General features: G+C 45.7%; 1 protein-coding gene across 1 annotated transcript; it reads right to left on the bottom strand.

Annotated features, from left to right (window-relative positions):
• Positions 1-990228: 990228 nt before the first annotated feature.
• LOC138275532 (protein LDOC1-like) lies at positions 990229-990735 on the bottom strand. The gene has a single exon (XM_069219122.1). It carries the CDS (start codon positions 990733-990735, stop codon positions 990229-990231), a length of 507 nt encoding a protein of 168 aa, XP_069075223.1.
• Between the last annotated feature and the right edge of the window lie 162698 nt (positions 990736-1153433).

Below are 1153433 nucleotides of genomic sequence, written 5' to 3'. Positions count from 1 at the left end.
GAGGGTGTGTTCCCAGGTTAATGAGTCCTGTCCTAAAATTGTGGTCAAAGGTTACACTACAAGTTACATCTCTAAGACTATCAGACAGCTTGAGTATGTGCAATGGTCACACACCATCAGACAAGGCATCCATCCTCACCTTCAAGATAGCACTCTCTAGAATTAGAATGGATTATGATTTGCTTGATTTACATTTATGGCCAAATTTACAGGATATAAAGATTATCAATAGAGATGATAGTGACCATGATGCCCTATCATTGGAAATAAGAAATGCCCCCCTCTTAACCTGCCAAGAGGTGAGCTTACTGGCCGAAGCTTCAATTTCTTACTCCAACTACAAAAGGCAGATTAATTGGCCAATTATACAGTCTAATGTGGACACATTGGCACGTATATATACATTAGTCATTGACGCTTTATGCTTGCTCAATGAGAAAGCTCAGGAAGATGTCTCTGTTATGTATACCTTTAAGGAATTACTTAAATCAATTAGGAAGCATTTCCATAAAAGTCTGAAGGTAAAATAACACAAACCAAAAGACTCCCTTTGGAATGATAAATAACGTGGGCAAGCTAAACGGAAATTTATGGTCGCTCTGAAAAAAAGTGGTAATAACTATGTTATAATTGATGGGAGAAAGCAATAGAAATTATGCAGCTAATAGCCAAGAAGGACTGGGAGAAAGAGAATTGGCGAGAATTGACTAGATCTGAAACCATGACAGTTGGTAGACCAGTTTGGCACATACTTGCACATGGAATATCTTAGGCTGAAAGGGATGAAGAGTTCTAAATTCAGCCACAACTCTAGGCACAACAATTTGCTGACTTGTACTCTGACCAGATCAGGAATGAGGGTGTTGATGCTGGAGGGAACTACCCAATTAGAGGGTAGGACTGTGAAAGTGTTTCTCCATTTTTTTCCATGCAACAGACGTTATCAGCTATAGACAGCATGAAAACGGGGTTAGACAAACACCTGGAGAACTCTATTGTTCTGAGTTGGTTGTATGGGGTTTAGTTTTGAATGTAATATCTAATGCCATAGCCAAGGGGGCAGAGATACCAGGAACATGGAAAGGTGATGAAATAATCCCAATTCTTAAAAAAATAGATACAGATAATCCAGCCAGTTACAGAGCTATCAGCTTCATAGATAATTCACATAAAGTATTTAGCAGGCAATTTCTGGTAAAGATTCAAACTTGGAGGAAGAAAACCAAGTGTTGACTCACCTCCAGGCAGGCATCAGGTCACACACATGTGCTGTAGATAAGGTGTTTTGTTTTATCCTCCAGAAAACATTAAACAGAGGATTTCTGTATAGTATTTGCTGACCTGTGAGGAGCCTTTGATCTGATTCCCTGGGCGGAATTATGGCTGCACTCAATGATTTGGGGACACGAACTAACCTGCTTAAATAATAATATGCTTGTACAATACTAACAATGCTCAAGTGATATGGGGAAGAGAGGGTGAACTGGCGGGCCGTGTAAGCATCAACATCAAAAGAGGAGTTTGTGAGGAATGTGACTCTGAAATTGGCAGACCAAAGAATCCCTGTCTAGCTATTCTTGGACGACACGCTATTAATCTTAAAAACACCTATGGGCTTACAGAACCTACTTGATGGGTTATACTTCTTGTTAATAGTAAGACTTCGAAATTAATGTCACTAAAACCAAATGTATGGCCTTCCACTCACACAGGTCTTCTAGAGGGAAGGTGAAGTTGGGATCTATTAGTTTGGAGCAAGTTAAGGATTTTGATTATTTGAATGTGAGCATTGCAAACACATTGTCATGGGCTTCTCCAGTATTGAAGAGTTAGATTACTCTACAGTATGCTGAGTCAGTGGTCATGAAGAAATTAAACAGATTTACATTTTAAGCTATAGGGTCATGGGCCAAGCCAAGAACTTGGCGATAACACAGCATAGATTTATGTAAATTGATACTAATGCTGGCCCAAAGTGATCCACCTAAATCAATGCACTTAGGTTTAAGGAACATAGAAAATGTTGCAAACCTCAAGCCACTGACTTGCTGTATATCTCTGGAGTAGTAAATCTCCAATCCCTCTTAAACAGCCTTTGCAGACTTAAAAGCCATAGATATGTTTGGCTCAATAACTTGGTTCAAACACATCAAGACCAGGATGTATAAATTGGGTCTCCACCTAGCATGGGATAATCTAGAGTGGATTACCAAGGAGCTGGTAATCCTTTTAAAGTAAAGATACTGGAAGAATGGTGGTTGCTCGAGCCAATATCCAGTGCCCTGGCAGTGAGAGTTCTTGAGTTTAAGTGCGACCTGGAATATGAAACATATCTGGATTGCTTACAACCAACCCAATCGAGATAATGTTTTTAACATTTTAGATATTGTATTTTATCCGTAAACACATTCAGTAGCAGAGGGATAGAGTGTGCCAACTTACACACTTGCCCTGCAACTAAGGCAAATCCTGAGTCTGAAGAGCATTTTTTTTTGTTTTTTTGGCCCTTTTATTATAACCTGGGGTAGAGCTGGAAAATTCCTATTTTTCGTCTGTTGTGCATGATACATCTCACAGATGTCACTTGCATCCTAAAAACTGAAAATACTGAGTGGGTTGTATTTTCTTTGTCAAGATGTTAATTGTATGCCTGGTAAATTAAAGGATGATCAATATTTTTACTATAATACATAAAATACGCATATGCATTGGTATCACCATGATTTTATTTGACATTGAAAGGATAGGTAGAATGATGTATTTTATTCTAAAATCATGTTTTATTGTATTTATGATTTTATTAATGTTTTATGGGGGTTTCCCACGAAACAAAAACACACATGTTTAAATAAATAAATAAAAAACTAAATAAATAAATAATCCGTGTTTTCCATTTACAAATAAGTAGTGAATCGATGTTAGAATCAATGTTAGAAAAGAATCTTTCTCTTTCTAGACTAATGGCTTCTTTGAGATGTTAATGAAATGTTGTAAAGCAGAAAGTTCAGTCCTTTTCATCCCACACGCATTACACTCGTTTTTTTTGTTAAAACGCACAGACCAACCCACTTATAACAAGGTATTTGTTAAATTCCCAGCTTAGAAACTCTTGCTTAGCGCTGAACTTGTTTCGATTGCTGGGATCTATCTTTTCCCAAAGCAAACATTGAATAAACAGGAAACTCGAGAAAACAGTTTCTATATTGTTTTTGCCGTTTTCCATCGCCCACCTATTTAGTGAAGCCTAACTAAACGCACCTAGCAAATTTCTTACAGAATTTACGTGCAGAGAGACAGCATGAATGGAAAGATGGACAAATACACGTTTTGTTCAAAGTAAAACAAAAAGTATAAACATAAAAATATTGGGATTGGAAAGTTATTTACAAAGTCTGCATTTTATGAGAAAACCAATCCATTTAGGATTGGCAAAAGATAAGTCTAGCTCTCTAATACCGCAGACAATTTACATTGTTTACATATGGGCAAGAAATTAATTTGTAAACCTTTTCTGTTCTGTTGTATCTTTATGATCTTTGATTGGTGTGTCATTCACGTCGTATAAAGCTAGAATACGAATATTTGTATGTTGCATGTTTTCTTATCAATGATGAATGACGTTAAAGTAGTCTGTGATCTCACAGTAGCCATGCTGGTGGCAAGCTAGTGTAAGGGCAGCTATAATTTATTTATGTGGAAAGCAAAGCCATGTTTGATTTAATGATTGCCATCGTTGTGACCCTCGCACAGGGAGGTGAATATCACCCTACCCCGCTTCCCCTGCAATGGTACTAATACAATTTCAGTACCTGAGCAGAACAATGGATGTGATAACATTGCACTCCATGAGGATGTTCCTCCTTCTTAGCAGCGGCATTTGGAGCCTCATAATAGCTATGGCGGCACTGCTGCAAGGACACCCTGAGAGTCGGCACCTTCACCAACATCCTACCCAGCACTGCTATATAAGCAACCTCCGGCGCAGTGAAGACTGTGCGCCATCACATGGAACAGATAACCAAAGTCTTCATATGGTGATCCCTGTGATCTCTGACTGAGCTGGGGTTGTGCAGTTGCATCTTCTCAGTACCACACTCACTCACATCTAAGTAACACACATTTTAACAATCCTTTCCACCGCATGGCAGATTCCATCATTTTGTATAGACCTCCCAAGCTTCATGGTGGACAGTGAAGAGATGAAACGTGCAGAAAGAGAACCAGATGGGAGCAGAGAGACATTTAGGACATCCTGTGCAGTGGGCACAGATTATAATTAGGACACATAAAAGAGCACAAAGTGATGGCGAAGAAAAGGAGATGATAGGAAGAGAGAAGCTAATGGTGATGGATAAAGGTTTGACAGAAAGGGGAAACATCTGGAACAATGACTCTGGATCAACGTTTACGTGAGCAATGCAAACGTAACCATGCTTGCCGGAAAACGAGTGCCTTTGTCTCTGCCTTAACCATGCATATGCTGAACAACGCATATGCGTGGTTAAGGCAGGGAAAAAGGCAGAGTGGATCAGGACAGGACTCGGTCAGATAAGTAGGGTCGGGCAGGTTTGGGGGTAGTTTTTAGGGGTGGAGGTGGATTAAGGGCTTGGGGCGGGTTGGAAGCCAGGGGTGGTTCTGGTTTTTAGGTGTGGGAGATCGGGGTAGTTCTGGTTTTAGGGGCAGGGTGGGGGTCGGGGTAGTTTTGTTTTGGGGGTGGGGAGTCGTGGTTTTGTTTTTGGGGGTGAGTGAACTGAGTAGTTAGATTTTTGGGGGTGGGGTATCAGGGTAGTTAGGTTTTTGGGGCGGGGGATCGTGGTAGTTAGATTTTTGGGGGTGGGGAATTGGGGTAGTTATCTTTCAGGGTGGGGAGTTGGATTACTTTTGTTTTTGGGGTGGGGGTCAGGGTAGTTTTGTTTTTGCGGTAGGGTGGAGAAGCTTGTTTTTTGGGGTTGGGGTTAGGGTGGGGGATGAGTGTAGTTTGGGTTCTGGGGTGGGGGTATCAGAGTAGTTAGGTGTATTGGGGCAGGGGTGGGGGGATTATGTAGTTAGCTTTTTTGGGGGGGTGGGGGTATCGGAGTAGTTAGGTTTTTAGGGGTGGAGGATCGGGGTAGTTAGGTTTTTGGGGGTGGATGTGGGGGTGGGGGGATCGGGGTAGTTTGGTTTTTGAGGGGTGGGGGAATCAGGGTAGTTAGGTTTTTAGGGGCAGGGTTGGGGATCAGGTTAGTTTTTTTTATAGGAATGGGGTGGGGGAGGTCGGTGAAGGGTTTAGGGTTCAGGGTGGGTGGGAGGTATCCGGGGTAGTTTTGTTTTAGGGGTGGGGGTCAGGGTAATTTTAGTATTAGGGGTGAGGTCCTTCTGGACCTTTGGGCAGGTGGGGCGTGGTATGCTAGAACCACGCATGCCATTCTCACTCATGCCTTTACTAGGCATGCTTTTACAACAAAAAATCATTTTAATGGCTGCGTGGTAAAGACATTCATGGTAACAATGTGGTTGTTGTTCCGACCGTGTTGTTCAGTTATACTTCATTCCAGCATTCTTTGTTCCATCATACATTCGGCAGCAGGAGTTCCTGATTTCTGAGAAAGATGCATCCAGCAGTAGATTGTGCACAGAGACTTGGGGACAGAGGGAGAGAAAGACAGAGAAGAAGAAGGAGACAGAGAGTGTGTGCAAGCCAAAGGATGCTAGAGATCATCAAAAGCAATGGGGGCGTGACAAGAGACTGGACAAATGATGAATGCCCGGGATTCCCTGAAACTGGATAACGCATATATATGAGCCATAGTAACTTCTTCACCAAATATATCTAACACACAGTCATACGGATCTCTGCTCAGATCACATCTTCATGTTCAACATAAAGGCTTTGTTTTACACAAACTAGCAAGTGTAGCATCAACCAAGCATTGATTTGAACATCAAGAACTGGATTGACTTACCAAGAAGAGCTGCACCAAATTGTGTCAATTTATGGCTCAACATTAACTTGGCCCTGGCCAGGGAACATGAATTAAACACACCACGCATTCCAGGGCCAGTGCTAGGCCCTGGCAGTGTGGGGAGCCACCCAGGGTCCGATGCCTGCTCGAAGCCTTGGGGCCTCACATCTTTGAAGACACCAGAGTTTCAAGGCCCAGGGTCCCCCTCAGGGTTTATAATTTCCCCTGCTGGCCCCTCTCTCTGGGCCTAATAGATGCATCTGCATGATGATGGCAGCATTTATACAGGTACATAGGGTGCCCTTAGTGTAAAGTGCATCCTGACCTTCATAAATGAAGAGCAGGATCTCCTGCAGGGCACACAACAAAAGACAGAATTATATTGCATCACAATGGAAACTGTTCACCTAGGATGAAGGGAAAGAATGCAGAGAGGTGAAAAAAGCGGCAAGACAAAAGGTATAAAGTGAGAGGGGGTAGAGCAGATAGGGGTGAGTCCAGCAGTGAGACAAAGGCCTGAATTTATACTTTTTGGTGCAAAACTCCGGGAACGCAGCTTCACAGCAAAAAGTATAGCACGGCTTGCGTCCTTTTACAATGCCAGGTGCTGTATCAATAGAATGAAGCAAGCAGGTGCTAAACTTGGGCTAGTTTCTTAAAAAAAGATGCTAGCCAGGTGGGGTTGTGGTAGGGAAGGAGGGGGCCTCTAAAAAAATGCCTCTAACCAGACTAGCACCATTTAAAAAAAAATATTAAAAAAATACTTACCTGGAATTACGTGGGATGGGGACCCCATCCTCTGGTGTCCCTCTGGTGGGAGTGTTCCTGGGTATTGCGGAGAACACCTGTGGATCTAGTACATGGTGTTTAACCATGGAAATGGGTCCACAGGTCCACTAACGCCTGGTCTAACCCAGGCATTAAATAATGGTGCTAAGCAAGCCTAGCTCAATTATTTAGCCCATCCTCCCACCCATGCGTCATTTTAGCATGGGGATGAACATGAGGCTATGGGGATAGCACCATTTTCTGGAAGGGAATGCCTACCTTGCATCTCATTGAAGCAAGCTAGGCCCGCTCATCCAAAAAATGGTGGAAAGTCCTATATTTTGACATTAGACATGTCAAATGCCAAAATATAAAAGTGGAGTTAAGTTTGCACCGAATTTGCATAAAACATTATGCAAATTCGGTGAAAAAGGAGTATAAGTATGGGCCAAGAGGTGCACGCAGAGGAGCAGAATCAGCATATGAAAGTGTCTGGAGCAGGGTTTTAAGTGGCCTTATTTTTATGTACTTAACTTTACCAGCAAAAACACTGATCCAGTGGCTAAACAATGAATTTATAACACATTACCAGATTCTAACTGGCCTATAGGGCAATCAAGTAGTGTCCAACAGGCTAATCTGGCAGGTCAGTGAGTGTGTGATTTTTTGACCTGAGTTATGGTCAGGTGAGGCGGTTTTTCATGTTGGTTTTCATGATATTAAAATAAATATTGTGTACGGCAAACTCAAATCTATGCAGTCTTCCAAACCGTACAAAAAATGTATACAGCATGTCTTCACATGTTAAAAACTGCCCACTTTGTAAACATGGGGTACTTTTCTAGCTACCTAATTCACTTATGGGAACCAGTTTTATTTTGGTGTGGGAGCCTACTTTCTGTCCTAGTCAGCGATTTAGTTCCTGTTTATATTTCATATGCTTGTAGTACTGATTCGCCTCTAGGTGTTTATAACAGGCTACACTTGAGCGCTTTGGAGTTGAAACTGAAGCCAGTACAATTTTCTCGCTGTGCCTGTCTGTGGGGCAAAAAGGTGTTCAGAGTAAATGATCATTCAATACTGGGCGTCTCTACAGAGCAGTGGTCCGACATTCCAGTTGCAGTTGTGGTTCTATATGTGTGAAGGAGGTACTCATTGGCAAAATATTGACAAGGTTAAAGTAAAAGGAATTATTTTTGCTACTCATTTGTATGAAACAGCTGACAACCATTGCCAAACCAGTACTTGTGGCTGTTTTTAGGTGTATGTCAGATGTGTTATATTTCTGGTTTCAATCACAGAAAGCAGAGAGAGGAACCAAAGTACCAGTAAGATGGAGCACTATGGGAAGCACAGAAATGTAGATAATCTTTTAAGCTACTGGCTTAATCACATAGATCACACTCATTTTAGAGGCCCACCAATTTGTTTGAGTCCACTTAAAGCCCTGGGCTGGCAGAAAGGGAGACAGGGGAAGAGGAGAGATGGATGTAATGGGCAGACTCAAGAAGAACAGGCAGGCAGAGATTTGAGGTGAAGGGCATTGCATGCAAAAGACAGTGATGAAAGAGGGTTACAATCCATGCAAAAAGGTAAGAGGCAGTGTTACTGGTGAACTTTGAAATACAGGAGTTCCTAATGAAACATACAAACATTTGTGGTGTGCCCTTCCCAGTGTTTTTTGGGGGGTTTCACCTCCCCCAACCACCGAAGAATACTTTGTAAAATGGAATAAGACAGTATTTTTGGGCCAGTTTCCATAACAATTGCCATGGAAGGCACGTTTGATTCATTCTAACCAGTCTGCACCACGTTCCTGTGCCTCACTCTTGTGTAACAACTGAACTCTTGAGTTTTCTCTTCTCCCTCCAGTAATCACCACTTTCCCATGTGCTCCTTTTTAAACTTTTAAATACCACACGTTCCTGTCAGCAACACTCTACCTCAGTAATCACCTCTCTCAAGTGTGTATTGTTCTCTAGTTCTTTGGTAGACCATTATAACATCATGTGTACCCTACCTGTTTTGCCTCCTCTTCACGTAGCTGGCAAAACAGGAGCAAGTGCCATTTGCTTGTGGGTCGTAATGTACACATTACTGCTAAATCAGGTGAAAATTCTTTTTATAACGATTTCTGCCGTACCTATGTCTGATTTACCCTGACCAAAAGGAATGATAAGAGTTACCTCTGTCTGGACACAAAGCACATTGTCTATAAGACAGAGGAATTATCCAGGAATTTGACATTTCAACTTAAATCAGATTGCGGGTTTGAGTAGGGAATACAACATATTTAAATTTAAGTTGCAATGGTCAGCAGATCGACAATGGCTAGAGTGTCTGGGGAAAGGGCCCCTGCCTTCACTGCGGAGGATTTGGAGAAACTGGTGGATGGGGTCCTCCCCCAGTACACGTTACTCTACAGTCCTCCAGACAACCAGGTGAGTACACTGTGAGCATGATATGTGGGCAATGCCTGTTTGGAGTGGTGTGGATGTAAGGCACATGTTGGGGGGTTCTAATGTGTCCTGCCCTGAATGCTGCATGAGAGGTGGTCAGTGTATGTGCGTCAGAGCATGGGTGGGAACTGGTGGGCAATGAATATGACGGTCCAGACGGGTGAGTAATTGAAATTTCCGCTGTCTTTTCCCTCTAGGTCAGCGCCCACTAGAAAAAGGGTATTTGGCGTGCCATCGCGGAGTAACCACTGCCACAAGAGATGGGAGGACCTGCGCCGCTGCACCAAGAAGACGGCGGAGGCCCAGCTGGGGCTGGCCTCCCAACGTGGAAGGGGTGCCCGTCGCACCATGCCCCCTGATGTTCTGCATCCTGGTGGTGGCCTAGCCGGAGTTGGATAAGCGCTTGAGTGCATCACAGCAGCCATAAGGGGGTGAGTACTGATTCTGATTCCTGACATTGCGCGCTTTAGGAACTAGCTGGGTGGGGGATGTGGGCTGTGGGTACCCCTAGGCCAGGGCGATCATGGCTGGATAGGTCCCTTGTTTGCAGGCTCTAAAGCAACCCTACCCCAATGGTACAAGTGGTCAACTACTACTGGGCAGGGTCCTGTGGGTGTAATGTGTGAAGATGCTTGCCTTAGGCATTTTACCCCATGTGCTGGTGACTACCTTAGTGAGTGGTTGGGCATGGCCTAGTGCATAGGGCAGCTCAGTGTGTGTTGTGTATGCCAACAGTAGCGTTGTTGCTGGCATTGACCACGTGTATCCTCTGTCTATCCCCCCCTACTTGTTTTGTCACCCTGTCCTTATGTGCATTAGAATAATCTGGTGGAGGAGCAGAGGCACAGGCGACGGAGTGAGCTGCATCCCACATGACCCAAGAGGGTGAATCCACTGAGGTAGAAGGCACCAGTGGGACCGAGGTGGATGGGAGCTCCACAACGGGGACAGGACGGGATACCAGTGACAGCAACTCCTCCTCCGATGGAAGCTCCCTGGTGGTGGCAGAAACCTCTGTGCCCACCCCAACATCAGGTACAGCCACCACCCCCCCACCAGCACCGCCCTCTCAGCAGCCCCTCAGAGTGTTTCCTGTGCCCGCTCACCAGGAGGGTGGGCAACTCCTTCGCCCCAGGCACCTCAGGCCCTGCCCCAGTCAGCCCTGCTGCCCTCAGTGAGGATGCTATTGACCTCCTGCGATCCCTCACTGTTGGGAAGTCAACCATTCTGAATGCCATCCAGGGTGTCGAGAGGCATTTGCAACAAACAAATGCATACCTGGAGGGCATTCCTTCTGGTGTGGCGGCCCAACAGAGAGCATTTCAGGCCCTGGCCTCAGCACTGTTGGCAGCCATTGTCCCTGTGTCCAACCTCCCCCCTCCAACTTCCACTACCCAGCCCCAATCCCCTCTGCCTCACCCTTTCCCAAGCACACCTTCAGATGAGCATGCACACACATCAACACACAAAAGTGGCTAAGGAAAACATAAGCACCACACATCATCACACAGGCACTCACACAAGCACCATACCCATGCACACATACCAACACCCACTTCCTCCACTGTGTCCCCCCCTTCTCTTTGTCCACCTCCCTCCCAGTAGTGTCTCCACTCACACCTGCATGCACTACATCATCAGACAAAGCCTCCATCACCAGCATGCCCATCACAACACACCCCTCACAAGCAATCACCACCTCCAAAACCATTCACACGTCCCCTTTGTCCTCTCCCAGCGTGTCTGTGAGCCCTCCACCCAAAGTACACAAACGCAGGAACACACCCACTCAACAGCCATCAACCACACATCTTCCAGTCCCAGTGTGTCTAAAAAACATTTTCTGGCTAACACTGACCTCTTCCCTACGCCTCCCTCTCGTCCTTCCCCTAGGGCCAAGATGTCTAGATCCCAGGCCAGCATCTCAGCCACCAACTCAGCATCCGCTGTGGTCCCTGCAAGTCCGAAAGGATCAAAGGGGGCACCCGTCAGGGCTGGCAGTGTGCCAACTACAGATGCTAAAGACCACCCGATTCCACCACCTGCCAAGGTTAAGAAGGGGACGACATGCAGCAAGGGCAAGGAGCATGACCCACCCAGAGAGGACAGTGCCAAGTTCCCAGCAGCATCCACCAAGGTGGGGAAGGGACACAAAGGCAAGAGCAAGTCACTTCAGGGCTCGGAGCCTCCAGGTGAGGGACTGGTGACCACCATTTGTCCGGACAGGCCAGCAACCTGTACCATGGTGAGCACTGCTGCAATGACTGCCACCTGCGCCGCCATCTGCATCGTCCCCTGCACCGCCGCGGCCACAACAGCAGTCACCAGCATCATTACTAGTGGGCAGCTGTCCGAGGCTGCTGAGAGACAGCCTGGTGTTTCCCTCAACTACTGCAAGCACCTGCACCACGGGCTGCATCAGCAGCATCTCCGCCGCAGACACCGCTGCAGGCACCACTACCTGCACCGCCATATGCACTGCCACATGCCCAGCCGGTGCCACTACATCAGACATCAGCAGCATTCCCAGTGGGCAGCCATCCGAGGCTGCAGGAGACATCCTGGACTCTGCACCCACAACTTGAGGCACCACCACCAGCACTGGCACTACCAGCAGTTTTCAGCGTAAGTCGGCGCAGGATGGAGTGTGGCTCTGCCTCCATGGAGTATCATGCTACCTGTGCCCTGCACATCTCGTGCCTCAGACACCCAGGTGAGGGAATGTGAACTGCCACACCCCAGGTGCAGCATCACTGAGCACAAGGCCCCCTCCAGAAGCAGTGGAGAGATGCATCCACTCACCCAATCCTTGGTAGGATGAGGCACACTGGGCACAAGGCCCACTCCAGAACCAGTGGAGAGATGCATCAACTATCACTTTCCTTGGCAGGATGAAGCACACTGGGCACAAGGCCCCCTCTAGAACCAGTGAAGAAATGCGTCCACTCACCCGTGGCTTTGCAATCGTCAGGACCAAGCAGTGTGCAAACTACCCACTTGAGAGACTGTGGCTTTGCACTCCCCAGGACCAAGCAGTGGGCAAACCACCCACTTGAGAGACTTGAGAGAGTGTGGCCTTGCACTCCCTAGGAGCAAGCAGTGGGCAAACCACCCACTTGAGAGACTTGAGAGACTGTAGCTTTGCACTCTCCAGGAGCAAGCAGTGGGCAAACCACCCACTTGAGAGACCTAAGAGACTATGGCTTTACACTCCCCAGGAGCAAGCAGTGGGCAAACCACCCACTTGAGAGACTTGAGAGACTGTGGCTTTGCACTCCCCAAGAGCAAGCAGTGGGCAAACCACCCACTTGAGCGAGTTGAGAGACTGTAACCTTAAACTCCCCAGGACCAAGCAGTGGGCAAACCACCCACTTGGGAGACTGTGGCTTTGCACTCCCCAGGACCTGAGGTGCCTGAGTTTTTTCCATCTGATGCCCCTGCAGTGTCCTCTCCGTTTTGAGGCAGGAGTCAAGTGCGGGCTTCGCCCATGATTTTTTGGGCCACTGGTCAACGGACATTCGCAATGCACAGTGTACGGCCCTCTGTCATATTGTACATATTTGTAGAAACTGTTGTTTTCAATCGTTCACTTTATATGCGTTTTCAAAATATCACAGCTTTGACTCAATTCCTTTTGTCCTTGCGTTCTTCTAGGGGGTTACGGGGTGTATCAGTAATGTTGTTGGATGTGTTAGTGTGTATGGTGTTGTGGGTGAGGGTGGATGGTGGGGGTGTTGGGTGTTGCGTGTTGCATGTGTGTGTCACTCTCTCCCCCCCCCCCTTGTGTGCTAGGTGCAGTACTCACTGTCGTTGTCGTCGCCACCGCCTTGTTTATAATTCCTGGTGTATCAGCAAATACACCAGCATGGGGAGGACCTGCAATTTAGGCTCCATGGCATTCTGGTTCTTCGTTGAGTGTCAAAAGGTGAGTGGTTCCCCTTCAGTGTACTGTTTCTGCTGTGCTTTTGATGTCGTTGGTACCACCCTGGAAAAGCTAGCAAATTGGCCTATCATAATACAGTGGGCGGTACAGTGTCTTCCGCCTGTCTGTTGGCGGTGACCCCCGCAGTGTTTGTTGCTACTGCCCTGGTGGTCAGAGTGTTAAAGTGGCTGTCTATGATGGAGGTTTCTGCCATGGTCGGGATCCCATTTTTCTGTCCGCCAGCCTGTTTGCGGTATTACCGACAATTTATCACCAACCGCCTGGATTGTAATGAGGGCCTAAGTGCCATATACAAATATTATAGTTCCATTTTACTTTTCTTTGCAATTGAGTGATTCCTACCCCTTGAAATGTGTTCCTACTAAAGGGTAGACATTGATTGTCTGAAGTAGTTCAATCAAATTAATATATGTCTGATTTACACCGAGGGCTCACTCTGTTTTGTGCAAAATATACTTTTATGTTTAAACACAGAAACGGGAAATACTTCAGCACATTAGGTACATGGGAGGACAGTGCCAGCACACCACACTGATCTATTGCCCTACCTTTAAAATAAACTCAATGTACAATCATTGTTACTACCTAGGGAATAAATATTTACACATGCAATAAGGCTATGTTATTGGACACTTAAAAAGCCAACCTGTTGTTACAGACTTCTCTGGCATGTGACACCGTATGATCCTAGGTTATTTGTGACTCAAAGAGTTTTCATACAGTGTAATGGTAGGTTAAGAAAGCTGACACACTGGGTGACCACTAGCACAGCATGCCAAAGCCTTAGCTGTGAAAAAAACAAACCTGGCCAATAGTGAGCAAAATGGACAGGAGAAACAAAGAGCAGAGGACACAGTCCAAATTACCAATTTGTACTGAGACAAGTTTCTACATACCAGCTCTTCTCTTCTGGTGCACTGAGTACTCATGTCTGTGTCTCTGCACATGAGCTGGCTGGCAGACCTTTTAGAAGACAGGATAGGAACAGGGAGTGACCCTTCTAAGCCACACTCTCTCATAACTACTCAAAAGGCTTCGGGCGACACTGCTACAAATGTATCACCGCCCAAGCATGCTCATATTTTTCACAGGCAGGTGTTTTAGGGGGCATGCACAGCTTCTTGATGGCTAGTGAATGTGTGATGGGAGTGGGAAGGAACATAGCACTGACTAAAGAAAGCATTCAAACTCACTGTTAGATGGTTGTTCAGATTTTGTGACTTTCAAAGCTGTTCATGGCAGCTTCTTTTTGTGCCTGCTGATACAGGGCAACAGTGCTCTAGCACCATCAGGCATCAGCCATCACTGGTAAAATGACTGGGGAGAGTGGGACAGTGGAAGGGTGCAGGTGGATGTAAAGGAGTAGAGCAAGCAAAACACGATAAGAGACTAGGAAGAAGAGTGGTGAAAATCAGCACATTGAGAGGAGAGGTAAATGCTATTGGGTCAGAACAGGCAAAATGAGAGTAAGGATGTGGGAAAGATGAAATAGGAAGAGTAGAGCATGGAGGGAAGAGGTGCAGAGGATGCAGAACCATCAAAAACACAGAAGCTGAGGGGGGAAATAAAAGGTGCATGTAAGAGGGCTGGATCACGAAGAGAAGGTAAGAAGCTGGGTGGGAGGCAGGTTAGAAGTAGCTGTTACAGGGACAGATGGGGAGAAATGAGACATGATGTGCAGCAGGGAGAAAAGAAGAGGATGATAGAGGAGCAGAATCAGAGAGAAAAATAAGAGACAGTGGGGGGATGTGGTAACGTGTAGGACTTGAAAGAGGGAGATGGATGTAAATGATTCAGAAGTAGTGAGACAAGATAAGAGGCTGGAGGTGAAAGGGGAGAGTTAGATTCAAAGGGACAGGCCAACAACAAAGTACAAGGGTGGAGAGAGAGATGAGAGGTGAAAGGAAGCACATGGATGGGAGATGGCAAAAAGCCAGATCCAACAGAAAACATAAGTAGGGGGGGAGGGAGAGGGACTCCTGAGAGCTGTATGTAAGAGGGGAAAAATCAATGGGTTCTCTAAGAGCCAGGCAGAGAGTTGAGGTGAAGTGTAAAGCATTGAGGAGAGAGGTGGATACAAGAGACAGAACCATTAAGAAATGGTAGAAACCTAAGGGCACGCGAGAGGTGGATGTAAGAGTTACAGAATACACAAGGTAAGGTAAGAGACCTTGAAGTGGGAGGTAGATTTAAGAGGTTCAGAATCAGCAAAAAAGATAAGATGCTTCAGGAGGATGACATATGAGAGGTGGGTGTAACTGAAGTAGAACAAGGAAAGAAGTTATGAGACTGGAGGAGAGATGGAAGTTGAAGGGAGGGCTATAGATATGAGAGGCAAAGAACCAGCAAGGGAACATAAGCAGAGTGTAGAGAGGAGTAACAGTGAGAGATGGATGGAAGAAAGCAGATCCACTAAAAGATAGTAAGAGGTTGGGTGGAGAGAGACAGGCGTGGAGAGGTGGAAGTTAGATGGGCAGAACCAGCTAGAGAAAGTTGAAGCAAAAAAGTAAGAGTCTTGGGGGGGACATAAAAATGCTCAAAAAATCTTCAGCAGGCTCAAAACTCACCATCATTTCCAGACATCTCTTTGTTGCCCCTTTCTCTAAATGTCTAGAAAAAGGAGGTCAAATTCCAAATCTCTTTCACGAAAAAGTAATTTACTCATTTCACAAAATGCCGGCTGGCTTCTGACAACTGTAGGAGTTTGAAGTAGCATTTCTTGCTGTGTCAGATGATTTGTGACTGACTCATGATGAAGGAGTTAGAACAGCCTGAATATTACTAAACTTAAGCCCCACATTTGACACTGTTTACTAGCCGGTACTGATAAAGCAACTAGTACAACCTGTAATTTAAGGAATTCTCATTGTGTGGATTACCTATTTCATATTAAGGACATCTGAAACAATACACTCACCCACTATTTCTGTCATGTACTAAACCACTGACTTGTGGAATGTATTGGGTCTCTACTGTTTGATTATATAATTACAGATTAGCCTTACTCATACAGTCCTTTAGTATCTTGCTGATATCATGCACATATTGATACCTAAATCATCATTTCCTCTGTTCTCCTTCCAAGAATATGTTTGGACTTGCATGCTGGCGGTTGATTTCTGAATGAAGTCAAATTCATTAAAACCTTATAGTGACAAATCAAGGACCCTCATTTTTAAAAGATGTCAAACAATATGGTGTTCTCTGTGGTGACTGGTGAAGCTCGTCAATGGCCTACATTGGCGGACTCAGCAAAAAAATCTTGGATTACTTTTCCAGCATCTTCTCTTTTTTCAGAACAGATTGACCATGTTTTACCACTTTTTCTTTTTCTACATCCATAAGCAACACAAAAACATCATTTTACAACCCTCTCACTTCCTTGAGAAGATTATCAATTATCTTCTCACTAGATTATGCAAATCATCTCCATCACTTACTGCCTTTATATATTTGATACCCTTCAAAGCATTCAGAACAGTGCTCTGCTCCTCATCTGAAATTGCTGTTTCACTATGCCATTTGTTCTCAGCTTTCTGTTTCTAGGCTTTTGGTTCAAACCCCTCTATCTGCAAGGCAATATCCATTTGTCAATGTGCACTGCATTAGAAAGGTTCACTATTTCTACAGCACTCCTTACATTCATTCCAGAATCCTAAATCAATAACAACCAAATTCCTGTGCCATCCTAAAATTTAGATGGCCCTGATTGGAGGAAGATCCTTCTCCTTCCTAGTTGTAAAGTACTCAAAGTGTCTCCCTTTTGAGCTATGATGTAGCTCCAATCTTATGGGAAAAACACTTTCCTTTTTTCACATAAGTAAAGCCTGCACCTCTCCTTTGAAAATCCCTTAGTGCCAGAATGCCTGGTTAGAATATTATTTTCCTTCATCCCATTCCTAGAACAATAACTACGTTTCATTCATTTAATGTATTTCCATTTAAAATATGAAACTATTTAATTAGGATTATTATTAGTTATACATTTAACCCTTTTACTGATTTCCAGGCTAGGTAAGTATCTTCTTGAAAAATGGTTTCAACAATGCCAGATAAATAATGGTAAATTTATATTACTTCCTGTGAGGTAACTTCCTGTAAAGTTAAATATTAAGTAAATTATAGGGATCTTGCATATTTCTATTGTGCCCCACAAATCCTAGAATCGGCCCTGATGCATTCAATACACTGAAGAGTGCTTTTCTGTTTTTGGGGTTGTAACCAGATTACAGGCCAGTGACTTGCATTTCATGTTATCGAAGTCCGACTAATAAAAACTTAAGAGCAGTGGGTGGTGTGCCTTCTATTCTGTTGATATCCATAGACGTATTTTGCATATATCTATGTCTATATCTACATATATATAAAACCTACTGACGAAAGCCAGGACATAATTATAGTTATGTTTTCCATAGTTCCATAGATGGAGCATTTTTTGCTTTGCAAATAACATTGGCACTGCTTGGTGAATCTTCACAAAATGTTCGAAAGTTCAAAAGTGTTGGGGTGCTCCATCAAGCAGGGGTTGAGGGAAAGGAGAGTGTCCCAAACACTTTTTCCCCATTCAGTGTCTATGGGGATTTTGCGTTCTTTAGACACAACTACAGCCCGTACTGCTGAATCGAATTACACCAAATTCGTCAGGAAGCTAGATCTTGGTCCACAGGTTGTGTTTTTTGTGATTTTGTGTAAATTCGCTCAGTTTATTTGGCATTATTAATGGTTAAGTTATATAGATATGTAAGGAATGGCATCCTCTGCAGGTCCACTTGCGGAGGATCCGTGGATTCGGGGGAAAAGCAAGGCCCTGATCGGCTGTCCGCAACCTGACAGAAAAATTGCAGCTGACATTTTGTTTGTAGGATCAGCTGGGGGGTGGGAAAAACAGTGAAACACTCATGGTAAGAAACAAATCTCCAGTTTTAGTTTTCATCTGATCCGCAGACGCTGCACAGCTTGGATTTGGGTGCATGTGAGAGGGTTGCGCAGGCTGACACCTGCGGCGCATGAACAAAGGCTATGTGCAATGCTGGTTATATAAAAGTGTGTTAAAAATAAACATAGACATTCACTGAAAAACCCAAAGGTTAAATGGATGTTGAAGATAAGTTAACATTTTACCCATACAAATCCCACACAAAACCATAGAAATTCAGCAGTTATAGTTATACTTATAGTTATACTTATCTGAATAAACTGTAACTCATGCCGGAACGTAACTTTAGTCAATGAGTGATAGTTTCTTAACATAAGTATAACTATAAGTATAACTATAACTGCTGAATCTCTATGGTTTTATATGGGTAAAACGTCAACTTAACTATAGTGTCCCTGTAACAGTAACCTTTGTTTTTTTTCACTTACTATATATATATATATATAAATATATATATATAAAGGCTAAAATATATCTTGTTCGTCTGTACTAGCACTATACTAATATACTATTTACACTGATTACAGCAGATGGTTCTTACTTAATTTTATTTTAATAAGTGACATGAATAGTGTTTTCTAAACTGTGACCTATGAAAGAGGTGATCAGACTTTAACAGTTTCTCAGGCATTAATATCTTCTATTTGACAATAATTAATTGCTGTCCAGTCCACCATAGTGTCTACTGTTTGGTGGAGAGAGACAATTGGAGCAGTAGACACTTTTTATTCCTAGTGAATTATTCCTAGTGAATTTTGGGGCATTTTACATTCTAGTGGTCAGGAATGCACACAAGGCACAACATATAAGGCAGCATGGATGGGCAGTGGGCTGCACGCAGAGGCGTGCCTTTGGTATGCTGAAGGCTCACCAGAGGCAAGTCTGTTTCCACCCAACTGTCACCAGGTGTCATAATTACTGTTCATTTTTGCCTTGACCTGGTGGAGAAGATGAGATACTCTGGAGATGAATTACCCCAATTGCTGGGGAAGGCCACCTTTACTTGGGACTTTGGGGCAGACATGTGTAATCAGGCATACCTAAAGCTGGCGCCGTGCACATGATTTCCCTCAGTTCCATGAATGCCTTCATCTCTTTCTCGGACATGGTTATGGCACCCGGGCCATCCTGAATTTCCTTGACAGTCAATCTCACCAAAGGTTTAGAGATAATCGAGAAGCTGGGAATCCTCTGACGTCTCTTTTAGTTGTCAGGGGATTCATCTGTAATATGGCTGTCACCCTTTCCTTGGATATTTTTCTCAACCCTTTCTCAACCAGGTGACCTAAGTCCTTCACCTCTTTGTGAAAATATTGCAGCTTCTTTGGGGACACTTTATGTCCATTCTTTCCCAAATGTTTCAGTAAGGCAATTGTGTCATACCTGCAGTCATCTTTTGTTCTGGATGCAATTAACAAATCATCAATATACTGTACTAAAGTCGAACTGAAAGGCAGTTCTAATGATTCCAAATCCTTCTTCAGTATCTGATTGAAGATAGAAGGTGATTCAGAAAACCCTTGAGGAATTCGACACCAACTGTAAACCTTGTCCAGGAATTTGAAACTAAAAAGAAATTGGCTGTCCACATGAAGAGGCACCGAAAGGAATGCTTGAGACAGGTCCACAACTGTGAACCACTCTACATCACAAGGAAACTGAAACATGATCACGGCTGGATATGGCACTATGGGGCAACATTTTACCACAATCTCATTTATTTTCCTCAAGTCTTGAACAATTTGAACTTTCCCACAAGGCTTTTTCAGACTCATTATTGGTGAATTACACGGGCTGCTCATCACTTCCTTTAGAACACCTTGCTTTATAAAGTCTGCAATTATCTGTGTCACCTGTATAAGGACATCTTGTGCCATGTGGTACTGCGGTACCTGGGGAAACACTGCATTTGGCTTTACCTCTACTTTGACCGGTTCTACTCCTTTTATTAGTCCCACTTCTTTTCCTGTCAAGTCCCACACCTTTTCTGTCACTGTTCCCTGTAATTCGACTGGTAAGTCATTTACTGTGAACATCGGGAATAGGGTTATCAAAGGGTATTCTTCATTTGCGGTCTCCGTCTCTAACTCTGAGAACTGACCATCGTCCCCTTCATCATCATGTTTGTCTGCACCTCAATTCCTTCATTGGAACAGGTAATCGAACACCGTGTTTTACACAGTAAGGCCCTCATTCTGACCTTGGCGGGCGGCGGAGGCCGCCCGCCAAAGTCCCGCCGTCAGGTTACCGTTCCGCGGTCGAAAGACCGCGGCAGTAATTCTGACTTTCCCGCTGGGCTGGCGGGCGGTCGCCTTCAGACCGCCAGCCAGCCCAGCGGGAAAGAGGCTTCCACGATGAAGCCGGCTCGGAATCGAGCCGGCGGAGTGGAAGCTGTGCGACGGGTGCAGTTGCACCCGTCGCGTATTTCACTGTCTGCACAGCAGACAGTGAAATACATGTAGGGGCCCTCTTACGGGGGCCCCTGCAATGCCCATGCCAGTGGCATGGGCACTGCAGGGGCCCCCAGGGGCCCCCAGGGGCCCCGCGACCCCCCCTACCGCAATCCGGATCTCGGCGGTCCGACCGCCGGGATCTGGATAGCGGTAGGGGGGGTCGTAATCCCCGCGGCGGTGCAGCAAGCTGCGCCGCCGCGGAGGATTCAATGGGGCCGCGGTACACTGGCGGGACCCCGCCAGTGGTGCCGGTCCGACCGCGGCTTTACCGCCGCGGTCGGAATCCCCATTGGAGCACCGCCGGCCTGTCGGCGGTGCTCCCGCGGTCCTCCGCCCTGGCGGTCAAAGACCGCCAGGGTCAGAATGACCACCTAAGTCTCTTCCCAATAGGGATACAGGACTCGAGTCACAGACTACTTATCTATGGAATCCCTGAAAAGTACCAATCTCGACTTGGTGTGGATCTGTAATCGGATTTGTCAGGAACTGATTTGCTACTCCTACCACCCTTGTGGTACGCCCCGAAAGTGGCAATTTCGGAACCTCTGCACTTCTGACTGTAGAGCGTGTAGCTCCTGTATCAACTAGGAATGAAACCTTATGACCCATCACCTTTCCTTCTACATAAGGTCCCCTCTGATCTACTTCTAGAGACGCTGCAAGCCTGAACTCCTCACTATCTGAACAATCATCCGACCATTCATCGTTTATTTCATCCTCACCACGCAATGAGAACTGCTGTACTGTGTTATTTTGACTAATTGCTTGAACTGTGACCTGTGGAGGAAGCATTACCTGTTGTTGTCCCATTGGAGCTAATGGTATCTGCATTTGCTGTCTAGGTACCATGGGAATCTGCTGTTGTGCCTGCTGCATTTGTGCTGGTAGTACACGTGACATTTGCATTTGTTGCATGGGTGGGAGACCCTGCATCTGCATCATGTTCTTCTGAAAATTCGGATTTTGGCCCCTCACTTTTGGACCCCTCACATTTTGGAATGTACCAATAGCATTGCTTTGTTGAACAACACCATCCTGCACCACCATTGGGCATTCCCGCTTCCAGTGCCCCACGCCCCCGCACGCGTGACATTGTGACACCTTTTTCATCCCCTGGACATCATTTTGAACCACAACAGTATAAATATCTGGACTACGGTTCACAAAACCTCCTCGACCTCGACCTCTCGGTTGTGCCTGAAACACTCCAGTTTCCTGCGGTTGCTGCTGTACCTTCTGCTGTATCCCATTTCCCTGCATCCCTGCTTGCACTGCCTTAATTTGCATCACCATCACCTTCTCCTTCAACTTTCTCTGCTTCAATTCAATCTTGTCACTACAGTATTTTGCATACTGCAACACCTCATCAATTGGCTTCGACTGCCAACAGATCAAATGATTCTTAATCATCTGGCTAATCTCTGGTCTTAGCCCTTCAACAAACCTGAACACAAGGTGATTCATATATTTCGGTTCTATGACCTCAGTGCCACAACCTCTCATAGTAAGCATGTATCGACTCTTTGCCCTCCTGTGATATTTGATCAATTTTCTGCCAATCAGTCACCATTGGCGACACTTTCTGCTTCAAAAACTCAATCACTTTGTGATAATAGCTCATCACTTCAGAAGACGGTGCTCCAGTAAGCTTGTCCCTTGCCGGTTCCTCTGTCAGCCAATCCACACCCCTCTTGCAATCAAGCCATAAGTCAGCGGGAACTATAATCTCAAACAGGGTATTCAAGTCTTCCCAGAGACATTTCGCAAACCTGTCCATCTGCTGGTACCATTCTATTGGCTTCTCCCTCAACCTAGGATAATCATTTGTAAATGACAGGATGTCACCCCTGGACCACGGTACATGGACTAGAACCCCTCCAGCTGTCTCTCTCATTGGTAACATCTTTATTGTCCCCGTGTCTGGTGCAGCTTTCGCCTGCTTTGGTTCTGGGCCATCACCTTTCTCTTTATCTCTCTTCTTTGCCAATCTGCCTTCCCATTTCTCTAATGCTCCCCAAATTTGAGGTGTGCCTTCTTTCCGGTAGATCTCATATGATCAAAATCTTTAGGTTCAAAGTCTAACCTATAGCTCCTCTTCAAATGCTTAGTATTCTCTATATCTATGACGTATTTGTCTGCTAGGTTTGCCAACCTCTGATGCACCCTGCTCACTTCATTGGTTATTCTGGGTCACAGATACCTCAACTCTGCTTCTGTGTATGATTCTAATCTGTTCACCCCCATTGTTCCTTCCACTAGTTCTGTGGCTTCTACACCCAGTCTCACAAAATTCAGGTATTCTTCCCTTTCTGATCTCTCTGCAGTCACTGTAGTGGTCTGTGGAGTGTTGAGCTTATCTAACCCCTCGTTCAATTGTTGCGCTGTTAAGCCTTGCAACAAGACAACAACCAAGTGGACAATTTTTTAGCACAAAGCGCCACACTCACATGAAGTTTGCCGACTTCCCTACTCTCATACCGCGGAGTACGCCCACTCCTACTAAAACAACATTACCTGGCCTAAATCCACACAAATTTCACAAATCACCTGCAATATGCATAAGCTGAGCAAGTGCAAATCCTACACCACACATACTAAAACACCGAAAACATACCCAACTCACTTAGGCAAGCTCAGAGATTCCAGGGAAAGTCATGAGGAATTTAGAGACATATCATACCTCCAATTTGCATTATTTCGAAAAATACTTTTAAACAATGGTCCCTCGTCCTAGGGCCCCAAAGGGCCTAAACCATCCTCTGCTACCAGAACTGATAACGCGCTCCAATCTGATTAATTTATTCACTGTGGGACTCGTTTTAAGCCAATGAATCTTTTGATCCTGATTGAAGACACCTTAGGATGAGATAACTGATCAACATGTCAATCAACAAGTCTATAACGTCATCAATTAGACTCAGAAACCACCATGACCTTTCAGTCATGAATAACCACACCAGTTTAGTACGATTTTGTGATGTTTATTCCCTATTGATTACAATTCTACTAGCAAGTTTATTCGTCATGAAGCACATCAGCATTGTCATAATATGGCAACTCAAATCCGATTTCATCAAGGCAAGGATCACAAACATTAGAACGTAGCACGACGTCAACATAAGTTATCCTTAGCAGAGTATCATTAGAGCATTATTCAACAAAGTATTGAACCAGTCATTTGTCTATTTGCGTCCATTTCAGTGAACCCCTTGACTAACCTCGAATTAGCATTGGCATGTTGGGCTTCATGCAAAACAATTTGGTAACACAAATTTGATAAAACATAATAGCTATGGTCTCGGTCAAAAGAAGCAGGTGGCACCTAGAAAGGAAAGGCAATCAGTCAATTACAATTTCATCATTATATAGTTACCCTCCGTAATGGGTCAGTGTAGGAGGCTGGACTGGCTTGTAGTGAGTACCAAGGGGTACTTGCACCTTGCACCAGGCCCAGTTATCCCTTATTAGTGTATAGGGTGTCTAGCAGCTTAGGCTGATAGATAATGGTAGCTTAGCAGAGCAGCTTAGGCTGAACTAGGAGACGTGTGAAGCTACTACAGTACCACTTAGTGTCATATGCACAATATCATAAGAAAACACAATACACAGTTATACTAAAAATAAAGGTACTTTATTTTTATGACAATATGCCAAAGTATCTTAGAGTGTACCCTCAGTGAGAGGATAGGAAATATACACAAGATATATATACACAATAGCAAAAATATGCAGTATAGTCTTAGAAAACAGTGCAAACAATGTATAGTTACAATAGGATGCAATGGGGAAACATAGGGATAGGGGCAACACAAACCATATACTCCAAAAGTGGAATGCGAACCACGAATGGACCCCAAACCTATGTGACCTTGTAGAGGGTCGCTGGGACTATTAGAAAATAGTGAGAGTTAGCCAAATAACCCTCCCCAAGACCCTGAAAAGTGAGTGCAAAGTGCACTAAAGTTCCCCTAAGGACAAAAGAGTTGTGTTAGAGGAATAATGCAGGAAAGACACAAACCAGCAATGCAACAACTGTGGATTTCCAATCTAGGGTACCTGTGGAACAAGGGGACCAAGTCCAAAAGTCACAAGCAAGTCGGAGATGGGCAGATGCCCAGGAAATGCCAGCTGCGGGTGCAAAGAAGCTTTGACTGGACAGAAGAAGCTGAGGTTTCTGCAGGAACGAAAAGGTCTAGAGACTTCCCTTTTGGTGGACGGATCCCTCTTGCCTTGGAGAGTCGTGCAGAAGTGTTTTCCCACCGGAAGGATGCCAACAAGCCTTGCTACACGCAAATCGTGCGTTTGGCGTTTTTGGACGCTGCTGGGGCCCAGGAGGGACCAGGAGGCCGCAAATTGGACCTGCAGAGAGAAGGGACGTCGAGCAAGACAAAGAGCCCTCACTGAAGCAGGTAGCACCCGGAGAAGTACCAGAAACAGGCACTACAAGGATGTGTGAAACGGTGCTCGCCGAAGTTGCACAAAGGAGTCCCACGTCGCCGGAGACCAACTTAGAAAGTCGTGCAATGCAGGTTAGAGTGCCGTGGACCCAGGCTTGGCTGTGCACAAAGGATTTCCGCCGGAAGTGCCCAGGGGCCGGAGTAGCTGCAAAGTCGCGGTTCCCAGCAATGCAGCCCAGCGAGGTGAGGCAAGGACTTACCTCCACCAAACTTGGGCTGAAGAGTCACTGGACTGTGGGGGTCACTTGGACAGCGTCGCTGGATTCGAGGGACCTCGCTCGTCGTGCTGAGAGGAGACCCAAGGGACCAGTAATGCAGCTTTTTGGTGCCTGCGGTTGCAGGGGGAAGATTCCGTCGACCCACGGGAGATTTCTTCGGAGCTTCTGGTGCAGAGAGGAGGCAGACTACCCCCACAGCATGCACAAGCAGGAAAACAGTCGAGAAGGCGGCAGGATCAGCGTTACAGAGTTGCAGTAGTCGTCTTTGCTACTATGTTGCAGGTTTGCAGGCTTCCAGCGCGGTCAGCGGTCGTTTCCTTATCAGAAGGTGAAGAGAGAGATGCAGAGGAACTCGGCTGAGCTCATGCATTCGTTATCTAAAGTTTCCCTAGAGACAGAGACCCTAAATAGCCAGAAAAGAGGGTTTGGCTACCTAGGAGAGAGGAAAGGCTACTAACACCTGAAGGAGCCTATCAGCAGGAGTCTCTGACGTCACCTGGTGGCACTGGCCACTCAGAGCAGTCCAGTGTGCCAGCAGCACCTCTGTTTCCAAGATGGCAGAGGTCTGGAGCACACTGGAGGAGCTCTGGGCACCTCCCAGGGGAGGTGCAGGTCAGGGGAGTGGTCACTCCCCTTTCCTTTGTCCAGTTTCGCGCCAGAGCAGGGGCTAAGGTGTCCCTGAACCGGTGTAGACTGGCTTATGCATAATTGGGCACATCTGTGCCCAACAAAGCATTTCCAGACGCTGGGGGAGGCTACTCCTCCCCTGCCTTCACACCATTTTCCAAAGGGAGAGGGTGTCACACCCTCTCTCAGAGGAAGTTCTTTGTTCTGCCATCCTGGGCCAGGCCTGGCTGGACCCCAGGAGGGCAGCTGCCTGTCTGAGGGGTTGGCAGCAGCAGCAGCTGCAGTGAAACCCCAGGAAGGGCAGTCTGGCAGTACCAGGGTCTGTGCTACAGACCACTGGGATCATGGAATTGTACCAACAATGCCAGGATGGCATAGAGGGGGCAATTCCATGATCATAGACATGTTACATGGCCATATTCGGAGTTACCATGGTTAAGCTACATATAGGTAGTGACCTATATGTAGTGCACGCGTGTAATGGTGTCCCCGCACTCACAAAGTTCAGGGAATTGGCTCTGAACAATGTGGGGGCACCTTGGCTAGTGCCAGGGTGCCCTCACACTAAGTAAGTTTGCACCTAACCTTTACCAGGTAAAGGTTAGACATATAGGTGACTTATAAGTTACTTAAGTGCAGTGTAAAATGGCTGTGAAATAACGTGGACGTTATTTCACTCAGGCTGCAGTGGCAGGCCTGTGTAAGAATTGTCAGAGCTCCCTATGGGTGGCAAAAGAAATGCTGCAGCCCATAGGGATCTCTTGGAACCCCAATACCCTGGGTACCTTAGTACCATATACTAGGGAATTATAAGGGTGTTCCAGTAAGCCAATGTAAATTGGTAAAAATGGTCACTAGCCTGTCAGTGACAATTTGGAAAGAAATGAGAGAGCATAACCACTGAGGTTCTGATTAGCAGAGCCTCAGTGAGACAGTTAGTCACTACACAGGTAACACATTCAGGCACACTTATGAGCACTGGGGTCCTGGGTTACCAGGGTCCCAGTGACACATACAACTAAAACAACATATATACAGTGAAAAATGGGGGTAACATGCCAGGCAAGATGGTACTTTCCTACAGTCAGCATACAGATTCAGTCTTCGTCCTCAGTCGCCATCAGCCAGGGAATCCAGCAAGATGGGTAAGAAGGGGGCATAAGGAGGAAAAGTATATAACGGGCAAGGTAAGGCAAGGATGGTTTGAAGAACCAAACAGCAAAGTCTCTATGCAGAGTGACAAAGTGTCTAGGTCATAACAAAAAGTTCGCAATGGCATCTCCCTAACGGCTCCTCGTGTCAAAGGTTTTTATCCCTTTTCTGTTGTACAGTCCCCTAATTCTTGATTGGTTAGGGTTGGCACTCCACTATCTGCATCCAATGGGTTTACAGTGTCAGTATCAAATTTTGTCACCCCATAACAGTTCTCATGTAGTTTACTGGTTCTTATGATTGAAGTCTTCTGCGGGCAGAATGTCCAGTATGATTTCATACTCTCGTGGTCCTCTCACATCTTCAGTCAATAGGTCTATTGTCTGTACCGGTTCAGGCGACCTTGTACCTGTAACTAGTCTACAGTGTTTCATTCAGCGAAAATGTTTCTTCTAGTAAGTCGAATTTCATGAGAACGGATCTACTACGGTTACATTCATCCTTTAGCTTTGGAAAAATACGAGTACATGTCCTTCAGCAAGTCAGCACACTGCACGTTAGAAAAACACATTTAATATGAAAACCGGGCAGCTAGGCCTCGACTCATGCTAACTAAGGCCTATTGATTTATTAGCAAAACCTTAACATATAACTCGTAATATCAGTGTAAAATCATACTTTAACATCTCATTTTTATTATTATTAGTCAGTTTCATTATTCCTTGTATACATTGGTGGCCCCTCCCCGTGGGCACATTTCAAGCACGTGTTTAGCAATAACACATTAATACATTTTCTATGCGGCATTATTATGCATTAGTTCATAAACATTTCATGTTAATTTTGAGTATAAGTGCAACGCTTCCTCAGCCTCATGGAGCATTGCTGACATACCGATCAGGACACAGAAATTTCCTAAGCAATTGTGATGCGTATTATAAAACAGTCACATTCACACACACTGTAAATGACATATATCCTGAACATTTCACCTTTGAAGGGCAATAGCAGAAGACCACACCTATTTCACACATACATGTTGGCAACATGGTTCATCGCAGCATATGGCACACAACTAAGACACCACCAGTCAATAAGGAAAAAAAAAAGCCTCATACATTAGGCAGTGGATGTGCTATTGCATTGGTAACAGGAATTATGACCAGACCCTTGACCCAGCAGTAAGTCGTACAACAACCTATCTTTGCAAGGACTATCTGTGACTAGAGTTCCATATAAGCATAACATAGACAGCACAAGTGCCACACCTATGACAAGCATTGCGCACATGACATTCCATGTACATGTCAGCCCATGTCCTAACTCCTGACACACCTATGCTCCTGGTCTCACCCCACCTGTCTTAAAAGGTCCATGGAATGGTAATATGGGTACCCAGATATTCCCTCCTCCACACACACACAGACTAACAATAGTAATCCATTGTGCTTCACACTTTCATATGGTATGCCATAGTCATAGTACATCTGTCTGCATGGACGTCAGGTTAAATAATGCACTGGCTTGTAGTCTCTAAGCCCTGTTATCACCTGTAGATTGCTTCCCATGTGAAAGATACTGTTGGCCATTTGAACTCAAATCTCACCTACAGGACTTGTGAGAAACGGATGTAGCCCACACCTTTGAGCACCTCCATGCAGACCACCCATTTGAACATGCACTGCTCTTGCAGATGCTTGGAACAGCATGGAAGCTACCATTTTGTCGATTACACTGTTATGCATTGCTAGAAAAATAAGCCGTGTAACAGAGCCCCTGAGTTTATGTGTCTCCTTCCAAAACACAGGACAAACACAGTTTTCCATGTCAACTGTCTTGTTCTTCCTCTGAACAGTCTTAGTCAGACCACTGAGTATGTACCTTGTGGAATTGCTGGATCCTGATTGACCCTGCATCCTGTCAGCCTGACTGGCACTTGTCTGTGCGTTACCCTAAAGTTTCCTTGTGGCTACATATGTAGCATACTTGCTTTTCCAACCCTCACATTCCTCCGGGGGTATTTTGTCAGTTGCTTCCTCAATGCATACTCAAATACATTGTATAGCATAATCTTTTTTATTGTACCATAATTGGGAACTTGTCTCCAAATACCCAAATCATGGTAAAAAATGTAACACAACATTAAAATTGTAAAATGACCCAAACCCAGTTAAGGACCTGAAATTTTGATGCATATGCGTTAAAAAATGACGCACAAGTGTAACAAAAATTACACTTATGCCCGCAAAGCGACGCATAATGCCCTGAAAACACCATTGACTCTTCCGCACTGTACCTCAGAAAATTGGTTAAGTGTTAAACTATTTCCAAACATATGGATGTGGGCTCATTTCTACTCCTGTGCGTCGAACAAAATGACGTCCAGACTGTATGCGTCAAAAAAGTTTGACGCATAACAATAAAAACGGCTGCCATTTTAGGAAGGAAGTGATGTGATAGGATATCCTGTTTACAGATTATGTACAGTGGGTGTACTTTCACTTTCATTTTGCAGTCTGTGATAATTCCTGACTTTGTGGCTGTGTTGAGAGTTTTGTCTGGTCAAATTGTGCTTTTGTCTCCTGTGTGAACCATTTCTTGTCATTTTGTGAATACAAAATTGTTTTTGTATCCTGTCTGAGTGTTTGTTGTGTACAATTGTGTTTTATAGTATTGTCTTTGTTTTGTTGGAGTCTATTGTGGGTAGTGTTAGTTTGGGTCTAGTTGGGCTGTTTTAGTTGTTCAGTTTAAGTTTTTCCTATTCTACTTTCCCCCTATTCTCCTTTGTTCCCCTGTTTCCCCTATTTATCTTTTGCTGCTAAGATGTAGGCCTCGTCTTGGCAAGATGGGTGAGGAGGAGCTGGGTGGTTTTATATGACTGGTGTGCCATTTCCTCCCCCTTAAGATTGAGGCAGGTGGTTGGGTGATACAGGGGCATCACACTGAGGCACAGAGGCTCCGGTGGGCATCACCTGCAATGCATTTATCAGACACCAAGGAATGACCACCAGCTGAAGCACCGCTGGGCTGACCTCAGTTCCAGGGAGCAAGATCTTCTGGACCACCTGGGGATTGTGATTGGTGGCCCTGTTGGTGAGTACAAATCATGTAAATGTGCACAATTAAATGCTCTGTAGTGACATCAGATGATTTGTGCAATATCTGCTGGCAATGTTGTTGAGTGTGTGGAATGCTTTGGAAACATACAAGGTCATTTATGTACTATGTTAAGGACCACAATTGCTAGCTGTTAGGAAGCAAGAGCTCTGCAAACTTACTGAAAACTTTTGCTTTATGTAAGTTGGTGCCGCCTTTGTGTCAAACAGCAACACAAATCAGGAGCCAATTATGTATAGCTATAGGTCACATTTGCCTGTGATGTATAGAAATTTCCAATTCATTACCAACATGTGTTGACGCAACAGCTAGACTGACTTTTGAAACACTACATGAGGCTGAAAATGAGTGCAGGCTTCACGTCAATTGATGATAGCAATGTGGCCCAAACATATGTCTCATGTGTGTCTGGTGAGTGTGTAAGGAAAGCGATCACGGAAATTCCAAAAATCTTAGGGATTATTGTGGCCCTTCTTCATTTCAGATACATGTCAGATCTGGATTTGGAGAAATAGGGAACAAGTTCTAGCTGCCCTCAGCTAACATCTTAGAATGGTATTTGGTGTTTGTTGTTACACCTTTCGTTAAGGGATGGCTGGCCAAAGGTATCCACATGTGTTCATATCTCTACGGTTGGTGCAACTCATCATAGCTGGGCCACATCAAATGAAGAAACTGTAAGAACATGAGGGCTAACAACTGTCCCTGTCCCTCTGTACATTGTACCTGTGTCATAAATTTGTCATGGGCACAATGGCTGGTTGACTGGTAATGCACTCCTCAAGGAAAGTGGCTTTGGATGTCTCTCTTGGATACACATGATGAAACGAATACACTACATTATAATGTCTGCTCACTAATGAAGGAGCATGTTTGCCACCACATGATAGTTAGGGCCACTGTATGGGTGCAGATATGTGTGTAACACTCACTGGAGACCCATGGTATGTACATGTTAGCCGTGCTATATCGGATGCAGTATCATCATGTCTTAGTGGCTTTACTTACCTATGTAATCGCCCACATAGTATTTGTCTTTGGAATTGTTGGACAGTGCACAGAAATTGAGCACATTTCTCCCTTGCATGACTTACAGGTGGACCGGCACCCTACACTGTTGGGGAGGTGGCTAGATTCGAGGACCCAGGCAACTCCAGTAAGTGTTGAAATGTCTGTTATGTGTTGTTTGCTGGTAATGTGTGATGGACTCTTGTGTGTTAAACACATAACAAGGTGTGATGCGCTGGCCAATCATTTGTTTTGTTCCATGAGTTGAATTTTATTTTATCTCCATCTTTGAGTTGGTCAATCCTTATCCTATTGTCTTATTTAGGGATTCTAGGTCAGTCCTGTAGGCCTGCAATGTGAATGGGGATGAGTCATGTGGATAACACTTGTATCAGAAAGAGTCGCACTGGACCTACTTTGTGATTTAGTCAGCCTGTCAGACCCACATTCTCCCAGAATGGGGCTGCTAAATGCTTACCCAAAGGCTTCTGCTTCCCAATTCACTAATGTACTTATTAAACTGTAGGTTGAACCTCCTAGCAGCATGTAGCTCCACATGTAGTGATACAAGTATGTGGTACTTGAGTGCAATGGCCTAGGTGTGCATGCAACTCATGGCCAGGGGTGTTCTTGCATCTCTGTGTTTGTTGTAAGTCATGGCTTACTGGAAGTATATGATGTGGACAAAGGTCTGCATTTCCAGACATGTGTGGTGCTGGGATTGGTCAAGGGTTTGCTCTCTCCTATTTGTAGATACTCCTTACCTGTGGTGGGTATGTTGAGCCAAACACATGTCCAGTTTTCCTAAGCATCCTGGGTGTCCTTGTTGTTTGAGATTGTTAGTTGTTAGTCCACCCCCCTCCCTCAAACACAGGCATGGGTTTGTGAATAGTGTACCTAGGACTGAAGATACAAGTTTGGTACACAGACATGTAAATCAGTGAATCTTTTGTCTGAACCTAGTTTACACACTCATTTTTCCCACATGAGTACTAAACTAGCAAGTCCATTTACCAATTGCAGATCATGTGGCCCTAGATTTCCATCCCGTACAATGACATTTGTAGCCCTGGCATTGGCTGAGGATGTGCTGCATGATTGTTAGCTGACAACTGGAAGAACTATGATGCCAAAATCATGCCATTTGTTACCCATCTTGTAGGGTTTGAATGTGCTATGTGTGATAGAACCTTTGTAGGCTGGCTTGCCATGTACTTCCTCAGGGACAATCAATGATCTGTATGATGATATGAGCTGTTAAAAGTACAATAGATGTATTGTCTGATTTACTTCTTGTGCCATTTTACACAATGCATTTCCTAATTTTAGTTTTTCTATGTGTCTTCACAGCTGCAAATAAGACACCCATCCGGGTCAGGGAGATTCAACGGCAGGTAATGAGGTATCATCACACACTTCAGATAGAGTCTGGGTACCGAAGAATGGCCCGCAGATACCGACACGAATGGGCCTCCGGAGCCTGGAGGGCATTCCCACAAGGCGGCCCTTCTTTGCTCACCACAGCCACCACCAGCACCACCACCACTACCACCCAGGTGGCACCACCAGCAGCTGGGACCGTTGCGGCAACCACCTCAGCAAGTGCTCCTGACCCTAGCACAGCACCACCTGCAGGGCAGCCCCAACCATGGACACTACACGGTCCCACACTTCCTCAGCTGGCACCCAGACCACCCCAGCAGCAGCTATTGACACTGCTGCTTTTGTACAGATGCAGCGTAAATTGGACCGTGTCCTGCGTAAAATGAGTTGACTGCGGCAGGAGGTGTGACATGTAAACCGGCGGGTGCAGTCAATCAAGAGGACCCTCCGGAGGGCCAACCTGTAGCAGAGTTGACGGACATGATTCCCTCCCCTCCCTCCTCTTTCCTGATTCTTATACTTTGTGAGTTTAGGGGGCTTAGTGTTAGGTTAGTATAGGATGTTAGTTTAGTTAGTGTTAGTGGGTGGGAGGTGGGAGGTGGGGGGTCTTGAATATTTCTACTGTTTCTTTTTTAGTGTGTTGGCAATGTTGGGGTTCTTGTGTGTAAAAAAAAAAATATATATATATATATATATATATATATATATATATATATATATATATATATTTGTTTAGTATAGGATAGTATGTGTTTAGGTTAGTATCTGTTGTCCTCCATGTGTCCCGTCTCATAAGGAGGGTGGGGGGCTGATGTTTAGAACGTTTCATTAAATGTGATAAGTAAGTTTAGCTTCGGTTAGTTAGGGACAGTTGTGGGTAATGAGTAGTTAGTTTATGGTTTAGATATCTCTTGAGGAAACATTATTCTGTCTAACACAGCATTATGGTGTATAGTTTCTCTTTTCCTCAGATATTACCCTCAGGAAGGGCAGCGTATGGTAGAATCCAGGCCACTGTGCATAGTTATCAGACTACATTATTTCAGGACAGTTGTATTGACAAGCTATGTAATTGGACAGGAAGCAAAATTCAGTAGTCTACTGCACGGTTGTTGTGTCACATTACATAGAGACAAAGTGGTTGTGTAAGTGCTATTTATTGAAAAGTGCTGTAGTGCTATATGTACATTGTCCATGATTGTGAGTCCATTATAGTGACATCTTCCATTGTGATCCTACACAAGTGCTAAAGGACAATTAATTGGACATGCTGGGGTGATATGTCAGACAGTGCAGAGGGACAGGATTTGCCAATGAGTTAGTGAGAGACAATCACAAGGCAGGCTGACAAGATAGACAGTGGTTTACAGAACAGTGTTTGAGTACAGTTGTTGCAAGATAGGCATGTTACGAAGCGCAGGACCTTGGTAATAGGTAGCCATGTGGTAGGGACTAGTGCTTCCGGGTACTTTTACGGGTGAAGGTGATCTGCTCCATGTCTTCATCTTCTGATGTGTGTGTTGCCTCCTCTGTCCTTGGTGATGGTGGTTGTGAAGGGGCAACACACACCTCAGTGTTAGAAGATGTGGAGTCAGACATCCCGGTAGCTGCTACCTGTGGGGTTCTTAAGGGTCTTAACTGCTGCAAGGAGGATTTGCTTGTTCTTAAGAATAGCAGCCACATCACAATGGTAGGCAGCCAGGTCGGCCCTGAGGGGGTCATGATTGCATTCGTGCATGCAGTGGAAGGTTTGGGGTGCGAGGTGTTGTGGCAACTCCCTTACTGCAGTGATGAATTCCTTTACAGTTTGTTGTAGTCCTTGCAGGATGGATGTTAGCGCATGACATATTTTGCATCCCCACCCGCACCTCCTTTGCCAGCTCCCGCTGTACTCCGACTACAGTTCTCTCAAAGCTGGTGCCTGTGTCGATTGAGTCCTCAGCTGTATTGGTGCTGGCATTGAAATGTAGCGTATACTATGTATAGCATTGTTATGGCACGATATGGATGTCAGCATTGGTAATGTGTACAGCTGATGTAGGGGAATGTGTGGTACATTTGATTGCCCTGATAGTCGTAGCAGTGTCCTATTTCCTCCTCTGACTGTGCAGGTGTATTTCAGTGACCAGTTACATGTGTTACATGTGTCCTCCCCCTCAATGCTGTTGTTTGAGCAGTAATTGCAGCATGGGTGTGACCTTAGTGCTGTGTAGCTCCTAATGTTGATGACATTGGCTGATGTTTGCGGCAACTATGGGCATTCACATTTGACAGGAGTGGAACATTTGTCTTGTTTCAGGGGATTGTTGTCATCCTAAACCCTCTAATTTAGGTGTGTATGATCCACGGGGACGTTACTGCCATTGGCAACTTGAGCTGCACACACAGCGGAGGTGGATAGTGGCAACTGTTGTCAATGTTACATTTCAGTTGGTATGGCTACAGGTTGTTATTTGGGCCCTAGTTAATGTCGGGGGTATAGTGGCTGACGTGTGACGGGATGTCAGTTTGACGTTGTGCCCTTCCCTCCTGGCGTGGCTTTACCTTTGCTACACCATTGGTATGGTAGCATACCCCTATGGAACTGTTGTTGGTGTTGTGTCATGGTGTGCCCCAGCTTTTCTCTGTACAGGCCATTCCCCCGTGATGTACCCCTTTACCCATGCCACTCCATGTACATGATGACTTACATGCATTGTGTAGTCTGTATCCCCCCCCCCGGTTGCAGTTAACATTAGTGCATTTTAGTTTCCCATGCGGCTTACCCTGCATGTGCGTTGTCTACTGGTAGTCTGCGCTGTCCTGTCCTTGAATCCCTGTGACAATCTCCTCAGGGACCATCTCCTCCATGTGGTCCAGGGGCTGCTGGTGTGCTGGACTCCTACCTCCAGTCTGCAGTGCTGCCTTCCTGTTCCTTGCCATCTTTTCCTTGGTCCTGCGCTTGCAGTCATGCCAGCGTTTCTTACATTCGATGACTGTTCTGTGTACTTCTGCCACACTGTTAATCTTGTCAACAATTTGTTGCCATATTGCCCTGCTCCTACTGATTGGCAACTTTGAGGTGACAAACAGTTGGTGCTGGTGTTCCGTCACCTCATTAACCAGAATTTCCTGCTCCTCTGCTCTGAAGCGACACTTTCTTTTCTTCTTCTCCCTGTCCTGGTTCTTGTGTGGGTCCTCCTGGCTGGTTCCTGGTCTGTTGTCATCTTCCTGGGGTCTGTACAGGCATCTGGAATCCATTTTGGCTCACCTATGCTGAAATGGCTGTGTTTGTGGGAAATGTTGACGCTATTGCGTCAAAAAACTCCGCATATCCGGTTTGCGGTGTCATAAATCGTCTCACAGTCATTTCCGCTGCACTAACGTCGTTTTCCTTTATGACGTGACGCTGCGGTGTGCGTGAAAAAAAATGACTTACACTTGTGGTTTGCGCCGCCGTGCATCAAAGTATAAATTTGGCGCCCGCACGGCGCACAGTAAGCCGGCAGTAATATTTTTGATGCAAAACTGCGTTGGCGCAGTTTTGCATCAAAAAGTATAAATATGGGCCTAAGTGTCCTGCATCTGCCCTATGGATTCCAGAATGTTGCATACTTCCCCCAGCTGTTTCCCAACCTAGCTTGTGCCACATTGGCAGGGCATTTGTCTGTGCCTCTGCCTCATGACACCAGCAATATCAGCCAGGGACCATCGGAGTCCACAGAGTTGAGTGTAGGTGCCTCGTATAGTGTATGAAGTGTCCTTATTCAGACTGAGGCACCTATGGACTGCCTCTAGGATGCCAGCCATGGTCTCCATCCCCACCTGCATCCCATCTAGCATCTTCAATTGGACTCCTACAAGACGATCTCAGAATTCTATTTGAGAGTCCTTGGAGTCCCGTGCTGAGGGTGGTGTTTGTTGTGTGTTGGGTGGATCCCCTGGGGACTACACAATGCTTTGGCCCTTCCTGCACCCGGAGATGGTGTTTTGAAGGAGGTCAGGATTTCCAGGAGGGTGTCTTGATCAAGGGTTTGCAGAATGTCATCCACAGCAAGATTGTCATCCTGGACAGGCAGCAGCCTCAGGTGGTGTAGGTACATTTTCTGCAATGAGCGAGAGCAATGTTAATGGTATCCTAGGGTAAATGTTGACATGCGTAATCTGATTGTCATTCAAACTTGCTAATGTTTGACTTTCAATACAACATTGATGCATAGGATGCCTGTTACTTGAGGTACAGAGTCCAATTTGCACTGTATTTGTCTTTGAGATGGTAGTATCTCTACATTTGTAATAGAACCACTGACAAGGCAGACGTTTTGTGTCATGACACCTATTGCAACACAGTTGCAACTGTGTTGTACATATTGCAACACAGTTACACAGGTCACTAGGCCTACCATTCCTGCACAGATGAGGAAAGATCAGGTCCACACCTGTCAAGGTGATTTGCATTATTTTTCATGATGCCTATGGTGATTGTGTTGTAACACATTAACACCACTACTGTTCAGATTGCACATAATCTGCACAGTATCTGCATTGCTTGTGGTCATTATTTAACACACTGTTACTGTGCAGGTGATGTGGCTTTGGCTCTACATTTGTAATGATCCTGTCATCTGGGTTTCACACTGTACACTATGGCACTCTGCCTTGTGCTGTCTTACATGCACATTGTTTATTCATGTGGGCAAGGGTTGATTTCGTAACATTTATCCTGCACAACTCTACACACCCAAAAAACATTGATAGACCACAAGAATGTGTGAGGGCATGTACTTCTAATGTATTTCCTATATCTGTCTCCTCATTGGAAATGATTGGATACACTTTTGGCTATATCATTGTGGACGGTGGGCACTGTGTACCAAATCTGAGGCTATGGTCAATGTCACACTAGGTAATGTGATACCACTGACACTCACCCCCGTTGATAATTGCCACATTTGTGTGTCTGCATAGTATGAGACATCCTTTGCCACTTGTACCTGTACATGCTTCCTCTGCAACTCCTCATTTAGTGCCTGGGACTCAACTTACTGCCACACAGTGTTGTTACCCATATCATACATTGACTATCATGTGCATCCAACACCAAGAATATGTGTTACCATGTCCAAAGTACTTATATGTCTTGCTATTATTGAGGGCTATGTATCAAGATGTACCCCACATGGTAGTAGTGATTGAATTGGTGAAATGTATCTACCCAGGTTTGCTACATGACTGGACACATCTACCTTAGTCTCCAACCATTTTTGACTGCTGTCCTTTGTGGTGGTAGACTAGTTTTTCATGTCCCTTGGCAGATCCCTATTTCACATCCTTTAACTGAGACATATGTGGCATGGTGAGACATTTTCCCTTCATATTCTCTCCTGCCACAAGTTACATCTTCACCCAGGACCACATTACATGTAGGATATTGTACCCCAATGGGCTTTTCTCTGTCATCCCTTCCCAGCTGCAACACATGTGTGAAACTGTCAGATACAGCAGTATATTTGTACTGGCCTGGCTAGCTTGCACAATACATATCCATTCTGACCTTCTTGCTATGCAGTGTCTCCCCATTCAGACATATTGACAGTTTGGCCTACTCAGTCAGACCTTACAATGCACTGTATACCCAATGGGCCCACCAGGGCAACACATCAGCTTTAATTTCAACATGCCTGCCCTCTGATGTGCATCACTAGCATTAACCATGATCCAATCAAATTTAGTATATGGCTTGAGTTCTGGTGGTCCCTACCATGGCAAATTACACCTGTGTGATCTCATAATGCACGCCAGGGCAGCTGTGTGCTATGTATTGTCATGCCAGTTAATAGACATGTGGCTCCTGGCATGTTTCTGTGGGTTGATACTTCACATACAACACAGCAGACTCCCCCTCTCAGGTGAGCTGTTTCTCCTTTGACAGGCACATCCCCTCGGTTTCCGTTACAGTGCATATTTATGTTTATGGGCCCATGTAAGACACAGTGGGCTCATGGTGCAAAGTTGACTGCATTTTTCCTGTCATATTAAATAGGGTTCCAGTGTCCACGTATGATGTGTTGTTTCAGTCATGGGACATATGTTCATGCCTCTTCTACAGCCAGTACATCACTTTTTGTGACACACTTGCGAAGCAAGGTGCAGACCATTTCTACATTTCCACAAAAGTCAACTTTGTATGGCATTTTCTGACATTGTAGATATGGAGTGAGACAAGGCTGGGCAAGTAACTGCATTGCCTTACTCTGCATCAGGGGGGTCATATCATAACCATTATATTGGGTTTCAAAGGCCAAACCCATGGGTTTTGTTGCATTCCCTGATTTCCAAGGTTCTGTGAACTGGAGAATGCAACAGATGCAACAAATTCTTACTCCCCAGGGCGCCTGAATGAGCAGCGTTTTCCTTATTTCTCCTTGTTTCTTTCCTTTTTCTATGTGTGCTGCATTCTGCGTCACACATAGAAAGAGAACAAAGACAGACATGATTGTTTTTGTGCATTAAGGTGTCACTTCCTGCACAATGACAATCCTGTCTGCAACGTAGGCATCCTTGCAACATGGTGCAAGGGTGCTGGCATTTTGGCACTGTCCTGCAGAGTATGTGTCAGAGGAGGAGGAATGCACGTCATCTAGTTGGTACAGGTCATTCCTTCCCTTTCCATGTGGAACATGGCAGCTCAGCAAGGTGACTTGCATTGGTGCCCTGCATCACTTAGGCCCTCATTATGACATTGGCGGTAAGTCCTGCTTACCACCATGCCGTCACCCATTGCACCACAAAGACACCCCAGGTTCTCAGAGGAGAAGCTAAGGGTCAAGTTGGGGGAAATCATCCAGGTAGAGCCACAGCTGTTCGGATCACAGGTGCAGCAGACATCCATTGCTAGGAAGATAGAGCTATGGCGGAGGATCGTCGACATGGTCAACGCTGTGGAACATTACCCCAGAACAAGGGATGACATCAGAAAGAGGTGGAATGACATATGGGGGAAGGTATGTTCCGTGGTTTCAAGACACCAGATAGCTGTACAGAGGACTGGAGGTGGACCCTCACCTCCTCCCCCACAACTAACAACATGGGAGGAGCAAGTCTTGGCAATACTGCATCCTGAGGGCCTGGCAGGAGTAACAGGAGGACTGGACTCTGGTAAGTCAACTCTTCACTACTATCCCACCCCCCCTACCTGCATGCCATCACCCCCACCACTCCACCACCTCACACACACCCCACCATCACAACCCACCCATCCCAATACCAAACTCTGCATGCAACACCAATGCATTGACCCCCATCAAAGACCTACATAGACACCCATAACTAAAGCATGAACATTAGAGAGAATCACCTAGCCCACATAATCACTACTCACACAAAAAGGGTAAAAGGCGCATTAGACCCTCCAGAATTACATCACACAGTGCAAGGAACCCCAAGAAGGAGTGTATCAGGGTCTAGCACTTGTGGGCATAGCTATCCACAACCATCGCTTCTAAGTGGATTACAACTTTAAGTGATTTGTGTACCACTACCTCCAATGGAGGAAATTTAGTTGGGACAATATCTAGACAATGTATTTTTGTTATGTTTTGTGATTGATTTGTATTTAAGCATATGTTTCGAAATTGTGGATATCGTGTTAATACTTCTTTGGGGCTATGTTCCAGCTGTGTTGGGACATTCCGTCTCCTCGAGTTTTCCTCTCTCTACGTCCTGTTTGAATTAATGTGAATACATTTTGTAAAGAAATTACTTCCCGGAGAGAGTATTTATCACTTCTCTGTGCAGAAAATAGAGTGATTAATCCAGGCCTTTTGACCAATTTTGTGTTATAAATTGATTCCTGATGATATAGGCATCATGCACAAACCTACGATACTTTGCATAGACATGGGCGATGTACTGGTCCGCCAGGCACACTATCTGCACATTCATCGAGTGAAGGTTCTTGTGATTTTTTAACACCTGTTAATTTCTCCGGGGGGGGGAACAAATGCAATATGAGTTCCATCAATTGCCCGAATAATCTTAAGGATATGTCCCATTGCTTAGAAGTCAGCTTTCACCGTGGCCAAATCCTCCACATGGGAGAAAACTATGTAACTGTGCATTTGTTTCATCAGGGCAGACAACACTATGGTTAGCACTATTGGGAACATTGGCTGTAACATTCCTGCTGCCAAGCCCACTGTCACTCGGAAGAGCCAGTTGCCAAGAAATGGAGCACAGATAAGCCTTGCACAAAAGGGGGGATCCCGGTGGGGTGACGGATAGCAAATATCAGGTCAGGACCCAATTGGGCACACAGCTCTGTGATTGTGGCTATGTCAAGTCGATAGGTGAGGATAATGTGCTTGTCCTCCATCGTTGACAAGTTCACCAGTGGTCTGTACACAGGGGGATGTCTCCATCTCCTATTCATCCGCAGCAGTTGTAGTCTTGGGGGCAAAACAGTGAACAGCTGGTCAGTATTCCACTTTTCCAAACACTACACTGCAGTGCATGTTGTGACAGTAAGAGTATGTTGTTGGATAGGCCCAAATGGTGTCTATGTGTTCTGTGACGCAGTTAGGTGCCATGGCCTGCCCCATCGTGAAATGGCGTCCACCTGTCCTGTTTGGAGGGACAGGTGAAAATGAGATAATTCTGCTGACTTGCGCCGTTGCGAGAGGCGGTCGAGTACCACCTTGCAACTCCTCATTGGTTATCATTGGGCCCTATGGGTTACAGTGGGCAATGGTAATGTACGCCGGCAATGACGGTACACACCGCCGCGGACGTGACCGCCATTTTCTGTCTGTTCACTCAATTGCTACCTCACCTTCAACATGAGAGGACCTACACTGCAAGTGCCTCTGTGAACTGTGTCTGGAATTGAACATGGCTCGTGTCACTTGGGAAAGAGCCCCTGCCTTCACCATTATGGAGTTGGAGAAACTGGTGGATGGGGTCCTACCCCAGTACCGAATGCTGTATGGGCCTCCAGACAAACAGGTGAGTACACTGTGAGCAAGATGCAAGGGTGCATGGAGTTCTGTGTGTGAGGCCCTTGTGTGGGGGGGTTGGTGGAAGGTTTCTGGGCAGTATGCTGCATGTGTGGTGGGCACTGTCTGTGCGTAAGGGGATGGGAGGGTTATGGTGGGCCATGAGTCTAACAGGCCGGACAGTATGACTAATACCTTTTTCTATGTATCTTTTTCTGCAGGTCAGCACCAATCAGAAAAAAAGTATATGGCATGCCATCGCTAAGGACGTGCGGACCCTGGGGGTCTATGGCAGGCGGAGCACCCACTGTCGCAAATGGTGGGAGGACCTGAGACGCTGGGCAAGGAAGACGGCGGAAGCTCAGCTGTGGATGGCCTACCAACGAGGAGGGGTGCCCTTCGAACCCTGACCGCCCTGATGGCCTGCATACTGGAGGAGGCCTATCCGGACCTAGATGGGCACGTGAGGGCATCACAGCAGCCACAAGGGAGGGAGTAGAGTTTCACAATATACTAGTTGTGCGTGGTGGGGTGGTCTCTGGGTGGGGCATGTGGGCATGTGGGTGCCTCTAGGCCAGGCCAAAGATTGCAGGGTAGGTTCCATGTTTGGCAGGGGTTGATGAACACCACCTCCTAAAAGCTAGTAGGCATCCACTATTGGGCAGGGGTCTGTGAGTGTCAGGTATGCTGCTATTGGCTAAGGTATTCCTGTCCATGGGTTGGTGGCTAGCATTCTGACTGGTAGTACATTGCCTAGAGCTTAGGGCTGTTCCCTGTGTGTGTGTCATGTACCCCAACAGTGGTGTTGTTGCTGCCATTGACCAAGTGTATCTTTGTCTCTCCCCCCCACTTTTTGTTTTGTCATCCTGTCCTTATGTCATTTGCATCATCTGGTGGAGGATCAGAGACACTGGCGACGGAGGGAGCTGCATCCTACAAGGCCATGGAGGCCGAATCCACTGACTGTGAGGGCACCAGTGGGAAGAGGGCGAGGGGAGCACCATGGCGGAGACAGGAGGGGACAGTTCTGACAGTGATACCTCCTCTGATGGAAGCTCCCTGGTGGTGGTGGGCACCTCTGTAGCCACCCCATCTATAGGTACAGTCGCCACCCAGTACCAGCACCGCCCTCCCAGCAGCCCCTGAGCGTGTTTCCCATGCCCACTCACCCAGGAAGGTGGGCATCTCCTTTGTCCCAGGCACCTCAGGCCCTGCCCCAGTTAGCCCTGCTGCCCTGAGTGAGGAGGCTATTGACCTCTGTTGGGCAGTCAACCATAGTGAATGCCACCCAGGGCCTGGCAGCCCATTTGCAACAAACAAATGCATTCCTGGAGGGCATTCACTCTGGCATGATGGCCCAACAGAGATCAATCCAGGCTCTAGCCTCCTTCCTGATGGCAGCCATTGTCCCTGCCTCTAGCCTCCCCCTCCAACTTCCTCTACCCAGTCCCATTCCCCTCAACCCCAACCTATCCGAGGCACACAGTCAGACAAGCATGCACCCAAGACAACACACAGGAGTGGCTCTGGCAAACACAAGCACCACACATCATCCCACAGGCACTCACACAAACACCATACAGATATTGCCATAAAAACATCCACTGCCTCAACTGTGTACCCCCCCTCCTCCTCATCCACCACCACCCTTCCACCAGAACCTCCACTCACACCTGCATGCACTACATCCTCATCCTCTACCCCCATCACCATCACACTTATCACTACACACCCCTCACTGGCAGTCACCACCCCCTCTTCCAAGCACACATCCCCTGTGTCATCTCCCACTGTGTCTGTTGCCCCTCCTCCTAAAGTACACAAATGCAAGCACTTCACCTCACACAGCATTTAGCACATGCACCTGCACCCAAACACAGCAGGCAGACACCTCCAACAACCACTCCCTCGTCCTCCACTCCCAAATCTTCACTCTATTCCTGTCCCAGTGCCCCTAAGAAGGTTTTCCTCTCCGCTGTTGACCTCTTCCCTATCCCCCAATCCTTCATGTCAGGCCAGGGTGGTCAGAACCCAGGCTAGCACCTCACCCACCGAGTCCACTGCCACAGTAGTGTCAGCAGCTACTACAGGTGAGAGAGGCTTCAGGGAACCAACCATCAGCATTAACAGTGTGCCTGCACCAGCTGCCAAGGGGAAGGACAAGGAGGCACCACCAGCTGCCAAGGGGGAGGGCAAGGAGGCACCACCAGCTGCCAAGGGGAAGGGCAAGGAGGCACCACCAGCTGCCAAGGGGAAGGACAAGGAGGCACCACCAGCTGCCAAGGGGAAGGGCAAGGAGGCACCACCAGCTGCCAAGGGGAAGGACATGGAGGCACCACCAGCTGCCAAGGGGAAGGACAAGGAGGCACCACCAGCTCCCAAGGGGAAGGGCAAGGAGGCACCACCAGCTGCCAAGGGGAAGGGGAAGGGGTCTGCACCTACAGGCAGGAAGGACAGTAGACCTGGTGCTGGGACTGATTCTGAGCCCCAACCACCAACCATAGTGGTTCAGCCGTCCAAGGCTGCTGGGGAAGGACTGGAGCCTCCCCCCACCACTGGCATCCCCGACACCAGCACTGCCACCAGCACCGCCACCAGCGCTGCCTCCAGCACCACTGCCAGCAGCAGCAGCCCAAGTGGGCAGCCGTCCAAGGCTGCAGGGGAAGGGCTGCAGCCTCACCCTACCACTGGCATCCCCAACACCAGCACCGCCACCAGCACCACTGCCAGCAGTAGCAGCTCCAGCGGGCAGCCGTCTGAGGTTGCAGGGGAAGGGCTTTAGCCTCCCCCACCACTGCTAGCACCGCCACCAGCACCGCCACTAGCACAACTGCCAGCAGCAGCAGTCCCAGTGGGCAGCCGTCCGAGGCTGCCGGGGAAGGGCTGGAGCCTCCCCCGACCGTCACGAGCACCGCCACTAGCACAACTGCCAGCAGCAGCAGCCCCAGTGGCAGCCGTCCGTGTGTAGTCGTGCCTCCATGGGCCGTAGTGTGTCCTGGAGCCTGCTAATCCTATAGGTGTGACACTCAGTTGAGTGACTGTGACCTTGCACTCCCCTAGTGATACATCATAGGGCACAACGCCCCACCAGAACCAGTGGAAGAAGCCATCCACTCACCCCCTCCTTGCCAGAATGAATCACACATCCACTCACCCCCTCCTTGCCAGGATGAAGCACACTGGGCACAAGGCCCCCTCCAGAACCAGTGGAAGAAGCCATCCACTTACTCCCTCCTTGCCAGGATGAAGCACACTTGGCACAAGGCCACCTCCTGAACCAGTGGAAGAAGCCATCCATTCACTCCCTCCTTGCCAGGATGAAGCACACAGGGCACAGGAACCCGTGCAGAAGCCACCCACTAGAGAGACTGTGGCCTTGCACTCCCCAGGACCAAGCAGTGGGCAAACCACCCACTTGAGAGACTGTGGCTTTGCACCCCCCAGGACTAAGCAGTGGGCAAACCACCCACTTGAGAGACTGTGACTTTGCGCTCCCCAGGGCCAAGCAGTGGGCAAACCACCCACTTGTGAGACTGTGGCCTTGCACTCCCCAGGACCAGGCAGTGGGCAAACCACCCACTTGAGAAACTGCTGCTTTGCACTTCCCAGGGCCAAGCAGTTAGCAAACCACCAACTTGAGAGACTGTGGCCTTGCAATCCCAATGACATTGCACAGGGCATGTAGCCCCCTCCAGGACCAGTGGTATTGTACCATCTTCTGGCTGAGGTGCCCCCGTTCCCCGTCCCCGTGAGGTGCCTGTGTATTTTCGGCCTGATGCCTCTGCAGTGTTCTCTCTGTGTTCATGCAGGAGTCAAGTGGCCCTTGGCTTATGTGATGTGGCCCTGTGACACACGGACATTGAGGACTGGACAATGTCCCTCCATTTGCATATATGTATATACTGTTTTGATTTGGAATCACGATTTGCTTGTATTTTATCTTATTACACTCACTTTTATCACTTCCATTTTGTCCTTGCATTATTCGTGAAGGGTACGGGGTGTATATGTAATGTTACTGCATCTGTTTGTGTGTATTGTGTTGGGGGTGGGGGTTGGGGTGTTGCGTGTGTGTGTCACTCTCTTTTTCCTCCCCCTCCCTTGTGTGCTAGGCGGCAGTACTCACCATGGTCGTCTTCACCGGCGTTGCTGTTTGTAGTGAATGAGGAGGTGTACAATTATGGGGAAGATGTGCAACCCGGACTCCATGACGTCATGGTTCTTCCTTGAGTCTCTAGAGGTGAGTCCTTTGACTTCTGTGTTCTGTTTCTACTGTGCTTTTGATATGTTTGGTACTGCCCAGGAAAAGGTGGCGGATAGGCCTGTTGTAATACGGTGGGTGGTACATTGTCTTCCGCCTGGCTGTTGGTGGTTACCGCTGCTGTGCTTTTTGCCTCCACCGTGGCAGTCGGTGTGTTAAAGTGCCTGCCTGTGTGAGCGGTTTCCGCCGTGGTCATAATTCCATTTTTGTTACCGCCGGCATGTTGGCGTTATTACTGCCGCTTTATCACCGACCGACAGGGTTGTAATGAGGGCCTTAGTTTGGTATTGGGCCCCCATGTTTTTGACTTTGTGTTTTGTGACTTATAATTCTCGTGACTCATGTTGCACAGTGCACTACACGTGCCAGTATACACAGTTTGACCTTTACTGGTGCTACACTTCACACATGTAATGGATACATTTGATGGACCCTAACTGAGCTGTGCAACATATTACTGGGTAGTATGAATGACATTTCAGTGGAACCTATTGGGATATGACCCATATTCCTGCCCATTGTACTAAAGAAAGTACATTAGAGTACTAGGACATAGCTAGCTGCACTGCACAATATTACTTTTTTGCCCCCATTGCCCCATGGTTCTTCCTCATGTGCTGCACTGTTATGTCCCTGGACTCCAGCCACCAACTCATCTGGAAAGAAAGCTTCAACCAGCTCCTCCAAGGCATCCAACTCCTCCTGGGGCATAGGGCTCCCTCCACTGCCTTCAGGTTGTTGTCTAGTTTCTCCATTGCCAGGTGTTTATAATGGTGCAACTGCTTCTCGCAGTCGGTGATGGTCCTCTTTGCTTGTCCCACTCTGTTGATCTTCTTCATGACAGACTGCCAAATGGCCTCTGTCCTCCCTAGTGCCAATTTTGAGGTGACAAAGAGCTGGTGTTGTTGCTCTATCACCTCAGTGATCAAGATGATGAAGATGTCATTCTCCTCCTCACTGAAGTTGCACTTCCTCATTCCTTGGAAGTCTGTCTAGACATCCTGGCTGGTGCTGGGGTTGTTGTCCTTGCACCTGCTGACTGTTGCCTGCTCCATGGCTTCCTTCTTTGAAGTGTGCCATTTTTTCCCACTGATGCATCATTTTTGTATTTTTTTTTATAAACTCCGCAGACCCAAGTGAGGCGGGCCGATTTGCATCACTTTACATACTGCAAGTCAGCCCTGCGTCACTTTTGCAGCAGTAACATCATATTTCCCTGTGACAAGGGGCACACGGATGTGTCATTTTTTTATGCATGCAGGATCCTTAAGACATGGTGCGCTGTACTGTAAATACGGTGCTTCCATGGCATAGGATTCTGTTGTACCAAAGCGCAAGTACTTTTGACATTGCATCAGTTCTTGTCAATGAAGCCCTGAGTCTTTCTTTTTACATTTTTCAGCCTCCAACATGCAGTCATAAAAACAACCAGAAGAGGGACCTGTTGGAGAGCATATAGCTCCAGCTTGGAGTGCTTTAGATAAATATGGTTAGTTCCTGCGGTAACAGAATTAATGAGCCAGGAGATGCATCCTTGCAGCCCACCACAAAATAAAAAAAATGTTAGAGGTTGACACTGCCTCCTCTAGAGCACCACAGGCATGAACATATCATATTTTAAAATGCCCAATTGCATTACGGGGCCTTCCTTTCTAAGAGCAGTGAATAATAAATTAGCTATTGTTCATTTTTTCAAATTTGTTTTAGTTGGAGGCCACGGAGGGAGCCCCAGGGCTGTCCTATAACCTTCTGGCTCCCCTGCAAGCGCCCTTTACGGCAGGAGGCAGGGGAGCCAATAATTCTATTTTTTATTAAATAGTGGCGATGTGGCCCTGGGCCCCCTTCTCTGAGCCTTAAAGATCCAAGGGACCCATCCGCTGGGGCTGTTTCTTTATGGGGAGGGATATGCCCCCTTCCCCAAGCAGTTATGGTTCCCGGGACCCTATCCACCGTTTTTTTTCCTAATTACAGGGAGTGGGTGTGTAGCCCCAATCCTGAACCTTTAGGGCTCTGGGACCCCATCCCTGGGGCCTTTTTTATTATTAAGGGGATGGAGGGATGCAAGAGGGAGCTATATCTTGGGAATGTCCTCTCCAGGTCACTAGAAGAGAGCTGGCCCGGGGGGACTGGGTGTCCAGGGCCTTAAAAGGCTCAGGGAGGGGAGCACACCTATTTCCTTTATTGAAAAAAATATTGACCTCGGGGATAGGGTCCACAGGGCCCATAAATGGTCAGGAAGGGTGACCTTTCAAACCCTTTTCCCTTTAAAATTAATATGGCCCTGGAGTATTGTGTTCCCAGGGTTTGCTTAGGGAGGGGAGCTGCATGTCCCCATCCCATTTAAAATGTCTATGGCACCAAGGAATGGGGTCACCGGGGCCTGGAAAAGTTCAACAGGGGCTGCGTGCTCCCCTATTATTATATTTTGGCCCCTGGAGATGGAGTTCCTGGGGTTGAAATTGGCTCAGGCAGGGGGCCCAGTGCATGCATCCCTTACCAAATAATGATTTGAATTGACCCTAGGACCTGGCCCACCCTGGGAGCCATTTAAAAGTAAAATAAGAAAAATGTCAGCCACCGTTTTTGTGCCATGATCCCGTGGAGTCCTTCTAGGACCCCCTGCAAGGGATAGTGGACAGGGTAGCCAGGACAGGGGACTAAGGGCCATATGTATGAGCACATTTTCACATCGACACAGAATGGGAAAAACCCTTTGGTACATCTGGCCCTAAGTTCCCGGTTTCCTGTCATGGCTGCTGCAACACATTTTTATATTGTGGCAAGCAAATCAGGGCCCTCACTTCTGCGGGAACAAGGTGGGTCCAGTGAAAAAAAGCCAACTAGGCCAATCAGAATGCTCTATTTTTCAGGCTGAGCTTGCAGGACTCTCTCAAAAGTCATTCAAACTTAACCATACATATATACAAATATATTTGCACCTCAATTACTGAAACATTTCTGACCATATTTACACCAGATCATTAAGAGCATGATTTGTGAAATATGATCCAGCTTTTTGCTAAATTTGGTGTAATTCCATTCAGCAGTTTTTGCAGTAGCACTGTTAAAAAAAAGCCCAGGGAAAATGTATACGGATTTTGCGTTTTTGGACCCCCTTCTTTTCCTTGCCTTTCGCTTGATGGATCTCCCAAAAATATTCCATGAGAAACGAGACAAAAAAAGGGGACTTTTTCAGAAAGTATCATGAAGATTTCTCAAATGCACCAATGTAATTAGCAAACCAAAAAAGGCGTTTCCTGTGGAAACGCAGACTGCCACTAGGTTATATATATACATATAAATACAAAGAGGAATGCCTCCGGTTTTTCACTTTGCTCCTTTTTGATGACTCTCCACAAAACTTCCCAGACCTATAACTTTTCTACATTGGCAGAGTGTGGAAAGTTTTGTATTGATTGGTTAAGGGGGTGTAAAGATAAAAGGGGGGTCCTAAAGTTCATTTTTCAACAAATGTATTTTCCATAGACTTTTGTATCTTGAGTAGTGCGAAAACAGCTAGGCAGATTTCCATCACAATTGGCAGGATTATACGTTATGGTGCACACAGGGGAAATAGGGTAAGTATTTTTTAAGTTAGAAGGTATTTTAACATAGTGATACGTACTTTTAGTGCATAGCGATGGCAGGGCAATAAGTGATTGGCTAATGACTGCTTTTAAAATAGTTAAAGGCAGCAATGTTGTTTTTAGATACTCTTTGGCTGTGTTCTGTGTTACACCTTTAGATATAGGTAAGCATTAGGCTTGATATCGTCCCCTATTACCACTTTATTAATGTGATAATTGGTAGAGAAAAAACAGGGGGCGTACTAGCATCAACCTTATTTTCTCTTTATGTCAAAGTGGTTGTTGACCATCATCAGGAAAACTTCACATCCCAAAACTGAGCAGAACCAAGATCCCTGCTCTCCTTTTCATGGATAATACTTTCCTCATTTATAGGAACCTGTCTGACCTGAAAAATCTCCTTTCTAAATTTGAGGTTTCCTGCCTATCTAGGGCACCTGAAATCAACTCACAAAAAACTAAATTAGTAGCTTTCATATCCCATAAGAATCTCAAGTATAAAATCACTTTAGGCATTACTGCACTTCAGATGATAGAAACTTTCAACTATCTTGAGGTTAGCACTAACTTGCTTTTGTGGTCCCCCAGATCCTCAAAAGTAGTTTGATCATTTCTAATACCTCTGCTGGCCTCTTATAAATGCACACATCCTCTCAATGGTAAGCAATTTATCCTGCCTTGACACTTTATAGGGCCAAAGTTCAATCAGCAGCTTTATACAGAGCTGATTTATGGGGAACTTCCCACCTTAACTTGCTATAAAAAAAAAAAGAAGATGAAGGGGCATATTTACGAGCCACTTGCACTGCCTTAGCGCCATCTTAGAGTCATTTTTTTATGCAGGATGGCGCTAAGGTGGCCTTTCCCCCTGCCCTATTTACAAAGTGGCACAATGCATGCATTGCGCCACTTTGTAAACCCTTGTGCCATATTATGCCTGAGCCAGGCATAATGTATGCAAGGAGGGCATTCCCCCATTAGGGGTGCCTAATGGGTACCCCATTATGGTGCAGTGAAGTTTAACAGATTTCACTGCATAATTTTTGGCATCATTAAAATGTCATCATTAAAATGACGCACTCACAGAAACATATGGGCCTCCTTGCACCTTGATACACTAGCATCAACATTTTTGATGCTAGTGTAGCAAAGTGCCACAATAGTGTCATAATTGTTGACACTATTTAGCTAATGACCACCATGGTGCGCTGTATTATAAATACGGTGCAACCATGCTGTCATTAGGTGCCAGTAAGAGGGTGCAGAAAAAGTGGTGCATCAGCTCTGATGTGTCACTTTTTCATAAATATGGGCCAAAGTTTACTAAATCGCTACTCAACCTATCCCATTCTGCACTGTCCATACCCGGAATTATTGGTACTGCCCACAAAAGTATTGAACATCTTGCTGCCCTAAAACCATTGGGTTAGGCTTCAGTCTCACTGCAAATTGGATGTATATAGAAGGATCTCCTAGAAGTTATGAATCTTGACACAGACAATAAGATCAAGTGGTTCTTGCAACTTAATGAATGGTTTGCAAATTTAGGCCTCCATTCAATCTACACCGCCTGAATCTATTATCTATAATTCCAAGGTACATTTAGGTAAAACGTTCTGGGATTTTATAATGGCAAAGTTGCATTACTCTACCAATCTGGAATCTCTCCCCACTCAATTTCTGACCCATAAACCATTTCTAAAATTTGAGACTTTGCTGGATGAGATTGCCACCCCTCTTGCTAAAAGCCTTTATATTAAATTACGTTTGGGCATCCTACCCCTAAAAGCCTTTACCAACAAATGGTCCCTAGGTTCTCCTTCCTCCACTGAGTGTAACCTATGCGAGTGAAATAGTGAGGATATTGACCATTTCCTCTTTTTCCATCCCTACTATGACAGCCCTAGACACAAATGGATTTGTCCTTTGTGTCTCAATTTGGACCTAGACAGATTCCAGATTGCCACAGGATCTTTACCTCTGATTCCTCTAGGATTAGAGTGTTTACTATTAGTAGATACTTGTTTGCAGTTTGTCCGTACATTACAAACTTTCTTCAACTCAGACCTACAGCTCTTTGTAGGCATTGTAATGCAGCACAATCGCTTTTACAGCACACTTTATTAAACTGTTATTTTATTTTTACTCATTTATTGCACATTATATATACATTCTAAGTGTATTCCGGTTGATTTAGTCAGGATAGTCTTTATTTTATTTCTGTAACTTTTATGCCATTTATTACAGAAGTCTAACTTGAGGAATTAATTTACTTGAGAACCTTAATCTAATACTAGTCCCCACAAATCTTGTACATTAAGCCAGAGGACTATAGCTCTTGATCGATTTAGATGCTTTATCACTAGGCACTTTATTTGATTGTTCGCTGCCTCTGCTTATTTATTGCAATTTATATGCTCAACTGTCTTATATTTTGTTGCTGCTGCATTTTGTTACTTTTTTGTGTGCATTTTACCTGCGGTAAAAGATGTGTATTTTGCTATTTATTTGTAGTTTTATGGCCTCTGGCCTCAGGCTGAAATAAAGTTTTCTATTGCTACTACCATTTACACTTCATAATATATTTATCCCTCCTACATTATATCTACTTCCGTTCACACACCTTCACACTATGATGGTCATTACAACATTGGCGATGAAAGCCGCTTACCGCCGTGCAGAAGACTGCCAAAACACCGCCACGGAATTCCACCACAGTCATTATGACCCACAGCTCGGAATCCGCCAAAATCCAGACATCCACACAAGTCCGCCACACCAAAGGTCAGTGATAAACTGACGATAACAAAACCTCCACTGTCACGCCAACAGGAATATGCCCACACTATCACGATCCACAAATCCACGCGGCGGTCTTTCAACCGCAGTATTCCATTGGCGGTATGCACCGCCGTGCTCAAAATACACACACATTTACAAAACACTACCACATTGGACATTTCGAAATACACACACCTGATACACATACACACACCACTCCCACACACCCAATACAATATAAAACACACGCCCACATCACCCACAAACCCTTACGTCAACAATTGCGACTGAGGGCCAGGGAGAGACACCACAATCTACAAACTAGCATCCACAGGCACTCCACACCATCACTCACACAACATCCATGCGCCTCACACAACACACCTCTAAATATCACCCCACACATCACAACACACACCACCCCACACATCACCCACACCACCCAATGGGACCACCAAGACACCCCAGGTTCTCCAAGGAGGAGCTGAGGGCCATGGTGGAGGAAATCCTCTGAGTAGAACCACAGCTATTCGGATCACAGGTGCAGCACACCACCATAGCTAGGAAGATGGAGCTATGGAAAAGAATCGTGGACAGGGTCAACGCAGTAGGACAGCACCCAAGATCTAGGGATGACATCAGGAAGAGGTTCAACGACCTACGGGGGAAGGTGCGTTCCGTGGTCTCAAGACACCACATCGCGGTTCAGAGGACTTGCGGCGGACCCACACAACTAACAACATGGGAGGAGCAAATTTTGGCTATACTGCATCCTGACGGCCTCACAGGAGTAGCTGGAGGAATGGACTCTGGTAAGTCAAATCTTAACTATTACATCCCCCACCCACCTGCATGCTATCACATACCCCCACACCCGCCCTCACCCCCATCACTCCAACTCCTCACGTATGTCCCAATATCACAAACCACACATCCCAAACTCAAGCCCTGCATGTAACACCAAAGCATGGACACCCATCACCAACACATGGCCACTACACATGCCCATACACACCCCTAAACCATTATCACACAAGGTCCTACACAGGAATGCAAGCACTGGGGTACACGGTCACCCATCCATTGCACACCATGGCACACACAGATGCAATAATCATGCCTTCACACCCCTGCAGGACCCCTACCCAATGTCACCAGACAGGAGGGTCCAGATATGTCCACTCCACCCACAGAAGAGGCCAGCTGTGATGACAGCAGCTCTGTCCAGCTGGATCTAGATGACCAGCCCGGCCCATCTGGGACCTTGGGACAGTCGGTTCCCCTCACACTGGCACAGGCCACTACAGAGCTTGCCCCCTCTGGAAGCACCAGCGCAGCACCCACCCAGCGGGCCCATACCTCTGTCCCCAGGACACGTCAATCAGCAGTGTGTCCACCACTACAGGGAACCCAGGCTAACCCACCACCCCAACAACAGCAGGGACCTGGGGGCAGTGGTAGTGGGCACACGGTTCAGGGGACAGAGGCCCAGGAACACAGGGGAACTGGGAGGGCTGCTGTGCGATAGGGGGAGGACAGGCCCTGGGAACCCACTCTCCACAAGGCCCTCTCCAACATCATGGGAGCCTACCACCATTCCCAGGAGACAATGGCAATGGTACTGGCCAAGTTTCAGGAGACCCAGCGGCTGCAGGAGGAACAGTATTTGGGCTTCAGGGAGGAACTCAAATCCATCAATTCCACCCTGGGCACCATTGTAGGGGTGCTGAAGGAACTCGTGAACACCAGGAGGGACACTGTGGAACAACAAGCGGCCCCTGACACTAGCCTGGACGATGAACTGCCCACCACCTCCACCGGTGCTAGTGGACAGGAGGCACTGCCACAGGACCACCACACCAGCACCCCACCCCCTGCAGATGGAGAACCACCCCGCAAACGGTCCCTGAGATCCAGGAGAAAGACAGAGAACAATGCCAAGACCCCCACCAAGAAATGAGACCACCCTGATTGTCATCCTTCTGTCCCACTTTGTCACCCTGTCCATACTTAAACTGCCCCAGCTCCACTTCCTATGCCCCTTTGGACAATGCACCTGCGAGACTAATAGACCGGACCTGCCATGGACATTCCTCCACCTTCACCCCTGACCATTTTACAACCCCCTCCACTATTGAGCACTTAAATAAAAACCCTTAAATCAAAAAACGATCTGGAGTTAGTCTGTGCTTTCGAAATTGTGTATTTGCAATAACAGTGGCAAAATGCTATATCAAATGTAATGTCAACATACCTATGTCACACAGCTCTAGTCCATGCGGAAACAAAGCAGGTGTCACAAAGTGGGACCCACATCTGTGAAATCGTAAGGGAAAGTGACAACTCAGTGACCATACACTGGGTGAAAATGACAGGGGGGATGAGAGGTAGTAGAATTAAATCAGACGTAGCAGCCAGTGTTGTCTTCTTGCCTGTGTCTCACTGGAAGTATTGCAGGATCACCGTGTTCCTGTTGTCTATGTCCTCTTCTTCTGCTTCCTCGTCTTTACTGTCCACAGGCTCCACAGCTGCCACAACACCTCCATCTGGACCACTCTCTTGCAGAAAAGGCACCTGTCGTCGCAAAGCCAAATTGTGAAGCATACAGCAGGCCACGATGATCTGGCACACCTTTGGTTAGTAGAATAGGGAACCACCTGTCATATGGAGGCACCGGAATCTGGCCTTCAGGAGGCCGAAGGTCCTCTCTATAACCCTCCTAGTTCGCCCATGGGCCTCATTGTAGCGTTCCTCTACCCTTGTCCCGGGATTCCTCACTGGGTTCAGTAGCCATGACAGGTTGGGGTAACCAGAGTCACCTGCAAATGGCGAGGGACAACTGTTAGACACACACTAACTCATAGGGACATCCCCAGACCCAGACAACTATTCACACTGTATTGGGTCCATGTCCTCACCTAATAGCCACACACGGTGCCTCTGGAGTTGCCCCATCATATAAGGGATGCTGCTATTCCGCAGGATATAAGCTCCATGCACTGAGCCAGGGAATTTGGCATTCACATGGGAGATGTACTGGTCTGCCAAACACACCATCTGCACATTCATTGAATGGTAACTCTTCCAGTTTCTGTACACTTGTTCACTCCTGCGGGGGGGACCAAGGCCCCATGTGTGCCATCAATGGCACCTATGATGTTGTGGATATGCCCCAGGGCATAGAAATCACCTTTCACTGTAGGCAAATCCTCCACCTGAGGGAAAACGATGTAGCTCCGCATGTGTTTCAGCAGGGCAAACAACACTTTGGACAACACGTTGGAAAACATAGGCTGGGACATCCCTGATTCAAAGGCCACTGTAGTTTGAAATGACCTACTTGCTAGGAAATGGAGTACTGACAGCACCTGCACTTGAGGGGGGATTCCTGTGGGATGGCGGATAGCTGACATCAGGTCTGGCTCCAACTGGGCACACAGTTCCTGGATTGTGGCACGATCACGTTTGTAGGTGATGATCACATGTCACTCCTCCATTGCCGACAGGTCCACCAGCGCTCCGTACACCGTAGGATGCCGCCATCTCCTCACATGCCCCAGCGGACGGTGCCTATGGAGGAGAACAGTGAGCAGAGAGACAACCAACTCTGAGGTACGTAAACACAGCTTACTCTGAAATATTAGCAAATCGACATATGCCTGTATGAGTGTTTATGCAAGGCCTAGATATGTGTGACACAGTACAAAATAATGGCATGTGGGCCCATGAAATGGAGGCTGCCTTACCTGTAAAGTGGGACAATGGGATATGAGGCAACTGCGCTGGCATTGTACACCGTCGGGGTAGGCGGTCGAAGACCACGGCGCAATCCTGCATTGGTTAACATTGGACCCTATGGGTCCCAGGAGCCAAAGACGATGTACACCGGCGGTGACGGTATGCACCGCTGCGGACGTGACCGCCATTTTCTCTCTGTTCAATCACTTGATACCTGATCTTTGACAGGAGAGGACCTACACTACAAGTGCTGCTGTGACCGCAGTCTGGAAGAGACAATGGCTCATGTGTCTGGGGAAAGGGCCCCTGCCTTCAGCACGGAGGAGTTGGAGAAACTTGTGGATGGGGTCCTCCCCCAGTACACGCTACTCTACGGTCCTCCAGACAAATAGGTACATACACTGTGAGCATGGTGGATGGGCAATGCCTGTGTGGAGTGGTGTGGATGAAAGATAGGGGGGGTGAGAATGAGGCGTGCATGAAACGACTCTGAGTGCATGTGCGTCATGGCAAGGGTAGGGATGCGGGCCAAAACCTGTGACGGTACTGATGGTAATAACTACTCTTTTTCCCTTGTACTATTCCTGTAGGTCAGCACTCACCACAAGAAGGACATTTGGCGTGCCATCGCCAAGGAAGTACGGACCCTGAGGGTCTACCACAGATGGAGCACCCACTGCCGGAAAAGATGGGAGGACATTCGCCGCTGGAGCAAGAAGACAGCGGAGGCCCAGCTGGGGATGGCCTCCCAATGTGGGAAGGGTACCCGTCGCACCATGACCCCCCTGATGTTCAGGCTCCTGGCGGTAGCGGTTGGATGGCCGCTTGAGGGCATCACAGCAGCCACAAGGGGGTGAGTACACTCTCATTCTGCTGATTCAGCGCACATTGTAGGTGTCTGGGTGGGGGAGGTGGGCTGTGGGTTCCCCTAGGCCAGGGAGAGTTTAGTAGGCAACGACCCTTCTTAAGGCAGGCCCTGTGGCACCCCCACCCCACCTGTGTACAGTGCCAACTACACCTAGTCAGGCTCCTGTGACATCCATGTGTGCAGCAATCGGGCATATCCTTGTAACCCATGTCCCTGGGATTAAATAGGGAACTCCAAGTGTGCGGAGTAGTGCAGGGGGCTTCTGTGTCTGTAGTGTCCGCCAACGTTAGCGGTATTGCATGCACTCTGTCTTTCTTCTGTCTTCCCCACCTTTTTGTGGTCTCCATGTTCTTTTGTGCATTAGCATCATCAGGCGGAGGAGCAGTGGCACCGGAGCAGGAGGTAGCTGCATCCCACATGGCCCTGGAGGGCGACACTATGGAGTCTGAATTTACCAGTGGGATGGAGGGGAGCTCCGCGGCGGGGACAGGAGCTGACACCAGCGATAAGGACTCCTCCTCTGATGGGAGCTCCCTTGCAGTGGCGGGCCCATCTGTGCCCCCTGCATCTACAGGTACTGCTGCCACCCCCCCTACCAGCACCACCCTCCCAGCAGCCCCTCAGTGTGTGTCCCGTGCCCACTCACCCAGGAGGGTGGGCATCTCCTTCACCCTAGGCACCTCAGGCCCTACCCCTGTCACCCTTGCTGCCCTCAGTGAGGAGGCCATTGACCTCCTCAGGTCCCTTACTGTTGGGAAGTCTACCATTTTGAATGCCATCCAGGGTGTAGAGAGGCAGTTGCAACAAACCAATGCATACCTGGAGGGCATTCACTCTGGTCAGGCAGCCCATCAGCGAGCTTTTCAGACTCTGGCCTCAGCACTGATGGCACCCATTGTCCCTGTCTCTAGCCTCCCCCTTCCAACTTCCTCCACCCAGACCCAAACCTCTGTACCTAAGCCTATCCCAAGCACACCATCAGACCAGCATGCACACACCTCAACACACAAGGGAAGCTCTGGCAAACATAAGCACCACACATCCCACAGGCACTCACGCAAGCATCACACACAGGCAGCCACACCAACATCCACTGCCTCCACTGTGTCCCCCTCCCTGTCTCGTCTCCACTCACACCTGCATGCACTACATCCTCAGCCACTACGTCCATTACCAGCACACCCACCACCACACCCCGCTCACGTGCAGTCACCACCACCACTACCATTCACACGTCCCCTGTGTCCTCTCCCAGTGTGTCTGTGAGGCCACCTCCCAAGGTACAAAACGCAGCCACACACCCACCCAACAGCCTTCCATCTCACGACAGCCTCCAGCCCATGCACCTTCACCCAAAGTCACCAAACGTAGACCTCCTACAACCACTATCTCTTCCTCCGATCCCAAACCCCCTCCATCTACCCATCCCAGTGTTCCTAAGAAACTTTTCCTGTCCAACCTTGACTTCTTTCCCTCACCTCCCCCACCCCTTCAGTCTCCTAGGGCCTGACTCTCCAGGTCCCATCCCAGCACCTCAGCCACAACATCTGCGGGACCAGTGGTGCTAGTAGTAACCGGCTTCTGGAGTGCACCAGGCAGCAAGGCAGTCAGTGTGGCAAGGAGCCAGAGCACGGACAGTCCCCGACCTGTAAAGCATAAAAAGTTGGCCAGGGCCCGGCAGGAGAGGGGAAAGAAATCAGCCACCAAAGCCGCTCCCAGGGGTACAGTTGTGGGTGTGGAGACATCTGCGCCACCATCCAAGGTGGGGAACGGGCTCAGTAAAACCGGCAAGTCTGAGAAGACCTGCACGGCGGACAAGACCGCCACCAGACCTGCTGCCCAGGACACCACCGCCAGCAGCACCGCTGCCCAGGACACCGCTGCCAGCAGCACCGCTGCCCAGGACACCGCCACCAGCAGAACCGCTGCCCAGGACACCGCCTCCAGCAGCACCGCTGCCCAGGACACTGCCGCCACCAGCCCCGCTTCCCAGGACACCGCCGCGAGCAGCACCGCAGGCAAGTGAGCCCCAATGATTCCGACGCTACTGAGGCCACCACGGGCAAGATGAAGCACTCTAGGCACAAAGCCCCCTCCAGAACCAGTGGAGTATCACATTTACTACCCCAGTCCTTGGGAGGATGAAGCACTCTGGGCACAAAGCCCCCTCCAGAACCAGTGGAGTATCACATCCACTACTCCAGTCCTTGGCAGGATGAAGCACTCTGGGCACAAAGGCCCCTCCAGAAACCAGTGGAGAATGTTATCCACTTGAGAGACTGTGGCTTTGCACTCCCCGGATTGAACAGTGGGCAAACCACCCACTGTAGAGACTTGAGAGACTGTGGCTTTGCACTCCCCAGGATATAGCAGTGGGCAAACCACCCACTGTAGAGACTTGAGAGACTGTGGCTTTGCACTCCCCAGGATTGAACAGTGGGCAAACCACGCACTGTAGAGACTTGAGAGACTGTGGCTTTGCACTCCCCAGGATCTAGCAGTGGGCAAACCACCCACTGTAGAGACTTCAGAGACTGTGGCTTTGCACTCCCCAGGATTGAACAGTGGGAAAACCACCCACTGTAGAGACTTGAGAGACTGTGGCTTTGCACTCCCCAGGATTGAACGGTGGGCATGGAGCCCCCTCGTGGATCTAGCGTCGTACACTCATCTGGCTGAGGTGCCCCCGCTTCCCTTCCCCCTGAGGTGCCTGTTTTATTTCTATCTGATGCCTCAGCAGTGTTCTCTCTGTCTTGTTCGGGTATTGATTTTGGGCCTCGCCCATGCCTTTTGGGCCCAGTGGTCCACGGACTGTGATAGTGGAATACCTTGGACTTGGATTCTTGGTTTATATATTTGTTTATAGTGTGAATATCTTAATATATGTATATATTTTTTATTACTGTCTTCGTATATATTAATCATTTGACTCATTTCCTATTGTCCTTGCATTCTTCTGGGGGGGTTAGGGGGTGTAACTGTGATGTATCATGATGTATTAGTGTGTGTGTTGTTGTGGGTGAGGGTGGGGGTGGGAGTGTTGCGTGTGTGTGTCACAGTTTTTTTCCTCCCCCCTCCCCTGTGTCGTAGGTGCAGTACTCACTGTGGTCTTCGCCGCCGGCGTTCGTGCTCCTGGTAGAGGAGCAGGAAGATAAAGGCTGGAAGAATCTGAAGTTCCGGTTCTATGGCGTCCTGGTTCCTCATGGGATGTGTAGAGGTGAGCGTTTTCCCTTCCAAGTCCTGTTTCCGCCGTGTTTTTGTTCGCGGTGTATCCACCCCGGAAAAGGTGGCAGATTGGTGGCTTGTAATAATGTGGGCGGTACATTGTCTTCCGCCTGTCTGTTGGCGGTTACCGCCGCAGTGTTTGTTTGTACCGCCTTGGCGGTCGGAGTGTTAAAGTGGCTGTTTATGTTGGCGGTTTCCACCACGGTCGTAATTCAATTTTTTTTCCCGCCGGCCTGTTGGCGGTTTTACCGCAGCTTTAACACCGACCGCCAGGGTTGTAATGACCACCTATATCTGTTTGAATTGTCACACTTCACTTTTACGCCACTCCATTCTAAGGCACTCCACTCTTTGTCAATTCACTATGCTCCATTCCAATCTATGCTGATCCACTGTACGCCACTACACTCTGTTCCACTACACTTTACAAACTCCACTCTACACCACTCCACTGTATGCTATGACATTCCAGTCTACGCCACTCCATTGTTTGCCCCTCCACTATATGCTACTCCACTGTCTGCTATTCAACTGTATGCAACTCCACGCCATGACAGTCTATGGTACACCACAACACTGTACACTCTCCGTTCTCCATCACCTCACTGTACACCAGTACACATGTTATTCCACTCTACACCACTCCACTGTATGCTACTCCACTGTATGCTGTTTCAGTCTATTCTACTACAGTTTCCGCTATTCCATTGTACACCACTCCACTCTCCAACTCTTCACTATATGCCACTCTACAGTATGCTGTTACACTGTATCTCACTACAGTCTACCCCACTATGTTCTACTCCATTGCATTCTACAAAATCCCATGCTACAGTATCCCATTCAACAACACTCCACACTAAATCACTCCACACACTTCTGCCCCAGTGCACACTGTTCCACTGTTTGCTACTACACTGTGCCTCACTCCACTGTACAACCCTTCACTGTGCTCTATTCCAATGTACACAACGCCATTGTATGCCACTTCACTCTATGCCACTCAACTATATGCTATTTCACTGTACGTCAGTCCAATCTAACACACTCCACTCTGCGCCACTGCACTGTACACCACTCAGCTGCACGCCATTCAACTGTATGATGCTCCACTCTATGTCACACCATGCTACGTCCCTCCACTCTATGCTACCACACTGTACTTCAATCCACACTACACTATTCCACTATATGCAGCTTCACTGTATGACACTTCACTTTATGCTACTTTACTTTATGCCATGCCACTCTACACCACTCCAATGTGCACCACTGTGCTGTAATCTACTACTTTGTACACCACTCCATTCGACTGATTGCCACTTCATTCTATGCCACTCCAATCTATGCTACTTCAGTGTAAACCAATTTCACTCCACTCTGAACAAATCCAGACTACCCTACTACACTTTATGCTATTCCAGTGTATGTAAGTCCACTCTCACCACTTCACTCTATGCTATTCCACTCTGTGCCACTCCACTATGTGCCACTCCACTCTAAGCCACTCCACTACATGCTTTTCCAATCTACGAAACGACACTCTACGCCGCTCCACTTTAAACTATTCCACTCTATCTACTCTTCTCACCACTCTACTCTATGCTATTCTACTGTATGCCACTACACTATACCCCACTCACTATACAACACTCCAATCTACACCATTGCACTCTATGGTACTCCACTTTCTGCTGTTGCACTCTACCACACCCCTCTCTACTCCATCCACTCTTTGCTATGCCACTCTACACTAATCTACTCTATGCCACTCCACTTTACCCCACTACCTTGGACCAACTCCATTCTATGCCATTCCATTATATAGTATTGCACTGTGTTCAACTACACAGTACAACACTCAATTCTTCAAAATTCAACTGTATGCCACTCCACTCTACCCCACTGTACTATGCACCATTGCACTGTACCCTACTGAAATCTATGTCACTCCACTGTATGTTGTTCCAATCCACACCAGTCTAGTCTTTACCATTTCACTGTATGTCATTCCACTATACTCTATTCCACTGTACACACGTACAATCTACGCAAATCAACTTAATGGTATTGGACTCTCTGCCACTCCACTCAGTGCCACTGCAATGTACACCACTAAACTGTATGCTATTTCACTGTGTGCTACCCTACTGTACCCACTCAACTCCACATCACCCCGCTGTATGCCACTGCACTCTATGCCACTCCTATGCTATACCAATATACTCTACTCCAGTCTGCACCACTTCCAAGGTATGCCACCTTACTGTATGCCACTCTACTCTATGCTACTCCACTGTACACTGTTTTAGTGTATGCTAGCCTGTTGTATGCTATTACACTCTATGCCACTACACTGCAGGCCACTCCACTGTATGTCTTTCCATTGTATGCTATTCCACTGCACACCACTCCACTATGCCCCACTCCACTCTATGCCACTAAACTCTACACCACTCCCCTGCATGCCGCTCCATTTTATGCTATTCCACTGTACACCACTCCACTCTATCCCACTCCAATCTACAGCACTCCACTATACATTAATCCAGTGTATGCCACTCCGCTCTATACAATTGCAGTCAGTACCACTCTAATGTACGCCACTTGTAGGAGGCTGGCCTGGCTTATAGTGGGTACCTGTTGGTAATTACACCGTGTGCCAGGTCCAGTTATCCCTTATTAGTAGATTAGTTTTGTTCTAGCAGCTTAGGCTGATAGAGGTAGCTATAGCAGAGCAGCTTAGGCTGAACTAGGAGACATGCAAAGCTCCTACTATACCACTTATATCATATAGCACTATGTCACTACTAAAAATAAAGGTACTATATTTTAGTGACAATGTGCCAAAAATATCTCAGAGGATATACTCCCTTAGGAGGTAAGTAAAATACACAAAATATACACACAAACCAAAATCAGGTAAGTAAACAGTTAGAAAAGTAGCACAAACACTGTAGAATACAATAAGATGCAATAGGCCTAGGGGCAACACAAACCATATACTAAGAAAACGGAATGCGAACCACCTAGGGGCCCCTGGCCTAGTGTAGTGTGTAGAGGGTCGCTGGGGGTGTCGGAAAACACTAAGGGTGTCCAAGATACCCCACCCCAAGACGCAGAAAAGCAGGAGTAAAGTCACCCTACTTCCCCAGAAAACACACTAAAGTTGTGATAGGAGATTCTGCAAAGACCACAACTGACTGCAAAGCACTGAAGACAGATTCCTGGACCTGAGGACCTGCAAAGGAAGGGGACCAAGTCCAAGAGTTACGAAAGTGTCCAGGGGGGCCAGGAGCCCACTAAACCCTGGATGAAGGTGCAAAATATCTGCCTCTGGGTGGAAGAAGCTGAAGATTCTGCAACAACAGAAGATTCCTAGAACTTCTCCTTTGTACAGAAGATGTCTCACAGCGTGCTGGGGGATGCAGAGTTGTTTCTTTGGACAAAGCCTTGCTAGCTGCAAAGGTCACGGTTGAAGAAAATGCGTGCTGCCTGAGCCCAGAAAGGGCCAGGAGGTCTCCACTTCGAAGAGGAGAAAGAGGGGGCCCTCATCAAAGCAAAGGAGGTCATTATAACCCTGGTGGTCTTTGACCGCCAGGGCTGTTTTCGAGAAAGCACCACCAACAGGCTGGCGGTGCTTCCAGGGGCAATACGACTGCGGCGGAAGCGCCGCGGTCGCACCGCCGGGACCAGTGGTTTTCCACCACATTGGTCCCGGCGGTTTCCCGCCACATTGGTCCCGGCGGTTTAAATCACCCAGGGCACCGCTGGTTGCAGCGCTGCCCAGGGGATTACGAGTCCCCCTCCTGCCAGCCTTTTCATGGCAGTAAGAACCACCATGAAAAGGCTGGCGGAAAGGGGAGTCATGGGGCCCATGGGGGCCCCTGCACTGCCCATGCCACCGGCATGGGCAGTGCAGGGGCTCCCTGCCACGGCCCCATGGAGCTTTTCCGCCCGCTGGCGCAGCGGGGATCTCATAATAGACCCTGCTGGAGTGCGGCCGCATTGGCGGCCGCCGGCGGTTCAACTTTGGCAGGCGTCAACATAGAGCCCATGAAGAAGAAGGCAGCACCCGCAGAAGTACTTGAACACGGATTCAAGAAAACTGAGCATTGCGGTCGTCTCAACACTACAAAGGAGGGTCCCACGAAGCCGGTGGTCAACTCAGGGAATTGAACAATGCAGGACAGAGTGCTGGTGACCTGGGCTATGATGTGCACAAAGGATTCCTTGCAAAAGTGCACAGAAGCCCTAGCAGCTGCAGTTCACGCAGTACACAGGATTACTGTCTGGCGAGAGAGGCAAGGACTTACCTCCGCCAAATTTGGACAGATGTACCACTGGACTGTCGGGGTCACTTGCATTCAGCACCTGTGTTCCAGGGACCACGCTCGTCACGATGAGAGGGGACCCAGAGGACCAGTGAAGCAGAAGTTTGGTGCCTGCGTTAGCAGGGGGAAGATTCAGTCGACCCACAGGAGATTTCTTCTTGGCTTCTAGTGCAGGGTGAAGGCAGACATCCTCCAGAGCATGCACCACCAGGAAACAGTCGAGAAAGCCGTCAGGATTAGGCGCTACAATGTCGCTGGTAGTCTTCTTGCTACTTTGTTGCAGTTTTGAGGGCGTCCTGGAGCGGTCAGCGGTGGGTCCTTGGCAGAAGTCAAAGATGGAGATGCAGAGGAACTCTGGTGAATTCTTGCATGTCATTATCTGAGGAAAATCCCACTGGAGAGACCCTACATAGCCCTCAGAGAAGGACTGGCCACCTAGTCAGGTAAGCACCTATCAGGAGGGATCTCTGACATCATCTGCTGGCACCGGCCACTCAGAGGCCTCCATTGTGCCCTCACACCTATGGATACAAGATGGCAGAGGTCTGGGACACACTGGAGGAGCTCTGGGCACCACCCCTGGGGTAGTGATGGACAGGGAAGTGGTCACTCCCCTTTCCTTTGTCCAGTTTCATTCCAGAGCAGGGGCTGTGGGTTCCCTGAACCAGTGTAGACTGGTTTATGCAAGGAGGGCACCATCTGTGCCCTTCAAAGAATTTCCAGAGGCCAGCAGAGGCTACTCCTCTCAGGCCCTTAACACCAATTTCCAAAAGGGAGAGGGTATAACACCCTCTCTCAGAAGAAATCCTTTGTTCTGCTTTCCTGGAACTGGGCTGCCCAGACCCCAGGAGAGCAGAAACCTGCCTGTGGGTTGGAAGCAGCGGTAGCTGCAGTAAAAACCCCAGAGAGCTTGTTTGGCAGTACCTGGGGTCCATGCTGGAGCCCCGGGGATACATGGGATTGACACCCCAATACCAGATTTGGAATGGGGGGACAATTCCATGTTCTTAGACATGTTACATGGCAATATTCGGAGTTACCATTGCGAAGCTACATTTAGGTATTGACCTATATGTAGTGCACGCGTGTAATGGTGTCCCCGCACTCACAATGTCTGGGGAAATTGCCCTGAACTATGTGGGGGCACCTTGGCTAGTGTCAGGGTGCCATCACACTTAGTAACTTTGCACCTAACCTTCCCCAAGTGAGGGTTAGACATATAGGTGACTTATAAGTTACTTTAGTGCAGTGTAAAATGGCTGTGAAATAACGTGGACGTTATTTCACTCAGGCTGCATTGGCAGTCCTGTGTAAGAATTGTCTGAGCTCCCTATGGTTGGCAAAAGAAATGCTGCAGCCTATAGGGATCCCCAGAACCCCAATACCCTGGGTACCTAGGTACCATATGCTAGGGAATTATAAGGGTGTTCCAGTGTGCCAATTAGAACTGGTGAAAATGGTCATTAGCCTATAGTGACAATTTTAAAGGCAGAGAGAGCATAAGCACTGAAGTTCTGGTTAGCGGAGCCTCAGTGACACAGTTAGGCACTGCACAGGGATACACATACAGGGCACAAACTATGAGCACTGGGGTCCTGGCTAGCAGGGTCCCAGTGAGACATATAAAACACACTGACAACTAGGGTTTTCACTATGAGCACTAGGGTCCTGGCTAGTAGCATCCCAGTGAGACAGGTAAAAACACCCTGACATATACTCACAAACAGGCCCAAAGTGCGGGTAGCAATGCTAGAAATAGGCTACCTTCCTACACCACTCCACTCTACACTGTACTCAATGCTATTCCACTGTATGTTCATTGTATCCAACTCCATTGTATGCTATTGCATTGTACGCTACTCCATTCTATACCACTCCACCATACACTACTACATTTTATGCCACTTCATTCTATAGAACTATACTCAATGTCACTCCACTTTGCTCAACAACACTATGCTCCACTCAACAACAGCATATGCCTCTCCACTGTACCACACTTTGCTCCACTGTGCAGTACTATACCATGCAACTATATACTACTGCCAATACCAATGTACAGCACTCTACCGTATAACACTTTATGACATTGTACTACACTCTATGGAGCTCAGTGCAACTCCCACTATGCCGCTCCACCCCAGTTATTAAACTCTACTCTATCAGACACTACTCCACTGTACCTCATAGTACTCTGCACTCCATGTCACTCCACTATACTCTACTCTTTGCCACTCAAATATTCAACAGTCTATCCCATTCCACTCTATCTACTCCATGCAACTTCAATGTACAACACTTTAATTCATTCTGTGGCACTCTACTCTAATCCACTGTGCAACACTTTCCAACACTCTACAACACAACACTCCACTCCACTTACCAATGCAACACTCCACTCTACATCAGTTTAATCCACTGTATAGATCGCAATTCACCTCACTACTGCACTCTAAAAGATGCTACTCCTCTCTATGCTCTGCCATTCCACTGGACTACACTCAACTGTACTCCACTGCACAACACTTTAGCCCACTTTATGGCACACTCTACTCTACTGTATGCTGTTTCAGTGTATGCTAGTCTTCTGTATGTTATTCCACTGAAGGCCACTACACTGTACAATGTTCCACTGCACACCTCTCCACTATACCCCACTCCACTCTTGACTTCTCCATTGTATGCCACTCCTCTGTATTCTACTCCTCTTTATTCTATTCCACCCTATACCACTATACTCTACTAGTCTACTCTATCCCACTCTACTATACACCACTCTCCTGTACACACCACTCTCCACAACTGCAGTCAATGCCACTCCACTGTATACTACTCCACTCTATGAAACTGTACTCCATGTTCTTCCACTGTATGTAATTCCACTCTACCCTACTCCACTTGATGCTACTCTACTCTATGACACTTCACTATATGCCAGTCCACTGTACGCCACTCCACTGCACATTATTGCACTGTACGCCACGCCATTCTATACCACACTATTGTATGCTACTCCAATCTATGGCACTCCATTACAAAACTATACTAAATGCCATTCCACTTTGCTCCGCTCAATAACACTATACTCCACTCAACAACAGTGGATACCTCTCCCTTTTACCAAACTTTGCTCCACTGTTTGTCACTGCACCGTACAACTATATACTCCAGTCAATACCACTGTACAGCACTTTATTTTAGAGAACTTTATGACACTGTATGACACCCTACGGCACTCTATGCAACTATCTCTATACCTCTCCACCACAGTTAATATACCCTACTTTATGAGACACTATTGCACTCCATTATATGCTACTCTATGCCATTCAACTGTATAACAGTTTATCCCACTCCACTCTATAATTTTGTACCACACTCTGCCCTACTTCATGCCCTTCCCATGTACAACACTTTAATTCATTCTGTGACACTCTACTCTAATCCACTGTGTGACACTTTCCAAAACTCTACAACACAACACTAAACTCCATTGTACCACACACCACTCCACTCTACAAAACTTTACTCCACTGTATACTACACAATTCACCTTACCATTGCACCCTAGAAGACGCTACTCCAATCTATGCTATGCCACTGCACTTGAGTCCACTTCACTGTACTTCACTGCACAACACTTTACCCTACTCTATGGCACACTCTACTCTATTTCACACCCCGCTATTGCACCACAATGAACTCCACTCTATGCAACTTTAGTCTACAAGACTACTACACTGTTGGCCACTAGACAAAGGTATACTCCACTTTATGCCCCTACAATACACTGTACAAGCCTTGACTCCATGGTATGTCCCTGCTCTCCAGTGTACAACATTTAACTCCACTTAACAACACTTTCCAACACTCTCTGACATACCACTCTACAGTACTGTACAAGACGCCACTCCATTTTATAACGCTTAACTTGACTCTTCACTACACATGTACACTACTGCACTTCATTCCACTGTACTATAGAACACATCACTGCACTATATAATAATTTACCACACTGTATGCTACACCACCCCAGTCTATTGATTACTCTACTCTACTCTATGACACTCCAATCTACTCCGCTCCACTCTAGACCTCTCAGTTCTACCCCACTATACTGTACCCTACTCCAACTACAATTCTGTACTGCACGCTACTCCACTCTACAGCACTCCAGTGTATGCTACTCCATTGTACACCACTTCACTGTACCACACTCCTCTCTACTCCAATCCACAACAGTATAATCTGTGACAGTAAACTATACAACACTCTCTCCTCCCTCTACTGTACCACACTCTACTTAATGGCATTCCAGTTGATGACTGTAAACTCAACAATTTGGAACACATTTTTATTAAAAAGAGAAAATCATTGAAATTTAAAGTTAAAACAAAGTTTAAACCGTTGTTTGTTAGGGAAACTTTATTTAAGGCCTGATTTAGATATTGGTGGGAGGGGTTACTCCATCACAATGGTGACGGATATCCCATTCGTCTAAATCTAAATCCCATAGGACATAAGGAGATTTAGATTTGGGCGGATGGGATATCCGTCACCATTGTGACAGAGTAGCTCCTCCGCCAATATATAAAACGGGCCTTAGTCTTTCTGGAAATGATTCATTTTGACTTTATTTAGATCATCAAAGACTATAAAAGTACAATACAACTTAGTAAACCCAATGATTATCAAACATAAAAAAGAGCCATGCCAGATAAAGACAGCAGGGCTAAAACTTTAAACAATTGGGTCAGAATCTCAATGTGCCACACATCACTCCAGTTTCATTATTTTACTGAGCAAATAGGCCTATTTAATTCTATAAAGCTACACAAGTAGAGCATTTTTTTTTGGTAACAGGCAAAGCCTCTAGTACAAATTTAACAATAATGTGCAGTTTATTCTGATAGACCACAATGCTTTTATGGCCGAACAGCATGTGCAAAATAGCAATAGACCACAGGATAGAGAAATAATCCATTTGACGCCTCGACAAATGTTTGGTATACCAGATGCGAAATGGGATGTTGTTTGAAATTAAAACATGATTATCCAAATACTTAAAAATCGGAGTTAAAGTACAATCACAGAGTCACGAAAAAATAAAGGAGGGATACATAAAAAACACTATACAATATAAGAACAACCACTGCCTAGCTCTCCCACTGTGTGAGTACAATGTTAATTATGACTCCTGTTCACTCGCTTAGATTCAATTCAATCACCATATTCATGCAGATCAAAGGTGTTTCATTACAGAAAAGACCAGCAGCCTGAAGAAGTCAGTTCTTAAAATCCTAGCAGTCACCAAGTGCCTCCGAATACCAAGCTTTCCGCACAGCAGAAACTACAATTTCCTCTTCTGGTCTTTCTATAGAATCCACTCCCTAAAATTCACAAACAGTGCACATTCTAATGGTGTAGTTATACCTTAAGTTTATACATTGCGATCCACCTTTAAATAATATAACTTTATTTATTCTTTAACTACAAACCAAACTCAAGTTACACAAAAATTACAAATTGTTAACTTACACCTTTCATTTATAATTAATGCAACACCTTCAAATTATTATAACCCATGCAACTCAACACACAGAATATTCAACTCTGTAGCCACACTACATTAATTATAACTCACACATTATCCATGCACTGCTTGTACCGTTATAGAACTCACCACTTTACCATGTACTTTATTCTCCCAAAAGATGTGATTTGCGATGTCATAACTATTAAAATAAATATAATTATTTTACATGTTATAAGTGATATAAAACGGTATTCACAGTGCATGGAGAATCATTTGTATAACTGAATAAGATTTAGGTATATATATATATATATATATATATATATATATATATATATATATACATATGCTATTATTATTATTAGCTTGCGATTAGCTGTGTATTACAAAATATATGTATGCAAAAAAGGCATGCAATGTGTGTTGTGGGCTTCTGTAATGTCATTCCAGGTTCCTACTGATATTTACAATCCTGTTATTTGGCTGATAATAAAATATTATAATTTTATTATATTGAGGAACATTTTTAATCTCGATGAAGAATGACTGAAAACAAGCTCCTTCTCCTTGGCTTCTCTTTGGAGGACCCTGATACAATACGATCTGAAATGCATCAGTAAAACAGAGCAGAAAAAAATCACATTAATCAAACGGCAAAAAAGAACTAAAAATTATGTTTAATACAATGTTTCATAAAATATGCATTGTCCTAATAATGATCATATCGGAACTGCAAAATACAGACAGAAATATTAGATGCAAAGCAACGAGTCAAAAATTATGCTGTCTGCTTCTTATAGAACATTTGGCCTAAGTTAGAAACTATGGCGGTCATTCTGACCGCGGCGGTCGGCGGTCGCCGCCCGCCAAGCGGTTCCCGCCGAAAGACCGCTCCGCAGTCAAAAGACTGCGGCGGCCATTCCGGCTTTCCCGCTGGGCCGGCGGGCGACCGACAGAAGACCGCCGGCCGGCCCAGAGGGACAGCCCCTTCAACAATGAAGCCGGCTCGGAATGGAGCCGGCGGAGTTGAAGGGGTCCCCGTCGCGATTTTCACTGTCTGCACAGCAGACAGTGAAAATCTTTGTGGGGCCCTGTTAGGGGGCCCCTGCACTGCCCATGCCAGTGGCGTGGGCAGTGCAGGGGCCGCCAGGGGCCCCACGGCACCCGTTCCCGCCATCCTGGTTCTGGCGGTGGACACCGCCAGAAACAGGCTGGCGGGAAGGGGGTCGGAATCCCCATGGCGGTGCTGCAAGCAGCGCCGCCATGGCGGGTTCCCTGGGCCAGCGGGAAACCGGCGGGAAACCGCCGGCTCCCCTTTTCCGACCGCGGTTTTACCGCCACGGTCAGAATCGCCCAGGAAGCACCACCAGCCTGTTGGCGGTGCTTCCGCCGCACTCCGCCATGGCGGTCATGGACCGCCAAGGTCAGAATGACCCCCTATGTAACTGTTGTAAAATGTGCATTACATTTTCAAATGTTTGTAGCTTAGAAGACATTTAACTGGAATCCCAGTCTTTTGCATGCTCCTCATATCACACAAGAATTACTAGACAGTTTATGTGATTTGCAAGAGCATTTTCAATTGCGCATGCTGAATTAATTTACACAGTTTCATTATAATTGTTCGTTCTGCGTGGTGTACATTTTAACCGTTATTACTTGTTTTCTAATACTGATGAAGTGTTGTATGTTTATCTGTCTTTAAGGGCGCTTTACAGTCAGGGCAGGGGTTGTAGATCTTCCTAACAGTAAAATGTAATAAGGTTTCGGAGGTATCCTGAATGCATATGTCGGAGGGAAATTAGGTATTTAAAATGTTTAGAATTTTACGTTATTTTGAAAACCCAACTGCAATTCATTAATCATTGGAACCATTGTCCTCCCCTATGTATGTGTAATTGTCATTGTGTTATTGTACAATGCAAATTTTTACACACCGCACTATCAACATTTCGGAATGGATATGAAAATAGTCTGATGTATGAGGATGGTGGTTGATGAAGATGCAGCAGAGGCTTTTAGCTCTTGCAATTATCATTACAAGTACCGCAACAACGGGACAATCTACACAAGACAAGTAGAAATTTGGGGCCCGATTTACAAAGGTAAACTCAGACTTCAGGTCCAAACGTATACTTCGAAGCTAAAAATAGACTTCAGGTCTAAACTTTGACTCTCAGGTCTGAGTTTAACTTTGTAAATTGGGCCCTTTATGTTCAGCTTTGTGTTGAATCTTAGCTTTTGTTCCAGACAAGTACCATACCTCCTTTTTGCCTTGTATGGAAACCCAGTTAACAACCCATCTGTACATGAGTTTTCCCACAGTGTCAGGGCAGTTAGGAGTTACAGGGACTCAGTTGCGAAAATGTAGGTGGTTGGGACCACAATGCTGTTGAACACCATTGAACGAGCAAATGCTTCTTTTTAGCAATCATGTTCAGGTTTAAAAACTGAGAAAATGGTCAAACAAGTAGTAACAGTAATACGATTGCCACTTCAGTGCTTTATGAAAAGAGGGTAATGTATTATGCATAAGAAAACAACAATACACATTAAATTGGCAGGCAGAGAAAACCAGAATACTCTAGTACATTTCTAGCCAACGTATTGAGCCAAAACACTCCCCCTAGAGCAGAGGTCTTCAAACTGGGGGCGGGCCATCCTAGGGGGGCCTCCAGTGATCCCAGGGAGTGCGCCAGACTCTGGCCAGAAGAAGCATGATGCTAATAACAGGGCTTCGTTTTCAGCTGAGAAAATGAGCAGAAAACCACTCTATAAAGGGCCATCACCAACATGTTTTGTCATTTATTACCAAGCTGCAAGTATGTGTCTAAAGGGAAGGGACTTCAAATACTCTTCAAACCCCCACCCCAACTTCTAATAATCACACTGTGAATACTTCCTGATAGCATGTTTAGCATCATGTATTTGATTGCATTTTTAAAACAGTAACATAACTGCAATGTTTAAATAAGTGTAGACATATTTTAACATTGGCAATTAAATAAAATAATTGTGAAAAATTCAGAGGGGGGCCACGATGATGATTTTTTTTTTTAGTGGGAGGGCGTGGAATTAAAAAGTTCGAAGACCACTGCCGTAGTGCCACGGCAGTACTACAAATGTATAGAGCAACTACCTCTATATTTCTGTCACTGGTTCTAGATCTGCAGCACTGTACAGTGCAAACATTGATGATTAATGCTAAAGCTTTGATTTTGTAAGGAAAACATCTTCGCTAGATCCTTTTTTAATCCTACATAAAGTACACCTGTTTTGCCTCTGTATTTTGATACCAACATTAAAAGAATCAATCGCTGGCAGCACTTAGGCCTCTCATGTTTTGAGTAAGATTGTGGTCAACACCAGATTTAGCTGCATACAAACATGGCCTCATGGAACTAATGAATCTGGACAAATCTCTAACTTTACCTTGACTATGGCACGGTAATCTGGGGTTTGTGTCTTGGGGGTTGAAAACCTGTGGCTGGATTCCTCTTCAGTCAACTGGGTGTCTAGGGGTCTTTTGAAATCTGCCTGTTCGAACTTTATATTAGATAAGTCGCACCAGAATATTAAAAGAGGTAGCATTACTGACCAATTTTTGGACATTTAACTTGTCTCTTCTTTCGAACATTGCACTGACTAAATTCTAGCGCATCAAGGCAAATCCTTGTACATTACATTTAGGTCGGGAATCTATTCTTTAATTGTTTCACATGTAAATGGAAATACAGCACTGTTGAAGATGACTTGTAAGTTTTGCAAAACATCATCACCCACCATCTTTCCATATGAGAAGGAAATGGGTTCGACCAATGTGGTGTAATTTGGGCATTAGGCACCAATCCACAGCATTGAGAGTCTTAAAATATGATATAAGCACTTACATCGTTTTTGCCTTGTGTAAATCTTCATATACAATGTGGGTTTGAAGGAAGCATTTGGGGTTAGCATTATAATGTAGGCAGCCCTTATGTGTTAATCACTAATTGTTTGAGTGCTATTCATGCAAATTCATCCATATATATATATATATATATATAACCAACTGAGGGCCAACAGTAGGTAGTTATTGACTTGACTTGCCTGTATCTTTGGCACTGTTTGACAAATCTTCACAACATTTTCCAAAAATAAGTGTTGAAGTGATTCTTGTTGGGTATGGCAAGTTTTGAGATGATCCCTCAACTGAGGGCCGACAAAAAGGGGGGTCAAAAAGCATTTTGTTTCCCATGTTCAGTTCCATAGGATTCTTTAGACACGACTACAGGCCGAACCACTGGACGGAATTACACCAAATTTGGCAGGCAGCTAACTGTTGGCAAGCAGACCACACATTTGCTTATTTGGGATAAATCCTTTCAGTAGTTTTTGAGAAATGTAGGGAAATTAAAATTTGCATATCTCTGGCCATGAAGTATTCAAAAATAAAGATGAGCTCGTGCAGGGAAATGCACAGCTCTGAATTGCTGCCAACACTTCAAACCAGGAAGTGGTGGCAGCCATCTTGGAACTTGGCTTGAGCCGAGCCCCAGAAAAAAAGTAAAAATATAAAGGGCCAGTGTGGAGACACCCTGACCTGTATATACTGGACACTTTTTGTAAATATTTTTTATGCCACAAGGTTGCAATATTTGCAGCAAAAAGAATAAAAAAAACAAGTGCAGGCTCCCACACTTGTTTATCTATACGCCTGTGGTAGGCTGCTATACAAGCGGATCAAGTAGAGTCAGAAAAGGGGTATATGCGTTTTAGGCTTGAAGTTTTATTCTCTGTTTTATTCACAAGATATTCACTTATTCAATGTTTATAGATATTTGGTAAGCCTCGGGTTTTCTGCTCTTCTCAATTTCTTTCTTTCTCTCTTTCTTAGGATTCCTCTCCCTCTGGTCTATCCCGGTTGTGAAGGATGTGGGCGTCTCTCTCGGATTCCGGGCATGAAGAGAAAAGAAAGGAACAGGTAAGTCCTTCTGCGGGAACGGGCTGTTTATTGTGCTCGTGAGGGAAAGGGTAGCAAGCAGGGTAGGTACGTGAGGGGGTGGTCAGAGGTGGGGTTTAGGGCTCCTGGTGTTCGTATAGTGCCTGGATCCCTTCCTTCCCCTTCCCTTGTGACTTATTCACCCTCCCCGTCCTTCCTCCCGCCTCCCTGAGGCCTTTTCCCAGTGCCCGTGATTCCCCGTAACCCTCCTGTCCCTAGGAGGGACCGTACCTTATTAAGCCACGACCCTCCGGGGTCGTGGCGGCATTCTCGCGTCTCCGGCGTCTCTCCTTTCGCCGTTTCCCGCGTTTCTTCACTTCTTCTGCGGTCTGACTCCTGCTTCCTCGATGGGGTTGCTGGTGACTCTGTTCTCTCGGTCGGCGTTCTCTCGGTCTCGTTCTGCTTCTCCGTCGCGTTCTGCCTCTTCCCAGGATCGTTGTCCCTTTTCTTTTCCTCTGCCGGAACCCGGAAGTCGTTGTAGCTGTTACGGCGTGGCGTCCCCTTGTTGCCAGGGGAACGCAACGTCATCTCCGGGGAGCCTGCCGAGTAATGGCGGATTCGGGGTAAGTAAGACACGGTCTCCGCGACCCGTCTACAACGCCACTGAGACGGCCTAGTCCAGAGGGCTTTACAAATTTTGTGTGAGGGCCTCCCAGCCCCCTACAGCTCTGGCAACCACCACCTCCCTGGAGCTTTCATTTTTTCTATATGTAGAAGGGACCACAGCCCCTCGTTGCCCTGGGGACTGCCAACTCCCTAAGGCAGTGGTTCCCAAACATTTTCGACCCACGGCTCCCTTGATCTATTGGCCACTGGCTGCGGCTCCCCATTATGTTACTTTTTGTTGGCGGGTGGGGGATGTAAGCCTGGCCTAGGGAGTACATCCATTTTTCTCCCTGAAAAGAATTGGGATGACGCCAATGAAGGTATTGTAATTCTATATATAACTGTAAAAAATAAAAATGTAACAGTTGTTTAATTACAGCATGCATAGGGTTTTTTAGTAAGGGGAAAATATTGGTTGACGGTAACCCTAGTAAAATGGGCAGGTCTCATTTTTATGTAGGTATAACGTAACTGTTTAAATAGTGTGAAATGTAGAATCACTTTAGTTGTGTTTAACCACCTGAGGGCGCTCAAGGACAAAATTAAAAAAGAGCTGCTACAACTGAGTAGTTTTATTTTGTACGAACTGGCCCAAGGGCTATAAATAGCTCAGTGGTTCCCAAACTGTGTGCGGCGCCCCTGGCTAGTTTTGATGGCGCACCAGCGAGCCGCGGCGCACAGATTGGGAACCACTGCCCTAGGGCTTTAATTTTTATGTATAGGGGTACCGAGGACCACCATTCCTGGGGCTTCTATTGTATACTATGCAGTGGGCCCACGCCCCCTGCTGCCCTGGGGACTGCCACCACCCCAGGGCTGCTTTATTTCTAATATGTGGGGGGCCATTGACCACCCATGCCCCGTGGACCACCATCCCCCCAGGGCATTTCTGGAAGTATATGTAGGGGGGCCCAAGATCCCCCCATAGACTCATGCACCCACTAACAGACCAACTCAGACCCTCACGGACCCACGAGCAGACCCACTGCCACCCTCATGCAACCACTCACAGACCCAGACACACCCACTAAAACACTAATTTACGCACTCTTACACCCAGACAATCTATCAGCCATTATCACCCTCAGATACACCATCTCACACCTATTCTCACACCAAGAAAAGCTGCGCCTAACTCCCGCCACGCACGGCGAAAGGGCTGTGTATAGCGTGGGTTTGGGTGGTTAGGGGATGTTACCTGCATGGTCTGGATGCAAGCCAGGTCTTGCGGGCAACCTACCCTGCACAAGGGTGAAGGACGTGCATGGTTGGGTGCTTATAGAGGATTGAACTCCACCCGGGAAATAAACATTATTGAATAAGCCAAAATACTAAAGTAGAAATTAAGCACTTAGGGCCAGATGTAGGTAACAGTTTGCACGTTGCAAACAGCGATTTTTGCTGTTTGCGACGTGCAAACTGCACTATGCAATGCACAACACCCGTTTTGGGATTTGGTAACCTGGTTACCGAATTGCAAATGGGTTTGCTAGTCGCAATTAGGAAGGGGAGTCCCCTTCCTAATTGCGAGTCGCAGTGCAATGCCAGATTGCTTTGTGACCGTGAACGCGGTTGCAAACCAATCGTAGTTTGCACCCATTTGAAATGGGTGGTAACCGATTCGTTAAAGGGAAGGGGTTTCCATGGGACCCCTTCCCCTTTGTGAATGGAACTGCAAACATTTTTTCAAAGCAGGCAGTTGTCCTATGGACCACAGCCTGCTCTGAAAAAATTAAATAAAAATATTTTGTTTTTCGTTTTTGTGATGCATCTCGTTTTCCTTTAAGGAAAACGGGCTGCATTACAAAAAAAAAAACTGCTTTATTTAAAAGCAGTCACAGACGTGGTGGTCTGCTGTCTCCAGCAGGCCACCATCCTTGTGAGTGCCGCGATTCTCAAGGGGGTGGCAAATTTCGACCCACCTCATGAATATTCATGAGGTGGGCATTTGCGACCTCCTTGTGAGTTGCAAACAGTGTCAGGGACACTGTTGTGCATAATGTTTTGTGACTCGCAAATTGCGTGTTGCTCTGACTCGCAATTTGAAAGTCGCAAAACCCAACATACCTACATCTGGCCCTAGGTGCTTAAAGAGTTAACAAACAGACATATGGTTAATGTTATTCAATGGAACAAGTTTGATAAGACCTCTCATGAAGCTATAGTGCAACGGAATGTAAGACTAATGAACCTTGTGAAAGCCTTACATTGCCATACAGTAATACCAAATCACAGTAGTGTGAAAGCAAACTTCAAAAGGTAATTGTATGTGGTGCTACCTTTTAGTAAAACATATAGATACAATGTATGACTTGCAGTGATTAAAACAATATTCCAATTCTTGGTTGCAAGGAAGTAGAATCAAAGACCACCCAAGAAGGACTGTTTGAAGTAAGCAGGAATTAACACATTATCTGGAGATGAGCACAGAGTTTATTCCAGAGGATATGACAGGAACTGATGTTCAAGGTAGAGAAGCTCTAAAGAATGAAGAGCTTGGTGGCAAAGACAAAGGGGCTGATTTAGAGTTTGGCGATTGGTTACCCCATCACAAACATGACTACTATTACTAGTGCATTATATGCAAAGGCAATTAAAAAATGATCGATTGCACCATCATTTTTATAAAAAACATAGGAAGAGGTGGGATGATCTTGTGTAGCATTCTGAAAAGAGAAGTGTTACTGGTGTTGTGCCACAAAGCACATTTGGACCCAGTGAACCACCCTGTGGGCCCTCACCAATAGAATGAATGGTTCATCTGGTCCTGGCAAAGAATAACAATCATTTCCAGGGACCCAGGCAAGGCACCTGGTGTCTGATAATTAGTTTTAGGACAGAGTCTACTTACATTCTACTAGTCCAAATGCCTCTATACTAGCTATTGGGAGTAATAGCTGGTGTTTGTGCCAGAAAACCGAGTTGACTACTTAGATGGCTAAAAATGTTGATCGGCCTGCACCTCACATCTAGGGGTGAGTGGAAGTCACTGAATTTCACTCTGTGGAATTCCTTGGAATAACATGCAAACTCTGCGAGATTCTGTGAACTGGCAGAAATCATCACATTGGCTGCTTGCGCTGATTTGTAGTGCTAGGAGCTCATTCAGTTCTGACAAATCAGGGCAAACAGTACCACGCAGTGCACCAGAGGGTACTGCTACTCAAATTTCTCACTGCTCTTCTCACTGTGAATGGTTGAGACCACCTGTGACAGGCCATGTTGGGAAAAGCTTGCAGGGTGCCCTCCTAGTGACTGAAAACCTCACTAGGGTGATGCCAATTCTCGCTCACTTTTGTGGAATCCCATTTTACAGTTCTTAGGGATGCTATGCCTAGTGGCCCCTGTGATACACAATGACAATCTTTGTACAGGCCTATCATTAAGTAAAGAGGCCTACAAATGTAATTCGCTACTGCTAGGAACACATTATGTTGCAAGGCTTGCCCTCTGAACAGCCATCAGGAAATATCATCGTCATTGCATGATAGCTGAAGCAATCTCCCTTCTGGAAAGTACCAGTCTGAGTACGTGATGTTCTCAAGTTCTGTCACAAGATGGACCATGTGATATTAGGCACGTAGGCCACCTTGTGTAAAAACCTTTTCTAAGCTTTTTGTTACTATATATGGTATGATAGGAAAAACGACCTCAGCCATAATGGAGAAGTAGTCATACGTCAAAGCCAAAGAACCAATAATACGTTGAATTATGTTTGTGGTTTAATACTATAAAAGATCGTGTATTACTTCCTTGTATTAGGCTGCTCGAGTGTACACTAGTACAGAGCATCCTCCATGTACATATCTTTCTATTCTATCCCTAATAAATTCATTATGTTTATCTAGAAGAGCTGGCTAACGGTCGTTTGTATCCTGAATGGGTGCTGAATAATTAGGCTTCTACATTTGGTGGAAGAATTGCGGTCTCGTTCAGCGAATAGCTTCCTTCAGCCCGGCTCCTGTTTCGGTTGGGGCGACAGCTGACCCATTGGACAGGGCCCCTCCTGCGACGGAGTCTGGAGCTGTCGTGAGTATCTATTGCTGCTTCGTGGTCCTGCTCTCGCTGTTTGCTCTACTGTGTTTTCGGTGTAAATATTGCGAAACAGGGAGGTAACTGGGGTTTTTTGTTAATATGTTTCCTGCATAGAGTGGTTATGCATTTATGGTTAATATTTCTATTTGCCGTACCCCTTAGCCAGCTTTTTGTAATGACATCTTTTTTTTTCTTCTCTGTCTCCGGTGGCATGCCAAGGGCATTTCTTCCTCTGTTGTCTTCTGTTGCGGGCTCCGATAATGCACCTCGTGAAAACATTCAGATAGTTAACTATAACCGTCCGCAGGCTGCTAGCATTCTGTGTTAATTTGGTCCTTCCATTGTATTACACCATTTCCTTCTTCCCTGCGCTGCAGCTGTATACTTAGAATAGCTTCCTGTATTTCATGTAGCTTGTTACTGTTAAAAAAAGAAGTCTGAGGAATAGAGGCAACTAGTGGTGTTGCTTCAGAACACAGCGCGAGTCGCTGTTTGCAGTCCCCAGCCGGAGGGGCTGGGGTGGATAACTCTGGCCAGAGAGGGTGTGGTAAAAGGGCGTTGCCCAGATATGAAATGGAATGGTAGTGGTCCGTTCCAGGGTCTATGTGTATAGGAGTGATAGTGGTTCATTCCAGTAACTGGATGATAGTGGTTCATTCCAGTGGAGCAGGCAGGCTATGTTTGTCGTGTTAAAAAATTGTTATGTTATCTGTTTCCTGTGATATTGCAGCTCTTTGAACAATGCTTATGGCATTATGAACTATCGGCTACTCATGTGAAATGGTGTAAACTATAGATGATGGTTTGATTACGTGTGTGTGTAAAAGTGGTTTTTGAGGTATAAATCCGTGTGTGTGCGAAAGTGGTTTTTGAGGTATAAATCCGTGTGTGTGCGAAAGTGGTTTTTGAGGTATAAATCCGTGTGTGTGCGAAAGTGGTTTTTGAGGTATAAATCCGTGTGTGTGCGAAAGTGGTTTTTGAGCTATAAATACGTGTGTGTGTCTGAAAGTGGTTTTTGAGATATAAATACGTGTGTGTGCGAAAGTGGTTTTTGATTGATGAAGGAAGGGTTGACAACAAGGTGGTGTACTGTGATTTATTTTGACTACATGCATTTGCGATTTAGGATAAGAATTTTTAGAAAATTTAAGACTAGGTGGGTGGACTCCTGGGAGACATAATACAGATTTTTATGACAATTGACTGATTTAATCTGCAAACATCACACAGTACAAACCCCCACCTGCACTCACTACATATTGATACAAGGGGTGGGAGTAGGATCACCCCACAGGGCTAGTTGTACTGTGACCCTTGTCTATGGTTCTGCCGTCACATGTGGTTGCTTGACTTGTTCACCGCTATTGCATTATCTGTGTGTCACTGGCCAAGGATCTGGTCCAGCTTCCAATATCATACAGCCGCACCCTGTCCCTCCTGACTATTCTGTCATCTCTTGATTTACCCCAAAGGACGCCAGTGTGGACGCCGTCACTAGCACCTTGGGTACTGTCTGATTTCAAACTTTGTGTGAGCTAAGGTGGACATGGCTGGCTGAAATTGTGGCATGGATGCAGACCGGCTTGCTTCCTGCTTTTACTAATCGATAATTGCGGCTGGCAAAGAGAGGCTGCGTGTGTGAATATACCCATTGTTACCCCTTCTGTGTCATGGGGTATGAGCGGTGTAAAAAGAAAAAAAATACACCGACATCCTACTGTTTTCTGGAACGATTGTAATTGTCTTCGTGTTATGTAACAAAAGGCTAGGGTAAGACAGTCACGAGGAACCCTCTTAGTAAAGGCAAAGTAGAGACACATCAACATAGCCCAAGGACAGTCCAGCGTACCAAATAGAGGTGAAAGAAGGCCTATAGGCACCACTGTACTTAGACTTTGACTTTGCAAGGAAAATTACAGTAGTGTTTCTGTAGCTTTGCGGACATGTGTGGTGCTTTACAATGCTGCATACATGCTAGTAGCATATGGGATGTCCATTGAATGTGGGGCTGTCCTGTATGAGGAGGATAAAAAAATAAAAATAAAAAATAAAATAAACTGAACTGAAGAATGGTTTCCTCCACATGCTGGGGGGGCTGACAAGGGCAGGGAAGATTGGAGGACGAAGAAAAAAAAAAAAAAAGGAGAGATAATAGGGGCTTGTCAAGCTCTCTTCCTGTGACAAGTGCACAGTCACAGGAACAAAACATCGATTTTGTTTGAAGACATTTGGGAAATACACTACAGCGTGAGGGCACCACAACAGGGACCAAACACTCTGAGCTGCCTCTACAACAGCAGGCAGAGACGGAACGTGAAAGCCGCACCCTGGCATGGCGTTTGATGGATGAGGAAGTGAAAAATAAAAGCAAAACGTAAGAGACCTTGTGAAAGAATTAGACAGTTATTCCATAGCCAGGGTAAAGAGGAAGTGGCTAACGCAATTAGAAAACATGAACAGAAGTACGAACAGATATCAAATGAAATGGAAAAATGTATTGGCAAGGGGCGAGAGGGATCACACAATTTACTATGGGATATGTCCATGTATGCACATCACACAATCCATAGCATCAAGATGTGGAAGGAGGTGCTCAGCAATACAAACACACAGCTGGAGATCACAAAACACAGTCTCTCGACGTACATAAAAATGTACAGAGTTAAACAGAATAACAGCCGTGGGAAGGGCTGCTTTGGAAGGATCTGGATAGATTGTTTAGCATTATTGTACCATGAGATTTGTGGGAGGATTGTAAGAAGGCGATACACTGGCATGAAATATGTGACCACTACTCCAATTACTACACTATCATTTGGCACTAGACTGAGTATGGGAAAGGTTTGCAAGTAGACAAGGGATGGCTGTAACATGCTTACACACTGTAGAAAATTTAAGTTTAATTGTTAAGTTATCACACGTAATAAGACACAAAATTCAGACTTTATTACTTGTTAATGGCTTTAAAAGCACTGCAAAGAGCATTGTACAGCGAAAATAAAAGCATCAAGATAACTCCAGTGATTAATGTACCTGCTGGGGAGGAATGAGAGTTTTGGACAGTGGCATTTCTGACTGAAAGATAGTGCAGATGGTTAATATGCAGGCTGCAAAGGATGTGTATCATGAAAAAAAAACAGTATTTTATGTGGATGGCACAGTGGGTTACTGCTTTTGTCACAGAGATTCTTTAGTTACTGTACAGTTCATAATAGTAATCTAGCACAGTGAGCTATGAACTGCAATTAAGGAGCCGCATGCCAACTGCATAGCACAAATTAGAAAGCTGTTTTTTCCCAGTCTTTCATTTTAAAGTACTGTAAAGTGCTCCAACACCTACACTGGTATGAGAGATGCTATAATAAAAATTAATTACATGTGACAAAAAGGATAGGGAGAGAAGAGAGGCACTTATGGTTAAAAATTGAAAAGTTGGTCGCCAAGATGCAGCACCAACATTTCCAATAAAATGTTTACATTTTTGCATATTTTTTCAATATAAAAAGAATGATTTCATGTTTGAAATTTAAATTGTGCAAATTGCTTGGGGGTACCTGGCTTCCAGTAACGTTTCACTGGTGGTCCCCAGGAGTAAAAAGGTTAGGAACCACAGGTGTACAACAAATTAGAACTTTCTTATGTAGGGATTACTTTTAAAAATATTTGACCATTGCAAAGGTTGCCATAATTCTTACAGTGAACAAATTTAGTCTGGAGGGAACAGAGGATTCATTTGCAGCAGTTAACAATATGTTGTCAGGAGTGTGGAATTTTATAAAATGTTTAAATTGTCCATGAGACAGTTTGTGTCATCAGTCTACTTGTCCTGTAAAAAGACATGCATATTTTCCTCCTGCTAAAATGGTGTTTACAAATATTGTCTAGGAGTTCGATTTCCTGGTCTGCCTCATTAAATGCTAGCTCATGTATAAAAGCTGTAAATCTGCACTAATGCAGGAACAGATACCATGGGTGCACTTTGTGATTTTCTTTAAGAATTCTGCCATAAACTGGTTATCACAGATCTTTTGTTATTTGAATTCTGTCTCTCTGTTTATTGACTGGCTTCAGTGGTAGTGACACCATTCTGCTCTTCCATACGAAGAATATTGGCACAAAGTAGTTTTGGCACAAAGTAGTTTTGTTCATGCCAGGAACTACTATGGCAATGTGTAACTTTGATGAAAAGGTTACATTGATTTTTCCTGTTATGAATATAAATGTTGGAAATACCACCATGCATCCGCACATTTTACTAAATGATGCTTCAAAGAAATGACACCTAAAATATCATGGTAGTTTATCAGAATGTTTCTTTCCTAGTTACATTGTTTGTGAAGGTATTTTGAAAGCAAGGAAAAACAAAATTTGGCTTTCGAGCTTCTGCAGATATTTGCATCTGATGAGAGAGCATTCTGGAAGAATTGTGCTGGGCATTTGTTTACGGTAGTTCCATACCCCTGGTTGTGTATTTCTTCATAGCTCTATAGAGTACATACTAATAATTTAGTCATGTTCAATGAAAGAAGAGATATAGAAATTAAAAGAAGTGTTAAATGTGATGAATTGTAAATAATATAAGGAAATAACAGATATATAAAAATGTGGGTTGTTGTTGGGGTGTAGAGTGAGTTAATGATGTAATAGCAAATTTCTACTAAGGTGTATTGATATTTAAAATAAACACATTAGTGCAGTAATAATGATTATACATGACGTGTTAGTGAATGATCGATTTCACTTAATGAGAGGCTAAAAGAAAATAACACAAGTGGATGTTTAAACATCTGCAGTACATGTAGTATGTTGAAGTCATGTGAGTGCAACCAGGGTGTCAAAAGGGCAATGAATGGAAAAAAATAAAAATGCAGCACATTTGTCACAAATGTGTTTTATTTTTATGGTATTTTATTTTATGCATTTATCTGCAAGGTCCCGTCCCTATATTAAATTGTAGCAGTTAAGATTACCTTCCCCATTTCTGAAAACCACAGACTCTGGGCATGACTCCAAGGGCAAAGCCACAGATTGTTGCGATATGTTACCATGCCGTTCCAAGTAGAAATGTAAAATAAATGTACAGCTGAATGTTACAATTAATTTTAATATAATATATATGTGCATATAATTGGCGGCAGGAGGAGTATTTTTCTATCCATGTTTTTTTCCTAGGTTTCAGAACATGGACGAGAAGATGTGGTTTCTGTATCCGTCTGTCTATGTTACGTTTTATGTTTTCATAATTAATGGGAGTCTTCCGTGGTACATCTTAATGAGCGCAGTCACATGGATTGCCTTCATGTGTTGGTAGATTGCAACTAAATATTCTCCAAACTGGTTTTTGGTATTGAAAATACCTATATTAGGATAGAGTTATTACTACCTTAGGATGTGCTATGTAGTACTGCAATACAGCTATGAGTAATATACCTCTGATGATGAGGGTGCCAAATATAAATAAATAAAATAAATATAATATCTTAAAGGAACATCAGCATTTCAGAACATCACACTTGTACGAGAAAGGGGAAGTGACTTCTGATGGCGGTGATGCCTGCAAAGTCCTAACCCTTCCAGCATTGATGCAGATATTCTGGATGTTGAAATAGAATAATAGGATAAAATGCTATGTTAACATTTTTTTACTGGCTGTATACCAGTGTAACATGTGTTTTCGCCTGACCTTTGGATCACCATTTGTTTGGTGAAATAGTTTGTGTGAATATTCCACTGTTACTGAGTGTAATTGTTATTTATTTTTTTAGTGTTTATTTGAGTTTAAGAGTGTGCTAGTTACCCCATAAACAAGTCAGATATGTCCCTTTATAAGATTTTGTGCATCTGCTGAGCGGTTCTAGATTGATGCACTACCGCTTGCTTCATTGGTCACGAAAGGCACCCTTGACAAAGTTGTCAAAGTGAGCACCGACTGAGATACTGTTTGACTGGCCTATGAACATGTCTGGTGCTGAGAAGTTATTGTCTGATAAGACATTTTGACAGCAGTTTGCCTTACCTTCAGCATTAGGTGCTGCAGGTCCTTCCTGGCTGGACAACACTACCTGTACATGATCTCCAACAGGGAGATTGGGCGTGGGTCTCCTGAAAAGTAGGAGGGACCGACCTCCTGGATCCACTGCTATTACACCAAGAAGGTACACCACCGGAACACAATTGCATCCTGGAGACTGGGTGTGGGTAAAGGCCACACCAGACGTCACTGCCTTCAACCACGGTGGAGGGGACCATACCAAGTCCTGTTGACAACAGCCACAGCAGTCAAGTGTGAGGGCATCACATCCTGGGTCCATACCTCACACACCAAAAGGCCGCTGGACCAAAGGACGACCAGCCGCCAACAAAGTTGCCGATGAGAGTAATGCCACCTTCACCACAGCGGTACAACCTTCGTTCAACAAGCGCCACCAGCCAACACTGACGGAACTGCTCGTGCTACACTCCCTCAGGAGTCGGAGAGTGTACGCGGGTTCCCCAGTACACCAGAACATTGTTCTTGGACTGCTCGTGCTGCAACCCCACAGGAGTCGGAGGGTGCAAGCGGGTCCTCAAGACACCAGGATATTCTTTCAGAACTGCTCGTGCTACTCTCCACAGGAGTCGGAGAGTCAAGCAAGGCCACTTAAGTATTAAAGACATCAGGATATAAATGAACAGAATACTAAAAGTCCGCTAGAAAATTTTGCGCCAAGAGGTACAGATCCCAGTCCTACGGAAGCGGCTGGTCACCAGGATCAGTGCGGTTTGTAGCCCCATTGGGAGGTGCCTCTACCAAGTAGGAATATAGCAAAAATCCTCGGGTCAGGGGACTATCGCACCCAACTCCCTTAGAACTGGACACTGGGATTCATCCCTTTATACTCTGCATAACTACAAGTGTCAAATAGCATTCAACGTCGCCCCGAAAATATACAGAAGGAATAGACTACACAAGTGCTAGCCACATCCGACCACACCCTATAAAGCGACATGGATTTCAGATTACAACGTAAGAAAAAGGAGCAGAAGAAGTGACCCGTGGTGGTCACAGCATTACTCACCCCAGTAGCAGCTATAGTACTAACAACTATTATGATAGTATATAAAGACGACATACATATTCCATGGCTCGACCAGGAACACTACATCCCCAAAAATGGCCAAGGTGAAAGAACAACAGGTGGTGAGAACAACAATATCTCAAAATAACATGAGAGGGTGGAGGATAAAACAAAATGGGTGAAATATACAAAATGGAAAGGAGATTGAGAAGATTATAAGGACAATACATTTGTGCAAATGGTATCAATGTACAAAGAACTAGCAAATGTGTCTGATTGTTATATATGTACCCACCTACCGACCACTAGCCAGGAGAAAAGAAATTACACTTAAATGCCCCTCACAGAATTCGTGGCATGTAACATATTAGATAATATGTTAGGGGGAAATTTAAAAGGAATGAGTACAGGGAAAAGAAAAAAAAGTAGAGAATAAGAGAAAATATAAACAAAGGAGAAATGAGGAGAAAAAGGGATGAGTATGGTTTGGAAGATGAACCTTATGTAGGTGATATGCAAGGAAAATTGGTAGAAAGAGTGTCAAATAAATTGAAGGAAGAAGATAGAAGGAGAAGAAAGAAGTGTAGGAGATTAGAATCCAAAGAAAGAAGAAGATAATTTATTGAATGCATTTACAACAGAAAGAGGTAAGGGTTACACTGAAAGGGATCATGGCTCAGAACAATGAATACCATGCCTGGCCATTGATACAGAAATAAAGGCACAATGGTGTTTCAAATGCTCTAGAGGTAACGCAGACACTAGCAAACACAGAATTGATATGGGACATAGTATTTGCAATACAACATTGAGCCTGGACTACAAAAGAAATGACACAACAGGCTTGTCCATAGGCCTGACACCTCCCAAATGAATATTTATTATACGTGGGACATCTGCATTTTTTTTTTAATTGCCAGCAGGTTGGCAAGCTACCTGCTACCTAGCATTCGTGCTACCAAAAATGGCACATAGAACAGAATAACAGAAGGAGGAAAAGAGAACACTTGGCGGGGTGCGCAGGAAGAGGACACCAACGTGGGGAATATAAGAAAGGAAATAGAGGATTTAAAAAAGGTAGAAGAAGGAGCTGGGAAAGTGGGAGATGGGAGAGAAGTCGGAGGAATGCTGGATCGAGTAGCAGCATGGTTCAGGGGTTGGGGTACCTGGTTGGTAGAGGTACTAGCGATAGGGATCGTGGCACTGATAACGATATGTGTGCTCATACCAGTTTGTCCATCCTTCCTGGCCCTACTCTTGAAGAAAAAAAAAACTGTCACCAGAAACACACACATTATCAAAGAAAAAGATATAAGGATGACAACATGGACGAGCAAGAGGTATAAATGAGAGCAATACACCATGACCCTTAGATTTGTCATTGAGTATCAGAGGGCGGAATGTGGAATCCCATTTTACAGTTCTTAGGGATGCTATGCCTAGTGGCCCCTGTGATACACAGTGACAATCTTTGTACAGGCCTATCATTAAGTAAAGAGGCCTACAAATGTAATTCGCTACTGCTAGGAAACCATTATGTTGCAAGGCTTGCCCTCTGAACAGCCATCAGGACATATCATCGTCATTGCATGATAGCTGAAGCAATCTCCCTTCTGGAAAGTACCAGTCTGAGTACGTGATGTTCTCAAGTTCTGTCACAAGATGGACCATGTGATATTAGGCCACCTTGTGTAAAAACCTTTTCTATGCTTTTTGTTACTATATATGGTATGATAGGAAAAACGACCTCAGCCATAATGGAGAAGTAGTCATACGTCAAAGCCAAAGAACCAATAAGACGTTGAATTATGTTTGTGGTTTAATACTATAAAAGATCGTGTATTACTTCCTTGTATTAGGCTGCTCGAGTGTACACTAGTACAGAGCATCCTCCATGTACATGTCTTTCTATTATATCCCTAATAAATTCATTATGTTTATCTAGAAGAGCTAGCTAACGGTCGTTTGTATCCTGAATGGGTGCTGAATAATTAGGCTTCTACACTTTCACCAACAAGAAACAATTCCACCAAACGGCAGTTGGCAGAATTTGCCAAACTCTGCATTCGAATCATAAGTCGGAGTGGCCAAAACTCCACCAACTCCACTTTGGAGCAGAATTTATTGTCCACTTCTACATGCTATCAAATTGCTTTATCAAATGTCAATGGCAAACCTGACATATTGATAATTAATTTTTATAATAATAAATATGACTCTTCACATGTGCGCATGGTTGAAGCACTGGAGAAAGACTTAGGGCCACATTTATACTTTTTGACGCAAAACTGCACCAGCAAAGTTTTGCGTAAAAAATAATACCGCCGACTAACGCAATTTTGGTGCGCCGTGCGGGCGTCAAATTTATACTTTCACGCACGGCGGCGCAAACCACAAGTGTGAGTCATTTTTTTTGATGCACACCCCAGGGTCAATTCGTAAAGCAAAATGACGTTAGCGCAGCGGAAATGACTGTGGGTCGAATTACGACCCCGCAAACCGGATGTGCAGCGTTTTTTGACGCAATAGCGTAAAAAAAATCGCAAACACTGCCATTTCAGCAGAGGAGAGCCAAAATGGATCCCAGATGCCTCTACAGACCCCAGGAAGATAACAACAGACCAGGAACCAGCCCGGAGGACCCACACAAGAACCAGGACACTTTTAAGAAGAAAATAAAGTGTCACTTCAGTGCAGAGGAGCAGGAAATTCTGGTTAAAGAGGTGACCGAATACCAGCACCAACTGTTTGTCACCTCAAAATTGCCAATTAGTAGGAGAGAGGCTATATGGCAACAAATTGTTGACAAGATCAACAGTGTGGCAGATGTAAGCAGAACAGTCATCAAGTGCAAGAAACGCTGGCATGACTGCAAGCGTAGGACCAAGGAAAAGATGGCCAGTAACATGAAGGCAGCACTGCAGACTGGAGGTGGGAGTCCAGCACACCAGGAGGCCCTGGACCACATGGAGGAGATGGTCGCAGCCGTCATCCCAGAGGAGATCATCACAGGGATTCAAGGACAAGACAGCGCAGACTACCAGGAGACAACTCACATGCAGGGTAAGTCGCATGGGGAATTAAAATGCACTAATGTCAACTACAACGGGCGGGATACTGACCACAAAATGCATGGAAGTCATCATATACATGGAGTGGCATGGGGAAAGAGGGATGGCATGGGGGCATGGCCTGCACAGAAAGAAGCTGGGGCATACCATTACACTACACCAACAACAGTCCCATGGGGCCATGCTGCCATGCCAACGATGGAGCAAAGGGAAAGCCACGCCAGGAGGGAAGGGCACAACGTCAACCTGACATCCCGGCACCCATCAGCCACCATACCCCCTACATTAACTAGGGCCCTATTAACAACCTCTAGCCATACCGACAACTGGAATGTAACTGCGACAACAGTTGCCACTACCACCTCCGCTCTGTGTGCAGCTCAAGTAGTCAATGGCAGTAACCTCCCCATGGTGATACACACCTAAATTAGAGGGTTGAGGATGACAGCTCCAGTAATCTCCTGAAAAAAGACAAAGGCCCCAGTACTATCAAATGTCAATGCCCATAGTTTTCACAAACATCTGCCAATGTCAACAACAATAGGAGCTTCACAGCACTAAGGACATACCCATGCTGAATATGTCAAGGTCCATCCTGTGCCTGTGTCACAATGTAACATCCCAAATGGCATACTGCTCAGACAACAGCATTGAGGGGGAGGACACATGTAACTGGTCACTGAAATATACCTACACAGTCAGAGGAGGAAATAGGACACTGATGTGATTATCAGGGCAATCCAATGTACCACACATTCCCAACATCAGCTGTACACATTACCAATGCCAACATCCATATCGTGCTATAACATTGCTATGCATAGGATATGCTACATTGTTAAGTGTGCTGCAAGTGCCATCAAAACACCCACAGCCAGTGAAAGGCCTCACCATGAGAATGGAAATAGGGGGTGGGTTGAATAGGACAAAAAGGTGGGAATTCACTATTTGGCCTATAACAAGACTAGAGGAGATGATGCTGAGAAGTCCAATTACTTAATACTATACATGTGACATGCAGGTGGGCCATAGGCCTGGGAGAATGCCCATCTGAAAGACTGGAGCAATAAACACGAAACAAGATCACAATGTGGATTCATCACAAGGCAGGCATGTCACATCGCTAATGCCACAACACAGACACACTAATTGTACCCCATTTTATTGCAGAGGAAGATGGATCTCCTGCGGATATGCCTGTCCCAGAATAACCTGATGATATGGATGACGAGCTGACAAACATTCCCCAGGAGACCATCCAAGAGGTCCTTGGAACCCTCCAGACCCACCTTCAGTCACAAGGAGGAGCACAGAACAAGCAGCCATCACAGAGGACCCACCCACCACCCCAAATGTAAGACTTGCCAGCTCCAATACAGCTGAGGACTCAGACGACACAGGCACCAGCTTTGAGCGAACTGTAGTCGGAGTACAGCGGGAGCTGGCCAATGAGGTGTGGGTAGGGATGCAAACTATGGCAGTCAGCCTTGAGGGGGTGCGCTCGTGCATGATGTCATCTGCAGATCAGGCAGCAACTATGCAAGCGCTAACATCTATCTTGCAGGAACAGCAAAAAAGCTTGAAGGAAATCAGCACAGCTGTAATACAGTTGACCCAACACCTACAACAGCAATCCTGTCAATGTGTGCACAAATGCAACATTGAAACCCTCAAGGCCGACCTGGCTGCCTACCATCGTGATGTGGCTGCTATTCTTAAGAATCAGCAGATCCTCCTTGCAGCAGTACTTCCCTTAAGACCTTCACAGGTATCAGTGACCGGGATGTCTGACTCCACGTCTTCTAACACTGAGGTGTGTGTTACCCCTTCACAACCGCCACCAAAAAGGACAGAGGAGGCAACACACGCATCAGAAGAAGAAGACATGGAACAGATCACATTCACATGGAAAAGTAACCGGAAGCACTAGTCTCTGCCACATGGCCAACTATTACCAAGGTCCTGTGCTTTGTAACATGCCAGTCTTTCAACAACTCTACTTAATGACTGTTCTGCTTACCACTGTATATCTTGTCAGCCTGACCAGTGATTGTCTCTCTCTTACTCATTGGCAAATCCTTTCCCTCTGCACTGTCTGAAACATCACCCCAGCATGTCAAAATCATTTCCTTAACCCCTTGTGTAGGATCACAATGAAAGATGTCACTATAATGGACTCACAATCATGGACAATGTACATATAGCACTACAGCACTTTTCAATAAATAGCACTTACACAACAAATCTGTCTCTGGGTAATGTGACATATTAACTGTGCAGTAGATAACTGAAATATGCCTACTGTCAAATTAGGTAGCTTATCAATACAACTGTCCTGATATTCTGTAGTCAGATAAATCTGCACATTGGCCATGACTGTATCATACTCTGCCCTTCCTGAGGGTAATATCTGATGAAGTTTGAAACCATACACCATCATGCTATGTTGGACAGAATAATGCTTCCTCAAGGGATATCTAAGTCACCAAATAGTGGCAGCAAAATGTTGTCACCATGCAATACTAACACATATAACAGTGCACACAAATCTAAGCAAACACTACAAAAACTGCATGAATTAAGCTGTCTGAGTTTACATCCAAATAGGTAATCATGCTGAACTGTGTCACAAATAATCAATGTGAGTCATGAAGACAAGAATACAAGAGTGCTCCCGAGAACTCATCTTATAAGGGTGTCCTTGAACATCACACTGCAGTCAGACCTAAAACTGTTCCCCCAATACCAAGTCTGGAAGCACTGTTTGTGACTTAAAAACATACTTATCGACAGAAACACGTTGAAATCCATATTAACTGTGATTGGTGGTTGCAACAAATGGTGGAAACTTTGCAAGGAAGCTCTGGGGTAGCTGCCAATCTTACTCCTCAGTTGTGATTTGTTTGTAGCATAGGACACAAATGTAATAGAACAACATTCATGTACACTAATTCCAAGGCCATGATCAAGTAGCATTTAACACATATTGTAAAGGGTTAACTATATATTTATTAAATGCTAATCACAGAAGAGGAAACTGAGGGAAAAGTCTTACCTACTCTAATCTACCCTGACTACTCATTACCCACAACTGTCCCTAACTAACCTAAGCTAAACTTACTTATCACATGTAACAAAATGTTCTAAACATCAGCCCCCCACCCCCCTTATGAGACGGGACACATGGAGGACATACTAACCTAAACACATACTATACTATCCTAAACAAATATATTTTTTTGTATTTTTTTCTTTTATTATTTTTTTCATTTTTTTTATTAAACACACAAGAACCCCAACATAGCCAAAAACACTTAATAAGTAAAAATAGAAAGAATCAGGACCCCCCACCCACTAACACTAACTAAACTAACAGACTATACTAACCTAACACTAAGCCCCCTAAGCCCACCAAGTATGAGAACAAGGAAAGAGGAGGGAGGGGAGGGAATCATGTCCGTTGTCACAACCATCTAGAGGTTGGCCCTCCGGAGGGTCCTCTTTATGGACTTCACACGCCTGTCAATGTGGCGAACATCCCGGTTCAGATTGTTTATCTTCCTCAAGACACGGTCCATCTTCTGTTCCATTTCGTGGAATGCTGCAGGGTCAACTGATGGAGCTGGGGCAGTCTGGGTACCGGCGGAGGAGGTCTGTGCGTGTGTGGAGCCAAGGCCAGTGGGCTGTCCTACAGCTGTTGCAATGCTGGGGCCTGGAAGTACAGCAGATGTAGGGACAACAGTCCCAGCTGTGGGTGGGGCCACCTGGGTTGAAGTGGTGGTTGTGCTGGTGGTGGCTGTGGTGGGCAAAATAGGGCCACCCTGTGGGAAGGCCCTCCATGCCCTGGAGGCCCGTTTATGGCGGTATCGACGGGCCATCCTCCTGAACCCCGACTCTACCAGCAGGATATGCTGGTATCTCATGGCCCGCCACTGGAACTCATGGACCTGGTCGGGAGTCATGTTTGCAGCTGTGAAGACAAATGCAAATAATTTACATTAGGAACTGCATTGTGTGAAATGGCACAAGAAGTCAATTAGACAATACATCTACTGTACTAGTAACAGCTCATATCACCATACAGATCATTGAATGTCCCTGAGGAAGTACATGGCAGGCCAGCCTACAAAGGTCACATCACACATAGCACATCCAAAACCTACAAGATAGGTAACAACTGGCATTGACTTGCCATCTGAGTTTTGCCAGTTATCTGCTAACAATCATGATGCATAACCTCTGCCAATACCTGGGCTACAAATGTCAGTGTACGGAATGCAAAGCCAAAGCCACATGGTCTGCAAGTTGTAACAGGACTTCCCAGTATTGTACCCATGTACCACACCTGAGTGTGTATACTAGGTTCCGACCAAACAGTCACCTATTCACATGTATGTGTAACATACTGGTAGCATCAGTGCTAGGTACCCTATTCACAAACCCATGCCTGTGTTTGAGGAGTGGGGTGGAGAAACAACGAACAATTCAAACAACATCGACACCGAGGAGTGTATAGAAAACTCCACACGTGTTTGGCTCTACACACACACCACAGGTAAGGTCTATCCACAATTAGAAGTCTGCAAACCCTTGACCAATCATAGCGCCACACATGTCAGGAAATGCACAGCTTGGTACAGAACATATACTTCCAGTAAGGCATGACTTACACCAGACACAGAGTTGCAAGAACACCCATGATCATGATTATCATGCACACCTAGGCCATTGCACTCAAGTTCCACATACATTTAGCACAACATGTGGAAGCACATGCTGCTAGGAAGTTCTACCTACAGTTTAATAAGTACCTTGGTAAATAGGGAAGCAGAAGTCTGTTGGAAAGCAATTTGCTGTACCAATCTGGAAGAATGTGGGTCTGACAGGCTGACTAAATCTGAGCTAACTTCCAGTGCAACTCTTGTTGATACAAGTGTCATCCACATGACTCACCCCAGTACTCATTGAGGTGCCTACAGGAATGACCTACAATCCCTAGATAATACAATCGGGCAAGCATTGGCCAACTCAAAAATGGTGAGAAACTGAAATCCCACTGATAGAACAAGACAAATGATTGGCCAACGCATCACACCTTGCTATGCGTTCAACACACAGGAGTCCATCACACATAACCAGCAAACACAACACATAACAGACATATCAACACTTACTGGAGTGGTCGGGGTCCTCAAATGTAGCCACCTCTCCCACAGTATAGGGTGCCTGTCCACCTGTAAGGCACAAAAAGGAGAAATGTGCTCAGAATATGTGCACTGACCAACAATTTCAAAGACATATACAATGTGTAAGCTGAATAAGGAAATGACAGCCATTCTGACATGATGATACTGCATCTGATATATCACGGCCAACATGTACATAGCATGGGTCTCCTGTGACAGTTACACACATATCTGCACACATGCAGTGGCCCTAACTATCATGTGGTGGCAAACATGTCCTGTCATTAGTGTTCAGAATAAATTATGGAGTGTAATCGTCTCATCATGTGCATCCAAGAGAGACATCCAAAGCCTGGTTACTTGAGGACTGCATTACCAGTCAAAAAGCCTATGTGGCCATGACACAGTTCATACACATAGGTACAATGTACAGAGGGGCAGGGACTTTTGTAAGCCCTCCTGTTGTTACAGTTTATTTATTTGATGTGGCCTTACAATGGTGATTTGCACCACCCATGGAGATGTGAAGCCATGTGCATACCTTTGGACTGCCATCCCTATTTGGAATGTGGCACAACTCACTCCAAATACCAGTCCAAGATGTTAGCTGAGGGCTTCTTACACCTTTTCACAATGTTTTCAAATCCAGATCTGACATGTATCCAAAAAGATGAAGGACCACAATAATCCCCAACATTCATAGAACTTCTGTGAATGCTTTCCTTCCACATTCACCAGACTCACATGAGACATATGTCTGGGCCACTTTGCTATCATCAATTGACGTGAAGCCAGCAATCATTTTCTGCATCATGTAGTGATTTTAAAGTCAGTCTAGCTATTGCGTCAACAAAGTTAGCCAATATTTTAGTACATCTTTACTTCTCTGGCAAATGTGGCCTATATAGACATGATTGGCTCCTATTTTGTTTGGTTGTCTGACACAAAGGCAGCACCAATTTACTTAATGGAAAAGTATCCTGTAAGTTTGCAGAGCATGTGCTACCTGACAGCTAGCAATTGTGATCCTTCCCATAGTGCATCAATTACCCTGTATATTTCCCCAGCATTACACACAGTCAGCAAGTTAGCTGGCAGATATTGTACAAATCATCTGATGTCACTACAGAGCATTTAATTGTGCAGATTTACATGATTAGTACTCACCAGCAGTGCCACCAATCACGATTCCCAAGTGGTCCAAAAGATCCTGCTTCCTGGTGATGAGGTCAGCCCACTGGTGCTTCAGCTGGTGGTCACTCCTCTGGCTGGCATACACACGCTGCAGGTGATGCAGCACCTTTTCCCACCGGATTCTGAGCGCCTCAGTGTGATACCCCTGTATCACCCTGTCCCCTGCCTCGATCAACAGTGACAAGAAATGGCACACAAGCCATATAAAGCCCCCCAACTCCTCTTCACCCATCCTGCCAAGATGTGGCCTACCAGACATTGTACAAATGAGAAGGGGAATAGGGGGTTAAAGAAATAGAAAGGGAAAAAGGGGGAAAGTAGGGGTACAAAAACAGAAGAAAAGTAAACTTAACCACTAAAAGAGCTCAACTATCCCCAAGCTAGCAGTACCCACAACAGTCTCCCACAAACAACAAAAACACTAGAAAACTGGACGAATGTAAACAAAACACAGTAGGACACTATACACCAACTGTATTTATTTCACAAATTGACAATTGAGACAGCACACAGGAAACAAAAGCACAAAATCACTGGACACCACTCTCCACACAGCCACACAGTCTAGAAGATTCACAGACTGCAAAGTGAAAGTGAAAGTACACCCACTGTACATGATCTGTAAACAGGATATCCTATTTCATCACTTCCTGAAGAAAATGTCCGCAGTTTTTCACGTTATGCCTCATATTTTTTCACACATGTGTGACAAACTGTGTGTCATAATTTTCGACGCACAGGAATGAAAATAAGCTCGCATCCAAATAATAGTAAATAGTCTGTGCAATTATTTGGATGCAGCCTCATTTTTACTCCTTTGTGTCAAAAAATATGATGCGCAAACAGTATTTGTTGGGGAAAAATGACGCATAACGCTGTCAACGTCAAAATTTCAGTGCATGAACTGGTTTTGGGCATTTTTTCTGTTTTTATTTTATGTTACATTTGGGATACATCAGAGATAGACTGATGGCACCCACTATGGTGTTGATGGTGTATGTTCACATGTGAGACATCATACTGCAGCGGATCATGACCAGCTACTTCCTTCACAGTATTTTGACGGTTGGCTGACGCACTAGATGGCCATATATGTGGCCTACATATATGTATTGCACAAATTGGGCATGTTTGGCATCATTAGAGGATAGCAATGTGACGCACATATGTACAATACCTCAATGCCTATGGCTCAATGTGTGTGCTGTGGCAACTAATGTATTTGTTGACCAAGTGTGTGTGAATCACGTGATGCATTATTGCACATATGCTTGTATGAATGTGAAGTCAATGTGTCCAAACCTTAGATCAAGTCATTGTGGAACTGAGAGAGGACATGTGTTAGTCATACATGTAGCAACATCCGTTATGTGCACTTTCAAGATTTAGGGTAATGTAGACACCACATATGACAGAGCATGCACCAGATAGATGGCAGACGCTTGTTCATGTCAATGGTCCACCTTTTCACCATCCTATGTCCTAGATTTTTGGTAACAACTTCCTAGGCACTTGTTGGTGAATCCCACAGTGAGTCAGACACATGCATTGGTGAAGTGGGTACCATGTAGTTGGCCCAGACAGCCAAAGGTGAACCACAAATGTATGCTGACGCCACAGTTGAGTTCATATAACTGAGCCACAACTCTCCAGTGGCTGTGGTGGACCAGAAGACGAGGCAGCATGTGTCCACATATTTCCAGTGATCAATTGCACAGAGGTGTCTTGTTCAAGTGTGTGGTCCAATGCTGAGCCTGTATATTTTTTGGGGTGTAATTTGTCACAGTTAGGTCCAGGTCTTATCATGAGTCAGTGGCAGCTATTCCTGTATCTACTGAGTATCCTTTGTTGATCAATGTGAGTAAAGTGGATGTGGACATAAGAACCTGCATGGGGATGGTCCCACCCTGAAGACGTGTAATGAGACAGTATACAGGGCAACTTTGGTGTGCTGAGTGAGGTGTCATTACAACATTTGTACACAGGTTAGCCTCTGCAATTCCCACTGCATCTGGGAACATCATAGCCTATGTGCTGATTATTCTTGCAGCTATTCACCACACAGGGCCCATCAAAATGTTGTGAGCAATGTAATTCTGTGTGTGAACTGTCAGGGTCCTGACATGTGTGGATTTTTCATGGACATTATCAGAGGTTGCTGGTTCTGCTTAAGGCCCTGTACCCAATCCCTGCATACGGCCCTGGGAAACTTTCACACTTTGTCATTCATGCATAAATGAGACCCAGACAAGGGATGGTGCATGAATTTTGGTTTTCACAGAGGATTTAACTCATATGGTACAGTTAAAAGGCAGATGATGCTATACAATGTATTTGGGTATGCATTGATGAAGCACATGCCCAAATACCCTCTGAGGAATGAGAGGTTTGCTAACGCAAGTGTGGTACACATGTAGCCACAGGGAAAGTTTAGTGGGACGCACAGACAGATGCCAGTCAGGCTGACAGGATGCAGGGTGGATCAGGATCCAGCAATTTAACAAGTTACATAATAAGTGGTCTGAGAAAGACTGTTTGGAGGACATACTAGACAGTTGACATGTAAAACTGTGTATGTCCTGTGTTTTTGAAGGTGACAAATGAACCCAAGGGCTGTGTTACACGGCTTAATTAGTATCAATGCTTAACGGTGTATTTGACAAAATGGCAACTCCTATTCTTTTCCAGGCATCAGCGGGGGCAGTGCTTGTTGAAATGGGTCGTGTGCATGGAGGTGATCACAGGTGTGGGCTGCATCATTTTTTCACAAGTCCTGTAGGTGAGATTTGCATTCTAATGGCCAACAGACATTTTCATAGGTGAAGCAATCTACAGGTGCTAACAGGGCTTGGAAACTAGAAGCGAGTGTATTAATTGACCTGACATCCATGCAGTCAGATGTTCTATGACAATAGTGTACCATAGGAAAGGGTGTAGCACACTGGATTGCTATTGAGAAGCTGTGTGTGTAGATGAGGGAATATCAGGATACACATCTTACTATTCCAAGGACCTCTTCAGACAGGTGGGTTGTGACCAGGTGCATGGGTGTGTCAGGAGTTAGGAAATGGGCTGACATGTACATGGAATGTCATGTGTGCAATGTTGCTTATATGTGTGGCACTTGTGCTGTCTATGTTCTGCTTCTATGGAACTCTGGTCACAGATAGTCCTTGCAAAGATTGGATGCAGTTGGACTTACTGCTGTCAAGGGTCTGGTCAGACATTCCTGTTACTGATGCAAAAGCACATCCGCTGCCTCATGTATGAGGCTTGTTTTCCCCTTATTGAGTGATGGTGTCTTAGTTGTGAGCCATATGCTGCGATGAACCATGTTTTCAACATGTATGTGTGAATAGGTGTGGTCCTCTGCTATTGCCCTTCAACGGTGAAATTTACAGGATATATGTCATTTACTGTGTGTGTGTATGTGACCATTGTATGGTACGCATCACATTTTCTCTGGGATTTTCAGTGTCCTAATAGGTATATCAGCAATGCTCTATGAGGCAACACTCTTAATCTGATAGTTAGAGATGAAGATGTGCAAAAATGAATAGCCAAAGGATGATATGGTGATTATTATAGGTGTTTATTTAAATTAGTTCATTAAGTGGTGATGGTGATTATATTTAAAAGAAATTGTCCAAGATATGTTGCCGCCTACGTAAACCAGCGGCCGTGTTTTGTTGTTCCCACTCATGTTGCAGGCCACCATCATCCTCTTCCTCCTCTTCAGGTATGTGTGGCTCGGGTTCCAGGAGGGGAATGTTCCTTTTTATGCAAATGTTGTGCAGAATAGCACATGTTAGGATGATCTTACAGACCATTTCCGGGGAATATAGGAGGCTACCAGCAGTGATGTCGAGGCACCGGAACCTTGACTTGAGGATGCCGAAGGTCCTCTCGACTGTGGTGCGTGTCATCCTATGTGCGTCATTGTAGGCACGCTCTGCTGCAGTACTTGGGTTGTCAATAGGTGTCATTATCCATGGCTGGATGCCATACCCCTGATCAGCTGCAAGAGAAAATGAATGGGATCATGTAGATGTAGCTTGCCCCATTGAAATCACCTTTCATGGCAGTAGTTGTCTTGTGTTGTCTTGTGTTGTCTGTGAATCTTTTGTGTTATTATGTCGCATCCTAGGCTAGTAGGATGTACCATATACATGGTGTTGTTTCCTTGGCTGAACGAGTGTTTGGCTGCTAACCAGTTGTCAGCAGTATGTTTTGGGATTTGCAGTACAGTGTGCCCTCCCTAGCATTGTGACTTGTGATACAGGTGTCCCTGTGTCTTCACTGGGGGTGAGATGATAGTTCCATACACAGGTTAAAATTGACAGTGTTGTTAACACGTTCCTATCAATGTACCCTGGACATCACATACCTTTAGACTTATGCAATAAATTAATGTAAACATAATTGAGACGCTTACAATTTGCCAGGTGACATTTAGGCAACCCACTCCAAACGTTGTGATCATTGACGTCTTAACATTAGGCTGTACAGTAATTTCAGATGTGTGACAGGTTCAATGGTGACCTAAGAAACATGGCTAGCGATGTCACAACCTCAGTGTGTTCCTGTCAACATGTTGCTGTTGTGGTGTATGTGTTGTGTGTCCTAGAGGGTTGCTGTGCAGTGTGTATATAAGTAGGTTTTCGTACAAGTAGTCCATTGCCATACCGTCCATCCTGGAAGTGTTCATTGATGGTGCTGTGACACACCCAGGATATTTAGCCACAATGTTGGTGATCAATCCTTGATGATCAACAATGGCCTGCACATTGATGGAATGTGTGTACTTCCTGTTGCGGTAGAGGTGTTCAGTTGCAGCAGGTGGCACAAGGCGTATATGTGTGCAGTCGATTGCACCAAGGACGTGTGGGAAGCCACTAATGAGGTAGAACCCCTGTTTTGTTTCCTGCAGCTTCTGCAGTGTGTTTGGGAAGCAGATATGGCGGGGTGTGAGTCCAATGATGGCATCCAGTACTTTGGGCAAAAAGGCAGAGAATGATGGCTGTGATATTCCGGCAACCAGGGCACCAGTTGTTTGAAAAGAGCCACTTGCCAGCATGGGAAGTACGGCAAGCTGCTTCGTTTCAGTTGGGGTGGTGCGGGGTGTCAGCAAAGTGGGTGCCAACTGCGGCTCAATGTTGGGCAGCAGCTGCTGAATGGCCTGCCAGTTCAACCTGTACCTTTGGATGATGTCATGTTCCCTGAGGCCCTGAAGGGTTGTTCTGGGTCAGAATATTCTCTCCTGCCTTCTGCACTGCCTTTGGGGTCCCTGCTGGTGTTGTGGTAGCTGCTGTTGTTGCTGCTGCGCTCTGCGTCTGCGTGCACGCTGGATGAGAATCACCTCCATGTCTCCCTTTTGCTGCTCTGCTGCTCTGCTGTTGCTTCTGTGTGTTCTGATTAAATACAGGTGTGTTTGTTTCATTTTAAAGCCTGCCCTGATCCAGACGTTAAAGTTTGACGCAAATCAGGCTGTGCATCATTTTCCGGCTCCGCCTCCCGGCCATGCGTCATTTCTGCCCGAATGCATAAATACGACGCACGGCCTTTTAAGTCATTTTTGGGATTGGGATGCCTACCTTGCATATAATTAACGCAAGGCAGTTTCCCGCATCAAAAAAATGACGCACACGGTGGAATTTTGCCATCCGCAGGCTTGGGCGTCAAAGTTTAAATACGGGGCAAGGTTTGCGCTGAATGTGCGTCAAACTTTTTGACGCACATTCGGCACAGACGGAGTATAAATATGCCCCATAGATGTATTTTGCCAGCAAAGACCAAATTATAGTTTCTAATCTGGTCTGGGGACTTCAACATCACTAGATGCCCAATTCTTTCTAAAGAAATTGTGGCCTGACACGGAAGGCGAGGGCTTGGAGTATTTTGATCACCATCCTTATAGTGAAGCACTGAGTAATCCGATGATCTGGTAGTGCTTACTATAGCAATGAATTTACAACAATTTAAAGAGCTACACAGGATATCAAATATTGTACAGTAAGACAGAAAAGGTTCAAATCAAGGTGGATGATTTTACCTCTCTTTTTATTTCACCAAGCATTTTCAAATCAGAATTCAATGTAAATTTGGCCTCCCAGCTAGATCCGATTGTTTTTAATGTAGAGGAGGTAAATAGAAATTTGGGTAAAAGCCAAAGGAGTAAAGCTCTGGCTCCCAGTGATGTTCCACCAGGCACATATAATATTTATCATACGTTTGGCAGGTGCTGGACATGTACCCTTCTCCTGGTCATAAAGAATTATTGTTTCAATCTTTAAGATGGGATATACAAGTAATCAGAAATGTTTTCTATCCATATCTCTCCTAGACTCATCAGCAAAACTGTCATTTTAGAGAGACTGAAACAGTGGGCAGATGCCAACTCAGTTCCTACTAAAGTTCAGTATGAAGTTAGAAGAAGGTTGGGCATGATGGAAGAGTGCCTCAATTTGAATCTTTTGGTGTTGAAGTACACAAAGACAAAGCAGAGGAATGCTCACATATGTGATTTATGCATTTAAACAGTGCATTTGACCTGGTAAATCATAGTAAACTATGGCACTGCTTATATTCTGGGGTGCTTTTTGGCCACCTGGGGAATTAACACAGGCTTTTAAAGGAGTAAGACAGGGCTGTGTGCTTGTTCCTTTCCTTTTTCTGCCTATATTTAAATGGTATAGATTACAAGCTTAAATCCCGTAGTACTGTTCCTTGTCCACTGGTCACTGAGGGGGCTCCTTGCCCACCGGTCACTGAGGGGGCTCCCTGCCCACTGGTTCTGGAGGAGGCTCCTTGCCCACTGGTTCTGGAGGGGGCTGCTTTCCCACTGGTCACTGAGGGGGCTCCTTGCTTACCAGTCACTGAGGGGCTCCTTGCCCACTGTTTCTGGAGGAGCATCCTTGCCCACTGGTTCTGGAAGGTGCTCCTTGGCCTCTGGTTCAGAATGGGGCTCCTTGGCCTCTGGTTCGGATAGGGTTACTTGGGCACAGTTGTGGGAGGGGCTTCCTTGTCCTTGGTTTTGGGTGGGTCCTCCTTGGGCTCAGTTTTGGGTGGGGCCTCCTTGTGCTCGGATTTGGGTGGTGCCTCCTTGGCTTTGGATCTGGGTGGGGCCTCCTTGGCCCTAGGTTTTGGAGATGGCGCCATGGCCTTGGTAGTCTGTTTGGGAGGGGACGGCACTTTAGCCCTCCGTTCTGGGGGAAGGAGTGTCAGACTGGGTGCTTGAGGTACTGGGCTGCGGGGGTGGGACGTTCCTCTTACAGGCAGGAAGGGGGAGGAGGAGGGAAGAGGTCAAGGAGTGCAAGGAAAAGCTTCTTAGGGCCAATGGGGTGAGATGTGGGAGTAGGGATGGGAGTGGAGGTAGAGGGAGTGGCTATAGGAGAAGGTGTGCTGGACTTGGGTGCAGGTGAATGGACAGTGTGCATGTGTGACGTGGATGGCTGTTGGGGATCTGACTGCGAGCATTTGCATGTCTGTGGAGGGGGTTCAGAGAGGGTGGGGGAAGACAAACATGATGTGCGGATGGATGTTTTGGTGGTGTCTGCAAGTGAGGTGAGTGTGCTGTATGAGGTGGTGATGATGGTGGTGGTGACTGTGCATGTGTTGTGTGGGGTGCATATCTGCGGGTCTGTTTTTGTGTGGGCAAGGCTGTGCAGGTGGCAGGTTCGGGACTGTTGATGCAGTGCATGCAGGTGTGAGGGAGGATGTGACTGTGAGGGAGGAGAAGGAGGGGGACACAGTGGAGTCTGTGGATAATGTTGTGTGTGCATCTGAGTGTTGGCTGTGTGAGTGCTTGTGGACTGAAGTGTGCTGCCTGTGTTTGTCCGCGTGTTGTGTGTTGTTTTGGGTGAATGCTTGTCATAATGTGTGCGTGGTATCAGTTGGGTGTGAGGAGACTGGGCGGAGGAAGTTGTAGTTGAAGGGGGGAGTGGTGAAACATGGACACTGGCTGCCTGTTAGTGAAGAGGCCAGCACCTGAAACGATCTCTGTAGGGGGGGCAATTCAGTGTGAATGCCCTCCAGGAAGGCATTGCATTGCTGCATCTGAGATGCCAGCACCTGGGTGGCATTCACTATGGTTGACTGCCCTACAGAGATGGATCTCAGGAGGTCAATAGCCTCCTCAGTGAGGGCAGCAGGGGTGACTGGGGCAGGGCTTGAGGTGCCTGGGGAGAAGGAGATGCTCACCTTCCTAGTTGAGCGAGCATGGGCAACTTGGTGGGGGGGCTACTGGGAGGGCAGTGCTGGTACCGGGGAGGCAGTATAGCCTGTAGCTGGGGTGGTCCCAGAGGGGTCCGCCACGACCGAGGAGCTCCCATTGGAGGAGGAATCAGAGTCAGTGGTATCACCTCCTACCCCTGCCATGGTGCTCCCCTCACCCTCCATTCCACTGGTCTCCTCGGTGTCAGTGGACTCTGCCTCCTGGGTCCCGTGGGCTGCAGCTCCCTTACTCGCGGGTGCCCTTGCTCTTTCGCCAGATGATGTTGATGCACACCTGGACAGGATGACAAAAGGAGAGGGGGAGAAAGAAAGGGAGCACAGGGTCAATCACAGCATGTGGAGCACAAATGGCATACACATTACTGTCACACACTTAGACTGAGAATGTGCAGTATGGACCACACTGGCATACCATTGGCTACGTACCACAGCAGGTAGGAGCCAAACACTGCCAGCTACACACCAAGTGGGACCAGCTAAGCCCTGTCTGACATGGGAAGCCAGCTACCAAGCGGTCAAAAACATGCAAATCACCCTATAAACCTAAGCTGGACTGTGCAGCAATGTCTAAAATGGCAGATTGGGGCATCCACTAACTAGTCCCTGCACCCAAATCCCATGACAGGCAACAGAGACAGTTGTGAAACCCACTGTACTTACCCCCTTGTGGCTGCTGTGATGCCCTCAAGCGCCCATCCAGCTCTGGGTAGGCCACTGCCAGTATGCAGGCCATTGGGGGAGGTCAGGTTCTGATAGGCACCCCTCCTTCATTGGGAGGCCATCACCAGCTGTGCCTCCGCGGTCTTCCTGGCCCAGCATCTCAGGTCCTTCCACTGTTTCCTGCAGTGGGTGCTCCGCCTGCTATAGGCCCCAGGATCCGCAAATCCTTGGCAATGACACGCCACAACCCCTTCTTCTGATGGACACTGACCTGCAAAGGAAACACAAATAGTGGGACAACATTAACCAGACAATCCAGCCTGTTACACACATGGCCTACAAAATGTATTATCCCCTCATCAGGCACACACATGACCCGTATCCCTTCATTAGTGATGCCACCAGTCAAACCCCCCATATGACACACTGCCAGCACACCCAGACATCTCCATTCAGCCATCTTGCATGCAACCTACCCATGGTATACTCACCCTTTGGTTTGGAGGCCCATACACCTGCCCATAAAGGGGTAGGACCCCATCCATGAGCCTCTCCAACTCCTCCGACGTGAAAGCTGGGGCCCTTTCCCCTGTTGCATGAGCCATGGCAGGTTCCAGACACAGGTCACAGCAGCACATGCAGTGGGGATGTCTTCCTGTGAAAAGTCAGGAATCAAGTGTAGTGATAGAAATAAAATGATGGTTATATCCGCGGTGGTGAACACCATCACCGCTGGCGTTGATCATCATTGGTTCCCATACTTCATAGAGGCCGATGTTAGCCAATGAGGAACTGCACGGTGGTGCAGACCGCTTCATGCCATAACGCGAAAGCCAGCAGAGTAAGGTCACTTCCACCTCTCCCTGCATACAGGTCAGGTGGTTGCCATTTTCTAATGCTGGTACACATATACAGACTGATAATTGCATCATTGTAGTCAAATCTACTCACCTATACCTTTCCAGTGTCCAACATACAAGCATGCTCTGTGTATACTGCTGTAGTGTGCTCATGGTTCCTATTGTCACTCCCTTCTTACTTTTGGGTCCCTTAGGTACCAACCACTGTGGAGGAATAGGAAGGGAGACAAGCACCTGTGTACAGACCACTTGTGGACTTGGCTACACTGCAGGATAGGCACATCATATTCACCTATCACCTGGACAGTGCCACAATCACAGAGCTGTGCCCACAATTGGAGCTTGATTTGCTATCCGTGGAACCACAGTAATACCCCCTCTTGTTCAGGTACTCTCAGTTCTCCACTTCCTGGCAACTGGCTCTTTCCAGGTGATAGAGGGCTTGGCTGAAGGAATTTCACAGCCAATGTTCTCCGTTGTGCTTGCAAGGGTTTTGGCAGCCTTGCTCAAACACATGTGCAGCTACTTCGCATTCCCACAGGTAAATTATGTACCCACTGTGAAGGCTGAATTCTGTGCAATGAGACATATGCCACATGTAATTGGGGCCATTGATGGGACCCATATTACCTTAGTCCCCCCCCGGGGCAATGAATAAGTGTACAGAAATCGGAAGAGTTTCCACTCACTCAATGTTCAGATGGTGTGCCTTGCTGACCAGTACATCTCCCACGTCACTGCCAAGTATCCAGGGTCTGTGCATGATGTCTTTGTCCTGAGGAACAGCAGTGTCCCACAGCTGATGGCACAACTACAGAGGCACAGAGTGTGGCTTATAGGTGAGCCTGAGTCCCACCCAATGTATATCAGTGTATGCCTTCCGGGGTCATAGCCCATCCCATTGTGCAGGGCTAATGTGTGTCCCTTACTTCTTGCAGGTGTCTCCGGTTACCCAAACCTGTCCTGGCTCCTGACCTCTGTTAGAAATCCGGGAACAACGGCTGAAAACAGGTACAATGATGCTTATGGGGGTACCAGGAAGTTTGTTGAAAGGACCTTCGGGCTTCTGAAGGCTATGTTCAGGTGCCTCCATCTGATAGGTGGATCCTTATGCTACTCCCCTGAGAAGGTCTGCAGAACTGTTGTTGTGTGCTGCATGTTGCACAATCTGGTCCTCAGACAGCATGTGCCCTATCTGCAGGAGGAGAGGGGTGACAATGCAGCTGTGGCAGCAATGGACACTGAGGACAGTGAGGAAGAGGAGGAGAATGTGGACAACAAGTCACATTTGATACTGCAGTACATCTAATGACACTCAGGTAAGACTGTTGAAATAAACATTTCCACATTTTAGTGTTTTGTTGTGTGACTGTAGCATAATGCAAGTCATTACCTTTACATGTCACCTGACTGTCACCTTTTCCTTCCCTTATTGCCAATGTTGACGTTGTTCCAACAGTGTACTGCTGTGATGTGTACAGACTGCTGAGACATTTGCAGGATGGGTCAACATGCTACTGGACATTTACACAGGATCATGCAGTTCATTACAGTTCATCACAATGTACATTACCTGTATATAAAGCACTATTAATCAAGTTGTGTCCAAGGGTGTTTATTGAAAACTGGTATACAAAGGGAAGTGCAATAGAGTGGGGTGATGGTTGGGAATAGTCCAGTGTAGTGGGCCAGTCTGTTTGTAGCACAGGTTCAGTGTCCAAGGGGCCACAGGAAGGGGAGCAATGGCAGTTCAAAGTGGACAAGGTGACACAGTGGAACACAAGTGGGACATTCAGGAGGGCCTCATTTCCTGGCGGTGGTCTTTGTGTTAGCCAGGGAGTCCATCCAGATCCAGAACTCCAGAGTTGCTGTCATCACTGGGTGCATCTTCTGATGGGGGGCTGGGTAGCTGGGGCACCGCCTTGTCCTCTGGATAGTGAGCTGGTGCTTTGCTGCAATGGAACAAACCTTCCCCCGTAGGTCGTTCCACCTCTTTCTTATGTCATGGATGTAGTACCAACAGTGGTAGAAAATGATTAATAAAACAAACCCTGAATATAATATCCATAAAACATATCTAATAGTGGGTAGACTCAACTTAACCTGTCACTATAAACTAGAGTCAAACTGTTCAAGAACATTGATTTTTAGTAGACAACTAATAGGATCAGCTTATGTATGGTTAGGACAGGAAACTGACTGCTTGAGAGCTGCTGGAGAATAAGACAAACAATGCAGGAATATGTTATAAAAAAACAACAGGACACTGTACTGAATTAGAAGAAGTAGGTGACTGGTAGAATTCAACATATCACAGAACGCAACCTTTTTGAACATTAGTAGTTGCCAGAGCCAACCATAAAGCTCTAAGTATTCACACTTAGATGAGACCATTGGTTGCCTAGGTGCCTTAGGTGCACTTTGGTAAAAGATACAAACATGGTACCCTCAGACGGTCATTTTTGAGGAATTGCTACTCATCAAAATCCATTAATTCCTCCTGAAACCATTTGGAGAGTAAGTTATGATGTGTTTGTATAGCTTGTTTATAGCCTTTCCATGTGGTAGGCATGTAACATTTCCGCCAAGTTCCCTACCTCCCACCGCCAGGCCAGAATGGACTGCCGGGCCGACTGTATGCACATTCGACCCGGTGGTGGATGCCAGACTGGCAGTGGGATTATGATCCCACTTATACCAGGGATTTCTGTCGGGATACCCCAACAGGTAATCCCTGGCGGAAAGCATATGGGTGACAGGAATTCTCATTCCTATCACCTGTATGTGACACGCCAGGCCCCCATTGCCACTACTCCCACCCAACCCCCCAAGCCTCTAGAACCGCTCCCACCCCCATCCCTCGAAAACTGACCCCCCAACCCTCCTACCCCAAATCTCCATGTAGGCCTCCCAGCTCCCCCTCACTATCCCCCAACCACCCCCCCTACATACAGGTCCCCCTAAACCTCAACCACCCACATCTCTATGCACCCATACACCTACATGCACACACGCATGCATACACTCAGCCACACATCCCCCTTCACTAGCACTCACGCACACCTCCATGCACTTACATACACCCCTCTTGCCCCCCTTCCCTCTCGGGCAGCACTTACCTGTTCTGTTGTGCTACTCCGGGAGGGAACGAGCTCCTTGGATGCTGCTCCGCCAGCATCGATGCATCTCCATACACTGCCATGCCTATTACTGCATCATTGTAGGCGTGGCGGGGTATGGACTGACGTGGTGGTGAGGGTGGAGCAGCATCCACCCCTGCCACCGACCACTAGCATGGATCATGGCGGGCCTCGGCGGTGAGGCTCCAAGCATCAGAATATGGTGGGATGCCTCTCGCCGCCACTGGTAGTCTTCTTTCGACCGTCAGCATGGTCGGCAGCAGGCAATCCCGCCATGTACAAAATGATCACCATAGATTGGAGATAATAGCACAATATTATGTTTGCGACATTTAGTATTTGGTCTATGATTGTGATAATAAGAGGTGTGTGAACTAGAAAGATGTCAGGACGTTTCATGAAAAAGACTCTATTACGATTATTGTCCAGAGGATGCAGAATATTAATGCTTTTTGTCTCTTCATTTTATATTTATTTTTATGCCTAACTTTTCATCATTTCCGAAATTGAGGAATGCTCTCTGGGGTCCTCAATGTACACCAACTTGTGTATATAGTTATAAATGTATATACGTGACTATTTACATTTCACCGATGTCGGATGGACTCGGAGGGACTTGCATGTACACCCGAGGTATGTGATCTCCCTCGCCGATTCTTATTTTATGAAAACAAATATACGGTGTTTTTTCCCCTTTTTTTTCCTTTTTTATTTTCTTCTTTCATTGCATCGTTGGAACACTGTTGCTGAACTATATAACTTTGACTGATACAGTTGAAACCGACTTTGATACAGTTATAGCAGCATCATTATTTTCTGGCTAAATTAGGCAAGGGGAACTAGGAATTTTTCCTAGGGGATTCATGTTATTTGTGACTTTCAGTTTTGATCATATTTGTTGCAGTAATTCTGTACAATGAATGACAACATAAAGAATGAGAGGCGGTTGGCAGCACAAACATTATTTTCCAAAGACACAATTATGAAGAGTTCTTATATGTATTGTCAGGAGAGTACTAATGATTTCAATACTATGTTACATAAATTGGAAAAATTGAGTGAAGCCGAAATATCTAAATGGTGGGAAGCCACATTTCTGCAAAATTATGTTGATCAACAAATGGTTCCAAGGGTCCTACGCATTTTTATTACACCATCATATGAGACACCTAATCCAGAGATGTTAAAGGAATGGGCAGACAATTCAGCTTTGAGTTCTAGGCATATGCTTCAGATACTTATTAGGGGATATTAAGAAAATGAAGGATGATTTGAAATTACGATCTGAAAAGGAAGTGATATTAAAATTTATGGAGACAATGAATATAAGATTGAAGAAATATGAGGAAGAAATTAAAATTAAAAAACAACAGAAATTACACAGAGATATAGGTGATTATGAAAGTGGAAGAATTCTGAATTTCAGTAGGAAATCTGATCATTTATACAAATCTTCTGTTTCTCACCCTATGGAGGAGAGACAATCTTCTTTCAAAACTGATGTGGAAAGTGCAAGGGAATCTGATGTGCCTAGTTCTACAGAGAGTGAAAAATCTATTGAGGAAGTTACTAATAAACCAGTGAATTTTTTAGACGAGTATCGCCTGCTGCGACGTGGCAGGCAAGTTTCCAAGAATCAACAAGGACAAACTTCCAATTACAAAGGCAAGACATCAGGCCGAAGAGGAAGACGGGGCGGAATCAGAAGAAGCGAGAAAGACTCAGAAATCGCAATAAGAACAAATTTCGACATGGGGCAAGTGGGAAAACCAACAAGAAGCTCCAACCCACAGATATAATGGATATAAATATGATTTAATGGGTCAGATGGAAAATAATGCTACTTCCACTTGCCATCGCTTTCTCTATAATACACGTTATCGGGTGTTTTCAGTGCAGATTTACAGATAAGAAAATGAATTCTTTTATACATATTGATATAGTTAGTCTGTCCCATTAACATTAATCGTAACAGAAATTTACAAATCTAGGGGAATGAATATTGAAGTTATTGAGGTTAGGAATGTAGATTTATCATGTAAGAGAAATTCTTTATATTATGTGTTTTTAGTTCCATTTGGCGTTGATATTGCGAATATTTTATTATTATAATACAGTCCGGTGGATTATTTACATTATTAGTTTACAATCTTCCTTCCTCTGTCTTTACTGTGATAATATACCCCAATATCTATATAACTTCTATATTATGATAATATTTATAATGGTACAAATTTAACTAGTTACTACCTATATTATTGATGTATATTTAATAGGGTTTTGATTTGATGGTCTTCATTTTAGTTATCTGTTATCTGTTCCTTTTTGTCTCATTTCTATGTTTATGAATGAATAGTATTTAGTAGTGGTGGATTGTTAGTAAATATCACGTGACCAAGGCTGCTGTGTCAGCTGAAACGCGTTGTGTTTTGAATAAAAATTACTTTCGCTTTCCTTGAATCCCGAGTGTGCGAGTAGAATTTATTTTGCTCTTTTGGATTACTAATTACCGTCTTGCTCGTGCCGGTTCTCGCACCACCCCTCTTGAGCCACATGAGTTTATTTCGAGCATTTCGGAGTCTATATGTATATACTTATATTTCTGAACTAATTGACTTGGATTGATTTCTGATAAGAGGACATGTGTTCACCCTTATCGTTTCTTCCATTATTCACACAGGTTTAGATGTGACCCATAGGATTCCCTTTGAACATTTACAATGTTCTAACTGGATCCCTTTTAAAGAATCTGTTTGAAAAATGGGCTTATTTTCAGATAACACTTATATTTGTATTTTTGCACGGATGGACGCCCCACATACATACATACAGGACACAATGATCATAATTATACATTTTTGATGAAGTAACAATTGGTGAAGGACCATCAGTATGGGGTAGACTGTAACATGTTGTAATATTAATATTTCAACAGTGTGTGGGGTAGGTACCGTTTACTTGACAAAGGCTTTCGAGCCAAAAAGCAACATGTTTTGATTCGATAAAGGACCGGAGTTTATGAATTTGGTGTGCTGCTATTCTTTGTTGACCTCCTAGGACTGTACGAGGATATATATATATATATCTGTATGTGTATATGTATATGTATATACGTATGTGTATATTTATGTATATATATGGGTAATGCATCACAAATGTATAATCAGGATCATTATGTCCTCCAATATTTATATGTGACAATCAATACAATTTTTAAATAAAGTACTAAAGAATATTGCTTAAGTTCATAGCCCTAGAAAGACATAAAAAACATACTATACAATTTTCATATGCCAATACTTTAAATAATTACTAAAATGTATCAGTTGTACATCATTAGACTGCATTCCTATAAGTGACCTGATTATCATTGGTAGCAAAAAAGCACATAACCTGCATCAATGCCACAATGTTGTGGGGTGACCATTCATGCAAAAATACAAATATAAGTGCTATTTGAAAATAAGACCATTTTTCAAACAGACACACCCAGTGAAGTGAGTGATTCTTTAAAAGGCGGTTGCCACTAGGTAATTATAATTGGGACCTACTTTCTGTAGAAAAAGCTGTTTTTTGCTTGCCTACATCTTTGGCCCTGCTTGACGAATCTTCACAAAATATTCCCCAAAAAATGTAACAGTGGCATGTACTGCTGTCTGGAACGTTTCTAGGTGATCCATCAATCGCGGGCTGAGATAAAGGGGGGGGGGGAATTTAGAGCATTTTCAATGTTAGTTTTCATAGGAAAAATTAAACAGCAACAGTGCAAAAACCACTGGGGGGAATTACACCAAATTTGGAGGAAAGGTAGCTCTTGGTCTGGAAAGAGCTGTGCTGATATTTGGTGTAAATCTGTTTAGTAGTTTTTGAGAAATGTAAGTAAATCCACATTTATATATCTAGAGATGGGAAGGATTTGTGACCCCCCCCGATCTTGTGGTGGGATCTGATTAGCTTCAACAAGGAAGTGTTGGCACCCATCTTGGAACTCAACTGAAGGCGAGTAAAAGGAAAACAAATAAAAAATACAAAAGGGGCCAGGGTATGAACGCCATGACACCTTACATCTGGTGGTGTGGTCCAAAGGGACCCCCAAGGATAATTTTTTTTAATATATATTTTTACTGTAAGTGGGATTGTGAATCCATGGTAAAAACTTTTTTTTAAAAACTAGTGCGGGTTCCTGCGCTTGCTTTTATATAAGCCCCTGGACGGGCCCGGTCCCGGGGACACTTGTTTCCTTTTAATGGGGGGTCTCCTGGCTCCCCATTTCCTGGGGACCACCACCACCCCGAGGCAAAAATGTTTTTCTAACGTAGGAATGGTCTGATGCCCTACCCAAAGCCTCGGGGACCACCACCTACCCGGGGTTATAATGAAATATGAGTGGGGGGCTGCGTGGCCTACCCGTGCCCTGGGGATAAACACCCCACCAGGGCATTTAAGAATTTGGGTGTGGAGGGTCTGCTCAGGACCCCCCAAAGCCCAAGGGACACCACCCGGGGACATTTAAGAAATTCAGTGTGGTGGTTTGCTTTGGCCCAACAACAGCCCCGGGGATCACCACCTCCCTCTGGCTTCTTTAACAATGGATAGGGGCTTTGAGGCACCACTTGTCAAGCCACTGATAGCCATGGAGACCACCATCCCCCAGGGCCAGTTTCTGCTATGTCTGAGGGTGCCAACCCCCTAGGACATAACTGTTTGTTTTAGCTTGGTTGCAACTTTGAAGCTGCAGCCCAGTCATAGCAAATACTCCAGTTTCTGACAGCAGGACCTGTTAAGTCAGAAAATGGAGCTTTCATCTCTGTTCCCTGCATGCAGATATGCGTGCAGGGAACACGGATGAAAGGTTTGCTTAAGCAACCACAGAGCTGCTTCTTAAAGCAGCATCTTGGTTGCTGAAGCAATGGAACCATGGAAGAAGCTTTGAGGCTCCTCCGCGGTCCTAGATAGCCCGTAAAGGGCTTGTTTTAAAGCATTTTTTTTAAATAAATAGGATCCCTCAAGGTCCCAGATGGCCATAAAGGGTGAAAGATAAAATGGATTAAAAACATTTACTGAATAGCTCAATGTGAAGGCCACAGACCTCTTTTTTTTTTTAAGCAAAAATGTTTAACGATCATATTAAAGTTAATCCTTTTTTTAAAAATGACTAATGCGTTTTTAATTTTAAATTTTGAAGAAATATCTCATTCTAACTAAATCATACAGCAAAGCATAAAAAGTCTCTATCTCTCCCCGTCACTCTCTTTCTCTTTCAAGCTCTTTCTCTCATTCACACACCCACTCAGACACTTACATCCCTGCTCACTCACACACCCACTCCCAGACCCACTGAGACCCTTGCACACCCACTCAGCCCAGTCAGACCTTCATGCACCCACTCAAAGACCCACTTAGACAGTTACGTATCAACTCACAGACCGACTCTGACACACACCCACTCACAGACCCACTGACACCATCATGCACCCACTCACAGACCAATGCACACACTGACTCACCCTCCAAAATACTGATGTATGCACTCTCACACCCAGACAGACACTCTAACCCCCAGATACACACTCTCACACCTATTCTGACACCCAGAGAGGTTGCTGCTAAAGGTTGATGCACATCATGGAGTTGGATGGTTAAGGGGGTTGGCCAGAGGGACTGTCTGCAGAGCAGCCCTTGCAGGCAAGCCCAGCTGCGCACGGGTGAAGGCTGTGCATGGTGCAAGGTTGAGTGCTTATAGGGGGTTGGCCTCAGGGCCTGGCCAAAAGCTAGGCCCTTTGGTGGAGGGCGGCAGTGGTTGGATTAACATATAGGTATGGAAGTTACCATACGTTAAAAAAAACATAGAAATTTACTGGAAAAAAAACAAAGGTTACTAGGACGTTATAGTTAGGAAATAGAATTTTAAAAAACTGAAATTCACTTAAAAAAACAAAGGTTACAGGGATGTTATAGTTAGGCTCACATTTTAAATGTACAAAACCATACAAATTCACCAGTTGTAGTTATAGTTATCTCAAGTAACTAAAACGTATGCCCTAAGGTAACTATACCTCATGCCCTCACCATGCACTGCTAATTACCCACAAATTACGGCACTCATGACATCTTTGATAACATAATTGATAATATCTATGTAATATTTGCAATAAATATCTTGATAAAAAAACTGTGTATTGCAGGCTTGCGGGTTATAGTTTCCTTAGGGCTCGAGTTATAGTTACTTGAGATAACTATAACTGGTGAATTTATATGTTTTATGCATTTAAAATATGAGCCTGACTATAACGTCCCTATAACCTTTGTTTTTTAAGTCAATATACATATCTCAAAAATCCTGTTACCCAAACAATGTTTAGTAACATAATCTTTTGATAATGAATTTAAATTCTAAAGGGTAACCCCTAAATGCCATAATATTGATCTGTATTCACAGAGTTTTTCTACAACCCACTAAAGGGTGACTGCCAACTTAGCAATAGCCGCCACATTAGATTACTCAAAGAGAAGAAACCCACCTCCTGTATAGTTTCCAATACTGGAATCCTTTCAATAATCCTATCAACGCTGAGCAAAACACTGTATACATAAAAGGAAAATAATGGACATGAACATAAATGATTTTATTTATTCACAAATTTATTATTGATCGGTAGCCACTTACAATTTATTTCATAAATGAACGGACCCAACCTGAAAAACTCTCTATCAACCATCATTCATACCCACATATTCCAATCATGCTCTCCAATTAAAAAGAATTTAAATAAGCAATTGACCTAATTGATATTATTCTCAAGATATTCCACTAGTACGGAGGAACACTGTTGTCCATAACTGAATACATTTTGCAGGAATAGTTCTTCAAGTTCAACTGTCTGTAGTTTAATTTCCCAGATTCAAATCTTGATGTTGTGTATTCATTCAAAGTCTGTTATGACATATTGTTTCATTCTTAGATATATCTTCCTCCAATGTATGTACTAAATACAATATGTACTTCAAGATCCACAAAAAGGAACATCAAGGCATAAATTCGGCCAACGATCATGCCAACGTGCATTTTGGTGTAAAGTGACCAGCACGTCACACACCTTCTTCAGGGCACATACTTACACACTGTCGCTGGTTAAAAGATGCATCCAGAGAGGTCTGGTTCATTTTAAACCAATCTATAAATGAATCAGTCAAAAAAATCCAAATGTCACTAAATGCTCAATCGGTATCCTGACTTGATAACTGTATCCCCCACCTTGTGAGTTATTAAAATATGCCCATTCTTCTTTTGTTTTTTTGTACTGTATTACACTATTTGTGTGTACATGCACTCTGAATGCATGCACATACATCTCACTTGTGAAAAAAGATTGTCACCAATGAATTTACTGTAGCAAAAAATATAATCCATCAACCAAAGTGAGGTCAAGTGACAGAAAACTACTCATGGGTGGTTAACTCAACCCATTAGATGTGATTCTTGTACTTCTCATAGATATTAGCACCAAAATCAAAGATAGGAAAGGAAACCAAGAAAGGGAAGGAATAAAGGAAAATGAGAATGGACTTGAGAAACTATGCAGAAACAGAGGAGAAAAGAAAAAAAGAGTACAGAGAAGCTGAGATGAAGCTCACCTGCTGCTCCCTTACAGTAATAATCTCGTTTTGAGAAATGGATCCTAGTTCCTGCCCCATATCAAAAGTTAGGGTAGGGCTGAATTGAAAACTCTATGAAAAAAAAAACTGAGATCTCACCACTAGTTTTATGGTCCTCACTTTCCTCAAAGGGTCACATTTAATTAAACAAGCATAAAGATATGTTCCATGGAGATAACCCACTTGCTGATGCTGATTCCCCTGTATGACAATAAGTAAATAGCGTATAGTACTGGACAAAACCAGTAAGAGCACGCATCTGAACATGTATACATCCTAATACTCTCAGGAGATGAGCAAATGATCTAGGACTGAATAAATGGAGTGAAAATGTCCCACTCTCTGTTAACGTGTGCCTCTAAACCAATAATTCAGTATTAGGTGGCCCTTATTGCATCGAAATCCCTAACTTTTTAAAATAACGTGAAGAAAACTGTTATGGCATTAAGTAATGATGAAACAGAGTAGGTATGCTCTCTGGACACAAAACGCAAAAAGAAAAATGAATAACCATAAAATCCGGAAAGTGTATCTCAGCCTTCTCTTCCAATAGTCCAAACCTAATCATGGCTAACTACGTACAGAACCAAGCATTCCCAATAGTATGTAGTTACTTATGAAAAAGCTCACATGAATTTTAAAGCAGGAAACTTCTCCTGTTCGTGGCGTCCAGCTTATGAGCTTGCAAATCAAGTGGCACCTTGAGTGTCCATCTCACCACTGTAAAGTGTTCCAAACCCTCATAATGCCAAAAACCTGCGTTTACATCCGGGAACCGGAATTGGAAATAAAAAAGGGGTTACTAATTATTCTAAGGGGTCTACTGAAGGAGTAAAAACAAGGAGATCATTTTTAAAAATGCAACAAAAGGATGCCTTGTATTGAAGTTCCTGTATATATACATGAGGAACTGATATCGTCAAGAGATTGCCTATATCGTCATTGATCTCTCCATTACACAACTATGAAAGAGATTTTACTATACACTGACAGCTTAGCATAGATTTTCACCAGGGTTGAATAAGAATACACTTAAATGTGGGGAATTCACAATCTCTCCCAATTGGTTCCCTAAATTGATGGAATCTGAACAACCATATTTGAAGATACGACAAAAAAAGGAGCTTGCATCCAAAGGATATATTCATCCTGCAAAGAAATAAAGCTATCAAGAGAAAAAACTATATTTGATCAGTATTCTAATCGCTCTACCTCCACTCTATGTATGGAAAAAGTACCAAAAAAGTCAGAAAACCCATACAGAGAACAAACTGTTCTGAAGTACCACAAATAGGGAAAACACAACCTAGTATCGAAGATGTATATGAAGAGTAAAAATTGCAGCGGAACAAAGATGCCTATCATGGTAGAACTAGAAAAGAAAACTAGGAGTATACTAAGGAACGTATACGAAAACATATATGTTCTAGATGGACTACAATCCTTTTACCATTAACTGTTGTCTAAAACGTATTCTCCTAAGGATTTCTGTCATTATGGCCTTTCTCTACTGTATTCAAAAAGAAGATCCAAAAAACGTCCCGCTTTCTTCTGTAGGTGTCTGAATTGGTCAAGACTGTTGGGCTATTTTATTTCCAAGATAATCCACTTTAAGTCTCTTTCTCCGTGTTTGTATTCACTGCAATGAGGAACTAACAAAGCTTGGAATCTTAAGTTCCTAATAGCAGATTTATGCTCACTGAATCTTGTTCTAAAGTGTCTTCCTGCTTCTCCCACATAGCCTTAATTGCAGGGACAAATAATACAGTATATAACATTACTGCATTGGAAATTGGTCATTGCTTTGAGTCAGATATCTTTATTATTATAGAAAAGATGGTCCGATACTATCACTTGTGGACAGGCATGGCAATTTCCACAGTGATGATTCCCTAGGATGGGGTTGGTCCCAATTATGCTTTTTCGAATGTATATATTCTCAAGTAGTAATCTGGCTTCAACCAGTTTATCTTTTATATTTGAGTTTCTCTTGTATGCAAACAATGGTATGGGGAGTGAGTCATCTCCCCTATTGCTATTTAATATACTCCATTGTGTTTTAATACATTCTCTGATTTTATTATTATTATTGAAGTGCTTAGTGACACACACTAATCTTTGCTGTTCAGTTTTGTTTTAGTCCTTCAAACATGGTCTCTCGATTACAATATTTAGCTCTTTTGTATGCATCTTTAATTAGCCTTTTACGATATCCTCTTTGAAGAAATGTCTCCTTTAAATCATTGGCATTTTTATTGTGCTCTGCCATATCACTGAAGTTCCTTCTGGTTCTTAACAATTGACTGAATGGAATACTCTGGTGTTGACTTCTCAGGTGGAAACTTTCAAAATGTAGCAAAGTATTACGAGCTGTAGGTTTGGTATAAAGAGAAACTTGCAGTTGTCCTTGGTCTGCATAGTTGAGGATTTCCAAGAATTCTGCTTGCTGATTGCTGATGTTAGGCGTGAATCTGAGATTGTCATCACAAAGATTCAGCCATTCAACAAATTCCTGTAAATAGTCTCTTTCTCCATCCCATACAAAAAAGTCATCTTTCGAAGAAAGGTGCTACCTCATTATAGATGAATCTCCTTTGAAAGAGGCCTATGTAGATGTTACCCACACTCAGAGTACAGGCTGCTCCCAAACTCACTCCTTTCACCTGTTTATATGTGTTTCTGTCAAACTCAAAGCAGTTTTCCCATAGTACTATCTTTAGACAACTCAGAATAAAGTTGATAGGCATATATGGGTGGAGCTTCATCCCTTAATACCCTCTCTGCAGCTTCATAAGCTCCGTCTTGAGGGATAATAGTATACAATGCTTCAATATCCATAGTAACTAGCAGATGTCGATTGGGATCAAATTGAAGGGCCTCCACAATGGATATCACATGAGACCCGTCTTTAATGTAAAATATGAATCCACAAATTAAAGGTTTTAAAAAAGTGTCAATATATTTAGATGTGGGATTTGTTGCAGAACCTGTAGTAGACACAATAGGTCTCAAGGATGGATCTTCCATGCTAGATTGCCCAGGCTCTGCAGATGGTTTTAGCCCGCTTTCTATGTTGAATGAGCCATACAGGATGTGGACACTTAGGGGGTCATTCCGACCCTGGCGGTCATAGACCGCCAGGGCCGGGGACCGCGGATGCACCGCCAACAGGCTTGCGGTGCATCCAGGCCAATTCTGACTGCGGCGGTAAAGCCGCGGTCAGAAAAGGGAAACCGGCGGTTTCCCGCCGGTTTTCCCCTGGCCTGAGGAATCCTCCATGGCGGCGCTGCAGGCAGCGCCGCCATGGGGATTCCGACCCCCTTCCCGCCAGCCTGGTTCTGGCGGTTTTGACCGCCAGAACCTTGCTGGCGGGAACGGGTGTCGTGGGGCCCCTGGGGGCCCCTGCAGTGCCCATGCCAATGGCCACTGCAGGGGCCCCCTAACAGGGCCCCACTGAGATTTTCAGTGTCTGCATAGCAGACACTGAATATCGCGACGGGTGCAACTGCACCCGTCGCACCCTTTCCACTCCGCCGGCTCCATTCGGAGCCGGCATCCTCGTGGAAGGGGGTTTCCCGCTGGGCGGGCGGACGGCCTTCTGGCGGTCGCCCGCCATCCCAGCGGGAAACTCAGAATGACCGCCGCAGTCATTTGACCGCGGTGCGGTCATTCGGAGGCTCCCGCCAAGCGTGCGGTTACCGCCGCCGGCGGGAGTCAGAATGACCCCCTTAAAGTGGAGCTATGCTTTCTTGGCATTCAGGGCATTGAGAAAGGTGGCAAGCAAAACACGTTTGCCCAGCTGTAATGGAATAAAGGAAAATAAGATTGGAAACACTCCGTGAGTGCGTGTCACCTTCTGTGCTTAGGAAACGAAAGTATACGTGAGACTGTCCTCACACAACACAGCACCCACTGTGCTTGGTGAGAAGCAGCCTTGGCAGAACTCTTGGGAAACAAAATATATATATATATATATATATATATATATATATATATATATATATATATACATATATATATATATATATATATATATATATATATATATATTTATATATATATATTTATATATATATAGATATATATATATATATATATATATACACACTACACACACACAAACACACACATATATATATGTGTGTGTGTGTGTGTGTGTATACCTAAAATATAACTTAATAGGTATTCCATAATTTACATATTCTAAATCAATTAAATAATTGATTATCAGTGACAAATTAATTCATTATTACTAAGCTTCCCTGCTTATACCCCTACAAACCTAGTAGCCTGCAACTAAAATATATTAAGAATAATCAAATATTTCATAATGTAAATATTTAAATGTCATGTAAATAATAAATTTACAATAATAATACAGCAATCATTAACCCCTTCGCTGCCAGGCCTTTTCCCGTCAGGTGGCAGGCCTTTTTTTGGCTATTTGTGGCAGTTCGCGCTTAGGCCCTCATAACTTTTTGTCCACATAACCTACCCATGCCAAATTTGCATCCTTTTTTTGCAACAGCCTAGGGATTCTAGAGACTTCGTGGATTCCCCTGAAGGAGATCAAGAAATTACCCAAAATACAGCAAAACATTTGTTTTTGTCCAAAAAATGGGAAAAATTGTTGCAGAAGAAGGCTTGTGGTTTGTTTCCCTGAAAAAGGCATCAACAAAGGGTCTGCGGTGCTAAAATGACCATCTACCCAGCATTTAGGAAGAGGCAGACTTGAATCAGAAAACACAATTTTTTAACACAATTTTGGCATTTGACTGTGACATACCCCATTTTTATTATTTTTTGTGCTTTCAACCTCCTTCCAGTTAGTGACAGAAATTGGTGTAAAGCCAATGCTGGATCCCAGACAAGTAGACAAAATTATGAATTCAGAAAGGGGTAATTTGTGTAGATCCTACAAGGGTTTCCTACAGAAAATAACAGCTGAAATAAAAAAATATTGAAATTGAGGTGAAAAAAACAGTCATTTTTCTCCACGTTTTACTCTGTAACTTTTTCCTGAAATGTCAGATTTTAGAAAGCAATATACTGTTATGTCTGCTCTGCTCTTCTGGTTGTGGGGATATATAGGGCTTGTAGTTTCATCAAGAACCCTAGGTACCCAGAGTCAATAAATGAGCTGTACCTTGAAGTGGGTTTTTATTCTATATAGGGTATACAGCAATTCATTTGCTGAAATATAAAGAGTGAAAAATAGGTATCAAGAAAACCTTTGTGTTTCCAAAATGAGCATAAGATAAGGTGCTGAGAAACAGTAGTTATTTGCACCTCTGAATTCTGGGGTGCCCGTACTAGCATGTGAATTACAGGGCATTTCTCAAATAGACGTTTTTTTACACACTGTCTAACATTTGGAAAGAAAAAATGTAGAGAAAGACAAGGGGCAATAACACTTGTTTTGCTATTCTGTGTTCCCTGAAGCTTCCTGATAAAAATGGTACCTCACTTGCATGGGTAGGCCTAATGCTTGTGACCGGAAACACAACATGGACACATCAAATTTTTACATTGAAATCTGACATATTTTTAGCAAAGTGCCCAGCTGTAGATTTTGGCCTCTAGCTCAGCCGGCACCAAGGGAAATCTAGCAAACCTGCGCATTTCTAAAAAATAGGCACCTAGGGGAATCTAAGATGGGGTGACTGGTGGGGCTCTCACCAGGTTCTGTTACCCAGAATCCTTTGCAAACCTCAAAATTTGGCCAAGAAAATACTTTTTCCTCTCATTTCGGTGACAGAATGTTCTGGCATCTGAGAGGAGCCACAAATGTCCTTCTACCCAGCGTTCCCCTTAGTCTCCCGATAAAAATGGTACCTCATATGTGTGGGTAAGCCTAGTGCCCGCAACAGGAAATGCCGCAAAATACTATGTGGACAAAATTATCAAATAGAAAACTACCTGTTTTTGCGGGGGGCACCTGCATTTTTGGTCCTGGGCTCAGCAGCCATCTAAGGAAACCTACCAAACCCAGACATTTCTGCTAACTAGACACCGAGGGAGTCAGGGGAGGTTTGACTTGCATGGGTCCCCCAATGTTTTCTTACCCAGAATCCTCAGCAAACCTCAAATTTAGCTAAAAAATTTAATTTTCCCCACATTTCTGTGTGGTATCACCGCTCTAGGACAAATTTCCTACCACCGAACGTTCTCCTCAGCCTCCCGGTAAAAATTATACATCACTTGGGTAGGTGGGCCAAGTGCCTGTGACAGCCAAAAACATGTTGAAATTGAGGGTGAACCAAAGCAGGTCCAAAAGGGCAGTTTGGAAAAAAAAAATGTAGGTTGACAAGTGCAGCAGAATTTTTATCGATATAGATGAGACAATGTTGGGTGGTAGGAATTCTGTGTATTCCTGAAGATTCGGGAAGGTTCCTTCACAAAAATGGGGGTAAAATGTGTGATTTCCAGCAAAGTTGGAGGTTTGCAGGGCATTGTGGGTAAGAAAATGGTGCGACGTGCATGTGAAGCACACCACTCTGGAATCAACCAGATATGTAATTTTCAGATGTGTCTAGGTCTTGTGGATTTTTCTACATGGCAGCGTCACAAAGTAAAAAAAGTGCAACCCTCACCATTCCAAGTGGGACGATTTTGAGAGTTACCAAGCTCTCATGACCCAAATGTAAACCCAAAACCCAAAATAATCAAATGTCTTGGGATAAGATGTTTTAGTGTGCGGGGGAGAGCTGAAAGACTGTCACCCCCTTCAGTTGGGGTGGGAGTATAACCAGGCCCATACTGGTTGGTAGCCACCACCCCACTATATATTATTATTTTTTTTAGTTCCCTGGCATCTAGTAGACTTTCTGCCCCCGAGGGTGTGGATCAGGGGTAATTGCCCAATCAGCCCACTGTTGGGCAGAACAACTTTGGCCCTTGCCCAAGGAGACGCTCCCCTTATGCGTAAGCATAAAAAAAATCCCTGGTGTCCAGTGGTTTTTGCCCCCCCTAGAGGCAGATTGGCCTTATTATATTAGGACGATCTGCCCCCAGGGGGTGCAGAAATGGCCTAAAAATAATTTGGCCCCCGAGGAGCGACCCTTGCCTAATATAAATAGGCCGATCTGACCCCGGGGTGGCAGAAAACCCCTAGACAACAGGGATCATTTTTTTTTTGTTTATTTGTATTTTTTATGTGTGGGGAGCAATCCCTTAGGCAAGAGTCACTACCGGGGGACAAATTATTTTAGGCCATGTCTGCCCCTCCCCCCAGGGGCAGATCGGCAATCTGCCACTAGACACCAGGGATTTATTTTTATCACACTCACACATAAGGGGAGCAGCCCCTTGGGGCATGGGCCGCTCCCCAGGGGGCCAAGTTATTTTTAGGCCTTTTCTGCCCACTCCTGGGGGCAGATCAGCCTAATATAATTAGGCTGATCAGCCCGCAGGGAGCAAAGAGACCCTAGACACCAGGGATAATTTTTTTTTGTTTATTTTTATTTTTTTATGTGTGGGGAGCGAGCCCTAAGGCAAGGGTCGCTCCCGGGTGGCCAAATTATTTTTGGGCCATTTTTGCCCCCCCCGGGGCAGATCAGCTTAATATAATTAAGCCGATCTGCTCCCGGGGGGGGGGGCAGAATACCCTAGACACCAGGGATATTATTTTTTTTATTTTTTTTATATGTGGGGAGCGACCCCTTAGGCAAGGGTTGCTCCAGGGGGGCCAAATTATTTTTAGGCCATTTCTGCCCCACGGCCTATTATAATTAGGCCAATCTGCACCCAGGGGGGCAGAAACCACTTGATACCAGGGAAGTTTTTTTTTTTTTATACTTACGCATAAGGGAAGCGGCCCTATGGGCAAGAGCCGCTCCCCGGGGGCAAAATATTTTAAGGCCATTTCTGCCCCCTCTGGGGCCAGATCGGCCTAATATAAAAAGGTTGATGTGCCCCGGGGGGGGGCAAAAAACCCCTAGACACCAGGGATACATTTTCTTTTTTTTTATATGTGGGGAGCAACCCCTTAGGCAAGGGTCACTCCCCAGGGGGGGGCAGAAATGGCCTAAAAATTATTTGGCCCCCTGGGGAGCGGTTCTTCCCCAAGGGGCCACTCCCCTTATTGATATATACAAAAAAAAATACCTGGTTTCCAGTGGGCATTTCTGCTGCCGGATCGCATCTTTCCTTTCCTTTCATGTCTCTCCCGCTCCACCTCCCGGTCGGAAGAGTAGTGCTTTTTGCGTGCTGATGTCATCAGACGTCACTGGGAGGGTGGGGGGTGGAAGGGGAAGCGATTCCCCTTCCATCCCCAACTGGGGGGGTGGGAGGGAGGCCCAAGGGGCAGCGCTAGCGCTTCCCCACTGGACCCGGTGCAGGATGAGCTGGTCTCATCTTGTGTGCATGGACGAGACCAGCTCGCCCAGGGAACCAAGGTGGTTAATTAAATAACTCCCTTAAACCTCTACAAACCTAGCAACCTGCAACTAAAATCTAAGTAAAATAAAGAAATACTCCATAAATTACATAATTAAAATCAATGTAATAATGATCAATTGTTAACTAATTATTACTTAATTTACTTCCTACCCTATGCCCCTACAAACCTAACTGTCCGCAAATAACATATAGCAAAACTAAATCAATATTACATATTTTCTGTTATAAATATCAATCATATGATTAAATAAAATATGTTAAATAATTCATAAATACTAACTAATTAACTCCCCACTCCATCACCCTTTAAACTTAACAACCTGATATAGCAATATATGTAACTCTAAAAAAAGAAATTCTACATCATTTAAAGCTACAAACTATTTTGTATAAACAACAAACTTTATATAAACAATAGTAACAACTATAATCAATGAACTAAAACAAGTTCAAAACTTTAAAAAACAGAATGGATACCACTATATTATTGAAAATGATAATAAAAACATTGATATTAATAAAAATGATATTACTTACCTCAAAAAAATATTCTTATCAACAATATTTGTGTGCATGATAATTGTGTGTCACAATATTTATTTTCTGATTGTTCTGCCTCTCCATATTTTTAAACAGATAATGTGTACAAACACCAGAATCTGCTGCAAAAACAAGAGCATGCCTTTTTGAGGTGGCTTCTAGATGTCCCACAATGAACTGCTTAGTCTACTGTTCACAAGGAGGTAAGACTCCCTCATATTGAGAACCCTACACATGCAAAAGCCATTCTGCTATGGTATTCAATCTGGACTAAAATCGAGACCTTGTTCACCAAAGCCATCCTCAAAGACTTTTAGCCCAGGATCAGCCCTTCAAAATGCCATGGATTATTCATATTAGAGACACTCTAAGGGGTTTGAGTAACTTGAATGACAACCTTCTGGAGACCCTTGAGGACATTGCTTTTCTCTTTAAAAAAAGAAGCAAAAGAGCTACCTAGTGGTATGAGCAAACATAAAAGAAATCAAAACGATTCAAGTAAAGTTATATTTAAGTGTTACTTGCTTTTCGACGACGAAAGGGGTACAATCATACCTGTCTGTGAGCTCTAAAACATCATCTTTTCACATTCCCGAAAATGGCTCTCTGGGATTTAGATACATCGGTCTGCCCTTGTGATGGAAGGTCATCTCAGCCCCCATTGCACTTTCCACTTTTTTGTAAATTGTATACTAAACAAAAGAAGCAACTTTAAAATCACTATTTATATGGAAGGAATTGTACAATTACAAGGAGGCTTTTATGTATCTGTCTAGATTAAAGGATGCTCTAGTGTAAAATGTTTTCACCTTGTATATTGTTCATGTTATAAGTGAAAGGAAACATTTATGACATTTAGGGGCAGATTTATGGTAGGAGGCCCGAGTGCAGCACGACTTTCCCTGCGCCCCTGAACAACCCGTATCGCCACCTTGTTTAAAAAAACGGCGCACCATGGCGCATGGAAGCGGGCAATAGTGCCATTTCTCATGACGCTATTGATATACTCTGCAGGAGTAGCGTCAAAATATTGGTGCTACTTCCGTAGCGTATATAGGGCCCCATTCTAAAGAATGGAAGCCCCCTTTTAACGTCTTCTCTTGAGCAGGCATTAAAATTACCATAAAAAATGGCACAAGGAAATCTCATAGATTTCCTTACCGCATTTTTCCAGGTATAATGTAGCGCAAAGGGATACAGAGTGGCACAATTCATGCATTGCACCACTCTGTAAATATGGCAAGTGGATTTCAGCTTAGTCGGGCCACATTAATGTAAAAAATAATTACATTAATGTGGCGCTAGGGCATTATATATATGCCCCCTAGACCTATGATGAAACTTGGTTTGACATTTTTTCTGGACTGGGATTTATTGAAAATCGTTAATTCATTTTAATTGGGTAATTTTTATCTTTGGTATTTATTATGTTGTTCTTTTATGGTGTATTATGCACAAAAAACGAAAAAAGATATGATGCTGGACTCCTAAGCAAAGAGCCATAGTAGCATTGGTATGGGAAAGAGTGTCATTATTCTTTCCTCCTATCAAGGTATGATCTTAGTTCTTTCCTGAACAAATGTCTATATAATTTAGGAGGGAAAACACCACATCTACTCTACAGCAAGAAAAGCCACATGACAAAGCATGCCCTCTTTTAGAAGCCAATGAAGCTGTAATTTTTCCCTCAAAGGTTGGGTCTTCTAGCAGCAGGACACAAGTGGTGAAAATAAGTTTTCACAACAGGTCTCCTGACAAAAATTACCAGCCACAGAATGAAAAGAGGCTCCTGTGGAGCTAAAAGCCACAACATCACTTCCACATCCAAACAGTCCACCCCAGGACAAGGCACATTTGCCGAGAAACCTCTGCAGGAGGTGATGCATGCGGGCGAAAACGATAAAAAAATATAAAAACTCTGCTCTGTAAATTCTTTGCTTGGAAAGAAACATTCACTGTAGTCTGTGACTAGAGGTTGATTCTATGGCCTCGGGACAGCAATCATGCATCTATTTCCTGTTTGACCTGGCTATAAAGGCAGTTCACGAGGTCCCAGACATGATTACAATAGCCTCGGGTATGGTGTGTGATAATTATCGCACACCATATAATCCAACACAGAGATGTTCACTTTGTCGCACTCCCTATAATGCAACACAGAGATATTCAGAGTTTGTCGCACTCCATATAATCCAATACGAAGATGTTCCGAATGTGTCCGGTACAGTCTGATGGCGATACTTATCGCGTCCCGTAAACACCGGTCACGCTGAACATTGCATTAAATGTGCATTGCAATTAAATGGGCCCTTAAAGTCGGGCTAATTATTTTACGAACATTGCTCTGGCGCTTTAAACTGGTGTTAATCTACTGGTCCTCTAGAAATAAAAAGAAATGAATAGAAAATTAAACTTTAGGATTTATTTCTGTAGTTCATATTTCTTTACACATTGATAATATTCAGACCTCTTCACTAACCGGGTCAATCTTTACAGGAGCTGCATTTGCGTCATTTCGTTTTTGTGTCAAAAAGCGGCGCAAATGCGGCGCTAAGAAAGTATAAATATGGGCCTTAGTGCACGTTTTATTTTCCCGTTGTTCATGGGAATATGGTCACAACACATGTTTTCTACTCACTTAAATTACCATTTATCAATCAGGTAAAATTACTACAGTTACCATCCCCAGGAAAGGATGTTTTGAGTTTATTAGCTGTGGTTTTACCTTTTGTAAATGAGTCTGGCTGTGAAAGTACCCTGTATTTTGCCTTTTAAACATTATACCAAAGGAAGACAGTTAAGTTAATTGTAGCATGTAAAACACATGCTGATTGCTGTGTTCCCATGACGCACACAGATAGAGGGAGATGATGGTACTCTCCCCCGTATGTGGACCAAGGAATGTCTTTCTCGTGGCTAATGACAGAGTATCCATCTCCGTGTGCTAATTTACTAACTAAAACTGCTGGGGGGCGGTATTCTGTTGCGCCGTGAGTACACAATGCAACAAATTGGCGATGAGCGGGGGAATCTTTCCTGGTGTCACCCGCTCCAACCACTCGCTCCATTCTCGCCTGTACCTGTGTCTAGGGTGCTCATGGTCGGCGCTGTGTCCAGAAGGAGGCTGCCTGTGCCGCGTTCAAGACGTGGTGCCACTCAAAGCCGAGGCATGCCTGCTGCGGCCCTGCTCGCATGCAAGGTGCTGTGGGCGGTGCCTGCAGTGCTGTGATGTGCCCTCATCTCGACACTCCAATGGTCTCCGGTATTGCCGGGACAACGATGCTGCCTGGCCCCTTTTAAAACACAGGAGAAATTATCACATCGGCACGGGTAAGCGGCGGATGTGGATGTGAGGAGGCCAAAACAAAACAAAAATTGAAACGCTGGAACAATACCCACAACAAACATTTTGCTGCACAGTTCATATCAAGATAAAAGAAACCCCCCTCAAAAACTACATAAATAAATATGGTGTAGTGAGACCTCCCATACATGCACAACTACACAGGATTCTCTGTTTTTGATCTGGGTGGTCCCTAACGTTTGGAACAAGGAAGATACCATCTGGCATTTCAAAACCACACACAACAAAGGTGTTTCGTAAACACCAAGTCATTGGCCAATGTTTTTGCAGCACAGCAGAGCCACGTCATCAGTTCCTGCTCTAGATCCGTTCATAGTGGAGGGCCCTCCTTCTCCCCAAGCTGCTCGCTAGAAGGAATGGGTGGATAGGTTGGAAACCTATATTGCGGTAACAGGATTGGATAATGTGAGATGCCGCCCCATGCTCCCACACCTAGGGGGTGCAACTAGTCATAAATTGGGCAAGTCTGTGGTAGAAGAAGGCCCACTCTTCACTTACCAGTCATTAAAAAAGGCTCTGACGGCTCATTTCGAACCTTTAGCGAATCTAGACTATGAGCAGCACTTATTAAGGCAAGCTAGACAACTCCCAGATGAATTGGTTGACACGTTCTATGCCAGGTTAAAAGAACTAACACGCACCTGTACATTGCCGGAGGCAGACGATGAAATTCATGTGCAATTCATACAGAGCTGTGCATCTGTCAAGCTGCGAGAGAACATTCTACAGGTACCTGGTATGTCTATGGCGAATATTCTCACAATGGGCTGCTTCAAAGAACTGTCGAAAGTATGTGCAGCCCATATGGAAGCCACGTGGCAGATTCAGGTTAAGGTAGAACCTGTAAATGCCGTCACCACGGCAGTCACGGACAAAAGGAAAAATCGACAAAAGGTTGCCACCATCTCACAAACTTGTTTCCTATGTGGCGGCCAATTCCCTCATCAAGGTTCCTGTCCTGCTCAAGGCAAGAAATGCTTGAATTGCAATAAAATGAATAATTTTGCCAAGGTTTGCCAGTCATCAGTACGTCCAAAGTCGTAGAAACCCAAAACTGTCAATTTAGTGCAGCCACCTGTAGTCATCGGGGAAGACGACGATCTGGACAATGATGAGGAAGAAGAAGGGACTGTTCATGTGGTGCATGCTCTGCAGCCTGCAGGGTACCCTCGGAAACGAATACCACGATGCCCCATCTTTCTTGCAGGTCAAAGGATTCATGCTTTAATTGATACTAGTGCACCCATTAACATCTTGGCGCAGCCACTATTAAAAACTCTTCCTATCTAACCGCAACTGCGGCCAACATTGACTGAGGTATATGCGTTTGGGTCATCACAACCGCTGCCACTGGTGGGAGTCTTCACCACTGACTTATCTCACGAGGATAGTTCAGTGCGCACCAGGATATTTGTGACCAACACTGGGTCTGATATGCTACTAAGCTGCAGAACGGCTGAGCAACTCAACCTTATCTCATTTGCTTTCAGAGTACACCTGGGACTGTTGAGAGTCCTTTAGCTGAGTTTGGGCATCTTTTTGAAGGGATTGGTTGCCTGAAAGACCGCATGATACGTTTGCATATTGACAAATCTATCTAGCCTGTGCCATTTAAGCATCGCCGGGTTGCATTCCATCTGCGACCAAAGGTGGAAGAAGAGCTCAGGAAGCTTGAGCATGCTGACATAATCAAGAAGGTCCCACACCATGGGCATCACCAATCGTGATTGCATGGAAACCCAAACAGCCTGGTGAGGTAAGGATCTATGTCAATATGCGTTTGCCAAACGTCGCCATTAAGTGAAAACGTCATTTGACACCTACTGTAGATGACATTGTTGCGGAGGTTGCAGGATCACAGTGGTCCTCCAAAATGGATCTGCGTGCTCGATACCACCAGCTCATTTTAGATCCTGACTCCCGAGTCATAACACATTTTTTCCACTCATATTGGTCTCAGAAGGTATAAAAATGTGAGTTTTGGGATTTCCAGTGCCACTGAGGCCTTTCAAGACACTATTCTTGGGGTGCTTGCTGGAGTCATCAATGCCAGTGCTGACATCCTAGTGCTCGCTCCCACCATAGAGTCACATCTTCATCGTCTTAGACTTCTAGAAAGTGGTCTTATACTTCACTGAGAAAAGTGCACCTTTTTGCAGACCGTAGTAGCTTTTTTTTGGCTACGTTTCTCTGGAGAAGGAGTCCTAAGGTAAAAGACATCCAGTCAGCGTCAGCCCCTACCAATGTATCTGGCATTCGCAGCTATTTGGGCATGATAAATTACTGTGGGCATTTTATCAAAAAACTTAACAGCCATAACGGCCCCCCTCAGAGACCTAATAAAGGCCAATGCGGTATGGGAGACGGGACCTGAACAAGATGCTTCATTCCAAGCCACCAAGTCAGCGTTATCAGAGCACACCACGCTGGTGTATTTTGAACCCCATAAAGAGTCGAAGTTATCCATTGATGCCAGCCCCACTGGTTTGGGGGCAGTGTTGGCGCAGAAACAACTGGATGGGGAGTGGGCTTCTGTGGCGTATGCCAGCCGTGCGTTGACAGAGACTGAGCAACACTATTCTCAAATTGAAAAGGAGGCCATTGCGGTGCATTGGGGCTGCAGGCATTTCCACCTTTATTTGTATGGACAGCCATTCGTGGTACACACGGATCACAAACCCCTCATACCTCTGTTTAACGGATCCTCCTCCACCACGGATCGAAAAGTGGATTCTACAGTTGCAAGATTATCATTTTCAAGTTGTCTAAAGGCCTGGTTTTCAGAATCCTGCAGATTACCTGTCTCTACATGCCCGGCCTCCTACTCCTCAGGAGATTCCTGACGCGGATGAAGTAGAGGAGTATGTGAGGTTGGTGGTAGAAAGATCACAACCATTGCCTATTTCAATTGACTAAATCAAAATAGCTACGGACGGTGATGAGTGTCTGCAGCTGGTGCTGTCGGCAGTTGGTTCTGGAAAGTGGCATAGCATTCTTCAACATGTGACTCGAAGTACTGCGGAGGCCCGGATGATGTTATCCTCATTGCATAAGGTCAGACATGAGTTGGCTGTGTCTCCTGAAGGATGTTTGTTCAGAGGCCCAAGGCTTGTGATTCCTGCTTCCTTGCAGAACAAGATAGGGGAGCTGGCACACTCCTCACACCAAGGGATGGTAAAGACGAAGTCAAGGTTGAGGAGTAAGTTGTGGTTCCCAGTGGGAGAGCGTAGCTTATATAATCAATATTAACATTAAATGTTTATGAACTAATGAATAATAATGTCGCATAGAAAACGTATTGATGTATTTTGCTAAAACGCATGCTTGAAATGTGCCCACAGGGAGTGGCCGCCAAAATATACGGGGACTAATGAAACTGACTAATAATGATAAAATGTTATGCTAAGAGATGATTTTGCACTAATATTAAAGGGTTATATGTTAACGTTTTGCTAATAAATCATTAGGCCTTAGTTAGCATGAGTCGAGGCCTAGCTGCTCGGTTTCATATTAAATGTGTTTTTCTAACGTGCAGTGTGCTGACTTGCTGAAGGACATGAACTCTTGTTTTTCCAAACTAGAAGATGAATGTAACTGTGGTAGATCTGTTCTTGTGAAATTCAACTGGCTTAGTGAAACATTCTTACTGAAAGCAACAGTGTAGACTACTTGCAGGTACAAGGTCGCCTGAACCGGTACAGACAATGAAACCACTGACTAAAGATGCAAAGAAGACCACGAGAGTATGAAATCATACCGGACATTCTAACCGCTGAAGACGTCATTCATAAGGACCAATAAACTACGTGAGAACAGTTATGGGGTGACAAATTTAATGAAGTCATTGAAACTCTATTGGAGGAAGATAGTGGGGTACTGACCCCAACCAATTAACTTTTAGGGGATTGTACAACAGAAAAGGGATAAAAACCCTTGACACAAGGAAGTAAATCAGAATAGGAGACTAGGAGATAGATGAGAGGGAGATGCTGATGCGATTTGCTATGACCCAGACACTTTGTCACTCTGCATAGAGACTTTTCTGTTTGGTTCTTAAAACCATCCTTGCCTTATAATTGCCCGTTTTACACTTTACCTCCTTATGAGCAAAGTGCCCCCCCTTTTCCAGATTGCTGAATTCCTGATGGCGAACCAACTGATGTCCTGAGGACGAAGACTAAACCTGAGTGCTGACCCAATACAGAGGGTAACTATATGACAATGAAATTGTAATTGTCTGTTTGCTTTTCCTTTCTAGGTACCAACTGTTTCTTTTGACAGAGACCCTAGTTAGATGTTTTTCCAAATTGGTGTTACTAAACTGTTTTGCATGAAGCCCGACATGCCAATGCTGATTCGGGGTTAGATGAGGGGTTCACTAAACTGACGCAAATAGACAAATGACTGAATTTATGCTTTGTTGAATAATGTGATGATGATACTCTGTTAAGGATAACCTATGTTGATGTCGTGCTATGTTCTAATATTCATGATTCTTGCTTTGATGAAATCTTAGCAGAGTTGCCATATTGTGACTATGCTAATGTGTTTCTTGGTTTTGAGACTAAGAAACTTGCTAGTAGAATTGTAATCAATAGGGAATAAACTTTAAATAATAGTACTAAACTGGTGTGGTTATTCATGACTGCGAGGTCATGGTGGTTTCTGAGTTTTATTAATGTATTTGATTAATTTGAATTGTCGTATTACTGTGAACTTTGATGACGTTATTGACATATTGATTGACATGCTGATTAGTTATTTCGTCCTAAGGTGTCTTCAATCAGGGTCAAAAGATTCATTGGCCTGAAACGAGTCTCAAAGTGAGTAAATTAGTCATAAAGGGACGCGTTAACACCAGGACCAGATGACCAAGTAGGAAGAGTAGGGCATCAAAATTTGATGTGTCAAGCGGTTGGTCTAGCTTTATCTCCCCCACTGGTTTCACCGAGATAACTCATCCTGACCCGTGGTTCAGGGCCAGTGCAAATTTTGGGAGTTTGCCAGATGGTCGCCACATGTTTGTAGTGATCAACAAGTTCTCTAAATACCCAGAAGCTGAAATTGTGGAGTCCATCACTGCTTCTCAGAACATCCCTCGTTTACAAAAGATCATGGCCACGCATGGGCTAGTGCAGGAGATTAGAACGGACAATAGACTGCCATTCTCCAGCCAAGAATTTGCTAATTATCTGCAGTCTCGAGGAATCATTCACAAAAAAATCACTCCTCGCTGACCTCAGGTTAATGGAGAAGTGGAACATTTCATGAGAACCCTCAACAAGGTGCTACGAATTGCAGTAGCGGGTGGTCACAATGTGGACTGTGCTGTATATGCTTTCTTGCATGAGTACCGCCTCACTCCTCATGCCACCAATGGAGAAACACTTAGGGGGTCATTCCAACCCTGGCGGTCGGTGTTAAAGCGGCGGCTAACCCGCCAACAGGCTGGCGGTGTAAAAAATGGAATTCTGACCCTGGCGGAAACCGCCAACAGAGACCGCCACTTTAACACTCCGACCGACACGGCGGGACAAACAAACAGCGCGGCGGTCACCGCCAACAGACAGGCGGGAGACAATGTACCGCCCACCCTATCACAACCCACCAATTCGCCACCTTTTCCGGGGCGGTAGCCCCTCCGATAAAAACACGACGGAAACAGACATTTCAAACGGAAAACGCTCACCTCCATACACCCCACGTGGAATCTGGACAGCATGGAACCCAAACTACACATCCTACCAGCCATTGTCTTCCTGCTCCTCTACCAGGAGCACGAACGCCGGCGCAGAAGACTACGGTGAGTACTGCACTTACGACACAGGGGAGGGGGGAGGAGAAAATATTACGGGCACACATACGCTGCACACCCACCACCACCCTCACCCACTACAACACACACATCAATGCATAGCAATACATCACTGTTACATCCCCCAAACCCCCCGGAAGAATGCAAAGACAAAATTAAATGATCATAAACAGTCGAATATATTGTATTATTGGCATATAAAAATATCACACATTTAAAACTAATATATACATAAATATTAAAAGTCCGATAATTTTAGCTGTCATTGTCCGTGGACCACTGGGCCCAAATCAAATGGGCAAGGCCCACACAGGATACCTGACACCAACGGAGAGAACACTGCAGGGGCATCAGATAGAAAAACTACAGGCACCTCAGGGGGAAGGGAAGGGGGGGCACCTCAGCCACATGAGTACACAACGCCAGATCCACGAGGGGCCTCCATGGCCACTGTCCCATCCTGGGGAGTGCAAAGCCACAGTCTCTCAAGTCCATACAGTGGGTGGCTTGCCCACTGTACTATCCTGGGGAGTGCAAAGCAACAGTCTCTCAAGTCTCTACAGTGGGTGGTTTGCCCACTGTACCATCCTGGAGACGGCGGTGCCCAGCGGAGCGGTGCTTGAGACAGCGGTGCCCAGCGTAGCGGTGCTTGAGATGAAGGGCCCAGTGGAGCGGTGCTTGAGATGAAGGGCCCAGTGCAGCGGTGCTTGAGATGAAGGGCCCAGTGCAGCGGTGCTTGAGATGAAGGGCCCAGCGCAGCGGTGCTTGAGAGGAAGGGCCCAGCGCAGCGGTGCTTGAGATGAAGGGCCCAGCGCAGCGGTGCTTGAGATGAAGGGCCCAGCGGAGCGGTGCTTGAGATGAAGGGCCCAGCGCAGCGGTGCTTGAGATGAAGGGCCCAGCGGAGCGGTGCTTGAGATGAAGGGCCCAGCGCAGCGGTGCTTGAGATGAAGGGCCCAGCGCAGCGGTGCTTGAGATGAAGGGCCCAGCGCAGCGGTGCTTGAGATGAAGGGCCCAGCGCAGCGGTGCTTGAGATGAAGGGCCCAGTGCAGCGGTGCTTGAGACGGCGGTGCCCAGCGGAGCGGTGCTTGAGATGAAGGGCCCAGCGGAGTGGTGCTTGAGACGGCGGTGCCCAGCGGAGCGGTGCTTGAGATGAAGGGCCCAGTGGAGCGGTGCTTGAGATGAAGGGCCCAGCGCAGCGGTGCTTGAGATGAAGGGCCCAGTGCAGCGGTGCTTGAGACGGCGGTGCCCAGCGGAGCGGTGCTTGAGATGAAGGGCCCAGCAGAGCGATGCTTGAGATGAAGGGCCCAGCGCAGCGGTGCTTGAGATGAAGGGCCCAGTGCAGCGGTGCTTGGGACGGCGGTGCTCAGCGGAGCGGTGCTTGAGACGGCGTTGCCCAGCGGAGCAGTGCTTGAGATGAAGGGCCCAGTGGAGCGGTGCTTGAGATGAAGGGCCCAGCGCAGCGGTGCTTGAGATGAAGGGCCCAGTGCAGCGGTGCTTGAGACGGCGGTGCCCAGCGGAGCGGTGCTTGAGATGAAGGGCCCAGCGGAGCGATGCTTGAGATGAAGGGCCCAGCGCATCGGTGCTTGAGATGAAGGGCCCAGTGTAGCGGTGCTTGAGACGGCGGTGCTCAGCGGAGCGGTGCTTGAGATGGCGGTGCCCAGCGGAGCGGTGCTTGAGACGGCGGTGTCCAGCAGAGCGGTGCTTGAGATGAAGGGCCCAGCGGAGCGGTGCTTGAGACGGCGGTGCCCAGCGTAGCGGTGCTTGAGATGAAGGGCCCAGCGGAGCGGTGCTTGAGATGAAGGGCCCAGCGCAGCGGTGCTTGAGATGAAGGGCCCTGTTCAGCGGTGCTTGCCTTGGCGGTGCTCGCCCAGTTCAGCGGTGCTTGCCTTGGCGGTCCTGGCCCTGTTCAGCGGTGCTTGCCTTGGCGGTGCTTGCCCAGTTCAGCGGTGCTTGAGTTGGCGGTCGTTGCCCTGTTCAGCGGTGCTTGCCCAGTTCAGCGGTGCTTGCCTTGGCGGTCCTTGCCCTGTTCAGCGGTCCTTGCCCTGTTCAGCGGTACTTGAGTTGGCACTCCTTCATTGCCCAGCTGGGCTGTGGCTGGCGCTCCTTCATTGCCCAGCTGGGCTGTGGCTGGCGGGGCCCTCCTGGGCAGCTGGGCTGTGGCTGGCGGGGCCCTCCTGGGCAGCTGGGATGGGGCTGGTGGGGCCCTCCTGGGCAGCTGGGCTGCTGCCGGACTTGTCGGGCGTGCTGCCCTTCCCACCCTTCCCTGGTCGTCTGTGGCCCTTTCCCACCTTTGGCGGTGTGCCAGGTGGCACCCCATTTCCAGGCGGAGCCAGGGTAGGGATTTTGGTCCATGGTGTCCTTGGCCTCTCGCGCCGGGCACTGGTGATCTTTGGGTGTTTTTCCGGGGGTGGGCTGGCCGTGCCTTGGCTCCTACCAGAACTAGTTGCCCTTGAGGGTGGGGGACTCCACAGTCCTTGGACAACTGTCCTGATAGGTCCTGGTTTGGTGGTGGCTGAGGTGCTGATTGCAGTCTTATTCGATGGACGGGGTGGGGGAGTTGTTGGAAAGAGGTCAAGTTTGGAAAGGAAAATCAATTTGGAAAGAGAGGGACGGCTAGGTGTAGTGGGTATGGGAGTGGAGGAAGAGGATGTGGTTGTAGGAGTGAGTCTGGTGTCTTTGGGTGCAGGTGCTTGGGCTGGAGGCTGTCGTGAGGTGGATGGCTGTTGGGTGGGTGGCTGCCTGCGTTTGTGTGGTTTGGAAGAGGGGGTGACAGACACACTGGGAGAGGACACAGGGGACGTGTAAATGGTAGTGGGGGTGGTGACTGCACGTGTGCGGAGTGTTCTGGTGGGTTTGCTGGTGATGGACGTAGTGGCTGAAGATGGTGTGCATGCAAGTGTGAGTGGAGACGTGACAGGGAGGGAGGAGGGAGACGAGGAGGAGGGGGACACAGTGGAGGCAGTGGGTGTTGGTATGTCTGTATGTGGATGTTGCTTGTGTGAATGCTTGTGTGAAGTGTGGTGCTTATGTCTGGATGAGCTTCCCTTGGGTGTTGAGGTGTGTGCAGGCTAGTCTGTAGGTGTGTCTGGGATAGGCAGAGGTACAGGGGATTGGGTCTGGGTGGAGGAAGTTGGAGGGGGGAGGCTAGACACAGGGACAAATGCTGCTGTCAGTGCTGAGGCCAGAGCGTTGAACGATCGCTGATGGGCAGCCTGACCCGAATGAATGCCCTCCAGGTATGCATTACTCCGGTGCACCTCCCTTTCTTCACCCTGGATGGTATTCAAAAGGGTAGACTGCCCAACAATGATGGTCCTCAGGAGGTCAATGACCTCCTCACTGAGGGCAGCAGGGGTGACAGGGGCAGGGCCTGAGGTGCCTGGGACGAAGGAGATGCCCACCTTCCTGGGTGAGCGGGCACGGGGCAAACGCTGAGGGGCTGCTGGGAGGGCGGTGCTGGTGCACTGGGTGGCGGCTGTACCTGTTGTTGCGGGGGGCACGGATGTTGCCGCCACCACAAGGGAGCTCCCTTCAGAGGACGAGTCGCTGCCACTGACATCAGCACGAGTCCCCGCTGTGGAGCTCCCCTCGCCCTCCGTCTCACTGGTGAAATCTGAGTCAGTTGCATGGCCCGCCATGGCCATGTGAGATGCAGCTACCTCGTGCTCCGATGCCACTTCTCCTCTGCCTGATGATGCTAATGCACACATGAACAGGAAGACCACAAAAAAGGGGGGGGGAAAAAAGACATGTTGAGTGCATAGATTACCGCTACCGTTGGCGGAGAGGACAGACACAGAAGCCCCCTGCACTACGCTGCGCACTTGGGGTCCACTACGCAATCCGTGGGACATGGCCTACAAGCCTATGGACGACGACTGCACACATAGATGACACAGGGCCATGAATAGCTGTACTTGGCACCCTACAGAGGTGGGGCGCGGGGGCACAGGGCCATGCCTTACGGAGGGGCCTAGCCTACAGAAATCGCCCTGGCCTAGAGATACCCACAGCCCACCTCCCCCACCCAGACACCTCCACTGCGCGCAAAGTCAACAGAATGAGAGTGTACTCACCCCCTTGTGTCTGCTGTGATGTCCTCACGCGCCCATCCAAATCGGGGTAGGCCACCGCCAGGATCCGGGACATCAGGGGGGTCAATTGACGACTGGCACCCCGCCTACGTTGGGAGGCCATCCCCAGCAGAGCCTCCGCCGTCTTCCTGCTCCCGCGTCGGATGTCCTCCCACCTCTTCCGGCAGTGGGTGCCCCGTCTGTTGTGGACCCCCAGGGTCCGGACGTCCTTGGCGATGGCACGCCAAATAGCGATTTTCTGGTGGGCGCTGACCTATGTGACATGTACAGGGGGAGAAAAAAAATCATCACCTTATGCATGCTTGATGTGAGTGGCCCCCCATCCCCACCCTTGCCATGTGGCACATGCTCTCATCTGTCGTCTGATGCATGCCTCAATCGCTCCCCTCCCCACCATCTTTCATTCACCCGACTCAACCCAGGCATTGCCCACAAAGCATGCTCCCAGTGTACTTACCTGTTGGTCTGGAGGACCGTAGAGTAGCGCATACTGGGGGAGGACCCCATCCACGAGTTTCTCCAATTCTTCAGAAGTGAAGGCAGGGGCCCTTTCCCCAGTCGCAGCAGCCATTGTCTCTTCCAGACCGAGGTCACAGCAGCACTTGCAGTGTAGGTCCTCTCCTGTGGAAGATCAGGTATTGAGTGATTAAGTAGATAGAAAATGGCGGTCACGCCCGCGGCGGTGCGTACCGCGGCGGTGCGTACCGCGACTGACGGCGCACATCGTCATTGGCTCGTGTAACCCATAGGATTCTATGTTAACCAATGCGGCTTTGCGCTGCGGTCTTCAATCGTCTACCGCCACGGTGTGCCACGCCAGCGCATTGACCTCACATCCCATTGTCACACTTCACAGGTCAGGCAGCCGCAATTTCAAGGGCCCACATGGCTTAATTTCTACTGCGTCACACATACCTAGGCCTTTCCTCAACACTGATACAAACTATTCAATGCATAGTGAATCGTGTTGTGTGCAGGCTGTGGGAACGTACCTGTGGGTTGATTGACTCTGTGCTCGCTGTTGTCCTTCCTAGGCACCGTCCGCTGGGCGAGGAGATGGAGGAATCTTCCCGTGTACAGACCGCTGGTGGACCTGTCGACAATGGAGGAAAGACATGTCATACTGACATACAGGCTTGACTGAGCCACTATACAGGAACTGTGTGCCCAGCTGGAGGCAGACCTGATGTCACCCATCCGCCAACCCACAGGGATCCCCCCTCTAGTGCAGGTGCTGTCAGTGCTCCATTTCTTAGCAAGTAGGTCATTTCAAACAACAGTGGCCATATCATCAGGGATGTCTCAACCTATGTTTTCCAAGGTGTTGTCCAGAGTTTTGTCTGCCCTGCTAAAACACATGAGGAGCTACATCATTTTCCCTGAGGTGGGGGATTTGCCTACAGTAAAGGGTGATTTCTATGCCCTTGGACATATCCCCAACATCATAGGTGCCATTGATGGGACACATGTGGCTTTGGTACCCCCCAGCAGGAGTGAACAGGTGTACAGGAACAGGAAAAGTTATCATTCGATGAATGTACAGATGGTGTGTTTGGCTGACCAGTACATCTCCCATGTTAATGCCAAGTTCCCTGGGTCAGTGCATGACGCCTACATCCTGCGGAATAGCAGCATCCCGTTTGTGATGGGTCAACTCCAGAGGCACCGGGTGTGGCTATTAGGGGACTCTGGTTACCCCAACCTGTCCTGGCTACTGACCCCAGTGAGGAATCCCAGGACCAGGGCAGAGGAACGCTACAATGAGGCCCATGGGCGGACTAGGAGGGTGATCGAGCGAACCTTTGGCCTCCTGAAGGCCAGGTTCAGGTGTCTCCATATGACAGGTGGATCCCTAATGTACTCACCAAAGAAGGTGTGCCAGATCATCATGGCCTGCTGTATGCTTCACAACCTGGCTTTGCGCCGCCAGGTGCCTTTTCTGCAGGAGGATGGTCCAGATGGTGGTGTTGTAGCAGCTGTGGAGCCTGTGGAGAGTGAAGAAGAGGAAGCCGGAGAGGACGACATAGACAACAGAAACACAGTAATAGAGCAATATTTTCAGTGACACACAGGTAAGAGTACACACTGGCATATTACATTTACTTAAAGACTCCTACCTCTCTACTGTCTGACTTTTCCCCCCAGTGTATGGTAACTGTGTTGTGACGTTCCCTTCCGTTTTCAGAGCTGTGGGCCCCACTGCGTGACATCTGCTTTGTTACCCCATGGACTACAGCTGTGTGACAGCAGTTTGTTGGCATCACAATGTGAATAACAATTTTGGCACTGTCATGCCTAATATATTTGTTAAAATCACAGACAGACTCCAGATTGTTTATGTGCAATAGTGTGTTTATTCAAGTCCTCTAATTTGGATGGGTGGTTGCAAATCGGTGAGGGGTGATGGTGGAGGATTGTCCATGGCAGAGTCCAGACTATCAGGTTCACAGGTGCATTGTCCAAATGCCTGTGGGAAGTGGAGCAGGGGCAGTTTAAGGTTGGACAGGGTGACAATGTGGGACAGTGGGATGACAATCAGGGCGATATCCTTTGCTGGCGGGGGTCTTGACATGTTACTCTGTCTTCTTCCTGGATCTCAGGGCCCGCTTGCGGGGTGGTTCTCCTTCTGCAGGGGGTGGGGTTCTGGTGGCCTGTTGGTCTTCTGTCGGGGCCTCCTGTCCACTAGCGCCGGCGGAGGTGGTAGCCTGTTCTTGGTCCATGCTAGTGTCAGGGGCCCTTTGAGGTGCCACAGTGGTCCGCAATGTGGAGATTAACACATTCAGGGCCACTACGATGGTACCCATGGCGGTACTGATGTTTCTCAGTTCCTCCCTGAACCCCATATACTGTTGTTCCTGCAGAAGCTGGATTTCCTGAAACCTGTCCAGGACCGTCGCCATCGTCTCCTGGGAGCGATGGTATGCTCCCATGATGGAGGAGAGGGCCTCGTGGAGAGTGGGTTCCCTTGGCCTGTCCCCCTCCTGTCGCACAGCTGCCCTCCCAGTTCCCCTGTTTCCTTGGGCCTCCGTCCCCTGGACCGTGTGCCCACTACCACTGCCCCCAGGTCCCTGTTGTTGTTGGGGTGGTGGGTTACCCTGGGTTCCCTGTAGTGGTGGACACACCGCTGATTGACGTGTCCTGGGGACAGAGGTATGGGCCCGCTGGGTGGGTGCTGTGCTGGTGTTCCTAGAGGGGGGAAGGTCTGCTGTGGCCTGTGCCTGTCTGAGGGGAACCGACTGTCCCGAGGTCCCCGATGGACCGGGCTGGTCATCTAGATCCAGGGAGACAGAGCTGCTGTCATCACTGTGGGCCTCTTCTGGGGTGGAGGGGACATTTGTGGACCCTCCTGCGCGGTGACCTGGCGTTCGGGTCCTGCAGGGGTATAAAAGTATGGTTATTGCTTCTGTGTGTGCCAATGGCGTGCAATGGGTGGGTGCCCGTGTACCCCAGTGCTGGCATTCCTTTGTGGGGGCTGTTGTGACAGTATTTTGGGGGGGGGTGATGGGTATGTGCATTGGGCATGCCTTGGTGATGGGTGTCCATGCTTTGGGGCTGCATGCAGGGCTAAGTGTTGGGATGGGTGGGGTGTGATGGTGAGACATTTGCAAGGGGTAGTTGTGATGGGGGTAAGGGTGAGGGTGGGGGTATGAGTTGGCATGCAGGTGGGGTGGGGGGGATGAAGTAGTGAAGATGAGACTTACCAGAGTCCATACCTCCACCGACTCCTGCCAGGCCCTCAGGATGCAGGATGTTCAAGACTTGCTCCTCCCATGTTGTTGTAAACTCTGGGGGAGGAGGTGGGGGTCCGCCGCCAGTCCGCTGTACCGCGATGTTGTGCCTTGATACCATGGAACGCACCTTCCCCCGTAGGTCGTTCCACCGCTTCCTGATGTCGTCCCTATTTCTCAGGTGCTGTCCCACAGCGTTGACCCTGTCCACTATTCTGCTCCATAGCTCCATCTTCCTGGCAATGGTGGTGTGCTGCACCTGTGTCCCGAACAGATGGGGCTCTACTCGTAGGATTTCCTCCACCATGACCCTGAGTTCAGCATCTGAGAACCTGGGGTGTCTTTGAGGTGCCATGGGGTGGTGTGGATGATGTGTGGGGTGGAGTGTGTAGTGATAGGTTGGGTGCTATTTAGTGGTGTGTTGTGTGAGGTGCGTGGAAGTTCTGTGGGTATTGGTATTGTGTGCCTGTGGATGCTTGGTAGTTGACTGTGGTGTCTCTCTCTTGCCTTCTCTCTGAATTTCTGGTCGTAGGGGTTTGTGGGTGATGTGGGTGTGTGTTTTATATTGTATTGGGTGTGTGGGAGTGGTGTGTGTATGTGTATCAGGTGTGTGTATTTCGAAAAGTCCAATGTGGTTGTGTTTTGTACGATTATGTGTATTTCGACCGCGGCGGTGTGTACCGCCAATAGAATACCGCGGTTGAAAGACCGCCGCGTGGATTCGTGGGTCGTAATGGCATGGGCGTATTTCTGTTGGCGTGACGGTGGAGGTTTGGTCATCGCCAGTTTATCGCTGACCTTTGGTGTGGCGGACTTTTGTGGATGTCGGAATTTTGGCGGTTTGCCTGTTGTGGGTCAGAATGACCGTGGCGGTTTACCGCGACCGTGGCGGTGTTATGGCGGTCTTCTGACTGGCGGTAAGCGGCTTTTACCGCCGAGGTTGGAATGACCGCCTTAGTTCGTTGTGTATGAATAGGAGAGTAAGAGACACCATCCCTCATGTGCATGAATGCTCTGAAATCCATGATAGAGTAAGTGAGGTGCTATCAAAAAGAAAGGACAGAAATGATAAGATGATAAGACGTCGAGAAAATGGAGAGTGAAGAAGAGAGACGTCATTGTAGGGGATCATGTTCTTGTACGAAACAGACGGGGCAGAAGTAAGTTTATGCTGCCTTTTGAGAAAGATCCTTGGGTGGTTAGTGCCATTAAGGGCACCATGATAACTGCTAAAAGGAACCAAGAGACCATCACGAGGAACATCTCATTCTTCAAAGTAGTTCGTATGTCAGACTGTGAGGTGGTGATGGAACCGAGATCCCCATTGGCCAGTTCATTTGAAGATGGTGATGGAGGAAGGGTGGTTCATCATGACAGTGGGTCTATGTCTTAGAGTCCTGTGGTGACTGATAATTACCCTCCGTCATCTGCTCAAGGGGGTGCAGATGTGCCTCCTCAAGTTTCAGATCTGGAGGTGCGTGACTCAATGCCAGTCTACTCACTGCCTCCAAGACAAGGGCTGGATCAGTACAATTTACGCCCTCGACCACTACGTTCAATGTGGCTGCAAGGATTTGTAGTGGATTGACTACATGTGGCATAGTATAGTATTTTCGTTTTATGTATTTTTGTATTTGTTTGGGTTAAGGAGGAATGTTGTGTTTGTCATGGGCCTGCCCATGACGCACACAGATAGAGGAAGATGATGTCAATCTCCCCGTATGTGGACCAGAAGTGGTACAGCCGGTGACGTGTAACCGGCATTAATAAAAAGGCCAGGGAATGTCTTCCTCGTGGCTAATGACAGAGTATCCATCTCTGTGTGCTGATTTACTAAAACTGTTGGGGCCGGTATTCTGTTGTGCAGTGAGTACACAATGCAACACTGATTCTTTTGAGTGTGGCTTTCTTTCCCTATGATCCAGACAACAGTTAACACAAGAGCATGGTTCTCCAGTGGCATATTTTAGGTTGTGCTGAAATTCCTATGGCATAAAAGGCCAACAATATACCACTACTAATAAAAAAGATATCTGAAATGACATTTGAATTCGCAACAAATAAATAATTTGTGTTTTAGTTAGAGATTCATAAATATGATTTTGCAAATTCCAGAGCTCTAGTGCAATGCCTCCAAAGTGAAAGGATAATAAAGCTAATTTTGTGGCGGTTGTCAGTCAGTCCCACACACTTTCCTACTCAAATTCACCTTCAAACACGTGTATATCCTTTCTCATACACACTGTTTACTTTCACAGCCTAACTCATTTACACGCGCTGATGTGCTCTGTTACACACTTTGAGCTGATTAGCATCTCTTTAAAATAGTTTTTATGGCCGCTACCAAGGGTGATAACACAATACAAAGGAACTTGGCTAATGTCACACTTCCCAAGTTGAGCCGAAGTTTGAACATAAAATAGTCTCAGAAATCATACACATCCGTTTTGCATTCACAAAATTATTATGCCTCTTTCAAGTTTGCAACCAGGGCCACATAGCTGAATGCGACAGCGCAGTTAGTTTATTGATAATTATTGCTAGAAGGTGGTTTATTAGTAGGTGCAGGTAGATACCTGCAATGAGAAAGAAGAGCACAATCACAAATAAGGTCCACTCAAATTCTTGATATATTAAAGGGGTGTAGAGTGCATGCTTAACCAGTGGCGGCTGCCACATATGTCAAGGAGGGGGTGGGGATGGGATGACGAACGGCAGGGGAAAACTTTTTTAAAAAAAAGAAAAGAAACCACTTACCTTGCGCTGCACACTGCCCGCCACCCATCTCCCGTCACCATCTCAATCCTCTTCTGGTGTTCCAGCATTTGCTAGGACACCAGCACAGGCTCCCCAGCAATCCTGGCACTGCTTACATGCTAAACATAGCATGTAAGTAGTGTCAGGATTAGTCTGAGCGGCAGTGACTGCTGCTCAGACACAAGCCTGGGGTCTGTGCTATTTCTCCAGCTCTGCTGTGTATGCAGCCAGGCTGGAGAAACCTAAGTGGGCATGTGTGTTTGGCCAGCCTGAAATGGCCAGCCAACCACTCTTGGCAATTAGTGCACTCTCCCATCTCCCACCTCCCCGTGACCCAGCCTTGCCCCTCCTTGCACTGCTGGCTGAGCCTGCAAATGAAAAATGAAAAATAAAACAATAGCAAGCTATAATTTTATTTGTACCCACTGGCTCATACAGGGGGGCGGTGCCCCTCTGACACTGCGGAGGAGCCTGTGCTCAACCCTTGGTAGGTTGTCTGATGAGCAGTAAGGCTAAACATAGGAGACAGGTGTATAAAGCATTAAAAACAGTAAATAAGCCACAACACACAATAAAAATCAAACACCAACTTATAAAAATAGAGAATACGTTTATCTTTACAAAGACACCACAATGGCAAAAATCTGATGTAGGGACCCGGAAATATGAATTTTTAAAATTAAGGCCCATATTTATACTTTTTGACGCAAAACTGCACCAACGCAGTTTTGCGCCAAAAAAATTTGCACCGGCTAACGCCATTCTGAAGCGCCATGCGGGCGCCGTATTTATTGAATGACGTTAGCCACCGGCGCTGTCTGGTGTGCGTTAAAAAAAACGACGTACACCAGGCAGCACCGGCGTAGGGGGAAAATGGCGTATGGGCGTCCAGAAATGGTGCAAGTCAGGCTGAGGCAAAAAAATCGCCACAACCCGATTTGCGCCATTTTTTTACAATGCCCATCCCCCATTGAAATGACTCCTGTCTTAGCAAAGACAGGAGTCATGCCCCCTTGCCCAATGGCCATGCCCAGGGGACTTGTGTCCCTTGGGCATGGTCATTGGGCATAGTGGCATGTAGGGGGGCACAAATCAGGCCCCCCTATGCCACAAAAAAAATAAAAAAAAATACCTACCTGGACTTACCTTAATGTCCCTGGGGTGGGTCCCTCCATCCTTGGGTGTCCTCCTGGGGTGGGCAAGGGTGGCAGGGGGTGTCCCTGGGGGCAGGGGAGGGCACCTCTGGGCTCATTCTGAGCCCACAGGTCCCTTAACGCCTGCCCTGACCCAGGCGCTAAAATCCGGCGCAAATGCGGGTTTTTTAGACCCGCCCACTCCCGGGCGTCATTTTTGCCCGGGAGTATAAATCCGACGCAATAGCATCGGAGTCATTTTTTAAGACGGGAACGCTTACCTTGCATATCATTAACGCAAGGAAGGTGTTCACGCAAAAAAATGACGCTAACTCCATGAACTTTGGCGCTAGACGCGTCTAACGCCAAAGTATAAATATGGAGTTAGTTTTGCGTCGAATTTGCGTCGAAAAAAACGACGCAAATTCAGCGCAAACAGAGTATAAATATGCCCTAAATGTGAAAAATTTGCTTTCTAATGCCTAAAAGTGAAAAGTTCTAACAGCGGCTATTTGGTCATGCTAAACCAGGACCAAGTCAAAGTTTTAGGCTGACTGAGATGGAGCACAGTGGATAGGGTGACCACCCGTCCATAATTTTCATGGGCTGCCCGTAATTTATCCCTATTGTCCGTTGCCTGTGATGAAAGACTTTGGGGGTCATTCCGACCCCGGCGGGCGGCGGGCACCGCCCGCCGTGCGGAAGCTGCCAAAAGACCGCACTGCGGTCAAATGACCCAGCGGGAAAGCCCCTGCAAAGAGGAAGCCGGCTCTGAAAGGAGCCGGCGGATTTGCAGGGGTGCGACGGGTGCAGTGGCACCCGTCGCGATTTTCAGTGTCTGCAGCGCAGACACTGAAAATCTTTGTGGGGCCCTGTTAGGGGGCCCCTGCACTGCCCATGTCAGTGGCATGGGCAGAGCAGGGGCCCCCAGGGGTCCCACGACACCCGTTCCTTCCAGCCTGGTTCTTGCAGTGTAAACCGCCAGAAACAGGCTGGCGGGAAGGGGGTCGGAATCCCCTTGGCGGCGCTGCAAGCAGCGCCGCCATGGAGGATTCCCTGGGCCAGGGGTAAACCGGCGGGAAACCGCCGGTTCCCCTTTTCTGACCGCGGCTTTACCGCCGCGGTCAGAATGGCCCAGGAAGCACCGCCAGCCTGTTGGCGGTGCTTCCTCTGCCCTCTGCCCTGGCGGTTTCAAACCGCCAGGGTCAGAATGAGGGCCTTTGTCTGTAATGTTAGCTTTTCAGTCAAATAACGAATGCAATTAGGACAATTCACTTTCCCCCGCTGGATTGAAAAGCAGGGTATCTCCTGTGCTCTAATCCCAAGGGAGGGGCAAACAGATAATAAACAGGGGCGCTTATTACAACCCTGTTGGTCGGTGCTGAAGCAGCGGTAATACCGCCAACAGGTCGGCGGTAACAAAAATCGAATCACAACCACGGTGGAAACCGGCAACTCATACAGCCACTTTAACACTCTGACCGCCACAGTGTTAGTAACAAACACCGTGGTGGTAACCGCCAACAGACAGGCAGAAGCCAATGCTCCGCCCACCCCATTACAACCCGTCCATCCACCAGCATTTCCGGGCCGGTACCAACACCATCAAAAGCAGGGCGTAAACAGTACTTGGAAGGGAAACCACTCACCTCTCAACACCCAAGGAAGAACCAGGACACCATGGAGCCAGAACTACAGGTGTTACCCATGCTTGTGTATCTTCTCATCTACCAGGACTACCAAGGACAGCGGCGACGACCACGGTGAGTACTGCACATAGCATATAGGGGAGGGAGGGAGGAAAAATAGAGTGGCACACACACGCAACACGCAACACCCCCACCCCTGCCCCTACCCTCACCGCCAACACCATACACACAAACACAAGCACTTCAGTCCACAGGTGTAAAGCGATCTTGGCACGGCAATTCAAGCACTTCAGTTCACAGATGTAAAGAGCTCTTGGCACGGCAATTCACACTCTTCATTCCACAGGTGTAAAGCGCTCTTGGCACGACAATTCAAGCGCTTCAGTCCACAGATGTAAAGCGCTTTTGGCACGGCAATTCAAGCGCTTCAATCCACATGTGTAAAGCGTTCTTGGCACTGCAATTCAAGCGCTTCAGTCCACAGGTGTAAAGCGCTCTAGGCACAGAAATCAAAGCGCTTCAATCCACAGGAGTAAAAGGCTCTTGGCACATCAATCAAAGTGATTCAGGCCACATGAGTAAAGCGCCCCCTTAGCAAAACGAGCGTAGCGCTTTTTGCAAGACAAGTAAAAAACGCTTCCTGGTATTATAATTAAAGCGCTTCAAGTTCGATGAATAAAAAACTTTTTGGCCTTTATAGTTGTGAATGTGAAAGTATTTTTGGAGATAAGCAAATCATAGTTTTCATTGTTTTTTTTGGAAAGCATAATATGTGAAAGGCATATTTAATTCTTTGAGATGTTCTAGGTCACGATCAAATGTTTATGTTATGAATGCATAGATGTTACAAGATTGATATTCTGAGTATGACCATAGTCCAAAGCTCTTGCCATCTCTTGGTTCTGAGGTCGTAGTTTATTCTTGTTCCATGATTCAAAGAAGGGCCTTTGTCCTCATTTCAGAAGGGGTCTCCATCTGACATCTCAGAGACACATTTTGTCAAGAGTCTGTTGATGAGTTATATTCCTTTGAATGAGTAAATGCATATTTGTTCTAACCTTTTTCTTTTCAGATCTCTCTCCCTGCTGTTCCCTACCCTAATTCCCTTCCCCCTGACTGGCTTCATCATAACTCTGTGCTATAATAGCTTTCTGAGTTGATGACGCCAGAAGGTGGGCCTTTTGATCAGCAATGTGCAGATCCTGAGGAACGGACACTGTGACACACACAGGCACCTCAGGGGGACAGGGAATGGGAGGGCACCTCAGCCGGAAAATGGAAGAACGCCACTGCTCCTGGAGGGGGCTCCATGCCCACAGCGATGTCCTGGGGAGTGCAAGGCCACCGTATCTCAAGTCTCTCAAGTGGGAGGTTTGCCTACTGCTTGGTCCTGGGGAGTGCAAAGCCACAGTCTCTCTAGTGGGTGGTTTGCCCACTGCTTGCTCCTGGGGAGTGCAAAGCCACAGTCTCTCAAGTGGATGCCTTTCTCCACTGATTCTGGAGGGGGCTTTGTGCCCAGTGTGCTTCATCCTGACAAGGATAGGGTGAGTGGATGGATTTCTCCACTGGTTCTGGATGGGGCTTTGTGCCCAGTGTGCTTCATCCTGCCAAGGATAGGGTGAGTGGATACCTTCTTCCACTGGTTCTGGATGGGGCTCTGTGCCTAGTGATGCAACACTTGGAGGGTGGCAGTTCACAGTCCCTCACCTGGGTATCAGAGCCACAAGATTTGCAGTGACCAGGATGCATGATGGTCCGTGGAGGCAGGACTAGAGTCCATCTGGCACCGGCTATGCCTGCTCAGTGGTGGTAGTGCCGGTGCTGGTGCTGCCAGTGGTGGAGGGAGGCTGCTGCTGTTGGCAGTGGTGCTACTGTCTGCAGTGCAGGTGGCAGTGCTTGTGGCGGGGCTTGCGGCGGTGCTTGTGGCAGTGCAGTTGGCGGTGCTGGCCGCGGTGCAGGTGCCGGTGCTGCCAGTGGTGGGGGAGGCTCCAACTCCCTTCTCCTGCAGCCTCGGTCGGCTGCTCACTGGGGCTGCTGCTGCTGACAATAGTGGTGCTTGCGGCAGTACATGTGGCGATGCAGGAGGAATTGCTTGGTGCAGTGCTAGTGGCGGGGCTGCTGGCGGTGCTGGCGGTGAGTTTGGGTGCAGGTGCATGGGCTGGATGCTGTTGTGAGGTGGGTGGCTGTTGGATGGGTGTGCGCTTGCGTTTGTGTTCTTTGGGAGGAGGGGTCACAGATAAAGTGGGAGAGGACACAGGGGATGTGTGCATGGCTGTGGGGGTGGTGACTGCCAGTGAGGGTCGTGTGGTGATAGGCATGCTGGTGATGGAGGTAGTGGATGAGAATGTAGTGCATGGAGGTGTGAGTGGAGACGCTACTGGGAAGGAGGTGGGCGAGGAGTAGGAGGGGCATACAGTGGAGGCAGTGGATGTTGGCGTGTCTGCATGGGGATGGTGCTTGTGTGAGTGCCTGTGAGATTAAGTGTGGTGCTTGTGTTTGCCAGAGCCATTTCTGTGTGTTGATTTGGGTGAAGGCTGATCTGAAGGTGTGCTTGGGATAAGCTGGGGTTGAGGGGATTGGGACTGGGTAGAGGAAGTTGGAGGGGGGAGGTTAGAGACAGGGACAATGGCTGCAATCAGTGCTGAGGCTAGAGCCTTAAATGCTCTCTTGTGGACCGCCACGCTACAGTGAATGCCCTCCAGGTATGCATTTGTTTGTTGCAAATGCCTCTCGAAACCCTGGAATGCATTCAGAATGGTTGACTCCCCAACAGTGAGGGATCTCAGGAGGTCAATAGCCTCCTCACTGAGGGCAGCAGGGCTGACTGGGGCAGGGCCTGAGGTGCCAGAGGCGAAGGATATGCCCACCCTCCTGGGTAAGTGGGCATGGGAAACAAGCTGAGGGGCTGCTGGGAGGGTGGTACTGGTAGGTGGGGTGGCAGCTGTACCTGTTGTTGGGGTGGGCACAGAGATGTCCGCCACCACCAGGGAGCTTCCATCGGAGGGGGAGTCGCTGTCTGTAGTATCCCCTCCTATCTCCGTCGTGGTGCTCCCATTGCCCTCCGTCCCACTGGTGACCTCACCCTCAGTGGATTCGGCCTCCAGGCCCATGTGGGATGCAACTCCCTCCGTCACCAGTGGCTCTTCTCCTCCGCCAGATGATGCTAATGCACACAAGTACAGGGTGACAAAACAAAAAGGAGGGGGAGACAGAGGATACACTTGGTCAATGACAGTAACAACACTACTGTTGGGGTACACAACTCACAGGGAACAGCCCTATGCACTATTCCATGCACAACCAGTTGCAATGCTAGTCACCATCCCTTGGGGTACAATGCCTAACGCCATCAGCTGCACTCCTGAAACAGGGCCCTGACCAGTAGTAGATGCCCACTAACACTATTCGGGTAGGAGTGCTTCAGAGCCTGCCCAACAAGTGACCTACCCTCGCATGTTCGCCCTGGCCTAGGGGCACCCACAGTCCACATCCCCACACAGGTAATACCTTAATGCATGCTAAGTCATGAATCTGAATTTGTGCTCACCCCATTGTGGCTGCTGTGATGCCTTCAAGGCCCTATCCAACTCCGGATAGGCCACCGCCAGGATGCAGAACATCAGGGGGGTCATGGTGGACGGGCACCCCTTCCTCAATGGGAGGCCAGCCCCAGCTGGGCCTCCGTCTTCTTTGCCCAGCAGGGCAGGTCCTCCCACCTTTTGCAGCAGTGGGTGCTCTGCCTGTCAAAGACCCCCAGGGTCTGCACCTCTTTGGCGATCGCACGCCAAATACCCTTTTTTTGATGGGTGCTGACCTGCAGGAAAAATACAGCAGAAAAGGGAATTAGTTAACCTTCTGCACCGTCACACTAATGGCCCACCATATCCCTCCCATCCCCTGATGCATATACATTGACCACCATACATGCAGCACTCTGGCCAGGATATGTGGCTTACATACACAGCACTCCAAACATTCATGCCCCACGCATCATGCTCACAGTGTACACACCTGTTTGTCTGGAGGAGCGTAGAGTAAAGTGTACTGGGGTAGGACCCCATTCACCAGTCTCTCCAACTCCTCTGCAGTGAAGGCAGGGGCCTTTTCCCCAGACACGTGAGCCATTGTCGCTTCCAGACACAGGTGACAGCAGCACTTGCAGTGTAGGTCCTCTCCTGTTGAAGGTCAGATAGCAAGTGAGTGAATAGATAGAAAATGGCGGTCACGTCCATGGCGGTGAGTACCGTCACCGCTGGCGTACATCGCCATTGTCTCCTGGAACCCATAGGCCCAATGATAACCAATGCGAAGTTGCGCAGCGGTCTACGTCCGCCTACAGCAACGGCGCACAACACCAACGGAATTACTTCATTTCCACTTGTCCCTCCTCACAGGTCAGGCAGCTGCCATTTCAGGGGGGCACAGGTCATGGCACCTAACTGCATCACAGCAGAATTGGCACAGCAACTGACTCTCAGATTCACATACTGGTTCTCTATATGAAGAAATGCATCATTATTGCAATAGATGTGTGATTATGACCCTCTGCTCACCGTTTTCCTCAATAGGCTTCAACTGCTGAGGATGAATATGAGATGGAGACATCCTCCGGTGTACAGACCCCTGGTAGACCTTGCGACAAAGGAGGACAGACACATTATGCTAACATACAGACTTGATCGGGCCACAATCCAAGAACTGAGTGCCCAATTGGAGCCAGACCTGATGTCAGCAATCCTCCAGCCAAAAGGTATCCCCCCTCTAGTGCAGGTCCTGTCAGTGCTCCATTTCCTGGCAAGTGGTTCCTTCCAAACAACAATGGCCATGGCATCAGGGATGTCTCAGCCAATGTTCTCCAACGTGTTGACCAGAGCGTTGTCAGCCCTGCTGAAATACGTGTAGCTACATTGTATTCCCCCAGGTGGAGGATTTGGCCACAGTGAAAGCTGCCTCTTATGCCCTGTGACATATCTCCAACATCATTGGTGCCATTGATGGTACACATGTAGCATTTGTCCACACCCCCCCGGAGAAATGAACAAGTGTTCAGGAATAAAAAAAAGCTATCACTCACTGAATGTGCAGATGGTGTGTTTGGCGGACCAGTGAATCTCCTATGTGAATGCCAAGTATCCTGGCTCTGTGCATGACGCCATTATCTTGAGGAATAGCAGCATCCCATATGTGATGGGCCAACTCCAGAGGCACCGGGTGAGGCTAATAGGTGAGCCCAAGGTCCCCACTCAATATATGTTGATATCTGGGTAGAGAGTTGTCCCTAATGGTTGGTGTGTGTCTAACAGGTATCCCTCGATATTTGAAGGTGACTCTGGTTACCCCAACCTCTCATGGCTACTGACCCCAGTGAGGAATGCCAGGGCAGAGAAGCATTACAATGAGACACATGGGCGTACAAGGAAGATAATTGAGAGAACCTTCGGCCTCCTGAAGGCCAGGTTCCGGTGCCTCCATCTGACAGGTGGATCCCTGTACTACTCACTCAAGAAGGTGTGCCAGATCATCGCTGCATGAAGCACAACCTGGCCTTGAGACCCCAGGTGCCTTTTCTGCAGGAGGATGAGCCTGGAGATGGTCTTGTGGCAGCGGTGGAGCCTGTGGACAGTGAGGAAGAGGAGGCAGAGGATGAAGATGTGAACAACAGAAGTGCTATAATACAGCAGTACTTCCAGTGACACACACATACGACACTGTAACTTCACTTATCATTTCAGTTTTCTGTTGGACTTTGGACATGGCAGCATGATTTCTTTATGTTTATGGCTACTTACTATACCCATTTGCTTCCCTATTTTCTGATCTCTGTGCCCCACTCCTAGTGTGTTTACTGCTGCCCACTACAGGTCATACCAATGTATATATAACTGTACAGATGAATTGAAATGTTTTCAGATTGTTGTATTAATACATATTCAAATCAATTGACAGACTCCAGATTTGTATTTGTTCCAAGGGGGTTTATTTAAGTGCTAATAAGCAGAGGGGGATGTGCAATGGGCTGGGGTGATAGTGGAGAAATGTCCAGTTAGAGTCCAGTCGTTGGTATCACAGGTGCATTGTCCAATGGGGCATAGGAAGGGGAGCAATGGCAGTTCAAGGTGGACAGTGTGATAGAGTGGGACACAAGGGTGGCAATCAGGACAGTATTATTTCCTGGCGGGGGTCTTGGCTATGTTCTCTGGCTTCTGCTTGGATCGTAGGGACAGTTTGCGGGGTGGTTCTGCTTCTGCAGGTGGTGGGGTGATGGTGGCTTGTTGTTCCAGTGGCAGGGCCTCCTGTCCACTAGTGGTGGCGGAGGTGGAGGGTTGTTCATTGCTGTGGCTAGTGTGAGGGACCCATTGTTGTTCCACTGCTTCCCTCATGGTGCTGGCCATGTCAGCCAACACCTCCGCAATGGTGACCAGGATGGTGTGGATGTGTTTAAGGTCCTCCCTGATCCCCAGGTACTGTTCCTCCTGCAGCCACTGGGACTCCTGCAACTTGGCCAGTATCTCGGCAAAGTTCACCTGGGAATGTTGGTATGATCCCAGGATCCCTGCAAGTACCTAGTGGAGAGTGGGTTCTGTGGGCCTGTCCTCTCTCTGTCTCACAGCAGTCTTCCCAGCTTCCCTGTTGTCCTGTGCCTCTGTCCCCTGAACCGTGTGCCCACTGCCACTGACCCCAGGTCCTTGATTGTCTTGAGTTTGTGGGGTTGCCTCGGGTCCCTGTAGTGGTGGACACACTGCTGATTGACGTGTCCTGGAGACAGTGGTATGGGCCTGCTGGGTGGGTGCTGTGCTGGTGTTTCCTGAGGGGGGAGGCTCTGTTGTAGGTTGGGACTGTGCCTGAGTACCCGACTATCCAGAGGTCCCTGATGGCCCAGGTTGGTCATCGTGATCCAGGCATTCAGAGCTGCTGTCATCACTGTGAGCCTCTTCTGTGGGGGGACTGGATGTTGGTGGCACCTCCTCTCCGGAGATGTTGGGTGGGGGTCCTGTGGTGATGTAAATGCAGTGTTATTGTATCTGCATGTGCCATCTTATGCATGAGAGTGTTTCCCTGTATGGTTGCGATAGCCCTGTCAGTTATGCCTTGTGTGTGTGGTGATTCTCTCTAATGGGCATGCTTTGGTGATAGGTGTCCATGGAGGTCTGTAATGGTTGTCCATGCATGGGTGTTGCATACAGGGCTTGGTATTGGGGTGGGTGGGTTGCGATATTGGGGTATTTGTGAGTTGGTGGAGTGATGGGGTGGGGGTAGGGGTAGGAGTTTGTGATGGCATGCAGGTAGGGTGGGGGGGATACAGTAGTAAAGATTTGACTTACCAGAGTCCAGTCTTCCTGCTACTCCTGTGAGGCCCTCAGGATGCGTTATTGCCAAGACTTGCTGCTCCCATGTTGTTAGTTGTGGGGGAGGAGGTGAGGGTCCACCGCTAGTCCTCTGTACGGCTACCTGGTGTCTTGGAACCACGGAACGCACCTTCCCCCGTAGGTTGTTCCACCTCTTCCTGATGTCATCCCTTCTTCTGGGGTGCTGTCCCACGGCATTGACTCTGTATTGCTTGCAATGGATGTCTGCTGCACCTGTGATCCGAATAGCTGTGGCTCTACCCGGATAATTTCCTCCACCATGACCCTTAGCTCCTCCTCAAAACCTGGGGTGTCTTTGGGGTGCCATGGATGTGGTGTGAGTGGTATGTGTGAGGATGTGTGGGGTGATGTGTTGGGGTGTGTGCTGAGGTGCATGGATGGTGTATAGGTGATGGGGTTTTGTGGCTCTGATTGAGTGGGTGCTCCTGGCTTGTCTCTCTCTGTTTGCTATCTATTTTTTTCATAGAAAGGGTTGTGGGTAATGTGGGTGGGTGTTTTATATCGGATTGGGTGTGTGGGTGTGGTGTGTGTATGTGTGTCAGGTGTGTGTGGTTTGAATTGTCCATTGTGGTGGAGTTTTGTTAGTGTGTATGTATTATGAGCACGGCGGTGTGTACCACCAATAGTTTACTGCAGTTGAAAGACCGCCATGGTGATTTGTTGGTCCTGATATTGTGGGCGTATTCCTGTTGGTGTAATGGTGTGGGTTTTGGTACCACCAGTTAATCACTGACCTTTGGTCTGGTGGACTTGTGTGGGTGTCTGTATAGTGGCGGATTGCTCTGTGTGGGTCATAATACCCGTAGCAGTATACCGCCGCGGTCACGTTATGTTGGCAGCCTTCAGCACGGCAGTAGGTGGCATTTCCCACCCAGTTTGTAATGAGGGCCAGTATTTCTTTCCAGTGAGTTTCCTTCCTAAAAGAAATGCAAATGTGCTCAACTGGTAAATCTGCAAATGTAAAGAGGTTTGGAAACCTCTATTGGCTTTAATCAAATGAGTCGCTTGAAGCTTTCTGATGGCAAAGATATTTACTTGTAGAGATGTAGTTTAAGGGTGTTCCAAACTGAGCTCCGGAGTGTGTGGTTTTAATGGGGAGTTATAAAAAATGTTTGTACTAAGTATAATCTGTATATTATTGAAATGTGTATTTTAGAAGGGCTTTTTAAATTTATCTTAAAAGTATGTCCACATTGTATGGCAGCCTATAGTATGCTGTGTGTAATGAATGTTTAAAATAAGAACTTACAGATTCACAGTGCTTTTTGGGACCTCAGTAATTCATAGTACTAACAAACATTGGCAAAGCCAATGGTTCTTGTCTACGCAAGAGTTATTAGTTTTGTCCATGTGTTTTAGCCATGTTATACACCAGATTGGCTGCTGTTCAGCATGGATAAAAGTTAGTGGCGTAGAGGAGAGTGGTGTGGAGTGGAGTGTCACAGAGGGGAATTGCGAAGAGTGGCCTAGAGTGTTGTAACGTGGAGTGGCAGAGTGTCTTGTTTAGGAGTGGCATACTGGGGAGTTTCGTAGAGTGGCATATAGTGGGTGGTATGCAGTAGAGTTGACTGATGTAGAGTGCATTGGTGTAGAGTGTTTCAAAATATAGTGATGTAGAGTGAAGTGGTATTGAATGCAGTGGCACAGAATTCAGCAGCATACAATGCAGTGTCTTAGAATGCAGAGGCATAGATTAGACTGGTGCAGAGTAGAGTGGCATAGAGTGCAGTTGCATAGAGGGTTGTACAATAGAATGGCAGAGTGTGCTGCAGAGTGTTGTATATTGCAGTGGTGTAGAGTGCAGAGAAGTCTTGAGTGGCATTGACTGCAGTGGTGCAGAGTAGAGTAGCATAGAGTGGTGCAATGCAGAGTAGAGTATATTGCTGTAACATACTGTAGTAGAGTAGTGGCGTAGATTGCAGTGCAGCAGAGTAGAGTGCAGTGGCAGACAGTGCAGTTGTTTAGAGTGCATTGGCGTAGAGTGCAGTGGCACGGAACAGTGTGGGGGCAGAGTAGAGGGCGTAGAGTGCAGTGGAGTACAGTGGCATACAATAGAGTGGCAGAGAGAGCAGTGGAGTACAGTGGTGCATAGTGCAGTGACATAGAGTTCAGAGTAGATCCGAGTAGCATAGAGTGCAGTGGTATAGAGTGGTGCAGAGTAGGGTAATGTAGAGTGGTGCAGTGCAGAGTAGAGAATAGTGCTGTAGAGTGCAGTGGCATAGAGTGGAGTTATGCAGAGTAGAGTGGCATGGAGCGCAGTGGTGTAGAGTGTATTGGAGCAGAATGCAGTAGTACAGAGTAGAGTGGTGTAGTAAACAGAGGTGGAGAGTGCAGAGTTTCAAAGTGGAGTGTCAGAGTGCAACGGTGTAGAGTGGAGTAGAGTGGCATACAGAGCAGTGGTGTATAGTACAATGGTGCAGAGTAGAGCACAGTGGCATATAGTGTAGTTGGGTAGAATGCACTGGCATAGAGTGCACTGAAGTACAGTGAAGTAGGGCAGAATGATGTAGAGTGCAGTGGAATAGAGTGGAGAGGTGCAGGGTACAGTGCAGTGGCATAGAGTGTAATGGAATAGAGTAAAGGGGTATAGAGTGCTGTGGCATAGAGTGTAGTGGAACAGGGTAGATTAGAGTGAAATACAGTGTACTGGTGTAGAGTACAAGGGCATAGAGTTGAGTGTTCCATAGCAAAGTGCATTAGCTTAGAGTGTATTGACATAGAATGCAGTGGTGCCCTGTGCAGTGTTGCAGAGTGGTATAGAGTGGAGTTGTGTAAATTAGATTGGTGTGGCCTAGAGTGGAGTGGCGTAGTGTGCAGAAGTGCAGAGCATAATGGTGTAGAGAGGAGTAAAGAGGGTTGTCATAGAGTAGAGTGGTGCAGAGTATAGAGGTGTAGTGTGAAGTGGCATAGAGTGTAGTGGCATAGAGTGCAACGGCATGGAGTGGTGGAAAGTGGAGTAGTGCAGTGATGCGGACTGGCGCAGAGTAGAGAGGAGTGGAGTATGCATGGTGTGGCAGGACACTGCTATTACAGACAACACATTTGTGATTGAAATGACCACTACATATGCACGGACATACAGTGCACAGATGAGGTGTGGAAATTGCATCACCTAGTGTCATGATTTGTTTTAATCAGTTTAAGGTATTTGTTTCTAGCCAAGTTCAGAATTAACAAAAATGTGATTAATTTGTGTCAGTAATTCAAATATATTCTGAAAACCTTGCCCAGGATCCAGCAAGATTGTCACATAAATCCTCTCACTTTGAAGTCAGAGAAAGAAAAGTAAACACTAAACTCCCAAATAAACAGAGCCGGAGCCAGACATTCCCCTTGTTCTTTGAATGCACACCAAATGTAATTAGATCAGCCAAAGATTTACAGGCCTGTTTACAGAAAGAGAGCACTCAGAAGGATACTGTAAATAAGGTTTGGGCAAGGAAAGGGACAAACTCAAGCTGGACATCCTAAACAAATAAAGAAAGCAAATTGAAAGAATCAAAATGTGAATTACAAACCTCAAAGTCAATGGCAACCAAAGGGCAGAATGCATTCACAGGGAAGCTCTACGAATGTACTTTAAGTAGCAGTTGTGGTATACTTTGTGGTGAAAGTTCAATATTTTAGCACAGTCTGTATCTTACAGAGGTTTGGCCACATCAATCTCCCAGGTATTTTGATGAGAAGCCCTGAAGAGGTCTGCGAGTTGCAGGAAAATTCTGTAAACCCATCTGTAGGAGGCTGGACTGGTTTGTAGTGAGTACCAAGGGGTACTTGCACCTTGCACCAGGCCCAGTTATCCCTTATTAGTGTATAGGGTGTCTAGCAGCTTAGGCTGATAGATAATGGTAGCTTAGCAGAGCAGCTTAGGCTGAACTAGGAGACGTGTGAAGCTACTACAGTACCACTTAGTGTCATATGCACAATATCATAAGAAAACACAATACACAGTTATACTAAAAATAAAGGTACTTTATTTTTATGACAATATGCCAAAGTATCTTAGAGTGTACCCTCAGTGAGAGGATAGGAAATATACACAAGATATATATACACAATAGCAAAAATATGCAGTATAGTCTTGGAAAACAGTGCAAACAATGTATAGTTACAATAGGATGCAATGGGGAAACATAGGGATAGGGGCAACACAAACCATATACTCCAAAAGTGGAATGCGAACCACGAATGGACCCCAAACCTAGGTGACCTTGTAGAGGGTCGCTGGGACTATTAGAAAATAGTGAGAGTTAGAAAAATAACCCTCCCCAAGACCCTGAAAAGTGAGTGCAAAGTGCACTAAAGTTCCCCTAAGAACAAAGCAGTCATGTTAGAGGAATAATGCAGGAAAGACACAAACCAACAATGCAACAACTGTGGATTTCCAATCTAGGGTACCTGTGGAACAAGGGGACCAAGTCCAAAAGTCACAAGCAAGTCGGAGATGGGCAAATGCCCAGGAAATGCCAGCTGCGGGTGGAAAGAAGCTTCTACTGGACAGAAGAAGCTGAGGTTTCTGCAGGAACGAAAAGGGCTAGAGACTTCCCCTTTGGTGGACGGATCTCCCTCGCCGTGGAGAGTCGTGCAGAAGTGTTTTCCCGCCAAAAGAACGCCAACAAGCCTTGCTAGCTGCAAATTGTGCGGTTAGCGTTTTTGGACGGTGCTGAGGCTCAGGAGGGACCAGGAGGTCGCAAATTGGACCAGCAGAGAGAAGGGACGTCGAGCAAGACAAGGAGCCCTCTCTAAAGCCCGTAGCACCCAGAGAAGTGCCAGAAACAGGCACTACAAGGATGCGTGAAATGGTGCTCGCCGAAGTTGCACAAAGGAGTCCCACGTCGCCGGAGACCAACTTAGAAAGTCGTGCAATGCAGGTTAGAGTGCCGTGGACCCAGGCTTGGCTGTGCACAAAGGATTTCTGCCGGAAGTGCACAGGGGCCGGAGTAGCTGCAAAAGTCGCAGTTCCCAGCAATGCAGCCCAGCGAGGTGAGGCAAGGACTTACCTCCACCAACCTTGGACTGAAGAGTCACTGGACTGTGGGGGTCACTGGGACAGAGTCGCTGGATTCGAGGGACCTCGCTCGTCGTGCTGAGAGGAGACCCAAGGGACCGGTAATGCAGCTTTTTGGTGCCTGCGGTTGCAGGGGGAAGATTCCGTCGATCCACGGGAGATTTCTTCGGAGCTTCTGGTGCAGAGAGGAGGCAGGCTACCCCCACAGCATGCACAAGCAGGAAAACAGTTGAGAAGGCGGCAGGATCAGCGTTACAGAGTTGCAGTAGTCGTTTTTGCTACTATGTTGCAGGTTTGCAGGCTTCCAGCGCGGTCAGCAGTCGATTCCTTGGCAGAAGGTGAAGAGAGAGATGCAGAGGAACTCGGATGAGCTCTTGCATTCGTTATCTAAAGTTTCCCCAGAGACAGAGACCCTAAATAGCCAGAAAAGAGGGTTTGGCTACCTAGGAGAGAGGATAGGCTAGCAACACCTGAAGGAGTCTATCACAAGGAGTCTCTGACGTCACCTGGTGGCACTGGCCACTCAGAGCAGTCCAGTGTGCCAGCACCACCTCTGTTTCCAAGATGGCAGAGGTCTGGAGCACACTGGAGGAGCTCTGGACAACTCCCAGGGGAGGTGCAGGTCAGGGGAGTGGTCACTCCCCTTTCCTCTGTCCAGTTTCGCGCCAGAGCAGGGCTAAGGGGTCCCCTGAACCGGTGTAGACTGGCTTATGCAGAATTGGGCACCTCTGTGCCCAACAAAGCATTTTCAGAGGCTGGGGGAGGCTACTCCTCCCCTGCCTTCACACCATTTTCCAAAGGGAGAGGGTGTCACACCCTCTCTCAGAGGAAGTTCTTTGTTCTGCCATCCTGGGCCAGGCCTGGCTGGACCCCAGGAGGGCAGATGCCTGTCTGAGGGGTTGGCAGCAGCAGCAGCTGCAGTGAAACCCCAGGAAGGGCAGTTTGGCAGTACCAGGGTCTGTGCTACAGACCACTGGGATCATGGGATTGTGCCAACTATGCCAGGATGGCATAGAGGGGGCAATTCCATGATCATAGACATGTTACATGGCCATATTCGGAGTTACCATTGTGAAGCTACATATAGGTAGTGACCTATATGTAGTGCACGCGTGTAATGGTGTCCCCGCACTCACAAAGTTCAGGGAATTGGCTCTGAACCATGTGGGGGCACCTTGGCTAGTGCCAGGGTGCCCACACACTAAGTAACTTTGCACCTAACCTTTACCAGGTAAAGGTTAGACATATAGGTGACTTATAAGTTACTTAAGTGCAGTGTAAAATGGCTGTGAAATAATGTGGACGTTATTTCACTCAGGCTGCAGTGGCAGGCCTGTGTAAGAATTGTCAGAGCTCCCTATGGGTGGCAAAAGAAATGCTGCAGCCCATAGGGATCTCCTGGAACCCCAATACCCTGGGTACCTCAGTACCATATACTAGGGAATTATAAGGGTGTTCCAGTAAGCCAATGTAAATTGGTAAAAATGGTCACTAGCCTGTTAGTGTCAATTTTGAAAGAAATGAGAGAGCATAACCACTGAGGTTCTGATTAGCAGAGCCTCAGTGAGACAGTTAGGCACTACACAGGGAACACACACATATAGGCCACAAACTTATGAGCACTGGGGTCCTGACTAGCAGGGTCCCAGTGACACATAACAAACATACTGAAAACAAAGGGTTTTCACTGTGAGCACTGGGCCCTGGCTAGCAGGATCCCAGTGGGACAGCGAAAACACCCTGGCATACACTCACAAACAGGCCAAAAGTGGGGGTAACAAGGCTAGAAAGAGGCTACTTTCTCACACAACCCCCCCCCAAACGAAGGACAATAAGGCTAACCTTGGCCAGTTGAGACTTTATTGTCTAAGTGGTGATAAGTAGAGAGTAGCTCTGCAATAGACTGGTTACTCCCTTTATCATCCACTATATGGTTACTTCCCTGTGGGGATGTAAACCACCCTGTTTGAAGTTTTTTAGCTAAGCAACAATGTGAAGATGTATTTTCAGAGTTTCTATCAGTAAGTTTTAGTTTAGAGCAGTGGGAATTGTCCACTGAACCTATTTGTAGTGATGGAAATGCCAGACAGGGATGCTGTCTCAGAAAAGCCATAGCTGGGCAAAAACTTTGTCCATATGGCTGGAAGAGAGAACAGGGATGCTGTTTCTCTTGGGTTGGAGCAGGGCAGGGATGCTGTCCTATGAGCTCCACACTAGGGCAGGGATGCTGTCCTAAGTGTTGTGAGGCAGTGCAGAGTTTCTGCACTAAAGTTTCTCTGGGAGGATTGGAGGGATGCTCCATATTAACTAAAATGGTGCTCTTTTTCTCACCAATGTTAGTTATCCCACAGAGAGGTACTTCTACCTCAGGGAGTACAGCTTTGCCAGCTGATGTTTCCCTTGGAACAGGTGCCACCCCAGGAGAGGTTTCTCCCACCACAGGAATGCTATCCTGAATGGTAGGGTGGTTAGGGGATACTGTGATACCCTTTTTACCTGTTGATGGAGAGTGATCCTGAGTTTTCAGGCCTTCTCTCCTTTGCTTTTTCATTTCAGTAGAAATGAGAGGGAACAATTCCTCAGGGATGCCCAGCATAGCTACATGGGCATACAACTCTACATCAGCCCAACCTGAGGCCTCTAGGTCATTACCTAAGAGACAGTCTACAGGTAAGCTAGGTGATACCACCACCTGCTTAGGGCCAGTAACTCTACCCCAACTAAACTGAATTATAGCTAAGGGAAGAAACTTAGTGGAGTTATGGACATCAATAATCTTATACTGTTGTCCAATGATGTGTTGATCAGGGTGCACTAGGTTTTCAGTCACCAAAGTGATACTGGCACCTGTGTCCCTGTAGGCCAAGGCCTCAACACCATTTATTGAAACTGTCTGCCTGTACTTATCCATTGTAAGGGGACAAGCAGCCAGTGTGGCAAGGCCAATGCCACTAGGTGTGACAGAAACTGTCTTGGGACTGACTACCCCAGTTTCTATGATGGACCCAACTACACCCTTTGCTTGACTGTTGCCAGCAGTCCCACCACTAGTACCACTACTGCTAGGGGCACTAGAGCTTGATGTATTAGTGGTGGTAGGCTCAGGGGGTTTACCTGGACAGGACTTATCCCCTGGCCTATGGCCTCTATTTTTACACACAAAGCACCAAGGCTTTTTAAATTGTGTAGGTTGAGAAGAAGAGGAAGAATTTGTTTTATCCCCACCCTCTGAAGAGTGTTTAAGATTTGAAGTGGGATCTTTGGTTTTACCCTTATCCCCATGCTTATCTTGAGATTTTTCACCATCTTTCTTCTTATTGCCATCTTTGTCACCCCCTGTATGAACTTTTCTGTTCACCCTTGTTCTGACCCATTTGTCTGCCTTCTTTCCCAATTCTTGGGGAGAGGTCAGATCAGAGTCTACCAGGTACTGGTGCAACAAATCAGACACACAATTATTAAGAATATGCTCTCTCAGGATCAAGTTATACAGGCTGTCATAATCAGTAACTTTACTGCCATGTAACCACCCCTCCAAGGCCTTCACTGAATGGTCAATGAAATCAACCCAGTCTTGTGAAGACTCCTTTTTGGTCTCTCTGAACTTTATCCTGTATTGTTCAGTGGTTAAGCCATAACCATCCAGGAGTGCATTCTTAAGAACTTGGAAATTATTAGCATAATTTTCTTTCACAGTAAGGAGCCTATCCCTACCTTTTCCACTAAATGATAGCCATAGGATAGCAGCCCACTGCCTTTGAGGTACATCCTGTACAACACAGGCCCTCTCAAGTGCAGCAAACCACTTGTTAATGTCATCCCCCTCCTTATAAGGGGGAACAATCTTATGCAGATTCCTGGAATCATGCTCTTTTGCAGGATGACTATGGGGAATACTGCTGCTGCCACCATGGGTATCTAAACCCAACTTCTGTCTTTCCTTCTCTAACTCTAAAGACTGTCTATCCAAATCCAGCTGTTGCTTCTTGAGCTTCAGTCTGGTTTGTTCCACTCTCAATCTATTGAGCTCCCTTTCTAACAATCTGTCATCAGGGTGGGTGGGAGGGACATGCCTTGAAACAGAAGTAGGGTGAGAATGGACAGAAGGAGACCTGTCCCTTACAGAAGCCACCCTAACAGCTTGGCTAACAGAAACATCACTACCAGTATGGTGAGAATAAATGCTTTTGCTATGATGTGAGACAACACTATTTATATGGTGTGGCTCATCATCATTACCAACTATGCTAGACTGTCTAGTAATGGGCAGGCTAGGAAGTTTCTTTCCTGAATCTTTTCCTGGGGGAGTCCCTGGATCAGATTGAGAACCATTAGCTACTTTTTCAACAGATGGGGCACTTATGGCCTTATCCTGTACTCTAAGCATGTTAATTAACAGTTCTAAGGAAGGATTCTTCCCTACACTCAAACCTCTCTCTATGCAGAGACTCCTTGCTCCTTTCCAGCTAAGGTGATCATATGCAAGTTTGGACAGATCAACATTTTGGCCTGTGCCAGACATTTTTGGAGAGAGTTAAAGTGATAGTAAAAGATAAAAAGTTTGTCAGAGCTTTTAGAAAGACAGAGAAAAAAAAACTTTTACAACTTTTTAGAACTTTTTAGAAAGTTAGAAGTACTTTTCAGCACTTAGAAAAGAGTGAAAAGAGGAAATGCAAAACTTTTTGGCTATGTGTATATACACTGACCTTGTTTTGTATATTTTTCTCTTATGAAAAGTACAATGACAAGGTCAGCGGACTTTATCCTAACTGGGCCCAAAATGTCCAAAGATATGTCAGCCGAAGGACCAGAAGCTTCCTCTCTTGTGACCATGGGTTGTGTCCTATGTTACAGCCCTTTATCAGAACGCGCTCACACATTGTAATTCCTCACCTCCCTCTCCACCATCATATCTATGGCAGGCCACCAGTAGGCATTTCTTAACCTTTCCTTCGTCTTAGAGTTTCCCATATGACTTATGTGGGCTTGATCAACAAATTTTTTTCTCAAGCTACTAGGTGGTACTACTTTGCTACCCCTCATCAACACTCCATCCACCACTGACAATTCATTCCTGACTTGCCAATAAGCCAAGAATTTCTGATTTTGTTCCTGCCTTGCACCCCAACCATTTATAACTTTGCATAGTATTTCTTGCAAAATGACGTCCTTTGCCAACTCTTCCATCCACACCAACTCTAGTATCATTCCTTCAGTTGTTGAAGTAATCCTCAGCAAGGCCTGCTAGTGCAAGGGGTTCACCCTTCTCTGCAAAAAGTCCTCAGACCATATAGGAAGAAGTTGGCACAGAAACTGAAATAAAAGACAAAGTTTATTAAACCTCATGAGGTGGCACTACAGTTCAAACAGCACCCTTAGGTAATGTTTGAAGTAGCACACTGAACTAAGAGAGCATGGTCCTTTTATACCCATGCAGGGGCTAAAAGAAGGTGGTACAATTATATAAGCAAGACTTACATACATATAAGGTCATATGGAAATGCACAGTCGGCAGGTAGGAGGGGCTAACAGTTTCAAGGACTAGTTGACACATTACTGTCTGTTACTGATTACTAACAGCTGCAGATCTTACTGGGCATGTGCGAAAGTGGGAGATGCTAAATATAACTTGTCACTAGACAGATTTTCAAGAGTAGTTAACAGAAAGGTAGGACAGAGCACATGGGGAGCACATGGCAGAGAAAATGGCTGCCATGAATACAAAATTGATTCAGCGAAATGTTCACAATAGTTGCTAAATGCAAGATGTCTTCTGCTAATGCTTAATCTAATCGCTATTAAATTACAACACAGTAACCATGCAAACTTTTATTTCTTCATCAGAGACAATATCTGCAAAACAACCTCCTTCAATTGTCTCTTCTTCCTCTCCTGTTTCTACACATAGGGGGTCATTCTAACCCTGGCGGTCGACGACCACCAGGGCTAAAATGACGGGAGCACCGCCAACAGGCTGGCGGTGCTCCCATGGGCATTCTGACCGCGGCGGTACAGCCGTGGTCAGAAACGGGAAACCGGCGGTGTTCCGCCGGTTTCCCGCTGCCCTAGGGAATCCTCCACGGCGGCGCTGCTTGCAGCGCCGCCATGGGGATTCCGACCCCCTTACCGCCATCCTGTAACAGGATGGCGGTAACGGGTGTCGTGGGGCCCTGGGGGCCCCTGCAGTGCCAATGCCAATGGCATGGGCACTGGAGGGGCCCCCTAACAGGGCCCCACTAAGATTTTCAGTGTCTGCATAGCAGACACTGAAAATCACGACGGGTGCAACTGCACCCGTCGCACCCTTCCCACTCCGCCGGCTCCATTCGGAGCCGGCATCCTCGTGGGAAGGGGTTTCCCGCTGGGCGGGCGGGCGGCCTTCTGGCGGTCGCCCGCCCGCCCAGCGGGAAACTCAGAATTACCGCGGCGGTCTTTTGACCGCGCAGCGGTATTCTGGCGGTTCCCGCTTGGCGGGCGCCGGGGAATCACCCCCATAGTCTTGAAAGGCAAATAGCCGGAACATTCAATGCTCCAGGCATGTAGGAGATTACGTACACAAATTCTTGCAAGGCTACTACCCACTTCCTGATTCTATGCGAGACCATATCAATCCCCTTTTTTGCAAACACTTCTACAAGAGACTTATGGTCTGTTATTATCTGAAATTTGTTTCCCCACAAAAACTTCAGTCTTCATTTTGTCCCTAACCAACAACAGGACATTCCTCACCTTCGCTGCTTTGGGCAGCGCTCCAGGTTTGAGTCTAATCTGATGTACATAGTTGTTAAGACTGCCTAAATTCCTGGTGAGCACATCCGGAAACTCTTTCACCCACACACACACGTCCTCTGAGACAGCTCGAACCACAGGGGCGTCTTTAAGTCTTATAGATGGATTTTCATTTGGATCTAATAAAATTCACAGTTCGCGTTGATGAAACCAACTGATTAAGGAGTCCCCCTTCAACGAGACATACAATTTTGCTGGTATGAGGTGCCTCTTAAATTCTATACTCCCCCAAAAGTAACCCAGCAACTTGATTGGCTCACCTCCATAACCTTTAGGTCTCACATCAGGTTTCAATGAGTCAACTGTCCCTTTTAGATGCTGGTCATAGAACGTTTTCGGTACTAATGTGATCTTTGCTCCAGAATCAAAGAGAATTTTGACTTATTTACCATTGACTAAGATTGACTCTACAGTACCATCAGAAGATCCAACTTTTATTTGCAAAATCAGTTCCACATTCACTGCCTCTGCGTCGCTTGTGTCACAATCACACCATACTTCTCTTATTTTTTTTGTATTGTTCTTTGCCCTGCAACACTTTGCGAGATGACCAGTCTTACCACAACATTTACAGACCATCCTCCAAGCAGGATATTCTTTGATATTGGCCATGTGGCCAACACCCCCAGACCTAAAACATTTCCCAGTAAATGCTTTCTTTAACTTCACAGATTCACTACTAGATCTATTGTCATTGTGGAACGTATAGCTGCACTGCACTGTTTTTACAGTAGCGCCTCCTTCCTTTGCTGTGTCAGCTATAACGGTGTCTTTACGAAGTACTTCAACACATTTCCTCTAGTGTTGGCAGGTTTTGGCTATGACTAAAACTTCTTCCAGGGAAGGAGTGTCTTTTTGCCACATGCTCTCCTTTGCCTTCTCTAGAGCACAGCCTAACATGAATTGGTCCCTTAAATGTTCCTCATAGGAGTTTCCAAACACACAAGTAGACGCAAGTCTCCAGAGCTCCGTTATATATTGTTCTGTTGTCTCACCTTGACGTTGCATCCTCCTCCCAAAGTGATAACGTTCAAGAACAGTACTCATTTTGGGTAAGTAATGTAAGTCAAGTTTCTTTACACGTATCTCAAATTCATTGAGACCCATAGAGTCTCCATCCGATAAATCTGGAAAATTCTCAAAGACTTCTTGGCCCTCGGTGCCCAAGCAGTGCATCAACAAAGATGTTTTCCTTTCAGCGCTGTGTGAAGTCCCACACACCCCAGCATAATTGTTAAAAACTTTTTTCCACTTTTGCCATGGAATGGGCGGATCACCAGGAAATGACAAAAAGAACGGTGCAGCCGGTACGTTTTGCATGCTGACAGGGCTGAGAGAAATGGGTTATATGCACATAAAACTTGATCCTGAGGGTGGATGCACGCAATAGTAAGATGTGCGTATCATCACAAGACATATGAAGTACATGGTAATGACTAAGGTGCACTTTGTAAACGTTCTGCCTGAGTTGAAGGTGTCTGATCTGCATACCACATATACCAATATAAAGCCACGCGAGTCAGTAAACGAAAAGAAGGCACACGTGTTAAGAATCCTGGTATATGCGTCATTGGTTACTGTTGCCACTGACGCGCTAAAAGACTTGGTAAACTCGTCCTGTTGTGCCTCTGTTGCCAAGGAGACCAAGTGCGGAGAACGCGTTCTGTCAAAATGCGTCATATACACTTCATTGGTTACTGTTGCCACAGAGACCAAGCGTGCGCGTTTCAGGGCTTGTCCTCGCGCACCAAAGTTCGAGCCTCGGGTACTCAAGTCGTTATGCGGGCACAGGGAGAAATTGTCTCTCGAAGCGTGCTCACTGGCACAGAGGTCATTTAAAGATAAAGGGGGTCATTCCGACCTCGGCGGTCTTTTCAATAGACCGCCGAGGGACCGCCGTACGGAAGTCCGCCAGTGCTGGCGGTCTTCCGCATGGGCCATTCTGACTGTTGGCAGCGCTCCGCCCGTTTCCGGACGAAGAGCCGCCAACAGCCATACTGGCGGCAGGCGGGGAAGTGGAGGTAGCTCCACCTCCACCGCCACGCCAACAGAACACAGCCCAGCGAATCACGACCTGTGATTCGCTGTGGCGGTGTTCTGTTGGCGTGTCGGTGTCGGCGGAGCTGCCCGTTCCCTCCCGGAGGATCACCAGGAACAGGTAAGGTGATCGTCCGCTAGGGAAGGGGGGTGGGGGGATGTTGTGAGTTGTGTGCGTGCATGGGGGTGTGCGTGTGTGTATATTGAGGGGGCGTGTGAATGCGTGCATGAATGCGGGGGGGTGTGTGTATGTGCATGGATGCGTGCATGAATGCGGGGGGGTGTGTGTATATGCATAAATGCGTGCATGAATGCGGGGGGTGTGTATGTGCATAGATGCGTGCATGAATGCGGGGGGGGTGTATGTGCATGGATGCGTGCATGAATGCGGGGCTGTGTGTGTATGTGCATGGATGCGTGCATGAATGCGAGGGGGTGTGTGTATGTGCATGGATGCGTGCATGAATGTGGGGGTTGTGTGTATGTGCATGAATGCGTGCCTGTATGTGTGTATGTGTGTGTATATGTTGGGGATCGGGGTGGGGGACGGGGGTCCTGCAACCTTTTGGGGGTGGCAGGGGTGGTGGGGGGGTAGGGGAGGGAGTCGGGTGGGGGTTGGGGGTGGGTGACACCCCTATCAGTGCCAGGGAAGGGATTCCCTGGCACTGATAGTGCTTACCGCCATGGATTGCATGGCGGTCCCCAACCGCATGAAATCCATGGCGGTAAGCCGGGGTCAGGCGGGTTGGAATACCGCCGGCGTTATGTGACGACCGCCGGCCTGGAGACCCAGGTCTCCAGCCCGGCGGTCGTTACCGCTGTGGCGGTCGGAACGGTGAAGCGGCGGCTGACCATGGCGGTAACCGCCATGGTCAGAATACATGAAAAAAGACCGCCAGCCTGTTGGCGGTCTTACCGCCGCTTCACCGCCGACCGCCAGGGTCAGAATGACCCCCAAAGTACCTTCAATTTAAGGAGGGCTATTGCCAGTGATTCTTTGTTGTGTTGTTAGGGCTCAGCTTGTCTCAGCTCGTCTCCGTCTCTGCCGCCTGCACGTCTGTCGTCGCCAATGGATAGGAGTGATTAGTATAGCAGTGCAAGTAGGACTTGAAATCACACGAGTAGGCGTAGTGATGATAGCAGGGTTTTATTGTAGGAGACCAAGATGAAGATACAGCCCTAGGCCATCCAACATCTTCCTTTTCGCTCCTCAACCGTCGTTCTCATTTCTCTCCTCCACAGCGTTCCACCCGCATCATTCCACCCCGAACCTAGAACACTCTACAAATCACTAGGATATCACAATAAGCCAGATCACTGGTTTGGCTTTTGCTCAATTGCAAAACCATTTTAAGACATAGACAGAGTGAGCAATTGTCTTGCACAACCTTGTAAGCAGTCTGGCCCCTGTTAACCCTTCACAAGCATGAACAGAGGACCATTGCACCAGAACAGTTTGTCAGGGTGGGTTGGTGCTGCTTGTTCAACTACTTGACGGTGCCTCGTCTGTTTCTCTCTTGTCTGCAGAGAGAACTCCTCAGGTACACAATACCTTCTGATACTCTTGGTGGACCCATCTTGTCTGATTTTAGGAATTGTCCTACCTTGTTCTACTCTTCCTTATTTATTCAGTTCTCAGCAACAACCCTTTGAATAGGCTGCTGTGGATGTCCCATCTGATCTTGATTTCATCCTCCTCTTTTATTATCTTAGATTTTTTCGTCTGGGCTCCCAGCTCCGAGATAATTGTAGAGTCCCAGATGCACACTCTAGTGCTGTGAGACTACAGGCAAGTTGTGAGTACCTTACACCCTGACAGGTGAGAGACTGTTGCCCACACCATCTGCTCTGCCTCGTTCATTTGTTTTGGATTGAAAGTTCATTGGAGGTTGAGGTGAGCCAGATGTTTTTATTCAACTTGTTGAAACTAGCATAAGGTTACTTACCTTAATGTTTCCCAAATTGTTTGCCATAGGTTTTAAAATGTTTAGAAAAATAATCAAAATGTTGCTGTTGCTTTCTCCCCAAGAAAGATTAGGTAGATTAGGGTAGGGGCGACGGCCTTGACACAGTGCTGAAGGGCATTAACTTACTACTGGACAAGGAAGTAATGTGACACCTGAATGTGGCATACCAGGAGGCAATCACAAAAAGACCACAGTGAATAAACAGTGCTCTGTAAAAAAAAAAAGGGTAAATAAATACACTGATAACGTTATGGTCTATGGACTCTCTAGGATGTGTAGGTAAAACTGACATTTGTTGTTGAATTTCTGTCCTGACTTTTTGTCTTGAATTTCAACCATTTGTCCTGAATTTTTTAACAGTCCTGTCTAGAATTTGCCTCAAAACTGGGTGGTCACCCTACAGGAGGATACAATGAGAAGTTGAGACCAGTCAAGTTTTTTCCTTCACAATTATTCACTATTTTGGTTCTTTTCCCCTCAGCGTCAAGCAAGCCTCCTCAGCAGGCTAGGATGCAGTTCAACAATGGCGGCTTGCTTCAGTGTGAGGATCAGTGATTCCTGGAGGTCTTGGTTCTTGTCATTGACTGCAAAGAGTTCCGGAGGTTGCAGGGCAAACCTGAATTTCAGGCCGAGTTGTGGGTCAACATCCCAGGCTTGATTCTCATCAAAGGGGTAGGTCAGCTTATGGAGCTGTTTGACAAAAGTTGTCCAACTGTTTCCAAACTTCTGGATCTTCTTCCAGAAGGTCTTCTTTGGGTGTTTGATGGTCTCCATCATTAGTCAAGAAGCAGAAGCTCTGATTTGTCTCTTCGGGGTTTGGGGCTACAATTCCCACAATGCACCTGATCAAATCCTTTAAAGTCCAAGTGAAGCTGGTCAGCTGGGCTCGTCTTGGTGGATTTGATGCAGATGACTTCTTGAAGCTAATTTGTTCCTGTTGCTTTCAGAAGGTCAACTCCTTAATCCTTTTGAAGCCAGGAAACTCCCTCTAAAGCCTAAAGTGTGCAACAGGTGTAGTCCTTCTACGTGCAATCCTCTTGGGTTCAGACCATGGGTTCAGCAGGGCACTGATTCTTCTCTTGATACTTACAACAGGAATCTGAGGTGCTGTGCAGCTCTCCCAAATGTATTCTCATTCTGGGCAGGCAAGGAGGGAACACCTCCAACCAATGGGGTTTGAATTGCCACCTTCTGTGATGACCTCTTCATGGGAAGTATGGCATATTTCTGTCTCAGAATTCACATCTCAACAAAAATCACAATGGAGAAAATCTCTCCTGGATTTTCATGTCTGGCTAACCCAACCTACAGCTGTGGCCAACTTTTCCCAACACTCCTCTTCCAGCCCCTCTCCTAATGTAATTAGAGATGCTCCCATCTGGCTGGTAGTTCAGGAACTGGGAGTGGGCCTGGGTCATCCACCATCTGTCTTTCTCCCTTTGAAGACCAGACTAATTTCTGTTGTGGCATGTGCAGCAGCAGATCGCCTCCAATCAAATGGTCTTGCTTTCAGCCCAGACCGCTTCACACCTCAACAGAGCAGCCTAGCTTGGCTTGGCTTGGCTGTGCCAGAAGAGGCTGCTACAGAACACATGCACCCTAAAACTCCTTTCCTGTAATAGTTATAATAAACCCAACCTTAGCTAGTTGTTGGCTTTATTGTAACTATTATTTTGAGGCTTTGATTGACTGTTCTAGCTCCTTCCTGTCAAAGGCCCAGATTTATGAGTGCCTAGCTCCATTCCAAAGCCACATTAGCAAAATTTGTTATGTTAATATTGCATTGGAAGTCAAAAAATGGCACACCATAATTACAAAGTGGCACAAAGCTTGAATTGTATCACTTTATATATGTGGCAGGCGGCGGTGCTTGCGGCGGTGACAGTCGCAGGGGTGCTTGCGGCGGGCTCTGTGGCAGCAGCGCTGGCGGCGGGCTCTGTGGTGGCTGTGCTGGTTGCGGGCTCTGTGGCGGCAGTGCTGGTTACGGGCTCTGTGGCAGCGGTGCTGGTTGCGGGCTCTGTGGTGGCAGTGCTAGTTGCGGGCTCTGTGGCAGCGGTGCTGGCGGCGGGCTCTGTGGCAGCGGTGCTGGCAGCGGGCTCTGTGGCAGCAGTGCTGGCGGCGGTGCAGGTGGCGGTCTTCTCCGCCGTACAGATTGGCGTCGATGTGGAAAGAAGGTGTGACACTGGTCCCTCAGTCGGTGCCAGCATGCCCTCTCCTGGCCTGCCCTTCAGTTTCTGGCCCTTCCCCACCTTTGATGATGGCGCAGCTGTCCTGCTGCTATCCCCTTTTGTTTTCCCTGACCCCTTGGTGGCAGGTGTTTTCTGCTTCTCCCTCTGGGATGTGGAAAACTTTTTTATCTTGACAGGTGGTGGAATGTCCTTGCCCTCGCTCCTTGGCACACTGGCAGCGCTGATGGTTGGCGCACTCCAATAGCCCTCAGTTGCTGGCACCACTGAGCATGGGGATGTGGTGGCTGAGGTGCTGGGTTGGGACCTGGAAAGCCTGGTCCTAGGGTACAGACGGAGGGGAGGTGTAGTGAAGAGGTCAATATTAGCCAGGAAAAGTTTTTTAGACACACTGGGACGGGTAGATGGAGGGGGTTGGGAGTGAAGGAAGAGGTAGTGGTTGTAGGAGGTGTACGTCTGCTGAATTTGGGTGAAGGTGCATGGGCTGGAGGCTGTTGTGAGGTGGATGGCTGTTGGGTGGGTGTGTGCCTGCGTTTGTGTACTATGGGTGGAGGGCTCACTGACACACTGGGAGAGGACACAGGGGTGTGTGAATGGTAGTGGGGGTGGTGAGTGCACATGAGCGGTGTGTGGTGATGGGCGTGCTGATGATGGAGATAGTGGCTGAAGATGTAGTGCAAGCCGGTGTGAGTGGAGACAAGACTGGGAGGGAGGAGGGTGACATGGAGGAGGGGGACACAGTTGAGGCAGTGGATGTTGGTATGTGTGGATGGGTATGATGCTTGTGTGAGTGCCTGTGGGATATGTGGTGTTTATGTTTGTCTGAACCACTTTTGTGTGTTGAGGTGTGTGTATGCTGGTCTGATGGTGTGCTTGGGGTAGGATGAGGTACAGGGGATTGGGTCTGGGTGGAGGAAGTTGGAGGAGGGAGGCTGGACACAGGGACTATGGCTGCCATCAGTGCTGAGGCCAGAGCCTGAAATGCTCTCTGATGGGCTGCCTGACCAGAATGAATGCCCTCCAGGTATGCATTTGTTTGTTGCAAATGCCTCTCAACACCCTGGATGGCATTCAGAATGGTAGACTGTCCAACAGTGAGGGATCTCAGGAGGTCAATAGCCTCCTCACTGATGAGAGCAGGGCTGACTGGGGCAGGGCCTTAGGTGCCTGGGGCGAAGGAGATACCCACCCTCCTGGGTGAGTGGGCACGGGACGCACGCTGAGGGGCTGCTGGGAGCGTGGTGCTGGTAGGGGGGTGGCGGCTGTACCTGTTGATGCGGTGAGCACTGACGTGCCCGCCACCGCAAGGGAGCTCCCATCAGAGGAGGAGTCGCTGTCACTGGTGTATGCTCCTGTCCCCGTCATGGAGCTCCCCTCACCCTCCATCCCACTGGTGGCTTCAGACTCTGATGCTTCACCCTCCAGGGCCAAGTGGGTTGCAGCTCCCTCCTGCTTCGGTGCCACTGCTCCTCCGCCTGATGATGCTATTGCACACAAGATCAGGGAGACCACAGAAGGGGGGGTGGAGACAGAAGAAAGACATGTTCAGTGCATGTAACACCACTACCGTTGGCAGACACTACAGACACAGCAGCCCTCTGCACTACGCCATGCACTTATTGTTCCTAGATTATTCACATGCCCATGGGGTACAAGACCCAAGCCCGATTGCTGCACACATGGAAGTCACAGGAGCCTGACTAGGTGTAGATGGCACTAACCACTAGTGGGGTTGGGGTTCCACTGAACCTGCCTCTCAAGGGACCTTGCCTACCAAGCTCGCCCTGGCCTAGGGGAACCCACTGCCCACCTCCCCCACCCAGACACCTCGTAATGCACGCAGAGTCAGATGAATATGACTATACTCACCCCCTTGTGGCTGCTGTGATGCCCTCAAGCGCCCATCCAACTCCGGATACGCCACCGCCAGGATCTGGAACATCAGGGGGGTCATGGTGCGACGGGCACCCCTCCCACGTTGGGAGGCCATCCCCAGCTGGGACTCTGCCGTCTTCTTGCTCCAGCAGCGAATGTCTTCCCATCTTTTACGGCAGTGGGTGCTCTGTCTGTGGTGGACCCCCAGGGTCCGGACGTCCTTGGCGATGGCACGCCAAATATCCTTCTTCTGGTGGGCGCTGACCTAGAGGAATAGTACAGGGGAAAAGGAAGATCTTTACCCGTCCGGACCATCATACTCATTGGCCCACGTTCCCACCCTTGCCCTGACGCACATACACTCACCGTCCGCTCATGCAGGCCTCAGTCCCCCCCATGTATCTTCCATACACACCACTCCAAACAGGCATTGCCCATGCAGCATGCTCACAGTGTACTCACCTGTGTGTCTGGAGGATTGATCCAGTTGTGCAGAGATGCTGTCATCACTGTGAGCCTCTTCTGTGGGGGGACTGGATATATCTGGAACCTCCTGTCCGGTGAATTTGGGTAGGGGTCCTGCAGGGGTGTAAAGGCATGATTATTGCATCTGTGTGTGCCATTGTGTGCAATGGGTGAGTGACCCTGTACTCCAGTGCTTGCATTCTTGTCTAGTTCCTTGTGTGATATTTGGTTTGGGGTCTGTGTGGGTATCTGTAGTGGACATGTTTTGGTGATGGGAGTCCCTGCTTTGGTGTTGCATGCAGGGCTTCTTGTTGGGATGGGTGGGTTGTGATAGTGGGACATATGTGAGGTGTTGGAGTGATGGGGGTGAGGGTGGGGGTATGTGATGGCATGCAGGTCTGGTAGGGGACATAATCGTTAAGAGTTGACTTATCAGAGTCCATTCCTCCTGGTACTCCTGCGAGGCCCTCAGGATGCAGTATTGCCAAGACCTGCTCCTCCCATGTTGTTAGTTGTGGGGGAGGAGGTGGGGGTCTACCGCCAGTCCTCTGTACTGCAATCTGGTGTCTTGAGACCACAGAACACACCTTCCCCCGTAGGTCGTGCCACCTCTTCCTGATGTCATCCTGTGTTCTGGGATGCTGTCCCACTACGTTGACCCTGTCGATCATTCTGTGCCATAGCTCCATCTTCCTAGCAATGGAGGTGTGCTGCACTTGTGATTCGAATAGCTGTGGCTCTACCCGGACGATTTCCTCCACCATGACCCTGAGCTCCTCCTTAGAGAACCTGGGGTGTCGTTGTGGCGCCATGATGTGGTGTGGGTGATCTGTGAGGTTGTGTGTGTTGTGATGTGTGAGGGGATGTTTTGTTGTGTGTTGTTTGAGGTGCGTGGATGTTGTGTGAGTGAGAATTTTGTGTGTCTATGGATGCTAGTGTTCTTTCTGGTGGTGTCTCTCTCTGGCCTTCTTTCGGAATTTTTGGTAGTAAGAGTTTGTGGGTGATGTGGGTGGGTGTTTTATATTGGATTGGGTGTGTGGGAGTGGTGTGTGTATGTCTATCAGGTGTGTGTATTTCGATTTGTCCAATGTGGTTGTGTTGTGTAAATGTGTGTGTATTTTGAGCGCAGCAGTGTGTACCACCAATGGAATACTGCGGTTGAAAGACCGCAGCGCGGATTCATGGGTCGTGATAGTGTGGGCGTATTTCTGTTGGCGTGACGATGGAGATTTAGTTTTTGCCAGTTTATCACTGACCTTTGGTGTGGCGGACTTGTGTGGGTGTTTGTATTATGGCGGATTCCGAGCTGTGTATCGTAATAGCTGTAGCGGAATTCCGCCGCCGCAGCGGTGTGTTGGCGGTCTGCTGCACGGCGGTAAGCGGCATTTACCGCCAATGTTGTAATGAGGTCCAATATGTTTTAGGTCGTATTTTAGCCATTGCATGTCTCTACCTTGGTATGAAACTTCAGACTGAGACTTGGAATGAGATTAAATGAGGCTTTAGACTGAACATCCAACCCAAAGTTCAGGACTCCATGTTCACTGTATGAGTTTTGGTATTTGTTGTCAGATGAGTGAAGAGAGTATTTTTGTTCGCCATGGCGATGGGATATGCAATGCAATTCAGGGTGGGACTGAGCCTTGGAAATAGCTGTAATGTCAGCAGACTTTCCTCCATGATGCTGGACCTCAGGCCTCTTGCAGATTACAAGCAACACATAAAAAAATCAGATTTATTGATGAATGCATCTCCGGCGCGCATACTGTGAAAACATATTTTCATTAATGATACCCACCCTTCCGCATAAAACTTGATTTTACCAATTGAATTCTTGCGGGGAAGGATGCTATGAAACACTTGGGAAATTAAGGCTGTGGTTTGAGGTATGTCTTTTAAGAGTGCTGCATTTACCAATGGTGTGCGAGTAATATGTTGTAGTTCCTCGCTAAGTTGCATCTGACATACTATTGTGATTTAGTTTCAGGTTATGAATTAATCTATTCAAAACCACTTATATACCTGTTGCCAGAACTTGCCTTGTGGGTTATATTTAGAACTGAGATGTTAGAAGCGGAAGTGTGACCTATGACTACAGCAGCCAATTTGAAACATGTGGAGGGAGATTCATGCCAATAGGAAACCTGCAAAACAATTCCAGTGACATGCCTCTACATTATGGCAAAAATCATCTTTCTCAATTCCCCTGATAACACCTCATTGAATCCCTGGAAATAACATCTCAAAGCGTAAGATTAGAATGGGGCAGATGGGCCACCGTAAATATCTCTTCACAGAGAAAATCATTATTATTAAAATCAACATTCTAACTAAATATCTGTACCATTGTTTGTGAATTTAACAGGTGTAAACTTTCTGTGAAAAGCTGGAAAGAAGGCTAAATAGCAATGGGTCAGGTTGAAGAGAGATAAAAAGAAATGTGGGACATGGTTTCCAAGAATTCAATAGACGTAGAAAAGCCCTACTCAGGGCAGGTTGTGTGGTCTAGTACCCCATTTTGCTTGCACACAGCAAGCAACACCTAATAAATCATTGACCAGTCAGTGCTTTTTGCACTAAAAAGGAAAAATACATTATAACATCCACACATTGCTGAAAGATATGCATTCATTTATAAATATGTATAACTAGGGAGATGGAAATATGTATGATGGCACCTTTCTAACCTTTCACACCACTAGTGAGCCCTGAACTCTAAGACCAAAATATCCCCCCCATTCTAGGGTGCAGCTATTTAAAGTTAGGTCTATTGTCTTTGTTAGGGTGTCATTACACATTTAGAAGGAGAAGTATATCATACCAAACTAATGCCCCACTTTTAAAATCACAATATGTGGTACCATCTTACAATGACATTCATTTAGCCGTGAATAAGCAATGAGCAGATCTGATGCTCTAGGAAACGTGTTTTTTTTAATATGCTACAGCATGCCACCACTCTTAATTGTTTTTAAAATGTCAGGTGCCCCTGCCACTTTGATTGGGTACCAACTGGTTGTGCCTGGTTAGGGGCTGCACTCGAAGTTCAGTCCCACATGGCTTTGTCCTGCTTATCACCTGGGTTACACTGGTCGGTGCTGGCACAGGAGCTGACATCTTGTCATCTCCTTCCTGCTTCTGAGCGGGTGGGGTGGTGCTGGTGGTGTGGCTCCTGCTCCTCTAAACATGGGCAAGGGGAGCAGTGGAGGTAAACCATGTTACTTCATGGGTCCTCAGGGGATGCAGTACCCATGAATGGAAATCTTTGAGGAGGGTCCAAATCTGCACCCATGCCATGTTTTCACAATTGTGATTGACCTCCATGTCCTAGAACCTACCTAGGGGTGTCTTAAATAATACAGTGGAGCACTTCGCACTTCATTTCCAGTCTTCTTCTTTGGGGGACCAGGCATCTTACTTTGTTTTCTTCAGCTGCTTCACACCATATATCATGAGGATGGTGCCATTTTTCTCCTCTTGCTCCAGTAACTTGGAGTATTTTCATCACTCCTTCTATACTTTAAAATGTGTTTTTCATCATGGATCTTGTTTCACTGTTCTTCCTCTGATGAGAGACAACCCAGGATCTCCCCTCCTGCCCTTTAGTTCCTGTTGCTGAACCTATCTTCTGACTGAGGGCTTTTTAAACCTGCCTGTGCCCAGGGCTTCTGAAGCAACCCCTCGGCAACCTGCCAGCAGAGTATCCCAGGCCCCACTGGACTCAGGGATCTTCTCTTTCCAGCTGGCCATTCCTTTGGTTTCCTATCTCTCAGATCCAAAAAGTTCTCAAGAGTTTTTCCCTTGTGCAGGGGCTTTTAAGTGGGGTTGTTAAGTTCTGGAAGGTGGGCACTTCTGCCCAATCTTAAAGTGACACATCATCACTTAACCGCTGCACAGCATTCAGGTACATTCCAGCATGGAAACTGGAAGTGGACTGCTAAAGGAGCGCTCCTGAGAGTCTCTACCCTGCCCCAAACTGCCACAGCTTCCTTCCAAAATGTGAATAGGGAGCCCCTCTTTTGACTGGCTCCAGAGGTCTGGCTGTTCTTCTTTGATCTGTGAGAGTGAAACTTTTCAGGCCAGGTGCACTGTCAAAATTTGTTGGCACATGTAGATTCCGTCCCCAACCCTTAGTTTCCCAGGCTCATGCCCAAGAACTGTCAAATGGCTCTATTGTATAGGGATGCCTTTGATCCTCCTGCTATCCAGAAAGATATTCAAATTGGCTCAGAGAGAGGAGGGGGGCCAAAGGTCCTGAATCAAATTATGAGATGAGCCAGAGAATTATGACAGATTCTCAAGTGCCATAAAGAGTACAAATATCATAAAGTGACCTTGGATGTGCACTTCAGGTGTATTTGTAGCTTAGGATTGATACCTGACTTTTGTCTCTAGGCCTACGTAGGAGTGAAATTGTACTTTAATGCAGATTATGCCCAAAATAAGTAATTCAGTTAAGTACACAGACTTTTCTGTAATCACTACATATGTACACTATGAATGCCAGCTCACATCATAAGGCCTACAACAGGTCAGCAACAATCCCAGATAGGTCCCTTCTGAGGCTAGGCATTGATAGACGGTAGTCTCACATGCTAAACCTGCACTCATGTGCACAAATGTGTGCTCATGTGTTCATGTACAACCAGCCCAGACCCTCTTACTTAGCTGCACAGCAGCAGACAGTCAACTTTCTAGTCTCCAAGTAATCAAGCTGAAGACCAACTACAGACCCTAAGGATCGCTCTGAGAAATTTGACAGTCACCCTGTACGTACACACTGTCACACCATCTCTCTCACCTCAAGAGTTCCCCCACAAGCTGAGACAATACTGGTAAGCCAGGACTTCCAATGGGTCCTCAGGGTCTGCTGCCCAAGTGTGATATGCCCAAAGAGGAACAAGCAGGAGTCTGCTCAGGCAGATATCTCTTCAGCCTGTCCTTCTGATAGCTCAGAGCAACAATCCCTAAAGATGTTTCTATTAAAAACACAAAATAATGCTCAGGGTCCCTTCCATCTGGAGCAGGCACCACTCAAGTACCTGGATGTGCCACTGCAGGCTCCACCTTCCTCCTACACGTCCTGCTTCTAAAAGGTCTCTGCCTCTTGCCCATGGAATCTGCTCCCACTGGGCCTACCTGAGTGGACACCAGTATCGCCACAGCTGCCACCTCAGGATCTTGAAAACAGTCTCTGTGGTGACATCCTTCACCGTACTCAGGCATTCATCTATCCTACCATGACATCAATGTCCACCACTTATCCATCCCAGGAATGCAGGGAGTCCACCATTCCATTTCAGATCTATGGAGGGTAAGTCACTAGCGGATCTGGAGGAACTATGGAATTCACTACTCATTTTTCTGTCTCACCAAGAGCTACAACTAAACCTAGCATCTCAGAAACCACAACCTATCCATGCCTCCCTTTAGCATAAGCTACTCTTTGACAGCTCCTTTCCCCAGTAGATAAGCTATTGGATCCTGGGGAAACACAACCCTTTTTCACGCCCTCCACTGTTTGATAATTTCTTATGGATATGCCCGCTCTGCTAGCAGGATCCTGAAGGTACAACTAACTTCATTGTACTCTCATTCCCTACTGTGCTAGTAGTTTTAGGCCTGTGCCAATGGTAGGGAAATGTCAGCATAACAGTTAACTCAATGTAGGCTCCAAGTACAAGAATTCTCAGGAGTCCCTCAATCATCCCTACAACCCAAGAAGCAAGGTACAAGCCCCCTTCCCAATCTGTGCTGTAGGTACTTCTCACAGTTCCTAATCCTACAGAAAAGTGCCCTACTCATACATGTGTGATATGTGTGGTGCTGTCATTCAAAGCATTTTCCCTCTAATGGAAACAATTCTATGAGAACCCGTCCCACCTTGACATCATTTTCAGAATGAAAACTGGTCACCTTTAACACAGTTAATACATCGACCAGCAATGTCTTCACATTGGTATGTGCACAGATTTTTCTTTCCCGTATCTTGAGTTCATGCAACCAAATCTTTGAGCCACTCTGTGCTCTGATAGTTATGCATTTATGCTTTGGTAGTGTGTGTCAAAACTTATACTCATCTGATGTTATTATGCATCTTGGAACGGGGTACTTTTGATCCCTGAGCTGATAATCAATAAAAAGAAGTGAGTTATTAGTTGTTAAGGATGTGAATCCTTCACAAGTAATAAGTATGCAGCATGGTATTTACTTGGAATTACCTACGCTGTTGCCGCATTTCATTCTTTCAGAGTCGCAAAGCAGAGCAGTGCAAGACCTACTCAGGGGAGTTGGTGTGGGTTAGTACCCCACTTTTCTGTACGCAGCAAATAGCATCCAATGACATTGTCCTGTCAGTGTTTTTTCTTGTCAAAAAGGAAAGTACTTTATTGCACATACACTTCTGAATACTATGCATGAATTCACAAATATGAACCAGTAGGCAGATGAAGTACCTGCTGCTATACTCCGTGCAGCCCCTTCCCCCCTGAAAAGTCTTCATGAAAGTCACCCAGAGGGTTCTGTGAATGCATCCAGGAGAGATTTCCTTTGCCTTCACACACTCATGGAGCCTGGCCTTTTGCTCGGCTGCCCTGGAGCCCAAGTGCCCCTCCTGGTTGCTCCTAAAGCTACTGTGACAGCATGTTAAGAGATGAAAAAAGACTATCATGCACTTCAAAGTACATTGACAATGTTTTATTGACAATGATAACACTAACAATAAAATGGTATGTGGTCTAATCAAGGTCATGAAAATGCTAAGTTAACTGTCAATCATTACTTATATGGTGAAGGTCATCGAAAAGTTTTAAATGTTTTATTAGCATTACAAGGTTAATAAGGAGTTGTGACAGGCCTTAATGAATGACATTTTGAGATGGTACCGAACCTAGTGATTTTAATAGTAAGGCAATAATTTTGTATGATATATGTCTTCATTTAATGATGTGCTGACAGCCTGACAAAGCCACTAGGCCTGTCAATACTTAACTACAACTCATTGTATTGCATCTAGTAGGTGGGGCGGGGGTGAACACTGGGGTGTGAAAGGTTAGGATGGTGCCACCATAGTTATTTCCATCTGCCCACAGGTATGTATTTGGGAATTATTGTATAGTATTCAGTAATGTGTGTAATAAAGTAAAAATCACTGACTGGACAATGATTTGTTGGTTCCCTTTTTGGTAGCTGGGTACTAGACCACACCACCACCTCTGAGTAGGCCTAGGATTGCTCTGCTTGGCTACCCAGTGAGAGTACAACGATGTACTTGCTTTCAAGCAAGCAGAATGCTTCTGGTGTATTACTTGTGAAGTACTGACAACCTTCACAAATAATAACCCTCTTTCTTTCAGACCTTTCAAACAACTCAACCTCAACATTACCTTCTTTTTCTGGAGAATGGAAAACTATCTTGTCATCTGCCTATCTGTACATATTCAGTGCAGGCTCTTGATTAAAAATTTACATCATATAAACTGAACGGTCAAAGTAATTGCAAGGGGTTCTCAGTGAAGGATTCTGATGCAAAATGTAAACATTTAAATTCTTCCCCAGATTGTTGTTTTGAGTTTCACTTATAATAAGAAACTATTTTTATAGGGCAGTTAGTTGGCCCTTTCTAATACAGAAAAATTGTTGTCCAAAATATCGGCATTATAAGTAACATTATAATGCTAAGTATATCTATTATATTGTAATTAACAATACTATCATTAAAAAATAAAGGAATGTTACTATTTAAAATCACATATATATACGTACAGAAAAAAAACCATAATACATTATTTTATTTTTTTGAAGAAAAAAAATGCACAGAACCTAAATGTTTATAATACATTAACCTGTTCTGTGCCTTGGATGAGATGATCTCGTCCAAGGCTACAGTTCCCCTGGCTAGCGCGCCCCCGTGCACCCCCTCCCTCCCAAGCCGGGGATGGAAGGGGAAGATGGAAGGCGCGCGCTGATTAGTCACAGGGGCCTCCCCCATCGCGCTGGAAGCTCTGCTAAGCATTTCTCTTTCAATCACGTGGGGGAGGCCCAGAGGGGCTTCAAAAGGAAGGAAATGTATTTCCTTCCCTTTGAAGTCACTCCGAGGGTTTCAAAAGCCAGATTGCTTGCAATCCGGCTTTTGAAACCCCACTAGACACCAGTGATTTTTTTTTTTTTACTGATACTGACAAAAGGGAGCGACCCCTTGGGCAAGGGTCGCTCCCAGGGGGGGCCTGTTTTCGGGAAGGCCTTTTCTGCCCCCCCTGGGGGCAGATCGGCCTGTTATTAGGCCGATCTGCCCCCAGGGGGGGCAGAAACCTCTAGGCACCAGGGATAATTATTTTATTTTTTTAACGTTTTTCTTTTTTTTTTTAGGTGGGGAGCGACCCCTTAGGCAAGGGTCGCTCCCCTTGGGGGAAAATTATATTTAGGCCATTTCTGCCCCCCTTGGGGGCAGATTGGCCTATTTTGATGAGGCCAATCTGCCCCCAAAGGGGGTAGAAACCACTAGACACCAGGAAGTTTTTTCTTTGCGTGAATTTCACGCAAGGGGAGCGACCCCTTAGGCAAGGGTCGCTCCCTGGGGGGGGGGGGGCAATTTATTTTAGGCCATTTCTGCCCCCCCTGGCAGAAACCCCTAGGCGCCAGGGCAAATTTTTTTGGGGTGTTTTTTTTTAGTTTTTTTTTTTTTTAGAGATGGGTTGCGACCCATCAGGCAAGGGTCGCTGCCCTGGGGGCAAATTGTATTTAGGCCATTTCTGCCCGCTTTGGGGGCAGATTGGCCGATTTTAGGTCAATCTGCCCCCAAGGGGGCAGAAACCACTAGGCACCTGGGATTTGTTTTTTGGCGCCAATGTCACGCAGGGGGAGCGACCCTGTAGGCAAGGGTGGCTCTGGTGGGAGGGAGGTGGGTGTTGGGGGGGCAAATTTATTTTAGGCCATTTCTGCCCCCCTGCCTATTATTAGGCCGAACTGCCCCCGGGGGGGGCAGAACTCTCTAGGCGCCAGGGCAAATTTTTTTTGTGTGTTTTTTTTTTTTTTACATTTTTCTTTTTTTTTTTAGGTAGGGAGCAACCCCTTAGGCAAGGGTCGCTGCCCTGGGGGGCAAATTGTATTTCGCCACAAGGGGGCAGAAACCACTAGGCACCTGGGATTTGTTTTTTGGCGCCAATGTCACGCAGGGGGAGTGACCCCGGGGGGGTGGGGGTTGGGGGGGCAAATTTATTTTAGGCCATTTCTGCCCATCTTGGATTCCCCTAGGTCTCTAGTTTTCAGAAATGCACAGGTTTGGTAGGTTTCCCTAGGTGCCGGCTGAGCTAGAGGCCAAAATCTACAGGTAGGCACTTCGCAAAAAACACCTCTGTTTTCTTTCAAAAATTTGGATGTGTCCACGTTGCGCTTTGGGGTGTTTCCTGTCGCGGGCGCTAGGCCTACCCACACAAGTGAGGTATCATTTTTATGGGGAGACTTGGGGGAATGCTGGGTGGAAGGAAATTTGTGGCTCCTCTCAGATTCCAGAACTTTCTGCCACAGAAATGTGAGGAACGTGTGTTTTTTTAGCCAAAGTTTGAGGTTTGCAAAGGATTCTGGGTAACAGAACCTGGTCCGAGCCCCACAAGTCACCCCTCCTTTGATTCCCCTAGGTCTCTAGTTTTCAGAAATGCACAGGTTTGGTAGGTTTCCTTAGGTGCTGGCTTAGCTAGACGCCAAAATCTACAGGTAGGCACTTCGCAAAAAACACCTCTGTTTTCTTTAAAAAAATTGGATGTGTCCACGTTGCGCTTTGGGGCGTTTCCTGTCGCGGGTGCTAGGCCTGCTGTGAGAAAGAAGCCTCTTTCTAGCCTTGTTACCCCCACTTTTGGCCTGTTTGTGAGTGTATGTCAGGGTGTTTTCACTGTCTCACTGGGATCCTGCTAGCCAGGGCCCAGTGCTCATAGTGAAAACCCTATGTTTTCAGTATGTTTGTTATGTGTCACTGGGACCCTGCTAGTCAGGACCCCAGTGCTCATAAGTTTGTGGCCTATATGTATGTGTTCCCTGTGTAGTGCCTAACTGTCTCACTGAGGCTCTGCTAACCAGAACCTCAGTGGTTATGCTCTCTCATTTCTTTCAAAATTGTCACTAACAGGCTAGTGACCAATTTTACCAATTTACATTGGCTTACTGGAACACCCTTATAATTCCCTAGTATATGGTACTGAGGTACCCAGGGTATTGGGGTTCCAGGAGATCCCTATGGGCTGCAGCATTTCTTTTGCCACCCATAGGGAGCTCTGACAATTCTTACACAGGCCTGCCACTGCAGCCTGAGTGAAATAACGTCCACGTTATTTCACAGCCATTTTACACTGCACTTAAGTAACTTATAAGTCACCTATATGTCTAACCTTTACCTGGTAAAGGTTAGGTGCAAAGTTACTTAGTGTGAGGGCACCCTGGCACTAGCCAAGGTGCCCCCACATTGTTCAGAGCCAATTCCCTGAACTTTGTGAGTGCGGGGACACCATTACACGCGTGCACTACATATAGGTCACTACCTATATGTAGCTTCACAATGGTAACTCAGAATATGGCCATGTAACATGTCTATGATCATGGAATTGCCCCCTCTATGCCATCCTGGCATAGTTGGCACAATCCCATGATCCCAGTGGTCTGTAGCACAGACCCTGGTACTGCCAAACTGCCCTTCCTGGGGTTTCACTGCAGCTGCTGCTGCTGCCAACCCCTCAGACAGGCATCTGCCCTCCTGGGGTCCAGCCAGGCCTGGCCCAGGATGGCAGAACAAAGAACTTCCTCTGAGAGAGGGTGTGACACCCTCTCCCTTTGGAAAATGGTGTGAAGGCAGGGGAGGAGTAGCCTCCCCCAGCCTCTGGAAATGCTTTGTTGGGCACAGAGGTGCCCAATTCTGCATAAGCCAGTCTACACCGGTTCAGGGACCCCTTAGCCCCTGCTCTGGCGCGAAACTGGACAAAGGAAAGGGGAGTGACCACTCCCCTGACCTGCACCTCCCCTGGGAGGTGTCCAGAGCTCCTCCAGTGTGCTCCAGACCTCTGCCATCTTGGAAACAGAGGTGCTGCTGGCACACTGGACTGCTCTGAGTGGCCAGTGCCACCAGGTGATGTCAGAGACTCCTGCTGATAGGCTCCTTCAGGTGTTAGTAGCCTATCCTCTCTCCTAGGTAGCCAAACCCTCTTTTCTGGCTATTTAGGGTCTCTGTCTCTGGGGAAACTTCAGATAACGAATGCAAGAGCTCATCCGAGTTCCTCTGCCTCTCTCTCTTCACCTTCTGATAAGGAATCGACTGCTGACCGCGCTGGAAGCCTGCAAACCTGCAACATAGTAGCAAAGACGACTACTGCAACTCTGTAACGCTGATCCTGCCGCCTTCTCGACTGTTTTCCTGCTTGTGCATGCTGTGGGGGTAGCCTGCCTCCTCTCTGCACCAGAAGCTCCGAAGAAATCTCCCGTGGGTCGACGGAATCTTCCCCCTGCAACCGCAGGCACCAAAAAGCTGCATTACCGGTCCCTTGGGTCTCCTCTCAGCACAACCAGCGAGGTCCCTCGAATCCAGCGACTCTGTCCAAGTGACCCCCACAGTCCAGTGACTCTTCAGTCCAAGTTTGGTGGAGGTAAGTCCTTGCCTTACCTCGCTGGGCTGCATTGCGGGGAACCGCGACTTTGCAGCTGGTCCGGCCCCTGTGCACTTCCGGCGGAAATCCTTTGTGCACAGCCAAGCCTGGATCCACGGCACTCTAACCTGCATTGCACGACTTTCTAAGTTGGTCTCCGGCGACGTGGGACTCCTTTGTGCAACTTCGGTGAGCACCATTTCACGCATCCTCGTATTGCCTGTTTCTGGCACTTCTCCTGGTGCTACCTGCTTTAGTGAGGGCTCTTTGTCTTGCTCGACATCCCCTCTCTTTTCAGTTCTAATTTGCGACCTCCTGGTCCCTCCTGGGCCCCAGCAGCGTCCAAAAACGCCAAATGCACGATTTGCAACTAGCAAGGCTTGTTGGCGTCCTTCCGGCGGGAAAACACTTCTGCACGACTCTCCAAGGTGAGAGGGATACGTCCACCAAAGGGGAAGTCTCTAGCCCTTTTCGTTCCTGCTGAAACCTCAGCTTCTTCTGTCCAGTAGAAGCTTCTTTGCACCCGCAGCTGGCATTTCCTGGGCATCTGCCCATCTCCGACTTGCTTGTGACTTTTGGACTTGGCCCCCTTGTTCCACAGGTACCCTAGATTGGAAATACACAGTTGTTGCATTGCTGGTTTGTGTCTTTCCTGCATTATTCCTCTAACACGACTTCTTTGTCCTTAGGGGAACTTTAGTGCACTTTGCACTCACTTTTCAGGGTCTTGGGGAGGGTTATTTTTCTAACTCTCACTATTTTCTAATAGTCCCAGCGACCCTCTACAAGGTCACATAGGTTTGGGGTCCATTCGTGGTTCGCATTCCACTTTTGGAGTATATGGTTTGTGTTGCCCCTATCCCTATGTTTCCCCATTGCATCCTATTGTAACTATACATTGTTTGCACTGTTTTCTAAGACTATACTGCATATTTTTGCTATTGTGTATATATATCTTGTGTATATTTCCTATCCTCTCACTGAAGGTACACTCTAAGATACTTTGGCATATTGTCATAAAAATAAAGTACCTTTATTTTTAGTATAACTGTGTATTGTGTTTTCTTATGATATTGTGCATATGACACTAAGTGGTACTGTAGTAGCTTCACCCGTCTCCTAGTTCAGCCTAAGCTGCTCTGCTAAGCTACCATTATCTATCAGCCTAAGCTGCTAGACACCCTATACACTAATAAGGGATAACTGGGCCTGGTGCAAGGTGCAAGTACCCCTTGGTACTCACTACAAGCCAGTCCAGCCTCCTACATTGGTTGTGCAGTGGTGGGATAAGTGCTTTGAGACTACTTACCACTCTTGTCATTGTACTTTTCATAAGAGAAAAATATACAAAACAAGGTCAGTGTATATACACATAGCCAAAAAGTTTTGCATTTCCTCTTTTCACTCTTTTCTAAGTGCTGAAAAGTACTTCTAAACTTTCAAAAAAGTTCTTAAAAGTTTAAAAAGTTTTTTTCTGTCTTTCAAAAAAGTTCTGAAAACTTTTTTCTCTTTTTCTATCACTTTAACTCTCTCTAAAAAATATCTGGCACAGGCCAAAATGTTGATCTGTCCAAACTTGCATATGACAACCTTAGCTGGAAAAGAGCAAGGAGTCTCTGTATAGAGAGAGGTTTGAGTGTAGGGAAGAATCCTTCCTTGGAACTGTTACTTAACATGCTTAGAGAACAGGATAAGGCCATAGGTGCCTCATCTGTTGAAAAAGTACCTAATAGTTCTCAATCTGATTCAGGGACTCCCCCAGGAAAAGATTCAGGAAAGAAACTTCCTAGCCTGCCCATTACTAGACAGTCTAGCATAGTTGGTAATGATGATGAGCCACACCATACAAATAGTGTTGTCTCACATCATAGCAAAAGCATTTATTCTCACCATACTGGTAGTAATGTTTCTGTTAACCAAGCTGTTAGGGTGGCTTCTGTAAGGGACAGGTCTCCTTCTGTTCATTCCCATCATACCTCTGTATCTAGGAATGTCCCTCCCACCAACCCTGATGACAGAATGTTAGAGAGGGAACTCAATAAGTTGAGGGTGGAACAAACCAGACTAAAGCTTAAAAAGCAACAGCTGGATTTGGATAGACAGTCTTTTGAACTAGAGAAAGAAAGACAGAAGTTGGGTTTAGAAACCCATGGTGGCAGCAGCAGTATTCCCCATAGTCATCCTGCAAAAGAGCATGATTCCAGGAATCTGCACAAGATAGTTCCCCCTTATAAGGAGGGGGATGACATTAACAAGTGGTTTGCTGCACTTGAGAGGGCCTGTGTTGTACAGGATGTCCCTCAAAGGCAGTGGGCTGCTATCCTATGGCTATCATTTAGTGGAAAGGGTAGGGATAGACTCCTTACTGTGAAAGAAAGTGATGCCAATAATTTTACAGTTCTTAAGAATGCACTCCTGGATGGTTATGGCTTAACCACTGAACAGTACAGGATAAAGTTCAGAGAGATCAAAAAGGAGTCTTCACAAGACTGGGTTGATTTCATTGACCATTCAGTGAAGGCCTTGGAGGGGTGGTTACATGGCAGTAAAGTTACTGATTATGAAAGCCTGTATAACACAATCCTGAGAGAGCATATACTTAATAATTGTGTGTCTGATTTGTTGCACCAGTACCTGGTAGACTCTGATCTGACCTCTCCCCAAGAATTGGGAAAGAAGGCAGACAAATGGGTCAGAACAAGGGTGAACAGAAAAGTTCATACAGGGGGTGACAAAGATGGCAATAAGAAGAAAGATGGTGAAAAATCTCAAGATAAGCATGGGGATAAGGGTAAAACCAAAGATCCCACTTCAAATCTTAAACACTCTTTAGAGGGTGGGGATAAAACAAATTCTTCCTCTTCTTCCCAACCTGCACACATTAAAAAGCCTTGGTGCTTTGTGTGTAAAAACAGAGGCCATAGGCCAGGGGATAAGTCCTGTCCAGGTAAACCCCCTGAGCCTACCACCACTAATACATTAAGCTCTAGTGCCCCTAGCAGTAGTGGTACTAGTGGTGGGACTGTTGGCAACAGTCAAGTTAAGGGTGTAGTTGGGTTCACTTTTGGGTCCATAGTAGAAACTGGGGTAGTCAGTCCCAAGACAGTTTCTGTCACACCTAGTGGCATTGGCCTTGCCACACTGGCTGCTTGTCCCCTTACAATGGATAAGTACAGCCAGACAGTTTCAATAAATGGTGTTGAGGCCTTGGCCTACAGGGACACAGGTGCCAGTATCACTTTGGTGACTGAAAACCTAGTGCACCCTGATCAACACATCATTGGACAACAGTATAAGATTATTGATGTCCATAACTCCACTAAGTTTCTTCCCTTAACTATAATTCAGTTTAGTTGGGGTGGAGTTACTGGTCCTAAGCAGGTGGTGGTATCACCTAGCTTACCTGTAGACTGTCTCTTAGGTAATGACCTAGAGGCCTCAGGTTGGGCTGATGTAGAGTTTTATGCCCATGCAGCCATGCTGGGCATCCCTGAGGAATTGTTCCCTCTCATTTCTACTGAAATGAAAAAGCAAAGGAGAGAAGGCCTGAAAACTCAGGATCCCTCTCCATCAACAGGTAAAAAGGGTATCACAGTATCCCCTAACCACCCTACCATTCAGGATACCATTCCTGTGGTGGGAGAAACCTCTCCTGGGGTGGCACCTGTTCCAAGGGAATCATCAGCTGGCAAAGCTGGACTCCCTGAGGTAGAAGTACCTCTCTGTGGGATAACTAACATGGGTGACAAAAAGAGCACCATTTTAGTTAACATGGAGCATCCCTCCAACCCTCCCAGAGAAACTTTAGTGCAGAAACCCTGCACTGCCTCACAACACTTAGGACAGCATCCCTGCCCTAGTGTGGAGCTCATAGGACAGCATCCCTGCCCTGCTCCAACTAAAGAGAAACAGCATCCCTGTTCTCTCTTCCAGCCATATGGACAAAGTTTTTGCCCAGCTGTGGCTTTAGTGAGACAGCATCCCTGTCTGGCATTTCCATCATTACAAATAGGTTCAGTGGACAATTCCCACTGCTCTAAACTAAAACTTACTGATAGAAACTCTGAAAATACATCTTCACATTGTGGCTTAGCTAAAAAACTTCAAACAGGGTGGTTTACATCCCCACAGGGAAGTAACCATATAGTGGATGATAAAGGGAGTAACCAGTCTATTGCAGAGCTACTCTCTACTTATCACCACTTAGACAATAAAGTCTCAACTGGCCAAGGTTAGCCTTATTGTCCTTCGTTTGGGGGGGGTTGTGTGAGAAAGTAGCCTCTTTCTAGCCTTGTTACCCCCACTTTTGGCCTGTTTGTGAGTGTATGTCAGGGTGTTTTCACTGTCTCACTGGGATCCTGCTAGCCAGGGCCCAGTGCTCATAGTGAAAACCCTATGTTTTCAGTATGTTTGTTATGTGTCACTGGGACCCTGCTAGTCAGGACCCCAGTGCTCATAAGTTTGTGGCCTATATGTATGTGTTCCCTGTGTAGTGCCTAACTGTCTCACTGAGGCTCTGCTAACCAGAACCTCAGTGGTTATGCTCTCTCATTTCTTTCAAAATTGTCACTAACAGGCTAGTGACCAATTTTACCAATTTACATTGGCTTACTGGAACACCCTTATAATTCCCTAGTATATGGTACTGAGGTACCCAGGGTATTGGGGTTCCAGGAGATCCCTATGGGCTGCAGCATTTCTTTTGCCACCCATAGGGAGCTCTGACAATTCTTACACAGGCCTGCCACTGCAGCCTGAGTGAAATAACGTCCACGTTATTTCACAGCCATTTTACACTGCACTTAAGTAACTTATAAGTCACCTATATGTCTAACCTTTACCTGGTAAAGGTAAGGTGCAAAGTTACTTAGTGTGAGGGCACCCTGGCACTAGCCAAGGTGCCCCCACATTGTTCAGAGCCAATTCCCTGAACTTTGTGAGTGCGGGGACACCATTACACGCGTGCACTACATATAGGTCACTACCTATATGTAGCTTCACAATGGTAACTCCGAATATGGCCATGTAACATGTCTATGATCATGGAATTGCCCCCTCTATGCCATCCTGGCATAGTTGGCACAATCCCATGATCCCAGTGGTCTGTAGCACAGACCCTGTTACTGCCAAACTGCCCTTCCTGGGGTTTCACTGCAGCTGCTGCTGCTGCCAACCCCTCAGACAGGCATCTGCCCTCCTGGGGTCCAGCCAGGCCTGGCCCAGGATGGCAGAACAAAGAACTTCCTCTGAGAGAGGGTGTGACACCCTCTCCCTTTGGAAAATGGTGTGAAGGAAGGGGAGGAGTAGCCTCCCCCAGCCTCTGGAAATGCTTTGTTGGGCACAGAGGTGCCCAATTCTGCATAAGCCAGTCTACACTGGTTCAGGGACCCCTTAGCCCCTGCTCTGGCGCAAAACTGGACAAAGGAAAGGGGAGTGACCACTCCCCTGACCTGCACCTCCCCTGGGAGGTGTCCAGAGCTCCTCCAGTGTGCTCCAGACCTCTGCCATCTTGGAAACAGAGGTGCTGCTGGCACACTGGACTGCTCTGAGTGGCCAGTGCCACCAGGTGACGTCAGAGACTCCTGCTGATAGGCTCCTTCAGGTGTTAGTAGCCTATCCTCTCTCCTAGGTAGCCAAACCCTCTTTTCTGGCTATTTAGGGTCTCTGTCTATGGGGAAACTTCAGATAACGAATGCAAGAGCTCATCCGAGTTCCTCTGCATCTCTCTCTTCACCTTCTGATAAGGAATCGACTGCTGACCGCGCTGGAAGCCTGCAAACCTGCAACATAGTAGCAAAGACGACTACTGCAACTCTGTAACGCTGATCCTGCCGCCTTCTCGACTGTTTTCCTGCTTGTGCATGCTGTGGGGGTAGCCTGCCTCCTCTCTGCACCAGAAGCTCCAAAGAAATCTCCTGTGGGTCGACGGAATCTTCCCCCTGCAACCGCAGGCACCAAAAAGCTGCATTACCGGTCCCTTGGGTCTCCTCTCAGCACGACGAGCGAGGTCCCTCGAATCCAGCAACTCTGTCCAAGTGACCCTCACAGTCCAGTGACTCTTCAGTCCAAGTTTGGTGGAGGTAAGTCCTTGCCTCACCTCGCTGGGCTGCATTGTGGGGAACCGCGACTTTGCAGCTGCTCCGGCCCCTGTGCACTTCCGGCAGAAATCCTTTGTGCACAGCCAAGCCTGGGTCCACGGCACTCTAACCTGCATTGCACGACTTTCTAAGTTGGTCTCCGGCGACGTGGGACTCCTTTGTGCAACTTCGGCGAGCACCGTTTCACGCATCCTTGTAGTGCCTGTTTCTGGCACTTCTATGGGTGCTACCTGCTTTAGTGAGGGCTCTTTGTCTTGCTCGACGTTCCCTCTCTCTTCAGGTCCAATTTGCAACCTCCTGGTCCCTCCTGGGCCCCAGCAGCATCCAAAAACGCTAAACGCACGATTTGCGACTAGCAAGGCTTGTTGGCGTCCTTCCGGCGGGAAAACACTTCTGCACAACTCTCCAAGGCGAGCGGAATCCGTCCACCAAAGGGGAAGTCTCTAGCCCTTTTCGTTCCTGCAGAAACCTCAGCTTCTTCTGTCCAGTAGAAGCTTCTTTGCACCCGCAGCTGGCATTTCCTGGGCATCTGCCCATCTCCGACTTGCTTGTGACTTTTGGACTTGGTCCCCTTGTTCCACAGGTACCCTAGATTGGAAATACACAGTTGTTGCATTGCTGGTTTGTGTCTTTCCTGCATTATTCCTCTAACACGACTTCTTTGTCCTTAGGGGAACTTTAGTGCACTTTGCACTCACTTTTCAGGGTCTTGGGGAGGGTTATTTTTCTAACTCTCACTATTTTCTAATAGTCCCAGCGACCCTCTACAAGGTCACATAGGTTTGGGGTCCATTCGTGGTTCGCATTCCACTTTTGGAGTATATGGTTTGTGTTGCCCCTATCCCTATGTTTCCCCATTGCATCCTATTGTAACTATACATTGTTTGCACTGTTTTCTAAGACTATACTGCATATTTTTGCTATTGTGTATATATATCTTGTGTATATTTCCTATCCTCTCACTGAGGGTACACTCTAAGATACTTTGGCATATTATCATAAAAATAAAGTACCTTTATTTTTAGTATAACTGTGTATTGTGTTTTCTTATGATATTGTGCATATGACACTAAGTGGTACTGTAGTAGCTTCACCCGTCTCCTAGTTCAGCCTAAGCTGCTCTGCTAAGCTACCATTATCTATCAGCCTAAGCTGCTAGACACCCTATACACTAATAAGGGATAACTGGGCCTGGTGCAAGGTGCAAGTACCCCTTGGTACTCACTACAAGCCAGTCCAGCCTCCTACACCTACCCACACAAGTGATGTATCATTTTTATCGGTAGACTTGGGGGAACATAGATTAGCAAAACAAGTGTTATTGCCCCTTGTCTTTCTCTACATTTTTTCCTTCCAAATATAGGAGAGTGTGAAAAAAAGACATCTATTTGAGAAATGCCCTGTAATTCACATGCTAGTATGGTCACCCCGGAATTCAGAGATGTGCAAATAACCACTGCTCCTCAACACCTTATCTTGTGCCCTTTTTGGAAATACAAAGGTTTTCTTGATAGCAATTTTTTACTCTTTATATTTCAGCAAATGAATTGCTGTATACCCGTTATAGAATGAAAACGCACTGCAGGGTGCAGCTCATTTATTGGCTCAGGGTTCCTTGGGTTCTTGATGAACCTACAAGCCCTATATATCCCCGCAGCCAGAGGAGTCCAGCAGACGTAACGGTATATTGCTTTCGATAATCTGACATTGCAGGGAAAAGTTACAGAGTAAAACGTAGAGAAACATTTATGTTTTTTTCACCTCAATTTCAATATTTTTCTTTTTCAGTTGTTATTTTCTGAAGGAAACCCTTGTAGGATCTACAGAAATGACCCCTTGATGAATTCAGAATTTTGTCTATTGTTCAGAAATGTTTAGGTTTCTGGGATCCAGCATTGGTTTCATGCCCATTTCTGTCACTGACTGAAAGGAGGCTAAAAGCACAAAAAATTGCAAAAATGGGGTATGTCCCAGTAAAATGCCAGAATTGTGTTGAAAAATTGGGTTTTATGATTCAAGTCTGCCTGTTCCTGAAAGCTGGGAAGCTGCTGAGTTTAGCACCGCAAACCCTTTGTTGATGCCATTTTCAGGGGAGAAACCACAAGCCTTCTTCTGCAGCCACTTTTTCAATTTTTTTTAAAAAAAATGAAATTTTCCCTCTGTTTTGGCCAATTTCTTGGCCTCCTTCAGGGGAACCCACAAAGTCTGGGTACCTCTAGAATCCCTAGGATGTTGGAAAAAAAGGACGCAAATTTGGCTTGGTTAGCTTATGTGGACAAAAAGTTATGAGGGCCTAAGCGCGAACTGCCCCAAATAGGCAAAAAAAGGCCTGGCACAGGAGGGGGAAAAGGCCTGGCAGCGAAGGGGTTAAAACATATACAATTATGAATTACAATATATTTATTATACACACAAAATTAATTCTGCACAAAACATATTGTAATTTACATTAAAGAAAAAAACAACAAATAAGCATATGACTACTTATATTTTTACAAAAATATCAAAACCATTTTTAAATGTGTTCAGCTATTCTAAATAATATTTAAAATATAACAACCATGAACATTTCTAAAATACTAACAAACTGTAAACCATTTAAAAAATCAAAACATAAAGGGAAAATAAATAATAGAAAAAAAAGAAAACATGTTTTAAAATATAGCATTTTAAATTAATCATGCTCAAAATATAATTAAATCAACCATAAAAATACATTATAAAATGTTGTAACCTAACTCCAATCCAAATTATTACAAAGGAACACAAAGCAATACAACTAAAGTATTGGATAAAATGTACAGTTCTTAATTCACATTTAATGTAAAGTGTATACATTGGGATGGGGCAGGGGAATTAGAAGTACTATTGTAACTGCAATCTAACAAACATTGAAGAAAGTGCATACATTGGGAAGGTCAGAATTGCCATTCTAATTTCAGTGTAATAAACATTGGAAAAGGTGCATACATCTGTGAGTGTCAGATTTACTATTCTCACTAAAGTCTAACAAGCATTGGAGAAAGTGCATAGATTGGGAGGTTTGATTTTCTATTCTAATTCCACTCTAACAAACATTGAGAAAAGTCCATTGGAGAAAGTTTGAACATTGGTGTGGGTGAGGCTGAAGGGGCCAGATTCCCTATTCTAACATTAGTCTAACAAATATTGGAGAAAGTGCACACTGGGTGGGGGGTAGAGTCACTATGTTAAGTTGATCTAACAAACGATGGGAAAAGTGCTTAAATGGAGGGTGGAAGGGTGTCAAATTTATTATTCTATCTCCAGAGTAACAAACGTTAGTCAAAGTGCATACTTTGGAGGTGCAGTAGTCAGATTCATTATTTGTTATTTAAGACAGTTTACAAACTACAGTCTAACAAACAATTACATTGTTATTAAACATCTAAAGAAATAACAAAAACATCAATTAAAATGAAATAATATTGTTGTGTTTAGTAAGTTAATGTTGGGATCGAGGGATTTACATGGAATGTGGGGCTCGTGGGTAGAATGCTGGGAATGGAATGTGAACCTCGTGGGGGAGTATTGTAGAATGTACGGGAGCAGCGAAGGCGGTTGGAGAGGCTGTAACACTCTTGGGAGGTGGCTCTTTTTTCTTCTGGACTTGTTGAGAAATAAACCCTTTTCCAACGCTTACCTTGAGTCACAGTCTTCATTGGACTACAACATAATTTTAGCGACGAGCGGTGAGCCACCTTGGAACCTGCGCACTGGTTTATCCAGTATTGGATCAGTAGCGGGAAGAGGACGCGACTCCATGCATCAAGTTTATCCTCGTCTGTATGGTGAGACCTGTTTTGATGCCTAAAGGAAAATATTGTTCCGATCTCCACTGAAGTTTCACTCGCACGCGCTGCTTCCACTCTTCCTGGTTTCTGCACGAGCTGTGCAGTGCGTCTTTCCCAAAGCGAGGACAACGCGCATGCGCACCCGGTACGTTAGCAACCAAAGGCTACCGTAACAACTGAGTGTATCAAGTCTCTCGCTAATGCGCGTGCAAGCCCCGCATGCGCTATCAACCAACGCGTATCATAACAACCGGTTTCTTTAACAAAATTAGGTTGTTGTAACGCTGGTTGCTGTGCCAACGTGTGGGTGCATCTTTTCAAACAACGCCATCACTTGGTTATTTCTGGTGTGGATGATACATAGTGTTTCACAAATTCTCTGATTTCCTACGATCCTACGAACTTCTTCTACTGGCTTAGGTTATTAAACACATTATTAACATTTAAAATTATGCAATCTGTGTCTGCTCCTCCTCCTTTTCTGGAAACACCCGGTGAACCTCCCGTGTCATGGTCTCAGTGGTTTGATGCTTTTGAAACTTATTTAAGAGCCATTGGTGCATCACGTTTTAGACCTGAAAGAAAAAAGCTTTTATTGCTTCATTCACTGGGATTTGAGGGGCGAGAAACTTTAAAGCATCTTCCTGATATTGAAGCGTTAGATGCAGAAGATTTGGATGAGTATCAGGAGACTGTAAAAAAACTCATCTTGAGATTCGACAAACAACCTAGCCTGGTTGTGCTACGGCACAAATTCTTTAAGAGAATCCAACTTCAAAGTGAATCCATTGATGAATTTGTCAGTACGCTTCGTGAACTGTGTGCACAATGTCAATTTGGAGCTTTTCGTGATCAACTCATCAGGGATCAACTCATAGGCAATTGTTTTGACAAACACATCCAACAAAGACTACTGACAATGGGAGATCCCTCGCTCGAGGATGTAATAAAACAAGCTAAGAGTATTGAACTTGCTCAAGCTTCTCTTAAGGAACTTTCCTATCAATGCAAGGAAGAGGAGAGAGTTGGTGTCAATGTCGTCTCTTCGCGTAAAGAACTCAAACCTTCTAATAATCTATTTTTCAAACGCAGTAATATTTGTTTCAGATGTGGCAATTCACCACATTCAAAAGACTCTAAGGGCTGTCCTGCTAAGAATGTAATATGTCACAAATGCGGCCGTACAGGTCACTTTGCTAGAGTATGTCAGAGTACAAAGAGTGATAAGAATGTAAAAATTAGCGCTGTGGTTGACACTAGTGATGTGTCTAGTCAGTGTTTGGAGAATGATTTCCGTGACATGATTGTAGTTGTCACTGATGAACAAACTATTTCCAATGATGTTGAATAATGTGTGGATCCGTATGTAGATATTCGTGTGGGGGGTAAAATGCTCCATTTGCTAGTGGATTCTGGGGCACGTATTACCATGATTACGTTAGACCTGTTTAAGAAGACGTGGGGTCCTAGGAAACTGTTCCCACCTGACAGAGCTCCGGTTTCCTATGAAGGAAGGAGGATTGAGCTGGAAGGCTTTATTGAAGAGGTAATGGAGTTCAAGGGGCGCAAGATCCGTGGGAAGGTCTATGTTGCTCTCAAGGGCCTTAATATCTTAGGCTGGTTCCACCAAGGCCTCTTTGGTATGGTTTTGAGACCAGGAACTACTGAGCAAGTAATGGTGGTTAGGGACCATTGTGACATGGATCTGTCTACTCTCCATGTCATGTTTCCAAATGTCTTTAAAAAAAAATTAGGATGTATAAAGGGTTTTAAGCATTCTATTAAAATCAAAGACAATGCTGTTCCCATAAAACACAAGTTGAGAGCGATCCCATTTAGTTTAAGGGAGGATCTTAAATCAGAGTTGGAGAGATTACAGGTGTCTGGTGTGATTGAGCCGGTTGAATCTAGTCTATGGTTATCTCCCATTGTGGTCGCTCGCAAACGCAATGGGGAAATCCGCTTATGTGTTGATTTAAGAAGTCTCAACAAAGAGATTTGGGTAGACTCCTTCCCATTACCTAGGATTAATGATTTGCTTGAGAAACTCAGTGGCGAGGTCTGGTTTTCCAAAATTGACTTGGCTTCGGCTTACCACCAGGTTGTCCTGGAAGATGAGTCCAAACATCTAACGGCTTTCAACACTACTTTTGGTACTTTCCAATTTCGTCGTATGCCCTTCGGGTTGGCTTCGGCTGCTTCGGTTTTCCAACGTATTATGTCGCAGTTGCTCAAAGATATAGAAGGTGTACTTGTGTTTCACAATGACGTACTGATTTTTGCCAAACAGTTACTTGATCATAACACTGTGCTTAAGATGGTTTTACAAATTTTTGAGGAAAATGGGGTGGTTGTTAAGAGGACAAGTGTGAATTTTGGAAAAAAGAGATAGAATTCCTGGGGCATGTTGTTTCATCGGAAGGAATCAAACCAAGACCTGGTTTGGTGGATGCCGTTCGCCATTGTCCTCCTCCTAAGAATAAGGATGAGTTACGTTCCTTCGTTGGACTGTGTGAGTTTTATTCTAGATTCATCCCTAATTATGCATCAAAGATGAAATGTTTGTCCAACATGTTGAAGAAGTGTGTTGAATTCAGTTGGGACAAGTCTTGTCAGGATACATTTGAATTGATAAAATCTGAGAGGATGGATGCTAAGGCTCTACGTCCTTACAATCCTGCGTTAATGTGTAAGATTATGGTTGATGCTAGTAAGTATGGTTTGGGTGCGATTCTAGTGCAAGACAGAGAGCAAGGTGAAGCCACAATCAGTTATACTTCTAGGGTTTTGAGGGAAGCTGAAGTTAACTATTCTGTAATAGAGAAGGAATTGTTGGCCTGTGTTTGGGCAAGTGAGAAGTTTTGGAGTTATATATGGGGCAGGAGGTTTGTCATTGTGACGGATCATAAACCTTTACTTTACATTCTTAGTGGGGATAAAACCAATTACACTACCCCACGTATTGCCCGTCTCACCACTAAGTTATTGCAATATAACATGGATGTCAAGTTTTTGCCGGGGAAGCTCAATGTGAGAGCGGATTTTCTTTCTAGGTTACCCATGGATGGACAAGATGATTTTGATTCTGAGGAGGATAGGGAGGATTGTTTTGTGGCATCTGTTGACCTCCCACAGTCCAAAGCTTATAGCAAATCGGACTGGGAGGAAGCCTTTACGAAAGATCCCATTTTGGCCCAGGTTAGTGAGTTTGTGATTAATGGGTGGCCGAGAGAGAAGAATGTTCCCTTACCATTGCAACCTTTTTGTAAGGTAGCGAATGAAATCTCTTTAGAAGATGGTGTACTGTTGAGAGGTGAAAGGTGTGTCCCTCCCCATGATTTACGTTCAGGTCTTATAAATTTAGCACATGATGGACATTTTGGTGCGACAATGACAAAAAGAAGGCTGAGGGAGAGTTATTGGTGGCCATCTATGGACAAAGAAGTTGATCTTGTGGTCAAGAGGTGCCCGGTATGTAATTCTGCAGAAAAGGGATTGAAGACATGTACTACTCCTTTATGTCCCATTGAGATTCCTGTAAGAGCATGGTCTAAGGTGGGGATAGATATGATTGGACCATTTAATTTTCTCCCTTACAATCTAAGATATGCGTTCGTTCTTATGGACTATCACAGTCGATGGCCAGAAGTTCGTTTTTATGATGTTCCATCAGCATCTAATGCTATTAACTTTCTTAAAGAGATATTTATGAGAGAAGGTTTTCCAGAAACGATTATTTCTGATAATGGAGTACAATTTATTAATTCTGAAATGGAGTATTTCTTAAAACCATCTGGTGTCAAGCATTTGAAAAGCTCACTGTTTCATCCCCAAACTAATGGTTTAGTGGTAAGAATGAATAGGGTGGTCAGTGATTGCATCAAATGGGCTAGACGTAACAATTATGACATCAGGGAAGCTGTGAGCACCATGTTGTGGGTTTATCGTTCCACTCCTCATTCTTTAACCAATGTGTCTCCTTTTGAAGCTCTAAGGGGTCGCAAGGCTACAACCGTTCTTTTCCCTTCATGGTTGGCGAATTCTTTGAAATCTAAGGGATTATGTGAAGAGAAAAGAGTAGTTGAGTGGGGAAAGGTAAGGTCTGGTCAAGAACGCATGAAAAAAAGATATGATGCTATAAAAGCAACCAAGTTGTATGTTGTGGGTCCTGGAGATTTAGTGCGAATTAAGAGTAAGGTGTCTGTAAGAAAAGGTGATGATAGTTTCAGTAAACCTGTCAGAGTGAAGAAAGTATGTGGGAGTGCTATTATGGTCGAAGATGGTCGGTGGTGGAATTTGTCCAAAGTGGTAAAACTTTCTGAGGATTCTGAGTCGAGTGGGGGTAACGACCGTGATGGTTACAAGAGTGAGAGTTCCATGACACGTCTTCAGAATTCGCATGGATTGAATACTCAATGGTCTGTTTCAAACCGTGTGGAGAATTTTCCACGCAAATCGTCGCGGGATTTTTTTTTACCATGGAAACTAAGATTTGATCAGTAATGTCTTTTAGTCCTGGATTTTCCTTGTTTTTGTTATGTTTGTTTTCATAGGGTGAATATCTTTTTTTTTTTTTTTTAATAAAAAAAAAGGGGGGGAGATCGTATGTTGTGTTTAGTAAGTTAATGTTGGGATCGAGGGATTTACATGGAATGTTGGGCTCGTGGGTAGAATGCTGGGAATGGAATGTGAACCTCGTGGGGGAGTATTGTAGAATGTACGGGAGCAGCGAAGGCGATTGGAGAGGCTGTAACAGTCTTGGGAGGTGGCTCTTTATTCTTCTGGACTTGTTGAGAAATAAACCCTTTTCCAACGCTTACCTTGAGTCACAGTCTTCATTGGACTACAACAAATATGTATTAAAAATCACTAACTACTCAATACCCAAATAGACCCAAAAATATATATCAAAACATTATTTTAAATAATTACATATAAATATCACAATTATATAAATAATTATATAAAAGCATAACAAATTATAATAAAACAACACAATCAAAGCTATATTATAGTAAGCTATGGACCTAATTTTGAGCTTTGCACACAGTGGTTACTCCACCAAGATGACGGAAGGCATTATCGTCACCATCCCAAGGGACCTCCTTCTGCCAAATTTAAAGTTGTCTTTTAACCACAATATTTTTGTGGTCACTATACTTTGAACACAATATTATGGGAACATGATAGTTTTTAGTCACTATTTAGATCAACTTCTATCTCTTTATTTCTTCTTAATATAATTCCTTTTCTAAATATGCATTTATGTAATTGGATATGGTTGCAAACACTTGTTAAATATCATATATTCATTTCGGTATCATGTACTCTTTAAAATCCATCACAAAAGACAAAGAGTACTCTGCAGTGCAAAGGCTAAACATCTTGGAAATAGTGTGGCTAAATCTAATATCAACTTGCAAAAACAGTAGCCCATGTATAACTAAGGCGCATCTCCTCCTATTGCCTTGGAACCTCAAAACTGCAGCCTCTGTTTCACATATCTGACAAACAAGTGTCTGTCACTCACATGCCATAGGAAGATTCTGACTAATCCATTCCCTGGAAATGTACAAGGGAGCTCCAATGACTTATTACAGAAAAACAGGAGCCAACATCAGGTTTGAATCCAAGCATCGTGTTCTTTATTGAATATCATGTTATAGATGCTGGACTACTAACAAGGCAATGTTAGACCAGTAGCTATTTCAATGATGGATAGCTAGCAATTATATGAACAATATCTGTGTCTTTTAGCCCACACCTTGGACATCAATACTTATTTTTAGTGCAATTGATAGCCAAAGTATTAATCTTCTTTGGTATGTAGTATAGCTTAGAGAGGATTTATAATTGCTGGAGCTTCAAAGTTACTGAGACAATCGAGGAGCTCATTATATTGAAAGCATCCTAAACATCTCCTGATTGAACTGTCAGTACAGAATCATCACCCACTTCTTTCCTGGCTACACATCCAGCACGGTTATATCATCCTCACGAGCCTGTACCTGTGACAGGCTTATTCTTGGGATGTTAGCTATTTGTAAATATTCATCTATTTTATTCTGCTGAAACAATGGGGAATTTCCATATATCTCCTGGTAAAAAGCCCCTGAATTGATTGAGAATAGCTTGCGAGTCAAAATGCAGTTTGATCTTAAGGAATGAGCAAAAGGTATGTTATAAGTAGAATAAATATCACACCAGATTTTATGGCTAACTGTAATAATCTTGCAAATTACCCACTTAAAATAGATTGGATCAGAAAGTCTGCATTGCAGATACTTCTATTCTGCCCCACAGGATATCTGAATGCTGGCCAGAAATAGATCTTAAAGTCTAGTAATGAGCATCTGCCCCAACCTGGTGGGGGTGGGGCTTTATGAGCTGAATGGCAAGTCTAGATTTCTTGTATGCCCAGATAAAACTGCTAATTGTGCCATCTAGTTATTTGAACAGAGAATCAGGAGCGCACAGTGGGATTGCTTTGAAATGATAAAGGAATTTGGGCAGAATATTCATTTTGACTATGATGCAATGCCCTAATATTCTAATTGGGAGCCAGTTCCAAACCTTCATCTTTGCTATGCATAAATGTAGTAGTTGCTCAATATTTAGTTATACTCTCTGCTCTACCCTACTAGTGATCCTGACCCCTAGTTAGGTGGTTAATGGAACCACTCCAGCTAATGTTTTATCCGTTGCTAAATTAAGCAGAGTTTGTGTTTTTTTAGTAGCTTAAGTCTATAGCAGGCAATGGCTCCAAAACTCTCAGTCTCCATGGAACATTGTTTCATAGCTTGGATTTGGTCAGCTGAATACATTGCGACATCATCTGCATTATTGCTGATTTTAATTTCCACACAATTCAATACTACTGGTAGAATCTGAGGAGTCATACTAAGTTCTCTTAAATAGGGCTCTATATGCAGATTAAAAAAGAGTGCATAGCAGGTACGTCTGCCCTGTACTACAGCAGAGTCTAAACAAGGTAGAGCTGAGTCTGTCCAAAACGAACCTAGCTATTGAATTCCGAAAGAGGCTTTGACGCAATTGATATATTTATCACAAATACCCACGCTGTGCATGATTGACCGGAGGTATTCCCCAGAGACCAGGTGAAATGCCTTTTTAGTGTCTCAGAGGTTCATACCAATCGGTCTCCCTATGCTACATGTGGTGTCAAATAAAACAATAACAGTATTTATATGATTAGAGGTGTCTTTGCCTGGTATAAACCCATGCCTGGTATAAACCCATGTTGTTGTGGGCACACAAGGTGTTATATATCTGCAGGAAGCCACATAGCCAATATCTTGGCATATATTTTAGAATCTGAGTTAAATTAAGAGATGGGTTGGTATGACCCCCTATCTCCTCAGGCAGATTTTCCTTTTTTAGAAAAACAGTGATCTTGGTGTAGGTAGAAGGATCTGAGTATCACCGGCTTGATCAATACTAACAACACGGACAGCCCTACTGTGATATTTCATCAATTCTAGCCATATTCTTTGCCAATCCTAATCTGTGTCTAAAATAGCCTGCGCATATCTCTGTTCTCATTTCCATAAATATATGTTAATGATGTATCCTACATTTCTGGATCTTATTTTGTTCCAAAATGAACTGCATAGTTACCCCCAAATATAGGCTTTCAGAGCATCCCAGTCCACTTTAGGAGCTGAGGAGCCTACATTGACCACTATGAAATTTCTTAGTTTTATCAAGTCCCCTAATCAGAGTACCAGCTTAAAATGTTACTTTTCATACATTCTAGGGTGAGTAGTACTTGTGCAATACAGCGTGCATATAATGTAGATTCTCCCAGGAGCCTCCGGATTGGTTACTCCGATAACTCCAAATTTCAAACTTAAGCCTCAATGGGGGAGCCAGGGCAGTTTACTGACTATGGTGCGGATAATCCAGATCCTTCAATTGTGACTATTGTCCAGCTCATCTAAATTCAGCTCTCTGAGACACTGAAACACCATGCAGAGGTTAGGGTCAATGTTTTTTGGCTACAGCAACACTCCAAACAACTCCTGCACAGACTCCAAACCATCCAGAATGCATCCGCAAGACCCATACTCAGCCTCCAATGCCACATCCACATTACACCACACCTCAGGATGCTTCACTAGCTCCCAATTCACAAGCACAGCCAATTCTAATTTCTCATGCACACGTACAAAGCCATAAAGGACACATGACGAGAATGCCTAAATAGCCGTATACACTTTCAACAACCCACAAGACACCTGCACTCTCCCTCACTCTCACTAGCACGCACTCCTTACATCCGCAGAAGCAAAACTGGACGTTGCTCATACTCCTATATTACACCCAAGACATGGATTTACCTCCCTCAACACATCAGAGAATCCTCACTTCTTAAGTGCTGCAAGAATCTAAATACCTGGCTCTTCATATATCCACCTTGAGATCACACACATACAAATCTTGTTCGATCACCTGGATACCCTCTCAGAAGATTACTACAAATCACCATAACATAACATAATATAACATAACATAACATGACATAACATGACATAATATAACATGACATAAAATGACATAACATAACATCAGATATGGCAGTAAAGTTACTTCACTGACTACCCAGATCCTTGATCTTCAAAAGTGGGTGGTGGATACTGAAGAAGCTATTATACTCACATCAAAGGCAGGTAGAGAGCATGAAGGTCAACTCTCAAAGGTTCAGTCCAAGTTGGAGGGCTTGGAAAACCACCAATGGCATAACATTTCTAAATGTGTTAGGGATCCCAGAGGGGAAGAACTGGAAAATCCTCCAGAGCAAATCATACAGTTGTTCCAATGTGCCTTCCCTGATCTATTAGATTGAGACCAAGACTGTCAGATTCAGTGAGCAAATTGGCTCCTGATCTCCATCGTAGTTGCTAACGCAAACGCTAACAGAACCAGGCCAGCCCAATTGTGATATACCTTGCTTAAATGTAGCCTGTGTTTGTGGTAAATATCTAATTAAAAATCCAGCCATTTACACCAGGACTGTGTCCTTTTATATGCACTCAGATTCCTTCAAATCCTCGCTGGATCACAGGTGGAAAGCTGCAACTAATGACTAACTTTGTTAAAGTGGTCAAGAATTAGGTATTTCTCCAGGAGTATGTATGCTGAAAACCCCATCTGAATGGTAAATCACCAGTGCAGAGAGACACTGCCAGTATTCTTCAGCAGTGGCAAATACAGCAATATGAGTTGCCCATCAGAGCTGAGTGGAGTAGTGGCACTTTTAATATCATTTCATACCATTATTGTCCTCTCATTTTCCCTTCCTTAGTATTGAGTAGGAACCTGAATCGCTAGACTTGTATACCTAGTTCATTATTATATTTCAAGATCTATATCATAGTGTGCTATACATGTACCAGTTGATACTTTTGTGCATGTTTAAACTCTTGCAGCACTTTACGTTGTGGAAACAAAACATTGAAACATATACTTTAAAATATCTGCACTACACCTACTTCTCGAAAGAAGACAGCAACATATGAATAAATAGTGCTGAAAGAGATATCTGATGGGACTGACCAGAGCTACAAATGAGACAGCAAGGGATGTTGTCAATTTTTTAGCAACAGACACAACAGCCATATCACAAATAAAAAAGTATTCAAAGGCATTAATATTCTGCTCTGCATTCATCAAACTACTCTGTCTGACCTCTCTATCAATTATTAAGTGGCACTGACAAAGGGACTCTTATTGAGAAGGCGGAATTACTGCAATGTAACCTTCACAGGGAATAGGAATAAAACACAGAGAGATAACAACAAAGGCAAAAGTTAAGCAGTGGATGCTGAGAAGGTCTATTAGACACCACCCTGCACTCATCAGTATGTGTGGAAGGTGTTGAGAGGTTGAGTGTCTCCTTGAGGGAGTTCCAGGTAATTGGAAAAACAACAAAGATATATTGGCAATCTTGTAGCTCTTGATGGAAGATGAAGTAATAGCAAGGCACCAAACTTCCCCTCACACGAGGAAACAATAAGGGCCAAGGAAGGACATCCAGAATTAAGTCCAGAAGAAGCACTAAAAGAGAGAAGCAAAAATTAGGAACAAAATAGTGCGTAATGGGCATTGCAAATGATGACAAATAAGAGAACAAATGTATTGCGACATGTTCATCACCTGTAATCCCCTCCTTTTATATGATTTAAAAAGTAACTCTTTTGATTGAGAACATTAGATAGAATTCCGTAGCCAGACCACCATCTTGGATAGGGCAGTTAGTAAGGCTTGCCCATGCTACTTTTCTGAAACACATTTCTGTTTTGCATGTGAAAAAGAAGCTCAAGTTTGACTTCCTTTGTCCAGTAGTGAACTCTGTCAACACTTATGTGGTAGGAGGAACACCCCTCTGTGTAACCATGAGTATAACAATACCACAGGGGACTCAGCAGCTAGGACACTACAAGCTCAAATGGTGCCTACAAACATGCTGTCTGACAGTGCAGGGAGGGCACTGTCTTCTCCAGAAAACTTGCAATCTCTGGTAAACTGTCAGCAAAACAAATTCATCAGCTTAAGACCCTGGTTGCAATATGCACAAGCATTGCAACTTCTTTGCTTTATTTTGAAAGATTTTGGCATGTCAATCTTGACAAAAGGTGCTGAGGAAAATGGACCAGAAAAAACACATGTGGAATATATTGAGTTAGATACCAGTTCTGCATATTATTATGTTTACACGAGAAAAAGTGGCACAGGATATGTTTACCATACTCAGTTAATACCTCACATTTACCAGGTGTGGTAAATATCTAATATTTTATCTAATCTACTTGGAATTGGATAATATTTGCCAATGTATGCACACTAAATAGGGAGGCCTGGACATCACGTAGTCAAAAGCAATCAATTTCCACTCTGCATTCTTCTCACTACAATGTCCTCTCAAATACCATCGAGAGATGCAGGTGAGAGTGAAGTAGCTGCGTTTAGATCACTATAGCAAGACCTACAGAGGCAATCCGAATAAATCAGAGATTACAAGGAATGAAAAACAGCTTGATCAGACTAAGGCCCTGACTGCAAACAGGGAGCTAAACTTCAATCTGTATGCAAATAAGGATCAGGTTCACCTCATTCTTTCCTCCTGTTTTCTCCTCACAGATTTACAAGTGGGAAATGTTGAATAAGAGGTGTAGACCACACCTGGACAATACCAGAGGAATGGTATTTACCTGGTGTAGAATCAGAGCTTTAGAGGGTAATAAAGAGTTTAGCAAATGCACGATTTCTTCCGCAAATTGACAGATCTATCAGTAATGCTACTTTAGAGTGTATAAAGCATAGAATTTACATAGAATTTGTACACTAGAAACACGTCGAAAGACTTACTCCAACTTTTGGCAGTCCCTCATCTGAGCTCTAAGTAACTCTCTCCTCTTAAAAGCCCATGGTAAGAGGCCTGCTTGCAGTTCTACTGGGATTAAAACATTGGAGGTTCTCTGGACATATGTGTCAGGCCTAACAGAATAAAGGCTTGACCAGTCCACTGCAACGGAAATGATTAATACAGTCATTAATCGCACACTTAACAAATGAACAAGGGATGACTGTGGATTTATCTTCAAGCTGGTGTGTACTAAAACTATTCTCTATCTGTTACATGTCATTCTTTAATCCTCATCTACACTGTCACCCTATACTTACTTGTAGCCAGAGGCTATTGAGCTAATGAACCATATATCATAATCTTATCTGCATATTTATTAGTAGAATGTTAATCACTTCTTAAATGTATGTAGTTCTGGAGCACCCTTATATTTACTCCTGTTTAACAGAACAACTATACAGGTCTCAACTATTTGGCATGATTATACAAAAATGAACTAAAAAAATGCAATTCAAAGTACTGGTGTGCAAATTATCTAGTGTAAACCACTATCTAAATTACATGTAAATTCTGACAATAGATGTGAATATTATTGTTGATATGTGGCAACTCACACCCATCACAATTGTGGGTAAAACATACGAAAGTGTTAGAGCTGGCATCCTTGGAGTGCTTTCCCCTAACTTTTTTGTCCTCTAACCTCCTGGTTTGCAGACCTTGTTTTTGCTGGCTTCAGGACTCTGAGCACTTTAACACTACTAACCAGTGCTAAAGTGCATTTGCTGTCTGCTTAAAACATGGTAAAACTGGCTTCTCCACAATTGACATTTTGAATTTACTTATAAGGCACTAGTAAAGTGTACTACCTGTGCCCAGCGCCTGTAAACGAAATGCAATTGGTGGGCCTGCACCTCGGATTGTGCCACCCACTTCAGTAGCCCTTTACACATGACTCTGGACGCCATTGCAGGGCCTGTGTGTACAGTTTTTAACTGCCATGCTGACCTGCCAAGTTAACCCGCTGGTCAGGCCCAAAACTTCATTTTTATTACAGATAAGTCACGCCTAAGGTATGACATGGACAGACCTAAGGGCAGGGTGCTATGTATTTAAAAAGTTAGACATGTCCTTCTCAGTTTTATATGTCCAGGTAGTAAAATATTTCTAAATTAGTTTTTCACTAGTGCATGGCCTGTCTCTCCCTTAGGTTAACATTGAAATTGCCTTATTCCATATTATAAGTGTAATTTCCATTTGGGAAGAGATGGAACACCCATGTTTGGTGTCTCAGGAATCACAAGTTAAAATCACAACTAATGGTGAAGTCTGATTTTAGATTGTAATTTTGAAAATGTTACTTTTAGAAAGTTGGAATTTTCTTACTTAAAATAATCTAATGCCTTCTTCTTGTTTCTAAGTACATGCCTGGGTGGGTGCCAGCTGGGTTCTTGTACATACCTCCAGACACCCACACAAAAAGGGAGCTTAGGTATGACTAAGTGGCCAGCTGGGCAGGAATGGGAGGGAGGAGCTGACACTGAATGAGCTGTGTCCTGATCCCAACAAAGGTCTGTATAACCCTCTGTAGTGAGACAGGAGCAGGAAGGGCAGGGACTCTGTTCACTTTAAAGGCCTCTATTTGAAGTCACCCCAACTTCAAAGGCACCACTGGGTATAAGAACTTAACTTCTGAACCTACTGCCTCAGTACACTTATGGACCTTTAAATATTCTGCCAGTAAGAAGGACTGCTGTTCTGGTGAAAGCACTGTCACTCAGCTAGCCTCCGCTGGACTGCTGCTCTCCTGTACTAACCTGATGCCCTCCTTGCCTAAAAGTGAGAAGGACTGGAGCAGAATCTCTCCAACCCTGAGCCAGAGTGACTCCAAGGGCTTGCTAGCTAACGATGCTGTCCTTGATCTCATAGAACTTCTTCACCACAAACAGGACTCTTGACTCAACTTTGAGAAGGTAAAACTTGTCTGGGACTGTATCAGACCCTCACTCCATCATGGTCGATCTGAACTTTTTGATTTACTCCAGTCTAGTGAGACCAGATAACCTCTTGTTTCTTTATGTTTCAAAGCACTATAACTAAGTTTAATCGTTAAAATTTAATATCTCAACTTCTACTTATTGAATTTTTGTTGTTTCAGTCTTGTTTCACTCATAATACTAACTTCTATTTCTCTAACCAGACGTGGTGAATGTTAGTGTGACGTTTTTACTGTTTTACTGGTTTAACTGTTGCACAAATACTTTATGCATTTCCTCTTAAGTGAAGCCTGCCTCCCCTGTGCTAAGCTACAAGTGGGTGAGCACAGGTTAATTTATGGTGGATATCTGACTTACCCTGACTCGGATTGTGGTTCCTACTTGGAAATAAATGAAATAAACATCTGCTTATCACTCTGGTAGATTGACATAAAAGCAGCGGAGCTTAACTAAGAGGAAATGTGTATAGTATTTGTTAGGCCGCGCAGCTCTTGGCCTGGTTTCGTGTACGTTTGCTTCTGAGTTCTTTTTTTTGGATCCTGTGCTGTAATTTATTTGTGCTGGTTTTGGTACTCTGGGCACTTTACTAATGTAAACCAGTGCTAAAGTGCAAGTACTCTCTGTCAAAATTGTATGGGCAATTGGCTTTTCCATGATTTGGTATATTTGATTCACTAGTAAGTCCCTAGTAATGTGCACTAGAGGTGCCCAGGGCCTGTAAATCAAATGCTACAAGTGGGTCTGCAGCACTGATTGTTCCAGCCACATGAGTAGCCCTGTAAACAGGTTTCAGATCTCCCACTGCAGTGTCTGTGTGTGTGTAGTTTTTAACTGCCATTTTTGACCAGGTAAGTGAAAACACTTACCAGGCACAAACCGTCCCTTTACTACATGTAAGGTTGGCCAAAGGTAGCCCCATGTGCAGGATGCAGTGTATTTAAAAGGCAGGGTATGTACTGGTGTGTTTTATATGTCCTAATAGTGACAAATGTGTTTTTCGCTATTGCAAGGCCTATCTCTCCCAAAGGTTGACATGGGGATTGCCTAGAAACACCTTCTAAGGTGAGTTCCCCATTGAGAAGAACAGATTGAGATCTGGAGTTTGGGGTCTCTGAACTTACAATTTAAAAATACATATTTTGGTAAAGTTGTTTTTTAGAAAGTGGACATTTTCTTGCCTAACCATTCTGTTCCTCTGCTTGGCTGTTGAATCTATGTCAGGGTCAGACTGACAGTTGAGCTGCTTGTGAATTCATTCTAGACAGGAACATAAAGGAAGAAGAGGTGTGTCCTGCATATCCTTATGAGTCTTCCTAGGCTACAGTGGGAGGGAGGAGCTAACACCTGCACTTGAAAAGGCTGTGTCTGTCCCCTCACAATACAGCCTCCAGCCCCTAGAGTGTGGCTAGGGCAGGGCAAGCAAGAGGCGGGGTCTTGTGCACTACAAATACTTTCCTTTGAAGTTTGCCTATTTCAAAGGGTGTTCACCGACAGCCAACTAGCGACCCCATTTCTAACAGTATTTATGCAGCACTCAAACAGGATAAAGGTTAGAATATAACACAAGAAAAATCACAAACCAATTAAGAAGAATTGAGTAATATATATTAAGTAAAATGACACCACAATGACAACAATCCAATCATAGAACCAGAGTTGTGAATTTGTAAACATCTAAGTGAAAAAAGCACCATAAAGCACAAAGGACCACTTGCAGGTATATGGCTGTGCTGGTCCGATTCAAAGTCAAAGGTTCAGGTCAACCCAGATGAAGTGTAGGACTCAGGGACCAGGTTTTCCCTGGTAAAAAGTTTACTTTCCTGCAGCTCACATCCATGCTGGGAGCTTCAGCTGGAGTTTCGCATTGGCAGGGTCTGGAAGGAGTCCATTGTTGGTGTGAGAAGCAGGTGGCCGCTGAAGCTTCTGGAAGCTTGTTTTGTCCTTGAAGCTAAAATAGGAGGTCAGCCAATTGAACCTTGGAGTCACTTCTGGGGATAATGGTTTCAAAGAAAGCAAGTCAAGTCTTTCTTCTTCAGACAGCATCACTGTCCTTCTTCTGAATCTTCCAGAGGTCCAGACGTGGTCTAATGAGAGGTTCCGAAGGTGCTATTCCTACACCCATTGGCAGACTATAGGTGGGGCCCCCCTTTGTATAACCTTCCCCTTTCTCCTGGATCTGCCTCCAATCTTTCTAGGGGGACAAATGCAGGCAGGCATAGGTGTATGCTTCATTTGTCAGTGGCAGGACCGGCAGTCCTTAGAAGTAAGAAAGGGGTGGGCATAGCTACCCTTTGAAACTCAGGAAGGGCTGAGCACAACCCCCAAGACATCCTGCTCAGGAGAGGATCACCCTGCCCCACACCCAAGGCCCTCTCACCCCCACATCAGGAAGGAAATCACAATTTACCAAAGGGGAGACATTCACAGTCATGTGACGCTTGACATTGGCAAAAGGGCACACTTAGGGCCAGATTTCAGAAAAGTGGTGCTACTTTACATGTAGCGCCACTTTTCTTGTGGCCCCTTGCGCCCCCCCTAGCGCCACCATGTGTGCACCATATTTTAGATACGACGCCCATGGCAATGCATGGATTCCACCACTTTGTAAATTTGATGAAGTGATTTTGGCCATAAGAAAAAGGTTGCTAATGTGGCGCAAGGAGACGCTAGGGACTCCTAAATCTGTCCCTTAATTTAAGCAGAAAAATGCCCCCTTTCTAAAAGTAAACAAAATAAAAGGGTTGGAAGGGGATCATTCAAACTCTTAATCATGAAATATAAATAGATTTCATCAACAATATAAACATAGAGATATCTCTTAGCATTAAGAATGAAAGTGATGAAGAAAATAATTTAATTAAACACTTAGGTGCATACATGAAAACAAATGTTTTTTCTTAAATGGTCAAACAAATGGCACAAACAGAAAAGAGGGGTTACACAAGTTCCAGCATCCAACTCATCAATGACCCAAAATTGTCCCATCAAGTCCATACACAGGGCCTAAAGTACTGTTAGTCCACTCTTACAAGAAGATAGTTTGAACGGGGTTGGATCCATTGATAAAGTTATTTGTGTGTAGAGAAAAGCCAAACTGGTTTAAAAGAAGCAAGTAGTGAACTGACGTCAATGATTCCTGTCTTTTGCATGATTAATATGCAAGACATTCTTAGGATAATGCCTAGAAGCAAAATACCCCATATATTTCACAATTTTGTATCATCCGTCTTTGAAACGTTCAGAAACATGCACATAGTAAATAGAATTGGATTAAAATTAAACTTGTGCTCACCATAATCCTTGGTATTGCAGTATGAAAATTAACGATTTAACTCTAAAGAGTATTCTGATCAATTAGAACACATTTATATAAGTACTTGGGAACGGAGCCACTAGACTACATTTTGTGTTCTAATTGATCAGAACCCTCTTCTAAGTTAAATGCACAAAGGTACGTACATAATCATGTTCTTGGATTCAGCATGTCCACAGTGATACATTGAGTGTAGTTCATTTTGTAATTTTGGAAAGCATTTTCAATACAAATGCCAGTTTAGTGTGCTGTGTTTTGGCTCCATATCTCACTCGTGGACTGTATAGAAACATAACACAACTGAATATTACTAAAAATCACAAACTGTCTTTTGCTAGGATATAGAAACCACTCTCCCTGACTAAATACTCAGTAGCTTACACCCTGTGGGATCTTTGTCAGAGTTTTGAATTTTTTTTCCATTCTAAAACGTTGTAATTGCCCCCAGTCTTCCCCATACAGCAACATAGTCCTGCCAGGGTCTGGCCCCAAAGTTTGTACTCAGACATATACACATTTCCTGGTTATTAAGGGTGTTCATAGGCAATAAACTGGGTGGAGTGCATTGTGGAAATTTGGAGGCAGAATCCTCTTCAAGCAAACTGCTGGTTTAGTATACCTGTCTTTTGCTCACACGTATCACTTCCGAGCTTTATGTGAACATGCCACTAGCATATATTTTTAGTATTTAAATATACTAAGATTTCAACTGTGTGGTGTCAGATGAACTTTTCAGAATTTTTGCGTTTCTCCCTAAACACTGTGATTACCTTCAGTCCCATTCACGCTGGAAAATATCTCTACCAAAGCTTGAGGTTGATCTTTGTTTCTTTCCTAAGGATGAGACTATGAGACATTTATGGGTGTTCAGTGGTTTGAGGGTGCCCAAAACAATAACATGGGTACAGTGCATTCCAGAAATGGAATATATCTTAAAGTGAAATGCCCAATATGTGCGTCTGCTAATTGGACTTTGATATCACCCTTGGGCTACATGAAAAAATGCCACAAAAATATGATTTTTAAATTTTAAGCTCCAAACATCCTAGCCTTTCAATCTCTCTGTTGCAGACCTTTTTCACCTTGATTGGCCCACTAAGAGATCATGCTGAGCAAGACATTTTTAGGTAATTCCCTCAAGACTTCCTGACTGGACATATCTCTGCAAAGACTTGTCCCTAAACTTTATTCCTCACACTTTCCTGACTGTGTTGCTATTAGAATGTATGGGTTTTCCCTGAACTAATGGTGTCCCCAGTGATAGGTTTGGTGCAGTGAACTGTGAAGATTTTGAAAGCAACTGCAAACAAAATGCCAGCATAAGCTACATGTCATTTGGGCACTCTTGATATATACCACAACAATATACTTTGAAGATTCAAACAACATAAGGTTTATATTACTTTGTGCCAGACTTCCTTCATCCTGATTGGATGGGTGGAAGATCACCCTGAATGTGACCTTTTTTAGATTTTTAACATTTTTTTTCTAAAACATAATAATTCCCTATAGTCTCCCACAACAGACCCCTGGAAAGATTTAACCCCAGCTTTAGTGCAGATAATCTCTGAGTGACAGGATACTAGATAAACTGGGTGCGGTGTATTTGGGAGAGAGAGAAGAAATCTGAAAGTGAAATGCCAGTTCAGGCTACATGGCTTTTAGTTACACATATCACTCTTGAGCTGTTTGGAAATAGACCACAACAACATCTACACATCCTAAGGTTTCCTAAGAAGTGACAATTCTCCCTCAATCTGATGGCTAACTAGGAGATTGCACTGAATATGACTTGCTCGATCTCCAGCATTTGTTTTACAAAACATAGGGCCTCATTTAGCAGGAAATGGAGCAACGTGGTGCCGCAAGCAATACTGCTGCACTGAGCTGCATTTCCAAAATGCAGGGATGCACTGTATTTACAAGAATATGATGCATCCCTGTGTTTTCCCCTACACCAGTGCTAAATCAGCTGCCTGGCGCCAGTGCAGGCACCCTTGTACCAAATAAACAATCATTAATGGCTATTTGCTCTTTCTAAGTGTGCTGCAGAATGCAGCACACATTGAAAGAGCAAACAACGAGGAGAAATGATAGTGTTTCTCCTTGGTGCACCACTCTAACGCCACCCCTGTGGTGGCATTAGTTTTTGGCGCTGCCTCAGTTGCACGATTTCTTATAAATCTTACACAGCCTCAAAAAGCAATAGGTGTTGTGTTGGTAAGCCCAAAGCAATACCCATTACATACCCCTTTGCTACAGAAAGCTGTGTTGGGAGGCCTATATTGACCTGCCCGCGTTAAGCCACATAAAGTGGCTTAACACCACCTTTTAGCTATGGAGCATGGCACAGCGCCACTGGAGAGTCACTAAAAGTGATGCTTTGGCCGGGCAAGGGCCTCGTAAATGAGGTCCATAGTAGTTTCATTCAGTCACACAGGACCATGGGCCAGATGTATGAAAAAAACACTTAGCAAATCGCAAATAGCGATTTTTAAGAAATCGCTATTTCTGAGTCGCAAAATGCAATGTAACAAAATTGCCATTCGGAAATAGATATTTCTTAAAAATCGCTAATGCAAATTGCGAGGCCCAAATAATATTTGCGATTCGGTATTTGAAAATCGCAAATTGCAAGCAGGAAGTGAGTCAGCCCAGGCTGTTTCCAAGAGCCACACCCAAAGGAGCAGTGAGAGAGCACTCCAGGACTTTACATCAACATGGCCAATCCTGCTAATGGGAAGGAGAAGGTAGAGAGGAAGAGAAAGCTGAAGTTCAGTGAGCAAGAATTGGAGATGTTCAATGAGGAGGTGGTGAGGAGCCATGACCAGCTATTTGGGAAGAGCTCACTCCAGGTCCCAGAGAGTGAGAAATGAAAACTCTGGGCTGACATCCAGACCAAAATCTGCACAGTGGGGGTTGTGCAGCACTCAGCTGAGGAGATAAGAAAGAGGTGGTACAACCTGCGTTCCCGTGCCAAGGGGAGGGTGGCCATCAGACTACAGGAGGCAAGGAGCACAGGAGGCAGACCATCCACCCAGAAGCCCTCCACCCCCATGGAAGACCTGGTGGAGTCGACACTGCTCCCAGAAGCTGTTAGTGGAGTCACTGACATAGAGACGTCCGGCACACCCAGCACCACTAAAGGTAAGTCCAATAATGAAATGTAACCCCATATGTGTATGTACAAATGCCCCTTAGGAAATAGTAAGTAGTGCAAACCATTGTGATAAGTACTCATTTCCACATCTTACATCTGGCACAACAATGCCTTATGGGAGTGTAGGTCCACAACCCAGAGCTGAAATTAGCACATAGAATGCAATTAAGTAGAGCGACACCCAGAAGAACACAGCACACACTACATAGTGATACAATGTAAGTGTACATGGTGCAACATTTGGTGATACATACATAAATGACATGCTGCACATTGTCGTTGCAGATGGCCCAGGCCCAGCAGCAGCAGATTGTGCCATTAGGGGGGATGCAGAAACTCAGCCTCCATCCGACTCCAACACCAGTGAGTCTGAGTATTGAGCCAATCAGACGCAGGGCAAGGGTGTTACCTCTCCCCGATTTGAGCCTGGACTCGGATGACATGCGGGATGAAGGCCACACTCCATTCCCAGAATCCAGATCCACCGTAAGGCAGCAGTCCCTGCCCCAGTGTCACTCAACTCCCCGCAAGAGGCTTCACGATGCAGGTACACAGCACATAGAAGTAGGTGAGGGCCCATCATTCTTCGGCGGTCTGGAATCATCAATGCTCAAAGTGCAGCGCCTGCAAAACAAAAACATGAGGGCAATGCACAGGCAGCTGCAGGCACAGAATGCCAACATGGGGAGCTGCAGAAGCAGTTGGAGTGTCTGAATACAAGCATTTGCAAGCTGCATGAGGGACAGCTAACAGCTGCGGAGAACACCAGGGAACTGACCAATGCAGTAAAGGAACTCTGTACTGAGATCAGGCATGAGCGAGTCAGCCACCGCAGGCATGAAAGGCGATTCATGGGGATGTTCAGTGGCTTTTGTAGATCAATCAATCACCTAGCTACATCTACTGCCCTCATATCATGGCATGCTGTGGCCGCACAGGTGGAGGCAGCACATAGCAGCCGGGATGTTGCCAAGGGACTGGTCCAAATTACCAACGGTCTGGATACTATGCTGGCAAATCGCAGTGCTACACCCAGTGAACTTGAAGTTGGGGATACTGAGGAGTCATCTAGCCTCAGCAACTTTGCAGTGCCCATGATGGATCCTAGGCATCGCAGTGCCAGGCACAGCACTGCCACTTAGGCTGATACAAGAGGTGCCAGTGAGGCCACTGCGCACTCGAGTGGAATGCATGACTGTAAAAAGTGACTTTGATGGCCACAGGGGACTAACTGCACATGTTAAATTACAGTAAACTATGAAGACAATAGTGCAACACTGTAAATGGCTCATTTATGACACATGTGTATTGCTTTCTCCTAGTGACACGTATGTTACCTGAAGTCAAGGTATTAAAGGTGCTAACTACCACAACACATGTCAGTGAGGTTGTGTTGTCATGACTTACATCTGAAATGGTTGTGCGTGATGTCAGCACGCCTTTGCCTGCCCTCTGCCGTACTGGTCCTGTCTGCTGGCTGTAGGGGTGGTATGGGATCATCATCATCATCTGAGTCTGTCTCTGATATTTCCAGAGGTATGCCCCTGGTGGTAGCTATATTGTACAAGATCGCAAATGTGGCCACTATTCTACAGGTCGTGTCCGGGCTGTACTGTAGTGCCACTCCACTTTTGTAGATGCACTGGAAGCGACTCTTCAGCAGGCCAAAGGTGCGCTTCACCACATTTCGGGTTGCCCTGTGTGCTGAATTGTATCTCCACTCTGCTGGTGTTGCAGGATTTAGGTAGGACGTCATCATGTAGGTGCGCACTGCGTTGGCACTGTCTCCTGGAAGGAACAGAGGGTATAATGAGTAGCTGAGCCATCTGACGTCACACTGCCATCAATGCACCATTGTAAAGAGGGAAAATACCTAGTAGATATCCTTCACCAAATTCCCCAGCTAGCAGTCTTGTGTGAATCCTGCTGTGGTGAAAGATGTACGAATCATGTGTGCTCCCTGGGTACCTGGCCACGAGATCAGTTAAAATATGGGAGGCACTGCATATCACCTGTATATTCATGGAATGTTGGTGTTTACGGTTGCGGTACACATACTCTGTGTCTGATGGTGGACTTATTGCAACATGTGTCCCATCTATGGCACCTAGGACGTGAGGGAACTGTCCTATCTGGTAGAAATCTATTTTTGTCTGCTTTATTTACTGTGGGGTGTGGGGGAATCTGATGTACTGGTGTATCCTACTCATCATAGCATTTAGAAATGCATTGAAAAATCTAGAGCGGGCACTCTGTGATACCCCTCCAGCTGCTGCTATGACCCCTTGATAGCTCCCTAAGGCAAGTGGGTGCAGGGAGCATAATACCTGCACATGGGTGGGTATGCTATTGGTCCTGTGTGTTGTGCGCTGCAGTATGGGTTGTAGCTCAGCATCAAGTATCATAGCTGGGTTCAACCTGTACTTCTCAAATATTTCCTCCTCAGTCTGGTCAAAAAGGGTAATGCGCACTCTGAAAATGCGCTCCTGTCTCCTCCTCCCTCTCCTCAAACCTGCCAAGATCCTCATTCTCCTCACCATGACGTAGAGTGCAGCCATTGTGGAAGAGAGTCTGAGGCATTCTGGGCCTCTGTATATAGGTTGCACCTGGTTACCACCTGGCTTCAATCCGTGGTAAATTGCATGTGCAAAAGGCCATTCTGCGAAAATTCACAATTTGCAAATTTTTGATGCATCTAATTGTGACATGGTTTTGCCTGTCGCATTTTGCGTCTCGCAATTTCCGACGTGAAATACCGATTCTGTATTTGCGAGTCACTATTCCGACTCGCAATTTGAGAAATGCTAATAGCGATTCGGTATTTCATGTCGCAAATTGCGAGACGCAAAATGCGACACGCAAAACCATGTCGCTTCGCAAAAAATCGCAAATATTGTGATTCCTTGTTTTTGGCCTGCGAATGCCTTTCATGCATCGCAGACCATGTTTTTGCATTCGCAAATGGCCGATTTCTGAGATTCGCACCATTTGCGAATGCAAAATCGTTTGATACATCTTGCCCCATATTTCCGCCAAGGATTGCTCCACATCTGTGTTCCTCTATCTTGTCAGGGTGAGCTTATCAGGCATGTATGTGTTTCCTGTGGGTTTGAGCATGGCCTCACACACTAGACACCAGGAAATGTTTTTGATGTGGGAGATGCCATTAGGGAAGGCTGCAGTTTTTGATTATTTGATACCAGTGTTGGCCGAAACCCCAGGGAAACTTTTAACCCCAGATATTTTGGAAAAATAGATACACATTGCAGTGCTTCATTCCAAAATTAAACTTAATTCAATGTTTATTTCTTTAGTTGTCCATGGTCAGGTTCTTCGGCCTTTTTAGTTGTGACCAGTAGATTTTTGGAGTATTGTTTTATCACAGGGAATGTGAATGCAGGATGATACAACACTTACTTTAAACTATTGGATTTCCTATTGTTAGTATCTCACAGAGATAAATTTGGCAAAAACGTTTCCATCATCACTTGGCAATAGAGGAAAACTGGGACTGAGGCTGGTAATCACATGTTCTCTAGTCCTAAATTCAGATGATGGGGTACTTTTAAGCATATTGCTTTAATGCAATTTCTAGTCATATGTTTTGTTTTCAAGTGAATTATTTTTGGTATGCAATAACATAACATTGTAATACAAGGCACAAGAGCTGAAACGACCCATGTCTGCTAAAGAGAGTCTGTCGGAATTAACTATATTTAATTTTTGAGGATCTACCGTCTGTGAAAAAAAATCACAGGTGCAAATCTTGGCCCCTGCTTTTTTAACTCGCGGTTCTATTCCCGCCAAGGAGCCAGTCACAGTTTGGATTTCTTCCTCCATTCTCCATACCTATGCAGGACCGCTGCTCCTCCATCCTGCCGCACATTCTGCTTCACATTCGAGCTGCGTTCCACAGGTACCATAATTCACAACCCTAGAACAGGTAATTTTTTGTTCCCACTCTGTTTCTGCATTTATGATTAGTCCCAGATCACACCCGATGGCACCCTTATGTATATTCTCTGATCAAACTCAGAGACACGACTCAGTCTTGCCTCGAACGCTTGTAATTGCTCAGCTCTTGATGTTTATTATTTGATTTAATTCCCGTGCCGAAAATCCACCTCCCAGATTCGGCTGTTCTATCCCATTCTTCACTTTCATCAGGCGTTTTTTGATTGTTTGCCCTCAAGATGACCCTATGTATCTTTATGGGCCGAAATGTTTCATGGACCACTGATTGATATATTCTTACTCTGTGACTAACTATTTTGGTGTAAAAACACAAAAGGCTCAGTGGATATTTAGGGCCAGATGTAGAACGCGTTTTGCATGGAGCAAACTGCAAAAATCGCAGTTTGTGCCATGCAAAACGTGCATCGCGGTGCACACTCCCATTTTGCAAGTCGGTACCGACTAGCAAAATGGAAATGGGACTCGCAAATAGGAAGGGGTGTTCCCTTCCTCCTTGCGACTCGCACCGCAATGCAGAATTGCTTTGTGACCGCAAACGCGGTCGCAAAGCAATTCGCAGTTACCACCAGTGTCACACTGGTGGTAACTCATTCGCTAAAGGGAAGGGGTCCCCATGGGACCCCTTCCCCTTTGTGAATGTCGCTATTAATGGAGCAGGCAGTGGTCCAATGGACCACTGCCTACTCTGAAAAAACGAAACCAAATGGTTTCCTTTTTTTTTTGTATTGCAACTCGTTTTCCTTCAAGGAAAACGGGCTGCAGTACAAAAAAACAAACTGCTTTATTTGAAAAGCAGTCACAGACATGGAGGTCTGCTGTCTCCAGCAGGCCACCATCCCTGTGAGTGCAGGGAATCTCAATGGAGTCGCAAAATGCGACCCACCTCATTCATATTAATGAGGTGGGTCTTTGCGACCCCATTGAGATTCGCAGAAGGTGTCTGAGACATCTTTCTGCATCCGATTTTGCGAATCGTAAATTGCGAGTCGCACCGACTCGCAATTTCCGATTCGCAAAATCTTTTTTTACTACATTTGGCCCTTAATTCGGTATTGCACTTTTTTTTCACTATCACTGTAAGTGAAAAATTATGAGCACCAAACACTTTACTGCAGTTTTCTAAACCCTGTAGATCAGGAGCCTCTAAACTATGGCTCTTGTTTTTGCCACTGACTCTACTCATTTGTGTTATTTTCATTCGCCACTCGTTCTTGCTGATTTCTGCCGATTTCTCTTTTTCTACCCCCATTCATTTCTTCTAATTTCTGCCTGCTTTCCTCTTTCACTGTCTTCTCATTTTCTTGCTTTCCACTCTCACTCATGTCTGCCCGTTTCTGTTGTTTTCCTCTTTTTAACCACTTTTACTTTTTCTGCTGTTTGCTTCACTTTTGAATCCTTTTCTCACCTCTTTGCTCTCCACCTTCGTAGGCCGCCTTTCTCTATTTTCCTCCAACTGACTCCACATGTGCTCTTTATCTCTTTTTCTGCCCCGTGCTCTCCCATTCTCCTTTTCCTGGTGTCCCTCCCAGTGCCACCTACCATCCCCCTTGTCTGCTCCTCCCACTTAGGACTTACTTAATCGTGGCAACAGTGCAGAAGTGCAGTGGGCAAGCTGCTGGCATGCCAATGGCATGCTAAAGGCATGCCCATCTGCACCTGTCCACCTATTCATGCCCAGAATCTGGGACCCTGGTCCATGCCGAGCCCACTGCCACCCCGCTGCAACCGCCTGGGTTCACAACCCAGCCACCACTTGCCATGCTGTAGCTGCACTGCACCACAGACTGCTGAAGGGACATTCTCCAGCACTACCTGTAAGTTCTTGCGCACACTTCAACACCCACTGCCCACAACTCACACACTAGACCTGCTGCTCCAAACGGAGAGCTAGCGAAACCTTGCACTGGCCCTAACATCATCATCATGGCCGTTTCTTTCTGGCTACAATAACGTCAGGGAGGACAAATAGCACAAGACTGGAAGCAGAATCACCATTGTGTGCACCATTTCCACTGATATTTCTCATAGCCACACAGAACACTTGCCCTTTAATGTCCATATCACAGCCAACTTCACCTACAGTGGCACACTAATCTACTGATCACAATAACCACACATCTTTTTCGGTGACACCATTAAAGATTTTGCCACACCCCTCGTCCTCAACTTCAGTGCCTTCATACTCCTCAAAGCTCTAAATTTCCACCTGAAAGGCTGTGCCAACCCAAACTTTATTATGCTACTTGAAAATCTCAGATTTATTCAATGTGTGAAAGGACCCACACACTCCACCGGACACATCCTTGACCCAAAATTCACCACCACCTACATACTGCAGCAGACTGAAACGTAGTTGGAGAATGAGCAAAGACAATGTGGACAGGACACATTTAAATCCACTCCAAGACAATACCACCAGCAGATCTGGACCACCAAATGCACTACACTCACAGACCTCATTGACAGCCACTATAACAGCAATAAAGAGATCATTGCCATTGTGAAATATTTTGCCTCTAGTGGACACCTCCAACCGCATCAACCCCCAACAGGACCACTGCAACAAGCCCTTACTATACATATGCAATAATAAAACATCCATGTACAGCAGCTTCATCCCTCAACCCAAGTTAACAGGTCTGACAACTCCACTCCCCATCTCATCCCAAAATGCAACTCATGCAACAAGGCCCATATTCACTACAGATGAAGCTGCTGCCAACATGCAGACCATCCACTCCAGTGCCCAAATGGACTTTTCACCAGAGGCATTCAAGGCATTGACATAGAAATCAAGCTGATCCTGAACTCATCATTCTTGTCTGCCACATTCGGAGACACTTGAAAGCATGGCACAGTTCTCCCGCTGCTCAAAATGTCCTCCACAGACCCCTCCATGCTCTCCAGCCGCAGACCTACTACCATACTCTGTTCTTTAACATCACTCTGTTTTGCTGCAGACTGAACTGCAGCAGGGAAACAGCACTCATCACCATCAGCACCACATACTCTATCTTTATGATCATGGACAGAGGAGAAACAGCTCTCCTTATCCTCTTGGCCCTCACTGTTGCTTTTGACACAGTTTCCCACCCAATCCTCACCCAATGCTTGCACAGGGTTGAAATCCATGAACCCACTCTCTGATGGATTTTCTCTTTCCTGGCTAGGAGAAACCCTATCAGTTAACTTGGTCCCCTACTCTTCGGACACTCGCCACTTCATCTTTGGAGTACTGCATGGATCATCACTCAGCCTGCCCTTCATCAATGCATACATGACCCCACTTACCGGCATCATTCATACTAACCTTGATGTTCTCTCCTATGTAGAAAATACTCTGCTCATATTCTCCCCCTTGGACCAAACCTCCAATGGTCAGAACAAGTTTATCACCTTCATGACCGAAGTCACCTACTGGATGAAGATCAAAAGTCTTAAACTTATCACCAACAAGACAGAAGTCATAATCTTCAAGAAGAATCCATTTCCTTGGAACTCCATGGGGTGACTGGCTGAACTGGGACCCACACCCACTCATCCCACCCATGCCAGGAACCTCAGGATACTTAAGGACAGCAAAGCCTACTTGACCACCCGTCAACACCATCATGGCCTCATGCTTACTCACCCTGAAAATGCTGAGTAAAATCTTTCAGTGGCTGTCAACCAGTACCCACAAAAACATCATACATTCCCTTGACACAAGGCGATTGGACGAGGTGAACACTCTATACTCCGGAATTGGCATGCAACATTCCATACAACTGTAAATCTTTCATAGATTGGCAGCTAGACTCACACTCAACCCTCCACACCCACACACATCACATCTCAAGGCAATTGTTAGACCTGGCAGCTTTTTGGGGTGTCTCCCATGTCTTTTTGCCTTCAGGTTATATGGTATACCAGAATCTTTTTTTGCTGATTTATTGTCTAGGCACACTTTATCACTACTCTTCATTGCTAAAGTGTAAGTGCTCCCTATGTAAATTGTATTGGTGATTGTTTTATTCATGATTGGCATATTTGATTTACTAACAGGTCCCTAGTAAAGTGCCCTATGTGTGCCCAGGGCCTTTAAATCAAATGTTACTAGTGGACCTGCGGCACTGGTTGTGCCTTTCACATGAGTAGCCCTGTAAACATGTCTCAGACCTGCCACTGCAGTGTCTGTGTATGCAGCCTTGCACTGCCAATTTGATCTGGCAAGTGTGCCCACTTGCCAGGCCCAAACCGTTCCTTTTACTACATGTAAGGCACCCCCTCGGGTAGGCCCTAGGTAGCCCCAAGGGCAGGGTACAGTGTATGTTAAAGGTGGGACATGTACTGGTGTGTTTTACATGTCCTAACAGTGAAATACTACCAAATTTGATTTTCACTGTTGCAACACCTACCTCTCTCATAGGTTAACATAAGGGCTGCCCTGAAATATTCTTAAAGTGCAGCTTCCCTTTGAGAGAAGCTAGAAATTTGGAGTTTAGGGTCTTTGAACTCACAATTTAAAAATACATCTTTAAGTTGTTTTTTAGAATGTTAGTTTGAAAATGCCACATTTTCTTCTTTAAACCATTCTGTGAGTCGGCCTGTTTGTGGGTTCCCCATCTGGGTCAGTTTGACAGTTGGGATGTTGTGAATTCCCTCTAAACAGGGACACAAAGGGAGCTGGGGTGTAGCCTGCATATCCTGATGAGCCTTCTGAACTATAGTGGAGGGAGGAGTGGTCACTCACACCTGAAAGGGCTCTGCCTGCCCTTGCACAATGCAGTCTCCAACCCCCTGGTGTGTGTCTGTGGCCTGACCTGGGCTAGGAAGGATCTTGCAAACAACTGAGACTTTTCTTTGAAGTTTGCCAACTTCAAAGGCAGAAAGGGATATAAGTATTGGACCCAAAACCACAGACTTTTAGAATCTTTCTGGAATCAAGAGTAACCTCTGCCAAAGAGAAGTGCTGAACAGCTGATACTGCCCATTTGCTGTGTTGCTTTGCTGGGTTGGCCTGCAGTTGTTGGTTCTGCCTTAAACGAGAGCAAAGGTGAACTTTTCTGGGTATCCTGCTTGTGAAAGTTCACCAATGGCTTGGATTAGAGCTTGCCTCCTGTTGGAAGTTTTAGGGATATAAAAGATTTCAGTTTCATCTGCCTACAGCACTGAGAACTGTGTGTTTTAAGCTGTTCAAGAAGAAAAACCACTGTCACGCCACCAACAACACCCCTGGCCTGCATCGTGACCTGCCGACGCTGCGCAGAGTCGCACTGCCCCGCTTCGCACCAAAATCCTGGTCTCACTGATGCCACCATCTGAAGCAGCCACCGAGCTGCTGCTTTCACCGTGAAATGTTAACCCCGCACTCCGGCATCGCCTTACTCAAACCACCATTCAGCATTCCTGATGACGACGCTCCTACTGATACGAGCGCCGCTGACTGCACCGTGGCCTGTGGACATTGCTTGTGAGGTACACGAAACACCTTGCTGTCCCACACCGCAACCCCAGCCCACCGACACCAGCACCATCGACTGCAGTGCCTTCAACAGACATCCCTGTCTGCACCGTGACTCGTGGATGTTGCACAGAGCCCGTCCCACACCGCACCGCCATCTTGGGCCTTGTGACAACAGCGCTTCAGCAACGATGATACCTCTGCCTACACCATGACCTGTTGACACTGCATGTCCCACCGCCCCACTTCACACTGCACTGAAATCATGTAACAGGACTGTATAAAAGACCAGTGCACATGGGGAGCTGTCCAAAGACACACTGATATGAACTTTGTGTTAAAGAAAAAAACTCTAAACAAGGGTTGAGCTGAAGTGCAGGGGTGCAGGGTAAAGTGGTGGTAAACCTTCACCAGCACAGACAGCAAACCACATGTAATTAAGATGCAGGTGATCACAGAGATGCAAGTACATAGTTTGGGCCATGTTAGCGTAGAAGGATTTTTTTTTTGTTGCATAAAGTCAGTGTTGCCTAATCGAATTTCTTTCGTCACATAGTGTGAATGTGTGAGCTATGTTGCTATATGAGCTTTGTATGGCATCTGTGTCATCATTCCTTTTTGTGCAGTAAGTGAGAGTATATGTGTGGGGGCAGGACTATTTGTGGCTCAGTGCAACTACACCTCACCCTTTCCAAAGAAAGTAAACCCTCAAGAAAAAGAAGAATAGAGGTCTAGTCTTCCTTTTTCAAAGCCCCAGCAAAGTGACAAGCAGCACGGTCTCCTGTGGAATGCCAGAAAAAAGAGACAGGACATAATCTGGAGGGGTGGTAAACAGGGAAAGAAGATATTAAATATATGACTAGAAGGTAAGAAGTGTGCACCTCTGTCTCTGACCAAGAGGTGGAAAGAAATACCCATATGTTTGGAGCACAAAGACAAAGGTCTGTTTATTCTCCCTCCCACTTCGTCAAACTCTGGTACAAGCTGCAAATGACACATACGATCTAAGATAGGGCCACACATCTGCCTACCAAAAGCAGTATGTCAACCTGTATATCTTAGTTTAGAAGCTGATGTAAAATTTGTATGATATGTGCTTTAGTAGGAAGCTAAGGATACCTATACAGGTATACCAAGCGAATTCTGCAGTTACGTGGAATATTGCTTACATTTGCTCTAGAAAATTAGAGAGTGCACCCGCTACAAAAACTTTGCCAAAGTCAGTTTGAATTATATAGAGGATATGTGGCTATCTTCAACAGTTCTTTACAAAAAAGATACTTTGCCCTTTTTGGTGAATGCAGAATTGGCACATTTGCAAATTTGTTAACGTGGAGATGATCCAAATTGAAGAGATGGTGAAGACGTCAACGCCCAGATTAACCAAACTAACATAAATCAGCACAAGTTGATGTCTTGCATGATTAAGTTCTGGGAAGGCATTCCATGGGTGGAGAGTGGGTATTAAGACACATCCACACATGTTTTTTTGGCACATTCCCAGATTGAATAATACTCGTAAACTTGGGAATGAGTAAAAATGCTACGCCTTCCAAAGTGAGGCGTAACGCAGAGAAATATTTTTATTTCTTCTTGTTTTTACTCTTTCTACGTGTGCCTCATTGTACAGCACACACAGAATGATGAAAATGCCTCAGAGGATTCCTGCCGCTTTCTGCACAAAAACAATTGTGCCTGTCAACACAGGCACTGTTGCTCCTTGCTGCAAAGGGTGTCTGGGTTGGTGCTTGGCAGCCACAAGTGCATAAGCGCATAGAGAGAGCAGGAATGAGCAAGGTGTAAGTAATAATTTGTGCCCTCTCCATTTCATGCAGTACAGATCAGCAGGTTTTCCTGTTGCACTGTGGTGCACCAAATATTAGTAAATCTGGCCCAAGTTACTGTTGTGACAATTGGGGTGTAGCATCTTTAACTCTCAATTTTGAGGTTAAATTGGGTCTATTTTTTTATTGAATTTGTGAGAGAGCATAACATATTACAAATTCTGCAGGTTTAGTGTCCACAGTTTTCTTTCATCCAGTTATGCAATGCTTTCAATCTACACTGTTGTGTAATGGTATCTGGGATTGATGGCAGGTTTTGAATTACTCATGGGTAATCCATGTATTAGTACAGTTCAGTGACTGAATATTTAAGGAACAGAATTGGAGGTTCAAAGTAAAGATGGAAGTAAAGATGGAACTGAGGACAAAGTGAAACCTTGCAGGATTCCACATATCACCACTACTATCCAAGATGTATGATTTCCCAACATACCCAAGTTGCGTGTGGAAGTACAGCACAGATTTGTAACATTTTATTACTATATTCATGAATCTCATTATGTCCTTTTTGTGTTGATTAATGTGTAATGGTGTGATCTTTGTTAAGTTTAACAACATCAATGGCCTCACTTTCAAGTATACAATAGGTTCCTTCAAGGATTTTTTGTATTTATGCCTCTGTTCTGTAAAGAGTTTTGAATAATAATTGATTTGCTGTAAGCAGTAAGTTCGCTGTTAGATGGCCGATAAACTGATTGTGTACATGTAGGAAAATGTCTCTTTTTGCATTCTCACCCCCAATTGTTTGGACTGATGCTGATGTTTTTTGACTCTATATGATACAAAGTGCACACAGGGCCTGTAGGTTAAATTTCACTACTGGACTACAGCACCCATTGTGCCATCCACTATGTCAACAGTGCAAACATGACTGCAGACCTACTCTTAAAGCCTATCCTTGATGTTTTAAAACTGCAAATTTGACAAGGAAAAATATCCGCTTTGTGACAACCCTATATCCTCCTTTTAAATATTAATGTCACCCTTGTAGGCCTTATTGCTCATAAGGTAGGGTGCATGCTATCTAAATGTAAGACATGTAAATGTTTAATGTTAACCATTTGCTTACAGTGAAAAAGACTCCAGAAACTACTTTTACTGAGGCAGGGTTAGTTCTTCCATTGGAAATATTGAATTTAAAACTATTATTTCTGCTTAGGAAACAACATGAAAGTTCATTTATGGGTTTTCTAAAATATTTATTACAAGTCCTATTGGCTGGTATATTCAGATTTGTAATAAATATTTTGGAAAAGTACTTTTAGAAAGTTACATTTTGACTGTCTGAAGCCTCTTAATGTTCACCTGTATGAGCTCTCAACTGTCACCCGGCAGCTGAACAGCCTCCTTTATGAGAAGCAAACTTGTTCCAAGAGCTGAGACAGCAGCCGTTGGTGTAGGTTGTGTCCTGTTCCTCTGGCTTGTTGACTGGACCATGTCTGTGAACTTGATTAACGTCATAGTGGCCTACTTTTCAAAGGCAAATGGTAGCTGACATCTGGGCAGGGTCCTCTTTAGTCAGGCAATCAAAAGAGCTGCCCTAAAACAGGTTGAAGTGACCACAGAGGGGGGTGTCTTATTTCCCTGAGTGTACCTCTAGGGTGGGCCCATGATCTCTGCATATGAAAGAAATGTTCTTCTATCTTGGTTTTATGTGAGAAGGCACTGTGGGGTAGTTTACGAAGGACACACATAAACTGCTGCGAAGGTAGGCAGGGTTATGCCTGGGAGCAACTTCCCTATTATTAAGGAAGAGGCTGGAGTAACCTTCACCCACAGGCTAGTGGCATTACAGTATAAATGTTGACATCTCCTTCAGACCACTGCTTGACCTATGTAATCAAGAAGAAGGACTACACCTGTTGTTGAGACCTGTGGGAAGATCTGAAAGGCTGAACCTGCTCCCACTTATACCCAAGCCAAAGACTGTACTCAGTTTAGTAGGCTGACATGCCATTAAGCTACAAGGACACAAGCTGGTAAAAGTCCTTTAAATGTACAGCTCAGCTGACCAGTTACAACTGGACCCACCCCTGGACCCTGTTGGGGGCTTCTGCTGGAGTCTGCCTTTTTTCCAGCTAGAGGGATCCCAGCTCCAAACAAGCATTGACAAAGTCAATGGATCTCACGTATACAAGAGCTACTAGCTTTGGCAATGTATTTTTCCATTGTTGTACACCAGCGTAGCTGATGTTCTCCATGGCTAAAAGTTAGCTGTGTGGATTGTTGTAGAGTGGAGTAGGGGAGTAGAGTGTTGTAGAGTGGATTTGTTGGAGTAGAGTGAAGTAAGGGGAGTAGAGTGTCGTAGAGTTGAGTAGAGTGAAATAAGGGGAATATAGTATCATAGAGTTGAGTAGATGGGAGAAGAGTTTAATGATTCAGTAGAGTGTAGTGTCATAGAGTGTAGTGGTGTAGAGTGGAACGGCATGGAGTGGCGTTGAGTGGGGTGGAACAGGGTAGAGTGGGTTAAGGTGGATTGAGGTAGTGGGGTGGATTAGATTTGAGTAGAGTAGCATGGATTGGATTGGAGTAGAGTGGCGTGGATTGAGTGGAGTGGCTTGATTGGAGTAGGGATTGGTTGGAGTGGATTGGAATGGGGTGGATTGGAGTGGGGTGCAATGGATGAGGGTGAATTGGAGTGGAGTGAGGTGGACTGGATTCTATTGGAGTGGGGTGGACTGGAGTGGGGTGGATTGGATTGCAGTGAGGTGGACTGGATTGTAGTGAGGTGGATTGGATTGAGTGGGGTGGAGTGGGGTGGATTGGATTGGAGTGGGGTGGGGTGGGGTGGATTGGATTGGAGTGAGTTGGATTGTATTAGGGTGGATTGGATTAGAGTGGGGTGGATTGGGATGGGACTAATTGGATTGGGTGAATTACATTGGAATGGTGTGGACTGCATTGAGTAGGATTACATTGGGTTGGATTGAATTAGACTGGAGTGGGTTGCTATTTTTGGAGTGGGGTGGATTGGATTGATGTGGGTTGGATTAGATTGGAGTGGGGTAGATTGGAGTAGTGTGGATAAAGGTGGTATGTACTGGGATTAATTAGATTTGAGTAGGGTGAATTAAGGTGGATTGGATTAGAGTGGGATGGCGTGAAGTGGATTGGCATGGATTGGAGTGGGACAGATTGGTTTGGAGTTGTGTGGATTTGGGTGTACTGTATGATTAAGTGTTAAAGTATAATTTTGAAAATTACACAGAAGAAGGAAACAATGTTGCTTTGCAATATTTAGAACAAGGTAATCCCCATCTTTTGAGAACAGCTCCCATGAGCAAAAACAAAACAAAACATGAGTTCAAATTGAGAAAAGAAGGCTTGTCAAAATACAGGAAAGATAACAGTAGAAAATAAAACTGCTATTATATTTGTCCTGCTGGGCACTTTATTGCTAGTCACTTTCTTTATGTTTGCAGGGCAGTAGATTTTAAAAAGAATGAAATAGTACCTCAATCATGTCAGGAGATGGGCTCTGATTAAGTTGAATCAATCAGTGCTTGGTTCCTGCTCCACAAAAAGGAGCAAAATGATGCTAGGCCTGCAGTGACCACTGATGAGGCTTAAAGAAGAGTGCCACACAAGCCAAAAAACGGTAGACAGGCTCCAAGACCTTTTGGTTAACAACACTGTCTCACAAGCGAGACACAAGTACTATGACATGCCATTGCAGGCTCAACCCTAAAAGGTGACTAAAGGCCTGATTGTGATCTTGGCAGATGGAATACTCCATCACAAGCACAACAGGTATTCCATCCATCTTATTACGATTTCCACAATACTCAGTTGGTGGTTTCTTTTCATAAAGATCCTGCTATCACCAAACAGTGCTTAGTATCTAGCATTAATTATATCGCTACCTGGATGTCTCTCACCTGCCTCCAATTGAATGCAGAAAAAAATGAGATCATGCTTTTCGGTAAAGATCAACAGCTTTGGGCAGATGACTGGTGGCCATCTGAACTGGCCTTATACCTACCCCTAAACAGATGGTGAAAAATCTTGGTGTCCAATTGGATCACAAACTTACTGTGAAAGAGCAGGTCTCTACTACAACTGGCACTTGTTCTCAAATTTACAGATGTTAATGAAAGCCCTTCTATTTTTACCATCATCATCTAGAAAAACCTTAGTACAAGGGTGTATAAGCAGTTGATTGGACAACTGTAACTTCTTGCTAGCTTCTGCTAATGATAGTCTTCTTGCTAAATTTCAAGTAGTCCAAAACACAGCCGCCAGGCTTATCTGTAACAAACATCAGACCCGGCCTTTTCTCCTCTCTATAAATCGTTACTTTGGTTACTGTTTAGGAAAAGAACCATTTTAAAGTTTGCTGTCTTACCCATACAGCCCTCGTAGGATTAGGCCCCTCCTACCTTGAACAGAAACGTATACCCTATCGCCCGGCAAGGCTCTTAAGGGCCAACGACAAAGCCTAACTCATAATTCCTCAAGTAAAGAAAACCAAAGCAGGAGGTAGAGCCTTCTCTCACCTGGCCCACGTTAACTGGAGTAAACTACCACACTAAATCCTTATTTGTTCTGACCATCTCTCCTTCAGAAAGGATGGCATGGGCACTGCAGGGGCCCCCAGGGGCCCCAGGACACCCCTCACCGCCATCCTGTTCCTGGCGGTCACAACCGCCAGGAACAGGATGGCGGTGAGGGGGTCGGAATCCCCAAGCTGCGCCGCCATGGAGGATTCCTCAGGGCAGCGGAAAACCGGCGGGAGACCGCCGGTTTTCCGTTTCTGACCGCGGCTGTACCACCGCGGTCAGAATGCCCTTGGGAGCACCGCCAGCCTGTTGGCGGTGCTCCCGCGGTCCCCGGCCCAGGCGGTCAATGACCGCCAGGGTCAGAATGACCCCCTTTGTCACTATCTAGCTCGGCGCAGATAGCACTGTGCTGATTTTATGCTTAAAAACTTTGCTAGATAAGCAGACATTTGAGGTGAGCACATCTAGAGTGTCGCTGGTGTTGCAGGGTGTTCCTTACTAGAGCTGCTCTCCACCTAAATTTGGGAACTTTCCAGAGTTCTCTCTTGTTTTTTGCATAATTTATGCATCACTCTAACCCTGAAAGGGTCTTGTTTTGACTTATACTGGGTGCTCCCTTGTGTCTGGACAAAGCTAAACCCCTCTGAAGAGCTCTGATGAGAGCGAAACACATGTCAGGGGTTGCTTTACTCATTCCAGGTTGGCTTGGACGGTATTTGACCAAAGCCAAAGCTGTAATACTGTGCCTGGAGTAGTAAATGGCTTTTGTTATTTTACAGCTCGGCGAGGATGACACTGGGTCAATCCTATGATTAAAGATTTTGCTGTATAAATGGAAAAAGACTTTGTCACTATCTAGCTCGGCGAGGATAGCACTGTGCTGATCCTATGCTTAAAAACTTTGCTAGATAAGCAGACATTTGAGGTGAGCACATCTAGAGTGTCCTTGGTGTTGCAGGGTGCTCCTTACTAGAGCTGCTCTCCACCTAAATTTGGGAACTTCCCAGAGTTCTCTCTTGTTTTTTGTATAATTTATGTGTCACTCTAACCCTGAAAGGGTCTTGTTTTGACTTATACTGGGTGCTCCCTTGTGTCTGGACAAAGCTAAACCCCTCTGAAGAGCTCTAATGAGAGCGAAACACGTGTCAGAGGTTGCTTTACTCATTCCAGGTTGGCTTGGACGGTATTTGACCAGTCCAAAGCTGTAATACTGTGCCTGGAGTAGTAAATGGCTTTTGTCATTTTACAGCTCGGCGAGGATGACACTGGGTCAATTCTATGCTTAAAGATTTTGCTGTATAAATGGCAAAAGGCTTCGTCACTATCTAGCTCGGCGAGGATAGCACTGTGCTGATCCTATGCTTAAAAACTTTGCTAGATAAGCAGACATTCGAGGTGAGCACATCTAGCGTGTCGCTGGTGTTGCAAGGTGCTCCTTACTAGAGCTGCTCTCCACCTAAATTTGGGAACTTCCCAGAGTTCTCTCTTGTTTTTTGCATAATTTATGTGTCACTCTAACCCTGAAATGGTCTTCTTTTGATACACATACACATACACATATATACATATATATATACATTCCTTTCAACTCACACAATCACGTAAACCAGCGCCCTTACACAGAAAGCAGAGACGGGGTTGCGAACCCCATAAATATTCATCATTCGGTTTCCTGCTATCGGAAAAACACCTCTGCCATGCAATGTCTTCTTGCAAATCACTTTAATTTGGCACAAAAACAAAATCACTATTCCCACACCACTTCAAATAACATAAAAACCATTATTCAAAATACGGCGGTCATCTTTAAACATGTTTCTCACATCAATATACTAAACATATTTTTTGCTACATACATTTCTAATTTTCCAAAACATCAATTCTCACATGAAATCTCCTACCCTTTACTGTCATAGATAATTATAATAATTGTTATCATTTGATATACATAATAATAGTTCTTCCACACTAGGTTAATACATTTATACACTATTTTCAAAAAGTATTTTTTGATGCTCCTTGTGATGCCAACGGTATATTGTGACTTTTTGAATATTTACCTTCCATCCTTTTCTATTCATTTCTACAATTCCGTCTCATTTTATCCAACATTATTAATATTGGTAAACCTAACCCAAACAGGCAATTACATTTCAAGCATCCTCATAGAAAATCATTTCTAAATTACTAAAGCAAAAAAAATCTCATGATCACAAATTGCTTCTATCTGGCACATATTTTAGGGTAGTCAGACTAATTGTCATTATTCAGTTTTACATCACCAGATATTTTCTTATGTGATATAGTAGCTCTTCCACATTTCCAACGACCATTCATATTTTTCTTCCTTTCTATAAAAGTAAAAAATAAACACCATTAATTAAAACCAATAGTGAAAAAACAACCTTCATAGTACTTATCCAATTTCATTTTTATCACTACTTTGTGCATATTTATTTTTGACAGCTTTTATTAATTTATCTTTTAATTCATCAGATGTACGGCTAATTCCTCATCCTTATCCAGTCCTTCAGGTTCCATAGTATTACATTCAATAATTAAACGGGATTCCAATTTTCTTAACTCTAATGTTCTGTTTTCACCTCGTATATTCAACATTATTTTGTCCAGTACCACATATTTTAATTCATTTACATTGTTACCATGATGTTCTTTAAAATGTCTGGCTTCCAGATACGACTTATCATCATTTTGTATGGCTCTCATATGTTCCAGTACTCTTTTCTTAGCCATATGTAAAATTTATTACAGGGGCATTTCAAGGCGTAAACACAGTAATCAATGACATGAAACATGTTTCCTAATCTTAAATGGTTTTGTATTTCCTATAAATTTAGGGGCATATTTACACTCCGTCTGCGCCGATTGTGCGTCAAAAATTTTGACGCACAATCAGCGCAAACGTTGCCCCGTATTTAAACTTTTACGCCCACGGACGACAAAATTCCGCTGTGTGCGTAATTTTTTGGAGGCGGCAACCTGCCTTGCGTTAATTATATGCAAGGTAGGTGTTCCCATCCAAAAAATGGCTTAAACGTCTGAGCGTCGTATTTATGCTTTCGAGCTAAAATGACGCACAGCCGGGAGGCGGAGCCAGAAAATGACGCCTGGGTCAGGGCAGGAGTTAAAAAGGGGCAAACACACCTGTATTTAATCAGAACACACAGAACAAACAGCAGAGCAGCAGAGCAGCAACAGGGAGCCATGGAGGTGATTCTAATCCAGCATGCACGCAGACGCAGAGCCCAGCAACAACAACAGCAGCTACAACAACACCAGCAGGGACCCCAAATGTAGCGCAGAAGGCAAGAGAGGATATTCCGCCCAAGAACAACCCTTCAGGGCCTCAGGGAACACGACGTCATGCAGAGGTACCGGTTGAACTGGCAGGCTATTCAGCAGCTGCTGCGAAACATTGAACAGCAGTTGGCCCCCACTTTGGTGACACCCCGCACCATCCCAACAGAAACAAAGCTGCTTGCCTTACTTCATATGATGGCAAGTGGCTCTTTTCAAACAACTGGTGCCCTGGTTGGCGGAATATCACAACCATCATTCTCCGCCTTTTTGCCCAAAGTACTGGACGCCATCATTCGACTGACACCCGCCACATCTGCTTCCCTAACACACTGCAGAAGCAGCAGGAAACAAAACAGGGGTTCTACGCAATCAGTGGCTTCTCACACTTCCTTGGTGCAATCGACTGCACACATGTATGCCTTGTGCCACCTGCTGCAACTGAACACCCTTACCGCAACAGGAAGCACACACATTCCATCAACGTGCAGGCCATTGTCGATCACCAAGGATTGATCTCCAACATCGTGGCTAAATATCCTGGGAGTGTACATGACTCCTTCATCTTCCGTCACTGCACCATCAATGAACACTTCCAGGATGGACGGTATGGCAATGGACTAGTTGTTGGTAAGTACAAAAACCTACATATATATACACCGCACAGCAACCCTCTAGGACAAAAAACACATACACCACACCAGCAACATGTCGACAGGAACACACTGAGGTCGAGACATCACTAGCCATGTTTCTTAAGTCACTATTGAACCTGTAACACATCGGAATTTACTGTACAGACTAATGTGAAGACGTCAATGAGTGTGGTTGCCTGTCACCTTGCAAATTGTAAGTGTCACAATGACCTTTACATTAATAAATTGCATAAGTCTAAAGGTATGGGATGTCCAGGGTACTTTCATATGAACGTGTTAACAACACTTTCAATTTTAACTATGCATGAAACTATCATCTCACCCCTAGTGAAGACACACGGACACCTGTATCACAAGTCACAATGCTAGGGAGGGCACACTGTACTGAAAATCCCAAAACATACTGCTGACAAACGGTTAGCAGACAAACACTTGTTCAGCCAAGGAAACAACACAATGCAGATGGTATAGCCTACAACCACAGGATGTCACATTAGTACACAAAAGAGTCACAGACAACACAAGACAACTACTGCCATTAAAGGATCTTTTCAATAGTGCCATCTACATCAACATGATCCCATTCATTTTCTCTTGCAGCTGATCAGGGGTATGGCATCCAGCCATGGATTATGACACCATTTGGCAACCCGAGTACAGCTGCAGAGCGTGCATACAATGAGGCCCATAGGAGGACACGCAGCATTGTCGAGTGGACCTTCGGCATCCTCAAGACAAGGTTCTGCTGCCTCAACATCACTGGCGGTAGCCTCCTATATTCCCCCGAGATGGTATGTTGGATCATCCTCACATGTGCAATATTGCACAACATTTGTGTCAGAAGAAACATTCCCCTCCTGGAACCAGAGCCACACATGCCTGAAGAGGAGGAAGAGGAGGATGCTGGCCTGCAACAGGAGGGGGAACTACAGAACACAGCTGCTGGTGTACGCAGGCGGCAACAGATTGTAAATAATTTCTTCTGAATATGATCACGTTCACCACTTTAGTTAACTAATGTAAATAAACACCTATTTAAATCACCATATCATGGTCTGGCTATTCCTTTTTACACACCTTCATCTCTACTTATCAGAATAAGAGTGTCGCCTCATGGAGCATTGCTGAGATACTGACTAGGATACGGAACATCCCAGAGCTTATGTGATGCCTAATATACAATGGTCACATACACACACACTCTTAATGACACATATCATGTACATATCTCCTTTGAAGGCCTATAGCAGAGGACCACAACTATTTCACACATACATGTTGAAAGCAAGATCCAACACAGCATATAGCACACAACTATGACACCATCACTCAATAAGGGGAATACAAGCCTCACACATGAGGCAGTCAATGTGCTTTAGCATCACTAACAGGAATGTCTGACAAGACCCTTGACAGCAGTTAGTCCAACTGCATCCAATATTTGCAAGGAATATCTGTTACTAGAGTTCCATAGAAGCAGAACATAGACAGCACAAGTGCCACGCATTGCGCACATGACATTCCATGTACATGTCAGCCCATTTCCGAACTCATCACAAACCCATGCACCTGGTCACAACCCACCTGTCGGAAGAGGTCCCTGGAATACTAAGATGTGTACCCTGATAATACCTCCTCTACAAACACAGACCAACATTAGCAAACCAGTGTGCTACACCCTTTCCTAAGTTATGCCATTGTCAAAGAACATCTGACTGCATGAACGTCAGGTAAATTTATACACTGTCTTCTAGTTTCAAAGCCTGGTTAGCACATGTAGATTGCTTCCCCTTGTGAAAATGTCTGTTGGCCCTTAGAATGCAAGTCTCACCTACAGGACTGGTGAGAAACAGATGCAGCCCACACCTGTGATCACCTCCATGCACACCACCCATTACAAAAAGCACTGCCCCTGATGATGCCTGGAACAGCATAGTAGTAGCCATTATGTCAAATACATCGTCAACCATTGATAGTAATTAAGCCGTGTAACACAGCCCTTGGGTTCATTTGTCACCTTTAAAAACACAGGACATACACAGATTGACATGTCAACTGTCTAGTTTGTCCTCCAAACAGTCTCAGTCAGACCACTGATTATGTAACTTGACCAGTAGCTGGCTCCTGAATCATCTTGCATTCTGTCAGCCTGGCTGGCAACTGTCTGTGCGCCACACTAAAGTATCCCTGTGTCTACATATGTACCACACTTGTGTTGGTAAACCTGCCATTCATCAGGGAGCATTGGGCATGGGCTTCTACCATGCATACACAAATACATTGTATAGCATCATCTGCCTTTTAACTGTACCATTTGAGTTAAATCCTCTTGGAAATGCAAAATTCATGTCCCATCCCTTTTCTGGTTGCATTTATGCATGAATGACAAAGTGTGACAGTGTCCCAGGGTCATAGGCAGGGCTTGGGTACGGGGCTTTCAGCACAACCAGCGACCTCTGATAATGTACATGACTAATACACAAATGTCAGAACCATGACAGTTCACACACAGCATCACAGTGTGCACAACATAGTGATGGGCCGGGTGTGCTGAATAGCTGCTAGAATAAACAGCACAGAGGCTATGATGTTCCCAGATGCAGTGGGAAGTGCAGATGCCAACCTGTGTACAAATGTTGTAATGACACCTGCCGGAACATGACACCTGAGACATTATCTCACTCAGCACACCAAGGTTGCCCTGTTGACTGTCTCATTACACGTCTTTAGTGACAGGGTGGGACCATCCACATGTTGGTTCACATGTCCACATCTACTTTACCCACATTGATCAACAAAGGATACTCAGTAGTTACAGGAATAGCTGCCACTGACTCATGATGAGTCCTGGTCAGAACTGTGACAAATTACATCCCAAAAAATCTACAGGATCATCATTGGACCACACACATGAACAAGTCACCTATGTGCAATTGATCACTGGAAATATGTGGACACGTGCTGTCTTGTATGCTGGTCCACCATAGCCACTTGACAGTTGGGGCTTACTTCTATGGCCTCAACTGTGGTGTCATCATACATATGAGATTGACCCTTGTCTGTCTGTGCAAACAACATGGTACCCACTTCATCAATGCATGTGTATGACTCACTGTGGGATTCATCAACTAGGGCCTAGGAAGCTCTTACCAATACTCTAGGACATAGGATGTAGAAATTGTGGACCTTTGACATGAACATGTGTCTGCCATCCATCTGGTGCCTGCTATGTCACATGTGGGCCCATATTTATACTTTTTTAGCGCCGCATTTGCCGCAACTTTTTGATGCAAAAGCGGCGCCAACTTACAAAATACAATTGTATTTCGTAATTTTGTGCCGTTTTGGCATCAAAAAGCAGCGCTAAAACGGCGCTAAAAAAGTATAAATATGGGCTGTGGTGTCTACGTGACCCAAAAACTTGGGAGTATACTTTGCGGGTGTTGTTACCTGTATGACTAACACATGCCCTTGCTCATTCCAATTTTTACTTGCATCTTAGGGTTGGACATATGGACGTCACATTCATACAACCAAATGTAAAATAATGCTTCATGTGATGTACACACAAACCTGGTCAACCAACAAATTAGTTGTCAAAGCACACACTTTGAGCCAAAGGCAATTAGGTATTGTACATATGTGCGTCACATTGCTATCCTCTCCTTATGGCAAACATGCACAATTTGTGCCATACATATATGTGGGCCACACATATGACCATCTATGACGTCAGCCAACTGTAAACATACTGTGAAGGGTGTAGTGGATGATGTTCTGCTGCAGTATGATGTCACACATAAAACATACACCATCAACACCATACTGTCTTCAATTAGCCAATCTCTGATGTGTTCCAAATGTAAAATAACCAAAAAACATGTAAAAATGCCCCAAACCAGTTAATGCACTGTAATTTTGACGTCCCTAGCGGTGTGCGTAATTTTTTGTTGCACAAAACTGTATTTGCGTTGTTTATTTTGACGCACAGGAGTGAAATATAGCCCGCATCCAGATATTTGTACAGTCCATGTATCATTATGTGGATGCGGGTTAATATTCACGTCTGTGCATCAAAAGAAATGACGCAAATACAGATTTGTGCAACAAAAAATGACGCATAACGCGAAAAAGGCGGGACTTTTCATTCAGGAAGTGATGTAATAGGATATCCTGTTTACAGATCATGTACAGGGGGTGTACTTTCACTTTCACTTTGCAGTCTATGATCCTTCTAGACTGTGTGGCTGTGTAGAGAGTGTTGTCCAGAGATTTTGTGCTGTATTTGTCCTGTGTGCTATCTGTAAAGTCCTTTTGTGAAATAAATTTTGTTTGTGTATACTGTAGTACTGTGTTTTGTCTACAGTTGTCCATTTATCTTGTGTATTTCTTGTTTGTGGGAGTCTGTTGTGGGTAGTGATAGTTTAGGGATAGTTGGGCTCTTTTAGAGTTTAGGTTTACTTTTTTTCTGTCTTTTTACCCCTACTTTCACCCATTTCCCCTTTCTATTTCTTTTACCCCTATTCCTTTAGAAGTATGTCTGGTAGGCCACGTCTTGGCAGGATGGGGGAAGAGGAGTTGGGGGGCTTCATCTGGCTGGTGACACATTTCTTGCCGCTCGTGATCCAGACAGGGGGCAGGGTCATACAGGGCTACCCGACAGAGGCGCGCAGAATCCGGTGGAGAAAGGTGCTGCATCACCTGCAGCGTGTGTATGCCAGCCAGAGAAGTGACCACCAGCTGAAGCACCGGTGGGCTGACCTCATCACCAGGGAGCAGGATCTCTTGGACCACCTGGGAATTGGTGGCACTGTTGGTGAGTACGACTATTGTTATTGTGCACAAATGAATGCTCTGTTGTGACATCAGTGGATTAGTGCAATGTCTGCCACCTAACTTGATGACTGTGTGTAATTTTGGGGACATATAAGGGGATCATTGATGCACTATGGCAAGGATCACAATTGCTAGGTGTCAGGTAGCACGTGCTCAGCAAACTTACAGATAACTTTACCATGAAGGAAATTGGTGCGGCCTTTCTGTCAGCACAGCTAACAAAATAGGAGCCAATCATGTCTATATAGGGTATTATTGACAGAGAAGTACAGATGTACCAACATTTAGGCCAACTATGTTGACGCAATTGCTAGACTAACCTTAGAATCACTACATGATGCTGAAAATGAGTGCTGCCTTCACAACAATTTATAATAGCAAAGTGGCTCAAACATTGGTCTCATGTGAGTCTGGTGAGTGTGGAAGGAAAGCGTTCACAGAAGTACTATGAATGTGTGGGATTATTGTGTTTCTTAATCTTTTAGGATAAATGTCAGTTCATGATTTGAATACATCGGGTAAAGGTGTAAGGTGCCCTCAGCTAACATCGTAAGATGTTTGTTGGAATCGGTTGAGCCACAATCCAAATATGGATGGCAGTCCAAGTGTATGCACATGGCTTTACATCTCCATGGTTGGTGAAAATCACCATAGCTGGGCCACATCAATTGACTATACTGTAACAACAGGATGGCTTACAGGAGTCCATGCCCCTCCCTCTGTACATTGGGCCTATGTGCACTAAAGGTGTCATGGCCACAAGGCATGTTTGACGGGTAATGCAGTCCTCAAGTAACCAGGCGTTGGATGTTTCTCTTGGATGCACATGATGAGACGATTACACTCCATATTTTTTCGTGCTCACCAATTATGGCGCAAGTTTGCAACCACATGATAGTTAGGGCCAATGTATGTGTGCAGATAGGTGTGTAACTGTCACAGAAGACCCATGCTATGTACAAGTTGGCCGTGAAATATCAGATGCAGTACCATCATGTCTGAATGGCTGCCATTTACTTATTCAGCCTACTCATTGTAAATGATACTGAAAATGTTGCACTGTGCACAGATTTTGAGCACATTTCTTCCTTCCATACCTTACAGGTGGACCGGCGCCCTACACTGTGGGAGAGGTCGTGACATTTGAGGACTCCGACCACTACATTAAGTGTTGATATGTCTGTTATGTGTTGTGTTTGCTGGTTATGGACTCGTGTGAGTTGGACGCATACCAAGGTTTGATGCTGGGGTCGAGTTTTTCACTTGTTCCATGAGTGGGAATGCAGTTTTCACATGTTTGGAGTTAGCCAATGCGTATCCAATGGTATCATGTAGGGATTGTAGGACATCCCTGTAGGCCCCACTGTGAGTACAGGGGATAGTCATGTGTCTGACACTTGTATCACCAAGAGTCGCAATGGAAGTCAGCCCCTATTTAGTCAGCTTGTCAGACCCACAATCTCTAAGATTGGTGGAGCTAATAGCTTCCTAATAGACATCTGCTTCACTATTTACCTACGTAATTTTGAAACAGTAGGTAGAACCTCCTAGCATCATGTACTTCCACATGTAGTGCATCAAGTCTGTGGAACCTGAGTGTAATGGCCTAGGTGTGCATGCAATTCATGCTCATATGTGTTCTAGCAACTCTGTGTCTGATGTAAGTCAGGCTTCACTGGAAGTATATGTTGTGTACTAAGTTCTGATTTTCCTGACATGTCTGACCCTATGAGTGCTCTAGGGTTTGCTGACTCCAAAATGTAGATAGACCTTACCTGTGGTGTGTCTGTAGAGACAAACATGTGTGGATTAGCCTATAAACTCCTCGGTGTACATGTTGTTGGCAAATTATAGTTGTATATCCACCGCCCCCCATCAAACACGGCCATGGGTTTGTGAATGGGGGACCTAGTATTGATGATACCAGTATGTTACACATACCTGTGAAGAAGTGACGTTTTGGTTGCATACTAGTATACACACTCAGGTTTGGCACCTGGTACCATACTGGAAATTCCAGTTACAACTTGCAGACCATGTGGCTTTAGTTTTGCTTTCCGTACACTGACATTTGTAGACCAGCTCCTGGTGGAGGATATGCAGCATGATTCTTAGCTGATAACTGTCAGAACTCAGATTGCAAGTCAAGGCCAGTTGTTACCCATCTTGTGGGTTATGGATGTGCTTTGTGTGATGTGACCTTTGTTGTCTGGCCTGCCATGTACTTCCTCAGGGACATTCGATGCTCTGTATCGTGATATGAGCTGTTAGAAGTACAGTAGATGTATTGTCTGATTAACTTGCTGTGCTGTTTCACACAATGCAGTTACTAATGTGGCATATTTGCATTTTTCTTCACAGCAGCTAACATGACTCCAGACCAGGTCTGTGAATTTCAGCGCCGGGCCATGCGATACCAGCACATCCTGCTGGTGGAGTCGGGGTTCCGGAGGATGGCCTGGCGATATCGCCATGAACGCGCCTCCGGGGCATGGAGAGCCTTCCCACAGGGTGGGACTACTGTGCCCACCACAGCCAACACAGAAACAACCACCAATGAGAGCCAGGTGGCCCCACCCACAGCTTCCTCTGTTGCATCTACATCTGCTGGACTTCCTGGGCCCAGCATTGCCACCGGTGCAGGACAGCCCACACAGACCTCCTCCACTGGTACCCAGACTGCCACTGCTCCAGCTGTTGACCCTGTCGCCTTCAATAGACTTGAAAACAAGATGAACAAAGTGCTGCGCAAGGTGAGCCACCTGAGCCGGGACGTGCAGCACATTAAACGGCGGGTGAAGGATATCAAGAGGACCCTCCGGACGGCCAACCTCTAGACAGTTGATTAGATTGACATGATACCCTCCCCTCCCTCTTCTTTCTATGTTCTTATACTTAGTGGGCTTAGTGTTAGGTTAGCATAGGCTGTTAGTTTAGTTAGTGTTGGTGGGTGGGGGGTAGGGGGTCTTGTTTGTTTCTTTTTTGACTTATTACATGTGTGGGTGGGTGTTGGGTTTCTTGTGTGAAAAAAATAAAATAAAATAAAAAAGAACATTAAAAAAAAATTGCCCAAAAAATATATATTTGGATAGGATAGTATAGTATGTGTTTAGGTTAGTATGTGTTGTCCTCAATGTGTCCCGTCTCATAAGGGGGTTGGGGGGTAGATGTTTAGAACGTTTTGTTACATGTGATAAGTAAGTGTAGCTTAGGTTAGTTAGGGACAGTTGCGGGTAATGAGTAGTCAGGGTAGATTAGGGTAGGTGAGATTTTTCCCCCAGTTTCCTCATCTATCGTTAGCTTTTAATAAATATTTGGTTACCCCTTAATAGTATGTGTTGAATGGTACTTGATCGTGGGTTTGGATTCCGTGTACATCTCTTTTGTACTATAACATCTGTGTCCTATGCTACAAACAAATCCCAACTGAGCTGTACGATTGGCAGCTAACCCAGAGCTACCTTGCAAAGTGTCTACCCTTTGTTGCAACCACCAATCACAGTTAATATGGATGACAATGTGTTTCTGTTGATAAGTGTGTTTTCAAAGTCACTAACAGTGCTTCCAGACTTGATATTGGGGAAACAGTTTTAGGTCTGACTGCAGTGTGATGATCATGCACACCCTTATAAGATGAGTTCTCATTGGCAATCTTGTAATCTTGTCTTCATGACCTTCATACATCATTTGTGACACAGTTCAGCATGATTACCTATTTGTATGTTAACTCAGACACCTTCATTTGTGCAGTTTTTTTAGTGTTTACTTAGATTAGTGTGCCATGTTTATTGTGTTATTTTTGCACTTTGACAACATTTGCGGGCAGTATTTGATGACTTAGTTATCCCCTGAGGAAGCATTCTTCTGTCCAACACAGCATGGTGGTCTATGGTTTCTCACTTCATCAGATTATTCCCTCAGGATGGGCAGAGTATGATGCAATCATGGCCACTGTGCAGATTTCTCTAACTACATAATATCTAGATAGTTGTATTGAGAAGCTACGTTATTTGACAGTAGGGACATTCCAATTATCTACTGCGCAGTTGATATGTCGCATTACCCAGAGACAGATTTGCGGTGTAAGTGCTATTTATTGAAAAGTGCTGTAATGCTATATGTACATTGTCCATGACTGTGAGTCCATTATAGTGACATTTTAAAGTGGGATCCAACAGAAGGGTTTACCAAAATGCTTTTGTCATGCTGGGGTTGCTGTTTCAGACAGTGCATTGGGACAGGATTTGGCAATGAGTAGGAGAGAGACAATCACTGGGCTGGGTGACAAGATATACAGTGGTTTGCAGAACAGTGCTTGAGTACAGTTGTTGCAAGACTGGCAAGTTACAAAGCGCAGGACCTTGGTAATAGTTGGCCATGTGGCAGGGACTAGTGCTTCCGGGTACTTTTCCTTGTGAATGTGATCTGTTCCATGTCTTCTTCTTCTGATGTGTGTGTTGCCTGCTTTGTCCTTGTTGTTGGTTGTGAAGGGGCAACACAGACCTCAGTGTTAGAAGACGTGGAGTCAGACATCCCAGTCGCTGCTCCCTGTGAAGGTCTTAAGGGCAGTACTGCAGTAAGGAGGATCTGCTGGTTCTTGAGAATAGCAGCCACATCACGATGGTAGGCAGCCAGGTCGGCCCTGAGGGGTTCAATGTTGCATTCGTGCACGCGTTGACAGGATTGCTGTTGTAGGTGTTGGGTCAACTGTATTACAGCTGTGATGATTTCCTTCTGGGTTTTCTGCATTTCCTGCAAGATAGATGTTAGGGCTTGCATAGCTGCTGCCTGATCTGCAGATGACATCATGCACGAACGCACCCCCTCAAGGCTGGCTACCATATTTTGCATCCCCATCCGCACCTCCTTGGCCAGCTCCCGCTGTACTCCAACTACAGTTCTCTCAAAGCTGGTGCCAGTGTCGTCTGAGTCCTCAGCTGTATTGGAGCTTGCAGGTCTTGCAATTGGGTTGGTGGGTGGTTCCTCTACAATGGCTGCTTGTTCTGTGCTCCTCCTTGTGATTGAAGGTGGGGTCTGGAGGGTTTCAAGGACCTTTTGGATGGTCTCCTGGGGAATGTTTATCGGCTCGTCATCCATGTCATCAAGGAAATCTGGGACAGGCATATCGGCAGGAGATCCATCTTCCTCTGCAATGAAACAGGGTACAATTAGTGTGTCTGTGTTGTGACAATTTTGACGTGACATGCCTGCCTTTTGATGAATTCACTTTGTGATCTTGTTTTGTATTAATATCTGCAGTCCTTCAGATGTGCATTGTTTCAGGCCTATGGCCCACCTGTGTGTTACATGTATGTTATTGAGTTATCAGATTTGTCAGCCTCATTGCCTCTAGGTGTTGCTTTATGCCAAATAGAGAATTGCCACCTTTTTGTCCTACTCAACCCTCCGTGTATATCCATTCTCATGGTGAGACCTTTCACTGGCTGTGGGTGTTCTGATGGCCCTGGCAGCACACTTAACTATCAGGACCTGCCCCAATCCCTGATCGTTCACATCGACCTAATTGTAATTGACATGTTGCATATCCTATGCATGGCAATGTTATGATGTGATATGGATGTTGACATTGTTAATGTGTCCTGCTGATGTTGGGTAATGTGTGTTACATTGGATTGCCCTGATAGTCGTATCAGTGTCCTATTTCGTCCTCTGACTGTGCAGGTGTATTTCAGTGACCAGTTACATGTGTCCCCTCCTCAATGCTGTTGCCTGAGCAGTATGACATTTAGGTGTTGCATTGTTACCCAGGCACAGGATGGACCCTGACATATGCAGCATGGGTGTGTCCTTAGTGCTGTGTCGCTCCTATTGTTGTTGACATTGGCAGATGTTTGTGACAACTATGGGCATTGACATTTGACAGTACTGGGGCCTTTGTCTATTTTCAGGGGATTACTGGAGCTGTCATCCTCAACCCTCTAATTTAAGTGTGTATGATCCATGGGGAGGTTACTGCCATTGACTACTTGAGCTGCATACAGAGCGGAGGTGGTAGTGGCAACTGTTGTCGCAGTTACATTCCAGTTGTCGGTATGGCTAGAGGGCCCTAGTTACTGTAGGGGGTATGGCGGCTGATGTGTGCTGGGATGTCAGTTTGACATTGTGCCCTTCCCTCCTGGCGTGGCTTTCCCTTTGCTCCATCATTGGCATGGCAGCATGCCCCCATGGGACTGTTGTTGGTGTAGTGTAATGGTATGCCCCAGCTCTGTCTGTGTAGGCCATGCCCCCATGCCATCCCTCTTTCCCCATGCCACTCCATGTATATGATGACTTCCATGCATTTTGTGGTCAGTATCCCCCACGTTGTAGTTGACATTAGTGCATTTTAATTCCCCATACGACTTACCCTGCATGTGCGTTGTCTCCTGGTAGTCTGCGCTGTCCTGTCCTTGAATCCCTGTGATGATCTCCTCAGGGATGACGGCTGCGACCATATCCTCCATGTGGTCCAGGGCCTCCTGGTGTGCTGGACTCCCACCTCCAGTCTGCAGTGCTGCCTTCCTGTTCCTGGCCATCTTTTCCTTGGTCCTGCGCTTACAGTCATGCCAGCGTTTCTTGCACTCGATGACTGTTCTGCGTACTTCAGCCACACTGTTAATCTTGTCGACAATTTGTTGCCATATAGCCTCTCTCCTACTGATTGGCAACTTTGATGTGACAAACAGTTGGTGCTGGTGTTCCGTCACCTCTTTAACCAGGATTTCCTGCTCCTATCCACTGAAGCAACACTTTCTTTTCTTCTTAAAAGTGTCTTGGTTCTTGTGTGGGTCCTCCTGGCTGATTCCTGGTCTGCTGTCATCTTCCTGGGGTCTGTAGTGGCATCTGGGATCCATTTTGGCTCTCCTCTGGTGAAATGGCAGTGTTTGCGGTTTTTTTTGACGCTATTGCGTCAAAAAACGGCGCATATCCGGTTTGCGGTGTCGTAAATAGACCCACAGTCATTCTGCAGCGTTAACGTCGTTTTCCTTTACGCCATGCGTCAAGGTATAAATATGACGCCCGCACGGCGCACCAAAATGGCTTTAGCCGGCGGTAATATGTTTGACGCAAAACTGCGCCGGCACAGTTTTGCGTCAAAAAGTATAAATATGGCCCCTAATTTCTTTATAGTTTTCACTATGTTTACATGCTTTACTTTTGCCACAAATGAAAAAACCCTGAATCAGATTTTTCTTCTCCATTGCTGGTATCAAACATTGACTTAATGTATCCTTTAGGGATATACATCTCCTAAAAGTAAATGTGGGATAATCTTTGATTATCTTTGCTAAATTGTCATCTGTTTTTAATGCTGGCCAATACTTATTCAACATCTTTCTTATCTCCCATGTTTTATTATGATATTTTGTAATGAAACTTATTTGATTTTAATCTTGCTTGTCAGTCTTAAATTTAGTTACCAACAGATCTTCCCTTTTGATTTGTTTAACTTTCTTCAATGCCTTTTCTATACTACTTTCAGAATATCCTCTTTCCCTGAATCTTATAATCATAGTACATGCTTCTTTGTCAAAAGCAGTATCTAAACTACAATTTGTTCTAGCCTTAAGTAACTCTCCATAGGGTATACTTTTAATTAAGTTCTTAGGGTGATTGCTAGAAGCATGAAGTAGGCTGTTTCCAGCAGTGTCTTTTCTAAATAACTCACACTCTAGCTTATTGTTAATCACACTGTGGTAGGCTTTTGGGCGGTACAAAGGGTCTGAGTCTTGTATAGGGTGAAAGAAGTTTTTATTTTCTTTATATTGTTGAGTTAATCTAGTACATTTGTTTTATTTATATGTCTTCTGGAGCTCTCTGGTCTCTGTTAATCGTCTTGTCTTTTGGTTCTTCCTCTAGGTTCGGAGGACGTCTGGTCTTTGGGCCTCCCAAGAGTACCGGAAAACAAACAGAGGAGAAACTAGGGTAAGTGCATTGTGGGGTGTTTTTCGTGGGCTTCCTTTATTAGAGGTGCATGCAGGGAGGGATCCCTCAGGGTGCCTGGTGTTGAAGGGTATTCCACTGTGAGGGTGAGGGTTTTGTTTATTGAAGGTACGTTCTGTCTCTTACTTCAGTAGACAGCGCTGTGCCCCAAAGTGCTTCCCCAGTGGCTCAGTGGTGCTCCCCCTATCCCACCTCCCAGTTCCCTTCCCCTGTGCCCCTGTTATTTTTTTGTGTCCCTTTTCCCCAGGATGGACCGTACCTTGAGGAGCCACGACCCTCCTTGGCCGTGGCGGGTTTCTTGGGTCTTCACCTCTTGTTCCTCGAGGGAAACAACTTTGTTTTCCTCTCGTCCCCGTGTGGGTCCGGAGTCCTCTTTTGCTTCGGCGTCTGTGTCTCTCTCTCCTTCTGACTCTTCCTGCTCCGCGTCTCTCTCTCCTCCCGACTCTTCCTGCTCTGCGTCTCTCTCTCCTCCCGCGTAGTCCGTCGTCTCTTGTAGTTTCCCCGTCTGGACCTCCGCTCCCGTGATGTCCGACAGCGTTCCCATGTTACCATGGGAACGCGGAAGTGAATTGAGCGAGCCGATCGAGTGGTGCCAGCTCTGGGAGGTAGGAGACGCGGTCGCGGAGACCCATCTACACTTCCCATCCCATGATCCCATGATCGGGACTGGTAGAGGACCGAAGAGGAGGGGAACCGGGACAGGTAATCGGCGGGGCCCTGCTGAGAACCCTGGACGTGGCGGACCTGGAAAGTAAAAGGTTGGAGCTCAAGGAACCACTGTATCACTCTAGAATTGGAATCTTTATGGGAGGCCAGCCATGTGAGAGGGGCATGGTCGGTATAAAGCACGAACGGTCTGCCCAAAAGGTAATATTGTACGTTTTTTCACAGCCCATTTTATGGCCAGACACTCTTTTTCAATAGTGGGGTAGTGACATTCTCTGGGAAGGAGCTTCCTACTGATAAAGACAACGGGGTGATCAAGACCCTCCTTGTCGGGTTGGGTGAGGACCGCACCGAGGCCGACGTTAGAAGCGTCAGTATACAGGTGAAATGGCTTGGAAAAGTCAGGGCACTTCATGACGGGGTCGGTTGTAAGGGAATTTTTTAACTGTTCAAAGCTAGTAATTTGAGACTCTGTTAACGGGGCCAACGTGGAGGGGCGTTGTTTTGTCAGGAGATCAGTAAGAGGGGCGGCAATTGTGGAGTACTGAGGTATAAACCTGCGGTAATAGCCCACTAACCCTAAAAAGGAACATAGGTCTTTCTTGGTCTTTGGTTTGGCACTTGCCTTATGGCCTCAATTTTATTTTTCTGGGGTTGGAGAGTCCCGTTGCCTATCATATAACCTAGATAGGATATTTCAGTGTTCCCTAGTGTAAATTTTTTTGGATTGGCCTTCAGTCCGGCTTCCGCCAAGGCAGTGAACACCTCATTAAGATGGTCTAAGTGATTGAGCCAAGTGTCACTATAAATTACAATGTCATCTAAATATGCTGCTGTAAATTCATGAAATGGTTTTAAAAGCCGGTCCATCAAGCGTTGAAAGGTAGCTTGGGCACTGTGGAGACCGAAGGGTAATACTGTAAACTGATATAGGCCTGATTGTGTCGAAAACGCTGTTTTTATTTTGTCTTCAGGTGCACGGGGAATTTGCCAGTACCCCTTCGTAGGATCAAGTGTGGACAGGTATTTTGCTTTCCCTAACTTCTCTAAGACGTCATCGACTCGAGGATACGTGTCAAAGAGTGATATGTCATTGAGTTTGCAAAAGTCGATGCAAAACCGAACGGACCCGTCGGTTTTGGGACGAGAACCACCGGGGAACACCACGGGCTAACAGAGGGTTCAATTACCCTCAGGGCTAGCATTTTCTCTATTTCTTCCTCAATGATATGTTTCCGGGCTTCGGGTATACGATAGGGTCGGAGACGGATAGTCTGTCTTTCAGGAGTTTTTATTTTGTGGTGGATTAAGGAGGTTCTCCCCGGCGTCTCAGAGAAGAAGTGTGAGTGCTGTTGTAAGAGGGCGGACAGTTGTAACTTCTCAGTTTCAGTAAGAGAACCGTTTATGCAGGGCTTTTCCTCCGGTTTCTGTTTCCCTAGGGGATAGAGCTCTGACCCTAGCTCTGTGGATGGTGAGATAAAAAATCTGTTAGCTAATCGGTTATTGATCTCTTCTGGTTGTTCCCATTTCTTTAGTAAGTTTATATGGTAGATCTTTTTGGATGTGAACTCAATTCTATGAGGTAGGTGACGGGAGACACTGCTCTGATGACTCTATAGGGTACTTGCCATTTAGCTAATAATTTATGCTCAGATGTTGGTCGCATTATAAGAACTTGGTCGTTCGGGAGGAAAGATCGTAATTTACTTCCCCGGTCGTAATAGGTCTTTTGATTAGTTTGTGCTTTTTCGAGATGCCTACGGACATCCTCCCATACGGTTTGTAAGTGTGTTTTCAGGTTGTGAACATATTCTAGTAAGGGTTTCTCTTCCTCTCCTTCCTCTTCCCATGTTTCTGCGGCCATGTCTAGAAGACTACGTGGTTGTCTTCCAAAGACTAATTCAAAAGGACTATGGGGGTCATTCTGACCCTGGCGGCCGGTGACCGCCAGGGTCACCGACCACGGGAGCACCGCCAACAGGCTGGCGGTGCTCCCAAGGGCATTCTGACCGCGGCGGTTCAGCCGCGGTCAGAAAGGGTAAACCGGCGGTCTCCTGCCGGTTTACCGCTGCCCCATTGAATCCTCCACGCTCCGCCGCCATGGGGATTCAGACACCCCCTACCGCCATGGGGATTCAGACACCCCCTACCGCCATCCTGTTCATGGCGGGAGAGCCAAAATGGATCCCAGATGCCACTACAGACCCCAGGAAGATGACAGCAGACCAGGAATCAGCCAGGAGGACCCGCAGGTTTATATCTCAGTACTCCACAATTGCCGCCCCTCTTACTGATCTCCTGTGAGAAGTGGCACGATATACTGTCCCCACCGTTCCTCCGGCCATTGAGCGGAAGAGGCCACACGTTCGAAGTTTGTGAAGAAGGAGTCCGGGTCTTCTCCATCCTGGAATTTTTGTAAGACAGAGCTCGGGACATTGGGGTGTACCTTGCTGGCTGCTATGGTGTCCGTTAGTTTCTGCAACGCAGTCTCATGTACGAGCTGGTTGTTAGCCATGATCGTAGCTTGGCTTTTTAGGGCTGATTGTAGGGCCTCTCTGTCTTCCTTTGCCTCCCGTTGGTGTGCCTCCCAGACTAGTTGTAGGTGGCGCTGGCCCTCCGCTAGCTGTTTAATCATGTCTTCTAGGGTTGGTTTTTCACCCATTTTGTATACCGTCCAGTAGCCTTCGGATAAATATCCCACTTCTGACACCACTGTGGTAGGCTTTTGGGCGGTACAAAGGGTCTGAGTCTTGTATAGGGTGAAAGAAGTTTTTATTTTCTTTATATTGTTGTGTAAATCTAGTACATTTGTTTTATTTATATGTCTTCTGGAGCTCTCTGGTCTCTGTTAATTGTCTTGTCTTTTGGATCTTCCTCTAGGTTCGGCGGACGTCTGGTCTTTGGGCCTTCCAAGAGTACCGGAAAACAAACAGAGGAGAAACTAGGGTAAGTGCATTGTGGGGTGTTTTTCGTGGGCTTCCTTTATTAGAGGTGCATGCAGGGAGGGATCCCTCAGGGTGCCTGGTGTTGAAGGGTATTCCACTGTGAGGGTGAGGGTTTTGTTTATTGAAGGCACGTTCTGTCTCTTACTTCAGTAGACAGCGCTGTGCCCCAAAGTGCTTCCCCAGTGGCTTAGTGGTGCTCCCCCTATCCCACCTCCCGGTTCCCTTCCCCTGTGCCCCTGTTATTCTTTTGTGTCCCTTTTCCCCAGGAGGGACCGTACCTTGACGAGCCACGACCCTCCTGGGCCGTGGCGGGTTTCTTGGGTCTTCGCCTCTTGTTCCTCGAGGGAAACGACTTCGTTTTCCACTTGTCCCCGTGTGGGTCCGGAGTCCTCTTTTGCTTCGGCGTCTGTGTCTCTCTCTCCTTCTAACTCTTCCTGCTCTGCGTCTCTCTCTCCTCCCGACTCTTCCTGCTCCGCGTCTCTCTCTCCTCCTGACTCTTCCTGCTCCGCGTCTCTCTCTCCTCCCGTGTAGTCCGTCGTCTCTTGTAGTTTCCCCGTCTGGACCTCCGCTCCCGTGACGTCCGACAGCGTTCCCATGTTACCATGGGAACGCGGAAGTGAATTGAGCGAGCCGATCGAGTGGTGCCAGCTCTGGGAGGTAGGAGACGCGGTCGCGGAGACCCATCTACACTCCCCATCCCATGATCGGGACTGGTAGAGGACCGAAGAGGAGGGGAACCGGGACAGGTAATCGGCGGGGCCCTGCTGAGAACCCGGGACGTGGCGGACCTGGAAAGTAAAAGGTTGGAGCTCAAGGAACCACCGTAACACTCTAGAATTGGAATCTTTATGGGAGGCCAGCCATGTGAGAGGGGCATGGTCGGTATAAAGCACGAACGGTCTGCCCGAAAGGTAATATTGTAAGTTTTCCATAGCCCATTTTATGGCCAGACACTCTTTTTCAATAGTGGGGTAGTGACATTCTCTGGGAAGGAGCTTCCTACTGATAAAGACAACGGGGTGATCAAGACCCTCCTTGTCGGATTGGGTGAGGACCACACCGAGGCCGACGTTAGAAGCGTCAGTATACAGGTGAAATGGCTTGGAAAAGTCAGGGCACTTCATGACGGGTCGGTTGTAAGGGATTTTTTTAACTGTTCAAAGCTAGTAATTTGAGACTCTGTTAATGGGGCCAACGTGGAGGGGCGTTGTTTTGTCAGGAGATCAGTAAGAGGGGCGGCAATTGTGGAGTACTGAGAAATAAACCTGCGGTAATAGCCCACTAACCCTAAAAAGGAACGTAGGTCTTTCTTGGTCTTTGGCTTTGACACTTGCATTATGGCCTCAATTTTATTTTTCTGGGGTTGGAGAGTCCCGTTGCCTATCATACAACCTAGATAGGATATTTCAGTGTTCCCTAGTGTAAATATTTTTGGATTGGCCGTCAGTCCGGCTTCCGCCAAGGTAGTGAACACCTCATTAAGATGGTGTAAGTGATTGAGCCAAGTGTCGCTATAAATTACAATGTCATCTAAATATGCTGCTGTAAATTCATGAAATGGTTTTAAAAGCCGGTCCATCAAGCGTTGAAAGGTAGCTGGGGCACCGTGGAGACCGAAGGGTAATTCTGTAAACTGATATAGGCCTGATTGTGTCGAAAACGCTGTTTTTTCTTTGTCTTCAGGTGCGAGGGGAATTTGCCAGTACCCCTTCGTTAGATCAACTGTGGACAGGTATTTCGCTTTCCCTAACTTCTCTAAGACGAAACAACTTAGTTTTCCTCTCGTCCCTGTGTGGGTCCGGAGTCCTCTTTTGCTTCGGCGTCTGTGTCTCTCTCTCCTCCCGACTCTTCCTGCTCCGCGTCTCTCTCTCTCCTCCCGACTCTTCCTGCGCCGCGTCTCTCTCTCCTCCCGACTCTTCCTGCTCCGTGTCTCTCTCTCCTCCCAACTCTTCCTGCTCCACGTCTCTCTCTCCTCCTGCGTAGTCCGTCGTCTCTTGTAGTTTCCCCTTCTGGACCTCCGCTCCTGTGACGTCCGACAGCGTTCCTATGTTACCATGGGAGCGCGGAAGCGAATTGAGCGAGCCGATCGAGTGGTGCCAGCTCTGGGAGGTAGGAGACACGGTCGCGGAGACCCGTCTACACACACTTACTTTTACATCCAAGAATATCAGCTCAGAGTGATGTATTTCGCTGCTAAACTTCAGATTTAAAGAATTATCATTCAATGTTGTCACAAATTTTATAGCAGATTCTTTACTCCTCTTCCAGATACAAAAGATATCATCTATATATCTCACCCAAAGAACTGTCCGATCTTCGAAACCAGTAATGTCCCTGACCACCCGTTCCTTCCACCAACCCAGGTACAAACCTGTGTAGCTGGGAGCAAAGCAAGTGCCCATCGCAGTCCCCTGGCATTGTCGATACACTGTATTCTCAAAAATGAAGAAATTGTTAGTTAAACACATGTAAACCATTTCCAACAACATCTCAGTGTGTAAGAGATACGACAAGGACCTTGCTCTCAGAAAATATCTTAAGGCCTTTATTCCTTCATCATTTGGTATACATGTATATAACGCAAGGGGCAGTTTTTCAAAGTAGGCTTCCCAAATCAGTTCATGTATATATTTTTTAGCATACTTTTTACCCAAAAGGACTGTTCCTTTAATTGTTTTAGTGTGAAAAACACTCTTTTTCTTTTCTTTTTTTAACAGGAAGTGCCATAGAGGCTGGGAGACTACTGTCCATACAGTAACACTTTCCTCTTAATGTACTGAAGGTTCTGCCCTTTGATCAGTCCTTGATAATTTTGGATACGGATTTGGATTTTGGAAAGAAAGCAGCACTCTTATTTGTGAAATCTCTGCTGCATCCACACATTTGTAATATCTAGGTTTTGCGAAAAAACAAGTAAGTTCAGTGCAATATTTTGCAAATGTTTGAGGTTTAAGGGGAGGCAGATACCACTATTTGTTTTTGTTTGTTGTTGGATGGTCAGAAGCTTGGGGTACAATGTATGATAAAGTGCTTTTAAGGGATGACATTTGAAAATTTTTGTGAAAGTAGAGACCTTGGATTACATTCATTTTCTCAATTTCCTTGTGATTTGTGAGAACTTTGTAAGGTTCGTCATTTTACAGTGTTATTTTACTGTTAGAGGCCTAGTCTGCTCTGCTATAGGACTTAGGCATATTTTAGGTTTATTTTATATTGTACTTTTCACATTTTCACTGTTGCTATGCATTCTGTAGTTTCTATTATCTTAGGGGTATGTGGATGGTTTTGTATTCATGCAAAATGTAGGTTACTTTTTGTCTGCATGTGCCTGCTGGTGGCTAGGGTGGATCCTTGAGTACATGTAAGTAGTTCCGCCTTACCTCTTTTACAGGCAAAGCGTGAACTGTGCCTTCAGCAGCTGCCACATGGAAAGCTTCTCTCATGGCATCCTCATTTCATGGTCTCTTTTTCCCCCAGAGTGTCTCAGCCAAAGCCTGTGCTATGCATTCTGGGTCAAATTGGAAAATTGGAAACCCTCTCATGCTCTGTCTCTGAAATATTGCATGAAAGGGCAATTCTGGCATTGACCTATGGCATATGTGGAATGTTGTGGAACAGCTTTACCTTCTGTATTTCTTTAAAAAAAAATAAACATAGCTATGACATTTCTTTTTTGCCCAACAACACTGTGCAAGATATAATATGTAAACAAAAATGACATAATGACTCAATCCAGCCCTACTAGGTGCATGAACTGCATTTCCCAGAGGCCAGTAGGCTGTATAGACATTATTCCCTGTGCCCAGAGGCACTTATAAGGAGAGACTCTGTCCCACTGCGTGGGAGACTCGGTCTAGTCCTAGTGGGGCCACACATAAACTGCATTTCAAAGAGGCCAGTGTGCTGTCCAAACATCATTCCCTGCACCTGGAGGCGCTTAGAAGAAGAGTTGAGGTCCTTGCTGCACGGAGACTCAATCCAGCCCCAGGGAGGTCACACATGAACTGCATTTCCCAGAGGCCAGTGGGCTGTCCAGATACCACTCCCTGTGCCCGGAGGCACTTATAAGGAGAAACCAGTCCTGCTGCACGGTATGCGCACAGGCTTGTACCGGGGTGAAAACTGGGCCAACACCAGGCCCGTCTTCATCCATCATCACCCGGAGGAGGCTGGGCCATCACCATTTGAGTACGTTTCAGCATTTTTGGCTGTGAATTGCTATTGTGTTTTACCCCTCTCTGGGCGTACCCGCTTCCACTTTCCAAACTATTTTGGCTTAGATGTATTAGTGGCAATGGCCAAGCCTAAAGCTGTAGATGTTCCTTCTCATACTAGTGGCACTAAAACGTCTAGGAGACCTCCTACCAAATCTCGTTCTCTGGGGTATAGTGGGAGTAATACCCTACAAGACATTAATATTGTGATTGAAGAAGTAGAGGCCATTTTTTAGGTAACAATGTGACTGCAACTACTCTTAGCAGCGGCCCACGATTAAATAAAATAACTGTAATGTTTTTTTAAAACTTTTAGCTAGGAACAAGGGCAAGCCCAGCAGTAAGCAAGCGGCCTAATCTCTCAGCAAAATTGCACTTCCTGTGATGGCGACGAGTCCATGCCAAGGGCCTGTTACACAGCGCTGTAACATGGAAGCCACTGCTTCTAACAAGGAGACAGTCCATTATCCCACTAGACCTGAGGTCATAGTGGTACCAAATGTTTTGTGCTTTAACAGATTTGGGCCATTGGTGGAGAATGAGGGAACCTATGTAACTGCTGTCTATAAACCAGAGAGGCTGTCTGTTGTAGGTGAGAGCTTGGCAACAGAGACCCTGTAAGAAGGAGGCTTGACGAGGGTCTCATCCAGTCCACTTTGGGAAGTGGTTGGGAGAGGGGAGGCCTCTTAACCTGTTCTGTGCCTTGGACGAGGTGACCGCGTCCAAGGCTATAGTTCCCCTGTGCCTTGGACGAGGCCACCTCGTCCAAGGCACAGGGGAACTTGGGGGAGCTCTAGTGCACCCCCCGTGCACCCCACTCCCCCCCAAGGTGGGGATGGAAGGGTACCCCCGACCCCCCCGGCAATCCGATGACGTCAGCGTGCGCACAGCGCGCCGACGTCATCAGGTGTTGCCGGACGCGCTGGAAGCCATTTGCTTCCAGCGCGCGAGGAGGAAAGGACCCAAAAGGTGAGTCCTTTCCATTTTGAGGGTTTTGGTGGGGAGGGAAACAGACACGGGGGAAAGGAAAGGCTTTTTCCTTTCCCCCTGTGCCTGTTTTCACAAGATTCCTGCTCCACTAGACACCAGGGATTTTCTTCGCTTTGTTTATTTTGGGGGCGACCCCTTGGGCAAGGGTCGCCACCCCCTGGGGTCAATTTTTTTTAGTATTTCACCCCCCCCCCCCCCTGGGGGCAGATCCACTGATTTTTCGGCGGATCTGCCCCCGGGGGGGGCGAAATCCACTAGACACCAGGGATTTTGTTTTGTTTTTCTATTTTGGGGGCGACCCCTTGGGCAAGGGTCGCCCCCCCCTGGGGTCAATTTTTTTAGTGTTTTGCCCCCCCCCCCCCCCTGGGGGCAGATCACCTTTTTTTCGGCGGATCTGCCCCCGGGGGGTCAAAATCCACTAGACACCAGGGATTTATTTTTAGTGTAAAGTTTATTTTGGGGGCGACCCCTTGGGCAAGGGTTGCCCCACTGGGGGGCTATTTTTTTTAGTATTTCGCCCCCCCCTCCCCACGGGGGCAGATCGCCGAATTTTCGGCGGATCTGCACCCAGGGGGGGGGGGGGCGAAATCCACTAGACACCAGGGATTTTGTTTTTATTGTGTTTTTTGGGGGCAACCCCTTGGGCAAGGGTCGCTCCCCTGGGGGGCTATATATTTTTTTTTGTTTCACCCCCCCCCCCACCCCCGATGGCGGACCAGACATTTTTTTGGACGATCTGGCCCCCGGGGGGTGGAAGCGCACTAGGCTCCAGGGATTGTATTCGCTATAGGGGTCGTATTGGCCATCTCTGCCCCCTTTGGGGGCAGATGGGCCTATTTTTGTGTTGTCATATGTCTAATTTGCTTTTTTCTTTTTAGTGGGATATCATTGGTGATTGCTGTGTCTGTGCAGAGTAGTTGCTTGGTGAGTAGCTTTTTCAGGCAAGTGAGTGGTATAGTTTTTTGTAGTGCATAACTCTTTGTTATAAAGCTACACTTTGTTTATTACTTATTTTAGTGCTAGTTGTTGTTGGCAATCCATTTGTTGTTAGTGAGGATCATGGCTAGCCGCAAAGTGACTGCTCAGCAGGTTGTTCGCATGCTCTTTGAGTCGTCTTCAAAACATGATTACGACACTGACTCTGCATCTGAGGCAGAGGAGGAAGCAGGAGATTCTGGAAGTGAGTTTTCTGACCGAGAGTATTCTTCTGATGAGGAAGCTACTCTCAGTGCAGATGAAGGGCCTGTGTTAGAGGAGGACACTTGATGTGCCAAGAGTGCAGCAGCCTGGGGCTGAAGTGTTTCCCATTAGAAGACCTGACACCTGGATTGCCCCAAATATGGAGCAGCCACAGTTACCTGCATTTACTGGTCTCCCAGGGTGTAGAGTTAATACGGAAAACTTTTTGCCTGTCCATTTCTTTCACTTGTTTATGGACGAAGTATTTTTGGAAGAGATTGTGGAGCAGACAAATGTGTATGCAGAGCAATATTTGCGGGACAATGCTGCCAGACTTAAGCCTCAGTCTAGATCTACTCAGTGTGTTCCCACATATCTGGAAGAGATGAAAAGCTTTTTAGGTTTGTCTTTTTTGATGGGGTCGATCAGGAAGCCGTCACTGGCTTCTTATTGGTCTACTAGTCCCTTGATGGCAACTGCTATATTTCCTGCAACTATGACACGTAATCGGTATTTGCTTCTTCTTCGTATGCTGCATTTTGTAGACAATGCTTTAGCCTTGCCACGAGATCACCCTGATTCTGACCGTCTTTTTAAGATTAGGCCTGTCCTTGATCATTTTGTGGATCGGTTTTCAGAGGTCTATGTTCCAGGCAAAGAGATAAGTGTGGACGAGTCTTTGGTCCTTTTCAAGGGGCGTTTAGTTTTTAATCAGTACATTCCTAGTAAGAGGGCACGGTATGGGATTAAATTGTATCTGCTGTCAGAAAGCAGTACAGGATATGTGTATAATTTCCGGGTCTACACTGGTGGGGATTCCAGTATTGACCCTCCTGGTTGTCCGGCCACTTTTGGAGTTAGCGAAAAAATTGTGTGGGAACTTGCTAGACGGCTGTTTAACAAAGGTCACCATTTGTACGTAGATAATTTCTACGCTGGAGTGCAGTTGTTCAAGGAGTTGTTTAGAGTGGACACTGTTGCTTGTGGCACAATCCGTTCTAACCGGAAAGGCTATCCAAGGGAGCTTGTCTGTAAAAAACTTGAGAGGGGACAGTGCAGTGCCTTGCGGAATAATGAGCTGCTAGCTCTGAAATTTTCAGACAGGAGGGATGTGTACATGCTATCAACCATCCATGATGAGAGTACTTCACCTGTGGCTGTTTGGGGTCAGGTTGCGGAAGTGCGCAAACCTGCGTGCATTTTGGATTACAATAGGCACATGGGTGGTGTTGATAGAGTAGATCAGAGGTTGGAACCTTACACTGCTCTTCGTAAGTCTTATGTGTGGTATAAAAAGTTGGCCCTACATTTATTTCATTTGGCAGCTTTTAATGCCTTTATTGTATACAAGGATTGTTCACCTGAGTCAAGGATGACATTTGTTAAATTTCAGGAGTCGGTGATAGAAAGCCTTATTGTGGTGGAACCGGCAAGAGTTCCTAGAGTAGAAGTGGTGGAGGATGTGGCTAGATTGAAAGATCAGCACTTTCCAGTTCACATTCCTCCCACTCCCAAAAAAGACTTGCCCACAAAGAAGTGTAGAGTATGTGCCCGGAGATTAATCCGGAGGGAGAGCCGGATGTACTGCCCAAATGCCCTTCAAAGCCTGGGCTGTGCGTGCCCAGCTTTTATAGAAGTTACCATACCACAAAAAAAATCTGGGAAATACCGTGAGCGTAAGCTGTCTGTTTTATATTTTCACGGTTGGCATCTCTGTCATGTATTTAGTTAAAGCTTTTATGTTTGTAGTTTTGTGCTTATTTTATAATTAGTGGTTTCTTTGTTGTTTATAAACAAAAAAAGTGATGGCGTGTGCGTGGGGTGGCGCTTGGCTGGCGGTGTGCGTGGGGTGGCGCTTGGAAGGCGGTGTGCGTGGGGTGGGGCTTGGCTGGTGGTATGCATGGGGTGGCGCTTGGCTGGCGGTGTGCTTGGGGTGGCGCTTGGCTGGCGGTGCCAGCCAAATGGCAGTCCACTCTCCCATCAGCTGGTGTGATTCTTGTATCAGGCATGTGGGCGTAAGTAAGTAATGGGCCCTTGAGTGGCGCGGTCTGTCGATGGGAGTGTTGTATATGAAAGGTGTGTGAATGGACTGTAAAGCGGTTGGTGCCTTGTCGCGGCTTTACAGCTCACGAGCTGTGAGTCATTGGTTCAGTTTTTTGCCTTTCAGTTATTAGCAGTGCATTTCATTTTTGTGAAATCTCTTGTTAATAAAATTTGATCCACTGAACCATCACTCACCCTCGTGCCAAATCCAACCAGTATGTGTGGTAAAAATGACAAAACCTGCTCCGCTGTAATCAGGCGTCGCAGTACACCTGTGACACGCTAGGTGCCTCGGGTGGGACCCAGATGATGAAGCACGCCACCAACTTGGTTGGTGGGTGAGGGGTCTTCTTCACATAACCTAAGTGTGTTTCTTTTCACAATTTTAGTGTTTGGCACATCACGGACGTATGTGCACACATCAAAATGATATATTACAAAAATACCTGTTTTTGGGGGGGGAGGGCCCACCTATGTTTTTGGTCCTGGGTGCGGCCTTCATCTAGGGAAACCTACAAAACCCAGACATTTTTTAAAACTAGACACCCCAAGGAGTCCAGGGAGGTGTGGCTTGCGTGGCTCCCCCAACATTTTCTTACCCAGACTCCTCTGTAAACCTCAAAATTTGCATAAAAAAGCATATTTTCCTGACTTTTTTCTCAGTAGGATCACCGCTCCAGCACAAAATTCCTACTCCCCAGTTTTCCCCTCAGTCTCCCAAGTAAAATGACACCTCACTTATGTAGGTCCCCAAAGCAGAGTCCGTCTAAAGATGTATAAAAGAATATGCCCTTATAAACTCGCTGTGCTATCCCCTCTATCTCTTCAAGTTTTGGTCCTTATTCTGTTGCAAGCACCTGGCCCACCCACACAAGTGAGGTATCATTTTTATCGGGAGACTTGGGGGAATGCTGGGTGGAAGGAAATTTGTGGCTCCTCTCAGATTCCAGAACTTTCTGCCACAAAAATATGAGGAACATCTGTTTTTTTAGCCAAATTTTGAGGTTTGCAAAGGATTCTGGGTAACAGAACCTGGTCCGAGCCCCCCAAGTCACCCCATCTTGGATTCCCCTAGGTCTCTAGTTTTCGTAAATGCACAGGTTTGGTAGCTTTCCCTAGGTGCCGGCTGAGCTAGAGGCCAAAATCTACAGGTAGGCACTTTGCAAAAAACACCTCTGTTTTCTTTTAAAAAAATGGGATGTGTCCACGTTGCGTTTTGGGGCGTTTCCTGTCACGGGCGCTAGGCCTACCCACACAAGTGAGGTATCATTTTTATCGGGAGACTTGGGGGAACATAGATTAGCAAAACAAGTGTTATTGCCCCTTGTCTTTCTCTACATTTTTTCCTTCCAAATATAGGAGAGTGTGTAAAAAAGACATCTATTTGAGAAATGCCCTTTAATTCACATGCTAGTATGGTCACCCCGGAATTCAGAGATGTCCAAATAACCACTGCTCCTCAACACCTTATCTTGTACCTTTTTTGGAAATACAAAGGTTTTCTTGATAGCAATTTTTTACTCTTTATCTTTCAGCAAATGAATTGCTGTATACCCGGTATTGAATGAAAACGAACTGCAGGGTGTAGCTCATTTATTGGCTCTGGGTTCCTCGGGTTCTTGATGAACCTACAAGCCCTATATATCCCCGCAACCAGAGGAGTCCAGCAGACGTAACGGTATATTGCTTTCGATAATCTGACATTGCAGGGAAAAGTTACAGAGTAAAACGTAGAGAAAAATTGATGTTTTTTTCACCTCAATTTCAATATTTTTCTTTTTCAGTTGTTATTTTCTGTAGGAAACCCTTGTAGGATCTACACAAATGAACGCTTGCTGAATTCAGAATTTTGTCTACTTTTCAGAAATGTTTAGGTTTCTGGGATCCAGCATTGGTTTCATGCCCATTTCTGTCACTGACTGGAAGGAGGCTGAAAGCACAAAAAATTGAAAAAATGGGGTATGTCCCGTAAATTGCCAAAATTGTGTTGTAAAATTGGGTTTTCTGATTCAAGTGTGCCTGTTCCTGAAAGCTGGGAAGCTGCTGAGTTTAGCACCACAAACCCTTTGTTGATGCCATATTCAGGGGAAAAACCACAAGCCTTCTTCTGCAGCCACTTTTTCGAATTGTTTTGAAAAAAAACAAATGTTCACTGTATTTTGGCTAATATCTTGGCCTCCTTCAGGGGAACCCACAAAGTCTGGGTACCTCTAGAATCCCTAGAATGTTGGAAAAAAAGGACATAAATATGGCTTGGTTAGCTTATGTGGACAAAAAGTTATGAGGGCCTAAGCACGAACTGCCCCAAATAGGCAAAAAAAGGCCTGGCACAGGAGGGGGAAAAGGCCTGGCAGCGAAGGGGTTAATATTGTTAAGTAAAAAGCTGCAATGCACATGATTTTAAATATAAAGTAGCCAGATTTATTAGGTGTACAACCTAATTTCTCGAGGGGCTTCAAGCTTGCAATAATCAATGTGTATGTTAGATCAGTGGAGGTAGAGCTGAGTCCCAGACCTTGACACAGCTGAATGAATTTGTAGAATCACTGTCAATGTTTTAAAACAGTGGTATCAGGTGATGTTAACTGTTCATTTGAACCCTCCACATTTAGTAGTGGTTTAACCGATCCTCATGTGCAGGGGAGATGACAGCATGCACGCTCTTGTGCTGCTCTCCTGCTGACAGCACTGTGCCTTAGGCATGGGCTTGTAATGGCCTTGAGGGTTTGGATTTGTGTAATGCTCCAACTTTCAAATGCGGCCAGTACATCATTGTCATCAAATACATATTATTAGTTGTTAGACTATGGCCAATGCTAGAAGATATGTGGGTTTATAATCGCCAAGATAGCGACCACAGTTCCTTAATTCTCACTCTCTTGGGTGATAGATTGCTAAAATCAGAAAACAAATGTCACACTGTGGTGAGGAGACACCTCAAAACCTGGCTGATCGATTAGTAGCAGCCCCCCCCTTCAGCACCTTGAGACCCTCATGGGTGAGAAGCGCGCTTTACAAATGCTTTGATTGATTGATTGGTACAGAGCCAGTTTTGACTAATAATTGCAAATGAGTTACGTGGCAGAACGTGATGAGAAACTCATACTTGTACAGTATACGGAGATTTAAAATTTGTTTGTTTAAGCTTTATCTAAATGTGAAAAGTATGAGGTAGTAAATATTCAGATTCTTACTATCCATAAGTCCATTGTTTCCTAATTACAGGATAATTTTTTATGTGAAGTTGACTCCCAGGTCGATTGATAATTCAAATACCAAAAAGTGGTACAATACTGAATGCTCAAAGGCTAAATCAGCCCTAAAGTCAGCTGTTATGAGTTGTTTGAAGAGGGGATTAAGTAGGCTAGAATTAGATACAAAAAGACTCTTGCTCAGGCTAAGAGATCCTAGGAGGACACTATCTGGCAGAATCTGCTGGAGGCCTCTAGGTTAAATGACAACAGGACTTTCTGGAAGATACTATCCAATGGCTTTGTGATAGCCGGAGATCCTTGCAGGGCCACATTCAGCTGGAAAACTCAGTCACCCATTTTACCAACTTGTATGCTCCATCTATTGATACTCTTAGGTGTGATTTCCATCCAGCGAGGTTGTCCGAACTTAACTCTCTGACAAGGGAGTTTGTGGTTGGTAGTAACGATTTAGAAGACCCAATTGTTTTCTCTTTAGGAGAAACTAGTGAAACCCTCTAAGGCCCCTGGCCCTGACAAAATACCAGGAAATCTATACAAATCGGAGCCAAAAATCTGGGTCAGTTTTATTAACATGATAGCCATTGCAATTGCGGTGGGTGGCCCCATTCCTGATACCTGGAAGGGGGTTGAAATAATACCAGTTTTCAAGAAACGTGATGTGAGTATCCCCTCAAATTATAGGCCAATCACCCTTGTCGATAACCTCAAAAAAATCTTTGCAAGACAGGTTCTCGATAGGCTGCAGGAGTGGGTTGATACTACCAGTGTGTTGTCCTCCTTTCAATCTGGTTTTCGGCCCAAAATCAGCACTTCAGATCAAGTTTTTCATCTGGCTCTTTTAAATATGTTTCTTGCCAAGCAGAAATTGTATGTGACCTTTGTGGATCTTAGGTATGCGTTTGATCTGGTTCCTAGAGAGAAACTGTGGGAGGCCTTAGGCAATATGGGTATACCCAGGAACTTCATTAATCTCTTAGCACTGTTACATGAAGACACTTACGCTAAGGTCAGATGGGGTAACCAGGGTGAACTGACTGACCATATCCCCATAAAATGTCGTACCCACCAAGGTTGTGTTCTGTTACCTACATTGTTCAGATTACACATAAATAAGGTTGTTCAAGTTCTATCTTGTTGCCAGAATGATGCTCTCATTTTAAGTGCCCAAAAAGTTACCATATTACTTTTTGATGATGACTTAATCTTAATTTCCAAGACCCCAGTAGGGCTTTAGACCCTTATTGACAGGTTTCTAGCTTTTTGTAAAGCTGGAGATTTGAAATTGAATGTTAATAAAAACAAAGTTGATGGTATTTACTCCTGGTTTGGCTAAGAGTTGTACAACTCTAGCAGTTGGTATCCCATTGGAAAGGGTAGACTTTATAGACTATCTTTGTGTAAGAGTGTCCGACCGCCTAAGTTGGATAAGATCATAATTCTCTTCTCACTCAGCATAGGTCAAGTGCCATCCTGCGGTCCTATAGGAGTACTAGCTCGAGAGTGGTAGCCCCAGCTCTCAAAGTATATCAGGCAAAAGCACAGAATACAGCTATTTACGCAGCAGAGGTATGCGGGTATTGGAAAGCCCATAAATTGACTGTGAGAGACAATATTTTTGTCAGATCACTACTTGTGTGCCCAGTTAGTACCACGTTGACTCCCATCTATTTTGATCTAAGTCTAAATAGAATCTCTGACCTGAGAGCACTAAGGGCCAGATGTAGTAAACTCCGATTCACAAAATTGAATGCAGAACGGTGTCTCAGACACCGTCTGGGAATCTCAATGGGGTCGCAAAGACCCACCTCATTAATATTAATGAGGTGGGTTGCATTTTGCGACCCCATTGAGATTCCCTGCACTCACAGGGATGGTGGCCTGCTGGAAACAGCAGACCTCCATGTCTGTGACTGCTTTTTAAATAAAGCAGTTTTTTTTTTTTTTTGTAAAGGAAAACGAGTTGCAATACAAAAAAATAACGAAACCATTTGGTTTTTCAGAGTAGGCAGTGATCCATTGGACCTCTGCCTGGTCTGAAAAAACATTAATGGAGACATTCACAAAGGGGAAGGGGTCCCATGGGGACCCCTTTTCTTTTGCGGATGGTCTGAAAAAACATTAATGGAGACATTCACAAAGGGGAAGGGGTCCCATGGGGACCCCTTTTCTTTTGCAGATGGGTTACCACCAGTGTGACACTGGTGGTAACTGCGAATCGCTTTGCGACCGCGTTTGTGGTCACAAAGCAATTCTGCATCGCGGTGCGAGTCGCAAATAGGAAGGGAACACCCCTTCCTATTTGCGAGTCACATTCCCATTTTGTGAGTCGGTATCGACTCGCAAAATGGTAATGTGCATCGCGATGCGTGTTTTGCTTGGCGCAAACTGCGATTTTCGCAGTTTGCGCCATGCAAAACGCTTCCTTCATTTGGCCCTAAATCCTTTGATAAACTGAGTCGATCTCTGGACTACTCTAAAACTTCATACACAAAGGCATTTGCTTTCTGATCTTTTGGGAAGGCCTAATGCGTCTTCATTCCATGAATAAAGCATGTGTTCACTTGGCTTTGTAAGTTAGGTCATCAGAGCTATTGGGAAAATCCAGTGGCATAAGCATAGATGCATTCCTTAAAGTTGTTTTACTTGGCATATGTTAGGAACAGTTATCTTCTCGACATCACCCATGGACGTCTGACTAATCAATTTTTTTAAATTAAGTAGTATCCTCATTTTCAGTTCTTTTTGGATATCATTTCTGAACCCCTAGCCAAGAGTCTTTATAACCACTTCTAATATGGATGTTTGCCACTGAAGTCTTTTACAAGTAGCTAGAAGAAAACATCAGTCTCCAACTTGTGCCCGGCTTGTGGCTTAACCTCTGAGTCCGTTAGACACATAGGCCCTCATTACAACCCTGGCAGACGGCGGTAAAATGGAGAAAAGTACTGTCAACAGGCTGGCGGTAATTTTCCCCATAATATGACCCAACCGGCCAATGTACCACACCATCTACCACGCCAGTAACAATAGTCTGCAGTCTCCATCCCAGCGGCCATCACAAGAATGCCCGCTGGATTATGACCCCACTTACCGCCATGGTTTTTGTGGCTTCCTTACTGCCACGAAAACCATGGCAGAAGGCACTATCAGTGACAGGGAATTCCTTCCCGGTCACTGATAGGGGTCTTCCCCGCCCTTCCCCTGGTTTCCCCCACCCCTTCACGATATACATGCACCTTCACGCACTACCTAACACACGTATGTACACACTCATACCCACATTCATCCACACATGCATACATCCATTCACACACACATCCACACATAGGGTCTCATTCTGACCTTGGCGGGCGGCGGAGGCTGCCCGCCAAAGTACCGCCGTCAGAATACCGCTGCGCGGTCAAAAGACCGCCGCAGTAATTCTGAGTTTCCCGCTGGGCTGGCGGGCGACCGCCAGAAGGCCGCCCGCCAGCCAAGCTGGAAACCCCCTTCCACGAGGATGCCGGCTCCGAATGGAGCCGGCGGAGTGGGAAGGGTGCGACGGGTGCTATGCAGACACTGAAAATCTTGGTGGGGCCCTGTTAGGGGGCCCCTGCAGTGCCCATGCCATTGGCATGGGCACTGCAGGGGCCCCCAGGGGCCCCACGACACCCGTTACCGCCAACCAGGTTCCGGCGGTTCAGGTTCCCGCGGTCAAAACCGCCAGAACCAGGCTGGCGGTAAGGGGGTCGGAATCCCCATGGCGGCGTTGCCTGCAGCGCCGCCATAGAGGATTCCTCAGGCCAGGGGAAAACCGGCGGGAAACCGCCAGTTTCCCTTTTCTGACCGCAGCTTTACCGCCGCGGTCAGAATAGGCCTGGATGCACCGCCAGCCTGTTGGCGGTGCATCCGCGGTCCCCGGCCCTGGCGGTCCATGACCGCCAGGGTCGTAATGACCCCCATACTGACTTACATACATGTACACATGCATGCACCCAACACAACATACACGCACTCACACATCCATACACACGGACAACACACATCTAACACCGCATACACACATGCAGAGACATACACACACACACCCACATACACACAACACCCCTCACCTCTCTCCCCTGTCGGAGCACCCGACTTACCTGTTTGCAGGGGGTCCTCCGGCAGGAGACCAAACGTGGCTGCCATCAGCAGCGTCCGCCAGCAGAACACCACAAGGCAGTATCATGTGTCATGATACAGTCTGCATCGGTCTACTGGCATGGCGCTGCTCCTGCCAGCTGCGCCACCTTACCGCCATCCGCCATCATGGCCCCAGCCGGATTTCCGCCATCCTTCTGGCAGAATTCTGTCTACGGTCATAATTTGGCAGATGGCTGGTAGCCGCGGTGAAATTTTTTTGCCTCCCTTCACTGCGGCGGTAGGCAGTATATACTACCAGTGTTGTAATCAGGGCCATACTGTTTTTCTTTTCACCCATACCGCTTCTCAGTGAAAGTGGATTTGCCCTATCTGCCTTCATCTGGGCAGTAAACAGTATGCAGTTGCCTTTAGAATTATAAAATGTGATGCTTCCAATATAAAAGTCCAGGCAGTCAGCAAGTTCTTAGTTGCTGTATGGCATTTGCAAAACCATTTTTTAAGGAAGATTGATGTAATTATTCCCAGAAGGCAGCATTCATTAGGCTATTTATGGATGAACAGGGTTTGAATAAATATTAATGATTTTAAGGATGGGATCTTGTCGGACAGTTTTTATTGTTTTTCTTATTGCAGTATTTATATGACATCAACTGAAAGGTTTTAAGGTAACTTGATATAATTAAGGGCGTGAGATTGTTTTTAGTTTGACATATTTATTGCAATGGGTTTAGCCTTGTATGTTTGAACACTCTTGTTTATGCTTATTGTGTATGGTTTGATAGTTAATATTGACCAAATAATGCTTTGTGTGCTTGATTTGATTGATTGACCTAATGAGTGTTTTAATAGGGGTTATCCCAAACCAAAATGGAGGATTTTTTCTTACTGTTCTCCTCCATTTCATATCCTGTTCCAGAATTATGTAAGAGCATCTAGTTTGGGTCTAGTTATTTCACAAGTATGCTTTGCCTGCTTGCTTGTTTGTTGGACTCATCTAATTTTCCAGAGTTCTTTGTGGGTTTTTTGAGTTTATGTGTAGCACAACTGAATATTATTATTTTTTTGTACCCCATAAAGATATTTTGGGGGTACTTGGTGTTGCCTTGGGCTCTTTGTGATTGTGATATTTTTTAAACTTTATTTTCTGACATTGCTGATATACTTGTGGTGGTAAAACAGCAGTCCCATTGATGGGCCCAAACACATTTTGAGTTTATATGATTATCTAATCCTCTTCCTGAACTTCTACACAGTTTTGTAGGAAGAGGTAGGGACTTCAGGCAGGAAAGGGCAGCCCTGTATTTTATTCTCCATGTCTCCTTCCTTGTTGGCCATGTGGATGACCACCATTCTGTAGTTCATGTCAGTGAGAAAGAGAGAGCAAGCGAGAGAGAGTGTGTGTGTGTTTGTGTGTGGGTGTGTGTGTGTGTGTGTGTATCACATGCAGTCGCTTTGTCTTTGTTCTCTGTGCCACCTTCTGTGCTGGCTATGCAACAACAGCAATTTGTTCTTTGCTCCCTTTGCCTTCTTTCTTTGCTGGCTCATTATGTGTAGCAAGTGAAGTATTGTGTTGAGCCAGTGAATGTTTTGACTTATTCATCATTTTATTCTATTCTATGAGTATTGATGAAATGAGAGGCAGGAGGACCACATAGAGCACTTGTCATGCTCTGTGGTTGAGGCTGCTTATGGCATCTATACTGGCGTCTAAGATTACGGGCACAGCATTCAACCGCTACACATGAACAGCTTGATCATGCACTACCCATGTCTCCTGGCATCTTAGATTCGCTTGCCCACAGTGAGAGCCAGGTGAGAAGCTTTTCGGGGAGGAACACACCTTCCGAGACACATGCAGTGATCAGCTCTGCTCTCCTCCATACACTGTGCTTCAGAGCAACAGGCGGTTATTTTAGCAAATAGGGAATTGAGGAGGAAAATGAACCACGGTAGTGAGTTTCAGGAGCTGAATCCTTCACAGTTAGTCTTTGTGTTTGGCTCCTGGCACAATTTAAATCCTCTAAACCTCAGTAGATTGTGAAATTGGGGATCACTCAGGATGTTTCACCTGTTAAAGTAAAAACGAACTGTTCCAACTGTTCCATCTAAAAAGTCTAACATTTTTCAAGGTGTGGGCCGTGTGTTTGCAGAGACCCCCATTGGAGAGAGGCTTCTCTGGAGGTAGAAATAGCCTCACAACCTTTGAGAAAAAGAAGCTACATCTTGCAAACAAATTAAACGCCCGCAGACCACTCTAAACGTGTACAGTATGCAATGGGAGTGCCAGAGGTGTTCCAGATTTTGTTATTGTTACATCTAGAGGAATATATAAGTAAGACCAACACTGCCAAAGTACATAACTGCCTAAAAAACATAACTGATATAAGCCACAACATTACTGGACAGGTACTAGCACAGTTCTGTGCAGCTCTGCTTGCCTAAAGTTCGGGTCTAAGATTGGCTGATGGGTGTTCTGTTGCAACCTAAAAGTGAGCAGTAGGCACTTCGCTAAGTTGAGTAACTCCTATCGACTGTGGCAGAAGTGGCTAAGGTATCTGTGAGTGTGGTTATGACTGTGTGGGGAGGGAGACCCTCGAGGAGCCCCAGTAGCTCTCTAGTGCTGATCCCTGCACAGGGTAATCAATGAAGGGCTCTCAAGAGATATGATATAGAAGAACCGGGTTATGCGCAATCCTTCATGCATTTCCAATCTTTGCAATCACACTTCCCTCACTAGAGGTTCGAGACCAAGATCTTCGGGGGTGAGCCCATGGCCACTTTACTTGATCTGCTGGCAGAAAATCTAAGCCTTCAGGAGTGTAAAACACTAGCCTTGGCACTTCCCCGAGAAGTAGTCATCCCGGGAAGAGTGTCCAAGACTCTCATGGCTGCAGAAGAGAATGATCTCTCCAGCACTAAGGCTCTACAACTTAGTCCTATCATAACAAGCTGTGAGAGGAATCTGGATAAATCATAGAAGCTTTTGGACCTCCCTAATCCTGGGACAAGCGAGCAGAGTCTACCACCAAGCAGTGCTTCTTGTCCCAGAAAACAGGCGTACTCGTTATTCACAACTACCTGTCCCAAATAGCCACGTAAAGATGGAAGAACCTTGCCAACAGTGACAGCACATGTAGCCCAGAGACAGAGGCAGTGCAAGAAGAGCGATATGTCGCTTCTGGAACATAGCACTGTGGTTCAGCCACAAGTAGGTACCACCTTGTCCCAGCCATCCACTGGCTTAGGGTTTCACACGGTAGATGAGAACTAGCAGGAGAGCAATGATTCCCATTTACGAACAGCAACCCTAATTTCTGAAGCTTGATCAGCACATTTCAAGCAGAGTCCAAAGGTAGTGAGACAGACAGATTGAAGTACCCTTCAACCAATGCAGTTCATCTTAACATTTTGGACAAGTTAAGGGTAATGTAAATCTCCCAGGAAGAGGCACATAAAAGAAAGAAGCAGCAGCTGTGCCAGATCCATGCTACTATGTAACATCTCACACCTAGAATGTCACAGGTTGAACAACGGATCTCAGACTTGGAAGATGCTAGACCTCGGCAGAACTCCTCAACCAGTAAACTTCAGGTGGAACTGACATCATTTCAGAGTAACATTGATGATGCAGTAAATCATCCCGCCACCCCAAATTGAGATTCATGACGATTCCGGAAGGACGCAAAGACAGCCAGATGGTTGGTATTGTTATCGCAGGTGTTATTTGCAAGCAAGTATACCCTGAAGCTGTCAGTTAGAACCTGTCTCTAACTATGACACAAGCATATTGTGTCTCTGCCATTCTATCCCCTAATTCAAAATACCAACGGACAATCCTCGTCAACTTTGGAGACTTTCTGATCAAAGAATGTATTTTGGCCAAAGCCATTAGAGACAAAGCTTACCAGATAATTTTACTTTAAGCAGCTTCCAGAATCTTGGTGCCCCTGTGACAATTGTCCAACAGGCTAGACTAAAAGTGCTTTATAAGAGGTGGTAGCACATATTCTAGTCCGTGGAGCGAGCAAGAGACTTTTTGCATTCTCTACAGCCGTCATGAGGGGAGGGCTGGGAGGCTGGGATACAGCTCATAGTTTTATAGGCTCAATATTGTTCTGATGTATATTGGCACCTTGTGGCTTTTTTCCTATTGACTCTTTTATTTTCTGGGTCAAACTAGGTATCTTTGTATGACGCCCTCAGATGCCTTAAGCTGCCTCCAGGTGTCATGTCAAGGTACCACCATTTTGATGGGCGGGGTAGGATGAGAGGACGGGGTAGAAGGGGAAGGAAGAGAAGGGGGTGCACAGGACAGGTGTGGGGAGGGAGATCCTCGAGGAGCTCAAGATTGGATGGGCTCCAAGGATGGAGGGAGTTAATTTGGTAAGTAGTCAGGAGGCAATGGGGGCCGTTGGGGAGGTAAGGGGCCAACTAAAAATGACAATCAGGTTGATAAATCATATATAACTATATCCATGATTTTCATGGAATTCCAAGATGGGAGTATTAATTCTGGGTCCGTTGAATGGGGCCAGTGCCAGGTCACCAGGGGCATAGATATTGGTATTTTTTGTGGTTTAGGGCAGAAGCTAAGATAAGCACTGCATGCAAGGTTTCTTCAGTAACTAAAAGTGAACTATTTAGGTTGGCATCCTGCTCCACCAATGGGATCGATAATCGCACCAAACATAGATCTATTTTGTCATGGTTGAAAGTGGTTGGAGTCCAAGTCATTCTGCTCCAGGAGATTCACCTGAAAGCTTCCGCTAAGCTTCCAGTGTTATCTAGATTTGCGTCTCACACATTCTTTGCGTCAGCGAATGTGGCATTCAGAGGGGGGGGCTATGTTGCTGGTGCAAAACTTCCCCACTCAAGTGATTTGAGTTGAGCGAGACCATAAGGCCAGGTGGATTCTCATCACTCTATCGGACCATAAGCAGACCATTCATTTGTTAAGTTTTAAAGAGCTCATAGAGTACAAGGTGGCTACATTAGAAGAGGTCTATAATGCTCCTATTCCCCTTACCGGATTAATTATAATCAGAAGTGATTTTAATGTAATTCTGGATGTAACAAGGGATTACTACTGCCAGAATAAACCGGAGGCAGCTCAAGGAATAGTAAAGTGAAAGACGACTTATCTTTGATAGATCCTTGGTGGCTCAATGATCATCCCAAAGGATGAGAATATACATGTTATGCCAAGCAGTTTAACTGTATCAATTTTTTTAACATTATATAAATGGTATAGAGATCAAACAATTATACTTTTAAATCCTTTCTCTGATCACTAAGCTGAGCCATCGACTGAAAGAGTGGCCAGGATGGTCATTGGATAAGTCTCTATTAATACAAGATAGTTAGGTGACTGCCATGCAGGTGGCAATTGAGGAATTTTTTCAATGGAACAAAGGTACAGCATCCAACCTTACTGTTTGTGGAGCCTGCAAGGCTTTTATCTGTGGAGAGCAGATCTCATACACAGCTCAAGTTAAAAAAACACAAGAAGAAGACATCTCTTCACTGCAATCTGATTTACAAGAAGTTCGTAGAATAGATTCCATTCATCACACCACAGAGCCCAAGCGAATTTAGAGGCTGCAGCCTAAAAGCTCATGCATTTCTTTGTTTCCAAAGAAATCTTAAATCAGAATTAATGCTATCAGCAATTGTATGAGAAGGGTGAGCAGACTGGAAGTTTTTTAGTTGGTCAGATAAAAAGAAACAGTATTAAATGGCCATCAAATCAATGTTTGACACAAACCAGAAAAACATAGGCCCTCATTACAACCCTGGCGGTAAATGCCGCCTACCGCCGTGCTGACGGCTGCCGACATGCCGTGACCGAGGCAGTATTCTGCTATGGGTATTATGACCCACACTAAGAAATCCACCACTATACAGACACCCACACAAGTCCGCCACACCAAAGGTCAGTGATAAACTGGCGATAGCAAAACACACACCGTTATGCCAACAGGAATACGCCCACAGTATCACGACCCATGAATCACCGCTGTGGTCTTTCAATCGCGGTAAACCATTGGCGGTACATACCGCCGCCCTCAAAATAAACACACACTTACAAGACACCACCACATTGGACAATTCAAACTATACACACCTGACACACATACACACACCACACCCACACCACTATAAAACACACGCCCACAATACCCACAACCCCATACAGTGAAAGAAAAGATAGCAAGAAGAAAGGGACATGCCAGGAGCACCCACTCAATCAGAGGCACAATACATCATCACCCATACACCATCCACGCACCTCACACCTCACCACACATATCCTCGCACTTACCACTCACACCACATCCATGGCACCCCACAGACACCCCAGGTTTTCAGAGGAGGAGCTAAGGGTCGTGGTGGAGGAAATCATCCGAGTAGAGCCACAGCTATTCCGATCACAGGTGCAGCAGGCGTCCATTGCTAGGAGGATGGAGCTATGGGGGAGAGTCATGGACAGGGTTAACGCCATGGGACAGCACCCCAGAACAAGGGATGACATCAGGAAGAGGTGGAATGTCCTACGGGGGAAGGTGAGGTCCGTGGTTGCAAGACACCAGGTAGCCGTACAGAGGACTGGCGGTGGACCCTCACCTCCTCCCCCACAACTAACAACATGGGAGGAGCAAGTTTTGGCAATGAGGCATCCTGAGGGCCTTCCAGGAATAGCAGGAGGACTGGACTCTGGTAAGTCAAATCTTTACTACTATATCCCCCACCCTACCTGCATGCCATCACAAACTCCTACCCCTACCCTCACCCCCATCACTCCACCACCTCACATATACCCCACTATCACCATCCACCCATCCCAAAGCCAAGCCCTGCATGTAACACCAATCCATGGACACCCATCACATCCCTGCATGGACACCCATCACCACAGGATGCCCATTAGAGGGAATCACCTAGCCCACAAAATCACCATGCACACAAGGCAAAGCTGACAGGGCAATCACAACCATACAGGGAAACACACCCATGCACAAGATAGCACATGCAGATACAATAACACTGCATTTTCATCCCCACAGGACCCCTACTCAACGTCCCCTCAGAGCAGGCCCACAGTGATGACAGCAACTCTTCACGCCTGGATCACGATGACCAACCTCGCCCATCAGGGACCTCTGCCATACTCCCACACCACACAGAGCCTCTCCCCTCCGGAAACACCAGCACTGCACCCACCCAGCGGGCTCATGCCACTGTCCCCAGGACACATCAATCAGCTGTGTGTCCACCACTACAGGGACCCCAGGCAACCCCACAAACAGAGGACGATCAGGGACCTGGGGTCACTGGCAGTGGGCACACGGTTCAGGGGACAGAGGCACAGGACAACAGGGAAACTGGGAGGACTGCTGTGCGACAGGGGGAGGACAGGCCCAGGGAACCGACTCTCCAGGATGCCCTCACCAACTTCCTGGGAGCATACCACCATTCACAGGAGACCATGGGCCAGATACTGTACAAGTTGCAGGAGACCCAGCGGCTGCAGGAGAGACAGTACCTGGGGATCAGGAAGGACCTCAAAAACATCTACACCATCCTGGTCACCATTGCAGGGATGCTGGCTGACATGGCCAACACCATGAGGGAAACAGTGGCACACCAACAGACCCCTGACACTAGCCACACCGAAGAACAGCCCTCCACCTCTGCTGGCGCTAGTGGACAGGAGGCTCCGCCACAGGACCAACAGGCCACCAGCACCCCACCCCCTGCAAAAGGAGAACCACCCAGCAAACGGTCCTTGTGATCCAGGCAGAAGCCAGAGAGCATTGCCAAGACCCCCAACAGGAAATAGGACTCGCCTGATTGTCACCCTTCTGTCCCACTCTGTCACCCTGTCCACCTTGAACTGCCATTACTCTCCTTCCTATGCCCTATTGGACAATGCACATGTGATACCAAGAGAGTGGACTCTACCCTGCACTTTCCTCCACCATCACCCCAGCCCATTGCACATCCCCCTATAATTATGAGCACTTAACTAAACACCCTTGGGACAAATACAAATCTGGAGTCTGTCTAATGATTCCAATATGTATTAGTTAAAAATAATCAAGGCTTTGCAAGTCATATGTAGAGTTAAATATACTTAGGAATGACATTTGGTGTGCAGCAGTACACATAGCAGGAAGCAGAGTCAGGCACAGATATCTGAAAATAGAGATGCCAAAGGCTACAGTAAGTGGCCATAGACATAGGGAAATCAGGCTGCCATGTACAATGTCCAACATAAAACTGGAAATTTAAGTGAAGTTACAGTGTCTTACCTGTGTGTCACTGGAAGTACTGCTGAATTATATTACTTCTGTTGTCAACATCTTATTCCTCTGCCTCCTCTTCCTCACTGCCCGCAGGCTCCACCGCTGCCACAAGCCATCTCCAGGCTCATCTTCCAGCAGAAAAGGCACCTGGGGGCATATTTATACTCCGTTTGCGCCAAATTTGCATCGTTTTTTTCGACACAAATTCGGCGCAGAACTAACGCCATATTTATACTTTGGCGTTAGACGCGTCTAGCGCCAAAGTATGAGGAAAGAGCGTCATTTTTTTGCGTGAACGCCTTCCTTGCGTTAATGAGATGCAAGGTAGGCGTTCCCGTCTAAAAAAATGACTGCGACGCAAATGCGTCGTATTTATACTCCCGGGCAAAAATCACGCCCGGGAGTGGGCGGGGCAAAAAACCCCGCATTTGCGCCTCTTTTTAACGCCTGGGTCAGGGCAGGCGTTAAGGGACCTGTGGGCTCAAAATGAGCCCACAGCTGCCCTCCCATGCCCCCAGGGACGCCCCCTGCCACCCTTGCCCACCCCAGGAGGATACCCAAGGATGGAGGGACCCATCCCAGGGACATTCAGGTAAGTTCAGGTAAGTATAAAAAAAAAAAAATTATATATTTTTTTTTGGCATAGGGGGGCCTGATTTGTGCCCCCCTACATGCCACAATGCCCAATGACCATGCCCAGGGGACAGAAGTCCCCTGGGCATGGCCATTGGGCAAGGGGGCATGACTCCTGTCTTTACTAAGACAGGAGTCATGTAAATGGCATCTGGGCGTCGTTAAAAATGGCGCAAATCGGGTGGAGGCGATTTTTTTGCGTCAACCTGACTTGCACCATTTTTAAGACGCCCTAACGCCATTTTTCCCTACGCCGGCGCTGACTGGTGTACGTGGTTTTTTTCCACGCACACCAGGCAGCGCCGGTCTGCTAGCGCCGGCTAACGCCATTCAATAAATACGGCGCCCGCATGGCGCTTCAGAATGGCGTTAGCCGGCGCTAAACTTTTTGACGCTAAACTGCGTTAGCGCAGTTTAGCGTCAAAAAGTATAAATACGGGCCCTGGTGTCTCAAGGCAAGGTTGTGCAACATGCAACATGCAACGATGATCTGGCACACCTTCTTGGGTGAGTAGTACAGGGATCAACCTGTCAGATGGAGGCACCGGAACCTGGCCTTCAGGAGGCTGCAGGTCCTTTCAATAATCCTCCTTGTATGCCCATGTGCCTCATTGTAACGTTCCTCTGCCCTTTTCTTGGCATTCCTCACTGGTGTCAGTAGCCATGAGAGTTTGGAGTAACCACAGTCACCTGCAAATATCGAGGGACAACTGTTAGACACACACTAACCCTTAGGGACAAATCCATACCCAGACACCTCCTTATACTGGGTGGGGACCTTGGGCTCACCTATTAGCCACACACACCCGGTGCCTCTGGAGTTGACCCATCACATATGGAAAGCTGCTATTCCTAAAGATAAAGGCGTCATGCACAGATCCAAGATATTTGGCATTCACATGGGAGATGTACTGGTCCGCCAAACACACCATCATCACATTCAAAGAGTGATAACTTTTTCTATTCCTGAAAACTTGTTCATTTCTCCGGGGGGGGGGAGGACAAATGCCACATGTGTACCATCAATGGCACCACTGATGTTGGGGATATGTCCCGGGGCATAAAAGTCAGCTTTCATTGTAGCCAAATCCTCCACCTGGGGGAATACGATGTAGCTGAGCATGTGTTTCAGCAGGGCAGACAACACTCTGGTCAACACGTAGCAGAAAATTGGCTGAGAAATCCTTGATGCCATGGCCACTGTTGTTTGGAAGGAACCACTTGCCAGGAAATGGAGCACTGAAAGGACCTGCACAAGATGGGGATACCTGTGGGCTGGCGGATAGCTGACATCAGGTCTGGCTCCAATTGGGTACACAGTTCTTGGATTGTGGCCTGATCAAGTCTGTATGTTATGATAATGTGTCTATCCTCCATTGTCGCAAGGTCCACCAGGTGTCTGTACACCGGAGGATGTCACCATCTCACTCTCAGAATCAGCGGTTGAAGCCTATGGAAGAAAACGGTTAGCAGAGGGTCATATTCACACTTCTATTGCACTAATGATGATTTTGTTCCTTTACAGAACCAGTATGTGAATCCGACAGTCAGTTGTTGTGTCAGTGTCTGCTGTGACGCAGTTAGGTGCCATGTCTTGTGCACCCCTGAAATGGCGGCTGCCTGACCTGTGAGGCGGGACAAGTGGAAATGAGGTAATTCCGCTGGCGTTGTGCTCCATCGCGGTAGGCGGTTGAAGACCGTTGCGCAACTTCGCATTGGTTATCATTGGGCCCTATGGGTTCCAGGAGCCAATGGTGATGTACACCGGCAGTGACGGTATGCACCGCCGCGGACGTGACCACCATTTTCTATCTGTTCACTCACTTGCTACCTGACCTTCAACAGGAGAGGACCTACACTGCATGTGCTGCTGTGACCTGTGACTGGAAGTGACAATGGCTCATGTGTCTAGGGAAAGGGCCCCTGCCATCACTGTGGAGGAGTTGGAGAAACTGGTGGATGGGGTCCTACCCCAGTACACGTTAATCTACGGTCCTCCAGACAAACAGGTGAGTACTCTGTGAGCATGATGCGTGGGCCATGAATGTATGGAGTGCTGTGTTTGTAAGCCCCATGTTGGGGTGCAGAGGGGTCCTGGGCAAAGTGCTGCATGTATGGTGGTCAATGTATGTGCGTAAGGGGATGGGATGGATATGCAGGGCCATGAGTATGACAGTCTGTATGGTATGACTAATCTTTTTTCTGCTATCTTTTCCCTGCAGGTCAGCGTCCACCAGAAAAAGGGTATTTGGTGTGCCATCGCCAAGGAGGTGCGGACCCTGGGGGTCTTTAACAGGTGGAGCACCCACTGCCGCAAAAGGTGGGAGGACCTGCCCTGCTGGGCAGAGAAGATGGTGGAGGCCCAGCTGGGGCTGGCCTCCCAACGAGGAAGGGGTGCCCATCGCACCATGATGTTCTGCATCCTGGCAGTGGCCTATCCAGAGTTGGATGGGCGCTTGAAGGTATCACTGCAGCCACAAGGGGGTGAGTACAGATTCTGAATCCTGACTTTGCGCACGTTAAGAGTTACCTTGGTGGGGGATGTGGGCTATGGGTGTCCCTAGGCCAGGGCGAAGATGTCAGGGTAGGTCCCTTGTTGGGCAGGCTCTGAAGCACTCCAACCCCCATAGTGTTAGTGGGCATCTACTACTGGGCAGGGTCCTGTGGGGTTCAGTTGTGCAGCTCATGGTGGTAGGCATTGTACCCCATGGGCTGGTGACTATCTTAGTAACTGGTAGTGCATGGCCTAGTGCATAGGGCTGCTCCCTGTCTGTTGTGTACGCCAACAGGTAGTGTTGTTGCTGGCATTGACCAAGTGTATCCTCTGTCTCTCCCCCCCTTTTTGTTTTGTCACCTTGTCCTTGTGTGCATTAGCATCATCTATCTGGCAGAGGAGCAGAGGCACCGGAGACGGAGGGAGCTGCATCCCACATGGGCTTGGAGTCCGAATCCACAAAGGGTGAAGGCACCAGTGGGACGGAGGACGAGGGGAGCACCACGACGGGGATAGGAGGGAAGCCCACAGACAGTGACTCTTCCTCTGATGGAAGCTCCCTGGTGGTGGCAGACACCTCTGTGCCCAAACCAACAACAGGTACAGCCGCCACCTACCTACCAGCACCACCCTCCCAGCAGCCCCTCAGCGTGTTTCCCGTGCCCGCTCAGCTGAGGAGGGTGGGCATCTCCTTCAGTCCAGGCGCCTCAGGCCCTTCCCCCGTCAGCCTGCTGCCCTCAGTGAGGAGGCTATTGACCTCCTGAGATCTCTGACTGTTGGGCAGTCAACCATACTGAATGCCATTCAGGGTGCCGAGAGGCATTTGCAACAAACAAATGCATACCTGGAGGGCATTCACTCTGGCATGGCGGGCCAATAGAGAGCATTTCAGGCTTTGGCCAACTCACTGATGGCAGCCCTTGTACCTGTATCTAGCCTCCGCCCTCCAACTTCCTCTACCCAGACCCAATCCCCTCAACCCCAGCCTATCCCAAGCACACCTTCAGACCAGCATTCACCCAGATCACTACAAAAAAGTGGCTCAGGCAAACATAAGCACCACACTTCATCTCACAGGCACTCACACAAGCACCATCCCCATGCAGACACACCAACATCCACTGCCTCCACCTCGTCCACCTCCCTCCCAGTAGCATCTCCACTCACACCTGCAGGCACTACATCATTATCCACTACCTTCATCACCAGCATGCCCATCACAACACACCCCTCACGTGCAGTCACCACCCCCACATCCATGCACATGTCCCCTGTGTCCTCTCCCAGTGTGTCTGTGACCCCTCCTCCCAAAGTACACAAACGCAAGCACCCACCCACCCAACAGCCATCCACCTCAAAACAGAATCCAGCCCATGCACCAGCACCCAAACACAGCTGACCGACACCTCCTACAACCACTCCCTCTTCTTACACTCCCAAACCCTCTCCCTCTTCCCGCCCTAGTGTGTCTAAGAAGCTTTTCCTGGGAAACATTGACCTCTTCCCTACCTCTCCCCCGTCCTTTCCCTCGGTCCAGGGTGTCCAGAACCCAGGCCAGCACCTCAGCCACCAAGTCGATGTCCGCTGTGGTACCTGCAACTCACAGAGGCTCAAAAGGGGCACCCGGCAGCCCAGCAAGTGTGCCACCAACCCCTGCAAAGGACAAAACCATTCCACCACCTGCCAAGGTGAAGAGGGGGACTGCATGCAGCCCCGCCGCTAGCACCGCCACCTGCACCGCTGCTAGCACCACTACTGTCAGCAGCAGCAGCCCCAGTGGGCAGCTGTCCAATGCTGCAGGAGAAGGGCTGGAGCCTCCCTCCACCACTAGCAGCACCGCCGCTAACACCGCCCCGCCGCATGCCCCGCCGCAAGCACCACCACCTGCACAGATGACAGTAGGACCACTACCAGGAGCAGGAGCCCCAGTGGGCAGCCGTCGGAGGCTGCAGGAGAAGGGCTGGAGCCTCCCACCACCACTGGCAGCACCCCCACCAGCACCGGCACTACCAACAGTTTGCAGCCTTAGCCACCGCAGGATGGAGTCTAGCCCTGCCTCCATGGACTATCATGCAACCTGTTCCCTGCAAATCTCATGCCTCAGACACCCAGGTGAGGGACTGTGAACTGCCACACCCCAAGTGTTGCATCACTGGGCACAACGCCCCCTCCAGAACCAGTGGAGATATGCATCCACTCACCCTATCATTGGCAGGATGAAGCACACTGGGCACAAACCCCCTCCAGAACCAGTGGAAAAAGGCATCCGCTCATCTTATCCTTGGCAGGATGAAGCACACTGGGCAGACCCCCTCAGGAACCAGTGGAGAAAAGCATCCACTCACCATATCCTTGGCAGGATGAAAGACACTGGGGACAAATCCCCCTCCAGGACCAGTGGAAGTAGGCATCCACTTGAAAAACTGTGGCTTTGCACTCCCCAGGAGCAAGCAGTGGGCAAACCACTCACTTGAATGACAGAACCCAGGTACTGCCAAACTGCCTTTCCGGGGTCTCCACTGCAGCTACTGCTGCTGCCAACCCCTCAGACAGGTTTCTGCACCCCTAGGGCCTGGGCAGCCTGGTCCCAGGAAGGAGGAACAAAGGATTTCCTCTGAGAGCGGGTGTTACACCCTCTCCATTTGGAAATAGGTGTGAAGGGCTGGGGGAGAGTAGCCTCCCCCAGCCTCTGGAAATGCTTTGATGGGCACAGATGGTGCCCTCTACATAAGCCAGTCTACACCAGTTCAGGGATCCCCCAGCCCTGCTCTGGCGCGAAACTGGACAAAGGAAGGGGGATTGATCACTCCCCTGACCAGCACCTCCCAGGGGAGGTGCCCTGAGCTTCTCCAGTGTGTCCCAGACCTCTGCCATCTTGGATACAGAGATTTTGGGGCACAATTGACAGCTCTGAGTGGCCAGTGCCAGCAGGTGACGTCAGAGATCCCCTCTGATAGGTGCTTACCTTTCTCAGTAGCCATTCCTCCTTTTTGGGCTATTTAGGGTCTCTCCTCTGGTCAATTCCTCAGATAATGAATGCAAGAGCTCACCAGAGTTTCTCTGAACTTCCCTCTTTGTCTTCTGCCAAGGATCGACCGCTGACTGCTCCAGGACACCTGCAAAACTGCAACAAAGAAGCAAGATGACTACCAGCAACATTGTAGTGCCTCATCCTGCCGGCTTTCTCGACTGTTTCCTGGTGGTGCATGCTCTGAGGGATGTCTGCCTTCACCCTGCACTGGAATCCAAGAAGAAATCTCCCGGGGGTCAACGGAATCTTCCCCCGCCAATGGAGGCACCAAACTTCTGCATCACCGGTCCTCTGGGTCCCCTCTCATCCTGACGAGAGTGGTCCCTGGAACACAGGAGCTGGATCCAAGTGTCTCCCACAGTCCAGTGGCCCTTCTGTCCAAATTTGGTGGATGTAAGTCCTTGCCTTCCCATGCCAGACAGAAATCATGTGTACTGCGTGATCTGCAGCTGCTCCGACTTCTGTGCACTTTCCCAAGGATTCCTTTGTGCACAGCCTAGCCTGGGTCCCCAGCACTCCGTCCTGCATTGCCCAACTCGCTGAGTTGGACTCCGATGTTGTGGGACCCTCCTTTGTGACTCTGAGTCGACCGCTGTCCTCAGATCATCTAAGTGCCAGAGGCAGCCCTTTTGCACCTTCATCTGGGGTTTAGTGGGCTCCTGACCCCCCCCCGAACACTTGTGTGACTCTTGGACTTGGTTCCCTTCCTTTACAGATCCTCAGGTCCAGGAATCCATCTTCAGTGTTTTGGTGGCAGTTGTTGTTCTGGCAGAATCACCTATCTTGACTATACTATCTTTCCGAGGTAGTAGGGTAACTTTACTCCTACTTTTCAGGGTCTTGGGTATCTTGGACACCCTTAGTGTTTTCTAACAGTCCCAGCGACCCCCTACAACCCACCATAGTCCTGGGGCCCATTCGAGACTCGCATTCTACTTTTGGAGTATATGGTTTGTGTTGCCCCTAGGCCTATTTCTACTGATTGCATCCTATTGTGATTCTTCATTGTTTTCACTAATTTTCTTACTGTTACATACCTGTTTATGGTTCGTGTACATATAATTTGTGTATATTACTTACCTCCTAAGTGAGGGAATCCTCTGAGATACTTTTGGCATAATGTCACTAAAATAAAGTACCTTTATTTTTAGTAACTCTGAGTTATGTGTTTTCTTGTGATATAGTGCTATATGATATAAGTGGTATAGTAGGAGCGTTGCATGTTTCCTAGTTCAGCCTAAGCTGCTCAGCAATAGCTACCTCTAACAGTCTAAGCTGCTAGAAACACTTCTATTCTACTATTAAGGGATAACTGGACTTGGCACAAGGTGTAAATACCACAAGGTACCCACTATAAGCCAGGCCAGCCTCCTACAGCAAACCACACACTTGAGAGACTTGAGAGACTGTGGCTTTGCACTCCCCAGGACCAAGCAGTGGGCATAGAGCCCCCTCGAGGAGCAGTGGCATTATTCCATCTTCCAGCTGAGGTGCCCCCTTCCCCATCCCCCTGAGGTGCCTGTGTGTTTTCGACCTGATGCCCATGCAGTGTTCTCTCCGTATTGAGGCTGGAGTCAAGTGTGGGCTTGGCCCATGATATTTTGGCCCAGTGGCCCACCGACATTTTGAATGGACAATGTACCATCTTATGTACATGTTGTATATTTTTGTATATACTGAATTTCTATTTATTACGTATATCTGCCTATTTCTAAAATATCACTGTTTAACTCAATTCCTTTTGTCCGTGCGTTCCTACAGGGGGTTACGGAGTGTTAATGTAATGTTGCTGCATGTGTTTGTGTGTATGGTGTTGTGGTTGAGGGTGGGGGTGTTGCGTGTTGCGTGTGTGTGTCACTCTCTTTTCTCCTGCCCCCTTCCCCTGTGTACTAGGTGCAGTACTGACTGTGGTCGTCGTCGCCGCCGCCTTTCGTATTCCTGGTAGATGAGGAGGTAGACCAGCATGGGCAAGGCCTGCAGCTCGGGCTCCATGGCGTCCTGGTTCTTCATTGAGTGTCGAGAGGTGAGTGGTTTCCCTTCCAAGTCCTGTTTCCGCTGTGCTTTTGATGGCATTGGTACCGCCCCGAAAAAGCTGGCACATGGGCGGGTTGTGATGGGGTGGGCACTACATTGTCTTCCGCCTGTCTGTTGGCAGTTTCTGCCATGGTGTTTGTTGCTACTGCCATGGCGGTCAGAGTGTTAAAGTGGCTGGCTGTGTTGGAGGTTTCCGCCATGATCCCATTTTTTTTACTGACGACCTGTTGGCGGTATTACTGCCGCTTTAACATCGACCACCAGGGTTGTAATGAGGTCCTTAGTGACAGAGTTGGACAGGTAAGGTCTTTTTAGACCATTAAGTGAAGCTCTATGCTTCTATTACCCCTCACCTGGAGCAATCAAAGACTTTCTATGTCAATATGGCTACCTCATTGGATAGGTAACTGTAAGAAATGATGGGGGTCACGATCACGATCGAGGAATTCAAAGCCACTATCAATCTTTTGCCTAATGGTAATGCATGAGGCAATGATGGTCCTCCTGCCAAATTTTATTAACTTTTCTTTGTGCAGCTGGTAGCATTTCTAACAAAGCTGTCTGTTTAGTGAAATTTTGTATGTAATTTAAGTTTTCTCAAAAAGGATAAGCTCCCCACAGACCCTGGCTCATATTGCTCCATAAGTTTATTGAATTCTCATTAAAAACTGTTCACAAAATATCGGGCTTTAAGAATTGCCCTGCCACTCTTGCAGTAGTACACGGCAATCAAAATGGCTTTCTCCAGGAAAGATTTATAGCAATAAGCACAAACTATCAAATACAGGCCATTGATTCATAATTGCACATTAAGGTTGAAGCCGCAATAATCATGCTTGATGATGAGAAGGCCTTTGATCGTGTCCAGTGAGAGGGCCTGTTTGCCATTTTACTTCGCTTTGGATTCCCCCCAAAATGAGGCTGGTTGTTGAGTAACCTTTATGCTAAAGCTGAAGCTCGAATCATGATTAATGTCCAGGCCGTCCGTCAGATCCACATAAGAAGAGATACAAAGCAAGACTGTCCCATGTCGCCAGTACTCTTTGCTCTGCTTCTTGAACTCTTGGTAATGGCTCTAAGACAAGATCCTCAGGTCTGGTCTCCACTTCCAGGAGCTCTGAAATTAAAGCTTTTTACGGATGATGTACTTCTTTATTTATTGGGAAATGCTCAAAATATTCAAAAAACTTTTCAGAAAATTCAATCTTTCTCGGATATAGGGACTACAAAATCAATCAGAATAGGTCTGAGATCCTTCTATGCCACTATCCATTTACAATGTTACACATAGACATGCAGCAGAACCTTTTGGCTGCTCGGCCCATCAATATTTGTGTATTTTTGTTTCTCATCAGGTTAATGACCTGTTTAAACTTAATTATGTCTCCATACTGAACAAGGCGCTCTCATTATTTACCATTTGACATAATCTACTATACCCTGCACTGCTAACAGCAAATGTACCCGTCCTCATCAGCTGCATGCTTTAGTTTTGGGCATTCCCCAGGGGACTGGCTCCATATTGGCTTTTCCTGTCTTGAATTAGACGCCTTTTGGACTAACATTTTCAACACAATTGGAAAGAAATCACGAGCTTGTATTGTATCAAATTTGCAGGTGGCTTTACTGGGGATACCAACCTCAAATGTGTATCTAACATTAATATTTTTTCATTGGGTCCTTGGGGGCAAATCTTTAATTCTGTAAAAGTGGAAATGCCCTGTTGCTCCTACTTTTGAGGCATGGGTTATAAAAAGGCATCAATTTAAGCAGCTTGTGGAGCTGTATGAACAAAGGGTAGGGCTGGGAAAAGGTTTAGGGGAATCTGGGGCGGTACAGAGGCAGTGGTTGATTCTTCTTTTTACCTTCTTATAGGATAAGTTTCTAGGGAATTCTCTTTGAAGTGCCTGAAGTCTCATGACTCCCCTGTTCTGGCTCCAATCTGGCTACATGAGCACAGCGTATTTATTCAAAAGTGGGGCTGTGCCCATTTCCGCCCCCATCATGCCAGTTGATGGACTATCCAGGCACACCTCATTTCTCCATTGTGTAGATATCTGGGAGATATGGACAAAGTTCATCTGTAAACTGCACCCAGTCATGTAACCCAACAGGCTGTAGACACCAAGGGGCATATTTATACTCCTACTGCCCCGATTGTGCGTCAAAATCTTTGACGCACAGTCAGCGCAAACGTTGCCCCGTATTTAAACTTTGACGCCCGAGCCTGCGGACGACTAAATTCCGCCGTGTGGGTCATTTTTTTTATGCGGCAACCCGCCTTGCGTTAATCATATGCAAGGTAGGCGTTCCCATCCAAAAAATGGCTTAAAGGGCCGTGCGTCGTATTTATGCTTTTGGGCAAAAATGACGCACGGCCGGGAGGCGGAGCCAGAAAATAACGCACAGCCCGACTTGCATAAAAAATTAACACCTGGGTCAGGGCAGGCGTTAAAATGTGGCAAACACACCTGTATTTAATCAGAACACACAGAACAAACAGCAGAGCAGCAGAGCAGCAACAGGGAGCCATGAAGGTGATTCTAATCCAGCAGAGCCCAGCAGCAACAACAGCAGCTACAACAACACCAGTAGGTACCCCAAAGGCAGCGCAGAGGGCAGGAGAGGATATTCCGCCCAAGAACAACCCTTCAGGGCCTCAGGGAACACAACATCATACAGAGGTACCGGTTGAACTGGCAGGCCATTCAGCAGCTGCTGCGAAACATTGAACAGCAGTTGGCCCCCACTTTGGTGACACCCTGCACCATCCCAACAGAAACACAGCTGCTTGCCGTACTTCACATGCTGGCAAGTGGCTCTTTTCAAACAACTGGTGCCCTGGTTGGCGGAATATCACAACCATCATTCTCCGCCTTTTTGCCCAAAGTACTGGATGCCATCATTCGACTGACACCCCGCCACATCTGCTTCCCTAACACACTGCAGAAGCAGCAGGAAACTAAACAGGGGTTCGACGCAATCAGTGGCTTCCCACATGCCCTTGGTGCAATTGACTGCACAAATGTACGCCTTGTGCCACCTGCTGCAACTGAACACCTTTACCGCAACAGGAAGCACACACATTCCAACAACGTGCAGGCCATAGTCGATCACCAAGGATTGATCACCAACATCGTGGCTAAATATTCTGGGAGTGTACGTGACTCATACATCTTCCGTCACTGCACCATCAATGAACACTTCCAGGATGGACGGTATGGCAATGGACGACTTGTTGGTAAGTACAAAAACCTACTTATATACACACTGCACAGCAACCCTCTAGGACACACAACACATTCCCCACAACAGCAACATGTCAACAGGAACACACTGAGGTCCTGACATCGCTAGCCATGTTTCTTAAGTCACCATTGAACCTGTCACACATCGGAATTTACTGTACAGCCTAATGTGAAGACGTCAATGAGTGTGGTTGCCTAAATGTCACCTTGCAAATTGTAAGTGTCCCAATGACCTTTACATTAATACATTGCATAAGTGTCAAGGTATGGGATGTCCAGGGTACTTTCATATGAATGTGTTAACAACACTTTCAATTTTAACTGTGCATGGAATTATCATCTCACCCCCAGTGAAGACACACGCACACCTGTATCACAAGTCACAATGCTAAGGAGGGCACACTGTACTGAAAATCCCAAAACATACTGCTGACAAACGGTTAGCAGACAAACACTTGTTCAGCCAAGGAAACAACACAATGCAGATGGTATAGCCTACAAGCATAGGATGTCACATCAGTACACAAAAGAGTCACAGACAACACAAGACAACTACTGCCATTAAAGGTCTTTTCAATAGTGCCATCTACATCAACATGATCCCATTCATTTTCTCTTGCAGCTGATCAGGGGTATGGCATCCAGCCATGGATTATGACACCATTTGGCAACCCGAGTACAGCTGCAGAGCGTGCATACAACGAGGCCCATAGGAGGACACGCAGCATTGTCGAGCGGACCTTCGGCATCCTCAAGTCAAGGTTTTGCTGCCTCGACATCACTGGTGGTAGCCTCCTATATTCCCCCGAGATGGTCTGTAGGATCATCCTCACATGTGCAATATTGCACAACATTTGTATCAGAAGAAATATTCCCCTCCTGGAACCAGAGCCACACATGCCTGAAGAGGAGGAAGAGGAGGATGCTGGCCTGCAACAGGAGTGGGAACTACAGAACGCAGCTGCTGGTATACGCAGGCGGCAACAGATTGTAAATAATTTCTTCTGAATATGATCACCTTCACCACTTTAGTTAATAAATTTAAATAAACACCTATTATAATCACCATATCATGGTCTGGCTATTCTGTTTTACACACCTTCATCTCTACTTATCAGAATAAGAGTGTTGCCTCATGGAGCATTGCTGAGATACTGAGTAGGACACGGAACATCCCAGAGCTTATGTGATGACTAACATACAATGGTCACATACACACACACTCTTAATGACATATATCATGTACATATCTCCTTTGAAGGCCTATAGCAGAGGACCACAACTATTTCACACATACTTGTTGAAAGCAAGGTCCAACGCAGCATATGGCACACAACTATGACACCATCACTCAATAAGGGGAAAACAAGCCTCATACATGAGGCAGTCAATGTGCTTTGGCATCACTGACAGGAATGTCTGACAAGACCCTTGACAGCAGTTAGTCAAACTGTATCCAATATTTGCAAGGAATAACTGTGACTAGAGTTCCATAGAAGCAGAACATTGACAGCACAAGTGCCACACAGATGACATGCATTGCGCACATGACATTCCATGTACATGTCAGGCCATTTCCTAACTCCTGACACACCCATGCACCTGGTCACAACCCACCTGTCGGAAGAGGTCCCTGGAATACTAAGATGTGTACCCTGATAATACCTCGTATACAAACACAGACCACCATTAGCAAACCAGTGTGCTACACCCTTTCCTATGGTATGCCATTGTCAAAGAACATCTGACTGCATGGACGTCAGGTCAATTTATACACTGTCTTCTAGTTTCAAAGCCCTGTTAGCACATGTAGATTGCTTCCCCTTGTGAAAATGTCTGTTGGCCCTTAGAATGCAAGTCTCACCTAGAGGACTGGTGAGAAACAGATGCAGCCCACACCTGTGATCACCTCCGTGCACACCACTTATTACAAAAAGCACTGCCCCTGATGATGCCTGGAACAGCATAGGAGTTGCCATTATGTCAAATACATCGTCAACCATTGATAGTAATTAAGACGTGTAACACAGCCCTTGGGTTCATTTGTCACCTTCAAAAACACAGCACATACACAGATTGACATGTCAACTGTCTAGTTTGTCCTCCAAACAGTCTCAGTCAGACCACTGATTATGTAACTTGTCTAGTAGCTTGCTCCTGAATCATCTTACATTCTGTCAGCCTGACTGGCAACTGTCTGTGCGTCACACTAAAGTATCCCTGTGTCTACATATGTACCATACTTGCGTTAGCAAACCTGCCATTCATCAGGGGCATTGGGCATTGGCTTCTACCATACATACACAAATACATTGTATAGCATCATCTGCCTTTTAACTGTACCATTTGAGTTAAATCCTCTTGGAAATGCAAAAATCATGGCCCATCCCTTTTCTGGGTTGCATTTATGCATGAATGACAAAGTGTGACAGTGTCCCAGGGTCATAGGCAGGGATTGGGTACAGGGCTTTCAGCACAACCAGCAACCTCTGATAATGTACATGACTAATACACAAATGTCAGAACCATGACAGTTCACACACAGCATCACAGTGCGCACAACATAGTGATGGGCTGTGTGGTGAATAGCTGAGAGAATAAACAGCACAGAGGCTATGATGTTCCCAGATGCAGTGGGAAGTGCAGAGGCCAACCTGTGTACAAATGTTGTAATGACACCTGCTGGAACATGACAATTGAGACATTATCTCACTCAGCACACCATGGTTGCCCTGTTGACTGTCTCATTACACGTCTTTAGTGACAGGGTGGGACCATCCACATGTTGGTTCACATGTCCACATCTACTTTACTCACATTGATCAACAAAGGATACTCAGTAGTTACAGGAATAGCTGCCAATGACTCATGATGAGTCCTGGTCCGAACTGTGACAAATTACATCCCAAAAAATCTAAAGGATCATCATTGGACCACACACATGAACAAGACACCTATGTGCAATTGATCACTGGAAATATGTGGACACGTGCTGTCTTGTATGCTGGTCCACCACAGCCACTTGATAGTTGGGGCTCACTTCTATGGCCTCAACTGTGGTGTCATCACACATTTGAGACTGACCCTTGTCTGTCTGTGCAAACAACATGGTACCCACTTCCTCAATGCATGTGTATGACTCACTGTGGGATTCAACAACTAGTGCCTAGGAAGCTCTTACCAATACTCTAGGACATAGGATGTAGAAATTGTGGACCTTTGACATGAACATGTGTCTGCCATCCATCTGGTGCATGCTATGTCACATGTGGTGTCTACGTGACCCTAAAACTTGGAAGTATACTTTGCGGGTTTTGTTACATGTATGACTAACACATGCCCTTGCTCATTCCAATGTTTACTTGCAACTTGGGTTGGACAGATGGACGTCACATTCATAAAACCAAATGTACAATAATGCTTCATGGATGTACACACACAACTGGTCAACCAACAAATTAGTTGTCAAAGCACACACTTTGAGCCAAAGACAAATAGGTATTGTACATATGTGCGTCACATTGCTATCCTCTCCTTATGGCAAAAATGCACAATTTGTGCCACACATATATGTAGGCCACACTTATGACCATCTATGACGTCAGCCAACTGTAAACATACTGTGAAGGGGATAGTGGATGATGTTCCGCTGCAGTATGATGTCACACATGTGAACATACACCATCAACACCATACTGTCTTCAATTAGCCAATCTCTGATGTGTTCCAAATGTAAAATAACCAAAAAACAAGTAAAAATGCCCCAAACCAGTTAATGCACTGTAATTTTGACGTCCCTAGTGGTGTGCGTCATTTTTTGTTTACCAAAACTGTATTTGCGTCATTTTTTTTTACGCACAGGAGTGAAATATAGCCCACATCCAGATATTTGTACAGTCCATGGATCATTATGTGGATGCAGGTTAATATTCACGTCTGTGCGTCCCAAAAAATGACGCAATTACAGTTTTGTGCAACCAAAAATGACGCTTAACGCGAAAAAGGCGGGACTTCTCACACAGGAAGTGATGTAATGGGATATCCTGTTTACAGATCATGTACAGTGGGTGTACTTTCACTTTCACTTTGCAGTCTATGATCCTTCTAGACTGTGTGGCTGTGAAGAGAGTGTTGTCCAGAGATTTTGTGCTGTTTTTGTCCTGTGTGCTATCTGTAAAGTCCTTTTGTGAAATAAATTTTGTTTGTGTATACTGTAGTACTGTGTTTTGTCTACATTTGTCCATTTATCTTGTGTATTTCTTGTTTGTTCGAGTCTGTTGTGGGTAGTGTTAGTTTTGGGATAGTTGGGCTCTTTTATTGTTTAGGTTTACTTTTTTTCTGTCTTTTTACCCCTACTTTCACCCATTTCCAATTTCTATTTCTTTTAACCCTATTCCTTCTCTTCAATTATAAGTATGTCTGGTAGGCCACGTCTTGGCAGGATGGGGGAAGAGGAGTTGCCACTCATGATCCAGGCAGGGTAATACAGGGCTACCCGACAGAGGCGTGCAGAATCCGGTGGGGAAAGGTGCTGCATCACCTGCAGCGTGTGTATGCCAGCCAGAGGAGTGACCACCAGCTGAAGCACCGGTGGGCTGACCTCATCACCAGGGAGCAGGATCTCTTGGACCACCTGGGAATCATGATTGGTGGCACTGTTGGTGAGTACGACTATTGTTATTGTGCACAAATGAAAGCTCCGTAGTGACATCAGTGGATTAGTGCAATGTCTGCCACCTAACTTGATGACTGTGTGTAATTTTGGGGACATATAAGGGGATCATTGATGCACTATGGCAAGGATCACAATTGCTAGCTGTCAGGTAGCACGTGCTAGGCAAACTTACAGGTATCTTTACCATGAAGGAAATTGGTGCGGCCTTTCTGTCAGCACAGCTAACAAAATAGGAGCCAATCATGTCTATATAGGGTATTATTGACAGAGAAGTACAGATGTACCAACATTTAGGCCAACTATGTTGACGCAATTGCTAGACTGACTTAAGAATCACTACATGATGCTGAAAATGAGTGCTGCCTTCACGACAATTTATAATAGCAAAGTGGCTCAAACATTGGTCTCATGTGAGTCTGGTGAGTGTGGAAGGAAAGCGTTCACAGAAGTACTATGAATGTGTGGGATTATTGTGTTTCTTAATCTTTTAGGATAAATGTCAGTTCATGAATTGAATACATCATGTAAAGGTGTAAGGTGCCCTCAGCTAACATCGCAAGATGTTTGTTGGAATCGTTTGAGCCACAATCCAAATATGGATGGCAGTCCAAGTGTATGCACATGGCTTTACATTTCCATGGTTGGTGCAAATCACCATAGCTGGGCCACATCAATTGACTATACTGTAACAACAGGATGGCTTACAGGGGTCCATGCCCCTCCCTCTGTACATTGGGCCTGTATGCACTAAATGTGTCATGGCCACAATGCATGTTTGACTGGTAATGCAGTACTCAAGTAACCAGGCGTTGGATGTTTCTCCTGGATGCACATGATAAGACGATTACACTCCATATTTTTTAGTGCTCACCAATTATGGGGCAAGTTTGCAACCACATGATAGTTAGGGCCAATGTATGTGTGCAGATATGTGTGTAACTGTCACAGGAGACCCATGCTATGTACAAGCTGGCTGTGATATATCAGATGCAGTACCATCATGTCTGAATGGCTGCCATTTCCTTATTTAGCCTACACATTGTAAATGATACTGAAAATGTTGCACTGTGCACAGATTTTGAGCACATTTCTTCCTTCCATACCTTACAGGTGGACCGGCGCCCTACACTGTGGGAGAGGTGGCGACATTTGAGGACCCCGACCACTACAATAAGTGTTGATATGTCTGTTATGTGTTGTGTTTGCTGGTTATGGACTCGTGTGAGTTGGACGCATATCAAGGTGTGATGCTGTGGGCAAGTTTTTCACTTGTTCCATGAGTGGGAATGCAGTTTTCACATGTTTTGAGATAGCCAATGCGTATCCAATGGTATCATGTAGGGATTGTAGGACATCCCTGTAGGCCCCACTGTGAGTACAGGGGATAGTCATGTCTCTAACACTTGTATCACCAAGAGTCGCAATGGAAGTCAGCCCCTATTAAGTCAGCCTGTCAGACCCACATTCTCTAAGATTGGTGGAGCTAATAGCTTCCCAATAGACATCTGCTTCACTATTTACCTACGTAATTTTGAAACAGTAGGTAGAACCACCTAGCATCATGTATTTCCACATGTAGTGCATCAAGTCTGTGGAACCTGAGAGTAATGGCCTAGGTGTGCATGCAATTCATGATCATGGGTGTTCTAGCAACTCTGTGTCTGATGTAAGTCAGGTCTCACTGGAAGTATATGTTGTGTACTAAGTTCTGATTTTCCTGACATGTCTGACCCTATGAGTGCTCTCTGGTTTGCTGACTCCAAAATGTAGATAGGCCTTACCTGTGGTGTGTCTGTAGAGACAAACATGTGTGGATTAGCCTATACACTCCTCGGTGAACATGTTGTTGGCAAATTATAGTTGTGTATCCACCGCCCCCCCTCAAACACGGCCATGGGTTTGTGAATGGGGTACCTAGTATTGATGCTACCAGTATGTTACACATACCTGTGAATAAGTGACGGTTTGGTTGCTTAGTAGTATACACACTCAGGTTTGGCACTTGGTACCATACTGGAAAGTCCAGTTACAACTTGCAGACCATGTGGCTTTAGTTTTGCTTTCCGTACACTGACATTTGTAGACCAGCTCCTGGTGGAGGATATGCAGCATTCTTAGCTGATAACTGTCAGAACTCAGATTGCAAGTCAAGGCCAGTTGTTACCCATCTTGTGGGTTATGGATGTGCTTTGTGTGATGTGACCTTTGTTGTCTGGCCTGCCATGTACTTCCTCAGGGACATTCAATGCTCTGTATCGTGATATGAGCTGTTAGAAGTACAGTAGATGTCCAGCTCTTGGTGGAGGATATGCAGCATGATTCTTAGATGTTAAGGGCCATATTTATACTTTTTGAAGCAAAACTGCGCTTACGCAGTTTTGCGTCAAAAAAATTAGCGCCGGCTAACGCCATTCTGAAGCGCCATGCGAGCGCCGTATTTAATCAATGACGTTAGCCGGCGTTAGCCGCCAGCGCTGCCTGGTGTGCGTGGAAAAAAACGACATACACCAGGCAGCGCCGGCGTAGGGGGATATGGAGCTTGGGTGTCAAAAAATGGGGCAAGTCAGGCTGATGCAAATTTTTCGCCTCAACCCGATTTGCGCCAATTTTTTTGACTCCCAAACCCCATAGAAATGACTCCTGTCTTAGCAAAGACAGGAGTCATGCCCCCTTACCCAATGGCCATGCCCAGGGGACTTCTGTCCCCTGGGCATGGTCATTGGGCATAGTGGCATGTAGGGGGGCACAAATCAGGCCCCCCATGCCACAAAAAAAAAAAATACCTACCTGAACTTACCTTAATGTACCTAAAAAACGGCGCAAAAGCGGGCGTACGTCATTTTTTTGGACCCGCCCACTCCCGGGCGTGAATTTTGCCCGGGAGTGTAAATACGGCGCACATGCCTCAGAGTCAATTTTTAGACGGGAACGCCTACCTTGCATATCATTAACGCAAAGTAGGTGTCCACGCTAAAAAATGACGCAAACTCCATTGACTTTGGCGCTAGACGTGTCTAACGCCAAAGTATAAATATGGAGTTAGTTTTGCATTGAAATTGCGTCAAAAAAAACGACGCAATTCCGGCGGAAACAGAGTATAAATATGCCCCTAAGTGTCAGAACTCAGATTGCAAGTCAAGGCCAGTTAATACCCTTCTTGTGGGTTATGAATGTGCTTTGTGTGATGTGACCTTTGTTGTCTGGCCTGCCATGTACTTCCACAGGGACATTCGATGCTCTGTATCATGATATAAGCTGTTAGAAGTACAGTAGATGCATTGTCTGATTAACTTGCAGTGCTGTTTCACACAATGCAGTTACTAATGTGGCATATCTGCATTTGTCTTCACAGCAGCTAACATGACTCCAGACCAGGTCAGTGAATTTCATCGTCAGGCCATGCGATACCAGCACATCCTGCTGGTCGAGTCGGGGTTCCGGAGGATGGCCCGGCAATATCGCCATGAACGTGCCTCTGGGGCATGGCGAGCCTTCCCACAGGGTGGGCCTACTGTGCCCACCACAGCCACCACAGAAACAACCACCAATCTGAGCCAGGTTGCCCCACCTACAGCTGCCTCTGTTCAATGTACATCTACTGGACTTCCTGGCCCCAGCATTGTCACCGGTGCAGGACAGCCCACACAGACCTCCTCCACCGGTACCCAGACTGGCACTGCTCCAGCTGTTGACCCTGCAGCCTTCAATAGACTTGAAAACAAGATGGACAAAGTGCTGCGCAAGGTGAGCCACCTGAGCCGGGACGTGCAGCACATTAAACGGTGGGTCAAGGATATCAAGAGGACCCTCCGGAGGGCCAACCTCTAGACAGTTGAATAGATGGACATGATACCCTCCCCTCCCTCCTCTTTCCTTGTTCTTATACTTAGTGGGCTTAGGGGACTAAGTGTTAGGTTAGTATAGGCTGTTAGTTAAGTCAGTGTTAGTGGGTGGGGGTAGGGGGTCCTGCTTCTTTCTTTTTTGACTTATTACATGTGTGGGTGGGTGGGTGGGGGCTATGTTGGGGTTCTTGTGTGTTCAAAAAAAAATACACAAAAAACATTAAAAAAAAAACATTTACCAAAAATATATATATTTGTATAGGATAGTATAGTATGTGTTTAGGTTAGTATGTGTTGTCCTCCATGTGTCCCGTCTCATAAGGGGGGTGGGGGGTAGATGTTTAGAACGTTTCGTTACATGTGATAAGTAAGTGTAGCTTAGGTTAGTTAGGGACAGTTGTGGGTAATGAGTAGTCAGGGTAGATTAGGGTAGGTAAGATTTTTCCCTCGGTTTCCTCATCTATGGTTAGCTTTTAATAAATATTTGGTTACCACTTAATAGTATGTGTTGAATGGTACTTAATCGTGGGTTTGGATTCCGTGTACATCTCTTTTGTACTATAACATCTTTGTCCAATGCTACAAACAAATCCCAACTGAGCTGTACGATTGACAGCTAACCCAGAGCTACCTTGCAAAGTGTCTACCCTTTTTTGCAACAACCAATCACAGTTAATATGGATGACAATCTGTTTCTGTTGATAAGTGTGTTTTCAAAGTCACTAACAGTGCTTCCAGACTTGATATTGGGGAAACAGTTTTAGGTCTGACTTCAGTGTGATGATCATGCACACCCTTATAAGATGAGTTCTCATTGGTAATCTTGTATTCTTGCCTTCATGACCCTCATACATCATTTGTGACACAGTTCGGCATGATTACCTATTTGTATGTTAACTCAGACACCTTCATTTATGCAGTTTTTTTAGTGTTTACTTAGATTAGTGTGGCATGTTTATTGTGTTATTTTTGCATGTTGACAACATTTAGCAGGCACTATTTGATGACTTAGTTATCCCCTGGGGAAGCATTCTTCTGTCCAACACAGCATGGTGGTGTATGGTTTCTCACTTCATCAGTTTATTCCCTCAGGATGGGCAGAGTATGATGCAATCATGGTCACTGTGCAGATTTCTCTAACTACATAATATCTGGACAGTTGTATTGACAAGCTACGTTATTTGACAGTAGGGACATTTCAATTATCTACTGCGCAGTTGATATGTCACATTACTCAGAGACAGATTTGTTGTGTAAGTGCTATTTATTGAAAAGTGCTGTAGTGCTATATGTACATTATCCATGATTGTGAGTCCATTATAGTGATATCTTCCATTGTGATCCAACACAAGGGTTTACCAAAATGCTTTTGTCATGCTGGGGTTGTAACAAGCCAATTCAATGTTATCATATGGGACAGCTAGGCCTCACAGTACTGAAAAAGGAATTTACAATGTTTTCACTACCAGGACATGTAAAACATAAAGGCACATGTCCAACCTTTTAATTACAATTCACTGTGTCCTATTGGCTATTAGCAAAAACAACAGATGATGGACGGAATGCAGAGCAAATCAAACATGCACCCCAGTCACAGATCTGGGTTTAATCCATCCGCTTTTTTGCTTGCCATGCCATTTCAGTTTGGACCCAGCCATATGCAAATCAGTCTTGATCCTGTTCCCCCATGGGAACAGTCCAGGCCAAACTGCCAGGTCAGGTCTTCTCTGAAACCAGAAACAAGCATCCTGGGACCGGTTTCAGGGTATCACCCTTCATCAGCCAGGCTAGCTTGAATCTGTTGGCATAGCAAGCACGGGACCCACATCTTGGCATACCCTTCCCACTTGGGGTGACAATTGCAAAAACAACAGATAATGGATGGATGGAATGCAGAGCAAATCAAACATTCACCCCTAGTCACAGATCTGGGTTTAATCCATTAGTTATTTTGCTTGCCATGCCATTTCAGTTTGGACCCAGCCATATGCAAATCAGTCTTGACCCTGTTCCCCCATGGGAACAGTCCAGCCCGAACTGCCAGGTCAGGTCTTCCCTGAACCAGAAACAAGCATCCTGGGACTGGCTTCAGGGTATCACCCTTCATCAAACTGGCTACTTAGGACCTAACTTAGGGGTCAGCTACATGCAATAAAAGGGGGGTTTATGGATTATGTATCCCCTTCTTTAAATTTGTACCGTTTATCAAAATCTCATACTATGATCTTTAAATTAACATTTATATAATTATGGGAACACAGTCGTCCAATAATACTATCAGTGGACATTACACAATACATGCCTCAGTATGTTTTCAAAGATACAATGATGGATTGAAGTCTCATAGTCTATCATCTGAATACTTTGGTTTGGGAAACCATCATCAATGAAATAGGAAGGGCTCAGGAGCTTTTATGAAGCTAGGGAAATAGGACTTCAGCTACTACAATGTACTGCAATTACCCCTATTGCACATGAGACTGAAACTGGACTCCTGATGTCGTTAATAATTATGTGCATACTATACTTTGTACATGCTAGAACCAATTTTCAGTCAGTTCATATGCTTTATCCTACACAGGGCATGGCTACAATGTAGAGGAAGAGTCAGGACTCCAGAAATAATAATTGAGCGAAATCTACATCCCAGAGTGATGTCAAAACATCTGATAGAATTAACAACTTGTTAACAGCTTGGTCTCCCAAACATATTTCATGGTAGGTCAGACTAGGAACTCTAAAGATGTTGGTGACCCCCCCTTAGTCAATTTCCTGTCAAGTATGCCCACTGTCCACTTATGGAAATTCTATTTTCATAACATTAGATACATGGGAATCAAATGTCCTTTGGGGTAAAAAAGAAACCTAGAATGAGTCTTAAAAACGTTAGATCTCCAGTCTGAGAAGGAGGCTCTAATGTGCCAAACTGATTCAACTATTAGAAACCATTCTTGGTTGCACAGGATTCCCGGTGGATGGACACAAACTACACCGATACAGCAGGGTGGCATGAGAATGAATGCCGTATTAGCAACCCATTACCTCTAATAACAAACTATGTCTCACCATAATTGTCATCACTCCAATACCATTTGTAAATACACAAATCTCTAACCTCCAACATTAGTAAACCCTACACCATCGCTCTATAGAATAATAATAAGCTTTATTTGCCTATCTCCACAACATTCAGGCCAAATTGGGCCTCTAAAGGTATCAGTGTGATACTAATAGAAGATTTCCAGATATAAGTTTACCTATTATTTTTCTCTTACAGATCACGTGTTTATTGTGTTATGTTGATAGAAATATAGTATCATGCACTGGGCATTACTTTGATCTGCCATATTTGTGACTGCATCTTTTGCCTATGTGTCTATGAAATGTAATACCGTTTTTGGAACATAAATAATATTGGGGGTCATTACAACATTGGCGGTAAAAGCCGCTTACCACCGTGCAGAAGACCGCCAATACACTGCCGCTGCTGCGGAATTCCGCCACAACTATTATGACCCACAGCTCGGAATCCACCGAAATTCAGCCACCCACACAAGTCCGCCACACCAAAGGTCAGTGTAAAACTGGCGAAAACATTTCCTCCACCGTCACGCCAACAGAAACACGCCCATGCTATCACGACCCACGAATCCACACGGCGGGCTTTCAACCGCGGTATTCCATTGGCGGTACACACCGCCGCGCTCAAAATACACACACATCTCCGAAACACCGCCACATTGGACAATTCCAAACACACACTCCTGATACACATGCAAACACCACTCCCACACACCCAACACAATATAAAACACACACCCACATCACCCACAAACCCCTACGACCACAAGCCACGAACGAAGGCCAGAGAGACAGAGAGCATAGCAACAGAGAACCCCACCACACAGAGGCACACAACACCATCACCCATACAACATTACACGCACAATACACCACACACCACTACACATTACCACACACATCAACATTGACATCACCCCACACATCACCCAAACCACCCCATGTCATGCCAAAGACATCCCTGGTTTTCCGAGGAGGAGCTCCGGGTCATGGTGGAGGAAATCCTATCTGTAGAGCCACAGCTATTTGGCTCACAGGTGCAGCACACATCCATAGCCAGGAAGATGGAGCTATGGCGCAGAATAGTCGTCAGGGTCAACGCAGTGGGACAGCATCCAAGAAATCGGGAGGACATCAGGAAGAGGTGGAACGACCTAAGGGGGAAGGTGCGTTCAGTGGTCTCAAGGCACAACATCGCGGTTCAGCGGACTGGCGGCGGACCCCCACCTCCTCCCCCACAACTAACAACATGGGAGGAGCAAGTCTTGACCATCATGCATCCAGAGGGCCTCGGAGGAATCAGTGGAGGTATTGGCACTGGTAAGTCAAATCTCAACTATCATATCCCCCACCCTACCTGCATGCTATCACACTCCCCCACCCTCACCCTCTCCCCTATCACTCAACTCCTCACTAATGTACTAATAACATAAATCACACATCCCAACACCAAGCCCTGCATGACACAACTAAGCATGGTCAGCCCTCACCAAAGCATGCTCACTGCACATACCCATAACAACACCCTAACCATCATCACACAAACCCACACACAGGAATGCTTGCACTGGGGTATACAAACACCCACCCATTGCACACCATTACACACACACATGCAATAATCATGCTCTTATATCCATGCAGGACCACTAAGGAACGTCACCACACAGGAGGGTCCAGACATCTCCACTCCACCCACAGAAGAGGCCCACAGTGATGACAGCAGCTATGCCCTACTGGATCCTGATGACCAGCCCGGACCATTGTGGGCCTCGGGACAGTCGGTTCCCCTTGTACAGGCACAGCCCAACAACGACCTTCCCCCCTCTGGTAACACCAGCACAGCACCCACCCAGCGGGCCCATACCTCCGTACCCAGGACACGTCAATCAGCGGTGTGTCCACTACTACAGGGAACCCAGGATAACCCACCACCCCAACAACAACAGGGACCTGGGGGCAGTGGTAGTGGGCACACGGTCCAGGGGACGGAGGCACAGGAACACAGGGGAACCGGGAGGGCTGCTGTGCGACAGGGGGCTGACAGGCCAAGGGAACTCACTCTCCACGAGGCCCTCTCCTCCATCATGGGAGCATACCACCCCTCCCAGGAGACAATGGCGACGGTCCTGGCCAAGTTTCAGGAGACCCAGCGCCTGCAGGAGGAGCAGTATTTGGGGTTCAGGGAGGAGCTCAGGACCATCAGCTCCGCCCTGGGCACCATCGTAGGGGTGCTGAAGGACATACAAAAAACCATGATGGACACCGTGGCACTCCAAGGGGCCCCTGACACTAGCATGGACGATGAACTGCCCACCACCTCCGCCGGCGCTATTGGACAGGACGCCCCGCCACAGGACCACCACACCGGCACCCCACCCCCTGCAGACGGACAACCACCACGCAAGCGGTCCCAGAGATCCAGGAACAGGACAGAGCAAGATGGCAAGACCCCCGCCAGGAAATGAGACCACCCTGATTGTCCTCCCACTGTCCCACTTTGTTACCCTGTCCATACTTAAACTGCCTGCCCCAGCTCCACTTCCTATGCCCATATGGGCAGTGCACCTGTGTGACCAATAGACTGGACTCTGCCATGGACATTCCTCCACAGTCCCCCATCACCATTTTACAACCCCCCTCCATTTTTGAGCACTTAAATAAACACCCTTGAACCACAAAACAATCTGGAGTCAGTCTGTGATTTGGTAAATTTGTATTATCAATGACAGTGTCAAAATGCGTTCTCAATTGTAAAGCCAACATACCTATGTCACACATAACAAGTCCTTGAAGGATGCAAGCAGATGACACACGTTGGTAACCACACCTGTGAAACTGTAATAGAAAGGAACAACTCAGTGACCAAATACTGCTATTAAATAACAGACAGGATAGAGGTAGAAGTGTGAAAGTGAATGTAATGTGAAATAGGTTTTCTCACCTGTGTGTCACTGGAAATATTGCTGTATGACTGACTCCCTGTTGTCTATGTCTTCTTCCTCAGCTTCCTCCTCATCACTGTCCACAGGCTCCACAGGCTCCACAGCTGCCACAACACCGCCATCTGGACCATCCTCCTGCAGAAAAGGCACCTGGCGTCGCAAAGCAAGATTGTGAAGCATCGAGCAGGCGATGATGATCTGGCACACCTTCTTGGGTGAGTAGATTAGGGAACCACCTGTCATATGGAGGCACCTGAACCTGGCCTTCAGGAGGCCGAAGGTGCGTTCGATCACCCTCCTAGTCCGCCCATGGGCCTCATTGTACCGTTCCTCTGCCCTGGTCCTGGGATTCCTCACTGGGGTCAATAGCCAGGAAAGGTTGGGGTAACCAGAGTCCCCTAATAGCCACATACGGTGCCTCTGGAGTTGACCCATCATATAAGGGATGCTGCTATTCCGCAGGATGTAGTAAAAGAAGCCATGTGGGCCCCTGAAATGGCGGCTGCCTGACCTCTAAACTGGGACAATGGGAATGTGAGGTAACTGTGCTGGCGTTGTTCCCCATCACGGCAGGCGGTCGTAGACCGCGGCGCAATGCTGCATTGGTTAACATTGGACCCTATGGGTCCCAGGAGCCAATGACGAAGTGCGCCGGCGGTGATGATACGCACCGCCGCGGACGTCACCGCCACGGACGTGACCGCCATTTTCTATGTGTTCAATCACTCGATACCTGATCTTCGACAGGAGAGGACCTACACTGCAAGTGCTGCTGTGACCTCGGTCTGGAAGAGACAATGGCTGCTGCGTCTGGGGAAAGGGCCCCTGCCTTCACTGCTCAGGAGTTGGAGAAGCTAGTAGACGGGGTCCTCCTCCAGTACACGCTACTCTACGGTCCTCCAGACCAACAGGTAAGTACACAGGGAGCACGTTGTATGGGCTATGCCTGGGTGGAGAGGGCTGGTTGTAAGAGGGAAGGGGGGAGAGTTCAGGGAACATGAAGGACTGTGCATGCATGTGCCACATGACAAGGGTAGGGATGGGGGCCACTCACATCGACGGTGCAGTTGGTAATGACTTCTCTTCTTCCCTTGTGCATGTCATGTAGGTCAGCGCCCACCAGAAGAAGGACATTTGGCGTGCCAACGCGAAGCAAGTCCGGACCCTGGGGGTCCACCAGAGATGGGGCACCCACTGCCGGAAAAGATGGGAGGACATTCGACGCTGGAGCAAGAAGACGGCGGAGGCTCAGCTGGGGATGGCCTCCCAATGTGGGAGGGGTGCCCGTCGCACCATAACCCCCCTGATGATCCGGATCCTGGCGGCGGCCTACCCGGAGTTGGATGGGCGCTTGAGGGCATCACAGCAGACACAAGGGAGTGAGTACACTCTCATTCTGGGGACTTGGCGCGCAGTTGAGGGGTCTGGGTGTGGGAGGAGGGCTGTGGGTGTACCTAGGCCAGGCAGAAATACATAAGGTAGGCCCCTCCATAATGCAGGGCATGTGGCACTCCACCCCACCTCAGTAGTGGGCCAAGTACAGGTATAGATGCCCCTGTGGCATCCATGTGTGCAGATGTCCACCATTGCCATGTAGGCCATATCCCAGGAATTGCATCTGTAGAGGCCAAGAGCACGGCGTAGTGCAGGGGGCTGCTGTGTCTGTATTGTCCGCCAACGGTAGGGGTAAGCCATGCACTCAACCTTTTGTGCATCAGCATCATCAGGCGGAGGTACAGTGTCACTGGGGCACGAGGGAGCTGCATCCCACATAGCCATGGAGGGCCACACCACGGACTCAGAATGCACCAGTGGGACGGAGGACGAGGGGAGCTACACGTGGTTCACCGGATCACCAACCAGCGACACGGACTCGCCCGCCGATGGGAGCTCCCTTCTGGTGGCGGCACCATATGTGCCCCCCACTTCTACAGGTAAAGCCGTCACCTCCCCTACCAGCACCGCCCTCCCAGCAGCCCCTCAGCATTCGCCCCGTGCCCGCTCACCCAGGAGGGTGGGCATCACCTTTGCCCCAGGCACCTCAGGCCCTGCCCCAGTCACCCCTGCTGCCCTCTGTGAGGAGGCCATTGACCTCCTCAGGTCACTCACTGTTGGGCAGTCTACCATTGTGAATGCCATCCAGGGTGTAGAAAGGGAGTTGCAACACACTAATGCATTCCTGGAGGGCATTCATTCTGATCAGGCTGCTCATCATCGAACCCTGCAATCTCTGGCCTCAGCACTGATGGCAGCCATTGTCCCTGTCTCTAGCCTCCCCCTTCCAACTTCTTCCACCCAGACCCAATCCCCTGTACCCCAGCCTGGCTCAAGCACACCATCAGACAAGTATGCATACACCTCAACACCCAAAAGTAGCTCAGGCAAACATAGGCACCACACAACCCACAGGCACTCACACAAGCATCACCCACATGCAGACACAGCAACATCCACTGCCTCCACTGTGTCCCCTTCCTCGTCGTCTCCCTCCTCCCTCCCAGTATCGTCTACACTCTCACCTGCATGCACTACATCTACAGGCACTAGGACTCGCACCAGAACACCCAGCACCACGCTCACCTGCACTCACCACCCCCACTCCCATTTACACGTCCCCTGTGTCCTCTCCCAGTGTGTCTGTGACGCCCCCTCCCAAAGTACACAAACGCGGGCACCCACACACCCAACATCCATCCACCTCACGACAGCCTCCACTACCTGCACCTGCACCCAAAACACCTAAAGTGACACCTCCTACAACCACCTCCTCTTCCTCCACTCCAAGACCCCCTCCAGCTACCCATCCCAGTGTTCATCAGAAACTGTCCCTCCACAACATTGACCTCTTTGCCCCCACCCCCACCCCTCCAATTCATCAGTCCCGTAGTAGCGCATCAGCCAAAAAGACTCCAGTACCAGTGGTGCGTGTTACAGGTGTGTGGAGTGCACCGGCCACCAGGGCAGGCAGCGGGACACGGAGCCAAGGCACTGCCAGTCCACCCCCTGTAAAGCATCTCAAGTTGGCAAGTGGCCGACGGGACCGGGTGAAGACTCCTGGAGGCAAAACTACTCACAAGGGTCCCAGGGGGATTGCAGAGTCAGCTGTGACTCCTCCAAAGGCGGTGAAGTACCAGAAGAAGTCTGCACAGCCTCGTGAGAGGAGCACGGCGGAGAAGGGCGGCATCCTCCCCGGCGGCCAGGACGCCACTGCCAGCACCATCGTCACTGGTCAGGAGACCATCGCCAGAGTCAGTGCCCAGGAGGGCAGAAGTATTGTCACTGGTCAGGAGACCACCGCCGGAGTCAGTGCCCAGGAGGGCCCAAGTATCGTTACTGGTCAGGAAACCACCGCCGGAGTCAGTGCCCAGGACGGCACAAGTATTGTCACTGGTCAGGAGACCACCGCTGGAGTCAGTGCCCAGGAGGGGCCCGGCTGCCACAGCCCCGCTGGGCAATGAGGGACCATCTTGCCACACACCAATACACAGGTCAGAGACCGCCATGGCAAAGCACCACTGAACAGGGCAAAGCACCGCTGAACAGGCCAGACACCGCCATGGCAAAGCACCGCTGAACAACCCAGAGACCGCCATGGCAAAGCACCGCTGAACAGCCCAGAGACCGCCATGGCAAAGCACCGCTGAACAGGGCAAGCACTGCTGAACAGGGCATGCACTGCTGAACAGGCCAGAGTCCGCCAATGCAAAGCACCGCTAAACAGGCTAGAGACCGCCATGGCAAAGCACCGCTGAACAGGGAAAGCACCGCTGAACAGCCCAGAGACCGCCATGGCAAAGCACCACTGAATAGGGCAAGCACCGCTGAACAGGCCAGAGACCGCCATGGCAAAGCACCGCTGAACAGGGCAAAGCACCGCTGAACAGGGTAGAGCACCGCTGCAGAAGGAAAAGACCGCCACATCAAGCATCGTTATCCCATGTACAGCACGGACAGTGACGGGACAGGAACTGTCACGGGGAGCCTAATCCAGTCTAGGCACCATTCCCCTTCCAGAACCAGTGGAGAGATCCATCCACTACCTCAGTCCTTAAGAGGATGAAGCACTCTGGGCACCAGTCCCCCTCCAGAACCAGTGGAGAACAGCATCCACTACCTCAGTCCTTGGCAGGATGAAGCACTCTGGGCACCAGTCCCCCTCCAGAACCAGTGGAGAACAGCATCCACTACCTCAGTCCTTAACAGGATGAAGCACTCTGGGCACCAGTCCCCCTCCAGAACCAGTGGAGAACAGCATCCAGTACCTCAGTCCTTAACAGGATGAGGCAAACCACCCACTGTATAGACTTGAGAGACTGTGGCTTTGCACTCCCCAGGATATGGCAGTGGGCAACCCACCCACTGTAGAGACTTGAGAGACTGTGGCTTTGCACTCCCCAGGATATGGCAGTGGGCAACCCACCCACTGTAGCGACTTGAGAGACTGTGGCTTTGCACTCCCCAGGATATGACAGTGGGAAACCCACCCACTGTAGAGACTTGAGAGACTGTGGCTTTGCACTCCCCAGGATATGGCAGTGGGCAACCCACCAACTGTAGATTCTTGAGAGACTGTGGCTTTGCACTCCCCAGGATAGGCAGTGGGCAACCCACCCACTGTAGAGCCTTGAGAGACTGTGGCTTTGCACTCCCCAGGATACATCAATGGGCATGGAGCCCCGTCGTGGATCTGGCGTGGTGCTGTAATCCGGCTGAGGTGCCCCCCTTTCCCTTCCCCCTGAGGTGCCTGTTGTATTTCTCTCTGATGTCCCGGCAGTGTTCTCTCCGTTTGTGGACAGGTATCTTGTGTGGGCCACGCCCATGCATTTTTGGCCCAGTGGTGCACAGACATTGAGATGTGCATATCTGCACTACTTCACGTAATGTATACACTTTTGAATGAGTTTATATATATCTGTATATATTTGAAACATGTATATTGATACATTACAATTTTTGAACTGATTTCGTTTTGTCTTTGCGTTCTTCCGGGGGGGTTGTGGGTTGTTACAGTGATGTATGGAAATGTATTGGTGTGTGCGTTGTAATGTGCGAGGGTGGGGGTGGGGGTGTTGCGTGTGTGTCCCCCTGACTTTTGCCTCCCCTATGTCGTAGGTGCAGTACTCACCGTTGTCTTCGCCGCCGCCGGCTCTGGTGTTCGTATATGAGTAGGAAGACAAGGGCAGAGAGGATTTGTAATTCCGGCTCCATGGTGGCCTCCTTCCTCGTGGTATGTGTTAAGTAAGGTGAGCGTTTTCCCATTGCAAAAGCTGTCTCCGCTGTGTTTTTATCCACAGTGAATATGCCCCGGAAAAGGTGGCGGATTGGCGGGTTGTGATACTTTGGGCGGTACATTGTCTGCCGCCTGTCTGTTGGCGGTGACCGCCGCTGCTTTTCTGTACCGCCGTGGCGGGCGGAGTGTTAAAGTGGCTGTCTTTGTTGGCGGTTTCCGCCATGGTCATAATTCCCTTTTTTTGTCCGCCGGCCTGTTTGCGGTATTAATGCACCTTTAACACCGTCCGCCAGGGTTGTAATGACCCTCATTATGTATTATCCTAACTTGCCCCACCATCTCAGCAATTTTAATTTTATTATACTCATACTGCAATACCTGGTTTATGTACCTTGCATCCTGAATACACTTCCATCAATGTTTTCACCAATGTTAAATATTATTTCTTCATAAGTTTCACCAATTACCTTGAGAGGTTTCATCACTCCAAACTGACATTTACATGATGATAGTCTCCACTGTCTCACAAAGTTTACCTTATTTTCTACCTTTTATTGGCTGTCACATATACACACTTCATTTCAGTGACTACTGTGAGACATGGATATTTTTTTACGCCTAAACACACTCTTAACTGGTATGTCACTATGGACTTGCTTCTGAGTATGAGCATCTCTTACACACAGTACCATCTTCAAATCGGAGGCGTCTAACCCAAAGACAAGCGGCTCTCGTAGGGAGGCATGCACGCCTAACTCTAAGCAGTATCCTGAACATAGCAGTTCATAGTACTGACTTTGTATCACTCGACCTCCATGCTAAAGATAAGCACTCCATTAGGGAGGCATGCACTGGGGTAATTCAAGTACTGGCAGATCACAGCTATTACTAAGTGACATAGGCTCCAGAAAGGTTACGCTCATTTCTTCTCACTTCAGAAAGATAGCCGCTGATGTGAGAAATGATTTTGAACTGACAGGAGTTGGTGGTGAAGAAGAAGAGGATGTCTGCATCATAAGAAGCACCTCTATGACTGTCACTCGCACTGTACAGTGATCACCCACAGCAACCTCAGAAAAGAACAAGGGACAGAGTGATACAGTCACACAACCCAAACAGCCTACCTGTGTCCTGTAGTTCACTAGTAGAGATATCACAAAGAAAGCTGCCACAACAATCAACTATCAAGGCTCTGATCAGCAAGCAATTGCTGTACCACTGAACACATGAGATTATCCACCTATATAATTGGAAGCTGGCAAAAATGTTACCACTTCACCTCCTCTCCTTTCCATTCATGTAAGGAGAAGCATTTCTGAAATATGTGGAGAACCTCCATCCAAAATAAAAGGTTCAAAGTTGGACCTATTTTTCCACTGTAGTGATGCCAGCACTACACCATCAAGTGCTGGAATCAGTTGGCAAAGTGTGCTGATCAGTCCATTAACCCCAGGACAGGCAAGTGAGAATGTTATTAACTGGTTCTGTGCCGCGGACGTAATGGTTACGTCCTGCGGCACAGTGCTCGTGTGCCCAGGACGTAACCATTACGTCCTGGGCACAGAGCCCAGAGGGAGTGGTAGCTGCTAGCGCTCCCTCTGTGTTCTTCCCCCTCACCCCGAAAGGCAGGGATGGAAGTGGAAGTCATTCCCCTTCCACCCCCGACAGCCCCCCCCGACCTCCCCACCCCCGTGATGTCAGCACGCAATCGCGCTCGGACCATCACAGAGGCCTCCTCCCATCGTGCTGGAAGCTCAGCTTCCAGCGCGATCGGAAGAGAAATGCTCAGCATTTCTCTTCCGATCACGTGGAGGAGGCCTGAGAGGCTTGAATTTCCTTCCCTTTGAAGTCTCTCTGAGCATTTTAGCAGCCAGATTGCGAAGCGATCCGGCTGTTAAAATGCCCACTAGACACCAGGGATTTATTTTATATAAGAAATTGGCATAAGCGGAGAGATCCCTTGGGCAAGGGTCCCTCCCCAGGGGGGGGGGGGGGTTTAAAGGACTTTTCTGGCACCAGGGATCATTTATTTTTCCTTTTTTTTTTTAGAGGTGGGGAGCGACCCCTTAGGCACGGGTCGCTCCCCTAGGCGGCAAACTATATTTAGGACATTTCTGCCCCCTTGGGGGCAGATTGGCCTATTTTTATGAGGCCAATCTGTCCCCAAGGGGAACAGAGACCACTAGACACCAAGGATCCTTGTATTTCACGCAAGGGGAGCGACCCCTTAGGCAAGGGTCGTTTCCCTGGGGAGCAAATTTATTTTAGGCCATTTCTGCCCCCCTGGGGGGCAGATCAGTCTATTTTAATTAGGTCAATCTGCCGCCAAGGGGGACAGAAACCACTAGGCACTGGGGATCTTTTTTTTGCGCCGATGTCACGCAAGGGGAGCGACCCCGTAGGCAAAGGTTGCTCCAGGGGGGGTGGGAGGGCAGGGGGGCAAATTTATTTTAGGCCATTTCTGCTCCCCCTGGGGGCAGATCGGCCTATTGTTATTAGGCTTATCTGCCCCCAAGGAGGGCCAGAAACCTCTAGGTGCCAGGGATAAAACATTTTTTGTTTTTTCTTTTGTTTTTTAGAGGTGGGGAGCAACCCCTTAGTCAAGGGTCGCTCCCCTGGGGGGCAAATTGTATTTAGAACATTTCTGGGCCGATTTTTGTTAGGCCAATCTGCCCCTATGGCGGCAGAAACAACTTATGCACCAGGGATTGGTGTATGTGTAGGCATGTGTTTTCTTTAGGGGGAGGCAGCCCCTTGGGTAAGGGTCGCTCCCCATGGGGGAACATTACTGTTGGCCATATCTGCCCCACATTGGGGGCAGATGGGACTATTTTTGGAAGGCCCATCTGCCCCCAAGGGGGGGCAGAAAGCGCACCAGAGGCCAGGGAAGGTTTTTTTTCAAAAATAAGAGGGTGGGGGTATGCCCATAACCCCACCCAAAATAAATGGGGCCAAAGTTGTTCTGCCCACCAGTGGGCAGAAGGTGCAATTACCCCTGATCCACACCCCGGGGGGGGGCAGAAAGTCTACTAGATGCCAGGGAATTAAAAAAAAAAAATTGGGGTGGTGGCTGCCAACAAGTATGGGCCTGGTTACGCCCCCACCTCAACTGAAGGGGTAACAGTCTTTCAGCTCTCCCCCGCACTCTAAAACATCTTATCCCACAGCAAGCAAGAAGACATTTGATTATTTTGGGTTTTAGTTTTACATTTGGGACATGAGAGCTTGGCTTACTCTCAAAATCGCCCTACTTGGAATGGTGAGGGCTGCACTTTATGGACTTTGGGACGCTGCCATGTAGAAAAATCCACAAGACCTAGGCACATCTGAAAACTAAACATCTGGGTGATTCTAGAGTGGTGTGTTTCACATGCACCCTGCACCATTTTTGTACCCAAAATCCCCTGCAAACCTCCAACTTTGCTGGAAATCACACATTTTTCCCACGTTTTTGTGATGGAACCTTCAGGAATCTGCAGGAATCCACAAAATTCCTACCACCCAGCATTGTCTCATCTATACCGATAAAAATTCTGCTGCACTTGTCAGCCTAAAGATGTTTTTTTGCAAAGTGCCCTTTTGGACGCCCATTGGTTCCCCATCAATATCAACATGTTTTTGGCTCTTTCCTTTCACAAGAACTTGGCCCACCTACACAAATGAGGTATCATTTTTACCGGGAGACTGAGACGAACATTGGGTGGTATGAAATGTGTCCCAGTGCAGTGATCCCACACAGAAATGTGGGAAAAATTAGATTTTTTTGCTAAATTTGAGGTTTGCTGAGGATTCTGGGTAAGAAAACATTGGGGGATCCACTCAAGTCACACCTCACTGGACTCCCTCGGGTGTCTAGTTTTCAGAAATGTCTGGGTTTTGTAGGTTTCCCCTAGAAGGCTGCTGAGCCCAGGACCAAAAACGCATGTGCCCCCCCCCCTCAAAAACAGGTAGTTTTGTATATGATCATTTTGATTTGTCCAGATAGTGTTTTGGGGCATTTCCTTTCGTAGGCAGTAGGCCCACCCACAAAAGTGAGGTACCATTTTTATTGGGAGACTTGGGGGAATGCTGGGTGGAAGGAAATTTGTGGCTCCTCTCTGATTCCAGAACTTTCTGTCACGGAAATGAGAGAAAAAGTGTTTTTTTGGCCAAATTTTGAGGTTTGCAAAGGATTCTGGGTAACCGAACCTGGTCAGAGCCCCACAAGTCACCCTATCTTGGATTCCCCTAGGTGTCTAGTTTTCAAAAATGGGCTTGTTTGCTAGGTTTCCCCAGGTGCCAGCTGAGCTAGAGGCCACAATCCACAAGTAGGCACTTTGTAAAAAACACCTCTGTTTTCTGTGAAAAAATGTGATGTGTCCACGTTGTGTTTTGGGCCATTACTTTCGTGGGCGCTAGGCCTACCCACACAAGTGAGGTACCATTTTTATCGGCAGACTTGGGGGAACGCTGGGTGGAAGGACATTTGTGGCTCCTCTCAGATTCCAGAACTTTCTGTCACAGAAATGAGAGGAAAAAGTGTTTTTTTGGCCAAATTTTGAGGTTTGCAAAGGATTCTGGGTAACAGAACCTGGTCAAAGCCCCACAAGTCACCCCATCTTGGATTCCCCTAGGTGTCTAGTTTTAAAAAATGCACTTGTTTGCTAGGTTTCCCCAGGTGCTGGCTGAACTAGAAGCCATAATCCACAGGTAGGCACTTTGTAAAAAACACTTCTGTTTTCTGTGGAAAAATGTGATGTGTCCACGTTGTGATTTGGGCCATTTCCTTTTTGGGGCGCTAGGCCTACCCACACAAGTGAGGTACCATTTTTATCGGGAGGCTTGGGGGAACGCTGGGTGGAAGGACATTTGTGGCTCCTCTCAGATTCCAGAACTTTTTGTCACCGGAATGAGAGAAAAAAGTGTTTTTTGGCCAAATTTTGAGGTTTGCAAAGGATTCTGGGTAACAGAACCTGGTCAGAGCCCCACAAGTCACCCCATCTTAGATTCCCATAGGTGTCTAGTTTTTAAAACTGTGCTGGTTTGCTAGGTTTTCTTAGGTGCCGGCTGAGCTAGACGCCAAAATCCACAGCCAGGCACTTTGCAAAAAACAGCTCTGTTTTCTTTGTGAAAATGTGATGTGTCCACGTTGTGTTTTGGAGCATTTCCCGTCACGGGTGCTAGGCCTATCCATGCAAGTGAGGTACAATTTGTATCGGGAGACATGGGGGAACACAGAATAGCAAAACAAGTGTTATTGCCCCTTGTCTTTCTCTACATTTTCTCCTTCCAAATGTTAGACAGTGTGTAAAAAAGACGTCTATTTGAGACATGCCCTGTTTTTTTCACCTCAATTTCAATATTTGTTTTTATTTCAGCTATTATTTTCTGTAGGAAACACTTGTAGGATCTACACAAATGACCCCTTGCTGAATTCAGACTTTTGTCTACTTTTCAGAAATGTTTAGCTTTCTGGGATCCATTTGGTTTCTCACCCATTTCGGTCACTAACTGGAAGGAGGCTGAAAGCACAAAAAATAGTAAAAATGGGATATGTCCCAGTAAAATGTCAAAATTGTATTGAAAAATGGGGTTTTCTAATTCAAGCCTGCCTGTTCCTGAAAGCTGGGAAGATGGTGATCTTTCCATCGCAAACCCTTTGTTGATGCCATTTTCAGGGCAAAAAAACACGAGCCGCCTTCTGCAGCCATTTATTGCCTTTAAAAAAAAAAAAAAAAAATGTTCACTGTTTTTTTGTTAATTTCTTGGTCTCCTTCAGGGCAACCCACAAAGTCTGGGTACCCCTAGAATTCCTAGGATGCTGGAAAAAAAGGATGCAAATTTGGTGTGGGTAGCTTATGTGAACAAAAAGTTATGAGGGCCTAAGTGCGAACTGCCCCAAATAGCCAAAAAAAGGCTCGGCACAGGAGGGGTAAAGGCCTGGCAGCGAAGGGGTTAAACAACAGATTATGTTTGCATCACTGCAAACTGGCTGCCTCTCAAGGTAGTGAAGCATAAGCTAGTTATCACTGCTGATTATGTTTTTCAAGGCATTCAGTGGCATGCAGCAATTGAGGTGTTCTCCATGGAGAAATCACATACAGCTTTCAACATCTTGAAATATTTAATACCAAAGTCTACATATTCCTTCAACCCAGAGGTCTGAGGATTGGATTTGTTGCCAGTGACAGTAGCAGAAGTATTATGAAAGCCATGACTTTTGGTCAATATTTAAGAATACTTTTTTTACCACACTGCATCAAACTCATAGTGCAAGACTTACTATAACAAAAGTAATCAACAACATACTAATGACTTGTTGCAATGTTTGCACACATTTGAAATCATTTGTCCAAAGCCCTGTAGCAGTTGAGGATCATTTAAAATACTAATAGAGTTCCTGTAAAAGCCCTAAGCAATTGCACATTCCATTTGTATACAATTACATTTTTATTTTATTATAAGCATTATTTGACCTATTTGGGTCATCTCAAATTTGCATTGTTCCATCCTTGGTAACCATTAGCTAAAGTGGGAGACTTGAAATGTGGTAACTGAACGCTCATCTTCCTTCCACATCAATAGTGGTGTGTTCATGGACATGGTAAATTTTGTGTTTCCCTATCTCTCCCTTTTCCTCAATTCCCCCTACCCATCCTGTCATGAAGTTGTAAAATCTGTTGTACAGTTAATTTCGATCAACATATCTCGCAGCTGTTACAGAAGAAGGTAACCAAAAGTTGCAAAATTGCCCATTAGAGCCCTTCTCGCCCCGGGATGAAAGAGGTAGCATAGTACAGAGAATCAATTGCAACAATAGGATAGCTAGTGTGCATTTTTTTCCACAATCTATATCCCACGGATTCTAACAGAGTAAACCTTTGGCCTTATGTACAAGTGTTTTATTGGTTGTAAACCCTCGGATTCAATAATTCTGAGAGATTGTGCCAGCTAAAATACTTTTCTAAATTTACTAAACACACTTAGCGATTTATAAAATGTTTTCCATATTGTTAAAATGAGTTTTCAAAACATTAAGGAATTACTATTTGGAAGGGATGTTTTAAGGGTGTTCCTTCCAGATTCCTTAAGTTATGTATCAATGTTTTACAACTGAAATATGGTCACAATACATCAATATTTTGCCATCAGATTAAAGGAGGGGGTGACCGATTCACAAACCATAAGAAAAGGGTTCCTCAGGGTTCTCCTTTTGCTTTGTGAATGGTGAAAAATATTTCCTAAGAGCCATCCGTGGACCCCCGAAATCATCCTGTTTTCATTTTAGAAAAAACTGGCTGCATTTAAACTGGCTGCTATATTAAAAAGCAATCACAGATATGATAGTCTGCTGACCCCTGGAGACCACCATTCCTATGACTGTAGCCAATAATAGTGGGTCACAATTTGTGACCTACCTTTTGTGAGGGAGGATGAATTGCGACCCACTGGGATTCTGTGTTTTGTGAGCTAACCTAATAGTAAATAGGTCAGTATGAAAAATAAAAATGTATTTGGTAAAGATTAGTGCGCAAATATTGACCCATTTTACCTATTACATTATTTGTACACAAGGCCCCTTCCTTTGAGTCCTGGCACCTAACGTTTCATTATACTTACTTTGGTAAATAACTCTACCCTATGTTGTTTTATTAAGGCCTATGATTTGAAGTTATCACCCGCTTTCTATTTTAATTTTCGTTTAGTTGCCTATGATGTGCAATGAGAACCCCCTGGCTGGTTCACCAACTTCATTCAGAATAAGAAGAAACTTGATTTACTGTAATGGTATGTTTGTTCCCTGTTAGTGGCGACACACCATCAGCATTAAGGCACTTTAGAAAAACAACTGCATTAAGTTATTGGGTTGATTGTGAGTGGCAGCAGCCATCACTTTTTCTGCTTAGGTAAGAAAAGAAGTTCTATGAATGAGAAGGAAGAATTGCTTTGCCACTAGGTTGAGGTATACAATTACTACTCATGGGAGAAGGGGTGCTACTCAGGTGAAATAAGGTTAAGCCATTATGGCTAGGGAGTTGGGAACGCTCATGTTCCATTTTCCAACATTGAATGTAGAGGGGTGGACTGGAGGAGGAAAGGTAACTAACCTTACCAGGATAAGGAGCTCAGGAAAAGAGAAACTAAAGAGAGGATGTTTGGGATGGAAACAATGACTACTGGTTTGAGATGAACCAGGTGTGAGACTTGCATCTGTTATTACCTCAGTGGCAAGGCTTCCTGTTAATTAATGTGGATGCTACACTAACCAGTCGTATCTAATAGCAATTTTAAAAAACACATATTGAAGAAAAAGGAAAACCATTAACTAATATAAATATCTAAACACCCTTCCTCTCCCTGCACATTCAAAATTCATCTAAACTAATCTATACTAACCACCCCATCCCCAAATGTTCTTTCCACCCCCACCTCCCTCAATAGGCTGACCCGATCCCTAGAATAAATGTCTCTCAATGGTCTCTGGTCTCCTCAAAATGTAATTCTGGGTGCTGACAATGCCCAACTGGACCTTCTTCATCTACTCCAGATTCTGCATTATTTACTGGAGTGACTGCTTGTCATGTCAACTGCCTCTGGGGGCAGCCACAGCATGGCCAGGATATCAACAACTGGTGACCTGCGGAAGCCTCGAAAGCGGCAGTGGTGGTTCCTCCTTCTCCTCAAGGATCACCAGCCAGCGACAGTACATCACAATGACCTCCATTTTCTGGAGACCCAACCAATTGGCTATCGCCTGCCAGGACTCTGGTGTCTGGCCTTTAACAGGAGCAGCTGGATGATGAAAGGAGAGAAGAAAAGAACATGAAATTTAGTACTCACTGCAAGCATTTACTCATAGAGTGAGACAGTCTCATAATTTTGGTGATTCCCTAGGGTCACATGACTTTTTATGTGATTCTTTGTTACAGGGCCTTTTTCACACATATAATTCATATAATGCAAAAAACTGAATTAATCCAGGACCACTGCCATAATAAAAAAAATAGTTTTTTTTTCTAAAATGGCTGGAAATCTTGAATTTGGTAATGGGGTAACACTTTTATCACATGCCACACACTTAGGGCCAGATGCACTAAACACTGGTCACAAAATACTGTTTGAAACTTACAACCCATATTTTTGCGAACAGTGTGGAGTTTTGTGAACCAACCAATGAACTAATAGGTCCGTTGGCAAAATACGGATTCATAGTGGGTTGCCATATAACCGATCTTATGAATATGAGTATTTGAAAGGAGCATGTATAGGGCATCCTTTCCAAATAGTGATTCAGAATGGGAGGTGCTTAATTATGGAGAAGTGGGTGTTTATTAAGATGTATAACATCAGGGTTTGTGTTAGGTTTAGGTTTGGCTATGGGCAGGTCGGATCATATGTAGTAGGCTTAGGCATGTGATGAATGGAAGGTAATAAGCGGTACAGTATAAGGAAGCCATGAGAAGATGCATATTCAAAAATTGTTGGAGAAATGTGCCACATGTCAATTCCGAGATGGGATTGTGGCCTGACTGGGACATGAGGCGGTGCTAGGTATGAGTGGTCACTGAGCAACACACCCTTTCTTCTCCTGGTTACTTTCAATGGTAGAAAGATTGAGACAGAAACATAGGAAGGTGGGTAATTTAAAAATAATTGGTGTCCAGGCTTGGCAGCAAGGAAGGAAAACCACCTTAAAAATGCAGCTGCTGCCATTGAAGAGACTGTCTGTGCAGTTTACACTGCCATGTCGACTATCCCTTTAAAACATTTTGCCAAGCCTTAAGCTTTCCTTCTATTGCATACAAGTCACCCCTGAGGTAGGCCCTAGGTAGCCCATAGGGAAGGGTGCTATGTAATTAAAAGGCAGGACATACACTTTTAAGATGAATATGTCCTCGTAGTGAAAATCTCCAAAATTTGTTTTTCACTATTGTAAGTCCTACCACTCTCTTAGGCTAACATTGGGGGTTTCATATTACATTTCATAAGGTGTAATTCCTAATTGAGAAGGAGTAGATATGTCATGTTTAGAATTTATGGAATTGTAATGATAAATCCTCTTTAGTGGCAAAGTTGGATTTATTGTTACAATTTTGAAAATGTTACTTTTAGAAAATTTGCATTTTCTTGCTCTTAGTCCTGTGTTCCTGCAGGCTGGCTCCAATACACACCTGGGCTGGATGACAGCTGGACTTTGTGCATTCCCTTTAGACAGCTACACACAAAGGGAGCTTAGGTGTGACTGATGATCCATCAACATCCTGATGGTCCATTATGGCTAGGATTGGAGGGAGAAGCTGACACATCTGAAGTGGCGGTGTCCTGCCCCACACAAAGGGCTGCATACCCCCCTGTAGTGAGTCTGGAGCCAGGGCAGGGAGAAAGGACTTCTGTGCACTGTAATTGGGTATAGATACTGGACCTCTGGCCCTACCAGCTCAGTACATTACTAGACCTGTGAAGACTGCTGCCAAGAGGAATGACTGCTGTGCTGCTACAAGGACTGTCATTCTGGATTGCTGCTCTAAAAGTACTGTTTTTTTGCTGTGCTGCCCTGGTGCCTGATGCCCTTTGCCCTGCTGACCCATCTCACTTAAACCCAAAGTGACTCTAAGGGGATGTAGGTTTGCGCCCTGTTCTAAGTCTCAGGCACACCAAAGACTTCTCATCATCCTGCAACAGCACCTGGACTTTGCTTGCCTCAAGTCTTGCCCTGCCACGTGGGGCCAATCCAGTCCTGGGCCCCTGAAAGTGGGTATAAAGTGCTTCAACTGCCAGAATCTGCACATCAACGCCGTTGACAGGTCAGAGCTGGGACATCTCTATTGAGGCCAACTCATTACAGCTGCTGAGAGGATCGAGGATACTGCATCGCCATCAACGCTGGTGCATTGTCACTTCTGCAAGGATAGGGAACATTGTCTACTGTGAGACGCATCATCTCTATTCTCGACCACGTCTGACTTTGTATGGCTCAGAGCCAAAGCATTACCTACATCTTCAGGATTGACACCAACGCATAGCCTCCTTGTGGAGGCCATATGTATGAAAACATGAGCTTGCAAATCGCAAATAGCGATTTTTAAGAAATCGCTATTTCCGAGTCGCAATTGGCCATGTAACAAAATTGCGATTCGGAATTAGCGATTTCTTAAAAATCGCTATTTGTGGTTTGTGAGGCCCATTTACCGAATCGCAATTTGCATTCTCGCAAATTGCGATTTTTTTGCGATTCGATAAAAAATCGCAAATTGTGAGAAAGTTCGAGAATGCACACCTGGAGAAGCCTGATGACATCACCAGCAGGAAATGAGTCATCCCAGGCAGTTTCAGGTGCCACACCCAAACCAGCATCCTGAGAGAGAGCAGCCCAGCCACACAGAGCAGCACTCAGCAGGAGCAGAAACACCTGAGCCAGGATGGAGACCCCAGGCCCAGCACAGGAGAATGCTGAAAGGAAGCGCAAGCTTAAATTCAGTGAACAGGAGCTTGAGGTCCTGACTGAGGAGGTGATGAAAAGCCATGACCGCCTGTTCGGAAAAAGCTCACTCCAGGTTCCTGAGAGTGAAAAGAGAAGATTATGGCTGGACATCCAATCCAAAATCTGCGCCATTGGAGTGGCACAGCGCTCCATCAAGGAAATAAAAAAAAGGTGGTACGACCTGCGCTCCCGTGCAAAGGAGAGGGTGGCAAGGAGATTTACGGAGGCCAGGGGTACAGGTGGCGGACCACCAACAGAAGCACCATCCACACCATTGGAGGACCTGGTGGAATCCACACTCCTCCCTGAAGCTGTGACTGGGGTCACAGACATCGACACCTCCGGCACACCGAGTACCAGCCAAGGTAAGTGCAATGATGTTTAGGAACCCTATATGTGTATGCACAAAAGCCCCTTAGGAATTAGCATGTAATGTGAAGCAGTGTGTGAAGTAGTCCAGTCCACATCTTAGAAGCATTACAACAATGCATTATGGGAGTGGCAGTCCACAAACTAGTACAGACAGTAGCGCAACAATGTAATGAAGTATAGCGACACCCAAGGTTACACAACACACACAACACCGTGTAGAGCAGCACCTGTACCTTTATTGCCATTTTTTGACAGATAATGTAACATACAGAACTGACATGCTGCATATTGTTGTTGCAGGTGGGCCAGGCCCAGCAGCCACACCATCTCCATGTGTAGGGGAGACGGACACCCATCAGCCCTCGGACACAAACACCAGTGGGTCCCTCCACATGTCCATTGTCCGCCGCAGGCCCAGGGCACTGCCACTGCCAGAGTTCTGCGGCGACTCTGATGAGCACTTGGAAGGGCCAAGCACACTGTCAGCACCAGACAGGCGCAGACAGATTCTGGAGGGCAGGGGTCATCCAACACCAGCACCACGCAGGATTGCGACAGAATTCCAGGCACCACATCATGAGGCAGGTGAGGGTCTGTAATTATTCGGGGGCCTTGAGGCTGCTATGTTGCAGCAGCAGCGTCTGCAAAATAAGCGGCTCCTCAGTTTAGACCGAAACCTGCGAGTACACAACCGCAACATGATGGGCCTGCATCGCCAACTGGACGCACTAAATGGCAATATTTTACAATTGCGTGAGGGACAGGTGCAGGCTTCAGAGGGCACCAGGGGCCTAACAAGTGCTGTCCGTGACCTCTGCCAGGAGATGCGCCATGAGAGGGTTAGCTGGCGCAGACAGGAGCACAGATTCCGGACAATGTTTGGCAGCTACTGCAGGTCCTCCAACAGGATGGCTAATTCCACTGCATTAATCGCCCATCGCACAGTGGCGGCACAAGTGGAGTGTGCACATAGCAGCAGGGACGTTGTCCAGGGACTAGTTCAAATCACAAATGTGATTGAACACATAAAGGGACAAAGATCTACCACTCCCAGTGAGGTAGCCTTGGGGGACACTGAGGACAGTTCAAGCCTCAGTAGTGTTGCCGTACCAGCATCAGACACCAGACGGCGTAGTGACAGGCACAGCACTGCCACTGAAGGTGACAATCGAGGTGCCAGTGACTTAACTGGGCACCCGAGTGGTGTGAGAAAAAAGTGACTCTTGCCACCATTACACTGCTGTTGCCACTATGAGGGAATAGTGCATGACTCTGTTCATTAGTTTCATTTAGTTTATTTGCGTTTGTGACATCACCTGTTTCATTTATTTCTCAATCATACATTACCTGACGTAAGGTAATAACATTTTTATCACTACAGGTACAGTTGTGTCATTCATACTCACGTCTGAAATGGTTGTGTGTGATGTCGGCACGCCTTTGCCTTCCCTCTGCTGCACTGGTCCTGTCTGCTGGCTGTAGAGATGGTATGGGATCATCATCCTCATCTGATTCAGTGTCACTGATTTCTATAGGTATGCCCCTGGTTGTAGCTATATTGTGCAAGATTGCACAAGTAGCCACTATTCTACATGTGGTCTCTGGACTGTACTGTAGTGCCCCTCCACTTTTGTGGAGGCACCGGAAGCGACTCTTCAGCAGTCCAAATGGGCGCTCCACCACGTTGCGGGTTGCCCTGTGTGCTGCATTGTATCTCAGTTCTGCTTGTGCTGTGGGATTAAGGTAGGGCGTCATCATGTAGGTGCGCACTGCGTAGGCACTGTCTCCTGGAAGGGACAGAGGGTGTGATGAGTAACTGAGCCATCTGACATGGGTTCGCCATCTATGCACCAGTGTACAGAGTGACATTACCTAGTAGATATCCTGCACCAAACTCCCCAGCTAGCAGTCTTGTGTGAATCCCGCTGTGGCGAAAGATGTACGAATCATGTGTGCTCCCTGGGTACCTGGCCACGAGATCAGTTATGATGTAGGAGGCATTGCATATCACCTGAATATTCATGGAATGTTGGTATTTACGGTTTCCGTACACATACTCTGTGGCTGATGGTGGACAGATTGCCACATGTGTGCCTTCTATGGCACCTAGGACGTGGGGGGACTTTGCTATCTGGTAAAACTCTATTTTTGTCTGCTGTATTTCCTGTGGGGTGTGGGGGAATCTGATGTACTGTTGGAGTTTGCTTAGCATGGCGTTGATAAATGCATTGAAAAATCTGGAGAGGGTACTCTGTGAAACCCCTCCAGCTGCTGCTATGACCCCTTGATAGCTCCCTGAGGCAAGTAGGTGTAGGGAGCATAATACCTGCACATGGGTGGGTATGCTGTGACTTCTTAGTGTTCTGCGCTGCAGTATGGGTTGTAGCTCAGCTATCAGATCAAGTATCATGGCTGAGTTCAACCTATACCTCTCATATACTTCCTCCTCTGTCAGGTCAAAAAGTGTAATGTGCACTCTTAAAATGCGCTCCTGTCTCCTCCTCCCCTCCTCAAACCTGCCAAGATCCTCATCCTCCTCGCCATGACGTAGAGTGCAGCCATAGTGGAAAAGAGTCTGAGGCATTCTGGACCTCTTTATATAGGTTGCATCTGGTTACCACCTGGTTTCACTTAGTGGTATTTTGCATGTGCAAAATGCCATTCTGCATTGCGAAAAATCGCAATTTGCGATTTTTTGATGCATCTATTTGCGACTTGGTTTTTGTGAATCGCATTTTGTGCCTCGCAATTTCCTACTGGAAATACTGAATTGCAAAATGCGACTCGCAAAACCAGGTTGCAACGCAAAAAATTGCAATTTTTGCGATTTCTTATTTTTGGTCTGCGAATGCCTTTCATGCATCGCAGACCACGTTTTTGCACTCGCAAACGGCCGATTTTTGCGATTCGCACAGTTTGCGAATGCAAAAACTTTTGATACATCTGGCCCCTGGTGTGGACTATTTTTGTAGTGTTTTCAGTGTGTTACTGTTTAAAGTGTTGCAAAATACTTTACACATTGCCTCTTACATTAAGCATGTCTGCTCTATGCCCAGCTACAAGAGGGTGAGCACAGGTTAACATTTGGTGTGTAACTGACATACCCTGACTAGGATTGTGGTTCCTGCTTGAACAGGGTGCATACCTCTGCCAACTAGAACCCAATGTCTAATATTGCATAATAGGCATAAATTGTCAAAAGGAAAAAATAATAAACATGACAAACCAGTAGGAACAGCTGGTGTGGAGACTGTGGCATACCCCTGGTCCTACTACCCGTCAGGGGGTCAGGGGTCAGGTCAGACTTTGGGCTGGCAGGGAACTGAGTTTCATGTTCTTGTTGTGTCACAGGAAGGAGTTGGATGGAGACTTGCTGCACTTTTACCTGCAGGCCCTGCCTGAGCCACAATTGATTTTACTAGAGAATTTTCAAACCGGTAAAAACAGACCTGGAGTTACTGTACCAAGCAAATCTGGGTGCAGGCGCACCCAACCGCATACGATCAGCCTGAGTAGTATTCCCCTCAGATCAACAGGTCAACTTGCAATTGCACCTCAGGATTTGCATCACATCCCAACCCCTGTTCTAGCACAGCTGGTACAGGGATGGCACACTCATCATGGCCAGGTGTCCGGTTTCCAAGTAACCACATAAAGGATCCTCAATGCAACGCTCAGTATACATTAGGAAATTGTAGGTGTCCTGGGAAGTACAGTGTTTTGGCAAAACCCCAAATCATATCTGGAGATAGTTCTTTGGCCTTCACATAAAGTAAGGGAACCCCGTCCTGGGGAACTCCTGACCCACATGTACTGCTCAATTATGCTATGCAAACATATCTCATATTCTGGGGAAGTAAGGTCTTCTGTGAGTGGTGGATTAAATGGATTTACCAGAAATGGCTGATTGGGAGTTGGTATTAGGAAAAATTGATTGATAACCACGATTATTAATAACCTTTCCAGCCTTTAGCTGTTTTGAACCATGGTGACAGATGTCAGTTAGACATTTTACAAGGAATTCCATGATGGGGATCATCCCATGTCCCGAAGACATGAGTACTTAGCCAGTGATCTATTAACTTAAAATCCACGTACACCACAGACTCAAGAAGTGGATCTACTCTGCAAAAATCCTAATACACGTTTTTAAAATTCATGATATCAGGAGCTTCAAATCACATTGGTACAGCACCAGAGGCTCTCATCTATAAAATACGCTTTATTTCAAGTGGAAACCTGTGTGGGTAGCATAAAGTACGGCTCTAGGGTCCAATTGCCTTATGCAGAGATGGGAGGGATAATAATAAAACAATTAACAAATGCCTATATTTGAATAATGGCTTACAAACTGGAAGAATGAGAAGATAATGTGATGTACCATTTCATCATATTTACGAAAGTTAATTCATGCAGCAAAATGTGCAAAAGCATTACAACCAGTTTGCATCCTTTTAATTATGCAGACCAACAATCTTGAGGGTTCATGCTCTGAAATTCACCATTATGGGTGACATGGTCATTTCATCATAGAGCAGTATGGTATTATTTGTGAAGGTTTTTCCTGCGTTTTGGTGCTTACAGTGAGCGCTTGGATAGGTTGGGCATAAGCGTTTCTGTGGACCCAGATAGAGAGTTTCATAGTTTAATTGCATGATCATGAAGCAATGGACGACCCATTCTTGAAACATATATATTCAGATGGATACGGTTTACTTTGTTTTAAGTCACGTGAAAGCCCCACAAAGTGGTGAAAATCTGCAAAAGATATTTAGGATTGCGGCCTTTCGTCTTGAAGAGGCAGTTTTATCAGTGTTTCTTTACTCAATGAGGAACCATTTATGGGAGGAGAGAACCATTGTGATATTCTCATATTTATGGGAATTAAAGAATACAACACCTCCAGCATGGAGGGCAGCGTTTATACGTGCAGGGCTTTTTGGGGAAACTCCGTGGAAAAGGCCTTCATAAAGTCAAACCAGCAGAGGGCAAGCGATTGCGTTCATTTCCCATCCAGTTTTCTAGTAACCCGTGGCTAGCTCGGCGTATATGGACCCGTATTTATACTTTTTTTAGCGCCGCATTTGCGCTGCTTTTTGACGCAAAACGGTGCAAACCTACAAAATACAATGGCATTTTGCAAGTTTGCGCCGTTTTTGCGTCAAAAAACGACGCAAATGCGGCGCAAAAAGAATGGTTTTACTCTCACAGTGTCTCCCCTCCCGGACACTAACTCCAAGAATGGATGTGGTCACAGCAAATATTCAGATGGGCATTAGGGATCTGAGGTTACAGGGAGGGCATGTCAAGGACAACTGCTGCCTTTAGGTTTAGTCATAGAGATGTGGGGGGGGTGATCTGGGTCGGTAGAGTGGTATAAGATCTTGGTGCCCTCTGCTGTCTTCCTGCCTATAAATTGCAAGGCAACATTGTTCTCGCCAAGAGGAAGAGGAACTTTGGGCCAGATGTATCAAAGCTTTTTGCGTTAAAAATCGCTATTTCCGATTCGCAAAATGCATTCTTGATACATCTGGCCCTTTTTTTGTATTACTGTCTTTAATAGTTCCTGCTAAAGTTTAAAATGTGTTCCTATGAAATTGTATTACTACATTTTATGTTTGAAGGAGACTTTTCACACAGCTTTACTTTTTGCAAACTTACCTCTTAAATAAAATAAGTTTCTCCAGATCCCAATATTTCTTTTTTTATTTGTCTGATGATGGCTGCGGTTCTTTGTTCGGCATACTGCCATGGTGAGAGGGACTCTTTGGTTTGACATATCTATTAACTGTTTTTTATGCATTTTATAGTATCTATAAAAGAAACTATAATGGAGTACAGAACTGTTAGAAGGTTTCTGTTTCGAATACCTTCGGGGGCATTGTCACATCAGTCAAGCTATCACTGAGACCTTTCAAATCCACATAAATAGTCCTCTTTTTGTCAAACTCTGTATCTCCTTTGTCGCTGCCTTCTCCCAGGGCATTAACTTTAATAGCACGCCGTAAACAAGCCCTCCCTTTTTTGTGCCGCGAGACTCTCTATTGCGCACTTCGCTTTCTTATTCGTTACATGTCTCCGGTTGTTGATGCTATTCACAAGCATGGTTTGTATGCTCACTGTGATCCCAGCATTACACACTTTTACTATCCACTCCAATTCACACACATCACTAACCCTTTCTACTGCGCAGACATTTTACTGCCATCCTGTCTTGGAGAATTTGCAGCTCGTGCTGCTTAAACCTCAGAAGCTAAATCTTTATTTGGCATTAAACACAGCTCTGTCTGCTCTCTTGCTTTTGCTTAGCCATTTCTCCAGCCAATGCAAGTTAATTCTTAGTGTTTCTTTAATATAATAGCTCTCATTTCTAGCCTTCAAAAAGAGCGCAAAAATCCCTGGCACAAAACATGTTTCAACATGTTATTTTGTCTGTTTCTTGCACCCATATTGAAGCATCGCAAAAATAGAAAACAAGCACTGGCAACGCAATTACGACTTGGCTCTAGAAGTCAGAGCTGACGGCTTTGCCAATGCACTATTTCATTGGCATCAACAAATGCAAAAAAGGGCTGCCAGTGTATTACCATGGATGGGAACACGTGTCATGATGCCTGAGCACTAGTACGGATGCATGGCCAGTTAGCCTGAAATGGCTTTTCTTTTCAAGAATGACCCCTCCAAGGTAGCTGCCATTTCGTACGTTTGTTTCATGACACAGAAACTCATTCTGAGATAGCCGTCAGTGCATTGTGATAGATACATGTGCATGCATTGTGACTCACTGTGGACATTTTGTTATTTTTAATTTACAACTCGCACATCGGCCACTTTAGAATAGTAAACTAAAAGTAAACAAACATTTCCAATGCAATGGGTCTGGCATATTTCGGGCATGTTAATTTTCATCTTTTGTCAACAGCGCACACGAGTAAATACAAAAGAAAACATGAGAAGAAACTGAGAAAAGACGACTTGCCAAAATAAAATAAAGTTAGCTTTAAAAAATAAAGTCTTGCAATTTTGTGCCTGCTGGGGACATTTTTGCCAGTCACCAGCCTTCTGTTAGTGGGGCACACAGCATTAAAAAGAACAAATAGTACCTCAATCACGTTGGGAGCAGCGGAGGGGCACTAAATAAGTTGCATCATTTAGTGCTTGATCCCTGGTCCACTCAGAGAAACGGAAGTGATGACAGGCATACCTTGACGAATTACAAGGCTGTAAAGAAGAGTGCCATGTAAACCAACAAATAGTGAGTGACAGGCGGGCTTCATGGCCTGTACTAAACACAGCAGTCACGCAAGCGAGTCATGTGTTAGAGCATGCACTCACAGGCTAGACCCTAAAAAATAAAGTGCACAATAGTCCTATTGTGAGGCAGGTACTATTCTAAGGCTGCACACTCTTTTGGAAGAATAAATAAAACAATAAAAAATGAATAGCATGGGGGCAATGTCACTGGATTGTTAGAAGAAACAGTATGGGGAGAGGTCTAAGAAAGGCATACACTCTCATTGAGTGCTTATTAAAACAAGTATTGCCATGAAAATAGGTCTGGCTTATGAATGGAAGTACTTTTGTGTTATTGATGGTTTTAGGCACTCAATAAGTCATCATGAGTGTACTCTGTCACTCGTCTTTTTGTACTCATGCATCCCTTCAACAATCCACTGACTCATTTGTGCATTCACTCTTTCATACAACCACTATAAAAGGAATACTAAATCAACAACATATACATGCAAAATAAATTAAAAGAATAGAAGTAGAAAAACAAAATATGGTGGACGTATGCTTGCAACAACTAATCTAAACAAAGGTTGGTGTTCAGTTTGAAAAGGTTTTGTTACTAGTTTATCATTCTTTTATAGGTCAATTATGGCCAACGCATTTATAATCAACATATAAGTCATCTTGAAATAGTAAAACAATATCACACTACAGGCAGCCGCTTTCCAGAATTGTCACCTGGTTGGGGGGTAGTGCTATATATATATATATATATATATATATATATATATATATATATGCGTAAAAGCGTTTTTGCTTTGCCAGTAACTTTTGGAATATTTGATGAATCTTCACACCATTTTCACAACAACTTTGCCTCTCTGCCACTCACTCTAGCTGCTATCTTGAAAGTTTGGGAGTGATCCGTCAAGTGGGGGCTGAGAAAACGGAATTTGAACATGACTACAGCCCATGCCGCTGAACGGAATTCCACCAGATTTGTCAGAAAGCTAGCTCTTGGTCCAGAAGGAGCCCTTTTTGTGATTTTGTGTAAATCCGTTCAGCAGTTTTCATTATATTAAATTACAAGAAGACCTAATTTGTATATCAAGAGGTGGGTTAGCGCATCTGACCTTATTTGGCTTTTCTTAATTAATTTATAAGGGGACGCATTGGAGGCTCGATGGACCTTTTGACTGCGCTTGGAGTAATTCCCACCATCGGACCCAATTCAAATATTAATCAATAAAATATCAATCAATATAATCAATAATCTTTGGAGTCAGAAATTTCCACTCACCATGACCCCTTTGGCCATGAATAACCACACTTTTGTGTAAAAGTAAAAATGTTTATTTCCCTATATCAACAATGCTAATATCACGTAACTTAATCTCAAAATCAAATGATACCGGTTGACCGAATGTCCTAAAAAATCTCGATTTAATTAAAGCATGTATGGTTATGCACTCTAGAATCACAGTACAAATCAATAGCAAGAATAACTGAGCAATAGAAATATCATACATTTAGATTCAGCAAAGAACCGACATCAACTATTGTTAATAATTAGCAAACATCTTTTGTGTGTCTCCTGGTTAACCTTCTGATTAGATGTTAGGGCTTCATGCAAAACAATTTAGTCAACACAAATTTGTAAATAAATCTAGCTATGTCTCTATCAAAATTAGCTTTTGGTACCTATGAACAAAAGACAAATGACATCAAGAACAATAACACTCTGATATACCTGTCCTCGGTATGGACCAGCAAGCTGCGACAGTCTTAATCAACTGGGCATCTGTTCGGTCAACATCAGCATCAGGACTTTGCCATAAATATCAAGATGGGAAATGTCTCAGGAATAGGAATAATCAGAATGGTGCTTCTCAGTGAAAGGACTAAGGAAAAGTGAGCTTTCTCCTCGCGGTGGAGTCGGGCTAAGTTAATGTTCCCTAGGACTTCTTCCCATGTTGCTATTAGTCAAAGAATTGTACGTTTACATTTAGTCCAATGAAAATAGAACCTCAAATCGAAGATATAACTAAACAGGCTTTCACATGTCAATGACTGGCTCCCCGTCTCCTGTTCCCATTGTTGGACTCGTCAGGTAATAATTTTGTATCTCTCTGTACTCCAGTCAGTGCATCCATTGTTAGCGCCAGGGAACATCACTTTCACAGACACTTAGGGCCAGATGTATAAAAAATGTATGCATTCGCAAACATTGCGAATCGCAAAATTTGGCCGTTTGCGAATGCAAAAACATGGTCTGCGATGCATGAAAGGCATTCGCAGACCAAAAATAAGAAATCGCTAAAATTGCGATTTTTTGCGTTGCGACCTGGTTTTGTGAGTCGCATTTTGCGATTCAGTATTTCAAGTAGGAAATTGCGAGGCGCAAATTGCGACTCGCAAAACCCAAGTCGCAATTCGATGCATCAAAAAATCGCAAATTGCAAGTTTTCGCAGAATGGCATTTTTCACATGCAAAATACCACTAAGTGAAACCAGGTGGTAACCAGGTGCAACCTATATAAAGAGGCCCAGAATGCCTCAGACTCTTTTCCACGATGGCTGCACTCTCCGTCATGGCGAGGAGGATGAGGATCTTGGCACGTTTGAGGAGAGGGAGGAGGAAACAGGAGCGCATTTTCAGAGTGCGCATCACACTTTTTGACCAGACTGAGGAGGAAATATTTGAGAGGTATGCCATGATACTTGATCTGATAGCTGAGCTGCAACCCATACTGCAGCGCAGAACACATAGGACTCATAGCATCCCCACCCATGTGCAGGCATTATGCTCCCTCCACCTACGCGCCTCAGGGAGCTATCAAGGGGTCATAGCAGTAGCTGGAGGTGTATCACAGAGTACCCTCTCTAGATTTTTCAATGCATTTATTAATGCCATGCTGAGCAGAATACACCAGTACATCAGATTCCCCCACACTCCACAGGAAATACAGCAGACAAAAATAGTTTTTTACCAGATAGCACAGTTCCCCCACGTCCTAGGTGCCATAGATGGGACACATGTTGCAATCTGTCCACCGTCAGCCACAGAGTATGTGTACCGCAACCGTAAATACCAACATTCAATGAATATACAGGTGATATGCAATGCCTCCTACATCACAACTGATCTCGTGGCCAGGTACCCAGGGAGCACACAGGATTCATACATCTTTCGTCACAGCGGGATTCACACATGACTGCTAGCTGGGGAGTTTGTGAACGATATCTACTAGGTAATGTCCCTCTGTACACTGATGCATTAACGGCGTGCTGATGTCAGATGGCTCAGTTACTCAATATAACCTCTGTCCCTTCCAGGAGAAAGTGCCTAGGCAGTGCGCACCTACATGATGACGCCCTACCTAAATCCTGCAACACCAGCAGAACGGAGATACAATGCAGCACACAGGGCGACCCGCAACGTGGTGGAGCGCACCTTTGGCCTGCTGAAGAGTCGCTTCCGGTGCCTCCACAAGAGTGGAGGGGCACTACAGTACAGCCCAGAGACAACATGTAGAATAGTGGCTACTTGTGCAATCTTGCACAATATAGGTAACACCAGGGGCATACCTGTGGAAATATCGGACCCGGACTCAGATGAGGATGATGATCCCATTCCACCCTTACAGTCAACAGACAGGACCAGTGCAGCAGAGGGAAGGCAAAGGCGTGCTGACATCACACTCAACCATTTCAGATGTAAGTATGAAATCACAAATCCACTGACAAATGTACCTGTAGTGAGTAAATTTATTACCTTAATGTCAGGTAATGTTAGTTCAACGAATACCAACAAAAGTAATTGTGAAAAAAAACAATAGCAGTTCACAGTAATGCACTATTCCTTCATAGTGCCCTCGTTCCAGGCATACTTACAATCCCCTGTGGCCACTACAGTCACTTCTTTCGGCCACGCGTGCTACTACAGTGTGCAGTTGCCTCACTGGCACCTCGATTGTCTGCCTCTGTGGCAGTGCTGTGCCTGGCACTACGCTGTCTGGTGTCCATTGCGGGCACAGCTAGGCTGCTGAGGCTGGATGTGTCCTCTGTGTCCCCCAGTCTCAGCTCACTAGGTGTGTCTGACCGGTTTCCCATTATATTGTCAATCACATTAGTGATTTGTATTAGTCCTTGAGCCACATCCCTGCTGCTGTGTGCTGCCTCAACCTGTGCAGCCACTGCACGACGTGAAATTAGGGAGGTGGAATTAGCCAGCCGAGTCACAGAACGACAAAATCCTCCAAACATGCTCATGAAGCGTTGCTCCTGCCTGCGGTGGCTTACCCTGTCATGGCGCAGCTCCTGACATAGTTCCCTCACAGCAGTAGTGATCTCCCTTGTGTCCTGCGATGCCTGGACCTGTCCCTCATGCAGCTGTTCAATGTTGGCATTCAGGCACTCCAGCTGGCGATGCAGGCCCCCCATGTTTGCATTATGTTGCTGCATCTGCCTTTGTAATGCTGTGATCTTTTTATTTTGCAGGCGCTGCTGCTGCAACATAGCCGATTCCAGGCCACCAAATAAGGAGGTTCCCTCACCTGCCTCATAAGCCTGTGCATCTGCATATGTAGGCATCCTGCGGGGTGCTGTGTTCTGCTGCAAACGGGACTCCTGCATATGGGTGCATCTGCCAGTTGGGGATGGTGTTTGTGGGCCTTCCTGCTGCTCATCAGAGTCCTGACTCAGTTCTGGCAGTGGCAGTGACCCAGGCCTGCGTCGGAGTGGCGCAATGTTCTGAGACCCACTCGTATTGGAGTCTGAAGCAGGATGGGTGTCTGTCTCCCCTACACTGGCACATGCTGTGGCTGCTGGGCCTGGCCCACCTACAACAACGACATGCAGCATGTCAGTTATGTTTGTTACAATGAAGGTCACACAATGGTAATAAAGGTACAGGTACTTCTCTTTACTGAGTTGTGGGTGTTGTGTTCTTCTGTGTGTCGCTCTGCCTCTTAAATTGTATGTGCTACTTTCAGCTCTGGGTTGTGGACTACCACTCCCATAAGGCATTGTTGTGCTGCTTCTAAGATGTGGAATGGACTACTTCTCACAATGTTTTACATTACTTGCTAATTCCTAAGGGGCTTTTGTGCATACACATATGGGGTTACAATTCAATATTGAACTTACCTTTGCTGGTACTTGGTGTGCAGGAGGTGTCAATCTCTGTGACCCCACTGACTGCTTCCGGGAGGAGTGTGGACTCCACTAGGTCCTCTGTCGGGGTGGAGGGTGTCTCTGTGGGTGGTCCGCCTCCTGTGCTCCTGGCCCCTGCAGTCCTCTTGCCACCCTCTCTTTGGAACTGGACCGCAGGTCGTACCACCTCTTCTTGATTTCTTCTACCGAGCGCTTTGACACTCCTACAGCACAGATCTTTGTCTGGATTTCTGCCCAGAGTCTGCGTTTTTCACTCTCAGGCACCTGGAGTGAGCTTTTGCCAAACAACCGGTCATGGCTCCTGACCACCTCTTCTGTCAGCACCTCCAGCTCTTGCTCGCTAAATTTCAGCTTGCGCTTTCTTTCTTTCTTCTCCTTTCTCTGGGCAGAGGTGTCCATGTTTGTTCAGCTGTGCTGCCTTCTCCAGAGACTTGCTCAGTGTGGCTCAGCTGACTCTCTCTCAGTGCTGGTTTGGGTGTGGCACCTGCAAATTGTCTGTGATGACTTACTTCCTGCTTGTGATGTCATCAGGCCCCTCCAGGTGTGCATTCTCGCAATTTCTCGCAATTTGCGATTTTCAATTACTGAATCGCAATTTGTGAAAATGCAAATTGCGATCGGTAATTGGGCCTCGCAAACCACAAATAGCGATTTTTAAGAAATCGCTATTTCCGAATCGCAATTATGATACATGGCCTATTGCGATTCGAAAATAGCGATTTCTTAAAAATCGCTATTTGCGATTTGCAAAGCCATTTCATGATACATCTGGCCCTAAATAACACTAACCATAACTGCTGAATTTCTCTGGTTTTGTGCGAGTAAATTCAGAATCTAACTACAATGTCCATGTACACTTTGTTTATTTAAGTGACTTTCTAACTGGCTGTTTGACAGTTCCCACTTGAAGGTTTTTTTATCTCTATTTCCTAACTATAGTGTCAATGTAACCTTTGGTATTTTTTAGTGAATTTCTGTGTTTTTTTAATGTAAAGTAATTTTAATTTCTATAAGTTAACCCAACCACCGCCATGCATGGGCTTTGACCATGCACAGTGGAGGTTGAGTGCAGAGACTGGCCTGTGGTCAGGCTCTACGACCAAGTCCCTATAATGACCCAACCCTGTGCCACACATGGCCAAATGCCATGGTTGGCAGGGGTTGGCCACAGGACCTGGCCTGCAGCCGGGCCTTGTGACCAACACCTATAACCACCCAACCTTGTGCTGCGCACAACCTTTGGCAGTGCACAGCAGGGGTAGGCCACAGGGTCTGGCCTATGGCCAGGCCCTTTCTGCCAGATCCTGCGACCAAGCCAGCATAACCATCTAAACCTGTGCCATGCATGGCTTGAGGAAAGAGTGAGAGGGAGAGAGAGATGGAGTTTTTCAGGGTTTGAAGAATGACATACTTAGAATGAGATAATTCCTGGCAAATTGAAAAGAAAAATGTATTTGTCAATTAAAAAGAGTGAGATCACCTTTCAGTATGCACCTTAAATATTTCAAGTTGAAAAGAAACTAGGGCAAGGAAATGACAACGGACTCACCTAGACCGTAACCCTTAATCTTCACTGTGCGGCTCTGAGATCTTAACCACTAGGCTACCAGGAACTGTGTGTTGTGCTTTGGCCAAACTTATCTATGATATTCAACCCACAGATTTTGATGGGAAATTGACTTCAATGTTCCATTGCTAGAAACATTATTAGTCAAAACAATCGGAAATAAGCATACACTCTGCCATGAGATACAAGCATTTGAACTTTCACCCTGCTGAGTTCCAGTCCAACAGCTTTATTATTAGGCCAGAAGCGCCCCTGGCCTTTCGTTCATCAAAATGTAACTATATAGCGTTTGAGCCAAACATGATGCCACTGTGACAATTTGAAGTTATTGTACGGAGAGACCATTGCAATAACAATTTTTCTCTCTCTCTTCCATCCCTTTGTGATATGGGAGAGAGAGAGAGAGTGAAAAGACCATGGGGGGAGCCTCAAGACCCCTGCGGTCCTCGCCTACTCCCCGTGTACTATGGGAGTCGGCATCGCTCCTGCAAGCAGGGAGGTGCTTGAAATAGCAGCTCCCTGCTTGCAGGAAAAATATTTTCATCTGTTTCCCTACACGCATATTTGCGTGTAGCAGGCCTAAAAAAAATCATAAAAATGTTACTACACCTGCAGGTCAAGTAGCATGAACAATCTACTCAACCTAACTGTTATGTACTTGACACAGAAACAGGTCTCAAATTGTGTGATTCTATGCAAATATTGTATTTCACAGTCACCTTTTTCTTCATTCTCATTTATAAGTACACCTTCAAATATGCAAGTTTGGCATTTCTGCTGTAAAAAACATCGTCTTTTGTTTGATTAAATACTCTAAACATTTACTCCATGTTTAAGAAATTTAGCCCACATATAGAGTACACATGATCCATGCATGACTTACCCCTTAGTTTACTAATAGTTTTGCCATCAGGGCAGGAGTATTTGTCAGTTTATGTTTAAACAGTCACTTTTTTACTAAGTATATTACTAAAGCATGGTGTGGTAACACACTGTCATTTACAGAGAACACATTTCCAAGAAATGTCTGAAAATCTTCCCACTAACTTTCAACTGTATTGATAAAACTATAAGATGTATTAAAATAAAAATCTGTGAAAATTAGATTTCAGAAAAAATATTTATAATTTCCACATCACCAAGTAATGTGTTCTGACTTTTTTTCATCCTATTAAAATATTTTTTACATCAACAAGTAAAAAAAAAAGGTCTTTCACAGTTACTGAAATAAGACTTAATACCCACAGCCTTTCATTTCACACAGGTCAGACAGTTTACCTTACAAAATCTTGGAACTCTGAAGTCAAACGAAAAGTATTTACATTGCAAAAAGACAAACTGACTTTTGACCTCGGTCTCTGAAGAGCAAATTTGACTAGAATAAGATGTAAAAGTATCTTAATTACTAATTCAGTTTCTATCTGAACAGAACAGCTGTTCTTTGCCCACACAGGGCTGGGTAGGTTCTAAAAATAGCTCGACCGCATAAAACATGACTAGTCATAGCGTGGTAGAGAACATTTTTGGAGCCCTATGCAGGGAAACAGATGAAAACTCTACTTTTTGCAAGCAGGAGCTGTTTGACAGTTCCCACTTGAAGAAAGCAGAGTTGTATTTGCTTTTACTTGGCGGGAGCTGCCAGCTCTCACCAAGCAAAAGCAAACAGCTATTTTCTGGGAGTAGGCACCCCAAGACATAGCTGGAGCCGGCCCTGGGGGTTGGCGGTCCCCTTGGTCATGTAAGGCTCCATGTGGAGGGCCACATGGGCCCCTTCCAATGTTGTATTTGTCCCAGGTAGGTGGTGGTCTCTGGGGCCAGGGGTCCACAATGGACCCCCCTCATTCTTTTATTTTATCCCTGGGGAGGTGGTCGCCCAGTGGTGTGGGGCAGCTGAGTGCCCCCCCACATCCAATTCTTTCTTTACTTCAGGGAGGTGGTGGTCCCTGGAGCTCGGGGTGATGTGGCCCTCAGCATGCAATTCAGTCTTTGCCCCAGGGAAATGGTGGTCTCAGGGGTTGTGGTGAGGGCCACGCAGTCCCCCCACACACAGATTTCATTTAGCCCTGAGGATTGTCCCTCATAGAATTCTGTCTTTGCCACAGGGAGGTGGCAATCCTCACACTGCAGGGGGCTGCACAGCCCCCACATACAATTCTGTTTTTGCCCCAGGGAGGTGGTGGTCCTGGGGCTGTGGGGGGCCACGCAGTCCCCCCACATACAGATTTCATTTAGCTCTGGGTGTGGCAGTCCCCAGGATTCTGGGCGAGGCTCCACATTTAAACACTGCTTTGCCCTGGTGCGGTGGTGGTCCCTAGGGGCTGCTAGGTGTTGGCGTGGAGCCCCGCATTATTCTTTCTGCTTGACCCGGGGAGGTGGCGGTCCCCAGGACTAATAGAAGCCCTAGGAGGGAGGCTCCATGCACCCTTCTCCTTATTCAACAACCCGGGATCTGGCCCACTCCTGGGCTTCATTAAAACATGTGCAGGATTCTGCTCTCGTTTTTTTGTTCATTTTTTGCCACAGCCACTGTCTGGCGGGAACATTTTAAAAAAATGCTTTTTCGCTTGGAGGTCCCTCTGGAACCCTGCCCCTTTTCTTACCTTTTTACCATTTTGTTCTGGGTCTCGGCTGAAGATGGATGCCGACACTTCCTTTTTGAAGTGCTGGTAGCCAATCAGATCTGAGCACGAGACCAGGAGGGCTCGCAGAGCTTTGGCATCCCTCAAAAACTACTGAATGAATTTACACCAAATAACAAAAAGATCACTTTCTGGACCACAAGCTAGCTTTCTGCCAGCTTTGATGTAAATCTGTACTGTGGTTCTGAAAAATGCACAAGGAAACGTTTTAGGACTTCCCATTTCCTCTGCCCCTGCTTGAAGGAACATCCCAAAACTTTCCAGACATCAGCTCAAGTGAGCTTCTTATTTCTTTGGAAATTTGTTTGAAGATTTATCAAATGGTGCCAGAGTTACTAGCAAAACAATAAATGATTTTCTATAAAAACTAGGTCCTAACTATAACCACCCAGCAGCAATCGCCACTATATTTCAGGTATATATACCCCAATAATACAGCCTAATAAGGACTGCATACAGCAAATAGTCTATCCCCATGGAATATTCATATGGGTCACCAACCAGAATCCATTAAAGTACATACCCGCCTACATGCTTTAAAACAGTGTAATAACCATCCAACTTTAACAGATCACACCTAACTAATCTGACGGAACTTTTCCTAGTAAACCAATTAGGCCTCTTGCACTTATCAGTGGCTTGAAACTATATACAATCTAAGCCTACTGAAGTGCACAAAAGCTGGCAACCATCAGGCATACATTTATAAAATTACAAACATGTACAATATTTCAGTTAGAGAAACAATATGCAACCCCTCTCAATCGTCACAGTAAAATTCTACTCCCAGGGTTGGTCATGGTGGGTGTCACCAAAACCCTTGCCTGCTAAGCTTGTCTGTATGATTATATGTAAACAAATACTTTTCTATGGCCAGTAACATAATGCAATAACAATTCACTTTTAAATGCATTTTGGCTTTGCCATATATGTTTCACAATAAATAAGACAGGCCTATTGCTTTGTAAAAACTTTTCATTATAAATAGGCCAGACATATGGCATCGGGCATAACATTTCCCTGCATATCAATCAAGTCTATAACTGTTGTTATTGGCTTGCCACCAAAACCAACTCAGGTCGATAGTCTGGCACGTAAGGCAACCATCAGGCATACCATACAGCCAAAAAATGGCAAATGTATACAAACTTACAGTTGGCAAAGCAAAATACTATGGTGGTCATTAGAACCCTGGTGGTCAGTGTTAAAGCGGTGGTAAGACTGCCAAAAGGCCGGCGGTAACATTTTTGCAATTACGACCGTGGCGGAAACCGCCAACAAAGACAGCCACATTAACACTCCAACCGCCACGGCGGTACAAACAAACAGCGTGGCGGTCACCGCCAACAGACAGGCGGAGGACAAAGTACCGCCCACAGTATCACAACCTACCAATCCGCTACCTTTTCTGGGGCAAATTCACTGCGGATAAAAACACGGCGGAAAGAGGATTCCAAAGGGAAAACGCTCACCTCTACATACCCCACAAGGAACAAGGACACCGTGGATCCAGAACTCTAAATTCTCCCTGCGATAGTCTTCCTGCTCCTCTACCAGGAGCTCGAAAGCCGGCGGCGAAAACCACGGTGAGTACTGCACCTACGACACAGGGGAGGGGGAGGGAAACACAGGGACACACGCAACACGCAACACCCCCACCCCCACCCTCACCCACGACAACACACACACTAATACATATTGATACATCACAGTTACACCCCCCGCAACCCCCTGGAAGAATGCAAAGACAAAAGAAAATGAGTGTAACCATTGTAATATATTAAAATCAAGTAGGCAAAAAAAAAAATATATATATATACCATTAACAAAATATACACCAAGCATAGTAGTCCAGGTAGTGCTCCAATTAAGTCCGTGGAACACTGGGCGCACACGGTATGGGCGAGGCCAACACAAGATCCCCGACCATGACGGAGAGAACACTCCAGGGACATCAGAGAGCAGCAAAACAGGCACCTCAGGGGGAGGGAAAGGGGGGGCACCTCAGCCGGTTGAGTGCACGACACCAAATCCACGAGAGGGACACATGCCCACTGTTCAATCCTGGGGAGTGCAAAGCCACAGTCTCTCAAGTCTCTACAGTGGGTGGGTTGCCCACTGTTCCATCGTGGGGAGTGCAAAGCCACAGTCTCTCAAGTCTCTACAGTGGGTGGGTTACCCACTGTTCCACCCTGGGGAGTGCAAAGCCACAGTCACTCAAGTCTCTACAGTGGGTGAGTTGCCCACTGTTCAATCCTGGGGAGTGCAAAGCCACAGTCTCTCAAGTCTCTACAGTGGGTGGGTTGCCCACTGTTCCATCCTGGGGAGGTCAAAGCCACAGTCTCTCAAGTCTCTACAGTGGGTGGGTTGCCCACTGTCCCATCCTGGGGAGTGCAAAGCCACAGTCTCTCAAGTGGATAACAGTCTCCACTGGTTCTGGAGGGGGCATTGTGCCCAGAGTGCTCAATCCTGCTAAGGACAGAGGTAGTGGATGTATATCTCCACAGGTTCTGGAGGGGGCATGGTGCCCAGAGTGCTTCATCCTTCTAAGGACAGAGGTAGAGGATGGATCCCTCCACTGGTTATAGAGGGGGCATGGTGCCCAGAGTGCTTCATCCTGCTAAGGACAGGGGTAGTGGATGGATCTCTCCACTGGTTCTGGAAGGGGCATAGTGCCCAGAGTGCTTCATCCTGCTAAGGACAGAGGTAGTGGACGGATCTCTCCACTGGTTCTGGAGGGGGCCTGGTGCCCAGAGTGCTTCATTCTGCCCATGACGGACTCAGTAAAGTCAGTGACCTTGGCGCTCATGGGCCAGCGTTGTTTGAGACGGCGGTGCCCTGTTCAGCGGTGCTTGAGACAGCAGTGCCCTGTTCAGCGGTGCTTGAGACGGCGGTGCCCTGTTCAGCGGTGCTTGGAGCAGCGGGCACCTATGCAGTGACTCAGCTGCTGGCGGTCCTTCATGGCCCAGCGGGGCTTGTGCTGGCGGTCCTCTCTGTCCCAGCGTGGCTTGTGCTGGCGGTCCTCTCTAGCCCAGCGGGGCTTGTGCTGGCGGTCCTCTCTGTCCCAGCGGGGCTTGTGCTGGCGGTCCTCTCTAGCCCAGCGGAGCTTGTGCTGGTGGTCCTCTCTGTCCCAGCGGGTCTTGTGCTGGCGGTCCTCTCTAGCCCAGCGGGGCTTGTGCTGGCGGTCCTCTCTGTCCCAGCAGGGCTTCTGCTGGTGGTCCTCTCTAGCCCAGCAGGGCTTGTGCTGGCGGTCCTCTCTGTCCCAACGGGGATGACGGCTGTGGCCTCCTGGGCAGCGGGGATGATGGCGGTCGCCTCCTAGGCAGCTGGGCTGGTGCTGGCGGTGGCCTCCTGGGCAGCAGGGCTGGTGGCAGTGGCCTCCTGAGCAGCAGGGCTGGTAGAGGTGGCCTCCTGGGCAGCAGGGCTGGTGGCCTCCTGGGCAGCAGTGCTGGTGGCGGTGGCCTCCTGGGCAGCTGGGCTGGTGCTGGTGGTGGCCTCCTGGGATGATGGCAGTCTTCTCCGCCGTGCTGCTCTTCCCAGACTTGCTGAGTTTCTTGTGCCTCTTCCCCACCTTGGAAGGTGTCGCAGCTGACTCCACACTCCCACCTGTACCCCTGGGAGCGGCTTTGGTGGCTGGAGTCTTCCCCCTCTCCCGCCGGGCACTGGCCAACTTCTGATGCTTGACAGGTGGGGGACTGTCTGTGCTGTGGCTCCATGCCACACTGGCTGCCCTCGTGGCCGGTGCATCCCAGATGCCCTTGACTACAGGCACCACTGTTCCCTCAGATGTTGTGGCTGAGGTGTTAGTTCGGGACCTAGGAGACAGAGGTGTGGGAAAGAGGTCAAAGTTGGACAGAAAAAGTTTTTGGGAGACACTGGGACGGGTAGCTGGAGGGGGTTTGGGAGTAGAGGAAGAGGTTGTGGTTGTAGGAGGTGTTTGTTTGCTGACTTTGGGTGAAGGTGCATGCGCTGGAGGCTGTTGTGAGGTGGATGGCTGTTGGGTGGGTGTGTGCCTGCATTTGTGTATCTTGGGATGGGGGATCACAGACACACTGGGAGAGGACACAGGGGACGTGTGAATGGTAGTGGGGGTGGTGACTGCACGTGAGCGGGGTGTGGTGGTGGGTGTGCTGGTGAAGGTAGTAGTGGCTGTAGAGGTAGTGCATGCAGGTGTGAGTGTAGACGAGACTGGGAGGGAGGAGGGAGACGAGGAGGAGGGGGACACAGTGGAGGCAGTGGATGTTGGTGTGTCTGCATGTGTGTGATGCTTGCGTGAGTGCCTGGTGGATGTGTGGTGCTTCTGTTTGCCTGAGCTTACCTTGTGTGTTGACGTGTGTGCATGCTGATCTAGAAGTGTGCTTGGGATAGGCTGGGGTACAGGGGATTGGGTCTGGGTGGAGGAAGTTGGAGGGGGGAGGCTAGACACAGGGACAATGGCTGCCATCAGTGCTGAGGCCAGAGTCTGAAAAGCTCGCTGAAGGGCTGCCTGACCAGAATGAATGCCCTCCAGGAATGCATTTGTTTGTTGCAACTGCCTTTCTACACCCTGGATGTCATTCAAAATGGTAGACTTCTCAACAGTGAGGGACCTGAGCAGGTCACTGGCCTCCTCATTGAGGGCAGCAGGGGTGACTGGGGCACGGCCTGAGGTGCCTGGGGTGAAGGTGATGCCCACCCTCCTGGGTGAATGGGCATGGGGCAAAGGCTGAGGGGCTGCTGGGAGGGCGGTGCTGGAAGGGGGGGTGGCGGCCATACCTGCAGATGGGGGGGCACAGATGTTGCCGCCACCACAAGGGAGCTCCCATCAGAGGACAAGTCTGTGTCACTGGTCTCAGATCCTGTCCCCGCCATGGAGCTCCCCTCACCCTCCGTCCCACTGGTGAAGTCCGATTCCATAGTGTGGCCCTCAATGGCTATGTGGGTTGCAGCCCCCTTGTGCTCCGGTGCCACTGCTCCTCTGCCTGATAATGCTAATGCACACAAGAACAGGGAGACCACAAAAAGAGGGACGATGACAGAAGAAAGACATGTTGAGTGCATGCATTACCGCTACCGTTGGCGGACACGACAGACACACAAGCCCCCTGCAATACGCCGCGCTCTTGGGCTCCACTGTACAATTCCTGGTGAATGGCCTACTAGGCTATGGACGACATCTGCACACATGGATGACACAGGGGCATGACTAGGTGTACTTGGCACTCCACAGAGGTGCGGTGGGGTGCCACATGGCCTGCCTTACGGAGGGACCTTACCTACGGAACTTGCCCTGCCTAGGGAAACCAACAGCCCACCTCCCCCACCCAGACCCCTCCACTGCACACAAAATCAGCAGAATGAGAGTGTACTCACCCCCTTGTGGCTGCTGTGATGCCCTCAAGCGCCCATCCAACTCCGGGTATGCCACCGCCAGGATCCTGAACATCAGGGGGGTCATGGTGTGATGGGCACCCGTTCCACGTTGGGAGGCCATCCCCAGCTGAGCCTCCGCCGTCTTCTTGTTCCAGCGGCGAATGTCCTCCCATCTTTTCCGGCAGTGGGTGCTCCATCTGTGGTAGACCCCCAAGGTCCGGACGTCCTTGGCGACGGCACGCCAAATATATTTTTTCTGGTGGGCGCTGACCTACATGATTTGTACAGGGGGAAGAGAAATTTATTACCAACTGCACCGTCACAGTCATTGGCTCCCATACCTACCCTTGCCATGTGGCACATGCACTCACCGTCGTTTCATACACGCCACACTTTCCCCCCTTCCTTCTTACATCCACACCTCTCCACACAGGCATAGCCCATACAGCACGCTCCCAGTGTACTTACCTGTTTGTCTGGAGGACCGTAGAGTAGCATGTACTGGGGGATGACCCCATCCACAAGTTTCTCCAACTCCTCCGATGTGAAGGCAGGGGCCCTTTCCCCAGACACTCGAGCCATTGTCTCTTCCAGACCGAGGTCACAGAAGCACTTGCAGTGTAGGTCCTCTCCTGTCGAAGATCAGGTATCGAGTGATTGAAGTGATAGAAAATGGCAGTCATGTCCACGGCAGTGCATACCGTCACCGCCGGCGTACATCGTCATTGGTTCCTGGGACCCATAGGGTCCAATGTTAACCAATGCAGCATTGAGCCGCGGTCTTCGACCACCTACTGCGACGGTGTACAATGCCAGCGCAGTTACCTCACATCCCATTGTCCCACTTTCAGGGGCCCACATGGCTTCATTTTGAACTGCGTCACACATACCTAGGCCTAGACTCAACACACATACAGGCCACTTTTTAGATTGTGATTGTTGTTCTGTGTAATCTGTGGGTACTTACCTCTGAGTTGTTTGTCTCTGTGCTCGCTGTTTTCCTTCATAGGCACCGTCCGCTGGGACATGTGAGGAGATGGCGGCATCCTCCGGTGTACGGACCGTTGGTGGACTTTTCGACAATGGAGGAAAGACATGTGATCAGCACCCACAGGCTTGACCGTGCCAGAATCCAGGAACTGTGTTCCTAGTTGGAGCCAGACCTGATGTCAGCTATCAGCCATCCCACAGGAATCCCCCCTCAAGTGCAGGTGCTGTCAGTGCTCCATTTCCTTGAAAGTGGGTCATTTTTAAACAACAGTGGCCATAGCATCAGGGATGTCCCAGCCTATGTTTTCCAACGTGTTGTCCAGAGTGTTGTCTGCCCTGCTGAAACACATGCGGAGCTACATCGTTTTCCCTCAGGTGGAGGATTTGTCTACAGTGAAAGGTGATTTCTATGCCCTGGGACATATCCCCAACATCATAGGTGCCATTGATGGGACACATGTGGCTTTGGTACCCCCCCAAAGGAGTGAACAGGTGTACAGAAACCGGAAGAGTTATCATTCGATGAATGTACAGATTGTATGTTTGGCAGACCAGTACAGCTCCCATGTGAATGCCAAGTTCCCTGGCTCAGTGCATGACTCCTACATCCTGCGGAATAGCATCATCCTTAATGTGTTGGGTCAACTCCAGAGGCACCGTGTGTGGCTATTAGGTGAGCACCTGGAAGCTAGTCAGTGGGAATGGTTGTCTGGGTCTGGGGATATCCCTCAAGGTTAGTGTGTGTCTAACAGTTGTCCCTCGCCATTTGCAGGTGACTCTTGTTACCCCAACCTGTCATGGCTACTGACCCCAGTGAGGAATCCCAGGACAAGGGCAGAGGAACGCTACAATGAGGAACTAGAAAGGTGATCGAGCGGACCTTCGGCCTCCTGAAGGCCAGGTCAGGTGCCTCCATATGACAGGTGGATCCCTATTCTACTCACCAAAAAAGGTGTGCCAGATCATCGTGGCCTGCTGTATGCTTCACAACTTGGCTTTGCGACGACAGGTGCCTTTTCTGCAGGAGGATGGTCCAGATGGCGGTGTTGTTGCAGCTGTGGAGCATGTGGACAGTGAAGACGAGGAAGCAGAAGAAGAAGACATGGACAACAGGGACTCAGTGATCCAGCAATATTTCCAGTGAAACACAGGTAAGAATACAGACCTGCCTACTACATGTACTTAAACACTACTACCTCTCTACTGTCTGTTGTTTTCACCCAGTGTATGGTCACTGAGTTGTCACTTTCCCTCACGATTTCACAAATGTGGGTCCCAATGTGTGACATCTGCTTCGATTCCTCATGGACTACAGCTGTGTGACATAGGTATGTTGACATTACAAATGAAAGAGCTTTTTGCCACAGTAATTGCTAATACAGTATTCCGAAATCACAGACTGACTCCAGATTGTTTTGTGCTTTAAGGGTGTTTATTTTAGTGCTCAGTGTTGAAGGGGGTAGCAAAATGATGAGGGGTGATGGCAGAGGAATGTCCATGGCAGAATCCAGTCTATTAGTCTCACAGGTGCATTGCCCAAATGGGCACAGGAAGTGGAGCTGGGGCAGTTTAAGGATGGACAGGGTGACAAAGTGGGACAGTAGGATGACAATCAGGGTGGTCTCATTTCTTGGCTGAGGTCTTGGCATCGTTCTCAGTCTTTGTCCTGGATCTCAGGGACCATTTGTGAGTTGGTACACCATCTGCAGGGGGTGGGGTGCTGGTGTGGTGGTCCTGTGACGGTGCCTCCTGTCAACTAGCGCCAGCGGATGTGGTGGGCAGTTCATCGTCCAGGCTAGTGTCAGGGGCCACTTGCAGTGCCACAGTGTCCCTCCTGGTGTTGAGTACTTCCTTCAGCACCCCTACAATGGTGCCCAGGGTGGAATTGATGGTTTTGAGTTCCTCCCTGAAGCCCAAATACTGTTCCTCATGCAGGCGCTGGGTCTCTTGAAACTTGGCCAGTACCGTTGCCATCGTCTCCTGGGAGTGGTGGTAGGCTCCCATGATGTTGGAGAGGGCCTTGTGGAGAGTGGGTTCCCTGGGCCTGTCCACCCCCTGTCACACAGCAGCCCTCCCAGTTCCCCTGTGTTCCTGGGCCTCCGTCCCCTGGACCGTGTGCCCACTACCACTGCCCCCAGGTCCCTGTTGTTGTTGGGGTGGTGGGTTAGCCTGGGTTCCCTGTAGTGGTGGACACACTGCTGATTGACGTGTCCTGGGGACGGAGGTATGGGCCCGCTGGGTGGGTGCTGTGCTGGTGTTTCCAGAGGGAGGAAGCTCTGTAGTGGCTTGTGACTGTGTGAGGGGAACCGACTGTCCTGAGGTCCCCGATGGGCCGGGCTGGTCATCTAGATCCAGTTGGACAGAGGTGCTGTCATCACTGTGGGCCTCTTCTGATGGTGGTGTGGACATGTGTGGACCCTTCTGTCCGGTGACGTAAGGTACGGGTCCTGCAGGGGTATAAAAGGATGTTTATTACATCTGTGTGTGCCATGGTGTGCAATGGGTGGGTGACCATGTACCCCAGTGATTGCATTCCTGTGTGGGACCTTGTATGATGATGGTTTAGGGGGGTGTATGGGTATGTGCAGTGGAAATGCTTTAGTGATGGGTGTCCATGCTTTGTTGTTGCATTCAGGGCTTGGGGTTAGGATGTGTGGTTTGTGATCTTGGGACATTTGTGAGGAGTTGGAGTGCTGGGGGTGAGGGTGGGGGTATGTGATAGCATGAAAGTAGGGTGGGGGATGTAATAGTTAAGATTTGTCTTACCAGAGTCCATTCCTCCATCTACTCCTGCGAGGCCCTCAGGATGCAGAATAGCCTCCCATGTTGTTAGTTGTGGGGGAGGAGGTGGGGGTCCGCCGCCAGTCCGCTGAACCGCACGGTGGTGTCTTAAGACCACGGAACGCACCTTCCCCCATAGGTCCTTCCACCTCTTCCTGATGTCCTCCCGATTTCTTGGGTGCTGTCCCACTGCGTTGACCCTGTCCACCATTCTTCACAATAGCTCCATCTTCCTTGCAATTGAGGTGTGCTGCACCTGTTATCCGAATAGCTGTGGCTCTACCCAGACGATTTCCTCCACCATGACCCTGAGCTCCTCCTCCGAGAACCTGGGGTGTCTTTGCCGTGCCATGGGGTGGTGTAGGTGATGTGTGGGGTGGTATGTGGGGTGATAAGTGTGCTGATATGTAGTGGTGTGTAGTGTGAGGTGCGTAGAAGTTCTGTGGGTGATGGTGATTTGTGCCTGTGGATGCTAGTATTGTTGATGGTGGTGTCTCTCTCTGGCCTTCTCTCAGTAATTGTGGTCGTAGGGGTTTGTGGGTGCTGTGGGTGTGTGTTTTGTATTGTATTGGGTGTGTGGGAGTGGTGTGTGTATGTGTATCAGGTGTGTGTATTTTGAATTGTTCAATCTGGCTGTGTTTTGTATGTGTGTGTGTATAATGAGCGCGGCGGTGTGTACCGCCAATGGAATACTGCGGTTGAAAGACCGCCGCTTGGATTCGTGGGTCGTGATTGTGTGGGCGTATTTCTGTTGGCATGACGGTGGAGAATTTGTTTTCGCCAGTTTATCACTGACCTTTGGTGTGGTGGACTTGTGTGGGTGTCTGATTTTTGGCGGATTCCGTGCTGTGGGTCATAATAGCTGTGGCGGATTTCCGCGGCCACGGCGGTGTGTTGGCGGTCTTCTGCACAGCGGTAAGCGGCTTTTACCGCCAATGTTGTAATGACCGCCTATGTCTCTTAGCAGGGCTTAAGGATTCTCACAGTATAAATCTGCTCTACTCATGGTATGTTAGAGTGTAACCAAAAGCACACCCCTTGCCTACTAAGGTAATTTATGAGTTTCCATGTAGCAAAAAAACTATCCGTAGGCTTTAATTCAGAGTAGTAACAATCCACCCATTATTGTCTGTTAACTTTAACGTATGCTTTTCACAATAAAAAGGTAAGGCCTACTGCCTTTATCATACGCTTCCATAATAAAGAATCAGGCATACAGCTTTTACCATTGGCATGTCGCCATAAGCAATTCAAAACTCTTGCACTGAACACAAGCTTTCCACATGGCACCCATCCGGCATACATTCATAAAAGTGCAAATGTATACAAAGTTACAGTTAGCAAGGTAAAATTCTAGCTATCCTAAGAGTGCTTAACAAGGGTTATTTGAGTATATATCTTCTCTCCTCATGATTTCTTTGGGAGTATCACCAACACCAAAACACTTGCCTACTTGGGTAACAGTCCATCCTTAAAACCCTATTGTCTGTAACATTAGCTTTTCACAAGTAGGTCAGGCCTACCAGCTTTATCAAAATCTTTCAGAATAAACAGATGCAACCTACAACTACGCTGATGCAGTTTTGCGGCAAAATCCTTAGCACCGGCTAGCACCATTCCACAGCCGCAGCCGTACGCCATATCTATGGAATTGTGCACACCGGCACTAAAAATACGCTAGCGGGGGGGTGGCGGTAGGGTAGAAGGCACTAGTGGGCAAGAAATGACGCTGGATAGCTGCAATAAATAGGCTGCTAACCAGCCTAACATCTTTTTCTGACGCACTAGCAAGTAAAAATGACTCCTGTCTTAGTAAAGACAGGAGTCATGCCCACCACCCCAATGGGCAGCACAGGGGCCTCCAATGGCACATTAAAAAAATATTTACCCTGGATAGGATACCCCATCCTATGGTGTCCCTCTGGTGTGGGTGTGGGTGTTCCTGGGGCTTGGGGTGGGCATCTGTGGGCCTATTCCATGGTGTTTGGCCATGGAAATGGGTCCACAGGTACCCTAACGCCTGGTCTGACCCAAGCGTTAAATAATGGCGTTAAGCAGGCTTAGCACCATTATTTGGGTTTGCCTACTCCTTGTGTGTCATTTCTACATCAGAGTATAAATAAGGAGGTAGGGGGGTATTGTCATGTTGTGGACAGGAATGTCTACCTTGCAACTTATTAGCGCAAAGTAGTTTGCCGCATCCACAACATGACGCCAACTCCAATATTTTGATGCTAGATGGGTCTAGTGTCAAAATATAAATATGGAGTTAGCTCAGCGTTGTGTTGTGTCAAAATTATTGATGCTAAAATGGCGCAAACAAAGTTTAAATAAGCACCTTACTCTTTAACTTTGGTTTTAGACTTTACCCAAGCACCGACCTATTTAAGTGCACATACTGGCAACCATCATGAATGCAGCTATACAATTGCAAGTTCATAGAATAATACAGCCTGCAAAACAATATACAGCCCCTTTCAACAGGACCTAGCAAGAATCATCACATTGTAAACCCGAAGGCCCATAGCAGCTTCGTGTCAAAAAGTATAGCACCGGCTTGCATCATTCCAGAGCCCCTGCCGGGTGCCAAATTTGTGGAATCCTGCAAGCAGGCACAAAAGGTGGGCTAGCGTCTGGGAAAATGATGTTAGCTGGGTGGGGGTGGCGGTATGGGAGAAGGGGGTTTTGCCTCAAAAAATTATGCTAGGCTGGATGGAGGCAAAAAAAATGCCGTTAACCGACCCAGCATCATTCCTGACGCAAAACCATCCATACAACATGACTCCTATCTTATAAAAGAATGGAGTCACGCCCACCACCCCAATAGCCAGCACAGGGGACAAGGGTCCCCTGGGCATGGCCATTGGACCCAGTGCCATGTAGGGTGGCCCATTTCAGAGCTGCAAATGGCACTTTAAACATTGTTTTAAATACTTACCTCTACTTACCCTACTTACCTGGGTTGGGGTCCCCCCCATCCTCTGGTGTCCCTCTGGTGTCCCTCTGGTGTGGGTGGTGGTGTCCCTGGGGCTTGGAGTGGGCACCTATGGGCTCTTTCCATGGTGTTTAACCATTGAAATGGGTCCACAGGTCCCCTAACGCCTGCCCTAATCCAGGCGTTAAATAACGGCGCTAATAAGGCTTAACCCCATTATTTAGGCAGCCCCCCCCATGCACCATTTTTGCACAGGAGGATAAATAAGGCGCTAGGGGATTTGAGTCATTTTTTGAAGGGGAACACCTTGCTTTCATCTCATTGATGCATGGAGGTTTCACGCATCCCAAAAATGACGTTAACTCCAATATTTTGGCACTAGATAGGTCTAGTGTCAAAATATAAATATGGAGTTAAGTTTGCGCTGAAAGTGCTTAAAAACAAAATGACCCAAAGTCGGCACAAACATAGTATAAATATGTCCCTAAGCGTTTTGCAGAGGGCATGGCCAAAGCCAAACTCATTGCCTACTATGGTAAGCTGCCAGAATACATGTCATGTAATACCTGCCTATAGCTTATAAAACAATGTGATAACAACTTTTATAGGCTTACTGGCTTTAACATATGCTTTACACAAATAATGAACAAGAGCAGCTCCCTTTGTCATAATATGCCATAATAAGCAAATCAGAGATACCATTTCCGGTGCACCAAACAGGCATATAGCATGTAACATTATAGTTTGAGTGTAAGCTTTTCCATAAGGCAACAGTCAGACACACAGTCAAAAAATTAGAACATTTTTTCATAACATTTTATTAAAAATCACTCTTTTTAGTACAAGCACACAAATTCAGCCCAATCAAATTCTGTACTCTGGGAAACCAACATGTAGTTGGTGCCTAACACCCTCTCTCAGTAGGACTCTGAAAACTGTTTTTCGTTGAACATATAAGATCAGGTGAGAATTACGTTGTCAAGCCAAACCCAAAAATCCATGTGGATTAGTGTGCCCATGTCTCTCAAACATAAAACTGCAAACTGAAGTCTAAAGTTACTAACTTACCCTCCTACCATTTGTGCTGAAGCCAGAAAAAAAATTCCCATAAATTATCTAATGCATTTTAATATTATAACAATGTCATGTGTGTCCCTGTAAGTACAAGCTTTGGCAGCTGGATAAATAAACAAAAAAATGATCACATCTGCAGGGAGGCCAATCATTTTTTAGGTGAAAGCACACAACGTCTGTGAAACTAAAACATGTACTCTTGGCTACCAACATGTGGGCAAAAATAAAGGACAACTTTTGTTAGTGGTTCTTAACCCCTTAACTGCAGGGCTTCCCGGTTTTTGGTGGAAAAATGGGAAAAAAGTGTTGCAGAAGAAAGCATCTGTTTTTTCCCCTGCAAAAGGTATCAACAAAGTGTTTATGGTACTATAATCACCATCTTCTCAGCTTTCAGGAACAGGCAGACCAGAATCAGAAAACCACATTTTTCAACACAGTTTTGGCATTTTACAGGGACACACCCCATATTTCCTCCTATATATAGGGCTTCTAGGTTCACGAAGAACCCACAATATCCAGAGCCAATAAATTAGCTGCACCTTGCATTGGCTTTACTTGTTTCCGGAGTCTACGGCTATTCATTTGGTAAAATATAAAGAGTGAAAAAAATATATCAAGGAAACCTATATATTTTTGAAAGGCCACAAGATAAGGAGTTTTAATGCAGTGGTTATTTACAAATCTCTGAATTTGGAGGGGCCCATACTAGCATTTAAATCACAAGGCATTTCTCAAAAAGACTTTTTTTTTAAATGCTGTCTTATATTTCAAGGTGCAAATGCAGAGAAAGACAATTTGTAATAACACTTGATATGCTAATCTGTGTTCCCTCAAGTCTCTCAATAAAAAATGGTACCCCACTTGTGGGGGTAGGCCAAGTGCCCACAACAGGACAGGGCCCAAAACGCAACCTGGAAACATCACATTTTTCCATTGAAAACAGATGCGTTTTTTTCAAAGTGCCTAGCTGTGGATTTTGGGCTCTAGTTCAGCCGGCACCTAGGGAAACCTAATAAACCTGTACCCTTTTTGAAACTGGACACCTGGGGAATTCAGGATGGGGTGACTTGTAGGGCTCTCAAAGTTTCCGCCACGCAGATTCGTTAGCAAACCTCATATTTTGTCTGAAAACATGTTTTCCTCACAATTCGGTGATGCAAAGTACTGGAATCTGAGGGAAGCCCCAAACTTTCATCTGCCCAGCATTCCCCTAAGTCATCCAATAAAAATGGAACCTCCCTTGTGTGGGTAGGTCTAGTGCCTGCAACAGGAAACGCCCCAAACCGCAATGTGAACGCATCATATTTTTCCACTGAAAATGGATGTGTTTTTTGCAAAGTGGATAACTGTGGATTTTGGGCTCTTGCTCAGCAGGCACCTAGGGAAGCCTAGAAAACCTGTACATTTTTTAAAACTTAGGGGAGTCCAGGATGAGATGACTTGTGAGGCTCTCACCAGGTTCTGTTGTTGTGTAGCATTTTAGTATTAGCTTCATACATGTTACTTTAGCAAACTAGGCCTGTCGCTGTGCACTTTAACTTAGATATATTTCGTTCAGCTTTTTTTATTATTTTAACAATAGCTACATTTGTGGTCTTGTTTTATTCTCTCTTTATTTAGCTGTTCTTTGCCTAGGTCAGCACTACTTTCTTAAACACGACATTTCTTTCATTCTTTGCTTTCCTCAAGGCTGCAATAAGATAGGTTGGCGGTAAACGTGGTAACGCTTTGTCTCTAGGGTTCCTAGAAACATACACATCCTTATGTAAGGAAATTTTCTCAGAGCATCAGCTGTTTTGTTATAGAAAGACTTCTCTGTCCCATACACGTTAGAGGGAGATTCCAGACAGATGACCACAACTGTATGCTGATTGCTGAGTGCTTCGCTACAGCTGCTTCTGTAGACTACAGACCTCTTGCTCAGGTATGAGGGATGATGTCTTCCCAGGGGAACCTGAAGGGCAGAACTAGAGCTTAACATGCTGTGCTCTAACATAGCCTAGGTAGGAATTATTTTAATTACTCTCCTTGCCACAATTTTAATCCTGTCATGCTTCATTGTGCTAGTTATTGCAGTGCATGCGTTATTATCTAGGATGCAGTTGCTTCCTTAAAACCTTGTTAAAACATATACTGCCTCTGATTGACCTTGTGTATGTGAGACTAATGTGACTGAGAGAAACGGATGCGATATGAGTGACCACGATTTCCCTGATGAATCAATTGTGTCATTCGCTCAGCTGCCCAATCATCCCTACTCTTGGATGGAGATGAGGCACTGCTAGTTAGCCGGAGCAAAACCCAGATTAGGCCAGCAGGTGTCATCTGTAGTGGGTTCAGATTCAGTCTCCCATGGTGCAAGTAATTCTGCAGCCCAAATCCAGTATTCTCATTAGAATAATGAGAGCCTACGTGACTCTCTCTCCCACAATCCTATATAAACCTCAACCTCTGACTAAAAAAACTAATTTTCCTCACATTTCTGTGAAGGGAAAGTTCTGGAGTCTACGGGGAGCCATACACTTCCTTCCACCGACCTTACCCCAGGTCTCCTGAAAAAATGTACCTCACTTGTATGGGTAGGCCAAGTGCCCATGACAATGAAGGACACGAAACATATTGTGGATATAATGATAACTTAGGTGAGTGTACTAATTAGTCCTAGGATCTGGAACCATTTAGGGAAACTTATCAAACACAGACATTTCTAAAAGGTAGACATCAAGGGAAATCCAGGGAGATATCACTTCTGCGGATGCCCCAAAGTTTATTTACCCAAAATACCCTGCAAAAGTGAAACATTGAATAAAAAAATTATTTTTCCTTGTACTTCTGTGACATAAACTACAGGAATATGCAAAGATCCACTTACTTCTTACCACCTATCATTTCCCAACTTATCGCAGTAAAAACACTACCCTACTGGTGTGCCTGGGCCTAATGTCCGTGACAGGAATGGATCACACAAGGGTCAATAGTAGTCGTTGCGTGAGGGCTACTTTTGACCCTGGGGTGATCCTTTCCCAACATGGGTTTTAGGCACAGGCATTCAAGTGGGGTCGGGTTTTTATCAGGAAAAGTGGAGAAACAATGAGTGGTCAGAATTTTGTGGATCCCTGCACATTCGTGTAGTTTATGTGATAGAAATTCAAGGAAAAATTGTGTTTTTTTTCAATGTTACACCTTTGCAGGGTATTCTGGGTAAAACCTTAAGTAATCCATACAAGTCTCACCTCCGTGGACTCCCACAGGTTTCTAGTTTTCATAAATATCTGGGTTTGGTAGGTTTCCCCATATGGTTGCCAAGCCCGGGACCAAAAACGCAGGTGAAAGAAACTGGTGAGAGCCACGCAAGTGATGCACCCATAGACTTCCCTGGTACCAGCATGTTAAAGTTAATCCACCACTCATACTGGTTGGTTTTAGTACCTCCAGGAATTCTGATTTCAAAACATAAATAGTTAGCAAAGTATATGAATATTGAAACCAAGCCTTCTGAAGGTGAGCCATAAAGCCTCTTCACAGCACAAACCACTTTATGGTCTATTCACAAGCCATTCATACACAACATGCAATGATTTCATAGTGCCGTCTATGGGCTCAATACAACCAATCATTGCACTCAAATCAACTTACTGCCTCCAGACTAGGGACCATCATATTCATATGTGACAGGACGGAATACGTTTGAGTACATTTTACCACCTGTCAAGTAACCACCCCCTCGTTTCTGAACATAACCGAACGCATGCGCAAGGAACATTTACTGATAGCTCCCATGACAGCCACATGAGGCTCAGGAAGGAATGTTTTTCATGCACCTTTTGCGCACGCACTGTGCTGAATCCACCTCCTTCCAGTTTGTGGATGCAAGCTGAGGGTGTCTGAAGATGCCATGCAAGTCCTATTCCCCGAACTGAGTGAACATATCTACCTTTGAAACTAAGGCAGACATGCTGGGGAATTTTGGAAACGCTCCCTAAAGAGAACGTCATAAACTATGAAAAAAGATAGTGTTTGGCACACAGGGTAGTCAGTGAGAACATTGTTTATGTCCCAGTCACTGTTATCTGCAGTGCTGTGACTGTAATGCACATCTCATGCAGCAAATTGACCATCTACTTAGTTCAGACGGAGGATGAACATGGCAGGCAGATCAAACACTGACTCATATGTGTCATAGGAATTCAGTGCGAGAGCAGCACCAGTGGGTTTGAATCCATAGGTGTAGATGATGTGTAATCATACTACCCTTACTATCTGCCTTCTATCTATGCAATATCCCTGGGAAAGCACACCTAACATAAGCTTTTCTTACCCATTCTTGTCTCTGTCCTCATCAGAGTCCTGGCTCATCCTGTATAATTGCCAAATTAACCTATACTTATGAATTATTTCCCTAGCTACTTGAAGCTCAAAAAAACATATATTTCATGCACCATCGGCCAATTCACTGTGCAAAATCCAACTCCTTCCAGGTTGTGGATGCAAGTTGGGGGTGTCCAAGTGTGCCTTGCAAGGCCTAATCCTCGAACTGAGGGAGCATATCTACTGTTGAAACTAAGGGAGACATGATGGTGAATACTACCTAAGGTCTCTTAAGTAAAAAGTCGAACAAATATCCTATGGAACTCATTCACCAACACTTCTACTTTTGCTTCAAAAGTGAAGCTAGAAATTGAGATTACACACTTTCAAACAAGTAGAAATGTTAGTGACTATATTCCATAGGACGTTTGATTGACTTACTACACTTAGGCGGTCATTCTGACCGCGGCGGGCGGCGGTAGCCGCCCGCCATGCGGTCACCGCCATTTGGCTGCTCCGCGGTCAAAAGACCGCGGAGGCCATTCTGGCTTTCCCGCTGGGCCGGCGGGCGCCCGCCAAAGGAGCGCCCGCCGGCCCAGCGGGAAAGGCCCTGCAACACAGAGGCCGGCTCCGAATGGAGAAGGCGGTGTTGCAGGGGTGCGACGGGTGCAGTTGCACCCGTCGCGATTTTCACTGTCTGCTATGCAGACAGTGAAAATCATGCTGGGGCCCTGTTAGGGGGCCCCTGCACTGCCCATGCCAGTGGCATGGGCAGTGCAGCGGCCCCTAGGGGCCCCACGACACCCGTTCCCGCCATCCTGTTCCTGGCGGTCAAAACCGCCAGAAACAGGCTGGCGGGAAGGGGGTCGGAATCCCCATGGCGGCGCTGCTTGCAGCGCCGCCATGGAGGTTCAGCCCTGCCATGGGTATTCCGGCGGGAAACCGCCGGATCCCCTTTTCTGACCGCAGCTTTACCGCTGCGGTCAGAATGGGCAATGAAGCACCGCCAGCCTGTTGGCGGTGCTTCCGTTGCCCGCGGCCCTGGGGGTTTAGGACCGCCAGGGTCAGAATGAGGGCCTTACTCTGGTTCTGGCAGGCAATCATTTGGTCCTTACGTAGCATATATAAGTTCCCTAACAAGCACTTCAAAATTCAGTCATGCCTTTAACATTTTGACACACAGGGTACTCCGTGACAATATGGCATATGTTCTGTCAACTAGTATGTGGAGTGTGGGGACTATAATGCATGCTAATCTTCAAACAGAACACCTACCACTTTCTGACAGCAGATAAAGATGTTGAGCAGGCCAAAAGTAAGTCTATGACTTCCTGAAGTAGATGAACTAAAATTCTGTGACTGCTTTCCTAACAAAGCAGTGCCCATGGACAATAGGAATTCATGCACAGCCATTGAACTGTTTACTCATTGGCAGTTCCACCTCAGTCAATTTCCTAGAAGTTTGCTTAAGTATGATACACCGTAAAGATAGTACCAAACAGAGGCCTGGCTGAGATGGGTACTAGGGACAGCAATAACGACTATCCAGCTTTACATGCTTCAACCACACTTTACAGCAACAACATGGATGATGATTTTCAGGTGTTTTAGGAAGGCGATCAGCAAAGTGTTGCTCCTGCAGTCTTGCCACAACCTCCAGAACATATAAAGGGGAGACTGCTACTTCTGTAGCAGCAGTGAGGCTTTCAATCACAGACAACTAGAAGTCAAGGAAAGACATGAGTCTTCCTGTGGCTGTCTCATGATGAACAGCATATGCATTGTATGTTGCCATCTGGATCATGTGATAACCAGTTTCTTGTGCCAAGTGCAAGTGTTATGACTCACATTGTATGGTTGAAGAACCTGGTCATTCTTGTCCACTCCGCCCATGTACTTATTGTAATCAAGTATACAGTTGGGCTTGTGGACTTTGGACATCAGACCCCAAACCGTGATGAGAAAGTGCTCTCACCATGAATTGTAATGAGCACGTACACATCCGGCCGTTCCGAGATCATGACTGCGAGCAGTTGGTTGGAACACAATGCAGTACTCTGGGGTTCCTGGAGCTTCTTGTAAATAAGCTCCTGCAGCAATCAAGGAACTGTACAGCAGGCAACAGTGCCAGCTTTGTAGAGCTCACTTAACAGCTCTATTCCTTTATAGAAATTGTACACATAAAGGTATAGCCTATGGACAAGCTCCCATACAATCTTTCCTGTAACCCCTAATGTGGAAGGGCAACCAACAGGGTTTAGCATGGATTATTTCCCTGTATACACTCTCAGGCTGTACGCATAGCCAGTAGAGCTCTCACACAGAATGTACAGCTCCATGTCATATTGAGCTCTTTTGCTCACAATGTACTGCCTGTACGGCAGCCACCCTTTGTACAGGATCAAGGACTCATTGACGCTATTTAATTTTTCCAGGAGTATAGATCTCTAGAAAAGGCAGACAAATGTTCAACAACAGGCCAAATGTTGAACAACCTGTCATGGTCTGGATGGTCCCGGGGCAATGCAGCAGAATTGTCATTGAAATGCAGCATGTGTTGTAATAGCAAAAAACGGTCTCTCCTCATGTACGGTGCGAAGATAGGGGTTTCTCAAACCGTGCGCGTCGACCAAGGGGACTGCAAGGTGGGTTTCTGCACTAACCCATTTTGAGCGTAAGGCTCAAAAATATCTTCATCTCCCCCAATGTAGTGGGAGTCCACTGACGTGCCCTGGAACAGGCCCTTAGAGTGCCTCTATGCTGCCTCAGAAATTGTTTGCCATACAAATGTGTTTGCTGCACAATTTGCTGAAGGAAGTCAACATCCAAAAAGAGATCGACATAGTCAATTTGAAAAAAGTTGGCCTTATTGTCTTTTGATCCAGCGTCACTAGTAAAAGTTGGAATTTGGTCTGAACTCAATTAGGGGGCTCCCAGAGAGCACTCTGCCTGTGCTTGCCGCCGCAGACACCTGCTCTCTGAGTTGGACTCTGCCGACTGAAAAATCACTCCCAGATTCTGCTCAATTGTCCTCTCCCTGAGATGCTGTCTCATCATCTGCTGTCTCAGTCTCTGCTCATGCCTCAGAGCTGTCCTCCATCACCTGAGTTAGGGCTTGAGCAGCAGTCATCAAACGAGACACATTCTCTGCTACTCGCTAAACTGTCTCCCTAAAGCACTAGCTTACGTAGAAGGCAGATGTGCCCATGAAAATGCTGGTGTGTGTGTGATGTGTACAACAATAAATGTCGGTCACCTCACCTTTGCTTCTTCCCTCAATTAGCAGGTTCTCTAACGACAATGAAAAACAAACAAAAAAGACACACTATTACTTCACCTTGACACATACCCATCATCACAGCCTTTAGAGCTGGTGGCACCCAGTGTGACAATCATTTTTGGCACTCCCGCCTCACGACCTCTTTCTTGTATTCGTTCACTACCACCCAATAAAAGGGCCTCTCATCTCTCCATCACCACTCTCTTACATAACGTTGATTTATTTTTTTAAAGCACTGGTAATGACTGTCTTTACTAATCAACTCAGCAATCCACATAAAATACAGATCTTTTCTTTGCAGCAGGCATGTAAACCCTCTGTGCAAAATGCTGAACTCTCTTTCTAGCAGGAAATCACAAGAGTTATTTGGACGTTTTCATTGCTGCACAAAAGTTGTGTCTATATATATATATATATATATATAGGAAAGTGCTATTGTTGGCATGTTTACCCCCCCACTTTTTGCCTAGTGTTAATGCCAACTTTGATTGAAAGTAGGCTGGGATCCTGCTAACCAGGCCCCAGCGCCAGTGTTCTTTCCCTAAAACTGTGCTTTTGTTTTCACAATTGGCACAACCCTGGCACACAGTTAAGTCCCTTGTAAAAGGTACCCATGGTACCAAGGGCCCTGTGGCCATGGAGGGTCTCTAAGGGCTTTAGAATGTATTACAGCTTGTGTGTGCTGCTGAGGAGAAAAAGACAAAGTCACATGGCACCCCTCTCAGGGTGCCATTCCCAAAAATCACTGCCTGTGGCATAGGTAAGTCACCACTCTGGCATGCCTGGCAGCCCTAACCACTATACCACAGGTGAGGGCATAACTGCATGACCAATAGGCCCCTACAGTGTCTAAGTCCATTATTAGACCTTGTAAGTGCAGTGTAGCCATATTGAGTACATGGTCTGGGAGCTTGTCATTACAAACTCCACAGCACCATAATGGCTGCACTGAATACTGGGAAATTTGGTATCAAACTTCTCAGCACAATAAACCGGCACTGATGCAAGTGTGTGATTTATTAAAAAATGCACACAGAGGGTATCTTAGAGATGCCCCCTGTACATTAGCCAAACTGCTAGTCTTAGACTGACCGGTCTGTGCCAGACAGCCACTTTCACACAAGTTTCTGACCACATGGGGTGAGTCCCTTTGTGCACTCTGTGGTCAGAAACAAAGCCTGTCCTGGGTGGAGGTGCTCCTCACCTCCCCCCTACAGGAACTGTAACACCTGGCGGTGAGCCTCAAAGGCTCAAGCCTTGGGTTGCAGTGCCCCAGGGCACTCCAGCTTGTGGAGATGCCCACCCCCCAGACAAAGCCTCACTTTTGGCAGCAAGTCCGGTGGGAAAATTAGGGAAAAGCTGGGAGGAGTGACCACCCCTAAGGTGTGCAGCGCTGAGGTGACCCCCTCCCTGCAGAATCCTCCATCTTGGTTTTGAGGACAGGGTCCAAAAGAGATAGGAATGTGCCCCCTCCCTTAAGGGAATGGGAACAAGGAGGGTGTAGCCACCCTCAGGGACAGTAGCCATTGGCTGATGCCCTCAGACCCCTACAACGCCCCTGTATCAAGGATTTAAGGGCCTCCCTGAACCCACCTCACCAGATTACTGGTGACCTACAAGAAGAAGAAGGACTGCTAAGTTGAAACCCCCAGCAGGGAAGAAGGAAGACAACAACTGCTTTGGCCCCAGCCCTACCAGCCTGTCTCCTGCTTCAAAGAACGTGCAAAAGACCAGGGATGCATCCAGCAGGACCAACAACCTCTGCCCAACTCCAGAGGACTGTCTTGCACCCAAAAGGACCAATAACTCCCAAGGACACTGGCTCTGTCTGAAGAAACCTACATCCAAGGACTCCCACCTCACTCCTGATGTGTGTCCTGACCCCTGTGCACCCGACGCCCACGGCCCATGTCCAGGTGGTCTACCCAGCAAGAGAGGGTCCCCAGGCGATTGCAAGCTAGTGCCCATCTGAGTTGACATCTTCACCACTCCACGGCGACGCCTGCAGAGGGAATCCCGAAGACACCCCTGACCGCGAAGCTCCGGACGAAGAAATCCGACTCCTTAAGACACACTGCACTCGCAGCCCCTGGGCCTTGGCGAAACCGACTCCTGGTTCCTCAACGTTCAGCAGGTGACCCTCCTCCCTGTCCGTCTGGTGGTGTGCCCGAGACTCCCTCCTGGACTTCGCCTGCAGCCTCTGAGTGACCCACGGGGCTTCCCTATAGACTAGCATTGGAAACCCGACTTCCTGTTTGCAGCCTGCCCCCGGCCACCCCAGTAATGCTGAGGGTGTGTGTTTGGTGCCTACTTGTGGCCACTCCAGTGTTCTTCTAATCCCCCCTAGTCTGCCATCCGAGTCTCAGGTACATACCTGTTGGCCGACCTGATTCCGATTATCCCCTGTCTCCATAGGAGCCCATGTTAAAATTGCTCAACTTTGACCTCTGCACCCAGCCCCATGTTGCTGGTGGTGGGTGGTTGGGGTTAACTTGAACCCCCACCGGTGTACTTTCTAAAACTGAACTGAAATTGTTGTACTTACCTGTAAAATGACCTAACATTTCTTCCTCCCAGGAACTGTTTCTGAAAATGGCACTGATTTTTAAAACAGATTATTGCCAATATTTCAAAAACTGTATTACTTACCTATTTCAAACAAAGTACTGTTGATACCTGTTTGAACAAAAAAACTTTTAAGTTTAAGGTACTTACCTGCAACTTGAATCTTGTGGTTCTAAAAATAAATTAAGTATTTTTGTAATATAAAAACCATTGGTCTGGAGTTAAGTCATTGAGTGTGTGCTTCTTCTATTGTCTGTGCGTGTACAACAAATGCTTTGCACTACCCTTTGATAAGCTTAACTGCTCGAATACACTACCACAAAAAAGAGCATTAGTATTATCTACTTTAGCCTCTGTTAAGCCTCTGGGAAACCCCTGGACTCTGTGCACAGTAATATATATTTACATACACATAAATAGAGAACTATCTCTTTCAAACTATCTCTAGAGAGAGTCTCTCTCTCTTTAAATATATATATATATAGGGTTTCCATTGGGGGCCACACTACCCCAGGAAAACTACACATATATAAAAAAGGATACATACCCACATATATATATATATGTATATATATATAGAACAAAAAGTAGCTAAGGCACCAGTTTGGGATCCATCCAAACACTTTATTCCAGAGTGAACAACAACTCTCCTTTTCCTGACGCGTTTCGGCTCCAACTGCCTTGATCACAGGTGAGACAATGCAAATGATCACGAAGCCAGTGCTTTTTAAATTGCTGATCATGTGACCTGATAATCACGAACTCAATGTCCCAAGGTGCACCATTCCATATTTTTAAACTCTGGTGCTGAATCGTTGTACTGCATAAAATAGCGTTTTAGGCACCAAAGTTACAATGTATACTGGAAAGGTGTCCTTGTTAAAAGTTGTTGCCCATATTACTCTCGTTATAAGGAGGTCCCAAACAGCTAGAAGGGAGGTAAAATACCTCTCTCCCATCCCTTGCTCACCTCAGTTTGACCTTCTGTCTCGGATAAATGCCGTGGTTCTCACCGAGGAAAGCGGGTCGGGCCCCTTCAATATAAATCTTAGTTCAACACGCTCCATTAAGGGGCCACAGACCCTGACAGGGCAGCCTCCGCATGAGGGCGAAGCATCCCATCTTGACATAGAACAAAAAGTAGCTAAGGCACCAGTTTGGGATCCATCCAAACACTTTATTCCAGAGTGAACAACAACTCTCCTTTTCCTGACGCGTTTCGGCTCCAACTGCCTTGATCACAGGTGAGACAATGCAAATGATCACGAAGCCAGTGCTTTTTAAATTGCTGATCATGTGACCTGATAATCACGAACTCAATGTCCCAAGGTGCACCATTCCATATTTTTAAACTCTGGTGCTGAATCGTTGTACTGCATAAAATAGCGTTTTAGGCACCAAAGTTACAATGTATACTGGAAAGGTGTCCTTGTTAAAAGTTGTTGCCCATATTACTCTCGTTATAAGGAGGTCCCAAACAGCTAGAAGGGAGGTAAAATACCTCTCTCCCATCCCTTGCTCACCTCAGTTTGACCTTCTGTCTCGGATAAATGCTGTGGTTCTCACCGAGGAAAGCGGGTCGGGCCCCTTCAATATAAATCTTAGTTCAACACGCTCCATTAAGGGGCCACAGACCCTGACAGGGCAGCCTCCGCATGAGGGCGAAGCATCCCATCTTGACATAGAACAAAAAGTAGCTAAGGCACCAGTTTGGGATCCATCCAAACACTTTATTCCAGAGTGAACAACAACTCTCCTTTTCCTGACGCGTTTCGGCTCCAGCTGCCTTGATCACAGGTGAGACAATGCAAATGATCACGAAGCCAGTGCTTTTTAAATTGCTGATCATGTGACCTGATAATCACGAACTCAATGTCCCAAGGTGCACCATTCCATATTTTTAAACTCTGGTGCTGAATCGTTGTACTGCATAAAATAGCGTTTTAGGCACCAAAGTTACAATGTATACTGGAAAGGTGTCCTTGTTAAAAGTTGTTGCCCATATTACTCTCGTTATAAGGAGGTCCCAAACAGCTAGAAGGGAGGTAAAATACCTCTCTCCCATCCCTTGCTCACCTCAGTTTGACCTTCTGTCTCGGATAAATGCCGTGGTTCTCACCGAGGAAAGCGGGTCGGGCCCCTTCAATATAAATCTTAGTTCAACACGCTCCATTAAGGGGCCACAGACCCTGACAGGGCAGCCTCCGCATGAGGGCGAAGCATCCCATCTTGACATAGAACAAAAAGTAGCTAAGGCACCAGTTTGGGATCCATCCAAACACTTTATTCCAGAGTGAACAACAACTCTCCTTTTCCTGACGCGTTTCGGCTCCAACTGCCTTGATCACAGGTGAGACAATGCAAATGATCACGAAGCCAGTGCTTTTTAAATTGCTGATCATGTGACCTGATAATCACGAACTCAATGTCCCAAGGTGCACCATTCCATATTTTTAAACTCTGGTGCTGAATCGTTGTACTGCATAAAATAGCGTTTTAGGCACCAAAGTTACAATGTATACTGGAAAGGTGTCCTTGTTAAAAGTTGTTGCCCATATTACTCTCGTTATAAGGAGGTCCCAAACAGCTAGAAGGGAGGTAAAATACCTCTCTCCCATCCCTTGCTCACCTCAGTTTGACCTTCTGTCTCGGATAAATGCCGTGGTTCTCACCGAGGGATGCTTCGCCCTCATGCGGAGGCTGCCCTGTCATGGTCTGTGGCCCCTTAATGGAGCGTGTTGAACTAAGATTTATATTGAAGGGGCCCGACCCGCTTTCCTCGGTGAGAACCACGGCATTTATCCGAGACAGAAGGTCAAACTGAGGTGAGCAAGGGATGGGAGAGAGGTATTTTACCTCCCTTCTAGCTGTTTGGGACCTCCTTATAACGAGAGTAATATGGGCAACAACTTTTAACAAGGACACCTTTCCAGTATACATTGTAACTTTGGTGCCTAAAACGCTATTTTATGCAGTACAACGATTCAGCACCAGAGTTTAAAAATATGGAATGGTGCACCTTGGGACATTGAGTTCGTGATTATCAGGTCACATGATCAGCAATTTAAAAAGCACTGGCTTCGTGATCATTTGCATTGTCTCACCTGTGATCAAGGCAGTTGGAGCCGAAACGCGTCAGGAAAAGGAGAGTTGTTGTTCACTCTGGAATAAAGTGTTTGGATGGATCCCAAACTGGTGCCTTAGCTACTTTTTGTTCTATGTCAAGATGGGATGCTTCGCCCTCATGCGGAGGCTGCCCTGTCAGGGTCTGTGGCCCCTTAATGGAGCGTGTTGAACTAAGATTTATATTGAAGGGGCCCGACCCGCTTTCCTCGGTGAGAACCACGGCATTTATCCGAGACAGAAGGTCAAACTGAGTCGAGCAAGGGATGGGAGAGAGGTATTTTACCTCCCTTCTAGCTGTTTGGGACCTCCTTATAACGAGAGTAATATGGGCAACAACTTTTAACAAGGACACCTTTCCAGTATACATTGTAACTTTGGTGCCTAAAACGCTATTTTATGCAGTACAACGATTCAGCACCAGAGTTTAAAAATATGGAATGGTGCACCTTGGGACATTGAGTTCGTGATTATCAGGTCACATGATCAGCAATTTAAAAAGAACTGGCTTCGTGATCATTTGCATTGTCTCACCTGTGATCAAGGCAGTTGGAGCCGAAACGCGTCAGGAAAAGGAGAGTTGTTGTTCACTCTGGAATAAAGTGTTTGGATGGATCCCAAACTGGTGCCTTAGCTACTTTTTGTTCTATGTCAAGATGGGATGCTTCGCCCTCATGTGGAGGCTGCCCTGTCAGGGTCTGTGGCCCCTTAATGGAGCGTGTTGAACTAAGATTTATATTGAAGGGGCCCGACCCGCTTTCCTCGGTGAGAACCACGGCATTTATCCGAGACAGAAGGTCAAACTGAGGTGAGCAAGGGATGGGAGAGAGGTATTTTACCTCCCTTCTAGCTGTTTGGGACCTCCTTATAACGAGAGTAATATGGGCAACAACTTTTAACAAGGACACCTTTCCAGTATACATTGTAACTTTGGTGCCTAAAACGCTATTTTATGCAGTACAACGATTCAGCACCAGAGTTTAAAAATATGGAATGGTGCACCTTGGGACATTGAGTTCGTTATTATCAGGTCACATGATCAGCAATTTAAAAAGCACTGGCTTCGTGATCATTTGCATTGTCTCACCTGTGATCAAGGCAGTTGGAGCCGAAACGCGTCAGGAAAAGGAGAGTTGTTGTTCACTCTGGAATAAAGTGTTTGGATGGATCCCAAACTGGTGCCTTAGCTACTTTTTGTTCTATGTCAAGATGGGATGCTTCGCCCTCATGCGGAGGCTGCCCTGTCAGGGTCTGTGGCCCCTTAATGGAGCGTGTTGAACTAAGATTTATATTGAAGGGGCCCGACCCGCTTTCCTCGGTGAGAACCACGGCATTTATCCGAGACAGAAGGTCAAACTGAGGTGAGCAAGGGATGGGAGAGAGGTATTTTACCTCCCTTCTAGCTGTTTGGGACCTCCTTATAACGAGAGTAATATGGGCAACAACTTTTAACAAGGACACCTTTCCAGTATACATTGTAACTTTGGTGCCTAAAACGCTATTTTATGCAGTACAACGATTCAGCACCAGAGTTTAAAAATATGGAATGGTGCACCTTGGGACATTGAGTTCGTGATTATCAGGTCACATGATCAGCAATTTAAAAAGCACTGGCTTCGTGATCATTTGCATTGTCTCACCTGTGATCAAGGCAGTTGGAGCCGAAACGCGTCAGGAAAAGGAGAGTTGTTGTTCACTCTGGAATAAAGTGTTTGGATGGATCCCAAACTGGTGCCTTAGCTACTTTTTGTTCTATGTCAAGATGGGATGCTTCGCCCTCATGCGGAGGCTGCCCTGTCAGGGTCTGTGGCCCCTTAATGGAGCGTGTTGAACTAAGATTTATATTGAAGGGGCCCGACCCGCTTTCCTCGGTGAGAACCACGGCATTTATCCGAGACAGAAGGTCAAACTGAGGTGAGCAAGGGATGGGAGAGAGGTATTTTACCTCCCTTCTAGCTGTTTGGGACCTCCTTATAACGAGAGTAATATGGGCAACAACTTTTAACAAGGACACCTTTCCAGTATACATTGTAACTTTGGTGCCTAAAACGCTATTTTATGCAGTACAACGATTCAGCACCAGAGTTTAAAAATATGGAATGGTGCACCTTGGGACATTGAGTTCGTGATTATCAGGTCACATGATCAGCAATTTAAAAAGCACTGGCTTCGTGATCATTTGCATTGTCTCACCTGTGATCAAGGCAGTTGGAGCCGAAACGCGTCAGGAAAAGGAGAGTTGTTGTTCACTCTGGAATAAAGTGTTTGGATGGATCCCAAACTGGTGCCTTAGCTACTTTTTGTTCTATGTCAAGATGGGATGCTTCGCCCTCATGCGGAGGCTGCCCTGTCAGGGTCTGTGGCCCCTTAATGGAGCGTGTTGAACTAAGATGTATATATATATATATATATATATATATATATATATATATATAAAGAGAGAGAGAGAGATATAGGCAGTCATTACAACATTGGCGGTAAAAGCCGCATACCGCCGTGCAGAAGACCGCCAACACACTGCTGTGGCTGTGGAATTCTGCCACAGCTATTATGACCCACATTTCGGAATCTGCCAAAATACAGACACCCACACAAGTCCGCCACAACAAAGGTCAAACCCCTACAACCACAATTACGGAGAGAAGGCCAGAGAGAGAACACCAGCAAGAACAACAGTATCCACAGGCACACAACACCATCACCCAAAGAACTTCCACGCACCTCACACAACACACCACTACATATCAGCACACATATCACCACACACTCCACCCCACACATCACCTACACCACCCCATGGCACGGCAAAGACATACCAGGTTCTCGGTGGAGGAGCTCAGGGTCATGGTGGAGGAAATCGTCCGGGTAGAGCCACAGCTATTCGGAGCACAGGTGCAGCTCACCTCTATTGCAAGGAAGATGGAGCTATGGCGAGGAATAGTGGACAGGTTCAACGCAGCGAGACAGCACCCAAGAAATCGGGAGGACATCAGGAAGAGGTGGAACTACCTACGGGGGAAGGTGCGTTCCGTGGTCTCAAGACACCACCTAGCGGTTCAGCGGACTGGCGGCGGACCCCCACCTCCTCCCCCACAACTAACAACATGGGAGGAGCAGGTCTTGGAGATTCTGCATCCTGAGGGCCTTGCAGAAGTAGGTGGATGAATGGACTCTGGTAAGTCAAATCTTAACTACTACAACCCCACCCTACATGCATGCTATCACATACCCCCACCCTCACCCTCACCCCCAGCACCCCAACTCCTCACATATGTCCCAATATCACAAACCACCCATCCCAACACCAAGCCCTGCATGCAACAACAAAGCATGAACACCCATCACTAAAGCATGCACACTACACATACCCATACAGCCCCCTAAACCATCCTCACACGGTCACCCACCCATTGCACACCATGACACACACAGATGTAATAACCATCCTTTTATACCCCTGCAGGACCCCTACCCAACGTCACCAGAAAGGAGGGTCCACACATGTCCACACCACCAACAGAAGAGGCCCACAGTGATGAAAGCACCTCTGTCCAACTGGATCTAGATGACCAGCCTGGCCCATCGGGGACCTCGGGACAGTCGGTTCCCCTCACACAGTCACAGGCCACTATGGACCTTACACCCTCTGGAAATACCAGCACAGCACCCACACAGCGGGCCCATACCTCCGTCCCCTGGACACGTCAATCAGCTGTGTGTCCACCACTACAGGGAACCCAGGATAACCCACCACCCCAACAACAACAGGGACCTGGGGGCAGTGGTAGTGGGCACACGGTCCAGGGGACGGAGGCCCAGGAACACAGGGGAACTGGGAGGGCTGCTGTGCGACAGGGGGCGGACAGGCCAAGGGAACCCACTCTCCACGAGTCCCTTTTCTCCATCATGGGAGCCTACCACCACTCCCAGGAGACAATGGCAACAGTACTGGCCAAGTTTCAGGAGACCCAGCGCCTGCAGGAGGAACAGTATATGGGCTTCAGGGAGGAACTCAGAACCATCAGCTCCAACCTGGGCACCATCGTAGGGGTGCTGAAGGAACTTGTGAACACCAGGAGGGACACTGTGGCACTACAAGGGGCCCCTGACACTAGCATGGACGATGAAGTGCCCACCACCACACCAGCACCCCACTCCCTGCAGAGGGAGAACCACCCCGCAAACGGTCCCTTAGATCCAGGAACAAGACAGAGAACGATGCCAAGACCCCCGCCAAGAAAAGAGACCACCCTGATTGTCGTCCTACTGTCCCACTTTGTCACCCTGTCCATTCTTAAACTGCCCCAGCTCCACTTCTTATACCCATTTGGGCAATGCACCTGTGAGACTAATAGACTGGACTCTGCCATGGACTTTCCTCCGTCACACCTCACCATTTTGCTACCCCCTCCAATTTTGAGCACTAAAATAAACACCCTTAAAGCACAAAACAATCTGGAGTCTGTCTGTGATTTCGAAATACTGTATTAGCAATTACAGTGACAAAATGCTCTTTCAAGTTGAATGTCAACATACCCATGTCACACAGCTCTAGTCCATGAGGAATCTAAGCAGATGTCACACAGTGGGATCCACATCTGTGAAATCGTAAGGGAAAGTGACAACTCAGTGACCATACACTGGGTGAAAATGACACACAGTAGAGAGGTAGTAGTGTTAAAGTACATGTAGTAGGCAGCTCTGTATTCTTACCTGTGTCTCACTGGAAATATTGCTGGATCACTGAGTCCCTGTTGTGCATGTCTTCTTCCCCTGCTTCCTCGTCTTCACTGTCCACATGCTCCACAGCTGCAACAACACCGCCATCTGGACCATCCTCCTGCAGAAAAGGCACCTGTCATCGCAAAGCCAAGTTATGAAGCATACAGCAGGTCACGATGATTTGGCACACTTTCTTTGGTGAGTAGAATAGGGATCCACCTGTCATATGGAGGCACCTGAACCTGGCCTTCAGGAGGCCGAAGGTCTGCTCGATCACCCTCCTAGTTCACCCATGGGCCTCATTGTAGCGTTCCTCTGCCCTTGTCCTTGGATTCCTCACTGGGGTCAGTAGCCATGACAGGTTGTGGTAACCAGAGTCACCTGCAAATGGTGAGGGACAACTGTTAGACACGCACTAACCTGGAGGGATATCCCCAGACCCAGACAACCATTCCCACTAACTTGCTTCCAGGCGCTCACCTAATAGCCACACACAGTGCCTCTGGAGTTGCCCCATCACATAAGGGATGCTGCTATTCCGCAGGATGTAGGCGTCATGCACTGAGCCAGGGAACTTGGCATTCACATGGGAGATGCACTGGTCTGCCAAACATACCATCTGAACATTCATCGAATGATAACTCTTCCGGTTTCTGTACACCTGTTCACTCCTGTGGGGGGGGGGGGGCAAAGCCACATGTGTCCCATCAATGGCACCTATGATGTTGGGGATGTGTCCCAGGGCATAAAAATCACCTTTCACTGTAGGCGAATCCTCCACCTGAGGGAAAACAATGAAGCTCTGCATGTGTTTCAGCAGGGCAGACAACACTCTGGACAATACCACCTCTTCCTCCACTCCCAAACCCCCTCCAGCTACCCATCCCAGTGCCTCCAAAAAACTTTTCCTGTCCACCCTTGACCTATTTCCCACACCTCCCCGAACCCGTCCATCTCATAGGTCCCGAACTAGCACCTCAGCCACAACATCTCCGGGACCAGTGGTGCTGTAGTCACTGGAATTTGGAGTGCACCGGCCACCAGGGCAGCCAGTGTGGCACGGAGCCACAGCACAGACAGTCCTCCACCTGTGAAGCATCAGAAGTTGGCCAGTGCCCGGCGGGAGAGGGGGAAGACTCTAGCCACCAAAGCCACTCCCAGGGGTCCCGTTGGGAGTGTGGAGTCAGCTGTGACACCTTCCAAGGTGGGGAAGGGCCACAAGAAACCCAGCAAGTCTGGGAAGAGCTGCACAGTGGAGAAGACCGCGATCATCCCAGAAGCCCAGGAGGCCACCGCCAGCACCAGCCCAGCAGGCCACCGCCAGCACCAGCCCAGCTGCCCAGGAGGCCACCGCCAGCACCAGCCCAGCTGCCCAGGAGGCCACCGCCAGCAAAAGCCCAGCTGGCCAGGAGGCCACCGCCAGCACAAGCCCAGCTGGGCAATGAAGGACCCCCAGCAAAAGGCCCGTTGGGCCATGAAGGACTGCCAGCCCCGATGGGCCATGAAGGACCGCCAGCAGCTGAGATCCTGCAATAGAGACCGCCATCTGAAGCACCGCTAAACATGGCACCGCCATCTCAAGCACCGCTGAACAGGGCACCGCCATCTCAAGCACTGCTAGCCCATGAGCGGCAGGGACACTGACGCAACTGAGTCCGTCACAGGGTGAATTATGCACTCTGGGCACCATGCCCCCTCCAGAACCAGTGGAGACTGACATCCACTGCCTCTGTCCTTAACAGGATGAAGCACTCTGGGCACCATGCCCCCTCCAGAACCAGTGGAGACTGTCATCCACTTGTGAGACTGTGGCTTTACACTCCCCAGGATTGAACAGTGGGCAACCCACCCACTGTAGAGACTTGAGAGACTGTGGCTTTGCACTCCCCAGGTTTGAAGAGTAGGCAACCCACCCACTGTAGAGACTTGAGAGACTGTGGCTTTGCACTCCCCAGGATGGAACAGTGGGCAACACACCCACTGTAGAGACCTGTGAGACTGTGGCTTTGCACTCCCCAGGATATGGCAGTGGGCAACCCACCCATTGTAGAGACTTGAGAGACTGTGGCTTTGCACTCCCCAGGATATGCAGTGGGCAACCCACCCACTGTAGATACTTGTGAGACTGTGGCTTTGCACTTCCCAGGATTGAACAGTGGCAGACCACCCACTGTAGAGACTTGAGAGACTGTGGCTTTGCACTCCCCAGGATGGAACAGTGGGCATGTGGCCCCCTTGTGGATTTGGCGTTGTGCACTCAACCGGCTGAGGTGCCCCCCCTTTCTGTCCCCCTGAGGTGCCTGTTTTCTTGCTCTCTGATGCCCCTGCAGTGTTCTCTCCGTCATGGTCGGGGATCTTGTGTGGGCCTCGCACATACTGTGTGGTCCCAGTGTTCCACGGACTATCTTAGTGCACTACCTGGACTACTATGCTTGGTATCTATTTTGTACATGGTGTATATATATATTTCTGCCTACTTGTTTTTAATATATTACAATGGTTACACTAATTTTCTATTGTCTTTGTATTCTTCCGGGGTGTTTGGGGGGTGTTACTGTGATGTATAGATTTGCATTTGTGTGTGTTGTAGTGGGTGAGGGTGGGGGTGTTGCGTGTGTGTCCCCCTGTTTTTTCCCTCCCCCATCCCCTGTGTCGTAGATGCAGTACTCACCGTGGTCTTCGCCGCCGGCATTCATGCTCCTGGTAGAGGAGCAGGAAGACTATCGCAGGGAGAATTTGGAGTTCCGGGTCCATGGTGTCCTCGTTCCTCGTGGGGTGTGTAGAGGTGAGCGTTTTCCCTTCGAAATTCCTGTTTCCGCTGTGTATTTATCCGCGGTGAATCCGCCCCGGAAAAAGTGGCGGATTCGTAGGTTGTGATACTGTGGGTGGTACATTGTCTCTCGCCTGTCTGTTGGCGGTGACCGCCGCGCTGTTTGGTGGTACCGCCGTGGCGGTCGGAGTGTTAAAGTGCCTGTCTTTGTTGGCGGTTTCCGCCACGGTCGTAATTGCAATTTTTTTACCGCCGGCCTGTTGGCGGTTTTACCGCCGCTCTAACACCGTCCACCAGGGTTGTAACGACCACCATAGTCTCTCTGTCTCAATAGCCCCCACAGGGCGTCGACTCATGTATCAGAGAGCCGACCACCTGACAATTTCACTTTTTTTTACCACGTGGGCCAACCCCCATAGCTTATGCTTGTGGTCTGTGTTTTTTATGTATTCTCCCCTTGGGCCTCACCCCCCCTCTACCTCAGCGAAAAAAACCAGTGATACTTTTTTTTAAATATGCCCCCGGTATCGAGCAGTGACTAATAACTCAAAAATTGAGAGCATGGCAATGTCTCTAAACACGTTTACATAAGACCCAAAAGTTTTGATTCACTTCAACACATCATAAAGAGTTAAAAGATGCAACAATTGAAAACAATCCATTTTGGACCTTCCTGAAGCATTTATTGAATCCTCAGGTCAATGATTTTTATAAAAAATTTGACCTTTTAGCTTGAATTCAAAATGACTCCAAACAATGTTTATATCACTTTCCGCAGTGCACAAACACTGTTTACGGCTTCATTCTTACCAAATTGGGCATTTTCTTTCACTTTTATAAAATCTCAAAACTATACACTTTTGATTTTGGAACATCCTGAAGCATTTCGTAAGTCCATGGGTTAATGATTTTCATCAAAAATCTGACCTTTTAGCTTGAATTCAAAACGACTCCAAATGCTGCTTAAATCACTTCCCTCAGTGTAGGAGGCTGGCCTGGTTTGTAGTTGGTACCGTGGGTACTTACACCTTATACCAGGTCCAGTCATCCCTTATTAGTGAAATGTAGTAGTGTTCTAGCAGCTTAGGCTGATAGAGATAGCTATAGCAGAGCAGCTTAGGATGAACTAGGAGACATGCAAAGCTCACGTAATACCACTTGCAGTTACACAGTACTTATACACAAGTAAAGACATTAGTCAGTGTTACCAAAAATAAAGGTATTTATTTGGGTGACACAATACCCAAAATATCTTAGAGGCAATACTTCTTCTGGATGTAAGTATAATACACAATATATACACTAGTCACCAAAATCAGACAATTAAATAGTCTTAGAACAATACAAACAGTAGGAAATCCTATAGAATGCAAATGGAGAACATAGGTCTAGGAGCAACACAAACCGTATAATAAGAAAGGGGAATGTGAATCACAAATTCCTCCCAGACAAGTGTAGTGTGTGCAGAATTGCTGGGAAAGTAAGAATACAGTAAAGGTAAGTAAATTACCCCACCCCAGAGCCCAGAAAAGCCAGAGTAAAGTACTGCAAGTTTCCTTAGGACACATTATACCTCGTTTTGGGGATTTTGCCGAAGCCAACCAAGGCTGCAAAGAACAACTGCTGGATTATTGGACCTGAAGACCTGCAAAGGAAGGAGACCAAGTCCAGAAGTCGAAAGATGTTCCAGGAATGACGGGAGCCCCTGCCAACCCAGAAGAGGGTGCAAAAGAAGAGTCCCTGATTAGTTGAAGACGGCAGAAATGCACCCTAGGAAGATGCCAGCGGGTTCCTACATGATGCAAAAGATGTTTCACAGTGTGAATTCCATTGCAGATGAGATTTCATGTTGGAAGTCACCAACAACCTTGGCTATGACAAAAGATAATTTTTTGTCAAAATGCCACTGGATGGACATAGGAGGGACCTAGGGGCCTCAAGACTGTGTGAGGAGGAAGGGCCAGCTTTCAGCACTTTAGAGAACCCTCAGGATGCCAGCCAGCACCCCCAGGAGCAGCAGTACATAGGTTCAAAAGAGGTACAGAACACAGTTGATGGAGCACAACAAAAGAAGGTCTCCCGCCGCCGAATAAAACAACTCAGAGAGTTGAGCCTCACAGGATTGAGTGCTGGGGACCTGGGCCATGCTATGCATGAAGGAATTTTGCAAAGAGTACAATTTTCTTTTCTTGAGTATGAAGCATAAATTGGCATCACCAGAGAGTCGGCCATGCTGGAGAGCCAGCGTGCAAGATGGCCACACTTTTGTGAGGCTCTGGTAGTCATAGGACAAGATCCGTCAGTAGCCCCCTTTTTGCTGCTGGCCAGCAAGCTGCCTGGGTTGTGAGCAGGACAGGCTTTAAGACAGTGCGATTGGTGTGACCGCACTGGGCACTCACCTGGAGAAGGGGCACTGACCTTGGGGCGGACTGTGTTTAGCAATAACTTAGGATTTAAAAGCACTTAGAATTTGAAAGCATTAATGTTCCTACTAGAGAGAGAGAGATCGGAGTTTTGTCTAGTGGCAGTTTTGAGTCTCCATAAGGTAGTGCAGAGGGTTAGTATGCCTGATGCAAAGATTAGATATGCATTTATGATAGCTGAGTGGATTAGTAAAGCCAGTCATCTTTACCAGCACTTTAAAATAAATGAAATGTATGTGAGGGAAGGGCTATGTAGAGATGAGGGGTACTTTTGCCAGGAGGAAGTGAGGGAAACCGAGGAGGAGGAGGTTGAAAATGATTGTTGCACTGGGTGCCACCAGTGCTAAAGCCGACCTTGGGTAAAAGCATCCTCTTTGTTCCCCCATAGACCATTTATGCATCTAGGACTGCAGCGCTAGGCCACCTCTGTGAAGAGTGATTAGTTTCCTCCCCCCTTCGGCCAACATCCGTAATGGCAGCTGGCTGTATATAGCTGCAGTGCCATGCTGTGCAATTGCCTAAGGCTAACTGTGCTTCCTTGCATGGTCCATTTGAGGGGTCCTGGCCAGCAGATGGAGGAACTCTCAATGATTCCTCTGGTCATTTTGACATTCGTTGAGGGTTTCTGCCCTGCTCTTTTGCCTCTCCCCGGGGGTTAACCCCTGATGGTGACAACCAACAATGCTGTAAGTGTTGATGTTTCTAAGTTCATGGTTTGGAATGTTTCCTTCATGCTTACTGGGATGGCTCTTTATTCTAGTGGGTTTGGGCTAAACCAGTTCATAGGGGTTTTAAGGTAGTGTGTTATTGTGTTCTCTATTATGCTATTGGATACTTGGAGACTGAGCATTGTTTACTAGTTGTGTTCTTGGGAGAAATGGTGTTGCAGTGTTGAGGATTCCTCTCTCTCTGCTTCATCTGTATTGTCCTGCTGTGTCTTGGGTATGGCTAGATCAGAAGTAGGCAGGCAGTTGGTTTGATTGTCTTGGAATGTGAGAGGCCTAAAAAAAAACACGTAAAATACAGCAGGTAGTCTCTTATCATTGACATCACTAAGTGCAGGTTGCCCTGTTGCAAGAGATCCATTTCGTCGAGGTTTCAGAGAAAGGCTTTGCTTCTAAATGGATGGCTTGTCAAATCCTGTCATTGTACTCCTCATACTAACGTGGTGTAGCCACATTGATAAAACGAGTAGTGCCATTTCACTTGCTAGAGTCCCTCATGGATGATCAGGGATGATATGCTGTTGCCTTGGAGAAATCGGGCACCAAAAACCTTACTCTGATAAATTGCTACAGTCCAAATGTTGACGATTCCACCTTCTTTCGTGGCCTTTGGGGGAAAGTAATTTCTGCTGACCCACAGAGAATAATATGGGAGTGAGATTTCAATTGTGTCCCCCAGACCAAGAGACACTTGGCAACCTTTGAAACAAGAACTAATATACCATCCACAAAACGATTGCTTATAACATCATGTGACTGTGCCATGGAGGTGCTGGTAAACTATTTGATGGGTGGTCGACGGTGCCATTGAGATGGCCGGTGGAATTTGTCGGTCTGGGTGTTATTCTTGGACAGGTGCCTCCCAACATCATGCTCTTTAATATGGCCACAGTTAGGACTCTCGTATTTCCCAGTGGTTACATGGCCAATGTCTCATACTACATGACCAGGTACTGTTTATTTGCAATGCTCATACACTGTTTCTCTGTGCTTCCTGTACAAGTCCATTCGTATTTCAAAGGCCTGTTATAATAAAGTTAATAAAAAAAGTATGAAGTAAAAGTATATTTTAATAACAGTTCTTTAATACAAAGAGAGTGATGATGGAAGACTCTACAGCAGGAAAACCGGGATTCGTATTACTCTGTATCAAAACCTCAACTAAGCATAACATCCCTCCTACCCCTATCTCTGCCACAATGTAAGTGAATTCCTCTGCATTTTAGGGGGTATCATTGAAAAAGGGAATTAGCTTGTTTGCAGAATGGTGAGTGACATGACTGTTCACCTAAAAGAAGGGTCGTGACAGGTCGTAAACGTCTCGCCCAGCTAGAGAGAATTGCTTCTGCTTACCTCAAATCAATTATTGAAAACCACTGCTTAGTGGATATTTGGAGTGTTCAGAGATCCCTTACTAGGGTGGGTACCTTTTTCTTGTGGGCTGACCCAGACTCAACTAATGGTTGCTGTCTTGCAGTGTGGGCACTTGAGCGCGGGACGTTTCTCATCTGGCACCCACTCTCTCAGGCCACTGACCAATAAAGCTCAGTTTATTAATCCTGCTGACGGCCCTCCTGGGGAATACTAGACACTTCATTCCTAGCATATTACTTAATCAGATCTTTGCTGATGAACTACAGGTCAAAATTACAGAGTTTTTTTACGAAATGAGGGCAGGGTAGACTCTTTGGGACTGCATAGGAGGCATGTATGGTTACTAAATGAGGCCACTGTATCTCTATGCGTAGTGGAGTTTTACATACACTTCGAGATGACCTGGCGTGATTGCAGAAAAAAAAATCGAAATGTCAGACTATGCCACCCCTGAACAAATTAGAACTACATTAAGTGAATCTGAGGAGGTATGGCAGAGAGAGTCGAGTTATGGGGTAAATATGCATGTGCCAGGGTGTATGAAGATGGGGCGGGGCCCACATGATTCAGTTCTCTAGAGCAGTAACTAACATCCTTGAGGTGTAGGACCTGAGGTTGCAAGGTGCTTCAATCCTGTGCAGATACTGACTACATTTGCCATTTGTTTGCAGTACACTATGTATGTCCCCCTGACTGTAGAACTGCCAAAGATATTACGGACTACCTAGTAGACGCAGGCCTGTGGTGGTTGAGTGACCACAAGCTGTTTCTTGCCAGCCCTTTAGAGTAGACAAAATCCTTAAAGCCATTAGCTTGCTCCCCATTTGCAAGGTGCTCTGTATAGACGGCATCCTGGCAGAATTCTATAAAAGGTATGCCTTGCCTGTGCTGCAGCGCCACGGAATTCTAGCCATTATTTACACTGAATTGTGAATTCTGCGCTAGAGGACGATGGATCAAAGAGACATAGGTTTGAGGGGATGTCATCAATGAGCGATGTGAGTATCTACAAAAGTCAATCACAATTCAATAATATTAAACCACACTCAATATCCACACCAGCTTATTAGAAGAATTTATGAATTTATTCCATATATTAACTATGCTAATGTTACGAAAATAACTCTCAAACACAAATGAAAAGCATAGAGGATCAATAGCGGTAGATTAAAGCGTGTTATATATCTCAGTCTGATTAGGACAATCAAACACATTATCTCCAAAAGAATCACACTTATTAATAATACAAAACTCGGAAATAATGGCAAAGTATACATTAGTTCAACATTAAAATGATTTCAACATAAGTCATGAGCATTTCAAATTAGTTCCCTCACTAACCACGAATTAGCATCAATATGTTGGGCTTCATGTAAAAATAATTTAGTAACACAAATTTATAAAACTCTTAAATTTGATTAATAAAAAAAATATTATTAGTGTGCAGCGATTTAATCATCAGTTGCAGCTGGTACCTGAAAAGCAAAAGAGACACATCATATCATTCAATGACACACTTTACCAATAGTGAAAAGTCAATAGCTTGCTTCAGTCAGGGGACACCACTAGCTGTATCATCAGAAGAGTTGGGCCTAACAACAGCTAAACCTGCATAGCTAAACTCAAACCTCTCTAACATAGGATCTCTAATTGTGCTCTCAAAAACCTTCAATCTAAATCTCCCAAGAATCCAACCCAGTTGTTATACTAAATCCTAATCAGCTTATGATTGGTCAATCAATGGGGTGGTTATGTTTCAGCCTATCAACAACTAGATTGATGACCTAAAACACTACATTTCTATACCAACTATAACTTTTCTTCAGTAATAACAATTCCTCTTCCGTCTCGTCTGTAGCTCCATTGTTTCATTGCCTCCCAAATGTCTTGTCTCAGGAAGAAACTTTCACTGTTTCACTTCACTTCCATCCTCGAGGAAAGACCAGATATTAGTAACATTCTCAAATATTAGGAAATGTCAACGTATTCAATGCTCGGTTAAAACATGACCTTGTAGGTCATAACACTGCAACCCACTAGGGTTAGTCGGGGGCACATTTACACAAACTTACAAAACTCTTTTTGTAAGCTTTGAATTATGGAAAATAACCACCTCATTTAGTTAGAATTTTGCTCAGTTAAGGACAGAAAATTACCATGAATGATCATTTTTTCAAAAGTTGCTCAGTTACCCGTTAAGTTATTGCACATCTTAGTATGAAAATCATTAATAAACATATTAGAACATTCACACTCTCACAATCCCTCCTCTGATGACTATTTATGTCATCACATCAGCCCATAATAAATTAATTTATGATCATCAATTTCAACATTTTGTCTAATTTATTTTCACATTATTTATTTTTCTTCTTTTATTCCGTCTGTAGAATTTATTAATTTGCATTTCAAACTTTCTTCTATTCTTTTCTGATTTTCTTCTCTTAAAACATTTTATCACTTTATATGTTCCCCAAATGCCAATTAAACAAAATACAATTATTGACACCCATTTTGCTATTGTCAAAATAATATTTCTCCCCACATTGCTAAACCAGTTTCCCACAGCTTTAATCCCTTTGCCAGCTTTTTCCCAAACTGTAGTTTCTGTTAGTTCTTTTGGGAATCCACCGTAAGAACAAGTCCGGAACCACGAGGTTGTGAAAAACGAAAGCGAAACAACACTTTTGTTTTCCACGACTCCCTGGTTTAGTACCTTAACCACGCATGTGTGAACAACGTACATAGGTAGTTCAGGTACAGAAGGGAGTCGGTGTGGACACGGTGAAGGAGGAGGTAAGTTGGGCTTGGACTGGGGCTGTTTTGGGGGGGCTGGGGTGATTAGGGTTTAGGGGAGGCAGGGTTTAGGTTTTAGGGGCGGGGTGGGGACTCGGGGTATTTTTAGTTTTTGGGGTTGTGTGGGGGTGATTAGGGTTTAGGGGGGAGAGGGGAGGGGTTTAGGTTTAAGGGGTGGGGAGGGGGGCTGGGGTGGAAGCATGCTGGGTTGTGCATGGTGATTGGTAATGCCTTTACCAGGAATGCGTTTACAACGGTAAAATCAATGTAAACGCATTTGTGGTAAAGGCATTAGTGTTTAGAACGAGGTTGTTGTTCCGGCCTCGTTGTTGAGCCACGGGTGGTTTAGGCACCCGTGGTTCCGACATATAACCGTTCTTTTAGATCCTCACTACTAGTACTTGTTAAATTGTTAATCAGCTCTTTAACTTTATCTGAATTATCAGGTATATAAGAACAGCAATGATTAGAACCCAATAATTTACAAACTCCGCCCTCTTTCGCCAAAAGAATGTCTAACGCAAGGTGTTTCTTAAATGCCATAGCTATTGTGGCAGCCAATTCTGTATCCAAAAGAATGATAGCTCCAGAATATCTTGTCAACATGTTATCTACTATTGTAGACAACTTCTGAATCTTAAATTAATTTAAGACTACTGCCACTGAGAAAATTATAGCCCCCAAAATGTCCCCCACAGTGCTAGAAATTGATTCTTGCTTGTGTCTCGTTTGAAATTTCATTGATTAAGGAATGTTACTCAAGTCTTCCGACTGATTTTTGGAAAGAATATTCCCAAATAACAGTTTCCATACCATCCTCTAGGAAGACTATGCATTTTTTCCACAAATATAATAAATTCCAGGTACTGGAGGGTCCTATCCATTCATCATAAAATCCCACTTACTCCTAAACATAAAAAACATGCCTACATTCACCTTTTCCAACAAACACTCTATCATTCTTACTCCAAGATCTATATATACAAAGTTTCCCTACGTGCTGAGCATCTATTGTTAGTTTTCCTTGTTTAGTAATGTCAGTATAAGCATAATCTATTCCAGGCTTTCTACTTAGAATTCCCTTATCGATTTTTGCCTTTATCTCTCTTCTTTTGTCTTCTGTATTATGTAAGACCTTATTTTCTATTGGTGCTAGTAAACAATTCAAGTTATTTTTATGAGCAAAAGCTGTACCAAAGGTTAAAGTAGGCTCAAAGAAATCTCTCATAATTACTAAGTTATTTTCTTTGGCTATTTTATTCAAATAACCTGTGACAGGTACAAATGACAATACCATGTCATAGTTTGAATAGAAATACGGGATATGTTCTTAATTAAAGAAATGAGTTAGCAAAAGACTGCAACTTATAGCATAAGTCACTAGTAAGGCTTGATAAGTAGTTCCTCCTTCCACTGAAGTCGGAATCTGTGTACATACATAACAATCATTCGCGTCCAACACCTCAACATACTCATGCAATAAGCGATAGAAAACATTGAAAGAAAGTTTTTTCTCTTCGTGTAAGTATTTGACATTTATCCTAAATTTATTTTTTGTTAGTGACTTAGTCAAATCGAAAGAATTTTCAATTGTCGTAATCTGGTTGGCTCCATCCATCCCATTAACAGACACTCCTACAAACAACAATAAACATATTAACACACTCACTACCACCAAACCAATACTAAACACTTTACAACAACTAATCCTACTGTTTTGGTTATGACAATTATACATTTTTCTATATTCTTCTATTAAAAAAACTAAAATAAAAAAATATAATTTCAAAATTCAACAAAAACACTTCAAAAATCCCTTCTAAATTTTTGTTTTCAATAATTCATTCACTCTTGGACAGTCCCTTTGTCAAGTTCAGTATAGCAGCATGTCTGATCCAGTTATTTATTTGTCTTCTCCTACAAGTATTATTTTTTGTCTCTTCAGTATGAGTTTTCAAACTCTATTTTTCATTTCTCTTCACCCAAAGTCTCTTTCTTGTAAATCTTCACGTTTCAAAGTAAGAATTCTCTATGTCTCTGTCCAAACAATAGCTCAAGAATTCTTCCTGCCAGTCACTTGTATTTAAATATGCCCATTCAGGCTCAGCATATCTTTTGCTTGCAACTCTTTTCCTTTTCAGTCTTCTGCCACTCTCAGTTTCTTCTCCACTAGTGTATTCTCCTTCATTAAATTATTTTTCCTCTTGAATCGGTGGAATTACATCAACCTTTCCACTTTTTGAAACTTTATCTGGCCAATTGTCTCCTTTCAATGTTCCTTTGGTCAGTAACCGTCTCAGTACTGAGTCTTCACTGGCTTTGGATTTATTTTTCCTATGTTCCCGCAACTGGTTGAGGGAGATTATAATCCACTTGGGCGGGACTATCCTCAATTCCTTTCCCAATGGTGTTTGTTTCTTCTTCAGTTTGGTATCTCAAACCACCTGCTGCTGAGGTCACCGTCCTCTGAGCAGATCTTTCTTCTTGTGTTTCTCGTTTTTCTTCCTCGTTCGAGCAATTCCACCTCGATTTGAAGTCATTCTTTTCATTTCCCTCTTGGACTGAATCCTCTACTCCATTCGCAGCTTGCTCGACTCCTTCAGCATTCTGCCCTTTTTCATCCATTATAAGAATAGGTACATCTCTGCCATTGTCGACATTTTTCTCAGTTTCTTTCTCTTTATTTCCAATGTTTTCAACTGTTGGTAATCTCAACAGTTCTTCTTCTCTTTCTGTTGGATCATGCACCTTTCTCATATGGCTTGCATGCACCCAATTTGGCAAACCAGCACACTTCACAGGGAACATGAAGAAGAAAGGATCCCCCTTTGTGACCAAATTTACCCAAAGTCGTGTACGATACCAAATCCAGATTGACTATCAGTGTAGATTGTCACTTTCATTGGTCTGATAATTGGCATGCTCTAGTAAGAGCTACCAATTCTGCGACTTGTGCAGATATTACTCTTTTAAGCCATGAAGCTTCTAATATGCCCATAACTGTACACACTGCATATCCTGCTCTTAAGACACCCCTGTTGTCTCTTAAGCAAGATCCATCAACAAAGAGAATTTGATCATTGTTTTCCAAACAAGTCTCTTTGATGTTGTCTCTTGGTTTGGTGCATAATTCTGTCACTTCTAAACAATCATGTTCAACATCATCTATTCTAGATAGATCTTCCCTCTCATTTGGTAATAGTGTTGCCGGGTTAAGCACTGTGCACCTTTTTATTGTTACATTTGGTGCCCCAAGAATCACTGTTTCATATTGTGTCAGTCTTGCATTTGTCAGGTATTGTGTTTTTGACCTGGTCAATAGAATTGCTACTGAATGAGGTACCATCACTGTCAGAGGATAACCCATCACAATGTTTTCACTTCAAGTTACACTCTGCTCAACAGTTGCAACTGCTCTCAGGCATCCGGGTAAGGCTGCTGCCACATTATTCAAAGTAGGAGAAAAATAGGCTACTGGACAATTGACATGACCATGTTTTTGTTCCAAGACAGACAAAGAACATCCATCTCTCGCATGACAAAACAATTACAAAGGTTTTGTGTAATCAGGAATACCTAAAGCTGGTGTTTGACACAAACTCTCTCTCAGTTCAGTAAAAGCTCCCACTCATTCCTCACCCATCATTATCGGATCTGAAACATCCTTATATGTCAATCTTTGCAATGGCTTTGAGACTGCAGAAAAATTTGGAATCCACTGGCGACAATATCCTACCATTCCCAAAAACATTCTCAACTCCTTTTGTGAACTTGGCAGTTTCATTTTCATTATTGCTGCTACTCTCTCTCTTGAAATTCTCCTCAACCCTTTCTCAATCAAATGTCCCAAGTATTTTACTTCTTGCTCACAACACTGCAACTTAGCAGGAGAAACTTTATGACCATTGTCTCCCAGAAAATTTAGCAATATAATCGTATCCTCTCTACAGCCTTCCTTTGTCTTTGATGCAATCAGCAAATCATCAATGTACTGTACGAAAGACGATTGATAAGGCATAACTAATGACTCCAGGTTCTTTTTTTAAAATATGATTGAAAATCAATGGTGATTCTGAAAACCCTTCAGGAATTCTACACCAACAGTAGACTCTGGTCAGGAATTTGAAACAAAAGAGATATCTGCTGTCCTCACGTAGAGGCACTTTAAAGAAAGCTTGACACAAATCAATGACTGTGAACCATTCTGCATCACATGGAATCTGAAAAATGACCACTGCTGGATTTGGCACAACTGGACACTTCACCACTATGTCATTTATTTTTCTCAAATCCTGGACCAGATGAATTTTCCCATTCAGCTTTTTCAAAACCATATTGGTGAATTACACAGACTGTTCATCACTTCTTTCAAAACTCCTTGCCCCAAGAATTCTTCTATCAATGGTCTTATGCCCTCTATTATTTCATTTGTCATCGGGTATTGTGCAGTTTGCGGAAACACCACATTCTCTTTCACTGCCACTTTAACACCTCCAGCTCCTTTGATCAAACCAATGTCCTTTCCTGAAAAATCCCAAACTTTTTATCTAACTCTTTCCTGCATATCGATCGGCAAATCTTTCTTTTCAAAGACTGGAAAGAAATTAATTATGTCTTCCAAATTGTGATCTTAATTTGCTTGCTCATTGTCATCTGCCTGACCATCCTCAACATCCAGAAAAGCTATTTCGCAAGATATCATCCTTCTCCCTTCATCAACTGACAAATCTTTCTTATCCTCACTATTGGTCTCAATTTTAATTCCCTTAATTGAACAAATAATCAAACAATTTATCTTGCACAGTAAGTCTCTTCCCAATAATGATACTGGACTGGAATCACAAACAACAAAACTATGATAATCTCTAAAGTTCTGATCTTCACAAGAACTGATTCTGTAATGGCGTTAACCAAATATTTATTTGCAACCCCTACTATCTGCACTGTCCTTTCTGAAACAGGTATGTCTGGAACTTTTATTGTCCTTATTGTTGAGCGTGTCGCTCCTCTGTCAACCAGAAAATTAACCTCATGACCATGTACTTCACCCTGCACCTAGGGACCTCTCTGATCCACTTCTAATGATACAGCCATCATATACTCCTCCTCATCTGAACTATCCAACAGCCATTCAGTGTTTATTTCATTCTCACTGTGTAAAGGAAATTGTTCAACAGTTTTTGCACTTTTGTCTTTACTCTGATTCATGACCACTTGCGAAAGCATAACTTGTTGCTGTTCCAATGGGCTCTGTATCATTTGAACCTGTCTCGGTATGTGCATTTGTTGTACAGGCACCATCTGCACCTGTGGCTGCATTTGTTTTATTTGTGGAATTTGTACCTGTTGTACCTGAGGTTGCACATTTTGCATCTGTTACATCAGCTGTAAAGGCTGAAAACCTTGCATATTATTCACGTTGTTCTGGAAATGTTGATTCTGACCTACCATTCTAGGTCCTCTTAAGCCCTAAAATGAATAGACACCATTTGTTTGCTGAACCATTCCTCCCTGATTTAACATTGGACACTGTCTTTTTCAATGCCCCACCAACCCACAAATATGGCAAGGTAACACCTTTCGTCTTTGCTGCTCATCTTGCATTAGCACTGAACTCAAATCTACATTTCTATTGGCTACCAGAAGCATCATTCCACCTCGTCCTCTACCTCGACCTTTACTCGGAAACAAACCATTTCCCTGCGGCAGTTGTTGAAAATGTCCCTGCAATCCTGTCTGTGCAGCCTTAATCTGCATCACCATTGCTTTCTCTTTCAGCTTTTTCTGCTTCAACTCAATTTTATCACTACAGTATTTAGCATACTGCAAAACATCATCAAACGGCTTTGCTTGCCTGCAGATCAAATGATTCTTGATCATTTGACTTACTTCTGGTTTCAACCACTCAACAAATCTGAAAACCAAATGATTCATATTTTCCTTTTCAATTGTTTCTACACCACTGAATTGTTTGAACACTTTCAACAATCTTTCATAATATGTATGAAGTGATTCTTTCCATTCCTGTGATGTTCTATCTATGAGCTGCCAATTAACATTTTTCAGCAATATTCTTGTTTTCAGAAACTCAGTGACTTTATAATAATGTTTCATTACTTCAGGAGATGGCGTACCTGTTTTCAAATCCCTTTGCAGCTCGCTCGTCGGCCAATCAACACTTCTCTTGCATTCAATCCATAAATGTGCTGGAACAACAATGTCAAAAATTGTATTCAAGTCTTTCCACAGACACTTAGAAAGTTTCACAAACCTATCTGTCTGCTTGTACCACTCCATTGGTTTCTCTCTCAGTTTCGGGTAGTCATTTGTAAAACGTATAATATAACTCCAATTCCAAGGTACATGTATAAAATTCCCTCCTGATGTTTCCCTCATTGGTGGCATTTTCACTGCATCTCCTGTCTGTGTTAGATCATCTTTCTTTGGTCTTTCTCTTTTCCTGTCCAATCTGCTCTCCAATTTATCTAAGGCAACCCTGCACTTTTTCAAGTAATTCTTTAAGATGTGTTCACATTCCTGCAGATCTCATGTGAATAAAGTCTTCCTCCTCCAAATTTAATCTGTAACTTATTTTTAGTGTTTTCATTTTTGTCAAGTCAATGTCATATTTGTCTGCTATGTCTTATAACTGTTGACAAACTCTGTCTGCTCCCTTTGTAATGATCTTACATAGATATCTCAACTGCCCCTCAGTTTAGGATTCAAGTCTATTCACCCCCATGGTCCCTTCTAAGAGTTCACTCCCTTCCATGTTCAATCTTACCCTGTTTATTGTTTCTTCCTTTTTATCTTTTCTCTCTTGTTGTTTTGGATTGTTTAAATCTTCCAGCCATTTTGTTATTTATTGTGCAGACAAGCCTTTCAATGATACTCCATTAGCTTGTGCACATGTACCTCGTTCTTGCCCTGAACTCGTATATTGTTGTGGAGCCACTGTTCCCAAATTCTCAACAGGTGACAAATCTATTAAAATATTTGTCTCATTCAAACTTGGCCCTTGTCTATTCTGCACATTTATTAATTAATTCTCTTCAATATTGCCTACGTGAGCATATAATGGAGTTACCGGACCCATCGTAATAGGTACAGTAATTTCATCTGGATTAATCAGTGCTCCAACTCCCTGCGTCTGCCCTGCACTCATGCTCTGCATCTGTGGAATCGGTATATGAACAGGTTCTCTCAAGTTGATCCCTTGCCGACCTTGTGACAACACTAAATTTGTAGTTGTTCTCACAATCTGAGCCTCCGGCTGTATCCCAGGAATGTTCATTTCAAACTGTTGTCTGTTACTCAATGAGTCATTAAAACTACTCTGCATCTGAACTCTCTCATTGTCCGGAATACTCTTTGCTGATTTTGAAATCGATGGTGCAGTAAGAATTGTATTACTAATTCCACTCCCATTCGATCTGTTATCATTTTGCTGCCTCACATTTGGTGGAGGATAGGTCTCTAAAACTTGAATAACTATCTCATCTTCCTCCATTTCACAATCATAAAACATAACTCGTTTCAGGTTTTTCATGTTTTGTTATTTAATGTCTAATGAACTCTTCTTCTTTTTTTCCATCTTTTGTTTTAATTTCATCCTCCTTTGTTCTTGCAGGAAATAAACTGACCCCATGTAAGGTTTTTACTCTCCACCTTTTCTGCTCTTCATCCCATACAGCTTCAGACAACGACTTTTCTACTCTTCTCATTTTCTTTTAAAATTTTAAAGCCTGTTGTTGCTGTTTTGCTGCCAGCTCCCATATCACTAATGCTTTGTATTGTGCTGGCCTCAGTGAAGGTTTTAAACTGTACATCTTTGACCTTAAATTATCCAGAATTCTTAAATTAAATGTACCATGTTCTGGGAAAGCTAGACAACCTTCTTTCTTTGTAATCTTGACCCAATGTTTCAACCAAAAGCATGCCGCTGCACCTCTCGCCTCAAACACTATATATGCCAGTGTATTTTCTGGCAGACAAACCTCTCCTTCAAGTGCCGGTATGTATTTATCACCCCTCAACGCACTTCGCAAAGCTTTGAAAACTTCATTTTTAACTGAACTTATTCAAACCTGATGGCTTCAACAAAAATTATTATCAATCTCAATTAAACTAAGCAAATACAAAAAATGAGCAAAGGATAAAGAAAGAATAACCAATCATGAAATGTGACTACGATCACACAATTCTCTTCGACTCCCTCACCTTCAAATCGCATTACTCTATTGTTGGACTTATTGACGAATCCATGCGCGACTCCTTCTACTAATCAACCAATCCCAGCGCTGCACCAACTACGTCACACCAACGCATTCACCCCCTTTCACTGAGACGCTGACAAAGTCTGTTGTACCAATCTTTCACAACCCACATGCAAAATCAATGAGCTAACTTCAAAAAAGAAAACAAATTCGCTCATTTACTACAGGTAGGGTAACACAAACGCATCAGAACCTTCCAAAGTAAACTTCATCTTTTCGAACTTCACTCCTTCACTGTTCCTTGGATTATTGTCTAGTGCACTTAGTACTCACCAAGTCTTCAGTATAATTTCATTCACACCAATTTCTCACAAACTCAAGTTACCAATCACAATGGATATTTCTACTAAATTAACATATTACAACATATACCAAGTGTATTTCTACACTTATCGATATACTCCGTAGTCCCAGACCTCTCTCCTTAGGTCTGTCATGAACAACCACGTGGATAATTTTTCCTGCATCAAGTGCCACACTCAAATGAAGAACGCCGCTTCCCTACTCTAATGCCTATAGGAGTATGCCCACTCCATCTAATTGACTAATTAACTAATTTGAGTATCACTACTCCTCTAGACTCATATCCATCACAATCATCTGCAAATTAGCTAAAGCTGTGCAAGCACAAAAACACTTCATTCAAATTCAACCAAACAGCACTAAGAACATACCCTTCAACCTAGGGGGTCTCCAAGAACCGGGGAAAGTCAGTCAAGGGAACTAGCAACTCATCTTAGTACATATAACAATTTGGAAAAAGAGAAGAACAAACCAACAATTTTGTTTGTACCCAAATCTCACAACCTCATTATGACATCATCAAATCAATGACATAACCGTAATCTGCTACCAAAAACTGCTGCAGTGCCATGGAATCCAAGCTATTTTTTACACTGAATAGTGGATTCTGCGCTAGAGGACGATGGATCAAAGCGACATAGGTTTGAGGGGATGTCATCAATGAGCGATGTGAGTATCGACAAAAGTCAATCACAATTCAATAATATTAAACCACACTCAATAAACACACCAGCTTATTAGAAGAATTACTGAATTTATTCTCTATATTACTCTCAAATACAAATGATAAGCATATAGGATCAGTAGCTGTTGATTAAAGCGTTTTATATATCTCAATCTGATTAGGACAATAAAACAAATGATCTCCAAAAGAATCACACTTATTAATAATACAAAAACCAGTAATAACGGCAAAGTATACATTAGTTCAGCATTACAATTATTTCAAGATAAGTCATGAGCATTTCAAATTAGTTCCTTCACTAACCACGAATTAGCATTAACCTGTTGGACTTCAGATAAAAAGAATTAATTAAAATAAATATTATTAGTGTGCAGCGATTTAATCATCAGTTGCAGCTGGTACCTGAAAAGCCAAAGAGACACATCATATCATTCAATGACCTACTTTACCAATAGTGAACAGTCAATAGCTTGCTTCAGCCAGGGGACACCATCAGTTGTATCATCAGAAGAGTTGGGTCTAACAACAGCTAAACCCACTCAGCTAAACTCAAATCTCTCTAACATAGGATCTCTAACTCTGCTCTAAAAAAAACCTCAATCTAAATCTCCCAAGAATCCCACCCAGTTGTTGTACTAAACCCTAATAAGCTTCTGATTGGTCAATCTATAGGGTGGTTATGTTTCACCAATCAACAACTAGATTGATGACCTCAAACACTACAAATCTACACCAACTGTAACTTTTTCTTCAATAATAACAATTCCTCTTCCGTCTCGTCTGTAGCTCCATTGTTTCATTGCCTCCCAAATGTCTTGTCAATGTTTCACTTCACTTCCATCCTCGAGGAAAGACCAGATATTAGTAACATTCTCAAACAATAGAACATTTCAACTTATGAAATGCTTGGTTAAAACATGACCTTGTAGGACATAACGTTGCAACCCACGAGGGGTAGCTGTGGGCATATTTGCACAAACTTCAAAAACACTTTTTGCAAGCTTTGAATTATGGAAAATAACCACAGCATTCAGTTAGAATTTTGCTCAGTTAAAAACAGAAAACGAACATGAACGATAATTTTTTCAAAAGTTACTCGTTTTACACGTTAATTCATTACACATCTTAGTATGAAAATCATTAATAAACTTATTAGAAAATTCACACTCTCACACCTGTTTGCAATTTATGAAGAGGACCAGCAAACTGGGCTCCTGCTGCAATCCATGTGCAAAGCAGTAATCATCACTCTCCTCAAACCTGAGAAGACCTCCCATCTATGGGACTCGTACAAGACCCTGTCATTGTTAAACTGGGATGGCAAAATTCTGGTTAAACTAGTGGCAAACAGATTGACATTCCTTATGTAAAGCCTGCTGCGACACAACTAGTCAAGCTTAATTCCATGCCGATCAATGACATATAATCTATGCATGCTTTTTGTCCTACAGCAGGATCTTAACCCTGCCCGGGATGCAGTGCCTGTCTTTCTGGACACCACTAACTAATTTGAGTCTTTGGAGTGGAACTATCTCATTCCTACACTGGGTAGGATGGGTTTCCCAGGCACCTTTCTATGTGGATCAAGCTGCTGTCTAATGAGCATATAGCTTATATATTCCTCAACGGGATGGTTTCCGAGCCCTTCGGATTAAAAAGAGGCAGTAGACAGGTATGACACCATTACCATTTGAACAGAAGACACGTCATTTTGAGAAAGTAAGATGCTGGTTGGACTGTTATCCAGATACAAAATCGCAATACATGTATAAGAGTCAGTATGCTCAGACAGTGCACCGAAATAAATCATAAGAGGAGAAAGGAGACTTGGGTTGAAACGAATATGGTTAGTCTCACCTGAATTACTTTTTGGTGAGTTAAGTGGTGTGAATGAGTAACTTTTCTGCCCCTGTCGCAGTCAATATGACGATAGGTATCTGGTTACAAGTTTTTATATAACATCTTTTAGGACTATTGACGGAATAAATCGCAGGGGATGTATTTAGCAGTTAAGGGAGGAAACCATGTTTTTATCGGAGTAGTGCAATATGTGTCAAATATAACACACTGTTTTCTTGCTATACCGTTTAGTGCACTTGAAATGTGCCCTTGATGGTATGAAAATATTCGAGTGGTGCAAAATGAGTTACATACGGCGCATTGTTTTTCAGTATAATGCTGACTATGCTCAGAATGTTCCAAGATGGTAGGGGCTGCCATTCAGGTACTTTTTGAGTAACTGACAATGCGCCTTGTTTGTATGGGTTATCCAATAACTGAAGTCTGGGTGTAGTGGCACAATTTTTGTTGGATTGTAGGAATGCAGTGAAGGTTTGGTGATCACGTGACACGTTTTTTCTTGTGGGACTCGTGCTCTTGACTTTAGCCCTCAAAAGATGCTGATGCGTCAACTTTCAATGTAATTGTGGGTATGTGGGCCATAAATGAGACAGGTATGTAAAGGGGGAGACATTGTTATTTCATTTAAACAGATTTTTATATATTACATAACAACATGTATAGCAATTATTAATTTATTAAGCGGTTGTTAACCCATGAATATAACAGACAGAATTTGTGAGACTATGGGAACAGATTGACCTTGGTATGTTTTAATGAGGTGAAACCTTTATTATATTCTATATTTAGAATAATATTTTAGACTTATTATTTTAATATCGAAGCAATTTTAATACGATTTCATTTGGCTTTGGAGACCAATAGTCTTTTCAGGAATAACTAATCAATTATGATATTAATTTTGAATTATAAAACAATAAATCTCTAGTAAATTGATATGAATTAGGATATGGACTCTGAGATATGAAGTAGTAAATGTTTTTCTGTGTAAGAAGGAACACACATTTTAATGCAATTAGTAGGCTCACTTTTCTACTTTCAAATTATATGAATGTATAAACATTAACCTCACTCATTCGTAGGCGATACAATGATGTTGATATATTTGCAAATAGTTTAAATTATTTCTTGCTGAGAAAATAAAAATGCCATACGGTCTGCCTCATAGATTGTGGTAATTCACCTCGGTGGTGACATCTTTAAATGATGAGTTTTTTAGAGTAGTGTCATTAGGCACTTTCTATTTTGGAATTGCATTTGTAAATATGTTTTGTTTCTGTTTTATGACAGCCATGAAGAAATACCTTTTGATTCCTTGAGGCAAAACGCACTGGCTGTATTTCTCATCTCATCGTGTAAAGGAATAAGGAATACCTTTTGGAAGTATACTGAGTGTTTGGACTCATGAGCTTTTTGGATCAACGTCGTTTTAAATATATGAATGGACTAATTATGTGGTGTGCCCTTTTCGCTAGTTTTTCTTGGACTGCACAGGGATGCCCCTTCTCGTCCCTCCTATTTGCGCAGGCTGTGGAAACCCCTGTTGCCATCCTGAGTCAACACTATCTGCTTATGCACTTTGCTACTTGAGTTGGCACATCTTCATTTTGCTTTATTCAGATGACATTACACTAGACATTTATGAGTCCAGTGACTGAACACCATGATATATGAATTACTAAAGTTTGGGGCCCTCTCAGGTATCAACATTAAAGGGGAGAAGTCTCCTATTTTTGTCATTTATCTCTGCCATACAACAATTTGAGCAACATTTTACCCTCCAATGGAGAACAGAAGAGCATATGGGTGCACCATGATGAAAATGTAGTGATGCGCCCCAATTATAGCATTGCACCTATTTCCATCACAGATCAGGTCATGCGGTAGATCTCACTTCTTTTGTCACTAGCGGGGCGAGTGGGACTGGTGAAGATGGTGATCCTATAGAAGCCACTATTCCTATTTCTAAGTATCCCCTTTCCGTTCATGGGTCACTGCCTCCGTCATTTCTGCCCTGAAAACTCAATTGGTGCGTCTGACGTCAGCTGCAAAATAATGTAGAATAGCAATGGGAGACTCTTACCTTGTTTTCAGTCGAGGGGGTTTTGAGACCCCTGAGATAGAACTCTATTATCTATGTGCTCAGGCTCATATTGTCCTACCTTGCTACCAGCCTGCTCTCTTCCTTCCTCAACTGGCTGTTGAGGTAGACTGTATGTCCCCGGTTTCCCTGCTCTCTTACACTGGTATTCCTTCTACTGTCTATGACAGAAACCTATCCACAGTCACTAATATGACTAGAGCATGGAAGCATCTGTTTAAAAAATGAGAGCCTGATTAAGAGTTTGGCAGATGGGGTTACTCCTTCACAAACGGATATCCCGCCTGACGTATTATGATCCCATTATATCCTATGAACATCGTAATACGGCGGACGGGATATCTGTGCTTATACTATACCCCTAAACAACTACATAAATATGCACTCCCTGCTGTTGACTGGTGAGCTTGATTCCTGCACCGTGCACTGTCTTGTCCTAATGTATTTGCTTTTTAGGAGTAGGTTGCCACTGCATGGTCTTTAATGTCTGGTGAGGCAATACAACGGGATCCAGTGGTGGCCCTCTTGGGATCTATTAAGGAGATAGGTCTCTACAAAGGACATTTTTTGCTTTGGCCCTTTTGTTGGCAACGAGACAGGTGACCGTTAGATGGGGAAGAGGGAGATTTCAAATGTTTAAGCAGTGGCTCACCACCTTAATATATTGCAATGAACAATTGAAATTATATGTGGAACTGTTACCCCGACATCCAGATGGAGAGTCATTTGTCAGCCTTTGAAACAGTACCTATTAAACCACCACCAGCCTGCCATTAAGGTGCCCGGTGGCATTTGTCAGTCTGAAAGTGTTCCTTGGACAGGCACCTCCTGAAATCAAGCACCTTAACATTGCCACAGTCTGTTCTCTTGTATTCCCCAGTTGTTGCATCGTCTATATATTATACAACTTGATCAGGTACTGTTTATTGGCACTGTTACTGTCTCTCTGTATTTCAAGGGCATATTAAAATAATTTTTTTTTTTAAATGAAGCAAAGTCCTTTCGTGCAGAGGGAGTGGTAATAGAAGATTTTATAGCAGGAAAACCAGAATCCGGGAAATTCTCTGACAAACCCCAAATAAGCATAACATTGTTTCAGGTTTCCCTCTTACCCTTTCTTTGCCATCATGTTAGTCAATCCATCCTCATTTTAGGGCATATCATTGAAAAAGGGAAATACCTTGTTTGCAGAATGGTGAGTGACATGATTGCTCACCCTAATACCTCACATATGTTATTTTTGTTCATTACTCTTATTCCATATAAATTAGGATATACAAAAAAGTCAACACTCTCGAAAAACACATTTTCAACTAAGCCTGAAATCTGTTGAAAAACTGAAAAAATCCCTATGGTGGTTATCAAGCTTTGTGGCATGTTTACAAGAAAGTTGCACATCAGCTCTGATGAGCCACTTTTCTTGCCTCACCCTGCACTCCCCTAACGTCACCATGGTAGCTCTGTATATACTATACCGTGCACCATGGCACACATTAGCACAATAGCATCACAATTTATCACACTATTGTGGTGCTTTGCTGGATTAGCGCCAATAATTTTGGCTCTAGCCCAGCAAAGCACAGGGAGGGCCATAGATTACAATGGGAGCATCCCTTTAATGCCAGCCCTGAGCAGGCATCAAAAATTCCGAAAAAAATAGTGCAGTGAAATCTTGTAAATTTCACTGCGCCATTGTTTTGGGCCTCAATGGATTGGAACTTTCCCCTTGCATATATTATACCTGGTGCAGGTATAATGTAGCACAAGGAGTTACAAAGTGGTGCAATGCATGCGGGTATGTATGCGGGTGGAAGTTTATTTTTGTTTTGCTCTTTAGTGGGATTGGTTTCCATGTCATTTGTGATGACCACCAAGGATGCTGTTATTGTTCTTTGGGATGGAGGGTTGATCAGCTCTGCAGGTGACTTTATGGCATTTCTTAGACTCACAGTCTACTGTGCTACCTTCTGGTAGCTTGGCACAGAGCAGACAGGCTAAGACATGGATGCAATGTGTAAAGTATTTGTACAGCACTTCAAAGAGTAAACCAGTGAAAACACCAAACAAAAACTTCCACACCAGGTTAGAAAAATAGAGCAAACTTTAATAAAGAAAATGACCAAAACAACTCACCGCCACTCAGTAAATTGGAGTTATGAATTTTTAAAGAATAGACTGAAAAATAGTACCTAAAAGCTTAAAGTGCCAACCGAGAATATATGGTCACACTGACCAGGGTCAAGTTCAAAAGTTCAAGTCAACCACAATGGAGTGGAGGTCTCATATAGTTCCAGAGTAGTCTAGCTGAAGGTCAAGTAGTCAAGTGTCCCATTAGCAGGGATGAAGCTCACCAGGAGTAAGGAAATATTGCTAGTTGCCGGTGCTTGGAGTTGTGCGAGGACCAGGTTGGGTGTCACGGATGGGGGAGCTGAAGCCTGGCATTGGCAGTCCATGCAGAAGATCAATACTTGCTGTGCAAATAGATGAACTTGCGGTGGCTCACACTGATTTTCTCTATGAGCAGTGTAGTTCCAATGCTAACGTGCCCGTTTGCGGTTACGAAGAGCATAAAAGCTTGACTTTAAGAGCTCAAGAGCCACACCGAGGGCCCAGGACCAGAGAGGTGCCTTTTTTGGGGTAGGGGGGGAGGGGGGTGAGGAACATACTGAAGATGCATCCAGGAGCTGTGGGGAGCCCATGTCACTGAGGCTCAGATCAGGAGGCCAGAAGAGTAGCCCTTTGAGTCCCTCTGGGGTCCTGGGTTCAAAATGGAGTTGCACATCCAATTCTTCTTCCCCAGGCAAAAGGTCAGCAGGCAGCAGGTCAGCACAGCAAAGCAGCAGCTCATTCAGAGTGGCAGCCCAGAAGAGTGCCAGCCCTTGTAGCAGCACAGCATTCCTTCTCCGTGGCAGAGTATCCACTGGTCCAGAAGTCTACTGAAGTGGTGGTGTCCGAGGTCCTTCCTTCATGCACAGTTAGGCCTTTGAGAAGTGTTGAGAGGCTTCCAGAGGCATGCCTATGAACTGCACAGATATCCTACCTGCCTGGCTCCAAGCTGGCTGAAGTGACAATGCAGGGTTGTTAGGTCCTTTGTGTGTAGGCAGGACACAGGATATTCAGGTGTAAGCGAGGCTAGGCCCAGCTTCTACCTCGCATGCTGCCAGTGATGACCCATCCAGTTACACCTAAGATCCCATTACGTGTGACTGTCTAGGATGAACACACAAAGCCCAGCTGCCAAGTACACCCAGTCACGTGGCCCAGGCAAGCTACAGGCACCAAATGGCTAAGGCAGGAAAATGCCAACTTTCTAAAAGTGGCATTTTTAGAATTGTAATTTAAATCCCAACTTCAGCATAGATTATGATTTTAAATTAGGATTCCAGAGAAACCAAACATAAATGAATTATCTCCTCCAATTTGGAAATTACACTTATAAAATGTAATAAAGCAACTCCAATATGAAACCATGAGGGAGATAGGCCTTGAGGTGAGGAAAAACATATGTGAGAATTGTTCACTACCAGGACATATAAAACTTAAAAATAAATGTCTACCTTTTTAAATACACTGAAACCTAGGGGCTGTTTAGGGTCTACCTTTGGGGTGATATATGTATTAAAAGGAAGGTTTCGGCCTGTCAAAAGTTGTATTTTAGCAACAGTTTGGGCTGGACTGTTCCCATGTGGAGCAGTGTCAAGACTGATTTGCATATGGCTGGGTCCAAAGTGGGGTGGCATGGTGGAATCAACCCAGATCTGTGACTGGGTATGAGTGTTTGAAAAGTTTCAACACTCCGTCCATCATCCTTTTGTGTTGCTAAAGTCATCCTAAGTGGTCAGTGTATGCCCAGAAGTGGGTCTCTTGCGTGCTGTGCTACTGGATTCAAGCTAGCCTGATTGATGATGGCTGGTACCACAAAACCAGTCCCAGGATGCTTTTTTCTGGTCCAGGGAGGAGCTGTCCTGGCAGTTTGGGCTGGACTGTTCCCATGGGGAGCAGAGTCAAGACTGATTTGTATAAGGTTGGGTCCAGACTGGGGTGGCATGTTGAGCAAAAGAACAATGGATTCAACCCAGATCTGTGACTGGGGGTGTTTAAAAAAATTCAACACTACATCCATCATCCTTTTGTGTTGCAAAAGATTTATTTTGCCAGGTCGAAATGGCAGTTTAAACCTGTGCACAGAGGCGCTGCAATGGCAGACCTGAGACATGTTTAAAGGGCTATTTGAGTGGGTTGAACTAGTGCTGGCAACCCACTAGTAGCATTTAATTTACAGGCCCTGGGTACATGTAGTTCACTTTACGAGGGGCTTATAATTAAATTAAATATGCCAAGTGGGCACAAGCCAATTCTAACATTCTAATGAAATAGCAGAAGCATTTTAGCACTGGTTAGCAGTGGTAATGTGTTCAGAGTCCTAAGGCGAGCTAAACCGAAAACAGCACAAAAAAGAGAACTGAAGGTAAAAAGTCAGATGGGAAGCACGCCAAAGATGCCAGGTCTGACAGACTTTGTTACATTTGTCTCATATGTGAATGTCATTGTGAGAGGTCAAGAAGCAGTCATAATATGTACTTAGTTGAAACCTTATTAGTAACGCCATCAGAGTCCTCCAATGGCCAGCATTCCATGCCGGCATTCCATGCCTGTTCTAGTGTTAATGGATGGTTTAGTGCTTTGGACTAGTACAGTACTGGGTGATAGGAATGACCTGGAGAGGTTCTGTCTTATGTGAGTATAGGAGGGTCAGAACGTTTATAAGGGAAGTATATGCAGCATGTTTGAACTGCAGTTTGCTGCCACCCACTGGGAATTATAGTATTAGTGAGGTACTTATTGCATGCATTTACATTACTGTATAATAACCAGGACAGATACGGGTCCAACGCTCCTAACTAATCTGGGCATAGAAAGCTTTTAGGGAGTTTACAAACATTAGAAGAGTGTGCTGGGCAAGCTGTTGCTTATCTGTGGTATTGTTCTGAATTCTGTCTCAGGACTATGGGATTGCGTGGTTATGGTGGAAAGAACCATGTGTTCACCTCTCTTCTGAACTATGAGTGATTCTGGACTCTTTGAGTTTTGATTGATAGTGAGTTCCAGAGCTTGCTGGCATGTCCTGAGAAAGTTGTGCCTCATATGGATTTCTTATAGTGAGGTGGTAAGGTGATCCGTGGTGCAAGACAGAGTACAGTGTTCTGGTTTGTTTGTAGTGCTTGGATTTAATTTGTAATGGCCTTTCCATGGGAGGCTCTATGGACTATACAAAGTGCTTTGTAGATTGTTCACCTAGCTACTGGTAGCCAATGTAGTGTTTACAGGACTGGTGTCATGTGCACTTTGAGTAGCAGGTAGAAAAGGAGTCTGACAGCAGAATGATGGATTACTTGTATATTGAGTATGATAAATATGGGTTTGCCAAGGTACACACTATGTTGGCTGAGTCAGTCTAGGAGAGCAAATGTGGGAATTGATTAAAGGTGTTTTTAGTATCCAAGGCATCGGAAGATGGGTTGTAGTGTTTTCATTGTGTAAAAAAATGCACTCTGTGACCTTGTCAGCATGTGGTATAAACGCTAGGGTTCATTCCATGATTGCTCCTTTTATACCTCTGTTGATATACGTAGTTGAAGTGGTATTGAGTTCCTTTTGCCATATATCAGTATCTTGGCGTTTGTGCAATTGTCCACGTCATGCATGAACTCTCTGTTAAGCTTTAGGTGATAATTCAGCATGCATGCAATTAAGGAACAGGTGAAGTCATCAAGTCTTGAATTGTAGAGACCTTCTGGGCTATCCATTTTTAGAATGATTTGCAGTTCATATGCATTGGTGCTGCATGTGAGGCTGAGCAAACTAATCAGGGTTAGTAAAGGAGGGTAAGTAGATGATTAAAAGGAGAGGAGCTGTGATGGACTCATGCGGCATGTCACAATATTTGGTTTGGTTTGGAGGACTGGTGTGAATGGCTATGGTTACACTGAGCCACATCTGTCACATCTGCCACATCCATCTTCCTGGTATAAGGCATTTCATCTCAAAATGGAGTCTTTGTAGTAGTGTGTGGTGATATTTGTCAGTCAGACCATTTTGCTTACAATATAAAGAGGCCTGCACAATACTGGTGAGTGCAAATGCCTCACCCATAATTGCCTGTATTGCGCAGGGAATACCCTCTGCTACAGTGCAATTTCAAAATAAATGTAAAACAACGGAATAACTGTGCAGACCTGTTTTTACCATGTTTAAAATCACATGAAATTCACAATCCCTTGGATTTAATGCTCTATTTTCCACCTTCTCTGAGCAATGAGAAGCAATGAGCGATGAGGAGGGTTGGCAGCAAGGTGAATACAGTAGAGGGTGAGTAGGAAAGGTGATGAAGTGTCCTTGCCAGACAAGTAAGTCAGACTGGGCACATTTTGGCTCAGCTTATGGAAGCATTTTTGCTCTCACCTGATGCTAATGACTGTTACAGTGTAAGTTTGTGTCTCCAGTGTAGTTCTCACATTAAACTACATGAGGGACTGCTTTGAAACCATATTCTTCTTTGCTCCTGCTGGCTTCCTCTGTTTGCTATTTCCAATGGGTTTCTCACTTTCTTCTACCTGGAGCCTCTCTTTTCTCAGTTCCTCCCCTCCCTGTTCACCTTTTCCCCTCTCGTTACCCTTGCCCACACCAAACCTGTTCCTTCCACCTATCAAAAAAATAAAGCAAACTATAAATACAAACTGAGTTGTACGCAACACATTAAAATTAAAAATCTCCAGTCATGCAAGATGTTTATGAAATTAATTTTGAGATCGCAAGAATTTAGGTGGCACAATACCATCATTTAGTAGACCTACACAACCGATTGACTAGCCTATGCAATTAGAAGAGTCCCCAGAGAATGCATATCCCAGCTTCAGGGCTCCTCAGCTCCTGATAGGTGAACAATGAAAGTGTATGTTACATATAATATGATAATGCCTGAATATTCTACTGTGTTTGGTACTACTGTTTTGGTTTTAAGAAGTGTAAATAAAAGGAGTCAGTATTTCTAAATTTAGAACTTTATTTAAAGTTTGGCCGACAGATTACTCACTTTTAATATGAACTAATCTTAAAGTGTGATTGTGTATCATTTAACCCTTAACAGGAAAGAGACAACTATGAATGTAGTATTATTAACTGGTTCAAGTGCATATTTGATTTAATTATTTGTGCTTTTAGGTGTTGTTACTTATTGGGGTAAATAGTGAACTTTCTTGCTATTTGATAATAGTAGAAATTTATAATTTTACAGACGACTCTGTTATGAGCTCATTTGTACAGGGCCTAGTAGGGGTGATCTGGTGGTATTTCGCAGTGAGGTACTTTTATTAAAGCACCTTATACATGAAGAGGTTTCGTTACATTGAGAGAGAAATTGCAGCTTTTTAGAGATCTTATATATTCCGTAGAACATCTGGAGTTAGATCTAAATAATTTTTTTTCGTTATCACCCCCCCATGTGAAAATCTTTTTAAAGTATGTCTAGCTGCATAAAGGCCATGAATTGGATTTAAAGTTCTGTAGTCAAAAGAAGATATTTGATGTTCTGATTTATTCTGCTATGTTAAAAAAAAAATCACAACCTTAGATGACTGGTAAACTTACCCCAAAGGGTGAGGCACTTCTCCACTTTATTGAAAATGGACATACTTCTGTTAAAGTGTCTAACTCATAAATAGTATGGCACTTGGAATGTTTGGGATTAGTGTCAAACTGATATTTAAGATATAAAACATGTTTTATTTGTCTGTTCTGCTTTGCTGCTATTGTGAAAAAAGTGGCTGAAACCCTCATCATGAAATGTATCGTACGATCATCAGCAGAAGCCATTAATATATTGTGTAATCCTCCCAATGAAATGTTTTGTTTTAAAATTTTTACATTTTTCAAAGCGTTCCTAAATTTATATTGATCACTAAAAAGAAAATTATGACCGTTTCCATAATGATGCATTTTATTTATAATATTTTTCTATTTTTAACGTTTATTGACTTTTTATGCTCTTTTTGTTATTTTATACACTAACTTGTGGTAACATGGACTTCCTCGGAATTCCAATTCATAATAAACTGGAACCAGAGTTACAGCGTTGCAGTGTTGTGCAATTTATGGTTTGCATATCTGTTACTCTGGTTATGGATTGCCAACCTAAATCCAATTAGTGTATTTCAGTAATTTTCGGTTTTAATTCACAACCACAATTTCACTTTAACTGTTCATTTTTCAGTGAGTGTTTACATTTTGCTTAAACATGTATTAATGAGTTATGCCCAAAGCAAAAAATAACTGCACTTTGACCTTTTTCATAGAATTTATTGATTTTCTAATCAATTACCCAGAATCAACAATTACCTGTGCTCAACTTAGAACGAGCATTTAGCACCTGCAGTGCAAGGCCTTTGGCCATGCACTGTGGGAGTTGGTCACAGGGACTGGTCTCTGACAAAGACCTGAGGTCAGCTTTTAACAAGTGGTCAAATCCCATAGCACACGGCATTTGGCTATGAACAGTAGGGGTGAGCTATTATGCTTAGCCTTCGGACAGACCTAGACACAACACTCTTAGGGGGGACCCCTTCTGCACTTTGGAATTTTCCTGTGCACAGAAGGGTTTGACTACAGGCAGCCTGGCTTTGTTCCGAACCCACAGAGCGCAGCCAAACTTCGCTTCACAGGGGCTTGGGCTGTGCAGAGCAGGAGTTACCCTCTGCTCCCCTTCATGCAGCAGGTGGCCTACTTCACTCTGCATGGCCTTTGGGTTTGGTGGCTGGGTCTGGACTGCAGACAGGCCCTGCTTCAAACCTACTGCATGTGACTATCTGCTGCAAGGGGCCTTTGGCCAAGAGCAGCAATAGAGTACTGAATGCTTACTTTTTCATTCTGTGCCATGTTCAAGAATCCTGAGGCACCGAGTGGGTCCGAATGACTCAGGTGAGGTCAAGCATTCAGAAAAAAAAAATAATTGGTGTTGCGAACCCAGCTATTAAAATATTATTTATTATTTTAATGTTTTTGCTAAGCGGGGAGCCTTTAGGGCCCCCTCACATGGAATGTGGGTAAGGCCAGATCAACCTACCCCCTTTGCTCTTTTTTTGTATTTTCTCCCAGTATATATCTATATGATATGTTACATATACACACACACACATTCATATGATATGTTACATAAACACACATACATTCATATATGTACACAAACCATGCATCTATCTTTCTATCTACATTATCTTTACTTTTTTTCTATTTTTAACCCATCTCATGAGTTTCTAAGTGCATTATATTTCATTTTAGTTTTTATAATTGTGTCTTTCTTTTTATTGTTTTTAATTATACTACTTCATTGTGTAACCTTTAATTAGGGGGGACACTAGACACCTACGAAATGGTACGTCAGCTGCAGATTGCCAAATTTACACCCACATCTACTCTAGTAGTGGTGCGGTGCAAACAATCTCAAGTCTATTCTGAGCAACCCTTGGAGTAAGCCACAGATGGCCACTCACCGATACTGCTGTGGAATCAGACTTAATTCAATGGAGGCAGGAAATAACAATACAAAGACAAAGCCTTATATCTAAAAAATTAAATACATTTAGAGAAAATAATGATCATATAACATTTAACATTAAAGACACCCATGTGAATCAGTCAGTCAATCAGTCAATGAAGTCTTTATTTGATATTTCATCATAAAAGACATGCTACACGTCATAATAATTCCAAAATTATCAGTACTAACAATTAAAACAATAAATACAATATTTCATAAAAGCTACTAAGAACGTATTAAATCTATCTAATGCTTCATTTGTTAAATATTTTAACATATTAAAAAAAGAAGTACATTACTTTAAAAACTCAGTTCTAAAATTCAAGATAATTTACTTATCTAAAACATGTAGCTGTTTTAGTAGTTCAGAACGAATTATTCATGCCCACCCCAGGAATTTGGCCACCCCTATTGCTATAGTAGGTGAGAGATCAGTTTTAAGGATCCTACAAGCAGTCTCGGCCGATTGTGTGCCCAGACTTTTGCATAGGGGTACCAACCACTTCTTCCTTGGGGCAGCATATAATGGACAGACAAAAAACAAATGGCTCACATTTTCCCGCATTTCAGTACACAATGGGCAATTATCTGGGCCTCCAGTGCCCCAGGTTGAGGTTAAACACCTTAATGGTATTGAGCCCACTCTAACTTGGTGATATAATTTGCGGTCCATAGGTTTCGTAATAACATCCCAGTACTTTTCAATTGCAGAGACATCTTTCACGTGTACAAATATTGTTGTAAGGGAAGTACCTATAAGGGATGAGTGTCTTATGCCTACCACCCATTCCCAATATAGTTGTTTCAGCTCTTTTTTTGAAGGAAAAGTAGCTGAGTCTGGGTTGTGCCAAAGGGCACCTAAACCCATGGCACAAAGGGTGGTTCTAACACCCTTAAACCAACCAATCTTATCGGATCCTAGGGTGTCCCTTACCTCGAGGCATGCTTTCGCATATAATAACAGCTCTGGGGTAGACCACAACCTCCGCCAGAAGGCCAAGGGCCGAAATCTGGCTTGATCTTCCACCGGTTGGAGCCCAAGATCATAAAGGAGCGGGATGCGTGGGGATGACCTCGGAAGACCAACCGCCCCTCTTGTAAATCTATTTTGGGCCAGCATCAGTCGGTCCAGATTGCTATAACCCCAAAGCTCTGCCCCATACAAGACTGAGGGAAGAATTTTTGACCCATAGATTTCCATAAGTGGGGACATCGGGAGGGTAAATGATCTTTTATATTCCTTAAGAAGGGCACCGCCTAATTGAACATGTTTAAGTGCTTTGATATCAATCTGGGGTTTCCAACTAAAATTATCACTAAAATGCACACCCAGATATGTAAATTTGTTAGTTTGCTCAAGTATAGCACCACCCATTTTAACCCTTGCCACAGTTTGTGTATGACCTCTTAGTACCATGAATTTTGTTTTAGAAACATTTACTTCTAGCTCATGCTCGTCACAAAATAACTCAAATCTGAGTAGGGCCTGCTGGAGCCCTTGCCTTGTCTTTGATAATAACAAGGTATCATCCGCGAACATGAGCAATGGTACTTTCATTCCCGCTATCTGGGGAGCATCCGTGGGATGTGTTGCAAAATATTTGGTAACCCCATTAATAAACAGGGAAAACAAAGTGGGAGCCAGGACACATCCTTGTCTAACACCTTTCAAAACATGAAACCTGTCCGTAACCTCGCCAGGCTTACCCCAGCGGACTTGGGCATAAGTGTATGCATGAAGATTCATTAAGAGTCGCACTAGAGCCCTGGGCATTCCCTGTTCCAGTATGCAATCCCATAACTTAGTCCTAGGGACCAAGTCGAATGCAGATCTTAAATCCACAAAAGCTGCATACAACTTGCCCTTACCCAAAAAAACTGTTTTCCAATATAAAAGGGCAAAACGAAAGGCTTGATCAAGGGTGCTTACATGAGGTCTAAAACCCGCCTGCAACGGAGTCAAAATATCTGAGTCTGTTATCCATTCCTGTATCCTCCCTAAAATGAGGCACGCTATGATTTTTTGGATCGCATCAATAAGGCTGATAGGCCGGTAATTTGAGGGTACTGAGCGATCGCCTTTCTTGTATATAGGAAGGATTTCTGCCCCATACCATGAGTCAGGAATTTTAGCGCCTGCTGCAACTGCATTCACCAGGTGGAGTATATAAGGTACCCACAGGACCTGGTCTTCCAAAAAAATGTCAGCTGGAATACCATCTGGGCCAGGGGCCCTCCCTTTGGGAATGTTTTGCAGGCAATTGATAACTTCAGTAACTGAGAATATTAACGGCTCGACGGGCTCAAGACAGTAGGGTATAGTCACTTCTACTGTATGACACTTAAACTGATCCTCAAAAAGTTTTACCCACTGATGATTAGAGACAGTTGCTGGACTATAGTCCGCGTCCTGCGAGATACCCCATTTTATGAGGTACCAAAACTGTTGCATATTGCGTTTACCACAGGCTTCTGACAGCATAAGCCAGCGTTCCTCATCCCACTTATGTTTTGCTTTGCGTTTTGCCTCATTATAGAGTTTTCTACAAGATCTAATCTGGCTATGATTTTTGTTTATAATAGCCTCAAAGAGAACTCTTTTTGTCTTGCTACACTCTTTATCGAACCAGGTAGTGGATGAGTATTTCTTGGTCCTAGGTTGTTTAGGGCTAAATTTGATGAACAACTTTTTAAGTTCCTGAAACAAGTCAGAATGGGTACGTATAAGTTCGCTGTTAATCTCGTCCTGTGAGCCACAATTGTTTAAAAGCTCCACAGAACTAGACACTAAGGTTCTTATCGCCCTGCGGGCCCCAGCGTCCACAGCTATTTTAGGCCAGCGTACCCTGCGCGTATCATTGCTCACAATGACCTCTTTTTCTGTTATATAAGGACCACTGCCCTCAGACCTCTGAAAGCTGGAATCCCTTAAGGTCAAAACCAGCGGGTCATGGTCGCTCTCTGGGCGTTCCGTAACTAGCATATCAACAACTGCAAACCACTGTCTCACATCGACCAAAATATAGTCGATACGACGACTGTGTCTGCCGTTGTTGAACGTATGCCTGCCCTTCCTATCTGACTTGACCCTTCCATTAACAGCTCTTAAACCCATGTCCAGGCATAGCCCCTTGATATAGGTGGCTGAGCTCGACCACTTAGCAATCGGAGGTATCTCGAGTTGGGGAATACCCCAGGATAGATCCTCATCCTCGGTAAGCGGGCCATCCTCAATACCCAAAGGCTCAAAACAAGTATTAAAATCCCCCATCACAATCTTGTGGCCATCGGTCATTGTTCCTGATAAAATGTCATCCAACAGGAGGAGGGTCGGAGAAACCCTTCCTCCCTGGAGACCCCTGACATAAATATTAACCAACAGGATGTTTGTACCTTGGTTGGACTTTATCTTTAGAGCAATTATGTCTGGACTATCAATTGTCACTTCTTCAACTCTTACACCCGCACTTTGGCGGACCCAAATTGTAAGACCTCCAACAGGACGCCCTTTCTGGCCTCTAATAGCTGGCTTGCTAAAATTCAGATACCCCACCCGAAATATCGGTATGATAGCCCATGTTTCCTGGAATACAATTATATCGCCCTGATCTATGAAGTCCCTCCAATCAGGAATACACTGGCTGGACTCCAGACCGGCTATATTCCAGGATATATACCTTGATAACATATCAACAGGCTCAGCTAAAGCAGAGGGTGAGTCCGTACTAAAATTGGGTAATGCAGACAATGTACCAACAGGGGTAGTGTCAGGATTATTACTTTGATCTGTGGCAATAGCCTTCCAACTTATATCTTCTATGTGGGGGGATTTCAATAAAGTTAAATTAGCTATTTCTTCTCTCCCGATGAGTCAATCATTCTCACCTAGGCAGGATAACGGCCCATATCTCCCGACAGTGATCAAGGGTTCAATGCTTTCTGGTGCAAACCATCCACTGGGAGGGTTAATGACATTTTTGTTAATTTGGGAAAGCACCTTCACCTCGGGATACACCGTAGGATAAAAATCTAGTAGTTCCCACGTGACTATTGGTCCATCTGCAAGTTGCGGACACCAGCCTCTCAAAAATGGGACCACATTAATACTCCTGAAATTAACTATTACCAGATCACCTGGGATATCTTTAATCATGTGGCCAAGCCAACCCACCCTTCTCACATTTAAGATTTTACCATCAATGGTAGGGGGGAGGGGTCTATTCTTAGTAAGCCAGAAGGCTACTTTGTTTTTTAAGTCATTGTAACCTTCTTTTTTACCTGGACTAAGTTCTGGGACTCCTGACAATATACATACAAATGGAGCGGCCTCCGGTGGGAGATCAATCCTAACATTATACTTATTGTTGTGCTCTCTTGCTTCCTTATGGACTCGAGTTGGTTGAGGCCTACCCTCTAGGGACCCTCGAATCACTTCGGGTTCCCTAAGTATAGTGGGCTCCGCCTCCAAACTTGTTTCGTTACATGGGGCTTTGTGTCTTAAACTCCTGCCCGCGAGTATTGCCTGCTCAACACAATTTCCAGATGGTAAATCTAGAGGTACCGTTAGTACATCTGCTGGTGTCGATGTTACTTGTACCCTCAGACTATGAACCTCTTGGGTAAGTACTTCAATTTTCAGCAATAATGTGCTAAAAATTTCAGCCATTTTTGTCGCTAACTTATCCTCTACTGTTGCCAGTATATTTTCTATATACTGCCTGTTATGACAGCAACCCACTGGCTTATCAGATCCCCCGTCTAATCCTTTTGTTTTAATAGTATGGGATTTTGCTTCGAGGGGCTTTCGAGAATTGCTGACCTTCCCCACTCCTCTTTTGCCCAACGACTTTCTACGAGCCCTAACTGCTCTTGCTGGTTGGGGGGGAGTCTCTGCCATAACCACGGGGCTAGATGGGCTCTCGCCAATTATACCCTTTGAGTCTAAGGGATTAGAGTGTATCTGTGCCTCGGTTAGTATCATATCCTTATCAGTGTTGGCGCCCAGATCCTCAAAAGTAGACTCTATATGTGGGGAGGAACTAGGGTATGTCTGAACGGGGGAACCTCCTTTCCCTAGGGAGACTCTGCAATCGCTATTAATCTTTTTGACCACCTTAACCAGGTAGTTATCAAGCATAGTAGCCCCTAGATTTTTGGCGGAGTTATTACAGTTAGCCTTCATAGGTTCGTTGCAATAAGTACCACCAGCTATGATTCAGCAAAACAAAACACAAAACCGCGTAATCAAGATATAATACAGCTGATTTACAGTTTAGGCAGAGTCCCGTGCCCAGTCCAGACTCTTCAGGCCTCTTAGCCCGGCGCCGCCCGCGCGCGTCCCGCGGTGCGGTGTACCTTGTTGCAATTTAAGGGCCCGGGGGGCGTAACAGCACTTCCGCGCCACTTGGCGCACAGGAAACCCAGAGGATTCTGGGTATTGTAGTCCTCCCAGCGTGTTCTAGCAGGCAGCCTACAACGGCGGCGGCCGCGAAGCGGGTGCCGCTAGTTGCGGTGGTCCGAGCCAACAGCCCTGTGTCCTATAGCAAGGTAAGCAAAAAAAAAAAAAAAATGACCAGAGTTGTGCGTCCCGCGGTGCGGTGTACCTTGTTGTAATTTAAGGGCCTGGGGGGCGTAACAGCACTTCCGCGCCACTTGGCGCACAGGAAACCCAGAGGATTCTGGGTATTGTAGTCCTCCCAGCGTGTTCTAGCAGGCAGCCTACAACGGCGGCGGCCGCGAAGCGGGTGCCGCTAGTTGCGGTGGTCCGAGCCAACAGCCCTGTGTCCTGTAGCAAGGTAAGCAAAAAAACAAAAAAAATGACCAGAGTTGCGCGTCCCGCGGTGCGGTGTACCTTGTTGCAATTTAAGGGCCCGGGGGGCGTAACAGCACTTCCGCGCCACTTGGCGCACAGGAAACCCAGAGGATTCTGGGTATTGTAGTCCTCCCAGCGTGTTCTAGCAGGCAGCCTACAACGGCGGCGGCCGCGAAGCGGGTGCCGCTAGTTGCGGTGGTCCGAGCCAACAGCCCTGTGTCCTGTAGCAAGGTAAGCAAAAAAACAAAAAAAATGACCAGAGTTGCGCGTCCCGCGGTGCGGTGTACCTTGTTGCAATTTAAGGGCCCGGGGGGCGTAACAGCACTTCCGCGCCACTTGGCGCACAGGAAACCCAGAGGATTCTGGGTATTGTAGTCCTCCCAGCGTGTTCTAGCAGGCAGCCTACAACGGCGGCGGCCGCGAAGCGGGTGCCGCTAGTTGCGGTGGTCCGAGCCAACAGCCCTGTGTCCTGTAGCAAGGTAAGCAAAAAAACAAAAAAAATGACCAGAGTTGCGCGTCCCGCGGTGCGGTGTACCTTGTTGCAATTTAAGGGCCTCGGGGGCGTAACAGCACTTCCGCGCCACTTGGTGCACAGGAAACCCAGAGGATTCTGGGTATTGTAGTCCTCCCAGCGTGTTCTAGCAGGCAGCCTACAACGGCGGCCGCCGCGAAGCGGGTGCCGCTAGTTGCAGTGGTCCGAGCCAACAGCCCTGTGTCCTGTAGCAAGGTAAGCAAAAAAACTAAAAAAAATGACCAGAGTTGCGCGTCCCGCGGTGCGGTGTACCTTGTTGCAATTTAAGGGCCCGGGGGGCGTAACAGCACTTCCGTGCCACTTGGCGCACAGGAAACCCAGAGGATTCTGGGTATTGTAGTCCTCCTAGCGTGTTCTAGCAGGCAGCCTACAACGGCGGCGGCCGCGAAGCGGGTGCCGCTAGTTGCGGTGGTCCGAGCCAACAGCCCTGTGTCCTGTAGCAAGGTAAGCAAAAAAACAAAAAAAATGACCAGAGTTGCGCGTCCCCCATGTGAATCAAATTGGAAACATAACACATGCACAACTTAAAAAGGTGCAAAAATATAATACTACATAAAACACGATTCAACTCACATCTAGTCCTAACCTGCAGGCACCTAAAACACACACACACACACACACACACACACGGGAGTAAGATGTATTTGATGTTCGTCCGTTTGTGATGACTGTCAGCTTTGTATATTATGGCTCAGGTGATGCCTGTTTCCCCCCTTTATTCAATTCGTAGTTCTCTGTCTATGCTTGCTTTTTAGAACTACATATTGCAGATTTACCCCTAAAATACAACAGCAAAGGTAATCATATTGTATAGTTGCATTTTGCTGGATGTGTCAACATCAGGAATTTTGCATTGTGCTTTTCAGGTGAAATTCTTGAAATTAAGTAATTATGTCAGTTTCCGTAATAACGTGCCATTCACTGTGCAAATTTACCACCAATGGTGCCATTCACGTGTGCACAGCAGCAGGAGAATGCAAGCGGCGATACTTTTCGTTGTTTTTGTTTAATTTTGCACTAAAATGGAGCAAAAAATGACGAATTTGCATGTCATGTTTTTGCACGGCATTTCGCATAATTTTGTCAAACTTTCACATAATTATGCAAAAGCAAATTAGGTGAATTTCTCGCACCCCTAAAATTCTGATAGCTACAATGAACATCGTTCATTAAGGTGGATCTCTTATTGGTGGAGACTGATTCTCTCTTGAGAGCAGCTAACGTGCAGGTTCAGTGAAAATATATCATGGTCCTCCCAATAATAGCAAGGTGCTACAGCATAGGAGAGGAGGCATCCAATCTATTGATAATATCAGATTTCTACCAATTAAAAACCTTATTTTACATCCATAGGCAATTATTTTACAATAATGAAAATCAGAATACAATTACAACCACTGCACAAATATTTTCAATAAAAATTAGCATTTAAATGGCACCTATTACTCCAACTAATAACATATCATGAAATTATTAAAAATCCTGCACCACAAAGATAACGGTGGTGAAATGAGCATTCCATAAACTTTTTAAGAATTAAACCTAAAAATATTTTTAAGAAAGTCAAGGAAAAATCTAGGCGGCAGTTAAATATATAATTCACATCATGGATAGGGTAATGAACGGACAGAACAGAGCTGGAATACGCATAGCCTAGAAAATGCAGAAGTAAAGGTACACGCATTTATTTCAGAGTGTTTCTCAACATGATTGTCTGCACAAAATATGACATGAGCCAATGTACTACTTACAAGCTCCATGGTAAATGCTGCCATAAACAGCTGCATCCATAAGAGAGAGTATGGCCATCAGTTCCATTCTGAATAGAGATAATGCGACCTAACAGGAGCCCTCAATGCTAAATAGCAGAGAAACTAAAAAGGGAAATGTAAGCACAAGTGAGCTATGCCAGGAGCCAACTATTCAGCCTCTGGCCGAAGAAAAACGTAACTCCTTCCTTCGTGGTGGTATTCTCGCCACCTTTTATTCAGCTCTAAATGGCCTGGCCTCCGGTAAATAGTGAATGTTCTTGCTATTTGCTAAAAGTATATATGTATAACTTGACAGACGGCCTTGTCAATAGAAGAGAAACTTCAGTATGGGCCTCACTACATAATAGAGATTCTGCACTGTTTGGCCAGCAGCCATGCAAATAGCAGAACAACCTCACTATATACCCGGCCACTGTCTGAATACTAGAGGTTCTCCCCTGTTTGAATGTAGTGGTGGGCCGTGAGCTCCGCTCCAATGACGGAGTTAACTTTGTTTTTTGCACTGCGAAGTTCGGCCAAAAACTCAGCTGGCCCAGAAGTAGAGCGGACCTCACTGGCGTGCATGCGCACTGTAGCCCAGTTATGGGCCACACAGTGCAAGTACACTCTGCAAAAAATGAAGACAACATTTGCCCTATGTCAGGAAAGGGGACCCCTAGCTAAGGCTTTGCTTTCTGCCCGTCGGCAGTGTGGAGCTGCTGCTGTCTGCTGCTGAGGGGCTGCACTGGCGCCAGCTTTGGATCCAGGCTTCCCTCCTTTCACTGTCCTCAGCTGCCTGGGAGCAGGGGGCAAAGAGCCAGGCCACTGGCAACAGGGACGCTGTATCCAGCAGGTAAGACCCTCATTTCGCTTTATCTTCTATGTACACACGGGGTCCAGCACTGGACATGGAAAATATTTGCAGACGAAGGGTCTGTGCTTGGAAAAAAGTAAACTTGCAGTCAGAGCTCCACTTGAGAAGAACCTGTCTCTCCAGAGTCCCTTGGAAAGGAAGTGGTGATATGTGGTACGGTGCTGAGGCTGGATGGAAGTGATGGAGACCTGGGGCCATCAGCTGCCAATGAGTGATAGTCAAGCAGCCCCGCCAGATAGAGATGTGTGTGTCCTGAGAGAATGCCTTGTAGCCCAGTGTCAAGCAAGGCTAGGCACTTTGTGAAAATACCAGGCTGCTGGTGGTGAGCTGGTTTGCTGCTGCTTCTGCTGGGCCCTAAAGAATGGGTGGTCTGAGGCTCGGTGTAAGGGCAGAGGAAGCGATTGCAAGGATGGTGCAAGACAGGGGGTGTACTTGGTCCTCGATAGGAAGTTTGTGAAGGAGGGCATTTGGTGAAGGGAAGTGTGCACATGTGGTTGAGAGCAGCAAGCTCCAGGCTGGTGTTCTGCCAGCACCAGAGGCCTGAAATGGCAGCTTTTGCTACCTGTGGCCTACTACCCCGGCCTGAATGTGTCCAATCTCAGATGTGCTAAGTGGGGTCAGGCCACTTCCGAGATCGAGAATTTCATGGAGTTCTTAGCTAACTCAGTGGAATTCTATGGAGTAGAACTCCGTGAGGTCCCGCCACCCCTAAATCTAATGGCAAGTGTGCAGTTAGCAGAAAAACCTCACTATTTACCCAGCCACTGGCTAAATAATAGAGATTCTGCATTGTTCACCTGGTGGTCATGCAAATAGTAGGAAAATGTTTGTTTACCCATCAGTAGAGATTCTGCACTGATTGGCCAGCAGCTGTTCAAATCATAAGCGCACCTCACTATCTACTTGCCAGCTCGCTAAATAGCAGAGGTTTTGTACTATTTGGAAAATAGTCAAGCGAACCAGCAGCCATGCATATAGCAAATTAACATAATTATTTATGTTGCTTCCAGCTAAATAGCAGGAATGTTATATTATTTGTCTAGTAGCCTGGGAAGTGCCAAAGAAATTTCAACATTTAGCTGGAAACTGGCTAAACAGCAGAACTGATGCACTGCATTACCTGTGTCCTCACAAATAACTTGAGAAGAAAATTCATTATTTACTTGGTGGCTGGCTAAGCAGTAGAAACGAACAACTGGGCTATTAGCCATGCAAAAAGCAGAAAAACTTCACTATTTACCCAGCTGTATCTAAACAGCTTAAATTTAGTTTCAGTATGCTTGATGCAGCTTTTAACAGCTGCTTATACCTGGTAGAACTGCAAATAAGAAGTGAACACAATTGGTATCCATTTCTTATGAAAGTGGCTTCAAATTCTGAACATACATTTTGCAAATGGAATGGAATTTTGCAAACCAACATATGCACTATTTGTTCAATTCAAAAATACTGAATTGCAGGGGGTTGCTGAACAACCTGCCTGATTAATATTCATTAGCAAGGTGCCAAGTTGTGACCTTCTGTGATTGGCTATAATCACTGAAATGGTGGCCAGAACACCATCGTCTCTACCACTGCATTCCAAAATGGAAACCTTTTTTTCAAAACAATACATGTTTCTTAAAAGAGTCAGTGCTGGTTTTAAAAAAAACATTTTAGCTTTTGGAAAACTTCTCCCCCCCGGGGGACACCTTTCCTTTACAAATTAGTTCCACTCCAACTCGGGGGTTTGTAGCTCATCAATGGTTTGCAAAAACCTTTGCAGTCACAAACTATCAAAAAATTCCTTTCCAAATTGGAAAAGAGAGGATGAAACACCTTTCATGAACCCTCCTATTTGCAATTAAGAAACAATTGCAAAAGTCCTTTTACTAGTCTAAATACTTTTCCAAATCATAACAAGGGGTTGGTACATAGTGATAACCACTTTTTAGGTAAAAAAAACTCTGTGATTATGCAACTTGAGGGCCTTAGTGCTAAAATGGGCCTACATGCAGTCACTAACTTATAGATCTAAAGGTTCCAGTTGTTTGAATGTTTCCAATTTATTTTGACCGACGTGACTCAGAATGCCGCTCAATTACACTATGGCCCAAGACATAGTGATTTGAGAGGCCCTTTATGGAGCTCTCTCATGCTCCACAATGCTCCTCCTTCTTTACGTTTACGTGCAGAGGTGACTGATATTAAAAATGATTAGAACCTTCTAGTTAAAGTGGAAGGTGTGTGTTATAGGAAGATTGTGTGTTACAGTACCTCTGAAAAGCTGGTGGAACTGTAAGCGTGTGAGCAGTGGATGCGGTGCTGAAGCAAGATCAAAGCTGCTGCGGAGCAGGAAGTGCACACCAGGTGAAGGTTTGCAACAGAGTGGGCTTGGCGTGGCAGCCCAACCACGCACAGGTACAATTGGGTAGATTCAGCTGGGCCCCACCACAGATATTCCCGCCCTGTCATTGCTGGGGGCCCAGCTTGACCCAGCCTGACATGTGGCTAGAGAGGCTGTGTTGACCGCAGAGGGCGCACTCCACCACTGTTGACTGAACAGGAGCTGCTGGAGCAGCTTGTGACCATCCACAACCCTGCCCACATCCAGCCCATCACAAGCCTATTGCCCCATTTCCTAATTTGCCCCAGCCCCAACCAAGCCATGACAAACAAGAGTGGGCCCTCTTCTATGCAGTGGGTGGCACGCAGGGGGGCAGATGTAGAGACATGCAAGCGGCCGATCTATTGTCTGGTGCGGATTGCACCCACTTCTCTCCCTGTAAACTTAAGGGGGCTCGGGGCTGGAACACAGCACAGAAGATCAGAGCAACAGGTTAGAAGCTGCAGTCAGCTGCTGTTAAAAATGGGGTTTCTGGTTGGCTAGGGTATGCACCTAAGTCAGGCAGAACCCACCCCCTCTAGTCAGAGCAAGGGAGTTACACTTCCAAGATAACCCCTGCTCACCCCTTTGGCAGCTTGGCACAAGCAGTCAGGCCTATCCCAGAGGCAATGTGTAAAGCGTTGGTACTAAACACACACATCACACGTGATGCACTATCCCCAAGACAAAGGAAACACAACACCAAGTTAAATGAAAATAAACTATATTACACAACATAATTAGACACAGGGTACTTATTTTTCTGCAACATAAGTAGTAATCAGGAATCACATTACGAAAGAAATGCACTTTTCAAAGAAATATCATAAATGCCCATACCAGGAACATTATAAAAAATAGTAATAAAAACAAACCAGCATGGAATGTCCATAAAAGGAACATCAGCACATATATGACACATCATCAAAAGAGACAGAAAAACATGTTAATCAATAATGTCCATACTAGGAACATTTAAATTCATATGTCCATTCATCCAAAGTACCTGCTTAATGATGGCGAGGCACCTCTAGTGCCATAAAGAACACAACAGGAGCCCCCGGCGCTCCTATGTGCCAAATGGGGGCCTTGCAGTAATTTGGGGGGGGGGTGACACACACCTCCTCCTGCTTTTATATTGGGCCCCTCCTGGGGCCTACCCTGAGCCACAACAACACAGCAATTGGGGCAGAATTGGGAGACCTGGCGGTTCAGGGGGCCTCTGGTAAGGCTTCCGTCCTGCCTGTGGTCTCCACAAGAACAATCAGTGATTCGATGGGGCAGGGAGGCCTCGGATGAGGCTTCCTGACCTCCGCCCGTCTTGAAGTCAGCCGAGGGCTCCGATGGAGCATGGAGCCTCCGATGAGGCTTCCTTCCCTGCCTGTCTCCTTCCCGACAATGGAAAGGCCCGCCCAGGCCGCAGAAGAGGCCAGGCACCAGAGAAGGTCCCTTTTGTGTCCCGGGAGCGCTCCTCGAAGCGTGCTTCGCCCCGGGGTCCCAGGGGCAGCACATCCCTGGTGCTCTACAATTCAATAACGCCCAGGCCGTGGCAGGGATTCAAGCACAACCACACGCTTCCCAAAGGAGAAACACAAGAAGGAGGCGCTCCTATGGCACCAACAAGCTGGAAGGCGCTTTCAAGTCACTTTGGGCATAAAGAAAAGCGATCCCCATGTGCTATGTGATGAAATGAAGCACTCCTTGTGCTTTCTGTAGCTGTAGTCATCAGGGGCCACAGCACCCTGCCCCTGGGGGATGAAGTACAATGGAGCACAGGACGGCAGGGCCCTGCAGCAGGCCAGCACACGGTGGATGCAGGCAAGTGGCAGGTCCTCCAAGTGACCAGGCAGGTTACAGGTCAGCACAGCAGCAGCAGTCCAAGGCGGTTCCTGGTGAGTCCCTCCACCAGCATTCTGTGTGCAGTTTCAAAATGTCTCCAAATTGTGGGGAAAACTCCCCTGTACTTATACCCAGGGACATATTTATGCTTTTTGGTGCAAAACTGCACTAATGTAGTTTTGCACCAAAAAGGTTTTGCACCAGCTTGCACTATTCCTGAGCACCAGATGGGCACCATATTTATGGAATGGTTCAAGCCGGTACAAAGGGTGGGCTAGCGTTAAAAAAAGAATGACATTAGCCGGGTGGCGGTGGAGGTATGGGAGAAGGGGGTTTTGCACCAAAAAATTATGTTAGGCAGGTAAGAGTAAAAAAATGACTCCAACCAGTCTAGCGTCATTTTTTACGCAAAACCATCCATACCACATGACTCCTGTCTTAGAAAAGACAGAAGTCATGCCCACCACCCCAATGGCCAGCACAGGGGACCAGAGTCCCCCGGGCATGGCCGTTGCACCCAGTGCCATGTAGGGAGGCCCATTTCAGGGCTCCCAATGGCACTTTAAAAAATAAAAAACTTACCTGTACTTACCCATACTTACCTGAGATAGGGACCCTGTCCTCAGCTGTTCCTCTTGTGTGGTGGGGGTGTCCCTGGGGCCTGGAGAGGGCACCTATGCGCTTATTCCATGGTGGATTAATCATGGAAATAGGCCCACAGGTCCCCTAATATCAGCCTTGAACCTAGTGTTAAATTATGGTGCAAAGCAAGCTTTGCACCATTATTTGACCCATCCTCCCCCGTGCATGAGTTTAGCACAGGGATAAATATGGCGCTAAGGCCATAGAGTCATTTTTTGCACGGGAACTCCTCCCTTGCATTTCATTAACGCAAGGTAGGTTTCCACATCCCAAAAATTACTTTAACTCCATAAAATTGGCGCTAGACCGGTCTATCGCCAAAGTAGAAATATGGAGTTTTGCACCGAATTTGTGTCAAGAAAATGGAGAAAATTCGGCACAAAACAAGTATAAATATGCCCCTCAGTTTTTGCAGTGGTTCAACAAAGAAGGGGAGAGGAGTTTCCTATTAGTTACAACTGGTTCTGAAAGTGTCCCTCTCTCCTCCAGCACAGGCTCCAAACATCAGTTGGGGGTAAACGACCCTTTTGTGGGAGGCCAGGGCAGACTCTTTACAGATGCATGTGTGCCTGGCCTCCCCCTTCTCTCAGCCCAGGAAGACTATTCAAAATGTAGATGCACCTCTGGGACACCGCCGCCCTTCCTGTGTACAGGCTGCCTGAAACAAATGCACAAAGCCCAACTGTCACTCTGCCCAGACCTGGAATGGAGTCAAGCTGCAAAACACTAGTGGCATAAGCACAGAGAAATGCTCCCTTTCTAGAAGTGGCATTTCTGTAATAGTGATAAAAAATCCACTTAAACCAGTAAGCAGCATTTCTTACTACTGTTACAACCATACCAAACATGCCTACGCTACCCCTCATAATTCAGACAATACCCCCTATACATAAGACAGAGTATTTCCAATGCAATCATATTAGAAGGTAGCACTCACAGCATTGAGAAACCAAATAGGCTGTTTATCACTACCAGGACAGGATACGCTACTAGGCACATGTCCTGCCTTATACATACATAGCACTCTGCCCATAGGGCTTTCTAGGGTCTACCTTAGGGGTGACTTACATGTTGTAAAAGGGGAGTTCTAAGCCTTGCAAGTAAATTTAGATGCCAGGTCCCTATGGCAGAAGACTGTGCATGCAGGCCCTGCGCTAGCAGACCTGAGACAGGTTTGAAAGGCTACTTCAGTGGGTGGCGCAAGCAGCGCTATAGTCCCACTAGTAGCATTTAATTTACGCGCCTTTGGTATAGAGATACCACTGTACAAGGGACTTATCGGTAAATTAAATATGCCAATTAGGTATAAGCCAATCATACATTTTAAAAGGGAGTGCACCTGCACTTTAGCACTGATCAGCAGTGATAAAATGCTCAGAGTCCTTGATGCAACAGCGAGAGGTCAGAAAAAATAGAAGGAGGAGGCAAACAGTTAGGGGATGAACCTGCCAAAAGGGCCAGGTCCATCAGCTGCAACCAAAACAGCTGTCTCAAGCCCCTGAGGAGACCATTTGAAGTTAAAAGTAAGTGGTGTACTCCCGACCCTTCCTTGTCACAAGTTATAAACTAGGCCTCCTTGTCCACCTAAGCCATAAGCAATATCAGCAACATAAACACTATAAGCATTCCAAGCATTGTTGAGCACACCACTAAAATGTAAAAGAAGGAGGAAGAAGAAGGGGAGAGTGCAAGAATCACCAGCCCTCACGAAAGTCCAAGATCCGAAGAAACTCTTTGTCAGTACTCCTGCTGCACTAGCACGTTAGGCCTGCAAAACTAGGGTAACTGAATCAAAGCCCCAGTAGTTATGAGGACTGGCAGAATCAGAGTTAATACAGCATGAAAAGCTAAGAGGAAGAGACTTGAGCAATATGAAAGGAACCCATTGGTCACTCTGGGAGTGCACAAAGAAATTCCAGTCTAGGGGCAATGGCCCCGAAACTACTCCAAGTTTACCAAAGGCCTTTATGTTTTCAAGGCTCTGCCCTTCCAAACTTCTAGCTGGAAGGGAACCAATTAGAAGCTGTCAAATTCCAACTTGACTCCAGCAAACTTACAAAATGTGCTCTCAGTTTGTCCACTGGAAATGAAAGGCAAGAAACTAGCGTAAATAGCCCCATATTATGAGAGGACTTGGATAATCCGATTGAGTATAATACAATATGGCAGGCAGATGCCACTGTGACTAGCACTGACAATACAGCAGTTTTCTATAGTTCGCCAACATCATCACCACAAAAGAGCCAAGAAAAGCATAGCATTTCATATTAAGAAATGGAAGCACATCTTTTCAGCCCAATTTTATCAATTCCGATAAGGTGGTACATCTAAATGACTTGCTGATGCCAATCAAACTTACAAAATGGTTGCAATTATGTTAAATACCATGTCAAATCACAGTCTAGTCATAATATACGTAATCATGGCAAGCAGCCCATAAGTTTAATCGCCCCCATTTGGCAATGATACATTAGGCATGCTTAACCTATCAACACTGCAGAGGTAAAAGCCAGAGATTAATTCCTCACCCCAGGGCTCCACTTGGCTAATAATCCTAAACACTATGCAGCAACAGTCAAAGTACTGAACTACCATTCAGATAAAATGGATATTCAAGTCAACCTACTCAACACACTTCGGGCCATATTTCTTCCCCATTTGCACCAAATTTGTGTCATTTTTGTAATGAAAATTTGGCGCAAAACTAACTCTATATTTACATTTTGACATTAGACCCTTCAAATGTCAAAATATTGGAGTTTGCACCATTGTTTAGATGTTTTAACCTACCTTGCGTCAATGAGATGCAAGGTAGGCGTTCCCATCTAAAAAATAATGCTAACCCCATATTTATCCCCCTGTGCTAAAATGACACACGGGTGGGGAGGAGGGGCTAAATAATGGTGCAAAGCTTGCTTTGCACCATTATTTAACGCTTGGGTCAGACCAGGCGTTAGGGGACCTGTAGACCCATTTCCATGGCTAAACCAATGGAATGGGTCCACAGGTGCCCTCCTCAAGCTCAGGAACACCATCACCCACACCAGAGGGACACTGGAGGGTGGGGGACCCAGCCCAGGTAAGTAGGATAAGTATAGGTAATACACTTAAAAAAAAAAAATTAAAGTGCAATCAGGTGCTCAACTTGGGGCCCCCTGCATGGCCCAGGGTGCAATGGCCATGTCCTGCTGGCCATTGGGGTGGGTGCATGACTCCTGTATTCTTGAAGACAGGAGTGATGTGGTATGGATGTTTTGCAGCAGAAAATGACGCTAGGCTGGTTAGAGTCATCTTTTTTTACTATAACCAGCCTAACGTAATTTTTTGGTGCAAATCTCACTTCTCCCTTACCGCCAACCCCACTCGGCTTATGTCATCTTTTTTTACACTAGCCCACCCTTTGCACCGGCTTGTGCCATTCCATAAATATGGCGCCCAGCTGGTGCTCAGAAATGGCGCAAGCCGGTGCTGATCTTTTTGGTGAAAAACTGTGTTATTGCAGTTTTGCAGCAAAAATTAGAAACATGCCCCTCACTGTCTTTATCATGGAAAGATGTCAAGCTGATGCAATTTAACACACTAGTCATTCGAGCTCAGGCATCAAATAGTATCAAACAAGATCATTCTTGTTCATAATTACCTATTTTGGACAACTTAACTTCCCTTCCATCAATCATAAACAGCCTCCTGGCAGACCGGAAATTAAGTATGATCTCCTGTCACTGTCTAAAACCAGCAGATCCTAAAATTAAAGTACAAAGTCCACACAGAACTTCTCAAAACTCTCAAAACCTAATTATAAGTCAAGGACAACCAAGCCCTGAAAAGATCTGCATGCATAAAATATGCATTACTGCGGACATGCATCAGGTTAAGGACAAGAACAGAATTGCATCCTCCTTAGACAAATTAACAATAAAAGTCTGGGGCCATCGACCAGGACAGAAACCATAATGATTGAGTAAATATTGGAGGAAAGCTGGAAGGGGGCTGCAGGAGCAGTGCTCTTCAAGGCAAACAAAAATGCCTGTGAGGCCCCACTCCAGGGGACAATGACACAAACCCCATTGAGATAGCTCATTAAGGGGAATTTCAACTAAGAAAATGTGAGAGGAAGAAGTTCTGCAAAGATAAAAATAGAAATTTTGTGTCAGCAACCATTTAGCTTATCGAGAAGGTATGCTCAGTTTTCAATAAAATTGAGGAACCACCAGCTTAGGAAGAAAAGCCGCCCCTAACCATGTTGCAATCACCAGATGAAAATACTGAGGCAACTGGCAGACAGATGGCCCACAGAAACCGGAAGTGCATGCAAAAAATGTCATCACTGCAAGTGGTACACAAAGCCTCAAAGATCAAAGCCTGTCTGACAAGGTCATGTTAACGGCAGCTGTATTGACCCAAACTGAATGGGAAGACTCCAAATTAATTACCGACCCAATGGAAAATGCTTTGTAGCCGTTCCCAGTCTTCAATACACCCAAGTTAGACATAACCTAGTAACATCACACAATTCTCCAAAATCATCCAGCAACTACCAGCCAAAGCTGCAGCCTCAAGCAGAATCTATGCATAATTGAAGTCCAACTGATGGCCTTTAAAGACCGAGCCCTTAGACACAAGATGTCAAGTGCTCTAAAGGAGGAAGTCTACCAACGTCTTAAAACTGACATAGAGGACAATCAAATAAGAATCACAAGACAGGTCCATACCCCAAAGCCCTCAGACATTCAGGGGAAGCAGTCTTAGGAGAAAATTGGGCCAACAGGAGAAAATTGATATAATTGCAATCAGGTAGCAGGGGCATCAAGGGACAATCAGGGTGCATTAACCCACACTAATATTCCCAAATTAATAGCAGACATCCTAGTATTAGCAAATATAAATACCAGAAACATAATTATATTGAGTTTATCCCTCCACATGGAATACAGTCAACAAAGCCCATTTTTGTTCCCTTTGTCACAGAACAACTTTCCGAGCTGTAATACTCACAAAAATTCACACAAAGGAATTGGGACATAAAAATCATTCAGTATTATGTGGCTGCATCTCCCCACATAATCTAGTCAGGAGTCATCTCTATGTAAAAGGTCCCAACCAATATCATTCCTCAGAAGTGCAGTGGTCCAACCTCAGTACCATCTAGTACCCCTCAATCCTATTGACCGTTAGCTCTTCAGGTCATAAAAAAAGTGAATGGATATAAAGCTATGCAATCAAATTACAATCCTTCAGAGTGGAGTTAGCTCAGGTCCACACTCTCAGTGAGGTCCAGTGCTGATTGAAGTTAAACGAACCCCACGCAATCGCAACCTATGGTGAAGGAGCTAAATATCAGCTAGTGGAATCTTGGGGGTTTACCCAGCAAAATTAATGATGAAGATCTAGTAAGATACTGGCAGCAACTTCATATCATTATTCTTTGAGGATCATGGTGTAATGCTATCTGTATTTAACTACCTACTCCATCTTGACCACTGACTCCATTTAGTGCTTAGCTTCAGATGCTGCCACTTTGGTGGCACAGGTATTTTTCCACAAAGCTTGTTTTCTACACTGAACGTGTTTTATTGAAGCTTAACATGAATTGGTGAAGGGAGTAAAACAAGATGTAGATGAAGGGTGATGGGACTGGTTATTTAGCGGGTTGCCTGGTTTTGGGTAATTGCACACTATTTTAAGTGGAATAATCATAGTGAATGTAATAATGCTATGTTGCTGTATACAATGCATACCTAACTTGATTGCAGTGTTTAGGCCAGTATGCTATAAGAGTCATTGGTCAATGGGTGGAGTGAAATGCTATCTGTATTTAACCACTGACTTCATCTTGACCACTGACTCCATGTTGTGCTTAGCTTCAGATGCCACCACATTGGTGGCACAGGTATTTTTCCACAAAGCTTGTTTTCTACACTGAACTTGTTTTCCATATTCTCACCAGAACAGGGAACATATTATGGGGGATGCGTAGGTGATAAGAGTGTACACTACCAGGGTGAGAATCTTTTCAGCAGAGAAAGGTACAGCTCTGCCTCAGGAATGCACATTGGGACCTGGCCAGTTTTGTTGTGTGTTTTCGACACAGACCACGTACAGCCAACATTTGAAGGCAATAACTGAAGGGTGGGGTTGATTGCTAGGATCTTCCTCTTGAATCACTTTAAGGTGTATAAAGCGGGGAAAATGTAACAGTGACACAGAGGAGCTTATTTTCTGAGTAGACGCACTGCCCAATCCATTGGGGAAATGTTCTAAGGTCTCAGCCATTCAGGGTTCCCCGGCTTGATGTTGGCAAGGATGATGATGGATTTAACTTTCATGGTGATGCATTTTTATTCTTAATTATCTAGCTTGGATGTGCATATGTATATATTCACTGCATATATTCATTGTTGATATAGTGCACGTTTTCTGTCTGTTATTGTTTAACTGCTGTGAGTATTTTGGCATATACAAGTGTTTTACTGCATTCAAGTTAAAAGCTAATGTTAATATTTTTGTGTGCTTTTATTTGATATCTGGGAAGTGCCTTAATACATTTATTACTCAACTAAGACTGCTGCATTCCTTGGTACTGTTCCCTCTCAGTTTGAAGCAAAAAAAGAACAATTTGTTGCAATCTTCAGTTCCACTAACAGGATACATTGAATACCTCAGCCCGGCAATCAAAGTCAAGCAGCAATGCCGCCCTAGGGGTGAGCTGTCCATTTGTAAGAATAACTGTTTCTAGTAACAAATTCTAGCAGTACTCATGGAAAGCTGGCCCTCGGAATGCAATACATTTTTAATTATTATAATCATCTACCTCAACCCCAGATTAGGTAAAAAAAGGAGAACTATAACAAACTATAATGGACCTGAAAGCAGATTATAATGATGCTGACACCTCATTGACAAGGGACTTCTACCCCAGTCTTTTCCAGGAAGAGGAAGAAGTAAATCTTTATGAGATGGGCAATCCTGTAGCAATTCCTAAAAGGTATTCCCTCCTAAAAGGTACACAGATAAAATGGGGAAAAGCCTTTTCAACTTCTGCCCATCAGTAGAACTTTGGGCTCAATGAAACAAATCAGACTAAAACACCTGAAAACAATGATTTGTAAAAGTAGAAACCAGACTTGGAAATGTTATATCCTAGCGACATAGAGCCATGTAATGTTTAGGGTGATTTTATCAAAATAGAACTGACCAACACAGTGTAACTGAGAGGCTTCATTCCAATCTCATTGCAGAAGGAAGAAAAACAATGGGTCTGATACAGAGTTTTGAGGACAGAGGGTAATGCACCGGATTTAAAGTTTCGAGGACAGAGTTAACTCTTTCAGGATGGTGGAGGACAATACTTCTGCCATCCAGAGGGACCTCCATCACCAAATTTAGAGTTATCATCTGGTTGTGTGGAAAACTCCATACATTGACTGTAATTTGTCATGTAGGCTCTCATTATTCTTATGAGACTACTGGATTTTGAGCAGCAAAAAATCCAAAAAGTGGCCTGCATGTGTGTTGAGTCTAGGCCTAGGTATGTATGACGCAGTTAAAAATGAAGCGATGTGGGCCCCTGAAATGGCGGCTGCCTGACCTGTAATGTGGGACAATTGGATGTGAGGTAACTGTGCTGGCGTTGTACACCGTCGCGGTAGGCGGTCAAAGACCGCGGCGCAATGCTGCATTGGTTAACATTGGACCCTATGGGTCCCAGGAGCCAATGACGATATACACCGGCGGTGACGGTACGCACCACCGCGGACGTGACCGCCATTTTCTAACTGTTCAATCACTCAATACCTGATCTTCGACAGGAGAGGACCTACACTGCAAGTGCTGCTGTGACCTCGGTCTGGAAGAGACGATGGCTTGAGTGTCTGAGGAAAGGGCCCCTGCCTTCACATCGGAGGAGTTGGAGAAACTCGTGGATGGGGTCCTCCCCCAGTACACGCTACTCTACGGTCCTCCAGACAAACAGGTAAGTACACTGGGAGCATGCTGTATGGGCTATGCCTGTGTGGAGAAGGGTGGATGTAAGAAGGAAGGGGTGAGAGTGCGGCGTGCATGAAACGACAGTGAGTGCATGTGCCACATGCCAAGGGTAGGGACGGGGGCCAATGACTGACGGTGCAGTTGGTAATAAGTTTCTCTTCCCCATGTACAAATCATGTAGGTCAGCGCCCACCAGAAGAAAGATATTTGGCGTGCCATCGCCAAGGACGTCCGGACCCTGGGGGTCTACCACAGATGGAGCACCCACTGCCGTAAAAGATGGGAGGACATTCGCCGCAGGAGCAAGAAGACAGCAGAGGCTCAGCTGGGGATGGCCTCCCAACGTGGGAGGGGTGCCCGTCGCAGCATGACCCCCCTGATGTTCAGGATCCTGGCGGTGGCGTACCCGGAGTTGGATGGGCGCTTGAGGGTATCACAGCAGCCACAAGGGGGTGAACACTCTCATCCTGCTGATTTTGCACGCAGTGGAGGGGTCTGGAGAGGTGGGCTGTGGGTTTCCCTAGGCCAGAGCAATTTTAGTAGGCAAGGTCCCTCCGTAAGGCGGGCCATGTGGCACCCCACCCCACCTCTGTAGAGTGCCAAGTACACCTAGTCATGCCCTTGTGTCATCCATGTGTGCAGATGTCGTCCATAGCCTAGTAGGCCATTTCCCAGGAATTGAACAGTGGAGCCCAAGAGCGCAGCGTAGTGCAGGGGGCTTCTGTGTCTGTCGTGTCCGCCAACGGTAGCGGTAATGCATGCACTCAACATGTCTTTCTTCTGTCCCCCCCCCCTTTTTGTGGTCTCCCTGTTCTTCTGTGCATTAGCATCATCATGCGGAGGAGCAGGGGCACCGGAGCAGGAGGGAGCTGCATCCCACATGGCCCTGGAGGGCGAAACTACGGACTCGGAGTTGACTGTTGGGATGGAGGGCGAGGGGAGCTCCATGGCGGGGACAGGAGCTGACACCAGCGACACAGACTCATCCTCTGATGGGAGCTCCCTTGTGGTGGCGGCAACATCTGTGCCCCCACATCTACAGGTATAGCCGTCACCCCCCCTACCAGCTCCGCGCTCCCAGCAGCCCCTCAGCCTTTGCCCCGTGCCCGCTCACCCAGGTGGGTGGGCATCACCTTCACCCCAGGCACCTCAGGCCCTGACCCAGTCACCCTTGCTGCCCTCAGTGAGGAGGCCTTTGACCTCCTCAGGTCCCTCACTGTTGGGCAGTCTACCATTTTGAATGCCATCAAGGGTGTAGAAAGGCAGTTGCAACAAACTAATGCATTCCTGGAGGGCATTCATTCTGCTCAGGTGGCCCTTCAGCAAGCTTTTCAGACTCTGGCCTCAGCACTGATGGCAGCCATTGTCCCCGTCTCTAGCCTCCCCCTCCAACTTCCTCCACCCAGACCCAATCCCCTGTACCCCAGGCTATCTCAAGCACACTTTCAGACCAGCATGCACCCAAGTCAACACACAAGGGAAGCTCTGGCAAACATAAGCACCACACATCCCACAGGCACTCACACAAGCATCACACACATGCAGACACACCAACATCCACTGCCTCCACTGTGTCCCCCTCCTCCTTGTCTCCCTCCTCCCTCCTACTCTCAACTCCACTCATGATTAATGGCAGCATTTCCAGCACCCCGCAAACTTGTTCTCTGCTGAAGAAGGGATTAACCCAGAAACACATGTGTCCAGAGATGCACAGCAAAGGCTGCACCTATTTAGAGGTGAAATATTTAAAAGTAACTGAGTTCGTTTTTTGAGGAAACTACATTTATCATGATGCAATGGGGCAGATTATTTGCTGGGATGTTAGGCAGGTGTGCTCCTAACTGTTTGTGACTTTAAAAAGGCTCCCTTGAGCCACTGGGCTGACGAGCTCTGGAGCAGGCACCGGCATGCCAGTGAAGAGGTATTGAAACCGGATGATTAATGGCAGCATTTCCAGCACCCCGCAAACTTGTTCTCTGCTGAAGAAGGGATTAACCCAGAAACACATGTGTCCAGAGATGCACAGCAAAGGCTGCACCTATTTAGAGGTGAAATATTTAAATGTAACTGAGTTCGTTTTTTGAGGAAACTACATTTATCATGATGCAATGGGGCAGATTATTTGCTGGGATGTTAGGCAGGTGTGCTCCTAACTGTTTGTGACTTTAAAAAGGCTCCCTTGAGCCACTGGGCTGACGAGCTCTGGAGCAGGCACCGGCATGCCAGTGAAGAGGTATTGAAACCGGATGATTAATGGCAGCATTTCCAGCACCCCGCAAACTTGTTCTCTGCTGAAGAAGGGATTAACCCAGAAACACATGTGTCCAGAGATGCACAGCAAAGGCTGCACCTATTTAGAGGTGAAATATTTAAAAGTAACTGAGTTCGTTTTTTGAGGAAACTACATTTATCATGATGCAATGGGGCAGATTATTTGCTGGGATGTTAGGCAGGTGTGCTCCTAACTGTTTGTGTCCACTCACACCTGCATGCACTACATCTACAACCACTACTGCCATCACCAGCACACCCACCACCACACCCCACTCACGTGCAGTCACAACCCCACTACCATTCAACCGTCCCCCATGTCCTCTCCCAGTGTGTCTGTGACACCACCTCCCAAGATACACAAATGGAGGCACACACCCACCCAACAGCCATCCACCTCACGACAGCCTCCAGCGCATGCACCTTCACCCAAAGTCACCAAACGAACACCTCCTACAACCACAACTTCTTTCTCCACTCCCAAACCCCCTCCAGTTACCCATCCCAGAGTCTCCAAAAAACCTTTCTTGTCCATCCTTGACCTCTTTCCCACACCTCCCCAACCCCGTCTGTCTCCGAGGTCCCGAACTAGCACCTCAGCCACAACATCTCCGGGACCAGTGGTGCCTATAGTCACCGGAATCTGGAGTGCACCGGCCACCAGGGCAGCCAGTGTGGCACGGAACCACAGCACAGACAGTCCCCCACCTGTGAAGCATCAGAAGTTGACCAGTGCCCAGCAGGAGAGGAGGAAGACTCCAGCCACCAAAGCCGCTCCCAGGGGTTCCGGTGGGAGTGTGGAGTCAGCTGCGACACCTTCCAAGCTGGGAAGGGCCACAAGAAAGCAGGAAAGTCTGGGAAGAGCAGCACGGCGGAGGAGACCGCCATCATCCCCGCTGCCCAGGAGGCCACAGCCATCATCCACGCTGCCCAGGATGCCACAGCCATCATCCCCGCTGGGCCAGAGAGGACCATCAGCACAAGCCCCGCTGGGCCAGAGAGGACCGCCAGCACAAGCCCCGCTGGGACAGAGAGGACCGCCAGCACAAGCCCCGCTGGGCTAGAAAGGACCGCCAGTGCAAGCCCCGCTGGGCCAGAGAGGACCGCCAGCACAAGCCCCGCTGGGCTAGAGAGGACCACCAGCACAAGCCCCGCTGGGCCAGAGAGGACTGCCAGCATAAGCCCCGCTGGGCTAGAGAGGACCGCCAGCAGCTGAGTCACTGCAAAGGAGCCCGCCGCTCCAAGCACCGCTAAACAGGGCACTACCGTCTCAAGCACCGCTGAACAGGGCACCGCCGCTCCAAGCACCGCTGAACATGGCCCGCCGTCTCAAGCACCGCTGAACAGGGCACCGCCGCTCCAAGCACCGCTGAACAGGGCACCACCGTCTCAAGCACCGCTGAACAGGGCACCGCCTTCTCAACCACCGCTGAGCAGGGCACCGCTGTCTCAAGCACCACTGAACATGGCACAGCCGCTGCAAGCACCGCTGAACAGGGCACCACCGCTCCAAGCACCGCTGAACAGGGCACCGCCGTCTCAAGCACCGCTGAACAGGGCACGGCCGCTCCAAGCACCGCTGAACCGGGCACCGCCGCTCCAAGCACTGCTGAACAGGGCACCCCTGCTCCAAGCACCGCTGGCCCAAGGGCACTGACGCTACTGATTCCGTCACGGGCAGAATGAAGCACTCTGGGCACAAAGCCCCCTTCAGAACCAGTGGAGAGATACATCCACTACCTCTGTCCTTAGCAGGATGAAGCACTCTGGGCACAATGCCCCCTCGAGAACCACTGGAGAGATCCATCCACTACCTCTGTCCTTAGCAGGATGAAGCACTCTGGGCACAAAGCCCCCTCCAGAACCAGTGGAGAGATCCATCCACTACCTCTGTCCTTAGCAGGATGAAGCACTCTGGGCACAAAGCCCCCTCCAGAACCAGTGGAGAGATCCATCCAATATCTCTGTCCTTAGCAGGATGAAGCACTCTGGGCACAATGCCTCCTCCAGAACCAGTGGAGACTGGTATCCACTAGAGAGACTGTGGCTTTGCACTCCCCAGGATATGGCAGTGGGCAACCCACCCACTGTAGAGACTTGAGAGACTGTGGCTTTGCACTCCCCAGGATATGGCAGTGGGCAACCCACCCACTGTAGAGACTTGAGAGACTGTGGCTTTTCACTCCCCAGGATTGAAAAGTGGGCAACCCACCCACTGTAGAGACTTGAGAGACTGTGGCTTAGCACTCCCCCAGATTGAACAGTGGGCATGTGGCCCACTCGTGGATTTGGCGTTGTGCACTCAACCGGCTGAGGTGCCACCCTTTTCCCTCCCCCTGAGGTGCCTGTTTTCTTGCTCTCTCATGCCCCTGCAGTGTTCTCTCCGTCATGGTCGGGGTTCTTGTGTGGGCCTCACCATTACCGTGTGGGCCCAGTGTTCCGCGGACTTGATTGGAGCACTACCTGGACTACTATGTTTGGTGTATATTTTGTTAATGGTGTATATATATATTTTTGCATACTTGATTTTAATATATTTCTATGGTTACACTCATTTCCTTTTGTCTTTGCATTCTTCCGAGGGGGCTGGGGGTGTAACTATCATTTATAAATATGTATTAGTGTGTGTGTTGTTCTGGGTGAGGGTGGGGGTGAGGGTGTTGCGTGTGGGTGTCCCTGTTTTTTCCCACCTCCCTCCCCTGTGCAATAGGTGCAGTACTCACCGTGGTCTTCGCCGCCGGCATTCGTGCTCCTGGTAGAGGAGTTCCGGCTCCATGGTGTCCTAGTTCCTCGTGGGGTGTGTAGAGGTGAGCGTTTTCTCTTCGGAATCCTGTTTCCGCAGTGTTTTTATCCATGGTGAATCCGCCCTGGAAAAGGTGGCGGATTAGCCTGTTGTGATACTGTGGGCGGTACATTGTCCTCCACCTGTCTGTTGGCGGTGTCTGCCGTGCTGTTTGTTTGTACCGCCGTGGCGGTCGGAGTGTTAAAGTGGCTGTCTTTGTTGGCGGTTTCCGCCACAGTCGTAATTGCAATTTTTTTTACCGCAGGCCTGTTGGTGGTCTTCCCGCCGCTTTAACACCGACCGCCAGGGTTGTAATGACCAACAATGTTGTTAATTGTATATATCCGGTCGGAGAAGGTGTTAATCCCATTATCCACAACAGCTAATGCCTTTTTAAAATGTTCCTGGTCTATTTGCCTTACCCGGGCAGCAGCATCTTGCTGGGAAAGTTTCCAAATCTCATTATATACTGCATATAAAAAACGCTTCTTACGTGGTTTTCTAGGTCCTGACAAGAAATCTTGTAAGTCAGTGGAGTTAGACAGGAGATTGAGGTGTTCTCTAACCACATTCAGTGAGGATGATTTTAGCCACTGTTGGCATCATTTTCCATCACTATGGCGGTCATTCTGACCGCGGCGGGCGGCGGACGCCGCCCGCCATGCGGTCACCACCAAATGGCCACTCCGCGGTCAGGAGACCGCGGATGCCATTCTGGCTTTCCCGCTGGGCCGGCGGGCGACCGCCAAAAGGCCGCCCGCCGGACCAGCGGGAAAGCCCCTGCAACATAGAAGCCGGCTCCGAATGGAGCCGGCGGTGTTGCAGGGGTGCGACGGGTGCAGTAGCACCCGTCGCGATTTTCACTGTCTGCAAAGCAGACAGTGAAAATCTTCATGGGGCCCTGTTCGGGGGCCCCATGACACCCGTTCCCGCCATCCTGGTTCTGGCGGTGTAAACCGCCAGAAACAGGCTGGCGGGAAGGGGGTCGGAATCCCCATGGTGGCGCTGCAAGTAGCGCCGCCATGGAGGATTCCATGGGCCAGGGGAAAACCGGCGGGAAACCGCCGTTTCCCCTTTTCTGACCGCGGCTTTACCGCCGCGGTCAGAATGGCCCTGGAAGCACCACCAGCCTGTTGGCGGTGCTTCCGTTGCCCTCCACCCTGGCGGTCATAGACCGCCAGGGTTGGAATGAGGGCCTATATGTTGTAATGATATCTGCATGTTCTGGGGATATATAGCGAGGGTCTAGCCTACTCGTCCTAAAACCCCAGAGGAGTTAATAAAACGTTGATGACACCCATTGGTATCCATTGGCCACAATAACCACCCGCCTAGACGTGTCAGTGAAGCATTAAACGTATCATTCTGGACCCACTCATCAAGCTCATCTTCAGTTGCATTTGTGTATTTTTGCCATTTGTAAAACTTTAGTGGGGCAGGTATACTGGGGATGTTTAATTACCTGATTGTTGCTAAGCCTAAACAACTCGTTTGTTGCACTGTTTCATTTAAAAAGATCATTTGAACAGGAATAAGACATCCTCTAAACAATGTTTCTTTTCCCTTAATTTGCCAATTTATTGTACCCCGGACACTTTTCAGATCAATTGATTTGGACCAATATTCATAGCCTTCTATTGATAGCCGGGAAACAAAGTATTCCAAATATATTAATTTCGTATTGGTCAATAACATGTGTATATCCTTAGTAGTTGGTACCTTAAAATAATATGACTCAGCATTCTTTTGGTTATGTCCAGAAAAATATGCAAACTTTTCAGAATATGTTTTAGAACTGCGGTGGAGTTGGGCATTGTTCCCATTGTGTGTCATTAAATACAGTTTTGGGACTGCTCGCTCTATGTATGAAATGGTGCCCATAGTAATTATAGCAAAACATATCACCATCATTTTCTTTAAATTGGTAAACATCTTCGTTTTCAAAAACAGTATAATATTGCAATTCAGCAATCATAGAATTAACTGTTTTCACGTCCCAATCATCTGATACAATACCTGGTATCACTATATCATTCATTGATAATTTGAACACATACGGTATTTGACTAATTTCCGTGGGACCATATATATCAAACATTACTTTGTCCCAAACAATCCCATCAGGAATTGGTACTGCAGAAATTTTCACAAAGGATAAGTCTCTGCTGACTTTGTGTGATTTAAAATGTGGTTTCAAAACCTCCTCCACCAGTTCAACTGTTGGAAGAAAATGACCTTGTATTAATGAGAAAAAGGTAATGACAAAACCAATCCAAAGGAGAAAGGCTAGGGCAGTCAAAGACAGACATAGATAATTCCATGGAAAAATAAAATGTGTTTCTTTAAGTCAGTTTGTTAGCTTACGTGCACTTGACAAATCAGCTGTCGAAGAGGCGAATGAGACTGAGAAATCATCGTTGAAGTCGGCAAAATAGCCAGAGGCAGTTCGTGCAAATGGAAGAGCCATTGTCAGTGGCGGAGTTGATGCGGTGGCACACTATAGACAGCACCATCCGTTTGGCTTGAAGTCGAGTTGACTTGGTCAAATGTTTCAAGTTAGTTGACGTTAGTGGAACTAATCAAGATCATCTTCCACCCTCCCCAAGCTCAGAGAGGTGTTGGTGTTGGTGTAAACAACTTGTAGAGGAACTTCTTCGCCAGCGGTGAGAGGGATTCGGGAACTACTGGATGTTCCTCTTGGTCGCCTGTGCAGGATCGGCCACATGGTGCAGTTTGACATTGTCAATAAAGACAAAACGATTTTCTTTGGCACCTGCCAACAGTGGTAGAATAACAGTTCTAGTACTGTGTATCCCAAGTACAGGGACTGGTGCTCGATAAGAAGGGCCAAATTCCTTTTTCACTGCAACTTTTTCATGTACAAGATCCCCAACTCTGGGAATCCAGCTGGTAGATGTTACAGGTACATCCTTAATTCCTGTGTAGGTGGCACTTTTAGAAAAATTATTGTCACTGAACTGTTGCAATTCCTGTAAGACAGTGACACGTTCATTTATGTCAAAAGGTGTTTTTGCTGCCTCCACAAGATCTGGAACATACTTTTGAGTTCCGAACAGGCACTCATATGAAGTACGACCCCCCAGGGACCTTCTAGGCAGGTTATTTAGTGCTCTCTGGACTCCATACAGGTGATTAAGCCAACTACGACCCGTACTTAAGACTCTGGCTGTTAAGGATTGCTTTAAATCGTGGTTTAATAACTACACTACACTATTTCCCTCGGGATGAAATGGAGACGAGTACTGGAGTTGGTCCCCCAACGATGCCATGGTGTCCCTGAATGCCCTTGAGGCGAAAGCAGGGCCCTGGTCCGAATGGAAGGTAGCAACTGCATATGTACCAATAAAGACTCGCAAATCTTTAATAACAGTCCGAGCGTGGGGCGTGGCTAACAGAGCATCATGGCGGACGCATAATTCTGAGGCTCCATCGGGGCCTTTCAAGATCCTGCAGTAACTGGCTTCCCTCGTGGGCCAGAAGCACAGGCGAGGTGGTGAAGAGTTGAAGGACCCGGCAGGGGCGGCTGATCTGAATTCAGTGAGTCTAGAGCAGCTCTGAGTGGCTTCTAGGGGTGGGCCCAGGCGTGGACTGGAGCCCGGCCTGGACGGAGCTGCAATGCGCAGGAGCGCTTCGCTGGCAGACGGCGAAAGGGCATAGCCGCGAGAGGCGGATCGGACCCCTAGGACATTGCCGGTCCTACGGGGGTTGCTGGAGCAGCGAGGGAGGCCACCCCTGCCCCTTTCTGCCAGCGGACTGTCGCCCTAGCAGTGGCCTCGAGCGGAAACAGAGAGTCGCGGCTCGGCACGCCATCGGCTGATGCCCGTGGCCGGCTCTGCGGCAACATCAGGAACCGGTGCGGACTGCCTAGACGGAGCTCGAGTTCCCTGGGCTAGCGGCACGGCATTGGAGTTTAGCCGGAGACGAATCTCAGAATGTTTCACGCACTAACAAAACCCCTTTCCGACATCACTGTGCTGGAGTACCAAGACCCAATCAGGAGGTGCACAGGACGGTTCTTCCACCACTGGCTTGGGTATGGGAGTTTTGAGGTGGCACTCTGCTTGCAATTGATGTCGGCACCTGTGACCTGTTTGTGGACACTCACTGGCTTGTGCTAGTTAAGGGTGAATTGGCAATGGCTGATGTGGCTGAGGAAGGGACAAACGTAACTGACGCCGGATCAATATCTGCCGGAGCTGGCAATTGACCCAAGAGTAGGAGTTGGACACGAGCAGGGAACTTGGAGTGGATGTTATTGCTGCGTCTTTGTTGGTCACAACACAATGCCAGAATCTGGAAGGAAGCATGGAAGGAGGGTCAGTAGATGAGGACTTACTGGGCAGCGGATCTATGAAAGTAGTTCATTTGGGTCTGCTATGAATGGTGTTCCGGTGATGCAGCATGAGGCTGACATTCATGCATTGCGTCTAGCGCGAAAGAAAGCAACCCATGACCTCTACCTTTTGTAATGACTGTCAGCTCGCCAAACTGCTTCGTGAATCCCACTACCTTAGTGTCTTAACTGGTATCAAAAGCCTCCTGCAGCAGAATATAGAGGGTCATTCTGACCCTGGCGGCCGGTGGCCGCCAGGGCCACCGACCACGGGAGCACCGCCAACAGGCTGGCGGTGCTCCAACGAGCATTCTGACCGCGGCGGTTCAGCCGCGGTCAGAAGCGGAAAGTCAGCGTTCTCCCGCCGACTTTCCGCTGCTCGTGTGAATCCTCCATGGCTGCGGAGTGCGCTCCGCAGCCATGAGGATTCCGACCCCCCCTACCGCCATCCTGTTCATGGCGGGAAAGCCGCCATGAACAGGATGGCGGTAGGGGGGGGTCGCGGGGCCCCTGGGGGCCCCTGCCGTGCCGATGCCAATGGCATGGGCACGGCAGGGGCCCCCGTAAGAGGGCCCCGCAAAGTATTTCAGTGTCTGCCTTGCAGACACTGAAATACGCGACGGGTGCCACTGCACCTGTCGCACCTTCCCACTCCGCCGGCTCGATTATGAGCCGGCATCCTCGTGGGAAGGTCGTTTTCCCCTGGGCTGGCGGGCGGTTTTTCAGCAACCGCCCGCCAGCCCAGGGGAAAACTTGTAATACCCGCCGCGGTCTTTTGACCGCGGTGCGGTATTTCGGAGGGGGGATTTGTGGCGGGCGGCCTCCGCCGCCCGCCAACATTGGAATGACCCCCATAATGTTGTAAATTGCCAAGGATGTTTGTGTCTTTCAATGTACAAATACTTGAAAACAGCACCCTTCCATCAGCTATAAACAAGACGCTGCCTTGACTCAGCTGTGAAAAGATACGCTGAATCAGCATAGCTGGACAGCAGCAGGCCTGAGTCGGGTTTAGATAAGCGGATTAGGGTCGACCCAAACTAGAGAATTCACAGACTGACGTCGTAGCCTAGGCTGGAGTACGCCCAACGGTGAACCTGCGAACAATCGTATCATTGCGGCGAGTAGCCCTCCGCCCCATTCGACGTTTGGAATAAAATACAGTAGGTTCCGGATGACTTCCAGGTGCAGGACTGGAAGCAAGGCTCTGCATCGTAAAACCACTAGTAACTATAAAAAGGAAAGCATGGATGACCTTCCGCAGCCCACGGTACAGGCTACCCTTGATAAGATCCTGGGTGCAATTGGGGACACTAAAACAACCCTGAGACACGGCATTAACCAAGTGGCAGTGGAGTTGGGACTATTGAGGGCAGACCACCACAAACTGGTGGACAGGGTGAAAGAAACAGAAACAACTTTGACAGAACTCACTCCGAAACACGATAACCTTGTGACCACAGTCTCCCACTTGACTGACCGGGTAAAGCATCTGGAGCGACGGGTAGAAGATGCAGAAGGGAGAAGCCGCAGGAACAACATACGATTTGTGGGCCTCCCGGAGGGCACAGAAGGAACGAACATGGTGGATTTCCTCGAGGGATGGCTGCGCACGGTTGTGGCATCGGAGCTCCTCACGCCCTTTTTCTCTTTAGAACGGGCGCATCAGGTGCCCACAAGAACTCTGGCACTGGGAAGACCACCGCGAGTGGTAGTGGCGAAGCTGATGCACTACAAGGACAGAGACACCCTGCTCCAGAGAGCCAGGGAAGTTGGACCCTTTGAGGTAGCGAACGGCATGGTGACGCTGTTCCCTGATTCCACTGTCCCCTTCGAGGTTAAAGCCGCTGATGTGGACCAGGAGGGCAGGTTTGTGATAGTGGAAGGTAAACTTTATGGAGTCCCAATTGTCCTGAGCAGTGTATACGCCCCTAATCAGGATCAGATCGCCTTAATGCAGTGCCTGTCGAGCCACCTTACACGCCAGCAGGGGGGATCTCCTGATAGGAGGGGACTTTAACAGTGTAATAAATATAGAACTGGACCGCTCCACTCCACCACTAATTGGCGCAGCAACACATAGAATAGGTGGAGTGGATGCAGGGCTGGAACCTGGTGGATGCCTGGTGTGGTCAACACCCAAAGGACAGGGACTACTCCTACTACTCAAGCCTGCACCGGTTGCACACCAGGATAGACAAGGTAATGTGTACTGCATCTATTGCACAGAATGTGACTCACACTGAGTACCTAGGGCGCACCCTGTCTGACCATAACTCCCTATTAATTACTTGGAGTGCAACTGAAGATAGACCCCCTATACCGTTGTGGAGATTAGGCACAACTGCATTGCAGGACCAAGCATATAGAGAGACACTCCGTTCCTATCTTGCGGATCACAATTATATCTCTATAGGCTCTGCATCGTCCAGAGGTGTGGAGTGGGAAACACTTAAGGTCGCAGTAAGAGGATACTGCATGAGTCAGACAGTTGGGATTAAGCGTACGCTGGAGCGGGAGTTAATTGAATTAGAAAAGATCATTCATGAAGAGGAAAAGGAAGGGAGTGGAGCAATGCCAGACCGTGACAGACTTAAGGAGGCGACGATCTCACATGCCCGGATCACGGAGCAGTTGAGGTGCCATAGTGTGCAGAGATATTTGGCCTTGGTACAGGCAGAGGAGGGCAGGTCAGGGAGGATGCTGGCATGGTTGGTGATGCCGGGGGGGGAGGGAACGCCTATTGTGAGTGTGCGTGACATGAGGGGGGTGCACAGACATACACCGAGAGATGTTAATGGAGCATAAAGAGAGTACTATACCTTTCTTTATAGACGACCGGACACATTGGGGACTGAACCGTTCCATGCTTATTTACACCTGTTGCCACTGAGTGCTTTGGCAGTTGAGGAAGGGGACAGACTGGGTGGTCTGGTGACATTAGAGGAGGTCCAAGACGCCATAATGCAACTAGCAGCGGGGAAAACCCCAGGTACTAATGGACTTCTACAAGAAGTACTCTGCACTATTGGCTCCCAGACTTGTTGAAATGTATGCAGAGGCATTCCAGCGGGGTTTACTACCTGATTCACTAAGGGAGGCTCTGGTGGTCCCCCTGCCCAAGCGGGACACCGGTGAGGCATCAGTGACAGACTTTAGACCATTGTCAATGTTGAATTGTGACTTTAAAATTCTAAGTAAACTCATGGCCAACAGGCTGCTTCGATATGTCCCAAGTCTAATACATGAAGACCAAAACGGGTTTATCCCGACGCGAAACACCTCCCTGAACCTGCGACGCCTGTTTGCCCTTTTGCATATGCCACGAACCGAAAAAAAACCTGAGGCGACACTACTGGCAATAGACTTTGAAAAGGTCTTCGACTAACTGAGGTGGCACTACTTGCAAACGGTGATGCTCCGGATGGGGTTGGGTGAAGGGTGGGTGCGTTGGGTAGACTTGCTGTATGCAGCCCCCCTGGCAAGAGTGAGGATGGGCAGATCGGTCTCGGAGGCGTACCCCAATCATAGGGGCACCAGGCAGGAATGCCCGCTGTCCTCGTTATTATTTGCCTTGGCTATTGAACCACTGGCGGCTCGACTCCGGATGGATGGTGGGGACCGAGGGGTGGAGTGGGGACATACTGAGCACATTATCTCACTTTACGCAGATGACGTCTTAATATATCTGAGGGATGGCGAGACTGGATTGCCCTGGGCCTTGGGTGAATTGGACATCTTTGGAAGCCTCTCGGGACTCCGCTTGAATAGGAGTAAGACCTTTGTCTTTCCCCTGACAGCGGGTGGGGGTCGTCCCTCCTCATGCCCGGAAGATGTAGTATGGGCCCTGCGCACCTTCAAATACCTGGGCATAAAGGTGTTCCATGACCTGAAGGATCTCCGTGAGGGCAACATAGACAGGGCGCTACGCTCACTACGATCACTTAAATGAACCATATCGGCTAGGATATCCCTATCTAAAATGATCATGCTCCCACGCCTCCTCTACTTTTTTACTAATCTACCTGTGTCTGTGCCTGCGACATGGTTTTGCAAGTTAAATGCACTACTTAAGGACCTTATATGGGATGGAGGTCGCAGACGTACCTCGCTCCCTGTCCTTTGTAGACCGGCCCTCGCAGGGGGCCTGAGTGTTCCAGATTTCAAACTCTGCTATCTGGCGTGTCAGTTGCAGTCGATCACTAGGTGGTTCGCAGGGGAGGGTCACCTGGAAAGATACACCGTCCATGGGGTGAAGGAGAGAGACTGGATACTGGCCCGCATGATGGTTCGAGGAGGGGCACACAGGGAGGACAGTATTCTAATGAAGGTTGCAACAGATTGTTGGAAGCGCTGCTCACGTCGGGTGAGGGTGGGAGTGGCTTACAGTCCGGCCCTGCCCTTATCAGTACTGGGGCAGGATTTTACGGATGGGTCATTGATGGGCTGTGGACTAGGAACCAGGGCGAGAGCTGGGGTAGAGACCTTGGGTGACTTCTTCCAAAATGGAGTATTGAGGTCTTTCACTGAAATGACTGACAGGAATAGAGTACTGGGTGGACAGTTCTTGACCTATCAGTATTTGTCACACCGTATTAAGAAATACTGGGGTACAGTCAATGCAGAGCCTGATAAACATACGATTTTGCATCTCTTCCTGACATCGGGCGAGGACACCCACCTGGCTACCAGGTTGTATAGGACTCAGGTTGAGTGTACTATGGTCCCCTTGCAATCGCTCAGGGAGAGATGGGAAAAGACGCTGGGTGGAGATTTGACGGAAACTGAGTGGAAGAGAGTACTTGCATATCCAAGGATGGTATCACGGAATACACGCTTACGGTACATACAATATAACTACTTACACAGGACATACCTCACTCCGCGCAGGTTGAACCTCATCTATGGGGGCGATTCTAGAACATGTCCCAGGTGTAGTGAGCCTGATGCAGATCTGGATCACATGCTGTGGCTCTGCCCAGGCCTCCAGCGGTCCTGGGAGGCGGTGCTGAGTGAATTAGAAGCACTGTTGGGTGTAAATTTAGCCCTGTCCCCCTCGGTGTGCCTGATGGACCTCTACTCAGGGAAAACTACCAGGACGGTAGGTGCCCGATTCTTATACTTGGCATTGGTGCTTTATAGGAGACAGGTAGCCTTGGTGTGGAGGTTGCCTGGTTGTCCTCCTTTAGGGGCCTGAAGACGGGAGGTTACAAAGTGGTCTAGGGCTGAATTACAGGTCCTGAGGTGCGAGGAGTTGAAGGGAGAATTCCAGAAGCCCATTGCCCACCTCTAGGAGGAGATTCTAGACAGGTGGGAACTCAGAGAATGTGAAAGGGGAACCCCTCCGGAGAGGGTCTGACAGCCTGTGGACTAGAAACAGGGGTACAAGCACGCATAGAGAGGTAGCGATACGGAATACTGGCTGAAGAGGTGGGACTTGATCCATATGCTGTGAGTACAAGGGAGAGAGAGTCAGACAACACCAGGACGCAGCTGACCCTGTCTGGGACTGAGCATGATGACACCTTTGCGTCTCAAATCACATGATAATGGGAGTCCCCTCACCATCTGAGAATCAGAGCGTTCAGGAACAGTACAGACCCGTGCAGACCAGGCCCCACTAGATCTCCTCCCCACTATAGAAAACCAATACCCTTCGTCACCATCATGTAAATAGCTCTGACGGGCGTTGGACATAAACTTTTATGGAATATTCAATGTTAAAATGCTCCAGAGACATTCAGAACCCAAGTTCGACTCATCATCTGGACACAAAATATCTGAAAGCACCTGAATGTCATAATGTTTGAAATGTATGAGCAGGACTTAAAACTAAGAATACCACAACTGAATTGATAGTGTATGAAAGTAAAATGTTAATAAAAATATTGTAAAAAAAAATAAACTGGAAAATAAAAACAGTCCGAGGGTTAGCCGAGCATTGTGGCCACACCCATACAAATCTGGAGCATGAATCAACAGCGACTAATATATATTTGTATGCACTAGGGGACCACAGTGGTCCAAGTACACACATTCTAACGGTTTGTTTGAAATTAAAAGGGGTGTTTGCGGCAGGCGCTTGGCAGTGGAAACTTTGATTTGTTGACAGATGTCACAACAAAGGACATACTGCTTAGTCTCTTTGTCGAGACCTGGCCACCAATAATGGGCCTGCAAGATTGAAATTGTAGCCGCCACACCAGCATGTGCAGATGCCGCCCCTTCATGCGCTGCTTTTATCAATTGGGGTCTTATGTCTTTGTTAGGGATGTCTCGTACACATACACCTGGTATCTTAACTTCAACGTTCAGCATACTTCCCATATGATAATGATATCTGTTAGGAAATCCTTTAGGATGTGGCGTACCATCAGCCGTAGCTTTCACGGCAGCCCAAATGTCTGTGTCCAGTTTGGAACTCAAGCGAGTCACTGCAGCTACAGTGGCTACTGCCACTGCTGACTTAGCGGCTTCATCAGCCAATGTGTTTCCAGCAAAATGTATTCCAACGCACTGGTGTCCAAGTGTATGTACAACATTGACATTCGGTAGTGTCTCTTTCTGGTCAGCTACTTTCCCCCACAGTAGTCTGTGTTTAATGGTGTTGCCTTTGGAATCTCTGAACCCATTCTGGCGCCAATAATGCAGATATTCATTAAAGGACTGGACACAGTAATATGAATCACAAACAATCAGCGTAGGCTGTGTCAGATCTGTGTGTTCCAGTGCCATCGGCAGAGCATTTAGCTCAGCCAACTGTGCTGTAAAATCCCCTAGGGTCGTTGTAAAGGTATGTAGAGGACAAAATTTGGCACCTTCCATATAGCCACTTACGACTGCGCAAGCAGCAGAATCTTGATGTTTAGTTTCAATTGCAAGTTGTGCAGAGCCATCACTGTACATGATTCTATGATACTGATCAATAGGCAAAGTATTTGCTGAAACTGGATATTCTACTTCATATTGTAGAAATTCCTGAGTTTGTAGCTTTGGGTCAAAAATGTAGTCTCCATCAGTGGCTGTCAGAGACGTAGCCCATTGTATCCAACGTGGATGTAATGCTTTTGCGTTTGGAACGCTAGATTTTGTAACAGCCTCTAAGGCTGGGATTGGAGAAACAACAATAATGCGTTTTCCTTGGGCATGAGGTCTTTCTTTAATGACAGCCATCTGTACGGCAGTGAGAATTTTCTCTGTGGGAGCAAAGCGCTGTTCAGCTGCTGAGCACAAATGTGATTTATATGCAATCGGGACTGTCTCACCTTCATTAAATGTCACATAGGTGAAACCGATGGCCCCAGCTATTACTCTGATGACCAAATGTGTTTTGCTGTCCCTTGTGTGTAAATATTGTGCTGCAAGCATGTCTGTCAGCAGTTCTCTAAGAATACTTGTATGTTCAATTGTCCAGAATTTACTTGAAAAATCGGGACATATTAGGTCATATAATGGTTTTATGCGTGTAGCATAATCTGGAATGTAGGTTCTGCCAAAATTTAGGAAACACAATAATGATTGGAGTTTTTTAATCGTAATCGGTGGTTGAAACTGTGCATACTTTCCTAACAATTGTGGGGGTAGGCTCTTCCCTTCACTTAACAGCTCATATCCTAGAAACAGGACGCTGAGGAAGGCTATTTTTGTTTTTTTATGTTAAATTTGTAGCCAAATTCGGCAAACCCTACAACAATGCGGGCTACCCGTCTTGAATGCTGTAGTAGTTCATCATCCATGAGATATATATCATCTACATAGGACAATGCTTTGGGGTCGATCTTGTGCAAAATAGCAGTGACACGAGCCGCAAACAGTCCTGGGCTGTTCTTATACCCCCTGGGGTAAACAACATAATTTTTTTTGAGAGCCTAGTGCGCTAAAACCTGTTAAGTCTCTACTCTCAGGTGCTATATTCTGGCTGAAAAACCCATTGGAAATATCTAGGCCCATATTTATACTTTTTGACACACACCGCAGTTTTGCGTCAAAAAATTTACCGCCGCCTAACGCCATTTTGGTGCGCCGTGTGGGTGTCATATTTATACTTTGCCGCACAGCGGCGCAAACCACAGGTGGGAGTCATTATTTTTGACACACACCGGAGCGTCAAGTCGTAAAGCAAAACAAAGTTAACGCGGTGGAAATGACTGTGTTTCGATTTACGACCCCGCAAACCGGATAGCGTAAAAAAAAAACGCGAACACCGCCATTACACCAGAGGAGAGCCAAAATGGATCCAAGATGCCACTACAGACCCCAGGAAGATGACAGCAGACCAGGAACCAGCCAGGAGGACCCACACAAGAACCAGGACACTTTTAAGAAGAAAAGAAAGTGTTGCTTTGGTGCAGAGGAGCAGGAAATTCTGGTTAAAGAGGTGACGGAACACCAGCACCAACTGTTTGTCACATCAAAGCTGCCAATCAGTAGGAGAGAGGCAATATGGCAACAAACTGTCGACAAGATTAACAGTGTGGCTGAAGTATGCAGAACAGTCATCGAGTGCAAGAAACGCTGGCATGACTGCAAGTGCAGGACCAAGGAAAAGATGGCCAGGAACAGGAAGGCAGCACTGCAGACTCGAGGTGGGAGTCCAGCACACCAGGAGGCCCTGGACCACATGGAGGAGATGGTCGCAGCCGTCATCCCTGAGGAGATCGTCACAGGGATTCAAGGACAGGACATCGCAGACTACCAGGAGACAACGCACATGCAGGGTAAGTCGCATGGGAAACTAAAATGCACTAATGTCAACTGTGAGCAGGGGGGATACCGACTACCTAATGCATGGAAGTCAACTAATACATGGAGTGGCATGGGTAAAGGGGCACGGCATGGGGTCATGGCCCGTTCTGAGAAGACCTGGGGCACACCATTACACAACACCAACAACAGTCCCATGGGGGCATGCTGTCACGCCAACGATGGAGCAAAGGGAAAGCCACGCCAGGAGGGAAGGCCACAATGTCAAACTGACATCCCGGCACACGTCAGCCACCATACCCCCTACATTAACTAGGGTCTTATTAACAACCTCTAGCAATACTGACAACTGGAATGTAACTGCGACAACAGTTGCCACTACCACCTCTGCTCTGTGTGCAGCTTAAGTAGCCAATGGCAGTAAGCTCCCCATGGATCATACACACCTAAATTAGGGGGTGAGGATGACAACTTCAACAATCCCCCAGAAACAAGACAAAGGCCCCAGTACTCTCAAATGTCAATGACCATAGTTTTCGCAAACATCAGGCAATGTAAACAACAATAGGAGCTACACAGCACTAAGGACACACCCGTGCTGCATATGTCCGGGTCCATCCTGTGCCTGGGTAACAATGCAACATTCCAAATGTCATACTGCTCAGACAACAGCATTGAGGGGGGGACACATGTAACTGGTCACTGAAATACACCTGCACAGTCAGAGGAGGAAATAAGACACTGATACAATTACAAGGGCAATCCAATGTAAAACACATTCCCCAACATCAGCAGGACACATTACCAATGTCATCATCCATATCAGATCATAACATTGCCATGCATAGGATATGCCACATGTCAATTACAATTTAAGTGGATGTGAAAGATCAGAGATTGGGGCAGGTCCAGATTGAAGTGTGCTGCCAGGGCCATCGGTACACCCACAGCCAGTGAAAGGTCTCACCATGAGAATGGATGTAGACGGAGGGTTGAGTAGGAAAAGAAGGTGGCAATTCTCTATTTGGCATAAACCAACACCTAGAGGCAATGAGGCTGACAAGTCTGATAACTCAATAACATACGTGTGACAACAGGTGGGCCATAGGCCTGGAAGAATGCCAATCTGAAGGACTGGAGAAATTAACACAAAACAAGATCACAAAGTGAATTCATCAAAAGGCAGGCACGTCACATCAAAATTGCCACAACACAGACACACTAATTGTACCCTGTTTCATTGCAGAGGAATATGGATCTCCTGCGGATATGCCTGTCCCAGATTTCCCTGATGACATGGATGACGAGCCGATAAACATTCCCCAGGAGACTATCCAAAAGGTCCTTGACACACTCCAGACCCCACCTTCAGTCACAAAGAGCAGCACAGAACAAGCAGCCATCGAAGAAGATCCACCCACCAGCCCAATTGTAAGACCTGCCAGCTCCAATACAGCTGAGGACTCAGACGACACAGGCACCAGCTTTGAGAGAACTGTAGTTGGAGTACAGCAGGAGCTGGCCAAGGAGGTGCGGGTGGGGATGCAAACTATGGCAGCCAGCCTTGAGGGGATGCGTTCGTGCATGATGTCATCTGCAGATCAGGCAGCAGCTATGCAAGCCCTAACATCCATACTGCAAGGACTACAAGAAACAGTCAAGGAATTCACCACCGCAGTAAGGGAGTTGCCACAACACATCGCACCCCAAACTTTCCACTGCATGCACAAATGCAATCATGACCCGCTCAGGGCCGACCTGGCTGCCTACCATCGTGATGTGGCTGCTACTAGCAGACCCTCCTTGCTGCAGTACTGCCCTTAAGACCTTCACAGGGAGCAGCAACGGGGATGTCTGACTCCACGTCTTCTAACACTGAGATGTGTGTTGCCCCTTCACAACCAACAACAACAAGGACAGAGGAGGCAACACACACATTAGAAGAAGAAGACATGGAACAGATCACATTCACAAGGAAAATGACCCAGAAGCACTAGTCCCTGTCACATGACACACATTTACCAAGGTCCTGCGCTTTGTAACTTGCCAGTCTTGCAACAACTTTACTCAAGCACTGTTCTGCAAACCACTGTATATCTTGTCACCCAGCCCAGTGATTGTCTCTCTCCTACTCATTGGCAAATCCTGTCCCTCTGCACTGTCTGAAGCATCAACCCCAGCATGTCAAAAGCATTTCCGTAACCCCTTGTGTTGGATCACAATGTAAGATGTCACTATAATGGACTCACAATCATGGACAATGTACAGATAGCATACAGCACTTTTCAATAAATAGCACTTACACAACAAATCTGTCTCTGGGTAATGTGACATATCAACTGTGCAGTAGATCACTGAAATGTGCCTACTGTCAAATTACGTAGCTTGTCAATACAACCGTCCTGATAATATGTAGTCAGAGAATTCTGCACAGAGCTCATGATTGCATCATACTCTGCCCATCCTGAGGGACAAATCTGATGAAGTGAGAAACCATACACCACCATGCTGTGTTGGACAGAAGAATGCTTCCTCAGGGGATAACTAAGTCATCAAATAGTGGTTGCAAAATGTTGTCAACATGCAAAAATAACATAATAAACATGCCACACTAATCTAAGTAAACACTACAAAAACTGCATAAATGAAGGTGTCTGAGTTAACATACAAATAGGTGATCGTGCTGAACTGTGTCACAAATGATGTATGAGGGTCATGAAGACAAGAATACAAGATTGCCAATGAGAACTCATCTTATAAGGGTGTGCATGATCATCACACTGTAGTCAGACCTAAAACTGTTTCCCCAATACCAAGTCTGGAAGCACTGTTTGTGACTTTGAAAACACACTTATCAACAGAAACACATTGTCATCCATATTAACTGTGATTGGTGGTTGCAACAAAGGGTCGACACTGTGCAAGGTAGCTCTGGGCTAGCTGCCAATCATACAGCTCAGTTGGGATTTTTTTGTAGCATAGGACACAGATGTTATAGTACAACATTGATGTACACTGAATCCAAACCCACGATCATGTACCATTCAACACATACTATTAACGGTTAACCAAATATTTATTAAATGCTACTCACAGATGATGAAACTGAGGGAAAAATCTTACCTACCCTAATCTAATCTGACTACTCATTACCCGCAACTGTCCCTAACTAACCTAAGCTACATTTACTTATCACATGTAACGAAACGTTCTAAACATCTACCACCCACCCCCCTTATGAGACGGGACACATGGAGGACAACACATACTAACCTAAACACATACTATCCTATCCTATACAAATATATATCTTTTTTGTATATATATATATTTTTTTTTTAAACACACAAGAACCCCAACATAGCCCCCCACCCACCCACCCACACATGTAATAAGTAAAAATAGAAACAATCAGGACTCCCCACCCACTAACACTAACTAAACTAACAGCCTATACTAACCTAACACTAGGCCCCCTAAGCCCACTAACTATAAGAACAAGGAAAGAGGAGGGAGGGGAGGGAATCATGTCCATATCAAAAAGTCTAGAGGTTGGCCCTCCGGAGGGTCCTCTTAATGGACTTAACACACCGGTTAATGTGGCGCACATCCCGGCTCAGGTGGCTCAACTTGCGCAGTACTTTGTCCATCTTACGGTCCATTTGGTTGAAGGCTGCAGGGTCAACAGATGGAGCAGTGGCAGTCTGGGTACCCGTAGAGGAGGTCTGTGTGGGTGTGGTACCAGGCCTAGTGGGCTGTCCTGCACCGGTGGCAATGCTGGGGCCTGGAAGTCCAGCAGATGTCGGACCAACAGTGGCAGCTGTGGGTGGGGTCACCTGGCTCGGATTGGTGGTTGTGCTGGTGGTGGCTGTGGTGGGCAAAGTAGGCCCACCCTGTGGGAAGGCTCTCCATGCCCCGGAGGCCCGTTCATGGCGATATCGCCGGGCCATCCTCCAGAACCCCGACTTCACCAGATGTGCTGGTATCGCATGGCCCGGCGCTGAAATTCACAGACCTGGTCTGGAGTCATGTTAGCAGCTGTGAAGACAAATGCAGATATTCTACATTAGTAACTGCATTGTGTGAAATGGCACAGGAAGTTAATCAGACAATACATCTACTGTACTTGTAACAGCTCATATCACAATACAGATCATTGAATGTCTCTGAGGAAGTACATGGCAGGCCAGACTATGAAGGTCACATCACACATAGCACATCCATAACCTACAAGATGGGTAACAACTGGCTTTGACTTGCAATCTGAGTTCTGGCAGTTATCAGCTAAGAATCATGCTGCATATCCTCCGCCAAGACCTGTGCTACAAATGTCAGTGTACGGAAAGCAAAACTAAAGCCACATGGTCTGCAAGTTGTAAGTGGACTTGCCAGTATAGTACCAAGTGCCAAACCTGAGTGTGTATACTAGTGTGCAACCAAACCGTCACTTATTCACATGTATGTGTAACATACTGGTAGCATCAGTACTAGGTACCCCATTCACAAACCCATGCCCGTGTTTGGGGGGGGGGATGGATAAACAACTATAATTTGCCAACAACATGTACACTGAGGAGTGTATAGAAAACTCCACAAATGTTTGTCTCTACAGACACACCACAGGTAAGGTGTATCAACAATTAGGAGTCAGCAAACCCTAGAGCACTCATAGGGCCACACATGTTAGGAAATGTAGAACTTGGTACACAACATGTACTTCCAGTGAGGCCTGACTTACACCAGACACAGAGTTGCTAGAACACCCATTATCATGAATTGCATGCACACCTAGGCCATTGCACTCAAGTTCCACATACTTGTAGCATTACATGTGGTAGTACATGCTGCTAGGAGATTCTACCTACTGTATGAGAATGTGGGTGTGACATGCTGACTAAATCGGAGCTGACTTCCAGTGCGACTCTTGGTGATACAAGTGTCATCCACATTACTAACCCCTGTACTCACAGTGGGGCCTACAGGAATGGCCTACAATACCTACATGATACCATTGGATAGGCATTGACCAACTCAAAACATGTGAGAAACTGAATTCCCACTCATGGAACAAAAGAAAAGCTTGCCCAACGCACCACACCTTGCTATTCGTCCAACTCACACAAGTCCATAACCAGCAAACACAACACATAACAGACATATCAACACTTACTGGAGTGGTCGGGGTCCTCAAATGACGCCACCTCTCCCACAGTGTAGGGTGCCGGTCCACCTGTAAGGTATGGAAGGAAGAAATGTGCTCAAAATCTGTGCACAGCGCAACAATTTCATAAACATATACAATGTGTAGGCTGAATAAGGAACTGGCAGTCATTCAGACATGATGTTACTGCATCTGCTATATCACGGCCAACTTGTACATAGCATGGGTCTCCTGTGACAGTTACATACATATCTGCACACATACATTGGCCCTAACTATCATGTGGTTGCAAACATGCCCCGTAATTGGTGAGCAGAAAAAAAATATGGAGTATAATAGTCTCATCAAGTGCATCCCAGAGAGACATCCAACGCCTGGTTACTTGAGGACTGCATTACCAGTCAAACATGCCTTGTGGCCATGACACATTTATTACACATAGGTCCAATGTACAGAGGGAGGGGCAGGGACTTTTGTAAACCATCCTGTTGTTACAGTTTATTCATTTGATGTGGCCCAGCTATGGTGATTTGCACCAACCATGGAGATGTGAAGGCATACACTTGGACTGCCATCCATATTTGGAATGTGGCACAACTAACTCCAACAAACATTCTAAGATGTTAGCTGAGGGCACCTTACACCTTTTCACGATGTTTTCAAATCCAGAACTGACATGTATCCAAAAAGATCAAGGAACACAATAATCCCACACATTCATAGTACTTCCGTGAACGTTTTCCTTCCACACTCACCAGACTCACATGATACATATGTCTGAGCCACTTTGCTATTATCAATTGACGTGAAAGCAGCACTCATTTTCTGCATCATGTAGTGATTCTAAAGCCAGTCTAGCAACTGCGTCAACAAAGTTGGCCTAAATGTTGGTACATCTGTACTCCTCTGTCAATAGTACCCTATATAGACATGATTGGCTCCTATTTTGTTTGCTTTTCTGACAAAAAGGCCGCACCAATTTCCTTTATGGAAAAGTAACCTGTAAGTTTGCTGAGCACGTGCTTCCTGACAGCTAGCAATTGTGATCCTTGCCATAGTGCATCAATGATCCCTTTATATTTCCCCAGCATTAAACACAGTCAGCAAGTTAGCTGGAAGACATTGTACTAATCCACTTATGTCACTACAGAGCAGTTAATCATGCACATTAACATGATTCGTACTCACCAACAGTGCCACCAATCATGATTCCCAGGTGGTCCAAGAGATCCTGCTCCCTGGTGATGAGGTCAGCCCACCGGTGCTCAGCTGGTGGTCACTCCTCTGGCTGGCATACAAACGCTGCAGGTGATGCAGCACCTTTCCCCACCGGATTCTGCGTGCCTCTGTTGGATACCCCTGTATCACCCTGCCCTGGATCATGAGCGGTAAGAAATGCGTCACAAGCCAGATGAATCCCCCCAACTCCTCTTCCCCCATCCTGCCAAGACGTGGCCTACTAGACATACTTGGAAGTGAAAGGGGATAGGGGTAAAAGGAATAGAAAGGGGGAAAGGGGGAAAGTAGGGGTACAAAGACAAATGAAAAGTAAACCTAACCACTAAAAGAGCCCAACTATCCCCAAACTAACACTACCCACAACAGACTCCCACAAACAACAAAAACACAAGATAAATGGACAAATGTAGACAAAACACAGTAGTACAGTATACAGCAACAATATTTATTTCACAAATTGACAATACAGAGAGCACACAGGACAAAAAAGCACAAAATCTCAGGACAACACTCTCTACACAGCCACACAGTCTAGAAGGATTATAGACTGCAAAGTGAAAGTGAAAGTACACCCACTGTACATGATCTGTAAACAGGATATCCTATTACATCACTTCCTGTATGAAAAGTCCCGCCTTTTTCGCATTATGCGTCATTCTTTGTTTACCAAAACTGTATTTGCGTCATTTTTTTTGACGCACAGAAGTGAAAATTAGCCCGCATCCACATAATAGTACATGGCCTGTACAAATATCTGGATGCGGGCTAAATTTCACTCCTGTGTGTCAAAATAAATGACGCAAATACAGTTTTGGTAGACAATAAATGACGCATAACGCTAGGGACGTCAAAATTACAGTGCATTAACTGGTTTTGGGCAATTTTACTTGTTTTTTGGTTATGTTACATTTGGGACACATCAGAGATAGGCTGATTGAAGAAAGTATTGTGTTGATGGTGTATGTTCACATGTGTGACATCATACTGCAGTGGACCATGATCCGCTACTCCCTTCACAATATTTTTACAGTTGGCTGACACAATAGTTGGTCATAAGTGTGGCCTACATATATGTGTTGCAGAAATTGTGCATGTTTGGCATAAGGAGAAGATAGTAATGTGACACACATTTGTACAATACCTAAATGCCTTTGGCTCAAAGTGTGTGCTTTGGCAACTAATGTATTTGTTGACCAAGTGTGTGTATATCACACGAAGCATATTTGTAGATATGCTTGTATGAATGTGACCTCCATGTGTCCAAACCTTAGATGCAAGTCATTGAGGAAATGAGCGAGGGCATGTGTTAGTCTTACATGCAACAACACCTGTAAAGTGGACTTCCAAGTTTTAGTGTCACGTAGACACCACATGTGACATAGCATGCACCAGATGGATGGCAGACGCTTGTTCATGTCAATGTTTCTACATCCTATGACCTAGAGTATTTGTAAGAGCTTCCTAGGCACTAGTTGGTGAATCCCACAGTGAGTCATACACATGCATTGAGGAAGTGGGTACCATGTTGTTTGCCCAGACAGACAAGGGTGAATCTCAAATGTATTATGACACCACAGTTGAGGCCATAGACGTGAGCCCCAACTATCAAGTGGCTGTGGTGGACCAGCATACAAGACAGCACGTGTCCACATATTTCCAATGATCAATTGCATACAGGTGTCTTGTTCATGGACATTATCAGAGGTTGCTGGTTGTGCTGAAAGCCCCGTACCCAATCCCTGCCTACGGCCCTGGGAGACTGTCACACTTTGTCATTCATGCATAAATGCAACCCAGACAAGGGATGGGCCATGAATTTTGCTTTTCAAAGAGGATGTAACTCAAATGGTACAGTTAAAAGGCAGATGATGCTATACAATGTATTTGTGTATGTATTAAAGAAGCCCATGCCCAATACCCCCTGATGAATGAGAGGTTTGCTAACGCAAGTGTGGTACCTATGTAGACAAAGGGATACTTTAGTGTGACGCACAGACAGTTGCAAGTCAGGCTGACAGAATGCAAGTTACATAATCAGTAGTCTGACTAAGACTGTTTGGAGGACAAACTAGAGAGCTGACATGTCAAACTGTGTATGTCCTGTGTTCTTGAAGGTGACAAATGAACCCAGTGGCGGTGTTACATGGCTTAATTAGTATCAATGCTTAACAGTGTATTTGACATAATGGCAACTCCTATGCTGTTCCAGGCATCAGCAGGGACAGTGCTTTTTTAAATGGGTGGTGTGCATGGAGGTGTTCATAGGTGTGTGCTGCATCTGTTTCTCACCAGTCCTGTAGGTGAGACTTGCATTCTAAGGGCCAACAGACATTTTCACAGGGGAAGCAATCTACATATGCTAACAGGGCTTTGAAACTAGAAGACAGTGTACAAATTAACCTGACGTCCTTGCAGTCAGATGTTCTATGACAATGGCATACCATAGGAAAGGGTGTAGCACACTGGTTTGCTAATGTTGGTCTGTGTGTGTAGAGGATGGAATATCAGGGTACACATCTTAGTATTCCAGGGACCTCTTCTGACAGGTGGGTTGTGGACAGGTGCATGGGTGTGTTAGGATTTAGGAAATGGGCTGACATGTACATGGAATGTCATGTGTGCAATGCTGCTCATATGTGTGGCACTTGTGCTGTCTATGTTCTGCTTCTATGGGACTGTGGTCACAGATATTTCTTGCAAATATTGGATGCAGTTGGACTTACTGCTGTCAAGGGTCTGGTCAGGCATTTCTGTTACTGATGCCAAAGCACATTGACTGCCTCATGTATGAGGCTTGTTTTCCCATTATTGAGTGATGGTGTCTTAGTTGTGTGCCATATGCTGCGTTGGACCTTGATTTCAACATGTATGTGTGAAATAGTTGTGGTCCTCTGCTATTGGCCTTCAAGGGAGAAATGTACATGATATATGTCATTAAGAGTGTGTGTGTATGTGACCATTGTATGTTAGGCATCACATTAGCTCTCAGATGTTCTGTGTCCTACTCAGTATATCAGCAATGCTCCATGAGGCAACACTCTTATTCTGATAAGTAGAGAAGAAGGTGTGCAAAAAGGAATAGCCAGACCATTATATGGTGATTAGAATAGGTGTTTATTTAAATTCGTTAACTAAAGTGGTCAAGGTGATCATATTCAAAATAAATTGTTGATGATCTGTTGCCGCCTGCGTATACCACTGGCCGTGTTCTGTAGTTCCCCCTCATGTTGCAGGCCAGCATCCTCCTCTTCCTCCTCTTCAGGCATGTGTGGCTCTGGTTCCAGGAGGGGAATGTTTCTTTTGATGCAAATGTTGAGCAATATTGCACATGTTAGGATGATCCTACAGACCATCCCCGGGGAACATAGGAGGCTACCACCAGTGATGCCGAGGCACCGGAACCTTGACTTGAGGATGCCAAAGGTCCTCTCGACAATGTTGTGTGTTCTCCTATGTGCGTCATTGTAGGCACGCTCTGCAGCAGTACTTGGGTTGCCAAATGGTGTCATAATCCATGGCTGGATGCCATACCCCTGATCAGCTGCAAGAGAAAATGATTGGGTTCATGTTGATGTAGCTGGAACTATTGAAATGACCTTTCATGGCAGTAGTTGTCTTGGGTTGTCTGTTACTCTTTTGTGTAATAATGTAGCATCCTATGCTTGTACGATGTACCATCTGCATTGTGTTGTTTCCTTGGCTGAACGGGTGTTTGTCTGCTAACCGTTTGTCAGCAGTATGTTTTGGGATTTGCAGTACAGTGTCCCCTCCCTAGCATTGTGATTTGTGATACAGGTGTCCGTGTGTCTTCACTGGGGGTGAGATGATAGTTCCATACACAGTTTAAATTGACAGTGTTGTTAACACGTTCATAACAATGTACCCTGGACATCCCATCCCTTTAGACTGAGGCAATGGATTAATGTAAACATCATTGGGACACTTACAATTTGCAAGGTGACATTTAGGCAAACCACTCCACACGTTGTGATCTTTGACGTCTTAACATTGGGCTGTACAGTAATTTCCGATGTGTGACAGGTTCAATGGCGACCTAAGAAACATGGGTAGCGATGTCACGTCCTCAGTATTTTCCTGTTCACATGTTGCTGTTGTGGTGTATGTGTTGTGTGTCCTAGAGGGTTGCTGTGCAGTGTGTATATAAGTAGGTTTTTGGTACTTACCAACAAGTAGTCCATTGCCATACTGTCCATCCTGGAAGTGGTCATTGATGGTGCAGTGACGGAAGATGTATGAGTCATGTACACTCCCAGGATATTTAGCCACAATGTTGGTGATCAATCCCTGGTGATCGACTATGGCCTGCACGTGGATGGAATGTGTGTGCTTCCTGTTGCGGTAGAGGTGTTCAGTTGCAGCAGGTGGCACAAGGCGTACATGTGTGCAGTCGATTGCACCAAGGACATGTGGGAAGCCACTGATGAGGTAGAACCCCTGTTTTGTTTCCTGCTGCTTCTGCAGTGTGTTAGGGAAGCAGATGTGGCGGAGTGTCAGTCAAAGGATGGCATCCAGTACTTTGGGCAAAAAGGCGGAGAATGATGGTTGTGATATTCCGCCAATCAGGGCACCAGTTGTTTGGAAAGAGCCACTTGCCAGCATATGAAGTACGACAAGCAGCTTGGTTTCTGTTGGGATGGTGCGGGGTGTCACCAAAGTGGGGGCCAACTGCGGTTCAATGTTGTGCAGCAGCTGCTGAATGGCCTGCCAGTTCAACCGGTACCTCTGGATGATGTTGTGTTCCCTGAGGCCCTGAAGGGTGGCTCTGGGGTGGAATATCCTCTCCTGCCTTCTGCGCTGCCTTTGGGGTCCCTGCTGGTGTTGTTGTAGCTGCTGTTGTTGCTGCTGGGCTCTGTGTCTGCGTGCATGCTGGATTAGAATCACCTCCATGGCTCCCTGTTGCTGCTCTGCTGCTCTGCTGTTTGTTCTGCTTGTTCTGATTAAATACAGGTGTGTTTGCCCCATTTTAATGCCTGCCCTGACCCAGGCGTTAAATGTTGACGTAAATCGGGCTGTGCGTCATTTTCTGGCTCCGCCTTCCGGCCGTGCGTCATTTTTGCCCAAAAGCATAAATACAACGCACGGCCGTTTAAGCCATTTTTTGGATGGGAAAGCCCAACTTGCATATAATTAACGCAAGGCGGGTTGCCGCATCAAAAAAATGACGCACATGGCGGAATTTTGTCGTCTACGGGCGTCAAAGTTTAAATACAGGGCAACGTTTGCGCTGATTGTGCGTCAACATTTTTGATGCACAATCTGCGCAGACAGAGTATAAATATGCCCCCTAGTGTTGTTTTGTATTTTTTATGAAATATGTTGCTCCTTAGTGCTGTGCTATGTGAGTTTTGGATAGCATAGGTACGTGTATGACTATTCAAATGTCTGTAGCCTAAGACTATTCTCGATGAATGGTCTGGCTTAGCTACGGGGAATAAAGGGTTATTCATTGGTGACACACAGGGTTCAATCACACCCTGGTACTCTAATTGGGTGAGTGTTTCACTCACTGGTGCTTTTGCTTCATGTTTTATAGGATACTGCGGTTGTGGCTGAGGTTCACTTTTCATGGGAATTACATGGTAGGGGGATTCTTTATCCTATCCTATGTGATTTCTGTATAATGAAGGAAGGCTTAATGACATCTTCTCCATATGGGCAGATACGGACAAAGTCAGGCAGCCAGTCTTGTTCGACCAACAAGACATCATATACTTTTACTATGCAATCCCAAAAGATTGCATCTATTGTGCGTTCAATGTCTCCTTCTAACTGTAGCGTTACTTTGTATACCCTATCAGGCTTGGAGACACGCATGTCCGTTGTTTCTACTTGTATAAAGTCATCAGTTGCTTTCACCTCCAGATGCTCTAGAAGATTCCGGCGAACTATTGTGACTTCTGCCGCGCTATCTAACAAGGCTGGAGCCCAATTCTTGTTCTTTAAGAGGACCCTCTTCCTGTGTGGCATGTCGGACTGTGACTGCTGCCCATTTTTTCTTTTTAAATTGTTGTTTTTGTTGGACGGGTTTCTCTTCCTTTTTAACAGAAACCTCCGAAGAGCGTTGTGATTCCTGTCTCGGTTTCACGTACTCTGTTCTTCGCTCTGATCGCCTACCTCTCTCATTTCTCTTTTCCGATGAGTCCTGAAAGGAACGAGACTGGCGTGTATCAGTATATTGATATCTATCAGGCGTTTTGATATTATCTCTATTTCTGAGATTATATCTATTTTGTGGGGTCTCCGTACGCGGAGATTCTCCCCTTTCTTTCTTAGGCGTTTGTTGCTTTTAATCCCAGTGTTTCTTATTACCCTCAGGTGCTTGCTTGGGGGTATCTTTATTTGATTTACCCTTAAAATTGAGGCTTTTGTGGTCTGGCCCCTAGGCTATCTCGACCGATACTTGAATAGGTCTCTGCTATTATTTTAGGCAGCTCTCGTTCTTGATCTTGTTGTGGAACATCACAAAGCCGCATGCGCACTGCAAGTGCGACTGCTTCCCCTTTAAGGTTACTTAAAATGATTGAGGACACTGTGGCAAATCTAGGGCTGGGGCAGCCCCATATTTATCTTGCATTTGTTTCAGCACTTTTGGTAAATTGGCTGGTGTCGGTGTAACGTGTGCGGTTGTGTAGAGCGTGGCAAATATCGTGCCCCATGTATTACAGTTTTCTATTGTAGGGACCATCCGAAGGGTAAGTACATTGTTAATATTCTATGTTTATCCTGAGGTCCAGTATGGGGAAATACTGCCTCCAGCATATTAATTTTCTGTGCTAACCAAAACTGAGTTTCCTCTCGTTTGGCGGGTACTTTGCCCGTAATGGAATGTACAGTTGCACGATTTATACGTGGCGTTACTGCATGTGGATGAGCTGGAGCAGCACGAGCTGGGTTTGTATTTAGTGTTTGCATCACAAATTGTACTAATCGTCTATATATTGCTATTAATTCAATATATAAGCGACAAACCTCAGCTACTGCTAAATTTCCAACCGCAGGATGTGGTGTATAGGTGGCCAATAAAGGCCAGGTAGCACCGTCATTACTTAGTGGACCTAACCTTACTGGTAATATTGTATGGGGTAAGGCGCCATCAAGCCAATTGTTATGTTCTTGATAAGATAGAGGTATCTCTAAATATGCGTGCGCTCTGTATTGTCCAGACGCGTTCGCAGGTGTATATTGATGAAATGTTTTTGTGTTCCCATCAACTGCTGGAATGTGACCCAAAAGTAAAAAAGTTCTGTTCTATAAGCTGTATGGGCGTCCACCACGAATGTGACTGGACCTCCCTGGGCCATTAGGCCATTTGCTAGTACGTGTGCTGTGAGAGGTTGTCTCATGTTAACAGCTATTTGTACATGTTGGGGATTCGCCATGATAGTAACATTATGAGTTCAGAGAAGGCACACCAAAATGGGGTTTCCTTTTAAAGTTAAAGCTTGAACAACTGCCAGTTGTAATAGGATTACCTACACAGCTGTGGTGGAAATCCTCAGCATCATGGACGTCTCCGCATACGACATTGAGGTGTCATTATATATAATGAGACTGAGACACTCCAGAGGACCCGAAAATTAGAGGCTGACCAAAAGTTGGCAGCGCCATGTCACGTAGGTTCTCATTATTCTAATGAGACTACTTGATATTGAGCAGCAAGATCGTCCACGGTGTGGGAGACTGAGTCTAACCCACTATGGGTGACACTTGTCGCTCTAAATCCGGGTTTTGCTCAGGCTAACTAGCAGTGCCTTGTCTCTCCCAAGTGGTAGAGATGATTGGGCAGCCGAGCGCATGACATATTGTACTTCTCAGGTAAGTCGTGGTCACTCAGGTCACATCTAGTTCTCTCATTCACAATTCGCTCTCATATATAAATGACAATAAAAAACAGTATAAGTTTTAAAGACTGGTTTAATAAAACAACTGCATTTTAGATAGCAAAGCCTGAGCTGCAATAACCAGGACGACACAACATGACAATATTAAAATGGTGACGAGGAGAGTGAAGCATAAGAATAATGCTAACATATTGTCACTAGAGCCTATGGACTATTTCCTGTTTAAGTCATAATCTGAGCACAGCATGTTAAGCTCTAGTTCTACCTTTCAGGTTCCCCTGGGAGGACATCAACCCTCATGCCTGAGCAAAGGCCTGTAGTCTCTGTTAGTATCTGCAGAAAAGCATTCAGCGGTCAGCATACAGTCGTGGTTCCCTGGCTGGAATCTCCCTCTTAACGTGTAATGGGACTAGGAAGTGTTTTTATAATAACACAGCTGATGTTCTAAGAAAATGTCCCTACATAAGGATGTATATTTTCTACGAATGTTGGAGACTAAACTTCTACCACCTTCACCGGAAATGTATCAAACTGTAGCCTTGACTGAAGCACAAAATGATCAATAATGTGTTGTTTGAGAACACAGTGCTGGGCTAAGTAAAACAGTTAGATAGATGAAAAGAAGACAAGACCGTAAAACTGGTTATTGTAAAAATAACAATGCAAAGTTGAATAAAATTTATCTAGCTCAATGTTCACAGCGGCCTAGTGTGTTAAACTAACGTGCATGGAGCTATAACTAACATGGCTACCCAAAATGTTTTTGTCATAGTGGTTACTTTCTTTGCATGAAACATTTGCAGGACAGTACTGTTTGACATAATGGTCGGCCAACAAACTTTTTCAAAAAAGTTTTTTTCAAAAACAAACTCCCAAAGTGGGAGTTTGTTTTTGAAAAACAAAAAGGTTTATGGTCCCACATGCTGAGAGTTTTCTCCCAGGGTGTTTGGCTTAACCTTAAATTCAGCAGACAGTGTAAAGTCCCTCCTTTGAGGGCTCTTACTCTGTTGGGCCATCAGAGGAAGCCTCCTATTGATGAGCCACAACAACCAAATGGGACCTTAGTTATTGGAATATGGATACATTTTCCCAGGAAATCAGAGAAAGACATATAGACATCAAGGACACTGAATAAAAGAAAAACATAGATTTTATTGCAAATGTTGTATAAACTAAGGCCCTGATTTAGAGTTTGGCTGATGGGTTACTCCATTACAAATATAACACATGTCTCATCCGCCCCATTACGATGTCTATAGGGTATAATGGGACTGTAATATGGCGGATGAGATAGTCGTCACATTTGTGATGGAGCCAAACTCTAAATCAGGCCCTAAGACACTTAATAAACAGTTGCAGTTTTGTTACTCATTTTCCATACAGGGGATGTGAATCCACTATTGAGGATTCAGAACTGATTTGGAGTGATTCTCTTTCAGTTATTTTGTGGCTGTAACTCAGTCACGGCCTCTGCCCTAGATGATGGCTCTCACAGCAGTAGCACTCATGCTGGCTCCTAGTAGAAGTATCTATAACATGGACACACTGATGAATGGGATCCCAGCACCTGGCTGTCATCAGCCTTCCTGAGCAGTCATCAGTCACAGACAAGAGGGCAGTATTACTTAGAAACTTTGACACATTTAACATTTAACAAGATAAACCTATTGCTAGATATTGGGTCTCTAGTTGGCAGAGGTATGCACCCTATTTAGGTAGGAACCAGAATCCTAGTGAGGGTAAGTCAGACACACAACCTAAATTAACCTGTGCTCACTCTCTGGCAACTTGGCACAGAGGTGACAAACTTAACTTAAAGGGCATTGTGTAAAGTATTTGTGCAACACTGAATTACAGTAAATAGTGATAGACTCCACAAAAAAGACTCAGAAAAATAGAAAACATTTATCTGACGAAAACAAGACCAGAACAACAAAACTCCAATAAGTAGATCCTGAGATATGCAATTTTAAAGATTTTGGTGAAAATAGCACATAGAAGCACAAAGTGCCAACTAGGGTTATCTGGTCACGCTGGACCTGGTCAGAGTCACAAGTTCAGGTCGACCATGATGAAGTGTGGGCCGGCTACAGGGACCCACTTTGGCCCACTGTAGACAGTACCTTAAATTCTGGTGCGTGGTCTGTGCATTGTTGCTTTGCAAGGCTTTGCATTGCTTCGCAGTTGTTCCAATGAAAACCACAGAAAGCAGAGGTACCTTAGGCTCACTTCCAAGAGTCCAGGACTGGGTGCCCCCACTTGACAGGGCAGACTCACCGATGGCAGAGTCCAGATGCTCCAGGTGCTCTAGCAGATGAGTTGGGAGCAGTTATCAATGTCTCTGAGACTCAGCAGGGGCTCCTTCACTATGGCGAAGGAGTGTCGCCCCCTGCCAGCAGCTGCAAATCTTTAAAAATAAAATGATAATAAACAATGTGAGCAGCATGACAGCAGATTTAGGATTAGCCGCATGACAGGCTGGGAGTCTGTGTCTCCAAGTAGATCCAGAAGAGCAGCATGCTGAAGGGCTATACAGCAATGCAGTTGCAGAGCAGCAGTCGCTTTTGGCAGCATAGCAGTCCTTCTCCCTTACAAAGTGTCCTTTGTTCCACTAGAGTTATCATTTGTTGGGGTTTGGGGCCAGGTATTTATACTTTGGTTCCCTGGTTCTGAAAGATGGGAAAAGCTTCCAGAGGCAGGCCTCTGAAATGTACAGCTGCCCTGCCTCTCCTGTCCTGGCTCCTGGCTGGGTGGAGTGACAATACAGGGTCATTAAGTACTATTGTAGGTTTTTCAGGATAAGTGTATTCAAGTGTAAGTGAGGCAATGCTACGCTCTGCCCCCCATCAAGCCAATAAATGTGCCATTAAAGCCTATCAAGTCACACCTAATCTCCCATTGTATGTGGCTGTCTGGAGGGAATACACAGAGCCCAACTGTCACCTAACCCAGATGTGTATTCAGAGGCAGGCAGAGGCACAGAATGGTTAAAGTAAGAAAATACCTGGTAAATCAGTTCCTGGTACTTCTGGTCACATCAGCCTATCTGGCCTCTTGTATCTTGGTCCTCTTAGCCCTTGCTCTCATAAGCCTTGCCTTCCTGGTTTGGATAATTCTTGTCCTTCTGGCCCTGAGCTTTGCCCTCATGGTGCTCTAGAATTACACCCTTTGGTCTTGGCCATCTTGGTCTTGGTTGTCTTTGGTTTGGTCTATCTGAGCCTTATCACTTTGATCCTTATCCTCTTGGACATACAGTTCCAACCCCCTTAGTCTTCATGCCTATAGCTGCTCTGGTGTCCTTGGTCTTCTTCACCCTGGTCCATATACCCCAGGTCCTGCTTTTTCTGCTCTTCTTGGTACTCTGGACCCCTGTCCTATGATTATGGCCCCTTTGGCACTCCTAGGCCTGTTCCTGCTCCTCTTGGTGCTGATCTTTCTAATCCTCCCTGCTCTGCTTCTGGTTCTCTAGGCTCTGCTCTTCCTGGTATTTTTGTTACTGACTCCCACACCTTCCTTTCCTAATCTGGTTCTCTGGTCTTATTGTCCTGTATCTGCTTCTTCTGGATCTGGTCCTGATTCCTTGCGCTTCCTGGTCCTTGTTCTGCCTGCTTGTTCATAAACTCATAGGGCACTCCTTTTTCTGACCGTCCTTGGGCTAGCAATCATATTGGTCATCTTTCTGGCCATACTGTATGTATCCCTAGCGGACCGAATTTCAAGGCTGTAGGCATCCTGTTTCTGATGTCCCTGATTCTCCTTACCCTGGTCCTCCTATTGCTGGTACTTAAGGTCTTGATCTTCTTGTCATGATCTTCTTGGTCCCCCTAGTCTTATGTTTCCTGGTCTTCTTAGAACATTCCTGGCACTGGTAGCCTGTGTCCCTGGTCTCAGCAACCTATCACTCCTGGCCAAGGACTTGCTATTCTTGTTTTTCATAGTCCTTGTCCTTTCCAGGATTCTGCACCCATTGTCCCTGAGCCTCTTGTTCCTGTTTTTTATAGCTTGGGCTCTCCTGGACCAGTCCTGCTTGCCGTTCTAGTCTTTGTCTCCCTGGTCCCAGTCATCCTGGTCTTTCTTGTGTTATTGTGCTTCCTACCGTAAACTTTGCCATTTGGCCCTTCATGGCCCTTCTTGTTTTCCTCAGTCATGGCCAATTAGGTCTTGTTTCTTTCTGGTCATCATGGTCCTGGTCACCTTGCCCTGGTTCTCCTCACTTCCATCCACCTAGCCATGCTACTAGAGGTCTTGGTCCAGCTTGCCTTTCACATCCTGGCACCCTTAGTATTTGTCTTCCTGGTGTGGGTTGTCCTGGTTGTCCTGGTTCTGTTTCTTATCCACTTAGATCTCCTCCCCAACTGCAGAAATGTATGTACACATACGCCTATGTCTTAGTTGTAAATGTGGGAGGGTTGGGTGATTGGTTGGGAAATGGGGGGTACTTATTATTGGATGGAAGGGGTTAAGGGAGTATTAGGAAGGGGTCTTGGGGTGGATATGCTCCAGCTTACAAAAGAGTAAGCCCATTCCTGTTCTCAAACTGCACTTGTAAAGCTACAGCAGACAAAAAGGAACCTAAATGGTTCTGCATTCAGCACCACAAATGGCCAACCACTGGTACTGTAGCAATCTCCCATAGCAAATAATCAACCAATGGACTTAAAACAACCCTACAGGAAAAATGTTGTTATTTGTTTTCCTATTTAAAATATACATGCATTTAATATATTTAATTTTAAAATATATACATTTTACAACATTGCTTACAACACTGGTAACAGAGTGAATGTTCTAAACTCCACCACCCCTCTTCACCTGAAACCTGTTTCAAAACCAACCAATTATAACCATGCTGACCACATAAGAAATTATCTTACACACCAAACCTCTTTTCCTACCTTCACTATATTGGTGAATTTATTTGTTGCTTTGCTCCTCATTTTGAGGAATGAGTATTTAAGGAAGGGGGAGTGAGAGAGGGCTTAGAGGGAAACAATCAACACATGTGGTGTGTCTAGTGATGCTGTCTTTGCCAGATACTGTCTTTTTCCTGTTGTGAACCTTGCCATGGTTGTGTGTGGGTGCAGGAGCTCAATTCACCAACAGCCCGCTCACAGGCTATCCGTGCTCATGTGAAAATATTGACCCAACTCCATTTAGGGCAATTGGATCTTTCCAAAATGGTAATTTCTGACAATATTGGCATTGACATCTGATTGGTAAGCATGTCTCGATGCTTGAAACAGGTACTGAGCTGCTTTAGCAGAAGAGACCTCCAGTTTATTGCTTTGTCACACTCACTAGTAAAATGCAAAGTGTGGCAAGGGAATCCTATTCCTTTGACAACATCCTTTATATGCTATGTGCCACCGACTTCACCTGCATGACACCTCCACCACCTCAAGACACAGCACACTTTTTCCACAACAGACATTGCTGTCATCCCATCAATTTGCAAGCTGTCTGCAATGCCTGGGGCTGCTTCACTTATATATATGTTTCTGCTCCTGAAAGCAAACACAGCAGCTCCCTCTCCTTAAAGTCCCCTCTTGCATGTTAGTTGATTGCTAAGTATGGGAAAATGCCTTTTTTAGTCTGAAAATGGCACTTTTTGCATTATCACCTCGATTTACCTGGACTGATGCTGCTGTGTCTTTGTCTGTGAACACTGAGGTACTGCTAACGAGGCCCAAGCATATATGCTTTTACCCCTAAAACATGTCAATATTAGCTGCACTTCTGATTGGCAAATGTAACTTACCTATAAGTCCCTAGTAAGTGTTCCCCAAAAGTTTCCAGGGCCATTAAGTTAAATATCACTAGAGGAATGCAGGACATACTGTGCTCTCAAAACAGTGGTAATGTAAATCATGCCTCCAAGTCTTCCCCTGTATCATGGGTAGGCAGCGTTGAAACTAAAAATTTGAATTTGGTAAAATAATCATTTTAACAGGTCTAAACGTTCCTTTTCAATACTTATGTCATCCCTAAAGTAGGCCCTACATGATACAGGGCAGGGTGCATGGAATTTAAAAAGTAGGGCATGTGTACAAATGTTTTACATGTCCTGGCATTGAAAAATCCCTAAAATAATGTTTCACTGTGATACGGCTGCCTCTGCCAATGATAAACATTGGGTTACATTATAACACCTTTTAATGCATAGCTTCAGCTTGGAAATATCAGAATTAATACTTCAAGGATTCTTTTTAATAGCAATTTAGAACCCAACTTATTGGTCAAGTTGGATTTTTTATCACCATTTTAAAAGTCACACTTTTAGAAAGGTCCTACATGAGCCAAATGTGCCTTTATGCCAGTGTGTACTCTTACCCAGGAGCTGTATGGCACATTTGATGAAGTGTGAAGTGACTCCCATGGCAACGGCAAAAGGCTTTTTATGGGTAGAGGTGTTCTGATCTCTGGCAGGATTGCAATTTAGGCAGTGCCCAGGAATTTGCTAATATTCAAAGCGGCCCGTATGTCACAAGCAGATGTTGATCACACCCAGGCCTGCCCTTTTTATTGCCTACTAGTTACTCAAGCTCCACTCTCTATATGAGAGGAACTGCCATCAGGACCAGTTTTGAGTGACAGAGAAGGGGTTGCTAATTTCTCTGGGTTCTGCACAGGGGAGGAAACATTCTTATTTATAGTTATGAATAGTTTACAGAATACAGCATAAATACTGCAAAAGTAGTTACAGTCACTTCTGGAAACTTTTAACCCATTGGTTAGCGAGTGGCCAGGAGTTACCTCCACCCATGTGCTGGCTCTGGCCCTAAATGTGCCAACCCCAGTAACCTCCTTAGAATACCTCTGGACTGGTGGAAGACAGAATTAGGCTCACACTTGCTGTTGTTACATGTGAGGAGATCTTTAAGGGCTGGACCTGTTTCTGCTTGTACCCAGGCCTGAGAAGTGGACTCCAAGGATCAATTGGTTGACATCCTGTTAAGCTACAGGGACACAAAAAAGCGGCAAGTTGTCCATTTACCTAGAGAGCTCAGCTGACCAGTTCCAACTTAATTTACCCTGACCCTGCTGGTGGCTTCTACTAGAGTGACCTCTGACCCTTAAGAGATGTCCCTAATGTCCGGTGCCCATAAATAAGTGTCAGACTGTGCTCGTCCTGCCTAGCCTTAAAAAGCTGGGACTTTAAACTTTTTCAAGGATTTTTGCCTAAAAAACTGATAGAAGACCGGGGCCAACCTGCCAAGTCAATCAGCCGAAGGTGCATTATTCCTGGGGTAAATGCAGCTTGTTCTCGCTCTAAGTCTTAATGCAGAATAGAGGCCCCTTTTGAAAAGTTTCACGTCTGTTGCAAAAGGGTCCAGGCCTGCCGTCTTTTACCCACCTACTCACCCTTCACAGAAAGTCTACCTCACTTACTTAACATAGGTGCAATAAGACACACACATCTATCCAACCCACTTTAGGTATTCTGTGGTCATGATTCAAATGCCTTGACCTTAAGAGGTTGTGGTGGACACCTCTGACTTTTTTAACAAGATGGTATCAGCCTTTGGCATAATGCAGGACATTGTCATGCAACAGTGCTCACATATAGATCTCTAGCCTTATCTATGCCAACATCCAGGTACGCGGACTGATGTACTGAAAAGAGGTAATGGTTTACAATTGAAGAATTGACTAGTTGATTCATTTTTCTCACAAAATCTAACATATTACACGTGTTGTCTGGGAAACTTACTTAAATCCTTACTTACAAAACATAAAGTAGGAATACATACTAACTTCTATTTTTTTAGTATCCAAACTGAACTATTTTTGGTACATGTAGGTGTTTCCCTCATGCATGTAGAGGTCTCTCCTGTGCATGCATAGGGTTCCCTTCTGCTTTTGAAGTGTTCCCTTCTACATGAGCGGTGTCTGTCCTGACTGTGTGGCCTGCACCCTGCATGCAGGGTGGAGACTTTGCAGTCAGGGTGGAGATTTTCACCTACTGCAATAAACAGGACATGAGCTATAGAAAGAGGATGTTGGCTATTTTGTGACACCATTGTACAAAACGATCATTAAGCTGCCTAACATATAATTTCTAACTATTTAGACGGAGTCAGATTTTAAATTAAAAGCATAGGATAGCAACACGTTTCTTAAAGACTTTCAATGTCAGTACTTGTATTGAGAGAATAATTATCCCTTTTAAGTTCTGTTTTGTTTTTTTCAGTGGACTGGGCTGGCCAAGCTTCATTGCAGCCAACCCTGTGGCAAAATGAAGATTCGTAACTGCGAGGTGGGCACAAAGACATTCCACCAACAATGAGAAGGAGGAAGCAACTACGAGCAGGCGTACTGCATCGGTCCAGGGAAAGACCCATATGTCACCTGGGAACTCCAGACAGAGGCTGAGGAGGTAACAGGGGTAGGGGATAATGAAACAAGCAGCCAAGAGAATGCAGATTTCAAGGTGTCCCCTCATCTTGAGCAATAGCAACCTGTCTGAAGAACAAGCTCCAGCTAACTGGGCATGCACTGGGCATAACTGGGCCTCCTTAACTCCAGAGGCTCTCATTACATTAAAGCCCCCACTGAACCCCTGTACAGGCATTATTGGTTTCTCCCAGTGCCGGAACAAAAGAACAATAACAGTCGAGGGACACTTCTGATCCCGGACATCATAGTCCTCATGTGGAGCCCACTCCCTTCCTCCAGAATGAGTGTCCTTGACTGCTCTAGAGGAGGCTCACAGACCAATTTGAGAACCTCAGGAATCAGTCTCTCAGGATGGCCAGGGCTTAGATGTAGCGGTCTGGATTTTCTCACTGAACAGCTCTTAATTTTATTTATGTGGCCTCATCACCCCTTAATTGCAACCCTTATGTCAATTCTTCTTCCCCAACCCAACCTCCTCCTATTGTCCGGTATCCAATGTTTTCCCACCTGTTTCGCCTGCTACCCCTGTGTGTTCTTCTTCTTGTGGGGTGTCTTGTTCTGTAATGACCAGCCACATGGTATACATGGTCGAGCGAGGATGTTTTTGCCATCATTGTAATGAAGACTGAAACAGAGAATGCCCAGGAACATTTGCAGCCATGCCAGGAACTTGATTTCAATGCTGACTCTGGCTTGGGAGAGTGACGTTTTTGTAATTTTGGACAGCAGACTCTTGTTTCTGGACTGTATAGGGACTATGGTCTTTTTTACCCATTGGATAAAGACTGCCTCTTTTGATTTTTCCTGATATGTTTCTATCATTTGCCTGGCTCCCTCACCAACTTAGCTTTGCTCCTCTGAATTAAGACTCAATTTTCTTTTATTTTGACCCATTCCCAAGGTTAGTTTTTCATTACCCCAAAATGATTACATTGTCAAAAAATAATTTCTTGCATGCACATCTACTTATTTCTAAATGTATTCATATACAGCAATAGCAACCCAATAGCAGTACAATAGGGGTTTCCCTATTCAAAGATGGCACGTCCTTATTTGACAGTTTTTTGTTCTGATTTGATGTTCATGATGGATGATTATGTTTACCCACTAGTGTTATACCATATAGAACTATTATGGAGGAGTAGGCAAATAAGTTGTGGATTGTAATTAATTTCAGGCTTTACCTTTAAGATTTACTTGGGCTGATTTAGGAATAAATATCGGCAAAATGCACAATGATTTTTAATGCTGATTATGTTCATGATTATGGGACAATTCAGTAATAATACCATTTGATTTGTATGCTCTACTATGAATTTTGATATAGAGTACTAGGTGAATAATAGCAGTATAATTGAGCTTTGCCTGTTTTAAAGAAGATGCATCCTTATTTGTCAGTGTTGTCCTACTTTGATGTTTATAATAGATGATTATGTTCACTCACTAGGGTTATATCATATAGAACCGTTGTATCATATAGAACCATTATGGAGGGGTAGGTAAACAAGTTCTGGATAGTAGTGTAAGAACAAATATTGATCAAATGTACAATGAATTTTGATACAGAGCACCAGGTGAATATTAGCACCGTAATAGGGTTTTGCCTATTTCATAGATAGCACATCCTTATTTTGTCAGTTATTATCCTCCTTTAATGATTATGAATTAATGATGTTCAAAGGTATTTAAATGTTGGTAAACAATGGCATCACTATTGTTAACAAGGGTCGTGGAAGTTGAAACGTGTTGATTACGCATCAGCAATAAAGAGAATCACTGGATAATGCTACCAGAGAGCCACTCTCTTTTTATATAACAAAAGAGTGTGGTTTGGTATTCCTGCACGCGCTGGTGGGTGCATTGGGTGAGTACCGCCGATGTTTGGGAACACGCCCGCAACCTGGTGAATGAATCTATACATCTATATATATATATAGTCACTGAAAAAAACAAGGGTTACAGGGATGTTATTGTTAGGAAATAGAATTAAAAAAAATATAGAAATTCACTTAAAAACCCAATGGTTACAAGGATGTTATAGTTAGGTTCTGAATTTACTCATATAAAAACATAAATATTCACCAGTTATAGGTATAGTTCACTCAAGTAACTACAACTCATGCCCTAAGGTAACTTTAACTTGTGTTCTTGCCATGCACTGCTAGTTACCCTGCAAATTATGACACTCATGACATCTTTGATAACCTCATTAATGATATCAATGTAATATTTACAGTAAAACTTTCGACTAAAAAACTGCATGACGTATGCGCAAGTTATAGTTTCCTTCGGACATGAACTATAGTTACTTGAAATAACTATAACTGGTGAATTTCTATGGTTTTGTACGATTAAATTCAGAATCTAACTATTCACTGAAAAAACAAAGGTTACAGGGACTTTATAGTTAGGTTCTGAATTTACTCATACAAAACCATAGAAATTCAGAAGGTATTATTAGACTTATTTCAAGTAACTATAACTCATGTAGTTGCCATGCATCACTTTTTATCAATAAATTTATTGTAAATGTTGCAGTGATAATATCAAAGATGCTGTAGAATATGTCAATGATATAATATGTGGAGTAATTAGCTGTGCATGGCAAATGAGATAGTTACATTTACCTTAGGACTCAAGTTATAGCTACTTGAAATAACTCTAAATATAACTGCTGAATTTCTATGGTTTTGTATGAGTAAATTCAAAGCCTAACTATGACGTCCCTGTAACCCTTGTTTTCTTCAGTGAATTTCTATGTTTTTTTTTTACTTGAAGTAATTTTAATTACTATACGTTAATCCAACCACAGCTGTGCAGGGCCTTCAGCCCTGTGTGGCAGGACTTGGCCGCAGGACCTGCAGCCAAGCCCATATAACCACCCAACCATGCGCTGCACACTGTCTTTGCTCATGTGAAGTGGGGGTTGGCCACAGGGCCTGTCTCTGGATCTTTGAGTGGGTGCATGAGTGTCTGAGTGGGTCTGGAGGTGGGAGTCTATGAATGGGTCTGAGTGAGTGCGTGAGTGTCTGAGTGGGTGTGTGAATGGGTGCATGAGTCTCTGAGTGCATGTATGAGTGAATGAATTAGTGTATGAATGAGTCTGTGAATGTTTTTTTTATTATTTTGCATATTCTTGAATATCCTCGAATATTAGAGAATATTCTCGAATATTAGAGAATATTCTCAAATATTAGAGAATATCCTAGAATATCCTGGCATATTTGAAGATATTCGAGGATATTCAAGAATATTGCACATGGTGAAGAAAAATAATTTTAAACCCATAATTTGTCCCTAAAACACCCCTATATCACATTCCTAAAATCAGGGTATCTCCACCCTGACCACTTATACCACGTATCATTTCTATTTTAAGCCCTGGGGACCCTCTCCCATAGCATAAAATGGTGGATTCAACTTTCTAGTAAGGTTGTGGCCAAGCAATTAAAGTGCTCCTATTTGTGTACGCATTTGTGAAAATTCACAAATATTCGCGATTTATATGCCGCCAGAGATTTGCAAAATTGGATTTTCTTTAATTTCTTGTAAACTACTGAATGGATTAACACCAAATAACCAAAAGCACAATCTGCGTCCCGAAAGCTAGCTTTCTGCCAAAAATGTATTCCGTCCAGCGGTTCAGGCTGTAGTTGTGTCTAAAGGTCTTATGGTAATTAACATGAGAAACACAACTTTTTTGACTCCCTCTTTTTCTCGACCCCTGATTGAAGAAACTTTCCATGCCCAATGAGAATCACCCTGGCACTTTTTTTGGAAAGGTTTGTGAGGATTCACCAAACGGTGCCAAAGATATAGGCAAGTAAAAAAAAAGCTTTTTCTATAGAAACATGGTCCAAACTATAACTACCTACTTGCAATCACCACTAGGTATCTCTCTCTCTCTCTCTCTCTCTCTCTATATATATATATATATATATATATATATATATATATATATATCTCAAAACAAGACCCTTTCAGGCTTAGAGTGATGCATAAATTAAGCAAAATATAAGCAAGAACTCTGGGTAGTTCCCAAATTTTGGTGGAGAGCAGCTCCAATAAGGAGCACTCTACAACACCAGCAACACTCTAGATTTGCTCACCTTAAATGTCTGTTTATCTAGCAAAGTTTTTGAGCATAGGATCAGCATAGTGCTATCCACGGCAAGCTAGATAAAGACAAAGGTGGTCATTACAAACCTGGTGGATGGTGTTAAAGCAGCGGTAAGACTGCCAACAGGCCGGCGGTAAAAAAATAGCAATTACGACCGTGGCGGAAACCGCCAACAAAGACAGCCACTTTAACACTCCGACCGCCACGACGGTACAAACAAACAGCACGGCAGACACCGCCACCTTTTCCTGGGCGGATACACCACGGATAAAAACACAGCGGAAACAGGAATTTCGAAGGGAAAACGCTCACCTCTACACACTCCACGAGGAACGAGGACACCATGGAACCGGAACTCCAAATCCTACCTGCGATAGTCTTCCTGCTCCTCTACCAGGAGCACGAACGCCGGTGGCGAAGACCACGGTGAGTACTGCACCTACGACACAGGGGAGGGGGGAGGGAAAAAACAGGGACAGACACACGCAACACCCCCACCCCCACCCTCACCCACTACAAAACACACACTAATGCATATCAATACATCACAGTTACACCCCCGAAATTCCCCCCCCGGAAGAATGCAAAGACCAAAGAAAATGAGTGTAAACATTGGAATATATTACAAACAAGTAGGCAGAAATATATATATACACCATTAACAAAATATATACCAGGCATAGTAGTCCAGGTACTGCACAAAGAAAGTACGTGGAACACTGGGACCACACAGTATGGGCGAGGCCCACACAAGATACCCGACCATGACGGAGAGAACATTGCAGGGGCATCAGACAGCAAGAAAACAGGCACCTCAGGGGGAGGGAAAGGGGGGGCACCTCAGCCGCTTGAGTGCACGACGCCAAATCCACGAGGGGGCCACATGCCCACTGTTCAATTCTGGGGAGTGCAAAGCCACAGTCTTTCAAGTCTCTACAGTGGGTGGTTTGCCCACTGTTCAATTCTGGGGAGTGCAAAGCCACAGTCTCTCATGCCTCTACAGTGGGTGGTTTGCCCACTTTTCAATTCTGGGGAGTGCAAAGCCACAGTCTCTCAAGTCTATACAGTTGGAGGGTTGTCCACTGCCATATCCTGGGGAGTGCAAAGCCACAGTCTCTCAAGTCTATACAGTGGGTGGGTTGCCCACTGCCATATCCTGGGGAGTGCAAAGCCACAGTCTCCCAAGTGGATAACAGTTTCCACTGGTTCTGGAGGGGGCATGGTGCCCAGAGTGCTTTATCCTTTGAAGGACAGAGGTAGTGGATGGATGTCTCCACTGTTCTGGAGGGGGACTGGTGCCCAAAGTGCTTCATCCTGTGAAGGACAGAGGTAGTGGATGGATGTCTCCACTGGTTCTGGAGGGGGACTGGTGCCCAGAGTGCATCACTCACCCCGTGACGGACCCAGTTACTTCAGTGCCCCTGCCGCTCATGGGCTAGCGGTGCTTGATTTGGCGGTGCCCTGATCAGCGGTGCTTGAGTTGGCGGTGCCCTGTTCAGCAGTGCTTGAGTTGGCGGTGCCTTGATCAGCGGGGCTTGATTTGGCGGTGCCCTGTTCAGAGGGGCTTGTGCTGGCGGTGCCCTGTTCAGTGGTGCTTGAGTTGGCGGTGCCCTGTCAGCGGTGCTTGAGTTGGCAGTGCCCTGTTCAGCGGGGCTTGTGCTGGCGGTGCCCTGTTCAGTGGTGCTTGAGTTGGCGGTGCCCTGTTCTGCGGTGCTTGAGTTGGCGGTGCCCTGTTCAGTGGTGCTTGAGTTGGCGGTGCCCTGTCAGCGGTGCTTGAGTTGGCGGTGCCCTGTTCAGCGGTGCTTGAGTTGGCGGTGCCCTGTTCAGCGGTGCTTGATTTGGCGGTGCCCTGTTCAGCGGGGCGGTGCCCTGTTCAGCGGGGCTTGAGTTGGCGGTGCCCTGTCCAGCGGTGCTTGATTTGGCGGTGCCCTGTTCAGTGGGGTTTGTGCTGGTGGTGCCATGTTCAGCGGTGTTTGAGTTGGCGGTGCCCTGTTCAGCGGTGCTTCAGTTGGCGGTGCCCTGTTCAGCGGGGCTTGTGCTGGCGATCCTTCATGGCCCAGCAGGGCTGGTGCTGGCGGTCCTTCATGGGTCAGCGGGGCTGCTGCTGGCGGTGGCCTCCTGGGCAGCTGTGCTGGGGCTGGCGTTGGCCTCCTGGGCTGCTGGGCTGGGGCTGGCGTTGGCCTCCTGAGCAGCTGTGCTGGGGCTGGCGGTGACCTCCTGGGCAGCTGGGCTGGGGCTGGGGGTGGCCCCTGAGCAGCTGTGCTGGGGCTGGTGGTGGCCTCCTGGGCAGCTGGGCTGGGGCTGGCGGTGGCCTCCTGGGCAGATGGGCTGGGGCTGGTGGTGGCCTCCTGGGAAGCGGGGATGATGCCGGTCTTCTCCGCCGTTCAGCTCTTCCCAGACTTGCCAGGTTTCTTGTGGCCCTTCCCCACCTTGGAAGGTGTCACAGCTGACTCCACACTCCCAACGGAACCCCTGGGAGCGGCTTTGGTGGCTGGAGTCTTCCCCCTCTCCCGCCAGGCACTGGCCAACTTCTGATGCTTCACAGGTGGGGGACTGTCTGTGCTGTGGCTTCGTGCCACACTGGCTGTCCTGGTGGCCGGTGCACTCCACATACTGGTGATTAAATGCACCACTGGTCCCAGAGATGTTGTGGCTGAGGTGCTTCTTCGGGACCTATGAGATGGACGGGGTGGAGGAGGTATGGGAAAAAGGTCAAGGCTGGACAGGAAAAGTTTTTTGGACACACTGGGACGGGTAGCTGGAGGGGGTTTGGGAGTGGAGGAAGAGGTGGTGGTAGTAGGAGGTGTTCGTTTGGTGACTTTGGGTGCAGGTGCATGCGCTGGAGGCTGTCGTGGGGTGGATGGCTGTTGGGTGAGTGTGTGCCTGCATTTGTGTATCTTGGGAGGGGGCGTCACAGACACACTGGGAGAGGACACAGGGGACGTGTGAATGGTAGTGGGGGTGGTGACTGCACGTGAGCGGGGTGTGCTGGTGGGTGTGCTGGTGAGGGACGTAGTGGCTGTAGAGGTAGTGCATGCAGGTGTGAGTGTAGATGAGACTGGGAGGGAGGAGGGAGACGACGAGGAGGGGGACACAGTAGAGGCAGTGGATGTTGGTGTGTCTGCATGTGTGTGTTGCTTGCATGAGTGCTTGTGGGATGTGTGGTGCTTATGTTTGCCTGAGCTTCCCTTGTGTGTTGACGTGTGTGCAGGCTGGTCTGATGGTGTGCTTGGGATAGGCAGAGGTACAGGGGATTGGGTCTGGGTGGAGGAAGTTGGAGGGGGGAGGCTAGAGACGGGGACAATGGCTGCCATCAGTGCTGAGGCCAGAGTTTGAAAAGCTCGGTGAAGGGCCGCTTGACCAGAATGAATGCCCTCCAGCACTGCATTAGTTTGTTGCAACTGCCTTTCAACACCGTGGATGGCATTCAAAATGGTAGACTGCCCAACAGTGAGGGACCTGAGGAGGTCAATGGCCTCCTCACTGAGGGCAGCAGGGATGACTGGGGCAGGGCCTGAGGTGCCTGGGGCAAAGGTGATGCCCACCCTCCTGGGTGAGCGGGCACGGGGCGAAGGCTGAGGGGCTGCTGGGAGGGCGGTGCTGGTGGGGGGGTGGCGGCTGTACCTGTAGATGCAGGGGGCACAGATGTTGCCGCCACCACAAGGGAGCTCCCATCACAGTACGAGTCCGTATCACTGGCGTCAGCTCCTGTCCCCGCCGTGAAGCTCCCCTCGCCCTCCGTCCCACTGGTGAATTCCGAGTCCGTAGTCTCACCCTCCAGGGCCATGTGGGATGCAGCTCCCTCGTGTTCCAGTGTCACTGCTCCTCCGCCTGATGATGCTAATACACACAAGAACAGGGAGACCACAAAAAGGGTGGGGGAGACAGAAGAAAGACATGTTGAGTGCATGGATTACCACTACCTTTGGCGGACAAGACAGAAACAGAAGCCCCCTGCACAACGCCGTGCTCTTGGGCTCCACTGTTCAATTCCTGAGAAATGGCCTACAAGGCTATGGACGACATCTTCACACATAGATGACACAGGGGCATGAATAGCTGTCCTTGGCACTCTACAGAGGTGGGCTGGTGTGCCACATGGCCTGCCTTACGGAGGGGCCTTGCCTACGGAACTCGCACTGCCCTAGGGAAACCAACAGCCCTCCTCCCCCACCCAGACAACTCCACTGCGCGGAAAGTCAGCAGACTGAGAGTGTACTCACCCCCTTGTGTCTGCTGTGATGCCCTCAAGCACCCATCCAACTCCGGGTAGGCCACCGCCAGGATCCTAAACATCAGGGGGGTCATGGTGCGATGGGCACCCCTCCCACGTTGGGAGGCCATCCCCAGCTGAGCCTCCGCCGTCTTCTTGCTCCAGCGGCGTATGTCCTCCCATCTTTTACGGCAGTGGGTGCTCCGTCTGTGGTAGACCCCCAGGGTCCGGACGTCCTTGGCGATGGCACGCCAAATTTCTTTCTTCTGGTGGGCGCTGACCTACATGAAATGTACAGGGGAAGAAGAGAAGTCATTACCAACTGCACCGTCAAAGTGATTGGCCCCCATCCCTACCCTTGCCATGTGGCACATGCATTCACCATCTTTCATGCACGCAGCACTCTGCCCCCTTCCTTCTTACATCCAGCCCTCTCCACACAGGCATAGCCCATACAACAGGCTCCCTCTGTACTTACCTGTTTGTCTGGAGGACCGTAGAGTAGCGTGTACTGGGGAGGACCCCATCCACAAGCTTCTCCAACTCCTCCGATGTGAAGGCAGGGGCCCTTTCCCCAGATGCAGGAGCCATTGTCTCTTCCAGCAGCACTTGCAGTGTAGGTCCTCTCCTGTCGAAAATCAGGTATCAAGTGATTGAACAGATAGAAAATGGCGGTCACGTCCGTGGCTGTGCGTACCGTCACCGCCGGCGTATATCGTCATTGGCTCCTGGGACCCATAGGGTCCAATGTTAACCAATGCAGCATTGCGCCGCGGTCTTCGACCGCCTACCGCGACGGTCTACAACACCAGCGCAGTTACCTGACATCCCATTGTCCCACTTTACAGGTCAGGCAGCCGCCATTTCAGGGGCCCACATGGCTTCATTTTCAACTGCGTCACACATACCTAGGCCTAGTCTCAACACACATACAGGCCACCTTTTGTGTATGATTGGTGTTCTGGGTAAACTGTGGGTACGTACCTCTGAGTTGTTTGACTCTGTGCTTGCTGTTGTCCTTCATATGCACCGACCGCTGGGACATGTGAGGAGATGGAGGCATCCTCCGGTGTACCGACCGTTGGTTGACCTGTCGACAAAGGAGGAGCGACATTTGATAATCACCTACAGGCTTGACCGTGTACCTAGTTGGAGCCAGACTGATGTCAGCAATCCACCATCCCACAGGAATTCCACCTCAAGTGCAGGTGCTGTCAGTGCTCCATTTCCTTGCAAGTGGCTCTTTTCAAACAACTGTGGCCATGGCATGAGGGATGTCCCAGCCTATGTTTTCCAACGTATTGTCCAGAGTGTTGTCTGCCCTTCTGAAACACGTGCGGAGCTACATCGTTTTCCCTCAGGTGGAGGATTTGCCGACAGTGAAAGGTGATTTCTATGCCCAGGGACATATCCCCAACATCATTGGTGCCATTGATGGTACCCATGTGTCTTTGGTCCCCCACCACAGGAGTGAACAGGTGTACAGAAACCGGAAGAGTTATCATTCTATGAATGTACAGATGGTATGTTTGGGAGACGAGTACATCTCCCATGTGAATGCCATGTTCCCTGGCTCAGTGCATGACGCCTACATCCTGCGGAATAGCAGCATCCCTTATGTGATGTGTCAACTCCAGAGGCATCGTGTGTGGCTATTAGGTGAGCACCTGGAAGCAAGTCAGTGGGAATGGTTGTCTGGGTCTGGGGTTATCCCTCCAGGTTAGTGTGTGTCTAACAGATGCCCCTCACCATTTGCAGGTGACTCTGGTTACCCCAACCTGTCATGGCTACTGACCCCAGTGAGGAATCCCAGGACCAGGGCAAAGGAACGCTACAATGAGGCCCATGGGCGAACCAGGAGGGTGATCGAGCGGACCTTCGGCCTCCTGAAGGCGAGGTTCAGGTGCCTCCATATGACAGGTAGATCCCTATTCTACTCACCAAAGAAGGTGTGCCAGATCTTCATGGCCTGCTGTATGCTTCACAACTTGGCTTTGCGACGCCAGGTGCCTTTTCTGCAGGAGGATGGTCCAGATGGTGGTGTTGTTGCAGCTGTGGAGCCTGTGGACAGTGATGAGGAGGAAGCAGAGGAAGAAGACATGCACAACAGGGACTCAGTGATCCAGCAATATTTCCAGTGAGACACAGGTAAGAATACAATCCTGCCTAGTACATGTACTTTAACACTACTACCTCTCTCCTGTCTGTCGTTTTCACCCAGTGTATGTTCACTGAGTTGTCACTTTCCCTTACGGTTTCACAGATGTGGGTCCCACTGTGTGAAATCTGCTTAGATTCCTCATGGACTTAAGCTGTGTGACATAGGTATGTTGACATTACTATTTAAAAAACATTTTGTCACTGTAATTGGTAATACACTATTTTGAAATCACAGACAGACTCCAGATCATTTTGTGCTTTAGGTGTGTTTATTTAAATGCTCAAAATTGGAGGGCATAGTGAAATGCTGAGAGGTGATGGCGGAGGAGTGTCCATGGCAGTGTCCAGTCTATTAGTCTCACAGGTGCATTGCCCATATGGGCATAGGAAGTGGAGCTGGGGCAGTCTAATTATGGACAGATTGACAAAGTGGGACAGTATGATGACAATCAGGGTGGTCTCATTTCTTGGCGGGGGTCTTGGCATCGTTCTCTGTCTTTTTCCTGGATCTCAGGGACCGTTTGCGGGGTGGTTCTCCCTCTGCAGGGGGTAGGGTGCTGGGGTGGTGGTCCTTTGGCGGGGCGTCCTGTCCACTAGCGCCAGCGGAGGTGGTGGGCAGTTCATCGTCCATGCTAGTGTCAGGGGCCCCTTGTAGTGCCACAGTGTCCCTCCTGTTGTTGAGTAGTTCCTTCAGCACCCCTACGATGGTGCCCAGGGTGGAGCTGATGGTTTTGAGTTCCTCCCTGAAGCCCATATACTGTTCCTCCTGCATGCGCTGGGTCTCCTGAAACTTGGCCAGTACCATTGCCATCATCTCCTCGGAGTAGTGGTAGGTTCCCATGATGGAGGAGAGGGCCTCGTGGAGAGTGGGTTCCCTTGGCCTGTCTGCCCCCTGTCGCACGGCAGCCCTCCCAGTTCCCCTGTGTTCCAGTGCCTCCGTCCCCTGGACCGTGTGCCCACTACCACTGCCCCCAGGTCCCTGTTGTTGTTGGGGTGGTGGGTTCTCCTGGGTTCCCTGTAGTGGTGGACACACAGCTGATTGACGTGTCCTGAGGACGGAGGTATGGGCCCGCTGGGTGGGTGCTGTGCTGGTGTTTCCAGAGGGAGGAAGGTCTGTGGTGGCCTGTGCCTGTGTGAGGGGAACCGACTGTCCAGAGGTCCCCGATGGTCCGGGCTGGTCATCTAGATCCAGTTGGACAGAATTGCTGTCATCACTGTGGGCCTCTTCTGTTGGTGGTGTGGACATGTGTGGACCCTCCTGTCCGGTGACGTTGGGTAGGGGTCCTGCAGGGGTATAAAAGGATGTTTAATAAATCTGTGTGTAATGGTGTGCAATGGGTGGGTGACCGTGTACCCCAGTGCTAGCATTCCAGTGTGGGAGCTTGTGCGATGATGGTTTAGGGGGGTGTATGGGTATGTGTAGTGGACATGCTTAGGTGATGGGTGTCCATGCTTTGTTGTTGCATGCAGGGCTTGGTGTTGGGATGTGTGGTTTGTGATATTGTGACATTTGTGAGGAGTTGGGGTGCTTGGAGTGAGGGTGAGGGTGGGGGCATGTGATAGCATGCAGGTAGGCTGGGGGATGTAATAGTAAAGCTTTGACTTACCAGAGTCCATTCCTCCACCCACTCCAGCGAGGCCCTCAGGATGCAGAATCACCAAGACCTGCTCCTCCCATGTTGTTAGTTGTGGGGGAGGAGGTGGGGGTCCGCCGCCAGTCCGCTGAACCGCCAGGATGGTGTCTTGAGACCACGGAACGCACCTTCCCCCGTAGGTCGTTCCACCTCTTCCTGATGTCCTCCCGATTTCTTGGGTGTTGTCCCACTGCGTTGACCCTGTCCACTATTCTTTGCCATAGCTCCATCTTCCTAGCTATGGAGGTGTGCTGCACCTGTGATCCGAATAGCTGTGGCGCTACCCGGACGATTTCCTCTACCATGACCCTGAGCTCCTCCTCCGAGAACCTGGGGTGTCTTTGCCGTGCCATGGGGTGGTGTAGGTGATGTGTGGGGTGGAGTGTGTGGTGATAAGTGTGGTGATATGTAGTGGTGTGTTGTGTGAAGTGCATGGAAGTTGTGTGGGTGATGGTGTTGTGTGCCTGTGGATGCTGTTGTTTTTGCTGGTGGTGTCTCTCTCTGGCCTTCTTTCGGAATCTTTTGTCATGGGGGTTTGTGGGTGATGTGGGTGTTTGTTTTATATTGTAATGGGTGTGTGGGAGTGGTGTGTGTATGTGTATCAGGTGTGTGTGTTTAGAATTGTCCAATGTGGCTGTGTTTTGTAAGAGTGTGTGTATTTTGAGCTCGGCGGTGTGTACCGCCAATGGAATACCGTGGTTGAAAGACCGCCGCGTAGATTCGTGTGTCGTGATAGCGTGGGCGTATTTCTGTTGGTCTGACATTAGAGGTTTTGGTTTCACCAGTTTATCACTGACCTTTGGTGTGGAGGACTTGTGTGGGTGTCTGACTTTTGGCGGATTCCGAGATGTGGGTCATAAAAGCTGTGGCGGAATTCCACGGCCGCGGCGGTGTGTTGGCAGTCTTCTGCACGGCGGTAAGCGCCTTTTACCGCCAATGTTGTAATGACCGCCAAAGTATTTTGCCATTTGCACAGCAAAATCTTTAAGCATAGGATTGACACAGTGTCATGCTTGCCGAGCCTTAAAATGACAAAAGCCATTTACCACTCCAGGCACAGTATTACAGCTTTGGACTGGTCAAATACCATCCAAGCCAACCTGGAATGTGTAAAGCAACCCCTGACACCTGTTTCACTCTCATTAGAGCTCTTCAGAAGGGTTTAGCTTTGTCCAGACACAAGGGAGCACCCAGTATAAATCAAAACAAGACCCTTTCAGGGTTAGAGTGATGCATAAATTATGCAAAATATAAGCGAGAACTCTGGGTAGTTCCCAAATTTGGGTGGAGAGCATATATATATCAGTGATGTCATCAATGATGTATTTTGAGACGTCATCAGTGATGCCATAAATGATGTCATAGAACATGTCATGAGTGATGTAATATGTGAGGTTACAGGGAGTGCATGAGGGGTGCAAGTTATAGTGAGCTCTAACTATATCTGGCGAATTTCTGTATTTTTTTATTTCAAAACATTACGTTGGCACTGACATTTTCACCTAACTATAACATCACTTTAACCTTTGTATCTATCTATCTATCTATCTATCTATCTATCTATCTATCTATCTATCTATCTATCTATCTATCTATCTATCTATCTATCTATCTATCTATCTATCTATCTATCTATCTATCCTTTTTGGCTGAACAATCCATGGTATATCAGCCAGAAAGAAAATGGTTGGCTAGTTGAAAGAAGTTGATTTTAGATTAGAATGCAGATTTTAAATCCATTACCCTTTCAAGGTAAAAAAAGAATAGAACCTACCTCCCTAAACCTTTCCCATGTAGTACATAGAGCATCAAACATTCAACACTGATTTGGACACAGGGTTAGTAGGCACAAAAGTACATATTTTTATTTCACAAAAAATGGTTACAGGTAATGTTTTAGGGATAGAGCAGTAATTGGTGACAAAACTATTGTTGCTTTAGAGGATTTCTCTTACTAATCTACATATGCAATGCTTGTAGTGAGAATACTTGAGATTGTGCTTGTATTGTTGGTGGGTGAACTAATGGTGGTTGAGCTGATGGTGTTGAAGGTTGCGGTGGTGTGGATGAGTGAAAATGAAGGTGTGCTAATGGAGCTAGCAGAGTTGTCAAGTTGTCAGATGGTGCCTCCTTCTTACATTGAGATGCCCCTGTAGAATATACGGCGTGAGTTGGCCATGAAGAGTTACCTTGGACTTTTTATTTAATCCCTCCATGATTTTTATGGCCTACGTATGTTGCCTTGTACTCTCTCCCTGAAATGTTCTGAGATGTTTTTGGTGCATCTTTACCATGTCTTGGTAATGTTTCATAACAGCGAAGGCATGGGTATGCCTTTCTACCATCTGAGGAAGTCCCTTTAGGTGAGGCATCCCTCTCATAGTGATTAGCCCTGATTTCATGAATATCCTCCCACACATTAGGCAGTTGATGGAAAATCTAATCCTCCTTGACAGCAACATTAGGTCATGGCAACCCACTCCAGCATGGGGCCATCTGAGATGGCAAACAGGTTGTTCAGTGCGCAGAAGGGTTTTAGCTAGGTAGTTTTAGGTTGCAGAATTATTAATGGGGCATATATGTTCCTCACTAGGGTTGTTCTGTCCCTCAAGACCAGATATGCACTTTTAATGAAAGAAGTATTTAGGAGATTGTACAGAGGTACCTGTAAGTTGAGGACTGTGTAGAGTTCTTTGTTGTATAGATGAAGAAAGAATATCTGACTACATAACTGATGGCTGGGGAATGGCATTCCTCAGAAGTGATTTAGGAGGAACAAAGCTGCCCAGCTACGCAGTAGTCTTTTGACATTGTTCTTATTTTTTGATTGAGTAGGTGCAACAATGTTGTCCTCACCTACGTCCTTCTCCTCCTCCTTCCCACTCAGCTCCTGCTCCTCCTCTTCTTGTCTGGCAGTGCTGACATTATTGCTTGGAGGAGGACTGGATTATTTCCTGGGATTGCCTGCCATCCTACGCTTGTAGATGGCTCTGCATCATAGGCCAGTGCAATGTTAGTCAGTCAGTCAGCCAAAAAAGCTTTGCTGTGGCTCATAGCCATAAAAGCATGAACAATTAAAACAATAAAAAAAAAAAAAAACATCATAATACATAATATATATTATATAAATAAAGGCCTAAAACAGATGAGCTAAAACAAAGTATCATCCAAGGATTTAAAATCAAATTTCTTTTTGTACAAAACATATTCATATTACTATTACCTTTTATAATGCATCTCAAACACTTTAAGCACATGGCAATGCTCTTATTTAGCACATACATTATTCCATTAAGGCAAATAATTATTATTCATTATATCCCTTTTCAATCTCTGTCTAGTTCTTCACATACCTAACAAAAATCTACTGACCCCAAATACAATTAGGAAACTTACATCATATTTCAATCTCCTGATTGTGGTTGCCATCTATTTAATTCCTAAATTCTGGCAAATTAGGACAATCCATTTTCTCCTGCTGTTTTGGTAAAGTAAACATAAAAACAGGACATGCTCAATAATCTCATTAGAGGCCCCACAATGTGAGCTCTGGGTTGCTAGGTCAGTCTTGATTTTTGACCAGTTAGCTGTGTAATATCCAATAGCCAAGGTTCCATACCGCAATTGCATATACAATCGCCTTGCCAATGGCGGTTGGATCTCATCCAGACTTTTTTCCCTCTTATAAGAGTCTGTAACAGACAAAAAGGTCTCTGTTAATGAACATCCGTTCAATCCAGATTGCTCAACCTGATCATTATACTGCCAATACATAGTTTTAACTAGGTACCTTGAAATTAGTGGAGACGACCTGCAACTACACCCCAAGTTCTCAAGCCCAAAGTCCTGGAAGCATGCCTTGATATATTGAACCCATGAAATGGCATTAGAGCTAGGAGAAGCCCCACAATTCAGCTCCATAGCTTGCCATCCCTAGAGCTTGAGAATTATACTTTTCTAGAGGCAGTTGGATTAGGCAATATTGAGATTGCAACAGCATTTTAATGATGCCTCCCATGACTCACTCAAGTTTTGATCTTCGCTGCTGAAGGTGTGAATCTCATTACAACTGTTCAGTTAAAGTTAGACCCAAATAGTCAAAAGCGCACACCTTCTCCAGCTGGGTCCCGGCAAACCTTAGGCTTACCCTATTTGAGAGTTCAGGATTCAAGATTATGGGGGTCCTTACGACCTTGGCAGTCTTTTCGCAAGACCGCCGAGATACCGCCGTGCTGAAGACCGCCAGTGGTGGCGGTCTTCCGCGCCGTGTATTCTGACCGCTGGCAGGCCGCCGTCCTTTTTCGTACGGAAAGCTGCCAGCAGCCATAATGGAGGATGACGGGAAAATGGAGGTTGCCCAACCTCCACCGCCACGTCAACAGAACACTGCCCACTGAATCACGTCCCATGATTTAGTGTGGCGGGGTTCTGGTGACGGTGTTCTGGTGGCAGAGCTGCCCCCATGGATCCCGTCCCCTCCCGGAGGATCAACGGACAAGGTAAGTTTATCGTCCGTTAGGGAGGGGGGTGGGGGGGTGTTGTGTGTTGTGTGCGTGCATGGGGGTGTGCGTGTGAGAGTGTAGCGGGGTGGGTGAGTGAGTGTATGAGTGCAGGGGGGTGCTGTGTGTTTGGGAAATATGTGTGGGTCGGACGATGTGCATGTCTGTTTGTATGTGTGCGGGTATGTGTTGTTGGGGTGTATGTGTGCCTGTAGGGGTGTGTATATGTGCATGTTCGGGGTCGGGGTGGGGAGGGGGGTTGTGCCAACTTTGGGGGGTGGCAGGGGGGTGGGGGGTGGGGGGTGGATTCGTGTGGGGTAGTGGAGGGTGGGGGAAACCCCTATCAGTCCCAGGGAAGGAATTCTCTGGCACTGATAGTGCCTACCACCATGGATCTCATGGCGGTTCCCAACCACCCGAGATCCATGGCGGTATGCAGGGTCCTGATACCGTCGGCGGTCTAGTGACGACCACCGGGCTGGAGACCGCAATCTCCAGCCCAGCGGTCTTCACCGCAATGGCGGTCGGAATGGTGAAGCCGCGGTCGTAATTCCATTTTTTTTCCGCCGGCCTGTTTGCGGTCTTACCGCTGCTTTACCACCGACCGCCAGGGTCGTAATGACCCCCTATATATTTTGTCTTGTTTACATTATTCTCAAGACCCTTACTTTGTAAAAAAGTTCAAATTGATCGAACAATCTCTGCAGACCCATCAAACTTTTCAGGAGTAATAATGTGTCATCTGCACACATAAGTGCAGACACCCTCTGGTTGGCCAACTTAGGAGCATCTTTGTCACAAGGCTCAAGATAGTCAACAAGATAGTTAATGTACAGCAAAAATATTGTTGTGGCAAGTACACATCCTTGCCGTACCTCTCTATTCCCTGCAATCGGGTCTGTTAACTCCCCTGAGCTTCCACATCTCACTTGAGTGACAATTTTCCAATACAGCAATTGGAGTCTGAGTGCCTGGCAGATCGTACTAATGGATTCCCTAAAACCAGCTTGCCTAAATGTTAAAACATCATTGTCGGTTATCCACTCCTGTAATCTGGCCAGAATTACTTGCTGCCTCTAAGAGCCACTTCCCCTTTCACCCATATTTTTTTGCATTGAGTAAAGCTTTTTTATAATGTGCCCTGGTGGACAGAGTCACTGATCTATTGTGGGTTTATCGTGGGTCTACCGTGGGTTTTTATTGCTTTAATAAATTTACATTTGGCCTCTCTACAGTTTGAATTAAACTACGTCCATGGCCACCTCTCCCTTTTAACTCACCCAATCTCCTTGTAAAAATACGTATGCTTAACGTTATCAAACAGTTGCACAGTTATTTCTGTTACCATCTCCAAATCTTCCTTGATGCTGTCAATTAGGTCTAATTCAAGTAAATCAGCCAGAGAGCTAGCTTACAGGCTGTAAATCCCTCTGATCGACTCCTGCAAGCACTTCATACTACTCCATTTAATTCTACACCTATTGCTTGAAACTACCAACATACCATAAAAGTGTCCCTTTGTTAGAAATGGGGTCTTTGGTTGGCAGTAAGGCTGCTCCCTGTCCAATCAAGGACCCTCACTCTAGTCAGGGTAAAGAAGAATCACCCTCAGTTAACCCCCGCTCACCCCCTTGGTAGCTTGGCATGAGCAGGCAGGTTAACTTCAGAAGCAAAGTGTAAATTATTTGTACCAACAGACACAGTAACACGGTGAAACGCTACACAATGGACACCACACCAGTTTAGACAAATAGGCCATATTTATCTAAATCAAACAAGACCAGAATGACAAATATCACAAGTCAAGATATGAATTAAAAAAAGAACAAGAGTCTTAGGCCTTCATTATGAACATGGCGTCTGGACCGCCATGCTGGCGGTGGCGGTAATTGCCACCAACGGCATGGCGGTCCAGACCGCCATATAATGAACGTGACTGAACCAACACATTTGAAACACTGCCACTGCCAGGCTTCTCTTCCGCCACCAGGCAGCCTGGTGGTGGTGGTGTTTCTGATCAGACTGGGCAGCGCTGCCTGCCGGATAATGAGTCAGATTCCACCAGCCTTTCCCTGGCGGTTTACACTGACAGAAAAAGACTGGAGGAATGAGTTACTTGGGGCCCCCTTGGGGGCCGCTGCACTGCCCATGCATTTGGCATGGGCAGTGCAGGGCCCCCATGCACTGCTCTGTTGCTCATTTCACTGCCCGATTTGCGGGCAGTAAAATGCCTGATGGGTGCTGCAGTACCCGCCACACTGCTACATTGCCGCTGGCTCCATTTGGAGCCGGCGTCAATGTTCAGGCCCTGCATCCAGCTGGGTTGGCAGGCAGAAACACTGTTTCCGTCCGCCAGCCCAGCTGGATCTTTATTATGTGGCCGGCGGGGGGTTCTAAGCGCTGGCAGTCTTCTGTTGACCATCAGCGCCGAGCTCGGTGGGTTTTCCCACTGAGATCGTAATGACCCCCCCATATCTTTATAAAAGAGTGAGAATGCTGTTGTTACACAAAGTACCTGGTTAGCTTAAAAAATAAAGGTGTAATGGGGAGCATGTGTCGAGTAAAGCCAGCGATGCGTTGATTTCTCACTTGCAAGCGAGACCGTGCGTTGTTCCTTCTCCAGTCGGGTCAGCGTGCGTTGTTTCCCCGCAAGATAGCATTGGGTTGATTCCCAGATGGGCTTCTTTTTGACGCCCAGCAATGTTGCATTGAAATCCGAGCTCACGGTGTCAGGAAATCGCACTGCGTGGAGTTTGCGTCATTATCAGCAGCCTCTAGCGGTGTTGCGCGTTGTTTCTTCACCTGCTATGAGTCGTTCTCCAAGCTGGGATGCAGTTGGAGCGTTAATTTTAGCAGCAAATCTGGCAGCAAGTCGTTTGTCAGCTGCGTTGGAGATGGTGCATCGAAAGTTTCCTGCACGGCAGTCTGTGTGTGGATTTCTGTCCTTTTCCACCAGCTTCACCTTTCAAGGACCCAGAGACAGGTTAAGGCACCACTTGGTAGGGCAGGAGTCTCAGCAGAGAGTCCTAAACTGGCAGAGAGAAGTCATTGATGTCCCTGAGACTACTACAACAGGAGGCAAGCTCAGCTCAAGCCCTTGGAGATTCTTAACCTTTGGGCAGTCACACAAAAGTCAGTTTTTGTCCTCTCTCAGGCAGAAGCAGCTACTAAAGGCCAACCCAGCACAGCACAGTCACAGGCAAAGGGGCATTACTCCTCCTCCAGCTCTCCAGCTCTTCTCCTTGGCAGAAGTTCCTCTTGGTTCCAGAAGCAATCTGATTTTCAGGGGGTTTGGGTCCAATACTGATAACCCTTTCTGCCTTTGAAGTAGGCCTACTTTAAAGAAAAGTCTCTGTTGTTTACAAGATCCTGCCTTGCCCTGGCCAGGCCCTGGAAACACACCAGGGGGTTGGAGACTGCATTGCGTGAGGGCAGACACAGTCTATTCAGGTGTAAGTGACCACTCCCCCACTCCCCTCCAGCCCAGATGGATGATCAGGATATGCGGGCCACACCCCAGCTCCCTTTGTGTCTCTGTCTAGAGGTGATTCACAAACAGCCCAACTGCCAAACTGAACCAGACAGGCAATCCACATGCAAGAAGAGTCACAGAATAGTTTAAGCAAGGAAATGCCTACTTTCTAAAAGTTGCATTTTCAAACTAACAATTTAAAAAACTTCACTAAAAGACGTATTTGCACTTTAACAATATTTAAAGGCAGCCCCCATGTTAACCTATGAGAGAGATAGGCCTTGCAACAGTGAAAACTGAATTTAGCAGTATTTCACTGTTAGGACATGCAAAACACATCAGTACATGTCCATCCTTTAACATACACTGCACCCTGCCCATGGGACTACCTAGGGCCTGACTTAGGGGTGCCTTACATGTAGAAAAAGGGAAAGTTTAGGCCTGGCAAGTGGGTACACTTACCAGGTCGAATTGGCAGTATACAACTGCTCACACAGACACTGCAGTGGCAGGTCTGAGCCATGGTTACAATTCAGTGCAGAAGCCATGGCCCCCCACACCTCCCCAGCCCTGTTAGCGTCCTTTCGCAGGACTCTAACAGGGCATTAGCGCCAGATCGCCCCATTCCATTAATATTGCGCCCGGAGGACGTCTTGGAATGGCGCTAGCCGGAGCTATACAAAAAGTATAAATCTGCCCCATAGTTGGTTATTTCTAGTGAGTCAGTCTAGCCCATCGAAAGTCTCAAACTGATTATAAGTAGAGATTGCATATGAGTCAGTTCTCCTTGGTGCAGGAGAACAATCTTGGACTGAAGTAGGGCACTGGTGCTAGGACTGGTTGGTTGGTAATAAGATTGTCACAGGTCTATAGAAATACCCCAGTGGAAGTGGCTCCTAAAGTTAATAATCATTAAATCCCCTTCAAGATCCACCCTACCAGATCACAACCATTCTACCTGCAGAATAAACAAAATACTGTGCGCTTGTGATAAGGGGAAGTCTCCATGCTTTACGAGCCAATCCAGAGTTTTATTGAACAGCACATCATAGGGCTCCTCCTGTTTTAGCATGGAGGTTTGTCCTCAGTGTCCGGAAGAAGATTCCAACAGTAGAAATACATCACACCAAGCTGCCTTTGCATTTCAACAGAGTACTTTAATTAACATTTCTCTTCAACCACAAAATAGAATTATTGTCATGTGCACAAAAACATATTTACAATCAAGGGGTGATCCAGGCATAGAGTCATTGTATCTCACCAGCTCCAGCCACAGGTATTTGAGTTTTCTAGATTCTCGGCTAGAATCTGCTGATCCTGTGTCCTTGTAATTACTGCCTCTGAGGTATCTCCACCCAGTAGCTAGAGAGATATAAGTTATGTACAATTAATATCATCCTTCTAAAAGTGTCATCAGGAGCAACAATACTGACACTATAGATGTAGAGAAATGCCTCCCTTGGCATGGTTACCCCCTAACGTTTTGTCTTTTGTTGATGCTAGTTATGATCGAAAGTGTGCTGGGATCCTGCTAACCATGCCCCAGCACCAGTGTTCTTTCCCTAAATTGTACTTTTGTTCCCAAAATTGGCACAGCCCTGGCACACACAGGTAAGTCCCTTGTAACTGGTACCCCTGGTACCAAGGGCCCTGTGGCCAAGGAAGGTCCCTAAGGGCTGCAGAATGTCTTCTGCCACCCTGGGGGACCTCTCACTCAGCACATGCACACTGCCTCACAGCTTGTGTGTGATGGTGGGGAGAAAATGACTAAGTCAACATGGCACTCCAGTCAGAGTGCCATGCCCACAACCCACTGTCTGTGGCATAGGTAGGTCACCCCCTTACAGCCCTAAGGCAGGGTGCACAATACCACAGGTAAGGGCATAGTTGCATGTGCACTATGCCCCTACAGTGTCTAAGCCAAACCTTAGACAATGTAAGTGCAGGGTAGCCATGAAGAGTATATGGTCAGGGTGTTTGTCAAACACGAACTCCACAGGTCTATAATGGCTACACTGAAATCTGGGAAGTTTGTATCAAACTTCTAGGCACAATAAATCCACACTGATGCCAGTGTGGGATTTATTGAAAAATGCACACAGAGGGCATCTTAGAGATGCCCCCTGTATACCAGTCCAAACACCAGTGTTAGGCTGACCAGTTTCTGCCAGCCTACCACAACCAGACGAGTTTCTGGCCACATAGGGTGAGTGTCTTTGTCACTCTGTGGCCAGGAACAAAACCTGTACTGGGTGGAGGTGCTTCTCACCTCCCCCTGCAGGAACTGTAACACCTGGCAGTGAGCCTCAAAGGCTCATGCCTGTTGTTACAGCGCCCCAGGGCATCCCAGCTAGTGGAGATGCCTGCCCCTCCGGACACAGCCCCCACTTTTGGTGGCAAGTCCGGAGGAGATAATGAGAAAAACAAGGAGGAGTCACCCACTACTCAGGACAGCCCCTAAGATATCCTGAGCTGAGGTGACCCCTGCCTTAAGAAATCCTCCATCTTGATTTTGGAGGATTCCCCCAGTAGGAATAGGGATGTGCCCCTTCCCTTCAGGGAGGAGGCACAAAGAGGGTGTAGCCACCCTCCAGGACAGTAGCCATTGGCTACTGACCCCCAGACCCTAACACCCCCCTAAATTGAATATTTAGGGGGTGACCCTGAACCCAGGAAATCAGATTCCTGCAACCTGAAGAAAGATTGCTGACCTGAAAGCCCCTCAGAGACGACAGAGACAACAACTGACTTGGCCCCAGCCCTACCGGCCTGTCTCCAAACTCAAAGAACCTGTACAACGACGCATCCAGGGGGACCAACGACCTCTGAGGACTCAGAGGACTGACCTGCACCTAAAGGACCAAGAACCTCCCAAGGACAGTGGCTCTGTCCAGAAACAACTACAAAACAGCAACAAGAAACCAAATTTAAAGAGACTCCAACTTCCCACCAGAAGTGTGAGTCTTCACACTCTACACCTGACACCCCTCAGTCTCCTCCCAGGGAAAGCAGGTACTTACCTGCTAGCAGACTGGAACCGGAGCACCCCTGTTCTCCATAGAATGTAATCTGCTAAGAGTATAAATCTCAACATTAAATTTGGCTACAATTGAAAGCTCTTTATAAAAGGCTGCAAAATATAGTGTTAGAATTTAACTTAACAAGTAATAGAAACAGGCTATAGTTTGTTACTGAGATTGTTAGCAGAAAAATATACCTGTGTGTGTAGATCAATGGCATTGCAAGAACTGTTGTGCATTTCCTTGCTGCTGCTGTAAATGACTCCTCTTCCAGCTGAAGCTACTGATTAACTTGAAATAGTTGCTGTCTGAAAGGATTGAAAGTTATGTGTCCCAAACAATGCAAGTATGAGTGTGAAATGGGAAGCACATTTAGCAGGTGTAGGAGCTCTGTGAAGCGGACAGCCTTCTTGAGGGGGGTGAGATGGAGTCAGAATCCATTTGGCAGAATGTCAGCCAGCTAAATCTTGGAGACATTATCCTCCAACTTTCCCCTTTCATCTTGACATTTCTTTTTAATACCCTGTGTGGTGCAGGCTTCCTACCACAATACGCTGATAAAGTCTATCACTCCCTGCTGTTCAACTGCATTCTGTAATCCTCAGAGAGAGAATGAAGGCAACTCATGTTATTGCTTATAGTTTTTTACAACAAATATAACTACAAGGCTGTCACCCCCTTTGTGAAATTTATTTTCCTCTTGAGCATAGTTGTCTGAATGTTTCTGCTGAAATGTCAGCAAGACAAAGATAGCATAAGTAGATCCTCTATCGTCAACTGTGTTCTCTAAAAGTTAGTGTTCCATGTCATCAAGTAAGTAATAGAACCTAAATTAAATCCCTCTCTCTTCCAAGTCCAACCACCCCCTATGAGCCCATGCCACTCCATTCTACCAATACTCATAGCTGAGACACTGCAAAACACATATACATACACCAAGAAGGGCCAAGCAACAGCTCTTCTGCAGTCTACATGGGACTTAGTAATCTTCTGAAGCCCGCCCCTTCCCCAAATATATTTTAGGAATGCACTTTTTAGAGTGGTAAAGAGGCTTTTGAGCAACATATTTGGTAAGGCCTGGTACATATAAAGGAGTCTAAGTAGAATGTTTATTTGTGTTGCATTAATTTGGCCTAACTAGGAAACCTGGAGTGACACCGATCAGCTAACTTCCATCCAAACATCTGCAAGCAAATATGAAAAACTAAGCCCACAAAAGTATGAAAGATTTGTGGATATTCCCGCTTCTAAGTACATAATGGCCCTTAGTATGACAATGGCGGGTGGCAGAGGCCGTCTGCCAATGTCATTCCGCCATCAAGCCATACGGGCGGCCTCAACGCTGCAGCAATGTGGCGTTGCAGCAGGTACAGCAGTACCCTTATCCTATACCACTGACTCTAATTCGGACACTGGAATGCACGATGGGGCAGTGCATGGAAGGCCCTACACTCCCCATGCCAAGTGCATGGGCAGTGCAGGGGCCCCCAGGGGCCCCCCATGGCCCCTATTCCGCCAGCCTTTCCATGGAGGTGCAAACCACCATGGACAGGCTGGCGGATGGAGACTCATAATCCCCAGGGCAGCGCTGCCCTGGCGGATTACAACCGCCTGGCGGTGTCAGCAGTTGGACTGTGTCGGCTCCACCACGGTCATAATGTGGTAGTCCGACCACCATGTAACCCTGGCTGTTCAGTGACTGCAAGGGTCATAATGACTCAAAATGTGTCTATCCACCCATCTAAAAGTGGCAGCACAATGGGCTGTGAATAAGCTCTCGGGAGGGAAGGTAATGTTGAGGATTTAGGATTTGAATTGTTTATTTCAAAACCTGACACCCTTTCAAAGACCTCTAAATGATCACATAGTCTGGAAGGAACATCTCATTAGCTATAAGTCTCAGAAAATCTTTATCCACAGTCAACTTGAGTTTGTGTTCTTCTGCTCCAAAGTTCAGGCCTATCATCACTCCTATCATCACTCCAAACCCCAAGACCCAAGTCGTCATGAAATATCCCTCTAGGGCCATGGCTCTAAATTGTGGGTCAAAACCAGCCCTTTTAAAACCCATGCCAGAAACCCCAGTCCACCAAGTCAAAAACTTTTTTCTTCATTGAGAGAGATCATGAATGTGAAGATAGCTTTCTTTTTTGCTTTCTCGATTAGGTGGATTACTTGTCCAATATTATATGTGTACTGTGCAATAAACCTTGACTGGGTGGTATGCAAAAGAAAATGCATAATTGTCTTAACTATCCACTTTGAGAGTGCATTTTCTTGTGCACTGAAAGAGAACCTTCAAGTGGGACAGTTTCTGCGTATTCGTAGAGTGTTCTAGTATAGCTGAGTACAAAAAAGAAGTTTCTTACTAACGGAGAAACTGTATCCCACGAGGATAATCTCTAAAGCTGACTAGAGAGCCTGGAACAACCACAGAGAAAATCTCCTTATGGAACATATCGAATACGAGAAAGGAGATATTGTCTGTATAACCACACACAACAATATTTTCAACCAAGTCAAGAAATTCATCTTGAAGAATTGGCAAATTCAGACATGTGACAAACATAAAACTAATCTTCTCTTTCAAATGTAACACCCGTCTTAGAGACCTGTTAGTTCATACCAGCCAAGACAAAATGTCACACAGCACCAAGAAAGCCTACGGTGCCTCCCTAGGGTAATGGGGACATACCCATGTGGAAATGTTCAGTATACCCTTTAAGAAAACACACCATTTCCCTTGATTTGAATTTACAAACACCCTGGGAACAGAGGACACACACTAACTGCAATTTTTACAATGTAATCTGTCTGGTAGAGTGCCCATGTAAACTATGGTATATAGGCATGACATCAAGAAAAGTGAGAATTCAAATCAGTGAACATTGCAGCAGCATTCGCTGCAAATGGGTTTCCACAAAACTGAATTAACACTTCCTAGACAAAAGACATCAGGACATTGTCCTTTTCTGAACTGTGATCGACAAAACGAATATAAGCAATGACATGCAAAAAAACTTTATTACAATATGAGCAAAGATTGGCTTCTAGGCTGGGCACTTACAAAAATGGTCTGAATGGTGATATACTATGGAATCAGTTGAATTCCTTTTGAATTTGTAGAGTTAGGAGACCCTCAGTAATTCAATTTCGAGCTACTGATTTTCGACGATTTAGTCAACTTCAGTAAGATGAGGGTTAAAATATATTAAAACTTATATAAAATGCTTTTATGCTGCAAATCCTAGTAGGATGATTCTCAATCATAACACATTTTTTATTTGGATACATTAATTCTGTAAAAAGAAAACAAATCCAAGGAGGTTGAAAATTAGGTATTAGACGCATGTCGACTAACGTTCATGCCTGGTTTGTTGAGCTCAATCAGTGAACATATCTGTCAACCTACTATTGTATTTGCAATTTCCATTTTTCAAATTCAGGATAGAATAGGTTTTGAAAAAAAATTTCTTCTTACATAGGAAGGTTAACAAACATAAAGTTTACTTTATTTGCCCATACAGGAAGTTTAATAACCATAAAGTTTACTTTGTTTGCCCTTACAACTTCAAAACAATGGGCCTCATTTACGAAGAATTAGCGGCACATTGCACGAAAGGATCGTCATTTTTTTTAATGCACTGGTAGCGCAGTATGCAAGCCCATATTTACAAGGTCAGGCAAAGCCACCTTGCCTGGCTTTTCATGGCCTTGTAACCATGCACCCATTTCATGCATAACACTGCGTGAAAGGGGTGCTCTAAGGGTGTTGCTTGGGGTGTTACTAGCGACACCCATGGAAGGCAAAGGAATATGAAGCATTCCCTGATTTACAAGTCTGAGAATACATCAGATTCCTATACCACCTCAGAGGTAGCATAAGCACGACACAACGGGGAGAAATTTCTCTATTTCTCCCTGTTTTTTCCTCTTTCTATGTGTGCTGCGTTCTGAAGCAGACATAGAAAGAGGAAAAACACCTTTTGTAATTGTTTTTGTGCAGAAAGGTGTTCCTTCACTGCACAAAAACAATCCTCCCCACAACACAGGCAGCAATTTGTGTACCAACAAAGGGGATGAAGACAGAAATCCGCTGTATCTTGTAGATACAGCGTATTTCTGCCCTTTTCCGGTGGTGCAGAGCGACACAGCAAGGCACTTGCTACGCTGCCCTGCGCCACGGACCTCATAATTGAGGCCCAATGTTTTAGTCGCAGTTCCACTCTTTTCTTTAGAATGGACGGCATTTTCCAGAACCCCCGGAGCCCGTTACACCAAGATGATGAAAACTAAGGGTGGTAGGCTCTAAAAAACCTGAAGTCACAAGATTGCTCTCATGTTGGAGTTGGCAGGAGAGATGGCCAAAATAGGTATAGGGTGTCACATCACCCTTGAAGACATAAGCCAAGCAGTGAAAAAAAAAAACACATTCTGGTTCTTCTTGTATTGTTTTTTTTCTCATTCAGACTGTTTACCATCTATATACCATGGCACTTTTACAATAGTGTGTGACTATACAGGCTTGTTTCCCTCCCCATCCCATGTATTTTTAAGAGATTCCATCTCCGAGTTAGAGATAACTGTTTACAGTACTAGGTCATGTGTGTCATCACACCAACATGAGTTGTATGTCTCCATGTCTGTTCCACATTGATGTTAATGCTTTGACACATTTTTCATTTTTTCCTTACAGCATAAAACCCCAAGTGACACCTAAGAAATGACAGTGTATTCTTCGTGATTAGTGTGATGGTATGTATGTGCTACAACAAAATAAATTCAAAGGACTTTGCATGATCAACAAGCATTTTCAATGTAACGGGTCTCGCATTTGCTCAAGTTGGAGCTATTTGCGTTGTAAACTCCTAACCTAACTTTTCTTGCCACACAAATTAGAAGAAAAAAAAACACAGCGCGATCGCGCTATGTAAAATGCAGCGCGATTGCGCTGAAATTGAAAACGAAAAAACGGAGCGCGATCGCGCTATGTAAACCCCAGCACGATCGAGCTGCGGGAAAAAATAACAGATAAAGTAGTCCAGAAACCAGGCTCAAAACATTGAGCCTCATATGTTTCTAGTAGTATACCGGTGCTGTGTAGGCTGCCTAAACACCGGAAAAGGCATGAGGAATTCATGCCTTTCACAAATGAAAGTAAGCAGATTTTAAAGAGCATGGTTTGAAGCCCACAGAGAGATTACTTTATGGACGGAGCGCTTTGCGTTCGCCCATAAAAATGGGAAAAGAAGAAGCTTCTAATTTAAAAAATACTAATGTTATGTGCTTTCTTACAAGATTCAAGTTTGGGGTTTATAGAATGTGCATCTATCTGGTCTTTACACTTTGTATGCGGAAGTTAAATGGTTGCCTCGTTAATCGTTGAAGCGACCATGTTAGTTGTTGCAAAGAAGTTACATACACGGGTCAGTCTAGGGGTCAGTTGAGTCCCAAATGGTTTAAAACAATTCCCTGTAAACCATCAGGTCCTGTTTTTTTTTACTCAGCTTGAAATTTTAAATTGGTAATTTGATCTTCTCTGTTAGAAAAATTCCTTTATGTAAGAAATTGGGTTACTTGCTTAATAGAGCATGAGCCCTGGTCAAGCAGTAATGACAATTCTTGTCAGGGTAAGGCACCAGGAAATCGTAATTAACCTATGCTCAGACCCCTGGGAGCTTGGCACAGAGCAGTCAGGCAAAGGCAATGAGTAAAGTGTTTGTACAAAACAGTAATACAGTGAAAAGACATCTCAAAAGGAGCCCACAACAGTATTAGAAAAATAGAGTTATTTTTAAAAAATAAAACAAGATCAAAATGACAAAATCCAATTAATAGAACCAAAGATGTTGAATTGTAAAGTTTTTAGAGAAAATAGGGCCAAAAGGCATAAAGCGCCCACATGAATATCTGGTTGCGCTAGACTGGGACAAATTCACAAGTTCAGACTGACTGCAATGGAGTGCAGGCTGGCTACAGGAACCCAGTTAGGCTTGCTGAACAGAATATCTTAAATTCTGGTTTGGGAAGGGTAAATCCTGGTTGAGGAAGGGATTTGTGGATCAGAGTTGAAGATACATTATGCAACAGAAGCAGTGCGTCAGTTCTGAGATGAGGCGAGGATGCGGTGCAAGGTCCTGTTTGTGTTGACGTCGAGGATCTTGTCAACGAGAGATTGTGCTGTGAAGTCCAGAGTTGGGGATGCATTGTGCGGCCAGTGGTGATGCGTCACTGCCAAGGAGCTGTAAGGCTGTGATGTGGAGCCCTGCATCATCATCAACGTTGCCATCGATGAGAGATGTGGACGAGGATGTGTCACACAGCAGCAGTTTGGAAGGCGATGCACGCTGCAACGGTGATGCAAGTCTTTGGGACGGGGCCAATCCAGGCAGCACTTGAGATCCCCATACAGCAGAGGAGATGCATGGGTTCTGCTAGATCCACAGAAGCTGGCAAAGCAACTTATTACCACTCCCAAGGTTCCAGAACTGAAGTGGCACCAAGTGCCACGCTAGACTAACAGATGGCATAATCCAGAAGCTGATGCAAGGTTGATGAAAGCCTGTTTTGTCCTTAAGGCTTCAGATCAGGATGCTAGCCGACTAGCCCTTGGATTCACTCTGAGTTCTGTGTTCAAGAGATGCAGGTCCAGTCCCTCTCAACTAGACAAGAGGGAAGCAGGTCAGCACAGCAAAACAGGAGTCCAGCAAAGTGCAGTCCAGCAGAGTGCCTGTATTTCAGCAGTACAGCAGTCCTTCTTCCTGGCAGAGTATCCACAGGTACAGACGTGCGCTAAAGAGTTGGTGTCTCAGGTCCAGTATTTATAGCCGGTTGTGCCTTTGAAGTGGGGGAGAAGCTTCTAGGACTTATCCTTTGAAGTCCACAGGCATCCCCCTTCCCTGGGTCCTGACTATCCACAGGGGGGATGCAGCCCTTTCTGTGGTGGAAGGACACAGGGGGTCATTACAACATTGGCGGTAAAAGCCGCTTACCGCCGTGCAGAAGACCGCCAAAACACCGCCGTGGCCCTGGAATACCGCCACAGTTATTATGACACTCATCTCGTAATCCGCTGAAAATCAGACACCCACACAACTCCGCCACAACAAAGGTCAGTGTTAAACTGGCGAAAACAATTCCTCCACTGTCACACCAACAGAAACACGCCCATGCTATCACGACCCACGAATCCACGCGGCGGTCTTTCAACCGCGGTATTCCATTGGCGGTACACACCGCCGCGCTCAAAATACACACACATCTCCAAAACACCGCCACATTGGACAATTCCAAATACACACAGCTGACACACATACAAACACCACTCCCACACACCCAATTCAATATAAAACACACACCCACATCACCCACAAACCCCTACGACCATAATTCACGAACGAAGGCCAGAGAGACAGAGATCACAGCAATTGAGAACCCCACCACACAGAGGCACACAACACCATCACCCATACAACATTCCACGCACAAAACACCACACACCACTACACATCACCACACACATCAACACTTACACCACCCCACACATGACCCACACCACCCCATATCACGCCAAAGACACCCCAGGTTTTCTGAGGAGGAGCTCAGGGTCATGGTGGAGGAAATCCTATGGGTAGAGCCACAGCTATTTGGCTCACAGGTGCAGCACACCTCCATAGCCAGGAAGATGGAGCTATGGTGCAGAATCGTGGACAGGGTCAACGCTGTGGGACAGCATCCAAGAAATGGGGAGGACATCAGGAAGAGGTGGAACGGCCTACAGGGAAAGGTGCGTTCTGTGGTCTCCAGGCATAACATCGCGGTACAGTGGACTGGCGGCGGACCCCTACCTCCTCCCCCACAACTAACAACATGGGAGGAGCAAGTCTTGACCATCATGCATCCAGAGGGCCTCGGAGGAGTCGTTGGAGGAATGGACACTGGTAAGTCAAATCTTAACTATCATATCCCCCACCCTACCTGCATGCTATCACACACCCCCACCCTCACCCCCTCCCCTATCACCCCAAATCCTCACTAATGTACTAATAACACAAACCACTCATCCCAACACCAAGCCCTGCATGACACTACTAAGCATGGTCACCCCTCACCAAAGCATGCTCACTTCACATACCCAGAACAACCCACTAACCATCAACACACAAACCCTCACACAGGAATGCTTGAACTGGGGTAGACGCACACCCTCCCATTGCACACCATTACACACACACATGCAATAATCATGCTCTCATATCCCTGCAGGACCACTAAGGAACGTCACCACACCGGAGGGTCCAGACATCTCCACTCCACCCACAGAAGAGGCCTACAGTGATGACAGTAGCTCTGCCCTACTGGATCCTGATGACCAGCCCGGACCATCGTGGGCCTCGGGACAGTCGGTTCCCCTTGCACAGGTACAGCCCAACACTGACCTTCCACCCTCTGGTAACACCAGCACAGCACCCACCCAGCGGGCCCATACCTACGTACCCAGGACACGTCAATCAGTGGTGTGTCCACCACTACAGGGAACCCAGGATAACCCACCACCCCAACAACAACAGGGACCTGGGGGCAGTGGTAGTGGGCACACAGTCCAGGGGACGGAGGCACAGGAACACAGGGGAACTGGGAGGGCTGCTGTGCGACAGGGGACGGACAGGCCAAGGGAACCCACTCTCCACGAGGCCCTCCGCTCCATCATGGGAGCATACCACCACTCCCAGGAGATGATGGCGACGGTCCTGGCCAAGTTTCAGGAGTTCCAGCGCCTGCAGGAGGAGCAGTATTTGGGGTTCAGGGAGCAGCTCAGAACCATCAGCTCCGCCCTGGGCACCATAGTAGGGGTGCTGAAGGACATACAAAAGACCATGAGGGACACCGTGGCACTCCAAGGGGCCCCTGACACTAGCCTGGACGATGAACTGCCCACCACCTCCGCCGGCGCTAGTGGACAGGACGCCCTGCCACAGGACCACCACACCAGCACCCCACCCCCTGCAGACGGCAACCACCACGCAAGCGGTCCCTGAGATCCAGGAACAGGACAGAGCAAGATGGCAAGACCCCCGCCAGGAAATGAGACCACCCTGATTGTCCTCCCACTGTCCCACTTTGTTACCCTGTCCATACTTTAACTGCCCCAGCTCCACTTCCTATGCCCATATGGGCAGTGCACCTGTGTGACCAATAGACTGGACTCTGCCATGGACATTCCTCCACCGTCCCCCATCACCATTTTACAACCCCCCCCCTCCATTTGTGAGCACTTAAATAAACACCCTTGAACCACAAAACAATCTGGAGTCAGTCTGTGATTTGGTAAATTTGTATTATCAATGACAGTGTCAAAATGCGTTTTCAATTGTAAAGCCAACATACCTATGTCACACATCACAAGTCCTTGAAGGATGCAAGCAGATGACACACGTTGGTAACCACACCTGTGAAACCGTAATGGAAAGGTACAACTCAGTGACCAAATAGGGCTATGGAATGACAGACATGATAGAGGTAGAAGTGTGAAAGTGAATGTAATGGTAAAAAAGAAATGTTCTCACCTGTGTGTCACTGGAAATATATCTGTATGACTGACTCCCTGTTGTCTATGTCTTCTTCCTCAGCTTCTTCCTCATCACTGTCCACAGGCTCCACAGCTGCCACAACACCGCCATCTGGACCATCCTCTTGCAGAAAAGGCACCTGTCGTCGCAAAGCAAGATTGTGAAGCATTGAGCAGGCGATGATGATCTGGCACACCTTCTTCTGTGAGTAGAATAGGGAACCACCTGTCATATGGAGGCACCTGAACCTGGCCTTCAGGAGGCCAAAGGTGCGTTCGATCACCCTCCTAGTCTGCCCATGGGCCTCATTGTAGTGTTCCTCTGCCCTGGTCCTGGGATTCCTCACTGGGGTCAATAGCCAGGACAGGTTGGGGTAACCAGAGTCCCCTAATGGCCACACACTGTGCCTCTGGAGTTGACCCATCACATACGGGATACTGCTATTCCGCAGGATGTAGGCGTCATGCACAGAGCCAGGGAACATAGCATTTACCTGGGAGATGTACTGGTCTGCCAAACATACCATCTGTACATTCATGGAATGATAACTCTTCCAGTTCCCGTACACCTGTTCACTCCTGTGGGGGGGGACGAGAGCTACATGGTTGCCATCAATAGCACATATGATGGTGGGGATATGTCCAAGGGCATAGAAGTCACCTTTAACTGTAGCCAAATCCTCCACCTGAGGGAAAACGATGTAGCTCCTTACGTGTTTCAGCAGGGCAGACAACACTCTGGACAACACGTTGGAAAACATAGGCTGGGACATCCCTGATGCAATGGCCACTGTTGTCTGAAAAGACCCACTTGCAAGGAAATGGAGCACTGACAGCACCTGCACATCAGGGGGGATTCCAGTGGGATGGCGGATTGGTGACATCAGGTCTGGCTCCAACTGGGTACATAGTTCCTGGATAGTGGCACAGTCAAACCTGTAGGTGATGATTAAATGTCGCTCCTCCATTGTCAACAGGTCCACCAGCGGTCGGTACACCAGAGGATTCCGCCATCTTCTCAAATGTCCAAGCTGGCGGTGCCTAGGAAGGACAACAGCGACCACAGAGTCAACAAATTTCCAGGTATGTACCCACAGATACACAGAACACCCCACCAAACACAAAACTCTTCCTGTATGTGTGTTGAGTGTAGGCCTAGGTATGTGTGACGCAGTAGTAAATGAAGCCATGTGGGCCGCTGAAATGGCGGCTGCCTGACCTCTAAACTGGGAAAATGGGATGTGAGGTATCTGTGCTGGCGTTGTACCCCGTCGCGGTAGGCGGTCGTAGACCGCGGCGCAATGCTGCATTGGTTAACATTGGACCCTATGGGTCCCAGGAGCCAACGATGAAGTGCGCCGGCGGTGATGATACGCACCGCCGCAGATGCCACCGCCGCGGACTTGACCGCCATTTTCTATCTGTTCAATCACTCGATACCTGATCTTCGACAGGAGAGGACCTACACTGCAAGTGCTGCTGTGACCTCGGTCTGGAAGAGACAATGGCTGCTGCGTCTGGGGAAAGGGCCCCTGCCTTCACTGCTCAGGAGTTGGAGAAGCTCGTGGACGGGGTCCTCCCCCAGTACACGCTACTCTACGGTCCTCCAGACCAACAGGTAAGTACCAAGGGAGCACGTTGTATGGGCTATGCCTCGGTGGAGAGGGCTGGTTGTAAGAAGGAAGGGGGCAGAGTTCAGGGAACATGAAGGACTGTGAATGCATCTGCCACATGGCGAGGGTAGGGATGGGGGCCACTCACATCGACCGTGCGGTTGGTAATGACTTTTCTTCTTCCCCTGTGCATGTCATGTAGGTCAGCGCCCACCAGAAGAAGGACATTTGGCATGCCATCGCCAAGGACGTCCGGACCCTGGGGGTCCACCAGAGACGGGGCACCCACTGCTGGAAAACATGGGAGGACATTCGCCGCTGGAGCAAGAAGATGGCGGAGGCTCAGCTGGGGATGGCCTCCCAATGTGGGAGGGGTGCCTGTCGCACCATGACCCCCCTGATGTTCCGGATCCTGGCGGTGGACTACCCGGAGTTGGATGGGCGCTTGAGGGCATCACAGCAGACACAAGGGGGTGAGTACACTCTCATTCTGGAGACTTTACGCGCAGTGGAGGGGTCTGGGTGGGGGAGGAGGGATGTGGGTTTCCCTAGGCCAGGGCGACTTATGTAGGCTAGGCCCCTCCGTAATGCAGGCCATGTGCCACTCCAGCCCACCTCAGTAGAGGGCCAAGTACAGGCATACATGCCCCTGTGGCATCCATGTGTGCAGATGTCTACCATAGCCATGTAGGCCAGATCCCAGGAATTGCATCTGTAGTGGGCAAGAGCACGGCGTAGTGCAGGGGGCTGCTGTGTCTGTATTGTCCGCCAACGGTAGCGGTAAGCCATGCACTCAACCTGTCTTTCTTCTGTCGTCCCCCCCCCTTTTTCTGCTCTCCCTGTTCTTTTGTGCATCAGCATCATCAGTCGGAGGTACAGTGGCACCGGGGCATGAGGGAGCTGCATCCCACATGGCCATGGAGGGCCACACCACGGACTCAGAATACACCAGTAGGACGGAGGGCGAGGGGAGCTTCACGTCGGTCACCGGATCACCAACCAACGAAACCGACTCGTCAGCCGATGGGAGCTCCCTTGTGGTGGCGGCACCACCTGTGCCCCCCACTTCTACAGGTACAGCCGCCACCTCCCCTACCAGTACTGCCCTCCCAGCAGCCCCTCAGCATTTGCCCCGTGCCCACTCACCCAGGAGGGTGGGCATCACCTTCGCCCCAGGCACCTCAGCCCTTGCCCCTGTAACCCCTGCTGCCCTCAGTGAGGAGGCCATTGACCTCCTCAGGTCACTCACTGTTGGGCAGTCTACCATTGTGAATGCCATCCAGGGTGTAGAAAGGGAGTTGCAACACACAAATGCATTCCTGGAGGGCATTCATTCTGGTCAGGCTGCCCATCATCGAACCCTGCAATCTCTGGCCTCTGCACTGATGGCAGCCATTGTCCCTGTGTCTAGCCTCCCCCCTCCAACTTCCTCCACCCAGACCCAATCCCCTGTACCCCAGCCTATCCCAAGCACACCATCAAACAATCATGCATACACCTCAACACACACAAGTAGCTCAGGCAAACATAGGCACCACACAACCCACAGGCACTCACGCAAGCATCACCCACATACAGACACAGCAACATCCACTGCCTTCACTGTGTCCCCCTCCTTGTCGTCTCCCTCCTCCCTCGCAGTGTCGTCTACACTCTCACCTGCATGCACTACATCTACAGGCACTAGGACTCGCACGAGAATACCCAGCACCACACCCCGCTCACCTGCACTCACCACCACCACTACCATTTACACGTCCCCTGTGTCTACTCCCAGTGTGTCTGTGACATCCTCTCGCAAAGTACACAAACGCGAGCACTCACACACCCAACATCCATCCACCTCACGACAGCCTCCAGTACCTGCACCCAAAACACCTAAAGTGACACCTCCTACAACCACCTCCTCTTCCTCCACTCCCAGACCCCCTCCAGCTACCCATCCTAGTCTTCATCAGCAACTCTTCCTCAGCAACGTTGACCTCTTTGCCCCCACCCCCACCCCTCCAATTCATAAGTCCCATAGTAGCACCTCAGCCAAAAAAACTCCAGGACCTGTGGTGCGTGTTCAAGGTGTGTGGAGTGCACCGACCACCAGGGCAGCCAGTGTGACACGGAGCCAAAGCACTGCCAGTCCACCCCCTGTAAAGCACCTCAAGTTGGAAAGTGGCTGACGGGACAGGGTGAAGACTCCTGGCAGCAAAACTGCTCACAATGGTCCCAGGGGGATTGCAGAGTCAGCTGTGACTCCTCCAAAGGTGGTGAGGGGCCAGAAGAAGTCTGCACAGTCTTGTAATAGCAGCACGGCGGAGAAGGGCGCCATCCTCCCCGGCAGCCGGGACGCCACCCCCAGCACCGTCGTCACTGGTCAGAAGACCACCGCCAGAGTCTGTGCCCAGGAGGGCAGCAGTATCGTCACTGGTCAGGAGACCACCGCCAGAGTCAGTGCCCAGGAGGGCAGCAGTATCGTCACTGGTCAGGAGGCCACCGCCAGAGTCATTGCCCTGGCAGCCACAGCCCCGCTGGGCAATGAGGGACCGTCATGCCACACACCAATGCACAGGTCAGAGACCGCCATGGCAAAGCACCGCTGAACAGGTCAGAGACCGCCATGGCAAAGCACCGCTGAACAGGGCAAAGCACCACTGAACAGGTCAGAGACCGCCATGGCAAAGCACCGCTGAACAGGGCAAAGCACCGCTGAACAGGTCAGAGACCGCCATGGCAAAGAACCGCTGAACAGGTCAGAAACCGCCATGGCAAAGCACCGCTGAACAGGTCAGACACCGCCATGGCAAAGCACCGCTGAACAGGTCAGAGACCGCCATGGCAAAGCACCACTGAACAGGGCAAAGCACCGCTGAACAGGTCAGAGACCGCCATGGCAAAGCACTGCTGAACAGGTCAGAGACCGCCATGGCAAAGCACCGCTGAACAGGGCAAAGCACCGCTGAACAGGTCAGAGACCGCCATGGCAAAGCACTGCTGAACAGGGCAAAGTACCGCTGAACAGGTCAGAGAACGACATGGCAAAGCACCGCTGAACAGGTCAGAGACCGCCAAGGCAAAGCACCGCTGAACAGGTCAGAGACCGCCATGGCAAAGCACCGCTGAACAGGGCAAAGCACAGCTGAACAGGTCAGAGACCGCCATGGCAAAGCACCACTGAACAGGTCAGAGACCGCCATGGCAAAGCACCGCTGAACAGGTCAGAGACCGCCATGGCAAAGCACCGCTGAACAGGTCAGAGACCGCCATGGCAAAGCACTGCTGAACAGGGCAAAGCACTGCTGAACAGGTCAGAGACCGCCATGGCAAAGCACCGCTGAACAGGTCAGAGACCGCCATGGCAAAGCACCGCTGAACAGGTCAGAGACCGCCATGGCAAAGCACTGCTGAACAGGGCAAAGCACTGCTGAACAGGTCAGAGACCGCCATGGCAAAGCACCGCTGAACAGGGCAAAGCACCGCTGAACAGGTCAGAGACCGCCATGGCAAAGCACCGCTGAACAGGGCAAAGCACCACTGAACAGGTCAGACACTGCCATGGCAAAGCACCGCTGATCAGCGCAAAGCACCGCTGAACAAGGAAAACACCGCCACATCAAGCATCGTTATCCCATGTGCAGCTGGGACAGTGACGGAACAGGAACCGTCACAGGGAGCCTGATGCAGTCTGGGCACCATTCCCCCTCCAGAACCAGTGGAGACATGCATCCACTCCGTCTGTCCTTAACAGGATGAAGCACTCTGGGCACCAGTCCCCCTCCAGAACCAGTGGAGACATGCATCCACTCCGTCTGTCCTTAACAGGATGAAGCACTCTGGGCACCAGTCCCCCTCCAGAACCAGTGGAGACATGCATCCACTCCGTCTGTCTTTAACAGGATGAAGCACTCTGGGCACCAGTCCCCCTCCAGAACCAGTGGAGACATGCATCTACTCCGTCTGTCCTAACAGGATGAAGCACTCTGGGCACCAGTCCCCCTCCAGAACCAGTGGAGACTGTTATCCACTTGAGAGACTGTGACTTTGCACTCCCCAGGATGGTATAGTGGGCAAACCACCCACTGTAGAGACTTGAGAGACTGTGGCTTTGCACTCCCCAGGATGGTACAGTGGGCAAACCATCCACTGTAGAGACTTGAGAGACTGTGGCTTTGCACTCCCCAGGATGTAACAGTGGTCAACCCACCCACTGTAGAGACTTGAGAGACTGTGGCTTTGCACTCCCCAGGATGGTACAGTGGTCAACCCACCCACTGTAGAGACTTGAGAGACTGTGGCTTTGCACTCCCCAGGATGGTACAGTGGGCAAAAGACCCACTGTAGAGACTTGATAGACTGTGGCTTTGCACTCCCCAGGATGGTACAGTGGGCAAACCACGCACTGTAGAGACTTGAGAGACTGTGGCTTTGCACTCTCCAGGATGGTACAGTGGGCAAACCACCCACTGTAGAGACTTGAGAAACTGTGGCGTTGCACTCCCCATGATGGTACAGTGGGCAACCCACCCACTGTAGAGACTTGAGAGACTGTGGCTTTGCACTCCCCAGGATACATCAATGGGCATGGAGCCCCGTCGAGGATCTGGCGTGGTGCTGTGATCTGGCTGAGGTGCCCCCCCCTTCTCTTCCCCCTGAGGTACCTGTATTTCTATCTGATGCCCCTGCAGTGTTCTCTCCGTTTGTGGACAGGTATCTAGTGTGGGCCTCGCCCATGCATTTTTGGACCAGTGGTGCACGGACATTGATATGTGCATACCTGCACTACTTCTCGTAATGTATATAATTTGGAATGTGTATATATATCTGTATATATTTGGAACTGTATTTTGATACATTACAAAGTTTGAACTGATTTCCTTTTGTCTTTGCATTCTTCCGGGGGGGTTGTGGGTTGTTACTGTGATGTTTGGAAATGCATTGGTGTGTGTGTTGTAATGTGTGAGGGTGGGGGTGGGGGTGTTGCGTGTGTGTCCCCTGACTTTTGCCTCTCCCCTCCCCTATGTCATAGGTGCAGTACTCACCGTTGTCTTCGGCGCCGCCGTTGCTGATGTTCGTAGATGAGCAGGAAGACAAGGGCAGGGAGTATTTGTAATTCCGGCTCCATGGTGTCCTCCTTCCTCGTGGAGTATGTTGAGGTGAGCGGTTTCCCATTGCAAAAGCTGTTTCCGCCGTGTTTTTATCCACAGTGAATCCACCCGGGAAAAGGTTGCGGATTGGCGGGTTGTGATACTGTGGGCGGTACATTGTCTTCCGCCTGTCTGTTGGCGGTGACCGCCGCGCTGCTTGTCTGTACCGCCGTGGCGGGCGGTGTGTTAAAGTGTCTGTCTATGTTGGCGGTTTCCGCAACGGTCATAATTCCCTTTTTTTGTCCGCCGGCCTGTTTGCGGTACTACCACACCTTTAACACCGTCCGCCAGGGTTGTAATGACCCCCACAGTCCATCCAGGTTTACATGGGGCTGTGCCCAGCTCCTCCCTCCAGTGCTGGCCCATCTAAGCACGCCAAAGAACCCTATTGTATGTGGCTGTCTAGGAGGAATATACAAAGCTCAACAGTCAGCTACAGCCAGTCATGTGTCCAGAGACAGGCTACAGGCACTAAATGGCTAAGGCAAGAAAATATCAACTTTCTAAAAGTGGCATTTCCATAATTGCAATTTAAAAACCAACTTCATCATAAGTTCGTTTTTTAAATTGTGATTCCAGAGACACCAAACAAGAATGGGGTATCCCTTCGGAAATGAAACTTTTAAAATGTGATAAGGCAACTTCAGTGTTATCCTATTGGAGACGTAGGGCTTGCAGTAATCAAAAATGAATTTAAGATTTTTTCACTACTAGGACATGTAAAACTTAAAAATACATGCACTGCCTTTCAAATACATTTCCGTCTGCTCTCTCGGCTGTTCAAGGGGTACCCTAGAGATGACTTATATGTATGAAAAAGGAAGGTTTGGGCCTGACAAAAGGTTTATTTTGTCAGGTTGAACTGGCAGTTTAGAAGTGAACACACAGGCCTCACAAAATGCAGGCCTGAGACGTGTTTAAGGACTACTTTAGTGGGTGGCACAACCAGTGCTGCAGGCCGACTAGTCACATTTAAATCACAGGCCCTCTGTAATTGTTGTAATAGTATTAATATAGCGCTTACTACCACTGACGAGGCGTCAAAGTGCTTTTTGGCGAGTAGCACCACTTTATTAGGGACTTATAAGTAAATTAAATATGACAGTTAGCGATTAGTCAATATTAACATGTTTAGAGGAGGAAGCACAAGCACTTTAGCACTGGCTAGCAGTGGTAAAGTGTGCAGATTTCTAATGCCAGCAAAAAGAGGATTAGAATAAATGGAGGAGGAGGGAACACCAACCTATGGCTGACAGGTCTAACACTCTAGTTGCTTATACTGTTGGGAAGAGGTAGTGAGCAGTAAACACACCTCTCTGCACTAATTCTGTAAGCTAGGTGAGGTCACCTCAACAGTTTAAAGAAAGGAATAGGCGAAGGCGTCACGATGGAGGTCACACTCTCGTAGTGCTCCGGACCCCTCAGTCATGCGCCTTAAGCTGTGCATCTAATCCGCCTTCATCGGTGCCAACTACCCGCTCCGGGGGCTGCTCTCTCCCTTGGAGGAACTGAAGGAGCAGTCTGACCCCCCCGGCTCAGCTGTATGGCGCCGAGCGTCCGGGGCAGTCCGCGCTCAAAATGGCACACACACATTGGCCAGTCATCGGTGCAATGAGGGGCCTGGTTGGTGGCTGCCCGAGAGCATAGCGGGTGGCCACCGAAGCGGCACAGCGGGAAGGGTGCTGCGGGTAGAGGCAGACCGGGCCACCCTGGCAACGGAAGGCGGTGGGCCGAGGATCCGAGGCCTGACAGTCAGGTGAGCTGAGGGAGGCGGCGCTGGGTGGTGGATCAGGGGGGCCGCCCATACAGCAAGGAAGAGGGCTCCACCTTGGCTGCAGTGCCCAGGTTTTTGGGACGGTGAGGAAGAGAAAAACCAGCAGCAAATAGCAGCAAACTAATAGCAGATCACCAGTGTTCCTCCTCCCCCCCAGGACTGTGCGACCCACAGAGAGGCAAAAAGTTGAGGCGCACTGCCCAGGGGCTTTGAAAGAGAGCTGGATGAAGAGGGGTAACCTGGGCGGCTCACAAGAAGAACATACGGTCTCCGGTGCTTTAACCCCGGGTCGCCACAGTTGGCACTGAGTGTGGTTGGCTGGTAGAACATCGACCTCAGGATCCTTGAGAAGAACCTGCTGTCCTAAGGTGCAAAACAGTGTGCATAGGATCTGAGGCCGTGGAGGGTGGCTATGATGGCCCTGGGACCCCAGACGGTGTGCTAGCTGGACACTCTCTGTGCACTTTGACCAGGGTGGCGTAAACTAGAGCAGAGGGGGGCAAGGACAAATCGACGCGCCCACCGATGGCACAGGAGCGCATAGACCAATTCACTGTGGGCTCTGGTGGGACCCGTTCTGAGAATCGCTCTTTGAGTGGTGGTGACGGTCTGCTGGCGGCATTCAGCAACCTGGTAGCAATTCTTCTGGTGTTTCAGGCATCCCAGGCGGCTGGAGAGGCCAAGATCGGGGAAGTAAGAGTGGATGTGGCCCTGGTTCTTCAGGACCTCTGCAATGCCACAGCCCGAATCACAGAGGCGGAATCAAGGATATTCACAGTGGAAGAAGACATGACTGCCCTAAAGACACAAGTATCCGCATTATCAGCCCACACGTCGGAGCTCTACCTGAGAGCTTAAGATGCTGAGAGTAGGTCCAGGCGCAACAATCTTTGCATTGTGGGCCTTCCGGAGAACACAGCAACATGATCCTTGGTTTCATTCTTGGAGGACTGGTTCCGCTATTGGATGCCAGAGGGCTGCCTCACCCCATGGTTCGCGATTGAGCGGGCCCACAGGTCTCTACAATTCAGGCCCCCACCGGGCTCCCCGCCCAGGCCAGTGATTCTCCTTCTCTTCAATTTCAAAGACAGGGATGCTGTACTGCAGGAGGCGCACACCAGGGGAGATCTCTTCTGTAATGGGGTGAAGGTCCTCCTTTTTTAGACTATACCAGGGATGTACAGCAGTAACGTCGCTCCTTTCTTGAAGTGAAGCAGAAAATGAGAGCGATGCATATATAGTACCGTCTTCTATTTCCAGCAAAAGTGGTACATGGAAACAAGACTCACTTCTTCGAGCATCCAGCCACAGCGTGGACTTGGCTGAAGGAAGAAGTACCGCTTGGCACACCCGGCGAGAGACAAAGGCTGACCCGAGACGGAGCACCGCCAAACAGCCAGCAGAAGCAACCATCTGGCCTTCACCATTGGACGTGCTCGAGGAGGCGCAGGATGCGTATGACGCGCCGGGACTCCCACTCGGGTTCCCCCTTGGAAACCCTATCTATGGACCTATTAGGACAACAGGCAGGTCAGAGGGGTGGAGGGGGGAGCCTGGAGCCGCAGAGATCAGCGCAGGCCCATTTGGAAACGCTGGAGGACTCGGATCTGTCCCAAAGCCTGGCACTTCCACTCTGCATGAAGGGAAGAGATATTGGAGTGGGTGCTGCATGCCTTGATGAGAACACTGCTATAATGTGACTGCTTACTATTTAATGTGTTTTCTTTTTTGATCCGACTATGGAGGGGTCCACCACTTCTCAACCAATCACTGTTTCCATCTCCCTATGTCTGGGAGTGAGATGGTATATAAGGGCGACAGATGCTTGTGGGGGGAAGTATGGGGTGGGGAGGGAGATGAGAGGTATGGGAGTTTAGACCGTGCTTTAAGGTGTTTGTTCTTGTTCACTGACATATTTGTATATGTGTTCTTATTTGCCCCTGCACAGGAAGTGGGGTCCAGGAAGCTGATTGACAGAGTACAATCGGCCATTAAGATGCGGGCTGGGCGGGGCAGGGAGAGGGTCCGGGCCATAACACAGCAGAGTCCAGAAGCAACTCTGCGGTAGCTAGAACTGACCACACCAATGGGCCCGACACAGGTTATCTCATGGAATGTTAATGGTCTCTTAGACAAAATGAAACATACCGCTGTGTTTACCTTCATACACCGATACCGACCTGATGTCGTCTTGTTGCAGGAGACTCATTTCCTGGGAGATCAGTATCCCTTTTTAGCCCGTAAGGGTTTTGACAGAGTGTATCACGCAGGGTTTGCACGTGGATCACGGAGGTGGTCATACTGCTGCACCGTTCATTTTCATTAACGGTAATCCAGGTATGGAGAGACCGGCAGGGAACTTATGTGGCCATCAATGGGAAGATCAAGGACATCATGATCAGTGTGGTTAGTGTCTATGCCCCGCCGACGATGGTACGTGGGACTCTTAAGGATCTAACCAAAGTGCTCCTGGACCTACCCCCAGGACTTACCATACTGGGGGGGGGGGGGATTTTAATGCAGTCCCAGACCATAACTCGGACGTGACTGGCCCGCATTCGGCATACAGACAGGCCATGGCAGTGGGGCTTACAGGGTTATTGTCTTCCGCGGTTCTCTGCAATGCGTGGCGAGTATGGCATCCACGCCTTCGGCAATTTACACATACCTCGGCGGCCCATGGCACGAAATATAGAATTGACCTGGTTCTTCTGCCGAGCACAGATTGCAGCTGCCTGACCCATATTGAAATCTTAGCACTTGGAATTTCTGACCACGTGCCCCTTAAATTTGCTGTGGGACCTACCCAGTCCTCAATCCGTCCTATGTGGCTATTAAATGCATGGTATCTGCAGGATGGGTCCTACGTTTAGCAACTCCAGCAGGCACTTCCTGAGTACTTTGTTCTTAAAGAAGGGTCCGTGACATCCCTTGGAACCTTGTGGGCTGCAAGCAAGGCGGTCCTGTGGGGTACAACTAGGGGCCTTGTACGAGCTCGGGAGCGCTCCCAGACACCAAACATTGAGCAGTTAGAGGCACTGGCTGTGCACTTAGAAGCTGAACAGGAGGCGCAACCCAGCGAAGGGGTAGCTTGGCAACTCCTATTGATCTGTGAGGAAATCCGAGATCAATCTTTGGAAGCAGCAAAGTACATTTGGCGGGCAACCACTGCTAGGGTCTATGGTTGGGGGGACAAAACTGGAAAGTTGTTATACTGGCTGACGTCCCAACAACAAGCCTCTAGGATTATTTCCGAAATCTATAATGAACAGGGGGTCCGTGTCTCAGGACACCAAGACATAGCCAACGCTTTTGCCCGGTACTAGCAGATGCTTTATCAGACTTCGGCAGCGATCATGCTAGAGAGACCGTGCCCACTGGCTTCTGGAAGATGTCCCCCTTCCAAAGCTGCCCCTGATGGAGGTGCAGCACCTAGATGAACCTCTCAGTGTGGAGGAGGTTGGGGTGGCTGTCTCTGAGCTGGGGGTGAGTAAGACTCCGGGATCCGATGGTTTTCCCCCAGAATACTATAAGGTGTTACAGGAAGATTTATTGCTGCGCCTTTCGGCGCTCTTTACGGGGCTGGATCGCCAGGGTTCCTTCCCGGTGGGACTGGACGCCACCACCATTATGGTGCTTCCTAAAACCCAGCCTCCATCACTGCATTGTGTTGACTACAGGCCGATATCCCTGATTAACAGTAAAGTAAAAATCCACGCCACTGTCCTCACCACCCGTCACAAGAGGGTTCTGCCGCAGCTGATTCATCCTGACCAATGCAGGTTTATGGCCACTTGCGGTACACAACACTGTGGGGGTCATTACAACATTGGCGGTATAAGGCGCTTACCGCCGTGCAGAAGACCGGCAAAACACCGCGGCGGCGGTGGTAGACCGCCACAGTTATTATGACACACATCACAGATTCCGCCGAAATTCAGACACCCACACAACACCGCCACATCAAAGGTCAGCGATAAACATGCGGAAACAAATCCTCCACCTCCACGCCAACAGAAACACGCCCATGCTATTACGACCCACGAATCCTCGCGGCGGTCTTTCAACCGCGGTATTCCATTGGCGGTAGACACCGCCGCGCTCAAAATACACACACATCTCCAAAACACCGCCACATTGGACAATTCCAAATACACACACCTGACACACATACAAACAACACTTCCACACACCCAACAAAATATAAAACACACACCCACATCACCCACAAACCCCTACAACCAGAAATTCTGAGAGAAGGCCAGAGAGAGAGCACAGCTATTGACAACCCCATCACACGGAGGCACACAACACCATCACCCACACAACATCCACGCAAAAAACACCACAAACCACTACACTCACCACACTCATCACCACATACACCAACCCACACCTCACACACACCACCCCATGTCACGCCAAAGACACCCCCGCTTCTTCGAGGAGGAGCTCAGGGTCATGGTGGAGGAAATCCTACGGGTAAAGCCACAGCTATTTGGCTCACAGGTACAGCACACATCAATAGCCAGGAAGATGGAGTTATGGCGCAGAATAGTGGACAGGGTGAACGCCGTGGGACAGCACCCAAGAAATAGGGAGGACATCAGGAAGAGGTGGAACGACCTACGGGGGAAGGTGCGTTCCACGGTATCCAGGCACAACATCGCGGTGCAGCGGACTGGCGGCGGACCCCCACCTCCTTCCCCACAACTAACAACATGGGAGGAGCAAATCTTGACCATCTTGCATCCTGAAGGCCTCGGAGGAGTTGGTGGAGGATGGGACACTGGTAAGTCAAATCTTAACTATCACATCACCCACCCTACCTGCATGCTATCACACACCCCCACCCTCACAACCTCCCCTATCACCCCAAATCCTCACTAATGTACCCATAACACAAACCACCCATCCCAACACCAAGCCCTGCATGACACAACTAAGCATGGGCACCCCTCACTAAAGCATGCTCACTGCACATACCCATAAACCCCCCCCCCAACCATCATCAACAAGCCCCCACACAGGAATGCTTGCACTGGGGTACACAAACACCCACCCATTGCACACCATGAAACACACACATGCAATAATCATGTTTCCATACCCCTGCAGGAACCCGAAGGACCGTCACCACACCAGAGGGTCCAGACAACACCACTCCACCCCCAGAAGAGGCCCACAGTGACGACAGTAGCTCTGCCCCACTGGATCTTGATGACCAGCCCGGACCATCGTGGGCCTCCGGACAGTCGGTTCCCCTTGCCCAGCCACAGCCAAACACCGAGCTGCCACCCTCTGGTAACACCAGCACAGCACCCACCCAGCGGGCCCAAACCTCCCTACCCAGGACAGGTCAATCAGCGGTGTGTCCACCACTACAGGGCACTCAGGCTAACCCACCACCCCAACAACAACAGGGACCTGGGGGCAGTGGTAGTGGGCACACGGTCCAGGGGACGGAGGCACAGGAACACCGGGGAACTGGGAGGGCTGCTGTGCGACAGAGGGAGGACAGGCCAAGGGAACCAACTCTCCATGAGGCCCTCTCCTCCATCATGGGAGCATACCACCACTCCCAGGAGACGATGGCGACGGTCCTGGACAAGTTGCAGGAGACCCTGCGCCTGCAGGAGGAGCAGTATTTGGGGTTCAGGGAGGAGCTCAGGACCATTGGCTCTGCCCTGGGCACCATCGTAGAGGTGGTGACGGACATTCAAAAGACCTTGAGGGACACAGTGGCACTCCAAGGGGCCCCTGACACTAGCATGGACGATGAACTGCCCACCACCTCCGCCGGCGCTAGTGGACAGGACGCCCCGCCACAGGACCACCACACCAGCACCCCACCCCCTGCAGATGGACAACCACCACGCAAGCGGTCCCTGAGATCCAGGAACAGGACAGACCAAGATGGCAAGACCCCGCCAGGAAATAAGACCACCCTGATTGTCCTCCCACTGTCCCACTTTGTTACCCTGTCCATATTCGAACTGCCCCATCTCCACTTCCTATGCCTAGATGGGCAGTGCACCTGTGAGACTAATAGACTGGACTCTGCCATGGACATTCCTCCACCATCACCCATCACCATTTTACAACCTCCCTTCATTTTTTGAGCACTTAAATAAACACCCTTGAAACACCAAAAAATCTGGAGTCAGTCTATGATTTGGTACTTTGTATTATCAATCACAGTGTCATAATGTGTTACCCATTGTAAGGCTAACATACCTATGGCACACATCACAAGCCCTTGAAGGATGCAAGCAGTTGGTTACCACACTTGTGAAACTGAAATGGAAGGGTACAACTCAATTAACAAATAGTGAGTGAAATGTAGGTACAGGATAGAGGTAGACGTGTGAAAGTTAATGTAAAGTTAAACCAGAAAATTTTCTCACCTGTGTGTCACTGGAAATATTGCTGTATGACTGAATCCCTGTTGTCGTTTTCTTCTTCCTCAGCTTCATCCTCATCACTGTCCACAGGCTCCACAGGCTCCACAGCTGCTACAACACCGTCATCTGGATCATCCTCCTGCAGAAAAGGCACCTGGCGTCGCAATGCCAAATTATGGAGCATGGAGCAGGCGACGATGATGTCACACACCTTCTTCGGTGAGTAGAATAGGGATCCACCTGTCATATGGAGGTACCTGAACCTGGCCTTAAGGAGGCCGAAGGTGCGATCGATAACCCTCCTAGTCCGCCCATGGGCATCATTGTACCGTTCCTCTGCCCTGGTCCTGGGATTCCTCACTGGGGTCAATAGCCAGGAAAGGTTGGGGTAACCAGAGTCCCCCAATAGCCATACACAGTGCCTCTGGAGTTGACCCATCATATCAGGGATGCTGCTATTGCGCAGGATGTAGGCATCATGCACTGAGCCAGGGAACATAGCATTTACCTGCGAGATGTACTGGTCTGCCAAACAGACCATCTTGACATTCATCGAATGATAACTCTTCCTGTTCCTGTACACCTGTTCACTCCTGCGGGGGGGACCAGAGCTACCTGGGTCCCATCAATGGCACCTATGACGTTGGGAATATGTCCAAGGGCATAGAAGTCACCTTTCACTGTAGGTAAATCCTCCACCTGAGGGAATATGATGTATCTCCTTACGTGTTTCAGCAGGGCAGACAACACTCTGGACAAGACGTTGGAAAACATAGGCTGGGACATCCCTGATGCCATGGCCACTGTTGTCTGAAATGTCCCACTTGCAAGGAAATGGAGCACTGACAGCACCTGCACGTCAGGGGGGATTCCAGTTGGATGGCGGATCGGTGACATCAGGTCTGGCTCCAACTGGGTACATAGTTCCTGGATAGTGGCACGGTCAAACCTGTAGGTGACGATGACATGTCTTTCTTCCATTGTCAACAGGTCCACCAGCGGTCGGTAAATCGGAGGATTCCGCCATCATCTCATATGTCCCAGCTGACGGTGCCTACGAAGGACAACAGCGAAGAACCAGTCATTCATCCTCCAGGTATGTACCCACTGTTACACACAAGACTACACCAGACACAAAACCCTTCCTGTATGTGTGTTGAGTGTAGGCCTAGCTATGTGTGACGCAGTAGTAAATCAAGCCATGTGGGCCCCTGAAATGGCGGCTGGCTGACCTTTAAACTGGGACAATGGGATTGTGGGGTAACTGCGCTGGCGTTGCACACCGTCGCAGTAGGCAGTCATAGACCGCGGCGCAATGCTGCATTCGTTAACATTGGACCCTATGGGTCCCAGGAGCCAATGAACAGGTGCCCTGGCGGTGATGATGCGCACCGCCGCGGACGTCACCGCCGCGGACGACACCGCCGCGGACGTCACTGCCATTTTCTATCTGTTTACGCACTAGATACCCAACCTTCGACAGGAGAGGACCTACACTGCTAGTGCTGCTGTGACCTCAGTCTGGAAGCGACGATGGCTGCTGCGTCTGGGGAAAGGGCCCCTGCCTTCACTGCACAGGAGTTGGAGAAACTTGTGGATGGGGTCCTCCCCCAGTACACGCTACTCTACGGTCCTCCAGACCAACAGGTTAGTACACAGGGAGCACGTTGTATGGGCTAGGCCTGGGTGGAGAGGGCTGGGTGGAAGAGGGCAGAGTACATAGAACAGTTATGCATGGGAATGAATGGGCCACATGGCCAGAGTAGGGAGGGGACCACTCACATTGACGGTGCAGTTGGTAATGACTGTACCTCTTCCCTTGTCCATGTCATGTAGGTCAGCGCCCACCAGAAGAGGGACATTTGGCGTGCCATCGCCAAGGAGGTCCGGACCCTGGGGGCCCACCAAAGACGGGGCACCCACTGCCGTAAGAGATGGGAGGACATTCGCCCCTGCAGCAAGAAGACGGCGGAGGCTCAGCTGGGGATGGCCTCCCAACGTGGGAGGGGTGCCCGTCGCACCATGATCCCCCTGATGTTCCGGATCCTGGCGGTGGCCTGCCCGGAGTTGGATGGGCGCTTGAGGACATCACAGCAGACACAAGGGGGTGAGTACAACCTCATTCTGCGGACTTTGCGTGCAGTGGAGGGGTCTGGGTGGGGGAGGTGGGCTGTGGGTGTCCCTAGGCCAGGGCGAATTCGGTAGGCAAGGCCCCTCCATAATGTAGGCCATGTGGCACTCTACCCCACCTCACCAGAGTGCCAAGTTGAGGTATAGTTGCCCCTGTGGCATCCATTTGCGCAGATGTCCACCATTGCCATGTAGGCCATATCCCAGAAATTACATGTGCAGAGGGCAGGAGCAGGGCGTAATGCAGGGGGCTGCTGCGTCTGTCTTGTCCGCCATCGGTAGCGGAATGCCATGCACTAAAACTCTCTTTCTTCTGTCTCCCCCACTTGTCCTGCTCTCCCTGTCCTTTTGTACATCAGCATAATCAGGCGGAGGTACAGTGGCACCGGAACACGAGGGAGCTGCATCCCACATGGCCATGGAGGGCCACACCACAGACTCTGAATGCACCAGTGGGACGGAGGGCGAGGGGAGCTTCACGTCGGCCACCGGATCACCAACCAGCGACACGGACTCGTTCGCCGATGGGAGCTCTCTTGTGGTGGCGGCACCATCTGTGCGCCCCACTTCTACAGGTACAGCCGCCACCTCCCCTACCAGCACCACCCTCCCAGCAGCCCCTCTGCGTTCGCCCCGTGCCCGCTCACCCAGGAGGGTGGGCATCACCTTCGCCCCAGGCACCTCAGGCCCTGCCCCAGTCACCCCTGCTGCCCTCAGTGAGGAGGCCATTGACCTCCTCAGGTCACTCACTGTTGGGCAGTCTACCATTGTGAATGCCATCCAGGGTGTAGAACGAGAGTTGCAACACGGTAATGCATTCCTGGAGGGCATTCATTATGGTCAGGCTGTCCTTCAGCGAACCCTGCAATCTCTGGCCTCAGCACTGATGGCAGCCATTGTCCCTGTGTCCAGCCTCCCCCCTCCAACTTCCTCCACCCAGTCCCAATCTCCTGTACCCCAGCCCATCCCAAGCACACCTACAGACCAGCATGCACACAAGTCAACACACACAAGTAGCTCAAGCAAACATAGGCACCACACACACCACAGGCACTCACGCAAGCCTCACCCACATATAGACACAGCAACATCCACTGTCTCCACTGTGTCCCCCTCCTCCTCTTCTCCCTCCTCCCTCCCAGTCTCGTCTACACACACACCTGCATGAACCACATCTACAGGCACTAGGACTCGCATCAGGACACCCAGCACCACAAGCCGCTCACCTGCACTCACCACCTCCACTACCATTTACACATCCCCTGTGTCCTCTCCCAGTGTGTCTGTGGCGCCCCCTCCCAAAGTACACATACGCCGGCAATCACTCACCCAACTTCCATCCACCTCACGACAGCCTCCAGTACCTGCACCTGCACCCAAAACACCTAAAGTGACACCTCCTACAACCACCTCCTCTTCCTCCACTCCCAGACCCCCTCCAGCTACCCATCCCAGTGTTCGTCAGAAACTGTCCCTATGTCAAATTGACCTTTTTGCCCCCACCCCCCTCAAATTCATCAGTCCCGTCGTAGCGCCTCAGCCAAATAGCCTCCAATACCAGTGGTGCCTGTTCAAGGTTTGTGGAGTGCACCGGCCACCAGGACAGGCAGTAGGACCCGGAGCCAAGGCACTGGCAGCCCACCCCCTGTAAAGGCTCTAAAATTGGAGAGTGGACGACGGGACCGTGTTAAGACTCCTGGTGGGACAACAAGTGACATGGGTTCGAAGGGGACTGGTGAGTCAGCTGTAACTTCAACAAAGGTGGGGAAGGTCCAGAGGAAGTCTGCCCAGCCTGTTGTGAGTGTCACGGCGGAGAAGTACGCCATCATTTCCGGCGGTCCAGACACAACCGCCAGCACCGTCGTCACAGGTCCAGAGACCACCGCCAGAGTCACAGCCCAGGAGGGCCCAAGTATCGTCACTGGTCCAGAGACCACCGCCAGAGTCACAGCCCAGGAGGCCCCAAGTATCGTCACTGGTCAGGAGAGCTAGCATGGGCCAGGAACCTGGCTCCGCTCTTGACCGACACCAGGGCTGACTTGCAAAAGTGGCAATCATTCTAGTTGAATGTGATGGGCTGTGTAGCCATGTACAAGATGATGGTTCTACCACGACTTTTATATGTATTTCATAACTTTCCATTTCTGATCCTGCGTTCGTGGTTCAGAGCTCTGGAGAACACCACCACTTTATTCCTTTGGAGGGGGGCGAGACATCGGGTGGCCTCACAGCACTGCCGGAGAGGAGTATACGACGGGGGTTGGGGCACGACGGATCCCTATTTATATTACCTGGCGACCCAGCTCCTGGTGATTCACACCTGGTTTACTGGGGGGTGGGCTGACCCGGCCTATCAGGTGGAATTGGAGATGTTGGGTTTCCCTCGTATCCTTGATCTGCTGTATGGCGAGCCTCTCCCCCGAGACATGGAGTTGGTAACCAAAGAGGTCTCCCTGGTGTGGCACACTGCGCTGCGGCACACCCAATGGAATGCTGTTGTCACCCATCAGACTCCGCTGTGGCAGGGGAAGTGGTTGAGTGAAGCGGCGGCACTAGACGGGTTCGCTGAGTGGGATCTGCTGGGTATTTCACTAGTGGGAGATGTATGGAAAGGTGATGCAATGAAATCATTTCAGGAATTGCAGGATGATTTTCAACTGTCCCGAACGCAGTTCTTTAAATACCTCCATCTCCAGCATGCTCTGGATGTTCACTTGCCCACTACTGGACCTATGCCAGAATTCAGTCCACTTGAGGCCAAGCTGCTCATGGGTAATCTAGGAGGGAAGGGTATTTCCCAGATTTATAAAATGTTTGCTAACAATGCCCAGGGACCCAAGTATCGTCACTGGTCCGGAGACCACCACCAGAGTCACAGCCCAGGAGGGCCCAAGTATCGTCACTGGTCAGGAGACCACTGCCACCGCCGGAGTCACAGCCCAGGAGGGCCCAAGTATCGTCACTGGTCAGGAGACCACCGCCGGAGTCACAGCCCAGGAGGGGCCCGGATGCCACACCCCCGCTGGGCAATGATGGAACGTCATGCCACCCACCAATGCTCATTGTATCAGAACCACAATGGCAAAGCACCGCTGAACAGGGCAAAGACCGCCATGGAAAAGCACCGCTGAACAGTCCAGAACCGCCATGGCAAAGCACCGCTGAACAGTCCAGAACCGCCATGGCAAAGCACCGCTGAACAGGGCAAAGACCGCCATGGCAAAGCACCGCTGAACAGTCCATAGACCGCCATGGCAAAGCACTGCTGAACAGTCCAGAACCGCCATGGCAAAGCACCGCTGAACAGTCCAGAACCGCCATGGCAAAGCACCGCTGAACAGGGCAAAGACCGCCATGGCAAAGCACCGCTGAACAGCCCATAGACCGCCATGGCAAAGCACCGCTGAACAGTCCATAGACCGCCATGGCAAAGCACCGCTGAACAGGGCAAAGACCGCCATGGCAAAGCACCGCTGAACAGTCCAGAACCGCCATGGCAAAGCATCGCTGAACAGGGCAAAGACCGATATGGCAAAGCACCGCTGAACAGTCCATAGACCGCCATGGCAAAGCACCGCTGACCAGTCCATAGACCGCCATGGTAAAGCACCGCTGAACAGGGCAAAGACCGCCATGGCAAAGCACCGCTGAACAGGGCAAAGACCGCCATGGCAAAGCACCGGTGAACAGTCCAGAACCGCCATGGCAAAGCACCGCTGAACAGGGCAAAGACCGCCATGGCAAAGCACCGCTGAACAGTCCATAGACCGCCATGGCAAAGCACCGCTGAACAGGGCAAAGACCACCATGGCAAAGCACCGCTGAACAGTCCAGAACCGCCATGGCAAAGCACCGCTGAACAGGGCAAAGACCGCCATGGCAAAGCACCGCTGAACAGGGCATGCACCGTGTAGGAATGAAAAGGCCGCCCCATCAGGCATCCTTCTCCCATGTGCAGCTGGGACAGTGACCGGACATGAACTTTCACAGGGAGACTCATCCAGTCTGGGCACCAGTCCCCCCCAGTACCAGTAGAGAACTGCATCTACTTGAGAGACTGTGGCTTTGCACTCCCCAGGATGGCACAGTGGGCAAGCCACCCACTGTAGAGACTTGAGAGATTGTGGCTTTGCACTCCCCAGGATAAAGCAGTGGGCAACCCATCTACTGTAGAGACTTGAGAGACTGTGGCTTTGCACTCCCCAGGATACATCAATGGGCATGGAGCCCCGTCGTGGATCTGGCTTCGCATTCATGTGGATGTGGTGCCCCCCCTTCCCCCTGAGGTGCCTGTAGTGTTTCTATCTGATGCCCCGGCAGTGTTCTCTCCGATTTTGGTCAGGTATACTTTGTGGGCCTCGCCCATGCATTTTTGGACAGTTGGTGCACGGACATTGTTGTGTACATATCTGCACTACTTCTCAGATTGTATGTGTAAATAAGAGTGATTTTGAGATATATATATCTGTATATTTTTGTATGACATGTATATTGGCACATTACAATGTTTGACCGAATTTTGCATTGTCTTTTCATTCTTCCGGGGGGATTGTGGGTTGTTACTGTGATTTTTGTGAATGCATTGGTGTGTATGTTGTAATATACGAGGGTGGGGGTGGGGGTGTTTGGTGGGTGTCCACCTAACTTTTGCCTCCCCCCTCCCCATGTCGTAGATGCAGTACTCACCGGTGTCTTCGGCGCCTACGTAGCTGTTGGTCGTAGAGGAGCAGAAAGACAAGGGCAGGTAGGATTTGTATTTCGGCCTCCATGGTGTCCTCCTTCCTCGTGGAGTATGTTGAGGTGAGCATTTTCCCATAGCAAAAGCTGTTTCCGCCGTGTTTTTATCCACGGTGAATCCGCCCCAGAAAAGGTGGCGGATTGGCGGGTTGTAATAATGTGGGCGGTACATTGTCTCCCGCCTGTCTGTTGGCGGTGACCGCCGCGCTGCTTGTCTGTACCGCCGTGGCGGGCGGTGTGTTAAAGTGGCTATTTTTGTTAGCGGTTACCGCCAGGGTCATAATTCCCTTTTTTTGTCCGCCGCCCTGTTTGCGGTATTTCCGCAGCTTTAACACCGTCCGCCAGGGTTGTAATGACCACCTGTATCTGAAGATTGCATGTGGCCCTGGCCGAACACCACCAGCTGCCCCGGGACCTCGCTCTCCTATTTATTGACTTTGAAAAGGCCTTTGACACAGTGGACAGGGGGTTTCTCTTTTTGGTACTTCAGCGGGCAGGTTTTGTGCCAAGGTTTTGCTGCCTGGTCCGGGCTCTGTACACCAACCCCATGGCACACGTGCAGGTCAATGGTGCCCTGGCCTCAGTCTTTGATGTCCGTCGGGTCACACACCAGGGCTGCCCTTTGTCCCCCTTCTTTTAACTCTGGCTAATAAGCTACTGGCGCAGATGAACAGGATGGACCCATTGTACTGTGGCTGGAGATGGGAACATTCCCATGAGGATAGGGTGGCCCTGTACACAGATGATGTCCTGTTGTACATGGAAGAGCCAAATATAACGGGCCCACGGAGCCTCCACTTTCTATGATGTTACGAAGAAGCATCAGGGATCACAATGAACCCAGCTAAATCAGTGTGCCCTTGGCGAGTTCACGAGACTGCTTTGGTTGGCAGGATGTGATACCCTTGTGCAAACTTATTTTTAAATACTTTGGTGTCTGGGTGACCCTTCTTCCCGAGCTAGCATGGGCCAGGAACCTGGCTCCGCTCTTGACCGACACCAGGGCTGACTTGCAAAAGTGGCAATCATTCTAGTTGAATGTGATGGGCTGTGTAGCCATGTACAAGATGATGGTTCTACCACGACTTTTATATGTATTTCATAACTTTCCATTCCTGATCCTGCGTTCGTGGTTCAGAGCTCTGGAGAACACCACCACTTTATTCCTTTGGAGGGGGGCGAGACATCGGGTGGCCTCACAGCACTGCCGGAGAGGAGTATACGATGGGGGTTGGGGCACGACGGATCCCTATTTATATTACCTGGCGACCCAGCTCCTGGTGATTCACACCTGGTTTACTGGGGGGTGGGCTGACCCGGCCTATCAGGTGGAATTGGAGATGTTGGGTTTCCCTCGTATCCTTGATCTGCTGTATGGCGAGCCTCTCCCCCGAGACATGGAGTTGGTAACCAAAGAGGTCTCCCTGGTGTTGCACACTGCGCTGCGGCACACCCAATGGAATGCTGTTGTCACCCATCAGACTCCGCTGTGGCAGGGGAAGTGGTTGAGTGAAGCGGCGGCACTGGACGGGTTCGCTGAGTGGGATCTGCTGGGTATTTCACTAGTGGGAGATGTATGGAAAGGTGATGCAATGAAATCATTTCAGGAATTGCAGGATGATTTTCAACTGTCCCGAACGCAGTTCTTTAAATACCTCCATCTCCAGCATGCTCTGGATGTTCACTTGCCCACTACTGGACCTATGCCAGAATTCAGTCCACTTGAGGCCAAGCTGCTCATGGGTAATCTAGGAGGGAAGGGTATTTCCCAGATTTATAAAATGTTTGTTAACAATGCCCCGGGTGGCTTGGACTCGAATAGGAATAAATGGGAGTCATGGGTGGGGGAGTTTGAGGAGACGGAATGGAGGGAGGCACTGATGGTGCCTAGAGTGCTGGCGGTGTCGGCGAGGCTTCGTGCGGTGCAATTTTACTACTTACATAGGGCATATCTAATGCCTAACAGGTTGCATCGGGCGGGGCTTTGCCCAATGGCACAATGTCCACAATGTGCAGGGGAACCATCTGATTTTTTTCATATGGTGTGGTCCTGTCCGATATTGCAGATATACTGGGGTAAAGTAATACGCAAACTGATTACGGTGCTGGGGCAGGAGCAGCAGATATCCGCCAAACTAGAATTATTGCATGTGATGGGTTCACGAGCGAGCCGTGCCTTTGTGAGTACGGCCCTGTTGGTTGCAAAGAGAGACATTGCAGCCACCTGAAACTCACCTACGGGCCCGTCCCTCAGAAAATTGAGACAGGGAGTGGACTGGCGCGCAAACCAAGAAAAACTGGTGGACTAGGGATTGCCCCTGGAAACATGAGAAGGTATGGGGAGGGTGGCAAGGCCTGCTGCTGTAGGCCAACAGGGGGGCGTGGCTCCCATTATTAAGCCAAGAAATGGATTGAAGTCCTTCACGTGGATTGGTTTAATGTCAATGTCAATATATTTTGGATTTGGACCTCATCGTACTTACCTCTGCAAGCTGGATTGAGCTTTCTTTCTCCACTTGTTTTCCCCTTCCCTTTTCTCTTTATTTGTTTATAAAAAATAAATATGGAATAGAAGGAATGAAAGACTGCCACTTTATCTTCATTCTGAGAGACCTTAGTGCCATCTTCACAGATTATTTCTTTCATGCATACTCTTTCTTGTGTTATTTGTAGCAACCGAGTAAATGGGGGTCTACTTCATTGCCTGTTTCACTTTAAGTAGGGAGACTTCTGCTTTGTTATTGTCAGAAGTTCCAATTTGTCTGCGAGTGTTGTGTCTATCCTAAGATTATGGTTGTAAGAGAAGTACTATAGTACTTCTCCTTCTAGTTCCAGTAAGCCCCCATGCTGATGTTGAAGTATTTTAAGAAAGGCCACTTTGCTAATACAGACACCCCATAGAACAGCATAAATTGCATCCTAAGGCATGCCAACCGAGGTCTACTGTATATCATTTTCTATGGGTTTTAATTTTTTCTTGGAGGACTGTCTATTAGAGATGGTTTGAAAGCTCCTTACTTGTGCCCTCGTGACCTTAAGTCCCTCCTTTCAAACAAGGCGACTTGGATCATGGCATGATCGGAAATAAGCAAAAATACTTATTTCATTGTAGGGAGCCAGAATAGGAATATATAATCTAGGTGTAAAAATGTTCTATCTTCTGTGTATGTCAAAAAATATGCAACCCTTTTCCTCATTGTGTTGTTTCCTCCACTGTGTAGACCCAGCACTTTGAACATCCTTTTTTTTTTAAAGCCCCCTGAATGTGTCCTATTCTGGCTACCAAAGGATTCAATATCTTGTTAAAGTCTCCTAAGAAAACAATGGCTCCTTCAGTGAAACTCACTTACCCTTCTAGTCTTGTCCTTTGTTCTGGGCGTAAATCACTATCAAACTTAGACGTTCCTTTCCAGCGTGCCCTTGACAAACAGCAATCGGCCTTCCTGAACTCTGTCATCATCACTCTTTAAAAAAGACACCTCCTTGTATGGAAAGAGCAACACTGCAGTTTTGCTTAGACTGGCTGGAAGAATGGAATGCCATAGAAAACTGTTTATGTTTGAGTTTTACTTCAAGTAGGCAGGCTTGCCTCACTAGCAGAATCCCATGCAGTGGACTCGAGGCAAATGGCAACGGGAATCTTATGGTACACCCGTGGGTTCTGAGCACTGAGCTTTGCTACAGCACGGCCATTGTGGTGCCCACCTACAGTTTTGAGTACCTTTACACTTGTAAATGGTGAATAACCAAAAGTAAACTTACTCAAATGTCTAGGAGTAATTTTAATCCAATGGAAATCTACATGTGTAGATCTACCTTTGTGAATAGGGCCCTTTGCTACTGTACCCTGTTAGTACCCTCTCAAAATGTGCTTTATCTAGTCCTTGATTTTTGAACTCCACTGAGACTGGGATCTGAAACACATGCCTCAATACTCATGTGCTTCTGTTTGAATGGTAAATCCTTCACCTCTGTGAACATTATGCTCATAACAGGGGTTAAGTTTAACACAGGTTAGTACTCGGGTGCATCCATAAGGATTTTACAGGGCTTATTTACAAGCCTCTTGCACTGTTGGTACTTCATTTTTAGAATGGGAACATGTGACGCACAAGGGGCACAACAAGCTTGCAAATATGCCCCTAAGTTTTTTAGTAGGATACCTGTTCAATTGAACTCATGCATGTGAATTGCCTTTTCCTTCACAAGAGTGTATTACTTGCAAAGGGACCTGGAGATATTTTTATCTCTCTTCAGTGTTTCTGTTCTCTGCTGCTGTGTTGGCTATTAGTTAACACATAGCTAAACAAAAATGGCATGCAATTATATGCAAATTGAGAAGAAATTAATAACTGTGATATTAGGACAGATTATTTTGCAGGTTTTTATTTTGTAAAGGTTATATAATTCTAACTCCAAATGAAGCTTGGCCTCTGTCGTTCTTCAAACAGTTACCTACAGAACACTGGCTGTTAGAAATGGGCTCTTTGCTTGGCGGTCAGGTTACCCCCTGTCCAAGCAAGGACCCTCTCTCTAGTCAGGGTAAGTCACACACAATCCAAATTATCCTGTGCCCACCCTCTGGTAGGTTGGCACTGAACAGTCAGGCCTAAATTAGAAGGCAATGTGTAAAGTATTTGTGCAATAACTTATGCAATAACACAGTATAAACACCACAAAAAATTCCACACAGGTTTAGAAAAATATAGAATATTTATCTGATTAAATGCAGGTCAAACTATCAATATTTGAAGTACACATTGAAATATCTCTTTAGAAAAGGAGGAAAAGAGTTTCAAGTTTTTAAAAAGCAGCACGTGTCTCTTGCAAACACAAAGGGGGTCATTATGACTTTGGCGGGCGGGGGAGGCCGCCCGCCAAAGTACCGCCGTCAGAATACCGCTGCGTGGTCAAAAGACCGCCGCGGTAATTCTGAGTTTCCCGCTGGGCTGGCGGGTGACCGCCAGAAGGCCGCCCGCCAGCCCAGCGGGAAACCCCCTTCCACGAGGATGCCGGCTCCGAATGGAGCCGGCGGAGTGGAAAGGGTGCGACGGGTGCAGTTGCACCCGTCGCGATTTTCAGTGTCTGCTATGCAGACACTGAAAATCTTGATGGGGCCCTGTTAGGGGGCCCCTGCAGTGCCCATGCCATTGGCATGGGCACTGCAGGGGCCCCCAGGGGCCCCACGACACCCGTTTACCGCCAACCAGGTTCTGGCGGTCAAAACCGCCAGAACCAGGATGGCGGTAAGGGGGTCGGAATCCTCATGCAGCGCCGCCATGGAGGATTCCTCAGGCCAGGGGAAAACCGGCGGGAAACCGCCGGTTTCCCTTTTCTGACCGCGGCTTTACCACAGCGGTCAGAATAGGCCTGGATGCACCGCCAGCCTGTTGGCGGTGCATCCGCGGTCCCCATGCCGCCAGGGTCGTAATGACCCCCAAAGTTCCTGGTTTGCATCTAAATTATCCACAAGGGACCACAGAGGAGGAGATGCATGGAAAACGGGGAGGTGTACGTCTGTTTCTTCTGGTGCACGCTTGGATCTTCTTTGGGTTGCGGGGTATTTGGTCACCCCGGGGTCAATGCCGAGAAATCCTGGCCGTGCAGCCATACGAACTCACAGGAGCTGTTTCGATCCAGTAGGGGATGCAGGGAAATTTCTGTCGCACAGCAGGTGCTGCGTCTATTCCTCTTTGCAGGAAGTCGGGCTGCGTCGTTCTGTCTCGGCAATGTGTCAATCCAGTGGGTCGTGCGTGGAAGTTCCAGTCGCAATGCTGGCGCTGCATCAATCTCCACTAGGGGAGCCAGGCTGCGTCCTTCCGGTTCGGCGTGCAGTGATTTTCTCACTGCAGTGTAGGCTGTGCGTCAATTTTTGCCGCACAAGGAGTTCTTTTGCACAGGTGAAGTCTCTTTGGCCCTGAGACTTCAGAAAACAGGAGGCAAGCTCAATCCAAGCCCTTTGAGAGTACTTCTCTGCAGAGTCAGAAGGCAGCAAGGCAGCAGGGCACAGCAGGGCAGCAGTCCTTTGCAGAAAAGCAGTCAGGCGAGTCCTTTGGGCCTCTTGACAGGTTCAGGTCCAGAAGTGCCTGAGTTGGTGAGGTCAGAGGCGCTGTTTAAATACCCAACTGTGCCTTTGAAGTGGGGGAGACTTCAAAGAGTGGCCTTTCATTTCAATCCTGTCTGCCAGGGTTCCAGTAGGGGGTTGGCAGTCCATTGTGTGAAGGCAGGCCACTGTCTTTTGACATGTAAGTGTCAGGCCCTCCATCCTCCCAGCCAAGGAAGACCCATTCAGTATGCAGATTTGTGCAGGTGTGACAGAGCATCCTGTGTTTGGAGTTGTCTGAGTGAAATGTACGAGAGCTGTCAACTAACCCAGCCATATGTGGATTGTAAGGCACAGAAGGATTTAAGTGCAGAGAAATGCTCACTTTCTAAAAGTGGAATTTTTAAAATAGTAATATTAAATCCAACTTCACCAGTCAGCAGGATTTTGTATCACCATTCTGGCCATACTAAATATGACCTTCATACTCCAGATCAGCAGCTACCGTTCAAACAATGTATGAGGGCAGCCCCAATGTTAGTCTCTGAAGGGAGCAGGCCTCACAGCAGTGTAAAAACGAATTTAGGAGTTTTACACTACCAGGACAGGTCATTTACACAGGTACATGTCCTGCCTTTTGCCTACACAGCACCCTGCCCTATGGGTTACCTAGGGCATACCTTAGGGGTGACGTATATGTAGAAAAAGGGGAGTTTTAGGCTTGTAAATTACGTTTAAATGCCAATTCGAATTGGCTGTGAAACTTCACACACAGGCCGTGCAATGGTGGGCTAGAGACAAGGTTAAGGAGCTACTTAAGTGGGTGGCACAATCAGTTCTGCAGGCCCACTAGTAGCACACATAGGGGGTCATTCCGACCCCGCCGGGCGGAGACCGCCAAAAGACCGCACCGCGGTCAAATGACCGCAGTGGTGATTCTGACTTTCCCGCTGGGCCGGCGGGCGATCTCCAAGAAATCGCCCGCCGGCCCAGCGGGAAAGCCCCTGCAAAGAGGAAGCCGGCTCCGAATGGAGCCGGCAGATTTGCAGGGGTGCGACGGGTGCAGTGGCACCCGTCGCGATTTTCAGTGTCTGCAAAGCAGACACTGAAAATCTTTGTGGGGCCCTGTTAGGGGGCCCCACGACACCCGTTCCCGCCATCCTGTTCCTGGCGGTAAAAACCGCCAAGAACAGGATGGCGGGAAGGGGGTCGGAATCCCCATGGCGGCGCTGCAAGCAGCGCCGCCATGGAGGATTCCCTGGGCCAGGGGTAAACCGGCGGGAAAACGCCAGTTCCCCTTTTCTGACCACGGCTTTACCGCCGCGGTCAGAATTGCCCAGGAAGCACCGCCAGCCTGTTGGCGGTGCTTCCGCGTCGTTGGCCCTGGCGGTCGGTGACCGCCAGGTTCAGAATGACCGCCATAGTGCACTTTACTAGGAACTTATAAGTAAATTAAATAATCCAATTGGGTATGCTCCAATGTTACTATGTTTAAAGGGAGAGGGCATATGCACTTTAGCACTGGTTAGCAGTGGTGAAGTGCGCAGAGTCTTAAAACCAGCAAAAACAGCATCTAAAAAGTGGAGGGAGGAAGGCAAAAAGTTAGCGGTGACCACCCTAATGCTGTCAGGTCTAACATGTGTCCCCTTCAGCTGAAAGTGGGGAGAGCTACCCAACCTTCTGGGAGCTCTCATCGCTAAGGCGTAAGTATCTTGAGAGACCATCAGCGTTGGCGTGTTCAATCCCTGGGCGATGCTCCACCGTAAAGTTCATCCCTTGTAGGGAAATGGGCCACCTCAAGAATTTTGGATTCTCATCCGTCATCTGCAGGGGCCTGTGGTCTGTCTGAACCCGGAAGTGAGTCCCAAACATGTATTGTCTCCGCTTCTTCAGTGCCCAGACCACAGCAAATGCTTCTCTTTCAATAGCACTCCACCTCTGTTCCTGTGGTAATAGTCTTCTTCTAATAAAGGCTACTGGTTGGTCTAGGCCCTCCTCATTTAGCTGTGCTAGATCAGCCCCTATGCCATGCTCTGAAGCGTCTGTCTGCATAATAAATTCCTGGCAATAGTCAGGGGCCTTGAGCACCAGGGCCGTACACATGGCTTTCTTCAGGGAGTCAAAGGCTTTCTGACAAGCCTCTGTCCAATTCACCAACCTAGGTTGCTTTTTGGAAGTAAGTTCTGTCAAGGGTGTCACAATGGATCCATAGCCCTTGACGAACCTACGGTAGTATCCAGTGAGGCATAAGAAGGCTCTCACTTCTGTCTGAGTTCTAGGTGGTTGCCAGGCCTTGATAGTTTCAATCTTGGCCTGGAGTGGCTGCACCTTACCACCACCTACTACGTGTCCCAAGTACACCATGGAACCCTGCCCAATCTGGCACTTACTAGCCTTGATGGTCAGGACTGCCTGTTGCAGAGCCTAAAGCACCTCCTTGAGGTGGAGCAAGTGTTCCCCCCAGCTGGAACTAGAGACAGCTATGTCGTCCAGGTAGGCTGCGCAGAAGGCATCCTTGCCAGTTAGGACCCCGTTAACCAACCGTTGGTAGGTAGCAGGCGCATTTTTAAACCCAAAGAGCATCACCCAGAACTGGTAATGGCCATCAGGTATGGAATATGCAGATCTCTCTTTAGACCCCTCAGTCAAGGCGATCTGCCAGTACCCTGATGTGAGATCAAAAGTGTTGAGGAATTTGGCAGTGCCTAGCCTGTCTACGAGCTCATCAGCTCTGGGGATGGGGTGAGCGTCAGTCCGTGTGACTGAGTTGAGACTCCGGTAGTCCACACAGAACCGGAGTTCTGGCTTGGCACCGGATGCAGCAGCCATAGGCACCAGCACCACAGGGCTGGCCCAAGGACTGCTGGACTTCTCAATAACCCCTAGGGTCAACATCTTGGAAACCTCCTCCTTGATGCTGGCCTTCAACTTATCTGACAACATGTAAATGTTGTTCTTTACAGGGGGACTGTCTCCCGTGTCAATATCATGGACACACAGGTGGGTGAGTCCAGAAATAAGGGAAAACAGGGAAGAGAACCTCTCCAACAATTCGTAGCAGTCTCCTCTCTGATCTAGAGTCAGGGAGTCAGAGAGATGGACACCCTCCAATCACCTTCTTTGGCTGAGAGGAGGTCGGGAGAGGTTTACTCTCCTCTTCCCGGCCCTCCTCTGTCACCAGGAGCATACTGACATCAGACCTCGCAAAATGAGGCTTGAGCCTTTTATGGTGGAGAACCCTTAGGGGGTGTCTAGGGGTCTTGAGGTCCACTAGGTAAGTGGCCTTCCCCTTCCGCTCCTTGACTTCAAATGGGCCAGACCAGTGGTCCTGGAGAGCTCTAGGCTCTACTGGCTCCATTACCCTAACCTTGTCTCCAGGTGAGCACTCGACCAGAGTGGCCTTCCGGTCATACCACTCCTTCATCACCCCTAGGGCCAACATCTTGGAAACCTCCTCCTTGATGCTGGCCTTCAACTTATCTGACAACCTGTAAATGTTGTTCTTTACAGGGGCACTGTCTCCCATGTCAATATCATGGACACACAGGTGGGTGAGTCCAGGAATAAAGGAAAACAGGGAAGAGAACTTCTCTGCAGCCCCCAGGACCGAGAGGAACCACCTACCAGTGCAGAAGTGACCAGTAGGCGGCCCTCATCCTAGCCCCTTCGGTGGCTGGCCTGAGAAGCCCCCCGTGCCCTGCCTGCATCGCCTAACTGACCCCTGGGTCTCTCCATAGCTTTCAAGAGCAAACCCGACAACTACTTTGCCTGCTGCGCCCGGCCGCCCCTGTGCCGCTGAGGGTGTGTTTTGTGGGCTTGTGTGCCCCCCCCCCCAGTGCTCTAAAAAAAAAAACATGTCTGCTCCCAGAGGACGCAGGTACTTACCTATAAGCAGACTAGGACCAGAGTACCCCTGTTCTTCATAGGCGCCTATGTGTTTTGGGCCCTCCTTTGACCTCTGCACCTCACCAGTCCTGTGTTGCTGGTGCAGTGGCTTTGGGGTTGCCTTGAACCCCCAACGATAGGCTGCCTATGCCCAGGAGACTGACTGTGTAAGCGCTTTAATTACCTGAGAAACTTGACCAGACTTACATCCCCCAGGAACTGTTGATGTTTGCACTGTTTCCACTTTTAAAATAGCTTATTGCCGTTTTAACCTAAACTGTGTGTACTACTGTTTTAAATCAAAGTTCTATACTTACCTGTGTGAAGTACCTTGCATTTTATGCACTTACCTCACATCTTGAATCTTGTGGTTCTAAAAATAAATTAAGAAAATATATTTTTCTATATAAATACTGTTGGCCTGGAGTTGAGTCTTTGAGTGTGTGTTCCTCATTTATTGCCTGTGTGTGTACAACTAATGCTTAACACTACCCTCTGATAAGCCTAATGCTCGACCACACTACCACAAAATAGAGCATTAGTATTATCTAATTTTGCCACTATCAACCTTTAAGGGGAACCCTTGGACTCTGTGCACACTATCTCTCACTTTGGGATAGTAAATACAGAGCCAACTTCCTACATTGGTGGATTAGTGGTGGGGTCTAAGTTTTTGCATTTGCTGGACTACTCAGCCAATACCTGATCACACAACTAAATTCCCAAAATTCTCATTAGAAATTGATTTTTGCAATTTGAACTATTTTTCTAAATGTTTACATTTCCTGCCAGGGCCTTGTATAAGTCCCTGTTAGCATTTATTTTACAGTTTAAAAGGTTGTAAAAGCTTGGATTTAAGTTCTAGAAGTAGTTTTTAGATTCTTAAAAAGTAATCCCAAATTTTAGAGTGATAATGTCGAATACAGATGAGATGGTGGTGGATCTCAACCTCACCCCTTACCTGCATCTAGGGAAGTCAGAGTTAAGGTATCTCTGTAAACTTAAAAAGAGAAAAACTGGGTCCAACCCAAACAAAGTAAAGCTCCAGGAGCTTTTGGAAGAGTTCACAAGGGACCACCCCTCTGAGGATACTCCTTCAGATGGGAAAGTTAGTGAACAGGAGGATGAATTCCCCCCTCCTATCCTAACCAGGGAGAACAGGGACCCTCAAACCCTGACTCCACAAATCATAGTCAGAGAGCCTGGTTCTTCCACAGGGGAGACCAGTACCTCTGGAAAGCATTGAGGGCAGCCTCAATGAAGATGACCTTCTGTTAGCCAGGATGGCCAAAAGATTGGCTTTGGAGAAGTAGCCCCTAGCCATAGAAAGGGAAAGACAAGAGATGGGTTTAACTCCCATCAATGGTGGCAGCAACATAAATAGGGTCAGAGAGAATACTGACATCCTACAAATCCCCAAAGGGATTGTAACTAAATATGAAGATGCTGATGGATGACATCACCAAGTGGTTCACAGCTTTTGAGAGGGCTTGTGCAACCAGAAAAGTAAACAGATCTCACTGGGGTGCTCTTCTTTGGGAAATGTTCACTGGAAAGTGTAGGTATAGACTCCTCACTCTCTCTGGTAAAGATGCAGAATCCTATGACCTCATATGACCTGACTGAGGGCTTTGGATTCTCAATGGAGGAGTACAGGATTATGTTCAGGGGGGCTCAAAAATCCTCGAGCCAGACCTGTGCTGATTTTGTTGACTTCTCAGTCAAAACACTAGATGGCTGAATAACTGGCAGTGGTGTAAGTGATTATGATGGGCTGTGTAACTTGTTTATGAAGGAACATCTGTTAAGTAATTGCTTCAATGATAAACTGCATCAACATATGGTAGACCTAGGTCCAATTTCTCCCCAAGAATTGGGAAAGAAGGCAGACCACTGGTTCAAGTCTAGGCCGACCAAGATTTCCACAGGGGGTGACCAAAAGAAAGGGGTCACAACTGTGAGACATCCAAGGGCAAAAGTAAAGAGTCTTCTACAGGGCTCCAAAAACCTGCTCAAGCGGGTGGGCCCAGAACCTCTTCACAGTCCACAAATGGGTATAATGGTAAAAACTTTGATCCCAAGAAGGCCTGGTGTTGAAATTGTAGTCAGCATGGAAACCAAACTGGAGACAAGGCCTGTCCAAAGAAAAGTCCCACAACAAATACTACTCCATTTAGTACTGAATAGCCAGTCTCCAGGTGGGAACAACAGTGTGCCCAGAGCAAATCAGGGTTCACACTGAAGGTACATTAGTCTCTGAGGGTGGGGCGGATTTAGCCACACTTGCTGCCTGGCCACCTAACATGCAAAAATACAGGCAGCAACTCTTAATCAATGAAACTAGAGTAGAAGCCCTGAGGGATACAGGTGCCAGTGTCACAATTTTGACAAACAAACTGGTTTCCCCAGGACAGTACCTGGCTGGACAGACATATCCAGTCACTAATGCTGACAATCAAACTAAAGTCCATCTCATGGCAATGGTAACTTTAGAATGGGGAGGTGTCACTGGCCTGAAACAGGTGGTAGTCTCCTCTGCAATTCCAGTAGAATGTCTTCTAGGGAATGATCTGCAGTCCTCGGCATGGGCTGAGGTAGAGCTCAAGACCCATGCAGCCATGCTGGGTATCCCTGAACTGGTGTGTGTCAAGACAAGGGCACAGAGCAGGGCTCAGGGTGAAAAAGAAGTATTGGAGTCTGGAATAATGGCCTAACCTTCCAAGAGAAAAGGGAAGAAGACTGGGGAACTAGCTTCAACACAGCAACAGAAACAGAACCTCTCTTCCCAGGAAGATGTCCTATCCATGGAGCTGGAGCCTTACCAGGTTGAGCTCTTGGACCCAGGGGGACCCTCAAGGGAACAGCTGTGTAAGGGGCAAGAAACTTGTCCCTCTCTTGAAGGCCTAAGACAGCAAGCAGCTGAGCAAGAAAAAGGAACCGTCAGTGGAACCCACCGGGTCTATTGAGAAGATGGGCTCCTTTACACTGAGGCAAGAGATCTAAAACCTGGTGCCACTAGGAGAATGGTAGTGCTTCAGGAGTTTAGGGACCTCATTCTGACCTTAGCCCATGACATTTCCCTTGCTGGGCATTTGGGACAAACCACAACTTGGGAGAGATTAGTCAACCATTTCTACTGGCCCAATATGTCCCAGGAGGTGAAGGAGTTTTGCACCTCCTGTGTCACCTGTCAAGCCAGTGGTAAGACAGGTGGCCGTCCAAAGGCCTCCCTCATTCTACTTCCAGTGGTGGGGGTCCCCCTTGAGAGAGTGGGAGTAGACATAGTGGGTCCACTTGAACCTCCCACAGCATCAAGGAACCAATATACTCTGGTAGTAGTGGATCATGCTACCAAGTACCCTGAAGCAATTCCCCTTAGGTCCACTACTGCTCCTGCAGTAGCTAAAGCGCTCATTGGTATTTTTACCAGAGTGGGATTTCCTAAGGAGGTGGTTTCTGACAGAGGTACCAACTTCATGTCAGCTTACCTAAAGCACATGTGGAATGAGTGTTGGGTGACCTATAAATTCCCCACACCATACTATTCACAAACCAATGGTCTTGTTGAAAGATTTAACAAGACATTGAAGGCCATGATCATGGGGCTCCCTGAAAAGCTCAAAAGGAGATGGTATGTCCTCTTGCTATGCCAGCTTTTCGCCTACAGAGAGGTGCCACAGAAGGGAGTAGGGTTTTCCCCGTTTGAGCTTCTGTTTGGCCATCCTGTTAGGGGACCACTGGCACTTGTAAAAGAAGGCTGGGAGAGACCTCTCCGTGAGCCTAAACAAGATGTGGTGTTGGACTATATACTAGGCCTACGTTCAAGGATGGCAGTGTACATGGAAAAGGCAAGCAAAAAAATTGAGGCCAGCCAACAACTCCAGAAGTTTTGGTACGACCAAAAGGCTGCTATAGTTAAATTTCAGCCAGGGCAGAAAGTCTGGGTTCTGGAGCCCGTGGCTTCCAGGGCACTTCAGGACAAATGGAGTGGCCCTTATCGAATGCTAGAAAAGAAGAGCCAGGTCACCTACCTGGTGGGCCTGGGCACTAGCAGGACGCCCAAGAGGGTAATCCATGTTAACCGACTTAAACTCTTTCATGACAGGGCAGAGGTAAACATGTTGATGGTTACAGATGAGGACCAGGAAGGAGAGAGTGAACCTCTCCCTCATCTCCTCTCCACTGACCCTAAAGATGGCTCAGTAGATGGAGTGATCTATTCAGACACACTCTCTGGCCAACAGCAGGCTGACTGCAGGGAAGTCCTCCAGCAGATTTCTGAGCTCTTTTCCTTGACTTCTAGTCAGAGACACCTGTGTACCCATGATGTGGACACAGGAGACAGTATATCTGTCAAGAATAAAACATTCAGATAGTCTGACCAAGTCAAAGAAAACATCAAGGTGGAAGTCCACAAGATGCTGGAGTTGGGAGTGATTGAGCACTCTGACAGTCCCTGGGCTAGCCCAGGGGTCTTGGTCCCCAAACCTCTCACCAAAGATGGCAAGAAAGAGATGAGGTTTTGTGTGGACTACAGAGGGCTCAACTCTGTCACCAAGACAGATGCTCACTCTATCCCAAGGGAAGATGAGATCATAGACAAATTATGTGCAGACAAATACTCAAGTACCTTTGACTTGACAGCAGGGTACTGGCAAATAAAAATGTCACCTGAAGCAAAAGAGAAAACAGCATTCTCTACACCTGATGGGTACTACCAGTTTACTGTGATGCCTTTGGCTTAAATAATGTCCCTGCAACCTTCCAAAGGTTGGTGAATCAAGTCCTTGCTGGCTTGGAATCCTTTAGTGCAGCTTATCTTGATGATATTGCTGTCTTTAGCTCCAACTGGCAGGATCACCTGGTCCACCTGAAGAAGGTTTTGCAGGCCCTGCAAGCAGCAGGCCTCTCTGTCAAGGCATCTAAACTTCAGATAGGGCAGGGAACTGTGGTTTACCTGGGACACCTTGTAGGTAGAGGCCAAGGCCAGCCACTCCAACCCAAGATCCAGACTATTCTGGACTGGGTAGCTCCAAAAACCCAGACTCAAGTCAGGGCATTCCTTGGCTTGACTGGGTACTATAGGAGGTTTGTGAAGGGATATGGATCAATAGTGACAGCCCTCACAGAACTGACTGCTAAGAAAATGCCCAAGAAAGTTAACTGGACCGTGGACTTTCAAAAGGCTTTTGACACCCTGAAGCAAGCTATGTGTACAGCACCAGTTTTGAAAGCTCCAGATTATTCCAAGCAGTTCTTTGTGCAGACTGATGCCTCTTAGCATGGGATAGGAGCAGTCCTGTCCCAAACAAATGACGATGGCCTTGAATAGCCTGTTGCTTTTATTAGCAGGAGGTTACTCCCCAGGGAGCAGCATTGGAGTGCCATTGAGAGGGAGGCCTTTGCTGTGGTTTGGTCCCTGAAGAAGTTGAGACCATACATTTTTGGTACTCACTTCACAGTTCAAACTGACCACAGACCTCTCAGATGGCTGATGCAAATGAAAGGAGAAAACCATGAACTGTTGATGTGGTCCATATCCCTACAGGGATTGGACTTTGTAGTGGAACACAGACCTGGGACTGCCCATGCCAATGTAGATGGCCTTTTCAGGTTCTTCCACTTAGAAAATTAAGACTTTCTTGGGAAAGGTTAGTCTCATCCTCTTTCGTTTGGGGGGATTGTGTAAGGAAATGCCTTCCCTGACATGGTTACCCCATAACATCTTGCCTTTTGTCATTGCCATTTATGATTGAAAGTGTGCTGGGACCCTGCTAACCAGGCCCCAGTACCAGTGTTCTTTCCCTAAACTGTACCTTTGTTCCCACAATTAGCACAGCCCTGGCACCCGGATAACTCCCTTGTAAATGGTGCCCCTGGTACCAAGGGCCCTGTGGCCAGGGAAGGTATCTATGGGCTGCAGCACCCCACCCTGGGGACCCCTCACTCAGCACATGCACACTGCTTCACAGCTTGTGTGTGCTGGTGGGGAGAAAATGACTGAGTCGACATGGCACTCTCCTCAGGGTGCCATGCTCACCTCGCACTGCCTGTGGCATAGGTAAGTCACCCCTCTAGCAGGCCTTACAGCCCTAAGGCAGGGTGCACTATATCACAGGTGACATCCTAAGTGCATGAACACTATGCCCCTACAGTGTGTTAGCAAAACCTTAGACATTGTAAGTGCAAGGTAGCCATAAAGAGTATATGGTCTGGGAGTCTGTCAATTATGAACTCCACAGTTCCATAATAGCTACACTGAAATCTGGGAAGTTTGGTGTCAAACTGCTCAGCACAATAAATGTACACTGATACCAGTGTGGGGTTTATTGTAAAATACACCTAGAGGGCATCTTAGAGATGCCCCCTGAATACCAGTCTAACTCCTAATGCTAGGCTGACCAGTTTCTGGCAGCCTGCCACAACCAGAAGAGTTTCTGGCCACATGGGGTTAGTGCCTTTGTTTCTCTGTGGCCAGGAACAAAGCCTGTACTGGGTGGAGGTGCTTCTCACCTCCCCCCTGCAGGAACTGTAACACCTGGTGGTGAACCTCAAAGGCTCATGCTTTTGTGACAGCACTCCAGGGCATCACAACTAGTGGAGATGCCTGACCCTCCGGCCACTGACCCTACTTTCGGCGGCAAGGCTGGAGGAGATATTGAGAAAAACAAGGAGGAGTCACCTACCAGTCAGGACAGCCCCTAAGGTGTCCTGAGCCGAGGTGACCCCTCCCTTTAGAAATCCTCCACCTTGTGTTTGGAGGATTCCCCCAATAAGTGTAGGGATGTGCCCCCTTCCCCTCAGGGAGGAGGCACAAAATGGGTGTAGCCACCCTCCAGGACATTAGCTATTGGCTACTGCCCCCCAGACCTAAACGCACCCCTAAATTTAGTATTTTGGGGTGACCCTGAACCCAGGAAATCAGATTCCTGCAACCAGCAACAACAAGAAGGAATGCTGACCTGAAAGCCCCGCAGAGACGACAAAGAGGACAATTGACTTGGCCCCAGCCCTACCGGCCTGTCTCCAGACTCAAAGAACCTGCACAGCGATGCATCCGACAGGAACCAGCGACCTCTGAGGACTCAGAGGACTGCCCTGAACCTGAAGGACCAAGAAACTGCTGAGAACAGCGGCACTGTTCAAAACCTGCAACAACTTTGCAACAAAGAAGCAACTTTTAAAGAACTCTCTCTTCCCGCCGGAAGCGTGAGACTTCACACTCTGCACCAGACGCCCCTGGCTCGAGTTCAGGAGAACCAACACCGCAGAGAGGACTCCTAGGCTACTACTACGACGTTGGCACCTTGAGTCGACCCCCATAAACCCCCACAGTGACGCCTGCAGAGAGGATCCAGAGGCTCCCCCTGACCGCGACTGCCTGGTAACAAAGGGACCAACGCCTGGACCAAGCACTGCACCCGCAGCCCCCGGGACCGAGATTAACCACCTACCAGTGTAGGAGTGACCAGCAGGTGCCCATCATCCTAGCCCAGTCGGTGGCTGGCCCAAGAAGCCCCCCTGTGCCCTGCCTGCATCGCCTAAGTGACCCCCGGGTCCCTCCATTGCTTTCAATAGCAAACCCGATGCCTACTTTGCCTACTGCACCCTGCCACCCCAGTGCCGTTGAGGGTATGTTTTGTGGGCTTGTGTCCCCCCCCCCTAGTGCTCTACAAAAAACCCCTGTTCTGCTCCCCGAGGACGCAGGTACTAACCTGTAAGCAGACTAGGTCAAGAGCACCCCTGTTCTTCATAGCCACCTATGTGGTTTGGGCCCTCCTTTGACCTCTGCACCTGACCATTCCTGTGTTGCTGGTGTGGTGGCTTTGGGGTTGCCTTGAACCCCAATGGTGGGCTGCCTATGCCCAGGACACTGACTGTGTAAGTGCTTTACTTACCTGGGAGACTTAACCAAACTTACCTCCCCCAGGAACTGTTCATTTTTGCACTGTGTCCACTTTTAAAATAGCTCATTGCCATTTTAACCTAAACTGTGTATACTACTGTTTTAAATTAAAGTTCTATACTTACCTTGCATTTTATGTACTTACCTCAAATCTTGAATTGTGTGGTTCCAAAATAAATTAAGAAAATATATTTTTCTATATAAAAACTATTGGCCTGGAGTTAAGTCTTTGAGTGTGTGTTCCTCATTTATTGCCAGTGTGTGTACAAAAAATGCTTAACACTACCCTCTGATAAGCTTACTGCTCAACCACACTACCACAAAATAGAGCATTAGTATTATCTAATTTTGTCAATATCAACCTCTGAGGGGAACCCTTGGACTCTGTGCACACTATCTCTCACTTTGAGATAGTATATACAGAGCCAATTTCCTACACCGCGCCTCTTGCCCTTTCTCTTTTCAGCTGTCTGGGCCATTTTTCCAGGCTCTGGACGCCCTTGACTCCCTTCTCTGGCAGCCATGGACCTTGTGGTCATGCAGACCCACTCAGGCAAACCTAACATCTCCAGGTGGGATCTGAGCTCTACCTCCTTCCAGGCAGTATGCTCAAGATCATTGCCTAACAGACAATATACAGGCATGACAGGACTCAGAGCTACTTTGAGAGTACCAGAGACCCTCCCACTCAAAGGGAACCAGAGCCACCAGTGGGTGACTCTCACGATTATCAGCAACTATAAACTGGTGGAATGTATTAGGGACTATCTGTTCTGCTTACTCCAGCTGACTCTTGACAGTAGTCATACTGGCTCCTTTGTCATGCAGAGCTTCCACTCTTTGCCCATCAATGGTGACCCACTGCCTATACTTTGAAGTATTGACAGGCATGTGGGCTTTAGGCACCATCTCCTTATCTCCCAGGGATACTAGTGACACCTCTGCCTGCCCCCAAAGCTAACTGGGACTGTCTCCCCCCCGAGCGCTACACTAGCCAACCCAGGTGTCTGCCCTCCAGTGGTGGGCTGTGCCCTCTTGGAACACTGGGAGTCGCTGTTAGAGTGTCCAAGCTGGTAGCACTCTAAGCATTTGGGGATGAACTTCCATATCTTCTTCTTGAAGTACCCTGGATTCTTCCCAAACTTAGAAGAGGAATGGTTACCACCACCCCCTTGGGAATTGTTTTGAGGGTCTTTTGAGAGTTCCTTATCTTTAAGTTTTTCTCATCCCGCTTTCTTCTGTTGGGAACCCTAACGAACTTTATGGGTGTCCCTCCAGATACCCTTTTAGACACTCTGGTGCTAACCCAGGGGTCTGCCTCCTCAGCAAGCTTCCTAAAAACAGTCAGCTTACTGTCTACTAAGTGCTGGCGCAACTCTGTAAAAGAAATACTGAGCATATGCTCTCTCAGCATCAAATCATATAACCATTTGTAATCATTTAGTTTGCTGCCCGCACCCATCCATTCAGTGTCTTATTGGAGAAATCAAATCTATCTACCCAAGTCTGTGTGGAACGTTTGGTGCTGTCCCTAAACCTCTGACGGTATTTTTCAGGGGTCAGCCCAAACTTGGCCAGTAAAGCGGCTTTCATGGGTGCATAGACTTTCTGATCATGTGGATCTAGTGTAAGGAGCACGTATGCTGTCACCATCACTGCTGAACTCAGACTGTCTCGCCTTGTTCTCCAGCTCCTTGAGGCTCAGTTCATGAGCCAACAAAAGCTTCTTTGCAGCCAAGGCTCTCTCAGCTGCTTTTGCTTCTCTCTCTGCCCTCCTTTCCTCCTGTTGAGCTTCAATTTTTAACCTTGCCATTTGCAATTGAAATCCCCTCTCCTCTCTCCTTTCCTCTGTGGTCAAGCCCTGATCAGAGACACTGTTCTCTGGTTTGGCAGGGGACACAATTGCAGTGGTAAAATTATCCACTGATGGCAGAAAATCTTCTGAGGGCCATCCTCTGGACCCGCCTCCTCAGCATCCTCCTCTGAATGGGCTTCTGCCCAGGCCCTCGGCGCCATTTGAAATTCCTCCTTTCTGGAGGGTCCTTGGGTGGGTACTCGCATATCCCTGCAGAACCATTTCATCTGTTTGGCAGTGTATGTCTCCAGCATGGCTAGGTCAAAATCTTAATTCCCAGCTTGAGACCGAAAACGAATTTGCAAAAAAAAAGATATGTCACTGCACAAATACAAGTCCTATCCTCACTGCTGATCACCAATGTCAAAAATTGGGTCTTTGGTTGGAAGTCAGGTTACCCCCTGTCCAAGCAAGGACCCTCACTCTAGTCAGTGTAAGTCACACATAATCCAAATTATCCTGTGCCCACCCTCTGGCAGCTTGGCACAGAGCAGTCAGGCTTAACTTAGAAGGCAATGTGTAAAGTAGTTGTGCAATAAATCATGCAATAGCACAGTATAGCACCACAAAAATAAACCACACAGTGTTTAGAAAAATATATAATATTTATCTGATAAGATGCAGGTCAAAACAATTACAATGCATTATGTATGTGTTGAGATATCACTATAAAAGTAATATAAAGTCTCTTTAGTCTTTAAAAAGCAATACATTTCTCTTTCAAGCAGAAAGTACCTGGTTCGCGTGCAAAATCTATGCAAAGAACTGCAGAGAAGGAGTTGCGTGGAAACAAAAGGGGTGTGGTCAATTTCTCGGGACACACACAGCGATGGGTTGTTTAGTTTTCACACAGGGACGGCTGTATCGATTTCCGGCGCACGGTCGTGGATCCTCTTCGGGTTGGAGGCTTTTTGGGCGCCCCGGGGATGATGCGTGGATTACCAGCGCTGACAGGATGAAGTCACAGGGGCTGCGTCCATCCGGTGGGCGTTGCGTGGAAATTCCTACTGCACGGCAGACGCCTCGTCGATTCCTCTCTGGAGGTCGGGCTGCGTTGTTCTGGCTTTGCTGTTCGTCGATCCAGGGGGCTGTGCATCAAATTTCCGGTCAGTACGCTGGCGATGCAACGATCTTCTCATTGTCAAGTCTGGCTGCGTCTTTCCGGTTCGGCATGCGGTGAATCTTTGACAGCTGTGCAGGCTGTGCATCATTCCTGGCAGGCTGTGCATTCATTTTCACCGCACAAGGAGTCCCAATGTTAGCCTATGAAGGGAGCAGGCCTCAAGCAGTGTAAAAACTAATTTAGAAGTTTTACACTACCAGGACATGTAATCTGTACAGGTACATGTCTTGCCTTTTGCCTACACAACCTCCTGACTTATGAGTTACCTAGGGCATACCTTAGGAGTGACATATATGTAGAAAAAGAGGAGTTTTAGGCTTGGCAAGTACTTTTAAATGCCAAGTCGAATCGCAATGTAACTGCACACACAGGCCTTGCAATGGCAGGCCTGAGACAAGGTTAAGGAGCTATTAAGGGGGTTGCACAATCAGTGCTGCAGGCCCACTAGTAGCATTTAATCTACAGGCCCTGGGCACACATAGTGCACTTTACTAGGGTCTTATAAGTAAATTAAATAATCCAATTGGGCATGATCCAATGTTACCATGTTTAAAGCGAGAGAACATATGCACTTTTGCACTAGTTAGCAGTGGTAAAGTGCGCCGAGTCTTAAAACCCGCAAAACCAGTATTTAAAAGGTGGAAGGAGGCATGCAAAAAGTTAAGGGTGACCACCCAGAGGCTGTCAGGTCTAACAACTGTTAAACACTACAAAAGAATAATATAAATTTGTAACAACACAATATGCACATTATTGTTAGAATTCAAAGCAGATGATGGTAACATCAGTAAATCATCAAAATACAGTTTTTCACAATCAATTTCAGATTTCAGGTTTTAGGGCTGGGTTATTCCTATCACTAACACAAATTTGGACTTGCATGTGTGGGAACGGACTAACACATGCGGACAAAAGCAAAAATAAAAAGAGGAAACATAATTTGGAAAAACATCTAACTAAGGCAACGTACTACAAATATGTGCTGGTGTAAGTACCCAACTGAAAAGGAAACAAGAAACCACACAAAGTTATACTTCTCCTCATGGGACAGCATACAGTGATGAATCATCAAGCAGGACGGTCCCCTTCTTCCAGCGTCAGTTGACAGCAGCATCAGGACAGTGCAGAACACAAGCTGCACACAGGACAAATCAGCAGTTCTGAATTAGTTGGTCATATTAGTACTGAACCGCATAACAGAATAGGGCAACATAAACTAAGATGAGAAAACTCATCTGGGGACTTAAAGAAATAGAGTGTGACAGCATTCTCAAACAGGATTCAGGACAGCTTTGAGGCAGAAGACAAGGCTTCTCTAGGACTGAATTCACTTCAATTAGAGCTAACTCATCAATCCATTCATTTGTTATTCAGGTGGGTGTACTTCAGATGTCACATGTAGCATCCAATGACTGCAGATGGCACCATCAAATTTGCATCCTTTCTAGATCTTCTCAGTAAAAGTGCATGGTCATCTGTATGATTTCACATTTCTGACAAAATATTACATTCTCTCGTTATTTGTTACTTGAAAGTTTTCTCTCACAAAACTAAACCTGCTTCACATTGAATTTTGAATTTCCTGTCCCCTTCGACAACTAGAACTAGAACTAGAAATAGTGCAACATTGTTAATTCTAAAACATGTTTCTTGCCTTCAGTACAAAAGAACATTCAACATCACATTAACAACCTACGAAAATAATTCAGTTCAAAGGGCACAGAATAAACAAGTGATTTCCCATTACTGCTGCAAAATGAACCTTTCAGGCCTAGTCAAGCTAAAAAGCCTTAATACATTCAATACATTAATAAACCTATTGCGCACCTTACAATTCAAATATGCAAAGCAAATTATTCAATTGCAAACATTATTTATAACATGCAAGAACTAATTTAAATGTGCTTTTATTTTTCTGCACACATGAAACTTGCATTAATGAAATGTATTTATTTCAATATAAATACAATGAATTCATTTTCATTTATTACTTTCAATAACACTTTTAATATTAATTCACATTTGTACTTCATTTAATATGAATGCAAAACTCTCATGTTAAAACGTAGTATTTAATACGAATACTGGCCACATGGTTCACCATAATTCAAACGTGCACATTTTACAACTCATGTTATTTTTCTCTGTTAAGACTTTAAATGTAGGTTAATTAGTCACCATATGCTAACTTCTATATCATTAATATATTGATAAAATCTAATCTCTCCCAGTAGAGTTAGACTAGACAGCTCTGAGGGTTAGCACTATGACATCATATGATAACTCTGCTGATCCTTTACTGTACCTGCTTACAGTTGGTGACTCGGTTAATTGGAGATCTGTGTGGGCGCCAAGAGACTAAAGTGGGAACCTCAGTGAGCAATTCTGATATCAGAAACATGTTGATGCCTTCCGTTCTGTTCCTGGCTATACACTGATGTAGAGCTAGGCAGATGACTTGGTATAACCGACTGCTTTGCGGGAACTCTGTGGATTACTATGGCTGATTGTATTGGTAGGGTCAGACTATACATTCCAGATAATAAAACCTAACTACTAAGAAACTATTGAAATCATGACCTTCTACCAGAAGGTCAAAGGTTAGTGCCTGCATGTGTCTGATGAAAACAAACCTCCACCTGCCTCCTCTAGCAGAATTTATTTGATTGAGGCTCATACAGCACTTGCAAACCATGAATTCTGATAAGCTGAAAGTTACCCTGCAAAGCCCTACAAGGTCTGAATCTGATGATGGAAAGAACAGTAAATTTAACAAAAAGCGCTATGCCTACTCAGAAGAAGTATGTGAGATCATCTGATATCCGTGCACAATACAATGCCCATTACAAATCACCTTCCATCACCTGGAGTTTTTTCATCTTTGATTTTATATTTCTATGTGAAGAACCAAACACATGTGGCTCTCCCCCAGAAAGAAATCTTTGGACCAATCATTTTGTTTAAATTTTTGCTCCAAATAACTCACAGATTTATTTTAAAAAATGCAATACATTAGATATACAGTAAATGTAAATCTACTCAACAGAATGATCATTAAATGACTCTGTAAAATTTAAAACCCATATTGAAAAAAACCAATATAGAATATTGGATAGGGAACAGAAAGGCTCAAAAATGATTTGGGCAAAATCTATAAACTAGAATTGTTGACATAAAGAAGAGTGTGAATTGAAAGTGGAATCACTATCTTTATTAAATACACCATCCCTATCACTCCAATCCGATAATTTACATTTGCAAGGTAGATAACTTTTCAGATGACTGAAAAGTCCCTTGAGACACCTAGGCAAGATTTTTATGATGTACTTGCAGTACGTTCCATATTGATCTACATTAGCTATTTTCCATTGAACGTCACTGGAATTGTTTAGCCAATTTTTATTTACTTTCCAATTCATTTTGCTTTTGACATTTTTGCTAAATTTGTTTCATTTGCTTTTGTGAACTTGGCCTCATGATTCAATCTGTCCCTAATGAACAAACTCACAGAAGGATTTGTTCCAAAACCCACGGCTTATTTACAAGCCCCTGTGTGCGGCCAGAATGTTAGTTTCAGAGATGGTCTGGCAGCGCACACTACTGGACCGTATCTACAAGGCCACAGAAAGCCACCCTGTGTAGCTATTCATGGCCTTGTAGATATGGACTGAAGCAACGCAGAGCAAGTCACTAGCCCTGTGATTGGAAGGCATGCCCTGGGCATTAAAGTGGGTGTTCCCAAGTAACATTCATGGCATTTGACACATTACCAGACTTATGAGATTTCATAAACTGGGAATGTGTCAAAAGCCTATGCCTCCCCAGGGGAGGTGTAAGGGAGGCGCAACAAGAAGAAATATCTTTATTTCTCCTCCTTTCTCCTTTTTCTATGTGTGCTGCGTTCTGGAGGAAAACACCTCTTGTGATTGTTTGTGTGCAGGAAGATGTCTCTTGCTGCGCAAAAACAATAATCCCTGCAACACAGACACCCTTGCACCATGGTGCAAGGTTGCATGCATTGGCACATGGCAGCTCATTTTATTCCACCACAGGGGAAAAGGACAGGAATGCTCCATATCTCATTGATACAGCGTCGTCCTGCCCTTTTCATTTTGTGCAGTCCATATCTACAAGGCCTTGAAAAGCCATGTCGGGCAGCTTCACGTGGCCTTGTAGATATGAGCCTGCAGTGTGTTGTTAAGGCAAAGCACAGGGACATGTAAATAAGCCACTAAGGGGCATATTTATACTCTGTTTGTGCCAAATGTGCGTCATTTGGACGCATAGGAGGGGGCGGGCCTTAAAAAACAGAGCCCAGCCTGATGTGTGCCGTTTTTTAACGCCTAGTTGAGGGCAGGCGTTAAAGGACCTGTGGGCTCACTTCCATGGTCTCAGACCATGGAAGCAGTCCAGAGGTGCCCTTCCCTGCCCCCAGGGACACCCCCTGCCACCCTCGCCCACCCCAAGATGACACCCATGGATGAGGGGACCCATCCCAGGTAAGTACAGGTAAGTTGAGGTAAGCATTATTTATTATTTATTTTGTAAAGTGGCATGGGGGGCCTAATTTGGACCCCCCTACATGCCACTGTGCCCAATGGCCATGCACAGGGGACAAAAGTTCCCTGGGCATGGCCATTGGGCAAGGGGGTATGACTCCTGTCTTTGTTAAGACAGGGGTCATTTCAATGGGGGTTGTATGTCAAAAAATTGTTTGAGCCTTGATTTTTGACTCAAACCTGACTTGCACCATTTTCTGACGCACAACCCCATTGCTGCCTGGTTTGAGTAATTTTTTTTTCCTCTGGCCAGCCCGCAGCCCCGGCTGACGTCAATCCTTAAATAAGGCGCCCGCATGGCACGTAGGAATAGCGTTAGCCGGCGGTAAAGTTTTTGACGCAAACCAGCGCCGGCGCTGGTTTGCATCAAAAAATGTATAAATATGGGCCTAAGTGTTGGAACTAAAGGTTATTTTTAGGTGTAATAGGATATTTATTGGTGCCAATTGTGACTAGACCGATTGAAAGCAACATTTTCTCGTCTATTTGTGGCTATTAGCTAGATTAAAGAAATAAAGTATTAAAGAGGAGATGCGAATAGAAAGTTTACACCTTGTGAGGGGACACTTTAGATAGTTAAATTACAAGCAGTACAAATTGCTTTCAAGGCAGTTGAGGAATTGCATTTTTTTCAGCACCAGCTCTAATAAATGTATTCAATATTATCTCTACATTTTGAACACATATATGATTTTTCGGGGTATTCATTCAGACTTACATTTGGACAAATTATACACTTACATGGGCAGTAACATTTTCTTTAGGAGTACTATTGAGAATTTAATTGTAACTCAAAATAAATATTTGCATCACAATCTCGATGTATTAGCTGATTTTTCATCCGTGTTCCTTCGAGAGGCTTTTTAGAGTTGTTGTATGTTTGCTTGTTATGCAAGAGTATGTACACTGCTTTTCACTCCTTTTTGAATTTCCTCGAATAGTTCAAATGTTTCCATGCAGTTTAGTGCAAACTGACTAAAAAAGGTTGTCTATAACTATATTTTAACTGGGAATCGTTGTTCTATGGCTTGAAGCAGTTCGGCCTTCCTCTCCAATTTATCAGAATGTTGATGAATCTATATCAAAGGGCACAAACAAAGGTATTCATGAATTCCCATCTTGCCGGATCAGGGACTATTGACAGAGGAATTTGCCAGGGGTGCCCTCTGTCCCCTATTTCATTTACCTTCTTAATAGAGCCTCTGGTGACCAGAATTCGGGCCAGTCAGGCAATCGAGCCCCCCGTCCCGGTCTTAGCTAAGTTAAAAATGTTTGCAGACAATATTATTTTATATCTGAAGCATGGCAAGGAGAATGTCCACAAGGTGCTGGATGAGTTTGAGCAGTTCAAAAGCGTAGAGGGCTATAAAAGTAATTAAACGAAAAGTGAGCTTCTTCTCTTTATTGCCTCAGCTAGTAGTTAGTCTCCCTGTTTCTTTGCATCAGCCATCTCGTTCCCAAAGCCCGATATGGTATCTGGGGGTATATGTGATAAACAATGTCTCCCAGCCCTTTCAATTAGATGATGTAGGGATGTTCTATAAGATTGAGGGGCTACTTGATAGATGGGCACTTCTTCCCCTGACACTGCTCGGTAGGGTTTCTCTCATTAAATAGTACATTTTGTCTCTGCTTCTGCTTCCTTCTTCGAACGTTCCCATCAAATTTGTTAAGAATTATTATAGTGATTTGAATCTACTTTTTAGACAATTTGTGTATAATAGAAAGATATCCAGGATACAATGATCCCTACGTCAATTGGGCATTGCACAGGATGGACTGGCCCTTCCCCAGGTTCAGATGTATTATGAGGTGACCTTTTAAGATCTATTGGAAATAGCATTAGATGGAAGGGGGACAATTTCTATCATAAAATGATGCAGGATGTTGAAAATTAAGGGTTTGCATGACCTAGGGGTCCACTGATAGCTGTATATTGTTGTAATCCCATCCCATCAGGTTGCATGTTTCTTATGCAACAGGAGTCCCAATATGCTGGGCTGCCAATTCCCCTTACCAGATCAGACTATGGAATTTCTTTAGATTTTAAGAGTTGGGGCACCTCCTTCTGCGGGGTAAATATATTATATGGCAAGATTGTGGTGATCGCTGCAAGCAATTGTTTCTAAGCTGCCAACAGATTATGCAATTTTTGAGGTCCCATTATCAAGAGGCTAGTCAAGATACTCATCCAGCTACACACAAGCTTTTCAGGTCCAAACGTCTAGGCATCAGTAATTGGTATAGGCTACTATGCAATCGGGGGCACAGCAGCATGTGACTAGCTTTCTAGAGAAAATGTGGTCAACTACACTGTGTCTCTTTTGAGAGGAGGATTGGCCAACCATATCAGTAGTAGGCCACAAGTCTTTAAGTTTGGCATGTTTTAAAAGGATGCCATTTTTATCCCGATGTATGGTTTATTACACCCCAGCAGCCCTTCACAAAATGTTTCCATCAGTTGAGGATCTTTGAATTCATTCTAAACAGTAGGGCACCAGGGCTTGCCTCCTTAGTTTCCACACCTGTCACATGCTAGCACACTTTTGGCAGCAGCTGTTTTCTGCTCTGAGTATGGGTTACAGGGTAAGAATAGACTCTGAATCTCCATTGGTACTTAGCAAGCGGGGTCAGTGCTCTACAACTGGGAAATGGGGACAGATGTTTTTGTCAATTGCATTTTCCATAGCCCACTCCTTAAGTTTACAAAAGTGGAAAACGAATAGAGTTCCATCATACCATGATTGGCTATCTAACATGCTTAGAACTAAGATGTTTGAGGAGGCTTATGCAAAACGGAAGGGGGGGGGTTAAAGAGATTTAATGCCTCTTGGCAATACTTTGATTTAATTGAAAAAGTGTTTCTTCTCCTCTCTTAGTAGTACTAGTTGAAATAGATTGATGGTCTGTTCTTTCCCTAAGGCATTTTTCTGGGACGTAATACTTCAAACGAAAGCTCTGAAGTACTAGTTGGGACTCAGGGCACGGCAACACTACAATATCCTAGAGGTTTTAACTTTATACAAAGGATGGAATGTGTCATGTTCCCACTTTATTGATGACACTTGGTCTGGGTAAGAACTTGGCTTTGTGCTGGATTTTATGGTTTTTGGTGTTCTTAGGCTATTGTTTTTAATGTTCCTACTATTTTACTTTTCCTATATAAAATTGCAATTTGTCATACATGATTAATTTTCTATATTCGGGATATCATGGCACGTTTGCACCTTACTACATTCTTGCTACAAATCATTCGATTCCTCAATGGATCCATGGCATCATCAACTTTTTAACTATCCTAATGCAAATTTTGCACAATGTTTTTTATTGATTTATAGCTAAGTCTGTGCTGAACTATTTATTTCCTAATGATTTTTATAAGGTACTGTCTCTCCTTTTCTTGTTAATGTAAATTATGTCTTAATCCTGTACAATCCTGCTCAATATTTTTTTCTTTTTTAAAAAATATATATATCTACTTTTTCCTTTTGGTCTATTTTCTTTCCTTCATTTCTGTTTAGAGCAAGCTGCTATTTCTATATTTTTAGATGCAAGTTGACTTTTTTAGTAATGAAACTAAATAGCTCAACTGCTGTGTTTATTCTGATTGTGATTACTTGATCTTTTGTCCTTTTTTATAGTAGAACTTATAGAGTTCTCCATTGAACAAGGGCAGTCTGCCTTCCAACAGCACTTTATGCCAGTCTAATCTTTCCTGGTCATTTATTTAGTCTAAATTCCACATAGGCTTACCTCCAAAGGTAGGGATAGGTGGAGTTAAAAACAGATATTGTAGATTTTTCTTGTGATGTGGTGGTTGTTGGTGAAGTGGATGCAACATTGTTGTAGTTTAATATTATCAACCTCAATAAATAGGTATATATTATATCATGTCCTCAATCAGGGGATGAGAAGAGAAAACTTGTGATAGGAAAGTTGCTGAAACATATATAGATAAAAAAGTCAAACATCTATTAAACAAAAACGTCTCCATGCTGTCAGTAAGAACACAGTGGGTTAAGCCATCATGGGACCTTGGACACTAAACTGTAGGAGGTCCTGCAACAAAGCTGTGTTCCCTAAACCATCAGGGAATGCAGTCTACAAACACACTGTATCCCAGCAGCACAATCAGTGCCTCGACATGCATAGCTCACACTTCTCCATGCTCACACCAGTAGGCATTATGTCAAAAGATCACCCCTAACCCCCCACTGAAACTCCCATAATTAAACTCACAACCGGAAGATAGTCTTTGGAGGGTATGGAGCTCATGGTACTCATGAGAGCTAAAATATGCAACCACGTATGAAGCCTAATGCAATAAAAGCAAACACTACAAAGTAAACAAATTGAGGCAATCTATCCCATCATCAACAACATAATTGAAATAAGAAGATGAACACACTATTGAGGCTAATGGTCACAGGCTCTAACACACAGCATTATCAACCAACTCACGTTATCTGTAATGCTGATTTTGTGCTATACACGATCTACAGTCTCTGTGAACATTAATATCTGGCAATGGTAGCTCACAAAGTACACGCATGGAATAACAACACCAAAGCAGCAGGCTATGCACTGGCTTTCTACCACAGTAATTGTACACTATCCTAACAGAAGCCACACAGAAAAGGACCTCACTTGGACAATGATTGAAAGAGTGAGCCAGTGAAAATCATCTCCAAGCTACACAAACACCACATTGCAAGGAGCAAATGTAGGTGTTTAAACTTTCATCACAGGGGCTTAATAATAATATAGACTGGGGACAAATGGCCCAATAATTACTGGCCAAATGCTCAATACTTACAAAAAAATGGCAGCAACAGAGATCAACCCGTAAATACTTCTATCCTATTTGGCTCACTGGCAATTGAAGATGCTACTATGCGAAAGAGGCAGAACAGTAATGGGCTCCATTTATGGGACTGTGTTCACAAGATAATGAGTGATGCCACCGTCGTGACTACAGAGTGGAAGTACTTAGGATGCATCAGGTGATAACATATTATGAAATATTGCAATATTAATATCTCGGTCCAGGTGACTACACCCGCTACATGTAACATGATGCTCCACAAAGTCAGAACACACACCACTTGCACTCTTACAATGTGAGAGATGAGCCTTGAGGTAAAGAGGATGAAAGAAATAATCATGAAGAAATGTTAAGTGATTGTGATTTGCCCACCTGATTTTTTAACTTGACTTTTATCCAATTAAGCACACACTATGATGTCCTGATTTCGCTAGTTGATGGTTTGGAACTAAAATTCTGTTGTGAAAATTAGGTAAACAGAAAATCGGAAAGAGAAATATTGTGGACCAAAATAGTGTGTCAAGAATATCAAGGACACAAATATTGTAAATGTAGGTTTCTATAGATAAGCAAAGTTTTACTACATATAACTCCACATGTGTGTACCTTGATAATATATAGAGCTTCAAGGTATGTAGTTGTGGAGGTAAAACTAGTAAATCTATACTTACCTATTTGCACTTACCTTCTCAATATTTTGGTCCTCGACATTTTTGACCTGATATTATGTTCACACTATATTTCTGTTTCCGATATTCTGCTAGTGATCCGAAAACAAATGTAACTGCTATGTGCTATGGTAAGTGTCGTTTTGCTGTGGCATTGGTACTTAGGTTTGCTGGGTGAACCTGACTGTACAGTGCTTTTAATGATATGAGGAAGTACTTCTAATGAGAATGGTGGTACTTCTCTGAATCTGAACTTCATAAGCAACATGCCAATAATTCCATAGGTGAGCATTCTCTATAAGAAAACAATACATACAAACATAAGGTGATTCTGTCTTGAGTATGCTTTAGCAACAAAAATGTTCTAATTAGTAAGGGGTTCCATTAATGCCCTTTGCATTTTATCTATTAACCAAGAACAGCACACCACTTTGCACAAACAAACTATTAACTCTGGGCATTCTTAAAAAAGAAACAAAGGGAGTTTTGACATCAGAAAAAGAGGAATTAATCCATCTGTAATTGCTTTAAGTGTCCACATATTGGTTGTTGTAGACAAGCTTCATTTAAAGTAGTACTACAGTATTAACACCAGGTTTTCTTCACAAAAGCCAAAGGTTTGTGAGAATTATCTATAAACTCTAGATGACTGAGAATTTACGCCTTGGTGGAAAAAAGTACTGCAGTTCAAAGCATTGGACAAAAAAGGCTGACACATTTTAAGTACATACCTGTGCTGTTGAAGAGAATGGTCAGCCAATAAACTACTATAGAGTAACTTGCCAAAAGCATCAACATACTGGTGACTCGTCACAAATGTAACACTCAATGACAAAGGTCTAATAAATCTGTAGATGGGCATGACCCCAACTAATCAGCGAACTGCCAATTTGGAGCACTGGGAAAAGGACAGAAGCATTTTGACATTATAGTGTTGACTTGTAGGACCTCTTCATAGATTTAGTTTTTAACCATGCTATCTGGACTAACAGAAGCATAGTTTGAGCTTTAACCATGGAATAGTGGCTGGTAGAAACAGAGCCAACACCTACATATTTTAATAGAGTTCAGAACCGAATTGTTCCTACTGAGGAGAAGTGGAAAATGATGACATCTTGAAGAGTCTAACTCTGTGACTAGTGTATTGCAGAAACAACTTACACACAGAGCTGTGACAAAAGCCACTATGAACCGATGAATGATCATAGTAAGTAATGTGTCACAGTTAGAGTAGCTCAAGATACACATTTATTTTTGAAAAGAGATGACAAAAGCAATAATTGTGTGGGTAAATGGAAGAAGAACAAGTGCCATAATGAATGGATGTTAGCCAAACGGCATGGGAGTCAGAGCGACTGAGAGGCTTTGGAACAACGCATGACACAAATTTTCCACATTTGCCCAAATGACTGCATGACATCCCAACACTCACACTTGCAACACTCCTTGCTAAAGAGAGTGGACATAATATATGATATCCATGACAACTTTAATGCTCGTCCTGCGTTTCAAGATCCTATGTTGTAATCTTTGTGGATACACATCATGTTGAGTAGTGAGTAGATATAGCAGGTTTTCCATTAAACAATGTACCAACGTGAGCCTAGGGCCAACATATTAGCTGCCTCAACTGCCACATAAATCAAGGCAACTTGACAGTGATCAACACCACATAGTTTGAAATGATACCAGTACTGAATATCACATATCCATGAACTACAACTTGACCATGTGGTCAACACAGACTTAATTTCGAAGTGTGAAGGACACAAACATCAATTTGTATGCCACACACTACTTAAAAAAACTTCTACTAATTATCTACATATGATGAGCTGTGTAAGCAATGGAGTGCCAGCACAATGCATTAACCACTTACCTTTTCAGTGAACACAACTTTCCACACAAATGCTGAGTGACCAACATCCATGGCTGCCTACAGTAATGATATGTAGCAAGCATGTCAACATGGTCAACTTGCATTCACTCTGATATTCCTGCATTGCAGGTGAGTCGCAATAACTGGAATCCTCAGGTGAGAGTACATCACACTACACTGGTACACATGTCAAGCAGCCGCTACAGCCTACAGAATTGTCTCCCAAAAGCCCCCAAAAACAACCTTTAACCAAAAGTAGCCGCATAGTTCTTTCCAAAAAATACAGTCCCACAAATATCATCCAAGAGTTACCATACAACTGCCCCGAGAAGAGAACCCAATGATCACCAGCCAATAATTTCCCCACAGGTGCTCACAAGAAGGCAAATCCAGGGACACCAGTCAGAAGTGCTCCCACAAATGCTACAATATCAAAGAGCCTGGCAAAAGACCTAGGTTTGGTGTGACAATATTTAGCACAGTACCTGATGCAGACCATTTAGCAGCCACCTCTGTTATTATGATACCACCCAATGGTATAATTACTATTACAATCCCAGGTGTCCATAAACACTAACATAACCGCTAGCATGTCAATCACCATGGCCAGATTCGCAATATCCATGCCATGAATAATGAGCCATCATTTCCAATACCTCTCGTCCCTCCAGCAGCTGACACTGCAATTCATTAGAGGAATCCATGAAGGAAGAAACTGTAGTTTCATCACGAACAATTGAGGGCCATGATGTCTGTAGCATAGAAAGACTTACAGAAGATGAGGAAGTACCTGACACATATTAAGAAAAGGCCCATGATACTGAAGAGTTGTTTGTAGTGCAGCATGACCTGAGAAAGCACGTCAAAAATTGAGACATGGCAGAAAACTCTCTTGACAATTTACACAGACAGGTGAAAAGCCTATCTGTTGTCCCTGAGATAAGGGATCTTATAAAGTATCACCTGGAGCACATCCATCAGTCAGAAAGGTCATCTCAATGACACAAAAAATGACTGAAGCACTTCACCCTCTCACATACATATGATCGGAATGGGCTATCAGCCTCATTATTTACCTGGCCTTCAGTGCCATGTGCACCCTGGGCAACCTGCATGAGAAGCAGGAAGTAAAGCTGTAAATCAATTTGCAGAACAGGAAAGTTCGATTTCTCAAACTGTATCACTCTGAATATCAATCTTGCAGTTACTACAAGAGGTAAGAGAAGGTCCACCTAAATGGCTCAGCTGTTAGGGCCTTCTTGGGAGTGTGCCATCCCGGAACAGAAATGGTCAATCACTGTGTTTCTGCAATGTCTGTTGAAGCAGCTGTATGACGGATGTATAATGGAACAATGCATGAGCCAAGCATCATGTCTGAACAACGTGGTCAGAACAAAGACTGCGTTGTTTCCACGCATGCCTTTACCACACATGCCTTTACAATGATTTTTAATTGAAAAGGCATGCGTAGTACAGGCATGTGTGGAACCACGTGTGGTTTTTGCATGCCAACCCCTCACCTGCCCTATAAACACAACTACCCTGATCCCCCCACCCGCCCTAAAACGTAACTACTGTGACTCCCCCACCCACAAAATAAAACTATCACAACTACCCCACCCGGCCCAAAAATAAAACTACCTCGACCCCTCCACCCGTCCCTAAAAACTACCCCGATACCCCGACCCACCCTGAGCCCTAAAACCGACCAAAACCCCTACCTGCCCTAAAAACAACTGAGCCCACCCCCAAAAATGAAAACTACCCTGCCCCTAAAAACAAAATTGCTCCGACCCCCAACCCCACCCCTAAAAACCCAACCCCTCCAACTGCCCTAAAAACAAAATTACCCAACCCCCACTCTAAAAACCATAATACCCCAACCCCCCACCCCACCCTAAAAACAAAACTACTCGACTCCCTAACCCCACCCCTTAAAAAAAATAACTCAACAACACCACCCCTAAAAACTACCCCATCTCTAATAACTACCACCAATCCTCTCCTAGCTCTTCTTACCTGACAGCATCCTACCCTGTCCCTAAAAACTAAATTACTCCAATCCCCCAACCCGTCCCTAAAAACAAAATTACCTGGACCCCTAACCCCCAGCCCTAAAATCCCGACCCCCCCACCGCCCTGAATAAAGATTTACCCGGACCACCTACCCCCACCCGTTAAAACCAGACCCCACCACCTGCCCTAAAGACAATATTACCCGGACCCCCCCAAAAAAAACACCCACCCTAAATACAAAATTATCCCGACCGCCCCCGCCCCTAGACCCAAATCTACCCCCACGCCTGCCCTAAGATCAAACCTACTGTTGGAAAATGGGTTATTGGTAGGGCAGGTAGGTACCTACACCTAGCAACAAGCCACTAACCTCCACGTAGGTACAGTTAGGTCTCAGTAAATTAATCCCAGCTCAACCCTTGGTAGCTTGGCAACGAGCGTCAAGGCTTAACTTAGGAGACAAAGTGTAAAGCATTCAAATATCACAAAACAGTAATTAAATAAAACACAGGAAACAGTTTAAAAATCCAAAACCAGTTTATATTTTTATCTTTAAAATGACACAAAAACGATTAAAATCGGTTCAGGGGAACCGGAGATATGAATTTTTAAAGAATTATTACTTTTCTAGCGCTTAGAAACAAAAAGCGCCAATCGGGTCATCTGGTTGCACCTCGACCGGGGCAAAGTCAAACTTTCAGGCCGACCGCGATGGAGCCCTGCTCGGCTACAGGTCGCGGGAGGCCTCGGTTAAAAAGTTACCTTCTGACTTAGTCTTTATTTTGAAGTTTTTCTTCACCGGGACGAAGCTGCCAGTTGAATCCGACCTCCTGGAGCCCTTGTCCGGATACGCGATGTGGGTTTCCTCGGTGGAGACTTTTACCTTCGGACTTAGTCGTTTTTTCGAGATGAAAATCCTTCGACCGGGGTAAACCTGGATCTTGATCCGACGTCCATGGAGCCCTTCTCGGATACGATGGCTGGGAGGTCCCGGTCAACTTTTTACGTTCGGACTTAGTCTCTTTTTTGGATGTTTTTCTTTACCGGGACGAACCACGAAGTCAGGCCGGGTCGCGGTTGAGGCAAGCCGGCTAGATTTTCCGCGGCGGGTCGGTCCCTCTCTGGAGCTTTTTTCCAAAAATTCTCAAATCTTTTCCAAACTTCTGGGGCTTCACCCAGATGTTCTTTTAAGGTTCGTTTGGGGTCCACAGCACACCCCAAGGGTCCAGAAGTTCTGTGATGGTCCTTGGGGGGTGCGGACTTCAACTCCCAGAATGCACCTGGCGCAAACTCCTTTTTGGACACTGGACAGTGGTCAGCTGGTCGCTTTCTTCAGGAGTTGGTGCAGGGGACTCTGGTTTAGCAATTTTTCACCTGTAGCAAACAGGGAGTCCCTCCTTTAACCAGTTGAAGCCAGGCAAAGTCCTTCTTGTGGTGAAGCCCAAGTGTGCAGCTGGTGCAGTCCTTCTGAGTGCAGGGTCCAGGTGCAGGCCAGGAAACCAGCAGGACAGTCCTTCTTCTTCTTTAGTTCCTTTCTTGTTGAATTCTGGAGGGGATCTGAGGCGTGGGTGCAGGTCTGCCAGTTTTATCCTTGCTCCTGGGTGAAAAGCAGGGGGGCCCTGGTTCTCCAATCAGGGACAGGGTCGTCCCCCTGTGATGACCACTTCCTGGGAAGTGTGGCAAAAATCCATCCCAGAAGGCAACAGTCTCTAAAAATCCAAAATGGATGAATCTGATTTTTGGAGGAGAGATCTGGCTGAGCCCACCCACTGGTGTGGCTAAAAATCATAAACACACCCCTCTCCTGCCCTCTCCTAATCTAATCAAGGGGGCACCTAGCTGTCTGGGGTTGCAGGATGTGGGGGTGTTGTTGGGTGCTCCAGATGTCCTTCTCTGCCTTTGAAGACCAGTTTGGCAGCCCTCCCCCTTCCTGCCTCACCATCTGCTGAGGGGAGATTCTCTCCCCCAAGCACATTCCTTTGTGTGAAGTCTGGCCACTTCACACCTCATTAAAGTAGCCTGGCAGAAGCTGCTGCAGGCTGGCCAATCAGAGCACAGCAGCAAAAACAATGCAGAGCTGAAATTGGCAACTTTTTAGGTAAAGTCAAAACTTTTTACCTGAACTAGTTATATTAAATCCAACAACTGGAAGTTGTGGGATTTATTATAACAATCAATTTGATACCAAATTCTTGGTATGTAACATTTAAGGAGACTTAAAAATTTAAAATAAAGTCTGCCCATTCTAGCCTATGAAGGCCATTTACTTCAATGAGGGAAAAACGAATTTGGCTGTTTTTACCTCACCAGGGCTTATAAATCTATTTTTATAAAGTCCCTGCTTATAGTTACATGGCACCCAGCCCTAATGGCACATAGGACACACCTTAGGGGTGACTTATATGTAAAAATAAGGTAGTTTAAGACTTTGGAAGTACCTTTAATTCCAAAGTCGAATCTGCATATAACTTTAATTTAAAAGCAGCCAGCAAGGCAGGCTTGCTTTTAAAATGACACTGGGCACCTCAGCAGTGCACCTAGGTGTGCACCACCTATGCTGTGGTCCCTAAACCTACATGCCCTACCATATACTAGGGACTTATAGGTAGGTTAACTTAGCCAATTATAATTAGCCTAATTTGCATATCCATTTTACACAGAGCACAGGCCCTGGGACTGGTTAGCAGTACCCAGGGCACCATCAGAGTCAGGAAAACACCAGCATAAAGTGGAAAATGGGGGCAAAAAGTTATGGGGCCTCTGCAATCAGCCCTAGTTTCTCACACCTACCCTAAAAACTACCACTCAGCCTCACTTACCTGACCGCGTCCTCTCCCGATGCTGACTCCCTTTTTCTCTGCAGAGAAAAAGGGAGCTGTTGTTCCGATAAGGATGGTAACAGCATTGCAGTAAATGCATCTTGTTGAATTTGCCACGTTGCAAGTGATGTTTCCCCTGTATGACTTGCAGTAATATGTCATTGATATTGTGTTATCTCTCACTATTATCATGATACTACCTGTTTTTATCATCATAAGAATCACCCCATGTAAAATACTTGCTATCCCTGTGAGTGTTCCATTACAAATAAAAGTGGTTTCAACACCTTCTGTTATAACATGTGCTCTTTATATAATTCAAGAGTTCAGTACCAGGGAGCTCTGCATAATCAGATGGAGTCTTAAGCTGAGAGTTTGTCCTGCCCAGGCAATAATCATTGTAACCCTTTAATTGGTAAGGACTTATTTGTGTTTGATCTGCTGGCCTGGTGAACACAATGGGAGCATGGAGTTAGGTTTAAAGAATCCAGGATTACTGTATTTATCCTGGCTTTCATTTCCTTTCTGGTTGGGGCTGGGCTGCCTGGTGAAAGAAAACCTCATATGAATTCTAGAAGATGGTTTAGTCTTGAATAAGAAGTTTCACAGCAAGGGCACAGCAAGACCCCAACATATTAACTGCCTGCCTTTTTTAGGGATGTACACTACTCAACATTGGAATCCCCATTTAACCTTGCAATATTTATCATATCCAGATCCCTGACAATCGGATTTCTCCACATGAGATAAAAATAGCATGATGCATTCAATGTGTAGTCATAAGGGTTGGAAAACTCATGTAATATTGATTTGGACATGCAATTAGTACCACAGCACCTAACTCTCAATTGAAGCCTTTGCCACTAGCTCTTTTATGGCAGAAGAATCCTACAATATTCATCCTCGCTCTGCATTTCTAAACCAACACTGAGCTGCTGTCCGGGTACATTACTTCTGGATCCCCAGATTATAATGCCTTTCATTTTCTGAACTAACATGCTTGTTGTCTATTGTTGTTGGTTGGAAGATGATAATGCGTCCCAATCTGGCTAATTTACTCACTCTAGGACTCGTTTTAGGTCGATGAATCTTTTGACCCTGATTGAAGTCTCCTTAGGATGAGATTTTTACTCAACATGTCAATCAATAGATCAATAGTTTCATCAATAATCACAATAGCAAATCAATCAAATTAATCAATGGCATTAATAATATGGAAACACACCATGACCTTTAGCAAGATTTATGATATTTATTCCCTATTGATTACAATTCTATCAGTAAGTTTATTAGTCTCAATACCAGAAAACTCATCAGCAATGTCATAATATGGCAACTTGAATAAGATTTCACCAAAGCAAAGATCATAAACATTAGAACATAGCACAACGTCAACATGGGTTAATCTTAGCAGAGTATTGTTAGCGCATTATTCAACAAAGCATAGATTCAGTCATTTGCCTATTTGCGTCTGTTTAGTGAACTCCTTAACTAACCTCGAATTAGCATTAGCATGTTGGGCTTCATGCAAAACAATTTAGTAACACAGATTTAGAAAACATCTAGTTACGGTCTCTATCAAAATTAGCAGTTGGTACCTAGAAGAAAAGGCAAATAGACAATTACAATTTCATCATTATATAGTTACCCTCCATAATGGGTCAGCATACAAAGTCATTCTTCATCCTCAGGACATCAGTTGATTCGCCATCAGCCAGAAAACTCAGCAAAGTTCAGCAAGAAGGGCAATAAGAAATACTTCCCTCATAAGGAGGAAAAGTATAGAACGGGCTAAGCAAAGTAGGGTGAGGATGGTTCGAAAAGTCAAACACCAAAGTCTTTAAGCAGAGTGACAAAGTGTCTAGATAACGGCAAGAATGGCTTCTAATCGGCTCCTAATAGCTGATTTCTCCTCGTGTCATACAGTTATATCAGATTTGTTGTACAGTCCCCTAATTTCCAATTGGGCAAGTTGTGGTGCACCATTATCTCCATCCAGTGGTCGACTTGTCGCCTCATTACAATTGTCACCCCATAACAGTTCTCACGTAGTTTATTGGTTCCTGTGATTGACGTCTCCATCTGGTAGAATGTCAGGTGAAAACTTTTAGTCTCTCAGGCTCAGTCAGTAGCTCCATTGTCTAAACCAGTTTAGGCGACCTTGTACCTGTTGCAAGTCTACACTGTTGCATTCGGCAAGAATGTCTCCTTGAGCAAGTCGGGTATCATGAGAATGAATTTACTACGGTTACACACATCTTCTAGCTTCTGGAAAAGTTAGACTTCATGTCCTTCAGCAAGTCAGCACATTGCACGTTAGAAAAACACATTCAATATGAAACCGGACAGCTAGGCCCTGACTCATGCTAACTAAGGCCTAGTGATTAATTAGCAAAACCTTACCATATAACCCTTTATACTAATACAAAACCACACATGAGTACATTAATATGTCATCATTAGTCAATTTCATTAATCATCGTATACATTGGTGGCCACTCCCCGTGGGCACATTTCAAAAGCATGTTTAGTAAAAGCACATTAATACATTTTCTATGCAGCATCATTATACATTAATTCGCAAATATTTCATGTTAATTTTGATTATAAAACTACACTCCAACAAAGACTAATGCTTGTCTCAATGCCTGGAATATCAGATTCTTGGGGTATCATCATAATATCACTTAATTCACAATAGCCTTCAACTATTTCAGTTATTTTTCCATACAATGCCTGACATTAACCTTCCTTAATATCACTTTAGGGTCACTGTATACTGTTTTGGCCTTACCATCGTTGTACATCGAATCAAGTACATTCTTGGACAGGGCATCTTAGCATCTGTGTTTTTATTTTTCCCAAATGTGATATGTTGGTATCAATCATAGTTAAAACATGTTTCCTGTTACTTCTTAATTGAAACCCTCCATCCTTACCTCTGACTTTGGGAGAATTGACATCATTCACCCTTCTTGGTCAGGTCTAACACAGCTCTCGGGGTCTATCCGCTCCCTTCATTACCAGGGGTTTGTTTGGGATGTTCCTTTGTGGTACATCTTGCTTTTGCTCGGGCTTGTTGCAATTTGTTACTGTTAATTTGTCACTGCTACCACTGTCTGATTGTTTCTGAAAGTTCAACTTGATCTGTTTTAAGATCTCTTCCGGCACTTCCTACCTACATATTTGAAAAGATACTGAAAAATACCTGCCCTCTCAGCTTCTGGTATCTATAAATGAAAAAAATATGCTCCTGTTTCTTGCAATCAGTCGCTGGTGGTGTATGAGACTTGATAGATATTTTATAACCATGATACAGAAACCAGACTTTTTATTTTAGACTATTTACATATCTGTTCTAAGCAGGAACCCCACAGGCTATGAAGATGTGTCATGAACTTTAAAAATGCTATTGGTGATCTGCTTGAGTTTTTAAACCAACTTTTACTCGCTATGAATATAAGGCCTTCCAGCCTTTCTCTTTGTGAGGCACATGGCAGGTGACATTGTCATCCAAAAGCATCAATAAGTTGCTTAGTGACCTAAAGTTACTTAGGTTTGCTAACTAAGGAGCTTATTTAGACTACAGATTAATGCCTACTAGGGTGAGGGAGTACTTTACTTAGTCACCCTGTAAAACATCGCATCCACCAAATTTAGAGATGTCCTCAGGCCCCACGAATATCTCTCCATATTAACAGGAACCACCATCATGCCGGGTCCTAGCAATGTAGGAAAAGTTTGACAGATGGTACTTTCAGTTAGGATAACCAACCATTAAACTTTTAAAAAGTTTTTTTCAGTTTTTCAGAAACAAGCTCTCAAACTGGGAGTTTGTCAAAAACAAAAACACTACTGACCCCCGCACCCTGGGAGGTTTCTACCAAGGAGTGGGCAGCATTACTGATTTTTTCTTTTCCCTTACAGCTAAGTTTCTCCTGGCAATGAAGGACAGGAAACAATGGCATTACACTGTACACCTTGAATAGGGTGGACGGTGTAATGTGCTTTCTACACTTGCTCCTACTCTGTTGGGCCGTGGGAGGAAGTAATCTCTCAAGGGCTCCTGCGACGGAATACTTATGGTCTATCCATTTCTAAACGACTGTGGGCGGGCCAAGCGTTTGGCGGGTAGGGTGCTGTGTCACGGTTGCAACGGAGTATCCTGCATTTCAAAATATAAATTAAGCCCTCCATGACTAAGGCCCTAATTTTGAGTTTGGCAGATGGAGATTACTCTTCTGGGATGGCGGAGAACAATACCTATGCCATTTTAAGGAACCTTCAGATCTGCAGAGAACTTTCTTTATTGTTTGGAACCAACATCATAGTGGTTCCAGCCAATGTAGGAAAAGTATGACAGATGGTACCATTAGTCATACGGCCATCCATTACATTTTTCAATTTTTTTTTCGTTTTTTAAAAACACGCTCCCAAAACAGGTTTAATTTAGAAAAACAAAAAAATAATGGCCTCTCTAGCTCCCCCTGTTATTTTCTTCATTGATATAGAGTCATTATTGTTGTTTTCCTGTCCACTACCGCCAGTTTTTTCTGGTGGTGATAGAGAAGGAATAAAGACTTTACATCATCCACCCTCAATAGAGCGGAATGTGTAAATTCCTTCCTTCACTGCCATTACTCTTTTGGGCTGTCAGAGGAACTATTCCATTGAGGCAGCCAATGGATGTTCTATTGACTGAATACTTATAGTCTGACCAACTTTAAATGAGGTGGATGAGTCAAGGGTTTGGCAGTTGCATTTGCAATGGCTACCCGCTCCATCAAACTCTAAATGAAGCCCAAGTTGTCAACATTCTTGGTATTCCTTGTTAGTGATTTTTTCAAAGAGTTTAGAATCAAATTGTTAGCTGAGTGTTTCATATACAGGACATTGGTTAAATCTGTTATAGGGTCTAATTTTTTGGTTTCAGTGATTCCTATACTTTTGCTTCATCATTCCCTCCTTTTTTCATTTGCGTTTGGATCGTTTTATTGCTCGCATTGCCAAAAAACAATAGATTTAGGCCCAGATCTGTGAATGCAGTGAATGTTTGACACCTTTCGGCACTCCGTCCATCATCTGTACATTTTACATTTGTCACCATAAGTCGGAAGGATATGTCCAGACGTGGGTATGGTTGTTGCTATGCCACTGGATATAAGCTAGTCTGGCTTATGAGGGGTGATACCCCAAAACTGATCTCAGGATGCCTGTTTTCTGGTCCACGTGAACCTAGCCTGATAGGTCAGGATGGACTGTTCCCATAAGAGCAAGGTCAAGACTGATTTGCATGTGTCTGGGTCTAAAATGGAATGTCAGGGCAAGCAAAAAAATGATGGATTTAGCCCCAGATCTGTGACTGGGGGGTGAATGTTTGACACTGTTCAGCATTCCGTCCATCATCTTTTCTTTTTGCTCTTTTAGAAAGTTGGCATTTTCTTGTCCTAACCATTTGGTGTCTGCAGCCTGTTCCTAGGTCACACACCTAGGTGTAGTTGACAGTTGGCCTTTGTGTATTCCTCTTATACAACATCACAATAAAGGGTCTGGCGGATGGCAGGATGGGCAATTCAGGCCAGGGCCAGGGTGCAGTGAGGTCAGGGCCATAGGCAGCGAAAGCAGTGCACACGGAGCAGGCCAGTGCACAAGAGGCCTGAAATGGCAACTTTCACTGAATGCGACCCTGGCCTGAATGCGCTCGATCTCAGATGTGCTAAGCAGGGTCAGGCCTGGTTAACCAGGCCCGATCCTGCTTAGCGCTTCAGAGATGGGGCACATTCAGGTCAGGGTGTCACAAGGGCAGGCCGCACTCTGCCGCTCACGGAATTGCATGGAATTTCACAAAGTTTTAAACCAACTCCTTGGAATTGCATGAAGTGGATCTCGGTGAGCTCCGCGCATCCCTAATTTTAAGTCAAAATTCTGAAAATGCCACCTTTAGAAAGTTGGCATTTTCTGGCCCTAACCATTTGGTGCCTGCAGGCTGTTCCTGAATGGTTTCCAGTTGACCTTTGTGTTTTCCTCCAAGATAGCATCACAATCGAGGGTCTGGGTTTTTGCAGGGTGGGGTGGCAAAGCTGTCACGTACCACACTTGTACTTCAAAGACACTGTCCAAGCTCATACACAAAGGGCTTCACGCTAGCTTATTTTGCCCCCAGACAGACTTTGGCCATGGGACGGAAGCAGACAGTTCCAGTAGCTCTGTAGGGGAGGAAAACTCCACAAGCTTCTCCCACACAGAAGAAGGGGACACCAGGTATTAAAATAGAACCCGCAGATTCACTTTTGAGTACACTCCTACACTTTGAGATAGTACAGAAGAAGAACACCCTGCTGGCATGCTGCTTGAGACCTGCCCTGCTTGCTGAGAAGGAAGGCTGGACCTGCTCCTTTTATCTCAAACTGAATGACTCCAAGAGTCAGCTGACTAACATCCTGTTCAGAATAAAAGGGGCCTACAAAGTTCCAGAGGCCTCACTGCACCTGTCTAGCTCACCTGCTGACTAGACCGGAAACTGGACCTGCAAATGTGTAGGAGGCTGGCCTGGCTGATAGTGGGTACCTGATGGTACTTACACCTTGTGCCAGGTCCAGTTATCCCTTAGTAGTAATTTAGAAGTGTTCTAGCAGTTTAGGCTGATAGATGTAGCTATAGCAGAGAAGCTTAGGCTGAACTAGGAGATATGCAAAGCTCCTACAATACCACTTATGTCATATAGCACTGTATCATAAGAATCACAATACTCAGAGTTACTAAAATCAAAGGTACTTTATTTTAGTGACAATGTGCCAAAAATATCTCTATGGATATACTCCCTTAGGAGGTAAGTAAAATAAACAAAATATACACACAAACCAAAATCAGGTAAGTAAATAGTTAGCAAAGTAGTGCAAACACTGTAGGATACAATAGGAAGTAATAGGCCTAGGGGCAACACAAACCATATACTAAGAAAGTGGAATGCGAACCACTTAGGGACCCCAGGCCTAGTGTAGTGTGTCACTGGGAGTGTAAGAAAACACTAAGGGTGTCCAAGATACCCCACCCCAAGACCCTGAAAGTAGGAGTAAAGTTACCCTACTTCCCCAGAAACACACTAAAGTCGTGGTAGGAGATTCTGCAACGACTACAACAGACTGCAAAGCACTGAAGACAGACTCCTGGACTTGAGGGCCTGCAAAGGAAGGGGACCAAATCCAAGAGTCACGAAAGTGGCAGGAGCCCACTAAACCCCAGATGAAGGTGCAAAATGGCTGCCTCCGGGTGGAAGAAGCTGAAGATTCCTCAACAACGGAAGATGCCAGGAACTTCTCCTTTGCACAGAAGATGTCCTACGGCGTGCTGGAGGATGCAGAGTTGTTTCCATGCAGAAAGACCGCAAACAAGCCTTGCTAGCTGCAAAGGTTGTGGTTGAAGAAAAAGGGTGCTGCCCGAGCCCAGGAAGGACCAGGAGGTCACCACTTGGACGAGGAGACAGAGGGGGCGCTCAGCAACACAGAGAATCCATACAGAAGCAGGCAGCACCCACAGAAGTACTTGAACATGGGTTCAAGAAAACTGCACAAGGCGGTCGTCTCAACACTAAAAAGGAGGGTCCCACGAAGCCAGCGGTCAACTCAACGAGTTGAGCAATGCAGGACGGAGTGCTGGGGACTTGGGCTGTGCTGTGCATGAAGGATTCCTTGTAAAAGTACACAGAAGCCCTAGCAGCTGCAGTTCACGCAGTACACAGAATTACTGTCTGGCGTGGGGAGTCAGGGACTTACCTCCACCAAATTTGGACAGGTGGACCACTAGACTGTCGGGGTCACTTGGATACAGCTCCTGTGTTCCAGGGACCAAGCTTGTCACGATGAGAGGGGACCCAGAGGACCGGTGAAGTAGAAGGTTGGTGCCTGTGTTAGCAGGGGGAAGATTCCATCGACCCACAGGAGATTTCTTCTTGGCTTCCAGTGCAGGGTGAAGGCAGACAGCCCCAAGAGCATGCACCACCAGGAAACAATCACGAAAGCCAGCAGGATTAGGTGCTATAATGTCGCTGGAAGTCTTCCTGCTTCTTTGTTGCAGTTTTGCAGGTGTCCGGGAGCAGTCAGCGGTCGATCCTTGACAGAAGTCAAAGAGGGAGATGCAGAGGACCTCTGGTGAGCTCTTGCATTCGTTATGTGAAGAGAAGGCCACAGGAGAGACCCTAAATAGCTCCCAGAGGAGGATTGGCCTCCTAGTCAGGTAAGCACCTATCAGGAGGGGTCTCTGACGTCACCTGCTGCTACTGGTGATTCAGAGGCCTCCATTGTGCCCTCACACCTCTGGATTCAAGATGGCAGAGGTCTGGGACACACTGGAGGATCTCTGGGCACCACCCATGTGGTGGTGATGGACAGGGGAGTGGTCACTCCCCTTTCCTTTGTCCAGTTTCGCACCAGAGCAGGGGCTGGGGGATCCCTGAACCGGTGCAGACTGGTTTATGCAAGGAGGGCACCATGTGTGCCCTTCAAAGTATTCCCAGAGGGCAGGAGAGGCTACTCCTCTCAGGCCCTTAACACCTATTTCCAAAGGGAGAGGGTGTAACACCCTCTCTCAGAGGAAATCCTTTGTTCTGCCTTCCTGGGACTGGGCTGCCCAGGCCCCAGGAGGGCAGAAGCATGTCTGTGGGTTGGCAGCAGCAGTAGCTGCAGTGAAAACCCCAGAGAGCTGGTTTGGCAGTACCCGGGGTCCATGCTGGAGCCCTGGGGATGCATGGGATTGGCACCCCAATACCAGTTTTGGCATGGGGGACAATTCCATGATCTTAGACATGTTACGTGGCCATATTCGGAGTTACTATTGTGAAGCTACATATAGGTATTGACCTACATGTAATGCACGCGTGTAATGGTATCTCTGCGCTCACAAAGTCTGGGGAAACTGCCCTGAACTATGTGGGGGCACCTTGGCTAGCGCTTGGGTGCCGTCACACTTAGTAACTTTGCACCTAACCTTCACTAAGTGAGGGTTAGACATATAGGTGACTTGTAAGTTACTTAAGTGAAGTGTAAAATGGCTGTGAAAAAAAGTGGACGTTATTTTACTCAGGCTTCAGTGGCAGTCCTGTGTAATATTGGTCTGAGCTCCCTATGGGTGGCAAAAGAAATGCTGCAGCCCATAGGGATCTCCTGGAACCCCAGTACACTGAGTACCTAGGTACCATATCCTAGGGAATTATAAGGGTGTTCCAGTGTGCCAATCCGAATAGGTAAAAATGGTCACTAGCTTGCAGTGACAATTTTAAAGGCAGAGAGAGTAGAAGCACTGAGGTTCTGATTAGCAGAGCCTCAGTGACACAGTTAGGCACCACACAGCAAACGCATTCAGGCCACAACTATGAGCACTGGGATCCTGGCTAACAGGATCCCAAGGAGACAGGCAAAAACAAACTGACACGCAAATAAAATTTGGGGTAACATGCCAAGCAAGATGGTACTTTCCTACAAACTCGAACTGTCTGAGTTTTGCTAGCCTCTGCAAAACTGAATCCCTGATCTCCAAGAGGTGCCTCCCCAGGTCCTGGACTCTTGGCTGGCATTAGAGGGCACTCCTCTGACTCAAAAAGGAGAAATCCTGAGGTTTTGGGCTCTTCCTGACTGCAAACTGAAGAGTTCATGTCAAGATATTGCTGCTCATGCCTACCACCAATGCAAGCTCTGGTGAGCTTGACTATTCTTGCTACAGTGACTGACCGTTATAATCATGAGATTTGTACTCTGTGCTACAGCACTGACAGCCTGCTGTGACTGACAATGTGAATCTCCAGCAATGACTGTTCGCAATGTCCTACAGGATCTTCACACTACAGCGATGATCGTCCGTGGCGTGTGGCCTGCTTTTTCAGCTGTGAAGGCAACCATCTGCAACGTTCTCCCTGCTCCTCGTGGCCTCCTTTATCGTGAACGGAATTCATCACGCTCGAATCTGGATGGCAGCTTTGTCAGCAGGACTATCCTACTCCCTCTATTTGGCCCGCTCCCCATCACAGACAGCCTGAACTTCACCTGACCAGAGAGCCACAAGTGTTGCTTTGTGTTTTTAGGTGCTATACTTACCTGAAATCTCTGCTTCTACTAATTGGATTTTTATTGTTTTGGTGTCAAAAAATTGATTTTTCTTTGGCTGTATTTTCACTTTAGTACTGTTTGAGCACTGCATACATATTTTACACATTGCCTCTAAGTTAAGACTGTCTGCATTTGGAGCAAGCTACCAGAGGGTTAAGCACAGGTTTATTCAGTGACTTTCATGTTTCACCTTGACTGTGGCTGTTGAATGAGTAGGGCTTCACCCCCTCAACTAACAACCCAATTTCTCACGACATATTTATTAGTGGGCCCTACTTGTGAGATTTTCCACCTGAAAATACTTCTGTGAGTACAGACTGTGCATCTACATTCTTGTTTTTTGTCCATATACAGGACTCTCCTTCATCCACTGACTCTTCTGTGGCGTGTGAGGCTAGTGGACTGATACATGTTTTCTCTGCCATACCATCTAATTTCTGCATTTTGTTTTTTTTGTATGTTTATATTTAGAGCTTTCTGTGTTTTGTTCTTACTCTGCACTATCAACAGGGTTGTGTGCTTCAAAGAGAAGTTATTTCTCAGCAATGAACTCTGATTCTGTTTGCATTGGTGTGTAGTTTTTCTGTCTCTAAGTGTATGGACATAAATGGGAGCAAGGATTCTAGTTCTGAGTTAGAAGCCTGAGGAATGCCTTGGTTCTCACTCATCCTTTCACCCAAAAAATGTAAGGTGCAAATATGATTGTGCCGGTTAGTCATAGGAGGAATGTTTGAGTTGCTGGTATTTGGCTTTTTCCTCTTTTGGAGTTTCCATATCTATGGATTAATAATTGTATTCCTCTTTTGTTGGTATTGTTTGGCTCAACCACAGTGCCCCTCTTATTTTCACTTTTAGCTGGATTTGAATTTCCTGTCATCCATTTTAAGGGTTGCTTATGTTTGATGTTTCGTACTGTGCAATTCAGCTTACAATTTGTTTGATTCAGTTGGCTTCTCAGATAAAAAATCTGCACTGTTCTGCACTCAGCCTTTCAATTGCAGATTTGAGGATATGTATTTTTCTACATGTTTTACATAGTATTCATCTTTATCAGCATTTACATAGTGACTTAATTTACAGTTATATGGAGTCATCAGTTTATACTGGTATGATTGCAACTATAGACTTTTGACAGACACAACACAATGTACTATGGCCCTTTATAGTTTGTTTGACTCATTTTGCTTTAAGTTAGCTCCCACGTTCTGTTCCTGTTGAGGACCCTTTTTAAAACAATTTTTGTGGGTCAAAACGAGGAAAATTGCAACAGTGGACTGACACTAATTACAATAATGTACTCATTGTTTTTGTATTTAAAATCATATTGTTAAAATATACATTTTTATCTGCCCCCTTGTGTTGTATATATGCTTTGTATATAGCTGCTGTGAACATTTTTTGACTTATGTCGCTATTCATTTTCACCGCACCATATTCTGTGAGCACCTAAAAAATAAAAGAATGTGGATTTTCATACTAATAAAATGTCTATACAGTGAAAAAATAACAGTATATTTTCAACTCATTCTGTGTTCAAACCTCATTAGCCAATGATGTTTAGGCGTATACTTCCTAGAAGAAACCAGTGTCTTTTGTACTCATTTAGAGTCAGCCAGACCTTCAGTAAGTTGATGGCAGAGACTGCTTCATCTCCAACGCTGACACCTTCGACAGCCCGATGGGGAAAAGGTTTTCAGAGGTTTTGCCGTTTGGCCACCTGCCCTATTTAAAGTGGGTAGACAAAGGGCAAGTTTTCAAAGTCCATTAGTGCCAGGTTTTGGGGCAGTGAATGCTGCAAAATGACCCCCATGCCATTAGAGAAAACGCCTGAGGTGAGAAGTCAATTTTTTTTTCTTATTTTCAAAAACAAAGCCCCGCTTTGTGATTGTTGGAGCTGGCCCTTGTTGTGGGTTCACCCCAGACTTTTTGGCTCCTTCCTCCTATTTTTTCGGACCTCTGGCTTTTGGCTCTAGGACTCTAAGCTCTTTATCACTGCTGATCAGTGCTAAAGTGCAGGTGCTCTCCCTTCTAAAGTTGGTATGATTGGCTTATACCTAATTGGCACATTTAATTTACCTGTAAGTCCCTTGTACAGTGGTATCTCAATACCCAGGGCCTGTAAATTAAATACTACTAGTGGGCCTGCAGCACTACTTGCGCCACCCACAGAAGTAGCCTTTTAAACCTGTGTCAGGCCTGCTAGCACAGGGCCTGCATACACAGCTTACTGCCACTGCTGCCTGGCATCTAAATTTACTTGCCAGGCCCAGAACTCCCATTTTACTACTGTAAGTCACACCCAAGGTATGCCCCAGCTAGTCCTTATGTATGTAGAAGGCAGGACATGTGCCTGGTTGCATGGCCTGTCCTAGGAGTGACAAACAGCCTATTTGGCTTCTCACTGCTGTGAGTGCTGCCTTCGCATAGGATTGCACTGGAAATGCCTTGACTTATGTCTAGGGGGTATTGTCTGATTTACAAGGGGGTAGCATAGGGATGTTTGGTATGGTTATAATGGTAGTGAGAAGTGCTACTTACTGATGTAAGTGGATTTTTTATTACCATTATAGAAATGCCACTTCTAGAAAGTTAGCATTTCTCTGTGTTTGTGACGGTTGTACGACGGAATGCCCACTGACAAAACAACAGGTGCCTAAACAACGAGGTCGGAACACCGACCTCGTTGTTACTACTAATGCCTTTACCACGAATGCCTTAACAACGATATTTTGTTGTAAAGGCATTCCTGGTAAAGTCATTAGTAACAGGCACCCATTGATCCTGCATGCCTCACCCCCCCCACCCCCTCCCCAAAACCAAAAACGCCCCACCCCCCCAACCCCTCCCCAAAACCTAAAACCCCGACCCCCCACCCCCCTCCCCAAAACCAGAAACGCCCAACCCCACCCCAAAACCTAAAACCCCGACCCCCCACCCCCTCCCCAAAATCTAAAATGCCCCACCCCCCCAACCCCACCCCAAAACCTAAAACCCCCGACCCCCCACCCCCTCCCCAAAACCAAAAACCCCCCACCCCAAAACCTAAAACCCCCGACCCCCCACCCCTCCCCAAAACCTAAAACCCCCCTCTTACCTGAGTCGTCGCCTCATCTGCGTCGTCCTCCTCAGCCGACTCCCTTGTTTGTACCTTAACCATGCATGTTCAGGACATGCGTGGTTAAGGCACAAAATAACTAAGTCGTGGTTAAAGAAGGCGTTGTTCCGCTTTCGTTAACCAGGACTTCGTTATAAAAAAGTCGGCATAAAGGATGTTTCCCGTTTGTGACTGGTGTTTTGCACCTTGATTCCAACTGACGTCTGGGCAGAGTGACAGTTGGGCTTTGTGCGTACTTTTCAGACAGCCTGTACACAGGGAGGGTGGAGGTGTCACAGAGGTGCATCTACATATTGAATGGTCTTCCTGGGCTGAGAGAAGGGGAGGTGGGGCACACTTGCATCTGTAAAGGCTGTGCCCTGGCCTCACACAAAGGGCTTGTTTACCCCCAACTGATGTTTGGAGCATGTGCTGGAGGAGAGAGGGGACACTCCCACAACCATTTGTAACTGGTTGGAACCTCCTCTCCTCCTCTTTGTTAAACCTTTGCAAAACTGAGTATAAGTACGGGGGATTTTTCCCCACAATTTGGAGACATGCTAGCCATTTGAACATGCTTGTAACAGCACACAGAATGCTGCTGGAGGAACTCACCAGTAACCACATTTGACTGCTGCTGCTGTGGTGATCTATACCCTGCTTGGTCACTTGGAGGAATTGCCACTGTCTGCATCCCCTTTGTGCTGACCTGCTGCTGGGCCTTGCCTCCCTGTGCTCCATCTTTTGTGTGCCACATGCTGTGGCCCCTGCCATTGTCTCCTTGAAGCGCAGGAGGAGTGCTTCATTTTAATTGTATAATACCTGGAGAAGCTCCCTGCCTGCTGCCTTGGCACCTGGAGAGCGCTTTCTTTTTATTTGATAAAGTGCCTGGGAGCACTTTCTTTTTTATAGGCTTTGCGCTGTGAGAGGGCTTCCTACGCTCTGTTGAGCAAGAAAAAGCACCTATGTGACCCAGGCATTTATATTTATCAAGTGTGTTGCCCCGGGGCACAAGGAGGTGAAATCCAGAGCAAGAGCACTCCTAGCTGTGCTCCTGGGGTGAAGCACTCTATGTAATGCAGCCCCGGGGCACCAACCGGATCAGATTGCTGCCATAGATTACTGCTGCAGCCCAGAGCAAGAGGCACACCAGGATCGGGTGCAGGCATGTTGTGGAGTGAGGTGCTGGGCTCAGGATAGAATGAGGTGCGCCCCCTCCTTCTCCACCAGTGGAGATTAGGCCTCCCCATCCTCGAGGGGCCTTCTGCCGGACCCCCACCCCCAACCGCAATCTAGGTATCTGCGGCCGGGCGAAAACTGATTCTCAGACCCTACGTGTTCGGTGCCACCGGGCCCTTCCCCTGTTGTGCCAGGGGGGCCCTTTTGTTGCCGCGGGAGGCCAGCAGAGATCGTAGGCACCCGGTTTGGGTGCAGGTCCCAGGAAGTGCCCCTATATAGAAGCGGAGGGGGTGCGTTCCACCCTCCTTCCCCTCAAACATTAAAACGGCACCCGTTTTAGTGCAGAGCAGCCCCATTTTTTTCTTCATGGCACTGGAGGTGCCTTCATCACAAAAACAGGTACTTTGAATGGCCACATGTTCTTTATGAATCCTCTGGGAATGTGATGCTAACCTGTTTCCTATAATTTGCCATATATTTGCTAATGTTCCTTTTATAGGCATTTTATGCTAATACTTTTTTATGACTTGCCATGTATTCCCTAATGTTCCTGGTATGGGCATATATGAGAATCTTATGACGTGCATTATTGTAGAAATGTTTTTCCTGACTACTGCTTGTGTTGCAAAATAATAAGTAACCTGTGTGTTATATGTGACTATTGCTGATTTCTGCAGAGTAACAGTATTGTGTAACGTTCTGCCAACTGATTGGGTAGCAGGGTATTACTGACATATTGTGTTTGGTCTGACAATATTTGTTGGCAAAGCTATGCTTCAATGACATACTCTGACAAGAGCAAAACACGTCAGGAGCTGCTTTTATTTATTCCAATTGGCTTGAGTGGTATTTTACCACTTCAGAGCTGTAATACTGGACCTGATAAAGGTAAAAGGCTTTTGCCGTTTTTCAGTTTGACTTGGACAGCACTAGATAAGGCTAATATAGAAAAAAGTAGACTCTTGAGATTTATTCAAAATGAAATAGTAAATTGCATATTCATATAGAAGATCAAAGTTACATTTAAGTCTTCTACTTACAGCCAAAACCTGTCATACAATAATTGTGTTTGGCATGTCACTTCATCACCGGCTTGAGGAAGTTATAAAATCTTATGTGCAAATGTAAGTGAAAGATTGTGAATAAAAATTGATATTGAGCCATTTAAAGCTGAAAGCTGTGACTGTTGTTGGGTGGGACTCATAAATTATATTGCAACAATATGGAGAAGTGGATTTCGCATGATAACAGTTCAAGGATCTTCTAAAATGAGTTAACTGCCTTTCCTGCATCTTTGCAGCATGCGCTGACCCCCTATGCTGTATTTCCTTGCACTTTACTCTTCCTTCACCTAGCACTTTTTTCGCTTGCACCTTGTGCTGCTGCTCCTTGTACACTATGCTTCTTCCCCTGCAACACTGCTACGTAAAAACCGTTCCCAAACTGGCAGTGCCAACAGTTTTGCATTTTGTCAATGGAAATGTTCTGACGGCTTCAAACACATACAAAGCACAGGGACGACAAGATTTACTTACAAATAATAGTTACGGGACAGGTACCAGCAGTGCGTACTTCATCTTTCTAATAAAACAAAATGTAAAACATTAATATGTCCAGTGCTTAATGTTGCTTTTTGCTGTCGCTGACCGAGTCAGTCACAAAAACCAAAGCACCGGAAAAAACCTACACGTGTTTCCATCAGTTTCTTCGCCCAGGTATCAAAAGTGACAGTTTTCTCGTAGGTCGGACCCACAGTATTTCTGGCAGCCAGAGCTGATCCGTGTAGTGTCTGAGTTGCTTCGATACTGCTGACGGTGGCGTCATTAAATCATCTATCTGTGAGCCTCCCAGGATAAGTGGGCTCGTTCAGCATGCGCGCCAAAAACCTTTCAAGGGAAGATTGGGGGCAAGGAGGCCATTTTGATTTTCATTGCAGGAGCATTTTTTAATGCACAATTCTATTGTTTTTTTCCACTCTTTTAGCGTTGAAAATGGTGTGCTATCCTTTAGTGAACAGTCTTAAAATTTCTTGTAAATCAGAAGTTTAGTTTAGGTTGACAGCAATATGAGCTAAGCTACCAAGAGAAAGTGAACACTTACCAGAATTCCATTGAATAATAAAGCCCATGACCAACGTGTGCATTTCAACCAATAACTGCAATTTATATAGCAATATCTCATATAGTTTTCTAGTAGTTAATTAGACAACATCTTTCTTCTTGCAGTCGTGTGCAGCTCAGTTCTTAAAAGATTTTGCTACATGTACTTGTGACCAGGGTGGGATTTAGGGTGGTGGGAGCGGTGCAGCCACATCAGGTGATGACCTGGATTTGGGGGGCGCTGACCTCAAGGGGTGCTGTATTTAGCAATAACTTAGAAACTTGCAATTTAAAAGCACTTTCGGAAAAGTTTCTTGTGCTTCAGCCTTCAGGAAGCAATTAAAATGTCAAGATAACTCTTTTGATTAATGTTCCTGCTATGGAGAGAGTTGGGACATAGACTTGGATACCCTTGTTTAGTGTAAAAGGCCATTTAATAGGACAGGCTTGCTTATCATAATAACAAAGTAACCATAACTTGAATGTCAACTTTAGCTTTAACCTTGAAACTCCCCTTCTTTCATCCTCACTTCAATACACCACTTACCCTTCGCACAACCAATTTCCACTTCCATTCCCACACATCCCCCTTTTCTTTGTATCCCATGCCAGACTCGGGTCTCCCCCAGTCTGTCATCCTTCACCTGCTTCTTTTTCCCCCTGGAAGGGTGGACAAGCCTGCATCTGACTCTCCACCCTCCCCAATCTACTGCCCGCACCAAGTAACCTGCCCTAAAACTGGCATAAAACCCACCCCATCCCGACCTCTTGTCTCACCCTTGACCCATCCTTTCCACATCACACCTGAAGGGCGGGCAGCTGGCTAACTTCTGTGCACTGTGACCTGCTAGCGCCAAAGAGGCCGATCCCCCACCCCACCCCCTTGTGTATTTCACACCACGACCTTCTCCCACGCCCACCCCCCAGCCTATCCCTGCCTTGGCCATCTACATCTGGCCCGAGAGCTCCCGCGGAAAGACTGGACTGTGTCCAGCTCTCCGCGGGGCCCATATCGGGACATAGACTCCGACACCCTTGTTTAGCGTAAAAGGCCATTTATTAGGACATGCTTGCTTAACATAATGACAAGTCAAAGTAACCATAACTAGAATGTCAACTTTAGCTTTAACCTTGTAACTCCCCTTCTTACATCCTCACTTCAATCCACCACTTATCCTTCGCTTACCCAATTTCCACTTCCATTCTAACACATCCCCCCTTTCTTTGTATCCCCTACCTGACACAGGCCTCCCCAGTCTGTCATCCTTCACCTGCTTCTTTTTCCCCCTGGAAGGGTGGACAAGCCCGCATCTGACTCTCCACCCTCCCCATCTACTGCCACCCAGCACAAACCCAATTGGCATTTTGCTGCCCCCAGTGAACCTGCTGCAACACCTCATGCCTTGCCATCCGTCTCACCACACCAAAATCTTTCTCCCCACAGATTAGTCAGCAAGAAATGGAACTCCAGCATATAATGTGCATTCCCCATTTCTGAGAGGTGCACACCGTCATCCCTGAAAAGCACCTCCTCCTCCTCTTTTAACCCCTCAAGTGTCAGAACCTTGATATCCTGCGCTAATCAGAAAACCTGCATAGCCCTATTGATCTTCCTCTGAGCCCTTTCAATAGCCCCATGTTTTTGTGCTCCACGCCATTTCCTCCTTGGCACCAGTTCTGTCCAGACCAGGCAAGTCCCATGCATATTGCGTGTAATCAGTACCAAGTCACGTTGCATGTGTTGCGGTAGGGTGAGCCCAGAGATTCTGACCAGGTTGTTCTCTCCAAGGTGTTACACCAGTACATCTGGACATCCCCACATCAGCAACAATGATGTAATGAAAGGAAGCAAATTGCCCCACCTCATGTCGCTCTTTCCCCATCATAGCACCTCATGCCTGCTACTTGGGAGTCCCAAAGATCATCCATAGACCTTCCGCTCTGCAAATTTCACTGCCCAGTAAATAAAAGAGTGCCCGACCACCCATGTGATCGCTTTCTGATTATCTGGGCCACTAACGCAACCTAAAAAAGAAACAAAAGTCAGAATGAAAACCATAAGCCCCCCCCCCGCCTTGTGCGACCCCAAACTCCTGCCAAGTGCTCCCTACTCACAAAACCTGACCGTACCTACTCCTGCAGCGCATTAAGCCCTTACATATCGCTCACAGCATTTTGATTGCCATCGTCCAATGCGCCTGATCCTATCCTAATCCCACCCCAACCTGGCCGCTTCAGTCGCTGCGCCAATCCTAAAAGAATGAGTAAAAAAAATTACCCACCTGTCTACCTCAAAACCATTCTCAAAACAGACAACAGCTGGGAAGCTGTGACCTTCGTGCCATTCTCATGAATTAACACACATTCCTTCAGGTTCAAACTGCTCAAATTAAAAGAGTGCCATTCCTGTACCAAGCATGCTTCCGCCACTCCCCCTTTCCCCAACCATATCCACTTGCCCTTACCCAACTGATCCGTCTTTGAGCGCCGCAATCAAATTCCTAGCCTCTCGCCCTAATGCTGCACCTCACTGGCTTTTAAGCCCCCAGCTCTCCCCACCCCTAACAACTCAGACACACGATAAGCCCCAAAAAACATCCATATCATACAGAAATGAAAGAGGGCCAGCTCATTGGCACTGAAACAACAAACTGGCAGCACATGCAAGATTTGCAATAGTAGCTTAAATGTGATGGCCTCGCAAATAAAAACTGGCCCTGTACGGATTCTCCCCCAACCCTTCAACGTTTTCCCCAGATTATCATTCCTCGCCGGGTCCCAACCGAAAAACAACTTCCCATAAAAAGACAAACCTGCCAACTTGCCCCCAATCTTGGCTGGCGATAAACCCTTCCGAATTAAGAACACAACAAAATGCACCTCCCTAGATTCCAATATTCTTTGTTCCTGTGACCAAAACTGCCCCCATAGGCTTCAAAATTCTGAAATTCCAACCATGGTTGGCGGTAACTCCTGAGGGTTGAGTCTGCAAGTGACCTCTCCACCAGTCTCATGACCATCACGTGCCCCCTCCAAATGTCTGCCAGGACCGCTGTCTTGAGTTCCTCCGCGCAGGGTGCCAACTGCCGGAAACGCTGCCACTGCGAACAAGACAGGGAATCTGGAATGGAATTGTTCACCCCAGGAATATGTGCAGCTTAAAAATGATATTCAAGGTTAAGCAATGCAACATAAACCTCCTGAGCAACCGCAGCACCCTACGATCCTTAGCTCTCTGTCTGGTCACCAACTCAATAGACTCAAGTTGTCCACGTGAAACTTCACTGACCTGTTTGCCAACTCTTCTCCCAAGACCAACAATGCCACCCGTATAGGAAAGAATTCCAAAAGGCAGTGTTCCTCCCTTGACTCAACCATTGTGCAGGCCATGTCTCAGCATGCTAGCAACCATCCCAAAATAGTCCAAAACCCGCTGCGCCTGCTCCATCTGAAAAACTTTGTACCTGCCAAACAGTGTCTTCCTCCCTGAAAGACATAGAGACCCCATTAGACTGTGTCAAAAACAGGTCCCATACTCTAATGTCTTCTCACAGACCTATGGTCAGCCTAATCCTGTGATGAGGGAGGGACACACCTGACATTGCCAAACCCATGCGCCTGCAGAAAGTCCTCCCTCCCCGGACCACTCTACACGCAAAATTCAGAAGACCAAGTAGCTGTTGAGCCATTCGCAGATCAATTTTTTGCTTCAGTCTGATCCCCCTCAAGATCAGCAGAATCTCATCCACCTTTACGGCTGGTAGGTGTGCCATAAACTCCCTCATGTCCAGTTCAATGCCCAGAAAGTCTAAACTTGGGCCTTCAGTTTTTTCTTGGGCTAATGGTACCCCAAAGTCTTGAGCCAACCACTCAAACTGCCGCAGTGCCTTGCCACAAGAGTCTGACTGCGCTGTTCCTATGAATAGAAAATCATCAAAATAGTGTGACACTGTCCTATGTCCACTCACTTGAACAAAGACCCACTGCAGGAAAGTACTAAAAGCCTCAAACAATGCACAAGAAATTGTGCAGCCCATGGGAAGAACTCTGTCCACATATATCGCACCTCCCAACTGTATTCCTAGCAAGGAAAAATCATCCAGGTGAATGGGGAGCAGCTGAAAAGCTGCCTTGACATCACATTTGGCTTACTTTGCATATTTCCCACACCCCCGGATGAGCCGTATAGCACCATCCACTGTGGCGTATACCACCCTGGTATCTTCTGGCACGATGAAGTCATTCACTGATGCCCCCTCAGGCTATGACAAATGATGTATCAGCCTAAAATCCCCACTGCTCTTTCTTGGTACTACCCCTAGAGGTGAGATCATAAAGTTCTCCATTGCCCATTCATGAAAGGGGCCCAAAATCCCACCCTTCTTTCACTTCCTTATTCAGTTTTGCCACCACCACTTCCGGCAGAGCCTTAGCTGACTGCAAGTTCTCTGCCCATCTCCGACTCCTTGGCCCCTGATAACCTACCGTAAAACCGTCCCTGAAACCCCATTCCAACGTTAGCGCTGTGTCCTTTTCCGGGTACAAGTGCAACCAATACAGTAACCTCTCCAACCTAAGTGGATTAGGTGCCCTATGGCCCATGAGTCCCTTGTCCCACCTGCCCCTGGTAGATCGCCACTGCTCAGCCGGGCTGGAGAGTGAAAAGCATTGCATGACTGGGTGTTTACCCCCACATTTTGAACATTCATGCTTAAAGTTACAATGTTGCCTGGAGCAAAACCCCTTGTTGAAGTTCCAACATGCACCTCAGGTAGATACCTGTGCCGCTGAGACATACCTGCCCCCTCCCTGAGCAGGACGCTGCTGAAACAGCTTACATACTACCGGGAGACCACTGGCTGTGTGTGTGGAGGCCGCAGAGGCCGCAGAGTGCGAAGATGCCATGCATCACTAATTCTGAGTCCACATACCCCTAGGACTTCTCAGGGTTTATGCTAATTCTGGCTCTGAATTCCTCATCGTAATTTAGCCCGGCAAACCCCCCAAAATTTAGTTGCGCGTTCTGGATAATATCCATGTATCTAAACATGGCAATGGTCCTGTCAAGATATTTCTTGCAGTATATGCTAGCATAAATCAAAAAGGCAGAGGTCCAGTTGTCCATAGTTATTGGAACACGAGGCCTCTGTGAAAGCTCCCACTCTTCCTCCTTAGAACCTTTCTTTGCCTGAAAATCACTGTGTAAGAGTTTGAAAACAGCCACATACTCATGTTTGCAAATCTTCGCTTTTGTCTTGTCTGCCATGTGTGACCCCAACAGCAAAGCGAGTCCCATGTACGGAAGCCTATTCTTATGTCCCGCCCCCCCCTTATCCTCATCAGCCTTCTCCCCACTTGCCGCTACCTCACCTTCTTTGCTTTGTGCCAACAGCACCTCGGTTCTGCCCTTTGCCTTAGCACCTGCATCTACCGCACCAGTATCAGGCTGCCTTCGCCCACACCAATAGATTTCTATTGCGCCACACTGGCCTTGCCCCTCCATTCGACCCATGGTGCCCACCATTCCCTGTTACCTTGGTCCCCACAACCAGTCGATACGAAGTCCAGCCTTGGTCTGTGCCAGCCTCCGTCCTTGCGAGAGACCGCGGACCCATGAGCGGTAGAAGTTGAAGCCTGTAAAACATTAGCAGAAGAGGGTGTTACACCATTCCTGCGCCCCTGCCTCTTCCCTTGTCCCGTGCTCACCTCCTTTTCATGGATCTCCCCCTCTTCCCACTCATCAATGTCCTCTTCATAATCCAGATCAAGCATTTCCTCCTCATCCACACCCATTCCATCATCAGTGCCAGCTGCATCCACCATCTCGTATTCTTCAGCCACCCTGCAACCCTTCTGGCTTGAACCAGGCGTGTACTTCGCATGATCCCACGATGTAGAGAAGGCTGTTGAAGACCCCTCTAGTTCTTCCCGACCAACGTCCTGAGGCCGTGTTGCACCCCATTGGCTTCACCACCTTTCAGCCAGCCTCTGACGCTAGCATTGTCTCTCTGCGCTGCCCTTGGCCGTGTGCACCAGGTGCTACCGTCACACTGCCTAAACCACCAGCCACACCAGATTCCTGCGCTAACCCCTGCTCCTCATGTGGAATCCACACCCATCTACCCTTCTCTGCCCCATGTCCTTCTTTCAGGCCCCCACTAACTACCACTGACTTCCTCTTTGCCTTCCTGAACTTCCCCTCCACCTCCCCCCTCTCCATACATAGCTTGGCCCACCTTAGTTCCGTCTCCTCCACCAATTTCCTCTGCTCTTGAATCCTAGCCTCTATGTCAACTGACACTCAGTCAGTAGTGAGGTGGTGTTGTGCCTCAGACACCCCCTTCACCCTGCTCCTCTCCTCCAACTGTGCCCCCTCCCCTTGTGCAGCTACTCTCCCCTTATCAGGCAGAGCCCCCCTGGACCCCCCTCCCCGGCACCAACCATTTTCCCCTTCCCTTTGCTGCACTCCTGCCCCCTCCCCTTAGCTACTCTGGGGTCCCTGATTGGGGCCCCAGCCAGCGTGAAATCTAAGGACTGCCCCAGCACCAGAAAATACTCCATGTCCTGTTTTGCTGTGCCAGCAGGTTCACCCTGCACTGCTCCAAGCCCTGAGCCAGTGGGCCTGCGATGTCCCCCAGGGGCCCCCTTTCCCCAGGTGCTCTAGCCTCCCCTTATGGCCCCCCATCAGTGAACACAGGAGAGGGGGTGGACGCGCTGCGTCCCTGCCCCTTTTTTGTCATTTTTGCACTCTCTTTTCCTTTATTAGCCCTGCGGGGTGAAATACATGCCGCTAACCCCTGTGACACCGTGTGAGGTGCACACGTCATGCCTACCCAGGCCTGGTCCAGGACACCAGGCCTGAACAGGTCTCCTCGGCCGGCTTCGGCAAGCACACAAAGCGCGGCCCGAATCGCTTCAATATCGTGGCCCGCGGCCATGATATGAACCGTTATGATTTGTGGTGAAAGAAAAAACCCTTTACTACCACCAAGGGGATCAGCCTAACTTCCGCACAGCGTGACCTGCTAGCGCCGAAGAGGCCGATCCCCCACCCCAGCCCCTTATATTCCTCACACCAAGACCCTCCCATGCCCACCCCGCAGCCTATCCCTGCCTTGGCTGTCTACATCCGGCCTGAGAGCTCCTGTGGAAAGACTGGACTGCGTCCAGCTCTCCGCAGGGCCCATAATGTGAGTTCTGTCTAGTGCCAGCTTTGACTTGCCATCAACTAGTGTAGAGGGTTAATATCCCTGCTGCAAAGAACAGAACTATATTTTATGTGAATAGCTGAGTGCAGTAGTAAAGCCAGAATCTACAACCACTTTTAAAACAAATGAATGTATGTAAAGGGGAGTATTGTACTGGGAGAAAACTTGGCGTTCTGGGTAGCGAGGTGAATATCAACGAAGAATGTCGAATCTCAAAATGGTGCTCTCTTGAAAGACCACACCCAAAAGGTCTTGATAGATGCTAAAAGCACTATTGCAAATATAAAATACAAGAGGCACTCATTATAACATGAAAAATAATAGTACTCATGAGTCAGTATACATAGGCAATGTTTTGTCATATATTTCTGAAAATTAATAGGATTATTTCCAACATAATCCCCAATTACAGTATCACTGTCCAAATCCAAATAGTAGAATTAATTGATCTGTTGTTCCAAGTTTGCTATGATCCAAAGTCCAAGTCCAGATTTCTCTAATCAAAGTTCAATCATATTCTTCAAAAGATGATATAGCTTAATATTTAAACTTTAGCAGCCGCATCCAAATTGATAGCCACTCCAGATTTTCTCAAATCAAGGTTCAATCATATTCTTCAAAGGATGATATAGCTTATTATTTAAATTTTAGCGGCCACATCCAAATTGATAGCCAACACGTGTTTCGTCTGGGAGTTTCCCAATGACTTCATCAGGGCTGTAAATTATATAGGTACCTATTATTATATGTGTATCCATATTTCCTAATTAAAAAGGAGAGACCTCCACCAGTGTATGGACATGAAAAAATATATGAGAAAATGTAAAAAAAGGGCTGAAGAAAATATATGAAAGGAATATAAAAATTAATGGAAAAGTTGTGGAATAAAATGTGAACACAATGGTGGGATACAGACATATGTTAGTTCTCAGTGCAACTTAATTCTCAAAATGTGAGAGTATCATACCCTTAGGTATCAAACATCATATATTATTATTAGATACTATGTCACCCATTCTTGAGTGAAAGGTGAACATGGTGTTAGGATATAAGAATTAGTGAATAAGTATCAAAAAAATGAAACTTACTTAAATCGCTCTTATTTACTGAATATGAGCTGACCCCGTACCCTAGTGATGTCCCTTGCTACTAAAAAACACGTGGAAATGAGCCATGCTCTTACCTAAACATATATGTAGATGCGTCCTATATCATAAGTATTCCTTACAAGCGAATCCCAGAATAATTCAGTTAAGCAACTTATCTGCTATGTAAAAAAATTAAATATAACTATCAAACACGTCCAACCAAACCAATATCAAGAAACAAATCAGAACCATAGTGAACCCTAAAATCCCATCTTTATCTAATCAGAGTTCTTATCAAAATTAACATGCCCTATTAAATAAATTCCTCCAATATAAATAAAATAGGCCAAGTATATAAGTATATCGTAATAATATCTCTCTCCTAAGTCCCTTTTTTATAAAAAAAAAGGCATTACTACTATGTCCTATCCTGAAATCTTGAATAAACTTATACCTAAAACATGTAGCTTACCTGATATCAGTTATATCAATCCACCTTCCAATGAGTCAAAACGTTAAGCGCGAGTACGCGTGTGTATCGATGAAGTATCAAAACTCAAGTGTTTATGTCTGGGTCCCTTATATGAGACCACAGACGAAATCTCGCACTACCGATGAAATAAAAATAAAAGAAGGACCAAGAGTTATGGCGGCCATCTTTAGAGTGAATCACATCTTCCAAACAGCAATGTAAAAAGTAACCATAAAGAAAGGACTACAATACTGGCGGCCATCTTGAAGGGATAAAGTATCAAAACTTGAGTGTTCATGTCTGGGTCCCTTATATGAGACCACAGATTAAATCTTGCACTACCGATGAAATAAAAATAAAAGAAGGACCAAGAATTATGGCGGCCATCTTTAGAGTGAATCACATCTTCCAGACAGAAATGTAAAAAGTAACCATAAAGAAAGGACAACAATACTGGCGGCCATCTTGGAGGGAGTCTCACAAAGACCTATAACAATGGTCGAAAAAAGAGAGGAACTACCTTATATACCGACTATCTTCAAATGATTATATCTCCAATAGTAAACTATTAAATAAAGACCTGGAGAGAGCATTCTAATATATACCCTAATAGGAGTGCTCATATTAAAATGAGATGTCATAAATAAAATTCAAATACCAACCAAAATTTGAATTTTATGTGTTATTAACAATGAGTGTAAAACAACAAACCATCTACAGTGAAGATTAGTAAATAGTTTTAAAGAGAATCAGTAATATATAAGGAAAGTGCAGTCAATATATTAGTAATATTTGAATAATATATCCCCAGAGATTATATATCTAAACTTCATAATGTAATTGGTTGCAGAGGTTGTTACATTGCATCATTCCGTTAATAATCCTACCAAATACAAAGCATGGATCACAAAATTGAATGTACACTACTTTCACAAAAAATCAAATTTCATCACCAGTACGTGCTATCATTGAACAGTAGATACATTAGTTAAGGTGAATTACATTTCACATTAGACCAGAATCTCAATATACCCAAATGATGTCCGTTTACAAGATTTATATGAACTTATATTAATGACAAAATTTAGTCAAATATCATATTGACAATATTGAGATAAATTACCACTGCTGGATACTGTTAAGATGTAAAATATGTTTTCCCTAGTCACCAAGAAAGTATTCAAGTTCCCTATCCGTATTTAAACCTGTCTCAACTGCCTTCAATCGTAATATCCACATGGCCTCTTTCCTCCTTAGTATCAACTCTCTATTACCTCCTCTAGGATCAATTCCTACATTCTCAATACGAAAAAACTCAAACGATTTGTAAGGTCCTTGAACTTCACATGATATTATATGTGCTACTAAAGGATATCTACAATCCTCACGTGCAAGTGCCCTGGCATGCTCACCTATCCTAGCCCTTAGTGGATGAATTGTACTCCCCCATAGTACCGGTTACATTTACAAAGCACCATATATATCACAAACGGGGTACCACAGTTAATATGTGTTGTGATCCTAAAGGTCTTTCCCAAATTATCACTAAATTCTATCCTTTTACGGCTTGCCCATTTACATAATCCACAGTGCCCACAGTTCCGAAAGCCTATTGTGTGGCTGGACAGCCAGTTCCCCTTATTGAGATCTAGGGGATAACTCGGACTTAAGATGCCTCTCAAGCTTTTACCTCTATGAAATGTAATTTCCGGTTTAGCACCGACAATACCCTTTAAGGATTCGTCCTGCAAAAGAATATGCCAATGTCTAAATACAAGCTTACGTAATGTTTTTGAATTCTGTCTGTAGTCTGTTATTAATCTAACTTTTCCTTGCTCTATTTGGTTGTCATGTACCCTAGGCTTCAATGTATATTCCCTTTGGATTTTTTTAACTCTCTGTTTTGATTTACTAATAAGCTGCTTGTGGTATCCCCTTTGTTCAAAGCGCTTACACATATCTTCAATGCATGTCTCAAACTCTTCTACAATTGCGCCTAGCTCTGACCATTTCACCATATGGTATCGCAGAAATCTGATGGTAAGGGTGGGCACTTGCTGCATGTAAGATAGAATTATAGGCAGTGGACTTCCTATACAACCTGCTTTGAATACTATTGTGTTCAATATATAGTTGTACATCCAAAAAGTCAATGCTAGTATTGGTGTGCTGGTAAGTAAATTGAACATTCATATCATTTGCATTAAGGTATTTGCAAAATTCAGTACGTTGTTCCACACCTCCTGTCCAAATTCTAAGACAATCGTCGATATAACGACCCCAGTACAATATGTCCGAGTGCCACTTGCGGCCTCTGGGCCCCAGACGCACCTCTACTCAAACCAACCCATAAATAGGTTCGCGTCAGAGGGGGAGAATCTTGAGCCCATTGCCACACCTTGTTTCTGTCTGTACCAGTCTCTCTTGAACAGAAAAAAGTTGTTCTTCAAAATTAACTCTATCATATCTAGTATCATTCTTGTGTTTTGCCACAACGTGATCGATTTTCTATTAAGAAATGCCTCAACGGCCTTCAAACCTAAATCATGTTTTATACACATGTATAACGCAACCACATCTAAGGTGACAAGTGTCATGTTAGTATCCCATTCAAAATCACTTAGAATACTCAGGATGTGTGTAGTATTCTTAATGAATGATGGTAAATTATTGACCATGGGTTGGAGGAAAACATCTACAAATTCAGATATTTTTTCTGTTGGTCCTGAGATCCCCGAAATAATAGGTCTTCCTGGGGGGGAATGGTAATGCTTTATGTATTTTCCGTAAAGTGTAAATACATGGATATCTGGGCCGGGCATTCAACAAATATTGGTATTCATCTTTATCCAATAATTTCGATTCCTACCAATCCTTCAATTTCTTCTGTATACAGTTGATCAATCCCGGAATTGGGTTATATGTAAGTTTCTCATAACAACATTTATCCTGTAATTGAGAAGCAATTTCCGTCTCATAGTCATTTATATTCATTATCACTACATTGCCCCCTTTATCCGCTGGTCTGATGATAATTTCTTTGTTCTGTCGTAAATCCTTCAGGGCCATTTTTTCACCATGACTCAGGTTCGAACCTGAGAAATGTGGCTTAGCTTTATCCAAATCTCTACACACTAAATCAAAGAACATGTCTAACTTATTATTACCAATAAGCTTAGGAACCCATTTGGACTTACTTTTGAGACCACTACTTATAATGATATTATGTGTGATGTCAAGATCATTTACCACCTGAGAGAAAATAATTGGAAATTCCTCATGTTCAGAGATAGACAGTAATGTTGCTGTGTCTTGAATATCTTTAATTGAAAATTCATTTAAATGTAAACTCTGAATTACATTGTCTTGATTCTGTATATCAGATTGATAAAGCGAGAAATGTTTCTTCAGTTTAAGTTTGCGAACAAATTTAAATAAATCTTTTTTCAACTTATTTACATCTCCTCGATCAGTGGGGCAAAAATTAAGGCCCTTTTCCAACAATGTCCTCATATCAGATGTGAGAGTCAAACTGGATAGGTTAACAACATTTATAGAGTCAGTTGTGCTTTGGTTTATACCCTCTTGTCCCAGGATCTTGTTTTCATGCCTGTTTTTTCCCTTATGTTTCCCCCCTCGTCTACCCCTTCTGGTCCTCCTGAATATTGTTTCTTCATGTTCAGATCGCGATTGCTTTGCTTTATTCTCATAAATTCTTGTAAAAAAACACCACTACCAGGCTGTTTACTTTGTGGTACACTTCCCCCACCACCTTCAATGTCGCTATCACTGGAAATCTGAGCACTAATGGATGTGGAACCTGAGTTAATAGAAGACTGTGATACTTGCCTAGTGAGATTCGATTGTACCAAATGATCATATTTTCGAGCAAAAGTAAATACTCTTTCTGATTCATAATCCCTTTCATCTCTTCTTAATTTTTTTGCCTTTCGCTGAGTAATTTCTTGTTGAAATGAGGAGAGAATCTCCTCTAGGATTTTGTAATTTTCTCTGTAGCCTCGGGAAGGTTAAGCTCCTTAATTTCTGTCTCGAGTGTGGCAATTTCTTTTTGTAATTTAGAAACCTTCCTTTCGGAATTAGTGATAACAATATCCATAAGTTTTAGTGAACTAGAGGTTAGTTCTTTGTCCCAGAGAGTCAGTAAATCTGGGTCCAAGTCATCATATGTAGGAAAAATTTGGGAGCGTAATCCCCTTGGGATACGATTGAGCTTGACATATTGTTTTAATGTTGCCCCATCCCACCATTTTGAGAGTTTGTTCTTTCTTAATTTTTCCAATTTAATAAATTTACTCTTCAAGCCCTCCTTACGCGAGTGATTAGAGCTTATATTCAGATTAAATAATGTATTCCCTTGTGAAACATTATTAAATAGTTCTTCTGCTAGTTTCACTCTATCCATCTTGTTTAACTTCACCCTAGCGGCCACTACCCAATTGTCTTATACTCTAACTACGTGTGGGTGTTTTGTACTGGGAGAAAACTAGGCGCTCTGGGTAGCGAGGTGAATATCAACGAAGAATGTCGAATCTCAAAATGGTGCACTCTTGAAAGACCACACCCAAAAGGTCTTGATAGATGCTAAAAGCTCTATTGCAAATATAAAATACAAGAGGCACTCATTATAACATGAAAAATAATAGTACTCATGAGTCAGAATACATAGGCAATGTTTTGTCATATATTTCTGAAAATTAATAGGATTATTTCCAACATAATCCCCAATTACAGTATCACTGTCCAAATCCAAATAGTAGAATTAATTGATCTGTTGTTCCAAGTTTGCTATGATCCAAAGTCCAAGTCCAGATTTCTCTAATCAAAGTAAAAATTAAATAATAAGCTATATCATCCTTTGAAGAATATGATTGAACCTTGATTTGAGAAAATCTGGACTGGCTATCAATTTGGATGCGGCTGCTAAAGTTGAAATAATAAGCTATATTATCTTTTGAAGAATATGATTTAACTTTGATTAGAGAAATTAGTACTATTATTTTTCATGTTATAATGAGTGCCTCTTGTATTTTATATTTGCAATAGAGCTTTTAGCATCTATCAAGACATTTTGGGTGTGGTCTTTCAAGAGTGCACCATTTCGAGATTCGACATTCTTCGTTGATATTCACCTCGCTACCCAGAGCGCCTAGTTTTCTCCCAGTACAATACACCCACACGTAGTTACAGTATAAGACAATTGGGTAGTGGCCTCTAGGGTGAGGTTAAACAAGATGGATAGAGTGAAACTACCAAAAGAACTATTTAATAATGTTGCACAAGGGAATACATTATTTAATCTGAATATAAGCTCTAATCACTCGCGTAAGGAGGGCTTAAGGAGTAAGTATATTAAATTGGAAAAATTAAGAAAGAACGAACTCTCAAAATGGTGGGATGGGGCAACATTAAAACAATATGTCAAGCTCAATCGTATCCCAAGGGGATTACGCTCCCAAATTTTTCCTACATATGATGACTTGGACCCAGATTTACTGACTCTCTGGGACAAAGAACTAACCTCTAGTTCATTAAAACTTATGGATATTCTTATCACTAATTCCGAAAGGAAGGTTTCTAAATTACAACAAGAAATTGCCACACTCGAGACAGAAATTAAGGAGCTTAACCTTCCCGAGGCTACAGAGAAAAATTACAAAATCCTAGAGGAGATTCTCTCCTCATTTCAACAAGAAATTACTCAGCGAAAGGCAAGAAAATTAAGAAGGGATGAAAGGGATTACGAATCAGGAAGAGTATTTACTTTTGCTCGAAAATATGATCATTTGGTACAATCGAATCTCACTAGGCAAGTATCACAGTCTTCTATTAACTCAGGTTCCACATCCATTAGTGCTCAGATTTCCAGTGACAGCGACATTGAAGGTGGTGGGGGAAGTGTACCACAAAGTAAACAGCCTGGTAGTGGTGTTTTTTTACAGGAACTTATGAGAATAAAGCAAAGCAATCGCGATCTGAACATGAAGAAACAATATTCAGGAGGACCAGAAGGGGTAGACGAGGGGGGAAACATAAGGGAAAAAACAGGCATGAAAACAAGATCCTGGGACAAGAGGGTATAAACCAAAGCACAACTGACTCTATAAATGTTGTTAACCTATCCAGTTTGACTCTCACATCTGATATGAGGACATTGTTGGAAAAGGGCCTTAATTTTTGCCCCACTGATCGAGGAGATGTAAATAAGTTGAAAAAAGATTTATTTAAATTTGTTCGCAAACTTAAACTGAAGAAACATTTCTTGCTTTATCAATCTGATATACAGAATCAAGACAATGTAATTCAGAGTTTAGATTTAAATGAATTTTCAATTAAAGATATTCAAGACACAGCGACATTACTGTCTATCTCTGAACATGAGGAATTTCCAATTATTTTCTCTCAGGTGGTAAATGATCTTGACATCACACATAATATCATTATAAGTAGTGGTCTCAAAAGTAAGTCCAAATGGGTTCCTAAACTTATTGGTAATAATAAGTTAGACATGTTCTTTGATTTAGTGTGTGGAGATTTGGATAAAGCTAAGCCACATTTCTCAGGTTCAAACCTGAGTCATGGTGAAAAAATGGCCCTGAAGGACTTACGACAGAATAAAGAAATTATCATCAGACCAGCGCATAAAGGGGGCAATGTAGTGATAATGAATATAAATGACTATGAGACGGACATTGCTTCTCAATTACAGGATAAATGTTGTTATGAGAAACTTACATATAACCCAATTCCGGGATTGATCAACTGTATACAGAAGAAATTGAAGGATTGGTACGAATCGAAATTACTGGATAAAGATGAATACCAATATTTGTTGAATGCCCGGCCCAGATATCCATGTATTTACACTTTACGGAAAATACATAAAGCATTACCATTCCCCCCCAGGAAGACCTATTATTTCGGGGATCTCAGGACCTACAGAAAAAATATCTGAATTTGTAGATGTTTTCCTCCAACCCATGGTCAATAATTTACCATCATTCATTAAGAGTACTACACACATCCTGAGTATTCTAAGTGATTTTGAATGGGATACTAACATGACACTTGTCACCTTAGATGTGGTTGCTTTATACACGTGTATAAAACATGATTTAGGTTTGAAGGCCGTTGAGGCATTTCTTAATAGAAAATTTATCTTGTTGTGGCAACACACAAGAATGATACTAGATATGAAAGAGTTAATTTTGAAGAACAACTTTTTTCTGTTCAAGAGAGACTGGTACAGACAGAAATAAGGTGTGGCAATGGGCTCGAGATTCTCCCCCTCTTACGCGAACCTATTTATGGTTTGGTTTGAGGAGAGGTGGGTCTGGGGTCCAGAGGCCGCCAAGTGGCACTCGGACATATTGTACTGGGGTCGTTATATCGACGATTGTCTTATGATTTGGACAGGAGGTGTGGAACAACTTACTGAATTTTGCAAATACCTTAATGCAAATGATATGAATGTTCAATTTACTTACCAGCACACCAATACTAGCATTGACTTTTTGGATGTACAACTATATATTGAACACAATAGTATTCAAAGCAGGTTGTATAGGAAATCCACTGCCTGTAATTCTATCTTACATGCAGCAAGTGCCACCCTTACCATAAGATTTCTGCGATACCATATGGTGAAATGGTCAGAGCTAGGCGCAATTGTAGTAAGGACGAAGAGTTTGAGACATGCATTGAAGATATGTGTAAGCGCTTTGAACAAAGGGGATACCACAAGCAGCTTATTAGTAAATCAAAACACAGAGTTAAAAAAATCCAAAGGGAATATACATTGAAGCCTAGGGTACATGACAACCAAATAGAGCAAGGAAAAGTTACATTAATAACAGACTACACGCAGAATTCAAAAACATTACGTAAGCTTGTATTTAGACATTGGCATATTCTGTTGCAGGACGAATCCTTAAAGGGTATTGTCGGTGCTAAACCGGAAATTACATTTCGTAGAGGTAAAAGCTTGAGAGGCATCTTAAGTCTGAGTTATCCCCTAGATCTCAATAAGGGAAACTGGCTGTCCAGCCACACAATAGGCTTTCGGAACTGTGGGCATTGTGGATTATGTAAATGGGCAAGCCGTAAAAGGATAGAATTTAGCGATAATTTGGGAAAGACCTTTAGGATCACAACACATATTAACTGTGGTACCCCGTTTGTGATATATATGGTGCTTTGTAAATGTAACCGGTACTATAGGGGAGTACAATTCATCCACTAAGGGCTAGGATAGGTGAGCATGCCAGGGCACTTGCACGTGAGGATTGTAGATATCCTTTAGTAGCACATATAATATCATGTGAAGTTCAAGGACCTTACAAATCGTTTGAGTTTTTTGGTATTGAGCATGTAGGAATTGATCCTAGAGGAGGTAATAGAGAGTTGATACTAAGGAGGAAAGAGGCCATGTGGATAATACGATTGAAGGCAGTTGAGACAGGTTTAAATACGGATAGGGAACTTGAATACTTTCTTGGTGACTGGGGAAAACATATTTTATATCTTAACAGTATCCAGCAGTGGTAACTTATCTCAATATTGTCAATATGATATTTGACTAAATTTTGTCATTAATATAAGTTCATATAAATCTTGTAAACGGACATCATTTGGGTGTATTGAGATTCTGGTCTAATGTGAAATGTAATTCACCTTAACTAATGTATCTACTGTTCAATGATAGCACGTACTGGCGATGAAATTTGATTTTCTGTGAAAGTAGTGTACATTCAATTTTGTGATCCATGCTTTGTATTTGGTAGGATTATTAACAAAATGATGCAATGTAACAACCTCTGCAACCAATTACATTATGAAGTTTAGATATATAATCTCTGGGGATATATTATTCAAATATTACTAATATATTGAGTGCACTTTCCTTATATATTACTGATTTTCTTTTAAACTATTTACTAATCTTCACTGTAGATGGTTTGTTGTTTTATACTCATTGCTAATAACACATAAAATTCTAATTTCGGTTGGTATTTGAATTTTATTTACAACATCTAATTTTAATATGAGCACTCCTATTAGGGTATATATTACAATGCTCTCTCCAGGTCTTTATTTAATAGTTTACTATTGGAGATATAATCATTTGAAGATAGTCGGTATATAAGGTAGTTCCTCTCTTTTTTCGACCATTGTTATAGGTCTTTGTGAGACTCCCTCCAAGATGGCCGCCAGTATTGTAGTCCTTTCTTTATGGTTACTTTTTACATTTCTGTCTGGAAGATGTGATTCACTCTAAAGATGGCCGCCATAATTCTTGGTCCTTCTTTTATTTTTATTTCATCGGTAGTGCGAGATTTCGTCTGTGGTCTCATATAAGGGACCCAGACATGAACACTCTAGTTTTGATACTTTAATTCTCCAAGATGGCCACCAGTATTGTAGTCCTTTCTTTATGGTTACTTTTTACATTTCTGTTTGGAAGATGTGATTCACTCTAAAGATGGCCGCCATAACTCTTGGTCCATCTTTTATTTTTATTTCATCGGTAGCATGAGATTTCGTCTTTGGTCTCATATAAGGGACCCAGACATGAACACTCGAGTTTTGATACTTCATCGATACACACGCGTACTCGCGTTTCACGTTTTGACTCATTGGAAGGTGGATTGATATAACTGATATCAGGTAATCTACATGCTTTAGGTATAAGTTTATTAAAGATTTCAGGATAGGACATAGTAGTAATGCCTTTTTTTTATAAAAAAGGGACTTAGGAGAGACATATGATTACGATATACTTATATACTTGGCCTATTTTATTTATATTGGAGGAATTTATTTAATAGGGCATGTTAATTTTGATAAGAACTCTGATTAGATAAAGATGGGATTTTAGGGTTCACTATGGTTCTGATTTGTTTCTTGATATTGGTTTGGTTGGACGTGTTTGATAGTTATATTTAATTTTTTTACATAGCAGATAAGTTGCTTAACGGAATTATTCAGGGATTCGCTTGTAAGGAATACTTATGATATAGGATGCATCTACATATATGTTTAGGTAAGAGCATGGCTCATTTCCACGTGTTTTTTAGTAGCAAGGGACATCACTAGGGTACGGGGTCAGCTCATATTCAGTAAATAAGAGCGATTTAAGTAAGTTTCATTTTTTTGATACTTATTCACTAATTCTTATATCCTAACACCATGTTCACCTTTCACTCAAGAATGGGTGACATAGTATCTAATAATAATATATGATGTTTGATACCTAAGGGTATGATACTCTCACATTTTGGGAATTAAGGTGCACTGAGAACTAACATATGTCTGCATCCCACCATTGTGTTCACATTTTATTCCACAACTTTTCCATTAATTTTTATATTCCTTTCATATATTTTCTTCACCCCTTTTTTTACATTTTCTCATATATTTTTTCATGTCCATACACTGGTGGAGGTCTCTCCTTTTTAATTAGCAAATATGGATACACATATAATAATAGGTACCTATATAATTTACAGCCCTGATGATGTCATTGGGAAACTCCCGGACGAAACACATGTTGGCTATCAATTTGGATGTGGCCGCTAAAATTTAAATAATAAGCTATATCATCCTTTGAAGAATATGATTGAACCTTGATTTGAGAAAATCTGGAGTGGCTATCAATTTGGATGCGGCTGCTAAAGTTTAAATAATAAGCTATATCATCTTTTGAAGAATATGATTGAACTTTGATTAGAGAAATCTGGACTTGGACTTTGGATCATAGCAAACTTGGAACAACAGATCAATTAATTCTACTATTTGGATTTGGACAGTGATACTGTAATTGGGGATTATGTTGGATATAATCCTATTAATTTTCAGAAATATATGACAAAACATTGCCTATGTATACTGACTCATGAGTACTATTATTTTTCATGTTATAATGAGTGCCTCTTGTATTTTATGTATGTAAAGGGGAGGCTATGGAGAGATGAGGGGCATATTTTCCAGGTGGTAGTGAGGGAATCCGAGGAGGTGGTCATGGGATGGGTTGCCAAAAAGACTGTCGCACAGGGAACCACCTATGCTAAAGCCAGCCCTGCCTGTGACTTTCTCTTCTAGTACTCATGTCCTGCTCCTGAATTCCAAAAGCAAGCCAGAGTATTCCTGTCTTACATCTGACTTACTCCTGAAATTCAGGAGTAAGTCAGGAGTACTACTAGAATAGGTGCCTGATTTAGATCTTGGTGGATGAAAAACTCTGTCATAAACGTGACAGATATCCTGTCTGCTGTATCACTACAAAGAAGTGTTACAGACTCTTAAAACAGGAAAGCTGCTAACAGTACTTGGCTTCCATTAGAGCTGTTGAGAGACAATGCAAATTGCTAATATTTTTTTCAAGGGTAGGGTTCTTTCTCTGTTACCATCAGCTCTGAGTTTGTCCTGTACTTCAAATATATTCAGGAATGTTCCAAGCATATTGCCAGCTACAGGTGCAGAAACATTGATATGCGCTCTTTTTAGAAAGAGTCGTACAATGCTCTAACGTTTTCCACAGGAGTTGTGTGCCCAGGCCTCTATAGACACTGCATAATTGGCATTATTACAGAATGGTGGGTAAAAACACTGACAGCAGAGACTGGTAGTTACTTTAGCATAAAAGAGCATGTAAAACAACATGCATAAATATAAAGTGACCAAAGTTAGTTATGTAGGCCCAGATTTATGAAAAGTGGCTCTGCACCTAATGCAGCGCCACTTTTCTTGCGCTCCTTAGCGCCCCCTAATGCCACCATGTGTGCATCGTATTTAAAATACGGTGCACCATAGCAGTAGTCAGGGGGACAAGCGTCATCATTTTTTACAAAAGTCTGGCGCTTTGAAGGACCAAGGTCAAATATGTTGACGCTAATCCTGCAAAGCACCCGGAGGCCCATTGAACACATTGGGCGCATCTTTTTAAAGCCTGCACTTAGCAGGCGTTAAAAAATGCTGATAGAAATGGAGCAAAGAATCACATAGATTCCTTTGCACCATTTTTACGGCCCCTCTAGCACCAGAATTCCCCCCTTGCATACATGCATACTGGCACAGGCATAATGTGGTGCAAGGGCTTACAAAGTGGTGCATTACAAGCATTGCTCCACTTTGTAAATATGGCACAGCATTTTTGCCCTTCCAACGTCACATTAACGTAAAAAAAATTACGTTAATGTGGCTTTGGAATGGCGCCGGGCCACATTAAATCTGGGCCTGAATGATTTCATAATGTGTTTTTATATTTTTATGTATTGAATACATGAATTCGTGATGATTAAAAAATACCACTCTGAGAAATAAGATCCTTTCTGTCTCATAAGATCATTTTATTCTATCACAACATGGCTATTATATGTGATGCGAGGGAGGCTTTGTTGGGGGCAGTGAGAGGAGCCAGCAGCCATTCACAGGGCAGGAGCCCTTTAAAATCTCGGCCCGCACTCCCGCTCGCGGGACGCGAGGGAGGCTTTGTTGGGGGCAGTGAGAGGAGCCAGCAGCCATTCACAGGGCAGGAGCCCTTTAAAATCTCGGCCTGCACTCGCGCTCGCGGGACGCGAGGGAGACCTTGTTGGGGGCAGTTAGAGGAGCCAGCAGCCATTCACAGGGCAGGAGCCCTTTAAAATCTCGGCCCGAACTCCCGCTCGCGGGACGCAAGGGAGGCTTTGTTGGGGGCAGTGAGAGGAGCCAGCAGCCAGCAGCCATTCACAGAGCAGGAGCCCTTTAAAATCTCGGCCCGCACTCCCGCTCACGAGACGCGCGCGGGCGAAGACCAGGCCAAGACGGGCCCGTCTACGCCTGTCTTCGTCCGGATGAGGCTGGGCTGGGCCTACTCTCTTTCACTTGCTGTCTAAATACACCAAGTAAATCTTAATTTATATAATTTCCCGGCACCTTACAATCTTACGCTACCGACTCCATGGGGAAAAGGAAAGCTGCCGATTCTCTAGACCCCTTGTCAGACCATAAAAAGCAGTGGAAGTGCACTGCTAAATTGGTCACTAAGCCCAAAAAACCTTTCGAGGAGATAGACCTGTTGTTTGAAGAGGTTGAGGCGATACTAAATTGTTCACCTAATGACAACGGTGCCTCCCTCGCATAAAATGCCTTAGCTCAACCTAGGAAGATACAAGATTATTTTAGGAAAAAGATAAAGGATCAAGGTTTGGATCCAGCTTCGACCAACAGTGGTGCAACCTTATTAACAACGCACCTGCCACCTACCCCACCCTCAAATGATATAATAAATATGGCAAATGTTTTGGTGCACAGGTGTGGATCTCCCCATGTGGAAACAGAGGATAATATTCTTAATCCTGGTATTCCACTGAGCCCTGTGATCAAATTGATCTCGAACATACCCTGTAGAAACCGGTTTGAGGCTTTAGCTGAGGATGATGAAACACCCAGAGATTTTGATAAAACTTTAGACGATATCAACAAAGAGGCTATCCCTTGCACCCCAAAACCAGTTCCCATCCCCCTCTTAATGCACCCCGCCACTGAGCCTAGTAATGTCCTTATACTCCAGAGAATAGAAGAAGTTAGGTCCCTGGTCCTACAACTGGCCAAATGCTTCCGGAAGAGCTTAGAGTGTGGATGCAAGTGCAATCTTAGGAACGAAGGGGCAAATGTAGGTCAGACTACACCTGACCCAACACCATCAATCCGGCTTGCACAGGGGGGCCAGGCTACTGACCACCAAAAGGGGAAGATACATTGGGCTGGCTTAGATGGGAACGCAACACGCCCTGAATCCAACACTACAAAGGCGAACCAACATAGTAAAAGATCATTAGATGAGGGGGATATTATGGGAAACCATAGTGTTCTTAATAATTCCCCCCCAAGGCCCTCAAACTTCTTGTCATCAGAGAGCCGCAAAGAGATTGAAAATCTCCCACTTAGGAGGCCCTATGCCATACCTAATGCCAGTGACCTATTCGCTCCCAAATCCTCCCTCGGTCGCTTTAGTGCCCCTCCCTATCAGAGGACTTCCCGTGACCCAGTTTTATTGTTAAACCCCCAACGCCCTAAGCCTGGAACAAACATTCTCTTTTTAAAACAAGTCCCGAAACTGCTATCAGGACTTAGGGGGTGACCGCCAGGGCCAACGACCGCGGAAGCACCGCCAACAGGCTGGCGGTGCTTCCTGGCCAATTCTGACCGCGGTGGTAAAGCCGCGGTCAGAAAAGGGAAACCGGCGGTTTCCCGCCGGTTTTCCCCTGGCCATAGGAATCCTCCATGGCGGCGCTGCAAGCAGTGCCGCCATGGGGATTCCGACCCCCTTCCCGCCATCCTGTTCCTGGCGGTTCTTACCGCCAGGAACAGGATGGCGGAAACGGGTGTCGTGGGGCCCCCTAACAGGGCCCATAAAGATTTTCAGTGTCTGCTTTGCAGACACTGAAAATCGCGACGGGTGCCACTGCACCCGTCGCACCCCTTCAACTCCGCCGGCTCCATTCGGAGCCGGCTTCATTGTTGAATGGGCTTTCCCGCTGGGCCGGCGGGCAGCCTTCTGGCGGTCGCCCGCCGGCCCAGCGGGAAAGTCAGAATGACCGCTGCGGTCATTTGACCGCGGTACGGTCTTCTGGCGGTTCTCGCCAGGCGGGCGGCTTCCGCCGCCCGCCGGGGTCAGAATGACCCCCTTAGTGAGGATCATGAGTCTAGGGTTAACAAAGTAATCCACTGGCTACGACACCAAAGAAATTGTCTATCGGTCATACGTTCAGATATCCGTAATACTAAGCGGTGGTGTCCTTTAGGGTCAACCCATGACGTAATCTCAATCGAGTTTTACAATAGATCCTTGGTAGAAAATCTTATTCTGTTCAATGACCGAACCTATCATCTTATGGAACAAAGAAGGGGTCATATTACTCTAGAGACAGTATTGGAGATAGAAGGCCAGCTACAAATTTCGGTTACTCATGCAGTAATGCAACTAGTAACCAGTCCAGGTACGCCGACTCTATCTGGCCTAACCCAGTATGACTGGCAACAGCCCAGGGAACAACTCTTGGGACTAGTTTAGCGGAACCCAGCCCGATGATTTCTGATGGACCTACCGACACAGAACTGATTCCTGAGAGGCCCAACCTACAGCCACTAAGTTCGGTCTTTGAGGAAAAAGGCATATCAATTATGACATGGAATTTAGCTGGCCTCGGGAGGAAATTAGACGATACTGACTGGTGTTCGTACATCAACACCCAAGATATATGTCTTTTTCAAGAAACATGGGCTGAAGAGCTGATTACCCTAGATGGGTTTCTTTCTTTTAATGTGGCTGCTCAACCTTCTACTAAACTGACCGATCGCGCCAAAGGAGGACTTTTGATGTTAATAAACAAAACTGTACAGTGCACATATAAGACTCTAAAGTTTGATAGTCCAGATCTGATGGGGCTACAAATTACATTTCAACATAATTTTACTATAATTATTGTTAATGTTTATGCCTGATCGGTTTCGCGAGGGGTTGAGTCCCAAGTTCTAAAACAGCTTCTTGATTTCCTAGACACCTTACAATCAACCTCCTACTTAATAATAGCCGGGGAAGTAAACTGCACTTTTGAACCCTCTGTGATACTAACTGGTCTCACAGAGGATGAAGATCAAACATGGGGGATCCCACAGCTGACTAGTGATAGTAACTGTTTTAATTCCCGTGTAGCTATTCAATTGGCATCCCTTTGTTTGAAACATGGTCTCAGGGCATGTAATGGCTGCATGCCCTCTGACCTGGATACTGCACCCACTTTCAAACGAGGCTCAATTACAAGCGTAATCGGTTATTTTCTAGTGGATGTGAGATTGTGGCCCTTTTTGAACGATATGAAGGTGGATGTTAGAACCGAAAGCGACCATTATCCTTTGCTACTCTCTATGTCAGGCGATGTTTTTGGTAGGACTTTGGACAAACAAACTACTTTGGTCCCTATTCCTACCATGAACATCACATCTACGAAGGTCAGGTGGCCAAAGGTCCAGTCAAATCCCTATCTGTTACGTGAGATTTACCTGGCTTTCACAGACATTTTTACTCCATACAGTGACTATGATTCCAATGATATCCCCTTCTTGTCCATACTTGAAAATATGATCACAAGATTACAACGTATTTTCTATAGGAAAGTTGGGGCAAGACATCAAGGAGCTACTTCTAGCTCATGGTTTGATGAGTCCTGCCATACGGCCAAGAAAGGATTAAAAAGTGCCCTCACGGAAGGAACCCATGGGGAAATACAACTAGCTAGACTCATTTACAAAGTATCCATCACCCAAGCAAAAAAAAACTGGGAAGATACAACCTGGCAGGAGTCGTTGGATGCTACTCAATCCAACAACAATAAATTGTTTTGGGAATTGTTAGGTAAGCGAGAGAAAGAGGGCAGGACTGGTGTAAGAAGCCACATACAACCAGAAAGATGGGTTGAGCATTTTTTGGGTCTATATGGAAAAATTGAGACCCCTACAATCTTAGTTGCAGGGGAAACAGGCCAAGACCTTCTCTCTATTTCTGATGCGCATCACGGGCCAGCTCCCCTTGCAGGGGGCTCACAGGATTCTAAGGGTCATATCTGCTTTTCTATCAAAGAAACTGCCGAGGCTATTAGTTCTTTAAAACTTGGGAAAGCTCCAGGTCCAGGCAAAATTCCGGGGGATCTTTATTCGTCAGAACCAATAGTCTGGACCTGGTACATTAACACACTCTCCAATAAAATTGCCGAAGGGGGGCAGATTCCCATGACATGGAAGGGTGCAGAAATTATCCCCATCCATAAAAAGGGTAATGTAAACCTCCCGACAAACTATAGACCAATCAGCTTAATTGACAACCTCCAAAAAATATTTGCCAAGCAACTCCTAGGTAGATTGACCCATTGGGCCAAAGATCAGCACATTCTCTCTCCTCTCCAGGCTGGATTTCGACTAAGGATCAGTACAGTAGACCAGGTCTTTAGACTGGCCATACTGTACTGGAAATACACAGCCTTGGCAAAACAACCATTATACATTGCTTTTGTTGATTTGAGATCAGCATTTGACCTTTTCCCGAGGGAAAAGTTGTGGGAGGTGCTACAAAAAATAGGGACTCCGGCCAACTTAATCCAACTTTTGAAGCGGTTGCATGAGGATACATACGCGCAGGTGAGATGGGGTAACCAAGGCGAACTAACGGACAAAATCCCCATAAATAGGGGCGTTCGCCAGGGTTGTGTGTTGGCACCATTTTTATTTACTATTTTTATTAATGAGGCTGTACAGGTTTTAATGACGTGCCAGAATGATGCCTCCACCCTATGCACCCAAAAAATTCCAATCCTTCTTTTCGCTGACGACTCTCTTCTTATTTCTAAATCTCCCATGGGCCTTCAAACTGTTATCAACAGATTCAACTCCTTTTGCCGAGATTACGGCCTAGAGCTGAACCAAAAAAAAAACAAGTTAATGGCGTTCCGTTCAGGAGTGCGGAAGAAATGTACTATCCATTTAGAAGGGAACCTCCTGGATAAGGTTTCCTCCATTGATTATCTGGGTGTAAGGTTTACTGATAATCTGAACTGGGCAGAACAGGTCAATAAAAGTGTGGGTCACCTGCAGCACGGTGCAGCATCAATCCTGCGTTTCTATAGGGGTGCGACAGCAAAAACTGTCTCCCCGGCAATTAAGATCTATATTGCCAGAGCACAGGGTGCCGCCGCATACGGAGCTGAGGTCTGGGGTTTTACTGACTGTAACAGGCTTACAATTAGTGAGAACAGCTTTGCGAGGTCTTTGTGTGCCTGTCCTACTAGTACTCCTTTAATACCACTGTTCTTAGACCTGGGCCTGAGACGCATAGACGATCTAATTATCTTAACACCATTATTATATTGGATAAGACTATGGACCGTCCCTGAATTAGACGTTTATAAGACCTCACTCCATGACCTGCTAAAGTGTTCTAACTCAACCACTATTCCCTGGGTCAAACATGTATCCAGATGGTTCAATAAATTAGGCCTTGGCCATTTTTGGAAGGAACCCCATAAACTAGAAAAGGCTCACTCCAACGTACTGAAAAGTATATACTGGTCCTACGTATACAACGATTATATCACCCACAGAACCTATGGCACTTTAACAAATCACTTCACAGATTTTAAGTGGTATCCACAATTTGAACCATATCTAGACAATATTCCTGACATCCTAGGTAAAAGCTTATATGCCAGATTCCGTTTTGGGTCGTTGCCACTGAAGTCATTGGTGTGTAGATGGGGTACAAAAACAGATACAGATACATGTCCAGCTTGTGGTGCAAAATCTGAAACAGTCGAACATTTTATGTTCTTTTGCCCTGTTTACTCTCTTCCCAGGTCTCAGTGGATCCGTCACATTTGTCACGAAATGGGGATAAGAGACTGTGCCTCTGCTTTGAGGATCTTAAAAAGTCACCATTCTACGGTTTTAATACATGTTGTTAGTAAATATTTATTAGTAGCATGGCGTATACGTAATTCTATTGTTAGGACTGTGTTTTAATTTAGTGTCTTACATTTTTACTCTTTATAAGAACTGCAGGAGGGGGGTCGTAGCCGTATTATGTGTATTATGAGTATTATGAGTACTGAGAATTTTAACTGAATCACGTTTTTAGGCATCTACGTCTTCTTATATCTTATATTTATGTATATGTATTATTATTATTATTATTGGGTTTTATTTTTATTCCTATCACTATTGTATATTCGCTTTGATGATCGATTGATCGAATAAAGCATGTGTTAAATCTCATATGTTTTTTCCATTTCTTGATGTTTGTGGTGAGTAAGGCTTACATTTGTTCTCAAAAGGATTCCTTACGTTTACGGACTTTAAGTCATTTTATTCTATCACAACATGGCTATTATATGTTTTTTCCATTTCTTGATGTTTGTGTTGAGTAAGGCTTACTTTTGTTCTCAAAAGGATTCCTTACTTTTACGGGCTTTAAGTCATTTTAGCACTAGGAAAATTTTGTACTTGATATTCTCATATGCTACTGGCCATGAGCCGGGTTTTTTAAACAGCCACAATGACTGTCACTTTTCTTTAGCCACCGTCCTACTTCCATTGTTTGATCTGTAAAAACGTAAGTGCCAGTAATGAAATGTGTGTTCAGAAGCTCATCGCTGGAACTTTCAAAGGTAGGCATGCTGAATATCTAGGCTGCATAGTCTTGATTTAATCAATCAATCAATCAATCAATTGCTTGTAAAGTGCGACTTATCACCCATTGGGTGTCAAGGCACTGTAGCGGGCTTGCTGCTCACTCAGAGAGCCAGGTTTTGAGATCCTTCCTGAACTGCTTCAGCTAGGTGGCCTGTCTAAGGTTGAGTGGGAGCGTGTTCCATGTCCAGGCTGCGAGATAAGAGAAGGATCTGCCTCCAGCTGTGCGCTTCCTGATTATAAGAAGGGCAGTGAGTACAAGTTGGGAGGATCGGGGCTGCCTCAAAAATCCAGTACAGGATGGTCACTGCCACTTTGCGTGCAATCTTGCTAGTTCTCTTTCATCCCTGCTTTTAAACTCTGCTTTTAAGGTCTTGACTAAGACAGAGCATGCAATCTCTCCTGTGAGAAATATTGCTACCTTACAGGCAGACTTAGAGGCTACCCATTTCTTACCATTTGTTGGCTGCATTGTCATTGTCATTTGCCTAAGTCTTATTCTTCAGCTTACATAGGCTTCCTTCCTCTTCCTGTGTTTGTCCCACTCCTGGAGCATGGAACCATTATTTGTGTCCTTCCACTACTCTTTTTTTCTTTCTTATGCACTCTCCAAGAGTTTGTGCTTTTAGTTGTCTCCTTCGTGTGCTTCTCCTGTGTGGTTGCCTCCTTCCCTCCCACCAGCTCTACATTGTCTGTGTTACTGTCCCGCCCCTCCAACCACTCTCCGCTGTCTATATGGTTGTCCCAGTCCATGCTCATCTGGCTGATCCTCCATTGTTCATCTGCTTGCCCCTTGCCCACCCACCTTTGTCAGTCTGGCTAATCCATTATCTGTCTACTTAACCATCTACCCATACTCCGTTGTCTGTCTCGTCACCACCACCCTTCATTGTCTGTCTGCTTGCGCACCCTCTATTGTCCATGGGCTCCCATTCCCTCTCGTCTGTCATTCTTCCCATCAACCTCTCCGTCCCTTCACGTGGCCTCAGGGGACTGATAGCCCGTCCAGTCTTTATAAATTACTTATACTTGGACACGCCGGAGGTCGGTGAACCTTTTAACCGAGTTGGGTTCTCCTCATCACAGAATAGTCGGATCACTCGAATCAATAATCAATAACCATTGTAATCAATACCCAATACTCAATTATTAGATCAAACAACACATTAGGAATCAATAACAATCAGTATTTTGACGCACCATGACCTTTCAGTCATGAATAACCACACCAGTTTATTAAAAGTTAATGAGTTTATTTCCCTAAATTAACAAAGCTAACACAATATAAGTAAGTCTCAAAATCAAATGATATACGTGTACGAACATTACTAGCTGTCCATAGCAACGGCAGAAATGCAATCTACTCAAAATCTGGATTAGAATGCACTTGGTTATAGCAATACAAATCACTAATATAAGTAACTAAATTTGACTAATTGCATACATCGGTCAGCATAACAAGATTTCAATTCAACATGGTGCATCAAGTGAATACCTCAACTAACCTCTAATTAGCATTGGCATGTGGGGCTTCATGCAAAACGAATTTAGTCAACAAAAATTTAGAAAACTTCTAGCTTGGGCTCTGTCAAAATAAGCAGTTGGTACCCAAGAAGGAAAACACAATGCATAATACAATTATCCTTTCATAATTACCAAATACAATCAGCATTCAAGATAAGTCTTCGTCCTTCAGGTACCGGTTCGATCAGCATGGGGCACATTTCAAAGGGGCAAAGTTAAAGGCAAATTTTCCTTGCAGCAGCAAGGAAAATGGGGCAAAAGTTACTGCATGGGCAAGACGGGGCAAAATTAAAGTTAAAGTCTCTAGGGAGAGAATTCTTTAAAGTCCCTTTCTCTGCGACAGAGAAAAGGCATCAAAGTGTCATTTAAAATGGCGTCTTGAATCTGGCTTCAAAATGGCATCGAAGAAAATGGCTGACTTCTCTTTGTCCGGTGGGTTTAAGTAAGAAACATTCCAAATTCTTCAGGGTCTTCCAATGGAGGGTTCATAGGGTGGCTTCCTTTTGACCAATGAATAGTGTATTTCTCTTAGTACTCATTTATGCATAAGGTGTCCTTGGAGCCTTGGAACACACGTAGCAACAAAGTTTGCCAATTATTTCTATATCAGTGTCTTTATTGTCTGCACCTGCAGAAACTGACCTTGATTCAAAGGGGATGAAACTAGCCTAACACGAAACCTTGAGATAAGTGTATTAGTAATTTCTACTGGAAAAATACAACCTTAAAGTTAAAATACGTTTTTTGTTAATAGAAGTGAAAACCACGCAGTTAAATTTGAGACCAGGCAACTAGGCCAAAGCCTCTGCTAAATTTAAGCTAAGCATAAAACAGTTCCAACAAGAAAATCATAGACTACATTTGCAATTATGACAGATTACTACATTGTCAATTCTACATGATTAATTAAGCTCGTTTATAATAATGGCGAACTACCTCGTGGGCACATTTTCCCACATACATTATTTTTCTTTGCTAAAATCACACTACCTTATTCGATTTTGTTACATGATATATGAATATTTGTTAGCCTTTCTTTTTCTGCTTCATCAATCCCTCCTCTGATGACTAATTATGTCATCACATCAAATCTTCCACCACAAATTTTATTTCATTAAAATTCTGTTTTAGTAATTTGGCACTTCAGTCAATTCCCTCTTTCTTTTTGTTCCCTTTGATTTTTCTCTGTATATTTCTACTATTTTATTTTGTTCTTTCTCTTCTCTTCTCCTTTTGCTTCTTGATTTCAATATTTGAATAGCTTTCCATATTCCCCAAATACCTAATAAGCAAATTATTATTATTAGTATTCCTTTTACTATTTTCAGTAATAGTCCATTCCAAATGTTGCTGAGCCAATTTCCCACGGAAGCAAATCCTTTTCCAACCTCTTCCCATACTCCTGGTTCTTTCAATTCTTTCAAATCTGCACTCTCGTTAGTTAAATATGTAAGCATTTTCCTACTTTGCCGACTGTTGTCCGGTATATAAGAACAACAGTGACGTGCACTAAGCATTTCGCAAACAGCGCCATTCTTTGCTAAAAGAATGTCTAAAGCAAGCCGGTTTTGAATAGTCATAGCTCTTTCTGCAGCAAGTTCAGCATCAATCAGGATCATGGCTCCTGAGAATTTTGTCAGCATGTTATCCACAATAGTTGACAACTTTCGTATCTTAATTGAATTCAATATAACTCCTACAGTCGTCTAGTTGAAAAATCTTTGGAAATACTATTCCCAAGTAACATCTCCCATACCATCCTTTTGGAAGGCGATAATAGGCATTGAGTCCACAAATATAGTATACTCCTGGAGTAGCTGGATCTAGGCCATTTAGCATGAACGTCCATTTAGCCTGAAACAAAAACGCTTGTTTACATTCACTCGTTCCCACAAAGATTGTGTCATATTATGATTTAGGTCTATATATGCAAAGCTTTCCTATGTGTATTGCATCTAAAGCTAATTTCCCTTGTGTCTTTATTGCGGCAAAAGCATAGTTATCTACAGTCCTTTTGTGTAATTCCTTTTCTAATTTCTCCTTTACCACCTTCCTTCTATCTTCAGTGTGATCTAAAAAGCTTTTCTCTACCGGTGAAAGCAAGCATGTAAGGTTTTCTCTATGAGCTTGAGTTGTGGAAAAAGGTGATAGCGGTTTAAAGAAACCCCTAACTATTTTTATATAATAATCTCTTGCTACTTTACTCAAGTACTCTATTATGGGGACATATGAAAACATGACACCATGATTGGAAATGAAGTATTGAATAGACTCCTGGCCATAAAATCTGGTCAGTAACAAGCTATATGATATTCCATACGTAAGAGGCATGCTATGATATGTCACTCATTCTATTACTGAGGTAGGTATTTGTGTGCACACATAACAATCTTCCACATCCATTGTCTCAACATACTCATTCAGCAAGTGATAGAAGACGTTGGAAGAGAGTTATTTCTTGTCGTGTAAATATGTCTCGTCTTGTTCGAGTTTCTGCAAAGGAGTTAATTCAGTAGTAGTTTTAGAAGTAGAAGCATCATTCGCGTCTCTTTCATTCTCTCCATGCATTCCAAAAACTATTGCTATAATTATTAGTACACATGCAGTTATTAGACCTATACACATGTATTTACAACATTTCATTTTATGTCCCTTTGTAGTACTGCCTGGCATGATCTATATAGAAACAGAAAGTTGAAGACACTTTATCAAATTAGATTTGCAGATATATAGATAAAGCTGAACAAGTTCAATGTTCACACGGTTTTCTTTAGCAGCTTAGTCTCTTATCGGATTAGCAGCTTTGTCTCAAAATCGGTTTAAAAGTAAATCAAGTTAGCAATGTCTTATCCAGTTCAAAAGTCAATCAGGTTGTCAATGTCTTTTTTGGTAATGTTCATAAAATTCCACTTTCAAGTACCAAAGTGTTGTTCTGCTTCTTTGTTTTCAAGACTGAGAGATAGAAATTTGTCTGACCAATTGTTAGTTGCTGTGCAAGCCCACTCTGGACCAGAATATCTTCTGCTCAGTATTCTTTTCCTTTTCAATTTTGCATCTCCTTTTGATTCTCTTTCGCTTATGTCTTGTTCTTTGGCTGTGTCCTTTTCTTAATTAGGTGTTGTTATTGCGATAGGCACTTCTTTTCTTTTCTCCTTCAACTTTGGCCCTTCATTTTCTTTTAATGTTTCTTTAGTCTTTGATTTCACTGGCGATATGCTTTGTCTTCGTTTCGCACTGCTTTCACCTGATGGACACACAACCGGTTCTGGAAGAATTTGAACGATTTCACTCTGCTCTGTCTTGTCTCCTTCCCCTAGGAGGTCAATCAGGTTTTCTCCTTCTTTTCCTATATCGTCTGCTTCTGGGAAAGCCCTCCTCTTATTAGGCTCCCCTGCTTCTTCACCTGAGATAGGATCTTTGTCACCTCCAGGATCCTTGTCACTTCCTGAGGCTTCTTCTCTGTTGTCCTCAAAAGGATCGACTGCGTCTTCCTCAGAAAATATTTCTTCTGTCTCGATTTCTGCTTGTTCGCTTTCAGGATCTCTTCGTTCTGTCTCAGTGCCTGGTACTTTCCTGTCAGTTGCTGGTAATTTCAGCGCTTCAATTTCCTCTTCTGTGGGACACGTCACCCTTTTCGTGTGACTGGTGTGAATCCAGTTGGGAACTCCCGCACGCACACTTCACAGCGGTGGTGTTTGTCAGAATCACTTGAAAAGGTCCTTTCCAACGGGGTTCCAGACACGACTTCCTCACGTGCTTCTTTATCACGACCCAGTCACCTGCTTTCAGGGCGTGTCCTGGACCTTGGATCGGTGGCAAGGTGGTTACCTCCACCTGGTGAGAAAAAGAGCATACCACATCAGCCAGACCTTTGCAGTAGTCCAATAGTCCATCGGCAATATTTACAAGAGCATTTACAGGAACTGCTGGAAGACTCATGGCTCTGCCCATGAGGATTTCATGCAGTGATAGTCCAGTCTTTCTATCAGGTGTATTTTTCTCATTGACATTAACACCAAGGGCAACGCGTCAGGCCATTTCAAGTTTGTGGATGTGCATATTTTCGCCATCCTCGATTTCAATGTGCCATTCATTTGCTCCACTAGTCCTGATGCTTCAGGGCGGTAGCTACAATGCAATATTTGTTCAATGTTCAGTGCTGCACACAATAATTTGATTATTTTGTTATTGAAGTAACTTCCCCTATCTGATTCTAAAGAGATCAGGAATCCGAAACGTTGTATTAGTTCTCTCAAGAGTAGTTTGCAACTGTAATGCTGTCATTTCTGCGTGTAGGGTATGCTTCAATCCAGTGACTAAAAATACACACAATCACCAACACATATTTCAAGCCGCCATGCATAGGCATCTCAATGAAATCCATTTGCATCCTGCTGAATGGCCCACCTGCTCTTCCAATGCGGCTCAAATTTACTACTGTTCCCGTCCCTGCGTTCATTTGTTGGCAAATGACGCAACAATGGCAAACTGCTTCAGCAACTTGACGGAATTTAGGATTAAACCAATCAATTTTGAATAGTCTAATCATGGCATCCCTTCCAAGGTAGGGTTGTCCATGATACAACCTGGCTAATTGCATCAAAAGACTGTCTGGCAGAACCAATCTCCCTTCATTTGAAACCCACAAATCATCTTGTTTCTTTACGCATTGTAATTTGCTCCATGAGAGTTTCTCATCCTTACTAACATAATTTTGTAGGAATTTCAATTCTTCGATTGTATCTACAACTTTTAGAGCAAAGGCTTCACTTGGTTCAAGTTCTGGCTCATATATCAAGTTCCATTCGTCTCTGAGCAATATACAGTTCAATGCGCAAAACCTTGCGACTTGATTTGCATATCCGTTTCCCAAAGAAACGAAGTCTTGTGATTTCGAGTGTGCACTGCATTTTACACTACTACTACTTCTCCTGGCAACTGGATAGCAGGTAACAATTCTTTTATTCTTTCACCACTTTTCACTGGTGATCCTGAAGAGGTCATGAAGCCTCTTTGTGACCACAACTGTCCAAAATCATGCACTGACTGTCAGTGTAAATGGTGACTTTCATTAATGCGGAAAGTTGACAAGCTCTAGTAAGGGCTACTAATTCCCCCACCTGTGCAGAGTAAACTCCCTGAAGCCAAGATGCTTCCAGATCACCGGTTATTGTACATACAGCATATCCTGCTTTCAATATTCTTAGTGCATCTCTCAAACATGAACCATCAACAAAAATAATTTGATCATTTTCTTCCAATCGGGTGTCTTTGATATCAGGTCTTGGTTTGGTACAAAATTCAGTCACCTGAAGACAGTCGTGCTCGATGTCTTCGGCGTTCTCAATTTCGACATTTTCACTGGGAAACAAAGTTGCTGGATTCAATGTAGTGCACCTTTTCAGCTGCACATTGGGTGATTCCAAAATTACTGTCTCGTACCTTGTAAGCCTAGCACCGGTCATGTGCTGTGTTCGGGAACGTGTCAAAAGTATTTCAACTGAGTGAGGGACCATAACAGTTAAAGGATGTCCCATCACTATTCCTTCACTCTGATTTAGGCTTATACCAACTGCTACCACAGCGCGCAAGCATCCTGGTAAGGCTGCTGCAACTGTATCCAAAGTCGCTGAAAAATATGCTACTGGTCTGTTTCTGCCACCATGGGCTTGAGTCAAGACAGACAAGGAACATGCATCACGTTCATGACAAAACAATGTGAACGGCTTCGTGTAATCAGGCATACCTAAAGCTGGAGCTTTGCACATGCATTCCTTTAATTCAATAAAAGCATCCATTTCATCTCGTTTCAACACTATTTCATCCAGCGCATCTTTCTGGGTCAGTTTCAGTAAAGGTTTGGCTAGAGTTCAGAAATTGGGAATCCATTGGCGACAGTAGCTTACCATTCCCAAAAAGGTTCTCACTTCTTTTCTCGTCTTGGGTGGACTCATTTGAAGTTCACTTTTTATTCTTTCTTTCATGATTCTTCTCGACCCTTTCTCTATTTGGTGACCCAAATATTTCACTTTCTTCTGGCAGAACTGTAATTTTGAAGGAGACACTTTGGGGGTTATTCTAACTTTGGAGGAGTGTTAATCCGTCCCAAAAGTGACGGTAAAGTGACGGATATACCACCAGCCGTATTACGAGTTCCATAGGATATAATGGACTCGTAATACGGCTGGTGGTAAATCCGTCACTTTTCCGTCACTTTTGGGACGGATTAACACCTCCTCCAAAGTTAGAATAACCCCCTTTGTGTCCATTCCTTCCCAAATGGTTCAATAAGGCAATAGTGTCAACCGTACAGTCATTTTCTGTCTTGGATGCGATCAGTAAATCGTCAATATACTGTATTAAGGTTGATTCAAAAGGTAATTCCAATGATTCTAAATCTTTCTTTAGAATCTGATTGAAAATTGATGGTGACTCTGAAAATCCTTGAGGAATTCGACACCAACTGTAGACTTTGTCCAGGAATTTAAAACAAAAGAGAAATTGGCTGTCCTCATGAAGAGGCACAGAAAAGAATGTTTGTGACAAATCATTGACTGAGAACCACTCTGCATCACAGGGAATTTGAAAGGTTATCACAGCTGGGTTTGGTACCATGGGACAACACTTGACTATTATGTCATTTATTTTTCTCAAATCTTGAACAATTCGGACCTTTCCACTTGGTTTTATTAGTCCCATGATTGGCGAATTATATGGACTACTTAGTACTTCTTTCAGTACTCCCTGTTTCACAAACTCGTCAATGAGTTGGGCGATTTCATGAGAGTGTCTTGCGACATATGGTATTGCGGAGTCTGAGGAAAATTTACATTAGGTTTTACAGTCACTTTCACTGGTTCTGCTCCTTCAACCAATCCTACCTCTTTCCCTGTCATATCCCACACTTCCTTTTCAACCGATTCCTGTAACTTAGCAGGAATGTCTGCTTCAGTGAGCATTGGATAAAGAGTAATCAGGGGAAACTCTTCATCGACAGTTTCCACTTTGTCCCCTCCTAAACTGTCCTCTTCTTCCTCATCACTGTTTGTCTGAATTTTAATTCTGTCATTTGAGCACATAATCGAGCATCCCAATTTGCACAATAAATCTCTCCCTAATAGGGATATCGGACTCGAGTCACACACCACAAATTTATGTGACCCTTGAAAGTTACCAATTCTAACTTGCACTGGATCTGTAATTGGGTTTGTCAGATACCTATTTGCTACTCCCACTACTTGAACTGTTCTCCCTGAAAGTGGCAAATTTGGTACTTCAATACTTCTAACTGTAGAGCGTGAAGCTCCTGTGTCAACCAGAAATGAAACGCTGTGACCCATAAGTCTTCCTTCCACATACGGTCCCTTTTGATCAACTTCCAAAGATGCTGCAAGCATACAATTTCCTTCCTCATCTGAACTTTCACTCTCCCATGCATTGTTTATTCCATTCTCACTGTGTAATGGGAACTGGTGTAATGTGTCATTTTGATTCATTCCTTGACCCGTGACCTGTTGAGGAAGCATTACTTGTTGCTGATTCATTGGTGCTAAGGGTATTTGCATTTGCTGATTAGGTACCATAGGAAACTGCTGTTGCATTGGCTGCAACTGTGCCATTTGTACACGGGGCATTTGCACCTGCTGTTGTTGTATGGGTTGTAAACCCTGCATCTGATTTACATTATTTTGGAAATTTGGATTTGGACCTCTCAATTTCGGTCCTCTCATATTCTGAAATGTATTGACATCATTGTTTTGCTGACCTACACCTTCCTGCACCAACATTGGGCACTCCCGTTTCCAATGTCCGACGATTCCTCACGTGTGACATGGCATCACCTTCTTCATTGCCTGTATACCATTTGGAATCACAACAGTATTTAAATCAGGACCATTATTCACAAAACCTCCTCGGCCTCTGCCTCACATTTGTGGCTGAAACATACAATTTCCCTGCTGTCGCTGCTGCGGCAACTGTTGTTGGAAACCTTGCAAACCTTGCAACCCTGTCTGAGCTGCTCTAATCTGCATCACCATCACTTTTTCTTTCAACCTTTTCTGTTTTGTCTCAATCTCATCACTGCAGTATTTTGCATAGTTCAACACCTCATCGATCGATTTTGACTGCCAACAAGTCAAATGCATTTGAATCATCTGGCTGATTTCGGGTCTCAATCCTTCCACAAATCTGAACACAAAATGGAGCATGTCCTTTGCCTCAATCGTTTCCGTGCCACTGTAATTTTTAAATGCTTTCAACAATCTCTCATAGTACGCATGTATCGACTCTTTAACTTCTTGTGCTGTTCTGTCAATTCTCTGCCGAACCACATTTTTAGATGCAACTTTTTTTTTAAATGCTCAATCACCTTATGGTATAAACTCATTACCGTAGACAATGGTGCACCTGTGTCCCTATCTCTTTCTAGTTCACTTGTTGGCCAACCTGCAGCCCTTTTACAATCTTCCCACAAATCTGCAGGAACTACAATTTCGAATAAAGTATTCAGGTCTTCCCAAAGACATTTTGCGAGTTTCACAAATCTATCTGTTTGTTGATACCATTCGATCGGTTTCTCTCTTAATTTAGGGAAGTCATCCGTAAAGGATTGAATATCACACCTGTGCCATTGTACATGGACAAGCTTTCCCCCTGCCGTTTCAATCATTGGTAACATCGTTATAAGATCATCATTCTGTTGTGCTTTCTCATTCCGATCTGGGGTACTTTCTTTCTTCTTATCCTTTTTCTTAACCCACCTGCTATCCCACTTGTCTAGACATCTCCAAACCTGCGCGCTTTGCAGCATCTCTTTAAGGTGTGTTTTCATTCCCGCAGACCTCATGTGTTCAAAATCTTTTGTTTCAAAGTCTAACCTGTAACTTCTGCTCAAGTGTTTGGTTTTACCTATGTCTACTTTGTTTCTGTCTGCAATTTGTTGTAACTTCTTATGTATGCTGCTTACTTCTCCTGTAATTCTAGGGCAAATGTATCTCTGCTCTTCTTCTGTGATTGATTCTAGCCTGTTCAGACCCATCGTTCCCTCTACTAGTTCATCTGCTTCCATGCCCAATCTTATTTTATTCAAATAGTCTTCTCCCTTCCCCCTGGGTGTACTCTGTGGAGAGTTCAGGCTGTTCAACCATTGTGTCAACTGTTGTGCGTTCAGTCCCATCAATGTAGCACTTACATCGACTGCTACTGATGGTTTCTGTAACGTTTCTGTTTTTGAAGTTAGCGGTACTATTAGTGGTGGACCTGACCTTACCACACTTGACGGGGCACAAGCTGGAATTGGACTAAATTCCAACAAAGTCCCAGATCTATTTAGCAGTGTTCCTACCGGAGTTGTTTCTTGAGTATTTTCTATGCGTCTCCTTCCTGTCTCATTTTGTGTCATTACCCCTTGGTCGCATACATTCGGCTTTGCCTGTATATACAATGGTACTGGCGGACCTACAGTGATAGGCAAAGATATGGCATCCGGATTCTGTCTGTTTCCCAAGTTCTGTGGCATGTTAATTCCTGCATTATGGCTCATCATTGCTGGCATGTCCAACTGGTTTTCTGCCGTTTGAATGTACCTTGGCACTTCTTGTATCTGCTTTTGAGGCATCAAAATTTGTGTTGAATCAGTTTGAATCAATGTCGGTTTTTGGTAATTCTGTCCTCCCTGCACCATTAAATTGGAAGTCATTTCCATATTATGCAAACCATAATAGCGCTTTTGAACCTGTGGCTGATAATCATTGACAGGTTTTAATTTAGGCACGTCAGGATATATTCTCTGAACTTGTGGTATTTCTGGTGTAAAAGGCATATCGGGACTACTTTGCCTCTGCAATATTCTCAAATTCGGTGTTACAGTACCCTGTATTGGTTCTGGAGGGGCAGTACTAGTGCTTGGGCCATTTTCGCTTTCCACATATGGTGGCGGGTGGTCATTTAGCAATTGCAGAATGAACTCTTCATCGTCTGATTCATCTGACCTTTTCAAATTTCTATTGTTTTCTCTATCTCTGGACTGACTCCTGTTTGTTTTATAGGTAGCTTTCCTTCCTTCCGTCTCTGCTTCGTCAGTAATTGCTGGAAACAATTTAATTCCCTGCAATATGTCTGATCTCCAAACCTTTTGAGTACTATCCCATCTAGCAACCGCTAGTGTCTTTTCTACTTTTCTCACTCTCGTCTCAAATTTCTTTTGCAGTTGGCTTCTAGCCATTTGTTTCCAAATTGCTAATGCTTCAAACTGTGCTGGTCTTGGAGGTACTTTCATGTTGTATAGTGCAAATCTCAGATTCTCCAAAGCTCTTCGATAAAACGACCCGTGGATAGGGAACGCTACACTTCCATGCTTTTTTGTTAATTTGCACCATTGCTTTAACCAAAGACATGGTGAAACTCCCTTTTCTTCAATCACGATGTAAGCTGGTGTACCCTCAGGCGGTGTTTCTTCTCCTACATTTGCTTTAATATATACATCGCCTCTCAACGCACTCTTAAGTGCTTTGAAAAATTAAATCTTACCGTCTTTTATTTTTTAAAAAAAATGTAATCAGTATGTGACTTTAATTCCCGGAATACTCTTCGCTTGCCTTTCCCCACCAATTGCACTTCACGGACTGCGTCCAATCCGTGCGCGACCCTTCTCAACAACCAACCTATCCCAGCACGGCTCCATGTGACGTCACACTCTGCGGCTGACAAAGTCTCGCGGTTGTCCTCCTTCATTCAGCTTCAGTCAGAACTAATTTCTGCAATATATCGCGAGCACTAACCAAAAAGAAGAAAACAAATCTGTCGGTTTACTACAGGAAGGTTAATACAATCGCTTCAGAAACCTTAGGGATTTTTCACTAGCCTCAGCAGTTATTCCATCTTTCTCGGTTTCCCTACTTTTGCAAGCAAAGTTTTACCCGCAAACTTTACTCTCAACTGATCAATTAACTATTCTAGCGCGCCTTAGAATTCGTCAAATCTCAAAGTCGAAAATGTTCTTTTATTCCTCAACATTCGTACTGACTTGTTGACCATACCCGATCAACCTACTAAACCGAACAAATTACAACATCAACCAAGTGTCTCATACACTTTTCAACATACTCCGGAGTCTCTTGACCTCGCAGGGCCCGTCTCAACATCAACAACCACGTGGACAATTTTTTCTCCACAAAGCGCTACACACATGTGAAGTTCGACGACTTCCCTACTCTCACATTTTGGAGTATCACTCCTCTAAAATTTTTGATTGGAGTTCGTAACCCCCTAAAATCCTCACAAACTTCACAATTCATCTGCGGCATAAGCTGTGCAAGCGCGAACCCTAACTTCACTCATACTGTCACTAGAAACGCCAAAAACATTCTCACACCTCCGTTTCCTCCATTCGCAAGCTACGAGATTCCAGGAAAGTCATTGGGGATTTAGGGCATCATCATCTCTCCAACTTGTTTTATCACAGAAAATTCTAACTTGACTCCGTCTATTGTTCGGATGGGGTCCCAAAGGGCGAAACCATCAATCTCTGCTACCATCTACTGATAGCACGTCCAGTCTTTATAAATTACTTATACTTGGACATGCCGGAGGTCGGTGAACCTTTTAACCGAGTTGGGTTCTCCTCATCACAGAATAGTCGGATCACTCGAATCAATAATCAATAACCATTGTAATCAATACCCAATACTCAATTAATAGATCAAACAACACATAAGGAATCAAAAACAATCACAATTTTGACGCACCATGACCTTTCAGTCATGAATAACCACACTAGTTTATTAAAAGTTAATGAGTTTATTTCCCTATATTAACAAAGCTAACACAATATAAGTAAGTCTCAAAATCAAATGATATACGTATACGAACATTACTAGCTGTCCATAGCGACGGAAGAAATGCAATCTATGCAAAATCTGGATTATAATGCACTCGGTTATAGCAATACAAATCACTAATATAAGTAACTGAATTTGACTAATTGCATACATCGGTCAGCATAACAAGATTTCAAATCAACATGGTGCATCAAGTGAATACCTCAACTAACCTCTAATTAGCATTGGCATGTGGGGCTTCATGCAAAACGAATTTAGTCAACACAAATTTAGAAAACTTCTAGCTTGGGCTCTGTCAAAATAAGCAGTTGGTACCTAAGAAGGAAAACACAATGCATAATACAATTATCCTTTCATAATTACCAAATACAATCAGCATTCAAGATAAGTCTTCGTCCTTCAGGTACCGGTTCGATCAGCATGGGGCAGATTTCAAAGGGGCAAAGTTAAAGGCAAAATTTCCCTGCAGCAGCAAGGAAAATGGAGCAAAAGTTACTGCATGGACAAGACGGGGCAAAATTAAAGTTAAAGTCTCTAGGGAGAGAATTCTTTAAAGTCTCTTTCTCTGCAACAGAGAAAAGGCATCAAAGTGTCATTTAAAATGGCGTCTTGAATCTGGCTTCAAAATGGCATTGAAGAAAATGGCTGACTTCTCTTTGTCCGGTGGGTTTAAGTAAGAAACATTCCAAATTCTTCAGGGTCATCCATTGGAGGGTTCATAGGGTGGCTTCCTTTTCACCAATGAATAGTGTCTTTCTCTTAGTACTCATTTATGCATAAGGTGTCCTTGAAGCCTTGGAACACAAGTAGCAACAAAGTTTGCCAATTATTTCTATATCAGTGTCTTTATTGTCTGCACCTGCAGAAACTGACCTTGCTTCAAAGGGGATGAAACTAGCCTAGCACGAAACCTTGAGATAAGTGTATTAGTCATTTCTACTGGAAAAATACAACCTTAAAGTTAAAATACGTTTTTTGTTAATACAAGTGAAAACCACGCAGTTAAATTTGAGACCAGGCAACTAGGACAAAGCCTCTGCTAAATTTAAGCGAAGCATAAAACAGTTTCAACAAGAAAATCATATAATACATTTGCAATTGTGACGGATTACTACATTGTCAATTCTTCATGATTAATTAAGCACGTTTATAATAATGGCGAACTACCTCGTGGGCACATTTTCCCACATACATTATTTTTGTTTGCTAAAATCACACTACCTTATACGATTTTGTTACATGATATATGAATATTTGTTAGTCTTTCTTTTTCTGCTTTATCAGGAGCACATGGCTAAAAATAATAAAGAATATCTCTATGATGCAACTAACATTTTTTTCGTACTCTTAGCCCTGCTGCACAGCAGCCATACTGACTACATGCAAAGCATACTGGATTTGCCAATGCAGGTTCCTTAATACCTTTTTTCCATCTTTTTCTTTCCTCTTTCCCTCTCTTTCCTCCTTTTGTTTAGGTCGGTAGGTAAAGCTTTATTTTAACATTTGAACTTAGCACTATTTTGAATCTCCAGTTTTGCCACTGAGAGAGCGTAGTTTAAATAATATATATTAAACGTGAAATGCTTATACCTAACAATGCTGCATACATAAAACGATCACAAAATATTATCCGCTTGGATGTATTCTTAACACAATTATAAGTGTGAAGCTGCTATTGTACTTAATACTAATGTCGATTATAAGAAATAGTTGCTTGCATTATGATTAATTGAATATGTTAACATCTACAAGGATTACGTTTATTAGAATCCATGAGTCTTAAGTTAGCGTGAGTTGAAAACTTAGTCGTGTAGCTCTCATATTAAAGCATATTTTTCTGTTTCTTCAGTGTGCTAACTTGCAAAAGGCCATGACCCAGCATTTGTTCTTTTCTCTGCTTTATGTATCAACGATAGTTATATTCCCATCCGCTTGCTAGATGTTTTAGTATAAGATTTATACGCTTTGCAACAAAAATGGAAACTTCCAAGGACATTCGACCATGGACAAAGGAACTTTTGACCTGATGAATGTGCCAGAAAATGAAGTAACCCCGGATGTGCCACCTACGAAGACGTCAATTATGAAGACCAATCAAAGTATTATAATTTATCATGGAAAGACAAATGCATTACTTAATGTATAATTTGATAGGTTGAAGATAGTGGGGTGTAGTGACTATCCAATAGAAATTTGGGGGAATGTATTATGAAAAAGGGATAAAAACTCATGACACAGGAGACTCGAGAGCATTAGGTAGGGAATGATATTGATTGCATCCAGAAACTCTGTCACTCTATATGGTGATTTGAGACTTAGACAAAACCATCCTCACCCATAGACTGCCCCATTACACTTTCCCTCCTTATGAGGGAAGTGTCCCCTGTTCTTAGATTAAATAGACTGTTGGCGCTCTAACTGATGTCCTGAAGACGAAGACTGATCCTGCATGCTGACTCATTCCGAGGAGGGTAACTATGACAATTGCTATCGTAATTTATCTATATGCTTTTCCTTTCTAGGTACCAACTGCTGTAGTTTTGGTTAGAGACCCTAGTTAGATGTTTTCCAAATTGGTGTTCTAAATCGTTTTGCATGAAGTCCAACATGCTGATGCCAATTGGTGGTTAGATTAGGTATTCATTTTGACTGACGCCTACAGACGTGACTGACATTGTGCTATGTTGAATTAAGGTGTATATAATGTCCTATGCATTCTGATCTGTGTGCCTCATATATCGGTGTCTTATGTTTGTGATCTTTGCGTTGTGAAAATCTTATCACAGTTGCCATATCGTGACTATGCTCTTTGCTTCATGGTTTTGAGATTAATACTTTTGCTATTAGATTGTAATCAATAGGGAATAAAATTCACAAAACTCCAACAAAGGTGTGGTTATTCATGACTGAAAGGTCATGGTTGCGTCGGTAGTTTGACCAATGTCTAAAGTGAAATATATTGTGGTGATATATGTTGATAACATCATTGACATATTGCTCGACATATTGATTAGTTATCTCGTTCTACGGTGTCTCACCACTGGGTCAAAAGATTCATGGCCTAAAACGAGTCCTAATGTGTATAAATTAACATAGAGGGACGCGTTAACACCACTGTGTATATGGAATCGCAAAAGGACAACATATTTTGTATGAAATGGTAAAAAACGCATTCTTTCTGTGGAATTGGCTGAAATTTTGCGATTGTTATATTTGAAAAGACAATGCGGAAATTGCTGATTTTGTACACATAGGTCTTTATTGATGAACCTTGTTATGTTCATCTATGTACGCAGTCAACTATCGCTTTGTTCTGTTATCAAATAATCACTTACAAGGAGAACATTAAGAGTTCCATTAATATTTTTTAAAAAGTAACTGACAGGAGGGGTGTTTGTCTTCATGCACCAGCCGTAATTGCAGGCCTGCCGTCGGCACCTGCCTTCCTGGTCCTGCAGATAAAGGCAGATCCTCGGCGTCGTGATAACTCTCTGGAGGGAAAGCAGTTAAGCTTCACCGCTGGCGGCCATGGCTCAGAGCTGACCGGGCCTGTGTGATCTCAAGCAAGAAGTGTTATTACCAGCGCAGGGCAGACGGTGAGAAAAGATAGCTGACAAATTGTCCTCCGATGTAACACCGACTCACAGACTAAGCAGCATTTATCAGCGACTGTGACGTATATTAAGAGGGATTACACTCCATTCAAGAAGCCCAAGGGCTCCTCATTATTTAACTAAAAGAAACCCATTCACATAAGCAATGAATTAGGGCAGGAAGATCCAATTAAAAAATATCCAGGAGTAGCGAGGCCTTCATTTTTCCTTGTTAAAGAGAAGCCTACTGTCACTGCCGTGGGTGCGGTAAGTGAGAGAGAATATGATTGTTAGTCCAATCCAAGGTTTCAAGAGATTTTACTTGTTTGGTGAGTAATAAAAGAACCTGAGACGTAAACGGCCCTCCATGTTTTAATTGCCCCGCCTTTCACACTAATACTTGTATCACCTACAGTTAGGTTGGTCATTAATGTCAGAATTTAACCATCACATACATATCAGCTCCCTTGCTTGTGGAGGGTGTCATGACTCATACGCACTGGAGGTCAGTCTCCCGTTCACCTGCCAGCCATCCATCATCACCCGGCTGGACCGCCCGGCTGATGTGTCCTGCAGACTGCGTCGGCAGTTACTTGGCTGTGATATAACAGAGCACTCTGGCCAGAATACCTACCATCAGATTTACAGCCAGAAATAAGAGTGGCACACGGAGGCCTTGTCTCGGAGCAAAGCTACTTTGAAAAAACATGACCTCAGTAGAACTGATGTTTACTCGGCTCTTCAAATGAGCGTGACGAGCTCGAAGCATAGATCAGCCAAAATACCTGTCAAAAAATCTCTTCCAATACCTACTGTGCTTCAAACAAACGGTTTCAGAAATGCCTAAGAAGGTAAATAATTTTATTTTTGGGATTTAAAAAAAACAGAAGCCTCCTGCTATGATTAGTATTGCCAGCTATGAAACATCTTCCTAAAATCTAACCTGGCAAGCTACTGCAAAAGGTTGAGAGGCATTACTTCTAGAGATTCTCCAAATCACAGATAAGCATCGATAGAGGTGCAGTGAGCAATTTCATTAAGACAAATCAGGTCTCTCATACACGTGTACATTAATTAGGGGTAGCCACGGGTAGCAGCTGCTAACACTTGCTAGACTATTGATACCCCTGACACAGAGAGCACTTTCAATTCAAAGGTACTTTGGCCCGTATTTATACTTTTTGGCGCTAACGCAGTTTAGCGTCAAAAAGTTTTGCGCCGGCTAACGCCATTCTGAAGCGCCATGCGGGCGCCGTATTTATTGAATGGCGTTAGCCGGCGCTAGCAGACCGGCGCTGCCTGGTGTGCGTGGAAAAAAACCACGTACACCAGGCAGCGCCGGCGTTGGGGAAAATGGCGTTAGGCCGTCTTAAAATGGTGCAAGTCAGGTTGACGCCAAAAAATCGCCTCCACCCGATTTGCGCCATTTTTAACGACGCCCAGACGCCATTTACATGACTCCTGTCTTAGTAAAGACAGGAGTCATGCCCCCTTGCCCAATGGCCATGCCCAGGGGACTTATGTCCCCTGGGCATGGTCATTGGGCATTGAGGCATGTAGGGGGGCACAAATCAGGCCCCCCTATGCCAAAAAAAATAAAAATAAAATAAAAAATTATACTTACCTGAACTTACCTGAATGTCCCTGGGATGGGTCCCTCCATCCTTGGGTGTCCTCCTGGGGTGGGCAAGGGTGGCAGGGGGGTCCCTGGGGGCATGGGAGGGCAGCTGTGGGCTAATTTTGAGGCCACAGGTCCCTTAACGCCCGCCCTGACCCAGGCGCTAAAATCCGGCACAAATGCGGGGTTTTTTGCCCCGCCCACTCCCGGGCGTGATTTTTGCCCGGGAGTATAAATACGACGCATTTGCGTCGCAGTCATTTTTTTAGACGGGAACGCCTACCTTGCATCTCATTAACGCAAGGAAGGCGTTCACGCAAAAAAATGACGCTCTTTCCTCATACTTTGGCGCTAGACGCGTCTAACGCCAAAGTATAAATATGGCGTTAGTTTTGCGCCGAATTTGCGTCGAAAAAAACGACGCAAATTCGGCGCAAACGGAGTATAAATATGCCCCTTTCTTCGGTGTATACAAACCATAAAAGTGCAATAAGCACACACAGAACAAAGTTAAAACATTGAAAAATCAATTCAATTAGATCAGTAGCATGAAAGTGCACAGCATCTACAATGCATTCTAATATTCACAGTAGGTAAAGGCATTAAAAGGCATACAAAATGTAAACAAGCATTTGCAATGCAATGGCCCTCGAGTTTGCTCGAGTTAGAGCATTTAGCTTTGTAAACACCTAACTGGACTTTTCTTGCCATATAAACTGAAAATGAAAAGATAAACAGTTTCACATAAGCGAGCCGACGGCCGTGAAAGCTAGCACACAAAAGTAAACAGAAGTTAGCTTGTGTGAGAAAGTAGCCTCTTTCTACCCTTGTTACCCCCACTTTTTGCCTGTTTGTGAGTGTATGTCAGGGTGTTTTCACTGTCTCACTGGTATCCTGCCAGCCAGGGCTCAGTGCACATAGTGAAAGCCCTATGTTTTCAGTATGTTTGTTATGTGTCACTGGGACCCTGCTAGTCAGGACCCCGGTGCTCATAAGTTTGTGACCTATAGGTATGTGTTCCCTGTGTGATGCCTAACTGTCTCACTGAGGCTCTGCTAACCAGAACCTCAGTGGTTATGCTCTCTCATTTCTTTCAAATTGTCACTAACAGGCTAGTGACCAATTTTACCAATTTACATTGGCTTACTGGAACACCCTTATAATGCCTACCTTGCATCTCATTAACGCAAGGAAGGCGTTCACGCAAAAAAATGACGCTCTTTCCTCATACTTTGGCGCTAGACGCGTCTAACGCCAAAGTATAAATATGGCGTTAGTTTTGCGCCGAATTTGCGTCGAAAAAAACGACGCAAATTCGGCGCAAACGGAGTATAAATATGCCCCTTTATTCGGTGTATACAAACCATAAAAGTGCATTAAGCACACACAGAACAAAGTTAAAACATTGAAAAATCAATTCAATTAAATCAGTAGCATGAAAGTGCACAGCATCTACAATGCATTCTAATAATCACAGTAGGTAAAGGCATTAAAAGGCATACAAAATGTAAACAAGCATTTGCAATGCAATGGCCCTCGAGTTTGCTCGAGTTAGAGCATTTAGCTTTGTAAACACCTAACTGGACTTTTCTTGCCATATAAACTGAAAATGAAAAGATAAACAGTTTCACATAAGCGAGCCGACGGCCGTGAAAGCTAGCACACAAAAGTAAACAGAAGTTAGCTTGTGTGAGAAAGTAGCCTCTTTCTACCCTTGTTACCCCCACTTTTGGCCTGTTTGTGAGTGTATGTCAGGGTGTTTTCACTGTCTCACTGGTATCCTGCCAGCCAGGGCCCAGTGCACATAGTGAAAACCCTATGTTTTCAGTATGTTTGTTATGTGTCACTGGGACCCTGCTAGTCAGGACCCCAGTGCTCATAAGTTTGTGACCTATAGGTATGTGTTCCCTGTGTGATGCCTAACTGTCTCACTGAGGCTCTGCTAACCAGAACCTCAGTGGTTATGCTCTCTCATTTCTTTCAAATTGTCACTAACAGGCTAGTGACCAATTTTACCAATTTACATTGGCTTACTGGAACACCCTTATAATTCCCTAGTATATGGTACTGAGGTACCCGGGGTATTGGGGTTCCAGGAGATCCCTATGGGCTGCAGAATTTCTTTTGCCACCCATAGGGAGCTCTGACAATTCTTACACAGGCCTGCCACTGCAGCCTGAGTGAAATAACGTCCACGTTATTTCACAGCCATTTTACACTGCACTTAAGTAACTTAGAAGTCACCTATATGTCTAACCTTTACCTGGTAAAGGTTGGGTGCTAAGTTACTTAGTGTGTGGGCACCCTGGCACTAGCCAAGGTGCCCCCACATTGTTCAGGGCCAATTCCCCGGACGTTGTGAGTGCGGGGACACCATTACACGCCTGCACTACATATAGGTCACTAGCTATATGTAGCTTCACAATGGTAACTCCGAATATGGCCATGTAACATGTCTATGATCATGGAATTGCCCCCTCTATACCATCCTGGCATAGTTGGCACAATCCCATGATCCCAGTGGTCTGTAGCACAGACCCTGGTACTGCCAAACTGCCTTTTCCAGGGTTTCACTGCAGCTGCTGCCAACCCCTCAGACAGGCTTCTGCCCTCCTGGGGTCCAGCCAGGCCTGGCCCAGGATGGCAGAACAAAGGACTTCCTCTGAGAGAGGGTGTTACACCCTCTCCCTTTGGAAAATGGTGTGAAGGCAGGGGAGGAGTAGCCTCCCCCAGCCTCTGGAAATGCTTTCATGGGCACACATGGTGCCCATTTCTGCATAAGCCAGTCTACACCAGTTCAGGGACCCCTTAGCCCTGCTCTGGCGCAAAACAGGACAAAGGAAAGGGGAGTGACCACTCCCCTGACCTGTACCTCCCCTGGGAGGTGCCCAGAGTTCCTCCAGTGTGCTCCAGACCTCTGCCATCTTGGAAACAGAGGTGCTGCTGGCACACTGGACTGCTCTGAGTGGCCAGTGCCATCAGGTGACGTCAGAGACTCCTTCTGATAGGCTCCTTCAGGTGTTGCTAGCCTATCCTCTCTCCTAGGTAGCCAAACCCTCTTTTCTGGCTATTTAGGGTCTCTGTCTCTTGGGATTCCTTAGATAACGAATGCAAGAGCTCATCCGAGTTCCTCTGCATCTCTCTCTTCACCTTCTGCCAAGGAATCGACTGCTGACCGCGCTGGAAGCCTGCAAAACTGCAACAAAGTAGCAAAGACGACTACTGCAACTCTGTAACGCTGATCCTGCCGCCTTCTCGACTGCTTTCCTGGTGGTGCATGCTGTGGGGGTAGTCTGCCTCCTCTCTGCACTAGAAGCTCCGAAGAAATCTCCCGTGGGTCGACGGAATCGTCCCCCTGCAACCGCAGGCACCAAAGAACTGCATCACCGGTACCCTGGGTCTCCTCTCAGCACAACGAGCGTGGTCCCTTGAATCCAGCAACTCTGTCCAAGTGACTCCCACAGTCCAGTGACTCTTCAGTCCAAGTTTGGTGGAGGTAAGTCCTTGCCTCCCCACGCCAGACTGCATTGCTGGGAACCGCGACTTTTGCAGCTACTCCGGCCTCCGTGCACTTCCGGCGGAAATCCTTTGTGCACAGTCCAGCCTGGGTCCACAGCACTCTAACCTGCATTGCACGACCTCCTAAGTTGTCCTCCGGCGACGTGGGACTCCTTTGTGCGACTTCGGGTGAGCACTGTTTCACTCCACTTTTTAGTGCATGTTCTGGCACTTCTGCGGGTGCTGCCTGCTTATGAGAGGGCTCCTTGTCTTGCTCGACGCCCCCTCTGTCCCCAGACGCAATTGGCGACATCCTGGTCCCTCCTGAGCTACAGAAGCATCCAAAAACCGTAACTGCACAATTTGCAGCTAGCAAGGCTTGTTGGCGGTCTTTCTTCAGGAAAACACTTCTGCACGACTCTCCATAGCGTGAGGGATACGTCCTCCAAAGGGGAAGTTCCTAGCCCTTGTCGTTCCTGCAGAATCTTCAGCTTCTACTGTCCAGTAGCAGCTTCTTTGCACCCACAGCTGGCATTTCCTGGGCATCTGCCCATCTCCGACTTGCTTGTGACTTTTGGACTTGGTCTCCTTGTTCCACAGGTACCCTCGTTTGGAAATCCATCGTTGTTGCATTGCTGATTTGTGTCTTTCCTGCAGAATTCCCCTATCACGACTTCTAAGTCCTTTGGGAAACTTTAGTGCACTTTGCACTCACTTTTCAGGGTCTTGGGGTGGGCTATTTTTCTAACCCTAACTGTTTTCTTACAGTCCCAGCGACCCTCTACAAGGTCACATAGGTTTGGGGTCCATTCGTGGTTCGCATTCCACTTTTGGAGTATATGGTTTGTGTTGCCCCTATCCCTATGTGTCCCCATTGCATCCTATTGTAACTATACATTGTTTGCACTGTTTTCTAAGACTATTACTGCATATTTTGGTATTGTGTACATATATCTTGTGTATATTTGCTATCCTCATACTGAGGGTACTCACTGAGATACTTTTGGCATATTGTCATAAAAATAAAGTACCTTTATTTTTAGTATATCTGTGTAGTGTGTTTTCTTATGATATTGTGCATATGACACTAAGTGGTACTGTAGGAGCTTCACTCGTCTCCTAGTTCAGCCTAAGCTGGTCTGCTAAGCTACCATTATCTATCAGCCTATGCTGCTAGACACCCTATACACTAATAAGGGATACCTGGGCCTGGTGCAAGGTGCAAGTACCCCTAGGTACTCACTACAAGCCAGTCCAGCCTCCTACATTGGTTGTGCAGCGGTGGGATAAGTGCTTTGAGACTACTTACCACTTTTGTCAGTGTACTTTTCATAAGAGAAAAATATACAAAACAAGTTCAGTGTATGTACACCTAACCAAAAAGTTTTGCATTTCTTTTCTCACCTCTTTTCTAAAGTGCTGAAAAGTACCTCCAAACTTTCTAAAAAGTTCTTAAAAGTTTAAAAAGTTTTTTTCTGTCTTTCTAAAAGTTCTGAAAACTTTTTTCTCTTTTTCTATCACTTAAACTCCCTTTCTAAAAATGTCTGGCACAGGCCAAAATGTTGATCTGTCCAAACTTGCATATGACCACCTTAGCTGGAAAGGAGCAAGGAGTCTCTGTGTAGAAAGAGGTTTGAGTGTAGGGAAGAATCCTTCCTTGGAATTATTGCTTAACATGCTTAGAGAACAAGATAAGGCCAAAAGGGCCCCATCTGTTGAAAAAGTAGCTAATGGTTTCCAATCTGATCCAGGGACTCCCCTAGGAAAAGATTCAGGAAAGAAACTTCATAGCCTGCCCATTACTAGACAGTCTAGCATAGTTGGTACTGAGGTTGAGTCACACCATACAGATAGTGTTGTCTCACATCATAGCAAGAGCATTCATTCTCACCACAGTAGAAGTGATGTTTCTGTTAACCAAGCTGTTAGGGTGCCTTCTGTAAGGGACAGGTCTCCTTCTGTCCATTCTCATCATACTTCTGTTTCAAGGCATGTCCCTCCCACCCACTCTGATGACAGATTGTTAGAAAGGGAGCTCAATAGATTGAGAGTGAAACAAACCAGACTGAAGCTCAAGAAGCAACGGCTGGATTTGGATAGGCAGACCTTAGAAGTAGAGAAGGAAAGACAGAAGTTGGGTTTAGAAACCCATGGTGGCAGCAGCAGTATTCCCCATAGTCATCCTGCAAAAGAGCATGATTCCTGGAATCTGCATAAGATAGTAACCCCCTTATAAGGAGGGGGATGACAATAACAAGTGGTTTGCTGCACTTGAGAGGGCCTGTGCTGTACAGGATGTCCCTCAAAGGCAGTGGGCTGCTATCCTATGGCTATCATTTAGTGGAAAAGGTAGGGATAGGCTCCTTACTGTGAAAGAAAGTGAAGCCAATGATTACAAAGTTCTTAAGAATGCACTCCTGGATGGTTATGGCTTAACCACTGAACAATACAGGATAAAGTTCAGAGAGACCAAAAAGGAGCCTTCACAAGACTGGGTTGATTTCATTGACCATTCAGTGAAGGCCTTGGAGGGGTGGTTACATGGCAGTAAAGTTACTGATTATGACAGCCTGTATAACTTGATCCTGAGAGAGCATATTCTTAATAATTGTGTGTCTGATTTGTTGCACCAGTACTTGGTGGACTCTGATATGACCTCTCCCCAATAATTGGGAAAGAAGGCAGACAAATGGGTCAGAACAAGGGTGAACAGAAAAGTTCATACAGGGGGTGACAAAGATGGCAATTAGAAGAAAGATGGTGAAAAATCTCAAGATAAGCATGGGGATAAGGGTAAAACCAAAGATCCCACTTCTAATCTTAAACACTCTTCAGGGGGTGGGGATAAAACAAATTCTTCCTCTTCTTCTCAACCTACACAAGTTAAAAAGCCTTGGTGCTTTGTGTGTAAAAACAGAGGCCACAGGCCAGGGGATAAGTCCTGTCCAGGTAAACCCCCTGAGCCTACCACCACTAATACATCAAGCTCTAGTGCCCCTAGCAGTAGTGGTACTAGTGGTGGGACTGCTGGCAACAGTCAAGTTAAGGGTGTAGTTGGGTTCACTTATGGGTCCATAATAGAAACTGGGGTAGTCAGTCCCAAGACAGTTTCTGTCACACCTAGTGGCATTGGCCTTGCCACACTGGCTGCTTGTCCCCTTACATTGGATAAGTACAGGCAGACATTTTCAATAAATGGTGTTGAGGCCTTGGCCTACAGGGACACAGGTGCCAGTATCACTTTGGTGACTGAAAACCTAGTGGCTCCTGAACAACACATCATTGGACAACAGTATAAAATTATTGATGTCCATAACTACACTAAGTTTCTTCCCTTAGCTATAATTCAGTTTAGTTGGGGTGGAGTTACTGGCCCTAAGCAGGTGGTGGTATCACCTAGCTTACCTGTAGACCGTCTCTTAGGTAATGACCTAGAGGCCTCAGGTTGGGCTGATGTAGAGTTTTATTCCCATGCAGCCATGCTGGGCATCCCAGAGGAATTGTTCCCTCTCATTTCTACTGAAATGAAAAAGCAAAGAAGAGAAGGCCTGAAAACTCAGGATCCCTCTCCATCAACAGGTAAAAAGGGTATCACAGTATCCCCTAACCACCCTGCCATTCAGGATACCATTCCTGTGGTGGGAGAAACCTCTCCTGGGGTGGCACCTGTTCCAAGGGAAACATCAGCTGTCAAAGCTGTACTCCCTGAGGTAGAAGTACCTCTCTGTGAGATAACTAACATTGGTGAGAAAAAGAGCACCATTTTAGTTAACATGGAGCATCCCTCCAACCCTCCCAGAGAAACTTTAGTGCAGAAACTCTGCACTGCCTCACAACACTTAGGACAGCATCCCTGCCCTAGTGTGGAGCTCATAGGACAGCATCCCTGCCCTGCTCCAACTCAAGAGAAACAGCATCCCTGTTCTCTCTTCCAGCCATATGGACAAAGTTTTTGCCCAGCCATGGCTTTTCTGAGACAGCATCCCTGTCTGGCATTTCCATCACTACAAATAGGTTCAGTGGACAATTCCCACTGCTCTAAACTAAAACGTACTGATAGAAACTCTGAAAATACATCTTCACATTGTTGCTTAGCTAAAAAACTTCAAACAGGGTGGTTTACATCCCCACAGGAAAGTAACCATATAGTGGATGATAAAGGGAGTAACCAGTCTATTGCAGAGCTACTCTGTACTTATCACCACTTAGATAATAAAGTCTCAACTGGCCAAGGTTAGCCTTATTGTCCTTCGTTTGGGGGGGGGGGGTTGTGTGAGAAAGTAGCCTCTTTCTACCCTTGTTACCCCCACTTTTGGCCTGTTTGTGAGTGTATGTCAGGGTGTTTTCACTGTCTCACTGGTATCCTGCCAGCCAGGGCCCAGTGCTCATAGTGAAAACCCTATGTTTTCAGTATGTTTGTTATGTGTCACTGGGACCCTGCTAGTCAGGACCCCAGTGCTCATAAGTTTGTGACCTATAGGTATGTGTTCCCTGTGTGATGCCTAACTGTCTCACTGAGGCTCTGCTAACCAGAACCTCAGTGGTTATGCTCTCTCATTTCTTTCAAATTGTCACTAACAGGCTAGTGACCAATTTTACCAATTTACATTGGCTTACTGGAACACCCTTATAATTCCCTAGTATATGGTACTGAGGTACCCAGGGTATTGGGATTCCAGGAGATCCCTATGGGCTGCAGCATTTCTTTTGCCACCCATAGGGAGCTCTGACAATTCTTACACAGGCCTGCCACTGCAGCCTGAGTGAAATAACGTCCACGTTATTTCACAGCCATTTTACACTGCACTTAAGTAACTTATAAGTCACCTATATGTCTAACCTTTACCTGGTAAAGGTTGGGTGCTAAGTTACTTAGTGTGTGGGCACCCTGGCACTAGCCAAGGTGCCCCCACATTGTTCAGGGCCAATTCCCCGGACTTTGTGAGTGCAGGGACACCATTACACGCGTGCACTACATATAGGTCACTACCTATATGTAGCTTCACAATGGTAACTCCGAATATGGCCATGTAACATGTCTATGATCATGGAATTGCCCCCTCTATACCATCCTGGCATAGTTGGCACGATCCCATGATCCCAGTGGTCTGTAGCACAGACCCTGGTACTGCCAAACTGCCTTTCCCGGGGTTTCACTGCAGGTGCTGCTGCTGCCAACCCCTCAGACAGGCTTCTGCCCTCCTGGGGTCCAGCCAGGCCTGGCCCAGGATGGCAGAACAAAGGACTTCCTCTGAGAGAGGGTGTTACACCCTCTCCCTTTGGAGAATGGTGTGAAGGCAGGGGAGGAGTAGCCTCCCCCAGCCTCTGGAAATGCTTTCATGGGCACACATGGTGCCCATTTCTGCATAAGCCAGTCTACACCGGTTCAGGGACCCCTTAGCCCTGCTCTGGCACGAAACTGGACAAAGGAAAGGGGAGTGACCACTCCCCTGACCTGTACCTCCCCTGGGAGGTGCCCAGAGCTCCTCCAGTGTGCTCCAGACCTCTGCCATCTTGGAAACAGAGGTGCTGCTGGCACACTGGACTGCTCTGAGTGGCCAGTGCCATCAGGTGACGTCAGAGACTCCTTCTGATAGGCTCCTTCAGGTGTTGCTAGCCTATCCTCTCTCCTAGGTAGCCAAACCCTCTTTTCTGGCTATTTAGGGTCTCTGTCTCTTGGGATTCCTTAGATAACAAATGCAAGAGCTCATCCGAGTTCCTCTGCATCTCTCTCTTCACCTTCTGCCAAGGAATCGACTGCTGACCGCGCTGGAAGCCTGCAAAACTGCAACAAAGTAGCAAAGACGACGACTGCAACTCTGTGACGCTGATCCTGCCGCCTTCTCGACTGCTTTCCTGGTGGTGCATGCTGTGGGGGTAGTCTGCCTCCTCTCTGCACTAGAAGCTCCGAAGAAATCTCCCGTGGGTCGACGGAGTCCTCCCCCTGCAACCGCAGGCACCAAAGAACTGCATCACCGGTACCCTGGGTCTCCTTTCAGCACGACGAGCGAGGTCCCTTGAATCCAGCAACTCTGTCCAAGTGACTCCCACAGTCCAGTGACTCTTCAGTCCAAGTTTGGTGGAGGTAAGTCCTTGCCTCCCCACGCCAGACTGCATTGCTGGGAACCGCGACTTTTGCAGCTACTCCGGCCTCCGTGCACTTCCGGCAGAAATCCTTTGTGCACAGTCCAGCCTGGGTCCACGGCACTCTAACCTGCATTGCACAACCTCCTAAGTTGTCCTCCGGCGACGTGGGACTCTTTTGTGCGACTTCGGGTGAGCACCGTTTCACTCCACTTTGTAGTGCCTGTTCTGGCACTTCTGCGGGTGCTGCCTGCTTCTGAGAGGGCTCCTTGTCTTGCTCGACACCCCCTCTGTCCCCAGACGCAATTGGCGACATCCTGGTCTCTCCTGGGCCACAGCAGTATCCAAAAACCGTAACTGCACGATTTGCAGCTAGCAAGGCTTGTTGGCGGTCTTTCTTCAGGAAAATACTTCTGCACAACTCTCCACGGCGTGTGGGATCCACCCTCCAAAGGGGAAGTTCCTAGCCCTTGTCATTCCTGCAGAATCTTCAGCTTCTACTGTCCAGTAGCAGCTTCTTTGCACCCACAGCTGCCATTTCCTGGGCATCTGCCCATCTCCGACTTGCTGGTGACTTTTGGACTTGGTCCCCTTGTTCCACAGGTACCCTCGTTTGGAAATCCATCGTTGTTGCATTGCTGATTTGTGTCTTTCCTGCAGAATTCCCCTATCACGACTTCTAAGTCCTTTGGGGAACTTTAGTGAACTTTGCACTCACTTTTCAGGGTCTTGGGGTGGGCTATTTTTCTAACCCTAACTGTTTTCTTACAGTCCCAGCGACCCTCTACAAGGTCACATAGGTTTGGGGTCCATTCGTGGTTCGCATTCCACTTTTGGAATATATGGTTTGTGTTGCCCCTATCCCTATGTGTCCCCATTGCATCCTATTGTAACTATACATTGTTTGCACTGTTTTCTAAGACTATTACTGCATATTTTGGTATTGTGTACATATATCTTGTGTATATTTGCTATCCTCATCCTGAGGGTACTCACTGAGATACTTTTGGCATATTGTCATAAAAATAAAGTACCTTTATTTTTAGTATATCTGTGTATTGTGTTTTCTTATGATATTGTGCATATGACACTAAGTGGTACTGTAGGAGCTTCACTCGTCTCCTAGTTCAGCCTAAGCTGCTCTGCTAAGCTACCATTATCTATCAGCCTATGCTGCTAGACACCCTATACACTAATAAGGGATAACTGGGCCTGGTGCAAGGTGCAAGTACCCCTAGGTACTCACTACAAGCCAGTCCAGCCTCCTACAGCTTGTGGTGAAACATATCGGCAAAAGTGCAATTATCCATGTTACCGGCAAAAGAGCAAATATCCATGTTACCGGCAAAAGTGCAAATATCCATCTAACTGGCAAAAGTGCAATTTTCTATGAAACGGGATCGATGTCAGGCAAAGCGCGTGCCTACTGCCCAGCAAGATTGTGCTACCTTTGAAACAAAGAGAAAAAGTAGTCCAGAAACCATACGGCAAACATGGAGCCTCATATGTTTTCAGTAGTTGGCTGGTGGTCTCTAAAGAGGGCTAAACACCGGAAAAGGCATGGCATATGCATGCCTTTCACTAAACAAATCAAGCAAATTTTAAAAGGCAAGCCCACAAACCAACCAAACTGATGGGCGTGGTTACAAGCCTGTAGAGAGATAACAACAGGGATATAGCGCTTTGCAGGTTTGATCCCAAAAAAGGAGTCAAGGACATATCAACCAAAAAAGATTAATACAGAGTTCACAAAAGCCTTATGTGATGAATTTTCAATTCTTAACTATGTGCAAGACTAATTCTGCTCCAATGCTCTGACTCTTATACTCCAGCTCCAGTGCAAGTATTTGGCAACAGCACAGGCAATAAGTGCTTTCTTATCAACATGCAGTACCCTGAGTGCAGTTACGCAATGCCTGACTCCCTGCAATCTGCAGATGGGAAGGTGCCAGGCCTTTCGTGGTCTGGCATATCTTGGGCTAAAGAACAAGAAGTGGGATACTGTTTCCTCAGCACAACAGCAACTGAACATATAAAGGATTTATAATGCTGTCAGTGGTTTTGGATTTCCATCTTGAGCAAACAGACAAAAGAGGTAGAGTGATGTGACAAAACTTAATGTACATAAGTCTGGTAGCATGAAGTGGGATGAAACCTAGAAAATATTTGACCTGGGAAAATGGTTTGAAGTCTAGCAATTCAGTGGTAAGTGACCCATAAGACCTATTGCTTTCTTTGCGACCCCACATATAATCCCAATAGGCATCCTTTAGGATCTGCTTGGAGAGGGGAAGGCACAGTCATGCCCAAATGAGTCAACATATCCCTGACATAGCATACCCACTTTATTCTATGACTTTTATGTTCTTTATCTATGTCTTTAAGTGCATTGTAATATGTGACAAGGGCAGGAGTATACTTAAGCCTACACCAGAGCAATAAGGAACGTAACTGGGCCCTAGAAGAAATGAAAAAAAAATGCTCATATCCCACCTTAAAGGGAACAGAGGCGTGCTTTTCGAGAGGCACAGCAAGAACCTTAGAAAAGCACTTTCAGAAGGTCTGTGATGTCCAATGATGTGTTAATATGTATTGCGTGTGAGACATCCTTGTTTGCAAGGCTAGACTGGCCTTACTGGATATCAGGCATTTCCCTGGGAGGTTGGAAGGGTGGGGGTCACTTTTGTTAATGGGAGGCTGGTATTGGTGCAGTGCAGGATATTTTAAAGCACTGCAGAGTTCCTTGTGTATCCACAGTTTTCTGGTAACAATAAAAGTGCCAAGATAACTCTGGTGATTAATGTACCTGCTGGAGAGAGATCAGGGCTTTTGTCTAGTGGCAGTTTTGACTCCTCCAGGGTAGCGCAAGGTTTAATATGCCTGCTGCAAATAACATGTATTCTGCAGAACACAGAGCAGTATTTTGTGTGCATACTGCTTTTGTCACAGAGGTCCTTTTGTTTCTGTGCAGCTCATAAGTTACAATCATAATCTAGCAAAGTGAGCTATGAACTGCTATCAAAGAGCTGCATGCAAACTGCATGGTACAGGTTAGAAAGTTATGTCTTTTCCCCCAGTCTTTGATTACTGTACTTTTGCTAAAAAAGTTTGGTTAGAAATAAATTATTAGTAAAGTCAACCCTAACCAACGTGTTATGGTCTGAATCCAAAGTTTATGCTTCCTTAGACCAAGCACTCTTAAAAAATGCCTACATTTATGGATGACATGTGAATCCTAAATCTTGCAGTCCCCTTTGTCAACATGTTCTATACACTGATTTGCACACGTATGATTCATTGTCTCTGTATGTGTGTGTGAAGTAAAGTGCTCCAAGATCCTAAGCTGGTAAGAGAGGTGCTATAAAACAAATTAAATATGTGTGAGAGAGATGCTACAGAGAGATGAGAGGCACTGTTAGAGGCTAATGGTGAGAGAATCATTGAAGAACCCCAATAAAGATTGCTGTATCCTGGTGCACTGTAAGGTCCTCAATTACTATGCTTTAAAAGCTATCACAATTGAATATATAATTAAAAATGTGTAGTAGAATGCACAGTTTTTTCCATTTTCCCCAAATTTTCTTGGTGGGGGAGAACCCCACAAGCCCTTTTGTAGTGGTCGGGCTCACTCACTATGCACCCTATGGGCACTGGTCTGACGAACTTTGGCAGGGCTGCTTTGGCTTCCCAGTCTGACCCTGCCTGTTTGAACTTAGACCATGCTTGAAAAGGAAGCCAATCTAAAGCATGACGGGGGAGGGTGAAGGTGTGATCATAGTTTTATTAATAGGAGCCTAGTCAAATGGTGGTGTGGAAGGTGGTGTTCAGTAGAAAAGTGTGCCTAACAGGATTACATTTTCAAAGTCTAATTTAAACACAATCAACAGCTTAGTTGCAGATTTCATTTGGAAGTATTTTTAGAGACTGTAGTTGTAAGTTTGTATGTTTTGTTGCTGCTGTTATAAAAGGTATTGTGATTGTCTAATCTGCATTAAAGAAACCCGATTAGCCCTATCTTGTTAAATCATGTGCCAACACCACCACTCTATACTAGCGCACAGCAATCATAAAATGGTATTTTGCAAAACTCGACTTTTCTATGCCATGAGAATTATTATGCAGGATGCCCGTAGTGTTCTGTTCTGAGACTTTCAGCTGTGTTTAAATGTTGGATCAATGGCAGGTAGAATGTTTCGGTCTTGTTAGTCATATCAACTGTGCCAGGATGAGCTATCATACGTTAATACTGAATGCAGTATTGTTTCTCTCTATGCACTGATTGGATTGCTTGACAAGGGTATATCTGTGTATGCTTAAGCATAAACTATTAGAAATGCATTAACTGAGAATGGCTTAACAAGTACTTTCAGTTACAATACATGCTTTGCCCCTAATGAATCTCCTGCTTAAGAGTCTTTATAGAATCACTCTTTTAGAGTTCTGGTGGAGAAGTGGTGGCATGCCAGCAACACTTATTGTCAGATCAGAGGATCCGCCAGCCAAATTGCAGTGATCCTGAAAGATGTGGAAAGGACAAGAAATGGAAAGATATTCCCCTAAATTTCTAAGCTCTGCTCATGGCCAGATTCTAGCTGCATTGGTAAGTGGCATGTACGCAACCACAATAGCAGGCAAAGAGTAGGGGACAGTGGGTAAATGTTAAGGAATTAGTAGACTGCAGTCAGTTTGACTATGAGAGGAAAAAGCATGCCAAGAGTTTCCTTTTCCCTCCCCATGGAATGAGTGGAGACAGCAGGCGAAGAGCAGGATGGATCTTATCCAGGTGTAGACAAGAGTGTAAGAGAAGGGGTTGGTTCCTCTTCAGTTGTATGAATGAGTCTGCCAGACCGTTCAGAAGTGACTGTCAGATAAAGGTAATAGGCAGGTGTGATTGAGAACCTCCCTCTTACCAAGGTTAACTTACAAGCATAAATAATTAGTTGAACTGTGCAAGATTCCTCCCATAGAATCCATGGATGCATGTGTGAGTGTGTAACAGAGATGTCTGCTATTGGGATGTTCCCAGGTAGAAAGATGGAGTTGAATGAGTGATAGGCCTCCAATTTGAGGTCATTGTCAAGTCTAACTGTAAAGGTAAGTTAGATGAGGAACAGCTGCCCCCTTGAAGGAGCACAGGCTTGCAAACTGCTGTTGAGAGCTGGAATGAATATATGTATATGGTTGAAAGGCTGCCATGAACTCACAAAAAAAGGATCAAATGGATCTTTGGAATTGAGAGACATTAATTATTTGCATAAATGTATGAATGAGCGAAATAAACCACATTGGCCTGTTTTGGTGGAAGGATTTAGTGAATCGAAGCATCTAGCATGACGTCCCAGATAGGCAACTAGTGTGTATTCATGTGTCCTGGATCTGATATGTTTGGTCTTTCACTAAGGACTTACAGAGACTAGGGAAATGTCAGTATTGTTCTAGGTAGATTTGGAATCTTTGATTTCTATTCCCCTTCCCCCTTCCCTTGGAGCTCCGACAAGACTGGCAAGAACCTTCCTTTCACAAAAATTTGAAAATATTTTTGTTCACAGCATGAGATGCCTCTTTATAGTCTGCTTCCGCTCTAGCACTCGGAGTCCTTCGGTAGCTATGCACTTTACAAATCCAAACTAAACTAAACTTGTGGTAACTAAAGATCTATGGGATGCTGGCCAGGTGGCAGTGAGATGGCCAGAGATGGAGCTTTCACAGGTAGCTCTAAAATATGAGCCTTTGCCGATGAGAATGCAGAAGATCAAGCAGGTAATAGGATATTTGATGGAGGAGTTACTAGTACAATGTGTAAATTGGCCTACGATTAAGCAGAGCACACAAGCCAAAGATGACATTGTACAAATTTATTATCAAATGTTGTAACAGTGTTGTGAAGTTATAGCATTATATGAACGTGTTATTTTAGCCATAGGCCTGCAGTTTAGGCCCTTTAGCCTGGAAAATAACTAATTTTATTATTTTAGCGTAAACTTCATCTTGTGGTGCTGTTTTTATTTGTTGTTCTCTCTGCTTAAGAATTGTTTTAAGTTCTTAGCACATCTTTACTCTGTGCTTGCTCAGGACTATACAGTGCAAAGTAGAAAATCATATTCCCTATCATTTCAAGGAACTATACGTGCTTTTATGTTTGCGCAGCTTTCCTAGAACATCAGATGTTTTATTAGAAAGCACCTCTCTTCCCCTCATTTGTTAGAGGGAAATTCCAGCCAGAAGTTGCCGCTGCATGCTGTTCACTGCATTTCAGCTGTCAGCTAAGACTGACCATCTTTTCCACCTACATTGGAGATGACTTTCAGAACAACAGCCCTCTTCACTAATACCACATTCAGGTATGGGGAATGGTGTCTTCACAGGGGTCCTGAAGGGCAGATTAGGGCTAACACTGCTGTGCTCCAGTATAGAACCTTAGTGGTGTAAATAAGAATACTGACACTTAGAATTGTGACACTACGGTGGAACATTTCTTATGTTTGACTTTCTTTGTCACTGCACTGCTATTGTCATGTTTCATTATCCTTGTTATTGCAGTCCAAGCCTTTTAATCTAGTATGCAGTTGATTCAGTAAAATCAATGGAACCAATTCCTGTTTGTCTTTGCATGTATGAGATGAATGTAACTGAGAGAAAAGGCTAAGATCTGTTCCACCACGATTTCCCTGAGAAATCAGAATGTCATGAGCACAGCTGCCACAAATCACCACCATTTTTGGGTGCTGCTGAGGTATTGCTAACTGGCCATAAGGATTAGATTGACAGTTGTCACACGGTATGGGATTGGACTCAGTTCCCCACAGTCCTGTGGTGCTGCTGCCCGAATCCAGCAGTCTTGTTATTATAATGACTGCCAGCACTTCATTGGATGTACTAACAGTATAGTGAAATAGAAGATGCTACCCAATGCAGGAGGATGGTATTAGTGTAGGCCTTTTTATGGGGGATACAGCCCGATATTAGTACCTAGGTTCCACAGTTTACAATGTGTGGGCAAGCTAAGACAGATGAAGAAATGTATGCATGTGCACACTATCGAAGTGAGCATCTTGTTTGGAGACAAAAGAAAGGCAAGGATAAAAGGATGATGTAAATAATTTTTCCAACATGGTCCTTGTCCTTATAGGTGTCAGGGGTAAGTGGTACAGAGAGTAACAAGAGGGACCAGGAAGAGTGTTTAAAGGGGGAGAGGAATGGGAAGGGGCAGGTTTGCCTGGCAGATTAACAAAGTGCTTGTTTGTTTTAAGTACAGACATATTGGATACTAGAAGAATGAGTGTCCCACAGTAGGAAAGGGAGGGGTGGTGGTGGGGTGTATCACATTTTCAACATGCTCCTTCTGGTATGTTGGCTGTCCTGGCCCTACCTACTGCTCCTGCCCACCTAGTTGCATCACTCTCTAAGTTCTATCTGCCACATTTATCCACAGTCATGATGCCCTTGAACCATCAATGCATTTCCCCATTTTGCCGTCGCCACAGGGCCTTCTACAGGGCTGAGCTAAAAACAATAGGATTGCTCGGGAAGGGGATGACTGCTTGCAGATTTCTGCACATTCAGTTGAACAAGAAGGGCCTAATGTATAGGGTAAGGTAAATGGATACCTTCCCCAATTGTCCATCTTAGAAAAAATGGTACAAGAGGTTGTCATGTCAGAGTTTGTCATTAACAATCCAGTTTCAGACTGTAGGTCCTATCATGCAACAATCCAAACCTTTTGATCTGTCATATCAGCCCTGTAAATCTGTAGGGTAGAGATCTCCTATGTAAATTGAACTGTATTGTGTATTGTACTCCTGAAGATGGGTTTGTACAGTCAGGAGACCCTGAGGCACATTTTAAAGTGATGTCACTTTTGAAAGTTATGAATTTCCCTCTCAAGTCATGTGAGATTCCCAAAGATTTGTGAAGTACTGAACCAGTCAATCTTTGGGCAGTGAAGGGAGGAGAGATAGAAAGGTTGCATAATGCCTAAACAGTATGAGTGAACTGAAAGAAGGACCAAGGATACCCTGAATTCCCACTAAAAACTGAATCAGGAAGCAAATAGAGGAATTGATACAATGATACAAGACCTACTGCAACGGAGCATTATTAAAAGGAAAGCACAAGCTCATTCAGCACCCCACTCCTCCCTATTTGAAAAGGGGATGGTGTTTCTTAGAGAATGGTCTATGGTTTAAAAGCCACTTTTCCCATTCTTCCTAATTTCACTATGAACCTGTCCTAGATCCCTGTTAAGGCAGAGTGATTTACAGTGTATTTGTGTTGAGCATTTCTTTCCATACGGCTGAAGATTCTTGATAAGGATTTGGAATCTTTGCAGATTATGCTTGGGTCTCTGCTGGTCCAATACATTGATTTATTGGTTGCATCTTCTACCAAGGAAGAGTGTAAATGTGATACTATTGCATTGGAACCAATGGCCCTGAGTGGACACAAGGTCTCCCTCTCAAAGTTACATTATTGCTAGAAAAAAATTATGTATTTGGGAGACAAGTTAGAGAAAGAAACCAGAGGGTGTCGCAGGTAAGGATACCAGCTGTTCTGCAGATGTTGCCACCCTGCACTCAAAGAAAAGCAAGATGATTTCTTAGAATGGCAATTTATTGTATGAAATGTTTAGGAAATTCTTCTCTAATGGCTTAGGGGGTCATTATGACCCCGGTGGCCGGTGCTAATATGGAGAAAAGTACAGCCAACAGGCTGGCTGTACTTTTCTCCATATTAAGACATTGGCAGTTTGGCTAAAGTCAAACCGCCAATGTACCACACCAACTGCCACGGCAGTAATGACCGCTGGGCTGGAGACTTCAGTCTCCAGCCCAGCGGCCATCACTTGCCCGTCTGCGGGATTATTACCCCGCCTACCGCCATGGTTTTCGTGGCAACCTTACCACCTCAAAAACCATGGAGGTAGGCACTATCAGTGACAAGGAATCCCTTCCCTGTCACTAATAGAGGTCTTCTCCGCCCCCTCCCCAGATTCCCCCCGCCCAGCATCCTCCCCAGACCCCCACTACATACACGCACCTTCATGCACACACGAACACACGCATACACACACTCGTACCCACATTTATCCACTCATGCCTACATCCATTCACACACACACATCCACACACACTGACATACATATAAACACACACGCATTCATAGAACACAATGTACACGCACTCACACATCCATAAATGCACACACATACAAAACGCATCACACACCCGCATACACACATGCACAGACATACACCCCCACACACACACAACACCCCCCACCCGCCTCCCCTGTTGGAGCACCTGACTTACCTGATGTCAGGGGGTCCTCCGGTAGGAGACGGGACAGGGCGCTGCTGCCAGCAGCTGCGTCCAATAGCAGAACACCGCCAGGCCGTATCATGTGTCATGGTACAGTCTGCAGCAGACTACTGGCGTGGCCCTTCTGCTGGCAGCAGCGCCACCTTGCCACCATCCGCTGGCATGGCCACAGCTGGATTTCCACCATCATTCTGGCAGAAATCCGTCTGTGGTCAAAATCCGTCTGTTGGCTGGTAGCCGCGGCGACTGTCTTTTAACAGCCGTCGCCATGGATGTAGATGCTTCTTACCGCCAGGGCTGCAATGAACCCTTCAGTCTTTAGAATGAATAACCAGCAAAGATGTACCCAACCACTTCCCCTGGTCAGATGAATGCCAGAAAGCATTCTTGGAAATCAAACAAGCCCTAAATTCTTCTCCAGTTATAGGCATGCCTGATTCTGATAAAGAATGTTCGCTATATTGGTCAGAAATGGAAGGATGCTCATTTTCTGTACCAATACAAAGCCATGGTGATCAACAATGCTCAGTTGAGTATTCTTCAGCCATGCTGTATCTAGATATGAAAGGCCTTCAGGGGTGCTAAGAGTCACTAAAGCTGCTGCTGTGGTGTTTGGACAGTCTTATAATATTGTGTTTGGACATCTGCTACCATTGTAGGTGACTGTTGGAAATGGCCCTTCTGCAGGGCTATTTCCAGACTTTTTGCCTTCCTCCTTCTCTTTTTCTGACCTCATTTTTTCTGGCTTTTAGACTCTGCGCACTTTACCACTGCTAACCAGTGCTAAAGTGCATATGCTCTCTCCCTTTAAACATGGTAACATTGGATCATACCTGATTGGACTATTTAATTTACTTATAAGTCCCTAGTAATGTGCACTATATGTGCCTAGGGCCTGTAGATTAAATGCTACTAGTGAGCCTGCAGCACTGGTTGTGCCACCCACTTAAGTGGCCCCTTTACCTTGTCTCAGGCCTGCCTTTGCAAGGCCTGTGTGTGCAGTTTCACTGTCACATCGACTTGGCATATAAAAGTACTTGCCAAGCCTAAACCTCCCCTTTCTCCACATATAAGTCACCTCTAATGTGTGCCCTAGGTAACCCCTAGAGCTGGGTGCTGCGTGGGTGAAAGACAGGACATGTACCTGTGTAGTTTACATGTCCTGGTAGTGTAAAACTCCTAAATTAGTTTTTACACTACTGTGAGGCCTGCTCCCTTCATAGGCTAATATTGGGGCTGCCCTCATACATTATTGAAGTGGTAGCTGCTGATCTGAAAGGAGTAGGAAGGTCATACTTAGTATGGCCAGAATGGTAATACAAAATCCTGCTGACTGGTGAAGTTGGATTTGATATTACTATTCTAGAAATGCCACTTTTAGAAAGTAAGCATTTCTTTGTGCTGAAATCCTTCTATGCCTTACAGTCCACGTCTGGCTGGGTTTAGTTGACAGCTCCTTGTGCATTCACTCAGACACACCCCAAACACAGGGTACTCAGCCTCACTTGCATACATCTGCATTTTGAATGGGTCTTCCTGGGCTGGGAGGGTGGAGGGCCTGCTCTCACCCCAAGGACTGCCACACCCCCTACTGGGACCCTGGCAGACAGGATTGAACTGAAAGGGGACCTGGTGCACTTCTTAGCCACTCTTTGAAGTCTCCCCCATTTCAAAGGCACATTTAGGTATAAAACAGGGCCTCTGCCCTACCACATCAGACACTTGCTGGAGAAGAAACCTGAACCAGAACCTGCATCCTGCCAAGAAGAACTGCCTGGCTGCTCAAAGGACTCACCTGTCTGCTTTCTACAAAGGACTGCTACCTTGCTGTTGGCCTGCTGCCTTGCTGAACTCTTGTCTGGCTACAAAGTGATCTCCAAGGGCTTGGATAGAGCTTGCCTCCTGTTCCCTGAAGTCTCAGGACCAAAAAGATTTATCTTTTTCATTTGGACTCCTCGTGCGCTGAAAAATTCGACGCACAGGTTGCTCCGCGGTGAGAAAATCGCCGACGCTGCCCAACCTGACGCCTACGGGGCGACCGGAGCTTCGACGCACGGCCTCACATGGACAACGCCACCCTGCTTCCAGAGAGGAAATCGACGCGACGCCTGACGTGAGAAAGAAAATTCCACGCACTGCCTTCCGGAACGACGTGCAGGCGGATAACAAGCCGAGGAATCCATGCACAGACCTTGGGACATCTGGTAATCCCTCGAACCATAGAAGGAGTCGGCCCGCGTGCCGGAAAACGACGCACGTCTTCCCAGAGTGAAAAATAACGGCGCAAGTCCGTGTGTGAAGGGGCGAAACCGACGCACACACCATTTTTCTTCCCGCAGAACGACGCACGTCTCCCCGCATGAAAAATAACGAAGCTAGTCCGTGTGTGAAGGGGTGAAACCGACGCACACGCCATTTTTCCACGCATCTCCTCCTCTGCGGCCCTCTGCGGAGATTTTCCACTCCAAACCAGGTACTTTATGCTTTAAAGAGACTTTGTTTGCTTGTTAAAGACTTAAGACACTTTGGGCCATATTTATACTTTTTGACGCAAAACTGTGCTAACGCAGTTTTGCGCCAAAAAAATTAGCGCCGGCTAACGCCATTCTGAAGCGCCATGCGGGCGCCGTATTTATTGAATGGCGTTAGCCGGCGTTAGCCGACCGGCGCTGCCTGGTGTGCGTGAAAAAAAAAGGCTTAGCAAAGACAGGAGTCATGCCCCCTTGCCCAATGGCCATGCCCAGGGGACTTCTGTCCCCTGGGCATGGTCATTGGGCATAGTGGCATGTAGGGGGGCACAAATCAGGCCCCCCTATGCCACAAAAAAAATATAAAAAGATACTTACCTGAACTTACCTTAATGTCCCTGGGGTGGGTCCCTCCATCCTTGGGTGTCCTCCTGGGGTGGGCAAGGGTGGCAGGGGGTGTCCCTGGGGGCAGGGGAGGGCACTCTGAGCCCACAGGTCCCTTAACGCCTACCCTGACCCAGGCGCTAAAATCCGGCGCAAATGCGGGTTTTTTAGACCTGCCCACTCCCGGGCGTCATTTTTGCCCGGGAGTATAAATACGACGCAATAGCATCGCAGTCATTTTTTAAGACGGGAACGCCTACCTTGCATATCATTAACGCAAGGAAGGTGTTCACGCAAAAAAATGACGCTAATTCCAGGAACTTTGGCGCTAGACGCGTCTAACGCCAAAGTATAAATATGGAGTTAGTTTTGCGTCGAATTTGCGTCGAAAAAAACGACCCAAATTTGACGCAAACGGAGTATAAATATGCCCCTTTATATCACTTTTCAGTGATATTGCTACAAATTCTTATTGCATCTTTTATTGTGTTGATCTACAAATATCCAGATAAATATTCTATATTTTTCTAAACACTGTGTGGTGTATTTTTGTGGTGTTATTGTATGATTTATTGCACAAATACTTTACACATTGCCTTCTAAGTTAAGCCTGACTGCTCGTGCCAAGCTACCAGAGGGTAGGCACAGGATAATTTGGATTGTGTGTGACTTACCCTGACTAGAGTGAGGGTTCTTGCTTGGACAGAGGGTAACCTGACTGCCATCCAAAAACCCCATTTCTAACAGTGACTTATTCAGTTGAAATTTTGCTCACCCAAGGAAAGGCAGCGTTTGACTGATGAGGCCCAGCTTGTTCTCTATGAAGTAAAATTGCTGTACCCCCAACTATATCTTCAACAAGATGTGTGTATTGCTCTCACTTAAACTAAGAGGACACAATGCCAAAAAAAAAATCAGCACTCTTGGTCTAAAAAATGAATTTATTAAGACAATTCCCAAATATTAAATAAACATTTTACAGATGTAGGAGAATCAGAATGTAACTTAAATGTAGCAGGACATGTGTATACACAAAGATAAATGCATATATCAAGTGGTCAATACTTAAAACTAAATGTGCAATACATCAACAAAGCATGTATACATTAGATAAATTATCAAGATTTAGAATACATCACCAATGGGGTTGACATCATCATCGCCAGCGAGACTGGGGAACCCTCAATCGACTGGGATCACAAATCAGATCCTGGGCAGCGCGTCAGCCCCACAGGCTAGTTCCTGCTTCTTACAAGGTGTAGCAAATGCTAGTATATTTTGACTCACCAGTGGCAACACCTCCCTATGTCCTTGATTACACATGGAATTCCAAGGAACTTCACTTTTTGGGAAGGTCCTTGCACCTTTTCGGAATATATCTCCCACCTCTTGCTTTGCAAATGTTCAACAATCCTGTCCAACTGAGTCTGCACCTGTTTTTTAGTCTCTCCCTGCAAAATCATGCCATCAATATGTTGAGAAAGCTGCCCCCCTGGATTGAGAGGCACTTCATCCAGGTATAATGCCACCAGCTGGTGACAGATAGTAGGGCTATGTATATAGCCCACGGGAAGTTTTAAAAATGTAAATTGTCTCCCGGACTATGAAAATGAAAATTGCTCTTGATTCTCAAAGGCCAATGGTATAGTAAAACAAAAAAGCATTGGCAATATCAATTGTCGCATACCAAGTCCCTTTATGTCTCTGTATATTTCAATCATAGTGATGGTGTCTGGGATGACGGCAGTCAAAGGGGGTGTATGTTTATTCAATTTGTGGTAATCAACTGTGATTCTCCAGCTCTCATCAGGTTTGTGCACAGGCCACACAGGATTATTTAATGCAGTAGTGACCGGGCCACCACCTCCACTGCTACCAAATCCCATATGGTCTTACTTATCTCCTCATCCCCTCTCGGGATCCAATACTGCTTCAAATGAGCCACCTTGATGGCTGGGGTAACCTTGACCGGAGGTATTTTCAAATGACCCACCCTCACTGCTGCCCCTGAGATGTATCTCTTTGATCTGAATTGATAGCACCCATTTTCCAAATATAGAGTCATCCCTGTTCAAAATATCAATCCCAAGAATATATTCAAAGAGGGGCATTATCAACAAGACAGTGTATTCTCATTTTGGCACGCTCCCTATTTTCATGTGGCATTGGCTTGCACAGTGGGGGTTTAATTTCCACCTCACTCCATAAGGGTGTAATGCTGTCCTTTAAACTTTTTTGGATTTCCAAATATTAAAAAAAACTCCACTCTGTTATCCACGAGGGCTGGGACCTTCTGGACATTCCTGATTTTCCAATAAATTACTAAGTCGACATGGGGTCTATTATCCGTGCAAGCCCATCCCCGTACCAAAGCTTGGCCAATTTCCTAATCTGATTTTAACTTGTTGACTTGCATACAATTTGAATCCAGATATATGTTGTTATGCCTGCAGGGCAACTCCTCTTTCCCCCCATTGAACCTGATCAAACAATCAGTGTCCTGCTCTCCGTCTTCCTTTACCTTGGTGGGTCTGCTTTTCTCTCCCTCTCTGTCTTCCTCCTTAACAGCTGGCCTGCCCTGACTCATCCACCTTATTATCCTGCTTATTCACCTTCCTGCTGCCCTGCTTTCTGTCCAGTCCTCGCTTTTGATACATTTCCCACAGACTCTTGGCATCTATTCCATCTATCAGTTCTTCCTTCACACCATCCTTCTACAATGCCATGAACATGTCTCTCCTAGATAATCTGTTATTGTTGGTACATCCCTCAGACTGAAAGGCACTCTCAGGATTTTTACATTCTCCCAACTCTCCCAACTCACAGACTGCCTCAAGTACATCTTTCAATAAGTGTCCTGTCTGTTAATTAGCTGAGTCATTATCACCTGCTTGTGAGCTGATAGAGCTAACCAAATTATTTTGTTTCGCATTGACACCATCAGTGGTGCATCCAACAATTTGTGAGCCTCATTCAGGAGGATAGAAGTTTTCATACTTCTTTCCTTGATTCTCTATATAGCACTTCTCCATGTGTACTAGGGCTTATCATTTGGTGGCCAGTCTGATTCTGTATGATATTTGTGATTACACCTGATAACCACTAATTGTAACAAACTTGTCACTCATTCATCCTCATACCCCTAATTTGGTCCTGTATGATGGGATCAATGCTAAGTGTAAAGAACTTCCATGCGTCTCCCAAATCCAGCCCCACTCCAGATGCTCCTGTGTCAAACAATCGCACCATCAACATAAGCAGAACTTCCCCAGATTTGATGAAATATATCCATAATATTATTGAATTCCTCCTTAGAACATTCTTCTAAGGAGTGCATCTCAACCCCTTCTTGGTTTTGCAGAGCACCTTGAATTTTCTGCCTAAATAAAGACTGTGCACAAACCATCTTCTGCTCTTCTGACTCACCCTGACCATTATTGTGACAACACTCTGCCCCAGAGTCTGAAAACTCCAATGCATCCCAAATACTACTATCCCATTCCTCAGGATTCCAGTCTAACTCTGCTTTGGCAATGGCTGAATGAACCTTCCTTTTATTAACTTTTTCTTTTCTTTTCTTGTATTTATACTGCACCACGCACACTGCAGCTCACTCCGCAACAGTCTGGTAAGCATTGAGTTTATCTTGTAACAACTTATTCTGACATATTTCCATCTGTTCAAGTTCCTGTTCTAACTGAACACATTTCTCATGTATTTTACAATAGGCACATAAAAGGATCTAGCCTCTACGACCTTTGGTACCTAATTCTCTTCCTTTGCCAAATGGCACATTCTGCAAACAAGCTAATTAATTTGCTGGATCTGCATTTACCATACATGCATTCCAGTTTTCACTCAAACCAGCACAGTGAGACCACTTGTGTGCAAGCATACCGTACAGCACTGTTTCCCAACTCATTATTTCATTTGGTGTCTAGGAAACTGCCTTTGTCTTTTGCCAAACATTTTTCACTTTAATATTTTACTTCATATCCTGTTTGTGACACCAAAATGTATTGCTCTCACTTAAATTAAGAGTGCTGATTTATTTTGGCCTTGTGTCCTCTTGGTTTAAGTGAGAGCAATACAATGTGCCATTGGAGAAGAAGAAGAATAAGGAGAAAGAGAAGGAAGAGAAGAAGGAGGAGAAAAAGAAGAAGAAGAAGACTGCTGTGTACCAAGCCCTGATGAGACATATGGGATGAACCCTTGAAAAACTGTTATCTGCTATTTTTAGAGCGTTCCTGCTTGAGGAACAAAACTGGAATATTAATAGCTGCATATGCTGTTTGTACAAATTAAGAGATTATTGAGTCTTCTTCTATAACAAATGTACAATCCCCACAGAAAGCTGATTGGTATCTTTCATGAGAACCTACTATTGGGCAAAAAATGTCAATGTAACTATTTCTATTGATCCATGCCTTGTTTTGCGAGTGATCCATGATTCAAGTCAGTTATGATCCCAGACAGGGTTCATGATTTCCTCTGATATACCAATATGCAATGGCCCCAGAGTGCTTGATGTGTTGAAGCTCAACAGATATTGGCGGCAAATAGTTATGGTGAAGTGCTTAATACATCAGGAAGGGCCAGATGAAATTTCAAGAGGCCATACTTTTGTAGATGCTGTGGCTTGCTTGCGTACATTCATGCACTGAATGCCCCCGGAAGCATGGCACTTTATATGTGGCACTGACAGCTCCTGATATGTTTTAGGAGATCAGGAACATACAGTAGAATGTAGAGTAGGAAGAAAAAAGTGATTGGGAGAAGAAGGGTTGTAGATGCAATGAATTGGGAGTATGGGCAGAGACGAGAGGAAGAGCGGTACTACCAAATGCCCTATTGTCCATAATCCATGGACAAAACCCCCTATTAGGCAATGCAATGACAGATAGGCTCCAAGTGGATATGCTCAAACCTTCTGGAAGGCTGTTCAAGATTATTGTTCACTATTTTTAATGTGTCAGCAGAATAACAAAGGGCAATGAACTATGGCTACAGTGAGCCATTCTCCTTTAACGCTTGGACCTTTTGTAAGTCTGTAAGTTGATTTTATCAATTTACCCCCGTGTCAAGAATACCATTGTGTTCTGGTGGAGTTGTGTATATTGTCAAAATGGAGGAGGTCTATCCAATGGGCAGCTGTAATGTAGCAACTGTGGCAAAGTTCTTGCTCAAAGAACTGATCCAATGATACGGTGTCCGAAAGTTTGTGGGAAATGATTTGATTGGACATTTTAAAAACAATACCATGAAACTGATTTGTGAGGCTGTGTACATAACCCAAAGACTGTCTTGTGAATATTATATTTCCAGGGTTAGTGGAGAGACTGAATGGAGTGGTTAAGAACAAATTGGCAAAGGTATGTGCAGGGTACATTGAAATCGCTCTTCCTGTTGTGCTCATGCCTATGCCTTGTACTCCAAATAGAAAGACTACACTGAGTCCCAATGAGATTCTCATGTGCAGACCAATGAGAGTGCTTGCTGTTCTTGCTGCTGCATCAACTGCATTATTTGACGATATGTTTCTTTTACTATTTCAAACAGCTAGCTGACACAGTGCGCTGCATGTCTTGCCAAGTCCAGCAAGCTGCCCTAGTCTCTTCAGCCACTGTCTGTCATGGTTGGGAGCCAGGGGTTGGGTCCTCATAAAGAACCTGTTGGACTTTTTTTGCTTATGCAGGGTCATCCACAATCTTTTAGCCTCCTGCCTCCTATTTTTTCTGACCTGTTGCTGTTGGCTTTTGAACTCTGAGCACTTTACCACTACTAGCCAGTGCTAAAGTGCATATGCGTTCTGTGTAAATTGTATGGTTTATCCATGATTAGCATATTTGATTTACTAGTAAGTCCCTAGTAAGGTGCACTAGAGGTGCCAGGACCTATAAATCAAATGCTACTAGTGGGCCTGCAGCACTGGTTGTGCCACCCACATAAGTAGCTCTGTAATCATGTCTCAGACCTGCCACTGCAGTGTCTGTGTGTACAGTTTTAACTGTAAATTTGACTTGGCAAATGTACCCACTTGCCAGGCCTAACCCTTCCCTTTTTTACATGTCAGACACCCCTAAGGTAGGCCCCATGTATCCCCAATGGCAGGGTGCAGTGTATGGTTAAGGTAGGACATATAGTGATGTGTTTTATATGTCCTGACAGTGAAATATTGCTAAATTAGTTTTTCACTGTTGCAAGGCCTGTCCCTCTCATAGGTTAATATGGAGGCTACCTTTAAATCTGATTAAAGTGTAGATTCCCTTTGGGAGCTGATGGACATGTGGAGTTTGGGGTCTCTGAGCTCACAATTTAAAAATACATCTTTTTGTAAAGTTGATTTTAAGATTGTGTGTTTGAAAATGCCACTTTTAGAACGTGAGCATTTTCTTGTTTATACCATTTCTGTGGCTCTGCCAGTTTGTGGATTCACTGTCTGGGTCAGTTAGACAGTTGGGCTGGTTGCACCTCACACTAGACAGTGACACAAAGGGAGCTTGGGTGTAGTTTGCATTTCCTGATGAGCCATCTGTGCTAGGAGGGAGGGGATGAGTGGTCACTTACACCTGGAAGAGCTGTACCTGTCCTCACACAATGCAGTCTCCGACCCCCTGGTGAGTGTCTGGGGCCTGGCCTGGGCAAGGCAGGATTTCACATTCCGAAAAGACTTTACTTTGAAGTAGGCCTACTTCAAAGGAGAAATTGGTTATAAGAAGGGCACCCAAAACCACAGACTTTAGGAACACTTCTGGAAACAAGAGGAGCTTCTGCCTGGAGAAGAGCTGAAGAGCTGAGGATGAAGAGCTGCCCTGCCTGTGACTGTGCTTTTTGGAGCTATCCTGCAGTTGCTGCTTCTGCCAGAGTAAGAGGTCAAAGACTGGGCTTTGTGTGCCTTCCATGTTGTGAAGAAATCTCCAAGGGCTTGATTTAGAGCTTGCTTCCTGTTGTTTGAAGTCTCAGGGACAGCAAATAATTCTCTCTGCCAGCACCTGGAGTCTCTGGAGAGACTCCTGCTCTGACAAGTGGTGCCCTAGCCAGTCCCTAGGCCTTTGAAAGAAAAGCTGGTGGAAATTCAAGGAAATCGACTTTGGATGACTTCGGACCGACGTCGCTGCTGAATCCGGTGACGCCGCCTGCACCCGACTCTGTGATCTTCGCTGGAACGCGATGACCTTCGCAGGCCCGACATCGCTGCAGCCCCGCTAAAGTTCGCGACTCCGTGGAAGTTGCCGCACCACATCGTTACCGATGCCGCTCGAAGTGGGCGGATTCAACGTTTCGCACAGACACCGCGATCCCCGACTTCGCGCATCGGCTTGTTTTCACTCTTCACCAAAGGTACTTGGGGGGTCTACGAGACTCTGTGTCTGGCACCGCAGGTGTTGGATTGTTGGGAATGACTCTGTCATGACGCTGTGTTAACACCTCATCGAAGCATTTTGTGTTTCTAAGTGCTATTTTTGAGTTTAATCTTAAAAATGTATATCTTGACTTGTGTATGTCGGATTTTTGTCGTTTTGGTCTTGTTTTGTTTAGATAAATATTTACTATTTCTCTAAACTGGTGTTGTGCCATTTTGTAGTGTTTTCATTAAGTTACTGTGTGTGTTGGTACAAATACTTTACACCTAGCACTCTGAAGTGAAGCCTACTGCTCTGCCAAGTTACCAAGGGGGTAAGCAGGGGTTAGCTGAGGGTGATTCTCTTTTACCCTGACTAGAGTGAGGGTCCTTGCTTGAACAGGGGGTAACCTGACTGTCAACAAAACACCCCATTTCTTACATAACCACACACAAAATAACTGTCTGCAAACCAGGTGGAAAAGGCTGTATCAAGTCCTTCTATTCACAAACATTGTTGTAAAATATGAAGGCTGAAAGCGACACATACAAAGTAGGTAAGACACCAGAGGAGAGCAACGGAAACACATTACCCATCAACAAAGACTGGTCAAGGCTGAGTGAAAAGAAGTCGCAAATAGCAGAAGCTGAGGAGCAAAGCCAAGCCACCAGAGTCAACAGATAATAACACTGCACCCGGACTAAAAAAAATAATAAGAAAGGCAAATAACAGCAAATAGTTCTAGTCATTCTGAAAGTTGTGTTTGCGACTTACAAATTAGTTCTGGTTTTTGCTCTCCTGATTCAAGTGATTCTTCTGATAGGACATGGTAGGTCCACTACCTAAGCGATCATTAGCAGGATAAAGGAGACTGTGGAAAAAGAGATGCACATGCACCAGTTGCATGACATAATATTGACCACTACAATCTCAATTTACCACAATATTGCCCAAAAATATTGTTTTCCAAATATTGTCACCCTATACAAAAATAAATATTAAATATTGTAAAAATAAGTAAATCCATTAAAAATATCTAAAATACTATAATATTCAATTCAGAAATGTAGCAAAACAACATTTTGGTAAACGATTAAATATATGCAAAAGGAAACATATGGAAAAACATGATATAGACTTAAACAATATCATTTACATAAATTAAAATTAAACCAACTAATAGTAAACTAACAATTATCATTAAAAGCCCATTAATTAGCCAAATGCAAGGAAAACATTTTAAAATATTGCACTAACAAAGAAACACAAACATATTATTATGAATTATCTTTAGGACCACATTTACAGACTAAACTATTGAAATAAATATAACATGATGTTAACTAACTAAACACAAAAACAATATGAACCTACTAAAGTAGCAAATATATAAAAATATTAACTAAGAAAAATATAAAACTATATACACTTAAAAATAATCTTCATATGTAGAAATATGTGCTATGGTTAAACATTGTACTTAATTAGCATCTACCAAATAAGGAACAAACTGCCAAACAAATTCAGACTAAGCACAAAGTAGCAAATAAAATAAAACATATAGCAAAATAACTAATAAAACACTTAAATTAATTAACTTTACACTATAATAAAAGCAGAAAAACAATACACCTACACAAAACTGACACCCTGCTGGATTCTGCTTTGAAATTCCATGACCTACCATCCACATCTAAATTCTACATTTAAATTTCAGGAGCTACTATCTACATCTAAATGTAAGTAATGTAAACCCAGTACCTGAAAATTAGTCCAAACTAATTTCCTAATGCTTATTAAAAAAATACTCTAAAATAAAGCTTTTTCTTTGTATCTCCGAACTCTAGCTGCCATTACTAAATTACAAACAAGAAGGTCATGTTCCTCACCAACAACACCAACTTCCCAAAGAACAAACTCAATTTGTAGACTGAAAAGGTTGGTAAATAAAATAAAATGTTAAATAACTTAAAGCCCCTAACATTAAACACAGAACTATGGGGCTCTTTACAACTTTGACGGTTGGAAAACTCAGAACGCCAAAACCACAGGGAGAAGGCAGCCGTCATACTGACTGCCTCCACCCCAGTCATGTTATAATGTTCTTGCCCGGCTGACCAGCAGGAACATTGTATTATGACGTTCCTGCCAGTCAGACCGGTGGGAACAGTGCTATGGTATTGGCCTCGGCTCTCTTAACCATAGTGCATTCCGAGAGTGCTATGCAGTGGACCCCTGTGGCCCCCTGCACTGTGTTTCTGCACTGTGTAAATGAAAAATAAAAATAAAAAGCATTTTAAATATAAAATAATACCTATATACTTCTAACATCACCAGATTGAATAGAGTATTTAGCCATGTACATCACAGCGCAGAGAGGCAAAAAAGGATTATCGCACATGGGCTATACAGAAAGCCAAGAGAGGACAAACACCGAAAATATAAACTCGAAATGTACTAAATACTATGCTAATGCTTGTTATGGGAGGGCTCCAACAGTAAATGATGTTGTATTTAATGTTAGATAACACAACCACCACCAAAATAAAGAGAGATATAAATAAGACCTGTTGCACTACCAGAGAGAAGGAAGCATTAGCTCCTTGAAACGCACAGCAAGATTCTTAAAAAATATACTCCCATAAGTTCCTAAGCACACCACAACGCAAATGCTAGGAATCTCCAATACATAAAATGAATATCACAAACCCACAGTATCACAAGAGAAACGCCTGCTGCCTCCAGAAGACACACAACACAGACATTCCTAAAAATCTAACCACTGTTCAAACTGAAGAGCCCTTCCACCTGTACAACAATAAAAATTTGACAGGAGGATAACAACAGATGCAACAGAAAGTACCCTCCTTAGACTAAGCCAAGCCCAAACGTGGATAATGGAAGGCTCTTTTAAATTGTGCCCTTTAGCGGTCATGCAGGTATGCACATTCCAACGGTGCTGAGCAGGGGAGCCTTTGCACCATGGCATGGGAAGTGCAAGCCCCCTCCCATGGCTCCCGGCACTGGCTTTCCTCCAGCCTTTCCATGGCGGGCTCCCTGGCATGCAAAGACTGGTGGGAAGCTGAGCTTTATCAGTCAGGCGGCTCTGAGTTCAGTGCTGCCCTGGCTGAGTACAACTCAGACTATCGTCACCACGTTAGAAACCATGTTCCTGGTGGGGGCAGTCTTTAGGTGGGTCCGGCCGTCAGGGTTGCAATGTGGCGGTTGGACTGCCACAGTTGTGGCGTTCTGACCGTCACAGTGAGACTCGCAGTCCTTGGACCACCAGCCTCGTATTCAGGCCCTAAGCCAGCTAATGGACAACCTTGAAGGTTGATTGCATTATTCTGGCCACAGTCACCAAGCAGGTTTAAAATACCACGGTGGAATGTCTAGGACTGCCCCATGGCCCAAGAAGCCTAAACAAAGAGCATAGTGGAAGAAAGACACAACACATTTGAGTCCACAATAGACTAATGTCATCATCCTACCCTATACAAATTCCTGGAAATCTTAAGAAAGGAGAAAGCTACCAAGAACTTAGGAAAGAGTTATATTTAACTGAAATTAAACATAAAATATCCAAGCAAAAAAAAAGAAATTTACAAAATGTAGACCAACAGCAAGGAACTGGGGCCAAGAGGAACCGAAACAATAATGTTAATAGTGTAAAAAAATGTTGGTAGCTGTAAAAAATGGATGCTATATTAAAAAGACTATGTTATAATAGAAATTAATGGACATTTTAAAAATATTAATAAAAATATAAAAATGCACGTGTTGGAAAATTTTGGAAAAAGACAAAAGGCTTCTCCCAGCACAATGTGATCCTGATAGGAGTCCATGAAAAATCAGAGGGTCTCAGCACAGAGGAATGTGTGGAATACATGTTGCTGTCAACAGTGCTTGGTGACAAAGCATCAAACTGTGTTTATGGTGGAATGATCATATAGAGTTCCAGAGAAGTCTTCAGTGCCAGGTGCTCAACCGCAGCAGATTGTGGCTAGACTGTTCACTTTCCCTGTCTGTGACCATATCCTCCAGGTGGCACGATCAATTAGACCCTGACAAATCGAAGAAACCACAGTGAATATCTACCTGATTTGTGCCAATGAAATGCAGAGGCAAGGGGAAAAAAGCTTGCAGTAAAGAAGCGCGTGCGGAGCCTAAACCTGAAGTATGCATTATTCTTCCCAGCAAACTTGAGGGTGACTGGCTGAGAAGAAACACATTTCTTTACTATAGGAAAGTACCATCTTTCTTGGCATGTTAGTCCCAATTCCTGCCTATTTGTCAGTATGTTTTTCCTATCTCACTGGGATCCTGCTACCCAGGCCCCCAGTGCTTATAGTTCGTGGCCTAATGTGTGTGTTGTCAGTAGTGCTTAACTGTGTCATTGAAGGTCTGCTAACCAGAACCCCAGTGCGTATGCTCTCTCTACTTCCAAATTAATCACTATGGTTTAGTGACTTCATATTCCAATTCCAATTGACACACTGGACCCCCCCTTATAAGTCCCTAGTATATGGTACCTAGGTACTCAGGGCACTGGGGTTCCAGAAGATCCTTATGGGCTGCAGCATTCCTTTTGCCACCCATGAGGAGCTCAGACAAACCTTTCTTCAGGACTGCCATTGCAGCCTGAGTGAAATTGTGCCGACACTATTTCACAACCATTTTCACTACACTTAAGTAACTTATAAGTCACCTACATGTCTAACCTTAAATTACTGAAGGCTAGGTGCAAAGTTACTAAGTGTGAGGGCACCCTTGCACTAGCAAATGTGCCCCCACGCTGTCCAGGGCCAATTGCCAAGACTTCGTGAGTGCGGGGATACCATTACATATGTGGACTACATATAGGTCAATAGCTTCACAATTGTAACTCTGAATATGGCCATGTGAGGTGTCTAAGATCATGGAATTGTCCCCCATTCCAAATCTGGTATTGGAGGGGGCAATCCCATGCATCATGGGGGCTTCACCATGGACCCCCAGTACTGCCAAACCAGCTCTCTGGGGTTTGCACTGCAGCCCCAGCTGCTGCCACCTCAGAGACAGGTAGCTGCCCTCCTGGGGTCTGAGCAGCTCAGTCCCAGGAAGGCAGAACAATGCATTTCCTTTGGGAGGAGGGCATTACACCCTCTCCCTTTGTAAATAGGTGCTACAGGCTTGGGATGGATAGCCTCCCAGAGCCTCTGGAAATGCTTTGAAGGGCACAGCTGGTGCCCTCCTTGTATAAGCCAGTCTACTCAAGTTCTGGGACCCCCAGATCCCGCTCTGGTGCCCAGAGCTCCTCCAGTGTGTCCCTGGCGTTAGCCATCTTGTTTTGTTTTCCAAGGTGTGGAGACACTCTGGAGATCTCTGAGTGGCCAGTGCCAGCAGGTGACGTCGGAGACCCCTCCTGATAGGTGCATACCTGGGTAGGTAGCCAGTCCCCCTCTCAGGGCTATTTAGGGTCTGTACTGTGTGTGTCTCTTCGAATTCAGCTTGCAAGACTCCTCCAGGAATCCTCTGCATCCTCTGCTTCAGCTTCTGACCGTCGGATCAACCGCAGACTGCTCCAGAAACTGCTGTAACTGCAACAAAGTATCCAGGATGATTCCTTTGACCTCCAACTCCATCTCCAGCCAGTATTTGCAACAGTTTCCAAGGTGTGCATGCTCTGAGGACTTCCTGTCTTCACCCTGCACCACAAGAACCGAAGGAATCTCCAGTGGAGTGACGGAGTCACTTCCCTGCACCTGCAGGCACCTTCTGCGATGACGACCAGTTCTTTGGGATTCTTCACCTGATGATGAGCATGCTTCCTGGAACACAAGTGTACCAACACAAGCCAGACTCTCCTAAGGTCCAGCTGTCCAAATTTGGAGGAGGTAAGAATTGCCTTCCCGGTTTGCGAGAGAACCCCTGAGCACTGCATCATCTCCAGCACCTTGGGCTTCTGTGCACTTCTTCCAAGAATCCTTTGTGCAAAGTATTGCCCAGGTCCCCAGCACTCCATCCTGCGACACACAACTCGCTGAGTTGTTCTCCGGCAGCGTGGGACCTTCTTTTGTTGTGCTGCACCAACCACACTTTGCATCTTCTTTGTCCCCGTGTCCTGGGACTCCAGTGGGTGTTGCTTGGTCTTCTGTGGGCTCTCTCCAGTGTTGGGCACCCCCTCTGCCTCCTTAGTCTGAGTTGAGGCCCCCAGGTCCCTCCTGGGTCAGGCAGCGCCATTTTAACGCAAACCGCAACCTTGCTTGAACCAAGGCTTATTGGACGAATCCTGCGACGCAAACAGCCTGCATCCAACATCTCGACGTGGGACATCTCCTGCATCATGCAGAAACCCGCAGCCATCTTCCTTGGTGATCTTCTGCAGACTTCTTCTAACCGAAGAATCCTCTTTTGCACTATCTTCTAGGTTGCCAGTCTTGCTTGGTTCTTTCAATATCTCTTATCACGACTCGTAGTTTGTCCTAAGGAAACTTGCAGTGCTCTACTCCTACTTTCCTGGGCTCTGGGGTGGGGTATTTTACTTACTTTTGGTGTTTTCTTACACTCCCAATGCCCCTCTACACACTACACTTGTCTTGCATTCTATTGTATTTTCTACTGTTTGAAGTATTCTGTGACTATTTACTTACCTGATTTTGGTCTCTAGTGTATATATTGTGTATAATACTTACCTCCAGAAGGAGTATTGCCTCTAAGATATTGTTGGGCCTTGTATCACTAAAATAAAGTAACTTTATTTTTGGTAACACTGAGTATTGTCTTTTATTGTGTATAAGTACTCTGTAACTATGGTGGTATTGCAGGAGCTTTGCATGTCTCCTAGTTCAGCCTAAGCTGCTCTGCTACAGCTACCTCTAGACAGCCTAAGCTGCTAGAACACTGCCTACATTTCACTAATAAGGGATAATTGGACCTGGTATAAGGTGTAAGTACCCTAGGTACCCACTACAAACCAGGCCAGCCTCCCACATTTACCACAGTGGCTGGGATGTGGTGCTGGCTGTAAGACAGCGTTTATCGAATGCCGAAGGTCTGAAGTGGAGTCAACATACAGACTGGCAGGAATGAAAGGCAAACTTCTGCCCATGCCGGTACTTGTGAGAATTACCTCATGAAAGTTCAGGCAGAATCGGAAAAGGTGAGAGTGGTGGAGAGCATGCAGGAGATTGCCGATGGGCCTCTGGTAATAAATGAACAACAGTGGCAGGTGACTCAGTGGAGTCCAGAGAGAGTACTGTAGGCTCTAACAAGGACACAGAGGACACAGAGGACAAAAGAATGCGCAGTTGTGATGTTGTGTGAGTGTGTTTGTGTAGATGAGTGTGTAGTTGTGTTGGTTGTAGTCTTCGTGTCGTGTGTGGGTGCAACATCACTAGTGTGTGTATATTGTGGTATGGATGTATGGCAATATGTGTTTTCCGCATGTACATGTTGTGGTGGAATGGAAATGGAAAATGGTATTTATGTGATGTGTTGTGTGTGATGTAACATTTAAATTTGACTTGATGGTCTTCTCAGGTCTGCGGCAGTTTGATGGTAACACCGCCAAGATCTAAATCAGGCCCTTAGTCTGATGAGTATTGATGTGGCCTCCACAGATTGAGAGACACAATGATTTGAAGGGTAAGTGGGAGATGTACTATTGCTGCAAGTGGTAGATTACGGAGATTCTGCCTGAGGGATTGGGCCCTACAGGTTCACCACGATATCCTTCATTACAGTTTGATGCTGGTTAAGATGTTTATAGGAGGGTGGCAGACATTGTGAGCTTTGGAGGTCAGGTAGTAGTAAACTTGCTGCCCATTGTGAGAAGTATGGTGGGACTGATGCATGGGATGTTCTTAAGATAATGCTCCATGTAGGCATTCAAGGAAATGGCTGGAATAGGTCAATGGTAGGGCCAGATGCACAACTCAGTTTTACCTGCAAATTTTTCAGAATTCAGGAACTTCGTGCTATATAAAGCAGCACAGAGTTCCTGAGTTCTACCTACTGGGGGGTGGGAGTCAGAGTTTGATTGCATGTGTGAAATTTGGTTTTGGTGCTCACTCGCAAACACTATGATTCTCTCGGCTGCCAGCGAGTGCGCACAAGACTTAGAGTCTCATCGTGCTGCTTTCTGCTGCATGCAAGAATTTGTGTTTAATCACGCTGCATCCGGCTGAGCGTGCAAGACTTTGCATTCCTCCCATGCTTATTCCTGCCAAGAGTGCCACGAGTGAGTGTGAATGTACCTGGAGTAGGTTTTCAACCCTAGATGCATCACAATCTAGTCAGAGTGAGTGGATTTTCTTCTCCAAATGACTCTTCAAGATGTTTTTTCAGTGTGAGAAGCCTTTTTTTTCAAACAGGAAAGAAGTGCCCTATACACTGCGAATTCCTGTTCCTGTGAAGCAAGCTCCTCCCCGCACGTTGCCTATCTCCAGGTCGCTTTTTAGGAAGGATCACTCTCGTTGTCTCCTGGTTATACCTTTGGATTTAAGGACTTTGTTTTTGTGAAATCACACAAGTAAGTTCAAAATCTTGTAGAAGGGTGTTGTTTGTTTGCATAGGCATGCATCAGTATTTCTTTGTGCTTTAATTTGATTTTTGAGTTTTGTAATGGTGGGTGACCTGGATTTTAAGTATGGGCCTAGTTATTATGTGTTTTGCATTTCGTTGATTTTCCATCTTTTGTAAAGGAAATTCTTTGCACAGCTCAGTACCTTTTCTACATGTTTGTAACATTTGCAATACTATTTTACTATGTGGCCTAGATGTTTCTAGGGCCAACTAGCCAGTAAGCCCAGTACTAGCAGTCAGCAATGCATCAAATAAATGTTTCAGTTGTACATGTTTTTAAAACTTCATTTAGGACAAGGATAGCATTGAATTAAATACATTTTTTGGCTATTTTTGTATTTTATTTGTTTTTTTTATTTGTTTGGGGTACCATTTAATGGCATAGGAGGATGGGGTTGTTGTGAAATTTTGATAGGTCAGTTAGGAGCATATTTACAAACCCTTGGCGCCACCTTAGCGCCGCCATAGTGCCACCTTAGCATAATTTGTTTGTCACTAGGGCGGCGCTAAGGAGGCTTTTCTGCTGCGTCATATTTACAAAGTGGCACAATGCTTGCATTGCGCCACTTTGTAACCCATTGTGTCACATTATGCCTGCATAAGGCATAATGGATGCAAGGGGTCATTCCAGGGCAGGGAGGGCTGAAAAAATGGCTCAGTGAAATTTACAGGATTTCACTGCGCCATTTTTTCAATAATTTTCAATGTCTGCGCAGAGCAGGCATTAAAATGACACACCCACAAGAATCTTAGTGGCCACTTTTTACATTCTGCATATGGCAAAGCTATAAATAGATTAATCTTGTCTTATATCCTGGTTGACACTTCAGATGTAATGGATAAAGATGACAATAGACCCCTTACTTTTACTGGGAGAGGTAGAGGCAGTACGATTGACTTTGTTTTGATATCTTCTAACTTTGTGCACAATTTGAGTTGCTTCAAAGTTCATCGGCTGAAGTTTAGTGATCATCACCCTATTCATATTGTTCTGAATGGCAATTATTCTGTAACACCAGCAAGATCTATTTGCCCTCCTATCACCCACACAAAAAATAAGGGGGTTCATCTAAAATGGAATAATGTTAATCAAGATGCATTTTCTAATAATTTAATTATAAACGTGGGGTCTGATTTTCTCTGCTGCCTATCATTAGATAGAACCTCAGAAGACATCCTTAAGAGTTTTTGTAACATCACTGGTGAGTCATTAAGCCAATTAACCTCTAAAAAGCAGAAAAAAGAGTGGCCAATGACATCTTGGTTTAATAATGGGTGTACTAAGGCACTCAAAGAGCTAAAAAGGCTACTGCGCACGTACCACGTATTCAAGAGGTCGTAACTAGCTCCAGAAGGGCCTATAAATAGGCCTTATTAACGAGGAAGTGTGAGCTCAGGAGCAAGGCTTGGAAGACCTGGATAGAGCGGCCAAACTAAAAGATGGTAACTCTTTTGGGAGACTGTTAATCGCCCATTTTTTTTTACTAACAATTCTTCCTCTGGAATTGAGTGTTACATTAGTAGTCAGGACTGAACTGACCACTTCTCCGATATATTTTAATCTGGGGAGGTTTTTTTCCACTCAAAGGGAAGCTGCAGCCTTTCTGTCTACATCAGCTGGGGTGGAATGGTTAGCCAATATTATTAATCTAGCCCCTGTAATTAACACAATTCAGAGTGCTTCTAGTGGCAAGGCTCCAGGCCCAGATGGGATCCCAATTGATTTATTTAAACATAACATTGAACTATGGGCCCCGTTATTGACTAACGTCAGGAATTCATGGAAAGAGACCATTATTGTCCCAGTGTTTAAAAAAAGAGATCGGAGTATGCCTACTTGGGATTGTCCGATCTCCTTATTAGACTCCAGAGTAAAGATTCTTGACTTGGTAATCCCCGATAAACAAACTAGGAATCTGGGCAGAAGCCACTGCTTTTGTTTTCCTCTGTTACAATATGGCTTTAGACCCAGTCTAGGGACAGAAGAGCAGGCACTAAATTTAAATCTTATTTGGGGAAAGTATGTGAAAGCCAGGAAAGGTGCCCACCACATGGCATTCATGGACCTCTCCTGTGCTTTTGATTTAGTGGAGCGTGCGATTTTATGAGACCTAATGGATCAGGCCAGTATTGATCCCGCATTGGTGGTTCCGGTGCAAAGATTGCAAACAGACACAACTACCAAGGTGCGTTATACACTTTCTGGGGAATGCACAAGCCCAATTAGGGTGTCTAAAGGGGTAAGACAAGGTTGTATCCTCGCCCCATTTTTATTTTTATTGTACATCAACTCACTAGGCACATATTTAGATTCATATAGTTTGGACATTCCACGTCTCATCCCACAAGCAGTCCCAGTCCTCCTTTAGGCAGATGATGCTGTCCTTTTAGCATTAACTGCTAATGGTTTACAAAATTTGTTGAATAGATTTTATAGTTTTATGACAAAATGAAAGCTTAGGGTCAACTTCCAAAAATCATTAATATTGACCAGTGGCCCTAAATTCACAAAAACAAAGGCTTTTCAAATAAGAGGAACCCACTTAATGAAAGTACCTTTCTTTAACTATTTGGGTATCCTGTTTGATGCCTCTGGGTCTTGGGAGAGGCTGATCAGCCAAAGAGCACTTGAAATGGGGGCAGCATCTGAAGCTCTTTTTAGATTTGCTAACAAGCTTGGTCATAAACCCTTTAGGGAACTGATCCAGTGGTATAAAAGTAAGTGCACCTCTCTTGGGACCTCTGGGGCAGGCGTGTGGGGTTGCTCTTCTCCTGGGTGAAGTCGTAGAAAATACATTTTGTATCCCACCTGCTGGCTTTACCTCAAACTACATCTAGTCTGATTCTACACCTTGAATCAGGAGACTTTATTGAGGACCTTGTGAGTTTGGCTCCATTGTTATTCTGGATTAAAATTTAGGCCACACCAAAGGCTGCATTTTCCCATTTAGTGTTAGCAGACTGCTTAAAATTGGACAATTCGCAAGCCATCCCCTGATTGGCATAAGTTGACCGCCATGGAGAGATTTGCAGTCAAACTAAAGAACGTGTTAAAAAATGTTTTCTATCTCAAAGGGAGAAAGGGTGTATACTAAGGGCCCTTAACATTATTTCTGTGATGAATTTTATACAGGTGGACAACATTTCAGGGGTGAACACGTATTTGTTATGGTTAACCAATCCCCAGCACAGATTTGATATAACAAGGCTAAGACCTAATTTAATCCATCATTTGGGAGCCTTTCCACTGGTTGGGACCAGAACAAACAGTTCTTGTTGCCCATATGATAAGAACTCAGTCCAACCTACAGTACATGTTATGCTTTTTTGCAAATTATATTCTGTATGCCGGGCTTGTTTTCTTTGCTCTATTTTTGCACAGCAAAATGTTTAGACCATTTGAGGTATTTGAAATCAGCTGCTTGACCGGAAACCTGTTATGCTGTTGTGAGCTTTATTAGATTAGCCATAAAATTACAGAGAGCCTACGGTAATGAGAATTGATTTTTTAAAATTGTTTAATTTCGACATATATGTGCTATTGCCCAACTAATTGCACATTGCACTTTATGTAGAGGGAACTGGAATGTATTTGATTATGAATGGATTTTGCCAAAATTGCGTTTCTAATGTTATCTAATGTTGTTTCATTTTTACATGTATGTGTCATTGTCCAACTAAGTGCACACTTCACTTTATGTAGATGGAATTGGAATGTATTTATTGTGAGTTGATTTTGCGAAAATAGTTTTTTTTAAAGATGTTTAATCATGATTATACTGGTCTTGAGGTAATATATTAGGAAGGCTTTTAGCTATTTTTCACAATTATGTAGAGGAAACAGCTGTAATAGCTCATATTATCTGCTATTTGTACATTTTGTATGTAATGTTGTTTTATTCTATTTTATGGACTAAATCTAGACGAAAAAAAGGAATTTGATGATGATGACACCCATTATATTCAATGGGTCTCCCTGTGCTTTGCTGCAGTAGTGTCAACTATTTTGACACTAGTGTAGCAAAGCTCCACAATAGTGTAAGAAATTATGATGCTATTCTGCTAGCGACTGCCATGGTGTGCCGTTTTGTGAATAATTTGCACACATGGTGTCATTAGGTGCCAGTAGGGGGCCCAGGAAAAGTGGTGCATCATTTATGATGCACCACTTTCTTGTAAATATGCCCCTTCATTTTTGTGTTTTGCATTGCTGAATTAATGAGCTAGTCTTCAATGTTACCACCACGCCTCCTATTGGTTAGTGTGTGTGTGATCTTCTTCTTATTATTATTATTAGATATTTGTGGAGCGCATGGCTACCCGGAGGCCTCCCAGCGCTAATGCAGGACCATTGAACAGATAAAGCTGACAGGCTATAAAGGAAAAAGAAAGGTCTGGAGCTTTTTACGAAACTGAAATTCTAATCGAAGCTCCAGTGGTAAAGAATTCCCTAGATGACCTGCCTTGAAGGCAAACGACCTACCTCCCCATCTTACTTTATTAAAACCGCAGTGTATTGATCAAAGAAGCGGAGGAAGATCTGATTGATATCTGGGGGTTGTAAGGAGTTATAATATGCCTGAGAAAGGCTGGACCCCTATTGTGGAGTGCACAATGCATGTAGCAGGCAGCTTTAAAGTTAATGCGCTGTTCAATGGGGAGGCAGTGAAGGGAACACAGAGCAGATTTAGCCGAGTGGTGTCTCAGGGTACCTGTTAGAAGGCAGGCAGCAGCATTCTGCACCACCTGTAGTCTCTTTAGCACATAGGAAGGAGAACTGAAGAGACAGTATCAGGGCCTGGACAATGAGCCCTTTAGCTACAAAGGGAAGAAAGTAGAAAATCTTCCTACAGCTCCCCAGTAAGTAAAAGCAAGTAGCCGCCAATTTCTTTGAGTGGCATTCCATTGTGAAGCAAGAGTCCAGCCAAAAACCTAGACTCTTTATATTATCTTTGGGCAAGGGAAGGTAATTTAGTCCAGCTAAGACTAAGGCAGGGGTCTTCAAACATGAAAAATTTCCTACCAACATAACCTCAGTTTTTTCCTCATTTAACTTGAGTTTGCTGTTTGCCATCCATTTAGCGACATCAGATAGGCATGAAGAGAGAGTGGCAAAATCTGAGCCGGTCCCAGTAGAAAAAGAAAAAAACAATCCTCCACCATTTGTCTTTGTTCTCCATATCATGTGGCCAGGGGTCATTTTGCATAGTCTATGTCCATAGTCTTACATGTGTTCTTTGTTCTCCATACCTCCTTGTTCACAGTTGTTGTTAGATCATGTGGTTGGTGGCCATTTGTGCATCCTGCCAGTGTGTCTTTTTCCATGGGCTTGCATGTTTTCTTTGTTTTCCTTGCTGCTTGTTGTTGTTGTTTCACCATGTGACTGGCAGCCATTTTGTACATGCAGCTAGTATTCCATTGCCATAGGTTTGCATGTGTTCCTTTTTCCCCATGCTTCCTTGCTCACTGTTGTTGTTGTTTGACCATGTGGTTGGTGGCCATTTTGTGCATCCGGGTAGTATCTTTTTGCCATAGACTTGCATGTATTCTTTATTCCCCATGACTCCTCGATCCTTGTGGTTGTTATTTACCCATGTGTCTGGCAGCCATTTTGTGAATCCAGCCAGTGTGCCTTTGCCATCGGCTTGCATGAATTGGTGTGATACCAGTGTATATTGACATGCTTGGGGATCATTCTAGTATATGTATACTTAAAGAGTATGACTCTGATGAACATTGCTTATATTATTTCCTCTCTTTTTTATACTTTTTTTAGTTTGCAGTTCATTTGTCCTTTCCTCACAATAGGTTTTTTGTTCTTGTCCTCCCTTAATTTTTTGGGGATATTATTGATCATTTGTTCAATTTAAGTTTATACTTTAATTGTAATTTTTATTTTTATTTCCATGTCTTTCATTTTATTTTTAAATTGTAATTCTTAATTTTTTTTTATTTTTTTTTATTTAGATTTTTCAATGTTTATTTAAATTTTATATTTGTGTTTTATTTTTTATTTTAATATTTTATTTTATTTTGAATTTAATTTCTTGTTATTATGTTAATGTTTTCATTTTTTTAACTTTTTTTATTCTTTCAATTTATCACATTCTGCATTTTGCCTTGATCCATCCATTCATCCATCCATCCAGCAAAGGCCAACAGCCGTGTTACTTTAGGTGTATCCTAATTCCACTTCCTCCTGGACACCCTGGCTGCGTTGCACTGCAATGCAATCACATCACCAGTATAATTATTTTTTTATTGATTATTCAATTTACCCTGGATCACCTTGCCACCATAGGGTTTAGAATGATTTTATTGACACATGCACCTCTCTGACTACCAAAGGTGTCTCATTTCAAACGGATGGAGTTATAACAGAGAACTATATCGTCATGTTGTGTTGCCTGATTTGAAATTCAGTTTTATTTGGTGGTGGTGTGGTTTGACTTTACCATGCTTGATTGAAATTATATTTATTACATAAGTAACCAACCACACTAATATTACATTTGTCTGTACTACTTCAACCTGCAACAATGTCACATTTTACAAACTATATGATTTTCTTGCTTGGTTGCTTTGAGGCGCACAATAGAAGAGACGTCACATCAGCTGCAGTACTGCCGAAGAGAAGGCCTGTACAATGCTTCATTCAGTCCTACAATTTCTTCCACTTGTGCAGCTTAGTGCCACTGCCAACTGAGAGCTTTAAGATGGCCTCAAAGAAAGTCGCTCCTAAGAAAGTAGTCAATGAGAAGAAGCAGCTTTTCACCAGTTGCATGCCAACCGCAACCTTTATCGGGAGACGTATGCCTGTCACACCGGTCCCCGGGGAAGAACCTTGGAGCAGCACTTCCACATCAACAGCACCACCCCAACCTAAGCCCAAGACCATATCTGTCAGTGAGGCAGCCACTGCAATCATGATGACGCCAACGAGCAGTGACATTGAATTGGATTTGTCCGTCAACAAGTAGTACCCAATCAGTTCAGGAAACAGAAGAAAGTGATCAGGAGCCACAGTCAGCAACAGTAGATGCTTCCAGAGTTGGAGCAGAACAGGAGGTTGAGCTTTCTACCAAGCAAAAACCTCCTTTTTTAGAATCAATGACTCCCAGATCTCCAGCAAGAAAAAGCAAGGGGACTACTACACCATCATTTCCAAGCTCCACTTCTGATGATGATGATAGGGGCATGGAGTGGACCCCGGCAGAGTCTGGGAGAACCCAGGAGTGCCAAAGGAAAATAAATGTTTCAGAAAACCTTAGAATAATGGAAGCAGATGATGATGAGGAGGATGATGATGACAAGCCAGTCATTTTGGAAGCTGGCTGTCCGAGATTCCTCTTCAACATGATCCAAGGGATGCGGCACAGGCAGCACTACCAGCTGCCATATTGGTAAAGCCCTAGCTGAGATCTGCACCAACCCCAACCTCAGTAGACGTATGCTCTTCAGAGAGGCGATCAACACACCAATCTACCTCCAGTTCTTCTTCAGACATTGGCAGTGGCCCAGTAGAAGAATGCTTGTCCACAGTTTGGGACTTTTTTATGATTGACAAACAGGAGAACATTGCAATATACTCTATTTGCTATGTGAGTGTTCGTCGAGTAAAGCCTGGTTCACATTATGGTACTGGAGGGAAAATGACCCATATGAAAAAACCTCATGCAATCCAGTAGAAGGAGCATCTTAATCAAATTGCTGAACATGGTCGTGGTGGTAAAGGTGGGGAGAGCCGGGAAACATCAGCTACAACTGGTGAAATCATGGTGGGAGGCGAGGAAGAAGAGGGTGACATTCTCATGCAAATCAGCTCTGCCCCCAGCAGTGAGACAGAATCACCCATATCAGCAAGCTCACAGTGGCACAGGAAGCTTCAGAGTCAGATGGAGACTCCACAGAATACAGTGAGTGAACCACATGACATAGTCAGCAACATACTGACCACCTGCAGACAAATCTCCACTCATTTCAGCCATTCTTTTAAAGATCTGAAAACATTTCAGATCATTCAGTGTGATAACAGAGTATAGATAACAGAGTACCAGTTAAAGTCCTGGTACAGGATGTGGCGGCCTATTTTATGCTGCAACATCTGTTTCAGCAATATAGACAGATTAATGACTATGTCATTGAAAGAGGTAGGGATGCAATTGGGCAAGCTATGACCAGGGATGCAGAAAAATGGGGCCTAGTTAAATGCCTGACACAAATATTTCTCCTTTTTTAAGTTTTCACATGGGAAGTTAGCAAGAAGGACAGTGCGATGGGCCAAGCTATCTCGTTGTTGCATCTGCTACAGGTGCAGCTAAAGAAGGTATCTGAAAGGTTTGCACTTGGAGGTGTGAACAAAAACTCAGGAGTGCATGCCTTTGTTGAGTTGTTATGCAAGGCTGCAAAATGACATTATCTCGTCCAAAGAGTACATCTGTGCCACCCTACTTGATCCCTACTTTATCCAATCTACAAAAACAATCTTCCCACTTTCATTCCTTTTTCTGAAGGGGTTGTTTCAAAATACAAGAGCTGGATTGTTCACCAAGCCAGACACTGGAAAAAGAACAACTGGAACTTAGAGTTCTACTCCATAGTTCTGGGGGGATGCCTTCAACTTCCAGAGAGGGCAGTCTTGTCTAATAGTAGCCAACACTAACAATAAGAACACCAGCAACAACCGCATCATAAGAATAGGGCCCAACTTCTGCATTGGTTTAGTTTCAAGTGGCAGGTCTTAAGTCCAAGCAGAGGTGAAGGCAAAAGAGGTAATCAAGTGGCAACACCAAAGACACTTCAGAGGATGTTCCAGAGTATCTGGATAGCTCAAAGAGGTGTATGTGAATCAAAAGTATTGGTCTATTGGTATGGGAAGATGCACCAATGGCCATAGCACAGCAGGCTGGCAATAAGGTATCTGGCTTCTCCTCTAGCCAGTGTGTCTGCTGAACATGTGTTCAGTACAGCTGGTGCAGTTGTTACAGTGAGAAGGGCTAGTCTCTCACCTCAAGGAGGATGTGGTGAAAGAGTCACCAACTAACTGCATGCCATTCTATTACATGAGCAATATTCCACACCAGCCCCATCAACATCATCATTAAATCCTTGAGATGTGTAAACTCTTAACCTTGTCCAACCACTCTTGACTCTGAGCCCACTTCTCCTCATTCAAGCAATTTATTTCCTAAGTTTCGTTTTTATATTATACTAACTCTCCGTTGCTCATAAGAAGTTTATATTGCTAATTTTTATTATCATATCAGGGATACTTTGTTCTGTGTCAAACGCTGTCATTGTGGTAGTCTGGTTTCAGTCTTCCTAAAAGTGATAATATAATATATAACCCAAAAACTCTCTGTTTTTTTTCAATCTAGTTGACAGTGATGGCTAACCCTTTGAATAATCCTGCAGTTGGAGTTTACATAGGTAGGAGTGGCACCTTTATTCTTCCCTGTTAGCCTGCCAGCCTCCTACTGCTACTACCACCCCCTAAAATGAGAGGCCACCTTTGGTAAACCCTGCAGTAAAAAGACTGAGGTATCATCCCTCGTTTCATTTATTGTGGTAAGAAAAGAGTTATGGATTGAAGTGAATTTGTTCAGTTAGTAATTAACTTCTACTCAAGAAGATGTTGTTTGTGTGTATCTCTGTTTTTGTAGATGTTAGACCTGGGATCCTTGGTGCGGTCTCCCCTGTCTTTTTTGCCTCTGCTCCTCAGATGCTGGACTCTATTTATGCTGTTTTTGGTACTCTGAGCACTTTACCACTGCTGACAAGTGCTAAGGTGCAAGTGCTCCCTGTGTAAAATGTATATGTAATTGGCTTTAGAATGATTGATTGGCACATTTGACTTACTAGTAAGTCCCTAGTACAATACACTAGAGGCGCCCAGGGCCTGTAAATCAAATGCTACTAGTGGGCCTGAAGCACTGGTTGGGCCACCCACATGAGTAGCCCTGTAAACATGGCTCAGACCTGCACTGCAGTGTCTGTGTGTGCAGTTTTAACCTGCCAATTTGACCTGGTAAGTATACCTACATGCCAGGCCTAAACCTTCCCTTTTTATACATGTAAGGCACCCCTAAGGAAGGCCCAAGGTAGTATAATGGGCAGGGTGCAGTGTATGTTAAAGGTGGGACATGTACTGATGTGTTTTACATGTCCTAACAGCCAAATTCGTTTTTCACTGTTGCAAAGCCTATCTCACTCATAGGTTAGCATGGGGGCTGCCTTTAAATATCTTTTAAGTGCAGTTTTCCTTTTGGAGCAGATGGAAATTTGGAGTTTAGTGTCTCTGAACTCACAATTTTAAAATACATCTTTAGGTAACGTTGCTTTTTGAATTGTCAGTTTGAAAATGCCACTTTTAGAAAGTCGGAATTGTCTTGCTTAAACCATTCTGTGACCCTACCTGTTTGTGTTTTCCCTGACTAGGTCAAAATGACAGTTAGGCTGTTTGTGAATCCCCTCTAGACAATGAGACAAAGGGAGCTGGGGTGTAGCCTGTATATCCTGATGGGCCATCTGAGTTAGAGTGGAAGGAGGAGTGGCCACTTACACCTGAATGGGCTGTGTCTGCCCTCACACAATGCAGTCCCGAACCCCCTAGTATGTGTATGGGGCCTGGCCTGGGCAAAGCAGGATCCTGCAAACAACAGAGACTTTTCTTTGAAGTTTGCCTACTTCAGAGGCAGAAAGAGGTATAAATAGTGGACCCAAAACACCAGAATTTTAGATTCCACAGAGAACGGTAACGCACTGATATCACTAATTCACTATGGTGACAGGAGGACAGATGAGTCTGCATTGCAATGTCTTCCTAAATAATCAGTCAAAGTGAGAGCGCTGAGCTCCGGCCTAGCTTAAACTGGATCACATAATAATATTCTTAATGTAAACTAAACGTAACATACTTCTGAGTGTCAGCAGCATGCTATTCAGAAAAAGAAGTTAGCATTGTAGAACACAAACTGAACAAATAATTAATACTCTTGATGCCTAGCAGGACGAGGAGGTCCTGCTCCCAATAGAGGATATCCACCCAGCAGAGCGTCAACTGCTGGGTGATGTGTTGGACCTGGCTGTTGTGCCGTACACACCTGGGAACCCTCCCCCAAAGCAGCCAATGCTCTCAAAGGGGGTACCCGCTGCCAGGCATGCCACCTGCTGCCAGCATGGAGGGGAGGTGATGCTGCATGTACAAAAATAGTGCTGCTACCTACACCTCACAAAAAAGTGCCCAGGGCTGCACCCTTTGGCAGTGCTTCTGTCCACATGGTTGCTGCTGCTGGCTTTCTGTGGGGACCTGGCATTGCTGTTGCCCTGTTCACTGCCGTGGCGCGCGGTGGGGTAAAGAAAAGAAACAGGAGAAGGAAGGAAGAAATATGGAAATAAAGGGAAAAATAAACAAAGTACAAAAAGTAATGAAGAAGCATAAACAAAGAAAAAACATAAAGAACACAGACAAAACAAACACATACAATAAATAAAAATGAGAGGTAGATTAATTAGGATTATGGAGGATTGAAAAGATTAGGAAAGGATTCAAAAGGGCCCACCACCATCAACAGAATAAGAAAACAAGATAGTTTTGCCCATGTGAGCCGCGTGGTGCCATTCGCATGTGATTTTGAAATCGAAGAGATATACATCATTGCGTTTGATGTAAAACACAATGAGAATGGCTGCCTTGGGGAACTCAGTCTAGCCGCAGAACTCCACGTAGCACAGCAAAGTTCTTGAAACACTTTGCAGAGTCATGCTATGTGAACTCTGCCCAAGCCTAGTCAATGGCAATATCCACAGATAGGTCAATACATGACAGAGGTACCAAGGCATGGTAAAGGGGGAGACACAACGCTCACGATTTTGTCCTGAAATGTGAACGGGTTGAGCAATAAACTAAGGAGAGGTGTGGTGATGAATTACCCGGTCTCTCACCTAATCTGATTCTTCTACAAGAAACCAACTTGATGGGTAACAATTGTGGTTTCCTGCTAGCTTTTAAGTGGACACGAAAGGGACGAGTATATTAACTCATAAATACCTTCTGGTCTAGGTATCCAAGATGTGGCAGGTCCCCCATGACTGCTATGGCAGTGGTGGGTAGCACATGGCAGTGTGAAGTATTGATGGTGGCCTCCTGGCACTTCCCCCCCGGCCTGTAGACTGCAGGATTGGTGTCACTAGAAGACTGGATTGTGAAAATACAAGGCCCTCATTATTGTGAAAGGGGATCTCAACTGATCCTGCAAGGAAATATAGAGTGGTGAGCTTGGGAGGCCTTCCCATAGAGGACACACAATTGTAAAGATACCTAGAAGCATTAAGATTAGTTGGCTCCTGGTAGGTCTCTCAACCAAGGTTGCAGCAATGTTCCCATGACTCAAATTTGATGCAATCTGTGTATTATTTACTGGTACCAGCACTCCAAATGGGTAGATGCCAGGATGTGTGAAAGTCTGAGAATCCCGGACGAGTCATCACTGATACTAAGACTTATGCATTTCACGCTCCATGTCACCACGTGTTGGAGATTGGATCCTTGGAAGCTGGCTGATTGGGAAGCAAAAAGATTCACCCAAAAGGTGATTAATGTCTACTTTATGAAGAACAAGAGGTCAGTGATATTGAGGGTGGTCATCTGGGAGGTATATTAGATGGTGGAAAGGGTCCAGTTGATATCCCAGATGGTAAGAAAAAAGAGGGAAAGAGACAGGGAAGGTAGAAATCTGAAACAGAAATTACTAGCCTGGGAGACATTATGGTGGTTATTACAACCCTGGCGGTTGGTGTTACAGCGGCAGTAAAACCGCCAACAGGCCGGTGGTAAAAAAAAATGCAATTACAACCGTGGCGGAAACCACCAACATAGACAGCCACTTTAACACTCCAACCGCCACGGCGGTACAAACAAACACCGTGGCGGTAACTGCCAACAGACAGGTGGAAGACAAGGTTCCGCCCACTGTATTACAACAGTCCAATCCGCCACCTTTTCCGGGGCAGATTCACCGCAAACAAAATCACGGCGGAAACAGGACTTGGAAGGGAAAACGCTCACCTCTACACACCCCGCGAGGAACCAGGACGCCATGGAACCCGAGCTCCAGATACTCCCAGCCTTTGTTTTCCTGCTCCTCTACCAGGAACATCAAAGACGGCGGCGAAGATCACGGTGAGTACTGCACCTACGACACAGGGAAGGGGAAAAAGAGTGACACACACACACAACACGCAACACTCCCACCCCCACCCTCACCCACTACAACACACACACAAGTACATATTGATACATTACATTTACAACCCCCAACCACCCCTGGAAGAATGGAAGGACAAAAGGAAATGAGTTGAACGTTTGTAATCTATTAAAATACAGGAATAAATATATATATATATATATATATATATATATATATATATATATATATATATTTACACTATAAACAAATATATACACCAAGAATACAAGTCCAAGGTACTCCACAATTAAAGTCCGTGGACCACTGGGCCCAAAATGCATGGGCGAGGCCCACACTCAATAGCCGATCAAAATGGAGAGAACACTGCTGGGGCATCAGATAGAAATACAACAGGCACCTCAGGGGGAAGGGAAAGCCGGATGAGTGCAAGACACCAGATCGACGAGGGGGCTTCATGCCCACTGCTGTATCCTAGGGAGTGCAAAGCCACAGTCTCACAAGTCTTTACAGTGGGTGGTTTGCCCACTGCTGTATCCTGGGGAGTGCAAAGCCACAGTCTCACAAGTCTTTACAGTGGGTGGTTTGCCCACTGCTCTATCCTGGGGAGTGCAAAGCCACAGTCTCACAAGTCTTTACAGTGGGTGGTTTGCCCACTGCTCAATCCTGGGGAGTGCAAAGCCACAGTCTCACAAGTCTTCACAGTGGGTGGTTTGCCCACTGCTCTATCCTGGGGAGTGCAAAGCCACAGTCTCACAAGTGGATGTGATACTCCACTGGTTCAGGAGGGGGCTTTGTGCCCAGAGTGCTTCATCCTGCCAAGGACTGTGGTAGTGGATGCTGATATCCACTGGTTCTGGAGGGGGCTTTGTGCCCAGAGTGCTTCATCCTGCGCGTGGTGGCCTCAGTAGCGTCGGAGGCTTAGGCGCTCATTGGCCTGCGGTGCTTGTGGCAGCAGTATCCTGTCCAGCGGTGCTTGTGGCAGCGGTGTCCTTTTCAGCGGCGCTGGTGGTGGAGGTGTCCTGTCTAGTGGTGCTTGTTGCGGCGGTGTCCTGTTCAGTGGTGCTGGTGGCGGCTGTGTCCTGTCCAGCGGTGCTTGCGGCGGTGTCCTGTTCAGCGGTGCTTGTGGCAGCGGTGTCCTTGGGAGCGGTGCTTTTGGCGGTGGCGTCCTGTTCAGCGGTGTTTGTGGTGGCGGTGTCCTTGGCAGCGGTGCTTGTGGAGGCGGTGTACTTGCCAGCGGTGCTTGTGACGGTGGTGTCCTGTTCAGCGGTGCTGGTGGCGGTCTTGTCCGCCGTGCAGGTTTTCAGCGACTTGCCTGCTTTTCTGTGTCCCTTCCCCACCTTGGATGGTGGCGCAGCTGTCTTCCCAATCCCAACTGTACTCCTGAGAGAGGCTTTGGTGGTAGATGTTTTGCCTCTCTCCCGCCGGGCAGTGGTAAACTTTTTGTGCTTTTGAGGTGGGGGACTGTCCGTGGTCTGGCTCCTTTGGCACACTGGCTGCCCTGCTGTTTGGCACACTCCAGAAGCCAGTTACTACTGGCACCACTGTTCCCACAGATGTTGTGGCTGAGGTGCTGGGTTGGGACCTGGATAGGCGGGCCCTAGGAGACTGAAGGGGTGGGGGAGGTGAGGGGAAGAGGTCAAGGTTGGACAGGAAAAGTTTTTGGGACACACTGGGACGGGTAGATGGAGGGGGTTTGGGAGTGGAGGAAGAGGTAGTAGTTGTAGGAGGTGTACGTTTGCTGACTTTGGGTGAAGGTGCATGTGCTGGAGGCTGTTATGAGGTGGATGGCTGTTGGGTGGGTGTGTGGCTGCGTTTGTGTACCTTGGGAGGTGGGCTCACAGACACACTGGGAGAGGACACAGGGTATGTGTGAATGGTAGTGGGGGTGGTGAGTGCAAGTGAGCAGGGTGTGGTGGTGGTTGTGCTGGTGATGAACGTAGTGGCTGAAGATGTAGTGCATGCAGGTGTGAGTGGAGACAAGACTGGGAGGGAGGAGAGAGATGAGGTGGAGGGGGACACAATGGAGGCAGTGGATGTTGGTATGTGTGCATAGGTATGATGCTTGTGTGAGTGCCTGTGAGATGTGTGGTGCTTATGTTTGCCTGCGCTTCCCTTGTGTGTTGAGGTGTGTGCATGCTGGTCTGATGGTGTGCTTGGGATAGGCTGAGGTACAGGGGTTTGGGTCTGGGTGGAGGAAGTTGGAGGGAGGAGGCTGGACACAGGGACAATGGCTACCATCAGTGCTGAGGCCACAGTCTGAAAAGCTCACTGTTGGGCTGCCTGACCAGAATGAATGCCCTCCAGGTATGCATTCGTCTGTTGCAACTGTCTCTCTACACCCTGGTTGGCATTCAAAATGTTAGACTGCCCAACAGTGAGGGACCTGAGGAGGTCAATGGCCTCCTCACTGAGGGCAGCAGGGCTGACGGGGCAGGGGCTGAGGTGCCTGGAGCGAAGGAGATGCCCACCCTCCTGGGTGAGCGGCCACTGGACAGACGCTGAGGGGCTGCTGGGAGGGCGGTGCTGGTAGGGGCGTGGCGGCTGTACCTGTAGATGCAGGGGGCACAGAGGGGCCTGCCGCCGCAAGGGAGCTCCTATCAGAGGAGGAGTCCGTGTCGCTGCCTCAGCTCCCGTCCCCGCCGTGGACCTCCCCTCGCCCTCCGTCCCACTGGTGGCTTCTGACTCCATTGTCTCACCCTCCAGGGCCATGTGCGATGCAGCTCCCTCCTCCTCCGGTGGCACAGCTCCCCCGTCTGATGATGCTAATGCACACAAGAACAGGGAGACCACAAAAAGGGGGGCAAGACAGAAGAAAGACATGTTCAGTGCATGCAATACCGCTTCCGTTGGCGGACACTACAGACACAGAAGCCCCCTGCACTACGCTGTGCAATTTTAGTTCCCTAATTTATCACAGGGACATGGGTTACAAGGCCTATGTCCGATTGCTGCACACATGGAAGTCACAGGAGCCTGACTAGGTGTAATTGGCTCAGAACACAGGTGGGGTGGGGTGCCACAGGGCCTGGCTTAAGAAAGGACCTTGCCTACTAAACTCGCCCTGCCCTAGGGGAACCCACAGCCCACCTCCCCCACCCAGACACCTACAATGCGCGCTGAATCAGTAGAATGAGAGTGTACTCACCCCCTTGTGGCTACTGTGATGCCCTTAAGCGCCCATCCAACTCCAGATACGCCACCGCCAGGATCCGGAACATCAGGGGAGTCATGGTGCGACGGGCACCCCTCCCACTTTGGGAGGCCATCCCCAGCTAGGCCTCCGCCGTGTTCTTGCACCAGCGGCGAATGTCCTCCCATCTTTTCTGGCAGGGGGTGCTCCGTCTGTGGTGGACTCCCAAGGTCCAGACTTCCTTGGCGAAGGCACGCCAAATATCCTTCTTCAGGTGGGCGCTGACCTACAGGAATAGTACAGGGGAAAAGGAGAAGATATAACCGTCCGCACCATCACAGTCATTGGCCCGCATCACTACCCTTTCCATGACGCACATGCACTCACCGTTGTTTCATGCACGCCTCATTCCCCCCCCCATCTTCCATCAACACCACTCCACACAGGCATTGCCTACTCGGCATGCTCACAGTGTACTTACCTGTTTGTCTGGAGGACCGTAGAGTAGCGTGTACTGGGGAGGACCCCATCCACTAGTTTCTCCAACTCCTCCGTGCTGAAGGCAGGGGCCCTTTCCCCAAACACATGAGCCATTGTCGCTTCCAGACTGAGGTCACAGCAGCACTTGCAGTGTAGGTCATCTCTTGTCGAAGATCAGGTATCAAGTGAGTGAACAGATAGAAAATGGCAGTGACGTCCGCAGCGGTGCGTACCGTCACCGCGAGCGTACATCGTCATTGGCTCCTGGGACCCATAGGGTCCAATGTTAACCGATGCAGGATTGCACTGCGGTCTTCGACTGCCTACTGGGACGGTGTACCACGCCAGCGCAGTTACCTCAGATCCCCTTGTCCCACATTACAGGTCAGGCAGCCACCATTTCAGGGGGCCACATAGCATTAATTTTGACTGCGTCACACATATCTAGGCCTTGAATAAACACTAATACAGCCATTTATCGATTTTCTAACATTATGGAATAAAGTTGTGTTTAAGTACCTCAGAGCTGGTTGACTCTCTGCTCGCTGTTCTCCTCCATAGAGCATGTCCGCTGGGGCAGGTGAGGTGATGGCGGCATCCTCCGGTGTACAGACCACTGGTGGACATGTCGACAATGGAGGAGCGACATGTAATTGTCACATACAGACTTGATCGTACCACAATCCTGGAACTGTGTACCCAGTTGGAGCCAGACCTGATGACAGCTATCCGCCATCCCACAGGAATCCCCCCTCTAGTGCAGGTCCGGTCAGTACTCCATTTCCTGGCAAGTGGGTCTTTTCAAACAACAGTGGCCATTGCATCAGGGATGTCCCAGCCTATGTTCTCCAACGTGTTGTCCAGAGTGTTGTCTGCCCTGCTGAACCACATGCGCAGCTACATCGTGTTCCCTCAGGTGGAGGATTTGCCTACAGTGAAAGGTGACTTTTATGCCCTGGGACATACCCCAACACCATAGGTGCCATTGATGGCACACATGTGGCCTTGGTCTCCGCCCTGAGGAGTGAACAGGTGTACAGAAACCGGAAGAGTTACCATTCTATGAATGTGCAAATGGTGTGTTTGGCCGACCAGTACATCTCCCATGTGAATGACAAGTTTTCTGGCTCAGTGCATGACGCCTACATTCTGCGGAATAGCAGCATCCCTTATGTGATGGGGCAACTCACGAGGCACTGTTTGTGGCTATTAGGTGAGGACATGGACCCAATACAGTGTGACTAGGTGTCTGGGTCTGGGGATGTCCCTAAGAGTTAGTGTGTCTAACAGTTGTCCCTCGACATTTGCAGGTGACTCTGGTTACCCCAACCTGTCATGGCTACTGACCCCAGTGAGGAATCCCAGGACAAGGGCAGAGGAATGCTACAATGAGGCCCATGGGCGAACTAGGAGAGTTATAGAAAGGACCTTCGGCCTCCTGAAGGCCAGGTTCAGGTGCCTCCATATGACAGGTGGTTCCCTATTCTACTCACCAAAGAAGGTGTGCCAGATCATCGTGGCCTGCTGTATGCTTCACAACTTGGCTTTGCAACAACAGGTGCCTTTTCTGCAGGAGGATGGTCCAGATGGAGGGGTTGTGGCAGCTGTGGAGCCTGTGGACAGTGAAGATGAGGAAACAGAAGAAGAGGACATAGACAACAGGAACACGGTGATCCAGCAATACTTCCAATGAGACACAGGTAAGAAGACATCACTGCCTGCTACATTTGATTTAATTCTTCTACCTTTCATCTGTCTGTCACTTTCACCCAGTGTATGGACCCAAATTTGTCACTTTCCCTTACAATTTCACAGATGTGGGTCCCACTGTGTGACCTCTGCTTTGTTTCTGCATGGACTAGAGCTGTGTGACATAGGTATGTTGACAATACATTGGATCTAGCATTTTTCCACAGCTATTCTAAAGCACAGACTGACTCCACATTTTTTTGTGATTTAAGGGTGTCTATTTAAGTGCTAATTAGTGGAGGGGGTTGTAAATTGCTCAGGGGTGATGGTGGATGAATGTCCTTGGCAGAGTCCAGTCTATTAGTCTCAGAGGTGCATTGTCCAAAGGTGCATAGGAAGGGGAGCTAGGGCAGTTTAAGTATGGGCAAGGTGACAAAGTGGGAAAGAAGGATGACAATCAGGGTGGTCTCATTTCTTGGCGGGGGTCTTGGCATTGTTCTCTGTCTTTGTCCTGGATCTCAGGGACTGGTTGCGGGGTGCTTCTCCATCTGCCTGGGGTTGGGGTGCTGGTGTCGTGGTCCTGTGGCGGTGCCCCCTGTCTACTAGCGCCGGCGGAGTTGGTGGGCAGTTCACCGTCCAGGCTAGTTTCAGGGGCCTTCTTTCTTGTGCCACAGTGTCCATCCTGGTGTTGATGAGTTCCTTCAGCACCCCTACAATGGTGCCCAGGGTGGAATTGATGGACTTGAGTTCCTCCCTGAACCCCAAATATTGTTTCTCCTGCAGCCGCTGAGTCTCCTGAAACTTGGCCAGTACCGTTGCCATCGTCTCCTGGGAATGGTGGTAGGCTCCCATGATGTTGGAGAGGGCCTCGTGGAGAGTAGGTTCCCTGGGCCTGTCCTCCCGCTGTCGCACAGCAGCCCGCCCAGTTCCCCTGTGTTCCTGTGCCTCTGTCCCCTGAACCGTGTGCCCATTACCACTGCCCCCAGGTCCCTCGTGTTGTTGGGGTGGTGGGTTAGCCTGGGTTCCCTGTAGTGGTGGACACACTGCTGATTGACGTGTCCTGGGGACAGAGGTATGGGCCCGCTGGGTTTCCAGAGGGGGCAAGCTCTGTAGTGGCCTGTGCCAGTGTGAGGGGAACCGACTGTCCCGAGGTCCCAGATGGGCCGGGCTGGTCATCTAGATCCAGTTGGACAGAGCTGCTTTCATCACTGTGGGCCTCTTCTGTGGGTGGAGTGGACATGTCTGGACCCTCATGTCCATGACGTTGGGTAGGGGTCCTGCAGGGGTGTAATTGCATGATTATTGCATCTGTATGTGCCATGGTGTACAATGGGTGGGTGACCCTGTACCCCAGTGCTTTCATTCTTGTGTGGGACCTTGTGTGATAATGGTCTAGGAGGGTGTATGGGTATGTGCAGTGGATATGCTTTGGTGATGGTTGTTCATGCTTTGTTGTTGCATGCAGGGCTTGGGTTTGGGATGTGTGGTTTGTGTTAGTGGGACATGTGTGAGGAGTTGGAGTGATGGGGGTGAGGGTTAACGGTGGGGGTATGTGATAGCATGCAGGTAGGGTGGGGGATGAAGTAGTTAAGATGTGACTTACCAGAGTCCATTCCTCCAGCTACTCCTGTGAGGCCCTCAGGACGCAGTATAGCCAAGACCTCCTCCTCCCATGTTGTTAGTTCTGGGGGAGGAGGTGGGGGTCCACCGCCAGTCCTCTGAACTGTAATCTGGTGTCTAGAGACCACGGAACACACCTTCCCCCGTAGGTCCTTCCACCTCTTCCTTATGTCATCCTGTGTTCTTGGGTGCTGTCCCACTGCGTTGACTCTGTCCATGATTCTGCGCCATAGCTCCATCTTCCTAGCTATGGTGGTGTGCTGCACCTGTGATCCGAATAGCTGTGGCTCTACCCGGATGATTTCTTCCACCATGACCCTGAGCTCCTCCTCAGAAAACCTTGGGTGTCTTTGCTGTGCCATAGGGTGGTGTGGGTGATGTGTGGGGTGGTGTGTGTTGTGATGTGTGGGGTGATATTTAGGGGTGTGTTGTGTGAGGTGCGTGGATGTTGTGTGAGTGATGGTGTTGAGTGCCTGTGGATGCTAGTGATGTTTCTGGTGGTGTCTCTCTCTGGCCTTCAGTCGTAATTTTTGTCATAGGGGTTTTTGGGTGATGTGGGTGTATGTTTTATATTGTATTGAGTGTGTGGGAGTGGTGTGTGTATGTGTATCAGGTGTGTGTATTTCGATTTGTCCAAAGTGGCTGTGTTTTGTAAGAGCGTGTGTATTTTGAGCGCAGCGGTGTGTACCGCCAATGGAATACCGCGGTTGAAAGACCGCCACGTGGATTCGTGGGTCGTGATAGTGTGGGTGTATTCCTGTTTGCGTGACGGTGGAGGTTTTGTTATCGCTAGTTTATCACTGACCTTTAGTGTGGCGGACTTGTGTGGGTGTCTAAATTTTGCCGGATTCCGAGCGGTGGGTCATAAAAGCTGTGGGGGGATTCCGTGGCCGCGGCGGTGTGTTGGCGGTCTTCTGCACAGCGGTAAGCGGCTTTTACCGCCAATGTTGTAATGAGGGCCTATATGTGGAATGCGTAGAGGCAGGCCTGGATGCATGGATAGAACAAACCAGGGAAGACTAAAGATGCCTTGTGCAACAGGAGGCAAGGACAATTCATCTGGCAAACCAATAAGCTTTACAAGGTGGGGGGTAGGGGATAAGGGGGTAAAGGTTCTGCTCTGGCTTGCAAAGAGAAAGGAAGAACAGAGATGGGTGCTTAAAGTATACACAGAGTAGGGACTCTTAGTACAATCAGCTGAGGAGAAAGCACGCAGCTTTGCAGGTTTATTAAGAGGCCTCTAAACCCAGCCCACCTGTGGGGAAGGGGGAATGGATCTAGACATCTTCATTAATGACATCCCAGTCCCTAAGTTTGGGAGGGCGTTGAGGAAGCTCCTGGATGTGGCGATACAGGAGGATGACAACTAAAGAGTCAGAAGTCTCCAGGTACAAATGGCCTACCTCTGGAGTTCTTTAAGTGTGTTTTAGTCCAGGTGATGCGACCAGTCTGAACCAGTGCTTATCCACAGATGGTAGAAACCACCAGAGCAAATGTATATATATATATATATATATATATATACATATATATATATATATATATATATATATTAATATCCCACCTCAATATTGAAACGGATATATAAGTAAAGATATTGGCAAACCACCTGATGCAAGTGACACACAGTATTATTGCCCAGGATCAATTGGGCTTTATGTCCTATAGATCAACCAGGCATAATGTCAGACAGCTATTTGATGTCTGGCATATGAGACGACATGGATGAGCCGGCAGTGCCTCAAGCATTAGTTGCTGAAAAGGCATTTGACTCTTTGGAAAGGCACTGCCAGAATGAATGGACTTTGACCCTTCCTTTTGGGCCTGGGTGTGGGTACTGTACAATCACCCAATAGCTATGGGGAGTTGAATTGGGGAGAGGGACTTGACAGGGTTGACCCTGTCCCCACTTCTGTTTGCAGTGGCTATGGAGCTAGTGATCAACTGCGTTCGCCATGATCCAGGGGCTCTGATGGGATGATGAATAGGAGGTTTTTGTCTCTCTTTATGCTGATGACATCCTGCCATAATTGGTGGATCCAAAAGATCAATCACTAGGATACTCAAGATTGTGGAGGTCTTTGGAAACTATTCAGGAATGCGTGTTTGCTTGGATAAATCTGGTGCTTACTATTAATGGTATAGTAGCCTAGTGGGGGATTGAACTGTCCCATACCCGGGGGTTAACGGGCCTCACCTACTTATGGTTCTATGTAACTATGTATCAGAAGCTCTTCTATGAATGTAACCTAGGCAGATTGGAATACAGAAGAGATGTGGATTATTGGCATCAGCTCTAACCCTCTAGGCTGGACAGGGCCGCACTCTACAGAATAGTTTACTTGCTCAAGTTCCTCTATGCACTGCAAAAATTATATTTTGAGGTTCCTGAGCACTTTTTTCCTATGATGAATGCCAAAACCAGGCTGCTAGTATGGAATCGTGGGGTGTCATGAATAGTGCTGTCATCATTAAATTGGAAACCCTTTGATGGGGGCATAGCTCTCCCAGGCCAACGCCTACATTAAAGGGCAACCTAACCAGTAGTGGTCAATGATTGGTCATTTGCAGAATAGAAGAAACCTTTGTTGATGGTAGATCGCAGGGCTTTGGGCCCAGGGATTTCTAGTAGGCAGATATACAGGAAGGGAATATTAGCCAAGCTTCTGTAACTGACAGCAATGGTAATCAAGGTGTGGAGAAGGGTGGTTAAGAAGTTAAGAAAATAGGCAGGCAGGGTAAACTGAGACTAGAAACACTGTTATGGGATGTGACAGAGGTTGAGCACCTGGGGGGCGTTTGAGCGATACAAGACATGGGACACTTTGGGCAACTCCAAGCCATCGGATGTTTGGAGTGACAGCAGGATGGTGGCCATTGCAGACCTACAGGCACAATACGAGCTGACAAGTAGTCAGTGCCTGCAGTACTTATTTGCCCGACTTGTGATATACAGGATGAAAGCCTGGCACAATTCAGAGTATTAGGGCCCCCCTACACCACCATATATATCTATAATATGTATTACACTGTTTGCCAACAGTCTACCACCACTGATGGTGCTGATGGAGAAATGGGAGGTAAACCTGGATAGACTGGAAGACAATGACTGTGGAGTGGCTTGCAGATACCCTGGGAGGTGGCTGGATTCCAGTTGGTACATCTGAAACTCATTCACAGAGCTTAATATACTGGGACTAGACTATATACAATGAGCAGAATCACTACTTTTCAATGTCTGAGAGGTTGTAAGCAGAGGGGAAGCTCCTGCACACCATATGGGAATGCTTTTAGGTTTGTGGTTTCTCAACAGGGATGCAACACAGAGGGGGTCATTCTGACCCTGGCGGTAAAAACCGCCAGGGCCAACGACCGCGGGAGCACCGCCAACAGCGCCGCGGTCAGAAACGGAAAACCGCCGGTGCACCGCCGGTTTCCCGCTGCCCTGGGGAGCGCCGCCATGGGGATTCCGAGCCCCATACCGCCATCCTGTTCCTGGCGGTTTTGGCCGCCAGGAAGAGGATGGCGGTATGGGGTGTCGGGGGCCCCTGGGGGCCCCTGCAGTGCCCAGGCCAATGGCATGGGCACTGCAGGGGCCCCCGTAACAGGGCCCCACAAAGATTTTCAGTGTCTGCCATGCAGACACTGAAAATTGCGACGGGTGCAACTGCACCCGTCGCACCCCTTCCACTCCGCCGGCTCCATTCGGAGCCGGCATCCTCATGGAAGGGTGTTTCCCGCTGGGCTGGCGGGCGGCCTTCTGGCGGTCGCCCGCCAGCCCAGCGGGAAACTCAGAATAACCGCGGTGGTCTTTTGACCGCGCAGCGGTATTCTGCCGGCGAGCCCGCCAAGTTCAGAATGAGGGCCAGAATGTCTCAGAACCTGGGAGGGCTCCTAGAGCTTTCCCTCTAGATGGTCACATTGGAAATCTGGGGAGAACAAACTCTGGATAGATATTTGCTCCTCTTTTGTAACGTGGTGCTGCCTGGTGGTTAGGCATGATAATGTACCACAGTGGGGTAGTGATATTGCCCAGGCAGTGGAAAGAAGGAAAGCCAATATGGACTGTTGCATGCAGGCAGAAGAACAGATATACATAAAGTGAGGGCTTGCCTGATACAAAAAGACCAAAATATGGGGTCTATGGAAAAGCTTGGAGTATGATGTGGTATAGAAAATCAAGTCTGAAGATGCCCACTACCGCATTATACCACACAGAGAGGACTACATTAGAGGTACTACCAATGGTTGTGTGGGTTGATACTGGGGATTGTGAAGAGGGACGAGAAATCTGGAGGTTATGAACCATTATGTAGTTGTTTTTAATTCTTCTTGATTGCCGGACATGTAAACCATCTGATGGGGGGTTGTATTTGGTCACAGTTGTTTTTATGCTTCACACATAATAAATCCAATTCTTTGAAAAAAAACTAATGAATATTTTGAGAAAATGTTAACAAATGTGTAAAAATTAATACGTTTTCTGTAAATATATTTGTAAAATATATATTAAATAGTCCTATCAAATTCCTACAATGAACAGTACTTATTCGTAAATATAAAAAGTTTTAAGCTACTCTGAAAAGGTTTATTTTTTTTACAAATAGCAATGTGAATGATAAAAAATATAAAGTGTGTTAAATATGTAAAAATGTAAACTTCATATATGTATATATCACAAACAAATTACATTACAACTTGTATTAATGTCAGAAAATGATAAGAAAAATAATGTTTTGTACAACAAACTAGTGGCAAACAATGTTTAAAAGTTTGTAAAATATAATAAACATGTAGAAAATGAGTTGTGAGATACGTATTAAATAACACTATAACATTAGTATAATAAATAGTACTAATTAATATATAGATACAAATAAATGTTGTTATAAAAATATTTATTTTTTCAACAAAAAATATGTATGTTAAAAAAATATACTCTGTATGAAACAATATGCAATTATTTAAACTATGTATGTATGTGTCACATGACAAATTACAACATGGATAAAATCACAAAAGAAATATGTACATTGTATTGTAAATGAAAAGTACGTGAACCAATATTTTAATTTTTTTCCTATTGTATGTAAATAAATGTTAACTAATTGATTACATATATATATGTATATGCTGTAAATAATTAAACAAATATTTCAATTATATATATATAATAACTCCATAAAACCTATGTATTGAGCCTTTCCCTCACTACAGTACATTTTCAATTAAATTACATACTAAACATTTAAAATATAGCACACCCAGCAAAACAAAAATCTTTTTGGGAACATGTTGGACATTAAAAAGTAAATATATAGGGGCATATTTATACTCTGTTTGCACCGAATAAGGGCCTTATTTATACTTTTTGGTGCAAAACTGCACTAAGGCAGTTTTGCCCCAAAAAGTTTTGCACCGGCTTGCACCATTTTTTAGCACCAGCTGGGCACCATATTTATGGAATGGTGCAAGCCGGTGCAAAGGGTAGGCTAGCTTAAAAAAAAAATTACGTTAGGCAGTTTTGAGTCAAAATAAATGATTCTGACCAGATTTGCATCATTTTTTTACGCTAAGGGGCGTATTTATACTCTTTTTGCAATGAATTAGCGTCATTTTTTTTGTACTCTAATTCAGTGCAAAACTAACTCCATATTTATACTTTGGTGCTAGACCCGTCTAGCACCAGATTTATGGAGTTAAAGTCATTTTTTGGAAGTGGAATCCTACCTTGCCTTAATGAGATGCAAGGTAGGCGTTCCCGTGCAAAAAAATGACTCTATGGCCTTAACACCATATTTATACTCCCATGTAAAAATGGTGCAAGGGAGGGAGGAAGGGTCAAAAAATGGGGCAGAGCTTGCTTTGCCCCATTTTTTAAGACCTGGGTCAGGGCAGGTCTTAGGGGACCTGTGGCCCTATTTCCATGGTGGAACACCATGGAATAAGCCCAGAGGTGCCCGCCCTAGGGTCACCCCCACCCACACTAGAGGGACTGCGAGGATGGGGGACCCCATCCCAGGTAAGTACAGGTAAGTGCATTTTATTTTTGAAAGTGCCATAGGGGGCCCTGAAATGAGCCCCCATATATGGCACCGGGTGCAATGGCCATGCCCAGGGGACCCCTGTCCTCTGTGCTGGCCACTGGGGTGGTGGGCATGACTCCTGCCTTTCCAAAGGCAGGAGTCATGTGGCATGGTAGGTTTAGCACCATAAAATGACGCTAATCTGGTTAGAGTCATTTCTTTTTACTCTAACCTGCCTAAAGCCATTTTTTGGTGCTAAACCCTCTTCTTCTATACTGCCAGCCCCACCGACTAAAGTCATTTTTTTAAACTCTAGCCTACCCTTTGCACCGGCTTGCACCATTCCATAAATATGGTGCCCGGCTGGTGCACAGAAATGGTGCAAGCCGGTGCTCAACTTTTTGGTGCAAAACTGAGTTAGCGCAGTTTTGCAGCAAAAAGTATAAATAAGGGCCAATATTTTGTAAGTTTGCGCCACTTTTGTGTCATAAAATGACGTTAATGCAGTGCAAAAAAAGTTTAAATCAGGGCCTTGGTGCTAGATGGGTCTAGCACCAAAGTATAAATATGGAGTTAGTTTTGCACCGAATTAGAGTAAAAAAAAATGACACTTATTCGGTGCAAACAGAGTATAAATACGCCGCAGAGTATAAATATGCCCCTAAATATGGTGTTAAGGCCATAGAGTCATTTTTTGCATGGGAACGCCTACCTTGCATCTCATTAGGGCAAAGTAGGACTCCACTTTCAAAAAATGACTTTAACTCCATAAATTTGGTGCTAGAGGGGTCTAGCACCAAAGTATAAATATGGAGTTAGTTTTGCACCGAATTAGAGTAAAAAAAAATGACACTAATTTGGTGCAAACAGAGTATAAATATGCCCCTTAGTGTCATTTTTTTTTACTCTAATTCGGTGCAAAACTAACTCCATATTTATACTTTGGTGCTAGACCCCTCTAGCACCAAATATATGGAGTTAAAGTCATTTTTTGAAAGTGGAGACCTACTTTGCCTTAATGAGATGCAAGGTAGGCGTTCCCGTGCAAAAAATGACTCTATGGCCTTAACGCCATATTTAGGGGCATATTTATACTCTGCGGCATATTTATACTCTGTTTGCACCGAAATAGTGTCATTTTTTTTTACTCTAATTCGGTGCAAAACTAACTCCATATTTATGCTTTGGTGCTAGACCCATCTAGCACCAAGGCCCTGATGTAAACTTTTTTTGCACCGCATTAACGTCATTTTATGACACAAATCTGGTGCAAACTTACAAAATATTGGCCCTTATTTATACTTTTTGCTGCAAAACTGCACTAACTCAGTTTTGCACCAAAAGGTTTAGCACCGGCTTGCACCATTTCTGTGCACCAGCCGGGCACCATATTTATGGAATGGTGCAAGCCGGTGCAAAGGGTAGGCTAGAGTTTAAAAAAATGACTTTAGTCGGGTGGAGCTGGCAGTATAGAAGAAGAGGGTTTAGCACCAAAAAATGGCTTTAGGCAGGTTAAAGTAAAAAAATGACTCTAACCAGATTAGCGTCATTTTATGGTGCTAAACCTACCATGCCACATGACTCCTGCCTTAGAAAAGGCAGGAGTCATGCCCACCACCCCAGTGGCCAGCACAGAGGACAGGGGTCCCCTGGGCATGGCCATTGCACCCTGTGCCATGTATGGGGGCCCATTTCAGGGCCCCCTATGGCACTTTAAAAAATAAAATGAACTTACCTGTACTTACCTGGGATGGGGTCCCCCATTCTCGCAGTCCCTCTAGTGTGTGTGGGGGTGCCCCTAGGGCCTAGGGAGGGAACCACTGGGCTTATTCCATGGTGTTCCACCATGGAAATAGGGCCACAGGTCCCCTAAAGCCTGCCCTGACCCAGGTCTTAAAAAATGGGGAAAAGCAAGCTTTGCCCCATTTTTTGACCCCTCCTCCCTCCCTTGCACCATTTTTACATGGGAGTATAAATATGGTGTTAAGGCCATAGAGTCATTTTTTTACACGGGAACCCCTACCTTGCATCTCATTAAGGCAAGGTAGGTTTCCAGTTCTAAAAAAAAATGACTTTAACTCCATAAATTTGGTGCTAGCACCAAAGTATAAATATGGAGTTAGTTTTGCACTGAATTAGAGTAAAAAAAAAAATTGAAGCTAATTCAGTGCAAACAGAGTATAAATATGCCCCTTAGCATCAAAAAATGATGCTAATCTGGTCAGAATCATTTATTTTGACTCAAAACTGCCTAACGTCATTTTTTTTTAAGCTAGCCTACCCTTTGCAACGGCTTGCACCATTCCATAAATATGGTGCCCAGCTGGTGCTAAAAAATGGTGCAAGCCGGTGCAAAACTTTTTGGGGCAAAACTGCCTTAGTGCAGTTTTGCACCAAAAAGTATAAATAAGGCCCATAGTATTCCCATGCCAAACTAACCTACACTAGAGAACGCGTTGAAAAATAAAGGGGTCATATTTACTATTCCAACTCTGATCTAAAACATTTTGGGGAAGGCTTTGGACATTGAAGGAGTCAGATTTACTATCCCCACTCCAATCTATACCATTCTGTAGAAGGTGTTACATACCGAAGGGGCCATTGTTTATTATTGCCACTTCAATTTAAACCATTTTGTGGAACATATTGGATACTGAAGTGGTCTAAGTTGCCATTCCCACCCCATTGTAAACCAAATTAGGTAAGGTGTACACTGAACAAGTCAGACTAATTATTCACTATCCAATCTAAACCACTTTGGGGAAGGTGATGAACACTGAAGAGATCAAACGTAATACTTAATTTCCAGTGTACACTACTTTTAAGTATATGTTTGGCACTGAAGGGGTCAACATCATTCTTCTCACTCCAGTCCAAACCATTTTGCAGAAGGTGTTGTACACTGAAGGGGTTAGGTTTACTATTCCCAATCCCATCTAAACCACTTTGGGGAATGTGTTGGAAACTGAAATGGTCAAAATTCATATTCCTGCTCCAATCCAAACCACGTTGAAGAAGTTGTTGGATGCTAATAGGGTCAGATTTACTATTCACACTCCAATCTAAATGACTTTAGAAAATGTGATAGACCCTGAAGAGATCAAATTTACTATTCTAACTCCAATCTAAACCATTTTGGAGAATGTATTAGACACCAAAGAGGTCAAAATTACAAATCCGATTCCAATCTAAACCATTTTGGAGAAGGTATTGGATTGGAAGACATTGCTTACTCAAGAGGACAAGATTACCATTCCCAATCCAATATAAATAGTTTTGTGGAAGGTGTTACACATTAAAACGTTCTAATTGACTATTCACCCTACACTCTATAACATTCTGTAAAAGGCTTAAACCTACTGAAGGGATCATATTTACTATTCAAACCGCAAAACAAATAAAATTTAGAGTGGTGTCGGGGAGTATGGAGGCCAGCTGAAGATGATGTTTGCAGGTTAGTGCTGGTGTGGGTTTGGCAGGTTTACCGAACTCAGTCCCAAGGTTCAAGATGAAATATTGAAAAGAAAGACAAATTAAAATAAATTAACTGAATGAACCTAACTCATGATGTCATTTTCATTTGCATAAGTGCATGCAGCAATTCACAGAGGACACACTACACTGATGTAGGGCTGCAGGGCTGTTGTGCTGACAAAAGGGAGCTTTTGCATGGGTTTCCTTTGTAAACAAATACGTTTTTTCTTCTTCTTTCTAATACATATTACTCACAATCTGTATTTTGTCTGAGCACTGCTTTTTAGCACAACGTTGTTTTCTTTTTATTGACAAAAGCTATCCTCTAAAATAGTAACATACTGTACATTGACTTTCCCCCCTAGACTTTCCCTAACTGGAGCCCCCTGCCATATATATCTTTGCTAGGTTATTTTAACTTACGTCCTTTTCCTTCAGTCCATTCTACCTACTACCCCACTATCAGAGTAAGAACAACATAGTAGGTCTTTTTAACTTTTTGCTTGCTGAGGTTTGGCCACTTTTGCAGCACCCAGCTTCTTATCAAAGGGTATACTAGTTAGTTTTTAATACCCTTGTCCTACTATCCTCCATAACTGTTGATCCCTAGGGGATATGCCTATGCCTTCAACATACACAAAAATCTTAATCTCACTCTGCTTACTGAAAAAAACTACTTCAGTATAATTTCCTAATTAGTTCACTTCTTAATTCTATTACCTAAAAAGATGAAGTAAAGACTCCTAACTTTCTCAGTTTTCCGGGACCTTATTGCAGTGTTTCCCAAAGGGCCTTCTTAATGGTAATGGCAGTATTGGGTTAGCACCAACAGAGAAGACATCACAAGCGAGGTACCACTCTCACCTATTCTGAATCAGGTAAACTCTAACTGTAGGATTATTCAGAAGGATTATCTATCACAGGCAACTAGAATGAAAGAAAACACTGAGGCCTGTATTTATACTTTTTTAGCGCCGCATGTGCGTAATTTTTTTACGCAAAAGTGGCGCAAATTTACAAAATACTATTGTATTTTGTACGTTTGCGCCGCTTTTGCGTCAAAAAGCGGTGCAAATCCGGTGCTAAAAAAGTATAAATACGGCCCTGAGTTTGTGGGTCATTATCATAACTTATCAAAGACTGAGAGCAGGCTACCACCATGACTAAAAATTCATATTAAATAAACTAGCAGTAGTGACTTTGAAGCAATCTAGGAGCTAAGATGTAATGTATTAAAACAATTAATACTAAACTTACAAAATCTTTGAGTCAGGAGTCAGGGCTCAAGTGAAGGTTTGGCATTTTAAGCTACACAAGGCCTGCTTTAGAAAGGTAAAGTATGTTAAACTTTTGGTGTTAGTTTACTCTTTCAACAAGTAACTTTTTAATCAGTAACTTGATGGGTAGTAATATTGTGGTTGTAAGTAATCCTTATCACTTTAAAATGAGTTACTATTACTTCCTACTAGTTACCTACTACTAAGATTACTTACTACTTGCAAAGTTTCTGGTAGTTCAGTTAAGCTGTGAGAGTGAACTACACCACAAGTATAACTTTACCTTAGTGAATCAGTCCATATTGTGCGTACTAGTACTACCTATTGTGGATACAGACATTGTTCAATTAAGACTTTGCTGTACATTGATGTTGTTGTCCCTTTCATGCCTGGGCAGGTAATTGGGACCTGTGTGGACTATTGTATTGTTCATGTAAGAAGATCCCGTGGTGAGTTGCTGTCGCTTTCACCACATCCGCTCTGCCAAGTATGTGATCCATTTATGGTGTAAATTTGTAAGTCACGCCTTACTATATCACACAACCTGGGGAAAGGAGGTTAGGGGTTTGATGAATGGATAGGAACGGGAGTTAGAAAAAAGGTGTGACAGAAAGAAAAACAACAACGTTCATCAGGTCGATGATCAGCACATCATCATTACAACTGTTGTGGAAGTAAATGAAGGAATGCCACACTTCAGTTGATAAAATGCATTGGAAACAGTCTTTCAACCCTAGGGTCCAAAGTTATTATCTAATTGTTTTACCACCTAAGTTTGAATAATGCACATTAGGGAGGACCCACACGTTTCTAAAATTTTGATTGTTAATAAAAGAAAAGAGATAATGTATATACATTCTTGGAATGTACATCTTATGTGCATGGCTGAAATGGTGTGGTAAGGTAAACAGGAGTGGTATGGAGCATTCATGAAGAAAAAGGGAAGGCCTAGGGATTGCAAAACTTTAAATGTTGCTATTGTAGAGTCAAGGAAAAGGTAAGCTTAGAGGTGGATGAGTACCAAGAGGGCAGAGCAAGAGCACATGTTGATGCAGTCATGACTCATGTGCGATTAACTGAGAAGTGAGAACAATTTTACAACCAATCCCAGACAAGCAGCTGAATGTACCTGGCTCATCAATCTTACAACTGTCATACAATTTTGCCTAGTGAGTCCATCATGTGACACATCTTCAGTTACAGTTGAATCTCTCCCCGACCACAACCACGCAATTAGAAGAGTTTGATATTTGAGCCATCACACTACTCTGCATTTTCCAAATCAATGCATCTCTCGCCAGTCGACAGGGCTGAGTGGATTTCTTTGAATCATTTTGATATTGCTTTGTAGTAGATAGACATTGTTCATAACTTCCTTCTTCTGGCTATTGAGATAGTCTAACCTCCAAGACCTAACCCAAATGAGATGTGTCATTTTGTTAACTTAACTGACTGGTCTGGTCTCTAAAGAACTCAAAAACAAATTACAGCGAGGAGTAGACCACAGTAAATCTAGCTAATTCGGAAAGGGGCAGTCATATTCAGGCAGAATCACCATCAGCTCCCAAACATTACAAATTGCTGAAAACAAGTTTACAAATTAGTTGAACAATACCCTCACTGCATGACACCACATGAATCATCACCACACACCCTCAGTCAATATATCCCTCATTGGTAGAATAGTTACCTGTTCCAAGCATGGTGGCACACATTTGTATACTGTATTTCTTCTTTTCCCATGGAAGCAACAAACAATGGTAGTCTTGCAAATGAATGATCTTTACTAGGGAACCTAGCTAGGAAAAGAAAGAAATGAATAGGGGTTGGAGGCATTGTTTTCATGTTCTTTAAGTACATGGAGAGGCTTCTTCGGTGTACACTGGTCCACTCCAATCCAGTCCATACATATGAATAAATGGTGGGGCTGCATAAGTCAGACACCAAATATATAAATGTTCCTCTAGCTATATCTATTTTTTGGCAAAACAGTTCAACAATAATGTGAAAGTTGTATTGTGGCTTACACAGGCAGGGAAGTACATTTCATCCTCAAACTCAGGGTGTTTGCCTAGATATTGCTCAGCTAATGCCCCTGAGTCTGACCAATTGCCCTAATCCTCCTCCTGTGCTCTTTCGGGAAAAGTGTAATCTTGTGGTATGAAGAATTGGATCATTTTAATCATGGTCAATCTCTCCACATTTTGAAGTGAGAGACTGGTCCTTCTGACTGTGACAACTGTACCCGCTGCACTGCACACGCACTCAGAAGACACACTGGCTACTGGTAAACCAGCTAGTTTATTGCCAACCTGGTGAACTCTGGCCATTGGCACATCTTTCCAAGCCAATAGACCAATTGGTTTTTAACCAGGCATACTTATTTTGAGTCACTCAGAAAGTCTTGGCTGATCTCCTGTATGACCACCAGTGCTACCACTTGCTCAACCTCTGTTACCTTCACCTCTGCACTTGAATTAACCCCTGCCACTTGACATCAAGCCATTGACGAGGTTGGGTCTGATTCTTCTGTTGCTGGTGCTGTTGTTGGCTGCTGTGAGTTAACAACACTGTTCTCTCTGGAAGTTGAAGGCTGCATGTCAGAACTTTTGCCTGGGCCTCTAACTTTCAGCCATTCTTATTTCAGGTCTATTGCTTGGTCAACAACCCAAGTCTTGTATTGTGAAACATCTCGTTCTGAAAAAGGAATGATAGTGTCAAGTAATTGTTTTGTGCCATTGTTCAAGTTTTATGGCTGGCTCAGATGTACTCTTTAGAGGACACAATCTCTCTTTGTAGACTTATATTAACAGCCAAGTGAGGGATTGAGCTCTAAACCAACACATATGCTGCTTTATTCACAACAGCGACCCTTTGTGACAACTTTTTAAGTGGTCCTGTAGCAGATGCAGGAACGGTATTGCTTGGCCCATCATACTTTCCTCCTTGCTGACTTCCCATGTGAAAACCTCAAAAAGAATTAGTATTTGTGTCTAGCATTTGACTAGCTCCCATTTCTCCATCTCTATGGCTAGTGTTTCCCAGTTGTATCCCTTCCTCTTTGAAGGACACAGTTGGTGATTGGTCTGTTCAACTCAAACAGATATTGCAACATTTAGTAGGTCATGTTCCACTGTATTGACACCTCCTGTATGAGGGCTTTAACCGGTATTCTATTAGCATGCTGAATAATCCTCAACTGCTTCCTGGCTTTAAAATATTGACTGAAATGAGTATACTATGATGGGGACTATGGCTTCTGTTTTGAGAAGGCCCTGCACAATCAGGCTGATGCAATGCACCAAACACAGGACCCTGAAATATCCACCATCTGCCATGGCCTTAACTATATTATTGCCATTGTCTGTGACAACAAGTCATATTCTGAGACCACTGGGACAAAGCTATTCAAACACATTGTTGTTAAAGTCTTCCAAGATGTTTGCAGCTGTATGGAATTTCTCTATGACGAACATCACCACTGTTGCACGAAACCAAATGCCATTCAAACTGCTGAGACCAGCAGAAACTTTTTGCCCAGCCCCCACAAAACAGATCCAGTGTGCTGTGATACACATATCTTTTGTCAGGTGGATACTGTGAACATCACTCTGCTGCATAGCTTGGCCAACCAATTGCAGCACATCATGATGGATCGCTGAAACAGCAACTCTGGCAAAATAGGTCCTGCTGGGAATCTTTTTTTGCAGGCAGATGGCCACCATGAATTTTTAAAATCCCGTGACTTCCACAAAAGAAAAAGGAAGGAGGTCCAGTGCTAACATTTTAGCTCAAACAACAGATGATGGACGGAATGCGAAACCAATCAAACATTCATCTCCAGTCATAGATCTGGGTTTAATCCATCAGTTTTTCTGCTCGTCATGCCATTCCAGTTTGGACCCAGCCATACGCAAATAGGTCTTGACCGTGCTCTGTGTGGGAACAGTCCAGCCCATATTGCCATTCCAAGTCCTCCCTGTACTAGAAAGAAGCATCATGGGACTGGTTTCGAAGTATCACTCCTCATCAGCCAGGCTAGCTTGAAACTGGTGTAATAGCAAGCACAGGACCCACCTCTGGGCATACCCTTCCCACTTAGGGTAACAAATGCAAAAACAACAGATGATACACAGAATTGAGAACCAATCACAAATTCACCCCCAGTCACAGATCTGGGTTTAATCCATCACTTTGTTTGCTTGCCATGCCATTCCAGTTTGGACCCTGCCATATGCACATCAGTCTTGACCCTGCTCCCCATGGGCAAAGTCCAGCACGAACTGCCAGGCCAGGTCCTCCCTGGACTGGATACAAGCATCCTGGGATAGGTTTCAGGTATCTCATCTCATCAGCCAGACTACCTTGAATCCAGTGGCACAGCGAGCAAAGGACCCACATCTGGGCATAACCTTGGCCACTTAGAGCAAACATAGTACACACAACAAGATGATGGACGGAGTGCTGAAACTTTTCAAACACTCACCCCCAGTCAAGAGATCTGGGTATTGTCCATCATTATTTTGCTCACCATGCTACCCCAGTGTGGTCCCAGCCATATGCAAATCAGCCTTGACCCTGCTTCCCATGGGAACAGTCTGGCCCGAACTGCCAGTCCAAGTCCTCCCTGGGCTGGATACAAGCATCTTGGAGCAGTTTCAGGGTTTCAGCCCTCATCAGCAATGCTAGCTTGAATCCAGTGGCACAATGAGCAAGGGACCCACTTCTGGGCATACCCTTGGCCTCTTAGAGCAAACATGGCAAAAACAACAGAATGAGGGACAGAGTGCTGAAACTTTTCAAACAGTCACCTCCAGTCAAGAAATCTGGGTTTTATCCAACATTCTTTTTCTCACCATCCCTCTGAACAGATTCAATAGGACGGGCATCCCGGTTTCCTCTGAGTCGCTCTTCATACTGACAATCACTGGCTCATCCTCATCACTGTCACTTTACATATTTCTAAGGCTTTCAGGAATTTTCCTTTTCTCCTGCCTCTTCAGTGTGTCTTGGACTCGGCCAGGATCCAATCCACGTCCAGATCATCAGGAGTCAGGCTTGTAGAAAATGGTGGAGTAACCTTTCTTTTCCTTGCTGGAGATCGTAAGGCCAATGGTTCAAGAGCTACATCTTGTTCAGGAGGAAGCTCAACCTCATGTTCTGCTCCTACTTCAGGAAGAACTGTTGCTGGCTGTGGGTCCTGTTGTGCATTTTGCTCAGTTTCCTGTAATGATTGAGTTCTTCCTCCTGAGACAAATCCAATTCAGCCTCACTGCTCGTTGTCGTGACTGCAGTGGCTGCCTTGCAGAAAGACATGGGCTTGGGCTTAATTTGGGGTGGTGCCGTTGATGTAGGAGTGATGCCCCCAGCTTTCTGCTGCTCAGAGGGCCTGAAAAGGGTGGAAGGTGCACGCCAGTGGTGGCAGTCTCTTTCTCCTCCTCATTGGCTACTTTCTTGGCAGGAACATCTTTTGTTGCGGTCATCTTGAAGCTCTGTTAGTTGGCACTTAGATGCAGAAGCAGAGAAGGACTAAAGTGGTATCACTTTGTGCCAGCCTTCTCTCTGGCAATTCTGTAGGTGATGTCTCTTGTGCACCTAAAAGCAAACAAGAACAACCTTTAGTGAAATGTGGCATTTATAGTTTGAATTATTCATACAGACAATATAATTCAGTAAGATTATCCCAAATAATTAACAGTAGTGTATCTATTCCAAACCAAACCATAACATAATATTTCACTAACAACAAACAGTTTTAAAAGTTTATTTTATGTGCCATTAAGGTGTATGAGACACCTGAGGCAGGCAGGGGGTGCAGGAGAAAATTGAATAATCCTGAAAAACATTAATGCTAATGTGCACCTATAACACACAGGGGATGCAGGGGAAATTGAAATAATGCTTGAGAAATTAATGATGATGTGCATCTATGGACTAAGAGATCTATGGCAAGCAGGAGATGGAGGGAAAAATGAAATAATCCTAGGGACTATGAGAATTCATGTGGGAGGCTAAAAGGTGCAGAACAAAATGGAGACAATGGATATAATATTATATAAACACTGTAGATATATACTACAATCACACTCAAGCACATTAAGCTGATATCAGGGAAAATAGTTATTCATTTAATCAATCAGGATTTATAAAGCATGGCTAATCACCGTCCTCTACTTCTGCTTCTGTATGAGCAAGTGAAAGGGAGGCACAGCTTAGTCTTCTTGATGGTTGGTGGAAGTTCAGGCGCAAGTTAATGTACATGGGTCCTTGGTTGTTGTAGAGCCTTGTGTGTGTGGGTCAGCAATTTAAATTGGCATCTCTTCTGTACAGGGAGCCAGTTAAGTTGCCTGAGGTGGGGTGTGATGTGTGTTTGTCAGGGAAGATGGATGATAAGTCTGGCTGCAGTGTTCTGTATGATCTGAAGTCTCTGTAGCAGATGTGTGTCGATTACTATGTAGAGGCTGCGCCTTGGTGCGTCTCGTGTGTAGGGGTAGTCACTTGAAGATTTTACATGGCATGAGCAAAGTGAGGAAGGAGGTGGAGGACATTGCGTTGATCTGTGATTTCATGGTGAGCTTGTTTTCAATGATGATTGCGTGGTTTCTGGTGTGATTGGAAGGAGTGGATGTGGTTCCTAAGTCTGAAGGCCACCAGGAGTCATTCCATGTTTGTTTCTGTTTCTAAAGACTAGTACTTCCATCTTGTCTATGTTCAGCTGCAGGCAGTTATTCTTCATCCAGTCAGCGACACTTGTCATGCATCTGTAGAAGTTGGTTCTGGTGGTGGAGGGGTCGTCGGTAAGTGATGAGTTGGGTGTGGTCTGCATAAGAAATAATTTTTGTCTGAATCTGTTTATTCTTGTTTAACTTTGAACAATTACATTCTGGGAGATGCACTACAGAATTCTGTACCCTATCAAATATTCAACAGTAATACATTCAGTATAATGCAGTGACTTATAGTCCATTAACAAGCTGGAGTCCAGCAGGGTAGTTCTGCCATGGCAGGGTAGCTGCATCTTAAAGTTTGGTATCTACTAATAATAGAGGGTGTTGTTTACAGTGTCTGCTTGCAGCTAGCAAAGTGAGCAACAGAGCTAAACAGTTTGTTTTTACAAATAATAACAAAACCATCATAACATTAGTCTGGGATATCTTAATACAATATACTTCCCACACTGCCAGGCAAATGCATGCTATCATCTTATGGGACGAAGGTATACAGCAGGTGCACCAGCCACAAGAATCGGCCTCCAAGCACGTATCTTGGCAGGACCACAAGCAGGAAAGGCCACTCCAAGTCAAAGGACTTTTCCATGTCTAAAACTAGGATTGCGAGCTAGGCCATTTCTCTGGTGCTCATTCAAGTATCTACATCAGACATTATGTTGAGACCATGGGATCTAATGATATTGGCCAACAGGGTTATGTGTGCGTTGAAGAGTGAAGGGCTGAGGGATGAGCCCTTGGGGATTAGCCCAAAGGTGATCTCCTTGGGTTCAGAGGTGAAAAGTGGGAGGGGGATCCTCTGGGTTCTTTCAGTGAGGAAGGAGCGATCAATCTGAGCGTGTCCTCTCAGATGCTGACGTGGGGATCAAACCTGGTACTCCTCCATGAAGGAGGGTTTGGATGTTGTTGGTGGCTGCAATCAGGGCATTTTTGCTGCTGTGACTGCTGGGTAAGCCAGACTTGGAGGCAGCGAGTAGCTGGTTCTGCTCCAGGTATGTCATGAGTTGCTTGTTGATTATATTTTCCAGAACCTTTGCTGGGAATGGGAGCAGGAAGATTGGCCAGAAGTTTTTGCATTGGCTGGGGTTGGCAAAGGGTTTTTTGAGTAATGGTCTGACTTTGACATGTTTCCAGTGGTCAGAAAATGTGTGGGTGGAGATAGTGGTGCTGAGCAGGGTGATGAGTTCCTGGTCGCTCCTTTGGTTTACAAGGTTGAGGGTGTGGTGCGGGCCTGGGTCTGTGGGAGTTCCAGAGTAAATTAATTTCATGGTAGAGGTGATGTCCTGGGTAGAGAGAATGTTCTAGGTGGCCAGTGTGTGGTTTGTGTCAGTTACAGTGATAGTGTATCTGTCAAGGAAGTCTGTAGGTGTGGGTTGGGGTTTGAAGTTTCTGTATATGGTTGCGATGTTATGCAAGAACTGGGCGAGGTTGTCGCACAGCTCTTGTGGGAATGTAATGTTGTTTTTGCTGCTAGTCTGGTTCGATAATTCCTTAACAATGTTGAAAAGTTCCTTAGTGTTGTTGCCGCTGGTTTCCATCTGAGTGGCAAGGGCTGTCTTCTTTGCTGCCCTCAACAGACGGTGGTAGATGTTGAGGGAAAGTGTTGAAGGCTGCTCTGTCGGAGGCATCCTTGCTGGTGTCCAATCTTCTCTCCAGCTGTTTGCTATCTTGTATCGCTGTTCTAAGTTCTTGAGTGTACCAGCTGGACTTTTTAGATGATTTTCTTTGGATGTTACTCTTGAATGGGACGAGGCTGTTGGCGCAATTGGTGATCCAGGTGTTGAAGTTTTTCACTCCCTGTTCAAGGTTGGTGGTGGTAGCCGGGTTGGTGGAGTTGAGGATGACTGCCCAGATGGTCTCTGAGATTTTATTACACATTTGGTGGGGGAGCTAGTCATCTTGGGGGTGGAGTTGTGGGACCTGGAGATGCTGAAGTGGATGATGGAGTGATTGGTCCATGTGAGTGCTGTGATGTGGCAGTATTTGATGTGGTTGCTGGAGTTGAAAATAGGGTCCAGCGTGTGTCCTGCGGTGTGTGTAGGGCTGGAAACGAGGTGGGTCATTCTGAGGCTGCTCATGCTGTTGAGGAGGTGTGCAGTGCTGGTATCGTTGGGGTAATCAATGTAGAAATTAAGGTTGCTGAGGAAGATGTAGTGCTTGGAGCCTAAAGCTAGGGGTGCAATGAAGTCTGTGATGGTGTTGCAGAAGCTGGACTGCAGGCCTGGCGGTTGGTATGCAAGGGTGCCTCTGATGGTTGTTTTGTCATCCATGTGAAGCTTGAAGTTGAGATGTTCCATGGCGAAGGGTGTTGTCAGTGGTTGTGGTGCACAGTATGGTCTCTTTGTGGATGATGGCTGTTCTTCCTCCCAGCTTATTGGTGTGGTCCTGGTGAGTAATTTTATATTGGTCAGGGATTGCTATGACAATGTCTGGGGTGGATGTAGAAAAATGAACAAAAAGGCATAACCCTCTTTTGTCAAAGCCCTTATAAAGTGGCTTTGAAAACTGGTTGAAAAAGGATTTAACACACTGGTTGGCTATAGAAAACGGCAGCTAACCACATGCTCAAATAACAACAAGCAAGAGGGCATGGACAACAAAGAACACACGCAAGCCCATGGCAAAAGTATTAGGCTGGCTACATAAAATATCAATCTATCATATATATTGGTTTAGGTCCTTTACTACCGGTGCCATTTGGAAAAAAAAGTGTTTATAGAGTAACTCGAGCAGCAGAAGCATGGATGATGTCTTCAGTGATGTCATCAGTGATGTCATAAATGATCTCTCTTGAGATGTCATCAATGATGTAAATATTCATGTCATGAGTGATGTAATATGTGAGGTCATAAACTGTGCAGGATGGAGGCACAAATTATAGTTAACTCACTGAACTATGACTGGAGAATTTCAGTGTTTTTTTTGTTTTTGAACATTAACTCTTGTGTGACTTTATCACCTAGCTACTACTACACTTTAACGTTTTACTGAATTTCTGGATTTTATCAGTAAAATAACCTCTTTTATCATACCTGTTAGAAAAAGGGTCTTTGGTTGGCAGTCAGGTTACCCACTGTCCAAGCAAAGACCCTCACTCTAGTGAGGGTAAAGGAGAATCACCCTCAGTTAATCCCCCGCTCACCTCCTTGGTAGCGTGGCATAAGCAGGCAGGCTTAAATTCAGAAGCAATGTGAAAAGTATTTGTAACAACACACAGAGTAACTCAGTGAAAACACTACAAAATGGCACAACAAAGATTTAGAAAAATAGGTAATATTTATTGAAACAAAACAAGACCTAAACAACAAAAATCTGACATAACAAGTCAAGTTATGATTTTTAATATGAATAAGAGTCTAAATCATTAGAAAACAGTGAGGAGGCTGTTATTGCACAAAAGTACCTGGGTAGCATAAAAATAAAGCCACACAGGCGAGTGTGCGTCGAAAAAGGCCAGTGGTGCGTCAATTTGTTATGACCATGCAGTGTTCCTCCTCCGGTCGGATCGGCATGCGTTGTTTCTTCTCTCCTGCAAGAGAGTGATGCGCTGAATCCGAACAAGCACTTTGATTCCAGACAGGCTTTGCATTGATTTTCCACGCCCAGCGATGTTGCATTGAAACACGGTTGCACGGTGTCAAGAAAATCCCCTGGGTGGGGGCTTGCGTCATTAACAGTGGCCGCTGCAGGTGTTGCGCGTCATTTCTCCAGCCGCGTTCCATTGATCTCCCAGCCCCGATGAAGGTGGCACGTCGATTTTAGCTGCGAGGCAGGCGCTGCATCGTTTATCAGCCGCTAGGTGGGTAGTGCGCCAAAAGTTTCCCCGCATGGCGGTCTTTACGTGGATTTCTGTCCTTTTCCACCAGCTGCACCTTTCAAGGGCCCAGAGACAGGTTAGGGTACCACTTGGGAGGCAAAACTCTCAGCAGAAAGCCCAAGTGCTGGCGGATAGAAGTCTTTGTTGTCCCTGAGACTTCAACTACAGGAGGCAAGCTCATTTCACGCCCACAAAAGTCAGTCTTTGTCCTCTCTCAGATAGAAGCAGCTACTGCAGGCCAACCCAGCAAAGCACAGTCACAGGCAAAGGGGCAGTACTCCTCGTCCAGCTTCTCCAGCTCTTCTTCCTGGCAAAGGTTCCTCTTGGCTCCTGAAGTAATCTAAATTTCAGGGGGTTTAGGGTGCTCTTCCTATACCCCTTTCTGCCTTTGAAGTAGGCCTACTTCACAGAGAAGTCTTTGTTGTTTTCAAGATTCTGCCTTACCCAGGCCAGGCCCAACACACACACCAGGGGGTTGGAGTGAGGGGATTGTGTGAAGGCAGGTACAGCCCTTTCAGGTGTAAGTGACCACTCCTCCCCTCCCCTCAGCCCAGATGGCCCATAAGGATATCTATGCTACTCCCCAGCTCCCTTTGTGTCACTTTCTAGAGGAGAGATGCAAACAGCCCAACTGTCAAACTGACTCAGACAGGGAATCCACAAACAAACAGAGTCACAGAATGGTATAAGCAAGAAAATGCCGACTTTCTAAAAGTGGCATTTTCAAACACACAATCTAGAAACCAACTTCACTAAAAGATGTATTTTTAAATTGTGAGTTCAGAGACCCCAAACTCCACATGTCTATCTGCTCCCAATGGGAATCTGAGCTTTAATAATGTTTAAAGGCAGCCCCCATGTTAACCTATGAGACAGATAAGCATTGCAGCAGTGAACACTGCATTTGGCAGTATTTCACTGTTAGGACATATAAAGCACATAAGTACATGTCTCACCTTTAAAATGCACTGCACCGTGCCATGGGCCTACCCTAGGGGTACCCTACATGTATAAAAAGGGAAGGTTTAGGCCTGGCAACTAAGTACACTTGCCAAGTTGAATTTGCAGTTTAAAACTGCACACACAGACACTGCAGTGGCAGGTCTGAGACATGTTTACGGGGCTACTAATGTGGGTGGCACAACCAGTGATGCATGCCCACTAGTAACATTTGAGTTACAGGCCCTGGGCATCTCTAGTGCACTTTACTATGGACTTACGAGTAAATCAAATATGCCAATCATGAATAAGCCAAAGTGCACATACAATTTATACAGGTAACACTTACACTTCAGCACTGGTCAGCAGTGGTAAAGTGTCCAGGGCAAACAAAACAGCAAAACAGAGTCCAGCACACAGAAGTAATCTGGGAAGTAGAGGCAAACAGTTAGGGGAGACCGTACCAATGATGCCAAGTCTAACAGTACCGAAATGTAATGACTCTTCACCCTAAAGCAACTATAATTTTCTCCCCTGCTATGCACAATGTTATCATCAATTATGTAATTTCAGATGTCGCATTGATGTCACTGATGATATCAAAGAACAAATCATGAGTGATGCAATATATGAGGTAGTAGGCAGTGCATGGTGTGGGCATGCGTCATATTTGTTTCAGTAAAACTTAACTAGTGAATTTTTGTGTTTTTTAGAGTTTAAAATGTTCCATTTTAACTGACATTTTCACTTATCTATAACATATCTTTCATTTTGCTTTTTTTCTCAGTGACAGCCCCAAGATAATATAAGCATATCTAACTATAACGTAAGTCACTTGAACGTTTGGGTTTTACAGTGAATTTCTCGGATTTTCTAACATAAAGTAATATTTTATTATAATACCCAACTGAGCTTACTAACTGCCATGTGCAGCACACACAGCCTTTGGCCTTGAGCACCATGGAGTTGGCCACATGTAATGACTGCTGTGCAATGTTTAACTTTTTTATTTGTCTACAAAATATAAATATCCTGCAGTTGATTTCATCACTGTGCACTGAGGGGAATTTAACCCATTTTCTGTGAAATACAAGCTTTGAAACCACTGGCAAACATTCATTAAGAAGGTGTGTGGGTGTGTATGTGTATGTGTGTGTATACGCCTTCTTAATAAATGTTTTTTAGTTGTTTCAAAGCTTGTATTTCAAAGAAATATAGCTCTCTTGTCAGAACAAATTCTATAAACCTTGCGCCAAGTAATGGAAATATTCCATTACTCGCGGGTTCCATATTATCTTCATTCATAATATGCATATGTATTAAATAATGCATGGCTTCCCAACCAAAAGATTAATGTATTTCAAAATGATGAAGAGATCTTTTTTCTTTATGAGTGAATGAAATCACACATTTCCAATGATAAAAAAACAAATCCTGTGCATATCCTAGGCACAGTTTTGCGTCAAAAAGAATACCGCCGGCTAGCGTCATTCCAAGGCACTGGCCGGGCGTCATATTTATGGAATGATGGTAGCTGGCAGTGAGGCCTGGCTAGCGTCATAAAAAAGGATGTTAGCTGGGTGGGGGAGGCGTAGGGGGAACAGGAGGATGTTCGTCAAAGGATCACGTTAGTATGGGCAGAGACATAAAAATGCCTCTAACCAGACTCATATCCTTTTTTGATGTACAACCCCCATGGGCATGAATCCTGTCTTAGTAAAGACAGGAGACATGCCCACCACTCCAAAACACATGTCCCCTGTGCATGGCCATTGGGTCCAGTGCCATAAAGGGGGGCCCAAGTTAGAGCCCCCTATGGCACTTCCCAAAAAAATAAACAATACTTACCTGTAGATACTTTACTTACCTGGGATGGGGTCCCCCCATCCTCTGGCGTTCCTCTGGTGTGGGTGGTGGTGTCCCTGGGACTAGGGATGGGCAACTGTGGGCCCATTCCATGATCTCTGACCTTGGAAATAGGCTCACACGTCCCCTAATAACTGCCCTGACCCATGCATAAAATATATTTGCTCTAAGCAAGCTCATCGCCATTATTTAAGGCCCCATTCCCCCAAAGCTTGATTTTAGCACAGGGATAAATATTGCACCAAATCAGCATTTTTTTCCCGGGAACACCTACCTTGCATCTCATTAACGCAAGGTAGTTTCCCGCTAGCAAAAAAATTACTTTTACTCCAATACTTTGGCACTAGACGGGTCTAGCACTAAAGTATAAATTTGGAGTTAGGTTTGCGCTAAATTTGCCTCAAAAAAATGATGCAAATTTGGTGCAAAACAAGTATAAATCTGGGCCATAGTATAGACTTCTGTTAATTGAGTTTTTAGTAAAACTTGATTTTCTTTGTCTTAAAGCCTGGTCAATAATTAACTCAGTTCTGTGCAAACTCACACTGCTCCAGTGGCTGTAATTGGTAAGGAATGAAATACCTTTTCTGAGAGAGGACAAAAGGCTTGACCCAGCCACAGGAAGAAAAGGAGCACTTAATGACATCCTATTGACTAATAGTTCATCTCGAATTTGGGAGAAGGAAATGCATAGGCAGTAGATAGCAATACAAAGGCCAGATTTGGCTTGGACATTTGGCATGTTAACGGTAAAAAGGCTTCTTCTGTGGAAGGCCTTTTGTGGTGCTCTGTTCCCAACTTGTCTCGTCTGTTAACAAGAGGAGACCTGGCCTCAGAACCAGCCAAAGTTGATTATGAAGACAAATGTCATCACTTTAATTATTCAGAACCTAGGTAGGAATTGAAAGCTCTCCACGCTGACACTGTATTTTTTTCAAGTTAGAAGCAAGGCTTCCTGGGCCATGTTCAACATGAATTGTTACAAAAAGAGGCTGTTTGAGCTATAAGACATTTTCTAAAGTTGAATTGAAGGTTATCACTAACCACTAGCTACTAGCCCTAATAGGAAAAGGTGCCCACAATCAGCACCTCAGAACACTACTTAACTTGAAGGAAGAACATAAGCAGAAGAACCTGTCACTGTGTATGTTTTAGCAAGACCTAAGATCTTGGTTTCTTCTTTACCTTTACTAAGATCTGGAATTACTTCTCAGGGACACCAGAGATGCCAGAGATCTGGGAATAGGGACTTTAAGTCCCAGAAAGGAGCAAAGAGGCGGGGGAGGAGCCTCACTTGAAGAGCGCTATTAATCGCTGTGTACTGCATCGCCGCACGGGACGCCAGAGATGCCAGAGATCTGGGAATAGGGACTTCGAGTCCCAGAAAGGAGTGGAGAAGTGGGGGAGGAGCCTCACTTGACGAGCGCTATTAAGCGCTCTGTACTGCATAGCCACACAGGATGCCAGAGACCCCAGAGATCTGGGAATAGGGACTTCGAGTCCCAGAAAGGAGCGGAGAGGCAGGGGAGGAGCCTCACTTGACGGGCGCTACTGAGCACTGTGTATTGCATCGCCGGCCGGTACGCACCCGGCAAAGGCTGGGCCAAGGGCAGGCCCTTCTTTCGCCTGTCATCGACCAAAAGAGGCAAGGCTGGGCCACCCCTCTTTAATCCTGCTCAGCGGGTGAGTGTTTTTTTACATTATCTTGCCCTCCAATAGACATCTGCCCCAAAGTTGAATCTGTTTCATGCCTGCCTCTCCAGTAAATAATCAGTATCTTATCAGTATCCTATTGTTTAACTGTGGCTGTAGCCGACTAGGTGCCTCTTTGATAAGTCTCCTTGGATATACTGTGAGGATGGGCAGGAGACGGGCCCTTCAAAGTGTGGACAAGATTGGAGGAGGGAAGGGAAGCACAAATACAACTCTGGACTCTTTTCTTGCCAGAGCTGTTGGGTGGTCACTAAAGAGATTGATTTGGTGAAGAGGAGACTTTCTCTGAAGATGAGTGACTGGGGCCAAATCTCCACTGAAAATGAGCCTCTGAGGCTGCTGGACGACCAGGTGGGTCCCTCATGGAAAGCGCAAGAAGTTGTGACTGAAAAGCAAGAGGTTTTTGATGAGGTCTCCCCCAGCTTTCCCCCTAAAGAGTAATAGTCCCCCCTGAAAAAGAAAAAGGCGCTGAGGAAAGCAGGGAGGGGATTTAAACCGCCTCCATCAGCAATTTTGAATCCTATGGGCTTGATGGATGTTACTGATTTCAAACAGTCCCTGGGTTGGGATGCAAATAGCTTACTGATGAAGTTCAAGGAGATGGTCAAAGTTAGTCTGGCCCCGGTCTTGGAGAAACTGCTGGTGCTTGAGAAACCAGTTTCCCAGATATGTGGGCAGGAGAGGCCTAGCCCAGTTCTAGCCGAAGTTGGTCCGCCCTCTAGACACCAAATTCAACCACCCGAGGGGGCGTTTCCTTGTGAGAGCTACCCCAGGAAACCGGATGGAGCCATACGACAAGCTGGAAATTTTGTAAATTTAGAGGCTCATGGTATTTCTGTGAAGGCTGGCCCGCCCTCGATTGCCTTAGCTGATATGCCAAGAGACGCAGGAGGAAAAAATAGGCTATGAGGTGGAAAGCCATCAGGGAGTGGCCCTGTGGTGATTGGGAGGGAGCCGTTACAAAGTGGTGGAGCACAAGATTTGCATTTTGAAAAAAATCCCTCACTTGTTTGGAGCTCCCTCAGGCATGTGCCTCCTATGTGGTGGTGCTGATAGATGTCCCGGCTCTTGCTCGGGGTTTTAGTGAATCTACGGACCAACTAAAAAATAAAACTAGCCATTGGCTGAGTAAAAATTGTGACTTTGCTTGCAAGGACCATCGTGATATCCTTTTTGTTAGAAGAATTGACTGGGTCAGGCCGTGAGCGAAAGTGGGAAATGGGGATTGTATTATAAATTGCAGGTATCCTGATCTGGCCCAGCGACTCCTTTCTACACAATGTTTTGCTTCCAAGAGCAACAGCAAAATTGGTATGGTCCATTTGAGTTTTTTTTTTTATAATCATACATAACAGCCTGCTGAGTCTGGTGAGATCTTGTTTGGGAATTTTAGAAATCTACATCAAGGACAAGGTGCTTCACAGAGAATCAGTATGAGGAATGATATCACTAGCACCCTGGATTTGGAGGGAATGGATTTATGCTATACAGGGAAATATAATAAGGTTATAGTAGATTCCTCAAATGCCATTATGACCATGGAGGTCCAGGGTGGAAAGTCTACAGAGTGTGGTCTTATTTCTTGGAATGTAGCTGGGTACAATGCTAAGTTATTAGCCCATGAATGGACTAGGTGCCTGGCTCAGTATGATTTTATTCTACTGCAAGAAACCTGGCCAGATGGGCAAGCTGCCTAGGATGGTTATCATAGGTTTGCAGTACTGGCTATTCGGCCTCAAGGAGGCCGTCCCAAAGGGGGTTCAATTACCTTGATCCGATTTTCTAAAACAGCGAGAGCGTTTCAAATCAATTGTAACCACCAGGGTATATTGATTGTGTGGGTAGTTTTTCCTAACAAATTTAATGTCCTGTTGGTAAACTTTTACAATGCTGTTTGGGACTCTGGGTGTCAAGTCAGTGTCCCTTTTTCAGTTCTCCACACACTGAGGGGCAGAATGGAGGAGGTTGGTGTAGAATTCTGTGCTGTTATGGCAGGAGATTGTTATGCTAAGATAGGGCGGTATAGTACAGTGGTGAATCCTTTTGAGGTGGATCAGGAGGTATTTATAGCTGCTGGATCACAAGATGCTAGGGGCAGAAATTTGATTAAGGGCTTACGTAGTCTGTGCCTTATGAACTTCAGTGATATCGAAGTTGTAGGTACTTATCAGGTTCCAACTTTTGTAGGTAGAGGGGTAGGTACAACAATTGACTACATTTTGGGTTCTCCATCTTTAAAGAATTTGGTTAAGTTTGGGGAGCTGAGTGAGAAGTATTTTAGCGACCATAACCCTCTCACTGTCCATTTTAGCTTCCCAGAGATATTACATAAACCAGGAACGGGAGGTCCAGTTTCAGTAGAGACAAAGGATCAGGGTAGGAGACTTGGCTGGAGGCAGGTAAATATTCAGCAAGTAGTAAAAAGGGTGGTGGGTGACAACCTGAATCTGATCATGGGTACACTTCTGGCTGAAACCCCCAGCCCAGGGAAAGTTATGGATGCTGTGCTTAGAGTGCATAAAGTTTTTAAAGATTGTCTGACTGTAGCTGCTCAGTCCTTCAGTAAGTATAAGGGTGGTTGGTTTAGTAAGCCCTGTTATGAGGCTAAGACATTTCTAAGGAAGGCCTGAAAATAGCACCCTAGAGATAAGGCCCATGTCAGAGAAGTGAGGGCTCAGTATAAATTTGTTCTGAGGGTAAGGAAGCTAAAGCCTAAGGAGCTAGCCTGGGAGAGACTGGAATGTGCAATAGATTTTGAAAACTCTGGCCTGTTTTGGAAGGTTGTTAACATCTGAGGGCCTGGGCTGCAATATCGCCTCTGGGGCATAGGTGAGCATTTTTGTAGTCATTTTCAGGGGAGTTCTCTAGGAGGTAATGGGGGGAGAAAATATGAAAGTCGCCCTAATTTAGCTATCAGGTTCACACTCCAGGAGGTAAAGGAGGCGTTGCATGATAGTGCTAGTAATAAAGCCCCTGGCCCAGATACAATCCCAATGGATCTTTATAAATCTTGCCCCCAGTTATGGGCGCCCATTTTGCTAAACGTCCATAATGCTGCAGTAAGTGTGGGCATCCCGGATACCTGGAGATCAGCGTGTATCATTCCTGTGTTTAAAAAGGGGGATCGCATTGATCCCAAGTCATATCTTCCAATTTCTCTTCTTGATTCTTCGACCAAAATTCTGGGCCGGATTATTTTAAGACGTATTGAGGGTTGGATGGCCGAAAATGCAATTCTGAGCTGGATACAATATGGTTTTAGGGAAGGGCTTGGTACCCAGGAATAGTGCCTAAATTTGCTGATGGTGATTGGGAAATATACTCAAGCCAGGAAAGGCACTCTATATCTAGCATTTATGGTTCTTAGCTGTGCCTTTGATAAGTTCAATCGGTCTAAGCTGTGGGAAAAGCTTACCCGGCTGGGAATGGACGCCTTAATTGTGGAGTTGCTTCAGTACCTCCACCTAGGAACGTATGCAAATGTGAGGGTTGGGGTAAATGGGTAATGGTCGGATGCTTTTGAGCTCGGTTGGGGTGTGCGTCAGGGGTGTGTTTTGGCTCCTACTCTTTTTCTTCTGTACACTAATGGGCTGTTTGATTTTTTGTGGAAAGCTGCAAGGATGCTCCTAGAATTATGGTAAAAACATCCTGGTATTGATTTATGCAGATGACGCAGTAATTATGGCTCACACTATGAATGACCTTCGAGAGCTTATGATATTTTTATGTCAGCCCTTGACTTTGAGATAAATTGCAATAAATTGCACTTTATGGTGTATGGGACCACTCAGTAGGGTGGGGGGGCTGAAGATCAACGAGCAAACCATCACTAAGGTTCAGAAATTCCCCTATTTAGGGGTTAATTTCAATGATAAGGGTTCCTAGAAATCTTGTATCTCAGGAGAGGGGCACTTTTTAATGCAACAGTAGGTGCCACTTTCGAGTTTGCTGCCAGAGTGGGCAATAAACCTGTTAAGGCCCTGCTCGAGATATGTAGGCGAAAGTGTCTCCCAGTCTTGCTGTATGGGGCGTCACTGTGGGGGCATACAGAAAACAGGGCTCCTGCCATAGAGGAAAATCGCTTCTGCAGGAGGTTGTTAGGAGTTGGCCAAAATGTTTCCAGCTTCTGTTTGCATGCCGAATTGGCCCTAGACTTCATAGAAGATACCATTAAGTTTGCTCCCCTTATGTTATGGATCTCTGTCTGGTCTACCGAGTTTGCCGCCTTCAATAGAGAGATTTTGCGGGACTGCATGGCAAGTGAGTGTGCAAAGGATATTCCCTGGCTGATGCATATTAGAAAAGTATCTCCTGTACTGGAGCGGCCGGATATGTATGAGGCTCCAGAGATTCTAATCAACTCTGATAAATGCTGGGCTAAGGAGAATTTCTTCAAATTTTTGAGAGGCTAAGAGGGAGGCGGAGGAACTAAGAAAAAAATCAGTCAGAGATTTTATAATGTTAAGTATGGGGGTGGGTCCTGAGGCTTCTCTCCTGGAGATGAGAAATGTGAGGGAAAGGACACCTATGTCGCAATTCCGTTTAGTGGTTATTAGAATCAATTTGTGTTTTCCGCTAGGTCAGTTTGATGATAAAGCTTTAAAACCATGCCCTTGCAATGGAGTGTCTTTATAGACCTTAATTCATTTTACTTTGTTTTGTGGTTTTTATGCCTCCTTTAGGTGTCGATATTTACTCCCCATACTGAGGGCTAGGGGTTTTGTGCAATGCCGCCCAGCCTTCCTGTGGCTGTGTATGACCTCGGATGCGCTAGTGGCGAGGGGTGAGTTCTTCTCTAAATGGAGCCATCACCTGGCAGAATAATATAGAAGCTTTTTCAATTGAGTCATAATTTGCAATTTTATTGTAATAGTTTATATTTTTAGTGAACTTTGGAATGTAATTTTATTTTTGTAAAATAGCTAATAGGATATTGAAATTGGTTTACTGAACTGTTCTTAATTTTTGTTTTAAGTATTTATTGGGTAGGATGGGGGTAGGAATGCATATTTTTTATAATGATTTTTGAGAGTGTATTGTATTGTGTTGCTGATTTATTTGTTTGGTTGGTAATTTTCATACCAAATAAAGTATTTTCTATTCGCTACTTCTCAGGTGTAATGCTAGCTGTCCTCCTGTAGCTTCAATGAGTGAAAAGAGAAAGGAAGGCATGTTCGGAAACAAATAAGCAAACTTGTTGACTCTGGAACCTGTGCTGAAAACTATGGCTGGAGAGAATGTTTGAGGTTTCCTCCCACTGTTGACTATGCCTCATACTCTTCAACTGACAAGGAGGTTATCAAGTGATTTAGAGAAAGGTTAACTATTGCAATATACAGCAACCTCTCTTGTCTTTAGATCAGTGGCTGGAATCATCCTTAGAAGAGCACGTAAATGCTTGGAATCATTAGAAAGTGCCAGCCACTTCCCCCAAGGCCTGTATGCAGCAGAAGTGTGCTAGTAATTGCTTTTCATTTTTTTGGTGCATGTGTGGCATCCTGTGACTACTTTTGGTAAAGTACATTGGCTATAGTTATTTTCCTACCTTGGTTGTTCTGCTATTTCTTGACATTTTCTTCACAAAATCTTATCTCTTTATTCCTTCATCTAGTCTGTTGTTGTTTTTGCCTCACTTTAGTCATTAAGTATGCCCTACTTTTACTAAATTGTTTTGGAAATTTGTATGTTTTATTGGCTGACATTATAGTTGTTTGGGTGCTTCTTAAATACTAATTACACATTTCTCTAGGGAAAGCCTGAAGTTTTGTGCGAATACTATTGCAACCCTGTGTCAAATAATAAAGCACTAATCTGTTAACGTTCAATGAATGCTTATCATGTTCTCCTCTCTGTTCATAGTTCAGAATCTCACAAAAATGAAAATATTTTACAGGCTTCTCAGAGAAACTTCTGAAAAAATCTGAATAGGAGCTACCTCAAATTTCATAAGGAATATTTTGCCATTGCAGAACATCGTCTATATGTATATAAATAGACACACTTTAAAACAGAGGGGCAACAGTCAGTGTTTGTGACTCGCAATTTGCGATTTTTAGTGAATGGCAAATTGCGAGTGACAAACACTCATGTACAACAGTGACTGGGACACTGTTTGAGATTCCCAAATGGGTCGCCATTAACATTTGTGAAGCAGGTCGAAATTTGATAACAATTTGGAATAGCAGGCATCACAGGGGTGGTGGCCTGCTGAGATCAGCAGACCACCATGTCTGTGACTGCTTTTTCAATAAAGCATTTTTTGAAGGAAAACAGGATACATTTAAAAAATAAAAAATGAAAAGTTTTCTTTCTGTTTTTTTTTAGATTGGACAGTGCCTGCTCTGAAAAAATATTGGTGCCCCCATTCACGAAGCGGAAGAGGTACCTTGGGGAAACCTTCGTGTTTGCAAATGGCTTACTATCAATTTCAAATTGGTGGTAATCTGTGAATGTTTTGCTACCACATTTCTGGTCGCAAAACATTTATACATACCAGTGCCCTTTACACACCCCTTCCTAATAGCTACACACAAGCCCTAGTTTGCAAATCTTCATAGGTTACCAACTTCCAAAATAGTGTTAGTACATAGGAAAATGCATTTGACAGGTCGTCCGGTTATATGCATGGTACATCTGTCCCAGGATGCCTAAGCAGGCAAATATATGTGTGACAGGAAAGCAGTGCTGTTATGGTTGTGTAACCCACTGGAAAATGCAGCTTTTAAAAAACTGTATCAAGAGAAATGACACTATGGGGGTCATTCTAACTCTGGCGGGCGGCGGAGGCCGCCCACCAGAGTTCCCCCCTCCAGAATACCGCCTTCCCACAAGGAAGCCGGCTCCGAATGGAGTCGGCGGAGTGGGAAGGTGCGACGGGTGCAGTTGCACCCGTCGCGTATTTCAGTGTCTGATGAGCAGACACTGAAATACTTTGTGGGGCCCTCTTACGGGGGCCCCTGCAGTGCCCATGCCATTGGCATGGTCATTGCAGGGGCCCCCAGAAGCCCTACGACACCCCATACCGCCATCCTGTTCCTGGCGGGCGAACCGCCAGGAACAGGATGGGGGTATGGGGTGTCTGAATCCCCATGGCGGCGCAGCAAGCTGCGCCGCCATGGAGGATTCAGCAGGGCAGCGGAAAACCGGCGGGAGACCGCCGGTTTTCCTGTTCTGACTGCGGCCAAACCGCCGCAGTCAGAATGCCCTGCGGGGCACCGCCAGCCTGTTGGCGGTGCTCCCGCCGACCCTGGGGGTCAGAATGACCCCCTACATTTAGACTCTGTGCTTGAAAATAAATCCCCTCTTTATGTCTTATCCAATTAAAAGCCCACATGTGCGCTAGAAAATAAAGTACTATCAGTAATTTTATTTTATCCTAGGGTGCTGCTAACATTCATATATGCAACATACATTACACATCAGTGGCCACTGTCTTGTTATGGCTAGGATTTTCTCCCATATTAAACCCATTTTTTGTTTTGCTTACACCTTTCGTACCGTTTGACGAATCTGCACATAACTTTAGGAACATTCAAATGATTTCAAATTTTTGGCATACCAAGTTTTGAGAAGATCGGTCTAGTGTGGGTAGAAAAAGGAGTCTCACATTTGATAGTTCCAATGTCAATCCCGATAGAACATTTTGCATTCCGATATAGCAAAAACCACTGCAAATTCTGCATCGAATTACATCAAACTCAATCAAAAACTAGAACTACTCAGAGGTGCACCTTTGTTTGGTATAAATCCATTCATTAGTTTTTGAGAAAATTGTGTTGTTTAGTATTAAGCATTTGATATTGAGATATCTACAGAGTTAATTTGCATATGCTGAAGGAAGTGGAAACATATTTTCCTTCACCCAGTGCAGACGTTGTGGCTCTTCGAAGGGAATTTACAATTATTATTGTGCAGTGCACTCAAGTGAATCAGAATATAGGTCTTGTTTTTAATTTCGCTAGGGCAACATTACAGAACTGACATTCAATTTGTTTTCTGAGAGGTTAATAGAACGGCAGGTGTGGACGATGTCGTCTCTTAGATTAACTCTGATTAAGGGGGTCATTCTGACCCTGGCGGTCATGGACCGCCAGGGCCAACGACCGCGGAAGCACCGCCAACAGGCTGGCGGTGCTTCCGGGGGCATTCTGACCGCGGCGGTAAAGCCGCGGTCAGAAAAGGGAAGCCGGCCGCTGCCCCAGGGAATCCTCCACGGCGGCGCTGCAAGCAGCATCGCCATGGGGATTCCGACCCCCTTCCCGCCAGCCTGGTTCTGGCGGTTTTCACCGCCAGAACCTGGCTGGCGGGAACGGGTGTCGTGGGGCCCCTGGGGGCCCCTTCAGTGCCCATGCCACTGGCATGGGCACTGCAGGGGCCCCCTAATAGGGCCCCACATAGATTTTCAGTGTCTGCGTGGCAGACACTGAAAATCGCGACGGGTGCAACTGCACCCTTCGCACCCCTTCCATTCCGCCGGCTCCATTCGGAGCCGGCATCCTCGTGGAAGGGGGTTTCCCGCTGGGCGGGCGGCCTTCTGGCAGTGAATGAATTAGGGATATGTTGAAGGAGAAGATCTGTGTGTCCTCTCCTGAATTTGCTTGGAATACCACGAAGGCCATTTTATTATGGGCCTGCACTTGACACTCGCAGTAGAAAAAGAATGAAAAAGTTTAAGGATGGGTTTGAGAATAGGGGCAGTGGGGAGTGAGCTTGCACTGCCATTAAAAGTGAGGACTCTTACTGATGGTATATATGGTGGCTGAGCTTGTTAATGTAACTGGGGTTGAAGGGCAACAGGGACATATAAAGCGTATTTCTAATAAGAATGGCGCCATAGCTTACACACTAGGGTCTGCATTGGATCCGTTTAGTGCACTTTATCAGGCGTTATATCATCCTGAACATTCAACAGATGATGAATATTTTATTAAATGCTTCGCTGGCAGAGCTAAGTAGGTTATCAGGTGTTCTCCTGGACACCACGAAATGTATTTTTTCCCTGGAATAGTTAAGGGGTTTACTTAAAGAAGAAGGAATATTGGGGGTTATTCCAACTTTGGAGGAAGTGGTAATCCGTCCCAAAAGTGACGGTAAAATGACGGATATACCACCAGCCGTATTACGAGTCCATTATATCCTATGGAACTCGTAATACGGCTGGTGGTAAATCCGTCACATTTGGGACGGATTACCACCTCCTCCAAAGTTGGAATAACCCCCATTGTCTCTAGTACGGCTAAAAATTAATTATGATGGCCGAGCTCCAAAACTGGAAACTTGACATCAAAACCATTTTGCTCTTTTTATGAAAAATATATTGCCTTAGATTGGTGGGTCAGAGGATTTATGACTGTGAAAGGGATGGTATAGGACATTTTGGAAGTGATTTTATTGAGGCAACATATATTTATGTCATATCGGAACTCCACCACTCACATTGGTTCAGCTGTAATATAATTCATATCTCTTACATTTCCCTTAAAGGTAGAATTCTACTCAACTCCGAGAATGCATTTCTCAGGGTCTCCTTTGGCTTTAGAGCATAATTACGGTGAGAATATGCGCAGTATACAGCTTGCTGATAGCTTGGTGCTGTGCAATAGAATTGTGTTTGGGACGTATGTGCGCTTCATGGGACACTTGTCCACTATTATTATGCCTTATATTTTAATCCTTTTCTTGACATGACGCCAGAAATTGATATCTCAATTGATTGAACACCTGCCGTTGAACTAACCAGTGCTCGGCAAACTACACGTTTTTATAAGAATCTTTACACATGAGATTTTGGGAGTGCTACGAACAATATGCACTTTAGGCGTGTTATAATTGAAGGTATATGCAGATCTGGAGCTAATGAAGCCCAAAATCTTCTGATAGTGTGTCAGGAGATTTAAAATGATGTGCTTCCCAGTGGTAGAGGGGCGTCGCCCCCCTGGCTGAGCCAGCAGATGAAAAATAAAACAATAGCTTGCTGTCGTTTTATTTTTCATCTTTATTCATTGCTCAGCCAGCAGAATGTACAGGGAGGGGTGGGGCTAGGCCACAGGAGGTGGGAGGGGGAGGAGGAGTGAGTGCACATAAGTGCGCGGGCGTTTGGCCGGCCGACTGAGGCCAGCCAAACACACATGAGCACTTAGGTTTCTCCAACCTAGCTGTATACACAGTGGGACTGGAGAAATAGCACAGACCCCGGGCTTGTGTCTGAGCGGCAGTGACTGCCGCTCAGACCAATCCTAACACTGCTTACATGCTACGATTAGCATGTAAGGAGTGCCAGGAATGCTGGGGAGCTTGTGCTGGTGGAGCGTTTGGCCCACGTAGATCCACTGTATGGTACCATTTGGCAGACCAAAGCCTCTTCCTGCAGGGCATACCAACACCCAGTTAGTGGATTCACTATTGAGAGCATCACGACTGAGTCTGGTGTTAACTATCTCTTCTTTTTGCCTTAGCTCACAGAGGTACTCACTATTGGGCTACGGCAGTGACGTTATAAGACATTTCTTGAATTGATGTGACTGTTACAGAACTGTTTATCATCTGGTATTGGATGCCATTTTTAAGAGTGTTTTGTGAGTGTTTCTGTCTGTTGTAGTGATCACACCGATAAAGCATGAAAAAGTACTCTATTTTGTGTATGTTGGACACAATAACATCGATTGTTGAATGAGCGCAGATTTTTGTTTTCCCCTCTCTACTTAGATCAACTCACCATTGTTATTCTCCTCTCTTTCCATCCTAGACTGTCATATCAGTGGCTTACTGTGATAGCAGGATTCGTGATAGGATTCGTGATAGATAGGTTTAAAACCAAGTTCTTATGAATACCCTGGACAAGCATAGGTCACATAGTTACGGGGCAAAGCATGTCACTCCAGTGAGTGAGAGCCTTTGTTGTGTTTTTGAGAAGGTCCCAAATGATTCACTACCTTAAAACACACCCTCAATTAGGTGCATCGGATTTCCCAACCCATACGATTTGTCAGTTAATCTATTTGATTCTATTTGTGGTACCAAGGAAGATGTACCCTGATACTTTTAGATGTTTTCTCCTCTCTGTCCCACTTTTGTGTGTGCTGGATACATTGCTCCCACCTTTGCAATCACTGTAAACAATTCCAAAAAGCAATCCAGCGTCACATATGTGCAGTGTGCAGGTGAGAAAAATGAGTAATCTGCGACTGTTTGGTGGACGTAGTGCCACAAATGCTGGAGACCTTTTGTTTTAACCTGAAGTTTCTCTTCTGCAGATATGAAGCCTGTGAGGCCTACTCCCAGAAAAGACTGGTCCATAGTGTTGTCCATGACAATGTTTCAATCATCCATTATGATAACATCCACTTGATATTTAGCAATTATATTTGTAATGCTCTCCCACAGGAACAGCTCTTGCCCCGAGTTGGGGCCATATATGGAGGCAACCATGACTGCACGGAATCACAGGGCCAATATGATAGATCTTCCATTTGAGTATAGCCAAGAGTTGAGTACCGCCTCCTGAAAATTCCACCCTTTGACAACCACCATTCCCCCAGCATTATTTGGATGTGCTGCAAAGCATTGTCTGGGGAATTTGATGGACCTCATATGGTGCCAATCTGCTTTCAATATTTGTGTCTCTTTTAGCAAGCATATGCCACCTCTCATAGCACTGAAGATGTTCAGCATTGCTAATCTCTTGGGTGAAAACGCAGCCCCTTGACTTTGGCCCTTGATCTTGTCCTTGTAATGGTAGATAATAGATATTACCACTGTTAATCTGCAGGCTCTTATCACCGGGAAACTGTTTACTTTTTCTAGCTTCAACTCTCTCCACCAGTGGTTAACCACACTTAAATAACCCCCAAGAAAACTCCCTTCCACTGTTAACTTCTGATGAACCTTATTCAACAAGAGTGCATGCAAATGCAACTCTCCTTTTCGTGAAAGCAACAGAGGGCTTTTCCTCTCCTTTCACCTCCCTACCAGTTTCTTCCTCTGCCTATCCTTCAGCTTCTCTGAACCTGTGGTTGCCCCTATAAAATGCTCTATAACGCTACTTCTTCATCCCTCAAACACTGTGCATGTGTGCTGGCCTAGTCGACCCCCAGTGATGTCTTCCAGAGGCCCTGAGATGAGCTTTGACTTTCTATCATCCTTTAATCACAGCTGCTTTCATCACTCTTGACCTCCGCTTCTCAACAGAGACTCTTTGCCACCTGTCTCTCTGCTGCCTGGTGTCACTCCCTTGACATTCTGAGTTGCCATTCTCTGCCCTGCTCTATCACCTATTCAATACCCAGTATCTCCTCGCATCTCACAGTCAGCTTATTTGGAGGTGAATCTCTTGCTATCAAAAATCAGCCTGAAGTGCTATCTCCATATGTATGCCATATGATGAACTCTCAGAAAATCTGTGATCAGGCAGAAATCCCATCGCTGCTGTAGTGTGACTGTAAAATATCCTGGAATAGAGAGCTGATTGACTTTGTACGTTATGTCTTCCTTCCTACCTCCATGATCTATTTTTTAATCTGGTACCTGTGCACTCTTGTAAGAATGTCTGGTGGTGCGTTCCAAGTAGCCCAGGCTCCCTGGCTCTTTGTGTGCTGTTAAGTTCTATCAGTCACCTGATGAGAATCCTAGAATTTCTTCAAGCAAACCCCCCTCTTAACCATTAGTGTCGTCCCCCTCATCAGTTTCACAGTGTACAGCCCAGATCCTTATATTATTTTGCCTGGAGCAGTTTTCTAAATAATCCAGCATTCCTCCACTTCAGGATTTCCTACATTAAGAATCTCTGCTCTTCTGACCTGATGTCCCCTGCCTCCGAAAGGGAGAAGACTTTCTAATGGAAGAAGCCCTGTTCTTTTTTTCATGCCCTGTGTCTCTCATTTTAATTTGTTTTTGAAGGAGATAAAGCTCCATTAATCCCTTATAAAGATTTGTAAAAACTTCCCTGTGACAGGTGCCTCTGCCTGGATATTAAGGGTTGGTAGCAGGGCCTTTGGGCTACCAGCTCCTTGGCGATTCTTACTTGGAGGTTTGTGCATTTGCAGTCATTTATTTAACTGTAACATCCTTTTCCCCATCTTTCATTGATACCATGTCGAATTAAATCACAATGTCTGGGTGCCTTCCTGAAGCTCCATCAGGGACAAATACACCTTTTGCTCACAAGCCCCAAGGGTGACTAATTATGCCAAACACACTTTTCCTTATCTTCTGGGTCATAGAAGCTCTGCATGCAGTCTCTCAGGCTCTCAGGCTCTTTGACTTATGTATCAGCTGCCTCATGAGTGGGCAAGGTCTCCTTAGTATCCTTAAGCCTTTTGCAGGGTTTGTTCCTGCTCGTAGTCATTATCCCCAGACTCTCCTCCTCATCTCTTCATTACTTGAGGTGCCAGAAGTCCATTCACTGCTACTTCTGTGAGAATGCATGGACTATTGGGGTGCAACATGGTGTGCAGCTGTCTGAGCTTCTTCTACTGACGAGATGAGGAGTATGAATAGACTCATAGGTCTTACTCCTTGCACCCCCACTTTCTTGCTCCAAGGACAACTGATCTATGGCCTTATCTCACCCTGTGCCTAGGGCCCTAATCTGTCACCCTCCTCCTTGGTTAGTGCTGTTTCTTTTCTGATTATTGCTTAGGTCCCTCAACGGAAGAATCTCCTGCTTTCATTAGCATCTGTATAACTAGGAGGGGGCACTCCACCTGGGGCAGCCCAATTCACCACCTCTTCCACCTTCTTAATCCTGAGTGTGGACTCCTCAATCTGACCCTATCCCTTAGCAATGTTCTCCTTCACACCACGGGGCTCTGTTTATGTTGGCCCTCTCTTGAGGTTCGATTTGTTGGTGGTCAAACCTCCTAGTCTGAGGACACTACCCAGTACCAGTCAATAAGGGTCAGATTTTATGGAAAGTGGCCCTGCACTGGGTGCAGGGCCACTTTCCCTGCACCCCTTAGGACCTCCCTATCGCCACCATGTGTGCGCTGTATTTAAAATATGGCACACCATGGCGCAGAATAGGGGGCAATAGTGTTGTTTTCATGACGCTATTGATGTACTCTGCAGGAGTAGTGCCAAAATATTGGCGATACTCCTGCAGAGTACGTAGGGGCCCTTTCTAAACAATCAAAGCCCCTTTTTAATGCCTGCTCTTGAGCAGGCGTTAAAAGTGCCATAAAAAATGGTGCAAGGAAATCTCAGAGATTTCCTTGCGCCATTTTTGCGGCTCCCCTAACAGGGGAATGCCCCCTTTGCATCTATTATACCTGGCACAGGCATAATGTAGCACAAAGGGTTACAGGCTGGTGCAATGCATGCATTGCGCTACTCTGTAAATACGTTGCAGGGATTTCAGCCTCGTTGGGCCATGGTAACGTCAGAAATAATGACATTAGTGTGGGGCAAGGTTGCGCTAGGGGGTTATAAATATGCCCTATAGTCTGCTACGTGACATTCCCCATCTCGCTCTGTCCTCTCTGCACCTACCTCGCAGGAACAATATAACTTTATCTCCAGTGACTGGCATCCTGAAACTGCAGCACATACCTTTCAGTCTTCAAGTAAGCTGCAGAGGCTGTCTCTTTCCAAGAGGATAAAAGGGAATACTGTTTCACTGTGGGTTGAGATGGAGGGGCACAGATATTCTCCTACTCTGTCACCATCGTGGATCCATCCTCTCTTCCTTCCCTGCTTAACAGGATGGAACATGAGCACTTTTGTACCTCTAGTTGGGACGTTTGCAGATGTGCAGACTGTATTATCTAAAAATTATACTGCAGAGGTTTACCCTATTTCAGTCCCCAGTCACATAAAGATTAAACCCACAGTGTGCAACGTTACAGTAACCAATCAATTTTGCTTACATTGCAGCAGCCTTTCTGTCTCCCTTCATGCACATGCCTGTGCTCTTCTCTTCACCACCCGTATGAATTGTACACCTGTACCCACAAAGTTATCCCATTTATGAAGTTTTCATATTTTAGTGGAATCCTGGTGAGGGAGCGTAGCATATATACTCAGAAATTAACATGAAATGTTTATGAACTAACGCATAATAATGCCGCATTTAAGATGTATTAATGTGTTTTACTAAACGTGCGCTTGAAATGTGCCCACGGGAAGTTGCCGCCAATGTATACAATGATTAATGAAACTGACTAAGGATGTAGAATTATTGTGTTAATGTCTAATTTTACACTAATGTTAAGGATTATATGCTAAAGTTCTGCTAATAAATCATTAGGCCTTAGTTAGCATAAGTCGAGGTCTAGCTGCCCGGTTTTATATTAAATGTGTTTTTCTAACGTACAGTGTGCTGACTTGCTGAAGGACATTAACTCGTACTTTTCCAAAAGCTAGAAGATGAGTGTAACTAGTAGATCCGTTCTCATGAAATTCGACTTGCTCAAGGAAACATTCTTGCCGAATGCAACAGTGTAGACTAATCACAGGTACAAGGTCGCCTGAACCGGTACAGATAATGGAACCACTGAATAGAGATGTGAAGAGGACCACGAGAGTATGAAATCATACCGGACATCCTACCCGCTGGAGACGTCAATCATGAGAACCATTAAACTACGTGAGAACTGTTATGGGGTGACAATTTTGATGAAATCACTGGAAATCCATTGGATGAAGATAATGGGGTGCCAACTCTACCCAATCAAAAATTAGGGGACTGTACAACAGAAAAGGGATAAAAACCTTTGACACGAGGAGCCATGAGTTCTTAGGAGGGGGAGATGCTATTGTGAACTTTGCTATGACCCAGACACTTTGTCACTCTGCCTAGAGACTTTGCTGTTTGGTTCTTCAAATCCTCCTTACCCTTGTCTTGTCTGTTTATACTTTATCTCCTTATGAGGGAAGTACCCTTTTACCCTGCCTTACCGAACTTTGCTGAATATATGGCTGATGGAGAATTGACTGATGTCCTGAGGACGAAGACTGAATCTGTATGCTGACCCAATACGGAGGGTAACTATGATATGACGAATTGTAATTGTCTGTTTGCTTTTCCTTTCTAGGTACCAACTGCTTCTTTTGACAGAGACCTTAGTTAGAGGTTTTCCAAATTGATGTTACTAAATTGTTTTGCATGAAGCCCAACATGCCAATGCTAATTTGAGGTTAGTTAAGGGGATCACAGAACGGACCCAAATAGACAAACTACTGAATCAATGCTTTGTTAAATAATGCTCTAATGATACTCTGCTAAGGATAACCTATGTTGACGTCGTGTTATGTTCTAATATTCGTGATCTTTGCTCTGCTGAAATATTATTAGAGTTGCCATGTTGCGACAATGCTGATGTGTTTCATGGTTTTGAGACTAATAAACTTACTAGTACAATTGTAATCAATAGGGAATACACATCACAAAATCGTACTAAACTGGTGTGGTTATTCATGACTGGAAGGTCATGGTGTCTTCTGAATCATATTAATGTCATTGATTAATCTGAATTGTTTTGTTATGGTGAATATTGATGACGTTATTGACATATTGATTGATATGTTGATTAGTTAGCTCGTCCTAAGGTGTCTTCAATCAGGGTCAAAAGATTAATTGGCCTAAAACGAGTCCCAGAGTGAATAAATTAGTCATAAAGGGACGCGTTAACAGTTCTGGTAGCAGAGCGACGGTTTGGCTCTTTGGAGGCGCTAGGACGAAAGATCATTGTTTAGAATTATTTTTCAAAATAATGCAAATTGGAGGTATGATGTGTTTCTAAATTCCCCATGACTTTCCCGGAATCTCGGAGCTTGCCTAAGTGAGTTGGGTATGTTCCAGGCGTTCTAGCATGTGTGGTGTAGAATTTGCGCTTGCTCAGCTTATGCATATTGCAGGTGATTAGTGAAGTTTGTGTGAATTTTAGGCCAGGTAATGTTGTTTTAGTAGGAGTGGGCGTACTCCGTAGTATGAGAGTAGGGAAGTCGGCGAACTTCATGTGAGTGTGGTGCTTTGTGCTAAAAAATTGTCCACGTGGTTGTTGGTGATGTACGGACCCGTCGTGGTCTAAGACACCGGAGTATATTGACAAGTGTAGAAGACACTTGGTTTATGTTGTAATTTGGGCAGTTTAATAGGTCAATCGGGCCTGGTTGACAAGTCGAGTTTGAGTCAAATTGTGTGAATTCAACCTTCGATGGAGATTTGGCATGTTCTAAAGTGCACTAGAATGAGCCATTGACAAGTGGAGAGTAGGCTTTGCGGGTCAAATTCTGCTTGTGAGTGCGGGAGCTGAGAAGGAGAGAGTAGCGGCCGAGGCTTCAAGTGAAATCTCTGTAAAGTTCTGAAGCGATTGTGTTACCCTTCCTTTAGTAAACCGGCAAATTTGAGTTTTTTGTTAAAGGTGTTCGCAATATATTGCATTAGTTTCTGTGTGAGGAGGACAGGCCGCAAAACTTTATCAGCCGCAGTGTGTGAGTGTGACGTCATTTGAACCGCACTGGGATATGTCAGTTGCCGAGAGGGGTCGCGCACGGATTGGCAGCCGTCTGTGAGAGGCAATTGGTTGAGAAAGTAGGTGAAGAGTGTTCTGGAAATTAAAGTCACTTTCTGGTTAGATTCTAAACAAGATTAAAAAAATGCGCAAAAAATGAAGTTTTTCAAGGCTCTGAAGAGTGCTTTGAGGGGAGATACATACATTACAGCGAGTATGGGGGAGCCTGCACCGCCTGAGGGAACTCCAGCTTATATTGTAATGGAGGAGAAGGGAGTCGCGCCATGTCTTTGGTTAAAGCAGTGGTGCAAACTAACAGAAAAGGAGGGATGTTTGGCGTTTCCGGAACACGGAACGTTTAATATAAGAATTTTGGAAAATTTGCGGTTAATGTTAAGTGTGCAAAAACCGCCCCCGAGACCAACTCAGTATGAGGCATTATCGATCTGGGATTTAACGGCCATACAAAAGAGGCAACAGAAATTTATGAGGAGAATGAAAAGAGTAGAAAAGACTTTAGCGGAGGCCAAATGGGATAATGAGGCCAAGATGTGGAGAAGAAGAATAGTTGACGGAATTAAGATGATTCCGGCAATAACTCAAGAAGATGAGATGCAGGGAAAGAAGGCCACTTGTAAGACAGACAAGGGCACTAGTAAGCCAAAGGGGACTCGGAGGTCTTGGGCAGATGATGCCGATTCAGACGATGAAGAGTTTCTTAAGCAGTTGTTACATGATCAACCGCCACCGTATGTTATAAATGATAACGCACAGAGTACTAGTGTGGGTCCTGAAAATCTGGCACAAAATAAGGGAATCACGAATACAGTGCAGACAAATGATACAGTTTAGATACAGAATGGTGTCAGTGTACCCACTGCGCCAGACACACAGATACAGTTGCAGCCACCACCAATTCAGAGGCTCTATCCTGATGCCCCAGTACTAGAGACAACTACGAACTTAATGGTGCCGCCTGATACAGTATACACGAGATCAAAGTTAATGCTGATTGAGCCAACTCCACAATTGCTGCCCTAACCGCAGCAACAGGTGGTTCTGAATTATTCTTCTGTTGCAGGACCGCAGTCAGTAGCTACAGCACCCATAATGAATCAAGCAATGGGAGTTAATGCTCCACAGGGTTTGGGAATTGGACAATCACCAGCTGCTATATCATTGCCAATTACTGTTGGTCCATCAGTACCCCTGTATGCGCAAGGTGAGCCTGGCGTATGTGATCAGGGAGTAATGACTCAAGAGGCAATAAGAGGAGGGTCCGCCGGAAACTTGCAGGGAATAATACAGGGAGGACAGACAACTGAAAGGTCTAGATTCTTGTTAGACTTTAGTCCGATTGGGGTTCCTTTGGAGATGATGATGCAAGCAGGGTTGGGAACACTAACCCCACATGTAATGAGTACAAATAAGACACAGACACCAATGGTGAAATCTGGAAATGTCTTGTTACAAGGTTTAACAGTGCAACAATTGAACGAGTGGTTAGACAAGCTCAACACTCCGCAGACTACTACAGGGACCCCAGAAAGGTCAGAAAGGGAGGAATACCTTAATTTTGTGAGACTGGGTGTAGAAGCAATGGAACTAGTAGAAGGAACAATGGGGGTGAACAGCTTAGAATCATACACAGAAGCAGAATTGAGGTATCTGTGCCCCAAAATAACCAAGGAAGTGAGTAAGGTGCATCAGAGGTTGGCAAACCTGGCGGACAAATATGGCATAGACATAGAAAATACTAAGCATTTGAAGAGGAGCTATAGGTTAGACTTTGAGCCTAAAGACTTCGATCACATGAGATATACCGGAATGAAGGCACATCTTAAAGAAATATTGCAGAGTGCTCAAATTTGGGGAGCATTGGAGAAGTGGGAAGGCAGATGGGCAAAGAAGAGAGACAAGGATAAAAGTGACAGCCCGGAACCAAAGCAGGCAAAAGCTGCACCGGACACAGGGACAACAAAGATGTTACCAATGGGAGAAACAGCCGGAGGGGTTCTAGTCCATGTACCGTGGTCCAGGGGTGACATCCTGTCATTCACAAATGACTATCCCAGGTTGAGGGAGAAGCCGATAGAGTGGTACCAGCAGACGGACAGGTTTGTGAAAATTGCGAAATGTCTCTGGGAAGACTTGAATACCCTGTTTGAGATCATAGTACCAGCAGATTTGTGGCTTGAGTGCAAGAGGGGTGAGGACTGGCCTGACAAGGAGCCGGCAAGGGACAAGGTTACTGGAGCACCGTCTTCTGAAGTGATGAGGTATTATCATAAAGTGATTGAGTTTTTAAAGCAGAAGGTGTCGCCAAAGGTGACTGATTGGCAGAAAATTGATCAAACATCACAGGAGGCCAAAGAGTCGATACATGCTTACTATGAGAGGTTGTTAAAGGCATTCAAACACTATAGTGGAACTGAGGTCATAGAACCGAAAAATATGAATCATGTTGTGTTCAGGTTTGTTGAAGGGTTGAGACCAGAGATTAGCCAGATGATTAAGAATCATTTGATCTGTTGGCAAGCGAAGCCAATTGATGAGGTGTTGCAGTATGCGAAATACTGTAGTAACAAGATTGAACTGAAACAGAGAAAGTTGAAGGAGAAGGTGATGGTGATGCAGATTAAGGCAGCGCATGCAGGGATGCGGGGAAATGAAATACAGGAGATTGCACAGCAGCAACCGCAGTGGAATAGAATGTTTTAGGCACAACCGAGAGGACGAGGTAGAGGAGGTTTTGTGAACCATGGTACAGATATGAATACTGTTGTGGTTCAAAATGATGTGCAAGGGATGAAAAAGGTGTCACCATGTCACACGTGCGGAGGCATACAGCACTGGAAACGGAAGTGCCCAATGGTGGTGCAAGATGGTGTTGTTCAACAAAGCAATGATGTCGGTACTTATCAAAATGTGAGGGGTCCTAAAGTGAGGGGTCAAAATCCGAACTTCCAGAATAACATGGTTCAGATGCAGGGTCTACAGCCCATGCAACAGATACAAATGCAGCGTGTTCAACCAGCACAAGTGCAGCAAGTAAAACAGCAGATTCCCCTGGTACCTAGACAGCAAATGCAGATACCATTGGCTCCAATGGGACAGCAACAGGTGATGCTTCCTCAACAGGTCACAGGTCAAACAATGAGTCAAAATAGTACAGTACAACAGTTCCCATTGCGTGGTGAGGATGGAATAAACAATGAATGGTCAGATGATTGTTCAGATAGTGAGGAGTACAGGCTTGCAGCATCCCTAGAAGTAGATCAGAGAGGTCCCTATGTAGAGGGAAAGGTGATGGGTCATAAGGTTCTGTTCCTAGTTGATACAGGAGCTACACGCTCTACAGTCAGAAGCGCAGAGGTACCGAAGTTGCCACTTTCGGGGCGTACCATAAGGGTAGTAGGAGTAGCAAATTAGTTCCTGACAAATCCAATTACAGATCCAGTCCAAGTAGAGATTGGTACCTTCCAGGGATTACATAGATTTGTAGTCTATGACTTGAGTCCCGTATCTCTACTGGGAAGAGACTTACTGTGCAAGACGAGGTGTTCAATTACTTGTTCCAATGAAGGGATTGAAGTCCAGACAAACAGTGATGATGAAGGGGACGATGGTCAGATCTCTGAGCTAGAGACGGAGACAGCAAATGAGGAGTACCCTTTGATAACCCTATTCCTGATGTTCACAGTGACTGACTTACCAGCTGAATTACAGGGAAGAGTGACAGAAAAGGTGTAGGACCTGACAGGAAAGGAAGTGGGACTAATAAGAGGAGTGGAACCAGTTAAAGTAGAGGTAAAAGCCAAATGCAGTGTTTCCCCAGGTACCACAGTACCACATGGCACAGATGTCCTTATACAGGTGACGCAGATAATTGCGGACTTTGTGAAGCAAGGGGTTCTGAAAGAAGTAATGAGCAGCCCGTGTAATTCACCAATAATGGCTCTGAAGAAGCCTTGTGGGAAGGTTCGAATTGTGCAAGACTTGAGGAAAATCAATGAGGTTGTGGTAAAATGTTGCCCCATAGTACCAAATCCAGCAGTGATTAAGTTTCAGGTTCCGTGTGATGCAGAGTGGTTCACAGTTGTGGACTTATCTTTCTTTTCGGTGCCTCTTCATGAGGACAGCCAATTTCTCTTCAGTTTCAAATTCTTGTACAAGGGTTACAGTTGGTGCAGAATTCCTCAAGGGTTTTCTGAATCACCTTCCATCTTCAATCAGATATTGAAGAAGGATTTGGAACCATTAGAGTTGCCTTTCAATTCAACTCTAGTACAGTACATTGATGATTTGTTGATTGCATCCAGAACCAAAGATGACTGCAGGTATGACACAATTGATTTACTGAATCATTTGGGAAAGAATGGACATAAAGGGGGTCATTCCAACCCTGGCGGTAAAAGCCGCTTACCGCTGTCAGAAGCCCGCCAACAACCGCCGCGGCAAACCACCACGGTCATTCTGACCCACAACAGGCAATCCGCCAAAATACAGACATCCACAAAAGTCCGCCACACCAAAGGCCAGCGAGAAACTGGCGATGACCAAACCTCCACCGTCATGCCAACAGAAATACGCCCACACTATCACGACACACGAATCCACGCGGCGGTCTTTCAACCGCGGTATTCTATTGGCGGTACACACCGCCACGCTCAAAATACATGCACACTTACAAAACACAGCCACATTGGACAATTCGAAACACATACACCTGATACACATACACACACCACTCCCACACACCCAATTAAATATAAAACACACACCCACATCACCCACAAACCTCCATTCCTAGAGAATCGGGACCACTCACAGAGAAATAGAGAACCGAGCACCCAGACGCGCATATTACATACACCCAGCAATATTACCACGCACTTCACACAACACACCAATACACATAACCACACTTAGCACCACACAATCCACACCACACATCACCCACACCACCCCATGGCACCGCAAAGACACCCCAGGTTTTCTGAGGATGAACTCAGGGTCATGGTGGAGGAAATTGTACGGGTAGAGCCACAGCTCTTCGGGACACAGGTGCAGCACACCACCATTGCCAGGAATATGGAGCTATGGAGCAGAACAGTCGACAGGGTCAAGGCTGTGGGACAGCACCCAAGAAATAGGGACGACATCAGGAAGCGGTGGAACGACCTACGGGGGAAGGTGCGTTCAATGGTATCCAGGCACAACATCGCGGTGCAGCGGACTGTCGGCGGACCCCCACCTCCTCCCCCAGAATTTACAACATGGGAGGAGCAGGTCTTGGCGATCCTGCATCCTGAGGGCCTCGCTGGAGTATCTGGAGGAATGGACTCTGGTAAGTCTCATCTTCACTACTTCATCCACCCCACCAGCATGCCAACTCATACCCCCACCCTCACCCTCACCCCCATCACACTTACTCCTTGTAAATGTCTCACCATCACAACCCACCCATCCCAACCCCAAGCCCTGCATGCGACCACAAAGCATGGACACCCATCACCAAAGCATTTCCACTGCACATCCCCATCCCCCCACCAAACCACCGTCACAAAAGCCCCCACACAGGAATGCCAGCACTGGGGTACACGGGCACCCACCCATTGCATGCTATGGCACACACAGATGCAATAACCATCCATTTATACCCCTGCAGGACCCAAACGCCACATCACCGCGCAGGAGGGTCCACAAATGTCCACTCCACCCCCAGATGAGGGCCACAGTGATGACAGGACCTCTGTCGACCTGGATCTAGATGACCAGCCCGGCCCATCGGGGACCTTGGGACAGTCGGTTCCCCTCAGACAGCCACAGGCCACAGCAGACCTTCCCCCCTCTGGGAACACCAGCACAGCACCCACCCAGCGGGCCCATCCCTCTGTCCCCAGGACACGTCAATCAGCGGTGTGTCCACCACTACAGGGCACCCAGGTTAACCCACCACCCCAACAACAACATGGACCTGGGGGCAGTGGTAGTGGGCACACGGTCCAGGGGACAGAGGCCCAGGGAAACAGGGGAACTGGGAGGGCTGCAGTGCGACAGAGGGGGGACAGGCCCAGGGAACCCACTCTCCACGAGGCCCTCTCCTCCATCATGGGAGCCTACCATCATTCCCAGGAGACGATGGCGACGGTCCTGGCCAGGTTTCAGGAGATCCAGCTCCTGCAGGAGGAACAGTATTTGGGGTTCAGGGAGGAACTAAGAACCATCAGTTCCGCCATGGGCACCATTGTAGGGGCTCTGAATCAGGTAGTCACCACATTGCGGGACACTGTGGCACCACAAAAGGTCCCTGACCAAGAACTGCCTACCACCTCTGCCGGCGCTAGTGGACAGGAGGCCCCGCCACAGGACCAACAGGCCACCAGCACCCCACCCCCTGCAGAAGGAGAACCACCCCGCAAGCGGGCCCTGAGATCCAGGAAGAAGACAGAGTAAGATGCCAAGACCCCGCCAGGAAAGGATGCCTCCCTGATTGTCATCCCACTGTCCCACATTGTCACCCTGTCCATCCTTAAACTGCCCCTGCTCCACTTCCCACAGCCATCTGGACAATGCAACTGTGATACAAATATTCTGGACTCTGCCATGGACAATCCTCCACCATCACCCCTCACCGATTTGCAACCACCCACCAATATAGAGCACTGTAATAAACACAGTTATTGCACAAAACAATCAGGAGTCTGGCTGTGATTTCGTACAAATGTATTAGACATTACCGTGCCAAAATGCTTATTTACATTGTGATGCCAACATACCACTGTCACACAGCTGTAGTCCATGGGGAAACAAAGCAGATGTCACGCAGTGGGGCCCACATCTCTGAAATCGGAAGGGAAAGTCACAACTCAGTTACCATACACTGGGGGAAAAGGACAGACAGTAGAGAGGTAGAAGTGTTTAAGTATATGTAATATGCCGGTGTGTATTCTTACCTGTGTGTCATTGAAAATACTGCTGCATTACTGTGTTCCTGTTGTCTATGTCGTCTTCTTCGGCTTCCTCGTCTTCACTCTCCACAGGCTCCACAGCTGCTACAACACCACCATCTGGTCCTCCTGCAGAAAAGGCACCTGTCATCGCAAAGGCAGGTTGTGAAGCATGCAGCAGGCCACGATGATCTGGCACACCTTCTTTGGTGAGTAGAATAGGGATCCACCTGTCATATGGAGGCACCTGAACCTGGCCTTCAGGAGGCCGAAGGTCCGCTCGATCACCCTCCTAGTTCGCCCATGGGCCTCATTGTACCGTTCCTCTGCCCTTGTCCTGGGATTCCTCACTGGGGTCAGTAGCCATGACAGGTTGGGGTAACCAGAGTAACCAATTAGCCACACACGGTGCCTCTGGAGTTGACCCATCACGTAAGGGATGCTGCTATTCCGCATGATGTAGGCGTCATGCACTGAGCCAGGGAACTTGGCATTAACATGGGAGATGTACTGGTCTGCCAAACACACCATCTGTACATTCATCGAATGATAACTCTTCCTGTTTCTGTACACCTGTTCACTCCTCTGTGGGGGAACCAAAGCCACATGGGTCCCATCAATGGCACCTATGATGTTGGGGATATGTCCAAGGGCATAGAAATCACCCTTCACTGTAGGCAAATCCCCCACCTCAGGGAAAACGATGTAGCTGTGCATGTGTTTCAGCAGGGCAGACAACACTCTGGACAACATCTTGGAAAACATAGGCTGGGACATCCCTGATGATATGGCCACTGTTGTTTGAAATGACCCACTTGCAAAGAAATGGAGCACTGACAGCACCTGCACTTGAGGGGGGATGCCTGTGGGTTGGCGGATTGGTGACATCAGGTCTGGCTCCAGCTGGGCACACAGTTCATGAATAGTGGCTCGGTCAAGCCTGTATGTCAGTATGACATGCCTTCCCTCCATTGTCGACAGGTCCACCAGCGGTCTGTACACGGGAAGATTCCGCCATCTCCTCGCATGTCCCAGCGGACGGTGCCTATGAAGGACAACAGCGAGCACAGAGTCAATCAACCCACAGGTACGTAACCACAGCTTGCACATAACACGATTCTCAATCCATTGAATGCTTTGTATGAGTGTTGATGCAAGGCCTAGGTATGTGTGACGCAGTAGAAAGTAAGCCATGTGGGCCCCTGAAATGGCGGCGGCCTGACCTGTGAAGTGCGACAATGGGATGTGAGGTAACTGCGCTGGAGTGGCACACCGTGGAGGTAGGCGGTCGAAGACCGCAGCGCTAAGCAGCATTGGTTAACATTGGACCCTATGGGTCTCAGGAGCCAATGACGATGTGCGCCGGCGGTCACGGTACGCACCGCCGCGGTACGCACCGCTGCGGGCGTGGCCGCCATTTTATATCTGCTTAATCACTCGATACCTGATCTTCAACAGGAGAGGACCTACACTGCAAGTGCTGCTGTGACCTCGGTCTGGAAGAGACATTGGCTCATGCGACTGGGGAAAGGGCCCCTGCCTTCACTGCTCAGGAATTGGAGAAACTTGTGGATGGGGTCCACCCCTAGTATGCGCTACTCTACGGTCCTCCATACCAACAGGTAAGTACACTGGGACCATGCTTTGTGGGCAATGCCTGTGTTGAGTGGGGTGGATGAAAGATGGTGGGAGGGGAGCGATTGAGGCATGCATCAAACGACGGTGAGAGCATGTGCCACATGGCAAGGGTAGGGATGGGGGGCCACTCACATTGAGCGTGCAGAAGGTGATGACTATTTTTCTCCCCCTGTACATTTCACATAGGTCAGCGCCCACCAGAAGATCGATATTTGGCGTGCCATCGCCAAGGATGTCCGGACCCTGGGGGTCCACCACAGACGGGGCACCCACTGCCAGAAGAGATGGGAGGACATCCGCCGCTGGAGCAGGAAGACTCCGGAGGCTCAGCTGGGGATGGCCTCCCAACTTGGGAGGGGTGCCAGTCGGACTTTGACCCCCCTGATGTCCCGGATCCTGGCGGTGGCCTACCCCGATTTGGATGGGCGCGTGAGGACATCACAGCAGACACAAGGAGGTGAGTACACTCTCATTCTGTTGACTTTGCGCGCAGTGGTGGTGTCTGGGTGGGGGAAGAGGGCTGTGGGTATCCCTAGGCCAGGGCGATTTCTGTAGGCTAGGCCCCTCAATAAGGCATGGCCCTGTGCCCCCGCCCCCCACCTCTGTAGGGTGCCAAGTACAGCTATTCATGGCCCTGTGTCATCTATGTGTGCAGATGTCGTCCATAGGCTTGTAGGCCATGTCCCACGGATTGAGTAGTCGACCCAAAGTGTGCGGCGTAGTGCAGGGGGCTTCTGTGTCTGTCCTGTCCGCCAACGGTGTCGCCAATGCATGCACTCAACATGTCTTTATTTTCTCCCCCCCCCCTTTTTTGTGGTCTTCCTGTTCATGTGTGCATTAGCATCATCAGGCGGAGGAGCAGTGGCATCGGAGCACGAGGGAGCTGCATCCCACATGGCCATGGAGGGCCATGCAACGGACTCCGAATTCACCAGTGGGACAGAGGGCGAGGGTGTTGCGTGGGCTCTCATTATTCTAAATGAGACTACTGGATTTCTAAGTAGCAGGATCGATAACGGTGTGGGGGACTGAGTCTGACCCACGTGTAAAGAACTCTGTCACCCTAAATCCGGTTTTTGCTCCGGCTAACTAGCAGTGCCTCATTTCTCCCATGTGGAAGGAATGATTTGGCAGCCGAGCTCATGACATCTTTGGAACTTCTCAGGGAAGTCATGGTTACTCAGATCCAAACCAACTCTCTTATTTCCAATATGATCTCATATACAAATGACAAAGACAGTATAAGTTTTATATAATGTTTTAATAAAACAACTGTATTTTAGATATTAAGGCGTGAGCCGCAATAACCAGAACGATACAACACAGTAGGATTGTGATAGTTACCAGGAGAGTAAAACATAAAAACAAAGCTATCATATTGTCAAACAGTTTCTACTCTCCCTCTGCTTGTTCTATCTAGAGCACAGCATGTTAAGCTTCTAGCTTGCCTATTAGAATCACTATGGGGATATCAGCCCTCATACCTGAGCAAAGACCTGTGATCTTGGTTCAGCATCTGCAACGAGGCAGTCAGCGTCAAGTTGTGGTTCCCTGGTCGGAATCTCCCTCTTGCGTGTACTGGGACAAGGAAGTGATTTTATAACTAACATGTCAGCGAGATCACAAAATGTCCCTACGCAGGAATGCCGAGTCTAAACTCTTACCACGTCTATCGGCAATGTACCAGACTGTATACTTGACTGAAGCACAGAGTAAATATGTTATGGAGAACTCTAGTGCAGAGTAGGCAAAACAGTGTGATATGAATGAAAAAACAACACCGTAGAACTGGCTATTTGAAAAATAACAGTACGAAGCCTAATAAAAAGCATGTAGAGCAAAGTGCACAGAGGCTCCAAGCTATTAGCAAATGAATAAAATATATTCAGGGCAAAATGCACAAAGGCCTAAAGCCTGAAGCTAAAGCGCAATGAATACGTAAAACTAACCACACTACACCCTCCCCTTGTCGGTAGCAAGTGGTTCCAATAACATAAAAGGATGCCCTAAATATAAACCAAATCTAAAACAAATATTTCGACAAGGTGAGAAGACAATAAAGTCATAAATTTAGGTAACATGTGAGCACAACCAAATTCAACATAGTGTCAATTTTGTAAAAATCCAATCATCAGACAGAAGCAATAGAACGTAGGAGTTCCTCCACCTCGATATATGTCAATATCGGAAAATCCACGCCACAAAGTACCATGGAGCAGGTGTGATCCAAAGCCCCAAAACCACTCAGGGCGGCACCCCGTGCAGGGCCTATGAAAGAGACAATAACATCTTCCTCCAGGAAGGGAATCTCATAAACTGCCTCACGAAGCAAGCGCATCCGTAGTGCACAAGTCTGGGAATGAGCCCTCATCGGGAACATCAACAGATCAGTATCGACCATTGGAGGGCGCTGCAATGAGAGACAGAGAGACAGTGCATGTTCAAACGAGCACCAAAGGCACCGAAACACGGGTTGCACACAATCCAAAACCGGTCTGAATGACAGAGACCAGTCGCACTCCAAATGTCCCAGGAGTGTTGCTCCAAAATGCTGCATAATGCGTTCACGACACAGCTGCGCTGATGGGAGCAGCAGTACAGGATCTCGTCGTGATGGGACAGCCATTGCGAAAAAATAGCAATAACAGCAAGACTCCAGCCAATAAAGCCAAAGTAATCGGGAAACCCCAAAAAATGCTTCCGAAAATAGAATGTATAGCCGAAGGTATCAAACCGAATATGGAAGAGAAGGTATTAGCAAAACCAACACCAACGACTTTGAAAAAATGTGCAATACCAGCAGTGCTGGATGCATTAAATATACGTCCCACAAGTTCACCGAAGTGAGTCGGAAAGTTAGTATTCAAAAGGGACTGTATCTCCGCCGATGACCTTGCCACCTGAAGTGCGTAGGTCTCGCTAGCAGATGTAAGGGCCACATGCTTTTGAAACAATAAAGCTTTTAGCCGACTCAACTTGTCGAAATCAACCTTGGAAGTAGCAATATGAGGCCAGATGTCCGCTACCTCCCTAATTTGAGTGGGGGGAAACAACACATTCCCACAGCACGTAACGGCCTTGTTGACAACGACGATGTAAACTATTCCGGCACGCATGCCACAGCAGCGTTCGCTGTTAAGAACAATGTAACTGCCGTTAGAAAGCACCTGGAAAGTGTTTTTAATAACCGGGACTGGAACTCCCTTCAGATAACAAGCTAAGTTAGCAATCGAAGCATTACACGCCCCGTGCAAGGACAGCTGTTTACAAACCATTGAATGGCTGACAGAAGCTTCGCATTCGCTGCCGCTAAGAAAAACCTCCTTCAAACCATTAACACATCTGTACTGAAAGGGAAGGTCCCACACCTCGTGTATGTAACTGTCTCCCAATAGTTCATATCTACCCACCGGAATGTGCTTCAAACACGAAGTAAATTGCAAAGTAGAGATAGGCAAATTAATAACCCCATGGATCAACCATTCAGCTGACGGAATCTCAGCTACCGCAGTTTCTCTAATTTTTCAATATTTAACATAACATATGTTGCTTCCTTTTTAGCCATCAGTTGTTGTTGACGAGTCAAATTAAAAGAGATAAAGATCTCCTTGGCACGAACGTGCTGCCATGGAACGCGACCCGACTTCAAGGTCTGAAGAGTCCAACCCCGCTGCATGATTGATCGTGTCTGACTCTGCCCATGATATAAAGGAGACATGTCCGATTTAATAATGTCTATAGCAGAGGACACAATGCTGTCAATCGTGTAAACACGTTCAGAAAGGGTATGCATGCCATTATCAACAACAGACAAAGTCTGCATCAGATTTGCTTGATCAATCTGCCTCAACCGGGCTGCAGCCTCTTGTTGTGAAAGCTTCCAAATCTCATTATAAACCTCGTATAAGAACCTTTTCTTCCGTGGTACTCTGGGACCTGACAAAAAATCTTGTAAATCAGTATTATTAGACAGTAACATGAGATGTGACTTAACCGCATCCAGCGTGGAGGACTTCAACCATTGCTGACAAAGCTTCCCCACACTGTATGTAGTTATAACATCAGCATGTTCTGGTGAAACGTAACGAGGGTCTGCCCTACTAGTCCTGAACCCCCCTGAAGAGGTGACAAAACGTTGATGACACATATTAGTGTCTATAGGCCATAATAACCACCCGCCTGGATGTAACGATGAAGTGTTAAGTGTACCATTCTGGACCCAATGTGTAAAGTCACTGAAAGTAGCATTCACATAGTGCTGCCAATTTTTTAATTTAGAAGGGACAGGTATACTAGGCAAAGTTAATTCCTTAATCATCGCTAAGCCCAAACAGCTAGTCTGTTGTACTGTGTCATTGAGGAAAATCATCTGCACAGGGATAATACATGCTCTAAATAACGTGTCCCTGCCTCGCATTTGCCAATTTTTCGTACCCCAAACACTTTTCAAGTCAACAGTTTTGAACCAGTATTCATATCCCTCGACCGACAGTTTAGATACAAACAAATTAGAATACAGTAATTTAGTATCGGTCAATAACATTTGCTTATTAGAATACGGTGTAACTTTAAAATAGTAGGACCTAGCATTACGCGGATCATGCCCAGTAAAATATGCAAATTTGTCATAATACGTTTTTGAACTCCCTTGTGGAGGAGTCGAGCAATGTTCCCATTGCACATAATTAAACATGGACTTAGGGCTACTAGCTTTATGAATAAAGTGGTGTCCATAATAGTTGTAACAAAACATGTCACCATGATTATCTCTAAACTGGTAAGCATCTTCATCGTCATAGACAGTATAATATTGCAAATCCGTTAGCATAGAATCTACTGTCTTCACATCCCAATCATCAGAAACAATGCCTGGTATAACAATATCATTCATAGATAATTTGAGGACATACGGTATTTGAATCAATTCAGTGGGACCATATATATCAAACATTACTTTATCCCACACAATTCCATCCGGAACTGGTATAGCAGAAATGTTCACTGTGGACAAGTCTCTTCGAACCATATGAGACGAAAAATGTGGTTTCAACACAGTCTCCACGTGCTCAATGTCAGATCGATCAGGAAGAAAATGACCATGTATTGTCAGAAAAAAAGTAACCACAAATCCCAACCATAATAATATAGTCATCACGGCCAAAAAGAGCCAAAAATAGTTCCAAGGAAAAACAAAATATGTTCGTTTAAGCCATCCCAGCAGCCGTCGTGGACCGTGGACAGAAGACATCGAAGACGAGGAGCCGGACCCATCATTATCAGCGTCGTTGAAGCAGCCAGAAGCAGTTCTAGCAAAAGGTGCAACTCTGAACGAAGAAGCAGACGGAGGCTCCCGCCGTGGCACGCTATAAACCACATGTTCAGAAACATCAGTAGAACGTACAGCAATTTGATCACAAGATTCCATATTAATCGCCGTTGGTGGAACGATCGCAAGATCATCATCCACCCTCCCCAAGCTCGGAGAGGAAACAGTGTCGGTGAAAATCACCTGCAGCGGGACCTCATCCCCAGTAGTGAGAGGGATTCCGGAACTACTGGGTGTCCCTCTTGGTCTGCAGTGCAGAATCGGCCACATGTTGTAACTTGACATTATCAATGGAAACAAAGCGATTTCCTTTGGCCCCTCGCAGCGGCGGTAAAATCACAGTTCTCGTGCCGCTTACCCCTAACACAGGGACAGGTTCTCGATAAGAAGGACCAAATTCTTTTTTAACTGCGACCTTTTCACGCACCAGATCCCCAATCCTGGGTATCCAACCAGTAGGTGTTACTGGCTCATCCTTAATTCCTGAGGAGGCAGCATTGGCAGAAGAGTTATCTTCACAGAATTGTTGTAAATCCTGCAAAACAGTGACACGATCATTTATGTCAAAGGGCGTATCTGCCGCCTCCACACCAGGACCATCTAGATCAGGAACATACATTTGTGTTCCAAACAGGCACTCATATGAAGTACGACCCCCCAGTGACCTTCTAGGCAAGTTATGAAGTGCTCTCTGTACTCCATATAGGTGGGCTAGCCAACCACGACCCGTACCTATAACTCTGGCCGTTAAGGACTGCTTTAAATCACGATTTAAACGCTCCACAACAGAATTTCCCTCGGGATGAAATGGAGACGAGAATTGGAGTTGGACCCCCAACGAAGCCATGGTGTCCCTGAATGCCTTAGAGGCAAAAGCAGGGCCCTGGTCCGAATGAAAAGCCGCAACTGCAAATATATCGACAAAGATGCGCAAATCTTTAATAACAGTGCGAGCGTCAGCCGAGCGTTGTGGCCATACCCATACAAATCTGGAGCACGAATCTACAGCAACCAATATATATTTGTATGCACTATCTGGTGTCAGCGGACCACAATGATCCAAGTACACACACTGTAATGGTTTGTTTGAAATCAGAAGGGGCGTCTGCTGTGGGCGTCTAGCCGACGATGTCTTAATTTGTTGACAAATGTCACAACAAAGGACATACTGTTTCGTCTCTTTATAGAGACCAGGCCACCAGTAACGAGCCTGTAAAAGTGAAATTGTGGCAGCCACCCCAGCATGTGCAGAAGCCACCCCCTCATGTGCTGCAGAAATCAATCGAGGTCTCTCAATTTTATTGGGAATTTCACGTACACCAATGCCTGGAATTGTAACAGTAGCATGTAGCGCACCATTCAAGCAGTAACTATATTTTGAAGGAAATCCTTTAGGAAAAGGCGTGCCATCAGCCGTAGCCTTCATGGCAGCTGAAATTTCTGTGTCTGGTTTTGAACTCGAACGAGTCACTGCGGCCACAGTGGCGACAGCCACTGCCGATTTCGCGGCTTCATCAGCCAAAGTATTCCCAGCAACGTGTATTCCAACGTGCTGGTGTCCAAGTGTATGCACAACATGGACATTAGGAAGCGTTTCCTTTAGATCCGCAACCTTACCCCACAACATTTTATGCTTAATGGTGTTGCCTTTAGAATCTCTGAACCCATTCATCTTCCAATAGTGTAAATATTCGTTGAAAGACTGCACACAGTAGTAGGAGTCACAGACCAGCAAGGTTAAAAGTGCTGGATCCGCATGCTCCAACGCTAACAATAGAGCTTTGAGCTCAGCCAGCTGTGCCGTGCAATCTCCCAAGGTTTTAGTATAAGTATGTCGGGGGCAGAACACTTCCCCCTCCATAGTGCCGCTCACCACCGCACATGCAGCAGAATACTGTTGTTTAGTCCCAACCGCTGGTTGCGCAGAGCCATCAGTATACATGACCACTTCATATTGGTCAATAGGCAATGTACCAGCAGGAACAGGGTATTCTATTTCGTATTGAAGGAATTCTTGAGTCTGCAGTTTAGGGTCAAATACATAATCTACATCAGTGGCTGTCAAAGACGTAGCCCATTGTATCCATCGTGGGTGTAGAGCCTTCGAATTAGGAACACTCGCTTTGGTAACAGCCTCTAAGGCCGGAACCGGGGAAACGACAACAATGCGTTGACCCTGGGCCAGAGGTCTTTCTTTAATAACAGCCATCTGTACTGCAGTGAGAATTTTCTCAGTTTGTGCAAAACGTTGCTCTGCAGCAGAATACAAGTGAGATTTGTATGCAATCGGCACAGTCTCCCCTTCATTAAAGGTGACATAAGTAAACCCAACAGCCCCAGGTATTACCCTGATCACTAAATGTGTCTTATTGTCCCGAGTGTGTAAGTGTTTAACTGCTAAAAGATCACTCTGTAATTCTCGCAGTATGTGTGTATGTTCAATCGTCCAAAGTTTACTCGAAAAATTCGGGCGAATCAACTCGTATAATGGTTTTATACGCGTTGCATATTCAGGAATGTAAGTTCTGCCAAAATTCAGAAACCCCAACAATGACTGGAGCTTCCGAACCGTATTAGGAGGCTGCAATAAAGCACATTTCTCCAAAAAATGTGGCGCTAAGCTCTTGCCCTCACTCGACAACTCATATCCCAGGAAAATGACGCTGAGGAAAGCAATCTTCGATTTCTTAAAATTGAACTTATAGCCAATATCAGCAAATCCCACAACAATGCGCGATACACACCTTAGATGTTGCGGAATCTCATCATCTGTCAGATATATGTCATCAACATATGATAATGCTTCAGGGTCGAACTCATGCAGCATTTCAGTTACACGAGCCGAAAACAGTCCTGGGCTATTCTTATACCCCTGAGGCAAACGACAAAAAAATTTCTGAGAGCCAAACGCACTGAAACAGGTATAGTCCCGACTCTCGGGCGCTATATTCTGGCAGAAAAATCCATTCGAGATATCCAATGTTGTTTTGTATTTTTTACGCACTATATTATTCATAAGCGCTGCGCTATGTGAATTCTGTATTGCATATGTGCGTGTATGACTATTCAAATGTCGGTAATCCACCACTATCCTATATGAATGGTCCGGTTTAGCAACCGGAAACAAGGGATTATTCATCGGCAAGACACAGGGCTCAATAACACCCTGATACTCCAATTCTGTAAGAATTTTCCTAACCGATGCCCTAGCTTCAAATTTGATAGGATATTGCGGTTGTGGCTGAGGTTCGCCCTTTATCGGTATTACATGATAAGGTGATTGTCTGTCCCACCCCACGTTATTTCTATACAAGGCGGGAGCCTGTGCTAGAGCCCATGATCTACTATAGGACTCCGCAAGTTCTCTCGGAACAAGTGGTGAGAAGGAAGGTGTAATAACCTCCTCCCCAACTGGACAGTCGCGAACAAAGTCAGGTGGCCAATCTTGTTCGGCCAACAGAACATCATATGATTTTACCACATGGTCCCAAAAAATGGCGTTTATAACACGGTCAATGTCCCCTTCCAATCGCAGAGTTACTTCATATACTCTATCAGGATCAGAGACTCGCATATCCGCCGTTTCTACTTGTATGAAGTCATCAGTTGCTTTCACCTCCAGATGCTCTAGAAGACTCCGCCGAACTATTGTGACCTCTGCCGCGCTTTTTAACAGTGCTAACGCCCATGTCTTGTTCATCAAGAGAACTCTCTTCTTGAGTGGCATGTCTAACTGAGACAGCTGCCACTTTCTTCTTTTTGAATTGCTGTTTCTGTTGCAGCGGTTTCTCTTCTTGTTTAATAGAAACCTCCGCTGAGCGTTGTGAATCCTGTCTCGGTTTCACGTACTCCGTCCTCCGCTCTGACCGGCCACCTCTCTCACTTCTCTTTTCCGAGGAGTCCTGAAAGGAACGAGATAGGCGTGTATCAGTATATTGATATCTATCAGGCGTCTTCAAAGTATCCCTATTCCTGAGATTATACTTATTCTGTGGGGTCTCCGTTTGCGGAGACTGCCCATCATCCTTCTTAGGTGTTTGCTATTTCTTTTCCCAGCGCTTTTTCGAACCCTCAGGTTGTTGCTGTTTAGCATTATCTTTATTATTTTTACCCTGTAACTGGGGTTTTTGTGGTCTAGCCCCTAGGCTATCACGACCAATACTAGAATATGTTTCCGCTATTATTCTCGGAAGCTCCCGCTCCTGTTGAAGCAGCGGAACATCCCGAAGACGCATACGCACTGCTAGTGCTACTGCCTCTCCTTTGAGATTACTCAAAATAATAGAAGAAACTGTGGCAAAATTGCCCAGCAACTGCATGCCCAAATCCAAGGCAGGGGCAGCCCCATATTCTTCCTGAATCTGCTTAAGTACGTCCGGTAAATTAGCTAATGTCGGTGTACCGTGTGCCGTAGTGTAGAGCGCGGCAAACACCGTGCCCCAGGTATTACAAAGGTCCACCGGAGGAACCATCCCGTACGGCAAACACATCGTCAAAATTCTATGTTTATCCTGAGGTCCCCTATGGGGAAATACTGCTTCCAGCGTATTAATTTTTTGCGCCAGCCAAAACGGAGTCTCCTCGTTTAGCCGGTGCTTTACCCATAACTGAGTGTACAGTGGCCGGATTAAGACCCGGAACCACCGCCTGTGGGTGCGCTGGAGCAGCACGCGCTGCATTCGTATTTAATGTCTGCATCACAAACTGAACTAATCGTCTATATGTAGCCGTTAATTCTGTATATAAACGATGAACTTCAACCACTGCCAATTGAGCAACCGCAGGATGTGGTGTATATGTAGCCAATAAAGGCCAGGTAGGACCATCATTACTCAGTGGACCTAACCTTACTTGTGCTATTGTGTGTGGGAGGGCGCCATCAAGCCAATTATGGTGTTCTTGATAAGATAGAGGTATTTCTAAATAAGCGTAAGCCCTGTATTGTCCAGGGGCATTCGCAACTGTGTATTCGTGAAAAGTATTTGTTCCCCCATCCACTGCTGGAAAAGCGACCCAAGAATAAAAAAGTTCCGTTCTATAGGCTGCATGGGCGTCCACCACAAAAGTGACTGGACCCCCCTGGACTGTCAGTCCATGTGTCAATAGATGTCCTGTGAGCGGATGTCGCATATTAATTGCTATGTTCACTACATTAGGATTCGCCATTTTATAAAAAACGGCTGCAGGTCAGAGAAGGCACACCAATATCGGGGTTTTTTCCTTTCAAAGTTCAAGCTTGAACAACCGACCACTAAGCAATAGGAAGCACCTATGCCGTGGCGGCGGAAACCCTCAGCCCCACGGACGTCTCCGTATACGGAACCGAGGAGTCAAAATATATATGAGACCAAGAGAGTCAGTCGGACCTAATCATTAGAGCCAGACCAAACGTTGGCGGCGCCATGTCGCATGGGCTCTCATTATTCTAAATGAGACTACTGGATTTCTAGGTAGCAGGATCGATAACGGTGTGGGGGACTGAGTCTGACCCACGTGTAAAGAACTCTGTCACCCTAAATCCGGTTTTTGCTCCGGCTAACTAGCAGTGCCTCATTTCTCCCATGTGGAAGGAATGATTTGGCAGCCGAGCGCATGACATCTTTGGAACTTCTCAGGGAAGTCGTGGTTACTCAGATCCAAACCAACTCTCTTATTTCCAATATGATCTCATATGCAAATGACAAAGACAGTATAAGTTTTATATAATGTTTTAATAAAACAACTGTATTTTAGATATTAAGGCGTGAGCCGCAATAACCAGAACGATACAACACAGTAGGATTGTGATAGTTACCAGGAGAGTAAAACATAAAAACAAAGCTATCATATTGTCAAACAGTTTCTACTCTCCCTCTGCTTGTTCTATCTAGAGCACAGCATGTTAAGCTTCTAGCTTGCCTATTAGAATCACTATGGGGATATCAGCCCTCATACCTGAGCAAAGACCTGTGATCTTGGTTCAGCATCTGCAACGAGGCAGTCAGCGTCAAGTTGTGGTTCCCTGGTCGGAATCTCCCTCTTGCGTGTACTGGGACAAGGAAGTGATTTTATAACTAACATGTCAGCGAGATCACAAAATGTCCCTACGCAGGAATGCCGAGTCTAAACTCTTACCACGTCTATCGGCAATGTACCAGACTGTATCCTTGACTGAAGCACAGAGTAAATATGTTATGGAGAACTCTAGTGCAGAGTAGGCAAAACAGTGTGATATGAATAAAAAACAACACCGTAGAACTGGCTATTTGAAAAATAACAGTACGAAGCCTAATAAAAAGCATGTAGAGCAAAGTGCACAGAGGCTCCAAGCTATTAGCAAATGAATAAAATATATTCAGGGCAAAATGCACAAAGGCCTAAAGCCTGAAGCTAAAGCGCAATGAATACGTAAAACTAACCACACTACAAGGGGAGCTCCACAGCGGGGACTCGGGCAGACATCAGTGACACCGACTCGTCCTCTGAAGGGAGCTCCCTTGTGGTGGTGGCAACATGTGTGCCCCCCGCAACAACAGGTACAGCCGCCACCCACCGCACCAGCACCGCCCTCCCAGCAGCCCCTCAGCGGTTGCCCCGTGCCCGCTCACCCAGGAAGGTGGGCATCTCCTTCGCCCCAGGCACCTCAGGCCCTGCCACAGTCACCCCTGCTGCCCTCAGTGAGGAGATCTTTGACCTCCTGAGGACGCTCACTGTTGGGCAGTCTACCATTTTGAATGCCATCCAGGGTGTCGAAAGAGAGGTGCACCAGAGTAATGCATACCTGGAGGGCATTCATTCTGGTCAGGCTGCCCTTCAGCGATCGTTCCAGACTCTGGCCTCAGCACTGATGGCAGCCATTGTCCCTGTCTCTAACCTCCCCCCTCCAACTTCCTCCACCCATACCCTATCACCTGTACCGCTGCCTATCCCAGACACACCATCAGACCAGCCTGCACACACCTCAACACCCAAGGGAAGCTCAGCCAGACATAAGCACCACACATCACACAGGCATTCACACAAGCAACATCCACATACAGACATACCAACACCCACTGCCTCCACTGTGTCCCCCTCCTCCTCATCTCCCTCCTCCCTCCCTGTTACGTCTCCACTCACACCTGCATGCACAACATCTTCAGCCACTACGTCCATCACCAGCACACACACCAGCACCCCCGCACACGTGCACTCACCACCCCCACTACCATTTACACGTCCCCTGTGTCCTCTCCCAGTGTGTCTGTGACCCCCTCTTCCAAGATACACAAACGCAGGCAGCCACCCACCCAACAGCCATCCACCTCACGACAGCCACCAGCCCAAGCACCTGCACCCAAAGACACCAGACTTAAAACTCCTACAACCACAACCTCTTCCTCCACTCCCATACCCACTACACCTACCCGTCCCACTGCTCCTAAAAAGCTTTTCCTGTCCAAACTCAACCTCTTTCCTCCAAGTCCCCCACCCCGTCCATGTTATAGGACTACAGTCAGCACCTCAGCCACGACAAAACCGGCCCCTGTCATCACAGTCTGCCATGGACTGTGGAGTGCCCCACCCTCCAGGGCAGCCAGTTCGGTACGAAGCCAAGGCATGGGCAGCCCACCCCCGGAGAAACATCCCAAGATAGGCAGTGGCCGGCGCAAGAGGGTGAAAACACCAGGGAATAAAACCCCTACCATGGCTGCGGCAGGAAGTGTGGAGACAGCTGGCACACCGCCCAAAGTGGGGAAGGGCCACAGGCGATCAGGGAAGGCTGGGAAGGGCAGCACGCTCGACAACACCGCCATCAGCGCAGCTGGCCAGGAGGGCCCCGCCAGCCCCTTCCCAGGTGGGCAGGAGAACACCAACAGGCCCAGCACTGCAGCCCAGGAGGGCCCCGCCAGCCACAGGACAGGTGGCAAATGACCTCCCCGCCATGGCCGGATCCGCTGAACTGGGCCCTTCATCTCAAGCACCGCTGCGCTGGGCACCGCCGTCTCAAGCACCGCTGAACTGGGCCCTTCATCTCAAGTACTACTGCGCTGGGCACAGCCGTCTCAAGCACCGCTGAACTGGGCCCTTCATCTCAAGTACCGCTGCGCTGGGCCCTTCATCTCAAGCACCGCTGAACTGGGCCCTTCATCTCAAGTACCGCTGCGTTGGGCACCGCCGTCTCAAGCACTGCTGAACTGGGCCCTTCATCTCAAGCACCGCTGCTCTGGGCACCGCCGTCTCAAGCACCGCTGAACTGGGCCCTTCATCTCAAGCACCGCTGCGCTGGGCACCGCCGTCTCAAGCACCGCTGAACTGGGCCCTTCATCTCAAGCACCGCTGAACTGGGCCCTTTCTCAAGTAGCGCTGCGCTGGGCCCTTCATCTCAAGTACCGCTGCGCTGGGCTCCGCCGTCTCAAGCACCGCTGAACTGGGCCCTTCATCTCAAGCACCGCTGCGCTGGGCCCTTCATCTCAAGCACCGCTGCGCTGGGCCCTTCATCTCAAGCACCGCTGCGCTGGGCCCTTCATCTCAGGAACCGCTGAACTGGGCCCTTCATGTCAAGTACCGCTGGCCCATGAGCGGCAGGGGCTGGCCCGCATCTGTGTCAGACAGGGCTGCACGAAGCACTCTGGACACCAGGCCCCCTCCAGAACCAGTGGAGACTGTTATCTACTTGTGAGACTGTGGCTTTGCACTCCCCAGGATGTAACAGTGGGAAGCCCACCCACTGTCTGGACTTGTGAGACTGTGGCTTTGCACTCCCCAGGATGTAACAGTGGGAAGCCCACCCACTGTCTGGACTTGTGAGACTGTGGCATTGCACTCCCCAGGATGTAACAGTGGGAAGCCCACCCACTGTCTGGACTTGTGAGACTGTGGCTTTGCACTCCCCAGGATTGAACAGTGGGCATGGAGGCACTCATCTGGCTGAGGTGCCCCCCCTTACCTTCCCCCTGAGGTGCCTGTAGTTTTGCTATCTGATGCCCCTGCAGTGTTCTCTCCGTTGGAGTCAGGTATCCTGTGTGGGCTTTGCCCATGTGATTTGGGCCCAGTGGTCCATGAACAGTGCCTGCTACAATGCTCGGACTTGCACATTTATGTATATAAGAGTTTTTGATGTGTATATATATTTTTTTGGCAGTATTACAAAATATTCCAAGGTTTAGAATCATTTCCTTTTGTATTTGCATTCTTCCGGGGGGTTTGCGGGGTGTCACTCTGATGTGTTGCTATGCATTGATGTGTGTGTTGTAGTGGGTGAGGGTGAGGGTGGGTGTGTCGCGTATGTGTGTACCCGTAATAATTTCCCCTCCCCCCTCCCCTGTGTCGTAGGTGCAGTACTCACCGTTGTCTTCTGCGCCGGCGTTCGTGCTCCTGGTAGAGGAGTAGGAACACTATCGCTGGGAGTATGTGGAGTTCGGGTTCCATGCTGTCCTGATTCCTCGTGGGCTGTATGGAGGTGAGCGCTTTCCCTTCAAAATGGCTGTTTCCGCTGTGTTTTTATCGGCGGGGCTACCGCCCCGGAAAAGGTGGCAGATTGGTAGGTTGTGATAGAGTGGGCGGTACATTGTCTCCCGCCTGTCTGTTGGCGGTGACCGCCGCGCTGTTTGTTTGTGCCGCCGTGGCGGGCGGTGTGTTGTTGTGGCAGTCGCTGTTGGCGGTTTCCGCCAGGGTCAGAATTCAATTTTTTTTCCCGCCAGCCTGTTTGCGGTTTGGCCGCAGCTTTAACACCGACCGCCAGGTTTGGAATGACCCCCAAAGTGTCCCCAAAGAAGCTGCAATACTGTCAGAAAGAGGTGAAGTACTTAGGTCATCTGATTGAAAAGGGGTCGAGGAAAATATCCAAAGAGAGGGTGACAGCCATATTGCAGATGAATCCCCCGACAACAAAGAGAGATGTTAGGATGTTTCTGGGAATGGTGGGCTACTATCATCAGTGGATCCCCAACTTCTCGATCATCTCTAAATCTTTGGTGAGGTTGACTGTCAAAGAGATTCAGGATGGCCCGGGTGCCATAACCATGTCCGAGAAAGAGATGAAGGCATTCATGGAACTGAGAGAAAGCATGTGCAGGGCTCCAGCTTTAGGTATGCCTGATTACACAAAGCCTTTTGTACTGTTTTGTTATGAACGTGATGCTTGTTCTTTGTCTGTCTTGACACATGTCCCTGGAGGTGCAAACCACCTAGTAGCATATTTTTCAGCTACTTTGGACCCAGTCACAGCAGCCTTACCAGGTTGTTAGCATGCAGTTGCAGCAGTTGGTCAAAGCCTCACTCAGTGTGAGGATATAGTAATGGGACATCCCTTAACAGTAATGATCCCACATTCAGTTGAAATCCTGTTGACCGGAACAAAGACTCAGCATATGACAAATGCACGTTTAACTAAATATGAAACAATTATACTGGGGTCACTGAATGTATCCCTCAAAAGATGTACTGTATTGAACCCGGCAACTTTGCTTCCTGTTTAAAATGTGAACATTGAGGATGCCGAGGAAGTAGAACATGACTGTCTTGAGGTAACAGATCTGTGCACCAAACCGAGACCCAACATTAAAGACACCCAATTGGAAGAAAATTATTACATCATCTTTGTTGATGGTTCATGCCTGAGAGACGCAGTAGGAGTACTGAGGGCTGGATATGCCGTGTGTACAATCACTGTTATCTTAGAAGCATCCTGGCTTGAAAGAGTATACTCTGCTCAAGTGGATGAATTAATTTCTCTTACTAAGGCATGCCACACAGCTGAGAATCTGAAAGTCACTATCTATACTGACAGCAGATACGGATTTGGAATTGTTCATGATTTTGGCCAGCTGTGGTCACAGAGGGGTTTCATGACTTATTCTGGTTCACCAGTGAAAAATGGCAAGAAAATCAAGGATTTGTTGCAAGCAATTCAGTTACCTCTTGAAACTGCCGTGGTGAAATGCAATGCTCATGTTAAGTCACAAGATTTTGTGTCATTGGAAAATGGATATGCAGATCAAGTCGCAAGGTTTTGTGCATTGAACTGTATATTGTTTCAAGATCAGTGGGAATTGTTACCTGAAACTGACAATGAAACATGCACAGGGTATGCATTAAGGGTGGTCGACACACTAGATGAATTAAAATCATTGCTGGGACGTGCCAGCAAAGAGGAGAAATGCTCCTGGCAGAGAATGCAATGCGTACAGAGGTCTGATGACTTATGGGTTTCAGAGGAGGGGAAAATGGTTTTGACAAACAGTCTTTTGTCAGAGTTTGCGAGGTTTTACCATGGTCAAGCACATGTTGGGAGAGACGCAATGATCAGGTCATTCAAAATGGATTTGTTCAATCCAAAATTCAGACAAGCTGCAGAGGTTATCTGTCACAGATGCATCATCTGTCAGCAGATGGACGCAGAAAAAGGGACTGTGGTGAATTTGAGCCAAATTGGGAGAGCAGAAGGTCCATTTAGCAGAATGCAGATGGATTTTATTGAGATGCCTGTGTGTGGAGGTCTGAGGTACGTGTTGGTGATTGTGTGCATTTTCAGTCACTGGATTGAAGCTTACCCTACACGTAGGAATGACAGTCTCACAGTAGCGAAGCTGCTGCTTAGGGAGTTAATACCACGTTTCGCGTTTCCAATCGCTTTAGAATCAGATAGGGGCAGACACTTCGACAATGAGGTGATTAAGCTCTTGTGTGCTGCATTGAACATTGAACAGAAGTTGCACTGTAGCTATCGCCCTGAAGCATCAGGACTAGTGGAGCTGATGAATGGTACCTTGAAGTCAAGAATGGCAAAGATGTGCGCAGCTACAAATTTGAAATGGCCAGATGCATTGCCCTTAGTGCTGATGTCAATGAAAAACACACCCGACAAGAAAACAGGACTGTCTCCTCATGAGATTCTTATGGGCCGAGCTATGAGATTGCCCGCAGTGCCTGCAAATGTTCTTGTGAATATCACAGATGATATGGTCTTGAACTACTGCAAGGGTCTGGCTGACGTGGTCCGCTCTTTCTCTCACCAGGTGGAGGCTACCACATTGCCACCGATAAATGATCCAGGTCACACCCTGAAAACCTGTGACTGGGTTGTTGTCAAGAAACATGTGAGGAAGTCGTGTTTGGAGCCACGTTGGAAGGGGCCATATCAAGTAATACTGAAAACTACTACTGCTGTGAAATGTGCAGGTCTTCCAAATTGGATACATGCCAGTCACACAAAGAAGGTGACGTGTCCAACTGATGAGGAACTTGAATTGTCCAAAACAACAGCTGCAGAGAAGGAAGTCTCAGGGCCGGAGAGTAATCAAAGGGGAACTGAGACTGAAGGAGAGCCTACTGAGGACGGCTTAGTCACTCAACCAGCAAACGAATTCCAGAGGGGTGACAGTTCTCCTGCTGCCTCGACTGAGATAGGCTCACTGACACCAAGAGAGGTTCTCCCAGAAGCAGATGGATACGGGTTTGAAGTCGAGCCCACAACTGACCCTGAAGGCGAAGGAGAGGAGACAGAATGAGGTCAATGTGTTCTGACTCTTCCTGAGCCGCTTGCAGATCCTGTCACGGTTTCGGGCGGGGCTGATCAGGACTTTGGTTGGGACACCCCTTGAGGTCACCGAATATCCTAAAGAGGTAGTACACTGGGGCAGAGAAGCAGCTAAAGGCATACACGGAAAGGACAGCTATGGATAGGCACAGGAAACAGGAAAGTAAAAGCAGAGCAACCCTTGTGTGAACAAACAGGAAACGGATTACCAGTGGACAAACACGCTGGGGTTGTACACAGAGTAAGGTGCAGAACCTCCCACAGTGACAGGGAATCTCAATGCCTCTGTGCAGTTTGCTCTTACAGATAGTCACCCTGCCAGCCCCATAGAAAGGAGGCAGCAGAAGTGATTCTGTCTCTGGACCCTAGAGCACAAACAAGGATAGTACTTACATACACAGGACACGCTCTTGTGGGTCCAGCTCGAAACACAGTGGCGATTCCTGAGAAAACAGCAATAGCACACTGTCACTGTTAGGCACGAAATACAACGTATAACACTGGACAAGGATGGGGGCTGGAATTGCCTCCTGGAAACCAGGAGCCAACCCCAGTACACAGGAGGACACGTATACACTGGTGAAGACTGATAGAACACTTACCAGACACAAAGAACCAAGAAGAAACAGAAACAGAAGGGAACAAACAAAGAGGCAGAGGCAAGAACTAGGAACAGGCTCAGGCTGAAGCAAAGGCGGGTCTAGGACTTGAAAACAGGGCGCAAACTTCTGGCTGGGACAGACAGAGACAGGACTGGGAAACTGAGAACAGGCTCTGGCTGGAACAGGCAAGAACAGGACTGGACTCTAGGGAGTAGGAAATGAGCAGTAAACAAGACTGGGAAACAGAGAGAAGGTTCAGGCTGAAACAAGGCAGGAGCAGGGCAGAGAAACAGGGAGCAGGCTTTGGAAGAAACAAACAGGTACAAGGCTAAGAAGTAGGGAGCAGACTCTGGCTGGAACAATCAGGAGCAGGGCAGAGAAACAGGAAACAGGATCAGGCTGGAACAGAACAGGAACAAAACTGGAACACCATCCAACAAGGGGTCTGTAACACAAAGGAATTGAAGTCCAATGCACGACGGGGAGCTTGAGGAAATGGCTGCTTATAAGCAGTTCCAAGCTGGGCTGCACAGGAGAGGTTTCAGGTGTGTGTGGTCTCGGACACTTGCAAGTCCTGGAGGAGAGGATCCAGTGAAAAGGAGCAACTGGACTTCTCCCATTGAAAACAATGGGAAACAGAATCCGGGTTTTCCTGACTACCAAGCTGTGCATTATGGGATTTGTAGTCCCAAGAAGCAAATGTAGTCCTACACAAGTGTACCATGGAGAAAAGAGAAACAAACAGGAGTCAGCAAGGGACTCTAGATAGGTGTTCAAGGTGATTCCCAGGCTTCTGACAGTCCCCTTACAGCGCCCCCTGGAAATGGGACAACCGAGTCGTACCAGTATACCCCCTCCCACCAGGCTGCTCAAGAAGAGAAGGCGATCCTTTGGCTGAAAAAAGTTGAAGAGGAAAAGCCACAGCAAGAAAATCCAACACCAACCTTGGTTGATAAGTTTACAGTCCTGCCACAGATGAATCATCCAATGAGCAAAGCATATATTGATACCCATAGGGGCTCCGATGTCTTTCGTCTTTATTGTTCGAGTGATACAGGAAGAGTGCATGGAGTTGGTTTCTGGTGAAGTGGATTCAGGAGCAAGGAGATCTGGAATTGCATCATGGGCGGTATTCTTTAGGACTTTAGTTTCCTGTTCAGTACTATCTTCTTTGGAGGACATAATTGGCGTATTAGTAACTGTCAGGACTGTAACACCTTCTGACAAGCAGGATTTGTCTGTTTCTGCAGCAGTATTTGCATTGATTGTGGTCTGAGGCTTGCAAAGCATAGAGACTTGGGAAACATGGGTATCTGGCGTTCTCAAAGTAAACATGAAAAAGTCAGAATTTTCTTTCGTCTTGGATGACTTCGGAGTATCAAATTCAGGAGCAACAAGAGTTTTCAAGTCTTTAGAAACTGGATTAACATCTGAAAATGTAGAAGTTCCACAAGCTAATTCTTTAGGGTGATCTTCAGACAAGACTGAGATTTCACCATTGCAAGTGCTCTGTGGTGTATTCATGGTATCAGAAATGGTTTCTTTGCAAAGTGTTTCTACTACAGGTAGTTGATCTTCAACTCTGTTAACACTGAAAGGTTGTTCTTTGGAAAGAAATAGAACTGGAGTCTCTTCAGAAATCACCTTTACACTGTTACCTAAATTTTCAGCTCTAGCCTTTGAATTGATGATGGTTTCTTGCAATAAAACACTAAGAACAGTACTTATCATCAGATCTTCAAATACAAGATTCAAATTCAAGTCTTTAGTTTTAGTGGGAAGTATTACATCTTTCACCACTTGAGCTTCAGTTTCAGATTGCGGGTTTTCAGGAGTCTTTAGTTTCAGGGACACAGCAGGTGACATTGGTGTGCCTGATTTTTCATCAAGATCAGATACCGGTAGCTCAGAGATCTGTTCTTCACTAATCGTGGAGCTGGAAACAGGATACACATTGTCAGGGATCAGCAGGTCAGGATCAGTGGTTGAGGCTGCAACTGTGTCCAGTTCTAGGAGAAGGCTCTCATTTCTTATGACAGGCTGTTTAGTTTCAGATTGCTGGCTTTCTTCCTTGTCTGAAATCTCCACGATTTGCTTTGACACAGAAGAGATTTTTAAACTTTCTGAGAAGTCCATTACATTCTTAGTAATTGCGGGTATTTCTTCACGGTCAGAAAAATCCATTAGTTCACTTGAAACAGTAACTGTCTCTTCATTATCTGAAAATTCTATGATATTGTTTGAAAGGGAAGGAGTATCCCCACAATCTGAAAATTCTGGTGTGTGCGCCATTTGAACAGCACTATCTGCAGGTTTGTTCACGGCAAGGCAGGAACCACTGTCATCACTAGATTCAGATTCTTCAACACTGTTGCACAACTTGCCATTAATCTCCAGTAAAGTCATATCTTGGTTTCTTAAGGTGCAGCTATTGGAGTCTGCATCAGAACTCTCTTCTTCCTTTGGCTTTATTTGTTCTGCTACAGGGGCTGAGACACTTCCTTCTGAAGACTCTGATCCATCCTTTAAATCAAGAGGTGTCAAATCTCTCAGAGATGTCAGAGATTCAATCAACGGTACAGGAATTTTCACTGGAGAACCACAGGCTGAGAGAGAGTCTGAAGAAGAGGCTGATATATTTATAACTGGAGCTGTCTTTTGACTCTCATTAATAGAAGGGACAATCTCCTCTATAGAAGTCTTTGGAGAGGCACACAAAGTAGCATACTGTTCTTTAAGCCAAAGCTGGTGATCATTTTCTTTTTTCAGGTTTTCAAATTACCTTGCAGTAGTTTCCATCAGCTGCTCTGTTACTTCTTCTACCTTACAGATAAACAGAATGTCTGGTTCTGGCAACAGTGAAATATGCATTGATGAAAAGAGCCCACGTGCACGATTTCTTGTGTATGTTACAACATATTCATCATAGAAGTCCAATATCTGCCTTTTAATCTGCCAAAACTGCTCTTTTAGTGTGTGTATGTCCATATTGTTATCAAACCCACTCAGAATAGAAAAGGGTTTAGCAGAGCTTTTAGGGATTGACACTGGTGTATTATCATCCAGTTTGGGAAGAGCACCAGCCTTTTGAGTGGAACTAAGGAATCCCACAGTCTTTACTGTTCCATTTGATACAGGTTCTATCCTGCTCACTTGAAAGCACTGAGGGACTGATAGGACTTTATAAGAGTCAGCACTGCACTTTGAATTCTGAGAAACTGGCCTAGATGGGCTGAAGCACTCAACAGAAAACAAGGGAATGCCTAGTGTGGCTTCTTGAACAGTGTCAGGGTTCTTTGTTTTGGCAGAGTGCTGGAAGTGAACTTGGGATGCGCTAGCATGAGGCAAGGAATTAACCAGTTTTTCCTGCGTGTGAGTGTCTTGTGCAGAGGTTGCAAAAGCACTTCCACGGTTACGAACATTCTTACTGGCTTCAGCTAATAGATATTGCAAAAACTCATTACGTCCTTGTAATTCTTCTACAGACAGGGACTGGGGGTCATAGCCACAAATAACATAATAGTCTATCATTGAAAGATTAGCAAGCCACTCAGTATAGTACTGAACTTGCAAGTTATGGTTTTCTTTAACAAGTCTATCCTTTAAACTAAGGTCTTTTTTAGAGGATTTCAGAGAATGTATAGGCTTAGAAAGGGGTGTCTTAAGATGATAGGAAAGCCCTTTAGGTTTGTGTGTGCCTTTACAGCCAGGGGAGCTTGAAATGTTTGGGTCGTGCATTCTGTCACGGTTTCGGGCGGGGCTGATCAGGACTTTGGTTGGGACACCCCTTGAGGTTACCGAATATCCTAAAGAGGTAGTACACTGGGGCAGAGGAGCAGCTAAAGGCATACACGGAAAGGACAGCTATGGATAGGCACAGGAAACAGGAAAGTAAAAGCAGAGCAACCCTTGTGTGAACAAACAGGAAACGGATTACCAGTGGACAAAAACGCTGGGGTTGTACACAGAGTAAGGCGCAGAACCTCCCACAGTGAAAGGGAATCTCAATGCCTCTGTGCAGTTTGCTCTTACAGATAGTCACCCTGCCAGCCCCATAGAAAGGAGGCAGCAGAAGTGATTCTGTCTCTGGACCCTAGAGCACAAACAAGGATAGTACTTACATACACAGGACACGCTCTTGTGGGTCCAGCTCGAAACACAGTGGCGATTCCTGAGAAAACAGCAATAGCACACTGTCACTGTTAGGCACGAAATACAACGTATAACACTGGACAAGGATGGGGGCTGGAATTGCCTCCTGGAAACCAGGAGCCAACCCCAGTACACAGGAGGACACGTATACACTGGTGAAGACTGATAGAACACTTACCAGACACAAAGAACCAAGAAGAAACAGAAACAGAAGGGAACAAACAAAGAGGCAGAGGCAAGAACTAGGAACAGGCTCAGGCTGAAGCAAAGGCGGGTCTAGGACTTGAAAACAGGGCGCAAACTTCTGGCTGGGACAGACAGAGACAGGACTGGGAAACTGAGAACAGGCTCTGGCTGGAACAGGCAAGGACAGGACTGGAATACAGGGAGTAGGAAATGAGCAGTAAACAGGACTGGGAAACAGAGAGAAGGTTCAGGCTGAAACAAGGCAGGAGCAGGGCAGAGAAACAGGGAGCAGGCTTTGGAAGAAACAAACAGGTACAAGGCTAAGAAGTAGGGAGCAGACTCTGGCTGGAACAATCAGGAGCAGGGCAGAGAAACAGGAAACAGGATCAGGCTGGAACAGAACAGGAACAAAACTGGAACACCATCCGACAAGGGGTCTGTAACACAAAGGAATTGAAGTCCGATGCATGACGGGGAGCTTGAGGAAATGGCTGCTTATAAGCAGTTCCAAGCTGGGCTGCACAGGAGGGGTTTCAGGTATGTGTGGTTTCGGACACTTGCAAGTCCTGGAGGAGAGGATCCAGTGAAAAGGAGCAACTGGACTTCTCCCATTGAAAACAATGGGAAACAGAATCCGGGTTTTCCTGACTACCAAGCTGTGCATTATGGGATTTGCAGTCCCAAGAAGCAAATGTAGTCCTACACAAGTGTACCATGGAGAAAAGAGAAACAAACAGGAGTCAGCAAGGGACTCTAGATAGGTGTTCAAGGTGATTCCCAGGCTTCTGACAGTCCCCTTACAGCGCCCCCTGGAAATGGGACGACCGAGTCGTAACAGATCCATCAAGAGAAAACACCACAGTAGAAGAGGAGGGCACTGTTCAACATCCTGAAAGGCCAAGCAGAAAGAAAACACTTAAAGGAGATAACTGGCCGGAGCCACAAGTTGCAGGGGAGAAAGTGATCCCTAATGACTCAATAGAGGAAGAAGTCAATACAACCAGGAAAGAAGATCTCAGTGAAGGAGAGTTGCAAGGTCATCGCAAACTGAAAAGAAAGAGAGTTGCAAACAGAAGGTACGCAGGTCCTGAATGGGCGTATGCAACATCAGCTGAATGGCAACAAGAATTCTTGGCATTCTGTTTTGATCGAGAAATTCCAGGCCAATACTACGGCACCTGAATTAGACCTTAGTAACAGACTGTGTTAAACTGAAATTGAATAAACCTGAAAAGCTGAGAAAAGAAACTGATAAATTACCGATGTGACACTGTTAACCTGAATTGACTCTGAAAAACCGACTATGACAAGCTGCTAACCTGATTTGACAGAAGGGTCCTGGGAGTGAGTGAAATGCTGTAAATAATAGCTAAGAGAGAAAGACTTTGCACGAAGAAAAAAAATAAAAAGAGGAGCTTTTATATCATCCTAAAGTTGATTGTTTGTTTTGTATTATTCTGCTCTCTGATTCTTTACATATCATGAGTAACACTAGGGATAATAGTAATAAGGGTAGGACTCGTGCATGTTTGGCTGTTGGTGTGGGAATTATGTGTGCGACAATAATAATAGCTGTGATTGTGGGAATGCCATTGGTGGATAAGAGTGTGACTAACAATGCTTCATTTCCTGAGACTGCTACACTAACACCCTGGGAAAAGTTTGAGCAGGATACAAAATACTTGCATGAGGGAACTAATTCAAAAGGGGAACTATCTACTAATGTCTTCTATAGCTTGCTGAATGTGTATGTTGACACAATGGATGTGAAGAATTGCTATGTGTGGACAAAGATTCCTTCGTCAGTACAAGAAGGGGTTACTTACCATAGTCTGCCGCTTACTTACGGAATAAGCTGTAGTTTGGTATTAACTAGATTTTATAATAAAGAACATGTTCAATACTTCTACTCTAATTTAAACATAGTGTTTTCTTTTGTGCCTGTAATTGAGTTTCTAAATAAATTAGCTAAGGACCATAACATAAAAATAGTTAGGGGTTTCTTTGAGCCGACACTGACATTTGGAACAGCTTATGCGCACCGCAATAATCTAACTTGCTTATTAACGCCTGTAGAGAAAAGCTTCTTAGATCACACTGATGATAGAAGAAAAGCATTAAAGGAAAGGCTAGAAAAGGGATTAGAAAAACGCACGTTCGCAAATGATTATGCTCATACTGCAATAAACACACAGGGTAAATTAGCTATAGATATATTACACGTAGGAAAGCTTTGTACATATAGGCCAAAATCTGATCATGACGCTTTATTTGTGGGGATGAGTGAGTGCAGACATGTGTTTTTGTTTCAGAGTAAATGGACGTTCATGTTAAATGGACAGGATACAGCGATCCCTGGGATCTATTACATATGTGGACTTTATGCTTATTACCGTCTTCCAAAGGGATGGTATGGGACATGTTATTTGGGAATAGTTTTCCCAAAGATCTACCAAATTGATGACTTAAAGCAACTTCCTAAAATGTCTGAATTACATCATACTAGACAAAAGAGAGAGACGGCGGCTGCTGTCATAGGTGATATATTTGGAGCCATTATTCCAGCAGTGGGGGTTATTTTAAACTCTATAAAGATTCGAAAGTTGTCTACTATTGTGGATAACATGCTGACTAACTTCACAGGGGCTATACTCCTGATGGATATTGAACTTGCTACAGAGAGGGCTATGACTCTTCAAAACTGGCTTGCTTTAGACATTCTTTTAGCGAAGAGTGGCGGAGTCTGTAAGATGCTTAATGAGCACCACTGTTGTGCATTTATTCCAGATAATAGTAATAAGATGTATGCTTACTAACCTAACAAGAGACAGTACAGATTTGAAAGAGCTGAAGGAACCTGGAGTTTGGGAAAAGATTGGGAAAGGAATCACTAAAGTAGGGAATTGGTTTAGTAGTATTTGGAATGGGGTACTTGCAAAAATAATAGAGGGTATATTAATTGTTCTAACTTGTTTATTAGGATTATGGTTATCATGTACAATTAGTAAAAGAATGAAAAGGAAATTGGCAAAGAGCAATAAAAGAAAAGAGAAAAAGAAAAAGGAGAAAATGTTCAAAGAAATTTGGGAAAAATCACACAGGGGGGGAGAGATTGAAATGCATGGTCTGAGAAAGTGAAAGGTTGTGAAGGGAAAGGTTTTGTGTGATGACAAGTGTCACTAGAGGAGGGACTGAGGGAGCATAGCATATATACTCAGAAATTAACATGAAATGTTTATGAACTAATGCATAATAATGCCGCATAGAAGATGTATTAATGTGTTTTACTAACCGTGCGCTTGAAATGTGCCCACGGGGAGTGGCCGTCAATGTATACAATGATTAATGAAACAGACTAATGATGTAGAATCAATGTGTTAATGTATGATTTTACACTAATGTTAAGGATTGTATGCTAAAGTTCTGCTAATAAATCATTAGGCCTTAGTTAGCATAAGTCGAGGCCTAGCTGCCCGGTTTCATATTAAATGTGTTTTTCTAACGTACAGTGTGCTAACTTGCTGAAGGACATTAACTCGTACTTTTCCAAAAGCTAGAAGATGAGTGTAACTAGTAGATCCGTTCTCATGAAATTCGACTTGCTCAAGGAAACATTCTTGCCGAATGCAACAGTGTAGACTAGTCACAGGTACAAGGTCGCCTGAACTGGTACAGGCAATGGAACCACTGACTTGAGATGTGAAGGGGACCACGAGAGTATGAAATCATACCGCCATTCTACCCGCAGGAGACGGCAATCATTAGAACCAATAAACTATGTGAGAACTGTTATGGGGTGACAATTTTGATGAAATCATTGGAAACCTATTGGATGAAGATAGTGGGGTGCCAACCCTACCCAATCAAAAATTAGGGGACAGTACAACAGAAAAGGGATAAAAACCTTTGGCACGAGGAGCCATGAGTTGTTAGGAGGGGGAGATGCTATTGCGAACTTTGCTATGACACAGACACTTTGTCACTCTGCCTAAAGACTTTGCTGTTTGGTTCTTCAAACCATCCTTACCCTTGTCTTGCCTGTTTATACTTTAACTCCTTATGAGGGAAGTACCCTTTTACCCTGCCTTACTGAACTTTGCTGAATCTTTGGCTGATGGAGAATTGACTGATGTCCTGAGGACGAAGACTGAATCTGTATGCTTACCCAATTCGGAGGGTAACTATGATATGACGAATTGTAATTGTCTGTTTTCTTTTCCTTTCTAGGTACCAACTGCTTCTTTTGACAGAGACCTTAGTTAGAGGTTTTCCAAATTGATGTTACTAAATTGTTTTGCATGAAGCTCAACATGCCAATGCTAATTCGAGGTTAGTTAAGGGGATCACAGAACGGACGCAAATAGACAAACAACTGAATCTATGCTTTGTTGAATAATGCTCTAATGATACTCTGCTAAGGATAACGTATGTTGACGTCGTGTTATGTTCTAATATTCATGATCTTTTCTCTAATGAAATCTTATTCGAGTTGCCATATTACGACAATGCTGATGTGTTTCCTGGTTTTGAGACTAATAAACTTACTAGTAGAATTGTAATCAATAGGGAATAAACATCACAAAATCGTACTAAACTGGTGTGGTTATTCATGACTGGAAAGTCATGGTGTCTTCTGAATCATATTAATGTCATTGATTAATCTGAATTGTTTTGCTATGGTGAATATTGATGTTACTTTCACTCTTATCCACTCCACTCACAATTACATGATGCCTTTAGTCCTATGAATGTATCTGTACACCATACATGCATGTTGTATTTCTCCTCCTGCATACATAAATGTATTGTGATCAGCTCTCAACCATCTATTAACCTTGCAGGCAGCTCCACTGCACACTATTCCCTCTATCCCCTCAAACAGAAAACATGAAAATGACTTTGTTTTCACAACCAACTTTTCAAACCTAGGCTTTCTTCCAATTTGACCTCTCACCCACTTATGTGAATTTCATCTCTTTGCATTTTGTACAATACCTTGATCAGTCCAATATGTATTGAACGGATTTACCCAGAATAATTCACACAACACCCTTTTATTTACTCTTGTATTTCACCTCTTTCCAAACTTCATCACTAAACTAGCTTCATCTTATCATGCAAATTATACCACTGTTTGCTGTTTTTGTACCAGTTAATGTGCGCTCCTTGAATTATTTTGGATTTCACCACAAAACACTATTTCCTGTTTCCACCTAATTAGAGATCAACCATGCACTATCTTCTTTATCAATCTCCAACCCCTGCACCTTTCCCCCCCTCCTTAAGAGGCTCCTTTTAGAGTATGAACCATGGGTATCCTGTTGGATATGGTGAGTACACAAAAAATCACTTTTCTCTCTCCAAAACAAGATATTTGTGGCCCTGAACATGGTTTCAGCTTCAAACACTGGTGAATTATACCATTAAAATCATTGAAATCTGCTTCCATCCTCATCCATGAAGAATGTGCCAGTCTAATAGATCCATGCACATTTCTCCCTCTTTCTCGTCATTAGGATTGCACTAGTGAACTCTATTAGCCTGCCAAGACCATGGAAATTACACTTCTGTACTCTCTTTCCACCAACAGTCAGTGGGGCTTTTGTCCTCTACTATAATTGTATACGCAATTGGAACTCTTTATAGAGCTTCTTCCCTCATGTCCTGAAATCCTCCCTCCTACACAAATGAATGTGTATTCCATTAATGGGGAGAGATACCAGGCAGTGGGCAGGGCTGATGATACCTAGCCTATGCCCAGTGCCTTCTGAGTAGGTGTGGAAGTAATTTTATTTACATCAGATTAATCTGAGTAATTTCAGTTATTCTAGATTACTCATTGATGTATAATAAAACTGTAAGCACACATTTAGCCAAAGAGATAGGCTGCTCATGTTGCTGTCCATATTTTCTTGATTTTAGCACTATTTTGTTACCACAAAATACACTCTGCATTAATTTTCAGCCCAAGGGTGCATTTTTATTCTAAAAAACTAAGGCGCATATTTACAAGGAGCTTGTGCTGCGTCATTTTTGTTGACTCAACGGCAGTGCATTCAGTGCTCCATATTTACAAAGTGATTCATTAAGCTTAATGCAACACTTTTCTCTGTACTGCGTTGTATTTTACCTACACTACAACCGGCTGTGTCAGGTTAGGTTAATCATATGCAAGGTAGGCGTTCCCTCTTATTAAAAATCCCATATAGAACTCACGAGTTTTTAGCAAAGTGATGCATCTTTCTCAAATTTCCAAAATGCATCACAAATTCTACTTTTGTTTAACCCAGGCGTAAAAATGACGCCATGGCTTTTCCATAGGAATCTGACCAGCTGAAGTCACTTTACACACTGGAATATGCCTGTTTTTCACTTCCCCATTACTAGTAGCTGGTCTACACATGTGAGAATCATCATGTTGTTGGACCCCTTGATCAAACTGGGACCTTGGCACCTATGATTTCATCATCCACTGCAGGAAGCCTTTGTGACGTTGTGTCCTTTTTGTAAAGGAGAGGCCAGGATTGTTACTTCTCCATAGAGGAAGGGGTCCCCACATCCTGGTCTGCATACTCCGAAAGGACAAGTAAGTACGCACATAAGGTAGGTAAAACATGTATTGCCATTTCACATTCCAACATATACTTGTATTCACTTATATTACACTGTCCTTCACTATATCACACATACTCATGTATCTACATACACATAAGTACACTAGGCCCGCTGTAATGTGACATATAGACATACTGCATGCATACCCTTGTACATCCAGGACCAATATAAAAGTGTAGCTGATGATGTTCAACCATTTTACATTCTTTTACATTGGTCTCAAAACATTAGGCAACTTGCGTCATTTCAAACTGACGCAGCACCTCTAAATTTTGATGCATCGCTGAAGTTACGCCAGTTGTGAGTCCAACCTCAGTGATTTGCAATTTTTGGGGCATAATGGATTCCTGCGCATTTTAAATAATCCATCATTTCTTGTAAATATGGACCTAGCTCTAAATGCTGGGTGTAGGTTGGGATTAACTCTTACCCCAAGTGCACATTTAGCTAGTGTGGATAGCTGCTCACTGTTCTGTTTCATTTAGCTCTATTTCTTTGTGAATAATAATCCTTGTGTCTATTTTGGACATGATGGGGCATTTTAGCACTAAGAAAATACGGCTACATGCAAAGTTAGTGTACCCATGTAAATCCACCTAAACTCACAGAATGTTTATGTAATTCCACATCATTACACTACATGGAATTAAGTGAGTTGCTCTCACCTCTAAATCTGAGCACAGCCACGAGTCCTGCTCAGTTGGCCCTCGATACAGCTTATGGTGACAGGTATTCCATGTGGAAATGGGGGCTACTATAAAGGGCATATGGCACTGCCAAAGGTCAGTCATTATCACATGAGACCTATGGACATGTCTTTTCACCATGCCCTGCAAGTTCCTTTGCATTTCGAACTTTTCTCAGCACAAAATGCTTCCTTGCATCCACTTTGGAAGCAAGGGAGCATTTTGCTTTGAGAAACTAATGTTAAATGCTAGGAGTAAATTGGGGAAATTCCTACTCCAAGTGCAAATTTAGCGAGTGTGAACAACTACCCACAGTGCTACTCAGGTTCTGCTGCATTTATTGCTATTTGATAGGGAAACATGCATCTTCATGTCCATTTCTTTGTTCAAATCAAACTCAGGATCATTACAGGTATCTAAGGAGGGAAACGCACAGTGTACATGTGTTGTTCTTCCTTGTTAGTTCCACCCTGCATCATCCACCCCAAGTTTCTGTTTGTGTGTTGTGTATGCATTCTCAGAAAATGTCTCTTTCTTCATTAGGAAGTACATGCAAGGCAACACAACAGCATACAGTCTACAATGGCTTTGAGTTGGTACACTGTGATCAGTTTGGGTTATTTCTGAGAAGGGGCACTTCACTAAATATCATATGACTTTTTTGTGTTCGGAGTAACGTTCCTGTCTGGTACACATGTCCAGCAGTAGCATCCATAGATTTGGAAAGGCTTTTGATTATATTAATTGTGAGTATCTGTTCCAGATTTTGGTACAGATGGGATTTGGCGCTGATTTATGCAGTTATACCAGAGCCTTGGTTGCCAGGGTGTCCTGTGTTCCTGTTGGTATTTGTCCTGGCCACAGATCCTCTTATCAAGCATGCATGCATCTTGGGGAAGAGACATGCTGTAATTAGTAATCATCATCTCACTCAATGCTGATGATATGCTGTAAACGCGGGATGTATGGACAGTATTCATATTTTTTTCTAGCACAACTTGATATATTTGGGTGGGTCTCTGGCCTGGTAATAAACCAAAGCAAATAGTTTATGTTCCTTTGGCAAGCAAAGAGGTTGAAGACCCCACTACGATGCCACTGCCTGAGTTGAAATTGGAATCACAATTGTTCTGTCACTTAGGAATTCAAATATGTAGGAGCCTGTTAGATGTGTATCCGGTGTCATTTATAAGGCTTTTGTGTCTGCTAAAACTTCCTTCGACTTTTAGAGATGTTTGCCCCTATCTATCGTGGTTAAATTTGCATTATCCAAAACGGTGCTCCTGGCCGCTTTACTATTTCATAAAATACAGGTAATATTGAGACATTTAAGCAGATTGCTGATCAAATCAATCTACCGTCAGGCAGGTGTATTGTAGCCTCGGAGGAATTTTGTTTGCCCATACATGAATTGGGCCTGTGAGTACCTGACCTTTGAATCTATTGCTTGGTTGCTCAGCTTCAGTGGGTTCTGAAGTAGCTAGATCTGTTGGGGAATACTGATATGTACTGAGATGAGTTATGTGAGTAGTGCATTTGCTACTACCTCAATTGAGAAATTCCTGTTTGGCACTTAGGGCTTTGAAGTTTTTCACCCAATTCCTTTTCAAAAGTCTAAATACTGATGGAAAAGTGAACTGAATAAGATGACATTGCAGGATTTCTATGTACCCGAGCTACCATTGTGGTGTCTTTCAAGGTTTATAAAGGCGGATGAAGTTCACACATCATGTTGAGGGTGATGGTCACTCAGGATGGGCTCCTTTAGATTTCTGGTGAGATTGCACCGTTCGCTATACTTAGAGAGGAGCATGATGCCCCAGTAGGACTGTTCTTAATCATGCTTATGTAGACAGAGCAGCTAAGTTAGCATGGGAAAACACATACATGAAGCCAGAGATAGATGCTCTTTTACAGGCATTACTGACTGTCAGGGGCAGATGCCGGAGCTAGTTTTTATACTGTATAAGGAAATATGGGGCAAACTCAAACATAGCATGGAGAGCTTGAAATATAAATAGGCAATTGACTTGGGGGACATAATGAGAACAGTTCACAGGTTTAAACCATGCTGCAAAAGTATCAGGGAATATGATATTTAAATTAATGCGGCTTAACTACCTATATTACATCAATCCGATTTCTAGGCACTTACATAACATGTGCCAGGGCTTGATCATGCTGTCTTAGATGCAAGGAAGATGAGCTTTCCTTTTTTCACATGGTTTGGGCATACACTGTCTTTAGATTCTGTTGAAAGGAGATCTCCATTGGGTTAAAAACTCCACAACTTATGTTTGCTAGAATTGATGACAAGACCTAGTTGTGCAGAATTCTTATTGCAGATTTATTGGCCTTGTCATCGTGCAAGATGCAAGGCTGATCTCCTTGAATTGGAAGTCAGCACTGAAACGTGGGATCATCCAGTGAAAGCTGGACCTCTTTCATTTAGGTGGTAGCGGAAGACAGAGTGCACGTAGAACTAGGATCAGTGCTGGACATGCTATGAGTATTGTTGACTGAGATGCTCTCTAACTCCCACCCCACACACCAAATCAGACAAAAGACTTCTGTGAGCATTGCCCTTTATTACATTTACCTCATAAGAGAAATGGTGTTTTTCTCACTGCCAGAATGAACTAATGCTGCTTCACTTATGTGATTTCTGTGTTATCACTTGATGAGCCTGATGCAGTTACTAAATGATATGTTGGGAACTGTATCTCTCAAGTGTTGTTTAATTTAAAAGAAATATTGCCTCCATTAGTTACAGTTTTTTGGTCCTCTGTCTCACCTTATGAAATATGCTCTAGTTTGAATTTAAAAACTTAAAGAAAGAAGGGGGATTCGGAGGATTGATGGTCTAGTGTATGCCCTCCTGAGGATACTAATATATAATGAAATACACTGTACCAAAAAATGAAAGAAAGGGTGAAAACTGTGGAATCCTAATGTTTAGGAGCAAGAGTCCTCACACACCCTATTGGGTGTCATGCTTCATCATCGGACATGCTCCTCGTCAGACCGGCGCTGCAATGTCTGACGGGCACCCCCTGTAGGGGGGCTCTTTGCCGGAGATCTTTTCTTGATGATGTCACAAACCCCAAATGTGAGTAAGGAGAAAAAGCAGGGAGAACAACAGGAAAACTAAAATTGGCTCAAGACCCTCTGAGTATTTAAATTTATTGATCTGTGTAGGGTGATGGCCAAGATTAAAAACGTAACTCAGGAGTGGAATAGAGATAATGCTCAACCACTCTGTATCAGCTTGTTAAGAAAGGGAGGAGGCCAGGAACTACCTGACCTACCTCAAAATGAGGTCGACATGTTTCGCGTCTCTATGGTCCACAAAGGATCCTATGACACTTCTTCAGGACCTAATGTATCTTAAATCTCCCCTACTATAAACTAAATAGACTCCTGCGGTCTGTAACTGTCAGAAAAAAGAAAGGATACCAGTCACTTACACAAGTCCAATCTGACCCGAACTTGCTGTTCCTATAAGTCACCCCTCCCAAATAGGGACAGGGCTTCATGGGACCGCACCGGCCAATAGCCAGGCTAGCAAACACTTTGGATAGTCCTGGGCTGAAGAGGGTCACCTACCCCTTGCTGCGCTCCCTAATTTGTGGCATAATTGAATTTAAAAACTGCACAACTATATTACAAAACGGTATCCTGCAGAGCAGCTGTTAACAAATATATGCCTTTGTACAGAATATATATATTTGGGAGGTGGCTGTAGTCACACTTTAAATTACCCAGAAACAGGACATGCAGATAAAAGGCTGCTGTATTAGTGGTGATACCTAGATGTCTTTGACAGTTTGTATAGAAATTATATGTTGCTACAGTTACAGTGTGATGTAGTTGTCTTCCTCATAAATATTAAATGCAGCAATAGACTCTAGTAGCACTATGGGCAACTAAACATACACAGATTACAATAAGACATAATGTGGTTACTGTTAAATATGTAATGCATAATATGTACAATGTGGTCTCAAAAACATTAAATGCAGGTGTATGGCCCAATGCCCAGCTGCCATTGATGACCAGCCCTTACTGTGCTGAGCCAAAATTTGGGCACATTTGGGGTTGAACATTGTAGGAAAGTACCCTTTTTCTAGCTTGGTTACCCCCACTTTTGGTCTGTTTGTCAGTGTGTTTGATTGTGTCTACTGGGATCCTGCTAATCAGGACCCCAGTAGTTATCCTTTCTCCCTTAAATTATGGTTATTGCATACTGATAACTCAGTATTTTACACACAACTGGCATACTGGTGCCCCCTTATAAGTTCCTAGTATATGGTACTTAGGTACCCAGGGCATTGGGGTTCCAGGGGATCCCTATGGGCTGCAGCATATCTTTTGCCACCCATAGGGAACCCATGCAAAGGCTTCTACGAGAGTGCCATTGCAGCCTGTGTGAAAAGGTGCATACACCCTTTCACTGCCATTTACACTGCACCAGGTCACTTATAAGTCACCCCTATAGCAGGCCCTCCAGCCATGAGGGCAGGATGCAGAGTACCTGTGTGTGAGGGCACCCCTGCACTAGCAGAGGTGCCCCCACGACCTTCAGGACCATTTCCCTGGACTTCGCGAGTGCGAGGGCATCATTTTACGTGTGTACTGGACATAGGTCACTACCTATGTCCCGCTACATAATGGTAACTCCGAATATAGGCATGTTTGGTATCAATCATGTTGGAATCATACCCCAATCTTTTTGCGAGCACTGGTTGCATGATTCCATGTACTCTGGGGGCTCCATAGAGGACCCCCAGTATTGCCATTCCAGCCTTCCGAGGTTTTCCAGGTAGCCCAGCTGCTGCCACCTCTCAGATAGGTTTCTGCCCTCCTGTTGCTTGAGCAGCACAAGCCAAGGATGGCAGAACAAAGGATCTCCTTTGGGAGAGGGGTGTTACACCCTCTCCCTTTGGAAATAGATGTTACATGCTTGGGAGGGGTAGCCTCCCTAAGCCACTGGAAATGCTTTGAAGGGCACATTTGGTGCTCTCCTTGCATAATCTAGTCTACACGAGTTCAGGGTCCTCCAGTCCCTGCTCTGGCGTGAAAGTGGACAAAGGAAAGGGGAGTGACAACTCCCCTGTCCATCACCACACCAGGGGTTGTGCTCAGAGCTCCACCAGAATGTCCCTGGGTTTTGTCATCTTGGATTCCAAGTTGGCAGGGAACTCTGGGAGCATCTGAGTGGCCAGTGCCAGCAGGTGACATCAGAGCCCTCCCCTAATAGGTGCTTACCTGTTTAGCTGACCAATCCCTCTTTCAGGGCTATTTAGGGTCTGTGTCTTGGATGGTTCTTCAGATTTGGATTGCAAGACTTCAACAAGAATCATCTGTCTCCTTTAGTTCAACTTCTTACTGATGAAACTGCATCTGGACCCTCCAGGAACTCTACACACTGCAACAAAGAAGCAAAGACAACTTCTGCAACATTGTATCTTCAGCTCCTGCCAGTAACTGCAACTGTTTTCCTTTCATGCATCCTGAGGGACAGCCTGCCTTCAGCCTGCACAAGAAGAGTGAAGGAGTCTCCCTTGGAGCGAAGGAGTCACTCCCCTGCTTCAGCAGGCACCTCTCTGCAACAACGACCAGTGGTGTGGGGCCCCTCTCCTGATACGGTGCTTGGATCCAGCATTACAGGTGGGGAACTGAAGTGGTCCCAATGGTCCTGACGTCCTACTGTCCAACTTTGGTGGGGATAAGAGCTTGCCTCCCCATGCAAGACAGTACCCCGGTGCACTGCATGTTCTGCAGTTGCCAAGGCTTGTTGGCATGCTTCCACAAAGTTCTTCATGCACCAGGCAGCGCAGGCCCCCAGAACTCTAGCCTGCGAAACAGAGCTTCCTCCATGGTTCTCCAAGGGTGTGAGATCCTTTGTAGTTGTGCTGCATGGGCCTCCTTTTGCACCTTCTTTTTTCCTGTGCTGTGGGACTCCAGTGTGTGCTGTGTGGTGTTATGAGGGCTCTCTGAGATGCTTAGAGCCCCCTCTGACTACCCCTCCTGGTTAGAGTCCACCAGGCCCCTCCTGCTCCTGGGCAGCACCATTTTCCACTAACTACGAGTTTTGCATTTGCCAAGGCTTGTTGGCGGAATCCAGCGACATAAGCCAGACTGCAATCATCCATCGGTGTGGGACATCATCTGCACCAACCAGGAACCCACATTGGTCTTCTTGGGTGCAGTACTGACTGTTGTTCTTCACCGGTGGTTCTTCTTTTGCACCTTCATCCGGTTTAGCAGGGGATCCTGTTCTCCCTGGACTCTTCTGTACTTCTTGGACTTGGTCCCCTTCTTCCACAAGTCTTCAGGTCCAGAGATCCACTATTGGTGTCTTGCAGTCTTTTCTGGTTCTTGCATAATCTTCTTTCTTGTGTTCTTGTGTGTTCTAGGAAAGTTACTGTGATTTACTCCTCCTCTCCTGGGCTCTGGGGTGGGTTTTACTACTTACCTTTTGTGTTTTCTAATACTCCCTGCGCCCCTCTGCACACTACATTTTCCTAGGTGGGAAACCGACATTCGCATTCCACTTTCTTAGTATATGGTTTGTGTTTCCCTAGGCCATTTCTAACTATTGTGATTTTCACTATTTGCACTGTTTTCTAGATGTTTTTACAGCTCTTTCTGCATACTAGTGTGTATAATTTGTGTATTACTTACCTCCTAAAGGATTATAGTCTCTATGGTATTTTTGACATTTGTGTCACCAAAATAAAGTACCTTTATTCTTGTAACACAGACTATTTTCTTTCATGTGTGTCAGTACTTTGGGCCATATTTATACTTTTTGCCGCAAAACTGCGCTAACGCAGTTTTGCGCCAAAAAAATTAGCGCCGGCTAACGCCATTCTGAAGCGCCATGCGGGCGCCGTATTTATTCAATGACGTTAGCCGGCGTTAGCCGCCGGCGCTGTCTGGTGTGCGTTAAAAAAAACGGCGTACACCAGGCAGCACCGGCGTAGGGGGAAAATGGCGTATGGGCGTCCACAAATGGTGCAAGTCAGGCTGAGGCAAAAAAATCGCCAAAACCCGATTTGCGCCATTTTTTTACGACGCCCATCGCCCATTGAAATGACTCCTGTCTTAGCAAAGACAGGAGTCATGCCCCCTTGCCCAATGGCCATGCCCAGGGGACTTCTGTCCCCTGGGCATGGTCATTGGGCATAGTGGCATGTAGGGGGGCACAAATCAGGCCCTCCTATGCCACAAAAAAAAATAAAAAAAAATACTTACCTGGACTTACCTTAATGTCCCTGGGGTGGGTCCCTCCATCCTTGGGTGTCCTCCTGGGGTGGGCAAGGGTGGCAGGGGGTGTCCCTGGGGGCAGGGGAGGGCACCTCTGGGCTCATTCTCATCCCTTAACGCCTGCCCTGACCCAGGCGCTAAAATCTGGCGCTAATGCGGGTTTTTTAGACCCGCCCACTCCCGGGCGTCATTTTTGCCTCGGAGTATAAATACGACGCATATGCATCGGAGTAATTTTTTAAGACGGGAACGCCTACCTTGCATATCATTAACGCAAGGAAGGTGTTCACGCAAAAAAATGACGCTAACTCCATGAACTTTGGCGCTAGGCGCGTCTAACGCCAAAGTATAAATATGGAGTTAGTTTTGCGTCGAATTTGCGTAAAAAAAAACGACGCAAATTCGGCGCAAACGGAGTATAAATATGCCCCTTTGTGACTACCGTGGTAATGCAGGAGCTTTGCATGTCTCCTAGATAAGCCTTGGCTGCTCAGCTACAGCTACGCCTAAAGAGCCTGGCTTCTAGACATTTTCTACATTTCACTAATAAGGGATAACTGGACCAGGTATAAGGTGTAAGTACCATAGATACCCACTACAAACCCGGCCAGCCTCCTACAATCACAGGCAACAAACAACCCTCTGAGCATTGTCTTCGGCCTTGCTCATTGAAGGTTGAAACAGAGCCTGGATGAGACCAAACACAGTGCCCCAACCATTGGCTACGTGCAGCGAAATTGGGCAGGTTCCCAATCCACCATGAAGTACCAGCACCCACTGCACACCACTTTTTTTGTGTGTGCTGCGAGTGTTGGCCATAAGGACTGGATAGGGTGTCTCTATGGGCCTGGATGGGGGTTCAAAGACCTAAACTCCTCCGTTAAAAATTGGGTTTCTGGTTGGCATAGGTATGCACCCTGTCCAGGGAGGAACCACAGTCCTAGTCAGGGTAAGTACACACCATAAATTAAGCTGTGCTCATCCTTTGGTGGAATGGCAGAGAGCAGGCAGGCTTAACTTAGGAGACAATGTGTAAAGTATTTGTGCAGCACTTAAAACAGTAAAACATTGAAAACACCACACAAAAATACCCCACACAGTTAGAAAAATAGATCTTGATTTAATTAACAAAAGAAGGCCAAAACTACAAGATTCCAATAACTAAAAGTAGGGATATGAATTTTATAAATATTATCTGCACATATAGGGGGTCATTCTGACCCTGGCGGTAAAAGGCAGTTACCGCCGGTCAGAAGACTGCCATAACACCGCCGCGGCCGCAGTAACCCGCCAGGGTCATTCTGACCCACAACTGCCAAACCGCCAAAAACCCGACCTCCACTGAAGGCCGCCACATCAGCGGTCAGTGATAAACTGGAGATGACCAAACCTCCACCGTCACGCCAACAGAAATACGCCCATGCCATTACGACCCACCAATCCACGCGGCGGTCTTTCAACCGCGGTATCCCATTGGCGGTACACACCGCCGCGCTCAAAATACACACACCTTTACAAAACACAGCCACATTGGATAATTCTAAATACACACACCTGATACACATACAAACACCACTCCCACACAATCAATACGATATAAAACACACACCCACGTCACCCACAAACCCCTACAAATCGAAATTCAGAGACAAGGCGCAATACACAGAGAGAGAGCACAGAGAACGCAAACCACAACACACACAGGAACCCAACATCATCCCCCACACTACATCTACGCACAAAACACCACACACCACTACACTCATCACCACAAACACCACCCCACACCTCATCCACACCACCCCATGGCACCCCAAAGACACCCCAGGTTCTCGGACCAAGAACTCAGGGTCATGGTGGAGGAAATAATCAGGGTAGAGCCCCAGCTCTTCGGCACACAGGTGCAGCACACAACAATAGCCAGGAAGGCGGAGCTATGGCAAAGGATCGTCGACACGGTCAACGTTGTGGGACAGCATCCCAGAAATCGGGAAGACATCCAAAAGCGCTGGAACGACCTACGGGGGAAGGTGCGGGCGATGGTGTCAAGACACAACATCGCTGTGCAGAAGACTGGCGGCGGACCCCCACCCACTCCACCCGAATTCACAGCATGGGAGCAAGAGGTCTTGAACATCCTGCATCCTGAGGGCCTCGCTGGAGTAGGCGGAGGAATGGACTCTGGTAAGTCTAATCTCAGCTACTTCCCCCCCTCTAACCACCAGCATGCCAACCCCCACCCCCACCCTCACCCCCAATCCCCCAGCACATATCCTCCCTGCTAATGTCTCACCAGCACAACCCACCCAAACCAACACCAACCCCTGAATGCCAACACAAACCATGGACACCCATCACCTAAGCATGACCACTGCACATACCCATCCCCCCCCCAAACCACCCTCACAACTCCTCCCACAAGGGAATGCCAGCACTGGGGGACAAGGGCACCCACAATTCGCACGCCATGGCACACACAGAAGCAATAACCATACTATTTTACCCCTGCAGGGCCCGAACGCCAAGACACCAGCCCGGAGGGTCCAGAAATGTCCATCCCACCCCCAGAACAGGCCCCCAGTGATGACAGCAGCTCTGTCGACCTAGAACCTGATGACCAGCCTGGCCCATCGGGGACCTCTAGACAGTCGGTTCCCCTCAGGAAAGCCACAGGCCACAGCAGACCTACCCCCCTCTGGAAACCCCAGCACAGCACCCACCCAGCGGGCCCATGCCTCTGTCTCCAGGACAGGTCAAGCAGCGGTTTGTCTACCACTACAGGGCACCCAGGGCAACCCACCACCCCAACAAAAACAGGGACCTGGGGGCAGTGGTAGTGGGCACACCGTCCAGGGGACAGAGGCCCAGGAACAAAGGGCAACTGGGAGGGCCGCTGTGCGACAGAGGGAGGACAGGCCTAGGGAACCCACTGTCCAAGAGGCCCTCACCACCATCATGGGAGCGTACCACCACTCCCAAGAGACGATGGCGACGGTCCTGGCCAGGTTCCAGGAGATCCAGGCCATGCAGGAGGGCCAGTACATGGGGTTCCGGGAAGAACTGCGCAGCATCAGTTCCGCAATGGGTACAATCGTGGTGGCATTCAACCAGATTGTCACCACATTGCGGGACCATGTGGCCCCCCAAAGGGCCCCTGCCACTAGCATGGAGGAAGAACAGCCCACCACCTCCGCCGGCGCTAGTGGTCAGGAGGCCCCGACACAACAGCAATGGCCCACCCGGACCCCACCCCCTGTAGAACATGAACCACCCCGCAAGAAAGGCCTGAGATCGAGGAAGAAGACAGAGTAGGATGTCAAGACCCCCGCCATGCACGGACCCCCCGGATGTCATCCCACTGTCCCACTTGTTCACCCTGTCCAACCTTGATCTGCCCCTGCTCCACCTTCCACAGGCATATGGACAATGCACCTGTGCGAACGTGAGTCTGGACTCTGCCATGGACATGCCTCCACCATCACCCATCACCCTTTTTGAACTATACACCAATTTTTGCACTTCAATAAACACAATTATTGCACAAAAACCATCAGGAGTCTGCTATTTATTTTTCTAAACCAAATGTATTCGATATAACCAACCAAAAATGTCCAAATACATTGTGATGACAACATACCAGTGTCACACAGCGGTAATCCATGGGGAAATAAACCACAGGGCACTCCGTGGGGACCACATCACTGAAATAGGAAGGCAAAATCACAACTAAGTTACCATACATTAGGGTGAAAGGTCAGACAGTAGAGAGCCAGTACTGTTACAGATATAATAAAATGCAGGAGTAGATTCTTACCTGTGTGTTACTGGAAATACTGCAGTATCACTCTGTCCCTGTTGTCTGTGTCGTCCTCTTCGTCTTCCTCCTCTTCACTCTCTGTAGGCTCCACAGCGGCCACAACACCACCATCTGGACCATCCTCCTGCAGGAAAGGCACCTGGCGTCGCAAAGCCAGGTTGTGAAGCATGCAGCAGGCCACGATGATATGACACACCTTCTTTGGTGAGTACATTAGGGATCCACCTGTCATATGCAGGCACCTAAACCTGGCCTTCAGGAGGCCGAAGGTCCGCTCGATCACCCTCCTAGTACGCCCATGGGCCTCATTGTACCGTTCCTCTGCCCTTGTCCTGGGATTCCTCACTGGGGTCAATAGCCAAGGCAGGTTGGGGTAACCAGAGTCACCAATTAGCCACACACGCTGTCTCTGTAGCTGTTCCATCACATAAGGGATGCTGCTATTTCGCATGACGTACGCGTCATGCACTGACCATGGGAACTTGGCATTTAAATGGGAGATGTACTGGTCAGCCAAACAGACCACATGGACATTCATCGAATGATAACTTTTTCGGTTCCTGTACACCTGCTCATTGTCTTTGGGGGGGACCAAAGCCACATGGGTACCATCAATGGCACCAATGATATTGGGAATGTGTCCAAGGGCATAGAAATCACCCTTCACTGTAGGCAAGTCACCCACCTCAGGGAATATGATGTAGCTCCGCATGTATTTCATCAGGGCAGACAACACTCTGGACAATACCTTTGAAAACATAGGCTGAGACATCCCAGATGAAATGGCCACTGTAGTTTGAAATGATCCACTAGCCAAATAATGGAGTACTGACAGCACCTGCACTAGAGGCAGCTGTCTCTACCCTGTGGGTTGGCGGATGGGTGACATCAGGTCTGGCTCCAGCTGGGCACACAGTTCCTGTATAGTGGCAGTGTTGAGTCTGTAGGTGAGTATGACATGTCGTTCTTCCATTGTCGACAGGTCCACCCGCGGTCTGTACACGGGAACATTCCTCCGTCTCCTCGCAAGTCCCAGCGGACAGTGCCTAGGAAGGACAACATGGAGCACAGAGTCAATCAACCCACAGGTAAGTTCCCACAGCCTGCACAGTACACGAATCTCTCTGGATTGAATAGCTTGTATGAGTGTCGATGCAAGGCCTAGCCATGTGTGACGCAGTGGGAATTAAGCCATGTGGGCCCTTGAAATGGCGGCTGCCTGACCTGTGAAGTGTGACAATGTGAAGTGAGGTCATTGCACTGGCGTGGCATGCGGCGCAAAGCAGCATTGGTTAACATTGAACCCTATGGGTTTCAGGAGCCAATGACGATGTGCGCCGGCGGTCACGGTACGCACCGCTGCGGTACGCACAGTCGCGGGCGTGACCGCCATTTTCTCTCTGCTTAATCACACGAGACCTGACCATCCACAGGAGAGGACCTATACTGCAAGTGCTGCTGTGACCTCGGTCTGGAAGTGACAATGGCTGCTGCGACTGGGGAAAGGGCCCCCGCCTTCAGTTCCGAAGAGTTGGAGAAGCTCGTGGACGGGGTCCTCCCCCAGTATGCGCTACTCTACGGTCCTCCAGACCAACAGGTGAGTACACGGGGGCCAATGCATAGTGGGCAATGCCTGTGATGAGTGGGGTGGATGTACGATGGAGGGGAGGGGAGCGAATTACGAATGCATGGCACGACAGATGAGAGCATGAGCCACATGGCAAGTTTGGGGAGGGGGGGCCACACACATCGAGCATGCAGAAAAGTGATGATGTTTATTTTCCCCCCCTGTACATGTCACATAGGTCAGCGCCCATCAAAAGATCGATATTTGGCGTGCCATCGCCAAGGACGTCCGGGCCCTGGGGGTCCACAACAGACGGGGCACCCACTGCCGCAAGAGGTGGGAGGACATCCGCCGCAGGAGCAGGAAGACCGCCGAGGTTCTGCTGGGGATGGCCTCCCAACCTAGGAGGGGTGCCAGTCGTACCTTGACCCCCCTGATGTCCTGCATCCTGGCGGTGGCCTACCCCGATTTAGATGGGCGCTTGAGGACATCACAGCAGACACAAGGGGGTGAGTACCAGCACATTCAGCTAAATTTGCACGCAGTGGAGGTGCCTGGGTGGGGGAGGAGGGCTGTGGGTATCCCTAGGCCAGGGCGATTTCTGTAGGCTAGGCCCCTCCGTGAGGTATGGTCCTGTGCCCCCATCCCCCACCTCTGTAGGGTGCCTAGTAACGCTATTCATGGACCTGTGTATTCTGTGTGGGCAGTTGTCGCCCATAGGCTTGTAGGGCATGTCCCAGGGAATGAGTAGTGTACCCCAAGTGCGCAGCGTAGTGCAGGGGGCTTCTGTGTCTGTCCTCTCCGCCAACAGTGTCCCCAATGCATGCACTCAACTTGTATTTATTTCTCCATCCCCCCCCCATTTTCTTTGTTTTTCGGTGAATGTGTGCATTAGCATCATCAGGCGGAGGAGAAGTGGCATCGGCGCAAGAGGGAGCTGCATCTCCCGGAGGGCCATGCAACGGACTACGACATGACCAGTGAGACGGAGGGCGAGGGAGGCTCCACCATGGGGAGCCGTGCAGACGTCAGTGACACCGACACGTCCTCGGATGGGAGCTCCCTTGCGGTGGCGGCAACATCCGTGCCCACCGATACTACAGGTACAGCCGCCACCCAGCGCACCAGCTCCGCCCTCCCAGCAGCCCCTCGGCCTTCGGCCCGTGCCCGCACGGCCAGGAAGGCGGCCATCTCCTTCGCCCCAGGCACCTCAGGCCCTGCCCCAGTCACCCCTGCTGCCCTCAGTGAGGAGGTCATTGACCTCCTGAGGACCATCATTGTTGGGCAGTCTACCCTTTTGAATGCCATCCAGGGTGTGGAGAGGGAAGTGCATCAAAGCAATGCATACCTGGAGGGCCTTCATTCGGGTCAGGCTGCCCATCAGCGATCGTTCAACGCTCTGGCCTCAGCACTGACGGCAGCGATTGTCCCTGTCTCCAGCCTCCCTCTTCTAACACCCTCCACCCAGTCCCACTCCCCTGTTCCTCTGCCTATCCCATTCACACCTACAGACCAGCCTGCACACACCTCAACACCCAAGGGAAGCTCATCCAGACATAAGCACCACAGAACACACAAGCATTCACACAAGCAACATACAGATGCAGACATGCCAACAGCCACTACCTCCTCTGTGTCCCCCACCTCCTCGTCTCCCTCCTCCCTCCCTGTGACGTCTACACTCACACCTGCATGCACACCACCATCAGCCAGTACACCCATCACCCTCCACACCAGTCCGCACACGTGCAGTCACCACCCCCACTGCCATGTACACGTCCCCTGTGTCCTCTCCCAGTGTGTCTGTCACCCCCGCTTCCAAACCACACAAACGCAGGCAGGCACCCAACCAACAGCCATCCACCTCACGTCAGCCTCCAGCCCAAGCACCTGCACCCAAAGACACCAGACTTGACTCTCCTACAACCACATCCTCTTCCTCCACTCCCATACCCACTCCAGCTACCCTTCCCATGGCTCCTAAAAAACTAATCCTCTATAAACTGGACCTCTTTTCCTCACCTGACCCACCCCCTCCATCTCGTGAGAGTTCCAAAAACACCTCAGCCACCACCAGCCCAGCAACTCCCAAGAACGTCGTGGCTGATTTTTGGAGTCCGCCCTTTCCTTGTGCAGGGACATCGGCCAGCAGGAAAGGCACAGCCAGCCCCCCCCCCTGGGAAGAGGAGCAAAAAACTGAAGGGCAGGCGCGACAGGCCTGATACGCCTGCCCCCAAGGAGGGTAGCCTTGCACCGTCACCGGCCACATCGGGTAAGGGAGCCAAGGGCCACGGAGTGTCTGCCAAGGAGGGCAAGGGCAGCAAAGCGCAAAAGGCAGGGAGCAGCCGACCTGGCCATGAGGGCCCCACCAGCCCCATTCCGGGGGTATCGGAGGAGACCCAGGGCCCCAGGACTCCATCACAGGAGGGCCCCGCAACGGAAAGGTCCGATGCTGACTGAGCAGGAAGTATTGGCCAGGTGTGGTTCACTCGAAACACAAGACAGGCACCGCTGAACAGGGCCCCGCCAAGACAGGCACCGCTGAACAGGGCCCCGCCAAGACAGGCACCGCTGAACAGGGCCCCGCCGTGAGGAGCACCGCTGAACAGGGCCCCGCCGTGAGAAGCACCGCTGAACAGGGCCCCGCCGTGAGAAGCACCGCTGAACAGGGCCCCGCCAAGACAGGCACTGCTGAACAGGGCCCCGCCGTGAAGAGCACCGCTGAACAGGGCCCACCGTGAGAAGCACCGCTGAACAGGGCCCCGCCAAGACAGGCACCGCTGAACAGGGCCCCGCCGTGAAGAGCACCGCTGAACAGGGCCCCGCCGTGAGAAGCACTGCTGAACAGGGCCCCGCCGTAAGAAGTACTGCTGAACAGGGCCCCGCCAAGACAGGCACCGCTGAACAGGGCCCCGCCGTGAAGAGCACCGCTGAACAGGGCCCCGCCAAGACAGGCACCGCTGAACAGGGCCCCGCCGTGAGAAGCACCGCTGAACAGGGTCCCGCCGTGAGAAGCACCACTGAACAGGGCCCCGCCAAGACAGGCACCGCTGAACAGGGCCCCGCCGTGAGAAGCACCGCTGAACAGGGCCCCGCCGTGAGAAGCACCGCTGAACAGGGCCCCGCCAAGACAGGCACCGCTGAACAGGGCCCTCCTGTCAAGCACCGCTCCGCTGGGCCCTCCTGTCAAGCACCGCTCCGCTGGGCCCTCCTGTCAAGCACCGCTCCGCTGTAATCCACCTGATGGACTGTGGCTTTGCACCCCCCAGGATGGCACAGTGGGCAATCCACCCACTGTAGAGACTTGAGAGACTGTGGCTTTGCACTCCCCAGGATGCCACAGTGGGCATGGAGGCCCTTTGTGGATCTGGCGTCGTGGACTCATGTGGCTGAGGTGCCCCCCCTTCCCTTCCCCCTGAGGTGGCAGTTTTTTATTTTTGTGATGCCCCAGCAGTGTTCTCTCCAATGGACTCGATCTCGTGTGTGGGCTTTGCCCATGTGTTGGTGCACATTGGCCCACGGACATTTGGACTTTGCAAAACTGTGCCGGACTTTTGCTACTTGTATATATATAGTTCTAGATGTGTATTAATTCTTTAAATATTGGTAAGTTCGCTATACTTAATTATTGATGTAATATAGTTCTATTTTTACAATCATTGCCTTTTGTCTTTGCATTTTTGTTTTGGGGGTTTGGGGGTGTCACTCTGACTTTTCAATCTGCATTGGGGTGAGGGTGGGGGTGGGTGTGTGGCGTATGTGTGTGCCCGTAACCTTTCCTCCTCCCCCCTCCCCTGTGTCGTAGGTGCAGTACTCACCGTTGTTGTCTGCGGCGACGTTCGTGATCCTGGAAGAAGAGCAGGAAGGCAATGGCTGGGAGGATGTGGAGTTCCGGTTCCATGCTGTCCCGATTCCGCGTGGAGTGTGTCGAGGTGAGCGTTTTCCATTGGAAATGTCTGTTTCTGCCGTGTTTTTATCGGCGGGGCTCCCGCCCCGGAAAAGGTGGCGGATTGGTGAGTTGTGATAGGGTGGGCGGTACATTGTCTGCCGCCTGTCTGTTGGCGGTGACCGCTGCGCTGTTTGTTTGTGCCGCCGTGGCGGTCGGAGTGTTAAAGCGGCGGCCTGTGTTGGCGGTTCCCGCCAGGGTCAGAATTCAATTTTTTGGACCGCCTGCCTGTTGGCGGGTTGGCCGCCGCTTTAACACTGACCGCCAGGGTCAGAATGACCCCCATAGTGCTTAGAAATGTAAAGTGCCAACCGGGGCTATCTGTTGGCACTAGACTAGGGTAAATCCAAAGTTCAGGACAACTACGATGGAGCGTGGGCCAGCTACAGGAACCAATTTTGTCCGCAGAACAAGTATCTTATGTGGAGGGCTGCATTGATGTCGAAGATCTGATGGAGGAGCAGAGGAGACGATGTGAAGGCGAGGCATCAATTCCGATCTGTGCATGCAGGGATTCATCGTCGTCGAGAGATGCAGTCTTTGATACAATGTCCTTGACGTGTGGCTTCAATCCCTTTACGATGAAGGCAATGCATCATCGTCGAGCCGTACAGACTGCAATATGAAGGCTATGCTTCGGGCTGAGGGCGATATGCTGTTTCTCAGCTGCATTGTGAGTGCTGCAATGTCTTTTTCCTCAGTGGCGATGCGTCAGTGTTGAGAAGAGATGTGGCAGTTCCGATCAGTGCAGTGAAGGAGCTGTGTGGATTTCTGTAAGAAACAGCTGCAGAACCCACTTACAGGAGCCCTGGTCTGAATTGGCACCACTTGGCAGGGTAGGACTCACAGTTGGCAGAGTCCAGAAGCTGTAGCAGAGTGGACTGACTTGTTGCTTTGATGCCTTTACGGTGAAGACAACGCATCATCATTGGGCCGCACAGGCAGCACTACGAAGGCTATGCTTCGGGCTGAAGGCGATATGCTAGTTCCGAGCTGCACTGTGAGTGCTGCAATGTCTTTGTCCTCAGCGCCGATGCGTCAGCGTTGAGAAGGGATGTGCGGTTCCGATCAGCGCAGTGATGGAGCTGTGTGGATTTCTGTAAGAAACAGCTGCAGAACCCACTTGCAAGGGTCCAGGTCTGGATTGGCACCAGTTGGCAGGTTAGGACTCACAGTTGGCAGAGTCCAGAAGCTGTAGCAGAATGGACTGAAGTCTTTGATGTTCCTGTGGCTTCAGAACAGGAGGCAAGCCAGCAGGCCCTTGCAGTCACTTTGGTTATGGGGATGTAAAGATACAGGTCCAGTCCTTCTCACTCCACGGCAAGGATGGCAGCAGGTCAGGCACAGCAAAGCAGGAGTTCAGCAAAGTCCAACACGATGACAGTCCCTTCAGCAGCACAGCAGTCCTTCTTCCTGGAAGAATGTCCTCAGGCCCAGAAGTGTGATGGTGTTTGGGATCCAGTATTTATGCCCAGCTTGACCTTTGAAGTGGAGACTTCAAAAAGAGCCCATTGAAGTACAGAAAATCCCTGGCCTTCCTTCCTTGGCTCCAGACACACTAAAGGGGATTATGCAACCCTTTGTGAGGGCTCAGGGCCCAGCCTATTCAGCTTTGTCATCTCCCTCCCATCCTGCCCAGGGTGACCCATCAAGATATTGATGTTTCACCATGATGTTGATATCCGACCAGGCACACCTAGGCTCCCTGTGTGTGCAGCTCTCTACTGAGAGTGTACAAGAGCCCAGCTGTCACCAGCCCAGATGTGTATTCAAAAGCAGGCAGATGCAAAGAATGGTTAAAGTAAGAAAATGTCATCTTTCTAAACAGCATTTTCAGACTTGCAGCTTAAAAATCCAACCTTACCATAAGTTGTGATTTTAAATGGTGAGCCTGGAGACGCCAGTCTCAAAGTATCTGGTCCCAATTGGAAATTACACTTATAAAATGTAATAAGTCAATATCAATACTAACATATGCAAGGGGTTGAGCTTGCAGTAATAAAAATAAATGTAAGAGTTTTTCACTACCTGGACATGCAAAACTTAAATGTATATGTCTAGCTTTTTAAATACACTACCCCCGGCCCGTGGAGTTCTCCAGTGCTTCCCTTAAGGGTAACTTATATTTATTAAAAAGGAAGGTTTGAGGCCCGGCAAGTGAGTTAACTTGTCAGGTTGACATGGTAGCTTAAAACTGCATACGCAGGCTCTGCAATGTCAGGCTTGAGACATGTTTAATAGGCTTCTAAAGTGGGTGGAACAATAATGATGATAATAATGATTCACAAGTATGAAGCAGCCTTTTGCATTATAGGCAGCTTGATCATTGGTGGAGTTGTAACAGGACCATATGTTATAATGGTGTACCATTTATCAGGATGGCTTGAGTACCACTCAAATGCAGTCAGTGGCTCGTAGTATACAGAGGAAATGGGTCATGGCATTTAAGTGGGGTGCCAACAGTTTCCTATACCGTAGCCACTGTGAATTGGTGATGTATGATTGCACACGACTGGTACTGCATGCAAGCACGAGCTTTTACTTGACTGTTCAGTTCCCCAGAGGCCCTCTGGAACAATTAAATTGCCAAGAAGTGATGTATACCCAGTCCCTTGAAATTGGCAGAGAATGGATGGGAGTGGGCTGCTGGCGAAGTAAGCTCTTGCTCTAATTTTTCTACCATGTCCACAGTCACTAATGGAGGGAAGAGGTATTGTCCCATTACCTTCTCTTCAGATGTAGATCCTCTGTCTTTTTATCCTCTCTCACTGCCTCAAGTAGTTCTTCATCAGGATGAGGACAGCAACAAACATAGATGCCACAATGCAGAAAAGGTATTGTACACATGCCTATTTTTATTGTGCTGACATGTAGGTGATTGGTTGGTTGGTGGGTGAGGCGCAGACCTCCTATTTGTGCGATTGTTGCAATGATAACTGTGGTTGTGAAGTGTTCTTCTGTGAACCTTTCATTTGATTGTTTTTATTTATCTAGAAACCTTCAGGGTTTAACTTCTTTCACAATACAGAGTGGCAAATTTGGATGATGGCTACATTGCTTGACATATTAGTGAATCTGAGAATAACTGTCACAGCTATGTGGAATTGGAAGGACGGCTGCATCTAACCACCAGGTATCTTGTACCCAAATACACTCTTCACAAAATAAATTATATTGCACCGAAGAGATTGGCTACACTTATACAGGGAAAAAATGAGTAATGCCGGGGAAAATAATTAGAGCAAACCCAGGAGGAAATTAGTGGTATAATAGTGTAAATCGATGAAATAGTATTATGTGATATATGCATATTAATTGGTAGTGACCATAAACAATCAGTCACTCACCACTGTCAGAGTCGGAGGCAGACAACTCTAGGGGAGATATTGAAACTAGTTCCACAAGACTTCCATGGTAGCTAGGCTGTAAATACAAACACAAAGAAGGGAGGCACAAGAACAAGCAAAAAAATCACTAAGAGAGGTCAGACAGTAAGTGTTAGAAAACAATTAAGTGCAATGAAGAGGGAGGACTGGATGCAAACTGAGTGAGGCTGAAGAAAATTCACCAACTCAAATTATTGTCAAGCTAACACTGAATGTGACAGCTTTTCTAGAGATTCTGCCTTTTATGCCCTGGGAGGGAAGGTAATGAACTAGACTTTCGTGGTAGTCACTATTTTAGATTGGAATGCCATTAGGAAACACTCAGGGCCTCACTTACAAAGCCTTTGCTCCACTGTTGCGCCATTTTTGTGACACAACAGCGGCACAAGCAGTGCTTTACACTGCTCTAGATTGACAAACTGACACATTGGGTCTAATGCATCAGTTTGTAAAGCCTTGTGTCACATTATACCTGCATAAGGTATAATGTGTGCAAGGTAGGAGTTCCTTTGGGAAAAGTCATGCAGAACAGATGCAGTAAAATCTATAACATTTCACTGCATTGTTCTGCTACTTCACTGCATCAGAATTTTAATGCCCGTTCAGAGCAGGCAGTAAACTGATGCAGGGCTTTTTTGTGGGAGCCTTCCTTGCATTGCTGGAGTAGCATCATTTGTTTGACGCCAATCGAGCAAAGTGTCAGTTTAGCACCACTAATGCATCTGAATTTCCGACACATCTCTAAAATCGTACACCATGGAGCTCTGCATTGTAAAAACAGCACATCCATGGCATCATTAGGGGGTCGTAGGGCAGTGCAAGAAATCTGACGCATCAAAGCCAAGGGAAGGCTGTTTCAACAACTCACCTAAAATTGTGTGGGCTCAAAAGGGAAAAATATTGCGTACATGCTTCACTTCAGTGCAGTGCTTTGTCCGATGTGGCACTACCTCTTCTCCTAAGGTTCTGCACTCATGATGACCCAGAGCGGGTTCTCTCAGGTAGTGTGCATCATGGACATCAGCAGAAGCTTTCCAGAATGCTGCATGGCTATCTGGTTGCCAAACATTGGCCTCTTCTACGTGGTAGAATGACAGCCTTTATTCCTCAAATAGTGATGGAACTCATTTAAATTACCTTTTAATGATGGTGGTGAGTCAGTTGGAAGTTTATTGGAGAATATTTATTCAAGATGTGGAAGATTCCTGTGATGTTAGTTCATGTTTCAAACATATGTAAGGGAGCGCATGGGAAAGTCAAGGTACATCACAATACTTTAATTCCACTGTTTGGTTTTGCGCACATTGCCCTTTGCTAAACATTTTTCTCTTTGACATTTTCATCATTCATATTAGATCATTCTTCATGGATTTTTCTTGGCTTCACTTAGGACCTGTTTGGCTCTTTTTAACTTCCAGATGTCAGAAAAAGTGTAGTGTCTTGCTGTTACCACCAGTGCTATCCATCTTCAATCAAGATGGGCAAATCTTCCCTAAGGAGCTACTCCTAGCTATGATCTTCTAAATTACACTTTTGTCACCGTTCATGTGTATACTTCTGTGCACGATGGCAATGTGGCTACTGAGATGTATTGCTATTTCCGGAGCAATCTAGCATGGCACTTGACAGAGCTTCTCAACATCTTGTCCTTGATATTTACATGATATTTGGAGTTGATATCACCCTACTGCCAGGAACAATGCATTTTAATGAGCTGTTCATGAATGTCAAACAGAAATTATTTACCTCTTAGGTAATGAAAAATTATTAAAGGGCTCATGGAGATTAAAGCGAACTCCATCTATATCTTGGACCATGCACCAATATAGGTTTCTCTGAGGGCTTGTGCAGGAAAGGAAGATCAATGAATCTTTTTTGAGAGACCAAGACTTGATATCCAAAATTCACCATGAAATAAAGAATCTGAATTTTTTGATAAATCATAAAATCAATACCTACAAATATGGTTTAATGGAAGAACTTGGAGAAAATAAATAACATATAGAGGTTCATAGTTGGGGACAAAAGAGTGTGGGTTAGTGGCAACATGGCTAGTCATGCTACTGCCATAAAGAATACATAGATCAAATTGAATTGTTAGTTTATGGTTTAATCTACTGTTTGCTGCCACTGAAATCCTGGATGAGGGGCATGCTATCAGCATACTGCTTAAAAAACAAAGAAAGAGAAAAAGAACTGGGTGAATTGGAAAATATAACATAGATGAACAAAGAGCTACATAGGCTAAAAACAAAATAAGGAAATTAAAAATGATGAGAATAAGCAATAAACCAAAAAGGCAGAATTTGAGATATTGCGCTTCAGAAAAAGATATTCTTTCACGCAGAAGTCAAACCCCTTCTCAAAAAAACATTCACTGACCCCAGCGACCTCAAGAATTACTATCCCATCTCTATGCTCCCCTTTCCTGACAAAGTCCTCGAAAAGGTCACCAACTGCCAACTCACGTAACACCTGAATAGCAACAGTCTTCTGGACACCTCCCAATCTGGATTTCACACCAACCTCAGCACCAAAACCACCCTAATCGCTGCCACTGATGATATCAGAACCATCCTGGACAGGGGAGAAGCGACTGCCTTGATACTCCTGAACCTCTGTGTTCAACACTGTAACCCACCACACCCTCATCAAGAGGCTCTACAACATTGGAATCCAAGGAAACACCCTCAAATGGATCACCTCCTTGCTCACTGTAAGATCCCAGATAATTTGCTTACCTCCTTTCACCGTGGAACCCTAGAACATCATCTGTAGTGTCCCTCAAGGATCGTCCCTCAGCCCTGCACTGTTCAACACCTACAAGACCCACTTGGCCAGCATTGCAAAACCCATGGACTAAATAGCATATCCTACACCAATGACACCCAGGTCATCCTCAAAACAGTGAAAACACCCAGAAAAGTATTCCACATCAGTGTAGAAAAATAGATATTTATCTGAATAAAATAGGATTCAAACGATAAACATCCAATAAGCACAAGTCGACATATCACTTTTTAAAGGTTTAAAAGAGTCTTAATCCCTAGGAATCAGTGGTTGCCTCCTTGTAATATACAGTACCTGGGATGTGTCAAAAATAACGACGCACAGGGGCCACAGAGAAGGAGATGTGTTAAAAAATAAGGTGCTGCATCGGATTTTCCGGCATGAGGTTGCATTGTTTCTTTCCACACTGGAAGGTAATGCGTCGATTTCCAGGAGTGCAGTCTTGGTTCCTCACTGCAATGCAGGGATATTTTGATGGCCAGGGATGATGCGTTGAAAATCCTTGACGCATTGTAAGAGGGAGCAGGCACTGCATCGATCCGGTAGGTGATGCAGTGAATTTTCAAAGGCGAGGCAGCCGCTGCATCAATTTCTGCAGGTATTGAGTCGATTTTCCGATGCACAGGGATTTACTTCTTTGGGGTGAAGTCTTTGAGGCCCTGAGACTGCTGAACAGGACGCAAGGTCAATCTAGGCCCTTGGAGAGCCCTTGAGGGGAAGGCACAGTCCTTCTCAGCAAAGCAGTCCAGATGAGTCCTTTGGACAGCCAAGCTGTCTGTCTGACAGAGTCCCAGTGTAGATCCAGAAGAATCTGATTTGATTGACTGGGCAGAGACCCATTATATATATCCAAAATTGTGGGGAAACTTGAAAGAGTGGTTTTGAAGTGCACACGTTCCTCTTTCAGCTGAATCCTGTCTGCCAGGATCCCTGTGGGGGGTTATCAGTCCTTTGTGTGAGGGCAGGTCACTGACCCTTGAAGTGTAAGAGAGAGCCTTTTCCTGCCCAGGGAAACCCATTCAGTATAAAGATGAATGCAGATGTGATTGAGTGTCCTGTGTTTATGATTGTCTGGGTGGAATGCACAAAGGAAGCTGGCAACCAGCACAGACGAGACGTGGATTGGGAAAAGGCTGTAGGGCACAGATGACAGTAAGTGCAGAGAAATGCCTACTTTCTAAAAGTGGCATTTCTAAAATAGTAATATTAAATCGAACTTCACCAGTAAGCAGGATTTTCTTTTAACATTCTGGCCATACTAAACATGACAGGGCTACTCATTTCAGATCAGAATCTACCATTTAAAAGTATAGAAGGGCAGTTCTAATACTGGCCTCTGAGAGGAGCAGGGAACACAAATTTGTGAGTTTTTCCCTGCCAGCACAGGTAAAACACATTAGTACATGTCCTGCCTTTAATTGACATAGCACTTGGCCCTATGGGTTATCTAAGAGCTACCTCGGGGTGACTTATATGAAGAAAAAGCTGAGTTTAAGGCTTGACAAGTAGTTTTAAATGCCAAGTCGAAGTGGCAGTGAAACTTCACACACAGGCCTTGCAATAGCAGGCCTGAGACAGGGTTAAGGGGTTACTTATGTGGGTAGCACAACCAGTGCTGCATGACCACTAGTACCATTTAATTTGCAGGCCCTGGGTACCCCTAGTGCACTTTACTAGGGACTTACAAGTACATTAAATATGCCAATTGGGAATGAACCAATGCTACCATGTTTAGGGGAGAGGGCGTATGCACTTTAGTACTGGTCAGCGGTGGTAAAGTGTGCAGAGTCCTAAAACCAGCAACAACAAGGTCAGAAAAATGAAGAAGGCAGGCACAAAGATGGAGGATGACTACCCTAAAGCTGTCAGATCTAATAATTTAGGTGGAATTGGCAAATTAATGGACTTCATTTTTCTTCAAACACTGAAATTTAGACAATACCCACTCAATTGTTTTTTTCTTTGTTTGACTTAATTGTCATTTCCCACGTTTGCAGTGAAGCCTAAAGTGATTTTGTAGAAATTATTATAATCCTAATGTAGTTCATTCTTTATCTATTTCAAGTTCTAATCTTCTGAAGCCTTTTAAAATTGTTTCTTGATAATTAGTTCATACTTGCAGTTGATTTTTTGACCCACAATGGAGCCAAAGAAGCCAGTGAGATGAAGAAACACAGGAACAGCCCTGCCACACCATTACAAGTTATACCCAATTCCTATTTGGGCGAGGAACAGGAGTAAACAGTCAATTCACTAACCCAAGATGTAAAGCAGTTCTGCAGATAGTATCACTGTACCCTCTGGGATTTTGTGGGAGGCATATATAACTTATAAAGTCTGGCAGAGTATATCAACAGAAAATAACTGCAATTACAGTTACAGAAATTCCAGTATCTGCTGTTATTCCCCATTATTTTGTAGACCTCGCACAATGATAGTAATGCATTCAAAATTACTGCACCACTATTTCTGATGTACTATTACCACATTGGAAGTCACTTTAGCACTTGAAATTAGGGAGTAGTTGGATCCAAAACAAAGACCAATAAATCATCAGCTTAAGTGAGTATATTTTACTCTTTAAGGCACAACTTAGTACCTTATGAACTCAAATATATATTGTATAGATGTGGCCAAAGGTGGAGCAGCGTAATTGGGGCTGCACCCTTGTACATTATCGAAGTAATACAAATATGTAACCAACATCATATACTCTGTGTGCCTTAACATTATTAATGTAAATTGAAGTATCAAAACATATTATTGAAGGAATATTCACTATAAAAGTTAAGAGATTTAAACATACATGTTTTCTACTGTTTAGCTTTAACATGAAGACATGTACTTCTCATTCACATTTATACTTACAATTTTGATAAGTTGTATTTATTGAAAGCACATTGCATATGTTTTCGTAAATTCATTTATTCATGTTTTGCATTTATTCTGACATAATGCTTGAACCCGTAATTGTTCACTAAGAGTGCATATTGATAATGATTTATTAAGTTATCTTAACTAGGCCCACATTTTAAAATAAGAATGTATTTTTCAGTGCTCTGCATGTTTTTCTTTTGCAGGAGAGATTTGTGATTTTCTAGTTACAGAATGGTGTATTGTGTATTAGAGATGGAGAGGACATGAGAGGAGCACTTCTGGCAAGAACATGCTGATTTAATGAGCAGAAGAGGCTCCCTATTTATTGCATATCTGGAGCGAAGACATTCAAGGTTAACTTGGCATTTGGAGCTCTATGGGATGGGAGATTCGTCCAATGTTGCATGATTGCTCCATGAGAAAGAGAAATAATTGGGCTTCTGGAGACATCTTTGGAGATATGGATGCTCTTGGACCTTTCCACTTTTAGTGTTCCAAGTGTTAGAGTTACAGCAGATTTCTTTAGACTTGAGGAGGTGCAGACCTCTTCACACCCTGTTTGTCCATACCTGTACAGTACGTAGCTTCATGCTAACATGGGTTCCTTTCTTAAAATATTTCTGCTGGAGTCTTTATGATACTGACATCTGCTTTGCTTCATTCCCGACCCCTTTAAGGTCTTTTTAGCCTGAATTTCCCCATTTTAGTTAGAACCTGAGCTAGATGATCTTAAATTCATTCACGCTTAGAAGGAGCAATGTAAATTCCTTTAGGAAATGTCAATTTCTGTTTCTTAGTATCTGTATTGTGTGACTGTAATTTCTGTATGCCTTATGCTACTGATACTGGATTTATTCTGATGTTTTGCTGGCCAGTTTTGATTCTGCAACTTTTCAATTTTGTTCTGATGTACAACTATATTAATTAGAGTGATTACTAATTTCCAATACACCTATTAAATTAATCCATTTGATTCCTGGTCCTCATTGTGTAGTAAATGGGCTTCACAAGTTTTAAATTGTAAAGCTGTTGCTAACTCTTTTGTCCCCAAGTCTACTGCAAGGTCCTACAGATGGAGCCCACTTTCCACTTCTATGTCGGCCTTGGCAGAGGTTTAAATGCAATCTCAAACAATAGGAGAAAAGAAGGCAGGGGACATCCATGACTTGCCCCCTATGCAGTTAAAATGGCTATAGAGCAAATGAGTAATTCATTTTCTGCCCAGCAGCATTGAAAACATTGTTAAGAGCTTCAATATCCAGAGTGAAGATTGGCCCGTAATGTAGAAAACATAATAAAAGTAAACCTCAAAATGTGATAATGTTTTACTTTTCAGTGATTTTAGGAACTCAACTTATGTTACTAGTGAGATTGCTTTGTTAAAACTTTATTTTATAATCTAGGCCAAGTTTTTTTACTCCTATCTGTTTCAGTATCTTTCAAGGAACTCAACTTATGTTACTATTGAGATGACTTTGTTGAAACTTTATTTTATAATCTGTGCCAAGTGTTTTACTCCTATCTGTGTCAGTATCGTTCAATTAGTGTTCAATAAAATATTGGGAGCCATCAATTGTAAGATGTGATGACTTAGCTTGGATAACACAATTATGTTGGAAGATTTCACTTTCAAGAGGATAAAGCCTTTATCAAGCTATAACTGAAAATAACATCAGAGATGTTGAAAAACTTAAAGAAATCACTATAAAACCTTCCTAGGTCAGGTGACTTGCCGGATTTCATAATATCAAAGGCATCAACAACTCCTCTGTTAGGTGTAAAACTATCTGTCGAATCCATTATTTTATCGAACAATCTTTCCTTGTAACCAGGATGTTAAAAACTGTTTATCTTAAGAGCCTTTTTTGCTGCTGTGAAGTTTCTGGCCTAGTTGGGCACCTTTCTGAGCATTAATCAAAAACAATGGATTATGAGCACAAGATGAGTGGAAACATGGCGGGCGGCAGGATCGCTGCACACTGAGTGTCCTACCGGAGCTCCCCCGGTGGACGCAGCTTCAGCGCTAGCAGAGACTATCTTGTTGGTACTTCATATTAGGTAGATGTGTCCTGGTACCAGCCCCATGTGTACGGATGGCGGCTCGGGTGGGGCCGCAGGTTGGGCATGTGCCACCCTGGAGCTCCGAAAGCAGCATCACGCTTTCTCCTCCGGGGGTGCGCAAGCAGAGCCAGAACCTGTCGGGTTGCTGAGCGGGCTTTGGCGTGGGGCACGATTCAGGAGCGTGGCTAGCTCGTGAAGAATAGTGGAGGAGGAGGAAGGCGTTTTTCACCAACTAAGGTGGGAGATGGGACGGTAAGAGGCTCCATTCTGGAAAAAACTAGACGAGGAGGCCATAAGAAGGAGGATAATAAAAATAAAATAATAAAGTTAAGTTTGCCTTTGGGAGGGGAAGGTGGGGAAGAGAAGGACAAACTTCAGTGTAGGAGTCTCCCAGTGAGGATGTCGCGAGCAATTAAAAAAGAGCTAAAATGAAGCAGAAAACAAGCACTGGCAAAGCCAAAGTGACCCTTCTTTACAAGGCTATTTTAGAGCTCTTCCATTGGTTACCCCTACTCCCAGTACCCAGATGGAGCAAGCTGTTTCACTCACAAAGGATGATGAACCGGCGAGGAGGGGGGTTATATCTCTCGGACTCGAGGAAGCACTTCAGGATGGAGAATATATCAACAGTCAGCGCAAGTTTGGGGTGCGTGTGGAGGCAGTGGAGATGGTTGATTCTCCCGACCGTGTGTGGCCTTTGGTGATTACGGACCCTTCCCCTACTTTGCAAAATCAGGGCCAGGTTATGCCTCCAGAGCCTAGTAAATTGGAAAACATGTTCTTGGCACGCACAGAAAACATATCTAAAAGGTTTGCGGTGTCAGAGGCAAACCAAAGAGAGATAATGTTGGCTTGTGAGTCATTGGAAAAAAGTTTGATCTTCTGGCACTTAGGACTCAAGCCTTCAAAGAGTCAGTTGAGACCATTAAAGGGGAAATAAGTAGGAACAAAGAGGAAATTAAATTACTAACAGAAAGCACACGTAATTTACAAGAAAAATTAGAACATTTGGAAAACTCTTCAAGGAGGAATAATTAAAGACTTATAAATGTGCCAGAGGGTGTGGAAGGAGATGACTTATATGTAGCTTCTCTTATTAAAAAAACAATGGCCCTGGAGGAAAATGAAGCTGAGATTATGAAGGACATTCACAGGATCCACAGAGATCCATTTAGGAGGAACCCTAACAAGAGGAAGCTGCTGAAGATTTTGATTAACTTTCAAACACATCTGTTGAAAGAGAAAATATTGGTGAAGGCGTGGGGGGTGGGACCCTTAAAAGTCAAGGAGTTCTCATTTGAGATCAGGTCTGATCTTTCTAGTGCAACATTAAATAGACAGTGGGAGGTGAGAAAATGGTTAGAAGAATTTAAAAGTGTAGGTGCAGTAGCTCAACTCAAATTTCCAGCAACTCTGTGTGTAATGTACAATAATAGAATGCACAATATCAAGGATCCAGCCTTAGCAGATGAAATATTAGAAGGCATAAAGAAGGGAGATAGTGTACAGGCAACACCGGGGAGCTCAAATGAGCTCTAAATGAGATCTAAGGGTCTGTCAATAGAAGGGGGGGTTCCCCCAGGTTGGGAGGGTAGGGTGTGGGGCACAGTGGGGATCATAGTAGGGGAGATTGGGGTTGCACAGAGTGGGAAGTGGTTGGGAGGAAGCAATAAAATGTCCTTATGCACCTCAGGCTACTTAGGTATAATTGCATAGGACTAAAGGGTGCCAGGGAGACGGGCCAAGACTATTGCAAATAATGTCTTGGAATGTCAATGGTCTAAGGGTTAAGGCTAGGGCTAGAAAAATCTTACTGTTTCTTACGGAGTGTTCAGCACATATAATAATACTGCAAGAGACACATTTAACCAAAGAGGGAACTTTAAGTTTGTTTAAAAATCACAAATGGATACATTGTTATGTTTGTACAGATCGTAATTTTAATACCAGGGGTAGCGATTTTAGTTAAGCAGCAGGTAAATGCAACATTGGTAAGGGCTACAACGGATAAACTAGGTAGATGGATTATTGCTACTCTCTTGTTCGAAGGAAGGAAATTTACACTGGTAGGCTTCTATGCCCCAAATTGTGATGATATAGAACCTCTGCAAAGGGTTTTTTCGTATCCCCTGGAGTTTTCAGATCCTGTTATTACGGTTGGGGATTTTAATGTGATTCTAGATAATAAATTGGACAGGTCAGCTAAATGTAGGTCAGTGGGTACGCCAAAATCCCAACAGTATCTTAAATTAATGATGAAAGAGTTTTAATTATGCGATCTGTGGAGATCAAGAGCAGATGAGGAGCAGGGATTTTCTTTTTTATAACAGAAAGTACGGTAACACGCCACAAATTGATTATTTTTTAGTCGATAAGTCTTTGTGTGGTTTGGTAAAGGATATTATCTACTCACCTGTACATTTGTCTGACCATGCATCAGTAACTTTAAGAATGAGTTGTCCCGAGGAGGTAGGGGAGAGAAGATGGACTTTGGATAGAACTTTCTTACTGGAGGAAGAGGTCATATGTTGCCTTCGGAAGGATGCGGCTGAATATTTTATGATTACTCATGTTTCAGCCACTACAAGCATAGTTTGGGACCGTAATGAGGGGGAAGATCATAAGTCTTGCTAGTTATAGAAGGAAGCAGAACAGGGAGCAATTGGAGTGTACAGAGAAGCAAATTTGTTTATGTAATTCTAAATTGGAGGAGGGAGGCGAGAAGGAGTTTCTGAATAACAAAAGAAGGAAGTTGCGGCAGCAGCTCGAACCGGTTTTACAAGTAAAAATAGCAAAAAGATGGGAGGCAAATAAGCAGGCCCAATTTGAGAATGGAGAAAATATAGGGGATACTACTGGCCTGGAAAATCAAGAAAGATCAGACACGGGGTAATATAGGGGAGCTTGTGGATAGTTATTTGGGGGTTAGATTGACATCCCCCGATGATATAAAAGAGGCCTTCCAAAAGTTTTTTGTATCTTCCTATATGGAGGAGGGTGAAGTGGAGGTTAAGGCAGTTGAGAATTGGTTAGATATGGATGTTCTCCCCTGCCTTACACAGGATAAGCAGTCTTATTTGATCAGCCCTATCACGGAGGAGGAAATAAGTGTAGTCCTAAAAAAGAATAGTAAGGGGAAGGTGGCAGGACCTGATGGTATCCCTGTTGAATTTTATAAGGTTTTGGGTGAAGCTATAATTCCGCTAATGGCTCAATTGTTTTCAGAGATTTTTGAGGAGGACGCTTTGGCGCCAGTTTCTTGGAGCAAAGATACCATTTATCTAATTTTAAAACCAGGGAAATCCCCAGTAAGATGTGAATCTTATAGACCAATATCCTTGCTGAATAGCGACTATAAACTTTATGCTAAGATATTGGCAAATAGGTTGTGTGGGGTAATTAGTGAATTGATTCATCCAGACCAAAAAGGTTTTATACGAAACAGGTTTATGTATTTAACAAACGTTCAACCTAATTGGTGCTATTGACTTAGCTACCACGTATCAAGAACCTTTAGCAGTTATAGCTTTGGATGCCATGAAAGAGGCTAGGGTTTTGGTGATTGGGAGGCTTACTGATCCCTTTGAGATTACTTTGGGTACTAGACAGCAATGTCCCCTTTCCCCTTTGTTGTTCGATTTGTATATTGACCCTTTCGCAAGAAGGATTAGGTGGGACCCAAAATCTCTCCTTTTAGTTGTAAGGGGTGGGCGAAGAAAGTGGCTTTATTCGCTGATGATCTTTTAGTTTACACCTCCAACCTATCTGCTTCCCTTCCTGTGTTATTGAAATCAGCGGATGACTTTGGGAGGATCTCAAATTACCATATTAATCCTGAAAAAACAAAGATACTGGTATGGAATTTGAAGGCTGATAACCACTATACAACAAAATCTATGAGGTAATTAGGGTTATTAATCGATCAGGAGGTGGAACGACTCGTTGAGGTTAATGTTAGGTCTGTAGTAATAGAGTGCAGTAAGTTAATGTTAGGGTGGGTACACCTTCCTCTTACAATAATTGGAAGAGTGAATTTGGTTAAAATGAAAATCTTGTCTAAGTTGAACTTCCTTTATAACTCTATTCCCTATTAATGGATGATAGACTCTTGGGTCCATATTCATACTTTTTGACGCAAAATTGCGCAGACGCAGTTTTGCATCAAAAAGTTTAACGCCATTTCTTTGTGCCGCTCAGGTGTCAAATTTATACTTTGACGCTCGGTGGCACAAACCACTAGTTAGAGTCATGATTTTTTACTCAAACCAATGCGCCACGTCGTAAAGAAAAACGATGTTAACGGCAAAAATGACATTTATCGTTTCGTTTACGACGCCTCAAACTGGATTTGTGCCTTCTTTGCTGCAATTGCGTCAAAAAGTGGCACAAACACAGCAAAATGTGCAAAGGAGAGACAAAATGGATCCCAGAATCTTTGAGAGACCCCAGGAAGATGACAACTGACAAGGAGCCAGCCAGGAGGACCCACACAAGACCCAGGAGAGGGAGAAGAAGAAAAGGAAGTGTCGGTTCAGTGCAGATAATACTGGTGAAAGAGGTGACGGAACACCAGCACCAACTTTTTGTCACCTCTAAATTGCCAATTCGTAGGAGAGAGGCAATTTGGCAACAAATTGTTGACAAGATTAACAGTGTGGCAGAAGTACGGAGAACAGTCGTCGGGTGCAAGAAACGCTGGCATGACTGCTAGCGCAGGACCAAGGAAAAGGCGGCAAGGAACAGGAAGGCAGCACTGCAGACTGGAAGTGGGAGTCCAGCACCGCAGGCCCTGGACCGCATGGAGGAGATGGTGGCAGTCGTCATACCAGAGGAGATCGTCACAGTAATTCAAGGACAGGACAGCACAGACTACCAGGAGACAACACAGATGCAGGGTAAGTGGCATGGGGAACTAAAAGGCCTAATTGTTAACTGCAACCGGGGGGGGGGACATACCTACTACACAATGCATGTAAGTCATGATAATCAGGGAGTGGAAAGGGTAAAGGGGCACGGAGGCATGGGCTGTGCAGGGCAACCCTGGGGCACAGTACAACACTACACCAACAACCTTTGCATTGGGGTATGCTGCCATGCCAAGGATGTTGGAAAGGGAAAGCCAGTCCAGGAGGGTAGGGTACAACGTAAAACTGGTCTGCTGTCACACGACAGCTGGTATTCTTGCTACATGAACTAGGGCTCAATTAACAGTCTCAGGCCATATCCGCAAGTGGAATTTAACATTAACAACAGTTGCCACTACCACCTATGCTGTGTATGCAGGTCAAGTAGCTAATGGCAGTTACGTGCCCATGGATCAAACACACCCAAATTGGAGGGTTCAGGATGACGACGTTATCAATCCCCTGTAATCAATAAAAAATGTGCTAATCCTGTCAAATGCTAATGTCCATAGTCGCTACAAACATCAACCATTGTCATAAAAATGATGAGGTACACAGCAGTAATGTCATACCCATGCTGCACATGTCAGGGACCACCCTGTGCCTGGGTCACAATAGCTACAATGACACCATGCAACATCCCAACTGTCATACTGCTCAGACAACAGCATTGAGGGGGAGGACATATGTTTCCAGCTAGTGAAACACACCGTACAGTCAGAAGAGGAAATGGAATACTGCTAGGACCATCAGTGCAATCCTATGTAGCACACATTCTTCAACATCAACATTACACACTACTAATGATGACATCTGTATTGTGCCATGCCAATGCTATACATAGTATATGCTAGGTCTCAGCAACATATAACTGGATGTCAAATATCAGATTGTTAAGTGTGGTGCAAGTGCCATCAGAACACCCACAGCCAGTGCAAGTCTATAGGAAAGTACCATCTTGCCTGGCATGTTACCCTCCATATTTCACTGTATATATGTTGTTTTAGTTGTATGTGTCACTGGGACCCTGCCAGCCAGGGCCCCAGTGCTCATAAGTGTGCCCTGTATGTGTTCCCTGTGTGATGACTAACTGTCTCACTGAGGCTCTGCTAACCAGAACCTCAGTGGGTATGCTCTCTCATTACTTTCTCAATTGTCACTAACAGGCTAGTGACCAATTTCATCAATTCACATTGGCATACTAGAACACCCTTATAATTCCCTAGAATATGGTACTGAGGTACCCAGGGTATTGGGGTTCCAGGAGATCCCTATGGGCTGCAGCATTTCTTTTGCCACCCATAGGGAGCTCTGACAATTCTTACACAGGCCTGCCACTGCAGCCTGAGTGAAATAACGTCCACGTTATTTCACAGCCATTTACCACTGCACTTAAGTAACTTATAAGTCACCTATATGTCTAACCTTTACCTGGTAAAGTTTAGGTGCTAAGTTACTTAGTGTGTGGGCACCCTGGCACTAGCCAAGGTGCCCCCACATTGTTCAGGGCAAATTCCCCAGACTTTGTGAGTGCGGGGACACCATTACACGCGTGCACTGTACATAGGTCACTACCTATGTACAGCGTCACAATGGTAACTTCCGAACATGGACATGTAACATGTCTAAGATCATGGAATTGGAAGACAATTCCATGATCCCTCGAGTCTCTAGCACAGACCCGGGAACTGCCAAACTACCTTTCCCGGGGTTTCAATGCAGCTGCTGCTGCTGCCAACCCCTCAGACATGTTTCTGCACTCCTGGGGTCCAGCCAGGCTTGGCCCAGGAAGGCAGAACAAAGGACTTCCTCAGAGAGAGGGTGTTACACCCTCTCCCTTTGGAAAAAGGTGTCAGGGCTGGGGAGGAGTAGCATCCCCCAGCCTCTGGAAATGCTTTGATGGGCACAGATGGTGCCCATCTCTGCATAAGCCAGTCTACACCGGTTCAGGGATCCCCCAGCCCTGCTCTGGCGCGAAACTGGACAAAGGAAAGGGGAGTGACCACTCCCCTGACCTGCACCTCCCCTGGGAGGTGCCCAGAGCTCCTCCAGTGTGCTCCAGACCTCTGCCATCTTGGAAACAGAGGTGCTGCTGGCACACAGGACTGCTCTGAGTGGCCAGTGCCAGCAGGTGACGTCAGAAACTCCTCCTGATAGGCTCTTACCTGTGTTGCTAGCCTATCCTCCTTTCTAGGTAGCCAAACCTCCTTTTCTGGCTATTTAGGGTCTCTGCTTTGGGGAATTCTTTAGATAACGAATGCAAGACCTCATCAGAGTTCCTCTGCATCTCTCTCTTCACCTTCTGCCAAGGAATCGACCGCTGACTGCTCTGGACACCTGCAAAACCGCAACAAAGTAGCAAAGACGACTACTGCAACCTTGTATCGCTGATCCGCCCGCCTTCTCGACTGTTTTCCTGGTGGTGCATGCTGTGGGGGTAGTCTGCCTACCGTGTGATTTGCAGCTGCTCCGGCTCCTGTGCACTCTTCCAGGATTTTCTTTGTGCACAGCTAAGCCTGGGTCCCCGACACTCTCACCTGCAGTCACGACCTCCTGAGTTGTCCTCTGGCGTCGTGGGACCTTCTTTTGTGACTTCGGGTGAGCTCCGGTTCACTCGTCTTTGTAGTGCCTGTTCCGGCACTTCTGTGGGTGCTGTCTGCTTCTGAGAGGGCTCCTTGTCTTGCTGGGTGCCCCCTCTGTCTCCTCATGCAATTGGCGACATCCTGGTCCCTCCTGGGCCACAGCACCATCCAAAAACCTTAACCGCAACCCTTGCAGCTAGCAAGGCTAGTTTGTAGTCTTTCTGCGTGGAAACACCTCTGCAAGCTTCTTCATCACGTGGGACATCCATCCTCCAAAGGGGAAGTTCCTAGTCCTCTTCGTTCTTGCAGAATCCACAGCTTCTACCATCCGGTGGCAGCTTCTTTGCAACCTCAGCTGGCATTTCCTGGGCATCTGCCCAATCTCGACTTTGTCGCGATTCTTGGACTTGGTCCCCTTGTTCCACAGGTACTCTCGTCTGGAAATCCATCATTGTTGCATTGCTGGTGTTGGTCTTCCTTGCAGAATTACCCTATCACGACTTCTGTGCTCTTTGGGGAACTTAAGTGCACTTTACACCTACTTTTCAGGGTCTTGGGGTGGGCTATTTTTCTAACCCTCACTGTTTTCTTACAGTCCCAGCGATCCTCTACAAGCTCACATAGGTTTGGGGTCCATTCGTGGTTCGCATTCCACTTTTGGAGTATATGGTTGGTGTTGCCCCTATACCTATGTGCTCTCATTGCAATCTATTGTGACTGTACATTGCTTGCATTGCTTTCTATTGCTATTACTGCATATTTTTGGTATTGTGTACATATATCTTGTGTATATTTGCTATCCTCATACTGAGGGTACTCACTGAGATACTTTTGGCATATTGTCATAAAAATAAAGTACCTTTAGTTTTAGTATATCTGTGTCTTGTGTTTTCTTATGATATTGTGCATATGACACCAGTGGTATAGTATGAGCTTTGCATGTCTCCTAGATCAGCCTAAGCTGCTCTGCTAAGCTACCTTTTCTAACAGCCAAAGCTGCTAGGCACCTCTTCTACACTAATAAGGGATCCCTGGACCTGGTGCAGAGTGTAAGTACCCCTTGGTACTCACTACAAACCAGGCCAGCCTCCTACAAAGGCCACAACATGAGAATGGAAGTAGACAGAGGGTTGAGTTATACAATAAGGTGGCAACATACAATTTGGACAGAACCTACACCTAGAGGATGTGACGCAGACAATTTCCCAAACTGCCCATACTACATGTGACATGCAGGTGGGGCATAGGCCTGGGAGAATGCTAATCTTAATGACAGGAACAATGAACAGGAATCAAGATCACAATGTGCAAATAATAGGAATTCAGGCACGTCACGTTACAAATGCCACAACACAGGCACACTAATTGTACAATATCTAATTGCAGAGGACGATAGCTCTCCTGGGGATATGCATGTCCTGGACTTCCCTGATGACATGGATGACGAGCTGACAAACATCAGCCAGCAGACCCTCCAAGATGTCCTTGGAACCCTCCAGACCCCACCTTCAGTCGCAAGGAGGAGCACAGAAGTAGCAGCCACCACAGAGGACCCACCCACCACCCCAATAGTGCGACCTGCCAACTCCAACCCAGCTGAGGACTCTGACGACACTGGCACCAGCTTTGAGAGGACTGTAGTTGGAGTACAGCGGGAGCTGGCCAAGGAGGTGTAAGTGGGGATGCAAAATATTGCAGCCAGCCTAGAGGGGGTGTGTTCAAGCATGATGTCATCCACAGAACAGGCAGCAGCCATGCAAGGGCGAACATCTATTTTGCTAGAACTTCAACAAAGTGTGAAGGAAATCAGCACAGCAATAAGGGAGTTGACACAACACCTCCAACACCAAACCTTTCAACATGTGCACAACTGCAATATTGACCCCCTCAGGGCTGACCTTGCTGCCTACCACAGTGATGTAGCTGCTATACCTAAGAACCAGCAGCTCCTCCTTGCTGCAGTACTGCCTTAATAGCCCCACAGTCTGCAGCTACCGGGATTTCTGACTCCACGTCTTAAAAAATTGAAGTGTGTGTTGCCCCTTCAAACCCACCACCACCAAGGGCAGAGGAGATGACACACACATCAGAAGATGAAGACGTGGAACAGATCACCTTCACCCGTAAGAGTACCCGGTAGCACTAGTCCATGCCCCATGGGCACTTAAAACCAATGTCCTGTGCTTTGTAACATGGCAGTCTTGCAACAGCTGCTCACAAGCACTGTTCTCCAGCCCACTGTTTACCTTGACACTATGCTCTGTGATTGCCTCTCACTACCTCATTGGCAATTTTTGTCCCTCTGCACTGTATGACACTTCCCCCCAGCATGTCCAATGACATGTCCTTTTGCACTTATGTAGTATCACAATAGAATGCATCACACTAATGGACTCACAATCCTGGACTATGTAAATATAGCACTACAGCACTTTAAAATAAATAGCACTTACACAACCACTTTGTCTCTGTGTAATGTGACACATCAACCGTAAGGGAGATTATTGATGTTTGCCTCATGTCAATGCCCATAGAATATCAATACAACTGCCTTGAAAGATTGTGGGCTGATAACTATGCACTGGGGTCTGGATTGTACCATCATCTGCCCTTCATGACGGTTAAATCTGAAGTAAATAGAAAAATTACAGTATAATGCTGTGTTGGACAGATTAAGTCTGCTTCAAGGGATGTCTAAGCAGAAAAGCATTGTCTTCAAATTTTTCTTCCAGACAATCTTTAGGTATGTGACATTTGTCTCTAAAATTTCATTTCACACACCATACAGCAGGAATGGATGTGTACGAGTGTATGTACAAATAAGTAACCTGGCAGTACAATGTAAGAAATGGTAGGAGTGAGTTATGTATACTATACTACATGAAATTATACCATCACTCACCTTATCAGGGTTCACATGAACATCAGGCTGCAGGCAGACATACCACAGTGTCCTCGATACAAAATCTGGTCTCAAAGTATGAAAGATTGAAAACATACATCCAAACTTAACTACACATTGGGAACCATAGTAACCTTGAGTGGTGGGTGCAATGGATGGCAGATTCCTAGCGAAGTACCTTTGGTGTAGCTGCCAATGTGACAGCTCAATTGGGATTTGGATGCAGGATGGAACACAAATGCAAATACTAACTTGACACTGTTCACCCATGCCAAGGCCCTGATCTCCAAGCATATGACACATACTGTAAAGTAGTACCTAAGTATTTATTTAACTGTAAATATAGGATGTTAAAACTAGGGGAAACACCTTAACTAACCTAACCTATCCTAACTACACATTACCCACAACTGGCCCTAACTACCCTAAGCTAAACTTACTTATCACATTTAAATAAACACTCTAAACATCAACCCCCCATCTCCCTTATATGACGGGACACATAGAGGACAACATATCCTAACCTAAACACATACTATCTTATCTTAAACAATTATATATTTTTGGGGGATTTTTTTAAATATTTTTTTAGATTTTTTTTATACACAAAAACCCCAACATCATCCCCCACCCACCCACCCACACAAAAAACACATATAAAAATATCATACCCTCCACTCCCAACCCACTTATGCCAACACAATTAACAGCCTATTCTAACCTAAAATTAAGCCCCCTAAATCCACTAAATATAAGAACCAGGAAAGAGGAGGGAGGGGAGGGAATCATGGCTGAGGGTCTCCAAGTCACAAGTTTGCCCTCTGCAGGGACTTCTTTATCCCACGTACTCTCCTGTTGATCTGGGACACCTCCTGCTGCAGCCTGTCCAGTCTGCGCAACATCCGTTGCATGTTACGTTGCATGTTACCAAATTCCACTTTGTCAATGACTGCAGCAGGGGTGGTCTGTGTGCCAGTTGTGGAGGATTGTGCAGTTGCCAGTGCCATGCTTGGAGGGGGACGTGCAGGGGCTGCTGTCAGTGGTCCAGGAGCGGAGGATTTTAATGGACCGGCAGTGGTGGCTGTCATCCTTACTGCCACTTGGGTCATAGTGGTGGTGCTGGTGGTGGCAGCTGTTGTGGACACAGATGGGCCCCCTTAGGCAAATGCCCTCCATACCCCTGTGGCTCTCTCATGGCGATAACGCCATGCCATGTGGCGGAACCCAGACTCAACATCCAGAATGTGGCGGTAATGCATCGCCCTCCTCTGGAATTTGTGGATCTGGTTGGCATCCATATTGGCTGCTGTTAAAAAAGATAAAGCCAAACATTAGTTACATCATTGTGTGATACAGCTATTGATGATAATCAAAAACTCCATATAATTTAGCTTAAACAGGCCAAATCACAGCACAGATCAAGTACATGCCAACGCAGCCTACACATGTCCTATCTAACAGCACAGCAATGCTCAAAAAGATATGTACCTACTTAAATACTCTAATTATCATTGTTCTGCCATTAGTCACATAAAAAATGCTGCAAGTACTACACATGTGACAGGCCAACTAATGACTATCTTCTGGATGACAATCAAGGACCACAAGACCTGTGGTTTGTAAATGGAATTGCCAGGATGCTATACAGTTGCTAATCAAGAGTGGGTATCCTGGGCTGGAACAAATTAATTTCGGAATTACATGTCTGTGTACTACACTTGGATCCTCACACCTAGGTATCAATCAATCAATCACTGGATTTATAAAGCGCTCTACGTCCCGTGAGGGTTTCAAGGCACTGGGGGGGGTTGGGGGTGGAGGGGGGTACTGTTACTGATCGAAGAGCCAGGTCTTGAGGAGTCTTCTGAAGGTGAGTAGGTCTTGGGTCTGTCGTAGGTTGGTGGGGAGGGTGTTCCAGGTTTTGGCAGCGAGGTATGAGAAGGATCTGCCACCGGAGGTCTTTCTTCGGATGCGGGGAACGACAGCAAGGGCGAGGTTAGTGGAGCGGAGCTGACGGGTGGGGTTGTAGAAGCTGAGCCTGTTGCTTAGGTAGGATGGTTCGGTGTCGTGGAGTGCTTTGTGGGCATGGGTAAGAAGCTTGAAAGTGATCATCTTGTCCACGGGGAGCCAGTGAAGGTTTCTCAGGTGGTGGGAGATGTGGCTGTGGCGGGGTACGTCGAGGATCAGCCGGGCAGAGGCGTTTTGGATGCGCTGGAGGCATAGTAGGTCTTTTGCTGGGATGCCTGTGTAGAGTGCGTTGCCGTAGTCCAGTCTGCTGCTGACGAGGTCCGTGTCACAGTTCGTCTGGTCTCTGATGGGATCCACTTGTAGATTCTACAGAGCATGCGGAGTGTGTTGTAGCAGGAGGAGGAAACTGCGTTGATCTGTTTAGACAAGGTGAGGGAGGATTGGAGGATGAAGCCCAGGTTGCGAGCGTGGTCAGTCGGTGTTGGTGGGGTTCCTCGGGTGGTAGGGTCCGAGGATGAGGACCTCTGTCTTATACGAGTTTAGTTTCAGACAGCTGCTTCTCATCCATTTGGCGATGGATTTCATTCCCTGGTGGAGGTTGGTTTTGGCGGTGGGCGGGTCTTTGGTGAGTGAAAGGATGAGCTGGGTGTCGTCGGCATAGGAGAGAATGTTGAGATTGTGTTGTCGGGCCACTTGTGCGAGGGGGGCCATGTAGATGTTGAACAGCGTCGGGCTGAGGGATGAGCCTTGGGGGATGCCGCAGATGATGTTGGTGGCTTTGTAGCTGAAGGGGGGGAGGTGGATTCTCTGGGTTCTGCCGGAGAGGAATGAGATGATCCAGTCTAGGGCTTTTCCTTGAATTCCGATTTCTTGGAGGCGTGATTTCAGGGTGCGGTGGCAGACTGGGTCGAAGGTGGCAGATAGGTCCAGGAGGATGAGGGCTGATGTTTCGCTGTTGTCCATTTGGCATCTGATGTCGTCTGTGACGGCGAGAAGGGCGGTCTCAGTGCTGTGGTTTAGTCTGAAGCCAGACTGGGAGGGGTCCAGGATGTCGTTGTCTTCGAGGTGGCTGGTTAGTTGTGTGTTGACGATTTTTTTCAATCACCTTCGCTGGGAAAGGGAGTAGGGAGATGGGTCGGAAATTCTTGAGGTCGTTGGGGTCTGCTTTGGGCTTCTTGAGGAGGGTGCGGATTTCGGCGTGTTAAAATTTTTCCGGGAATGTCACTGTTTCGAAGGAGGTGTTGATGACCTTCCGTAGTTGGGGGGTGATGGAGGAGCTGGCTTTGTTGTATACGTGGTGGGGGCAGGGGTCTGACGGAGATCCTGAGTGGATGGAATTCATGATCTTGCGTGTCTCTGTGTCATTGACATTGGTCCAGGATGTCAGGTGGTTTGTGCAGGTGGGGTGTTCGGGGGTGGGGTCTGGCGTGGGAGTGGCGTTGAAGCTGTCGTGGATGTCAGTGATCTTCCGGTGGAAAAAGGTGGACAGTGCGTTGCAGAGTTCTTGGGATGGGGGATGTCGTTGATGTTGGGGCTGGGGTTGGAGAGTTCTTTCACGATGCTGAAGAGCTCTTTACTGTCGTGTGCGTTGTTGTCCAGGCGGTCTTTGAAGTGGGATCGTTTGGCTTGTCTGATGAGTTGGTGGTGATTGCGGGTGGCGTCCTTGTGGGCTGTGAGGCTGTCGGGTGTGTGTTTGAGGACCCATTCCTTTTTTTGCATCCGGCAGTCGCGGAGCTCGTTGGTGAACCAGGTGGCTTTTTTTCTGGTTTGGTTGTCAGTGGGTTTCTAGATTGGTGCGAGGGTGTTGGCTCAATCGTTGATCCACAGAGTGAGGTTGTGGGTGGCGGTGTCTGGGTCGGTGGGGTCAGGGGGTGGGTTCTGGGTGAGGGTGTTGGTAAGCTGGTCTTCTGTAACTTTGCTCCAGCATCGGCGGGGTGGCTGTTGGGTGCGATGGTGCTCTGTATGTTTCTTGTAAGTGAAATGGATGCAGTGGTGGTCGGTCCAGTGGAGTACGGTGGTATGGTTGAAGGTGACGTGAGCGCTTGAGGAGAAGATGGGGTCAAGCGTGTGGCCAGCGATGTGGGTTGGTGTGTTGACAAGTTGTCCGTGGTTGGTGAGGTTGTCGATCAGGGTGGTGGAGTTTGTGTCGTTGTTGTTCTCCAGGTGGAAATTTAGGTCCCCGAGGAGGATGTAATCCTTTGAGGTAGGTGCGTGGGTGCTGGTGATGTCTGCGAGGGATTCGCTGAAGGGTGCTCGTGGTCCAGGGGGTCTGTAGATGAGCGTTCCTCTGAGAGTGGTGTTGGGGTCGGTGTGGATGCGGAAATGTAGGTATTCGGCGGTCTTGAAGGAGTCGTCAGTGTGGGTGTCGACCCTGAGGGTGGATTTGTGGGCGATGGCTATTCCTCCTCCGATTCCGTTGGTGCGGTCCCTGCGGATGATCTTGTAGCCGTCCGGGATGGCTATTGCGATGTCGGGCGCCGAGGAGTCGTTCCACCAGGTTTCGGTCAGGAAGGCTACGTCTGGGGCGGTAGAGTCGAGCAGGTCCCAGAGCTCGATGGCGTGCTTGCGTGTGGAGCAGGTGTTGAGGAGTATGCAGTGGAGGTGGTTTGTTCCGGTCTTTGTTGGTTTTGTTGTTCTGTCGCAGGTGAATCTGCAGGTGCGGCATGAGAAGGGTCCGTTGGTGTTCCTTGGTGAGGACTGGGAGCATGCTGTGATGCGGCCGGGATTGAGGGCGTTGAGTTGGTTGGCCGTGTAGAGGCGTCTGGAGGTGCAGGGGTCTCACGGACCAGGGGGTGTGGCGCAGGGCGCGGTCCAAGCGCGGACAGGTGCAGACGGGCTTGCCTCTGGTGCGCCTCCGGACGTGCAGCGACTGCCATTAAGAAGGGAGGGGGGAGCAGCTGGGAGGCGGGAGGGAGGGGCGAATGGGGGCACAAGGGGGGTGGGGCTGCAGGGAGGCAGCGGCGGGGAAAGCGGCTCAGAGAGAGCCAGCAAGGGAAGCGCACAAGGGGCAAAAGCGGCAGAAAAAGGCACAGAATGAAACTGAGGAAAGAACGGCACACTAATTCAAGGCACAGAAAACAAGTCACCATAACATGAATGGCACACTAATTCGAGGCACAGAAAACGAGTCACAAAAAAGTTGAAAAGGCACAAAGGCACAGAAAACGAGTCACAATAACATGAATGGCACAAAGGCACGGAAAACGAGTCACAATAACATGAACGGCATAAAGGCACAGAAAACGAGTCACAAGAATGGCACAATCATTCAAGGCACAGAAAACGAGTCACAAAAGTTAAAAAGGCACAAAGCACAAGTCTAGTGACTCTTACCAGAGCCCATTAGACACCAGGGATGAGGCGCAGGTGGATGCCTGCGGGTGGAGGAGGGCCTCGAACACGCGATCGGCAGCGCATGCGGGGTGAAGGACAAAGGGACAGCTTGGTGGTGCTGTGGACGTGGGGGAGCGATCTCCTGACCAAAATCAGGTCAGAGGTCACTCAATTTCGACGCGTAGCGACCGCCATTAGGAAGGGAGGGGATGAGCAGCTGGGAGGCGGGAGGGAGCGGCGAATGGGGGCGTGAGGGGGGCGGGGCCGCAGGGAGGAAGCGGCGGGGGAAAGCGGCTCAGAGAGAGCCGGCAAAGGGAGCGCACAAGGGGCAAAAGCATCAGAAAAAGGCACAGAATGAAACTGAGGAAAGAACGGCACAGTAATTCAAGGTACAGAAAACGAGTCACAATAACATGAATGGCACACTAATTTGAGGCACAGAAAACGAGTCACAAAAAGTTGAAAAGGCACAAAGGCACAGAAAACGAGTCACAACAACATGAACGGCACAAAGGCACAGAAAACGAGTCACAATAACATGAACGGCATAAAGGCCCAGAAAACGAGTCACAATAATGGCACAATAATTCAAGGCACAGAAAACGAGTCACAAAAGTTCAAAAGGCACAATGCATAAGTCTAGTGACGAATACCAGAGCCCACTAGACACCAGGGATGAGGCGCAGGGGGATGCCTGCGGGTGCAGGAGGGCCTCGAACACACGATCGGCAGCGTGTGCGGGGTCAAGGACAAGGGGACAGCTTGGTGGTGCTGCGGACGTGGGGGAGCAATCTACTGAGCAATATCAGGTCAGAGGTTGCTTACTCTCGACGTGCAGCGACCACCATTAAGAAGGGAGGGGGAGGGAGGAGCAGCTGGGAGGCAGGAGGGAGCGGCGAATGGGGGCGCGAGGGGGGCGGGCCGCAGGGAGGCAGCGGCGGGGAGAGCAGCTGAGAGAGAGCCGGCAAGGGGAGTACACAAGCGGCAAAAGCGGCAGAAAAAGGCACAGAATGAAACTGAGGAAAGAACGGCACAGGAATTCAAGGCGAAGAAAACAAGTCACAATAACATGAATGGCACACTAATTCGAGGCACAGAAAACGAGTCACAAAAAGTTGAAAAGGCACAGAAAACGAGTCACAATAACGGCACAATAATTCAAGGCACAGAAAACGAGTCACAAAAGTTAAAAAGGCACAAAGCACAAGTCTAGTGACGCTTACCAGAGCCCACTAGACACCAGGTATGAGGCGCAGGCGGATGCCTGCGGGTGGAGGAGGGCCTTGAACATGGGATCGGCAGCGCATGCGGGGTCAAGGACAAGGGGACAGCTAGGTGGTGCTGCGGACGTGGGGGAGCGATCTCCTGATCAAAATCAGGTCAGAGGTCTCTCACTCTCGACGTGCAGCGACCGCGATTAAGAAGGGAGGCGGGAGGAAGGAGCAGTTGGGAGGCTGGAGGGAGCGGCAAATGGGGGCGCGAAGGGGGCGGGCCGCAGGGAGGCAGCAGCAGGGAAAGCGGCTCAGAGAGCCGGCAAGGGGAGCGCACAAAGGGCAAAAGCAGCAGAAAAAGGCACAGAATTAAACTGAGGAACGAACGGCACAGTAATTCAAGGCACAGAAAATGAGTCACAATAACATGAATGGCACACTAATTCGAGGCACAGAAAACGAGTCACAAAAAGTTGAAAAGGCACAAAGGCACAGAAAACGAGTCACAATAACATGAACGGCACAAAGGCACAGAAAACGAGTCACAATAACATGAACGGCATAAAGGCACAGAAAACGAGTCACAATAACGGCACAATAATTCAAGGCACAGAAAACGAGTGACAAAAGTTAAAAAGGCACAAAGCACAAGTCTAGTGACGCTTACCAGAGCCCACTAGACACCAGGTATGAGGCGCAGGCGGATGCCTGCGGGAGGAGGAGGGCCTCGAAATCGCGATCAGCAGTGTGTGCGGGGTCAAGGACAAGGGGACAGCTTGGTGGTGCTGCAGACGTGGGGGAGCGATCTCCTGACCAAAATCAGGTCAGAGGTCGCTCACTCTCGACGCGCAGCGACCGCTATTAGGAAGGGAGGGGGAGGGATGAGCAGCTGGGATGCGGGAGGGAGCGGCGAATGGTGGTGCGAGGGGGGCAGGGCCACAGGGAGGCAGCGGCAGGGAAAGCGGCTCAGAGAGACCCGGCAAGGGGAGCGCACAAGTGGCAAAAGCGGTAGAAAAAGCAACAGAAAGAAACTGAGGAAAGAACGGCACGGTAATTCAAGGCACAGAAAACGAGTCACAATCACATGAATGGCTCACTAATTTGAGGCACAGAAAACGAGTCACAAAAGTTAAAAAGGCACAAAGCACAAGTATAGTGACGCTTACCAGAGCCCACTAGACACCAGGTATGAGGCGCAGGCGGATGCCTGCGGGAGGAGGAGGGCCTCGAAATCGCGATCAGCAGGGTGTGCGGGGTCAAGGACAAGGGGACAGCTTGGTGGTGCTGCGGACGTGGGGGAGCGATCTCTTGACCAAAATCAGGTCAGAGGTCGCTCAATCTCGACGCGCAGCGACCACCATTAAGAAGGGAAGGGGGAGGGAGGAGCAGCTGGGAGGCGGGAGGGAGTGGCGAATGGGGGCGTGAGAGGGCGGGCCGCAGGGAGGCAGCGGCGGGGAAAGCCGCTCAGAGAGAGCCGGCAAGGGGAGCGCACAAGGGGCAAAAGCGGCAGAAAAAGGCACAGAATGAAACTGAGGAAAGAACGGCACAATAATTCAAGGCACAGAAAACGAGTCACAAAAGTTCAAAAGGCACAAAGCATAAGTCTAGTGACGCATACCAGAGCCCACTAGACACCAGGGATGAGGCGCAGGCGGATGCCTGCGGGTGGAGGAGGGCCTCGAACACATGATCGGCAGCGTGTGCGGGGTCAAGGACAAGGGGACAGCTTGGTGGTGCTGCGGACGTGGGGGAGCAATCTACTGACCAATATCAGGTCAGAGGTCGCTTACTCTCGACGCGCAGCGACCACCATTAAGAAGGGAGGGGGAGGGAGGAGCAGCTGGGAGGCATGAGGGAGCGGCGAATGGGGGCGCGAGGGGGGGCGGGCCGCAGGGAGGCAGCGGCGGGGAGAGCAGCTGAGAGAGTGCCGGCAAGGGAAGTACACAAGCGGCAAAAGCGGCAGAAAAAGGCACAGAATGAAACTGAGGAAAGAACGGCACAGTAATTCAAGGCGAAGAAAACGAGTCGCAATAACATGAATGGCACACTAATTCGAGGCACAGAAAACGAGTCACAAAAAGTTGAAAAGGCACAAAGCACAAGTCTAGTGACGCTTACCAGAGCCCACTAGACACCAGGTATGAGGCGCAGGCGGATGCCTGCGGTTGGAGGAGGGCCTCGAAATCGCGCTCAGCAGGGTGTGCAGGGTCAAGGACAAGGGGACAGCTTGGTGGTGCTGCGGACGTGGGGGGAGCGATCTCCTGACCAAAATCAGGTCAGAGGTCGCTCACTCTCGACGCGCAGCGATCGCTATTAGGAAGGGATGGGGGAGGGAGGAGCAGCTGGGATGCGGGAGGGAGCAGCCAATGGTGGTGCGAGGGGGGCGGGGCCGCAGGGATGCAGCGGCAGGGAAAGCGGCTCAGAGAGAGCCGGCAAGGGGAGCGCACAAGGGGCAAAAGCAGTAGAAAAAGGAACAGAAAGAAATTGAGGAAAGAACGGCACAGTAATTCAAGGCACAGAAAATGAGTCACAATCACATGAATGGCACACTAATTCGAGGCACAGAAAACGAGTCACAAAAAGTTGAAAAGGCACAAAGGCAGAGAAAACGAGCCACAATAACATGAATGGCACAAAGGCACAGAAAATGAGTCACAATAACATGATCAGGTCAGAAATTGCTCACTCTCGATGTGCAGCGACCGACCTTAAGAAGGGAGGGGGGAGGGAGGAGTAGCTGGGAGGCGGGAGGGAGCGGCGAATGGGGGCGCGAGGGGGGAGGGCCGCAGGGATACAACGGCGGGGAAAGCGGCTCAGAGAGAGCCGGCAAGGGGAAGGCACAAGGGGAAAAAGCGGCAGAAAAAAGCCCAGAATGAAACTAAGGAAAGAACAGCATAGTAATTCAAGGCACAGAAAACAGGTCACAATGACATAAATGGCACACTAATTCGAGGCACAGAAAACGAGTCACAAAAAGTTGAAAAGGCACAAAGGCACAGAAAACGACTCACAACAACATGAACGGCACAAAGGCACAGAAAACGAGTCACAAAAAGTTGAAAAGGCACACAGGCACAGAAAACGAGTCACAATAACGTGAACGGCACAGGGGCCCAGAAAACGAGTCACAATAAAATGAACGGCATAAAGGCACAGAAAACGAGTCACAATAATGGCACAATAATTCAAGGCACAGAAAACAAGTCAGAAAAGTAAAAAAAGGCACAAAGCACAATTCTAGTGACTCTTACCAGAGCCTACTAGACACCAGGGATGAGGCGCAGGCGGATGCCTGCGGGTGGAGGAGGGCCTCGAACACGGGATCGGCAGCGCATGCGGGGTCAAGGACAAGGGGACAGCTAGGTGGTGCGGCGGACGTGGGGGAGCGATCTCCTGACCAAAATCAGGTCAGAGGTCTCTCACTCTCGACTTGCAGGGACCTCCATTAAGAAGGGAGGCGGGAGGAAGGAGCAGTTGGGAGGCGGGAGGGAGCGGCGAATGGGGGCGCGAGGGGGGCGGGCCGCAGGGAGGCAGCAGCAGGGAAAGCGGCTCAGAGAGCCAGCAAGGGGAGCGCACAAAGGGCAAAAGCAGCAGAAAAAGGCACAGAATGAAACTGAGGAAAGAACGGCACAGTAATTCAAGGCACAGAAAATGAGTCACAATAACATGAATGGCACACTAATTCGAGGCACAGAAAACGAGTCACAAAAATTTCAAAAGGCACAAAGGCACAGAAAACGACTCACAATAACATGAACGGCACAAAGGCACAGAAAACGAGTAACAAAAAGTTGAAAAGGCACAAAGGCACAGAAAACGAGTCACAATAACATGAACGGCACAAAGGCACAGAAAACAAGTCACAATAAAATGAACGGCATAAAGGCACAGAAAACGAGTCACAATAATGGCACACTAATTCGAGGCACAGAAAACGAGTCACAAAAGTTACAAAGGCACAAAGCACAAGTCTAGTGACGCTTAACAGAGCCCGCTAGACACCAGGGATGAGGCGCAGGCGGATGCCTGCGGGTAGAGGAGGGCCTCGAACACTGCGATCGGCAGCATGTGCGGGGTCAAGAACAAGGGGACAGCTTGGTGGTTCTGCGGTCGTGGGGGAGCGATCTCCTGACCAAAATCAGGTCAGAGGTTGCTCAATCTCGACGCGCAGCGACTGCCATTAAGAAGGGAGGGGGAGGGAGGAGCAGCTGGGAGGCTGGAGGGAGCGGCGAATGGGGGCGCGAGGGTGGCGGGCCGCATGGAGGCAGCGGCGGGGAAAGTGGCTCAGAGAGAGCTGGCAATGGGAGGGCACAAGGGGCAAAAGCGGCAGAAAAAGGCACAGAATGAAACTGAGGAAAGAATGGCACAGTAATTCAAGGCACAGAAAACGAGTCACAATAACATAAATGGCACACTAATTCGAGGCACAGAAAACGAGTAACAAAAATTTGAAAAGGCACAAAGGCACAGAAAACGACTCACAATAACATGAACGGCACAAAGGCACAGAAAACGAGTCACAAAAAGTTGAAAAGGCACAAAGGCACAGAAAACGAGTCACAAGAACATGAATGGCACAAAGGCACAGAAAACGAGTCACAATAAAATGAACGGCATAAAGGCACAGAAAACGAGTCACAATAATGGCATAATAATTCAAGGCACAGAAAACGAGTCACAAAAGTTAAAAAGGCACAAAGCACAAGTCTAGTGACTCTTACCAGAGCCCACTAGACACCAGGGATAAGGCGCAGGCGGATGCCTGCGGGTGGAGGAGGGCCTCGTACATGCGATCAGCAGCGCATGTGGGGTCAAGCACAAGGGGACAGCTTGGTGGTGCTGCGGACGTGGGGGAGCGAGCACCTGACCAAAATCAGGTCTGAGGTCGCTCAATCTCGACGCGCAGCGACTGCCATTAAGAAGGGAGGGAGGAGCAGCTGGGTGGCTGGAGGGAGCGGCGAATGGGGGCGCGAGGGTGGCGGGCCGCATGGAGGCAGCGGCAGGGAAAGTGGCTCAGAGAGAGCCGGCAATGAGAGGGCACAAGGGGCAAACGCGGCAGAAAAAGGCACAAAATGAAACTGAGGAAAGAATGGCACAGTAATTCAAGGCACAGAAAACGAGACACAATAACATGAATGGCACACTAATTTGAGGCACCGAAAACGAGTCACAAAAAGTCGAAAAGGCACAAAGGCACAGAAAACGAGTCACAATAACATGAACGGCACAAAGGCACAGAAAACGAGTCACAATAAAATGAACGGCATAAAGGCATAGAAAACGAGTCACAATAATGGCACAGTAATTCAAGGCACAGAAAACGAGTCACAAAAGTTAAAAAGTTAAAAAGGCACAAAGCACAAGTCTAGTGACTCTTACCAGAGCCCACTAGACACCAGGGATGAGGACAGGCGGATGCCTGCGGGTGGAGGAGGGCCTCGAACACGCGATCGGCAGTGCATGTGGGGGCAAGCACAAGGGGACAGCTTGGTGGTGCTGCAGACGTGGGGGAGCGATCTCCTGACCAAAATCAGGTCAGAGGTCGCTCACTCTCGACGTGCAGCGACCAGTATTAAGAAGTGGGGAGGAGCAGCTGAGAGGCGGGAGGGAGCGGCGAATAGGGGCGTGAGAGGGCGGGGCCACAGGGGTGCTGCGGCAGGGAAAGCGGCTCAGAGAGCCGGCAAGGGGAGCGCACAAAGGGCAAAAGCAGCAGAAAAAGGCACAGAATGAAACTGAGGAAAGAACGGCACAGTAATTCAAGGCACAGAAAATGAGTCACAATAACATGAATGGCACACTAATTCGAGGCACCGAAAACGAGGTACAAAAAGTTGAAAAGGCACAAAGGCACAGAAAACGAGTCACAATAACATGAACGGCACAAAGGCACAGAAAACGAGTCACAATAACATGAACGGCATAAAGGCACAGAAAACAAGTCACAATAACGGCACAATAATTCAAGGCACAGAAAACGAGTCACAAAAGTTAAAAAGGCACAAAGCACAAGTCTAGTGACGCTTACCAGAGGCCACTAGACACCAGGGATGAGGCGCAGGCAGATGCCTGCGGGTGTAGGAGGACCTCGAACACGCGATTAGCAGCGTGTGCGGGGACAAGGACAAGGGGACAGCTTAGTGGTGCTGCGAACTTGGTGGAGCGATCTCCTGACCGAAATCAGGTCAGAGGTCGCTCACTCTCGACGCGCAGCGACCACCATTAAGAAGGGAGGGGGAGGGGGGAGGGAGGAGCAGCTGGGAGGCGGGAGGGAGTGGCGAATGGGGGCGCGAGGGGGGCGTGGCCGCAGGGAGGCAGCGGCGGGGAATGCAGCTCAGAGAGAGCCGGCAAGGGGAGCGCACAAAGGGCAAAAGCAGCAGAAAAAGGCACAGAATGAAACTGAGGAAAGAACGGCACAGTAATTCAAGGCACAGAAAATGAGTCACAATAACATGAATGGCACACTAATTCGAGGCACAGAAAACGAGTCACAAAAATTTCAAAAGACACAAAGGCACAGAAAACGACTCACAATAACATGAACGGCACAAAGGCACAGAAAACGAGTCACAAAAAGTTGAAAAGGCACAAAGGCACAGAAAATGAGTCACAATAACATGAACGGCACAAAGGCACAGAAAATGAGTCACAATAACATGAACGGCATAAAGGCACAGAAAACGAGTCACAATAATGGCACACTAATTCGAGGCACAGAAAACGAGTCACAAAAGTTACAAAGGCACAAAGCACAAGTCTAGTGACGCTTAACAGAGCCCGCTAGACACCAGGGATGAGGCGCAGGCGGATGCCTGCGGGTGGAGGAGGGCCTGGAACACGCGATCGGCAGCATGTGCGGGGTCAAGAACAAGGGGATAGCTTGGTGGTTCTGCGGTCGTGGGGGAGCGATCTCCTGACCAAAATCAGGTCAGAGGTTGCTCAATCTCGACGCGCAGCGACTGCCATTAAGAAGGGAGGGGGAGGGAGGAGCAGCTGGGAGGCTGGAGGGAGCGGCGAATGGGGGCGCGAGGGTGGCGGGCCGCATGGAGGCAGCGGCGGGGAAAGTGGCTCAGAGAGAGCCGGCAATGGGAGGGCACAAGGGGCAAAAGCGGCAGAAAAAGGCACAGAATGAAACTGAGGAAAGAATGGCACAGTAATTCAAGGCACAGAAAACGAGTCACAATAACATAAATGGCACACTAATTCGAGGCACAGAAAACGAGTAACAAAAATTTGAAAAGGCACAAAGGCACAGAAAACGACTCACAATAACATGAACGGCACAAAGGCACAGAAAACGAGTCACAAAAAGTTGAAAAGGCACAAAGGCACAGAAAACGAGTCACAATAACATGAATGGCACAAAGGCACAGAAAACGAGTCAAAATAAAATGAACGGCATAAAGGCACAGAAAACGAGTCACAATAATGGCATAATAATTCAAGGCACAGAAAACGAGTCACAAAAGTTAAAAAGGCACAAAGCACAAGTCTAGTGACTCTTACCAGAGCCCACTAGACACCAGGGATAAGGCGCAGGCGGATGCCTGCGGGTGGAGGAGGGCCTCGTACATGCGATCGGCAGCGCATGTGGGGTCAAGCACAAGGGGACAGCTTGGTGGTGATGCGGACGTGGGGGAGCGATCACCTGACCAAAATCAGGTCTGAGGTCGCTCAATCTCGACGCGCAGCGACTGCCATTAAGAAGGGAGGGGGAGGGAGGAGCAGCTGGGAGGCTGGAGGGAGCGGCGAATGGGGGGCGCGAGGGGTGGCGGGCCGCATGGAGGCAGCGGCAGGGAAAGTGGCTCAGAGAGAGCCGGCAATGAGAGGGCACAAGGGGCAAACGCGGCAGAAAAAGGCACAAAATGAAACTGAGGAAAGAATGGCACAGTAATTCAAGGCACAGAAAACGAGACACAATAACATGAATGGCACACTAATTTGAGGCACCGAAAACGAGTCACAAAAAGTCGAAAAGGCACAAAGGCACAGAAAACGAGTCACAATAACATGAACGGCACAAAGGCACAGAAAACGAGTCACAATAAAATGAACGGCATAAAGGCATAGAAAACGAGTCACAATAATGGCACAATAATTCAAGGCACAGAAAACGAGTCACAAAAGTTAAAAAGTTAAAAAGGCACAAAGCACAAGTCTAGTGACTCTTACCAGAGCCCACTAGACACCAGGGATGAGGACAGGCGGATGCCTGCGGGTGGAGGAGGGCCTCGAACACGCGATCGGCAGTGCATGTGGGGGCAAGCACAAGGGGACAGCTTGGTGGTGCTGCAGACGTGGGGGGAGCGATCTCCTGACCAAAATCAGGTCAGAGGTCGCTCACTCTCGACGTGCAGCGACCAGTATTAAGAAGTGGGGAGGAGCAGCTGAGAGGCGGGAGGGAGCAGCGAATAGGGGCGTGAGAGGGCGGGGGCCACAGGGGTGCTGCGGCAGGGGAAAGCGGCTCAGAGAGCCGGCAAGGGGAGCGCACAAAGGGCAAAAGCAGCAGAAAAAGGCACAGAATGAAACTGAGGAAAGAACGGCACAGTAATTCAAGGCACAGAAAATGAGTCACAATAACATGAATGGCACACTAATTCGAGGCACCGAAAACGAGGTACAAAAAGTTGAAAAGGCACAAAGGCACAGAAAACGAGTCACAATAACATGAACGGCACAAAGGCACAGAAAACGAGTCACAATAACATGAACGGCATAAAGGCACAGAAAACAAGTCACAATAACGGCACAATAATTCAAGGCACAGAAAACGAGTCACAAAAGTTAAAAGGCACAAAGCACAAGTCTAGTGACGCTTACCAGAGGCCACTAGACACCAGGGATGAGGCGCAGGCAGATGCCTGCGGGTGTAGGAGGACCTCGAACACGCGATTAGCAGCGTGTGCGGGGACAAGGACAAGGGGACAGCTTGGTGGTGCTGCGAACTTGGTGGAGCGATCTCCTGACCGAAATCAGGTCAGAGGTCGCTCACTCTCGACGCGCAGCGACCACCATTAAGAAGGGAGGGGGGAGGGAGGAGCAGCTGGGAGGCGGGAGGGAGTGGCGAATGGGGGCGCGAGGGGGGCGTGGCCCCAGGGAGGCAGCGGCGGGGAATGCAGCTCAGAGAGAGCCAGCAAGGGGAGCACACAAAGGGCAAAAGCAGCAGAAAAAGGCACAGAATGAAACTGAGGAAAGAATGGCACAGTAATTCAAGGCACAGAAAACGAGTCACAATAACATGAATGGCACACTAATTTGATGCACAGAAAACGAGTCACAAAAAGTTGAAAAGGCACAAAGGCACAGAAAACGAGTCACAATAACATGAACGGCACAAAGCCACAGAAAACGAGTCACAATAACATGAACAGCATAAAGGCACAGAAAACTAGTCATAATAACGGCACAAGAATTCAAGGCACAGAAAACGAGTCACAAAAGTTAAAAAGACACAAAGCACAAGTCTAATGACGCCTACCAGAGCCCACTAGAAACCAGGGATGAGGCGCATGCGGATGCCTGCGGGTGGAGGAGGGCCTCGAACACACGATTGTCAGCGTGTGCGGGGTCAAGGACAAGAGGACAGCTTGGTGGTGCTGCGAACGTGGTGGAGCGATCTCCTGACCAAAATCAGGTCAGAGGTCGCTCACTCTCGATGCGCAGCGACCACCATTAAGAAGGGAGGGGGGAGGGAGGAGCAGCTGGGAGGCGGGAGGGAGTGGCGAATGGGGGCGCGAGGGGGGCGGGCCGTATGGAGGCAGCGGCGGGGAAAGCGGCTGAGAGAGAGAGCCGGCAATGGGAGGGCACAAGGGGCAAAAGCGGCAGAAAAAGGCACAGAATGAAACTGAGGAAAGAACAGCACAGTAATTCAAGGCACAGAAAACGAGTCACAATAACATGAATGGCACACTAATTCGAGGCACAGAAAACGAGTCACAAAAAGTTGAAAAGGCACAAAGGCACAGAAAACAACTCACAATAACATGAACGGCACAAAGGCACAGAAAATGAGTCACAAAAAGTTGAAAAGGCACAAAAGCACAGAAAACGAGTCACACTAACATGAACGGCACAAAGGCACAGAAAACGAGTCATAATAAAATGAACGGCATAAAGGCACAGAAAACGAGTCACAATAATTGCACAATAATTCAAGGCACAGAAAACGAGTCACAAAAGTTAAAAAGGCACAAAGCACAAGTCTAGTGACTGTTACCAGAGCCAACTAGACACCAGGGATGAGGGCAGGCGGATGCCTGAGGGGGGAGGAGGGCCTTGAACACGCGATCGGCAGCGCATGCGGGGTCAAGCACAAGGGGACAGCTTGGTGGTGCTGCGGACATGGGGGAGCGATCTCCTGACCAAAATCAGGTCAGAGGTCGCTCACTCTCGATGTGCAGCGACCACCATTAAGAAGGGAGGGGGGAGGGAGGAGCAGCTGGGAGGCGGGAGGGAGTGGCGAATAGGGGCATGAGGGGGGGCGGGCCATAGGGAGGCAGCGGCAGGGAATGCGGCTCAGAGAGCCGGCAAGGGGAGCACACAAAGGGCATAAGCAGCAGAAAAAGGCACAGAATTAAACTGAGGAAAGAACGGCATAGTAATTCAAGGCACAGAAAATGAGTCACAAAAAGTTGAAAAGGCACAAAGGCACAGAAAACGAGTCACAATAACATGAACGGCACAAAGGCACAGCAAACGAGTCACAATAACATGAACGGCATAAAGGCACAGAAAATGAGTCACAATAATGGCACAATAATTCAAGGCACAGAAAACGAGTCACAAAAGTTAAAAAGGCACAAAGCACAAGTCTAGTGACGCTTACCAGAGCCCACTAGACACCAGGGATGAGGCGCAGGCGGATGCCTGCGGGTGTACGAGTACCTCGAACACGCGATCAGCAGCGTGTGCAGGGACAAGGACAAAGGGACAGCTTGGTGGTGCTGCGGACGTGGGGGAGTGATCTCCTGACCAAAATCAGGTCAGAGGTCGCTCAATCTCGACGCGCAGCGACCACCATTAAGAAGGGAGGTGGGAGGGAGGAGCAGCTGGGAGGCGGGAGGGAGCGGCGAATAGGGTGCGAGGGGGGCAGGGCCGCAGGGAGGCAGCGGCGGGGAAAGCGGCTCAGAGAGAGCCGGCAAGGGGAGCGCACAAGGGGCAAAAGTGGCAGAAAAAGGCACAGAATGAAACTGAGGAAAGAACGGCACAGTAATTCAAGGCACAGAAAACGAGTAACAATAACATGAATGGCACACTATTTTGAGGCACAGAAAATGAGTCACAAAAAGTTGAAAAGGCACAAAGGCACAGAAAATGAGTCACAATAACATGAACGGCACAAAGGCACAGAATACGAGCCACAATAACATGAACGGCATAAAGGCACAGAAAACGAGTCACAATAGTTCAAAAGGCACAAAGCATTAGTCTAGTGACGCTTACCAGAGCCCACTAGACACAGGGGTGAGGCGCAGGTGGATGCCTGTGGGTGGAGGAGGGCCTCGAACACACGATCGGCACCGTGTGCGGGGTCAAGGACAAGGGGACAGCTTGGTGGTGCTGCGGACGTGGGGGAGCAATCTACTGACCAATATCAGTTCAGAGGTCGCTCACTCTCTACGTGCAGCGACCACCATTAAGAAGGGAGGTGGGACGGAGGAGCAGCTGGGAGGCAGGAAGGAGCAGCGAATGGGGGCGCGAGGGGGGCTGGGCCGCAGGGAGGCAGCGGCGGGGAGAGTGGCTCAGAGAGAGTCAGCAGGGGGAGTGCACAAAGGGAAAAAGCCGGCAAGGGGAGCACACAAAGGGCAAAAGCAGCAGAAAAAGGCACAGAATGAAACTGAGGAAAGAATGGCACAGTAATTCAAGGCACAGAAAACGAGTCACAATAACATGAATGGCACACTAATTCGAGGCACAGACAACGAGTTACAAAAAGTTGAAAAGGCGCAAAGGAACAGAAAACGTGTCACAATAACATGAACGGCACAAAGGCACAGAAAACGAGTCACAATAACATGAACGGCATAAAGGCACAGAAAACGAGTCGCAATAACAGCACCATAATTCAAGGCACAGAAAACGAGTCACAAAAGTTAAAAAGGCACAAAACACAAGTCCAGAGCCCACTAGACACCATGGATGAGGCGCAGGCGGATGCCCTGGGTGGAGGAGGGCCTCAAACACGTGATCGGCAGCGTGTGCGGGGCCAAGGACAAGGGTACAGCTTGGTGGTGCTGCGGACGTGGGGGAGCTATCTCTTGACCAATTTCATAACCCTAAGCCTGTGCCTCAGGGGGTGGATGGCCAAGCAACACATACTTTCAAACATCAAGGACAGCCAGGAAGTTTTGGACAGCTGTCCATGGGTTTAGTCAGTCCACCACAGGTAAGGAGGGTGTCCAACTAAGATAGACACAAACATTGTACAATCCCATCCACATTTATGTTCCTAATTACAGACAATTTTCAACATCGTTTGATACCACCAATACCTGTCCAACAACAAGCACATAGATGCAAGCACCCATCTGGGCATGGGCTGCAAGCACACCTATGACATTGTACTCAAGTGCCACATAAACGTAGCACAACATTTGGAGCTAGATGCTGCTAGGAAGTCAAACATATAGTCTAACATGTTCATTAGTGAACAGGGAGGCTCAAGTCTGTGGGTAATACTTCAGCATCCCTACTCTGTGTGATTCAGGGTATGAATTGCTGGGTAAATCATGAAAAAGGCCCTCTCCAAATTTTTCATTACAAGAAATGTAACAACAAATGTCACCCTATTCACATGAACATGCCTACAGGGCTGCACTACAATCCCAAAATATGACTCTACGCCACTGATTGTCCAACTCAAATATGGAAAAACAAGTCAAACTCCAGTCAAGTCACATATTCGATCATGTGTCAGCACATCATACCTTGCTATGTGTCCAACACACGGGAGTCAATCACACAACAGCTGCAAACACAACACAGAACTGAAATAACAACACTTACTAGACATGTCATGAGCCACTTCTCCAATTGTGTAAGGGGCAGGTCCACCTGTAAAGCATGGAAGGGTGAAATGTGCTCAATGTCTGGGCACTGTACAACACTTTAAAGTTAAATTACTGTGTGTGACATTATATCTGAAAGTCCAGCCCCTCAGGCATGATGACACTCCGACAGAGATACCACTACAAACATGTATAGACCCTGTCACTCCAGTGAGTGACACACATATGCACACATGCAGTGGCCCTAACTATCAATGTGGTGACAAACTTGATTCCTCAATTGGTTGCAGACTCATTTATAGAATGTACTCCATTTCATTATTTGTTGTTATGAGAGACACGCAAAGCCACATTGCTGGTGCACTGCAATACCAGTCACTCAGGTATTGTGGCTTGTGCATCAAGGGACAATCAGTTACTGTATGATGCTCATGTGGGTTGAGTTAAGCTCATGAATTATTATGCTTTCTATGGTCCCTTACATGTGGGCCTGTATTGTGTGTAGGTTACATATGCTACATTTACAGTGTACCCTGAGCCACATATGCCCTTATGACACCATGATGCCATAGATCCTGTGCCTTACTTGATGACAATCTGACTCTAAACATGGATTGGCCATTTATTGTAATTAATACCACAAAGAAATATATGCTGACAGTGTATATTTTGGTCATCCATGAGAGAATGCATGGGCACAGGTGTAGTCATTGCACCTGAAATGTGTCACTCATTGCCCTGTATACCCATATCGGGTATTGGAATTCACAGTTAGCTACATTCATCATCTTTCATTAGCCAAGTTGGGAGATCAGCGGGTATACAGCAAACTGACACTGCCCCATTACTGAAACATGGTTTAGCAAATGTCCTACTGTGTCAATCATGATGATGTAGGTTTCAATTTGTATACACCTTGGAATGGCAGCAGTCACAGGAATGCTGGTCTTCTTATCTTAGCATACACCCATGTCTGTGGTTGCCTTCATACTGGGAAGTTAGCTATTGCACATATGCTGCACTAGATCATCAGGGGTGTACCAAATGTAAAGTAGCAAAGTATTTGGGGACTGATGGAATTGGTCAGGGGTCCCTTGCACAACATCATGCAAGTAATACATTGTGACCATGCATTCACCAACTTCAGGTATTTCATGATGACCCACAAACTTATGAGAAGTGCATGGCTATAAAGTAACACAGATGGCAAATTCATCAGCGCAGTTCCAGCTATGGTGCCCAAGGCAATTTAAAACACACAGGAACAATGATCAGAGGGCCAGGGATATTTTTTATTCCTCAAATTGTAGCATTTGCTTCTTTTTTTACGCTACAGCTATGGAAAGTAGCACCAAACATTTAGATATGAACCCATGTGCATTACTTTGGCATCCATTTCTAAGTTAATTGCGACACAAACCAAGTCAAATTATCAGCCTAAGTTATTCCCTGAGTTTAGGAAGAACGTTGTACGTATGGTCCGGAATACAGTTCAGACATGTATTCCAAATAATGGGGGACCACATTAATTCCTTGCTTTAGCTTGTGAAATACATCTCTTTCCTGGTACACTCACAGACCATGGATAGAACATATGTTTAAGCCGCATTTCCATCATCTATTGACGTGAAAGAAGCACTAATTTACAAGCTCAACTTGTGTTTTGTAAGTTTGTGCAGCTGTTGCGTCAACCAATGACAGTAATGTGTAGCAAGTATTGTATAACTTAGGGCCACTGTATGTTTAACTTGCATTCCACATGTGCAAAAACATTGCCTGCAGCATATGAACAAATCTGCTACTGTCACTACAGAGCATTTAAATGTGCACATTACTCTGAATTGAACTCACCAACAAGGCCACCAATCACGAAACCCCGGTGGTCTAGCAGGTCTTGCTCTCTGGCAACAAGGTCAGCCCGGTGGTACAGCACCTTGGACCACCTGAGCCTCCTCACCTCCATGTGATACCCCTGTATCACACTGCCACCTGCTTCAATCATCAGGAGGAGGAAGTGGCACACTAGCCAAATGAATACCTCCAGCTCCTCCTCACCCATTCTCCCCAGACGTGGCCTACCCAACATGACCAAAATAATAGTAATAGTAAAGGGTACAGAGGAAAGTAAAGAGAAAGGAGGGAGGAAAATAAAGTCACCCACAAACAGCTCAACTATCCCCAAACTAACAATACCCACTACACACTCCCAACAGTACAAAGACAAAATTAGACACCAAATATGACAAAGACACACTTACATTGAACAACTGAGACAATTGCAAATAAAACAGATGACAAATAGGATGGCACACAGGAGACAAAAGCACAATTTGGACAGACAAAACTCTCAGCACAGCCACACAGTCTAGAAAAATCACAGACGGCAAAGTGAAAGTGAAAGTACACCCACTGTACCATTTCTGTAGACAGGATATCCTATTATATTACTTCCTGCCTCAAATGCGGTGCGTTTTTATAATGATGCGTCAAAATTTATAATGCTTACAGTCTGAGCGTCAATTTTTTTTTACGCAAATGCTTAGAAGTTACCCCGCATTCATAGTTCCAAAGATTTTTCATTGGTAACCAGTTTCATGGGGTACAGTGTAGGAATTACCGCTAGGGCCAATGCATGTATAATGGCTGTGAGCGGCATTTTTCAATGCATATGCGGCGATTTTTGGCGCATATGTGTCTTTTTTACGCGTTGCGTCAAAATATATGTCTTTTACTGTGTTCGTGTCATTTCTCTCATTTTTAAAGTACATGAAAGCTGTAACTGTAGAGAGATAGGCTGTTTGCACCTGCATTGTGTGTTCCAGTGTTTGGGCACATGGGGCAGACCACACTACTGCGAACAATGATACTCATGTTGTTGTACTGGATGAGCACTCTTCACTGACGCAATAGATACCCAAACTTCTTGTATAAAAATTAGTATTACCCAGTTTGAGCAGGTTGTGCGCCAATAGAGGATAGAAAGGCTACGCAACTTAATGCATTAACTCATTGCCTGTGTGTTAATGTCTGTGAATTGGCTATTTCAATTTTTGTTGGGCCTCTGTGTGAATGTCACAAGACATGCTTTCATTAATGTGCTTGTATGCATGTGTTGTAAATGTGGATAACCATAAGAAACTATTCAGTGTAGAAATGAGTCAGGATATGTGTTTGTCATACATGTGGCATCTAATGCTGTGTGAACTGCACTGACTTTTGGCACAATACATCTCCCATGACAAACTATGCACAGGATAGATAGAGGACGGTTGATAATGACAATGAGTAAGCCATCACATGTACAGGAATGTTGGATACCACATCCTGGTCACTTGTTTGTATACTACCCATGAGTCAGTCATTTGAATATGCTATGTAGGTACAGTGTTTGTGACACAGAGTCAGAAAAACAATCCAAAAATGTAATGTCACTTCACAGTTTGAGTCATGGATATGACCAATGTTTCTCGTGTGGCAGTGGAGGACAGCAGACCAAGCTGCATGTGTTCACATATTTTCAGTGGTTAATTGCACAAAGGTGTCCAGTTCAAGTGTGTGTCCATGTGTACCCTGTGTCAGTATTGTCCTCCATGTTGTCACTGTTAAGTGCATGTCTACTCATGAGTCTGTGGATCCATTCCCTGCATTAGCAGAGTCTCCTTCAAAGCAGAATTGACTGAAAGCCAGAGGAATCAACAACACACATGGGGATAGTCCAGCTATGGCACTGCAGAGGTTTTATGAGGCTGACAGCAGGGCAACCTTGGTGTGCTCACAAATGTAATGGATCTGTAAATGGAACCCGGCAGCTTTCCACACAACATATGTAAACAGGGTAGCTTCTAAAATTCCCACTGCAACAGGGAACATCAGTGCCTCTGTGCTGATTATTCTCACAGCTAGTCACCACACAAGCACCATCATTGGGTTGCAGCCAATGTGAATCTGTGTGTGGACCATCAGGGCACAAACATGTTTTGTCCTTTCATGCACATTAGCAAACATTGTTTGTTATGCTGAAGGCACCATACCCAATCCCTGCATACAGCCATAGTACACTGTCACTGTTTGTCACTCATGCATACATGAAACCCAGGCAAGGGATAGGGCTGGGATTCGGCTAATTGAATACATGTCCCACACCTTGATACTATATGTAAACTAATTAAACTATACAATATGTTTGTGGATTCATCGTAGACCTACCAGACACAATACCACAGGAGGAAAGTGAGAGCATGGAAAGCAACTATGAGAGAAATGTAGCCACAGGGAACCTTTCTGGTAACACAATGACAGGAACCAGTCAGGCTAACAGGATGCACGCTCTGTCAGGAACTAACATGAACAAGGCAAATGCACAGTGAGCAGACTCAGACTGAGAAAAGATGGAACAACACTGTGGAAAATGAAAACTGGATTTGTGCTGTGGGCTGCAATGTTACACAATAACCCAAGGGCTGTGTTACTCAAGTGGTTTATACGGCAATGCACAACAAGGAAATTCAGAAAATGGCAGCTTCTAAGCAGTTCAAGGGTGCAGCAATGGCAATCTAGATTCAAATGGCTGGTCTGCATGGAAGTGCTCACAGGTGTGTGCAGCTTCAGTCTCTCACAAGTCCTGTAGGCGTGAATCCAGTTCAAAGGGCCAACAGTACCTTTCACAAGGGAAGCAATGGACAGCTGATTACAGGTCCTACTGACTACCAGGCAGTGCATTGTCAGACCTGAAGTCCATGGAGACAGATGAACTAGGACTATGGCATGCCATACTAAAAAGAGAAGCATACTGGAGTCAGAATGTAAGTCTGGGTGTGTGTAGATGAAGGATTATCAGGGTAGAAATAGTCCAGTTACAGGGCTACCTAGAGAAGGGTGGGGAGAGACTGACTACATGCCTGTGGCAGAACTTATAACCTGGGCTGGCATGCACAGGGCATGTCTTGTGAGCAATGCTTGTCATACCTGGGGCACTCATGCTATCCATTTGCAACTTACATGGACTTCTTGTCACACATGCTCCTTGCAGGGATAGCTTATGTCACACTTACTTCTGTCAAGGATGTGGTCATACATTCCTGTTACCAATGCAATTGCACATCCACTGCCTCATGTATGAAGCAGGTTTTTTACTTGTGATAGATGGTGTCTTAATTGTGTGCGATATGCTGCGATGAACCATGCTGCCAACATGGATGTGTGCCATAGCTGTGATACTCTGATATTGCCCTTAAAATGTGAAATGAACATGATATATGTCATTTACACTGTGCGTGAAGTTGGGTGTACATTCATACCCATCAAATGTGATGTGGCTTTTTCAGTATCCTAATCTGTATTACTGCACTGCTCCATGAGGCTAAACTCTGATTTTGATTCCTAGGGATCATGTGATGCATAAATAATTACCCAGACCATGATTAAGTGATTAAATGAGGTGTTTAATGACATATGGTAAGAAAGTGGTGATGGTGACTATGGTTAAAAGAAGTGTTGTACAATGTGTTGTCTCCGACGCAACCCTGCTACAGTGTTTGGATTGTCGCCCTGATGTTGATGGACAGCATCCTCCTCTTCCTCCTCTTCAAGCATTTGTGGGTCTGGTCCATAGAGGGGAATGTTCCTCCTAACACATATATTGTGCAGGATGGCGCAGATCACAATGATCTTGAATACCATTTTCGGTGAATATAAGAGGCTGCCTCCGGTGATGTTGAGGCACCTGAATCTTTACTTCAGGATGCCAAGAGTTCTCTCTACTATGGTGCATGTCCTCCGATGTGCCTCATTATAGGCACGCTCTGATGCAGTGCTTGGGTTTGCAAATGGGGTCATGATCCATGGCTGGATCTAATACCCCTGATCAGCTGAAAGAGAAAATCAGTGAAAATGTTTTGATGGAGCTTGCACCATGATTATCACTTTGCATGGCAGTTGTTATCTTGTGTTGTCTGTGACTCATCTGTGTTTGTGTTATTGTGTGGAATCCTGGGCTTCTAAGATGTACCATCAGCATTGGGTCATTGCAGGTTGTTGCATTTTCTAAACTAGTGTTTGGCTGATTGACTAGATATCAGCGGTATTTTTGTACACTTGCAGTACATTGTGTATCTCCCATGCATTATGTCATGTGAAAGAGGTGTCCATGTGTCTTCACTGAGGGTGACATGATACTTCCACACACAGATTCAATTCCACAGTGGTGATAACACGGTTGCACTATATGGCCTGAACATCCCATCCAATTCAACATACGCAATTGCATGTGTTAACAGTGAGGGACTTTCATTTGGCTAGGTGACAATGTACGACACAGCTCCATAAGTTGGCATTACTGAAGTGTTGACAATTGACAATGCACAAATATCCCATGCGTGACAAGTTCTATGCAAACCTATATTTTGTGCCCTCACCAAGTTGGCTCATGTTCAAACGTGTACCTACACTACTGAACCTGGTCGAGGTAAGGTGGATAACTTGGTTGTGGGGGTGAAGGTTTAATTGTCAGAAGGTCCATATGCCTGTATATCTGTGGTGTATATTTGTAATTGTCTCCATCCGTATGTGTAGCAATGTGCACTTTGAAATATTGTCACATCAATATGTATTCTTAGCACAGTTCACTTGCTTATTGGTAGTGGGCAATGTCACTCCGGGAGTGATGTGAGATGTTGGTACAGCCTCAATTATTCTGTGTCCCATTCATTAGAGTCATCATCATTATGCTATGGGTCTCATGGTGTTTGGCCTGCAGCAAAACACATTACACACCCCTTACACAGTACGTATTGCTTGGAAGGGTGTGTGATTGAGTGCTATTGATGTGATGTTGGAAGATTCATCTTCCAAGTTGTACTGCCATTTAAGGCTGTCATTGTCACTGTGTGGTTTTGAATTGGTCCCTTGTGTCTCTGGAGTCGCATCTGTTATTATTTGCATCTGTCATTTGTCCATAGGTGTGTATCCCATTGGGTGAGGATATCAAACATGAATAGCAGTGTCACAACCTCAGTGTCTTCCTGGCCACGTGTCAATTTAGTAGTGTATGTATTGTGTGTCCTACAGGGTTGCTGTGCTGTGTGTATATAAGTAGGTTTCTGTACTTACCAACAAGTAGGCCATTTCCATATCGTCCATCCTGGAAATGTTGATTGATGGTGCAGTGGCGGAAGATGAATGAATCATGTACACTCCCAGGATACTTTGCCATGATGTTGGTGATCAATCCCAGGTGATCCACAATGGCCTGCACATTGATGGACTGTGTGTGCTTCCTGTTGCGGTATAGATGCTCGGTTGCAGCAGTTGGCACAATCCGTACATCTGTGCAGTCAATGGCACCAAGCACATGTGGGAAGCCGTTGATTTGGTAGAAGCCCTGTTTGGTCTCCTGCTGCTTCAGCTGTGTGTGGGGAAACTGATGTGGCAGGGTGTGAGGGAGATGATTGCATCCAGTACCTTGGGTAGGAAGGCAGAGAATGAGGGCTGTGAGATCCCAGCAACCAGGGCACCAGTGGTTTGAAAAGAGCCACTTGCCAACATGTGGAGGACAGCTAGCTGCTTGGTCTCTAGTGGAATGATGTGGGGTGTCAGCAAGCTGGGTGCCAAATGTGGCTCAATGTGGCACAGCAGATGCTGTATGGCTTGCCAGTTTAGTCTGTACCTCTGGATGATGTAATGTTCCCTGAGGCCCAGAAGGGTTGTCCTGGTCCTGATTATCCTCTCCTGCCTTCTGCGTTGCCTTTGGGGTCCCTGTTGGTCTTATTAAAGCTGCTGGTGTTGGTCCTGTGCTCTGCGTCTTTGTGTGTGCTGGATGAATAGCACCTCCATGTGTTCCTTTTGGAGCTCTGATGTTGCTTGTGTGTGTTTTCCTTAAGTACTGGTGCGTTTGCCCAATTTGAACACCTGCCCTGATCTAGTCATAATTTTTTTACGCAAATTGGGCTGTGCGCGATTTTCCGACTCCACCTCCCAGCCGTTCGTCATTTTTGCACCGTTTGATAAATATGGCGCACGGGTGTTTAAGTATTTTTTTGGACAGGAACGCCTACCTTGCATGTCATTAACGCATGGCGGTTTCACGCATCCAGAAAATGACGCACACAGTAGAATTTTGGCGTTCGCGGGGTCGGGCGTCAAAGTTTAAATATGGTGTTAGGTTTGCGCTGAATTTGCATCAAAAATGTTGACACAAATTCAGCACAAACAGAGTATAAATATGCCCCTTGATGTTTCAACAGAAGATTAAGGGCCAGATGTATGAAAATATTTTGCACTCGCAAACGGTAAAATCGGCCGTTTGCGAGTGCAAAATAGTGGTCTGCAATGCATGAAAGGCATTCGCAGACCACAAAGTAGAAATCGCTAAAATTGCGATTTCTAGCGTTGCGACCTGGATTTTGCGAATCACAATTTGCGATTCGCAAAATCCAGGTCGCAAGGCAATGCTGCAAAAAATCGCAAATTGCGATTTTTCGCAGAATGGCATTTTGCACATGCAAAATACCATGATCTGCAAACGAGGTGGTAACCTGGTGCAAAATTTAAAAATGCAGTAAAACTGCATTTTTAAATTGAACATGTAAAGCACACATGCCCTTTTGGCATGTGTGTACCTTACATGTTAAAAAAAAAAATAATTGGGGTGCAGGAGAGGGGGCCTTAGGCCCCCAGCACCCTGGCCTTTTGCATTTCCAAAATTGTGATTTCTGGTTCAGAAATCGCAATTTTGGAAATGCAAAAAATTTGCAGATATGGGCCAACAGACCCATAGGTGCGAATGGGGACAGATTCTCTATTTGCGATTCGGTAATAGCATTTGCGATTTTTAAGAAATCGCTATTACCGAATCGCAAAAATCATACATACCTTTTTGCATTTCTGAAATAGCGATTTCTTAAAAATCGCTATTTGAGAATCGTAAATCGGTTGTGTGATACATCTGGCCCTAACTCTTTTATTTGGGCACAAAAAGGCCCTAGGATTGCATGGAAGAAATTGCGCAGAAGAAAAGAAAAAGAGGCCCTTACTCTTCCTGATTTACAGTATTATGCATGGGCATTTCACCTTAAGAATTTTTGAATGTTATTCTCTGACCCAGATCGTTTGGCGGTTGGAGAAATGCTTAGTTTTATACTAGCAACTGAAAAAGGCGCAGCTACATGCTTTTTATATAAGTTTGGAGATCCCAAGTTTTTTAAGAAAGTGATATTGAAAATATTACAGGATGCAGCTAAAGTTTGGTATTGGGTATGGCAAGTGGCTAAAATTGAGTATTATAGTCATTGAGTTCTGGTCTGGGATTCCCCGGGAACGCCTGGGTGTCTTACAGATGTGTTGGCTTTACCTCTCAAGAGAGCGGAGATCCAATTTTAGGGGGACTTATTTAGTGATGATTTGTTGTTATCTTGGGAAGAGCTTACAGAGTGGACAGCAGGAACACTGAAGTACATACAATTGAGAAATTGGTCCCAGAAGGTTACAGTCAGGTTGGGGGCTGAACACCAGTTAGAAGTTAATGTAATAAAAATATCAGAGACGCCTCAGTAAGGTTTCAAGTTGGTATTAGGGATTGGTGAAGTTGTATGATGGGGACTTTAACTTGCCAGAATCCCTTTGGGGGGAAGTGATATCCTTAGATCAAGTACAAAGATGGTGGAAAATGTCAATGTGTGTCGTACATAAGGAAGTTAAATTAGCACCATTATTGATGAACCATCTTTTTACTCTGCATAGGGTCTTCATTACTACGGGTAAGCTCTCGAAGATGAGTGGGGGGAACCAGCTAACTGTCCAAAATGTGGTTTACCGAGAGCATTTATTCATATGTTTTTGGATTGTCCGCTGGTACAAAGTTTTTGGGTAAAGGTTTGGAAGGCAATCTCAAATATTGTGAAGCAACAGATTCTACAGAGTCTCCCCTTAGACATCTTCAGTATTCCAGAAGAAGGGGAAGTTAAGAGTATGGTGAAGAAGATGGCATCATGTTATGCCACAATTCTGGCTAGGAGGGACATTTGTTGCAAGTGGACATCTGTTTCCCCCCTCCATATACAGATTGGTTGGATGCACTTATTGGGATCTCTAAGTGGGTTGTGGCAAGGAATGATTTAAATAAGGAAAAGAAGGCAGAAATATGGTCACAGCTATGGAATAATGGAGCACCAGAAGTGCATTACTTGATGGGGGTGTATTATTTAATTTTGCCCAATGATTAGAGGCCAGACCAAACTTTATCCTTAAACGTTAACTTTTGCGTTGAGGCTAAGTGAGAGAGAGATCTGGGCTCCCTGGAGTTATGTATCTCCATATGTGAGTGATTCAGCCAGCGGTGTATGAGGACAAAAAAAAACAATCAATTAAACTGCTACAGTGAAATGTGTTTATTTTTTATCATGCCAGCATGCCACCAGAAAGAGAGGGACACACAAAGGGAGGTTGTAGAGGAGGGAGTGAGGTGTTGGTGTGTTGTGCCAGGACAGGAAGATTTTCTCCCTGCTTTGGGTTCAGAAACCACAAACGCGCAGGTGAGACATCTTCACTACTCTCACAGATCAACTAGATCTTTGGACTTGGTGAAGAGTGCAATAGACAGAATCGTTAAATCACAAATCAATGACATTATACCATAAACAATTCTAGACATCATGGACAATTTAACACTAAATTAAACTTCAAACTAAATAAAGTGTGAAAGTTTTAATACAATCCCAATTTCAATGTCACGTATATTGTCACATATATGGTGAGCAAAACTAAATCATAAACATACATGAAAACCATAGAAAGAGCAAAACACCTGAAAAGATTTCACCTACTAAACATCAGCACTGTCAGACACTCCAAAAGATTAATATAGATTAATCAGTAAATCATCAAAAAATAGCCTTCCACTATCAATTTCATATTTCAGGTTTCAGGTTTCATTCCCGTCACTAACACGTATTTAGACTTGCAAGTGTGGGAATGGGCTAACACATGTGGGCAGAAGCAGAAATTAAAGAGAGGCAAAAATAATTTGGCAAAAATCATCCAACTAGGGCAGCTCACTATAAAAATATACTGGTATAATTATCTAAACTGCAAAGGAAACAATAAGCCACATTTAATTATACCTCTCCTCATGGGACAGTAGTACTTCATCAGGCAGAATGGCCACTTTCTTCTGGTGTCTGTTGACAACAGCATCAGAACAGTGCAGAAAATGGCTGCACGTAAGAGAAATCATCAGTTGAGAACTAGTTGCGCTTATTGGTACTGAACAAACATACACGAATACAGCAATTAAGACTAAGACTTTGTTTGTCAGAAGACAGCTAAGTGTTCAAGGAATTCAGAAGAAGCAGAGAGAGAGAGCAGCTGGACATCTCCGGCACCACAGGATTGACTCAAACTCACACCAACACAAACTATCGGCCCATTTCTAAAGTTCCTCACTAATTAAAAATATGCACAATCCATTCATTGGTACTTCAAGTGATCTCACTTCAGGCGTCAGATTCAGTGTCCAATGGCTGTCGGTGGCACCATCGAATTTGCCACTATTCCGCATTTTCTCCGCAAAAGTGCATTGTCATGTCAATGATTTCATGCAGTTCCAACAAAATATTACATTCTTTAATTATTTTGTAATATCCGGGTCTTCTCTCATGGTACACTAAATAAACAAATACATTTTCATGTGGAACATAAATTTCCTGTCATGTTCGACAGCTAGGACAAATAATGCAACATTGTTGACAAATGTTCCTTGCCTTCAATACAATAGGACATTCAACATCACATAAACAGCCTAGGGAAAGAACTCAGGTCAGGAGAAACAAAATAAACAAGTGATTTTCCACTAGTACTGCAAAATAAATCTTTCAGGCCTAGACAAGCTAGGAAAGAGCTGATACACATTATTACAATTGATACATTAATAGGCCTATTGTGCACCTTACAATTCAATATTATTTAATTACAACCATCATTTATGAAATGTTAGAACAATTTTAAACATGTATTTATTTTTCTCTACATATTAATGCATGCTTTATTAAAATTAATTGGATTAAGTATAAGTATGTTTAGTCTATATCAATCAAGTATTTCAATGTATAATATTTCTTTTAATAAAACATCCTTAACTTTAACTCATTTAAGTACTTCATTTAATATAAATGTAAAATCTCTCATGTTAAAATGTAGTGTTTAATAAAAGTGGCAGCCACATGGGCCACCATAATTCAAATATGCACTTTTTTTAACTCAGATTATTTTATCTGTTGGGCTTTTAAAATGCCACTAATATAATAAGAAAATGTGATCTTTCTCAGAGGTTAGGGAGAGGGAGGACTTGGGAAGGGAAGGGAAGAGAAGGGAAGAGGAAAGAGGGGAGGGAGAGAGGATAAAGGGTGAAGTGAAGGGAGAAGCAATGGGAAAGGAAGAAAAGAGGAAGGAGAAGGGAAGAGAACAGGGAAGAGAGGAGGGGAGGAGGGGATGGAGGTTAGGAAAGGGGAGGAGAAGAGAGAGGGAAAGGGAAAGGAAGAGAAACGGGAAGAGAAGAGTGAATGAAAGAGCAGAGGGAAGGGTAGAAGGAATGGGACAAACTTTCTTTACAACATGTTCTCATGGGGTGAATAATTGGCACCAGGAAACTGGAAATCTTCCCTAAAGCTGTAAATCGATTGGTGGCTTTTGAATATAGCCAGAATACCTCAGATTAAGAAGGCCTCGTGCAATTTAAGGGCCAATTTAATCGATTTAATTACATATCGGAAGCATTTCCAGAACTACGTGAATTTGAGTGTGCTTAGTTCTTTGAGCAAGATATTAGTCATAATGGATATTTTCCATTTTATTTCCTTTTCATTTATCATAAAATTACTATAAGTATTAGCTAAATTATCTCTTAGACTTGAAGGGTCTTTAGACTGATTAGCCAATTTACATGATCCTGTTCTTCAAATGTCACTGTTATGACAACCTTTGAAGTATATTAAAATTGAAGACTTCAATTATTTCAAATTTGCTTCTAATATTGTACATTAAAATCTGCATTGTTTCTAATGGTTGAAAAAAAAAAATGTTTTGAACGTGAAAATTTAGAGAAGAGAGATGGAGATTGGAAAGAAACTCGGAGATTGGAGATTGAGGTCATGGTGGCACTGGCAGGACAGTGGGAAGCACTCTATGCATTACGTTTTCCAAAGCACAAGGTATCCTCTTTAGCATGATATGTGCATTCTATGCATTTTGATAGCCCTGCTCGGCATATTGCATGCATGTTATTCATCATACCACCCTTTCTAGACAACCTATTGCCATTCTGGCATCAATGACTGCACTGGTATAAAGTAGCTGTTAGTGGTGTGTAGTGAGCATTATAGGCATTATGTAGACTAACCATAAGATAATCATTGCTGGGATAATAGTGACATTAAAGGCGTTATATTGGCATGGCATAAGAAGTCAATTTCTACATAATGTGGCAATTACAGGCATTGGCATAAGTCAACTCTCACTGACATATTGTGGCAACCCTAAGCATTATACTGGAGGCCCTGGACATATTGATGAACCTGGCATAGGCCTCTTTCCTGCCAGTGTTGCAACCCAATACATTCTCTAAAATCAAGACGCCCACTTCTATTTAAGCGTTTATTTCAATTGCGGAAGTGGATAATGTCATATCTATCCATCTCACGTTATTTAATTAGATCGGGGATCGTATATATTGGGCAAAACAAATACTGTATTTATCACATAAGCTCTTGAAACTGGGACAGAACAGTGTGGTGTTTTCTACGAGTTTGAACTGTATTTTACCAATTTGTCACTGGCTGTGACAAATGGCGTGATGCACGATGTCGGGGCCCCATTGCAGAATGTAATGAGGGCCCCCTGAGTCTCCGATATCTGACTTGAAAACGGTAAAGAGAATCCATGTGATGATCCTGAAAAATTAATTTGTTTCCTCTGAAAGATAACATAATAAACTTTATGATGCAGATCTCTGACATTCTCTATGTCTGTGACTTATGAACCTGCCTGCTGTCTGCGGGAGGCATTGCTGGGCAATACTGTAGCAACAGTGGTGGGAAGTTGCTGACATTCCTTTATCACTGGAATCTCACCTGTAAATCAGTCTCCATCCCTACCCATCAGCTTAAAATTAATGTGAAAGCACTTACCACATACAGTATGCAAAATATTGATTACACTGTTGTGCTAGTTAATTGTTAGGGCTTAAGAGAGTTCTTATTACAAAAGTACAGACATTATTACACATTCTCTTGATTTAAGCATTTCCAGTGTTTGCTACTTTATTATGCATATGTGCATACTTTTCTAAATACATTTAAGTGTGTTTTTTATGGTATGTACAGCATTATGTACAAGTACGCCAAGACATTACTGCTATCAGTAGTGGCATATTGTTGGAAAATGGGTTATTGGTAAGGGCAGGTAGGTACCTACACTTAGCAATAGGCCACTAACCTCCACTAAGGTCCAGTTAGGTCTCAGTAAATTAAACCCAGCTCAACCCTTGGTAGCTTGGCAACGAGTGTGAAGGCTTAACTTAGGAGACAGAGTGTAAAGCATTCAAATATCACAAACAGTATTTAAATAAAACACAGGAAACAGTTTAAAATACAAAACCAATTTATAAAAATAGGTTATATTTTTATCTTTAAAATGACACAAAAACGAATAAAATCGGATAAGGGGAACCGGAGATATGAATTTTTCAAAGAATTATTGTTTTTGAGCGCCTAGAAACAAAAAGCGCCAATCAGGTCATCTGGTTGCACCTCGACCGGGGCAAAGTCAAAGTTTAAGGCCGACCGCAACAGAGCCCTGCTCGGCTACAGGCCGCGGGAGGCCTCGGTTAAAAGTATACCTTCACACTTAGGCCCTCATTCTGACCTTGGCGGGCAGCGGAGGCCGCCCGCCAAAGTCCCGCCGTCAGGTTACCGTTCCGCGGTCGAAAGACCGCGGCGGTAATTCTGACTTTCCCGCTGGGCTGGCGGGCGGTCGCCTTCAGACCGCCAGCCAGCCCAGCGGGAAAGAGGCTTCCACGATGAAGCCGGCTCGGAATCGAGCCGGCGGAGTGGAAGCTGTGCGACGGGTGCAGTTGCACCCGTCGCGTATTTCACTGTCTGCGCAGCAGACAGTGAAATACATGTAGGGGCCCTCTTACGGGGGCCCCTGCAATGCCCATGCCAGTGGCATGGGCACTGCAGGGGCCCCCAGGGGCCCCGCAACCCCCCCTACCGCCATCCGGATCTCGGCGGTCCGACCGCCGGGATCTGGATGGCGGTAGGGGGGGTCGGAATCCCCGCGGCGGTGCAGCAAGCTGCGCCGCCGCGGAGGATTCAATGGGGCCGCGGTACACTGGCGGGACCCCGCCAGTGGTGCCGCTCCGACCGCGGCTTTACCGCCGCGGTCGGAATCCCCATTGGAGCACCGCCGGCCTGTCGGCGGTGCTCCCGCGGTCCTCCGCCCTGGCGGTCAAAGACCGCCAGGGTCAGAATGACCACCTTAGTCTCTTTTTTGAAGATTTTCTTCAGCGGGACGAACCTGCCAGTCCAATCCGACCTCCTGCAGCCCGTCTCCGGATACGCGTCGCGGGAATCCTCGGTGGAGATTTTTACCTTCGGACTTAGTCGTTTTTTCGAGGTGAAAAACTTTTGACCGGGGTAAACCTTGATCTTGATCCGACGTCCCTGGAGCCCTCCTCGGATACGCTGGCTGGGAGGTCCCGGTCAACTTTTTACCTTTGGACTTAGTCTCTTTTTTGGAGATTTTTTTCACCGGGAAGAACCAGCAAATCAAGCCGGGTCGCGGTTGAGGCATGCCGGCTAGAGTTGCTGCGGCGGGTCGGTCCCTCTATGGAGCTTTTTTCAAAAGTTCTCCAAACTTCTGGGGCTTCTCCCAGATGTCCTTTTAAGGTTCCTTTGAGGTCCACAGCTCACCCCAAGAGTCCAGAAGTTCTGAGGTGGTCCTTGGTGGTGCGGACTACAACTCCCAGAATGCACCTGGCACAAACTCCTTTTTGGCCGCTGAACAGTGGTCAGCTGCTCGCTTTCTTCAGGAGTTGGTGCAGGGGACTCTGGTTAGCAATTTTTCACCTGTAGCAAATAGGGAGTCCCTCCTTGAACCAGTTGAAGCCAGGCAAAGTCCTTTTTGTGATGAAGCCCAGGTGTGCAGCTGTTGCAGTCCTTCTGAGTGCAGGTTCCAGGTGCGGGCCAGGGGTCCAGCAGGGCAGTCCTTCTTCTTCTGTAGTTCTTTCTTGTTGGATGTGGTAGGGAACTGAGGAGTGGGTGCAGGTCTGCCAGTTTTATCCTTGCTCCTGGGTGAAAAGCAGGGGGGTCCTGGTTCTCCAATCCGGTGCAGGGTCCTTCCCCCTGTGATGACCACTTCCTGGGAAGTGTGGCAAAAATCTATCCCAGGAAGCAACATTCTCCAAAAATCCATCATGGCTGAATCAGATTTTTGGAGTTTACATCTGGCTGAGTCCACCCACTGGTGTGGCTAAAAATCATAAACACACCCCTCGCCTAATCTAATCAAGGGGGCACCTAGTTGTCTGGGGATGCAGGATGTGGGGGTGTTGCTGGTTGCTCCAAATGTCCTTCTCTGCCTTTGAAGACCAGTTTGGCAGCCCTCCCCCTTCCTGCCTCACCATCTGCTATGGGGAGATTCCCTTCCACAGGCACATTCCTTTGTGTGAAGCCAGGCCACTTCACACCTCATCAAACAGCCTGGCCAGGCTGCTAGAGGCTGGCCAATCAGAGCACAGCAGCAAAAATAATGCAGGGCTGAAATTGGCAACTTTCAGGTAAAGCTTAAAACTCTTTACCTGAACAAGTTATATTAAATCCAAAAACTGGAAGTTGTGGGATTTATCATAACAATTAATTTGACACCAACTCTTGGTATCCATCATTTAAGGGGACTTTAAAAATTAAAATAAAGTCTCCCCATTCTAGCCTATGAAGGCCATTTACTACAATGAGGGAAAAACAAATTTGGCTGTTTTTACCTCACCAGGGCTTATAAAACTATTTTTATGAAGTCCCTGCTTATAATTACATGGCACCCGGTCCTAGGGGCACATAGGGCACACCTTAGGGGTGACTTATATGTAAAAATAAGGTAATTTAAGACTTTGTAACTACTTTTAATTCCAAAGTCGAATTTGCATATAACTTTAATTTAAAAGCAGCCAGCAAGGCAGGCCTGCCTTTAAAATGACACTGGGCACCTCAGCAGTTCACCTATGGGTGCACTACCTATGCTGTGGTCCCTAAACCTACATGCCCCACCATATACTAGGGACTTATAGGTAGGTTGACTTAGCCAATTATAATTTGCCTAATTTGCATATCCATTTTACACAGAGCACAGGTCCTGGGACTGGTTAGCAGTACCCAGGGCACCATCAGAGTCAGGAAAACACCGGCAAAATGTGGAAAATGGGAGCAAAAAGTTAGGGGGTCTCTGCAATCAGCCCTGTTTTCTCACACAAGCCCTCCCAGCCCACACACCCAGGAGACTCAGCCCGACCCTGGGAGAGTCTTCCTGGCTTGTTAGGCGAGGAAGACAGTGAAGAAAACTGTCTGCCCCTTTGCAGGGCCTACTCTGCCTTACATCCTCTTGTCATGGTCACTCCCTCTGGGTAGCGAATCCATCCCACAAGTGAAAGGACCCATCTCAAACTGAAACTTCCCTTCAGGGGGATCTTCCTCCTCTCTCTCTGTCAACTTGGGTAGTGAGGTGCCCACCTCCCCTACTCCTAACTTTGCTAGGGCAACACCTAGCTTACCCAATGAGGTCACCCGACACTTGAGCAACCCCACCATGACCAACAGGGTCAGGGGGCCTACTTTGCTATTGGCCCTGGGGTCTGCCTCCCAGGCCAAGTACAGGGCTGCCAGGAAGGCTAGCACCCAGCAGAGGCTACTGACAGCTGTCAGTACCCAGAACCACACCCTAAGCTCTCCACTGACAGGTGGCTAAGCTGCTTTAGGGGCAACTGTGGGGTCCTGGCACCCCTCTTGCTGTCTGGAGTTGGGGGCTACCACCTCCTGTGGCAGACACCCTCCTTCCACTCTCCCTTCCGTCAGTGCAGGGGCAACACCTTGCATCTGGACAGCTGCCTGACTACTCAGGACTTCCTTGGGGTCAGGTGAGGCCTCACCAGTGCCAACTCTGGTCTCCCCCCCCTACTAGGACAGAAGGCCTTTGGCTCCCTGGAACTCTCTTTAAGAGTGGCCCACCCTTCCTTTTCTTCTTTCCTTTTCTTGTGGACGCCTGTCTCCTAACTATAGGGACTGACTCCCCAGTACTTTGGGTTGGGGGGACGCCCAGGGCGACCGCCCAATCTGGGACCAGACTCACCTCTGGGAGGTCATTGCCCAGGATACAATCTAGGGGGAGGTCAGCACTGACTACCACCCTAAACCAGTCAAGGATACCCTCCCTCTGTAGGGGCACTATGGCTACAGGTTTGGAGGTGACCTCCCCTGTGGCTATCCTGACTTTCCTGGTCTCTCCTGGGACATACATGTCTGGGTCACTAACCGGTCACTCACCATAGTGTGACTGTCACAGGTGTCTCTCAGGCCAGTGGTAGGGATCTCATTCACCTGAATGGGGTGGAAGTGCTTACTTCCACCCTCAGGGATCACCAGCTTAGCATCTGGTCCTGTCTCCCAGCTCAATGCTAGGAGGACCTCATCATCTAAGGAGTCCTCCTCCATGGCTACGCTGGACAGCCCAGTGCTAACCACCTTCTTTGGACAGGCTGCATCTCCTCTAAAATGACCTGTCTGCTGACAGTCAAAGCAAGCCTTACTGTCCAAGAGCTTTTTTAACCCTGGGCCTCCCTGTTTCTGCTTGTCAAAGTGGGAGTGGGATTTACTCTCCTTCTTCTTAGGGTTCTGGGGTACAGAGGGAGTTTCTGTGGTGAGCTTACCACCACCCTCCTTAGGTTTTTGGGGACCTGACCCCCCCTTCTTGGAGTCTCCCCCCTGGAACTTGACAACCACCCTGGTTCTCAACCACTCATCAGCTGCCTCCCCTAGCTCCCTAGGGTTGGTCAGCTTAGAGTCCACTAGATGCTGGTGTAACCTTTCTTGGGTACAATTGGTCAAGATATGCTCTCTCATAATCAAATTGTATAACCCCTCATAAGTATTTACTTTGTTACCAATAATCCATCCCTCTAGTGCCTTAAGTGAGGTGTCTACAAAGTCAACCCAAGACTGGGTACTGACCATCTGGGTGTCCCTGAACTGCATCCTATACTGCTCTGGGGTCAGACCTAACTTCTTGGTTAAGCACCTCTTCATACTAGGGTATGAATCTGCCTCCTCCCCACTTAAGGTCAGAAGCCTATCCCTCCCTGAGTTGGGGACCAACTCCCATAAAAGAGAACCCCAGTATTGAGGCCTAACCCTTCTCATTTGGAGTTCCCTCTCAAAGGCCTCCAACCACTTGTCTATATCATCCCCCTCTACATAAGCAGGAACCACCCCCTTGGGTAATCTGGGGCAAAAAAAAACAACCATGGACACCTCAGCTTCTCTGTCGCTGCCACCATCTCTTTTCTCTATTTTTGCCCACTTTTTCTTTTCTAGGGCCAGCTTCTCTGCCTCCAAAGCTATAAATGCTAGCTGGGCCTCCAGCTCTCTTTCTCTGAGGGACAGGTTTTCTCCTCCTGAAGGGACCCCCTTCCCCCAACTAGCTTTGGTTCTGCCCCTAGTGACTGTATGTAATGTGGACCGGTCTTCCTCATCCTCACTTAGGCTCAGATGCCCTCCCTCCCCTGAGTGGTTGGAGCTAGCATCCTCCCCTACTTCTCCCTCCTCTGGAGCTTCTTCTGAGTCTAACTCTTGGGCCTCAGCCCATGCTGTCAGGGATTTGATCAGGACATGCTTCCTGAGGTCAGTGGTTGCAGGCAACCCTCTTCCAGTACACAACCCCCTAAGCTGAACTACTGTCAGTGTGGGTAGGCGAGCCAGATCAAGCTCCATGGTTCTCTAGTTTTGTGTCAACAAAAACGTTTTGCAAAAATTGGAAACAAGAATTTAGAAAAATCACAAAAAATCAATAATTGAAATTAATCCAAATTAAAAATTAAAACCAATTTTTGCACTAGGAAAATTTAAAGGATTTTTAATTTGTTTTACTTAAAACTGTAATGTGATAGTGAACACAAGTACAGGATCCCACCACTGCTCACCAAAAATGTTGGAAAATGGCTCATTGGTAAGGTCAGGTAGGTACCTACACTTAGCAATAGGCCACTAACCTCCACTAAGGTCCAGTTAGGTCTCAGTAAATTAAACCCAGCTCAACCCTTGGTAGCTTGGCAACGAGCGTCAAGGCTTAACTTAGGAGACAGAGTGTAAAGCATTCAAATATCACAAACAGTATTTAAATAAAACACAGGAAACAGTTTAAAAACCTAAAACCATTTTATAAAAATAGATTATATTTTTATCTTTAAAATGACACAAAAACAAATAAAATCGGATAAGGGGAACAGGAGATATGAATTTTTAAAGAATTATTGTTTTTTAGCGCCTAGAAACAAAAAGCGCCAATCAGGTCATCTGGTTGCACCTCGACCGGGGCAAAGTCAAAGTTTAAGGCCGACCGTGATGGAGCCCTGCTCGGCTACAGGCCGCGGGAGGCCTTGGTTAAAAGTTTACCTTCACACTTAGTCTCTTTTTCGAAGATTTTCTTCAGTGGGACGAACCTGCCAGTCCAATCCGACCTCCTGGAGCCCGTCTCCGGATACGCGTCGTGGGAATCCTCTGTGGAGATTTTTACCTTCGGACTTAGTCGTTTTTTCGAGGTGAAAATCCTTTGACCGGGGTAAACCTGGTTCTTGATCCGACGTTCCTGGAGCCCTCCTCGGATACGCTGGCTGGGAGGACCCGGTCAACTTTTTACCTTTGGACTTAATCTCTTTTTCTGAGATTTTCTTCACCAGGACGAACCAGCAAATCAGGCCGGGTCGCGGTTGAGGCAAGCTGGCTAGAGTTGCCACGGCGGGTCGGTCCCTCTATAAAGCTTTTTTTCAAAAGTTCTCCAAATTTCTCCAAACTTCTGGGGCTTCTCCGAGATGTCCTTTTAAGGTTCTTTTGAGCTCCACAGCTCACCACAAAGGTCCAGAAGTTCTGAGATGGTCCTTGGGCGGTGCAGACTACAACTCCCAGAATGCACCTGGCGCAAACTCCTTTTTGGCCACTGGACAGTGGTCAGCTGGTCGCTTTCTTCAGGAGTTGGTGCAGGGAACTCTGGTTAGCAATTTTTCACCTGTAGCAAACAGGGAGTCCCTCCTTGAACCAGTTGAAGCCAGGCAAAGTCCTTCTTGTGGTGAAGCCCAGGTGTTCAGCTGGTGCAGTCCCTCTGAGTGCAGGTTCCAGTTGCGGGCCAGGGGTCCAGCAGGGCAGTCCTTCTTCTTCTGTAGTTCTTCCTTGTTGGATGTGGTAGGGAACTGAGGCGTGGGTGCAGGTCTGCCAGTTTTATCCTTGCTCCTGGGTGAAAAGCAGGGGGGTCCTGGTTCTCCAATCCGGTGCAGGGTCCTTCCCCCTGTGATGACCAATTCCTGGGAAGTGTGGCAAAAATCAATCCCAGGAAGCAACATTCTCCAAAAATCCATCATGGCTGAATCAGATTTTTGGAGTTTACATCTGGCTGAGCCCACCCACTGGTGTGGATAAAAATCATAAACACACCCCTCTCCTAATCTAATCAAGGGGGCACCTAGTTGTCTGGGGTTGCAGGATGTGGGGGTGTTGCTGGTTTCTCCAAATGTCCTTCTCTGCCTTTGAAGACCAGTTTGGCAGCCCTCCCCCTTCCTGCCTCACCATCTACTGAGGGGAGATTCCCTCCCACAGGCACATTCCTTTGTGTGAAGCCAGGCCACTTCACACCTCATCAAACAGCCTGGCCAGGCTGCTAGAGGCTGGCCAATCAGAGCACAGCAGAAAAAACATTGCAGGCCTGAAATTGGCAACTTTCAGTTAAAGTTTAAAACTCTTTACCTGAACAAGTTATATTAAATCCAACAACTGGGAGTTGTGGGATTTATTATAACAATTAATTTGACACCAAACTCTTGGTATCCATCATTTAAGGGGACTTTAAAAATTAAAATAAAGTCTCCCCATTCTAGCCTATGAAGGCCATTTACTACAATGAGGGAAAAACGAATTTGGCTGTTTTTACCTCACCAGGGCGTATAAAACTATTTTTTATAAAGTCCCTGCTTATAGTTACATGGCACCCAGCCCTAGGAGCACATAGGGCACACCTTAGGGGTGACTTATGTGTAAAAATAAGGTAGTTTAAGACTTTGGAACTACTTTTAATTCCAAAGTCGAATTTGCATATAACTTTAATTTAAAAGCAGCCAGCAAGGCAGGCCTGCCTTTAAAATGACACTGGGCACCTCAGCAGTGCACCTACGGGTGCACTACCTATGCTGTGGTCCCTAAACCTACATGCCCTACCATATACTAGGGACTTATAGGTAGGTTGACTTAGCCAATTATAATTAGCCTAATTTGCATATCCATTTTACGCAGAGCACAGGCCCTAGGACTGATTAGCAGTACCCAGGGCACCATCAGAGTCAGGAAAACACCAGCAAAAAGTGGAAAATGGGGGAAAAAGTTAGGGGGCCTCTGCAATCAGCCCTGTTTTCTCACACATATACAAGAGATACATGGGCTAAAGAAATGAACAAAACACATCAAAACCACAAAGCTTCATAACCGTTAACACAGGATAGGTCATTACTAGCAGAAAAGGAATGAGCGAAGGATCCCGTCAGCATAAAAAACTGTTGCCCCCCTCACACTGCAACCAGTCCGCCCTCTCAAGGTTACACCTGAGGTCATGGGTGGGGCCCTTAGAGGACCCATAATGCCTACTGCAGGGGGCAATTTAGGAAACAAAGGAACAAAGATAGGGTCAAGATGGTCACTATGTGGTGGAGTTGAATGCAAACCAAACCTTTGGAGAACCTGTTTGCTGTGGCCCCTTGGTGCCGCCTAAGCCTGTAGCCATCCATTCAGCCAGTCTGGTTCAACAATTTAAGCAGAATTCACACACTACAACCTCCTCCATGTATTTCTTACAATGCCTTACTTCCAGTTATCACCATGGAAGATTAAATGAGTTCAACTGACAAAAAATAGGACAGGAATGAATCTGAGGATTTTAGGTCTATTTATGTTCTGAATGGAAAATTGAAGATGCTGTAGGCGAGCTCTGTGCTGCGTTTATTTTGCTGACGGGCATTTCGCAACCTGCATTGCGAGGCCGTTGAAGGTGACAAAACAGTAGTAGGTGGAAATGGCATGCCATTACCCATTTCTGGATGGGCAAAATTTGATTGGCCACATATGGCACTACTGCTAACGTATGCACTTTGCATTCGGCCGCCCCGTAGAAATGAGGGTGTACACTGCAGGTCTTCTGCCGATGTTCATTCATAATGTTCCTCTTAATACTTTCAGCGTTGTTCAGTCTTGAATTCGTTAATGTCGAACACCTCAACTGCCAAATGAACTGCTTTCAATAGGATTTTTTATAAATACAAATTACTAGACCAAAGAACATTTCTAGCGTTGTTTGCCTGTTAAGTGCCAAACCGAGATCAATTCGAGATATTTTAAGCGGAAAAGGTGAGTTTAAAAGCATTGGTGCGAAAAATTAAATTACCTACAAAGTTGCTGATTACGCAGTTTGAAGCAAATCAACTCAACTGATGATCAATGAATACCAACTGCTGGACTTTTATCAAAGTATGAAGCAGAGGCCAAGCAAAGATAACACCAAGCTTGGCAACAGACCAACTTAAACTTCAGTAGTACTGCTTTCATGCTACAACCACCCTACGTTGTGATCTATAGGAGTGGTACAAACGTCAAGCAACCTAGCAAGACTTTAGTATGTATACAAGGCACACATTGAAAGTCAGAAATTTCTTTCGGGAGGTTTTGCAACTCCCTGCCACTGTCGTAAGGTCCAATCCGTGCTACAGGATGCCACCTCAGCACAGCGCCTGGCCTGAGTGAGTCCTGAGGGAGGCCTCTCCATTTCTTTGCAGGGGGTCCCCCTCCGGTTTCGTAATGCCACTGCTTCCTGCCAGTTGACCTTTTGCCCTACAATTGATTAGTACATCAGTAAAAGCACAAAATGAAGATGAGGTTGCAAAGAAATCCTGCACAAAAAACACAGGCCCATATTTATACTTTTGTTGTGCCGCATTTGCATCATTTTTTAATGCAAAAGTGGCACAAACTCACAAAATATAATTGAGTTTTATAAGTTTATGGTGCCTATGTGTCAAAAAATGATGCAAATGTGGAACAAAATAACTATAAATATGGGCCTCACTGTTTCACAGCCCCACCTGTTTACCAAGCCGCTTTAATTCAGGGACATCACGAGTTGAAAAGATTAAAACACCTAGGGCCTCATTAACAAGGCTTGTGGTGCAGGGAGGCTCAGCAAGCGCCTTGCTGCTTTGCCCTGTGCCACTGGGAAAGGGCACAAATGCGCCATATGTACAGCGATACTGTGCATTTCTGTCCTCTCCCCGAGTTCTGGTGCACAAATTGCTGCTCTGCACAGACTTGGTGCACCATGGTGCAAGGATGCCTGCGTTTGTGGGGATGATTGTTTTTGTGCAGGAAGGAACACCTTCCTTCACAAAAACAATCACAAGAGGTGTTTTTCTATTTGTGCTGCAGAATGCAGCACAAATAGAAAGAGGAAAACACAGGAAGAAATAAAGATATTTCTCTCTGTTGCATCACTCCTAAGGTGGCAAAGGAATCTGATGCATTCCCAAACTTGCAAATCTGGGAATGCGTCAGATTCCTTTGAGTTCAATGGATGTTGCATGGGAACACCCCAAGTAACACCCATGGAATGGCCCTTTCAAGCAGTTTTATGCGTGAAAGGGGTCCATACTTATAAGCCCATAAAAAGCCACACCAGGTGGCTTTGCATGGCCTTGTCAATATGTGGTGGTACTCTGAGCCACCGTAGCGCCAAAACATATAATGCTTCGGTGGCGCAGTGTGCCACTAGGACCTTGTAAACGAGGCCCATATTTTGCTGAAAAACAATGTCATGTTTGTTAATGATAAACAAATGTGGTTAAGTAACGCAATTGGTAAGAAAGCAGCATGTCAAGTCTCAGAGTCAGTATCACCAAATTTTGTAAATGTTTCACATAAGTTAAAAACAGAAATCTCAAAGTAAGACTGGCTATGACTGTAAAATGACCCTACATATAATCAAACCAATATAACCCCACACACTGAAGTACATAGTATTGGTAGAAAGTGTATGAGATTGCATACCATCTTAACATAGCAAAATATAAAACGTATCTGTGTTCACAGGCTGTGATGTATCACTTGCAAGGAGAGAAAATTTCATTTACCAAAACTCAAACCTAGATTCACTTAGATTTTTGGTTTGTGGTTACGTCACTTTTTTGACAGAGCCACGATGAGAAATCCTTTTTGGCATTTACTAAGCTAAGCAAAGTTGATTTGCATGGCTTTGCGTGGTTTAGTATATAGAAAACAATGTAACACACTGCCTTGCGTTAGTGTGTCGGTTAGGAGCATGGGTGTTACAAAGACTTGTAAACCTAAGTTTGCACTTAAATGGTGCGCCTACCTGTCATAGGCATAACAAGGAGAAATATCTTAATTTCTTCTTGTCACTTCCTCTTTCTATGGTTGATGCATTCTGCATTAACGTAAGCACCCTCAAAGCATAGGGAGGGGTTACTGCACTACCACTATGCAGCACACAGTGTACCAGTATTAGGAGAGATCAAAAGTGTGCCATATCTCAGTAGATATGTCTCACTTCTGTTTTGTCCCATTCACACAACACAATGCAAAAAGTTGCCTTGCTGTGTTGCATGAAATATTAGTAGATCTGTCCTAAGTTACCAGTCCGATCGAAATACAAGTTCTCAATTTTCACCCAGAGACTCTGGCTGATAGAAGCAGCTGACATTTCAGAGTGAAACACTGGGGGAGAACCAGAAAGTGCCATCAGAATCCCTCACAATATTCCTGATTCTTCAAATAATTACTAAATTTGTGATGAAATCTTAGGGTTCTACTGGTAATCCCTGTCAACTCAGCACCCATGGAGTAAGCAATAAATCAGAATTAGTAACTCCGGGAGAAGTTATTACTGAATATAAATCAGGAGTGCAGGGACAAAATTCCTTTATTCTGGAGAATGTAACTACTGCTATGTTATAGGAAAGTTGATGCCGACATGGTGTTTTTAATTGAGAGTATACATCAAAATTAATTAGGTGTGAACTCATCTCATATTTATTGCCATGTTAGCTGTGATACCACTCTGAGCCCATATGTTTAATTCTAGTTTTCCAATTAACCTTTTTAGAATCCTTGAGAGGTAAAGGAGAGTTAAAATTAACCTTACGATCCAGTTGCCAGCATAACCTAATTGCTCACACATTGAATTCCAAGTGGCCGTACATACATTAAAAAAGTTTACTACAATTTAAGAGCCAACGTGATGTAAATGAATCTCAAAAACATGCTATATAAGTTCAAAATTACCAACGATGAGGTCAAATTAAGTTAAATCACGTAAACATAAGCCATATTAGAATCTCTGGTGAGGCAATACAAAAGATAAGAAACAGAAACTGATGATCTCTATATAAGTTGTGGTCCTCCTATCTAAACATTGGAGAAACTAAGCTAATCTAAGTACCCTAAACTAAACTAAAGGGAAACAGAGAAATCGTAATTAAGTCTCAGGGAATATAGGAAAGTGTTAGCGTAACAGAAACCTCAGTAGAAATTCTGATAGAGAGGTGTTGCATAGCAAAGGATTAAAGAGTAGAGAGGTCTGTACCCCTCCAAGTCTCAAGGGTATCTGTTCTTGTCTAAACAGGTGAACACCAATTAAACCTCCATAACCTTTGAGAAAACCATGTCGTCCACACCAGTAGTTTTCCATCTTCCTTGCACAGTTTAAATTGGCAACTTCCCTCAGGTCTCTCGTCCCACAGACGTTTCCTGATGTCTGGTACACAAACGGGAACCTTTTCTTCTCAGTTTGCTAGCACTCCTTATCTTGCCAAGGTATCCTCCTGTACTCCACTATCTTCAACACACAATATGCCTTTCATTAACTCTAGACTCACACAAACGCACCTGCAAAGAAAGAATAATGCAACACGAGCAAAACTCCACATTGCAGGTTAAACACAAGATTTCAAAGGGCATATTTATACTCTGTTTGCGCTGAAAAAGCATCATTTTTTTTATGCTATTTCAGCGCAAACTTAACACCATATTTATATTTTGATGCTAGAGCCATCCTAGCGTCAAAATATTGGAGTTGAAGTCATTTTTTGCCTGCGGAAAACTACCTTGCGTCAATGAGATGCAACAGTGTGTTTCCCTACATTCATCTGCTGACACGTTACACATCTGTGACACATGCCTCTGCAACCAATCTAAATCTGGGGTTGTGCATTGTTTGTCTGAATGTTCTAATCATTGTGTCTGTACCAATGTGAGCCTGTCCATTGTAATATGTGCCATCAAGGACAATTAACTTATTGGCAACACTGCTTTGCTATCACTGGAACCCCAAACATCTTCCCCATTCACATCCTGCTCTAATCCAACCCTGTCTCTTCTCTCTGTCACTTTATCCTGCAATCTTTTGACTTCTGTCAATGGCTTTCATAAATAAATTTTGACTTGTGTCATTGTCACTTCCATAACCCAATTCCTCATTAAAGGAAGTGCAATGCATTGCACAATACCTCGTAACTTTTGTATGCATAGGTATTTCCGAAGGATATTTAATTACTCGATTTCTGCTTAGCTACATATTTTACAACTGCAGTTTTCACAGGTAACTGTAATGCTTTCAGTGATTTATATACTTTGTCACCATTTTGGATAGGTGATTCAGAAGAGGACATGAAGCCTCTTTGGGACCACAACTGTCCATAGTAATGAACAACACCATACCCATATTTACTATCAGTGAATATGGTGACTTTGAACTGGTCAGAAGCGCAGCATGCTCTAGTAAGAACAAATAATTCAGAAACTTGAGCAGAAAAGACTCCTCAAAGCCAAGAAGCTTCTGTCATACCTGAGACTGTGCAAACTGTATAACCAGCTGTCAGGGCACCATCGGACTCTCTTAAACAGGAGCCATCAATGAAAAAGACATACTCATTTTCGTCCCAGAGGGCATCTTGAAAATCGGGTTTTGGTTTGGTGCATAGTTCAGTCACATCAAGAAAGTCATGCTCAACCTCATTCTTGCAGTTACCTGCATTTTCAACAGGATCTGGCAGAAGAGTTGCATTAAAAAAATTACATCTTTTAAGGTTTATATTTGTAGAACCAAGGATTACTTGCTTGTAGGGGGTCAAACAAGCACTTTTGAAGAGCTGGGTCTTGGAACGGGTAAGAAAAGTCTCATCTGAATGGAGAATAAAAGCGCTCAGTCGGTGGTGCATAATCATGCCTTTGTACTGCTCTATGCTGATGCTCAATGCAGCCACTGCTCTTAAACAGCCATGCAGCACAGCAGCTACGGGATCAAGTGTGGCTGAAAAATATGCCACAGGCTTGTTGGCACTTCCATGTAACTGTGGCAAAACAGAGAGAGCACATCCATCCCTCTCACAGCAAAGCAAAGAAAGACATTTGTTGGACTCAGGCATTCCCAGAGCTGGAGCAATCCTCAACAAATGGTACCGAATCAGACATCTCCTTGTGCATCAATCTCTGCAAGCGTTTGGCCAACAGGGAAACATTTTGAATCCATTGGTGGCAGTAGTCAACCATTCCCAGGAAAATTCTAATTTCCCTCTGAGTAACTGGAAAATTAATCTGCATGATTGCTGAAATTATCTCTTGGGACACGTTTCTTATACGTTCTCTGTGTGGTGACCTAAGAATTGGACTTCTTTTTTGCAGTACTGCAACTTTGCTGGGGAAACTTTGGCCCTCATTATAACATTGGCGGTAAAATCCGAAAACTGCCTCAGTGACTGCTGCCAACATACCGCCTCGGAGGCAAACATTCATCTGCCAGATTATGACACATACATACAAAACTGACAGAAAACTGCCACAACCACAAATCCGCCAGACCTACTGAATGTGATAACCTGTCGGAACTACCACCTATACCGTTACGTGAACAAAACAGCGGTCTCCAGATAATGACACACCAATCACCACTGCCGAAAGTCAGTGGCGGTAAACCATTGGTGGTGAACACCGCCGCGGCTGAAATGGCTACCCAAATATAAAACAAGACATCATTGGCCCAAAAAACAAATTCCACACCTGACACAGATACACACACCCCACAGACCCACCAACAGCTCTATAAAACACACATCCACACTACCCACAATCCTTTGCAAACATGAAAGGCCGCAACAGCTAGCCACGCAAATCACAGAGACAACTTCACACCACAACTACCCATTCATCTGTCACGCACCACACACCCCACAGCCACCACATTACTCAACACCCTCTGCACAACACACACCACACAACACCCATGTATCCTACAACAGCACCCCCGTTTCACCAATGAGGAGTTGCTGGTTATGCTTGAGGAAATAGGGTAGAGCCTCAGCTGTTTGGAGCACAGGTACAGCAGATATCCATTGCCATGAAGATGGAGTTATGGCAGAGGTTCGTGGACAGGGTGAACACCGTGGGCAACATCCACACATAAGGGACGACATTCAGAAGAGGTGGAATGACGTGGGGGGAAGGTGCATTCCATTGCATCAAGGCACCAGCTCCCCATCCAGAGGATTGGCGGTGGACATCCGTACTCCCCACAACTGACAGCATGGGAGGAGCAGGTCTTTGCAATCCTGCATCCTAAAGGACTCACTGGAGTAGCTGGAGGACTGGACACTGGTGAGTCAACATTAGCAACCTACCACCACCCCTGATGCCAACTCACCCCCCCCACCCTGACTCAATTCACCCCACTCCATCCCACATGGTGCACCGCCCCATTAACCATACCTAAATGTTTAGCCCTGCATGCCATGCCCACTGCAAGTACATCCCTCCCAGCTATGCAAGCACACCCACCAACAATGCATTGACAGCATTGGGAACCACCAATCCCACAATACCTCACCACCAAAGGTGGGAGGACAACACCAACATCTTTGGGAAAGCTAGAAATGCAGAAAATGTCACAGAAATGTACCTTAACATATCACTTTTATCCCCACAGGTGCCCCAGCCAATGTCAGCGTGGAGGAGTTGCTACGTCAACCCAGTCCCCTACCAGAAAATGACCTCAGTGATGACATCAACTCAGAAGGTCTGGATCTGGAGGAACTCCCTGGCCTATCTGGGACCACTGGTCAGTCGGAGACCACATCCCACACCCAGTCCATCACTGGGCCCCCCTCAGACTCAAACACCACAGCTGCAAGCCAAAGCCCCCAAACCTCTGTCCCTAGGACACATCAATCACTGGTGTGCCCACCTATACAGGGATCCGAGTCTAGACCACACAGGTAAGACAATGAATGTCCTGGTGTCATTGGGAGTGGGCACACCATTCAAGGGACACAGGAACAGGGGGCCAGGGACACACGGAGGGCAGATGTGCGCCTGGGGGTGGACAGGCCCAGGGAACCGACTGCCCAGGAGGCACTCACAGGTGTCCTGGGAGCATACCAACAAACCCAGGCCAGGATGGGCCAGGTGATCACCATCATAGAGGAGAACCAGCAGTTGCAGTCCCTAAATTCCAACATGGCCTCCCTTATAGGGGTGCTGGGTGATAAGGCCAACATCATGGGAAAGAACCGAGCACACCAGCGCCCCTGTTCCCCTAGCCAGTCCACCCAACAGCCATCAACATCAGCTTCAGCTAGTGGACAGGAGAACCTGCCACAGGACCCACAAGCCACCAGCATCCCGCTCCCTGCAGAAGGTGAACATCCCATCAAGCGTTCCCTGCGACCCAGACAGACACCAGAGACTGTTGCCAAGACCACTGCCAGGAAATTAGCCCCTCCCGAATGTCCCCCTTGTGTCCCACTGAGTCACCCTGTTTACTTTGGACTGCCATTGCTTCTCCTCTTATGGACACTGGGCTGTGCTACAAATAGACTGGACCACTACTCTGAACTTTTCCTCAACCATCACCCCACTCTATTGAATTTCCCATAGTTTTTCGTCTTCAAATAAACACCCTTGAATACAACTTGAGTAATAGTGGTTTATCAGAAAGAAATGTGTAAAGTATTGAACTGTATTGAACTATTCTATACTGTGCAAATGTCCTATAATGTGTGAAGCCATCCAACAAATGTGTCTTAGCAGTCTGTAGTCATCACATCAGTTCGCTGTTGTAACCACACTAGCATCTGCAATAAGGGAAGGCGTAGGTGACAGTCAAGTGGGATGCAAAGGTAGTGACTGGCATAATACTACACCCACACAGCACATAAATCAAATGTAGACAGCTCTGTGATTGTGGCCCTGTCTAGACAATAGGTGAGTATGGTGTGGCGTTCCCCCAATGTAGCCATTTCCACAAAGGGTCTGTACACAGGTGCATGCCTCCTATTCCTCCGCAGTGCTTGGTGTCTACGGGGGCCAAAAGGAATATGGGGGTTACAACAGTATGCATGGACACACAACATCAGAGTACACAGTGCATGTATGTGATTTGGACACCAGAATTGTCTAGGTGTATACAGTTGACACCAATGACATACAGACAGAATCCAAACATGAGCACTAGCAGTAGGAAATGACAACTGCCTATCCTGTATGCAGGTACAGGTGGAAGTGACCTCACTCCACCAGCATTAGGCACCATGGCAGAAGGTGGTCTGCACCGCCATACAATTCCTCACTGGACAACACGGGGCTTTATGGAGTATAGGAACCAATGATGATCAACGCTGGAGGTGACGTTGTTCACTGCCGCGGACGTGACCACCATTTCCTTTTTACAACTTCACTTGATTCCTGACTATCCAATGGATGACACGTCCACTGCGTGTGCTGCTGTGATATATGTCTGGAACTTGCCATGGCCTGTGCTATAGAGGAAAGGGCCCCAATCTTCATGTTGGAGGAGTTGGGGAAGCTCGTGGTTGGGGTCCTACTCCTCTATGGGCAGTTGTATGGACCTCCAGACAAACAGATGAGTACAACATGGGTACGTTGCATGCGACATGGCTGCATGGAGATGTATGTGTGTGCTAGCAGTGTGTCAATTGGGGGTATGGCTGCACACAATCTGAATGCAGAGGTATGGGTCATGTATGTGCTACATGAGGGGAAAATGCAGTATGTAGGCCATATGTGTGACAGGATGGATTGTGTGGTTCATGGTGTCCTTCTGTCTGTTTCCTCTGCCGGTCAGTGCCCACCAGAAGAAGGGGTTGCGGCATGCAATCACCAAGGATGTGCTGACCCTGACCCTCACTGTAGGAAATGGTGGGAGGACCGGAAGACTGCGGAGGCCCAGCTGGGGATGGCCTCCCAGTGAGGGAGGGGTGCCCGTCGGACCCTGACTCCCTTAATGGCTCGCATACTGGTGGTGGCCTACCCAGAACTTGATGGGCGCTTGAGGGCTACACAGCAGCCACAAGGGTGTGAGTCCAGTGTGTGTGACATTCATCATTTCTTGTCTGGCATGGGGTTTGAGTGCAGGTTTCTACTCAGTGGATGCCCCCATATGCTGGTGTTAGCATTCCTGCATGGTCCTGCTTTGCTATGTAGGGTGGTATGCATTTTTGGTATTGCTAGGTAGCTACCTTGCCATGGCTGGCAGGGCTTAGCTGTTTCCAGTAGGTGTGCAGATGGTAGTGTATGGGTTCCTAGCTGCTGTAGTGCCTAGGCAATGGTTGATCACTGTGGTCCATACTACTCAATCTTTGTCCCAGTGAGTGACTGTGATGTTTATGTCATCTGTGCTGCTGGTGCAATGCTTGGCCCTGTGCTCCCTTTCTTCCCCCCTCTTTCCTTTTGTCATCCTGTCCATGTGTGCATTATAGCCTCATCTGGCAAAGGAGCAGGGTCACCGCCGAGTGAGGGAGCAGCAGCCCACAGGACCCAGGAGGCAGTGTCCGTCAACGCCGAGGGGACCAGTGGGACAGAGGGCGAGGGGAGCACCATGGCGGAGACTGGAGCTGAAACAACTGACTGACTCCTCTGATGGAAGCTGCCTGGTGGTGGCGGACCCCTCTGGGACCACCCCAGCTATCTCAACTTCAGCCATCCCTGTACCAGCACTGCCCTCCCAGTTGCCCCCCACCCAGTTGCCTGTAGCCGCTCACCCAGAAGGGTGGGCATCTCCTTCACCTCAGGCCCCTAACGCCCTGCCCCAGTAAGCCTTGTAGCCCACAGTGAGAAGGCTATTGACCTCCTGAGAAACATCTCTGTAGGGCAGTGAAAAATAGTGAATGCCATACATGGGCTGGCATCCCAGATACAGCAATGCAATGCCTTCCTGGAGGGTATTCACGTTGGCTTGGCAGCCCTACGGAGATAGTTTCAGGCTCTGGCCTCCTCTCTGATGGCAGCCAGTGTCCCTGTTTCTCTCGTCCCCCCTCCAATTACCACTTCCCAGTCTCCTCTCCCCAACCCATCTCACACACAGATTCTGACAAGCATGCACCCAAAGCAACAGTAAAGACTCACACAGACTAACACAGGCAGCACACATCAGTCCGCAAGCACACACACAGCCAACACACAGCTGCACACACAACAGCAGCCACTGCCCCCACCGTCTCCCCTCCTCCCTCACAGTCACATCAGGACTCACACCTCCATGCACAACATCATCAGTCCCAGATTCTACCACTTGCACAGCCTTGCCCACAGTCACCACAACAGCAGACCCGCACATATGTACCCCACACACCACATGTGCAGTCACACATCACCACCTCATGCAGCACACCCACCTCACTTGCAGACACCACCACAACATCTATCCACACATCCAGTTTAACCTCCCCCACCCTTTCTGCCCCCCCAAAGACACACAAACGCACTCAGACCCCCAACAGCCATGCACCTCACACACGCACACTGTCAATGCACCTGCATCCAAGCCCAGCACACCTCCTACAACCACTCTGTCTACCTCAACTCCCATTCCTCCTCCCACACCCCGCCCCACTGGTCCTAAGAACCTTTTCCTTTCCCACCTTGACCTCTTCCCTGCTCCACACCCTGTTCTGTGCGTAAATGAAAGGTCCCAGCCCACCAGCCCAGTACCTCCACCTCCCTTTCGACTTCTGTTCCTTCCCCTGAGACTTCAACTGCCACTAGGGGGCCCAAGAGTGGCACTCTGCCTCCCCCCAAGCTCACTCCTCTGCCCCCTAAACAGAAGGGTCAAGTCCCACCCCCTCCCAAACCCAAGCCCAAGGATCCCCCTACCAAACACCCCCACCACCCATACCACTCACCACCTGAGGTGCCTGCCTATTCCACACATGATGCCCCTGCCCAGTGGAGTGCCCAGGTTGTCAGGAGTCAAGTTGGGCCTTGAACATTGCCCTTTGGGTTGAACTGAACATTGGATTGGCCAATGGCCCTTTGTGCATATGGTTATTTTAATGTCGTCGCTATTCCCACCAGAATACAGTGGTTGGACCAAAGGTATGTGTCCTGGCTTTCTTTACTTCTGGGTTATGTTGCTGTTGAGTTACTCTGCTGATTTTCCTGGGTGTGTGGCATGTGTGTTTAGTGTGTGTTGTACGTGTGTGTGTGTCACTCTCCCCTCCCTCCCTTGTGTGCTAGGTGTCTGTACTCACCATTGTCGTCTTCGTCAGCATTGGTGCTCCTGGACTACCGTAGCGTAGTACAGTATCGGGAAGACTTGAAGCTCTTGGTCCATGGCGGCCTTGGACGCCTCTGTGTCCCTGGAGGTGAGTTTCTCCTTTTTTTGATGTGCTTCCACCAGGCTTTTGGTGTCGTTGCTACCACCCCAGAAATCCTGGCAGCGTGCTATGTCATAATATGGTGGGTGGATCCTTGTCTTCCGCCTGCCTGAAGCAGGCTAACGCCGTGTTCAGTGGTCATACCACACTGGCGGTTGGTGTGGTACATTGGCTGTCTATCGGAGGGATCACCGCCATGGTCATTATTTTGCCGTCATTACCCCCGGCCTGGTGACGGTACTACTGCCATCGGCGGCGTGGCGGTAACCTGACCACCAAGATCATAATGACAACCTTTATGTCTATTTTCCCCAAAATGATTCAAGAGAGCTATGGTATCTCTTCTGCATGTTTCTCGAGTATTTGATGCAACCCAAAGGTCATCAAAATATTGCACTAAGACTGATTGATGGGGATTTTTAAGGGACTCCAAATTATTTTTCAGAATCTGATTAAAGATTGATGGTGATTCTGTAAATCCCTGAGGAGTACAACAAAATGTTAAAATACAGCTGCCAGAAGTAAATGCAAAAAGGAACTGCTTTTCTCCATGCAAGGGAATAAAGAAGAATGCCTGGCACAGATCAATAATGGTAAACCACTTTGCTTCACAGAGGATCTGAAATAAAATCACTGCGGGACTTGGTACAACAGGACAACATGGAACGACAATCTTGTTCACTTTTCTCAAATCCTGAACTATGCAGTATTTTCCATTGGGGAATTACAAGGGCTTCCCAAAAAGTCCTTTGGAACACCTTGCTCAACAAAACTCTCAGACAAGGTGTTATTCCAGCAACTACCTCCGGTTTATGTTGTAAGATGGTATCCTAGGATACACTGCATTTGGCTTCACTGTGATTTTAACTGATTTAACTCCTCTCATGAGACCTATATCCTTTCCTGTAAAATCCTAAACTTCAGGAATGACTGTTTCGTGTAATTCTTTGGGCAAATCATGGGCACTACTCAATAATTTTACAAGATACAGCTTCTTCCTTGTCTGTTTGTATTTCTATTTCTTTGAGTGTACAGCTAATGGAACAGTTTAGCTTGCACAACAGGTCACATCCTAACAGATTTACTGGACTTGAATCGCAAACCATAAATAGGAGCTTGTCTTCGAAGGATGCTATTTTTACTGGAACATGTTCTGTAACAGGATTTGCAAATTGTTTATTTGCTTATCCTATAATCTGAATTCTTCTTCCTAACAACTGCAAGTCTGACACTTCTGCTTTTCTGACAGTTGAATGTGTAGCTCTAGTGTCGACCAAGAATGACACGCCATGACCCATAACTCTTGCATTTACATAGGGACCACGCTGATCTACCTCTAAGGATGCAGCTAACAAGCTATCCTCATCATCATCATCAAACACATCACTGTGAAATGTTTCTAAGAATTCCTCATCACTTAAATTAATTAAGGGAAATGTTGAAGCTATTTGATTAATGTTTGCATTTGCCAATTGATTCATGTTTACTTTTGCCCTCTGATTCATGTTTTGCTGAAGAATAATCACCTGCTGCTGTGTCATCTGGGCTTGTGGTACCTGCATTTGTGGCCTGGAGGACACTTGTACGTTCAGAATTTGGGGACTTTGGACTCTCAGAATGTTGACCTGATTGTTACCTTGAGTCTGAGCAACTTCAGGATTTTGTATCAAATTATTCACATTATTATAGGGACATTCCCTCTGCCAATTATCATAACATTTGCAAGCGTGACATTGACTAATTTTCACCAATGACTGAACATTGAACAAGTTTCTGCTCCAATATAAATTAACACCATGTTCTCTACCTCTAGACTGAACCACATTATTAACTTGCTATTGCACGCTTTGCGTTCCACTTGTTTTCACCATCATCAGTGGATTCTGACTTCCTTTGATCACAGCCTTCATTTGCATCACCATCATCTTCTCTCTCAATGTTTTCTGCTTCACTTTAATTTCATCGCTTCATTACCTTGCATACTGCGGGAACTCATAAATGGGCTTGTTCTGCCAACAAATGAAATGCTGCTGGATCATTGCACTATTGTCTGGCTTCACTCCTTGCACACATCTAAACACAAAATAACCCATATCTTTTGGCTCAAAATTTTCAGTACCACTATGCTGTTTGAAAGCTTGTAACAATCTCTCACAACATGCATGAATCAACTCTTTGGTTTCCTGTCCTGTCGATTTTCTGCCAATCAATATCTTTCGGGGACACTTTGTACTTCAGGAATTCAATTACCTTATATCACTTTTTCATTGCCCCTTCAGACAGAGCACCTGTTATTGGATCTCTCAGAGGTTCACAATCTGGCCAATCAACACTTCTTTTACACTGAGTCCACAAGTCAATTGAAACCACAATATCACTCAACATATTCAAATCTTCTCTCAGGCATTTTAAAAGTTTCACAAATCTGCTTGTCTGCTTGAACCACTCCACTGTTTTTTTCCTCAATCTTGGGTAATCATTTGTGAATGACAGAATATCACTCCTACTTCAAGGTACAGGCACATAACCTTCACCTGGTATTTCCCGCATAGGCATAATTTTCACATTGTCTTCAGCCTGATTTCTTCCAGGTGGAGGCAAATTCTGCTTTGCTTCCTTCTTTTCTTTGCCTTCTGCCTTCCCATTTACCTAATGCTTTCCATGTTTGAATGTATGTAATTAATTCCTTAATGTCCATTCTCATTCCAGGCGATCTCATGTTAAGAATATCTTTGTTACTGAACTGTAATCTGTAACTGCTCCTTAAGTGTTTAGGGGCATATTTATACTCCGTTTGCGCCAAATTTGCGTCGTTTTTTTCGACGCAAATTCGGCGCAAAACTAACGCCATATTTATACTTTGGCGTTAGACGCGTCTAGCGCCAAAGTATGAGGAAAGAGCGTCATTTTTTTGCGTGAACGCCTTCCTTGCGTTAATGAGATGCAAGGTAGGCGTTCCCGTCCAAAAAAATGACTGCGCCGCAAATGCGTCGTATTTATACTCCCGGGCAAAAATCACGCCCGGGAGTGGGCGGGGCAAAAAACCCCGCATTTGCGCCTCTTTTTAACGCCTGGGTCAGGGCAGGCGTTAAGGGACCTGTGGGCTCAAAATGAGCCCACAGCTGCCCTCCCATGCCCCCAGGGACCCCCCTGCCACCCTTGCCCACCCCAGGAGGACACCCAAGGATGGAGGGACCCACCCCAGGGACATTCAGGTAAGTCCAGGTAAGTATATATATATATATTTTTTATATTTTTTTTTTGGCATAGAGGGGCCTGATTTGTGCCCACCTACATGCCTCAATGCCCAATGACCATGCCCAGGGGACATAAGTCCCCTGGGCATGGCCATTGGGCAAGGGGGCATGACTCCTGTCTTTACTAAGACAGGAGTCATGTAAATGGCGTCTGGGCGTCGTTAAAAATGGCGCAAATCGGGTGGAGACGATTTTTTGCGTCAACCTGACTTGCACCATTTTTAAGACGCCCTAGCGCCATTTTTCCTTACGCCGGCGCTGCCTGGTGTACGTGGTTTTTTTCCACGCACACCAGGCAGCGCCGGTCTGCTTGCGCCGGCTAACGCCATTCAATAAATATGGCGCCCGCATGGCGCTTCAGAATGGCGTTAGTCGGCGCAAAAAATTTTGACACTAAACTGCGTTAGTGCAGTTTAGCGTCAAAAAGTATAAATACGGGCCTTAGTCTTTTCGAAATCCACTTCATATTTCTCGGACAATTCTGTTAACTTCTTGTAAATAAGTCCTGCAGGATGAGTAACATCTTTACACATGGATCGCAATTCATCTTCTGTGTACATTTCCAATTGCTTCATCTCGAACGTTCCAATAATTAATTCATTAAATTCTAATTTCAATCTGGGCACATTCACTGTTCTATCTCTTTCTGATGTCTCTTCTGACACAATGTTACCATTGTTGTACCTGTTGCTCCTTGTGGGATCAGATTGCTTAACCAGTCATTTAACGGTTCTGCTGAAAGACCTTGCAAACAAATATTATTTCTTTGTGGCACATTTTGTGGGGTACCACAAAGAACATTTGCAATCTGATCTGGTGTGGGCATGTAAGGAAGTGTGGTTCCCTGAGAAAACCTCACATCAAGAACTGATCCTGCTTGACTTAACATCTGGTTAGATTCTGCAATTCGTGTAGGTGCCAAAGGTGGGACAAAAGAAGCTATTCTCTCCATCTCCAATTTTTTTTAATATACTGATCTCTGCATACCAATTGATGATATCCCAGCAGATACATCAGGCATTTCAGGAACTTCTGAAGCATTCATTGACTAGGCATTACTTCCAGGGTTACCTGAAGCATACAAGGGAACAAATGGACCTATAGTCACGGGAAATGTTAGTGCAATGGGACCCATCAAATTTGTCTGCTCTGTGGAACTGTCATTCCAGAACCTTGACCTGTTAAAACAATACTGAAAGTCTGTCCTGTTTAATTCAGAGTAACATTTGACATTGTCTGCATTGATGTATTCATTGGCATTGGCTGATTCTGATTCAAATTCAGCACTGGTGTAGTCACATAAGGTGTCTTCACCATTTGACTCATATTAGTACTTGGTATTACTTGATTCATAACTAGGCTTGTAATGGACTGTGCTGTATTGACAGTCAGGAAGTGGATAAACCATGAGCATTTGTGTCACTGAATTTGCAGATGTACCTGAAATTGTCTGAATTGTGACCTGTGCAACTAGAGAAGTTGGCACATTCAAAACTACATTCTGTACTGCTTCAATACTCATTTTGGGCTCAACTGAACGATTTGGTGAGGGTGATTCATCAGAGGCTGACTTATGAGCTCATCTTCTGAATCACTCCCATATGTAATCGTCTTTTTAGCCTCATCTTCTGCTTTCTGTTGTGCCTTTGCTTTTTGTTACTTTATTGTCTTAGGTTTAGTACTCCCATCACCTTCTTCAGTAATAGCTGAAAACATTCCTACTCTATCTAATATCTATGCTCCCCACCTTTTTTGTTCTGCATCCCATCGAGCTTCCTCCAATGTCTTGACTACTTTCTGTTTTCAAATTTTGTCATTTCTTTCTGTCTTGCCTTGCTGATCATGGAAGAGACTTTAATTCGCAAATTACTCTCCTCAAATTATCTAAAATTCTCAGATTAAGGCCCTCATTATGACAATGGCGGTAAAAACTGCCTATCACCATGGTGATGGCCGCCAAATGACCGTCGCTGCGGCTACCATCTGTTCGCCAAATTATGACCACAGCCGGATTTATCCCACAAGAAGGGCAGAAATCCGGCTGTGGTCATACTGGCGGATGGTGGTAAGGTGGCGCTGCTACCACCAGCAGCGCCAAGCCAGTAGACCGCTGCCAGCCATATTATGTCAAATAATACGGCCTGGCGGAGTTTTGCTGGTGGGTGCTGTTGGCGGCGGCAGTGCCACATCCCGTCCCCTGCAGGAAGACCCCTGGATCCAGGTAAGTTGGGTTTCCGACAGAGGAGGGAGGTTGGGGGTGTTGTGTGTGTGTGTGTGTGGGGGGGTGCATGTATGTGTGAGTGTGTGCGTGAATGCGAGTGTGTGTTTAGTGTTGCTTGCGCACGTGCATGTGTGTGAGTGCATGTATGTACGGAAATATGAATACGTGTCTGTGTGTAAGTTTGATGTGTGTGCAGATGTGTGCGTGAATGAATAAATGCATGCGTGTATGTATGTGTGGATGAGTGTGTGTGTGTATGGGGGTGCGGATGTAGGGGGTGGGGAGGAGTCTAGGGAGGTTTGGGGGGAGGGGATCTCCTATCAGTGACAGGGAAGGAATTCCCTTTCAATGATAGGGCCTACCTCCATGTTTTTTTTGGCATTACGAATGCCACGAAAACCATGGTGGTAGGCAGGGTCATCATACTGCCGGCCACCGGACTGGAGAATGTTATCTCTAGCCCAGCGGCTGCTACCGTCATGTCGGTCGGAGTGGTACATTGGTGGATTGGCTTCAGTCAACCCGCCAATGTCATAATGTGGCGGTGAGTACCGCCAGCCTGTTGGCGGTACTACCGCCACATTTGCTCCGACCACCAGGGTCATAATGACCCCCTAAATGTTCTATAACAAGGAAAAGCTAATGAACCCTCTTTCTCAGCTATTTTACACCATTGTTTAAGCCATACGCATCCTGAAACTCCTCTTGTTTCTGACACTTCATACGCTGGTGTTCCCTCGGGTGCTACCTTTTCACGCTCTCTAACTGGAATAAACACATCTCCCCTTAGCGCACTTCTTAATGCTTTGCAAAATTACATGCTTGCACAAATTCAATTAACCACAACGGTTTTCGATCAAACCAGGAAGTAATTTCAATCCCACAATCATTTTTGCAAGATGATCTCAACCAATTGCAACACAGTACTGCCCACCAATACCAGAATGGATTCACACTAGCCGACCTATACCAGCATGGCACAGAATGACATCACACTCACATCTCTCAGAGGCTGCAATCACTTCACAATTGTGTCTCACACAATCTCCCACTTATACCTAAGGCAAAATTGCAAGCAAAAACCAACAACCTGTCTGCACTCTAAGGGTAGGAACTCAATCACTTCCAAAGCTGTACCGACTACATTTCCAACTATGGCTTTCAGAATTACACAACGAGTGAAACTTCACCAACAATTATCACTCTGGTTGATATAGATCCCCCATGTGCACTTAGGAGTCACTAAATACCAACCACAACTCACACTCACTCAAAGAAAACTATTGGCACAGTTAACGATGTCTCATGGCAAGTATCTCTCTATAGACAAAAGATTAAGCAAGTGCCTTCTACACATGTCAGTTATCCTGGGATTTTAGGCCTCAGCGGACCTTTCAACAACAGCCACTGACATTTTTTAGCACAAACTGTCACAATCACCTCAAGTACCATGACTCTGCAGAACACTTCACAACACTTCACCACAATTTTCAAGGAACTCATACAACCCATCACTTGTAGTCACAATGCTGGAACTTCATCAATCTCTGGAGCGGACCATGGGACGAATTACAGGGTGGGCAATTCTTGCACTGGGTAATGACATGAAGTTAATTCTAACTCCCTAACACTAAACAAAAATATGTTTCCTCCTCTAATGGGATAAAACCATGACTCTGCTACTAGAACTAAGGGTACATTTTTCATCCTTCGCGACTACTTTTGTGATTGCCTTTCTATATCGTCCCTGTGGTGGGGACTGTCAATGGACTTCACAATAAGATTTATTGTAATACATAGCTCACCTTGCTTTGCTGATAGATAACTGTTTTCTATACGATCACCCATCATAAAGATTACTGTCCCCTTCTGGCAGCAGAAATAACCTTGAAACACAATAATTTATACTATCACATTACATGGTGGGAGCTCTCAATTTTTGGGGGACATTGCAAAATTTAACTATCAATCTGCCAGAGATAGCTTATATCTCAGTTTAGCAAAGGATTTCTGTATTTATACTTATAGTATGTCTGATATTTACCAATTGTTTACTAAGATTCTTTGCAGGTGTCCTAAGCTATTTATATATCTTTCTCTCCATCCCTATGGAGGTTTCAATGTTTGCCCCCTTTAAATGAATACCACTGAAATCGAATTGGGGACGCCAAATTGTGGCATCTGAACAGACACACGAACTGCGACTCCCAGAACTGTATCTATATGATTCAATGCCCCTGTGACCTCTGCTACAAAGGAATGACCACCAGGATTGCTAAGATACGGATTAATGAACTCCCAAGCACCATTAGAAGCCAACGGGCTTCAACAACACTAACTATTTACTACATTGAACAGAATCACACGCCAGATGTCATTAAGTGAGTCATACTAGAGAGTGTGACTGATAATAGGGAGTGTGTAAAGAGGCTGTTTGAAAAAGAGCAACAATGGGTGTACAGACTCAGGACTTACGTTAGAGGCCTCAATGATGAGATTCCTTGGTCAGAATTAATATCATACTAGCTAGAGGCTCCATTACATTTTTATAGTAGAAATTGTTGATTCTTTAGGCTCCTACCAATTTCCCTTGGGATCCTGTTGATACATATATATGATGAAAATATACACTTTGAGATTGATTCCACAACCATGGGACAGCTTATATGTTTTGTACAATACATTTGGATGACCATCACCTTTAGAAAAAATCTTTCCTAATTATCAATGATTTCATGCTTATTTATAGCCCCAAATATGTTGATCCCTTGGGCACTCACCAAACTGATGATTCCCTAGACTCTTGTTAAATATTTCTTGGGATCCTGTTGTCACATGCATATGATGGGGCAGTAATATGTACTCTGAGATGGATTTTCTTACTATGGGAAAAGTTTGTCATATGTTATATACACTATATTTAGATGGCCACCATCTTTATACAGACTCTTCCTTGTAACCTGGACTCACTCTTCCAAGATGGCCGCTTCCATTCCAGTGTGTTCTACCAGTCCCATTTCTATCTTTTCTTCCTGCCAGCCCTCTATTGAAATGTCACTGCCGCTCTCACTGCCTTACCGCAGAGAGCGCGGAGCTCAGGTAGGTGCAGCAGTATACGCTGGTCCCCAGACAACTATGTGTACTTTTATAGACTCTCTGCCCCTCACTTGTGGGTCACAATTTCACTTGGAATCTCTCTCTGTATATGCTCACGTCTTCTCAAGAGATTGATTCATGGACCCCAAGCCTGCCGGCTTTGTTTGTTTTCATATTACCACTGTGGACTGCTCCTTAACAGTAGCAGCAGGCGGAATAAAATCAGATTAACATTGCATCTACATTTGTGATTGCCTTACTGTATCATCCCCGTGGTGGGGGCTGTCAATGAACTTCACAATAAGATTTATTGTAACTCATATCTCATCTCGCTTTGCTGATTGATAACTGTTTTCTATACGATTACCCATCATAAAGATTACCATCCCCTTCTGGCAGCAGAAATAACCTTGAAACATTATATTATAATTTATACTATAACATTACTTGGCGGGAGCTGACATTTTTTTGGGGACATTGCAAAAATATGTTGTCCATCTGTCAGAGATAGCTTATCTCTCAGTTTAGGATTTCTGTAATTATACTTACAGTATGTCTGATATTTACCAATTGTTTACTAAGATTCTTTGCAGGTGTCCTGAGCTATTTATATACACAGTGACAGTATCTTTGTCCTCTGACTTAATATATACAGATTAATACATTTGTTAGACCACGTATACCTGTCGTTTTCCCTATAGGGCCCATCCTTTAATTCGAGGAGGGTAAGAGATGACTTGATTATACCATGATGTTATTGGAGTCACTTGTGAATATTCCCACATCTCACACCTCTTGAGACCACTACTAGGTGGTTCCACTATTTTGCCTGATTTCCAAGGCACTCAATGACGTGTGATGTCATACAACAGTGTGATGAATACGTTTTTGTTTTCTTTTTTATTTCTATTTCTAGGTTCCTGTTCTATAACTCATATCATCCAAACACCACATAGTCTAACAGAACAGTGAGGATTAGGTATGTTTTATTTTCTAGGTCCTGATGAATCATACTTAGATCCCTATGACTAGCACAGCGAGAAACATGTTGACCATTTTATGACAGGCAGGGTAGGGATTATCAACACTGTCCTCTGTGGGACAATCCCTAGAGAACTGGGTATTTGACACACAACACATTATATGAGTAGGGAAATACAGTCATTATTCTTACTTTCCCCTCACCTGATTTGATTTTAACCTTGACAGGGGTCCACATTTTTCAATAAGGATAAATCTTTCCGTTCCATCTAGTCAATTGTAACAGTTTAGTTTCACCAATCCCACATTTTTGCATTCACTACCAGCAAAGATTTTTAAAAGATCTCCGGCAAATACCCCCTTGAGGGGTCTGTCCGGCATTGTAATGCCAGCCTGATGAGGAGCAAAGCCCAATGATGAAGCATGTCACCAAAAGATGAGTGAGGGCTCTCGTTCCTAATTTTGATCATGCACAGGAACCCATTGGTTCCTCCCCGAATTGGTGAGAGGAACAAAATTATCCCTGGAACCATGCATCCACCTTTTTGTTAATTCTGGCTTTAACCTGGCTTCTGCATATTCCATGTATGCTCCATACAGCTTGGTAAAGGATTTCCAGTCCCCCTCCACTGCAAGGCAGGTTGGTGAAGGCTCTGCTGAGCTTCTCATCAGGATGGAATTGTAGCCACAGTTTCTTACTCATACCTTCTGTGATTCTCTTTGGTCTATAGTCATTGCACTTGGTGCTGTTCTTCGGGGCCATCTGCAGATTTTGACCAGTGACTAGAAGGTGAAGTGATTGTGAAGATGGAAAATACTGCCCACAAGGTCTGAGTGAATCATTAAAGGAATCACTTCTTGTTAGGGGCTAGCACAGGTGCATTTAAAGACTGTATTCTGCATGGAGGTCCATCTGCTCTTCTTGATGGCAATAGTCATTATCAGTGTGGACTGCTTAAGGGTGGACTTGTTGAGTGAGGTGATGCCTTCCTTCTGGAGCTTCTGTCACAACAGCGGCATGTTCCTGGAAGTATGCAGCGAGGTTAGCACACCACTTGAAGAATTCATTACAGACAGGGACAACCCTTGTTTCTGATGTTCTGCTTCAGCTTCATGCTAGAAGTGACTTGGGGAGACTTGGGGAGTGTATGCTCTGGCCTCGCCTTAGGCAGAAGAAATATGTGTGCTTTTTCAACTTTTCCCAGTTACTCCTAGTCTCCTGGAATGCCTCTTGTGAGCGAGGCAGGAGGTGATTCTGTTGGTCCTTGGTTGCACAAGGTTAAGGTTGCTACCCTGCATTAGGGGGCCTTGGCTTAGAGTGAATCATTTCTGCGACTATCCAGTCTAACCCTTTCTGCCAGGATGGCTCAGGCTTCTAGACATGCATCCATCGATAAGGTGTACACTTGTCATTTGCCTTCCTTTCAGAGACTTTGCACCATGATTCTGTGCAAATGTGACCTAGCGCTGAACTATAGTTTTTGGAAGATGAATATGTGTGGGATTTGTCTCTAGTCACACTGAAAATAATCGGGCTGACAAAGGGGCCTGACTGGTACTCTTGGGGGTGGGGGTTGTTTGTAGACTTTTGACTCATTTGCCTCTTACCTGCTTAATGGTTTCTCCTTAGCTTGGCCTGTGCTTTGGGGAAGATACCTCCTTGGATTTACCCTTGGCCCTGTCCGAGCAATCAGTCTGCACCATTTGAACTCTGATGGGAAGCACACTTAAAACTTCTGTCTCTTAAGATGTATTTCCTATTAATTATTGCCTCAGATATGTGCCTTGAAGAATTGGGTTGCTCGTGTGTTAGGCTTTCTATTCATACCTTTTCCAGACAGTTTGGTTCATGATTTTGTGCCAAAAGTAGATTCCAGGTTACTTTTGTAATCTGAAGGTGTGCTCTGTGTTCCACCGACTGTTTCCCATGAGGCGGTTGTATAAGATTCTCTTGTATGCAGGACTGTGTCAGTTTATCTAAATATAATGGCTTTTTTCTGGTGCTGAAATAGTCCTTTTGTGATGTTAGTAGCTATTTGGTGTAGTCTACATTCTCCTTGACCTAAATATCTCTGGCAATGCTCTTCTGGAACTAGTGTAAGGAATGCTTTTCCAAGACGGACATGACAATGTCTTTGTCAGACAGTCAAACCTTTGTGACACTTGCCTGGCTGATACCTGGGAGTCTCCCTCAAAATTTGTGCCCCACTATGGGGGGATGTAGGTGCTCAGTGTCCTGTTTTCGTGCTGATGTCTTGTCTTCTGTCTCCACAACTGTTGCAGCTTAGACTCTTTTCATTAAATGTGCACAAGACTACAACCTGATTCAGTGAACATGCCTTTTTTGTGTAGTGTGGTTCGAAGCTGCTGTTCCTGCTGCTGGTCTTACTCTCATACATTAAGACGCGGATGAGGAATGGTGATGAGGAGGCTTTAGGCCCTCTCTCCCTTCTTTGTATGTCCGGCTTGGGCTTCAGTAGTCCAGCTTGAGCTTCAGTAGTCATGACTAGGCAGAGTTCTTGGTAGTTCATCCTTGTTTGGGCACTACCTGTAGCAGGGACAAGGGTGTGATAAATAAATAAGGAATATACTTGCCATATCAGTGTCTGTCCAGGATGTGGCATTGCCTCCTCATAAGTAACATGTGGGAAAAATAAGAATAATGAGATTACATAGTACCTAGTAAGAATTCTAGGCATTAATGTGACAAATCTAAAATGAACAGCATTGTAGGTGCATATCATAAACAAAGTGGATTTGCACAAACAATTCTGAAAGAAGCTTTGCAGTTTTGCTGTTTCCTTACTGATGTATCTTTACAAGGGAAATGGCTTGTTGACCCTTTTGTATTGACAGGATTTTGACGCTTGGACGAAGGGTTGTTAAAGACTGAAAAGAAGGAAAAGTGGGATTTTAAGCTAAGTGAATCCAAAAGGTGCTTTATTTTTGCCAATGTTTTAAGCGGTCTTTAATTAGACTTTTTTATCTTAATTTTTTGATAAACTATTAGTTTTATAGTAGTAGTGACACTTTTCCTCTCCGTTGAGAGCCAAGCAGCCATTATCTCTACTTGGAAATATTCCATTTTAGGGGTGCCATCTTGTAGAGACGAACTCTAGTGGTTTGGAATAGACCAACGTCCAGGTGAACTTATCTTTGAGAAGCATACCAGGCCTTTATTGCCCATTGGGCCACCAAAGGCCTGCCCGTCTGTGCCCTTTCTTGAATCACAAATATTCCATTCCCCAATTCTGTGCCAAAAGCATTAGAAAAAATCATAGGAAACCATCTATACAGGGAAACCTGAACACCTTTCCAACCAGTGTTCATCTCATCAAAATGATCGTTAAATCCCAGAAAAAGCGTTTTTATCACTAATCTTCAGAAAGAAATATTAATAATGCAAGAGCGCAAATTTATGCAAGTGAAAGTTTGTCTTGAGAGGAAAGAGACCCAATTGTATTGGATCCATACAAGATAAGTGTCAGCAAACCAATTATCAACCTCAAGTGCATGCAAGTGCCATCCTTATTGTGAATTCCACAAAACTTCACTTGCCTACTCAAATATTTTCAAGACTATTGGTCATAATTCATTAGAGACCAAATACACTGTGTCAATACGGAAGCCAAAGAGGGATATAAGGCGGGGGTCCAATTATAAGAACCGTGGTAACTAAGGCTAAAACTACAATGTTCAAATAATTACAAGCGTGCACGTTTGTAAATCTGGTGTATTGACGACAGTATTAGTTTGGCTTAAAAATTGCAAGCTTGAAAAGTAAATATAACTCAGATCTGCAACCTGCTTACCCCAGCTGCTTTGGAAAATAAAGTCACTCCTTCCCCTGGATTATGTAATGATTTGTCCAAATTCTTATATGAGAAAATCCAGACCATTTATTCTAAATTCACAAGTGAGGTTTCCCTTAGTAGCTCAAATGATTTGAAAATGGACTTAGACCCTAAATTCTCAATTTGTGACCCCAGTATCACTTGAGGACTTGCCAAAGGAGCTATTGAAGCAAAACTCCAGGTCCCCTCTTGATCTTTACCCCCCTTTTGTATTTTAAGTCTAGTACCTGCTTCTATTAATCTAGTTCTAAATAACTTCAAAACAATATTTGAAAACTGATATTGTTCCTTCTAGCTGAAAACTGGCCCTGTTTCTCACTATATTGAGGAAACCGAAAGCTGATCCAACATTTTTGAGTAATTTTAAACAGATTTTGGCTTTTAAGTGCAGTTTCTAAGATTCTGGAGAAATGTGTTAACCAGAAAATATTCCTCTTCCTGGAATCAAATAATCTTTTGCATAACTCTCAATCAGGTTTTCAATCACGCTTCAGCACCTATTCAGCCCTGCTAGAAGATACTAAATTAATTAAAGGTAACTTAAGTAAGGGCTCTTTGGATATGGTGGCCTTACTAGATTTATCTGCTATCCGCTTATGGCACATTACTGGAATTCACAACAAGGTTACCAACAAAGCAGTTGTTGACTTCCTTAACAAATTCAAGCTCATACTGCCACAGGAGACATGGAAACAGAACTTGATGTCTCTGATGGGGTACATGGAAATTGCTAAGTAAGCAATCAGCTCAGGCACCCAAGGGGGGCTGAAAAAAGGTTTACCAGCATACATGTCGACCCATCTTAAAACAAAGGTTGAACAGAAACGTTACCCTGAGAACTGACTTCATGTGGATGAAATCGAGGATTGGACCCATGACATAAAACACTCACTACTGTAGTCAATGTATATCTAAACCCTGCTTTCAGGACAAAGTCAGAAGCCATTCCAATTCCAGAAACAACCCTTAATAATCTGATATTGGCCCACCAATGCTCAATTCATAATAATCACACAGGATTTTAACCATAACCTATATAATCAAAAAGAGTATGATGAAAACATTCAAAATGCAGCATGGAACATTCTACGACAAGTATTCCTACCAACAGGAATACATTAAGCACTGTTAACTACTTCAGGGCAAAGAATTGTGAATGTGAGATACATAAGTGATTAACCAGTACTATGGAAGCATATCTCAGAAAAAACATCACCAATATAGTTTATAAGGACATCTCCTTGGACTTCTTTGAATTCATTAGAATCGAAATACGCAAAAGGAGCAACCACAATCCACAAACAATAACCACAAATTTCAAGCCATACTATCATACCACCACCAATACTTTAATTACTGATCAAATCACACCAAATCTGTGGTTGTGGTGGCAAGTGCCGCAGCAAGAAGTGCTATTAACTTGCACAAAGCTAATGAATGAATATCCACTTGTGCTGCCCAATGCAATTACTGTACTGATTGGGAGGATTATTGCAAGGTTTTGCTAAAAAGGTAGATGATGTGTCCTGGGTACATTATTTGTGAAACCATTATTCCATCACGCAAAAGTAACCAATGAAAACTGAGCTAGCAAAGCCACAAACCATACAAAAAGAAGCTCCAGGTGGTTAGCGCCTTCCAGTTCGCACATCCAGTTCTAATCATATAAGTAACCCTTATAACAAATTAATTGGTATGTTGACAAATATCATGAGTGCCAACCCGGTGTCACACCCAACCATCGCGGGTGTGGGGATACTGGTTGGTGAAGCCAAACAGAACTGAACAGAATTAAATATACACCAGGGCACACACAGTAGTCCAAGTTGTATCATCCAAAGTGAAAGAATAAGTTCAAAGTCCAAGAATTTGTACAATAGTCAATTGAGATTTATTCTTGCATAAACAGAGGTAAACCCAATCAGTCTGATACATCCAAAACAACCGACACGTGTTTCGTTACATTTGACTTTTTCAAGGCTGTGAAACGAATCAATGGAAATAGAGTGTGTCAATAGGGATGTTGCAAGCAAAGATGGCAGGTATTATATCTCAATATTTGACAGAGTGTAGATTTAAAGTTTAAAGAGAGAAAAGGTAAAGCAGCGAAGAGAGAGAGAGAGTTAGTAATATTCAGAATTGTGCTCCCCTGTGTTCATACATGTCGGGAGAGTGCCAAGCCATTTCCATTTAGTTTGTTGAGGCTAGAATTGCCGATGTTTTCAGAAAATTGGTGAGTAATTGTTTGTTCTAATAATAGTAAATTGTGATTATAGTGTCACCAAATGTGAGGTAGGTAATATGACCAAACAGGTAGAAAACAGAGTTGTATATAATTAATATAGTTCAACATACCCGCAAAGCAGAGAGTTAGCGCATGGTAGTACTGGTCACAAATAATCCATGAAGTCCAAAAAGAAATGGAGTAATAGAGATGTAGGGCCCGTAGTGTTAGCAGAATTAATTTAAAAAATGAAGTACCAGTTGGTTTTCGTAGGGTATAATATGAAATAAGGCCATAATACACCTAAAGAAAAGATTCATTATTTGTTAGAAAGTTGAATCAAAGGAGATTCACGAGCGTAAGGCTTAAAGTGAAAAAATATTATGAAAAATATTAATAGGGTTTGTGCAACCCCAAGGGATGATATTAATTATGAGGCAGAGAAATAGCAATAAGGGTCATCAAATGAAGCAAATCCGGGTTACCCGTGTGCACAATAAAATCGGACATCCGAAGTTTGAGGCAAAACATACAAAGTTACAAGAAAGTATCTGTGAAAGCCGATCGTAAACCGTCAGTGGGTACGAATATAGCCAAATGGAAGGGAAAGTGGAAGGGCGAGCTGCCCCAAGTCAAAAAGGAAGATCTTCCTGGAGTCATTCTGAAGTCATCTGATGACTTCAGCTGGGCTATTCCTGTAATTATCTGGGGAAGTCATCACTGGCCATCCTGAAGTATGTGTATAGGGCGAAATATTTAAATGAGATGACTCCAGCGTCATCACTGAAACCACTGCAGGATGGTGTACTGATGACTTCCTTTGAAAATGTGTGATTATCTTTAACTGCTACAGGATTACTCCATGACAACAAAATTGTGATGACTCTGTGACAGCTAGGGGATGGGGATAGATTACTTCAAGATGACCCCATGACAACCAGGGGATGAGGGCAGATTATTTCATGATGACTCTATGACAACTAGGGGATGGAAGCAGATTACTACAAATTACACAATGGCAACTAGGGGATAGGAGCAGGCTATTTCACAATGACGTTACTAGTACTTCAGGTGTTGCTTGCATGACTTCACAGTAACTTCATGTGTAATTCAGGGTGTGGTTTTATTACTTCACTGTGATCCCATGAGGACTTCTGCATAGTTATTCCCATTCCAGTAACAATCCAAGATGACTGCTTTTAAGTATTTAATTGTGCGTGGTGGTTCTCTCTCCCAGGGTCATTCCACTGGACTTTAACAGCACTGAAATGTGCCATTAAACAAAAATATACAAGCCTTAATTAGTGAATGTCATATAGCTGCCTGACATACTGTTATGGTAATACTACAATTCAAATCCATGTAAAGATGCATTCTTACCACCAGCTTTCAGTGAAATGAAATGGCCTCACTGCATGTCTTAATGTAGCAACACTGTGTTTAACTAAACTGAAACAATAATGTTAAAGGTAAGGAATTCTCCTTTCAGTATACTGGATATGAGCTTTTGCATGTACAGCAATCTGTTACAGAGGGCCAGAGAGAACTACCACCATGTCTTTAACCCAGTTATCTCAATCTCACTAAACATTATCTCTTTTAGTTCTGACTGGATTTGTGTCAGCAGCAAGAGGTAGATAGTAATGACAGTGGGAGAGGAGCATGTAGAGAGGCTATGAGTGAGAGTGTTTTGGCAAGTGTGTTCAGAGACTGTTATAAAGCTTCTGAGATGTGCCAGTGAATATTATTATTAGTGAGAGAAGGGAACAGATGTGAGTGTTACTGTGACTAGCTTGAGATGAGGAGCAGGTGATTTATGAATTATGAATTAATGGGTTTGCAGGTTTCTGGTGTTACACAAGTGAATGGTGCAGGGAAATATGTGAAAAACATTGTGAGTTGTTTTGTTATTGGCTTGTAGGAGTAGGGCAAAGAGTATGTAATGAAAGTGGGAATTTGAGTGGTTGAAATTATATGATGTGAATCACTGTTGAGTTGTTAATGGGCGTCTCAGCAGTGGATGTTGAAGACTGGTATGAATAGGTGTTGGAGACTGGTTAAGAGTAATATTCAGAATAACTGTGCAATGCGAGTGATGATGCATTCTTGAGCATATGAACTTTGCGCGACTAAGAAAAATGGATCTGTTGCAAGTGGCTGTTTGGTGTGAATGGTGTTGTGTGGTTGTAGTGAATGAACGGTGTGAAAAACTACAAATAGAGTCTGTGAGCAGAGGATCTGAGTAAGTGGTAAGAGTGGGCTATTAGGTAGTGATGTGAGTGCCAATGCATTGGGATGAATGAATGGCAAGCATATGATGCAATTGGCTGTAAGTGAATGGGTATTGTACAAGGGCGAGAGTAAGTATGTTGGTGATAGGTAAGTAGTAAGAGCGCTTTCAAAGTAAATGTCAGTGAGTAATGCAGTGAATCGTGTTCTACATGGCAGCGCATAAATCGTGCTATTTTTAAAAAAATCTGAGTAAACATGAATTAAAAGTGCAAATTGTAGTGTAAAGAGTGGATGGTACCCTAGACAGCGTATATAAGATGAGAGGATATGCTTAGAGATGCTTAGTGAAAGGAGTAGCTATGAATTGTGATCGTGGAGTGTGGAATCAAGACTATAGATATAATAATGAGTGAAGTGTGGTGTGCTGAGCAGATTTGGAGAGCACATCAAGCAGAAATTTCAAGAAAAATAATGTAGAGTGCATGTGGAGGCTGGGGGTCAGCAGAGATGGGGAGTCAGTGGATGTTCAGGAGATAGGGAGACATGAGGATGTAGTGTGGATGAACAGTTTGGTTTTAGGGGCCAAAAGGTACATAAGGAGGCAGTGTAGGTGGTGACAAGCAAATGTTCAGATTTATAAATGGATGTTATACGGAGAATATGTACAGGGTGGAGACCCAATGAAGAGCCTGCAGAGACAATGAAGAGGGCTAAATGTGAATGAGAAGGTTAGGGAGCAGATGTTGCTGACAGATACAGAGAGTCGGTTGTGGATGTAATGCACAGACAGCAGAAGTGGAAAGTAAATGTAGAGGGTGGGGAGAGGAAATGGAACTTGGCAAGTTGATTCAAAAGGCTCCAATTAGATGTGTAAGGTGAAGAACACATTTGAAAGGTGTATATAGAGCGAGGACAATGAATCGTACAAATGAAGGGTGGAAAACCCATTTGGATGACTGCGTTGCCACATGAAGGATGATGAGCAAGTGTGGAGATCTAGAGATGAGATCAACTATGTAAAGGTAGCAGCTGGAGAGCAGATGGTTACAGCAGGGTGGGGGAGTGAATATACAATGTGGTGTTGAAAATGGGGAAACATGAAAAGTGGAACATGGAGAGAGGATGTGGGCTGTGGGATGTACCTGGTGAAAACAGGATGTATAGCGTGCACATAAGATGTGGTGAAGTGGTGAGAAGAACAGATATAGAGGGAAAGTTTGGTAGTTGCGCAGTGGATGTACCAAGTGGAGAATGCATGCCCACAGTGGAAAGAACATATGGATGATACAGAGGAAAGTACCCAGAGGATATGGAGGCTGGAGAGATCACAAAGTGGGTGAAAAGTGTATCTTTAGGAGTGGAGATCTTGTCTGGAGGATGAGAGCATATGCACATGGTGGCAAAGACTAGTGAGGTTTGAGAGCGCATATATATAGGTTGGATGGTAATTATGTGTGATATTCAGGGCGGTTAGCAGAAGTGAAGTGTGGATATATAGGTTGTGAAGCAGATGTGGAGAACAGATTCACAGAGCGGGAAGTGCAGGTTGAGTGTACAGCGCATATGTGCAGGATGCAGTGGACATGTCAAGGATGGAGAGCAGATGTTCAGAATGAATAGTGCGCTTACAGCACATGTAGAGAGTTTACAGTAGAGTACAGGGTGGACAAAAAGTGTAGTTAATGGAGAGTGTATATAGAAGGTGGAGAGTATACGTTGAGTATAGGGTAGAGAACATGTGGAATGTGCACTGGAGGGGTTTCAGAGCATGTGTGTTGAGGTGAGGCTACATCTTAAGGGTGGCGATCAGCTCTAGAGGGTGGAAAGTGAAGATGGAGAGAGGATGCAAAGGGCAGAAAGCATTTGTGGAGGATGGAGGAAAAGGGTACGTACTAGAGAGAATGAACAGTTTGGAGAGCACAATTTGGGGATGGAGAGCATGTGGGGCATATAAATCGGATGTCTGTGGTGGAGAATGATGCTCAGGGCATACAGCAGATGCAGAAAGAGAAAGTGGATTGTGGCAAGTGGATGTGAAGAGTGGAGTTTGAACAATTCCTGTGGAAAGCAGATGTGGAGTGTATATATAGGACATTTACACAGTAGTTAATGTATTTTCAGAGTGTGGAGAGTACATGGAGAACAGAGGTGGAGGGTTGAAAGTGCATATGGTGTGTGGATAGCCTCTGGAGGGTGGAGAAGGGACAGCAGATATACAGTTTGTACAGCATATCCAACAGTAGGGAACTCTTGTACTTAATAAAGAGCAGAGGGAGTTAAAAAGGATGTGTACAAAGTGGATAAACCAAGTGGAGTGTGCAAGGGAGTTAAAATTACCCCCCCCCCCACTTTGAACCAAAGCTCTTATGGCGCCAAGCTAGCAAAGCAAGTCATTGTGGCCCTCCCCAGAAGAGCTTGCCTGTCTCTTCCATCCAAGCATCTATTCATTCATCTTTTCAACCTTCCATTCACATCCATTCATTGTGAAGGTGACATCCACATTTTCATCTTCACATTCTGTCATCCATTCAGTCTCTCATCCAACATTCAGTATGTCACCTTTCTGTCCATCCGTACGTCCCTATCCAAACCTATCCGTTCAATCTTCAAACCTATCCATCCTTTCACTCAGTCATCCATCCTTTCACTTGTCCATCCGCTTTTATCCATCCTCCCTTTCACTCATGTATTCATCCACCATTTTACTCAACCATCCATCCTTTCACTCATCCATCCATTCTTTGGCCCATTCATTCATCTATCCACCCTTTCACTCAGTCCATCAATTCACTCATTTATACACTTACGCTTTAACTCATCGATCCAACCTTCATCATCCATCCTCTCACTCATCCCTCCACCCATGTATCCAATCTCTCACTCATTCATCTTTGCATCCATCTTTTCATTCATCCACCCATGAATCTATCCATCCACCTTTTTACTCACCCATCCATCATTTCACTCATATCCATCCATTTACTCCTTCACTCATCCATCCACTCTTTCACTCATCCATCCACCCATTCATCCAACCATCCACCTACCCTCCTTTTCACTCATCCATCCTTGTATCCATCCTTTCACTCATCCATCCAATCTTTCAACTCTTCATCCATCCTGCCTTTCACTCCATCCACCATCCATTTACCCTTTTACCCCATCTATCCATTCATTCATTGTGAAGGTGACATCCACATTTTCATCTTCACATTGTCATCCATTCAGTCTCTCATCCAAGATTCAGTATCTCATCCATCCTTTCACACATCCATCCTTCGTTTCACTCAATCAATGTATCTATCTATCCACCCCTTCATTCAATACCTGTCTGCCATTTCACTCACACACCCATCTATTCTATTCTTTCACTCACTCACCGTTACACCCCTTCACGTAAACTATGAGCCTTTGTCTGCTGAGCTGCAGACAGAAGAATCCATTAAAAAACCCACCCCGCTGTAGCTGCTAAAGCGTGGGGGTGTGTGTGGGGGAGTTGACAACACCCCTGCATGCATCCATTTACTCACTCATACACGCTTTTACTCATTTATCCATACATTCACCTTTTCACCCGGCCATCCATATACCCTTCCTTTCAATCATCTATCCTTTCACTTATCCATCCACCTATTTGTCCATAACTCCTTTCACTCAGTCAATCATCCATCCATTCACCATTTCACTCATTCTTCCCTTTTTTTATTCATTCTTACATCTGTAATTTCACTCATTCAGCCATGCAGCTATCTATCCACCATTTCACTCACATTAATCTATCCATTTAGCCTTTCACTCATCTCTGTCCTCCCTTTCACGCATCCATCCTTTCATACATTCATCCATCCACCCTTTCAACCCATCCATCCACCCACTCCATCCAGCGTTTGTCTTATCCTTTAACATGTCCAGCCATCAATTCATCCATCCACCCATTTATTCATTCATCATTTCTCCTTTTCACTCATCCATCCTTACATCCATCCTTTCACTACTTAAGTCATCATATATCTATCCATCCACCCCTTCACTCATCCAGCCACCATTTCACACATCCACTAATCATCCTCTCATTCACTCACCTTCCCATCCTTTTGCGTTAATTAGGAGCCTTAGGGGGTCATTCTGACCCTGGTGGTAAAAGGCAGTTACCGCCGGTCAGAAGACCGCCATAACACCGCCGCGGCCGCGGTAACCCGCCAGGGTCATTCCAACCCACAACTGCCAAACCGCCAAAAACCCGACCTCCACTGAAGGCCGCCACATCAGCGGTCAGCGATAAACTGGAGATGACCAAACCTCCACCGTCACGCCAACAGAAATACGCCCATGCCATTACGACCCACCAATCCACGCGGTGGTCTTTCAACCGCGGTATCCCATTGGCGGTACACACCGCCGACGTCAAAATACACACACCTTTACAAAACACAGCCACATTTGATAATTCAAAATACACACACCTGATACACATACAAACACCACTCCCACACAATCAATACGATATAAAACACACACCCACATCACCCACAAACCCCCACAAATCTAAATTCAGAGACAAGGCGCAATACACAGAGAGAGAGCACAGGGAACGCAAACCACAACACACACAGGAACCCAACATCATCCCCCACACTACATCTACGCACAAAACACCACACACCACTACACTCATCACCACAAACACCACCCCACACCTCATCCATACCACCCCATGGCACCCCAAAGACACCCCAGTTTCTCGGACCAAGAACTCAGGGTCATGGTGGAGGAAATAATTAGGGTAGAGCCCCAGCTCTTCGGCACACAGGTGCAGCACACCACAATAGCCAAGGAAGGCGGAGCTATGGCAAAGGATCGTCGACAGGGTCAACGCTGTGGGACAGCATCCCAGAAATCGGGAAGACATCCGAAAGCGCTGGAACGACCTACGGGGGAAGGTGCGGGCGATGGTGTCAAGACACAACATCGCTGTGCAGAAGACTGGCGGCGGACCCCCACCCACTCCACCCGAATTCACAGCATGGGAGCAAGAGGTCTTGAACATCCTGCATCCTTAGGGCCTCGCTGGAATAGGCGGAGGAATGGACTCTGGTAAGTCTAATCTCAACTACTTCCCCCCCCCAACCACCAGCATGCCAACCCCCACCCCCATCCTCACCCCCAAGCCCCCAGCACATATCCTCCCTGCTAATGTCTCACCATCACAACGCACCCAAACCAACATCAACCCCTGAATGCCAACACAAACCATGGACACCCATCACCTAAGCATGACCACTGTACATACCCATCCCCCCCCAAACCACCCTCACAACTCCTCCCACAAGGGAATGCCAGCATTGGGGGACAAGGGCACCCACAATTCGCACGCCATGGCACACACAGAAGCAATAACCATACTCTTTTACCCCTGCAGGTCCCGAACGCCAAGACACCGGCCCGGAGGGTCCAGAAATGTCCATCCCACCCCCAGAACAGGCCCCCAGTGATGACAGCAGCTCTGTCGACCTAGAACCTGATGACCAGCCCGGACCATCGGGGACCTCTAGACAGTCGGTTCCCCTCAGGCAGCCACAGGCCCCAGCAGACCTACCCCCCTCTGGAAACCCCAGCACAGCACCCACCCAGCGGGCCCATGCCTCTGTCTCCAGGACAGGTCAAGCAGCGGTGTGTCTACCACTACAGGGCACCCAGGGCAACCCACCACCCCAACAACAACAGGGACCTGGGGGCAGTGGTAGTGGGCACACCATCCAGGGGACAGAGGCCCAGGAACAAAGGGGAACTGGGAGGGCTGCTGTGCGACAGAGGGAGGACAGGCCTAGGGAACCCACTGTCCAAGAGGCCCTCACCACCATCATGGGAGCGTACCACCACTCCCAAGAGACGATGGCGACGGTCCTGGCCAGGTTCCAGGAGATCCAGGCCATGCAGGAGGGCCAGTACATGGGGTTCCGGGAAGAACTGCGCAGCATCAGTTCCGCAATGGGTACAATCGTGGTGGCACTCAACCAGATTGTCACCACATTGCGGGACCATATGGCCCCCCAAAGGGCCCCTGCCACTAGCATGGAGGAAGAACAGCCCACCACCTCCGCCGGCGCTAGTGGTCAGGAGGCCCCGACACAACAGCAACGGCCCACCCGGACCCCACCCCCTGCAGAACATGAACCACCCCGCATGAAAGGCCTGAGATCGAGGAAGAAGACAGAGTTGGATGTCAAGACCCCCACGATGCACGGATCCCCCCGGATGTCATCCCACTGTCCCACTTGTTCACCCTGTCCAACCTTGAACTGCCCCTGCTCCACCTTCCACAGGCATATGGACAATGCACCTGTGCAAACGTGAGTCTGGACTCTGCCATGGACATGCCTCCACCATCACCCATCACCCTTTTTGAACTATACACCAATTTTTGCACTTCAATAAACACAATTATTGCACAAAAACCATCTTGAGTCTGCTATTTATTTTTTTAAACCAAATGTATTCGATATAACCAACCAAAAATGTCCAAATACATTGTGATGACAACATACCAGTGTCACACAGCGGTAGTCCATGGGGAAATAAACCAGAGGGCACTCCGTGGGGACCACATCACTGAAATAGGAAGGCAAATTCACAACTAAGTTACCATACATTGGGGTGAAAGGTCAGACAGTTCACAGCCAGTAGTGTTACAGATATAATAAAATGCAGGAGTAGATTCTTACATGTGTGTTACTGGAAATACTGCAGAATCACTCTGTCCCTGTTGTCTGTGTCGTCCTCTTCGTCTTCCTCCTCTTCACTCTCCGCAGGCTCCACAGCGGCCACAACACCACCATCTGGACCATCCTCCTGCAGGAAAGGCACCTGGCGTCGCAAAGCCAGGTTGTGAAGCATGCAGCAGGCCACGATGATATGACACACCTTCTTTGGTGAGTACATTAGGGATCCACCTGTCATATGCAGGCACCTAAACCTGGCCTTCAGGAGGCCGAAGGTTCTTTCTATAATCCTCCTAGTTTGCCCATGGGCCTCATTGTACCGTTCCTCTGCCCTTGTCCTGGGATTCCTCACTGGGGTCAATAGCCAAGGCAGGTTGGGGTAACCAGAGTCACCAATTAGCCACACACGCTGTCTCTGTAGCTGTTCCATCACATAAGGGATGCTGCTATTTTGCATGACGTACGCGTCATGCACTGACCCTGGGAACTTGGCATTTAAATGGGAGATGTACTGGTCAGCCAAACAGACCACCTGGACATTCATGGAATGATAACTTTTTCGGTTCCTGTACACCTGTTCATTGTCTTTTGGGGGGACCAAAGCCACATGGGTACCATCAATGGCACCAATGATATTGGGAATGTGTCCAAGGGCATAGAAATCACCCTTCACTGTAGGCAAGTCAACCACCTCAGGGAAAATGATGTAGCTCTGCATGTATTTCATCAGGGCAGACAACACTCTGGACAACACCCTTGAAAACATAGGCTGAGACATCCCAGATGAAATGGCCACTGTAGTTTGAAATGATCCACTAGCCAAAAAATGGAGTGCTGACAGCACCTGCACTAGAGGCGGAATCCCTGTGGGTTGGCGGATGAGTGACATCAGGTCTGGCTCCAGCTGGGCACACAGTTCCTGTATAGTGGCACTGTTGAGTCTGTAGGTGAGTATGACATGTCGTTCTTCCATTGTCGACAGGTCCACCAGCGGTCTGTACACGGGAACATTCCTCCGTCTCCTCGCAAGTCCCAGCGGACGGTGCCTAGGAAGGACAACATGGAGCACAGAGTCAATCAACCCACAGGTAAGTTCCCACAGCCTGCACAGTACACGAATCTCTCTGGATTGAATAGCTTGTATGAGTGTCGATGCAAGGCCTAGCCATGTGTGACGCAGTAGGAATTAAGCCATGTGGGCCCTTGAAATGGCGGCTGCCTGACCTGTGAAGTGGGACAATGTGAAGTGAGGTCATTGCGCTGGCGTGGCAAGCCGTGGCGGTAGGCGGTCGAAGACCGCAGCGCAAAGCAGCATTGGTTAACATTGAACCCTATGGGTTTCAGGAGCCAATGACGATGTGTGCCGGCGCTCGCGGTACGCACCGCCGCGGTACGCACCACCGCGGTACGCACCGCCGCGGGCGTGACCGCCATTTTCTCTCTGCTTAATCACACGAGACCTGACCATCCACAGGAGAGGACCTATACTGCAAGTGCTGCTGTGACCTCAGTCTGGAAGTGACAATGGCTGCTGCGACTGGGGAAAGGGCCCCCGCCTTCAGTTCCGAAGAGTTGGAGAAGCTCGTGGACGGGGTCCTCCCCCAGTATGTGCTACTCTACGGTCCTCCAGACCAACAGGTGAGTACACGGGGGCCAATGCATAGTGGGCAATGCCTGTGATGAGTGGGGTGGATGTACGATGGAGGGGAGGGGAGCGAATTACGAATGCATGGCACGACAGATGAGAGCATGTGCCACCTGGCAAGTTTGGGGAGGGGGGGCCACTCACATCGAGCATGCAGAAAAGTGATGATGTTTATTTTCCCCCCCTGTACATGTCACATAGGTCAGAGCCCATCAAAAGATCGATATTTGGCATGCCATCGCCAAGGACGTCCGGGCCCTGGGGGTCCACAACAGACGGGGCACCCACTGCCGCAAGAGGTGGGAGGACATCCGCCGCGGGAGCAGGAAGACCACCGAGGCTCTGCTGGGGATGGCCACCCAACCTAGGAGGGGTGCCAGTCGTACCTTGAACCCCCTGATGTCCCGGATCCTGGCGGTGGCCTACCCCGATTTAGATGGGCGCTTGAGGACATCACAGCAGACACAAGGGGGCGAGTACCAGCACATTCAGCTAAATTTGCGCGCAGTGGAGGTGTCTGGGTGGGGGAGGAGGGCTGTGGGTATCCCTAGGCCAGGGCAATTTCTGTAGGCTAGGACCCTCCGTGAGGTATGGTCCTGTGCCCCCGCCCCCCACCTCTGTAGGGTGCCTAGTAACGCTATTCATGGACCTTTGTATTCTGTGTGGGCAGTTGTAGCCCAAAGGCTTGTAGGGCATGTCCCAGGTAATGAGTAGTGTACCCCAAGTGCGCAGCGTAGTGCAGGGGACTTCTGTGTCTGTCCTCTCCGCCAACGGTGTCCCCAATGCATGCACTCAACTTGTCTTTATTTCTCCATCCCCCCCCCCATTTTCTTTGTTTTTCGGTGAATGTGTGCATTAGCATCATCAGGCGGAGGAGAAGTGGCATCGGCGCAAGAGGGAGCTGCATCTCACATGGCCCCGGAGGGCCATGCAACGGACTCCGACATGGCCAGTGAGACGGAGGGCGAGGGGGGCTCCACCACGGGGACCCGTGCAGACGTCAGTGACACCGACATGTCCTCGGATGGGAGCTCCCTTGCGGTGGCGGCAACATCCGTGCCCACTGATACTACAGGTACAGCCGCCACCCAGCGCACCAGCTCCGCCCTCCCAGCAGCCCCTCGGCCTTGGCCCGTGCCCGCACGGCCAGGAAGGCGGCCATCTCCTTCGCCCCAGGCACCTCAGGCCCTGCCCCAGTCACCCCTGCTGCCCTCAGTGAGGAGGTTATTGACCTCCTGAGGACCATCATTGTTGGGCAGTCTACCCTTTTGAATGCCATCCAGGGTGTGGAGAGGGAGGTGCATCAAAGCAATGCATACCTGGAGGGCCTTCATTCGGGTCAGGCTGCCCATCAGCGATCGTTCAACGCTCTGGCCTCAGCACTGACGGCAGCGATTGTCCCTGTCTCCAGCCTCCCTCTTCTAACTCCCTCCACCCAGTCCCACTCCCCTGTTCCTCTGCCTATCCCATCCACACCTACAGACCAGCCTGCACACACCTCAACACCCAAGGGAAGCTCATCCAGACATAAGCACCACAGAACACACAAGCATTCACACAAGCAACATACAGATGCAGACATGCCAACAGCCACTACCTCCTCTGTGTCCCCACCTCCTCGTCTCCTTCCTCCCTCCCTGTGACGTCTACACTCACACCTGCATGCACACCACCATCAGCCAGTACACCAATCACCAGCACACCCTCCACACCAGTCCGCACACGTGCCGTCACAATCCCCACTGCCATGTACACGTCCCCTGTGTCCTCTCCCAGTGTGTCTGTCACCCCCGCTTCCAAACCACACAAACGCAGGCAGGCACCCAACCAACAGCCATCCGCCTCACGTCAGCCTCCAGCCCAAGCATCTGCACCCAAAGACACCAGACTTGACTCTCCTACAACCACATCCTCTTCCTCCACTCCCATACCCACTCCAGCTACCCTTCCCATGGCTCCTAAAAAACTAATCCTCTATAAACTGGACCTCTTTTCCTCACCTGACCCACCCCCTCCATCTCGTAAGAGTTCCAAAAACACCTCAGCCACCACCAGCCCAGCAACTCCCAAGAACGTCGTGGCTGATTTTTGGAGTACGCCCTTTCCTTGTGCAGGGACATCGGCCAGCAGCAAAGGCACAGCCAGCCCCCCCCCTGGGAAGAGGAGCAAAAAACTGAAGGGCAGGCACGACAGGCCTGATACGCCTGCCCCCAAGGAGGGTAGCCTTGCACCGTCACCTGCCACATCGGGTAAGGGAGCCAAGGGCCACGGAGAGTCTGCCAAGGAGGGCAAGGGCAGCAAAGCGCAAAAGGCAGGGAGCAGCCGACCTGGCCATGAGGGCCCCACCAGCCCCATTCCAGGGGTATCGGAGGAGACCCAGGGCCCCAGGACTCCATCACAGGAGGGCCCGCAACGGAAAGGTCCGATGCTGACTGAGCAGGAAGTATTGGCCAGGTGTGGTTCACTCGAAACACAAGACAGGCACCGCTGAACAGGGCCCCGCCAAGACAGGCACCGCTGAACAGGGCCCCGGCGTGAGAAGCACCGCTGAACAGGGCCCCGCCATGAGAAGCACCGCCGAACAGGGCCCCGCCGTGAAGGGCACCGCTGAACAGGGCCCCGCCGTGAGAAGCACCGCTGAACAGGGCCCCGCCGTGAGGAGCACCGCTGAACAGGGCCCCGCCGTGAGGAGCATGGCTGAACAGGGCCCTGCCGTGAAGGGCACCGCTGAACAGGGCCCCGCCGTGAGGAGCACCGCTGAACAGGCCCCGCCGTGAGGAGCACCGCTGAACAGGGCCCCGCCGTGAGAAGCACCGCTGAACAGGGCCCCGCCGTGAAGGGCACCGCTGAACAGGGCCCCGCCGTGAGAAGCACCGCTGAACAGGGCCCCGCCGTGAGGAGCACCGCTGAACAGGGCCCCGCCGTGAGGAGCACCGCTGAACAGGGCCCCGCCGTGAAGGGCACCGCTGAACAGGGCCCTGCCGTGAGAAGCACCGATGAACAGGGCCCCGCCGTGAGAAGCACCGCTGAACAGGGCCCCGCCAAGACAGGCACCGCTGAACAGGGCCCTCCTGTCAAGCACCGCTCCGCTGGGCCCTCCTGTCAAGCACCACTCCGCTGGGCCCTCCTGTCAAGCACCGCTCCGCTGGGCCCTCATCTCAAGCACCGCTCCGCTGGGCCCTCATCTCAAGCACCGCTCCGCTGGGCCCTCCTGTCAAGCACCGCTCCGCTGGGCCCTCCTGTCAAGCACCGCTGGCCCATTGGCAGGCCCGGTTCTGTGTCGGGCAGGGCTTCACGAGGCACTCTGCCCACCATGCCTCCTCCATGACCAGTGGACTCTGTAATCCACCTGATGGACTGTGGCTTTGCACCCCCCAGGATGGCACAGTGGGCAATCCACCCACTGTAGAGACTTGAGAGACTGTGGCTTTGCACTCCCCAGGATGGCACAGTGGGCATGGAGGCCCTTCGTGGATCTGGCGTCGTGGACTCATGTGGCTGAGGTGCCCCCCCTTCCCTTCCCCCTGAGGTGCCAGTATTTTATTTTTGTGATGCCCCTGCAGTGTTCTCTCCAATGGACTTGATCTCGTGTGTGGGCTTTGCCCATGTGTTGCTGCACATTGGCCCACGGACATTTGAACTTTGCAAAACTGTGCCGGACTTTTGCTACTTGTATATATATATAGTTCTAGATGTGTATTAATTCTTTATATATTGGTAAGTTCGCTATACTTAATTATTGATATAATATAGTTCTATTTTTACAATCATTGCCTTTTGTCTTTGCATTTTTGTTTTGGGGGTTTGGGGGTGTCACTCTGACTTTTCAATCTGCATTGGTGTGTAGGTATTTCAGTGGGGGTGAGGGTGGGGGTGGGTTGTGGCGTATGTGTGTGCCCGTAACCTTTCCTCCTCCCCCCTCCCCTGTGTCGTAGGTGCAGTACTCACCGTTGTCGTCTGCGGCGACGTTCGTGATCCTGGAAGAAGAGCAGGAAGGCAATGGCTGGGAGGATGTAGAGTTCCGGTTCCATGCTGTCCCGATTCCGCGTGGAGTGTGTCGAGGTGAGCGTTTTCCATTGGAAATGTCTGTTTCCGCTGTTTTTATCGGCGGGGCTCCCGCCCCGGAAAAGGTGGCGGATTGGTGAGTTGTGATAGCGTGGGCGGTACATTGTCTGCCGCCTGGCTGTTGGCGGTGACCGCCGCGCTGTTTGTTTGTGCCACCGTGGCGGTCGGAGTATTAAAGCGGCGGCCTTCGTTGGCGGTTCCTGCCAGGGTCAGAATTCCATTTTTTGGACCGCCAGCCTGTTGGCGGGTTGGCCGCCGCTTTAACACTGACCGCCAGGGTCAGAATGACCCCCTTAATCTGCTGACTTGCAGACAGAAGAGGCCTTTGAAAAACCCCAGCCCGCTGCAGCTGCTAAAGAGAGGGTAGATTAACGAGGGCCTGGAGGGTGTTTGTTGAGATCGGAATGTGTGGACGGTGATGAGGGTGCAGAGAGCCCTTGTGCGGAGCTGAGAGGTGTGTGGGTGTAGGGTAGAGATCCGATGCAGCATGAAGAGCAGATGTAGAGCGGATGTACAGGGTGAACAGAACAGAGTGGAAACACTAGAAAGGAACGTGAATTTAAAAAATACCTTGCTGAAGCGAGATGTAGAAGAAAAAAGGAAAATGTGTTAATAGGAGAGAAATTAAACGTTGTAAAAGGCTGAGAGTGAGTGGCATTCCTAAACCCCCAATTTAAAAATTACTAAACTAGCGCAGCTCTCACCTAGTGGGAGGGTGAGTTCCATGCCTCACTCACGTCGGTTATCTCGCCTCCCTTTGCTATATTTTCCTACTCCCTTTCCCCTTCTGCCAGATTACTGTACTTCATTCAAAACCCTGCACCTTTCCTCGTCTTCATCTCTAAAGAGACACGGCAAGCAGCTGGTGTAATTCTTTCAGCTATAGCTCCATGTACGCTCCTGCTACAAATTTCCCTCGTTTTCAGGTACAACAAAGGCCGGCCAGTTGTGATCGAGTAAGGGCGTGCTTGTTTTGGACACCACAATCGCCTTGACTGATTGGCTGAAACAGCCCGGGAGGCGGAGACAGGTGAGCAAGGTTGGTTGCAGGACAGCCTCTATTTCATTTCAACAAACTTTATTGAACACGCAGGGCCAACTTTAGCACTGGTGACGCTGTGTGCGACTCATCTCTCCAGGGCCCCTGTTCACATACATTTAACTTGTTTTCAAGGGATTGTAAAGTCCGGTCTTACTAATCCACTCAGCTAGCTATATAAAATATATTTCTGCTCTTTGAAACATCTACGCTACTTTATGACCACTTTATGGCAAGTCAAAACTGTGACAAAACTCCAGTCTCTCTCCCTAACAGGATCCTTATTCACAAGAGGTGTCTTGACATTTTAATTGTGTCCTGAAGGCTGGACGCACATTAGGAACTTATCAGGTGGTACAAGTTTAGTAAGTTATTGCTAAACACAGGGCCCCCTCAGGTCAGCGCTCCCCAAGCCAGGGCACCAGCACACCTCGCCCTCCCCAAAAGAGGCCCTGTGAACACATGAGAGTAACAAGAAAACAGGAAAACCGATTTAGTTCCAAACGGAAAAATAATCTGAACCTATAGTTTAAAAGAATAATAGACTGTAGACCCGGGATCTGGAAATGAGATGATATGACCACAGAAGAGTTTATTAAAGTGTGCAATGATGCAGTTTACAGTACGCACCCATAAAATAAAGAAATCTGTACTGATATGATTGAAACATCTTTGCCATAACTCACTCCTCAGTGCCACAACTGAATTTTAGAGCCGGTGTGTGATCCCATAGCCACATTAGAGGAAACAAAATATGGGAAAACTAATTTAATGAAATAAAATTTTAAGAAAACACAACCAAACCAAAAATGAAAGAAAACATTTGAAAGGAATGATTAATTATTTAGTCCAATTGATGCAGGAATGGCGGAAATAGAGGCATCCAGGGCAAAGGAAATGCCAATGGGAAAAGGTCCAACACCCAAATGTCTGATTGGTGCAGTGAAGTAGATGTTTGGTTGGTTGTAAGCGCCTTTGACAGACTTCCTTTCCTATCACGAACTGCATTCTGGAACATGTAGTTGTATATTTGGATTCCTTCTCAATACCAAAATCAATGGAAAAAGGCGCAGAGTAACATAATTGTTTCTTTGCATAATAGTTTTTCAATCTGCATAGCACAGAGGCCTCAGTAGCTTTTTCATCATATGCACTTTTTTAATAGAAGTATAATGCCTTCAAGTACATTTCCATAGCACTTTGTGAAAATATCCACATAGCTCTACCATAGCTACCAAATTTGCTTATGTGCTTATGTGTGACATTCCCATGATTTATATGAACATAGGAGTGACATTTTGCAGCCAAATGTGTGACACTTTGAGTCACACGTATCTTTTACTGTCTTTAATACAATTAATGACTTGCACGGTCAAAATGCATTTGCAGTTGTAGGGTGATACCTCATAGCATTAAAAGTGGACATTATTCCCTACACCGCCAACCAGGATTCGTTACTCTTTCTCGCTCTTTACACACAGAAAGACATCTGCAGAGGGATTACATTTACCAATTGAGTTTCACAATGCAAAATAGTGCTTTTCCCACCGATAACTTGAACTTGCATTGTTCATTTAAAGTGTTTGCGTTATTTTAATCGTAGCTGATTTGAGGTGAAAGACCAACAAAAATACAAACAGAATAATTTTGTCTGTGTTATTCTGTTTTTGCCTAACCCATTCCACGCTCTAACACTGCCTCATTCGAGCTTAGTGCTCTGCTGACAGACTTATTGGTACCACCAAGACATGACTGCCAGGGCAGGCTAAGACTCAACCAGCAGAAAACATCTTTTATCTGCAACTGTGCTGGGGTGGGGCACTGAATACATACATGATGCTGCCATTGACAGCCGTACTACTATTAGTGCAGCATGTACTCACAGGGCCTGGTGGAATCATGGTAATAATGCCATCAGCGCTGCTCAGGAGGGGAAATCTATGTCAGCTGAGGGCTGACTAGTACTTTTAAAGTGTGCACTCTGACACACCTGACTACTGAGACCTGACTACTGAGACCCCACACTCGAGACAGGAGGGCAGGTGAGACCTACAACCTGACTCTTAAGTTAGTATGCAGAGGGTCGGGCAGTATGTCTAAAGGCCTGGAGGGGCTGGCTGGAGTCAGGGACGACCCTAGCGCTGATGGCGCCCTGTGCGAAAATGTTTGTTGGAGCCCCCCAATGCCCACCTCCACCACTGATTCCTTCACTGCCACCCTTAACAGTGCCCCTCAAGTTTCCATAAGTGCCCCTCAAGTTTCCATAAACTCTCTCTCTCAGATGCATTTAATTCGTTTTATAGCGCCACTCATACCAGTATAGGATGTCAGAGCACTTTACATTGCACAAACATTGCACAGAGACAATCAATCATAGATGTGCAAATCAGTATATAAGAAATGTTACATAAGACAGAGGACTACAGGGTGTAGGAGTCTCATATCCTCCATACTGGTAGGGTGTATAGTTTGAGTGCTTGGTCTGGAGAAGCACAAATTCAGAATTTAAAATGTAACACCATGGTTGGGGGTTCTCTTTAACAATAAGTAAGAATTCATTTCTACCCAAATGAACCCTTTTTGAAACATTAGGATAATGAAAGACTGAGGAAAAAATCTCTCTTCTCTATACCTTGTAGTATGCATGCAGTTCTTTGATAAGAGTTAATAGCTTGCTGTTCTATAGTAGGAATGTAACTTCTTAACTGCAAGTTATAAAAGGACCTCTCCGATAAAAGTACTAACACACTGACCTCTTTGCATTATATGCACTTGGGCCCATGTTTAATGGAAAACGACTGAGCTGAATGCTGCGCCAAAATTGGCAGCACTGCGCTCTGTCATTTTCACAATGCAGTGATGCGCTGTATTTAATTGAAAACGGAGCACCCCTGTGTTGTCCCCTGTGCTAGCACTAAATTGAGCTGCCTAGCATCAAGGCAGGCATCCTTGCACCATTGTGCAAGGATGCCTGCGTTGATGGGTTTAATTGTTTATGTGCAGGAAGGTGGCCCTTCCCACACAGAAACAATCACTAATGGTGATTTGGCACTTCTGTGTGTGCAGAATGCAGCACACACAGAAGTGCCAAAGCGTCATTTTGAAATTATTGTTTATGTGCAGGAAGGGACACCTTCCCGCATGTAAACTATAATGTCTGGCATTTTGCTATTTCTATGCATGCTGCAGAATGCAGCACACATAGAAAAGGCAAAAAATGAGGAGGAATCAAAGTATTTCTCCTTGTTGCTCCTTGCTAATGCCTCCCCTGGGGTGGCGTTAGATTTTGGCGCTGCCTCAGATTTATGAAAACTCGTGAATCTGAGGCAGCGTCAAAATGCAATGGGTGTTGCTGTGGCACACCCCTTCCACGCAAAGGGCTGCATGTGAAAGAGCCGTATTTGCAAGGTGGCGTTAAGCCACTGTAGGAAGGTAGCCTCTTTCTAGCCTTGTTACCCTCACTTTTGGCCTGTTTGTGAGTTTATATCAGGGTGCTTTTACTGTCTCACTGGGATCCTGCTAGCCAGGACCCCAGTGCTCATATGTTTGTGGCCTACATGTGTTCCCTGTGTGGTGCCTAACTGTATCACTGAGGCTCTGCTAATCAGAAACCTCAGTGTTTATGCTCTCTCTGCTTTTAAAATTGTCACTGCAGGCTAGTGACTAATTTTACCAAATCTGATTGGCACACTTGAACACCCTTTTAATTCCCTGGTATATGGTACCTAGGTACCCAGGGTATTGGGGTTCCAGGAGATCCCTATGGACTGCAGCATTTCTTTTGCCACCCATAGGGAGCTCAGACAATTCTTACACGGGACTGCCACTGCAGCCTGAGTGAAATAACGTCCACAGATGGTGCCCTCCTTGCATAAGCCAGTCTACATCGGTTCAGGGATCCCCCCAGCCCTGCTCTGGCACGAAACTGGACAAAGGAAAGGGGAGTGACCACTCCCCTGACCAGGACCTCCCAGGGGAGGTGCCCAGAGCTCCTCCAGTGTGTCCCAGACCTCTGCCATCTTGGATGCAGAGGTGTGAGGGCACAATGGACAGCTCTGAGTGGCCAGTGCCAGCAGGTGACGTGAGAGACCCCTCCTGATAGGTGCTTACCTTTCTCTGTAGCCAATCCGTGTCTGATGGCTATTTAGGGTCTCTCCTGTGGGCATCTCACCAGATAACGAATGCAAGAGCTCACCAAAGTTCCTCTGCACTTCCCTCTTGGACTTCTGCCAAGGATCGACCGCTGACTGCTGCAGGACGCCTGCATAACCGCAACAAAGTAGCAAGAAGACTACCAGCAACATTGTAGCACCTCATCCTGCCGGCTTTCTCGACTGTTTCCTGGTGGTGCATGCTCTGAGGGCTGTCTGCCTTCACCCTGCACTGGAAGCCAAGAAGACCCGTGGGTCGACAGAATCTTCCCCCTGCTAACGCAGGCACCAAACTTCTGCATCACTGGTCCTCTGGGTCCCATCTCATCCTGACGAGCGTGGTCCCTGGAACACAGGAGCTGGGTCCAAGTGTCTTCGACAGTCCAGTGGCCCTTCTGTCCAAATTTGGTGGAGGTAAGTCCTTGCCTCCCTACTTACCTCCTAAGGGAGTATATCCTCTGAGATACTTTTGGCATAATGTCACTAAAATAAAATAAGATATAGTGCTAAGTGATATAAGTGGTATAGTAGGAGCTTTGCATGTCTCCTAGTTCAGCCTAAGCTGCTCTGCTATAGCTACCTCTATCAGCCTAAGCTGCTAGAACACCTCTAATCTACTAATAAGGGATAACTGGACCTGGCACAAAGTGTAAGTACCACAAGGTACCCACTATAAGTCAGGCCAGCCTCCTACATTAAACGTGACTTAACGCCACCTTGTAAATATGGCGCAGGCCATTGTGCAACCGGAGCGTCACAAAAAGTGACGCTCCGGTGGAGCTAGGGGCTCATAAATAGGCCCCTTAATCTGCATGGTACATGCTCTTTGCAGCAGGCATAGTCACCCTCTGCGCTACCTTAAAACATCCACTAGATAATCCAATCTCTCACCACTCAGAACATTAATCACCAGAGTTATCTTGACATATTTATTGTTGCCTGAAAAAGTCTGGAGGCAAGGAACGTCACAACAGGTGCTTTTAAAACCATAATATACTTGTAACCATGGTGCCCCAACTGAAGTCAGCACCTGGTTCTGTGGCACCGGTTGCACTGCCCTAGAGCCAGTCCTGGCTGGAGTACAGAAGAGAAACCATTGTAGTGAACCATAAACCCAGTGGCATAACAAAACTTTAGGTTATGCTACTTCCCAGCTGCACCAGGGCAAATATTTATCTACTTGGCCTAAAGTTTGTACATTGGACATTTTTCCAGCATCAGGATGCCCCAGCCTTTGGCTTTCTAAGGTAAGACAGTTGACAGTGAGAGGGGTGTGGTCTGGGGTGATGCCCAATAACAATATCTATGGGGAAGTAACACCAAGCAACTTTGCTTGATAGCAGGCGATGGTGCATAATGTTGGACTCAGAATCTGATTAGCAAACATGTTTATGGTAGGGTCTCTGATGGAGACCATGGGCAAGAGGCAAAAGTCACCATTGTAGGAATGGTTTCCATTTTTTTTTTACTTTGCAGTACTGCACTTTACACAATTAAAAAAGCATGTAAAGTTTCATGTTCCCCGAGTCTGCAACCCCTTGTTAAAATATAAAGTGGCTAAATTTCACAGAATGTGCAGTATAGTTTACATTCTTTGATAATTTGATTTTTCCCAGCTGCATGGTTTAGACAATACTGCTCAATAAGTTCATACTCGATTACTGCCTAATCCCATTGGCCCTACATACAATTGATCAATTGGAATCTAAACTAACATGTTTTCAACATTTTATCACAATATACTTGTTATTACTGATTATTATAAATAAAATGATGTAAAAAAACCTCCAAAAATATTTACCTGTGACTGTTCTTACATATCTTATGAAGCACACTGTATGCTAATTTGCATTTTAAAAACAACCTCTTTTAATGCCTTAATAGTGTTCACTGAGTAGTAATCAGCAAATAATTCTAAAATCACACCACAGGTCGGACCTTTCTTCCAAAAATGTAGCCAAAATAGTAGGTGTATTCTTGGGGTAATCAGCAAATCATTCTCAAAACATGTTAGAAAGAAATGATGCTTGTGGAGTTTTATATATATATTTTCAAATCATCAAGAACAGATTGGATCTTATGGAATAATCAGATACTCATTCTTAAATCCTCCTGAAGTCATCAGTAATAGTCACACCTTGTGAAGTCATCAGGTACTCATTCTGAAATCATCCTGAAGTTATCAGGAAAGTCGCACCTTTTAAAGTCATCAGATAGTCATTTTTAAATCCTCCTCAAGTCATCAGAAATAGTCCCACCTTGTGAAGTCATCAGATGCTTATTTTTAAATCCTCCTGAAGTCATCAGGAATAGTCACACATTGTGAAGTCATCAGATACTCATTTTCAAGTCATCCTCGAATCATCAGGCTTAAGTTTCTAAACTTTGCTGATGACTTCAAGAGCTTGATGATGTCTGATGATACCAAAATGACTTCTACAGTAGTTGGATGATCATCCAATGACTCTGGGATGGCTTCTAAAGTAATCCTGTTTGACCTGGGATGGGCGGCATGTAGCTGAAGCTTTTCAATAACTATTTGAACAACTGGGGCCCAAACCAGACGGCGGAGCGAGAGGTGAAGCGCTTACCTATTAGGTGGTCTTCAGGTCATGCAGTCAGTGTACGTGCAATTGGTGGCATGCATCGGTAGGGTTAGTTGTTTTAAAAGCGTGCATTGAAATCAAAAAAGGACTACTTAGGTAATAGAAAGAGAGGTATGACTAAACACGTAATAAAGCGAGTGCCATATTGAAATGACAACAATTGGTTGTAACAATGTACATATTACATGGGTTACAAATAGAGCCGGCGAAATACATCAAAATAGAGAACTCTCAAAGATTTGAGTAGACACGTATGGCGTCACAAGTTCAATTATCCATTGAGGAAATGTACAGTGTGTACCTCACTTGTCATGCAATTGGTGTATGTGCAATGGATAGCATACATCAGCGGCGTTAGTTGTTTTAACAGCATGCATTGAAATTTAAGGAGGACTACTTAGGTAATAGAAAGAGAGGTAGGACTGGACTACATAATAAAAGGCGAGTGCCATTTTGAACTGAAAACAAATTGGTTGTAGCAATAAACATAGTATATGTTTGCAGACAGAACAGGCGAAATACATCAAAATAGAAAAGACTCAAAGATTTAAGTAGACACGTTTGGCGACACGAGTTCAATTATCCATTACAGAAATGTTAAGTGTATACATATTATGTCTGCAACCATATAGTATAATACAATGGAATTGTCAATTCCAAAATAATGCAAATAGAATGTTTTACCGAAATAAAACAATGCGTCCATATAGTGATAACGTTTTATGAGATAGAGAATAAACAATGTAAGGCTGCAATTGTTATTCCAAGGGCGAGCATCGAAGTACAGGGTCGGCTGCCAAAGTAGTAGAAAAAGAGGTAGGACTAGTCAAGATAAAAAGCAAATTAGTACAATTGGTAAAAGAGATACATGTATGTGTACAGTCAGTGTATCACAAATAGATCAGACAGATTACATCGAAATCAACAGATATCACAAATTAAGTGGACACATCAACGTGCATGGTTCAACAATCCATTGCGGAATATGTACAGTGTATTGGTATTGAACCTGTAACCACATAGTATGGTGCAATATAAACAAGTATTCCAGTGCAGTACGGATACATTATTATACAGAGATTCAGCAATGTATACAAAAAAGCGAACAGTCTTATGAATGTAGAGTGAGGAAGTACAAGTATGAAGTGAAAATCTGATTATCCAACGTTGCATTTATGGTAGTTGTGACAGTGTAGTTGATATTTATGATGTCCACAGGATGGAAAAAGAGAAAATGTAATAACAATTGCCCAATGCCAAAAAAGGACTGGTATCCATATACAGGGATGTTAGAGGAATACATGCAAGTCTTTTTCAATATTAAAACAGTCCTCTACAGCCCTATGTGTAACAATCTAATTGCTTTCCAGACATCTAAGAATAAGGGTTTTCTTACCGCCCCGTGGTAAGTTATTAACAGAATCTATCCCATGTGCGGCAATCTTTAAGATTTCACGTTGACCATGGGCGGTGTTGTAATGTGTGGCGAATGGATAGGTAGTGTTGTTGGTACGGATAGCCCTGACATGTTCTTGAATCCTCTCTTTTAATGGTCTAATCTTGCTCCCAACACAGATTCGCCTACACACACAGATGAGACAGTAAACAACAAATTTGGTATTGCAGTTTATGAACTTTCATATTTTGTGTACAACGGGAGTGTTATATTGAAAATCCACCAACTTGTCTTTGATGCACATGCAAATGTTGCTTTGACCACATTTATAAGAGCCGTTTGGCGGTTTAGGTAACTATGTGTCATTCATGTCTGGTGGTGTATAACTGTGACATAAAGAATCTCGTAATGTATGTACTCTGCTGTAGGTGATACTAGATCTATCAGTGAGGCCCTTTTTTAGAATGCTGTCCGCTAATAGAAACGTTCAGGCCCATATTTATACTTTTTGACGCACAACTGCACCAACGCAGTTGTGCGTCAAAAATTTTACCGCCGGCTAAATCCATTCCAACACGCCATGCGGGCGCCTTATTTATGGAATGACGTTAGCCGGCGCTGCGGACTGGTGTGCGTAAAAAAAAATGACTCACACCAGGCAGCGCCGGCGTATGGGAAAATGGGGGTTGTGCGTCAAAAAATGGGGCAAGTCAGGTCTGAGGAAGAATTTAGGCCTCAAACCGGATTTGAACCATTTTTTTGGACACCCAACCTCCATTGACATGACTCCTGTCTTAGCAAAGACAGGAGTCATGCCCCCTTGCCCAATGGCCATGCCCAGGGGACTTGTGTCCCCTGGGCATGGTCATTGGGCATAGTGGCATGTAGGGGGGCCCAAATCAGGCCCCCCTATGCCACAAAAAAATTTGGAAAAAAATACTTACCCAAACTTACCTTTCCTTCCCTGGGATGGGTCCCTCCATCCTTGGGTGTCCTCCTGGGGTGGGCAAGGGTGACAGGGGGTGTCCCTGGGGGCAGGGGAGGGCACTTCTGGGCTCCTTCCGAGCCCACAGGTCCCTTAACGCCTGCCCTGACCCAGGCATTAAAAAACGGCGCCCATCAGGCTGTGCGTCGTTTTTTAAGGCCCACCCCCTCCTGTGCGTCAAAATGACGTCAGAGTATAAATATGGGGCACAGGCCTTAAAGTAATTTTTTGGAAGGGAACGCCTACCTTGCATATAATTAACGCAAGGCTGGTTCCCCCTTCCAAAAAATGATGCACATGGTGGAATTTTGAGGCCCGCGGGGTCGGACGTCAAAGTATAAATATGGGGCAGGGTTTGCGCGGATTGTCCATCAAAAATTTTTACGCACATTCAGCGCAAACAGAGTATAAATATGCCCCTCAATGTTTCTGTATGATTTTGCAGATCTGGGAATTCATGGAGTTAAATGTAGTGATAAGTGATAGTTTGTTGTGAACCCTTTTCTTTCTCGATGTGGTGAGCAAGTCTGATTGTTTTATATTCTTGATTCTATTTCTAGCTTTATCCAAAACGGTTTAGTGGTAGCCCCTACGCTTGAACCGTTGTTCCATTTGGTCAACTTCATTCTGAAAAATTTTGTCCTCACTACAATTGCGTCTAATCCTAGTGCTTTCCCCAAATGGAATAGCTCCAATTTGTGAGGCTGGGTGAGAGCTGGTATCATGTAGAACAGCATTGCAGGCTGTTGTTTTTTTGTATAGTCTGGAGCAAATTCTATTGTGTTTGATGTATAGTGTTAGGTCTAGGAAGTTCACTGATGTTGTACTGTAGTCAAAAGAAAACTTGATATTATATATGTTAATATTTAAATGTTGGAAGAATCGGTCAAGGAGAGGTGCATCCCCTGACCAGAATAAGAGGATATCATCAATGTATCTGCTCCAGTACAGAATACGTTGTGTCAGTTCAGGTAGGCAATTCTTCTAGACATGTATTTTCTCGAAATAGCCCATGTACAAGTTTGCGAATGATGGTGAAAAGTTTGCTCCCATGGCTACCCCTTGTATCTGATGATACCAGGTGCCATTATGTAAGAGGATATTGTTGTCTACAGCAGCCAAAATGAAATCTATTAACATGTTAGAATGTTAAAAAAGTGGCCTCCCGTGTGTCTAGGAAGTGTTGAATAGCCACCATCCCTTCTGTTCTAGGGATGCTAGTATATAATGAGGTGACATCCAAGGTTACCAGGAAATGTCTCTGTCCATTCATAATCATTGATTTTACAAACCACTTGCCAAATGCACAACCAGTTACAGCAGTACCATCAGAGGCAGCCAGGTTATAAGACTGCACAACCAACAAAACCAACATAAGACACAGTGGAGTACCAGATGCCATCACAAAATGATCAGAAGTTAAAGGTAAAAATGAGGACAGAAATCAACTACGAAGAGCGAACTCGTCGATTACAACACCAGTCATTGTCAATTCCATAAATGAGACATCTAATGAGCAATCAATGTAAGAAGAGCCCATGGACCGAAGGGGTTACCCACTGCCTTCTTTAAAGCTTCTCCAGAGCTCTGGACGAAAAAAGGTAACCCCTTCTACAGTGCAGTGGCCTTACAAAAGGTGTTCCAAACCACCTGGCATGGATCAATAATATACCCAATTTTTAAAGGGCGCAACAGAGGCAATCCAGCTACTTATCAATGATTGCACTGCTCACCACTTAGGCCAAGTAGATTACAAGCTTAGTACAAGATCGCCAGGCTTGGGTAGAGAGCCAGGTACTAATTCCATGGAGCAAAAGATGATTCTGTGCCGGTCAGGGGACACATACAAATTTGGCAGCCCTAACACTATGGAAAATGCCTTTCAGGGAAAATCAACACTTTACTCTTGCTTAATGCACTGTAAGGCTGCATTCAAAATGGTCTTACTTTGGTAGAAATTTACCAACATGGTGACCCCACCGGAAATCACAAGAGTCATCCAACTTCTCTACATCAAAACATGGCTGCATGTTAAATTTGAAGATGGCATTGCGTTCTCTAAGAAGGTCTGCAGTACAGCAGGCCTGAAGCAAGGGCGTGTTCTCACCCCTTTTTTGTTTAACATCTACATCTCATTCTTGTCCACTGAATTGAAACATATAAATGCTTACTTCCCCAAAATTAGGAGACCACTCACTCGCTCACACCTTAAATGCTGATAACCAACTCGTAAGGAGAATGACCCCTGGAGGGGCTACAACAACTTGTTAAATCCATACTTTGTTTCACAATCTGAAAACAAAATGTGTGAAATTTGGCAAGAAACTAAAAATAAAGGGCTCATTGAGTGTCAACGGGATCCAGTAAGCCACCAAATGAAAATAGAAATACCCGGGGTGGTATTCAACTCAAGAGGCACCTTGGTGCCACATATGGACACTATGACATCCAAAGGTGCCTTTCTTAGTTCAAGATTTCTCACATTCTCCAGATCACCGAAGTGCCCCATTTTAGGGCTCCTACACAAGGTTATGGTGGCAAAATTGCTCCCAACCATCATATATGGTTGCAAAATAACTACAGTGAAGGCATCAAGGCCACTAGACCTCCTAACTGCAAAACCATATGGGATGGTCTTCAAGCTCCAGAACTGCACCTCACAGGTACAACTGAGCCTAGAGTTTGGCCTAACAACTCAGACATTGGCCTCAAAAAGCCCTTTTGCAAAGGTGAAATCAGCGGAGGAAAATTCATTAGCGGTTTATGTTTAGCACAAAATAAATACACAGAAAATCAACATTCAGTTGTTTTTAAAAGATACCCTGCAATTGCTCTGAACAATAAATTTATGGTCTACTCAGGTGGCAGCTGGTGAATTCAAAATAACACTTAAAAGAATTACTAGATCTCTTTCCTTGCAAGAAGACAAAGCAACGTGGGTAAAGTTGGGCCATGTTGGAAAGTGATCAACATCTACAAGTCTTTAAAACTGTAATCCTACTTCAAGCTTGAGTTCATTTCCACATTAAGCTCAGGTTTATGACTCTCTGAATATGAATTGAACAAACCCTGGACTAACTATCTGCTTAATTAAAAAACGCAGAGACTGTAGACTCTGTGGCATGGGCCAAGAGCATCTAACACATATACTACTCATCTGTCCTGTAGTGCTACCTGAACACTGAAAGCCGCGGCATGGAGCCTCCAATCTAGCTGCCGTTCGCACATGCAGGCAAGCTATCATTGCTGTACTTAACCTTAACACATGCACCTTAATACTCAGGTGGTAAGATCCTGGAAACATTTGAAGCTTTAAAAAGGACCAATGTGAAGAATTGACAAGCACAATGGTAGCACAAGAGACTGGGCAGAGAAGGGCATTGGACATTACAAAACCTGCAACCATTTTAGCAAATTATGCACTTGCTCTTTTTAAATCAGAGTGGATAGGTTAATGGTCAATGCAAGGGGGAAGTAACCTAGACTTCCACGCTAATCAAATGGCTAAAGTAATTCTATGCGTACAACCAATGTAACGTCAATAGGCATTTATTGCATTATATATTTCTTTGCACATGTTATTCCAGACATTAAACGTATATTTCGTTGAACATGTTATTCTGAACGTAAAGTTTGCATTAATCTGAATAGGTGCTCCTAGTAAAAACAGTGAAGGTAATGAAAAAGTGCAGGTAACTGAAGGTGATATATACAGTATGTACAAAAGTGGCTTTAAGAAAATGATGAACTTCTAGTGGCTCATAAATTGTCATAAAAGTATTAGGGGTCCGGGATGTCGGACTGTGTGGAAAAGGGGGCCTGCTACTTTGGTCTTTCAGGAACAATTTATGCCCATACACAAGGCGACCGCGTGGTCTGATGTGTTTCTCAGTAGTGTTCCCCTGACACAGTCCCAAACCACCACTGAACCTCCCCGCAGGAAATACCAGCACAGCACCCACCCAGCGGGACCATCCCTCTGTCCCCAGGACACGTCAATCAGCAGTGTGTCCACCACTACAGGGAACCCAGGAAAACAGGAAAGCTGTGAGGACTGCTGTGCAACAGTGGGAGGACAGACCCAGGGAACCCACTCTCCATGAGGCAATCTCCAACATCATGGGAGCTTACCATCATTCCCAGGAGACGATGGCAACGGTACTGGCCAAGTTTCAGGAGACCCAGCGGCTGCAGGAGGAACACTACCTTGGGATCAGGGAGGACTTGAAGTCCATTAACAACACCCTGGTCACCATTGCAGGGGTGCTGCAAGACCTTGTCAACATCAGGAGAGACACAATGGCACAACAAAGGGGCCCCTGACACTGGCCTAGATGATGAACAGCCCTCCACCTCCGCCGGTGCAAGTGGACAGGAGGCACCGCCTCAGGAACACAACACCTGCACCCCACCCCCTGCAGATGGAGAACCACCCCGCAAACAGTCCCTGAGATCCAGTAACAAGACAAAGAACATTGCCAAGACCCCCTCCAGGAAACGAGACCCCCCTGAATGTCACCTTTCTGTCCCACTATGTCACCCTGTCCATCCTTCAACTGCCATTGCTCCACTTCCTATGCCCCTTTGGACAATGCACCTGTGAAACAAATAGACTGGACTCTGCCATGGACGTTCCTCCACCAACACCCCAGCCCATTTTACAACCCCCTCCACTTATTTACACAGCAATAAACACACTTCAATCACAAAACAATCTGGAGTCAGTCTGTGCTTTCAGAAACATGTTATTGCAATAACCATGGAATAAAGCAATGTCAATTTACTTGTGCATATACCAATGTAACACAGCTGTAGTCCTGGAGGAAATATAGCAGAGGGCACAAAGTGGGTACCCACATCTGGGAAGTGGAAAGGCAAAGTGACAAGTCAGGGTCCATACACTGAGTGAAAATGACAGACTTATGCTAGCTCCAGAAATTGTATGAGATGTGGGAGGCAGTGACATGTTCTTACCTGTGCCTCACTGGAAGTATTGCATGATTATTTCTTTCGGTTGTTGATATCCTCTTCTTCTGCCTCCTCTTCTTCACTGTCCACAGGCTCCACAGCTGCCACAAGACCACCAGCTGGCCCATCCTACTGCAGAAAAGGCACCTGCCGTCGCAAAGCCAGGTTGTGCAGCATACAGCTGGCCACGATGATCTGGCACACCTTCTTTGGTGAGTAGTAGAGGGAACCACCTGTCACATGGAGGCACCGGAATCTGGCCTTCAGGAGGCCGAAGGTTCGTTCGATCACCCTCCTAGTTCGCCCATGTGCCTCATTGTAACATTCCTCTGCACTTGTCCTGGGATTCCTCACTGGGGTCAGTAGCCATGACAGGTTGTGGTAACCAGAGTCACCTTCAGGACAACTGTTAAACAAACACTAACCCTTAGGGCAACCCCATACCTAGACACCTATTCACACTGTATTGGGTCCTTGGCCTCACCTATTAGCCACATCCTGTGCCTCTGGAGTTGCCCCATCACATAAGGGATGCTGCTATTCCTCAAAATGTAGGCGTCATGCACTGAGCCAGGAAACTTGGCATATCACATGGGAGATGTACTGGTCTGCCAAACACACCATCTGCACATTCATAGAGTGGTAGCTCTTCTGGTTTCTGTACACCTGTTCACTCCTGCAGGGGTACCAATGCCACATGTGTCCCATCAATGGCACCAATGATGTTGGGGATATGTCCCAGGGCATGGAAGTTACCTTTGCCTGTGGGCAAATCCTCCACCTGAGGGAACACGATGTAGCTGCGCATGTGTTTCAGCAGGGCAGACAACACTCTGGACAACACGTTAGAACAGGACCCCGCCGTAAGAAGCACCGCTGAACAGGGCCCCACCGTGAGGAGCACCGCTGAACAGGGCCCCGCCGTGAGGAGCACCGCTGAACAGGGCCCCGCCGTGAGGAGCACCGCTGAGCAGGGCCCCGCCGTGAAGGGCACCGCTGAACAGGGCCCCGCCGTGAGGAGCACCACTGAACAGAGCCCCGCCGTGAGGAGCACCGCTGAACAGGGCCCCGCCGTGAGGAGCACCGCTGAACAGGGCCCCGCCGTGAAGGGCACCGCTGAACAGGGCCCCGCCGTGAAGAGCACCGCTGAACAGGGCCCCGCCGTGAGGAGCACCGCTGAACAGGGCCCCGCCGTGAAGAGCACCGCTGAACAGGGTCCCACCGTGAGAAGCACCGCTGAACAGGGCCCCGCCGTGAGAAGCACCGCTGAACAGGGCCCCGCCAAGACAGGCACCGCTGAACAGGGCCCTCCTGTCAAGCACTGCTCCGCTGGGCCCTCCTGTCAAGCACCGCTCCGCTGGGCCCTCCTGTCAAGCACCACTCCGCTGGGCCCTCCTGTCAATCACCGCTCCGCTGGGCCCTCATCTCAAGCACCGCTCCGCTGGGCCCTCATCTCAAGCACCGCTCCGCTGGGCCCTCCTGTCAAGCACCGCTCCGCTGGGCCCTCCTGTCAAGCACCGCTGGCCCATTGGCAGGCCCGGTTCTGTGTCGGGCAGGGCTTCACGAGGCACTCTGCCCACCATGCCTCCTCCATGACCAGTGGACTCTGTAATCCACCTGATGGACTGTGGCTTTGCACCCCCCAGGATGGCACAGTGGGCAATCCACCCACTGTAGAGACTTGAGAGACTGTGGCTTTGCACTCCCCAGGATGGCACAGTGGGCATGGAGGCCCTTCGTGGATCTGGCGTCGTGGACTCATGTGGCTGAGGTGCCCCCTCTTCCCTTCCCCCTGAGGCGCCAGTATTTTATTTTTGTGATGCCCCTGCAGTGTTCTCTCCAATGGACTCGATCTCGTGTGTGGGCTTTGCCCATGTGTTGCTGCACATTGGCCCACGGACATTTGGACTTTGCAAAACTGTGCCGGACTTTTGCTACTTGTATATATATAGTTCTAGATGTGTATTAATTCTTTATATATTGGTAAGTTCGCTATACTTAATTATTGATATAATATAGTTCTATTTTTACAATCATTGCCTTTTGTCTTTGCATTTTTGTTTTGGGGGTTTGGGGGTGTCACTCTGACTTTTCAATCTGCATTGGTGTGTAGGTATTTCGGTGGGGGTGAGGGTGGGGGTGGGTTGTGGCGTATGTGTGTTCCCGCAACCTTTCCTCCTCCCCCCTCCCCTGTGTCGTAGGTGCAGTACTCACCGTTGTCGTCTGCGGCGATGTTCGTGATCCTGGAAGAAGAGCAGGAAGGCAATGGCTGGGAGGATGTAGAGTTCCGGTTCCATGCTGTCCCGATTCCGCGTGAGTGTGTCGAGGTGAGCGTTTTCCATTGGAAATGTCTGTTTCCGCCGAGTTTTTATCGGTGGGGCTCCCGCCCCGGAAAAGGTGGCGGATTGGTGAGTTGTGATAGCGTGGGCGGTACATTGTCTGCCGCCTGGCTGTTGGCGGTGACCGCCGCGCTGTTTGTTTGTGCCGCCGTGGCGGTCGGAGTATTAAAGCGGCGGCCTTCGTTGGTGGTTCCTGCCAGGGTCAGAATTCCATTTTTTGGACCGCCAGCCTGTTGGCGGGTTGGCCGCTGCTTTAACACTGACCGCCAGGGTCAGAATGACCCCCTTAATCTGCTGACTTGCAGACAGAAGAGGCCTTTGAAAAACCCCAGCCCGCTGCAGCTGCTAAAGAGAGGGTAGATTAACGAGGGCCTGGAGGGTGTTTGTTGAGATCGGAATGTGTGGACGGTGATGAGGGTGCAGAGAGCCCTTGTGCGGAGCTGAGAGGTGTGTGGGTGTAGGGTAGAGATCCGATGCAGCATGAAGAGCAGATGTAGAGCGGATGTACAGGGTGAACAGAACAGAGTGGAAACTCTAGAAAGGAACGTGAATTAAAAAAATACCTTGCTGAAGCGAGATGTAGAAGAAAAAAGGAAAATGTGTTAATAGGAGAGAAATGAAACGTTGTAAAAGGCTGAGAGTGAGTGGCATTCCTAAACCCCCAATTTAAAAATTACTAAACTAGCGCAGCTCTCACCTAGTGGGAGGGTGAGTTCCATGCCTCACTCACGTCGGTTATCTCGCCTCCCTTTGCTATATTTTCCTACTCCCTTTCCCCTTCTGCCAGATTACTGTACTTCATTCAAAACCCTGCACCTTTCCTCGTCTTCATCTCTAAAGAGACACGGCAAGCAGCTGGTGTAATTCTTTCAGCTATAGCTCCATGTACGCTCCTGCTACAAATTTCCCTCGTTTTCAGGTACAACAAAGGCCGGCCAGTTGTGATCGAGTAAGGGCGTGCTTGTTTTGGACACCACAATCGCCTTGACTGATTGGCTGAAACAGCCCGGGAGGCGGAGACAGGTGAGCAAGGTTGGTTGCAGGACAGCCTCTATTTCATTTCAACAAATTTTATTGAACACACAGGGCCAACTTTAGCACTGGTGACGCTGTGTGCGACTCATCTCTCCAGGGCCCCTGTTCACATACATTTAACTTGTCTTCAAGGGATTGTAAAGTCCGGTCTTACTAATCCACTCAGCTAGCTATATAAAATATATTTCTGCTCTTTGAAACATCTATGCTACTTTATGACCACTTTATGGCAAGTCAAAACTGTGACAAAACTCCAGTCTCTCTCCCTAACAGGATCATTATTCACAAGAGGTGTCTTGACATTTTAATTGCGTCCTGAAGGCTGGACGCACATTATAAACTTATCAGGTGGTGCAAGTTTAGTAAGTTATTGCTAAACACAGGACCCCCTCAGGTCAGCGCTCCCCCAAGCCAGGGCACCAGCACACCTCGCCCTCCCCAAAAGAGGCCCTGTGAACACATGAGAGTAACAAGAAAACAGGAAAACCGATTTAGTTCCAAACGGAAAAAGAATCTGAACCTATAGTTTAAAAGAATAATAGACTGTAGACCCGGGATCTGGAAATGAGATGATATGACCACAGAAGAGTTTATTAAAGTGTGCAATGATGCAGTCTACAGTACGCACCCATAAAATAAAGAAATCTGTACTGATATGATTGAAGCATCTTTGCCATAACTCACTCCTCAGCGCCACAACTGAATTTTAGAGCCGGTGTGTGATCCCATAGCCACATTAGAGGAAACAAAATATGGGAAAACTAATTTAATGAAATAAAATTTTAAGAAACACAACCAAACCAAAAATGAAAGAAAACATTTGAAAGGAATGATTAATTATTTAGTCCAATTGATGCAGGAATGGCGGAAATAGAGGCATCCAGGGCAAAGGAAATGCCAATGGGAAAAGGTCCAACACCCAAATATCTGATTGGTGCAGTGAAGTAGATGTTTGGTTGGTTGTAAGCGCCTTTGACAGACTTCCTTTCCTATCACGAACTGCATTCTGGAACATGTAGTTGTATATTTGGGTTCCTTCTAAATACCAAAATCAATGGAAAAAGGCGCAGAGTAACATAATTGTTTCTTTGCATAATAGTTTTTCAATCTGCATAGCACAGAGGCCTCAGTAGCTTTTTCATCATATGCACTTTTTTAATAGAAGTATAATACCTTCAAGTACATTTCCAAAGCACTTTGTGAAAATATCCACATAGCTCTACCATAGCTACCAAATTTGCTTATGTGCTTATGTGTGACATTCCCATGATTTATATGAACATAGGAGTGACATTTTGCAGCCAAATGTGTGACACTTTGAGTCACACGTATCTTTTACTGTCTTTAATACAATTAATGACTTGCACGGTCAAAATGCATTTGCAGTTGTAGGGTGAGACCTCATAGCATTAAAAGTGGACATTATTCCCTACACCGCCAACCAGGATTCGTTACTCTTTCTCGCTCTTTACACACAGAAAGACATCTGCAGAGGGATTACATTTACCAATTGAGTTTCACAATGCAAAATAGTGCATTTCCCACCGATAACTTGAACTTGCATTGTTCATATAAAGTGTTTGCGTTATTTTAACCGTAGCTGATTTGAGGTGAAAGACCAACAAAAATACAAACAGAATAATTTTGTCTGTGTTATTCTGTTTTTGCCTAACCCATTCCACGCTCTAACACTGCCTCATTCGAGCTTAGTGCTCTGCTGACAGACTTATTGGTACCACCAAGACATGACTGCCAGGGCAGGCTCAACCAGCAGAAAACATCTTTTATCTGCAACTGTGCTGGGGTGGGGCACTGAATACATACATGGTGCTGCCATTGACAGCCGTACTACTATTAGTGCAGCATGTACTCACAGGGCCTGGTGGAATCATGGTAATAATGCCATCAGCGCTGCTCAGGAGGGGAAATCTATGTCAGCTGAGGGCTGGCTAGTACTTTTAAAGTGTGCACTCTGACACACCTGACTACTGAGACCTGACTACTGAGACCCCACACTCGAGACAGGAGGGCAGGTGAGGCCTACAACCTGACTCTTAAGTTAGTATGCAGAGGGTCGGGCAGTATGTCTAAAGGCCTGGAGGGGCTGGCTGGAGTCAGGGACGACCCTAGCGCTGATGGCGCCCTGTGCGAAAATGTTTGTTGGAGCCCCCCAATGCCAACCTCCACCACTGATTCCTTCACTGCCACCCTTAACAGTGCCCCTCAAGTTTCCATAAGTGCCCCTCAAGTTTCCATAAACTCTCTCTCTCAGATGCATTTAATTCGTTTTATAGCGCCACTCATACCAGTATAGGATGTCAGAGCACTTTACATTGCACAAACATTGCACAGAGACAATCAATCATAGATGTGCAAATCAGTATATAAGAAATGTTACATAAGACAGAGGACTACAGGGTGTAGGAGTCTCATATCCTCCATACTGGTAGGGTGTATAGTTTGAGTGCTTGGTCTGGAGAAGCACAAATTCAGAATTTAAAATGTAACACCATGGTTGGGGGTTCTCTTTAACAATAAGTAAGAATTCATTTCTACCCAAATGAACCCTTTTTGCAACATTAGGATAATGAAAGACTGAGGAAAAAATCTCTCTTCTCTATACCTTGTAGTATGCATGCAGTTCTTTGATAAGAGTTAATAGCTTGATGTTCTATATTAGGATTGTAAATTCTTAACTGCAAGTCATAAAAGGACCTCTCCGATAAAAGTACTAACACACTGACCTATTTGCATTATATGCACTTGGGCCCATATTTAATGGAAAACGACTGAGCTGAATGCTGCGCCAAAATTGGCAGCACTGCGCTCTGTCATTTTCACAATGCAGTGATGCGCTGTATTTAATTGAAAACGGAGCACCCCTGTGTTGTCCCCTGTGCTAGCACTAAATTGAGCTGCCTAGCATCAACGCAGGCATCCTTGCACCATTGTGCAAGGATGCCTGCGTTGATGGGTTTAATTGTTTATGTGCAGGAAGGTGTCCCTTCCCACACAGAAACAATCACTAATGGTGATTTGGCACTTCTGTGTGTGCAGAATGCAGCACACACAGAAGTGCCAAAGCGTCATTTTGAAATTATTGTTTATGTGCAGGAAGGGACACCTTCCCGCACGTAAACTATCATGTCTGGCATTTTGCTCTTTCTATGCATGCTGCAGAATGCAGCACACATAGAAAAAAAGGCAAAAAATGAGGAGGAATAAAAGTATTTCTCCTTGTTGCGCCTTGCTAATGCCTCCCCTGGGGTGGCGTTAGATTTTGGCGCTGCCTCAGATTTATGAAAGCTCGTGAATCTGAGGCAGCGTCAAAATGCAATGGGTGTTGCTGTGGCACACCCCTTCCACGCAAAGGGCTGCATGTGAAAGAGCCGTATTTGCAAGGTGGCGTTAAGCCACTGTAGGAAGGTAACCTCTTTCTAGCCTTGTTACCCTCACTTTTGGCCTGTTTGTGACTTTATATCAGGGTGTTTTTACTGTCTCACTGGGATCCTGCTAGCCAGGACCCCAGTGCTCATATGTTTGTGGCCTACAAGTGTTCCCTGTGTGGTGCCTAACTGTATCACTGAGGCTCTGCTAATCAGAAACCTCAGTGTTTATGCTCTCTCTGCTTTTAAAATTGTCACTGCAGGCTAGTGACTAATTTTACCAATTCTGATTGGCACACTTGAACACCCTTATAATTCCCTGGTATATGGTACCTAGGTACCCAGGGTATTGGGGTTCCAGGAGATCTCTATGGACTGCAGCATTTCTTTTGCCACCCATAGGGAGCTCAGACAATTCTTACACGGGACTGCCACTGCAGCCTGAGTGAAATAACGTCCACAGATGGTGCCCTCCTTGCATAAGCCAGTCTACATCGGTTCAGGGATCCCCCCAGCCCTGTTCTGGCACGAAACTGGACAAAGGAAAGGGGAGTGACCACTCCCCTGACCAGGACCTCCCAGGGGAGGTGCCCAGAGCTCCTCCAGTGTGTCCCAGACCTCTGCCATCTTGGATGCAGAGGTGTGAGGGCACAATGGACAGCTCTGAGTGGCCAGTGCCAGCAGGTGACGTGAGAGACCCCTCCTGATAGGTGCTTACCTTTCTCTGTAGCCAATCCTTGTCTGAGGGCTATTTAGGGTCTCTCCTGTGGGCATCTCACCAGATAACGAATGCAAGAGCTCACCAAAGTTCCTCTGCACTTCCCTCTTGGACTTCTGCCAAGGATCGACCACTGACTGCTGCAGGACGCCTGCATAACCGCAACAAAGTAGCAAGAAGACTACCAGCAACATTGTAGCGCCTCATCCTGCCGGCTTTCTCGACTGTTTCCTGGTGGTGCATGCTCTGAGGGCTGTCTGCCTTCACCCTGCACTGGAAGCCAAGAAGAAATCTCCAGTGGGTCGACGGAATCTTCCCCCTGCTAACGCAGGCACCAAACTTCTGCATCACTGGTCCTCTGGGTCCCATCTCATCCTTACGAGCGTGGTCCCTGGAACACAGGAGCTGGGTCCAAGTGTCTTCGACAGTCCAGTGGCCCTTCTGTCCAAATTTGGTGGAGGTAAGTCCTTGCCTCCCTACTTACCTCCTAAGGGAGTATATCCTCTGAGATACTTTTGGCATAATGTCACTAAAATAAAATAAGATATAGTGCTAAGTAATATAAGTGGTATAGTAGGAGCTTTGCATGTCTCCTAGTTCAGCCTAAACTGCTCTGCTATAGCTACCTCTATCAGCCTAAGCTGCTAGAACACCTCTAATCTACTAATAAGGGATAACTGGACCTGGCACAAAGTGTAAGTACCACAAGGTACCCACTATAAGCCAGGCCAGCCTCCTACATTAAACGTGACTTAACGCCACCTTGTAACTACGGCGCAGGCCATTGTGCAACCGGAGCGTCACAAAAAGTGACGCTCCGGTGGAGCTAGGGGCTCATAAATAGGCCCCTTAATCTGCATGGTACATGCTCTTTGCAGCAGGCATAGTCACCCTCTGCGCTACCTTAAAACATCCACTAGATAATCCAATCTCTCACCACTCAGAACATTAATCACCAGAGTTATCTTGACATATTTATTGTTGCCTGAAAAAGTCTGGAGGCAAGGAACGTCACAACAGGTGCTTTTAAAACCATAATATACTTGTAACCATGGTGCCCCAACTGAAGTCAGCACCTGGTTCTGTGGCACGGGTTGCACTGCCCTAGAGCCAGTCCTGGCTGGAGTACAGAAGAGAAACCATTGTAGTGAACCATAAACCCAGTGGCATAACAAAACTTAAGGTTATGCTACTTCCCAGCTGCACCAGGGCAAATATTTATCTACTTGGCCTAAAGTTTGTACATTGGACATTTTTTCAGCATCAGGATGCCCCAGCCTTTGGCTTTCTAAGGTAAGACAGTTGACAGTGAGAGGGGTGTGGTCTGGGGTGATGCCCAATAACAATATCTATGGGGAAGTAACACTAAGCAACTTTGCTTGATAGGAGGCGATGGTGCATAATGTTGGACTCAGAATCTGATTAGCAAACATGTTTATGGTAGGGTCTCTGATGGAGACCATGGGCAAGAGGCAAAAGTCACCATTGTAGGAATGGTTTCCATTTTTTTTTTACTTTGCAGTACTGCACTTTACACAGTTAAAAAAGCATGTTAAGTTTAATGTTGCCCGAGTCTGCAACCCCTTGTTAAAATATCAAGTGGTTAAATTTCACAGAATGTGCAGTATAGTTTACATTCTTTGATAATTTGATTTTTCCCAGCTGCATGGTTTAGACAATACTGCTCAATAAGTTCATACTCGATTACTGCCTAATCCCATTGGCCCTACATACAATTGATCAATTGGAATCTAAACTAACATGTTTTTTACATTTTATCACAATATACTTGTTATTACTGATTATTATAAATAAAATGATGTAAAAAAAACTCCAAAAATATTTACCTGTGACTGTTCTTACATATCTTATGAAGCACACTGTATGCTAATTTGCATTTTAAAAACAACCTCTTTTAATGCCTAAATAGTGTTCACTGAGTAGTAATCAGCAAATAATTCTAAAATCACACCACAGGTCGGACCTTTCTTACAAAAATGTAGCCAAAATAGTAGGTGTATTCTTGGGGTAATCAGCAAATCATTCTCAAAACATGTTAGAAATAAATGATGCTTGTGGAGTTTTATATAAATATTTTCAAATCATCAAGAACAGATTGGATCTTATGGAATAATCAGATACTCATTCTTAAATCCTCCTGAAGTCATCAGTAATAGTCACACCTTGTGAAGTCATCAGGTACTCATTCTGAAATCATCCTGAAGTTATCAGGAAAGTCGCACCTTTTAAAGTCATCAGATAGTCATTTTTAAATCCTCCTCAAGTCATCAGAAATAGTCCCTCCTTGTGAAGTCATCAGATGCTTATTTTTAAATCCTCCTGAAGTCATCAGGAATAGTCACACATTGTGAAGTCATCAGATACTCATTTTCAAGTCATCCTCGAATCATCAGGCTTAAGTTTCTAAACTTTGCTGATGACTTCAAGAGCTTGATGATGTCTGATGATACCAAAATGACTTCTACAGTAGTTGGATGATCATCCAATGACTCTGGGATGGCTTCTAAAGTAATCCTGTTTGACCTGGGATGGGCGGCATGTAGCTGAAGCTTTTCAATAACTATATGAACAACTGGGGCCCAAACCAGACGGCGGAGCGAGAGGTGAAGCGCTTACCTATTAGGTGGTCTTCAGGTCATGCAGTCAGTGTACGTGCAATTGGTGGCATGCATCGGTAGGGTTAGTTGTTTTAAAAGCGTGCATTGAAATCAAAAAAGGACTACTTAGGTAATAGAAAGAGAGGTATGACTAAACACGTAATAAAGCGAGTGCCATATTGAAATGACAACAATTGGTTTTAACAATGTACATATTACATGGGTTACAAATAGAGCCGGCGAAATACATCAAAATAGAGAACTCTCAAAGATTTGAGTAGACACGTATGGCGTCACGAGTTCAATTACCCATTGAGGAAATGTACAGTGTGTACCTCACTTGTCATGCAATTGGTGTATGTGCAATGGATAGCATGCATCAGCGGCGTTAGTTGTTTTAACAGCATGCATTGAAATTAAAGGAGGACTACTTAGGTAATAGAAAGAGAGGTAGGACTGGACTACATAATAAAAGGCGAGTGCCATTTTGAACTGAAAACAAATTGGTTGTAGCAATAAACATAGTATATGTGTTGCAGACAGAACAGGCGAAATACATCAAAATAGAAAAGACTCAAAGATTTAAGTAGACACGTTTGGCGACACGAGTTCAATTATCCATTACAGAAGTGTTAAGTGTATACATATTATGTCTGCAACCATATAGTATAATACAATGGAATTGTCAATTCCAAAATAATGCAAATAGAATGTTTTACCGAAATAAAACAATGCGTCCATATAGGGATACCGTTTTATGAGATAGAGAATAAACAATGTAAGGCTGCAATTGTTATTCCAAGGGCGAGCATCGAAGTACAGGGTCGGCTGCCCAAGTAGTAGAAAAAGAGGTAGGACTAGTCAAGATCAAAAGCAAATGAGTACAATTGGTAAAAGAGATACATGTATGTGTACAGTCAGTGTATCACAAATAGATCAGACAGATTACATCGAAATCAACAGATATCACAAATTAAGTGGACACATCAACGTGCATGGTTCAACAATCCATTGCGGAATATGTACAGTGTATAGGTATTGAACCTGTAACCACATAGTATGGTGCAATATAAACAAGTATTCCAGTGCAGTACGGATACATTATTATACAGAGATTCAGCAATGTATACAAAAAAGCGAACAGTCTTATGAATGTAGAGTGAGGAAGTACAAGTATGAAGTGAAAATCTGATTATCCAATGTTGCATTTATGGTAGTTGTGACAGTGTAGTTGATATTTATGATGTCCACAGGATGGAAAAAGAGAAAATGTAATAACAATTGGCCAATGCCAAAAAAGGACTGGTATCCATATACAGGGATGTTAGAGGAATACATGCAAGTCTTTTTCAATATTAAAACAGTCCTCTACAGCCCTATGTGTAACAATCTAATTGCTTTCCAGACATCTAAGAATAAGGGTTTTCTTACCGCCCCGTGGTAAGTTATTAACAGAATCTATCCCATGTGCGGCAATCTTTAAGATTTCACGTTGACCATGGGCGGTGTTGTAATGTGTGGCGAATGGATAGGTAGTGTTGTTGGTACGGATAGCCCTGACATGTTCTTGAATCCTCTCTTTTAATGGTCTAATCTTGCTCCCAACATAGATTCGCCTACACACACAGATGAGACAGTAAACAACAAATTTGGTATTGCAGTTCATGAACTTTCATATTTTGTGTACAACGGGAGTGTTATATTGAAAATCCACCAACTTGTCTTTGATGCACATGCAAATGTTGCTTTGACCACATTTATAAGAGCCGTTTGGCGGTTTAGGTAACCATGTGTCATTCATGTCTGGTGGTGTATAACTGTGACATAAAGAATCTCGTAATGTATGTACTCTGCTGTAGGTGATACTAGATCTATCAGTGAGGCCCTTTTTTAGAATGCTGTCCGCTAATAGAAACGTTCAGGCCCATATTTATACTTTTTGACGCACAACTGCACCAACGCAGTTGTGCGTCAAAAATTTTACCGCCGGCTAAATCCATTCCAACACGCCATGCGGGCGCCTTATTTATGGAATGACGTTAGCCGGCGCTGCGGACTGGTGTGCGTAAAAAAAAATGACTCACACCAGGCAGCGCCGGCGTATGGGAAAATGGGGGTTGTGCGTCAAAAAATGGGGCAAGTCAGGTCTGAGGCAAAATTTAGGCCTCAAACCGGATTTGAACCATTTTTTTGGACACCCAACCTCCATTGACATGACTCCTGTCTTAGCAAAGACAGGAGTCATGCCCCCTTGCCCAATGGCCATGCCCAGGGGACTTGTGTCCCCTGGGCATGGTCATTGGGCATAGTGGCATGTAGGGGGGCCCAAATCAGGCCCCCCTATGCCACAAAAAAGTTTGGAAAAAAATACTTACCCAAACTTACCTTTCCTTCCCTGGGATGGGTCCCTCCATCCTTGGGTGTCCTCCTGGGGTGGGCAAGGGTGACAGGGGGTGTCCCTGGGGGGCAGGGGAGGGCACTTCTGGGCTCCTTCCGAGCCCACAGGTCCCTTAACGCCTGCCCTGACCCAGGCATTAAAAAACGGCGTCCATCAGGCTGTGCGTCGTTTTTTAAGGCCCACCCCCTCCTGTGCGTCAAAATGACGTCAGAGTATAAATATGGGGCACAGGCCTTAAAGTAATTTTTTGGAAGGGAACGCCTACCTTGCATATAATTAACGCAAGGCTGGTTCCCCCTTCCAAAAAATGATGCACATGGTGGAATTTTGACGCCCGCGGGGTCGGACGTCAAAGTATAAATATGGGGCAGGGTTTGCGCGGATTGTGCATCAAAATTTTTGACGCACATTCAGCGCAAACAGAGTATAAATATGCCCCTCAATGTTTCTGTATGATTTTGCAGATCTGGGAATTCATGGAGTTAAATGTAGTGATAAGTGATAGTTTGTTGTGAACCCTTTTCTTTCTCGATGTGGTGAGCAAGTCTGATTGTTTTATATTCTTGATTCTATTTCTAGCTTTATCCAAAACGGTTTGGTGGTAGCCCCTACGCTTGAACCGTTGTTCCATTTGGTCTACTTCATTCTGAAAAATGTTGTCCTCACTACAATTGCGTCTAATCCTAGTGCTTTCCCCAAATGGAATAGCTCCAATTTGTGAGGCTGGGTGAGAGCTGGTATCATGTAGAACAGCATTGCAGGCTGTTGTTTTTTTGTATAGTCTGGAACAAATTCTATTGTGTTTGATGTATAGTGTTAGGTCTAGGAAGTTCACTGATGTTGTACTGTAGTCAAAAGAAAACTTGATATTATATATGTTAATATTTAAATGTTGGAAGAATCGGTCAAGGAGAGGTGCATCCCCTGACCAGAATAAGAGGATATCATCAATGTATCTGCTCCAGTACAGAATACGTTGTGTCAGTTCAGGTAGGCAATTCTTCTAGACATGTATTTTCTCGAAATAGCCCATGTACAAGTTTGCGAATGATGGTGAAAATTTTGCTCCCATGGCTACCCCTTGTATCTGATGATACCAGGTGCCATTATGTAAGAGGATATTGTTGTCTACAGCAGCCAAAATGAAATCTATTAACATGTTAGAATGTTAAAAAAGTGGCCTCCCGTGTGTCTAGGAAGTGTTGAATAGCCACCATCCCTTCTGTTCTAGGGATGCTAGTATATAATGAGGTGACATCCAAGGTTACCAGGAAATGTCTCTGTCCATTCATAATCATTGATTTTACAAACCACTTGCCAAATGCACAACCAGTTACAGCAGTACCATCAGAGGCAGCCAGGTTATAAGACTGCACAACCAACAAAACCAACATAAGACACAGTGGAGTACCAGATGCCATCACAAAATGATCAGAAGTTAAAGGTAAAAATGAGGACAGAAATCAACTACGAAGAGCGAACTCGTCGATTACAACACCAGTCATTGTCAAAACCATAAATGAGACATCTAATGAGCAATCAATGTAAGAAGAGCCCATGGACCGAAGGGGTTACCCACTGCCTTCTTTAAAGCTTCTCCAGAGATCTGGACGAAAAAAGGTAACCCCTTCTACAGTGCAGTGGCATTACAAAAGGTGTTCCAAACCACCTGGCATGGATCAATAATATACCCAATTTTTAAAGGGCGCAACAGAGGCAATCCAGCTACTTATCAATGATTGCACTGCTCACCACTTAGGCCAAGTAGATTACAAACTTAGTACAAGATCGCCAGGCTTGGGTAGAGAGCCAGGTACTAATTCCATGGAGCAAAAGATGATTCTGTGCCGGTCAGGGGACACATACAAATTTGGCAGCCCTAACACTATGGAAAATGCCTTTCAGGGAAAATCAACACTTTACTCTTGCTTAATGCACTGTAAGGCTGCATTCAAAATGGTCTTACTTTGGTAGAAATTTACCAACATGGTGACCCCACCGGAAATCACAAGAGCCATCCAACTTCTCTACATCAAAACATGGCTGCATGTTAAATTTGAAGATGGCATTGCGTTCTCTAAGAAGATCTGCAGTACAGCAGGCCTGAAGCAAGGGCGTGTTCTCACCCCTTTTTTGTTTAACATCTACATCTCATTCTTGTCCACTGAATTGAAACATATAAATGCTTACTTCCCCAAAATTAGGAGACCACTCACTCGCTCACACCTTAAATGCTGATAACCAACTCGTAAGGAGAATGACCCCTGGGGGGGCTACAACAACTTGTTAAAACCATACTTTGTTTCACAATCTGAAAACAAAATGTGTGAAATTTGGCAAGAAACTAAAAATTAAGGGCTCATTGAGTGTCAACGGGATCCAGTAAGCCACCAAATGAAAATAGAAATACCCGGGGTGGTATTCAACTCAAGAGGCACCTTGGTGCCACATATGGACACTATGACATCCAAAGGTGCCTTTCTTAGTTCAAGATTTCTCACATTCTCCAGATCACCGAAGGGCCCCATTTTAAGGCTCCTACACAAGGTTATGGTGGCAAAATTGCTCCCAACCATCAAATATGGTTGCAAAATAACTACAGTGAAGTCATCAAGGCCACTAGATCTCCTAACTGCAAACCCATATGGGATGGTCTTCAAGCTCCAGAACTGCACCTCACAGGTACAACTGAGCCTAGAGTTTGGCCTAACAACTCAGACATTGGCCTCAAAAAGCCCTTTTGCAAAGGTGAAATCAGCGGAGGAAAATTCATTAGCGGTTTATGTTTAGCACAAAATAAATAGACAGAAAATCAACATTCAGTTGTTTTTAAAAGATACCCTCAATTGCTCTGAACAATAAATTTATGGTCTACTCAGGTGGCAGCTGGTGAATTCAAAATAACACTTAAAAGAATTACTAGATCTCTTTCCTTGCAAGAAGACAAAGCAATATGGGTAAAGTTGGGCCATGTTGGAAAGTGATCAACATCTACAAGTCTTTAAAACTGTAATCCTACTTCAAGCTTGAGTTCATTTCCACATTAAGCTCAGGTTTATGACTCTCTGAATATGAATTGAACAAACCCTGGACTAACTATCTGCTTAATTAAAAAACGCAGAGACTGTAGACTCTGTGGCATGGGCCAAGAGCATCTAACACATATACTCATCTGTCCTGTAGTGCTACCTGAACACTGAAAGCCGCGGCATGGAGCCTCCAATCTAGCTGCCGTTCGCACATGCAGGCAAGCTATCATTGCTGTACTTAACCTTAACACATACACCTTAATACTCAGGTGGTAAGATCCTGGAAACATTTGAAGCTTTAAAAAGGACCAATGTGAAGAATTGACAAGCACAATGGTAGCACAAGAGACTGGGCAGAGAAGGGCATTGGACATTACAAAACCTGCAACCATTTTAGCAAATTATGCACTTGCTCTTTTTAAATCAGAGTGGATAGGTTAATGGTCAATGCAAGGGGGAAGTAACCTAGACTTCCACGCTAATCAAAAGGTTAAAGTAATTCTATGCGTACAACCAATGTAACGTCAATAGGCATTTATTGCATTATATATTTCTTTGCACATGTTATTCCAGACATTAAACGTATATTTCGTTGAACATGTTATTCTGAACGTAAAGTTTGCATTAATCTGAATAGGTGCTCCTAGTAAAAACAGTGAAGGTAATGAAAAAGTGCAGGTAACTGAAGGTGATATATACAGTATGTACAAAAGTGGCTTTAAGAAAATGATGAACTTCTAGTGGCTCATAAATTGTCATAAAAGTATTAGGGGTCCGGGATGTCGGACTGTGTGGAAAAGGGGGCCTGCTACTTTGGTCTTTCAGGAACAATTTATGCCCATACACAAGGCGACCGCGTGGTCTGATGTGTTTCTCAGTAGTGTTCCCCTGACACAGTCCCAAACCACCACTGAACCTCCCCACAGGAAATACCAGCACAGCACCCACCCAGCGGGACCATCCCTCTGTCCCCAAGACACGTCAATCAGCAGTGTGTCCACCACTACAGGGAACCCAGGAAAACAGGAAAGCTGTGAGGACTGCTGTGCAACAGGGGGAGGACAGACCCAGGGAACCCACTCTCCATGAGGCAATCTCCAACATCATGGGAGCTTACCATCAGTCCCAGGAGACGATGGCAACGGTACTGGCCAAGTTTCAGGAGACCCAGCGGCTGCAGGAGGAACACTACCTTGGGATCAGGGAGGACTTGAAGTCCATTAACAACACCCTGGTCACCATTGCAGGGGTGCTGCAAGACCTTGTCAACACCAGGAGAGACACAATGGCACAACAAGGGGCCCCTGACACTGGCCTAGACGATGAACAGCCCTCCACCTCCGCCGGCGCTAGTGGACAGGAGGCAGCGCCTCAGGAACACAACACCTGCACCCCACCCCCTGCAGATGGAGAACCACCCAGCAAACAGTCCCTGAGATCCAGTAACAAGACAAAGAACATTGCCAAGACCCCCTCCAGGAAACGAGACCCCCCTGAATGTCACCTTTCTGTCCCACTATGTCACCCTGTCCATCCTTCAACTGCCATTGCTCCACTTCCTATGCCCCTTTGGACAATGCACCTGTGAAACAAATAGACTGGACTCTGCCATGGACGTTCCTCCACCAACACCCCAGCCCATTTTACAACCCCCTCCACTTATTTACACAGCAATAAACACACTTCAATCACAAAACAATCTGGAGTCAGTCTGTGCTTTCAGAAACGTGTTATTGCAATAACCATGGAATAAAGCAATGTCAATTTACTTGTGCATATACCGATGTAACACAGCTGTAGTCCTGGAGGAAATATAGCAGAGGGCACAAAGTGGGTACCCACATCTGGGAAGTGGAAAGGCAAAGTGACAAGTCAGGGTCCATACACTGAGTGAAAATGACAGACTTATGCTAGCTCCAGAAATTGTATGAGATGTGGGAGGCAGTGACATGTTCTTACCTGTGCCTCACTGGAAGTATTGCATGATTATTTCTTTCGGTTGTTGATATCCTCTTCTTCTGCCTCCTCTTCTTCACTGTCCACAGGCTCCAAGGCTGCCACAAGACCACCAGCTGGCCCATCCTACTGCAGAAAAGGCACCTGCCGTCGCAAAGCCAGGTTGTGCAGCATACAGCTGGCCACGATGATCTGGCACACCTTCTTTGGTGAGTAGTAGAGGGAACCACCTGTCACATGGAGGCACCGGAATCTGGCCTTCAGGAGGCCGAAGGTTTGTTCGATCACCCTCCTAGTTCGCCCACGTGCCTCATTGTAACATTCCTCTGCACTTGTCCTGGGATTCCTCACTGGGGTCAGTAGCCATGACAGGTTGTGGTAACCAGAGTCACCTTCAAATATCGAAGGACAACTGTTAAACAAACACTAACCCTTAGGGCAACCCCATACCTAGACACCTATTCACACTGTATTGGGTCCTTGGCCTCACCTATTAGCCACATCCTGTGCCTCTGGAGTTGCCCCATCACATAAGGTATGCTGCTATTCCTCAAAATGTAGGCGTCATGCACTGAGCCAGGAAACTTGGCATATCACATGGGAGATGTACTGGTCTGCCAAACACACCATCTGCACATTCATAGAGTGGTAGCTCTTCTGGTTTCTGTACACCTGTTCACTCCTGCAGGGGTACCAATGCCACATGTGTCCCATCAATGGCACCAATGATGTTGGGGATATGTCCCAGGGCATGGAAGTCACCTTTCCCTGTGGGCAAATCCTCCACCTGAGGGAACACGATGTAGCTGCGCATGTGTTTCAGCAGGGCAGACAACACTCTGGACAACACGTTAGAGAACATTGTCTGGGACATCCCTGATGCAATGGCCACTGTTGTTTGAAAGGAACCACTTGCCAGGAAATGGAGTACTGACAGGACCTGCACTAGAGGGGGTATCCCTGTGGGATGGCAGATAGCTGACATCAGGTCTGGCTCCAACTGGGCACACAGTCCCTGGATTGTTGCACGAGCAAGTCTGTATGTGACTATTATGTGTCTCTCATCCATTCTCAACAGGTCCACCAGGGGTCTGTACACAGGAGGAGGCGCCATCTCATCACCTGCCCCAGCAGACGTGCCCTATGGAGGAGAACAGCGAGCAGAGAGTCAGCCAACACTGAGGTATCCCAAAATGTAATTTGCACAAATGTATTAATCCGCAATGTGCCTATGAGTATTCCAGGCCTACATATGTGTGAAGCAGTTATTATTAATGCCATGTGGCCCCCTGAAATGGCGGCTGCCTGACCTGTAAGGTGGGACAAGGGGATATGAGGTAACTGCGCTGGTGTTCTACACTGTTGCGGTGGGCGGTCGAAGACCGTGGCGCAATTCTGCATTGGTCAACATTGGGCCCTATGGGGCCCAGGAGCCAATGACGATATACGCTGGCGGTGACGGTATGCACCGCAGCGGACGTGACCGCCATTTTCTGTCTGTTCACTCACTTGATACCTGACGTTCAACAGGACAGGACGTACACTGCAAGTTCTGCTGTGACCTCAGTCTGGAAGGGACAATGGCTCATGTGTCTGGGGAAAGGGCCCCCGCCTTCACTTCGGAGTAGTTGGAGAAACTAGTGGATGGGGTCCTCCCCTAGTACACGCAACTGTACGGTCCTCCAGACAAACAGGTGAGTACACTGTGAGCATGCTGCATGGGCAATGCCTGTTTTGAGTGGTGTGGATGGAAGATACATGGGGAGGGCTGAGGCCTGCATGTGCGGATGGGGAATGTATGTGCGTCAGGGCAAGCGTGGGAACGGGGGGCAATAAGTATGACAGTCCGGATGGGTAAGTAATGTCCTTTCCCCCTGTACCATACCTCTAGGTCAGCACCCACCAGAAGAAGGGTATTTGGCGTGCCATTGCCAAGGACGTCCGGACCCTGGGGGTCCACCACAGACGGAGCACCCACTGCCGGAAAAGATGGGAGGACCTGTGCCGCTGGAGCAAGAAGACGGTGGAGGCCCAGCTGGACATGGCATCCGAACATGGGAGGGGTGCCCGTTGCACCATGACCCTTGATGGTCCGGATCCTGGCGGTGGGGTATCCGGAGTTGGAGGGGTGCTTGAGGGCATCACAGCAGCCACATGGGGGTGAGTACACTCTTATTCAGTTGACTTTGCGCGCATTACGGGGTGTCTGGGCGGGGGGGGTGGGCAGTGGGTTTCCCTAGGCCAGGGAGATCTTGGTAGGCAAGGTCCCTCGTGAGGCAGGCTATGTAGCTCCCCAACCCCACTAGTGATTAGAGCAATCTACACCTAGTCAGGCTCCTGTGACTTCCAGGTGTGCAGCAATTGGGCTTACGCCTCGTACCCCATGTGCATGTGATTAATCTAGGAACTATAAGTGCATGGCGTAGTGCACAGGGCTTCTCACTGTCTGTTGTGTCCGCCAACGGTAGTGGTGTTGCATGCACTGAACATGCCTTTCGCCCCCGCTTTTTGTGGTCTCCCTGTTCTTGTGTGCAATAGCATCATCAGGCGGAGGAGCATTGGCACTGGAGCAGGAGGGAGCTGCACCCCACTTGGCCCTGGAGGGTGAAGCAACGGAGTCTGAAGCCAACAGTGGGACGGAGGGCGAGGGGAGCTCCACAGCGGGGACAGGAGCAGAGACCAGCGACTCCTCCTCTGATGGGAGCTCCCTTGCGGTGGCAGGCCCCTCTGTGCCCACCACATCAACAGGTACAGCCGCCACCCCCCCATACCAGCACCACCCTCCCAGCAGCCCCTTAGCGTGTGTCCGTGCCTGCTCACCCAGGAGGTTGGGCATCTCCTTCGCCCCAGGCACCTCAGACGCTGCCCCAGTCAGTCCTGCTGCCCTCAGTGAGGAGGCTATTGACCTCCTGAGATCCCTCACTGATGGGCAGTCTACCATTCTGAATGCCATCCAGGGTGTTCAGAGGCATTCGCAACAAACAAATGCATATCTGGAGGGCATTTATTCTGGCCAGGCGGCCCAACAGAGAGCATTTCAGGCTCTGGCCTCAGCACTGATGGCAGCCACTGTCCCTGTGTCCAGCCTCCCCCTCCAACCTCCTCCACCCAGACCTAATCCCCTGTACCTCAGCCTATCCCAATCACACCATCAGATCAGCATGCACACACATCAACACACAAGAGTGGCTCAGGCAAACATAAGCACCACACAACCCGCAGGCACTCACACAAGCAACATACCCATGCACACATACCAACATCCACTTCCTCCACTGTGTCCCCCTCCTCCACGTCTCCATCCTCCCTCCCAGTCTCATCTACACTCACACCTGCATGCACTACATCCTCCGCCACTACCTCCATCACCAGCACGCCCATCAACACACACAGCTCACGTGCACTCACCACCCCCACTACCATTCCCACATCCCCAGTGTCCTCTCCCAGTGTGTCAGTGAGCCCTCCTCCCAAAGTACACAAACGCAGGCACACACCAACCCAACAGCCATCCACCTCACAACAGCCTCCAGCCCATGCACCTTCACCCAAATTCAGCAGACGTACACCTCCTACAACCACTACCTCTTCCTCTACTCCCAAACCCCCTCCATCTACCCGTCCCAGTGTGTCTAAAAAACTTTTCCTGACTAACATTGGCCTCTTCCCTACACCTCCCCCTGTCCTTCCCCTAGGGCCAGGCTTTCCAGGTCCCAGCCCAGCACGACAGCCACCACATCCCCAGGCACAGTGGTGCCAGCAACTCTGGGGTCATGGAGTGCGCCAACCATCAGGGCTGCCAGTGTGCCACGGAGCGAGGGTAAGGACATTCTGCCACCTGCCAAGGTTAAAAAAGTGCCCACATCCCAGAGGGAGAAGCCGAAAACACCTGCCACCAAGGGGTCAGCGAAAACGAAAGGGGATAGTGGCAAGACAACTGCGCCACCATCAAAGGTGGGGAAGGGACAAAAACTGAAGGGCAGGTCAGGAGAGGGCATGGTGGCACCGACTGAGGGACCAGTGTCACACCTGTCCACGTCCACACCACCCTGTACGGCGGCGAACACCGCCACCTGCACCGCCTCTGGCACATCTACAGCCACTGCGACAGTTCCCAGCCTCTTACCCGGTGGGCAGCCATCCGAGGCTGCAGGAGACATCCAGCTTTCTCCCTCAGCAGGTGCTGACAAATGCCTCGCCGCCACAGACCCCGGTACCAGCACCGCCGCCACAGACCCCGCAGCCAGGACTGCCACCACAGACCCCGCAGCCAGCACCGCCGCCACAGACCCTGCCGCCAGCACCGCTGCCACAGACCCCGCAGCCAGCACTGCCACCACAGACCCCGCAGCCACCACAGACCCCGCCGCCAGCACCGCCGCCACAGACCCCGCAGCCAGCACCGCCACGACTGACACCGCCGCATGCACCGCCATGACTGACACCGCTGCAAGCACCGCCAGAGGCCTGCGACGTCCTCGGACTGTGGCACCGCCGCAGGCATGCCTACCATCCCCAGTGGTCAGTCGTCCGAGGCTGGTGGTGAGTTCCAGGACCATGGGCAGCTTCCATGAAACATTATTCTCATCACAGTTGTCACCTGCAGGTGGAATGCGAAGCCGCAGCAGTGTGGGGTATGTCGCAGCCTCCATGGCATATCATGCTACCTGTACCTCAGCAATCTCGAGGCACTCACACCCAGGTGAGGGAATTGTACCGGCCACACTGCACGTGGAGCACTCTAGGCACCAAGCCCCCTGCAGAACCAGTGGAGTATCACATTCACTACTTCAGTCCTTGGCAGGATGAAGCACTCTGGGCACCAAGCCCCCTCCAGAACCAGTGGAGAAAGGCATCCACTTGAGAGACTGTGGCTTCGCACTCCCAGGATAAAGCAGTGGGCAAACCACCCACTGGAGAGACTTGAGAGACTGTGGCTTTGAACTCCCCAGGATAAAGCAGTGGGCAAACCACCTACTTGAGAGACTTGAGAGACTGTGGCTTTGCACTCCCCAGGATAAAGCAGTGGGCAAACCACCCACTTGAGAGACTTAAGAGACTGTGGCTTTCCACTCCCCTGGATAAACCAGTGGGCAAACCACCCAATCGAGAGACTTGAGAGACTGTGGCTTTGCACTCCCCAAGATACATCAATGGGCATGGAGCACCCTCGTGCAGAAGTGGTGTTGTGCGTTCATCTGGCTGAGGTGCCCTCCCCCTGAGGTGCCTGTTTCATTTCGATCTGATGCCCCTGCAGTGTTCTCTCCGTCTCCAGTCAGGTGTCATGTGTGGGCTTCGCCCATGCATTTTGGGCCCAGTGGTCCACGGACAATGATTGGTGCACTATCCGGACTTGTGTAGTTGGTGTACATAATTGCGTTTACTGGATTTTTAACTTTGATAATGAGATTTCACATGATTACATTCATTCAAATCAATTCCTTTTGTCCTTGCGTTCTTCCAGGGGGCAGGGGGGGGGTGTTTGTGTACTGTTTTTGCATGTATTTGTGTGTATGGTGTCGTGGGTGGGGGTGGGGGTGTTGCGTGTTTTGTCTGTGTGTCACTCTCTTTTCCCTCCCCTGTGTTGTAGGTGCAGTACTCACCGTGGTCTTCGCTGCCGTCGTTGGTGCTCCTGATAGAAGAGAAGGAAAAACCAGCATCGGCAGTATCTGCAATTCGGGCTCCATGGCGTCCTGGTTCCTCGTGGGGTATGGAGAGATGAGTGTTTTCCCTTCTGTGTACTGTTTCCACCGTGTTTTTGTTCGCTTTGGTTCCGCCCCGGAAAAGGTGGAGGATAGGCATCTTGTGATAGGGTGGAAGGTACATTGTCTTCCGCCTGTCTGTTTGCAGGGTCCGCCGTGCTGTTTGTTTGTACCGCCGTGGCGGTCGGAGTGTTAAAGTGGCTGTCTATGTTGGCGGTTTCCACCACGGTCGTAATGACCATTTTTTTCCCGCCGGCCTGTTTGCGGTATTATCACCGCTTTAACACCGACTCCAGGGTTGTAATGAGGGCCTTAATATCTACATGAAGCCAGTGGTAAAGCTTGTTTAATCTTGGGGTTTTACATATGCAGGTGATACCCAATTTCTTCTGGCATTTCATGAGCACAATGGAGTGTCTCTGGCATTTCTTAAACAAATATATGAGAGGAGCAGATAACTGGATGAAAAACAATTCCCTCAGACTAAATTACGATAAAGATGATATTCTTTTTTTGGGCAAATGGTTTTCATAACTCAATCAGATGATGGCCAAAATAGTTCGGTCTTTCCCCTATGCTCACCTCTACAGTGAGAAATCTGGGCATACAATTTGATGCCAACCTCTCATTGGCACCACAATCCAAAATATGTCATCCCTTTTGTAAGAAATGCCTCTTTTATTACGGTCACCCACAAGTTCTGCTGGTTTTTCAACTCTGAGACTACACTGAGGCCTGCTAATCAAACCTCAGCACCAGTGCCCTAGCCTTAAAACGTGCATATTGAATTGGCTTATACTCAATTGGCAAAGGCTAGCTTACCTGTAAGTTCCTAGTATATGGTACCCATGGTCTATAGGTTAGAGTATCCCCTCAGGGACTACAGCACTTACTGTGCCATCCTAAGTGGGATGAGGGAAACATGGCTCCCAGTCTGCCACTGCAGAATGGAATGGCAGTTTACAACTGTTACCTTGACTTTGCCATTTAAAGCAATGGCAAAGCCAAGTTCTCCCTTTCTAATATATGTAAGTCATACTATGGCAGGTCCAATGAGCCCTAAGACTGGGTGATGTATATTAAGAAGTGGAACATGTGTTTTTACATGTTCCAAAAGTCTTTTTTTTGTGTAAAATGCCAGTAGCCCCCTCTGCGAGTGCAGAGCTACAGGTTGCCACCATAGCCCTGCTAATTTCTGTGTGGGACTACTATAGTTAATACTGTAAGGCATCAAACAACACATTACATTAAGCCCGACTTGATGTCCTAGTCAAAATTAATGTAACTTGTTGTTATGTGCAAAGTTGCCACTTTGTTGCCTTAAACTCTCCTGTGCTCCTGAATGAAGTAGGTCCCTGAGATGGACGCCTGTCCTCCAGGGAGAGATGTGCAAACGACTTCCAGTAAAGGGGACACTCGACGCCTGCACGGGAAAGAGGTGGTACCGCACCCTGGTAGGAAGCCACATGGATTATATCCCAAAAGATGAGCTTTAAAGAGCAGAGCTGCCCTACTGTTGAAGCAGACAAGGGGCAGTTGGAAAGGAGGGGGGGGGGAAGTTTCCATATCACTTTTTCAGGGGCCTGCTGCCCCCTTAGTAGCCACACCTTTGGTTGGGCTAAGGAGCTGTGGACACCGAGCGAGGGGTTCTGTCATGTTGGAGAAGTGGGCAGAAAGGTGCAGCCTGGGAGAGTAATATGTCAAACTTAACAGAAAGTGGTCATCAGGACAGAGAGGAACCCGGTAGCCCATGGGCCACCAACCGCATCTTACTCTGAGGGCATTCTCTGAGCATAAACAGGGCATCCCTAGCACTCAGAATTCAGATCTCAACTGTATGGAAAGAAGAAGCAGTTAAACTAAAGATCCAGCAAAGAGAGGCTGCACTGGTGTTGACTGCATCTGCTGAACCTGGTGGCTAGCAAAGGTGAAAGGACTGCGCCTGCTATGTCCTACTCATGGAGAAGTTATCTCTAGAGCCCTGTTGAAGCAAGAGACTCCAAGCGTACATTGGCTGACTACCTGGTCACATTAAAGGGACACTACAGCTGAAGAAGCCTGCTGGGGCAAGTTAATGGCCCAGATCTTCGCATCGCTCTCAACCGCCGTGCAGCTCCAGAGACCAGGGCCTGACACTTAAAGTTTCCACATTATCGCCATAGAGAAGGATTTGACTGTGGCCATTACATTGGAAAGCTAGTAGCCTAGTGGCAAATGGGTTTAAGCCCAGAACCAAGAGGACATCAAGAGACTTTGATCCCATGGCCAGGACCACCTCACCTCCTCCGTGGACTGAGTAGTAGCCACAGAAAGGTCCCGGCTGATCGAATTCCATCTAAAGAATAGTTGAGCATCTTCAACATCCTGTATCCCTTGCATCAGACTACTTCCATAGGAACCTTCAGCAAAGAACAAAAGTGCCTGTATCTGTCTGAAGACTGCTTCACAAGCTGAAGTTACTGTTTCCAAGGACCTTACTTGTTTCCTGGCTGGTTTCATGCCAGAATTGGTTGCCCAAAGTAACACTAACTAATCGCATTACAACTATCCAAAGTTTTTGCTCAAAAAGTTTCTAAGGTGGTCATTATGAACATGGCAGGAAACACCACTGATCGCAGTGGCGACGCTGAACAGAAGACTGCCATTGGTGGTGAACAGCACACTGCCATATAATGATGCCAAAACCAGAAACCTCTAAAGATTCTGCAACCTCCAACTACTGCCAGGGCCCTTGATGGCGGAAAGGCTGCACACCCAATCCCCGCCACTCCAAGCAGACAAATCCTAGCCCCTCCAAATAATGATGCACAAATCACCACGGCGGTTAGTGGATATTGATCGACCATTGGCACTACAGACCGCCACGGCCAGCAATTGGACCCAATAGCAAGAAATGCACACATTGGCAAGTTTGAAACCCACACACCTGACACATATCTACAACACTATAAAACACTCACATAAACACACCACTATCCTTTGAATCTACAGTAGGACAAATGAGATTGACAGCACAACACGCAGACACTGAACGCAACATCACACAAGTCACACACCCAACCTCACAACAGCACCCTCTCCAATAATCCTACAACACACCACCCACAACACACACCTAGGCACCCCTAAGCACCCCCGCTTCACAGATAGGGAGCTAAGAACAATGGTGGATGAAACACTGAAGGTCGAGCCACAAATCTTCGGGGCACAGGTCCAGCACACACCCATCGCCAGGAAGATGGAGCTATGGCAGACCATAGTAAACAAGGGCAACGCAGTGGGAAAATATCCATGAACAAGGGACGACATCCGCAAGAGATGGAACGACCTGCGCGGGAAGGTGAGGTCTATAGCATCCAGGCACAACATTGCGGTACAGAAGACTGGAAGAGGACCCCCCCCTGCACCCTCCCAACTCCACTGACTGGGAGGAGAAGGTACTGGCTATCCTGCACCCTGAGGGCCTCACTGGACTCACTGGAGGACTGGATTCGGGTAAGTCATCTAAAATTACTTCATATGCACCACACCTGTAATGCATTTACCACCCTACCCCTCAAACTACCATCAGGACCACTACCCCACCCAGGCCACAATCACTACATCGATTCACCCTGCATGCCCACAAACCCACTAACAGGCCCACATCCCTCCCCTGTGCACATCCACCTACCCCTGCAAGGAACCACAATGGCACTACTGCACCCACAACGCACTTCTACTTTCCATGCAAAATGTAAGGACAACCCCACAATAGGTCCCTTCCTGGCCCGACGGGAATAACCAGCACAAAATAGGGCAGAGCTGTGCATCCTTATTCAACTTAGTACATGTAACATACATGCCCATTCCCCCTCCACAGGCACCACCAACCATGCCACCCTGACGGAAAGGCTGAGGAGTACCAGCACCCCACATGGAGACAGAGGACCCACCCAGGACACTGGAGAGGGATGTGGACAGTGAAGATTACCCTGGTCCATCACACAGTCCTGGATTGTCACCCTCCAGCAGCCCTACCTAGGATATCACTGACACCCCCACCACCCAGCCACCAACATTAGCTCCGGCCAAACAACCCCACAACAGTGTCTCCAGGCCACAGACTGGCGGACCACATGTACAGAGGCCAGAGTCACCACCAACTAACAGGCAAAATGATGATGGCCCCAGTGCAAGTGGGACTGGCAGACCAGTGCAGGGGACACAGGCACAGGGGGCTAGGCCCAGTGGAAGGGCATCAGTGGCCCATGGGGAGGCCAAAGAATGGATGCTGCAGCCCAGGAGGTGATCTCTGAGGTCCTGGGAGCATACCACCATACACAAGACAGGATGGGCCAGGTCCTGGCCACCCTGGAGCAGAGTCAAAGGCTGCGGATAGCCCAACATCAAGAGACTATGGAGCAGTGGAAACAACTCATTGCCAACATGCCCACTATAGCATGGGTGTTGGAGCACCACTACCCAACCCAGCCTGAGACTCCCACAAACCTGGAAGCCCCTACCACTGGCCAGGACACAGACCTGCCCTTTACATCAGTAGCACTGGTAGAGGACACACAAGAGACCAGAACCCCTATCCGTGCAGCCCAGCACCAGACACTCAAACAGGCCCTCAGATCCAGATATGGCACTGGAACACCTGCCAAGACCAAGACCCCCACTAAGAAGTGACTTTGACCTGAATTGTCCCCCAAGTGTGCCACTGTGCTACCATCCTCACCCACCAATAGCAACTTAACAACTTGCAAGGGAAATATGGACCAATACCCATTGCCACCAATCGTTGAGCCCATATGCCTAGTATGAACATCCACCATGAGCCCACTCCCTATCACTGTACAGCGCACCAATGCAATTGTGACACCAAATAAAACACATTTATACCAATTCGTATGTCCCCTGTCATTATGAATATTCAGTTGTAAGTGTGAATGCATTTGCCAGTCAATTCCATATTCATACCTTTATTGTAGGAATGGTACCCCACACACAACATCGTCTGGAGTAAACCAAAATGTACACCATGTTTGTTTTCATGGCACATGCCACCTTATTCCTCAGGTAACAGTGGCAATGACTACAGACACCACATCCCCAAACAAATGAGTCAGTCAAACATTTTGCAGTGCAGACAACATCATCAGTGAACAGTACCTCATAGTCACTGGAAGTATAGTTGGATCAGCTGGTTCCTGGAGTGGACATATGTCCCCTCTTCATCCTCACCATCACTCTCATCCCCTCTCAGAGGTATCAGGTCTGGATGTACAGCACCCTCCTCCTCCATCTGGTAGTAGAAGGGGGATACCTCTACTCACAGCCACGTTGTGCAGCATTCAGCAGGCTACCACTATTCTACACACCTTGTCAGGGCCATTTCACAGGGATCCCCCAGAGAGATGGAGGCAATGAAATCTAGCTATCAGAAAACCTATTGTGTGTTCAATCACCTTCCTAGTACATCCATGGGCCTCATTATAATTCCTCTCAGCATCTGTACTGGGATTTCTCACAGGTGTCAGGAGCCATTGCAAGTTGGGGTAGCGTGAATCACCTGCAAAAGTGGTTGAAACAGCACTGTAACAAACTGCTTTTACTTGCAGACAGCCTGGCTGGCAGATATGTACTGATCCAGTGTCATACACACTCACCTATGAGCCATCCTCTGTCCCCTTGTAGTTGTTCCATCATGTGTTGCACACTGCTGTTCCCCAGGACAAAGGAATCATGAACTGATCCTAGAAACATGGCATTTACATGTGAAATGTGCTGGTCAGCAGTACACACCAATTGTATATTCATTGAGTGGAAGTTGTTACTGTTCCTGTAAACCTGTTCATTCACTCTTGGTGAGATGAGAGCTATGTGTGTGCCATCGATGACACCTATCACATGGGGAATGTTAGCAAAGGCATAGAATTCAGACTTGATGGCAAGGAGTTCAGTCCTTTGGGGAAACTTGACATATGTCTGCAGGTGTTCTACAAATGCATCCAGGAATTTGGACAGGACGAGGCTAAACATTGGCTGTGAGAACCCTGCATCCATGCCCACTGTCCCCTGAAATGAGCCCGTAGCCAAGAAATGGAGTACAGAGAGCACTTGCACTTTAGTAGGGATGGCATGCTGATTCAGATTAGCTGGTCTCAGTACAGGATCCAGTAAAGCACATACGTCATGGATTGTTGAACGATTGAGTCTGTAGGCAAAAATGATGTGACGTTCCACCATGGTTTCCAAATGTACACAGATGGGGCCCTCCCTCGCCGCATGGGTCTGTACCTATGGGAAGGAAAAAACACATATGAGGGACACACATACACATGCAAAACGTTGTATGTGAATAACTGCTGTACAATACGTTGGTAACACACACAAACGATGTATGATGTACAACTTTTGGGACATGTATCAAGTGATACCTCTGGACTGATGTGAGGAACAGACACTCATGTGGGTAGGCGAGAAAGGCCTGGGACCTGAAGGCCCTGGACCTTGACCAGGAAATATGTATATGGTGCTAGCAAAATGGCAGCCTCCTGCCATCCAGATATGAAGGAGTGGAAGTGACATAATTCAGCTGGCTGTAGTTGTCATGGCGGAAGGCGGTATTCAACGCTGTGCACCCGTGCATTGGTTTACATGGTTGTCAGTGGTGAACCTGGGCATATCATGATCGCCACCGGCGGTGAGGGTGCACACCGCCGCAGAGCATACGCCATGTTGTCACCCCAATTTCACTTGACTCCTGGATCCCATGCATGAAAGTACTCCACTGAGTGTCATGCTGTGTTCTGACTCTGGTTACTTCAATGGCATGTATCACAGTGGAAAGGGCCCCGGCTTTCACCACGGAGGAGCTGGAGAAGCTGGACGGGGTCCTACCCGTGTATGCCAAGTTATATGGGCGACCAGAAGAGCAAGTGAGTTGGGGGTTGCCTTGCATGGATGTGTGTGATGGTGGCGGATGCCTGTATGCATGTGTGGTCAATTTGTAAGTGCACAGGCATAGAATGTGTGGCAAGTACTGTGAGTGAGGTGGTAAAATGATCCTGTGAAGTGTCTGTCCCATAGGGAACGATATGTCAGCTGTATCAAATGGGCATATCCTGATGTCTGTTTTTCTTCTCTGTGTGTCCCATACATGTCAGCGCCCATCAGAAGAGGGGACTCTGACAGGCCATCGCCAGGGAGCTGTGGACTCTAGGGGTCTACAACCGGTGGAGCACCCACTGCAGGAAGTGGTGGGAGGACCTGCGGTGCTGGGCCAGGAAGACCCGAGAGGCCCAGCTGGGGAAGGCCTCCCAACGAGGAAGGGGTGCCTATCGGAACCTGACCCCACTTGAAGGCAGAACATCAGCCAAAGGGGGTGAGTACCAACACCGTTTCATACCACTTTGATGGATGTGTTTGGGTGCTGTGGTATGAATGCTGTCTAGTGGCAGGCACTCTGACATGTTTCTTCCAGTAGTCCTGTTCCACATGGGCATGGAAATGGTTAGGGGCAGGTCTAACAGTTTATCAGGTCTGTATGTCATGTGGGAAATGAGTTTTATGCTGGGGTAGTGGCCACAAGTCAGGGGCATAGTCATGACTATACTTGTAGGTGCTGCTTGTAGGTGTGTAAGCTGGATGGGAGTGTGTGTGCAACAAGTATGTACATCCATTCAGGTATTTACAGATTTCTCTTGTGTTTTGTCTCCCCACCAAAGAGCTCTTGTGTTCTTGGTGTACATCAGCATCATCTGGCGAGGGAGCAGTGGCACCAGTCAATGGGGATGCAGTGGCCCATGATTCCAAGGAGACAGAGTAGACCGATGCCAAGGGGACCAGTGGGTTGGAGGGGGAGGTGAGTACCAAAGGGGAGGCAACCACCACTGAAGGTAGTGACTCTGAAACCTCCTCCGATAGGAGCTCCCTGGTGATGGCAGACCATAGTGGGCCCACCCATTCTGTGTCATCTTCCGCCACTCCCCATACCATCACTGCCCTCCCAGTTGCTCCCTACCCAGTTGCCCCTGCCCGCTCACCCAGAAGGGTGGGTGTCTCCTTTTCCCCAGGCACCTCATCCCCTGTCAGCTCTGCTACCCTCATGGAGGAAGCTATTGACCTCCTGAGGACCATCTTTGTAGGGCAGACAACCATCATGAATGCCATCCAGGGACTAGCATTGCAGATGCAGCAATGCAATGCATTCCTTGAAGGCATTCACTGTGCCATGTCTGGCCTACAGAGATCTTTTCAGGCTCTGGCCTCCCCTTTGACGCCAGCCAGTGTCCCTGGTCTCTCCGTCCCCCTCCAACCATCTCTACCCCTTCCAGCACCCCACTCCCTTACCCATCCCAAGCACACGTTCAGACAGCCATGCACACACATCAACACACAGAGAAACACAAGCACCACACTTCCCACCACAGCAATACACACAGCCAACATGCAAAGGCACACACAATAACATCCACTTCCCCCAGTCTATCCACTTCTCCTGCCTCCCTGTCTGTCACCTCAACATGCACACCCACTAGCACTTCACCCTCAGTCACTGCTGCTGGCCCCAATCTTGAAGTCACCAAAACATCAGACATCCAGTCATCCATCCCAGACACCACATCTGCACTCGCCACAACGACATTGACTGACACATGCAGCACACTCACCAGACCTGCAGACACCCAGACAACACCCATTTACTCTGGCAGCCTGTCTTGTCCCACTGTGTCCACCCACCTCCTCCCAAGACACTCAAGAGTTCCCAGACACCCACTCAACACACATCCACCACACCTCAGCACACTGTACAGGCACCTACATCCACGTCCAGCACACCTACACCAGTTACAAGCACTCCCTCTACCCCCACTCCCACACCTTCCTCCATGTCCACCCCAACTGCCCCTAAAAAACGTTTCCTGTCCTGTGTTGACCTGTTCGAACCCACTGGCCCACCCTGTCTCATCCCTAAACGTGCCGATCTCCTTGCCCTGTCCAATCCTTCCTCATCGAAGTCCACCCCAGTCCGCCCTTCCCATTCCTGTGCCCCTTCCCCAGAGAGGATGAAGCCCTGTACTGCCCCAGGTCCATCTGCCACTCCCCTGTCCAAGCCCGCTCCCCCACCTTCCAAGATCAAACCCAAACCCCCTCCACCTCCCAAACGTAAGCCCAAGCCCCCACTCCCAGACGTAAGTCCCAACCCCGCCACCCCCTGCCCCTCTTCCCTGAGGTACCTGGCTGCCCCATTGATGTCCCTGATGGTGGAGTACATGTGGGAGTCAAGTTCGGGCCATTTGGGCCCTTAAGGCTGTTTCTCATGGACTGGCCTGATGGCCTTATTTGGATATTCCTTTATTTATTTTGTAATAAAGTTTGTGTGCCCAATGGTGCTGTTGGCACACTATGGAGACGTGGGTCATTGTTTCATTGTGGGGGTGTGGTGTGCACATGTGTGTACTTTGGGCAGGCTTTATTTGCCTTGTGTCGGGTAAGTACCTCTTGTTCTGGTGTGTATGGCTTGTGATGATGTGAGGGGTTGGGAGTGCGTTGCAGGGTGGGTGGGGTGTTTGGGTGTGTAACTACCTTTTCTTCCCTTGTTTACTAGGTTGCGGTACTTACACTCATCGTCTTCGATGGCCGTCACGGTTTTTTGAGGTATATTTCAAGGAGCAGGACTGGCAATATTTGCAACTCTCTCTCCATGTCTGCTTTGGTGTTTTGTGTGCGCCTACAGTGAGTGTTTCATTTTCTTTGGTTTGTTTCCTTTCCCGCCCTGGGAATGACAGCGGTCTTGCGCGTCATTATTTGTTGGGCGGGTGGGGCCTTTCCGTCGGCCTGTGGGCAGCCTCTTCCGTCATTGTCGGCAGTCCAGTGCTGGCAGTGTGTGATTAGCCAGCTGGATGTTTCTCATGTGCTTCATTATTTGGCGGTTAGGACCGCCAGTCTGTTGGCAGTAGTTATCGCCACTGCCAGCGGAGCGGTGCTTGCCGCCATGTTCATAATGAAGGCCTAAGTGTCAATTTAATTGGATTTGCCATGACTTGTTTGAGGTTAGATAAAAAAAAAGTATAAGTAAGTAAGTATATTTACTAGGTCTAATAAAATATTTAACCCCAGAGCGCTCTGGTGGATCTTTTTCATTGTGGTGTCCAAAAATATATAAAAATATATTCTGTTCTTATATATTGGTGCTGAATTTCTTTAGTGTCAAGGCTATTACTTCTTCAAATGTTTTGATGCTGTTTTTACACTTGTTCCTTTGTTTAAGTCTTGCTGCTCAGAGTCACAGAAACCCACGATGCAGGTAGAGGGTTTAGAAAATTATACCTATTGGTCCTAAAGAGGTTGGTAAGTGTATTATATGGTGACATTGCACCATCTCACCATTTCCTCATACCTTTGTTTTGAACACTCAAGTCATTAAAAAGAATACTTCATCTAGTCCTATACTTGGAAGACAATTGTTCATGCCATAGTTACATCTAAATTGGATTATGCTAACATCTTGTATCTGAGTCTTCCTGACTACTTGATTTATGACAGGCTCCAGATTGTCCAGAATACAGCAGCAAGACTGATTCTGAGAATCCCCTCATGGCAATCTGTCACCCTGCCTCTGAGTCATTTGCAACGGTTATCAGTGACCAAATGGATTGAATTGAAAGCTTTAACCTTTGCCTCTCAGAAAGGTCCTATCCACATTAGCAAAAGACTCACTTAGATCGTAAAATCTTATCCTACGTTGTTGCAAGGCCCTAAAGTACTTAAAATCCAGAAGGGGCAGACCCTTTTCATACCTCCGGCCCAAACATTGGAATGTCCCCCACTGTGCCTTATGAAAGGATCTCTCTGAATCCATTTTCAAAAGAAAATTAAAGCCTTTTTCTCATTCATTTTCCGTTTATCATACCTTCCTATTAGTGCCTACAGGACACTTATTAGCTTGGAACTCTTCTTTTGAAGCCACCATATGCTGTATAAATGATTTATTATTATTATTATTATTATTATTATCATCATCACATGAATGGTCATTCTCTTTGCGCCACATATACTCTTAAAAATATGGGTTAATGTGGGTGGTGTTTTATTTTCTGCCTATTTTCTTGTAGTTGATAAATATCCAAATTGTCTTTATATCATCCCTGGGGAAGATTTGAATAAGTTAGCCCACTGAGTGGCTGTATTGGGCACTGTTCTAGCTCAATGGACAACACTGGATCTCTTCCAAGAGGAGTAAAATTATAGAGAAGAGAAGTCAAACGTTTAGGTGCTCCCACATATATATGACCTAGCACCAACTCAATTTCTGATTGTAATTAGGTCAGTGATTTACAAGTGTACATATTACTCAGTTTAATACTACTTATGTTGATGTCCTAGGACAATGTTCTTAATTTTATTCCATGTTTTATAGTGCTGAAATTACTAGTTGCTCATCATGTCACAATAGAAAGTGAAGAACAGCTCAGACATTTCAAGGCAGATCAAACCCAAAGTTGTTGTAGTAAAGGAAGAGCATGAGGGTAATGTGCCTCAACTTTAGGTAGTAGAAAGCAGACTTTACAACCCAAGTAGGTGAAGCTAGCATCAAAGTTGAGTGTTTTATTTTGAATGTTTTTGTTTAAAGGCACTTCTAAGGCTGAAAAGTAGGTGATGAAGAGATGGCAAGATACCACAGGGCAGAGAGGCAGGTTTTCATCCTTTGAAGCAATGAGGCAGAGAAGGTTTTCCACCATGCTTTTGAGGTTTCCACACATTTATCTGAGTCCTGAACAGTTAGGGTGAATCCACTAAGTTGCATTTGTGCTTGCGTTACATATGAGGAGTAAAATAATTGATTTTACAGGACCAGAAAATAAGGCAAAAATTCAGACTTTCAATCAATAGCAGAAAGATGAGGCAAATTACTTCCTTCTCAAAATACATAGGTCCTCATCACGATTTTGAAGGTTTTTTCCAGAGACCGCCGAAGCCGCAGGAGGCAAAATACCAGCAGTGCTGGTGGTCTGAAGACCGCCCTAATACGACTGGTCTCTGACTTTCACCCAAAATTCGCGTGGAATTCCGAGGCCAGTCACGCGAGCGGTCGGCGTTGCAGAGGCGGTACAGCCACGCCAAAAAGAGACCGCACAAAGTATTGCAGCCAGTAATACAGCGTGGGGGTGTAACAAAATCCATCACTTCACTTCTTGATCATAAAAGTCAAACGTGAGGTAACAAGTTCTTGACTGCACCCTTTCCTCCGTGTAATACCTAAAAGAATTTGAGCAGCCAAAAAAATGCAGTAATGGGAATAGTACAGTGATGCCTTTCGCAAAGTTGTTGGCACATTGGCCACAAAAAACAACTTGACATTGATCCATCATTAGGCCCTATCCCTAAATTTGGAGTCCAATTAATCTTTCTTTCTGTTTTTCCAAGGGATGAGAAGACATACTTTAATTTTCTCAATACAACTTACAGTGTAAACAGTTGGCCACAAAATTAATCTCAGAAATCACATACAATTCAAACAGCTTTCTTACAGACTCAAAATCAAAGTTACAGAAATGAGTCTCAAAACCATAGTAAAGATATACAGAATCACCAAAGGAGAAATAAATCATCACACAACATTGAATTGTACTAGCATGTGCAGTACCAATATTTCAGTAGTGATTATGTAGAAAATAAGAAAAAATGTCTGATGCATTAAATTCAAATCCAACGTTTCCTTCCTAACCATTAAATCTAGGTTCCTAATTATTCTAAAATCTATGAAATTGAGAGAAAAAGAGATCAGCATGACAGACCTTCTGTAGAGGTTTCTGTTTATATAGGTGAGGTAGCATGAAGCCACATAGAAATTAAAGTGTGAGGTCTGTACCTCAGAGGGGTCCACTCCCAGCAAAGGACAGGGGGAATCTTTCTCTACCACTAGCTAAACCACACTTAAACTTTGATTCTTTCAAGGGTGATATCACAATCAAAAACTTTCAACTTAAAAGCAAGATAGCAAATCATGAGTTCTAATTGACATTTTAATCTTCTTATGTCTTCGATTCGACCTTGGTGCACCCTCCCACTTCGGAATCTCAGAAGAGTTACAGCTGCCAACTCAGGATACTACCTCTGTCCTTGATAATGTGCATCTGTCCAGGCTTCTTAGCTCTACCTCACATTGAACTCCTTATTAACTTGAGGTTTGTATCGTAACACCTGCAACTTTAGGAAAATATGCAAGAAAACAAACTTACACGTTGTAGGTTAAAACACAAAGAACTCAGGCCTTCACTCTAGCCAAGCTTAAAATTAATATAAATACATTGTGGTCTATTTTGTAAAACCATAAATCTTATTACTGCGATCTCGGTGTTTACCAACAACAATGAATTTGCTGTGTTTATAGCTAGCATACCTACTATTGTAGAAACATTTCTTATCTTCTGATCATTCAAAATCACTCCTACTGATCTAATCTAAGTACCAAAGATTTCTCTGACTATTTCGGTAGAAACTATCTTCTAGTCTAGTATTGGGTTTCTTCTTCCACGTAGGATCTTCAAGATGCTCCACATAATAGGTCTTTGGAAATACTATTCCTAGATAACACGTACCATACCATCCTTTTGGTAACTTAAAATATGCATACTGTCCACAGATAAAACACACTCCAGAAATCAGAGTATTCATTCTATCCAAAAAGAATTCACTCTTTCCTCTGATGTCAAAGAGATGCTCACAATCACCCTTCCCTATGAACAATGGATCTATATAGCTCTGCTCAATGTGTACACACAATCTCCCTTTATGCTGCCAGTCTAAAGTTAAAGCTGGTAAATTCCCTTGAACCTGAGTTCTATTTCTTCCTTCTTCCATCTGTGTTGTGCTCTAAGATGTTCATCTCTTTTGGATTTGGCTCCTAATTCCCTCCTTCGATCTTCCACTAAGTTAAAAAATGTGTTTTCTATCTCAGTCATTGAACAGGTCAAATTGTGTCTATGTGCATATGCAGTGTCTAAATGCTTTAATAATATAAAATATTTTCCTGCAGTTGCAGCAGCTTTAAAATAGGGATTCCTACTCAGATGCTTAAGCAAAGGAACTTCTAGTTCATAATACGAAAAACAATGTTGAAAGCTTCCCTCATTATAAAATGTATTCAATAGCTAACTACAATAAATACCATAGGTTAATGGGCTGGGGTGATATGTCATACCCTCTGACAAATAAGCAGGTAACTACGTACAGACATAGCAATCCCTAGCGTTCATTGCATTTACATATTTGCATAGCAGTTGAAAATGTACATTGGCAGAATAATCTCCTCTTTATTCTAAGGCCCTGATTTATTCTTTTTTTGTGCCGCATTTGCATCATTTTTGGGCACAAAAGCGACAGTTGTATTTTGTAAGTTTGCGGCGCTTTTGTGTAAAAAAATTACGCAAATGCGGTGCGCAAATAAAGTGTAAATCAGGGCCTGTGTAATGCTTTGTCATTTAACATATAAGCACTATTCCATTTAGGACTAAGACTTTGCAGAGAAACACTAAGGGATAACTTATTTTCTACAGAATGCCTAGAGGAAAAGTCTCCTATTAATAACACTACTAATATCACAAGGGAAATAAGCATTAAAGCTCCTACTGTGCACTTACATCAATTTTTCTTATTTGGCTCCATAGTGTCTTTAGAATCAGATCTATTATCAAATATGTACAGCAGCAGCAAATTATTTCTTAATTGGTTTCACCAATTTGAACAGCAAACAGAGCTCAAAAGTTCAACATTTATTAAACAGCAACATGTAAGTCTTCATGAGACTTCCCTAGCCCTACTCCATGCTCTTCTAAATGACAACCCTCTTTCTACTTCTACTGAAGCCTGGGAAATCTCTCAAATTCTCTATCCACTCCAGTGAAGAATACCTACGACTAAGTACTCTTGTCCTTTTTGACTTTCTCAGTGCCACACCTTTGTCTTTGCTTTGGTTCAAATTAGAGTTCTCAGTCTCTTAAGCAATCGTCAGTGGCACACTTTCTTTAGGCAGACTCACTTTCCCCCTTGCTTTCCTTCTGGGCCAACAGCGTCCAGCTTCCACTCACTTTCTTCCAGCACTAGTTCCTTCTTCAGGGTCTGATTCTGAATCTGACACATTCACCACAGGTCAAGGGTACATTGTCTCTGTTTCAGTCTCAATCCTGACTTGCTCAAGACTTTTTTCAGCTTGATCAAGTGCTGTTTCTGCCTCAGTTCGGTCCCTGACAGCTTGTCTGGCCTGCTCCTTTCGTCTTTTTTGCACCACTGGCTTTTCTGGAACAGACACTGTCATATCAAGGGGACATTCAACTCTGCCAGCATGGGAAGTGTGAATACAGTTGGGGAGACCAACACATTTTTCATCAGCTGTTGTAACGAGGATCACCTGGTAAGGCCCACGCCAACGGGATTCCAGACATGTCTTTCTGACATGTTTCTTCACCAAGAGCCAATCACCAAGACTAAGGTGATGGCATTGTTCTTGATGCGGAGGGGCTGTGGCTGTGTCCGACCTGATGAGGCACAGAACACACCACATCAACTAGTCCTTTGCAATAACCTAGGACCATATCATCAGTAGTATTAACAAGTGCATTTTCAGGAATCGCTGGCAGTCTCATCACCCTCCCCATTAGGATCTCGAGGGGGGACAGTCCAGTCTTTCGTTAAGGTACACTCCAATGACTCATCAACACAAGAGGAAGAGCATCAGGCAATTTCAATGATGTTAAACACACACTTTTGCCACTCTGGATTTCAGTGTGTCATTCACCTGCTCCACAAGACCCAAAGCGTCAAGTTTATAACTGCAAAGCAGTCTCTGTTCCATCTGCAATGCTGCACACAACAATTTCAGGACCTCATTATTGAAATAAGTTCCTCGATCTGATTTCTAAGAGGCTGGAAAGCCAGATCAGGTATTAGTGCTCTTAATAACAGTTTAGCTACAGTGAGATTATCTGTAGGAGGCTGTCCTGGTTTGTAGTGGGTACCTAAAGTACTTATACATTATACCAGGTCCAGTTATCCCTTATTAGTGAAATGTAGGCAGTGTCTAGCAGCTTAGGCTGCCTAGGGATAGCTGAAGGAGAGCAGCCAAGGCTGAACTAGGAAACATGCAAAGCTCGTGCAATACCACTATAGTTACACAGTACTTATACACAATACAAGACAATATTCAGTGTTACCAAAAATAAAGGTACTTTATTTTATTGACACACAGCCAAAAATATCTTAGAGGCAATACTCCTTCTGCAGGTAAGTATTATACACAATAAATACACTAGTAACCAAAATCAGGTAAGCAAACAGTCATTGAATAGTGCAAACGGTGGAAAATACAATAGGTTGCAAACAAACCATATACTAAAATAGTGGAATGGGAATGTTGATTTCCCCTCTAGGCAAGTGTAATGTTTAGAGGGACACTGGGCGTGTAGGAAAACACCAAAGGTAAGTAAAGTGCCCCACCCCAGAGCCCAGGAAAGCAGGAGTAAAGTACAGTGAGTTTCCTCAGAACACACTACAAGTCATGATGAAGAATTATGCAAGAACCAAGCAAGACTGCAAGCAACCAACGATGGATTCCTGGACCTGAAGACCTGTTGTGAGAGAAGACCAAGTCCAGAAGTCGAAGGAGAGTCCAGGAAAAACAGGAGCCCCTGCCCACCTGGAAGAAGGTGCAAAAGTGGATTCTCCGGTTTGAAGAAAAGTACAGAAATGCACCAAAGAAGATAGCTGCGGCTTCCTGCTTGGTGCAGGAGATGTCCCATGTAGAGTTGTTGGATGCAGGCTGTTTGCGTCACTGGATTCCGCAAACAAGCATTGGTTCATGCAAGTATGCGGTTTGCGTCAAAGAGGAGCTGCCTGGACCCTGGAGGGACCTGGGGGTCTCAACTTGGACTGGGGAGACAGAGGGGGCTCTCAGCACTTCAGAGAGCCCTCAGAAGACCAGACAGCAACCATGGGAGTCTCAGAACCTGCAGACAAAGGAGTTGCAAATTACAGTCATCGCAGCACTACACTGGAGGACCCCACATCGCCGGAGAACAACTCAGAGAGCTGTGCATCACAGGATGGAGTGCTGGGGACCTGGGCTATGCTGTGTATGAAGATCTTTTGGAAGAAGTGCACTGAAGCCCAAGGAGCTGCAGAAGACGGGGACGGGGTCACATGGGTACTGTCGCTCCACAGGGAGGCAAGATCTTACCTCTACCAAACTTGGACAGATGGACCTTTGGACAGATTGGGTCACTTTGGTCCTCCAGGGATCATGCTTGTCAACAGGAGAATAGTCACAGAGTACCGGTTGTCATCACAGAGAGGTGACTGCTGAAGCAGGGAAGTGACTCCGTCACTCCACGGGAGATTCCTTCAGTTCTTCTTGTGCAGGGTGAAGACAGGCAGTCCTCAGAGTGTGCACATCTTGGAAACTGTTGCAATTGCTGGCTGGAGTTGAAGTTGCAGGTCACAGGAGTCTTCCTGGATACTTTGTTGCACTTACAATGGTTCCTGGAGCAGTCTGCGGTTGATCCAACAGTCAGAAGCTGAAGCAGAGGATGCAGAGGAGTCCTGGAGGAATCTTGCAAACCGAATCTGAGGCAGCACCAAGAGGAAAGACCCTAAATAGCCCTGAGAGGGGGATTGGCTACCTACCCAGGTATGCACCGATCAGGAGGGGTCTGTGACATCACCTGCTGGCACTGGCCACTCAGAGGTCTCCAGAGGGTCCCCACACCTTGGAATCCAAAATGGGTAATGCCAGGGACACTCTGGAGGAGCTCTGGACACCACCCTTGTAGTGGTGATGGACAGGGGAGTGGTCACTGCCCTTTCCTTTGTCCAGTTTCACGCCAGAGCTGGGACAAGGGGTCTCTGAGCCAGCGTAGACTGGATTATGCAAAGAGGGCACCATTTGTGCCCTTCAAAGCATTTCCAGAGGCTCTGGGAGGATACCCCTCCCATGCCTGTAACACTTGTTTTCAATGGGAGAGGGAGTAACACCCTCTCCTAAAGGAAATGCATTGTTCTGCCTTCCTGGGATTGAGCTGCTCAATCCCCAGGAGGGCAGAAACCTGCCTGTGAGGTAGCAGCAGCAGCTGGTGCTGTAGTGGTAACCTCAGAGAGCTGGTTTGGCAGTACTGGGGGTCCATGGTGGAGCCCCCAGGGTGCATGGAATTAGCCCCCCAATACCAGATTTGGATTGGGTGTTCAATTCCACAATCTTAGACAGCTCACATGGTCATATTCGGAGTTACCATTGTGAAGCTACATATATGTGTTGACGTATATGTAGTGCACGCTTATAATGGTGTCTCCGCACTCACAAAGTACAGGGAATTGGCCCTGGACTACGTGGGGGCACCTTTTCTAGTGCAAAGGTGCCAACACACACAGTAACATTGCACCTAGCCTTCAGTAAATGAAGGTTAGACATAGAGGTGACTTATAAGTTACCTGGGGCAGTCAAAAATGGCCGTGAAATAGTGTGTGCACTATTTCACTCAGGCTGCAGTGGCAGTCCTGAAGAAAGGTTTGTATTCACTCCTTATGGGTGTCAAAAGAAATGCTGCAGCCCATAAGGATCTCCTGGAACCCCAATGCCTTGGGTACCTAAGTACCATACACTAGGGAAATATAAGGGGGGTCCAGTGTGCCAATCAGAATTGGAATATGGATTCACTAAACTGTAGTGACAAATTTGGTAAATAGAGAGAGCACAAGCACTGGAGTTCTGGTTAGCAGTATTCCAGTGACACAGTCAAGCATACTGACAACACATATAGGCCACAAAGTATGAACTGGGGTCCTGGCTAGCAGGTCCCTAGTGAGATAGTAAAAAAACACTGACAGATAGCTCTGAACTTATGAGCACTGGGGTCCTGGCTAGCAGGATCCCAATGAGACAGTAAAAACACACCGACAAACAGGTCAAAAATGGAGGTAACCATGCTAGAAAGAGGCTACTTTCTTACACTATCATTTCGTCTAGTTGGGTAAGCTTTGACCCAATGAGAAAAGAAACACACCACGACACAACATATGTCAATCCATTGCACACAGAAATGAAATCCATTTGTAGCCTGTTGAAAGGTCCTCCTGACCTTCGTATGCGACCCAGTTTGACTGCAGTTCTCTTCTTGACATTGTTCTGTTGACACACAACACACCTATGACATAATGCTTAATCCACCAATCCAAATCCCGGTTTGAACAAACTCGCCCATATTTAAGAAAAAGTGGTGCATCAGCGACTTTTTCTGCGCACCCCCCAACACCGGCCACTGACCACACCATGGTTGCCCAATATTTATAATACGGTGCACCATGACGGTTGTTAGCACAAAAATTTAAAAATTGGCGCTAGTGTAGCAAAGTGCAAGGAGGCCCAAAGATTATTATGGGAGAGTCATTTTAATGTCTGCTCTGACGGGGTGTTAAAATGGCACCAAAATGGTGCAGTAAAATCTGTTAAATTTCACTGTACCATTTTTGTGGGCCTCCTAGTGTTGTAATTCCCCCTTCGCATACATTATGCTTGGCACAGGTAAAATGTGGCACATGGGTGTATAAAGTGGCACAGTGCATGCATTGCACCACTTTGTACATATGGCACGTGGAAAAAGCCACTTTAGCGCTGCCTTAGCATAAAAAAAATGATGCTATGATGGCACTAAAGTGGCGTTAGGGGCTCTCAAATATGCCTCCAAGTCTGTCTAAACAACCACAAAATAGCATCTCTACCAATATAAGTTGGACCATGAAAATGTCTAGCCATTGTAGGTGCCAGACTATTTGGCAACACTGGTCCTCCATACACTGAAACTCAAATGCAATCATCTCTTTTGATACAACTTCCTCCTGAAGCCTCTTCACTTCATCTCAGGTATCAACTGTTGTCACACCCCTTCCTTAATTTGTGAATACACCTTCAAATGTACAAACAATGTGAGCACAGTATTTTGCAACCTCTTTGTTGTATCCATTGCCCAAAGTCACAGCAAGGTTTGTCACTTCCCATTTCAGATCGAAGATCTATGGGACATCATAAATACTCGCTGAGACTACAGTTGTCTGAAATCATAATTGACACCATCTGTAAAGAGTGTCACTTTCAATTGATCAGAGACACATCATGCTGTAGCAAGAGCAATCAGTTCAGCCACTTGGGCAGAGAATATTCCTTGAAGCCAAGAAGCTTTGACAACTCTAGAAAGACAACAAACAGCACAAGCTGCTCTCAGACTTCCTCCATTGTCTCTTAAGCATTCACCATCAACATAAAGGACATAATCAGATTAAGGCAATGGTTCATCTCGTATATCTGGTCTCCACTTCGAACATAGTTCACAGTTCAGTAACATCAAGACAGTCATGATCTCCTTCAAAATCTTCAACATGTTTGTGACTCAATATTGGAAAAAGAGTAGGAGGATTCAAAATCCCACAGCATTTAATAGTCACTTTCTCTGCGGCCAAGATTTGTTGCTTGTATTTAGTAAGTCCATTGCTTGTTAGATGCTGTGTTCTGGTTCTATGTAGCAAAAGCTAGACAGAGTGGGGTACATATAGAGTCAATGGGTGACCCATAACAATATTTTCCCACCTCTCAATAATAGTGCTGACCACAGCTATTGATTTAAGGCATCCAGACAATGCAGAAGCAGCAGGATCTAACATGGTGAAAAAATAAGCCCCAGGTCTCTTAGCATGCCCATGCGTTTGAGTTAGCACTGAGAGAGCACTGACCTCCCTCTCACTGCAGAAAAGTGCAAAACATTTGTTATAATAGGGCATCCCCAGCGCCAAGGCACGACAGAGACATTTTCCCCGCTCTAGAAACATGACAGGCCAATCGTTATCCCATAGTAACTGATTGGACACATTCTTGTGTGTCAGCTTCTGTAAAGGCTGAGGCACCAGGGAAAAGTTGGTTATCCACTGTCTAAAGTAGCCCACCATTCCCAAAATCATCCTGACTTCTCCCTGGCTAGTTGGCGGATTCTTTTTCAGTATGGCTGAAATCCTCTGTTGCGGCACTTTTCTCACTCCCTTTTTAATGTGGTGTCCAAACTATTGGACATCTTGATGATAATAGTGTAACTTTGCTGGGGATACCTTATGTCCATTCTCAGCAAGGTGATTCAGTGACGCAATGGTATCCTGTTTACAAGCTTCTTGAGTATTCAATGCGACCATTAGGTCATTGATGTATTGGATCTGGACTGAATTGCCAGGCATGACTTTCAAATTTTTCTTTAGGATCTAATTAAAAATAGATGGTGACTCAGTAGACCCTTGTGGAACTCTGCACCATGGTACGACCCTCCTTTTGAACCGAAGTGCAAAAAGGAACTGACTGTCCTCATGCAACAGTATCAAGAAGAAGGCTTGACACAAATCATTAATAGTGAACCACTCAGCCTCACATGGAACCTGGACCAAGATTACAGCTGGATACAGTACCACAGGGCAACAAGGAACAACTGTATTTATTTTTGAGTCCTGATGATTTAATACTTGCCACTCTGTTTCAGAAGATCCATAATGAGAGATTTACAAGGGCTCCCCATTATTTCGTTCAGAATTCCCTGTAGTAATATGGACTCGATTACAGAAGTTATCCCAGCAATAGATTCAGGGGTCGAATTACACTGTGGCTTTGTCGGGAATTCAGCATCAGGTTTAACAGAAATTTGACAGGTTCTATACCTTTTATCAGTCCAATATCTTTTCCCAAAAAATCTCACACTTCATGTCTGACAGACTCTCTCAAATCTGGGGGCAAATCATCAACTGTTAAGAATGTCAAAAACATGCCTCATTAACTTAAAGACAGCATCCTCATCTGGGATTTGAACTTCTATTCCTGCTGGACAGCAAAAGATAACACAATTTAATTTTAGAAGCAAATCTCTTCCAATGAGATTCACTGGACTGCAATCACAAATTATAAACTTGTGTTTATCCTCAAAAGATCCTATTTCCACCATGACTGGGGCAGTTTGTTGAGTTATCATTTGGTTATTCTATGCACCAAAAACTTGGACTGTTTATAATGAGAGGGGTAGGTTTGAGACTTCTACTGTTCTCAGAGTAGAATGTGTAGCACAGGAGTTGATCAAGAATAACATGGGTTGGCCTTCCACCTTGCTGACTAGTAACAGTCTAGTCTGGTCGACCTCCAATGCTGTGCCAAGTACACAGTCTTCCACTCCCCTCAAGCACCATCAGGCTGACTGAGCTGAGCCATTTCACTCATTTGAATCAAACAGAGGAGACTGTTGAAATGGAGTGTTTTCCTTTGTCACACTTACATTCGTTCGCAAACTCTGATTCATGTTCTGACATGACCCAACCGTGTTTTGCTGTGGCATCGGAAGTTGGGGATATTGCATCATTATAGCGTGGAGCACATTAAAATGTTGCCTCCCGGGTCTTTGTACACCCTGCATCTGATTAGAAAATCATTATTATTATTCTGAGAATGCATAAATCCTGTATTCTGGACTTGATTAGCTGGATTTAAAAATGATATTCCTGTTTCCAATGTCCCAGCATATTGCAAATATGACAAGGAGTTAACCTTTTCATTCTATTTAAATACATTCCTTTACCAGGATCCATAGGACCTCCTCGACCTCCACCTTGCATTGCATTTCAGAGTCATTTTCCATATTCAATCAGATCTTGAAAAATATTTTGGAGTCGTTGGAATTGTCTTTCCAATCAACCCTAGTGCAGTACATTGATGACTTGCTCATTGCGTCCAAAACAAGGGACGAGTGCAAGTATGATATGATTGCCCTGTTGAACCATTTGGGAAAGAATGGTCACAAAGTCTCTCCGCTTAAATTGCAATACCGTCAGAAGGTAGTGAAATACTTTGGTCACCAAATTGAGAAGGGATCAAGAAAGATATCCAGGGAAAGGATTACAACAATATTGCAGATAAATCCCCCGACCACACAGAAAGATGTCAGGATGTTTTTTGGGATGGTAGGCTATTGTCGCCAATTGACTTCAAAATGTTCAGCCATTTCGAGACCATTGCAGAAGCAGACTCATAAGGAAGTCACTGATCCCATAGTGTTAGACCAGGCTGGAATGAATGCGTTCACTGAGAGAGAGTCTATGCAAGGCTCCAGCATTGGGTATGCCTGATTACACGAAACCTTTCACATTGTTTTGTCATGAGCGTGTTGCATGTTCTTTGTCTGTCTTGATACAGGTCCATGGAGCTGTAAATCGCCCAGTAGCATATTTTTCATCTACTTTGGACCCAGTTGCAGCAGCCTTGCCGGGTTGTTTGCGCGCAGTTGCAGCAGTTGGTCAGTGCCTTACACAGTGTGAAGGCATTGTGATGGGATATCCCCTGACTGTAAAGGTCCCTCTCTCTATTGAGATTTTACTTAGCAGGACGAAAACCCAATATTTGACTAGTGCGAGGTTGACCAGATCTGAAAAGAGTATTCTAGGGTCACGAAATGTATCATTGAAAAGATGTACAGTGCTGAACCCGGCAAACTTACTTCCAAATGAAAATGTCAAAATTGATCAAGTAGAAGATGTTGAGTATATTGTCTTGAAGTAACTGACTTTTGCACAAAACGGAGACCTGACATTAGAGATACCTGATTGGAAGAAAATGACCAACTTATCTTTGTCGATGGTTCTTGTTTGAGAGACAATACAGAGGCACTGAAAACAGGATATGCTGTGTGCACAATTACTGGTATTTTGGAAGCTTCATGGCTTTGAGGAGTGTATTCTGCCCAATTTGCTGAACTGGTAGTCCTTACTAGAGCATGCCATGTTTCTGCTCAGTTAAAAGTTACAATCTATACAGATAGTCAGTATGGATTTGGGATAGTCCATGATTTTGGCCAGTTGTGGTCTCAGAGAGGTTTTAAGACCTCTTACGGTTCACCAGTGAGAAACGGTGAGAGAATTAAAGGATTGTTACATGCTATTCAAATGCCTGAAAAGATTGCCATGGTGAAATGTAGTGCACTCTGAAGTCACAGGACTTTGTGTCATTGGGAAATGGATATGCAGATCAAGTTGCAAGGTTTGGGGCATTGAACTGTATAAACGTTCATGGGGCAAAATGAAATGTGTGCATAGACAAAATGAATTGTGGTTTTCTGAAGAGGGTCAATTGGTTTTGCCAAATAGTCTGTTGTCTCAAATGGCAAGGTACTATCATCATTAAGCACATATTGGGAGGGATGCAATGATTCATTTGTTCAAACATGATTGGTTTAACCCAAAGTTTAGACAAGTTGCTGAAGCAGTTTGTCATTGTTGTGGCATATGCCAACAGTTTAACACAGGAAAAGGAACAGTGGTTAATTTGAGCCACAGTGGAAGAGTGGGAGGTCCATTCAGCAGAACGCAGGTGGATTGTCTTGTGATGCCTGTGTGTGGAGGTTTGAGATATGTGTTGGTTTTTGTTTGCATCTTCAGTCACTGGGTTGAAGCTTAACCTACAAGAAGAAATGATAGTCTCACAGTAGAGAAACTACTGCTTAGGGAACTAATACCGTGTTTCGGGTTTCCGATCTCTTTAGAATCAGATAGGGGAAGTCACTTCAACAATGAAGTAAGTAAAGTACTGTGTGCAGCATTGAACATTGAGAAGAAGTTGCTTTGTAGTTACTGCCTTGAAGCATCAGGACAAGTGGAACAGGTGAACGGTACCTTGAAGTCAAGAGTTGCAAAGATGTGTGCATCCACAAATTTTAAATGACCTGACGCATTGCCTTTAGTGTTGATGTCAATGAGAAACACACCTGACCGGAAGACAGGATTATCACCACATGAGATCCTCATGGGCAGATCAATGAGGTTGCCAGCTGTGCCTGCAAATGCACTTGTCAACATTACAGTTGATATGGTGTTGGACTACTACAAAAGTCTCGCTGATGTGGTTCGCTGTTTCTCTCAGCAAGGGGAAGCCACCACAGCGCCACGATCCATGACCCAGGGCACAATCTGAGAGCTGGAGACCCACGAGGAAAACGTGTTTGGAGCCTTATTGGAAGGGACCTAATCAGGTAGTTCTGACAACTACCACAGCTATAAAGTGCGCTCGGATTCCGAACTGGATTCATGCAAGTCTCACGCAGAAAGTGGCATGTCCACTGGATCAGGAAGAAGAAGAGTTGTTGAGAGTACCAACAACAGCGAGATGAGTCTCAGGGCCGGAAAGAGATCAAAGGGGAACTGAGACCGGATCTGAGCCCCGCTGAGGACGGTTCAGTCACTCCTGTGAGAGACCAATGAGAAGACCTCCAGGAGGGTGGCAGAGAGCCTATCTCAATTGAGGCAGCAGGAGAGCCTAGTATGAGGTGGGCTTTCCCAGAAGCAGACGATATTGAGAGACAAACAGAGCAATTGCCCGACCCAGAGGGGAAAGAAGTTGAGGTGGATCAAAGTCATTGTGATCTGATTCCTCCTGAACCGATTGCAGCTCCGTCAAGAGAAAAGACCACAGAACAAAGAGAAGGTTCAAGTTTGACTCTAAAGAGAACACTGACAAAAGTCCCACTGAAAGGAGATAAGTGGCCGGAGTCACAAATAGAAGGAAGAAAAGAAGTGGTTGCTGAGACAACCATAGTGGAAGAAGTAGATACAACAAGGGGAGACGATCTAAATGAAGGAAAACTGAATGGTGATCATAAATTGAAAAGAAACAGAATAGCAAGTCGAAGATACTCAGGTCCTGAATGGGCGTATGCAACTACGAATGAATGGCAGCAAGAGTTTTTGTCTTTTTCTTTTTATAGAGACATTCCAGGTCAGTATTTTGGCATTTGAAGGAAGCTACTGAACTGAACTGTTGAAACAATCTGAGAGAAGATTTTTGAGAAAAGAGACTGGTGGAAAGTAACCGGAAGAGACATTGATAACCTGATTTGACTTTTGAAACCTGATTTTGACAAAGCTGCTGACCGATTTTTACAAGGGATCCTGGAAGTGGGACTGAGAGCTGTAAATAACTACCAAAAGAAGAGTTGCCTATTTTTGCTGCAAGTTTTCCAAATTTCTTCTGCTTTCTGATTCTTTACAGATCATGAGTAACATTAGTCAACAGTGTAGGAATGCTAGGCGCTGTAAATATATGAGTATTGGTTTGGCGATTATGTCTGGGATATTGCTTGTGGTGTTGATTGCGGGTATGTCTGTTCTTGATAAGAGTGAAGCCAACCATACTTCTGCTTTTGAAATGACTACTGCACTAACAGCAATAGAGAAGATTAGGTTAGATGAGAAATATTTGCTTGAGGATACTAATGCACAAGGAGAACTTTCTTCTAATGTTTTCTATCGCTTATTGAGTGAGTATGTTGAGACAATAGTTGCGAACAATTGTTATGTGTGTACGCAGATTCCGTAGAGGAAGGAGTTACCTACCATAGCTTGCCACTAGTGAATAATTTGTAGTCTTTTACTAACAAGATTTTATAACCAGGAGTACAATCAGTACTTTCACTCAAATTATGATGTTGTGTTTTCATTTGTTCCTATAATTAGGTATTGGAGTGGAGTAGCTAAAGATAATAACATAGTAATAGAGGTTTCTTTGAACCTACATTGACGTTTAGCACAGCTTATGCACACAGAAATAACCTGACATGTTTGCTTACACCTTTGGAGAAAAGATTTTTAGATCACACAGATGACAGGAGAAAGGCATTAAAGGGGAAATTAGGAAAAGGCTTAGAGAAAAGGACTTACAGGAATGGTTATGCTTATAGTGCAATTAAAATGCAGGGGAAATTAGCTTTAGATGCACAACACATAGGGAAACTTTGTATATACAGGCCTAAATCAAGAACTGACACTTTGGGGGTCATTATGACCCTGGCGGCTGGCGAAACACTGGGAGTAACACCGCAAACAGGCTGGGAATGTTCTGCCACCGTATTATGACCGTGTATTATTACCACCGGCCCCTCCACTATACCGCCAGGCTTCCGCCAGCCTGTCCATGGCGGTAAACACTGCCATTGAAAGGCTGGCATTAAGGGGGACTCGGAGTGCCCCTGGGGGCCCCTGCACTGCCCATGCACTTGCGCAGTTCAGGGGCCGCCAGGCAAAGCCCCATCGCGCATTTCACTGCCCGAATTCCGGGCAGTGCAATGCGCGACGGGTGCCGCTGCACCAGCTGCACATCAACATTGCCACAGGCTCTATTATGAGCCACCTTCAATGTTGATGTGAGTTTTCTGCTGGCCCAGCGGAAATGTCATAATAGGGTGCCACGCATACCGCCAGCACTGGTGGTATTGTGGCGCCCGCGACTTCAGCAGTCTTTTTTTCAAGACCGCCGAAGTCGTAATGAGGCGTTTCATTTGTGGGAACAAGTGAATGTAAGCTTGTGTTTTTGTTTCAGAGCAAATTGACGTCTATGTTGAATGGACAAGACCCAGCTATTCCTGGGATTTATTACCTCTGTGGTCTTAATGCTTATTACCGTCTTCCAAGAGGATTGTTTGGGACATGTTATTTGGGGATAGTTTTCCCAAAGATTTATCAAATGGATGATTTGAAAACGTTTCCAAAAGTGCCTGAGTTACATCATAAGAGACAGAGGAGGCAGTCCTCTTCTGGTAGAGTGGGAGATATATTTGGAGCAGTGATTCCTTCAGTGGGAGTCCTTCTGAATTTGATAAGGATTTGAAAGTTGTCTACTATTGTGGATAACATGCTGACACATTTTTCAGGAGCCATACTCCTAATAGATACTGAGTTAGCTGCTGATAGACCTATGACTCTTCAAAATTGTCTTGCTGTAGACATTCTTTTTAGCGAAGGATGATGGAGTCTGTAGAATGATTGACTCGAGGCATTGTTTTTTGTATATTCCTGATAATAATAAAAGAATTAGAGACTTCGGGCCAGATGTATCAAACAGTTTTGCAATCGCAAACGGTCAAACGGGCCGTTTGCGATTGCAAAAATGCATTTTGGCATGTAACAAGTCCACTTTGCATTTTGCTAACTTGTTACCGAATCACAAATTAGATTTGCGACTACATACTGATTCGGTATTAGGAAGGGGCGGGTCAAGGGCATCCCTTCCTAATACCGAATCTCAGAGGTATGTATGATTGTTTTGTGACCGTGAATGTGGTCGCAAAACAATCACAGTTACCACCTACTTCAAGTAGGGGGTAACCTATTCACAAAGGGGAAGGGGTCCTTAAGGGACCCATTTCCCTTTGTGAATGCATACGAAAACATTTTTTTAAAGCAGGCAGTGGTCCCACTGACCAATGCCTGCTTTTTAAAGAATGAAAAATAAACTTTTAATTTTTCATTTTTAAAAGCATTCAGTTTTCCTGCATTTAAAAAAAAAAAAGATTGCTTTATTGAAAAGCAATGACAGACATGGTGGTCTGCTGAGCCCAGCAGGCCACTATCCCTATGATTGTAGCCATGCGCAATAGCTCGCAAATTGCGACCAACCTCATGAATTTTAATGAGGTAGGTCCATTTGTGAGCCCTTGCGAATCACTGTTGTGATTCACAAAGAATCGCAATTTGGTAATCACTATTGGATTAAATGATACATCTGGCCCTCTATTACTAATCTGACCAATGTGAGTACTGTTTTGAAAGAATTGAAAGAACCAGGTGTTTGGAAAAAGGTTGGCAAAGGTTTTTGCTTCAGTGGGAAATTGGCTCAGCAACATTTTGAATGGTATGCTATAGAAAATCTTACAGGGGATATTAATTTTTGTGATTTGTCTATTTGGAATGAGCTGATTGTGTAAGTTATGTTAAAGAATCAAATTGAGAAGGTCAAAGAATAATCAGAGGAGGGAAGAAAAGTAAAGGGAAAAATTGTACAGAGAAAATTCAAAGAGGAAACAAAAATGTGAAGGGATTGAATTGACAGAATTTTAGCTGATTCAAAATTTGTGGGTGATATTGCGATGACACATTAAGTCATCAGAGGAGTGATTGCTAGCGCAGGTGTTTTAATAAAAAATAGTGAGTGTTTATGTATTCTAAATAATAATTTTATGTAGAAATAGAATAACATAGAAAAAGAATGCACACATTTGAAAATGTGATTATGATGAGTGGCTGCCAATGTTCACGAAGTACACTTACTAGTGAATTAATATTGCAAAATGTTGAATATATGTCTGACTAATGTAGTAATATGTCATATTAAGGGTTACACATTATGCTCTAGCTTTATTAATTGTAGGCCTTAACTTAACAAATGTCTTGGCCTAGTTTGCCAGGCCTCATGTTAAAGCTGTATTTCTTAACGTTTAATGAAATGGCTGTCCTAGAGAGTTAAACTGTGATTTTCCATTTTTGCATTATGTGCTCGTGGCTGGGAAACCTTACCCATGAGAACCCACTGCTAGAAGATGATGTTCTTATTATTGTAACATTTTGTGTGTAATGTGTGTGAGACTGACTTTCTCAGGAGGAGAACAATAGAGATACTGACTGGAGTAGAAGCTGCAACAATATTGTTACCTGACAAGCCGGATGATGAGGACATTACAGGACAAACCAATGGCGTGAATGGAGTAATAGTAGAATTCATAGATTTTGAGTTTTAGTTTTAGTTTTATTGGACAAAATGTGAACATGCGATTAACTGACCAATAGGGATTTGGGAAGTAGTTTTAGTAGTTTTAATTTAATGACGCTGCAAAGAGAGAAGACAGATCCATTGCCCATTTCCTTGCTGACCAAAAGGTCAATATTCCTTATGCGTCTTGACAAGAGAGGTGCTTAACTTTAATGGTTAAAGACTTTGCGATTTCAAAACTTTGATGCTGAATCCTGATTCATTGCTGATAGACTGATGTCCTCAGACGAAGACTGACACTGCTTGCTGATCCACACTGAGGATATGTATTAAAAACAAGACTGTTGATTATTATGCATATTTGCTTTTTCTTTCTAGGTACCAACTGCATTGTTTCAATAGAGCCATAGTTTGATGTTTTTTCCAAATTTGTGTTACTAAATTGTTTTGCATGAAGCCCAACATGCTGATGCTAATCTGGCGTTAGTTAAGGATCCTCACTAACGAAATCAAGCTAACAGGGATTAATGCTTGATGAATTTCTCTGCCAAACCTAATGTAAGTGATTACTTTGATGCAGTTGACTTTGTCACTGATTTACACTGTAACCTTAGAATGTTTTGTAGTTCAAGCTTTGATTAGATTACGTTTCTTCCACCGCTTTGGACAGCCAGTATTGTTTCTGTATGTGTTTCATTTGATCTTGAGATTAATCTACATGACCTTAGCATTGTAAATATAGGGAAATAAATATTCTAACTTTTACTAAAAGGTGTGGGTATTCATGACTGAAAGGTCATGGTGCGTGACAAATATTGACTCTATTGATTATTGTTGTTACTGTTTTTTAATGATTATTGATTATTGTGTATTGGTTATTGATTATATACTGGAGTTATGATAAGAACATCTTAATTGCAAGTCAAAAGGTTCATCTACCTATTCGCTTTCCCTTGTAAGTTTACGTATTAAGGTCAGAGGTGCTAACACTGGTATAAACCTTGCATTGTGCCTACAATATTTACATCTCAGGCCATCTGGCTAGTTATTTGGGCTGCTTTCATGTAAGTGACCACCAGCTTTTACTTAAGCTTTTTCTGCTTCGTCTCTCTCATAGTGGCAATATTTTGCATAGCGCAAAATTTCGTCAATAGACTTATTCTGCAAACAAATCAAATGTTACTGTATCATCATGCTGATTTCTAGTCTTAGACCTGTCACATACCTTGACACAAAATGTCCCATATCCCTAGCCTCTCATGTCTTAATACCAATGTACTATTTGAATGCCTGCAACAACCTTTCATAGTAAGCATGGATTGACTCCTTTGACTCTTGTGTTGTTCTGTCAATTTTACCCAATCAACTTCTAAGGGCGTCACCTTTCCTTTCAAGAACGTCATAACCTCATGATGTTTCTGTCTCAGCTATTTTACATTCCGTCCATTAATCACTTGGAACAACAATGTTGAATAACGTGTTCAAATCAGCCCACAACACCTGTGACATTTTCACAAACTTTTCAACTTGTCGAAACCATTTCTCAGGCTTTTATTTCAATTTTGAGAAATCATTGGTAAATGATGAAAGATCACTCCTGTTACAAAGGAAAGTTTGTAACACCTTCCTCTGTTCCAGTCAGAGGTGGTTCACCTGAAGGTTTCTTTACCTCCTTCATTTTTTCAATTTGGACTCCCACTTATTTAACTCATTACTTTTCTTAATATTGTGGATTAGTTCTTTAATCAGAGTTTTCAACCCTGGTTTTCTCACATCAGCAATATATTTTTCACTGAAGCACACTTGATAGCTCCTTTGCCGAGCCTTAATTCTATTGAGGTCTCCTTCATATTTCTGAGCCAATTTTGCCAATTTATCATGAACTTGGCCTGTTCGCTTAGTGATGTCCCTACACATAAATGCAAGTCCATCTTCTTGATAGGACTGTAACTGTTCCAGCTCAAGATTGCCAATAATCATTCCATGTGATTCTACCGCCAACTTTACTACACCCAAAGTTCTTCCTTTCGGTGTTGATGAAATTGTTCCCTTACTTACTTCTGTACTTGTACTCTCTCCAGATGAAGTACTTCCACTAATGAATTGTACCCAGTCATCTATCTCCGCACTAATGGGTTGAGTCACCCCGGCAGTCTTAGGTATGGAATCATTTCAAGAACCACCATTTCTCAAATTCAAAGATAGTTCACAATAGGGGGGGTAGTAGGGATGGGTACTTTGTGGTAAGTACCTATTGAGGTGCTTCCTGACATATTCAAAGTTGTATCTGCACTTGCAACATATGGAGTGCTAGTATGTGTTGGAATTTAAGTTTCAAACTCAGTAGTATTTGGACTATTTGGAATTCTACTTGGTCTTCCAACATTATTGGGTACAGCCAAATTGTAGACATTTTTCCCAGAGCCTTCTGATTTATAAATACCAACTACTGGGCCAATAGTATCTGAAACTGTAAAAGCATCAACAGCCCTCACAGTAGGATCATCTGGGGCACACTATATATAACCTTCGCCTCTTGGTTCACAAGGCACGCTCACTGAAATGGCTCCCACAGGACTAGGAGTTGTCCTATCTAGGGCAGTAGGAAAGGTAATTATGTAGATGCCACCAGTACCATTACTATCGCTCTCATTTCTAACTTTGTTATAGAGGGGTGGACTTTCAAATAGTAACTCCTCCAGAAGACTATCTCCAGAGTTGTTATTGCTGTCTACACTCATGGCATTGGACTCTTTCTGTTCCTTATCTTTCTGTTTTTTTAAATAATTTTTGTTTTCCTTTCTCCCTCAACCATATCTACAGTCAGATTCGGGTACAATCTAACTCCTTCTATCATGTCCTTTCTCCACCTTGACTGCTCAGCATCCAATCTAGCATTGTTATAAGTAAACAAATCTTTCTTTGCTTTACCCTGGTATTTCTTTTTTTCTCTTGCATGGGCAGAACATTCCCAAGCGTTAAGTACTTCAAACTGGGCAGGTCTAGGAGGTTGCTTCATTTCGCACAGCACTCTCCCCAAGTTCTCAATGATCCTCAAATTGAGTTTACCATATTGTGGGAATTTCAAAGGACTTTCCCTCTCTGTGATCTTGTGGCATTGAACAAGACAAACACGTGTGATGCCTTACGCTAATCGCCATATAATGACCTGGGGGCCCTTCGGGGAGTCGCTACTTCACCCTCTCTACTCAGGATATGAACATCACCTCTAAACAAGTCTTGCATAACTTTAAAGCATTTCATTTGTCAACAGTTTTCACAAGGCTTCAATTCAATTCAAAACAGTGTTGTATCCACAACCCCTTGCTTAGAACAACCACCAATTGCAATGTGACTCCTCATGACATGTTCAACCAATAGCAGCTTGGTACTACACCAACCGATCTATATCAGAGTGGCACACTGCAATGTAAAACTCACTCCTTGCAGCAGTTTCCCTCCTTTACAATCTGCACGCAATGTCATACATATATGAAAATTACAATATAATACCCTTTGTCTGCTCCATTAAAAAACGAATAGCTTCAAGCACCCAAGAAAGTTTCCAATCACTTCTGCTGAAACCTCCACCTGCAGGGTTTCATCTAGATCAGTACAGCTTCACTTTGCACATTAAGATCCACTATACCAATAGTCTAACATTCACACAAAGTCAACCCCTATCCTATCTGTGCCATTGAGGACATCTCACAACTGTGAGAAAGGAGCCTCTTTCTAGCATGGTTACCCCCACTTTTGGCCTGTTTGTGAGTGTGTGTCAGTGTGTTTTTACTGTGTCACTGGGATCCTGCTTATAGGACAGCAGCCCTGCCCTGCTTCAACTCAAGAGAAACAGCAACCCTGTTCTCTCCTACAGCCATATTGACAACGTTTTTTCCCAGCTATAGCTTTATTGAGACAGCAACCCTGTCTAGGATTTCCTGCATTTGACATAGGCCCAGTGGACCAATCCCACTGCCCAACTTTAAAACATACTAATAGGAGCTCTGAGAATTTACACTCACACTGTTGGTTAGGTAAAAATCTTCAAACAGAGTGGTTTACATCCCCACAGGAAAGTAACCATATAGTGGATGATAAAGGGAGTAACCACTCTATTGCAGATCTACTCTCTACTTATCACCACCTAGACAATAAAGTCTCAAACGGCCAAGGTTAGCCTTATTGTCCTTTGTTTGGGTGGGGGGGGGTTGTGTGAGAAAGTAGCTTCTTTCTAGCATGGTTACCCCCACTTTTGACCTGTTTGTGAGTGTGTGTCAGTGTGTTTTGACTGTGTCACTGGGATCCTGCTAGTCAGGGCCCCAGTGCTCATAGATATAAACCTATATGTCAGTGTGTTTTGCCTGTCTCACTGGGATCCTGCCAGCCAGGACTCCAGTGCTCTTAGTTTGTGGCCTAATGTGTGTGTTGTCAGTTGCGCTTGACTATGTCAAGAGGCTCTGCTAACCAGAACCTCAGTGCTTATGCTCTCTCTGCTTTTAAATTTGTTACTGTAGGCTGGTGACTTTATTTAACAATTTCAATTGGCACACTAGACCCAATTATTAGTCCCTTGTGTATGGTACCCAGGGCATTGGGGTTCCAGGAGATCCTTAGGGGCTGCAGCATTTCTTTAGTCACCCATAAGGAGCTCAGACAAAAACTTCCACGGGCCTGCCATGGCAGCCTGCGTGAAATAGTGCACACACTATTTCACAGCCATTTTCACTGCACTTAAGTAACTTATAACTCACCTATATGTCTAACCTTCACTTGCTGAAGGTTAGGTGCAAAGTTACTAAGTGTGAGGGAACCCTTGCACTAGTAAAGGTGCCCCCACAGAGTTCAGGGCCATTTCCCGGGACTTTGTGAGTGCGGGGACACCATTACACGCGTTCACTATATATAGGTCAATACCTATATGTAGCTTCACAATGGTAACTCCGAATATGGCCATGTAAGGTGTCTAAGATCATGGAATGGTCCCCCCCATTCCAAATCTGGTATTGGGGAGAAAATTCCATGCATCCTGGGGGCTCCAATATGGACCCCCAGTACAGCCAAACCAGCTTTCTGAGGCTTGCACGGCAGCTACAGCTGCTGCCACCTCACAGACAGGGTTCTTTCCTCCTGGGGTCTGAGCAACTCAGTCCCAGGAAGGCGGAACAAAGCATTTCCTCTGACAGCAGGGTGTTACACCCTCTCCCTTTGGAAATAGGTGTTACAGGCTGGGGAGGGGTTGCCTCCCCCAGCCTTTGGAAATGCTATGAAGGGCACATATGGTGCACTCCTTGCATAAAGCAGTCAACACCGGTTCAGGGATCCCTTGTCCCCTGCTCTGGCGCGAAACTGGACAAAGGAAAGGGGAGTGACCACTCCCCTGTCCATCACCACCCTAGGGGTGGTGCCCAGAGCTTCTCCAGTGTGTCCCAGACTTCAGCCATCTTGCTTTGCAAGGTGTGGGGGCACTATGGAGGGCTCTGAGTGGCCAGTGCCAGCAGGTGACGTCAGAGACCCCTCCTGATAGGTCCTTACCTGATAAGGTAGTCAATCCCCACTCTGGGCTATTTAGGGTCTCTTTTGTGGGTTCTCTTCAGATTCTACTTGCAAGTTTCCAGCAGGAATCCTCTGCAACTACTACTTCATCCTCTGACCTCAGATCAACCACAGCCTGCTCCAGGAACCGCTGTAACAGCAACAAAGTATCCACAAGGGATACTTTTCTTCTGCAACTTCAGCTCCAGCCAGCAACTGCAACAGTTTCCATGGTGTGCACGCTCTGAGGACTCCCGGTCTTCATCTTGCACCAGAAGGAATGAAGAAATCTCCAGTGGGGTGACCGAGTCACTCCCCTGCTCATGCAGGCACCTTCCAAGTCGACAACCAGTACTCCTGGACTCCGCTCACAGTGACGAGCATGCTCCTGGACTCACAGAGGGTGGACCCCATCGACACAGACTGTCCTGAAGTCCTGCTGACGCAATTTAGAAGAGGTAAGACCTTGCCTTCCCTGACAGCAACAGTACCCCTGTGCACTGCGTCTTCTTTACCTCCTGAGGCCTCTATGCACTATTTGCAAAATTCCTTCATGCACTGCCTGGCCCAGGTCCCCAGCACTCTCTCCTGCGATGCTCATCTCGCTGAGTTGATCTCCGGTGGCGTGGGACCCTTCTTTGTAGTGCTGCACCAACCGCATTTGTACCTCCTTTGTCCCAATGTCCTGGGACTCCTGTGGGTGTTTCCTGGCATCCTGAGGGCTCTCTAAAGTGCTCACAGCCCTTTCTTCCTCCTCACACAGAGTTGAGGCCCCCAGGTCCCTCCTGGGTCCAGCCCGTGCCATTTTGTCACAAAAGACACTCATTTGTTGGTGACTTCCAACACAAAATCACATCTGCATCCATCTTCAAATTGTGGGACATCTTTTGTATCATGCAGGAACCCTCTTCCTAGGGTGCATTCCTGCAGTCTTTGTCCAACCGGGGACTCTTCTTTTGCACCCTCTTCTGGGTTGGCAGGGGCTCCTGTCCTTCCTGGAACTTCTTTTGACTTCTGGACTTGGTCCCTTTTTTTGCAGGTCTTAAGGTCCAGGAATCCAGTTGTTGTTTGCAGAATTGGTTGGTTACTGCAATAATCCATATCATGAGGTGTAGTGTGTCCTAAGGAAACTTGCAGTACTTTACTCCTGCTTTTCTGGGCTCTGAGTTGGGTTAATTTACTTGCATTTACTGTATTCTTACTCTCCCAGCGATTTTACACACACTCCACATGTCTAGGGGTGGATTTGTGGTTTGCATTCCACTTTCTTAGTATATGGTTTCTGTTGCCCCTAGACCTATTTCTCCCATTGCATTCTATAGCATTTCCTAGTGTTTGCACTATCCTATGTCTAATTACTTACCTTATTTTGGTGTCTAGTGTATATATTGTGTATAATACTTACCTCCAGAAGGAGTATTGTCTCTAGGATATTTTTGGTACTGTGTCACCCAAATAAATACCTTTATTTTTGGTAACACTGAGTATTGTCTTTCCTTGTGTAGAAGTACTGTGTAACTATAAGTGGTATTGCATGAGCTTTGCATGTCTCCTAGTTCAGCCTAAGCTGTTCTGCTGTAGCTACCTCTATCAGCCGAAGCTGCTAGAACACTGCTGCTTCACTAATAAGGGATAACTGGACCTGGTATGAGGTACCCACTACAAACCAGGCCAACCTCCTACAACAACACACACAACCTCTTAGCACACAATATATTATATTTTAAACTATTCCAGGATCTTAGGCCACGTAGGATCTAATAACCTCTTCAACTTCTTTATAAATCACCACATGCAAAAACATCTCTGCAAGACAACACCCAAATTTGCACAACCACCACAAACTAACTACGAACTGTTGTAATACACAACCCTATAATACTCACTTATCCACCGACAGTATTACTCTCTTTCAAGTCTCATTTAAGGTATGGGCACTGGGCATTAACTACTCTAGAATATAATTCCAGTTCTCTTCACTTCAGAAAGAGATTACTGTACTTTGCTACCATCTGATCCGGCACTGGGCTTTATCTCTAAATCCGAGGACCAATGAATCTTTCTTTCTCTGTTCCAAGGAGTGAGGAGACATACATTAATTTTCTCAATACAATTTACAGTGTAATCTATTGGCAACACAATGATTCTCGGAAACCAAAAAAGGGCTTTATTACAGACTCAAAGTCAAGCTTACATAAGTGAATCTCAAAACCACAGTATAGATATACAGAATCACCAAAGGAGAATTAAAGCATTGCACAACATTGAATTGTACTAGCATGTGCGGTACCAATATTTCAGTAGTAATTATGCAGAAGATTTTAAAAATGTGTCTGAGGAATTGAATTCAAATCCAAGGTTTCCTCCCTAACCATTAAATCTAGGTTTGTAACTGTTCTAACATATATGAAATTCAGAGAAACAGAGATCAGCGCGACACAACTTCTATAGAAGTTTCTGTCAAAAGGGGTGAGGTAGCATGAAGCAACATAGAAATTAAAGTGTGAGGTCTGTACCTAGAGAGGGAAATCTCTCTCTAACACCAGCTAAACCACACTTAAATTCAAATTCTTCCAAGGGTGACATCACAGCCAAAACCTTTCAGTTAAAAAGCAGGAATGCATACCATAAGTTCTAAATGACATTTTAGTCTTCTTAATTCTCCAAATCCATCTTGGTGAGCTCCCCCAATTCAGAGTTTCATAAGAGTTACAGTTGCCAACTCAGGACACTCCTTCTGTCCTTGATAATGCCTGTCTGTCCAGTCTTCTTATCTCTCCCTCACAATTAGCTCTTTTTTAACTTGAGGTTTGTATCATGACACCTGCAGTTTCAGGAAATTATGCAATAAAACCAGCTTTCAAGTTGAAGGTTAAACACAAAGAACTCAGACCTTCACTCTGGCCAATCTTAAAAGAAAATGAATACATTTCAGTTTAAATAATTTTTCACATGTTTTTCATAAACACCATGAATATAAAAAGATTACGAAATAGTGTTTCTAAATACTTCAACATAAACATACTTGCACTATGATGAAAAAATTTGGTTAAATAAAAGTTATATTCATTGTGCACTTTTACTTGTATGCATTTAATTGCATCACGCTATATAAAATTACTTCACATGGTTGCATAGAAAATAGCCACTTCTTTATTTCACGTTCTAAGAGACATAATGGCACAGGCAAGTTATGCTCCCTCAATGCCAAGCACTACAGTTTTTGTCCTGATTCTTTTATTTCCAGAGTACATGGAATGCTGCTTTAAGTCATAGTTAATTCTGAAAGGTTTGTCTATGTGGCATACAACCTTTGTTTAACCAATCTTGTAAAACCTAATGTGGAGTATTCACACCTTCACAAAAATCGAGGACAGTGTAGAATTTGTTTTTTCTTAATTCATTGAGAAGGAATGTATTTTCTATACTTTGCTGAAGGAGGTGTTCGCAAACATGTATTTAATACATTTCAAAGTAAATTAAGTGAATGTTTTTAACTTGTTGTTAACTAATTTATTCATGTCAAGTGAAGTATTAACTTTCAAGTCGCATATTGCTTGGTTCATTCCTACTTGCAACTACCATGCAGCATGCTTCCACAGCGAATTATATGTTATGTTAAACAGTCATATTTTTGGGCATATTTAAGAGGCTCTAGCGCCATTCCAGTGCAATATTAGTGTCATATTTTTTACGCTAGTGTGGCCTTAGAAAGCCAAAAATGCATGCATTGCATCACTTTGTAATCCTTTGCGCTACTTTAAGGCTGCACCAGGCAAAAAGCATGCAAAAAGGGCATTCCCCATTTGGTGGGCCGAAAACATGGTGCAAAGAAAGCTAAGAGATGCTCAGAGCAGGCGTTAAAAGGAGGCGTCCATTGTTTACAATGGGCCTCTGGGTGCTTTGCAGGATTAGCATCATCCTGCAAAGATCCAGACTACCGTCAAAAAGTCTAACGCAAGTCCCCTGACTACCGCTGTGGTGCGGCATATTTTAAATACAGAGCACTCATGGTGGAGTTAGGGAGGCGCTAAGGGGCGCAAGAAAAGTGGCACTGTTTCTTAAATATGCCCCTTTGCATAGTGTGTTATTTTACTTTCGGGTACATTACATGCATTTATGATGCATTTGTACTATAAAAATGGGTGTAACATGATATATCATGCACTCGATAGTGCTCATTATCCGCATTAATAGACCGTCATTTGTGCTGCGATTTCTTATGTGAAATTGACCGTTCTTATCATCCGGGCTCGAGTTTGCAAGAACAACTAGTGATGACGTTTCCGCCATCTCATCGAATATCTAGTTGAATAAATAGCACGAGGCATCAGGACATTAATGAAAGGATTTCACGTGAGTTCAGAGTCTGCCTTTGTACCTTGCCTTCCTTTCAAGAATGACCTCGAGACTCAATTATCGTATGAAGCCTTTCAGTAATTACATTCATCTCTGAAGCACTTCACTGGGTGCTCAGTTCAGTAAGCGCTACTCAGTAGATACAGGAGTTTAGGGTGCCCTGAAGGGCCCTGTTTCCCGGAAATGCATATTATTTCTAATTAAAAATGTCCACTTACAGTGAGATCAGTCTTTTCCATTTGAATTGATAATTTTTGAAACGTTGGAAAACCCCTTTATTAGCATAAATTACATTATGAAACAAGAAATAACATTTCAGTAAAGGGTAAGGAATAATTTGGAATACAGGTGCGAGAAAAGGTTTATTGATGTATGCTAATCATAAACATATAAAAAAACAACAGCAAACGAGTATGAAATGGTCAGGATAAAGGTAAGAATGAAATAGATGCACATGTGCATTAAAGCATGGGCAGGACAGAGGTGGCTTGTTTAGCAGGGTAAACGGAGAAGTTGTAAATTTTAAGCACTAAGGTAAAATAACATTTCACAGTTAAGGCGCTCCCAGTCACCTGATGTAAAAAAAGTTATGTTTTCAGGCCATTTCATGTAAAATACTGGCGGTGGCTTTGGTATGCTGCCTTATCTCATCTTATGGAAGTGCTAGCCTGCAGGATGGAATTGTGAAAATAAACAAAGAAAGGTAACCGAACCTAGAAGCAAAGACTGAGGGCCGTATTTATACTTTTTGGCGCACAACTGCGCCAACGCGGTTGTGCGTCAAAAAATTTAATGCCGGCTAACGCCATTCCAAAGCGCCATGCGGGCGCCTTATTTATGGAATGACGTTAGCCGGCGGAGCTGCCTGGTGTGCGTAAAAAAAAATGACTTACACCAGGCAGCGCCGGCGTAGGGGAAAATGGAGCTTGGGCGCCAAAAAATGGGGCAAGTCAGGCTGAGGCAAAACTTTCGCCTCAACCCGATTAGCGCCATTTTTTTTTACTCCCAACCCCCATTCAAATGACTCCTGTCTTAGCAAAGACAGGAGTCATGTCCCCTTGCCCAATGGCCATGCCCAGGGGACTTATGTCCCCTGGGCATGGCCATTGGGCATAGTGGCATGTAGGGGGGCACAAATCAGGCCCCCCTTTGCCACAAAAAATAAAAAAATAAAATACTTACCTGAACTTACCTTAAGTTCCCTGGGATGGGTCCCTCCATCCTTGGGTTTCCTCCTGGGGTGGGCAAGAGTGGCAGGGGGTGTCCCTAGGGGCATGGGAGGGCACCTCTGGGCTCCTTCCGAGCCCACAGGTCCCTTAACGCCTGCCCTGACCAGGCGTTAAAAAATGACGCTAAAGCAGCTGGACGTCATTTTTTTTGACCCGCCCACTTTTTGCCCGGGAGTGTAAATACGGCGCACATGCCTCGGAGTCATTTTTTAGACGGGAACGCCTACCTTGCATATCATTAACGCAAGGAAGGTGTCCACGCTAAAAAATTATGCAAACTCCAGGATCTTTGGCACTAGACGGGTCTAACGCCAAAGTATAAATATGGAGTTAGTTTTGCGTAAAAAAAAACGACGCAAATCCGGCGCAAACAGAGTATAAATATGCCCCTGACTTTTTTAAGGAACCACTTTCGTTCATTGTGTAGAGGCATGATGGGTCCGATTAAGGAAAATCGAAACAACTACAAAACCAACCAAGGATTCACTGGCAGGACAGGGAGCAGAAGATCTGCCAAATCACTGATGGAACATAAACATCATATTGAGCAAATGTGTCGTCTGATGTTGACACAGTAGTCTACGAATAAAATGGCAGGTTAAATGTTATAATCAGCAATAGGTTTTCCAACTCTTTCAGGGAATAATAGCATTTCAGAATAGAAAACAGTCTGATATCTTGCAGTATCATCTTAAGTCCATTCCTACACATGGACTGTGTTAATGTATAACCATTGGTAATTGTGCCCCTTTCTGCAGAGTCACCCTGGATTGCTCTTTTGTTGAACCTTATTTTTGCTGGCAGCAGAGCTCTGTGCACTTTACCCCTGCTGACCAGTGGTAAAGTGTTTGTGTTCCTCCTTTCAATATGATGACATTGGTATACACCTCACTGGAATATATAACTAACCAATAAGTTCCTAGCATACCGTACCAATGTGTACAAACTGCCTGTACATTAAATGTCAAAAGTTGACTGCAGCACCTATTGTGCCAGCCAGCCGTACAGTTCCAATGTAAACATGGTTGCAGATCTGCCACAGGTAGACATACTATGAGGGTTTTAATTGCAAATCTGATCTGTTCAAATAACCTTTTTTGACTGGTCTAAACTTTCTTTTTACACATTTATCTCACCATTAAGTAGGCATTATTGCTGACAAGGCAGAATGCACAATATTTAAAAATAAGACATGCAAAGGTTTATTGTTACACATGACCTTACGGTGAAAAAGCCCTAAAAGCTATTGTCACTGAAGCAGGGTTAAATGTTCCATAGGGAAGCATTGGGATGCACTATTAAGTTGAATTACTGCTAACTATGCCTAGAAAACAACCACAAATGTAATTTGTGAACTTTTTGATATATTTATTATTGAAGTTAGAGTTGTGATAAATATTTTAAAAGATGGCATTTAAAAAAGTTCAATTTGCCTTGCCTTAGGTCCCTAGAAGCTAAATATGCATTTTGTTCTTACACTTCTGCCAGCTAGTAATTAGAGTTTCAATATAAGGGAATGGGTTGTGAACCTGCTCCCACGACAGGGACATAAGGCCTTGGGTATGGGGAGATGCTGTGCTCTTGGCGTGATGGCCTGTGAGCTCAGTTTAAGGATTTTATGAATTTTGAAGGTGCTTACCCTGTGACATGCAGATGTAGCTAACACCCAGGCCTGCATCTTTATTCTATTTCCCCAAAAAGACTCTCCGCCATTACAGTTGGTCTCCTTTTGGCATCACAGTGTCAGATTCTTCTGGACTGTCAAGACCTGCTTGACAAGTCAGCTGGGATTTTTCATATGACACTTGGGGTACACTTCAAAGAGGCCTCTACTTTCCCAGATGAATGTTAGCTGACAGTTGGGCACAGACCTTCTTTTGTCCCACCTGCCAGTCAAGCCCAATCACAATTGGTTTCTTTATGACACTACAGTGTCACAGTTTACATATAATACTTAGAGCACTATTCAAAGAAGGTAAACAGAAAGTCAAAACAATGTATCTATATGCACATTCTGGTTGCTGAAAACTTAGTTTTCTTCTACCAGACATCTGTCTTTGAGTTTACTGAAGGTACAGGAATTGTCTAATATTGGATGTTGGAGTTGGATGTAGCTGGGACACCAGAATTACCATAGTACACTCCTCACATACACCTCAAGCCATCAAAGGCCTAATTTAATGCGGCTGAAGACTTCAATCATCTTGAAAATGGCAATAGTGGGTAGGGATAGCCACTGAAACCTTTCCCTTATTGGTTAGGGAGTCACCAGGTATTACCTTGTGCCAAACATAAATGTGGCATCTCCAAGTACCCACTTCAGAGCAATCTTGAATCAGTGGAAGATCGGAAGAGGACTGAATGTACTGTCTGGGACATGAGAAAAGCCTAGAAGACTGGACCTTTTCTCTCTCTTGTACCCAGGATAGACAAGTGAACTCCATGTGTCATAAGACTGACCTCCTGTTAAAGCTACAGGGACACAGCAAGCTACATGAGGCCTCTTACTGCAGTGGAGCAGTGACAACTAGACTTGGAGAGCGCCCTCTGGTTGGCCTCTGCTTGCCACCATGTGAGTCTCTAATGTGCCTCCCTTGAGGTCTCAGGGGCTTTAGAAATCTACTCCTGTGGTCGATTGTCCCTTAAAGGACTAAAGTCAGAAAGTAAAATTATTTACCCTGGACAAACGTAGTTGGTGTATCTGACCCGTGCTCCATTGTAGTCAGCTTTAAAATGCACTTAGGTCCTGTTCTACTGTGACCATTCACTATCACTGGCACTTTGTGCTTCTTGGAGCTGTTTTTACTTAAAACTTGTAAAGTGTATATCTCTGAATCCCTATATTGGATTGTTTATATTTTGGGATCTTTTTGTATCATATTGCATATTAAATTGCATGTGGCAAGAATGGCGTTGGACTGTTGGAAGCAACTCTGTCAAGACGCTCTGATAGCCCCAGTGGAACTATTCTGTTTCTAAGCGCTTTTCCAAGATTTAATCTTCAAAAAATCATATGTTTACTCGAGTATGTAAGGTTTGTGTTGTTTTGGTCTTCTTTTCATCAGATATATATTGACTATTTTTTCTAAATATGTGGGTAGTACCTTTGAGGTGTTTTCACTGGTTTACTGTGTGTGTGTGCAAATACTTCACACATTGCCTTTGAGAAAGCCTGACTGCTTGTGCCAAGCTACTAAGGGGGTGAGCAGAAATTATCTTAGCTGTGTGACTCGCTTACCCTGACTAGAGTGAAGGTCCCTACATGGGCAGGGTGGGAAAAACTGCCAACTGGAGAACAAGTTTCTAACATTGGTGATTAGTGATGAAAGTAGGACTTGTATTTGTAATTTACATATAGTGATTGGTGTACACTACTTCCATTTCGAAAACCATTACAGCCCACCATACTGGATTGATTTTTTTCTCTTTTTGCTAGTTTTGGTCACAATCTTGTTTCAGTCTGGTAAGCCATCAGAGATAGCTGCAGATTTGGTATTTGAGCAGGAGAGGTTGGAAACCTATACAGTACTTCAGCTCAAAAAGTCCTGCAGGAAGTTAAAATGTCCTTTTAAAGGCCTGACTAGGAAGGAGGCACTGCAAAAGGTGCTGATGGACTGTTTGTCAGCCAGGAAGGCCAGTGAGCACACAGAAGATGGGAATGATGTGAATGATGTTGTGGAGGAAGAGGAACAAAGGCTGCACCTGGGATGGCTGGAGGAACCAGGATCTCCTGTGGGGCAGAGTGCCTGCTGCATGACAGAAGAACTCCATCTAGAGCTGGCAGCAGTGTTTCCTCTCTAGGTCTGTCTCCAGAGGAGCTGGAGAATTGACAGAGAGCTAGGAAGTGTGGGTTGAAGCAGGAGAGAGAAAAAGCTTTGGAGGAGATGAGATTGGCCTTCGAGGAGGAGAAAGTTCTTTCAGCTCATGAGCTCTGTCTGAAGGAGTTGGGCTTGAAAGCCAGGAGGGCTCAGTTCAGCTCAGATGGTGGTAGCAAGGACTATCTCTCCTATAGAGTGACATGAGGATTGCTTTGAAATATTTTTTCAGTGCAATTTCCCATTGAGAGCATATAGAGATTTGGGGTTTGGGGTCTCTAAACTCACAATTTAAAGTACAAGTTTGTAAATGCTACATTTAGAAGTGGGCATTTTCTTGCTTAACCATTCTGTGCCTCTGCCTGTCTGCAGAATACATGTCTGGGTCAGGATGAGAGTCCGGCTGTTTGTGAATTCACTCTAGGCAGCCACACCACATAAAGGGAGCTGAGGTGTGAACTGATGGGTCTTTCTGAGCTAGAGTGGTGGGAGGAGCTGACACTTGCACCTGAATAGGGTTGTGCCTGTCCTTACACAAAGCAGTCTCCAACCCCCTGGAGTGTGTCTGGGGACAGGTCAGGGAAAGGCAGGGTCTTGTGCACTGCAAAGATTTATCTTCGAAATTTGCCTACTTCAAAGACAGAAATGGGTATATGTACTGCATCTCTGACCACACAAAATTAGAATTCTTCTGAAATGAGGACATTTTACCAGGAAGAAGAGCTGGATGCTGTAGGTGAGACTGCCACTCGTCCTGTTGCTTTGCCTTCTTGGCCTGCGGCTTAATACTTCTGTCCTGGGAGTGAAAGGACTGCACAATGTTTTCAAAGGTTCTCTAAGCGCTTGGACGGATCTTGCCTCCTGTTAATAAGTCTCAGGTACACCAGAGATTTCACATGTGAGCACCTGGGCTGTCTTACTGAAAGTCCTGACTTTCTAAGTGGTGCCAAATCCAATTCTTGGGCCCTTGGAAGTGAACTCTGGTGCAACCAAGAAAAAACTAAGCACATCAACTCCACACCGACTTTGGAACTAGCACCGCTTTCTGACTTCACACTGCTACCTGCACTGGAGCCATGGTTCCTACTGAGTCCAACATCTGCGAAGTGGAACATGGTCTGACACACCGCAGTGCCTCCAAAGTTTCACCACAGGGTGAGTCCTGAGTGCCTTGTCACCGACATCCATGACACCCAACTCTGATCAACTCTGATGCAGCACCTGTGGCCATGTGGTGTGATCGTGAACCTGCAGAGTTGAAACTTTGCATCTTGACCTGCTGGATCTGTTTACCCTGCCTTGTCGTAAGGAACCAACTCCCCACCACCGATGCTGCATCACCTGCAACCCCTGCAACTGTAAGGAACTGTTACCTTACCTCCCCTGCCTAACAGTAAGGAAATAACGCCTCACCACTATCCAGTAGCAGTAAGGAATCATCGCCACACCAGCGACTCCTTTCTTACCCGACTCTGTGAAACATCTTTGTTTCCTCATCGTTTTCCAATGTGCTGTACCCATGGTCCATGCAACTCTGTGACTGGCCCACACTCCCTCACAAGTGGCGTCTGACTGTTGGAAGTGACTCCGTCAATACGCTGTGATAGTCCCATTTGAAACTATTGCATTTCTAAGTGAAATACTAAAATTTAACTTTGACAATGTATATATTTACTTGGATATGTTGGAATGTTGTTTTTTTAAATCTTGTTTTACTCAGATAACTTTTTGCTATTTTTCTGAACTACTGTGGAGTACTTTTGTGACGTTTTTCACTATCTTACTGTGAGTGTGTTTACAAATACTTTACACATTGCTTCTTAGATAAGCCTGACTGCTTGTGCCAATCTACCAAGCGGGGGAGCCAGGGTTATCCTAGCTCTGTGAATCCCTTACCATGACTACAGTGAGAGTCCCTACTTGGACAGGGTGAAACCACTGCCAACTATAGACCACATTTCTAACAAAGAGGAAAAAATGAGGAGAAATAAAAATATTTTTCCTCCTTGCACCTTTCCTGGGAAGGCATATTTTTTTGGTGCATTCCAGGCTTACCAGTTCTGGTAAATCTGTGAATGCATCGAAATCCATGGGAGTCATGTGGGAGCACTCATGCAACACCGATGGAACACCTTTCTAGTACAGAGTAAGGCAGCACAGCAATTTGTGCTGAGTTGTTTTACTCCAGATACATGGACCACACAAAATTAGCCTTACGTGGGTTCATATATATCTAAAGGTTTGCGTCCCACATATACTATGTTGCTTGGGGCAAACCTGATGCAGACCAGCTCATAAATATGTCCCTTGATGTTTTCCACAACTCACCCCAAATGATTCATTTAACTATGGCATGACATCATTCTACTGGATAGCAATAGTCTCTCCAGATGGATTAAAATGCAGTGATACGTGGCCTATGCCCTACTAGACTTTTTGTCCTGCCATGTATATACTACACTACAAATGCACAATAACCTCCAAAAATTCCTGATGTCATCTGTCCTTCCTACAACTGACTGTCACTATCCATTAAAGTCATGGTTTATGTTGTTCATACTATCATGCTGCCAGGCAAATTGAAGTCACACCCAATAGATTTCCCATAGCGTCCATGATGTACAGGTATACCAATTTACCACCTGTAGCTAGGAAAATTGACAGGTGTCCCTTGAACCTGTGCCAACTAATCTGGAAAGATCCTTTATTAGGGTCATATGTGGCATATCATTTTCCTGGGCTCCCTCTACACTTTCATAAGAACCAGCATACATAAGTAACCTGGACTGATGCTATTGAGGCATTAGTTAGAGGGCATGCTATTAAAAAGTGTACAACAAAATGCAAAATAATGATACCATATATCACAGGCACATACTTTTCCTGAGTTCCCGCTACACTTTCACAAGACCCCGCATACACACAAGAAACCTAGGCTGGTGTTATTGAGGCTTTAATTAGGGACCAAGCTAGTAAAGAAAAGTAAAACAATATGCAAAATAACTGCATCATGTATCACAGTATAGTTGCAAACAAGAATATAAAGAATGTAATATTATGAAAAAGTATGACATGCTATTTTCAGTAATTCTCTTTCCTATTGAATGTCTACTACTTACCAGCTAGGCTGTCCTGTGATTAGCAACTCATTGGAGTGCTGGCCTTTCAACATTAGAGAGAACATGACATCCTCTTCGTAGAGAACACAGCATCCCACTTGTTGTATTGTTTTAGGGCAATCCTGAAAAAGTGTTCTTGTGATTTCTGATGCACAGACGTCTCCCAATTTTTTTATCTTTCCAGGCCCACCAATGCAACCACTCAGGCAAGGAGCAGATTCACAACTACTATCACACCCGCTTCTATGAAGTGCCCGCATCTTGCACAAATGCAAAAACAACAAGGTGATGGAAGGAATGCTTGAATTAATATCAGCCACTGATGAACGCTCAGGGCTGCATTCCAATCAATCATTTTTTGCCTACCATGCCACTTCAGTTTGGGCCCAGCCATATGCAAATCAGTCTTCACCCTGCTCCTCATGGGGACATTCCAGTCTGAACCACCAGGCCAGATCCTCCCTGAACTGTAACACAAGCAACCTAGATCTGGTTTCACTCTAGTCAAGGCTCTTCAGCCAGGTATAGCTTGGTTCCAGTGGCACAGTGGGTCTCGGACCAACATCTGGGCATACCCGGTGCACTTGGAGCAGCAAATGCAAAAACAAGAAGGTGATAGATGGAATGCTTCAACTAATCCCAGCCACTGGTGATCGCTTGGGGTGCATTACAATTCATAATGTTTCTGCCCACCATGCCACTATCGCTTGATCCAAACTGAAGTGGCATTTTGGATGAAAAATGCTAGATTAGGGTGCGGGCCTAAGCAACTACCTGTGACTAAGAATAATTCAAGCTTTACATCCATCACCTTGTGTTTTTTGCATTTGCTTCAAATCTTTACTTTAGTGTGCCCAGCCCGACTATGACATTGTGTGTGCTAAAAGTTTGGGTGTGTCCTATGCCTCGTTTTCCTGAAAAATCTCTTCCTGACAATCTTTGCAAGTCCTGAAAGGCTCCTCCAATTATCATTCAAATAAACATGTTTGTATCCCTCTACTTGTGATAAACTAGTATATCTAAATCAGCTAGTTCACTCTTGTTATATGATTCTGCACAGTTTTGTATTCTACCACTCTTTTCCATTCTGCCTTGTTGCTCAATGTTTGATATCAATTTCAATTGTCATCACATAGCAATCATATTTTGAGCTATTTTGTTTTTTGAAAAGTGGCTCCATGTCACTGCTATGTGCCTGAATAAAGAATGTCCTGCAAATCACCTTGCATATCTTTGATGCTGGTCATTATGATCTCTTTCCTGCTTTATGGGCATGCAGACACAGAATTTTATGACAGTGTTTTCTTCTATATTTGGATATGCACATTGTCTGACTCAATTTATTCATTTTGTTGCTGCTGCATTTTTGCAAGCTTCATTGTTATATTGGTTACTCCTGTCCTAGAAGTATGGTCATCTGGTATTATGGTGAATGTTAGGTCGTGTGGGCAGGAGCAACTGTTCTATAGAGGTCAAGTTGATTGGTATGGATTCTTCGGCCAAGAAGAATGTGTTTGGCTCTTTCTCCACTCTGTCTCAGTGAAAATCTGGGCCCTGATTTATACTTTTTGGGGCAAAACTGCACTAACACAGTTTTGCATCGCCTTGCACCATTTCTGTTCACCAGCCAGGCACCATATTTATGGAATGGTGCAATCCGGTGAAAGGGTAGGCTAGTTTATAAAAAAATGATGTTAGTCAGATGGGGCTAGAGGTATGGAAGAAGGTGGTTTTGCACCAAAAAATGACATTAGGCAGGTTAGAGTAAAAAAAATGACTCTAACCTACCCAGAGTAATTTTCTGATGCAAAACCATCCATACCATATGACTCCTGTCTTAGAAAAGACAGGAGTCATGCCCACCACCCTAATGGCCAGCAGAGGGGACCAGGGTCCCCTGGTCATGGCCATTGCACCCTGTGCCATATATGGGGGCCCATTTCAGGCCCCCCTATGGCACTTTAAAAAATAAAATAAAAGATTTACCTGTACTGACCTGGGATGGGGTCCCCATCCTCTACTGTCCCTCTGGTGTGGGTGGGGGTGTCCCTGGGGCCTGGGGAGGGCACCTGTGGACTTATTCCATGGTGTTCCACCATGGAAATAGGCCCACGGGTCCCCTAACACCTACCCTGTCCCAGACGTTAAAAAATGGGGCAAAGCAAGCTTTGCACCATTTTTTGACCCCTCCTCCCTCCCATGCACCATTTTTGCACGGGAGTGTAAGTATGCGTTAAGGCCATAGAGTCATTTTTTGCACAGGAACGCCTACCTTGCATCTTATTAAGGCAAGGTAGGTTTCCACGTCCAAAAAGTGACTTTAACTCCATAAATTTGGCACTAGATTGGTCTAGGGCCAAAGTATAAATATGGAGTTAGTTTTGCACCGAATTAGAGTAAAAAGAATTACTCTAATTCGGAGCGAACAGAGTATAAATATGCCCTTTGGTGTCTTGTGGTCCAACTGTTTTGGGGATCTTTATCTTCTAACTGGGGCCCATTTAAGGTGATACCTCACACCTTGTACTTATAGGTTAAAAGCAGGGTGACAGCATGGCTGCAGGGAGGAGTTGCTATTTTTCCGGCAATTTTGAATGACACAAGGGAGAACTTCATGGCATCCAGGCCTTGACACAGCCATGTGACATTTCAAATAACACTGGGTTGTTCATACTATAATGTTGTCCTGTCCATAATCACCCTGACATCAACTACCTACTATTCTCAATATTAAACCCCTTGAGGCAGAGCTCTAATAAACCGGATCTCACCACATTGTGAGTCACCCAAGAACTCACTGACAGCAAGTGCACTGTAAGACAGAAAAGAAACTGCACAACTCAAATTTGAGACTGAAATCTCTCTGTTCTTCATAAAGATACATTTACACACCCATTGACAAATTTCACAAATCATCAATTATGCTGAATCTTCAAAGCAATCAAGATCCTCATAAAATCCACTAGAGTGCCTCAATCTGATCCCAGACATGCCTGATGCTTCATTCAACTGGCAATCGCAAGGCTATAATCAATTATTAACCAAAGGAAAAGTAGATCATCACCACAATAGAAGAAAGTAGGGTATTTTTGCCTATCCCATTCCACGGTGCAGATTATAAAATACTGAGATGTGCATCTTTAAATGTGTGCCCTCATATGAGCTCTACTAACAATCTTACCACCCTCAAGTCCGCCACTATAAGGAACACCATTCTCCTACTCACTATCATTAAACATCTCTCCAAAGACGCATTCACACCTACTAACATAGCCAATGTATCAGTAGCATTAGGTATCCTTCCCAATGCACCCAGCAATGGAAATATTACCATGTCACCAAACAAAAAGCAAAATTCAGCTTTCAAGACAATGACTACTAACATTGCTTCCCTAAAATACTATTCCTCAAAATCTTAACTAAATAGGTAGTTGCTATTAAACTCAATAACCAAGTAAATGTTGATTTCGTAATAGAATGGATACTTGCCTGTGCCACCTGGTCTTGCTTAAACTCAAAGCCATGTTGGCCACAATAGACAACACCCAGAAAAATCCTCTTAGCACACAGGAAAATGAATGACTGGGCACCACACTGGTTCACTATCTCTCTTTATATTAGATTCAACCCATTCAGATTCCCAATCCCTAAAGGCTAGTAGTAACTTGAGGAGTATCCCAGATGTGCTAGGAGTGCTATCTCTGATCCCTCATATCTAAGCAAGCAGCAATTAAGTCTTCATTGAGACACGCAAAACAGGTAGAGCTCCTAGATAACGTCTTTGTGAAGTCACCAATCCAGCAGTTGCATATTTACATCTAATTCTAGTCATTATGAATGACCATAAACAAGAAAGCATATGTCGGCGTATTGCTTTCTTTTAAGGCATGTGGTTGCAATGGCATGTGGCATCTCAACTGGTATATTGCATGCTTTCTAGGCATTATGGTGGCTGTGCCATAGAGTGACACTCATTTACTTATCATGGGTTTCCTAGGAAGCACAATTGTCAAGTATAGCATAAGTGGACCTTGTCATCCTGATAAATATTGGGCCTTCATATTATTTGCAGGTTACCACATAATATGATTGGTATACCTAGCATTTGTTTGCAATATATAGGCATGTGAGGCAGATTTTGCACTTGGGGTCCAGTGGAACATATGGGAAAATGCAGAACACCAGCAGCACTTGTGAAGGTGTACCTCTAAAAAATGCTAGTGTTTGAAAAACAGAAGTTCATAGCTGTGTATCACATTGTCTTCTTGATCTGACTACAAAGGTTTGGTGCTTGGTGCAAGCACCTTTAACAATATATTATGAAAGGTGACTTGTGGAGTTGATAATATAAGGCAGGAATGCTTGTATCTATTTAGGCAGGTGAACTGAGGTGGAGATACAACACAAAACACCACACCCATAAAGAACATTATATTAAAACAATGGCACACTTACACAATATCAGTGAAGTGCAGCAAGGCACAACAATAATGCAACTCAATTACAAATGGCCAGCTATACAAATAACAACAAATGCACAACACAGCAATAACTTGCAACACACCAACACAAAAAAACAATGAAAGCACCACAGTACAATGGTAAAACACAACAATGGACAAACACACCAACACAGCAGAAAACACCAACCTAAAAATACTCTAAAATAACAGCCATAGTTCAACACATTAGAATGCATAAGAACTACCACAGAACAGCAAAAAACCCAGCACAGAAGAGGTCCTGGTACCCAGAGGTCTCCATTGCAGCTATTGAATATCGGGTTTGTCAAATTACAAGAATGTCTCATCTAGATTTCACCTCATGCCCCTTTCATCCCCTAATACATTGTTCCTGCTCCATCTATCAACCTTGTAGGCTCCTTTTTACCCCTATTTTCTCACTTTGTCACTGTTTTCCATCTCTCTCTTCCTCCTTTTCTCCCCTATTGCTGCCTGTTTCTCTTGTGTTCTGGATCATAGTCTGATTATTAAAAATGAGTCCTGGTCCCCACAAAAGCATACCAGGGTGCTCTACCTGCAACCACTGGCTCAATTTCACCCCTTTGCTAACAGGCCTCCTCCACTCCTGAGTTCTAAGCATTTTTGGGCTATTTAAGGTAGTTTGTGTGTTGGCCTCCATAACATTTTGTCCACATAAGCTATCCAAGCCAAATTTGTATCCTTTTTCCAACATCCAATGAATTTTGGAGGTGCCCAGGGTTTGTGTAATCCCCTCGCGGGGACTGATAAATAGACAAAACATCATTGTTAAAAAGAAAAATAGGGAAAAAGTGCTCTAGAAAATAATGTCAGTTTCTTTCCCCTAAAAATGGCATCCATGAAAGTTTGCTTTACTTAAGTCACTATTGTTGTGGCCTCTTTCTATCTTATGCATTCTCCCAACTACCTTGATGTTCCCCTGCTGCTCAGCCAGTGAGTGAGGTCATTGTATGGTTGGAATGTTGACAGTGTTTGTGCTTGGATGAGTGGACAGTTGGAGTGAGAAGGGCTGAGCGGCAGGATGCTGCTGCTGGTGGTGCTATGTCTGTAACCTACAACTAAACTAATAAACCTACTTCTTTTATAACCCATGAGTAACAATCATTGATTGCAACACTGGCGACTATTTAAGGAAGAACCAGCGTGTGAAAGAATAAAGACACTGAATTTACAGAAAATCTAAGGAGGAACCAGATTATAGAGGAAATCCCAGAGTAGAGAGAGTCAAAATCTAACAGAAAAATATAAAGCAAAAGAAACTGCAGCTTGAAGTGAAGAAGAATGTCCTGGAAGCCCCACCAGTCGCTTTTCTACCAGACAGCCAGGGTGTGTGACCTGTTTAACTTCAAGGCATGATCTACTAGGTACGCAGCAAACAGGAAGTGCAGTGGCCTGCAGATTGAGAAGGGGGTCTGCTCAGCTGTGCACGAAGCCAGACCTGTAGTACCTGCTTGTACGGACTGGGTATATTGAGGAAATGGTCTGCTGAACTGCGTGTATACAGAAATAAAATTTTATGGTACTGAATATTTGGCAACCTAGTGGAAAGTCAGTTGGAGGCACAGCTGGTGTCAGTACTTAAACACTTTGTGAAGAGTAATCAGTGACCCTGCGCAGCAGCCACTTAAGGGCACATATTGTGAGTAAGAGTTACAATTTACCTATTGACTGGGTTGCTGAGTTTCCCTGCTCCCTATTCTGCAAGCGAGATCATTGGGTACCTGATATGTTTCCAAGAAGCTCTCTCAGAGGAAGACTAGAATGCCGATCTGGCATATGGGAACAGCTCATGTGCAGTGGATAACATGTGTGCCAATTTTTCGTACGAGACTAAAGAACTGTGCGTGCATTTAAATGAAAAAAATGTACAGTGGCAATGTATTTGAGTGAGAAGTCGCTCAACAGCGTGGAATATTTGAATATTTTCCAGAGAATAATTTAACTTTAGATATACTGTCATGTGCATTTTACTGGTTACCATTCATTGCATTAGTGTATTTTTCAATGCTGCTATACTGGATTTTAAATTTAAAGATGCGTTGGGTTGAATTGGGTAATGTTATGTTTATGCTGAGAATGATTGCCTCTGCTGAAAGTAACTATTAATGCTGTATTGAATTGAGAAATGCTATGCTGTTACTGACGTGTTTTAAAGTTGTTGAACTGTGGTGTGTTTGTTATGCATGGGAGATGCCCTCTAATGTTATTTTAACATGAAATGTTGTTTATCATATTTTGTCTGTGTATATTGGGCTGAAGTTTCAAAGCTATGCTTGATTTTAGAGAAGTATAATTTAAGTATGGATGCTAGAGTCACATGTGCAGAGTGACATTTTAATGTTGTGATGTTAGCATCTTGGTCCGTATTTGGGACCGTGTTTTTGACCATCCTTTCTAAGGGGTTAAGGATGTGGGGGCAGAGTGCTAAGCCTAGTGTTAAGTGGGGTAAACCCAGTGATGTGTCAATCCTTCCTACAGGGTTAAGGATGTGGGGGTAGTGTTTTAGGCCCAATGTAAAGGTGGTACACCCAAGTGATATGTGTCAATCCTTCCTGCAGAGTTAAGGACGTGGGGGTAGTGTTTTAGGCCCAAAATAAAGAGGGGTACACCCCAGTGATATGTGTCAATCCTTCCTACAGGGTTAAGGACATGGGGGTAGTGTTTTAGGCCCAATGTTAAAGTGGAAGAAACTCTAATCCTGTTAAGTGTTGAGTTGTGGAAGGCAAAGGGCTGGTCCTGTTATAGTGTGCGTAATGTGGAGGGGACCAGGTAGTTAGTTTCTCTGTTGGGTAAGTAGGGAAGTTTTGAGTTATTTGTACATTTGTATTGTAAATTTGTGGAACGTATTGATCAACTGCATTTTACTATCTTACATCCCATTGGAGTATTGAAGTTATGCATAGAGAGTGTTTGTTAACCTTTTCTGTTTATTTCAGAGAGTCTTTGTTAATCTGTTCTGTTTATTTTGTTTGGGTGGTACTCATAATTTTGGAGGGAGGTTGATGGATGTGTTTGCCGTTTTCTGCTCTCTTGAATATTTCATTGTTTTCCTAAGGGGGGAGATGTGTTGTGGCCTCTTTCTATCTTATGCATTCTCCCCACTACCTTAATGTTCCTTTCTGCTCAGCCAGAGAGTGAGGTAATTGTATGGTTGGAATGTTGACAGTTTTTGTGCTTGGATGAGTGGACAGTTGGAGTGAGAAGGGATGAGCGGCAGGATGCTGCTCCTGGTGGGGATTTATCTGCAACCTACAACTAAGATAATAAACCTACTAAAACCCATGAGTAACCATCATTGATTACAACAATTATCTTCCCTTCTTTCGGGTACTTGTAGAGCAGAATTAAAAAATATAATTTTGTACCACAGTGCAGACATTTTTCTAAGAGGTAGTCTATTTCCCCTATTTTCTGTGCCCCGCCAGTTTGTGGTGGAAACCAGTGTAAAACCTGTGGGTGATCGAGCACAGCTATAGATTTTTGAAATGTAAGCACAATTCTGAATCCAGCAAGAGGTCATATGTGTAGATCCTTCAAGGTGTTCCCAAGGAAAATAACTGTTGAAATAAATAAATATTAGCTTGAGTTGAGTTTGGAGAAAAAGGCATTTGTGACAACATTTTCATCTCTAACTTTTTGCCACAATGGCCCAATGACAAAAAACAATATACCAATACATCTGCTAGACCCTTCTGGTTGTGACTATATGTAGGGTTTGCACGTTCTCCAAGAACCCAAAGTACCCAGAGCAAACAACTGAGCTTCACCGTACAATGTTTTTTCATTGAGTATTGAGTATAGACTAATTCCTAGACCATAATAGCCAGAGTGAAAAATGGGTATCAATGACACTAATTGATTTCTGAAATGAGCACATGATATAGAGTGTAGGAGCAGTGTTTATTTCTACATCTCTGGATTTGTGGGTACCACTATTAGCGTATGATTTGGAGGGTATTTTTCAAAATGCCATCTATTTTATAGACTGGCTTACATTTCAAAGGCACAAAATCAGTGAAGTCCAATTGGTAATAACAAATGTTCTACTATTCTATGCTCCCACAAGTCCTCTGATAAAAACGGTAGCTCACTTATGTGGGTAGGCCTATTGCTAGTGACAGGAAACGGCCCAAAACGAAACATGGATGCATCACATTTTTCCATTGAAATCTGACCCTCTTTTTCCAATGTGGGTAGCTCTAGATTTTGGATCCTTGCTCAGCTGGCGCCTAGAGAAACTTAGCCAACCTGTACATTTTTGAAAACTAGTCACCTCTTGGTATCAAGGGTTGGCTGACTTGCATGGTTCTCAAATTTTTCTACCCAGAATCCCTTGCAAATCTCAGACTTGAACTTAAAGAATACATTTTTTGCACATTTCTGTGAAGGAAAGTTCTGGAATCCACAGGAATTTACACAATTCCTCCCACCCAGCATTCCCCTCCTGTGCTGATAAAGATGCTGCACCACTTATGGGGCTGGGCATAGAGCCCTGACAGGAGCCGATCAAACCAAGGACAATAGAATCCCTTGTGTAGAGATTCCTATTAATCTGGGTTGGGTCAGTTCGTTTCGCTGGCACTATCCCCAGCCACACAAGTGGGTCAGAGTTTTTATCAGCACAGGTGAGGCAATGCTGGGTGATAGGTGGATTCTAGACATTTCCATCATATAAATGTAGGGAAAATGTATGACTTCTGGCAAAGTTGGGGTTTGAAGGGCATTGTGGTTAAGGAAGCATCGTGGAATTCACACAAGGCACACTACCCTAGAATCCCCGGGTTGTCTATTTTTTAAAAATGTCTGTAGTTAATAGGTTTTCCATGGGTGGCAGCTGAGCATGCCCCCAAATCCCACAGATGCCCCTATTGTTGATCTCCCCATGTGGCACTTTAGGGCCTTTTGTGTTAAGGATTTCTTGGCCCACTGACACAAGTGAGGTACCATTTTTATATAGAGACTTGGGGCAATGCTGTGTGGTAAGAAATTTGTCGCTCCCCACCATTTTCAGACGTTTTCCCCACCTAAATGTGAGGAAAATGTGTGTTCTCAGTCATTGTTTGAGGTTTGCGGTGGCATTGCTGGTAAGAAAATGGTGTGGGGTACATGTGAAGCACACCACCCTCGACTGCCCCAAATGTATTTCCAGGTGGCAGCCTACACAAGCCCAAAAACTGCAGTTGTTCACCATTGCAAATGGGACGATATTGTGAGTTAGCCAAGATCTCCCAGCCCATAGGAAAAACAAACACCCAGAAAAGCCAAATGTCCTCTTTCTTGTCATTGGAGTGAGATGCTTTAGTCTGCAAGGTGCAAAAAGAACAGATGACGGACGGAATGCAGAGCAGATCAAACATTCTCCCCCAGTCACAAAGATCTGGGTTTAATCCATTGTTTTTTGCTCCCCACGCCACCCCAGTTTGAACCCAGCCAAATGCAAATCAGTCTTGACCCTGTTCCTCATGGGAACAGTCCAGCCCGAACTGCCAAGCCAGGTCCTCCCTGGACCGGAAACAAACATTCTAGGACCGGTTTCAGGGTATCACCGTTCAGCAGCTAGGCTAGCTTGAACCCAGTGGCGTAGTGAGCACGGGACCCACGTCTGGGCATACCCTTCCCACTTGGGGTGACAAATGCAAAAAGAACAGATGATGGACGGAATGCAGAGCAAATCAAACATTCACCCCCAGTCATAAAGATCTGGGTTTAACCCATTGTTTTTTTGCTCCCCACGTCACTCCAGTGTGGACCCAGCCATATGCAAATCAGTCTTGACCCTGTTTCTCATGGGAACAGTCAAGCCCGAACTGCCAAGCCAGGTCTTCCTAGACCAGAAACAAGCATCCTAGGTCCGGTTTCAGGGTATCACCCTTCAACAGCTAGGCTAGCTTGAATCCAGTGGCGCAGTGAGCACGGGACCCACGTCTGGGCATACCCTTCCCACTTGGGGTGACAAATGCAAAAAGAACAGAAGATGGACGGAATGCAGAGCAAATCAAACATTCACCCCCAGTCACAAAGATCTGGGTTTAATCCATTGTTTTTTTGCTCCCAATGCCACCCCAGTGTGGACCCAGCCATATTCAAATCAGTCTTGACCCTGTTCCTCATGGGAACAGTCCAGCCCGAACTGCCAAGCCAGGTCCTCCCTGGACCGGAAACAAGCATCCTAGGACCGGTTTCAGGGTATCACCCTTCATCAGCTAGGCTAGCTTGAATCCAGTGGCGCAGTGAGCACGGGACCCAAGTCTGGGCATACCCTTCCCACTTGGGGCGACAGTCTGCAAGGTGAGCAGAAAGACTGTTGCCCCTTCAGTTGGGGTGGGGGCATAATCATGCCCATGTTGGTAGGCAGCCATGATCCCTCACTTTTGTTTATATCTCTGGCATCTTTTTGGCTGTCTGCCCCCCAGAGGGGCAGATCTGTGGTAAAGACTGTGTTCCAATTTATTTTGGGTGGGGTCATGGCTATGCCTATGATGGGCAGCCCCATCCCTCCCTTTAAAAAAAAATATATATACATTCCCTGCTGTCTAGTGGGCTTTCTGCCCATTTATTTGGGGTGGGGGCATGGCCATGCCCATGGTGGGAAGTCCTCACCCCTCTTTTTTTAAGGTATTCCCTGGTGTCTAGTGAACTTTCTGTCCCCCCTGGAGGGGCAGATCAGGGGGTTATTACCCCAAGGGGAGGAAGAAAGACTGTGCCTATTTTTGGGGGGTGGGACATTGACATGCCTATTCTGGGCAGCCCACCCCCCAAGACTTTCCTGAAAAAAGAATCCCTGGTGTCTAATGGTGTTAGAAATGGGGTCTTTGGTTGGTAGTCAGGTTAACCCCTGTCCAAGCAAGGACCCTCACTAGTCAGGGTAAAAGAGAATCACCCTCAACTAACCCCCGCTCACACCCTTGGTAGCTTGGCACGAGCAGGCAGGCTTACTTCAGAGTGCTAGGTGGAAAGTATTTGTACCAACACACACAGTAACTGAATGAAAACACTACAAAATGACACAACACAGGTTTAGAAAAACAGAAAATATTTATCTAAACAAAACAAGACCAAAACAACAAAAATCCACCATACACAAGTCAAGTTATTAATTGAAAAGCAAAAAGAGTCTTAAATCCTTTAGAAAACAATGCTAACACTGTTTGCGTTGAAAAGTACCTGGGTCGCGTGAAAATAACACACACAGGCTAGAGTGCGTTGATTTCTCACCCGCAAGCAAGTTTGTGCGCCGTTTCTCCTTCTCCATTCAGACTGGCGTATGTCATTTTTCCTCCCGAGAGGGGAGCGATGCGTCGATCCAGGCAGCACTCAGGTCCGGGCAGTCATTGCGTCGTTTTTCCACGCCCAGCAATGTTTGTGTTGAAAATCCTGCCGCACGGTGATAGCAAAACCGCGCTACGTGGGTTGTGACAATACAAGCCTCCGTCAGTGATGCTGCGCGTCGTTTCTCCAGCCGCGTGTGTCGATCTCCCAGCCGTGCTGCAAGCGATGCATCGATTTGAGCCGCGGAGCCGACTGCGCGTTGTTTTTTTAGCCACTCTCAGAGGTTGTGCCGGACATTTTCATGCACGACGGTATGCAGGCTACACCCCAGCTCCCTTTGTGTCACTGTCTAAAGAGAAGTGCAAACAGCCCAACTGTCAAACTGACCCAGACAGGGAATCCACAACCAGGCAGTCACAGAATAGTTTAAGCAAGAAAATGCTCACTTTCTGAAAGTGGCATTTTCAAACACACAATCTTGAAATCAACTTTACTAAAAGATATATTTTTAAAATGTGAGCTCAGAGACCCCAAACTTCACATGTCTATCTGCTCCCAAAGGGAATCTACACTTTAATCACATTTAAAGGCAGCCCACATGTTAACCCATGAGAGGGATAGGCCTTGCAACAGTAAAAAACAAAACATGGCAGTATTTCACTGTTAGGACATATAAACACATTGGTATATGTCCTTCCTTAAACATACACTACACCCTGCCCATGGGGCTACCTAGGGCCTACCTTATAGGTGTCTTACATGTAAGAAAAGGGAAGGTTTAGGCCTGGCAAGTGGGTACACTTGCACAGTCGAATTGGCAGTTTTAAAACTGCACCCACAGACACTGCAGTGGCAAGTCTCAGACATGATTACAGGGTTACTAATGTGGGTGGCGCAACCAGTGCTGCAGTGCCACTAGTAGCATTTGATTTACAGGCCCTGGGCACCTCTAGTGCACTGAACTAGGGACTTACCAGTAAATCAAATATGCCAATCATGGATGAACCAATCAACAATACAATTTCCTCAGAGAGCAAATGCACTTTAGCACTGGTTAGCAGTGGTAAAGTCCTCAGAGTTCAAAAGCTAACAGCAACAGGTCAGCAAAAATAGGAGGCAGGAGGCAAAAATATTGGGGAGGACCCTGCACAAAAGGCTGTTTCCAACAAATGGAAAATGTGCCCCTTAGGGGGCTAATTGAGGGCTATTGGTTCATCTTCCCACTGGGGGGGGGTAGGAAGACTTAGGCCCATATTTATACTTTTTGACGCTAAACTGCGCTAACGCAGTTTAGCGTAAAAAAATTTAGCGCCGTCTAACGCCATTCTGAAGCGCCATGCGGGCGCCGTATTTATGGAATGGCGTTAGCCGGCGCAAGCAGACCGGCGCTGCCTGGTGTGCGTGGAAAAAAACCACGTAGACCAGGCAGCGCCGGCGTTGGGCAAAAATGACGTTAGGGCGTCTTAAAATGGGGCAAGTCAGGTTGAGGCAAAAAAATCGCCTCAACCCGATTTGCGCCATTTTTTTACGACGCCCAGACGCCATTTCATGACTCCTGTCTTAGTAAAGACAGGAGTCATGCCCCCTTGCCCAATGGCCATGCCCAGGGGACTTGTGTCCCCTGGGCATGGTCATTGGGCATAGTGGCATGTAGGGGGGCACAAATAAGGCCCCCCTATGCCACCCAAAAAAAATAAAAAATTATACTTACCTGAACTTACCTGAATGTCCCTGGGGTGGGTCCCTCCATCCTTGGGTGTCCTCCTGGGGTGGGCAGGGGTGGCAGGGGGGGTCCCTGGGGGCAGGGGAGGGCACCTGTGGGCTCATTTTGAGCCTACAGGCCCCTTAACGCCTACCCTGACCCAGGCGTTAAATAGTGGCGCAAATGCGGGGTTTTTTGACCCGCCAACTCCCAGGCGTGATTTTTGCCCGGGAGTATAAATACGACGCATTTGCGTCGCCGTCTTTTTTTTAGACGGGAACGCCTTCCTTGCATCTCATTAACGCAAGGAAGGCGTTCACGCAAAAAAATGACGCTATTTGCCAATACTTTGGCGCTAGACGCGTCTAACGCAAAAGTATAAATATGGCGTTAGTTTTGCGCCGAATTTGCGTCGAAAAAAACGACGCAAATTCGGCGCAAACGGAGTATACATACGGGCCTTAATTCGCCATTTATTTAGGCTGGTGGGCAGCCCTTACCCCTCTTTCATAAAGAAAATCCCTGGTATTTAGTGGGCTTTCTGTTCCCCCAGGGGCAGGTTGGTGGTTGAGTCCATTGCAGGAGCCTGGCCTGGTTTGCAGTGGGTACCTTGGGTACTTACACCTTATACCAGGTCCACTTATCACTTATTAGTGAAGTAGTAGTATTCTAGCAGCTTAGGCTGATAGAGGTACCTATAGCAGAGCAGCTTAGGCTGAACTAGGAGACATACAAAGCTCATGCAATACCACTTATATTTACACAGTACTTATGCACAAATAAAGACAATACTCAGTGTTACCAAAAATAAAGGTATTTATTTGGGTGGCATGGTACCAAAAATATCTTAGTGGCAATACTCCTTTTGGAGGTAAGTATTATACACAATATATACACTACACACCAAAATTAGACAAGTAAATAGTCATAGAATAATGCAAGCAGTAGGAAATGTATAGATTGCAATGAGAGAAAATAGGTCTAGGGGCAACAGAGACCATATACTAAAAAAGTGGAATGCGAATCACAAATTCCCCCCTAGACAAGTGTAGTGTGTGCATAATCGCTGGGAGAGTAAGAATACAGTAAAGGTAAGTAAATGACCCCACCCAGAGCCCAGAAAAGCAGGAGTAAAGTACTGCAAGTTTCCTTATGACACACTACACCTCGTTTTGGGGATTTTGCAGCAGCCAACCAAGTCTGCAAAGAACAACTGCTGGATTATTGGACCTGAAGACCTGCAAAGGAAGGGGACCAAGTCCAGAAGTTGAATGAAGTTCCAGGAAGGACAGGAGCCCCTGCCAACCCAGAAGAAGTTGTAAAAGAAGAATCCCTGGTTAGTCGAAGACTGCAGGAATGCACCCTAGGAAGATGCCAGCGGGTTTCTGCATGGTGCAAATGATATCCCACGGCGTGAAGATTGTTGCAGATGAGATTTCGTGTTGGAAGTCGCCAACGAGCCTTGGCTATGACAAAAGTGCGTTTTGTGTCAAAATGGAGCTGGATGGACCCAGGAGGGACCTTTCGGCCTCAACTCTGTGTGAGGAGGAAGAAGGGGCTCTCAGCACTTTAGAGAGCCCTCACAATGCCAGCCAGCACCCCCAAAAGCCGCAGGATCTGGGTACAAAGGAGGTGCAAAACATGGTTGATGCAGCACAACAAAAGAAGGTCCCACGCCGCTGGAGAACAACTCAGCAAGTTGAGTGTCACAGGATGGAGTGCTGGGGACCTGGGCCAGGCTTTGCATGAAGGAATTTTGCAAAAAGTGCACAGAGGCCTCAGGAGGCAAAGAAGACACAGTACACAGGGGGACCGTCGCTCTTGGGGAAGGCAAGGGCTTACCTCCTCCAAATTGCGTCAGCTGGGCCTCAGGACAGTCTATGTCAATGGCGTCCACGCTCTGTGTCCTTAGGAGCACACTCGTCACTGTGAGAGGAATCCCAGGGTACCAGTCATCGTCTTGGAAGGTGCCTACTTGGAGCAGGGGAGTGACTCTGTCACTCCATGGGAGATTTCTTTGGTCCTTCTGGTGTAGGATGAAGACAGGGATTCCCCAGAGCTTGCATACCGTGGAAACTGTTGCAGTTGCTGACTTGGAGCTGAGATTGCTGAAGAAAAGTGTCTCTTGTAGACACTTTGCTGCAGTTATGGCATTTCTTGGAGCAAGCCCCAGACCCCAGGAGGGCAGAACCCTGTCTGTGAGGTGGCAGCAGCTGTAGCTGCAGTACAAGCCTCAGAGAGCTGGTTCGGCAGTACTGGGGGTCCATTGTGGAGCCCCCAGGATGCATGGAATTGGCTCCCCAATACCAGATTTGGAATGGGCGGACCATTTCATGATCTTAGACATGTTACATGGCCATATTCGGAGTTACCATTGTGAAGCTACATATAGGTATTGACCTATATGTAGTGCACACGTGTAATGGTGTCCCCACAGTCACAAAGTCCGGGGAAATGGCCCTGAACTATGTGGGGACACCTTTGCTAGTGCAAGGATGCTCTCACACTTAGTAACTTTGCACCTAACCATCAGCAAGTGAAGGTTAGACATATAGGTGACTTATAAGTTACTTAAGTGCAGTGAAAATGGCTGTGAATTAGCGTGTGCCCTATTTCACACGGGCTGCAGTGGCAGTCCTGTGTAAGGGTGTGTCTGTGCTCCCTATGGGTGGCAAAAGAAATGCTGCAGCCCATATTGATCTCCTGGAACCCCAATTCCCTGGGTACGTAGGTACCATATACTAGGGACTTGTAAGGGGGGTCCAGTGTGCCAATTGAAATTGGTAAATGAAGTCACTGGCCTACAGTGACAAATTTAAAAACAGAGAGAGCATACGCACTGAGGTTCTGATTAGCAGAGCCTCAGTGACACAGTTAGGCACTACACAGGCATACACATTAGGCCATAAACTATGAGCACTGGGGTCCTGACCAGCAGGATCCCTGTGAGGCAGGCAAAAACATGCTGACATACATGTGAAAAATGGGTGTAACATGCCAATGAAGATTGTAGTTTCCTACACCCATTTTCTTAGGGGGTGGGGACATTGCTGTGCCCATTCTGGGCAGTCCCCACCCCTACACTTACCAATAGTCTTTGTGTCCCCCCACACCCCTCCGGCATGGATCTGGGGCTAAAGCCTCATCTGCATCTGGGGTGGGTCATAAAGACTTCAGTCCTCATTTTATGAAGTGGGAACATGGCCATACCCATTTTGGGTGATCCCCCACCCCCATTAAAAAAACAATTCTTCCCTGATCCCGGGTGGGCTTTCTGACCCCCTCCCATCCATTGGCGGCAGATCAGGGTAATAACTCCAATCTGCCCCTCAGGGCAGAAAGACTGTACCCTTTTTTGGGGGGGGATCATTGACATGCCTACACTAACAAAATAATAGTGCCTAGTGGGCATGCTGCCCCCCTCACGGGGCAGAAAGACTGAATTTAAAAAGAAATACCCAGTAAGAGAAAAAGCCTTTGCCAAAGGAGATACTCACCCCTCCCTGGTGTCTAGTGGTGGATTCCTGATTGGGGACCACCCTCCAAGGGAAAGATACCATTGGAAAGGGGAGATCTTCCCCTTTCCAATGATATCCCTCCTGTCTGCATTAATGCTCAGGGGGCTGAGGTAGCCCTGTCAACACCAATGCAGTGAAAAGTGAAATGAGCCAATTGTCTCATTTCACTGTCATTTTAATTGAAATGATATCAGTGCTCAATGTGTGCCCATCGTCATTTCAATGAAAAACTGAAATAGCCTGATGGGAGAGATGGGGAAGCTCTTCTCCAGCTCCTGAGGCTATTTTCAGTTTGAGTTAACCTCTGGTGCCTGAGTCATCCTCCCCACATGAGCACTGGTGCGTGGGATGGCTTCGAGGCGTCCTCCACACAGAAGGGGTTAAACACTGATAGACTTCACTTTAATCGTGTCAAGTATAGTGGAGTATGCAAAGTGTACTGTGTTTGCTTTGTTCAGTGCTATGTTTTTGTTGCATTGTTATTCTGTCATTATGGAATTTTTTTTTTTTCTTACTGGAATATTTTCTGTTTTTGATATTATGTTGTTATTTTGTTCTGCTGCCTTCTGTTGTCCTTGTTTTGAGGAGGTCTATCTTGTCATATTTTGGTTGTGTTGTGTGATTTTGTTCTGTTTATGTGTTGCTATTGTGTCCTGTTGTGTCACAGAAATCCTTTGCAGAATTTAACAAATGGTACTAGTTTCCACCGAAAAGCAGCGCACTCCATTAAATGTTAGTGACAAATAGCCACATAACCACACTCTGGTTTCCTAATATAACACTGGTCCTTCTGTTCAACCTATTAGGACACTATTTAGCCCAAAGATGTGAAACAGACCTTTATTTAAATTAACCCTTCAAGTACTCACTTTAAGTAATCTGAACCTTAGACTGTTTAACAGATTGTGCATGTGTGTCTTAAATGTCTTGTAAGAAGTCTAATAAAAGCAAAAGAATGTCAGGAGTCATGAATTCAAGAACGTAAAGAAAACTCATGAGTGCAGAAACGTAAAGAAATTGCAGTGAGAGGCTTGCTCAAGAAGCTCTTGTGATGTGAGTGACTACCACTTTCATAATATCCACACACCAAAACAAAAAGCCATTTAGTAATAGAAACTAGACACTGCTTATTAATAAGCACCTCTCACTAGCTTTGGATCTATATATCTAAATTTAGTAATCAGTATGCAAATATCGTTGGTCAGTGTGGTATCAGGTGGTTTTATTTTTCACCACTAAACCTATTGCTTTTCAGTGTTGTGAGGTATGGAAGCATTAAATTACGCGTCAGAAATGACTACATAATGCAGTGTGAAATGCAAATTATGTGGCATAATTCAGCATAGTTTGTTGCAGTATTACTTGACTGGTTTGTCTTTTTTACATGTTACTACGAGCTGGAGAAAGTAACACCTCAGTAGCATAAGTCTAACACCTAAATATACCATTGATTTACTCAATGTCTGGCAGCCTTTGCAAGGGGTTTCCATTCGGCATCAACACATCTGACAGCTATGGTTAGCAACTTTTGTATCACAGTTAGCATTCTTCTTATTGCTGTAGTCTGCCAGTCTCAGGGCACCACCTGGTTTCTTGCTTGTTCTGGATTGGCCAAGGTAAGGGCGACCCCTTCCAGTAGCGATGGTGCCACTGACAATTCAACGCCTAGCAGGCAGTAACCTCCAGAAGGAGTCCCAGAGGAAAAAATCCAATATTGGGGAAAAAACTTCAGGTCAAAGGAACTCCGGAAAGAGGCAAAAAGAAAAGCTGAAAAGATTGAAGAATCAGGAACAAAACTGCAGGCAAAAAACAGGATAGGTCCAAAAACACAGGAAGCAGGATTGAGGAGAACCACCAGGACGGAAGTGTTTACAACGCAAGGAAAAGAAGACCTTCTGTGCTCATATAATGACAAACAGGAAGTGACATGCAGGAAGACTTATGATTTGGGAAAGTCACATACAGGTGAACGGAAAAATTGCCATAGTAGAAAGGTAGTAAGAAATGCATGCAGGAAAGGAAACACAAACACCTGGGAAGAAGAAAATATGGCCACAAGAAGGAAAAGGGAAAAAGAAAAGTGAAAAAAGGAAAAAGAAGTCCAGCACGCAGGTAGGAAAAATTATGCCGCGGTTGAGAAAAAAGGTTGTAGCCCAAAAAGCGACCTGCAGCAGGACCGGCTGCCCGAAACATGGTTCTCTGATCCGACCACAGCTCGCAAGGGCGATACTGTGGATCCAGGGAATCGGCCATCACAGTAAGTCCCCCCCGAAGCTCCAGGTTTGTCTGGAAAAAGTTGAAAAAATTGCGGACCAAGCAGGGAGCATGGACAGAGGAAGCATCCTCCCAAGAACAGTCACTTAGGGGATATCCTTTCCAGTGAACCAAAAACTGGAGACAATTCTGAAAAATGCGGGAATCCAAATATCCTGTACCTCATACTCAGGATGGCAATCAACCAAAATAAGGAGGAGGACAATGGGTAAGTCTGTGCTATGGATCAGGAACAAAATGCTTGAGTTGAGAAACATGAAAAACTGGATGAACTTTCCAGATCCGTGGCAAACGAAGTCGAACTGAGACTGGTTTCAGCACATGCAGTATTCTAAAGGGTCCATAATAATGGGGCTTGAACATATTCTGGGACACACGAAAGGGCAGAAACTTAGAAGAAAGCCATACTTTATTCCCAGGCTGGTAAGATGGTGCAGTAATACACCGGGTATCAGCTATTTTTTTCATGTAACGTTTTGTAGCTAAAAGATTGGTTTGTATCAAGTCCTGTACATGTCGGAGACTACGAGCAAATGAGGAGACTCCTGGAAAAGTGGAGTGGAGTGTTCATGAGTGACATTAGGAAAAGCCATAGGATGGAAACCATAAGTACAAAAAAAAGGTGTGGACCCTGTTGCACTGTGGACCGTATCATTATAGGAAAATTCAGACAATGGGAGATGTTTGAGTGACATTACAAAAACAGTGTAAATATTGTTGTAGCCCCTGATTTAGGCGTTCTGTTTGACCAATGGTCTGAGGATGGAATCCAGATGATAGAGCAACATCTATGTGTAAACATTTACAAAAAGTTCTCCAAATATGGGACACATATTGGGGCTCTCAATCTGAAATGATTACTTGTGGAATGCCATGTAGGCGGACTATATCCTGCATACAGATTTGGCTCATTTCCTTAGCAGTGGGTAATTTTTTCAAGGCCCTAAAATGAGCCATTTTGGTAAACGAGTCAACAGTTACCATTATGACATGGTATCCTGCAAGATGGTAGAGAACAAATAAAATCTGTGGACAACGTATGCCACAAGAAGGATGGAACAGGTAGGGGCATCAATAAACCTGCTGCTTAGTTTGGGGTATCTTGGTCTGAGCACGTACTGGGCCAGAATTTAGATATGTTTCAGCGTCAGTCTTTAAAGTTGGCCACCAAAAGGAACGAAGGAGCAGTTCCTGTGTGTTCTTGATCCCAGGGTGTCCAGCAATAGGAGAGACATGACACATTTGCATGGTTTCTATTTGAACTTTCTTAGTAGGCAGAAACAAGTTGTCTTCATGATAATAGTATTCCATTTTTAAGTGAGGACTTAGAGTGTTCCATTCTTCAAGAGGTAGATTCTGATATTCTGATTTCACGCAGTCAAGAAATGATTGTACGACTCCAATGATTTGACATGGTACTCTGATATGTGGGGAAGACTTAATAGTGCTTTCCGAATATCGGCAGGATAAAACATCTGCCACAAGGTTTTGGGACTCAGGTATGTATGTGACTACAAAATCATACTGACTGAAAAAGAAGGCCCATCTGGTTTTACAACTGTTTCGACATTGAAAACTATGGCGGAATTGTAGATTAAGATGATCAGTCCTGACTTCAAATGTCTCCTTAGTACCTATCAGAAAATGCCTCCATTCTTTGCAGGCGGCTTTTAAAGTGAGCAATTCCCTCTCCAACACAGAAAAGTTGGGTTCAGCATCTGTCAGTACGTGGGATATATAAAAGACAGGATGTTCTAAGCCATCGTCTTCTTGTCTTTGTAGTAACACAGCTCCAATGGCTCTGTCTGATGCATCAGTGACCACTATGAATTTCTTAGTTGTGTCAGAAACGTGATCTCAGGGCTTGAGTAAAAGGATGGTTAAGATTCTGAAAGGCCCTTTCTGCATCTTCAGTCCGAATGAAACTCTTTTTTCTTTTTTGATGGTCTAGGTTATAAGGCCTTGTTGTTGGGCAAAGTCCTTTATAAATTGTTGATAAAAGTTGGATAGCCCTAGAAAAAACAATGAGTCTATTTAATTGAAGCAGGAGAGGGCCAGTCAAGAATGGCTTGTAGCTTTTATGAGTCTATGGCGATGCCGACTTGATTGATACGAAAACCAAGATATTGTACCTCGGTCTTGTTGAACTCACATTTTTCAGGTTTGCAGTACAGATTGTTTTGTCGAAGTCTGTCTAAAACCTGAAGAACATGGTTAGTATGTTGTTCAGGGTAACGCAAATATATCAGAATGTCATCTAGATATATTACGACACTTTGGTTCAAGAGGTCAGAGAACACCGAGTCCATAAATCTTTAGAATATGGAAGGTGCTTTGGTCAGGCCAAAAGGCATAACGCGGTATTCAGAATGGCCCAATGGAGTATGGAAGGCTTTTTTCCATTTGTCACCTTCCTTAGTTCGAAAAAGATGATAGGCACCTCGCACATCCAACTTAGTGAATATCTTGGCTCCTTGGACTGCTTCTAGGACATTCTTAATAAGGGGCAGGGGATACCTATCCTTGATGGTGATCTTATTCAATCCTCAAAAGTCGATACAGGGGTGTAGGTCCTTAGTCTTCTTTGGTACAAAGAAAAGAGGAGCCCTGGCAGGTGACAAGGAGGGAGCTATCAATCCGCTCTGTATGTTTTTGTCTATGTATTTTAGCACCTTCTTTACTTGTTTCAGAAAAGGAATACATTCTTCCAAATGGAACCACTTCCCCAGGTATCAATGAAATGGTACAGTCATATTCCAGATGAGGAGGCAAAATGGGCTTTATAGGTTTCTGGAACACGTCAGAGTATTCTTGATAGCAGCTGGGCACTCCTGCGATCATGTTGATGGTACAACCTGCTTCTTTGGGGGTTATGATGGGACCCTTAAGGGATGAATAAGAGTCAGTCGAACAGCAATGTTGTTGACAAAATTGGGATGAAAGCGATATGGTCCTTGTCTCTCAATTAATACATGGATTGTGCTGAGTTAGCCAAGGAATGCCCAAAATCATAGTATGATTAGGGGACGAGACCAAGTCGAAAGTAATGTATTCCTGATGTCTTCTGAATTGCAAGCAAAGGGTAGGAGTGGAATCAACCACTGGTCCAGAGGTTAGAGGAGAGCCAGCAACTGTTTAGACATGTTCTAGTATCTCTTTAGGAACACAAGGTATTCCTTTTTCTTTAGCCCATTTCTCATCAAAAAACATCCCACTTGCTCCACAATCCAGTTACTCGAATACTTGTTCTTCTTGATTATTAGGGCACTGTAGGATTACGGACAACGTAAAGAGAGCTATGGTATTTTCCTTTGAAGAGCAGATACAAGGGATCCCAACACCTCCCATCCCCTTCCTTCTCACAAGGGATGGGAGTTGGCATTTCCCGAAAGTCTGGAAGGATGAATAGGACACATTCGAATCAAGTAACCCGCATTGCCACAATAAAGACACAGGCCCTTACATTGTATGTTTTCTCGCTCTGATTCAGCTAAAGGCCACGAACAGTATCTATTTGAATGGGTACTTCTTCTGTAGAAGCTGGGTTCTCTGATCGATTTTCATCAGGGCGGCGTACGGGGGCGAAATGCTCCTGACTGGGACTGCACCCTGGTCTTTTGTTTCTCCAACTTGCATTCTTGTAAACTGTATCTATGTTTAGTGCCAGATTCATCCGTTTTTTCAAAGATTCTACCTGAGTGGAATGTACCAATTGATCCTTTATTTCATCTTGCAGTCTTCGAGGGAAGAGAGTTACAAAAGTGTGTTCTACCCAAATAGTTTCTGCGCTAACTGTTTGAAATGGGTTAGGTAATTTAGGAAATCCTGATTGCCTTGTTGTATATCCCATAAAGCTTCTTCAGCAGTGGCATCCAGTCCAGGTCGTTCAAACATCTGTTTAAAGGCCTTAAAAAAGGCTGCATAGTTTGACAATAAAGAGTCTTCAGCAGCTACCAAAGGGGTTACCCAGGCCAGGGCTGGGCCAGACAGGGCGCTGATCAGATAACCCACTTTGGTCTTCTCCTGAGTAAACTGAGTGAATCCAAATGCAAAATATACTGTTACGGAATATAGGAACTCCTTCAATTTGTTCGGATCTCCAGCATAACGTGGTGTTGAGGTGGAGACTGTAGGTCTATTGAGGGATTGAGAAACCATAGCTTGTCTCAGTGCTGTATTTTCGGCATTTAGCTGTTGTAACTCTTGGGCTTGTTGTTGTACAGTATGAAGCATGAATTGTGCAGTTTTCAAAACGTTTTCCAGAGGTTCTTCCATGATTCCAGAGCAATGCTGAATCTTTGGGCTTTGCACTCTGTCATGGTTAGCACGCTTCTTATTGCTGTAGTCTGCCAATCTTAGGGCACCACCTGGTTATTTTCTTCTTCTGGATTGGCCAAGGTAAGAGCGACCTTTTCCATTAGCCCACGGCGCTGCTGACAATTCAATGCCTAGGATGCAGTAACTTCCAGAAGGAGTCCCAGAGGAAAAAAATCCAATATTTGGGAAAAAACTTCAGATCACTGGAAAGATTGAAGAATCAGGAACAACAAAACTGCAGGCAAAAATCTGGATAGATCCAAAAACATGGGAAGCTGGAGCGAGGAGCACCACCAGGACGGAAGTGTTTGCAACGCAAGGAAAAGAAGAGCTTCTGTGCTTATATACTGACAAAGCAAGAAGTGACAGCAAGAAATGCAGGAAGACCATCTAGAAAGGTGGTAAGCAATGCATGCAGGGAAGGAAATACAGACACCTGGGAAGAAGAAAATATGGCCACAAGAAGGAAAAGGGAAAAAGAAAAGCGAAAAAAGGAAAAAGAAGTCCAGCAAGCAGGTAAGAAAAATGACGGGGACCGCAAGCGAACCCGGCACACCCCAGAGCCCAAGAGCGGACTCCTGAGCCGCTCTAGAATCGAGGAAACAGGTTGCGGCCCAAAAAGCGGCCTGCGGCAAAACTGGGCACCAGAAACACAGACCACCGATTGGACCATGTCCCGCGAGGGGGACGACACGGATCCCGCAGCATTACAGTTTGATCCACTTAAGCCAGAGCAACATTTTTTGTTAAAATCTACAAATTAAGCAGCAGATGATGGAGTATGTTGCAAAAGCAGCAAATCCCTAACAATGTAGAAAATGCAGCAGCCTCATAATCACATGATTCCAGTGTGCCTTCTGATAACTTGATTTCAACTTAGTGTCTTATTTAATGGATTCTACAATTTCTAAGGACTATAAATAAGATCAGCTTTATTTTATTTTGTCGTACTCATTCAGATTATATGTCAAACTACATTGCCAATCATTGGGCATATTCTTGTGAAAATTGCACTGGGTTACCAAAACATAAGAAAAGCCTTCTGTGCAAAACATTGCTAATGGATCACTAGCCCTTGCACCACGCCATCCTACTGGAAAAGAAAAGAAAATGGCACGTAAAAATAGTTGCTTAGTCAAACTATCACATTATCCTCTAAACGACATGGCAGATTCAGGGTCATTTCATAAGCTCTTAGTAAGGGAGGAACCTTATTAAGAATTGCCCACCTAGTTAGTCGATGTCTTAAAACCTCTCTAAATATTTTGCTGGGAATAGAGCAGGATACATGAAAAAACAGCTCTCTGACATTTTTAACTTTCGCCTCAACATTCTTTAGCCCTTTGTGTTTCACATGTTAACTTGCACACATATTTTTGAAGTTACAATTAGGCAACAGGGATTTAACACAAACATTACTGGGGAAGTTTTATAGAAAATATTTTTATGATCTGGACTGTTAATGTTAAGCGACTTCAGGGAACTTGGCATGCTATTAGATACACTTGATGTAGTAACCCTGCATACAAACATAGAACATCAGTGGAGTTCTCGGGCTAATGATTTTTATCTGAGAAAGACACCAGCTAACTTTTTGCACACAGTGGTGTGCCAATTGAAATGATCCTCTTGATATTGCATAACAGCGTTTTTCTTTTCAACAAGGTCTAGTACAGGCAATTGTGCAAGAGTGCCATGTGTTCCAGATGAGCCTCCTCATACACAAACCTCTTAATGGGTTGGTATGAGGGCAAGTATCTCTGGGGCCTAGTTGATTCTACATAGGTAGAACACGTACATTACTGGGGGCATTTTGTAGACAATGGGTCCGATTCACGAAGGTAAACTTAAACGTTTGGTCTGATCTTAGAGAGAAAACTCAGTAGAAAACTCGATGTTGGGACCATTACTGCCAACATCTAAATTAGTTCCTAAGTGACCACCCAAGGCTCCAACACTGATAGAGCCACCCTATGTGTGACAAAGTACAAAATGGATCTCAGCTTGCCAATGCAGACCTGAAGGGCAGTGTTTACACTGCCAGTTCGATCTTGCCATTCAAACCAGTGGCAAAGTCAACTCTTCCCTTAACAGTATATGTAAGCCTCCCCTAAGGAAGGCCTGTACAGCCCTATGGCAGAGAGCTGTATATCATTAAGAGAGACATATATGTTTCATATTTCTCAGCAGCAACACTTCCCAAATTGTTGTTTTGCTGTGGAAAAGGTAGCATTCCTATTGGCTAGTACAGGGGTACCAGCTGGCACACCAGCCTGTCTAACTTCTGAATAGGACTACATATGTACTGCAAGGTATCAAATTAATCATGACATTAGACCTGAACTGATGCTCACAATGTTACTATTAACATAACGCTACTTTTAGAAAGTTGACACTCTGTAGCCCAGCTGCTCCAGGGGCCTCACATGGGCACTGGCCAACAAACAGCTTTATGCCCATCTAGGGAGTAGTGTGAAATGACTCACAGACTTAGGAACAATAGCAGCCCACGAAAGGGTGAGCGTTACCTCCCCTTAGCATGAAGCAAGCTTCAAAGGAAACCCACAGTTGGTGATCAAAATATAATAACACTCCCAAGAGCCTCCCCCTTGTACAACTAGACAGGCTGGAGACAGTGCCTGAGAGGGAAGACTAGTGCTTAAACTGTTTTTTCTTTGGGTGTTTCTACATAATTTTCATCCTTTGCAGGAATCAATGCTCATCAAGGTCAACAGATCTATGAAACAATTAATATCTTAATTTCTTCCTATTATTTCCTCTTTCTATGAGTGCTGCAGTTTGCAGCACACATAGAAAGAGGAAAACCCCTCTTGTGATTGTTTATGTGCAGGCAGGTGTCCCTTTCTGATAACACACAAAAGGAGAGTACTGGGATTGTTGCTAACCCACACCACCTCCCAAAGGAAACTATATCATCACTAAAGATGTGGGGTAGTAGGAACTGAGGGTGGGCCTGGGTCGATTCCCTCAGTGCGCCGTGTTAGAATCGCTCTAGATTCTGAAGTGGGGAAGTCGTGGTGTGAAAATGTCCAAGCAAGGGGGTGCTATGTAGTTCTACAAATGGAAGGGGGAGTTCCCTTACAGACTAGGTGGTCTCACACACATAATAGTGTCTTGCTTCATCATTTGACCACCTAGCCCCACCCAAGTAAGATGATACTACTTGGGCGGACTCAACCTCTTGGTTAAAAGAACCAGAGGGAGTGCTGAAATTAGACTTACTGGATAATTACAGAGATCCAGATGGGGTGAAAAATAAAATTACCAAGCAAGTCACCAATTGCTACTGCTAGTTTTAATGAGGGTGTATGCTGGTAAGGTTAAGAACATGGGGGAACAGAAGGCTCGTTAGAGGATAATGTCTCTTAGAGTCTAAAAAAGAATACGTATGACCAACATGTTTCTGCCCTCACTAAGTGCTGGTAGGTCAGGGGCATTCGTCAGGGTCAGAGCACACGCAATAAGTGAGGTGCTCAGAATGAAAAAATATATGGCCTACCTGAACAGGTAGTTCTCGGTGAGGTAGGTCTAAAATAGCCCGTAGCTGGGGGCGATTTGCCTCTAGTCTGGCTAGTGCCGGGGGGGGGGGGTTCCTTGTAGTCACACTCACTCCAAAGGGAATACCATGGGGGGGTACCTACATGCCACAGGGCTTGTAAATGAGGCCCATGGTGCTCTAATGCAGGGACTCTGGGCCAGATGTAGGAAATTCAGGCTTTGCGACTCGCAAATTGCGAGTCTGCGAGTCACAAAGCAAGATGCAGGATGGTGTCCCTGACACCTTCTGCGAGGCTCAAGGGGGTCGCAAACGACCACCTCATTTATATTACTCACTCACAGTGATGGTGGCCTGCTGGAGACAGTAGACCACCATGTCTGTGACTACTTTTAAATATAGCAGTTTTTTTTTTGTAATGCAGCCCGTTTTCCTTAAAGGAAAACAAGATGCATTACAAACGAAAAAATTAAACGTGTCAGTTTCGACCACTGCCTGCTCTGAAAAAATGTTTTCAGGGCCATTCACAAAGGGGAAGGGGTCCCATGGGGACCCCTTCCCTTTTGCAAATGGGTTACCACCAGTGTGACACTGCTGGTAACTGCGAATTGCTTTGCGACCGCGTTTGCGGTCACAAAGCAATTCTGCATCGCGATGCGACTCGCAAATAGGAAGGGGAACACCCCCTTCCTATTTGCGACTCGCAAAATGGGAATGGGCATCGCGATGTGCTTGTTGCATGTCGCTAACAGCGAAATTCGCTGTTTGCGCTATGCAAAAAGTTTGCTACATCTGGCCCTCTGTCCTTAAAATGTAGTTGATTCCTGTTTAAACTTAGAGGTCTGAGAATGCTTTAATTTTGTAGATAGCAGCACCCACCTGGAGCACTTCATTTTCTCCTGCTTGGACTTGCTTATTTACAGATATTTGTTGACTCACTCCATCGCCATGTTGTTAATTTGGATTTAGGGTTACATTCACTGAAGGAAGATAGATGATTTTTAAACATACAGGAACATAATTAGATGGCTTATTTATTACTTTCAGGATATGCATAGTTTTTTAAACCAGTAGTAAATGGATGTAAATGTAATTAATGTGATTTTTTTAGCTAGTGATACCAACATAGTGATTCAGTGATAGCAAATGTTCGGATGTTCTTGATTTTGATAATTATTTTGCATGGTGCACTCTTACTGTTTCATCTGAGTGAGTGCCTTCCCAACATTATCATTTGTAATAGAACTCAGGGGCAGATTTATCAATATTTCACTCAGCACAGCAAACCACCTTGCTCTGCTACATGAAGTGGAAAGGACAGAAATACCTTATTAACATGATTCAGCACGTTCCTGTCCTTTCCTTGCACTGGTGCACAGTGTGCTGCCTTCCGCCAATGCAGGTACATTTGCATCATGTAGCAAAGGTGCCTCTATTACAGGAAGCATTGTTTTTGTGCAGGACGGAGCACCTTCCTGCACAAAAACAAACCCCAGAGGCATTTTCCTCCTCCTAAGTGCCCTGATCAATGGGGAGATGAGGAGCATCTTTATCATGGTATTGCGTCGCCTTTGCTCCATGCAAGGGGGCATGAGTGCGATACAAGACCTAGGTCAGGTTTATCAAGCCACGCAAGGTCATCTTGAGTGGTCTTGAGTGGCTTGATAAATCTGGAGTACATTTTCCATTGACTTCAGAAAGGCTACAGCAAAAATGGCTGAACAGAATTACACCACTTTTGGCACAAAGCTAGATCTCAGATTGTGCTTTTTGCCATTTGGTGTAAATTCATTCAGTAGTTTAAAAAAAGAAATAAGGGTAAAAATAATTGTAAATCTAAATGGTTGGGTCCGTGAAAGGCTCAAGAGACTCTTGTGAAAGCACCAGTTTTAAAACAGAGCATTCTGACTGGCCCAGGGAGCTCAACTTCTCTTGGTCCAATTCGCTTCCACAGGAGTCTGACTCCTGAGGGAGCAAGCGTTCTGACTGGCTGACAGCAACATCAGAAAAATGTTGCTGCAGCCGTTACAGGACCTGGGGCCTGATTTAGAACTTGGCGGATGAAATACTCCATCACAAACATGACAGATATCCTGTATGCCGTACTACAATACCCGGAGGATAAAATGGCATCATAATATGCCGGATGTGACCCATAATCCCCTGTCCTGAACTGTTAACTGAAAAGAAATTTAAGGGGGCAGGGTAGGGATCTCCTGCCCCCTATAACATTCCTCTGGGGCCAAAAGCAAAAAATGAAAGAATACAAATCTGTCCATTTCGAGGCAGTCCTGTGGCACTTCTCCAGGATTAAAAAAAAAAATGGGCAGCTGTGGCTGCATAGTTCAATTCTAGGCCCCAGGCACCCCACCCACGGGGTTGAAATGCTCCAAAAGGTGAAGGAGCCACGCAACTCCCCTCGCCGAGCCTTTAACCCCTTCACGTCCAGGCCTTCACATCCAGTTTGCGCTTAGGCCCTTATAACTTTTTGTCCACATAAGCTACCCATGCCAAATTTATGTACTTTTTTCAAACATCCTAGGGATTCAAGAGGTACCCAGAGTTTGTGTGTTCCCCTTGAGGAGACCAAGAAATTAGCCAAAATACAGGAAAGAATTAGGCCCATATTTATACTTTTTGCATCAAAAAAATTAGCGCCGGCTAACGCCATTCTGAAGCGCCATGCAGGCGCCGTATTTATTGAATGACGTTAGCCGGCATTAGCCGCCGGCGCTGTCTGGTGTGCGTAAAAAAAAGACGTACACCAGGCAGCTCCGGCGTAGGGGGAAAATGGCGTATGGGCGTCCAGAAATGGTGCAAGTCAGGCTGAGGCAAAAAAATCGCCACAACCCGATTTGCGCCATTTTTTTACGACGCCCATCCCCCATTGAAATGACTCCTGTCTTAGCAAAGACAGGAGTCATGCCCCCTTGCCCAATGGCCAAGCCCAGGGGACTTCTATCCCCTGGGCATGGTCATTGGGCATAGTGGCATGTAGGGGGGCACAAATCAGGCCACCCTATGCCACAAAAAAAAAAAAAAAACTTACCTGGACTTACCTTAATGTCCCTGGGGTGGGTCCCTCCATCCATGGGTGTCCTCCTGGGGTGGGCAAGGGTGGCAGGGGGTGTCCCTGGGGGCAGGGGAGGGCACCTCTGGGCTCATTCTGAGCCCACAGGTCCCTTAACACCTGCCCTGACCCAGGCGCTAAAATACGGCGCAAATGCGGGTTTTTTAGACCCGCCCACTCCCGGGCCCCATTTTTGCCCGGGAGTATAAATCCGACGCAATAGCATCAGAGTCATTTTTTAAGACGGGAACGCCTCCCTTGCATATCATTAACGCAAGGAAGGTGTTCACGCAAAAAAATGACGCTAACTCCATGAACTTTGGCGCTAGACGCGTCTAACGCCAAAGTATAAATATGGAGTTAGTTTTGCGTCGAATTTGCGTTGAAAAAAACGACGCAAATTCGGTGCAAACGGAGTATAAATATGCCCCTTAGTTTTTTAAACACAAATGGGAAAAAAGGGCAACAGAAGAAGGCTTGTGTTTTTTCCCCCTGTAAATGGCATCAACAAATGAAAAGGCAGACTTGAATCAGAAAAAACACATATTTCAACATAATTTTGATATTTTACTGGGACATTTTTACTATTTTTTGTGCGTTTAGCATCCATCCAGTTAGTGACATAAATAATTGTGAAACCAATGCTGGATCCCGGACAGCTAAACATTTCTGAAAAGTAGACAAAATTCTGAATTAAGCAAAGGGTCATTTGTGTAGATCCTAAAAGGTTTTTTCCTACAGAAAATAACAGCTGAAATAAAAAAGATATATTGAAATTGAGGAGGAAAAAAACAGACATTTTTTGCCACGTTTTACTCTGTCACGTTTTCCTGCAATGTCAGATTTTCAAAAGCAATATACTGTTACATCTGCTGGACTCTTCTGGTTGCGGTGATACATGGGGCTTGTAGGTTCATCAAGAACTCTAGGTACCCAGAGCCAATAAAACTGCACCTTGCAAAGGGTGTTCATTGTATACCAGGTATACAGCAAATCGTTTGGTGAAATATAAAGAGTGAAAAATAGGTATCAAGGAAACCTTTGTATTTCCAAAATGGGAACAAGATAAGGTGTTGAAAAGAAGTGGTTAGTTCCGGATCACTGAATTCTGGGGTCCACATACTAGCATGTGAATTACAGGGCATTTTTCAAATAAACGTCTTTTTTACACACTGTCTTATATTTGGAAGGCAAAAATGTAGAGAAAGCCAAGGGGCAATAACCTTTGTTCTGTTTTTCTGTATTCCCCCAAGTCTTCCAATAAAAATGGTACCTCACTTCTGTGGGTAGGCCTAATGCCCGCAACAGGAAATGCAACATGGACACATCACATTTTTACATGGAAATCTGACAGGTTTTTTGGAAAGTGCCTAGCTGTGGATTTTGGTCTCTAGCTCAGCCCACATCTAGGAAAACCTACCAAACCTGTGCATTTTTTAAAACTAGACACCTAGGGGAACTCAAGATGGGGTAACTTGTGGCACTCTCACCAGGTTCTGTTACCCAGAATCCTTTTCAAACCTCAACATTTTGCAAAAAAACACTTTTTACTCACATTTTGGTGCTCGAAAGTTATGAAATGTGAGAGGAGCCACAAATTCTCTTCCAACCAGCATTCCCCAGGTCTCCTGATAAAAAATTAAACCTCACTTGAGTGGGTTGTCCTAGTGCCGGCGACAGGAAATGCCCCAAAAGACAACAAGAACGCATCACATTTTACCAAGGAAAACTGACCTGTTTTTTGCAATGTGCCTAGCTGTGGATTTTGGCCTCTAGCTCATCCGGGGCTTGGAAAACCTAGCAAACCTGTACATTTCTAAAAGCTAGACACCTAGGGGAACCCAAAAAGGGGTAACTTGTGATGATCTCACCAGGTTCTGTTACCCAGAATCCTTAGCAAATCTCAACATTTGGCAGAAAAAACACTTTTTCCTCACACTTTGGTGCTGCAAAGTTGTGGAATCTGAGAGATGCCACAAATTTCCTTCCACCCAGCATTCCCACAAGTCTCCCGATTAAAATGGTACCTCAATTGTGAGGGTAGGACTAGGGCCCACAACAGGAAATACCCCAAAACACTATGGGCCTGATTCTAACTTTGGAGGACGGTGTTAAACCGTCCCAAAAGTGGCGGATATACCACCTTCCGTATTACGAGTCCATTATATCCTATGGAACTCGTAATACGGTAGGTGGTATATCCGCCACTTTTGGGACGGTTTAACACCGTCCTCCAAAGTTAGAATCAGGCCCTATGTGGACACATCAAAATATCAAATACAAAACTACCTGTTTTTGCTGGGGGCACCTGCGTTTTTAGTCCTGTGCTCAGCAGGCATCTAGGGAAACCTACCAAACCCAAACATTTCTGAAAACTAGACACCCGATGGAGTCCGTGGAAGTGTGACTTGTGTGGATCCCCCAGTGTTTTCTTACCTAGAATCCTCAGCAAACCTCAACTTTAGCTAAACACCACATTTTTCCCACATTTCTGTGCGGGATCAACGCACCAACACAAATTTCGTACCACCCAATGTTTACCTCAGTTTTCTGGTAAAAATGGTACGTCACTTGTGTAGGTGGGCCAAGTGACTGTGACAAGGAAGAGCCAAAAACATGTTGAAAATGAGGTGGAACCAAAGCGGGTCCAAAAGGGCAGTTTGAAAAAAAAACGTTTTTTTGCTCACAAGTGGGGCAGAATGTTTATTGGTATAGAAGTGACAATGCTGGGTGGTAGGAATTTTGTGGATTCCTGCAGATTCTGGAGGTTTCCACCACAAAAATGTGGGAAAAATGTGTGACTTCAAGCAAAGTTGGAGGTTTGCATGGCAATGTGGGTAAGAAAATGGTGCTGGATGCATGTGAAGCACACCACCCAGGACTAACCCATATGTTTAGTTTTCAGATGTGTCTAGGTCTTGTAGATTTTTCTACATCGCAGCGTCCCAAAGTCCAAAAAGTATAGCCCTCACCATTCCAAGTGGGACAATTTTGAGAGTTAGACAAGCTCTCATGGCTCAAATGTAAAACCAAAACACAAAATAATCAAATGTCCTCCTGCTAGCCATGGGATAAGATGGTTTAGTGTGTGGGGTGAGAGCTGAAAGACTGTTACCCCCTTCAGTTGGCGTGGGGGCATAACAATGCCCATACTGGTTGGTAGCCACCACCTCACTATTTTTTTTTTTATTCCCTTTGCATCTAGTAGGATTTCTGCCCCCCCCCGGGAGTGGATCGGGGGTAATTGTCCTATATGTACACTGGTGGACAGAAAAACTTTGTCCCCCTTTTTTTGGGGGTGGGGGTATGGCCATATCCCCACCCTCTTGTTTTGAAAAAAAATCTTCTCTGGTGGGCTTAACAGTAATGTGCCCCCTATGAGGAGCGACCCTTGTCCAAGAGGCTGCCCCTCCAAACAAAACACACAAACCAAACCCTGGTGCCTAAGTGGTTTCAGCCCCCTGGGTGCAGATTGGCCTAATATTAAATATGCCGATCTGCCCCCGTGAGGAGCAGAAATGGCCTAAAATAAAGTTGCCCCCTGGGGAGCGGCCCTTGCCTAAGGGGTCGCTCCCGATCTGTAAAGAATTAAAAAAAATAAAAAGCCCTGGTGCCCAGTGGTTTCTGCCACCCTTAGGGGCAGATCGGCTTGATTAAAATAGGCTGATCTGCCCCCAAGGGAAGCAGAAATGACCTAAAATAAATCTGTGTCCCCAGGGGACTTGCCTAAGGGATCACTCCTCTTGCATGAAATTGTTTGAAAAAGAACCCTTGTGTCCAGTGGTTTCTGCCCCCCTTGGGGGCAGATTGGCCTAAGAAAACTAGGCCGATCAGCTCCAAAGGCGGCAGAAATGGCCAAAAAACAATTTGCCCGCAAGGGATCAACCCTTGCCTAAGGGGTCACGTCCCACATGCAAACAAAAAAAAGAAATTATTCCTGGTGTCTAATTGGTTCTGCCCCTCCTGCGGGCAGATCGGCCTAATTAAAACAGGCCGATCTGCCCCCAGGGGGGCAGTAAAGGCCTAAAAATTAATTACCCCAGGGGAGGGGGCCTTGCCTAAGGCGCTGCTCCCCTTATATGTAAACACACACAAAACAAACATAAACAAAAAATTCCTGGTGTCCAGTGGGCATTTCTGCTGCCCGATCGCTTCACGATCGGGCAGCAGAAATGCTCAGAGAGGCATCAAAGGAAAGGAATGGCTTCTCCTTTCCTTTGATGCCTCTTTCTCCCAAGCCCGTGATTGGAAGAGAAATGTTTTGTGCTGAGCTTCCAGCGCAACGGGATGCAAACTCAGATGAAGTCAGCATGCGATCGTGTGCTGATGTTATTAGATGTCACTGGTGGGGAGTAGTGGGGGTCGGGGTGGAATGGAAAGTGATTACCCTTCCATCCCTGGCCTGGGGAGGGTGGGGGGAGGCCCAAGGGTAGAGCGCTAGTACTCCCTTCATGCTCCAGTGCCAGGACGTAATGGTTGCGTCCTTGGCATAGGAACACTGTGCTGCGGGACATAACCATAACGTCCACAGCACAGAACCACTTACAAATTTCAGGGGACTCCATCACCCAGGCCCACTATTTACATTTTAAGGGCAGGGGGGCTCCATGGCATCCATTCCGGAGCCTGTAATGGGGCTGTGGACCCCATCTCTCAAGGCCGGCTCACTAGCCATGTATAGGGGAGCCCACCCCGGGATATAGTATTTTCCCTGACCACACCAGTAGGGACACTTGTCCTTGCTGCTGTCTGGCGGGAGCATTTTTTAATTTCCCACCATTTGGGAGCAAACATAAAGTCTGTTTCCAGCTGGTGCAAGCTTACAAAGTGCTCCAGCCAGCTGGCAGCAAACCTTTTATTTGATTCCCTTCCCACAGTGATGTCTTCCGGCAGCCCCCAACAAGGTACATGGTGGGTGACATAGGTAGGCCCCTGGTCACCCACCTTTAATAAAGCAGGCCCCAGGGGATGGGGTTCCTGGGGCCGACAACAGCTGGAGGACATTGGCCTTGTAGCCCCTTTCCCTTAAACTCAAGTAGTGGCCCTGTGAGGTGTGGTTTCCAGGGCCTTTTAAAGGCTTGGGGAGGGCAGCCATGTGACCCCCTCCCTTTTGAAAACATTGCCCTGGAGGATGGGGTCCCCAGGAACTTGTTAATACCCTAGGAGTAGGGCTGTGTGGCCCCTCTTGACTTACTTATCACATTGGGCTATGGGGATGGGGTCCCAGGGACAAAACAGGCTCAGGGAGGAGCCTGTATGGCTCTCCTCCTATTAGAAAAAATAGTCCTGGAGGAATGGAGTCACCAGGGCCTAATAAGGCTTGGGGAGGGGACCTCACTTGTACTCTCTACCCCCTGAAAGGAGATATGGCTGTGGGGGTTGGGGTTCCCAGGGTCCCCCAAAAAAGGCTCAGGGATGGGGGACTGCGTGGTCTCCATCCCATTTAAAATCACAGAACGGGGGTTTGGGGTCCCCATGTCCTTTTAAAGGATTGGGGAGGGTGGCCATAGACCCCCTTTACCTTAAAAGAATGCCGCTCTGGTGGGATCCCCATAGCCTAATAAGGCATGGGAAAAGGGGCACTTGGGCCCCCTCCCCTTTACAAAAAAGGCCTAGGGGTTGGGGTCCCCAGGTTCTAATATGGCTTGGGGATAGGGGCCACTTGGCTCCCCTAACTCTATAAAACAAAGGGCCCTGGGGAATGGGGTCTCCAAGGCGTAATGGGCTTAATGTGGGTCTGGGAGGGGGTTCATGTGGCCCCCTTTCCATTTGAAAAACATAAGGCCCTGTAAAGACTTTGCAGCAGGGCTTGGCTGCAGGCCAGGCCCTGCTGCCAACCCCCATGCCCTGCACAGCAGAAGGCCATGTGCAGCAGGAGGATGACTTTACATATGATGATAAAATATTGCTTAACATAAAATTAAATTAATGTTATAGTTATGTGTGATAAAAAGATTTGTTTTTGCGTGCATGAAAACCTTAGAAATTGAAAAAAAAGGTTAAAGTAAAGTTTTAGTTAGGTGAATATGTCAGTGACAACATTAATGTTTTGAACTAAAAATCAATAACAGAAATTCAACAGTTATAGTTAGGAGAGTAACTATAACTTGTGCCCCCACCATGCACTGATTATAACTTCACATATTACATCACTCATGATTTGTTATATGGCATCATTTATGCCATCACTGATGACATCTCAAAGGATGGTGGGAGGCTGGCCTAATGTATGGAAATGAGATACTACTTTACGTAAAAAAAAAGTAAATAAAAAACTAAGGTTAAATTGACGCTATAGTTAGGTCTGGTAATAATATCATACTTTGCATTAAAAAAAACTTAGAAATTTGCAGAAAAAACTAAGGTTAAAGTGGCATTATAGTACGATAAAAATGTTAATTTAAGTGTGACTTTTCAAACTAAAAAACTAATGGAATTCTACAGTCATAGTTATTTCAAGTAGCTATAACGGGCACACTCTCCATACATTGCTAAAGACCTCATATAATACAACACTCACTACAAGTTCAGCAACATAATTTATATAATTATTGTTGACAACTGAACTGACATCAATGACAGCAACACTGCTCTAAGTTAGATACAGGCCCTCATTACAACCCTGGTGGTCGGTGTTAAAGCGGCGGTGAAACCGACAACAGGCCGGCAGAAAAAAAATGGAATCACGACCATGGCGGAAACCGCCAACAAAGACAGCCACTTGATCACTCCGACCGCCACGGCTGTACAAACAAACACCGCGGCGGTAACCGCCAACAGACAGGCGGAACACAATGTACCACCCACAGTATTATGACATGCCAATCCGCCACCTTTTCCGGAGCGGTTTCAACACGATCAAAAACACGGCGGAAACAGGACTTGGAAGGGAAAACGCTCACCTCTACACACCCCACAAGGAACCAGGACGCCATGGAGCCGGAACTTCATATTCTACCTGCCTTTGTCTTCCTGCTCCTCTACCAGGAGCACGAATGCCGGCGACGAAGACCACGGTGAGTACTGTACCTACGACACAGGGGAGGGGGGAGGGAAAAGAAAGTGACACACACACGCAACACGAAACACCCCCACCCCCATCCTCACCCACTACAACACACACACTAATACATGTTGATACATTACAGTTACACAATCACCCCTGGAAGAATGCAAAGACAAAAGAAAATGATTGTAACGATTGTAATCTATTAAAATCCAGTACTCACAAATATATATACACACTATAAACAAATATATACACCAATAATACAAGTCCAGGTATTGCACCATTTATACTCCGTGGACCACTGGGCCCAAAATGCATGGGCGAGGCAAACACTCGATACCCGATCAAAACGGAGAGAACACTGCAGGGGCATCAGATAGAAATACAACAGGCACCACAGGGGAAGGGAAGAGGGGGCACCTCAGCTGGATGAGTGCACAACACCAGATCCACGAGGGGGCTCAATGCCCACTGCTGTATCCTGGGAGTGCAAAGCCACAGTCTCTCAAGGCTCTCCAGTGGGTGGTGTGCCCACTGCTTTATCCTGGAGAGTGCAAAGCCACAGTCTCTCAATTCACTCCAGTGGGTGGATTGCCCACTGCGTTATCCTGGGGAGTGCAAAGCCACAGTCTCTCAGGTCTCTCAAGTGGGTGGTTTGCCCACTGCTTTATCCTGGGGAGTGCTCAAGTCTCTCAAGTGGGTAGTTTGCCCACTGCTTTATCCTGGGGAGTGCAAAGCCACAGTCTCTCAAGTCTCTCCAGTGGGTGGTTTGCCCACTGCTTTATCCTGGGGAGTGCAAAGCCACAGTCTCTCAAGTCTCTCAAGTGGGTGGATTGCCCACTGCTTTATCCTGGGGAGTGCAAAGCCACAGTCTCTCAAGTGGGTGGTTTACCCACTGCTTTATCCTGGGGAGTGCAAAGCCACAGTCTCTCAAGTGGATAACAGTCTCCACTGGTTCTGGAGGGGGCTTTGTGCCCAGAGTGCTTCATCCTGCCAGATAGAGGTAGTGGATGTGACTCTCCACTGGTTCTGGAGGGGGCTTTGTGCCCAGAGTGCTTCATCCTGCCAAGGACAGAGGTAGTGGATGTGAATCTCCACTGGTTCTGGAGGGGGCTTTGTGCTCAGAGTGCTTCATTCTGCTCGTGGCAGCCTCAGTAGCGGTGATGCTTGCAGCGCTCATTGGCCTGCGGTGCTGGTGGGTGGCTCAGTGAGCGTGCTGCTGGCGGCAGTGTCCTGGCCAGCGGTGCTGGTGGCGGCGGTGTCCTTGGCAGAGGTGCTGGTGGCAGCAGTGTCCTTGGCAGCGGTGCTGGTGGCGGCGGTGTCCTGGGCAGCGGTGCTGGTGGCCGCGGTGTCCTTGGCAGCGGTGCTGGTGGCGGTGGTGTCCTTGGCAGCGGTGCTCGTGGCGGCCGTGTCCTTGGCAGCGGGGCTGGTGGCGGTGGTGTCCTTGGCAGCTGGGCTGGTGGCGGCGGTGTCCTGGGCAGCAGTTCTGGTAGCGGTCTTGTCCGCCGTGCCGGTTGGCAGCGACTTCCCTTTCTTTCTGTGCCCCTTCCCCACCTTGGATGGTGTCGCAGCTTTGTTCCCACTCCCAACCGTAGTCCTGGGAGGGCCCTTGGTGGTAGGTGTTTTACCCTTCTTCCTCCGAGCAGTGGCCAACTTCTTATGCTTCTGAGGTGGGGGACTGTCCGTGGTCTGGCTCCTTGGCACACTGGCTGCCCTGCTGCTTGGCGCACTCCTGAAGCTGGTTACTGCTGGCACCACAGTTCCTGCTGATGTGGTGGCTGAGGTGCTGGGTTGGGACCTGGAAAGGCATACCATAGGGGACTGAAGGGGTGGGGGAGGTGAGGGGAAGAGGTCAAGGTTGGACAGGAAAAGGTTTTTAGACACACTGGGACGGGCAGATGGAGGGGGTTTGGGAGTGGAGGAAGAGGTAGTGGTTGAAGGAGGTGTACGTTTGCTGACTTTGGGTGAAGGTGCATGGGCTGGAGGCTGTCGTGAGGTGGATGGCTGTTGGGTGGGTGTGTGACTGCATTTGTGTTCCTTGGGAGGTGGGCTCACAGACACACTGGGAGAGGACACAGGAGATGTGTGAATGGTAGTGGGGGTGGTGACTGCACGTGAGTGGTGTGTGCTGATGGGTGTGCTGGTGATGGACGTAGTGGATGAAGATTTATTGCATGCAGGTGTGAGTGGAGACGTGACAGGGAGGGAGGAGGGAGACGAGGAGGAGGGGGACACAGTGGAGACAGTGGCTGTTGGTATGTCTGCATGGGTATGATGCTTGTGTGAGTGCCTGTGGGATGTGTGGTGCTTATGTTTGCCAGAGCTTCCCTTGTGTGTTGAGGTGTGTGCATGCTGGTCTGATGGTGTGCTTGGGATAGGCTGAGGTACAGGGGTTTGGGTCTGGGTGGAGGAAGTTGGAGGGGGGAGGCTGGAGGCTGGACACAGGGACAATGGCTGCCATCAGTGCTGAAGCCAGAGTCTGAAAAGCTCGCTGTTGGGCTGCCTGACCAGAATGAGTGCCCTCCAGGTATTCATTGGTCTGTTGCAACTGCCTCTCTACACCCTGGATGGCATTCAGAATGGTAGACTGCCCAATAGTGAGGGATCTGAGGAAGTCAATGGCCTCCTCACTGAGGGCAGCAGGGCTGACAGAGGCAGGGGCTGAGGTGCCAGGGGCGAAGGAGATGCCCACCCTCCTCGTTGAGCGGCCACAGGGCACACACTTAGGGCTGCTGGGAGGGCAGTGCTGGTAGGGGGGTGGCGGCTGTACCTGAAGATGCGGGGGGCACAGAGGGGCCCCCACCGCAAGGGAGCTCCCATCAGAGGAGGAGTCCATGTCACTGGTCTCAGCTCCTGTCACCGCTGTGGAGCTCCCCTCGCCCTCCGTCCCACAGGTGGCTTCAGACTCCGTTGTCTCGCCCTCCAGGGCCATGTGGGATGCAGCTCCCTCCTGCTCCGGTGCCACTGCTCCTCTGCCTGATGATGCTATTGAACACAAGAAAAGGGAGACCAAAAAAAAGGGGGGGAGACAGAAGAAAGACATGTTGGTTGCACGCAATACCGCTACCGTTGGCGGACACTACAGACACAGAAGACCTTTGCATTACGCCGTGCACTTGGAGTTCCCTAATTAATCACAGGGACATGGGGTACAAGGCCTATGCCCGATTGATGCACACATGGAAGTCACACGAGTCTGACTAGGTGTAGTTGCCTCTGAACACTGGTGGGGTGGGGTGCCACATGGCCTGCCTTACGAAGGGACCTTGCCCACTAAACTCGCCCTGGCCTAGGGGAACCCACAGCCCATTTCCCCCACCCAGACACCTCGTAATGCACGCTGAGTCAGCTGAATGAGAGTGTACTCACCCCCTTGTGGCTGCTGTGATGCTCTCAAGCGCCCGTCCAACTCTGGATACGCCACCGCCAGGATCCGGAACATCAGGGGGGTAATGGTGCGTAGGGCACCCCTCCCACGTTGGGAGGCCATCCCCAGCTGGGCCTCCGCCGTCTTCTTGCTCCAGCGGCAAATATCCTCCCATCTTTTTCGGCAGTGGGTGCTCCGTCTGTGGTGGACCACCAGGGTCCGGACTTCCTTGGCGATGGCACACCAAAGATCCTTCTTCTGGTGGGCGCTGACCTACAGGAATAGTACAGGGGAAAAGGAGAAGATATAACCGTCAGGACCGTAACAGTCATTGGCCCGTGTTCCTACCCTAGCCATGTCGCACATTCACTCACCGTCGTTTCATGCACGCATCATTCTCCCCCCCTAGCTTCCATCCTCACCACTCCACACAGGCATTGCCCATACAGCATGCTCACAGTGTACTTACCTGTTTGTCTGGAGGACCATAGAGTAGCGTGTACTGGGGGAGGACCCCATCAACTAGTTTCTCCAACTCCTCTGTGATGAAGGCAGAGGCCCTTTCCCCAGACACATGAGCTATTGTCTCTTCCAGACTGAGGTCACAGCAGCACTTGCAGTGTAGGTCCTCTCCTGTCGAAGATCAGGTATCAAGTGAGTGAACAGATAGAAAATGGCAGTCATGTCCGCGGCGGTGCGTACCGTCACCGCCGGCGTACATCGTCATTGGCTACTGGGACCCATAATGTCCAATGTTAACCAATGCAGGATTGCGCCACAGTCTTCGACCGCCTACCGCGACGGTGTAGAACACCAGCGCAGTTACCTCATATCCCCTTGTCCCACATTACAGGTCAGGCAGCCGCCATTTCAGGGGGCCACATGGCATTAATTTTAAATGCGTCACACGTATCTAGGCCTTGCATACACATTAAGACAGGGACATAGCGGATTGAAAAATGTATGCAATAAAGTAGTGTTTTCGTACCTCAGTGTTGCCTGACGCTCTGCTCGCTGTTCTCCTCCATAGAGCACGTCCGCTGGGGAAGATGAGGAGATGGCGGCATCCTCCGGTGTACAGACCCCTGGTGGACCTGTTGACAATGGAAGAGCGACATGTAATTGTCACCTACAGACTGGACCGTGCCGCAATCCAGGAACTGTGTGCCCAGTTGGAGCCAGACCTGATGTCAGCTATCCGCCATCCGACAGGTATCCCACCTCTAGTGCAGGTGCTGTCAGTATTCCATTTCCTGGCAAGTGGGTCTTTTCAGGCGACAGTGGCCATAGCATCAGGGATGTCCCAGCCTATGTTTTCCAACTTGTTGTCTAGAGTGTTGTCTGCCCTGCTGAAATACATGCACAGCTAGATCGTTTTCCCTCAGGTGGAGGATTTGCCAACAGTGAAAGGTGACTTCTATGCCCTGGGACATATCCCCAAAATCATAGGTGCCATTGATGGGACACATGTGGCCTTGGTCTCCCCGCAGGAGTGAACAGGTGTACAGAAACCGGCCGACCAGTACATCTCCCATGTGAATGCCAAATTTCCTGCCTCATTGCATGACGCTTACATTCTGAGGAATAGCAGCATCCCTTATGTGATGGGCAAACTCCAGAGGCACCATGTGTGGCTATTAGGTGAGGGCATGGACCCTATACAGTGTGACTAGGTATCTGGGTCTGGGGTTGTCCCTAAGGGTTAGTGTGTGTCTAACAGTTGTTCCTCAACATTTGCAGGTGACTCTGGGTACCCCAACTTGTCATGGCTACTGACCCCAGTGAGAAATCCCAGGACAAGGGCAGAGGAACGCTACAATGAGGCACATGGGCGAACTAGGAGGGTTGTAGAGGGGACCTTCAGCCTCCTGAAGGCCAGGTTCAGGTGCCTCCATATGACAGGTGGTTCCCTATTCTACTCACCAAAGAAGGTGTGCCAGATCATCGTGGCATGCTGTATGCTTCACAACTTGGCTTTGCGACGACAGGTGCCTTTTCTGCAGGAGGATGGTCCAGATGGAGGTCTTGTGGCAGCTCTGGAGCCTGTGGACAGTGAAGACGAGGGAGCAGAAGAAGAGGATATTGACAACAGAAACACGGTGAGTCATCAATACTTCCATTGAGACACAGGTAAGAAGGCACCACTGCCTGCTACATCTGATACACTTGTTCTACCTGTCATATGTCTGTCACTTTCACCCAGTGTATGGACCCTGAGTTGTCACTTTCCCTTTCGATTTCACAGATGAGGGTCCCACTGTGTGACATCTGCTTTTGTTCCTCATGGACTAGAGCTGTATGACATAGGTATGTTGACAATACAATGGATATATCATTTTCACTCAGTTATTGCAAATACACATTTTCGAAAGCACAGACTGACTCCAGATAGTTTTGTGATTTAAGGGTGTTTATTTAAGTGCTAAATAGTGGATGGGGTTGTAAAATGGTCAGGGGTGATGGTGGAGGAATGTCCATGGCAGAGTCCAGTCTATTAGTCTCACAGGTGCATTGTCCAGAGGGGCATAGGAAGTGGAGCTGGGGCAGTTGATGGATGGACAGGGTGACAAAGTGGGACAAAAGGATGACAATCAGGGTGGTTTAATTTCTTGGTGGGGGTCTTGGCATTGTTCTCTGTCTTTGTCCTGGATCTCAGGGACCGTTTGTGGGGTGGTTTTCCATCTGCAGGGGGTGGGGTGCTGGTGCTGTGGTCCGGTGGTGGTGCCTCCTGTCCACTAGCGCCGGCTGAGGTGGTGGGCAGTTCATCGTCCAGGCTAGTGTCAGGGGCCCCTTGTTGTGCCACAGTGTCCCTCCTGGTGTTCAAGAGATCCTTCAGCACCCCTACAACGGTGCCCAGGGAGGAATTGATGGCTTTGAGTTCCTCCCTGAACCCCAAATACTGATCCTCCTCAGCTGCTGGGTCTCCTGAAACTTGGCCAGTACCGTTGCCATCATCTCCTGGGAATGGTGGTAGGATCCCATGATGTTGGAGAGGGCCTCGTGGAGAGTGGGTTCCCTGGGCCTGTCCTCCCCCTGTCGCACAGCAGCCCTCCTAGTTCCCCTGTGTTCCTGGGCCTCTGTCCCCTGAACCGTGTGCCCACTGCCACTGCCCCCAGGTCCCTGCTGTTGTTGGGTTGGTGGGTTAGCCTGGGTTCCCTGTAGTGGTGGACTCACTGCTGCTTGATGTGTACTGGGGACAGAGGTATGGGCCCGCTGGGTGGGTGCTGTGCTGGTGTTTCCAGAGGGGGGAGGCTCTGTTGTGGCTTGTGCCAATGTGAGGAGAAACGACTGTCCCGAGGTCTCAGATGGGCCGGGCTGGTCATCTTGATCCAGTTAGACAGAGCTGCTGTCATCACTGTGGGTCTCTTCTGTGGTGGGAGTGGACATGTCTGGAACCTCCTGTCCGGTGACGTTGGGTAGGGGTCCTGCAGGGGTGTAAAGGCATAATTATTGCATCTGTGTGTGCCATGGTGTGCAATGGGTGGGTGACCCTGTACCCCAGTGCTTGCATTCTTGTGTAGGACCTTGTGTGATAATTGTTTAGGGGTGTGTGCGGGTATGTGCAGTGGCCATGTATTGGTGATGAGTGTCCATGCTTTGGTGTTGCATGCAGGGCTTGGTGTTGGGATGGGTGGGTTGTGATAGTGTGACATAAGTGAGGAGTTGGAGTGATGGGGGTGAGGGCGTGGGTGGGGGTATGTGATAGCATGCAGGTAGGGTGGGGGATGAAGTGGTGAAAGCTTTGACTTACCAAAGTCCATTCCTCCAGCTACTCCTGCGAGGCTCTCATGATGCAGTACAGCCAAGACCTGCTCCTCCCATGTTGTTAGTTGTGGGGGAGGAGGTGGGGGTCTGCCGCCAGTCCTCTGAACCGCGATGTGGTATCTTGAGACCACGGAACGCCCATTCCCCAGTTGGTCGTTCCACCTCTTCCTGATGTCATCCATAGTTCTTGGGTGCTGTCCCTCTGCATTGACCCTGTCCACGATTCTGCGCCATAGCTCCATCTTCCTAGCTAAGGTGGTGTGCTCCACCTGTGATCCGAATAGCTGTGGCTCTACCCGGATGATTTCCTCCACCATGACCCTGAGCTCCTCCTCAGAAAACCTTGGTTATCTTTGCGGTGTCATGGGGTGGTGTGAGTGATGTGTGAGGCGGTGTGTGTTGTGATATGTGGGGTGATATTAAGGGGTGTGTTTTGTTTTGTGCATGGATGTGTGATGGTGCTGTGTGACTCTGTATGGTGGGGTTATCTTTGTGTGCTGTCTCTCTGGCCTTCATCTAAATTTCTGGTCGTAAGGGTTTGTGGGTGATGTGGGTGTGTGTTTTATATTGTATTGAGTGTGTGGAAGTGGTGTGTGTATGTGTATCAGGTGTGTGTATTTGAAATTGTCCAATGTGGTAGTGTTTTGTAAATGTGTGTGTATTTTGAGCACGGCGGTGTGTACCGCCAGTGGAATACAGCGGTTGAAAAACCACCGCGTGGGTTCGTGGGTCGTGATAGTGTGGGCGTATTCCTGTTGGCGTGATGGTGGAGGATTTGTTATCGCCAGTTTATCACTGACCTTTGGTGTGGCTGACTGGTGTGGGTGTCTGGATTTTGGCGGATTCCGAGCTATGGGTCGTAATAGCTGTGGCGGAATTCCGCGGCCGTGGCGATGTGTTGGCAGTCTTCTGCATGGCGGTAAGCGACATTTACCGCCAATGTTGTAATGACCCCTACAATGTTTAAAAGCAGCATTCGGAGTTTGTCATTTAGACGCAGCAATATTGCATATGTAAACCAGTGCAGGTCCTCTGCTGTAGTTTGATTATTTATTCCCAAATCTATTCTAGCATTTTGCAATCGACCTTAGGAATATTTATTAGATTGGTTGGATTGCAACCTACTCCAATTTAGAATTGTATGAATGGAGCTGCTGGTAAATTAGTCAGTTCACAAAACTCAATAATAGTTGCAAATTGTGAACTGTTTTCACAGCCTGTATGATGATAGATTTGGCCCCCTGGTTCTGTCTTGTATTGTGCAATTACAGTGTGTTTTCTTAAATTGTCTAGTGGATAGTTTTATTTACACATTTAGGCGGTCATTCTGACCGCGGCGGGCGGCGATAGCCGCCCGCCATGCGGTTACCGCCATTTGGCCGCTCCGCGGTCAAAAGACCGCGGCGGCCATTCTGGCTTTACCGCCGGGCCGGCGGGCGCCCGCCAAAGGAGTGCCCGCCGGCCCAGCGGGAAAGGCCCTGCAACACAGAGGCCGGCTCCGAATGGAGATGGCGGTGTTGCAGGGGTGCGACGGGTGCAGTGGCACCCGTCGCGATTTTCACTGTCTGCAAAGCAGACAGTGAAAATCTGTATGGGGCCCTGTTAGGGGGCCCCTGCACTGCCCATGCCAGTGGCATGGGCAGTGCAGGGGCCCCCAGGGGCCCCACGACACCCGTTCCCGCCATCCTGGTTCTGGCGGTGTAAACCGCGCAGCGCCGCCATGGAGGATTCCCTGGGCCAGGGGAAAACCGGCGGGAAACCGCCGGTTCCCCTTTTCTGACCGCGGCTTTACCGCCGCGGTCAGAATAGCCCTGGAAGCACCGCCAGCCTGTTGGCGGTGCTTCCGCTGCCCTCCGCCCTGGCGGTCAGAGACCACCAAGGTTTGAATGAGGGCCTTAATCCCTATTCAGTTCTGGGGACAATGCACATTTCAAATTAACAAAATTTAATATGGATTGTGCATTACCTGGTCTATCACTTTCATGCTGGTTTGTGTGTCAAATCAAATATCCAATCAGGGTTTGTAAATTGAAACTACTGACCTGTAAGAGTCTCAAGGCACTAAGGGGGGTTTATCCTCTGAGCTTCAGTTGAAGAGCCAGGTTTTAAGGTCCTTCCTGAATTGAGGTATTGATGGTGAGTGTCTGAGTTGCAGAAACAGGGTGTTCCAGCTCTTTGCTGTGAGGTGTGAGAAGGATCTTCCTCCCAACAAGGTCTTCCGTATGTGCGGTATGGTGGCTAGTTCTTGTTGAGCGAAGCAGAGAGGTCTGGTGGGGGAGTGGAAGGTAATGCAGTGGTTGAGGTAAGTGGGCCCTAGGTCATGGAGGGCCTTCTAAGTGTGGACGAGGAGCTTGAAGTTAATTCTTATCTATATAGGAAGCCAGTTGAGGTCTCTTAGTGATCGGAGATATGTTTGCAGCAGGGAATGTCCAAGATGAGTCTGATGGAGGAGGCATCTCATGATCCTGTTTAAGTAAAGAGCCTCAAACTATATTGTGCTTAAATTTATGATGAACTGAACATGGCATGCTGTGCACAATTTTCCAATTGATGGAAAAACAAGTGTTCTCTGAAATGTATCCAGGAGTCTTTGGGAACCAATGACTTTGACAGGTAATATAACAGCTCTATTTTTTGCCAATATCCAGTAAGTCTGAATGTCCAGTAAATAAAACATGGTAGGCATGTAACATTTTCTGGTGGGTGATTTTTTTTTTTTTTTTTTTAAATAACTCATGTCCCATTACTAACTCCAATCAGGAAATTGAAATTAGTCAGCAAACAATGCCACCAGATAATTAAATACATCACTAACTGACAAAAAAACAATCTTGCTAAATTGACCACTCCAACAATTGTAATTGTACTATCTTATTAGTATGATGCCTCCACTTAGACTACTAGTAGGTAACACTTTATTAGCAAATTCTAATAACCCACTTGGGAGCTAGATTTGTTTTTGGGATATGCAAAATTCCCACTAATTGCTTATGTGTAATTATGCAATATTATACCAAAATAATGCTAAAATATTCAAAAGCAAAACCCAAATTTAGAGCTATATTTTAGCACAGTATGGATCTTTGCATTTGTCTTGGAGGCATGTAGGCATTGATGGCTAAAACAATTGTAGAGCTAAAAACACGTGTTGGGAACAGCTGCTTGAGTTCTGGCCCTACGTGTTTCAGCCATGTGGCACAGTTTCAGGAAATTATTTTACCAATAATAATTAGTTGAAGGTTGAAAATTATGCAAGATTATGCCTGTATAACACAAATCTCCTCTTGTGTAATTATTCAAAATAATGCCAAATTTGCACAAAATTATGCAAAATGCAAATAAAATGTTTAGAGCAATCTATGCTGCTTGCAAAAAGTACATTTGCAGCTATATTTTAACATTATATGCATCCTCATGGTAGTTTTGGAAGCAAGGATGCATTGCACGCAAACAAGCTGTAGAGCATGTCGGGAACAACAGTTGCTCGAGTTCTGGCCATTTGTTTTGTTCTGTTTGAGCCATGTCATATAATTTCGGAAATTCTATGACCATTTTAGCATCTTGAAGTTATGAGCACTACAAACATGGTGACTCTGGGTTGACTCTGAACAGGATGTTCATAATGGAAGTGGAGATGTTAAGGTGAGCTTAACAGAAAGCATGATGTAATGCAAAGTACATTAGTGTATGCTGATGAATAAAGTAATGTTTGAACCAAGCTACCATGTGGCATTGTTCATGTGTATAGTACAAAAAAGTGTCAAAGAAAATCTCACAGACTGATTCAAAATGATACCAAAAGGTCAAGGAAGCCTCAGAGGCCAAGTACAATCCATGTATTAAACAGTGCAAGTTCTGCGACCTCACTGATGAAAGGCATGTGCCTCAAAAATGATTGATGGCTGCCTTTTGGACTCATTTAGAAGGAGCATGCTAGGGAGAAACACACAGACTAGAAAAAATGCTGATGGCTGCAAGAACAAAACAACAAGCAGATCAACAAGTGGATCAAAAAGCTTCTGACATGGAAGCAGGAACAGCACACCATGAATTGTCATTGACTGTGAAAAGCATGCACAAGCATAAACAGGACACACAGATCAACGTCATCAAAGAAAACAGAACATTTGCTTCTGATGTGGATTTTCATTTCCCCATGAAGGTAAATGACCTGCCATGCAACATGTTTGCAAAGGTTGTGGAAGAAAGAACCACTTCAGAACTGTGTGCCGGGCCAAAGAAAACTTTAACATGTCACAACAATAAGAGAAAATCGCCATGAGAATATCCCAGAAGCATTTGCACTACGCCCACCAAACCAAAAAGCAACATCAGCTATGACAATAGAAACCAGGCAAAATTGTCATTGAGCTCATCGTACAGAGGTTCTTCAACACCACTATAAGCCCTAGCAAAAAGGATAAATGTGCCCTGATATCCACCAAAAGATGGCGTGCACATGTGGGGTTAGCTACCTGCAAAGAAGATCATGATTCAAAGAAAATTCACCAAACAGAATGGCAAACGATAGTTGGACACTGTCCCAAAATCAAGTTCAAGGTGGATGATCATCCAGAAAATGTCATCATAGACAGTGGTGCATCTATTAACATCATGCCAATGGAAAACTTTAACCGCTTATGCCCTTTTCCTCATCTCACTCCATCCCACACAAAGGTATGTACTTAGGTTGTTTCTGAGCCATTGCAAAGCCAAACGTTGTTCTTAGCTGCAATGAAATGCAAAAAGACATCTGTGTGAGCCACCGTTCACATTTTACAAGGGACTTCATCAAGTGCTCGACTACTCAGCTTTGACACTATTGCTGGCATGGGACTGATATCCCTTAACTACAACATCCGTGTTCAATCAGAAATCACAAGCCAGTTCGTGTTTTTGTTTCATTTCCTGGGAAAACTCATGAAAATGAAAGCACATTCGCACATCAATGAAGTCATTTGTCCTGTAGCTCAGCGACATCACAGAGTTTCTTTCAATTTACAAGAACCTGTTGAGAAAAAATTGGAAACCAACTTAAAACATGACATCATTTAAAGCTGTACAGGCTCCACACCATAGGTTTAACCCATAATAGTAGTACCAAAAAAGGACAGTAGCAGAGCTGTGAGCACCTGCGTTGATATGTGACACACAAGCCAAGCCATTGAGAGAGAGAGAGAGAGAGAGAGACATCCTGGTACCGCACATAGCTGACAGAATCATGCAATTGAATGAAGCAAAAATAGTTTCCCATTTCGACCTGAATAAAAGATACTATCAACTCAAACTAGAGGAGTACTGCAGGTATAATACGACATTTTCAACTCATGTTAGTTTATTCAGGTTTAAGAGACTGAGTTTTTGGGTATCTTTGGCTGCTGATATATTTCAGAATTTTATTTGCCGAGTAATTCCACCTGTTACGCATGCTCTCAACTACAGGGATGACATACTGGTTTTTCGGCGAACACAAAAAGAACATGATAAAGCCCTGACCCAAGTGTGCCAGTTACTCACTGATGCAGGCCTCACTCCGAATGCTGCAAAGTGTGAGGTTCACAACAACAAACTAAATTGTTTTGTTCACATATTTTCAGATGGAGGGATGACTCTGGTTCTATATAAGGTGCAAGCATTATCACCCACTTGCCCCCACAAGATGTCACCATGCTATGATCCTTTTTAGGCATGGCCAGTGTTAGACCTGACAGCCTTAGGGTGGTCACCCTCAACTTTTTGCTTGCCTCACTCTACTTTTTGACACTGTTTTTGCTGGTTTTAGGACTCTGCACACTTTACCACTGCTAACCAGTGCAAAAGTGCATAAGCTCTCTCCCTTAAAACATGGTGACATTGGCTCATACCCAATTGGCTTATTTAATTTACTTATAAGTCCCCAGAAAAGTGGACTACACGTGTCCAGGGCTTGTAGATTAAATGTGACTAGTGGCCTGCGCAATTATTGTGCCACCCACATTAGTAGCCCCTTAACCATGTGTGTGCAGTTTCACTGCCAATTTGACTTGGCATTTAAAAGTACTTGCCAAGCCTTAAACTCCCCTTTTTCTACATATAAGTCATCCCTAGGGTAGGCCCTAGGTAACCCATAGGGCAGGGTGCTATGTAGATAAAAGGCAGGACATATACTTGTGCAGTTTATATGTCCTGGTAGTGTAAAACTCTTAAATTTGTTTTTCACTGCTTTGAGGCCTGCTCCTTTTATAGGCTAACATTAGGGTTACCCTCATATACTGTTTGAGTGGTAGATTCTAATCTGAAAGGAGTAACAGGGTCATATTTAGTATGGTCAGAATGTTAATACAAAACCCTGCTGACTGGTAAAGTTGGATTTGATATTACTATTTTAGAAATTCCACTTTTAGAAAGTGAGCATTTCTCTGCACTTAAATCCTTCTATGTCTTACAGTCCATGTCTGGATGGGTTAGTTGACAGATCCCTTGTGCATTTCACTCTGACAGCCCCAACACAGGTTGCTCAGTCACACCTGCACACATCTGCATACTGAATGGGTCTTCCTGGGCTGGGAGGGTGGAGGGCCTGACACTTACATGTCCAAGGACAGTGGCCTGCCCTCACACAATGGACTGCCAAACCCCCTACTGGGACCCTGGCAGACAGGATGGAACTGAAAGGGGACCTTGTGCACTTCTAAGCCACTCTTTGAAGTCTCCCCCACTTCTAAGGCACATTTGAGTATATAAACTGTGTCTCTGACCCTACCAACTCAGACACTTCTTGACAAGATACCTACTGGGGAAGGAACTCGGAACCTGCAAACTGCTAAGAGAAGCTGTCTGGCTGCCCAAAGGACTCAGCTGACTGCTTTGCTGTAAAGACCTGCTGCCTTGCTGTTGCCCTGCTGCCTTGCTGCCCTCTGGCTCTGCTGAGAAGTGCTCTCCAAGAGCTTGGATTGAACTTGCCTCCAGTTTCCTGAAGTCTCAGGGCCAAAAAGACTTCATCTCTGCAAAGAACTCCTTGTGTGGCAAAGATTAACGCACAGCCTGTCGGAATCAACGCCAGCCTGCCCTGCAGTGAGAAAATCACTGCAACTCCGTACCGGAACAACACAGTCTTGCTCCCCGTGTGGAGATCGACACAGCGACAGCGTTGAGACCGGAACTTCAACGCATGGCCCACTGGATTGACGCATAGCTGAGACGGAACAACGCAGCCCAACTTCCTGCGAGAGGAATCGACACAGCACCTGATGTGTGACAGAAATGTTTCCACATCGCCCACGGAATGGATACAGCTCCTTTGACTTCATCCTGCACCCCAGAATTTCTCTGCATCGTCCCCAGAGCATCCAAATACCCCACAACCCAAAGAGGATCCATGTCTGCATGTCAAAAATCGACGCAAAGTCCTTGCTGCGTGGAAAAGCATTGACACATTGGCCCTCATTCCAACATTGACGGGCGGCGGAGGCCGCCCGTCAATGTTGCGCGTCAGGAATACCGCTCCGCGGTCCAGAGACCGCGGAGGGTATTCCACGTTTTCCCCTGGGCTGGCGGGCGGCCGCCGAAAGGCCGCCCGCCAGCCCAGGGGAAAACGACCTTCCCACCATGAAGCCGGCTCGTAATCGAGCCGGCGGAGTGGGAAGGTGCGACGGGTGCTGTTGCACCCGTCGCGTATTTCACTGTCTGCAAGGCAGACAGTGAAATACATTTTGGGGCCCTCTTACGTGGGCCCCTGCAGTGCCCATGCCGTTGGCATGGGCACTGCACGGGCCCCCAGGGGCCCCGCGACTCCCCCTCCCGCCATCCGGTTCCCGGCGGGAGAACCGCCAGGAACTGGATGGCGGGAGGGGGAGTCGGAATCCCCAGATTCCTTGGGGGCAGCGGGAAACCGGCGGGAGACCGCCGGTTTCCCTTCTCTGACCGCGGCTAAGCCGCCGCGGTCAGAATGCCCCGCGGGGCACCGCCGGCCTGTCGGCGGTGCCACCGCGTCCCGTGGCCCTGGCGGAAGTAATCCGCCAGGGTCGTAATGACCACCATTGTCTGTGGAGAGGGTTGCAGTTGACTTTCTTGGGCCTTTGGGAAATGGACACCATCTCATGGTAGAACCAGATGAAAATGCACATTTCCCATTAGTAGAAGACCTTTACTCAATAACTCAATACGAAATCATAGTATGACTTGATAAAATTTTTGGAATGTGGGGCATCCCTGCAGTTCTTAAATCTGATAATGGCCCACCCTCTAACAGCAAAGAGTCCAAAGAATCCCTCATTCTGTTCAACATGAAACACCAAAAGAGTATGCCCTTCTGGCCCCAGGCCAATGGCTTAGCTGAATGATTCATGGGCACCCTCAATAGAGTCATTCAATGAGCGTCCATGGAGGGAACTGACTTGAATAAAACTATTCGTCAGGCACTCCGGGCCTACCGATCAGCTCCTCACTCCACAATGGGTGAAAGTCCTGCTACCCTGCAATTTTGAAGAGCCATCAGAACAAGACTGCCTCAATGGTCTCTGAATCGGTCAGTTTGAGACAGAGACACAGCTCGGAAAAGGAAAAGGAAAATATACACAGATCAGCACTACCATGCCCAATAGACAGTCTTTGACAAAGGAGACTAGATATTGATTAAGTAGAAACATAAAAAGAAAATGGACAATCCTTATAAGGCTGATCCTACTAAGACACTCACTGAGCCCTAAATATGTATGAGAAATAACCCTGCCAGCCAGTCCAGCTCAAGAGCCTGGGCCTCAGGCACCATTGCCTGACCAGTGTGAACCTCAATTATCTCAAAAAAACCTGAGCTGACAGACAATCGAGAGCGCCTCACCAATTAATTGAGGAAATGTGATTTTGGTGATGTAGCATGTTGAAGGTATGCACACTAGAACTCTTGTGGTTCTGTGTGGACTCTGAACAGGAAGTATGTAATGGATGGGGAGGTGTTAAGGTATAGTTAACAGAAAGCATAATGTAATAGACAATACATTGGTGTGTGCTAAAGTAACGTTTGAACACAGCTCCTGTGTGGCATTGTTTATGTGTATGCTCCAGGGCTGGGGAAGATTCTACACCAATGATGATTAGTTGAAGGTGACAATAATGAAATTACAGAGGATTATGCCGGTGGAGCGTAAATTTTGCTGAGGTCCTGCTTATTGTTATCATGAAAAGTCTGCTTTTCTAATTACATCCATGCCTTTTTGTGGCACTTACTGCCTCCACTTATAAGTAATACATTTTAATTAGAAATGTTTGGAATATCTAAGTTACTTTTATATTGGCACCTCTGCAGAAAGTTAATAAGATGAGATTGATGTGTACGGGGAGGTGACATTCCTGAATCACTAAACATCAATTCATCATAGATTGTTTATCTTTTTGAAAAATAGATGTTTCTTAAATGAATGATGATTTGTATAAATGATTTATACATTATTATCTTTGAATTGCCTATGAACTTGAGTCAGCTGGATTCTGCAATTGGATCATAAACAACATCAACAGGGCATGACTATTTGCATCATCAATACCATTGTTCTGAATTGTGCAGCTACTGTAAGTGTAGCTATGGCGCTAGCTCCACTTATAAACTGTGCCATCTATGTTATAAAGAAAGACTCCTGTTTGGAATGAAAAGTATTTTGCATGATAGTGGTAATGGCGGTGTACTACTACCCAAGGTGCCCAACTGTGCTGATGCCTGGATCCCAATTGCAGTTTTTTGTTGTTATACCCAAATACAAAAATGCCTGTGCTTTATAATAGAGGACTGTCTCATGGATTGTAGTTTTGCTGATCAGGAAGAGGCACCCAAAATGCTACTCTCATAGCGGTGGAAGGTTCCTTCCTTCACCAAGAGTGAAGCACCACAGGTGCGGTAGTGGCAGCTTACCCAGGAGTGATCAGTAGAAGTGAACAGGTCCTTTTTAACTTGTGTCACTGAGTGAGGCCTACAGGTCCACTCAATGTTTAAAGTTCTGCTGCCATGTGCTTAACTAGTTTTCTCACCTACATCAATTAGAAATAAAATGCATGCAGTGTAGGAGAGGTGACTGCACTGTATGTATGTGTGCATGGGAAGGGTACACATCAGGGATAGTTCAGTACTATACAGTGCTTGTATGCTGAGCACATATCCTGGGAATATGTGTACTTGTGAGACATACAGTACGTGAAGGATGTAGTGCTGTGCAGTGCGTGTATGGTGTACGCATGTACTAGTGGACATATTTAGCAATTAGTTGTATTGCCCTTGTGCCGTGCAAAGGGGCAGAAGGGGGACACAACTACTAAGCCTTGCATGGCTCAACTATTTTATTACTATTCTGCAGCACACATAGATAGAAAAGAATGCCTCAGAGGGTTAATTTTGTGCATCAAAGTGCCCTTTCTCCACAAAAACAATCCTGCCTGCAATGTAGGAACCTTGCAGCACGACGCAAGGGAGCCTACATTGGCACTAGGCAGCCAAAATTATGCCAGCTCAAAGAAAGGAAAGGAATGCACCATAATATGTTAAATATGGTGCTTTCCTGCCCTTTACCTTTCAGAGAGCGCAAAGCAGTAAGGTGACTTGCTGCTCTGCGTTAAATATTGGTAAATGTGCCCCTAGATGTCTCTGTACCTGCGAGGAGTACAGTACGTCAAGTCTGCAGTGCTGTGCAATGGACATGTTATATGCGTGTACTGGCTGCATGAGTACCTGCATGTGGCAACACAGAAAGGCTACTGTACTGAGCAGTGTGTGCAAAGTGAATGTGTGTGTGAGTTCCTGTGTGCCAGTGGTGGCAAAATAGATGAAGGCAACAGTGCTGGGCAGTGTGTGTGTGCTGTGTACATACACTTAGTGCAAGTGTGTTTGTAAATGCATATTACATGAAGTGGCATGGTTTCCATTTTGGGAGGCCCAGGCGTGCACGTTGAAGATCAAGTGAAGATAGAGGAATCCCCAGACACATTTGTGTATTGCTGCATTCCTGTGAACTGAGTGTGGCACACTGAAAGGGAGAGCAAGTCTCCACCTGTGCTCTTCAGAAGCTGCTCTTTGATTCATTGAGAGATCAGAAGGACAGGGCTTGGACGCATCTCAGGAAGGAGATGGAGATGATAAGAGAATCAGAAAGCCTGAGGATCGGAGATCAGGATTAATGTTTTGGTGCACATATCTTGTAGCTGATATCCAGGTGTGACCTTTAGTTACTCCCATGTCATGTGTCATGGGGCTATCATCCTTGGAGTCGCTCCTGCTGTGACAGACTGCATTCAAGAGAAAGAGAGGGCAGAGGATTGGGCACTTCAAAAGAAGCAGACCTGCAACAACAACTTCAAAGACTCAAACTCTAAATCACATTTGGTTTCAGGAAATGGAAGATAAGAAGGGGAGCTTCAGGCCCCAGAAATTGTCTACCAAGCAACCAGAAAGGCTATGTGAGGCAAGGGAAGCTCTGCAAGATTTCTGCCTGTGACCAATACTGGGGACCAAGGCCTGCTAGTTTTCTTGCTGGGTGAGAGGACATCACCCAGAGAATCTAAGACCACCTGCCCCAGAGCCAGGACCACCAGCATCTTCCTGAGCGTGCCCTGTGTTGAAGAGAAGAGCCTTAGACAGCACGCTGTCCAGTGGCATGCCCTGCAAGTGGAATTCCCTTAGCGGTTTGTGAGGAGACGGGTGCTGTAACAATCAGGCCATTGCCCGTGTGCAGGAAGAAGTTGGTAATCCTTGTATGCTGGAGGAGGGCCACTGCCCATTGAGCCTAGTGCGCTGATCAGGCTAGAGCCCTGTGTAGTGAGGAGCCAGCAATCTTGTATGAGAGAGGGATGAGAGGTGGGCTGCCACAAGAAACTTAATGTGCTGTGATGGCCATAGTCCTTGTGCTGTGGTGAGCCATCGCCCGTTATACAAGGAGGGGCCAATGATGAGGACTGTGTTGTGCCAAATAGGCCGAGTCCTATACAGGGAGGATACATTGACACAATATGCCATAGGCGGGCACAGCGAGCAACAAGACAACCAACCTGAACTTTATCCCCTGCCAGAGAGATGAGGTCACTGTGGGAGTACCTTCCTACTGTCATCAAGGCAAGGGACCTGCTTCTGGGTCATCGTATAAACTCCCCTCCCACAGAGAAATGGATCAGACACTTAACAGGCCCCTGGTTGCTTCAGTGGTGAGAATGCATTTGAGGAACACTGCACCTGCTAAGTGCAGCCTACCTGTGCCCTGTGCAGCAAACTCACCTGATACAGCTTCTGCCGCTACTGGCACCTTATGGCGGGGTGCACTAATTTCAGTCCAGTTGCCCCAGGGGAACTTGCTTGCTAGTTTGCGCTGACGTGCTGGAACAATGTTCACTTTCAAATAGATTCCATGTGGACTCTTGAGACTCAGACTACTAGTGGGGCTTGCCCTCGGTATTGCCTTTAGTGAATACGGAATAACTACTATCACTAGGAGTGAAAATTGAATGGGATCTTGGGGGGCTGCCTAAAGAAACACGAGGGTCCTGACCACAGGGTGTTAGAAAGTGGATTATTGGTAAGGACAGGTAAGTACCTATACTTAGCAATAGGCCACTAACGCCCACTAGGTCCAATTAGGTCTCAATAAATTAATCCCAGCTCAACCCTTGGTAGCTTAGCAATGAGCAGTAAGGCTTAACTTAGGAGACATGTGCTTAAAGCATTAAAATATCACAAAACAGTAAATAAGTAAAACACAATAACATCCAACTCCTATTTATAAAAATGTATTAATTATATTTTCATCTTTAGAATGACACTAATATGAAACAAAACCAATAAAGGGAACTAGAGAAATTGATTTTTAAACATTAAGGCCCTCATTCTGACCTTGGCGGGCGGCCTCCCGCCGGCAGAATACCACTGCGCGGTCAAAAGACTGCCGCGGTTATTCTGAGTTTCCCGCTTGGCTGGCGGGCGACCGCCAGAAGGCCGCCCAGCGGGAAACACCCTTCCATGAGGATGCCGGCTGGAAGGGGTGCGACGGGTGCAGTTGCACCCGTCGCGATTTTCAGTGTCTGCATGGCAGACACTGAAAATCTTTGTGGGGCCCTGCCCTGCCCAGCCAAAACCGCCAGGAACAGGATGGCGGTATGGGGCTCGGAATCCCCATGGCGGCGCAGCTTGGAGGATTCCCCAGGGCAGCGGAGAACCGGCGGTACACCGACGGTTCTCCGTTTCTGACCGCGGCTGTACCGCCGCAGTCAGAATGCCCAAGGGAGCACCGCCAGCCTGTTGTTGGCCCTGGCGGTTTTTACCACCAGGGTCAGAATGACCCCCTAAATGTTTTTAGCGCACAGAAACTAAAAGTTCCAATCTAGGCATCGGGTCACACTCGACTGGGGCAAAGTCAAAATTTGAGGCCAACCGAGATGGAGCCCTCCCCGGCTTCAGTGAGCAGAAGGCCTTGATAAAGTTCTCCCTTCTGATTTAGTCTTTATTTCAGGACGAGTGCTAGACCTGGCATTCTTGGCGTCGTCTCCCCTGTCTATTTTGCCTCTGCTTCCCCTGTTGTGACTGCGTGCTGGACTCTGTTTTTGGTACTCTGGGCACTTTAGCACTGCTGACCAGTGCTAAGTGCAAGTGCTCCTGTGTAAAATGTATGTGTAATCCTTTGTTCTGCCTTTCTGAGCCGGGGCTGCCCAGACCCCAGGAGGGCAGAATCCTGTCTGATGGGTTGGCAGCAGCTGCAGTGGAAACTCTGGAAAGGGAATTTGGCAGTACCCGGGTTTTGTGCTAGAGACCCGGGGGATCATGGAATTGTCACACCAATACCAGAATGATCTTAGACATGTTACATGGCCATCTTCGTAGTTACCATTGTGACGCTATACATAGGTAGTGATCTATGTATAGTGCACATGTGTAATGGTGTCCCCGCTCTCACAAAGTTCGAGGAATTTGCCCTAAACGATGTGGGGGCACCTTGCCTGGGGCCAGGGTGCCCACACACTAAGTAACTTGGCACCCAACCTTCACTAAGTGAGGGTTAGACATATAGGTGACTTACAAGTTACTTATGTGCAGTGAAAAATGGCTGTGAAATAACGTGGACGTTATTTCACGCAGGCCTGTGTAAGAATTGTCTGAGCTCCCTATGGGTGGCAAAAGAAATGCGGCAGCCACAGGGGTCTCCTGGAACCCCAATACCCTGGGTACCTAAGTACCATATACAAGGGAATTATATAGGTGTACCAGTGTGCCAATGGGAATTGGTAAATTTAGTCACTAGCCTGCAGTGACAAATTTAGAAAGCAGAGAGAGCAGAAACACTGAGGTTCTGGTTAGCAGAACCTCAGTGATATAGTTAGGCACACAGGGAACACATATAGGCACAAACTTATGATCACTGGGGTCCTGGCTAGCAGGATCCCAGTGAGACAGTGAAAACACCCTGACATATACTCACAAACAGGCCAAAAGTGGGGGTAACAAGGCTAGAAAGAGGCTACCTTCCTACAGGCTGATAAATGATACACCTCCCACTTCACGGCTAAAAGCAACACTCCACCTGCATCACAGCTGGGAGATCGATGCATCACGGCTAGAGAAGCGATGCAACACCTGCTTGCGGCTGCTGATAATGGCACAAACCACACACAGAGCGGTTTTCTAACAACACGCGACCGGAATTCACATGCATCGTCCATAGGCGTCAAAGTCCTCGTGAATCGGCGCGGATCTGAGATGCCCAGTCCAGAAATCGATGCATCGCTCTCTTGCTAGGGAGAAAAACAATGCATCACTTACCTAACTGGAGAAGAAGTGATGCACGGCCTCACTTGTGAGTAAGGAATTGTCCCATCACCGACCCGTGCAGCCTTATTTTTGATGCAAATCAGGTACTTTGTGTAAAATCAATTTTTCCATTGTTTTCTATGGTGTAAGACTCTTAGGCCCTCATTACAACATTGGCGGTAAAATCCGCTTACCGGCGTGCAGAAGACCGCCAACACACCACCGCGGCCGCGGAATTCCACCACAGCAATTACGACCCACTGCTCGGAATCCGCCAAATTGAGACGCCCACAGAAGTCCGCCACACCAAATGTCAGTGATAAACTGGTGAAAACAAAACCTCCACCGTCACGCCAACAGAAATACGGCCACACTATCACGACCCACGAATCCACGTGGCGGTCTTTCAACCGCGGTATTCCATTGGCGGTACACACCGCCGAGCTCAAAATACACACACATTGACAAAACACTGCCACATTGGACAAATCGAAATACACACACCTGATACACATACACAGACCATTCGAACACACCCAATACAATATAAAACACACACCCACATCACCCACAAACCCCTACGACCAAAATACCGAAAGAAGGCCAGAGAGAGACACTACAAACTACTACCAAGCATCCACAGGCACACAATACCATCACCCACATAACTTCTATGCACTTCACACAACATACCACTAAATATCACCCCACTTATCACAACACACACCACTCCACACATCACCCACACCACCCCATGGCACGGCAAAGGCACCCCAGGTTCTCTGAGGAGGAGCTCAGGGTCATGGTGGAGGAAATCGTCCAGGTAGAGCCACCGCTTTTCGGAGCACAGGTGCAGCACACCTCCATAGCTAGGAAGATGGAGCTATGGCGAAGAATAGTGGACAGGGTCAACGCAGTGGGACAGCACCTAAGAAATAGGGGTGACATCAGGAAGAGGTGGAATGACCTACGGGGGAAGGTGCGTTCTGTGGTCTCAAGACATAACCTTGCAGTTCAGCGGACTGGCGGCGGACCCCCACCTCCTCCCCCACAACTAACAACAGGGGAGGAGCAAGTCTTGACGATTCTGCATCCTGAGGGCCTCGCAGGAGTAGATGGAGGAATGGACTCTGGTAAGTCAATTCTTAACTATTACATCCCCCACCCTACCTGCATGCTATCACATACCCCTACCCTCGTTCACGCCCATCACTCCAACTCCTCACTAATGTCCCAATATAACAAACCACACTTCCCAACACCAAGCCCTGCATGCAACACCAAAGCATGGACACCCATCACCAATGCATGGCCACTGCACATACCCATACACCCCCCTAAACCACCATCACACAAGATCCCACACAGGAATGCAAGTACTGGGGTACATGGTCACACACCCATTGCACACCATGGCACACACAGATGCAATAACCCAACGTCACCGGACAGGATGGTCCACACCACCAACAGAAGAGGCCCACAGTGATGACAGCAGCTCTGTCCAACTGGATCTAGATGACCAGCCCAGCCCATCTGGGACCTCGGGACAGTCGGTTCCCCTCACACTGGCACAGGCCACCACAGAGCTTCCCCCCTCTGGAAACACCAGCACAGCACCCACCCAGCAGGCCCATACCTCTGTCCCCAGGACACGTCAATCAGCAGTGTGACCACCACTACAGGGAACCCAGGCTAACCCACCACCCCAACAACAACAGGGACCTGGGGGCAGTGGGCACACAGTCTAGGGGGCAGAGGCCCAGGAACACAGGGGAACTGGGAGGGCTGCTGTGCGACAGGGGGAGGACAGGCCCAGGGAACCCACTCTCCACGAGGCCCTCTCCAACATCATGGGAGCATACTATAATTCCCAGGAGACGATGGCAACGGTACTGGCCAAGTTTCAGGAGACCCAGCGGCTGCAGGAGGAACAGTATTTGCGCTTCAGGGAGGAACTCGGATCCATCAATTCCACCCTGGCCACCATCGTAGGGGTGCTGAAGGAAGTCCTCAACCCCAGGAGGGACACTGTAGCACAACAAGGGGCCCTTGACACTAGCCTGGACGATGAACTGCCCACCCCTCCGCCGGCGCTACTGAACAGGAGGCACCGCCACAGGACCACCACACCAGCACCCCACCTCCTGCAGAGGGAGAACCACCCCGCAAACAGTCCCTGAGATCCAGGACAAAGACAGAGAAGGATGCCAAGACCCCCGCCAAGAAATGAGACCGCCCTGATTGTCATCCTTTTGTCCCACCTTGTCACCCTGTCCATCCTTAAACTGCCCCAGCTCCACTTCCTATGCCCCTTTGGACAATGCACCTGTGAGACTAATAGACTGGACTCTGCCATGGACACCATCACCCCTGACCATTTTACAACCCCCTCCACTAAATAAACATCTTTAAAGCACAAAACAATCTGGCGTCTGTCAGTGATTTCGAATTAGTGCATTATCAATTACAGTGTCAAAATGCTCTTTCAATTGTAATGTCAACATACATATGTCCCACAGCACTAGTCCATGAGGAAACAAAGCAGATGTCACTCAGTGGGACCCACATTTGTGAAATTGTAAGGGAAAGTGACAACTCAGTGACCACACACTGGGTGAAAACGACAGACAGTAGAGAGGTAATGGTGTTAAAGTACATGTAGTAGGCAGGTTTGTATTTTTACCTGTGTCTCACTGGAAGTATTGCAGGATCACCAAGTTCCTGTTGTCGATGTCCTCTTCTTCTGCTTCCTCGTCTTCACTGTCCACAGGCTCCACAGCTGCCACAACACCTCCATCTGGACCATCCTCCTTCAGAAAAGGCACCTGTCGTCGCAAAGCTAAGTTGTGAAGCATACAGCAGGCCACGATGATCTGGCACACCTTCTTTGGTGAGTAAAATAGGGATCCACCTGTCATAATGAGGCACCTGAACCTGGCCTTCAGGAGGCTGAAGGTCCGCTCTATAATCCTCTGAGTTTGCCCATGGGCCTCATTGTAGCGTTCCTCTGCCCTTCTCCTGGGATTCCTCACTGGAGTCAGTAGCCATGACAGGTTGGGGTAACCAGAGTCACCTTCAAATATGGAGGGACAACTGTTAGACACACACTAAGCTGTAGGGATATCCCCAGACCCAGACAACCATTCCCACTGACTTGCTTCCAGATGGTCACCTAATAGCCACACCCGGTGCCTCTGGAGTTGCCCCATCACATAAGGGATGCTGCTATTCCTCAGGATGTAAGCGTCATGAGCCAGAGAATTTGGCATTAACATGGGAGATGTACTGGTCGGCCAAACACACTGCATCACATTCATCGAATGATAACTCTTCCGGTTTCTGTACACCTGTTCACTCCTGCAGGGGGTACCAAAGCCACATGTTTCCCATCAATGGGATATGTCCCAGGGCATAGAAATCACCTTTCACTGTAGGCAAATCCTCCACCTGAGGGAAAACGATGTAGCTCCGCATGTGTTTCAGCAGGGCAGACAACACTCTTGACAACACGTTGGAAAACATAGGCTGGGACATCCCTGATGCTATGGCCACTGTTGTTTGAAATGACCCACTTGCAAGGAAATGGAGTACTGACAGCACCTGCACTTGAGGGGGGATTCCTGTGGGATGCAGATAGCTGACATCAGGTCTGGCTCCAGCTGGGTACACAGTTCATGGATTGTGGCACGGTCAAGCCTGTAGGTGATGATCACATGTCTTTCCTCCATTGTCGACAGGTCCACCAGCGGTCTGTACACCGGAGGATGCGGCCATCTCCTCACATGTCCCAGCACACGGTGCCTATGAAGGACAACAGCGAACACAGAGCCAACGTACACACAGCTTACACAGAACACAATTCATAATCCGAAATTTGCATGTATGAGTGTTGAGGCAAGGCCTAGGTATGTGTGACGCAGTTAAAAATTAAGCCATGTCGGCCCCTGAAATGGCGGCTGCCTGACCTGTAAAGAGTGACAGTGGGATGTGAGGTAACTGCGCTGGCGTTGTACACCGTTGCAGTAGGTGGTCAAAGACCGCAGCGCAATTCTGCATTGGTTAACATTGAACCCTATTGGTCCCAGGAGCCAATGACGATGTACGCCGTAGGTGACGGTACGCACTGCCGAGGACGTGACCGCCATTTTCTATCTGTTCAATCACTCGATACCTGGTCTTCGACAGGAGAGGACCTACACTGCAAGTGCTGCTGTGACCTCAGTCTGGAAGAGACAATGGTTCGTGCGTCTGGGGAAAGGGCCCCTGCCTTCACATCGGAGGAGTTGGAGAAACTTGTGGATGGGGTCCTCCCCCAGTACACGCTACTCTACAGTCCTCCAGACAAACAGGTAAGTACACTGGGAGGATGCTGTATGGGCTATGCCTGTGTGGAGTGGGGTGGATGAAAGATGGGGGGGCGGAGATTGAGGTGTGCATGAGATGTGCCACATGGCAAGGGTAAGGATGGGGGCCAATGACTGTGACGGTGCAGTTGGTAATAACTTTTATTTTTCCCCTGTGCAATTCCTGTAGGTCAGCGCCCACCAGAAGAAGGATGTTTGGCGTGCTATCGCCAAGGACGTCTGGACCCTGGGGGTCCACCACAGACGGAGCACCCACTGCCGGAAAAGATTGGAGGATATTTGCCGCTAGAGCAAGAAGACGGCGGAGGCCCAGCTGAGGATGGCCTCCCAACGTGGGAGGGGTGCCCGTCGCACCATGAACCGCCTGATGTTCGGGATCCTGGCGGTGGTGTACCTGGAGTTGGATGGACGCTTGAGGGCATCACAGCAGCCACAAGGGAGTGAGTACACTCCCATTCAGCTGATTCAGTGCGCAGTGGAGGTGTCTGGGTGGGGGAGGTGGGATGTGGGTTTCCCTAGGCCAGGGCGAGTGTGCTAGTTAGGTCCCCTTCTTCTGGCAGACCCTGTGGCACCCCACCCCACCTGTGTACAGTGCCAACTACACCTAGTCAGGCTCCTGTGACATCCATGTGTGCAGATGTCGGCCCTAGCCTTGTAGGCCATGTCCCAGGGATTGAACAGTGGATCCCAAGTGCGCGACGTAGTGCAGGGGGCTTCTGTGTCTGTTGTGTCCCCCAACGGTAGCGGTAATGCATGCACTCAACATGTCTTTCTTCTGTCGTTGTCCCCCTTTTTGTGGTCTCCCTGTTCTTGTGTGCATTAGCATCATCAGGCGGAGGAGTAGTGGCACCGGATCAGGGGGCAGCTGCATCCCACATGGCCCTGGAGGGCGAGACTACGCACTCGGAATTCACCAGTGGGATGGAGGGCGAGGGGAGCTCCACGGCGGTGACAGGAGCTGACACCAGTGATACGGACTCGTTCTCTGATGGGAGATCCCTTGTGGTGGCGGCCACATCTGTGCCCCCGCATCTAGAGGTACAGCCGCCACCCTCCCTACCAGCACCGCCCTCCCAGCAGCCCCTCAGCCTTTGCCCCATGCCCGCTCACCCAGGAGGGTGGACATCACCTTCACCCCAGGCACCTCAGGCCCTGCCCCAGTCACCCCTGCTGCCCTCAGTGAGGAAGCATTGACCTCCTCAGGTCCCTCACTGTTGGGCAGTTTTTTGAATGCCATCCAGGGTGTAGAGAGGCAGTTGCAACAAACAAATGCATTCCTGGAGGGCATTCATTCTGGTCAGGCAGCCCTACAGCGAGCTTTTCAGACTCTGGCCTCAGCACTGATGGCAGCTATTGTCCCTGTCTCTAGCCTCCCCCCTTCAACTACCTCCACCCAGACCACACATCCCACAGGCACTCACGCAAGCATCACACACATGCAGACAGACCAACATCCACTGTCTCCACTGTGTCCCCATCCTCCTCGTCTCCCTCCTCTCTCCCAGTCTCGCCTCCATTCACACCTGCACGCACTACATCTACAGCCACTACTTCCATCACCAGCACACACACCACCACACCCCGCTCACGTGCAGTCACCACCCCCACTACCATTCATACGTGTCCTGTGTCCTCTCCCAGTGTGTCTGTGACGCCCCCTCCCAAGATACACAAACGCAGGCACACACCCACCCAACAGCCATCTACCTCACGACAGCCTCCAGCGCATGCACCTTCACCCAAAGTCACCAAACGAACACCTCCTACAACCACAACCTCTTCCTCCACTCCCAAACCCCCTCCAGCTACCCGTCCCAGTGTTGCCAAAAAACGTTTCCTGTCCATCCTTGACCTCTTTCCCTCACCTCCCCCACCCCGTCAGTCTCCTAGGGCCTGACTCTCCAGGTCCCAACCTAGCACCTCAGCCACAACATCTCCGGGACCAGTGGTGCCAGTAGTCACCGGATTCTGGAGTGCACCAGGCAGCAGGGCAGCCAGTGTGGCAAGGCCCCACAGCACGTACAGTCCCCCACCTGTCAAGCATCAAAAGTTGTCCAGTGCCCGGTGGGAGAGGGGGAAGACTCCAGCCACCAAAGCCGCTCTCAGGGGTACAGGTGGGAGTGTGGATTCAGCTGCGACACCTTCCAAGGTGGGGAAGGGGCACAAGAAACTCAGCAAGTCTGGGAAGAGCAGCACGGCGGAGAAGACCGCCATCATCCCCGCTGGCCAGGAGGCCACCGCCATCATCCCCGCTGGGCCAGACAGGACCGCCAGCACCAGCCCCACAGGGCCAGAGAGGACCTCCAGAACCAGCCCTGCAGGGCCAGAAAGGACTGCCAGCACCAGCCCCGCTGGGCCAGACAGGACCGTCAGTAGCTGAGTCGCTGGGCCAGACAGGACCGCCAGCAGCTGAGTCGCTGCCAAGGACCCCGCCACAACAAGCACCGCTGAACAGGACACCGCTGCCACAAGCACCACTGCCACAAGCACAGCTGCCAAGGACACCGCTGCCACAAGCACCACTGCCAAGGACACCGCCGTCACAAGCACCGCTGAACAGGACAACGCCACCACAAGCACTGCTGGCCCATTAGTGCCAAGGGCAGTGACGCTACTGTGTCCACCACAAGCCCGCCCCAGAACCAGTGGAGAAAGGCATCCACTACCTCTGTCCTTGGCAGAATGAAGCACTCTGGGCACAAAGCCCCCTCCAGAACCAGTGGAGATTTACATCCACTACCTCTGTCCTTAGCAGGATGAAGCACTCTGGGCACAAAGCCCCCTCCAGAACCAGTGGAGACTGTTATCCACTTGAGAAACTGTGGCTTTGCACTCCTCAGGATTGAATAGTGGGCAAACCACCCACTGTAGAGACTTGAGAGACTGTGGCTTTGCACTCCCCAGGATTGAACAGTGGGCAAACTACCCACTGTGGAGACTTGAGAGACTGTAGCTTTGCACTCCCCAGGATTGCACAGTGGGCATGGGGCCCCCTCGTGGATTTGGTGTTGTGCACTCAACCGGCTGAGGTGCCCCCCCTTTCCTTCCCCCTAAGGTGCCTGTTTTATTGCTAGCTGATGCCCCTGCAGTGTTCTCTCTGTCATGTTCGGGTATTGGGTGTGGGCCTCGCCCATGCCGTGTGGGCCCAGTGTTTCACGGACTTCAATCGAGCAATACCTGGACTACTATTCTTGGTGTTTATATTTGTTAATAGTGTATATATATTTTTGCATACTGGATTTTAATATATTAGAATGGTTACACTAATTTCCTTTTGTTTTTGCATTCTTCAATGGGATTTGGGTGGTCTAACTGTAATGTATCATGCTGTATTAGTGTGTGTATTGTAGTGGGTGAGGGTGGGGGTGGGGGTGTGGCGTGTTGTGTGTGTGTGTGTCACTGTTTTTTCCCTCCCCCTCCCCTGTGTCGTAGGTGCAGTACTCACCGTGATCTTCGCCGCCGGCGTTAGTGCTCCTGGTAGAGGAGCAAGAAGATAAGGGCAGGGAAAATGTGCAGCTCTGGTTCCATGGCGTCCTGGTTCCTGATGGGGTGTGTAGAGGTGAGCGTTTTTCCTTCGAAGTCCTGTTTCCGCCGTGTTTTTGTTCACGGTGAATCCGCCCCGGAAAAGGTGGCAGATTGGTAGGTTGTGATACTGTGGGCGGTACATTGTCCTCCGCCTGTCTGCTGGCGGTGACCGCCATGCTGTTTGTTTGTACCGCCGTGGTGGTCAGAGTGTTAAAGTGTCTGTCTTTGTTGGCAGTTTCCGCCACGGTCGTAATTCCATTTTTTTTTCCGCTGGCCTGTTGGCGGTCTTACTGCCGCTTTAACACCTTCCGCCAGGGTTGTAATGACCACCTTATTCTTTTGAAAATTCATATCTTGACTTGTGTATGTTGGATTTTTGTTGGTTTGGTCTTGTTTGATTTAGATAAATATTTCCTATTGTTCTAAACTATTATGGTGTCCATTTTGTAGTGTTGGTGTTTTCACTGTGTGTGTTGGTACAAATACTTTAGACATTGCTTCTGAGATAAGCCTGACTGTTTGTGCCAAGCTACCAAGGGGGTAAGCAGGGGTTATCTGAGTGTGTTTTTCCATTGCCCTGACTAGCGTGAGGGTCCCTGCTTGGACAGAGTGCAAACTGACTGACAACCAGAGACCCCATTTCTAACAAGTTTCTTTACCTAGATGAAGTTGCAAGTCGGATTCAACCTCACTGAAGCTCTCTTCAGATGCGCCTCACAGGATAACTTGGTGAAGAATTCTACCTTCGGACTTAGATGATTTTTGGTGATCGAAATCTTCATCTGGGCTGAACTTGAAATTGAATCTGACCTCCCTGGAGCCCTCCTCAGATTTGCTGTGCGGGAAGCCTGGGTCAACTTTTGGTATTCGAACTTTGCCACTTTGTTGTAGCTTTTTCTCTCCCACGTCGGACGACCCTCCAAAGAAAGCTTATTTTGAGTCGTTGTCGTCAGATTGCTTCTCCAGGAGCCCCCAGTGAAATCCTGGGAAGTCTGGGGCTCCATAGCTTTTCAGCGGGACAAACCTGCAAGTCAGGTCAGGTCGCGGTCGATGGAAGCCAGCTTGACTCAGGATGTCAGGTCGGTCCACTTATGGAGCTTTTTTCCACAAGTTCTTCAATCTTATACAAACCTCTTGGATCTTCTTTCAGAAGATCTTCAAAGGTCCTTTAGGAGTCCACAACTGTCCCCATAGTTCCAGAAGCTCTGAGTTGCTCCTTGAGGGTTATGTCTCCAACTACCAAAATGCACCTGGCTCAAATCCAAAAATGAAAACGGGACACTGGTCAACTAGTCAGTTTCTTTAGGGCTTGATACGAGGGACTCTGGTCAACTATTTTCTACCTGTAGCAAACAGAAAGTCCCTTCTTGAAGCAGTTGAAGACAAGCAAACTAATAAGCAAACTTCTTTTTGTGGTGAATCCCAAATGTGCAGCTGGTGTAGTCCTTGAGAGTGCAGTGTCCAGGTGCAGGTCAGGGGTCCAACAAGGAAGTCCTTCTTCTTTGTCTTGTTCCTTCTAGGGATCTGAGATGGGGTGCAGATCTGCCAGTTTTATCCTTGCTCCTGGTGGTGGAAAGCAGGGGGTCTCTGTCCAATCATTTGCAGACCACCACCCTCTTGAGTGACCACATCCTGGGAAGGATTGCAAAGATCAATCCCGGGGAGCAACATTCTCCAAAAATCCAAAATGGCATAAATTCAATCTAAGAGGTTAGGTCTGGCTGAGCCCACCCCCTGGTGTGGCTAAGTTACCTTAAAACAACAATTTCCAGTCCTCTCCTAATCTAATCAGGAGGGTACCTGGCTGTCTGGTTTTGCAGGAAATTGGGGATGTCCCCGTGCTGGCCCAAATGCCCTTCCCTCCTTTGAAGTACAGTTTGGCTGCTCTCCCACCATCCTGTTTCACTATCTGCTGAGGCAGTTCTCCTTCCCCAGGCACTTCCTTTGTGTTCAGCCCAGGCCACTTCACACCTCATCAATGCAGCGTGGCCAGGCTACCAGAGGCTGGCCAATCAGAGAAAGGTACTACAGAGCTGAAACTTGTAACTTTCAGGTAGAGTTCTAAAATGTTTTCCCTGAGTTAGTTATATCACATTCACCAATGCCAAGTTGTTGGATTTATTATAATAATAAGTTTGATCCCAACCTTGAAATATCTAGCCCATTTTTGAGACTTTATTAATTAAAAATAAAGTCTCTCCATATTAGCCTATGGAGTCCATTCACTCGAATGAGGGAAAAAATAACAATTTTTCCCTCACCAGGGCTTACAAAACTTCTTTTGTAAGGTCCCTGCTTATAGTTACACTGCACCCAACTCTCTGGGCACCTAGGGCAAACCTTAGGAGTGACATATGTAAAAATGAGGTACTTTAAGACTTGGGAAGTACTTTTAATTCCAAACTCAAATTTGGGGTTAACTTTAATTGAAAAACAGCCAGCAAGGCGGCTTGCCTTTAAAATGACACTGGACAGGTCAGTATTGCACCTATGGGTGAACCACCTATGCTGGTGTCCCTAAACCTACATGGCCCATCATATACTGGGGATTTATAGGTAGGTTGAGACAGCCAATTATAATTAGCCTAATATGCATAATCCATGTTACTTTACACTGAGCACTGGCCTTGGGACTGGTTAGAAGTAACCAGGGCACAGCCAAGAGTCAGTTTCTACCAGTATCTCTCCAAAATGTGTTGGGGTGACCAGGGCAAAAAGGAAGACTTTCCTACACAGGAGGACTGTGTAGTTGTCTGTGAATGTGGTATTTTTCATTTGTTTTGTTAGTGGTAGAAATAAAATGCTTCTCAAATTTCATAAAAGTGAGTATTTGGCGGGACAATAATTTATTGCTGTTGCTGCACACATTTTGAGTTGTATGCCTGTGTTTACTCCTCTGTATCTACCTCCTCCCCCCAGAGCCCTGGACTGTTTAGACCATGCTATTCCTGAGAGTCATCTGCTGAGGAGATACTTGGCCCAATTTCTCAGTATCCACTGCAGGTCAGGCTCTGGGATATCAGGAGTAAACGGCCTAAACCCCCATGAATGGCCCTATGAAAGGGGTTCTGACATAGGCTATATTGAGTTGTGCAGGAGAATAGAAACATACACTACTCCAAAAGGAGTAGAAAAAAGGACGAGGCAGAGACCATGATTTTGAACATTTGTGAGTGGTCCTTGAGGTCTAATTTGAACTAGATTAGTACAGCACCTACAATATTAAATATTTCCTCTAGGGATATGAACCAAATATTGTGGAATTCTAGCAAGACAAGAAAGCAGTTCTTACCATCATCAATGATTTGTATGAGTTTTAGCTTTGCTGCTTCTACAGTATGACCTTTCATAAAGCCAGATTATTAAATGTTAGGTAGAAAGGTGCTGTCTGTAGGCGAATTAAGGGCCTGATTTAGCTATTGGCTGACTAGTTACTCTGTCACAACGGTGATGGATATCTAGTCCGGCAAAATCTAAATCCCATTATATCCTGTGGGATTTAGATTTTGGTGGATGGGATATCTGTCACAATTGTGATGGAAATCCCATCTGTCGAAATCTAAATCCCATTATGTCCTATGGAATATAGATTTTAGCAGATGGGATATCCATCATGGTTGTGACAGCGTAACTCATCTACCAATATCTAAATCAGGCCCCAAGTTGTCAGTCATGAAGCTGGTGAACAATGACAATTAATGGCATGCTAGAGATTGGGGTGATCATTTTCTTTTTGGCTGGAATCTGCTTTTGAGTTTTTTAGGATGGGGTAACAATTCCCTTTTTATGCTGTGGGTACATTACCCTGTGGGTGGTATGTATTGACAATGGTGAGCCTTTGTAGGAGGAGGGCTGGCTAAGAAACTTTTGCTACATGGTGTGACAAATGAGGGGGTTTTGCCAAAAGCTAATGGAGTAAGATAGGAAACTATTGAGCTCTCTGCACCAAGGATCAATATTGGGCAACCTTTTTTTGGCTGAAGACCTTGTGTCCTCTGTGGAATGGTGATCTTTTGCTGAATTGTCTGCAAAGACTTGATGCAGAAAGTTATCAGACATGCAACCAGCTAACACACTCAAGAGGAGGTTGCATTGTCCTGCATTGCACAGTAGGCTGATATACTGATAGTTGTTGGCTTATGAAGCTATTAAAAACCTGAAAGTTGGAGACCTGATACTAGATTCATCATGGCTGGTAGTGGAGAGTAACCCAAATGTTTCCTGAGAGAAGCTCTGTGTTAGCAAACAGTGGGCTGGCAATCAGGGGCTGAGGAGGGTGCTGTAATCAACAACACAAACTCTCTGTCATACTCCCTCCTGCCCTCCTTTTATTTGCCTGATTGTTATCCTATTAAGAACGGCACAACACTGATGGAAGGACTGGGGATGCAAACCCCCTATCCACTGGAATAACTGGGAGGTCTAGCGGATGGAAGGCATATTGATGTGGCTGCATCAGGCCTGAGCTGTGCCTGTGAAGAAACCACGGGACGGAGGCACTGCTATACAAAATTTGTATAAATGTAAGAGCAAATGCAAGGGAACATGCATTTCTTGAAGGTCGAAGTCACAGGGATAAAGGAAACTCTGAGACAGTGAAAAAGTTGCATTGTAATTGTTAAAAATACTAAAGGAAAAAGTGAACAAGCAGAACAAAAAACACAAATCATTTTGTGTGCTGAGATGTCATCCAATTACACTGCTATATATATTAAAGGAGCATACCTGACAAAGCAGCTTTGAAGAAAATTTAGTAGCTAAAAGTAAAATGTCAAGCCATTTGAATTTGAATAGTAGGAACTTACAGAGAAAGAAGAGAGGTAGTGGTGCAGTTTTGGGTGCAGTCAACCTTCAAAACAAAAAATCAGCTGGCTGTTTGTGTGTGCCTCTTCCCGTTCTTGAAATCAGAAAGTTCTTTATTTATTTGAAACTTTCTATTAAGTAAACCATCATCATAATAACAATGCAAAGTGAAATTGGGGGACATACATAGGCCCAAATTACACCCTGGTGGTCTTTTGAACACCAGGGTTAATGTGGCATTATCACTGACAACAGGCTGGCGGTGTATACTGCCACATTGTGAGTGTGGCGGGTTGGCTGCTGCCAACCCGCCACATCTCCTCTCATACCGCTATGGTGGTATGAACCGCCGGGTCAGAGATGTACATCTCCGAGCCGGCGGTCCACAGCAGACCCCTGGCAGCATTATGAGACAAAAAACATGGCAGTAGAGCTACCAGTGACAGGGAATTCCTTCCCTGTCACCGGTAGATGGCTCCCCCACCCCCCAGCAAACACCTGACCCTCCCACTCCCCTACACACATAGCACCCGCCACCCCTGTACTGTCACAGCACCCCCACCCCCCTACTGTCACACCACCCCATCCCCTCCCCACATACATGCACACAAACACCCACACGCACCACGCATACACCCATTCACTTACACTTCCATACACGCATCCACTCACACTCATCCGTACAAGCATTCACTCACACATACACGCATTCAGGGCCGCATACCCACATACATCTAAACATACATACTCACACGGATACATACTAACATGCAGGCACGTACTCACTTCAACATTCATACTCACATTCAATCACACTCAAACAACCACGCATACACCACAACACTCACAGTCACATTCACACACACATTCATACTCACATGCAGACACCACACACTCACACACAACACTCAACACCCTCCCACCCCCTCTCCTGTCGGACACCTGACTTACCTTGTCTAGCGAGGAGGTCGTCCAGCAGGGAACGGTAAGGGGTGCTGCTACCGCCTGCAGCACCCTGCCAGCAGGACACTGCCAGGCCGTATTAATGGTCTTAATACGGCTGGCGACATCATTCTGCCGGGGTGGTGCAGGTGGTAGCAACCCTAGTGCGCCCCGTCTGCCAGCATGGCTACTGCCGGATTTCAACCCAAATTGTGGCAGAAATCCGACAGTGACCATTATATGGCGGGCGGTCTTCTGGCACCTGTGGCTTTGTTGGTCTCTGTTAGAGACCACCAAAGTCATAATGAGGGCAATAGTCTGAAAACTTACAGCAAATAGTGTAAAATTAAATCAAATACAGAGTAGCCTTTACTTGGTATTTTTAATTCACTGCCATTGTAGTGTGTGTCTTCAACTGAACACTGTGTTTAAGATTAAGAGAGTTTTTTAAAAGATTAAAAACATTAGATTAATTAACCTTAACTAAACACTGCACTTAAATGTGGGTTTTGCACTTGAAGCTTGCATGACGAGTACTTGGCTGAGATGCTAACAAGGGCAAATTTATATTTCTTTTGTTCTCTTGTTCTTTCCTCTTTGTTCATTTTAACCTGCAACATGGCCATAAGTATAACGTTTCATGACATAAATGTCCTTCAATAACAATCCAATGAATAAAGAGAAAATGAATGCTTTGTTTCATGACTATTCAACTCATGAAAATAATTATTGCAAGGTTAGACAAATCTTAAAACTATTTTTAAGATGTGTGAGAATGGAAATAATATCACTTGAGGAATATATTGTATTCACGTAACAGTTCTTTCCCCCATGGATGCTTTCTCATGCTTCCTCATGGGAAGAAACTTGTGTGTTTCACTGCTGATTAGAAAATAGTTAAATGTAGCACATTTAAAATGTTCTTTGCAGCAACTTGCCATAATGACGAAAACTGTCCTGTTCCCATAAAAATCTTGAATTTTGATCTTCTAGACCCAAAGATTATCTACTCATGTTTTGTAAGTTGTTTCTTAGTATAAAGTTATAAAAATGTGTTCTCAGACTAAGATACGCGGACTTCTTACAGGCTCACATTTCTCGGACGCTGTGTGCATGCAGATGCTCCTCAGAGATTCTCTAAGAACCCTCTCATTCTGACACGTTTTGTTATTTTTCCTTTGCTGATGCTTTAGTCCCACTGACTTTATCTCTCTATTAGAAATAACGAGCCACATGTACAAAGGCCTATATGCAATTCAGTAACCCTGGTACCGAATAGCAAGATGGGTTTGAAATTCAATATTTGGAAGAGGCATGTTTAGGGCATCCATTCTTAATATCAAATAGCAGTGGTATGTGTGAATGTTTGCAACTAAAATGTGGTTGCAAAACATTTGCAGTTTACCAACTATTTCAAGTAGATAGTAACCCATTCGCACATGGGAGGGGGCTCCCCTTTCCCCTTAGTAAATGTTTGTAAAAACATTTTTTCAAGAGTGGGCAAGGGTCCCCTTTAAGGAAAACGGAATGTCTTTAAAGCAAAGATTGCTTAATTTTAAAGCAATCACAGGCATGGTGGTATGCTGAACCCAGCAGCCACCATCCCTGGGATTTTAGTGATTTCCAATGAGTCAAAAACCGAGACCTACCTCGATAATATTGATAAAGTAGATCTATTTGCGACCCACTTGGAATCGCAAAATGTGTCAAAGACACATTTGTACATTTGTGTTTGCGATTACCAAATAGTGCATCACAAAAAAACATTTATTTGGTCAATGCAAACTATTACCTTTGTGCATGTGGCCCTGTATGCTTTCACATCTGAGACAAGAGCTCTTTAGGGTTTCTACCAAACTTTGGGCCATATTTATACTCCGTTTGCGCCGAATTAGCGTCGTTTTTTTCGACGCAAATTCGGCGCAAAACTAACGCCATATTTATACTTTGGCGTTAGACGCGTCTAGCGCCAAAGTATGAGGAAAGAGCGTCATTTTTTTGCGTGAACGCCTTCCTTGCGTTAATGAGATGCAAGGTAGGCGTTCCCGTCTAAAAAAATGACTGCGCCGCAAATGCGTCGTATTTATACTCCCGGGCAAAAATGACGCCCGGGAGTGGGCGGGGAAAAAAAAACCACATTTGCGCCGGATTTTAGCGCCTGGGTCAGGGCAGGCGTTAAGGGACCTGTGGGCTCAAAATGAGCCCACAGCTGCCCTCCCATGCCCCCAGGGACCCCCCCTGCCACCCTTGCCCACCCCAGGAGGACACCCAAGGATGGAGGGACCCATCCCAGGGACATTCAGGTAAGTTCAGGTAAGTATAATATTTTTATTTTTTTTATTTTTTTTGGCATAGGGGGGCCTGATTTGTGCCCCCCTACATGCCTCAAAGCCCAATGACCATGCCCAGGGGACATAAGTCCCCTGGGCATGGCCATTGGGCAAGGGGGCATGACTCCTGTCTTTACTAAGACAGGAGTCATGTAAACGGCGTCTGGGCGTCGTTAAAAATGCCGCAAATCGGGTGGAGGCGATTTTTTGCGTCAACCTGACTTGCACCATTTTTAAGACGCCCTAGCGCCATTTTTCCCAACGCCGGCGCTGCCTGGTGTACGTGGTTTTTTTCCACGCACACCAGGCAGCGCCGGTCTGCTTGCGCCGGCTAACGCCATTCAATAAATACGGCGCCCGCATGGCGCTTCAGAATAGCGTTAGCCGGCGCAAAACTTTTTGACGCTAAACTGCGTTAACGCAGTTTAGCGTCAAAAAGTATAAATACGGGCCTTTATTTTTCCTGAAACTAGATTACAATAGTAATTCGATTATTTATGAAACACGTTGTATGCATTGTTCTGTTATCTGTATTGATTTCAACAGATTTGCTAAAAAAGATATTGATGAACTACTGATTTAATCATTTTTAAACAATATAATTCAAAACTTTCAACATTGACTCTTAAAGAAAATGTCGTTGAGAAACTGAGAATATTTTTCATTAGTCTCAAAGGTTCATCGCCTTAGGTTCCAGTAGTAAGCATCTGCTGTTTCCTGTATATTTGGACTCCGAGATTTCAGAAAGTTTGTGGTGCCATCAATATATTTCTATCTCCAAATGGGACATGTGGCAAAGCTATGTGATCCTGAAAAGAGAAGGCATAAGATTTTTCTATACTTACCCAAAGGCCCGATATGGATTCAAATGTGTGGAACAATACAGCCACTTCTGTGATATCCTTTCATAGGTCTTTAACATATAAGATAATATCATCCGCATATAGGGATATCATGTGGGTCCTGTGGTTGATGGAATTACTCAGGTTCTGCGATCTTGATGCAGATGTTGTACTAGTGGTTCTAAAGCCAGCATGAAAAACAATTGGGATACTGGGCATCCCTGCCTGGTTCCACGATGTATCAAATATTGTTGTGAGATTAGCGAGCCTGTATGCATCCGAACTGTGGTGTTGTTGTTGAGCAATCACATCCAATGGGTATATGTAGGAGGAATATTATAGCCATCAAGGGCTGCAAACAGGTAGTCCCAGGTTACTGTTTCGAACGCCTATCTCAGACCTAACAACAGGCAGCCTTCCAGGGGAAACCGTCACCTCACGGCATCCATGATGTGATATAAATGCTGTATATTAAGTGACATGTTGCGGTTGTGACAAAGCCATATTGATCTATGTGGAGTAACCTGGGGGAGCAGCAGGAGCACCCAAGGACTTTGGTGAGTATTTTATACTCAGTATTGAGTAGTGAGAGTGGTCTATAAGAGGACAGCTCTGATGGTAGCCTATTGGGTTTCAATGGGCACTACTACAATTGCTTGTGACATAGTTGGGGGTAACCCACCTTTTGTCAGGGCTGTGTTATAGATGTATTCTAGCTGTTGATCCAGCTGCATTGCAAACACAGCATAATACTTTGTTGGTAGGGCATCAGCACTGGGGGCCTTATTTATACTTTTTGGTGCAAAACTGCACTAAGGCAGTTTTGCCCCAAAATGTTTTGCACCGGCTTGCACCATTTTTTAGCACCAGCTGGGCACCATATTTATGGAATGGTGCAAGCCGGTGCAAAGGGTAGGCTAGTTTAAAAAAAAATGACGTTAGGCAGTTTTGAGTCAAAATAAATGATTCTGACCAGATTAGCATCATTTTTTGACGCTAAGGGGCATATTTATACTCTGTTTGCACTGAATTAGCGTATTTTTTTTTTACTCTAATTCAGTGCAAAACTAACTCCATATTTATACTTTGGTGCTAAACCCGTCTAGCACCAAATTTATGGAGTTAAAGTCATTTTTTGGAAGTGGAAACCTACCTTGCCTTAATGAGATGCAAGGTAGGCGTTCCTGTGCAAAAAAATGACTCTATGGCCCTAACACCATATTTATACTCCCATGTAAAAATGGTGCAAGGGAGGGAGGAGGGGTCAAAAAATGGGGCAAAGCTTGCTTTGCCCCATTTTTTAAGACCAGGGTCAGGGCAGGCGTTAGGGGACCTGTGGCCCTATTTCCATGGTGGAACACCATGGAATAAGCTCAAAGGTGCCCTCCCTAGGCCCTAGGGGCACCCCCACCCACACTAGAGGGACTGCGAGGATGGGGGACCCCATCCCAGGTAAGTACAGGTAAGTGCATTTTATTTTTGAAAGTGCCATAGTGGGCTCTGGAATGGGCCCCCATACATGGCACAGGGTGCAATGGCCATGCCCAGGGGACCCCTGTCCTCTGTGCTGGCCACTGGGGTGGTGGGCATGACTCCTGCCTTTTCTAAGGCAGGAGTCATGTGGCATGGTAGGTTTAGCACCATAAAACGACACTAATCTGGTTAGAGTAATTTTTTTTTACTCTAACCTGCCTAAAGCCAACTCTAGCCTACCCTTTGCACCGGCTTGCACCATTCCATAAATATGGTGCCTGGCTGGTGCACAGAAATGGTGCAAGCCGGTGCTAAACTTTTTGGTGCAAAACTGAGTTAGTGCAGTTTTGCAGCAAAAAGTATAAATAAGGGCCAATATTTTGTAAGTTTGCGCCACTTTTGCGTCATAAAATGACGTTAATGCGGTGCAAAAAAAGTTTAAATCAGGGCCTTGGTGCTAGATGGGTCTAGCACCAAAGTATAAATATGGAGTTAGTTTTGCACCGAATTAGAGTAAAAAAAATGACACTAATTCGGTGCAAACAGAGTATAAATATGCTGCAGAGTATAAATATGCCCCTAAATATGGCGTTAAGGTCATAGAGTCATTTTTTGCACGGGAACGCCTACCTTGCATCTCATTAAGGCAAAGTAGGTCTCCACTTTCAAAAAATGACTTTAACTCCATAAATTTGGTGCTAGAGGGGTCTAGCACCAAAGTATAAATTTGGAGTTAGTTTTGCACCGAATTAGAGTAAAAAAAAATGACACTAATTCGGTGCAAACAGAGTATAAATATGCCCCTGGGTGTTTTATTCTTGGCTAGTTCTTTCATTGCTTCCTGAATTTCAGCCACTGTTATAGGCGCAGCTAGGAGAGAGCGTTCGTTAAGTGTCACTTGGGGCAGGGTCACCTTGTTGAGGATCTTTGGTATTGCCATTGAAGCCGTTAGCAGGGGGCGTACAGCTGTTAAAATAAATCATGAAATGCAGTATTAATCTCGAGTTGAGTGGTTGCCTGCGTATTGTGCATTGTGGTGACCATGAGGATGGGTGTCAGTGAAGGTGTAGGCAATATCAAGTGGACCAGCAGTACCCCAGATGTATGTTTTTTGTAGATATGTCCTATAGTCAATAATGGGGAGGCTTTCTAATAATTCTGCTTGTTCCACCCTGGCCTCCTTTAGCTACTGATTTTCCACGTCACTATTCGCTGCTGCTCTTTCCAGCACCCCAGGCCCTCTTCCACTCATCTAAGGTCCCTGAGCAAAGGCTGTCTTTCCCCTACTGAAGTGCCAATTACAGCTCCTCTTATCATCACTTTAAGTGCCTCCTGTTCTCTTAGTGGCGAAGAGGAGGTGTTAGTGTTTTTGTGAAAGTAATTAGTGAGCATGTTTGCCATCGAGTCTTGAAATACTACATCTTCTAGGAGGAGTGGTAACATATGCCATTTAGGTATTGGGGTTGGTATGCACCCCCAGCTGAATGTGACCTCCAGGGTGTTGTGATCCAATAGTACCTTCCCAAGATATGCTGTGGATATGATTTTACAATATAGCAATGTTGTACATAATATCTTATCGATTCGTTATGGAGGAGATGTGTGGGGGAGTAGAATGAATATTTTAAAGATGCCAAGCATCAATGAGTGACCAACTTTCAGCCCAATGTTTTAGTGAAATAGCATTCTTCACGGAAGTGACGTGTGGGAGAGGGGCATGTGATCTGTCTGGGCAGATGTCAAGTACTGTATTGCAATCTCCACCCACAATCAGGGATATTAGACCCATTCTTCTAATAGTACACTTAGATGTGATAGGAAAGCCTTTTGATCCATGTTAGGGGCATGTATACTCCCCAGTACTACAAGAGTGCCATCAAGTGTACTCCACAATAATACATAGCTCCCCTGTGTGTTGATTCTCAATTCTGAGACTACAAATGGCACCCCCACCCTGATCCAGATTGCTGCTCCTCTAGAGAAGGCTGAGTAAGAAGTCTGAAAGAGCTGCACCCTCCATTGTGTACGGAGTTTATGTGCTTCTCCTCAGCTATGTTGGTGTCTTCAATATACACTATGGGCCTCATTCCGACCCTGGCCGGCGGCGGTAGCCGCCGGCCTTGCGGGGCCCGCCAGAATACCGCTGCGCGGTCAAAAGACCGCTGCGGGTATTCTGGGTTTCCCGCTGGGCTGGCGAGCGACCGCCAGAAGGCCGCCCGCCAGCCCAGCGGGAAACACCCTTCCATGAGGATGCCGGCTCCGAATGGAGCCGGCAGAGTGGAAGGGGTGCGACGGGTGCAGTTGCACCCGTCGCGATTTTCAGTGTCTGCATGGCAGACACTGAAAATCTTTGTGGGGCCCTGTTACGGGGGCCCCTGCAGTGCCCATGCCATTGGCATGGGCACTGCAGGGGCCCCCAGGGGCCCCACGACACCCCATACTGCCATTCTCTTCCTGGCGGCCAAAACCGCCAGGAACAGGATGGCGGTATGGGGCTCGGAATCCCCATGGTGGCGCGAGGATTCCCCAGGGCAGCGGGAAACCGGCGGTACATCGCCGGTTTTCCGTTTCTGACCGCGGCTGTACCGCCGCGGTCAGAATGCCCATGGGAGCACCGCCAGCCTGTTGGCGGTGCTCTCGGTGTCGTTGGCCATGGCGGTTTTTACCGCCAGGGTCAGAATGACCCCCTATGTGTCTTTTATGGCAGTGTAGGTGCACCAGAATCCCATGCCTTTTTGCCATATTTCCCATTCCCCCTGACACTCCAGGTTATTATTGGGTATTTGTTAGCGACCGTCATAGGCCACAAAGGGGACAACCTCAGTGCCTGGAGTGGATGTGACGACCCTCAGGTGTTTGAGTGCATTCATTTAATAGCAACAGCATTATAAACCCCATTAGAACTGCTATATAACATTTCCCTCCCAATTCAAGGTCTGTCAGTAAATATTCGACCAACCAAAACAGTAAACAAGTCATAACTTAGCAAAACAATGTGTGCACGTTGGCAATCTCATGCTTGCTCATACCTCATGTAGCTGCAGAGATGGTTCACGCAGCCATATAGGCCTGGCTTAGTGTAATAATTGATAACGTTTTGCAGCTTTAGCTAGCACACCTTTGGCTCTAGGAGAGTCTTGACCACACTGCAGTTCTTTGCCAACTATCAAGGTGCTTTGGGCAGTGTAGCTCCAATTTATAGTTATGGTGCGGCAGTACAGGGAGGCAACATATTGTTCACTGTTGAGTTTCCACACGAGTATGCAGACATCATGAGCGAGTCTTTTAGTTTTGTGGCCCCACATATAGGTGTACTTACTGTGTGCCTCCTCCAAAAGGTCTCAGGCTGTCTGTGGGGTGTTCGTTGGGAAGAGTGTAGGACTGTTTCCCGAGTCTGAATCAACTGCATTGTTCAGGGAGGAGCTGGGGGTGTTTACAGGTCCATCGGGAGCAGACCGAGGTGGCCGCCTGCATTTCCCTGCAGTTTACCTCAAGGGCTTTTCACCGAGAGGGGAACCAGTGGTGGCCAGGCCTCCACGTCTATTGATTCAGCACCTTCAGTCCTTGTTTCTGTCCTCCTGCTGTCTGTTGGTGCCCAGTTTGAAATCCACCACTGGCCGGATATACTTGCTCTAGCCAGTTCCAGGCATCCTCCGGAATTTCCAAGAAGTGGGATTTCTGTTCCTGCATCATCCTGAGTTTTGTCAGGAACAAAAGGGCATCTGTGATGTTGGTGGCTCCGAGTTGTTGTTTTACTGCCTGGAACGAACCCTTTTGCACTAGTAATGTATAGTCAGGGAACACAGAAATTTGGACATTGTCTATTAGTAATAGCACTTTTCCCCATGTTTTCTGTATGATCACATCCCTATCCCTGTAGTTTAGGATGCAGGACACCACTGATCTCGGGGGAACCCTGAGGGGCTAGTCTTTCCATCAGTACACGATGAGCCCTTTCTACCACAAAGTGCGCTGATAAGTCTTCAGGGACTACTTATGTTATCAAGCACTCTTCAACATACTGTCTTGGGTCCGGGCCCTCCTTTCCTTCTGGCAGCCCAATAATGTGTATGTTATTACAATGCACTCTACCCTCCACATTGTCGGCTCTCTTCTGAAGGAGTTCCACTTGACGCTGGAGTAGGGCCACTGTGGTAATTTGTTCTTTCTGCTATGGAGTTATGGAGTTGAGAGTGAGCTCGTTTGACATGGCCCTGGATCTTAATTTGTTGTGGTCATCTTTTAAGATAGTTAGATCCATGATGAGGGCCCAAAGTTGTTGCTCAATAGCCTGATTCGAGTCCCTTATCTCCTGGAGAATAATGTCCAGCTTGTCCACTGACGGGTTCACAAGTGTTGATGGTACAAAATCTTCTGGAGTGATTTGCGATGAGATTTTTGACAGTGGGGACAACTCCTGCACTTCCCTGTGTATCACATGTGTCTTGTGTTTTGTACCACCCATTATGTGGTCCAATGTGTTGAGCTGGGATTCGATATGCGCAGGGTGGTACCCCACTATATTCTACATGTCAAGTGTGTTTTGGTACCTCTCTCATAGCCCACATCTCTCCATCAAGGGCTGTCCACCTTACCTTCTTATTGTTACATAGGTCACGCATGGGGATGTGCTTTCCCCCAATGCTGTGCCGGTGTGGGACCAGGCCCCCTTTCCCCTCTCCAAGGTGTAGACTTAAGCACCGCACTGGGGCTATCAAATGCCTCTACCATATACTAGGTGCCCGGTATAACGTGACTGTGTTAGATGTCCTTGTTCTGGCTCTTCAGGCTCTGCACAGAACTTGGTTTTAGGAAATTAGTTATTGGTTTTGATGGTGAATCTGCCCCAGTCTAGTCCTTGCAGCTTTTTGGCCTGGTCGAGCTGCTCCCTCTGTTTGGGATCAGACAGCACCTTCCAGTCACGACTTGTGCGCTGCTTTAACCTGGAGTCCGCTGAACGAGTAGTGAGGTTCTTGTTCCTGAATGTTCGGCCTTGGCCCAGGTAGGGGTGACTCTTTCTGGTATCCACGGTGCTGCAGGTGATAGGAACGCCAAGGGCAGGCCGTGTCCTACAGAATTAGTGCCAGAGGGAAAAAACCCTAATAAGGGGAAAAAACCTCCAAAAAGAAAATTTCCTGGAACAGGAGCAAAAGTCAAAAAGTAAATACAAGATCAAATAGAACAGGAAAAACACTGGAACCAATGTGAACCAGTATCTGACACAAGGAAGAAGGAGCGAAGACACCATCCAAACAGAAAGTGTTGCAGCGCAAGGAGGGAAAGAATCACAGCCCTTAAATACCCAAAAACAGGAAGCGACCAACAGGAAGTGCAAGGACACCATATTAGATAGGGAAAAACACATAGAAAGTAATAGACAAGGAGCCATAGAAAGTAGGGAACCAAAGCATGCTGGGAAGAGAGGGGAATAATGGGAAAGAAGGAAAAACATAAAGGGAGGCACAAATGAGGGCGACAGAAAGAAAAGGACACAATAGCAGGTGAGTGGGGAAGGCTTAAACATGCCCGAATGTGTGCCGCGCGATGAAGAAACGAGGCCCCATGCCCAATTTGGGGCCTCGTATGCTGCATGATAGGCTGGGGGCGCGGCGTGTCTCTGTGCCACATGCAGAGGCAGAACATTAGGTCCCCCCCCCCCAAAGTCCCAGGTTTGTGCGGAAACAAGCGATGAAAGTGACGAATCAGAACAGGGGCGTGAACAGAAGACGCATCTTCCCAAGAGCATTCACTAAGGGGGTAACCCTTCCAATGAATCAGATACTGAAGATGGTTGCGAAAAAGACACAAGAGTCACAAATTTCCTGTACCTCATATTCTGGTTCGTCATTCACCAACAAGGGAGGAGGACAAGGAAACTGTCGAGAGAAAGGATCAGGCACATAGGGTTTGAGCTGCGAAACATGAAAGACTGGATGGAGTTTCCAGGTACGAGGTATATGAAGACGGGACAGTGACAGGATTAATCAGCTGAAAATACGGAAAGGACCGTAGTAACGAGCTGTAAACTTGTACTGAGAAAGACGCAAAGGCAGAAATTTTGAAGAAAGCCAGACTTTATCCTGGATGTGATATACTGGAGCATTCCTGCGCTTCTTATCTGCCATTCTCTTCATGTATCTCTTAGTGTTCAGCAAGTGAGATCGAATCAATCTATGGATCTTCAGAAGTCATTTGGAAAATTAGGTGACAGCAGGAAGAGAAGAGGTAGACTGATGAGTAGCAGGAAAAGAGGTAGGATGATAGCCATAGGAACAGAAACAAGGGGTGACCTTGGAGGCACTATGGACAGTGTTATTGTAAGAGAATTCAGCGATAGGAAGGTAAGTGTTCCAGTTACTCTGGGTAGAATTACAAAAGCAGAAAAGGTACTGCTCTAGTCCTTGGTTGAGATGTTCGGTCTGCCCATTGGTTTGGGGATGGAAACCAGATGATAATGCTATATTGATGTTCAAAGTCCTACAGAAATGTTTCCAAAACCGGCAGATGTACTGAGGTCCCCTGTCTAATACTATGCTGTCTGGGAGTCCATGGAGATGAAAAATATGATGGATAAATATCTGACTTAGTTCTTGAGAGTTAGGTAATTTCTTCAGGGTAGTGAAGTTATCCATCTTTGTACAGGAATCTATTGTGACCATGATAACCCGGTTTCCTGCTGATGGGGGTAGTGAACAAATGAAATCGGTAGAAATGGTGTGCCAGGGAGCAGGTGGAACAGGTAACGGTTGTAGTAATCCCGCAGGTCTGGTATGGGGTATCTTCACTTGGGCACATGTGGGCCAGGCCTGAACATATTAGTCAACATCCGAATTCCAGGTAGGCCACTAGAAAGATCACAAGAGTAATTCCTGCGTGGCCTTGATGCCTCTATGACCAGAAACCGGAGAATCATGGCACATCTGAAGTGCCTTTTCTACTACTCCGCTAGTGAGGAGGAACAACAGGTTCCTATAATAATAATACCCCTGTTTACGTATTAGGGGTTTTAAGTTATCTAGCTCTTGTGCAGAAAGGTTGGAATATTCCAGTTGTACCTCATCCAGGAATGATTGAGCTACACCGATGATCTTGCTGGGCTCAAGTAGATATTGTTATGGGGTAGGAGTACAATATGGATAACGGCGAGACAGAGCATCGGCCAGTATGTTTTGGGAACCAGGAATGTAGGTGACATAGAATTTGTACTGACTGAAGAAAAAGGCCCAACGAGCCTGACGACTGTTCTGGCATTGAAAGTTACATAAACATTGTAGATTACGATGGTCCGTTCTCATCTCGAAGGGCTCTTTGGAACCCATAAGGAATTGTCTCCACTCTTGGCAGGCAGTCTTCAGGGCTAATAACTCCCTTTCCAATACTGAGTAATGTTGTTCCGACACAGAGAGTACATGAGACAAATAGAACACAGGATGTTCTAGACCATCATTATCTTGTGGTTGGAGTAAGACAGCTCCGATGGCTCTTTCGGAAGCATCAGTAACAACAACAAATTGTTTGTTGGTATCTGGATGTCTCAGTATTGGTGCTTGAGTGAAGGCCTTTTTTAGACTTTGAAAGGCTGTTTCAGCCACCCTTGTTCAGACAAATCCTTTACTTAAATTCTCCTTCTTAAATATTTGCGTAATATGGCTGGTCTGTTCCGCAAAGTCAAAAATAAACTGTTGATAAAAGTTGACCAGTCCTAGAAAACATTGAGTTTCCTTAATGGAGGAAGGGGAAGGCCAGTCTAGGATGGCTTGTACCTTTTCCAGATCCATAGCTATTCCAGTGGGACTAAGGTGAAAACCCAAATATTTGACTTCAGTCTTATCAAACTCACATTTCTCTGGTTTACAAGACAGTTTATGTAACTTGGGTCTTTGGATGACCTGTTTCACATGTGTAGCATGAAGTTCAGGATGTCTAGAATATATAAGGATATCATCTAAGTAGATTACTACCGTATGGTTCAAGAGATCAGAAAACACAGAGTCCATAAATCTTTGGAAAATTGCGGGGGCATTAGTGAGACCAAAAGGCATAACTCTTTATTCATAATGACCAAATGGGGTTCAAAAGGCAGTCTTCCACGCATCACCTTCTTTGATGCGCAAAAGGTGGTAAGCTCCACGTAGATCTAATTTGGTAAATCGTTGAGCCCCTCTGACTGCGACCAGAATATCCTTGATGAGGGGTAAAGGATAACGGTCTTTTATAGTGATCTTATTTAAACCACGAAAATCCAGACAGGGACGTAGATCTTTAGTCTTCTTTGGTACAAAAAAGAGAGGAACCCCGCCGGAGAGGATGATGGCACAATAAGACCGCTGTGCAGATTTTCTTGCAGATAATCTTTGAGAACTTCCTTTTCAGGTTCTATGAGAGAATACATTCTCCCAAAGGGAACGATATCCCCAGTTTCCAGGGGAATTGAACAGTCATAATCTCGATTTGGGGGTAAAACAGGTCTGGATGGTTTTTGGAACACATCTTGAAATTCTAGATAGTGATCGGGGACTCCTTGGACTGTATTGATGGAACAACCTGTAGTAAGTTCAGTAGGCATCAACTTCTTGGGTGACCAGTATGTGTCTGATGCGAAACAATTTTCATGACAAAACTATGAGGACAAGGAAATAGTCCTGGTTTCCCAATTTACATAAGGATTATGTCTTATGAACCTCAGAATTCCTAAGATGATAGTATGATTGGGAGATGACATGAGGTCAAATGAGATATTTTCTTGGTGGTTCCCAAATTGTAAACTTAGAATCAGGGTGGTAGTATCGACTGGACCAGAGGATATTAAGGACCCATCCACTGTGTGTACTTGTTCCGGGACTTCCTTGGGTCGTGTTGGTATTTGTTGTGTTGTGGCCCAAGACTTGTCCAAATAAATACCACTAGCACCACAATCAAGTAAGGCCATTGTTCTTTCTTCGTGACCGTCAGGTAACAGCAAAGTCACAGGAAGCATAAACAAAGTAGTGGCATGGTCCTTGAATGAACTAATGGAAGGTATAGCAGATGATCCCGTCCCCTCCCTTCTTACAGAGGATGGGAAGTAGCGTTTCCCGATGGCCTTAGAGGACGAACGGGGCAAGTACGAAGCATATGACCAGCAGCACCACAATACAGGCACAATCCTTTTTTATGTCTTTCTTCCCGCTCACTGACAGAAAGTGGGCCACAAGTACTATCCACCTGCATAGGTTCAACTTCGGTTTCTCTGACGGGAGGGGGAGGTTCCTACAGACGGTGCAAAAAGACACGTGAGTTGCTTGGCTGGGAAGGTCCTCTGTTTCTTCTTTTTTCCAAACGTCGTTCTTGGAGACGATATACGATGGAAAGAGCTAGATCCATCAGACCGCTAAGATCTTCAACTCAGGTGGAGTGCACTAACTCATCTTTGATCTCCTCCTTTAGCCCTCTATGGAATAGAGTAACCAGAGTTCTTTCCACCCAGGTTGTCTCAGCCGCAAGCTGTCGAAAGCGAGTAATATATTGGAGGACATCTTGAGAGCCTTGTTGGATGTCACACAGTGCTTCTTCAGCAGAGGTCTCCAATCCTGGGTGACTAAACATCTGTTTAAACTGATTCACGAAGGCTGGATAATCAGACAATACTGGGTAATTGGATGATACCATCGGAGTTGCCCTGGCCAAGGCAGGACCAGATGGAGCACTGATAAGATAACCCACCTATGTCTTGTCGTGGGAAAATTGTGTGGGTCGGAAGGCAAAGTAAACAGTTGATGCATCTAGGAACTCTCGCAGTTTTGTTGGTTCACTGGAGTAACAAGGATTGAGATGGAGACGGTAGGAACATATGTACTGCAGAAAGCCAAAGCCTGTCGTAAAGCAGCATTCTCATTGCGTAGTTGTTGCAGTTCCTGAGCCTGTTGCTCAGTGGTTGCCAGAAGGGACTGATCAGGATCTGCAGCAGCCGCCACTGTATCATCCATGGTGTTAGACGACATCAGGTGTATTTGGCGCTGCAATCTGTCACCATTTACGCGCTGCTTTAACCTGGAGTCTGCTGAACGAGTGGCGAGGTTCTTGTTCCTGAATATTCGGCCTTGGACCAGGTAGGGGCGACTCATTCTGGTAGCCACGGTGCTGCAGGCAATAGGAACTCCAAGGGCAGGCCGTGTCCTACAGAATTAGTGCCAGGGGGAAAAAAAACCTAATAAGGGGAAAAATCCTCCAAAAAGGAAATTTCCTGGAACAGGAGCTAAAGTCAAAAAGTAAATACAAGATCAAAAAGAACAGCAAAAACACTGGAACCGACGTGAACCAGTATCTGACACAAGGAAGAAGGAGCGAAGACACCATCCAAACAGAAAGTGTTGCAGCGCATGGAGGAAAAGAATCACAGTCCTTAAATACCCCAGAACAGGAAGCGACCAACAGGAAGTGCAAGGACACCATAGTAGATAGGGAAAAACACATAGAAAGTAATGGACAAGGAGCAATAGAAAGTAGGGAACCAAAGCATGCTGGGAAGAGAGGGGAATAATGGGAAAGAAGGAAAAACATAAAGGGAGGCACAAATGAGGGCGACAGAAAGAAAAGGACACAATAGCAGGTGAGTGGGGAAGGCTTAAACATGCCCAAATGTGTGCCGCTCGATGAAGAAATGAGGCCCCATGCCCAATTTGGGGCCTCGTATGCTGCATGATAGGCTGGGGGTGCGGCGTGTCTCTGTGCCGCGCGCCGCGGCACAACAGTCTCTGCCTACTCACTGTGCCAGATACACATAGGTCCTCGGGTGTACGGGTGGGCGAGTCACTGATTTCACTACTGAAGTATGCTCTCACTCCTCTAGAGTGAGCAGCTTACCCCCTTCAGGTCCTCCACACCTTCCTTCAGTGATCAGCATGTGGGAGGAGGGAGCCAGTTGGCTTGTTTTCTTCTGGTGATGCCTTGCTCTGACGCAGTCCCTCAGGGAACCAGGCCGTGCGGTGCAATGCTGGTCATTCCTCCACAATTTGATAGTGGGCCGCAGCACTCTTTTTCAGACTGCTGTTGTCCTTCCACCGATGTCCAAGCTCTCCAGCAGTGACTTTGGTGGCACCAGAGGCTTCAGCTCCACAGCAGGATCTTTGTTTCAATGCCGGGCCCAGAAGCATCTCCGTTATACTGCCGTCATCTTCGACTGCTAGCCACACACCCCAGGGGATATCTATGTTAGAATACAAAAATGAAAGGTTTTTTGTGATATGGTGCCAGATAGAATGATCAAGATGTATAAATTGCTCTTTAATAACCTCAAACAGAGAGGAGTCTGCTAGGCCCCATTTATTGGGCGTGGTCAAATGTTCACCCACCTAGCTATAGGAGACACAGTTCAGGAATATGCTGGTAACACCTTTAACATGGAGCTCATTAGCACAGCTGAGGAGGGCTGAAGCAAGTATAAAGGGATGATGGGGAAGCTGCCCCCATTCTAGTCTTGGAGGGCAAGCCATTGTTGCTAATCCCATCTCCAAACCTCTGTCAAAACCCTCCTTCCAGATGGAGCTCTGTGGAGATTAACTGCAATTACCCCCCGCCTCCATGACATATGTCATTATCTTGGTGAACTTGTCACCTCATTGCCAGTAACAGAGAGAAGAATGGGGAGATTGAAGGAATAAAGTTGTACATTGGATGATAAGGCATTTTGGGAATAACCGACTCATTTAACAAAGTTATTATGGTAAGGAGAGTGGCATGGTTGGGGTTAAGGCATAAAAACTGCATGGTGGACTGTGTGGTAGTAAACTTTAAGACTCCTGGCACTGTTATAAACTTCCTATACACCTTGAATCAAGTATCGTGTCAAGCAGGTAACATTAGGGCATTGCCATTAGACTTTTTTTATGGACCTAAAGACTGTAAAACACATAGGAAGGAAATAGCAGAGGTTGCTGATAGAGAATATCTGCCACCTATTTTTAATGTGGGCAAAAACAAATATTTTTCACCACTTGAAACGCTGGAAGAGATTGACTGACTCCCTGATGTAGATATGCTGTCATTCACTTTGGAGCCAGATAATCAGGACTCTGTTCACCCTGCTCCTAGGCTAGGAATTACTGATTCAATATTTAACCTCAAGAGTAGTTTAAAGCACCCAAAGAGGTCTAAACTCAGCAGTATTTAAGTACTATCCTGCAATATTGCAGGTATTTTAAATAAATTAGATAATGGTTTAGATTTGTTCTCACTTTGATATTGTCTGCTCTCAGGAAACCTGGGCAGTTGATCCATTCTTTATTGATGGCTTTTGGTTGTTTTAAAATTCAGTTGAACAGTCACATTATGGGCAAAAGGGGGCTTATGTAATGTATTAGCCATTACTAGCGCAATCACTAGGATGAGAACTATTGCTGCAAGCCCCTACTATTGTCAGAGTGTGCTGCAGTTTAGGCCACCATCCACAAGCTCCAAGACCCACCTGTTCCGGGAGCAGCATGCACAGACTCTACCTTGCATCCCCTCTGCCATCACTGGCTGATAGGAAACACAATGGTGATAAGATGAACACAAGGGGAAGGGGTGAGGACCAAACAACAAACTAAAATAACAAGCTAAAATAAAAAGTAAGTTACCAAAATAATAAATGGGCTAAGCAGTTTTTCTCCAGAGGTTCCCACAGGACCAAAAGGATTCATAATGAACACCAGAAGTATCACAGATGGCAAGACAGTTCGTCACACAAAACAGAAACTGTCACATGCTATCTTACTAGGACACTCAGCAAATGCTTGGAATTTGGACCTGTTTACAGGACCTGGAATAAAGAACACCTTTTTGTTATGGAATCACACACTGGGCTGCCCTGTGAAATAAGACATAACACAGTAACACATATTGTAAACTTAGCATGTTAAACATCGTGTGCATCTAGTAAATGTGACTCCATTAGTATACTTTAGAAAAATACACACATGTATCAAGAGATTTCTTAGTCATACAATTCTCACACAAGTAACATATTTGTCAAATGTTCTTGTTGCAATATGAGAGAGATCTAGTACACAATACACAATGAGATTAAAGCAATCTAATTTTGCTGTCTAAGAATCTACTGCAACATTGTTTCATGCAAACGTCTATCACATTCAGCATTTAGTCACAATGGTTCCAAGAGTTCAGGCCCCAGCTAACAAGGTAAATAAACCCCCCAAGGTGTGCGGCGGATGCGGGTCTTAAATCCCATGCAGGTTTGTGTATTAGAGGATAGAACTTAACACCAAAGGCATCAAGAAGCCGTCCAACCAGATTACAGGAGCTTGCAGTATTCAGTCTGATGAGCCTGGATTATTTGATATGAAGCATCAAACATTCAGGAATCAGGCTGTTTACAGTCCTGCATTTCCAAAATGGCTGCATTTCCGTTGCTGCCTCCCAAGGTCTGCGGCAAGGTCTGTGGCAAGGAGTTAAGTGACAAGCCACAATGTGTTTGTGTATAAAAGTCCACTCAACACACTGAAACATGGGCTGGGGTTAATCTAGGCCCTAAACTAAGCCTCCCTAAAACCCCACCAAACACTGTGGGGAGTAAGTAGCTGCCCTGCCCTCCAAGGTGTGTGAGAAAACAACCAGAGGAGGTGCCAAGAGAAATGAGGACCTGATGACAAAGACCAGCAGGGTGCTCCCAGAAGAGGCAAGAGGTGAGATTACCCTGAGGAGGTCTGACAACTACAAGCTGTTTAGCATTTAACTCTCAAATTAAAAAAAGTCTTACAAATTAATTTGTATTATAACAACTTTGATCCTGGATGCAATCCAATTATAATTAGGGAATTAGAGGGTGAATTGTACAAATTCCTTGCAAACAGCAAGAGGCTGCTTAATGTTATAGAGGTGGGATATTTTAACTGCCTTGTGTGTACTCAGCCAGAAGAAGTCTGTGACTTGACAGATACATATAACATTGTTCTCAAGGATTGTGCTCACCATCGTTATGGTGAGGCTCCCAACCACTTATTGATGAAGTACAGCCTTTTATTTGCCTTGGTGATTGGCCACAAGGAGGATAAATGATTAAATTATTACTTTTCTTCATGAGTAGAGCAGCTTGTAGCACCATTAACTTTATAATATGTTCTGATCCAGCCTCCCCATGGATGTCTAATTTTAGTATTTTATCTATCTGATGCTGTGATCAAAATCCACTTCCCATTAAATTGAATGTGAATTCAGAATCACTTTTAGCTAAGAGTAACCAAACTGGTTTGAATTTCCAAAAAGAAATAGGTGCTGTAATGAAATGGAAAAGCTTAGACCCAAACAGGATATTGCAAGGACTTCTGAAGATGAATATGAATGATGTGTGTGAATGAATGGAAATGAAAACTGAGAAACTGCATTGGAGGAAACCAAATAATGAAACAAAATGTTAGGGAAAAACAAAAAAATCAAACATTAAAGGAACCGTTTTAAAGTAGAGATAATTACATTAAAATGGAGTGGAGTTTAGGACACTATGGGGTTTTGGGGTTCAGGGATGGGTAATATTTAGGGTGATGAAGGGCTTTTAGGGGTCAGGAATATTTGGAGTTCAGGCATAGAAAGGGGTTTTTAGAGTTCGGAGACTAGTGGAGTGTAAGGGTGTTGAGGGGCTTCAGAGTTCATGGTTGGGCAGAGTTTAGGGCTGGTGAGGGTTTTCAAGGTTCAATGAGGGTTAGAAGCTGAGATGGTGATGATTTGTTCTGGTTCAGGATGGTGTGGAGTTTAGGCTGGTAGGGGTTTTAAGGATTCAGGGATGGGTGGAGTTTAGATGTAGAAAGAGCTTTTAGGGTTCAGGGATGGCTAATTTAGGGTTTGGATGAGTTCTTATGGGTCTTGGGTGGCTGGTGTTTAAAGGTGGTAAGGATTTTTTAGGGTTCAGGGATGTGTGGAGTTTGGGTGTGCTGAGGTGTTTTCAAGAGGTATGTGGTAGGTGGGGTTTAGGCATAGAAAGGGGTTTTTAGGGTTCAGTAATGTGTAGAGTTAGGGATAGTGAGTTATTCTATGGATCAGAGATGGCAGATTTTTGGGTTAGAAAGGGCTTTTAGACTTCAGGGATGTGTGTAGTTCAGATGTTGTGAGAGGTGTTGGGGCAGAGATTAATGGTGTTTAGGGGGTTGAGGAGTCAGCGATTGATGGTGTTTACGGGTGCTGACAAAGCATTAGAAGTGATTGTTTAACAACATAAAATATATAAATAAGAAATACTATCCCCTGAAGCAAAGGACTGAAATAAATATATCAGACAAAACTGTTTCTGAAAGTAAGACCTACAACCATTGCATTTACACTTAAAAAATAAGCAACCAAAAGCCAATTTTGACCCCAAAAAATAATCCATGAATTGATTTCTACACAAAGGTGAATGCCATTTATTCTGAAAATGTGGATGGTTTAGATTAAATGCTTTCTCAGTAATGGTATTCTATGAAATCGTTTTTCTATGAAAAAGGCCTGTGAGGCAGTTCTTGATCATAGGCAGAACCTCTGAAGATCATTAACTCTTATTCTGTTAATTGTGAGCTTCTAAAATAACCTGATGAAAGCTGAGTCAATCCAAGAGGCGATAAGCCTTACAGATGTTTCGATAATGATTGCTCCATGGCCTATATGAAACTATTAAATGCTGTTAAAAGGTAACCACAAATCTCCAAAGAAGTCTGGGAGTGCAGGAGGGATCATAAGGCAGTGATTGAGTGAAGAAAGAGCGTCATTAGAAATAATGCCTGGTAAGACCTTATTGCAGCTGGGGAACTAAAGAATATGGACTCCTTTTGGAAAGTTATCAACTCATCCTTTTTTAACAAGCCAAATGCTCCAAAGGTGGAAACTCTGATCCCATCAAAAAGTTGGTTTTACCATTTTAATTTGCTGTATTCAGCCACCCAGCATAATAACAAGTAATTGGTGTTGGAATGTGAGCTTGATGTACTGGAAAACATGTCTTTATATCGCCCTTTTTAGGTTGATGAGATAACTGCAGCAATTAAGAATAGTCCGAGTGGCAAGGCCCCATGCCCAGATGGAATCCCTATTTTATTGTTTAAAAATTATATGGACTTTTGGAGCCGAATTTAAACTAATGTTTTAGGGCCTCTTCTAACTATCCTGTTATCAGCCAAAATCCTTGCTAGACTCCACAATCAACGTACTAGGGAGGGTGCTTTTGGAAAGATTGGAAACCTGGGACAAACAGAAGTCTTTTTTATCATATGTACTCTATGGCTTTCAACATGGCCTGAGGACAGTAAAACAATTGCTTAATTTACATTCTAATTGCAAAATATATCAAAGGTAAGGGTACACCATACATCTGGCATTTATGGATCTGACAAACCCATTTGACACAGTCAGTCGTTCAAAGCTCTGGACTGTCATGTCTGAGATGGGGGTGGAGGCACATGTGTTATTCTTTTGAAGCTCTGCATAGGGTTGCTTCAGCGAGGTTACAGTTCTGTTTGAATTTGGAATCCATAGAGCTGATTACATCTGACCGAGGGGTCTGCCAAGGCTGTATTTTCACCCCTTTTTTCATTTACACTCTATATTAACGGGTTGGTGGACCACTTAAAAAAGCATTGGAAGAACTTACCATTTGCGGGTAAGCACCTGGTCTACATCTTACTTTATACCAACAATGCAGTTCTATTGGCCAGACCTGCATATGCCCTTCAAGGCCTCCTTAATCAATGTATCTTCTTTATGAAGAACTTGTATCTTAGTCCAAATCAAAGCCTTTCACTATTATTTGTGGACCAAGGAACACAAACAGGTGTGTCCATGTAATGCAGGATTCTACGGTGGGACAGGCTAAGACCTTCACGCACATAGGCATTACTTTTCATTCATCACTCACTTGGGGTCATTTGACTGATATCAGATTACAATAATGTACCAGATCCACAGAGGAGTTTTTCATGTTTGCACAGAAACTGGGCCATACACCTATTAATGAAATGCTCACTTTAGATAAGAGTAAGTGCATGTCTATTGCTACATATGGGGCTGGTTTGTGGTATGTGAAGCAGCAAATCAACTTCAGATAGCGATAACAAATTCTGAAGGAGGCTGCTGCCATTTCTCCAGGGTGGTCCGACTTTTTTTGTCATAGTGAGCTAGGGTTATCATACATCAAGGACTACATAAAGATCTGCTCTCTTATCCTGTGGGCTTCGGTGTGACGAAGGGTGAGCTGCGTCTCACCAACAGATTGTAAAAGACTTTTTGAACCGGGATGGGGTTTTCTGTATTCCTTGGTTAAAATATTTTAAAAATATTTTACAGTCTTCTAGACTCCAACAGCTTTTCTGTGACCCATAAAAAGATGCATTCTTAAGAAATTGTTAGGAAAGGAAGCAGTAAAGCAATTGTATGCTCCAATACTTGAGGGTTCACTCAAGAAGTAAGTAAACTGCTACTGCAGTGTCATGCTGATTAGTTATTGTGGAGTGGACCAGCATTTTATCCCTCGTGGATCAATAATACTCAGCACAGATTTTATTTATTGTGCTTCAGATTAAACATCATGCACTTCCAGGGTGCATTTCCCTACTGTGGCACCTGGTTTGAGAATTTGCCTGTATGTCCCTCTGACCAAAGCACCACCCAAAGAACCTTGCACCTTATAATATTTTGTAAATGTTATTTGCCACTTAGGAAAAAATATCTCCTGTCTATATTGTGTGATTTGAAAAAAAATAACAAAGGATAGGCAGGCTTTACTGGTATTATAGCACTCATCCTCTGTGAGAATTTGTTTTGCTCTAATCAGATTTTTACAATGTGCCCTGAGATTAGGGAAACATCTTGGTTAAATATGCTTCATGAATTGTGCCTTAAAGTTTTTAACTCCATGCTGTGTACAGAGGACTTTTGATATTATGCTTTTAAATTCTCAAGAATTTGATTCTTGTATTGTTTTAATAATCATGGAGACAGTCCATATTGTATGGTTTTCTAATTTGATAGGTTGATTGTAATTGTATGCCTTAGGCACAAGATTGATTGTGTGTGTACTTTTTTTGCTTCAGGTTAAAGTAATGGCTCACTGACAATTTTGTACACAAGAACTATGTTTTTTTTTAAATCATTGCATTTTATTATCAAATCTGGATACTTACATGGCTGTTTTTATGTTACCTACCTGAATATGTTTGTACCATACTGTGTTTGTTAAATAATTTTAATCTAAATATTATTATTATACCGTGCTTTTTTTGGTTATTTGTTGGTGTAATAAAGATATTTGACTGACTGACTGACTGACTGACTTTGAGGGCCAAAGATGCTTATGTTAATGTCCACGGTCCTGAGAATATCATCTATCTATTGAAAGTCAATTCAAACTGATGAAAGAATTATATCCTTCTCTTTCTGTACTGTTTAGAGTGGTCCCTGATTTCACATTTGATTACTTATCAGCAGCTGGTGCTTCAATGCAAGGCGTAAATTAGCAAAAAAAATCTGGCACTCTATAGCATTTTATTTCATTATAACAACCAATACAGCACGCACAGGTTAATTATTGAGAATTGCCACCAGGATGGTCAAATACTTCTCAGTGATGTTATTCCTTTTTGGCGACCTTATGACTGTCAACATCTCAAAGCTCACATCTCCTGTCTCTTAGATTTATTTCTTGTCTCTGTTCAGATGTTAATTAAATCTTTAATAATGTATGTAAAAGTTTCTAATACCCTGCTCTTACAGAGCATCAAATTAAGAAGTGGAAACTACTAAGGCACTTTGCTACGTGCAAATTCTGGTGTATTTCTAGTTCAGTACGTGCGCTCTGATTAATCTTTAGTTATGACTGAGGCTGACATCAAATCAAATATTTCAAAAACGTAAAACAAGGAACAGAGAGACCATCAAGGTTTATTAAAAGTTTTTCAAAGGTACAAAAGTTTTTCAAAGGTACAAACTCCAGTCATAAAAATGAATTGTATTTCAATAGAAAATTCATGAATGCGTTAGTCAATATACTCAAAGAAAATGCAAATCTTAGGAGCAATAACAAACTGTTAGAAATGTGTCTCAAATAGAATGGAGTAAATCTGTTCTCCCAGAAAGGTCAACTCCCTACACTGCTAAGCTAGGGGGATTTTGAAGACGCTGAGGCTCCGAGCGCTTACGAGATAACAAACGGATGGGTGATTACTGATTCCACTGCCAGTGCCCGATTAATAGAATTTGTGTTCTTAATTACGGGGCAGGATTTTGCGTGATTTTTACACGTGTGATAGCAACAGTATCTTCTTTTACAGCTCCAACGGGTTGAAGATGTTTGCGATATCGTCAAATTATAGGAAAAAGTTGTCCCATAGTAGTCCTGATGAGACCCAAAATAGAGGGGTCCGAAACACGTCGACACCTTGTGAATTGCGGCAGGTTGGGTAGAAAGTGCAATTCATTTTCCAGAAGGAGATTGGATAGTGCAAGTAACCCTAGGAAGTATTTGATTTGGGTTCAGCATTTGTTGTCATAACTAACCACAACCACCGCATTTAAGTGCATTACGTCTTTAAGTACTCTACGTACCACTGCCTCCAATGGAGGTGATTGAGTTGGGACAATTTCCAGATGTTTCATTGTTAGTTATTATTTTGTGATATGTTTACATTCATGTATATGTAAATAATTGATATTGTGATGTAAATATTAGTCCTGGTGTAATAGTTCAGTTTAATTGCGAAAGTTTGTTTTGTTTATGATTCTCTTTGTTCTATATAATTATAGATTAATAAATTTTGACAAATAAATTATGTCCCCAAGAGAGCACGTGGCACTCTTCTTGTTAGAAAATGTAGTAATCTATCCCAGCCTTTTGACCAATTGTTTTTGCATACATGTTTCCTTACCCAGGTCAGGTAGGGTTTTTGGGGGGGTAAACCTCTCTTTTTGCATAAGCTAGGGGGCTAAGTCAGAGAAGTCTGAAGAGAAGTCGCGAGGGAGGAGTTTCCACCTGAAAGCATCTAAAAGGCAATAGCAAGCATCTTGTCTAAATTAGGGAAAGGAGGAATCTGAATTAAAAACCGGGCAGGAAAGCAGGAAAGGACCTGAATCTAAAGGCAGACATAAAAGGATCTGCATCCAGAGGCAACCGAAAAGGCATCTGAATCTCCAGAGTGGGAGAAGGAAAGTCAGAAGAGAATTTTAATGGAGCCTCAAGAGAATCCCAATCTACACACTGCATGCACATTCTTAAAACAACAGAATTCTAACATTATCAGTAACAAGTAATTTCTCAAATGGCAAGACAGTCAAGTAAAGACAGAAAAGATACAGTTCTAGTCTCATTAAAATATATAAAACGTTCTCACAAGCAAGCTTCAACTGTGCCTGTCAAACTAGCAGATAAAACATATGGCCTGCTAGCACGCACAGCTGCAGCTAAAAGGCCTCCATTCAATTAAGAAATCCCAGCACAATCTCAAAGAACAAAACATTCTTTTCTCCATGAGAAACGAAAAAATAAAGCATTACTAGTTTTTTATGCTGCTTCTGCGTTTCCACAAAAATTTTTTTTTTTTCATGTTTCACAAAACACCTGTAGTGACTACCATGAGTCATTTAAAATACAGGCCAGCATTAACTGTGATCAATCTACTCATAGGAAAATATACTTTCAATACATGTGATTGTGTTGCCTGTGAAGGTTAATATTTGTACAAAGCTTTTAACTTTAAAAATATCTTTACTATGAGGGTCTGAGTGGAAACGGAATTGTCCAATACCCCTCTGTACTTTAAGTTGTGCAGCAGTTTCACCCTTTTCCAGTACTCTTTGTGTCATAAGACAAAAGCAGATTACAACTGTGAATATTATACTAACATATGAATTAGTTTAGCTGTCAGAAGTCTATAATAGTGCCCTGATATACTGAAAAGTGATCAAGGTTTTGTTTAACATAAGTAAACATGGCGTTAAAGCTAGGGACATTTTATTTACACTACCTTCTTTAACTGTGCACAGTGGCAGTATTGTAACCAGTGTGGTCCACTGAGGCATAATTACTGTTTACTGATGGCTTTGCTCAATACCCTACCTTGCAAAGCTTGATAGTCCCCACATAGCTTGAATCTAGTAATGAAAATAAACTTAAATTATAAGGAGCATGCAGCTATGTGGTTGGAATGGTAACAGAAAATCCTGCTGATTGGTGAAGTTGGAATTGATTTTACTATTTTAGAAATGGCACTTTTAGAAAGTGAACATTTCTCTACACCTAAAATCCATCTGTGCCTTACAGCCTGTCTCCAATCCACATCTGGGCTGGGCTAGTTGACAGCTCCCTTGTGCATTTCACCCAGACAACCACAAACACAGGATACTCAGTCAGACCTGCACGTATCTGCATGCTGAATGGGTCTTCCTGGGCTGGAAGGGCAGAGGGGTCTGACACTTACATTTCAAAGGCTAGAGGCCTGTCCTCACACAATGGACAGCCAAACCCCATACTGGGACCCTTGCAGACAGACGTGTACTGAAAGGGGATCTTGTGCACTTCAAAACCACCCTTTGAAGTCTCCCCCACTTCAAAGACACTTTTGGGTATATAAACTGGGTCTCTGACCCCACCAACTCAGATACTTCCTTGGGCAGACACTCTGAATCAGATCCTGCAACCTGCCAGGAGGAGCTGCCTGGCTGCCCAAAGGACTCACTTGGACTGCTTTGCTGTGAAGGACTGCTGCCTTGCTGTTGCCCTGCTGCCTTGCTGGCCTCTGGCTCTGCAGAGTAGTGCTCTCTAAGGGCTTGGATTGAGCTTGTCTCCTGTTCCTGAAGTCTCAGGCCGAAAAAGACTTTTTCTCTTCAAAAGGAACTCCTTGTGCTGTGAAAATCGACGCACAGCCTGCCGGAATCGAGGTACAAACTGCCTAGCAGTGAAAGAATCACCACATCACCGACCTGGAATGACGCAGCCTGGCTCCCTGAGTGGAGATAGACGCAGCGCCAGCTTTGCAACTAAAACTACGACGCATAGCCCACCGGATTGATGCATTTCTGCGGAACGATGCAGCCTGACTTCCTGCATGAGGAATCAGCACAGCGCCTGCTGTGCAATAGAAACTCCGACGCATGGCCCACCAGATCGATTCAGCACCTGTGACTTCATCCAGCGCACCCAGGAGTTCCAAACATCATCCCTGGGTGTCAAAAGACTCCGCATAGCAGAGAGGATTCAAGCCTGTGGGCCGGAACTTGATGCAAAGCCCTTGCCGCGTGGAAAAGAATCAACACATCATCTGTGTGCTCCCAGAAATCCAATGCACACCTTCCTTTTTCCACCCATCTCTTCCTCTGTGGTCTTTGTGCATGTAATTTTCATGCATACCAGGTACTTTGTGCACACAAAAGATGCTTGTTGCTTTTCAAAAACTTAAGACTCTCCTTATCTTCTTACCATTGCAAGAGTGATATTTCAACTTATACTTAGCAAATTTTGATTGTTTTTACCTTATTTTATCCAGATAAATATCTTATATTTTTCTAAACCTGTGTGGTGTATTTTTGTGGTGTTTTCACTGTGTTATTGTATAATTTATTGCCTTCTAAGTTAAGCCTGACTGCTCAGTGCCAAGCTACCAGAGGGTGGGCACAGGATAATTTGGATTGTGTGTGACTGTCTCTGACTAGGATTGTGGTCTCTATTTGGACAAGGGTGTATACCTCTGCCAACCAGAGATCCCATTTCTAACAGTCTGTACTGTCAAAGTAGCTCAGAAGCATTTTGACTGTCTAGGGAAAAATCAGTCATACCCCCTCAAAAGCTAGAAATAAAAGAAAATGAGAAACAACATTGACTAACTATCAAGGCACATATCAAGCTCAAAAATATATATTTTATATGAAATCAATGTTCAATATTAGTTCTCAGGTACACAGGCAGTCCCGCTTCCCTAGACTTTAGCGTTAATTGAGTGGTTGTTAGTTCACTGGCCAGTGTGGAGCGTGCGTGAGGGAAAAGCGAAGGATGAAAACCGTTGTTGTCTCTTGTATGTTTGCACTGTCTTGGTGCAGCAGATCGAAGAAAATATGAAGGGAGGAAAGGTGATTGACATTTCTGGAGTGTTGTATTCAGTATTGTTTCAATTACCGAAGCTGACCGACACAAACTAATTAGTTGTTAGCACACTACGTTTTTTTCGTCTCCGAAAGAAATATTGATTTTTACCTCAAGACTGAGATTCAGCTACACATTAAAGAACCTCTGTCCGCAAGCTCGGACAGCCCTTCGCCCAATTATAGCAGCCTGCACGAGGGGTGTCACACTGTATCGCAAAGTACAGGCACATGCATGCAGCGCCTGGAATGTAGCTCCCCACCCTGCTAGCCACAGCCTTGTGGTAGTTTATTGCAATGTTTACTTTAAATGCCATTTCGTTAGTATTTAAGTCACATGAATTTTACCCCTTCAAATCGAACGGTTAATTTCTAAACATAAGGACGAAAGGCAAATGCGGTACGTTACTTCTACTTTTCAATGTAATATAACAGAATTGCCAGTTTCATGCTAAGTCCACTGTCAATAGGCTTTGTGAAAAAATAATTAAGGCAATTGATTTCCTTGTGTTTGCCTTGTCTTGTTCTTTTCTGCAGAATTATATTTGTAGGAGGCTAGGAGCACGGAATTGTTAATACTCCGGAATTCATTAAAAATGACCTTTAATATGAAATATACCTACTACACAATGCAGGAGAACTTGCACGGATCAGCACAGCCGGGCGGATTTGCAATCAGGGCGTTAAAGAGGTACCCTGTGAAATGTACTGCAATTTACAGAAGAATAGAGGCATCGATGGCATTTTAATATCTTAATTCAATGCTTTCCTAAGCCCGTGCCACAGTCTCTTTTTATAAGAGAGACGTGTTAATTTAGGGGATGTTATCAATGTGTACATGGTTGTTTTCCTGCTCTTCTTCAGAGAAATACACGATAAAATGTCGTAGGGAGAAAGTGCTAAATAAATTATGGCAATATTTGTCATAACGTATTTCTGCTCTCACTCACAGTCCCCTCGAGGTTTAGATAATCACATCCAACTGATTTTATTTTTCCAGGTATTCTTCTAATTCCTTTTCATTCAGTGGCTTTTAATAGAGCAACATTAATCCATATCTATTGTTATACTCCCTCTTAAATATTTGCTCTTTACTTCTTTTAAGTGTATCCATTTATTTCCCACAATCTCTTCCTGAACCGTTTTATTTGGTGAACCGCCTGCTATTTACAAATATTCTTACTGATGAAGCTCTGAAGAAAGCAATAAAGGATATATTGGAAGCTTGACTCAGTCTCCCCCAAGGGTAGTTGCTCTGGGCCGTACCACGGTCCATCGTTTCTTTGCCCAACATACCACCTCAGAAAAGAACCCACAATATGCAGATCAGGCTTGGCCCTGATATAGTAAAAACAGTTGAACTCAAGTGCCAGGCGGAGTCCCTTCTGAACAGGAAAATAAAACACTCCAGGCTAGGGCCTCTTCAGTATGGTGCTGCTTCAGTTATATGGCTCAGTGTCCCACATCTTCAGGTGCCACAGCAAGGAATACAAAAACATCATGGGCAGATTGCTTGAATTAATCACAGTCACTTCTAATTTCACTGTCATCTTTTGTTTTTGCCCACCATTCCACCTCTGATAAAAAATAGAGGGCACTGATGATTCATTTTAACAATTGGGTTTCTGCTTGGTCTGTCCAAGCAAGACCCAAAATCCTATTCTGAGTAAATCATTTACACACCATAAAATTACCCTGTGCTCACTCTCCGGTAGCTTGGCACAGAGCGGGCAGGCTTAATTTAGGAGGCAATATGCAAAGTATTTGTACAACTCTTATAGAGTAAAACAGTGAAAACACCATGCAAACATAATCTACACCAGGTAAGAAAAATAGGGCGTAATTTAGTGCACACACATGACCAAAATGACAAAAACCCAATCAGTAGACGTCGAGATCTGAATTTTTATAAAATATTGGCAAATATAGGTGGTCATTTTGACTTTGGCGGTAAAAAACACCTACCGCCGAAGTGACGGCAGCCAAAATACCGTCACTGCGGCTCCCATCCACCCGCCATATTATGATAACTGCCGGACTTCCAACACAAGAAGGGCGTAAATTCGGCTGTGATCATGCTGGAGGATGGTGGTAAGCTTGTGCCTCTACCACGAGCACTGCCATGCCAGTTGAACGCCGCCAGACGTTTTATGACCAGTAATGTGGCCTGGCAGTGTTCTGCTGGCAGAGCGGTGCTGGCGGTAGCTGTGCCCCTTCCCGTTCCCTGCTGGATGACCTCCTCGCCGGACAAGGTAAGTCAGGCGTCTGGCAGGGGAGGGGGGTGGGAGGGTGGGGGTGTTGTGTGTGTGTGCCTGAGTGTGTGAGTTCGTGTGTAAATGCGTCTGTGTGTGTTGTGTAATTTTCAGGGGGGGATGTGCGTGTGTGGCCGTGGGGTCAGTTGTGTAGTGTTTGCATGTCTGCGGGTGTGTCAGTGTATGATGGGTGGGGTTGTGTTTGTGGATCGGAGGGGGTGGGGTGTGTGTTTTGATCGGAGGGGTTGGGGAGGTGTGTGTGTTGATCGGAGGGGGTGGAGGGAGTTTGGATGGAGGGGCCTGGGGGGGATCAGGTGAGTGTTGAGGGGATGGGAGAGCCGCCTACCTGTGACAGGGAAGGAATTCGCTGTCACCGGTAGGGCCCACCGTCATGGTTTTCGTGGCATTAGCAACACCACAAAAACCATGGTGGTAGGCAGGCTCATAATGCAGCCGGTGGTACTGTGCCGGTTGCCCGGCTGGAGATTGACATCTCTGGCCCGGCATGATAACGCTATGGTGGTATGAGTGGAGAAGTCCATTCTCCTAATGTGGCGGTATGTAAAGCCAGCCAGTTGGCGCTACTACCACCACATTAACACTCACCACTGGGGTCATAATGCCCTCCATAGTGTTTAAAAGCTTAATGTGCCAACCGGGGCTATCTGTTCGCGCTAGACCAGGGTAAATCCAGAGTTCAGGCCGACCGCAATGAAGAGCGGATCCGCTACAGAGACCAACTTTGTCCCACTGAAAGAGTGCTTTGCATGGAGGGTTGCATTAAAGATCCTATGCGAGGAGGAGAGGTGCCAATACATAGGTGATGCATCAGTTCTGATCAGTTTTGATCTGCGAAGTTGGGGATGCATAATCATTGAGCTGCACAGTCGATGCAATGTCCTTGAGGTGCGGCATCAAACCCTTTGCGCTAAAGACGATGCTTCTTTGTTAAGTCATGCAGCCGGCGATGTGAAGGGAATGTGCCGGGGGTTAGGGCAATGCACTTGTTCCAAGCGATGTTTTTGTCCTCAGTGGTAGTGGTGATGTGTCAAAGAAAGATGCAGCAGTTCCGATCAGCGCAGTGGTGGCGACATGTGGACATCTGTAGAGAACAGTTGCAGAAGTCACTTCTAAGGGCCCAGGACAAGATTGGTACAACTTGGTAGACCAGGACACACAGCTGGCAAAGTCCAGCAACTGTAGCAGAGGTGAATGAAGTCTTTGATGTCCCTGAGACTTCAGAACAAGATGCAAGCCAACAAGCCCTTGGGGTCAATTTGGTTCTGGGAAAGTAGAGATGCAAGTCCAGTTCTTCTCACTCCCAGGCAAGGAAGACAGCAGGTAGCAAGGCAGGCACAGCACAGCAGGAGTCCAGCAAAGTCCAGCAGAGTTACAGCAAAGTGGCTGTCCCTTCAGCAGTGCTGTAGTCCTTTTTCCTGACAGAATGTCCTTAGGTCCAGAAGTGTACTGATTCAGCGGTATTTGGGGTCCAGTACTTATACCCAGTTGTGCTGTTGAAATGAGGGAGATGCCAAAGAGGGACATTGTGCACAGAGTCCCTGCCCTTCATTTCCTGACTCCAGACACACCATAGGAGATATGCACCTCTTTGTGCGGGCCTATTCAGGTGTGCCAGCTCCTCCCTCCCAATCTGTCCAGGATAACCCATCAAGATGCTAAGGGCCCATCAGGAAGTGGATGGCCCATTGGGCATACCTAAGCTCTCTTTGTATGTGGCTGTCTAGAGGGAATGCACAAGAGCCCAGATGTCACCCACGCAGACATGTATTCAGAGACAGACAGAAACACAGAATAGGTAAAGTAAGAAAAGGCCAACTTTCTATAAGTGGCATTTTCAGACTTGCAACTTAGAATGCAACTGTGCTATCAGTTGTGATTTTAAATTGTGAGTCCAGAAACACAAACTCGAAATATCTATCGGGTCCCAATTGGAAATTACACTTATAAAATGAAACAATGCAATCCCAACTCAAGCTATTGGAGAGAAAGGCATTGTAGTAGTGAAAAATAAATTTAAGCTTTTTTCCCTTCCTGGACATGTAAAACTCAAAAGTGCATGTCCAACTTTCTTAAATACATTGCACCTTGCCCTTTGGAGTATCCAGGGCCTACCCTTTGGGGTTACATATGTATTGAAAAAGAAGATTTGAGCTTACTTGCCAGGTAGGCATGGCAGTTTAAAACTGCACACACAGGCACTGCTGTGGCAGGCCTGAGTCATGTTTAAAGGGCTACTTAAATGGGTGGCGTAGTCAGTGCTACAGTCCCACTAGTACCATTTAATTTACAGGCCCTGGGAATACGTAGTACAGTTTACTAGGGACCTATAAGTAAATTCAATTTGCCAATTGTGGATAAGCCAATGGTAATTTGTTTTAGGGAAAAAGCACATGCAATGTAGCCCTGGTCAGCAGTGGTAAAGTGCAGGTCTGGTAAAGTGCCCAGAGTACTAAAGCCAGCAAAACCAAAGTCAGCAAACAGGAGGTCAGAAGGCAAAAAAGTCAGGGGACACCACTCCAAGGATGCCAGGTGGTCTAGCAATTCAGAAAAATAAAATTCAGTAAACTGTAACTCTTTTATTCTCTTCAACATTTAATTCCAGTACCGTGTAACCAAGCACACTATAATATGCCAGAATACATCACTAGCCTTTGACAGAGACTCCACTAATAGCGCCAGCGACTTACGTTGTACTATGTTTTCCCCTTGTTATAAAAATTTTTTGCACATTCTTATGATCCTCAGAGGACTTTGAAGTAGTGTTGATGGTTGTAGCAAAAAGCAGCCCCAGCTTTTCATATACTTCTTGGTGAAGGTCAGTAGCTCACACTTATCAAGGAATGCAAATTCAAGTTAGGGTAAAATTTTAAATATAATTCAGGTGTATGATTTTCTAAGACTACATCATCACATCTTCTTGCTGTTAATTATCTGGATTCCAGGAAACTAACCTTCTCCTTTAAAGTTCCGGGGATGTTACCCACAGGCCTGAATAAAAAGGATGTAATGAGGGAATTATAATACATTTCTGCCCTTTTGTCCACTTGCATGTCACAAAGAAAATACCACTCTGGGGACGCGCTCAGGACACCGGCGGAGGCAGTTTCTTTCGGGCAGGAGCCCTTTAAATCCTTGGAAGCGCTCCCGCCTCGCGGGACGCGCTCAGGACACCGGCGGAGGCAGTTTCTTTCGGGCAGGAGCCCTTTAAATCCTTGGAAGCGCTCCCGCCTCGCGGGACGCGGTCAGGACACCGGCGGGGAGGCGGAGGCAGTTTCCTTCGGGCAGGAGCCCTTTAAATCCTTGGAAGCGCTCCCGCCTCGCGGGACGCGCTCAGGACACCGGCGGAGGCAGTTTCTTTCGGGCGGGAGCCCTTTAAATCCTTGGAAGCGCTCCTGCCTCGCGGGACGCGCTCAGGACACCGGCGGGGAGGCGGAGGCAGTTTCTTTCGGGCAGGAGCCCTTTAAATCCTTGGAAGCACTCCCGCCTCGCGGGACGCGCTCAGGACACCGGCGGAGGCAGTTTCTTTCGGGCAGGAGCCCTTTAAATCCTTGAAAGCGCTCCCGCCTCGCGGGACGCGCGCGGGCGGCGCCCGGGTGAAGCCCGGGCCAAGGGCGGGCCCGCCCTGCGCCCGTCCGCGACCGGAGGAGGCCGTGCTGGGCCACACCATTTTCATCCTGACTTCCGAGGTTGGTGACCAGCGGACGAATATACTTTAGGTACCCGGACACCTTCCCAATATAGGTGAGCAGTACTTTAGGCCCTCCTGGTGTCCCAGCTTTTCTTAATAAAGCCCCAGTAGAGCGAAAACAGGGTGGGAATAGGAGAGGACGAGCACCTACGGAATAGACTGTAAAACTTTGGGGCTGGACTTAAGTGTCTTATTAAAGCTTATTAAAGCAAGATGGGTAGACGGAAGGGGGGAATGCCTTTGGAAAAGGCCGGCAACAATAAGACTCTAGATGGTTTCCTCCAAAAAGCGGTTGGGGCATTAGAAAAAGAAATTGAACTGGTGGAGAGCCGTCTGACGGCCCCCCCACCGACGGAGGCTCCACCGAAAACTCCACCACAACCTCTTCACTCACCCGCTTTTCAGCCTGCCTCAGCAATTCCATCCCCAACCACTCAAACCACTGAATGTCTGTTGCAGAGCCCCTGGAAAAGGTTATACATCCTCTAGAAACCACACAGCCTATGCCATATAGGCCTGCACCCTCCACAGAGCATAGCTCAAAGGGCAAAAGGAAACGAGGGGAGGTAATCTTAAAGAATAAACGGGCCCGTATTTTGAACTCTCCCAACCATGCCGTGCCTACTCGGACCAAGGACTGTACACCTGCCCAAGCTACTAACAATGGCAGCCCAGACATAACCTTTATAATAGATTTTATAAAAGACGAGCTTGCCAAAAAGCTATACCCTATAACAACTTGCCTATCAGCTATTGAGGAGAAACTTGACGGTCTCATCAAACTTAATCAGCCGACCATTCCTTCCTCACTAGATTCACAATATTCCCAACAATATTTTCCCCCATGCCCTCCAGTCAACAGTGCTAGCAGCCTTCCACTATCATCAAGCACGGTACACAATTTTCAATCACTTTGCCCTGATTCTTCGCATCAACCAGTGAAGGCTTCAACTGCTAGACTGGCCAATTCCCCTAAAACTAAGCGCTTAAAGAGTGATCCCCTCTTCCCAAGGTGGACTGATGAAATTGCTTCTTCCATGAATACGGGCACAAAACAGCACAAGGATCAGACCCGCACTTCAGCAGACCGGATGCATAGGGATCTAGGAACAAATATGAGAACTTTACACCTACCACCGGAAGCTTGCCCTTATGTGCTTGTTATCACGAATGTTCCTAAGCTTAAGTCTAACATTCCCGAATCATTTACAGAACTGAAAAATAAGGTCAACCACTGGCTAGATAGATACGCTAGATTTGCTTTTCATATGATACCCTCAATACTAATGGTGAGGAGGGTGGGTTGGGTGGGTCCCCTCAAAAACCCTGGTACAGGGGACTGTATTGTTATTAACTTCGATGCGCCTTCCCTTGTCCAACAGCTTTCCATGAATGTGTGCCAATCTAACCCTCTAGGGGGAGTAACCTCTCTATGTAGGCTCCAGGCTTTCTACCCTCATAAAGCTGTACCAGCCACTAAGGGGGCAACAATGCCACTCAGAGGTCCCACTAGGGTGCAGATGCAGCCTGACCCCCAGCTGAGACGCAGCCCCCTTTCGCTCTCGCTCTCTGAAATTGATTGACTAAAAGCCAGCACTATGTATAGTTCATTTCAGCCTCAAGGTTCAAAAAATTGGGTTAAGAAGTGCCCTATAGTTGGAAACATTGAAACACATGAAATAGGGCAAGGTAATTTTGGGGTCGAAAAAACCCCTACTGCAGACACCAGAGACACTACGCCGATTTCCGCACTTGTTCAGCCAGATCTTTCAAAGATGGAAATTAGTATCTGGCTTTCCTCCTGTGTCCAGAGTTCTGAAATTTGTATTGGGGGTGCAAATAAGGAGGGCAAGGTGATTGAGACCAATTTAGCCACGGATTTAATAGACCCCAGTAAGCATGGATATTCACCACCATCTCAGATATTCGAACTGCTCACGCCACCCCCCGATTTAGATGGTGCAAGAAATATCTTGGGCGATACTGTAGCGGGAAATCCAAACGTGACTGGTATATATATGCCTGAAAAGGGTATAAACCCTCCCCACGGCACTCCATTTGCAAGAGAGAACCTTGTGGCTGAACCTCCCCAAGACAAAACAGATGGCCTAGATACCATTCTTAGTTGGAATATTGCAGGGTTGGAGAATAAAATGAACAACCCTGAATGGGGCAAATTTATAGACAAACATAAAATATGTCTTTTTCAAGAAACGTGGGCACTGGAGCCCAAATACAGAATTGGTTATAAAAGTTACTGGGTTCCAGCAACTAAGGTGAATTCAGGCAGACCCTCAGGTGGGCTGCTTATATGGATTAGCTGTTCCCTTAAATGTCGGATTGAAACAATTGACTTGGGCTGCCCCGATTTGATGGGTTTATCAATACCATCCCTTAGTGAGAAACCACTTTTAATAATCAATATTTAAATAGGAGCCTGGGTAGCAAATATGAGTCCGACACACTGACTATTTTGGACAGCTTTCTCTCTTGTAAATCACCTTCCCACTTTATTCTTATTGCAGGAGATTTTAATGTCACTTTTGAACCCTATTTGCTGGCCCAGGAACTATATAAAGATAAAGACGCCTACTGGGGTATCCCCCAACTGGTATCAAGCAAAAGACCAAAAATAAATAGATTAACACATCAGGTTGTGGATATTACACTGGCACATGGCCTGCGGGCCTGCAATGGTCGTTCCCGCTCGGACCCTAATCTTCACTCTACATTCAGGCGCGGGACACAGAAGAGCCAGATAGATTATATTTTGCTTGACATTCGCTTGTGGGGCTATATGGTGGACATGAATATTGTAGAACATGAGGAAAGCGACCATGAGCCATTGATTTTATCTCTTAGGAATTTACTACCCCTACTTGAAGTCTCCTGTCACAAGACTCACGAACAACAGCTCGCACTGACCAACAATAGACGAAATGTTAGATGGGAATCCCTGAGCACCGACACAGCCATCTTGGCATCTGTGTACAGGCAGTTGGCTGATCACATGGATCGCATATCTCAGCCTTTAGAAGATAGCGGTGGGCTTAAAGCAGCCCACACACAATTCTTTAATTCTCTAAAAAATCTTTTTACTAAAGAGTCTGCAAAAGAAGTTAAAAAGAAGTGCAACGCAAGGTGGTTTAACGCTGCATGCAGGGAAGCACAGCACAAACTGCTGAAAGCTTTATTTAGAGGACAGTTCGATCATATAAGGGAAGCCAGGAAAGATTATAAACAGGAACAAAGTAGAGCCCGTAGGAGATGGGATGAATCTAGATGGGTTTCCCTCCTGGAGTCTGCTAAAATAAGCGACACCTCAAAATTTTGGAAATTGGTGGCTGGTGCCAGTGAAGAACCTAATCGTTCGCCTGGTGCTTCAATACTCCCTGTAGAGTGGACAGATCACTTTTCCCGATTATATTCTGGGATCACTGGTGTTACTACCAGGGAAGTGAGCCATATCATGATTACCGAGACCCCCAAAATTGAATTTACCTTGGCTGAAACCAAGGCTGCGATTGCTTCACTGAAATGGGGAAAGGCCCCCGGCCTTGACAAAATACCAGGCGATCTATACAAGACAAACCCAGATATATGGGCCCCATATCTGAACCTCATTTCCAATGCGGTAACTGCAGGAGCACCTGTCCCGAGTTCCTGGATGGGAGCAGAGATAGTTCCCATATTTAAGAAAGGTAACCCCTCTAACCCTGTCAACTACCGCCCAATCTCCTTACTTGACAACTTCCAAAAACTTTTTGCAAAGCAAATTCTGTCCCGTCTAGAAGAATGGATTCTGGAAACCAATGCCATTTCTGATCTACAAGCAGGGTTTAGGCCAGCAGTAAGCACCATAGATTAGGTGCTAAGATTTTTAACAATAAAATGGAAGACTGTGGAAGTAGGAGGGGGCAACCTTTTTGTAGTTTTTATTGATCTCAGAGCCGCGTTTGATTTGGTCCCCAGAAACCAGCTATGGCTGACACTAGCCAATATGGGTATCCCACACGGTCTCCTGAAACTTATCGCCCGACTACACGAGAATACTTATGCACAAATCAGGAGCGGTAAGGATGGTGATCTAAGAGAAGCAGTGGCTATTGAGAGGGGAGTAAGACAGGGGTGTGTTTTGGCCCCTACTCTTTTTCTTCTATACATAAATAATTGTATTAAGTATTTAGTAAATTGCACTAATGATTCCCCAAAGCTGGCCGGGATCAAAGTTACATGCCTACTTTATGCAGATGACACTATCCTCCTGTCTAAATCATCCATGGGAATCCAGAATCTGGTTAACCAGTTTGGGGTATTCTGCAGAGATTACGGGTTAGATATAAATGTTAAGAAAACCAAACTCATGAAATACAGTGCCCCGAACAAGAAGCTTAGAGCAAACATAAAGATGGATTCAATTGACCTGGAGAGGGTAATGGAATACGATTACCTGGGCATCAGACTATCTGATAAGGCCAGCTGGGATGCAGCCATAAGGAAAGGGGCACTAACCATCAGCCAAAGATGTGGAGTGATAGGACGTAAGGCTTGCACTGCAATAAGCCCCCCTCTGACCCTTATCTCTGAAATTTATAAAGCCCAAATCCGTGCCGCGGCCTTATATGGAGCGGAACTTTGGGGATCTCACAGACAACTGGACACTCTTCAAAGCAAAGAAAATAATTTCCTTAGACACATATCCAGACTAGGGAAGGGCACGCCGATGCTCCCCCTGAGACTGGACCTGGGTCTAAATAGTATTAAAGATACAGCATACTTAAGACCACTTCTGTACTGGGCTAGACTATGGAAAACGGAAGAACTCGAATCCTTCAGGTAAGCAGTTAAAGAACTATTGCCACCTTGCTACGGATGGGAAAAAGTACGGTGGCTAAGGGAGATGAAAGCGGCTTGGGTTAAACTGAATTTATCCCATTATTGGGAGAATCCCGAGATGATTCCTGGTAACGCTAGACGCCTGATCAAAGACCGATATTGGGAAAAAATTCATGAGGAATCTCTCGGCTCAATTGGGTTAGGTCGGCTTGTCAAGCACGAACCTCTGCCTGAAAGCTTCCTGGATCTCCCTATACCAGCCCGTGCCCGCTCTTTACTACTTCAGTTCAGATATGGAACATTGGCAGTTAACAGCTTTACGGCTTGCTGGTCGACTAATAGTCCTTTATCTGACAAATGCATAAACTGCCATCTATGCAAGGAAACTTCTGAGCATGTCCTATTTTTCTGTCCTTTGTACAAATGCCCTCGAGGGAAGTGGATTATTCCTCTGTGTAAAACACTGCCAATACAAAACCGAAACAGTGTATATAGAATGTGTAAATATGACACTTCCATGCTGATAGTGAGTTCTGTTTCTAACTTTTTGGCAGCAGCATGGAAAATCCGCAGTAGAACCATTACAGATCTTAATCCACCGGTTGAAGAACAGTCTAGAAGTTAGCGAACTAGCACCCTGTCACAATAGTCTGGGATTTTAAACAAAATCATTAGTGCGATCTATTGAGGATATAAGACTATATTTCTGAGCATGTTGTCTAGTGGGGCACCCCAATTGAAGTGATTCATAGCTCCCTAGCACATATAATTTTACAAATGGCAAGATGCAATGTATCTGATCAACTTATTTAAGAGAACTCACTAACTTAGTGCTCCATTTCCCACTGGTTGACTTCTAACTTTTGCAAATAGGAGCTATTGTATGTAGTTTTTTATGTTTTATTTTATGTATAAATCTGTCTTAGAATAGTTTACACGTTTTTAACAATTGATTCGTATTATTTTAGCATTTAGCGTCTTGTATAGGGTAAGATTCAGACACTATTTTAAGAGTCTTGTCTTAATTATTTGTGAAACTCTTTTATGCAGTTTTATGAACCTTTTTTCTATATAAGCAGTGTACTAATTGCTAAATGTCTCTTTTTTTTATTCGATGGTCTATGGTTTTTATCCTTCTGTATGTATGACTATTTTTTAATTTCTCAAATGGCCCAAACTTGGACCGAATAAACTATTGATTGATACCACTCTGATGTTTCTAGAGTATATGGTCAATAAAAAATGTCCCTGAAATAAATGCATGTTTTGGGGGACAATCAAACGGTGCTATTCAATTGATAGCACTTGGGCAAGCCTAACAGAGTTTGTAGGAAGGTGTAGTATTATGTGATATGGGGGTTAGTCCTCACAATGTAATACTCTCACAATACCCCAGAGATGGTCCTTGGATTCACACTAGTAAATCCTTAGCTCAGTCCTGGGAGTAAGGGGCGTGAAGCATTTTACAGCACAAACATGGATGATAAGTAATTGACATGACTCAAAAGAAATCCAGCACCAATTTATAAAAATACAGCATATTTTAATCTTATTTTGGACATCAAAGCAATCCAAATTGAATCGGTATAACAGAAGTTTTAGAGCAATATTAAATTACAGCAGAACTGGCATTTAAACTTTGCATTGAAGTCTATAAGAGAAAATTAATTGGCTTCAAAAAGGTACTTAGAAAGCAAGTTGCATGGAATCCTTACAGGGTTCAGGTAGTAAAGTCCTAAGGATCAGTTCACAACAGTCAGTGCAGTTTAACCTGGCCTGTGGCGTACGGGTGCGGAGTTGTCCTGGTTGCCCGTGGTGCTGAATGGGACACACTTTGAAGTCAATGGCCGGGAGTCCCTGGTGACAAATGACCACTTGAATGTCATGCTGAGGGTAACCTTGCAGAGTTAATGTGGTGCATGTCCTGGGACTAGGCCACACCAGTCAGTTCACATCTGCCTAGTCCGTGGGGCCCGGGGCGCAGAATTTTCCTTGCTGTCTGTGGTGCTGAATAGGACCTAGGCTGCTGCTGATTTTACTGCTTACACGACGGTGCTGAGAAAAGGATGCAAAATCTCAGCTTGGGCTATGTTGCAGATGTTGGATGCACGTTGTGCATTGTACCCCGCACCTGCAGCATCATGTGTGGGGTATTGTTAGCTGATTGACAAGCAAGCTATGAAGGTGCACAAATCCTTTGGGAACTTTCCAGGGTCTGAGGGAGCTTTGTAGCAGCCCTAAAATTGAAGGCAGGTAGGATTACAACTCCCAGAATACACCGGACAACTTGGCTTCCAACAAAGTTAAACTGCCAATTGGACTTGGCAAGTGTACCTACTTGTCAGGCCTAAACCTTCCCTTTTTATGCATGTAAGGCACCCCTATGGCAGGCCCTAGGTAGCCCCATGGGAAGGGTGCAATGTATGTTAAGAGTGGGACATGTACTGATGTGTGTTACATGTCTTAACAGTGAAGTACTGCTAAATTCAGTCTTCACTGTTGCAAGGCCTACCTCTCTCATAGGTTAACATGGGGGCTGCCTTTAAATATGGCCAAAGTGCAGATTCCCTTTGAGAGCAGATTGAGATTTAGAGTTTAGGGTCTTTGAACTCACAATTTAAAATACATCTTTGAGTGAAGGTGGTTTTTAGATTGTTAGTTTGAAAATGCCACTTTTAGAAAGTAGGCATTCTCTTGCTTAAACTATTCTGTGACTCTGCCTGTTTGTGGATTTCCTGCCTGGGTAAGTTTGACAGTTGGGCTGTTTGCACTTATCCTCTAGACAGTGACACAAAGGGAGCTGGGGTGTAGCCTGCATATCCTAATGGGCCATCTGGGCTGAGGAGAGGGGAGGAGTGGTCACTTACACCTGAATGGGCTATGCCTGCCCTCTTACAATGCAGTCTCCAACCCCCTGGTGTGTGTCTGAGGCACGGCCTGGGCAAGGCTGGATCTGTCGAACAACTGAGACTTTCCTTTGAAGTAGCCCTACTTCAAAGGCAGAAAGGGGTATAAGTATTGGACCCAAAACCCTTGACAATTAGATTACTTCTGGATTCAAGAGGAACCAAGGAGAAGAGCTAAGGAGAAGTGCTTCCCCTGCCTGTGTCTGAGTTTTGTTGTGCTATCATGCAGTTGCTGCTTCTGCCTGTGAAAGGGGACCAAGACTGAACTTGTTGTGAATTTCTGCTTGTGAAGAATCTATAAGGGCTTGAGTTGAGCTTGTTTCCTGTTTTGACATCTGAGGGCCATCAAAGGCTTCCTCTGCTAACAACTGGACTCTCTGCTGAGACTCCTGCCCTGCCAAGTGGTGTCATATCCAGTCCCTGGCCCCTTGAAAGGTGAAGTTGGCAGACAAGAGCTGAAAATCCACACAAATAACATAGTCCGGGGGAACTTATGATGCACCATCTGCAACACTGGTGATAAACGATGTGCTGCCAGCTTTGCGGCTAAAATCTGTGCTCTACATGCATCGTGGCTAGGAGATTGATGCATCGTCGCTGGAGAAACAACGCACAACACCCGCTTGCAGCTGCTGATAACAACGCAAACCCCACGCAGCATAGTTTTCTAGCACTGTGTGATAAGATTTTCAACGCATTGTCCCTTGGCATCAAAGTCACCCGGACTCTGCGCGGATCCAAGGTGGCCAGTCTGGAAATCGATGCATTGCTGTCTTGTGAGGGAGAAAAAGGAAGCATCGCCAACCAGACTGGAGAAGAAACGATGCACAGTCTCCCTTGCGAGGAAGGAATGGACACATCGCTACCTTTTTCCGTGCGGCTTTATTTTTGATGCTAAACAGGTACTTTGTGTAAGAAGTGCATTCTCACTGTTTTCTAAGGATTAAGACTCTTATTCTTCAGAAAATTCAAATCTTGACTTGTGTATGTTGGATTTTTGTTGTTTTGGTCTTCTTTGATTTAGATAAATATTACTTATTTTTCTAAACTGGTGTAGTGTCCATTTTGTACTGTTTACTGAATTACTGTGTGTGTTGGTACAAATACTTAACACATTGCTTCTGAAGTTAGGCCTGCCTGCTTGTGCCAAGCTACCAAAGAGGTGAGCGTGGATTAACTGAGGGTGATTGAGGGGGATTCTCTTTTACCCTGACTACAGTGAGAGACAGGGTTAACCTGACTGCCAACCAAAGGCCCCATTTCTAACATGTCCAAGAGGATCTTGACTTAGAGGTCCTGAACTTTAGCTGCCTCCTTTTGAATCTATTAATTTAACATATTCAGGTTGTTTAAAAAGACTGAACACTGAATGCTGTCTTTCACAGGTTTGAAAGAATCTTCATATCAGTCAAATTCTCTGAGTAACTCCAATTCTGAACGCCAATGTTTGAATAGCTGCAGTGGCAACAGAAAAGCTCTCTTTTATTAGGAGTTTGGCAAATAAGGGCCTGATTTAGTTCTTTGCTGTCGCACCGTCAAGCTGCATCAGTGGCGGACCCAAAAAGACCATCAAGTCAATGGAGTTCCACCTGCCATATTTAAATGTTACAGCTCTGCAAGCAGCGGACTAGTGGCGATTCACTGGCGGACAGAGGGCATTGCGGGACCTAACAGATAGCAGACAATGGCAGTGACTGTGGAACAGAGGTAAATTACACACACACTCTACCTTTGTCATATGTGTCCCCCTATATGACACACAACACATGCACACCCGTGTCCATTGCCATTCTACCACAACACAACACATATATACCTCAAACAAATGTTGACAGACATTGATGATACAACATACATTCACCATTGACACTCCACACCACACACAGGACACAACCATAACAGCCAACAACCAACCCAACTACACACTCACCTACACAAACACACTCACACACATACACAACTACACACATCACAAAAATGATAACCACACAATACTACTTACCTGAATGTTGCATGCAGGATCACAACTCAAAATACACAGCTACATCACAGCTATAGCTATATGCAGGTGGCTCCCATACTGACACAACCACAGCTCCTACTCCAGCTCCCTCCTCCAGCCAATTTCACCACATACACATACTGACACACAACTCGTAGTACAACATGACAGGTACAGGTCCCCTGGCAATCTGTACACAAGGCCACAGTTGACAGTTGTGAATGTACTATCATTATGATGGCAGCATTCATTTGCCAATTAATACAAGCACCATAAAGACAGATGGGTATGTAGTGATATGTGTCCACATCCGTGTCTGACCTACTTGTGTCCCCGACATATGCATGGTACAGTAATTTAAAAAAATTACTGTGACGTATAAGTCTGTGGTGTTTCTGACCTACTGTGCAGTGCCCACCCAATGTTCCCTGACAATGTAGCTTTTCTACCTTCAAGTTCGGAGATGGGAGAGTTGTATTATCTCCATGGGTCAGTGCAAAAAGTAACAGTAGGTGTTGTTGTCCAGTTGTATTCAGTCAAAGATGAGGGTGGAATGGGTAAAAAAGGTCAGTTTTCACCCCTTTTCCCCATATCGGCCAACTCAGACATGGAGGTCAGACCACCACTTTTTTCTTGATGGTACAGCATATTCAAATCTGCCTGGCGTGAAGTGCGGCTGGAGTCCTCCCAACATCCCCTTTTCCCTCTCCCACCATCGACTCTGGGAGTATTTCTTGTTGGAGACAGCGGTTCAAATGCGGACTATTGTCTATGGAACCATTAACATCTAAACACAGTGGGTGAACTGTCACGGCAGTCAACGAGTTTCCAGTCAAAAAGTCAAAGGCAGGACCATTGCCACCAACATCTAAGTCTGGCCCTAGGTTTTCTGTGATTTATTAGACTTCCTGACAACTGCTGCAACAAACTACTGTATATTCCCCTTCATCTACATTTTCTGTTACATTATTTCTATATCTATAGTATTGAAGTATTTCATAAAGACACATGTTTTCAAGGTGTGGACTCCTACTTAGATAATAAGTTTCCATAATATTTGTTTACACAATGTCTGTACTTTCCAGGTCGAACTCTGCTAGCTACTGAATTTCTGGGAAATTCTTCAGCACTCTATTTCATGTGCTTGCAATGCCTAGACATATCCAACCAATTCCCCTTGACTTTGAATACAAACTGGGTGACATCAAACATTCATGGGAATCTACCTCTCTATGTGAAAGCATTTTCAAACTAAAGCTGTACAATTTCTGGTTAGAGACTTTTCAGCAGAAATCTCCTCCTACATCTCCTTTGTCTTTTGTCTTTTCTGATTTTGTAACACAGGAAGTCACATAATGATCAACAGCAATGGAGTTGTCGGCAACAAATGATATATCCCTGTTCACATGCCACATTTTGAGAATCCCAGAATTATAGTCATTAATATACTTGGAGGCCTCTGTTCTTCTGAGATCATACGTGTTTTTAGTGATTTTCGTGTCAGTGTATGTCTGACTGCAGACAAAAAAACAGTTTACTCTTCCTTTGGAATTCCAGGGTCTTAGAAATCCAAAATGACACCCTGTATAACATTTTTCTATAGTCCTGTATTTTTGATGACAGTACTTGCCACATCAATGTGTTTTAAAGCACAGAACGTGATGTTTCAAGTCTTTTTCATCATTTTTTTTGGGAATGCCACATACTGTTTTATGATAGAGAGTAAAAATTAATCACTGCCAGTTTCACGTTTCAGTGCATTTTTTACCCATAACAGCATGTGAATTTGAGGAACCCCCATGCTTGGTACTTTTTAAGCCGAAATAAATCATTAACTTTACCAAGAGGAGGATTTCTTTGTTGCAGATGAAAGACAGCATGGCTTAAAACCTGTGGTTAAAATATCTACAAATATTAGCAGTATCCAAAGAGCAAAGTTCTCTAGCTGTCTTCACACGTTTGTCCTTAATGTTTGTGTTTGCTTCTCTCAAAAAGTCAAGTAACTGATCCCATGCATACTCTGCACAACTGAGTCACAAAACAAGTAGGTGCACCTAAGTTTCACAGCATACATTTCAGTTCTCCAAGATGATGATACTAATACTTGTTGGTCCCACGTTGGCATGCCATCAAATTAATTAAATTATTTTCCAACTTTTCATTCTTACAGTGTCAACAAATGCTCTTGAGGAAGATTTTGTAGATGTACTCCTATCTTCAGTATGTTGTTTACAGCACACGATAGTCCGGATAAGTCCATAATAGATGGAATAGGTATAGAATACACTGGTGAAATCCATTGTCCTCTGAATATAACTGTACTGAGCTGCTGGTATTTGTATGGGGCAGTCATCATACCAGTCATCCAATCCAGTGGTAAACAGTTGTGGAAAACAGTGGGCCTCTAAACCTTTCTCCCACACACTTATTGGAGCTCCTTTTGCTTATTCATTTAAAACAGCATCACCAGTAACTTATTTGGAATGAATTGGATGGATTCCATAGTGTTCATATAATTCTTCTGATTTGGATCTATCTGTCATTCTGATGGTAACGTTCCATCCTCCACAGAACTTACATCTCCAACAACATTGATATTTTTGTAATAGATAATATTTTGTTTCAGGTGTAATGTAGCTTTTTTAATTTTATTAGCATCTACTAACTCTTGCCAGATTTTTTTGTTTTTTGAAGGCACACCGTTTACTAGAATGATAGGTGGTTCATCAATAGCTCTCCCTACACCTAAAGTTTCAACATTCTGTTTAAAATCTAATGGTAAGTAGATGCTAGCGCACCTGGTCCTTAGTAAGTAAACTGAGAAGAGGACACGTATAGGTCGATGAACCTTTTGAATCGCATGGAGTATCCTAATCATACAGTGATTACTGAACCAGTAATCAACATCAGAAGACAATATCAACAACTTAAAGAATCAAATTGAAAACCACATTAATCAGAAATAACCATCACTCATGGAAAAGGTTAATAGTTTGTATTCCCTATTGGTTACAATTTTAATCAAAAGTTAATTTTGCTTTTATTAATCAATCTTTATTAATGCATCAAAGAAATCAGTATTCTTCAAAGAAAATCATGAGCAACAATTGCAGATCATAAGTTAGCGATTATCAATGCTAATGGAGTAATTCAGCAATTCAGTTCATCAGTAATTTCTCACTGTCAACGTCTCCCCTATCAGCCTGCCTAACCAAGATTAGCATCAGCATGTGGGTCTTCATGCGAAAACAATTTAGAGGAAAACAATAATTTGGAAAAATCTACCTATGAGAGAATTTCTATGAAACACTGCAGATGGTACGTAGAGGAAAAGGCACAAAATTAGTCAGTCACATTTTCATAGCTACCTTTCCAAGATGGATCAGCAACAAGACAGTCTCCGTCCCCAGGTCATGCATCCTCAGGCACTACCTCCATCACCAGCACGCCCATCACCACACAGCGCTCACGTGCGAACACCCACCCACTACCATCCACACATCCCATGTGTCCTCTCCCAGTGTGTCTGTGAGCCCTCCTCCCAAACTACACAAACGCAGGCACACACCCACCCAACAGCCATCCACCTCACAAAAGCCTCCGGCCCATGCACCTTCACCCAAATTCAGCAGACTTACTCCTCCCACAACCACTACCTCTACTTCCACTCCCAAACCCCCTCCATATACCCTTCCCAGTGTGTCTAAAAAACTTTTCCTGGCTAACATTGACCTTTTCCCTTCAGCTCCCCCCCGTCCTTCCCCTAGGGCCAGGCTTTCCAGGTCCCAGCCCAGCACCTCAGCCACCAAATCCCCAGGCACAGTGGTGCCAGCAACTGCGGGGTCATCAAGTGTGCAACCCATCAGGGCTGCAGGTGTGCCACGTAGCGAGGGCAAGGACATTCCGCCACCTGCCAAGGTGGAAAAGGAGCCCACATCCCGGAGGGAGAAGCCGAAACTACCAGCCACCAAGGGCTCAGCAAAAACAAAAGGGGATAGTGGCAAGACAACTGCGGCACCATCAAAGCTGGGGAAGGGCCAAAAGCAGAAGTGCAGGTCAGGAGAGGGCATGGTGGCACCGACTGAGAGACTAGTGTCACACCTTCTGTCCACGACCACACCAACCTGTACGGCAGCGAACACCGCTAGCTGCCTCGCCACCTTCACTGACACCTGCACCGCCACTGGCACGTCTACAGCCTCAGCGACAGTCCCTAGCCTCTTCCCAGTGGGCATCCGTCCGAGGCTGCAGGAGACATCCTGCTGTGTCCCTCAGAAGGTGCTGACCCATGCACCACCGACAGCATGCCGCCACAGACACCGCCACAAACACCGCCGCCACAGACACCGGCGCAAGCACCGCCACTGGCCCCGCGACGTACTCGGACAGTGGCACCACCGCTGACATGGCTACCATCCACAGCGGTCAGTCGACTGAGGCTGGAGGAGAGTTCCTGGACCCTGGGTAGCTTCCATGAGGCATGACTTCTATCACTGTTTGCACCTGCAGGTGGAAGGCGAAGCCGCAGCAGTGTGGGGTATGTCGCTGACTCCATGGCACATCATGCTACCTGTACCTCACCAATCTCTGGGCACATACACCCAGGTGAGAGAATTGTACCGGCCACACTGCACATGCAGCACTCTGGGCACCATGCCCCCTCCAGAACCAGTGGAGAATGACATCCACTACCTCAGTCCTTGGCAGGATGAAGCACTCTGGGCACAAGGCCCCCGCCAGAACCAGTGGAGAATGACATCCACTACCTCAGTCCTTGGCAGGATGAAGAACTCTGGGCACCATGCCCCTCCAGAATCAGTGGAGAATGACATCCACTACCTCAGTCCTTGGCAGGATGAAGCACTCTGGGCACAATGCCCCCTCCAGAACCAGTGGAGAATGACATCAACTACCTCAGTCCTTGGCAGGATGATGCATCCACTTGAGAGACTGTGGCTTTGCACTCCCCAGGATACAGCAGTGGGCAAGCCACCCACTGGAGAGACTTGAGAGACTGTGGCTTTGCCCTCCCCAGGATAAAACAGCAGGCAAACCACCCACTGGAGAGACTTGAGAGGCTGTGGCTTTGCACTCCCCAGGATAAAGCAGCGGGCAAACTACCCACTTGAGAGACTTGCGAGACTTTGGCTTTGAACCCCCTGGATAATGCAGTGGGCAAACCACCCACTGGTGAGACTTGAGAGACTTTGGCTTTGCACTCCCCAGGATAATGCAGTGGGCAAATCACCCACTGGAGAGACTTGAGAGACTGTGGCTTTGCACTCCCCAGGATAATGCAGTGGGCAAACCATCCACTGGAGAGACTTGAGAGACTGTGGCTTTGGACTCCCCAGGATACAACACTGGGCATGGAGCCCCCCTCGTGCAGCAGTGGTGTCGTCCGTTCATCTGGCTGAGGTGCCCGCCCTCCCCCTCCCCCTGAGGTGCCTGTATATTTTTGATCTGATACCCTAGCAGTGTTCTCTCCGTTTCGATTCAGGTATCTAATGTGGGCTTCGCCCATGCATTTTGGAAACAGTGGCCCATGGACAATGATTGGTACACTATCCGGACTTGTGTAGTTGGTGTACATATTTGTATATACTGAATTTTGAATTTTGACTATCTGATTTTTCATGATTACATTGGTTACAGTCATTTCCTTTTGTCCTTTGGTTCTTCCGGGGAGGAGTGTATATGTAATGTTGCTGCATGTATTTGTGTGTATGTTGTTGTGGGTGAGGGTGGGGGTCTTGCGTGTTGGTGTGTGTCACTCTCTTCACCCCCCTGTGTTGTAGGTGCAGTACTCACTGTGGTCGTCGCCGCTGCCGTTCATACTCCTGGTAGATGAGAAGATACACCAACATGGGCAGGACCTGTAACTTGGGCTCCATGGCGTCCTGGTTCTTCGTTGGGTGTCGAGAGGTGAGTGTTTTCCCTTCTGTGTACTGTTTCTGCTGTGCTTTTGATCACGTTGGTTCCGCCCCAGAAAAGGTGGCGGATAGGCATCTTGAAATACAGTGGGCGGTACTTTGTCCTCCGCCTGTCTGTTAACGGTTACCGCTGCGGTGTTTGTTTCTACCACCGTGGTGGTCGGAGTGTTAAAGTGCCTGTCTATGTTGGCGGTTTCTGCCATGGTCGTGATCCCACTTTTTTTCCCGCCGGCCTGTTGCCGGCATTACCGCCGCTTTAACACCGACTGCCAGGGTTGTAATGAGGGCCATAGTCTTTAGTCAGTGCCTCTATTGCTCAAGTCCTAGGAAAGTACATTTAGCCTACACTGCACATAATTGTATCAAATTGTCTTCATCATCTCCTGTCCGCTGATACAGTTGCAAGGCCTACCTCTCTCATAGGTTAACATGGGGGCTGCCTTTAAATATGGCCAAAGTGCAAATTCCCTTTGAGAGCAGATTGAGATTTAGAGTTTAGGGTCTTTGAACTCACAATTTAAAATACATCTTTGAGTGAAGGTGGTTTTTAGATTGTTAGTTTGAAAATGCCACTTTTAGAAAGTAGGCATTCTCTTGCTTAAACTATTCTGTGACTCTGCCTGTTTGTGGATTTCCTGCCTGGGTCAGTTTGACAGTTGGGCTGTTTGCACTTATCCTCTAGACAGTGACACAAAGGGAGCTGGGGTGTAGCCTGCATATCCTAATGGGCCATCTGGGCTGAGTAGAGGGGAGGAGTGGTCACTTACACCTGAATGGGCTATGCCTGCCCTCTTACAATGCAGTCTCCAACCCCCTGCTATGTGTCTGAGGCACGGCCTGGGCAAGGCTGGATCTGTCGAACAACTGAGACTTTCCTTTGAAGTAGCCCTACTTCAAAGGCAGAAAGGGGTATAAGTATTGGACCCAAAACCCTTGACAATTAGATTACTTCTGGATTCAAGAGGAACCAAGGAGAAGAGCTAAGGAGAAGTGCTTCCCCTGCCTGTGTCTGAGTTTTGTTGTGCTATCATGCAGTTGCTGCTTCTGCCTGTGAAAGGGGACCAAGACTGAACTTGTTGTGAATTTCTGCTTGTGAAGAATAAGGGCTTGAGTTGAGCTTGTTTCCTGTTTTGACATCTGAGGGCCATCAAAGGCTTCCTCTGCTAACAACTGGACTCTCTGCTGAGACTCCTGCCCTGCCAAGTGGTGTCTTATCCAGTCCCTGGCCCCTTGAAAGGTGATGTTGGCAGGCAAGAGCTGAAAATCCATACAAATAACATAGTCCGGGGGAACTTATGATGCACCATCTGCAACACTGCTGATAAACGATGTGCTGCTAGCTTTGCGGCTAAAATCTATGCTCTACATGCATTGTGGCTAGGAGATTGATGCATCGTGGCTGGAGAAACAACGCGCAACACCCGCTTACAGCTGCTGATAACAACGCAAACCCCACGCAGCATAGTTTTCTAGCACTGTGTGATGAGATTTTCAACGCATTGTCCCTTGGCATCAAAGTCACCCGGACTCTGCGCGGATCCAAGGTGGCCAGTCTGGAAATCGATGCATCGCTGTCTTGTGAGGGAGAAAAAGGAAGCATCACCAACCAGACTGGAGAAGAAACGATGCACGGTCTCCCTTGCGAGGAAGGAATGGACACATCGCTACCTTTTTCCGTGCGGCTTTATTTTTGTTGCTAAACAGGTACTTTGTGTAAGAAGTGCATTCTCACTGTTTTCTAAGGATTAAGGGGGTCATTCTGACCCCGGCGGTCTTAGACCGCCGGGGCCAGGGTCGGCGGGAGCACCGCCGACAGGCCGGCGGTGCCCCGCAGGGCATTCTGACCGCGGCGGTAAAGCCGCGGTCAGACCGGCAACACTGGCGGTCTCCCGCCAGTGTCCCGCCGCCCTATTGAATCCTCCAAGGCGGCGCAGGTAGCTGCGCCGCCGAGGGGATTCCGACCCCCCCTACCACCATCCAGTTCCCGGCGGTCCGCCCGCCGGGAACCGGATGGCGGTAGGGGGGGTCGCGGGGCCCCTGGGGGCCCCTGCAGTGCCCATGCCACTGGCATGGGCACTGCAGGGGCCCCCGTAAGAGGGCCCCTACAAGTATTTCACTGTCTGCTTGGCAGACAGTGAAATACGCGACGGGTGCAACAGCACCCGTCGCACCTTCCCACTCCGCCGGCTCGATTACGAGCCGGCATCCTCGTGGGAAGGGAGTTTTTCCCTGGGCTGGCGGGCGGTCTTTTCGTGACCCCCCGCCAGCCCAGGGAAAAACTTAGAATACCCTCCGCGGTCTTTCGACCGCGGAGCGGTATTTCGGAGGGGGAAGTCTGGCGGGCGGCCTCCGCCGCCCGCCAGACTTAGAATGACCCCCTAAGACTCTTATTCTTCAGAAAATTCAAATCTTGACTTGTGTATGTTGGATTTTTGTTGTTTTGGTCTTCTTTGATTTAGATAAATATTACTTATTTTTCTAAACTGGTGTAGTGTCCATTTTGTACTGTTTACTGAATTACTGTGTGTGTTGGTACAAATACTTAACACATTGCTTCTGAAGTTAAGCCTGCCTGCTTGTGCCAAGCTACCAAAGAGGTGGGCATGGGTTAACTGAGGGTGATTGAGGGGGATTCTCTTTTACCCTGACTACAGTGAGAGACAGGGTTAACCTGACTGCCAACCAAAGGCCCCATTTCTAACATGTCCAAGAGGATCTTGACTTAGAGGTCCTGAACTTTAGCTGCCTCCTTTTGAATCTATTAATTTAACATATTCAGGTTGTTTAAAAAGACTGAACACTGAATGCTGTCTTTCACAGGTTTGAAAGAATCTTCATATCAGTCAAATTCTCTGAGTAACTCCAATTCTGAACGCCAAGGCTTGAATAGCTGCAGTGTCAACAGAAAAGCTCTCTTTTATTAGGAGTTTGGCAAATAAGGGCCTGATTTAGTTTTTTGCTGTCACACCGTCAAGCTGCATCAGTGGCGGACCCAAAAAGACCATCAAGTCAATGGAGTTCCACCTGCCATATTTAAATGTTACAGCTCTGCAAGCAGCGGACTAGTGGCGATTCACTGGCGGACAGAGGGCATTGCGGGACCTAACAGATAGCAGACAATGGCAGTGACTGTGGAACAGAGGTAAATTACACACACACTCTACCTTTGTCATATGTGTCCCCCTATATGACACACAACACATGCACACCCGTGTCCATTGCCATTCTACCACAACACAACACATATATACCTCAAACAAATGTTGACAGACATTGATGATACAACATACATTCACCATTGACAAACCACACCACACACAGGACACAACCATAACAGCCAACAACCAACCCAACTACACACTCACCTACACAAACACACTCACACACATACACAACTACACACATCACAAAAATGATAACCACACAATACTACTTACCTGAATGTTGCATGCAGGATCACAAGTCAAAATACACAGCTGCATCACAGCTATAGCTATATGCAGGTGGCTCCCATACTGACACAACCACAGCTCCTACTCCAGCTCCCTCCTCCAGCCAATTTCACCATATACACATACTGACACACAACTCGTAGTACAACATGACAGGTACAGGTCCCCTGGCAATCTGTACACAAGGCCACAGTTGACAGATGTGAATGTACTATCATTATGATGGCAGCATTCATTTGCCAATTAATACTGGCACCATAAAGACAGATGGGTATGTAGTGATATGTGTCCCCATCCGTGTCTGACATACTTGTGTCCCCGACATATGCATGGTACAGTAATTTTAAAAAATTACCGTGACGTATAAGTCTGTGGTGTTTCTGACCTACTGTGCAGTGCCCACCCAATGTTCCCTGACAATGTAGCTTTTCTACCTTCAAGTTCGGAGATGGGAGAGTTGTATTATCTCCATGGGTCAGTGCAAAAAGTAACAGTAGGTGTTGTTGTCCAGTTGTATCCAGTCAAAGATGAGGGTGGAATGGGTAAAAAAGGTCAGTTTTCACCCCTTTTCCCCATATCGGCCAACTCAGACATGGAGGTCAGACCACCACTTTTTTCTTGATGGTACAGCATATTCAAATCTGCCTGGTGTGAAGTGCGGCTGGAGTCCCCCCAACATCCCCTTTTCCCTCTCCCACCATCGACTCTGGGAGTATTTCTTGTTGGAGACAGCGGTTCAAATGCGGACTATTGTCTATGGAACCATTAACATCTAAACACAGTGGGTGAACTGTCACGGCAGTCAACGAGTTTCCAGTCAAAAAGTCAAAGGCAGGACCATTGCCACCAACATCTAAGTCTTGCCCTAGGTTTTCTGTGATTTATTAGACTTCCTGACAACTGCTGCAACAAACTACTGTATATTCCCCTTCATCTACATTTTCTGTTACATTATTTCTATATCTATAGTATTGAAGTATTTCATAAAGACACATGTTTTCAAGGTGTGGACTCCTACTTAGATAATAAGTTTCCATAATATTTGTTTACACAATGTCTGTACTTTCCAGGTCGAACTCTGCTAGCTACTGAATTTCTGGGAAATTCTTCAGCACTCTATTTCATGTGCTTGCAATGCCTAGACATATCCAACCAATTCCCCTTGACTTTGAATACAAACTGGGTGAGATCAAACATTCATGGGAACCTACCTCTCTATGTGAAAGCATTTTCAAACTAAAGCTGTACAATTTCTGGTTAGAGACTTTTCAGCAGAAATCTCCTCCTACATCTCCTTTGTCTTTTGTCTTTTCTGATTTTGTAACACAGGAAGTCACATAATGATCAACAACAATGGAGTTGTCGGCAACAAATGATATATCCCTATTCACATGCCACATTTTGAGAATCCCAGAATTATAGTCATTAATATACTTGGAGGCCTCTGTTCTTCTGAGATCATACGTGTTTTTAGTGATTTTCGTGTCAGTGTATGTCTGACTGCAGACAAAAAAACAGTTTACTCTTCCTTTGGAATTCCAGGGTCTTAGAAATCCAAAATGACACCCTGTATAACATTTTTCTATAGTCCTGTATTTTTGATGACAGTACTTGCCACACCAATGTGTTTTAAAGCACAGAACGTGATGTTTCAAGTCTTTTTCATCATTTTTTTGGGGAATGCCACATACTGTTTTATGATAGAGAGTAAAAATTAATCACTGCCAGTTTCACGTTTCAGTGCATTTTTTACCCATAACAGCATGTGAATTTGAGGAACCCCCATGCTTGGTACTTTTTAAGCCGAAATAAATCATTAACTTTACCAAGAGGAGGATTTCTTTGTTGCAGATGAAAGACAGCATGGCTTAAAACCTGTGGTTAAAATATCTACAAATATTAGCAGTATCCAAAGAGCAAAGTTCTCTAGCTGTCTTCACACGTTTGTCCTTAATGTTTGTGTTTGCTTCTCTCAAAAAGTCAAGTAACTGATCCCATGCATACTCTACACAACTGAGTCACAAAACAAGTAGGTGCACCTAAGTTTCACAGCATACATTTCAGTTCTCCAAGATGATGATACTAATACTTGTTGGTCCCACGTTGGCATGCCATCAAATTAATTAAATTATATTCCAACTTTTCATTCTTACAGTGTCAACAAATGCTCTTGAGGAAGATTTTGTAGATGTACTCCTGTCTTCAGTATGTTGTTTACAGCACACGATAGTCCGGATAAGTCCATAATAGATGGAATAGGTATAGAATACACTGGTGAAATCCATTGTCCTCTGAATATAACTGTACTGAGCTGCTGGTATTTGTATGGGGCAGTCATCATACCAGTCATCCAATCCAGTGGTAAACAGTTGTGGAAAACAGTGGGCCTCTAAACCTTTCTCCCACACACTTATTGGAGCTCCTTGTGCTTATTCATTTAAAACAGCATCACCAGTAACTTATTTGGAATGAATTGGATGGATTCCATAGTGTTCATATAATTCTTCTGATTTGGATCTATCTGTCATTCTGATGGTAACGTTCCATCCTCCACAGAACTTACATCTCCAACAACATTGATATTTTTGTAATAGATATTATTTTGTTTCAGGTGTAATGTAGCTTTTTTAATTTTATTAGCATCTACTAACTCTTGCCAGATTTTTTTGTTTTTTGTAGGCACACCGTTTACTAGAATCATAAGTGGTTCATCAATAGCTCTCCCTACACCTAAAGTTTCAACATTCTGTTTAAAATCTAATGGTAAGTAGATGCTAGCGCACCTGGTCCTTAGTAAGTAAACTGAGAAGAGGACACGTATAGGTCGATGAACCCTTTGAATCGCATGGAGTATCCTAATCATACAGTGATTACTGAACCAGTAATCAACATCAGAAGACAATATCAACAACTTAAAGAATCAAATTGAAAACCACATTAATCAGAAATAACCATCACTCATGGAAAAGGTTAATAGTGTGTATTCCCTATTGGTTACAATTTTAATCAAAAGTTAATTTTGCTTTTATTAATCAATCTTTATTAATGCATCAAAGAAATCAGTATTCTTCAAAGAAAATCATGAGCAACAATTGTAGATCATAAGTTAGCGATTATCAACGCTAATGGAGTAATTCAGCAATTCACGTCATCAGTCCTTTCTCACTGTCAACGTCTCCCCTATCAGCCTACCTAACCAAGATTAGCATCAGCATGTGGGTCTTCATGCGAAAACAATTTAGAGGAAAACAATAATTTGGAAAAATCTACCTATGAGAGAATTTCTATGAAACACTGCAGATGGTACCTAGAGGAAAAGGCACAAAATTAGTCAGTCACATTTTCATACCTACCTTTCCAAGATGGATCAGCAACAAGACAGTCTCCGTCCCCAGGTCATGCATCCTCAGGCACTACCTCCATCACCAGCACGCCCATCACCACACAGCGCTCACGTGCAATCACCACCCCCACTACCATCCACACATCCCCTGTGTCCTCTCCCAGTGTGTCTGTGAGCCCTCCTCCCAAACTCCACAAACGCAGGCACACACCCACCCAACAGCCATCCACCTCACAACAGCCTCCGGCCCATGCACCTTCACCCAAATTCAGCAGACTTACTCCTCCCACAACCACTACCTCTACCTCCACTCCCAAACCCCCTCCATATACCCTTCCCAGTGTGTCTAAAAAACTTTTCCTGGCTAACATTGACCTTTTCCCTTCACCTCCTCCCCCGTCCTTCCCCTAGGGCCAGGCTTTCCAGGTCCCAGCCCAGCACCTCAGCCACCAAATCCCCAGGCACAGTGGTGCCAGCAACTGCGGGGTCATCGAGTGTGCCACCTATCAGGGCTGCAGGTGTGCCACGTAGCGAGGGCAAGGACATTCCGCCACCTGCCAAGGTGGAAAAGGAGCCCACATCCCAGTGTCACACCTTCTGTCCACGACCACACCAACCTGTACGGCAGCGAACACCGCTAGCTGCCTCGCCACCTTCACCGACACCTGCACCGCCACTGGCACGTCTACAGCCTCAGCGACAGTCCCTAGCCTCTTCCCCAGTGGGCATCCGTCCGAGGCTGCAGGAGACATCCTGCTGTGTCCCTTAGCAGGTGCTGACCCATGCACCACCGACAGCATGCCGCCACAGACACCGCCACAAACACCGCCGCCACAGACACCGACGCAAGCACCGCCACTGGCCCCGCGACGTACTCGGACGGTGGCACCACCGCTGACATGGCTACCATCCACAGCGGTCAGTCGTCTGAGGCTGGAGGAGAGTTCCTGGACCCTGGGTAGCTTCCATGAGGCATGACTTCCATCACTGTTTGCACCTGCAGGTGGAAGGCAAAGCCGCAGCAGTGTGGGGTATGTCGCTGACTCCATGGCACATCATGCTACCTGTACCTCACCAATCTCTGGGCACATACACCCAGGTGAGAGAATTGTACCGGCCACACTGCACATGCAGCACTCTGGGCACCATGCCCCCTCCAGAACCAGTGGAGAATGACATCCACTACCTCAGTCCTTGGCAGGATGAAGCACTCTGGGCACAATGCCCCCTCCAGAACCAGTGGAGAATGACATCAACTACCTCAGTCCTTGGCAGGATGATGCATCCACTTGAGAGACTGTGGCTTTGCACTCCCCAGGATACAGCAGTGGGCAAGCCACCCACTGGAGAGACTTGAGAGACTGTGGCTTTGCCCTCCCCAGGATAAAACAGTAGGCAAACCACCCACTGGAGAGACTTGAGAGGCTGTGGCTTTGCACTCCCCAGGATAAAGCAGTGGGCAAACTACCCACTTGAGAGACTTGCGAGACTTTGGCTTTGAACCCCCTGGATAATGCAGTGGGCAAACCACCCACTGGTGAGACTTGAGAGACTTTGGCTTTGCACTCCCCAGGATAATGCAGTGGGCAAATCACCCACTGGAGAGACTTGAGAGACTGTGGCTTTGCACTCCCCAGGATAATGCAGTGGGCAAACCATCCACTGGAGAGACTTGAGAGACTGTGGCTTTGCACTCCCCAGGATACAGCACTGGGCATGGAGCCCCCCTCGTGCAGCAGTGGTGTCGTCCGTTCATCTGGCTGAGGTGCCCGCCCTCCCCCTCCCCCTGAGGTGCCTGTATATTTTTGATCTGATACCCCAGCAGTGTTCTTTCCGTTTCGATTCAGGTATCTAATGTGGGCTTCACCCATGCATTTTGGGAACAGTGGCCCATGGACAATGATTGGTACACTATCCGGACTTGTGTAGTTGGTGTACATATTTGTATATACTGAATTTTGAATTTTGACTATCTGATTTTTCATGATTACATTGGTTACAGTCATTTCCTTTTGTCCTTTGGTTCTTCCGGGGAGGAGTGTATATGTAATGTTGCTGCATGTATTTGTGTGTATGTTGTTGTGGGTGAGGGTGGGGGTCTTGCGTGTTGGTGTGTGTCACTCTCTTCACCCCCCTGTGTTGTAGGTGCAGTACTCACCGTGGTCGTCGCCGCTGCCGTTCGTACTCCTGGTAGATGAGAAGATACACCAACATGGGCAGGACCTGTAACTTGGGCTCCATGGCGTCCTGGTTCTTCGTTGGGTGTCGAGAGGTGAGTGTTTTCCCTTCTGTGTACTGTTTCTGCTGTGCTTTTGATCACGTTGGTTCCGCCCCAGAAAAGGTGGCGGATAGGCATCTTGAAATACAGTGGGCGGTACTTTGTCCTCCGCCTGTCTGTTGACGGTTACCGCTGCGGTGTTTGTTTCTACCGCCGTGGTGGTCGGAGTGTTACAGTGCCTGTCTATGTTGGCGGTTTCTGCCATGGTCGTGATCCCACTTTTTTTCCCGCCGGCCTGTTGCCGGCATTACCACCGCTTTAACACCGACTGCCAGGGTTGTAATGAGGGCCATAGTCTTTAGTCAGTGCCTCTATTGCTCAAGTCCTAGGAAAGTACATTTAGCCTACACTGCACATAATTGTATCAAATTGTCTTCATCATCTCCTGTCCGCTGATACATTGCAGAATGTTCTAGCAGAGCCGACTAAACTCTGAACAGTTCAAGGTCCTTTCTCCTGGTTACCAGTCCTCGCAAGGTTTTTCGAAGTCTCCACGTTATACGCATGCAGGGCCCAGCGAAACCAGGCCTTTGGTCCAGCTAATTGAAGAACATGAATTAACATAAAACCTAGGTTATACATCCAGTTATGATATATTAATATGTTTTATATAGGTCTTCTCATTATTGAACATCTGTTAATACACATGGTAACCACTATAAATTTGTCTCCTAGATGGTTCTTCCCTCCTCTGATCATTTTTACCCCTCCTTAATTTTACCCTTTGCCATAATTTGCATGTACCCCATAAACCCAATATGGAAACAATCACAATTAATATTCCCTGGACAATCTTCCATAAAACCCCATTCCAAATTTGACTAAACCAAATTCCCACAGAGGCAAATCCATTTCCAACCTTTTCCTAAACCCCCTATACCTTCAAGTCTTTCAAATCCTTGCTTGAATTAGTTAAATTAGTAAGTAAGTATCTTATCTCTTTATCATTTTCAGGTATAAATGAGCAACAATGCCTAGCATTTATCATTTTACAGACTCCTCCATCTTTTGCAAAAATTATGTCTAAAGCAAGCCTATTTTGAAGCGTCAAAGCTCTATCCGCAGCTAATTCAGTATTTAATAGGACTATTGCCCTTGTAAACTTTGTCAGCATATTATCCACACTAGTAGACACTTTTTGTATCTTGTTTGAATTCAAAATAACTCCTACAGAAGGAATTATTGCCCCAAAAATAACTCCCACAATTGCAGAAGCGGTTTCCCTCCTCTGTCTCACATGATGCATTTCAGTCACTTTTGGTATTTTCCTTCAAATCATCTATCTGATAAATCTTATGTAAAACTATCCCTAAATAGCATGTCCCATACCATCCCCAAGGAAGACAGTAATAAGCATTAAGTCCACAAATATAATAAATCCCAGGAATCACAGGATCCACACCATTCAACATAAAAGTCCATTTGCTCTGAAACAAAAACACATGCCTACATTCACTCGTTCCCACAAATAAAGTGTCAGTGCTTGATTTTGGCCTATATATACAAAGCTTCCCCACCTTAACGCATCTAAAGCTAATCTCCCTTGTGTTTTAATAGCAGTGTAAGCATAGTAATTTTTATAGGTTCTTTTCTCTAGCCCTTTTTCTAATTTCTCTTTAATGCTTTTCGTCTATCATCAGTATGCTCTATAAAGCTCTTTTCCAACAGAATTAGTAAGCAGGTCAAATTATTACATGAGCATAAGCAGTTCCAAAAGTTAGTGTTGGCTCAAAGAATACTCTAACTAATACTATTTATTGCTCTTTAACTATTTTGCTCAAATATCTAATGATGGGTACAAAAGAAAACACTAGGTCATGGTTGGAGTAAAAATACTGGATATACTCTTGATTGTAGAATCGGGTTAGTAGCAAACTATAAGTTATGCCGTATGTTAGGGGCAGACTATGGTACGTAACACCTTCTTCCACAGAGGAAGGAATTTGCGTACACACAAGACAATTTTTGCATCCATTGTTTCCACATACTCTCTCAACAACCGATAGAAAACATTAGAAGAAAGCCCTCCTCGTGCCTTAGTATAAGCATGCAAATATTTTTCATCTAGCTTAAACCTCTCTAAAGCAGTTAGTGTAGTAGTCTCATGAACAGAAGCAATAGCAATATCTCTCATCTCATGACTAGGCATACCCACAATCATTATTATAAACATTATTCCACACATAATTGCCACGCCAACACTCAAATATCTACAACATAGTATATTTCTAACGCTATTATTTAACTCAGCCATGATCTGTAAAGAATCAGAAAGTAGAAATACTCTTAGATAAGGTGCAACAGAAAAAATCAAAATAAAAAAATCAAAAATGTCCTTCTTTCTTGCAATTCAGTTTCACCCACGGGAACCCTTTTCTCCTTTGTTAAAATTGGATAGCAGCTTGTCACATCCAGATTTCAAATGTCAAATCAGGTTATCAATGTCTTTTCCGGGGTTATATCAACAGTCTCATTTTAAATTTTCCTTCAGATTAACTCAACAACTCAGTCTATTGCTTCCTTTAGGTTGCATCAAAGTACTGATTCAACCTTCGTTCTCCTGCTAGTTCTCTTTCACTTAGTTAATCTTTTCTTGTCTATTGCTTCCTCTATTGGTTCGTTTAGAACCAACTCCTTCTTCTTGCCTATTTGCGATTCAGGCCAATTGTCTCCTTTCCTTGTTCCTTCTGTCAGTAATCTCTTTAAGAATGGACTCTTCTCTTTCCCTCTATCTACGGTGTTTTCTCTTGATGGCCCTGCAACAGGTTCAGGAGGAGTCGGATCACTTTGGCTTTGATCCGACTTGACTCTTTTCTCCTCTTGGTCTGGCACCTGGTCTGCTTGTGCTTCAGGACCGTCTACTTCTGGGAGAACCCCTCCTGTGCTTGGTTCTCCAGTCACTTCCGTTAGGTTAGGCTCTTGCTCTGCTTCCTGTGCTCCTGCACCTTCGTCTCTTACTGGTGTAATTGACCCATCCTCCACCAGCTCTGGGTCAACTTCAGGCTCAACTTACTCTGGCTCTGGCTCAGGAAGTACAACTGGTTTAGCTGCTGTTGGTGCTCTCAACAACACTTCTTCAAGATCTTGTGGACTCACCACTCTCTTGGTATGGCTCGCATGTATCCAGTTAGGTAGTCCAGCACACTTCACAGCTGTCATAGTTGTCAGCACCACATGGTATGGACCCTTCCAAAAGTGGCTCTAGGCAAGTCTTTCGAACATGCTTTTTGATGATGACCCAATCTCCAGCTCTTAGATTGTGACCTGGGCCATGGATGGGTGTCAGGGTAATGGCCTGCACCTGCTGAGAGAAAGATCGAACCACATCAGCCAGACCTTTGCAGTAGTCCAACATCATATCATCTGTAATATTGACAAGAGCATTTGCTGGAATTGTTGGCAGTCTCATTGCTCTGCCCATGAGAATCTCATGGGGTGACAGTCCTGTCTTTCTGTCAGGTATATTTCGCATTGACATCAACGCCAAAGGTAATGCGTCTGGCCATTTCAGATTTGTTGCGGCACACATTTAGGCAATTCTTGATTTCAACGTACCATTCATTTGCTCTATAAGTCCCGATGCGTCTCGACGATAGCTGCAATGCAGTTTCTGCTCAATGTTTAATGCTGCACATAAGAGTTGATCACTTTGTTATCAAAGTGTGTTCCCCTATCTGATTCTAAAGACATAGGGAATCCGTACTGTGGTATTAATTCACTAAGCAACACCTTTGCAACCGTGAGACTATCATTCCTATGCATGTGGTATGCTTCAATCTAATGGCTGAACACACACATAATCACCAACACATACTTCAGTCTACCACACGTAGGCATTTCAATGAAATCCAACTGCATTGTACGGAATGGTCCTCCTGCTCTTCCAATGTGGCTCAAATTCACCACTGTCCCTTTACCCACATTTAGTTGCTGACGGATTACGCATCTATGACATACTGCCTCTGCTACTTTTCTGAAATTAGAATTAAAGCGTCAACTTTGAACAATCTAACCATGGCATCTCTTCCAATATGTGCTTGGCCGTGATAGTACCTGGCCATCTGAGTCAATAAACTGGCAGTACCATCTGGCCCTCCTCAGAAACCCAAATCTCATCTGGTCTTTGAACACACTTAAACTTCAACAATAGTGTTTTTTCTTCCTTGTCTGCACTTTCCTGCAACATTTTCAATTCTTCTAAAGTGTCAATTATTTTGAAAGCAAAACTTGCACAATTTGTTTCTTCTTCAGGCATTAGTTCCCACTCGTCCTTGAACGATATACAGTTCAATGTGCAAAACATTGTGACTTGATCTGCATATCCATTTCCCAGAGATATCTAATCCTGTGTCTTTTGGTGTGCACTGCATTTCACCAAAGCAATCTCTTCAGGTAACTGAATTGCGCACAACAACTCTTTTATCCAGTCGCCATTTCTCACTGGAGTTCCAGTTGAGGTCCTTAAACCTTGCTGCGACCACAATTGGCCAAAATCATGAACAATTCCAAATCCATATTGACTATCAGTGTAGATTGTGACTCTTAACCTCGCAGAGACATAGCAAGCCCCAGTAAGAGCTACTAGTTCTGCCCCTTTTGCAGAATACACACCCGGAAGCCATGAAGCTTCTAATGTGCCTGTAATTGTGCACACAGCATATCCTGCTCTCAGTGTGCCTGGTCCATCTCTGAGACACGAAAAATCAACAGAAACAATTTGGTCATTTTCCTCTAAACGTGTGTCTCTATTAACAGGCCTCGGTTTTTTACACAGTTCAGTTACTTCAAGACAATCATGTTCAATATCTTCCTCTTTTTCAATTTCCACTGTATCATTTGGAAGCAATGTTGCTAGATTCAGCACTGTACATCTTTTCAATGTTACATTCGGAGCACCCAGTATGCTTGTCTCATACCTTGTTAGTCTGCTCCCGTCAAATATTGTGTTTTCGTTCTTGTCAGTAAAATCTCACCAGAATGTGGTACCATTACTGTCAAAGGGTATCCCATGTCTATCCCCTCACATTGGGAAAGACTTTAACCAACTGTGGCTACTGCACGCAGACAACCTGGTAAAGCTGCTGCAACTGGGTCCAAGGTAGATGAAAAATAAGCTACTGGGCAATAAGCACCTCCATGGACCTGTGTCAAGACAGACAAAGAACAAGCCTCATGTTCATGACAAAACAATATGAAGGTCTTTGTGTAATTAGGCATTCCCAATGCTGGAGTTCTGCACAAACGCTCTCTCAATTTGGTGAAAGCTTTCATCTGGTCCTCATCTAGGGTAATAGGATCTGTAATTCCCTTGTGCATCAGCTGCTGTAAAGTTTTGGCTATTTCAGCAAAATTTGAAATCCACTGTCTACAGTACCCCACCATCCCCAGAAACATTCTGACATCTCTCTGTGAAGTCGGGGGATTTCTCTGCAGAATCATAGTAATCCTCTCTCTGGAAATTCTTCTCAAACCCTTCTCAATCTGATGTCCCAAATATTTCACTGACTTCTGACAGTACTGTAATTTCACAGGTGAGACTTTATGTCCAAACTCTACCAAATGATTCAACAGGGCAATCGACTCATGCTTACACTCATCCCTTGTTCTGGATGCAATTAGCAAATCATCAATGTACTGTACAAGAGTCGATTGGCATGGTAATTCCAATGACTCCAGATTATTTTTCCGGATCTGATTAAACAGTGATAGTGACTCCGTATTCCCTTGTGGAAGCCTGCACCAGCTGTAGACTCTGTCTAGGAATTTGAAATTAAAAAGAAACTGACTACCCTCATGAAGTTGCACAGAAAAGAAAGCTTGTGACAGATCTACCACTGTGAACCACTCAGCATCGCAAGGAATCTGAAACAGTATCACTGCTGGATTGGGCACAATCGGACAGCATTTAACCACCATGTCATTCACTTTCTGCAAATCCTGTCCTACTCGTACCTTCCCACATGGCTTTTTCAAACCCATTATCAGTGAATTACATGGGCTGCTCAGCATTTTTTTCAAAACTCCTTGTTTAAATAGTCTCTGATTATTTGTGCCACTTTCATCAAAACATCCTGTGGCATGTTATACCGTGGAAACTGCGGGAATACTGCATTCGGCTTCAGAGTGATTTTAATTGGCTCCACTCCCTTAATCAGACCTACTTCCTTTCCTGTCAAATCCCAGACTTCCTCCTTTACAGTTACCTGTAAATCTGCATGCAATTCTTTCACAGTAAACATTGGAAAAAATTCAACCAACGGGTATTCTTCATAAGCATTGCTAACTATCATTGCAGATGCCTGCTCTTCTTTTTCTTTTTCTTTTATTTGTCAGGACTTCTATCCCTGTGTGTGAACAGTTAATGGACCATTTGGTCTTCCACAATAAGTCTCCACCTAGTAAGGATACGGGACTCAAATCACATTCCACAAGTCTATGCATTCTCAAATAATTTCCAATTTCAACCTGCATTGGCTCCGTGATTGGATTTGTCAGCTGTCTTTTCTCCACTCCCACAACTTGCACTGTTCTTCCTGAAAGAGGTAAATTAGGGACTTCTATGCTTCTTACTGTAGAGCGTGTAGCTCCTGTATCAACCAAGAATGAGACCTTGTAACCCATTACCTTTCCTTTCACAAAAGGACCTTTCTGATCTACTTCTAAGGATGTGGCAAGCATACAGGCTGGACCAACAGTAATTGGTAGCGATGTTGCGTCTGAAGCTGCCCTAGCACTTGCACCTTGCAGAAGTGTTACCCCCATTGCCTGATTCATGACTGGTGTGAGATCTGACTGCGTTCCTGTCAGTGGTGTAAACTTCGGTAGACCCTGTGCTTGAGCTGAAGGCAACAACATTGGGGTCAGATCTGTCTGAATCAGCATTGGCTTTGGAAGCACCTGCTCCCTCGGCACCATGATGTTCGAGACTGTCTCAAGAACTGGAACATCTGGATAGATTCTCTGTACCGAAGGTGGATGTATCTGCACCTGGACCACAGTACTAGTTCCTGTATTAGGTGTACACTGTACTACCCCTGGTAATTGTCCGCCTTCTGCCTGTACAGCTCCCTCGGCTCCCTGTGCTTGTGCCAGAGCAGCTGTAGGGGCAGTAGCATTGGTGCCTGGACCCCCCGCATAGGTTGATGAAGGTGGAGGTCTAGCTCTCAACAACTGCGTAATGAGATCTTCAACATCAGAATCATCAACATTTACATAGGACTTTCTCTTTTTCTTTCTTCCTCCACTCTCATCCTCTTTGGCACTATCTTCCCTTTCTATCTCCTCTCCTTCTGTAATGGCAGGGAACAATTTGAGATCCTGTAATGTCACTGCTCTCCATCTCTTTTGCTCCCAATCCCATCTAGCTTCAGCTAATGATTTTTCTACTTGCTTCATCCTCCTTTTGAACTTCATCTCTTGTTGCTATCTAGCCACTAGATCCCAAACTGCTAAGTCTTCAAACTGTGCTGGTCTCGGTAATGACTTTGGGGGTCATTCAGACCCCGGCGGGCGGCGGGAGCCGCCCGCCTGGAGGGAGCCGCCATATGGCCGCTCCGCGGTAGAAAGACCGCGGAGGCCATTCTGGCTTTCCCGCTGGGCTGGCGGGCGACCGCCAGAAGGCCGCCCGCCAGCCCAGCGGGAAACCCCTCCCCACGAGGAAGCCGGCTCCGAATGGAGCCGGCGGAGTGGGTAGATGCGACGGGTGCAGTGGCACCCGTCGCAAATTCCAGTGTCTGCTTTGCAGACACTGGAATTCAGAGTGGGGCCCTCTTACGGGGGCCCCTGCAGTGCCCATGCCATTGGCATGGGCACTGCAGGGGCCCCCAGGGGCCCCACGACACCCCTCACCACCATCCTGTTCCTGGCGGTCGGAACCGCCAGGAACAGGATGGCGGTGAGGGGGTCGTAATCCCCCATGGCGGCGCAGCAAGCTGCGCCGCCATGGGGGATTCCCAGGGCAGTGGAAAACCGGCGGGAGACCGCCGGTTTTCCTGGTCTGACCGCGGCAAAACCGCCGCGGTCAGAATGCCCTGCGGGGCACCGCCAGCCTGTTGGCGGTGCTCCCGCATCCCCGGCCCCGGCGGTCCTTGACCGCCGGGGTCGGAATGACCCCCTTTATGTCCTACAATGACATCCGCAGTTGATCCAAAATTCTCAAATTGAACGTTCCATGTTCCGGAAACGCTAAAGACCCTTGATTTTTAGTTAACTAGCACCATTGCTTCAACCACAAACACAGTGCTACACCTCACTCTTCCAACACAATGCATGGCGGAGCATTTTCCAGTGGGGTTGGCTCCCCCACTGACGCATTAATGTAAGTATCACCCTTCATCGCACTCATGAATGCCTTGAAAAACTTCATTTTGTTTATTATTTTTCTTTCGATTCAATAATGAAATGACTTTAACTCCCAAGATTACCTTCACCTGCTTACTCAACCAAATGCCTCTCACGGGCGGCTACCAATCCGGTTGCGGCTCTTCTCACTGACCAACCTATCCCAGCGCGGCACACTCTGACGTCACACCCACACACATCGGCTGACAAAGTCTTGCAGCTCGTCCTCCTTAACTCAATTCACTCAACTAATGCAAATTATTGTGAGCATTTACCAAAAACCCAATAACTAAAAACAAACCTGCTGGTTTACTACAGGAAGGGACACAATCGCTTCAGAGACCTGACAGATTTTCACTAACAGTTCCTTTGGCTCATATAGCTATTCCTATTTCTCAGTCCCCCACATTTGTAAGCAAAATATGACCGGCAAATTTTACTCTCAACTGATCAATGGGTCTGTCCTGGTGCACGTAGAACTCGCCAGATCTCAGTCTAAATTATTTTCTCTCACTCAATTATCATACTCACTGAATTGTTGACCACGCCCGATCAACCTACTAAACCAGACAGATCACAACATATAACCAAGTGTCTCCTACACTTGTCAATATACTCTGGAGTCTTTAGACCACGCAGGGTCTGTACATCACCAACAACCACGTGGACAATTTTTGAGCACAAAGCGCCATACACATGTGAAGTTCGACGACTTCCCTACTCTCACACTACGGAGTACGCACACTCCTACTAACCTCAACTGGAGTACGCAGACTCCCAAGTATACCTCACATAACTCACAATTCACCTGTGATTTGCTTAAGCCTGTGCAAGCGTGACCTACCACTCTCACACTATCTCAAAAGAAGCCGAGAACATACCCAACTTTACTAACAGGATCCAGGATCTGGGAAAGTAATTTCTGGGCTTAAGGGGACATCATCTTTGCTACAATTGCCATTTCAGAAAAATGAAATTCAAATCTCATAAAATACAAGCAACTAATTCTTAACTTAAACTAATACCATAACCAATAATCACCATATAACTAGTTCTCCAAGGAAACCAACCATCAAGCTGCTACCAAAAACTGCTAGCGCGCCTGGTCCTTAGTAAGTAAACTTACAAGGGGACTCGTATAGGTCAATGAACCTTTTGAATCGCATGGAGTATCCTAACCATGCAGTGATTGCTGAACCAATAATCAACATCAGAAGATAATATCACCACTTTAAGAATCAAATTGAAAACCACATTGATCAAAAATAACCATCACTCATGGAAAAGGTGAATAGTTTTTATTCCCTATTGATTACAATTCTAATCAAAAGTTGCTTTTATTATTCAGTCTTTATTAATGCCTCAAAGAAATCAGTATTCGCCAAAGAAAATCATAAGCTTCAATTGCAGATCATAAGTCAGCAATTATCAATGTTAATGGAGTAATTCAGCAATTCAATTTGTCAGTCATTCTTTACTGTCAACATCTCCCCTATCAGCCTACCTAACCGAGATTAGCATCAGCATGTGGGTCTTCATGCGAAAACAATTTAGAGAAAAACATTAATTTGGAAAAATCTACCTAAGAGAGAATTTCTATAAAACAACGCAGTTGGTACCGAGAAGAAAAGGCACAAAATTACTCAGTCACATTTTCATAGCTACCTATCCAAGATGGATCAGCAACAAGTCAGTCTTCGTCCCCAGGTCATCAATGGTCAGCTACGGATCAGGCTCACAGAGTGTAAGCCCAATTATCAGCACTTCAGAGAGCGTCTCCTGACGTCATCAACTTTTTCCTCGCAGTTCTGATTTCGCTCCCCTTGTCTTGACTTTTTATTAGGGTCTCCCAGTCCGTCCCACTAATTGCTAATTGGTCAGTCTCATCGGAAGTTATGACTCTAACCTATAGTTTTTATTTACCAAATCTCTATTTCTGCATGGGCCTCAAGTTCCATACATTTGATTGGTCCTTCTTGTGATGAGAACATCATCTGGCTCTTCAGGTAACAAAATTGTTGCATACATACTCTTTAGTCAGTGAGTCTATTGTTCAAGTCCTGGGAAAGTACATTTAGCCTACATTGCACAGAATTGTATCAAATTGTCTTCATCATCTCTTGTCCGCTGGTACATTGCAGAATATTCTGGCAGAGCCGACTGAACTCTGAACAGTTCAAGGTCCTTTCTCCTGGTTACCAGTTCTCGCAAGGTTTTTTGAAGTCTCCATGATATGAGCAAGCAGGGCCCATCAAAACCAGGCCTTTGGTCCAGCTAATTTAAGAACATGAATCAACATAAAACATAGGTTATACATCCAGTTATGATATGTTAATACATTTTATATAGATCTCTCATTATTGAACATCTGTTAATACATATGATGACCACTCCCCGTGGGCACATTTTTGATTATACATGATATTTTCCAATGTTAATTTCTCTACATGTTTTTCTCAATAATCATCACACATTAATCATTAATAATTTCTTTAATTAACATATCTGCTCCATCACAGACAGCTCTTCCTTAAAGGACTTTTTGTAGCTCTGCCGGTGGTAGTTTCCCAGCCTTTGGTTCCATATGAACTATTGCTTGAAAAGGGTATATAGATTGTATGAGAGATGATTCATAAGTCCTTCTGTAATTGAAAACAATTCTAACTTGTTATGTATTGCTTTGGTTGGCATTCTGTTAACTTCTAACTTATCATAGCAATACTTACATATAATTTTCTATGGTGACAAATCAATTTGTTCCTCCACATATAAATATTCACCAAACTTGCCACTTATGTCTTTCCTCCTGTTCAGTTTTTGAGAATACCACAACTTTGTGAGTTTGGCTTTTCTAATGAGTGTGTCGACAACAAATACAAACTCAATTTGGTTTCTCTGAAGAAATTATGTTAAACTTTACAATCTCTTGTGTAAAGTTTTCAATACTAATACCTGTGTTCTGTTTCTTTACACCTGCACATACTAACTTCACATTTTCCCTAGACCTCTTCAAAACCAAAGAAATGAAACTGAACATCCTCACAACATTTTTCTACCCCTGCTAGTGTACCACACAATAGAGCTCAATTTTTTTAATCTGAAACCTAAGGCAAGAGTTTTCATAAAGTAAAGTCTCCTCGCTAAATTTCTCATTTTATGTGATGAAGAGCTAACATTTTGAAGTGATGAAAGATGCTTCTACACACTTTTTTAGATAAACATGCCTGTGAATATCCCTGTAAATTAGAATACTTCCTCATGCTGCATGGATCTAATCCTTGCAAAATTGCAGTTTTCCCCTTCACACTTCCATCTGTAAATTTACTTAGAAATGTTCTTAATGTGTCAATCGGTTCCAGCCGAACACTGCAAATACAACTATAGTTCCATTTGTAGAGAGAGGCCTATCTATGTCTTCCTTGTACCTCTTCAGCTATCCCTTTTACATTCCGAAGATCCATCTCCTCTTTTGCAATAGGAGTACCATCTTTTTCACTTATTGTATTGACTGGTTGATTCAACTGCATGCACTAATGTTTTTTTCTTGGAAATAGCTTTCTTCATTAAAGAAAGGCTCAGTACTATACTTATGCTTCCATTCTCCTCTGAATATTTTGCAAAAATGAGTTCTCTTCATAGACAAAACTGTTTTATTCAGTGTTCTCATCTGTTCAGTATCAAAAAAATAGTTTCGTCTTCAGGGCAAATGCTTTACCAAATACAGTCTCAATACGTTGTTTTGACTGCTTCTCTTCAACATTCTATGGAACATTCTTTCTCATAATCCCTTATTTATTTTTGTCTTTTTGTGAATGTATCTATTTTATGTTAAACATTTTTAGTTGTAATGTCACTTACTGCTTCACCCTTCTTAGCTGCTTTAAAACTTCACTTTATTTTTCCATGTTTTTGCACACTTTTCAGTTTTTACTATTTTAAGAAACTTGTTTGTTTTCCTAGCTGTAGAGCTTTTCTCTTTAAGCACATCCTCTGCATTGTGTTCCTTTTCACTCTAACTTGCAAGGAGATAGTACTGTTTCCTCTGTTTCTTCCTTGTTTCCGTTTTGTTTCTGGTATTCTTACTCTTTATTTGTAAATGCTCGTAGATTACTGAAAAGCAAAACAAAACAAAACAATACATTTAGGTTTACATTACATAATATTAAATTACATAGTATGAGAAATTAAGTAGCTACATAAATAGTTATGCCACTATGTAACAGCCACTCTGAGTATGCTACTTTGAATGAATAAATTACTGTTTCAGTGTCTGTATCAGTGTTTGCATTGGTGTCTCACTAACTAAATTAATGTTTTGCTGGGTATGTTAGTGTTTCCATAGGTGTGTGTCTGGGTGTGTAACTAGCTGTTTTGGTGTTTGCCTAGGTCTGTCGGTGGCTGAATCAGTGTGTGCCTGGATGATCAGGGCCTGCATCAAAGTATACCTATGTGTCAGTGACTATAATAGTGTACACAGAGTGTCTCAGTGTCTGCATCAGTGAGTGCATGGATGTGTCAGTAATGTCTTTAGTGTCTGCCTGGGTGTGTCAGTGTGTGAATCAGTGTGTACATGCTTGTGCCAGTGTCTGCCTGGGTGTTTCAGTGACTGTATTAGTGTTTAGATAACTATGTCAGTTTCTGTATCAGTGTGTGCATGCGCGTGAGTGTGACTTGATTTCTGTCTGCCTGGGTGTGTCAGTGTCTGCATCAGTGTGTACATGTCTGTGTCAGTGGCTGCAATAGTGTTTGGCTAAGTGTGTAAGTGTCCGCATCAGTGTGTACATGGGTGTGTCAGCAGCTGTATTAATATTTGGTTGCGTGTGTCAGTGCCTGCATCACTATGTGCCTGTGTGTGTCAGTGGCTACATTAGTGTTTGTTTAGGTGTGCAATGTCTTCATTAGTGTTTGACTGGATGTGTTGGTGTGTGTCTCAGTGTATGCCAGCATATGTAAACAGCTGTATTACAGTTTGGTTGGATATGTGAGTGCTTGAAACATAATTATTTCTGGACTCAAATGGTTCTATTTCTCTCTGACTGAATTACAGAATGTCTGTATGGAGGTGTAAAAAATAATTGTTCGCTACTGTTTCACTAACTCTCTACCTATGCTAGAATGGTGATGTTAGCTGCTTTTGCAAAAGTGAAACTTGGTGCTTATGTTTCTAACTGGTTAAAAATTTACTGTTCATTTGCTTGCTATAATCAGTATCCTGCATCTACTTTCAGAACACATTAATTTGTACCACATTGATAAGAAATGTGGTGTTACTCTTTATAAATGTTTCTTCCTCCTTTAGTGATCGCTATACTTTTCCTTAATTTCATAATAACCCTTCCATTATAATCCCTTTCACTATTATGAACATCCCATAACCTTTCATCCACCTAACATACATACATGCCTTTTCTAACACATCTTTTCTTGAAAGTTGAACCTAATTCACATACCTGTTAAAAGTGTTTGTTGGTCTGTAATTTTGTTTGCCAGTATCAGTTAGAATCTCTTCTCACTGAAAATGCCAAATACCAAGCTCAAGAATGGTGCCCCACGCTCATGTGAGGGAACCACTAATGGCAACATTTTCCACTTTGCTATCAAAGTTACTCAACCAGAAAAGAAATCACAACCTTCCTTTCATATTTGAGTTATGTTATACCACTTCTGAAGGGTCAGTATTGTTAACCCTTTCTAACTCTCCTTTAAAGAAAGCCAAATTTGATAGGGGTTTTCGATGCATCCACAAATTCACAGCAGCCATCAACATGTGTGGCCCCACCATGTAAATTTGTGGTAGATCCACACAGGACCCTGAAAGCCAATTTTTATAATCTACTAATCATTATTTTCATTATAATCCATTGAGTGTAACTAAGTAAATTTGTACACAGACACTCCATATTCACCATTGTGTATGTGACCATTCTTCCTTCAGATTCACAGTCTAGTCTTTTTTGTTCCCTTTCCCCATGCTCCTGTAGCTATGTTACCATAGTAGCCATTATTGAAACATTCTTTGCCAGCAGTAGGTCACAAGTTCACAACACTTTCTGAGAGTAGCATGTTAACTTCCAAACCAACTGTAGCAACTGGGGTTGAGTGTTTGGAATTATTACCATATCCCAAACACCATTACTTTTCTGTTATTTCTCCAAAGCCAATCAGATATGCACTTACTTTTAACTTACTATCACTACCTACCTTTAAGCGCTAGCATATTTAAACCTTCAAATCAATGCTGATCTTTTACATTTTATGTGCTAGGCTCCATTTTAACTGCCTTTCCTTTTGGAATGTCATTCAGCTACAGTCTTCTCCGGTGTGCATTTTCGGCCTCCCTCCCTCATGATTGTGTACTGTGGTGGCAATGACCTGAGCATAATTACCAGGGTAGGACTGGAAATCCTAGTGAAAGATACCTTTGGTAAATTAATGGCACTTTTCCCAAACACTGCCTTGGTATTTACCAACATTTGCCAAAGGCAGAAGTGGAAGTGGTCAAGTGAATTCTGTCCACAGACAGACAAAAACTAGGAAACATGTTAACAAAACTGTTTATGCAATCCTCAGAGACCACAACATGGGCTCTTTATACCACAGCAATTTATGCTTTGATATGGATGGTCCATATAGAAATGATGGAGTTCATTTGACAGAGCAAGGCATCAGGGTGTTCCTCCAGAACTTGAAATACTGCATCCTGTTTAATGTTTATTTACCACTTACACATTATAAACACAAAGGCTCTTTTCAGAGCCAATCCTTTTTATTAAACTCAGTTTTTTTCTAATTCCAATTTTTTACAACTTTTGTGGATCTGCTGATCTACTGCAGATTCACTAAGTAAAAGCACTCATCCAATACACACCAGCAACACAAGTGGGTGTGTCAGTGAATAAGTGTATCTCTGAGTGGGTGTGTGAGTGTGTGGGTCTGTGAGTGGGTGTGTGAGCATCTGTATTGGTCTGTGAGTGGGTATGAGATTCTATATGGGAGTCTGTCAGTAGGTGAGCAAGTGTCTGTGTGGATCTGTCAGTCGGTGTGAACATCTGCATGGGGCTGTGACTGGGTTTGTGAGTATATGTCTGAGTCTTTGAGTGGGTTTGATAATATATATGGGGTCTGTGAGTGGCTGAATGAATGTTTTTAGGGGTCTGTGAGTAGGTGTGTAATTATCTTTGTGGGTCCTGTGGTGGGTGTGTGAGCATCTGTGTGGGTCTGTGAGTGTGTGTGTAAGTTTCTGTGTGAGTCTGTGAGTGGGTATATGAGTATATATGAGGATCTTTGAGTGGGTGTTTTGATTGACTGTCTGATTCTGTGAGTGGCTGTATGAGTGTCTGTGTGGGTCTATGAATGGGTGTGTGTGCTCCTGTCTGAGTCTATGAGTGGGTGTGTGAGTGTATATTGGGGTCTGTGAATGGGTGTATGAGTGCATACAGCGGTCTGTGAGTAAGTGTGTGAGCATCTGTGTGGGTCTGTTAATGACTGTGTGAGTGTCTGGGTCTGTGAGTGGGCGTGTGAATATATAAATGGGTCTGTGAGTGGTTGTATGAGGATCTGTGTTGCTCTGTGAGTGGGTATGTGAGTGTCTGTCTGAGTCTGTGAGTGGGTGTGTAAGTGTATATGGGGTCTGTCAGGGGGGTATAAGTGCATATGGGGGTCTTTGAGTAGGTGTATGAGTGCCTGTATGGGTCAGTGGGTGGGTGTATGGATCTGCATGGGTATGTGAGTAGATGTGTGAATGCCTGTGTGGGTCTATGAGTGGGTTTGTGAATATCTGTCTTAGTCTGTCAGTGGGAGTATGAGTATATATGGGGGTCTGTGAGTGGATGTGTGAATGTATTTTGGGGTTTGTGAGTGGGTGTGGGACCCTCTGTGTGGGTGTGCTAGTGGGTGTGTGAGCATCTAAGTGAGTCTGTGAGTGGGTGTCTGAGTGTCTGTGTGAACCTTAGAGTGGGTGTATGAGTGTGTATGGGGCTATGTGAGTGGGTGTGTGAGTGTTTCTGTTGGTCTGTGAGTAGGTTTGTGAGTATCTGTCTGGGTATATGATTAGGTGTGTGAGCAGCAGTGTGGGTCTGTGAGTGGGTATGTGAGCGTCTGGGTCTGTGAGTGGGTTTGTAATGTCTGTGAGTGGGTGTATGAGTGTACATGGTGGTCTGTAAGTGGATGTATGACTGTATATGGTGGTCTGTGAGTGGGTGTGTGAGTCTCTGTGTTTCCATATGAGTGGGTTTGTAAGCATCTGTTTGAGTCTGTGAGTGGGTGTGTGAGTATATTTCGGGATCTGTGAGTGTGTTTGTGAATATCTGTCTTAGTCTGTCAGTGGGTGTATGAGTGTATTGGGGTCTATGAGTGGGTGTGTAAGCATCTATGTGGGTCTGTGAGTTGGTGTGTGAGTGTCTGTGTGAGTGGGCGTATGAGTGTATATGGGGATCTTTGAGTGGGTGTGTGAATGTCTGATTCTGTGATTGGCTTTGTGAGTGCATGGGTCTGCGAGTGACTGTGAGTGTATTTGGAGGTCTGTGAATGGGTGTGTGAGCATTTGTGTGGGTCTATGAGTGGGCGTGTGAGCATCTATGGGGGTGTGTGAGTGGATGTATGAGTGTATATAGGGAACTGTGAGTGGGTGTGTGAGTGTCTCTGTTGGTCTGTGCTAGTTGTGACATTACCTGCCTGGGTCTGTGAGTGTGTGAGTGTATATGGGGTCTCTTAGTAGCTGTGTGAGTGTATTTGAGGAGGTGTATGAGTGCCTGTATGGGTCAGTGGGTGGGTGTATGGATCTGCATGGGTATGTGAGTAGGTGTGTGAATGCCTGTGTGGGTCTATGAGTGGGTTTGTGAATATCTGTCTTAGTCTGTCAGTGGGAGTATGAGTATATATGGGGGTCTGTGAGTGGATGTGTGAATGTATTTTGGGGTTTGTGAGTGGGTGTGGGACCCTCTGTGTGGGTGTGCTAGTGGGTGTGTGAGCATCTAAGTGAGTCTGTGAGTGGGTGTCTGAGTGTCTGTGTGAACCTGAGAGTGGGTGTATGAGTGTGTATGGGGCTATGTGAGTGGGTGTGTGAGTGTTTCTGTTGGTCTGTGAGTAGGTTTGTGAGTATCTGTCTGGGTATATGATTAGGTGTGTGAGCAGCAGTGTGGGTCTGTGAGTGGGTATGTGAGCGTCTGGGTCTGTGAGTGGGTTTGTAATGTCTGTGAGTGGGTGTATGAGTGTACATGGTGGTCTGTAAGTGGATGTATGACTGTATATGGTGGTCTGTGAGTGGGTGTGTGAGTCTCTGTGTTTCCATATGAGTGGGTTTGTAAGCATCTGTTTGAGTCTGTGAGTGGGTGTGTGAGTATATTTCGGGATCTGTGAGTGTGTTTGTGAATATCTGTCTTAGTCTGTCAGTGGGTGTATGAGTGTATTGGGGTCTATGAGTGGGTGTGTAAGCATCTATGTGGGTCTGTGAGTTGGTGTGTGAGTGTCTGTGTGAGTGGGCATATGAGTGTATATGGGGATCTTTGAGTGGGTGTGTGAATGTCTGATTCTGTGATTGGCTTTGTGAGTGCATGGGTCTGCGAGTGACTGTGAGTGTATTTGGAGGTCTGTGAATGGGTGTGTGAGCATTTGTGTGGGTCTATAAGTGGGCGTGTGAGCATCTATGGGGGTGTGTGAGTGGATGTATGAGTGTATATAGGGAACTGTGAGTGGGTGTGTGAGTGTCTCTGTTGGTCTGTGCTAGATGTGACATTACCTGCCTGGGTCTGTGAGTGTGTGAGTGTATATGGGGTCTCTGAGTAGCTGTGTGAGTGTATTTGGGGGTTTGTGAGTAGGTGTGCAAACTTCTGTGTTGGTCTGTGAGTGGGTTTGTGAGTGTCTGTGATTGGGTGTGTACCTGTCTGAGTTTTGGAGTGGGTGTATGACTATATGGGGTCTGTTAGTGGGTGTGGGAGCATCTGTGTGAGTCAGTGAGTGGGTTTCTGAGTGTTTTTGGGAACCTGTGAGTGGGTGTATGAGTGTGTATGGGGATCAGTGAGTGTGTGCGTGTCTCTGTTGGTCTGTTAGTACGTTTGTGAGCATCTGTCTTAATGTGTGAGTGTTTGTGGGGTCTGTGAGTGTATTTGGGGGTCTATGATTGAGTGTGCGAGCATCAGTGTAGGTCTGTTAGGGGGAGGAGATCATCTGTGTGGGTCTGTGAGTGGGTGTGTAAGTGTCTGTCTGAGTCTGTGAGTGTGTTGCCAGTGTATATAGGGGTCTATGAGTGGATGTATGACTGTATATGGTGGTCTGTGATTGGGTATGTGTGTTTATGTGGCTCCATATGAGTTGATGTGGGGGCATCTGAGTCTGTGAATGGGTGTGCGAGTATATATGGGGGTCTGTTAGTGGGTGTGTGAGTGCATTTGGGGGTCTGTGAGGGGGTGGGTGAGCATTTGTGTGGGTCTGTGAGTGGGTGTAAGAGTGTATATGGGGATCTGAGAGCGGGTGTCTGAGTGTCTCTGTTGGTCTATGACTAGATGTGTGAGACCGTCTGTGAGTGAGATTGTGATTATTTGTCTGGGTCTGTGAGTGAGTGTGTGGGTGTGTAGGGGGCTGTAAGTGGGTGTGTGAGTGTATTTGGGGGTTTGTTAGTGGGTGTGCATATGTCCGTGTGGGTCTGTGAGTGTCTGTGTGTGGGTGTGGAGGTGTCTGAGTTTATGAGTGTGTGAGAATATATGGGTATCTGTGCGGTTCTGTGAATGAGTGTGTGAGTGTCTGTCAGGATACCTGAGTGGGTATGTGAGTGTATATGGGGTCTGTGAGTGAGTGTGTCAGTGTCTGTCTCAGTATTCAGTGGGTGTGTGAGTGTATATGGAGGTCTGTGAATGGGTGGGTGTGTGTCTGAGTCGGTCATAGGACTGCATGCCTAAGACTCCATGCAATTGACTCTGTTTTTCATGGCCTTTACCTTGTGACCTAATAGGATTGGCAGGTGGCTGTTGTTTCTGCCCTGGCAGTTGGTGTGGTACATTGGCTGTCTATGGGAGTTATCAACGCCATGGTCATAATTTGGCAGAACTTATCACCAGCCTGTTGGCGGTATTACTGCCACTTTATCACCCACCGCCAGGGTCATAATGAAGGCCTATATGTTTTACATTTTTAGTTATTAATATTATGACTAATTTTTTAATTGTTTTAATTGTCTAAATCATTATATTTCATAAAGACAACCAAGCCTCATTAGGTCTTCAAGTTTCTAATACACACAACTGCTGCCCTGCACACAATTTTTTACATGTCACCCACTACCTACAGACTCTCAAAGACTGTTAGGTGGAGAAGTCACTACTATGCACAGCCTTTTCCCTGAAAACAAATTTTCACAGAGTCCACACACTCCAGACACGCATGTCATATTATGAGGCCAAGAATGTTGCAAATGCATATACCCAGTGTTGGAAAATGGGTTATTGGTAAGGGCAGGTAGGTACCTACACCTAGCAATAAGCCACTAACCTCCACCTAGGTACAGTTAGGTCTCAGTAAATTAATCCCAGCTCAACCCTTGGTAGCTTGGCAACGAGCATCAAGGCTTAACTTAGGATACAAAGTGTAAAGCATTCAAATATCACAAAACAGTAATTAAATAAAACACAGGAAACAGTTTAAAAATCCAAAACCTATTTATAAAAATAGTTTATATTTTTATCTTTAAAATGACACAAAAACGAATAAAATCGGATAAAGGGAACCGGAGATATGAATTTTTAAAGAATGATTACTTTTCTAGCGCTTAGAAACAAAAAGCGCCAATCGGGTCATCTGGTTGCACCAGGACCGGGGCAAAGTCAAACTTTCAGGCCGACCGCGATGGAGCCCTGCTCGGCTACAGGTCGCGGGAGGCCTCGGTCAAAAAGTTACCTTCTGACTTAGTCTTTATTTTGAAGTTTTTCTTCACCGGGACGAACCTGCCAGTTGAATCCGACCTCCTGGAGCCCTTGTCCGGATACGCGATGTGGGTTTCCTCAGTGGAGATTTTTACCTTCGGACCTAGTCGTTTTTTCGAGATGAAAATCCTTCGACCGGGGTAAACCTGGATCTTGATCCGACGTCCGTGGAGCCCTTCTCGGATACAATGGCTGGGAGGTCCCGGTCAACTTTTTACCTTCGGACTTAGTCTCTTTTTCAGAGATTTTTCTTTACCGGGACGAACCACCAAATCAGGCCGGGTCGCGGTTGAGGCAAGCCGGCTAGAATTTCCGCGGCGGGTCGGTCCCTCTCTGGAGCTTTTTTCAAAAATTCTCAAATCTTCTCCAAACTTCTGGGGCTTCACCCAGATGTCCTTTTAAGGTTCTTTTGGGGTCCACAGCTCACCCCAAGGGTCCAGAAGTTCTGTGATGGTCCTTGGGGGGTGCGGACTTCAACTCCCAGAATGCACCTGGCGCAAACTCCTTTCTGGCCACTGGACAGTGGTCAGCTGGTCACTTTTCAGGAGTTGGTGCAGAGGGACTCTGGATAGCAATTTTTCACCTGTAGCAAACAGGGAGTCCCTCCTTGAACCAGTTGAAGCCAGGCAAAGTCCTTCTTGTGGTGCAGGTTCCAGGTTCCAGGTGCAGGCCAGGGGTCCAGCAGGGCAGTCCTTCTTCTTCTTTAGTTCTTTTCTTGTTGAATTCTGGAGGGGATCTGAGGTGTGGGGGCAGGTCTGCCAGTTTTATCCTTGCTCCTGGGTGAAAAGCAGGGGGGTCCTGGTCCTCCAATCAGGTACATGGTCGTCCCCCTGTGATGACCACTTCCTGGGAAGTGTGGCAAAAATTCATCCCAGTGGGCAACATTCTCTAAAAATCCAACATGGCTGAATCTGATTTTTGGAAGTTACATCTCGCTGAGCCCACCCACTGGTGTGGCTAAAAATCATAAACACACCCCTCTCCTGCCCTCTCCTAATCTAATCAAGGGGGCACCTAGTTGTCTGGGGTTGCAGGATGTAGGGGTGTTGCTGGTTGCTCCAAATGTCCTTCTCTGCCTTTGAAGACCAGTTTGGCAGCCCTCCCCCTTCCTGCCTCACCATCTGCTGAGGGGAGATTCTCTCCCCCAAGCACATTCCTTTGTGTGAAGCCAGGCCACTTCACACCTCATCAAGGCAGCTCTGCTAAGCTGCTGCAGGCTGGCCAATCAGAGCACAGCAGCAAAAACAATGCAGGGCTGAAATTGGCAACTTTTTAGGTAAAGTCTATAACTCTTTACCTGAACAAGTTATATTAAATCCAACAACTGGAAGTTGTGGGATTTATTACAACAATTAATTTGATACCAAATTCTTGGTATGCAACATTTAAGGAGACTTTAAAATTTAAAATAAAGTCTCCCCATTCTAGCCTATGAAGGCCATTTACTTCAATGAGGGAAAAACAAATTTGGCTGTTTTTACCTCACCAGGGTTTATAAATCTATTTTTATAAAGTCCTTGCTTATAGTTACATGGCACCCAGCCCTAGGGGCACATAGGGCACACCTTAGGGGTGACTTATATGTAAAAATAAGGTAGTTTAAGACTTTGGAAGTACTTTTAATTCCAAAGTCGAATTTGCATATAACTTTAATTTTAAAGCAGCCAGCAAGGCAGGCCTGCCTTTAAAATGACACTGGGCACCTCAGCAGTGCACCTAGGTGTGCACCACCTATGCTGTGGTCCCTAAACCTACATGCCCTACCATATACTAGGGACTTATAGGTAGGTTAACTTAGCCAATTATAATTAGCCTAATTTGCATATCCATTTTACACAGAGCACAGGCCCTGGGACTGGTTAGCAGTACCCAGGGCACCATCAGAGTCAGGAAAACACCAGCATAAAGTGGAAAATGGGGGCAAAAAGTTAGGGGGCCTCTGCAATCAGCCCTGTTTTCTCACACCCAGTAGCAGTACAGAAGCAATAGAAAATTTGCTCAAGATGTAACTACCTAAAAACCTTTCAGTGTAACAAGCGTATAGAAGACAGGCATACTCATTGTGTCATGTCATCAATGATGTCATCAGTGAAGTCACCTGAGATGTTGTGAGTGATGGCATCAATGATGTCATTGTGCATGTCCTGAGGTATGTAAAATATGAGGATACAAACTGTGCAAGACAGGGTGCAAGTTATAGTTAGCTCAGAAAACTATAACTGGTGAATGTCAGTGTTTTTTAATTTAAAAAAGGGATGTTTCAACTGACATTTTAACATAATTAAAACACAACTTTAATGTTTGTTTTTAGTGATTGTCTATGTTTTTTACGTAAAGTTAAATATTGCCAAATCTAACTATAGTGACACTTTATCCTTTGGTTTTGTCAACGAATATCTAGTTTTTTTTAACATAAAGTAAGACGTTACAAACATACCTAAATGTGCATATTAGACCCTTGCTACTTTGGGAAGCATGAGTATGTGGATGGAGTGGGCTGTCCTTGAAGAGCTTTGCGGAGATGGAAGGCTGTGTGAAGTAGGGGCTTCCCATCTCACAGAGCTTAGGTGTGTGAAGGGAGTGTGTTGTACACACTCTCTACTCACAGGGTGTAGAGTGTGCATAGAAGGGTTTGGTGAGGGACTGGCCTCGTTGTGAAGACTTCTGTGTGGAGCACCGGCTATGTATAGTAGGATTTGGTGAGGGACTGGCCTCTTCACAAAGACTTCTGTGCAGGATGAAAACTGTGCTTATTGGGGTTTGGTGAGGGACTCATCGCTCCACAAAGTCCTCTGTACAGGACAAAGGCTGTGCATAGTAGGGTTTGGTAAGGGATGGCCTCTCCGCAAATACTGTTGTACAGGGCAATGACAGTGTGTAATGGTAGGGCTTTTCTGAGAAGACTGCTGTACAGGGCAAAGTCTGTGCATAGTGAGGCTTGTCGAGGGACTGGCCTCTCCATGAAGATATCTCTAAATGTGAAGGCTGTGCATAGTAGGGATGGGTGAAGGACTGACTGCCCCACAAAGACAGCTGTAGAGGATGAAGTCTATGTGTAGTAGAGCTGGGTGAGAGACTGACCTGTGCATGATAAATACTGCACAGAGTGAAGCCTATGTGTATTAGGAATTGTGAAGGGATAGTCTCTCCTCTGCACAGGGTGAAGGCCATGTGTAGTAGAGTTTGATATATATATATATATATATATATATATATATATATATATATCTCCAAACCAAACAATTGATTTGTTGCACTCCAGGAGTTTAATTGCTTATATCCAAAGAATTACAAAACAACACCACCAACACGTTTCAACCTCTCGGTCTTGTTCAAAATTTAGAAAAAACACCTTCCCATAAGTCTCGATTTATACTATTGTTTACCTCCTACCACCCAAGTGCCTTTTGGGACATGTAGTCCCCTAAAAAACTACTAACAGCCAAGAAGTGTCAACAACCCAAACCCATCTTTCTTTCTTTTTTTAAAAACAACTCCAACATTTAGCTTTATATCTAAAAATATATATACAGAGATTCTTAGTGATAATTTTCACAAGAGAAAAAAATATGTTTTCAAATACTGAGATGGTAATTGTGATATTTGGTTAGTGTGAAGGATATTCGGTATTAATTATGTATAGTATAATATTGGAAGGTACATCTCTATATAAATTGCTCTAATATATAGTTACAATAGTTATCAGAGACAGATCTTAGTTATCATTCATATATCTCTCTATCTATGAATATATATGACAGCCTCAATACACATAGTACTCTCCTTACTTCATGTGAATGCGTTCCATTTCTATGTCCTCCACCTTCTTTGATTATCTGATAGGCATGATACCAATTTTGCATAGCCACTAGGTACCTATTCCCCTGATGTTATCACTCTCTGTACCTGTTTCCTCCCCACACTGACCTAAATTATAAATCTTGTTATTTATAACTACAACCAACTTTTTGATCAACTTTTTCATCAGAGCAGTGCAGATTAATGATGGAAATTATGCCAAGGTAAAACACCTACATATGCATAAAGATAAAAATTTGACAAATATGAAGTTCTTCGGTATTGCAACTGTAGAGCATAATGAAGGAGGAGGTAATCGGGAGCTCAGGTTGAGACGCTTGGAATCACAATTAATAATACAGCTTAAAACCAAGTTCCCGAGGGGACTCAAAGCTGACAAAGAACTTCATTATCACTTATGATGAACAATTTGGTTGTAGTTATAAATAACAAGATTTATAAATTAGGTCAGTGTGGGAACGAAACAGGTACAGAGAGTGGTAACATCAGGGGAATAGGTACCTAGTGGCTATGCAAAATTGTTATCATGGCTATTAGATTATCAAAGAAGGTAGAGGACATAGAAATGGAACGTATTCACCTGAAGTAAGGAGAGTACTATGTGTATAGAGGCTGTCATATATATTCAGAGATGGAGAGATATATGAATGATAATTAAGATCTGTCTCTGATAACTATTGTAACTATATATATTAGATCGATTTATATAAAGATGTACCTTCCAATAATGTACCATACATAATTAATACCAAATATCCTTCACACTAACCGAATTTCACAATTACCATCTCATTATTTGAAAACATATTTTTTTGCTCTCATACATGTGAAAATTATCACTTTGAATCTCTGTATATATATTTTGAGATATAAAGCTAAATGATGGAGTTGTTTTTAAAAAAGAAACAAAGATGGGTTTGGGTTGTTGACACTTCTTGGCTGTTAGTAGTGTTTTAGGGGACTACATGTCCCATAATGCACCTGGGTGGTAGTAGGGAAACAACAGTATAAAGGGAGACTTATGGGAAGGTGTTTTTTGTAAACTGTGGACAAGACCGAGAGGTTGAAACGCGTTGGTGGTGTTGTTTTGTAATTCTTTGGCTATAAGCAATTAAACTCCTGAAGTGGAATGAATCAATTGTTTGACAATTGTTTGCTTTGGAGATTGTGGAGGAATGGTCCTTTCCTTACGTTTTGCACCAATGAAATTTGCGCACCACAAGGTGGACCTTTGGATGGTGTTTATATATATATCTATAAATATATCTATATATATATATATATATATATATATATATATATATACGTACAAGAACAGGCTTCCAAGAACAACCTGCATTGTCACTTTTTCACAAATGTACGCTCTGCATGTGTGCAGTACCTTAGTACCTTTAACAATCTATCGAACCATAAATCACTTTTAAATATTCGCTGTGATCCTAAAACGCATAAATGTAGAACAATTGTTACTTAAATACTATGAAAACCGCACTACATGCGAGACCGTATTAATTTTGTCACCTTTCCATGAATACTCATGAAAACATGTCACTTTCATCTTTCATGTTTTCATGAGTATCTATGGAAAAGTGACAAAACAAAACGCGTCTCTTATGTTTGGAGTTGCCTGATGCAATAAATGGATTGATTCTCTCCCGTCCTTGAGTGCAGGCTCTTATTACTTTTGGGAGGGTTAGTGGCAAATTTAGGGTACTGGCGGTAGTACCCTCCCTTGCACCACTGGTGCAAACCAACACATCGCAATTGTATATATATATATATATATATATATATATATATATATATATATATATGTTTTACTTACCAAACCATTTTTAATTATGTTATTATTTAGTAGTTTAATATTCAAAAAATTATTATAATGCTCTATGTACTAATAGTTCAATGTTCTTTCCTTGTTTATGATATTCTGTTCCACACTTTTTTGACAATATATTTTATTAGATCACTAACAACAATATATGCAAGCTCAATATTTTTGTAGAAAATATTTTTGTGACAATATTCTTGCCATTCAATATTATCGTTCTCAATAGTCTATCATACAACCACCACAGTTGGAGTATTACACAGGAAAATGGGTCTATTTTGGTAGATATGAAGGGTACCTGTGAAACTGCTCCCCTATCCATTGCTATTTTTCTTCCTTTGTTTCAGTCCATATTTCGTGCCACTTGCCCCTGATATTTTAAAGCATCTTCTGGATGTATTTTCAGGTATTTATAAATCCTCCCAGCCATGTTTCACAGTTGATTTACCCTATGAGTTAAAGTTTTAATTGTATTGTCAACAGTGATAAAATAGTGGTGAAACGCGAAATCCAGAAACTCGTCTCATGTCTATTAGTCTTGCTAAAATCAGCTAGGCCTTGGTGATCTCCCAACGAGTAGTCTTCACCTGCAGTGTTCCTATGCTGATGGTATTGATCATCTCACTCGGGGTGCATTCTGCAGGAGTGCAGAGCTCTGTAATGCCCAAATGTTGTTCAGTGGGACATTACTTACTCTACCCTGGGATTCTGGGCCTTGGAGTATTCCTGGTGATTCACCTTTTCCTCCAGTCCTCCAATGCTGTTGGCAGTAATCTCTTCCCCTCAAATCCCCTATCAATAGTATGCATATTTGTTATATTATCTTGTATGCAATCTGTATCATTGACAACCTCCATTCGTGTTAGTTGGCAAATGGAACACAGTCAACAAGAAGAAAGGTTGATCTCTTGCTTGTACTAGTACAGGACTTGCAAAAAACCATTGTCTTTGTAGACTGGTTGTTGGTTTCTGGGTATAGATGAGACTAGAGCTACAGATAAAAATTAAGGTGCCCACATTAGGGGCATGTGAAAATATGGAAGGGAGAAAAATATCCCAGAGGAATTCCTATCAACGTTAGTTGTTTTCCTTTGAGTGAAAATACCATAAGGAAATTACTTTTGCAGTTCATGGGTCAAGGAAGAATGCAGAATGTAAATAAAAACTGTAAATGGGTACCAGTGGATGGACTATAAGAATATATGACGTTTTGGTACAACAGGAAACCTAGGCAATACAACATAATTTCATAGCTGTTGGCTCTTGTACAAGTTTAGGGGCACCCTTACCAGGATTCTTAACCAGAAAAATCGAGGTATTGAAAATGCTAATGCTAATGCTAATGCTTTCAGCTAATAAACCTTACTCTAATAATGCAGCAATGAGAGGACAGATTGCATCCTCAGGTTCTGGTCTGGGGTACTGTGGTGAACAAGGGTTTTCTCCATGAGATTCAAATCAGTTTTAACTGAGTTAAAATAAATTATACATTGCAACAATGTTGAGCCTATAGGGAGAGGGATCTTGTTCTAAAACCTGTGAATAATTTCATTAACTGGAACAAAGTGTCTTTTTGGGGGGTTTATTGTTCTTAGTTGGTGAAATGATATTATAATAATTCTGTTTCTCGCATTGAACTTTACACTCAGATCTACGAGGGGCCTCATTGTTTAGAGCTTGGCGGGCCAGACTATGGGATCACCATTTCCAGAGAGGTCAGCGCTCTAGTTGTGCTTGGGAGCTCATTTAAACAAGCTCAATGCGCAGACAAGAGATGCGATCTTAGCTTCTGTGAGTGAAAAATGCTGTTTCCTTCGTTTAGTGATTTAGGAGGTCATTCTGACCCTGGCGGCCACCGCACCGCCAACAGGCTGGCGGTGCTCCCACGAGCATTCTGACCGCGGCGGTTCAGCCGCGGTCAGAAGCGGAAAGTCGGCGGTCTCCCGCCGACTTTCCGCTGCTCGGGGGAATCCTCCATGGCGGCGGAGCGCGCTCCGCCGCCATGAGGATCCAGACACCCCCTACCGCCATCCTGTTCATGGCGGGAAACCCGCCATGAACAGGATGGCGGTAGGGGGTGCCGCGGGGCCCCTGGGGGCCCCTGCAGTGCCCATGCCAATGGCATGGGCACTGCAGGGGCCCCCGTAAGAGGGCCCCAATAAGTATTTCAGTGTCTGCTTTGCAGACACTGAAATACGCGACGGGTGCAACTGCACCCGTCGCACCCCTGCAACTACGCCGGCTCAATTCTGAGCCGGCGTCCTCGTTGCAGGGGCATTTCCTCTGGGCCGGCGGGCGCTCTTTTGGAGAGCGCCCGCCGGCCCAGAGGAAATGTGTGAATGGCCGCCGCGGTCTTTTGACCGCGGTGCGGTCATTTGGCGGCGGGACTATGGCGGACGCCGTCCGCCATAGTCAGAATCAGGCCCTTAATGTGCTTTTTTGTGCATTTATTCTTCTTTGAGTCAATGAGTTCTATTGAAAGGTCTATACCTGTGACTTTGCTAAACTGAATTACTTTTTTGAAAACCTGCTTTTGCACATTTGCACCTTAATAATTGTGTTAACTGGAATAAAGAGGAGTATTTTGGTTTTCTTAGTTGGATGAAATTCGATTTAATACGTCTGTTTCTCACATTACACTTGAATCTATGAGAGGCTTCATTAATTTGTCAGTGCTCTAGATGTACCAGGGATCTTATTTAAACAAGTTTGATATGGGGACATGCAGCAGGTGCACCAAAAGGAAACCCATCTTCATCTGTCCGTGCCCAATTGGGACCAGAGGCCAGCCACTATGCTGGGTTGGCGCCCAATTCCTATTAACAACTTTGAGGTTGTAATCAGGTAAATGTATCCCTCCTGGCTGATATTTTGGTGGCGCTGTAGGATAATCAGATACTTGCGCAGCACTGAACTAAACAAGAAGGGAAACAGAATAAGGGTTCACAGTCATCATTGGGAAGGAGCTGACACTATCACATTAGGGCCTGATAGGCAAAAAAATTATAATTCACTAATTATTAGCTTGTTGAGTACAAGATTGCTCCCTAAGCACTAAATGTTTTGAATTTTTAAGGACAGTGCAGCCCACTGATTTTATATTGACTGAAACATGGCTGACTGACACCTCTGTACCCCCTTTATTCCTGATGTCTATTTCAAATTTGAATGTGAATCGACCACAGGGCAAAATAGGAGGGAGGTGGCTGCCAGTTTTAAACGAACTCTTGCAGTTACTAAAATTGAAGTAGACCCAATATCGGGAACAGACCGCCTCCTCTTTAAGTTACAAATAGGTAGTTTTCCAATAATGATTATGGTAGCCTGTTGCCCTCCACACTGCATGACTGATTTTCCTATGGAGTTATATGATATTTTGTGATCACTGGTAACAAAATATAACAATATTTTGATATTAGAAGATTTCAATTATTTTTTGAATTAGTAAACTCATTAAGTCGAATATAACTTGTAAAAGAGACTACACACTGTATTGGGCACTTACCTGATCTGGTAAGGTCATCCTCAACAAACGTGATTGATAGACTACAAATTGAGCTTTGTAGCTAGTCTGACCACAACATTTTATTAAATGCGCAAGGGGAAACGGAGGACTTCAAGAGAGTATAGATTTCACTAAACCAACAATAGGAGACTTATTTACAAGGCTCTTATGCCACCTTTCCGACAAAACATTTGACACATTGGCTGCGCAGTCAGCACTCCATATTTACAAAGGAGCACATTTAGGTGAATGCATCACTGTTAGTTGCCTTGTGTGTAAATGTTCCTGCAATTGATTTGGATGTGTCACGTAAGTATTCATGTATGCAAGGTAGGCATTCCTGGATAAGTTCCACAACAAAACCAATGCATGCATATTTACAAGGAAAATAAGAAGTGACGCATCGGATGGGAGTTTACCGCAAGTCTACAAATGCATCAAAATTCTTGACTATTGGTAACCCAGGTGTAGAAAATGACACATTTGCATTGAAATATAAAGACAAGTCAGAAAGAACAGTCCAGTAAGCTCTACTACATCATGGAGTTCCTCATTTTACAGCTGGGACTGGAAAGGAGCTGACCGCAACCCTCACCACCCCAACCACAAGCACGTCCACCATCACAAAGGCAGTGCAGGAGAAGGGAACGTGTTTATTGGCAGCAGCCCAGCCTCCTTGACTTAAGGGAGGATGAGTTCATCATCCACTACCAGTTATGAAGGCAACCAAAAGTCCAGTTGCTGCATTAGAGAGCACCTCGGCTCCATTCTCCAACTGAGAGGTCCAGCAACATCCTACCACAGGTGAAGCTTATAGCTGTACTCCATGTGTTGGCGGTGGGGTCACTATAGCCAGAGTGGCCGGTATCTCCCAGCCACTGTTCTCAGCTTTCCTTAACACTGTCCTGGATGCCATCATGTCCCTGAAACTCCAGTACCTCCTCTTCCCCAACAATTGCAACTGGAGGTCCACGACCGGGGCATTGTTGAACAGACTTTTGGTCTATTCAAGTCATGTTTTCACTGCCTTGATATGTCCGGTGGCAGGCTGCTGTACTAACCACAAATAGTCTGGAAAAGTTTAATTGTGTGCTCTATCTTACACAAAATCTATGTGTGGACAAATGTTTCATGGCACCAGTGCCATGATGCACAGGAACCAGCAGAGGAGGATAATGATGATGATGGGGCCAGAGGGGAAAATATTAGTGTGGTTGCTGGGACTCAAAGAAGGGACACTCAAAGAAGGGACACTTAAGTCCAGACTTTCTTTACAGAAGACTGATCATGATGGATGGTAGGATATGCCAGTCTCAAATTTTTGCCAACATAGTATGTACAAATGTAAATAAATAAATGTAAACTAAACATGTGTACAGCCTCTCATAATGCAGTCAATGTAAATATCCATGTAATGACATCTCACCTATGTGCATCTCTCCAATCACAAATTTAGTTAGTCATGTGTATTTCACACCACAGTACAATATCATGTGATCAAAAACATGTGTGCACATCAACAACCTGTGCCAAATGCATGTGTGTGGTAGAATCACAACAAACAAAGGTGGCAATGCACAATTTTGGGCACATGTACTGAGTATCTGTGGTGCAACTGAGCACTAACCATCAGGCTCCCCATCACAATCCAAAGGTAGTGTAGACATCAACAGTGTGCAAAGACTGAGGCCCTCATTTTGAGTTTGGAGGGCAGACAAACTCTTTAGGACGGAAAACCGCCACTCGGGTTTTCCACCTGCTGGCCCTATTACGAGTTATCCATTGGGCCAGCGGAAAACAGACCACAACATTGACGCTGGCTCGTAATCGAACTGGCAGCAATGTTGCGGTGATTAGGTGCAACAGCACCCATCACGCTTTTCACTGCCCGTAACTCGGGCAGTGAAAAGGGTGTCCGCGCTGTCCGTGGGGGCACATCCCATGCCAAGTGCATGGCCAGTGCAGCGGATCTCCATCAGCCTTTGCATGGCAGTGGGACCAACAAGCAAAAGCTGGCAGAGAGGGGCCCTGGTAGATTAAGACCATTGGCACCGCCAGGCGGTCAACTGGCAGCAACCTGGCAGTGCTGGCAGTTGGACCGTGGACCGCCAAGGTCGTAACGTGAAGGTTGGACCATGGCTTTGGCGGCGGTCTGACCTCCTCCGTGAGTCTGGTGATCCCAGGACCGCTAGACTCTTAAAAAGGGGCTGATTGTGTGTGTTGCCCATAATCACATTTCTTCACTGCGTCACAGTCATAGAGGGCAGTGCAGTGACATGAATGCCCCAAGACTGTGAAGTGAGGCCCATACAATGGACATGGGCACACAGTGCAACACAGCAAGTCTTTTTATGTTACACAAAAGTTTGTTTGCACATAGCTACATCAGTGTAGCATCTCATACAACACATAATTTGTGCTTCCCATACTGTGCCAGTACTGGACTGGTTACCTGGCTACAGTGAAACCACACAGCATCCAATAGGCAAGGATACAACTGTCACATGCAGGAATGCACACGTCATTCAGGCGTACCTTGAAACTTACAATGCTGTGACTACAGCCGCTCCATTCATGCGGTCCAACTTGTCCAGGACACAAAGCTAATCTAATAGATAAATAGATATCTATATCATACTACGTGTGATGTCAATCATGGCAAAGTAGCATGCACTGATGCATCCCAGGTGACAGTGGCTTAACCTGAAAATGACTGCACTTTTGGCCATCTAGTATGAATGCCTTACCAAATTCTAAAGTCATGTTATCCCTCTCTGTTGAGAAGCAACTGTGATGTGGGGAAATACTAAACATATCACTGCTTAGAAGACATCACACTTTTTAGGCCTACTCAAGATCGCCTCGTGAAGACCAAAGTAATGGATAATAGTAATGGATGAGCCATTTCTACAAGTGTAATTTTATGTGGCACACATATGATGCCAGATACCAAGCAAAGATAGTAGATGTGTGTGCACCACTGCAATATATGGTGGTCATTGGACAGCATAGTCTGCTCCATCATGTCAGGCATATATGAGCATGTGACCTATTGCCATAAAAAACTACTGGACACGTCTAGATGTTCAATCTGTGAGCTCGATGCCACACACAATGTATAAAGTCTGAGGTGATCTAACGTTTCTCTGTGTGTTTTACACACATAAGCACAACTGTGGTATATAATGACAGACAGATAGTATGAACTACAAATATGCTCACAATTGTGCCTTGCAATGTGGATACCATTTGCATAGTAGTGTTGTGTCTGGTCCTAAATCTACAATTATGCTGATAAGTACCTCAATGCAACCATGACACCAGCTGTTGTCATGTTGACGATGGCAAGATGTGCACAAATGGCAACTAGTTTGTGTCACACACAGCAATATGTAACCTGTTTGAGTGTCTGCAACATAAACATAAGGAGTCACCCATGTGTGCACTGGTAGCATACCAATGCAACACATCCAAAGAGTACATGCATGTTAGCAGAGTGAAATTGAGCTAGAAAAGTGAACCCTGGGATAACTTTCACCAGTCATACTATACCTCACACAGCATCAAGGATTGCACGGATTGCACGTGGAGCATTGTTTGGATACAATGCATCAACAAGGCACCCCCATAAACAAATGGTTTGTACAATTACATGTGCTGCACGTAACCTACACATTGCCTATGCCATTAGCAATATGTTATAAAAAAACAAAGCTTTTGTAGAACAAGTGATGCTTTACTGGGAAGAGTGTCGCAGAGATCCACCAAAACCTGTCAGGAATAAGGTTGTATGCGGTCCATGTCCAGCTCGAAATTCCGTTGTGCATATTGCGCGTATATGCGGCGCTTCATGCGCACCACTTGTCCTCCCTTCCTGTTCTAAAAGTGGTCATCAGCATGGCCTGCCCTGTGGTAAAGCTCATGCAGCTGCAGGGTCATGACATTGGTGGACAAGATGCACTTATCAGTGCTATTCTATGAAGGGACTACAATTTCCAGGTTTTTAGAGGCAGCGGCCATCTTGGGGTGTGGCAGGCCTATAAAGCCCAGCCACACCCAAGCACATTACTCACTATTTTGAAGACTTCAATGCAGTCAGACTTTGTGGGGGTTCTTCTGAGGAAGAGCAGATTTCTTGCATGGCAGATTGACAGCAAGTCGGAGTATCCTTGTTTCCATGGTGAATTCAGATACGAGTAAGTCGTACTCGTAGCGGTAAGGTCTTGATGAGCCCAATTTTGAAGAAAGTTGTTACTTCCAAAAGTACAGCGCACCTTAGCACAACAAGCAAAGCATTTCCAGTTCTAAGAGTAAAGCGGCCTTGGCGAGACAATCAAAGCATTTCGGATCACAGGAGTAAAGCGCCCCTTAGCACAACTAGCAAAGCGCTTAAGGCCACACATGTAAAGCGCCCTTGGCACGAAAATCAAAGCGTTTCAGTCCACATGAGTAAAGCACCCTTGGCACGACAATCAAAGCGTTTCAGTCCACAGGAGTATAGCGCCCTTGGCATGACAATCAAAGCGTTTCAGTCCACATGAGTAAAGTGCCCTTGGCACGACAATCAAAGTGTTTCAGGCCACATGAGTAAAGCGCCCTTGGCACGACAATCACAGCGTTTCAGGCCACATGAGTAAAGCGGTCTTGGCACAAGGATCAAAATGCTTTAGTCCACATGAGTAAAGGTGCCCCTTTATCACAACAACCAAAGCGTTTCAAGGCACAAGAGTAAAGCACCCTTGGTACGACAATCAAAGCATTTCAGGCTACATGAGTACAGCAATCTGGGCACCAGTATCAAAACGCTTCAGACCACGAGTAAATTGCCCCTTGGCATAACGAGCGTAGCGCTTTTGTCAAAGCAACTAAAAGCGCTCTCTGGCATAATGAACAAAGCACTTCATGTATGATGATTTTTTTTTTATAACCAAATTTTATTGTTTTTTTTAAAAGGTACAGGTAAAATATACAAGTAACTTACAAACCTTGGTCTTTTGGACACCGACTGGACAGTTAATTCTGGTCTAACATTTATGTGTTCGAGATATCTAAGAAGATCCGAAGTACCATAATTTGGCAGTACAAAGAGAGAGGAAAGAGGAGCATGTGTATACATTTGGTCTGAGCCCCTTTAGTTTAGCAATCCCGCCCATTTCCCACCTATTTTCTCATATTTTGGGGGACATCCCCTTGATTCATACACCACTTTTTCTTGGGCTGCACACCAGTCCACCTCAGTCTCCATTTCTGAAGGGAGGGACCCTTGGCGGTTTTCCAAGCGGCCGCTATGTCTCTCTTGGCCACCATATTCGCTGTTCCGACCAACGTCTTATCTGCTCTAGATCCCTCCATGTCATTCATCACACCCAGTAGTACCATTTTGAGGGTCAGTACCTGTGATGATCCTAAGGCAATGTTCAGCTCGTGGTTTACTCCCTCCCAGAACTTTCGAATCACGGGGAAGGACAATATCATATGAAAGAACTCAGCCTGGTACTCCCTGCATCGTAGGCATTGAGCAGAACCGAGGGCACCCATCTTGTACAGTCTATCTGGGGACAGATATGCTTTATGTAAAAAAAAGAATTGTGTCGCCCTCAGCCTCGTCGACACCACCAGCGTCCGGGGAGCCATCAGTGCCTCTGTCCAGTCTTCTTCATGTATGATGATTAACGCGCTTCATGAGCAACAAGGAAGACGCTTCTGCCCAATGAACAAAACACTTCAAGTTCAATGAGTAAACTTTCAGGCCTAGGTAGTAAGTATGAAAACGTTTCAGTGATAAGCAAATTATAGTTTAATTGTTTTTTGGGAAGCATAATATGTGAGATACATATTTAAGTCTTTGAGAATTTCTAGGCTGAGATCAAACGTTATCTTATGAATGCATAATTGTTACATGATTAATATTTAGAGTATGACCATAGTTCAAAGCTCTTGCCATCTCTAGGTTTAGAGGTTGCAGTTTGTTCTTGTTCCATGATTCAAAGAAGAGCTACACCCAATTCACAAAGGGTCTGAATCTGATATCACGGAGACGCCTGTATTCAAGAGTCCATTGGTGAGTTATACTTTTATGAATGAATGTATGTATATTTGTTCTAACCGTTTCTTTTCAGACCCTAATTCCCTTCCCCCCGCCTGGATTCATCATAACTCTGTGCTATAATTGCCTTCTGAGTTGGTGACGCCGGGAGGTGGGCCTTTTGTTCAGCAGTGTTCAGATCCCGAGGAAAGGGCACTGTGACAGAATAGTGAGCCCACAAGTTTATACTTTCCTCTTGGTCTGCACCTGAGCTGCGCAAAATGGCCACCTTAGACACCCTTATGCAAGTAGTCACTCAAATGCAAAGGGATTTGACCAACTCAAAAAATGTTACAGCCGATTTAGTTAACAATGTAACCCAGTTACAGAGTAAGGTGGATGGTTCTGAATCTGAGTCTCGTCCTACGCTTTCCACACCTACTAACATAGCTGTGAACGTGCCGACACAGATTCCTCTAGCTGCACCAGAAAGATTTTCTGGGGACCCCAATCAGGTTCCGTATTTTCTCACACAGGTGGAATTACATTTTATGTGTTGTCCCAGTGCCTTTCCAGACGCACAATCTAGAATTGTATTCCTTATCTCATATCTGAATGGTGATGCAGCTACTTGGGCAGTGCCATTAGTCCGATTAGACAGTCCCCTTTTGTATAATTGGCGTTGTTTTGTAAAAGACTTTGTAAAGGTATTTGACAGGCGCGCAATAACTATGTCTGCAGACAAAGAGTTACTTGAACTACATCAAGGAAACAAAGACTTGATAACATATTTGTCACACTTCAACCGGTTGGTAGTGGAAACCGCTTGGCCAGAGGAAAAAAGGTCAGCAGTATTTTATCAAGGGCTAAAAGACGACCTGAAAGACGTATTGGCCCAAGTTGAACCGTAACCGGAAACTTGTACTGATTTAATTAATCTAACCCTGCGGATAGATCATAGACTCTCAGAGAGAAAAGGAGTAAGGAAAAATTGGGAAAAACCCAACTGGCGAATGGAAAGGTCCAGACACCTTCAGTTGCAGTCAGATGCTATTATAGAACTGATGGATATCGGAACTGTTCGCCCATCATTGACCAAAGAGGAGAAAGACATGCAACGAAGAAATGGACAGTGTCTGTATTGTGGAAAAACGGGTAATTTTGTTAAGGAATGTCAAAAGAAACCCAAAGGTAAAACTGATCCAACATTTGTGAAAAAGAAAAAGATAGCAATTTCTTTGTAAAATTCACAGGAAAACTAAAGTGCCCAAGAAAAAAACGAAGGGGACCTCTTGGGTAAATTGACAATCCCTTCGGTGTGTTCTTGCACAAATCGCTATGTCAAACATTTTCGAATTTTAGTACAACTGACTGTACAGGGAAAAAGACATAATATACAAGTTCTAATTGATTCAGGGGCAACAGGAAATTTTGTGGACCAACAAACTGCACTAGATTTACATATACCCAGTGTCAAGAAAAAGGTACCTGAAGTTGTTTATGCAGTTGATGGTAGTGAATTGGCAGGAGGCCCCTTTACTAAGCAAACCTCACGAATACAAATGATTTGCAAAAATGATGAGAATCTGAACCACTGTGAGATAATTTGCTTCGATATAATCCAAGCACCCCATTATGGTTTTATTTTAGGAATGCCGTGGTTAATGTTACACAATCCATGCATAGACTGGCACAACCAGGTTTTGCGTTTTTCTTCTTCTTCTTGTTCAGAAAAATGTCTTCAACCAAGATGAGACAATGAAGGAAATCTTCAACAATGTGTTGCTTCTGCAGTTGAGAAGGAAATTGAGCTGCCACCACAGTATTCAGAATATACTGACGTTTTCTGTGAAAAGAAAGCGAGCTCTTTACCACCTCACAGGCTGTACAACTGTCAGATCGACTTTGTACCAGGCGCCAATATACCAAATTGTAGAATCTATGCATTATCAGAGAAAGAAAATCAATTCCTACAAGAATACCTTGATCAATGCTTAGCCAATGAACTAATTCGGCCATCACGATCTCCAGCGGCTTCTCCGCTGTTTTTCGTCCCCAAAGCTAATGGCGAATTGAGACCTTGTATTGACTTTAGAGCGATAAACAAGATCACTGTTAAAAATAAATATCCACTATCTCTCATACCAGCCTTGTTAGACCAGGTGAAATGTGCCGTTATTTACACCAAACTTGACTTACGAGGTGCTTATCACCTAGTTTGAATTCGAGAGGGAGATGAATGGAAAACGGTTTTTAAGAGCCGTTATGGTCTCTTTGAGTATCTAGTGATGCCGTTTGGTCTATGTAACGCTCTAGCAGCTTTCCAATATTTCCTAAACAATGTTCTGAGAGAAGACATAGACATCTTTGTCATCGTTTATATTGACGATATATTGATCTATTCAAACTCTGAAGAAATACATGAAGAACATGTAAAAAAGGTATTACAAACTCTACGAAACAATAATTTGTTTTGCAACTTAAGTAAATGAGAATTCCATACCAAAGAAGTTTAATTTTTGGGAGTCATTTTAACACCTGACGGCATGCAAATGACTGGAAGAAAAATTCAAGCAGTATCAGAATGGCCCACACCAAAATCAGTACGTGACATCCAATGTTTTTTGGGTTTCACAAATTTTTATCGACACTTCATCCATCAGTTCTCCCAAAAGGTGGCTAAGGAAAAAGGCCGTCTTTACTGGTCCCAAGAGACAGAAGAAGCATTTCAAGACTTAAAAAGGCTTTTACTTCTGCTCCCATTCTAGCTCATCCCAATGTGGAGAAACCATTAATTGTGGAAGCTGATGCATCTGAGGTTGCTGTTGGGGCCATCCTATCCCAATGTCATGGAGACACTGGACAATTGCACCCCACAGCACAGCATATGTGTCAAGAAAACTGAATGAAGCAGAATAAAATTACACCATAGCAGAAAAAGAATTATTAGCAATTCGCAATGCTTTCAAGGAATGGAGACGTTATCTATTGGGAGCAAAACACACCATAACTGTATACTCTGATCATAGAAAATTACAATTTATGAGCTCCGCCAGACTACTAACTCCCAGGCAACCGAGATGGATGCTATTCTTTGCAGAATTTGATTTCATAGTGACTTTTAGACCAGGAGTAGATGATCATAAGGCAGACTCATTGTCTAGGCAAGATTCTTCATTCACACATACTGTACAAAAACCCATTCCTATTATAATGCCTTCAAAAGTGTTGTGTTTAATAGCAGCCTAGAAGTTCTTTGATCTTATTTGTAATCATTTTCACATCACCAAGTGGCAAGAGTGGTTACAGCAAGACACCGAAAGGTCCATTCAACAAGGCCTACCTCTACACGAATCTCGAGTATTCCTGCCCACTGAGGAGTTAAGAGAGACAGCTTTTTATAGGTTGTATAGTTATCCTCTGGCAGGCCATCCAGGTCCTCAAAAAACACTAGAACTCATGAAAAGGTATTTCTGGTGGCCTACATTTGTTCATGACTTAAAACAAATGCTATAATCATGTGAAGTATGTGCAAGATGCAAAAGCGAACATAGCAAGCCCAAAGGTTTATTGATACCTTTACCCATTCCCAATCATCCATGGGAACATATCTTTATGGATTTTATTACTGATCTTCTTCAAGTAAAGCACTTTACAACCATTTTAGTGGTGGTGGATAGTCTTACCAAATATGCTCATTTAATTGCCTGTAAAGGTCTCCCAACCTCTGACACCTTAGCAACTATCATCTTAGAAAACATTGTTCACCTTCATGGACTTCCAAGAGTCATCCCATCTGATAGAGGAACACAATTTTCTGCACGTTTTTGGCAGCAAAGGTGCATGGCTTTACGAATTGATTCGACTTTAGCCACTAGTTATCATCCACAAACGGATGGTCAAACAGAGAGATTAAACCAAACTCTAAAACAATACTTACGATGTTATGTAACAAAGTCTCCTAAAACCTGGCTGGATCTTTTGTGGCTTGCAGAACTGGCTTATAACAATTCTCACCACTCTTCAATAAACTCAACTCCTTTCTATGGTTTATATGGGTGTCATCCGCACATTTTGCCAGTTACGGTACCTGTTTCTACTCAAACCACTCCAGCAGTCATGGACATGTTAACACACGTGAAAAGGGTACATTCACAATTGAAAACAAATCTACACCAAGCAAAGACAAAATATAAAATGCAATATGACAGAAAACTCCAGCCTTGTCCACAGTATACAGACAAAGATAGAGTTTGGTTATCCACGAAAAACTTTGTATTAAAAATAAAAATGTGTTTCATCCAAAATTCATAGGGCCCTATGAAGTTCTGCGACAAGTGAACCCAGTAACATATAAACTAAAATTGCCATCATCCTTGAAAATTCATCTGGTGTTTCACACTTCACTTCTTAAACCTGCTTCCCCCTCAAGTGTCACACAACCTGCTCCTCTATTAGTCCAAGGTCATTGGGAGTATGAGGTGCGATCTATCTTAGACTCCAGATATCGTGGGTCTTCCCTTTGGTACTTAGGGGGCCATTATGACCCTGGCGGAAGGCGGAGAAGCGGCAGTAAGACCGCCAACAGGCTGGCAGTCTTTTTTTTGTATTATGACCATGGCGGTTACCTCCATGGTCATCTGCCGGTTCTCCGTTCCGCCCGCCGGGCTGGAGACCAAGGTCTCCAGCCCGGCGGCCGTCACCATACCGCCGCCGGTATATTGACCCGGCTTACCTCCATGGATTTCATGCAGTTTGAAACCGCCATGAAATCCATGGCGGTAAGCACTATCAGTGCCAGGGAATTCCTTCCCTGGCACTGATAGGGGTCTCCCCCAACCCCCACCTCCACCCCGACTCCCTCCCCTACCCCCCCACCACACCTGCCACCCCTCAAAGGTGGCAGGACGCCCCTCCCCACCCCGACCCCAACATAACAACACTCATACACACACAAAACGCACGCAGGCACCACCAACACACATACACGCACACACCCTGACATACATGCAAACATCCACACACACAGTCAGACACGCACATCCACATTCAAACATACATGCACACATACATACAGACATAACTACAGACATACACGCACTCATTCCCATACACACAACACCTCCGCAAGCATGCACGCACTCACACACCCCCTCTACATACACACACGCACACCCCCACGCACGCACACAACACACAACACCATCCCACCCCCCTCCACTCACGGACGATCGACTTACCTGGTCCGACGATCCTCTGGGAGGGGACGGGAGCCATGGGGGCTGCTCCGCCGACACCACACCGCCAACAGAACACCGCCACGCCGAATCACAGGATGTGATTCGCTGGGTGGGGTTCTGTTGACGTGGCGGTGGAGGTGGAGCAACCTCCACTTCCCCGCCGCCCGCCAGTATGGCTGTTGGCGGCTCTCCGTCCGTAAAAGGACGGAGAGCTGCCAACGGTCATAATAGGCTGAGCGGCAAACCACCACCACTGGCAGTCTTCCGCACGGTGGTCCCTCTGCAGTCTTGGAAAAAGACCGCCGAGGTCAGAATGACCACCTTAGTGTCCTGGAAAGGATACGGACCAGAAAATGACTCCTGGGAACCTGCAAGACATGTCCATGCACCACGTTTAGTGCAACGCTTTAATTTCCTCCATCCTGATAAGCCGGGCCCTGGACCGCGCTTGGGAGAGGGGTGTAATGTCAGGAATAAGGCTGTGCGGGGTCCAGGTCCCGCCCTAAGTTTTGCTGCGCGTATTTGCGGTGCTTCATGCGCACCACTTGTCCTCCCTTCCTGTTCTAAAAGTGGTCATCAGCATTGCCTGCCCTGTGGTAAAGCTCATGTATCTGAAGGGTCAGGACATTGGTGGACAAGATGCACTTATCAGTGCTATTCTATGAAGGGACTACAATTCCCAGGTTTTTAGAGGCAGCGGACATCTTGGGGTGTGGCAGGCCTATAAAGCCCAGCCACACCCAAGCACATTGCTCACTATTTTGAAGACTTCGATGCAATCAGACCTCGTGGGGGTTCTTCTGAAGAAGAGCAGATTTCCTGCATGGCAGATTGGCAGCAAGTCGGAGTATCCTTGTTTCCATGGTGAAATCAGATACGAGTAGGTCATACTCGTAGCGGTAAGGTCTTGATGAGCCCAATCTTAAAGGAAGCTGTTACTTCCAAAAGTACAGCGCACCTTAGCACAACGAGCAAAGAGTTTCCAGTTCTAAGAGTAAAGCGGGCTTGGCGCGACGATCAAAGCGTTTCCAGTTCTAAGAGTAAAGCAGGTTTGGCGCGATGATCAAAGCATTTCGGATCACAGGAGTAAAGCGCCCCTTAGCACAACGAGCAAAGAACTTCAGGCCACACGTGTAAAGCGCCTTTGGCACGATAATCAAAGCGTTTCAGTCCACATGAGTAAAGCACCCTTGGCACGACAATCAAAGCGTTTAAGTCCACATGAGTAAAGCGCCTTTGGCACGACAATCAAAGCGTTTCAGTCCACATGAGTAAAGCGCCCTTGGCACGACAATCAAAGCCTTTCAGTCCACATGAGTAAAGCACCCTTGGCATGACAATCAAAGTGTTTCAGGCCACATGAGTAAAGCAGTCTTGGCACAAGGATCAAAACGCTTTAGTCCACATGAGTAAAAGCACCCCCTTAGCACAACGAGCAAAGCGCTTCAAGGCACAAGAGTAAAGTGCCCTTGGTACGACAATCAAAGCTTTTCAGGCTACATGAGTAAAGTGATCTGGGCATGAGTATCAAAACACTTCAGGTCACATGAGTAAAGCGCCCCTTGGCATAACGAGCGTAGCGCTTCAGACAAAGCAAGTAAAAGCGCTCTCTGCCATAATGAACAAAGGGCTTCATGTTTGATGATTAAAGCGCTTCATGAACAACAACCAAGGAACTTTTGCCCAATGAACAAAACGCTTCAAGTTCAATGAGTAAACTTTCAGGCCTAGGTAGTAAATGTGAAAACGTTTCAGAGATAAGCAAATTATAGTTTCATTGTTTTTTGGGACGCATAATATGTGAGATACATATTTAAGTCTTTGAGAATTTCTAGGCTGAGATCAAACGTTTATCTTATGAAAGCATAATTGTTACATGATTAATATTTAGAGTATGATCATAGTCCAAAGCTCTTGCCATCTCTAGGTTTAGAGGTTGCAGTTCCATGATTCAAAGAAGGGGCTATGTCCAATTCACAAAGGGTCTCAATCTGATATCACGGAGACACCTTTATTCAAGAGTCTATTGGTGAGTTATACTGTTATGAATGAATGTATGCATATTGGTTCTAACTGTTTCTTTTCAGATCTCTCTCCCTGCAGTTCCCTACCCTAATTCCCTTCCCCCCACCTGGCTTCATCATAACTCTGTGCTATAATTGCCTTCTGAGTTGGTGATGCCGGGAGGTGGGCCTTTTGTTCAGCACCGTGCAGATCCAGAGGAAAGGGCACTGTGACAAAACCAATGCATCATCTATTGTCATGTGTTGCTTCTAACTTGCACCTTGCCTATGTCATCAGTGATGTGTCATAAAAAAAGAGATGAAAAAGTGACACTTTATGCAGAAATGTAATGCATCCACACAGGGAATGTTGTGATAGCTCAGCCATGCTGCAAACTTTGAACTGTGTATTGACTTTCACTTTCACACACAGTCTTCATTATCTGTACTTGATGTTGGAGGTGTTTGGAATGTGCTATTGAGGAGTGGCCTGTTTTTTGGTCTTGTTGGTGTCTCTATTGTCCCTGTTGTGTTTGTAAACTGTCCTTTGTGTAGTGTATATTGTATATTACATAGTTTTGTGTACTGTATTGTCAGGTTTCTGTCCATTTGGGGGTTTTGTAGTGTAGGGGTAGGGGAAAAGGGTAGTTTATTTTTTGGGTGTGTTTAGGATAGATAGTTTGGGTGCTGGGATGTTGGGCAGGGGCAGAGCGAGAAACATGTCAGAGTGTGAGTTTGGTGGCCTGCTGTATTTGCTGACACATTACCTGCCCAACATGATCAGGAGTGGTGGTATGGTGATTGAAGTTGGTGACCTGAGCGGTAAGTTCATATTTACAATTAGCTTTTTGCTGTCTATTGTTTTGCACACCTGTTTTTTGTTTTAGTATTATATTTAGGCTCATATATGTTTATGTGATAGTATGTCCTACTGCTGGAAAACACTCTAAAAGGAACATTTAAGGCACCAGGAGCCTCTTTTCGGTGGCATGACCATTGCTTGTACAGATCATGCTGTTCCAGCCAGCCCGTAGGTAATTTGTGACCCACCTGCCATTGTGTGGGAAGTAATGTCATCCAGCATGCTAGGTCATTACTGACTCTAAATTGTGTGGGCTACCTACCATGTTTGTTGCAGATGAGAGTACTCACATGTCATCAGGCAACCGGTTAGACAAGGTGTTTGCTTCAAAACCCATAGTATCACCCATACATGTGCACTGGGACAAATGGTCCTAATTCCTTGATGAGCCTGTACAGGCCTTGAATGCTCATTGTAAATTTCCAGTGCACTTGTTACATGTAAAGAGCTAAGTGAAGAAGATAAGTAAACATGAGTACTGTCATATGTGTGAATCTTTGCGAAGAACATGTATTTACATGAGCAGACCCCAGCATTTCCAGGATATGCAGTGTTGTCAGTCAAATTGGACTGTTCACATATCCATCAAATCAAGGCAGCCTTGAGCCCTGTAGAAACTTATGGGGTCTTGTACCTTGTCTATGCTCTGTGCAACTGATACATGATGTGCCTGGTGTTACCTGAATACACTGGAATATGGCAGACATATGTCTTCCATTGGAGCATTCCAAATGTGCCACATGCTACTTGTTCAATATACAGACAATACAAGACATTGGTGAAGTCAATGTACTGTGCTTCCCATCACCACAATGTACATGATCATCTGTAACAGACAAATGTACCACAGTATACATGTTTATCTGTGACAGAGAAATGTCTCATGTTCTTGTCTTCTAAGTGGACCCAACCCATGAACGCATGGTGAAGCACACAGCTTCTGAGATACAAATGCTACTAGTGAGTGTCTCCTCATGGTTTGTGTGCTCTATAATGATTGTGTGTGGGCATGTATGAAGCTTACGTGAGATGTGCAAGTGGAATCATGAGGCAGCAGTCAAAATAAACTTGACATACATGTACAGAACAGCATTTGGATGTAGGAAGTAGGAGTAGGATACTTATATGAAAGATGTTGTAATGGAAGTAGATGTGAACATGTATGGACTGACACTTGGTAAAGGATTGTACGCAATATTTGGGATGATTTCATGATCTTAGTCAAAGTGTAACAGATATGTCCATAAGTCAACATTGTAGAAGTGGCAAACAAGTGAGTTGATTTGGATCTAGCTCGCCATACTCCATCAATGTGCCAATAACTGCCATTGAGTCATGCTATGCTGCAATGTGTTTTGCCTTGAGTTCTTGCCATATTAGTGAAGCATTGCTGAGAAACAATGTGTATACTTGCTACACATTACTCATTTCACAGAGTATTTTTGGCCATAATTCATGCTGCCTGTCAAGCCCCAGGGAGTATCTAGATGAACTACATGTACCCTTCCATGTGCACATCATTATGATGCCACACAGAGCCATTTCATGTCCCTACAAGGAGAAGACATTGGCGCTTCAGCATTGCAACTGTAGGAAAGGAGGATACCTCTCATGATAATTGGTCATGCTACATCCCATGGAGGAGCATTTTATTTGTTGACATACCTCTTGTGCCTCTAACACCTGTTCATTTATGTAATTGCTGATACATTTTATAACTTCAGCCTGGTCTGATACATATGTCCTTCCTCTCCTACAGTCAGCTTGACCCAAGAACAGGGAAAGGCTTACTGGATCCGTTTGGAACTGTACCGTCACATCAGAAAAGTTGCCAAGGGAGTCAGTTGCATGTGCAGGAAGCACGAGCAGTGGAAGACAGCTGGGAAATGGCAATTACCACAACTCGGCAAAAACGCAGGACAGGCCAGGCACACTGTAGACTTTGAATTGTCCTAAACAGTTGAACATGAGGTAGTAGAGGCATCCTCAACAGTGCAAACAACACTTTCATTACCACCAGTATTGATTTTGAGCAGCAGGCCTTGAAAGCAAATGTGGAGGTGAAGTTGAGGCTGGCTGCTTTGGAACATCAGGTGACCACATTAATGGACATGAATAAAAATGAGCAGCATACTGTGGATCGTATTGATACACAAATATAGGACCACTACAATCTTGCTTCCTCCCAGTTCCTGTTTCTTTTACGTTTTTGTATGACATCTTAGCATAGTTTATGCTAGTTTTTAGATAAGTCATACCATAAGTTAGTTTTAGTGCTTTTCCAGATTTTAATGTTTTATAGTTGTTAGTTGCCGGTATGGATGGGTTGGTGAATTAGTTGGTGAGGGGTTCAATGTTTAGTTTATGTATTAAAAATCTAAAAAACAAATATATACATATATATATATATATATATATATATATATATATATATATATATATATATATATATATATATATATAATTCACCAATATTATTCACTGCACTCCATGAAGTTTCAATAGTGCCTATTTATTGATGCCAAAATATTGGTTGTTATTTTGGCATCAGTAAATAGGCACTATTGAAACTTCATGGAGTGCAGTGAATACTTTTGGTGAATTGTATTCTTCGAGATTGGTCCTCTCCATCACTGGCACCGGCAGTGGAGTGCACCACCCAGCAGCCTTTAGACCATTTTTGTTTGAATATATATATATATATATATATATATATTTATATATATATATATATATTTGTGTAACTTTAAATGTTTAGTTGGTTTATATATAGGTGTGCATGTTTGTTTTGTGTCCTTATGTATCTTCAGGGTTTAGGGGGTGATGTGTAATGTGTCTGATGTGGCCTCTGTATAGAGTTGAATACATTGTTTTGCTGGTTTGGGTTAGTTGTATGTTACAGTAGTGTAAGTAAGTTAGCATAAAATAGGTTAGGCGAAGTTTACTTCTGATTACTTTTTTAGCGTAGGTTAGTTTTAGGTTGGATTTTAAGTGGTATATTGATGCTGGATTGGGTACATGATGTGTGTTTCCATGCAGTGCTTGTATACATTGATAACTGGGTGGAGCACATAACGAGTAGACTCTGTCAGGTTTGCAATAGAGTCACTTAATGGATCATCCAATATGACTGTGCCCTGAAAGTGGCTGTCTTGCTGTGAACTAACACCTAGCCCAATACAGGTATTCACCTACTGCTGCTATGAATGTGGAAGTGCAGCTAACTGTTCTGTATGGACATATATAGGGGATGTAATTGTGAGTAATAAAAGATGTGTTAGGTCACACACTGTTGACAGCCAATTGCACACTCGCCCTTGCACCAATTTATGGATGATTGTGGCCTAGTCTCCATGGGTATGTTACCCACCTGGTCAGTCACTTCATTCAGTCATACCATTGACTGATTGCTAATTGGAGAATGTCATACATGTGACCTTGGGATACTACTTGCTACTTCAGATGCACATAAGGTTCACATCCACTTTTGACCTTTGAATGTACTAATTTTGTCATGGGTCTATTGCATACAATTCCAATTCGAGAATCTGTCAGGTCTATTGGGACACCATGTCCACTCCTGTCTTTTCCGTCTGATCAAGAACAGACATATGACATGCTGGATCCAGTACGTGAATTAATTTTCAAGTACACATAGAAGCAAAGTGCAAGTGGCAGTCCTTGGTAAAAGAACCTCAAAATTGTTTGTAAGCCATAGAATGTCCAAATAGAGTGAATGGTGGATCTATTGCCTAGGACATGTTGAGGAGAGGAGTAATGAAGAGAAGGAGGAAATTGCCAATGGGGAAGGTAGGCCACATTGGCAGTCCATACATGTGTGAGATCTGCAGGTCGGAGAGCAAATTGAGGACAGTTCCAGTTGTGAAGTTCACTGGCATGCTCATCAGCACTCGGCAAAGGAGCAACTAACAATTTGGCACAAGGAAATGCTTCTGGACAGTTTTTCATTGGAAAGAGATGAAGTCCACATCTTTGTTCCCTGATATGTGTGGTTCTTCCCATTAAGGTGGTGTTGTGGGTGCCAGAGGCAATGGAGGCACACACACATTTGAGACTAAAGATGTGGAGACCCATTCTGCAGCACCATTTCTCTGTGCCAAGAGTTAAGGCATCACTGCACTGAGAAGGGCCTGCTGGTTGGCTAGCACAGCACTAACACTGCAGTAGTGCGCACCCGTTGTGGCAATGTATGTGCCCTGTGTCTGCTCCATGGACTCCAGGATCTTGCGTATTGCCCCAGCTGTTCGGCAATATCACTGGTGCCACTTTGGCAGGGCAGTTGTTCATGCCTCTGCCTCATGACACCAGCTACATCAGCCAGGGCGGCTGGAGCCCACAGAGCGAAAGGCAGGTATCTTGTATAGCAGATAAGGTATTTTTATTTGGACTGAGGAACCTATGGACTGCCTCTAGGGTGCCTACCATGGTCTCCATCCCCACTTGCACCACATCTAGCATCTCCTGCAAGACTCCTACCACACAATGTTGAAATTTGACTTGCGGTCCTCTAAGTCTTTAGCTGGGGAGGGCTGGCAGGTGGTGTTTGTTGGGTGATGGGTGGATCCTCTGGAGACCTTACAATGCTGACTGCCCTTCCAACACACCCAGAGATGGTGTGTCGAAGGACCCGAGGATTTCCTAGTGATTCTCTTGATGAAGGGTTGGCAGGCTGTCATCCTCAGCCAGATCGTCCTTCAGTACAGGCAGCTGATCAGGAGGCGGAGAGACATCCTCTGCAATAAGAGAGAGAGCAATGTTAATGGTGTCCTGGCTTAGATATTGACATGAATAATCTAATGGACAGGATGACTTGCTACTGTTTGACTTTCAATACATCATTGGTGCGTAGGATGTCAGTTACATGGAGGTAAAGAGTCCTAGTTACACTGCAGTTACCTTTCAGATGATAGTCTTTCTGCATTCTTAATTCAACTACTGTCACAAGGCAGACTTTCTTGTGTCATGGCACATTTTGCAACACAGTTACACAGGTCACTGGGCCTACCGTTCCTGGACTTTTGAAAAGAGATCAGGTCCTCATCTGCCAAGGGGATTTGTACTCTTTTTCATGATGCCTATAGTGATTGTGTTTCAAAATGTTGACACACTACTGTTCAGATTGCACCTAATGCCCAGAGTACCTGCATTCCCTCTGGCCATTATTAAGCCCACTGCTCCTATGTAGGTGATGTGGCTTCGGTCATAAATTTGTAATGATTCTGCCATATGGGTTTCACACTGTACACTATGGCACTCTGCCTTGCTGTGCTGTCTACTATGCACATTATACATTCATGTGAGCAAGGGGTGATTTTGTAACACTTATCCTGCACAATTCTGCCCAAAAAAGCTTGATAGACCACAGGAATGTGTGAGGACATGTACTTACCATGTATTACCTAGTTCTGTCTCTTAATTTTAAAAGATTGGATAAACTTGTTGCTCCATCCTGGGTAGATACATGCCACCAATTCAAGCACTATGGGGTACAGCTTGATCCATTGCTCTAAATAACAGCCAGACTGTTACTGAGACCAATGGAGCAAGCTCCACTCCATAATGCTTAAATTGGTGGGATGTATCTACCCAGGTTTGGCACATGACTGGGCACATCCACATCAGTCTCAAAACATTGCTTACTCCTGGCATTTGTGGCGGTAGACTCGTTTTTCATGTCCCTTGACAGATCACTATTTCCAATACTCCATATGAGACATGTGTGGCATGGTGAGACATTGTACCTTCAGAGTCCCTCCTGCCACATGCTACACCTTCACACAGGACCACATTACATGTAGGATGTTGTACCTTAATGGGCTCTTGTCTGACATACCTTCCCAGCTGCAACACAAGTGTGACATTGTCAGACACAGCGGTGCATTTTTACTGGTCTGTGCACCTTGCAGTACACTTATCCATTCAATTCTCCTTGCTATGCAATGTCTCCCCATTCAGACACAGTGGCAGCTCAACCTACTTAGCCAACACTTACAATGCACTGCACGTTCATGGGGCCACCAAAACAATACATTAGCTTTGTTTTCAACCCACATGGTTTTCTGATGTGCATCACTTGCATTCACCCTGACCCAATGAGATTTGGTACATAGCATGAGTTCTGGTGGTCCCTATCATGGCAAATGACACCTATGTGGTCTAACCATGCACAGCAGGGAATCTGTGTGCTATGTATTGTCATGACAGTGAATGTACATGTGGCTCTTGGCATATTTCTATGTGCTGATACTTTGCCTACTCCACACCTGACCCCCCTCTGAGGTGAGCTATTTCTCCTTTGACAAGCAAATGCCCTTGCTTTCCGTTATAGTGCATATTCATGTTTATGGGCCCATTTAAGACATAGTGGCCTCAAGGTGCAAGGTATCCTGCATTTTTTCCCTCAGCTTGTATAGGGTTCAGGTGTTCAGGCATAATGTCTTGTTCCAGTCCATGGTGCATATTTTCATGCAGCTTCCACCGTCAGTACATCACTTTTTGTGACATGTCAGCGGAGCAGGCTGAAGACCCATTTCTACAGGGCCACAAAAGGCAACTTTGCATGGCTTTTTCTGGTCTTGTGGGTATGGAGTGAGACAAGATTGCACAAGTTGCTTCCTTGCCTTAATCTGTGTGAGGGGCCTATGCCATAGGCATTGGAATGGGTTTTCCAATGCAAGATACATGGGTTTTGTTGCATTCTTTGATTTACTAGGCTCTGTGAACTTGAGAATGTGACAAATGCTTACACCTCCCCAGGGGAACCATAACAAGTACTGATATCTTTTATCCTCCTTGTTTTTTTATTTTCTATGTGTGCTGCATTCTGCACCACTCATAGGAAGAGGACAAAGCTACACATAATTGATTTTGTGCAAGAGGGTGTCTCTTCCTGCACAGGGACAAGCCTCTCTGTGACGCAGGCATCCTTGCACGATGGTGCAAGGGTGCTTGTATTTGCACTAGGCTGTCCTGTATGCATCAGTGCAGGGGGGAGGACAAGAATGCAGATTATCTAGTTGGTACCGGCCTGTCCTTCACTTTCTGTGTGGCACAGGGCAGCATAGCCAGGTGAATTACATTGCTGCCCTGTATCACTTAGCTTGTGATTGGGCCCACATGTTTTTTACTTTGTATTGTGTGACTTGCAGTTGTGGTGATTCAGGTTGTGCATTGCACTAGACTTGCCAGCAAGCAAAGGTTGATTTGGACAGGAGCTGCACTTCATACACATAATGAATAAACATGACAGTGCCTGATTGAGCTGTGTGACATATTATTGGGCAGTGTGAGTGACATTTCTGTGACATTTCATAGGACCTGATCCAGATTCCTGCCCTTTGCCCTGCAGACAGCGCAGTGGAGTGCTGGGTTTCACCATGCACCCCAGTACAGCTGTGTTCTATGTATTGTCAAACCAGTTAATGCACATGTGGCTGCACTGCACAACATAACCTTTTGCCCCTCCTGCCCGTTGGTGATATTTACTCTGTGTCTGTGATTGTTCCTCATGAGCTGCACTGTCTTGTCCAGTCCAGAGACTCCAGCCACCAATTGATATTGGATGACACCTGTCACCCACTCATCCTGGGCATCCAGCTTCTGCTGGGACGCTGGGCTCCTTACTCCTGTCTGTATTGTTGCCTTCAGGTGCTTGGCCACATTCTCCTTTGTTCCATGTTTATAATTGTGCCACCGCTTCCGCTAGTCAGTGCTGGTTCTCTTCACTTGTCCGATGCCGTTGACCTTCTCCACAATGGACTGCCAAATGGCCTCTTTCCTCCCTGGTGGCAATTTTGAGTTGACAAAGAGCTGATGTTGGTGCTCTGTCACCTCAGTAATCAAAATCTCAGTCTCCTCCTATTTGAAGGTGCACTTCCTCTTTCTCTTATCCTGTTAGTCTGGCTGGACCACCTGGCTGGTGCTGGGGTTGGTGACCTGGTTGCGGGTGCCTGCTGCTTTTTTCCATGGCTGCCTTCTGTGATGTATACCATTATTGACATGAAGCATAATGTTTTGTACGTTTTTGCGCAATCCAAAATCAGAAGTGAAACAGCACTTTACCTGTTGCAGGTCAGCCCTGAGTCACTTTTGCAGCAGGAGGGATAGATTTCCCTACAACATGGCATACAGTGATGCATCAGTTTAATTTGATGCATGTTTGATTGCTTTGTCATGGTGCACAGTATTGTAAATATGGCACATCAATGGCACAGAATTTGGTCATACCAAAGTGCAAGTTTTTTGGCATATCACTGTCACAATGCAGCAATGTATCAGTTCTTGTAAATAAGGTCCTCTGTGACAAACCTAATGTGTCTGTTTGGGAGTTTAATAGCTGGCTGGGTAAGGCGGCATGTCGGCATGCTTCGCTAGTGCCTGAACAAGGCAATAGAAGGCCTACTCCATGGTTCACTAAAGAACCCTCGAAAGCAAGGCTACAACTCACATGCCTGGAGGGATGCTGGAGGAGGGACTATGATGAGCCCAGTAAACTGGCCTTTAAAGAAGATACACTTAGTTACAAGGAACTCCTTACAAAGGTTAAAGCCTCCTATAGCAGCACAATCTGTACGGCAGATAGTTCCCAAAATGAATTGCTTGCCATTGTTCATTTCCTCTCAAACAATGATATAATCAGCCAGCTGCTCAATCACACTCAGAAAAGCTGTGGTGAACTGAATGAATTTTTACAAAGAAAATCAGGCTAATCAGAAAGACAATAGATGACTACCTGAGAGTGTGTATGGGTAGAAAACAATGATAAATAGCCATAAGATTGCTAATTCTACAGCTCTGAGCCATGATGATGTCCTCCCCGCACTTATTAAAACTAAAATAGGATCACCACACATTCCATTCCCCCCTAAAGTGCTACAGTGGAGGCTACTCTCCATTATGGAATCTCTTATTAAACATTTAAATCCCTCAGTAAAGGTCGGAGAGGTTTCAGATGATTTTCAAAAAGCAATAATCATCCTACTATAGAAAAAGCCTAGTGTTGACCCAAAAATCTTAAAGAACTTTCGGCTAATCTACTTACTACCATATGGTAGTAAACTCTTTGAAGCAAATATAGCAAACGAGGTGAGAGACATACTTCCCAACTCAAACTATCTTGTTCCATGCCAGGCTGGATATTGACCACAACATTGCACTGAATCAGTGATTCTCTTATTTATAGATGACTTTGGAAAACATTTCGACTGTGGCCACACCCTGGCTCTGATTTCTGTGGGCCTGGGTGGAGTTTGTTGAGTTATGCTACACGGAACGCTGTGAAATGGTAAAGAAAATTCTGCTGCATTATGCAGAGTTCCACAGGCGGGTGGAGTTTCCCATCACACCCACTCGCATTCCATTTTACATCAAAAGGAATGCAGAGTATGCTCTAACATTCAAAATCGCTCCCGAACCAAACCATGCGGCTTGTATGGCGGAGGCCATCTTGTTTTTTTACTCTGCACATGGTGTTGGGCCAGTTTTTCGAATCTCTCCCTAATCTTTCCAATTCTCCCTCCTCCTAATTAATTTACCCCTCATTTTTATTTATTTTATTAGTCTTTGTTTTTGTGTCTGTGTACTTTTTTTTTTCATTTTTCTTGTGCTTTTTGTACTTTTGTTTACATTTCCTTTCACTTCCTCAGTTATTTCTTCCTTCTTTCCTTCCTTCTCATGTTTCTTTTCCTTACCTCACCCACGGCCATGGCAGAGCAGAATGGTGAACCGGTGAACGGTGGTGCCAGGCCGCCCCAACAGCCAGCAGCAGCAGTCGCCAACCTTGTGGGCAGCGGCACCACCAAGGGGTACACTCCCTGCCCATCTTTTGTGGGGTAGAGGTGGCAGAACTGTTTTTTTACCTGCAGGGCCACCTCCCCTCCATGCTGGCAGCAGGCCTGACAGCAGGTACACCTTGCAGAAGCATTGCTTACATTGGGGGAGGGTGTGCTGCTATGTGCGGCACACCAGCTTGGTCCAGCGCACCACCCAGCAGCTGACGCACGGCTGTGCAGATATTCCGGCCAGGAGTAAGATCTGTCCAACTTGTTAGAATTCAAGATTCCCGGGTTGGTGAGTATTAATTATATTATTTCTTGTGTTTGTGTTCTACAATCCTAACTTTTTCTCCAAATTGCATGCTGCTCACACTCAGAGGTAAGTTTACGTTAGGAATATTGTTATGTGATCATTTGGAGCTAGGCAGGTGCTTGTTGCTACCTCATCGTACTCATCAGTGCTCGCTTTGGCTGATTATTTAAGAAGCCATCGCAATGCAGACTCCTCTGTTCTCCTGTCACCATAGTGAATTAGTGATATCTGTGAGTTAGAGTTCTCTGAGACTGTCTTTATCTAGTCCGTACAGTCCAAAGCAATTTCACAGTGGTTAGTACTTGTATGCATCTATGCATTGCAAAAAGGGGAGATTGAGTTGGTCCATTAAGGGGGTTGAGAAATGAGAATATTATCAACGATCATTCATTGCAATGCATTGGTTCCAAATGTAGTTTTTGTTAAGGAAATTTGCAATTGAGAATTTAGGATTGGTATAGCCAATTCATCAATATTCCATGCTAGTACCACTGGGGATCTGATTTAGATAAGTACAGTGTTACTGTGTTTGCCTGTTATAATAATTTTGTGGAGATTAACTGTACCACCAATCTATTATTTTACCTTTTTTATATCTTACATCAGGACCCAAGAGCAAGAAGAGGGGCAGCGCTGAGGTAGGTCTGGGAAGAGCTGGGGAGGAGGAGGTTCCGGCTGTGGGCTCTGCTCACCCGAGTAATTCCTATTTTTTAATTATTATTGGTATTTCCCTAACTTTCACTTCTGCCCACTATTATGCTACTTTTAATTTTGCCTTTCTTTATTTTTTAGTACTGTCTCCTTATTTCCTGCTCCCCTGTGCATTTTGTGTTTAACTCCAGTTATCACTGCATTATCTTTTTTTGGTAGCTGACATTTCTGGTCTGCTCTAGTCTGTAGATTTCTTCTGCTTTGTTGATAATCTTCCTCTCTCGCCAATATATATGTTGTGGCACTGTAAGACTAAGAACAGATTTTTGGTACTCTACTGTCTACTGTGAAGATTGCTGGCCCAAGTAAGCTTGTATTATTAATAATATTCACCATTCATGTTTGTTGAGAAAGCTTTCTTTTTTTCCTGATGCTCTAATAGTTAATGAGAGAGTGCCCATGGCCATGGACCACCCCTCTATCCCCCAATGTTGTTACATGTAATTCATTTATATTGTATACTAGCAGGTCCCATGACAGTGCAACGTGGCTGGAAAGTATAAGGGCTCATTGCACTCACCAACCAACACCACATGTCTTTCAATCACCATTATCATTCCACCCCTTCATTGTGCTTCAATGATTTAGAGTCATCATCATAATTTTTACGAAAAGATTTTGGTTAGGCTGACTGCCTGGTGTAGGAAAGTACCATCTTGCCTGGCATGTTACACCCATATTTCACTGTATATATGTTGTTTTAGTGTATGTGTACATTATAAACCAACAAAATGCCCAAAGTTATATTTTTGATTGAAGACACTGCA

Source organism: Pleurodeles waltl, chromosome 2_2 (genome assembly GCF_031143425.1).
Source record: "Pleurodeles waltl isolate 20211129_DDA chromosome 2_2, aPleWal1.hap1.20221129, whole genome shotgun sequence".
In the NCBI taxonomy this organism is placed as follows: Eukaryota; Metazoa; Chordata; class Amphibia; order Caudata; family Salamandridae; genus Pleurodeles; species Pleurodeles waltl.
This window is presented reverse-complemented; position numbering and strand designations above follow the sequence as displayed.

What these genes read in the sequence shown, in the direction of transcription:
- LOC138275532 (XM_069219122.1), bottom strand. Translation starts at nt 990,735, where the DNA reads ATGGAAGAACCTCTGGAAAACGTTTTGAAAACTGCACAATTCATGCTT.